The 1,153,433-nt window shown below is 41.8% G+C and overlaps 2 protein-coding genes and 2 pseudogenes across 2 annotated transcripts; 3 read left to right on the forward strand and 1 right to left on the reverse strand.

The window, feature by feature from the left end:
• Positions 1-47,480: 47,480 nt before the first annotated feature.
• Positions 47,481-332,651, forward strand: LOC126298259 (bromodomain adjacent to zinc finger domain protein 2B-like). Its single transcript, XM_049989561.1, has 36 exons — positions 47,481-47,484; positions 51,972-52,397; positions 60,131-60,280; positions 64,832-65,006; positions 69,622-69,642; positions 73,678-73,975; positions 76,872-77,505; positions 77,951-78,105; positions 92,909-93,095; positions 93,502-94,004; positions 105,354-105,561; positions 113,592-113,803; positions 119,322-119,518; positions 120,057-120,188; positions 125,489-125,570; positions 128,654-128,926; positions 163,256-163,321; positions 169,496-169,540; positions 177,895-177,948; positions 190,108-190,306; positions 211,946-212,065; positions 212,153-212,410; positions 220,928-221,237; positions 228,458-228,662; positions 233,758-234,902; positions 250,902-251,092; positions 255,528-255,673; positions 262,036-262,062; positions 262,776-262,982; positions 263,528-263,703; positions 279,096-279,315; positions 297,999-298,120; positions 307,639-307,780; positions 307,898-308,025; positions 314,380-314,682; positions 328,465-332,651. Exons 1-36 carry the CDS (start codon positions 47,481-47,483, stop codon positions 328,643-328,645), a joined length of 7,902 nt encoding a protein of 2,633 aa, XP_049845518.1. The 3' UTR covers positions 328,646-332,651.
• A 92,357-nt stretch (positions 332,652-425,008) lies between these two features.
• Positions 425,009-909,783, reverse strand: LOC126298793 (uncharacterized). The gene is made up of 13 exons (XM_049990259.1): positions 909,630-909,783; positions 832,182-832,317; positions 765,545-765,747; positions 558,626-558,764; positions 543,163-543,350; positions 542,156-542,291; positions 530,194-530,453; positions 512,049-512,187; positions 490,286-490,512; positions 481,690-481,837; positions 473,794-473,978; positions 451,608-451,803; positions 425,009-426,227 (listed from the first exon to the last, which is right to left on the reverse strand). Exons 1-13 carry the CDS (start codon positions 909,721-909,723, stop codon positions 425,546-425,548), a joined length of 2,733 nt encoding a protein of 910 aa, XP_049846216.1. The 5' UTR covers positions 909,724-909,783; the 3' UTR covers positions 425,009-425,545.
• On the forward strand, positions 626,661-626,778 carry LOC126299712 (5S ribosomal RNA; annotated as a pseudogene).
• A 95,034-nt stretch (positions 909,784-1,004,817) lies between the features above and the next one.
• Positions 1,004,818-1,004,935, forward strand: LOC126299690 (5S ribosomal RNA; annotated as a pseudogene).
• Positions 1,004,936-1,153,433: the final 148,498 nt, after the last annotated feature.

A 1,153,433-nucleotide genomic window follows, 5' to 3' on the forward strand; every position in this document is an offset into this window, starting at 1 on the left:
TGTATTTTGTTGCAGCCGGCCCACGACATCGCATTTGAACGACCTTTCAGAGTAATACGATGGGATACCCACAAAACCAGGAATTATATTTTAAAAGCTATATATTTTCAAATTGTTTACAAAACAACCGTATTCCGTTCAAAATACTCTCCATTACAGCTAATTTGTCCCACTGGTGCTTTCACTGTTCGAAACATTTTTTGCAGTCATCTTGAGAAATGACCGACAGTTCCTCTCTCCTTTTTTGTTGACTTCTTCAATGTTGTCAAATAGGTGTCCTTTCATACCTCTTTTCATGCGAGGAAATAAGAAAAAGTCGCATGGAGCCAGGCAAGGCGAGTAAGGTGCATGGGGCAGCGGAACCATGTCATTTTTAGCCAACAGCTGTCTAACAGAGATGGCTGTGTGTTGTCGTGGTGGAAGAGCCAGTCTCCTGTCTACCACAGATAGGATCTTTTTTGACGAACACAGTTGCGCAATCTTGCAATCTTCTTAAAATTTCCAAATAAAAGGTCTGATTGACGGTCTGATCTGTGGGAATAAACTCTGAGTGAACTACGCCCTTGGTATCAAAAAAGCAAAACAGCATTGTTTTGATCTTTGATTTGACTTGACGACATTTTTTTCGACAGAGTGACGATGCTGTCTTCCACTGGATTGACAGTTGCTGTGTTTTTGGGCCGTAACCATAGTACCATGACTCTTCACCAGTAATAACGGTTGACAGAAAATCTGGATCATTTGAAGCTGTTGTTTCAAAGCTCGACATGTTTTAACTGGACGTTCCTTTTGATTGTCAGTCAGAACCCGAGGAACAAACTTGGTAACAACCCTTTTCATTCCCAAATTTTCCGTTAAAATTCGCTGAACCGAACTGCAAGATAACCCACTAATCTCTGACAGTTGATCAATTGTCTGTCGACAGTCTGTGAGCACAAACTTCCGAATTTTGTCAAAATTTTCGTCGATTCGTGCAGCTGATGGACGCCCAGAAAGAGATTTGTCAGTCATCGACATGTAACCATTTTTAAATCGAGCAAACGACTCTTACTCGAGTTTTTCCATAGCGTCTTCTTGGTACACTGTTTCCAACATTAAAACAGTTTCAGCAGCATTTTTACCACGTAGAAAAGAAAATTTCACAGCTGCACGTTGTTTACTTAAACTTGCCATCATAAAAAACGAAACAAGAACCAAACAGCGCAAGCAAAAACAATCACTGCAGATAAGCAGGACAAAATGGTTCAAATGGCTCTGACCGCTATGGGGCTTAATATCTGAGGTCATCAGTCCCCTAGAACTTAGAACTACTTAAACCTAACTAACCTAAGGACATCACTCAGGTCCATACCCGAGGCAGGATTCGAACCTGCAACTGCAGCGGTCGCGCGGTTCCAGACTGTAGCGCCTAGAAACGCTCGGCCACATTGACTGACTGAACAGGACATGCCTGGTCGACAACACAGGTGGCACTGAACTGGCAAAGAGTTGAGATATACACGGCTAGCTGCAGAACTGCGTACAACACAAGCTCTGCCCACGGCAATGTTATTACCGTTATTCTTTGGGTACCCCCTCGTACTTTAGAACTGTGTTATTATTACCGAGATAGTGATAATAATAATAATAATAATAATAATAATAATAATAATAATAATAATAATAATGCCGGTCGGAGTGGCCGAGCGGTTCTAGGCGCTTCAGTCTGGAACCGCGCGATCGAGGTTCGGATCCTGCCTCGGGCATGGATGTGTGTGACGTCCTTAGGTTAGTTAGGTTTAAGTAGTTCTAAGTTCTAGGGGACTGATGACCTCAGATGTTAAGTCCCATAGTGCTCAGAGCCATTTTAACCAATGATAATAATAATCATCATCATCAAACAAAAATTGCACCCTGAGAAATAGAGAATGTAATAACATAAGGAATGAACTAGGGCGGAAAGGAACAGTTATGACACCATAAACAAACATTGATAGACGTGGCTACAGTACACACAAAGCATGATAGGTTGCAGTCTGCCACGGGTTGAATTGAGATTCTGGTCTAAGGAAAAGAGGCAAAATGGAGAACCATGAAGGAAACGGATTAAAGATGTAATTGACAGCGGGCATAATGCACAAAAGAATTAGATTATTAATTATATTTTCTATTGCATGAATTCAGAAATAAAGGCTTTCTTCCTATTTCATTTTCCAGTGGATGTGTGCTTTGCTGGAAGACGCACTTGCTTGCCTGGAAAGTGCCATGGCTCAGTGTTGAAAGACTGATATTGCTGTACATCCATACTACATGACCTACGTCTAAATAGTGCAGCAACAGGTTGTTTAGATTTTACAGTTATAGTTGTTGTGTTTTTATGATTTATTGCTCTGATGAATGATCACATTTCACCGCTTGTGTTTCTCCTGGGCCTTAGTGTTGCGAAAGTCTCGAAAATCTCTACACCTGAACGAACTTTGCTTCTGCGCACGGGAAATATATAAGGATCACACTAAGATAGGGATTCGAAATAAAATCTTTTGACTGGTTTGCTCTGAGAAGTAAATTTCATAGTTACCAAAAACGTGTGTAGAAAAGGGCACCGCATTTGTTCTCTACCGTAACATATATACACTTTATCGACGCGCTTTGTCTCAAAGAGGGTTACTTGCAGCAGTAGCAACAGGACTTTGCGGAAGCGGTACTAAGAAACGCAAGTTGTCTGCAACATCACATCGACATTTGGGTGTTACGAATATTTTAGTTTTTCTCCGTCATTTGTTTTTTACACCAGTAAGCACAGCTACGGAGTGCGACTGAGCTTATTTCCGTAATGTGCTTGCTTTCTTCTTCTCCCAAACTCGCATTGTGACTTTTCTGATGGTCTTTTGTCCATGTTTTTTAGACATAAAATGTGATTCAGCTTTAAAATGATACTTGTCAATTCAGGGTTTGTTTGCAGCCCTAACCTGTAGAATTTTCTTCACTTCCGGGCTGATAAGCCGTGGTCGAAGTAAAACTCTCCCCTGACGTTTCCTCTCCATCTGCCGGAGACATCCTCGGAGATACAGCGGCGAACTGTTCGCCGCTATACCTCCGAGGATGTCTCACGCAGTCGGAGAGGAAACGTCAGGGGAGAGTTTTATACTTCGATCACGGCCTATCAGCCCGGAAGTTTTAAGTGAAGACAATATCGGCCGTGAAAGCTTAAGTTGACTGTAGAATATTGTTTTGTAAGCCTATTTCCTTAAGATCTTTTCCAATTTCAAGCATCCATTTGTTTTAAGCTTTCACTGAGAGGGCAAGGCAGAGAATTCTTTTGGTCAGTCTTTATCGTTACTTCTAAGAATGTGGTCATAAAATTTTTCTTCCTTTCCCTGAAAGTGCCAGAGATTTTCTCCAAACTGTGAAAGAACTCGTTAGACTTCAGTTTCATCCAGATTTCCTCAACACAAACCTGGCCAAAATTTATCCTTACTTGTTAGTATTTTCCTTACTTCTCTTTCTGTGTCTTTAGTTAACGATCTGTCTAAAATGATTTTTTTCTGATGCGTATAACGCTCTAGGTTTGACTGCTGTGACGTAATGTTATTTTGCATTTCCAGATGTTGATTTTTTCATTGTATCTATCCCATACAATTTTGTAAGCATTTTGTAATTTAACGATCCTCTTTATACCCAAGTCGAATGCCATCCCCAACACATAAGTAATCTGAACATTATGAATTGATTCTCTTTTTGTTTGCATCGCGATTTAATTCAGAGGTTTGGATGACTTCTCCTTGCCGGCCGCGATGGCCGAGCGGTTCTAGGCGCTTTAGTCGGAAACCGCGCGACTGCTACGCTCACAGGTTCGAATCCTGCCTCGGGCATGGATGTGTGTGCTGTCCTTAGGTTAGTTAGGTTTAAGTAATTCTAAGTTCTAGGGGACTGATGACCTCAGATGTTAAGTCCCATAGTGCTCAGAGCCATTTGAACCATTTGCATCTCCTTGCTATTTAAATTTAGGTACTTGAGATATTTTGCCAAACTGTGTCCATCTAAGTTCGAGCAGAACCTTCCACATATTCGATTTATTCATAAGAAGTTTTCCGTTCACTTTTAGATGCTATTTCATTGAGTTTTTCAAGGGAATGAATCGCCTCTTTAACATTATTATTATTCTCATCATCAGGGGTATCTGCCATATGGGTTCGTTTAAGTGACAGTTAATTACGCCAATGGGCGAGATCTTTAGGGGCTGTTGTAGAAGTTGCAGCTGGTGTGCATGAATGTCTACACACGATATTGTTGCAATCTCTACAGTTTAATTACATTTCATGTTCGCTGCACTATGAAGGACTCCGCATGCTTGGTTCACACTGAAACTTCAGTAAGGGGTTACATAGTGACTCTCGGTGAATGCTCATAACGTTGCCGTCTGTGCAGTTGACGGGCGCTAATGAGATCTGAAGTCCGTGATTTGAGATGAACGCCGATTGGCAGTCAGTACGCTAACTGCAGCGCGATGGTGGCAGTTACCTGTTTGTGAGCTGCAACGGAAATTGGATGTTCGATCGCGAGGAAGGCGGAAGCAGCGTGGTCCCTTGGCGCGTCGGCTGTCTCGACGCCAGATCCTTCAAGCCATTACCTCCCGTACCTTCTCTAGCATTTGCTAGATATCGGAACGGGTTGTAAGTAGTGTACTATTAAATGAGATGAAACTTACAAGTGCTCGTAAAGAAAAGTCGTCATCAGCACTAATTCCCCAGTAAACCGTGGTAGAGAGCTTGCGGTGTCGGTTTATACTTACTTGTGTTCCCAGAATGTGCTGTGTCCAACATGTACGAAATGTATACCAAAATGTAACGTTTTCATTTAGCTACGTCAGAACTCTGGACGATACCTAATGCAAAAGTGCATATGGGAACCTCTCCTGATGCTTTAAGGAGAAAACTATTCGTTCAGAAATGGCTAAGGAAAACAGAGTAAAAATAGCCAGAGTTTAACGAACAAAAATTTTGCATCGAAGCATTTAGCTCTATGTCTGTATTCGGGATTTCGCGTGAGCGTACTAGTATCTATCTAAACACGGCCACTCTTCACTATATAACTTCGCTCTGTTTTAGAGAATAATTTGGGTCGTAAGGGTACATTTACCTGGACCAAAGAATTGCATATTACCAAAAATATATCCCGGCAGTGTTGGCCGGCAATATTGTGGCCACACAAATTGCAGCCTCATTTACTACAACATTATTGGCTAGTATTGCCCAGCGGTGTATGCGGGCCGAAAGTGTTTACAAAGGCCACATTATTGCCGCAAAATGTACGAACGCGAACTAGTGGAAATCAGTGTGGCTCTACTGATTTTCTATCGCAAAAGGAGTCAAATTAGCAAGAACAAGAGAAATTGGTCTTTTTGTTTGTGCGTTCTTTTTTTTAAATAAACAGAATGCTTCAGAAAATTTAACTAGTGAGCTGATGCTGGATATATGCTCATTCCAGAATTGTACCAATGTCAAAACAAACTTTCTGCTATCTAGCACAAGCAGTTTGTCAGAGAACTGCTGAAACCGATACAAATATGAGAGAGTCTATACCAGATACAACCCAACTGGCCATCACCCTTTGGTTTTTAGCTACTCGTGAATCGTACGGAAGTTCAATTTATCGACTTAAAGTTCGCTATTATCAGTATGCCGCTTGGTACCAAAAGGCCGCAGTGCTTTGGTAGAAGGACTGAAAGATTTCGTTAAGAGAACTTTGAAATAAGAATACAATTTTTCTTTTATTTTTTTCACTACCACGCAGCACTGTTTATACTGTCCACTGCTGCTTCAGATACATCTCGAGACAGAATGGAATTCATGACATTAAATGCAAATCATATGTACGGAAAACCGCCCACGCTCTTTCTCTTTCGATGCAACTTTTTTGCTTCGCGTTTGGTATAGGTTCAAAGATTGTGGTGGTTCGAAGATTGTGGGATTTTTTTCTGTGCTTCATCAAGCGTGATTCTGACCTAATCACAACAGCATCGAGACATGTTTTTCAGTTTGCGATCTTTATATAGGCTACATCAATTTTGACGTCACACGTCTCTCGTCGCAGATTAATCACATTTATAAAATCCAAATTTCTCGCGTTTCTCACTTCCGCATTACTGTACGAACTAAGAACTACAACACATGTGGCTATTATGCGAGCTCACAAGCATTCGAACAAAAAGGAAACGATACTTTTTTCACTCACAAAGAGAAAACACATCAATAGGATTTTTGTAATTTTTCGTAATTATGGCACCTGAAGTTCGTAACTCAAACACAAATTCGTAAAGCAGTTAGATGTAACTAAAAATTCTCGAGAAAATCGAGTCTGAAATTTTCCGAACGTCTTTAATTCAGTAAATTCACGGCTGATTTTGTCTGTAGTAGAAAGTTCGCCCACAATGTGATTAGCAAGTTTTTTTTCTGTGGTACATGTTCTACGAGCATTTCTGTGAAGCATAAAATACACAAAGATGGAAAAAAGGAAACTGGTATCGCTCGATACTGGTAAGCGCTGGTTGGAGTCTCGTTCCGGTCTTTGTTTTGTATTTTCCGTTCAGCTTTAAATATAAACATCATCAAAGATATGGTAACTAATACACATCTAATTGTCACTTTTTTACGTGAAAAATGCACGTCTCTTATTTCTAAATACATACCGCGCACAAAATACAAAATATGAATTACCAATATTTTATAAAATATTGGTAATAAAGATAGTTTCAATAAAAACATTACAAATTAGTTTTTGCCTGTATGTGTTTAATAACTTAGCGGAAATGCTGTAGAACATGCAACATTCTTTTAAACTTACACCAGGAGGGAATCGAACTCTGGCCGCCCACACTGCAAGCGAGAATTCTACCATAGAACCTTGCGGGCCTGTCCGCTCGGAAAAAATTCAACGCCGTTTTTTGAAGTTGCATTGAACTGCTTTGGCGGATTGATATTTTAGTTTCGAACTTCACGTACCATATACTTAAAAAATCCGATTGCTGTGCGACCCCTTGTTAGATGTATGATTGCAGCGCTTTCGGTGAGACGAGTAGGAAACAAAGGTGAGAACGAGAGGGAAGCATGTACAGACAAGGGTAGAGAAGGATGTTGCCCTGGAATAGAACATACCCTCCACCCTTCTTGGACAACACCGGCAACTCCTCGGCATATACCTTTAACAGCCTGCAATAACATCAGTATTGCCCAGCCATATCTCAGAACTGAGGTCAATTGGAGCCACGTTTCAGGAATATTGACGGCAACTCTGTTGGCGCCAAATATTGCCGTTACAACCCTTTTCTGTCTTACTATTTCTTCATTAGTACGAACTGCGATTAATTCTCTTGGATAAGTAAACTAGTGGAAGCTGAGACGCGGATCCTTCTTCGCATCTGCATGACTCACTTCCTAAGAACATTTCCCGCGAAAGGCAAATGTCTGGGCCTGATTCCTGATCTGGCATATAACTTCTATTTGTTAAGAGGTTTCAGAAAACTTGCAGTTATGAATGTATTGTTTAGTGAGTTGAATAACGAACCTTGAAACTAGTAACAGTGAGACAGAATATTGACTGCTGTTCATTACGTTGTACTTTTCGCCAGTGAGACAAGAAATGTGATGTGGAAGTGTCTCGACATCGCTAATGTGTAGATTTACTCTTTTTCCCTCGTAAAGCAGTTTCTCGCCTCGCCATCTCGATCTCGCTCCTTTGAACTGTTATTATCTGTTCGCCAGGTATTGTCAGGCGGTACATGCAATTTCCTGCTGGCAATGGTGCAAGGGGTTTTTCTGAATACGTTACGTATACAATTTTCTGTGACAAAACTTTAGGTATATGATGTGCGGTATGTCGTTTACCTGCGTCTATTAGATATGCATGGCAAATGTTTTGAAAATGATTTTAGCTGCTTTGTTTCTTCTGTCTTTTACTTTACAGGCACAATCTATGGGCCGATGAAGAAAAGCGCTGTATTATTATCTTATCTTGCGGCGCGTAGTGGAGAAAGTGCACAAAACGTGTACGGAAAGTAATACGCTCTCCTCAATGCTTACAGCTTGTTGCTGTGGTAATCTGCCGTTACTGAAAGGATCAACGTGAACACAAATATTATTTGTCTGGATTCAACGGTTCGTATTTGTTTTTCTTATGTCCCAGGACTGATAACCACTGTAAAAAAAATTGCGAATCAGAACCACTGCACCTGACAATGGAGAACTGTAGGTTCCTAAGTGAAAACAATACGCTGGTTAAATCTGTTGAAAGTGTTATCCGGCAAAAATGTTGTAATATTCATCCAGATTTTGACAAAAACCCATATTGGCGACTAGATCGTAATACAGAGAAATGCAACTTTGTGCACTTTACGAAACGTACAACTGCAGCATTCTCTAACTACGCAATTAATGAGGCATATCTAGAACCAGCCGTCATGCAATACCTGAGTGTAACAATTCGTGGGGACGTTAACAGTAACAACTACGCAGGATCAGTTACAGGTGAAACAAGTGGTAAATCTTCGGTTTATTAACAGGGTATTGGGGAAATGCTTACAAGTGGCATGTACGGACTATATTGGAATAGTGCTGAAGTGCCTGTAATCCATGTTATGCACAACAGGAGACATCAGATGTATAGCACAGTCAACGAAGAGCTTCTAGCGAAAATTTTACCCGGTAAAAACTTAAACTAAGTTAAATTTCCTCCAAAATTTGTCCTACTCATCTCTTTCTCTCGGACTAATTGTTTTGGGTTGCCGGTGATGAAAGAATGGTTCAAATGACTCTGAGACTATGGGACTTATCTTCTGAGGTCATCAGTCCCCTAGAACTTAGAACTAATTGAACCTAACTAACTTAGGGACATCAGACACATCCATGCCCGAGGCAGGATTCGAACCTGCGACCGTAGGAGTCGCGCGGTTCCAGACTGTAGCGCCTAGAACCGCTCCGCCACTCTGGCCGGTGATGAAAGAATCGCAGATTATTAAAAATAGTGTTTTAATGGTATAAAAGTAATGTTTATTGTTAAACAAGGTGGGATAAGAACAAATATTAAATTGGTGTGCCACAAACGTATTAGTGGATAAATTGTGTTCTGAGAGTGTAACAGAGCAGAAGCAGAGGCGGGCGCGGGGTAGAGGGAAAATATAGGTCCCCCAATTGCGGTCATGCACTTCCCTCCTTCATAGCTCTGCAGACTCAAAGAGCGAGCAAATGATTGCTCGCTCTGTCTACCCCACTACGTCACAGCTACAGGGTGTTTCACAAAGTTATACCAGCTCCGCACTGCTCGCCTTAGACTCACTGGCGACACAGAGCGCAGACGTACCCTGTTAGGAGAGGGAGGAGTCATTTTTCACGAAGTGTGTTACCACTAAATGAAATACAGATATGAGTTACTAAAAATATTAACGGCAATGAGCACATATGGACAGAACGTACGTACATCTCTGCATACAGTTCTACACTTCTAGAGGGGAAATTGATTCTTAGTCATCCCGTATGGCAGCTGTGGCGTTCTTGCGGGAAAGGCAACTTCTCCCACCAGGAGCGCTGTTCGCTTTTCACTTTACTGTCAGACCACAACTCCGCAGTATTTCCTGTCCGCTTCTCTTACGTGAGTAGGTAAAACAACTTGACTGAGCTCGTGCTTACATAGTGGAGTTTTTTCAGTTTATAAATGAGTACTTATTTGCAGTTGTTTAGTGGGCTGTTACGTACAAAAAGTCCCACAGCTGGAATTGCCAACTGACTACCACACTGAAGAGCCCATCCAAAGCGTAACATGCTGTCAATATGTATTCGACAGTTTTGATTTCATTGTCTACACTACCACTGGCTGGAATACTTTTCACAGCATAAGGGGTATCAAGTACATCACACCAACCTCAGCTCTCCCAACATTTGAAGAAGCCAAACAACAGACATTAGCAAGGTGAGACATTTACCAATCAAGTCCCTTTCCCAACAAAATTATAAAGTTGAAGGGTAACATCACACTTACAAATTAAGCAATTCTCAGCCATTGTTTATAGGAACGTGTTTTATATAAAAGTTCACTTAACAACTGCAAATAACTCCTCTTTACTAACAGTCAGTCAAGTTATTTTGTCTATTCACGTAGAGAACTAGACAGGAAATACTGGGGAGGTATAGTCTGCCTATAAACTGAAAAACAGGCAGCGCTCGTGGGGGGGTGGGGGGGGAGGAGTTTTCTTTCCCGTACGAAGACCACAGTTTCCCCTCTATCAGTGGAGAACAGCGTGCAGAGATTTATACAATTTTGTTAAAAAAAATGGGACTGAACATCTGAGGTCATCAGTCCCGCCGGCCAGTGTGGCCGAGCGGTTCTAGGCGCTACTGTCTGGAACCGCGCGATCGCTACGGTCGGAGGTTCGAATCCTGCCTCGGGCATGGGTGTGTGTGATGTCCTTAGGTTAGTTAGGTTTAAGTAGTTCTAAGTTCTAGGGGACTGATGACCTCAGAAGCTAAGTCCCATAGTGCTCAGAGCCATTTGAACCAGTACTTTTAGTAGCTCATATCCGCATTCCATGTAGTGTTGATGCACTTCGTGGGAAATAACCCCCTCCCCCTCGGTCATGTCGGCGCACTGCGTCGCCAGTGATTCATAAGCCGCACTGCGGAGAGTCACTATAACGTTGTGAAACACCCTGTTGTTGCTTCTTGTGATGTAATGGGATAGACAGAGTGGGGAAATACCTGCTCGCTCTTGAGTTTGCAGACCTAAGAAGAAGGGAAGCACATTGCCACTATCTGGCGACCTACCTTTCCTGTCGCTTCTACTCCCAACTCCCGCCCTCTCAATTTAACAACAAAAGACTGTTTTTAGTAACTATAGTTTTCCCCTCATCTGCATAGCAAAAACTATTAGCCCTAGAGAAAAAAAAAAAAATGAATGGGACCTTCTTTGTAGGAAATTTAACGTAGTCTAATTATTTAGTTGGTAACATTTTCTCACCCAAAATTGTAATCTTTAAACATCCCCCCTCCACTCCCCCGTCCCCGACCACCCACACACTCATAACCCACCAGTGTGGATTTTTAGTCTGTTGTCCATGACATTCCCACCTACCTCCAGTCAGTACTCAAGAAATGAATTAGGGGTAACGCGACGAATTACAGACCCATACCAGAGACGACGATTTACAGCAGGAATTTAGAACATATACTTTGTTCGAATGTTATGAGTTACCTCAAGGATAGCAGTCTCTTATTGTCACACAGTCAGCATGACTCAAGCTGGCCGTGGTGGCAGAGCGGTTCTAGGCGCTTCAGTCCGGAACCGCGCGACTGCTACGGTCGCAGGTTCGAATCCTGCCTCGGGCATGGATGTATGTGATGTCCTTAGGTTAGTTAGGTTTAAGTGGTTCTAAGTTCTAGGGGACTGATGACCTGAGATGTTAAGTCCCATATTTCTCAGAGCCATTTGATTTGAACCATCGGCATGGCTTAGAAAATAACGTTCTTTTGAAACACAACTAGCACTTTATTCTCACGAAGTGATGGAGTGCTATCGACATACGATCTCAAAGTGATTCCGTATTCCTACATTTGCAAAAGTCTTTTGATACCTTATGTCACAGGCACATTCTAATCAAACTGAGTGCCCGAGGCGTATCGTCTCAGTTGTGTGACTGGATTTGTGGTTTCCTGTCAGAAATGTCACACTTCATTGTAACTGACGGAAAGTCGTCGAGTAAAATAGAAGACACCTCTGGTGTTCTCGAAGGAAGTTTTAATAGGCCCTCTGCTGTTCCTAATCTATATTAACGACTTAAGAGACAATGTGAGAAGTGCTCTCAAAATCTTTGCAGATGATGTTAGTCATCGGAAGATCAGATGAAAAATGTTTTAGACAAGATATCGGTACGATTGCGAAAAGTGGCATTTGACCTTATATAATGAAAAGTGTGCTGTCATCCACATGATTACTGCTCATAAAAGGAATCCGTTAAATTTCGGATACATATATGTTAAATTACAAAAATCTAAAGGTTATCAATTCATCTAAATGCCTAGAAATTACAATTACGATCACTTTAAATTGGAACGATCTCATAGATCATGTTGTGAGAAAGACAAACCAAAGACTGCGTTTTATCTGCAGAACACTTAGAAAATGCAACAAGTCTACTAGAGAGACTGCCCTACACTACGCTTGTCCGTCCTCTGCTAGAGTACTGCTGTACAGTACCGGATCCTGACCAAAAACTACTGACGGAAAACATAAAAAAGGTCAAAGAAAGGCAGCTCGTTTTATATTTTCGAGAAATAGGGGAGAGAGTGTCACGGATATGAAACGCCAGTTGGAGTGGCAATCATTAAAACAAAAGACTTTTTCCACTGTGGCGACATCTTTTCACGATATTTAAATCTCCAACGTTCTCCTACGAATCCGGACGTAATTTGTTGACATCCTTCTTTATTGGGAAAACTGATCATTGCAATAAAATAAGAGAAAATTTGAGACCGCATGGAGAGATTTAAGAGTTGGTTGCTCCCGCGCGCTGGTAGAGAGTGTAGTGTGAAAGTGGTTCTATGAACCCTCTGCCATCCTCTTACGTGTGCAGAGTAGTCGTGTAGATGTGTCCCCTAACTGACTGGACTACTAAGTGTACAAAGACCAACAGTGCAACAGTCACAGGTTTGTTCGTCTCTCGGCAGAGGGTATCTGAAATCATGGAAAATTTCACGTGATAAACATTCGAAGGAAGCCTTTTAATGTATTTCAAAATCCCAAAAATCCGTTTTTAACGTGTAGAGGACTGAAGAACATTAGTAGATAAAGATACCGATTATACCAATAGCAGATCGCACGGCTGTTGCTCATAGGCACCGTTCACCTCTCGCATCATACATCCGTGCGACCTTAATATGGAGGATGAACCGGAACTCCACCGACAAAATTTCGGAGTTTGGTCAGGGATACTTTGTGAAGCATTTACGGACTCTGAAATGGATACCTTAAACGCTATGAGTACTTGTTCATCTTGTCTACTGTGAAACATGTCACTTCTACTGCAAGCTTTTTGCTGTAACGAACGGCCTGCAGAATGCAATAAACAAATGGGCACACATTCCTCTCTTATTGTCCGTGGATACAGCATGCTGTAAACATATGTTAGTGTTCATCCTTTTACCGGGCTATGCGAGATCATCATTTGTACCACTTCTCTAGTGGAACAATAGGCTTCCACTGTACTAGCAAGTGCAATGTGAAACATTTCGCAAACTTGTCAAAACACGAGCTGGTTCCATTGGAGCTAATTTATGCACTTCACTTATGCAGAGCTGTGAATAAGCAGTGATAACACTAACAGATGTTTACTGTATGCTGTGTCCATGGAGAGTAACAGAGGAATGTGTCCTCATTTGTTTACTGCATTTGTAGGCCGTCCGTGATAGAAAAGTGCTTTCAATAGAAGATATGTATTTCACAGTAGCGAAGATGAACCGGTGCTCATAGCTCTTACTGTATGCTTTTTAGTGCCGGCGTTTACTGGATATTTTCATCTTGTTTGATCCATGCTACCATCTTTCAAAATGTAGAGTATCTGTTTAACACCCTGTATAATATTATATTTTTCAGTATTTATATTTGTGGTTATATACTGAAGCGGCAAGGAAATAAGATATAGGCATGCGTATTCAAATACAGAGACATGTAAATAGGCAGAATACGGCGCTGTGGTCGGCAACGCCTACATAAGACAAGTGTCTGGAGCAGCCCTTAGACCGGTTACTGCTGCTACAATGACAGGTTATCAAGATTTAAGTAAGTTTGAACGTGATGAGGTAGTCGGCGCACGAGCGATGAGACACAGTATGTCCGAGGTAGCGATGAAGTGGGGATTTTCCCGTACGACTATTTTACGAGTGTGCCGTGAATATGAGGAATCCGGTAAAATATCAAATCTCCGACATCACTGCGGCCGGAAAAAGATCCAGCGAGAACGGGACCGACGACGACTGATGAGAATCCTTCAACGTGACAGAAGTGCAAACCTTGCGCAAATTGCGGCAGATTTCAGTGGTGGGACATCAACAAATGTCAGTGTGCGAACCATTCAACGAAACACCATCAATATGGGCTTTCGAAGCCGAAGGCCCACTCGTGTACCTATGATAACTGCACAATACAAAGCTTCACATCTCAAATGGCCCTAAGCACTATGTGACTTAAAATCTGAGATCATCAGTCCCCTGCACTTAGAACTACTAAATACTAACTAAGATAAGCACATCACACACATCCATGCCCGAGGAAGGATTCAAACCTGCGACCGTATCGGACCGTTCCGGACTGAAGCGCCTAGAACCGCTCGGTCATAGCGGCCGGCTCTTGCGACTCGCCTGGGGATGTCAGCACCGACATTGTACTGTTGATGACTGTAAACATGTTGCCTGGTCGGACGAGTCTCGTTTCAAGTTGTATCGAGCGGATGCAAGTTATGGATATAGAGACAACTTCAGGGGACTGTTCAAGGTGGTGGAGGTTCTGTAATAGTGTGGGGCGTGTGCAGTTGGAGTGATATGGGACACCTGATAGTCTAGATACGACCCTGAACAGGTGTCATGTCAAGCATCCTGTCAGATCACCTGCATCCATTCATGTCCATTGTGCATACCGACGGACTTGGGCAATTCCAGCTGAACAATGCGACACTCACACGTCCACAACTGCTACAGAGTAGCTCCAGGAACACTCTTCTGAGTTTAAACACTTCCGCTGGCCACCAAGCTCCCAAGACATGAACATTACTGAGCATATCCGGGATGCCTTGCAACGTGCTGTTCAGAAGAGATCTCCACCCCCTCGTTCTCTTATGGATTTATGGGCAGCCCTGCAGGATTCATGGTGTCAATTCCCTCCAGCACTACTTCAGAAATTAGTCGAGTCCACTCCACGTTCTGTTGTGGTATTTCTGCTTCGCGATATTAGGCAGGTGTACCAGTTTCTTTGACTCTTCAGTGTATATTAACAGGATATATTATATTTTGGTTTCCATATTTTTCCAACGTCCGTGCTGGAGTTGTAAAACCGCACTAATGACTGCAAGCTTGAGGACAGATTAGTGTAAGCATTATTGCTGCCAACAGCAAGTGTCGTGAGCGAATGGGACAGGTTTCTTTCCAAAAGAGCCTCACAGGGCATACCGACGACATTTGGAGTGCTGCGCGGGTATTTCCAGTGCAATAAAGGTACAGAGATAAATGGAGATAGGAATCGAACGAAATGCACGTGCTGTACAATAACGAGCCACTGGAGACCACGGATAGCTTACATCCAAATACTCAGAGAATATCCCGAACAACCTGCGAATTTCTGTTAGCAATGCGAATAAAAAGCACTTCTGTCACGGGTTTTAAACTAATTCGCACATTATACACGTTACGGTAGGAAGAAATTATATTAAATGGAACAAGCTGAAGGCAAAAACGAAACATGTTAGCGAACGCCTAATAAATTTTATGATTGCGAAGGGCCATGCGGAGAAAGTATGAGGGTGTTACAGGCAGAGGAGAAACCGCTGCGAAAGACATCACGGAAACCTGTTAAAATTTCGATAAGCAAATGAATAAAACACTCGTTTAGTAGAAATTTCTTGCTCTGGCGTAATTTTATCAGAGACGACAGCACGGTTAGGTGATTTACGAGAAATTGTGGGAAGAAAGAGACGATTCAGAGCGATTGAGCGTGTGGGAGGACAAGAGGCTTTGTGTACGGCGGTGGCGCGCCTAAGACGGGCACGCGGCCGCGATCAATACAGCGGCCTGGCTGTCGGCGCTTTCTTTGTCTGCCGCGGCGCTTAGCAATTAGCGCTGCCCGCGACCACCTCAGCCGCGCAGCCTAGCCCACATTCGCCCTTCTACTTCACCCGTTCCTCCGTTGCCTCGTGTCGTCACAATGACGATACGCAACCCAAAAACTCGTATGCGGACAAAGAGGAGAGAGGAGAGTAGGGCCGCTGCGTAACTACATCTGCGTCTGCACACGTATTCCGTAAGTCTCCGTTCCGTGCATGGCGGAGGGTGTCATGTATCACCGCATAGTCGCTGTTCAAATAACTAATTGAAATGCAGCCCGGCAAGTTGTCGACAATCACCGTTATTTCGACAGATGACAACCTTGTCATTTTCAAGGCAAAACTGCAGCAAGTAAGAGGTGTGTGTGTGTGTGTGTGTGTGTTTGTCATCTTTTCGGAGTTGCTCTGCAAACGCTTGCTCAACGCTGTTCTACATCTGCATCGATACTACGCAGTCCGACGTATTGCGCGTGGCGGAGGGTACCACCTTACCGCCACTAGCATTTCCCTTTCCTTTTCACTCGCAAGTAGAGTGAGGGAAAAATGACAATCTGTATGCCTCTGTACGAGCCCTAATCTCTCTAATCTTATCTTCGTGGTCCTTACGCGCAATGTATGTTGGATGCAGTAGAATCGTTCGGCAGTCAGCTCCAAATGCCAGTTGCCAAATTTTCTCAGTAGTGCTCCTCGAAAAGATTGTCGCCTTCCGTCCAGGGATTCCCGTTTGAATCTCGAAGCAGCAACTTTAAAACTCAAGTGTTAAGCATCACCTTAAAACTCGCATGTTGATCGAACCTGTTCAAAATGGTTCAAACGGCTCGGAGCACTATGGGACTCAACTGCTGTTGTCATCAGTCCCCTAGAACTTAGAACTACTTAAACCTAACTAACCTAAGGACATCACACACATCCATGCCCGAGGCAGGATTCGAACCTGCGACCGTAGCAGCCGCATGTTTCCGGACTGCGCGCCCAGAACCACGAGACCACCGCGGCCGGCTGATCGAACCTGTCAGTAGCAGCAGGCCTCTGAATAGCTTCGACGTCTTCCTTTAATCCGAAGTGGTGGGCATCCCAAGCATTTCAACAATACGCAAGAATGGGTCTCACAAGTGTTCTATACGTTACTCTAATCCGTTCTGCAGGGGATCCCAAACACTCGAGCAATTCTCAAGAAAGTATCACGCAAGTGTTCTGTACAAGTTGTCCTTCGTAGATGAGCTACACTTTCGTAAAATTCTCCCTATAAACCGCTGTCCGTACTATGTGTCTGTCCCATTTCGTATCACTTTGCAACGTTTGGCGTAAATGTATAATTGACGTAATTGTGTCAAGCAGCACCGTTACTACCGTATTTGAACATTACCAGCTTGTTCTTCCTACTCTTCTCTATTAACTTATATTTATCTGCATTTAGAGCAAGCTGCCATTCGTTACACCAAATGGAAATTCTGACCAAGCCATCCTATATCCGCTGACACTCATTTAACCACTACACTTTACAGTACCCTACAGCGTCATCAGCAAACAGTCGAAGGTTGCTGCTCAACCTATCTGACTCACCGTTTATTTAAACATGGTGAACATTAATAAAACCGACAAACTGCACGGATAGATCCCTGACTAGCAATGGAGGAACAAAAGTCCTATGAACATGTGTCCGGAAATGCGTCGTTATCACGGTAGGAGGCGCTGACGAATGAAAGTTCCTATGGCAATGTGTCGTGTGTTCCTTGTGTGTTGCTGGGTGCGTGATTGACGGAGTGCACTGTTAGAAGCAGAATGGTCCGGTATTCATGTTGGGAACAAGCAGAGATGGTGTTTGTTTACTCCCAAGCAGATGAAAACGTCCGAGAGGCAGCACGGCTGTATCAAAACAAGTACCCTCGACACCAAACATGATCACAATCATTTCAAGTAGTTTTTGGGCGTTTGTGTGATCATGAGCCGTTTTAGACAGACAAACCCGCAGGGAGGGGGCAGACTGTGTGAGTTCTACAAGATATCGAGACGAAACCTAGTACAAGCACCAGGCAAGTGACCCGCCAAGATGTTGTAAGCCAAAGTACGATTATGTGTTACCTGCATGACAACAGTTACTACCCCTATGGCCTGCAACGAGTGTAATGATTATTAGCAGCGGATTTCCCTCTACGGGAAGGATTTTGCCGATGGTTTTTGCACCAGGCCTTCACAATTATCAGTTTTCCTTACCGACGAAGCAACCTCTACCGGAAATGGCATCATCAGTTTCCATAATCGCCATCTGTGGGCTACAGACACGACACGTGGTGAGATGAACTTTGATTAGTCAGCGCCATCTACCGTGGCAACGATGCATGTAGCCGCACGGGGTAGCCGCGCTGTCTAGGGCGTTTTGTCGCGATTCGCGCGGCTCCCTCCGTCGGAGATTCGAGTCCTCCCTATGGCATGGGTGTGTGTGTGGTGTCCTTAACGTAAGTTAGTGTACGTTAGATTAAGTAGTGGGTAAGCTTAGGGATCGATGACCTCAGCAGTTTGGTCCCATACGACCTTACCACAAATTTCCAAATTTTCGGATGCATACACACACGACCTCTTTTCCTCCATTTCCAGTCAGGAATCCCTTCCTACAGTTTGTCGATTTTATTAATGTTCAGCCTGTTTAGAGAAGAGTGGTCCAATCATACTTCTCTGGGGCACTCCTGACGGTACCCTTGCATCGGATGAACATTCACCACCTGGTCTCTAGGATTGAATGTCACACAGTCACGCAATAATAACCCCCATTAGTGTGTGTTAGGAGTTACTGTTCTGCTCAAATTCGCACTCTGTCACGGTACTTACCAAGGACCGAGGAAGATTTAAATGGCAATGTTTGAACAAGAGTTCGGAACACTGCTTTTGAAGTACTGCACAAATTGCGAGAGGGAGTCACAAAGTTTTAATTATCACCTCGAAAAAATCAAACAGTGACTGTGAAACTTGATGATGGTGTTATTCTTTCTCTGCATATTCAGCCTGCAGTGCGCCACGGTCCTCTTAACGATGGACGATGTGGCAGAAACATTGGTTGTAGAATTTCCGTACACCTGATGGATAATGGGACAACAGCTGTTACTTTGGCGTAAAGCAACAGTAGCACCATCAGCTGTGTGCATTTAGTTTTATTTACATGCAGCTGGTTTTGGTGATCCAATCCACTACCTTCTGGCCCCTCTACGAGGGGTGATAGCATTTCGAACGGAAATCACCATTATATTTCCAGTGAAACGATCAGAAACAATCGGCGTCCGCAGAACTTACCGTGTGTGTTCCGTCTAGTCGCAATACATCATCTCATTGAGTGAGTAGTGTTTACTAGAAATATGGTGGTGATTCCGGTTAAATACGTGTCGCAGAGAGGCCTGAAGATGGTGCATTGTATCATCGAAACGGGATGCGATTATATAAATCTAAAACACACACATGATGGTGGTGTACAAGCGACCCTTCCGACGATCCAATGACCATCTGTCCGATGGAGCATGAAACATGATGCATTTGGAAAGGCCACCTGTCGCCGTTCAGTGGACTTCCAGTTGCCGCATTAGTGAGCAAATTCCAATCTTCGTCGCCGATGAACGGAAGTCAGCACGGGCACATGCACATAGCGCCTGCTGCGAAGACCCATATGTAGCGGTGTTTGCCGAGGAGACACTTTTGGTACCTCCCTGGTTCATCTGGGCTGAACAGTTGCACATCTATTCGCCCGTACACATCTCCGCAAGCGTCGTTCCCCACTGTCGCCTATGGCCCGTGGTGGACCACAGTTGGCTCGGCGCTAGTTTTGGATAGCACCATTTTGCCATGCACGGTATACTTTAACAACGGCGGCACGCGAACAGAAAAAAAAAGGTTCAAATGGCTCTGAGCACTATGGGACGTAACTTCTGAGGTCATCAGTCCCCTAGAACGTAGAACTACTTAAACCTAACTAACCTAAGGACATCACACACATCCAAGCTCGAGGCAGGATTCGAACCTGCGACCGTAGCGGTCGCTCGGTTCCAGACTGTAGCACCTAGAACCGCTCGGCCACTACGGCTGGCAGGTACTGTCAGAAGATGGTAATTCGCTGTCTTCTGGTCTTTAAACATAGACAAAGGAAGTAGTGCAAATCGTAGGGAAATGTCGTAAAAGTTGATTTACTATGTAAACATCTATTACTTCCTAAAAGTAAAGTTCTTACAGTCTCTTTATCATGTGGTCTTTTAAATGTGGTAGCCCATCGGAGACGTACAAAGTGGGTTGTGGGCTGTCAGTTACCGGTATGAAGGTTATTGATGAGGGCACTCTACTGATCGTGGTTTTAAAGCAGACATTTCTTGCGTCTTCGTCAGCGTATTCTGTCATTTGACACATAGAAAAAAAAATAATGTTAAGGAATGAGAGCTCGCATTTACGCACGCAGTTCAATGCCCATTGTCATAGACACTCGGATATCCAGCTAATATAATAAGTGTGCTCTGTAAGGAATACGAGCACTAATGCAGTTTCTCACCAGTCAGCAACTGTGGCCGGCTACAGCAGTTGTGCTGTCTGGAACCGCGCGACCGCTACGGTCGCAGGCTCGAATCCTGCCTCAGGCATGTACGTGTCTGATGTCCTCAGGTTAGTTAGGTTTAAGTAGTTCTAAGTTCTAGGGGACTGAATACTTCAGCAGTGGTTAGAGCCATTTGAACCATTTTTTTGCAGCAGTTGAGCTCTCGCACCACCAGCAGTACAGTAGTGGAGGACCAGTGGCGACAAGGGCGACTTCCTTTGTCCACCGTCAGCTTCGTTCTCCCTTTCTGGTGTGTGTTTTGGCGGAAGGCTTGTATAGCCTCCTTGGGGCTGTTGTTAAGTTCACATTCCTTTCTACACAGTATTTTCCCACTTGCAGGGTGTAACGGGCATAAATGCAGAAAGTTTGTTGGTTGTGTTTTCTCTACGTCAAACAGTCGTCCTAAAAACATGTCACACACTTTACGACCTGATGTTTTCTGCAAGGTCGTGACTGCACCATTAAGTGGACTACGCCTGTCAGTATACACTAACCGTTTTGCGTCCATGCGTCCACACTTCATCACTTGACCTGCTTCCCAGGAGACAATAAGCATTAATTGCCTGTTACTGCCACACATACTTAGAGTTGCTAAGCAACCTAAAAACATAAAACTTGTAATAGCTATAACTATTTGTCCGCAAATGACGTAAATACTGATGTAATGTTGTTCAATACAACGTCCTCGGTCACCAATAGAAATATCCACATTTATACCCGTTCCACACTGTGTGCATGTCAAAAACCTTCTCGCCGGCCGCGGTTCTACGCGCTTCAGTCCGGAACCGCGCTCCTCCTACGGTCGCAGGTTCGAATCCTGCCTCGGGCATGGATGTGTGTGATGTCCTTAGGTTAGTTAGGTTTAAGTAGTTCTAAGTCTAGGGGACTGATGACCTCAGCTGTTAAGTCCCATAGTGATTAGAGCCACTTTTGAACCAAAACCTTCTCCTAGTGGAATTGACCTTTTAAAGCACAAACTGATGTTCCAAAACGATCATGCGCCAGTAAAAAGTTATAGGTGTCACAATTTCTGTATACAGGTTAGACTGAACGTTAAATCTCACACAAGGTGCTTTCGTCCTTCCCTAGAGTCCTGCCAGGGAAACTATACTGTTCATATCCAGGTTGTATCTCCCCTCAGAAGAGAGGCTCCAAGTCGCCAAAGTCACTGTCCTGGCCCTTATTGTGACTTAGCCTGTCCTGCCATATTGGACAGTGGATATGGTTCATAAATAGATGTATGAGTGGTCTTCACATTGCCCCCTAAAATGGTTCTCTTTGCGAGGATAGCAATTAAAATTTGTATAAGAATTATTGTTTTAATAGAAGCTTTCGAAATGTGGTGCTACAGAAGAATGCTGAAGATTAGATGGGTAGATCACATAACTAATGAGGAGGTATTGAATAGGATTGGAGAGAAGAGAAGTTTGTGGTACAACTTGACTAGAAGAAGGGATCGGTTGGTAGGGCATACTCTGAGGCATCAAGGGATCACCAATTTAGTATTGGAGGACAGCGTGGAGGGTATAAATCGTAGAGGGAGACCAAGAGATGAATTCACCAACAAGATTCAGAAAGATGTAGGTTGCAGCAGGTACTGGGAGATGAAGAAGCCTGCACAGGATAGAGTAGCATGGAGGGCTGCATCAAACCAGTCTCTGGACTGAAGACCACAACAACAACAACAACAAAAGACTATTTGAAAGTTGAAGGTATTCACAGTTTGATTAAAACTGTGGATGCACGATTCGGGAAGAATGATGAAGATGCATGTGGAACATTAAAATTTATCCATCTTTTATGGACCTGGTTGAGGTCAGAGACTGCATTTTGAATTTGCGAACTAATGTTTAGTGCCTCAGTCACTTTGTGCTTATTTTAGCTCCACTCGTTTCGAAAGAAAGGAAAAGTAGGATTTAGCGTCCCGTCGACATGAGGTTGTTAGAGAGGGAGAAAACTCTCGGAATGTTGCAAGGATGAGGAAGGAAATTAGCTGTGTCCTTTCAAAGGAAGCATTCCGGAATTTGCCTGAAGCAAAATCACGAAAAAGGTAAATCTGGATGCCCGGACGTGGATTTAAACCGTCGTCTTCCCGAGCATTTCGGCAGCATGCATCCATCGTTTGGTGCATTACGGTTGCACGTATATCAATCTTTACATGATCCCTATCACTCTTCAGATTAATAACATGTAACTGTAATGAACCTCAAGATGGCAGCATGCTGCGGAAACGCGTCTTGCTGATAAATATTAGTAAATGTTACTGAAGCAGTAAAAATTATTTCACAAACATACTGGTAGGTTTTCCCCTGTGGAGAGAATTTCCATTGCAGTATCATTCAGTACAATCGAAGGATATGATACATAGTTTGTCACGATGTTCAGATGATTGACTTTAAGGTGAAATACTCCCATAAAGCACCTTGTGTCTGACAGAATAACACAGTGAAGTGGTCTACTGTCAAGAACCATATCACATCTAATGGTTCCATAGTGCTGCAGACAGCTCTTCATTCAAAAGTGGTTGAGATACGAACCCTTTTGCCAGAACTTTTCGAAAGTATCTCAAACTACACTAGTCAACTTGACTCGCAAATTAGACCACACAAACAGACGACATATCATAACCAAACATCTTATTTACCGTTATACATGAAGAAGCTCTTTTACATTAAGTTGTTGTAAAAGTACTGGAGGAAAGATTCGTTCATGCTCGCTGCAGCACATGACACGTCATGGAAAGGCCAGATGGTCTGAATCCATAGCTGCCTCATTTTGGTCTCTCTCTCTCTCTCTCTCTCTCTCTCTCTCTCTCTCTCTCTCTCTCTCTCTCTCTCTCTCTCTCTCTGCCTTTCTCTCGTCCTCTCTCCCTCCCTCCCCCGTCTGACTTCATCCCACACTTAGCGAAGTGTTTTAATCGCCTAACTTCAGGATATGCAACATGCCAGTTAAGGAGCGTCTGCTGTACAACGAAGAACACTGAACAGTGAGTAGGGAACAGACGAAAACAACGTAAAAGGCAACTGGCCAAGCCATCAGGCAGTAGTGCTGTACGGAAAGGAAAGACGAGAGTGCGTGGGTCAAATGCGGCTATGGGCAGTCACAGGTGAAACAGCACCATGTGCGCAGCACACGAGGGGCCGTAACTACGGCAACGCGCCGCCACTAATGTAATCAGTGACTTCATTACCGCCATCACTAGCTGGGCTGCACCAAATTATTACTGCTTGTACAAGACATCGTGCGTGACAAAGCAGTGCATTCTACAGACTGAAACAAGCTATCGATAGGACTGGGGAAGAGGATTCTTAAGGGAGGAGTTTTGTGGGTTTGATTACAGTTGCCCAAGCTGCCAAAACAAATAATGAGCAGTCGTAAAAATTAGTCGAGGGGAATTTCTCAACAGAAGAGAGCCTGCCGTAGACAAGACTTGTGACGAGACATGGAGCTGTACTATTTCTTTACTTATTGTTCAGTCAGTTCACCCTTTACAAAGAGTAGCGTTCAAAAATGGTTCAAATGGCTCTAACCGCTGCTGAAGTCATCAGTCCCCTAGAACTTAGAACTACTTAAACCTAACTAACCTAAGGACATCAGACACATACATGCCTGAGGCAGGATTCGAACCTGCGACCGTAGCGGTCACGCGGTTCCAGACTGTAGCGCCTAGAACCGCTCGGCCACTACGGCCGGCTTTTCATCTCACTTCATTTTTTCGTGCGATATGCCCTACCCATTTCCATTTTAGAGCTTTTAACCTTTCCACAACATCCTGAACTCCTGTTATTGCTCTATTATACTACCAGAATTATTCCCTTACGGAGGATGTAATTTTCAGGGTCTCACAGTGTTGCTACAGGTAGAGATGAAAATAAGTGAATGGCAGTCTACTGATGATTGTACACAGTTTGTGGATGGATTTATCGTGGCCTGAAATCATATATTCTCCCTGACCACTATACAAGGGAAAATGGCAGATTTCGAGAGAGCCGTCATTAATCTGATGCTCTGCACAGTCTGCCGTGAAACTGTAGGATCTTGCATAGGAAGACGTGGGCTGAACATAACTCTGGTACCTGCTGATTTTCATGAGAACATTTTAAGCTTAGGCGCTGCTGTGGATGACATAGACTCACTTTTTGTGTGTATCATGCATTGCGTGATATCAAATAAGTTAGCGTGGATGGATTATCTAAAAATGAAAACTTATATCTGTCACACATGTATTATGAACAATGCGTATACTCATCATTTAAATTTCTACTCGAAAATCACTATTGAATAAGTAATGGGCGGTGAATTTATCTGAATAGTAAGCATTCTTCCCTCTATGTTCTACTATAGTTTGTGCAAAAAGTGAGTCCCCGCTCGGCGTTGTTTGCACCCAGACTACTGCCGTTGAATTATTAAATAAGATTTGCCGCCGGGTGCGCTCTCTCTCTCTCTCTCTCTCTCTCTCTCTCTCTCTCTCTTTCTTGACTTATGTTAGAAATAGCTCCAGAATTGTGTGACAATGAGATTTTTATTTCATTGCAAACCATTTGACGGTGCGAAATTGGAATCGAAGCGCCTGCTTTTGAAATAAAATAAAAAATTTTGAAATAAAATAAAATTGTAGTTCTTCGCTATCTCAATGGAAGAAATTTCAGAAATTTTAAAATTTTAGAACAACGGCATTCTCGGTAAGCGTTACAAATGAACTAGTGATATCTTCACATCACAAAATGTTGCAGTTTCATGACAGGCGCTTTTCATTTTGCTGCAAATAACTGACAAGACAGTGTGCGAAGTTTGGACATATCGTCGAGAGTTGCTAGCCATACACAACAAAGGGGAGTGTTTTCTCCGTGATATTTGTGTGCTGACTGCTGACAGAAGAAGGCATACAAGTACTTGCCAAAATGAAGGTTGTGAAATGAAGCGTACTTGGTTACTGTTCTCAATATATCGAAATATTTTTTGCGCACCGTACACATTCCGACAGTGCAGTACTATGTAAAAGACGAATTTTATCGAAAAGACATTTAGTGTTGACCAAGCATTGACATTTACCTTTACTTTCCAGACCGAAGATTTTTTAACAGTTACAGTATTTTTTGAGGTGAAAATACGCGGCGTTTGTGTCAGCTGCTCCTTAGGAATTTCATCGGGCAGGTGTGGCTTTGTTAGCTTAGACGGATGTAGCTCCGATGTTACTATCTGCATTGTAGGTGCTACTGTTGTTAACTCTTTAAATCAAATTCGTATCTATGAATTACAGAAGTAACCTTATATTTTCTTCTATGTGCTGAAAAGGCATTAAACCTCCCTCATAATGTAAACATTACTGTGTAATGGGTCTTCCATCAGCTAAAACTTTGTGGAATGAAATCCAGCCAATGTTATTGCAGAATGAAGTATGTGAGAAGTCTTGGCGGCGTATTTCTTTATAAGTTGTTACGTGTGGTAGGTTAATGTGGCTGTGTCATTCGCTTTCCTTTTATCTTTATTCCTTGTTACTCGTTTTTGATGCTGCCGTCAAAACTTCGTGGTTAGGTGAATTAGCAGCAACTGGTTATAGTCTTTTAATATTGTACTTAGCGATGAAAATACACACACATCTGAGTCTACGTACCGTATCTCGTTATGTCTACGTGTTACGGTGACACAAAGCAGTTGTTACTAAGTTATGAGTTACGAGTCGGGAATAAAGGAGTTTATGAACATGTTAAGAGTGCAGTAACCTCCCGTTGCGTTTTACAGTCATAACACACGAAGTGACAATGAAACAATCTACAGACTCAGTTAGCATGTATTTTAGCATGTCGCTATCGTAAGAGTATTCAGTGTACCTACTCTTGTCGCTTGTAATGGCGAGGCTATTTTCCTGCGGACGGCCTTATCGTAGGACGTTAAAGAGGTCTCGGAGCTTGTTAATGAGTTTATGTTGGCGAAATGAGAGGAATATTTAGGAACTGTTCTTCTCCAATTTCGCTGCATTGTATTTTTGAGACCATTGCCATAATTCCAATGTTTTGTGGCTTTTGGTTGCTAAATGTTGAAATGAAGGTAGGGGACTTAAATCTAGAGATCTTTTTTACTCGTACGCATTGACGCGTTTTTTGCCAGGTATGATTATTGGGATTTAACAGTTTATTCGTACTCCTCATACTCATCTACACTTGAGTTGGATGTTTTTTATCCCTTCAAATTTTGCACCCGGAAGCCATACATTCATTCGAATTTGAACAACTTAAGTTCCAACCGAATATATTCTTAAAGTTACGTTCTAATGTATATAGAGAAAATACACAATAACGATCATTTGAAGCCCACATCTATGCCCGAGGTGTAATTCGAACAAACGATTTCCACGTTATGAGACATGATGATGATGATGATAATGATGGTGATGATAATAGTAGGAGTCAGTAGGAACCATAGTCGCCACTTTAGCCACTCCCTTTTGGAGTGAGACATGTGTACCAAAGTCTGGAAAGTTGCACAGGTCACATCAATATTCAAGAAAGGTTGTAGGATAGATTACAAGCCCATATCGTTAACATCGATATGTAGCAAGATTTTGGAACATATATTGTGTTCGAACATTATGAATTACCTCGAAGAAAACGGTTTATTGACCCAAAGTCAACATGGGTGTAGAAAACATCGTTCCTGTGACACCCAGCTAGCTCTTTATTCACATTAAGTGTTGAGTGTTATTGACAAGGGATTTCAAATCGATTCCGTGTTTCTGGATTTCCGCATGGCTTTTGACACTGTACCACAAAAGCGGCTCGTAGTGAAATTGCGTGCTTATGGCATATCGTCTCAGTATTGTGACTGGATTTGTGATTTCCTGTCAGAGAGGTCACAGTTCGTAGTAACTGAAGGAAAGTCATCGGGTAAAACAGTGATTTCTGGCGTTTCCCAAGGTAGGGTTATAGGCCCTTTGCTGTTCATTATCTATATAAACGATTTGGGAGACAATCTGAGCAGCCTTCTTCAGTTGTTTGCAGATGACGCCGTCGTTTATCGGCTAATGAAGTCATCAGAAGATCAAAACTAACTACAAAACGATTTACAAAAGATATCTGAATGGTGCGAAAAGCGAAAAGTGGCAGTTGACCCTAAAAACGAAAAGTGTGAGGTCATCCACATGAGTGCTAAAAGGAACGAGTTTAACTTCGGTTACACGATAAATCAGTCTAATCTAAAAGCCGTAAATTCAACTAAATGCCTAGGTATTACAATTACGGACAACTTAAATTGGAAGGAACACATAGAAAATGTGTGGACAAGGCTAACCAAAGACTGCGTTTTATTGACAGGACACTTAGAAAATTTAACAGACCTACTAAGGAGACTGCCTACACTACGCTTGTACGTCCTCTTTTAGAATACTGCTGCGCGGTGTGGGATTCTTACCAGAAAGGACTGACTGAGTACATCGGAAAAGTTCAAAAAAAGGCAGCACTTTTTGTATTATCGCGAAGTATGGGAGAGAGTGTCACAGAAATGACACAGGATTTGGGCTGGACATTATTAAAAGAAAGGCGTTTTTCGTTGCGACGGAATCATCTCACGAAATTCCAATCACCAACTTTCTCCTACGAATGCGAAAATATTTTGTTGGCACCGACCTACATAGGGAAGATCGATCATCACGATAAAATAAGGGGAATCTGAGCTCGTACGGGAAGATATGTGTGTTCATTCTAATAGAGAACTGTGAAGGTGGTTCGATGAACCCTCTGCTAGGCATTTAAATGTGATTTGCAAAGTATCCATGTAGATGGAGATGCCGCCAGGCTTGAAGTTCTCACCCTAAGGTCAAACAACATGGTATTGGCTTACATACGGATAATCATCAGCTGCAGCCGTCTCACCTCCCCTTGCTGGCCAATTTCTGGTTACGGGCTAGGCAGCAGTAGGCCTACAAATGGCAAGTAATGTAAGCTGCCTCGTCTCCTTGTGGCTGGTGAAGATAGGCACTCGTCGGCCTTCCTCGTTCTGCGTAGCGCCATTTCCCACAGAGGGTTTGCTGTGTCAGATGGTGGGCGCCCCTTGCGAACCGCAGTCGTTTGTTTCATTGTGACTCGCGTAATTTGTATTTTGCAAATTTTCACGTTTTACGTTTGTATGTAGCACAGTGAAGAGATGTAATGAAATGAGGGTATTCAAAGCAACGTTGCAACAAATGAAACAAAGAACGATAGGCTGCTTAAGCTTTTGCTGACAATCTGGCGATCTGTCAGGACATTTAAACAACATAAAAAGAAATGTATATTCTTAAAGAACCAATAAGGGTAGGCTCAAAACATCTTTAAAAATGCGTGTCTAGCAGCAACCTGGCACCCAAAATTGAAAAAAAAACTAAATACGGGAAAGTCGAGAGAATTTATCAGTCCTAATTTTTAATCAAAACCATTCCGGAAACTGGCACGAAAAAGGTTGGCTACGAAATTCCTTGTCATAAAATGAAAACAACTTTGAGGCCTACAAAAGACATCAACAACAACAACAAAAATGCATCTCAAAATACACAAAAATGAGATACTGCAGTACAGTCATCACACCAGAGAGAGAGAGAGAGAAAGAGAGAGAGAGAGAGAAAGAGAGAGAGAGAGAGAGAAAGAGAGAGAGAGAGAGAAAGAGAGAGAGAGAGAGAGAGAAGAGAGAGAGAGAGAGAAAGAGAGAGAGAAAGAGAAAGAGAAAGTGAGAGAGAGAGATTGAAGAAGCAGAGAAATATTAGGTCCAAATTGTACTGAAGAAGGAACATACTAAGAGCAAATAAAAATCTGAAAAGTATACCAACATTTATTCTGATATGGAAGAACACTCTGAAGTTCTGTGGTCACATTAAAAGATTGGAACCAACCAAATTAACCAGGCACGATGTGGAATTATACAGGAGCATCAGTAAAGCTAATATTAAAATGGTTCAAATGGCTCAGAGCACTATGGGACTTAACTTCTGAGGTCATCAGTCCCCTAGAACTTAGAACTACTTAAACCTAACTAACCTAAGGGCATCACACACATCCATGCCCGAGGCAGGATTTGAACCTGCGACCGTACCGGTCGCGCGGTTCCAGACTGTAGCGCCTAAAACTTCTCGGCCACCCCGGTCGGCCTAATATTAAACAATAAAATGGATCGGTGCAGTTAAAGAAGTCCTGGATGGCGCAAGGATAATGCAGCTTGATGTACGAAACAGAATAACCTTAGGCCGAAAAGTCAAGAGTGGGCTATTGGCCTGCCATAAAACCCCGCGAAAAGCGGAAAATTTGTTCTGACGAGCGGAAGGGAGCCCTTCTTGTACATAGCGTGCACCAGTAGGGCCGAAACGTGAATAATAGTAGCAACAAAGTAAATAAGTGATGAAACTGTAAGTTGGTGTAAAGGATATTAGGGAAAGAGACTGCGAAGACGGCATCTTTGTTTTCGTCTGGAGATGCCCCAAATTAGGAACACAATTGTATAGCACCGATTGTGCTTTATGGGGGCTCTGACGACTGCAGTTAATATGGAGGTCGTGCACCAAATGTATAAGTGTAATTTTCGTGTTGCGTATGGATATGGGTTTCATTTGATGGACGATAATGCTCTATGACTTGCTTGGCGCAAGGGTAGCAGTAACACGAGAACATCACGCGTCTAGAGTGAGCAGCTCGCACGCTAGTCCTGTATACAATTGGACAAGCATGGACACCCTAGGTTGAAAGATTTCCAATCTAACACCACCACCATGAATTATCGCTGATCTCTAGCGGGTACTTGCCCATGAGTTGCAATCATGCGTCGAGCCTGATAAGTATGGGGAGCCGTTGGGCATCCTGTATTTCTATGCGAAGGTATTACACTACTGGCCATTAAAATTGCTATACCAAGAAGGAACGCAGATGATAAACGGGTATTCATTGGACAAATATATTATACTAGAACTGACATGTGATTATATTTTCACGCAGTTTTTGTGCATAGATACTGAGAAATCAGTACCTAGAACAACCGCCTATGGCCGTAATAACAGCCTTGATACGCCTGGGCATTGAGTCAAACAGAGCTTGGATGGCGTGTACAGGTACAGCTGCCCATGCAGCTTCAACACGATATCACAGTTCAACACGAGTAGTGACTGGCGTATTGTGACGAGCCAGTTGCTCGGCCACCATTGACCAGACGTTTCCAATTGGTGAGAGATCTATAGAATGTGCTGGCCAGGACAGCAGTCGAACATTTTCTGTATCCAGAAAGGCCCGTACAGAACCTGCAACATGCGGTCGTGCATTATCCTGCTGAAATGTAGAGTTTCGCAGGGATCGAATGAAGGGTAGAGCCACGGGTTGTAACACATCTGAGATGTAACGTCCACTGATCAAAGTGCCGTCAGTGCGAACAAGAGGTGACCGAGACGTGTAACCAATGGCACCCCACACCATCATGCCGGGTGATACGCCAGTATGGCGATGACGAATACACGCTTCCGATGTGCATTCACCGCGATGTCGCCAAACACGGATGCGACCATCATGGTGTTGTAAACAGAACCTGGATTCATCCGAAAAAATGACGTTTTGCCATTCGTACACCCAGGTTCGTCGTTGAGTACACCATCGCAGGCGCTCCTGTCCGTGTTGCAGCGTCAAGAGAAACTGCAGCCATGGTCCCCGAGCTGATAGTCCATGCTGCTGCAAACGTCGTCGAACTGTTCGCGTAGATGGTTGTTGTCTTGCAAACGTCCCCATCTGTTGACTCAGGGATCGAGACGTGGCTGCACAATTCGTTACAGCCATGCGGATAAGATGCCTGTCATCTGTACTGCTATGAAACGAGGCCGTTGGGATCCAGCACGGCGTTCCGTATTACCCCCCTGAACCCAACGATTCCATATTCTGCTAACAGTCATTGGATCTCGACGAACGCGAGCAGCAATGTCGAGATACGATAAACCGCAATCGCGATAGGCTACAATTCGACCTTTATCAAAGTCGGAAACGTGATGATACGCTTTTCTCCTCCTTACACGAGGCATCACAACAACGTTCCACCAGGCTGCTGTTTGTGTATGAGAAATCGGTTGGAAACGTTCCTCATGTCAGCACGTTATAGGTGTCGCCACCGGCGCCAACCTTGTGTGAATGCTCTGAAAAGCTAATCATTTGCATATCACAACATCTTCTTTCTGTCGGCCAAATTTCGCGTCTGTAGCACGTCATCTTCGTGGTGTAGTAATTTTAATGGCCAGTAGTGTAACTTTCTGTATGTGACCGCCAGAGGGATAACACGCACGGTAAGTGCCACACACGGCTCATTGCTAGTTTCTGGTACTCTTTCTATGCGTATTACTGTTTCACATGTCACAACACTGTTAGGGCACATTTACTGCACACTTCGTCGCTATGCCTCATGCTGTTTCGCAGATCTCGAGTGTCTCTGAACTTATGGACTTGATGGTGGTGCTAGAAATTGGTCAAATGTTCACGCACGAGATCAAGTTCTAAGCGCGATTTTCTCACTTCCACCATGGTGGGCAGTGACGTAACGCACTCTGTGACAACAAAGATGTGTCGTTTGGTGACGGAGCGTTAATCTGTTTCAGCTTATTGGCCGCGGGGAGATACGGCGGCAGCCGCCACCACGGGCGGTAAGTGAACACACTTGTACTACGCTTGCATGGCTTCTGTTTGTAGCTACGTAGTGGGCGGCATGATCTGCGCGTTGCAGCCTCCCAACTTTCCCAGTTCCATCACGTCCCATAGAAAACCATGTATGTTCGCATGTTGCGCGGCACGAACATGGTAAAGCTTCTGAATTGGGATCAGCCCAAAAATGTACAGAGTGCAAAGCGCTGAATGAAGCAGCTCTGAAATAGTACTCCTTAATGAGAGAACTCTGTTTTATGCAGCAGTTATTTTGTATTTTGCGCTTATCACCTCCCAAAATTTATTATTCCATTGCTCTTTCTTATCATTCGGAATGGAGAAAAATTGGAATGGAAGTTCTGTGCGACGACGTTATTCAAGAAATCAGCCTGGCATTTGCCTGAAGTGATTTAGAGAAAGCATGAAAAACTTGAATCTGGTTGACTGGTTGTGGATATGAAACCTGTTCTTGCCGAATAAAGAGCCCAGTGTCTTAGACAGTGTGCCACTGGATCGGTAGTTTATTTTCAGTCGTTGCTACTGAATACTTGCGGCGAAGAAACAAAGGAAATTATTCTGAGTGGGTTAATACGTAGGTATGTACAAAGATCCGGGCGGGAAGGAGCGCCGGTCCCCGGCATGAATCCCCCCGGCGGATTTGTGTCGAGGTCCGGTGAGCCGGCCAGCCTGTGGATGGTTTTTAGGCGGTTTTCCACCTGCCTCGGCAAATGGGGGCTGGTTCCCCTTATTCCGCCTCAGCTACAATATGTCGGCGATTGCTGCGCAAACACTGTCTCCACGTTCGCGTACACCACCATTACTCTACCACGCAAACATGGGGGATACACTTGTCTGTTGTGAGACGTTCCCTGGGGGGTCCACCGGGGGCCGAACCGCACAATAACCCTGGGTTCGGTGTGGGGCGGCTGAGGGGTGAAGTGGACTGCGGTAGTCGTCGTGGGGTTGCGGGCCGCTGCGGCGGGGACGGAGCCTCTCCGTCGTTTCTAGGTCCCCGGTTAACATAACATAACATAACATGTACAAATAAGTCAGAGGGATGATGTTATTCTTCGTAGTGATCAAGGTGGCACAATGGTTAAGCCCTTGGGTCGTATTCGGGAAGAGCAGGGCTTAGATCACTTCAGGCGAAGATGAATCGTTAACGAGACCTAGGCTGCTACCTTCGTCAAAAGGTAAAAGTCTCGGATTCAAGTCTCGGTACGGCACACGTTTTTAATTTGCCATGAAGTTTCATTTCTAATGACGTACATGAAGCATTAAACCTTCTTTCTTTCGTTTTCCTGCTCTTCTAGTGAAGAAAATAATAATTAAGGAATTGCTAAATGTAAGCAGTTGGATAACCGTGTCACATAATTTACACTTTCTCCTTCCATGGAATACCTAGAGACGTTTGAGCGGCGGGATCCAGCGAACACATGGATGGTTTAGCATCTCCCACTACACAAAAAGAACACGATTGACCATCAATTACTGGCATCAGCCACGACCGCCATACGTATGAAAGTGTTTGTAGGGAGCAATCTCGGGCGGAGTCACCATAGAAATATAAGTGTTGAAAAGAGAAATTCCGTTTTTTGTTTTACTGCTACTGTTAGGAATGCCCGGCGTGAGCTACTCGATTGTGAAGTTCGCATCCTTAGAGATTGCAGACGGTACATTTCAGTGTCTAGGCTCTGCATCACTTTGAAATTCACGAAAGAAATGGAACTATCGTTTTATTATGTTGTATGAAAGCGGCTACTGAGAACCGTTAAGACTAACTGACAAGTTAGCTAATACCATTAATTGTATGGTTATTAGTTGTAAGCTAAAATATTTATCCCAGTTACACAAATGCAATGCCGCAAGATTACCAGTTTGCCACCAACAAGTAAAATATTAAGGTGCATATGTTTTCCTTGTTTGTCTATGTTTTTGTCGTAGGAAACGTAGCCGACAGCGACGCATCATTCCACTGTCTGGTGAGTATGGTGATATTTGATGTTATCGGAAGTTTCTCTCCACTTTTGTTGTCAGTTAATGTCGAAGGCGGTTGCTATATGTACCTCCAGAGTATCTTGTTAGTTTTCATAGTTTTACTCACTAATCTTCCGAAACTGTCGTAAGATTTTGTGGTGGTAAGTTCCTATGGGACCAAACTGTTGTGGTCATCGGTCCCTAGGCTTACAGACTACTTAGTCTAACTTAAAGTAACTTACGTATAGACAACACACACACCTGTGCCTTAGGGAGGACTCGAATCTCCGACGGGCGGAGCCGTGCGAACCGTGGCAAGGCGCCCTAGATCACGCGTCACTGACTTAAGGATGATAGCAGTAGCTTGCCTATTAAACCACTAACGCTGCCGTTCGCGATCTATCCTCCCAGCACCGTGGTGCTTGTACGTTAATAGTCTGTTGTCTAAAACTTTATCTACATCTTTATTTGCACTACCCTCCTCCTTTTTTTCAAAATCCAATTGTATGTGGTACGCAGTATTCAACCAGACGTCTCTAATTTGTCCTCGGTGATCATTATGTGAGACATAATTTCGAGAAAGTAATGTGTAAAACTTCCTGGCAGATTAAAACTGTGTACCGAAATGGGACTGGAACCTCGGACCTTTGCCTTTCGCGGGCAAGTGCTCTACTGACGCATATATCAGGCACGACTGATGATCCGCCCCCACACCTTCACATCTGGTAGTACCCAACCTCTTAACTATGAAATAAGCGCACACTCTGCTGCCGAGCGAAAAATCGTTCTGGAACGTGGACTTTCATAATTTCAGAGTTTTGTGAGGTACAATGATTTCCTTGTAACATCGTTTACTGGAATTTGTGGAGTATTGCTGTGATTCCCTCTTGCAGGCTAAACTATCTCATAACGGACCTCGCAGCTGTTATTGGAGTCTTACCAGTTTACTTACGATTCGTTCTAAGTCTGGCATTTGTCTTTTCAACACTTATATTTCTATGGTGACTCCGCCCGAGATTGCTCCCGACAAACACTTTCATACGTATGGCGGTCGTGGCTGATGACAGTAATTGATGGTCAATCGTGTTCTTTTTGTCTCTGTACCCGGATTACACTGAGGTGACAGAAGTCATGGGGTAGTGATATGCAGATGGCGGTAGTGTCGCGTACACTAGAACTAAAAGGGCAGTCCATAGGTGCAGCTGTGGTTTGTACTCAGGTGATTATGGCCGCACGACGGGAATTAACAGACTTTGAAGGTGGAATGGTAGTTGGAGCTAGATAAATGCGACGCTTCGCTTACGAAATCGTTAGCGAATTTAATATTCTGAGATCCACAGTGTCAAGAGTGTGCCGCGAATACCAAATTCAGGCATTACTCCTCACCGCGAACAACGCAGTGGCCGGCCGCCTTCACTTAACGACCGAGTACAGCGGCGTTTGTTTGGTATGTGCAACGAACGTATCCGTTAGGACAGTGCGGCGAAATTTGGCGTTAATGGCGACGGCAGCAGACGACCGACACGAGTGCCTTTGCGAAGAGCACGACGTCGCCGGACCCTAGAAAACTGGAAAACCATAGCCTGGTCAAATGAGTCCCAACTTCAGCCAGTAAGAGCTGACGGTAGGGTTAGAGTATGACGCAGACTTCACGAAGCCATGGACCCAAGTTTCAATAAGGCACTGTGCGAGCTGATGGTGGCTCTGTAATAACACGCGCTTTGTTTGCATAGAGTGGACTGGGCACTATGGTCTAACTGAACCGATTACAGGCTGGAAATGGTTATGTTCTGCAACTTGCAGACCTTTTAAAGCCATTCATGGTCTCCATGTTCCCAAAAAACGACGGAATTTTAATGGATGACGACACACCGCATCACTGAGTTACAGTTGTTCGCGATTGGTTTGAAGAACATTCTGGACAGTTCGGGCGAATGATTTGGCTTCCCAGATCGCCCGACGTGAATCCCATAGAACATTTATGTGACATAATCGAGAGGCCAGCTCGTGCATAAAATCCTACACCGGCAATACTTTCACAGTTATGGACGGCTATAGAGACAGCATGGCTCAATATTTCTGCAGGGGACTTCCAACGACTTGTTGAGTCCATGCCACGTCGAGTTGCTGTACTACGCCGTGCTAGAGGTATCTCCTGACTTTTGTCATCTCAGTGTTCATTAACTTCATTTATTCCAACGGTCAGCTGTCTGTCTTTAAACCAAACGCTGATTATCTGAAAGTCTTCGACTGCATTTTTGACGATATGATTCTTAATGATTTTATAACGATATGATCTTCCTTTATAAACTGCGTCGGCCACAAAAAACTTCAAAGAGCTAGAATCGTTGTCGACCAGGTCGTGTACGTGTATCCCGAAGATTTTAACGGTCTTGTGATTCTTCAGAGAGACACGCTGATGGCTGCTTTAGCTTTTGACGATGTCTTTGTGGTGTCACCGCCAGACACCACACTTGCTAGGTGGTAGCCTTTAAATCGGCCGCGGTCCGGTAGTATACGTCGGACCCGCGTGTCGCCACTATCAGTGATTGCAGACCGATCGCTGCCACACGGCAGGTCTAGAGAGACTTCCTAGTACTCGCCCCAGTTGTACAGCCGACTTTGCTGGCAATGGTTCACTGCCTACTCACGTTCTCATTTGCCGAGACGATAGTTTAGCATAGCCTTCAGCTACGTCATTTGCTACGACCTAGCAAGACGACATTATCAGTTACTATTGATGTTGTGAATCATGTACCGTCAAGACCGACGTTCACCATATATGGATTAATGTTAAGTTTTCCATCAGCTACGTCCGTTTTTCTAAATTCTAATTTCCTTGTCCTGTTTCAGACCTCACGCCAGCCTGCGTGAGCTAAATCGCGTGCCTTTCGGCCTCCTCTAGTAACACGGTGTTGGCTCTCCTCTCAACCACAACAGTCTTCCCACTGAGAACGGTGTACTGCGCTCTCTTTTCTTGAAAGTCTTGTGATGAGGCAATAGTGAAAGCACTGAAATCATGTTTGCGAAGAGTAGTGTCGAAATTTCCATCTGGCCCTGTTATTTACTGTAATTCTCCTAAATCAACGATGACGAATGTCTGGACGATCAAATGAGTAGACACACGGCCGACTTTTTCAAACTTGGCTAACTATACCAGTGCTCAGTCTTCAGTGAGCTCGATGTCGAGGTTATCTTAAGCCGTAATGTTCTTTCTAAGGCAGCATGTAAGCTACGTTTTTGGTCATTAATTCTGTCAATCGCAGTTCGGGGCTAAATGTCTCAGTCAAATGGTTCAAATGGCTCTGAGCACTATGGGACTTAACATCTGAGGTCATCAGTCCCCTAGAACTTAGTACTACGTAAACCCAACTAACCTAAGGACATCACACACCTCCTACCCGAGACAGGATTCGAACCTGCGACCTTAGTGGTTGCGCGGTTCCAGGCTGAAGCGCCTAGAACCTCTCGGCCACAAAGGCCGGCCCTCAGTCATCCACCGCATTTTTTAACCATAGTAACTCTATCAATAATGGTGCATGCTTATCTGCATCGAAATATTAGATGTTTTCTTTGAAATGCCGAAGAAACTCAATACAATTTTTTCTCAGCTGTGTGTGAATTATAGCAGTGGCGTATAAATGCAGCCAGGAGTGTATCAGAAGTGAAACTGCTGTCGGATGCGTATTGAAAGCAGGAGGCACGGAATGTACCACTAGATGTGAAAAGTCGAGGGAGGTGGCAGAGTGGTTGAGACACTACTCGGAGAAGCAGGGTACAACAAATACCTTTCCACCCATACAGATTTAGGTTTACCTTGGATTTTATAAATAATCAAGTCATCAAGTTCACACATGGTTTCTTAAATAACGAGAACCTTACTGCAATATGCACTCGATACCTCAACTAATGACACTAATTAACTGTAGTACTTGTAGATTCTGGTAGTAACATAAGGAGACCACACGTAGAGGGAGGACCACGAAATTGAAGAATGCATTGAAATGACTGCTGACGCAAATGATGAGAATTGCAGAAAGTCTTAACTGGGATTTTGGCAGTAGAAACCATTATAAAGTCGTGGAGGTTAACATGAATCTGAGAAAATTAGAGGAATCGAATATACACAAATGAAAAAATGTTTTGCATCACCCCAGTTCCCAGAACTCCTGAAGATAGACGTTGACTGTGGATATTATATCACAGACACAGTCCCTTTGATTATTCAGAGATGTCACTAAACCCACCCAAAGATGTAAACAACCATGCATGAGCAGCGCCTATTAGACGGAGGGGGTCAGACAGCCGAGCAGCTCTAGTCATTCCATCAGGAAGGAGTTACACGGCTCGTGTTGTCCGTAGTTCAGCCATGCCTAGACGGTCAGTACCGGGGTTCGATCGCGTCCGCATTGTTACTTTGTGCCAGGAAGGGCTCTCAACAAGAGAAATGTCCAGGCGTCTTGGAGTGAACCAAAGCCATGTTGTTCGGACATGGAGGAGATACAGAGAGACAAGAACTGTCGGTGATATGCCTCGCTCAGGTCGCCCAATGGCTACTACTGCATTGGATGACCGCTGCCTACAGATTATGGCTCGGAGGAATCCTGACAAGAACGCCACCATGTTGAATAATGCTTTTCGTGCAGCCACAGGACGTCGAGTTACGACTCAAACCGTGCGAAATAGTCTGAATGCTTCGCAACTTCACTCCCGACGTCCATGCCGAGGTCCATCTTTGCAACCACGACACCATGCAGTGAGGTACAGGTGGGCCCAGCAACATGCCGAATGGACCGCTCAGGATTGGTATCACGTTCTGTTCACCGATTAGTGTCGCATATGCCTTCAACCATACAATCGTCGGAGACGCGTTTGGAGGCAACCCGGTCAGGCTGAACGTCTTAGACACACTGTCCAGCGAGTGCAAGAAGGTGGTGGTTCCCTGCTGTTTTGGGGTGGCATTGTGTGGGGTCGACGTACGCCGCTGGTGGTCACGGAAGGCGACGTAACGGCTGTACGATACGTGAATGCCATCCTCCGACCGATAGTCATATCGGTAGCATATTGGTGAGGCGCTTGTCTTTGTGGACAATTCGCGCTTCCATCGTGCACATCTTGTGAATGACTTCCTTCAGGATATGGACATCGCTCGACTACAGTGGCCAGCATGTTCTCCAGACATGAACCTTATCGAACATGCCTGGGATGGATTGAAAAGGGCTCTTTATGGACGACGTGACCCACCAACCACTCTGAGGGATCTATGCCGAATCGCCGTTGAAGAGTGTGACAATCTGGACCGACAGTGCCTTTATAAACTTGTGGATAGTATGCCACGACGAATACAGGCATGCATCAATGCAAGAGGAAGAGCTACTGGGTATTAGAGGTACCGGTGTGTGCAGCAATCTGGACCAGCGCCTCTGAAGGTCTCGCTGTATGGTGGTACAACATGCAACGTGTGGTTTTCATGAGCAATAAAAAGGGCGGAAATGTTGTTTATGTTGATGACTATTCCAATTCTGTACAGGTTCGGGAACTCACGGAACCGAGGTAATGAAGACCTTTTCGCGGTACGTGTGTGTACTACTGCCAGCTATACAACTTCTAGTAATTCCTTCACATCCCAAAAGATGGTGTACCCCATTTCCGACACGGAGGGGGTGACGTTAAAGATGTGCGGACATTGTAAAAGAATATTACACTCATGATCAGTTTAATTAGAGACAGCCTTGTGTTAGACACACACACACACACACACACACACACACACACACACACACACACACACACGCGCGCAAAAGAGGGTGGGTGGTGTGAGGCGGGGGAGGGGGACGGTTGAGCGTGTAACACCAGAGTGCAGGGGTGGCAAGACGCGCGATTTCGTCGCATTTGATTGCGGATGCCCGACTAGTGGGATACTTCACCTCAGGGCTTGTGAAGGCATTGTGATCTTCACGTGTCACTGTGTCGAGAATCTATCATGTGAAACTCACGACCTGATGGATCCCACAACCGCCAGAGTCAGCCTCCGTGGGCTACATCGAATTGAAGGCAGGAGTCAGCCTCGACCAACATGGGCTGTAAATCTAGGTAATTTGGTGGCCAGGCGAGTACGGTCAACTCATCCTGGTGCTCTTCAAACCACGCACGTACACTACGAGCTGTGCCAAGGGTTGCACTGTCCTTCTGATGGATGTCACCGTGCCGAGGAAAAACAAACAGCATGTAGGGGTGGACATGGTCCCCAAGGATAGATGAATACCTGTGTTCATCCCTTACGCCTTCGAGAATGATAAGTTCACCCAGGGAATGCCCTCTGGCCTGGAGCCTTCTGGCGATTGTAGCTGAGTATTCGCTTTCAGACGTTTCATGCCATATGTTCCAACTGTCGCCTCTCAGTGGGCGTGTCCAGTTGCGGTATTGGCGTGCAAATTCCAGCCATCGTCGGCGGTGAACAGCAGTCAGCATGGGTGCATGAACCAGGCGCCTGCTGCGGAGGCCCATACGCAGCAGCTTTTGCTGAAAAGTCATTGAAGAGAAGTTTTTGGTAGCCCCCTGGTTCATCTGGGATCTTCGCACGTTTCGCTCACCCCTGTCATCTATGGCCTGTGGTGCCCCACAGTTGCCTCAGCGTTAGTTTTGGATAGCGCCATTTTGCCATGCACAGCGTAGTTTAACCACAGTGGTATGCAAACAGTTTACAAACTTAGCCATTTCGGAAATACTTCCACTCTTGTCCCCCTTTTGGGCGTCAGATAAATCGTTCTGTTTCCAAATTACTACAACTGTACTGTTTGCCGCGTCCCACCGGCACGGTTTATGTATCCTCCACTGCTAGTGCTACCAGCTGTCATCTGAGAGAGATTATTGCTCGTTGACTATGAACATAAGCGACCGTCACATTAATGTGACTGTACCATTTGTTAGAGTGCCAATAGTATCGTAAAATCTAGTACATGCTCTGTCAGAAGTGGCAGTCATTCTTTCGGAGAATTTTTATGTTGGCAGATGATACAGTTTTATCAAAATTATGTCGGCGGTGAAATAAGTCTCCGAATTATCTTCTTGATGGAACTTTTGTGTACAGCATTTCTATGCGGAACTACAATCGAAGCTAGATGAAAATGCTACCAGCTGCAAAGCTATAAGGCTACGGAATCCTTCCAGCAACAGTGTCTCTTTTATTCTGCATCATCAGTTATAAATCTTTCACTTTTTGCTCATTGCCTCGGTTCCCCAATTCTCACACAAATCGTCACCGTTGACGCTCGCTGTGACACTTCGATCAACAGTCCCACAATTATTGCGCCCCTCGCGTCAGTCGTGCACATACGCTTTTATGCTCTTCCTCTGGCTTTCTCAGCACTGGACACGCCACACAGTCAGAAACGCATAAGAAATTATGGTGTGAAATGACTCTCAGACTTGTGGACTCATTGCTTGTGTCGTATTCTTATGCTACACGTGGTTCTCTGGCATAAAGCTGAGTTTTCTTCTTTTATCTAATGGCGTAGTACTATCACCCCCATTACATTTTACGATGTCACACTAACTCTTAGGATGCAACGTATCCTAATAGGACCATCAACACAAAAGTAGAAATTAGCGCGCTTCCTATGACTACGCGGCTTGTTCTCATTGCTCCATAGTCCAAAGACGATATTTCCATTCTAACTTGAAAAACCATTTGCTGCAACATACGATGACTACTACGTTCCTAAATACGAGGGGCGTTCAGTAACATATTTTGTTCCTGAAAGCAGATTTGTTTTATTAAGGATTCCAGTGTACCACATTATTCCCCACTGGGAGGGACTATATTACCGCATGATACCGCTCTAGTGATCGATGTCGGAACCAGCTCTTGCTGCATCATCCACGTACTGCTTCTCGCGGTGTGCATCCTTCCTTGGGCCAAACAGATGGAAGACAGAAGACGCGAGATCCGGGTTGTAGGGTGGATGAGGAAGAACCGTCTAATGAAGCTCTGTGAGCTCCTCTCGGATGCGCAAACTTGTGTGAGGCCTTTTGTCGTCATGCAGAAGGAGAAGCTTGTTTGCATTTTTGTGGCGACGAACACGCTGAAGTCATTTCTTCAATTTCCTTAGGGCCAGCCGGCACGCGGGTTATCGCGACTTGTTGCGATGATGACAGATCCCTCGCCACGACTCACCGACCTTTTGTTCACTGCCAGGTCTCTTTAGATATTCTGCAAGCGCCTATGAATACCTGCGACTTGCCGGTTGTCCACCAAAAGAAACTCAGTGATAGCTCTGCTTGGAACGTACCTCCGTTACGGACGCCATTTTGAAGGTCATGTATAGCGCCTCCACCTATCGGGACTTAATGAAATTGTAGGGGCTGAAGCGGGAGTATTCCACGATGTCCCACAACATATTCAGCATTTTTCGACCGAAACTGATAGAGGGGGGAAAAAAATTACTGGCAACTGAACCGCAGGTTGTCGTTTTTTCTGCTTTACAAGCTTCCGACGACTAATTTCTTGGGTGATACATTTAGTAACAATTTTTTGGGTGCTGCTAGCGGTTTCACTGTCTTTCGCTTTCTTCCGTCAGATACTGATGCAGGAAGCACATGAGCATCCGATGATACTACCTATCCCTTTTTCGAATTCAGGCAAATCAGATGCCTTTGCCAGTCTGAGAATCCAGAGTTGCCGAACTAATTTGTCTGCATCCTTTGCAGATTTTCGTTACCTTTACTGCTTTGTCACATCCCGTAAGACACTGAATGCCTTCGCATTCGCACCGTAAATGGTTGGTTGCAAGGGATACATTTTACATAGTAACAGTTTCACAAAAAGAAATTAGTGAGTTAATATTGTTTCTCGGTAATTAATATTTACTAGGATTTTACACGCCTTCATATATTCCTCCCCATAGTCCCCGTTGTTCTTGAAAAATCTGTTACAGTAATTAACGAGATTTGTGATCCCGTTAACTTTGTATATTGCTCGCGGCTGCAAAAAAAAAAAGAAAAAAATACAGAACCATTGTTTTCAGCCCTTCAGCACAGTTAGAAAACTGCTGGCGAGTACTTTTGGACACTACTTTTCCTTTAACAAAAAGTTAATAATGGCGTAGAAAAATTGTGAGCTTTCTCTTTTGCATCACTGCGTCGATACATACATAAAATCTTGGAGATCACACATTCACTGTTTGTTTGTGTACATTCTTTTTTTCTCTCCATAGAAACATCTTCCCCTACTTATGAACTAAACCATCGCTTTGGGTTGTAACTTTACATTTTTCTGATTTGGCAGTGAATTTACTTCGCTGTCCCGTTTTTTGATTTTTAGAAACAGGTGACTTACACACATTCAGTCAGTTTGAGAGACTCAATTGTCTAGTACTTTGCCATCAGGGTTCCAAATTGCAAGTGTTTAAACGGAAATGATGGAAAATACAGATCCTTACACACAAATATGCGAGATCTGGGATGGCGCCGATCTGTTCCTATTTATAAGGTAAGGTATCATTCGTAAATCATCAGTGTTGGTGTAGCGGTTTAGCAGAGGTCTTAGAATTTTTTTAAATCTTCTTTCTAAGATTATAACTGTTCCACACAATAAATGTCCATGAAAAGTACATGTGTTTATTAGCATTTTGAGACGCAGGACAGTGTTCGGAATGCACATATTTCAATATTTCAGTCTTGAAAACTTGGCTCACTGTTTTAGTCTATTTTTCGGATATTTGAATGTCACGGATCAGGTTCCAGTTTTTATATGTGTAGGCATAATTCGACATGATTGTTGTGTTCTCTCATCGATTTTGGCTGTGGGATTTTGCTGAATCTGTCTGGTTTTCCACATTAATTATTAGCTGACGAAAATACCTTCAATTTTTTTTTTAAATTAATTTTTTTTCATAATTGTCTAGATCGCGTACATTATAAAACATTAAAGTGTGATAACTACTTTCAGTTGCTAAGCAACCATCTTCGGATCACTCATGGTGAAGAATATGCGAGCATATAGGGTATTAACAACTCTGCAACGTATACATAGCTGGGAGCAAGTCCGTATGAGTAACAATTTCAATAAAGAACTCAGTAAAGCATCAAGGTAAAACAAACTAGTTCAAAACCATGCTAATGGGACTGCTGTCGATTATCAAATGTATAGACAACATCGTTACATCGATACTTGACATCATGTACATTTTATAATTGACTGCAGTCTCATCACGCATGGTTTCGAACTAACTGGTTTTACCGTGCTTGTTTATTCAGTTTTTATTGTGAGCGTTACTAATACGGACATGTTCCCAACTATATAGGCCACGCAGGGTTTTCAATACCCTATATGCTGACATACATTTTACAATGAGTGATTTCCTGAGCTTGAATTCGAGGGTATATAGCAACTAAGCAGTAGTAAGATATCTGTCACTCCCGCCGCCAACATTTCTGCGCAGTGCAATACCAATTTCAGTACAGTACCATGGAGTAACTCCCATTCCTACAAATCGAAAGCAAGCACTACACAGCTGGTAGAGGCCATGGACCAGATGTTTACCAAAACAGCACGCTTCCACCGGCACTATATTCTACTATGGTACTCTGTTGTGAGATGATCCTATGGCGTTACTCTCTATGTGAACAGAGGTGATGCTTGCCACGTGGTAGTTTGATGTGCGGCTTATGGGAGGCTGCTCAGCCATGGAGTCAAGTTTGGACTGGCCGCTGCACTCGTGCTGGGAATAAATAGTCATATCGTGAGTGACTCTTTCAACGCCCGGAACATTCGTCCTGTTTGGTTTCTGTTGCTGAGCCTGAAAAACGGAAGACCTAATTAGTGTATTATTACTCATTATCGTGAAAGGGTGCATTTTGATGATAACAAACTTCGGTCACACAGAGTTTTTACATGGTTGCCATAGATTTGTAGGCATGCTGAATCGGGGCTGATAACGTTTCAAAACTGGAAGGAAGAGCTACAAAGCTAACGGTTATACTAAGGCACCACTGTCTACGAAGTCTTCCAGATCATTCTCTCGCAAAGGAAGGGTAATCAGAAGAGCAACTAGGTTCGTTAAGAGACGCGAAAACAGTCAGTGTGGGGCGGTAAAGAACAACGGTGAGGACTGTGATGACAGGAAATTCGATGTGTGTCACGGTGAAGATAGTGTTCTTGACCGGCCGAGGTTAAAACACATTCATGTGACACATTCATAATATTCTCACAGCTTGGAAGAAAGATGGAGTTCACCATACAGAAGTAGCTTTCGTATATTTTTGTCGAGTACCGATCTCCCCAATACTGTAGAGTGCCACTGGACACTCCGGGTAGTTCTGTTCCTTTTGTGAGAACTTACAGCATAATAAAAACTGATTTTTTTGTGTGTAACAGTAGTAAAGTTCCATCTACACCAGTGTATAGCTATGCGCACAAAACAACGACGTCAAATTGTAACTGAGGCGCCGGTAACGAGCGTTTGTTATCGTCTCAATACCAGTACAAGATTGTGTATCGTCCGACAGCTCAACACAGTAATGAGGATGCAATTTCATGTCTTCCAATTGGCCTTGATACAGACTTTGACGATTCTGCTGCATCTTGTTGTCACATCAATGCTTAGGATTCTGAAATCCTCCAATCCTATCGACTGAACTATAGGGAAACTGCACAGGCCACGGAAGCGGATTCAGATTTGAAAATTTTGCTAGCACACATTCGCACATCTTGGCCTTCGTGTCTTGCATAGCATAAAGAATTCTGTAGTGCGCCGATACTTCGCACGTAGACATAGCCTCTCTATACAGAAAGGTGTGATTCTTGTTCAAAATGAGTGTGGACAGTCATGTGTGTTGATCCCTAAAGCTTTGCAAAAAGAAATGTTGCAGTTACTTCATCAAGAGCACTGTGGAATTGTTTGTAAGAAAGAGTTAGCGCGTCGATGCTGTACTTGGAAGGGTGTGGGCGCTCAAATAGAACAGATGACGTCACATTGTCATGCATGTGCGGAAAATCACTCCGCTCCACCACAATTTACTTCTTGGCCCAAGTCACAATCTCCATGGAAACGTGTGCACATGGACTTTGCGAGACCTTTCTGGAAGACTCGTTGGTTGATTATGGTTGACTCGTGTAGCAAGTTTTCTTTTGATGTTTCAATGACCTCGACAATGTCACGTCGCACAGTTCATGAGTTGCCCTAAAGTTTTTGCCTCGAAGGTTTACCTGACGTCATAGTGTCAGACAACGGACCTCAGGTCAAGTCGAACGAATCTGAAACATTCTGTGAACGCTATGGCATACATAATGTAACTAGTGCTTCGTTCCATCCACAGTCAAACGGCGAAGCGGAACGTTTTGTCAAAACCTTCAAGCAGCAGATAGCCAAACTTCGCACCGCACACACCAGGGAACAAGCAGTGCAACTGTTTCTTTTCCTCCACACACTTTCCGCGACTTTTCTTGTTACCAGCTCTCCTGTGTTTTCTCGTAGCTCCTTGTTACTATCATAAGCCGTTGTCTTAATGCCTCTTCAGCATCAACATAAATAATATTGTCGCTTCTCCTCCTATGACTCTATCGGCAGTATCGCCAGAAATTTCATCGCCATCAGCGCTTCCATTAAATGGTGTTCAAATTTCACCTTCACTTTCCATGTTATTGCTAGCTATCAGGCATTTCAAATTTGCATTTTCGCACGTAGAAAAATATTTATCAAATCTTTTATCTTGAACGGCAGATATCGTTTTTTGTTCCATAGTTCGTTTCTTATTTTATCCACCACTTACATTTCACACCTGTCCGCGGCTCGTGGTCTTGCGTTCTCGCTTCCCGCGCACGGGGTCCCGGGTTCGATTCCCGGCGGGGTCAGGGATTTTCTCTGCTTCGACATGACTGGGTGTTGTGTGTCTTTCATCATCATTTCATCCTCATTCACTCGCAAGTCGCCGTAGTGGCATTAAAGAACTTGTGGAGCGGCCGAACCGCCCCGCGAGGGGTCTCCCGTCCACCAATGCCATACGCTCATTATTATTATTATTATTACTTCACACCTCCCATCGTGTTGGATAAAGCACTCCGTCTTCAGGCCACGAGTGGCCTACCGGGACCATCCGACCGCCGTGTCATCCTCAGAGAAGAATGCTCATAAAAGGGGCATGGGGTCAGCACACCGCTCTCCCTGTCGTTACGATGGTATTCTTGACTGAAGCCGCTACTATTCGGTCGAATAGCCCTCAATTGGCATCACGAGGCTGAGTGCACCCCGAAAAATGGCAACAGCGCATGGCGGCCTGGATGGTGACCCATCCAAGTGCCGACAACCCCCGACAGCGCTTAACTTCGGTGATCTCACGGGAACCGGTGTATCCACTGCGGCAAGGCCGTTGCCCATCGTGTTGGATAGACTCTCTTATTATTTTTTTGGAAAAAGAATAGCATCTAACTTATGCATTGATGACAACTGACAACCAAAACAATTAATTTGTACAGGGATTGATGCGTAACACAACAACAACACGCACAATATGTGCTTTTCTACGGATCGTAGGAATCGGTGGAACTCTGACGACTTGGGGCGAGTACGGATTCTTTCCGCCCGTTGCCAACTTTCACTAGGAAACAGTACACCACGCCGTAGCAATATGCACTACCGGATCAAACGTATCCGTGCACCCTATGTAGTGCGGGATTAACCACTCGGCGTCACGAGAGGCGCACCCGGGACGGGCGGTATTGTGCAGTCAGTAGAGAAGCAGGAACAGCAGACTGCGTCAGTCAGAGTAGTTCAATGATTTTGGACGTGGGATGGCCGTCAGATATCAGCTGAGAAACAAATCCGTCGCTGACATTTAAGTCTCCCTATTGCACGCAAGGAAACGCTAAATGCGGAAAGATACGAACGCATTTTACAGCAATGTGTGTTGCGTACATTAGAGGAACAGTCCGGACACGATGATTGTATCAGCATGACGATGGACTTTGTGGTAAAGCATCATACGCTTTATGGATAACAATATTCCTAGAATGGACTGGCCTGCTCAAGAGTCCCGACCTAGCATTTCGTCAGTAGCACTTCTTGTTTCGGGTCTTAAAGACGAATGAGCTGCCGTTCGACCAGACATTCAGGCACGTTACTGAAAGCACCCCAATAAAGTTTAAGCCATAATAAAGACGAAGGGTGGACATACCGCATATTAAAGTCCACTAATAGATTTATTCGTATGCCTCACATGCAGTGTAAAAATACACAAATATAACATTAGTATATCCTGAATGAGATTTTCGCTCTGCAGCGGAGTGTGCGCTGATATGAAACTTCCTGGCAGATTAAAACTGTGTGCTGGACCGAGACTCGAACTCGGGACCTTTGCCTTTCGCGGGCAAGTGCTCTACCATTTTTTTTTTTTACACACATTGTGTTCAATATAGTTCGTTGCGTTTGGTCTGGGCGGACGTCGCAAGACATCCGTTCAAATTGATCGTTGGTTCCTTGACTCAGTTTTCTTATTACAGAGAGCATGCAGCCCTCTTGCCGAACGCGCTGAGCTACCGTGCCGGCAATCTTAGCTACCGAAGCACGAGTCACGCCCCGTCCTCACAGCCTTACTTTCGCCAGTACCTCGTCTCCTACTTTCCAAACTTCACAGAAGCTCTCCTGCGAACCTTGCAGAACTAGCACTCCTGGAAAGAAAGAATATTGCGGAGACATGGCTTAGCCACAGCCTGCGGCTAAGCCAGGGGTTGTTTCCAGAATGAGATTTTCACTCTGCAGCGGAGTGTGCGCTGATATGAAACTTCCTGGCAGAGCACTTGCCCGCGAAAGGCAAGGGTCCCGAGTTCGAGTGTCGGTCCGGCACACAGTTTAATCTGCCAGGAAGTTTAACAGTGTGACATTATATATGTACACTCCTGGAAATTGAAATAAGATCACCGTGAATTCATTGTCCCAGGAAGGGGAAACTTTATTGACACATTCCTGGGGTCAGATACATCACATGATCACACTGACAGAACCACAGGCACGTAGACACAGGCAACAGAGCATGCACAATGTCGGCACTAGTACAGTGTATATCCACCTTTCGCAGCAATGCAGGCTGCTATTCTCCCATGGAAACGATCGTAGAGATGCTGGATGTAGTCCTGTGGAACGGCTTGCCATGCCATTTCCACCTGGCGCCTCAGTTGGACCAGCGTTCGTGCTGGATGTGCAGACCGCGTGAGACGACGCTTCATCCAGTCCCAAACAAGCTCAATGGGGGACAGATTCGGAGATCTTGCTGGCCAGGGTAGTTGGCTTACACCTTCTAGAGCACGTTGGGTGGCACGGGATACATGCGGACGTGCATTGTCCTGTTGGAACAGCAAGTTCCCTTGCCGGTCTAGGAATGGTAGAACGATGGGTTCGATGACGGTTTGGATGTACCGTGCACTATTCAGTGTCCCCTCGACGATCACCAGAGGTGTACGGCCAGTGTAGGAGAACGCTCCCCACACCATGATGCCGGGTGTTGGCCCTGTGTGCCTCGGTCGTATGCAGTCCTGATTGTGGCGCTCACCTGCACGGCGCCAAACACGCATACGACCATCATTGGCACCAAGGCAGAAGCGACTCTCATCGCTGAAGACGACACGTCTCCATTCGTCGCTCCATTCACGCCCTTCGCGACACCACTGGAGGCGGGCTGCACGATGTTGGAGCGTGAGCGGAAGACGGCCTAACGGTGTGCGGGACCGTAGCCCAGCTTCATGGAGACGGTTGCGAATGATCCTCGCCGATACCCCAGGAGCAACAGTGTCCCTAATATGCTGGGAAGTGGCGGTGCGGTCCCCTACGGCACTGTGTAGGATCCTACGGTCTTGGCGTGCATCCGTGCGTCGCTGCGGTCCGGTCCCAGGTCGACGGGCACGTGCACCTTCCGCTGACCACTGGCGACAACATCGATGTACTGTGGAGACCTCACGCCCCACGTGTTGAGCAATTCGGCGGTACGTCCACCCGGCCTCCCGCATGCCCACTATACGCCTTCGCTCAAAGTCCGTCAACTGCACATACGGTTCACGTCCACGCTGTCGCGGCATGCTACCAGTGTTAAAGACTGCGATGGAGCTCCGTATGCCACGGCAAACTGGCTGACACTGACGGCGGCGGTGCACAAATGCTGCGCAGCTAGCGCCATTCGACGGCCAACACCGCGGTTCCTGGTGTGTCCGCTGTGCCGTGCGTGTGATCATTGCTTGTACAGCCCTCTCGCAGTGTCCGGAGCAAGTATGGTGGGTCTGACACACCGGTGTCAATGTGTTCTTTTTTCCATTTCCAGGAGTGTATATAACAAGAATACAGAGAGACAAAACTACTGCTAATGGGTGTCCGGATAGCTCTGATTAGATAATGTAGCATTACAGTAAGCACTGTGAATACAGTGCTGTTTCCAGTGTGCTGCTGGCCCTACGACCTGGAGGGAGGGGCGTTTTCCTCTCATACCTCTCTTACCTAAGCAGCAGCCCATATGCTAGCCAGTGACTGAGTGCTTACGCTCCCAGGATATCCCGCTGTTGCGCAGTTATATTGTACAGTAGTCGCCCGCCATGTAAGCTCAATAGTGGACAGTCGTTACACCTGCGATAGTGTTGCTGGCTGCAATTTGTATGTGGGGTAGATGTCAAGTGTACCGAAAATCTTACTTGTTTATGACGTTAGTTTTGCTCTGTTTCCTTAAGATCCGCGTCACGGCATAACGTCCAGATATGCTGTCTTGTAGTTCAGTCCAGTGCCTCTTGCAGTGCAGTGCTTCTCTGTAGGAATCAACTTGGATTCCGGAAACAGCGATCGTGTGAGACCCAACTAGCTTTGTTTGTTCATGAGACCCAGAAAATATTAGATACAGGCTCCCAGGTAGATGCCATTTTCCTTGACTTCCGGAAGGCGTTCGATACAGTTCCGCACTGTCGCCTGATAAACATAATAAGAGCCTACGGAATATCAGACCAGCTGTGTGGCTGGATTGAAGAGTTTTTAGCAAACAGAGCGCAGCATGTTGCTATTAATGGAGAGACTCCTACAAACGTTAAAGTAACCTCTGGCGTGCCACAGGGGAGTGTTATGGGACCATTGCTTTTCACAATATATATAAATGACCTAGTAGATAGTGTCGGAAGTTCCATGCGGCTTTTGGCGGATGATGCTGTAGTATACAGAGAAGTTGCAGCATTACAAAATTGCAGCGAAATGCAGGAAGATCTGCAGCGGATAGGCAGTTGGTGTAGGGGGTGGCAACTGACCCCCAACATAAACAAATGTAATGTATTGCGAATACATAGAAAGTAGGATCCTTTATTGCATGACAGCGGAACAGACACTGGTAGCAGTTACTTCTGTAAAATATCTGGGACGATTTGAAGTGGAATGATCATATAAAATTAATTGTTGATAAGGTGGGTGCCAGGTTGAGATTCATTGGGAGAGTCCTTAGAAAATGTAGTCCATCAACAAAGGAGGTGGCTTACAAAACACTCGTTCGACCTATACTTGAGTATTGTTCATCAGTGTGGGATCCGTACTAAGCCGGGTTGACAGAGGAGATAGAGAAGATCCAAAGAAGAGCGGCGCGTTTCGTCACAGGGTTATTTGGTAAACGAGATAGCGTTACGGAGATGTTTAGCAAACTCAAGTGGCAGACTCTACAAGAGAGGGGCACTGCATCGCGGTGTAGCTTGCTCGCCAGGTTTCGAGAGGGTGCGTTTCTGGATGAGGTATCGAATATATTGCTTCTGCCTACTTATACCTCCCGAGGAGATCAGTAAAATTAGAGAGATTCGAGCGCGCACTTTCCGGCAGCCGATCTTCACGCGAACCATACGCGACTGGACAGGAAAGGGAGGTGAAGTGCCCTCCGCCACACACCGTTGGGTGGGATGCGGAGTATAAATGTAGATGTAGATCGTAAGTGGCCAGTTTTCTCCGGTTCTGCCCGTCGCTTGTGGTAGTCGCACGCACCCTCTGTGTCGCAGCGGCTGCAGCGGCGGCGGCGGCAGCCAGCGGCGGCCACTCGCTGTTCGGCGCGCTGCCGCCCGGCCTGGCGCCGCACCTGGCGCCGCACCTGCCGTTCACCGTGCTGGGCGGCGTGGGCGGCGTCGGCGGCGTGGGCGGCGTGCCGGGCCGCTACCACCCCGGGCCCGCTGCGGGCGCGCCCGCCGGCCCGCCTCCGCCACCTCCGCAGGTGTCCGCCTCCTCGGCGGGCGCCGCCCCCGGGCCGCCCGGCACCGCCCCCGGTTCCGCGCCGCCTCCCGCGCCCGCACCCGCGCCCGCGCCGGGACCGCCGCCACCGCCCCCTCCGCCGCCTTACGGCGGGCTGGGAACGCTCAGCGTCGCCGCGTCGCAAGCCGCCTCGCTCGGCATCAACCCTGCAGCTAGTAAGTATTTTGTGCACTCTACAGAGGACAGGTGTACACCTAAGCACAGTAATCGCAATTTGTTACAGTTTCTGCGCCCCCTTCCGCCCTGATTACCACTAGCAACACTTTTTAACGTCCCCAGATGCATACCATTATGACATCCTCCTCTTCCTCCCCACTTTGGATCTGTGCCTGACTGGAGAGCAATACTCACTGTGTTGATGCATCAGAACACAATTGTTAGTATTCACATTCTTTGGTACTAACGGAGCAGTTAACATAACTAACATGCTCACAAATCTCGATTTTCTTATTTATAGACTTTTGTTGTGGCAGAAAGAACTGTTGTCAAGACTGGATGTCCTTCATAAAAGTAATAACTGATTGAAGGATACGTACTTTTAACTATTATGTAAAGAGTTGCATTCCACCACTGAAGATGAGCGGTTTCCAAATACAGTTCCTTTGTTTAGATACAAAGTTCAGTCACATAACATGTTTCTTGTTGAGAGAACTGGACACAGCAGAGGAGCTACGATGAAGAGAAATGGCAGTCCTGGTTCTAAAAGCTGTTGTTAAAATTTGGATGTGCAATGAGCTGTTTGCAAGTCTCTAAGTGGCATAATACCACACAGGCAACTTATACACAAATTCAAGTTTTGACTATGAAATAGAAATAAATAGCATTATTTTGAAGTTATGTGATAATTCATTATCTACCAGTTCTGTAAAGCCAAACATGAACATGACATTGCCCTTCAGATGAGAGTTTAGTGGAAGGTGTTTGCCATTTTCTGTATCTGGGCTTTTTGTTTTCTGAAAGGGTTCTCTGTGCCCGTCTTTGATTACAGTAGTAACATATGATTATCAATTTCAGTCAGTGACAATCATCAACGGACCTGTATTGTATGCCAGTATGGAATCACGCTAAAATTTTCTGCTAAAATAGCAAGATGTAAAAGCAATGATCAGTGTTGTTGTACGTAATAGTATTTGCAATAGCTTATCATTTTAAAACATCATCACAAACAAATAACCACTTATTTCTCATTGTAATATTAGAAATTGTTACAGGAAATTACTCATGTACGTATCACAAAAGTATATGTAGTTCCCACCAGTATAATATCTTATACATTGGTGTCATATGTCTTTAGGAGGCTGCTGTGAGGCCTAGAGGTGCAAAAGGAGTTTATGTTGTGGATGCCTAAGAATAATTACTGGTATCTTTATTGGTGGATGGCAGTTTTTTCTAGGAATAGCTCATCAGCTGTTCTAAATTTTATCTCTCTGGTGTGTTGGGATTAGTTTGTCACTCAATTTATGCAGAGGTGGCTTGTGACGTTTTCTTCTATTCTTGTAGTGTGGAACAATACTAACACTGCCATATGTTTTTTTAGACGTATACTCACTTTGTGAATCACTAGCACAGATGATAAGTCCAATCCATTAACACAGTGGCTGTTGGGCTCCAGCATCACCAAATAATATTTTAAAAAAATAATGCCTGAATTTACTGGTAGCCCGGTAAACATTACAACATTGTCATTTCATTGTCAAACACTTTATTTCAGGTTTAGTTGAGGTTCTAGTGGCATTGTTTATGAATAATTATGAAACAGCGACAAGTTTGTTGTCATCAATGTTACTGTGCATAACACATACCAATTACAGAAGTATTGAGGAACATTTTCAGCAAGGTATCAAAATAGTCTTTTTTTGTATTCATTCTAACGAGTTTAGCACTGCACTGTAACAGTTCTTGCAACGATCGGACATATATAGCAAAGGTTGTCCATAAATTATATTTAATATTACTTTTGCCCTGGGAAGATTCTTACATTGTGTGACCACATGTACCCAGAAAATGAACAGGAACTATGCCCATCTTTTGCTTTTAGAATCATTATGTAATAGTGTAAAATATGGAACTGTCAGCTTCCACTTCTGCAGTCTAATTTCCCACCAGGGACTTAAAGATTTTGCACAGAGTAGTGCCTCATTCTTCACTAGGCTTTGTGCTGAGAATAGATAACTATGGGGAGCTTGTTGATAAATCACCATTTTGAAATCTGTGTAAGAACACAGTCAAATTAAGATCAGGATCCCAGGCAGTTTACTCTGTATCCAATCGTTTGGTCATGAAATGACTTAGTTTTTTAATCACACTGTATGAATGGGTGGTCTTTCAAATGATGTATGCAGTGACCATTGTTAAATAGCTATTTTCTGGTAGATAGCAAGTAAGTGTCCTCAAGATCCTTGTAATCCTCTTCTTGGACACTGACATGTTAAGTAACAGAAGTTCCTATACCTCTGTACAAATTCGACTTTAGGTATTACAAAGCACAGTAGAAATTCTGAAATTTCATGCCAACACCAGAATCCAGTATGATGTGCTGTAATTCATAATTGCACAACAAAATCTCTTTCCACTGTCTCTTACGCTAGCAGATCATCTCAACTCTTGTAGCTTATAGGTGTTTTAGCAGTTATGCAACAAAAAACCCACGTGTATACTACTTACATGATGTAAATAGAAGCTGATGCCATATGGAGTGTTAGTTCAATCAGATCTACAGTCATTACAAATTTTTCTGATTGATAATATTCTGTCCATCATAGACTGGATTAAAATAACACTTTATTTTAATCTACAAACAGAATAAATATATTTTTTAACCAACCAATGGCAGCTAGTGTGGTAGAACGTTATAATCCACGTGGACTTTTTTCGTAACATGGTATAAGAAGAGTACGTGTGAATAAACTCTTCAGTGTTTATTGGACCAAGGAGCATTCTGTTATCTTTTTATACTCATTTGAAATGAAAAGTTGTTGAGTTGTGTGCATTTAGAATGGTTTAAATTTCTGCACTGATTTGCACATGCATTTACTTGACGATACTGTAAGTCTGTCAGTTCCTCAGTGTCTCCTGTTCTGGTCTCAAGGAATGTCTTGTTTTGGATAAGGTCACTAAACACATTTTCTTTTAAATAGCGGTGTCTACAGTTCTTTTCTCAAGTAGTGTATGCAAATTTTTATCAAAAGAATGTACATTTGTGTTAGTAAATCCCTTCCCAATTTTATGAATCTGGACTTGAATTTACATACTGAACTACGTAGTTTTTTAAAATAATAAATGTCTATGCAGTTGAATTAAAATTTAGAAGTGGAAAATTTTGGTGCAGAACAACTAATTTTTCTGCATTTTTAGGCAGTAGTTGACTCCTTTTCCTGTCGCAGACATTCCCAGCTTCAGAGAAAGGACGCTCTGAATAAGCACTACTTCCTTGTGCCGACAAATATTTTGATGCAAGATTTTCTACACACGGAAATTTATCTATTCTTGGTTGGATTTTCATGACGTGATTTGTTCTTAATACATATACAATGGTCTATATCAGTTGCAACTGCATTTTTTTTCGTTCTATGCCCTTGTATGAGCTGTTTTCTTCAGCAATCACCTCTTCGAACCAATCCATAAAAGATGAGTGAGTAGACCCTACCCTTCGGTTCTCATCATCTTGGCTCGACGAATTTCTTGGTACTGTCGCTGCTTGTTTCATAGTTCATCTTTAGGCATTCGATCAAAATATACTGCATTACTTTTTCTCTTTGCGGTTTACTAGTGAAAACATTCATTCTGAGCCCCTGGCCTAAACCGTTAACGACCACAGATTTACTTCTTGTGATGTCGTCAAATTGTTGTTGCACCCCTTGTTGTATGAGAAGTCTCATCTGGCTTTATTTGGGTGTTGGATCTGGTGCACTCGTCTTATCGCAAGATCGCATTACTGTAACAACATACTGAATAGTTTCAGAAATGCCAGCATATCAGAAACGTGTAATTTATGTTATTTCCTCAAATTGTTGTAATACTGTCGGAAGTTGCTCTGAAAGCTCCAATTGTGCAGAAGTAGATCGGCAATATTACAGCCCATGTGATGACTGAAATGGCCCGTTTTTGTTCCATTAGCCTTGCAAGCTTATAATAGGTGGAATTCCACTGTGTACATCTTGCACCAATCCATGCTGAGAGAGATCCAAATCTTTGTGGACAGAATACAGTTTTTGCTGATCAGTGCCATCTTGCACCAATCCATGCCGAGAGAGATCCAAATCTTTTTGGACAGAATGCAGTTTCTCTTGAGCAGTGCCAGAATGATAAAAACGAGTTACAATCCTGGTACCTGTTGCTATCATTTGAATTGCATTTGATTGAGCCTTCAGACAACCGTTAACAATTAATTGAAGAGTGTGAATGAAACAACACACTGAGGCGAACTCAGCGCTACTAACAACTTTCCCTTAGTTTCCTCCATTATCACGAATAATGACATGAATTTTTTTCGTCTTGATGTCCCACAAGCTTGCGATTTCTTGTACACTAATCGCTATGTTTTCTGCCGTATGCTGTCCCCCAAAATGCTTGATGCTCAATACTACATGTTTGACACTGAATTTATGATCAATAAAATCCGCAGTAAAACTTAAAAAAACTTTCGATTATGCAAGCACGTCCACTTGTCCCATATCACGGAAATATAATCCCTGAAAGTAATGTTTTAATTTTCTCAACCACCTTACGATATATTTCTGGAATTATTTTATCTGAAAAGTAAGGGCGGCTTGTTATTTTATACAGCGGTAAACAGCTATTTATCAGTCTTCAAAAAACCAGTCTTCCTGCTATATTTATTGCCTCATTGTCAAGTGCTATAATTTCGGCATGAGCAGATGGTATTTTTTAGTCTTAGCATCATTAACATCTTATGGTTTATGGATTTCAGCACATTCTTCAAGACTCAGTTGCTTGTTGGATGTCGCAGGTTTATTCACACATGCATCTCGACCCATTATTTCTTGTCCCATAGGAAGCGTAGATTGCAAACAACTTACGATGTTCCTCGGTGTGTTTGTTTTTCAAATGATTTATCACTCCTATGTAGTCACCTTCTTTCTAACGCCAACACGAGAAATTTTTATGTAGGACAATTTACACATAACATTTTTTGGATTATTTTCATCGTCCTCGAAATATGTCCTTGTTTGCGATTTTTTTAGAATCCATAATCGATTATTATTAGTTAGACCTTACACAATTTCACTTTTAAACAAATCAAAACGCAGAGAGTGCGTTGAACTGTGCTTGTGTTGACGATGTGTATCAAAATAAAGTTGTCAACAAACCACGCAGCTCGGTAACAATGGCGCGACACCACTGTCGTCAACTTATTTTCGACCATGCCCGTGCACCACATGTGAAAAGTCCCTACGTTCACCTTGAAAGTCCCTCCAGACTCAAAAAATTCTGTACTGACAAAAACTAATCACATATTGGGTGGTAACATTTCCCCTTTTACTGTACAATGAATGATCGGCGGTCACTGGTTTCAAACAAAATATTCACAATGTTATTTGGGAAACTTGTTGCTGTTACTCTCTACGCCATGTGCTGCAGACATCTTTTTGTGCTTCCTACTAAAGGCGCTAAAGACGCAGCGAAATTGAGTCCTCCTTTCGGAAATTGCGCACAGTTTTAGTTCTTCTCCACTTGTGGTGTCTGAAAAGAAAAGATTCATTCTTACCTTAAGCTGGTAATTTTTACATTATTTTTTATGTTAAGGCTAAAGGAACCGAACTAATCTACGCGATCTGTTTATCCTTTGTTTTCAATGTGTGAACACACAACAAAGATTGAAATACAGTCGCGCCGCGGTAGTTAAGAATGTAACTGTGGAAGTAAGAATGGTGGAAAGACTACAGTAGAAGCTCAAAAAGTTACCTGATGGGCCCCTGGTTTCGGCCGTCGCATGTCGGCCCCATTTGGAGCAATTCGCGTTGATTATATTCTATTCACATTTGTTGCTAGAGTCAGGGTTTCCCCAGGCCATTTTTCGTCCAATCATTGCGTTGTAGTGCAACAGCTTTAATTTACGTTCTTTGCTGCAAATAAGTATCGCGTTTGAAAACGATTTTCTCGTAATGGGCATTCCTGAATCTATGTTACTTCCGTGCGAAATATGTACCTTAGGAGAGGGCAGCTCATCGGCACGAGGAGCGCTAAGCAGCAAATACATAAGTATTTCCCCCGTCCCGTGCCCTCTCCAGACAGTGAGGAAAATACTTTCCTTCTGCACTTCGTTTCGTACCTGGGATATACCCTTATAAGCCAACTTTTCGTAGGCGATGGTAACAGACGTGTACGTCGTTTAAAATTTACACAGTTTTGCAAATTTTTCTTTTTTAATTTCTTATTTTGTAATTTTTCTTTCTTGGACAAAAAAATCCCTACGATTTATAGAGGGATCAGAAATCCGTCCCTACGTTTTGGAGAAAACAGACAAATGTCCCTACTGTTGGTAACTACGTGCGACGCGAGCGGGAGATAGCACATTTGAAGAAAAGTGCGAGAAACAAACGCGACGATACAAGTTTTTCCGCCGCGCACCGGCGGAATACTTTTGTCTTATATTCGGCTATTCGGTCAGAAAGCTCGCAGTATATTCGGTAATCAGCGTGTGCCCGAATATACTATTCGTTGCAAATCTGCTTCAGATATGAGATTGTCAGCCCCTCTGTTGTAAGTCCCGGTTTGTCGCAAAATCTTCTGTGCTCCCACTGAAGTTTACAGAATGCCCCATCCAACAATACAATAGAACTACACTTCTCCATGATAGCGTACTCCAAAGACTGGGTTTGCTTATTTTCCTGTGTAAAAGTCTTATCTTCACAGGCAGTTGTCCTGTTTCATTTTTCTTGTTATACGTATTTCATGGAATGTCTGATGTCTCTGTCGATGATGCAAAAGGTGTCAATGATCTATTTACTTATTTATTTATTTATTCTGTAGCAACGCACTATAAGTCCAGGTAAACAGCATACCAATCACTTGATATGAGTCCATGAAATGTTTTTTTTTTTTTTTTCTGAGAAGGGAGAGACAGCTACCTCAGCCTGTAGAGCAGAGTTATATGCTCTGAGAAATGCTTTTAGCAAATTTTTATTTGAGAATCTGAAGATTAATGGATGACAGTTCTTTTTACTGCTAACACGCCTACCAGAATTTTTTTGACTCTTGTTGAGTCTGATTCACTGTTGTGTATCACTGCAGTGTGTAGGCACTTTGAGGTGACTGCAAACAGTATTGCTTTCAACAATCATTTGATTTGTTTGTAGCTCTGCTATGGTACATTTTACCTTGTGTTAATGTTTTCATCTCCACATTCCTACTAAGTGTAACACCCTCAATAATCTGTTTACATGTCCTCATCTGCCTGCTACAAACTCTTCCATATTCTTTCTTCTTTCAGTTACCATGTATGCCTTAACAAATACCTTAATCTTTGTGTACTTCTTGTTAGTGTTTTCCATAGATTTGTCAAATCACTGTTATTTCCTCTTCATTTCACACTGTCTATTTAACTTTCAGTATCCTTCTGCTGTTTCAAATTTCAAATTCTTCAGTTTTCCTCTTCTTTGGCTTTGTGATGGTCCATGATTCAGTTGTATCCAATGATGTACTCATTTGTAATTGACTACTAGTATTGAATACAGTATGTAAAACTGAACTAGCTAGCAAGCAGAAACAATGAGAGCTAAGGTCAGAAATGTACTTAGGTAAGTTAAGAATCCTTATGCATGTGTTAATTTATCGAGTTAATACCAAAGATTACAATACCAGTAAATGTCTTTTAGTTCTTTCATTTAAAAAGTTACCAAAATTAATAATGGACTTTCTTCAGCAGCATGGTGGACAATGGCATCCCACATTGCGGTACAGGACTACCTGGTACGGCTGCAGGCGGCAGGGGGCATGTCATTTGGAGGCTTGCCAGGAGCTGAGACACTTGTTCCTGGTTACCCCTTGCTGTCCGTCCCACATACACAGCCTCATGGTAATGTATTATTCTGAAATTGCCACTTGGGCAATCCAATATAACATTTAATAAGTCATTTGATGAATCCTATAAAAATGCAGCACTTTCTTAAACAACATCCTTGTATGTATGATTTTCAACCATTTTTGGCCTCCATTCAACAGCTTTCTTGGTGTGTAGGAGGGTATTATGAACTGATAAGGAATTTAAGCCACAGTGTGAAATTGATTTCCTCATATGAGCAGGTGTTTTCAGAAGTTAAGGTCACATGTAGGACATTTTGAAATCTCTGCCATTAAATTTCATTGCTCCTAGATGGGTAAAAGCACAGTGTAATTGTTCAAATCCATGAGATGTTGAAATAGGGCTACCAGCCAATATGAGTCTGGGGTGTAGGCAGTTTTCACTCGCATTGAAGCAAATTATCATGTTCCCATACATTCTGCATATCTCTCTATTCACAAATACCTCTTGTTTCACTATGTTGTTCAATGTGTTTCTTTCCATTCTCCAATTAAATAAAATAAAATTATTATATGTAACATGGTACTGATAATAGAAAACTGAAAGGATGACAAGTAACCCAGTAGAATAAGTGGTTATTGCCATTTAAAAGCAGTTGTTATTCCTATTTATAATGGCAAGAAGAATCTATATTCTGATCCATTAACTGTGAGCTGGCTTTTGTGGCTACTGTCATCTTTAGTTGCTAGGCCATTCATACTCCTTTACAAATTTATCCAGAACTCAACACTGTAAGCTCCCTGCTGGGATTTTCGTCATGTGTCTTCTGGTGTCCCTGGGTGACTGAACACTTTTGAAAATCAGTGCTGTGTTCACTTACAAAATCCTGTTTTCTCTTCACATTTTTGGAGTAGTAGAGTAACGGGTAAAAGTCTTCCGGCTACTATTGGTGGCTTGTTGTCACTGTATAAATACTAATAGCAGGTAGTGAAAGGAGGAGAATGTAAAAATATTGTTATTGTCGTGCTGCTGAGGTGGCTTCCAGATAGTTGTTTATGTTCATTGTCTGTTGTGGCTGGGTACACGGATAGTGGACAACCTTTAAGTCGGAAGCCTGTAGCTGTCATCTCTATTGAAAATGCACTTGACCTGGAAGTGAGTTTCTCCAAGCTTAATTGCATGATTACATTGTTGCTAGATGAAGCTATACAAAAACTGCAACTGTTATCCAAGGTGATCTGTTCATAAATATATGACCCTGAAATTTTTGTTATATACAGTTTGTGACATGCATAATATGTGAACAAAACTTTAATCAGATTGAACCATCATTCAGGGTGTTGAATTTGAATTTTTGCTCCTGCACATACTCTGTTTACAAGTAATATTTTGTAAACCATCACAGATCTGCACAAGTTATGGTGGATGTGACACAATCTTTCAAATTATCAGGATGAAACTTGAAAGATTTAGTATAGTTTACAATTAATTAGCATATATATATATATATATATATATATATATATATATATATATATATATATGCAGAGCTCTGATTTTTAACAATTTCACAACTATGTGTTAAAAAGACCACACCTGAGTATAGGCTGGCCCACAATTTTCTCAATGCATGAGCCATCTGTTGCTTGAAAACAGAACTTATTTCATTTGCGGACAATGTATGGATGTCTCATTACCTGCCTCTTGACTGGTGCTACCTTCTTCTGCCAATTTCTAGAATTAATTCCAAAGAAACATTTGCAAATGTTACAACTGCTGCCACAAATGGCTGAGCCAATGTGACTGCATTGATATAATGTTGTGCATTTACTCATTAGGTTTCACAGTTTGCCGTAATTCTGCTACAGTATGCCATTTGTGTTGAGTGAGCAAAAAATTTTGGAACCACAAGGGGAAGGAACTGCTCAGTAGCTCACCTCACACTATTTTCTTGACAAGATAATTATACTATCTGTTATCATTATTTTAAAATTTGTAATCATATTGAACAACTGAAGTAAATATGAAAAATAAATGTTGAAGCTTGCCCCTTATTTTGGTATGTATTACTCTTGAAGGTACATCAGTTACATATGTCCAGTAACACTTTAGATAATGGCATAAATAGCCAGTTTCCTGGGCCTGATGTTCTTCTAAGTGGCCAGTCTCCAAAGTGTTAATAATTACAGATATTAACCATTAAGAACTATTTATTTTATTTGATTAATGCAAAGTGAATGATGTTGACATTTGTCAACATTGAATGCTTTTTGTTTTGTATTTCATTAATTTTCCACACAAGTGTTTACAAATTACTACAAAAGTTAAATCACTAGCATTTTGAATTCCATAAACTATATACTTCTTGTTTCATACTTACGCAACATCACGATTTCTTTGTGTCAGACATGTTATAACGTTTATGTCAATTTTGTGGCAATGAAACTGTTGTTTACGGGTCTGTCACTTCATGGCTTGTTAATTATTGCAATAAAGTCTCATTAAGGTGTTCTTCAAGAGTACATTGAACATTAAAGAGAAAAATGTTGTTATGAAGTAACATTCATATGCATGTACGTAAATGGATTACAGATAGTATAAAAAGAAATAAATGGAGTATTATATCGTCATCATCATCATCATCATTTAACAGTTCCAGATTCCCAGGTACTGGTAATGAGCCTCTTCCACTTCAAATGGAGTATTATAATCAAAATTTAATTAATTCATGCAATAAAATAGAACTGGTTTTTGAGAGCACAGAAATACTTGTAAAGAATGGTGAATAAGTACCAGTTGCTTTGGTCTGTACGGAGTGTGTTAAGAACAGAATGTTCCCTGTGCCTACAATTAATGTCATCAGGTGATTCAACATTTTCCATGAAGACATATCTGCAAATTAGACTATTCCAGGACTTGATGTTCCAAATGGGCAGGCATTGATTTAAATTTCATCTCTCCTTTATCTTCAACACTTTTATGTTCTGCATTGTCTTCAGTCATCTCATCAATATCCAATATCTGAGATGTGAAATTATTGTGAACTGGAACAAAGTCCTGAAAATTGTCATCTCTAAGTTCTTCATGGATTGGCTGCCTCTCATCATTGTCAGCATGGTTAACATTAACATTTGCCCCTCCACATGTCTGCTATAATATATTTATACAGTCAGTCATCTCTAGTACAAAAGCATTTCCCAAAAAAAGTTCCAAGAGAATGATAAATATTTCTAAGAATTTCCGCCTTCTGTAATCAATTTTTTGTGATCATCTCATCCAGCTGCAATAAAAGTCAGTGCAGGAAGTTCAGGGGCTTTGCAGATTCTGGCACATTAATGTGTTGTACATGCAGTTGAGCATGGTGCTTCCAATAAAAATAATTTATCGTGTTTGTTATAGGAGAAGTTTCCTAATCATACTGGGAAAAAGAAAAGCAAGTTCACTGTTTTGCAGGGAACATCACAGTTGTGTACAAGGTGCACCATATTAATGCTCTTAGCCATGTGACAAAAGTGCTACTTCTGTCATCCAATTTCATCACTGTTTTATGTACCTGCATAGCATGCATAGCAGTTTATATACATTGTTTAAGCAACAGCAATTTGATGAACAACTTCAGTTGTTCTGTCCCATCAGAATTGGTGGAGGTGAGTACTGTCATTCTGCTGAACTTTCCACTGTGGCAAGTTTCATTTTGTACAGTGGCAGACTTGTTAGGCACAAGTTTGAATACTAGCCCAAATTTGTCTGCATTTTTCACACAGTATCATCAAACCTGCTGAATCACAATTTTAACAGCCAATAATATCTTCTGTGTTTGTAGATTCAGTCTTAACTTTGATTTTTTGGTAAACGTTTCAAGCATATCTCTTAAAATTATTGGGCAAATCGATACATACAATAAAATTTCCTGTTTTTATTTTGATTGCTGTTACTGGATCCTTGCCTTGAATTAACGTTCCTCATAGAGGAATTTGTACAGCTCTGAGTTGCTGTATTCAGTGAATTAAAATGTTTTCCAGCTCAGCATATCTTGCACCTTTCACTTTCTCGTTCTTTATTATGCCTTTACAAAAATAAAATTCAGTGTCCTTGTACTTGCTGACAGCTCCTTGCAACATCAAAGATAACAACTCAAGAGACTTCATAGATATGTTTTATGACATCTCCTTTTCTTCAATTTATTGGTCATTGAAAATGCTGTCTTCTTATTTTGCACAGCCATTGCATAAAACTCTATGTACAATTTATGATTTTCCAAGTCCAGTAATTAACAGCAAACCTTTTCACTTGTGCTACTGGATAAATCGTCTGTCAACTGCTGACGGAGTGTTTATGAGCCTCCTGGAGCTTCATGAGAATGTGCCACCAAGGAAAGGTGGTATATCTTCTGCAGGAAAGGAGGACTTTAACCTTTTTGGAAGCTTATGAGAGACTGATGCCAAAGAGCATTTCACATGGGGAAGACTTTTAGTTGGGAATGCCTTACTGCAGTTTTACTGTAATTATTTTATGTGTAATGTAGAAACTACATTTGGGATAATTTTCATACTCATTGGACATGAAATTAATTTGATGTCCTATGACAAATGTCTTTTTTTATAGCTCCAACTGGAAAATCAGGCAAGTCATCCAGCTCAAAAACTTCATCATCTTCATCTTCATCATCCGTCTCAGCATCGGGTACAGCGGGACACACTGGTAGCAGTCGTGAACGTGACAAGGATCGGTCATCGACAACACCAGTTGTTTCTGCCACTATCAGTCCTGGTGTAGTAAGGTGTGTAAAGAATTTAAAAACATTTACATGCTTAAAGCTTAGTTGTGATTGTTATTGTTAAACATGACTGATCAAGGGTGAGTTAAATCAAGATTCTTAAAGTTTAGTGTCAGGTGTATGAGTGTTTGCTTTTGTTATGAGGAGACAAGGACAATATATTGATGTGGCACTAATCTTTAACAGCAGTATATGATTAAATCCCACACTGTTTTGTCTTTTTCAAAAAAATGGTTCAAATGGCTCTGAGCACTATGGGACTCAACATCTGTGGTCATCAGTCCCCTAGAACTTAGAACTACTTAAACCTAACCAACCTAAGAACATCACACACATCAATGCCCGAGGCAGGATTCGAACCTGCGACCGTAGCAGTCGTGCGGTTCCGGACTGAGCGCCTAGAACCTCTAGACCACTGCGGCCGGCTGTCTTTATCATTGATGACATTTATGGACATCATATTCCACATCATCTGAGCCAAGAAATTAGTTTCTTGTCTCATTTAAATGTGAGTGGTTTTGTACGATGATGTCTCACAGACGTCTTTCAAGCCTTTTCATACTTTTGATAATTACTTTTGTTCATCAGTGGTCTCAATGCACTGCAGTGCTCTTTTACTCCATCAACTTTAATTGTTATTTTGTGTTTAATATCAGCAGTTGCCTTTCTCCAGAAGCCCTGCACTTATGCAGTGAAATAGGCAAACTTTACATTTTTTTCTACAGAATGTTCTCTTTCTGCCTAATGCACTGGTGCAGTCTATAAGTCAAGGAACTTATATTAGGTAGGAGGAAGCTTCAAATCCTCTCCGGCCCTCATTATTGATTCTCTCTCTCTGAAACACTTGTGGTTAGTTCTGGGATAGTCTCTTCAAGAAAATGGAATAGATCACAGCTGCTTAATTTCCATATCCTTATCCAAATGGAGCCAATATTCAAACTCTGATGATGTTACATCTATATGGACAGTCCACAAGCCACTGTATGGTGTGTGGCGGGGAGTATTTTGTATAACTACCAGTCATTTCCTTTCCTGTTCCACTCACAAATAGAACGAGGGAAAAACAACTTTTTATATGGCTCTGTATGAGCCCAAATTTCTCGTATCTTATCTGTATGGTGCTTACGTGCAATGTACATCGGTGGCAGTGAAATCATTTGACAGCCAGCTTCAAATGTCAGTTCTCTGAATTTTCTCAATAGTGTTCCTCAAAAAGAATGTTGTCTTCCCTATGGGGATTCCCATTTGAGTTCCTGAAGCATCTTTGTAACACTTACACGTTGTTCAAACCTACCAGTAATAAATCTAGCAACCAGCCTCTGAATTGCTTTGATGTCCTCCTTCAATCTGGCCTGTTATGGATCCCAGACACTCAAGCAGCATTCAAAGAGTAGGTCACACCAGCCTCCTACATGTGGTCTTCTTTACACATGAACAACACTTTGCTAAAATTCTCCATACAAATTGAAGTTCACCATTCATCTTTCATGCCACAGTTCACACAAGCTTGTTCCATTTCATATCGCTTTACAACGCTATACCCAAATACTTAAACAATGTGACTGTGTCAAGCAGTACTCTACTAATTATGTGTGTGAATATTACCGGTTTGTTTTTCCCACTCATCTGCATAACTTACATTTTCCCACATTTAAACACGCTGCCATTCATCCTGTATCTTCCTAAAATCACTCAATTTCGACACCTTACCATACACCACAGCATCATCAGCAAACAACCGCTGGCTGCTGCACACACTGTGCACCACACCATTTATGTACCTAGAGAACAGCAGTGGTCCTACCACACTTCCCTGGGGCACTTCTGATGATACCCTTGTCTGTGATGAACACTTGCCATCGAGGACATCATACTGGGTTGTATTATTTAAGAAGTATTTGAGCTGCGCACATACCTGTGAACTTATTCCATATGCACGTACCTTCGTTAACAGCCTGCAGTAGAGCATTATGTCAAATGATTTATGAAAATCTAGAAATAAGGAATCTGCCTGTTGCTCTTCACAGTATATTGTGTGAGAAAAGGGCAAGTTGAGTTTTGCATGAGCAATTCTTTCTAAAACCATGCTGGTCCATGGACATAAGCTTCTCAGTCTCAAGCAAATTTATTATATTGGGCTGCAGTTTTGCGGGTTGATTTTTTTACCCTTCTTATATGTATACGGAAGTCACCTGTGCTTTTTTCCAGTCACTTACAACTTTACACTGGGCAAGAGATTCATGATAAATGCAAGCTAGGTAAGGGGTCAATGCCGTAGAGTAATCTTTGTAAAACCAAGTAGGGATTCCATCTGGACCTGGTAACTTATTTTCTTTCAAGTCTTTCAGTTGTTTCTCTACGCCAGGGATGCATATTATTATGTTGTCCATATGAAAGTATGTCTGATTGTCTAATGATGTTTGTACAGTTCTCCTGCGTGAACAATTTCTTGAACAGGGAATTTAAAACTATGGCTTTTGTTTTGCTACCTTCAGCTGCCACACCAGACTGATCAACAAGGGACTGAATGGAAGTCAAGCTGCCATTTGTCACACTTCTCTTCTCCAATGTTCCCTTGTGTTGATTTGATCTGTTTCTTTTTAAATTTTATTATCTCAGAATTTCCAGAAAGATTCTGATGAAAAGAGGCCAGTGTTTAAAACACTGGTCTTGAATTTGGGAACAGTGGGTTTCAAATCATTGCATGACCATCATAGTTTGTGTGTCTTTTAATTTTCCTAAATTGCTTTATGCAAATGCCATGCTGATTTCTGAATAAATCCTTCCTTTCTCATTTCCAACTGAAATATTATGTCATCTCCAGTGATTTCAGCAGTGGCAAGATGTTATACTCAACCTATATTTCTTTTGCAATGTTGTTTCCTATGAGATACGGTAATTTTACTACAATACATATTTTGGGTGTAAATTTAAACTTATAGGTATCACACAGGAAGTTATCTTTCACATATTTGCAATCAAACAGATTTATGAAGTAACTTTGCAATTAAAGTTCACAGTGTATTGTTGAGCACCTGTAAACATTTGTATCCCCACAAACCAGCAGTTACGTTATTACATCCTCTGTTTGATATCATTTTGTTGACAGAGGACTTAAAAAAAAAATTCATTCATTCCTAGAAACAACAATGTATGGACCGAACTCCAGGGAACAGATGATGTGATTCGATGTTTTGCTTTATTTTTGAGCAGAACTTCCTGTGAGTTTGTGTTATGATGACTGATGATGAAGTGTTCTAAAATTGTCCTTCAGGATGTAGACATACTTGCCTTTAGAGCTCTCGGTAATGGTGGGCTGGTAGGTGCAGCATGTGAAGGCATCTTACGGTAACAGTTGCTGTCAGTGTGTGTGTGTATATGTGTTTTTTTTTGTGTACGCACACATGCAAGTGCACACACATGTATTTTCCATTGTTTGAGCTCTCGGTAATTTTTTTATGTGTAACGTCCGCAGCTCGTGGTCTTACAGTAGCATTCTCGCTTCTCACGCATGTGGTCTCGGGTTCGATTCCCTGCGGGGTCGGGGATTTTCTCTGCCTCGTCACGACTGGGTGTTGTGTGTCTTTCATTATCATTGACTCGCAAGTCACTGAAGTGGCGTCAACTGAAAAGGACTTGCAATTCTGCGGCCGAACTTCCCCGCATGGGGCCACCCGGCCAACAATGCCATACAATCATTTCATTTCATTTTCATTATGTGTAACTTTCCTGTTGCAATGTGTTGGCCTCCTATTAGAACAGTTGCTTCACTGGTTGTCTCTGTGAAGGCCAGTGCTGTTGGAGTACTTAGGTTATGTGATATAGTTTCATTAAATACATCCATGCAATTCCCTTCTCTCAACCTCTGAACCATATGATGGTAAATGGCTCATTCATTTCTTTATTCAGACCAAAGATATTTTTCTTTGCTTTCGCACTCAATGACTATTACCTAATCAGATGTGAACCATAATAATTTTCTCAACTTTAACTGATTCAGTGATCCAGATTGTGTCCTCTCAGGTAAATGTAAAATGTCATTATTCTTCATCTGTGTTGGGTATAACTATTTTCATTTGCCAAATTACCCTTTCGGATTGATATGTGTCATCTTCACATGGTCCACAGATAAGGTTTCATTTGCTACACTACAGTCATTTGGAGTCCCTTTACACTTTTAACAGAATAGGCTCTCCCGTAGAGAGCTGAATCACTTTGTTGTCAAGGTACCAAAAAATTGCATGCTGCATTCCTCAGTAATGTAATTTAGTCTTGGAATTGATTCTGTAGTGGAGACTACAGTTGTGTGTTGTGGCAAATTCATGCAAACTAGTAAAGAGTGTTTTTCAAAGTATTACCCAGAATGCTAGTGCTTTTAAAGTAAAACATTTATTTTTGTTTATTACTCCCGAGACTGTGTCATATTACTCATATTGTAGAAATTTAATATCTACAATATGAGTAATATGACACAGTCTCGTTCCTTATGTTTAAATTTTTTTTTTAAACATAAGGAACTAATTGTTATTTAAGCATGATTTTGTAAACAAATGTATTTATTTTCCATGATCTATGCATTTGCAATTGGCTAATACATACAATTTTATATTTTGTTCAGTGCTGCTGGCCGAGAACAAAGGTAAGAAATTTGAATTTTTTGTCACTTTATCTATCACACATTACACAGTGGCTGTCACCATGTTAATGCAAGGTTACCTGACAGTGCTACATTTCTGTTGCTGTAACTTTTTAACTACGGTAGTAGTTTTTATTCAAGCAAAACATTTTTTGGCACTTGATTTTCATTTACAATTGCCGCAGACCATACGTTTTTACTTCAGGACAGCAATATTGCCTTTTTATAAATAAACTGGTGCACTGTATCTTAATTTTACAATAAAGAGGAAAAAAACAATCCAAGTTGACCCATTAAAAATTGTTTATCTCTGCAATTACAAGTACAATCAAGTTCACATAGTGCGCACGTATCATCATAAAAAACTTGTTCCTGCTCATCATTGTTGCAGAAATACACAGAGCTGATACGGTTGTGAATAATCAAAGCTGATTTAAAAGAATATTTAAAAAGAAGTGACAAAATGTGATTTTTTTCCCATTTGAATAGTGTCATAAAATTATTGAAAAATGTATTGATTCAGTGTCAGATTTCACTGAGTTTTTTCTGAATGAAACCTAAAACATTTATTTGTTGGATTGTGTTTTGTCTTTTAATTTTTGAGTGTGTATTTGTTAATGTAACGATGTGCTTTATCAGAAGTAGGTTTCCATAGCACTAATGGCTTCATTGTCAGTGAAAACATACTTTTTGAGAATATGTGGAAGGTACATTGGGTTAAAACTAGTAAGTGTAGTTGACAATAATAAAGTTATTTGCAGTCATGACAATTGACAGCTGAAATTCGGTCTCTTGTTAGCACAACACTGCCCTACTCAACAAATAGATTTTTTTCCAGGATTTATTTGATCATGGCTCTTCTTCAAGCACCCAGTTCTTGTTATATGACTTAGTTGGAACACTACAATAAAAAAGCCAGGTTTTGTTCACTATAAGAGTGCAGTTCTTAGGAGGCCTGTTCAAAACCTAACCAAGCTTGTGTGAATGTAGACTTTCTCAGCTTATAATACTGATGAAAAGCTCTTTAAGTTCCAAGCCAGGGTACAGCATGATGTCCCATACTCATCATTTTCTGTTGATGTTTCAAGGTGTTGTGTTTGTCCCAGTATTTACATTAATGATGAACTTCCTCCACCTTGCTGGGTCATTTGCAAACAGTCATCAGGAAGGAAGATGAGGATGCAGTGGGCAGTGGTGAGAGAGGCAGGGGGGCCAGATGCTATGCTTAAATCCAAATCCGTGCATGGACGTTCCAGATGTGTGTTGCATGCTGGACAGTGCTGGGTACACACTCGTTGTATTGTCGCTGATATGGGATTCTGTGCTGAACTAAGTTAGTAACATTCGTTCCCTTGACAAGATTCTCATGGATCCATATTTATATGGATTCTTTTATAATGATGTCACAGTTGCCAGTAGCTTGGCAGAGCAACTTGGTGTTCTCAAAATCAGGCATTTGAGGTCTGTTTATGCTATGCTTTGCCACTACTGATTTCTCTCTGTGTCCCAATTTTGCACACCTGATGTGTTTGATGTGTTCCTCATGGTATTTTGAGATACTACACTGATATGTCTGATGTTGGCGGCTGCATTCACAACACAAGGGATGCTGTATATCCCAAGTATGTGAAGTTTCAGTAGGTCTTTTGCAGAGCCAGCGTGACTGAGAGTGGCCCCAAGTAATGAATGACATGAGTCTCTTGCCTCCTTCTCCTCTTTCCAGTTTGCTGCATCTTGTCTTTCGTTTTCTTGGATGCCCTTCCAACTTGTATTTATTGTACCCATTTTTATGGAATGCTCCCTTCAGGTGTTGTAGCTCAGCTGGGAAGCTTTCTTTGTCACACATGGTGCACACACTATGTACCAGAATGGTTAGCACTGCCCACTCCAGTGCTTGACGGTGGCAGATTGTTGCATGCAAGAACAGGCCTGTGTGGTTCTTCTTCATATACACTGCTTGGCCTAGTGTACCATCTGCTTCCTTCTGTATTAGTATATTTAAGAAAGGGAGACATCCATTCTCGTCTATTCCCATAGTAAAAGTAATGTTTTGAAGGATGCTGTTAGGGTGGTCCAGAAAGTCATCCAGTAACTGCCTGCCATGTTCCCACACTGCCAATGTGTTGTTGACACATTGGAAGAAGCACTGATGCAATTTGAAATGCCATCATCTTGAAATGTTCCATATGGTGATTTTCTATCTCCGGGACTAGTTAGGGTCTCATGACTGCTCCATCTATTTGTTCAAAAAACTCCCTGTTGCAAATGAAGTAGGTGGTAGTCAGCACATGCTCAGAAAATTGAACTGTTTGTCACTCGGAGTGTTGAGTGAGGAGTTTCAAGGAGTCTTGAAGTGGTTCTTCCGTAAAATGTGATATAACATCGAAACTCATTAGAAGATCATACCTCCGCAGTCACACACTGTTAAGTACATTCACAATATCAGTTGAGTTGTTTACGTGGTGACTGCAGTATCCCACAAGTGATTTTAGAAGCATTGCTAGATGTTTGACCAATCCATAACTGTGTGAGTTAATGATGCCAAGTATTCCCAAAATCTACAAGGAACGGGTGCCTATGTAACCAATTTTTCTGGCATTGTGGCATGGCTGGGCTGTATAATTGTCTTAGCAGGAGCAGGTGGGATGACTATGATGGTGGTAACATGTAGGAGCAGAGATGATGGCTTGGAAGTGAGAAGGTGAGGGAAGGAGGGGGAATTGTAGAGGATAAGAATACGGTGGTATAAAAACTCGTTCAGCTTAATATAGGTATAGCTGCAAGTACCTATGCACATATGGTGAGTACGTTGTTTTCAGTCACAGTTTTGTGTTATGTTCTGGAATGCACTCTTGCGCTCTTTTGGATAGTATTTCACAAAGATATGCACACTGTTAAAAGATTTTTCTCATCATGGAGTAAATACAGGGAAAACATGACTGAACTGCAAATTAGAGATCAGAGTCACTTTTCGTATTTGCTTGGTAGGTAATACAGTTTATCCTGTCCCTCTATGAAGAGTTCATACATTACATCATTCTTTTGATGGGCATATTGCTAGCTCCTTCCATACGGCTGTTATCATTTAGAAAAATAGCTACACAAATCAGTAAGTGTGCATATAATTACTAAAACTCTGTCTCCTGGCCCTGATGGACCAGTTGGCACCAACTGACCACTGTTTCACCCTCTGCAATGGCATCATTGGATGTAGTATAGAGGGGAGTGGGATTACTGTGCCACTCTCCCGGCCATTAGACTGTAGCTCCTAGAACTGCTTGGCCACACCGGCTGGCATTTCAATGATTAATTAAATAAATAAATTATAATTGAAAGATTAGCAACACTTTGCGATTCTGAACAGCAACCCATGCAGCAATACACATTATTGAGCAATTACACTCATGGCATGGAGGTGCAATCAAAATCTGTCTTGGCAGTAATACTTCAGTGTGCTGTCCCAATCCAAACTGCACAGCCAATGACTACTCACGAATGCTCAGAATTCCTCAGATGCTTCTGCATAACAATCCATAAATCCATATTTCTTCTGTTCAAAGTTTACCATGTTTTTTATGTACTTTAACAAGAACTCACTTTAAGTCAAGCTTCCTTTTCCAGCTTGTACTTTATTATTACATTGTTTTGTATTTTCTTATTAAGAAGATTTGCTGACTATACAAGATGTAGCATATAGAGCCCTGCACCCAAGACACCTAGTTGACAAACTTCCTTTCCTAAAGGCGTTTCTCAACATTCCATTGCCCCCACCCCCCCTTTTTTTTTAAAAAAAAAATACTGTGTGCTGCAGCCAGAAAGTTTTCAGTGTTGTGCAGTGACCATTAGATTTTGTTAAAAATGTATTCTGGTGTTATTTTAGTAAGATTTAGAAATTAGGTCATTATGTGTTTGTGGTAAGTTGTTCTATGTATCTATGATGGTAATTATATATAGGAAGCAGAGATAGTTAATCTTTTGGTGCTGTTGATTGTATAACAGTGTTGATTCCAACTACTATTGACAAAAATGCATTTACAGTGATCCAGCAAGCATTCTCGGTGGTGTAAGGCTACCCCCAGATACAGAAATTATAAAGTATACATCTTCAATTGTTGGACCGAAAATTCCTGGCACAACAAACCGTGGCCGTAAGAAGACTATTTCGTTGGATCCACCATCTCTGAGTGTGATGCCAACACATCTAGGACCAGGTCTTATGATTGAGCGAGGTGGTGCAGGAAGTGGTAGCGGTGGTGGCAGCAGTGGTGGTGGTAGCGGAGGAGGTGGTTCCAGTGGAGGAAGCAGAAGGCAGCGTAATAGGACGGCAGTGAATACAGTGAGTACAGTTGCTTTCATTGTACTGCTTGTTTTGTAGCCTGATTGTGTTGTTACTTTAATATATTTCTGGAGTAATTTAATTTGGTTGCACATTGTTCAATGTTAAGAGAGAGAAAAAGAAAAAGAGACTGATGGAGTAAAGTGATAATGTAATTAACTTGTGATGTTCTTTTCTTGGAGAACAGTTGAATTATTGCTGTCTTTAGTTTCACTAAAACACACCAGATCTTCATTGGGTCTGCAAAGTTCTGTTAAGAATCTATAGATCATTCCTCTTACTCTAGAAATGTGTGTTAAAATTAGTGGTTTTCAAGGTGTGTGTACATTGTCAGCCATAGTGCTTATATTAATGCTACCTTAAGCTTGAAAAATGTCACATTACAGGCATGGAATCCAGACGAACTTAGCTCCTTTCTTGTGCAGTTGGCTTTAATGGATAAGCTGTCAGCAATGTTGAAGATGAACTCTGCATATTAATTAATTTTTCCGAGCAACTGTTGCAATACTTTCAGTGAAGAAGGTTGGGGCATTTTTAAATGGCTTCAACATGATTCATCCTGGACTGCCCGAACTAAATCTAAAGCACAGAATATTGGGTTGATTAAACCTGTGTTTTTGAAAATTATATTCAAGCATCATTGTACAATAAAATGAAGAGTTACAAACATTATGTATGTTCTCTTGTCTATGATCCAGTTATACCATGTCTTCTGTTAAGTTGTACAAAATCAAATTTTCCAAGAAGTGCTGAAAAATGGATGCTTACTTACTATTGCAAATAGAAGGAGAGTGTAGGCTACCAACCTGAAGAGGTGTTTAACACTAATAGTCTCTGAGATTTCTCACTCAGCAAATGTGCGTGGTTGGTTAGCTCAAAGGGAAAGGGGGGGGGGGGGGGGGGCAGGGGGGAAGGGACCAAACTGCTCTGCTTGGTTGTCAGTCTCTAGCAAATGCACAAGCACAGGTTAGTTTCATGTGTGAAAAGCACTCTCTTCTGTATATCTTTGTGAACATAATATCACCTCCTCTGGACATTGTAAGGGATAGGAATCAATTACTGTCTTGGAATTGACTGTAGCATTTTTGAGCATGTAATGAAGCTGGGAGCAGACGTGCTATATGTGTTTGAAACATTGTGACTGTACTTAAATGTGGAAGCAAATAGTGCCTCAACTTCATGGCATGGTTCTTTCAGTGCTTAGAAGAGGGAAGCATCAGACACCCAGTTTGTATTGTCTTGTATCAAAAACCTGAAAGCTGAAAATGGATCAAGGCAAAAAATGTTCTGAGTTGTAAGTGAAACCACTACCACCACAACCGAATCCTGAATGACTTTTCTTTATGTTATGTCAGCTGCAAAACTCTTCATAGCAGATACTAGTTTACCACTGTAATTCAACAACTTGCTCTTCGACAGAGACAACGTTGGCAACCATAGCTGTATAGAAATATCTTGATTTACAAGGAAACAAACAGACTCGTATCTCTCTGAAAGTTTATCATTTTTATGTAATTTTTGTATCAATTTATAATTTATGTTGGGACTCAGTACCCTTATTTGCTGTTGCCACTGATTCTGCAATTGAGGTCATGAAAATTATCATGTTTGTGTAAAGTTCTTTCTAGATGTGGAGCAACTTTCTTGCTCTGCAAATGTTATCTGTTGCTGAATTGCCTGTGGGCTGTGAGGCCAGACCATGGCTTGAGACTGATTGGTCAAGTTGATAGATATGTCAAACACTGTTACCTATTGTGCAAATTCTGCTGTAACAGCTGATATCTGTCTGTGCCAAGGACATGATTTGGTATGGCAAATTCAGTGGAGCCAATCTGACTTCTCTATCCAATGCCAATTGGATTACCACTTATAGAGTCAAAGACTTGGCATAAGATTGCTGGCAAATAGGATTGGGAAATTCATAATGCCAGTAGTTACTCAACCCTGTCATACCTGCTGCCAGTCGTGACAGGACATTGCAGGAATTTTAACCTAGTGACAGCTACATGCACATGTTTTTATTTTTAAATAATTTATGATAATGCTGGAAGCTGAAGAAATGAATTAAAATTTGTGCCATGGTATAAAAATACATTTTTTTAATTATTCGCAGATAATAAATCACCTGTTCCAAAGAATGTTGTTGCTTTAGCAATTTTAATGCAGACTCCAAAAAGTAATGCAACCGTTTACTCAGATAAAGTTCCCAATTATCTGGGTTTTCCTCAGGCATTGGAAGAAATGAAGGGACCATTGGATGCATTGACCAAGTAGTCTACTGTAGAATTTGCAATATTTTTTCTTCGTGAGCCTTCTGAATTTCCTTATCTGTTCTGGTGTTCTTTTTCCTTTGTTTTATTGTGTACTTTTAACTGTTGTTGAAGCAGCTTAGGCAATTCTTCCTCCATAAAATGTATAAGTGTCCAATGTTCCTCATTGCCAATCTTATATATGTTCTATTGCATTTTACTAACGGCACGTGAACACAATGAAAGTGGAAACCCCTTTAATGGGTTACATTTTCCTAGTATAATAATATAAATGCTCCCCTGGTAACGAACTGTGGGCAGAAACAGAAGTCCAATGTAGTCTAAAAGCTAAGTCTGCATACCATGTTCACATTGAAATTTCATTCTCATGTTCACATTTTTAATATCTGTATATAGCATATGGCAAACACAAGCCAATGGTGGCCTCCAGATGTCGACGATGACTGACTTTCTGAAGTTCCAGCAACTGACGCTAGTAGAGCACAGGGTCCTATTACCTTTCCCTCCAGGATAGGGTACCACATTAAGGGAATAAAAAATTATGTCCAATTAATGTCACTTAATCCAACATATTATATTTGCTTTGTTTCATTATTGTTATTAAAAACAAAATTCTTTATTTTCAGGAACCTCTGGACTATCGTGAGCAAGTAATTCCCTCTGCGTCTCTGGAGCGTGAACGTGAAAGGGAAAGAGACCGAGAACGTGAGCGGGAAAAGGAACGGGAGAGGGAGAGGGAACGGGAACGTGAACGTGAACGTGAACGTGAACGTGAAAGGGAACGAGAAAGAGAGAGGGAGAGAGACAGGGAGAGGGAGAGGGAGAGGGAGAGGGAGAGAGAGAGGGAAAGAGATCGTGAACGTGAACGAGACAGGGACAGAGTTGAAGTCATAAAATTGCCTGCACACAGTAGTAATGGAGCAGTACCCCTCAATATCCCGTCCTTTGGTGTAGGCTCGTTTGGCATCTCAGGAAATGAAAATGATTTACCTCTTAATCTTTCTATGAAACCTCAAGCTTCCACTAGTAGAAGCAACAGTGCCACAGTTAATAGTGCCGTTAGTGGTGTGACTACAAACAGTATACACAATAACAGCAATAGTGTGATCAATAACAACATAACCAGCCTGTGTAATAGCAGCGGCAGTCTCAATCTGAGTAACTGCACACCAGTTGCTGCCCATTCCTCATCTTTATCATCACTGTCATCATTATCTGCATCTTTGGCAGCTGCAACACCTGTTCATTCAGAGAGAACATGTAAGTATACTTCACAATAGGTGAGTAACATAATTTTTCTGAATAGAGAGTTAAAGGCTCTCTTCTTTAAGATAGCTGATCTATTGTTATGTCACCATGGATTACCTTAGCTTTACTGTCTCCATCAGTAGTTGATAGAGTAACTAGGCCTGCAGCTCCATTTGAGTGGAAAGAAACTCAGTGATATATGATGTATCAGTACAACTAATGCACAAAACTGGAAATGATTATGTGGTATGTTTCAATCAATGTTAAACAGGTTTTACACTGTTACAACTCAGTCAACACTGTACTAACAGTATATTAATTTGAAGTCAGCAGATTAGTCAGTAAGTTACATTATTAAGAGTCAGTTTTTTCATTATTTGTGTTCCATCATCAAACTGTTTTATAAGGAGCCTAAGTTTTAAGCAGCACCAGAAACATAAAGCCAGTAATGTTACAGCACGGAGAAAACCAGGCCCAAAACCAAGGAGGGTTGTGCAGAGTCCAGCACCTGCAGTTCCAACATCTCCAAGTCCTTCACTCAAACAGCTTTTTGCAGCAGCTGATTCACCAAGGCCAAGCAGTGGAGGTGAAGAGAATGATGTATGTATAAAGGTGAGAACCAAATTACTTATGCTTGTTCAGGTAAACATAATTTTACTATCTGCAGTTTGCAGCATGGATGGCACATCTGACAAGTTACAGACATTAAAATATACTTTTTCCAATGGAAATATGAAGTGGAGATTGAAAACTGTTTGTAATGTGGTAGATAAAGCTATCTGAAAGCACATATTCAGTAACACATGCCTTCACATTCTTCAAGCTAAACTAACTACTTTTACTTGAATCATATCAGCTGTGCTATGTTGTACTATCTTCTTGCTCTCCCTGTTAATGTGCAGTACTGAGTTCTCCTTACAGGAACCAAATATCTTTGTTGCTTGAGAAGTGCACTCCTGTGAATAATGATACCAGTTCCCTATTGTTTGTACATCTCAGCAAAACAAGAGGATGTGCACAATCCTTTACAATAATCAGGACAACTCACTTTTAAGTAGCATATCTGTTATGAAAGTGGTGTTGAAACAGATCAGAATCCTTCATGTTGCTTAAGTATTCACCAATACCTGTAGTGTTCAACTTTTTGTGTGGAATACAACATTACTTCATTTCTTTTGTACTGCTTGTGTCACTGTATCCTCTTACAATTTCTCAATTTCTCCCACAGTGAAACTGTTATTATTTGTTGTCACATAATCCTTGATCATTTCAGTGCTGTAGTAATGGCAGTTGTTTGCTGAAACCCTAAAAACTGTGTGACCATGTTCATTTGCCACCTCACACAATGACGTATTGTTGAATAATAAGCAATGGTGTGGGGCGTTATCCATTAGTGTGACAGATGGCTGGTTTAAGTTTTCCAGTAGTTGCCCCTTGAATCACTTCAGAAAACTCTTGTGATTGATCTTCTCATTGTGGTCACTTGTTTTCCTTTATTTGTAAACCAGGAGACAGTCTGGTACGAAACGAGCGGAAAGTCCAGTATGTAAGAGAATTACTCTTTCCCACAGGGATAGTGGTACTTCCACTTACACTGTCATCTGCTCAGTTTCTTCTGATGGAATGACTGGCATTTATCCATGGTTTACACAATCACAGTGTCTCCAAATTTTGCCTAACAATGTGTCTTAAAATTCAACAATACCACATAATGACATAATCTATTTCCATTATGATTTTGTCTACATTAATTGTTTGATACTTGAAACCAAGGGCTCTGGAAACTGATAAGAAAGAAGTGTTGCTGCTACTAAATAATTCAGGCTTATGAAGAGTTTTTATGATTGCCATATATATATATATATATATATATATATATATATATATATATATATATATATGGCAATGAACAGCATCTTGTTAAAATTTGTTACTTGTTTCTCTGTTTTTTTGGTGCACTCTGCTCAGTATTTTTACCTTCAAACTTTCACAACAGTGTTTTCGCGAATCTTCAAAGCATCTGCAGTTCTTTTGATGACTTTCATTAGCAGCAGTAGAGTCATACCACTGTCTCTCTCCTTCTTGAGCTATTCCCACTCTGCGCACAGGAGCAGATTGCTGAAATTCCTGTTTAGCAACCATACTCTTCTGTACACTTCGTCTGCGAGCTTCAGATATTATTTTGGACAAAATAAACATTCCACACAGAGAAATGATGCATACAATGGAAAAAAACACAATTGTTAGGTTACTAGTCACAGATGTCGTCTACAACTGTGTGCTGATCTGACATCACTGAACAGAACAGAAGGTGTGAATAAACACATTATATGATCAGTTGTTGCAATAGTAGCAGCCATTTCATACATATCAAAGATATTGTACTACAATTCAACCCTCTAACTATTGATGTAACTTAGAGCATATTATAACATAACTCGAGAAATAAAACACTCTACCCATCAAGTGCTGGTGGTGGGAGGAGAAGATGCATATAAAAGACAAGGAAGTTCATAAGCTTTTGGAGTAAAGGGTTGTAGGGGTAGGAAGAGGGATTGTTATGCTGAACTGTGCAGCTTTACTGTCTATTAATACAGTGTAAAATGCAAGGAGATGAAATGCTACCAAGATATTGCCTACAAGTGTGAGTTCAAAAAACAATCTGAACATTGTCAGGCAGTTTTAGATAATGTGGAAGACTATATTGCTGCTGATATATTTATCTCTTAAGTTTAAAGTTGTGTTCAGTAAAATCATGAAAAATTGCTATTTAGTATCCATTGTGCTAATGGAAATGAATTACAAATTATTTGATAACATTATGAAAAAAGTGGTTTTTAATAAAACAAAGTATCCCAAATCATAACAAATTAGCAGGAAAATATGTGATTTTGGCATTGAAATGGTCTGTGTCTATCTTCAGTCTGTAGTCAAACCGAAGTAGCATTACAGGACTACCACAAAAGCATGCAGCTCTAGCAGTAGGGATTGATACATAACAAAATCCAGTTAACAAAGAATTCAGTGCCACAATTAAGTCAATACAACTGACAGAAGCAGAAAAAGCAGGCACTAACAAGTATGCAATTCAGCAAGTTTTCCACCTTTAGATCTACAGGCGACATAATGAAGGTATGGGAGAGATGTCTTAGGATGTCTTTATTGACTGTCAATCTGCCTGTTAGTGGCTCTTGTCACCAGTGAGATTAGAAGCAAAAACTAACACACTCATCTGTTTGAGGGGTGAACATTATTGATAAGCTACTATACAGCTCTGTCAAGCAGTACTCCCTTGTTGTTCCAGTGATGGCCATGATGAGGAATTTACAACATAAATGGTAAAGTTAGCTGCATTTCTGTTGGAACAAGCTTCCTGGAATCTAAATCATAAATTTTTTACCCCAAAGTGAGAATAATTCAACATCTTCAATCTAAATGACAATAAAATATGAAGCAAATTTAACGGGATAATTCTGAATCAAACCAGGAAGTAAATCAATGGTCACATAGTTGCCAAATGTATTCTACGATGTTGTCAAGTCTCCATCAGAGTAGTGACAGGTAGACTATGTTTGCTCAACCTATGTGAATCTGGAGCTGGCTAGCACCAGGGAAGCTCACCCTACAAAGACACAGAGTCACTGGCTGCCAATGCATTGAATGGAAGCAGGAGCACTTACTACAACTCAAACATCACAAATAAAGAGTGGGGAATATTATTTTGGTGGTTTTCCTCTCCTGTAGCTATCATAGCTATTTTTTCTGCCTTAAGCAAACTGCAAAGTAAGAAACTGATTCACTGGAAGTGATTTGCTTTCTTAACCCCATCAGATGCTATTAACATTTTGAGTAAATAACTTTCATTTTAATATTATACACATGAAAACAGTTTTCCTTATGAATACTTGCATTGGCCTCACCTCAAATGCATAATAACACAAAATAAGACCAAATGGCACTCCTTGTGGATGTTCACATTTTGTTATCAGATTTAATCTGGTGTGAATAACATAGTTTCAAATCATATGCAAGGAATCTTTTGCAGTGACAGAAAAATAGAACTGGAGAGCTCCAAAAATAATTAAACAGGTGTATCATTGCAGTGCAAGTTTGATTTGAGATTCTGATTATGTGGAAGGAGAAACAGTTGTGATGAGAAGCGAAATGAGGAACAAAAGGTGTCATCAGTAATGTGTCAAATATATCATTCTTAAACAAAACTGCCATTAATTCTATAAAACTAAAGAGACAAAACATATCATCTACTCATAATAATAACAATATAACTACTGGTGATGCTTTGTCAATAAAGTGAAAAGTGCCTGATGAATGAGCTTCTCAATTTTCAGATAGGTTGAGACAGAGAGGAACTAAAGTAAGAGGAATAGGTGATCCTAGGTGAGTGTGGGACAGAATTGCTATACAATATTTTACAATTCGTGTATTTTGCTCATAGTTTATTTCTCGGTTGTTACACACTAATTATCCCTGTAGTCTATCACAACATTCTTAAGTGAATTATACTGGTGTATTTGTTAAAGCAGGCCGCTGTTTTAAATATTACGGTACTTGTGACTGGATCTGATGCAGTATACAATGCTAATAGTAATTTCATTTTATCTTGGAGTCTACTGGAAAAGCTTAATAATGTGTCAAGACAGTCACTGTGCACATCAGCATGTCTTATGAGACAACTGCTCATTTTCTCTTGTTTAACTAAAACGTTCTGAGTCACATAAAGAAAGTAAAACCAGTAGGACAAATTTGCATGGAGACTGGACATCTCACTCATCACATCATCGTGGAATAACTTAAAAAGTTAAGCATTGGTAGAACAATAAATATAGATGAAATGAAACATTTCAGGATGAAACCTAAAACATTTCTCCCATAAGTATTTCCATTTTGAAATTTCTCTTACACAGCTAATAAATCCCAAACGCCTGTTACCGAAGATCTGTTTGAGTTGTTTTAAACACTTTGGTAACTACACCTTGGGTTCACTGTCATTTAATATCATGCATACAGTCCTGAAATAGCTCCATCCAATTACATCTGTTTCCAAAACTTAAAAAATGAAGTGGTGTAAGCAGAGGTCAGGTTGTGGCTCCACCAACAAAGTCGAACATTCTGCAGTGTTGGTATCAAGAAACTGGTCTCTTGTTGGGAGAAATGTGTTCATTGCCAGGGTGACTATGGGCGAAGTGAATATGTAGACATGAAGAATAAAGTTGTAGAATATTAGTAAAGTTTCTTTTATATAAAAAAAACTTTGAGAATGTTCACATAAAAAGTCTGGAAGCATTGTCTTTCAGCACATCCTTGTGCCTCATAATAGTCCTCAGGGATTCAGGGTGTGGTGATTAATTTCAGTAGTATGTTATTTTTTCAAGATGGTTATTTGGCGTCCATAGGGGTTGACTGAACTGTTTTTCTGGTGTGGAATACTGCAAGAGCCCTATGTTCCAGACTTGAGTGTGGATTTATATCAGCAGTTTCCTGAAACTAGTACATTGGTACATATTGCAGAGTTTTCCCATTAGTTTAATAGATACAACAGGTACACATAACAGAGATTTTAGTCACCAACAATATATTCTTCTTCACTATTTACAACAGTCTGCCAACATTGGGGTAACTTTTCGATTCCATGACTGTAGAAATCAAATGGCTTTGACATGAAGAACTCATCAAGCCATGTTTGGAGCACATTTTCATCTGGAAAAGAAGTTCCTTGAAGGTTGTTCAATAGAGAGTGGAAAAGGTGAAAATCTGAGGGTGCAAGATCAGGTGAATAAGGTGGGTGCAGAATGACTTCCCAACCCAGCTCGTGTATAGTGTTCTTTGCCAGACTAGCAGAGTGCAGGTGGTCGTCATTGTGGCATAGCGTCACTACACACAGTTTTCCTATTCATTCTTCTTTAATTGCACATGAAAGACATCTGAATTGTTGATAATAAATGTTAGCAGTAATGGTTACACCTCGGGGAAGCAATTTGTAATATAATACCCTGTCACTGTTGCACGAGATGCATAGCATTAGGTTTTGTAGATGCGCACAGGTCTTTGTACGAGGAGCTGCTGCTTTGTTTGAGTTGAAACATTCCTTTGTTTTCCTTATGTTAGCATAAAGCCAACATTTCTCGTCACCAGTAATGATACAGGATAGGAATGGTCAGTGTTGTTCATGAGCCAATTGATAGCGAGCAACCAGAGGTACACATATGGCCTGCCACTGGTGCAGTATCCATACACCTGATTTTTGAACCTTCCCCATTGCATACAAATGTCGTACAGTGGTGGAATGATCGCAGTCATCACATTTGTCAGCTCTTGAGTACACTGGTATGGGTCATTGTGGATTAATACGTTTAAATGATCTTTATCAAACACCAAAGATCTTCCTGAACATGGAGAGTTGTTAATGTCAATACAGTCCTCCTTAAAACAAGAACATTTTCTTGCCATGCTTTGTGGGATGGCATAATCCCCATACATAGCACAAATGTTTCTGACTGTCTCTGCTACTGAATTAAAGCAGAAGAATATGTGGGAACAATCAGATTTCTCATCTATGCACTCCATTTTCTAGCATCTACAGCTCCACTCAGTATCTACAAATGAGAAAATGGCAATATGTAAACCCAAGTTGCGACAGTGAACTACAAATAAAAAAAATGACAGTTGATAACATAACCTATAGGAACTGGAACACCAAAATGCAAAACAAAAACGCTGTGGACTTATGCACCAAACTATTATATCATATAAGGTGGAGCTGCAATATATTGCTCTTTGACACAACCAACACTTCGCATGGTGAAACAAGTGTGAAAATAAATGGACACTTGTTTCATCAGATGAGCCAACACTCAAGGTTCCTTGGAAAATTTTCATGCTGTTATGTCAGTTTGTACACATGGTTTTGTACCAAGCGAGCTGGCAGTGTAATGGTTAACAGCAAGTTTTTGGATTTTTGTGCTCCATGTTCAAATTTAATCTAATGTTGTCATTTTTTGCCTTTTGTTGCCATGGATGTTTGTGACATTAGTGGAATTGGTATTTTGGGGACCTTCAGAAACACAATGAAATTATTTAAAATATAAACAAGCATTTCAAATATTATTAAAATTAGATTTTATCATCACATATCTTATATAATCTTGTGTAACTAACAGTAATTGGAAATGAAAAACATATAAATTCTAACTTTGAATTTTACTTTCATAATTCAAGGGAACCAGTGTGTTCCAGAGGGTGATATCTCTCATAAAAACATTCAAAGCATAGAACACTGAAGCACCACCAGTAAAATGCGAAGTCAATTTATGCCACAGTCACATTTTTTTAATGTGAATATCTTCAAGAAAAGTAACTGTGTTAGCATTCTAAATACGTCATGATCTGGCAATAATGTCGTGGCACACCAAGCATATCAAAGCATTTTCTTGAAAGCTGAAGCCTGTGATTGATTACATATACAGGCATATATTTTATTAATTTCATTACTTCTATTTGTGATTTCCATTTGCTGTGTGACGAGAATAGGGCAGTTAGAAATTGGTGAATGTAATTCCTCACCTGTCAGTCAAAGCATACATCATAGGATTGACAGAATGGCAAAAACTTTGGCAGATTACTGTTAATGAACATGTTGATATTCCAATTTCAGTGACAACCAGGCCATCATATAAGGATATAAGGAGGTGTAAGCTTTGCCCATGCAATGAGCTGTTCATGCAAGGAAGCACCCACATGATTTCACACTTACTATGCACTTCCTGCTCATCTTAATCAGCTTGATACTTACAAATAACTTCTTTTCATTTGAGGGACAGACTTCAAACAGATCAGGGATGTGGCCATGGGAACTGGGATGGTTCCTTCCTATGCCAACCTATTCATGAGTTTCTTGATGGGGTCTTTCCATGGGATCCATAAACCTTCAACCCCTGGTGTGGTTTAGATGGATTTATGACATCTTTGCCATATTCTGAATTCCATGCCACTTTCCTTGATGTTGATCTCATCCTGATTGTGGGTCAGTTACACACTTCAGTTCACATTCAATCTACTAACAAACAACAGCACTTACATTTTGGCAGTTACCATCCTTTCCAGGTCAAATGTTCCCTCCCACACAGTCTTGGCATTCAAGGCAAACATATTTCTTCACATTCAAACTCTTCACAGCAATACGCCGCTAGTTTGACCTGAGTGTTCACTGGGAGTAATTACCCCACGACCCTAGTTCAAAAGCAGATTTCTCGAGTCTTAATGTCCAGTTCTGATACTGCTAGTCCCTCCAAAAACACCTTGGTAGTAGATCTCTTGTCACTCAGTACTATCCTGGTCTTGAATGAATTAATCAGCTACTTTGACAAGGCTATTACTCCCTAAAATCATGCCCTGAAATGATGTCCATTCTGTCTGACAGTTTGCCCACCGCACATAGATTAACTTTTCATCTCTCACCCCCCCCCCCCCTTCCCCTCACCCCACACAGACAGAAACTCAACAATATCCTGGTCAGACCCTATCATGTCTAAAAGACTCTGACTGAAAAGCGGGGTGTCAACTGCCTCTTTCTACCTTCCTCAGCAACTTTAAAAATTTCCCCAAAATTTTTGGCATGCAAAAATATTCTCACTTTCTTATGCTGAGAGAGGAGGAGACAGTGACAATGTTAAAGAGAAAGAAAAGTAATAAATAGTGAAAGATGGTAGACAGTGGTTGTGGTATGGGAAGAGCGAAGGAGACAATGGCAGTGGGAGGGAAAGAGAGGGACACAGTGGCAATGGAACATAGTTGATAGTAATGGAATAGTATTAGAAGAAGAATAAAGGAGACAGTGCTTGTAGAAGAGGAATAAAGAGAAGGAGAAATTGGAAGTGGGTGATAGCCAGTGACAATGAGAAACAGAGTCTGTGACAATGACAATGAGGAAGAGAGATAGTGACAGCAAGAAGAGACAGCAGCAATGGGAATGAATGAATGAATGAGATAGTAGCACTAAAAGAGAGCAAGAGGTAGATGGTTAGAATGAGAGGAGACAGTAGTAGTAGTAGTAGTAGTAGTAGTAGTAGTAGTACAGAATGAAGAAGACTGTGGCTGAGAGACAGGAGACAGCAATAGTTAGAGAGACACAAAGAGATAATGACAATGAGTTGGGCTGAATGACTGAGTGAGAATGGGCAAGAGGGAGTGAATGAGTAAGAGTGACTTACCGTGGTGGAGTAGTGGATGTGAGTAAAGTGCAGTTATGGGTACTTGTGGGAGTGAGAGGTGAGTTGCAGATTAAAAAGAGTGTGAATATGTTTACATTCCAAATTTTTTGGGAACATTTTTAAAGCTGCTGAGGAAGGTAGAATCAGGCAGCCAGTACCCAACTTTTCAGTCGGAGTCTTTTAAACAGGAGCATAGTTGCTGCTTTTGTGCTCTGATAGGATCATTTTTCCCCTGGTATAAATCACTTATAAACTCCTGTGGGAATTATTCTATTTTTTTTTAAATACTATCAGCACATGTTTAAAATGTTAAAATTTTTACATCCATTCCTTCAAGATCAAATAAAGTCCATAACTTTTTAGGTGGAAGGCTGTGGATTGCAGTTTTATAAAGGCAAAATTTTGTTTTTTTTTCTATTGGTAGCATTGTGGAAAGCAATATAGCAGCTTTTGTGATATAAACTCGTATTGTATGTAGAAGTTCTAAGAATACTGTCTCTATAGGGATGATTGTGGATACTGGAAACGTAACTGACTTTCTGATTCTGTCAAAACATTGTTATAAATGTAAATGAGTGAACCACATCCAACTTCTCTATCACAGAGAAGTGAATTATGAACAAACAGGTGGTGGAATTGAGAGCTCTGCAGCTATTGTAGTTTTCAATCGATCTTTGAATGAAAAAATTTTGTTATCATAAATTTTCAGGTGATGGAATCTGAAAAGCATAAAACAGTGTAGTAGCAGCAGCTCGATGTTATAGTGATTAGAGTATTGCAAAACTGAAATGAATGGATCATGTCCAGAAGAGGATGGGCACCTGGCTGAGGAAGTTGAAACTAAGTTTGAGAAACAAGAAACTTTCTGATAGTAAATCCGTAAGGGATAGCCTGGCATATAAAATTATTGAGCAATTACAGTACCATAGGATAACCATGAGGAATAACACCAATCATCTGTTCAGAATGAGGCAGTGTATGCAATACCTTCTCCAACAAACTGTCAGCAGATGACAGATCAATAAATCAACTTCGCCCTTTCGCAGCAGATTCATTGTACAAGTTTTGCATGGAGTGTGAGGGAAAAAAAATTGTTTAAGTGTCTCTGTGTTTGTTGTAATTAATCTAATCTGATCCTCGTGATCCCTATGGGAATGCAGACTTTCTCAGGATGGTTTCCTTCTCTCTTTTAGAGTCTGCCAGTTCAGTTCTTTCTGTATCTCAGTGACTCTCTCCCATGGGCCAGACAAACTTGTGACCATTCATGCAGCTCTTCTCTTTATGGGTTCAGTATTCCCCACTAATCCTATTTCATACAGGTCCCACACACCTGAGCAATATTCTAGGATGGGTCACACAAGTGATGTTTAGCCAATCTCATTTGTAGACTGATTGCATTTCCTTTCTATTCCACCAATAAACTGAAGTGTGCTATTTGCTTTACTCATGACTGGACCTATAGATCATTCCAATTCTTGTTCCTACTAAGTGTTACATCCAAGTATTTGTACACATATTCCAACTGTTACTCACTAATATTATGTTTATAGGATTCTATGTTGTTTTTTGTTTTGTTTTGTGAAGTGCACAGTTTTATATTTCTGAACATTTAAAGCAAGGTGCCAATCATTGTATCACTTTGATATCTTATCAGGATCTGACAAAATATTTGTACAGCCTTGTTCAGGTCTATACTTCATTGTAGATAACTGCATCATATGCGAAAAGTCTGAGGTTACTATTAATATGGTCCACAAGATCATTAATATACAACATTAACAGCAAGGGACCCCTGACAATTCCATGAGGTACACCTGAAGTTACTTTTACATCTGTTGATGACTCTCCACCCAAGATAACATGCTACACCCTCCATAACAAGAAGTCGTCAATGCAGTCAAATATCTCATCTGCTACCCTATATGCGCGTGCTTTTGATAATAAGAGTAGGTGTGATACTGAGTCAGATGCTTTGTGGAAATTGAAAAATACTGAATCTACCTTTCTGACTTGATTCATGGCTTCCAGTGTGTCATGTGAGAAAAGTGTGAGTTGAGTTTTACATGATCTATGTTTTGAATATCAATGCTGGTTGACATGGAGGAGGTTGTTCTGTTCGAGATACCTCATCATGTTTGAGCTCAGAATGTGTTGTAAGATTCTACAAGAACTGGATGTCAAGGTAATGGATGGTAGTTTTTTGGTCACTTCTACCACCCTTCCTGTAGACAGCTGTGCTTTCTTCCAACTACAGAGCACAGTTTTTAGTCCAAGGGATCCTTGATAGTTATAGTTAACAGAGGGGCTAACTGATCCACAAACTAGGTATAGAATCTGGTTCTATCAGACCCTGGGGCTTCATTCAGTTTTAACAATTTCACCTGTTTCTCAATGCTGTTGACAAAAACCACTACTTCAGTCATTTTTTTTAGTGGTACAAGACTTAAGTTGAGCGGGACTGCTACGGTCGCAGGTTCGAATCCTGCCTCGGGCATGGATGTGTGTGATGGCCTTAGGTTAGTTAGGTTTAAGTAGGTCTAAGTTCTAGGGGACTGATGACCACAGATGTTAAGTCCCATAGTGCTCAGAGCCATTTTTTGAACTTAAGTTGAGGAAGTACTCATGGGTTTTCCTTTATAAAGAAATATTTGAAAATAGAGCCATTTCTGCTTGTACTTTGCTATTCTCAGTTTCAGTTCCAGTCTTGTTCATAAATTACTGGACACTAACTTCACAATATTCTGCTGTGGTAGTCATTGAAGGCTTCATGTATTGGTCTCTTGACTGCCAAATGCATTCCACTCAGCATCTCTGTACCTATAGTGCCATGCTTTGTTTTATACCTATTATGCAGTAGTCTCTGTTCTTTAGAGGTTTCTTTACAGTGACAATACTGAGTACATACCTATCAAGTGCATGGTCATCTGTTCTTTTAAACTTGAGCCATAATTCCTCTACATGTTACTGATCTGAGCTAAAAGTTCCAAGTTCCTCATTAAGTTATGGCACTATTGTTTCTCTGTCTATGGTGCAGGGTGCCTCTGAGTGAGTAAAATTTTCCGGAGAAAGTCCAAAAAGTATATAAAATTGTAACCATGTAGTTAAATAATTGGTGGCTGAAATGCAATGATTTTAGTTCAGTAAACTAAGAGCAGGATGTGGAATGTGTGATACTTTCGTGTCCATAGCTACAATAGTTTATGAAATACAGGGAAGCCAAGTAACCAAATTTAACACTGTCGATAAATGGTGTTCCCACTCCCCTTAATTTCAAAACCAACTACAATTACTTAGCCTATGATTGTTGCCTCCTTCATATTTCAGTATTTGTGTTTGTAAAACAAATGGTAGTTTATTTCTGTCTTAGAGTTAACTGATATGCCTAAAGGCAGTATTTTAAGGAATAATTTATTATAAAATGTGTTTGTTTATTGTTCTGTGCTGTCTTCTCATGCATTCAGTTTAAAATACATAAATCAATGCTGAGAATATTAAATCTAATACATCATTAAAGAATGTTTAAACTATTTTAATAACCAAATGTGTAAACAAAAACATTTACATACATACTCTGCAATTAAAGTTGTCTTGATGATGATGAAATGAATATACAGGCAATTTGCCAAAGTGACATGTAATTCAAGCACTTGCACCAGGTCACAGAACCACACAGGATTATTATACTTATTATTTATTCTTTAGTTAGTTCAGTGGTAAGCTCCTAATTTTATTTCCTGAAGTGCCTGTTTTGGTCACATGAGACAGTTTTGATTATTTAATTGCAGTACTAATATATTTCAACAGAATTATTAAAATGTTTGTATGATTTTTACTCCACACATGTCAGTTACTCACAATAGATGCGTAGGCTGCCAACAAGGGAATTACAGTGATGTACAGTAGGCAGTGAACCTGCCATCCAGTGTTCAAAATATTTTCATAAGAACAAAAAACAACAGACAGTTGTTTAAAAGGTGGAAGAGGTTGTAATCAGCAGATAAATTATTTTTGCTAAATGCTATTGGAAAGATTTGAAATTGAATTGATAACAATCCAGCAGCCACAAATGTCAATTTTGTGTAAGGACCATGAAGATAAGATAAAAGAAATTAGGGCTTGTAAGAAGGCATATTAGACAGTTGTTTTTCCTTTGCTTTATTTGTGACTGGAATATGAAAGGAAGTGAATATTACTGGTACAGGTACCTCCTGTCATACAACATATTGTTGGTTTCAGAGTATGCATGTAGATTTAGAAGTGAAGTGAAGCCAAATGTCCTAAGCTAAGGAACCCTGAAAATAAATCCTGCTGGTATAGCACAGTAAAGTAGCAGCCTTGTACTAATGATGATGATGATGATGATGATGATAATGATGATGATGATGAGGAGTAGTGGCATTCTAAAAACTTTCTCAGTAATATGTTGTACAATATTTTAATGTAAGATATATTATTAAGGCTTGTGCCATCTCACCATAAAGGTTTAGTTCAAATAATAATAATAATAATAATAATAATAATAATAATAATAATAATGATAATAATAACAATACTAGCAAATACAGAATGCACCAGAAGACATGACAATGTAGCAAAAATAATACATCAACAACTTGCCATACAACATAAGCTAATAAAACAACACATTCCCACATACAAGTATGCACCACAAAACGTATTGGAGTATGATGAATACAAATTGTACTGGAACAGAACCATTACAATACTCACGAATAAAAAGAAGAAATCATCACAACTTATCGAGATATCCATACCCAATACAACAAATATACAGAAGAAAACAGGAGAAAAAATTTAAAAATACATCCAACTGGCTGAGGAAGTCAAGGACATGTGGCATCAGGATAAAGTTAACATTATACCAATTGTACTATCAACTACAGGAGTTATACCACACAAAATCCACCAGTGCATCAATGCAATACAGCTACATCCAAACGTATATATTCAACTACAGAAATCTGTAATTATTGATACATGTTCAATTACCTGAAAGTTCCTAAATGCAATGTAACATATACCATACAGTTAAAAGGAAGTCACGCTTGATCAAGGTCCGCGTCACTTTCCATTTTTAACCAGACATAATGTCTGAGAAAGGAAAGCTAATAATAATAGTAGTAATAAGCCAGCAAATAAATCTATAATTGATCTGAACTGACTATAAATAATTATGTAAATAAAAGTGAATGTTTAATACACCAGATTTTTAATTGACTAAAAAATATAAAATAATTTTTCCTAGCTGCATACAGATTCTTATCCTCATTACAAATAGCCCTGAAAATTTGTGACTCTGAATTTTTATTAGCTATGAAAACACTTGTAAGATTTAAAAAGAAAAACTTGGGCCACATGCAATAGATAAGTAAGGAAGTTAACTATTAATGCACCAGCCAGGGGACCTGTGCGAAACTTTCACATTTTTATAGGTTTCAAAAATGATAGTATTTGGATCATGAATTTAAAGTGTATTCTTGTATATACATTTCTATGTGTCCAAAAATGTTGTCTACATTCGGAATGTTTGTTCCGGCTTGTACAAGGAGCAGAGATCAGGGACTGTCAGTAGTATGACATAACCTATTACTTCAACTTGACAAACATTTTCAGTTTCAGTAACCATGTTAGGCTGTAGCAGCAATAGGTAAATTACAATTCAGGGCAACAATGACAAAATGTGTTTGTCATTTCAGAAAGTACATTTGTTTAAAAAAAAGTCAACTTGTACAGGGGACTGCCAAGGTTGTGGGGCCAGCATGTAAAGATGCAGCCATGTGCATCTCTATTCAGATAGAATGATATATTCAGAAAAAGATATCTTATTCCATGTTTGCCCTTATATTGCTTGGAAAATTACTGAAGAGGACTACTATAAAGCTCATCGGTTACCTGCCACGTGACATAAAATATGCAAATAAACAAAGTACTTCCTGTAGATACTAGCACTGCTTCTTTGTAGGCCCTTATCAGTTTCCCAAATTGTGTACTGTCTGCTCTTATTTATTGTAGACCTTTGCACCACAAAGTATCTTAAAAACTTCAGTGTTTATATTGTTAGTAATTTTTCCAAATTTAGAGTTAAATTATGATGTAGATTGTTGGCAACTGAATCCATTTTGTTTCATCAGTGTCTTTCATCAGTGTCTTTTATCACATGCCTACAGGATGCACGACCACGAAATTTAGGTCGCGGAGTGTCTAAACCAAAAAAGAACACAGTGGCTTCTCTTTTAGCACAAAGCCGTGCTATGGGGATAAAACCAACAGCATGTCCTGATGTTTCACAGCTCAATCACCAGGTTTCACTGTTAAAATCCAATGTGCTGGGTGTCCCATCACCAGTTCCTAAAGGTAAAGTGTTCATTTCATTGCTCTAGAAACAAATAACTTTTTGGTTCCACAGGAAGTAATTGATGACTGTTTTTAAGACTAATGCTGACACCAAGTTATTATGGTTTGTAATATACAAAATGTTAATTTTCTTGTTCTTCTCTTCCACTATTTATTGATGTGCATTAGTGATTGTGAACCTGCTTTTTATTTATTGTATATCATCAGAACTATAGTGGTTTTCATATAAAAGTGAATTTCTCTTCTTGTGCTGGCAGCTTTAATATAGCCATTGAAGTATCTAACCTTTTATCAACTTGTTTCCATTTCTGCAATCCAAAAACATAATCAGTGTAAAATACAGTATTTTTATTAATGACACTTTTTTACATTAATGGCATGAGTTACTTTATTTACTGAATTACAGCTGAGCCAGAACCCATGGAGGAAGATGAGTGCAGTGTTCCTGTGACAGAGGAATGTGACCAGGTTGGGCAGCACACTCCACAAAAACTGCATCAAGAACAGTCACCTGCACCAGCACCGTCAGTGCCCTTAGCACAGTCTCCAGCACCAACATCTTCACAACTACCACAGCAGCATAAACAGCAGCAGCAACAGCAGCAACAAGAGCCTGTGCAACAGCTGGTCCAACCGCAGCAACAACCAGCACAGCTGAGCATGTCTCAGCATTCCCCCCAGTTGCCTGCACCATTACAATCCACAACTCAGCTGCCCTCAGTGCAATCACTGATAACCCCACTACCTGCCACACAACATCCTGTGGCTCACCAGCAGATTGCACCATTGCCACTGCAGCAGGACACTGCACAACAGCTTGCGAACTCACCTCAGCCGCCACCACCGCAACAACCTGTAAATGCTACTTCAGAGGATACCAAAGATCTCAGCAAACATAAGAGACATCTGGTGAGACTCTTGCTCCAAACTCTTCTTGTGTAAATGTGAATGAAAATACTTTATAAATATCATACTGAATTCAAATTTAGTTGTAAATTAGCTTGTGTGATTTGACAAATGAACAATCATTGCAGACAATTCACTTCCAAGCATCTGTTCCAGGTCCTTCTACTTGTTTTTTGTGAAGAACTTTTCATGTAGCCTCTGATGTCATATCATTGTAAGATTGGATTCAAGACCTCAAAAGGCATTACACTTCCTCAAAGAGCATAGGACTACCTCCAAAATGTAGTTATATACCAATCTGACTACAATCAGTAGCCTAACTTTCTTTTTTTGTAGGCTTGTAACTGACAGTCTCTCTCTCAGAACCCAAATGCATCAGTAAATGGTTTCTGTTAAAAGTATCTGATCACTAAAGGACAACATTCTAATCACCAAAATACCTGTGACTTCAGCATCTTGTTTGGAAATTTATACTGAACGCAAATTTTTTGCAGTTAGTCTAACAATAGTATTGTGTCCTGTATCCTTGTTTATTAGATGCCTGGACTAAATCGGTAACAGTTTTCCTCTTCTCCTTAATCTAATTTTATTTAAAATTATTGCAGTTGGTGTGTACACTAAATTCCACAGCACTTGAGCTATCTTAACATAATTCACAAATTCTTGGTGGTATGCAGGATTCCTAAGCTGTTTCATGTGCATAACTCTTAAATATATTGACAAATATGAAAATTAAAACTATACAATACATTGTGGACATATAGATTCTGTGTTTACTACTGTAGGCATGGCTACCAACTACCCATAGTCATGCATGATGCTATTGTATGAAGTCCTTGTATAAGCTGATTGGGTCCTGTACTAGGATCGAAGAGCTATGTGTTTTGGGACTTTGTTCCAAACATCTCTTGCAGTTGAGAGTTTTCTTCCTCACCTGTGACTACTGCCAAGTAGCAATGCCTTCTTCTCCATATTATTTGTTTGTCCCAGGTTTGTAAATTGTAATAAAGTTTACTGTCAGTTTCTGCTCATGTCTCAAGCTGAAACATTTGTCCAATCCTGTGCTGGCTGCAAGTGAAATCTGTTATTTACATGTACAGTGAAACTTCCAGACCATGTCACTTTTCTTACTTTCTTCCTGGCATCTGTGGGTTCATGATTGGTTGATTTTTCATTGACCCTGTTTTATCACACAGCACAAATTGTGCAAGTGAATGGGGAGCATCAAAAGAAAAGTACAGCAGCTGTATTTAATAACAGCCAAAAAAAGTGTAAGTACAGGTGAAACTAAGGATACAGAAATGTATAGTATTAATAAAATAAGAAGGAAAATTAAAATTAACACAGTTGTGACATAAACTCATGAACGCGGCAGATGACCATGTTGAAAATGGACAATAGTAGTGCATAAAGGCTGGACTGGTCACTAATCAAGAAGTCATGCTTCAAAAATAAAATGACTTTTTAGTGCTCATAATATTACGCATTTCAGGTTTAGCTATCTTCAGATATGTGGTAAAAAATAATAAATATACTAGGAAATTACAAAAGAGAATCAGAATAGCAAAATACAGGAGCAACTCTCACTTGTGCAAACAAGGTACTTCAGGCAAAAACGTATCTAGGAGCTACATGCTACACATAGATATAAAGGTTAAAAGAAGTGTATGAAACAATCATAAGCAGACTAGTGAAAAAATCTTAACAAGAAACTAAGAGGTAAACATTCCTGGGAGATGGTACTGTCATACTTCATCGTAATTGACAACATAGTCCAGAAAATGAAATCATAAAAATACAAAGTCAAGTATCTGTACTAAAATTATAGAAGTAAGGAAACTGCAAAATAATTTTTAGTTTAAAACAAGAACTGCAAAGAACAAAGTTGCATGGTGGCCATCAGGTTGCAGAATAGTAGCAAATGTGGCTCTGTACATCATCAATATTGACAGTAATTTTATTTATGAAGAAGAGTAGACATGCGTACATAATAACAACAACAAAATAATTAAAAATTTTAAAATGTGTGTAAAAACCAATAAATGAAGCTTAATTGGCTGCCATCAGGTGGCAGAGTAGTAGCAGCATTGGCACTGTACATCATCACACTTGACAATGGATATGATAAAGGCTAAACTACAAATAATGTAAAATTACAATGCAAACAAGAAAACAAATTAACAGAGCTCTATAGAGATAGGGTGAGTGTCTTTACAAAAATTATAAACACATAGGATTAGAATAAACCAAATAAATGTACCATGATACAAAGACGCAAACCCTTCCAAGAGAGATGCTGGTATAAAAAGTTAAGACATATACAAATGAGAATAAAATAGTCAATGCAAACTGGATTTTATGTTGAGATACAAGTTACTCATAGAACATTTGTATCAGTATTATAAACACAGATCTTGTCATTTTTCAATGCTTTGTTCTGCCTAATGTGATTCATTATTTGTACTGTAACACCTTCTTGGTCCACTACATTTCCCTTCCTGCTATGAACACTTCGCATACTGTTGTTACTGTTCTACAAACAGTTTGTATCTAAACATAAGAGTCCAGTTTGCATTGACATTGTATTTTATTCTCATTTGTATATGTCTTAACTTTTTTATACTGGCAGTAACAAACTGAACTTTTATGTATTTTGGAAAGATTTGCTTTTTTGTATCACGGGACATTTATTTTGTTTATTCTGTTTCCATGAATTTGCGATTTTTGTAAAGACACTCATTGTAGCTCTTGTGGTTTTTTCATCTGTTAGTTTTTATTACAAGCCGACATCAACTAATATGGCTTTGTTAATTTGTTTTCTTATTTGCATCATAATTTTATATTTTGTTGTTTAACCTTTATCATATTCATTGTCAATTGTGATGATGTGTGGCACCAATGTTGCTACTACTCTACCATGTGATAGCAGCCAATATTTCTCCATTCATTGGTTTTTATTTTACATTTTAAACTTTTTAATTATTTTGTTGGTTAGTTTGTTGATTTGGGGGAGGGGACCAAACAATAAGGCCGTCGGTCCCATTGCATTAGGGAGGGATGGGGAAGGAAATTGGCCATGCCCTTTCAGAGCAGCAATCCCAGCATTAGCCTGAAGTGATTTAGAGATATCATGGGAAACCTAAATTAGGATGGCTGGACAAGGGTTTAGATCATCGTCCTCCTGAATGCAAGTCCATGTGCTAACCACTGTGTCATCTCATTCTGTAATTATTTTGTTGTTAAATGTATATTATGTACTCATCTCTGTTATTCTTCATATATAAAATTCACTGTCAATCTGGAAAACATACAGTGCCACATTTGCTAATATTGTGCCACACAGCTTTGCTCTTTGCTGTTCTTGTTTTAAATAAAAAATAAATAAATAAAAAATTCACAGTCTTTCTTACTGTTATAATTTTATTGATTGATTGAGTGATTGTTTTATTGGTCTGTTTAATTATTTTTGCACATAGTTACAAATTGATATGGGGGGACAAGTCAATTTTTGTGGGATGATGAGATGAGACAACATGAATTTATGTGTGATGATTATGAATTGCATATCTACTATAATATAAATAAGTTTACGTGCAGAAAACTGTAAGCAGATGTCTCCATACCGATTACTGTCTTTTTTTGTTTTAAAAGAAACAAATCTACATTAAATCATGACACATTTCTCATGAATTAATAACAGTTACTTTTATTAATTAAAAATACAGAGTAATATTTACAGTTGTGGCATCTTCATGACTATAGTTTACAGCTTTTACATTTGGACAAATGACACACATTGAAAGACTAGAAAATATTTACAGTTAAATGACATACACTAACACTGATCATGTTACTGGCTGCAGTATTCTACTGGAACTCATCCAGATTTTAGAAAGCAGCTAGCTTCACTAGCTTATATATAGTTTAAGAGTGTATATATTCACCAACACTATAATACAGTTTATTAAAAAGATACATTTTTAGAGCTATTTTAGAATCCCTTAATTTTGTTTTGTTTTGGAGTGTGGTGTAGTACTTTGTGTAAGCTTTTTTTCCCTGCTAGTAGGGGTCCATCTGGTCTGAATTTTGTTTTTGTATATTCACTATGCAGTTCCATTTTCTGTTGTGTATTGTACTTATGAACTGTTCCATTTTTTTGCACTATTTGGTCTTCAGTGTCCGTTATTTTCTTAATGAAACATGTAACTCCCAAAATGTATAAGCAAGATAGTGGAAGAATTTGTAGGTTCTTAAATAGTAGCCTGCATGAGCTTATAGTATTTACATTTTCTATGGTCCTTATAATTCTTTTTTGGACAATGAAGCAACTTCTGCTGGCAACTGAGTTGCCCGAAAAATTGTGCTGTATGTCAACAGCGATTCCACCTGTGCACAGTATGTAGTTCTTGTTGTTTGTTGTGTCATGCAACCAGTAAGAACTTTCATGCAATAGCAAGTGGTGCTTAATTTATTGTTGATGAAATTTGTGTGTTCATCCCACATTAGGTTTTCTTGGATCCGTATTCCAAGAAATTTAGTGTTGTTTACAGTTTCAGTTTGTTTGCCAGAGAACATTATGCTAGGGTTTGAGGTGTGTATCCTTTATGTTGTATGTAAATGTATACTGTCTTTTTCACATTTATTATAAGAATGTTTCTGGAGAATCAATTGACTTATGTGTAACGTGCATACTTTGATTTCATTCTCCAGTTCCTCTACAGTCTTCCCTTGTATCAGAATGTTGGTGTCAACTGCAAATTTTATACATGTCTGGGAAGGGGTTGCTGACTCTGTCATTTATAAATAGCAGGAACAAGATTGGACCTTGAATGGAACCTTGTGGCACACTATATTTAATATTTTGTTTCCCTTACAAATATATGTGTATGTTGTTTCCTTCCTGACATTTAAGTTCCACTATTTGTTGCTTGTTGTTCAGGTATGATTGTATCCAATTGTGTCCCAGTCCCCTGACACCAACATGTTCCAATTTCGAGAGTATTAGTTTACGGTTAATGGCATCAAAAGCTTTGGTGCAGTTCAAAAATATAGCAGCTAAGTGTTGTTTATGGTCTACTGAGGTCAGGGCTTCATTTATAAAATCAAAGACGGCACTTTCTGTGGACCTACATTTACGGAAACTGTGCTATGGTTCTGAGAAGAGGTTATTTTCTTCTATAAAATGAACCAGTCTATTACAAAATATTTTTTCCAATATTTTAGAAAAGCCAGACAATAGAGATATTGGTCTGTAATTTTTACCTCTGTTCTTTGACCCTTTTTAAACAGATTCCTCACTTTAGCAGATTTAACTTTTCATGAAAAAGCAAAGGGTTTTGCTATTACTGAGCATTTCTTTAAAGCTTTCTTACTGAAAGCATCTAACTTTCCATTTGTGACTGCAATTCTATTTCCCCTTTTTTTCCTGATTCGGAAGTACAAAAAGAATTTATATTTTGTCCAGATGGCTCTGAGCACTATGGGACTTAACATCTGTGGTCATCAGTCCCCTAGAACTTAGAACTACTTAAACCTAACTAACCTAAGGACATCACACACATCCATGCCCGAGGCAGGATTCGAACCTGCGACCATAGGAGTCGCGCGGTTCCGGACTGAGCACCTAGAACCGCTAGACCATTGCGGTCGGCTTATATTTTGTTCCCTGTTGCCCCGAACAACAGCTGATACAGGCAGTTTTGAAAGTTGACAGTGATTTTTTTTTTTTTAGTTCTACAGAATTTATTTGTGCATTTTTACCCCCAAAGCTTGTATTGAAAGTTTGTATATAGTATGTACAACACATATTTGTAAATATTTGGGCAATTGTTGACACTGATGTTGTTGTTATCCATGTTGCTGCTTCTGTTTTAGGCTTTAAATTGAAAGGAGTGTCAAAAGATCAAGTTTTGTTTTGATTCTTTCAGGAAGTTAATATTAAAATTCCCATACACAATGAGATTTTTGCACCTTTTTTAAGATGTGGAGCTGTGATTCCATACTTTTTAACAGTGTAGGTATAATGCCTGTTGGGGCCCTATACATGCAAATAATAGCTACATTTTCAGCTACTAATCCAACTCCAGATATTTCTAGAAATCTTTCCTTAGGTATACCTTTTGGGAAATGAATAGATGCAAATTTTATACCACTACATAGCCACACACAGCTTCCTCCATGGGTCTATATAGTTTTACAGAAATAGCTACAAGATTTTGCAGTCTCAACATTTTTAGTTTTTCTTCTTCAAGCCAATGTTCTGTTATGTAAAGTACAGTAACAAATTTTAGTTCAGTTTGTAGAAGAAGTGACTGCACATTTTGATGAAACACCAAGACATTTGTGAATAACTTTGGGATTTGAGACTTACTTGTTACATAGTGTGGTGTTTTCTTAGCTAAAACTGTATACTTTGACCTAAAAAGGTATCTGAGCATTTTGAAATAACTGTTTCTTTTCTCTTGCTCATGTTACTTTTGTCAATGTTTTTGGCAGGACATACAGGAAGCTAATAGACAGTTTTATTTCTTGAAATTTGATGTTTAATTATTTCATTGATGCGATCACACGCAAACAGTTTCTCTTCATAGTTAAAGTTCCTTTCATGTTTCCAAGTTTTGATGCAGCTTACTTATGTCTAGTACTTCACATTTATCGTATTCTGAACTCAGTTTCTTTCTTTTAATGTTTATCTTCCGGACTTCTTTGTTTGCATATGAACTGTAAATCAAATCATGCCTTTGAGGTACTGTAACAACTATTGTATTTCTAGATTTATTCTTGTCTAGAAATTTATATAAGTTTTGCACACAAACCTCTGCTTCATTTTTAGCTGCATTGTTCAATCCTGTCATGCAAATGATAAAGTCATTAGCTTGTCTTATTTTCTTTTGAGAATCAGCATCTACAACATGTCTGGTACCCACTCCAGGTTTCACTACCACCAGTTACTGTTATGTCATGATTTTTCTTTTGTAAAATTTTAGATAGCTTTCTTCCATGGCTATCTGCTAGGAAAAGTACACTACTATTTCTTCTTGATGATCCATGTTTCTTGTTGACATTATTTCCAAAAGGTTCATTTATTTTCAAATCACAACCTTTAGTAGTACAGTCATTATTACAGTCACTTTGCAGAAAATAATATTTGGTATTATCAGAGATTGTAACTATTTTACAATGAGTTTGTTTTTAATGAACCACCCCCAAAATCCTTTGATAGAACTTTGTGCTGTTGACTGCAGGATCTCTGAGGTGGATCCAGTGAGCAATATGCTACTGTCCTCAGAAAATAGGATAGTTTTTTGGCAACTCATTTATTCAACAGGGTCATCTACATAAATCAAGAAGAGTAGTTGTCCTAGGATTGAGTCTGAAGGAGTGCAATATTTAATTGCGAATTGGAAAAGAAAGAATTATTTCTTGTTTCATTCAGAATATTGATCTCAAACTGAAATGATACTTTTTGCCTGCATCCATTTGGGTATGAATACAGTCAGCTATGTGGTGAACCTATTAAACTTTTTATTTGTTATTTTTCAAGCAAGATTTTAAGGTCAAGGAGACTGGAGGCTTTTGGCTGTTATAGAAAAATATTTACAGTTATTCTGTGTGAACAAGGGATTTGAAGTGCAGTCTAAGAATTCAAATATAGCTGTTTTTGTAGATTTATAATTTTTAAAATCATGTTGTTAGATGGTAAGAGGTGAATATTTATTTTTTATAAAAAAATTGTTATAGAAGTTTTGAAAAGGACTTGATTGTGACAAAGGTCACTTTTTTGCTATTGTATGAGAAGAACCTTCTTTAGCAGCACCTCTAGTGTTAATTCTTTCTTTTTGGTACTGAGCTACAGATTTCTTTCTTTATAACTCTCCACATGGATCTCATTTTGTTCGATACATTTTGGATCAAATTGTCATTCCACACCATTTTAGCACGTCTGACTATTCTACCACAGATTATTTTGTAGACTCCAGAATAATCTGCACGTTCTTGGACAACTCTATGTTTTTTACAGAAAAATTGGAGAAATCTGTTTTTCTTACTGGAAACATTTATTCCTTTAATTACCCACTGCTAGCTGTTCTTGGTTTTAATATTTTTACTTCTGTAGGAAATGCTACATTGAAATAGTACATTAGGAGATTTTGAAAACTCGTGTACATGCTATCAACATGGTTCTGAATGAAATACTTTCTAGTTTTCCTTAATTGGTAAGAAATTTAAAATTCTAATTTTGTCTTCAGAAAAAATACTTTTTTTAACTACTTTTTTGCAACTCCTGCTACTTGCTGTCATCTCTGTACATAGTAGCTCTCTCTTATGAACATTATAACCGATGCTCAGTACTCTACATTTGAATTTGTAACTTGTGCCAATGATTAATGTTTACTTATTGATGAAATTTGTATACTATTTTGTTCTTACTGGTCAGTATATTGTAGGAATTGCATTGAATGTGTTGGTTGTATTTATTAAAGCATATCTAGTGTAGTTGTCTTTTGGAGACTTAGTGTTTAAATCACTACAAAGTACTAGCTTCATATTCAATGCAGTGATCCTGTCCAGCAAAACATCTACCTTGGACATGAAGACTGGCAGATTTTCACTTGGTGCTAGATATATGTTAATAATTTTGAAATTAAGTTCTGACAAATTAGTAACAGAAAATCTTTTTCAATTGGGCCAACTTGCAGAAGTTAACCTGCTCTCTCAGAAAGATAACACTGTGTTTGGAGAACTCTGCTAAAATAAGTCTCTGGTGTACTCCCTCCTATTAAGATTAATTTTACTTGGTCATTTCATAGCCAACTTTCAGTAATGCAAATCATATCTACTTATAGTTTACATTGGAGTAGTGCTTCCAACATGTTCATTACCTTATTAAATGACTGATGCAATATAACAAACTTTGGGTTTTTGGACACTTTAGTTGAAATGATGTCTAGTTCTTTATCTGACGGCATTTCTAATATCTGCTTACCATAAAAAATCTTTTGTGCCTTTGTTGTATGTGGCTTCTACTTGTTGGTGACTGTCAATAGGCGAGTTGACTTCTGGTGGTAATTTGTGTCTGACTGATGACATTATTGTTTGCAACTTACATGATAAGTGACAAACAGATTCAAATTACAGTGTTTCATGCTAGCCACACTGTTCCTCATAGTACAAGTAAATACTTCATCGGCTAGTAACTCCTTTCCTGACCCTTAAAATTAAGTCCATGAACTGTATTGACATTTTCGAACTGAGTACAAATTTCAGTGGTACACTTGTGCCCAACAGTAATTTTTGCGGTTCACTCATACCAGATGGTAATTAATGGGAATGTGGAATAGTCACAACAAATACAACTATATGGATTAAATTATTTAAACATATCTGTGTTATTGTTTTATGCCACAGACATGATTTGATCTTCCCAACAGCATGACAAAATCATCCTTATTCAAGCTATTTATGTTAGTTAATTTTGTTAGGTTCATTATTTTGTTTAATGAAGTCCCTAACTAAAGACTAAACTCCTCCCGAACAGGTCATAAAGGCCCAATGGTATGACTGGCCCCCCACGTCATTCTCATCACATAGGCATCACTAGATGTGAATATGGATGGGCATGTGGTCAGCACACCACACCCTGGCTGTATGTCAGTTTCTGAGACTGGAGCTGCTACATCTCAATCGAGTAGCTCCTCAAATTACTGCACGAGGGCTGAGTGCACGCCCCCCCCCCCCCCCCCCCCCCCCCCCCGCCCCCCTCCCTCGCCCCCTTTTGCCAACAGCGCTCGGCAGACCGGATGGTCACCCATCCAAGTGCTAGCCCAGCGTGGCAGTGCGTGACTTCGGTGATCTGATGGGAACCGGTGTTACCACTGCGGCAAGCCCGTTGGCATACTGGAGCCCCGGGGTTTGTGAAACCAGATGCCCTGAAATTATACTTTTCCGTCAACACTGCTGAAATGTTATAGCTGTCGCTGTCACACAACACATATTTTTTGTGTATGTCGTGTTTTCTGCACTTTGAGGCTTTAGAGTCCTGCATGTCTTCTAACTATAATTGTTTTTTCATTGCAGATGTTTTAAATTTTGGTCAGTTTCCAAGTTCACTGAAAATGCAGTTTGCTTGGTTGTATAGGAGTCAGAAGCATTTATTTACAGGATTTTAAACACGTTTTATGGTGAAGTGTTTTCCAATTTTGACCTATTTCCAATGAAAAACAGTTTGTTTACTTCCTGGTATTCATTCTCCAACTCTTGACTTTTCCCAGCATGTTCTCTGAATACATGGCAGAAGGCACACGAGAAGAGATTTTATGCAATAAAGTTTCTTTCTTTCTTCCCCCTCACCTCCTCCCCCCTATTTTTTTTTAAGAAGAAACCTTCTGAAACAGTTTCCTTTCATCACTATTTTCCACTTCTTTGAGGAGGCTGAGTCATCTTGCTTAGTCATTGTCTCATATTTACAGATTGGAGTTTATTTATATCAACCTTTTGTGCACCAATTATAAACTGTAAACTTCATTTTGCTCTGATTTTCACCCTTACAATTCACACATACTTTATTTTTACCATCTCCAGACATTCACAATGGTGAGGGAGATGGGGATATTGCTGAGAATAGCTTCAAGAAGAAAGGAGAATATGTGGCTGGAAACAACACTAAGAAATACAAATTTCCCACAGAAATTAATTTAGTGGTTTCTTTTTTATTTTTCCTGTGAGAAGACTTTTTTTACCTTTCTACTGAGAAGAATTTTTTTTATCTTTCTACATAAGGCATACAAATATCAGATTAAAGTAGCCTGAAGTTCGTATTTACATCCATATTCACACTCTGCAAACCACTGTGAAGTCCATGGCAGTCCATTGTATCAGTTGTGAGGGCTTTTATCCCATTCCATTCATGTATGAAACATTATGATTAACAGCGGTGTACGTTTCAGTGTAACTAGCAAGATGACAATGGCTTCTGGAATAAACTTTACAACTGAAATTTACTGCTGTATAAAACTGAAATTTACTGCTGTATAAGAACAACCAAAAATTGTGTTATATATGGATAATTATTGTATTTGTGCATCTTGTATACTCTGGGAAAGGTGCCTTTGCTATAGCTGTGCATAGACTTATTATTTCTGTTATATACATTGGTTCTCACACAATAGTTTAAAATCTGGACAGTAACTGGAGTTTGTGTAAAGTTAGTCTTAAAGTGTGATCTTTCAGCATAACTAAATATAAATCTGGTGAACATGTCTGAATACTTCCAGAAATAGAATTGATCAAAATTTACACATGAGAGCCAATTTAAATTTGACTACATATGCATGCAAAAAACGTATGTTATAGGTAAGTTCTCGGTCAGAAGACAACAAGTTGAAAATTAGAGCTGTAGAGGGGCTCAGTGAAGACAGCAGCCCTCCTGATGTGAGCAGTGATTCTGGCTCAGCATCTGATGGGTTTCCTAGTGACAGTGAAGAAGAAGCAGCTGAGGGAGATGGGGATGTTGCTGAGAACAGCTTCAAGAAGGAAGGAGAATCTGCTGCTGCAAACAACAGTACGAAATGCAAAATAATTTGACAATCACGGAAGATTTTTATGTTCATACTTTAGGGTATAATATATTGTATACATGTCATGGAAGATGTACTTGTTTTCCAGTGTAACTCATCCATTATTATTACAAAGGAAAATTTTCTCTTTTCATTATAAGTTCCTGATATAAATGAAGTCTGAAGTTTTAGTTTCCTTTAATTTTAATTTGCAATGCAGACTGAGAGGGCATTTAAGTGGAAACCAGCATTGTGTTTATGAAATAGTGTATTTTTATTGATGATGGTAATGAGTGTCCATTGGGGATTTTAATTTGTTTCTCATTTGGTATTCAGGTACATGAGAGATACACAGATACCTGTGTGTCTTACGTTGTGCTAGTGACCTGCTACCCTTTAGGAACAATTGGTTTAATGCTTTCATCTTCATATGATTTGGAAAAATGACCTGTTTATCTGCAAACAATTGTGTTTTACTGCAAGTCTGCTCTTTATCAACACTACGAATTTCTTTCCACATCCAGTTGATTTATTTTCTGGACATTCTCAGTTTAATTGCAATTTAACACTCCCTTTGTCTCAGTGGACAGTGAACTCACAGCCCCTAACATCATTTAATAATCACATACACCTAGTTGCTTTTATTTTTTAAGTACAATAATGACAATTTTCAACTATGTGATCAGAAGTATCTGGACAGACGTTGTCACACTGTCTGTGTGGCTACTTTTCTTGCTGCAAACAAACTCCCTTCCTGACTCGAGGTATGTAATATGGCTGTACAATCCTGCATGGCTGAGTGAACAGTACGGCTGTCCTCACAGGCACTGATCATATGGAACTGCTAAGATCCTGTCTGGAAGTGTGTGTGGCTGACATGCTGATGTACGTTTCTTCTTCTTACACAAGGTGTAACAGAATTGTCTCACTAAAAAACAACATTCATGGCATGAAGTTGGCATTCCAAAACATCCCAAAGGTGTTCCATATGATTCAGGTAAGGACTCTGTGCAGACCAGTCCATTACAGGGATGCTATTGTCGTGTAACCATTCTGACAGAGGCCGTACACTACGAACAGGTGCTCAATCATGTTGGAAGGTGCAGTCACCATTCCCGAATTGCTCTTCAACAGTTGGAAGCTGGAAGGTGCTTAAAACAACAATGTAGGCCTGTGCTGTGATAGTGCCATGCAAAACAACAACAGGTGCAAGCCCCCTCCTTGAAAAACATGACCACACCATAACACCACTGCCTCCGAATTTTACTGTTGTCACTATACATGCTGGCAGATGGAATTCACTGGGTATTCACCATACCCACACCCTGCCATCGGATCGCCATATTGTGTACTGTGATTCGTCACTCCACAGAATGTTTTCCCACTATTCGATCATCGAGTGTTTACACTCCTTCCACCAAGCAAGACATTGTTTGGCATTTACCGGCATGATGTGTGGCTTATGAGCAGCTGCTTGACCATGAAAGCCAAGTTTTCTCACCTCCTGCCTAGCTGTTGTAGTACTTTCAGAAGATCCTAATGCAGTTTGGAATTACTGTGTGTTTGTTTGGATATACATCTGTCTATTACACATTACAATTCTCTTCAACTGTCAGCGGTCTCTGTCAGTCAACAGACGAGGTCGGCCTGTACGCTTTTGTGCTTTACGTGTTCCTTCACTTTTCCACTTCACTATCGTATTGGAAACAGTGGACCTAGGCATGCTTAGGAGTGTGGAAATATCGTATACAGATGTAACCATGTTCAAAGTCCGTGAGTTCCACAGAGCACCCCATTCTGCTCTCTCATGATGTCTAATGACTGCTGATGCTGAGGTTGCTGACATGGAGTACCTGGCAGTAGGGAGGCAGCACAATGCACTAATATGAAGAATGTATGTTTTTGGGAGTGTCCGGATACTTTTGATCATATAGTGTAGCTTTCATTCCGTGCACTTAACAATCTTGTCACTGTTTCTCTGTCATGGGATACAGTGTCCCATTTTCATCAAAGTACAATAACAGCACTCCATAAAAGTGTGTGTACTTAATTCTGGCAGTTATTCCATGCAGTACAGCCATTCTGCTTTCCAGAATTGACCAACTTCCAATTTCCATATTTTTGCGTAAGCCATGGATATGTAATGTCTTGTTGTTTGTTAGTCATTCTAGTGTTGTGTGTTGTTTCAGTGTCATTTGTCAGTTTTTTAAGGTGCTGATTAACTCATCACATTTAACTTTACTTATCATGATACTTGTTCCAAACCTGTCAGCTGTCAGAATCTGCTGTCTGTCAGTGGCCCTCTTTTTCAGTAGCTTTTCCAACTTTCTGAATGTTAAGTCAACTTAATGATATATATGTATCTCTTCCAGGTGGTATATACTTTTTGTACCTGATCACCACCTCTCCAGGTGACCTGAATGTATCTGTTCATATTATGCAGGGGTGGCCTTATGCATCTTGCTAGTCAGTGCCTCATTAATATCTGTAATTAATGTAACTGATCTCTTCTTTAACCTTATTTCTTCATTATCTTCATATGACTATCTTACTAGGGTAGGCTGAAAAGTAATGCACACACATTTGTTGAATGTGACCTAAATGACCTTGAGAAATACATCAGGTGTCATACAGAAGGTAACTTCATACACAATTTGAATGTCTTGGGATCATCCAGTGTCTTTTGAGTAGCAGGAGTATGGAGATGTCAGTGCTAGTTAACAGTGTGCTGTTACCAAATTGTTGACAGCTGAAAAAATGACTCTAGTGAAATTCATCCTTGTTTAAAGGCTGTTTACGGTGACAATGCTGTTGATAGGTGTGCTGTAAACTGATGGATAATCAACTGTAATTGTTGATGGAACTTGAAGCAGATGATCAATCATTGTCACAGACAATAAACATCACAAACTCGTTGACTATTCGATTCAAAATGACTAGTGCATCACTCAAAAGTGTATTGCAACCCATGTAGGAATATCTAAGGAATGTGTCAGCTTCATTATTGAACAGTTAGGATATAATAAATTTTGTGCATGATTAGTAACACACCTTCTGACATACGAGAATGGACAGTGTCGATTGGAATCCTACGGGCAACTTTTGCAGGGCTACCATGATGAAAGAGATGACTTCCTTTTGAATGTTGTGACAGGGGATGAGTCATGGGTCCATCATGAGAAAAGGCAAAGTGCTGAATATTGACATCAGTCTTCTCCTCAGATGAAAAAGTTCAAAACACAGCTATCTGCCTAAAAAATTCTTTTGACTGTGTTTTGTGATACTCACTGAGTTTATGCGACTGATTATCTGGTATGAGGGGCAACAGTATTCTTCTCAGTACATAGTCTAAAACACCTCTGATGTTGAGTTTGTTGTGTTAGAGGCAGCCTGGCACCAATAATCTTGCAACATGACAACACTCATCCACACAACTTTCGAGCAACTGGACAGGCTCTGAAATGTGAGCCAATTCCATGCCATCCTTACTCCCCAGATCTTGTGCTTTGCAATTTTTATTTTTTCCCTCTACTCTAGACAGACCTTGAGGGCAATTAGAACACCTAGGACAATGAGGTGAAGTCAGCTGTAAAGTCCTGGATTCGAGAATAGTCGGAAGAATTTTTCAGTGACAGAATGAAAAAAACTTGTTACGCATTGGCAGAAATGTGTCAGTATTAATGGTGATTATGTTGAAAAATAAATATATAATTTTGAAGCCTAAGAATTGTAATATAATGCACTTTTAGCTTGATCTTCCTAATTGTTTTTATTTTTGCTCTACAAGCATGTGTGCATTAGCTTTCATCCTAACCTCATATTTTCCGTGGGTGCTTCTATATCCTGTAGGGTCCTGTTGACCATTTAAAACTTTTGATTGTTGAAACAGTTTTCTGTTATGTATCCTGGCCACATTTATTATAGAAATGAAGCACACACTGAATGGAGTGATTTGATGCTTGTTCATTGCAATGTATTTGTTGTGCTCATTTAAACTCCAGTTGGTTTTTGTTGCATTCATGAATTTCCAGTGGAAATTGCCATATTTTCCCTTGGTGCTAAGCATAAATTGAGTTCTGTCACTTTCTGATAAACATGATTTAAAAAAAGTTTTGTGAAGTTGTTTCTTAATATAGTGTAAATAAAGTTTTGCGAAGTTGTTTCATTCCTGATAAGCAAAATATGTGGGTAGGAAACAATTGGAATGAAGAAGCTGCATGCAACTTTATTACAACAATAATTGTTTTCAATGAGGTAATTATCTATTGCTTAGTTTTTGTGATATCGATGGATGAATATCCATCATTTCTGCACATTTCTATAGCTGATTTTGAATGCTGTGTGTATAAGGGGCAATCAAATATCTTATGTTCAAAGGCCATACAGTTCAGAATCAATATGCCAATCAGGCAAAATTTCATAAGCATTGAGGTAATCATCCCACCGATGCACCATGTTGAAGATACCCATTTGGTAAAGCATCGTGTCCTGCTGAGTGAAAAAAGGCTGTAACTGCCTACTGAACATTCTTGTCCAGCAGGAACTGTCAACCCTTCAAGGCCTTTTTGAAGGGACTGAAGATGTGATAATTGCATGGGAAGAGATCAGGACTATAGGGCACGTGCTCAAGTGTCTTCCACTTCAGTTGCTGTAATGGATGAGGCTGGCCTCCCAGATCAACTGACATCTTGTCAAATCGTAACCAGCAAGAAAATTGGTGCACCATTCCACAGCAGTGGCTTTTGACTGACACACAGCCCCATACACACTCTTCATTCTCTGATGGATGTCTACTGGTGTTTGTCCGTAGGCAGCCAAGAAAAGGATAACATCTTATTGGTCCTGTTTGGATGCATTTGATGATAACACCACCATTCACATTTCTGCATTTACCACACGCATGCCACACTGATTCCTTGCCTGTATGTTGTCCTTACATGCAGCATGGCATGAATCTGATGCAGGTAAACATGTTGCAGCAATGCCCTCAAATGGAAACTTTTTGATTGCTGTTTATAGTTTTAGGTGAAATGATAATATGTCTCAGCTGTAGTAGATTGGATTGAGATCAGACAGATTTCCCATTCATTTTATGTCACTTTCAGTGACTCTTTATGTCACTTGATAATCTTGTCCTAAAAAGCTTAATACAGTGATCATGAAAGAAGATTATCACCATAAGAGTTTTGAGGTTGATTGGGCACCACTTCATTGGTGCTTTTGAAAAACTTACACGAGATACCATCATGTAACCTCATGTAAGCTAGTTTAGTGTGAAAGTGTAAAACAACACAAAAAAAGTGCAATTGTTTGAAGCTGAGGGATGGCCAATGCTGTTGTGCTCTGCACTGTCTTCAGTCGCTATCAGAAACTGAACTGAAATGGGAGTTTTTATCATGTCAGAAGGGGATTTGAATGTAAATCAATATGGTAGATGTTTCAGAGATCTGTAACCATGGTGGTTTCTCTCCCTGCACCTTTCTCCCTCTCTCCCTCTCTTTTTATCTTTGAATCCCACCCCCTCCTCACAATGTGAAATATTCATTACATGTTCAGAAAAGTGGTTGAATATTGTCTCAGATTTTGCTTGAGTGTCTTCAGGCCGATAAGTTTTGAAATTGGTTGAAACCATGCCATCTAATGTAGAACACTCATATTTTGGAGTAGTGTTAACAGATGCTTAAAAGGTTTCAATGCAGCAGGTCACATTTTTATTTGTTCTGAATGTTAAATCACTTCATCTCTCACTCCACCAGACAAGTCATATTTTGATGTATATTCTACAGAATGAATATGAGGTTTCATGAGAAAAAGTTGCATAAAATTATTCAGACTGCCATAAATGGTAAGTTTAATGACAAGTAAGTGACAACAAAAAAGTTGATAGAAATGAAGCAAATTATGACTTGTTTCTGTTACCAAAGCAAGTGCAGCACATATGTGCAGCAACTGCTGAGGAAGAAAACAAAGAGTGTTACGTACTGTAACATGATCATAAACATGTGCACAGAACAAGAATCATTTTCTAGAAAGTGTGGACTTGTGTATAGGATTCTTCTTAAAACACTAAGTACAATAATATATACCCAGATGAGATATAAAATACATCATACATCAAAAAATATAGTCCTGACAAAAATGTAAACCATACAGAAGCCACAGACAGATGTCAATGTAACTTCATACACGTACATGCTGTTGGTGGCTATGTAAAACATTAGAACTGCAATTCTCTGTGAAAGGCAAAATAGTCACCGTATTGTATTAGTATTGTTCATGTTTAATGTTATTATCAGGCCTGGTAGGGGTATATAAGAGCTGGTGAACAGCATCAGATGTTGAATGATCACTGTGAAGGACACATAGATATCGCATAGTGATTTAAGACAGCGTTGTCAGCACCTGACAGAATTTGAAAGGGGCTATTGTGTCAATCTCCGTTTGGATACTTGCTCCATGCATGAAGATAAACAACTGTCTGAGAGATGTAGTTGAGAATAAGTGGTTGTAAATAAAACTCAAAGCAGTCATCAAACATTAGCACATGTACACACATTCCTATTAAATGGTATTTCAGCCAACACCCATATAGATATTGTTAGGATGGAGGCTGAAGGTCAAATGTATCTCTTTACCATGTGAAGATTAGTGTATTTAATCCACAAAAACTTCACTAGATTTAAGTCATGTTAGGTACAAGGAAAAAACCAGAATATTTAGTAATTAACACTGTATATAAAATGTGCATAAACAGTTGATTGTACTTATACAATAATTTTACCGTGTGGAAGTGTGAGATGTCGCAGTTACTGAATAAAGATAGAAAATAAAAGCATACAATTCAGGATTAAAGGTAACAGCCCACTGAACAGAAGAGGCATGCAATTGTCTATAGGCATGTAACAAACAAACAAACACACACACACACACACACACACACACACACACACACACACACACACACACACACACACAAACCTGTGCTGCTTCATTGCACCAACTAAACAAACTGTGCCGGGACTGGAGTTTTGCAGCTTTACTAAGGTGAACTAAGGGCATAGGGCTGTGTTGAGTGGGGTTAGTGAATGGGGAAAAAGGGTACAGAGTATTAGGGAGGGTTGGGGAAGAACAGCTCATGCCTTGACATCTAGGATGGAGGCAGTGAGTGCACAGGATATGGATGCGGGAGGGGGTTCCAACAGGTGCACAAGATAGGAATGTGACACCAGTACTGGCAGTGTTCAGTGACAATGATGTGGAGGAGTGGGTTAGGGGAGAGTGACTGGACAGAGGGAGGGAAGACTGTGAGGAGGAGGGTATGGCTGCATGATGAATAAAGTTAGGCTTCTGGAGACATACAATGCTCCAATAACCCTCGTGGCCTCAACTGCCAGTAGCACACTGCCCCACAATGATTTTCACCCTAACTTCACTCAACCTGCATCCACACCCTCTTCTTCAAAGGCTCCCTGTCTTCTATTCTGTCACCGCCTCCTAATCCACTCATCCACATTATCGCCATCATGGGTTGCACAAATCTGTCAGCACCGATGCTCGTGTTACACTCCTATTCTGTGCACCCGTTGCTTCCCTGCCATCTGACAGCTACACTTCCCGAACTTTCCTTCTTGCTCCCTGCCTCTCTCCTCTCCCCTCACCTACTCCACCCAACACAACCCTGCAGAACTGCAGCCTCAGCAAAGTGTATTTGGCCCATACAGTGTAACCATACAAGTGTGTGTCTGTGTGTGTGTGTGTGTGTGTGTGTGTGTGTGTGTGTGTGTGTGTGTGTGTGTGTGTGTGTGTGTGTGTGTGTACACAACTCAGTGCCTCTACTGTTTGGTGAGTTGTTACCGTTACTCCTAAATTATGTATATTTGATGAGAACTCTTCATTATTGTACTTAAAAAATAAAAGCAAAAGTGCTATAATACTAAAATATTCAATTATGTAATGCAAGATTGATGTTGCAACAAATAACATAATGTGAAATTGAGAATAGCCTTTTCATAAATTTGAGATGTATGCATTTCAGCTGTCGTCAATGTACCAGAAGCTGAGCCTCCCCCAAAGCGCCGGAAAGTTGAACGGGAACAAGAGGTCCATGCACTGCGAGTGCCGTTGGAGCTTGGTTGGAAGCGAGAGACGATTCTGGGCACACTCAGTCGAGCTGGGCTTCTGCGTGGTGAGGTGTGCTACATTTCACCTTGTGGACGCCGCTTTAGGCAGTGTCAAGATGTTGTTCGGGTAAGTTTCTTTTAGTTCTTATGTTTTAACGTATTGAACATTTTATTAATATATTCCGTATGTATTTTTGATGTGCTGAACAATGTCTGTGAAGTATGAAGGTATCAGGAAATTCTTAAAGTTAAACTGTAGGCTCTGCACCTTCATTGTAGATGTCTGATGCTGAATAACTAGTTTTAACATTGAAACATAGTATAATGATCATTTTTTTTAAAGTCACACTGAAAAGACAAGGCAAAAAACCTCAAAAATTTTGGGCATTTGAAATTATCTTCTTTTTGTGCAGCAGTTGACTAGTTGAAAGTAGCTTTGACATAATTACTGTGTCTGACAATTTCTAATACTACTTTTTGTTACCTTTCAGTATTAGTTCAGTTATTACATAACTGTGACACTTCATACTCGGTACCTAATTATAATAATTAACATATCTAAATGGTTGTTTCAAATCTGTAAGTTACTTCAGCCAACTGCCATGTTAATTATTTCCAAATGCCTCTGTACTTTTAAAGCCGACACAATGTGAAACAGCCCTTGTGCACCATTTCTATTGACCATGACATCAATAGGATATTAGGCACTAACAGTCCTTCATGCTATTTATTTCCATTTATAATACTTTAGCAGTATGGTGGTAACAACATATTGCCTTTTCAGAGAATCTTTTGAAGTACGTAATTAAACATAATATTTAATGCAGTTTAGATTTATTGGCTGGGTTATGACAGCACAATAACAACTCATATGTGGGGGAGTCAGTCATATTCTTACTGTAAACATAATTATTTTACAATATTAAAGGTATTAATCCCAATTCATATTTGTTGACACTTTTAAAAAATATGAGTCATAGGGATTGTTGTAAAAAAGCTCTGTGTGAACTTTGGTTCTCAACTACAATTTAAGGTAAAGAGAGTCATAACAGAGAGGTAAGTGGTCATGGGTGAGAGAAGTAAAAACGAACAAATACTAAATAAAAATATGAAAAATTAGGGAAGATTACATAACCTTGAAAATGTTAACATAGGTGACATACCAAAAAGATCATTGAAGTGAAAGAAGAAACAATGAGTTATGAGGAGAGCATAAGTTGAGGTGATGTGAATGAATTGTGAATGAGTATCTTATGGCAGTTTTCACATCTGAAGTTGTTCGGGTTGAAAGACCAAGAAAGCTTACATGATGCAGCAAACACTAATGTCTCTGTAATTTTGCTCAGTTAAATGCTTTTGCAACTGGCGGTTGTATGTTATTTCTGTTCACAATGTACTTGTGTTTGGTCTTTCTCATGGATAACTTTGTCGTTTTTTTACACAGTCAAAGAAAACTGATCATTAACTGCATGTAAGCTTAGGTACGAAATAGGTATGGAAAGTTGTTCAATTTTACCCATCATTCAAAACATAGACCTTAACAAATAAGGTGCTGTGCAACAGACAATAAAAATTGCTGGAAATACAAATATTTGCTAGAGTGGCGGTATGATTGGATAATGTTTTTGTGACAATTCTTTGGAACTGCTCAACTGAAAGGCACCGATTTGGTTAAGAATCCATTGTTGCAGATCATGTAAATCAAAATATACAACTGTTTCCCATATGATAGATGTGACCTACCAGCTAAATATTGTATATGTCATTACTTAGAATTGAGCCTAAGTCCACTTGCTATGGAACATTTGAATGGAAATAGTGCAGATTGCAGTGCAGGCAGCATACCAACAGAAACCTATGACACCCAACCACAACCTTATATAGTTTATCCCTGCCTGTCCGTACATATTTAGATGTTAAATGTTTACCTAAATTGCTTAAGGCAAATGTGGGACGATTTCTTTGAAATAGTCATAGCCAATTTCTTTTTCAATCCTGCAACATTTGAGCTTCTGCTCTAATTTGAATGGCACATTCAGGAATGGGATGTGAAGGCCTAATCCTCTTCTTCCTTGTGGATTTTCTTCTGTCTGGTGTAACTGTTATCCATGCCATACATAATAGGTACTTCTGCAGTCAGTGTGGTCATGGTAGTGTGACTCTGCTCGGTAACCAGTGAGCGAATTTAACACATGTATTTATGAGTGAAACAGTTATTTGTTATTCAAAAACAAAATATGTAAATGATAGTGAAGACCATGTTCGCTTCTAGCATTGTGCTAGTAAATGCATGTGTTACTTTCAAACTGGAATATATTGTATCCTTCTTTAAAAAAAAAAAAAAAAATTAAATTAAATAAAAATAAAAAAAAAATGGTGTAAATCTGTTAAAACCCAGAGCTATTTCTTATTTTCTGTGTGCTGTGATTACATTTTGCTTAAATTAAGAGCTGTATCATAATATTATCCCAAGTAAACCAGTAGTTAAAGAAATGTAAAATATCTTGACTTACTAATTTTTCTTACCCCCCAAAATTTGCAACTTTTTTGGTTATCAAAGTTTCTGTACCTAGTCATCTTATGAGGGCATACTAAAGTGTAAAGCCCCCAAATTTCTTATGTGAAAACTCTAAAAGCTCTTTAAATAAAACAAACTTTATTAACTTTATACATGTTTATTCTTCATGCCTACATACTTATTTCTCAACATAGTCACCCTTGTGATGAACACATTCCGCCCAATGAGTGACCATTTTGTTGATACCATCACTGTAGAGTGTTTGGCTTTGTTGGGAAAGGCACAATTTCACTTCTGCTTGCACTGCTTCGTCACTATTGCAGTGAAATCATCAAAATTGTTCTTTAAATTTTGGAAACAGATGAAGCACTGTCACATACATAGTGTTTAGCTTCAATGTTTCCTTTGTTATGAGCCCTAGCAACCCACCATTCCATGTTACTGATTTCGATACAATCATCTTTGCACACAGCTTTCATCCTTCTATGGATTTCAATTGGAGGCATGTTTCTTGCATTTAGGATGTTTCTACAAAACCAGTTGACAAATTTGCAAAGCATACTCATACCTAATTCTTTTAATGCTTCTATGTTTGGTTTAATAATGATACTAATATTGCCACAAAAAGAATTGTCTCCACTACCTGTTCAATATAAAATGAAATGTCAAAACTATTGAAGACAGAAGAGCCCCTTTTGCTTATTAACAGTCATGCAATTCATGTGTCTGACACTTGCATGCCACTTGTTGCTGTTTCAGTATTTGGTAAGTTGATGAATGTTGTTGTCTCATAAAATGTTATTATTCCTTTTTTTACTTTTTTTTTTGACTTGATAAGGAAGATCATTCACATGTTTCAAGAATTATTGAGAGGACATGATTGAATACTGTGGAACTCCCTTTGTAATTTCTCTCCACAGTAAATTACATAAATTCTTTATCATTATCTTGGGCATCATTTATCTTAAATAGGAGTAAACTGGAACAAAAGGAAAAAGCTGTATCTTCTTTAACTGAAATTTATGTTCTTCTATTTCTCACTGTCATACGGAACATGTCAGATTATTAAAAGTTCTTTCTTGTATAGCTTTACCAGTTTTTTCATTTATCACCCACTCAAACAAATTTTGTAATCCATATATAAAAAGCAAGTGTGAAAATTTTCTGCTGTACATGTAGTATAAATTTTCATGATAAAATTACATTCTCTCAAAGCAGTTTCCCACACTGTTTACTTTGTCTGAACAGTCAGTTTCACGTATGATTTATCTACACCTATATTTTTTTATCTGTTTCCGTAGTACATATGTGTAATATGTGTACAACATGGTTTTCTAATATGCCATTACATCAACAGTTTTTCCTTTTAAATATACTATGATTGCTTTCACATTCAGGTTTCAGTGACCTTTTTTGATTGGATTTAAGTATTTTATTGGGAGGGCTAATGTGATGGGTGCTTCCATAACCGTAAATGTGACAGAACTTTGAAAAATGAGTCAGTTGTAATTACAAAATGATCATTATCTATCTTTACAGAACTTTAGTACATGAGATGAACTTTGGCCAAACACCATTGATTGATTTACAGTAACAAAGAACAACCATTTTTATTTTATTTTACAAGCCAAGAGAAACATTCACTTAGCTATTTTTAACACACAAGTGCAACCTGGCCTTTATTATCCTCACAAGGGAAACTGCCTTCCACAATCCCCCCCCCCCCCCTCACCCCCCCCCCCCTCACACCCCCTTCACTCCCCCCCCCCCCCCCCCCCCCCCTCCTTCCTCATATTTAGTGGTCAGATGGCCCAGTGGATAGCCTGTCAAATCACAGACCAAGCTGAAAATAGGAAGAAGGTGTACTGAACTGTGAAAGCAGCAAAATAGAAACAGTGAATGGTCCAAGAACAAGAAATGCAATAAAGAGCAGCTAGGTCATCATGGGTAAGTGGTTGTGGTGTTGGACTGCGAGGCAGGCGAGTAGTATTCAAAACTCCCCCATGCCATTTATTTTCTTTTTTCACAACATTATGAACTGACTGTCCGGTCATTGAGATGTTTTTTATATTTCTGCAGTCTTGGCAGTTGTCATACTGTACATTGGTTATAGAATATGAGTCATGTGGTAAGAATATGTTACAACCGCAAGTAAATATGATGAATAGTGAGAGCAGGTGAGATACCACATAGACATCTCACAGAAATGAAAACAAGTAAATGGGTGTGAACTATGTTACAACAAAGGAATTCAAGAGTCAAGACTTCCAAAATAGAACGCAGCTTCAAAAACATTAAAAAGATAGTTTTTACAGAACAGAGAGAAACTGTGTGATTGTGAAACTGTTGCATTCATTTATTGCAGCTTATGTGATAAACTATTACATTTTCATCATTTCCTTGGGAGCGATCACATTCACATTCATATGAACTCCTATATTGGGCAAGGAGGCATATCTCACTCACTTACCAGTCATACAAATTGGTACGTCAATAAGAGATTCCTATCATATGACACATCTACTGTCATTACTGCCATGTATGACACACCAGACGTGTTTTTCAGTGGAGGAATTGGTTGACTTGTTGCTTTGTCATCAGACTTTTGCAGTTCTCATTTGAAAGCTTCTTCCTTTCGGCTGCCAATAGAGTATTTGTGCAGAATTAACCATCATTATAGATCCCTACCTTACATCTCGCTGTTGCAAACGGATGTTACACCACGACACAGACACAAATTGTAATAAAGTGAACAGTGGAGGGCTGGAATTTGGCATGAGGGAGGTTTGAACACAGCTCACTATCTTGACAGAACAACTCCATAACCACTTAAACATTACGCCATCTCTTTCCCCAGCTGCTCTATATTGCACTTCTTGTTCTTGGAGCATTCACTGTTTTTATTTTACTTTTCTTTCACTGTCCAGTACACCTTCTTCCTCTTTTCATGCTTTATCAGTGTTCAGTTTTTGATGGGCTGTCTAATGGGACCTCTTATCACTACACCTGACGGGGATGCATCTATAACTATTAATGTCTGTTAGACTGTTCAGTCAGGTGGTATCCATTTATATAACTGCCCATCAGTTACTGGCAATTTTATTGAAAGCTAAATTTTATGTTGCAGTTTCTGGAGAAGAAAAATATAACAGAATTGTCAAGAGATAACTTCAGCTTCAGCTGCAGAGTTTTAGTTGGGGAATTTCTGCAACCTGTTCCTGGCACTGATGAGATGGTTCAACTAACTGAAGATCAGGTTGCCCAAAAACTGCAAGAGTTGCGACAGGCTCGTAGCCATAAATCCCGAGCAGTTAATGCTCAACGGTAAGAAGTATAATATGCTACATTTTTGCATTTGTGGTATTTCTCTGCCATAAAACTCAACATTGTAAAATAAGCATTTGATATTTGAATGAAAATAGGTTAATATACTTTTGGGGATGAAATAAACATTGGTACAACATGGTCAAGGTGGCTCTATAACGAAGTTAGTAAACTCCAGACTACAAATGCAAAATTCTTTGGTATCACTTTTTTGTCCCTTGTAATGATTTGTTACCGTGAAAAATTCCAAGCTGCACTTTGGTTTGGAGTCCACATTAAACAGTGGACTATAACTGGTTGACCCAAGTCAGTTCAAAGGTCAGATGAAGGCAAGGGTATGCCACCTCCAGAAGTAACATGCCTAGTAAAGCACAGTGCTGTTTAAAAGAAAAGAAAAGCATAAAATAGTGTAATTATTTAATTATTTCCCACACATGAAGTTCACATTATAATAAAACATGAGATTTACCTATGTCATTAATGGCTCATGTCTCCTAAAAATAAAGTGACTGTTGCGGTAAAGATCATTTGGTTTCAGCTTGGAAGCAGCACGTATAGCACAAGAACAGAAGTTAGTTCAACAACAGGAACGAGAGAAAGCTGCATTGGCTGCCAAAGAAGCTAAACGCTTAGCTAAGGAAGAGGCTGCACGGCACAAAGAACATGTTAGGTAAGATTCTTATTGTTGTTTTTACACTGACTTCCAGCCCAGTCTTTCACCATAACACTGACTTTTAGTGCTAGGTACAGCCTCCTGTAACACTGTGTGTTAATCAGTGGTGGCCAGTTATCATGTGTAAATATCTCTGTGACTGTGAGCTGGAAATGACACTAAAATTGTGCCATTTCTCTTCGAACGCTAGCCGAAATCACTCTTAAAATTATGTCGTCTCTCTTTGAATGCACGCTGCTATGAAAATAAAATGGAGGAAATCACGTTTTGTAGCACTCTCTCTGCTATAACTAGAAACCAGTGTCGAGTGCTGAAATGATGATAATCCATGCTACGAGAAACTCGGAGAAGGAATGCAGTTGTCTATTTTGGACTGTGCATGCTATGATGTGACATCACACCTTCCAGCACCATGAGTGCTTCATTGCTCACAGCACCAGGTCAACATTTTTCTTTGAAATGGTGTGTAACATAATGGGCAAGCATGGAGTAAGAATGGTTATATAAGGACCAGTTGAAATACTGGCACCATGGGCAAGTGGTTACAAGCCCTGACTTGGTGGCCTGACTTTGATTCCTGCTGTTACTAATGTGTTTTTAAAATTTTATTATACTCATTGCAGTAGTAAACAATCAATTATAAAATTTAAATTATTTAAACATTTCGGTTTATGTGCATAAAATTAATATGTTCAGTTTAGTTACGATTACTATCTTTGTAATTCCAAAGGCCATAGATGGTTGGAAAAATGTGAATATTTTATTTTATTTTCCCATTACCACAGCAAGGAATTTATTAAGAGAAGGTGACAGTTTCCACTTTTCAGTATTAATTCTATTTGTTGACAGCTAGTTTCAGCCCTCTAGGCCATTTTCAAGTAATTTTGTGGTCCTACAAGTGAAAACTATGCATTACATATTGAAGTGTTATCATCTTAAATTTGTGTTTTCTGTTCATATTGGTTCACAAATGCTGTCTTGCTGTTTTGACAAGCTCAACATTTACAAAGCTGTTATAACTCTGCAAATGTCAAGCTGTCAAACCAGCAAGACAGCATCTGTGAACAAAAACAAAAATAACACACAGATTTAAAGACACTGAATTTTTAATGTGTAAGGCACAATTTTCTACTGCAGAACCACAAAATCACTTGAGCATGGCCTACAAGGCTGAAACTTTGTGTGAACAAATATAATTAACACAGCAAAAGTCTAAACTGCTACCTTCTTTTAGTATGAAAGTGTTTTCTGTAGATGATTCTGAAGAGGCCCTTTTCTAGTACTGTAGATCTTAGTAGGAAAAGTGAGATTTAAAGAGCTAGGTAGATCTTCTTCAAATTTAAATCTAGCAACAAGTCCACATGACAGAAGGCTCACTAATTGGCACAAACTGTGTTAATAGAAGCAGGTAAATGCCCCTTTCAAGTTCCTAGAATATTTCACCTGATTAGACCATAGGAAAAAATGATTTACGTAGAAAATTTCAGTGACAGTTGTCAGATGGGTGTGGTAGTCAACTTGTTAAGAGTGTGGAGTCACAAACTAGTGACTCGACAGTGTGGCTTTGATTACTGCTGGTTCCATATATTTTTTCTCTTATTTTATTCCTCATAATGTTAACTGATCAATTATAAAATTTAAACATACTTAAACAGCTCAATTTATGTATGTAAAAATAATATAGTCAGTGTAGATACAGTTAATACACTTGTAAGTCAAAAGGCTGTAGGGCACCTCATGGTTGCACATTGGTGAAATTTTGCATGACTCACAACTGGTGTTAGCACTAAAAGAGATGATATGCATCATTTAACCAGCAGAGAAATGCTCCTATCAGAGAACAAAAAAGACAAATACGCTTCCCGTTAAAAGACTCTGTGGGGTACCAGCTGGCTCATTTTGCCTTTTTCAGCACTGTTAAAAATTTTCCCAAAAATTTTGGAATGCGAACATATTCACAGTTTTTAACGTGCAACTGGCCTCATTCCTACAAGCTACCCTAACGGAAACTTGCTGACACCTACTAGTCTATCACTGTATATTGCTTATACCCATCACTGTCACTTTCCCATTCTCACTCACTTATTCAGCCCAACTCCTTGTCATTATTTCTTTGTGTGTATCTAACTGTCACTGTCTTTTTGACTCTCAGCCACAATCTCCTTCAGTCCTCCTCCTCCTCCTCCTCCTCCTCCTCCTTCTCTTACTACTACTACTACTACTACTACTACTACTACTACTGTCTCCTCTCACTCTCACTGTCTCCCTCATGTTCTCTTTTACTGCTACTATCTCATTCATTCTTTCCCACTACTACTCTGTCATCTCACTGTCACTATTTCTCTCTTCCCCATTGTCATTGACATGGACTCTGTTTCTCAGTATCACTGGCTGTCATCCACTTCCACTTCCTCCTTCTCTTTATTCCACTCCCATTGTTACTGTCACTTTCACTCTTTTCCTAGTACTGTTCTGTCATGTCAACTGTGTTCCTATCTATCACTGCTATTCTCTCCTTCGCTCTTTCTATACTACAACCACTGTATACCATCTTTCAATATCTATTACTTTCCTGTCTCTTTCCCGCTGTCACTGTCTCCTCTTCCAGTATAAAACAGTGTGAATATGTTTACATCCCAAAATTTTTGGGAAAGTCTTGAAAGGTGCTGAGGAAGGTAGAATGAGGCTGCTGGTACCCAACTTGTCAGTCTTTTAAACAGGAGGATATTTGCCTTTTTTGTGCTCTGATAGGAGCATTTTTTTATTGATACCCTTCTTTTCCCTGCTATGGCAGGGCATGTCAGTCATATGAAAAGAACCTTACGCACGAGTAAAATTTTGATAATTTACATATATAAAATTGAGATAATGCAAACCTAGTTTTACACTTCTGACCTGATTTTACATGCACAAAAATTTTGCATGTGCTTCAGTACTACAACATGAGGTTCCCAGAATACTTGTTATGATCATGGAGACACTTTACAACATATTTCTCCATGCTACATCACTTTATAAACTACATTTTTGCCGCACACCAGATTTTATGTGAACAAGTAGGATAACTTTGAACTCCTGTATCTTGAAAGCAGGTAAAGATGTCTGTAAAATTTTTAAGGTTGTTCAAGATCTGGATCTTAGGAGTATAACATCCAAATTTCAGTCATTTGCTGAGCATAGCCATCTAGACTCAGTGGCTTGGTTTTGATCTGAAAAAATGGTAAAAAAAAGCTTTTTGTGGGATTCTCTTAGGAAACACCAATGAGCTAATAATTTTGAACTTCTGTATCTCAAAAGTAGATAAAGATTTCAAGTTTTTCTGAGATTGGGATACATTGTGAAAATTTTGGCCATTTGCTGTGATAGCTGTTTTGATATCCACAGCTTGCTTGTGTTACAAAAAATGGTAAAAAATTATTTTTTGTTTTTTATAAGGAACTGCCAATGGACTAATCATGTGCCCACAAGCCTCGTAAGGCCCACCAATGACCACATCAAATACAAAAATAAACAAATACTTTGCTGCATTTGCCTAAACAGGAGGAAGTGTGTAATATTTATACTTTGACTCTGACATGTAGTATAGTGACACTAAGATGATCCTCCTGTTAGGTGTACAAATGGTCCCTAGTGCAAGGGCTATCCATGATAGAACCCAAAGTATGAGCCTGGGAGAATCCCATTTTTATGTGCGGTATTTTGGAACATGTAAGGTAGGGCAAGCTATTGCATGCATGCTGATTACATATCTAATAATACATAGGTGGCTTGGCTACCAAGCAGTGTGTGTCCAATATTCTACATTGTCAGGGGAGCAAATTTAAAGTTTGCAGCTCATATAATGTTTCATCCAATTCTTTTAGTTCTTCAAAGAGAAGCTATATTAACAAAAAGAGAAATTTGTAGTAAATGACTGTTGTTGTAATTTTCCATTCATGTAGCGCCTTACTCCACAAGTCTATTACATTGGTGTGTGTAGCTTTCTTCATTCCAGTTAAGTAAAGTAAATGTAATAGTGCCATGATTCAGGTCAGAGATGTTTTCAGCTTGGACACACTTATGTACATCTGGGTGTCACACAAAAGCAGAAGGTTCACTTGTTACATAACTAGCTCGTCTATTTGATCCTAGAGAAATACTGGCAGAACTTTCTACATCTACATCTACAAACTACAAACCAATGTGTAGTGCATGGCAGAGAGTTATGTCCCATTGTACCAGTTATTAGGTATTTTTCCCCATTCCAGTCTATTCACGTATGGAGTGCTGAAAGAATGATTATTTAAATGCCTTAATGCTTGCTGTAATTAATCTAATCTTGTCCTCATGACCCCTACAGGAGAGATATGTAGGGGGTTGCAGTATATTCTTAGGGTCATCATTTAAAGCTGGTTCTTCAAACTTTGTTAGTAGATACAATATTACAGTGCCTGTATTTGTAAGAAATGTGATATAATATTCCTTTAGACATGCATGCATGACCACAGGAGCATTGCAGGATAGTTTACATATATCTTCAAAAGTCTTCCTGTTTAGTTTTTTCAGCATCTCTGCGACACTCTCCCATGGACCAAACAAAACTGTGACCATTTGTGCAGCCCTTCTCTTACAATGCAGTAATTTACACTGTCACTGTAAGTTGTAATTTGAGCAAAAATTAAAACAATTTGGAAATGCACAATTACTTTTGGAATGTGACACTCTGAGTGGTCCAGCAATCATTTTTATAGGGGTTAAGGACTATGAAGGCTACTGCTGTATCGGGGTATTGTGTTGTGGAAAAGACTGAGACAGAAAGAAGGAAAATGCTTAGATTTTTGAAGTATGACTGCTGGGAATAGGCCACAACCACTTTCAGTTTTTTGTCAGGTTAATGTACTGACATTAATAGTGGCATGACCAACAAAGTTACCTTTCCAGTGCACTGAATGCACATATTAAATTTTGGCATTACTGAAATCAGACCCATAATTTAAGTATTAAAATAACAAAACTGTAAATGTGACTTGAGTTGTTGGGCATTCATCAGATGGTGCAACTGAAACTTTATGATATTTCTAAAAATGTGGTACAGAAAAAACAAGACATGAAATTATTTCTTTCCTAGTGTTTGGTCATGTGTTATTATTGGTCAAGATAATGCAAAGTATGAATGAAGAACTACTATGGCTAATCAGTTTAAAACTTGACAATCTCTGTTCAGCCTCATTAAATAACTGTTTAGAACAAGAGCTGAGAGTCCATTCACAGTGCTGTACGTAATTTACATTAGATAAACTTGCAGCATCTTATTGCAGGTTTCTTAAAGAGCAAGAAAGGTGTGAGAAGCAGGAAGCTATGAGAAGAGAGCGTGAGCAACGTAATCTGCAAATGATGGAGGTAATGACAGCATTTTAAATAAACTAAATTTCTTCTTCCTTTACTTACCATCTTTGTCATTTCTGTCTGTGTAGTTTAGCTTGCTATAGTAGCATGCAAGTTTGTTATTAGTCAGCCATGGCACATAGATAGGTTTGTTGAATTAGAACCAGTTAACCATCCTTTTTAATAATATCATATCTGTACTAACACCTTTCTTATCACATACACAGTTACAGATTCTGTTCACAGTTCAGTGCACATTATGCATGTAAAATGGAAGTTTTATGATGAATGAATCAAAATGAACTTGGTAGGTCTGAGTTCTCCATGAAGAAATGAAGTTGATTGATCATTATCACTAAAACTGGACACCGAACCAAGACGACCAGTGTATGTTAAGACAGGAAAATTTTAAATCGTTTTGTACAGTAGTCCTGCAGTCAGCATTTGGATGTTTCATCTGCACACCCCCATCCCCCTTTCCTCTCCAGGCAGAAATCATTAATTTCTTCTGCAGTACAATTGTTTGCCCATCTGAAAGAGCAAAAAGAAGTTGAAATTTGTACAAGAAAGAGGAGACTATTATTATTGATGATCATAGTTGTTCTTATTGTGGATTTTGATACTTTCAGTATGACTATTCTAGTGAAGTGTTGGGATCTTGTTGAGTTCATTATTTGTATGATTCACCAAAACAAGATATAATGGTCCAAAAATTCAGATATCATTCAGCTGAGAGGACTTTGTGCTGCAAAAAGGCTGTAAAGCAACTGACAAGATCCTGATGCTTTACTTGAAGAGGATCCTAAATAGCAATATCTGACTGAACTGGTGAAGTAAGCCATTAAACTGATGAAGACAATAAATTTGGAGCTCACTATTGACATCTGATCCCAAGAAATGTAATTAGAGTATCTGTCATACCTCCTTCACATTACAAAAAGTAAATGGAAGGTTTGCTGAGACAAGCGATTTTGTGAGTTACAAGCTGTGGTATTAGGGTCCAACCTGTTTCCTCTAGAGACTGCACTATGTGTGCTAAGAATGAATAACAAATCAGTTGATCTTCACATTTATAGTTACTGACATATTAATCTATTTGGGTTGGTCTAATTCTGTCAGTTTCCAATGGTGGTGCAATGTGTATATTGTATTGTTATCATCATAACTAAATAATTTATACTCAACTCATGAAAATTGCAAATTTATCGAAGTTGGCAGCCTATTTAGGAGTTATATGGTAATAGTAACTGCTGTCAGATTTAGCTTATTTTGTTTCTGTCCCATCAGAAGACAGCGAAGAAGTGTAGCTGTTCAGCTGTGGTGTAGAATACTTGGCAACGATGTCACTAATAGTATGTACTGTTTGGTTTACATGTACTACTCAGGAAGAGGTGTAGTGTTTCCACTTCTGCTTGTGTGCAGCTTATGACCATTATTGGTATTATTAAGACAACTGTATACAGAGTAATTAAACATATCAAGAACCAAAATCACCCAATTATTTTATGTTTTCTTAAAAAAAGAAGTAAAAATATTGTGTCATGAAGTTTGGAATAGAACAAGTGCTCGCAAATGTGTTTGCAGCCCGAAGAACATACATTGTAGTTTCTAATTAGTTCAACACTATAAAATTTTCACTCGTTTTAAATATGAGGTGAGTTAAGGCTTGCTGTCTACAGATTTGAGACATTTATTTCTGTTGGCGCAAGCCACCATAGTAAAATCTCATCAGAGGACTTGCTCCAGGCTGTGGGACATACATCGTTTATTGCTTGTTTAAAATATAATTACAAAATAGAAATTTTGTCTTGTGACAATGCAATATGGTGATACACCAGAGTGTGAGGGGACAGCAGACTACAGGGTGGTGAGGTGGGGGCAGACACAGCATATCTCGGGAGTGGGGATAGACACACTGAAGTTTTCTTTGGCTCGGAAAAAGGAGGGTATTTCAAATTTTGAGAACATGTTAGGATGAGAGGTGGAAGATAATTCTGTCAGTCCTGCAATCTTACAAGAAGTTGTAGTTAGATTAAAATCCAAGAAAAAAGCATACCTATTCGGGTCTGTTCAAGTGCATTTCTTTATCACCCTTACAACAATTTAGATGTGTTCCCTTACATTCTAATTACTGTTCCTATGGGTTGATGATGTAGTTACTCAAACCATCCAAGTGTTCTTACAGGAAGTGAGTGGCTATGATAAACAAGAGATATAAATATCTGATATATTCTTTTTCTTTCTGCAAAGATTGCTGCCATGTTTTACTTCAGTTACAACTGTTTTACACAACCTGATAATTGATGGATGTAGAAAATGGAACTTTAAATGAATTTAGCACACCATTTTACTTCTTGTAAAAAATATCTAAGATGAAGGACAAGACATTCAGCCTTGGACAAATAAAGTAAATGTCTGGGGAGGTAAAGACAGTTGGTAAATGGAAAACTGTGAGTGTAACTCATAGAAAATGCTATGACATGAGGAATGTATGGACAGCAATCACATCCTAATTCAAAGACATGTAACTCCATGACAGTGTCGTGCCTGCATTTAGATTAGTGGCCAGAATAAAATGGAAATGAATGAGCTAGCACAATGTCTTATTTCTCTTCTCCCTCTAAATTCCAACACATCTGTTTGTTTCTGTTAATGTGTTCCTTGGATGAGAAGTGTAATTTTTATTTTACTAATCATAGCTTCTCACATACAGACTGCCACACTTATTTCACATACTGCACTGATAAAATTCTGTAGTGTCAAACATTCATTTTCCACATAGAAATTTGAGAAATTCGACCGTACGTAAACAATGTTAACATAGTACCAGCGTTTCCTGTAGAATTAGTTTCCACAATGGATTCCTGGGTTAACACAAGTTTCAGAGTTACTGGAAACTCCAAGCAAGGTGTTATTTGTAGAACAGGTGCATGCAACAGTGAAAGATGAACACAATGTCCTGAATTCAGTAACAGCCTCTCCCGACCCTGACAAAGTAGCCTAGTCACATGTGTAGAGTCTTGGATTGTGTGATAACCATTAACACTATAGTTCGCAATTTGTGTCAGGTACCATTTATGTTATGGCTGGCTCTGCAGGGTCGGAGGAGGCTTGCATTCACCATTGAACAAAAAATGAACATCATTCAAAAAATCCAGACGGGGAAAACGAAATCAGAAGTTAGCCGCGAGTTAGGTCTCGCGAGCTCGACCGTCGCAACCATTTGGAAAAATCGGGCCAACGTCCTCTCTACATATGAGAACAACATTCCCAAGGTGTTGGGCATTCCTGTTACTCCCAAGAAACTCGAGGAAAAGGGGGAAGCTCATTTATCTGAGAAGGATGAAAAGGAGCAAGAACAGGAGGAAACGGTAAGACTTGTTGTGGATTGTCCGTGCAGATGTCAGCTACCCAGAAGCATGGTGGGTAGAAGATTAGTGCCATGGCTTGTGCTCACATTTTGCAGGACGTCGTGTGTGATTTTCCACGTGTAACCCTTTGCTTCCATTTAAAGAATGCAGTATATAAAATTTTGGTGGAATAATGATTTGTAATGACAGTATACATTTTCGCTTAGCCAGTTTGAATGAAGAACAGTATTAAAATAGCTACTGCATGTACAGATAATCAGAAGTGGGCTAACAGTTGGTTCCAAAGTCCGATAGGTGTGTTATATGAAAAAGCGAATATCGCATGTTGGATTGTGCTGTGTGGTAGGCAGTCACTACTTTGCAGAAGAGAAGTAGTCTACAACTGGTACTGCAATTGATATGCTGCATATAGTTGGAAACATAGTTAAGTATTTTAAGGTAACTCATTCAAACTTGCACTAGATTGAGAGTAATGCCCGGGATTGTCCTACAGCTAGTGCTTCAAATTTCATGAGATAACTGTTACCCAACATGTTTTGTGTATTTATATCCCCCTCCTCTCTCTCTCTCTCTCTCTCTCTCTCTCTCTCTCTCTCTCTCTCTCTCTCTCTCTCTCTGTGTGTGTGTGTGTGTGTGTGTGTGTGTGTGTGTGTGTGTGTGTGTGCGTGTGTGTGTGTGTGTGTAAAAGTTCCATCTTGCCAAGTTTATGCTGCTCTCCACTTAAAATCACATAATTGAAATACTCTTGGTCAGTAGTGTTCAGTATATGATTGATTTGTGGTGCTATGTCACATTGAATCTATGCACTGAAAAACTACGATGAAATGCAGTAAATTTTAAAATAAGAAATACATAAACATTCAAAAATCTAAGGCTGATGCTTTTGCAGAATAACTTAGAAAAGATTCATAATAGAGGGAATTTTTTCTCTTAGTGTTGCCAGAAATCAGTAAATTTGGAAGATTAGCCTTTACAAGTATTTGTAGGAAGGTTAAGCGCATAATCATTCCTTTCTCTGAATGCAACTCTGAGACCTAACTCTTTCCTTTCCTTTGTTTAGATCTGTGACCTGGCAACGGTTTATGGTTATGTTACTGCTGGAGGTGCTAATCATACCAAGTTGTTGATGAAATCTGCTAAAAATTCGCAAAAGAATCATGATATATTTATTACTGCATTATAGTTATTGACATTTCTTAAAGTTATAACTCAGTAAGTGCAAGTTTGAGTGATTAACTTGAATAGCGCATTAAAGCTAACTGGAAAGAGCAAAATAAAGTCCTTCCATGATGATCTGTCTCCCATGAATCATTGCATGTAGATAATATTCCTTAGAAAATTGAATGTGAAATCTTCAAAAAGTGGCAACTGTTTTAGGGAATTTGTAAAAGCTTAAGGCATGAACAACTGCACAAGGTATTTAATAGTGACAGCCTGCCATTTTCTGAGGTGCTTATATACTCCGCTTGCACAGAATGAAATACAGTGGAAACTTAGCATCTTCTGATTAGTTTACTCTGTAACCATAAATGGATAATAGAATTCTTTCGTGTTTTGTGTTTAAAATGGAAACAAACATGCATATGTGTAAAATAATTTTAAAAACACACAAACGGGAAAAATATATACTAGCCCTATTTTCTTTATACTAAAACATCAGCAGGTCACATAGTTATTAAACATTCTTGCTATAATAAACTCGTAATGAAACAATCAAATTTGGTAAAGGAAAAGAATATTCTATCACAACAGGGAATTTAGCAGTGTTCCCTTCATTTCCCTTTCCTCACTTGTCTTTTAATAAATAAGTCATGAACTTTTGTCTTGAGAAAAAAATGGCTTTGTGCACATTAAAAGACTGTGTGCAAGTGACCTAGAAGACTGTTACAGAAAGTTTCCATCTCAGGTTCATCCTCTGCAATATATTTTGTTCATTAAATTGCATTGATATTACAGTGTTGTGGGGTACACAAGAGTTCCGAATGAAGGGTACAAAAAATATTTAGTTTGTAGTCTTCAGTCTTTCGAGGCAATTTTATGAGTACCTCTCAAATTTCAAGTGGGATGTATTGTTTAAAACATCGGCTTCATGTTTGTATATTTTGAATTTCCGTTATGGATACATTTACATTGACTTCTACATCTGTGTACACACACTCCAAGCAACCATATGAATGCTGATAAATCACATCAGAAATGTCTGTTCTCCTTCCTCCTCCATCAGCAAATACTTTGCAGAAGAGGACTGTACACCATTGTACATGCCGTAACCTCATTGTCTTTTATGAGTATGTTTTCTGCAGTAAATGTACTGAAATTATGGGGAGTTAGTAAGGGGAGTTAGTAAGCTCTGTTCACAGCTTTTTCAAACCTAAAGAACAGGTTTTCATGTGCTGTTTATAGTGTTTATTGTAGGTTGTCAGATGTGGGTTTTCTGGCTTCTGATACAATGATCCCAGGGTTAGCAAATAAACCTTTGACAACATGCGTGACCCTTCTCTGAACTCTCTTAATTTCATTGAGAAATCTGACCTGATATGCATCCCAGACAGATGAGCTTGATAGTTAATATTTCTTAATTGGAGCCATAACCGAGTCCTTGGCAATAGAATAAATTATAAACAGGTACACTGCACCTTTTATAGTCACAGTACATTCTTTATTTCTTAAAAAATGTTTGCATAAAAATAAATAATCAGCTCTATTGCCACCATTGTCAGATTTCACTAAATTTCCATTTTTGTCCTGAGATTAATCATAGATTTAATTCTGTATTTGTATAATGTTGGGCACATGACAAGGCCTTAAAATAGGAAATAAGAATCTACAGTTGTAGCAAGTGTCATAAAAGTTTTGCATTGTGAGAATCCAGTTCTAGCATCTGTGCATACTTGCATAGTTAAAAAAAAAAAAAAAAAAAAGAAAAAAAATGAAAGAAAGTTTGAGGTATCTGTTATTTTACCATGATTGTTAAGAAGTTATCATCAAGAAACACTTCAGACGAAGAAAGAATAGAACAATTTATTTTGAGAGATTGCATCAAAGCTTAGAAAACTGGGATCATCACTTTGCTATATTCAAACATCTCAGAATATCAAAGGGCTAATCTCAGCCAAAACAACTCTTCCCACTGAGGTCTTACTCCACCATTATTCATAAAAGAGACTGTTGATAAGATATAGGAAGTGTTGGAGTAAGACCAGTGTACGTTATATCACAATACATAAGACTCTTTGCATCTGCCTACACCAGCAATTCACTGCACTTTCCAAAAGAACATTGGAGTGAAGCAGCTCTTTTTGAATATCAACACGTTAATAGAAGAGCAGTTGTGGCATTGTATCTCATAGCACGAAGAAATGAGGTGGTGAGGATATATACTATGGGACATCTGGTTTTGTGACTGTTATTAGTACAGATAATGTGACCTGTTTTATTTCTGCTAGTATGTTTGCAAGAAAGTAGCAACACAAATACCTGTGTGCTGAAATGAGGATGCTCTTTGTACAGTCTGAAAATTTCTGTTTGTCAACAAGAGAATGGTGTCTCTTCCTTTCACTGTAGAAGAGCATGGCAACATGTAATACTTTATCTTAAAAACAGTAAGTGTGAAAAGAGACAGGTTCAATGCCTACTGCAAACTACAGAGGTGCTTAAACAATTCTTAAGTGTGAGATCTAAAAAGTCTGATAATGGAAAATTCGTGGTGGAATATATTAAATGGAAGGACTGTAGGTGATAACTCACAATGTAATTCAGATACTGAGTTGTCGTTAGACACATAGATCTCTGAAGAAAGTTTTCTCCCAAAAGTTAGTTCCAAAAAAGAGCTTGTTCGAAAGCTTAGCAATGTTCTCATTCTTTTTAATGTGCATGTCAGTGACTCAGTACCTCAGCTATGTGCTATGTCATTATCTTTACTGCTCCCATTATTTAGACTTAAAAATTTTTTTTCTTAATTTTATTATTAAGTCAGTGCTTCAGCATAACATTTTGTACTTGCTATGTAACTTGGCCAGGATGCATGACTCTTGACCACCCTTCCCATATGGGTACCAAGTTTTTCACTATGGAGTCCATGCATAAAAAGTTCTTGGTTTACTCACCACATCAAATTTGGTTAAAATTCAAAGCTTTTGATGATTGCCTCAATCATCTTTGTCAGGGGCTAAAACTGACTGTTGTGAGCTAGTGAGTTTTCTACTGTTATGTCCACAGGATTGCACCTGATTAGCTGTATTTGACAGCATGAAGATGGCATATATTAATATGGCACTCTGTACATCCATAAATTTTGTTTGCGCTGTCTATCAAACATTGCTTGCAGTGCCATCCCTTACTTCAGACAGTAAACTGCAAGAAATCTTTCTCTGTGCTTTCTCTTTCTGAAATGTGTGCTTCCATGCATTTCAAAATGAATAGCCAGTGTCGTAATTGAAGTTGTTTTCACAAAGTCATCTGATTCCCTGATGACAGGATCCCAATAGGGAGATGCATGAGCAAGTATTCTTGCTAGTTGAAACAAAATCTTGTGCGTATTTAACAGGATGAATTCTGCTGCTGCTGATTTACCTAATACCAGTATTTAAGGTATGCTGTTGCTCAACACAGCAATGCGCAACCGTCTGTGTAGACTGGACCACATAACTATGGCCACACTCACCAGGAATGTTGTAAATTCCTGGCACTCTCAGGCTGAGATTATCCTTGACTCAATATGTTTTAAATTTTTCTGCAGGCTGGAGTACTGGTCTGATTCCGTGTCTGTTTAGGTCTCTACCTATCTTGCTAGTTGGTACTCCACAGACCAGAAGCCGTGCTGTGTGTTGCTCCTCCTGGCTTGTTTGAATGGCTTCGCATCTTGGTTTCCTCAACATGTCATGGACAGAATACCTGTTTCTTCTGAACACCACCGTCAGATGATTAATTACAGAGCTGATGTGATCCTTGTCCAAAATAGTCCAGGTTCTGTGTGCTAAGATGTTCAGCATAGCTCTCTTCTGAGCTATATGAGGAAAGCTATGCCCATTGAGGCACAGATCTGTATGTGTCAGTTTCCTGTACACAGAATTGCTGTGTTGCCCATCTGGTTTTCATTTGACCGACATATGCCATTTCTGTGCTGTTATCATGACGTAATGTGACTAATCTGGTGCCATCCTGCAGTTACAAAAGTGGGAGCCGTGACAGTTGAAGAAAGTTAGTTTTAGTCCCTGTCGATGATGACTGAGATAATCATCAAAAGCTTTGAATGTTATCTGAATTTGACATTGCAAGTAAACCAAGAACTTTACATGCATCCTTCGCATAGTCATGATATTGGACCATACATTGCTTCCATCTTTTCACAAGGCAAAACTTGACTGTAAATATGATGATTCTCTGTGTATACAGAACTCCTTTAGTTTTTGGGTTGAGAAATGTGTCCATCTGCCAGAATACACTTGGAAGAAAATGGTTTGCTGTATTATTTCAAATTATGAAGAGAGAGACTGAATGTGGTGCATATTAATTGGAATGAATAAATTGAAAGTTATTGTCATGCAATAATTTCATAACCCTTTGTACGTTACAAAACTTCAGTGACCTGTGCTGCAGGAAAACTGCAGTTTAAATAATAGTTATGTTTCCTCTAGGACAATGATATGCAGTGATGTAAGCAAATAATGAAGTCATAGAAATATCTGGCATCAGCCAAAGTTACGCTTACATTCTGCACAAGTTATCTATATATTTGGATTTCGTCATCATCTACATCTATTCAGCATGTTGATTGTTCACTGAGTAGTATCTGTTACTGCTCTGCAGATAGCAATGTCAACTACTGACAACATACTATGCCGCATTGTACCTGCTGCTTTTGAGGCTTGAATTTGTTGCAGTGTAGCTGCAACACTCAGTCCTGGAGTCTCATATTACAGACTTTTAAAAACTCTCTCATTAAAAATATTGTTGAATTGAGCTTCATGTCATACTACTTGTTTATTTACATACACTCTGGTTGAACACACTGAAATGATGGCTTATTGGGAGTTTTCTTGTGATTAACATCACACATTCTTATACAAATGCTTTTGATAGCTATTGTATGTAGTCAATCATTACGAAATGTAATTGATGACAGAACTACTTTCATTGTTGTTACCTAGATTTTATTGCTTGGTTTTTTTCAGTGTCTACATTTTTCCTTTCAATTATGTCTTTTTCTTTTGTAAGTATGATGAAAAACTATATTTCTTCTTTTTTGTGAACATAATTGCAGTGGCAGACACTCTTCTCCCACAACTCTTTAATAAGACTTTGGTAAGTTTGGTGTTTGTGAATAGCTGAAATATGTGCTTCTGTTATTGATACCTGACCTTGAAATACTCTTAAAAACCCATCCTGGAATAAACTCATGAAAATAGTGAAATTTGGAGGCATCATCTCCCATGTCACTGTCTATCGCTATTAGCTGTTTTTAGTGAGTGCAGGCATTGCTTTTAGCTGTAGTGATGATCACAGATCATTGTATCATGCCTTGACAAGTTATCAGTAATGCTGACAGTGATTCTTTGTTATTTTTTACACTTGCTATATTTTGATATCTTTGGCTACAGTGTTGTTTTAGTTTTCCTCACATGTTGCAATTGATGGTTTTTGGGCATTCTTTAGATTCAGGAAATATTTCTCCATGGTACAGCAATGTCAACAAGCTTCTTAATAGATTTATATAATAGAAATGGTTTCTCAAAGTTTCTCCATGCTCTCTGTCAAGTATGCTGTGATTTTCTGGTGCATTATGACAGTTGCTTGCTTTTTGATTACAGGACATATTGCAGCAGATATTTCTGAATGTTGCTACCTGTCTCTTTTCACACCCAGACCATTTTTAACTATGATTAAGTTTTAGTTCATAAATATAACTGAGTCACACACAATATTATAAGTTCCTCTCAGTTCTAGTTGAATTTGAGGTAACTAACACTAATACTCTTTCGGTAGTCAAAGGTACAGCTTGCACTTCTTTCTCTGTAAGGAAGAAAGGAATTTTCATCAAGCCTAGCCAGTATATTGAGAGATGATGCACTTGTGTCTCATCTCACAAGGATCAAATAAATTCAGTGTACACATTATACCAATAAAGTGTTATATTAATCATTTTAAGGTATTTGTAGGTACTGGTGTTTAACTTATAACTTTCATTTTAGGTTTTGTCATTCTACAGTTTCATAATTTCACATATCTCTCTCATAACACTGACATGAACCTTTGCTATTGATGAAGACAGTTAACTGTTCTGTAGGAAAACCATGTGCAGCTTAGCTGTTGGTGAAACTGCAAAAAGATGTTTCTCTTGTTGTTCATGTACAGAAATTTCAGTGACAGAATAAATATGATTCAGAAAATTCAAATTTCCTTTTTATCTGAAATTATCTTAGAATATAGAGTAAAAATTAAATAGATTCCCATATCTTTATGGTTCAGTAATCCTTGGTTGTGGTTTTTGTGCAGGCAAATATGACTACAAAAGAAAGAGGGAGAATTTTCTTTAGTTGTAATGAGAGGTTTCAAATAACATCTTGTTTCGGTAGTAGTTTCACATCCAAAACTATTTGTTGTTTCTTGTGAGGCAGATCACCATAGATAAATTGATCCGGGAACCTCTTCCAAGTGTGAGACATGCCTCCACACTGGCATGTTCTTGGCATCTTCTGTTATATGGTACTCTGTTGTGTTCCAAATACTATATATGTAACATCAGCAAAATGAAAACAACCAGTTGAATGATCTTTGATGTCCTTTGAAATTGTTGATGGAAATCATACGTGCCATTACTTTCTTTCAGAGACCACATTAATTTGTGGGTCTCACTATAACTGGCAGCTTAAGTTAGTTCAGAGGTTAGAAGAAGAAAAAGGTTCACTGTTTCCAATAGTGCCATGTCTGGCAAAGTAATGTGGTTCTCTAACCAACCTTCAATCTGATAACAACTTACATTTTACCATCCCAGAAAAATTGATTCGGTGGTTCCTCCTGTAACAAACTTTTGCTGTTCTTTTTCCACCTTGGTTTCAGTAATTTGTCTTATTGTGCTTCTCAAAGGATTAATTTTCAGTATCACCCCAAGAGATATTAGATTGTGCATCTATCACTGATGCACACCACACATTTAATGATGACAGTCCATATTTCATCTTTTGATTCATATTCTTGTTATCCTTTCATAATTTTCTACAGAACCCTGAATAGTTATTGTTTGTTGCTTTCACACAGTGATAATGTATGCTGAGCTCATCAGAATTAAAGGATTTAATACTTCACTGAATTGTTACATTTTCCACTTGAGCTTGTTCACACTTTCTGCACTTAGGTATCCAGAAATTGAAAAACTGATATCTCATAGTTCATAACTATTTTATGATTTAGTAAAGAATGAGACTACTGTCCAGACCTCTATAAACATTTCATTTGTATTAGATGTCATCTTCTTCTATATATCAAAGTTCATATGTTCATTGGTTAGTAATTACATGTCTTTTCTTTAACAAATCAGTTTCATACTCTCTTACCTATAATTTCTGCTGCTGTAGTTGCTAGATTGTTGTTGATACATGTTTTGGAACTGTAATTATTTGTCTGGTGCGTAATCTTGTTGAAACAAGTTTCTCCAAACCCCTTCACATAACTTGCATCTTTTTTAGTAGTTCAACATCTTCTCAGGTTCTTCAGACCATTAAATTTGGCACAGATCACCATTTAATCATTGCAAACACTCAGTTTAAGAATTACTAAACAAGATTGTACACATAGATGAGACCTGGAGACACTGGAAGTATTCATATACATCATATAATAGTAGGACAGGGATTTTGAAATCAGATTTTAAACTTCAAAACATTTCCATGGGCAGATATGGACTGTTGGCTGTAAGTGATTGACTATGAACTGCAATTCAGACTGGAAAAAAATGCAGAAACATTTGGAAGTTAAGGAGATTGGACTTGGATAAATTGATAGAAGCAGTGGATGCTGAGAGTTTCAAAGGGAACAATGGGCAATGGTTGCTTGAAACAGGCGAAAGGAATACAATAGAAGATGAGTGGATTCAAGGTAGCGTTGACTGTTTCTCACAGAGTGCAGCATTAGCAATCTTTAGTATTTCATTCCACACCCCAAAACATTTAAAAATCAAATCAGAACTGCCAGCTCTAGAAGTTTGCACACTGCTTCTATTGTGATTAAAATTGACATTTGAGACAATTTTAGAAGTTAACACCATTTTGTGTGTGTGTATGTACAACACACAATAAGTGTAGATACCAATTAAGGTTGTTCACATGGGGTGTTGTATGTAGCACATCTGTTCAACTCAGCAACAAATTATATCTACTGCGGTATGAAATTCATTTACCTAGTTAGTTTTTATATGGTGATAAAAAAAAGGCAACTTTTAGTCATTTTAAGTAATGCTTTCATTCACATGCCTAAGATGAAAGCTCCCACTCCTTTCATTTCTACTGGGATATTATGTGTACATGACAGATGCTTTAGCAGAGTTGGATGCTGTTATGAGAACATCTTAAATTTTCAGTGGGCTTCAGGATTCTAGATAGTCTGCTTCTCAGTCAATCACCTTGTTGTAACATGAATTATCCCACTGAATGTATGGGATGATATAGACAGACAATAACTTCATGCATAAGTTACCACCAAGTAATATATTAAAAACAAAGATTCCAAGACTTACCAAGCGGGAAAGCGCCGGTAGATAGGCACAATGAATAAAACACACAAACACACACACACACAGAATTTCGAGCTTTCGCAACCAGCGGCTGCTTCGTCAGGAAAGAGGGAAGGAAAAGGAAAGATGAAAGGATGTGGGTTTTAAGGGAGAGGGTAAGGAGTCATTCCAATCCCGGGAGCAGAAAGACTTACCTTAGGGGGAAAAAAGGATAGGTACATACACACACACACATATCCATCCATACATACACAGACACAAGCTAGGTCTGCTTGTGTCTGTGTATGTATGTATGGATGGATATGTGTGTGTGTGTGTGTGTGTGTGTGTGTGTGTGTGCGCGCGCACGAGTATATACCTATCCTTTTTCCCCCCTAAGGTAAGTCTTTCCGCTCCCGGGATTGGAATGACTCCTTACCCTCTCCCTTAAAACCCACATCCTTTCATCTTTCCTTTTGCTTCCCTCTTTCCTGACGAAGCAGCCGCTGGTTGCGAAAGCTCGAAATTCTGTGTGTGTGTGTGTGTTTGTGTGTTTTATTCATTGTGCCTATCTACCGGCGCTTTCCCGCTTGGTAAGTCTCGGAATCTTTGTTTTTTATATATTTTTCCCATGTGGAAGTTTCTTTCTATTTTATTTACCACCAAGTAATTTAGATAGCACTTCTTCATCTGGCTTGTATTCAGATAGGCACTAATAATCAGGATGTAGCTTCTAAAAATACTTGTATGTTGCTTCAGTAGCTGCCGTATATGTAGTTGCATGTTTAGGAAAATGCTCTAGCTCACAAAAGACATTTCAGATGTGTTGTAACCTTAAGGTGTATAAGCTGTTGATTTTATGTGTGTTTGAAAGATAAACATTATTAGTAAACTTCACAGAGTGCTGTTCCAATTTCTCCACTGAATAATGGAAATGTTACGAACTGCAGGGTGTTTTTTTTTCCTTTTTCTTCTTCTTCTCTCTTTTTTTTTTTTTTCCCCCATTTGCGACATGCCTCTAGTCCCATTTCTATGCAACTGACGCCTTCTCTTTGAAAGTAATGTACTTGCCCTAGCTGTATGATTCATCATACAATGTGGAGAGTAAAAACTGAATAGATTTACTCTTGGTTCTTGACTCATGAAAGACTCTAACACAAGGTTACTCATATACTGAGATGAAAATTTTATTTCTGATTAAAACCTTTTTTGTACATTAATACTGTACAATTTATTTTATAAAGTAACAAATTAACTTAAGTACTTTGGATTTGACAAACCGTTGTGACTTGCAAAGTTTATACACACTTTAAGTCAGATCCAGTAATTTACATCAAAGCATGTCCAACTTTTTAAATTCAGTCCATTCCCTAAAAGCATCAATATATTCGTATCACTTTGTGTTTGTTATTGCCACTGGTGTCATGGCTCTAAACCTGTATAAAGTAGGTTTGTTTATAGTTTACTAAGTTGGTTGATTTGGCATTTTTTCCCATCAGTTTCTGAGAAAGAAGGGTTCATTTATACTACCAGATGCTCCAAGGGATACTAAAAGAGTTTGTTCTCAGATGCAAAACCATAACAACAAAGTAACAAATAATTCTTCTAAAGATTTAGTGTACTTATGATTTGGTTGGAGTAGCTAACACTGATACATTGAAGAATGGAGTGAAATCATTATGCTTTGTGTTAACTACTGCTCAAGTAAGTTTGCTGAATTATGTCATGGCTATTTATTTGTGCAAAAGGCACATTCCTGTAGTAATTTTCTCTTCAAATTATAATTGCTATTTTGCTGCTTACATTGATAATACAACTTGAATTTGTTACATGAAACAGTAACTAACATTTTGCTGTTGGGAAGTAGCCAGTCTGCAGATATCACAAGACCTGTAACTAAAGTAAGCAATACGTTACATTACATTGAACTTCATTACATGAATCATATTCCATGGATTTGACAGAGAGGAGTCTCTGGAATGTGGTAAAGAAGTCAAGGATGTACAAAACAAGGATGAACTCAGCTTTATGCAGTGCTAATATTATCTATATTATAATGTAATACCTTAATTACAGAAGTTGGTGTGAAACTGTTAATCAATGGAGTAGATGGAGTAGCCCAACAAGAAGTTACTTAATACATACATATCCTTGTGTATGGCTCCTTTCTCTCCTAGTATTAAACAATTCATGTTTTTGTAGAGGTTGCTTCTAGTTCTGTGATTATTATCAAGCTTTGTACCTTTTTCTTTGACAAATTATGAAGAAGAATAATGAATATATGTGTTATGAAACAAATATCAACATAACAAGTTTTTTGTAGAGACCTCTGCAGGATGTTCTAGAACCGGCACCAAGAATAATCAAAGAACGCACTTTTGTATTCTGAAAACAAAATCTGAGTAACTGAGTCAACTTCGTTTCCTAGTAATCGTTTCATAGTGGATGGACATATACAGAATAAACTAATGTCTTCTTTTTTAAAACAAGTAGGGCTATAACTGTGATCATGTGGATTGAAAATGTAGTTGAATAAGGTACTTTATTAGTTGTAGGGGAGAGGTTATACTCAATAACTGAACATTTTCTGCTGCTTGTATTTCATACTTTGAGTTGACTACTTTTATTGATTCTAGATTTCTGAATTGTATGTATGGAGCCTTATCAAAAGTTAATCATGACCCCTTAACCTCGAACCATCTGTAGATGTTTTCAGATATTTTATAAGTTGCTGTTTAGGAAGAGGACTGGTACTATTTGTTGTATTCATAATCTCGTATCCCATCCAAAGAGGACAAAATTAACATACTTTGACAATGCAAATTGAACATCTGATGTTCAGTGATCACTGTGAAGGACACAGAGGTGCTGCATACTCATGTGAGACAGCATTATCAGCACCTGAAAGAGTTTGAAAGGGGGCTCATTGTGCATCTCCATTTAGGTGACTGTTCAAATTGTGCAATATCCAGATTTGTGGGGCATTTGGATGTGACAAAGGCCTGATATTGGACTACATGATAATGTGAGGGCAGGTGTACTTCTCATCAGGGTTATGCTCAACCATGGCTGACCACCATAAGGGAGGATCACCATATTGTGCACCAAGCTCATTGTAACACCTGCCCTCTGAGAACAAGTAACGGCCTCCCTGCAACATTTTGTGTCATCCTGCATAGGCTCTGTCTCTGCTGCAGCCACAGTGGTCCACAACCCCACGAAGCCTACCGCAGTCCCCTTCACCCCTCCGGTGCCCCACACCAAAACACTCTTTCAGGGTTATTGTGCAGTTCAGTCCCCAGGGCCCCCCCCCCCCCCTCTCCCCCTCCAGGAAACGCCTCTCACAAGACGAGTCTGACCTCTATGTTGTGTGGTAGAGTAATGGTGGTGTATGCGAACATGGATAACTTGTTTGCGCAGCAATCACTGACATAGTATAGCTGAGGCAGAATGAGGGGAACCAGCCCGCATTCACTGAGGCAGATGGAAATCTGCCTAAAAACTATCCACAAACTGGTCGGCTCACCAGACCTCAACACAAGTCAGCCCGGTGAATTCGTGCTGGGGACCAGGCGCTCCTTCCCAATCTGGAAAGCCTTGCATTAGACCACACAGATCCTGCAGTATTGGTCAGAGACTAACAGCAGCAAGTGTAGGAAATTACCGTCCCATGCATAGGCCTGCCATCACCAGCACAACACAAATGGCTGCATTTGTAGTGGTGCTATGACTAGGAAGCTAATGTTATTGATGAATGGCATTGTATTGTCGACAGCAATGAATCACAGTCCTGCATTACCATGCATAACCATCGTTGGCAAGTACGGTGGCAACCTGGGGAGAGGTTATATTATTCCAATGTTTTGGCGAGAGAGAGAGTGGTCTTATCCTGGTGTCCTGGTGTGCGGAGGCATTGGGTATGGTGATCATGGCTGGTAGTGATTGAGGGAACTCTAACAGCACCACAGTGTGTCAAGGACATCGTATCTCCTCAAGTGTTAGCTCTCGTGCCACAGTGTTGTGGTACCACTTTTCCACAGAATGATGATTGGGTGCAAATGGCATGTGTCTCTATGAACTGTTTGTGTGATGGTGAGGGACTCTAGTGACCAACCAGATCCGCAGATTGGTTCACGAAGGAACATGTGGAGGACTAGTTCTGGCATCATCTCCATCCCAGTGCCAGTGTCCAAGATATGAGTGACCAGTTGCAATATTTGTGGTTCAGTTTGCCTCAGGAGAGGGTACAATGGCTTTAGGACACCCTTCCCAACAGAATCATCGCATGCATTTAGGCTAGAGGAGATGCAACATCATGTAGAACACTGTGATATGCCATGTCTTGCTGCTTTAGCTTCAGAGTGGCAATTTCTGTGTGACTGATATTATTACACTGAGTCACACTATTTTCTATCATACCAACAAGATAAAAAAATAACCCATTGTTTGAGATGTGGCCAATGTTATGGTATCTGAACACTGCTCTTATCATTAATTAACATCATTGCAGTGTTATAAAATTATAAAAGGGAAAGAATCTCATCTTAAAGTAGTAAAACAAGAATATTTGCAGTGGAGGAAGAATCAACAATCTTCACATGTGGGAGATAACCACAGTAATGAAATTAAGATGTAGTGTAAAAAATAGAAAAATATGGATTTAATGTCATTTATAGTGTGAAAAAATTCTGGACAAAATTGCTCTCTGCCGATCCAAATTTCCTATAGATGGTGACTGTTGATTTTGGGAAAAGAAGTCAGCACTCTGAGGTATAGCTGAGAAACTGAATGTGACTTGTCTGAGGTACAAATTCTGCAGTCTGTGAATCAATTTTTAATATCCAAAATCAAGTGACGGAAACTTCAGATCAGAAGATTAACAATATTAAGAAATTGCTATTCATTGTAAAGATGACTCGTTGAGTTGCAGACAGACACACTGAAAAGACATTTTCATATTACAGTTTTTGACCAAGCCTTCTTCAGTAGAGAAAACACACACACACACACACACACACACACACACACACACACACACACACACACACAAAAGCAAGCAAGCAAGCACATCTCATGCACACAACTGTTACCACTGGCGGCCCTGACCAGAGTGCGACTGTCATGTGAATAGGTATCAGGAGTTGACTGGGGAAGGGGAGGGGGTAGGGGAGAGAAGAGTGCTATGTGGTGGGGTGTGCTGGGGCTAGATGGTGGCCTGACAAAACTGCCAGGTGCAGCGTTGGGAGGTGGGATGTGGGGGGAGAAGGACGGGGAGCAGAAAAGGAGAGGAGCAGGGAAAGAATGGGTGGCTACAATGGCAAAGGGCAGCACACAATGAGGATGAGGAGTAGATCCCACAATAATACTGGTATGAAAATTAATAACAATAATAATAATAATAATAATAATAATAAAGCACATTATTCTTTTTTTTATTCTGTGAAATACTCTGTCGAGCAGAACCCAGACACGAATTGGTAATAATACAGTGTCAGAAATATGAAGCTGTGAAATCATGATATAAGTAACACATCAAATAATGATCTGGAAGCCACAGCTGACTAATTTCCTATGCTGAACTGAAGAACATTTACGTATCAAATGGAAGGGAATTACAGCTGTTGAATACTTGTTACTTTTGTCGCAAATAAGGGCCATGTAATTATAAACATTTTGTGCAGATTAACTGAGTGGGAGCAAAAAATAAATAACTGGCAAGTTACCCACTCAAAATATTTTAAAATTATATTTCATTCGAGAACCTTGAATAAAGAAGCCTGATTATCAGATAGCTTGTATCAGATCTATCTCATGGGATGCAAGACCCATGGGTAATTATCAGTTTAATGAATGACATTTCTGCAAATACTGCAACTCATTGCTCGCATAAAAATATGCAACAAAATATTTATGTGCGTCATCTCGGACATTTTAGCTATGTGAAAAAAGTCTGTTGATATTTGTGAATGAAATGAAAGTTCTTATTTATATATTGTGATTCTTACGGAGTGCTACAAGAGTAGCAATCTCTCCCCCTCCCCCTCCCCCTTTCTCATTAGCATGTGCACCAAAGTAAATGTGGTTGTGCCAGTGTACATTTTGCTTACTGCTGTTATAAGTAAAGAAAATGATGTGTCCATTTTATCTGTTTTCTAGTCAAGGTGGTTGATAGTTGTGAAACAGCAATCTATTTGAGCTGTTTTTGTGCCTCTGTGACAAAAGGGTATTGTGAGTGGATGATTGTTACTATTGCAAATAATTGTAATGGAAACTTTGGAACTCCATGAGCCATGCTTGTCAGATGTGAATATTGACAAGCAGAGTGCATTATGACCAACAAGTGTGCAGCAATGGAACAACTCTGTCCAGAAGAACCAGGGATAACCACAACATTTTAGTGAAACCTGGTGCATATCGGGCTTCAAATAAGATGAATAGGCTCGGCACTGATGCTAACTATATGGCGTATCAGCGGAAAACACTGAAATTTATTTGACATCATCAGGGAGGGGCTGTTGTTGATCATGATCATAAGTTAGTCTCTCTTTGAGTCACGTTTTCTGCTTTGTAGAGTGTGTGGTTGTTGGCTTCACCACAAATAAAGGTCTCTGCAACCACTAATGGAATAACAAAAGTGGAGTGAGAAACTTTGTGGTATGTGGGCATAGCATTTGTTAGTATGAGAGCTCTCTTTATATATTTAATTATGAATCGTGCCTCTGATTTGACAGGTATCAGACTATCAGTGAGGTTGATCCTTGCATTTGTGTACCAGATCAGAAGAGTACACTGTTAGTTTGTGAAATATTTTTATGAGCTTCAAACAGGAGTGACTTATTTTCAGTTATCTAAGTGGTTACTATCTGAATTTTTAAATTTATTCTGTGTTTGTGTGGGTACTAGGCACAGTCTTTCATTTTAATAGCAGTATAGTGTAAAGTATGATTATTACTATTGGCCCCCATATTATACAGGCTTTTGTTTGTTTGTTATGGTTAGAACAGGTCAGTGTTGGTTAGACTGTTTGTGGGACAACTCCTTGCATTCCTGCAGTGGTTTGTTTGTGAATTATTTTATAAGCTTCAAACAGGAGTGACTTATTTTCAGTTATATGAGTGGTTATTAGCTTAATTTTAAAATTTCTTATGCACTTGAGTGCTTACTAGGCACAGTCTAGTATTTTAATAACTGCATTGCACAGAGTTTTGCAGTATTTGGTAGGGATGGAGAGTGTAATGCTAGTGTTCAGATGCTCACAGCTCCAGGCAGTGCTGGCTTTGGTCACACAGCTTGAGGCTGTTGGTAGTGGGCTTCACTGGGGTGAGGAGGGGGGGGGGGCAGGACATGGGGATCTAAGGGATGTCCAGCACATCCCACGTGCCCTCTGGTTGGTCCACTACTGTTGATGTCCCAGTTACTGTCTGTACTGACATTAACCCCTCACCAATGGTTGAGTGGAAGGTCATCCCAAGGTGTGGCAGGCAGCAGAAGACTTTCCATAGGCCTGATCAAAAGGCATTTCTGTCTTGGCTGAAAAACAGGTTTATGGTGCTATCTGTGGCTGATACAGATCCTGAACCAGATACAGTCACTTGTGCTGTTTTGGTGGAAGTCTCTCAACCTGCAAGATCTGGGCAGCCACAGAGGGTGGGATTATTGGTATTTGGGAGCTCCAGTATTAGGTAAGTAATGGGGCCCCTACGGGACATGGTTGTCAAGGAGAGGAAGAAATCCGGCATGCACTCTCTATGCATACCGGAGGAAGTCATCTAAGATGTGGAACAGGTATTTTCAGATGCCATGTTGGTATCAATGATGTGTGTTGCTTTGGGTCAGAAGAGATTCTCTCTAGTTTCAAATGAGTAGCAGAAGTGGTAAATACTGCCAGTCTTGCTAGTGAGGTCAATAGGACCATCATCAACAGGACCAGTTGTGGTCCTTTGGTACCGAGCTGAGTCAAAGGTCTGAATCAGAAGCACAGATGGTTCTGTGACCATGCATACTAGATTTCTTGACTTGCACACTAGTGTGGCTAGGTATCAGTTCCCGCTTAATAGGTTAGAGATCCATTGCACACACAGGAATCAGGTACATGGGTTGGAGGGACTGTGTGGAATGGACTGTGCGATTGTTTTCAGTTAGAGGGTCTTAGGAAAGAACAAAAAGGGTTTCAGTCTCAAAGGGTGCTGCTCAAATATGTGACAAGAGTTGACAAAGAGACCAAGGTATTATAGTAGTAAATTGTTGGTGGTTATAGAAAGCACTGAAACACAAATTGTTGTAGGTACTGAAAGCTGATTAAAACTGGAAATAGTGTATTTGAGACTTTTACAAAGTATGTAGTGATATTCAGAAAGGATAGATTAAATACAGCTGTCAGTGGAATTAGTATGGGACTGAGGTTATACTAGAAAACCAGAATAAATTAATTCTCGGTTCCTTTTGGTGAACTCCAGGCTCAAATGATGCAGTTGCTGAGCATTTAAAAGAGGACTTAAGTCTCATTTCAAATAGATACCCCACCCATACAATTATTCTTGGTGCTGACTGCAGTTTTTCATTGATATATTGGTGAAATTACATGTTTAAGGTTGGTATTAAGCGTAAAACATCATCTGAAATCATACTAAATGCTTTCACCGACCCTCATAGCAACAAATAACCCTGAGCAGATAGGGTGCATTATGATGGATACAGGGATTAGTGACCATGAGGTCATTGTAGTGAGACTGAATACCACCACACGCAGACCCACCAAAAATAAATGTGAAATATATCTATTGAAAAAAGCATATGAAAATTCCCTTGATTCCTTCTAAGAGGCAGCCTCCATTCCTTCCAAAATAATTATGAAAGTGTAGAGCAGATGTGGTTTAAATTAAAAAAATGGCATTGACAGCAGTGGAGAGATTTATGCCAAATAAATTAATAATAGACAGAAGTGAGCCTCCATGGTACACAAAATAGGTCGGAACAATGTGGCAGAAGCAATGAAGAAACTATGCCAAATTTAAAAGAACACAAAATCCTTAAGATTAATGTTTTACAGAAGCATGAACTTCAGTGCAAGATGCCTTCAATAGTTTCCACTCTGTCTTGAAATCAGGCAGAAAATCCAAAGAGATTCTGGTCATGTGTGAAGTACACTTGTGGCGAGACACAACCAGTACCAATTAGATTCCTTTCAGAGTAGGCTGATACAATAGCTTCATTACCTAGCAGTTGTATGCAACCACGCATTCTACGAAAGATCTGTACCTAAAGACTGGAATGTTGCACAGGTCACACCAATACTCAAGGAAGGAAGTAGGAGAAGTGTGATGAGTTATAGACCCATATCACTGACATCAATTTGCAGTAGGATTTTGGATCATGTACTGTGTACAAATATTATGAATATCTATATAAATGGTTTAGGAGACAATCTGTGCAGCCATCTTAAATTGTTTGCAGATGATGCTGTCATTTACCATCTGTTAAATCGTCAGAAGACCAAAACCAATTGCAAAATGATTTAGATTAGATATCTGTATGGTGTGGAAAGTTGCAATTGACCCTAAATAATATAAAGTATGAGGTCATCAAATTGAGTACCAAAAGGATTTTTTTAAAATTTTGGTTACATGACAAAGCACACAAACCTAAAAGCTGTCAATTCAACTAAGTACTTAGGAATTACAGCTATAAACAACTTAAACTGGAACACTCACATAGATCATGTTGAGGGGAATGCAAACTAAAGACTGTATTTTAATTGCAGAACACATAGAAAGAGGTCTACTAGAGAGACTCCTTACATTATCTTTGTCCATCCTCTGCTAGAGTATTGCTGTGTAGTGTGGTATACTTACAAGATGAGATTGATGGAGGACATCAAAAAATTCAAAGAAGGGTAGCTTGTTTTGTACTATTGCAGAATAGGGGAGAGAGTGTCACAGATATGATACCCAAGCTGGGGTGGCGATCATTAAAAGAAAGGCTTTTCATTGCTGTGAGATGGTTTCACAAAATTTCAGTCTCCAGTGTTCTCCTCCAAGTGCAAAAATATTTTGTTGACATCAATCTACATAGGGAGGAAAGATCATTGTAATAAAATAGAAGAAATCTGAGCTCATACAGAAAGATTTAATTGTTAATTTTTCCCATGCAATGCTAGAGAGCAGAATGGTCAAGAAATAGTGTGATATTCATTTGACGAACCATCTGCCAGGCACTTAAGTGTGAATTGCAGAGTATTCATGTAGATGTAGATGTAGGTGTCACAGTAACCTGTACATTAAGACTGTCTCTCCTCATCAAGATTACTTGCTCTGTTGCACAGCATGGTGTGTGTACAAAAGGATGAAAAGATCATAATCAAGATACTATCTTCCTGACATCAGATTCCCCAGATTTTAACTCATCTGAACAACTACAGGAGCTTAGCGATTGACATATTCAGCACTTTATTGAATAAAGGCCTGATCTAGCTGCTGAGTATGTGTGCTCAAAACAGTAGTTTCTTTGCATGCTAGCAGATTGTCTCAATAATTTGTCCCAACAGTGCACATAAAGCAGTAATGAAATGTAAAGAATTCTAGGAAAACAAGGAAAATGAAGAATAATGATCTATTGAAGCTATATATGGAATCTTACTGAAAGTAAAAATTGCAACCAGCCACTAATAATTATTCCGCTTATTAAAACTAACCCTGTGGAATCAGGCCAGGAGAGTGATTAGTGGGAGAATTATTTTGGTCCTATTTCATCTGTTAAATCTCTGATTCAGTTTATTATTTGTTGTTACTTATGTCCTTCCAGTCAGAGTAATGTGCACTAACCACTTTGCTCACTTTGTTTATTCATTTCATTCTTTCAGATGAACCTACATCTTTTGGTAAATTAGCGACTTGTGTAATCTCTTTTCTGCACATTGTATGTTCAGGACTGTACAACCAACAGATTATTGTTATATGCCATTTTCTTTGTAATGTTATTTCTTTCTGACATTGTGTGTGTGTGTGTGTGTGTGTGTGTGTGTGTGTGTGTGTGTGTGTGCACTCTAGATGCCATTTTGTCACAATGATTGACAATTTATCATCCTCTCTGTAAACCTGCCTGTTGCTCAGCACCTCTTCTATTTGGTTGGTAGTGATCTATCCTAGTATCCATGATTGCGAACTGTGTCCATTATACAAGCTGAATCATCATGAATTTGAAGGTCTTTTCTCGTGTTTGCAAATATGCTGCATTTAGTATAGATATGTGGCTGAAATGGATACGTCATTCTCAGGAAATATAACAATGTCCAAGACGGTAAAATTAACATGGACAAATAAACATTATTATTATTATTATTATTATTATTATTATTAAATATAATTTAAAATAAGTATACATAAGTGAAACAACAAGATAGATTTACTGCCCACAGATTCCAAATTCACATTTTCTTTTTTTTTTCTTTTGCATTATTACTTTAATAAAGAATAGAGAAATGTCCACATATGATGCCACAATTGTGGCTAAATGCATTTTCATAAAGATAAACAAAAAATTGTAATCCTCCAAAGTTGTCCATGTTAATCCATTATTGTAGATGAAGTTTTGTAGGCTCAGGTCATTATTATTTCCCAGGGTTTCACATTTTTCTCCCATGCACCACTTGACATTTTGATAGAAAATGTTGAAGGATGCCAAGATCCAAAATATTGGGATCAGAGAAATCACTATACTCTGAAAGACTGAGAAACATTTGCTTTGATTGTGGTTCAATATTTTATCAGTCCAACAAGATTAATAATAATTTAATAATGAGTTTTGTGAAGTGAAGAAGCAAACTGAATCCATATGAAAACATCTGCCTGTAATATTTCAAAACTCAGAAACATATTTATTATTATTATCATTATTATTATCATGAATCACAGTATTATTTCCAAGGAAGGCAGTGGAAGACTGCTTCCAGTATCAAGGCAACAAAGAAATGTAAGTATTACCTTACATTGTAGTATACTTTCTCAGAAACACCTGAAAAATCTCCTTTTGAGAATTCCTGAGGTTTTCTAGGTTACTGTGCAAAACTTAATGTGAAAGACGTAGATGTGGTAGCTCATCATCAAGAGATGATATTATAATCAAGAAATTATCTTTTGTTACCTTTGGAGTGTCAAGTAGAGAAGGAAAAAGATAAGGTAATCATACAGTATGTGAATATAAATAAGAGCGGTTGCAGTTAGTTTGAAACGTGAAGTCAGTATGCTTGCAGTCAGAAATTTTTAGTTGTTTGAATGTGCAGTTATTACAACTTCAAAAAATGTATGAAATAATACTTACGTATGCAAGATTATGATATTGCTTGAGGAGTCTAGAGACAAGTTCCCTCACAAATGCATTGAAAATCTGTACATGAATGAATTTATGCCATTAATTTTCAACTTGCATGAAAATCTGTAAGTTATTGGTAAAATATACGACCATATTTTGGAATACTGGTACACTTAGAAGGAGCACGTGCGATAGACAGCAACAATGTAGACAGTGTGGTGACTGAGAGTCATCCATGGCAGAATGACTGGGCAGAGTGTCTACACTATTCTAATGCTGTCATTATCAACTGTAATAAGAACCCTTGAGTCTGTAATCTTTGAGAATGAGAAATATTGTACATACCATCATTATCTCGAAACTTATTATTTGTGTTTTACAATGTTTTACCCATTCACATGTCTTAGGCTGTAATATTTGTCTCATTATGCATGAACATACCCTCACCTGTGAAATTTACTTTTGTGCCAGTCTTCAGTAGTTATTTGAACTGACAGACTCTGTTCTGATCATGGTTATCTTCTTCTTCTATTAGTGAAGTGCTTAATGCACACAACTATTTTTGTGTGTAGTAGTCCACCTTTCATAACAATAAGTATTATTGTTTTGTGTAAGTAAGTAATGAGTATTAAGCTGCACAAGAGCAGAATTAACCTTAGGTCAACGTATTTAGGAGCGTTTTCTTTGTTTTTGTCACCTCAGGTGAAACTTCAGAAAAAAGTTTAACACTAATTCATGAAATATTTTCATATAGTTTTGTTTCTGTTAGCAGCATTCAGATTGCAGAGAAAATGTTTGCACTTGTAGCAGGTTACGAATTATACACACCAGAGATCCTGGAAAGAACAAAATGTATCTACACCAATAAGAATCATTAATTATTCTCTAGTGCCCTTGTTCTTGGTGGCACATTAAAACATTCACCAGCAAACAGTAAGACAAACTTTTGGTGATAGTTCTTAGAATATATCATTCAGCGTATTTCAAAGTCAAGAAAAGTAGTAGATACTTTCATCTTGGTAAACTCTGTTGAAGTAATTTGAGATTGAAAGCTCAACGACTTAATCCTTTTTTTATTCATCTGTACTATTATTGTTGTTACTGTCTTCAGTGCAAAATTCCAAAGATACAGTGCGTCATGCTGGTCCATCGTGTGCAAACATATTCGTCTCCACATAATTACTAAAATCTACATCCATTTGAACGTGCTTAATATAGTCAAGCCATCTCCAGCTACGATTTACCACCTCTCATGCTGCACTGCTCTCTCTCCCAAGTATCACCCGTTACTAAATTAACAATTCCTTAATGCTCTGTAGGAGCCCTATCAATTGATCCTTTCTTTTAATCAAATTGTATGATAAACCTTTTTTTTCCACAATTCAGTTCAGTAGCTCCTCCTTAGTAATCCTATCTACTCATCTAATCTTCAGCATTCTTCTGTAGTACCACATTTCAAAAACTTTCAAAGTTTTCCTAACACTTAAATATTTATTCAGTATTAATAAATTTATCTTTTTCATTAGCACTTTTCTTGCTATTGTCAGTCTGCATTTTATACCCTGTTCAGTTCTGCCACTAAACAATGGAAAGGTCAGGTTGGAATGTAAACAATATTATGGAAAGAATAAACTGCTACTCACTGTAAAGATGACATGTTGATTTGCAGACAAACGTGACAAACTGACTCTTACATATAAAATTTTGGTCAAACACTTCTTCAGGAAATGCACACACATTTACACAAGCAAGCACACCTCACACACAGATGGCAGTTATCTCCAGCTGCTCTGGCAAGAGTAGCCAAAGATAGTGGTCATGCATGTGTCAGGTGTGCTTGCTTGTGTGAATGTTTAAGTGTTTTTCTTCTCTGAAGAAGGATTTGACTGAAAGCTTATATGTAACAGTCTTTTCATCGTGCCTTTCTGCAACTCAGCATGTTAGCTTTATGGTGAGTAGCAACCTATCCTTCTCATAACATTGTTTATTCAGACATTGTCAGTTATTTTGCTGCTCATGTAGCAAATCCTATCTACTACTTTTAGTGTCTGATTCCTTAATCTAATTCCCTCAGTGTTGCTTAATTTGATTTGACTGAATTCTGTTATCATTGTTTCACTTCTGTTGATGTTTAACTTATAATCTCTTTTCAAGATACTATTAATTTTTTTCTAACTGATTTTCCAAGTCCTTTGCTATCTCTGACAGGATTACATTATTTTCAGCAAGCATTAAAGTTTTAGTTTCTTCTCACTGGACTTTAATTAAGTTTTCAAATTTCTCCTTGGTTTTCTTGGCTGCTTGTTCAGTGTACAGATTGAATAACACTGGAGATAGATTACAACCCTGTCTCATTTCCTTCTTAACTATTGCTTCCCTTCAAGTCCTTCTACTTGTAACTGAAGTCTAGTTTCTGTAAAAACTATAAATAACTTTTTGCCCCCTGTATTTTCTCCCAGCTGTCTTAAGAATTTCAAAGAGAGTGTTCCAGTCAACATTGTCAGAAGACCATAAATGATACGAACATAGGTTTGCCTTTTTTCCAGTCTATCTTTTAAGATAAGCTTTAGGGTCAGTATTGCCTCTCGTGTTCCTACATTTCTCTGGAACTAAAACAAATATTTTAGTGTTAAAATTACAGGTAACTGGTGGGTGGTACAATAGTCTTCTTTTTTTATTTGTTTGCTTTACTTGATTATGTGGACAATTTCATTCTTACCATTTAAATACACAGAAAATGTGTTGTATAAGGTAAGACCCAGACCCAGACCCATGAACATCCTTTTATGAGACAGAAATTGTAGCAAATGAGTAATTTCATGAAACATCACCTCTACAACCCTCTCTACCAATTTATTGTCCTGAAACCATTCTAAGGTTGCTCTACACGAAAAATTTGACTTTTGAAAGAACAGTTACCGCTCTGACTTCCACTAGACATGTTGTCTATTGTAGTTTCAATAACTCAGTGAAGATTTTTCCATATACCTCATTTTGTGCTTAATGAGGTGTGTGAAGATAGAGAATTTCTCAAAAGAATGTGCACTGAGCAGCAGACAGACTTACAGAAAAAGAGAAAAAAATGTTAAGCCTTCAGATGAGCTCTTCTTTATAGCTGAAACACACACACACACACACACACACACACACACACACACACACACAGACACGCCTATTGTTGCCTTATTGTACTGCTGCTCAACTAGGATGGTTAGGGGTGGGGACATGGGAGAAGTGTGTGGTGAGGAGCTGATGGAACATCAGAGGTAGGGCATAGGAAAGAACATGCTGGTGTGGAATTTGTAGTGCATCCACGGGGATGGAGGAAGAGGTGCTGAATGATACTCCAGTGGAAACTTCAGATAAAATGATCCTGGTGAGAGTGGAGGACCTAGATAAAGAGATAAGGATAGCAAGAGACAGTTTAGGTAGGATGGATCAGAAATGTAACAGGGAAAGTGTGAGTCTGTCACAGAGACATTAGCATAGGATGATCATGGAACATGACTGAGTGTGGTGGTCAGTAGAAGAGAACATGTAGCAGAGGTAAGGAAATGGAGGGCTCAATTAATAAATTATGGTGTTTGGGTGAAAGGATATTGATGGCATGATTTGTGAAGCAGTTATTGAAGTCAACCACATTATGTTGAACATATAGTGGATAGGATTTGATGGTAGCTTGCTATTCTTGTGGGTAGATGGTTTTGTCATGATCATATCTGCATAAAATGTAGTGAAACTGTTGTAGAGGGACATCTATGATAGTAGCCATATCATCTAACATACAACCATTGTACAGTGTTCGTTATGAGTATGACTGTGAACAAACTAAACACTTGGATAAATGGCAATTGATACACTATGTTCTAGCTCCATTTGTGGAGCATCCTGCTTAACATAAGTAATGTGGCCAACTTCAGTGACTTAATTCACAGCCTGTGCTATCTTGATCCCTTCCTCCTCCTGCTCCTCCTCCTCCCTTTTAGTCTTCAACACCATCTTTTCTGAAGTGACCATATAGGAATTCTCCATGCAACATTTCCTTCATTCTAACAACCTTCCTGTCCCTTTCCTCTTGATCATAATATATGCTAATCCCTGCCCTCCCCATGTTTCTTTCTCCATCCCTGTTTACATCTGTTTCACTCTCATGTCCCTTGATACTTCTGTTTTTTTTTCTACTCCACCTTAGCTTGCATGTGTCAACCTTCCTCCTTACCTTTATTTTGCTCCACATTTTCCCCTTTCCTTCTGAACCAGTTCTTAGCATTTGTCCTAATGACACTCTATCCAGCTCCCTTTGGTGCATATTGGACACTCCTGCACACACCTGCGTGTCCTACTCTAGCATATTCTTCTATTAATCTCCTTCCCTGTATTTGTCCCTCTTCCCACTCATGCCCTTTTGTTGTCCCTGCTTCCACCCAACCAAGATCACTAGTTGCCCCATTCAGGCTGCAGTGTTAGCAGATACAAGTGGTGTGTGTGTGTGTGCGCGCACGCGTGCTTATGTGTTTGTATGTGTGGGTGGGTGATTACACACAGTTTTGTGTGTGCGCACACAGGCACATATGCACGACTCTCTCTCTCTCTCTCTCTCTCTCTCTCTCTCTCTCTCTCTCTCTCTCTCTCTCTCACACACACACACACACACACACACACACACACACACACACACAAAACACCACTTGTGTTTGCTGGCACTGCAGCCTGAATAGGACAACTTGTGATCTCAGTTGGGGTGGAAGCAGGGCAACAAAAAGGCATGGGTGCGAAGAGGGACAAATGACAGGGAAGGGGATTAATAAAAGAATATGCCAGAGTAGGACATGCAGGTGTGTGCAGGAGTGTCTGATACGTACCACTAGGAGCTTGATAGTGTCGTTATGACAAATGCTGATAACTGGTTCAGAAAGAAAGGGGAAAATGTGGAGCAAAATAAAGCTACAGAGGAAGGATAATACATGTGAGCTAAGGTGGAGTAGAAAAAAAACAGAAGTATCAAGGGGCATGAGAGTGAAATAGATGAAAACAGGGATGGAGGAAGAAACATGGGAAGGGCAGGTGTGTGTGTGTGTGTGTGTGTGTGTGTGTGTGTGTGTGTGAGAGAGAGAGAGAGAGAGAGAGAGAGAGAGAGAGAGAGAGATTCTCAGAACCTCTTCTGTTTGCTGTTTAGTTACCTTTTCTCACATCATAATTATATTTCATTGTGATTTTTCAATGATTAATTTTTTTATTAACATCTCCAATGGATTTTGGTAAGTCCTACCCAGAAATGAGAAGATTAGCTTGAAATTTGTGATGGTGATTCAGACATAACTAACAAAATTGTATATTTGTGAATTGTATATTTGTGAAATTTACCTAAAATCATTTTATTTGGGTCATTATGCAGTAGCCATTCTGTGTTTTGTGACATACATTGGGCTTTCTTGGTACATCATATCTGATGCCTTCTGTGGTCTCCCTGCAGCAGAGAAGCAACGTAAGAATTCTCATCATTGCACAGTTAGTTTTATCTCATAAACCTTATTAATATATCCAGACATGTGAAGAAAAGAATGATTTACCTCTCTCTGTAAAGGTTATGAAGCCAGAACACGAGCTCTATATAAGGGACAGTCAAGTGAAAATGAGACAGATGAAAAAAAAATTAAGGCATAATGAATGTCATCCTTACTTCTGGTATTGTAATTATGTGCATCTTTGTTCCTTATGAACTGTAGTGAATTATTTACAACAAACGCCATGAGGGAATAAATATGCTGTGAAGTAGCAGTCAAAATGACAAACTCCTTAATGATGTGTTTACAAGACAATTGTGGGGAAGCACAACATATTATTCTTACAGCACATTTTTGAGCAATGGAGACTTTCTTTCTTAAAGATAAATTACCACAGAACATTCCATATGACATTATTGAATGAAAATATCCAAAAATGTCAACATACTGACTTGTCTCTCTGCAAGATTTACAATGATTCTAAGTGCAAATGTGGGTGAACCAAGTTGTTTTAGGAGTTCCTAAATGTGCTTTTTCCAGTTTAAGTTCTCATTTATATGGATATATAAGAATTATGAAATTTCTGCCCTATTTATTGTATTCTCACCATGTATTATACTTCTCATTTATGTAGTACATCTAGGTGTGCAGAACTGAATATGTTCTGTCTTTAAAAATAGAGTGTGAGACCATTCACAGAAAACTTGTCAATGATACTTTTAAGAACATTGGTTACCATTTCTTCTGGTGCTGTATGTATGCTTGGATTGATTACAGTATTAGTGTCATCCACAAAAAGAACTAATCCTGTTTGTTGTGTACTAGATGGAAATTGTTTACATGTATGAGAACCAATAGCAAATTTAAGATTGAGCCTTGCAGAATCCAATAGATGATTTCTCCCCTGGCAGAATAATGTCCCTGGACTACATGGGTTGAATTACTAAGTTCAACTTTCCACTTTCTTTTATTTATATATGGCATTATCCTTTGATTGTCTGTACAATCAATCCCATAAAACCTCAGTTGATCTAGGAGAATATTGTGATTTACACAGCCAAATGCTTTTGACATGTCACAGAAAATACCAATTGGTGCTATTCTGTTATTTAAAGTTTTAATATGTGGTGAATGAACATGTAAATGGCATTCTCTGTACAGTGACTCTTCCGAGGTTGCTCAAGTGAGATACTATTCTAGAATATATCACCTTCTCATAAATTTTGGAAAAAATTGCCAGTAATGAAACAGATCTGTAGTTAGTGACGTAAATCCTGTCACCTTTACCTTGAATTAGTGATGTAGTACATATTTGAGATAAGACAGGGCGCATTATTTGGAAATAGAGCTTTAGTACTTTGTTGAAACCACTATCAAATCCAAATGGGCTTTTATTTCTGACAAAATATATTATTTTCTTAATTTTAGAAGGCACATTGGTGATACATTCATATGACTGAGTTTTATGAGAGTTTCTTTTTCAACATACTGCTGTGATTTTCTCTTGAACTATCTGTTCCTATATTTTGTGCTATAATTAAGAAATGATTATTGAATATGTTTTCCATCTATTACTCATCATTTATAGCCTTCCATTCAATTCAGCAGTGGTGTTATCCTGTTTTGTGGCTGGTTTTCCTGTCTCTCATTTCACTATACTCCATATGGCCTTAAGTCTGTTGTCAGAATTACTTATTTCTGACATAATGTACATGTTCCCTGATTTTTTAGAAGTAAGTTTTCATAGTAATTTTGAATAGTTTTTGTAGTGTGCAAACATTTCAGGATCTCTACATAATCTTGCCAAAATATGCAGTTTCCTTTTCCTTTCATGAGATACTTTAATCCCTCTAGTTACACATGGTTTTGTTACATGGCTGTTTAATGTCCTATGAAAGCAATTTTCAAATAATATTATGAATTTATCATTGAATAGATTTTTTATGTCAGCATCTGGTTCATTATAAATTTCATCTCAGATCACCTCTTGTAAAGTGTTCTTAAAAACATTTGATCTTCAGTCATTAATTATACTAACTGATTTCCACTGAGGAGTACCAATACTTTGAAGCTCTATCTTATTTATCCTAACTAACAGTCCATGATGATCAGAGAAAGCATTTGTTACTGGGTATACAGTAATTTTCTTGCTTTAAGATCCATCAACGAAATCATTATCAGTTGGGGTCCTACTGCTTTTATCCACCCCTGATGGAAACTTAATTACCGAAATAAAATTGTAGGATCCAAATAAGGTTTCCAGATAATTTTTGCTATCAGAATCCTTTTAGAAAATCCACATTGAAATCACCACAGGCTACTAACTGCTTGCTGCTGTCTGACAGATAGCATAGTATCGCTACAAAATCTACTTGTCTCAATGTTTCTGAAATTATATTTTGTCATAATATATGTAACAGCTCCTCTTTTTCCCATATTAATTCTGCTTGAGTAAGTTGGATGCTAGAGCGTAATCTTTTATATTTAACTTCTCTAATCCTTTGGTTAAATGGTGCTCAGGTAGGCTCAGGATGTTCATCTTTTCAGAGCTTTCTAAATTTTCCAAATAGAAAAGTTCTTATGTTTTGTTACTCAATCCTCTAATATTCTGATGAAATAGGTTAAACTTTTCTGTGCATTCTTAAGCATTTTGTGGGGTTGTTATGTTATTTTAAGTTCTTTCATTATAGTGTGTGCCTGAATCCTGATCTAACCCATATAGTTCAAGTTTAGTGCGTGCTAATTCAATTGATCATTGCAAAATTTTGGTTTGTTGCCAAAGAACCCTATTATTTTTTTTTTTTAAAAAAAAAGAAAGTCTAAACTGAAAACAGCTTTGTAAATATGTTTGGAATTTTCCACATGTTGTAACAAAATACTAAGCAACATCTTTATGAGATGTGTAGAAGATTTCATTGCTATAACTTTAGTGATGTTTTGCTGGTATGGTTGAAACAATAGAAAAACGGTAATGGAAACTGAACTGATAACAATTTTCAGTATAATTCCCTTGTGCACTATTATGTTTACCGACATTGTTGTTTAATGGTTTGAACATGAACTGTAACATCTGCAACTGTTTTGCTTTGCTGAGTTGTGAACATTTCATTGCTATGATGCTGTCCTATAAAATTTCTGTAGTTAACTGGTGATGTGCATGTCAATTTGACCAGTGTGTTTCTGAGGTGATATTGCATGCAAGTATAGCAATTCATATCTATGATGACATGTGTTAAGTTTTTATACTTATCATTGTTCGTATCTGTTTGTCTGTTTCAGTCCAGTCCTCATGTCATTTGCTTGACACTGTGTGAGGCTTTGTATCTTCTACTTGCATACATTTGTAATGCCTGTGTTTTATCACTCTTTATCTGCAATACATATTGATTAATTTAGCACATTTTCTGCCTTCTGTTTAGATATTTGAATTCTGTCAGGGTTGACAGATTCCATTATTCATTTTTTTACTTTTCTTGGATGTTATTGGAAAAGCAGTATTTGATTAAGTAATATTTCATTCAGTGTGTGGTATACTACAACACTTATGATATGAAAGTGTAAATGAAAATATTTTAATGGTCTAAAATATCTGTTTGTCAACTTAGAAATTACTCTTCATTTTCTTAATTTCTTACTGACTGTTATTTTAATCTCTGGAAAATGTACTACCACAACTAATATTTTCTACTTTTGCATGTTTTGGAGTTGTTGTTTAACAGGACTTGTGTTATGAAATATAAAATAACTTCATAACAATATTTTCATTGGTTATGGAAGAGTGTAATTATTATGAGGAGTACTGATATTTCCTCCATTTCAACTGATATTTAATTGTATGTGTTTATAATGAATTATTCCAATTGGTGTTTTTTTAATTTTCACATGGTGTAGATACCACAGCAATAGTGTTTTCGGAGCTTTACGTAGTAAGGTAGATGTCACTGATCATGTTCATATATTACTAAATAGTTTACTGTATTTTGGTAATGTAGCTCTTCGTAGATCATGATTTTAAGGAACAATTGTACTAAAGTTGTTCAAGTGGCAACTTTCCTCCTTTACACTCAATGTCTCTTCCTCATCTATTGTTTTCTGGCACCATAATATACAAAAATCTCTGTTGCTTTGTGCCGTCTTGAAGTGAAGATAGAAATACTCTGCACTAATTGCACTGATGATGAGTCATCACAACGGTTTCCTTTAACAAAATGTAAGTTTGAGGAACAGATGCTCCAATGGGTGTGTTAAATAAGCATTTGATTGTGTTGTTGATGGGCTTCTATTTCCATGTATGGAAGAATTTTCAGTAATTCAGTTATTTATTTGCCATTGAGGGGAAGCCTCTGTACTACTGTCAGGCTTTCTGTTCTAATGAACAACAGTTATCCCTGACAGTGCTTTTGGTTTAGTCAAGTGACTAACATTACTTTAGATCACTGTTAATGTGGTCACAGGCACACATACAAAAAAATGGATTTGCTTAAATCTCTATCACACTGCCTCCAAAGATTTGAAGACGTCAGCTTAAGATTAGATGAGACCTATGTGCAGAGTCATATACATGTTTATAATTAGTGTAAATAAAAAAACTGTGATGATTTTTGAGCACTTATTTTAGAAGGGTGAAAGGAAAAATGTCCTGACTAAGATAGCAAACTGTAAAATTTAACACTGACTGGAATATACATTTTGTTATAAAAGTCAGCATTGTACCAGAAAAATGTGTGATATCTTGTGCAGATGTTATTTTATGAATTTCTCCTTTCACAATCCAACAACCTCAGATTTTGTACCATACACGTGTTACCCATAATAAAAATTCTTGAATGTAGTGTATGAATATGAGGTAATGTACAAATATGAAGTTGACGTAAAAGCATCCTTCCTGCTCACAGTGAAAGACAAAGCAAACAAAAAACTAAATGGATAAATAAAATAATAATAACAATATCAATCATACTCCCAAAGGGTTTTGTAATTGCTAAAAACTTAATGCATCACACAATACTTGGTCAGTTGAAAGTGGCCAGCAGTGTGTAATGAAGTACTCATTCAGACTAACAGCCTAGTAAAAATGATGCTGTTTTTTGATTTTATGAAGAAAATTAACACACATGGAGAGAACTTTTTGTACCATGTTGGGGTATCTCCCCATTTTAGACAGAAGGTAAGTAGGGAGGCATAGCGACTGAAGGTGATAAACTGCTATGCATCAGTCTATATTTGCTGGAATTGGACATTTAATTCCTATTCATCAGAAGATAATTGCCCATGGCATTCCAGATGATCCTGCATGTGGTCTGCTGTTGAGATTTCAGGTAATCTGATGGGCCATGGAAGTGTAAGATTAGCTGTACCCTTCACATGATGCAGCTATGTATTTCTTCAGGGAATTTCCTCCTAGAAAGTATACTACAAGTGACAAAATGTTGCCACAAGATGTCCTGCATATAGATTGACAGTATCATGATTCTCTTCACACTACTAGTATTGACTAATGTAATGTGCAGTGGTGATTTAGACCTACACATCACTAGTAAGAGGGGTAGAACATCATCGCAAAGGTTTGAGGAACTTACTGCAAGTAACATGATCATTTTTACTGCATAAGTAGAATCTGGACTAACAATTCAGTTCCACTGTGTTGTAGTTCAGTGTGCCGTTCCATGACATATGTTTAATGAGGGTGACTTAGGATAGGTCCAAGTGGCATCACACTTAACACATACTAGGCTACTATATGTCACACTTAAAAATGCCTGACATGATTCAGATAGGTGCTTTGTCTTATAACAGTGTTATTGGGGCTGGTAGATGATGTGCTATGTTATACTGTAATAACTTATGTATCACTGGTGGATGAAGATACATTCAGAAATGATTCTGTCAATGAGTGATTGTGCTGGTGCATCCATAGCTTATCAAACTCAGTCAACTAGATAAATACTTGTCAGTTGTAAAAGCATATTATTGCACTGGCCATTGGATGACGCTTGATTAAAAGTTTAAAAGTGCTCCACTATACACGAGCACTGAATGCCTTCTTATTGGTCATTATAGTACCACATTCACAGGCTGTGGATGTGAATCTAAGCTCTAACCAGAAGCTATATTCAGAGACTGTTAACTATTGATCTTTTATTTTTCTAAATATAATGTAATGCAGATATGTCTTTCACATACATTAGTACATAATTAGCTCTTCCATCAGTTAACTTCCAATGATAAATTGTCCACAGATGTTTTTACTGTTAGTTAGGAGGATTCTAACACTCAGAGATAAATGTGGTCTGTAATAACTCGCTAGTTGCTGACAATAAGAAATACATTTGCTACCCAGATAATGCTCTACTCAGAAAATTCCTTAAATTTATGGGGCAGAATGAGGTGAAGCAAGAGAGATTATTCTCTGGGGGGGGATCATTCTGCAGCAAATTAGTTGGGCATTTTACATAGCCTTAAATGAAATCCATGGCTGATAGGTTGATAGAACATGAGATGACATTATCATTTGACACAAAGCACATTACTTGATATATGTTAAGAATATGTGTTTACTTATAAGAGGGACTTTCCCTTTAAATGAACTTATAAATTTAATTCATGTTATTTTAGATATAACAGTATTAGTCTTGTTATTTGTTTTGGAGAAAATCTATCCCATAAATGCTGTACATTTCTGAAACATTCTTTCAGTGCTTTTTAATGTTGAATTAATGGTACAGAAAATGTAAGAAAGGCAGTATGATCTTGAGATAGTATTTAGTTGCACAACTAGTTGCTTGATTTTTCTCATGTCTGTTTCATGTTGAGGTCCGACGCCGACGCCAAGAAATGCTGGAGAAACAAAGACAGGAGGAGCAGCTTCGCAAACAACAGGTATGTTCCTGACTTGAAGTATATATAACACTTTCTTAATATGACTGATAAACATGGTACGTGTTTGATAAATCATTATTGATGGCAATGATGGAAATTAAATGGCAATGATGATGACAGGCTGGGAGGTGCTATGTTTCAGTAACAGTTGGAGCTAGTTAAGTTTACTGCAGGACAGTATAGCACATGAAATTCACTATTAACTTCAAAATTTTGGTCTTTGATTAGTTTTCAGTTATGAAGGTAATCGGTAGTGAAACATGCACACTAGCAATATACAATATGTGCACTAATGTACAAGAATCCAAGCTTTCTTGGTGAATTTCACTGATTAAATGTTTTTGGATTAACAGTTGAAGCAATTTTTTGACATACCTCCAATTTGTTTTCTGCAATGCTAGTTGAAACATTCTGTTAAGATAACTGTGTTAATTGACTGTTAATTTGAGGATATTTCATCAGTGTAGTCTGATAATTCACTCATTGTCTGTAATGTTTTGAAACAGAGTACACCTGCAGTTTCTCTTTCTCAGTGCTTCCCATATTTCTACATTTAGAGGGGTACCTAATTTGTTGCTAGTCCATATCATGTACCACAGTTTCATCTTTTATTGGGAATCATTGATTTTTAATAACATACAGTAAACTTTTTAAATACAGTACTGCAGCAGAATAAGGAGACCCATTCACTGCAATTTCTTTTTTACATTTTTGCCCCAGTGCTGACCAAGCTTGAAAACATAGGGGAGGTACGCAAAGACACTGCCTCAAATTTTGGTATTTGTGCTGGGTTCTGGCAACTTTTCTTGAATAACTTGATAATTGTTTAAAATCTCTCCAGTGAATAATCATCACCTTTTCTAAAACTCTAAGGTGCATACAGATATTTAAACACATTTTCCATGTTGTGTTAAAATTAAATTATATGGCAATGATGGCATTAACAGTATTTTGTACTAATTCGTCTAACTGCTCATTCTAATTGATAATTTCCATGACTCCTCTGTCTCACCCCATCTCCAATGAGTTAAATGCAAACAAGTGCAAAATCATTGGTAATTTAGAGACAGGGGTCCTATTAACTCTGGTTGACAGAAATTTGGATGTTGAACTTTAGCACTGGAAAATTAAATTAAAGTATCATTCAGCATGACTGTTTTACTCAGATAATCTTAATAGTTTACTCTGTCACAGAAACTCTATGGTCAGAAAGTTTGCTAATTGAGTTTCAAAGATTGAATGACATACTATGGAGGAAAATGGCTCAGTTGCTGTAGGTCAAACTTAAAATTCAAAGCTCCAGGGTTCAGTCCTCAGTAAATATTAAAATTTTTATGTGGCATTGTTACTTTCACCTCCGTCAATGAATTATTGATGTGAAAAATGCCAAGTTGTGTTGTGGTTTAGGGTCATCATTGAACTGTAGGTTTCCATGTAACTTCCTGGGTAAATCCGATCAAAAGATTGAATTAAGACAAGGGCACACAACCTTCAAGAGGATCATGCAAAGTTTAGCACTGCAGTGTTCAAACTAGCTTTCAGGTTGAGGGCAGCTCTTCAGAAATTGTTTGGGGATATTAGTTTGTTTCTTCATTAGGTAACTCCCCAGTATACTGTCCATACATTCATTGTTGTTACCTGTCAGTTACATCGTTACATATTTGCAGGGTAGTTTACATTACTTAATTACTTCATCTTAAACCAGTTTTGACCAATTATACCTGTATTAGTTGCTAAAAATCTACAGTGTGAAAGTCACAATTGATAGAGAGGCATTATTGTCTTTAAATGTGACATTTACTCTGTAGATATCGTGATCTTTCTTCACTAGATAAAGGCCATAGTCAAAACTGATTATATGTAAATTAAGTCTATACAACTTGTGCATTTTCATGTTTATTTCATAACTTTTTATTGCAAGTTATAGTACATTCCATTTGGAATAACCAAATACTGATAAACTGAAAAATACATTTTGCAACCTAAATTCTGATAACTTGAAAAATACGTACAATAACTGCCAGCTTCTTACTAAGCTCTGTGAATTTCACACTGAGTGGCAATTTTAAGTTACTCACTCTTACTGTAAAATCAAAACTTTATTAAAAATTTTTGTATCATTCAGATATTTTGTGTTTTTGTTTCTGTAATATAAGTACTGTATTTTTTGTCCTTGACCTGCTTGCATAACTGATCTGCATAGAGTAACATTTAATATCACCTCTGTGTTTTGCATTAAAAGTTATTGCAAAATTGATTACTGGCCAATTTTGTTTCATTGATACGAACAGGAAAACTTCATGTAAACAATAACACGTAAAATAAAGCAAAATTGATTATTTTCTCATGACGTAATGTAAAATAAGTGGGTTTTATGAACTTTGCAAAATGTGGCATTTTTGCAGTTTTTGAGTAGAAAAATTACACATCTGAGAGCAGCAGTTTCTTATATAGGTAACAGATTACTGAATGCTGAAATTTGATTATAACACACTTCTCATCACTAATTTTCATATGACAACTCCTTTCCCATGCAAAGATTCATGGCTCTAGATGTGATGTCAAACACACATTCCTTACTTCCCAGAACTACAGTCCACTAACAACTTTACTCATCATTATGACATTTCCAGATAGTTTTGCACAACCTAATATTTGCATAGTATGCAAGTGTTAATATTTAAAACACCAAATATGACACTAGATTTGAAAACACAAAATCAATTTTCAACCTAACCTAGAACCTGGGCTACACAGCAAATCATGTGGTCATCTCAAACTTCATTCAAAATATGGTAAAAAAATATTGAATAAATATTGAAATAAGTACTCTCTCAGTGAGGTATTACTGAACTTAACTGTCATAATTGCTATGAATTGTGGGTGTCCTTAACAGCACTGCTAACTTTGGAGAGACATGAGTCAGAAGTCACTCTGTTTCTTGGAACTGGTAGCAGTTACTTCTGTAAAATATCTGGGAGTATGCATATGGAATTATTTGAAGTGGAATAATCATATAAAATTAATTGTTGGTAAGGCGGGTGCCAGGTTGAGATTCATTGGGAGAGTCCTTAGAAAATGTAGTCCATCAACACAGGAGGTGACTTACAAAACACTTGTTCAAACTATACTTGAGTGTTGCTCATCAGTGTGGGATCCGTACCAGGTAGGGTTTACAGATTAGTTAGAAAAGATCCAAAGAAGAGCAGTGCATTTCATCACAGGGTTATTTGGTAAGCATGATAGCGTTACGGAGATGTTTAGCAAACTCAAGTGGCAGACTCTGCAAGAGAGGTGCTCTGCATCACAGTGTCGCTTGCTGTCCAGGTTTGGAGAGGGTGCGTTTCTGGATGAAGTATCGAATATATTGCTTCCCCCTACTTTACCTCCCGAGAAGATCACGAATGTATAATTTGAGAGATTTGAGTGCACATGGAGGCTTTCTGGCAGTCGTTCTTCCCACGAACCATATGCAACTGGAACAGGAAAGGGAGGTAATGACAGTGGCACATAAAGTGCCCTCCGCCACAGACCATTGAGGAGTATATGTAGATGTAGATGTAGTGTTCTGTTTTACCAAGAGAAACATATTTGCATTATGTAATAATCCTGTGCTGTAACAATCTGATTAAAGCAAACTGAATGGCTAAAATGTTATATATTAGTGAAGCCTATGTGAAGTATTTGGTGATTTTCATGTATGAAAATATCCAGTTTAATTGATGTACCACATTAAAGATCCCTCCAAACGATGTCATTTTTGGTATATGTATTTTGCACAAAAATATCAGGAAATCTGACATCACTATATAAAACTATTACTGGTATTCCAAGTGTTTGAAGATAGATTCATAATTATCAGAAAATGAACTTTTGGGGATTAAACAAGCAAGATTTTGAGAAATATGAAGGGTTGGATATCCATGTAAGTCTGTTTGCAGCTCTAGATTCTTGTTTCAGCCATAGGGATAATAATGAACTCTTAATGCTGGTATGACAAAACATCTGTTATTTATACCTGAAATGGCAGGTCTCAGTCATGTAAAATATTTCAAAGGGATGTAAATACTTTCATAATTTCATGCAAAAGCAACTTTCCGTGGCTGCATGACATGCGGACATTGTCATAAGATTGTTGTTGTGATGAAGGCAGTTTGTCTTCTGTTTTCAACACTACTCTCATTATTCAGTTAGCCATCAAATCGCAAACCTTCTTCTGTAGCACTACATCACAAAAGCATCTATACTATTTTTATTTATGCTGCAAGTACGTAAGAAAGAAAGAAATATCAACTGGTTCATTTAACTTCTCTACAGTAATATATGTGCATACCACAACCAATGTGTGCCTTCATTCTACACTTTCCTCTGTGAAGAAACCTGAATAAATCACCACTGAAGTGTGAAATTTATCTTACACATGAACAATAATGAGTAAAGTAAACTCTTGATGTTCCAGAGCCGTAAAACTGCACAGTGAAAAAAATATCCATATTTCATAAACAGATCATTATCTAGGGCTGGAGTATCTCTAAATCATAGAACTAGATGGGATTGATGTGCAATGTGTTCATGGAATGTTTACAGGCTAGTATGAATCACCAGTTTTTCTGTAGTAACTGCTGATATTTTTGTTGATGAGTACCATTTTTCATACAGAAGTGTTTGTTCGTATGTCTAATGAATGAAAAGGCTTGTGAAGGTTAAGTATCTGCACTGCTAAGAAGAAGCTAAAAAGACAGTGCCAGGAAGCTTGTGGTCATGGGGATTGTCTTATTGAAGTTTAAAACTAGGTGGGTACAATTTAGCCACTCTGACTCCCTTGAACTAATGAATGTTGTTGATAGTGGTTACAGTTTGAAGTGTCCTAGTCTGCAGTGCCTCACACTGGTGTTTCCACATCAATCCCATCTAGTTCTATGATTTACAGAAACTCCAGCTCTAGATAATGATCTGTTTATGAAATATGGATATATTTTTTCACTGTGCAGTTGTACGGCTCTGGAACATCAAGAGTTTACTTTACTCATTATTGTTCGTGTGTAAGATAAATTTCACACTTCAGTGGTGATTTATTCAGGTTTCTTCACAGAGGAAAGTGAAGAATGAAGGAACACATTGGTTGTGGTATGCACATATATTAATGTAGAGAAGTTAAATAAACCAGTTGGTATTTCCTTAAATAACCATGATTGTAATCTGCTTTAAAATGGAAATTGTCACTAAACATAATCTGGTACCAATGTGCTCACCCTTTTGCTGGTTTTGTAACCCATTGCACCCATACATGGTGGTAGACTGAGCTAATCACGATGTTCCACTTTTCATTTAAAAGTGTTTTACTAGAGCTGTGGCAGGCACGTGAGTTATTACTGAACTTAACTGACTGTCGTAATTGCTATGAATTGTGGGTGTCCTTAACAGCACTGCTAACTTTGTGGAGACAAGAGTCAGAAGTCACTCTGTTTCTTGGAACTTATCTGTTGCTACATTGCAACAAGAGGGCACTCAACCACATTTTACCTTTCTTCATAGCAAAATGGTTCAAATGGCTCTGAGCACTATGGGACTTAACATCTGTGGTCATCAGTCCCCTAGAACTTAGAACTACTTAAACCTAACTAACCTAAGGACATCACACACATCCATGCCAGAGGCAGGATTCGAACCTGCGACCGTAGCATTCCCGCGCTTCCGGACTGAGCGCCTAGAACCGCTAGACCACTCTTCATAGCAAAGCAAGTAAAATTAATTCTTTGGCTTGCCAATTTGTAGATGCAATATCAGTTTCTCTGGGATGAGAAAGGCTAGTAGGGAACTACTTTATAAGTGTACTTGGGTAGTCACTACTAGTGAACAGTAGCCATGAACGGAAGGTGCCAGACAGGTAACATCCAGCAATGCTCCATTTGTATTCTATTTTAAACCATATGTTTTACTATGAAATGGCTGTTCAAGTACTACAGGCCATGCAAATGAAACTGTGTACATTGAAAATATCAGTTATGCATCCACAGCTTTAGTGATAATATTGTTGTTTTACATTGTTATAATGGTATTTCATTTATCATCATTTTTTGAAGTGTTTAACAAGAGTAAGTCAGTGCTGTAATTTTGAAATGTTCTGCAGAGCTGTGTGGTTTCTATTTATCTCCCTCTCAATTTATTTTACAGGAACGAGAACTCAAGCGACAACAGGCTGTGATGATTAAGGAGCAAGTAAGTACCATCTCCGTCCAGGCTTATGTGACATTTAGTTGTATGTGTTAAAGGATGTCATGTATGTCAACCTTTACAGGCAAAGTTTCTAGTAGCATTGTTGCAGTTAATATTAAATTTAACTGTTCTATTTGTTATTTCAGTTTTTCTCTTTGTGTGACAGTTAAAATATTGAGAATTATGATGCTAATATATTAATATGAAAATAAAATGAAGTAAAGGTATAATCATTTGCAATATACACAAAAATTAGTTTGAAATAAATGTTATAGAATTTGTATGTTCTTTAGTGAAACAGAGAGGGATGTGCACTGTGTAACAACTCAAAATATTGGAATCATTTGACTACTATTGTGCTCATTATGTAGTATGAATAACAGAAAACATATGCTGAAATAGAATGTTTATATGATGAGTTTATAAAAGTCGGATGAAACATATCAGAAAGAATCAACAAGACAGTCAGTTCTGTAATAGAAAAATCAAGTGAGTTAGTGCAGCATTTGTTGTAGCATTGAATATATATTGATCTTCTTCACTGTCTTTGTCCCATATGTAATTATTTCTGAAGGCATAATTTCAATCATTCAGTTACCTCATTCAACATAACTGTCAGTTTTCAGTCCAGGTAGCACTTGTGTTGCCTGTTCAGTGTAAAACTGTGTAGTTTTCCTTGTACAGCTGGCTTAATTTCTGTCTCAACTGATACTGTATTGAGCTATTAGTAGTGAGTATCCGTATTACAAAGAAAATACTCACACTGCATTTTTGTCTTCATTAATTACTAAGTTTTATACTCATGCCATTCCATTATGTACATGAGTTACAGTATTGGTTTTAGTTATGATTTGTTCTTGATTACTGGATGCCACTTTTTACAAACATTTTAATACACACTAAACATTTCAGCCAAACAATGTACAGCTTTTGGTTCACATACTTAATTGGCAATTTATAACCTATTCTGAAAAAAGATACAGTTTCTGCAGAATGAATTTTGTCATTTTTACTTCTTTTATTAATTGAGAAATTCTTATCTGTCTGTTCCTTCTTAATTCCATTATTGCCAATCAGCCACATCTCTTATAACAAACTGAATGGGTAGCAGTGTTGTTATTCATGTTTACTGTGTTTACATTTATCCCACTGCAGCCTGTAAATGTACAGTGCACTAAATGTTCGTTGGTCGTATAACTCATTTGACTTTCTGACACAGACAGGTATGATGAAAGGTGCTTTTAAGGGAAAAGTGGAAGGTGGAAAAATGTGTTGCGCACAATGCTCAGTGACTGCATCCAAAAAATTACAAAATGGCAACAACATACATAAATTTGACAGTGATAATGTGTTTTAAACTATGTTGGTACCAGAAATTAAGTGATTGCTATTATAAGCTGCAACCCCGAAGGATTGTAGTACCAATGTACCAAATATGATGAGAATTAGGTTTTAATTTGATTCGGGGCTTGTATATTACTATACTATACTTTCACTTCTAGTCAGTTAAACTTTACTCATTTCATAAATGGGTTAGTAGAAAATATTAAAATGATTAGAGCTGCAGCCTCTGAGATAAGAGTGAACAGAAATTTTTCTCTGGATTCAGGAAAACCTAAACTGAAAAGTGTATATAAATAAGAAACCACCGTGCTGCCATAGGTGATGAATTATAATGAAAGCTATGTATGAGAACAGGGGCTATATAATGGCAATATTAGGAAAGGAAGACTTGTGCTCTCTATCAACATTTATGTTCTGCTGATCATTGTAAAGTGCATGGCTGTGGCACATGTAGTGATATCTCAATCTGCAATATCAAATGTGATAATTAGTTGAAGTGTGTCAAAAATGCAAATGACTGTTAGAAAATATCAGCATTTCTGATCTGCCTGCTTAGCAGAAGAAATTTGTAATAGGAAAAGGGAAGTATTTGCTGAATGTCAAGTTACTTGTCATTTACTATTCACTGCTTTATGTTATTTGAGTCATTTGCTTTCCCATCAATATGATTTTTCCACACTTTTAAATAAATTCTTTGCAATTAATTTTTGGTTTCAAGAAGCAGACAATGACTATTATTATTCTGTTGTACAGTGTGATGAAAATCTTGTGGATTCGTTTTTAAAAGGCTGATAACCTGTTGAAATGCTGTCTCTGTTAATGTTCTATAGTTTCTCTAAGCATTATCCCACCATTTCATTAAACATCTGAAAATGTTTACTCATCAACAGAATTCCAGTTTTTGTCACTGGTCACATCCCCTCAGTTATTATTATCAGTTCTTTAGACTGAGCACCAAAGCAACCACTGTTAATGTAAGCATTTAATGAGAATTAATGGTATTTATATACAGAAAAGATTTTGGTTTACGTACGCTTTCATGTTACAATAGCAGTCATTTGTTTGTTTGCCATATATTTTTCTACTTAATAGCTCCTCTCAAGGGTAAATCATGTTGTAGGAAACCAGAACCAGAGAAGACATCATTGCCACTGTTGTGTGTTCTTAAGCTTGCTGCTGTTAAAATGGCAGAAAAACTGTGGCTGCTTCATTTAGGGAAAGGTGAAAAATATCTTAGTGCAGAGTCTGGATAATACCAAGTAATCAGATACTAAAGAGGAAATGATCACGTGAAATCTCTTCACAGATGTGTGATTGGTTTGATGAATATTTGAATAATACAACACAGTACTTTATACTGGATGTCAAATGTCCAACAGAATGAAAGTAACATCATGTGTGTCCCAAGGAGGTTTAATAGCATCTATAATGTTCTCATTATGTGTAAATGATTTATTGGATAGGGTCAGCAACACTTTAAGATTTATCACTGACTATGCTGCTGTCTACAGGAAAGTATTGTTTCTGGATGATTGTAAGGAAATGCTGAAAGAGTTGCACAAAGTTTCTAATCAGTGCAGTGAGTGGCACGTCTCTTCAAATGTAAATAAATGGAAGATAATGCATATAACAAAGGTATTCCAGCACAAGATTACTGGTGAACATCTTGAGCTCATCACATTGTAGAATTATTTATGGGCAATACTAAGAAGCAATATTAGAAGTGAATATCTCTTAAGATTTGTATTGTGGAAAGCAAATGGAAGCCTTGGGTTTATTAGAAGGGTTCTGGGAAAGTCACTGCATCTGTAAAGGAAATTACGTATGAGACACCAGTGCGACAAATTCTGGAGTATTTTTCCAGAGTTTTGAGTTCTTATCAGGTAGGTATGACAACAGACATCCAACAAATTCAGAGATATGCCCATGAGAAAGTGTAACAGAAGTGCTCTGGGAATGTAAATTGGATTGCAGAACACTGTTGGATAAATTTAGAGAACCTGTATTCAAGGGAGACTGAGAGATTATTTTGCTGCTCCCATCATGAAAATAAGATAAGAGATAAGAACATATACAGAGGCACATAAATAGTCATTTTTTCATTGTTCAACATGAAAATGGTATATTTATGGAGCACCCTCCATCATGCACTATTTAATGGCTTCTGGTGTATAGTTGTAGAGAGGGACATAATTATTTTGGTGTGCAATTACATTGGATACAAAACAAATGACACTATCAGTATTTTCCCATGTATCTTTTGGAACAATTCCCCTCATTTCACATCAAGTTTCTAATGCAGCTAATCTTGGAGACTATAATAAAAATGAACAGTGATAATTTGACACCTAGGCACCTGCTTCATCATCATGCCTCTACCATGTCACAAAAAACTTGCAACAAGTTTGCAATAACCTTGTGCACTGCTGTGCTCTATGAGGATAAGGAAAAGGGGGTGGGGCTATGAGTTATCACCTTTTACTCTTTCATTATACACTCTAAGGGAAGAAAAGACTCACCATGAAGGACTACCCAAATGTACAGAAATCAGTTGATGTGATGTACATGTACAGGCAAACAAATGATTATAATTTCAGAAAAAATGGATGACTTATTCTAGAGAAAGAGCTTCACGAACTGAGCAAGTCACTAACATTTTGGTTGACATCTGGTCCATATGCAAGCAGTTATTTGACCTTGCATTGATTGATAGTGTTAGGATGTCCTCTTGAGGGATATCGTGCCAAATTCTGTTCTGATAGCACATCAGATCATCAAAATCATGCACAGATTGGAAGGCCCTGCCCATAATGCTCCAAACTGGCTAAGGTATGGTGTGGCAAGCACAAAGAAAAGCAATAAAAACTCGCGCAATGTGTGGACGGACATCATCTTGGTGAAATGTAAGCCCAGGATGGCTTGCCATGATGGGCAACAAAATAGGGTGTAGAATATGGTCAACATATTGCTGTGCTGTAAGAGTGCAGCAGATGACTACCAAATGGATGCTGCTGTGAAAAGAAATGGCACCCAAGATCATCACTATGGGCTACATGGTGGGCACAGTCAGGTTGGTATCCCACTGCTGTCCGGGTGTTTCCAGACACATCTTTACTTGTCATCAGGACTCAGTGGAAAGTGGGACTTATCTCTGGGGACATTTCTACTCCAGTCAATGAGATAACAGGTGAAAGACATGCCTGGAGACACCCCAGACAGTTGTGGGATACTAATGTGACTGTTGCCTGCCATATGCCCCGACAACCAGGAGTGATAGTCTGAGTGCGATTTCTTTTCGTAGCAGGACCACTTTGGCTGTCATCCACTGCACCCTTACAGTACAGTGGCACATTAATGATATTTCACCCCCTCTTTTGTTGCCCTTCATGGCAAGCTCATACATGGAGCAAGATAATGACTGCCCACACACAGGGAGAGTTTCTACTGCTTGTCTTTGTGCTTACCAAACCCTACTTTGGCCAGCAAAGTCACCGGATATCTTCCAAACTGAGAATATTTAAAGCATTATGGGCAGGGCCTTCCTGACAGCTCATGATTTTGATGGTCTAACATGCTATTTGGACAGAATTTGGCACAATATCCCTCAGAAGGACATCCAACACATGTGTCAATCAATGCCAAGCTGAATAATTGCTTGCATAAGGGTCAGAGGTTGACCAACATGTCATATTATTCCAAGTAAGCATTCACATCTGAGTGTCACTCACAGCCTCCCACAAAAACCACTTGTAGTATACAAACACGATTTGATATTATTTCTCAATGATGTCACCCTCAACTTGTTTACTGGACACAGGATAGTGTGATAACAGAGTGAGAGAACACTAGTACCTACAATCCATTAATTTTTTACGTAAAATTATTTTTATCTTGCAATTGAAGTTTGGAAATAGGTTATGAAGATATCAGAAAGAGATTGTATAGACATTCATCATATTTAACAATGTTCTGCTTAGTCCTCAACAGTATAGCTAAACATGAAATGGGCTCTGCTAGTTTGTGCACTTATGTTGTTTAATGCAGTTGATTTCTTGTGAGAACACACACACACACACACACACACACACACACACACACACACACAAGTTTCCTGAGCAGCAATTTTTGAGAAATGTTCAAAGTTTCCTGAGCAGCAATTTTTGAGAAATGTTTAAAAGTAATAATATGGTAATCATTTGTGTGGTGTGCCTGTTTGTAAATAATGTGTCTATTGTTCTGAATGGACAGTCTTTCATGTTATTTGTCTTGTTTGCTTGCTTTCTTAATTAGCTAAAATCTTTTCTGTTTTGACTTTACAATGTACATTTATGTATTTGCTTGTACTTTTAGTTATTGTGTCAGTACATTAAAGTAATTTCATTTTTTTTTGTGGTGGGTCAAATGAGTTGCACTCAGGTTTATCAATATTTCTTCTCTCAAAAAGTTCTTAGCATTTGTGCATGGATTATTGGAGATGACAAAATGTATTTCCCTGTGAGAGACATGTTAACATTGGGTATATTATATTTTCTACAAAACTGTAATGCTTTTCTAAAGCATGAAAAACTTCTGTAAACTATACAGTGAATGTGTCATTTCAAGTATGACATATGAAAGGGAAATTTTCAATTAGTCACATATGTCAGAGTGACTTGCTTTCATATGTTCACTGTATATTGTACTGTCATGTATTCCACATTTTAAATGATCATTTACCCTAATATGCAGAAATATAAAAATGAAAATTAATTAAATTACTCTACTATAAAACAACAAAACCTGTCATTGTTCAACATTGTAAGACATTATCATATTTGTTTATCATTATAGAGGGACTGCAAGAAAATTCTTTGCATGAACTCTACAAAGAACATATTTTCCCTTTCTTGAAAGCAGTGAAACTCATAGAAGCTTTTTGTCTGCCCTTACAAAATGTTTTGAGTGCAACAGTTTGACCCATCGCCATTAGTTTGAATGTGACATCACATTACTGGTTTCAAAATTTAGAGATAGCAGCACTAGATTGTCTGATGAAAAACTGACAGAAATGTCATTATGCACAGCCATAGACACGACTTAATCTTAACCATGGTTATCACATATGCAAGGGAGTGTTTATAATGCTGTTATCAAGTAAACCAGTTCTGGGAGTAATTATTTATTTTATTGCACTCCTGTTTGTAATAAATGAAACCATTGTCTACAGGGAAAATATCAGGTTTTGGACATCCAAACCTCTGTTTCCTCTTAGCAGTTTTATTTTGCAGTATGTTCCCAAAGAAAAATGAAATTTTGGTAATTTAGATTCAGTTAGGAGCATCATTGAAATATTGCAAGAAGTAGCAGATATACGCAATACTCAATAACCTGAGTTTCATGTGCTTGCTGTCCATTAAAAGTAAAGGCTGTATCATATCTGTGCCACCGCAATTTTCTGCACACAGAACTCACAGAAAAACAATTTGAATTTTGCTGCATAGTGTCAGTCTGTGTGGTGTAGAAACTCTCTCTACATGTAATTATATGAATTCCTTGACATGGGAGTTCTCACACTCTGTTCTCCAGTACAGTTTTGTGATGTCATGACATTGCTTTCATTTTGAATGTGTTTGCAGTATGTTACTTTTGCACATTTTTAATTCATGCATTTATTTAATTTCATTTTTTGTTCCTAGCATTGACGATTTTAAATTGCTTATATAGCCTATCCTGTATGTAGCTGTGTGATTGGTGTGAATGTATGTGCACAAAATTTTGTAGACTTCTTGTCTGTCCCAAAAAGTGAGACACTTCTGACGAAATTAAAATTATGATTTTGGGGTATATTAATATCTCTCTTGCATATTTAAATATGTTACTTACTCTCAGTAAACATTTACTCATCTAGAAATGTTAGGGTTGAGAAACTGGAATGCATATGAAATAATGCAATAGTGTGTTGCAGGTGGTTTGCCCAAAACTTTCTTGTGTTGGTTTCATCTGAATCTTTTGTACAGTTAATGCTTGCTAGCATTCTGCAACAGAATTAGTTTAATATTTAATGGAATTATCACTTCTGATTGAGTAACTATTGAGTTACCAATATTTAACTGCATTTATTGATGTTTTCATTTTTATGTCAGCATCAAAAAGCAAACTACTGCACATTCCATTACATGATGATGTATTGAAAGTTTTAATGTTACTATATCTGTTTAGGGCACAATATGAACACCACTTAAATCAGTGTACCAATAACTACATATATAATCTGATTTAATTATTTCAGACAAATGTAGCCTTTTAATCCTCAAAAAGTCTCTCAGACAAATGTAGCCTTTTAATCCTCAAAAAGTCTCTTTAAGTCTTCTGTTTACTTTTGGATAAGTGAAGTCACTGATGTGTAAAGCCATCAGATACTTTCAAGAAATTTAATTTTCTCTCTGCTGATATATTTAGTGACATTCTGTCTGAACTGCACTTTGTTTCTTCTTATTCTGTTATTCACAAAGGATCATTTTTTGTGACAAGTGTTTGCTCATTATGTAGTCTGACATTAGTCTCAAATGCCTAATGGCTCTTCCTGTCAATGCAGCATCAACCTCATATAACGAGAATTGTCATGTCCACTATCTATCTATGAATTAATATATATCTGTGGTGGAAATAGGGGACTATGTAAGCTTTCAACTGAATGCAATTGGAAAACAACCTACAAGCACACACTTTTTACCCTGCAATCCAGTTTGACAGTCATCACTATACCACACAGACTCAAGCTGGGTCTTTCCATACTCTTATCATATGATTTGTGTATTTGACCCCATAAAAGAGATTTGTTACTGTTGGAAAATGATTTATTTATATTTTATTATGTATTTAAAATGTATATGTGAAGAGCTATTGTTATTTGCAAATAATCAGTTAGCTTATATTTGTCAGAAGGGTCTTACCTGTTGGGATAGATTGTATTTGACTGGCAGGCTGATGTGTGAACACTCTTTGTTTTGTCTGTTTCCCCTCATGCGGTGCAGCTTTACATGCAAGAGCTGAGTAAGCAGAGGGAGATGCTGTACACGGTGGAATTGGTATGTTTCTTATTTCACACTAAATGTGCATTCAAATCTGCTGCATGGGTCACTCCAAGAAATGTCTTGTCAGTTGAGGAATTTGAAATAATAAGCTATGGTGCCTACAGAGATTAAAGCAAGGGGAATTCCTTTTATATAAACTATTAACTTGTATCTTATGCAAGGAAAAACGTTAGGGCATACTTTCTTACTGTTCCTGCATCACTACCTTTTGAGAACCCATTTTTTTAACAAAATAAATAAAATGCTTATTACTATTGTTTAACATGTTCTTTTATCTGAAACTTGTTTCCCAGATTGAATGCTAATCCTATATTTCTTTTATTAATGTCAGAGATTTACAGGAACTGGAAACAGTTTGCTCATAACAGAACAAAGGAGTGTCAACATCGGCATGTCCCTTTGTGCAACACACATAGCCAGTTGCCATAAGGGCATGGCGGCGGTGTCTGTAATATTGAGAAGTGCATGTAGATACTACTTCATTTGGCACTTATTTCCATTCTACTCTTCTTATAGCATGAAACTCTTATTAGCAGTTACATTGTGTTAAGCGTTTGAAGTAATTGACGGAATCCTACATTATGTAGTATTTTATTATTTTGGCAGTAGGTTCACAGTTTAAATACATACAGGTACATATCAATTAGGATCCCTGATTTACTTACTTGTTGTGTGTCTAAATTGTGCACCAATACGTTGTGCTGTGGGGCAAAGCTTTTCTGGACTAAATATTTGATCTGCTTACATTTATAGATTACAGATCACCTACTGCACTCTTCTGTTTCTCCCCTTGATAGGACTGTGTAGTCAAAAATACATTTTCAATGATAGGTCATATACTGGATATTCTGTTTCTCCTACCATATTTAAATGAAAACTTTATAAATATTTAAATTTTCATTTGGAAAGAAAATCAAGTTATTAAAGAAAATAATTTTGCATTTGTGTCTATATTAGGTCTTAAAGTTGTGGTGTTTCGAGTGACTCGAAGTTGGTAAAGTGAAGTGAATGAAATAAGTGGGAATGAAATCATCGAAATCCCATGACATAAAATGAAATCAGTGAAATTCATTCAGATATACTCAATTAAAAAATTTATGAATATGTTGTCACAAATGAAAATTTGTGCCTGAACAGAATTTGAACCCAGATGTTATTGTAATCCTGTAACTAATCAGGCACAGCAGTGTAGTCACGTGGCCTAATTAATTATTGTAACCACTGGAGATAAGCAGGATGTCCTGTTTTGAGTACCTATCTGATTCATTTGTCATGACATGTTCATTATGGTGTCATTCCAGGTATATCCCCACTTTGAAGTCTAGTTTCATATTACACTCTATTTTTAATTAATATGTATGATCATGATTGGTAATTGTATTCACTCATATTTGTTTACTCAGTTCTTGAAATTAAATGTTATCTTCAACAGATTACACATTTTTTCCGAACAATGCAAATGTATGGATTACAATACAAATTTCATAAGGAAACTGTTAATACTTCTCAGTCATTCTTAATCCATTTGTGTCAGGTTTAAATGCACCACAAGTACCTTAGGACTCAGATTTAAATCAGCACCCAGTCACCAAGAGGACAAGCATATCATAAAAGATGAAGAATACTATGTGATCAAAAGTATCTGGACACACCAAAAAACGTACATTTTTCATATTAGGTGCATTGTGCTGTCACCTACTGCCAGGCACTCCATATCAGTGACCTCAGTAGTCATTAGACATCGTGAGTCAGCACGATGGGGCACTCTGCAGAACTCACGAACTTCGAACGTGGTCATGTGATTGGGCGTCACTTGTGTCATACGTCTGTACGCGAGATTTCCACACTCCTGAATATCGCTAGGTCCACTGTTTCCAATGTGATAGTGAAGTGGAAACGTAAAGGGACATGTAAACACAAAAGTGTACAGGCCGACCTCATCTGTTGACTGACAGAGACTGCCGACACCTGAAAAGGATCGTAATGTGTAATAGGCAGACATCTATCTAGATCATCACATGGGAATTCCAAACTGCATCAGGATCCACTGCAAGTACTATAACAGTTAGGCAGGAGGTGAGGAAACTTGGATTTCATGGTCGAGTGACTGCTCAAAAGCCACACATCACGCCAGTAAATGCCAAACGACACCTTGTTTGGTGTAAGGAGTGTAAACATTGGACTATTGAACAGTGGAAAAAGCTTGTGTGAAGTGACAAATCACAGTACACAGTGTGATGACCCAATGGCAGAGTGTGGGTATGGTGAATTCCGGGTGAAAGTCATATGTCAGCGTGTGTAGTGCCAACAGTGAAATTCGGAGGTGGTGGTGTTATGGTGTGGTTGTGTTTTTCATGGACAGGGCATGCACCCATTGTTGTTTTGCATGACACTATCACAGCACAGCACAGGCTTGCATTGTTGCTTTAAGCATAGTTCTTGCTTCCGACTGTTGAAGAGCAATTCAGGGATGGCGATTCCATCTTTCAACATGATCAAGCACCTATTCATAATGGTGGCCTGTGGTGGAGTGGTGACACGACAATAACTTCCCCGTAATGGTATGGCCTACACAGAGTCCTGACCTGAATCTTACAGAAGACCTTTGGTATGTTTTGGAATGCCGACTTCATGCCAGGCTCCACTGACTGACATCGATACCTCTCCTCAGTGCAGCACTCATGAAGAATGGGGCAGCCATTCCCCAAAAACCCTTCTAGCACCTGATTGAACATATGCCTGTCAGAGTGGAAGCTGTCGTCAAGGCTAAGGGTCGGCCAACACCATATTGAATTCCAGCATTACCAATGGAGGGTGCCACGAACTTTTCAGCTAGGTGTCTGGATACTTTTGATCGCATAGTGTGTCAAGTATTTTGTATTGAAGTTTTTTAAGTGTGTTTTAGAACCTCGAGACGTATTGTATAAGTAGGTTTTTTTGGTGTGGTAGATTTCAAAGCATTCTGCTAAATATACAACACAAAATTTGTTGCATTGCCAGGCACTTTCACTTCATTTTCCTTTGTTGTAGGTCACTGCATAACATACTGTTAGTGTATTCTTTTTTTGGATTGGTGGCTGGTTTGTTGAAAACCAGCCCACTTCTTTCATTATGTGTGCAAAGGAGTAAACGCTAACGCATTTCATCCTCTTGTTACAGGAGTTACACTGGTTGCATCAATAAATCTGCAATGTTTACGTGTAAGCCTGAGAGTATTTTCTCTTTCTGATGTGTGAGTTCATGGTGGACAGTATAGGCATTCAGTATACATACGTTCAGAATACATAAAGAGATTTTGTTTCACATGTCTCATTACTAGACCGATGGTCCTTCTCTGAAAAGTTAGAAGAGAAATCATTGTCATTATCTAAATTATAACTAAATTTGGAACTACTGTCTGTGTGCCAGAAAACCACGTGCTTGCAATATGTGTTGAAGGACATGTAAGAGTCAACAGTAGCCCCACAAATGCAATACATTGACTTATCCAGAGCACATGTAACTATATTGTCATCAAAGATTGTGAAGGTCTCGTGGTAGTGTAATGATATCAACTGAGGTGAATGTGTTAATACTGTTGCCTATTTCACTCAACAGTTAACAAAATGTTATGTTGGTATCAATTGCAGCAATTAAAAGAGATATGTTTCTATGATTCGGTAATTTATGCAGGGACATATTTAGAATCCCATTTTCACAAGAAACTACTGTGATACTAAATATATACAGACATGAAACCTGATAAAAGTAAATACTTCAATATTGTCTCACTGGAAACAATATATTATGCTGTGTATAGAACAAAACCCGATGATCCTAACACTTATCAGCTTAAATAGGAATAACCATTTTACCAACAATACTGTATATCATGAGATGTCATGTCGGTAAAGGCCAAGTGTCATATTTCTTAAAGATTTTTTCCCTCATTTTGTATGTGATTATGCACACTATTATGATGCTTTACTTGTACATGGCTTCATACCTTGAGTCTGAATGTTTAAGGCTCTAATAGTCATGTGGACTGTAGGAACAGTGTTTTTTAGGGAAAGGCTCAGATTTGTATTGACCAACTGGTTACATGAAAATCCTTGTCCAATGATGCAAATTTAGTTTATCCACTTTTTATGTAAATCAAATCCAGAAGTGACATGGGTGATTCTTTTCTGCATGTAATCAGAATGTACCATACTAGTTGTGATGCACCATTAGCTGCATAAAGGGCATTTAAGCATAAATATTTTGTAAACTGAGGATCAGTTCACATTTTTATATGTGTTTCCTGATTTTTTTCCCAAGGAAGACCCAGAAGTTTTACATTCACTGATTCATTCCAATTTTTAATTATCTTTTTTAAAAATTGCCACTCTTGTGCAGAAAAAAGAAACAATGTAAATTTTAATGAAAATATCCAAGGCTTGCTGAAAATAATTACAAAGAGGATGAAAATAACAGAAAGGGAAACAGTTACATTTTAGTGAAGAAAGTGTGTAATGTCATTATTGACATATTGCACGGTCTTGTAGACAACATTTATTATTATTTCTGTAAGTTGGTATTCCATTTATTTCTGTTTCTCATTACTGTTGATGTTTTACACAGGACATTATTTGTATATGGGTGTTCTTGGGTGGGTTTTGTGTATCTTTTTGGTGTCATATGAAAGAAATTGTAAACTGAAGTGATGTCAACACATGTAACATAGTTCAAAGTAGTATCCTTTAATTCTTTCTTGCTTGTATTTATGTGTTTGTTGAAATCCTTCATAATTCTCTTTAGGGGCTGCTGTTGTTTATCAGCTATTTCTTTGTGTTTTCTGTTATTTTCTTCAAACTCATCGAAAGCTGCTGTTGGTGTTATATTTGTGACTGGTGGCTATTTTTTGTATGCATATTAAAATGTAAAATATTTTGATATTTGTCAATGTATATGGAATATGTTCTCTTATTTCTAAGTATTTCATTTGTTTTAAAGTAATGGGACATACGTAAAATTTTCATCTGGTAGTATATTTAGGAGAGAGGATACCAATTGAAGAAATCTTGTTGTAAAAACTGATGCCTATTGCTTCTCTCTCTAAAAATAAAAAAAAGCAATGTTTCTCCAAAAAGTATTTCTTCCAAGCTTGATTCTCTGAAGTCACATATATTTGAAACAGTCAAGTAAAGGCTGAATGACTGAGGATTGGTGTGCATATGTATAACAATTTAGGCTTTAGTATGAGATCTCATGTAGCTTCATCAGACAATCCAGCAGATAACAAAACTGTAAGTACTTCTGAGACTTTTAAAACTTATGATTTTATTGTTGGTTTCTAAACAAACACCACTGTGCGAAAACCATCCAGGGCCTCACTACATGTCTGTAGTCTGTAGTTACTAAACTTCATCATTCTGCCCACTACTCCCTTTTTGCTTTTGAGCATTCTGCCCAGTCTACCATTAATTTTGATTCATCTACTTGGTGTCTGTCATATTTTAACTGTCCTTTGTTGGAATATGTACTTCATTGGTTTCAAACAATGATTGTTCTCTCTCTTCTCTCTATCTATTTTTATTTTTGTGATTTGCTTACAAAGTAAGCAAACTGATGTAGTTCTAGAAGATTCATTGTAAATATGGAGAAAAAATGTGTTGTTGGAATTATTTTCCTTTAGACTTGGCTTCATGCAGTTGTCATTACAAGGACATGCCTGGCTCTGACATCATAATTCTCAACATTTGCAAAGCTTCTTGTTTTAGCCGAGAGGTAGGAGCTGATTTGATTTGTGGATACCATAAAATCATAACATTGTCAACATGTAAACAAGAATTTCTGCCAATGTTTATTCCCATGCAAATGACATCTGTTGTGATCATTGTCCTTTTAATTTGGTAATAAGTGCTAAAAATAAATGAGACATTAAAAAAGTAGGTACAATCTCTAATAAAGAAAAAAGTAGAGCAGAACAGTTTGATTAAGTGGAGAACCCAAATCTGTGGTGTCTACTTTAGATAGTAGGCTAACATAACCGCAAAGTTTTTTTCTTGAAATATAAATAATAAACCAAGAGTTTACTAGTTCTGTTGGAACTTTGGAATCCATTATACTATCTGTTCTCCAAGTTACTGTGATGTAATTACATTTATCTTTCCTTAATAAGTGGGCAATACACTTGAAAAGCATGCAGTACAGTCGACATCTATTTAAGATGAATCACATTGCAGTTGTTTTGGCATAACCCTTACTGAAAGTAATTTATTCTGTTCTGTAATCCCCATTTTCTTCAACATTGTCTATTCCTCTGACATAATTCTAGTGAGTAGTTAATCACTACATTTTGATTAAAATTACTTGATAGTTGATGTCCATCACTTGCTGCTACAATGTTGCCACATCCGCTGCCAGCTACACTCAGTTATAGGTGACACACAAACATGGCGGGTCACTGCAGGAATGCTGTTAATGTGTAACATGGAGGAATTTTGAAAGTGGTCACTGTGAGGTATGACATAAATGGGAGATGCTCTGTCTACAGCTGATTTTAAGTGAGCAAAGACTGAACTGCGACAGACAATGGATTTTGTGGCATTGAATTAAAATTTTAACTTGTGTACTAAACTAAGCAAAACCTTGTGATGTGCAACGTGTCTGAAAAAACAGCAATCAACAATCTGCAGCAGAACTAAAATCCTAGTTGGTTTGTTCATGGTGTTTAAGCCTAACCTCTACAAGCACACTCAAGGCACAAAAATTTCATAATATGTTTGTTTGCATAGCCATCTCCCATAGCAAAGTGTTACCAACTGATTAACAGTCATGGGTGACGCTTTGTTGTAGATTGTAGATGACACAAGCAGTTTCCAGATGAAAAAAGAATGATAGGAAGAAAAATAAGAGCAAATAAAAAAGTCAATACAATGATGAAAATAATGTGGCAAAGTATTAGAAATAAAAAATTACATTTAAACCAAGTAACTGAATAAAAATTGTAATCAATGTCTTTTGATTAGGTTTAGAAAAATGAAAACAATCTGTTATATTTGACGAGATTTTAACATTGTGTATGTGCTAACACGGCTTGTTTATATGCTTTGCCACTACACACCGAAAGGTTGTTACATTTATGACTCTAGTGTCCCATTTGCAATGATTGACAGCCTTCAAAAATTTGGCTTCATGAAATGTCATGTGAAGCTTATCAAATGTGAGCTGATGTCTGTGATTATAATAACTATATATGTGACAATGAATCGCATATTGTGTGAAAGGATACAGCACTATTTGGTTAGCACTGAGTATGAAACGTGTTGTTTTTGGTGTGGTTATCATGTGTGATGAAATATGAAATAAAAGCACCTGACCCAGGATTCAGCATCCAAACACATCAGGAAAGAAAGTTGGAAAGGGTGTTGGAAGTAAACTAATTGTTGTGGCAGTTTGGCATTGGAGAACACTTTGGGCATGACAGTGAGCACTCTGAATGGAGGATACCAGCCACAACACGTGAAGCGTCAACTATCGAGTAATTTTAATTGGCCTATAGATGACTGTTTGTACTTGATGTGGCTCTACTCAGAACTTTTGACAGATGATTTAGTATCTGATAATTTTTTTTGGCCCATAGATGACTGTTCTTACTTGATGTGTCTCTACTGAGAACATTTGACAAATGATTTGTTTCTGATAATTTCTTTCCTTTTGTGTTTCCTTAAAAAAAATTATAAATTGCTGCTGCATTTCTTAATTTTGATGTTGTACTCTTTCTTAGAAAGAGAAGTAATTTTTAGTGTTACAAAATTATTTGTAGCCTCGACATATGTATAGCATTGTGTGTAGTGTGCATGTGGGCTTAAATTTGAAAGAAAATGAATGTGTGATACTGGTTTTGATTTGAGTAGCTAATTTCTGTGGAATGCGAGAACCAGTTTAGGAGTTGTGGTGGGAGTTAATCACGTGTACTTTGAAAGATAGCATAAGGTAAAACTAGGGGTAAGAATTACAGATGTTGATCTCTGAAATTTAACTGCATTTACCTTATTGCTTTAGGGTTTAGTGTAACAATTTTAAAGTGTTTAGATATTTCATTTCACTTTCACTTTGTTTACATTTCTGGTGTTTTGTTACTTCTACCACAAATATTCAAAATTTCTTTGTGATTCATTTTGCTTTTGCACTGCAGTTCCCATCCTTGTAATTAGGTGTGTATAACAAAGATTTTAAATTTATTTTATTTGGTGTGAATTCGCTTTTCGTAAGTATGACCATCTTCATTGTCTGTTATGAATGTAAGCAGTTTTCAGATTTGGTGTTAGATCATCATGATTTAGTATCTCCAGCGTTTGCTTTTATTATAACATTTCAGTTTTTGACCTGCTACCTAAGAGAATGTTGGTGCGCTTACTGTTTTTATTACATACTAAATTTTGATACTACATTTTAATTACTCTCTGAACTGACAATGAAATCTGACCTGTGCTCCCATAACATTTGACTCACTTTTTTCACCAGTGATTGTGCTATTAACTGATAACAATTAGTACATTTAATAATGTACTTTATATTTGCACCTCTTAATAGTGTGTGTCTTGCTGTTAATTTCTTTTCCTTGCACAAGATATACGTGAATCTGCAGTCTTAAATCTGCCATAGACATTTATAAAGATATTTTTTGAACCATTTTAGTTCTGTGGAGTGACCCTATTGTTAACAGTATGGTATATGCATGTAAAAAACTATGCAAGTGGTCATAAATATATTTACCTATAACCAGTAGGCTTCAGTATGTAGGGGCTTAATTACTGTATGATTAAACACTCATTGTGTCTGTGTTCTTACTGTGTAATATTAATTCTGAATCGTTTTTCTTAAGGAATACATCACATTCTGTTGGTCTTATCACAGTGTATAATGTGTCATCCCTTGTTTCCAAGGATATAGAGAATAAGATTAATGCAGAATATGTGAACCTGAAATCTTTGATTAAGAATTTCATGAGAAGATGAGGCTAGTTGGAGTGCTGCAGAGTGCAGTGATCATACAGGTGTAGATATCTACAAAATCTTGTGTACCCATCCTGATTCTACTCTTTCACAGTTCTGAATTGAATGTGTGTCAATTACAGTGAGCAGGAGGGGAGGGGAAACAACAACCAAAAGCAAAAGTCTGCCTTTCTGGCTTCAGATAGGCTGATCAGGACTACCACAAAACTGCTGTCATCCTTAGCCAAGAGCATAATTTGATGTAACGTGAAGGGGCTTGGGGTCAGCACACCTGTCTCCCAGTTGTTGTTAACTTTGCAGATCTTAGAGCCACTGCTTCTTATCCAAGTAGCTTGTCAGTCAGCATCATGAGGCTGAGTGGACACCATTACAGTCCTCCCATCAAGGAAAAATTGAATCCATGTCCTCTGCATGGCAGTCAACCATTCTGAGCCTTTAGCTATAGAGACGAACTGTGGGGGTCTATAATTTCATTAAATTCTATTTTTAGGATATTTCGCTGACTGTATTCACACAGAAGGAGATGTTAATTTGGAAGATTATGCAATGCAGTTGACAGTCACAAATAAAAATAACAAATGGCAGGCTTTGTGGTCAGTATAGCACTCCAACTGTGCAACTGTTAATAACGTTGTTTATGATGAATTTATGTAATTTAATTGCAGTCAAAACTTCTCCTAACACTTAACCTTTATCTGATTACTGCTTTTTTTAACTTTTATTGCTGTGATATTTTGATTTATTTTGAATGAAGTATAAATAGCTTCAGTTACTGGACCAGTGTATTATTGTTCACAATGCCACAAATAAAGAAGCTACAACAATTAAAAAAAAAAACATCATTGAAAAAACAGGAGAATGTCTCCTAATTTTGCTTTTTGTGGCAACATTTTTCTCATATCTACTTCTCTTTTCCTTGACTTCTTCAGATCAGCATCACCCTCTGAATCTTCTAAGCTTCGACTATTTCAAATAATATCTGTTTCTAGCATTTCATTATTGAGTTCTCTGTTGTCTTTCTCTATTGTCTCTCCCTTGACTCTCAACACTGGCTGACTTTCATTTTTAATACATGATTATTTAGGTATTTTCACACTTCTTGTTTGCTCTTGCTGTGTGATGTAAATTTAGGTTATGTATGTGACTCACTCTTTTTGCTGATCTGCTGCTGTTGGAAAGGAGAAATTTTCATCAAAATTTGATTGTAGTTTTATTTTGGTATATTTCTTTTAACATATTTTTCCTTCTTACATTGATCCCTTTTTGCATATGTTATACCAGTAATTGTTTGCTTCTTTGTAACTTCGTTCATTTTCTACTTTGTTTATTGTTTGTTTCTTTCTTCGATATTTTGTTTTAAGCCTCCTCTTCATTTTTGCTTTTGTACTGTTATATACAGTGAAGACTTTATTGATTTATCATACTTTTGTTTTCATTGTCTCATCTCTTCAATTTTCAGACATTTGACTATTACCTTCTTTTACTTTTTCAAAAATATTTCTATATTATCTTGATTTTTGCTACCTTCATCGCATATTCCTATTTTTTAGGGTTTTTATACAGTATTTTCTGTGCTATGTAATCTTTCTCCATTCATGTGTAATTAAGATCCTCTTACTTCCCTGTTCACTATGTGTCTCTCAGCACAGTTTTCCTTCAACAGGTATATTTTACTGTGATTTCCACTGCTATTTTTCATTTGTTCTGGCTTACTTTTCCTCTTCTTTCTCATCTTTTGCCTCCTGTTGTTGAGAAGTACCCTAGACCTTACTCTTCTTTCTGTGGTGAGTCCCATAACACATTAAGTTTGCCCATTTCACTTGCTTGATTTTAGGATAGTACTGTCTCATGTAGTGTACATTCACAAGTGCTTTTCATTTGTCAGTTTTGGCAATGGTGGACTTTGGAAAATAAATGTTTCTCAATTCATTCCAACTGTTCAGCATTTGCAGACATAACATTCCTGCCCTCACTTTAGTTTCTCTAAATTACTTTTTTCTCATAAGAATTTTCATAATGATAAACTCGTATCACCAAATAAAGGTTGTTGATTGTATCTTTCATGCTCTGTTACATATCTTCCTCAGTGGAGATCATTACAGATAGCAACTACATTCTGAACTTTGTGTTAAAAAGTTGTTTTTAGTTACCTTAACAGCTATATTCTTACCTCCATCTCTCACTAGTCTCCTACAAACTTATCCAAATAATTTCCATTCCCCTTCCAGAAATCCAGCTTCCACAAACTCTGTGTTAGACAATTTGATACAACATTATTTTCCCATGTAAATGTTTGTCTTTTAGATTTTCTACCTTATATTTCCTATTACTTTCTTCACTGCCTCTTCTGTGCACTTTTCTCTCTCCCTTATAACCGACATCATAAAATTTTACAGATTTTGAAATATAGTTTATTGGTAACATTTCATTGTAGATTTTCCTCTTGTCCAGTCCTAAGCTGACACTCACAGCTAATAGCTATACTTAGCCGTCTTTTGCATAAGCCCTTCCTTTCTTTCAACAGATGAAGAAAATCTATGGTTCTGAAAGGTAGCATGTATATGCATATTATTATTTATGACTTCATGCTGCCAATGTGTAAGTAGAAATTTTTTCATCCTAAATTTGATTATGGTAAAAACAATTAATTACATTTGTGTCTCAAAGTGATTTTTTCCCAAACTGGAATTCACTTATATATGCAGATTGTAATAAGCAGTGAGTTTTGTTCTTGGGAAACAATTTATTGTATTTGAGGTAGTTCATAACAGTTTTACAAAGCAATAAGAATCAGTAAATAAGACCTCTAAGCATAATCACAAATATAAAAATTCTCTTTTCCATTACTGTAGTGGTCTTTTCATTGTTAGTTATTACATATTGGTTGATACTTCATGTGAAATATCTTTATTTGCAATGCTTACTTCAGCCAACTGTGGCAAATATGAAGAGTTAATTTTTTTTTCTTTTTAAAATTAGAACACTTCTTATAAGAAATATTACTTACAATTACTCATATTTCTCAGAGAAAATTTGTTTCCCATCATGAAGATAACATAAGCTTAAGAAATAAATGTTTAATTTTACATTAATATTTATACATTTAGGAACTATCATGATTCTGCACTGTTTGTTTTGGAATGCCATTTGCATTTTATAATTATCTGTCTAGGAACGTGAGCGTAGGAGGCAACATATGCTTTTAGTTAAAGCACTTGAAGCACGTAAACGTCAGGAGGAAAGAGAAAGAAAACGCCAAGAAGTAAGAGCCGAGAAAATTGCCAGTAAGGAACGTAAACTGGAGCAACGTCGCATAGAGTTGGAACTTGTGAGAGAATTACGGAAACCTGTTGAAGATATGGAACTGACAGGTTTGCAGAAATTTTTGTTTCTTCAAAAAGTGCTAACTCTTTGTCAGCAGCACTTAATATTCTCAACTGTCTATTAACAAATTTTCTCATCAGTAGGGACCTGTAAATGAAGCACATGATTTTGGCAAAATTAGCATTTTTGAAATTTGCATCTAACATAAATGACTAGATGTACAAATGTAAAAGATTGTCATACTATGTTCCTAATGACTAAGGCATGTTACTTTGAAACTGACAAAAACACTTGGGTTGATTGTGGAACTTTCTGACTGGTTTGCTTTTGAAAAAACTTTTTTCAAAATGGTCTTTGCTTGTTCTCTTCTTTTGGCTCTATTTAAGCTTTCAACAAATGATTGTTTCTGCTGAGAAGCAGCAGCATTTCTCTCTGGGTGAACAGAGTACTTCTCTGATGTAAGGTATTTCTTGACATTTGTTTTTCTATACTCACTCAATCTGATAATTATAAAATCTGCAAAATATTGATTTCAGCCTTACATGAATGTTCATAGCCATATGATCCATACAGTGCTACAGACAAGGTGCTTAGCATAGAAGTAGAACGAAAAATAAATCTAGTTGCACCTGACACACATTATCTATTCAAACTAGGTTTCACCAGCTGATATGTAATCTATTCAAAATAGGCTTCATCAGATGATATGCAATATAATTAACTGAAAGTTGGTTGTATTTTAAGTAGTACTTATATGTAGAAAATAAAGCTTTTTGTGTGGATACAATAGCATTTGTTAAATAAATTCATGTTTTTGCATTTTGAATCAGAGTTCACAACTATATTCTCATTTATTGTGAAAGCTGATTTTTGGGTGTCTAATTATCAGTATTAATTGACTGCTATATTAAATATAACTAAGTGATTTTATAAAATATATTGTTAGCAGTTATAAAAATAAGTGTGTTACATTCTGCCTCTAGTGGTAACACCCTGTGGTAACAGGCTATTAGGGAAAATGTTTCAGTCAACCTGATTGTTATTTTTGAACAATTATCCATGTTGCTTTGTGTTACGTAGTTTATGTTTCGTGTCCCACAAGTACTTTGGATAAGAAAAATATGGTGTGAAAGTTGCAGGTTTTACAATTACTCAAGGCTTTTTCACTAACGTTGACAGTTAGCAGAAGTTGCAATTGTTGTTGTTGTTGTTGTTGTTGTTGTTGTCTTCAGTTCAGAGACTGATTTGATACAGCTTTCCATGCTACTCTATCCTATGGATCCATCTAAATCTGCTTAATGTATTCATCTCTTGGTCTCCCTCTATGATTTTTACTCTCCCTGCTGCCCTCCAATACTGAATTGGTGACCCCTTTATGTCTAAGAACATGTTCTACCAATCTCTTCTTCTAGACAAATTGTGCCACAAATTCCTCTTCTCCCCAATTCTATTCAGTACCTCCTCATTAGTTACATGATCAACCCATCTAATCTTCAACATTCTTCTGTAGCACCACATTTCGAAAGCTTCTATTCTCTTCTTGTCTAAACTATTTATCAGCCATGTTTCACATCCTCACATGGCTACACTCCATACAAATACTTTCAGAAAAGACTTTCTGACACTTAAATCTATATGCGATGTTAACAAATTTCTCTTCTTCAGAAACGCTTTTCTTGCCATTGCCAGTCTGCATTTTATATCCTCCTTACTTTGACGATCCTCAGTTATTTTGCTCCCCAAATACTCTACCTCATCTACTACTTTAAGTGTCTCATTTCCTAATCTAATTCTGTCAGCATCACCTGATTTAGTTAGGCCACATTCCATTATCCTCATTTTGCTTTTGTTGATGTTCATTGTATATCCTCCTTTCAAGACACTGTCCATTCTGTTCAGTTGCTCTTCCAGGTCCTCTGCTGTCTCTGACAGAATTACAATGTCATCGGCAAACCTCAAAGTTTTTATTTCTTCTCTATAGATTTTAATCCCTACTTCAAATTTTCTGTTGTTTCCTTTACTGCTTGCTCGATGTATAGGTTGAATAACTTTGGGAGTAGGCTACAACCCTGTTTCACTCCCTTCCCAACCACTGCTTCCCTTTCAAGTCCCTCAACTCTTGCATGCACTTAACAGCACAAAAATAGACTTTTGGTAATTGTAACCAGAATAAAAATTCTATGCTACTTGATCGACAGAAATTAAATGCAACATGTCAATTTCTCCTCGTACATTGTGCATACACATAAGAAAAAATAATACCATATTTTATGAAACTGATATTTTAGACCTAATCCAGGAAGACACTAATACTTTTCTGAAAATGAAATACACTGTTATTATTTATTGGGTGCCACACCTGTAAACAAGTGGAAAGTCACAGGTTTGTCAAACATTTCCTCTGATATTACCCACAAGGGTCCATGCTAGCAATTGTAAGAACACATTTCCACAACTTTATATTGAGCCAGTCTTGGGTGGGTCTGTCTTGTATCACTAACAACATGCTGTGCTCGTTGGCCATCATATGGTCAGGCATCAGGCACATCGTGTTGGCCACTATACAGATGGCACCCTGTTGAAGAGAACTCCTGTACAGAATAGAAGTGTCCTATAATGGAACCTTTCAACATGGATTTAAATACTTAACATTTATCATTTATTTCTTTTCAATTTTGTTGGAAGCCTATTGAAAATGAAACCTAGTGAAAAGGGCACACCTTTCTGAAGAGTGCTTATAATATTATCCAAGAGCATAACATTTTTCTGTGTGGTGTTTATTGGTTGAATATTGCAGTTTCTTCGGAATGAATAAGTGTGATCAACAGTAAATCACAAGCCTGGAATTTGGTGTCCATCCAGCACAATGTATGGGCACAAGTGTATGTGTGTATGCGTGTGTGTGTGTGTGTGTGTGTGTGTGTGTGTGTGTGTGTGTGTGTTTGCAGTTCAGCTCGACAAAGAATTTGTTCTGAAAGTCTTCTTTCTCTTTTGTGTGTGCCTGTTGATGACTGAATGTTTATTTTATTTAGTGAGTGCTCTCCTTTACTGCTGGCGTACGTGTTGTTGTCCAGCCACTCCCAGGTGTCTGCTGGGAGAGTGGAAGCCAGGTACAGGTGATGAGTGAGCAAAGTCTTGGCATTCTTGTCGAGTTCCATTCTGGTAACACATACGTGTTCCAATTCCAAGGCTGAACCAGCCCGTTGTAGTATGCATTTTGTCCTCGCCGTGTTGACAGGATGCCGCAAGTTCACAAACTGCGTCATCACTTCCTTATCCTGACATCTTAGCAAGAAGCCTAGTCTGCTGACACTGGACTCGCATTCGGGAGGATGACGGTTCAATCCCGTCTCCGGCCATCCTGATTTAGGTTTTCCATGATTTTCCTAAATCGTTTCAGGCAAATGCTGGGATGGTTCCTTTGAAAGGGCATGACCGATTTCCTTCCCAATCCTTCCCTAACCCAAGCTTGCGCTCCGTCTCTAATGACCTCGATGTCGACGGGACGTGAAACACTCACCACCGCCACCACCTAGTCTGCTGAGCAGCTTTCCTGTCTTGATTCGTAGGTTCTGCAGCATCGTGTAGCTGTGCTGGACATGCTGTAGAGGTGTGACATATGTAATTGCAGTCTTTCTTGGTGTATTCCCCTGATGAATTCTGCTCGGGTTATGAGCCGAGTGGTGGTGTCTTCTTGTCGCAACGTTCAATGTGTTTCGTATCCATCATCTTCTGGTGAAGTGTTGGGATGTTGTGTTCTGTATATCTATGTAGCTGCTTGTCCATCATCAGCTACTGTAGGCTGGCCAATCACGTTCCTCCGGAAGGGGTTACGGCGTCTGTGGTGGTGGGGGATGCCGTTGCGTGGCCCGGCGTCTAGACCCGGTGGCTATCCAATCTGTCTGCAGATGCCGCTGTCTTCAAATTGGAGTGTTCCTGATGTTGTTGGATTCCACACTGCACCAAGCTGAAAACTGCTATCCCTCTTTACTAAATTGTTGTGCAGACATATCTCCACTGCCTCTTTGAAGATCAAGTCCCAGAAACCGTTGGCACTGCACAGCTTCTTTGTTTTCTTGAATTCGAAAATGTGTCCATTGATAGTGCTATGTTCTGCTACCTTGGACTTGTTTGTCTGTCCTAGTCATACGTTCCTGATGTGTTCAGTACACGCAGATGCAGGATGGAATATATCGGGCAGACACAACAATGCATCTCACAGTATTTCCTTGGTCCTGGCCATTTTCCAGAGGTACTTGGAGCTGCTCACACATTCCATCATGGCTCGTGTAAATTGTTTCGATGACATTTTGGTCACCAGCTGTACATGCCATGAGCCTTTGTAACACATTGGTACCTTATTTCATGCTCTACAGGCTGCAGTGTAAGCTGTTGGCCTGAAAAGTGTAGTTTCTTTCAACCAGAAGTTGAATACCTGGGGCATTGGCTCAGCAAAGAAGGCATTTGTCTGTTGGATCGCTATGTTGCAGCCTTCAATGCCCTTCCCCGCCCCAAGGAGTTATCTGACCTCCAGGTTTTTTTGGGCATGGTTAACTACTACTTACAATATTATGAGAAGGTAAGTTGCTACTCACCATATAGTGGAGATGCTGAGTCGCAGATAGGCACAGCAAAAAGACTTTAATCATTAAAGCTTTTGGCCATTGGCCTTTGTCAACAATAGGTGCACACACACACACACACACACACACACACACACACACACACACACACACACACACACACACATGGCTGCAGTCTCAGACAACTGAAATCACACTGCAAGCCGCAGCACCAGTACATGATGGGAGTGGCAACTGGATGGGGGTATGGAGGAGGCTGGGACGGGCAGGGGGAGGGATAGTATGGTGGGGGTGGTGGACAGTGAAGTGCTGCAGGTTAGATAGAGGGCTGGGGAGAGGTGCGGAAGGGAGGAGAAGACTGGAAGTGGTGGTGGAATGACAGCTGTGTAGTGCTGTAATGGGAGCAGGGGAGGAGCTGGATGGGTGAGGACAGTGACTAACGAAGGTTCAGGACAGGAGGGTTACGGGAACGAGGGATGTATTGCAGGGAAAGTTCCCACCTGTGCAATTCAGAAAATCTGGTGTTGGTGGGAAGGATCCACATGGTACAGGCTATGAAGCAGTCATTGAAATGAAGGATATTATGTTCAGCAGCATTTTCAGCAACAAGGTGGTCCACTTGTTTCTTGGCCACAGTTTGTCTGTGGCCATTATGCGGCCAGACAGCTTGTTGGTTGTCATGTCTACATAGAATGCAGCACAGTGCTTGCAGCTTAGCTTGTAGACCACATGACTGGTTTCACAGGTATCCCTGCCCTTGATGGATAGGTGATGTTAGTGACCGGACTACAGGAGGTGGTGGTGGGTGGATGTATGGGACAGGTCTTGCATCTAGGTCTATTACAGGGGTATGAGCCATGAGGTAAGGGATTGGGAGCAGGGATTGTGTAAGGATGGATGAGTATATTGTGTAGGTTTGGTGGACAGCTGAATATCATTGTGGCAGGGGTGGGAAGGATAGTGGGCAGGACATTTTTCATTTCAGTGCACAATGAGAGTCAATCAAACCCTGGCAGAGAATGTAATTCACTTGGTCCAGTCATGGGTAGTAATGAGTTATGAGGGTAATGCTCCTCTGTGGCTGGACAGGGGTACTTCGGGAGATGGTGGAAGACTGGAAAGATAAGGTACGGGACATTTGTTTTTGTACAAGGTTGGAAGGATAATTACAGTCTGTGAAGGCTTCAGTGAGACCCTCGGTATATTTCAAAAAGGACTGCTTGTCACTGCAGAAGTGATGACCACTGTTGGTGAGGCTGTACGGAAGGGACTTCTTTGTATGGAATGGGAGGCAGCTGTTGAAGTGGAGGTATTGCTGGAGGTAGGTTTGATACGGACGGAGATACTGATGTAGCCATCCTTGAGGTGGAGGTCAACATCTAGGAAGGTGGCTTGTTGGGTTGAGTAGGACCAGGTGAAGCAAATGGGTGAAAAGTTGTTGAGGTTCTGCAGGAATGTGGATAGGTGTCCTTACCTTTGATCCAGATAGCAAAGTGTCATTAGTGAATCTGAACCAGGTGAGAGATGTATGGTCCTGGGTTTTTAGGAAGTATTCCACTAGATGGCGCATGAATAGGTTGGCATAGCAGAGAGCCATGTGGGTGTCCATAGCCATACCCTGGATTTGTTTGTAGGCAATGCCTTTAAAGGAGAAGTAATTATGGGTGAGGATATAGTTGGTCATGGCAACTAGGCAGGAGGTTGTTGGTTTGGAATCCATTGGGTGTGGGGAAAGGTCGCGTTCAGTAGTGGTAAGGCCATGGGCATTAGGCATGTAAGTGTACAGGAAGGTGACATCAATAGTGATGTGCAGAGCGCCGTGTGGTAAAGGGACTGGAACTATGGAGATTCGGTGGAGGAAATGGTTGGTATCTTTTATATAGGAGGGTAGGTTCCGGGTAATAGTTTGAAGGTGTTGTTCTACGAGAACAGAGATTCTGTCAGTGGGGCACAGTAACCGGCCACATTGGGGTGTCCTGGGTGGTTAGGTTTATGGACTTTAGGAAGCATATAGAAGGTAGGAGTGCGGGGAGTGGTAGGGGTGAGTAGAGAGATGTGTGTCTATTGTTGACGAAGGCCAATGGCTGAAAGGTTTATTTGTGAAAGTCTTTTTGTTGTGCCTATGTGCAACACAGTATCTCCGCTATATGGTGAGTAGCAACTATCCTTCTCACCATATTGTTTCATTCCATCCTGTATTATCACTGTTTGGCTTAACTACTTCTTAAAGTTTTTACCTCAGGCTGCTGACGTTACACAGCCCCTCAATCACTTGCATTGCAAAGGGGTGTAGTTGAACACTACACTCTTTCCTGTGATCAAGCTTTTCTCCACTTTAAAACTATGTTCAAGTTCATCCCTCCTTACCCCCTTCTGTCAGGACTGCCCCTTGGTTGTGATGGCCGATGCTTTGGCCTATGGTATTGAGGCAGTCCAGGGTCACAGGATGCGGATGGCTCAGAACAGCCCACTCCATATGCATCCAAGACACTATCCTCAGCACAGAGGAACTATTCTGAGATTGAGAAAGAGGCTCTGGCAATTGTGTTTGTGATTCAAAAGTTTCACATCTACCTGTCTGGAATGAAGTTGTTTCACATCTACCTGTTTGGAATGAAGTTCACTCTCCTCACTGATCACAAGTCTTTGGTTACCTTCTTCGACCCACTCACAATCCTCCCTGAGCGAACTGTTCAACGTCTGCAGCACTGGGCACTGTTCTTACACAATTACACTGAGTTATCCAATATAAGCCCACCTCACAACAATCCAGTGCTGATGCTTTGTCACGTCTCCCATCAGTCCCTGATCTGAGTTCGAGCAGCAGGAAGTTCTCTGCTCTCACATTGATATGGCTTGCCAAGATACACTGGATGGATTTCCCATCACGGCTGTACAGGTCACCTCTGCCACGTGCTGGGACCCCATTTTGCAGCAGATTCTCCACTATGTGACCAATGGTTGGCTCATCTATCTGATTCGCTGGTTGAAAACTGAAATCAGTCCCTGACGGTACCTCTCCTACAGGCTCTACGTTGTGTCAGGTGTCCTTCTGTTGGCCGCGAATAATTATGCCCATCGGGTGATCACCCCACCCAATTTGTGCCACCGCGTATTATGCTTGCTCCACTGTGGATTCTGGGGGATGTGCCGTATGAAGGTGTTTTCCGCCGGGATGCATATTAGCCAGGCACTGATGGCAACATAGAACTCTTGGCCCGTGGGTGCATGGTGTGTGCGCATCACCAGGCCAGCCTACAACAATCATTTGACCCCCAGCCTATACCTTGCTGGCCCTCTTCATTCCATCTGTCCTCCAGTGGCACAGCAGAACAACTTGTCTAGACGTTTAAACAACAGCTTACAAATCTGGTCGAATCCTCTGCCACCATGTCGGCCCTCATCTTATTACTGAGCACTTATTGCACCAAAGCAGGTGATTGTCATAGTCCAGCTGAACTTTTCCATGGGTAGCAACCACGGACCCTGCTCTGTCTGCTGACGCTGTCGCCTTCTGAGACCTGCTCCTGACACTCTCAGCGCTACACCCTGGGCACAAGCCATGTGGTCCTGCTCATATGGGGGACAAGGCTGCTTGGACTCTCACGACAGTAGTCACAACCCATGGGCAGTGCGTGACATTGGTACAGACACAGAAGGGGCTCAAGCACTGCCACCATAACCAACTCTGGCCTTATACACCTTTGTGGCACCTCACGACCTCCAACCCCAGACTTCCTTCTTATGTGCATAGGGCCTGTGAGTCAGCCCCACTGCTGATGGCCACCAGCTCCCCACAGGCATGCCGGCATTCCTTCCTTCTTCCACAAGGATCGAAGGTGCTATACAATGCCCTGTGTTCCGGTGACGTTTTGATGGATTCCACAGATGGCCCTCCCAACCCACCACTAACGGTCGATGTCATAGGGTCTCCATTCCTTCCTTCTACCCAACATGGCACCGTCCGGGGCGTTTCCACCCCTATGCACTGGTTTCATGTGGGAGGGATCTGGTGTCGGAATATGTGAAACTTAAATGGGCACCAGAGGGTATGGACCTGTATACCCAGTTGGGGTCTCTGCGCCGCCAGCCTCTTTGTGTGAGTGCACCCTCTCCATGCCATGTGAAGTCCACAGCCAATCGCATTTCCTGCGGTCAGGTATTTAGGCAGCCACGTGGTGTTACCCCAGCAGTCTGGTACTTGCCGTAGTTTGCGTGTGCATCTCGGCCGTACTGCATTCCAGTGTTGAGATACCTACTGTCATTGTTTGGAGTGTTCCTGCATTGTTATCATCTCACCGTGTTTATCACCTCAGTTCTTGCTCGCTTGCCTGTGTTATGTCCTGGTCAATCGGAGTGTTTGTCATCCCCTACTTGTTCGTCTGTCCTGTCTGTTCATACTTAGCTATACCTCCAGCGGCTCCCCCACCTGGCAGCTTTGCTTCTCCATTCTCTGCCGTGCACTGCTTGCCAGTTACTCGCGGCTATAACAGCAATCAGTTACCCAAAGGCATTTTCCATTGTGGTGAGATTCACTCATGAAATTTCAATCAACAGCTGTCTCCTCTGAATAAAAAAATATGTTGTTGGTGCTCACCTACAGTCAAAGAAATGTTCATCGTAATAAAATAAGAGAACCGAAAGCCTGCACGGAAAGATTTAAGTGTCCGTTTTTACCATGCACTGTTCAAGAGTGGAACAGTAGAAAATAGCGTGGTTGGATGAACCCTCTGACAGGCTCTTCATTGTGAATTGGAGAATTGTTGTCTAGATGTAGATGTAGGTATATAGTAGGCGCTGTCCAGAGATCTTAATGAGGTACTATTTTATCCCTGGAATATTTTACCACAGAAGATGCCATCATCATTTAACAATACTGTACAGCGGTGTGCCCTAGGAAAAAAAGAAAATGTTGTGGCTGCAGTTTTACTCATGCTTTCAGACATTTGCAGTAGCAGTATAGCTAGGCCATTTTGGCTAATGTTATGAGGCCAGATCAGTCAGTCATGTAGACAGTTGCTCCTGCAACTACTGAAAAGGCTGTTGCCTCTCTTCAGAAAATACTGTTTAGTCTGGCCTCTTCACAGATACTCCTCTATTGTAGTTGCAACTTTGGTCCAGTTATCTGTATATTTTTCTCTGTTAGGCCCATTCGGAAAGAAAGAGAGCTGAAGGCTGTAAAATGAAAACTGTTGGAGACATTGTAATGCCATTGCCTGCCGAAGAAGATGTAATCACTATAAGACCTCTTGAGACCCTAAACTTGCCACAGGTACATAAACACACACCCATACAGCAACAGCACAACTTTGTACACACCTAGACCATCCAGTGCACCCAGTGATGCTGGAAAAATAGAAATGGATGCTTCAGCGTAAGAGCAAAGGGGTGTAGTGCATTTCCTGACATCAGAAGGTGTGCAGGGAACAGAAATGAATCAACGAACGGTGAAAGTGGGCAGAGAGTGCTGAATGTTTTTTACAATTCTGACACTCAGTCTGATTTCAGGGGCAATGGTTGCCACTCTAACTCACTGTTCCTCAGCAGTGAGGGTACCTACCCACTGTACAGTGATTTGGCAATGCAGTGTGGCACTCCAAGTGATGCATCATTTGCCAATAACATTGTCTTTCCTTGAATTGCTTATGTCACACCTTGCCTTGACCCTTGCAATGGACATGCAGTGCACTTTGTACACATGTGCCATTCTTTGATGAATTTCCATTCCCTACCTCTTTGCTCTTCTTTTGAAGCTTCCATTTCACCATTTTCAGCACTAATGAGCCCTGTGGATGGTTGAAGTGTGCTTATGCCTGCTCTGTCGTGTGGGTGTGCGCCCATATCTCTCCAGTAGCAAGCTTAGGGTCTCAGAGCTCTTATAGGGAACTACAGCTTTTTCCACAGGCAACAGCATTGCTATTTTATGATCGCTTGAGTGGTTTTCATTTTACAACCTCTGGCACATTACTTTTATGATGAAGTTGTTAACACCACACAAGAAAATCGTCTGTTAAAACTGAAGGAGTTGAAATGTATTACTGAATTCCCTGGTTTTATGGGTATTGTTATGTGCTGGCTTTGTGAGGCAGGCCACAAAGCAAATGTGGAACCACCAAGGAGAGGCTTTTGGTGAATGCAAACTGTGACAATTACCATTTTCTGAACACAATATCAATCGTGATTAGCGGAATGTAATATTTTCCTACAAATCAGCTTTTTCCACTAGCAAATGATGGAGAAGTGTAAGTATAAAGGCCTCAAGGTGCCCAGTTGAATCCCAGATATATTCTTGAGTCATCTAACAGATATCATGAGTTTTTTGCAGTTTTTAGACTGAATGTGTTGCCGTGAAACTGAAATTCTTCATAGGGTAGGTGGTTGACATGATGCTGCTCACTATACTTTCAGTATAATATAATCATCTACCTCCCCCTCCACAACTATATGCTGAAGAATTAATCTGTTTCCTTTGGGGTCCATTTCCAGTACAAATGTGAGCAGTGGTGCAGGAGACATTTGTCAAATGGAGTGATTTCTGTTCTTGAGTAGCCTGTACCCACAATAAGTGGAGCAGAACTGTAGCTGCTTGAGAAGAAGAGAGATTTTCACTTACCTCATAGTGTATCCAGATAATTGAAGTCAGAGTCCTTTGGATGAGATATTGAATGAACTGAAGTCAGAGGCCTTTCAATAAGTTATTAAATGATGAAGAAAGGAAATAGTGTGCCATTTTGAGGATAAAAATACCATATTAAAATTTTTTGTGGCTAAAACTCGTTTTACACATATTTGTAAAATAAATGGTCGAAAACACTATTAATTCTTGACTAGTATTACTCTTTCAGCAACAGTTTATTTATTTATTTATTTTTGAGCTAACAGATTTTGAAAATCTGTGAGTTGGAACATGTGTCCCATGGACCTAACTAGATCCAAGACTTTATTGGAACCTAGGATTTTTGAAGTAGAGTTTGTATTTTTAGAGTGTCTTTGTCAGGAGCTAAAGATGAAAAACATATAAGAAGTGCTACAAAAACACACATATATTTATGACAGTGAAAAACACGACATCTCACAACAGATTTTCAACACATATTTGGGCGATTGCATAGACATATCACATAGCAATGTTATTTTTTGATTCTATGGAATTTGCTGAGACATACATGCCCCACTAACTACAAATGATGTACTGACCAACATAATTACTGAAAAGTGTAATAATGTTTCAAAACAAGCCTTCAGTGTATAAAAGAATGCAATTATTCATTACAGATCATCTTGTAACAGAGAAGATTTTGACTGATTTGATTTTCATAAAATAGATTCACTGTGCCAGTTATATATGGACATGGCACCTCATTTGATTGCTTTCAGCCTTCTGTGTATCCAGTTGATAGTCCATAGTTTTTTCACCAGGTTCCAAACTCTTCTTGCTTATCACAGCACCAGACAGAGCTGTGATAGAGATGTCTCAATGCTCAAAACTGGATATTACATTAGTGAGACACATGTGTTCCATCGACCATGAAAGGTTTAACCTGTTAACTTTCGTTGCTGTGTAATTTGTGCACAATCTATACATCTCCACTGTTGATGGCATATAAGTATGAGGTGAACTAATAGAGCTGGAAGTACTGACATTTGGTTTATATATTTGTAAATTTTCTTCAGAAATGCTTGCAGCACGCTTGCACAATGTGTCTCATGGTGATCCAAGCAGTTTATAGGACTTCTAGAGATACATTTATTTTACCCTTAGATGGCAGAAACTGTATTTCAAAGCAACACTTTGTTAAAATTTTTGGTTTGTGTTGGACAATGTTCATTGTGTTGCTTAGCTATTTGAAGATGTGGAAGCACATGCTGTCAAATGATGAAATTAGAAGCGTTCTTATTGATCGTGCAAATGAGAGTGAGTCCTATTTTTCTTTGTCTGCAACTGTGAACACTTTGCCTTTTGATAATTCTTACTCTTTAACATCTCAAAGGGAGAAAGTAATTTTCCTTGTTTCCTGCAATCAATGAGGATAGAATTCATACCAGTGAAGATAAGAAAGTCTTTGGACAAATTTCAGTGGAACAGGAAGGAACTGAATCGAAGGCTTCATGATTTTCATGTAGCAAATTCAGTCATATATCTTACACATTGTGAGAAAAGCCTTGTAAAGGCCTGGAAAGATACGTGTGTAGTTGAAATGGGCTGTTTCTCAACAGTAACACTTCTCATGATAAAAACTAAAAAACTGTGTTTTATGATTATTGGGCAAGGGGTCTTCTCCTTAAAATTCCAATTTTTGGTGAAATAATTCTTTGTGATAAATGTTTGTTATTACTCTGGATGCTACACTGAGCAAAAACAGAGTCACTAGTCAATATTTCAGACTGTACAAAGAAAGAATACTGTTTTGTACATGAAAGAAAAGATCAGATGAGCTCTCATTCCATTCTCACAAGGGTGCATTATCAAAAGTCTATTGTTGTTCAAGGGACATGTGGCAAACATGCAGTATATTCTAACAAAAATAAAAATAAAGCATAAAAAATTGTCTGTGTGATTGTAAATGGGTTTTATACTGGCTTTTCTAAGTTTGTACATGCAGCATTCTAAAATACTACTGATGCTTTGTTTGAAAACATGGCATGCATGACCTGTATATTAACAATTGATACACAGCTCTATATCTCAGACCATACTTGCATGAAAGAGTAATAAATGCAGTATATACAATTCACATGAACAAGAAAACTGTGTCAAACCAATAAGGCAAACTACACCACGGCCATCAAAATTGCTACTCCAAGAAGAAATGCAGATGATAAATGGGTATTCATTGGACAAATATATTATACTGGAACTGACATGTGATTACATTTTCACATAATTTGGGTGCATAGATCCTGAGAAATCAGTACCCAGAACAACCACCTCTGGCCGTAATAATGGCCTTGATATGCCTGGGCATTGAGTCAAACAGAGCTTGGATGGCGTGTACAGGTACAGCTGCCTATGCAGCTTCAACACAATACCACAGTTCATCAAGAGTAGTGACTGGCATATTGTGACGAGCCAATTGCTTGGCCACCGTTGACCAGTCGTTTTCGATTGATGAGAGATCTGGAGAATGTGCTGGCCAGGGCAGCAGTCGAACATTTTCTGTATCCAGAAAGGCCCGTACAGGACCTGCTACATGTGGTTATGCATTATCCTGCTGAAATTTAGGGTTTCACAGCGATCGAATGAAGGGTAGAGCCACGAGTCATAACACATCTGAAATGCAACATCCACTGTTCAAAGTGCTGTCAATGCAAACAAGAGGTGACTGAGACGTGTAACCAATGGCACCCCATACCATCACTCCTGGTGATACACCAGTATGGCGATCACGAATACACACTTCCAATGTGCGTTCACCGCGATGTCACCAAACACGGATGCGACCAACATGATGCTGTAAACAAAACCTGGATTCATCCGAAAAAATGACGTTTTGCCATTTGTTCACCCAAGTTCATCGTTGAGTACACTATTGCAGGCGCTCCTGTTTGTGATGCAGTGTCAAGGGTAACCGCAGCCATGGTCTCCGAGCTGATAGTCCACGCTGCGGCAAACGTCATCGAACTGTTCGTGCAGATGGTTGTTGTCTTGCAAATGTCCCCATCTGTTGACTCAGGGATCGAGACGTGGCTGCACAATCCGTTACAGCCATGCAGATAAGATGCCGGTCATCTCGACTGCTAGTGATAAGAGGCTGTTGGGATCCAGCACGGCGTTCCGTATTACCCTCCTGAGCCCACCTATTCCATATTCTCATTGGATCTCGACCAACGTGGGGTCCAATGTCACGATACGATAGACCGCAATCGCGATAGGCTACAATCCGACCTTTATCAAAGTCATAAACGTGGTGGTATGCATTTCTCCTCCTTACACCAGGCATCACAACATCGTTTCACCAGGCAACACCAATCAACTGCTGTTTGTGTATGAGAAATCTGTTGGAAACTTTCCTCATGTCAGCTCGTTGTAGGTGTCGCCACCGGCGTCAACCTTGTGTGGATGGTCTGAAAAGCTAATCATTTGCATATCACAGCATCTTCTTCCTGTCGGTTAAATTTTGCATCTGTAGCACGTCATCTTCGTGGTGTAGCAATTGTAATGGCCAGTAATGTACATAGAGGAGAAAGGGATTTTAGCTCAACAAGCACTGTGATGTGTTTGAAGTGACTTGACCAGAGAGAAGTGTACAATACTGCCAAAATGACATCAACTTTGAAAATAATCACCAAACTATTATCTCCTCATCTTGCCCAGTGAGATACACTGTTATAAAGTTCTCTTGTTTCCAGTGGGGTTAGTTCATTGAAACAATACATTTTGATAAAGTCACACACATGGAAACACGAGAAAAAAAATTAATTCTGAGAAATGTGTACCCAGTTGTATGTTATATTACATTCAGTTGTGGTGTGGAGTTTACAATTGTAACACATTACTTACAAGCAGACTGCACCTATTTATCATCATTGATTTCGTCCAGATTAATGGTATATGCAGGGCTTGGCCATAAATTAGAATGACAGAAGTGGGAGCTGCAGATTGCAAGCATACAGAAAAAATAGCATTTCTTTTTTTGCATCAGGCAAGGCATGAGCATATTAGTGGCAGAAAGAGTACAAAATGGTAATGTGAGGGTCCTGTTGTCAAGTTCATATGTGGAAACTATTTATTTATTTTCAGTTTTTTTCGCAAATAAACCAAAATAATGATCAATATGGCGTTTTTACGAATATTTTCAAAAGAGGCAAGAAAATAAAAAGCAAAGAAAAATTTGGAATCACAAATAAATTTCCAAGAAAGGATTGTACTTACAGCATCCATGAGGACTCTGCAAATAATATTTCAAGACTGGATTGTATATAAAATGTGCAGGACTTTGTATTGTGTTAGTTTCATTTTGACCTCACAGAAGACTGCATTAAAATACATTCCATTGTATATTACCAGCTATCGTCATCAGTATTTTCCGAAATTTTGCACTGTGCATAGTTTACTGCCAGACTCTGCCATGAGACAGAACCTCTTATGAATGTAAACCATGCCTGTTTGTTTATAGAAACTATAAAACAACCATGTAAAAGTAAAAATGCAGCATTTATAAGATGTGGAAGAAGCAAGAATTACTGCTTCCTCTGTTCTTATGATAAATATTTCCCCAACACATGTATATCATCAACTGCAAGATAATAAAGGTATTTAATTTTATATATGACGTTCTTGTGTATACCTTACAAACACTTCTTGGAAATTTATTTGCAATCTCAAATTTTTCTTTGTCTTTCTTTTTGATGCCTTTCATGAAAATATTTTAATATTAATAAGTACAATATATTTAGCTTTGTTTCAGTTTATTTCCTGTGTAAGTAACACTAAAGCTGAAAGTAAAAAAAAAAATAAAATAAAATAAAATAAAATAAAATAAAAAAAAAAGTCTCAGCATCACGACTCGATCTGATGACCATCAGGTTACTCTTCTGTAATCTTTCCACTGCGCAAACTACTGCCTGGAAACTACACTGACGGAAATGGCCCATGTCTGGCCATCTGGAGCTTCTACTCCTGTCCCTTTCATTGCTGGCTGAGCTCTGCATATACCATAAATGTGAACGAGTTTGGTGATGACGAATAGGTCTGGTTCCATTGTTAGTTAAATATTCATTTACATAACTGTAAAATGAAACTCTTTTTTTCCACACTGAAAGGTATATTACACAGGCCATAGAAGTTGCATATTGACAAGGAAAAAAATTCAAGAGAGAAAGACAAACTGAGCTTCATTGAGGTTTTCTTTCATAAGTAAACAAACTGCTTCCAAACTTTAACTCATGAACTGATACTGGATACATACTTTTTCCACAAGACTGAAACATGATTTTCAATATAGCATTTAAAATTAATTAATTGGAGAATGGATTAGACAAATACCAATATGAATGACTATATACAAGTTAGAACCAGCCTGGTGATCACCCCTCAGTTTTTGGTTAGTGGTGATTCATACAGAAGTCTTATGTACCTTTTTAGAGTACACTTCTCATTGATATGCCTCTTGGTACAAGGTATTTGCAGCACATTGTTTGAATGACTCAAGGTATTCTTTAAAATAGTTTGAACTAACAATCAAATGTTTATGTTAATATTGCTTTGAGGTTCGCCAGCACAGTGAGAGACCTATTAATTTCATAAATAACCATACTTTTATGACCAGAGTTATGGGGTGTGATCTATGCAAGCACTGATGGGATCTGGGAGGGGGTGGGGTGTAGAGGGAGGGGATGGCAAATTGCTCACATGAATCACACATGATGAAGCTCAAGAACCCATGTGGAATAAAATTATCATTCACTACTGCATATCTTTCACAAAAACAGGAGCAGTGAGGATGTATTCTTTTCAGATTTCAGTCCTTGTGTATGTTATTTTCTGTTTTGCATATATTTGGTTGTAGTTATATGCATCACATTTATGGATTTCGTGGTTGTCCCATTTGGTCACTCTGTTCCACCAGAGCTAAATTATGACATTCACTATCAGTTGCAGTAGCAGTAGTATAATGCTAAGTTCATAAGGTCTCATTGCACTGCCTTCCATGTGATGAGCGTAATCTGAGAGTAGTCCGAGGATAAACTGAGGTGGAGCTGTATGTAGTGTGACCTGAAAGGACACACTGTGGAATCATAATTTGAGGGACTGAGGTGATACAAATTCAGTTTCCTCTGGTGGTACATGTAGCACCACCTGGCAGCATGTGGTGAGCCAGTTTAAATGTCTCTTCTAAGGAGATGTAAGTTGTGTATGATGAGCCATATGCAGTTGACAAAGATGCTATCAATATTGTCGGAAGAAGGGCTGAGAGTGAGAGGGATATTGCCACGTATTGCAGTCAGACTGCAACTATGTTGGCAGCAACACTATTGCAGCCAAACATTGTAATACAACATGTGAAAATACACCTGTAGACACACAATACAGAAGTCTGTGTTAGTGCACCATTTAGAGTTCCACTAGAGAGGTTATCTGTCAATGCTGACTCATGTTGTTTATTATTTAAACCACTTTCAACCTAGAAGTCATTTTCTGTAGTCCGGTGACACAAGAAACAATATGAAGAAACGCACTTGCCAGCATTACAGTAACAAATTAAATAAACACCTTAGCATGTTGCATGCTGTGAAGGCAGAATTGAATAGGCTGTAGGAGCTGGGAGATCATTGTAGCAGTGCCGTAAAGCCACTGATTGACACCGATGGTTGCTCTTAAAAAAATCAAATGGTTCAGCAATATCTGTGGGAATTCTAAGTCCACCATAACTGTACAGTGTAAAATAGACTTATATACAAATCCTTGCTGAGACAACATAGTAACCAGGTTTGCCAAAGATCACTATTTTTCTAAAATAGAGCTGAAAGTTGCATTCTTACAACTGCCTCTGGATATGGAACCACTGTTGTTAGTTTTTAATTGCCTTTTTGGTTTGTGCCAATTAAAAAAGGCCACTAACTGAGTTGGCCAGCAATCTTTGAAAAGTATATGGAACAATTAATTCAGGGAATACTACAAAATGCAAAATTATCTGGCTGATGCAGTAACATGGGAAACATGTGAGTAGATACTCAAAACAGCCGCAGGCTCATTTTGAAAGACTCTAGTAAAGTAGCTTTGTTAGCACAATCAGTGCAGTTTGTTTGTTCTCATTGTAAGATATATATAGATAATTACTGTCATTATTAAGAAAACTAAATGTTTATGCTATGTTTATGCCCTAGGTGACCCAAGTTACATACCCACTAAACAAGCTTAAAAAAGGGGATAAGTTCAAGTTGTTAAATACATGCCAGAAGGCATTAAGGAGCCCAGGAATTGTCTCAAGGCAGCTTCCCGTTTGACAACTTGGAAGCCAGGCATATGTGTACCTCTTGTGATAGATACATCATAATGTGGCATTGGTGTTGTCTTGTTGTATCGAATGCTATGTGGCACAGAACAACTGATTTGCCTAAAAAAAAAAAAAAAAAAAAAAAGTGACTCAAGAGAATTACTCATGAATTGAAAAAGAGACACTTGCAATTGTCTATGGAATAATGAAGTTCCATGTCTATCTGTATGGTAAAAATTTCAGCTCTTAATGGGTCACAAGACCCTTTTCTCATTGTTCAACCAATTATCTAAATCACCAGAGGAACTGGTGAGTTGTCTGGAGCAGCAGCCTCTTTTCCTTAGTAATCATAATCACAAAATACATTTTCTTCCTATCCCATAACACACAATAAACATCCACTCATGGCTTCCAATCACTGGCATACACTACCTTATTGTTACAGAAATACTGTTGTGTTAATGATGAAGGGTATCTAACGGAGTAATGGGCACTTCACAATAACAGGCTAGGAGGTGAAAACTGTCCAGCAATGAGATGAAAAAATTAAATTCATGTCTTGGATGTCTGTTGTGTTAATGATGAAGGGTATCTAACGGAGTAATGGGCACTTCAGAATAACAGGCTAGGAGGTGAAAACTGTCCAGCAATGAGATGAAAAAATTAAATTCATGTCTTGGATGTCTAAATTTCAGAATGATTTTATGTGATGTATTTCAAAACATCTGCCCTATCTAGTTAAAGAAAAAACAAGGCTACATCTTGTAGTGGCTAGATCATGAGTATCCACACATTTATTTATAAAGCAAGCAGAAGTGCAGAGTTGATTTGTTCGTCAGGAGAAGAAAATCTCTGACTGAGTTTGCAGATATGACCAGTACTTTCTGTTTGGTGACATATGATATTCAGCTTATAGTAGTACTTACTCTTTATTCCATTTTGTTCCTGTGATATGTTTGATAAACAATAATGTATATATTTATTTTTAATTCCTGTTGCATCACCTTCAAACTACTGTAATTCTTTTCCTCAAAGCGTACCAGCGTGGAGATTATTGATCAAATGCTCAAGGTACTGAAAACTCCAATGCAATGAGTATACTTATTGCAGCCACACTACAGCCAGAAGCCCTGGAGAAAAATTCCTTAAAAATTGTGAAAACTGTGATACTGAAAGGGAAACATGAAAGGGAACTTAACCACAGATAACAATACACATATGATTTGGATTACAGAACTGTACGGAATGTATGATTTGAGTATTCAGTGTGAATTATTATTTTCAAAAAAGGAAGTTTTCTCTCTTCTCTGTTGTGCTCTTTAGTGGGAATTGAAAAATAAATTGTGGTAAAAAGAATTTAACTGGAGTGCAATTGATTAAAAGAAGTAGCCAAGTAAAGAAAATGATTATTTTAAATTATCGCACAACACAGATAAATTTACCACTAAGAGAGAGAAAATTAATAATTCAAGATTTTGTCTAACCTGCTTTGATACCATGGAGTGGACTGACCACGCACATTGTTTATTGGCCGTATGCCGATCATTGATATTACGCATTATGTGCAGAAGTGCCGTCTGGAAACTCCGTTTACAGATCGGCTTAACAGATCTCAGGGACACACGAGTAGCTGCTACAAATTCGAACATCAATGATGTCCTGCAATGGCCAGTAAATGATATGTTGGCAGTCTTGCAGTTCTGCTAGCTGGAACATAGAAAAGTTGTCAGGCAAGGTTAAAGCTGTTGAAATGAAACATTGGTAAACAATAACAATTATGCATATATTGATGATACTTTTACACAAATAAGTACTTTACACACCTTGAAAATGTCTTTCAAGTAGAAAATCATTCTAGATATCTTTCCCTCTTAATTATCACTCTCTTGAGAGTGCAACGAGATGCTGCTCATGTTTATATATATGTAGACAACTGAAGGAAAATTTAATGTCATTTTTCCTCTGTCTCTTCCTGTTCTGGAAGCCTCTTCAGTGGAAAAATGTTCAAGAGACTTTGCTGCACTCCTTTCTGGCATGGCTGATCGCATAAAATTTAATTGGTGATGCCACTTGTGCTGTGTCTGATGCATTATTTGCCATTTGAAAAATACAGTTGCTGTCACATTTAAGAATTAATTAAAATTTATAGACAATACATGGAATTAATACAAAAATACAGCATTTCTTACATAGGTTTACATAAATTATTTTAGTATTGGGCCTTAAATTTATAGACACATAAAAAGAAATGTTTTAAGTGCATTGCAAAACACTCACGATGTGATGAGACTCTTTAAATGTTATGCAATGGATTCGAAGAGAGCATACATATGTTATTGAAATTCACCACCCATGTATTTTGTATGTGAATCCACAAAACAAAAACAATTTATAAATCAGTGTTTTTTTTTTTTTTTTTTTTTTTTTTTTTTTTTGAAAAGTGTTGCAGTTCTTCCTTTGGAGACTGGACTTTCAGGAATTTATGATTTTCTTCATTAATTTAAAGTTTCATTTTGGGATCATTGGGCTCTTATTTTGGTCCATTAGACCTCCATACTAACATTTAATTTTTGATGGTGGATAGTGGAAGAGTATTTACCTAACTGGACTTCACCTTCTTTCCACAGATTCCTATGTAAATTCCCAGAGTATCTTTATTACACATTCATTTGGATATTACTGACTGTTATGATTCTCACTATGTCACTGACTTCATTTTAGGCCTACTTGATAAGGACTCCAAATAATCAAGCAGTACTAGAGCTGGTCTGATAAATAATTGTGTATGTTGATAACATTACCAGTCTTATTATGCTTACTTTAAACACACCTAGTACTTCTGATGAAATTTTGCCATCCATTATACCATACTGAGAGACATTAGGGGTTGGGTTGTTTTGGGGGAAGAGACCAAACTGCGAGGTCATCGGTCTCATAGAGACATTAGCTCTTGAAGGAAACCACATATCTGTAAAGATACTCAGTATGTAGTACATTAGGGACTGCTTGTTGTAGATATCAGATGATGAGAATTTACAACTTACTTTGTATCTGTTATTACATTACAACAGGGACACATTTAGCACATTTGGTGCAAAACATTGGTACCAATAAACCCTATAATTAAGATATTTTGCAACATAATTTTATGGGATTTTATTTTCAGATCATAAGCCATTGCCTACACTAAATCGAATTCCTGGATTGAAGCTGTCTGGTCAGGCATTTGCTGATACCCTCATGGTGTTTGAGTTCCTGCATAACTTTGGGGAGACTCTTGGATTTGGTAAGATACTTGCTTTTACAAAAATGTGTTGGTTTATATTTGCAATTCTTGTGTTACTACATTTTCCTTTTGTTAATATAATTGCAGATATGGACAGCTTGCCTAGTCTAAACAGTTTGCAGATGGCTCTCTTGAATGATGAAGAGGCAGAAGAAGAATTACTTTCAGTGATGACACATTTATTGGTCTGTGCAATTGAAGACCCTGGCATTCCAAATCCTGCTCGCCATACCACTATACTGGGACAATCATTAAAGCAAGCTGATATTACACATGCAAACTTATCTGAAATTCTGAGAATATATCTCTATGCAAATGCTACTGGTGAGGTTAAGGCACTCACAGGTGTGTGTTAGAGAAGAAAAATATACTTTTATTGTGATTGTATCTGTAAGTAAGTTGTGTAACTAATTTTGCAGAATTTACTAATTCTAGTTAATGGTGTGTAAAAAACATAGATATCCACAGAGAATCACAAAAACCTAATTTTCCCAATTTTTCAGTAAAATACCCTCTTTCATTTGACCCACATGGTGGACTTGGAATATTAAAAATTATTTGTTACGGAGCCTTGACTTACAATAATTCACTTTACAGATTTTTCATTGCAGGATCAAATGGTATAAATGAAGATAATTTGGACTCTTAACTTGATGTACTGAACTTCATCTTTAATTAAAAAAGATATCTACCTTAATTAATGAGACATTGTTGTGAATTATACAGAAATGTATTGTACATTATTTGATGCTGTACTGTTATTTGGAAAAAAGTAGTTAAGTCTGATACAAGGCTATATTCCCTCCATTAGCAAAATTGTAGAATATTTCTCTAATACAAGCCTCAAGATAGCAGATTGCTTTAAAGTGCTTGCTTCTGGGACACGGGGAGGCACAGTGGCCCCATATTGAACCTGTGTCATGAGTTAATGATGGGAACTGGTGTGCCGGCCGGCCTGGATATGGTTTTTAGACAGTTTTCCACACCCACTTAGGTAAATACTGGACTAGTCCCCAAGTCCCGCCTTAGATATGTGATGTGTAAACACTTTGGAAAAGAATGTCACATTTGACCACGTGATGGACACTAGACACAGACACTAGACAGGTTTCTCATCGAGGAGGTGGGTTGATGAGGGGAAGGGGATTCCAACAGTAACATTACAAGCCTTTGAGAGGGGCAAGTGGTGACCCCATCATAATAAAAGCCTGTATAGGGTATAATTGGTGCTCAGTGGACATAGGAGACAGACTGTACCAATCCCTACCTGGCACAGGCTGGATATAGGGCACCGTAAAGAAAGGAAGAACTTCCGTAATACATGCCACTTTTTTTTTAAATTTTAATAATTTCAGTTGGATAAATATAATGTAATATTTGGATACTGAGAATTCTGTATAGTATGCTTCTGTGTTTAGATTTATCATTTGAAGCCAATGCACCCCTAAAATTCATTACATTTGCGTTCCTGAACTGAAAGAGTTATTTGGTTATGTGTGTCCTCTGTTTAGGAATCCTTGCCTCTTTATTATGCAGCAACATCATGTCTGCTGTCTTAAATACTACCAGTTGCTGAGTGTGTAGGTAAATACTCTTTCAGCCAACTTTGAACGAGTGCCACACACTAATGAGCAGTTGAGTTGCAGACATGTATCTTTAAAACACAAGATGTATATGGTTGGGCAGTATAGTCATATATTGTTTGCCAGTTACAGCCAATTACAGAGTATTAGGGTCTCCCATTTTATCCCAAGTAAATACCTGTGCGTGAAAATACCTCTACAATCTTCCAGAAACCTGACATGTTCATAGGGATTCTGACAAATACACTTGTAAGGGGTTTGATAATTAGGCAAACATATTTTCACAAGTGAAAAGCACAGTTTGCAATGCCTCCACTCTGGTACTATAATTCATTTTCACGTCTGAGGTGGCAACCCCACTTACCAACTGACTAAATTCCGAGATTTATAATTGTAATCTACTATTGTCACCAACAGCCAAGCCTACCAAGTCTTCCCAACATTCCCATACAAAGATCTAAGCATCTTGGAACCTCCTAACCTGACTATTAGTGAGGCTAAAATGAAGAAATAGCTCCCTACTCTTATGCATTTCATTAGAGGTAATGTGAACTGTAGTGACATCCAAATTTACCTTTTGTCTCTGTGTAACTTAGTAGCAATAGGTTCACCTATATTCTGATGTAATTGTTGTAGCAATTCATCAGTATTTCCTTGTTGTTCAATACCCCTCCTGCAAAGTTTGTATATCACTTTTTTTTTTTTTTTTTTTTTTTACATTGGCTAGTAGTGCGAGAGATATGTGGGTAAATGAAGCAAAGAATCACTAATCAACATTGATTAACTAAGTATTACAAATTATTAGAATAAAAATTAAATAGCTTCAAGCCATAATGACTACTTATATTCCAAATATGTAGGCTGACTTGATAGTTTACACTGAAAACAATGAATAGCTGCCTTCAGTACTAGGATAGCCAATTGCATATGGTACTTGCTGATCATCCATTTAGCTGCTATACACAAGGGACACTCTGCACATTCAAAGATAGGTCACATCACATTAAAATTTAATCAAGATATAAGGTTACACTCCCCCTCCCTGAATCCCTACCATGCTCTCATGCATGGGGCAGCTAAATTCCTTCTACCCACACATGTAAGGTACAAAATATTTTAATTACGCACTCCCATATTGGAGGTAAAACTTGAACAGCCATGCTAGTGAATGAGCTTAAAATAACACTTCGTAAAATGACTAACCTGTGCAGAATCACGCAAACTTCCAAAATCCTGAGACAACCACATATAACATGCAACTAATTAACAACAACAAAATTCTTGCTTAAAATAAATGCTTATAGGAGGTAATTATTCCTGCCCACCCCTATGATCCAGAATTTTAGGTAAGTTTAACACTGAAGACAAAAGGGTTAACTCTAGCCCAAAATTCAATTCCTTACAAACAGACAATGTGCCATTCTCACACTACAGTTACAGTGACAAGAAGTTCCATCATACCACTGACCCCAGTGCATAACCATAACGACTGTGCTCAATCTGGAGTGGCACAGCATGCAAGCACTGTTCTAGGCCACTTTTGAAGCCAACACCATCAGTCTGAAAACAATCCCCAGGGTCATCCTGACAGATTGAAGTCTGAGACCTATGAAAAATACCTTGCTCAAAGTGCAGTCTACAGTTAGGAAGTTATAGGTAGAGAACAGCCAGAATGTACCTCTTGCATTCCATATATGGCCGAGTGGTACAGTTAGGAAGCCATAGGTAGAGAACAGCCAGAATGTACCACTTGCGTTCCATATGTGGCCAAGTGGAGTGCATCAATTCTCAACATATTCCCTCCTGGGGATCAAAATACTCACAAACAGGTGTGCCAAAGTTTTGTTAAGAAGCTTTGTTTTGTAAATTCACAGCACAGTGCACTACACTGTATTCCAGGGCAGATGGAGAAAAACTGTTTGCTGCAGGTACCATCACAATCAGTAATCCATTGTGCCACCTCTTTCCAAATAGGTCAATTGCCCTTGGAGCCATCACTCACTAACCACTTGCAGCAGTCAATTTACTATTCCACCAGGCAACCTTCCTGTTCAGACACTCATTAGTAACTATCTCCCTGGCCACTATGGCCTTCCTGTGCAGCTTCGTCACACACAGGGCATTATGCCTAGGAGACAAAGACTGCAAACAGCTCTTAACAATGAAAATGTGTCACACAGTGGTACAGTCTACTGCTGGACAACTTGTCTGGTGTAGATGGAATAAATTATACACATAAACCTTCCTTGTGAATCAGTCTGTCTGTTAATGAAAACTATATCAAAATCCATGCAGTTTTTAGTATAACTAATTTATAATATCTATAGTTTCTGATCAGGTTTTGCCACTCCCTAATGTAGTGGCAGCTGTTTACTTTACTGCTTTTCCCACCAGATACTGCCTCCTCTGTAGCTAAGCATATCATAGCTCTCATTATTGCCGTGAGATGTCACTCCAAATGCTAATTAAATATGGAACAGACAACAGTACTTATATTACACATGCATCATTACTATAATTACAGATTAAATACTACTAAAACTTCCTCACAAATCAGTCTGTGTGTGTGTGTGTGTGTGTGTGTGTGTGTGTGTGTGTATCCAAGACAGACATAAATATACCACTGTCAAGCCACTTCACAAAATAACAATAGTTAAGAATTACCAACCCATCTTATCATTGTCTGTATTTTATTTATTTATTTTTCCTTGATCATGCACAATGCAATTAGCTAACATTTAGTGCAAAAGAATATCCTCAGTAGTGACGTATTTGAATGTACTTGATAGATACACACAAATTATAACCATTAAGGAATATTTTACGAATCTAACATTTTAGATTGTGTTGACCATGATATGATACTGCAGACATTGATATCTTATGGAATATTATACACAGCAGGTTCATAGCTTTTACCTTATCTGCATGATGGAAAAATTATGTTTATCAGTTCCATATACATCTCATAACAATAGCTTCCTGAATTTGATACAGAAGAATTGATATACCACAGTGTTCCATTTTGGGTCCTGTTTTCTGATGCACATATATGATCTTATGCTTACATTGTAAAATGATGCAACAATTTCATTTTTGTAGTTGTTTCAAGAATAAGAATTAAAGATCTTCCAGTTCTCGTACTGAAAGGGTATCTAGCAAAATGTTTGTAAAAATAAGGAAAAAAAATATAATTAAAATTTGGAAAACTCAGCAACAGTTCAGTCCTCCTTGTAGAATTCCAGAAACTGTAGACCAGACCATCGTCTATGCAAACAGTATAAAACACAAGAAGTAGACAGTGCTCAGTTTTTGGCAGTACATACAGCTCAGACTCTGAATTATGGAAATGGAAATGAGCATTTGGCATCATTGGCGAGGAGGCTCGGGGCAGGTCTGGCCGCCTTGGTGCAGGTTTTATCACATTCGACACCACAGTGGGCGACCTTCATGCCGGATGGGGATGGAATAATGATGAAGGCAACACAACACCCAGTCCCTGAATGGAGAAAATCCCCTTCCCAGCTGGGAATCGAACCCAGATCCCTTAGGACGGCAGTCCGTCACGCTGACCATTCAACTATTGAGATAGACACTCTGAATTGTGAAACCCACATATTAGAATTAAATAAGCTGATAAGATCAACTATTTTTGCAATACTAATGATTAAAGCTATATATGATTTGAATACACAGAAACTGGTTCATTTTGCATATATTTGTTCACTGAAGAGCTATGAAGTATATATATATATATATATATATATATATTTTTTTTTTTTTTTTTTTTTTTTTTTTTTTTTTTTTTTTTTTTTAGGTGGTAGGAGAAATTTTGCTTTCGATGATGATACTATCATAACACAGATTCCTGTTCTAAGAATTATATCTGATGTTAATTGTAGATCATCTTCAGGAAATGTATTAATTCACATTTGTTTCACAATACTCATTAATGTTCTTTGTAGTAAACAATTTTTCCTCTTTCCTCAAAAATAGTGGAAGGCATGATTATGATACTGGAACAAAAAAAGCAAACTTTATAAAGACTTCTAGAGTTTAACATTATCAGAGGAAGAAATTAGATAAAAGGGTACATATTTTGAGCAATCTGCCATAACATTTCTATGTCTATGTATGCATCCATACTCTGCAAGCCACCTGATGGTGTGTGGCGGAGGGTACTTTGAGTACCTCTATTGGTTGTCCCTTCTATTCCAGTCTCGTGTTTTCCATGGAAAGAAAGATTGTCGGTATGCCTCTGTGTGGGCTCTAATCTCTCTGATTTTATTCTCATGGTCTCTTCGCGAGATATACGCAGGAGGGAGCAATATACTGCTTGACTCCTCGGTGGAGGTATGTTCTCTAAACTTCAGCAAAAGCCTGTACCGAGCTACTGAGCGTCTCTCCGGTAGAATCTTCCACTGGAGCTTATCTGTTGCCTCTGTAACGCTTTTGCGATTACTAAATTATACTGTAACGGAGCGCACTGCTCTCCATTGGATCTTCTCTATCTCTTCTATCAACCCTATCTGGTACGGATCCCATACTGGAGAGCAATATTCAAGCAGTGGGTGAACAAGTGTCCTGTAACCTACTTCCTTTGTTTTTGGATTGCGTTTCCTTACGATTCTTCCAATGAATCTATCTGGCATCTGCCTTACCGATGATCAGCTTCATATGATCAGTCCATTTTACATCACTCCTAATGCGCACTTCCTGTTGCTGGCCTGCTATATTGTAGCTAAATGATAAAGGATCTTTCTTTATGTGTATTCGCAGCACATTACACTTGTCTACATTGAGATTCAATTGCCATTCCCTGCACAATGCGTCAATTCATTGCAGATCCTCCTGCATTTCAGTACCATTTTCCATTGTTACAACCTCTCAATATACTACAGCATCATCTACAAAAAGCCTCAGTGAACTTCTGATGTTATCCACAAGGTCATTTATGTATATTTTGAATAGCAACAGTACTACATCACTCCCCTGCTGCACATCTGAAATTACTCTTACTTCAGAAGACTTCTCTCCATTGAGAATGACATGCTGCATTCTGTTATCTAGGAACTCTTCAATCCAATCACACAATTGGGCTGATAGTCCACATGCTCTTACTTTGTTTATTAAACGACTGTGGGGAACTGTATCGAACGCCTTCCGGAAGTCAAGAAACACGTCATCTACCTGGGAACCCGTGTCTGTGGCCCTCTGAGTCTCATGGACGAATAGCACGAGCTGGGTTTCACACGATTGTCTTTTTTGAGATCCATGCTGATTCCTACAGAGTTGATTTCTAGTCTCCAGAAAAGTCATTATACTTGAACATAATACGTGTTTCAAAATTCTACAACTGATCGACGTTAGAGATATAGGTCTATAGTTCTGCACATCTGTTCGACGTCCCTTCTTGAAAATGGGGATGACCTGTGCCCTTTTCCAATTCTTTGGAATGCTACGCTCTTCTAGGGACTTACGGTACATCGCTACAAGAAGGGGGGCAAGTTCCTTCGTGTACTCTGTGTGAAATCGAACTGGTATTTCATCAGTTCCAGCGGCCTTTCCTCTTTTGAGTGATTTTAATTGTTTTTCCATCCCTCTGTAATCTATTTTGATATCTACCATTTTGTCATCTGTGTGACAATCTAGAGGAGGAACTACAGTGCAGTCTTCCTCTGTGAAACAGCTTTGGAAAAATACATTTAGTATTTGAGCCTTTAGTCTGTCATCCTCTGTTTCAGTACCATTTTTTTCACAGAGTGTCTGGACATTTTGTTTTGATTCAACTACTGCTTTGACATAAGACCAAAATTTCTTAGGATTTTCTGCCAAGTCAGTACATAGAACTTTACTTTCGAATTCATTGAATGCCTTTCGTATAGCCCTCCTCACACTACATTTTGCTTCGCGTAATTTTTGTTTGTCTGCAAGGCTTTGGCTATGTTTATGTTTGCTGTGAAATTCCCTTCACTTCTGCAGCAGTTTTCTAACTCAGTACATTGGGAGACTGACAGTGGAAGACCCTGCACAGTCCACACACCTGACATGGAGGAGTGTGTGCTACATGTGGTGGAAGAAACCCCTGGGACCAACATGCGACACTTAGCAGCAGCAGAAAGTGTATCTCACATTCTTATCTGGGGGATACTTTGTGAACAATTGCTATACCCATATCATCTACAGAACATTAAGGCCCTACAGCCACAGGATCATGGCAGACGGTGTCTCTGTCAATGGCTATTACAGAAGTGTGCTACAGATCCACTGTTCACATTTTATTTACCAATGAGGCAGGGTTCCCAAGAGATGGAGTTGTGAATTTCCATAATCAGCATGTATGGGCAGATGTAAATCCCCAAGCAGTTCAGTAAAGAAGGCATCAACACCATTTGTCAATCAATGTATGGACAGGTGTATTTGGCAATAGGTTAATAGGGCCACATGTTCTACCACAAAGGTTAACGGGGGCACATTATCTCAACTTTTTCATTAAAATATTGCCTACTTTTCTGGAGACTTTGCCATTGCAGCAACAGATACAAATGTGGTTCATGCATGTTGGCACACCAGCACAAGTTCGGCACAATGTGCATGAACAACTACGCTGACGTTTCAGGACTGCTGTATTGGTTTGGGGGGGGGGGGGGGGGACACCTTGGTCAGACCTCAGTCCTCTAGACTTTTGGTTATGGAGACACTTGAAGGAATTGGTCCACGCTGCACCAATCAATGATGTGTGGACACTGCGTATTCACATCTTCAGTGTGTGCCAGCAGTTGCAACAACAACCAGGTATACTTCAAAGGGTCTATCACTTCTTGTGCTGGAGGGCAGAGGGGTGCAATGTCATGAATGGATGTCATGTTGAACACCTGTAAGCAAATGTTTATTGCAGGAAGTATGCATTTCCGGGCTAATGTTTATTGGACATTTTTTTCTTGTTCCATGAGTGCTATCACCTCTCAAAGTATTCAACACTTTAGTTTTGAGTGCCCTTTATATGTGGAATTTCTGTGAGATTAATTGACTTTCTGTCTGGTTCATTTCATTCCCACTTCATGTATATAATTATATTTTAAAACTACATTATTGTAAGGTATTTACTTCCCTTGTGTGCTAGTGACTGATTATATCAAGAAGGCCCTCTATTCTCAAAGTTACCTCATAACTGAGTTATCCTCATAGAATATGAGCTTGTGTTTTATTTTATGATTATTTATTAGTCTTACTATATGAGATAGACAGAAAATATCATATTGATTTTTGCTGTTTACAGGGTTACATTTTGAGAGAGATCGAGAAAAGAAGTCTGATCACCACAATATGTATGGTGAACCCATCCCCCAGTGTGGCAAAAATGCTGCCTTCTTCGAACATTTGCATGAAAACAATACATGGCGCATGTCTGAATGGCTGCATGAAAAGCCTTTCCTTGCTTTGAACCCAACACAAAAAGCAAGCATATTGTCTTTTTTATGCAATGAACTGTTGCAGAACAAAGCTGTTCTCCGACAGATTGACAACTCTATTGAAACAGTTGGACAGCTAAGGAAGGATCGATGGCTAATGGATACTAAGCTCAGAAAGTGAGTGAGTCTCTGTATTCCTTTTTGTCTTTCTGCTGCATCTGTCCAACAATAATTATTTATCTTGATTGTTTTGATATGAATGAACAGTTTATACAAGGATAATTACTGGATTTGCTTTCAGCAGTATTTTTAAAATCATATCTTTACTTTTTTATTTATCTGATAACTTCATTTGACTCTCAGTTGCTTTGTATGCAACTAATATTCATACGGTTTGTTTTTCTGTCCTTTTGTGTGCAATCTGTTTCTTTAACAAATGTTAATGAGTTCCGTAACAGACTTCCCTGTTCTTTTCTTAGCAGTTACCAGTGGCACATTTTATTTCTTTCATAAGATACTGAGTATACTGAGCTAACATGTTGCTTAGATGTGGAACTTGAACATATGAAAATTCATCTACGAACAGGCCAGCAATAAATTTTATCTTTTATTGCTGTCTATCATGCTTTTGTCACTCTGTAACTCCTTAAATCAGCTGTATTTGTTTGTTTATGGAAAACCATTAAAGACCTTTTTTATCTTCCAGTTACATAGCTACAGATTATGAACTGATAATCTCTTTATGGGCATCACCCTTTTCTTGCTTATAGGTACTCGTCATCATCATCATCATCATCATCATCATCATCATCATCATCATCATCATCATCATCATCTGTTCTGCCCTAAGGCAGATCTTCACAAGTCACTTCTTCTTTTCCTCATAACTGTTTCCTGTCCTTTTATTATCCACTTTCTGATATCTTCAGTGTCTTCTTCTACCATTCCTCATTCCCTCCATAACATCCATCAGTAAACAATCACTTCTCATCAATTATCAAAGCCAATTATGTTTCCTCTTTCTGACTGCCTTTAAAATTACTCTCTCTTCCCCCACTCTTCTCGGCAGCTCCTCATTTCTCAGTTTATCTGTCAATTGTATCCCCTACATCCTCCTCCAGATCCACATCTCAGATGCTTCTATTCTTATTTTTTCCTGTTTCATCAATCCACACCTCAGTTCTGTATAATCCCATGCTCAATATAAAGCATTTTGCTAGTCTCTCCCTCAGGTGCCTGTCCATGAACCCACGTAGAAGCCTCCTCTTCTTATTACTTATTATAGGTACTTATAGTATGGAAAACCTATGGTAGAAAAAATACTTTTATTTATGTACTGGCTCTTCTGCAGCAAAATAAAGCTCATAATGCATAAGTAATTTTAATTTTATTAATCATAATTGAAGTTTTTCGAAAGCCTGCAACTGTATCATTCATGATTTCACTAATGAAAGACTGCACCAGTTACATATCTTTTCCATGCTTAGGACAATGCTTTTCAAGAATTTATTCTCATTGTCAAGTGCAAATGTTTACAAAAGTATTTTGTGTGATGTTTGTTGTTTTGCCTCTCTTGCACTGTAGTAATATTTTTGAAGTTATAAGGTATAGCTTTGGACCTATTTTGCTTTCACAATCAAACAGTGTGAGTGATGATTTGTGTGTGTGTGGTTTTCTGTGTAATGGAGGAGGCATTGTACCTTATAAGAGAGGCAGAACAACACACATGTAAACATCATACAAAATAGTTATGTAAATATTTGCACTTGACAATGAGAATAAATTCTTGAAATGCTGCATGCTAAGCATGAAAAAATGCATAACTGGTGCATTCCTTGATTACTTAAATCATGTACTAGTTATTTCTAACAAATAAAAATGTTAATAACACGGAATGCTTAACTTAATAGCGTCTTCTGCCTCCTACAGATGATGTAGAACAAAATGGAATAGGAATGTGTATATGTGATTTTCAGAATGGGAGGGAAATTTAACTTTGTGCTTGATCCAAAATATCTTTTGTTGATTGTGTTGCACAGCTTTTGTAAACTGTAGAAGTGATGTTATGTAACACCTTAACCGGCTGTTCAATTTATTCTTATTGTGTCCATAGAGGCGACATAACCACAATGTCTGTCTTGTTCACCATGAGTAACATCCAGCACAAAACTAATGTGACAAAGTGGCAAAAACAAGTGATTTCATTCTGCTGTAGTGAAGAGGATGATGTGAAGGAAGTGGCATATTTCAGAGGAGTAATTTCATGTAATTGTGTACAAATTTAGTGCCAGCAACAAACAACTTAATCATAAGGGAATTCACCTCAGAAATGTAACTGGGACTTGATTATAATGAACTGGCTCATGACAAAAAAATCAATTTGATATGACACAAGTAGTCCTGCCAAACAACAACACTGATTTGCCAGGCCTGTTTCAGAATGACACTTTGGGTGCATGGGCATTTGGAACAGAATTATGTTCAAAGCTCTCTGCTCACTCCTAAGAACAAATTTTCCCCATTGGAGTGAGCTAATGATTGTCAACAGTGGAGCTTGGAGGTTCAGTACATGTTGCCTCATCAGGTGAATCACATTTTATCAATTGTACTGAACATGATGTTCCTCATATGCACCGGGAAGCATATTTGGAAGACTGTATGAAATGAATTGGAAAAGTTGGAGCTGGCTTTGTGATGGTCTAGTGGAGATTTAATTACACAGAAATGTTTTATCTGATTCAGATAATGGTACTTCAATTGGAACTTCTTCATTGACTTGCTGGACAACCAGATTCTCTTCTTCATGTTAATGATACCTACAACATTACAAGCCTAAGCTGATAGATTTCATATCTGATCACCTAAAACTGTGACAGATAGAAAGATAAAAATTCAAGAGTAATCACATGTCTTAGTGAACCAATAAAGCTTCCCTGTTTTGACCCATTGACCCAATTAAAATTTGGCAGGATGACCAGAAAAAACTCACCAAACATTGAGAAAGTTATCTATATAATCTGATGAATCTACATCATTTGTTACAGACAGTGATGTCTACTTCATCCACAGTTGTGTCCATATCATGCTACAATGTGCCAAAGCTGTAACTGAAGCTTGTTGAGATATTTCACATTATTAGAATACACCTGAATAAAATCTCACGTTTTTTGTGTATTGTGAAAGGGTGTGTAGTATTCATCTGTGAAGCAAGTAAGTAGTTATATTGAGCCAATCAAGGGCATAAATCTTGTTTGAGGAATTCTTAGTACCATAGTTTTAAGGTGCACATTTCTTCAATTACTGGGGCCAGAGCATGATGAGGGAAGAAGGTTGCAAAAATTTATTACGCAACAACAACACATTTTTTTGATTTGCTCACTCCCCAACACCCATGCCACTTACACTGTAGTGTCAGTCTCAAGGCTTATCATCTTTGAGCAATGTTTCCTAAATCTTTTGTTTCTCATAATGACATACAGACTAAATTTCCTTTCCTTCAGCATGCATAATTCTTATTTTTTCTTTTTCCTATACCTGTTTGTTTGTCATCATGATTTTATAAATACACGAAAGCTAGAGCTTAAACTACATTTATAAATTCGTATTTCTTTTTGACCTCTTTCTAATTTGATGACTGGGAAGTAAGACACATGTATTCTGATGTATATGAGATTGATTTAATTTGTTTAGATTGATGCAGGGAGACAAAAATGACAGAGGTCTTAGGCCACCATTGCCCACACTAAAACTGAGTTTATTGTGCAGTTTATCGCCTTTCATTCTGGTAAAGCAGGTCAGTCTACACTCAGGGACTTATTCCTCTGTACCCATCATGTGTAGGCATTTCTTAAAGTTCCATTGCCAGTCATGAGTTCTGCCATGAGTTTAATATGTTTCCGCTGGCAGGGGTGGCCGAGCGGTTCTAGGCGCTACAGTCTGGAACCACACGACTGCTACAGTCGCAGGTTCGAATCCTGCATTGGCATGGATGTGTGTGATGTCCTTAGGTTAGTTAGGTTTAAGTAGTTCTAAGTTCTAGGGGACTGATGACCTCAGAAGTTAAGTCCCATAGTGCTCAGAGCCATTTGAGCCATAATGTTTCCTGTTCAAGTTCAGGCTTACAGACCCTTTCCTGAAATAAGACTTAGACATCGCTACTTTGCCATGTTTTTTATTTTAAAAAAATCTTTTTTTTTATGTGGACTCTAGTCCAGCACTCTACATGGTGCATTCTGATTTAGATAATTAGTTGTGATTCTAATATTGCCTAAGTGATGTTTTAGACAGGTTCCAGTCCAATAAATGAAATCATCATGCCTATCCTGACCTTGTTCAGTGGCACTAATTTCTGAGTGACCAGGGACTCACAGCAAATTTAACCTGTCACTTTCTCCTAGGTGTTCTGCAACTATCTTTGATCTCATTTTTGGGGCTGATGGGGATTTTAGAGCTGCTCGATTGTGTGAGTAAATGTAGATTCTACAATCCTTGTAGCATGTGGACAAATTCTCCTCCATGCACACTCTGTTAGTGGATATTTCTGCCTGGAATACTGTGACCAGCATCCCTAGAGAGACAGCTGTCTCTAGTTTAGGTTTTATCCTATTTACTCTGGCCCCAGCACCTTCATGTGTTTTTGAGCCATCAGTAAACTGGACTGCATCTCCTGTAAGGTGTCATGGTTCATTCATACACTGCACCCTTCTTCCAATTGTTACATTCAAACATGTACTGAAGTAGCTGGAACTTAGTGTATGGTCAGCTGGCCTTTCCCTGACCATTCCTTCTCTCACATTTACCACATTTACTATATTGGTGTGAAATTCTGGATATTCTAAATGAATCCAGTTATTTCTTGCTTTTAACCTGTATACCCTTGCTGCAGCCACCTCCATTCTAACCAAAAGTTGTAATGAGGGCATTTCCAGCATGGATATGAAGTTAATATTCATTTTTGTATTCTTTTTTAATAACAGTTATTTAATTTTTTGTTCTCTACCATTACTTTCTTGTTATTATTGGGTTTATTATCTTTTATTTATTTATTTATTTATTTGCTTCAGTTGGAGACAGGGATTAGCAGTAGAGCACATTGTTATGAAATGCTTCGGTCAGCTTATGACTGTCCCAGACTTTTCTGACAATGATATGCTCTCGGGTTGCATCATAGGTACCAGTACTGGAAAGTGGTTCAACAGGGAAGAAAAGGTTGTTAGAGATGGAAGAATGGTAGCTCATTACCAGCTGGACTATGGGATTGCCTCTTCTTTTTAACTCATTTGCTCTTTTAGAATTTATTCTGTATTGTGGCTGATAGGTTTGTTGTAGGAGTATTGTGGAAATGCGTGCATAGCAGAATTCAGAATGGTTGCTGATAAAAAAAAAAATTGATAAGTATCAGAAAAGTGCTGCTTCAGAGTTCTCTCTCTCTCTCTCTCTCTCTCTCTCTCTCTCTCTCTCTCTCACACACACACACACACACACACACACACACACACATATGCGAACACACAACAATATATATATATATATATATATATATATATATATATATATATATATATATATATATACCATAAACTATGGCATACATAATATATATGCCATAGTTTATGGTTTGATTCATTGCAGTAGGCAAGCTTTGTGCTTAGGAGTTTAATGAAGACATAAGTTACGACAGCTCTCTGTCTGCCAACTGTAACAGAAATTAATGACCTAATATCTCCGTCAGACTTTTTGCAGACGTTGGATGCATTACCACACTCACGTAAATGCCATGTTATATTTATATCTTGAATTCTTGCTACAACACAAAACATGTAGAATGTATTTACATGATCCAAATGTACAATATCACTCTTTCTTATAGGTAAGCTACTTGTAAACTTTGATACCACCTTATTGAAGTGTTTCTACATCAGTTTTGTAAATTGTGGTGGATGCATTGTTTTTGTCAGTAATATGATTGATAATCCTATATATTTCATGTGTACAAAATGTTAACAGCTATTTATGGAAGTTGGATAAACAGAAATGCACTTTATTTCCACTATAAATCATTTGTACATAGTGTCAAAAATGTGATGTAATGAAATAAAGAGCAGAAATTTTGAATTATTAATTGTTAAAATAGTTTCAGTGAATGTTAACAAATTTGTATTTCAGATATCTGTGTGCAGAATTTCTGTTGTTATCTGTGTGCACAATTTATGTTCTAGCAGATAGTTTTATTAAGAAAATGATGATTGGTTTTATACTATGTCACTGCTTGTACTAAATTTGTTTAGTTAACACTTACTGATCACCTTCAGGTATTTTTAAGTCTGTAATTCCACAGTGTTTGTTCAGAAAAAAGGAACCTAGAGTGTCTGGAAAAATAGTGTGGAAAACCAGAAGTGTGTCTGAAAAATGTAAAATTTGTTTGCCATTTTGATTATTTAAAACAATGTTATTTGAGGGCAAATTATGCCAAGTAATGCATGCAAACAATAAAAAGATATTTCTGAAGCAATTTTTCTTTGGTGTAGACACTAATGATGATTGTAAACTTCATTTAATCTGTGAAACACAGATTTTTTCAAAATTATCATCAGTCTATAAATATTTGCTGTCAACAAAAATGCCATATACAGACATGAAAAGTCCATCACACTTTCTTCATTAAAGAAGAAAAGAAAACTCTTCTCATATTTGCTTTCCTATTCCAAAGGAGATCAATGTAGCACATCTGCACATCTGGAAAATCTCAATCTGGTATCTCCTCTGCAGTCTGGCTGCCTCTCTCATGCATTTGATTGAGTTATGGATTTTGTATATACCCATATTAATAGCATTGAAATTATCAATTTAAGCTTTGGCTCAGATCATCACATGAATCCTGTGGAAATGAATATGTGAAATATGTCCTTCACTTGCCATTTGATCAGTTGTAGCTGTAGTTGAGGTCAAAGTAGTCATAGCACATACTTGACCGTATTGAACGGCAATCCTAATAGCTGCACATTGGGATTACTCTTAGAGAAATCTGTTTTAAATACTTGTAAAAAATAAGTAAATGATATCTAGACATGTAATAGATACAGATTGTAAGTAGGATGGCAAAATTTGTCAGCACTCTTGGGTGTATGATTAAGTCCCTTTATTGTTGTTACTGTATGACTAGTATTTTTGCTCTAGTGTGTGAATATGTTTCATTTAAATAAGTGCAGCTGTGTTTTGATAGGAAAAGGTTTATACAATTAAAATTTTCATTTTATGTTTAAAAAATCTTAGCGTGACCAAGGCACAGTCTTGTCATATGGACAAAGCAATGTTATAGTTTTGTTGTGTTTGCTTTATGAAGCTGTCCACTTTGTATCACAAACCTACTGCAGTACTAAAGAAATTGTGCCATACAGGTTGCGCATGCTGCATAGTCGCAAAGTGAGGCAGACAGCCATGCAGCTAACACCAAAACAAGACCAGAGTGGCTGTGATGAATCAAATGATACGGGTGCTGGAGAATCCAAAGTTAAAGAAGGGGATGAAGGAGATGATGACAATGAAGATGAGGCAGATGATGGAGAGAGCGGCAATGAAAGTGATGGGACGCAACCAGAAGAGGTCTGTATGTTTTTAAAGACTTGGCACTAATGTGAACTCAGTTCACGAATTTGCTATACAATTAATTATTAATTCTGTTTAATTTAATAAAACTTTTCACATGGACTAGTGTGGTTTGATCTGATATTGTGACTTGGCAATAGGTCTTAAAAGACAGCAGCAGGAATTACTCTGGCAATACATAGTAAAATCATAAGTAAATGGAATTAAATGTGTGTGGGTTTGCAGGAATTAATGAGGGTTTTGGGAGGGGAAGAAGCTTAGCTATGTTGAAACAGGACTGTGTTGACATAGGCCTCTTAAAAATTTTTACCTGTAACTGAGAATATAAAATAAAAACTTTAGTACCCCAGTTTGCTTTTTTACAGTTGTTGTATCCCGTAGTGATGCTTGGGTTCCAAATACAGAAAACAGACAGGAGAGACACAACAACAGCTATATGAAAAGTGTCTACTTAACTCAATGAGTCAGATCTGAAGTGCAGTTCACGGAGCCGAGTCAGTTATACAGCAGTCACTGATAGAGAGGGGTGGTGTGCTAGCATGCTTTATTCACAACAGATACGGATGATGATAGGTTGTGATGGGGTCTTATCCACTGCCATAGTAGTGCTGCCTGTGCTGGCTGACAGGAGAGTTCATAGGACAGTCATTGGTTGGTGGCCGCATTTGCTGTGTGGCTGCTTCCTGTGTTCACCATTGTAGTGTACTGGCTTTGCTGATAACAGTGGAGATGCGGTTGGAGGGGGGGGGGGGGGGGGAGGGGAGGATCTAGAAACAGGTGTTTCTGACAATGCAAGAGTTGATAATGTGGCTAATGGCAAATCCAAACCTGCACCCTGATGTTCATCTCGCGAATGGCCTGGAACAACGGTCAAGAAAGTGGTCATGGGGTGCACACTCTCGCCCTGGCTCTGTCAATGACACAATGGTAACTTGTGGGTCCTCGGAGGCATGCAGAGAAGCAGTAGGGCAGAGAGGACCAGATCTCTGTGGCAGGGGCTGCTTATTGTGCAGCGACGTTGGTGGTGCTACATTGACATCTGTTGGCACCCTCTCTGGTGGTGGCAGCAAGTGTGTCTGGGACTGCAAGATCTTGTAGAGCTCCATCTGTGAAACTGAAATATCTGCAGCAGGATCAAGCAGCCAACAGGTGCAGAGCTGATTCTGATGCCTCCCTTGCAGCCCAGACAAACCCTGTGCTAGATAAAAGAGAGTGGCCCAAGATTTGAATGATGATGCCCCATTCCCAGTGCCTGTTTTGGCTAAAGAAACTGAAAAAGATATGATCATTGGTATTAAATAAGTACATTGCAGAGGAAGAACCAACTGCGGCTGTGGGTGTAGCAGATGGAGCAGTGTTGTTTGTCAGTGTCCACGTAGCAGTTCCACAGGCGATGTACCGTTGCATGGCTGGGAATGCTTGAGGGCAGGAAACTCACCAGAGCTTGCTCACATGTGTTGGATGCACATAACTCGTCCATTTGCTGCTTAAATCATGGTGTGCACATGGACAAGGAAAAAAATTACCATATATAAGTAAATTTGCAAAACTCAGTGAATACCAATTACATAAATTATTCTAACTGTATGAACCTACTGACCAGTAATATTTGGTCTTGTTTGGTAAACATTACTCATCATCTTAACATTAAAACTATGTTTCATTGTGCCTCCATCTGTGGCAATGCTATCTTAAGCAAATAATACACTCGCAACCTCATCTGTTGATTCCAGTAATAAAAAAGGTTTCTCTTGCACAATGTTCCCTTAAATTATTATCTAGTTACAGTAGCTTTTATGTGCATCTTCTTGATTATATAAATATCAACAAGTGAGAAGCCAAGATTTCACCTTTTTATGTGTTGGAAATATTGCTGAATTTCATATAATTATTTTTGAAAGTAATCTTTTGTCATTTTGAGGCATTGCCTGTAACTAAGAGCTAATCAGTACATCATATTATTTTGTTATAACAACTTTGATATGTCAGTATCTCAGTAAGTTCTGAGGTCTCGTAATAGTGCTTCGTCTTCTTCTTCTTCTTCTTCTTCTTCTTCTTGTAGAGCCTATCTATTCAAGATATTGGTGATCATCATAGTTATATCACTTTTACTTGTTTGCAAAAGTTCCTTGCTTATGTGTGAAGCTCATGTCCTTAAGTTTAGAAGCCAAGAAGTTCTTCTTTTCCCTCAACCTCTTTTAAAGGTATCTTTCTTTGAAGAATGTTCTGTAACTGTTTCTACCAGTACCCATTCCTCATTATGTTGCAGATATTAGAACGTTGCTGACTTCTCATAATTTCTAATGTCATTAGCCACACTATTATTTCCCTCTGCAAGATCAGTGATTGGTATTAACCCTTTGGCTGCTGCAGCTGTGCATCCATCTTCTCAGGTCGAGCTCACTGTTGAGACCGCCTAATCCTGGTACCTGCACTAATGGCTTTCCCCATGGACCGCTGCCTGCAGCTGAGCTCGCTGCTTGGCCAAGCATGCCCTGTGCTGAATGTTTCTCGAGCTAGGGCATTCGTGGCTCTCTTGCCTTCTGAGTGTGATCACTGACACACACTGTAACTCGATACTTTTTCCGTGGCTTTGAATCTGCAGATTAATTACTGGACACACATGATGTCCATTGAAACTGCTTCTGTTGCTAAGAATCACTATAATTAACTATATGTAGAATTAATTATTGTTTGCTTTGCCATCTTAAGCCTCCTGCAATTAATGAAAAAGAATTTTACACCAGACGTGTTTTGCTTTTATTTACAAAGCATCTTCTGTGTTCATTGGTTTTCCTGGTTCATGTTTACAACCTCTGCACACCACTGCTTTCCCTCTCTTCATTAGTGGAGGTTGACATCTAAAGACGATGTCTTTGTACACATATAGCTGGCAGTCTTTTTTGCCATTTTCAGCTTATTCTTCTGCTGCATTGGTACTGTAGCTCACCTCATGTATGGCACTCAAGTGGTACACATAGTGGTACATTGCATGCTCTACATTCGTACCTTGTTTCTCGGTGCACTTTCTGCTTGGAGCATACTGTGCATCGACACATTAGTGTACATTTCTTTGAGTTCTCCATCTCAATGACCTTTGGAAAATGCCTCCCAGTAAATCTTAGAGGATTCTCGTCTCCAGAGTGCCTTCCTCTGCCAGTTTTCCTCCAATCTTTTGCATAAGCTTCAACAGTCTCTCTTTCCAGACACAAATGAAGTTCTACTAGTAACATTTTTCGTCCTATTACTACTCTGTGGAGAGCATGGGCATTTAAAATGCACAGATCCAGTATGTGGAAAAAGAACTTTTTGTACCACTTGACAGTCTTTTGTACTGATTGCACACAACTCGGCAGCATGTCACAGCGGTCAACAGCACCCATACTCTTGTTGTAATCTGCAACACATTGTGGTTTGCTTAATCTTTCACCTGTCTCTCTGTTTGTCTTTTCCATCTCAACCATTTCTGCAGTATTATAGGTGGTCAGCATCCACACTTTTGTCACACCATTTCGTGGCAAGGATTGTGTCAGTGAACATAAACTGTATTTCTCCTCATTTTAGTTTGTTCTGTAATTTTGGCACTTTGCACCTGTTTTTGCGAACAGTACCACATGCCTTTGTTCCTTGGCTATGAAGCCAGAGGAACAGGTCTGGGCTTGAATACCAATTATCAACATAAACCGTATGTCCCCAAATTGTGGAAGTCAATTTCAGTATTTGTGCCTGTGTAAACAATGAAATCCAGGCTATAACCCAACTAGCAGTCACATAGTACAAATGTTTTTATTCCAAACCTACTTCTTATGGAGGGAATGTACTATTTGAATGATAATCACCCTTTGAGCAAGAGGCTTTCATCAATGCAAAGCTTTTGGTATGGATGAAATGTACTGTGAAATGTTCCATGAATTTTATCAACAATATACCTAATTTTAAATAACCTGTCCCCTTCATTGCTGACAGAGTTACCACTGAAGTGAAGCATTCTTAAAATTAGCATGGTACCTGGACATAGTTTCGCCAAAAACAGGAATGTTCAAGAGTATGTCTGTGGACCAGTAGTCACTGATTTTCAGCTTTTTCACACTAGCCATCAGTATACAAAAAGCGATGAAGGAATACATTCCCTCGAAACCCGTTTAAAAACACTTGAATCTGGCCCTAAGCCACACTTGTGTCCAGAAGCTGAAGCATCAAACTCTTGCATAAATGGACAAAAATCACTTTTCTTCCAGTCAAATGTGTCGCTAAAGTGAGCTCTTTTTGCTGGTGCTTCACTGTCACTCTCAGACCCATCAGATTGTGAATAATATCTCTCCCTTGTTGACAGATGCATTGTTCCAGCTGAAGTACATTGCACAGGACTGTTATTTCGAGATTCAATCGAAGAATAATCACTACCACCGCTGTCAAAAATTTCATTCTCACTGTCGCTTCTAGTGAGAATTTTGACGATTTCTTCATCTGTACAACCACAACGGCATGCCATTTTCTTCTCAAAATGTTAACGGTGTCAACAGTCAATAGAAGCACAGATGAAAACTACAGCACAAGAACACAGCAGCAAATGCTCACAGGGCTTCAACCATGTGAGCGGAGTGCTGAACAGCTACTAGGCACTCAGCAAGAATATACAGATCGCTACCATAAGCCACAGGGGAAGAAGCAGCAGCATGTCTCAACACGTCAGGAGGACAGAGGTGCTACAAAGGTGGCACACGTAGACACGTTCAGAGTACCAGGTAGAAGGAGTGGGCACACGTAAACACATTCAGAGCACACAGGGACAGGTACAAAGACGCGCGTTAACACATCCAGAGCAGTTAAAGTGACTATTGTGCATTCAAATTGAATTTATTCTGTATTTCCCATTGAAAAAAGATACTTTAAATAAAAAGTACATAGTGATCATTCTTCATTGAAAAACTAATGTACTGGAATTTCTACTCAAAAATAATTTCTTGTGCTTATCTATAGAAAGCAACATTTGTATAATAAGTCATTTGAGTTAACATAAAAGATTTTGGAAGCCTGTAAGATACAAGTCTTGTGCTTCTCATCCCTGTAATCATTAATTAATGTTTTGCAGGAAGAAGACAAGAATCTGACTGCTGAAGAACTGCATCGCAAGATGGAACGTCTGTCTCGTCAGAGTGATCATTCCTTGCAGGCACTGAGTACATCAGCTCAGCAACTAAGAGCCACTTGCTTTGGCCAGGATCGATATTTTCGACGATTTTGGTCATTGCCATGTGCTGGTGGCATCTTTGTGGAAGCTATGGAGTCTGCTGAGCCTGATCTTTACAATAAATATGTTGAAGAAGCTCGCAGTAAACAAGAAAGCTGTGAATCAGTGCCGGGGAACAATTATACAGATGCTCAGACCAGTGAAAATGCGATGGATAGAATAAAGGATGAAGAGGTGGACAAGACTGAAACAGAGCATAGAAAAACACAGATAAGTAATGTAGATGAAAATAAAGAAAAACCCAATGAACTTAAAATGACATTTACTGAGCAGATGGATAACAACTCAGTTACACATGTGACAGACAATTGTCATGTGAAATTGGAAGAAAATTGTAGACCTGAAGACAGTGAAACTAAAAGGTTGTCTTCTTCAGAAGGGTGTATTGAGTCTCCAGTGAAAGTGAATGAAGGTAGTGAATCTTTGTGTGTGAGTGTCGATTCAGATAGCTCATTGAAAAATCGATATACTGTTCCTGTTGCTGAAAAACTTTCAGATGGATGTCAAGTCAAAACAGAAACTCCTGAAGATAGTTTGAGTGCTGTGAAAATGGAAATTAAAAGTGATATGTTTAATAGTGAGCTAAAAGACATGAAGAAAGAGAATAATACTGATACTGTTAGGCATGGCAAAAAGGAACAATATCTCTTTACAGTGAAACATCAGACTGAAGATGATGATGAAAAGCCACAAAGCAGTTATCTGGACCATGGACATATTCAGTTTGAGCATCTAGGTGAATGCATGGAAAAGGCAAACAGTGAAATACCTCAAGTCATTGTTCCAAATGGGGATAAATTCAATGCCATAAACCATTTGTATAATCTAAATTCATCAAACATGTTCAACAATGGAAAGGATCTCAATGGTAGTTTCCTACTTAGTGGAGGTGCTGGGAATGTAACATCTGAGAGAACGTGGTTCAGTATTCTACCAAGAGATGCATGTGATTCAAATTCAGTCACAAGTGGAACGATCATGCCTCGGTAAGTAGATTACATTAATTTGATGTAAATATGAAATCTGTATGTGTAGATAGGTCACTATAGCAGCAACAATAATAACAAAGCCATTTGGCATTCTGGGGCATTTGAAACAATCTTCTCTATAACATGGATACCACCACAGATTGTGCTGTCCATGTTTTTATGCAATAACAAAGAAGCAGCATTGCTCCAATATAGGCAATCGCCCAATGGAAGATAGCAAATTTCATGAAGCAATCATTCATGTGCGTAAGGACCAGTAAAGGAAACTAGATCAATGAAAGGTGACTAATTTTGATATGCCGTAGCTCATATGCTTATGTACCATGAAACAAATAGTGGCTTTGGAAATAACAGCAGACTAGAAGTTGTTAAGTATGGGTAGTGAGAGAACTCTAAGGATGAGAAATAAATGATGGGTACTTTGCACGTTGAGAGGGCAGAAACTTACAGAAATTGTAATTTTGGAGACATGTTTACACTGTTTACATGCTTAGTTATTAACCATTTTATGAGTTACTGTAATAATTTAGCTACTTATTTATACATTTCTCTTACCTAGAGAGATAAGGGCTTGTAGTCCCTCTCTGGCATCTAACATGGTGCCCTTAGAGATTATCGTCACAGTTATCATTGCAATTTGTATGGGAGATGAGATATCTATAATAAATTACTAAAGTAATGAACAAAGTCATTACATTAATGTCAGTCTCAATAACACTGTGATAAGTATGTCCCCCTAGCTTAATGTTCCTATCAGATGGTGGTATCGATATCAGAAAGGTATATCAGAGCACCCAAATTTATAAACTCTTGGAAAGTTATTCAATCTTGTGAACATCAAGAGCTAATTTGGAAATGTTATCAGAAGAAAACACAGTGGATATGAAGAAGAAAGAAGAAAGAGAATGGTGCAAGCTAACCACCCTACTTGGGAAATATATAATGATATGTTGCATCAGTGTTCTCAATTTGGTAGTAAGATCTATTGGGATCCGGGCAAGTGAACAACCCTGACAATAAGGTATGGCTGTACAGTCATAGGTGTTCGTTGTCCACCATTGTGCATATGCCCTAATAATGGCCCCCACATTTTACAATAGGTTTTCTCTGGCACACACCATTTACACATATGAAGTTTAGCATATATTTTAGTAATTAATAAATTATAAAATGAATCAAAATTAAGTGGTAATGCAATGATAAAGACTGTAGTCACACAGTGGTTAAGTTAAGTTGATTAACATTTATTGTTCAGATCAAGAAGTGTATAGGTTTCCACCCCAAGATTATTGTAGCTAAGCACCAATTAAGATTGCATGAATAGCAAATAGATCTGGCAGATTCCCCAGTTAAATCAGTTTCCTTGAGAGCAAAACCAAAGCTCATGCCATGACTTTGCTTTGCTGTTAAAATTTATCAGTGATGCTGCTTCACTACCCACTAAATTTCATCCCAAAATAAACTAACATTCATGCCAAGTTAAAGCCCATAAGTCCCAAAACCATAAATCACTTTAAAGCACTGCAAAAATGTTAAAGTCCTTGTGCTGCTCAAAATTATATACTCTGTAAAATTTCAAAGAATTTAAACAGCACGGCTGCACTGCCACCCAGAAACTCAGTTCAACTCCTGCTGTAAGTCACTCAGACTCACCATCCACTGTCCAGACAAAATGACTGACTATCTGCAAAATACTATGAGGTGCAACAACACCATCTCTTTAACACCTTGGGAAACCAGGCCACATGAGGCGTGTTCATAACTTGTTACAATTTTATGTTAAAATGACCATAATTGAATATAAATTGCCTTTCTTAAAGCTAAACATATTGAAATGAGAACCTTCTCCTCCTGGTCATTTTTCAACAGTCCAAAAACATTCTATCATGTACATTACACTAAATATTCATGAATATGTGATAGGGTGTCATTATGCATAACTGTTAAAACAAGAAAATACAAGGAAATATTTATATATGCACAAGTGCTTCATATCAAAACAGAGTACAATGTAGCTACACTGGTTGGTGTATAGCCAATTTAATTGGTGGCCTGGCTCAATCAAAGTGCCTGATACTTCATTTAACACAGAAACATCTGATATATCTAAACAAAAAACCATCTAGGACATGGGTAGAGATATAGGAACACACATGTAATGCCATGATACATATGATTATGGAGCACATTTAATTATGGTTAGTTTAATTGAGTAGTATTCATAAAAATCATCATTGAGCTCCAGTTTGACATACTGTTTACATATATGGCAGTATAATTTAAAGAGTTTTGCAAATCAAATCATTGATTATAAAAATCTATGTCAATTAAAAACAGTGTTGTGTAATGCTGCAGTGAACTCATTTGATCGTAACACACAATTTGGCATCTTCATTTATTACATATGTTCATTGGGTTCAATTTATATTATTTTTCTATGTAATATTGCTAAGTGATGTTCTGTGGCTTCAAAGTGACACTCTTGGCAGTCAGCTACGTATCTGGAGCTGCCATGAGTGCCAGGACCTGTTCAGGGTCTGCCACCCATTACCTGTGGTGTCTCACCTTTTAACTCAGTGCACAGTGCTGGCTGAGTTTATGAAGGTCATCCTGACCACTGTGTTGCACTCCCATACTAAGCCAAGAGTCAATCAGATTTATAAACACAGTGGGATGAGGAAATCTGGGAGTTTGCTAACAATTGTACTGGTTTGCCATAGAACAGAAAGATGATGGATGAGCTCTATCAAAGGAAAAACGATACCAATGATAACTGGAAAAGTGTTAGTCTCCTGTTGAAAGTGGAATGGTGTGTAGGCTACTGGGTAATTTGTGCTGCAGAAAATGAAGCAGAAGATAGACAAATATTTAGAGTTGTGCGCTGGTACACTCAAGATTTTAGATTTATATTGCAGTTAAGAAATCATAACAGGTATTTTCTATGTGAGGAGAAATGTTGAAGAGTCTAGTGAATGAATAACACAGAATATGTGAAATGTTGCTTGTCAGGTTGCATCGATGCTTACCGAGCACAGACAAGATGAACATGATTGTGCAGTTGAATATCACACACACACACACACACACACACACACACACACACACACACTTCTTATTCAAAGATTAATGGCTAGCTCAAGTCGCTTGAAGTTTTTGCTGTTTATGCTGTACTGAGCTACTTCACAGTAGTGCAGAATCAGCAAAGCTAATGACTCGACTAGTTTTTGTTTTGTTTTAGCTGTAAACATTTTTCTACATTTCTTAATGGTATTTAAGTGCAAGGGAGATTTCCATTTGCTGAGGCACTCTTTCTCAACCCAGTGTACATGCTCATCCACAGTTACTCTGTGTACTTTTCCTGGCTTTCAGTAGGATTATGAGGTACCATCAAGGATTGTTGTAGGAATTCCTCAGTTAAAATGTTCACAAGTCAACTTTTGGAGCAAAATAACAATTATTGGGAATGTATTAGAGTTCTTTTGGAAATTCCTGTTTTGTGCCCATTTTTAAACTGAATAGAGATAGATGTTAATGCCTGATATTAAAGGATTGCTGTTGTTGGAGCTAGTGTGTAAGATACAGATACTTATAGAGTGTCAAATCAAACACCTTTCAGCCATCTAAAATTCCAGATAGTTATTTTATTGGGCTACCAATTTCGGCAATATATCTTCAGGCCCCCTGACCTACGTGTAGGAAGATTCCGACCTCATTTCCAGTCAAAATAGGGGCCAGCATTCAAAGACTAGTATCTGTAGATAGAACTGTAGATCACTTCAAACATCAGCTGCCAATGGTGATGTTTGAAGTGATCACTGTCTCAAAAATCTACAGACACCAGTTTTTGAATGCTGGCCCCTATTTTGACCAGAACCATGGTTGGAATCTTCCTACATGTCTGTCAGGGGGCCTAAAGATTGTGTAATATATCACCAAAACTGGTAGCCCAATAAAATAACAATTTGGAAATTTAGATGGCTGAAAAGGTGTTTGATTTGTCATTCTGTACTGAACAGCTGAGGTCCAGAACCATCTCTGAAAAGATGGACATACAAAGACAGGTGCTTATGGTTGTTACTTGCAGGAGCCATACTGTAATTAGTAGCTTGAAGTTTGCTAAAAGATAGCAGCCACTTCCTTGTGTGTACCTGGAGTGATCATAACTGAAATTTTTAAATCTACATCTACACACATACTCTTCAAACCACAGTGAAGTGCACGGCAGAAGGGACTTAGCATTGTAACACATGTGAGGGTTTCATCCTGTTCCAGTCAAAAACTGAGTGTGGTAATAATTACTGCTCACGTGACTCTGTGAGCACTGTAATTAGCCTAATCTTGCATTTGTGGTGTTTGTGGGAGCAATACATTGGGGGATGAACTATATCCCAGTTCAGATTTTCAAACATTTCTGTGGTGCTCTGAGTCAGACAAACCTGTGATGATGTCAGATGTCTGTCCAGCAGTAGAAGATGGGACAGCATCTGTGGCTACCAGCCATGCAAAAATTTAGCTCTGCTCTTGTTCCTGATTGGAGTTATTCTCTAAGAACTGAGAAAGAAAAGGGCCTCCTCCACCAGAAATTCCATGACTTATTTGCAGATTTTCATTTTGAGACTTTGTGTGAGACGTTGTGCCTCACCATTGGATTGCAGAAGGAAGGGAGGCACCATGATGTGTGTGGTAAATGCCATTGCATGAGCAGAAATGTGTACAAGAGTGGTCCAAAAATTGAGGACCATTAGCCAAAACTACTGTACAAGGTAAGCCTTCAACAGAAAAAATGTTGAAAACACTTTGATAGTCATGTGTGCTGTGGTAGATGAACAGTGAACAATATCAGGAACTAGGAAAAAGGTATCAGCAACCAATAACCAAAAATGTGTTAATAAGATCCAGCAAAGACAATATGGATTCTTTGTGCTGTGGTAGACAGACAGTGTACAATATAAGGAAACTAAGAAAATGCATCAACAACCAATAACCAAAAAGTTTCTAAATTAGGTCTAGCAAAGTTGATATGGATTCTTTCTCAAGGTAGTGTGGGCAGTGGCCAAGGAGAAGCTGCGACCTCGCACTCCATCTCATGATCAGTATCAGAGTTGAACATGTATCAAAGTGCTAATAGTTTAGGATGGGAGGCTCCCCAATGACCTCGATGTAACAGGTTGAGGTCCTCCCTACACAACATTGCTGGAATGACAGCATGTGAAGTACCCACTTCTGTCGACAAGAGAATGACACAATCTAATAGAGAAAGACAATGATGGAAAGCATAGAAGTCCCACAATCGGTCGGATGCCCAACCCAGCTGGTGGTAAGGCCACCTGTGTTGGATCATGCCACAATTTGTTTAAGCACTGGGTTTGCAGCTACTGTGGATGCAGTCCTGGAGCTGCTAATGGGGAAACCATCAATAGATTGCCTTGCTTCTGTTCAAATGCAACATTTCTTCCTGATCAAACAATGGATCAGGCCCCAAGGACATCTGACGCAATGTGTTCACATTTTCGTGCTGTGACGTAGGCCGGAAATAGGTTTCGTGATTGTATCTTGATAAAAATAAGTCCCAACATTCTAGGCAATTAGTGGCTTTGTTAGGTAAAGCAGCAGAAAGATGAAACAACGGGAAAGTAAAGGTTTAAGATCTGTGAGTAAGTGGAATTTGGTACCGTATAAGAAAACATGTAATCCTTTTAAGGCATAAATGATCACAAAGGTTTCTTTTTTTTTGACTTCCAAACAGTGCAGCTGATCTGCATTGGGTGTTTGACAGGAGTCAATGGTGGGAAGTCTAGCCATCTGTACATATTAAAGTTGGGATGCGAAATAGTGATGATTTTTCAACACAGACACTTCAATAAAGAGCTTATTCCAACCTGCAGACAATGAGGAACTAGAATGACTGGTGTTGTCCATTTGTTCTGAGGAAGGCTTAGTAGGACAAACTGATGCAGTGTGGCCTTTCTTGTGACACTTGTGGCACAATGCCTACTGCCTGGGACAAGCAGCTCTCTCACATTGCACAAAGTGAGAGGGGCATGTGGAAGTGCCACACAGTGTCGTTGTTGTTGTTGCCAACGCATTTGTGAGTTGTGGCTAGGTTTTCTGGTTTGAACAGCATTGACTTCCCCTTCACTCGATGAACGTGTGCTGTGTACTTTTGTGACACACTATCATTGACTGTAACATTGTCCCATGCCTCGATTTGGTGGACCACTGTGCAGGAGATTTGAAAGGACTAAGCAATATTTAAAACTTCTTCCAAGACTGAATCTTCACATTGAAGTGTTCACCAATGAACTTCCTTATTGGGTGCTAGGTGGATGATTAAATCTCTGACTCTGGAGCCTATAAAGGATTCTTTGGGAGTTTTAGTAAGAAAGCAGCACTTATGGCTCAAACCCTACAGCTCCACCACTGCCCAAGTCCAATAAGACTGAGCTTTGTGGAACTGGTAAAATTATACATGTGTAGCAATGATGTGGGTGTGCTTGCAATTGTAAGATGACAAAAAACTACATATTTCATTAAAAAAGAGTGAGGGCTATTTTTGCAAAGGGACTAATTTACATAACAACTGGTACACACGAGGAGAAATCCATGATAAAGACAATGCCTTACAAGTCCCTCTGTCCATCACCGTAAATGCAATGAAGTCCTGGCAGACTCATTTTTCATAAGCTTACCAATCTTCAGTGGAACCATCATATCGTGGAACTGGCAGTGGGTGCACCTGAGATGGTGGAGCTTGTACTGTCAACATCATCACAGGTTTTTCCAATGTGGCTGTAGTCAGTTGCTGCTGCTAGAGAAGTGATTGAAGTTCCAATCTTTGGATTAGTTACATGAAAAAACATTCTCTGAAGTTGAGCACATGAGGATTCTACTCATCACCACTTGTGTTCTAAATCTGAACACAATAAAAAACATGGTCATAAGAAACCACCTATTTATTAAGTCAGAGCATGACAGTATAAGTACAATACAGCTTAGAGAAGAGACACAACTGCCACTCAGAACCAGTGCATGGCTATATAAGAAGCATTTGCCCAATAGGGGCCACTTCCTATCTCTGGAAGTGATAAAGACACAAGACCATGGTCGGTGGCCTCTGGCTGGATTTCCAGAGTAGCCAAATGGCACACTACACAAATGAGTGCACGTGTATTGACACGTGCCATGGTAGTGGTTGTGGATGTGCAGTAACGTGCAGGTGGCTACACATGCAACTGCACTATGTCATCATTGCATTTCATATCCATACAAATTTTTATGGGGTGACTAATCCCAGTTGTGAGTGATTTAGTTGTTGTAGTTATTGGTATTAATTCTCTGCATTTTGTGAACTGCGCAGTTTTACACTTGAAACAATTAAAGCTAGCTGCCTATATTTGCACCACTTATCGACATCTGACTGCATCTTTGTGCAGTTTTTTTCAGATAGTGCTTAATTGCAGATAACTACATCACCTGCTAAAAGTCTGAAGTTACATTAATATTTTATACAAAACTATGGAAAGCAAAGACCTTTCAGTAGCAGATGTCTGCTCATAGTACTGAAGATGAATGAGTGCTCTCATTTGACAGCCTGTGTTTACTAGACATTTTTTACTTATTTCTAAATAAGGGACTTGTTCCTAAAGATTGTCGGTGTTTTTATGGGACAGTGTGTGTGTGTGTGTGTGTGTGTGTGTGTGTGTGTGTGTGTGTGTGTGTGTCATAAAGGTGTGGAGTGCGTCATTTTATATTCACATCACTTATTATTTTGTAAGTATGCCTATAGTTAAGTGTTTCATATTTTTTATTTAATTTTATTTTATTTTAAAGAAGCAGACGTACAGATGTGTGTTAGTAAGTTCTGGCCACCATCGTTTACACATCACAGTAATAGATACTCTTCTACAGAATAGAACAAGTTGCCAACGAATAACTTTTTCAGTTTTTTTTCCCCAAGTTTTGCTTTGCCGTCTGACAAACATTTTATATCACTATGTAAGTGACCAAAACTTTTTGTTGCAGTTTGTGCACCCATTTTTGTGCTAAAGACTATCTTAATGTGTCATAGTGAATGTCATTGTTTTCATCTGGTTTTGTAATTATGTATATCATTTTTCCTTTTGGACTGCAGTGGATTATTTTCACAAACTGCATAAGGGAATAAAAATACTGTGAAGCAGAGTCAAGATTCATAACTCCTTAGACAGATGCCTACAAGCAGATAGTGGGTGGGCACCACATATTATTTTTGCAGACGTTTTTTGAGCAATGAAGACTTTCTTTCGTAAAGATTAGTTACCCCAGAACATTATTCCATAGTAAATTATTGGATGAAAAATATTCAAAACTGTCATCTTGCTGATTTCTCTCTCCTCCCAAGATTTACAATGATTGTAAATACAACTGTGGCTGAACTAAGTTGTTTAGGGGCTCCAAATGTGCTTTTTTGAGTTGAAAATCTCATCAATATGTATACATAAGAATTTTGAAGTTTCCACTCCATTTATTATTTCCTCCCGGTGTTTGAAGTCATCATTGGTGTATTACCTCTATCTGTGCAGAACTAAATATGTTGTGTCTTCTTAAAATTGAGAGTGAGACCATTCACAAAAAACCATTCAATGGTACTTTTAAGAACATTGTTTCTCATTTCTTCTGTTGGTATATGTATGCTTGGATTGATTACAATACTAGTCTCATCTGCAAAAGAATTAATTCTGCTTGTTGTATATTAGACAGGAGACCATTTATGTCTATGAACTGTAGTGGGCCTAAGATCAAGCCTTAGGGAACCCCCTACATGATTTCTCTCTGTTAGAATAATGTCCCTGGATTACATTGGTTGAATTACTATGTACAGCTTTCTGCATTCTTTTGGTTAGAAAAGACATCCATTGCTTGACTATTCAGTTAATCTCATAACACTTCAATTTATGTACGAGAATGTTCAGAGTCACACAGTCGAGTGCTTTAGAAAGGTCACAGAAAATACCAATCATTGCTATTTTGTTGTTTCGTGCTTGTCAGATATGGCGAGTGAACATTTAAATGGCATTCTCAGTAGAGCAACTCTTCTGAGAACCAAACTGTGGTTTACTGAGGAAACTATTGTTCCTCAGAGGAAATACTGTTCTGGAATACGTTCCCAGAAATTTTGGAAAATGATGTCAGTAGTGTAACAGGCCAGTTGTTATTGAAATCTCTCCTATCACCTTTCTTATAGAGAGAACAGCATATTTTAGTCTGGAAAAATGCCTTGAGTTAGCAATGCATTACAAATTTCAGATAAGACAGGGTTGATTATATGGGAACACCACCAAATCCAGTGAGCTTTTATTTTTGAAGGATATATATTTTTCTTAATTTTATAAGGAGGAGATGGTGATACATCCACACAGCTGACTTTTATGTTAGTTGTTTTTTCAAAATCCTGCTGTGATGTTCTTATTGAACTACCTGTCATTATATTTTCAACCATATTGAAGAAGTGATTATTAAATATATTTGTTTCCTGTGACTCACCATTTATAGCCCCATTCATTTGATTCAGTAGCTTTTCTATGACTGGTTGTCCTATCTCCAGTTTCACTACATTCCACATGGCCTTAAACCTGTTGTAAGAATGACTGGTTTCTTATATAATGTGCAGGATCCTTGATTTTTAATAACTTATCTTAGTAATTTTCAGTAGTTTATTAAGCATATGACCTACTTGTTCTTGCCAACAGATACATTTCCCTTTTCCTTTCACAGTATACTTTAATCCCTCTAGTGATCCATGGCCTTTTTCATGCATATTTAATGTCCTTTCTGAATAGCTTATGCAGAAAGCTATTTTAAAATAATGATGTGAATTTATCATGAAATAGATTAAATTTTTATTCAGCATTTGGTTCATTATAAATTTCATCCCAGGTCACCCCTTCTCAACTATTCTTAAAAGCATTGCTTCTGGAGTCATTAATTACTCTAATGGATTTCCACTGTGGAGTATCACTACTGTAAGGCAGTATCTTATTTATAAACAGCTGTGTATCATAATTAGAAAGAGCATTTGTTACTGGGTATACAGTTATTTTCTTGCTTTTAGCTTCCTCCAAGAAAGCATGATCATATAGGGTACTACTGCCTTTATTCATCTGTGTTGGAAACTTAAATTACAAAGATCAAATTGTGGGATCCAAATAAGATTTCCAGATCATTTTTCCTATCAGAATCCTTTCAGAAAATCTACTTTGAAATTGCCACAAATTGCTGCTGTCCAACAGATAACATAGTAAGGAGCTAACTGTGCTATGAATTCTGTATAGAATCTGACAAGGATTTCATCAGGATATAATTAAATTTTAGTGATTTCAGCTGTTTCTCATCACCACTGACAATAATATCTGTACAGTTCACTTTTGTGGTGGTTTAATAATTAGCAGTGTTAGTAATTCTGTATTCTTCTTTGTAATGGAACACTTGAAAAAAATATTTCAACATTTGTGCTTTTACTTTGCTATCCTCAGTTTCAGTTTCTCTATAATGTATGAGTGCCTAAACACTAACTGTGGTGCCACTTGTAGCCTTTACATCTGTCCAGAATTAAGAATATATTTGAGTTTTCTGAGAGAGCTTTCAGTGAGGTTCTTCTCAGTTAGTCACTGAATGCATCATACATTGCTGTAATGACAGCCAAACTCATTTTATTCAGGATCTCTCTGCCTCTAGCCATATGCTTCATGTTGCATAGGTTGTGTGGTAGTCACTTTTTCTGTAGAAGTTTCTCTACAGAGACTATATATCATGGAGATTGCCTCCAGTATGAACGGTTATTTTTTTGTAGGTACATACCTGTCCAGTGCTTGGCTAACTATTCTTCTAAGCTTGAGCCACAGTTCTTCTAAATGCTTCTGCCCAAAGATAAAAGTTTTGAGTTCCTCTTTGAGAAAGGAAATGACTGCCCCTTTATCTAGTGTAGTGAACATGTAAATCTTCCAACTTTGTTTTTATATGGAGGTCCTCAAAGATGTCAGATATATTTGTTGTCATTAGATATAGTATGTTTCCATCATGCACTGGCTCCCAAACTATTTGTTCCAAGTAGCTTTCAAAGAAAACATTTTATATTATTTCACAGGATGTATTGTTGCGTCCACAATGCTCATTAATTAAAAATGGCTTTTGAGATGGAAATTTATTATGTAACTTTTCATTTATCTCACTGCGACAGATGCAGGAAACCATTATGGTTACATTTAAAAATCACTTATTATTAAAGATTTATTGTTTAACAGTGTCTCCATTTCCTTGGCCTTTAGACCACACCATACAATTGCTGTATTTTGGTTTAGGAGATGACACTAATTGTAGTGGCCTATTGCCACATGGAACATAATTATCAAAAGGAGGAATAGTTGTGATAGCCTGATGAATGTTTACCTCCAAATGTTCCAAATTTTGTGGCTTGTCAACATAGACCTGGGCTTTGATGTAGCCACAGAGAAAAAATCCATGGGTGTTAAATCACATGACTGTGTCAGCCAATTCACAGATCCTCATTTTGAGATGATCCGGTCACCAAACGTCCCCCTCAGCGAATTGAGTGTAGCACCAGCTGTGTAGCACGTAGCTTCATCCCTTAAGGTTCTGACCACAGAAACTCACATAACATGGATCTGTAGTGATTGTCATTGATGGTAACACTTCTTCTCTCATTACCTCGAAGTTAATTATGTCAAGTGACACCACCATGACATAAACTGCACCACATGGTGATTTGTTTTAATGCAGTTGCACCTCGTGGACCACTTGTGAGTTCTTCACAAAAATGGGCCTTGTCTGAGAAGATAATTGTTCCACTGAAATCAGGATCAGCTTACATCTGCTGTGCAACCAAATCAGCTGATTCACAATGCAGTCGGTGATTGAGTGGCTTCAGCTCTTGAGTCAAAACAACTCTTTATGGATGCAGGCTCAAATCTTTCCCAAGGTTTGCCAAGCTGATGACTCAGATAGGTGCTATCAAAAAATTTGAAACTAATACATTCAGCTCTTCCTCAATATTAGTAGCTACTGCTGCAATATGGACCTCACTGCACACTTCACGTTGTCTTCTTCATGGCTGCTGGTTGTGTTTAGTGCAATCCCACCCAAACGTGACCACACTGCAGAAAAATAGTGGTGGTAGCCCAGTTCTCTGGTGAATAAATGGTAAGCAGCCACAACTGAGCTACCTCTTTGGTAAATTTTTTTAATGATTTCTAAACGTTTAAGAAGTGTGAGTTGCTGCATGATGAAACTGAAAATTATATTGGATATTTTTACACCTTGAGACACACAAAAATTGTGTTTGAAACTGGAAATTACAATTTTAAAAAGTAACAAACTCAATAACTGAAATGCTATTACTTTAATCATTACTTATTACTACTTTAATCTCAGGATATTACAATGTTTGTGAACATGGCAACCAAGTTTTTGGGGATATGATTCATAAAGAAGTTGAACAAAAGCAACACATGTCAATTTTTTTGAAGTGAGTAATTAAAAATTACATTCCACAAGGAGATTAAACATTTAATCAGGCTACTAAAATGTGTTGATTCTGCTATCTTTGATGATGTTTGTTCCAGAGTATTAAAACTTGTGCTGATCTGAGAAAACTGCCTATATGTTATCTTTGTAAACCATCATTGACTCTGAACAACTCAAGTAATACCCATCCACAAAAATGGAGATAAGAAAACCATTTTGATTGTACACCCAATTCACTCCCTCCAGTATTTTGAAATTTTTTTGAGAAAGTGGCTTATGTTAGAGTACTTTATCATTTGTCTGAATAGAACTGCCTTCTAAGTTTGACTTTCATAATGGATTATATGCAGAGAGAGCCATACAGGATTCCCCAAATTAAGTTTTGGTAGAACTAAACAAGACTACTAGTATATTATGTGAAGTTGAAAAAGCCTTACGTTGCATAGACCACAAAATTCTAGTTGGCAAACTGAAATGTTACGCATTTAATGGCATCCCTCTTCATTGAGTAAGTCTTACATTCATAGCAGAAATTGAAGGATCAGACTGTGTCACAGGGATAAAACTATTTTCACAATGGCATAATATAACGTGTGGGTCTAACAAGAACCAGTACTGGACCTGTTCTTGTTCCTAAACTGCAAAAGTGATCTTGTGAGGACTTCAAAGGATGGTTTGTAATCTGTAATGTTTGCTTATGACACAAGCATACTAATCATGTAGCACCTAGAACCATTCCGCCACCCCGGCTGGCTGATGCAGATACAGCTGGGCCTGCTGGAGGGATGGAAGATGGCACAGGCTGGGATAATGGGTGGTGTACTGGCATCGCTAAGGACTTCTCTACTGGAAAATGGGGAAGGAGGATGCTGGTGCAAATTCTGTGGACTCTGCATAGGTAGTCGTGGGAGATACCCTGCCGGCACTTTGCTCCATGGTTGAAGTTAGGACAGTGTAGGGTGGAGTGGGGGTGAGAGCAGGTGAGTGTGCTGCTGCATTTGGGACCCACCCACTGGAACAACACTGCAACTGATCCCCCTTGCCTGCCTGGCTTGGAGATGGTGGTATCGAGGAACCAGCAACTCATAGTTGCAACTGATGGGAATGATGGGTCAGCTGGTCCTGACCAACATCCACCACCAACAAATGCCAATGTTTGTGGCCCACTACTACACCTGGCAGCCACCCCTGCTACTAACTGAAAGACTGGGCTCAAATCGCAGCCCCATGGTGGAAACACAGCAGGCTGTTGCAATGCAGGGTATGCAACTCAGGGTTGAACAAAACCGAAAAACTCCACGGCATGTGTCCATTCAAAAGGTCCATTGGTTTGCACACATTAATCAGTATTGCCTGGTATGTGGCAAGAAAACTAGACAGAGCATCATCATGCGATGAGGCATATGTGTACTTCTTCTACATCTACATCTACATTTGTGTTTTGAGTTTCAGCATGAATCTCTCTACCTCTGAGTTAGAAGCTTGGTGAAATAGGACAGTAATCAGATGCTGGATACTATTGCAGTTGCAGAAATCTGCAAACTCCTGTGACATGAATTGCTGACTGTTGTCAGACCCGAGGGTGTGGGGAGAGCTCTCAATACCAAAAGTCACAACAACATATGAATAGTTGCTGTCAACATTATGGAGGACAGTTTGCAATGTACAAGAAATCTGACTATACATTAACCACCAACAACCACATGCTTCTCCCCCCCCCCCCCCCCAAAAAAAGGGTCAAAATGCAGTGTGTCTCAAGGGTGGCCTGCAACTGGCCAACCGGAAAATAGACATGGTGGCACATGGCACAGTGTGGGTCTGTGCACAGGCTGCACAACACTGTACGAAATTTTCAGTATTGTGATTGATTGCCAGCTGGACGTGATGCCATGCCAAAGCCTTTATACAAGAACTATGTGAGAGTGACACGCGCAATAGCTGGCGTATGCAAGGATGCAACACTGGAGGGACAACAACTTGACAGTTTCGCTTTTTGCTCCTCTGTTGCGAGCATGAGGATCCCCTGGACAATGTTGAGCCAATCTTGTTGGAGAAAAATCATACACCACACAAAATCTGCTGCTGAGGGAGTGTGCTAGGGCCGTCTCATCTGGATTTCTGAAAAAATTTCTGGGAAAGCAGGTTGGTAGTCATAGTGGAAGTGACCTCCTGTGCTGCGAAAGGAAAATCCAGCAATGTCAGTTGCAAGGTATCATCCAGTGCAAAAAGGAGGGCCTCTTGTTAATCTGATATGGATTTGGTGCTTCTAGCAACCACAATAGTGCATCTTCATTAGCATTCTCGATGCTCAACTGGTAATGAACACCACAGCAATAATTGCTGAGAAAGAAGGTCCACCTCAGCATCTGTTGGGCAGTCTGATCCCATTGCTTAGAGTGAGGCTGAATACGGAAACCAGGTGCTCTGGATAGAAACTTTACACCATACAAGGAAATATGAAACTTTGTAATGCTGAAAATGATAGCCTGTGCCTCCTTTTCCATCTGTGAGTAGTTATATTGCACCCTGAAAAGCATCTTAGATGCATAAGCAATGGGCTGCTCAGTGTCATCTGGGTTGCTTTCTGACAGAATGATGCCAGTGCCATACTGAGACACAAAAGTGGCCAGGATTACGGTTTATACAGTGTAAAGGAAGCCAAACATTGAAGTGGAGCACAAACACTGTCTGAGGGAGTGAAAAGCTGATTGACAGTCCACAGACCACATTAATTTGATGCCCTTTTAATGAAACTGGTTAAGATGTTGGAAGATTTGTACAGCCTTGAGAATGACCTTAGCATAATAAGAAATCTTGCCCAGAAAAGACTGGAGCCTCGTCAGGGTCTTGGGTGCTGACAGGTTGATGATGACTTTGATGCATTTGTCCATAGAGATGAGGTCATCTTTGCTAAGCATGTCCCAAAAATGTACCTTTGGGGAAAATAACTATATTACTCACTTTTCAATGAACACTCTTCTCCAGAAGGCATTGGAAAATCTCCTACAGATATTGTAAATGCTTCTTTCACTTGGAGCCTGTAACCCAAATGTCATTGAGGACAACTCATTAAGCTGGTAAAGCCCAAATTTCACAATGAAACTAATATCAGTGTATTTCAACCAGTTGGGGGGCTTACAGTGCCAGAACTTTCATCCATTCTTTTTTTCCACTTGCTGCTACTCTTGTTTGACCTGCCATCTTTATGTATTTTCCACTGAGGCTGATTTCTCAGATGCCATACATGGTAGTCCTGCTGTGTGTGCTGTAACTTGTGTCCCAAAATGTGCCTGAATCACAGGAAGGCCATATCTAAGTGACTCATGAAAAGAATAGAATTAGAGCCAATCAGCTTAGTCTACAAAGTATCTTTGGCTATCAGCTATGTACGTATGGAATTTTTGTAGGTAACAGGTGTCCACCTAAATCCCTTCTTAACAGATAAGCATATATTGTACTTTTGTCTTCCTTTCACAGATGTGATACAGCTACAGAGTTACGCATACCTGTCTTTCCACCACCTTCAAGACTTTCTTCTCCTTCACCCGGGGGTAGTCAATGTGAGTCTCCAGCACCTTTAATATTAACAGCAGAGGAGATGGTACAGCTGGAACAAATGAAGAAAATGATGCCTATGGAACCTGCACAGGCCAAACCTGTACCTGATGGTAAGTTGATAAAATGTATATATGAAAATACTTGAATGTCAATCACATAAATTGAATAAAGATATATATTGTACTTTGTTCAAGAAATTGTAGGCACAAATGAAACAAAATCATGTCATTAAGTTTTAATATAGGAAATAAATTTTTAAAATTATGTAATATCATGTGCTCTGTAACAGATAATTTTTATTTGCGATAGGAAGAAAGATAATAAGGTAAACTGTAAAAAAACACTTGAGATGATAGAATATATTTTGTTAAAACCTACATACCAAACTATCCTTTCCAGTTTAATTTTTGTAACATCCAGAAGACTGGTAAAGAGTGCTGCTAAATCCCGAACATTTATGCACTTTACAGGGTAAAAATCAGAATTGATATACATCAAAAATCATGTTGACTGATGGAACTTCTTGAAACACTGACCATAAGTACTTTTAAATAATAATAATAATAATAATAATAATAATAATAATGACACACTTTTAAAAATTTTGTTATCTGCCAAAGAAATTATACTTGGTATGTTATGCTACCCATACAAAAGATGGCGTAAGTGGTTAGTAAGTGAAGATACTATGCTATGTGGACTACAATTCATTTTTTTTGGGATAGCCATGTAATAAAGCTTACTGTTGCTCTAAACAAAGTTAATGTTGTGGCTTGTGTTGTCTCTGATGATATCAAATCAGTGGTCACAATGAGTTTCAGTCTCTAATAAAATAAAGCAAACTAAGCAAGAGGAGAGAGGATGAATGAATATATGAATCAAATACGGTATTATCCTAGACTAAAAGAAAAACAAACCAGAACAAAATATTTAATAAAGTAGGAACACGTGCACTAATGAACTATCAGCTAGGGACAGAGCAAAAATAGCAGTTGGAGAACTTAAGTGTGATTTAGGAATGAGTCCATCACTCTTTTAGACTTCACTGTATTGAAAATTTGTGGCAGGAGAAAGCTATAAGTTGTAAACCCTAGTCTCTTTCATTTAAAGGCAGTGTTCTTGATATTTACTATTTAAGAACGCTTCACAGACTGGCTTGAAAGCTTCAGTCTGCTGTTATTTCTCTCCTTCCTTTCTGAACTTCATGGATGTAACTTAACCCCTGTCAGATCAACACGTTCTGGAGATTGATACATTCAATGGAATAGCTTTTGGTATAACAAAAGTTTGTTGTAGTGTGCGTGTGCTGAACAATTTTAAACTGTTTAACATTGTCAATATTTATTGAGAAGTGACAGGTTGATTGTTGTAACTGCCATGAAGTTGACATTACGTGTTATGTATACTGCATCATATTATCAGATGTGCTAACAGTAAGTATTGCATCATTGGACATCAGAGCTTTGAGGAAGTATTGGTGCTTTATGGTGGTTGATTGGGTGAGAGACTTACATACCTGGATGGCTCACGTGGTAGGTCATTGTGAAGTATTGCTAAAATCTGATACTATCATGTTTTCATAGTTCTTGGCAGCTTTTTCTCTGACTATCAAATTTGCCAGTGGCATATTTAATGGCATTGTAGTTATAAACACTTCTTAAATATACATAAAATATAATCCAATAAAATTTTATTTTATGTTTAATGAGTCTTTATTAGTAATGCTTCGTAGCCGTGTGGCACAAAATTAAAATATAACTTTCGGTACTTTAGCCAAACTGAAGGAAGGAATCCATAGACCGACAACACTATCATAAAATAGTGTTAACTAGCAGTGATATAACCAAACTCTGACGAATAATTGCAATTGTTGTGCTTCACCTTTTCAAGCAATGTTAAATTTTTGACTATAATTGTTTTTAAAGGGCTATTAACATGTAAGTGCAAAACCATAGAAGTTTTGCATTGCATATATTATTTGCTCATTGCCAGAAGCAGAGTTTCAAAAGTCATTTATACTGCATGTAATGTGCTCTTTGAGAATGATTGTATCAGCTTTCTGTGAGATTGTAAACAACCTGGTTTTGAATGATAAGGCTCTTCATGTTTTTTTTTTTTTTTTTTTTTTTTTTTTTTTTTTTTTTTTTATGCACATAACTAGATCACAGTAACCAGTCTCTTACTTTTAACTAACAAGCTTCATAGTTAGGTGCTTCGTACTTAAGGTATCCTGAAAATTTTGTAGCTACATAATTTGAACTTCCTTTGTGAGACTCCTTCTCTATGCCATTTTTCCATCATATTATTTGTTTCCCTTTGTAACCACCAGAACTTTTCCGCACTTCACAGAAGTCTACGATTTCTGAGTCTCTCATTGTTTCACTTATATATTCATACAGGCAGATACTTATGTGCATGCTGACTGCTGCATTTACCTTTCAGTTCTATCCAAACCTCATTACCCCATTTCATTGATTAGCTTCCATATTTTGCTAATCTTCAGCTCGTGGTTAGTGGCTAGCATTGCTGCCCCTGGATCTTAGGGTCCCGGGTTCGAATCCTAGCTTGCTTGGGGATTTTCTCCACCCAGGGATTGGGTGCCAGACTGTGAAAAGTTTGGTAGTTTGTACAGGCACTGATAAGCCTGCCGTTGAGTGCCCCAGAAGCCAAATCATCATCATAGTTATATTTGTTTTGTTTCTACTGTAGACCACTTCTTTGCACTCTTTGAAGGTACAGTGTATCAGGGATCAATAAATCATAATTTTGTGTTCCTAGAAATCTTATTAACTTTTTGGCATTTCTGAAAGACCATTATATTATTTGCTTTTGTTTTTCCACTTGATAAGCATGAACGAAATTACACTAGTGAAAAATTATAAAGGAACACTCTGAAACAATGGTTTCACATGAATGAACTTTGTTCAGATGTTATACACGGTGTATGTTACACTTTTAGTGTATTGGTTAGCTTCATCTGTCTGCCACACAATCCTGAAATTGTACATAGGGGCTATTATTGAGGTCCCAAGGGACGTCTTGAAAGACAGTGTTTTTTGATGCTTACACTTCCTGTTGGAATCGGTCGGGAAATATTGATGATGATGCAGACTGGACCAAATAACTGGTACATCAGGTCCTGCAAATGCTTGGTAGGTGACTGCTCTGTGGATAATGCCAGCTGATATAACTGAAAAAAATCTATGAAGAGTCCAATGCATCAAACAAGATGTACATACATGAGGATTTTCCTGTTAGAAGAACATGTAGCTTCCTGATACAATGTATTTGTTGCCCTTCTATTCACAAACAATTACCACTGACATTAAGGTGGAATCTACACTCATCAGTAAAACATCTCTCATCATTTGTCCTTCTTGTTGCATGCTTTAATATACTGTAGAAGGCATGCAGAGTGGTGATGGATCATGAGAGGTAGCATGAAACATAATACCCTAGCTTGTAGCAGACACAGCAAATGTTTCCTGATGGCATTATCCAAGATTCCATACATCATTTGTGTGCTGCAGTTGCCATATGGTCAGTAATGATTCCTCATGAGTTGTACCAATCTGAGCATGCTGCTGCCACCATGAATCTGGACAACAAGCATATATGACTTTCTGAAATGTGGAATCAACAGTAATACCACACTGCTGATGCCCTACATTCATTGTTTCTCTGCAAGGACTATACACCCTCCTGCATTGCTCTCAGGGAAGGAAGGAAGGGCGAAGGGAAGGAAGATTAGAATTTAATGCCCCATCAACATTGAAGTAATTAGAGATGTAGCACAAGTTCAGAATGTTTCATGGATGGGGAAGGCAATTGGCCATGCTCTGTCAAAGGCCTGTACGCCTGGAGCAATTCAGGGAAATCACGGAAAACTAAAACACGATGGCCAGATACTGATTTGGACCAGCATCCTCCCAGATGCAAGTCCAATCTGCTGACCACTGTGCCACCACGCACGGCCATTGCTCTCAATACAATTTCACTGAAATTCAGTTAATTTGAGCAATTGCTCTTACTGACACCATCCTCTCACGTATACTATGTTTATTAACTCAGTATGTTGCTTGAATCAACGTACCACTCCTTTAGAAAGTAAAATAAAATTATTATGGGTCACATTTTCACGCTTAATATGTGGTTCTCACTCAGCACACAGCATGGATCTTTGAAGCATTGCCTGTCAGTGGTCCATGCAAACATTAGTATGGTATTTCCATGCCATTTTGCTGGAAGTTTTAATTTTTTATTTAATGCTAGTGTATAAATAGCAATAGATAAAAACATGGGTCTTACGTTTTCTCAGTGAATGATCAATTTCAGGATGATTAAGCATGGATTTACTGCTTTCTGTAAATTTTCTTGACCATTGTTTATTATGGTATTCTACTCTGAACCTAGAATTGGATGGGTGAGATTGAAGAAATAAACATGCATAATTGTAATCCTTTTTATACATATTTAGTGCCATTATGTTGCACCACTATGAAGTATAACATATCACTCACGCATTTGATTACTTTAAATCCACAGAACTACAAAGAGGATGGTGGCGTATCACAGACAAGGATCAGTTACAGACAATCTTAGATAACTTGCATACTAGAGGTGTCCGTGAACGTGAACTCAAGAGGGTAGTTGGGAAATATATGGAACATGCACTGGAATCTTGTGGGAAGGTAAGAACTATTTGTACCAGCTTTTAATGTTTTCATTTAGTATCTTATTTGTGCTCATTTTATTGTGTGTTACTTATTTACAAGGATCATTCAGAAAGTAAATAATGTTTTTTCTACAGATATTTTTATTTGAAATAACTAAACAAAAATGTATTTTACATATGATTTGGTACCAAGGCCACTTTTCTGTATAGTCACCATTCAAATTTGCCAGTTGTCATACCATTTTGCCAGCTTTTTATGCCTTTTGCATGCTCAGTTGCCACCATGTTGCTGAACCACTGAGTAATGGCTTATTTAGGTTTATCATCACTTCCGTAGCATTGTCCACACAAAAAATATTTTAATTTGGGAAGTAAGTGGTAATAACATGGTGCTAAGTGTGGACTGTATGGAAAATATTGAAACATTTCCCACTGAAACCACTGAAGCAAGTCATGTGTCACTCCTGTTGCATGTGGATGTGTGTTACCATGAAAGAGAATGACCCCATTGGTTAGCATTCTGTGCCAGTTGTTTTGAATGGCATGGCGAAGTCATTGAAGCATCAGACAGTAGGCTGCTGCATTTAAGGTCTCACCTCTAAGCATTTAGTCAATGAGCAGGATACCCTTACTCTCCTAAACCACCATGGCCATAATCCTTCTGGTGATCAAAATTTATTTTGCTTGTTTTGGTGTCATTGGGGCGTACGAATGATGCCATTCCACTGATTGGCTCTTTGTTTCTGGTGTGAAATGTGATATCCAAGTCTCATCACCAGTGACAATGCAATTCAAAAATTCATCACCATCCTTTTCATAGCGACTGAGAAATGTCATTGCAGCTGTCTTTTGTTTGATTTTGTATTCATCTGTCAAAATTCAAGGAACCAACCTAGCACACACTTTTTAAAAGGCCAGATCTGCACTAACAACCTCATACAACAACACAGTTCTTGAAATGTCTGGAAAGAATGAGCGCAGTGCAGTAATTGTGAAACGCATATCTTCTAGGATTTTTATCTCAATCCTTGCTTTGAGTCCATTAGTCACCACTGAGGGCTGGCCCGAGTGACCTCTGTTGTAAGCATTCTTCCGCGCACCATTAAACATGATCAAAACTTCCAAACTTATGCTTTGTTCATCACATTTCCATACACCACAGTTATCTGTCTATAAATTTTGGTGGGTCAGATGTTTTGCGCATTTAAAAATGGATGACACTGCACACCTCACACTGGCGAGATTGTCAATTTTGTCACACATTTTAAAATTGCATAGCTAAGCAGTAAGCAACCAAATTGGATCGTAGCTGCCGCCAAACTGAAGCAGATGAGTTCCAATGTCAGTGATTGGTCCGGTGGTGTCAGTGGTTGTGGTGGTGGTGGTGATGGGGAGGAGAAGACGAAGTCACGTGTGAAAACAAAATGTTCTTTACTTTCTGAATGACCCTTGTATCTAAAGTTGTCTTTTTTAGTCCCTTTCATTTACAGAAATTAACTGGATAAAATCATGGATGCTACATATGGTGATCACTTAGTGATTGTACTCTGGGCTTCTCGTGTTGCTTTATAGTTACTAAAAACCACAGTTATTCATAGGATCATATATTCCTTAAAACAGTCATACCTTATGCACAAGAGCCACTCTGTTTTAGTAATCATCCATAGGCTGTTGTTTTGATTCCTTTTGAGTCTTGAAAACAAATGAATAAAGCTCAAAATATGAAGGCAAAACTTCCAGAGATTCCCAAAGTTATAGAATCTCACAAATGGAGCTTTTGATTAAGTGCAACAGCTATATCAGAGCTATGGTAACAGTTACATAGAAGAGCTTGTTAGGCAGTTTGATATAATGTTCCAAAGTTAAGTGTAGTTTTCTTAATTCATTTCTGTAATGACAGTGAATCATACAATTGTTGTACTTCTTCTGTATATGGTTAGAGGTTACATTTATGTTTCTTGCGTTTGAACACTTTGTAGATAGGGAACAGCAACTTTAGCTTAAATTCCTTAAAGTGTTCATTAATGGTTCCGTCAGCAGTTGCAATATTATTGGGTGACTAGTTGCGAACCTTACAGGTTCATTTTCAAGCCTGGCCTACTGAGGCTGCACTGATAGTGCCTGATCTTAATAATAAAGATTGTGTGGCAACACGTGCTCTAAAAATGTTTGCAGGATGAATGCCACAATCCACACATGCCTGTTACCAAGTTTGAGTTTGACTACACACACACACACACACACTCTTTGGCTGTTTTGGTGTCTTGAGATGTGTCCAACTTCCTCTGAAGGCTGCCTCTGGCAAAAGTTCAACTGAAGAAACAAAACTTTATCTGGAGAGACTCAAACTTACAATTCCAAAGACCAATTAACATTTCTCTTCACTTAATTTTGTAGCATTCACAACAAGCAGTTAATTTCATTACCTGATCAGAAGTAACTAGACACTTATTAATGGGATTTAGTATGAGGTATGTCCACCCTTTGGCTTTATGATTGCTTGAACTATGCCAGGGAGACTTTCAGTGAGGATTCTGAATGTCTATACAAGAATGGCAGTCAATTCTCCCTCAAGAGCCGAAACCAGACAAAGTAGTGGTGCTGGATGCTGGGCTCTGGAGAGAAGTTGACTTTCTAACTCACCCGAAATGTGTTCCGTTGAGTACAGGTTGGGACTGTCCAGGCCCGTCCATTTCAGGAATGGTATTGTCCACAGGTCTTTGCCCCACAAATGCAGCTTTAGACAGAGTGCATTGTCATGCAGATACAAGCAAACTTTATCTTTGAATAGTTCCCCTATGCAGTACACAATGCTGCAAAATGTGTTCATATCCTTCCACATTTAGTGTTTTCTTAAACACCATAAGTGGGCCACATCCTAACTCTGAAAAACAATCCTGTATCATAACACCACCTCCTACATACTTCACTGTTGGCACTATACATGACAGCAGAGAACATTCTCCAGGCATTCACCAAACAAAAGCCCTTGGATTTCTTACTCAGGTGACATTCAGTGGCTAGTATATGTTTGAAGGCACTGATCTCTCCTGACTGACCCATTTCGGTGTCACCACTTCTGTACTGGCAACTGTCACATTTTATGCTGATGGGTCCACCTTTCATACCATTTAGCACTCAGTTCTGCATTACGTAGGGGTGTTCCTGTACTTTGGATCAGGAAGGGTATTTCCTATTACATAAATGCCTGTAAATTGCTCCAAGAGAAAAAATCTAGACAATTTAGGTGTGAGTAAATATGACAGGCTGTCTATTGCTGCTCACAGTAGAGCTACTGCATTGAACAGTGTGCTGCATAGGTTAAATACAAGACTGATATCCAGGATAAGCTAATCTCAGTCCACAATTTTTTAATACAAAGTTCCATAAAATTTCAGTTTCAGTTTGTACTTGAAGACACACAAATTGATGATGACAGTAGCCAAAACTATAATGTATTGAATTAAAACTGTGATCTCAATGGTGCATTATAACAAAAAGATGCAAAATATTATTTCAGATTCTTACTCAGATTTTGTTTTCAGTTGATCTGTGTACACTCTGATAATTCTCAATCAAAATTTCTGCAATTTTCCGAAATTGCTCTAAACAAATAATAAGATAGTTTCTTGAATAATTACATGACCAACCACCTTATGATAGAGTGGTACCTGCCTCCATTTGCAATACAAGCATTAACAGTGGAAGATTAAAGAAATTTTTTTGCCCACTATTAATACATTTACTGCCCTTGTTTAGGTTGCTGCCACTTTTCCCAAGAAGGTTGGAGAGGACTATTTTATTTTAAAATGAAATAAAAAAATCATTGTAATTATCATTGTAATTACTGTGTTATGTGATAGTGTTTCTCTTACTAACTTTTAATCCATGATCTTTATGTTCAAAACGTCTGCCATCACTTTGAACAGCACAGTTTCACTAATGAGCATTAAATTAGACACCTTCCTAGTAGCATGTAGGTATCTTTGACCATATTGATTGCAGTGAGTGGGAAGGGGGGGAGGAGGGCAGTGGAGGGAAGAGATTTGGCCATTGTTTGTTCAGCTGGTCAGAACAGCATCCAAGGCAGTTACAGCACTCTTGACAGAATCCCAGAAGTACTCAACAATAGTGAGGTCTGGTGACTTCAGTGACCAGCTAAGTGCTCTTGTGTTGGTGCAGTGTTCATTGAAAGAGTTTGACATAATTTGTATTCTTGGAATTGTGTGTTGATGCCATACTATGTTGTTTATATAGGTCACAAGTACTGTTCTCTACATGAATAGGCAGATGCATTTTATTGACTAGTATCTCCCTGTGGAAAGTTCCCTTAAGGAATAATGACAAACATACCAGGTATCCAATCTCATCTTATATAAACACTTCCCATATGATTAAATAAATGAATTATTCTGCTTTTGTCCACATAGATTTTACATTGCAAAAATATGTTAAACTTCTGAATTTCTTGTTTGTAATGGTAATCACACTATTCACATTTAGCCATATCAGCTTCCACGGTAAATCTTACATTCATTTTTATCTTAATTAAATACCTTAAAATATTGATATACGAATTATTTTATGAACCTCATCATAATATGAAGATGGCATCTATTCTTTCGGACATGTCCAAAAGAACAGATGCCATTTTCATATTGTTTAAGGCTAATTGGCTGATGACCTTCTTCAGTGCAGATGCACATGATTTGCCTGAACTCTTACAGGACTCGATGGATTGTCTGCCACAAGTAATGGGTATAATGGCAGGGGCACTACGAATGTAGTGTATAGACTACAAAGTTGAGAATGTGGGTCTCACGGGGAGCGTGCCGGAGATAAATTCCTGCAGTCGCACTATCCTCTGTGCCCTTTGTGGCTCAGATGGATAGAGCATCTGCCATGTAAGCAGGACATCCCGGGTTCAAGGCTTGGTAGCGGCACACATTTTCAACTGTCCCCGTTGATTTATATCAATGCCCAACAGCAGCTAATGGTATTGGTTTCATTGTAATCTTATCGTAATATTTCTTTGTTAATATCTCTGCCCTTCACAAATAATCAGTCTATTGATAGTAATGTACATATCCTTTCAATTGTTTGCCTATCGCACTGCGGACTGCCCAAAAAGATGTTCTTGATATATTACTCAATTTCATTTTTAAACTGCAAAGCTACAGATTTCATTGTTTACTTAAGGCAGTGCTGTAGAACCTTGTAAATATTCCAGAATGACTATTTCAATCTGCGGTAGTGCGTGTGCTATTTTGAAATATCGTGGCAGATTAAAACTGTGTGCTCGACTAGGACTTGAACCCAGACCCTTGGTTTTAGGGGCAGTCTCTTATACACTGAGCTATCCAGACATGACTCAAGACCTACCATCATAGCTTCACTTCTTGTAGTACTTCTCGTATCTTCCAAACTTACAGAAGCTTCTATGCTTTTAAATACTCCTATGGGGTTCATGCACTATTCCAGACAAATGTACTGAGCTGAACACAGATGCAGAAATTTACCTCTTGCGCAGGGAAATCTAAAGTTCAAAATATTATATGAATTGTCCTACATGGAAAGAGATGCTTCCAACAGCTATTACACCCACATTAAACAACAAATTTACGATTTTTGCAGTAAGCATGCATGGTCTGCCCTGGTAGTATAAACCAAAAGCAAATCTCAGTGAACAACACAGTCAGGAGATGATGTGAACAAGTTTTATCTGGTAACAATTTATGCAAAACTTAGGCTGTACTCTGCTGATACAGTTTTATGCCCAGTGCACTGCGACTGGGTCTCATCGTACAACTAGGCATTGTAAGGTTCACTGCTGTCATGGTGCTGGCCATATTCCCAGGTGAACAATATGTGACTCAGTTGATGTTTTTTCTCCAGGATTTGATGGGATGTCATATCCATCAAGATTATTTTTCTACTGCTCTGTAGAGTGTTATTTGTTGTTTGGTCCAACTGTATGCATTATATAACTACATTTATTTCTTAAGATATGTGTATAGCCTGGCACAAAAGGAGCACATGATGTATTAAACATGCAGTTTTAAATTCCACACTGTAATATATTAAGAGAAGAATACTTTATCAGTAGTGTACTTAAGCATATTTACACCTTCAACCATTCATAAGCCTAAAGTGTTGCGGCATTAATTTTGGTGCACATAGAGGTACTTGTCAGCCTAAGTTACCTGTAGTGCAGTATTACCATATAGAGGGGGAGAATATTAAACATTTTATAAGTTTTTTGTGTCACTCAATTTGTCCCACAAGTGGTCAGTAATAGCCAATTCTCTTTAGGACTAAAAGATTTCTTGCTCATTATCCACATACTTACAAATTTTTGTATTCTGTTTGGCATCATAGCAAATGGATCGGATGTTCATTTCTAGTGTGAGTATGGAAAAAGAGGATGATGTATTTGAATGCATGTTTACTCTTTGGTGGTGTGTTTGCATTTTTGATTTTGCTGCTTTGGTTGTTGTCAGTAGAGTGCAGTAAACTATGTTAACTATAACTACTATGAAGCTATAAAAACGAAATATCATTTTAGAGGCTTATGTGTTTCACATCATACCATATTTGATTTGAAAATTTGCTCTCTTGCAACTATCATTACATTTATTATTATTTTTTTGTGTTAGAAACTATTGTTTTTTTTCTCTGTTATTGCTATCATTAGCACCAGTATTTTTCTGACTGAAGAAAAGAAATACCAGACAAAACAGGGCATTTTGTGTGCTATATTTGCTTAATAATTACAAAACTCCTAGGAAAGGTTTACTGTTTTATTTTACTGAGATTAGTACCATGTGTGTTCACAAGAATTAGAAAAAAGTATGTGCATTGTTTTAACTGTAAATTTTATGTAAAATTTTTTCTCTGTAATAATTGTTGGTGGTAGATACTGCCTTTAGTGGTGTTTTTATTAATCACACTTGTGGTTTTATGCAATGCTCTCAAACTTATTTTTCTTAGTTTGTAAGGCTGCTTTTCTTCCATTTGATGTAAATTGGAACTGGACCATTGTAATCAAAATTTATATGATAAACTGACAATAAACAGTTAAATGGAAACAAGTAAGAAGCAGTATTGGTCCATTATAGGTGTGTGTCGCTGGAGGTGAAAAAGCTGTGACAGATCTGGCAATCACTGACATGGATCACAAAATCGCAGCATTACCTGGTGGAGCACCTCTGCGAGACGAGCCAGATCAATGGTACCCTCGAGTAGCACTTCGTGTTGACTTGCAGATGCTGGAACAGCTTGAAGTACTTGAAGACAAGGTAGCTAATGCCAGCATGCAGATAAAGGTAAGTTATGGCAAATAATGTATATTTCTACTAAGCTACACTTCACTTGATGCCGTATTATGGTTTTTGGAATATCATTTTGCTGTGTGTTCTAAATATAAGGAGCATTATTTAATTTTTCACCACTTTGGTAATCCATACTTATTTCTACTTTCTTCATATCAGTCTCTCACACCCCACACTTTCTGTTAATCATTCATAAATTTTATCTGTTTCTTCTTAGATTAGGTTGTCTCTTAGAATTCATTGCATTTTGCAGTGTCTGTTCTTCCTATATAAATGGCACTTTCTTCACTTTCTGAAACCAGTATTCTTAAATAGAAGAACTTTTGCCTGTGGCTGGGTGAATTTTTCTGTTTATACCGCTGTTTTGCTCCCACCTCTCAGCCACATACTGTATATTACGTATTTTCTATTCACAGCAAACAGTTCCTCATTTTTATTAGCACAAGGACTTATTTAGTTATGAGGTTGTGAGGCTGTTTGTGGTAACTAGTTGTGTTCAGCGATACATGTTATTTTTCTTTTCTGTGCTACAAATTTAGGGATGGAAGGTCCCACCGCGGATTACTTCAGATGAGACAGCTGTGTTCAGACCATCATGTTTACCATCAGATGTTGATGAAGCAAAGACAAATCCAGTTGAGATTGCAAAAGAACGTCTCATTTCCTTAGAAGCTGCAATTGAAAGAAGATACTTAAAGCCTCCACTCGGTGTGAGGTGAGTTTATTATAATATTTTGTATAGTAATGCTGTTAATCATCAGACTGAAAGGTTAATTAACATCTTTTGCTTTAATCTTAGATTTTGCTGTAATACATCCTTTTTATGTTTTACGCCTTGTGCTGAATGCATCTTGTATGTGACACAGTAAAAAAAGTGAATACAAAAAGAAGGCTGATCATACAGTGTTTTATGATTATTGTTATAGAAGAATGGTAAATGTTGCCCCACACTACAATTTGTATGGGTTTCAGTTTATTACAATACCTACAAGCATTCAATGTTACCAGTTAATTATACATAATGTGTTGTGCTATCTAAGACGAGAAGTAAAGATGAGAGGAGTGCATCCAAATCCCCATCCAGGTATCTTAGTTTACATTTTCAATTTTACTTTGAGTAAATAGTGTATGGTGCTTTCAAGAAGACTGCAGTCGATTCCCACTACCATCATTATTCAAATGGGCTTATGCTCTATCTGTAATGACCAAAGTTTCAAGGGCACATTAAACTCTAACCTTGCTTCCTTTTCTTCCTCAGGGGAAAAAAATAAACATGTTCCCTTACACTGTGAAATCTGATTGTGAAGTTAGTGGTGTAAAAATAATGCAATAGTTAATACACACATCATACATCCAGAATTTGTTCTTTTTCTCCAAGACAATTTCTGCTCAAGCTAGACATGTTTGATACCTATTTCTTAAAGTGTATTTTGAGTGTAATGCTTGTGGCAACAGTTTTAGTCTGAATATGCAAGAGTTGTAACCAGAATTTTGTGAGATGATCTTTAGTCTTCTGTCTAAAAGTGGCTGTTTGTATTGGAGAGAATATGATTGAACTTCACATATTAACTTCATAACTGTACTGTGTAATTCCTCACGCATAACTTGCATCAGTTTCTTGTAATGTTTTGTACAGTAATGCTATTGACCATATAACTGAAAGATTAATTAAAATACTAAATACACTGATAAGCCAGAACATTATGACCACCAACCTACTATCGATATAAACCCATTCAGGTGACAGCAGCATCTCTTAGTGTGGAATGACTGCTAGTGCTAGTCAGACACACAGAAGGTGCACGTAGTATCAATGAGCGAGCTGTCTGTGTGTAGAATGGAGAAGCCATCTGAGTTGGACTGATGGCAGTTTGTGATAGCCTGTAGACTTGGCATGAATATTTCGGGAACTGTGTGACTTGTCAGGTGTTTGAGAAGTGCTGTGGTGAGTGCCTTTTAGTACTTGGTAAAACCAAGGTGAAACCACTCCCAAACATCATGGGGTTGGGCAGCCACCTTTCATTACAGATGTCAGACATTGTAGGCTGGGCAGGCTGGTAAAAGAGGACAGGTGGTGAATCGTTGCAGAACTAACATCAGACTTTAATGCTGGGCAGAGTACAAGCGTGTCTGAACACACAGTGCATTGAACACCCCTAACAATGGAGCTTCGCAGTCGATGACCCATGCATGTGCCAATGTTAACACCACGACATCGGGGGCAGTGTGTTACATGGTCTGATGAATTCTGATACCTTCTTTATCACACCGATGGGAAGGCGCAAGTCTGTCGTCTTCCAGGGGAACAGCTCCTTGACACCTGTACTTCCAGACAGAGGAAAGTTGGTGGCAGCTCTACATTGTGCGGTACATTCATGTGGGCATCCATGGATCTAGTGGAGCCTGTGAGGGGCATTGTGACTGCCAAGGAGTATCATACACTGGTTGCAGACCATGTACAACCCTTCATGACGATTGCGTTTCCCGACAGCAGTGGCGTTTTTCAACAAGATAGTGCACCATGTCACAAGGCCAGGAGTGTGATGGAGTTGTTCATGGAACACAGTGACGAGTTCCAATTGATGTGTTGGCCCTCCAACTCACCAGATCTGAACCCAATAGAACACATATGGGGTATGATTGAACGTGGTGTCAGAGCTCATCACCCCCTCCCCAGAATTTACGTGAATTAGGTGACTTTATGTGCAGATGTGGTGCCAACTCCCTCCAGTGACCTACCAAGGCCTCATTGATTCCACGCCACAACACATTGCTACTGTTATCTGTGCCAAAGGTGGACACACTGGATATTATGTATAATGTTCTAACTCATCAGTGTACATTAACATACTAATATTTTGTTGGTAAAATTAGTCATGTAAGCTGCATATTAGTTCTGCTCACAGGCTGAACACTAGTTTTACCATCCAGTTTGACACCTTAACTTTTCTTGTACAGGAATTATATGTGGTCTACTTTTTGCCTGGGCCATTGTAAAGCATACTCATTTTTTATTTATAATTATGTGATGGAGAAGAAATTCAATTGCTTACTGTAGAGAAACATTTACATTGCAGCTAAATTAATCTTGATAACTTGTATTGATGTCATGTGAAGACTTAGAACTGTGATAACATCATATAGATCTAAAGGAAATATTTTACAAGGTATCTCTACTAAGAGTTATCATATGCCATTTCTCTAGTGTTTTGAAGGTATTTTCAGTTTAATCTTTGTAACATGTATGGTTGTTAAGCCTTAACAAAAACTGCTCAAAATCTTCATACAACCTTCACTGTCAAAGGAAAGCATAGTTCTGTGTCCCATTTTAACAAAATTTTAGAATTGTGTTTTTATGTTCCCAATTAATACAGCAATGTCAGATCACTCTGTTGTGATATTCCACTCCGTCTACAGGCCGCAAGCGGCCCATCGGGACCATCCGACTGCCGTGTCATCCTCAGAGGAGGATGCGGATAGGAGGGGCATGGGGTCAGCACAGCGCTCTCCCGGTTGTAATGATGGTATTCTTGACCGAAGCCGCTACTATTCGGTTGGGTAGCTCCTCAATTGGCATCACGAGGCTGAGTGGATGCTGAAAAATGACAACAGTGCATGGCGGCCTGGATGGTCACCATCCAAGTGCCGACCAGCCTGACAGCACTTAACTTCCACTGTGGCAAGGCCGTTGCCACTGTGATATTCAGTTCAAAATTATTTATTTACAGTCACAGCAAAACATTGAGTTTGGTTGCTGTTACATGGCACACTTTTCTAAAGTCCCATCGTACTGTAATATACAGTGACTATCACATAGTGAACAAAGAACAAGCTTATGGAGTTTCAGACAGTTTTGTGATGGGTCTGAAGACTGCCTGCCAAATAGAAGTAAGCAAATGAAGAGAAATCATGAACATAAACTGGGCATGTCCTAAAGAAGTTTTATTGTACTGGCACTCTTCATGATGCATTTTAATGATCTGGTAGTTAATGTTGGAAGCTCTGTGATGCTATATGCAGATGATGTCTGAAGTACTGAAAAGTCTGAAAATGTTAAAATACTTGTAAAGGATTGACATTTGTTGCAGTAACTGGCAAATGTAACAGCTGTAACATGTTACACATAAGTAGACCGTAAGCCCCATTATAGTTTGATTATCTGAGTGGGTAAAAGTCATTCAAAACAGACATAGCTGTTAAATATCTAAGGGCATGTGTCTGGAGGGATTTAAAATAGAGCTACACTTACAAAACTAATTATAGGAAAGGCAGATGCCAGACTGAAACCCACTGAACAACATATAATGAAATGTGATTTACACATAAAAGATATGACATAAAAAATCCTTGCCTGACCAGTTCCTGAGTATTTTCTATGAGTCTGGGACTATTACCAGGTCAGATTAATAGAAGCAGTAGAGATGAAGCAAAACACAGTTACAAGAGAGGCATTACACAGTACACAGGATTTTACTGTTAATATTTCAAAAGTGTAAATTCAAATAACACTTGGGTAGTATGTAACTGTGCTCCATATATATCTCATGAAATGACTGTGATGGTTAAATAAGAAGAGTTGAAGCTCATGTGGAAGCTTACCCACCACCATTCTTTTTGTACACCATTCATAAATGGAATGGGAAAAATGGTAAATAAAGTTGTACATAAAACACCCTTGGCCACATTCTTTCAGGTGGCTGGGAGAGAATAGTTTTAGACGTATATTGAGATGCATCCAGTAGCTGCCGGAAACATGATTATTCTGCATTTTTTGCTGTTGCTCTCAGTAAATCACCTTGACCTTAATACCGCACAACACTTGTTTGAGGCAGGACTATTGACAGTTTTAAAAATATTGGGAATGTGATATATCGAGAAAAGGTATTGATATATTGATGGAAAAAATATTGATATAGAGGCCCATAAAAATATTGGCTTCACATTGTAAGCATACTGCCAGTTTTATGGCAGTATATTTAAGTACTGGTTTATTGTTAGATACTCTGTACATCAAAAAACTAGTAGCCTGGCTATCCCCCTTTGATCAAGAACTGAATGGAAAACTATGCATGTTTATCCTTGGCAATAACTACTTTGCTAACAATGGTAACTGCATGTAAGTGGCACAATAAAAAGTGTCCGATGGGTCTGTGGCTTGGTTTTGTCACTTCATGTTGACTTCCTCGTTTTTTTTTTTTTTTTTTTTTTTTTTCCCCTGCCAATGTCAGTGACCTAGCAGTTGTAGTGTCAAAATTGCATGGTGAAGCTAAATGTTGCAGTTTCTGTTGGTACCACCAAGTGCTGATTACATCAGCATTTCCCCTCGCACATTTCTGCCCACAGCGAAGACCAGTCGTGTCATTTAGATTTTTGTTCATCATTTTCAGCAACTGTTTTTGAAGAATGCCGATGTGAAAAAATAGCACACAGCCAGTCAGACTTCCTCTTGTTATCACACACACACACACACACACACACACACACATATATATATATATATATATATATATATATATATATATATATATATATATATATATATATATATATATATATTTGCTTCACACAGTCAAAGAGAAAGATTGGACATGATGAAAGCTCAAAAAGTAGTAAGACTCCTTCACACAGTGAAAGTGAAATTATGTTCTACTACAATTTCAAAAGAACAGCTTCAAATTTGTACCAAAAATTGTCAAAAAAATATAATATATAAGAAAATTATTGGCACTCAGTACTGCCATTTTGATATTGATGCATCAGGAAAAATATATTGCTGATATATATTGACACTTTTTGGAAAAATATAGATACATCAATACATCAATGTTTTATAAACAGCCTTAGTTTGAGGTTATTGCCTCTATTAGCCACATAAAATTAAAATTTAGATGTAATCAAACAGTGGAAAGTCCAAGTTGGAGTATCAGCAATATTATGAAAAGGATAGAGTGCTACTCATTGTAAAGATGACACATTGAGTTGCAGACAGGCACAGCAAAAAGACTTTTACGTGTGTGACAGTCTTTTAATCGTGCCTGTCTGCAACTCAGCACATCATCTATATGGTGTGTTGTAGCACTCTATCTTTTTCACAATTTTCTTAAAATGTAGGTATGATTTTTTTTAATAATATAAATCAAAATAATATTTTCCATTGACAATGGAGATAGTATGAAACAGCTCATGACCAAACTCACAAGAGGAAAATCCCCTGGCAACCATTAGGAGAGACACATGATACACAGTTTCTGTAGCTTTCAGTGAATCTGTTTATGTTATAAAACCAGAGGGCTTGTAAGAAGTAGTTACTTTCTGATACTGCCAATTTCTCTTGGCTTCTTTTCCTTACATTAGTGTTGGCTATACTACTTTTTTTCTCAGCAGTTGTGTAAGACTGTCTGCATGGTGTACTGCAATGCTCAGTACTGGGCCAATAATGAAGTGAAATTATAAGTCCAGAATTCAGGCAACTTTTTACAAATGTATGTCACAAAAAAATTAAAGTGTAAAGAGCAATATTCACATTTAACCTGGCAACAAAAATACTCATCTGATTATTTGATAATGTCTTGCGTGATGATTTTGGTTGTCTATCTGCAGTTCGCTGCCTGGAAAAATCCAATCTGCAAATCAGTTCTCCAAATAATGTAGATGACACCAGGTGTGTAATTAAATTGTTTATATTTATTGCACATTACTTTTTACACAAAACAGAATGAAATTAAGATTGACAAAACTTTGAGAACATGGTAAAATTACATTTCTTAGTGAAATGGATGCCAACCAAATTTTGATGCTCGTGCAACAACTATGGTGACCTCAGCAGCTCCATTATTTATATATCTGAACAACTGGAAAAATAGAGATCTATGGTTAGATTTCTTAAACAACTTAATTCACAGTTACAAACTTTTGAGTTTTCATTACTTTATGCATATCTTTTGTTTTAGAGATACAATTACATATCAATACACTGTTTTCTTTGTCATTAAACTTGATTTTTCCATTTGATTAACAATGTAAAAATATTGCTCATTAATTAATTAATTAATTACAGAGTGCTTTTTGTTGTTAACATGTTTGCACTGAAGTGCCAAAGAAACTGGGTTGGGCATGTATATTCAGATATATGTAAACAGGCAGAATAAGGCACTGTGGTTGGCAATGCCTATATAAGACAACAAGTGTCTGGCGCATGTGTTAGATCAGTACTGCTGCCACAATGGCAGGTTATCAAGATTTAAGTGAGTTTGAATGTGGTGATATAGTTGGCACATGAGCGATGGTACACAGCATCTCTGAGGTAGCAATGAAGTGGGGATTTTCCCATATAACCATTTCACGCGTGTACTGTGAATATCAGGAATCCAGTAAAACATCAAATCTCTGATATTGCTGTGGCTGGAAAAAGATCCTACAAGAACAGGACCAGTGACGACTGAAGAGACTTGTTCAACGTAACAGAAGTGCAACTCTTCCGTAAATTGCTGCCTGTTTCGATGCTGGGCCATCAAATGTGTCAGTGTGCAAACAATTTGACACGATATCATCAATATGGACTTTCAGAGCCAAAGACCCACTCATGTACCCTTGATGACAATACAACTCAAAGTATTATGCCTTGCCCGGGCCTGTCAACACCAACATTGGGCTGTTGATGACTAGAAACATGTTGCCTGGTTGGTTGAGTCTTGTTTCAAATTATCTTGAGTGGATGGACGTGTATGGGATGGAGACCACTTCATGAATCTGTGGACCCTGCATGTCAGCAGGGGACTATTCAAGCTGGTGGAGGCTCTGTAATGGAGTAGGGCATGTGCAGTTGGAGTGATATGGACCCCTGATAGGTCTAGATATGGCTGCCAGGTGACACATATGTAGGCATCTTGTCTGATGACCTGCAGCCATTCATGTCCATTGTGCATTCTGACAGACCTGGGCAATTCCAGGAGGACAATGTGACACCCCACACATCCAGAATCACTACAGAGTGGCTCCAGGAACACACTTCTGATTTTAAACACTACCGCTGCCCACCAAACTCCCCAGACTTGAACATTATTGAGCATATCTGGGATGTCTTGCAGCATGCTGTTCAGAAGAGATCTCCATCCCCTCGTACAGCCCTGCAGGATCTGTGGTGTCAGTTCCCTCCAGCACTACTTCAGACATTAGTAGAGTCCATGCCATACTGTGTTCTGGCACTTCTGCATGCTCGCAGGGGCCCTACACAATATAAGGCAGGTGTACCAGTTTCTTTGGCTCTTCAATGTATAACATTCTGTTCTCATGTTCTGATAGAATAATTTGAGATCAAAGAAAATGTGAGCATATACCACTTGTTTACAATGTAGCTTTCAAAATTTGCTATACCAACTAAACATTGTACTGAGTTTTATAGTTATTGAGGAGTTTTGTATTGAACAGTACAGTTTGGAAGAGGTAACCATGTAATTTGCATTTCAAAAATATAGAAACTCTCATATGGTTACATTCTTAATAGCCAGTATCACACATTTCATAATGTCCCGCTTGGTCCATGATATTACTATGGTTACGTGGATGGCATGTGTAATTGCCTAACTGAGGAGTCAGGTTAAATCTTCATTACTGCTAAGCATTGTTTCTTGGTGAGGGGAGTGGAATAGGATCCTCATGAGGACAGTTGAACCTGTGGGAGAGTTCTGTTCTCATTGTAAGCTCATCCAGTAATGTGAGCAATTGACAGAAGAAGCAGCAGTTTGATTATCATTGAAATGTCCTACGAGATTGATAATCATGTGCACGTGCGCACACGCACACACGCGCGCGCATCACACACACACACACACACACACACACACACACACTTGTGATCTTTTGAAGGTGACTTTAAATGAATGAAAATACCAATAAACGTATCTGGGACTGTGGGCATAAAAAGTGAGAAACAAGATTGAGAGATGATTAGCATATGCATTTGGCAGAATGGAAAATCTGTTCTGATGAATTATTACAGTGAGGAAGAAGATTTATGTAAAGTATGCCAGTATCTCCAGACGAAGGATGAGTGTAGATAGAGAAATAATGGTGTATTTTGTAAGTCAAAGAAAAACTTCTCTCATTCATTTAGAAGTTATATGGAGACATAAAATGATATTTTCCTGGTCAAATATCAAGTAACCACCATTTAGAAATATTGAGAACATTGGAACCAAAGAAGTTCCAGTTATGAGTAATTATTCACTCAGTTCTCTGTTGTTTGTAATTTAGATATTTTTTTGAACCTGCTAAATTCTAACAAGATAACAGTATATTATAAAATCTGCTAGTGAAAACCCTTCAAGTTATCTTATGTGGATTACATCTAGCTCTATGCAAAAAGTAAGCAGCAACAACAAAACCTACTGAAACTATGTGAAGTGTTCTCCACATCTTTGTAATGGAATTTGGCTCAAAAAGTGCGAAATTCTTTTATTTTCGTTCAAGAAACTGTACAGTATACAATGTGAAATCCAACTTGCACTTTTCTCACATGACATACTGAAAGCTTTGGATCAAGGCAGTCAGGTAAATGCAGTAGTTCTTGATTTCTGAAAAGCATTTTACTCAGTAGCACACCTATGCTTATTGCCAAAGGTATGGTCATTTGAGGTATCAGGTGAAATTTGTGTCTGGATTGAGGACCTTTTGTGTAGGGAGGAAGCAGCATGTTATCTCGGATGGAGACTTATCATCAAATGTAGAAGTAATTTCGGGTGTGTAGTTATGGACTGCTCCATTAATAGACTATTCATCTTGTGCTATCACCTACACAAATGCTGATGGTGCTATTCTACAATGAAATTGACAGTTGTAACAGTATTACAAAATCCAACAAGGCTCTCTCAAAGTCATAATATCATGGAGGATGCTTCCAAAATACACGGGAGCAGGAGTCACGTTAATATCAACAACCATTATAAAAACAAATCCATTTCCACCGTCCTTACTGCCAAGGGGAAATTTAGCTGTAATTTTTTATTTAAAAATAATGGGATGGTGGGTAGAGGGTAACTCTCAGTGATATTTTCTTGTGGAAATTGAGTTTCTTGTCACTCCCCAACACAGTGTCTCAGAGCCAACAATTTGGTACTGTTGCGTGTTACAGTGCATGACTTTATGACACTGCCATCTCAGTAATCAAATATTACACTTGAAGCAGTAGATCAAAATAAATAAGTGTACTGATTGGCTACAATCAGTTTATTAACATTGCTGTATTCTATTTTTGCATATCCTTGTAGAAGAATACGTGGTCATGGTTACTTTCATGAATTTAAATATTACTAGATCCTGCCAACCCATGGTTATGGAACCTGTAGTTTAAAACTCCGGAAGTTTGCTATGTGATTTTAGATGAATATTGCATACATACAACATCTTTGCTCGGGGAAAAAATTAAATTCATGGCTCTAAAAATACTGATGCTCAAGTCAATATGAAGCAAACATCTTTCAATCTTTTGCTTGACACTGACACTAGTTTGCATCTGTCATAACCATTTTAAGTGAAGTAACACTTGATATATTAATAATTTACTATTCACAGTGACAGACATGAGTTTTCCAATCTGCTTACACTTTGTTGTGTGGTGGCAACGGAAAAGTGACTTTGCTGTTACAAGCAAGCTATGGATGCCTAGTCACATCAGATCTGTATAAACCCTATGAATTTAGTCATTTACATTTATACACTGACCAACCTAGCTGTACAGCATTATTATGCAGCAGTCTGTTACAACTGGTCATTAACTATGCATTTGGGTGTTGGGATAACAATGGTGGTGCTCAAATGAGCCACTGTCTCAACTGATTGACAAAAATTTTATTGTAGTGGATGACTCTCTGTTCCAGCCACATATTTATAAAATACTTACTGTGTTTATGGTAGGATTAGCATTAAAAGTTCTGAATGAAGGTTTATTTTTTTCTCAGTATGATATTACTTTGGGCTGGTACCAAGAGTTGTGACCATATTTTATGGACCATAAGATACTACGGACTATAAGACACAGATAAATTTTTAAGTAATTCTTAAAAAAAATTACAATTTTACCATTTTAAGTATTAGACTGCAAAGCAAGACTAAAAAAGGTTCAAAGTTTACAAAATCGAACTTACCTTTAAAATCACTGAAAATTGTTATCTGAACTTTCTTATTTATGCTGCATTTCTTCCAAGATTTAACAATAATGTCTCCTCTCACTCTAGACCACAACTGCTTTTATCCACTGAGACACTTGTTTGATTTTATGTTGTTTTAAAGCTCCCTTCGGCATGAATTCATGTAGGATTTCACCCATCATCCATTTGTTCCATTCCTCTCTCATACACTTTTAGCATTTTATTTATCGAGACACCAAAAGGTCACAATTGTGAATTAAGCCCACTCAGAATAACAGCATGCTCTGTATTTCCCTGTTTCAATTGATCTTTCACAGAGTTTTTCAAATGGCTACTAAACTGATCTTGCACAAGAAGAGAACTCTTCTTCAGTAAAGCACCTTTCCTTCTCTCCCACACGCTGTTAATCCATAATTCTATACTAGCCTCATACATCCAGCCCTTGTCACGTACATGAACGACAAAATTGGACAGTATTTCAGAAGGTTTTGTCATTGTTTCCGGTTAGAAAATGATCATTGGATTAAGTTTAGTACCATGGGCACAACAGAAAAGAACAACAATGTAATGCATTTTTTCATGTCCACTTGTTTTTATAGTTACAGTTTTAGCACCTTTCATGGCAACAGTTCTGTTACTTGGACATCAAATCTTGGAGGACTTTCGTCTATATTTGTTATTTGGCTTATTCCACACTGGTTTTCTTTAAATGTTGAATAATATAGCAATGGAAAAATAATATTTTCTCTTCATACTCTTGTGACATTTTCTGAGATATTTTGGTTTTGGTTCGCATGCTACCTTATTTACTCGAATCTAAGCTGCACTCAAATCTAAGCCGCACCTGAAAAATGAGACTCAAAATCAAGGGGAAAAAAAACCAAATCCAAGCCACTCCTGAAATTTGAGACTCGAAATTCAAGGTGAGAGAAAAGTTTTAAACCACCCTTCCAAATCAAAACAAAGTTGGTCCATTGTAACGTGAAACACAATTGAGGTCAAATGGATGAAGATAAAGCTGCAGTAGTTTGGTTCAAGTCGTAAGCTTAACAATTAAGCTTTACCAAGTAGCCATTGCTATGTGTCAGGTGCTCCGTCCATATTTATATGGCTACTCTTCCTTTTTCGCGCTTCTTCTGGTGTGAATCGATTGCTTATTTTGCTTTGATCTGGTAAGTGCCATGCTCTTTGTTATAGGGGTTTACATCACTCTAAGCTGATAGTGCATTATTGTACTGTGTCATGCATTGTTTGTTGCATTCTGATAATTAGTGTTTACAGCCTGTCGCCGCTCGCGGCATGGCTTGTTTTTGTGCGTGCTACCGCAGCTTACAATAAAAAAAAAAGACCGGAATTGTCTCATAAGCGAAACAATGGCAAGACACTGCTATTTGTTGTTACTTACACTACTGCTGTCTTTGATAATGATCAACAAGAACCAAATAATGGACTGCGTATGATAGAAGTTGTTCTGAACGAGAGTTTAGCGAAAAATTTTCTCCGTTTGAAAATCTTTGCAAATGCCTCTTTAGTACATTACGTTCTGCACAGAAATTAGTTGCCATGTTTCATTTCTGACTGTATCACTATTCAGCATAAGAATAATACGAATACAAACATGACATGATATGTATATTCTTCCGCGTTGGCTGTTGTCTCACTCTAGTTTCGTAGTTTATTAGGCAAACAGGATTTAAATGTGATAACAGCAAACACGAAAGAGTACATGGCATAATGTTTACATTCTTCTACCTTTTCTTTTAATTTATTTACTGATGCAGATGTTTTGGCGCCAGTATTTATCATTGTGCCTGCAAAGCATACCTGTTTTGCGCTACATATATTTGACGGCAGAAGTTAGTTGTGGCGACAACTACCAACATTTTTCAGAACTTCCGCTTACTTTGCACTTGATTCCAAGCCGCAGGTGGTTTTTTGGATTACAAAAACCGGAAAAAAAGTGCAGCTTAGATTCGAGTAAATACGGTAAGTCAATGGTGCTTCATAAACCTGTAGCACAAACCAACTCCACCTGTAAAGTATGTTAAGTTCCATTGTAGCACCAGCTTATGGGTGTGTAATTGAATCATTTTTGTATTAATTCTGGTGCCATTTTTATGGTGTCTTTGAATCCATTTCAATACATAATCTTGTAGTTTTGGCCATTTTGAGTTCAGCCCTCTATTTGCACATTTAGTCTTTGTCATCTATTTTAATTCTTCTTTACCAGCTCACCATTTGCGAATGGTTTCTTCTGTTGGTAGATGACCAAAATGCCACTCAGCTCCTCTGTTTCCATGCTCTCCTGCATATGCTATTACTTTCAATTTATAGCCCACATCACATACATACCAATATGAAACTAGCTAACAAAAATATTGTATTGTTACTGATAACACATATCACTTTCAGTTCAGGTTCCTGGCACCATATGCTGCAATGATGCTTCATAGGCTGTGCTGTGTTCTGGGTTTGTGATGGTGGTGCACAAAGGAGACAGTGTCTGCAAGTTTGTGAATCCCCGCAACTCATGTTCGTTGCATCGGTATACTGCTGCTGTCAGTTGAATCCAATGATAGCAAATGGAGATAGATTTCCCACAACATAGAATATCTGGCCATTTTAAAGACTGCCAGGAATTTTATGTCAAACACTGGATATTTTTATATTAATTCTGAGTATAGACACATCTAAATTTCGGGGACAATTTTTTGAAGAAAAAATTGTGTCGTATAGTCCGCAAAATATGGTATGTGATGTAAAATAAGAAGCTTATAACAATAGAAGCTCCCCAAACAGTTCATTATACCAGTTGTTAACTTGCTACAATAAATACCACATTTTCTGAGATAAATGCCACTGAATCTTAGATAAAATAAAGTAAGTATGAGTACAGATGTAATTATGTGGGACATTTTCTGAAAAAGTGAGATTTTTCTAGGGCATCCTCTTCACTAGTGATTATAATGTCCAAAACTCTCATATTTTGTATTTTATTTTAAAATGAGTACATTTTTCTTTTGATCCAAAAAATATTAGTCTTAACACTTGAAGGTACTTTATGTAGTGTGTTGCATTTAGCTGACATAATTAGTTGAGATGCTCATTATTAGCTTTCCCTGCATTCCTGAAGGTTTTCTTTCATACTGGGATGTGCAAACCAGACTATGTGAGTGTACTGCATGCAGGGTTATTGCTCGATTAGTGAAGCTGTATTGATACGTTTTAAATTTGTTATTGTATACTCCTGAACTTTTTCACTGCACATTTTCAACAATTTCAGTGATGCAGAACTATGAATGACTACTTTATATAATTGCCCTTTTTAGGAAGCATTGTAATGCTTACTGTATCAGATCATATATATATATATATATATATATATCAATTAACTATTTAAATATCACTCCTATACAAAAGTGAAAGAACAATGATACCCTAAAGTTGTATCTTTTGCAGACACATTTTTCTGATTCATCAGAAATCCAGTTAACTCAGACAAGTCAAAACAAATATTTTAATTATAAATCTACAGACATGTAATATATCATTTTCATAGTAGAAAATTCATGGGAGTCTAATAACAACTCAATATGGAGGTGAATTTTTGAGATAATGGAAATCACAGGATAGAAACAGCAAACAAGAATAAGGAAATGCTACCAGTCACCTGCAGACAACTAATGCAGTATGTACAGATACAAGCAACAGATCATAAAACACAATGCTTTTTGAACTTTTGCTTTTTTTCTAGTGTATGTTCATGTTATCCCCTCCTCCCCCTTTCTCTCTTTCTCTCTCTCTCTCTCTCTCTCTCTCTCTCTTTCTCTCTCTCTCTCTCTCTCTCTCTCTCTCTCTCTCTCTCTCTCTCTCTCTCTCTCTCTCTCTCTCTCACACACACACACACACACACACACAAAATGGATATTCATATTGCTGTAGTTATGGCAACAGTGTGTACATAATTGTTCCCACTAACAGATTTGAGATTTGTGGATCTACGTAAGGTGGGTGGGGGTTGGGGTGATCTGGGGGAGGGAGGGAGAGAGAGAGAGAGAGAGAGAGAGAGAGAGAGAGAGAGAGAGAGAGAGAGAGAGAGACATGTGGAATTAGGAGCAGATAAGGAAGTATTGGAAGCCAGCTAGGGGGTGTGGTTCTCGGTGTTAATTATATTAACAGTCACATATCTTCCAATTTTATAACGTGGTCTAATGTACTACTATGTGGTTCATTATATCTTATTTGGGTATTTGTTGTTGTAGTAGTAATTGTAAAGACACAGGAAAAGCCAGAGAGGTGCTGATTACTTTTTTTTAGTAAGTAGTCGAAATACACCCTTTGAGTGCAGAGACTGCCCCAACTAAATATAGTAATTTTTTCAACACGTGGCTGTTGCAAACAATGATTTTCCATGAAAGAAAATGTAATAAGAATGCCATTGTGAAAATTGCAAATATCTTGCATTTACACCAACCTGATATTTATGATTCAGCTGAAGACATGGACAAATGACAAATTTCTTTTATGTGCAGGTAGGCAGGTGTGACTGAGCTGAAATATCCCAGAGTGTATACCAAATGAAATCGAATAAAGTTAGTAAACTGTCAGAAGTATTGACTGTTTTAACAAAAATCTTTGAAAGATTAATTTGGTGAAATTATGCATGTCTGTTCCTGCGCAAGCTGTTGAGCATGTGATATCTAAAATACTTTTGTCTTTATCTTCTGTGCTATGACATTTCACTCTCAATTGGAATGTATTAAAGGAGATCTGCAGTTACCTGAGGAGCTGTATACACTACGTGCTACTGTTCTGATAATTTTATTTGAAACCTTTATCGAACTGTGTGAACTGTGTCTTTTCATATAGGTTGACTGTGTTTTGAGTGATTTATTTGTACAAGAAGTGCAAACAAGTAATCTACAAATATGGTGGTTTTCTATCACATGATTTTTGTTTACAGCTCAGGGGATGTAAACCTGTCTGGCATATCTGGAGATACTCTAACCTGTGATGACAGCATCCCCAAGGGGCTGGCCGTGTGGCGGGAGGCTGTGGGGCGTGCTCACACATCAGCACAACTTGCGATGGCTCTCTACATGCTCGAGGCCTCCATCGCTTGGGACAAGAGCATCATGAAAGCCGTGAGTTCGGTTACATCCGCATCCGGCAAAGGTTCTAGTGTGGGTATTCGCTTGATTTTGCTTTTTCAGTTCTGACTGTTTCCTTTAGCATCCTCCTATGGCTTTCTCCACAGTAAAACCTTGAAGTGTCATTGTATCTGAGAGTGAGATATAATTCCAACAAATTGAGTGGGAAAATGAAGAACAACTTTTTTCCATTTACATGGATTATTAGGGGGGTTAACTAATTAAAATCTGAACCCAAGAATGACATGTTAATGATTTAATGTGAATCAGTACAATTAATCAGCATATTAATATTTTTATTATTATTCATAATCCATATTCCTTTCAAATTTTTGGAGCTGTCACATTTGTAGAAGTTACTAGATTATAATGAGGTCCCATTGTATTATAGTGGTGTCAATTGATTTCTGTGCATACCACGTGTGTGTTTTAATTTACTGGCTAAGAATTTGCAGCTGATCACTGCTACTTTTGTCATTTGTTCCATGATGCTATGTATTTAAAACTGAAGCTCATCATTTAAGTTGAATTAAGTGCAAACATGTAAAATAATGTGCGCAAGTAGAGGCAGATCTCGTGTGAGAACACACAACTATTTTTCCAATTATTGCAAGCTTTCATTGAGGAAATTAAAAGTAATGTTTGCTGTTTCAGTATAATCTCACTTCTAATTTAGTTCTATGCATTGTCGAGGTTAAGTTTTGATTCGCCTTAATTAATTAAGTGTCTCTTTGTTTGGCATAACTCTTACAAGCTATTTAGTACACTACATATCATTTATAAGTAATAAGAATGGAAGTTCAGCATCATTTCTGCCAACACAAATTACTTTATTTTCAGCTTCAGAGAACTTACAGCACTGCCACACAAAGTTTCTTCACAGTTCATTATATATTGTCTTATATGTTACAGTTGATCACCCTAAAAAACGTATGACTTTTTAACAAACCTACAGTATCATGGAAGAAGTCAATCTAGAACTCATAATTCTTGTCTCCACCATCACTCACTTTGCAATTTTATTAATTATGAAACATTTAGAATATGTTTTAATTTCGACTCTTGTTGACCACAGGAAAATTTAAATACAACTGAAAATTCCACTTTGATTTAGTTTCTGGCATATAGTTATTACCATCATCAAGGATAAATTATGTATGCCTGGTGTGTGGATATTTTACAATGCAAATTATTTAATAGATGTAACCAAATATAAACAAGACATTACATAATTTCCTTCCATGTCCACAAGTTTATGTCCTGCTGCATCATGTAATGAAGCTGCACTTTAGAGCTGTTCAAAGACTAGTAGCACCTGTCTCTGTAATTTACATGTAACAGAGTACCAGTTTAATGCTACTGATCATTCATAAGGTTTCTGATTTAAGATCACACATAGTTGGAAATATTTCATGGGTACCATATACACAAGTTTGGCTTCAACTGTAATTATGACTTTGAGTATTAAATAAAATTACTGTATACCTACAATAGTGGTAGTTTTCATATGATTGAGTGCAGCATTTTTTTTATAAGCTTCATATGTACAACTTGGTATTTGCTTGACTAATTGGATGTAAATATCGGTCATTAATGGCAGATCATGTGAGTGTCACTTCAATTTTTGGAGCCCATGGTGATTAGGAGCAACTGCAGGAAACACACTCAAATAAAAAATAAAAAAGTTCATTTTCAAATTTTTGGATTAAAAAAGAATGGTGGAAACTGAGACACACAAAGAGAAAAAGAAGCAAATCCTGTAGCTAAGGAAAACTTACTCCAAACACTGGATCAGGAATCACAAAATAATAATAATAATAATAATAATAATAATAATAATAATAATAATATTGCTCTTACTCCCTCTCATTATTGTTTCCTAAGTTTTCCTTTGTCCATGTATTCAAATTCAGAAAATCATTTAAAAGATAGAGAGTAAAATGTGTTATTGAATTTGTGCTTCTGTGAGCCACTTTCTTCAACTGTTATTCAGTCACCTGAAAAATAAACTATCCTCCTCTGTATAAATACTGTTAATATTAATAAATTTATAATCATTTTGATTATTAACATAAGTTAACATATACCATAAGTGAACTGAAGCACCATCATTTATTGCAATTTAAGAATGACTAGGGCACACAAGCCATATCAGTAGATTTATATAGTAGCAAATCACTGCAATATACACCGAGCAAGGTGGCACAGTGATTAGCATATTGGACTCGCATTCAGGAGGACAATGGTTCAAACATGCGTCCAGCCATCCAGATGTAGGTTTTCCATGATTTCCCTGAATTGCTGCAGGCAAGTGCCAGGACAGTTCCTTTCAAAGGCCACAGCCAATTCCCTCCTCCATCTTTGACACACTCCAGGCTTGTGCTCCATCTCTAATGACCTTGATGGCAACAGGACATTAAACCCAATATTCCTTCCTTTCTGTCTACTGTCATCTGTGATATATGTCAGTGTAATTCTAAATACTGATGTCTCTTACAAGATAACCAGAGGATTTGTAATCTGTCCCACTCCTCTGAAAAATCTGTTACTGAAATAACAAACACACATTTTTACTGGGACACAGAATTTTGTTGTGAATCAGAATTGAAAAAAGAAGTTGTCGATCATAATTGACCTTTTTGTTTTTGGGTGATTTACATTTCACACATACTTTCTTTTACTAAAAATAAGTAACAAAGAACAACCACTATAAATGATGGAGGAAAATAAGAACTTTGGAAAATACAAGAGGAAGAAGTGTGTATGTTTCATGCATCAGCACTGGCATATTTTGCCATATTTAAATAGGTAACACTTTCAGAAAGCATGAAATTAAGTTGAAATGGATGAAAGTGGTCTCTGATGTCAACAACTTCTCTAAATGACCAGTTGAAAAGTTTCTAGAGAATAGTTGATATGGGCCTGTAGTATTGCTCCATTCCCTTCCTTTAACACAATATGTTAATATGTACTTTTTTATTATAAATAGCAAGCAATAGTTGTCAGGATTCTTGGGAGAATGATAAGCTTGTAAACTGCATCGTATACTTAACAGGCAAATTCATGGTTTATTGTGCAGCTGGATGTACAATTACATCTCACTGAAGGATGCTTCACAATGAATACTTTTGGTTCATGAGGCTTGGGGAGTGGTAATCCAACATTTGTAAAAGAGCAAGACAGTTCAACATCAGAGCTACTTGCACAATCATCTGCAAATGATGAGAGTAGTAGTTGTGTGCTCAGATAAAAATAAAAGGTAGCAGCCACCACCAAATTGCAGACATTCTAAAAACAAAATGATTCCTAAGCAATTTATCTGGATTAAATAATGTATCATAGATAAAGGTAGCATCATGCCACATATCACATTCTGGGAGATGGGGGTAATCAGTGCAGTCCCTGGGAATAGTTGCAAACATGACAGGAATAGTAGAAGAAAATCATGTTTCAAAAGGAGTGTATGGAGATTGGAGCTGAAATATTAAGGGTGTCTGAAGACAGCGAGGGTGAAGAAAAAAGGAGTTGAAAGTTAAAACTCCCATAATGTGTAATGGAAGATGATTTGATTCAACTCACAAAATTCTCATAAGTATGGCCTGGCTGCAAATGTAAAGCAATACTGGATGTTTTGGGATGTTTGAAGGAAAGACAATATTAGGAGGCACTAGTAAGACAAGACTGGTGACTTGCAACCCAGATCAAAAGAAATATTCTACTGGCAGGATAAGACGCAAGTGTCAACTGCATTTTTTTTTCTCCTGCTCTTGATAAGAATTTCTAGCTGTAAAATGTCAGTAAGCTATCTGCTCTTTCCTTTATCATGATTTTTATTAATATTCGTTTCAGATAATATGAATAAGATGCAAATGATCAAGAGAATGATACAAAATATACTTATCAAACTACTTTAGGGTGTATTACAGTTGTTACTTTGTACTGTTATCAATAACTCTATTTCCATCTGAATCTGCAAATGAAGTAACAGAAAAATGACTTACTTGTATACTTCATTATGTGTCCAAAACTCTCTTATCATATCTTCCTTAATCTTAAGCAGAATGTAATTGATGTTGTAGGCTTGCTGTATGGTTGACATCAGATAACTGTTTTATCATAGTATTTTGAAAGAACATAATCTTCCTAGATTTACATCTAATTAAATACTGTGGGCATTGTCCTACCACTTATAGTGACTACAACAACAGATTGCAATCGAAGAAGAATGCCTCTGATCTCAATGTTTTCCTTACAACATTGTGAGGAGTTTTTTTCCAAAACACTGTGAAAATTAGTCTTGCTTTCATATAATATTAGCAGAAGTAAAGAGATGAATGAAATCATGGAAGAGTTGAGTGGCGAGGAAAGTTGAAAGGTGATATTTGGAAAACTTTGTTTTGTTTATATAGGCTGTACATATGTTCAAATTAATATGCTACTGCTGATAATGATGATTTAAATCTATCTGCAAAATAACAATATATCAATGTGTGTTTGCACGTAATTCATACAAGATGATGAGCTTATGGTATGGAGGTACGATATAATTAGATACAAGGGCCATTTCATAAATAGTACACAAACTTTTTTTATTTATTTCAGTGTTTATTTATTTGCATTATTTCCTCACAATTCTTCATTGCAGTATCTTTGCTTCTCGATAACCTGTGTCACAGTGTAATAGAAATTTTATAGTTCTATCTAACAACCCATCTTTGTTCAACTGATGAATGACTCAGGTAGTGGCAACAGAAGATTCTACCAGTGATGAATAATGGCATCCTCACGTAGGTTGTTTCCACTTTGGAATTAAAAGTGTGGTTGATTCAAGGCAGGGCTCTAGGGTGCATGAGACAACATTTTCCAAATGTATTAACGCAGCTTTTCAGTTATGATACTGTCAGTGTGCAGGCAAGCAATGCTATGGAGATTGAGTGAGCCAGCCTCGAGCAACTAAGGTCAGTTATTGCGTATTTTTCTTTTAAATTGTTGAATGAATTTACAATAATTCAGCAGTACGCATTACCAAAGATCATCATTTGTTTGACATTTGAAGTTGTTTTGGCCCTGAGGATGACTGACCCCTCATCTGAATCAAAAGGAAGGAAGAATGGGTTTAACATCCCATTGATATTGAGATCATTAGGGATGGAGCACAAACTCAGATTGTGTCAAGGATGGGGAAGGAAATCATCTGTGTCCTTTCAAAGGAACCATCCCTGCATTTGCCTGGAGTGATTTAGGGAAATAATGGAAAACCTAAATCTGGATGGCTGGACACAGGCTTGAACCATCATTCTCCCAAATGCGAGTCCATTGTGCTAACCACTGTGCCATCTCACTCAGTTCATCTCATTTAATTGTAATTTCAACTAAGAGTTGGGATTTAAGCTCAAAGTAACCCATGTTTCATGAATAGTGATGATTAAAAGCAAATAAGATTGGCTTTCAATGTCAAATTGTGTTTCAGAAAGTTTTCAGGTCTAGGAATTTTTCTATACTGTTTTGCACTCAAGCACTGAAGGGCCCATTACACAGAATTTTTTCAAATTATGTGTGAGGATACTGACTCCCTGCAGCTTCAGAAATTTCCTCACATATTGCACAATGATATTTTCGTAAGTTTCATATTTTGTTTGTCTGTTGATGTTTTTGGCATTCCTCGTCATGGTTGTTGTTTTTGCTCAAATGGCATTCATGGAAACTGTTAGCCCAATGAGAAGCTTTTATGGTTGGATTTCATTTAGATTTTGCCATGTTAAGTTTTGATCTTAATATACAATATTCCATGCTGAACTTTATGCTGACTTAGCAAAACTACCCAAGCCTCTTCCACAAATCTTGGCCTACTAGTGACATAACCAACAACATAGATGCATCAATCATTCCACGGTGTTGTCGACCTGTGTGTTATTTATGAAATGACTCTTGTAAATTAAGTGACCTCAAGTTTGTAGTGGTAGTCACTTTCTAAATGAAATTATTACATTCACACCAAAGAAGACTAAAACTGGACACTGATATAGAAACATTTTCATTTAGGTATGAAGGGGCAAGAACTGAAATGTAGATGTTGTGGAGCAATGTGAATTTTATCAGAAAAAAGAAATGGTTTTACTGTATCCTACCTAAATTCCTAAAATCCACTCTTTTTTCTATTATTTTTGCAGTCTCTTTAATACAGCAGAAAGTATTGATTTCTAAAACTGTATTCTGCTATCCTCTGGATAATTTTATTTTGTAATTATATTTTAATGCAAGTGGCTAATACTAAAATGCTTAACAGTTCAGACCTATTAACTGTTATTAATTTTAACAGTGTTTCTTCTTATGCACCATTTTCTTGCTGGCATGTGCTTGTAGAAATTAGTAAACGTGCCTTTTGTGTAGCACAAGCTTTTGGAATTGCAGGTTTCTGCACATGTGTGCATGCACAAGCGTGGTTGCACGCATGCACATGCACACGCGCGCGCTCATGCACACACACACACACACACACACACACACACACACACACACACACACACAGAGAGAGAGAGAGAGAGAGAGAGAGAGAGAGAGAGAGAGAGAGAGAGAGAGAGAGAGAGAACTGTTGTATGTTTTACGAGACTTTTGGATAATTTATAAGGTTCAGTTCTCATTATTTTGATACTCAGTTATAAATATTGCACTGTGTGGTTCTCTTATACACTTACAGACGTACAGTATTTTGGTAAATATTGGTAATACTTGCTTTTTGGTATAATTTTACTTCAAATCCATTTATAATGTGGATACAATGATGATTACAGATATAATCTAGTGATACATTAAGTAGATATTAAATCTGATGGTGCCTGAGAAATTTAGCTTCATATTACTCATTGGATTTCACAATATAGACCTGATACCCTCAACAAAATCCCAAGAGATATTGCAGAGAAATTTGTTGATGAGTTTATTTGTTTGAAAAATTATACGTTTATTGCTGACAGTAGATTGAGGTCCCACATTTACATTCAGATCTGCTGTACAAGTCATTCTAAGGCCCATGGCAAATTACAAGCCTCAAATTGTTTTTCATTGTATGATATATTAAGAACTGTTTTCACTTCTTTCAAAAGTAGAGTGTAGGGAGAATGAGATTTGCAGTCACTATGTGTGTTCTAATTAATCTAATTATGTCATAAAGGACACAATGTAGTTGATGACATGTTGTTGCTATTTTTACCACTGAAAACCAGTTCTTCAAATATTGTTGGTAGTTGTTTAATTATGTAATTCTCATCTTTTGTACAGTGTCTACCAATCCAGATTTTTGTCGTTTCTATTATACTATCTGATTATTTAAAGAAGCCTATGACCATCTTCAGTACACTTTTTATGTTTACATTTTATTACTTCTATTAGTTCAATCAGGTTTTGAACCTAAAGATTGGAGCTAGATTTATACATGTGTAGTACAAACACACCCTTGTGTAGATTGAGATATGCAAGTAGTTAGCAAAAACTTATTTCCTGCAGTAAATTTGACTTCTTCTTATGTGATCATTACATTTCATATCTCTGTACATTATTGCTTCCAGGTATTTTTGTGTTGTGTCTGATTCCAAGTGTTAAATGTTAATGATTTAGGCAAAGGGTGCATAGTCATCTAGAATCAACTATTCATGACTTAAATTGCAGTTTATCAATTATTTTCAGGGCAAAGTTTTAAGTTGAAGCCATTGTTTGGGAGTGTGATATGTATCCAATAAGAAACACAAGGACGGTGCATTACAGACAGCACTACAGTTGTACCACAAGGTTTGATAGTTGGGCTGCTCATATTGTTGTTGTATATAAATGACTATCGAAGAAACTGAAGTAGTTCACTTTGCTGATGATGCAAGCATTGTAATCAAGCCTAATGGAGACACTTCAACAACTGAAAATGTAAATAGATTAGAAAAAACTAGTAACTGGTTGTGCGCATGTGACTGGCACTGAACTTGGAAAAATTGAATAAATGCAGGTCTGTGCCTCACAAGTCCTGACCACTCCACTAGAAATAATGTACCAGTTTTAATAATAAATGAATCAGACTCAAAATCCGTAGGTGTGTATGAGAACTAGGACTGGGAATCACAGTTACACATCTTCTTAAAATCTAATATCTGTAAGGTTTGTATTAATAGGGGACTGCAGAGATCAAAATGTCAGAAGTTGACTTACATTTCCTCTTTTCATTTGCAAATATCTTATGGCATTATTATACAGTGGTAACCGCTCATTGAGGAAGAAAGAAGGAAAGATGACATCCACTATCCTTCATTCAACTGCAGTGTGGCATAAAAAGGAGTGATGTATTCATCCATAAAAGTATTTGATCACCTACCCAGTGATGTAAAAAATTAAAAAGATAATTGAATTAACTTCAAACACAAATTGAAATCATATGTGAATGATCGACATGTTACCATATTTTTCACTGAGAACAGGCATGATAATTATTAAACTTTCACGTTGCACATCATAGCGAGAGTTTGCAGTTATTATCCATGGAACATGCAGATAAATAAACTAAACTGTCTGGTTACTTTTGTACAAGAACATCATTTTTTCTGATCACACTGCTATTGTGAACACCCACCAAAAAGTCAGCTATTGTCGCCAGATAATGTAATACATATGAATAGTGAGCTATATCTGAGTAATAAGCTGTATCTTAAATATAAGTTTTGTAGAGTGGTTTCTTCAGTTGTTTTGGAGGACATTTTGTCTTGTGTGTCACTAACAGATTTTCCTGGTTGTTGCTGTATAACTAAAATCCCCTCTGGTTGTTATACCATGGATGGGAAAGTGAAGATGAAAACTCACAATTGAAAGTTTCAGTGTTTTGGTGGACAAATTGTGTTATAAAATGGTGATCACTTCTGATAACCATATTGTAGACAGATGTGACGTCTGCTTTGTTCCAACTATTGTGCTCAGTTTTTGTGTTTTAGGGATCTGCTACAGATTATAGTTAACAGAGGGCCTACTCAGGTGCAAATTGTGTATAGAATCTGATAGGGATTCCATTAGGCTCTTGGGTTTGTTCAATTTTAATGGTTTCAGCTGTTTGTCAGTGCCACTGACACTAATATCAATTTCACTCATCTTTTCAGTGGTCCAAGAATTAAGTTGGGCAACACTTCTGGGTTTTACTTTGTAAAGGAATGTTTGAAAACAGAGTTAAGAATTTATGCTTTTGCTTTGCACCTCTCAACTATGTTTCCAGTCTTGTCTGTGAGTGGCTGGACACTGACTTGGGTGCCACTAACAGCATTTACATATGACCAGAATTTCTACAGATTTTGTGAAAGATGATTTGACAGTATTCTGCTACAATAGTTATTGAATGCCTCATAGATTGCTCTGTTGACTTATAAACATGTTTCATTCAGAATCTCTCTATCTATAGCCCTACACTTTGTTTCACACATATTCTGCAGTGGTCTCTGTTTCTTTCGAAGTGTCTTTATAGTGACTGTGTACTATGTAGGATCTCTTGCATTATGAACTGTCCTACTGGGTCTCTATTCATCCAGTGCATGGTCAACTATTCTTTTAAACTTTAGCCATAATTCCTCAACATGCTCATGTCCTGAGGTAAAAGTTTCAAGTTCCTCATTGAGATATGACACAATTTTTTCTCTGTTTACTGAACATATAAATCTTTCTGCTTCTGTTAGCTGCCGTTTATGTTTTGGTATTCTCGGTTGCTATAACTGCATCATGGTCTCTGATACCAATTTCAATTTGTTGCTATAAGATCCAACATATTTTCCATTATGGGTGGAGTTCTGAACTATTTGATCTAGATAGTTTTCGGAGAAGGCATTTAGTAACATATCAGGGGATGTCTTGTCATGCCCACGCCTAAAAAGACTGTACTTATCCAAATTGATTGTTGGATGATATCCCAATTGATTGTTGGATGATTAAAGTCTCGTCTAATGGTTGCTGTATCATTAGGGAACTTACATACAAGTGAACTGAGGTTTTCTCTAAAGTTTTGGGTTACATCGGGAGGAGAATCAGGTGGTCAGTTGTCAACAGAAGGACCCATTATAATTTTTTACCCATACTTGATACAGAGTCTTGCCCAAATGATCTCATTGGCAGCTTCAACTTCTATCTCAGTGCATTTGACTTTCTTGTCTACTGCAACAAATGCATCATCTCCAATTCCCATTTCCCTATCCTTTCATTGTACACTTAAATTTTCTCTAAAGTTCTCACAACTAATAACCTCTGGTTTATCATGAGAACTTCAGTGCCTTTTAGGAGTGCTTCAAACTTTGGCACTTTGTTGCGAATTCTTTGACAGCTAACCACTTCGATTTTGATGCTCACATCTGTGGGAGGCTTTTCTTTGGATCTTATGCTGATACTTCGGGATTTCCCACAGCTGTCATTATCTAGATTGAATGGAGAGTTGCCTAATCTAAAAAAAACCTTGTGAGCACACCACACAAAGTCAGCTATTTGGGTAGCTGCCTCTAATGTCTAGTGCACACTTGACCTGTTGAGCAATTTGGTGTTCAAACCAACATTAGGATCAATGATGATTACACTATTTACTTTGATATTAAGAAATATAATCACTCACCTAATAGCTAAGATGTTGAGCAAGAGACAGGCACAGCATTATATAAAGAATATTTAATACTATAATGAGCCCACTGTTGATAACACCAGGCCCTTCTGTCTCACTCAACCTTACCTGGAATGTGCAGGTCTAGAGCATATTGTGTAACACTCTTGAGTTTCATTGTTTTATACTGTGCATATTCATCCCCAGACTTATTTTGATTGCTCAAATAATCTGACATCTGATTCGTGTCACACTCTCTTAAGCAGAAATATTTCTCTACAATTCTTAACATTCCCTTAACCCCTGTAGTTACTACAATAGGATTATTGCCATTAATTGCCTCTCCTTTGTTCAGTGAATTGAAGAGTTTGTTTTTTGGCTACTACCTGGAAGCTGTGGTGACCCTTATAAGTAATTTCACTAAGCTGAATCTCAATGTAATTTACAGAAAAAAAAGTTTTGTACAATCTCACATAATCCTTGTCTCTGGCACCTGCATTCATCTCCAAGTTAATAGCTGATAAGGTAAAATCCCCCTCAGTTACCATAGTGTGATCAGGAAATTGTAACACATTATTCTCCAAAATTTTCTCTCAGGCATTATGACTCTGTAGTTCCCAAAGCTGATGGTCTATAAAAGCAACTGATTACCATGTTTGAGCCCCCTTTGGTACATTTACTCATATTATTTCACATTCAGAGTGTGTAATAACCTCACAAGATATTATTGAGTTCTTTACACCATAGGATATGTGCCACCATTGGCATTCAGTTTTCCTTTGTGGTACATATTCCAGTCAGAATTTACAATTTCACTGTTATTCAGCTCTAGCTTCAACCTTCTTTCTGTTCTTAATATTGTGTGGGCATTGTTATCTGTAATATGTTGAGACAAATTCTTGACTAATACCACAATAATGCTTGTTTTATGTTTCTAATTCTCAAGGACAAATACCCTCATCTGTGATTAATGTGGTTGATTTCCTCACTTCTAAGAGTAAAACTCCATGTCCATATCATAGAGAAATTCCTGAACAGAAATAAGTAGTCAGTTACCTACATGTAAATGATCAGCAACTCAGTGCCTCATGACATTCATGCTGAAATGAGCTACAAATCGCAGTGGGCTGCACCCAGTTCTTCCAATAGCTACTAGCAGAACCTTCCCCACATCTTTAATTAACCCCCCCCCCCCCCCCTCCCCTTGGAAACACACCCAGTGAAGACTGACATTCCTACCTGCTCTCTCAGCTGTTTCCATGAGACACCATTAATCATCTAACGCTGGAGCTCACAATGACCACTATAACCACCCTTTGTGCTTATCTGGACTTTGCATGGAAGTCAGCCAGAGCTCCAAAAGATGGGCCATCCTGTGCTTGCTCATATGTGCTTTAAACAATGGCCAGCACCTCTTTTCTGTTACTAAGGGGTAACAGGACAGCTGTGCTGTCATTTCTAATGGATCTCTCATCTTCACAATTAATAAAATTATATGCTTCATCAAATGAAGGTAATGACTGGCACTGAGGGTATCCTCAATATGAGGCATATTAACTGTACAAAATTATATCTGCCATCAAAGTGAAACAGCAATGTGACCATTTCAGTAGGAGACAGACATTTAATTTGCATTGAACTGAGATATCTGAACCATACATACCTGAAGTAGCTCATTGTGTGTTGTAGAAAAATCTGAGTCATTGCAAAAGATCCCATGTCTCCAGTGTTGGTCTTCTTGTGATATAACAAAGAACTTGCTGTAGTCTAGGAAAGAATGTAATTTAAATAGACTTTTTATGACAGCAGTTGAGCATTGTTCATTCAACACAAAGCAGTGTAATGTAATGTAGAGAGAGGTACCCAATGCTCTTTACTGTAAGGTTTTGAGTTAGCATAGTGTTGTTCTGCTTCTCTGTAACATGTCACAAAATTCTGCCTAAAATCATCTCCAGTCATTTAGTTTCCTACAACTGCTTACTCTTGTGACGCCCTTTACTAGAAGAACTTGGTTCATGTTTTCTGTGACTCCGTTAATGTAGTGTGAGATTTTGTTGGCCTCTGTCATGTTAGGATTCACAATGTGGCATAGGAACAAAACATTCTGTATGTACAACAGTGTTGTTTCCACATGATGTTGGACCCTGTTCTTTGATTGATCTTCTGCCAAGTGGACTTGCTGCTGATTGTCATCAAATGTTTTCTTTAGTTTGGCCTGGAAATGTCTCAGCTATTTAACTCCTCTTCATTGTTCTTGAACCATTGCTGGGCTATGCTGTCGAAGTAAAAGTACACAGATGTCAAACATATCATGTCACCTCACCTGTTGTATTTCGTGACTTGGTCAAATCCTTTCAGCAATTTCATCAGGTCCTGACCAGTGTCTGCAGAAAACACTGATTCATGTCTGATGTGCAACCGACTTACTGCTGTTTTGGAATTCATCTGTCTTCTGAATATAGGGATCTTTAGAACAAGGTACTGCTTGTCTTCTGGTTCCTGTTCGTGTAAGCGTCATCTCTTACGTTGTGCAATTGGAGCCACAGTGATGTAGATGTTCAGAAGTACCTGATGTCTCCACCAAAAAATGTCATGTCAAAACCACAATACAGTCCTAATCCAAAGGGAGGGTCATCAGTGACGCACAGCAGTTAGAACTAGAAGCACATTTATGACTAGCACCATTGTATAGCCAGAACGGAACTGATCTCTTGGACAGAGAGTGTGGTTATTTATACAAACTGTAGTTATTTATCCAAATATCAAATATTCTAGGATGCTAGTATTTATACAACCATTGAATATTGCAGATATATAAACATTACGAACATAAGATGTTTCAAGAACATTCCACAAATGATAAATATGAAATAACAAGTAATTTGTAAGTGTTGGGTTTGAACTGGCAACCTGCTGCACACCAGCCAGAGAGTGCTATAAGCACTGGCCAGTGAGATACAGTCTGGGAGAGATGGTATGGATTTTTACACCTGTGGGGAATGTGGAACTATCAGAAAAGTTACTAGAGCATGACTTTGGGCCATACCATATCCTTTGTCACTTGTCTGACATCACATGTGAAGTTGAGGAGTATGATCCTTCAACAAGAACACAAAAACACATAGATATTATCCACATCCTCTGTATGAAGTCTTACTACAGTCCAGAGGTGCAGATCGATGATAGGAAGTTCAAGGAGACTAAATATCCATGCGCTGATCATGAAGTATTGTGGTAGGGGCTGCCTTCCATGAGCATCATAGTGAAGAGGGTGTAATAACATGACCAGAATGTGAGGATCCGCCAGCTCGGACATACGGAGGACTCTTGTCAAAAACTTGAGCTAGGGTGCTGTAGTTGGCTCCAATGAGCACTTCTGAATATGTGGCTTATGTTCCTCCGGGGGAAGAAAGAATGCTACAAGCTCTGGTGCATGCAGAGTAGCATAGTGGTTAATGCCTGGCTGGTGTGGTGCGGGTCACCAGTTCTAACCTGCCTGCCTGCAATTATGTGTTTTTTTTTCATTCTTATCATTTCTGTTGTGTTCTTTAAAAACATAGTTTGAAACTTAAACAGTGGCAACACTGCTGTGGAGACACTATGCAATCGAATCTACTATTGTCACTGATAGCACATGTTGTTGACATACGAACCTTACCTCCGAGCAAATGGACCCACGTGTCCCATGTCACTGGCATGTGCACAGTTGAGGGAACCACAGTCACTTGTGAGTGAGGGGTCTAGCGTAATGGTGTCACTATGTTTTCGAAACAGGAACAATGGAGTTGGATCAAGTTTGAATGTGCCAGAGATCATACAGCACGACAGTGTCATCAAGATCTTCAAGAGGCATGCGGGGAATCAGCATTGCCGTACAGAACAGTGGCATGTAGGGTAAAAGCCTTCAACAAAGGTCAGCAAACTGTGACAGACATGCATCGAGCAGGGCATCCTAGCATCTCTGAAGAAGAAGTGCATGCTATTGCCATGTTAGTGGACAGTGATCGATGCCATACGATTCGTGAGCTCCCCCTCGAAACTGGATTAGCGCATACGACTGTGCTTCGCATCCTGAAGCATGTGAAAAATTGCATCACGATGGGTTTCGCATGACTTGATGGAAATGCAGAAATAGATGCATTATGATGCTACTCAGATGCACTTGGAGCACTATGAGGGTGAAGGAGATGCTTTCTTATGCTGAATGATAACACTGGATGAGACATGGGCCACATCGTTATGAGCCAAAACTGAAATGCCACTCCAACTAATGGCATCATTATGGGTCGCCGCGAAAGCCGAAAGTGTGTCAGAGCCCCAGCATGGTGAAAGTTATGGTGATTCTCATGTACAACTGTGATGGTGCTATCCTAATGTATTACATTCCTCCATGGCAGACTGTCAGTGCACAGTATGACTGTTCATTTTTGGAGCATCACCTGTGACTAGCTCTGCAAAATAAGCGGTGACACTTTCTGTGCAAACCCCCCATCATTTTGTGTGACAATGCACAGGCACATACTGCGCAAGCTGTGTGGCTGCTCTGTTCGGTCAATGGGACTGGGAAGTACTGTACCATCCACCCTATTCCCTGAACTTCAGTCCTTGTGACTTTGATTTGATTCTGAAGATGAAGGAACCACTTCATGGCATTCATTTCAGAACTGTTCCAGAGATTTGACAGGCAGTAGACCACTCCATTCACACCATCAACAGAACGAGCTCTGCTAATGGTATACTACGCCTTCCACATAATTGACAATGGGTTCTACACAATGCTAGTGACTACTTTGAAGGATAGTTACAGGTGCAAACTGTAATTATTTTGTATCGGTTGTGAATAAATAGTTGCCACTATTTACCTTCCAACCCTCGTATCTTATGTTTGTAACATTTGTATGTCTGGAATATGCCGTGGTTGTATAAATACTAACATTATGGAATATCCATTGCTTATATAAATAACTGCAGTCTCCACCTAGGAGATTAGTTCTCTTCTGGCTATATATTAGTGTCAGAAATAAACATGCTTTCCATTGTAAGTTTTATGCTTCATCGACCACTCTGCCTTTGGACTAGGACTTGATTGTGGCTTTGCTGACATGACTTCCTGAAAGCCATGGATTTAGGAGATGCTAGATGCAATATTTCTCAATTTCTAAATATCAGTTGACCCTGTACCACACCTACACTTAACATTGAAAGTACAAATGTATGGGGTATCAGGCAAAATTTGTGACTTGATTGAGGATTTATTCATAGAAAGTACACAGCATGGTATCTCACATGTCGAGTTATCGACAGATGTAGAAGTAACTTCAGATGTATCCCCAGGAAGTGTGTTGGATCTATTGCTGTTTATGTTGTATCAATGACTTTGCAGACAGTATTAATAGTAATCTCAGCTTTTTTGCCAAGATGCAGTTATCTACAATGAAGAACACTCTGCATAAATCTACACAAATATTCAGACAGCTCTTGATAAGGTTTCCAAATGGTGTAAATATTGGCATCTTGCTTTAAATGTTCAGAAATGTAAAATTGTGTGCTTCAGAAAACTAACAAATGTAGTATCATATCAGTATAATATCAATCACGGGGGGAATTGGTAAACTCATATAAATACTTGGCTGTAACACATAGTACAGGCTTGGAATGGAATGATCACATACGTTCAGTCCTGAGTAAAGCAAGTAGCAAACTTCTTTTTATTGGCAGAATATTAGGGAAATGCATTCATTCTACAGAGAATATTGCTTACCAGTTACTTGTGTGACTCATCCTAGAATATTGCTCAAGTGTGTGGGACCCACATCAGGTAGGGCCAGCAGGGGATATTGAACGTATACATAAGGCAGCACAAATAGTCACAGGTTTGTTTGACCTACAGGAGAGTGTCACTGAAATGTTGAAAGTACTGAACAGGCTGACTCTTGAAGATAGATGGAAACTATCCTGAGAAAGTCTGCTAAAAAATACAGTAAATGTATTCACAGCTGCGAATATGGGCACTCTTCAACTATAGAATGGATTGACACAATTTCTACACTAACTCATCACTTATAAATTACTGAGAATAATTACATGGTATTCACTCCAGTCATCTTGTAGACACATCTTTGAAGTGCTAAGCTTTCTAATTGCACCTTCACAATGTATACATTCAATAATAATGTCCTTCAATGTTCATTACTAAAACTATCAATGGTTTACAAAGGTATTCAATATGCAGCCCAAAAAAATCTTATCATTTGTCCAATAAGACATTATGTATGACAAGTAGCAAAGTAAATTTTTAATCTAATAACAAATGGGTTCTCCCAACAATTCCTCTTATTCCATAGATGGATTTTAAATCAGAAACAACTAGAATACATAATACAGTTCACTTCACTGTTAAATTTAAATGCATTTCATTCTATAAGAAACTTCGACCAATGCTTTGATTCTTGTTCTTACATTATTTTAAAACCTGCTGTGCTCTTTTAGCTATTGAACTTCATTTTCACAGTTTTCAAATATAAATGTGTTGTCTAATTGATGTGTGACTCAGAACTGTTAAAATAATGTCACTCACATCACATATACTTTACTAGCCCTTCTATTTCATGGAGGCTTCTTCTCTTATGTCCCATCAGTAATCAGATGTTATGAATTAGAAATGTATGCCAGGCCAGATCATGAATCCTGTCACGGCTTTCTTGAATTTCTTCTCAAGAAACAAAGCCACCATAGTATCTTCACAGCCTGTTATAAAAATTGTTCTGCTATTCATCTATTTTGAACACAGGTTAACTCCTTGGCTGTTCAAAATATTTTATCCTGGACCTTGAATTCAAATTTATATTGATAATATGGTTTTTTTTATATGCAACACTGAGTAAATATTTTGTTTCAGTCATCTGCCCATTATCTGCAAATGCTTAATTGTTTTAGTCTGTGTGTACAAGTTTAGAGAATGTTTCTTTCATGTTTAGGGTTCTTTGGGCTTGCCATATTATAGGTATAAAGAGAAGCTTTGTTATTTCATTTGTATTGTTTGACTGTGAAATAGTGAATTCACAGTGCTCACCAACTTGGTCATCTTTATCCTTCCTGCATCCTACTACATGCATCTTCTAACTTCCACCTCTTGAGGAATATTACTTCATATTTGTAATTAGTTGTGAGGCATTAAAGAAGGCATCATAAGTATGTGGTTTCCTTCCAGAGGGTGAACTCATTTTTACCAATATTAACAAGAGCTTTTAATACATGATTTTTATTAATGTAAGAAATGTGGCCTGAAAGCGAGCCTTTATGCAAAGGAAATGATGATTTAGAGATGTTGTAGAAACGCAGTAACTGATTGAGTAAGGAATGAAGACATTAAGGAAATTATGAAAATGTATTCAACTTCTGTATAGTGGATAAAAAATGAATAACTAGAACAATATGGTCATAGGAAATGGTAATGGAATAGCTCAGAAAGTGTGGATGGGGAGACATCAAGGAAGGAATAAAAAGTGGTAGACCTTGGAAAGGCTGGACTGGAGACCAAGCAGGAAAGACAGCTAATAGGGAAGCTTTGTACAGATGAAGAGGCATAAAGATAGGGTTGCAATAGGCAGCCAAAAATGCTGTAAAACAGCCATGCCATTATGTACAAAGTATTGTATGGGAAGATTTTCTTAAGACTTTGTGTGTTTGTCCTATTTAACAGTTCCATGAATTAACTCTCCCATATGTCACTCTACATTAATATATTCGTAGGACATGTTCTTCCTCTTTTCATGTTATTTATCTTTGTCAGAACCCTTCTTCTTCCATGGTCAGCTGACATGGAAATTCACACCGTTTCTTTATATGTATGTTGTAATTTGCAAACTTTTCTGATCCTCACACTATGTGTGTGTGTGTGTGTGTGTGTGTGTGTGTGTGTGTGTGTGAGAGAGAGAGAGAGAGAGAGAGAGAGTGTGAGTGAGTGAGTGAGACAGACAGACAGACACAGACAGAGAGAGACACTTAGAACATGTAGATGTATATGAGCATGCACGTATATATGTGCATGCATAAAAGGGAAGCGAGGGAAATAGTGGTTTCAATTCATTTCATATTAATTTATGTTTCTTTTCAGAACTGCCAGTTTTGTCATAGTGGAGACAATGAAGACAAGTTACTCCTGTGTGATGGATGTGACAAAGGCTATCACACGTACTGCTTCAAGCCAAAAATGGAGAACATTCCAGAAGGGGACTGGTAAGTAAATAATGTAGCTCTTGTAATGTTGGGCTGTAAACACAATTCTTGTTTGAATGTTGTTGATATAAATGGCAGGCGGGTTGAAGCTAATGAGAGGACAACCAAATGAAAACAATCGATTCAGTTGGTTGTTGGAAAACAGTTGCAGCTTTATGTATCTGTTGAATTATCTGTCATTCTTTTGAGTGAAATCTGTCTATGAGAGCAACTGAATGGAAACAGTCGAATTTGTCAGTTGTAGTTTTATGTACCGAAGGGATTTTTTTCATTCATTTCTTTCGCATGAAACTAGTCTCAAGTAGCAGCTACATGAAAACAGTCAACACCCGTCCAGTGGCATGCTTCTGACTGAGTTATTCATTCTTTCTTTTTCAAGTGAAAACAGTCTTCAGTTTTTCTGTTGATTGAAGCTTGTATTCATTCATTCATTCATTCAATTGAAAGCACTGCTTAGGGATTTAGCTGAGCAAGTTATCCAGTTATTCTTCTGAGTGAAACCAGTTTGCAGTATTTTCATTAGGTGAAGTACACTAGTGGTATACAATACAAACCGGGGTGCACATACCCTCAGGTGTACCCGAAGACAAGAAATAACCACATTAATTTCATTATGTGCTGAAAGACTAATTCTACTGTTCACCTTTTAAAACAGATAAATAGAATGCTGTGCATTAAACTGTTCTATGTGCAATTAACACATAACTAATAATGTTTCATTGGGAGTACAATACTGAGCAAGCATAGGAGTTATCTTAGGGGTGCATGAAGAAGAAAGGAACATTGACACATTTCTGCTACTGTCTGCATTATGTATTACTGAAAAGAGATGATATCTATAAGTAAAATTAAAGTATGAGACAATGCCTGTGTCATGCATGCGCCATGTCAACGTCCTGCAGCTGCCATGGCCCGGGCCACAGCCAGTGTGAGGAGGTGATGGAGTGGTCAGTTGCCGTAAGTGCAGGTACAGGCAGTGGTGCGCTTGTGCTAGCTATCGCACTAGCTCCTTGCACTGGCTACAACCCTGGCTCTGGTGGCCACAGGAGGAGGCTATGGTGGTGGTGCTATGTGCCCACCCCAACAGCCTCCCAGGGTAGCCGTACGGTCTGAGGCACCTTGCCAGTTCACGCGACTCCCTCTATCGGAGGTTTAAGTCCTTCCTCAAGAATGGGTGTGTGAGTTGTCCTTAGCATAAGTTTGTTTAAGTAGTGGGTAAGCCTAAGGACCCATGGCCTCAGCAGTTTGGTCCCATAGGAACTTCCCACAAATTTCCAAAAATTTTCCACTCCAATGACCTAGTGGGAAAAGGTGAAAAAATACGTTAATAAAAATAACTCATATCCAGGGACTGAATGAAAACATTCATATATTGGCTGCAACTGACAGAGATTGTTTCAGTTGGTTGTCTTGCATTGACTGAAACCACTAAAACCCAGTGAATGAGTGAAAACATTCGTGTAACTGACATGGCTACGGAGACTACTTGTCCCATCACTAGTTGAAACAGAATGCTTTTAAGGCAGCAGTGAAATTAATTATTGCTGATGTCTTACAGACTGCAAGAATTACAGACTGCAAGAATTACAGACTGCAAGAAGTGGTTGTGCTTGCTACAAATATTGAATAAATGATAGGAATACCAGAAGAATTTCTTCCAAGTTTATCATAACATATGTGACTAACAGTGCCTTATAACTATTTCTGGCTCCATTTTACACACACACACACACACACACACACACACACACACACACACACACACACACACACACACACACATACTCTACATGTGTTCATTTTCTGAATATATTCTTATGTATCTGTTACTGTATTTGTGTGTATTATGCCTCACGTTCTTAGCTTCATTGTTGGTAGTTGGTATGTTGTGACAGTACGTGGTGCATATGTTGTTAGTATTACATGTATGCTGGTTTCCTGTTGTAAACTAAAAATACTAAATTCGTGTGAGCTCAGACAGCCATGTGAAGCCAGTGGTCACTGTGTCATCCATAGTATCATTTGGATGCCAGAATGAGGCAAGAGCTAAGAACCCCAGTCTTGTGTCGTTTTAATATTGACTTGAACTATGGAACCACTAGCCTATTTCTTGTTCATGTAGCTCATCAGTTGTTGTCACAAGTATAAATGCACCCTTTCCCAATCTTCTCACCAAGGAAGGTTCTCTGGTAGTTTGGATATATGAACACATATCTCTGTGTTGTAATCAAACATACTGACTGCCCAACTATGAAGGCAGGTATATTCTCTTTAAAGCTGTTCAGTTTACCAATCACTCTACACTCTGTCTGTGTCTCATAGACACAGTAAACACTAACCGCATACTTATAATATCTCTGTACATTCTCCAACATCAATAATTGCAAATATTTTCATAAAACACATTGAAAGCATAATATTTGGGAGGACAGTTCCACTAAATGGGTTCAAAGGAACATACTAAATACAAGAACATGAATATTGTTCTTTGTCTTGTTAATAAACTTTGGGAACACAAAAAAGAGAGAGAAAAAAACTCAATAAAGCTGTGAAGTCAGTAATCTGCACATTGAGTGGTCAAGCTCTTAAGCATCATCATTAAGAAAAAAAAAAAAAAACAATATGGCAACAGATATAACGCAGGATGCAAAGTTAACCCACCCAAACAACTGGTAACATGCAATGGTGAGGCATATGCAGTAAAGACAAAACAAGATTACCATTCACCAAACGTGTTTATCAGAGAAGACAGTACAAATCATAGCAGACTCAAGAAGAGCTATGAAATAAAATGAACAGTATAAACATCAATATATAAAAAAAAGTTAAATGCTGCAGATTTGATTGTGATGTAAATAACTGAGGCATGTATTTTTATATGTTAATACTTTTGATTTCATTTCATGTTTCATCTTGAAGTTATTATTAACTTTTGGTATTGTTCTTTCCACATTAATAATGTTCACATGGATGAAATTAGCTAATCACTAAGTGAAATAAAGTGTTTCTTTCAAAATACAACAATAGCATTTGCAGGAAAACGATTTCCATCAGGTGAATAAAATTGTTTAACTGAAGTTATAAATGTTTACTATTGATATCTGATATGTTTTAAGTGCTAGTGGAAGTAGCCTTGAAACTGAACATGGGATATCACAAGAGGAGACTGCGTCAAAAGAGTAGAGTTTAATTGTTATAGCTGCAATTTATGGCATAGAAAAACTGAAAGAATGTGAGAATAGATCTCTAGAAATTGATTTAGGAGAGGATATGACTATTGGCAGTTTGTGAAGTTTTTTCTAGAAGGTTCACAAGGAAAGGGAATGAAAAATTCCAAATAACCAACTTAAAAAGGCTAAAAATGAATAAGAAAATAATTACAGTATGGAATTGTACTTACCTTATGATGAATGTTTGTAAGAGAAATCTATTTTTCTCTCCTGACTAGCAGAGAATCTCGAATTCAGAGATGTCTACGATGCTGGATATAAAGTCCTTCTCAGTGAAGAACATTGCTAGTGCTATTAGTTGCTCTTGACTCATAGTACTTCATAGAAGAGCTTTTATTCTCTTCGTGATTGAGAAACATTGCTCCACTCTAGATGTTGTTATCAGTATGGTAAAGGTCACTTTCAGGAGTTTCATTGTTTCACTAAAAGTTTCCTGCAAATAAGTTTTGAACAGGAATTGTAGAAATGGAACATCACCTGTGAGCATTCTAAGCTCATTCCCTATGTATTGTATCTGAAGCTCCATTATCACCTTCGGCATAATATGGTTGAACACAGACAACCAAATTGAAATTCTGGGTGCTTTAATTGCAATTGGAGCCCTCTTGTTTCAGTAATTGTAGTAGTTTGCTAAGATGTAAGCTCAGTTTGCTCCAGGCATTCTACAAGTAACTCTCAGTTTTTGTACACAAGTTGCACAGCTCTTGACTAAAATTCCATCTCATGTTGGAAACATGAGGGACTTTCCTGTTCACTGTGTCAGTTGGCATTGCTGTTCATTGTGAAGAATTATGAAAAACATTGGGGAATTCCATGAAGATCAGCAAAAAACATTCATATTCCAATCTGTTGCTTGGTCTAAAATCAGATGCAACTTATGGGCATAACAAGGGAACAAAGTAGGAATGTTTAAAATGCTCTTTGAGAAGAGTCTGTACACCTGAATGATGATCACTCATAACAGCTGCACCATCATATCTCTGACAAATAACTTTCTCTGAATTATCCAAATATCCAGTAAAGTTCCTTTAAGTGGTTCTGTTAATATTTTTGCATCTGTCCATGAGGAGTGAGGAAAGTCAAAAACCATTCTACAGGTTTACCCTCAGAGAAAACATATCTTATAACAACAACAAACTCTTGAAATATCAGTTGTCTCATCTGCAGTAACTGACAGAAAATCAGCAGCAGTGATTTCCTCTCTTACTCAGTCATGATAAACCTCCAGTAAATCATTTTGAATACCTTTAGAAGTGCCTTTGAAAACATTGCCTCCAAAATGTGATTGCTACACACAGCATCAAGTTCAACAGTGAAATTTATATGATGTGAAAAGTTTCTGGATTTGATGAATCACTCCTCATGTCCACAAAGTGAGAGCTCAAACCACTAAAAAATTTAATACAATCTATAACTTTAGATGGTAAGTAATTGTTTTTGCAACTCTCATCATTATGTCTTTCAGCTGACTGCCTATAAGCACTGTCCAGATGTTGTCTAATATCCTATATCCATAAGAGATTGTACGCTAGCTGTGCAGTCATATGTGATTCAGACCACTCATGTTTCTTTGTCTTCTGTTATAAATGTTTGAGATAGTCAGTGTCTGTTAGCATCCAAGTCTGCTCGCAACCAGTGATTTCTTTTGGAAACAACAAACATGGAAAACAGTACCATTTGTTTGTGATATAGTAACCACATGTCCAGTCTATGTATTTTCCTGTAAATGTCCAATCTGCAAAATTGTGCAATTTCATTACATTAATTTTTCTTTTTATTAACTAATTCGATACCCAGTGTCAGTCTCCATATATGCTTATCTTCAAGTGAGAGGAAAGAGAAATTAGTTTCCGTAAGCCTCTGCAGTGAACTATCACACATACTGACTTTACACTATAGACACTGCACACCTGAGAGCTCACATCTTCAAACTCATAACTGTATATCGCATTCTCCCACATTAGAAACAGTAAAAGTGGTCACAGTATTGGTAACTTTACTGCAACAAATAACAGGAAACTTCTGCCTATCATTGCTGACTAGACTCCTGTAGTTATTGCAGTTTGAGAAATATAATTGCTCACAGAGGTCAATGATAACAGATATAGTAAGTTACACAATAGTGTGGATATGAATTAGATTCAGAATCTACTATTTGCGTGTCTTATTAATTTGTGTACCCCATCTGTTTGCATCTAGTGTTATGGCATGTGAAACAGTGAAAATGTTTTTCAAGAATTTTTAAATCCTGTAACTGAGGTGGGACATGGGTACCAGCCAGTAATCACCTAGTTGGATGTGGGAAACCACCTGAAAACCTCACTCAGACTGTCCGGCATACATGCCCTTGTTGTTAATCCATCAGTCAGATTCAATCCAGGACTGGTATGCAGTCCCAAATCCTGAAAGTGGTGTGTTAACAAGTTTGGCTATCCAGATAACGCCATGGTTACCGTACATCACTTAATGCAAATACTGAAATTCCTTCTTTGAAAAGGAAACAGCTGATTTCCTTCTCTATGCTTACACAATTCCTGCTTATACCTCATTGCTAAAAACCTCGTAATTGTTAAATTAAACTATAATCTTCCTTCATTTCAATGGAATATCCAGCATACTATGTGTGAGAATATGTTGTTGGATGTGTTGTGGAATCAATGAGTGCAGAGGGACTGTGTGTGTCATCATCTGTGAGATCTGTGGAATGTTATTTTACAATGGTGATGAACTTTAGCTTCAGCATTGCTTTTGGAGAATAAAATTTCGGCCCTACTAAGTCAGATACTTTTTGCCTTTCATCCTGCATTTTCATTTGAAAAATCTTCTCATACCAGAAGCTAAGTAATCATTCCTCTTTTTTTTTATTATGAACATAGATTGATTTCTAAATTAGTTCCAAACTTGTACAATGATGATATACCAAAATGTCTTCCTACACTTTTTGACATTATCAGGGTAGGAGGGATTAACACAAGGAGTGTCAGGTATTCACAACTTATACGTAAACCAGACTGAAATTATGAGAGCTGAAGGACATGAAATGGAAGCAATAGTCGAGAAGGGAGTGAGACAGGGTTGTAGTTTATTCCTGCTGTTTTTCAGTCTGTACATAGAATAAGGTGTGAAGGAAACCAATGAGAAATTTATATAGGGAATTAAAGTTCAAGAAGAAAAAATAAAAACTATGAGGTTTTGCTGGTAATACTGTAATACTATTAGAGCTGGTAAAGATCTTACCTGAGCAGTTGTACAGAATGTACACTGTCTTGAAAAGAGGTTGTAAGATGAACATCAACAAAAATAGAACAAAGGGAATGGAATGTAGCCACATTAAATCAGGCAATGCAAGGGAATTAGATTACAAAAGGATGCTAAAAGTAGTAGACGAGTTCTGCTGCTTGGACAGCAAAATAACTGATGATGTCTATAGTAAAGAGGATATAAATTGCAGATTCCTGAGAGAAACAGGTCCGAACAGGCCTTGAAGGCTCAATGGTACTGACTGGCCACTGAGCCATGCTCTGCCCTTAGACATCACCGGATGCAAATACGAAAGGAAATGTGATCAACACACGACTCTCCCAGCTGTTGTTACTTTTTATGACTGGGAGAGCAAGATAAGCATTTTTGAAGAAGAGAAAATGGTTAAAATCAAATATAAATTTAAATGTTACAGAATCTTTCATCTCTACTGCCACCTATCAATCCTAAAAGGAGCTACTACTATCCTCTCATTATTATATGGATAATTTTAGTATAAAACCACTGGTAGAGAAAAGAAAAGAAAGTAACTTGGAGATGCACATAGCGTTTTTAGATCATGAAAAAGCTTTTGACAAAGTCAGTAGACAGCTACTGCAGCAGACTATAAAGAAGAGAGACTTCCTAGCATATCTAATTAACTCCATGAAAGCTGTTTACAGACTGACAAAAATTATTGTGAAAATAGTGATAACTTGTTTAAACAATTAACAACAACACAGTAGACAAGGATATGGCTGTCTCTGAATCTTTTCATCATCTATGTATATGACCTAGCCAGGGCTTGGAAACTCAATATCACCTATGGCTTAAAGATCAACAGCGAGAAATGTTTTAATACTCTACAATTTGTAGATGATAAAAAAATGAAGATAATCTTCAAAGAGCTGTATATCATCTTAATATAACATGAAAATACCCCTAATAAAGTAAAAGTAATGACATTTGAGGGAAAATCCTCTATAACATCTAAAATTGTAGTAAATAATTTCATACAGGAACGTTACCAACTTTCAGTATCTTGGTTGTAATGTAGGATGTAATTTTGACCATGAAACTCATATTAAGATTGTAAAATTCAGCGCAATCGGTAGAACTATTAGAAATATGCTCCAAAAGCAAACCACATGTTGCCAGGGTTGTTTCGACTGTGTTGCTGAAGTTTCACTGGAAATCCCAACACATTCTCCATACAGCCTCTATCTCTTCCCAAGCAATTTTCATATTTTTGAAGCCCTGAAGAAATACGTTTGTGACTGCAAATTTGCTTCGGATGAAATTGTGCATGTTTAGGTACAATAATGGTTCCAAAGACAACTGCAAACATTTTTTCATGCAGGCACTGACCATTTTGTCTCGCAGTGGGATAAATGTATTACCAACTTTGGCAATTACTTTTGAAATAATAAAGAGTTTACTTACTTTTCCTCCCATCTGTCTCATTTTCATTTGCCTGCTCCTTATAGTAACAAGGTGGGAACATGTAGATAGAATGTTTGAAGAAGATAAACTTCCAGAGAAAATTCTTAACTACAAACCTACAGGGACAAGACACTACGCTTGTTCATCGTCTGCTAGAGTATTGCTGTACCAGATAAGATTGATAGAGGACATCAAAAAAGTTCAAAGAAGGGCAACTCATTTTGCATTATCATGAAATAAGGCAGAGTGTTTCATGGATGACACAAGCAACTTGGGATGACATTCATTAAAACAAAAGTGTTTTTCATTGTGACAGGATGTTTTCATGAAATTTCAGTTACCAACTTTCTCCTCTGAAATTGAAAATATTTTGTTCTCGCCAACCTACATAGGGAGAAATGATCTTCATAATAAAATAAGAGAAATCAGGGCTCATACAGAAAGATTTAAGTGTTCAGTTTTTCCATGCACTGTTAGAGAATGGAATGGTAGAGAAATAGTCTGAAGGTAGTTCAAAGAACCCTCTGCTGGGCATGTAAGTCAGAATTGCAGAGTAGTCATCTAGATGTAGATGAGAGATGAGGGCAAGACCATGGAAGAGATGGGAGGGCAAGACCATGGAAGAGATGGCGGGATATTGTTGACTGGAACAGGTGTTATCACCTAATCCATGAAGGGAGACGTATTTACCTGGAGTGTAGCCTTGTACAGAAGTGAAACATAAATGATAACAAACAGTCCAGGCAAGAAGAGAATGGAAGCTTTTGAAATGTTTTGCTACAGAATAATGTTGAATATTAGATGGGTAGGTTGAATAACTAATGATGAGATATAAATCAAGTTGGGGAACAAAGAAATTTATGCCACAGCCTGACTAAAAGAAGAGATTAATTGATAGGACACACCCTGAGGTACCAAGAATCATCAGTTGGTAATGGATGAACTTGGGGATTAAATACAATAAGCAGGTTGGTCGGTTGGTTGTTTTGGGGAAGGAGACCAGACAGCGAGGTCATAGGTCTCATCGGAGTAGGGAAGGATGGGGAAGGAAGTCGACCCTGCCCTTTGAAAGGAACCATCCCGACATTTGCCTGGAGCGATTCAGGGAAATCACGGAAAACCTAAATCAGGATGGCCGGACGCGGGATTGAACCATCGTCCTCCTGAATGCGAGTCCAGTGTCTAACCACTGCGGCACTCCACTCTGTTACAATAAGCACGTTCAAATGGATGTAGGCTGCAGTGTTATGCAGAGATGAAGAGACTTGCATAGGATAGACGTGTATGAAGAGCTGCATCAGACCAGTCTTCGGGCTGAAGAAGACGACGACAACAACAACAACAACAACAACAACAACAACAACAGCACTCCATGATGCAACACTGATATTTAATTCCACGTGAATCTCAGTTCATAACTTGGTATGTTTTGATGAGTCAAATATGAGGAATGCTCCCAAACTGAATATGTTTAAATGTCATATACAGAAGGGTTTGTGTACTTAATTAATTGTAATTTACAAGTAACTGTGAGATAACATTTTGTATAAAAGTATATCCATGCAATTATTGTTTAGCTACAATTTTATTTTTATTTTATCATAGGTACTGCTTTGAATGCATGAATAAAGCAACAGGGGAACGAAACTGCATAGTATGTGGAAAAAAGACAGGCAAAAATCTTGTATTGTGTGATGTATGTCCTAGAGCATACCACACGGATTGTCTTCAGCCTGTATTAAGTAAGGTAAGATAGTCTACAAGTTTAAACTATATATACTGTACAACAAGCATCAACCTGTAATATGAAAGGTGTCATACACTTACTTAAATGACTGAAAATCTATTGTGAAAAATCATGTAGGTTCCACGAGGGAAGTGGTTCTGCCCAACTTGTCAGTCAAAACAACCAAAGAAGCGAAACAGCGGCCGTCGTTCAGGTGGCCATTCTAAACCACGCGAAAGTGAGAGTAGTGACCATGTTCCAGCAAGGTAAGTTATGTCACAATGATTTTATGTAATAGATTGACATAAAAGAGAATAATTTACTTAACCTTAAAATGTCTCTCATAATATGACTATGGTATAGTGGCTGCATAACTGTGAATCTTATTATGTTCTTATTTAAACTTAATTAAGTTGTGACTTCATCCTTTTGTCTGCGTGGCTTGATTATATAAAACAGTTAATTTAATTTATAGTGGCTCCAAGTTTCCCACCTTCTCTCCCTGTTGATTTTCAGTATCCCAATTGTCACCTGCAAGTTTTTGCTGTATCATTAAAGGTATAATTTTCAAAGGAACACTTGTTACAGACACTTTTCTTTGTATACCAGAGCACTTGCAAAGTAGGTATATCTTTATCTAAGGTAATTAAACAACTGAACTGACAGTTGATCATAGCATACACCACACATGGACAAATGTGTTAAATATGAATTTTTGCACTGTTTGAAAGTACTTTGGTTGGACATGCTTAATGTAGTTTGTTTCTGCCAGGACCAGAATAAACTTCTGTAATAAAAGCCATATTTAACTTTCCTAATATTTTTGGAAATATGGATGAAAAGAATGGCATGGATAGTGACTTTGAAGTTGAACACTTAACAAGGAAAACGTCCTTCCAATGGAACAGATAATATAATATTTCCTTTATATGAAACAAATTAAATTAGCATGGGTTAAATGACCATCGTTTTCTTTGTTCCATAATGTTTAGGCTGCTGTAAGTAATGGAAGTTGCATTTACCAATACAGATATGTTCTCCTTGAATAGCTACAGAGATTTTTAACAATTTGCACTTATTTTCTGAACAATATTCACTTTAAATACCAAGCAGAGTACAAATAAATTTAATAGTGACATAAAGGAAATCTTAGATACAAATATGACAAGCAGTACTTAACAACTGTAGTTCATCTTATCCTCATAGTCAACATCAGTTAAATGTGCAGATTTAAATGAAGGGCTAAATAAAAGTCCCATGCTCATCATTGAACTATGGTCATGGCCCAGTATTCTCACATCATTGTCCAGGGAGGTAGCTGAAAACTGACTCCATGTGGTGTCATGTAGTATCTTGTTGTATTAGGGATATTATGAAAGAGTATAGAATAAAAATAATGGCAACAGTGAAGCCGTGTACAAACATATTGTCTACCCTTCTTGACTAATGTCTGGGAGTCTTATGCAGACTATAAGATGCACTTTTATCTTCAAAAAATTGCCTCCAAAATTCTGGTGCATCTTATATTCTAAATTAATATAAAAATGTCCAGTGTTTGATTTCAAATTCCCACCAGTCTTAAAAATGGTCAAATATTTTATACCATGGGAAACCTGTCTCTATCTGGCAACACTGGATTCAACTGGCAGCAGCACGAGTTGCAGGGATTCACAAGCTTGCTAACACTGTTTCCCTCCCACACTGCATTCACAAACCCAGAACATTGTGTAGCCTATGATGTGTCATTGCAGTGTACGGTGCCAGTGAACTTGGATTGAAAGTGATTTGTGTTATTGGTAATGTACAATATTTTCGTATGTAGCTAGTTTTGAAAATTGAAAGAATAGCATATGCAGAAGAACTTGGAAACAGAGGAGCTGAGCAGCATTTTGGCCCTCCACCAATTTGGGGAAAAAAAAACATTCACAATTGGTGGACTAGTGAAGAAGAACTGAAAAAAATGAGGACGATTAACTGTGCAAATAGAGGATTGGGTGCAAAATGGGCAAAACTGCAATATGACATATTGAAATGGATTCAAGGACACCATCAAAATGGCATTGAACTTAATACAAAAATTATCCACACTCGTAAGCCAGTGCTTCAGTGGAACTTAAATGACTTTAAGAGTGGAGTTGGTTGATGCTACAGGTTTATGAAGCATCATTGACTTAGCCTGCAAATTAAAACCAAAATTGCTCAGAAAATGCCAAAAGGGTATGAAGAGAAAACATTATCTTTCCATTGCTTTATTATTCAGCATCGAAAGAAAACCAGTGTGGAATAAGCGAAATAACGAATGAGGACAAAACTCCTTTGACATTTGATATCCGAGAAACAGATCTGTTGTCATGAAAGGTGCTAAAACTGTAACTATAAAAACAAATGGACATGAAAAAATGCATTACACTGTTGTTATTTTGTGTTGTGCTGATGGTAATAAACCTAATCCACTGAACATTTTCAAGTGCAAAACAATGCCAAAACCTTCTGAAATACTGTCTGATGTTGTTCACGTATGTTACAAGGGTGCGATAAAAGAAGCTGGTATAGAATTATGGATTAACAGAGTGGGGGAGAGAAGAAACAGTGCTTTATTGAAGAAGAGTTCTCTTCTTGTGCAAGATCAGTTTAGTAGTCATTTGAAAAATTCCCTGAAAGAGAAACTGAGACAGGGAAATACAGAGCATGCTGTTATTCTGAGTGGACTTGATTCACAATTGTGACCTTTTGATGTCTTGATAAATAAAATGCTTAAAGTGTATGAGAGAGGAATGGAACAAATGGATGATGGATGGGACCCTACAGGAATTCATGCCAAAGGGAGCTTTAAAACAACATAAAATCAAACAAGTGTCTTAGTGGATAAAACAGTCATGGTCTGGAGTGAGAGAAGACATTATTCTTGTTAACTCATGTATAGGAATTTTATCTGGTCCACAATTTGGTAACTGTGAATTGTGTTCCACCATCTCTCTTTTTGCTGACTAAAACTTGGTGATGAACATGAAATTATTCTTATAATCATATGCATGTACACCATACAAATAATCTTTGAAATCTGTAGGAAGCTTTCATCTTATCAATAGCAACATATCAACACTGAAAATAATGTAATATATTTCTACTCAGTAATTGTTTGGCATGTTTATGCATTTATAATGTGTACATGGAATAATAATGTTAAAATACATAAGAAAATCATAGTAATGTGGAATTTAAAGGCTTTAATTTATTTGTGCATGAGTTTTATGCTAGAGTTTCTAGAACAAGTCAATAACTTTAACGATAAATAAATAAATAAAAAGGTCATGGCAACTGTATTGACTTGTAAATAACCTGTGTACGATTAGCATGACTAATGGAAATTACCGCTTACAAATATTAATGAAATACAGCAGTAAGATTCTCAGGATTCTGATTAAATTGTGCATCTTGAATAAACATAGAAATTTGTGACTATGTAGTTTTTCCCATGTTCTACACAAGTAACAGCCACTTATAACACCATCTCTAATGAGTAAATCTAAACAAATAGCAATCATTTGAAAGGATAGTATATTGTTAAGAAAATGAAAGGTGCTAGTATTAGATATTTTTGGACTAGTCTGCAAATCTTTATGAATGTTTCAGTGCTAATTCATAACAAATGGTTACCATACCATATTCTTAATGTGCTTTGATAAAATATTCACCCTACAATGCAAAAGAACCAGTAGGAATATTTAAATGATGTTAATTATGAGAGGATATGGGGAGCATGTTACCTTCAGTTAAATAGAGCATAGGTAATTTTAATAGGATGTTGCCATTTTGAGGGAAACATCCTATAGGATTTTGGCTGTGGTTCCTCATGAAATAAAGTTTTCTGCTTGCTACTCAAGTTGGCCTTTGCCTTCTCAAAGGATTCATTGAGTTTTAGAGTAATCAGCTGTGGTTGAGTATCAGTACCACTAAATGCTGAGCCATTTCCCCATTCCCGTTTGCCCTATCCTGCTACTAGTACACGCAAGTCTGAGTGTGCCGAGAGTAGTGTCCCTGTGCATGCATACTTAAAGTGACTGCCAACTGTATCAGTGCACGCCCCTGTAGGAAGTGTGGACATGACACAGTCCCCGCTGTGTTGTCTACTTGTGCCTATGTATGTGCGGAGTAGAGCTGGCTCACTCTCACTATGTCCTTTTAGTATGTACTGCTCACATCAGTTATTCTGATTAATGCATAGCAACTTTCTGTTTATTGCTTATGTTGCAACTTCTGACATTTGATGTGCCAAGTAACAGAAATGTTGCCATGAAAGGTGCTAAAACTGTAATTATAAAAACAAGTGGACATGCCTATGGCACTAACCAAATCCAGTGATCATTTTCAAGCACAAAACAATGCCAAAACTTTCTGAAATACCATCAGGTGTTTTTGTTCATTTACATTCATTTGTCTTGTTATGTGTGGAGTCATGAGAGATTATTTCCATTATTGTTCAGAGGTTTATGATTGAAGCCACATTTGTGTTACTTGGATCAATAGGTTGACTTAAGCACACACCTGCAGTGACACTACACTCAGCGCACTGACATTCCCATACACCAGTAGCAGGAATACAGCACCTTCTGAGACTAATTTTGTTACAAGCCATATAAATCCACTAAGATTATTGGGAAATAAATGATTAGGATTGATTAAGAAGAGTGTACAGTAGTATCTGTCTTGATAGATCATCTGAGTAGAGGGGATTAATATGTCCTTGACAAGGAGTAAGAGTTCACTAGTTGTAAAGATTTTTATTATAATGAACTCAACCTGGGCAAAAGTTTAATGAGGTAAGGTGTGATGTCTAATTAGTCAGGCCATAAAAGTAGAAAATTTCTGAATTTGAATAGGTGGTTGCTTGAAAGCTTAAATTTATTTTCACTCTAAAAGGTTTAAAAGTATAATACTAAATGAAAAATATGGAAAGAGTACTTAGATGTACCAGTATACGTGACATGATATAATTTTACTGCTGGTGACCAACTAAATAATTTTCAGCTAATCCCCAAATTAAAAAGAATCCACTAAATCTTGCTGCAGCGAAGTGCAGATTTTGTAACTACTGTTAACTATACAATGAGAATGATCTGTAATTGCTTGCTGATAAAAAATACACTTCTGTTAGTTGAGAACATCAAATACAAACACATAATCTGTACAGGAATTTTACGTATGGTATAGGAACAAGGTTACAAATTTTCAACTTGGAAATGAAAGACTGTTTCTCCTATATGTATCAAAAATGCATTTATTTTTTGGCATTGTCTCTTTCAGGTAAATAGACTTTTTCCAATGTTTTATTCACATAAAAACATAAGCCATAACTGATCTGTCAGATGAAATCAACTTAGCCCTCATTGTTCCAGTGGCATCAGTTTCCAACCATTCATTTTTGCATTTACTTTTGGTCAGCATGCAAGAAGGCCAGCATCAGTGTTATAGAAAACTTTTTCATAGTTAATTTTTCACATAAAATATGCTGCTCTGTTTCATCTGATATGATTATTGTTTTTTTCTTCTTTAATCACAAATCATCGAACCAAATTGTGAACTTAATCACTGTGTTTTTCTGTGGTTGTAGTTTTGGGTTATCCTTCACATGGATCATCTTTAAGAGAAGCATGACCCAAGTTTGAATTGAGCTGCTCATTTATGAAGTGCTGAAAATGAAGGAGACTTGTTATAAACCTTCAGCAATTCTGAAATAATTTATTTAAGTTATAAACAGAACAAATATATGCTATTCCTAGTTATCCATCCAAATAAAATATAGTCATTATGATTACTTTATAAAAAAACCATACAAACAAAATTATTTTGCTGATGAAGTTGATAGTTGACATGGGGTATAGTACAACATCTATCAACATAACAAGAAAAAAAATATTATTTACATCAGTGCCATCTTTGTGACAGACTGAGTACTTTTCACTTTACAATCATGATGCTGGAACTAAATAGTAAGCAGTAGTAATAAACTTTTTATAGCAAATCATGTAGTAATGTAATTGGATAGATGAAAAATCTACTGACCAAGTGGCGGCAAGAAAACACTCGTATAAAAGAAAAAAAAGGTTTTACTTATGCAAACTTTTGGAGCACATGGCTCCTTCTTCCAGCTGAAGGCTTTAGTGAAAAGAAGAGGGGTGAAGGGAAAAGAACTGGAGAACTTTAGGAAAAGGGATAGAGTCGGGGGGGAAACTTAACTGGACGAGAAGAAAAGACTTTCCTTCTCATCTCGTGTAGTTAAGTCTCCCCTTAGAGTTCTTGGTGACTTTTACAAACTTTACCCATTTTCCTAAAGCTCTCAGTTCCTTTCCCTTCACCCCTCTTCCTTCCCCTCCAGCTCTTCTGCCAGAAGAAGGAACCATGGGCTCCGAAAGCTCGCGGAAGTAAAATCTTTTTTATATGTGTGTTCTCCTACTGTTACTTGGTGGGTAGATTTTTATCTATCCAGTTTTTTTATATTATCAAAAATTGATTATTTTAAAATTCTATAGTAAGCTTTTCATGAACAATATGTTGAAGAAATGCTTTGTTGCTAATTGTATGTCTCATAACTCATAAAATTTTGTTGATGTTTTTCACAGTCCACCAGCAACTCCAGCTGCACCGATTGAAGATACTTCATCTGTAGCCCCAAATGCTTCTCCACCTCAAACAACGCAAAATACAACAAGTCAGAGCAAGAAGGACAAAAGTAGTGGTTCATCAAGTAAAAAGGTTGCCAAGGATCTCAATCCATGTCGAGTCCTGCTTGAGGATTTAGAGGCACATGATGAGGCATGGCCATTTTTGCTGCCAGTGAACACTAAACAGTTCCCAACGTATCGAAAAATTATAAAGAATCCAATGGACTTGAGCACAATCAAACGGAAGCTCCAGGATTCAACGTAAGTTGCAATTACTGCACTACTTTATAATGTTGGTATGTGTTTGGAATTAATGTTAAGTTAGTATTAATTCCTGGCTGAGTTAGTTCATACATAAAGTGTTTTTTGATTATTTGATTTGTTATCATTTAAAAATGGCCTATAAAAGACAGGAGAGAGAAATAGTTCTTTGAACATGCTTAACACATTTTGCAACACTAGCTCAACAAGTAGCTGTATACCCTGGAATTTTATTCTCTGCTGTAACAATGGAAAATTTGTAATAACAAAAATGTGATTACGATAGTTTGCTACTCACTGCATAGAGGGAGGCATATTTAAAAGTAGACTGTTGGATATTATTCAGTTTTCACACACTGGACCACAGACACCTCCATCCCAGTCTGACTGGAGGTGCAGCACTGTAGTTACTGAGGGCTGTAGCTTGTAGCTCCAACCAGAGTGGGACAGAGAAGACTGTGTGTGTGTGTGTGTGTGTGTGTGTGTGTGTGTGTGTGTGTGTGTGTGTCCGTCCGTCTGATGAAGGACTTTATCCAACAGCTGAGTCTACTTTTAAATGTGCCTGTTGGAAGCTCAGTGCCTCCTCTGTGTGGTGAGTGGCAAATTATCCCAATCATATTGTTGGTATTATTTGATGTAAGAGTGATATTATTAAGTGAAGGCCTTCTTTCAGAATTTTAGGTCTTTGTACATTGGTTTTTGGTGTGTAGTGGATTCAGCATTATGTATATCTTTTTTTCTCTCTGTTACATATGCATGTGGTTTTAGGTGATTGTTCTGTAACCTTCAAAACCATACCTATCCATATGTTTCTCATACTTTTATTTTGACCATTTTTGTCAATTTCAGCAACTTCTTCTTTATTTAAATGATTTAGTACTGCCTGCATCTGCCATTTTTCCTTTATGGGCTGTACGTTTCCACAATTTTGGTCTTAAACCATTATCAAGTATCTACAAAAAGGAAGCACCATACATCCAGTGTATTAGCAGTCATTTAAGCATTAAACATAAAAACAGGTCAAATCTTAGGATATGCTGGGGAAATGTAACCTATTTTAGAAAAAAAATAATTATTGAGAGTACATTACGCTCTATGGATCTCTGGTCCTGTGTGTATTTAAACATCATCCACCATTATTGTGCTAATGAGAGCAGGTGTCATAACCGTCACAAAATTAGAAATGCTAGTCCCATTGGTAAGCGGGCATATCTTGAAAACAAGTTACATGAACAATAACAGAATGGTGACTGAGACATATTCCACATAGATAGGAACCTTTTTCATAGTTAGGAATATATAAAATTAACTATGAGGATTACTCTCAGTTTCGTATTGGGCAAATGGAAATGAATGTTAGATTCTGGTCTAAAGAGCACACTACAATAAGTGATGGTAAACCTCCACCTTTGCTCTTCACTTAAAAGCTCCAACCACAAAGTACCGTCTACTAGTGAATCACTACAGATCTTGCATAAGGTACAGAAAGTTGAAGTCATGGACATAATAGAGGAGATTTATACACCTTTAAGGAACAAGTCATGTAGAGTTGTAAATAAACAAAAAGATCTGTGAAATGGGTAATTTCTAGACAATTTTGCACCCATTCTGTAACAGTGTTGCAGGGCCATTGGACACACAGTCATTGCCATAGTCATAGGCTCCTGTGGCCACGATAAGGGGGGACCATATAGCTTTATAATAACAAACTATGGGAGTTTTATTATTTTTTTAGCTTTCTTTCATCTTATAACTTAACAACACAGTTTTTAACATTTTAATTATTTGAATGGTAAACTACACACCTTGGCTTTATTTTAATTTTATCTATTTTTCCGCTTTTATGTCTACATGGTCGAATAACACTCATGTGCACCATCTATATATATTGAGTGTACCGACTTTGTATATTGGTGTATAAGACTTTTGCAACAGCTATGTGGTAGTCACACGTCCACATTGAACTTTTTGCGGCCATAATGTGTGTATTGAGTATGATGGTATGTGAAATGTGTGTAGTTATTAAAACAGTGACATGCTCCTATACTAATAGGGCCAGTGTTTCTAATTTTGTGACAATTATGGCAGCTGCACTCATAAGCCCAATAATGGTGGACACTAATTAAATGTATGCAGGAGCAGAGAGCTTTATGGCATAATGTGCCATCAATGAATTTTTTGTTCAGTAAGTTATATTTTCCTGGCGTATCGTAAAACTTAACTGTTGTTATGTGTAATTCTTAAGTGATGCCTAATACAATGAACGTACGGTGCTTCCAGTTTGGTCTAAGACCAAAACTGTACAATCCTACAACAAATTCAGGAAAAACGACAGCTGCAGGCAGCACTAAATCATTTAAACTAGCAATCACTGCTGTGGCCCTGTCTCAGCGAAGATCCTCACCTTCTTTTTTCTAGTTTATGTTGCCTTAGAATGAGCAATTGAATTAATAGTGTTTAGCAGATTGTTCATCATGCTAACAGAAGCATCATTGTGGCACGAACTCTGCAATATGCTAAATTATTGAGAGCCATTCTGATCCATTCTTGCTCAGCAACTGTCCATAATTCAGAGAGTGGCTGGAGGAAGCTCCACAACATGACCAGAAGTACTCATTAGAACTGAAATCAGATGATTTTTGTGGACCAGATGTTGCACTTGTGCCCCCCCACCCCCTTTCCATACTCGCATCCAGTGATGCCTGTGGGCTGAGGATAATATGATTGCCGGTCAATACTGTTGGGCCTTCATGGCCTATTCAGGTGGGGTTTCGTTTTTAGATGTTGTACTATACTCTTATTACAAATAACCATGTACTCAGCAATCATAATAGCAGTGACACAATCCCAGTCCTAATCAGCAAGTGGATCCCTCACAGAGCATGAACATTCTGTTTCGACCGATGTATGGTGCTTGAAGACATAGTGGCTTCCAATAGACAAAGAACAAATTTCATTGATGACAACATAGTAAACACTCCACAGTCCCTTAGTCAGTTAAGAGAAGAGATAACACTCAGCACATAACCACTGCTCTTTAGTGAGTTACATGAATAGACAACACTTCGAAAGTAACTCTGTTGAAATCCACAAGCCATAGTACACTGTGGGGTGGGCAAAGCTGGTGTAAAGCTTGGAGAGTATGCTGAGGGAAGGTGGGAAGGAAAAGCATGTGTTCTGACTGATGCTGCTGGGCATGGCTGGCATAGATCCCTGAGTAGATGCTGAGCAAATGTGGAACTAGTCATTGAGTGATGTTTTAAATAGGCCGGCAGAAGGACTTCTGTGTGTAGCATGTAACTTTATTGCAGCATTATGGTCATAGCAGCTTTCTCTCCTGGTGGTGAGACTGGTGCGTTGTGTGGTGGCTGCAGAAGAGAATGTGGACAATAAGCCAGCATGTTCTAGCCATTGTCCAGGAAGTTCCCATATGTGTGGTGCATGTACCAGTCGGTACTGGCTTGCCGGCATGTAGGTTAGGCTACTGGAGCCTGTCGATACACCAGTAACAGACAGACGTCTGGTTTGAGAAGTAGTCAGCGAACAGCCATAGATGTGCCCTCCCTTCCACCTTTGGAATGTGATGGCAGAGCCATCTCAATAACAGCTGAAGATTGTTCATCCCCTTCCCTCTTCGGGAAGGAGGTGGAGGAGTCATTTTAGTGTCAGTGCATTGTGTTGGGGCTGGTGTGTCAAGGTGCTTGTCGTGGTGCTAGTACATGGTGGCTGGTTCACTAGGCACTTGGCAGCAGAACTTGCCTGCCCCCCTCCCCCCACCCTCCGACTCCCCATCTTGGGGAAAAATGGTGATGTCACGCAATGCTTGAAAGCTTGAAAGGAATCCATGTGGTGGTTTGACATAGAGGATGTCCCAGGGTGTGGGGAGCTTATGGTGGCTACAACCCTGACTCCAGCATTTGGGCTGTGAGGTTGTGAGATGGTGTCAAATGAGGCATTCTGGTGCCTGGTAGAGGGTTCATTGGACCACCTTCAAGCTATTTCTCTACCGTTACACTCTCAAATAGCCCCAGAAAAATGAACTCTTCAATATTTTCGTGTAAACTCTGATTTATTTTATTTTATAAAATGAGCGTTTCTCCCTATGCAAGTGGGCACTAAAAGACTATTTTTGCAATCAGAGGAGAAAGCTGGTGATTAAAATTTTGTAAAAAGATCCTGGCACAATGAAAAACACATTTGTTTTAATGATCCACCTGCCTGTGCATATCTGTGACACACTCACTCCTATTTCACAATAATGCAAAACAAGCTGCTAGTCTTTGGACTTTTTGACGCCCTCTGTCAATCTTATCTGATGTATATCCCATACCGAACAGTAGTACTTCAGAAGACAACAGATCAGTGTAGTGTAGGCAGTCTCTTTAGGAGACCTGTGGTGTCTTGTAAGTGTTCTACCAATAAACTGCAGTCTTTGCTTACCTTTCCCCACAGCCTTATCTGTGTGATATAGTCTGTCTGTAAACTCAAGAGTGAGCAGCGCTTTTGGTAGGGGAAGTGGCCTTTTCTGGAAGAACCCTGCCACTGGCCTACAGGGCCACCCAAAATCAGTTGCCCGTTACCTGTCTAGCGGTGTAGTTTGGCATGTAGTGATATACGTCATTTCTGTTCGTGGGATATTAGTTGCCAGTGTCAGTCAGTTGACTTTGTGTACTCACTGATATACTTCAGTATCCGGAAGTGATGGATAATCCCCCTGCATTGCAAGAAAATATGCAGAATACGAAGAAGAAGAAGAAGAGGTGTTTGCAGAGTAACGAGCATTTGATCGTCTCTAACATTAATACAGCGTGTGTTAAGTAGGTGACACCAAAAGAACTGTTGCCTAATGTTACCAGTCCAAATCAAAGGGCTGCAGCATATGCAAACGTCAGCCTCGCCTCAATAGGACGCATAAGGAAGGAGCGCGAAAACAAGCTGTGTGGTTTACTGAAGTCGGCACGAAGGAAAACATATAATTTAGGGAGGAGACCCAATGTTATAGACAGTTTCACATGCCATTGCTTTTTCCAATTCACAAAACACTTTAGTGACTGTTTCCCCTGTATAGTTCATAGGTATCTTAACTTTGCATTTTTAATCTCATCCATTCTTGTAAAACTGCTGCCCTTTATGGCCTGCTTTGAAATGTTTATACCACTTGTATGCTCTTGGTATACTCATAAGAGACTCACCGAAAGCAATATTTAACATTCCTAAAAATTTGATACGTTTTATTCCATTCTTATAAGAAAATTTAGTACAGGTTCTCTAATTTATTTTTATACAAAACAAGTAATAGCTGATGCTACCAAAACCCATATAACCATTTTCACAGTTGACAAGAGGGCAAATACCGAATATACAAAGCATTGCACAGATACTTTTCAGACGGTGACAAAAAAGCAGTGCGAATCGAATTAATACAACACACGAAATTATAAATTTCTGGTTACTTTTTAAACACTCTTCGTGTTCCAAGAACTGTTAAGTTTCAATGCAGCCCTTCAAAGAAAACTTATACCTTTTGGTAGAAACACAAAGTAAGAACAAGCCTTAAATTCTACAAACTGATTGCACTATATCTAGTTTGCCTCACGAATAGAGGAACATACATTCATATGAATGGGCATTCGGTTCTATGTTTATAGTAGAATCCTGATTTCCGTTCTTATGTTAATATTATTTACTCTATAATGTTTTGTTGCGATGAAGCTATCGTCATTTGTTTTCCTTACGCTCTTAATGCATTTGTCTAAAAATAAACGCAGCCAGGACGTATCCGTACACTGCGTTGCCAAAGATTTAAAGAATGCGCCACGGCAGGGACGGTACTAAGTTCTGAAACAGCCCGTAGAAGCACCCTGTGACGTAGCACAGTAGGCAGAGTGGGCACTCCCTTGCTCACTCTTCAGTTTACCGAGAGACTATAGACCCAGTTTAAGTAATTTGCAATTTTCATCCTTAAGTATTTAGTTCAATGTACAGCCTTTATATATGTGTGACTTATCGTGTAACCAAAATTTAGCAGAGTCCTTTCACTACTCATGTGAATGACTTCACACTTTTCATTATTTACAGTCGATTGTCACTTTTTGCATCATACAGATGTCTTATTTAAATCAAATCTAGTTGCAAAACTGAGATGATATTCCAAAAGCATGCATATATTGGGGTTGTGTTACATTTAGAGAACTTTGGCTGTTGAGGTCACATGCAGATTTATTTTGAAGAATTTGGAGGAGCAGGGCTCGGTTAATGATACTCATGTCCCAACAGGCTTGAGATTTCCCAGTATGCCAAAGCGCTTTATGCAGTATCAACACTGCTCAAACAATTACTGACATTGACTTGCATGGCATTAGTGCAAAAGATATGGGAGAAACTATGAACTAGCCACAACAAGTCTATCACTTTGATTAAAATTTGATAGAATTTAATGCTATTTCCCCCTGTGTTTCACAAAACTATCATCTTACAAACTTTGGTATTTAAACATGTTTGCAATAAAAATTCTCGTACATATGGATACCACATACAAACATTAATTCTGCTTCTTTAGTAAAGGTAACATTCAAAAACAGAAATGCTGTCCTACAAAAAACATTAGTTGATTCAGAAGCCAGACGCAATATTATTTAGTTGTGAGACTGCAATGATTTACTATGTGAATAGCAAATGAGAAGTTCAGTCACTGTTCACATATTAGAATACAGGATAAAAACGTTAACAGCTTTTAATCAGCTTTAGAACATGATGGTGAGAACAAATTGCAATGGCAAGACCCATTGTCGAGATATTACCAACAGATCTCACTAGATCACAGGATGAGTGAAAGTTTGAGGATGGGACTCAATTATAATTGTGAGCTTTTATTTATGGTGTTTTTAAACATGACTTGCACACTAGAAGATATTGCAGACTGCTTTTCACAGTTGCTCAGGCCCAGCACTACGGAAGGTTTGGAAGGGGAAGGTGACACTAGCTAGGCTTAGAGCTATGATGTTTGCAGGGAGAGGAGTGGTGAGCGAGCAGCAAATTTTGTTGTGTTGCCAACTATACGAATCTATACCACATTCTTTGGGTTTTTATGAACATCTACCACATGTGAACTGCAGTTTGCCTGAGTCTAATTGTAGTCAGAATCAAACTGACTTTAAAATTGGTCATATGCTCAACAATAGTATTCATTTCTGTGTGATGGTAAAACTTGAGATAGGAGCCAGTGGCATACTAATGTGTTTCTTGCTGCAGTGTTAATGCTCATTGTGGAATGATGTGAATGAAAGGGTATGTGTCAGCTAGTTCTACACAGCCAATGCAGGAGTGGTAGGCAGGTGACATGTTTGGAAGCATGAGATATTGTGGCATTTCCACATGAGTGTAGAAGCAAAATCTGATATGTATTCAGAAAAAAAAACAGTTGTGTTCTTAGGTCCCACCATAATGACAACCTTATAAGTAGCAACATATTCGGAAGAAGCAGACAAATATTTGTGACAGTGAAGATATAAATTTCCTAGCTGTGTTATTAGAATGTTGTTGTTGTTGTTGTTGTTGGTGGTGGTGGTGGTGATGATGATTATGATTAAAAATAGTGGTACCACAGACTACAGGATCAGTAAGCATAAAGGTAGCTAAGGAAATGGTCCAAAAATTAAGGTAAACAATTCCTTTTTGTTTGTTTTATTTTTCCTAATATTATTCAAATATAGACAGTCAATAAATGTCATAAGTTTAGAATAGGTAAAGCTAACTTTTTGGCAGATACTTTTTGTCAATAAAACAGTTTGTAATTTTAATTAGTCAGAATATGTTAAAAATAAATTTTTCCCAAGGTGCCTCTAAAAAAATGGGGGGAGGGGTCATCTTATATTCAGGGTCATCTTATACTCAGGCAAATATGGTTGCTAACCTACTGCAAATCAGTGTTAGTGATATGAGTCTTTAATTCAGTGCCTAATTTTTATGTCCTTTCTTGGGTATTAGTGTGACCTGTGCGACTTCCCAGTGTTTAGGTTCCCAGCTTTCAAAAAATGAGTGGTTGTATATGATTGCTAAGTATGGAGCCTTTATATCATCATATGCTGAAAGGAACCTAAATGATATACAATCTGGACTGGAGGACTTGCCTTTATTAAGTTATTTAAGCTACTTTACTACAGTTAGGATATACCCTTCTAAGTTACCCACGTTGGCAGCTGTTGTTCTTAATTTTAATTCTGGAACATGTACTTCAACTTCTTTGGCGAAGGAATTTTGGAAAACTGTTTAGTAACGCTGACTTAGTGGCACTGTCATCTGTAACATTACCATTTCTGTTGCACAGCAAAGGTGTTGATAGTGTTGTCACTGGTGTACTTTACATATGACCAATATCTTTTTGGATTTTCTGCCAGATTTTGAGATAGCGTTCTGTTGTGTACCCTGTTAAAAGTCTCTCGCATTGAAGCCTGTGCTAAATTTTGAGCTTCAGTAAAACATTGACAATCTTGGAGATTTTGTATTCTTTTAAACTAGACATGCTTTCTTCATTGCTTCCACAGCATTGTTCTGACCTGTTTTGTGTCCTGTGGGGGATGAGGACCATCTCTCATTAATTAATGTGATATATATCTGTCAACTGCTATTTATCTGTTTCTCTGAATTTGAGCCACATCTGGTCTATACATGTGCACTTTGGAATAAGTGGAGACTGTGTCTTAGGAAGGTTCCAGTGAAATTTTATTTGCTTTCAGTCTTGCTTCAGCTACCATGTGGACACAAATCCTTGCATCTGTAATGATGCCCCCTATTTGCTCAGGATTGTTTGTTGCTAAGAGGTGAGGTATGTTTTCACTACCATTTACACTTTGAGTGGGCTCATGAACTAATTGCTCAAAATAGTTTTTCAGAGAAAGCAATACAATTTTGGACTATATTTTATACCTGCCACCGGCTTTCAAGATGTATTTTCGCCAACACATCGGGGGTAGATTGAAGTCACCACCAGCTATGATACCATGAGAGGGGTACCTACTTGAATTGAGTGCAAGCTTCCGTTGAACTGCACAGCAACTGAATCATATGAATTTGGGGGGAGGGTTTCAGTAAAATTAGTTATTAATTTATTTCACTTGGCAAGTATAACCTTGACCAATACTGAATTGCAGGAAGTATCTATACCAATTTCACTACGTGGTAAACTATGTTTAACAGCAGTAACCTCTCCACCACCAATATTATTTAATCTATCTTTCTGAACACCATTAGTTCCTCTGCAAAAATTTTGACTTAATGTATCTCCAGTTTTAGCCAGCTTTCTGTACCTATAACAATTTGAGCTTCAGATATTTCTGTTAGCACTTGGAGCTCTGGTCCTTTGTAGACACGACAATTTACAACTACAATAGCGACTTCTGCTAGGTCTACCCCCATCCTGTGTTTGCTCTGCACCCTTTTAGACTAATGCCCTTTCTGTAATTTCCAAGACCCTCTAACTTAAAAAAACACCCAGTCCATTCTACAGATCTCAGCCACACACTGCATTGAAAGACCCCTGACTTCTTCAATGGGACCTGATACACTACTCTGTGATGCAAGTCAAGGACTCTGCAGCTTATGCAGTTTCAGAACCATCTGGACCTCTGATTCAGACCCTCCATTCAGCTTTGTGCCAGTGGTTTGCAATCAGTTGCATCGATGATGCTACAGATGGTGGTGAGCTCTGCCTTCATTTCACAAGCAAAACTGGCAGTCTTACCACTTAAGAGTCTTGCCCAAAAGCAGAGATAATCTCTCTGGTCTGTTGTGGTGCCATATGCAGGTATTTGACCCTGGAGGTTCACTGGAGACAGCTGCTAGGCACCCCTGGTGCTGCAGGGATGCTATCCAGTGCCTGACTGTGTGACTCCGCATGGAGCCACCAGCTTCAGGAGTCCCAGAGAAATGACCAAGCAGAGGCACCAGAAAGGCATTCTGTTGCATTGGTGCAAGAAAACCAGGTAGAAGTATGCCATGTTGGGGTGTATGATGACCATACTTTAATGAGAGTCATGTGTTAGTGCACCAAGGATATGGAAAGGGTGTTGAGAAAAAAGCATCGGAGAGCAGTACAAGGATTTGTCCAAACTGTCTGAAATCCTCGTTGCTAACAACAGAGAATGGAACATGGCAAACATGGAACATCGTCGCCAAAGACAGGAATGTAGTGTCACCAATAACGTAAATGTGATGTCGCAAAGATGGAATCTTTGTTGCCAATGACAGAAATGTATGTTGTGAATGTGAAACTTCATTGCCAATGATGAAAATGTAATGCTACAATCATGGGAACTGGTTGTCAGTGATAGAAATTGCCAGATCTGTTGAGAGGAGGATATTGCAGAGGAGTTCTGTTATCATTGCCAATTTGTTTTGGTATAAGAGGATTGCAGAAAAGTTTTGCCCTCATCACCAGTCCTGTAGTATTAATAGTCTTATTACAAATAACTGTGTACTCAGTAATCACAACCTCAGTCCTAATTGCCAACTAGAACCTTAGCCAAGCACAAACATTCTGTTGTGACTGGTGTATGGTACATGAAGAGAGACTGGCTTCCAAGTAATATAAGAACTGATTTTGTTGATGACTATTTCACTAAAGAACAGATAACACTTGGCAAGTAATTGTCCAGTTCTTTAGTGAGCTAGAATAAGAGATAACACTTGGCAAGTAACCGCAGTTTTTAGTGAGTCACAGAAAGAGATAACATTTGACAAATAACTCTGTTCAAGTCCACAAGTGCTGGCTGTTGTATGGTTCAACACAGAATGGCTAACAGGAGATGTTCCATGTGTGATGCATAGAATGAGCTTGGGTGCGAAGAGCATAAAGGCTGGAGCATGTACTCTGGCTGATGCCGTTGGGTGCTGCCAGCATAGAGCTCAGAATGGACACTGAGTAAATGCTGAGCTAGTCATTGAGTGGTATTTTAAATAGGCAAGTGAAAGGATTTCTGCATGGAGCACAACTTGATTGCCGTGCTACAGTCGTTGCAGTGCGGCTGGTGGTGGTGAGACTGGTGTCTGATGTTGCAGCTGCAGGAGGTAAAATGTACAAAAAGCGACCATATTTTGGTCATTGTCCAGAAAGTTTACATACACCTAGTGCACGCACCAGCAAGTACTGGTTTAAGCAGCTTGCACAGGATAGAGTAGCATGGAGAGCTGCATCAAACCAGTCTCAGGACTGAAGACAACAACAACAACAACAACATGCTGGATGACTGGAGCTGTCAAGTTGCCAGTCACGGATGTATGTCTGGTTGTGGAGGTAGTTGGCTATTGGCCATAGATGCAGCACTGGATGTTTACTTAAATGTCTGTGGACTGTTAATTAAATTACAGTGATATAAATAGATATGGGGTGGGTTGTTGTGTTGCATTGTGCCTATCATGGTGCTGCGAGTGAACAAAATGATGCTCTTGATCAGTGTTTATGACATATGTACCAGTGGCACTATATCATCCCATGTAATAGTCTCTGTATGAAGCTACAACCAGGGAACTAAACTGTAGACAGCTTGCAAATCAAATTTTGTCATCTGATGTGCTTCTGGTTTACTTGTGTCAACTTAAATTGTGATTTGTAAGTTGAAATGCCTTTCCTCTTGCTTCAAATATCCATTGGTTGTGTTCCTGTGCAGGAGTTGGTCTGTGTGCTCTGTGGCACACAGTTATCAGAGGTGTGTGATAGTGGCTTTGTACATACTGTGAGGACATAAAATTAGTATTAATGTTTTGTACTTTGCAATGGAACTGATCACTAACAGCTACCCCATGGCCTGCCAATTTGTTGTTGATGCTAGCTTATTGGAACTCTTGCTGTCAACACTTTGTTACCTTGACAGTTACTTCTTACTGACAGTTATTGAATCAAGGCAGTCTAGATAGATCCTCGACATGGTTGTCCATAAAAATTCAATGCCTACACAACTTTTGAAATGGACTTCTCATGAGCCTAAAACTGATAATATCATTGTGATCAAATCCACTGAGGTGTCATGTTGCCTCCACCCTGTATATAACTCTCACTCAGATAGCTAGTGTAATCAAACTGTTCCATGTGCTAAACTAATTGCCCTGTGTCTCTCCAGTTCTTCATATGGTTATTAATGATGAAAAACCCTAGGAGAAATGTAAGTAATTGTTGAAAAGATACGCCCTTTTACCTGTGTGACAAAGTGCTGAGAAATTTATATGCATATAAACTCAGTGCTGACCACTAGGTATCCATACTTTCATTTTTATTTGTAACATGAATTTTTACATTTAGTGTAAACACGGTAAATGTCGTGTATCCAGCAGAAATAGTACAAAACAAAGATTTGAAAATATGCATTGACATGAAATGTGGTTGACAACCAAGCGATGTTCCTTTTGCTAAGGTGGTATGATGGTTATTTATAATCAAGAGTTAAAGAAAACAACATGTAACTGCACTTGTAGTACCAAACCTTTACTCCACAGTCACACCTAAACAGACATGAACACTGATAATAAAAATATTGTTCAATAAATACACTATAGAACACAATAACGCCCTTTAAAGTATTCATTCAGTATTGCTTGCTCACATGATCTGAGTATACAGTATCTGTACCCCGTTATTCACAAAAGGCTGGACCTAACACTGCACTGTTTTGCCAGTTTTGGTGTCAAATGAAAGTTGCAGACCCTGGAGACTGGGAGTGGTACTCTAGAACTACTCATAATAAACACTGATAAAAAGTAAATGACACTCTATATCTTATGTGCTGTTGATTTGTCATGTAGAGTTTCTGTGTGGACAGTATTGCAGTACATTCAATGTGACTGTTGCTGCAGGAATGTGTCTGTAGAATCTGAGAGTAGTTATCTCCATCACAGTATGACCATGTGGAACTTAATAAAACAAATGCATCCCAGTCATTACATGCCCAAAAGACTATAGTAACTATAGCAGATGATTTTGATGATGAAACTTTCTAGCATGTTGGTAATCTTGTGTAATTCCATTCTGACAACTTGTTCAGCATTGGTTCATAAGTACATGTCATCAGTAGCAGTGATTCTATTTAGCATTGATCCCTTCTTCTCTTGATGTCATCCTGAATACGATTTACAGATTTTGTACTGGGCACATATTCAGTAATGCATTTAGATACAATTTTAAATATGCATAAATACTTGTGTAGAAATTTCAAAATGAATGCATAATAAGAACCTGTGTGTGCTTGTAACTTCACCCCCTACCCTAGCCTTCATACACACTGATGAAATAAAATGCCTGGATAGTTTATAGCCCTGAAATACAAGAAACATCACTTGAGGGAACAGTAAAATTATGAGAGAGAATTGCTGATCAGCACTTGCTTTCAGGAAGCAAAATTGTTTATATTGCTGATAAGCATACATAAAAATAGAGGACACTACCATTAGCTTTCTGAACTATTAGTTTGAGAGAGAGAGAGGAAGCAGCAAGTAGAAAATTTAGATCAAGCATACACATGCACATATGATACCACAGAAAGTGTAAGTAATCATGAGATATGGAAATAACAATTAGTGTTTCAGTTGATACTAGACTATTGTAATTCCAGTAGAGTGAGGTGAATTACAACTTGTGTTGTTACTGTGGTGGCTCATTTTTCTTTTCAGATATTTGTACTATAGTGAATTTCCATTGTGGTTGTGGGGGCATGATTTACAGTAACATCACTTTTACAATTTTCATTGTGTTAGGAATTGTATGAAAGTCAAACTCATGTATTATTAATTTTGCAGGTACAAATCTCGTGAAGAATTTTGTGCAGATGTGAGGCTCATTTTTAACAACTGTGAAACATTCAATGAAGATGATTCTCCTGTTGGAAAAGCTGGTCACAGTATGCGTTCATTTTTTGAGACCCGGTGGAGTGAACTGAATGGAAACCATCAAAAACCGAGCACTACTACTTCAACATAAATTTAAAGCCCTGTACTAATGTGAAAATGAAATGTGTGTGCGTGTGTGTTATACTGTTTTAATGTGCAGACCCGGTTCTCGTGTTACTGTGTCTTTAACTTGAAGGAATACAAGGTATTTTCTGTGATCTGGCGAAAAAATACACGAACAACCTTTTTATTAAGTCACACTTCTGCCAGCAGTGTTCTGCAAGATACAATTAGTCATTTTTTTTAAAAATTCTGATGTAATATTTAAATCTGTTGTAGTGAAATGCTACTGTAATATTAATTGAATTATTTATTCAGTTGATAGGTTTCTGAAATTAGAAATGCTTGGTGGACTTGTAATTCAGTGCACTAGTGTGTTTAAGTAAAACATTTTTAAATACTTTTTTAAATACAAAGTGTGAATCAAGAGTGAAAAAGACAATGTGAATGGCCATATCGATGTGCAGAGTATATTTTGACTCATTACATTAAGTATTTTTCTGGTGACTGATATGCGTCTCGTATACCTGCTTAATTTCCCAGTTTTAGGTTTAATAATTCTACATCTGCCATATGTGATAGGCAGACAAAAATGTTTGCCCATAAATGTTTAACTTGTTTTAAGGTGCGTATATATATGAATATATATTTTGTATTTACTCTTTTGTTAGAAGGATTCCAAAATTTAAATGCTAAATGTGAGATTCCTGTTAAAACTGCTTTGTTGTCTTCAGCATAACCATTCCAGTGAAGCATCATAATGAAGTAAAATATATTCTACATGTAAAAACAGTCATTGTAGATATGCAAGTCCCTGTGTTGTTTTTAATTTGTAAAATAATTGATAATTTATTACTTTTTGTGTAAATATTTCATTTTATGAAAACATTGAAGTAACTGCGTATGTCCATGACAGTTCTGATTTATTTCATAGTTGCAGAAACAAAAACTCATTCTTTTTAGTTCAGTATCATCCAAGAAACCTTTATTCATAGAATCTATATGTTCTGTTATCTTAGTTTGCTGAAAGATTATACACTTATGAACACAGAAAGTCTGGGTATAAATTGTTGTTCATTGATACCTCTCTGCATTCCCTTGAGATGTAACTAGTGATCCAACACACTTGCAGTAAAATGTGTATATAAAATATTATTTCAAAGTACAATTTCATAATTATTTGTAGAAGTCTTTAGCAACAGAATTTTGTGTGGCTGTTACAAATATATGTCACTTTATTTTGTGACTGCTTTTTGCTCATTACTGTTACATTTAATTCAGAAATGGAAGCTATGTATACAGAATTTCATTTATGACTGTCTTAAATGGAGAACCTCAGCAGTTATATGTTGTGAAGTGAGATGTGTCTGCTTGCAGAATCCTATTTTCCCATTGAAAAAAAAGCAATGTAAAGCCAGTACAATTTCAAAATATATTGAAGTTCACTACAGTATTAGTTTTATGTACTGCTCCATATTAATTCTGGCAATGAAGCAGTTATTGTAGAGCAAGGAAATGTCGGTAACATAAAACACTTCTACCTTGTGGATGTATGGAAAAGTAGCATGCTATTGTTAAATTGTAAATGTATATAGACATTGATGTTATGTAGCTGCTGTTATGTCACATCTGTTACAGTGTGTTACATTGTTATACATACATTTAATTTTTCATGTTGAAGGTTGAATTTACTGAGATTTTTGTACAGCTGGACGGAATCTGGATTGATGCAGGTGTGCTTATTTTTCTATCTCTGTGACTTTATGCCGTACTTGTGTAAAATATATTGAATATGGCTCATACCTAATACTCCTTTCTTAAAGTGTAAAAAAAAAAAAGAAAAATACTATGTAAGTAAGGTTCATAGCAAGAGTTCACATATGGGCGGCATTTGACAAAAAATTTTATTTTAAATCTGCTGCTTACACTGGGGAGGACTGATGCTCTCTTTCATTAATCTGCATAATTTGCAAGAAATTGTAGAGTGAAGCTTGGGCTTCCTTTACGTTTCATATCCTTAAAAATGCTTAGAAAAGAAATCTGGAGTTTTTTCCTTAGTGATGCATAGTGGAAGAATAAGTTGAAATTTTCTTTCAGTTAAACAAATACATATTGCCACAACAAAGGCACCGTGATGGGTAATAAATTTAAGAGCAGTATGTGTCACATTTTGTTACTACAAATTTGTTAGGTGACACTATTGTTTTAATTTCTTCTATGATTGGTTAATGTTGATGTATAACCCATTATGCAGTGGATGTTGTTATACATCGTATTCACATTCCCCTTTTCAAATTGAGAGAAAGGGGCATGTAGCTAGGTAATACAACATAAAAAATCCAGTATCAGATTCATGATTGGTTAGTTTTAACATTATGAACATCGTTTACATTATTTTGGTACTTGTTGTGCCTTTTCATGCTTATACTGTTACCTGATAATGCCACAGGTATCAACTAAGTCTCAGTGTTCAGTACTTAGCAGCAAAACACCCAAATGCTGTGAGCAGTCCCCTTTCATTACACTTGATGTAAGCCATGATAAATGACTGGGCTCGTATACATGATTTTGCCTTACCAGAGGGAACACTTTACCATCAGATAGTTATTTACTGTTGTTGGGGACTGTACATGTAAACTGAGATGAGATATTCTCTGCTTGTACTGTAATGAGTAGTGTTAGAAATTTGATTTTAAAGGACATTATTAATACTTTATGCAGGTTTAATGGCAGACATATAAGGAAGTAAGAAGTTTATGCATCACTTTCAACTGTACTGAAAGGAAAAAGTTCTTTGTTCTAACTGTGGTACTTACTTGAGGTTTAGTGAAGCAACAGTTATGGTAAATACCTATCATGTATTAGTTTCAATACCAAATCATTTCAGCAATGGAGATTTCACTGAAATAATTTGGCAATGGATAAATTGTTCCTTGTGGATATACACTGGAGTATTCATGAAAACAAATCACAGACAGATGGATTTTTCATTTTCAGTGACTGGAGACTATTATATCTTTTTAGTGCACATTATTTTGACAGTAATCATGTAAAAAAAAAAATCTTGGTTTTATAGGGACACATCAAAATTAACTACCACGTCCTTGCTCTCGAGGTTACACATGATAATCTCAAAGCACTTTGTCCATCCACAAGTACAACTGAAATTTAGGGAGTGGTGCTATAAGCTTTTAAGCATGTAGTATTTTATTTTCCAAATTTAAGGAAAACAATCACAGATTGTGAAATTGTGCTTTGAAATGTTGAGTTGATATGACGCCACAGCTGAGAGTTCATGAGAACTCGTGATTTTTGTGCTACTGTTTTGTTTTCATTGTAGATGGTTTATTTACATTAAATTTTCAGTTGAAGTTCTCAGGAAGAAGATGTTACTCACAATTTCATTTCTCTTATTTTGTAAGAACAAGTTAGATGAATGAGTTTTATAAACCAAAATGCAGTGTGCCTACAAACACCTTTTGCACAGAACTTCTACTGTGCTGCCTGGTATTCAGTGATAATGCGGATATTGTCACTGTTGTGACAGGAACTCAGAAAGTGTTGATTAAAAGAAAAAAGAATATATAATATATATATGTGAATATAAATTGCCAAATAGACTGTATGAAGTGAAATAATTTTTTTCTAATGAGATACTTATGGGCATTTAACTTGTGACAAAAAAGAAGTTGTAAATATTTATTTTTTGGTGTTTTATAATTTCTGCTAAGGTAGATCCCACTTTTTTTTAAAAGTAGAACACCTATAGCCGTTAATTGTTATATTTCCCTGTAACCTTGTACCAGACAACCTGCATCTGATTACCTGCCATTCTACATCAAGTCTGTAATGGAAGAGTCATTTAAGAATAATATTGTGTGTGAAATATTTAATATATTTACTTATGTGAGAATACATGAGGAAAATGGGATAAATATCTGCAGATGAAATGTTGACTCCTGAACTGAAAAGTGTAAATGTTAATATATGAAATGATTTTCAAAATGATTTATTAAAGATGATTAATTATGTGTAAACATTGCTGATTCGTCAAACAGCCACTTTGTGTTTCTGACCCTGAACAAAATTACTCTGAAGTAAGATAAAGCTATTGTTAGGAACCATATAGGTGATATTCTGGTTTACGCAGAAGAGGTAATATTTAATTCTACTGAATTAAGTGGAACATAAGATATAAACTCTTGTTTTGCTTTTCAGTCAGTTCTAGAACCATATCTGTTGGTTTTGAAACCTTGGGATTCCATTTTCATAATAATTAGAACACAAGGTAACAGTTCACTGAATAGTAGATGTGTGAGTCATTAAAGGCACATTAACGAGGCTAAGAACTTTGCCAGTTTCTGGACAACTCCATATTCACATAGACACATACTTAAAAGGATTCGTCCAAAAACTAATAATGTGCTCCATCTTGTTTATGTACTTTTCGATGAATTCTCCACTATTCAATGAGTTATTACCTTTACTCCTAAGTTATTCACATTCTACCAGGACTTTCCATTACCATATTTATCATTGTTTAGATGTAGGTAACCCTATGTTATAGCTTACTACACTAAAATGGTTGTGCCCAGAAAAATGTACCAAGAAGGAGTGGAAAGGGGAGAGGAAAGAGAGAGAAAGGGGGGAGGGGGGGAGAAAGAGAGAGGAACTTATCAGCTGGAACACAGATCAAATAATGAGATGTTTGTCACAGGAAGGAATAATTCTGATGATAGAACAAGTACTTTTTTGTGACTGTAGTTTTTTATGTTTCTGATTATCATGCAAATACGATGCACTCTAGTCAGTAGTCAGGCAAACGGTAAAGTGCATGTCGGAGATCCGAGAGGTTGCAGGATCGAGTCCCAACTGGATGATAGAAATTTTCAGTCTGCCTTTAATCTACCTTCACATCTCACTAATGTGAGGAGTTACCAGGAATACAACATGATTCAGATTCCATGTTAATCTGTAGGTCTTCTTTCCTTGGTTGGACAGCTGGAGTAGATTAGGGATACACAAGTTGCCTAAGTGGCATCCAGTCAAAAGGACTTGCAATCAGCCACTGAGACATGTGAAATTAAAGGTCTAGTCAGCCAAGAATGTCAATAATACAACAGTAATATGCAAGAAATTCATAATATCGAATTGATGTGAAATTTGCAAAATAATTGTCAAAATTTATGGACAGTAATGCAATAGTCATTGTCAGCTAGTGAATCAGTTTTTCTGAATTCTAAAATGTTTAACCAGGTACAGAGAAGCATAATATTAATAATAATGATAACAGAATGGTATATGCAATTCAAAAGAGAGTCTGCATCAACTAATTAGGTAACCATCATTAATATGTGACAGGCATCTTTCTTTGCTGTGTTTTCCAGCTATAAACATTTCTACAGAGTGACTAAATTTCCAATGTTGAAATATAAACTCAGTCATTTGTATTGGATTGCTTGGGTTATTGTAAGCAAATGAAGAAAAGCTACCTGTTCAACTCATTCGAAGTGTGAGTTAATAGAATAGGCATCAGGATTTAATCAGTGGAACTGAAGAATTTCATAGTATCACAATCAGAGATTGAAAGTAGCAGGATCATGGATTATATTCCAGTTTTAAACATTTTAATCAATATTTTACTTCACTAAACACTCAAAAAGAAACATTATACACTGTTATGTGTCCTTAAGTTGGAGAAAAAGTATACTTGAGAAATAGAGAATAGCATCTGTGTATTTTACTGAAGTTTTGTGCACAGTGACACAAATAACTATAGTCAGACCTCTCATATGTATGTGTAAATGCTTGTTACACTAAAAATAGTTACATCTTAGAAAGTGCTACACATATTTCAATTACTAGAAAATTGTTTTCTCATTTTAGTTATTTGATTTGTTAGAGATGCTAGAGGTTAAATGGGTAGGGAAGCATTTTTTTCCTCTGAAGTTCTTTGAAACCATCTAAGTTAAGGCTGAACAGTCCTCCATCAAGTTACTGCATACATAATTCATCAAATGCTGACTAAACTGAATTATTTAAAACATGAAAACAGGAGATCTGTTATAAAATCTACAAGTAACAATATCATGTGGCAAAAAGATTTAAGTTGTACAGAGTACAAAGAGTGTGACACAAGAAAGCCTTTTGACTTAAGATTGAAAATGTGATGTTCACTTTCTTCAGTCCTGCCGGAAGCCTGTTGGCAATGGAACCAGCAGAGTAGTGTATACCTTTTCCTAAAATGCTTAAGGAAATGATTCGAAGTGGAATTTTTTTTTTTCCCTATTTAGTATACACTCAGTGAATGCTGCAGTTCCATGAGAAAGTCTGTAGATACCACAAAATTTACAAAGTACTTGAACAACAGCCTGCATGAAGTTCATGAACTGATACTACAGATATTCTCATTGCCTTTATTTCAGCTAAAATATTGTTTGTGAATACGCTAAGTTGTCCCAAAATGTAATGCCATCAGACATAAAAGAAATCAGTGTACCCATAGCAGAACCTATTGACACTTCCCACTTTACACCACAAAGTCAGATTGAATGTTTTTCTATTTGTGAAGCCCAAACTGTCATGAAGAATATTTTGATGTGTGTTGTACATACCACAGTGATTTGTTTAGAATTTGCATGGTGTTTACGATGCAACAGCTTGTACATTGTTCTGGAAGGGCATAGGGACCACAACAAGATGAAGTGCCATCTACTGGAACATATTGCCTGATCTGATAACATGCTGCTGATGAAAACATTTGTGTAATGAAAAACTAGCCATCTAAAAGGAGGCATTCATAAATCTGGTTATGGCTCTGAAACAAAAAAAAAAAAAAAATTCTAAAAGTATTTGTGGCTGGTTGAGTTATTCACCAACCACCTCTTTCTGTCTATTAGATATAAAAGGAATTATTCATGAGCTTTTCCCTAAATTCCATAATGTTCCAACTTATGCAACACTATATATTAACTTACCATTTAGCCCTGCAAGTAAGTCATAAAGGAAAAAAATAAATTGTGTTTTTCATTGATGGTATTTTCCTGCAGTCAAACTATGGATTTAGTTTCTGTAATTTTACTGTTTTATTCACAGACATTCCATAAATTTAAAAAATGATCTCTTTTGCCCTTTTTATAAAGTAGTAACGCTGGCAAATGTTTCCATACATATGAAAGGTAATAATGCTGTTATGCACCCTTATCCCAAAGAGCAAAAGCTAATTGCATTTAAGTAGGGTGCTATACTCTTTATACTTAGTACGTATTCACATCCATCAGTGTGATGTAATAACTGATAGTCTCCTCATTCTTACTTGTTTCCAGTAGTTGTATGTGATATAACTGTCAGGAAATCCTGGCCTACTGGGCCAAAATAAAATTGATGTCATATGCCATCTATTGCCAGAAAGGGGTTATTAAATGTTGCCCACAATTCTTTTTGGTCACCAAAAGTTTTGTTTTCCTACAGAAGAACTCTAATATTTCAAATACCCATCTGCTGCTTTTATACATGTTTCACAAGTGACTGCATAGCTTTTGTATTGTTCTGGGGGCTTAAGTGGTTTTCTGTGAGTCTGGTTACATTTTTCAGTACTTACAAATATTGCCAGTACTGAAATTCTGTAAGTATCATTCATATGACAACACAGCTCCTGTTTGTTCCTACATGATGCTTCATTCAATTAGTTATTTTTATTGGATGCTTATCAGTACTATATTCCTCCCTACAGTATGTTAATGGAAACATGAATAAGAGCCTATAACTAAAGCACTAAAAGTTGGTAAAAATACTGTCTTTTGTCACTCATGTCACCTGTGTTTCAGACTTCTTGCTATGGATGCCTTTTAAGCTATCCTTTAAACATCAACATTGCAGCTGTATCTACATCTTTTAATATTTGCTATATTCCTTGAGAAATAACTCTACCTTGATCCTTATCAATTGTAACACTTCTTCATCAAAATCTGATACATTGTTAATCATTTTCCTTGCAAGTGCTCCTGAAATAAAGAATATTTCATGAAGATATTTTGTATGACTGTTCTACTTTTTCTGTGCATTCTACCTGTACAGCTCACTGCCTTTGAGTTTCAATAAATCTGATGCCAATATATTGGTGATTCATTATTGAAAATCAATTATGTTATTTTATTGCTACCACTACTCCATCTACAAGCCAACTCATGATATGTGGCAAAGGGTTCTCTGTCTATCACTATCTCTTTCCTCCTTTCCTATTCCAGTTGTGAATGGTATGCTGGAAGAACAGTTGTTGGAAAACATATATGTGAGCTAGAATTTGTCTTAATTTACCTCCCTGACCTTTTTGCAAGCTGTCTGTAGGAAGAAGCAATATGTTGATTGAGTCTTCTAGGAATATAAGCTCTCAGATTTTGACAATGAATCACACCATGATGCACAGTGCTTCTCTTATAGCAGCTGCCAGTAGATTTGGATAAGCATCTCCATGATGCTTTCAGACCTATGAAATGTGATGAAATGTACTGTTCTCCTTCAGGTCTTCTCTATTTCCTCTATCAGTCCCATTTGATATGGTTCCCAGACAAGCAATGTTCAAGTATATTATATGAGGGCTTTATAAGCTACTTTCTTCAGGGGTATACTAGATTTCCTGAAGTCTCTTTCAGTGACTATCTGTCTGGCATCAGCCTTAGTTGTAATAAGTTTTGAGTGGTGATTCCACTTTAAAGCACTCTATGTGTTTACTCTCAGTATTAAATTATTCCGATCACTTCCAGTGATTGTTCGGCAATCATGTAATCATACTATAATGGGTCTTTCTACCTATTTGTGCACAATATATTAAATATCTTTATGTTGATTGTCAACTACCAATCCTTACATCATGTGTCAGTCCTCCGCAGGTCTTCCTTCATTTTGCCACAATTTTCTAGTGCTGTGACTTCTCTGTAGTGCTGTGACTTGACAAAAAGTCTCATGGAGCTCCCAACATTGTACACTAGGTCATTTGTGTATACTGTGAACGGTAATAGTCCTATGAAGTTCCTTTTGGCATACATTTAATTTACTTTTACATCTGAAGATTAATCTCTGTTAAGAATTTCATGCTGTGTTCTAGTTACTAGAAACTGCAATCTAGTCACAAAGCTGGTCAAATACTTGGTATGCTTGCATCTTGTTCATTAAGTGACATTGCAGACTTGTATCAAACATTGTCTGGAAGGCAAAGAACGCAGTATCAACATAGGCGCCACTATCTACCGCCTTCTGCATCATGTGGACAAACATAGTGAATTGCATTGCATACAGTCATTGTTTGCAGATTCCACATTGATTCCTGTAGAGGAAATTTCTATTCTCTAGAAAAGCTGTAAATTGGGGGAGGAGATTAGTGTTTAACATCCCGTTAACAGTGAAGTCATTAGAGACGGAGCACAAGCTTGGATTAGGTGAGTACAGGGGAGGAAATCAGCCATGCCCTTTCAAAGGAACCATTCCGGCATTTACCTGAAACAATTTAGGGAACTCACTGAAAACCTAAATCAAGGATGACTGGACACAGGTTTGAACCATTATCCTCCCAAATGCAAGTCCAGTGTTGTAACCATTGCACCACCTTGCTCGGTAGTTGTAATATACAAGAATACACCATGTTCTAAAGTTCTACAGCTAACTGATGTCAGTGATACAGACCTATATCTAAAATGCTATAGTTGACTGATGTCAGTGATAAAGGTCTCTATGTTGTGTGTATCTGTTCAATGACTGTCCTTGAAAATGTAAACAACCTGAACATTTTTCCAGTCACTTTAAATGCTTTGTTCCTCCAGCTACCTATGGTAGACATCTGCTAGAAGAGAAGCAGAGAAGCAAGTTTGTTTGTATAGGCATCCTAACCTGTTCAATCTCCTTTCCTCTGTTAATTGATTTTATATGATTTTCTACATTGTCACTTATTTCACTATCCACTGTTGTGGCATCCACCAAGCATTTGAAAGGAAGAATGGCTGTATGATCTTCTTCAGGGAAACAATTTTGGAAATAGGAATTTTATATTTTGACCTCCTTCAGTGATATTCCATTTTGATGTCATTATACTCATTGAGTTCCTGGACAGAAGGCTTTGATTTATCATAAGACCAAAACTTCTTAGAGTGTTTGTCAGGTCCATAGATAGGCTTCCACTCTCAGATTCATTGAATGCTTCTTCCATGGGTCTCCTTATAATGATTTTCGCTTTGTTCAGTTTTTGTTTCTGTACTAGTCTTTGGTACATTTGAATCTGCAATGAAGTTGTCTTTGGTTTTGGAGCATCTTTCTAACATGGTTGTTTAACTATGGTGGGTCTTTTACATCCCTCTCAACTTTTCTTGGTACATACCTACCTAAGGTACACTGTACAATCTTCTTGAACTTTGTCCACTTTTATTCTCATTCTCAGAGGTGAATGTTTCATGTTAAATCCTTGGTTAATCCGAAATATGTTTCTTGTTGCACTTAACAAGTAGAAATATTTTGCTGGCTTTTTTTACTTCCCTGTTTACACCAGTTTTTGATGCTATTATAACCTTATGGCCACTGGTTACTTGCTGTACTGAGTCAAAAAGTTAATGCCTGTTCATAACCATTACATCTAAGACATCACCCTCATATCATGCCCCCCCCCCCACTACCACCACCACCCCACCCTATCATCAGGAACAGAGTGTCTTACTGGTCCCGAGGTGGTATTTTATGTGTAATACCAGGCCACGTTGCTTCATTATGACATCATATAAAGACCAACATCACATGCCACCAGAGATTATGTTGATATCTGTGATAGAAGGATGCTAATGGCACCACTGGAACATTTTTATTCATCAAACATAATCCTTTTCTTGGAAACTACTGTCTGATAATAGCAGCTAAAATGTGCACTGCCAAAACTTCCCTATGATCTATGCATTGATATTTAATATGGCATTGATGTTCCACACAGTATTCTGACACTGCACATAATAATAGCTCACTCACTACTAATGTTACAAATTCCAGGAACCTTAAGGCCTAGACTGTCATTTAATGGGTCTTTCATATTATTTATCAAGTAGATTTTCAACTATCACAGCATAATCTTCCTATTGTTCTTTGTATTTTTAACATTTCTTGTGACTGCTGCAGCTCTTATTTTGGTCAGTTCATGTGTACACCATAAGAACATTGTGCAGGGCACATACAAGATATTAACTGTTGAGATCCTGATCAAACAGCACTTGTCACACACATATTCTGAAACTGGTACTGAATTAAGTTTGATGAGATAATGGTATTGTGTCATCCGTCAACATACTAGGATTCCACCATCAACGAAATGCATGGAATAAGGCTGTGTAATAACAGCTTCTGTTGGCAGTCAATGCCCAATTCTGACCAACTACAGTGAACTGTACAGAGTTCTTTACTTTAAAATTAAATTGGTAATACTACTAGCATCCACCGTCCATCACACATATGGCATTAACTTACTTCTGATACCATGTTGGAATTCCTTGGGTATCACCACAATGTAGTTTATGTAGTTTGCCTGACTGTCACAAATAAAACACTATTCCAGCATCTGATACAGTGGTCAGGTTGTAACTATGACTAATAAGGAAGTCATCAAAGCTTATAATTTAAACTTACACAGCATGCAGCCCAAGTGAAATACTGGATGTAAGTGCAGAAATTTTCATTGGTGACTGAGCACAATATTAAAACGGTATTTACTTTATTTTCATACTAATAATTGTTGCTCTTAGGAGTAGTATGTTTTATGTTAGTTAGTATTCCCAAGTACATGTGGCAAGAGAAGCCATTAATGCTTATTTTAACCTGGGCAGCAGGTCAGCTGTTGAAGTGAGGACACATATGGATGCAGAATGGTTGGTCTATACTGCCAGGTGTGGCCCACTTAGCAGTACAGTTAAGACAGTGCAGAAAACATCTGGTAGTAAATTATGTGACATGTTCTCTGTTTGACACACAGAAAAAATAATTAATACACTGATCTGTGTACATATTAGAGCACCATGTGTAAAAATATCTGAACTTAAATCCATTATACCATGTGTATCTCAGAAATGGAATATTTGTAGAAGAGTTGAGAAGATGCAAAAACATTACAAAGTTAATATGTGAGGATGGGTCATTTGCTGATCACAAATAGCAGATGCTGGAAAGCAGAGTCATATAAAATAAAGGGCAGAAAATGATTAGGTTTGGGGCAAAGTCCTTCATTATAGCTAACAAAGACACACATTCAACTTATATCTATCATTGTCAGATTATTCCTGAATGAATGAATAAATAAAGATTCATTGTAGTCTTACAGCTTTGCTTCCATTTGGTAAAAATACATGTGTCTGATGCTCAGCTCACCTCCTCTATTTTAACATTGGGAGACAACAGTAACTGTATGCATGTGTTATTAGCTCTGGCATAGGGCTTCATCCAAAGCTAAGCATTTTTTTTTGCCCTCTTTTAGTGTCTGTCTGTTGCTCAACATTTCCTCTGTATGGAGACTAGGATCTATCCTCTTACACAAATATTTTCCATCCTTGATTTTCCAAAAGAGGGGAAGTGGTGTACTGGCTAAGGCACTGGACTCATGGGAAGAGTTAGGTGATTACACAGATTTAGATTTTCTGGGGTTTACCTGTATCACTTCAGCCTTGTTCAGTCTAGCTAGAGCTTGTCTCTAATGACCACATTATGGTTGTGACATTAGAAGCACTGAGAGCAAGAGTGGACTAACCCAAATTTGTTGCCGTGTTAAGTTACCTGCATGAAAGTTGTTAAAGTTACAATGGTGGATCAAAACACACAACCTAAAACGATTACAAGGTATGTTACTATTGTTTAAGTGTGCTATCATATTGTGCAGCTGTAATATGAAAATATTGATTCTTCTATGTTTGACACTGAACTTCACAGATATGTTTCAACTGGAGGAGGAAGGTGATGATCAAGAACGTGAAACAGAGTGGCTTGATGTTATGACAGATTGGAAATGTCCTCAATACAAGGACCATCTGCATCCTCATCATCACTTGATAATGTGAACAGCATGTAAGGCAAAAAGTGTTTGAGGAATGAGAAATATTGGAAATGGAATGTAAGAAAACAGGGATGACCCAAGGGGAAAGAACATGTAAATGGTAAGGGTAAGGTTACACCTCCAAACGAATGCCAAATGGGACCATGTCCTTGTATGAAGCAATGCCACCTAAAGGTAAATGCAGGCAAGCAGTTTAAAATGATTATTATGGATTGGTGAACTTTGATTTGCAATCGGCCTTTCTGTTTAACAGTATCCGTGTTTGTAAAACATCACGAACATATACCACGTACCTTTCTCGACGGGAAAATACCAGGCAATACTTTTTGCTTGATATTCATGATAATGATGTGCAAGTGTGCAAACCATTTTTTCAGAACACATTGGCAATATCTGCAGGATAATAGACAGAATGTTGAAGCAAAAAGGTGTTAGCACAACTGCTCCACTTGACCGACGAGGACGATGTGAATCTGCCAACAAAACACTGTTAGATAAAATAATTGAAGTTAAGGTTTTGTTGACAAATTTCCAGTGTAAGAAAGTCACTATGCCATACACAAATCGGGTAGAAAGTATTTGGCACCTGATTTAAATATCAGTGTTATGTATTCATTATACTGCAAAGAAACAGTGAACTCAGTATCTGATCATATATTTCGCAGAACCTTCAATGAGCAGTTTAATTTATCTTTCCATCCATCTATTTCGGATTCATGTAAGAAATGTGATTCTTTCCAGATCAAAATAATGGCCTTACCAAACGACAGTTCGTTCTTCTCGCAGAAAGACGAATATTTAAGGAAAGCTGAGTGTGCATGCAAGGGCTTGCAGAACAATACTTTGCTTGCTAAATCAAATCATAATGTTACTGTTATAACATTTGACCTGATGAAAATCTTGCCTGCACCTGTATTGTCAACAGGGGTATGCTATTACAAAAGGCAAATGTGAACCTACTGCCGCGGTATTTGTAATGTAGGGAATGATGACGTTCACAAGTCAAAAGCATCTAGAGGTCCTCAGGAGCTTGGCTCATGTTTGTTGTGCTATGTGAACCATTTTGTGAAATCTTAGCTGTTAATTATGTATTCGGATCAGTGCAGAGGTCAAAATACGTAGGAATATTAAACCCTCACTTACGTACCAATACATAGTTTCCAATCCTATTTACATCGTAAATGAAATTGAACACAAATTTTTAGTCTGTGGTTATTCTTATTTACTTTTAATCAAGATTTTGGCTTGACTGAAAAACAAAAGAAGTAGTTTAAAAATGTTTGCATTCCAGAACACTGGAGTGAGATTATTGAGGCTGCTAGGAATAAAAAGTACAGTGGTTCAGGATCCAGTAGCTATGGTTTGTGGAAAAACTACCTTTTGATATACGTTTTAAATATTTCAATGAAACAAGTGACGTATTTAATAAAGCTAATGTGTGAAAGAGGACATCAGCTCTTATAAAGGAGTGAGAACGGCTGTATCCAGAAGGTAATGCAATGGGTGAACTGAAGAAGAAAGATTTACTGAGTCTACTGGACTTCATTCCACCAGTTCACCATGATTTTTATAAGAACCTGAGGACAGCTGTTGCAAAGTCTGCAAATATGTTGCTGGTATCGTACCGTATATTCATAGTGAAGATTATGATGTGCAGTAACAGTTTGTGGAAACATTCGTGGTTGTTGTAATTGCATTATTTCATGACATTGTATCTTAAAAGCTGTTCAATGATGTAAACAAACTATAGTTCCTATACCTCTAGAATAGTACATGAAGAACAATAACTATTTGTATTCTCACTATTTTGTAGCTATTTCAATGAGTACGTTGTATTTCAATCCTCATTGTATTTGCTTATGCATTTGTTTAATGTATATTACTTTATTTTCTTTTCCAATGTCGATGTTTTCATACTCTGATTGCAAAGTACACAATCTGAAATACAAAATTGTTAAGGTTTACGTGGCCACTTGTTGACAAACTGCCTATTTGCTTCTGTCTCGGGTTCTTCGGCCGATGTTTCGCCAGCACAAGTGGCTGGCATTGTCAAAGCTTCACCCTCCATTGCCGGTGGTGAACTGGAACTGAGCTCGCGGCCGCAGACTATATGTACCTGGCACGCCAACGTCCAAAGGGCTTCTTCGAGCTCATTTCCGGTGCGGTTCTCCTCTTGCGACCTGCGACGGTCGTTCGTTGTAGTACGGGAAGCCAGGATCTGTTTGCCTTAAGGCTTTCCTCTTTCTTGTTGAAGCTGTTCCCATGTTTGTGTATTTCTACAGCTTCTCTAAACAAGCGAGTGTGATAGTGCTTCTGGCCGGCCGTAGTGGCCGAGCGGTTCTAGGCGCTACAGTCTGGAACCGCGCGACCGCTACGGTCGCATGTTCGAATCCTGCCTCGGGCATGGATCTGTGTGATGTCCTTAGGTTAGTTAGGTTTAGGTAGTTCTAAGTTCTAGGGGACTGATGACCACAGCAGTTAAGTCCCATAGTGCTTAGAGCCATTTGAACCATTTGATATTGCTTCTCTACAGCCAGAACTTCCGTGTCGGCGAATTTTATTACATGGTGATCTCACTCAGCGCGTGCTCTGCTACGGCCGATTTCTCCACCTGCCCCAACCTGCAATGTCGCTTATGTTCTTTGATCCTGGTGTTGATTGATCGTCCAGTCATTCCGACATAGCCGGCCGTTGTAACCGAGCGGTTCTAGGCGCTACAGACCGGAACCGCACGACCGCTACGGTCGCAGGTTCGAATCCTGCCTCGGGCATGGATGTGTGTGATGTCCTTAGGTTAGTTAGGTTTAAGTAGTTCTAAGTTCTAGAGTACTGATGACCTCAGAAGTTAAGTCCCATAGTGCTCAGAGCCATTTGAACCATTTCGACATAAACTTTCCCCCATGTGCATGGTAAGCGGTATATTCCCGACATTGCAAGTGGGCCCCTTTTATCCTTTGCCGATCTAAGACACTCTTTGATCTTCCTTGTCGGTTTGAAAATTGTCTTTTCACCGTGTTTGTGCAATATACGGCCGATTCTGTCCGTCACTCTGGGAACATATGGCAGAAAGGCCATACACGATATTTCTTTTCCTGAATCTTACTTCGTCGAGTGTTTGGTTCTGTTACACTTCTAATATAATTTGTGGAGTACCCATTGCTCCTCAGAACACATTCCAGATGTGGCATTTCGCGTTTGAGGTGCTGCGGCTCACATATTCGTCCTGATCGGGTTACTAGCTTATGAATCATGCCTCTTTTCTGGCTCGGGTGGTGGTTTGATAGTTTGTGCAAGTATCGGTCCGTGTGTGTCGGTTTCGGTACACGCTATGTCCCAGGTTTTCGCCGTCCCTTGTGACCAGCACATCTAGACATGGTCGTTTTTTGTCCTTTTCTACTTCCATGGTAAATTTTATGTTGGTGTGGAGGCTGTTCACACAACGAAATTATCATCGACGTATCTGTACCACACCTTAGATTTACAAGTCACCGAGTCCAGTATCTGTGCTTCGAAATGTTCCATGAAGAAGTTGGCCACCACTGGATTAAGGGGACTATCCACGGCAACGCCTTCCAGCTGTTCGTAGATATCGCCATTCCACCTGAAATAGCTTGTAGTGAGACATGCATGGAAGAACTTTGTGATGTCTTGCGGGAAAATGAAACTTATGTGCTCCATAGCGTCACTGAGTGGCACTTTCGTAAATAAAGGAAGAATATCAAAGCTGACCAGGATGTCGTTTGGTGCAAGTTTTAGTTTCTTCAGCTTCTCAGTGAAATGTCCTGAGCCCTTTATGTATGTGGCGGTCTTCCCCACGTGCGGCTGGAGCAGAGAGGCCAAGTGTTTTGCCAGTTTATACGCCTGTGAGCCAGGAGTGCTAACAATCGGTCTTAATGGAGCGTTGTTCTTATGGATCTTAGGTAATCCATACAGCCGAGGTGGTAGGGTTTCGTATTGCGCAGGTTTCTCTGTATGTCCGCTGGCAGAGAAGACTCCTTGATTAACCAATTCGTATTCCGTGTGATACGCTGCGTCGGATCTGCGCTTAGTTTTCGGTACGTCGCCGGATCCAATAGGTTTCGGATCTTTTTCTCATAATCTTCGGTCTTCATTACGACGATCGCATTCCCCTTATCAGCAGGCAGTACCAATATACTCTTGTCGGCGTTAAGACTCTCAATAGCTTGTACCTCTTCTTTTGTTCAGATTTCAAGCTGGTGGTTAGCTCGGCGCAGTATCCTAGCTGTTTCAGTGCGTATTTCCTCTGCCCTTTCACAAGGAAGGGTTAGAATGGCCGCTTCGGTGTTAGCAATGATTTCCAACATAGGTGTAGTTCTCAGGATGATAGCGAAATTCCCTTCTCTTTGAAAAACGGACACTTCCTCTTCGGTCAATAGTCTTTCAGTGAGGTTGACCACTGTGTGTGAGATGTCAGGAATTGCCTTGTCAGTTTGTTTCCGGTATCTTTAAAACTTTTTCTTCTGTCACTCAGTTCAGCGTTCGAGTTCGTTCAGCATGCTCCTGTGAGTGATGCTGTCGATCTTGTCCCGATCGTCTCGATGCATTCTGCTGCTTAGTCCATAGAATATGTCCGAAAGTTCCTGATCCGTTCTTGCCAAGTCTCTCCGTGTTGTATGAATTCACTTACGAAGAAAAGCTCGTTCCGTTCTGTCGTGGATAGGATGTGCTTGGGCGGTGGTGAATAGGCGCGTACATTTCAAGAACTTCGGTTTAGCATCTTCATCTCTGCACCACGAAAGGAAGGCGAGAGAGGACATCAATTGCGCTTTCTTCTTCCATCATTGGTCAAGGTGTCGGTACAATCTGCAAATCTCCTCCCCATAGAGGCGTAATAAAAAAATTGTTAAGGCTTTCGTGGCCACTTGTTGACAAACTGCCTATTTGCTTCTGTCGCGGGTTCTTCGGCCTACGTTCGCCTGATGATTTTACTGACGTTCCGCCAGCACGAGTGGCTGGCATTGTCAAAGCTTCACCCTCCATTGCCGGTGGTGAACTGGAGCCAAGCTCGCAGCTGCAGACTATATGTACCTGGCGCGCCAACGTCCGAGGGCTTCTCCGAGGTCATTTCCGGTGCGTTTCTCCTCTTGCTACCGAAAACCGACACAGACGGACCGATACTTGCACAAACTATCGAACCACCACCCGAGCCAGAAAAGAGGCATGATTCATGCGCTCGTAACGCGAGCAGGACGAATGTGTGTGCCGGCCGGAGTGGCCGAGCAGTTCTAGGCGCTACACTCTGGAACCATGTGACCGCCCAGGTCGCATATTCGAATCCTGCCTCGGGAATGGATGTGTGTGATGTCCTTAGGTTAGGTTAGGTTTAAGTAGTTCTAAGTTATAGGGGACTGATGACTTCAGAAGTTAAGTCCCATAGTGCTCAGAGCCATTTGAACCATTTGAACGAATATGTGAGCCGCAACAGCTGAAACGCGAAACCTGGAAAGTGTTCTGAGGGCAATGGGTACTCCACGAATTATGTTAGAAGTGTAACAGAGCCAAACACTCGACGAAGTAAGAAATCAGGAAAAGAAATGTCGGGTACGACCTTTCTGCCATACATTCCCAGAGTGACGGACATAATCGCCCGTATATTGCACAAACACGGCGTAAAGACAATTTTCAAACCGACAAGGAAGATCAAAGAATGTCGTAGATCGGCAAAGGATAAAAGGGACCCACTTGCAATGTCGGTCATATACCGCTTACCATGCACATGAGAGAAAGTTTATGTCGGAATGACTGGACGATCAATCAACACCAGGATCAAAGAACATAAGCGACATTGCAGGTTGGGGCAGGTGGAGAAATCGGCCGTGGCAGAGCACGCGCTGAGTGAGACCACCATGTAATAAATTTTGCCGACACGGAAGTTATGGCTGTAGAGAAGCTTGTTTAGAGAAGCTGTAGAAACACACAAACACGGGAACAACTTCAAGAAGAAATAGGAAAGCCTTAAGGCAAACCGATCGTCGCAGATAGCAAGAGGATAACCGCACCGGAAATGACCTCGGAGAAGCCCTCGGACGTTGGCGCGCCAGGTACATAATGTCTGCGGCCGCGAGCTTGGCTCCAGTTCACCACCGGCAATGGAGGGTGAAGCTTTGACAATGCCAGCCACTCGTGCTGGCGAAACGTCAGTAAAATCATCAGACGAACGTCGGCCGAAGAGCCCGAGACAAAAGCAAATAGGCAGTTTCTCAATCTGTAATACGTTTGAATCGAAAAGTAAATGGAAATGCTTTTGTGAAAGAGGCCGTACACCTAATGCAACAGTGACTAACTGCTGATAGTCACATTATGTGTAATGCAAAAATGGACTAACCCACATGAAAAGCGGGAATTTTAAAGGTCAAGATGTAACTTGGTTGTATAATCCACTTACGAGATCTGCAAAACTGCTAGAAGCTAAAAGTTGTAACATACAATGACCGGGTAAAGAAGAGAATATGTTTGCTAAATCCAGTATCTTTCTAGCTTGATTGTCTCTGTTGGAGAAAGGTTGGGGTTAGTCCACTATTGCTCTCAGTGCCCCCGAGCTGCTTTCCCTAATAATTTGGATCATGTGTGATTTTCATTCTTGTATAAGGTCTAGTCTCACCCTATATTACATGAATAACTTATTCTTACGCAACAGTGATCAGATTGTAGTCTTAAGTGAAGATAGTGGTCGTATTTATATTTTATATGTTAAAAAATAATGCAATATATCAAGTAATATTTACTGTAAGGTCATCTATCATGAAGAAATTAGTATTTGATGGTTTGAGGGTTCGCTTGTCATACCACAATCCTTTGTGGGGTTAAAGTTTCCTGAAGTATGTGGAATGCCTTCCCGTGATGTGGAACTCTGTATTAAAGAAGATGGTGTTGACTAAATTAGGATACAATTTGTTTAAAATGTAAAGATGCATTAATTGAGGAAGGAAATCTCAATTTCACTACGGAAGGGGGGGGGGGGGCACATATGACAGTTGACATCAGTTGTTCTAATGATTTCTCTTACCAACTATTGTCTGTTAGTGAGGTGAAATAGTGGATAAGACACTGTAATAGTCACTCTCCTTTAGCTTAGTTGCTTTTGTTGTGTTATATCCACTCGTCTAATATAGGGTGCCGAGGAAGCCTCGGATTGATAGACAACAATTCAAGCAAATAGTATGAACAGATTTTTATTACAGTAAGATAAATAACAATACTTAACTCTGCATACTCATAAAGGCGTGTCGTAAGCAGATGGTGACATGCAAATAATCAGTGTCCTTCGGTATATAAAATTCCAACGCAAGCAAAACAACACAGTTCATAAGTCACTGCTGTAGCGTTCAGAGGATAGCTCGTCTTCAACTCGGGCTTCAGCTACGCGGCGCGGCGCTTATATTCTCTTTGTGTAGAGGCTACTCCTGTCTTGGTGTCATCCTAGAGAGGGGTCCATCAGCGTACTGTTGGCTGACGTTGTCTCACAGCCCTCTCTGCTCGAATGTTCCTGGCTGACGTGCAGGAGCCTGCCGTTACTCCGGAACATTCCTCTCCCCCAAAGCGACGGACCATCGTTGTGTAGAGAGCGCGACAACGCCAGGAGAGGCAGGAGCGTGGATGCTGTGCTGGACCAGAAGCCGTGGCTGCAGGGGACGTCAGGCTTCCGGTCGTATCCCACCACCGGGCCTTCGCTCTGGTGGAAATGTCCCCCAGAAAATGTCCAGAAGGGTATGCATCCACCAACTGAGGCTCATAACCAGATGTCGAAGGCGTCGGCTGCTGCAGTGTGGACGGGTGCAGCTCCATTGGTAGGATGAGAGGAGGTAAAGGCTCCCTCTCCACGGGGTTGTCCTCTGGCAGCTGCTGAGGCCGTGCTGTCCTTGGGATCCATGAATCTGGGAGAAGTGACACACAAAGGTCACCCTGCAGTTGTAGAATTTTGGAACACGTATTGTGTTCGAGTATAATGTCTTTTCTGGAGACTAGAAATCTACTCTGTAGGAATCAGCATGGGTTTCGAAAAAGACGATCGTGTGAAACCCAGCTCGCGCTATACGTCCACGAGACTCAGAGGGCCTTAGACACGGGTTCACAGGTAGATGCCGTGTTTCTTGACTTCCGCAAGGCGTTTGACACAGTTCTCCACAGTCGTTTAATGAACAAAGTAAGAGCATACGGACTATCACATCAATTGTGTGATTGGATTGAGGAGTTCCTAGATAACAGAACGCAGCACGTCATTCTCAATGGAGAGAAGTCTTCCGAAGTAAGAGTGATTTCAGGTGTGCCGCAGGGGAGTGTCGTAGGACCGTTGCTATTCACAATGTACGTAAATGACCTTTTGAATGACATCGGAAGTTCACTGAGGCTTTTTGCGGATGATGCTGTGGTGTATCGGGAGGTTGCAACAATGGAAAATTGTACTGAAATGCAGGAGGATCTGCAGCGAATTGACGCATGGTGCACGGAATGGCAATTGAATCTCAATGTAGCGAAGTGTAATGTGATGCGAATACATAGAAAGATAGGTCCCTTATCAGTTAGCTACAAAATAGCAGGTCAGCAACTGGAAGCAGTTAATTCCATAAATTATCTGGGAGTACGCATTAGGAGTGATTTAAAATGGAATGATCATATAAAGTTGATCGTCGGTAAAGCAGATGCCAGACTGAGATTCATTGGAAGAATCCTAAGGAAATGCAATCCGACAACAAAGGAAGTAGGTTACAGTACGCTTGTTCGCCCAATGCTTGAATACTGCTCAGCAGTGTGGGATCCGCACCAGGTAGGGTTGATAGAAGAGATAGAGAAGATCCAACGGAGAGCAGCGCGCTTCGTTACAGGATCATTTAGTAATTGCGGAGATGATAGATAAACTCCAGTGGAAGACCCTGCATGAGAGACGCTCAGTAGCTCGGTACGGGCTTTTGTTAAAGTTTCGAGAACATACCTTCACCGAAGAGTCAAGCAGTATATTGCTCCCTCCTACGTATATCTCGCGAAGAGACCATGAGGATAAAATCAGAGAGATTAGAGCCCACACAGAAGCATACCGACAATCCTTCTTTCCACGTACAATACGAGACTGGAATAGAAGGGAGAACCGATAGAGGTACTCAGGGTACCCTCCGCCACACACCGTCAGGTGGCTTGCGGAGTACGGATGTAGATGTAGATGTCGACAGTGGAGAAGTCGACTGTGATGTCGGCTCTGCAATACGTCTGGACCTTGAAATGAGATATATGCAAGCGCCAAGTTGACGGACGGTCTCACCTCGTGCCCAGCGTCTGTTGTCACTAAAAACCCTGTAAAACACAATATCGTGTGGCGCGAAGCAATGCTTGCGGCCTTCCTTTGGTGCCGGAGGCTGAGGAGGTGGATGGAGCAGGTGAAGCAGCCTCCGATGGCGGCAGCTGTGAAGCAATTCCATCTCGTGGATGCGAATGATAGGAGGCGAGTAACAGTTGCAGAGCTTGATCCCTAGTGTATGCGGTGTAAAGTTTGGCCATCTACTGCTTGAATGCTCTGAAAAAATGTTCCACTTCACTGTTTGACTGTGGATGGAAAGGTGCACTGGTTAGATCCTATATGCCATTGCACTTACAGAATGTTTCAAATTCATCTGACGTGAACTGAGGGCCATTGTCCGACAGGTAAATCTTCATGGCAAAAAGTAGAGGACAACACCTGAATTGTGCTATATGACATTGTCGAGTTCATTGGCACAGCAAAAGGAAACTTGCTATATGAGTCAACCACAATCAACCAACGAATGTTCCAAAAAGACCATCTATGAGAACACGTTGCCATTGTGATTGCAACTTAGGCCAAGCAGAGAATTTTTGTGGTGGAGAGGACTAATTTTCCTCACATGCATTACACTGTGACGTCATCTATTCTATCTGCGTGTCGATACCCTGCCAAGTACAGTGTTGAAATGCTAATTGTTTTGTATGAACAATCATCCACTGTCCTTGATGAAGTAACTGCAACTTTTGTTAAGTTTTGGGGATGAACACATGTGACTATCCGCTGTGATTTTGAACAAGAATCACACTTTTCTGTACGCGAGGCTATGCCAACGTGCAAAGTATCGGTGCACTACAGAGTTCTTTATGTTATACAATGAATGAGGTCAAGATGTGCGAATGAATTTTAGCAAAATGTTCAAACCTGAATCAGCTTCTATGGCCCGTGCAATTTTCCTATGGTTTAGTGGAAAAAATTTAAGCAATTCAGAATTCTGAGCATTGATGTGACAACAAGATGCACCAGAAGTGTCAAAATCTGTATCAGTGTCAATGGGCAGATGTAAAATTGCGTCTGCAATAACCACGTTTAGCCGTCGGACGATACACAATCTTGTACTGGTATTGAGACAACAACAAAGACCATCTTTGCAATTTTTGGGCGCTTTGTACAGGAATCGGCTTTGACGGATGAAACAAGGATTGCAATGGCTTGTGATCCGTTGCTAAGTAGAATTTTCTGCCATACAAATAGTGGTGGAATTTGGTGACACTCTAAACAATAGCCAATGCCTCTTTCTCTATTTGTGAATAATTACAGGCAACAAAAATGATCGGTTTTGAAGCTACCCAGAATGGATGGAAGCTGGTAATGCTGGTGTCAGCAGACGCTGACAAGGTGTGCTTAACTGCTATTACAGAGGTTTAGCAGAGAGGAGCTAAATCAGTATCTTCATTTCATGACTAGCTGGCTGCAACACATGAATGTCCTGCTTTTCTGACACTGTGCTCAGTGTTTGACACATGGCCCTGTTGCATGAGTCACTCTGAAAACACCAGGCATTAACATCGAAGACAAATGAGAGTCTTGCTGCGCTAGTCAATTCTGTGATGAGCAAGCACATCCAGGCTGCTGCTGGTGTGTAGTGTGAAGATATGCCTATTGCGGAGGTGGAAGTTGGCTGCCATACATGGGATGTGACCTGCTGGCCACTGGGCATGCGTCTGGCTTTGGTTGGAGCAAGCCTGGAAAGCCTGCTGCACTGTGGCAGTAAGTCCAGAGAGTGGACTTAGTACAAGAAGCTGATACTGTGACGAAGACTTAAACTTGTGACTACTGATGCCTGCTCCATGTTGTCCCCTCACCTGGCATAGCTACCATGTCCTGGTAGAACTGCTGGGCTGTGAATGAAAGTGCTACAAAAATTACAACTACTTACACACAGTAGCAGTGCATCTGTTATGCCAATACACTGCTTCTAGTCTTGCACTCATCAACACCAATGGAACCTGCTGTTGGAGCAATCCTCTTCCAGAACTGTGCATTACCACTGTGCTAACAGGTTTCACTGAGAGAACCTGGCCCCCTCATCTCGCAATAATTCAACAGTTGTGTTGCTACAACCAAAGTGACGACACCCTGCACCTGCTATCTACCAGTGGTTGCTTCGATATTCCACAAACTGTCACTGATTTGCTTCTGAAATGTTAGTGGCAACGCATTACCCCCTCAACGAGAATACTTGCCCACTTGGGTCTCACTGATATAGAACAGTATATCACATGTACAGCGCAAGTTTTCATTATAAGACTGTCTCGTGGCCCAACCCACAAGGTTCAGAGAATGCATGGAACTTACTAACCTTTTTGTTGTGGTTTTCAGTCCAAAGACTGATTTGATGCAGCTGTTCAAGCTGTTTTATACTGTGCAAGCTGCTTCATCCCTGAATAACTAATGCCACTTACAGCCATTTGAATCTGCTTACTGTATTCATCTCTTGGTCTCTCTCTACAATTTTTATCCTCACACTTCCCTCAAATACTAACTTGGTCATCCCTTGATGTTTCAGAATGTGTCCTATCAACGAATTCCTTCTTTTAATCAAGTTGTGCCACAAATTTCTTGTCTCCCCAATTCTGTTCACTACCTCTTCATTAGTTATGTGATCTACCCATCTAATCTTCAACACTGGTCTGTATCACCATATTTCAAAAGCTTCTATTCTCTTCTTGTCTAAGCTGTTTATCATCGGTGTTTCACTTCCACGCATGGCTACATGCCAGACAAGTGCCTTCAGAAAAGACTTCCTATCAGGAAATGCTTTTCTTGCCATTGCCAGATTTCATTTTATATCCTCTCTGATTTTGCCATCATTCGTTATTTTCCTGCCCAAGTAGTGAAACCTATCTATTACTTTTAAGTCTCTCATTTACTCTGCTGTCTTCACTACTTCTTCCCTTGGCACCACCTGATTTATTTGACTTCATTCCATTATCTTTGTCTTACTTTTATTGGTGTTTATCTTATATCCCCCTTTAAAGCCACTGTCCATTCCATCCATCTGCTCTTCCAAGTCTCTGACAGAATTACAATGTCATCAGCAGACCTCATGGTTTTTATTTCTTCTCCCCAAACTTTCATTCCTACTCCAAATTTTTCTTTGGTTTCCATTACTGCTTGCTCAATGCACAGATTGGATAGCACTGGGGATAGGCTACAACTCAGTCTCACTCCTCTCTTAACCACTGCTTCCCTTTCATGCCCTTTGACTCTTATAACTGCCGTGTGGTTTCTGTACCAGTTGTAAATATTCTTCTGCCCTCTGTGTTTTATACCTGCTACCTTCAGAATTTCAAAGACAGCATTTCAGTCATAATTGTCCTAAGCTTCCTCTAACTCTACAAATGCCATAAACGTGGGTTTGCCTTTCCTTAACCTATTTTCTAAGATAAGTTATAGGATCAGTATTGCCTTACATGTTCCTAGATTTCTCCGAAATCCAAACTGATCTTCCCTGAGGTTGGCTTCCACCAGTTTCTCCATTCTTCTGTAAGGAATTCATGTTAGTATTTTGCAACAACGTTTAAATAAACTGATAGTTCGCTAATTTTCAAACCTGTCAGCAACTACTTTCTTTGTAATTGGAATTATTATTTTATTCTTGAAGTCTGAGAGTATTTCGCCTGTATCATACAGCCTGTGCACCAGACGGAATAATTTTGTCATGGCTGGCTCTCACCAGGCTGTCAGTAGTTCTGATGAAATCTTGTATACTCCAGAGTCCTTGTTTCAATGTAGATCTTTGAGTGCTCTGTCAAATTATTATCACAGTACCATATCTCCCATCTCATCTTCATCTACTTCCTCTTCCGTTTCTATAATATTGCCTTCAAATTCATCTCCCTTGTATAGACCCTCTACGTACTCTTCTCACCTTTCGGCTTTCTTTTCTTTGCTTAGTACAGGTTTTCCATCTGAGCTCTTGATATTCAGACTGCTTCTTCTCTTTCCTCCAAAAGTGTCTTTAATTGTCCTGTAGGCGTAGGTGGTATTTATTTTTCTCCTAGTGAAATAAGCTGCTGCATTTTTATGTTTTCTCCTTTCAGCTATTAAATTCAGTATTTCCTGTGTCATCCAAGGATTTCTGCCAGGCCTTGTCTTTTTACCTATTTCATCCTCTGCTTTCTTCACTACTTCATTTCTCAGAGGTACCCTTCGTCTTCTACTGTATTCCTTCCCCCTGTTCTAGTCAACCAGTGCCTAATGCTCCCGCTGAAACTGTCAACAAACTCGGATTTTTTTTCAACTTATCCAGATACTATTGTCCTAATTTCCCAACTTTTTCCAGTTTCTTCAGTTTTTCGTCTGCACTTCATAATTAATAAATTGTGGTCAGAGTCCACGTCTATGAAGGCTATGGAGAGCAGATTTAGAGCCACTGTGGTGCTAGTTATCAAAGCGTTCATGGTCACAGTCACTTGTCGTTGCCCTTTCCTAAATTGTTTAACGTGCTGTATCAACTGTTCTGCTGAAATCCACCCTTCTTGCCCAGCTATTATTTGGTTCTGTGAATAGATCAGATCTGTGTTATCCAGGACGGTTAGATTCTGTTTTGGGAGTACTTTTATCGATTAATCAGGCCAGTACAACTGTGGCTGTGCCCCTATCCATGGCTGATAAATGGAAGATTGGTCCCATTATTCACATTGTGCCTTGCTTCCATGAGCCTTCCATGCTCATAGCATCTCGGCTCTAATACCACATTATTGTACTTGGAATAAATAGTGTAACCCTGCCTGCTGGAGGTAAGGTTTAGGTTCCATGATGGCACTCAAAAAATCATGTACTCCTGTGGTGCCCACAAACAGCCACACCACACATGCACTCACACCAGTTGGAATCACCCAGGCTGGACACAATATAATCTTCTCCCTCCATCAACGCTGCAGTTCCTCTTCCGCCATCTTCACGCGTCTCCTCAGATATCAACAGCACACTACTTGTCCTCACTTTTACAAACTTCTCAATAGCTCACCACTTCAGTGGACAAGGGGAGGTGAATGGTGTAACAGTTGAATTGTGCATGCTTGCCAGCTATTTGTGCCTGGTTTGACCTCAACCCTACTGATCCCACATGGTAGTAAAACAGTAAACTCTGTCTACTGGGCTCTGCTATCAATCTCACCTCTGACAGTAGTACCCCCTGCATTTTCCACATCCTCAACAAGTATCTCATCTGGTGCTAATAGCACAGGGCTCTGCTGCCCATGCAATACGTGATGAAGCTAGCCATCCCTTGTGCATCCCATACACTGTCTGCTACCGACTGAAATATTTGCAACATATTGACTCTTGCATCCACCACATCCACCCATGCTTTCATGATTCCCAGATCCGAATTTACACTGCCCTCGATGCTTTCGCATATTTCATCACCTTGCTCTTCAGCTTTCATAGCTTATGTGCACTGTTCAATAGTCCGCTCTCCAAGCTTGATATTTGTGTGGTACGTCACACAACCATCGACGTGCTATTCACTGCCAACTTCTTCACTGCCTCCACTGTCCCCCGCGGTGGCCGTGCGGTTCTAGGCGCTGCAGTCTGGAACCGTGGGACTGCTATGGTCGCAGGTTCGAATCCTGCCTCGGGTATGGATGTGTGTGATGTCCTTAGGTTAGTCAGGTTTAAGTAGTTCTAAGTTCTAGGGGACTGATGACCTAAGATGTTAAGTCCCATAGTGCTCAGAGCCATTTGAACCAATCCACTGTCCCATTCAGTTCTCTGATGTCCCTGGCATCTGATGTCCCAAATACAGTCTTCAAAATTCTTCCCCCCAGCATCTACACTCCTGGAAATTGAAATAAGAACACCGTGAATTCATTGTCCCAGGAAGGGGAAACTTTATTGACACATTCCTGGGGTCAGATACATCACATGATCACACTGACAGAACCACAGGCACATAGACACAGGCAACAGAGCATGCACAATGTCGGCACTAGTACAGTGTATATCCACATTTCGCAGCAATGCAGGCTGCTATTCTCCCATGGAGACGATGCTGGATGTAGTCCTGTGGAACGGCTTGCCATGCCATTTCCACCTGGCGCCTCAGTTGGACCAGCGTTCGTGCTGGACGTGCAGACCGCGTGAGACGACGCTTCATCCAGTCCCAAACATGCTCAGTGGGGGACAGATCTGGAGATATTGCTGGCCAGGGTAGTTGACTTACACCTTCTAGAGCACGTTGGGTGGCACGGGATTCATGCGGACGTGCATTGTCCTGTTGGAACAGCAAGTTCCCTTGCCGGTCTAGGAATGGTAGAACGATGGGTTCGATGACGGATTGGATGTACCGTGCACTCTTCAGTGTCCCCTCGACGATCACCACAGGTGTACGGCCAGTGTAGGAGATCGCTCCCCACACCATGATGCCGGGTGTTGGCCCTGTGTGCCTCGGTCGTATGCAGTCCTGATTCTGGCGCTCACCTGCACGGCGCCAAACACGCATACGACCATCATTGGCACCAAGGCAGAAGCGACTCTCATCGCTGAAGACGACACGTCTCCATTCGTCCCTCGATTCACGCCTGTCGCGACACCACTGGAGGCGGGCTGCACGATATTGGGGCGTGAGCGGAAGACGGACTAACGGTGTGCGGGACCGTAGCCCAGCTTCATGGAGACGGTTGCGAATGGTCCTCGCCGATACCCCAGGAGCAACAGTGTCCCTAATTTGCTGGGAAGTGGCGGTGCGGTCCCCTACGGCACTGCGTAGGATCCTACGGTCTTGGCTTGCATCCGTGCGTCGCTGCGGTCCGGTCCCAGGTCGACGGGCACGTGCACCTTCCGCCGACCACTGGCGACAACATCGATGTACTGTGGAGACCTCACGCGCCACGTGTTGAGCAATTCGGCGGTACATCCACCCGTCAACTGCACATACGGTTCACGTCCACGCTGTCGCGGCATGCTACCAGTGTTAAAGACTGCGATGGAGCTCCGTATGCCACGGCAAACTGGCTGACACTGACGGCGGCGGTGCACAAATGCTGCGCAGCTAGCGCCATTCGACGGCCAACACCGCGGTTCCTGGTGTGTCCGCTGTGCCGTGCGTGTGATCATTGCTTGTACAGCCCTCTCGCAGTGTCCGGAGCAAGTATGGTGGGTCTGACACACCGGTGTCAATGTGTTCTTTTTTCCATTTCCAGGAGTGTATATAACGCCTCTTCTGTTGACACAGTGAATGCAACACCACCTCAACTGCTTACTGCATCTGTTCTCACAACTGCTCATACAATTTACTCAACTTCTCTCATTCACCAGGAACTTCCCCGAGCACACCCCTGCCTTTGGGTTCCCGTCAAAGCCCAGGAAACTCCTTCTCCAGCCTTATCACTTGAGTCTGGAATTTCCATGCATTAAAAAGTAAGCCCAGTGTCCTGTTGTCTGGCAAAAAGAACCCTTCCCTCCAGGTGCTGATCCTGCGGCGGCACTTGCACTCAGCTCCAGGTGATGAGGTTAAGCACTGACATGACGAGTATCCTTTCCAGCCTCGATCTCTGTGTAGAGCAAACTGAGGACAGGGACTATCATCATTATCATCCTCCCTCTCTCCTTCCCTCCCCCCTCCCTCCCTAGAAGGCTGCTACTCCTGATCAGCACTCACACGCAACGAAAATGAAAAAAACCTTACTCTAACACAAAAATGTATTCCTCTACTCTTAATACACCACAACCCAACACATCACACGTAATATCCTAAACAGTCGTCAATAAACACAATAGAAATACCTCTGTCACTTCCTTGACCTTAATGGATATGGCGACTCCTGAACAGGCTCATCCACACACTCATGCCCACTTCTCTGCTTCTTCCTCTTTGTGTCTTTCGCAGCCTCTGCTCCTACCCTCCCAGGAATTGACTCCGGAGGGCCTTGTAATGGTCACAGGTATCCATCATGCACTATGCTGTTGCCAACCTCATCGGCAACTGTAGCCTAAAGTTGACTGGTGGCAGTTTCAACCACTTGGTAAGGTTCTTGGTACCTCCTGACGAATTTCTTAAACTTGTCCTTCGACACGTAAGGGCTAGATAGCATTACTCGCTGCCCTACTGTATAATGTGACGAGCTCCCGGAGGATTTCTCAACTTCCTCCTGTCTGTGCAATGCCTCTGTTAGCTCTCATATTTCTCTCACCATTCTCTCGAAATTATGCACCAACTCTTTGTCCTTGCCCCTTGTTGTTTTAACCATATTAAACGGCGACAGTATTTTTCAAAAATGGCTCAAATGGCTCTAAGCGCGATGGGAATTAACATCTGAGGTCATCAGTCCCCTAGACTTAGAACAACTTAAACGTAAGTAACCTAAGGACATCACACACATCCATACCCGAGGCAGGATTTGAATCTGCGACCGTAGTAGCAGCGCAGTTCCGGACTGAAGCACCTAGAACTGCTCGGCCACAGCGTCCGGCCAGTACTTTTCCATTCACTGCCTCATACGGAGACAATCCCGTCTCAGTGTGGACTTCTGAATTGAACGTAGCTTCAACAAATGACATCTGTCTCCCAGTCGCGACGGCATGAGTTAACATAGTAGTTTAACATCCTTCGCATCGTACAATGCTCATGTTCCATTCTACCATTTGACTGCGGGTGGAGTGGGCTACTTCTCAGCTTATTCATATGTTAAACAAGCGACACAATTTCTTTATCACGGCGAGTATAAAATTTCTCTCTTGATTTGTAATCATCATCTCTGATTCGCCAAACTTCAGTACCCAGCTGTTGACTATTGCTTACGCAACTGTAACTAACTTATTGATTTGACACAGAAATCATCTCTATGTACTAAGAGAAGCTGTAATGAGTATTCTGAGGCCCTTATGCATCCTATTAAAATTAACAGCTGTTTAAAGATATTTTGCCCCACACTAGGGATGCCAAATGTAACGAATATTGGGGTCGATGGTAAAATATGAAAAACTCCTCCCGCAAAGGCCATGAGGGCCCAAAGGTACCGACCGGTCGCCGTGTCATCCTCAGCCCACAGGCGTCACTGGATGTGGATATGGAAGGGCATGTGGTCAGCGCACCGCTCTCCCGGCCGTATGCCAGTTTCCGAGACCGGAGTTGCTACTTCTCAATCAAGTAGCTGCTCAGTTTGTCCCACAAGGGCTGAGTGCACCCCGCTTCCCAACAGCGCTCGGCAGACCGGATAGCCACCCATCCAAGTGTACAGCCCAGCCCGACAGCGCTTAGCTTTGGTGATCTGACGGGAACCGGTGTTACCACTGCGGCAAGGCCGTTGGCTTTTTGGTAAAATATAGACTCACAGTAAATGTGGATTTGACCCCCACAAGCTACACAGTGGGTTACAATACATGAAACATCCCAACTTAAATATGTGCCGGGATTAACAAACACGGTGCATTTTAGCAAGCAATGTCTGCGATCACTTTTCCTAACACAAATGGAGGCAACTTCCTTACCTCACATCTTCTAAAGATGTCGCGTAGCCATTGTCCCACTTCGTTTCTTTCCTGCTGGTCGTCAGCTCTCGCTTGTCATAAACAGTGCATAATCGTGTGACAAGTGGGTAGATTTAAATGCTAAGCATAATCAGAATCGTAAAATCTTAGGATGACAACTAATTCTGTTTTATTTCATCAGTCGCAAAATTAGTAAAACCATTTCTGGAGCCAGTCTGTCATTAATATCCGTAACACGATTCCCGGTAATTAATCATTAGATCCTGAGCACTTCAAGAGTCACAAAAATGCTCAACAAGATTTTAGAATTAACATGAGATTGCACAAATATATTTTCCGAAGCAACTTTAATTAATTCCGTCTTTTTGAGGAGCTGCACTTCACACACTAATTCACGTGTTGCCACCTCGAAAACCGATCATAGACTGTCTTCGATTAACATGACATCTAACGAGTACGTCACCCGAGTCAGTTGTTCAACAAACTATTGTGTCTTTACATGAGATCAGATTTTAAACACAGATTCAGAATCCGAATGTAGACTGGCAGTGAGCTGTCTTAGCAGCTTAGCGACTGCCGTCTGAGGGCGCACTTGTGGTTGGTCCGACCCTTCCATTAATAGGCACTGACAATATTTAAAATTTGTAAGTAGCATTCCCTGACCAAGTGAGTGATATTATTAACAAATTCTCAGTGCAAATAACGCCATCAGCACGGGTGGAGTTGTATAGTAACATTTAAACAGTAAATATAAATAATAAAAGATTCACTTCTTGGCTCCTAATTTGGTAGGTGAAGTCTCAATGTCTCCCTCTGCTCCAATACGATATGGCTCTTTCTCTCCCTGTCGTTCTCACGCTACGTGACTATTTGGCGCGTCGTTCGATGAGTCGCCATTGTGGTATCAAGCGATTAGTGCATGTCGAGACATCAGCACAACATGTTGAATGTTTTAATTGTGTGTCATTTTATTTGTGACATGTTCACGTTCCCTCTCACTTTTTATTACAAAGTGACGCAACCTCACTATGTGACTTTCAGTGTTGTAACAAGTGTGTACATCTAACAACAGTACAAGATCGAATGATGGCAGCGTAGACCTGTTAAAACCGAGCACAGTAATAAAAAGAAATTCTAGCTATCTTCGCAAATTTTATACTTGAAGAATAATACACTCCTGGAAATTGAAATAAGAACTCCGTGAATTCATTGTCCCAGGAAGGGGAAACTTTATTGACACATTCCTGGGGTCAGATACATCACATGATCACACTGACAGAACCACAGGCACATAGACACAGGCAACAGAGCATGCACAATGTCGGCACTAGTACAGTGTATGTCCACCTTTCGCAGCAATGCAGGCTGCTATTCTCCCATGGAGACGATCGTAGAGATGCTGGATGTAGTCCTGTGGAACGGCTTGCCATGCCATTTCCACCTGGCGCCTCAGTTGGACCAGCGTTCGTGCTGGACGTGCAGACCGCGTGAGACGACGCTTCATCCAGTCCCAAACATGCTCAATGGGGGACAGATCCGGAGATCTTGCTGGCCAGGGTAGTTGACTTACACCTTCTAGAGCACGTTGGGTGGCAAGGGATACATGCGGACGTGCACTGTCCTGTTGGAACAGCAAGTTCCCTTGCCGGTCTAGGAATGGTAGAACGATGGGTTCGATGACGGTTTGGATGTACCGTGCACTATTCAGTGTCCCCTCGACGATCACCAGAGGTGTACGGCCAGTGTAGGAGATCGCTCCCCACACCATAATGCCGGGTGTTAGCCCTGTGTGCCTCGGTCGTATGCAGTCCTGATTGTGGCGCTCACCTGCACGGCGCCAAACACGCATACGACCATCATTGGCACCAAGGCAGAAGCGACTCTCATCGCTGAAGACGACACGTCTCCATTCGTCCCTCCATTCACGCCTGTCGCGACACCACTGGAGGCGGGCTGCACGATGTTGGGACGTGAGTGGAAGACGGCCTAACGGTGTGCGGGACCGTAGCCCAGCTTCATGGAGACGGTTGCGAATGGTCCTCGCCGATACCCCAGGAGCAACAGTGTCCCTAATTTGCTGGGAAGTGGCGGTGCGGTCCCCTACGGCACTGCGTAGGATCCTACGGTCTTGGCGTGCATCCGTGCGTCCTTCCGCCGACCACTGGCGACAACATCGATGTACTGTGGAGACCTCACGCCCCACGTGTTGAGCAATTCGGCGGTACGTCCACCCAGCCTCCCGCATGCCCACCAAACGCCCTCGCTCAAAGTCCGTCAACTGCACATACGGTTCACGTCCACGCTGTCGCGGCATGCTACTAGTGTTAAAGACTGCGATGGAGCTCCGTATGCCACGGCAAACTGGCTGACACTGACGGCGGCGGTGCTCAAATGCTGCGCAGCTAGCGCCATTCGACGGCCAACACTGCGGTTCCTGGTGTGTCCGCCGTGCCGTGCGTGTGATCATTGCTTGTACAGCCCTCTCGCAGTGTCCGGAGCAAGTATGGTGGGTCTGACACACCGGTGTCAATGTGTTCTTTTTTCCATTTCCAGGAGTGTATAATCTCAACATGGTTCACTAACTGGTTATCTTAAAAATCAGCCGGCCGCTGTGGCCGAGCTGTTTTAGGCGCTTCAGTCCGGAACCGCGCTGCTGCTACGGTCTCAGGTTCGAATCCTCGGAATGGATGTGTGTGATGTCCTTAGGTTAGTTAGGTTTAAGTAATTCTAAGTCTAGGGTACTGATGACCTCAGATGTTAAGTCCCGTAGTGCTTAGAGCCGTTTGAACCTTAAAAATCCACTTTTCGGAAAATTGTAAGAGGCACGCAATATTAACGTTAGAAATTGCTACTTTTGGAATTAGATGCAGTTTATTATGAAAACACTTGGCAGAAGCTTACAGTAAGGTACGTCTTTTACTTTTTGAATCATTCCACTTTTTTCGAAATATTAGAAGCACTTAATATTAATGTTACCGAGTTCTACTTCTGGAACTAGATTCAGTTTATCTTAAAAGACGCGTAGTAGAAGTTGCCATGAAGACACCTCATCTACTTTTTGAAGGGGAAAAAACATCTACTGCCAGTTCCATTTGGAAAATTCTGGAGTTGGTTTCGTCTGGAAAATTCTGGAGGCCAAAGTTTAAGACTTATGGGGCTAAAGATTTTATGTAATAAAGTGCAGAGATAGAAAAATTGAGACTGTTGTTAGTCTTCAACTACCAACGATATAAATAATTGTGTAGTGCTGGCTGGGCACAGCTGCCGACACTAGAAGCAGTTTTGTAGCAAGCCTTCCCTTCGTCGTCCGTACCGAGCGGACAAAGTAACGAGATGTCTGCACCAGAGAAGTTATTCTATCGTCTTATACGGGAATGAGCTGCGCTCCGCTGTGAATCTTTTCGCGTGCCCTTATGCCTCAGGTGGCGTTAATATTGGCTGACATTGTTGTGTTTCGGTCGAAGGATATATCCCTTGTAACTAGTGAAAGTGTGTAAAAGTGAGCCTACTAGGTTTATAAATTTATCTGGAAAACACGTGTTCCGTTCTCCATGTTCCGTTTTGTGTGCCGCCAGCTGTATTACAGAAAACCGCATGGCAAGGGTCCGAGATTATTCTCCACTTTAAAGGCGAGCAGCTAACTTTTTCGTAAATGGGAACATATACTAGAAATGGTCTCTGAACTGTTTCGAGTGCTGAGTATGAGAGGACAAGCTTTAATGACTTTTATACTCATTACTGTGTGTGTGAACACTGATCATAATACTCTGATTTAACCGACTATAGACTTTCATTTATCGTCATAGTTCCTGACTCCTTTGCATTTTTTTTAGAAAGTAATAACATTTTATTTCAGTTTAGGTGGGTTGAGAACTGGACCTTTGTAATGAAGACTGTGGACAGTATGTTCTCCATCACTTTTTGGCTGTCTGCACAAAATAGTTTTCAGGCACTTGTAAAAGGCTGTGGTATCTAAAACTCGCACAAGACTACCAAACATTTCAACCTACAAAATCAAAACAAGCAAGCACTATAATATTTTCGCTTGCCACCCCACACATTGATCTTTTGACTCAGCACTATATCGACAAACACACTAATTAATCTCTTATATTGGTTTGAGAGTCCCAAAAACGACTGTAGTTCTTTGATCGAGTTTGGAACTGGGAAACCTAGTACCACGCATCCCATTCTTGCTGACTGCATGTTCTAAGCAACCCACTTCCTCCAAATCAAAATCACATGAGCATAACCTCTTAAATACCTCTCTCGACCATTGATGATGTTTCTTTATGTACTTTGAGAATGCAGTTATTTCGTTCAGGGAGACTTGACACTGATGAAGACTCAAAGGCGTCAATACACTGTCCAGTAATCACTGAAACATAGCAGGAGTATTCTTCAACCCAAATGACATTCTCTGGTGCTGATATTAGCCCCAGGATACCAAAAATGAGAACCTCCTCTAGCTGATGGTACCCCATCTTAAATCCATGGTGGAGAAGTACCAGCACTGGCCCAAGCTATCGGCGTTCTCTCTTACCATTCAGGTGACAGTAATCACAGCAGAAATTGTACTTTTTGAAACCATCTGTAGACTATTGCTCTTCTCTATTATCCTATCAAACAACTGCTAGTTGAATAGCTCCTCCATAATCTGTTTTAAGTATTCATGTGTCCAATACGGTTTTCAGAACACCTGTGCTTCACTTACTTTTGAAATTCAGTGCTGTATAATGGGCGTGATTGGTAATGGCCCCTGAAGAAAAACAAATCCTCAAATTCCAATAATGACTCCACTATCCTCACTTTCTCTACTCTCCTTAGATATTCTACCTTTTTACATAATGTAGTCTTAGTGGTGGCCTGTGACTACCCATAGTTTACACTCTCTGTGCACCAGTCATTCTCTTCTGGAATGTCCAAACCTGTTACCATCATCCCCTTCAGCAGCTTCACCTCCTAGGCGCCAAAGTGTTTTAGATTTATAGGCACTATGCTCCTATCATCTCCATTCCTGAATGTTACAATACTCCTTTAAAGAATAAGAAACAAAAAGGAAAAAACCTCTTTCCCTGCCAGCAACTCAATTATACACAAAATACAAACAGGTAAGTCGAACTCCACGCTCATCCAAAGTAAGTTTCCGACGCCAACTGGCACACAGTCATGTTAATCAAGCCTTAGTGAATTTGTATGCAGTTTAATCAGATTGTCTAATATGACAGATACACTTCACGATGGCTCTACAACGGCTACAGCTTCCCCTAGCTGGAATATGCTCCCAGTAAGTTTCACCACACACCACCAAAGGTCAATTTTGGCATGACGTTGATGGAGAAAGTCTAACTCTAGGGTCATGCTATAACCATTGCTTACATGAGGTGCTACATCTACACAGGGCTGAAACCAAACTACCTCTACTTGCAAAGTTATCTCCACCCCACAGAATCTATAGCATGATGTGTTTATTGTCTCCAGCTCACTAGGTCTCAATGGGCTATTGATACATGCGCCCCTGCATCCAACAAAAAACTTCTACTTCTTACTCCCTACAACACCTTCTACTACACATTCTGCCTCTGTATACATACTTACTGCATTTAAGCTAACAAGAATATTTGGGTTTCCTCTCGCATTTAGCAGCTGCTTATTTCCTCCCTGTCCACCCCTATTACCATTACCAAAATCCTGTTGCTGATAAATTTTACCTCTATCCCAGCGATGCTGGCAGCACTGCCTCTGCATACATCATGTACCCCTGTTGACATATCGATCTCCTCACATTCCATTCATTCGGGAGGACGATGGTTCAATCCCGTCTCCGGCCATCCTGATTTAGGTTTTCCGTGATTTCCCTAAATCATTTCAGGCAAATGCCGGGATGGTTCCTTTGAAAGGGCACGGCCGATTTCCTTCCCAGACCTTCCATAACCCGAGCTTGCGCTCCGTCTCTAATGACCTCGTTGTCGACGGGACGTTAAACACTAACCACCACCACACCACCACATTCAATTGCCAAGCTAACAGCAAAAGCTAACAGTAAAAAGGAGATATTTGTGAGCATTTTTGCTCATCCTTCTTAACGTATCTGGTGGTAAGCCTCTTGGGAAAGTGTCGAGTGTTCTATGGTCGGCTTCCTGCATTCAAACTTTATTTTCTTCACCATTCTCCTCGAACTCATATGTATGAATTATGAATATTCCCGTTCCTCAGTCCATCAGAAAAACCCTCTCCCTGCTTCTTTGTAGCAGTACTCAATTATTTCTGAATGTACCTTGCACTTTTCTGCTTCTAGCACATCTGCTGAAGCTCGCACTTCAATATATCTGCATTCCTCAATGCCTCTGCACATCTCACAAAAGTCTCCCTTAATACGCATAATTTTGTCACTGCTGACTATCGGACCAATAACCCATTCCCGTCAACATCATCAGGTCCTCCACGAACAACACCACATCCTCAGGTGACCTTCCAGAAAAAAGAAATGATGAGGCTAGAGGCAGCTGGTTTGATCTTGCACCTGAGGCATTGCTATCTGCTCATCCTTAACTGCAGTTTGCTCCGTCAGTATGGGATGTGGAGGAGTATAGAGATGGGGTAGTAGACGAGTGAGTGGGCAGAGAGAAGCGGCTGTCAAAATTAATACTTTATTTCACACACATATATCAGTGCTGCATTGGTACAGGGTAGCGACAACGCCCCAGCCAGCAAGATGACAGCCAGCATCCTGACCAGCTAGCTGCAACACACGTCCTGCTTTTCTGATGCCTGCACCCAGTGCTTGGCACACAACCCCGTTGCGTGAGTCGTATTGCAAACACCACCGATCAGCACTGTGTGAAAATGGATGGAAATCTGTCTGCAGTAGCCAGCGTTTCATGAATGACCACATCCTAATGTCCCACGGTGTATAGTGCATAGGCACCCTAACTGCTGTGGCCGAAGGTGGGTGCGGTGCATGGAATGTAGCCCACTGCCCCAAGGGCAGGTGTGGAGATGTGGCTGGAATGAGTCTGGGAACCCGTTGCGCTGTGGCAGTGGGCCTGGAAGCCAGACTTAGTGCAGCAACCTGGTACTGCGATTGAGACTGTAGCCCCCAGGTTCTGGAAGAAGTGCTGGGCTGCGAATGAAATACGTGGCAACTGCACATCTTTTAAGCCAATGCGCGGCTTCTATTCACATACTCGGCAACATAACCGAAACCCACTGATGGAGAACTCCTTGCCTGCACTGCAAGAACTGTGCATTCTCACAATAATTTAACAGGTTGGTAGCTATAATTAAAATAACAACACACTGTGCCCATCAGACACCAGCGCCTGCTGCAGGACTCCTCCACATCTTCTCAGTGATCTGCTCCAGAAATAGTAGTGGCACTAAACTTACGGGAAGAATGGCATACCTGGAATGCAAAATTTAAATTTTATTTCTCAGTGTTTCATCTCACATGAGGATCATAGAAAAGAAAAGGGCAAGTAAATTTAGTGACATGATTCAGCGCCACAGGTAAGTGCACTATCATAGGGTTGTGAAATATTTGCAAAAAATGTCGCCAGTTCTTAGATGAGCTACATGCAGCTCTATATTGAAATGCTAGTCGTGTTCATCTTTTTGGGTTTTCAGAGGAGAAACACGCGCATCTTTGGTTTTTATGCAGGGTTATTTCCCGAGAGTTTCTAATGTCGCCTTTTAAGCTATCTACACTCCTGGAAATGGAAAAAAGAACACATTGACACCGGTGTGTCAGACCCACCATACTTGCTCCGGACACTGCGAGAGGGCTGTACAAGCAATGATCACACGCACGGCACAGCGGACACATCAGGAACCGCGGTGTTGGCCGTCGAATGGCGCTAGCTGGGCAGCATTTGCGCACCGCCGCCGTCAGTGTCAGCCAGTTTGCCGTGGCATACGGAGCTCCATCGCAGTCTTTAACACTGGTAGCATGCCGCGACAGCGTGGACGTGAACCGTATGTGCAGTTGACGGACTTTGAGCGAGGGCGTATAGTGGGCATGCGGGAGGCCGGGTAGACGTACCGCCGTATTGCTCTACACGTGGGGCGTGAGGTCTCCACAGTACATCGATGTTGTCGCCAGTGGTCGGCGGAAGGTGCACGTGCCCGTCGACTTGGGACCGGACCACAGCGACGCACGGATGCACGCCAAGACCGTAGGATCCTACGCAGTGCCGTAGGGGACCGCACCGCCACTTCCCAGCAAATTAGGGACACTGTTGATCCTGGGGTATCGGCGAGGACCATTCGCAACCGTCTCCATGAAGCTGGGCTACGGTCCCGCACACCGTTAGGCCGTCTTCCGCTCACGCCCCAACATCGTGCAGCCCGCCTCCAGTGGTGTCGCGACAGGCGTGAATGGAGGGACGAATGGAGACGTGTCGTCTTCAGCGATGAGAGTCGCTTCTGCCTTGGTGCCAATGATGGTCGTATGCGTGTTTGGCGCCGTGCAGGTGAGCGCCATAATCAGGACTGCATACGACCGAGGCACACAGGGCCAACACCCGGCATCATGGTGTGGGGAGCGATCTCCTACACTGGCCGTACACCTCTGGTGATCGTCGAGGGGACACTGAATGGTGCACGGTACATCCAAACCGTCATCGAACCCATCGTTCTACCATTCCTAGACCGGCAAGGGAACTTGCTGTTCCAACAGGACAATGCACGTCCGCATGTATCCCGTGCCACCCAACGTGCTCTAGAAGGTGTAAGTCAACTACCCTGGCCAGCAAGATCTCCGGATCTGTCCCCCATTGAGCATGTTTGGGACTGGATGAAGCGTCGTCTCACGCGGTCTGCACGTCCAGAACGAACGCTGGTCCAACTGAGGCGCCAGGTTGAAATGGCATGGCAAGCCGTTCCACAGGACTGTATCCAGCATCTCTACGATCGTCTCCATGGGAGAATAGCAGCCTGCATTGCTCGCGAAAGGTGGATATACACTGTACTAGTGCCGACATTGTGCATGCTCTGTTGCCTGTGTCTATGTGCCTGTGGTTCTGTCAGTGTGATCATGTGATGTATCTGACCCCAGGAATGTGTCAATAAAGTTTCCCCTTCCTGGGACAGTGAATTTGCGGTGTTCTTATTTCAATTTCCAGGAGTGTATATCGAAGGCATTCAGTTAGATTTAATCCATAATTCCCCATTCTTCAATTTTTATGGCATCTAAGGGGTCTATTAACGTTGATGTTATATAATTTCGGTGTCATATTAGTCTCGCTCATGCAGTATACATACAAAGTGCGTTCCAGAAGTAATGCGACCAATCTTTTTCTGACGCAGCGGTACACCGCAGCGTGTTGTAACCGGTTGGGCTAAGTGGAGGGGGATGTTAGCTTCAAAACGCTCTTTGTCTCATTCGGCTGCGAGCTGCCGGAGAGTCAGGACGTGCGTTTCCGTCAACCCCGTTTTGATATAATGTAACACGGCACAATGGACCATTCTGTAGTGAAACGGTACACTATCAAATTTTGCGTTAAACTTGGGAAGTCCGCCAACGAAACGTTTCCATTACTTCAGCATGCCTTTGGGAATGATTTCTTGTCCAAATCACAAGTTTTCCGATGGCACAAGTCGTTCATCACTGACGAACCTCGCAGTGGACGGCCATCAATCGCACGAGTCGACGAAAATGTGATGGCGTGTGCATGATTGTTTGAACTCTGACAGACGGCAGAGCCTTCAATTGATAGCACAAACTCTAAACTTGTCAAAAAGAACTGTTTTCCGCATTGTGACCGAAAATTTGTACATGAGCAAGATGTGTGCCAAACTTGTCCCGAAAGTGTTGACTGACGAACACAAGCACATGCGAGGGCTTCGGTGACGAGAAATGTTGGAAATGTGTGAAAATGATCCTCATTTTTTTAACTCAGTTATCACTGGTAATGTCATGGATTTTTAAGTACGACCCTGAGACAAAAAGGCAGAGTTCAGAGTGGCCCACTCCATCGTCGCCCCGTCCCAAGAAGGCACGCATTAGCAAGTCCAGGATCAAAACCGTGCTAATTGTCTTCTTTGACGTCAGAGGCATTGTCCACCACGAATTCGTACCTACTGGGACTATAGTGACTTCAGCTTTCTACTTGGAAGTGCCAAAAGACTGAAAAGGAGTGTTTCACACTGCCGAAGCGACATCAAGGACACGTGGAAAGTTCACCACGACAACGCGCCGAGTCATGGCAGGATGTTACTGATATCCGGCAGTTCTCCCGTGTTTTTATGGAACAATCAGTACGCCGCGAAAGCTTTAAACATCACATCAAGCAACTCTACGGGGAGAAAGTGATGGAATGTATCCGAAGATTCGACAAGTTACATGAAAGAAGAGCGAGGGAGCTGAGCTCACTGATATTCTTAAGCAGTTGCAGAGACAAAGGTTTATTCCAACGTTTGCCAAAATTGTGCATTTCATAAATACCGCTGCTGTAAACAACATCAAACGTAAAGCAAGCATGGCTTTGGTGAGAGAAAGGATTCGTTTTAGTCGGCGTGAATTGTATTCTGTGTCAAAGGACATGTTCCACATACATTTGGAATTGGCAGCAAGACTATCTTCTCTGTCGTGGGACTGGGTGGATGGTGTGACATGGGCTAAAGCAAACTGGAGCCATGATAAAGCTGTGACGAGGCAAACAGCCAAGATGCGTGGTTGGAGACGTAGAGATGTATGGGTGTTTTCATCGATTCATGTGCTGTACTTAGAATACAGATATTTTTTTCGTAGTCCCATTTTTTCTATGGAGGGAGAGAGTACATGTAAATTATTTCCTGTAGGTGATGCCAAGGATGACGCTTAAATGGAGCTTAGCGGGTATTATGATTTTGATCATCGTTGGAGCAGAAGGAATTGTCAACCAGCATTTACAGAATGGGATCTTGTTCGTGTAGCAACCATATGTATACCTCACGAATCACAGATTGTCGTTGAGGTTGACATTCGACATCTGGGAGGTAAGGAACGAAGTGACAAGGTTGCAAGATACATTCTTAGTAGTGCTAAAGGAAGCAAAATTGGACAATATGATAGGGGATATATGTAGAGAATATTATGAACTTACGTTTTCCTGTAATAGACTAAGAGAGCTGTTGCAGCAAATAACTTGTACAATCTCATATTCTATAGTACAGAGGAAGAGAGGATGGCTGAATTCGGATGGTAAATTACTAAAAACCATGTGTGGCACAGCAGATACTGATAATATTTCAAGTTCGAATAGTACAAGAGATCAAGTGCAAACAGTAGCGTGACATACAGAAACAACAGTGGATTAGAATGAGATTTTCACTATGTAGCGGAGTGTGCGCTGATATGAAACCTCCTGGCAGATTAAAACTGTGTGCCGGACCTAGACTCGAACTCGGGACCTTTGCCTTAAACGGGCAAGTGCTCTACCAACTGAGCTACCCAAGCACGAGTCACACCCTGCCCTCACAGCTTCACTTCTGCTAGAACCTCGTCTCCTACCTTACAAACTTTACAGAAGCTATCCTGCGAACCTTGGAGAACTAAGGTCCCGAGTTCGACTCTCGGTCCTGCACACAGTTTTAATCTTCCAGGAAGTTTCAACAGTGGATTAGTATATGACGCACATTACGGATATGGAGCAAGGACTGTTAAATATAACCAAAACGATACATAAAATAACAACTGAATTACACCAATATCGTAATGATACAATGCTTACCGTGAATAATGATTTAGGATAATACAGAACTATTTCAAAATAGTTGATGGGAAAGTAGATATAGCTAAGGTAATGAGAGAATTGACAAACAGTTTAAGTGGCGCTAGAACAGAATTGGAAAGAATTTAACAAGCTGTCTACCATGCTACACATAAACAATTAACCACTACACTGTTAACACTTAAAAGATTTTTGCTCGCAGAATAGGAATTTTCTGCAGATCTGCAGCATGTTATTTCCATAAAGAAGAGCAGCATAGTATTTTACTATCATGTTTCCATAGTTCAAGTTTGGTCAGATAAAGCACGTACATACACTCCCGGAAAAAAATTAGTACACCCTTTTAGAGGTTTCCAGTTGACTCAAAATTTATTGTTGCAGCAGTGCATGTGGAGTACATGAAATCATTACATTTCTGAGGTACCAGGTATCAAAAAAATAAATGGTTCAAATGGCTCTGAGTACTATGGGACTTAACATCTGTGGTCATCAGTCCCCTAGAACTTAGAACTACTTAAACCTAACCAACCTAAGGACATCACACACATCCATGCCCGAGGCAGCATTCGAACCTGCGACCGTAGCGGTCACGCGGTTCCAGACTGAAGCGCCTAGAACCGCACGGCCACACCGGCCGGCTTGGAACAACACATCACCTTGCTGTTGCAAGAAGGGCAAAAGAACGGATCTATCAACATTCTGCACGTACTGAGCGCAGAAACACCAAAGGTGTACGAGAGTTGTGGCTTATCGCACCCGAGACGGTAAGGCCTGGGATGGGGCCAGTGTGTCTTGCACGAATTCTTTGTATGAGACAGCGCTCACCAGGTCTACGGCGTACGTGCAAAAGCTCGTCACTTAATGGCAGGTAGAACCTGTTTTCATCGCTGAAGATCACAACGCTCCATTCCGTCTTCCAAGTGATCCTTTGACGTCATCAGTGGAACTGTGCACGTCGGCGCTGTGGCGTGAATGGAAAACGGACCAGAGGTGCTCGTGCCCAGAGTATATATCTACGGTTTCGTGATGACAGATCTGAATTCACAAGCCCTCTTATCCATGCCGTGGTGTCTGCACGATCTGCCACTGTAGCCCTTAACAATACGATGACACTGGCGGGCGTCTGTGCAGCCTGGACGTCCAGAACCTCGTCTACAGGTGTGAGAATGTTCATGTGGCCACTGATACCAGCATCGCTGCACAACAGATGCAATACGTCCAACCTGTGTGGTAACTGTCCGAAAGGACTATCCTGTCACTCGGAAGGCCACAATTTGAATATCTTTGAGACTCGTTCAGCTGGCTGTAGGAAGCATTAGTGCGTCTCCGTGACATGGCTGCCTTCTTGCTTTAGACGTTTGAACCACACTGACACTTCTAGCTGTGAGCATTCTCTATAAAAGGATAGACACAGATGGCGCTCTGGTAGCTATGTCACTCCACTATCTGTTGGCAGAAGACGTCGAAACCATTATCAGTACATCTACTACCCCAGGTGGCATTTTCCTCCGTCGGATCAAAATCGTCGTCGTCTTTCCTAGATAGTTATGAAGCCACGAAGACATTTTCAGCGAGTCAGAAATCATTGTATATATTCTGTGTACTAGCCACAAACGTTTATAGTGAACTGTTCCAAATACAAGACTTTTACAGAAATGACAAGAGTAGAATTGCAGCTCAGTGATATTTTAATCAAAGGAACAGAATGTGACACACCGGGAGTAGAGTAGACTTTCATCTACCACCAACCATAAGTGGTACGATGGTAATTACTAGTATACAACCAACATTGTATTAGCCAGAAAATCCCTTTAGCAATTTACCTATTCGGAATATTTTCTTCCTAAATTACACACTATATGCTACGTTACTACGGGGCTGATAAATTAATCGATGGAGAAAATCGGCAATTATCTATCGATCAAACATCAAGTTCAAGAATATCACCATGAACGGAAGCAGAACACGATTACCATTTTTGTAACGGCCACTAGTAATTATACTAGCAGTTAAACAGGATCACGTCACCTTCGTTATGTGATAAATGAAACGGTACTGCTAATGCAACAATGCGAACCACGAGCATTTACTAACCACTCGTATACTAAACGTAAGCGTTAAGCAAGCGCGACTAAGTGAGAATCGCTGGTATCTTGTGTAGTGCAGCAAGTTATTATCAGATGACATTCGTTGCAGTAAGGCACGCAGCCGTCTAGTACGGTATCTGAGGGATTTCGCTTTGCTCACAGTAGAGCTGACGCTGCCTGCCTTTGAACTACCGAGCGTAACATTCAGTCGATACGAAGATTCATACCCACTACGAATCTAAATAATCCGTAATAGTTATTAACAGATTTTGTTCAAATTTAGTATGCAGCCTTTTGTTATCAATGGAATGATGCTGTCAAAATTTCAGATTTTTATTTATTAAAGTTTTGAAGATAAAGAGAATTACCTAAAACTCCTAAAACCTACGCTTGGTTTTTAAAACCAAGTTAGGAACAAAAGATTATTATAATTTGAAACCATTCCAAAGTTATCAGTGCATAAAAATCAATTAATTAGAATGTTCTTCTTAAAACTTTAGTGACTGTGCATTACGTAATACAAAAATCGGTCACAAGTATTATTTGATTATATTTTGCCGTATAAGAGCATGAGAATGGGTGAGAGAGTGTATTTGGGACATACGTTAAAATTTAATATTTCTTTTTACGTAAAACCTTGTAGAAACGAACCGTGGGAAAGTTATGTTGCAACCACGATTCAGGTGACGTGCAGTATGTCCGCGTGTACTTGCTATTGTGTAAAGGTAGCCAGAATGGAAGTTAGAGGCGAAAAAAGTTTATTTATCAATTTGAAGAATATTTCGCACTTTGTTTATTTTGATTAAAGAAAATAAAAGAATTTGAAGTTTTGCTCACATTAATTACTATCCAAGTAATGATTGGATAAGGCAAGATTTGCCACGAGAATGATCTGGGAGGAACGTTCTGATTATTCTTTTAGATCAAAAGCCAATCAGAGTTAAGCTGTTCCCGTGCGAAAAGAGGAGTGGTAATATAGGATAGTACCTCGAGAGGAGTCGCTTCCTAGACAGTCTGCGAATAACACGATATCAGATCGCTCCTTAAAAATACTCTGTAAGATGAGGAAATAGTGAGCTAATTTCGGTTCGAACATATCGTGACTGAAGCGACAGGAGTTACGAACATTTTAATGAAAAAAAATGGCTCTGTACACTATGGGACTTTACATCTGAGGTCATCAGTCCCCTAGAACTTAGAACTACTTAAACCTAACTAACCTAAGGACATCACACACATCCATGCCGAATGCAGGATTCTAACCTGCGACCGTAGGGGACGCGCGGTTCCAGACTGAAGCGTCTAGAACCGCTCGGCCACAACGGACGGCTTTTAATGAAAGTTTGGTGTTTCTAAACTAAATAGTTTCAGAGATATGAGCGGTTTACCTGCGAATAGTTGTGGGTCTGCGACTGGTACAACGTGAAAATTTGTCTGGTCGCACTTATTAAAATTTATTATACAGACAGTGAACTTTAAATGATAACGTTTTACCATATTAAATACGGACTTGACAGCCATTTCATGTGTTTCAATACGAATAAAAAAGCAGAGTTAATCTAATTTTAAACCCTTTTCTGCAAGTAGAGTGAAGATCTCGAAAGCCCGATTTTTTAGTCATGAACTTTCAGGAACTGAATTTCAACTAGAGTTACGCAGCCTCTGTGTGGTATGAATTAGGTGCTGGTTTCATCAACGCGGCTTTACACTGCCTAGCACGTATCTGTTACCACAGAGTGAAGGGACATCGGCAAGAATCCTATCGAGGTAGGTGGACTGAACGAAAGCTTAAGCAAAGACGCAGATAATAGCCCCCAGCCCGCCATAGTTGGTGCATTTAGCGTCCAAGAAACGTGAAGTTCAAGTGAGTGCGAACTTGAAAAGCAGCAGTGTAACTAACTCTGTCAAAGAAAGACCCACATGTGCATAAACAAACTTTGATATAAAGACAGAGGAAACATGTAATCAAGGGAAAGATGATTCAGAAAGGACAGCAATAGCGAAGTGGAAGATTTAGTGGTTAGAAGAATCGGTGGAGAAGACGGCTGACGACGTCGGCAACAGCTAAACATCGCACGACAACGAGCAACAGCAGCCTGGAGTCTGTGGCAATTAGCAGCAGTGGTCGGAGTGTGGACCCAGAAACTACATCTGTGGGGGCAGAGCTTGGCGAACAGACTATCTGTAACATCTCGCCGTACTGACGACGATGGAGTAAACCTAAGTTGTCTTCTACTTCGTTTGGTGTGTGTGTGTGTGTGTGTGTGTGTGTGTGTGTGTGTGTGTGCAAAAAAACTTGTGGACAAGACGGAAAATAAAAACCCTGTTATAGTAGACGAGAATGTGGGGGTAGATTTTGAGAAAATAATATATGGAGATGATGTAGTTAGTGGCTGGTGAATTTAGTTTTGATGTATCACAAGCAAATGACAGTGACTTGCCAGATTCAATGCATGCTGATTATGGGACAGACAATGAGCAGAACACAGTGGAAACCGATGTCAAGTTTACACCGTTTCGTGTTCAAAGGCTAAAAAGGGAATCGAAGGTTGAAAACTCCACATCTATTCCTATTCGGAAGGAAAAAAGTGGAACAGACTCTGAGGATAAGGTTAAGTTTACACCTGTTACTGTTACAAGGATGAAGCAGAAACCATTGTCAATTGCTTGTGAGAACAGAGATAGTGTTTCAGAAATGTTAACAAATATTTTGAAACATATGGGGGATATGAATAGCAAAATGAATGGATTGGGTTCTGATACGAATATCAAAATGAAGGAAATCGGTTCTGATATCAAGAATTCTTTAAGTTTTGAGATAAATGGGTTGCATAATGAAGTTGATGGATTGATTTCTGAGGTTAATCAAGGGTTTACTAACATGTCAGTAGAAATGGAATCCAGAACGGAAAACAAAATTTCTAAATTAAGAGATTCATGGAAAAATGATATGACTTTGTTTAGTGATAGTGTAAAAAGTGAAATTAGAAAATTAAAACAAGAATGTAATACTGTTGTTATAACATTAAAAAATTAATTGAGCTCTCAGATTAAGCAAGTTGCTGATGACAGCAAACAGTTAGGGGTACAAGTAAATGTAGAGTTAAATAGAATGCAGGAACAAGTAAATAATGTGGAAAACAATGTGAGGATGGTCACGCAATAATGAGAAATCAAATTAAGGAAGGAAAGGATGTGTGTGAGGAATTTGGGGTGCAAGTGGCTGCTAAATTTACTAACATGGAAACTAACGTAACTGAAACTTCCTGGCAGATTAAAACTGTGCGCCCGACCGAGACTCGAACGCAGGACCTTTGCCTTTCGCGGTCAAGTGCTCTACCAACTGAGCCACCGAAGCACCACTCACGGCCGCTAATCACAGCCTTACTTCTACCAGTACCTCGTCTCCTACCTTCTAAACTTTACAGTACCGGGCGTGAGCCGTGCTTCGGTGGCTCAATTGGTAGAGCACTTGCCCGCGAAAGGCAAAGGTCCCGAGTTTGAGTCTTGGTCGGGCACACAGTTTTAATCTGCCACGAAGTTTCATATCAGCGCACACTCCGCTACAGTATGAAAATCTCATTCTGGAAACATCCCCCAGGCTGTGGCTAAGCCATGTCTCCGCAATATCCTTTCTTCCAGGAGTGCTAGTTCTGCAAGGTTCACAGGAGAGCTTCTATAAAGTTTGGAAGGTAGGAGACGAGGTACTGGTAGAAGTAAGGCTGTGAGTACCGGGCGTGAGTCGTGCTTCGGTTTCTCAGTTGGTAGAGCACTTGCCCGAGTATGGCAAAGGTCCCGAGTTCGAGTCTCTGTCTGGCACACAATTTTAATCTGCCACGAAGTTTCATATCAGCGCACACTCCGCTGCAGAGTGAAAATCTCATTCTGCTAACATAACTGAATTTAGTACAGCTTTAGGTGAACAACTCTGTAACCATGATGGTAGACTAAAAAGAGTAGAGCCAAGTGTTACTAACAGTAGTGGCTACGTAACATCTAATGGTGTGGTAGAATCCTCAGAAATTGTATACGTGACACATCGGCAGTTTTTGCGATTTGATCCACGTAAAAATATACATCGTAAAGAATTTTGGGGTGATTTTGAAGACGTTTTGCCAAAATCATGGAATGATCAGCAAAAAATTGGCTTCATAGCGTCAAATTTGATGGGTGAAACTAGAGTGTGGGGACAGTGGGCGGTAGATAAATATGAAAAGATAGAGGATTTTAAACAGTCATTTTTTGAGGAATATTGGACAAACGAAAGCAGATGGATGTTTTAAACAAATTCCGGTCAGGTGAAAAATATGATCCGAAGAAAAATACTATTAAGACGTTTGTGCAAAAATGGGTCACAACTTTGTCATATTTGAACTCTAAAGTGGAGACGGAACAGCTCATTATGGAGGTAGAGAGTAAGTTGCCTTTGTACTGACGTAATAAAATAATCTCGGCACCTAGGGATGATATTTATAAATTTATTCATTGTTTTGAGGGGGTAGAAAGTCTTCTAATGGAGAAGGAGCATGCTAGGAGGGATTATAGGCCTCCCGTTAAGCAAAATGGAAACAGAGCCGAGGCACATGTAAACAGAACAGGGGTGCAAAGATCCAATAATTACAGAGGCAGGTACCGAGAGCGAGGAGCTCCTGTTGGAAGTAGACATAATGACAGAGACCGAAACGTTGAATACAGACAGCAGCAGTAGAGTAGACAGCCAGTCGAAAGAAATGTCAGTGGCAATGACCACGTAGCAGAGGGGGCAAACTAATGGCAGTCTGTAATGGTGCAACGTTTGCAGGCTGCGGCAGTATAGACTAAATCCGCTAGCAAAACCTTTTGAAAGGCAGCCACCAGCTGAACATCTTGGGGTTGGTATAGTAGAAACAAATGTTGCAGAGGAGAGGAACACTGTTAAAATATGTGTTTTTCAGGGAAGTGTAGTACATTTTGGGGCAAGAAAAGATCATAACAGCGATTTCAGGAACCACGTTAATGAGGAACAGCTATTAGAAAATAACGATTCAGAACAGGATGTTAGTGTGAGTGAGCACTGCAATGCAGATGACGAGCTTACAGTGAACTGTGGAATTAGCACTATAATAGGGGAAACGGTATTAGAGGTACCTCAAAAATGGCTCTGAGCACTTTGCGACTTAACTTCTGAGGTCATCAGTCACCTAGAACTTAGAACTAATTAAACCTAACTAACCTACGGATATCACACACGTCCATGCCCGAGGCAGGATTCGAACAAGCGACCTTAGTGGTCGCTTGGTTCCCGACTGCAGCGCCTAGAACCGCACGGCCACTCCGGCCGGCTAGAGGTACCTGAGGAAGAATATAGAAGGGCAGAGGAAGTTTTACCAAGATTAGAAGGAGTAGTGTCTGATAGTGACGAAAAAGGAAAAGAAGTAAAGGAAGCAAGAGGTTATTTCGATAATTCTGACAACACGATAGGAAGTGTTGCAAAATCCAATATTATTATAAAAAAAGAGTGTTTGGAGAAGTGTTTTAATTTGCCGGTAGTGGACAGGCTAATTAAGGCTGCCACAGACTTTGCTAATATGTGCGTAATTTCCACAGAAGGTGTAGGATTAAATACATGTGATGTAGTGCAAGATTTGTTAGACTAACCTGATTCTGAAGCAGAGAAAAAACTGCAGGACAGCTTCTAATAGGAATTACTATTTTTAAGTCCCTTTTTTACTAGATAGTGGTTCTGATTCATGTGCAATGTCACAGGGCTTTGTGAATGCTCTCCCTGCTAGTCAGGATGTGGTCATAATGCCAGTGAATGCTATAAATATTGTTGTAGCCGCAGGGAAAATTAAGAAAGTATTTAAACATGAAGTTATGCTACCTGTCAGGATCAGTGATGTACAGTTGGACAAGAGTTTTTTAATAAATGGCTTAAGTGTGGAAATTCTAGCGGGAGCAGATTTCTTACAGAAGTACGAAGGAAAAGTGGATTTTGGAATTAATGAAGCAGTCATTGTGGTGCAGGAAAGAATAGTAGCTAATCCTTTTATTGGTAAAAGGCAATGTGAATCCGACGAGCAAAGTGACATGCCTATATGTTACTGCAGAAAGAAAGAGGATGTTGTGGGGTATATCAGTATGGCGAAAGGAAGGAAGTAGGTCCTTCTGAGGTAGAAAACATCCTAATAAGAATTAACGAAAAAGTACAGGGATTATCGGATGATTGGCCGGCCGCGGTGGTCTCGCGGTTCTAGGCGCGCAGTCCGGAACCATGCGACTGCTACAGTCGCAAAGTACCGTTATCCAAAATGGCGGCCATGATGTCACAGACACACCCCCAGTGACGTCAATCAAGATGGCGGATTTTGGCGGTAAGTTTGAATTTTGGCGGGAAGAAGGTCAATTGGTCTACCTCCACTAACCTAACCCCACTCCCACCGAAAAATGGTGCAAAGTTGAAATTCCAACATGATAATGCGTCACACCCTTTATTATTTAACCAATTTCAAGCATGTGTGTTTGCCACTGGGTCTGGACTCCAACTGACTTAGTTGATATCGTCACCACTAGAGAGCGCCACTGTGATGTCATCCAAGATGGTGGATTTTGGCGGGAAGATATGACACTTGAACTACCTCCACTAACCTGACCCCCCATCCCCAAGAACATGGCGGGAACTTCAAATTCCAGTACGATAATGGCGGAAAAAATGGACTTGCCTTTATTTTTTAACACATTTAAAGCAGGTGTGTTCACCACTGAGTCTGGACTGCAACTGGTTAGTTCATGTCGTCACTGGCAGCGAGCACCACTCTACGTCAGCTGATGACGCAAGTGCTATCATTCAAGATGGATGCACCCAGTGTGTTCTCCACTGTGTCTGGACTCCAACTGACTTAGTTCATATCGCGCCCACCACAGGACGTAAAGTCGCATGATGTCACAAGATTGTCTGCTCTCTCTCGCGCACGTTCTTTATAACCAGACACGTGCTGTGCCACCAGTTTGCAGGTATCCGACCGTGTGTGTCGCACACCCTTGGCCGCCACCTCCATACATGCGCTAGACATACTCTTCTGTAAATATGCTAAATAAAGTAACATCCACATCATGCGTCTAACCTATCAGTTACCTAAGTACTTAGTTCCATTTAAATTTTAATTATATTCAATAATTAAATTTACAATTTCAGTATTGAATAATCAAATGAGAAATTCTACATTTTCCCACTATGAATGTGGTGTTCATTCATGACCTAGCACTCCCCACCCCTAGAATGCTGCACTCCTATTGGCCAGGTGATTCAACTTTATATAATTAGGAAAAGGTGTTCACTATACTTTCAACTACCTAGTTTAAACTACTTTTCAAGGTCCAGAGTGCCACCTTTTCCTAGGAACCGCCACTGAGCTTAAATTCTGGCAGTAAAGAAAGCTCACTTGCACTTTTGCCACCAACCTAAGAAAATTTTGCAAACATAGCTCCCCACCACAAACCTAAGCCTTCAGGGCGCAACCTCTTCGTAGGGATTGCTGATAAAAGGACTCCTCCCGCACTAGGCTGATGGAGAGAGGAAATAATGTACTTTATTCATCTGGGAGGAATTTATTTAGGGATGGAGTATATGTATCACAGAACACACGCTCAGACATGGCCCACATCATACAGACCTGCAAACTACTCCTACATAACTCATCTACAACACTCTACACACATGCTTGATGATTGTAAACTGTCAAAAATACTACATTGCACAAACTACAGACATGTGAACCACTGCTAAATATTGCAAAACATTTATGTCCAGATAGCCAAACAACTCCTAAATTGTCAATATAATAATCCATCTCAAAGACTGCTTGCTATTCGTCAACTCTCGAAATCATACACCAGCCTTTATTTAAAGAATTAGAGTCACCACCACCATAAAGTGTATTCGCCACTGAGTCCATAGCCCAAATGACTTAGTTCATATCCATGCCACTAGAGGACACCTCTGTGACACTAGCTGATGACGTAAGTACAGTTATCCATGATGACGGCAAACTATGTGTTCTCCATGAGGTCTAATACTCAGTACCACCAGCAAAGGACGCTGTCGCCCTTTCATGACATAAACCAATATGGTGAGGGAGAATGGTGGGAAAACTACTCAGCCTGCTCTGGGCTGCTGGGGAGACAAAGGATGGAGTGCACTCTATTTATTTTCAAACACATTATTTAATGATAGAATATACTTAGCACACTGATACAAAACATCCACCCTGACGTGCCTGGGGTCATTTTGCACAGCCCACACACACGCAACCAACTCGTAATTTCAGTACACAATAGCAAACTGCTCCTAAATAATTCTTCACACTGATGTGTAGACACATTCAGTACTCATAAACTCTCTAAATAACACATAGCAGGACATACAGGGCCACTCACGAAATAATGCAATCAACAAGTGCAAGCATAGTCCACCACCCCATGTCCAGTAGGGTACACAGGAGTCAGCAATAAGTGACGCATCCATCAGATATCAAACCGCACACAGCCCCTGCTCCACTTCTGCAAGCATGAGGTGGTGGCACCCCGATTCATATGTAACACGAGAAATTCCTATCCGCTGAACACTGATGATGAGGCGATCACATGTACGGTCAATGTGCCTCTCAACTGTCAAACCATGCACAGACCCCAAGCCCACATCCGACAAGCGGCGGCACCCACATTCATACATAACACCTGAGAAATTCCTATCCAAATACGTGTTCACCTACACACACGTGCTGACGTGATTGGGCGGGAGCGCAACCGCGACCTGCAGCCAAAGGCAGGCGAAAGTTGTAGGCGCCTTAAATAACGGAGGACTTATTTACATAGCATGCACTCCAAGCAGAGCCGCACATGTGGAGCGTTCCTCGCTACCCTCACTCTAACTGTGGTCCGGCGAAGACGCTGCAGAATTCCGTTCCACAATAACATAACCCCCTACCATACCAAATCACCCCCTTTACATCAGCGAACCGAAGTCGGCTCGTTTCCTCCCGGCACAAACGCATTACTGTTTCCACTTTCTTGCTCACATTTCTACAGACATCTCCAGACTCGTCAATTATAAGAACAACCATATTTTCGCCATAATATTATACAATTTTCGCCATACTTCTCGATATCAAGCACTCAGCAGTAGCCACCCGATTGCTATCGCAACACGATGCACAAGATATAGACTGTAAATTATTTCTCCACGAACACCAAACTTTAGTGAGGTGCAGCATGCACTTTAAACTCATATGCCCAAGTGACAGAATAGATGATTTCTCCACATTCCATTTCCACTCATTCCTAATGTTGATCTCATGTACACGATCACTGTTTCACTGCTAGCAATCCCCAGAAGTTGCCGTCCATCCACAAAAACTTTTTCCTCAACTCTAAGAAGCCATGTCAGTCAATCATTATTTGTTAACCAATGCAGGGATGCGATGCAAAAGATACCATCTGTGTACTCTAATAAAAAGTATGAAACTTAATAGCGTGTACAAATTTAAGCAAACTTCAACACCAGCTAATCATGTGACAGCATGTTTCCTCAATTTCACTATCATAGCTATACCATCCATTCTCTACTTGGCGAGTATCATTGCAAACATGGATAGATGACTACTCAGCACAGCCGTTCACAGTTAATTCTTGAGCACTTAAATCATCAAACTATACAAGACAACACTCTACATATTTCTAAGACCTTGAGCATAGTACTTAATTTACGATCCATCTCTCTGCTTTTGGAGTCACAGAGCATTCTCAATTCTAAATTACTGTTCTAGAGTCTATGATCTGTACATGGAAGGTACTGGTAAGAGAGAGAAACATAAACTCACACACTCCTATGGCTACAACGTTCTGTACTTAAAAATGGGCTATAATGTTAGATCGATTACCTTTCCGGCCTATCATACATACATCCTTCTTCACAGTTTCTCTATGCTGAACTATCTTATCGAATTGTAAAACAAAAAACTACTTCTGAAAAAGACTTACTTTGCATCATACGAGCACAATATACCTTTGTGGAGACGTATAGTGTCTGCTGTACACACCCGATAACAGTTCAGAAATTATACCATGCCTGCATCAGGCCTATATAAAATGATAGTTAGTAGCAGTGGATACATCCTACAAGGAAAGAGATAAACGAATAGCAACAGTGTCCAGGATGTGAAAATTACGTCATCCCACCACTAACTCAGTAAACACAGCATATGTCAGGCAAATGTATACATGAGGATTGTAGTGTCACAAGTTCATACCGATAACTTAATTATGATGCTCAAGTCTCGATTTTACACACAAAAGGCGACAGGGGCTAGTGCATAAATCAAAGCTCGTTTAGAGGAATGTCTCAAGTTTCTTCACACTTGAGATGGAATCTATAATATAGATGAATTATGTAAGAGTAGTTTGCCGATCTGTGTGATGTGGGGCATGTCTGAGTGTGTGTTCTGTGATAAATATACTCCATCCCAAAATAAATTGCTCCCAAATAAATAGATTCCTTCCTTTCTTCATGAGACTAGTGTGGGCTGAGTCCTTTTACCAATAACCCCTATACGAGGTTGCGCACTGGAGGCTTAGGTTAGTGGTGGTGAGCTTCGTTTCCAACAATTTTCTTAGGTTGGTGGCGAAAGCGATTTTTAATTAAATTTAACAATTTATAATATCCTTGTAAACAAATTTCTTCCACATTTTTTCTTTAAGTGTTCTGTTAAATCGTTCTACAACAGATACTTTTAATTATGAAAGAGTTGAATAATGATTAATGTTATATTTCTTCATTAATTATATAAATTCTTTGTTATAGAATGCTTTACTATTATCTCTTTCTATATTATTTGGCGTTCTAACTATTAAAATTTTGTGAAAAGCATCAACTATATTTTTAACTTTGCTATCTTTAATAGAAACAGCAAATGCATATTTTGAAAAACAGCAATTATTGTTAATAAATTTTTATAACCTATGTTTAATTTTGAAATTCCTCTTTAATTACCAGAATCCATTTCAACTAGTTCAGCTTCCCATAATCATCTATACTAAAACAAAACAACATTTCCTCTTTTAAATTTCTTTCTAATCGGTTTATGTAACTCATTATTTATATAGTCACGAATATTATTTAATCCTTCACCATCTACAAAATTTTTAACAAATTTACTTTTTTTAGATTTACAAATTGTAGAAATACCTTCAATTCTTTGTCTTCCATTTTAGGTTGTTACTCTATGTGGATTAAATGTTTCAGTTAAGTGTTTAAATGCCAAACAATAAATATGATCATCTTTTAAGATTTAAATGTGAATTGTGATTTTCCATTTATATACATAAAAAGTTATATAGATTAAAAAATGTAATGAAATTAAAATAAATCTAACAAACTTATTTGTTCTATATCCTCAGCTTCTTTCTTATGTAAACCTTCATTAATTTGTGATTCTAATATTTTAAATTTACTTACTAGTGAATTAATTCTAGTTAATGTATTAAGGATATTTCTTTGCATTTCGATTATTTTCCTATTTTGATAATCCTAGATACTATTCATTATACCATTTCTTTGCTTTAAATCTAAAAGAATCTTGTTATAATCTTCTTTATTAATATAATTATTGAACACTGTTAAAATGCTTGAGTATTTTGGTTTTGTAACATATTCTTTTTTCTAAGTATTGTTTGTTAACTACATCTTTGCATCAATTGGATCATATACATTAGCAATTCTATTTTTAAAAAAATATAACCATTAGTTATTTTAAAAATAGCATTAATTCTTTTTGAAATTCTTTAATTGCATTAGTTATCTTTGGATTTATTGATGATTGAAGCTGTTTAATAATATTTTCAATTTTTTCTGAATTGAATATAGGTGTATTAAGTACATGTTCAGTTTGTGCAGTTAGATGTATCTTATTTCCAGAAATTTCCATTTATTAAATCTACAATGTCATTAAATTTTCCGTTCTCACAAAGCGATTTTAAAACAAATAAACATAAATGACCACATATTACTTCACTATTTCATTGTATTCTTCCTGTATTGTAATATAGTTAATTTTTTCCTAAAGAGTTAAATAATTCTTTTGGTATATTAGCACCAAATGGACCAAAAACAAATTTATTATTATTATTTTTGTACTAAGAGTACCAATGAGTACCAGGATTACAGATGTAGTTAAATTAACTATATCACATTCAATTTTTAATGATTTATTTACTAATTCATCATTTAACAAAAGTACATTATTTTAAAATTCGAATTGTGAATGTAAGTAAATAAATAAAATGTATTAGTTAACAAAGTATATTATATTAAAAATATTACATTGCAAAGCTAAGTAAATTAATTAACATGCACCCTATTAGCTAACTACAGTAAAAAATTTTGAAAATCTTCAGTGTTTATTTTTTCTTAGTGTTAAGTTAACACTTTTGTATTTTTTTTTACTTTTCAATCATTTGTATATAACCAAATTATCGTAATTAAAAATTTTCAGTAAGTAATCTATGTGGTGCATCTTATGTAAGATTCCTTTTATCGTACATATCTATATAAGCAAAATTATCATTTGGAATTTTATGATTAAAACTTGCACAGTTTCATACTTGTTTGTTTGTGTAGTTATGACATTTTTTCAATGTGTCGTATTGAATACGTAAATTGGATAATTAGTTATAAAATTAAATAGATGAATATCAATATCTGATTTTAGTAAATTAATTCCTTTAAAATCTAGAAATGTATCATATGTTTTTAGAAAATTATTTGGTGGATTTTTTTAAGGGAAAACTTCATTTTCATTATTTTTAAATATATATTCTGTAGTTTAATATGATCAAATAATTATGAATCAACAGATTGGTTATTTTTACGATTTGTCTGAAACAAAATATGGCATACAAAATTCTGTAGAGCTACTGTTTAATACTGGCGTTGAAGATGACATTTCATTTAACTGACAGGAAGAAAATGCTGTGATATACAAATGATTAGCTTTTCAGACCATGCACACAAGGTTGGCGCTGGTGGCGAGAACTACAACGTGCTGACATGAGGAAAGTTTCCTACCGATTTCTCATACACAAACAGCAGTTGACCGGCGTTGCCCAGTTATACATTGTTGTGATGCCTCGTGTAAGGAGGAAAAATGCGTACCGTTACGTTTCCGACTTTGATAAACGTCGGATTGTAGTATATCGCGATTGCGGTTTATCGTATCACGACATTGCTGCTTGCGTTGATCGAAACCCAATGACTGTTAGCAGAATATGGAATCGGTGGGTTCAGGAGGGTAATATGGAACTCCATGCTGGATCCATTGGCCTTATATCACTAGCAGTCGAGATTACAGGAATCTTATTAGGATGGCTGTGATAGATCGTGCAGCCGTATCTCGATCCCCAAGTGAACAGATGGGGATGTTTACAAGACAACAATGATCTACACAAACAGTTCGACGACATTTGCAGCAGCATGGACTATCAGAAATTACTCTTCTCGCTGGATCACAGACAGGAAGGCCTGTGATGGTGTACTCAACGACAAACCTGTTGTTTGTAATATAACTGATGTAGATTATGAAAATGTAAAATTTGTTTGGAAACAAATCAATATAAAAAATCTTGATGAAAATCCTGATTTGTATCTTAAAACTGATGTATTATTGTTAATGAAGAATTTGAAAATTTTAGTAAAACGTGTATAAATGCATATAATTTAGATCCTTCTTGGTATTTTACAGCACCAGGTTTATCTTGGTATGCAATGTTAAAAACTACGGAACAAAAACTTGAATTATTACATGATTATGATATGCTTTTAATGGTTGGAAAAGGAATAAGAGGTGGAATTTCACAATGTAGTAAATGATACATAAAAGCAAATAATAAATATATACAATATTATAGTAATAAAGAAATATCATTTTATACAATGTATCTAGATGCAAATAATTTATATGGTTATTAAATGAATCAATATTAATCATATGGTGCATTTAAATGGGAATAACCAGTTGATTTTAATTCTACAAAAATTAATGAAATTTCAAACAATTCTGAAAATGAAACTTCTTGGCAGATTAAAACTGTGTGCCTGACCGGGACTCGAACTCGGGACCTTTGCCTTTCTCGGGCAAGTGCTCTACCAACTGAGCTACTGAAGCATGACTCACGGCCGGTACCCACAGCTTTACTTCTGCCAGTACCTCACAGCTTTACAGAAGCTCTCCTGCGAACCATGCAGAACTAGCACTCCTGAAAGAAAGGATATTGCGGAGACATGGCTTAGCCACAGCCTGGGGGATGTTTCCAGAATGTCTCAGCAATATCCGCAATTTAAATTTAGCTGTATCATTATTTATAATAGTACTTATTTTTAAATTTTTATTAGTTACTTTATTGGTTTTACTTTAGTATATAATGTTTCGTATTATTATATTAATCAGTTAGATCCTTAATTAAATCTAATCATTTATAACTTCTTTGTAAAGCAAATGGTTTATGCATTTTTTCTTTAAGTCTTCTATGAAAACGTTCAACACCAGGTGCTTTTAATTCCGAAAAGTAGAGTATGATTAATAATTAATATCCTTATAAAATTTTAAATTTCTATATTATAGGTTTATTTACCATTGTCTTCATGTAGATTATTGTTTTTCTAATTACGAATATATTTTTAAGATGATGTTTCATTTTTTATAAGGAACATCAAATGCATATTATGAAAATATATCAATTATTGTTAATAATTTTATAAAAATATATTTATTTTTCATTTACATTTTATAATTCCAGAATTCATTTCAATAAATCAGCTTGCCATACGTCATATATATTGAAAGAATTAATTTTCGTCTTCAAAAGTCTTTTTAATTTATTTATGTAATTCATTAATTATATTTTCACGACTATTATTACCATTAATATTATTAATATCATTATTTAAACCTTCACTATTCAGAAAGTGTTTTTAACAAATTTACTTATTTTAGTTTTAAATATTGTACCTTAAATTCTTAGGCTTTAATTTTTAGTTAATACTATGTGTGGAATATGTGTGTCAGTAACCATTTTACATTTAATGAATAAATGCGATAGTCATTTTAAATTTGTTTTTCATTTATATGTATTAGAGTTTATGCGGATTAAAAAAGCTTCATAAAGTTAAAATTAACCTAACATTAATTCCCATACCTATTGTTCTTTTTCCATACATTATTCCTCTAATTGCTGTTGGTGGTACTTTTTCAGTAAATGAAGTACATACATTCTTTCTTTTGCAGTTAATTGTAGTTCTTTATCAGCTTCATTAATTTTCTGTAAACCTTTATTAACTGTAAAGCAATATCATTTCTTACATGTTTCATCTAAAAGATTTGTACCTTTATCACCATTATTTATTCTTTCTTCTAATTTTGTGCCTGGACGACAAAATCTATAACTTGGAAAATGCATTTCAAATGGTAATTTGTCTATTATAGTATTTATAATCCGTTTCTATATTTATCGCTTTTCCAAAATGATCCGTTTGGATTATCAATCCAAAATTAATAAATTTATTTTCAACATTTGTGCAATACTTACTTTTTCATTATGATAATTCGTATTTCCAACAAGTTTTTCACCATGAATAACTTCTAGTTTATTAACTAATTATCTAACATCATTCATCTAAATGTATTCAATTGATTTTTCGGTATATTATTAAATAAAACTTTACTGTTTCATTCTGGAGAACTATTGTCTGTAGAATTTCTTTTATAAGTAATTATATTTATTACCTTTACTTGTTCTTATTTTATTTGGATTATTATCAAAGTAAAATGCTCCTGATTTACTTAATAGATCTGGACAATATGATAAATCTACAGCCAAAAATTTTTATTTAAATCTTCCATAGTTATTTGTTTTTCATTTAAATGTTTTATTAATTCGTCTCCACCCTCAATTTTTAAATTATCGCCATTAAATTCTATATGTTGGTTAACATATGTAATAATACCACCAGGTTTTAAAGCCAAATATTTATCAAATATTAATATATTTGAACATTCTTGCACTCACATTTGTTTTTAGTTACATTTTTATTTTTAATTTTATTTTTATATGTATTTTTAATTTTCATTTAAATTTTTATTTTAATTTTCTTCAAATTTATTTAATATGTTATTTATTTCTGATTCACTAAATATATAATCATATAGTCCAGAAATATCTGCATAAGAACAATCTGTTATTGGCTTAATTTGTGATAAACCCAAAAATCATTTGTTTTTATCATTTCTTCGTTTTCTATCAAAACATTATCATCTAAACCTTCAATACCTTGTTTTACTTTTTAATTACAACAATAACAGGTTAATCTTCCTTTTTATATTTTTCATATTCAGTTCTTGGTTGTATTTACCAAAGATTAAATTTTTCTCTTAATTTTTCAGCTTTTTTCTATTTTCCTTAGCTTGTTTAACAACTTTATCACCTTACTTTGCAACCATTTATTAATGAAGAACATATGTTAATTATGTTTAATGTTTATGTTTTATGTTTACATTTTAAGTTTACTTTTTTATATTTATGTTTTTATGTTTATGTTTATAGCTTATTTTTTATATTTATATTTAATGTTTATGTTATTAAGAAATGTTGAATTTTATTTGTATATTTACCTCCATTTAATTTTCTATACATATCTATTGTTAGAAATCCAAAATCATTCGAACATTTTTTACATAAATCTTTAAAATTATTAAAATTTAAAATCATCTAAAGATTTATGATAAATATGCTTTAAATTTGTGTCATCTTTTTTAAATACATTTAAAAATAGTAATTATGTCTAACTTTTTCTTTGGTATTTTTGAATAAGATTGTGCTAAATAAAAGCAATATATATTTTTATGTCTACCTCTAGTAAAATAATCTCTGACAATATCTTGCTTTTCTAAAGTAAAATCATCAAATACAACAACTGCATTATTTTCACATTCTTCTAAAGATATAATATCTTCATTATTTCCAGTGAAACTAATAATACTTACTTCTGTTATTTTTTCAATTTTTTCCATTGTTCTTTAAATTGTTTTTACCATGGTACTCTAAGCTTTTTTAATAAAAATAAAAATGTTTAATTTTATTCAAATTTGACCAACCTCGAGCTAAAATATGATTATCCATCATTAATATTATCTTTCCAAAACCACTTTGTCCAATTATTGCACATCGTATAGAATTTGGCAATAGTTACCATGTTTGTTTTTTAAATTACTGGAATTTTTACTTTAGGTTCCCAATCTGTTTCGTTCATTTATTTAATAATTTTTTTATTTATATACATTGTTTTTTATATTTTTCTTTTTTTACTAGTATTTTATTTATTTAATTTTTTCAATAATAAATGAGCCACCTTTTCCAATTTAGTGATAAATCTACTAAAATTAGAAAAAGATTAACTGTTCTAATAAGTGATAATTATTTAATGTTTCATTAGTTGTTACTTATTCTACTTTTTTAATACCAAATATCACAACAAAGGATAACAAACTTTAATGCGATGGAGAAACAATAGAAATTTTAGTAGGACAATATAGTATTAAAAATTTAAATAAATGTATACATTCATAAAATCTAATATACATATTAAAGCAGATGAAGTTTAAAATAGATGTGTAATTGAAGGTGAAGTAGAATTATGTATGGATGTACGAGATAGCATTGGAAATTTAGTTGGTTTTAAACCTGAAGTTGTTTTACCTAGTAAATAGTTATAAAAATGAAACACTTTATCAATTATCATTACTTGATGTTTTCTTTAGGATTTTAAAGAAATGATGGTTGAAGAAAACTTAACTACTGTTTTTACACGTAGTTCAAGTTCTGGGGACACAATTTTACGTCAGTCAGATTATAATGATACTTTTGTTGAAATAAAAGATACATTACTTAAAGAAGGTATCATTATTTTAGAATATATGAAAATTCGTACACCAAACGTTAAATATGAACCAAATTATTAAACAGAACAACGTGAAAATATTTTTAAAAAGTCCTAAAATTCCTATTTCTTTTTATGATCTTCAAACAGAAGGGATAGCTGGTTTAACTAATGAAAATAGTTTTTAATCAGATATTACAAATTACTATAATTCTTTAGAATTTGAGATGCCAGGTTTTATCTTTGATGTATTTCAAACAAATCATAAAAATAATCAATTAGTTGATTCATCATTAGTTTATCATCTTAAATTACAGAATATATATTTAAAAAATAGTAAAAATGAAGTATTTCCTCAAGAAATGTGGTATATTAATCCACTAAATAATTTTCTTAAAGAATATGATGCATTTTTGTATTTTAAAATAATTACTTTATTAAAATCTGACATTGATATAGTACAGTTAGTTTTATAAATAATTATCAAATTAATGTAAGTAATATGACACATAGGAAATAATGTTATAACTTCACAAAAAACAATCATTGTGCAACTTTTAATGATCAAATTCCAAATGATTCACTTGTTTATGTAATTATGTATGGTAAGAAGTGTTTTAAAGAAAATGTTGCACATCATTAATTACTTTCTGAAAATTTTTAATTATTAGTTACTAATATTTGCTTTTATATAAATGAATACCAAATTTTAAAAAAATTATTAAATTGTTAAGTTGATGTTCATATACATTTCTAAATCATTTTAAGAAAGTAAGAAAAAATTAAAACTGATGTTTTTACGTTTGTTAACTTATACATTTTAGTATTTTTATTTACAAAGATAATTATAATTTTTAAAAATATCTTAATTTTGTTAATAATACATTTTATTTATTTGTTTTCTTAACATTTTCAATTTTTTTGTTGTCTATTTATTTTTAATATAATTTACCTTTGTTAACTAATACATTTTAATTAATTAACTTACGTTTACAATATAAATTTTTTAACATAATTTACCTTGTTAACTAATCTATTTTATTTATCTTTATATGTTCATCTGTGGGGAATGTACATAAAATAAGTAATTCTTTGTTATAATGATCATCATATAATATTATTATTTTTGTATGTTCTGGATAATTTGATCAATTTTATGGAAAAATTAAATTTTTAATGAAATTGAGCTAGTGAGCCAGAACATACAAAATCATTCTACTCATAGATAATGCATACTAACACGGTTGTTCATCGCTCTCGTGATTTTTCTCGTCTTATTTGATACTAAGATGATGAACAAAACAGAAGCTTGTGGCACTGACACTTGCCTCGAATCTTTTCAAAGACTTTCTGTTGCTTTGTTGGTGATGTAGCTTAATATTCGCAGAGCAGATGACTATGGCAACTCCTGCGAGTCTGACAGGGCAGATATGACACTGAGGGCTATGATCCGCCACTTACTTGTGACAGTTACCAGCTCAGTTAAAACAACTGGGAAAGGAATTGATAACATACAGCTTTTGCAGCTGAACTGGAAATGATCTCGAAACCGACTACCTTTTTATAAGGGGCCATCAAAAAGCTTTTGTTTAAAGATCGGTAGATCCAGAATCGGTATGCTAGCCTGTAAAATCGCTGTTGAGGCAATCAGCCCACCAACACACCAGGTTGAAGATACCCGTTTGGTAATCTGTGGTGTTCTGCTGTGTGAAGATGTCCATAACTGCTTGCTGCACATCCTAGTCCGACAAGAACTGTCGACCCTTCAGGGTCCTTTTTAAGGGACCAAAGGGGCGATAATAATATGGGGAGAGAGCAGGACTATAGCGCAGGTTTTCGACGGTCTTCCAGTGATATGGTGTCATGCATAATCAGGAAGCAGCAGTACTCCTTGTCGTTCATCAATCCATGACGGTGGTTTTCGACAGGCATGCTGCCCCCACACATTCTTCATTCTCTTATGGATGTCCAACAGTGTTTGTCCTTTGGCAGCCAAGAAAAGAATAACAGCATATTGGTGCTGTATGGTCGCATTTGGTAATAACATCAGCATGGTTCGCGTTTATGCAGTTACCACGTGCACATCAGAAAGATGGGAATGCCATATTAATTCCTTCACCACAAGTTTGTGCTTACATACCCGCATCAGTGTCGCACAACGTTGCATATACGTTGCAACGACACACTCAAACAGAAACATTTGGATCGCCTCTTAAAGGAAGTCAGTATTTACAACTATGCGGACAAAACATTGATGCACTAAACACTGTCTCACTGCCATAACCATAATGAGGTAAACAGTTCACAAAATGAAACAGGAGTGTAGGGGTGGTTTATGCATGAAAGGACCTTCTTGGACACAAAAAAGGTCATTTTTCTAACTTTGAGTCATGTCTTAAATGGGAATTATTTAGAATACTTCATCGGGATGACAAGAAACACTAAAGCGAATTTAGCAGGAAAAGTCAGTCCCACACTTGCACATTACTGCTATAACAACAATATGCCAAACAATGGATATGACGCTGCAAAAACTTGACTACGTTGATAACAAGAATAATGCATTTTCGTACTGGAATGATTCATAACCAGTGGGCATCTAATGTAGTGCAAGGGACTGTGTTCTCCACTGTGGCCAAGTGCCTAAAAACAGTATAAAACTGATTAATACCCCACTGAGTGTTATTCCTATTTTTGTGACTCGGATCATGGGTACAGCCTGGCTGAGGCTAATGTTTGTGTGTACTGACAACTTATACCATTAAATAACAGCAGGAAAGCTGATGAATACTTTCAGTAAAGATGGGTTGACCATCAAATTTATCTTCAAAGTTAGCACATTTATCTTTTCAAAGGAACTAATCTTGCTATGACAGTCTCCATTTTAGAAGCGTTTTACTTCTGTTGTCCGCAGCTCGTGGTCGTCCAGTAGCATTCTCGCTTCTCATGCACGGGGGCCTATGATCGTTTTCCGGTGGGGTCCGGGATAATTCCTGCTTCTAAATGACTGGGTGTTGTGTCGTCTTCATCATCATCAGTAACCCCATTACGGTCGGAGGAAGGCAATGGCAAACCAACTCCACTAGGAACTTGCCTAGTACAGTGGTGAGAGTCTCCCGCATCGTCCCCTACACTCCTCGGAGTATGGGACCTCATCATCATGATTACTTCTGCTGGCATCAGGTGGTTTTCTGCCCACATAGCAAAACTTGTCTACTACTTTCAGGGTCTCATTTTCTAACTTAATTCCCTCAGAGTCATCCAATGTAATTCAACTGCAGTTTATTGCCCATATAATTATGTTTATAAATCAAAGGAACTAAAAGTGTTATCTGCACAAAATATTTACTTTGTGATCACTCAGGAAGTCTGGCCAATAAAAGCGAACAGCTTTTGCTGAACAAGCTTCTCAATTTTCGGTACACTTCAGGCCGAAAGAAACCAAGTAACTAAATTTATAAGAACACCACGTTTCCAGATTCAGCATCATCGTCGTTGACGCAGTGTCATGAAGTACGACCAGTTTCCATTGAAATTACTTCCTGATAGCCCAAAAGGCGCTGTTAGTATAAGAACATCAGCATATTTATGTACTGTAGAGACGTAAATGTTAGAATATCTTGCTACGTAAGTAGTATTCTATTTATGGCTAATTTTAATTTCAACTCGTCTTTTGATGACTTACTGACTGGATTCCTAACTTGTCTCATTGTTTCCTGCATTACTGATTTCGTAAAGCGTTACGTCGTCTGGCAGTCAGACACGCAGACTTGCAGAAAGCTCTTCATTGATGGAGAGAATCAAATCGTTTCAGTTGCGAGTTGCTCTACACAGTGATGTGAGCGTGGGGGTGATCTGTTATTCTGCACAACGGATTAATCTGAGATGTACCCTTTAGGCTCCTGCAAGATGCAATTTCCACCTCCACACAACTACAGAAGTCAGGCAGACGCTCCTGACGTTCTAAAGAGAAACGCCTGAAAAACTTTCAGCAGTAAATATCTTCTGGAGTCGTCTGCTGTAAGGAAATGACACAAAAATTTACAAAATTTCTTACGTAACTAGTGGGATACTTGGGTACTGGAGTAGTGGTAGTTAGTGTGAGAAAAACATGAAACTAACAAAAATTAATATTTATTTTGCAAAAATTCTGAGAAATCACAATGGCACTTTTAGTTATGAATTAACAAGTTATATCCTGGTTCTTTTTGGAATGTGAAGTTACCTCTCAAGGATAGGATTCGCTAATGAAGTTTCTGCACAAAGTTTTTAGCACACCTACTCAGCTTGAATAACTATCCTTCAGAATGTTGCTAGGTACAGTCGAGGCTGTCGCATGTGAAATGCAGTGAAGTGTACTGTTGTGCAGGACATATGGGGCTCACAATAGCTGTAGCGCACAATACTGTAAGCTGCAATGACTGCTCTCTGCGCCGCTTGCTGCTGACAAATAAGATAACTCTCGTTCTATCTGGATTGACCTTCGCCAATCAAACTCTCCCTATGCCTTGATGAAGCCAAGGATTCCTATTCGCCCCTAGTCTAACTATTGGCGTGGTACACCAGTCAGATAAACAGTCCACCCTCATGCCACTAAAAAATTCGCTCGCAGGCATTTAACTATAACTCTGTCCTTTCACACCACACAATAAGTGTGTCAGCCGACACAGTCAACAACGCTTAATCGCAAGGACTCAATACAGAGTTGCACTTCGATTCACTCTCAACAGAGGCGCTCTCCCAGTGAAGTACTGAGGAGAGACTTGTTCCTCGCTCCAAGAGCGACAACGGAACGGCGCTTCTCCACGCCAGACGTGAAGGGGTATATCTTTCGGTCTCTTCCATTACTCCTTCAGCTCAAGGCGTCAGAAATATCGTCTGCCAATCAGCATTGCTCTTCTAAAACGGGAGAATGACGTTTCGTTTAAGGCGACCAATCCGGAAATCTGAGGTATCGGCGTTCAGCGTTTGCTGTCTCCCTGTGAAAATCTCTGAGACTGCGTGCTATGTGTAAAGAATGCGTAGGTTGGACGTTCCCACACAATGTAGCGAAATTTGCTTTTAAGCTGAACACAGGGTCGTACTCCCTTTCACTCGGGCACACACTTTCTGCTCCACAGGCGGCCGAGGTTGACTCATCCTCTGAAGGGACCGGCCTCCCAGTGTGTCGTATGCCTCTCTCGAATTAAAAGCGTCTGTAACCGTCGTGTCTGGAATGTATGTGTGTACGCCAGCCTCGAGTATTTCAAACCCGGTGCACACTTGTTATTTGCATATCGTTTACATGAATTCATACAACATTGACTTTATCTTATCGAGCTTGGGTTCGAATGAAGAGCCTTGATGTGTGGAATATGATTGTGAGGGCGGAATATGTAAGCAATGAAGGTCAGGAGACCACGACGTCTTACAGTGACACGAAAATGAAGTTCTGCCACTTCTGATGAAGGACCTGATGGAAACAAGACCTAGAATAAAACACTGGGGGTGTTAGCCATGCTAGCGTGAAACTGGACTATTTGGTGGAAGCGTACAACTCCCTGCTTGTTGTAATGTTTAAAATAGCTCCTCACATCAGGTGTCACAGGATGTTGCGGCACCCTAAACATGTATATTTACTCACTTCATAGTAATAGAAACTTTATGACATAAGAGCCAGAAATGATTTATATCCTAGTCGGAAAATTCGTTTGCCTATGAAGACTTTACAGTGCGGTCGCGTCAGGTTAAGTTTCTTTTTTCTTCAAGATATAAATTCGAGAAACGCAGATTTCAAATGTTCTGTTGGCAGCTGAATAAGACCGACTGCTATCTTTCACATCATAGTGGCTGTCCCTGCTCCTCTAGTCGCTAACGTAAACACACTCAACGCAAAATCACGAGATTTCTGGAGTAGCGGCTCATGACTTCAAGTCACCAGTTACCTAGTGCTGTTACTAGATGTCACACTCAGAGAGTCGTCTTTAGAGAGCCCATATACAGATATTTATACGAAATAGAGGCCAGATAAAGAAAGGGAACGGATTAGTAGGAATTCGTTACTTCTGTCAGACAGCACACTGTGGCAATGCAGTGGCGAAAGTTAAAAATTTGTGCCTGACTGGGACTCGTATTCAGATTTACAACGTTTGTTAATTGTTTTAAAATTTTTTTAGCGGGCAAGTACGCAACCGACCTCCCTCTTTTTCAAAAATGGTTCAAATGGCTCTAAGCACTATGGGACTTAACATCTGAGGTCATCAGTCCCCTAGGCTTAGAACTACTTAAACCTAACTAACGTAAGAACATCACATACATCCATGCCCGAGGCAGGATTAGAACCTGCGGCCGTTGCATCAGCGCGGTTCCGCACTGAAGCGGCTAGAACAGCTCGGCCACAGCGGCCGGCTTCCTCTTTTTTACACAGGATATCATTGTTCTTTTTTTAACATGATTACCCAATGGCTACAGTAACATAGAAGATGACAAGGAATAAATAAATAAATCTGCAGGTGCAGAACCATCCGTGAATAAACATGCGTAAGGAGGCCGGCCGGTGTGGCCGTGTGGTTCTAGGCGCTTCAGTCTGGAACCGCGTGACCGCTACAGTCGCAGGTTCGAATCCTGCCTCTGGCATGGATGTGTATGATGTCCTTAGGTTAGTTAGGTTTAAGTAGTTCTAAGTTCTAGGGGACGGATGACCACAGATGTTAAGTCCCATAGTGCTCAGAGCCATGCGTAAGGAAAAAAAAATTGAGAATGAAGAGAAAAAGGAAGTTAAAGAAATTAGGAATACTTGGTGCACCATGCTCCACATTGTCGTGCCGTTAGAACAACATCCGTTCTGTTGTTGGAAAGGGGACTTGGAATCGTCCTGTCTTGGTTGTCGAGTTTCGTCGAGATTCCAGCTACTCGGGGGGGGGGGGGGGGGGGGTAGTGAAAAGTGAAAATACTCTGTAAATAGTTCATAAACTGTTCCGATAGTGTTGATGTCGACGCAGGATGTAATGTTGTACATGGTGACTTGTCCAGAGGTCCGCTGGATGGACCATGTCGTCCTGGAAGAAGTAGTTGATAGCCATGCCACTGATCAATGTGATGGCGTCAGGGTATATCAGTATGGTAGAAGGGATGTGATGTGGGGGTACTCGGAGGTAGAAAGCCACGATCTTCTGAAGTTTGACACTGCACTTCAGGCACAGGGTTGAGTCGACCAGCGTGATGCGATGCGGTTTTTGTCTTGTAGTATATTTGCCGTTGACAAGAAGGTACCATGCCGTGACGTGTCAGTGGTGTGGTATGGTTGATTGATCGTTTCTCAAACTGTAGGGGTGGGTACAGTCGGAGAATGCGTTAGACGTTCCGGGTGCTCGTATTCCTGGTCTTGGGGAGCTCGGTGCACATGTAGCTATATTCCAAAAAGAACCGGCCTATCCGCTGTGTGACATCAGAGGTGGGATATGTGTCAATAACGTCGGCGGGCGTCTCGAAACAAGTGCAAACTAGATGGGCAACATTCCAGTGAAACTAATATCCTGACGTTTCCATAGCTGGAGCGTAGTATTGGTGTAAAATGCCGTGGTCCTAGCTCTCACGTTAACCAGACCGAGGCCACCATCGCACTTCGGTAAGGTGAGGGCATGATACTGGACTTCAAAGATATTTCCAGAACATGTAAAATACCCAGAAGCTGGCTGTAGTCTGATCGCCACTGTGGCAGTAATGGGCAGAATCTGAGCAATGTGGGTATCCAGGTTGCCAGATGGATATTGACGAAGGTGACTCTTTGGCACATATTCAGCTAGAGTGGTAGGTGATTCTGTATATTTACCCGGATACGTTGCAGCTGTGCCCGAAAACTAATCGCCGAGGTACGGCGAATGTCTACCGTGTACACCGCCCCGAGACAGTGGAGGCTGTCCTCCCAGTAGAAAGGGGGCTACGCTGTCTGTGGGAAGACCACGGTCGATCTTCATGCAGCATGATTTTACGACGTTCATAGCGCCCTCTGGCCCTGCACCGTAACAGGTTGAAATGAAACGAAATGATCGTATGGCATTGTTGGCCGGGAGGCCCCATTCGGGGAACTTCGGCCGCCGTGTGCAAGTCTTATTTCAGTCGACGCCACATTGGGCGACTTGCGTGCCAGTGATGAGGATGAAATGATGATGATAACACAGCACCCAGTCCACTAGCGGAGAACAGCTCCAATCCGGCAGGGAATCGAACCCGGGCCCGTTTGTATGGGAGGCAAGCACGTTACCACTCATCTAAGCAGGCGGATACAGTAGCAGGTAATCCATTGCATCATAGCTTGTACTTCGGCTGCTGAACGTACGAAGAAGGCCAAGTCGTCCTCGTAGGCTCGGCACCGGAACACGTGGTCCCGAATGGGAATACGTGTCAAGCTTCTCCGAAATCCGCAGATGAGTGGATCCATCGCATTGGCATATAGCATGGTCGACAGTGGGCAACCCTGCCGTACTGTGCGTCGAACTGTATAGATTCTGTAAGTCTTCCGTTGACGAGAAGCATGGACGTTGCCCCTCGCAGGAACCGCAAAATCACCTACGTGAACGTCGGGGTAATCGCCGTCCGGTCCATCACTGTGTTGAGGAATGCATGACTGACACGATCAAATGCTTAGTTGAAGTTGGTTGAGATTAAAACGCCTGGCAGTCGGGAATGTGTTGCCACAGCGATCACATCTCGATACGCACTGAGGGTTGTCTGTATTTTATTATCATCACGTAAGGACGTTTGTTCATGAGAAACAATTTGTCGTAATACATAGTTGAGCCGCATAGCTAGTAGGCGCGTGAAAATCTTGAAACCGGAATTTAGTGGCGTGATCGTCCAATAACTATCAAGCTGTGTTCCACCTGCAGGTTTCGAGGGCTGGTATGAGTAAGCCTTCCATGAATGTTGGCAGCAGGAGTGCCATGCTGGACTAAAGTTCCCAGTACATGTCTCTCTTCGTGGCAACATCAAATCTTGGAAGGTTTTGTAAAAACCGGCACGGTAACTCAGCGTGTTCGGTCAGAGGGTTAGCTGCCCTCTGTAATAAAAAAACTGAGTTAATCGATCAACAACGAACTTAAACGAATGTCTTACGACGTCCGCCCCGAGCAGATGCAACGAACAAAAGCGAACAAAATAAGATTTAAAAAAAATAAAAAATAAAAATAAAAAATATACAGTGGATCACATGGGGAACCTCGGCAATAGCCTCTTGATAGAGTCGTGTGTAGTGCGTTGTGTAGGCGATCTGAGCTTGCGATGTCAACCGTCGTCCATCAGGTAGGTCTAAAGTTGACATTAAGTCCTGCTGACGTCGGCGAACATTTTGAACGATCTGATAAATAGGAGGTTCTTCACCATTAATCCTGTCCTGGCTGCGTGTTCGTATAATGGCTCCTTCCAGACGGCACCTGGTCAAGGTTAAAATTTATGTCCTGAACTTCTTTATGATGTTCCAGGGATGGGGCTGGTCCATGAGGTCGCGTAGAGCGCTATGATAGAAATCTGTTGTGTGGTAGCTCCACCTGGCTTTGTCTCTACCATATTGTGTCAAGGTGATGCGGATGGCCGGTTTCGTGCACAGTATCCATCATTGCAGGGTGGTCTTGTAACGCATGAGGTGCTTAACATAAGCTTTCACGTGTCTGTGATCTGTTGTCGACATTCGTGGTCTCGCAGCAGCACGACGTTGAGTATCCAAGGTGGTGCAATGAGCCATATAGATTGTCTACGTAGGCTGATGGTACAGATGTAGATGTCATGATCAGAGAAGGCAGATGTTTTATCACTCGCAGTTTAGAGAAGTTCACTGTATTTTATTATTTCACAAATGCAGAAAACAACATTGTCTTGTAATGAATTTCTTTTTATTCACATTCAAGCATATGAGTTTACAGTTTTCTTTATTTTTGGGGGCATTCACATCAGATACAAGCGATTATGATTTATTAGATGACAGCACAGACCGGCAAAGTTCAATTGTCGTCCGTAACTGCACTTTTCCAAGCGAAGTCTCCCCATGGTTTCAGGTGTGTTTGTATTGTAGACCCATAATGTAAACAACGCTCTGCTTTGTCAGTTGTTAGCAACTTTAAATTTTTCATCAGAGTGATGCCAAACAGGATATTTTGAATTTTTGAGAATTATAGTTAACGGCGTGTTATGCCGTTAAGTAATTACCACAAAAATGGACATTTTGGTGTCCCGTTCTACCTTAAGAAAAAAGGCGGAACAGAGACTCAGAAAAAGGGGCTGTACCGGCTAATACGGGACGTCTGGTCACCTTAGCTTACACTAGGCACCAACAAACTCCTGAAATACTGCTATGTTGAAGTTATCTTCGTTTCCAGAATTGTTTACGGTACCTTGTAGCAGGGATCCCCACTTACGCACTAAAAAAGCTCTGCGCGGATTGTTTTTGAGAGCGACTCAGAAAGTAAGGAAATAAGTAAAATACTCAGAGTTAAATCCACTCTACCGATAAAGGCACTGGAAGATGTGAGAATTAATCTGAACTAAAGATATCACATCCAGAAGCGGATAGCCATATACAGGGAATGTGAAGCATAAACAAAACTGCTCCATACATGATGCAACATCTGCAAAACGACATATATAAGACTTACCAATGCCGAACCAACACTTTGGTCATAAAACTAAAACGCTGTACTACCGCTACTAGGGAATAAATCACTCAAGTATAACCACAATAAGCATTCTAATCAAGATTTCGTGGCCTCAGTCCCTAAATTTTGTTCATAACTCAGTAAGTGTCAACCGTCGCAATTTTGAACCTTCAGCATCCATACAAGATATCTTCTAAAGATTTATCACAAAAATGAGGCCAGATTAAAGAGCAGATTTTGAGAAAAAGGATATAATGTGCTATACTGACTCGGTCCCTAAATTCGGAGATCCATAACTCAAAAAATATCAGCCATCTCCATATGCCACTTGCTACGTCCATAAGAGATTCCTTCTTTAGTTTTGTGAGAAAATAAAGCCAGATTAGCCAACCGATTAGATGCCATTGCAACTGAATATAGTAAGGTAAACTGATTAATTACGAGATTCAATAACGGGAGGCAACTTCATGTATCAGTCTGTAAGAAATTCCATATGAAATGGGTGTAAATGACATAAGGTATGTTGAAATACATCAGATAGCCCACTTCCTGCTATTACTCCGACACTGGTGAACACGCTGTGGCGTCACTGGAAAGACAACAGTGCTGCGAACTTCATTTCTCCGTTCCAGTAAGGAGTAACTGTGATGTTTGTCTGTTATTTCTCATACCGATCATAAGCAAGTATAATTTTTCGTTGTCGTTCTGTTTAAGGCAAATACTGCCCTAACTAACCAAGCAGAAACTGCTACTTAGTAACATGAAAAAAAACTGAATGAGACTCTTCAAATTAGCAGAATGTTGCACAGAGAGAGGTACCATCAAATTTATTTGCGTATGTGGCCGCGCGTTTTTAGGCGCTACAGTCTGAAACCGAGCGGCCGCTACGGCCGCAGGTTCGAATCCTGCCTCGGGCATGGATGAGTGTGATGTCCTTAGGTTAGTTAGGTTTAAGTAGTTCTGAGTTCTAGGGAACTGATGACCATAGATGTTAAGTCCTATAGTGCTCAGAAACATTTGAACCAGCCATCTAGGGGACTGATGACCTCAGATGTTAAGTCCCATAGTGCTCAGAGCCATTTGAACCATTTAGTTGCGTATGTTTACCGACTAAAATAATTATCAGCTAAAAATAAATACCATTTACACCAAGCTAATGTTTCACGTCAGATATGCTATGCAAAGAAAAGTATTTGGTTTAAACAATACTAACAAAAAAGATCAGAGCAGTTCCGAGACCGTGGCGAGTACCCCGCCAAGGGCGCAGGCACAGGCGGAGCGCAAAAACTGACCGAAAAACACCCTAGCAAGACGATTTAAGAAGTACCTGAGTTCTCATACATCACATCTTCCTATTTTCTGCCTTTGAGAAAAGTCTTTCCCTCGGCTCAAGATTATAAACGCACGCTGTTGTCAGAGCCATTTCGGCCAAGTACCATTACAAAGAATTAACGAACAGATCTCACGTCGGTTACGTGTCGACTGTGCGCTTGGTTCATACAGCTGTCACTTACACAGTTATCTCACGTTAAAAAATGGAGTCTTTGCTTCTGTTTAGCTAAGATATTATGGGTCCTGAACGGTTGACGAGAGGATGCTGATGCAGATATTATGCTATTTGACCGAAGACTTCAGATTTTTGCCGATTTCTGTCAACTGAGGACTAGAGTGAAACTGTTTAAGCTTGAATGCTTGAACTTATTTAATAGTATAATCACTGAAATGGATAATAGATCTCACATATAGCACATTTCAACGCATTTCAATTTTCTGCCAGGAACGCCTTAAATGAGAGCTCTAAATCTTATTTTCATAGGTATACAACATATTTTTGTTTCAAATATAGCAGAAATATCGATTCAGCTGAGCTAGTTAGCAAAAAAGCGTATTTCACAGTCCAGCACGAAGACCTCGTGAGGGTCACTGAAATAAATTTTCATTTGGATAGTTTGAAGTTTTTTTCGTAGTATTGGAAAGAGCTGAAACATCGAAATAGTTTCGAGGATATTTGGGACAATTCCAGTGACGACAGCACTTGTCAACGCAGCTTCGGCATATGAAAGATGATAAAAAAAACTACTTAAAGTAGAATGTAGGTGAAGCAGGAGGAGGAAAAGACCTACAGTTACATCCAACAGGATTGAACGACTGCCCATACAGCCGGCAGATCCTTGGAGCACATTTACACAGTATTTACGCCTGACAGAATTATTAGCAGAAGTCAGTCTACTCGCGGCCCTAGCCGGTTACTCAGGTCACCTAAACTATCAGCGTGCGATTACTTTGTGTGGGGAGCCCTCAAGTATAAGGCGTATCTCAACAACCCTCATAGTCTTCAAGAACTGCAGCAGAACATTTCGGATGATACTGCAGCAATTCCATCAGTCCAGCTTCGATCTGACTTCAGAAACTTGCTGACCAGGGCGCAAAAGTGCTAAGAAATGAATGGTGGTCACTCTCAACATCTGCTATAATCAGGTTGCACTGTATTTCCTTTTCTCTGCGATGTTTCTTGTACCCTGGAACTCTGTTCTCTTGGCTTCTTTTATTTGCCCATTATGAAAAGAATACGACACAGCTGCTAAATTTGGCATCTATGACATAATCAATAAGCTTGTTTCGCTCAAAGCAAGGAAATGGAAAATAAAAGTGTAATGGAATGGAAAATAAAAGTGTAATGGAACTACAATTCTTGGAAAGTAATGTTTTCTCAAAACTTATTTATAGCTATTTTTGTTTTAATTCCAAATAACAATTTATGCACTATTAACAATTTATGAAAAGCAAACAAAACCTATTCTTTGTTGTACATCATACTAAAATTAATGTACAATAGGTGCCATAAACAATAAGACGTAGGTTTTGTTTATTTACAATTTCTTTAGAAAGTTTATTCAAGTTTTAATGTGTTTACTACAAGAGTGCACTTAACTTGTTGTGTGAAATATTTTTCATCTATTTATCTAGCTTTAGTAATATTATGGAATAACGCTTCATTGTTGTTGAACTTACCTTACAAACTACAAAATGTCCTAAATCTGTGTAGACAGGTTTTTTTCTCTGAGATGAGTGGGGGGGAGGGGGGGAACGGGAGGGAGGGTAGCTTTAGCAGTTCTGCCGGGGGCGCAGGATCATGTCGGTACAGCTGTGCACAAGATGTTTAATCTGTGATGCGAATGAAGAGACACAGTCCAGAACTGCTTTCTTGGTCTACTACTGCATTCTTCTTAAGAGCCAACCACTGTGCCTTTCTGTTCAAATGTGTGAACTGAATCAAAATCCTTGTCTATACTCACAAGAAATAGACATCAGTTGTTAATGTTTTCGAACTGAGAATGTATCGGTATTTCCATCATCATTTCGCAGTTCAAAATCTTTTCTCAGTTGAAAGTTGCAAAAATATGCTTGAACTCTACCAGTTTAGACAGCCATTCATGTGAAGGATATGTGAGACATTCCTTGGAAATCGTCGTAATCCTCTCGTGATCCAATACTTCTTTTGCAACAGACTGGAAATTTATTATTTGCCCTAGAAGACAACTATTAATGTTAGTGCATTTGAAGGCAAGGCGACAAACTGTATGCCACATCTTCACTGAAACATGGTGAACTGTTGAAGTCAATATTTAGAAGCTCGTTGTCTTTTCTTCTATTATTGCACTTACTAGCAATCAGATTGGCGCCTAGTTTGAAGTATAACTAATTGGCAAGAAAATGTTCGTAATCTGCTTTGGACTTTCTGCTAACGTACTTAGGTACTTACATTAACACCAGTTTCTACCAAAGAATACGATTATTTGAGGATGCGGAAGTATCTTTTACCCTGTTGTTCGACTCTTCAATAAAAGATGCACCAACTTGAGTGTAATAGGTATGAGAGGTAAAAATCTGAATTAGAACTGGAGCAGATCTACCCCAAACCTTTGAGGTACCTATTCTTACCTTCGATAAAATGAATGTTAGTAGTCGAGTAAGTTACATCTGATGATGTAATACTTCAGGTTGTGACGTCATAAGAGATGTGTCTCACACAAAATTTGGTCAGTAAATGGAAGGTTTTAGCTGAGGAACGTATGGCTGGCAAGCTGCAGCATAGTGGTAGTGGTGTCACCACCAGACACCACACTTGCTAGGTGGTAGCCTTTAAATCGGCCGCGGTCCGTGAGTATACGTCGGACCCGCTTGATTGCAGACCGAGCTATCAGTGATTGCAGACCGAGTGCCGCCACACGGCAGGTCTAGTCTAGAGAGACTCCACTATCACTCGCCCCATTTGTACAGCCGACTCTGCTAGCGATGGTTCACTGACTACATACGCTCTCATTTGCAGGGACGACAGTTCAGCATAGCCTTCAGCTACGTCATTTGCTACGACCTAGCAAGGTGCCATATTCTTCAAGAATGTATTCTGAACTGATAATATTGTGAATCATGTACCGTCAAGAGCGACGCTCATCACTAATGGATTAAAGTTAAGTATCTCATTCCTTGTCATGTTCCAGACCTCACGTCAGTGTAGTTCTTCCCTCTTCACGCCAGCCTGCGTGAGCTAAAACGCGTGCATTTTGGCCTCCTCTAGTAACCCGGTGTTGGCTCTTCTGCCAACACTACAGTGTTCAGGCCAGGCCGGTAGTCAAGAGCCGCCAGGGAGTTGAAGGGGCCGCAGCGAGCAATCGAAAAAGAGTAGGTAGCTATCTGATCAGCCGATGAGCGGATGTTGCTCGGATTTCCTCGCGGAGGGAAGCGGTGACAGAAAGTCACTGCGTGTCTATGGATGCTAAACAGCATGGCAAGATTCTATGTTGTATGAATGCGAGGTGTCTGTCCGAAAGAAGAGACACATCGCGCGTGCACATTTGAGGTAGGAGTAGGTTGCAAACTATGTGATACAGCAGGATGTATACGCCGATTCCATGACACTACATTTTCGTGCCACGATATTAGAGTTACAAGTTTCGTGTCACTGTGTGTTCATGACAGTCTTCGCAGAGCAGCCATGTTCGTGCTGCCGTCTGTCTACGCTGCAGCTGTTACAGAGCCGCCAAGTCCATGCTGCTGCTTCCTAGTGCCGCAATATCTTCGATGGGTCGCCTTGCTCCTGCTACCTACTGTCAGTAGCGCAGCATAGATTTCCGCCATCCTGTGCAAACCCTAAATTTCCCTATTCCCCTGTTTTCGCAACTAAGCAAAAAATAATACACCTTAGACAATGCGTACCAATATTTGGTTAAATCGGGAGAAGATAGGGGCATAATTTTTTGGTTTATTCTGTACTTTCAGTTATTCTCAACAAATCGTTTTCGCAGAATATTTGTATGACTTATTTATGAGATTTATTCATAACAGCAAAGAAAAAATCATATCTTTAAGACAGTTTCAACAAATTCATTCATGCATAAAGACCAAATAACTTGTAACATCTGAACCTGCATGGAATGGGCTTTGATAACAATAAATTATGCTTTTGTGGTTTAAGTATGGGGAGTTCTTGAATGTAAATTAAATGTATGATAATCTCTTGTCAGTATGACCTCAGAAGGCATTTTCACTGCCCGTTAAACGAGGTCCATATAGTCTGTGTATGGACAGGGACGCTCCACTTCGTCAGCTTACCACTATCTGACGGGCGAGTTAAGTCAAACGAGGATTTGTCGAGTTCAGGAGAATTCCACCACTCACAAGGGTTTACTTTGACTTATAAACTTTTCGCAATGTTAGGACGAGAATAACAGTAACAAGTAGTTATGCCAGGAAGCGACACCAAGTAGAAGAGTGCTAGTAACAGTGAGGAAAGCACTATAGTTAAATGGCATGAATGAACGGCTGCAGCTTAGCAATTAGAATTTAGTCGACGGCTTCAAGCCGTTGCTCGCAGTACTCAACGGCTGTTTAACTACTACATGTGCCGTGTCGAGGAAGTCATTTTCTCAAACATATTTCCTTACAAGTAACTTGAAGGGAGGGATCATTGCTGTGAGCTGGATCAGAGCATTACGCGGAATGAACGGCGACGAGTGAAAATGTGTACGCAACAGGGATTATAACGTGGGTCTTGTGCTTACTAGGCAGGTGCGTTAACCAATGCGCCCTCCTAAACAACGTTAGCGCAGCTGCCCAGACTACCTCGGCACGCCGCACGGCCGATCCACATTCCTATCGAGCGCCACATATCCACAGTCTCTGTCCATGTCTTTCATCTTCGCCACTCTGAGACTCCCACAGGAGGTCACGTACTTGTGCATCCACGCTGACGAAGGCGGTCCATTGCCCAGCTGGGCGAATCAATCAATTACATGAATGCGTGGTGTCCGTTCTTTTGGACATGTCTGAAAGAACAGACACCACTCTTTCATATAATTAACACTTCCTTATATCACTTATCCATAACTAGATGTTTACAGTGAGGTCCACTTGTCACGATGTAATGACAGTCATCCAATACTCATAACTATTTTAAGATATCATGTTTTATTTTAGATCGTCAGAGTTTTATTTTGTACAATCTAAATAAAATTTTTAGCTACTATATTTCATCCACTTGAAGCAACAGTGTTTATTCCTAAAGAAGGTAGATTTATCCATTTGGGCCTGTAATTACTCTGACGAAGCTATGTTTTTAATAGAATTTTCTGTTATAATGTAGTTTATGATAAAGATTTTTAAATAACTTTATTAGCGTCATTTAATACTTATAATACTGTATTTGTGTACTAGTTTGCACTGCTCAGGTAGGCTTACAACGTTTGTTAGTTACACACTACTTGGCACGATCATTTGCGCCTAATTATGCACAGTTTTTGTCAGTTCATGTTGTGTAAGCCACGCAGCATGCTAATTTGCTCACTGTTTGTGCGGTACACACACGTAGTAACCACTGAATTGAAGTTGCCCTTAACGTACGAGTCTAGTACGCTAGTTAGTTCACAAGAGTTATATGTGAAGATCACTTTGGTTTCATTTGATGGCCATGAGTTGTTATTTCATTTATTCTGACGTGAACTTTTACTTGACAAGAGCCAAACGGCTTTATTCTAAAGCACCTTTTTCAACACTGTGTAACAAGAGTATGTGTACTCTTGGATTCTAGTAGTTTATCCTAATTTTGAAATTTGTGTTTTCCTTGAACTTTTGTAATCAGTGAGTAATTTCTAGGTGTTTCAATTTCTTCTGAAGAAGATAATTTTGTAATTATAGAAACCTAGGACAAGGGTTGCCATAAATTGTGTTACGCAACTAGTTGGCTGATTCTTTCATCCTTTCCCAAAATGTCGCTTTACAACTGCTGTTGACAGCCATGTTCTAGATTTTAAAACGGAATGAAATTTATTAAGCTTGTTTTGGAACGCTTGTATAGGGAACTGTAGGCTATCATAGAGAATACATTACATTTTTCATTGTCATCAAGTCTCTTGTATGCACATTTCCAGTCTGCATTCCGCAAATCCATTTTACAGTGTGAAAGGACCTACTCCTTTGTTAATTAAACTGAGTACATAATTTATACAACCTCAGTGAAAACGCCCTGAAAATATTCTCCTGTTTATACAACATTTTGAGTATAGCATAAGCATCACCTGGCTTCTATTTAATTTGTATATTCAGAGTAGCAAAAAAATATAAGGATAACTTGAACATACGCTTGTCTGAAAGAAACGTTATAGTCACACCTCTATATTTCCTGGCAAATCTATAAGTGTCTTCGTGTTTTCCATTATAGAAAGGACAAGCGTCATGATGATGTAAGACCTCAGTTTGTAAACACTTGAAAGTATTCACAAATGAACCTGCAATACAGTAATCACTCAAAACATGTTCATGATCAGCAAAAATGTCTCGACTAGCTGTAAAATACAGGCAAAGAACTTAAAAGAAAAAAAAACAAAAAAGATTGTGGTACTCTGTCACTATTTCAAATGGATTCCAAATAAAACGTCGTTTATAAATTAAAATTTTATTGTGTATGTTTTTTGCAACACAAACACTTTAACATATTCGCTAATGTCTATTTGTACCTCGTGTTCCGTTGCCAAAATAGCTACGTTTGTCAATCCTCACGTGGACGTCGCAGATTTTAAATAATTTTTGATCGGTTTCAATTTAGAGAAACTGCTCTCACACCTGGTCTTACTTACGGCAACTGTGAGAAATATAACCCGGAATTAAAACTATATTAGGTAACCATGTTTCAAGTTTGGCCTCAAAAAAATCAACATTAATAAACGAAGCATGCCAGAACCAGTAACTTTCTTACAGTCTGTTACAGCTACAAAAGCTCGTAGACGCACGCATTCAAGCTTAACCTCTTCTCCGTCATTATCTCGAGAAGACTGGTCTTCGGCCAAATTATTGAGGTGATGTAACCTTTCTCGAATTTCAGCAGCTGATCTATTGAATGAAGAAAATTTTTTCGTTTTATATCGTCTTCGTGCTAAAAGCTGGCGTCTCTACTTCCGTTGCCAGTTACGTGGATTCTCCAAATTCGACTTGGAGGCTCAACAGATATGCAAAGTTCTTCACACAAACTTTCAACGTAATTTAAAGCCTCGTCTACGAACTCCTCTCGCTTCTCTTCCAACACCGTCTGTAAGGCGCTTATTTTCTGAGCGTATTGATCTACATGATGTCCCTCTGTTCGCAAATAATTTTGGGCGTCTTTCGCTCCACGTAACACCGGTTGACAGCAACCCAAGGAACACAGAACTGGAAGTGATTGCATCGCGACCACCAAACATCCTGCGTCCGTTCGCGAGTTTCAGCTTTCGTCTGTTTCTGTTCGCTTCTCTAGCGTTATCAATTTTTTTTGTGTAATGCGCTTCAACACGTGTCCTGTATCCTCTTCAAATTATTGTCTGTAGCTTCAACGCGAATCTCCCATCGGTGTGTGGACATAGAGCAGAAAGCCTAACAACTTTCCAATGTGCCGAAATAAGTCAATGAAATTACCTCCACCGAACCCGCATGCAAGCAAACTAGGTTCAATGGCTGGTTTGAGCAGGATACAGATTATGCCTTAGGACTGATATATTTTATTCCTTGTTGCACAGCTGTCTTCTGGCCATTGCGATAGCATTGTCGTAACCTTCCCCTCTGCAATTCGTAATGTCAAGTCCATCAGCGTCGAGATTCTTTAGTATCATCTCATCTGACTAATATCTACATTTACGAGATTACGCTGCTATTCACAGTAAAGTGCCTGGCAGAGGGTTCAATGAACCACCTTCAAGCTGTCTCTCTACCGTTCCACTCTCGAACGGCGCGCAGGAAAAACGAGAAATGTTTCTGTGGAAGCCCTGATTTCTCTTATTTTATCGTGATGATCATTTCTCCCTGTGTAGGTGGGTGCCAACAGAATGTTTTCGCAATCGGAGGAGAAAACTGGTGATTGAAATTTCATGAGAAGATCCCGTCGCAACGAAAAACGCCTTTGCTTTAATGATTGCCACTCCAATTCACGTATCATATCTGTGGCACTATCTTCCCTATTTCGCATTAATACTTTTTCGCTGTCAGTCCCATCTGATGCGGATCTCATACCGCACAGCAATACTCCAGAGTAGGGCGGACAAGCGTGGTGTAAGCAGTCTCTTTAGTAGACCTGTTGCACCTTCTAAGTGTTCTGCCAATGAATCGCAGTCTTTGGTTTGCTCTGCCCACGACATTATCTATGTGATCGTTCCAATTTAAGTTATTTGTAGTTGTAATCCCTAAGTATTTAGTTGAATTTGCAGCCTTCGGATTTCTGTGACTTATCGCGTAATCGACATTTAGTTGATTTCTTTTAGTATTCATGTGAATAACTTCACGCTTTTCTTTATTCAGGGTCAGTTGACACTTTTCACACCCTACAGATATCTCATCTAAATCATTTTGCAATTCGTTTTGGTCATATGATGACTTTACAAGACAGTAAATGACAGGTAGCATCATCTGCAAACAATCTAAGTCGGCTATTCAGATAGTCTCCTATGTTATTAATATAGACCAGGAACAATAGAGGGCCTATAATGACTTTCCGTCTATTACTACGAACTGTGACCTTTCTGACAGGAAATCACGAATCCAGTCTCACACTTGAGGTGATATTCCACAGGTACGCAGTTTGGTTAGAAGATACTTGTGAGGAACGGTGTCCAAAGCCTTCTGGAAATCTAAAACTATGGAATCAATTTGACATCCCCTATCGATGGCACTCATTACTTCATCAGTATAAAGAGCTAGTTGTGTACTGCAAGAACGATATTTTCTGAATCCGTGCTGACTATGAGTCAATAAATCGTTTTCTTCGAGGTGCTTCATAATGTTCGAATACAGTATATGTTCCAAAACCCTACTGCAAATGGACGTTATTGATATGGGTCTGTAACTCAGCGGATTACTCCTACTTCCATTCCTAGGAATTGGTGTTGGTTCAAATGGCTCTGAGCACTATGGGACTTAACATCTGAGGTCATCGGTCCCCTAGAACTTAGATCTACTTAAACCTAACTAACCTAAGGACATCACAGACATCCATGCCCACGGCAGGGTTCGAACCTGCGACCGTAGCTGTCGCGCGGTTCCAGGCTGGAGCGCCTAGAACCGCTCGGCCACTTCGGCCGGCGGTATTGGTGTGACCTGAGCAATTTTCCAGTCTTTATGTACGGATCTTTCTGTGAGCGAGCGGTTGTACATAACTGCTACATATAGAGCTATTGTACCAGCATATTCTGAGAGGAACCTGACTGGACCGGAGGCCTTGGCTTTATTAAGTGATTTAAGCTGCTTTGTTACACAGAGGATATGTACTTCTATGTTTCTCATCTGGGCAGTTATTCTTTATTAGAATTCAGGAATATTTACTTCGTCTTCTTTGGTGAAGGAATTTCCGAAAACCGTTTTTAATAACTCTGCTTTAGCGTCACTTTCATCAGTGGCTTCACCGTAGTTATCGCGCAGTGACGGTATTGATTGCGTCTTGCCACTGGTGTCTTTATGTATGACCAGAACCTGTTTGGGTTTTCTTCCGGATTTCGAGACAGAATTTCGTTGTGGAAATTATTAAATACCTTCGGCTGTTTTTGTTTTGTTTCACCAATTCCAAAAAGTTATCTCTATTTGCGCTGGTGTCATCTTCCCTGTGGCAGAGTTACGCCAAACATTGTTTTCCCAGGAATCTTACTATGTCAAACATTCTGGTTAGAATTCCATGCCATTTTTAATTTATTTTACCACTACATCTTGCTATTTTTTATCAATAGTCTGTCTAGGACTTGCTTCCAACTTCTTCTGTTTACTAAAAGGTTGGTTGTGTGCAGCACTTTATTTATGCTTGGTGACCTTGGGGTTCCACATTTTACAACCAGCTATCTAGTTTTTGCAAATGAATGTATTTTGTGGACGACTTGAGCCCACAGTAATATTGTATAAGAAGGTTAGAAATGTGGTGTGGTGTCCCTTGAACCCAAATCGCATGTCAAAAACTGTGAGTTCAAGTAGCACACTTCTGCATGTTGTATCGACAAGTTTGCATATCAGCGTGTGTATATGGTTTACTTTAAAAAAAATATTAAACTGACAATGGATAAAACTGTAAAAGGTGTGAAATGTGAAAGAAAACACTTACCAACAATCTATCCTTTGATGGTGAGTGAATAGACGAAAACTGAGGATTAACCGAAACAATTTTTAGCCTCTATCCGTACTAAGCACAGCTGCTACCTATCCGAAAATCATACTCCTAACAGTCTTATCCGTAACTGCTGTCTCTGATAACAGCCTGAACCTTTTTTCCCCATATTCGGCAGAAGATAAACCTTAGGGCTCAAGGAACCATAATGTACAGTATATTTGTTTAGGTCAAATCTTAACAACTCTACGTATTTAGAACCACTTCACCTATCCAGTTGCCTTGAAATTCTGCTTAAGTATCTGTATAGTCCAGTTGTCAGTAGAGTTATCTGATCTAATAACCACGCAGACAAGATTATCCAGCGTGGCCATTAGCCTTCGAGCTGGGAGGTTGCGTGACCAGTGTGAACCATTCAGGGGCGTGCTTCACGTGTTTTACACGGATCACTATGCCTTTATTTAGCACTATTTGCGTTCTAAGCAGTTCATCACAACTCAGACAAGAAAGGGACATCAAGGCACAAGAAGCAGCGATTATAAGAAGACTTCAAGAAAGTGTCTCAACACCGGATTCGGACTTATCTTCAGACGAAAACGAGCGCCAAACGAACAGCGCAGACACTGAACATTCACAATCCATGGAAGTCCGAGACGACTAACCAGGGACTGAACAGCCATTTGAGACTGTTCGTCAAACAAAAAGCGACAGAAAATGGAAGCAATTCTTGGAAATGCCATCGGCTAGCAAGAAAACCAAACGAATACCAACAGCAAATAAATTTGAACCGCTTCAAACCACAGATACGAACACAGCAGAAACTAAACCAGGGCCATCCACTTCATCCACTGACAGTCACTTTTGACAAAAGCCAAAGTTCCACAGATAACGCTCAATTACTCAGGAAAATACACTGAACTTAACGCTGCATTCAAACAGAAAACAGCTGGACCTGTGAAAGAAATACATAAAAGTAACGAAGGCAACAAATAGAGAACATGTTATCAAATGGGTACCTGAGGAAGTTAGGGAAGAGGAACTTCATGAAGAACTGAGGGGACTTAAATTCAGTGTCACATGTGTGCATCAATTCTAGAGACGAGACAGGCACACGAAAAAGCTCATTCCACAACCTACGTACTATGCCTCATTTCCCAAAGGACATCAGACTACGCAGTACATGATATTAAATGCATGTTTAATAAAGAGCAAAAGCACAAAATTACAAATCAAAGGATGAGCCTGCCCAATGTAAGCGCTGTCAGAAGTCTTTCAAACAGTATTTTAATGAGCAATGCCGACTAGATATGTCAGATGTGGAGACAATCACCATTCTAAGAACTGCAGACTTCCTCGCAACGAACCACTTAAATGTGCAAATTGCTATCAATCCGGACATCCAGCTTCCTCGAGTGGATGAGAGGAATATCAGAAAGCAGTCAAATCATACTAGCCAACACCTGAAACAACATAGAAGCGACAACCCCAGCCCACAGCAGTATTCCCACCACAAAGAACATCCACAGGAGATCGCAACAACAGTTTATTTATTTAATCGTGTCTGAGCTACATCAGTAATTAATTAATACGCTATATATACTAGATTACAAATACAAGTAAATGATAGTTATACATTCATATATACATTCATGATCTTCACATATTGTAAGTCGTCATTATTGTCTAAAGCAAGGCTCATATCTCTCTCCAGATTTCGGCACACTTCACTGCAGCGTCGTTGGCCAACCACAGGTCTTGGAAAGTGCATGGGGCCAGCAAAGATGGACAGGTCAGCAGGTGTGTCATGGTTTGTTTTCCAATCTGAATAATCCCTGGGACCATCAGAAATTATAAAAGCATTCTTCAACATGGGATCTGTTGTCTCCCTCTTTAACAGACGCAACTTCATAGCTACAATAACGGACCTAGCAAGACAGTTTAACAGTTCAACTGATCCTTTCTCAAAGAGTCTAGTTTTGATAGAAGGTATAATGACGATCTTCTCCACACAATAGTTTAAACCAGGACATAACCTAACAGCGAAGAAAAGTCAGCGATGTCATAAGAAAATGGATAAAGAAAGACAAAACCAACAATCTGAATAATCCCTGGGACCATCAGAAATTATAAAAGCATTCTTCAACATGGGATCTGTTGTTTTCCTCTTTAACAGACGCAACTTCATAGCTACAATAACGGACCTAACAAGACAGTTCAATAATTCAACTGACCGTTTCTCAAAGAATCTAGTTCTGATAGAAGGTATAATGACGATCTTCTCCGACGAGTAATGGATCATACGCATCAACTGAAAAAGAGGATCACATCTGGTTATACAATGGCGTCAAGAATAAGAAACTAGAAGTCACAGATTTGACTGAATACCATAAAGTCGATGTTATGTTCGCATCAGAAACTCACCTAAGGCCAGCCCAGGGATTCAGAATTGAAAACAAAATTGGCTACCACAGTGACAGTCCTAACAGAGGAGCAGTAGATATCACAATATTTTTTCGGTCTCCACTCACACAAAACTATGAAACTATTCCGCAGCTAACATCCCTAGAAGCAACAGCAATAACTATAGAAACATCTAATGAGGAAATTTCGTTGGTAGCCGCCTACTTGCGGCCAGATATCTACCTTGAAGACGATGATTTTATCACACTATTGTATCGTTTCGACAAAATCTTACTTTGCGGAGATGTAAACGTGAAGAACATAGCATGGAACTCACGAAAGAGAATGTAAGAGGAAGGCAACTTCACGACTTCGAAGAACGACTCCAAGCAATAACTACTGGATCAGAATAACCAACATGTACACCCATCACACAGAACCATGGAGCAAATGTGTTAGAAATACTAATCTTTAACAACATCAGCCCACACCTCAGCTTAAGAAACACCAATGATTTGACATCAGGTCACAAACCGATTCTCCGTGGTATTTCACGAGCAATAGATCCACTAATGAGACTAACAAAAACAGTGGATTGGGGTCAATTCCAACATTGCCTAAATAACAATATTACATTAACAGAAAACGTCACCACAGCGGAACCAGTTGAGAAAACAACTGAGACACTATCATAGAAAATCAAAAGAGCAACCAGGCAAGTTTCAATAATAAAACTTTTAGAATCCATACTATGAAGCATTTCCTCCCACATTCCAGGACCTTAAATGTTTAGATAAGCAGAATCAACGAACCTTCAACCTAGCATACAGAAGAGAAATGAGGCAGTTGTCATGAGAACTGATTAGAAGAGCCACGAAATGGTGCTCTGGACTGTGGGAATATCGCATGTCAACCCTACACAACGATCGCGAGATGAATGGCAACTTATCCGCACCATTGGAAAACCACGAAAATTAAAAAGAGCTCTACTGGACAACAATAGACTCACGTTTGATCCCTTGGAAAAGACCGAAATATAAACCACAAGTCTGCAGAAAAAACATTATTAATACAAAAGATTTCCAAAATGACCAAGTTGAAAACAATCGAACAGAAGAATCAGCCAACATAATACGCAACGCCAAAAGCAGAGACAAGCTACAATTGTCCACACCACATGAGCTGAAACGAATCATCAAGAATACCAAGTCAGTAACTAGACCTGACGGCATAATTAACGTCTCTGTCAAATATCTGCCACGGACGCCGCTGGTATTGCTAACAGTTGTTTAATTAATAAATATTACTCCTCCAAATAGAGAACGGCAAATGTAGCACTAATTCTAGGCAAAGACCTGAAAGAGCCAAACTTTCTGCAGGGCTGTAACTCCTCCGTATATCGTAATACCTAGCTTACAATATGAATATCCAACCTATACATGTGTCATATTCCGTGATACAGAAAAAGCGTTCCGTAATGTGCAGAGACCAATTACTCACAAAACTGAAAGACAATACAAACCTACCGGAGTGCTATATAAAAATCATTGACAGCTTTTTAATGAACAGAAGATTTTATGTACAAGTCGATGGAAAAAGATTGGACAACAAGACACAAATCGAAGGATTTCCGCAAGGCTCGGCTCTTTGGCCCGATGTGTTCACCATATAAGTGAATGATCTCCCAAAACTACAGAATATACTATTAGTAGAGGTTTCAGATGGCACAACGCTCATATCTAGCAACACTGCCATATATTTAATCATCAACTAGACGTTCTTCAACTATGGGCAGATTATAACAAGACCAATATTGACTTCCTGGAAACTAAAAGTTATCCTCTTGACTCGCCGACGCCTAGTACGAGACAGAAAACTGGTAATCAGTGAAGAAGAAGTAGATTGGACTCATCAAACTATGTGTCTTGGTGTCGTACTTGTCAAAAAGCTGACATACATGCAGCGTATAACAGTGAAACGAGAAAAGCAAACAAAATCAATTTATGGGCTTAGTACCACTTATGTGTCTATCAGACAACTACTGTGCCGATAATGTTGTATGGCTGTTCCTTCTGGGACACAGCCAGTAGATCCAACTCAAAGAACCTACAGCTAATCCAATAAAAAAAGTCCGCAAAACAGTCAAAGCCCAAAGATGAACAAGAATAAATAGCATGCACAACAAATGGAACATTCAAATGACAGACTAACTAATCAGAATGAAGACGCAAAACTGACTAGACAAAACTGAGGCAATGAGACCTGATACTAGACATATCAAAGACATCAGAACAATAGAAGCAGAAATCTGGCATAAAATAAAGGTCCCTCATGCAGTAATAGAGGTTCCACAACAAATAAGGGGAATGAAGGGCAAGCAGACCAAGAGCCCATTATCCTACAAAAGTTGGCAAATAAAAAGAAACTTGAACACTTAACCTTACATCCTTGCAGGTCCAGCCGCCAAAGTAAATAACACGACATAAATAAATAAAACCTGACCCTCCCCCCCCCCCCCCTGTGCCATCTGGTACCATGACCCCCTCCCCCTCCCAGCCCCTCTACGAGCCTCTGCCGCCTCTCCACACTACAGATGGTTTCTTCGCTGGGCTGCCATGATCGTGCTATTATGACTGCATTGCAGCCATCGCATTTGTCCATGCTGACACCTGCCCAAACCGCAGTGTACCACCGCAACCAATTCCGTCCCCCTGCCTCTAGACCATTGCGTCTTTTGCTTGCCAACGCCACCACCTCTGAGTCATGGTGTCTCCGTGCCGATCGATGTCTTCGTGCCGTACTGTCCACGTGCTGCTGCGTCTGAGCTACAGCATCTCCACATCACAAACATCGATCCTAAGCATAGACCTCCGCAGCGCATTGCTCTGCAGCATCAAGTGAGAGATTTAACTTAATATATGACAGCAGCAGTTGCATATTTTATTGTTTATTTCGAATTGCTAGCCATGTGTAATGAAATGGAGAGCTCGTTAAGTTGCTGTGGATCAGAGAGTACTGATAGTAATGCAAGTAGCACTGGTATGCAAAATGAAGAGATAGTTATAAGAGATCAGTATACATTTGAATATCATTTAATAGCAATCTTGAGCACATTGACTATGGTAAAAACTTAGGGGATATGGAAATGAAGTTTATCAAGAAATTTGAAAAGATGGGAACAGGAATGGGGAGTATGGAATCTGAATTAAAGGGTGTGTTAAAACAGTCTTTGGAAAAAAAAAATTGAGGAATTGAAAGCTTGTGGGCAAAATAAGTAAAGTAGGCGAAAAATTTGATCGATTGGAAGCCAGATACAGAGACACTGAAAGTAAATTTGAAAGTGCTGTTAAGTTGCTAGGTTAGTCGTGCAGAGGGTAAAAGGTGGAGAAAGGATTAGTCGCTAACATGGGGACACTGAAAACAGTTCTCAAGAGTATATTGAGGCATGAGAACCTACGTGGAAACTTTATGAAAGGCAAACAGATGCCAAGTTAAAATCCGTGAAAATAGAAATTTATGAATTTCAGAAAAGTGTTAATAGTAGAATTAAAATTGGAGGTAAACAATTTGTAAAACTTGTAATAACGCAGTAGCACAAGGTAACTCAATGGCAGGATATCCTCTAGGGCAGAGATTTCATTCAAGACCCTTTGCTGGAGATTTCTTGGCTGCATGTAAAGATAATTTATAAATGGTGTGAATGAGGTTGCTAAGATTAAATTTGTAAAAAGGCTGTTAGAAGGAGGGCTCACACCCAGGCAAATCAAAATACTGAACAATTTATTGACTATAAAATAATTGGAAAAATGCAGCCGAGATTGCAAAATAATTTTCTCTGTGGGTCAAGCTACAGAAGTGCAATGAAAAATATGAGGGAATTTTGTGTTAGAGAGCTGCGTAAATGAAAATTTCAACTTTGAAAAGAAGGCTACCTGAATCCCTAAAATGGGTACTTATTCATAGACCAACAGACACCGTGGAAGAATTTCACACCGTTATTGAAATTATGTATGAGGCTTTGTGTTAGACAGACGTACAGCGAGAAGAGAGAAAATGGTAGGAGTCAAGTAGAGAAAATTATAATAATTTTAGTGGAAACAGTGGTAATAGATGGAAGGATGAGGAGTTTGGCTAGAGTAATGAGGGCAGAAGCTGGAGGAACGGACAGCAGGAAGATAGTAGAAACTTTGGCGTAATGAGAGAGAATTTTTATCAGAGAAGAGGCGATGAGATGGAAAGGGGTAAAAAAGAAAGTCCACATGCTATCAATTTTCAAGGTAGGCAGTCGGGAAAGTAGGTGGGGCCTCAGTGATGGTATGGTCCACAGGGAGGCCAGTAAAAATGAAAGGAATAGCACCAGACAGGGATACAGTAGGACAAGAAATGAATGTGACAAGATGAGGATACAATATCGTAATAAGAAAAGGAGTAATCACTATAATAAGTAGAATAACAGCATGTGTAATGATGATAAATCCAGTTTTCATATTAAGGAAATATTTGATCAAAATAAGGTAGCTCAGAGAGCAGATATTGAAAAAAATGTTGGACTGAGTTCAATCCAAATTTTTGAAATATCTGAAAGACACATTAGTTTCATCAGAGGTAAAAGGATAAATGGAAATGGATTCAAGGGGTGAAAGTATAAATAACAGTAGCAGTAATTGTGAGGAAGTGATAGATGTAAGTGCATCATTAAATAATGAGGAAAATTGTGAAAGTGACTGATGTTGCTATCTAGTGATGCCCTGATAACACAACCAAAACATGTTTCCCTGAATAAGGACACATGAGTCTGTGGGAGTATGTTAGTTGTAATTGGTTGGAAAAAGGGGAACCTGACTGTAATGTAAATGACTGTGTCTTATGCTAGGTTTCATAAAGAGTTGCTACCAGGGGAATGGGATCAACTGAAATTCAAAGATGCCATGGGGGAGCAGGATATTGTGAATATACTTAATGAATTATTTGAAGGAGATACAGAAATAGAAGTGTGAGAGTAGGAGGAAGTCACACTCTTATTTACAGGGGGAAACTGAATTAAATAGGAAAAGGTACAGTCAATAATTGATGATAAGGAGGTAAGAATGGAAGATATAGCATTATTGGATTAAGATATATCTGCAATATCAGAACCATTCTGGCAAGTAATTAGATGTAAGGAGTTGGTGGAATTACCAGTAGCTGAAGTAAAAATTATAACACCAACTAGAGTATGTAGCAACCCAATTAAGAGACTAATTTTGTTGGATTTCAAAATCAGTAATCACAGCTTCAATGAATGTTGTTTTGTAATTCATAGTTTAATCATGAACATCAAATTAGGGACGGATTTTATCTGCAGATATAGATGTAACGTAACAGTGAAAGACAGGATTGTTGAACTTGGTGATAGAGATGGCCAAAGGAACATGAGGTTTAAAAGAGAATAAGCAGTAGAAAGGAGACTGCATGTTTGCAGGTGGAATGAAGACATGAGTGTAATTGTTATATAATGTATAAAGTGTAAACATTTTTTCGTATTTGTACAGTAATAAGCAATTTTGGAAGTCGGTAAGTATAAAAAAGCTTGTATGTATATTGTGTGATGCAAGGTAAACAATGGGTATGAAAGTGTCAGAAGTCTGTCTACATGGCAACAGAAAACTGAAAATGAAGTAGTCACAGCATATCACAGTATGTGCAAGAGGGTTAGCTGCAGATGGAGGGTTTCTTTATTTATATGACTGTTTCTGTGACTCCTGGAGTTAAGTTTGGTGCTTAGGAGAAGAATTACTACTGGGATTGGTCATATAAATTGGGTCATTTAAATAATAAACTGAAAATTTAGATAGATGTTCATAAATAAGGGTTAAATTGCAGACATGAATGTGTTTGCTTGAACTATTTGGATGATTAAAGCGTGGATATATAAAAGGAGTATGCAGATGTTTGGGTTTGTATACATTTATTTGTTTTGTCTCAGTCTCAACAGAGCAAAGTACACAGTGGGCATGTGGCAATTCAGGGAAAGGTTCATATTGCCTGATCACTGGAAGTCTTGAGTCTACTTATCAGAGCAATAATTTATTTATTTATTTATCTGAAATACTTTACTGTGTCCAGCCCAGAGCATATTTACATGATAAATCATGTAAAATTTTATAAATTACACAATGTTTAGAGCCAAACTTGTCACATGATTCCACTTCAACCTATTACTCTAAAGTAATTGTTAGTGTATTATAGAATGAAAGGAATTTGGAAGATTGGAGAAATACATTAAAACCTTATATTTCATTTTAGCAACTTATGCATCTACAGTTCCTGAAATATTTCTCTTGATTTGGTTCAGTCCAGTTCATGTTCTTTGACAGTGTCGGACAGACCTCTGTTCTATCTTTCAGATTCTGAAGAGGCAGTTCTTCAGTTATTACATAGTTATTGCCAATGTCTCTATTAAAAATAAATGAATATACAGTACCACAACTTGGTTATTTAATTATTTTTCATAAGTGGTTGCAGTTCTGGGAAATCCTTTAAACCAATCATCTTCAGTGCAAGTATGCACATCAATGTGCCCATTTTGTAAATGTTGAAAATAGTCTCAAGCTCCTTATAAATCTTCATCAACTGTAAATGAATTTCCATTGGCAGTAAATAATTTTATGATGGCATGGTATTCCAGATTATCCATTTGAACAGGAGTCTATCCATATGAGTACTTTCAGAAGCCAGCTAAACAGAACAGTTTCACAGGTAATGTTGATGTCATCATCACCATTGTCATCATTGTTATTTCATTATGAGAGGAATCCCCAATCATTATATACCATACCCAATTAGTTGTTAAAGTAGAGCTGTCAACAAAGATTGTTTCATCATCTAATACAACACTCAGTTGCATGACAGATTTAATCAGTATCATGGTACACTTCCCTTTTAGCAGTAGTAGAAATAAACAGATGAAGTTAATGTGATCAGAAGAAATAAATACAATTTCTTAAACAGAAACTTAATTGTACATTTGTGTCAACAGAACTGATAATTTCAACATAGCAACTGACATGAAATTCTGCATAGCTGAGCAATTACCTTCATGAGTTGGAGAAATTTGACTGGGTCTTAAACTGTGACTGATCAGCACACTGATATTCAGCAATGGCAGTACTGCATCCAATTAAACATAGTTTCAGTTCTCTGTGACTACTGTTCTAAGACAATGAATAATTTTTAAGATTTCAAACTGGATGCACTACAGTACATCTAATATTCTTATCATTGTCACCTATTGCTACATAACAAGAAAAGGAAGAAACTATTGGTTGATTTAACTGAATTATTCTAAATTGTTCACATTCTCTTAAAGCAGCTGAAAGTAAGAAAGGCTTGAGGCTATGATAAGTGTCTTAGTAGTTACAAATAAATGATAAGAACTGCTCTTTCATCATACTGTTTCTTTTCTGAATTGAACTGCTGTGGGAGATTAATTTATGGAAATTTTAATACAAAAATTGTTTGCATAGCGTACCTCAAAGAAATAGCTGATGAGCATTAAGGTGGTTCTAAGTAAAAATTAAAACAAAGCAAACGTATTCACAAATGAATTTTGAGATTTCTTCTATCAGAAAAATATTTATGTCACAGAACATGTAAATAAATAAATGTTTGTTATTATAATCTTACTTTAACTATAGCAGATATATGCAGAGGGGAAGAGGGAAATAGGTTTGACTTCCCCTGCTGGTGTCTCCAGATTGAGCTAAAATATTCCAGTCTTTCTTAATAAATGGTTAATAATTGGCAGTAGTCAAATCTGATGTATCTTACTTGTTTTTTACTGTGTCTATTGCTGCATGAGAGAAATTTTATGCCTCCCAGTGTCCATACCTTAATCCATCCTAATGTATTGTAATTTTCACCTTTTCAAGGTCTGTCTACTCACACATAGACTTTATTTCTCCCTGTCTCTCTCTCTCTCTCTCTCTCTCTCTCTCTCTCTCTCTCTCTCTCTCTCTTTCTCTTTCTTTCTCTCTCTCTGTCCCTCTAACCTCTGTCTCTCACTCACTCAGTCACTCACTCACTCACCCGTTCAAATAATAAATAATTATTGTATCACATTTCAAAACTCGATTTGTCTTCAAATTAATAAATTATTTTTTTATTAAAAATCTCTTATTTAGTACACATATTCATAAATACACAGTAAAATAAAAACAAAATTCTTTTATTTTGAAGACATTTCTTGTTTGTTGAAATGCATGAACATATACAAAAATGTCATATTATTCAACAACACACTGTTTAGCATTCTCAAATTAATAGTACAAGCTGATAATTCTGTGTAATCTAATGCTGCACTTTGAGTACTTCGAATAATCTTATATTGGAGGTAGAATGACTTGCTGGGACAAATTCACACTTTGTGTATCCACAATTTTCCATTTTATGTTTAACACAAAAAGTTCATACTACCAGTTTACACAGTACAAAAGACTGTACTTGTTTAACATTCACAATCAATGAAAAAATATTAATTAGTGAATCACACAGAAACAGTCCACTTTCCAGACACCTCAAGGTATTTCTTTAATACAGATAAATGTTGAACTTGATGTCAAATAAATTGTGCCTACAGCAACACAACGGATGTCGTTCAGGGATGCGCAAAAAATTACCATCAGTTATTAAATTTTGTTTGATTATGTTTTTTCTTGCCTGTAGGGAGTTGATAATTTTTAGACGCTACTATTTGGTGTCTCGGATATGTGTGAGAGTTGTATCATTCATAAGTGGTTCTCTGAGCTCTATCTTTGTCGGCTGTGGTGCAGTTTTAATGTCTGCTGTTCGCCACTGCCAGGTCCTGACAAGTCTTCCATTATTATTGTTATCAGTTTCATGAACATAGCGTGGTTGAAGCTTGATGATAGTTCCAGGTTCTCTCATTCTTTCTTTCTGATAAGAGTTTCTGCCGGTATCCTTAACTACTGTTCCGACATCAGACATTGCCTCTGTATCTTCAACTACATCGAAAGAGGGTATAATGTTTGTATCACCAAGAGAGGAGTTTGAAGAACTACCTTTGCTGTTAATTATGGACGCTACTGCAGCTGTGATGTCAGACTGTGTTTTAAGAGGTACATGTCCTTGATCCTTTGAGTTGTAAGGCCTTCTACTGTAATTATCATTCCTGAATTTATCTACATTTTTAGCATGCAACTGTCTGTCATCCACATAGTTATGAAAACCTGACTCAAACGGCAATGATGTGTAACTTGATGTGGCATTTGGTGGTGATTCTTTATGCAAGTATGCAACTGGCCAGTACTGTGGTGGTCCGTAGTCATGTCTGGAACCATGGCTGGGATATGGTAAATAGCGTTCACTGCATGGTCTCCACTGATTTGTACTGAAGGTTCCAACGTAGCACCTGCACACACAATGCAAAAAATAATTAAAGTAATTTTTCGTTAGTACGTATCAACTATAAACCAAATATTTTGGTTTTAAAATTAATATGAAGATAGTGATAAATTCATTTTAAGGCTTTTTAAAAATGCATTTGAATTGATGACGTACTAAAAATATTTCTCATCTGTACAAGCTGTATTCACAAGAAGCTAATTTCTTCTATTATTTACCTTTTAGAGCTGACTGAGGAAGGAGGCTGCTTCATATTGAAGTATTAAATACTGTCTGGTTTGGTTCAGTAGTGTTTTAAGTTTTACTATTGACTTTACCAGGGGATTCTGAAGTTCGTATTTGTTTTATTTAAATAAAAAACCAGAGGTTGCTGAGAGTTTCAGAGGAAGCATTAGGGAACGATTGACAAGAACAGGGGAAAAGAAGAACTGGTAGCTTTGACAGATGAAATAGTGAAGGCAGCAGAGGATCAAGTAGATAAAAAGACGAGGGCTAGTAGAAATCCTTCGGTAACAGAAGAGATACTGAATTTAATTGATGGAAGAAGAAAATATAAAACTGCAGTAAATGAAGGAGGCGAAAAGAAATACAAACGTCTCAAAAAGAAGTGCGAAATGGCTAAACAGGGATGGCTAAAGGACAAATGTGAGGATGTAGATGCATGTATCAGTAGGGTAAGATAGATATTGCCTACAGGAAAATTAAAGAAACCTTTGGAGAAAAGAGAACCATCTGTATGAATATCAAGAGCTCAGATGGTAAACCAGTCCTAAGCAAAGAAGAGAAAGCTGAAAGGTGGAAGGAGTATATAGAGGGTCTATACAAGGGTGATGTACTTGAGGACAATATTATGGAAATGGAAGAGGACGTAAATGAAGATGAGATGTGAGATATGGTACTGCGTGAAGAATTTGACAGAGCACTGAAAGACATAAGTAGAAACAAGGGCCTAGGACTAGACGACATTCCATTAGAATTACTGGTAGCCTTGGGAGAGCCAGCCATGACCAAACTTTTCCATTTCGTGCGGAGGATGTCTGAGACAGATGAAATACCCTCAGACTTCAAGAAGAATATAGTAGTTCCAATTCCAAAAAAACAGGTGCTGACAGGTGTGAAAATTAATGAACTGTCAGTTTAATAAGTCACGGCTACACAATACTGAAATGTCGTGTGGCTAGAGCCTCCCGTCGGGTAGACCGTTCGCCGGGTGCAAGTCTTTCGAGATGACGCCACTTCGGCGACCTGCGCGTCGATGGGGATGAAATGATGATGATTTAGACAACACAACACCCAGTCCCTGAGCGGAGAAAATCTCCGACCCAGCCGGGAATCGGACCCGGGACCTTAGTACTGACATTCTGTCACGCTGACCACTCAGCTACCGGGGCCGGACTACACAATACTAATACCAATTCTGTTCATATGAATGGAAAAAAAAACTGGTAGAAGCCGACCTCAGGGAAGATCAGTTTGGATTCCGCAGAAATGTAGGAACACGCGAGGCAATACTGATCCTACGACTTATCTTAGAAGCTAGGTTAAGGAAAGGCAAACCTAAGTTTATAGAATTTTTAGACTTCGAGAAAGCTTTTGACAATGTTGACTGGAATACTACCATTCAAATTATGAAGGTGGCAGGAGTAAAACACTGGGAACGAAAGGCTATTCATAATATGTACATAAACCAGAAGGCAATTTTAGTAGCCGAGGGGCACGAAAGGGAAGAAATGGTTGAGAGGGGTTAAGGCAGGGTTGTAGCCAATCCCCGGTGTTATTCAGTCCTTATATCGAACAAGCAGTAAAGGAAACTAAAGAAAAATTCGGAATAGGAATTAAAATCCATGGAGAAAAAAGATTTTGATGTTTGCTGATGACATTGTAATCCTGTCAGAGAAAGCAAAGGTCCTGGAAGAACAGTTGAACGGAATGGACAGTGTCTTGAAACGAGGCTCTAAGATGAATATCTACAAATGGAATACAAGAATAATGGATTGTAGTCGAATTAAATCAGGCTATGATGATGGAATTAGATTAGGAAATGAGACTCTTAAAGTAGTAGATGAGTTTTGCTATCTGGACAGGATATAAAGCGTAGACGGGCAATGGCAAGGAAATCATTTCTGAAGAAGAGAAATTTGTTAACATCAGGTATATATTTAAGTGTCAGGGAGTCTTTTCTGAAAGTATTTGTAACATAGACGATAAATAGTTTAGACAAGAAGAGAATAGAGCTCAGGGAGGAATGAAAGTGTTCGTCCATGACTCACTTTGCTCCTTCCCTGCAACCCTAATCACCACACTGCAGACAGTTGCTGTCACAGTGCATTTTGTGTCCTTTGAGATGACCTTCTACATCTACATCTACATGGATACTCAGCAAGCCACATTTAAGTGTTCCATCTATCTTCTGCCACAGGCGCCAATGGATGATGAGGCACTTTCCGAGCTGATCGACCAGCTTCCACCGCCGTTTGTGCTCTTAGGGGATTTTAATGCCCATAATATTCTATGTTGTTGTCTCTCCACCTGACTAAGGGGACGAGTTGTTGAAAGTTATTACGGTCTGACACCACGTGTCTCCTGAATACGGGCACATTTTTGCACAGCAAGAAGGACATTCTCTGCCACCGATTTGACCGTTTGCTCTCCTCCTTTTGCAGACTCTGTCGAATGGGAGGTTGCAGACGATTTTCACCCCAGTGACCACTTTCCTATTACTGACTGCCTTTTACAACGAATCGATCCTGGGGGATAACCACCCAAGTGGTTGCTATCCAAGGCGAATTGGACGTTTTATAGCCAGCTGCCTGTGCATTAGCACAGGGACAGCGTCACATCCACGCTGCCACTGATGCATCTATGCCTAAATCGTCAGGCCGTCACAGAAGGCTACCTGTTCCTTGGTGGAACGGTCAGTTTCGTTGCGCTATACGGGACAGGTGGATAGCGCTGCATAGGTTCACGCGCCGTCCAGAAGCAGACAACCTTTCGGCTAGCGAGAGCAAAAGCCCGACAGACAGTGAAGGAGAGCAATAAGAAATCATGGCATTAGTTTCTGAAATCCATTAATAGGTCAACTTCCGCCAGTGCAGTATCGGAATCCGTAAGGAAGATATCTGGGAAAAGGATGTCATGTCCATTTATTTGCCGTTAAGCATAATGGAGTCTCGTAAGTGACACCATGCCACGGTACTTTTACGATTAACATTGTCCATGAGTTCAGTTTCACGTTTCCACGCCTGTTGCGCAGTTCGGGAGAAGTGACGTCGTTCTTCGCCTCCAACAATGACGAGGCCTATAACCTCCCGTTCTCCATGTGGTAACTGGACACAGCATTAGCTGCAGCTCGCGAGACCTCTCCTGGGCCATACTTAATACATTATGGTATGTTAGGGCACCTTAATCCTGAATATAAAGAAATCTTACTTGCTCTATTTAATAAGATATGGAGAGATGGGGAATATCCTGTCCGTTAGAGGGAATCCATAATGGTCCCCATTCTTAAACCAGGCAAGGACTGGACATTCCCAGGGAGCTATCAGAGTCTCGCTCTTGCCAGCTGTGTAGGAAAGAAGCTAGAATGAATTATCAAATCGCGCCTAGACTGGACTCTGGAATCTCGAAATCTCCTCAGTCGTTTCCAGTGTGGATTTAGAAGACATCGTTCCACTCTTGATAACCTGACCCCACTGTAAACAGAATTTAATGTCCATCTTTTTTGACATTGAAAAATACTTCACTACATGGAGACACAAGAAATTTTGTGGGCTACGTGAATGGGGTTTTCGTGACCGCCATCCCATTTTCCTGCAGTCCTTTCTTGCTGAACGTTATTTTCGGTACAGAGTCAGGAATACTCTTTCCAATTGATTTTATGAAGTTCACGATATTCCACAGCGGACCATTTTAAGTGTGACTTCGTTCACAGTGCGATCAATGGCATATCGTCTGCAGTCAGGAGTACTGCGCAGTGCTCATGGTTGTGGAAGATTTTTCTAGTATTTTCTGTTCCACTTCTAATCTCATATCTTCCTCTCATCAGTTACAGTTGACATTTAAGCGACTGGAAGAGTGGTCTGCCCGGACTTGTTTCAATTTCTCCCCAGGGAAAAGAGTATGTATCGATTTTAATCGTGATCGTCCTCTTTTTACACTTCTGGAAATAAGATTGTAGGATACTGTTTCACATTGTAAGGAGGCGATATGGTTTTTAGGTCTCTTATTTGATAGCAGACTTGCTTGGCTGCCACACCTCAAGGAGCTGAAAACAAGAGCCCTTAAAGCGCTGAATATCATGAAATGCAAAAATGGGAAGAACTGGTGTGCGGATAGATCCTGCTTGCTGCACTTCTATAAGGGTTTCGTGCGATCACGTGACCAACATATTTAAAGATGCTGGACACCGTATACCACGAGGGCATCAGATTGGCAACAGGAGCCTACAGAACGAACCCTATACATAGCTTTGTAGCCGGCCGCGGTGGTCTCGCGGTTCTAGGCGCGCAGTCCGGAACCGTGCGACTGCTACGGTCACAGGTTCGAATCCTGCGTCGGGAATGGATGTGTGTGATGTCCTTAGGTTAGTTAGGTTTAAGTAGTTCTAAGTTCTAGGGGACTGATGACCACAGCAGTTAAGTCCCATAGTGCTCAGAGCCATTTGAACCATTTTGAACCGAGCTTTGCGCAGAGGCAGGGGAGGCGCCTTTAGCTGCTCGGCGGCGGTTCCTTGGCTGAACAGGCGCTCAAGCTCCGTGCGTCTCCGACTTTGCTGGCTTTCCCTGCAGATATTAATTTCTGAGATTCCTTAGAACGACTATATGGAACTCGTCCACTAGGGGCGAAACTCTTCGATGTACGGGCAAAGCAGCTTTTATTGGATCTGGGAGTGTCTCTGCCAAACATACAGAGAGAGGGTTGGTGAAAAGCTCCTCCCTGTTTGTTATTGAAACCTAGAATAAATTTTTATTTGACGGAGTGCAACAAATTTCTCACTCCAGTTTACGTTGTTGCTGTTTTGTGGGAGGAGACCAGACAGCGAGGTCATCGGTCTCATCGGATTAGGGAAGGATGGGGAAGGAAGTCGGCCGTGCCCTTTCAAAGGAACCATCCCGGCATTTGCCTGGAGCGATTTAGGGAAATCACGGAAAACCTAAATTAGGATGGCTGGACGCCGGATTGAACCGTCGTCCTCCGGAATGCGTGTCCAGTGTCCTACCACTGCGCCACCTCGCTCGGTTCCAGTTTACGTTTTTGAGAATAAATTTATTACCATTTTGAATGATACCAGGACTCTAACTTGGTATACACAGATGGGTCCAAAGAGGGGGATACTGTCGGCTGTATTGTCATTTTCCCTGCCTCTGTCTTTAGGTTCCATGTGCCTAGTCTGTTTAATATTTTTCGATGCGGTTTTTAAGGCTGTGTGCTGCAAACAATCCAGTTTATGTGCCCAGTAGATAGAACTGTCCAGAACATCCACGAAGCCATCCTGCACTTGCAAAGACAAGGAAAGGAGGTCTCATTCTGCTGCGTACCAGAATACGTGGGTATCCATGGAATGAGTTTACGGCCAAGGAGGTACGTACCCTTCCCAATGTAACTGACTGCCCTATCCCTCTGCACGTTGCACTGTCATTGCTGCGAAGGTCTGTTATGCATCTTTGGGTGTGACGGAAAATGTGTTACGATCACTAAAAGAGACTGTAAGGCCATGGTGCACCTCAGTTACAATTGATGAAGTCTGTTTAACGCGACTTCGAATAGGACACAGCCCCTGACCCATGGCTTCCTCCTCAGGCGTGAAGAACCGCCTGTTTGTGATGCATGCGGTGTGCTATTACGGTACGACACATTGTAAGTAGGCTGTTTAGGTTTTCTTGTTGGTAACGCCACGTAGCGCTCTGTATGAAAATCACTGGCTGTGCTGTGTGCAGTCTGTGGCTGATTTGCATTGTTGGAACATTGTTATTGTAGTGTTGGGCAGTTGGCTGTTAACAGCGCGTAGCGTTGAGCAGTTGGAGGTGAGCAGCCAGCAGTGGTGGATGTGGGGAGAGAAATGGCGGAGTTTTGAGAGCTGGACGTGTGTCCATCAGAGACAGTAAATTTGTAAGACTGGATGTCATGAACTGATATATATATATATATATATATATATATATATATATATATATATATATATATATATATATATATATATATATAATGACTTTTTGAACACTATTAAGGTAAATACATTGTTTGTTCTTTATCAAAATCTTTCATTTGCTAACTATGCCTATCAGTACTTAGTGACTTCAGTAGTTAGACTCTTTCATTTAGCTGGCAGTATTGGCGCTTGCTGTATTGCAGTAGTTTGAGTAACAAAGATTTTTGTGAGGTAAGTAATTCATGAAAGGTATAGGTTATCATCAGTCAGGGCCATTCTTTTGTAGGTATTATTGAAAGTCAGATTGCGTTGTGCTAAAAATATTGTGTGTCAGTTTAGTGTTGATCAGAATAAGTAAAGAGAGTAATGTCTGAGTAAATTCAGTTTTGCTCAGCTGATTGAAGAGCTAATAATGTAAGAGGTTTATCAGCACAGTCATTCATAAATTTTTCTGAGGGGACGTTTCAACATTTTAAGCGACTGTATTTTATATAATGACGAGAGGGCTCAAACTGGTTTATCGACAGACCTGCCCTCAATTTTGTGGGATAATGAGCTAAACGTGGCACTTGTTTTACGATTTTGTGCCGGCCGATGTGGCCGAGTGGTTCTAGGCGCTTCAGTCTGGGACCGCGCGACCGCTACGGTCACAGGTTCGAATCCTGCTTCGGGCACGGATATGTGTGATGTCCTTAGGTTAGTTCAAATGTGTGTGAAATCTTATGGGACGTAACTGTTAAGGTCATCAGTCCCTAAGCTTACACACTACTTAACCTAAATTATCCTAAGGTCAAACAAACATACCCATGCCCGAGGGAGGACTTGAAAGTCCGCTGGGACCATTCAGGAGATGGATTTCAGGTCTTAAAGTTGTGCCGAAAGTCCAATCTTTTATGATTTTTCGTTAAAATGATTGTAGAGAAAAGAACGCCAAAGTACTGCGGACACTCGTGATACGTTTCCGTGGCGTTAGGTAAAAATTTATTTAGAGAGCATGTGAACTTTCTCAATATTTTGTAATAAATAAACATAAATCATTACGTAACGCATACTTTATTGCTAATATGGACAAAAATCAAACAAATTATACCTGTTTTCTATTCTCTTTGTAATTATTCTCCACGCATGGTTCATTTTTTGACACGTTTTCCAATTGTATGTGTCAGTGAGGAAGTTCTGGATGATTTATTGTTTTGTTAGGAATGGTAGAATTCGCATTACGTAATGCATTTTCTTATCATTTATTGGAACATATCGAACAGTCTCTCCGTTTAAAACCGTGCTGGCAACAAAAAATGGGCCTGTAGGGTTTCTCAGTCTTCCCATTTAGTTGCAGACAGTCAACATAGGTCTGGACAAAGTGAGCCGGGCTTTATTCGCAAAGCTGTTTTATCAGATCAACAGCAATAATGCTGCTGTTCTTCGAGAGTATTGACGAGTTAAAAGAATATGGAGGGATACTGTTTCCGCACCACGGTTGAGAAGAACATGATTCGCCAATTGCGTCACAAATTATTTAAGGAGTTACTATTGCCACGCTGGGAATGCTGGACGCAATGTGCGATCTCCATGCAGTGCACAAACTGTATCATGACAGCTGGGAATTTCATGGACTATCGTTAGAGATGTGCTGCAAACAGTAATGAAATGGTATCTCTAGTGCGGTTGCAGGCTGTAGTGGATGTAGATGGTCGTCACAGTGGGCAATGTTTGTAACTTGGAACGTAATAACATTAATATATGTTTCCCTCTCATATGTGTATTAAAATGTGTTTCTTTCAATAGTTTATTCGCTGTGTTCGCGTGTCGTTACAAAGCACCCCATTGGGACCATCCGACCGCCGTGTCATCCTCAGATGAGGATGCAGATAGGAGGGTCGTGTGGGCAGCACACTGCTCTCCCGATCTTTACGATGGTTTTCTTTGACCGGAGCCGCTACTATTCGGTCGAGTAGCTCCTCAATTGGCAACACGAGGCTGAGAGCACCCCGAAAAGAAGCAACAGCTCATGGCATGCCAGCCACACCCGACAGCGCGTAACTTCGGTGATTTGACGAGAACCGGTGTATCCACTGTGGCAAGGCCGTTGCACGTGTCGTTACAAATGTTTCCACTAACTTTCTTCGTCCTAACATCACTGGTTTTTCATGTGGGCCCTCTGAAGTAGCAAGTTTAATTACAGCCACTCTGAACAACGGATATGAGGAAGGGGTCGGGGTTGGTGGCTCCCAGTGAAAGGTATGTGCATGTCACTCGTAAAAATTCTTGGCGCTGTGCGAGATGTCTGCTGCCATTGAGAAGTGTGGAAGGGGTGCGGACTCAAACACATCGTCAAACTGGAGATAACAACTGTTTGTAAATTTTCCTGATGAATATGCTGCTTGACAGTTTCTCGGATACGCAGCCAGATTGACTGATCGTTGCAGAAAGAATTATCGATGGCGTAACGTGCAGTCATCATCAGGTTATTCCTGATGACTGACATCCTGGATCAATGGGTGCGATATGTATCCCTGTTGTCTCCCCCCTCCATTTACCTCACCTATGGACAGCGCAATGTGCCGGCCTCGGTGGGGGGGGTAGTTGGCGCTCGGGATTCGAGTGGCAGTCCATAGTCTGTGCTCCTCCTTGCTGTGCTCGGTGTTCCGTTTCGAGGATTTTCAGAGCTGGAGCCCACACTTGACTAAGTTGAAATCCATTGTCCATGTTGATGAGGTTCTCATGTATTCAGACATCAGTAGCCTTCTAGTAAGCACAGTCCCAATTGTGTGAGATGTTTTTCAGAATTTTTGTGTCTTCGTATTTCATTTTGTGGTTGATTTCACAGCAATGTTCACAAATTGCTGACTTTGTGGGCTGCTGGAGGTCGGTGTGCCGTTTGTCTTCCATGCGAATGGTTTGTCTGGCATACGCTTACCCACACTCCCACGGGGTCTCCAGACTTCTGGAGACCCAGATCATCTTTTACTGTCTATAAAAGAGATTTGGTCTTTTCTGGCTGGCGGTACTCGCATTTGATATTTTGTCGGCGTAAAATTCTACCGATTTTTCCAGATACGTTGCCCACGCATGGAATGCAGGTTATCTTTTTCGGTTGGTCTTCATTCGGTGTCGGCTGTGATGTGGTCTTTTGCTTGAAGGCGCGTCGAATTTGGCAGTCGGTATACCCATTTTTATGGAACACGTCCCTGAGGTGATGCAGTTCAGGTTTTAGGATTTCGTAGTCGGAGATCACACGAGCTCTGTGGACCAGCGAGTTTAGCAGTCCTTCCCTTTGTGACGGATGATGACCGCTAGAGGCATGAAGGCACTGGTCCGTGTGAGTTTTCTACCGATAGACGCTGTATCCCAGTGTTCAAATGGCTCTGAGCACTATGGGACTCAACAGCTAAGGTCATAAGTCCCCTAGAACTTAGAACTACTTTATCCTAACTAACCTACCGACACCACACACATCCATGCCCAAGGCAGGATTCGAACCTGCGACCGTAGCAGTCGCGCGGTTCCGGACTGAAGCGCCTAGAACCGCTCGGCCACCGTGGCCGGCTGTCCCAGTGTTCCGCCCGGTTTTCTACGAGAACGGCCCCGGACCGTTTTGCTCCACCCCCAAGGTGAATTGAATTTGCTTGTGGATAAAGTTCAAGTCCTGCAAGAAAACTTGAAGCTTATCTTTCCCGTGAAGCAAAATAATGAGCATATCGTCAACATACCTATACAAGACGGTCGGTTGTAATGCTGCTGCATCTAGTGCCTTGTCCTCAAAGTCTTCCATGTACGTATTGCCCATCACAGGTAACAGAGGACTACCCATAGGCACGCAATCAGTCTGTTCATAGTAATGTGCCTCAAAAATAAAATATGTGAACGTGGGCACAGAATTGAAAAGTTTTGTGTACTAGGACTCAAATTTCTTTCCAATAAGTTCCAACGATTCCTTGACTGGAACTGATTAAAAGTGACACCTCGTCGAACCTGACCATGAGATCCGAGCTGGTCAATCTGGTTCCCGTAGGCGTTTACGATCTGAGTCGAGTTCTTGATGTAGTGCACACATTTGTTAGCCAACCAACGGACTCAAAACCAACGTCAACTGTTTCGCAAGCTGGTACGTCGTCGCTAGTATTGTACTCACTATTGGTCTGAGGGATATGCCCTCTTTGTGTACTTCTGGAAGCCCGTTGAGCCTAGGTGGTGCGGCAGCACATGGCCGAAGATTCTTCGTTCTCTTTTTTGCAAAAGTACTTCAGAGAAGTTCAGCCATCTTGCGCTGCATCCTGCTAGTTGAATCCATTGCTGTCATCTTTTAACCGGCGTCGTCTAGCAATTTGTACATTTTGTCTTGTATTGAACGCATCACGGCTTTTTCCCATCTGGAGATGTTATGCCTCGGCGTCGCGGACCTGGCGAGAGTACGGCACGTTTACCACCGTATCTCCTCCGCCGTATCTGGTGTAGAGTGGAGGCAACTTCTTCCACTTCGCTGATGTTTTCTGCGCCAGAAGGCGCTACTGGGCGAAGTTTAAGCGTTTCCCAAGGTCAGACAACGTAGCGTCATCGATGATTTTCCTGTAAGATCCATGATGGTTCGTCTAGTCTCTTGTTTTGGCTGTCTTGATGGTGGTCGGTTAAATTTTGAAGACTGTTTTAAAGATGCATTTCGTTTTGCCTGTTCTACTTGGAGTTCTAGATGTAGGGCAAAGAGTTTGCGTCCTATAGAGTAAAGCTGGCGACGTGTGTCCCTGATCCGTTCGCGCACTAAGGCCAGGGTGGTTCTTCTGGTATGGATGTGATGTACAGTGTTGGCAACAGCTGGCAGAATGGAGATGTCACGGCATCTTTTCAAAAAACCAAGTGCACTCATAAGGCGTTGCTTCTTGCTTCGAAGCTTATCGAGCTTCTTGACTTGCTGTAGCAGTTACTCCCCATAGAGGAAACTAATGTGTTTTCGTAGATTTTCCCGGCGAATATGCTGTCTCTCGGGGATGCAGCCGGCTTGAATGATTGTTATAGAACGAATTTCGACGACTTTACATGCAGTCATTATCAGGTTACTCCTGCTGACTAACATGCTGGACCAGTCGGTGCGATATATATGCCGGTCGTCACCCTCCTCCACTGACCCCGTGTAGGCACTGCGCGGTGCGCCGGCCGCAGTGGCGTTGGTAGCAGACACACATTGTCACGATGGACTGACGTTAGCAGGTGCGGGGGCGGAGGTGATTAACAAATGAGTCGACAGGACAGATGACATCCATTATTAACTGGCGATTTGCAGCTTGCCCAGTGAAGGAATTCTTGCTACGATAAATTCTGCATGTGGTCTTCCATTGTTGTATTTCGCAAGGTTGTTGAAGAATAACTTGATTGACCAGAGAAAGAACATAAGCCGGCCGTCAGGTTACTGGTCACGCCCAGGGAGAGAGCTCTGGGGAGAAAGAAAAGAGACTGCCCTGGAGGACACTTGTCGAGTTGGCGATGGGGGAACTTTCTGGTCAGAGTCGAGACCGGACTTGGTTTCTTAACATACGTGTCCACAAGGACAGGGGAGGGGGACAAGAGGGGGCACTTATCACTCGTGGAATTTGGGTGCAGACTTGTTGTTCATTACAGAATTTCTAGCAATCCTAACGAGAAATACTACAGCTTTAGAAATAACTATTTATCTTTGTTTTACTTAAGTGTTACTGAGTTCACGGGGTATTTCGCCGATTGCTTGGTGTGGCTACGGTTTTGGCGCTGATCTGCAGTCAAGATAGGTAAAAACCTTTACAGAACCGTGCCGAAATACTGCCTTCACACTGTCGCACTGATTCCGTCGCTGAATCTTAACACACACACATGTGACAATCATCCGTCCCCAGTTCTCATGCGAACGCTCGTCCCCTAGATGCATGATGGAATCGCAAGAGTAGTTTACCATTTGTTCGTCGGAAAATAAAATAATTTGTCAAACTGCAGAGACAAGAATTAATTTGGTGCAGTTCTAGACTGCTAAACGTTGATTCTACAGGAAGATTCGAGTATGGGCTTTGGAGGTTTCACACATTCGTCTAGTCCTATACTGATACTGGGCAACACTTTACCTCGCCAACCCAAAAAATATAGCTTTCAAAACATTTTGTTCAGCTTCAGTTATGCCAGTCGACACTAAGGAAACAGAAATCATGTGTCTTCCGCCGCCGCCACCAATGCCAGATATCGCACTCCGGTCGCTGTCAAAGAAATACGTTGTGACGTGCCGACTCCACTAGGAGATATAGCCAGTTGACAAGCTGCGCGTCTTCCACTGCGACACCAGCAGCCCGATCACCACCCGATAAAACGCACTACAGCTCTCTCATCCTAGTCTGCTGCCAGTTTCGTTTGTCTTTCAGCAAACACAATTTACAACTCTTGTAACAACCCTGAGAATCTTGTTACCGAGAATGAGAAAGACGTTCCCGCTAAAGAAAAAACACGAACTGTGCTAGTTGCGAGTGTGGTGCAAAACTTGTTGTGAGTAAAACAATTTCTGTTCGTTGTATTCCACAGCTCCGACAAAACTTCAGAAATGACACAATGTAACACCGAAAGCTACTGTTAAAAGTATTCTTTAATAATTATCGCGCATCTCATATTCGCACACGTAATATCATGGTTGGTAATTTTTGTTCATCGTTTCCGTCGATTTTTTTTGACATTGTTGTTCTTTTCTGGTGTCATTAAGTGACTGACTTTTATTTTGTCTCATTTGCCTACATTATGTATAATTATGTACATGTAATTCGGGACAGTCCTGCTTAATATGATGTCCTAAAATAGCGAGGGTACATGATAGTATTTGTGTATGTATTTACCTCTGTCTTTAAATTTAGTTATCTAATTTATTTAAGTACTTATACAGCATGGAAATGAAACGAAGTCCCATTCTTCTTGACAGAGCGTAGGGGAAAGATGCGGGAGACCCGCACCGCCGTACTAGGCAAGGTCCAAATAGAGGTGGTTTGCCGTTGCCGTCCTCCGACCGTAATGGGGATGAATGATGATGATGAAGACGACGCAACAACATCCCCAGTCATCTCGCGGCATGTGAAAATCCCTGACCCGGGGCCCCGTGCTCGGGAAGAGAGAACGCTACCGAGAGATCACGAGACTTGGGAAAACATATATCTACAGTTATTTAACTTTATCTGTGGTTTGACATGCAAAGATATATTTTATACACAATAAACTTTTTCACACATGTGGCAATACATAAAGGTATGAAAATATTCCTCATTATTTACATATACACTCCTTTGCACCACAGAATTCATTTTGCACTGAACAAACCATAACAAGTTTCTGGAATGTCTTCTCACTCATAGACAGAGCCTTAGATAGACATTTTACCAGTTTTACACCTGAGTATCGAGGGCATCCTTCAAAACCTCGCCGTCTGCATGATATACTTCTCAGCTGGTCTTCACTTCTTGTGTAATATGAATGCAGAACCGAATTTATTTCCAGTAATGTATTGCTTTATTTATAAAGCTATTGTTCTTTATATGTACGCACATGGAAGTGTCAATATTTTTAGAGGTTTGAAGGCAGTTCTGCGTGAATCACTCTGCATCTTATTCAGAATGGTCCTAATGGTTTTATCTGTAATATAAAAATTATTTTTGTTGTAACTCTTGGTCTTAATAAAATCTGTAAGTACTGCTTGTGTTTTTGCTACAATTTCGAAACGTACTTCTTCACCTGCATACTCTGTATTCATGACATTTGCATTATAGTTGCTGAAAAAAGGGTCTTGGATCGAAACTGTTCGCTTATAAAGAGCATTTCGAAAGAAAGATGCACCTTGTAAAATTAAGGTGTGCTACCGGTACGTCGACGGCACGTTCGTCGTGTGGGGCCATGGTAAAAAACAGTTCAATGATTTCCTGAGACAACTGAACAATCTGCATCCAACATTAAATTTACTATGGAAGTAGAGAAGGATCAACAGCTACCATTCCTAGGTATACTGGTGTATACCTGAGCCACGCCTTGTGTTAAGAACCAATACACATTGAGGGATATCTGCAAAAATCCGAGCCCGAAAAGAGATAATAATAATAATGTCGTGTGACGAGGGCCTCCCGTCGGGTAGACCGCTCGCCTGGTGCAAGTCGTTTGATCTGACGCCACTTCGGCGACTTGTGCGTCGATGGGGATGAAATGATGATGATTAGGACAGCACAACACCCAGTCCCTGAGCGGAGAATGTCTCCAACCCAGCCGGGAATCGAACCCGGGCCCTTAGATTTAACAGTCTGTCGCGCTGACCACTCAGCTACCGGGGACGGACCCCAAAAAGAGATGTGATTAATTGTGCTCGTAGCGCACGCAAGATGAATATGTGAGCCGCTGCACCCCGAACGCGAGGTACAACACTTGGAACGCGTTCTGAGGAGCACGGAATCTCCACCAGTTGCATAAGAAGTGTCACGAAACCTAACACACGCCGAAGAGATGCATAAGAAGAAAAAATGTCGGGACGGCCTTCCTGTCATACATCTACATCTACATCCATACTCCGCAAACCACCTGACGGAGTGTGGCGGAGGGTACCTTGAGTACCTCTATCGGTTCTCCCTTCTATTCCAGTCTCGTATTGTTCGTGGAAAGAAAGATTGTCGGTATGCCTCTGTGTGGGCTCTAATCTCTCTGATTTTATCCTCATGGTCTCTTCGCGAGATATACGTAGGAGGGAGCAATATACTGCTTGACTCCCCGGTGAAGGTATGTTCTCGAAATTTCAACAAAAGCCCGTACCGAGCTACTGAGCGTCTCTCTTGCAGTCTTCCACTGGAGTTTATCTATCATTTCCGTAACGCTTTCGCGATTACTAAATGATCCTGTAACGAGGCGTGCTGCTCTCCGTTGAATCTCCTCTATCTCTTCTATCAACCCTATCTTGTACGGATCCCACACCTGTGAGCAGTATTCAAGCAGTGGGCGAACAAGTGTACTGTAACCTACTTCCTTTGTTTTTGGACTGCATTTCCTGAGGATTCTTCCAATGAATCTCAGTCTGGCATCTGCTTTACCGATGATTAATTTTATATGGTCATTCCATTTTAAATCACTCCTAATGCCTACTACCAGATAATTGATGGAATTAACTGCTTCCAGTTCCTGACTTGTTATATTGTAGCTAAATGATAAAGGGTCTTTTCTTCTGTGTATTCGCAGCACCATGCGTCAACTCGTTGCAGATCCTCCTGCATTTCAGTACAGTTTTCCGTGGTTACAACCTCTAGATATACTATAGCATCATCCGCAAAAGGATTCGTCCGCAGCTCGTGGTCGTGCGGTAGCGTTCTCGCTTCCCACGCCCGGGTTCCCTGGTTCGATTCCCGGCGCGGTCAGCGATTTTCTCTGCCTCGTGATGATTGGGTGTTGTGTGATGTTCTTAGGTTAGTTAGGTATAAGTAGTTCTAAGTTCTAGGGGACTGATGACCGTAGATGTTAAATCCCATAGTGCTCAGAGCCACTTTCTTTTTCATCCGCAAAAAGCCTCATGCAACTTCCGACGTTATCCACAAGGTCATTTATATACATATTGTGAATAGCAACGGTCCTGCGGCACACCTGAAATCACTCTTACTTCGGAATAGATGTAAAAAATCGGCCACACGCTTCGAAAATACTGCGTAAAAACTGTTTAAAAACCGCAATGTCGAGAGTAGACGGCATAACATGTAGATGTAGAAAAGTCTACATTGGAACGACCGGTCGATCCATCGATACGACGACCATCGAACATAAACGATATTGTAGATATGACAGTTGCAGAAGCGACAGTGGCGATGCGCGCGTTTGAGTGAGACTGAATCCTTATTAAGATTCGCCGACACGCAGATTCTCATTGTGGAGATGACCTACCACGCCCGTTTGTTTAGGAGGCCATTGAAATTCTGTGTCACTCTCTTTTCATTTGCATCTATGTTCATTTGACGGGAAACTTAGTTTACTCAGGGTCAGCTCCAGTGACGCATGTACACTTCCCAGTTGCATTAATGTGACCACCTTTCAGAAGTGTGAATAATCACCTTGTGCAGCGAGGACAGCTGAGAGAGGTGCAGAAAGATATTCAATGAATTCGTGTAAGGTATTGACAGGGATGTGGAGCCGTACCGACTCCAGTACCGTGGCGCGAACAGCCCTATCGAAGTGGTCCCACAGATTTTCGTTTGGATTTAAATCCGGGTAGTTTAGTGGCTACTGTGAGCTATCAAAATCGTCACTAGGTCTTTCTGTTTTTCAACTGATAAACATGAGTGATGTTTCAGATAAAGCATAGCATACATCAGCCATGGCCTTTCCTCTTCTTAATATGTCTGCATTGCTCAGTTTCTGGGTAAGAATTTGTAATAGCTATTTGAGATGGAAGAGTATAGAACACTTTGGTCATACTGCATTTGTAGATCTTACAGGCCTGCACTGACATCAGTGTTTCAGCAGCATCTTTAAAATCAAAGAATGCATTGGAATTACATGGAATGGGTTCATAGCTTTAGCTGACTGAACTGTCTACTGAAAATCTTGCGGAACAAATACCTTGCTTACCTATCTTCGGTCCTCTAGATTATCCGCGTCCGACCATCCTGATTTAGGTTTTCAATGATTTCTCTAAATCGCTCCACGCAAATGCCGGGATGGTTCCTTTGAAAGGGCGCAGCCTATTTCCTTGCCCATCGTTGAATCATTACGAGCCTGTGCTCCAAAAAGCTGTGACCACACGCCAAAAGCTTGTGTACTGCAGTGCAGTGTCTGACACACTATGTTGAGGTCCAACAACCGCAATCATTTAAGAATGAACTCGCAAACAGCGATCGTAGTCCGTCACAAATTTTAATTTGTTCTGAAATATTCTACAGATGGTGGGGAACCATATTCACAGTTTGCGAGTTCATTGTTAAAAACGTGTTACCTCTTCAAACCATCTCAGGCTAAATAGAGGAGTTCTCGAACGTACGGTACAGGGGACCCCAGAGGGAAGTACTGATTAGTACAAAGACAATGTGTCATCTAGTAATGAATGTTTGAAACATTTTATCCTTGATCTGACACTTGGAACGAATCTAGAGACATGAAACGGACTAAGAGAACACAATATTGCAGAAAACGCATTTTGTGAGAACGTGGCACTTAGATCAAGATAAGATGGATAGTTTTTATGATCAAGATAACATGGATAGTTTTTATGACGCACTCAGTGATGTAGTTGTTAGAGTAAAGGAAAAGGACAGTGTTATGCTCATGGGTGATTTTAATGCCAGGATTGAAAATCGAACAGAAGGGTATGAAAGGTTATGGGTAAATTTGGAGAGGATGTGGAGGCCAACAGAACGGGAAACAACTCTTGGATTTCTGTGCCAGTATGGGCTTAGTAATCACAAACTCCTTTTTTAAACATAAGAACATTCACCGGTATACTTGGGAAGGCAGGGGCACCAGACCTGTCACTGACTATATGATAACAGATCAGGAATTCAGGAAGGCTGTGACGGACCCACGTGTTTTCAGGGGATTCTTTGATGGCACTGATCACTGTTTTATCCGCAGTGAAATTGGCATTGTGAGACCGAAAGTGCAGGAGGTCAGTTCCATATGTAGGAGGATAAGAGTGGAGAAACTTCAGGATAACTAAATTGGGCACAAGTACATCACAGTTATCTCAGAAAGGTACCAGTTACTTGAATGTAGTCAATTACAGTCATTGGAAAAGGAATGGACAAGGTACAGGGACACAGTACTAGAAGTGGCTAAAGAATGTCTTGGAACAGCAGTGTGTAAAGGTACGATGAAGCAAACAACTTGGTGGAATGATACAGTCAAAGCAGCCTGTAAAAGGAGAAAGAAGGCGTATCAAAAATGGCTACATACTAGAACTCAGGTAGACAAAGTTAAGTTGAAGAAAGAAACAAAGCCAAACAGATAATTGCAGCATCTAAGAAGAAATCTTAAGAAGACTTTGAAAACAGGTTGGAGACTTTGGGTCAAGCTGCTGGAAAACCATTCTGGATTGTAATTAGCAGTCTTCGAAAGGGAGGTAAGAAGGAAATGACAAGTATTTTGGACAAGTCAAGAAAACTGCTGGTGAATCATGTTGATACCTTGGGCAGATGGAGGGAATATTTTGAAGAGTTGGTCGATGTAGGTGAAAATAAGATCAATAATGTTTCAGATTTCGATGTACAATGGAATAGGAATGATGATGGAAATAGGATCACATTTTAGGAAGTGGAGAAAATGATCAATAGATTGCAATGCAATAAAGCGGTTGAGGTGGATGAAATTAAGTCGGAACTCATCAAATACAGTGGAATGTCAGGTCTTAAATGGCTATACAGGATAACTGAAATGGCCTGGGAGTCGGGACAGGTTCCATCAGACTGGACAAAAGCAGTAATCACACCAATCTTTTAACATGGAAACAGAAAAGATTGTAACAACTACAGAGGTATCTCTTTAATCAGCGTTGTGGGTAAAATCTTCTCAGGTATTGTTGAAAGGAAAGTGCGAGTATTAGTTGAGGACAAACTGGATGAAAATCAGTGTGGGTTTAGGCCTCTTAGAGGTTATCAGGACCAGATCTTTAGCTTACGGCAAATAATGGAGAAGTGTTACAAGTGGAACAAGGAACTGAATCTATGCTTTATAGATCTAGAAAAGGCATATGACCGGGTTCCTAGGAGGAAGTTATTGTCTGTTCTACGAGATTATGGAATAGGAGGCAAAATTTTGCAAGCAATTAAAGGTCTTTACATGGATAGTAAGGCAGCAGTTAGAGTTGACGGTAAATTGAGTTCATGGTTCAGAGTAGTTTCAGGGGTAAGACAAGGCTGCAACCTGTCTCCACTGTTGTTCATATTATTTATGGATCATATGTTGAAAACAATAGACTGGCTGGGTGAGATTAAGATATGTGAACACAAAATTAGCAGTCTCGCATATGCCGATGACTTAGTTGTGATGGCAGATTCGATTGAAAGTTTGCAAAGTAATATATCAGAGCTAGATCAGAAATGTAAGGACTATGGTATAAAGATCAGCATCTCCAAAACGAAAGTAATGTCAGTGGGAAAGAGATATAAACAGATTGAGTGCCAAATAGGAGGAACAAAGCTAGAACAGGTGGACGGTTTAAAGTACTTAGGATACATATCTCACAGGATGGCAACATAATGAAAGAAATGGAATCGAGGCGTAGCAAAGCTAATGCAGTGAGCGCTCAGCTACGATCTACTCTCTTCTGCAAGAAGGAAATCAGTACCAAGACTAAGTTATCAGTGAACCGTTCAATCTTTCGACCAACTTTGTTGTATGGAAGCGAAAGTTGGGTGGATTCAGGTTAGCTGGAGGTTACGGATCTGAAAGCAGCTAGGATGATTGCAGGGACTAGTAGATGGGAATAATTGCAGGAGGGTGTCCACAATGAAGAAATCAAGGAAAAACTGAGAATGAACTCTGTAGATGTAGCAATCAGGGCGAGCAGGCTTAGATGGTGGGGTCATGTTACACGCATGGGAGAAGCAAGGTTACCCAAGAAACTCATGGGTTCAGCAGTAGATGGTAGAAGGAGTCGGGGTACACCAAGGAGAAGGTACCTGGGTTCGGTTAAGAATGATTTTGAAGTAATAGGCTTAACATCAGAGGAGGCACCAATGTTATCACAGAATAGGGAATCATAGAGGAATTTTATAAGGGGTCTCTGCTCCAGACTGAACGCTGAAAGGCATAATCAGTCTTAAATGATGATGATGATGATGATGATGATGATGGCAATTAGAACGCTTGACATTTCCACTCTTCAAATGCCAGCCGAAGATCCCGACATCAGAGCCAATAGGCAATACGCCAAAACTGGCGATTAAAGCTTCAATAATTTTACGTTAAACAATGCACTTATGACCCAGAACATTATGACCGCCTGCTGAATAGCTTGTTTGTCCGTCCTTGGAACGAAATAGATCACTGATTCTGTGTATTAGGGACCCGACAGTTTGTTGGTAGGTTTGTGGTGCCGTTAGATGTCTACGCACAGGTCATGTAACTCCTGTAAATAACGGCCGCAGATCGGCGTACTCGGTGATAGTGCTCGATCGCGACCCACATGGGTTTAATCAGGGGAATTTGGTCGCAGTGATATCAACGTGACTTCACTACAATCCCCCTCAAACCACTGTAGCACGGTTCTGGCACCGAGACGCCAGCCGGAGTGGCAGATCGGTTCTAGGCGCTACAGTCTGGAGCGGCGCGACCGCTACGGTCACAGGTTCGAATGCTGCCTCGGGCATGGATGTGTGTGTTGTCCTTAGGTTAGTTAGGTTTAAGTAGCTCTAAGTTCTCGGGGACTGATGCCCTCAGCAGTTGTGTCCCATAGTGCTCAGAGCCATTTGAATCATTTTTTTGAGCACCGAGACACAGACAACTATAATGCTGAAATCTGACATCGTCGTCGGGGAAGACATTAATCATGAAGGGATGCAAGTGATTTGCAGCTGTCAGAGTGTCTTAGATTATAACCACAGATCCCATTCAAGCTCAGAAGAATGTCTGCTATAGCACAGTACTGCTCCCACCAGCCCGCGTCCGTGGCGCGCTGCATATTTCGAGCCGCCGTTCAACTTGATGACGGCGTTTGTGGAGACGACCATCGGCCTAGTGTAGCAAAAATGTGATTCACTTGAAAAGCCGACGCGTTTCCATTGATTGACGGTCGAATCCCGTGCCCATTGCAGTCGTAATTGACGAAGTCTTTGGGTCAACATGTAACCACGTAGGGGTGGTCTGCTGCGGATCTCCATGTTAAACAATGTACGATGACCGGTGTGCTCCGAAACACTTGTGCGCGAACCAGCATTGTGCTCTTTCGGCAGAGATACCACAGATCGCCATCTATCCTACATTACAGAGCAGACAAGCCTCCAAACCCCAGGTTCTGTGAAGAGTCGAGGACATCCAACCATTTAGCGCCTAGTAGTAGTTTCACTGTCCTTCTACCTCTGTTCGTAGATGCTTCGCCGCTTTCGATGTACCTGTTCACAGGCTCTGCGAACAATGATTGTCAAAGTCGCTTATCTCAATGGATTTTCCCGTTTGCAGCCCATATCTTCGCTAGGATGATCCGCCGTCCGTGTTTGCTGCGCTTACGTATCTTTGTTACCGCGGCACGTGCCCGCAACGCCAACAGGCGGCGTACAACGTCGTGGTGGCCAGTGGTTATAATGTTTTGGTTTTGTGAGGTAATGGGTGAGTTGCGGCGCCCTGGAAATATTCTAAGTTCAGAGTTGGCGGCCAACGCTCGGGCCGCTGGCAAGCCGCGGTTCGTTAGCGACTGCGCGATGCCCCCAACGGGGCCGGACCACGTGGTCCATCGGCCGCGTGGCTGGTAATTCCATAGTGACGCTGTGTCGGTGAAGGAGACACGCCAGGAGTGCCAGGGACGGCGGACTTTGTGAAACCATCATGGCAGTCATTTCACAGTTCGATAGAAATTAATAGAAGCCAGATGGATCATGGTACCTCAAAAAGAAACATGTACATTACTATTACACTCCTGGAAATTGAAATAAGAACACCGTGAATTCATTGTCCCAGGAAGGGGAAACTTTATTGACACATTCCTGGGGTCAGATACATCACATGATCACGCTGACAGAACCACAGGCACATAGACACAGGCAACAGAGCATGCACAATTTTGGCACTAGTACAGTGTATATCCACCTTTCGCAGCAATGTAGGCTGCTATTCTCCCATGGAGACGATCGTAGAGATGCTGGATGTAGTCCTGTGGAACGGCTTGCCATGCCATTTCCACCTGGCGCCTCAGTTGGACCAGCGTTCGTGCTGGACGTGCAGACCGCGTGAGACAACGCTTCATCCAGTCCCAAACATGCTCAATGGGGGACAGATCCGGAGATCTTGTTGGCCAGGGTAGTTGACTTACACCTTCTAGAGCACGTTGGGCGGCACGGGATACATGCGGACGTGCATTGTCCTGTTGGAACAGCAAGTTCCCTTGCCGGTCTAGGAATGGTAGAACGATGGGTTCGATGACGGTTTGGATGTACCGTGCACTATTCAGTGTCCCCTCGACGATCACCAGAGGTGTACGGCCAGTGTAGGAGATCGCTCCCCACACCATGATGCCGGGTGTTGGTCCTGTGTCCCTCGGTCGTATGCAGTCCTGATTGTCGCGCTCACCTGCACGGCGCCAAACACACATACGACCATCATTGGCACCAAGGCAGAAGCGACTCTCATAGCTGAAGACGACACGTCTCCATTCGTCCTTCCATTCACGCCTGTCGCGACACCACTGGAGGCGGGCTGCACGATGTTGGGGCGTGAGCGGAAGACGGCCTAACGGTGTACGGGACCGTAGCCCAGCTTCATGGAGACGGTTGCGAATGGTCCTCGCCGATACCCCAGGAGCAACAGTGTCCCTAATTTGCTGGGAAGTGGCGGTGCGGTCCCCTACGGCACTGCGTAGGATCCTACGGTCTTGGCGTGCATCCGTGCGTCGCTGCGGTCCGGTCCCAGGTCGACGGGCACGTGCACCTTCCGCCGACCACTGGCGACAACATCGATGTACTGTGGAGACCTCACGCGCCACGTGTTGAGCAATTCGGCGGTACGTCCACCCGGCCTCCCGCATGCCCACAATACGCCCTCTCTCAAAGTCCGTCAACTGCACATACGGTTCACGTCCACGCTGTCGCGGCATGCTACCAGTGTTAAAGACTGCGATGGAGCTCCGTATGCCACGCAAACTGGCTGACACTGACGGCGGCGGTGCACAAATGCTGCGCAGCTAGCGCCATTCGACGGCCAACACCGCGGTTCCTGGTGTGTCCGCTGTGCCGTGCGTGTGATCATTGCTTGTACAGCCCTCTCGCAGTGTCCGGAGCAAGTATGGTGAGTCTGACACACCGGTGTCAATGTGTTCTTTTTTCCATTTCCAGGAGTGTATTTGCACGACGATTATGATGGTGTAATCAGATTTTCAATATCTTTATTAGTTTAAAGTTTAGAATCTGACAGTAAATTATACAAGTAACACCCAGCAACGAATTTCCAAAATATAAACGCTTCATCCGATTTTGTCGATCGCCGTGTCTTTAGAAAACTATTAGTGTAAACCTGAATTAGTATGAATTACAGACATGTAATTTCAATATTACATGAGTTATTGGAGGTCAAAGTAACCGATTACTATCGATCGCATCATGCCGTAAGTACTCCACAGTTACAAGAAAAAACGGTAGCAGACGTATTGTGCGTTTAGAAGTGAATATCTCGCGAGCTATGTTGTTGTTCGCAGCTAATTACGTGCAGTAGGAATCTATTATTTCCCTGTCATACACCTTATATTATATTTTATTCCTGGACCATCGACACCAATAAGTGTTTTGCAGAAATATACCGCATTCTCAAAAGTACACTACTGGCCATTAAAATTGTTACTCCACGAAGATGACGTGCTACAGACGCTAAATTTAACCGACAGGAAGAAGATGCTGTGATATGTAAATGATTAGCTTTTCAGAGCATTCACACAAGGTTGGCGCCGGTGGCGACACCTACAACGTTCTGACATGAGGGTGGTTTCCAACCGATTTCTCATACACAAACAGAAGTTGACCGGCGTTGCCTGGTGAAACGCTGTTGTGATGCCTCGCGTAAGGAGGAGAAATGCTTACCGTCACGTTTCCGACTTTGATAAAGTTCGGATTGTAGCGTATCGCGATTGCGGTTTATCGTATTGCGACATTGCTGCTCGCGTTGGTCGAGAACCAATGAGTGTTAGCATAATATAGAATCGGTGGGTTCAGGAGGGTAATACGGAATGCCGTGCTGGATTCCAACGTCCTCCTATCACTAGCAGTCGAGATGACAGGCATCTTATCCGCATGGCTGTAACGGATCGTGCAGCCACGTCTCGATCCCTGAGTCAACACATGGGGACGTTTGCAGGACAATAACCATCTGCACGAACAGTTCGACGACGTTTGCAGCAGCACGGACTATCTATCACCTCGGAGACCATACCTGCGCTTATCCTTGACGCTGCATCACAGACAGGAGCGCCTACAATGGTGTACTCAACGACGAACCTGGGTGCACGAATGCCAAAAGTCATTTTTTCGGATGAATCCAGGTTCTGTTTACAGCATCATGATGGTCGCATCCGTGTTTGGCGACATCGAGGTGAACGCACATGAAAGCGTGTATTCGCCATCGCCATACTGGTGTATCATCCGGCGTGATGGTATGGGGTGCTAGTGGTTACACGTCTCGGTCACCTTTTGTTCGCATTGACGGCACTTTGAACAGTGGACGTTATATGTAAGATATGTTACGACCCGTGGCTCTACCCTTCTTTCGATGCTTGTGAAACCCTACATTTCAGCAGGATAATGCACGACAGCATGTTGCAGGTCCTGTACAGGCCTTTCTGGATACACAAAATATTCGACTGCTGCCCTGGCCAGCACATTCTCCAGATTTCTCACCAATTGAAGACGTCTGGTCAATGGTGTCCGAGCAACTGGCTCGTCACAATACGCCAGCCACTACTCTTGATAAACTGTGGTATCGTGCTGAAGCTGCATGGGTAGTACCTGTACACGCCATCCAAGCTCTGTTTGACTCAATGTCCAGGCTATCAAGGCCGTTATTACGGCCAGAGTTGGTTGTTCTGGGTACTGATTTCTCAGTATCTATGCACCCAAATTGCGTGAAAATGTAATCACATCTCAGCTCTAGTATAATATATTTGTCCAATGAATACCCGTTTATCATCTGCGTTTCTTCTTGGTGTAGCAATTTTAATGGCTAGTAGTGTACTTCTACTATCGTACTCATCAGTTAAAATCGTTAAGATAGTAGCTGTAAATTTTATTTAATTGCAGTCTTTCATTTATAAATTTATATGTTACTTTCATAATTCGCAATTGCCGAGTGATGAAAACCTTCGACCATTTGATTCATGTGTGTATTATTATCGTATACTGCAGACGCATCAGTATATGGCTTGTAATGCGGTAACTACGTATCCCAGCCCCTAGACAACGAAACCAGCCAAAACTTTAAATATTGCAACGTTTTGTGTGAGGGTTGGTAGTTATTTGGAAGCTCGCAGCTTACCAGTGTACTTTTAACAGCCGCTTGCATTGTTACTCGACGTGGCTTTTATTTTTTGGGAATTTTACGTACCAAGGGTAGTGGTAGCCGTCTGAGTAGCCGCAGTGGTGTCCCTGGCGACAGCAATAGTCCCAGGCGCCCGCGTCTCCGCCCTCCAGCTCGCAGGACCAGAAGCCGCCAGCCACGTTCAGGCTGCAGAACGTCCCGCGCCGGCACGGCTGCCCCGACACCGTGAACCGACTCCACGTGTCCGAGCCGCCCGTGTGTGCTGAAGATATATCAGTGCGCACTTAGTCTTTGACCTCAGTTGCTGGACGAGGGCTTCTGTGAAGTAATGCCTCCGAATTTATGAGTAAACTTTTAAAGATTTGTAAATAAAAAAGACATTAACATTCAACATCGTTATTTTTTATGTTTACATACTTATTTCCCAACATAGTCACCCAGGCGACAAACAAACGTCTCCCAACGAGAGACCAGTTGGTTGATACTGTCCCTGTAGAATGTTTGTCTTTGTTGACGGAGCCCCAAACTCACCTCTGCTTGCACTGCTTCATCACTGCCAAAGCGGAGTCCTCGAAGCTGATCTTTCAGTTTTAGAAACAGATGAAAAAGGGATGGTGCCAAGTCGGGGCTGTATGGATGATGGTCGGTGTCAGTGAACCCAGTGCGTCGGATTGATGTCGATCTCGCAGCAGTGTAAGGCGCCTTGCTACGATTGTCGCGGCTGCCCCTCTCCTAGGTTCGAATCCTCCTTCGGTCATGGGTGTGTGTATTGTCGTTAGTGTAAGTTAGATTAAGTAGTGTGTAAGCCTAGGGACCGATGACCTTCGCAGTTTGCTCCCATAGGAACTTACCACAAATTTCCAGAAAAGATATCGCTGTGCTCGTGCGTGGTCTAGGACTGCGACGCTGAAGAAGAGAGTGCTCCATGTGCGGACGCTCTTCTGCGGTTCGAAACTAGATTACAGCACGATGTTCCTCATGCACCGACAAACACTATGCGGTCAAAAGTATCCGTACACCTGGCTGAAAATGACTTACAAGTACGTGCCGCCCTCCATTGGTAATGCTGAATTGAATATGGTGTTGGCCCAGCCCTAGCGCTGATGCCCGCTTTCAATCTCACAGGCATATGTTCAAATAGGTGCTGGAAGATTTCTTGCGGAATGGCAGCCCGTTCTTCACGAAGTGCTGAACTGAGGAGAGGTATCGATGTCGGTCGGTGGGGCCTGGAAGGAAGTCGGCATTCCAAAACATCCCGAAGATGTTTTTAGGATTGATGTCAGGATCCTGTGCAGGCCAGTCCATTACAGGGATGTTATTGTCGTGTAACCACTCTGCTACAGGCCGTACATTACGGTGCTCGATCGTATTGAAAGATGTAATCGCCATCCCTGAATTACCCTTCAACAGTGGGAAGCAAGAAGGTGCTTAAAACATCAATATAGGCCTGTGCTGTGATAGTGCCACGCAAAACAACAAGGGGTGCAAGCCCTCTCCATGAAAGACAGGACCACGTCATAATACCACCGGATCCGAATTTTACTGTAGGCACTACACACGCTGGCAGATGACGTTCACCGTGCATTCGCCGCACCGACACCCTGCCATCGGATCGCCACCTTGTGTACCGTGATTCGTCACTCCACACAACGTTTTCCCACTGTTAAATCGTCCAATGTTTACGCTCCTTACACCAAGAGAGGTGTCGTTTAGCATTTACCGGCGTGATGTGTGTCATATGAGCAGTCGCTCGACCATGAAATCCAAGTTTTCTTTCCTCCCGCCTAACTGTCATAGTACGTGCAGAGGATCCTGATGCAGTTTGGAATTCCTGTGTGATGGTCTGGACAGATGTCTACCGTTTACACATTACGACCCTCTTCAATTGTCGGCGGTCTCTGTCAGTCAACAGACGAGATCGGCCTTGACGCTTTTGTGCTGTACAGGTATGAATTCTTTTCTGTGGCACAAATGCGCAAAATATGAACACGGTTTTCACATTACAGAAAAAGGTCATACGAATATCAACATAAAATAGTAATAGATCTCACTGTAAGGTTTTGTTCAAAACGTTGAGGATTTAACTACACCATGAGAATATATTTATCAATCAATTATTGACATAAAAAATAATATTCATAACTACTGCACAAACAACTCTGTTCATGACAGCCGGCCGCAGTGGTCTCGCGGTTCTGGGCGCACAGTCCGGAACCGTGCGACTGCTACGGTCGCAGGTTCGAATCCTGCTTCGGGCATGGATGTGTGTGATGTCCTTAGGTTAGTTAGGTTTAAGTAGTTCTAAGTTCTAGGGGACTGATGACCACAGCAGTTGAGTCCCATATTGCTCAGAGCCATTTGAACCATTTTTTGTTCATGACTGGGGAAAACGATACAAACAGCATTTACATTTACCGAGAAAGAATGAAAATAAAACTCAAACCAACGTTTCTTACCAAGGAGAAAATTACACAATAAATCGTTCCAGGAGATTAAAGAGATTATTGAAACAAACCTATTTAAGTTCCTCTTAAGCAATATATATTTGACACAGTGAAAGATTATTTAGATAACACAAAGTAGTAATTAGCTGTAATAATAATAATAATAATAATGTTAAATTAATAATATTTCAAATTATATCAGACGATGCTGAGGGAATCAGAGTAGCAAATGAGAAACTAACAGCAATAGATGAGTTTTGCTACTTAGGCTGTAAAATGTTTGATAATGACCTGAATGGAGAGGATATAAAATGTAGACTGGCAATGGCAACGAAAGCGTTTTCAAAAAAGAGAAATTTGTTGAAGGGAAACTCTACACTAAAACTTACAGTTTTTTCAAAAACTTTTAATGGCTGTTTCACATTTTTGGAGTGTTTACCCTTAGATACTAAAAACCATTTAGCTATAGTTGAATTACAAGTACGTCTAAGATACATGTGAAACATGGACTGCGCGAGGCTCATCGACAGCTGTTGAAGTGATCCATCAGAGACTTGCATCTGAGGCGCTACTGCAAGATGCACCGATGGCTGACTCAAAATGCAAATGGAAATTCTCGCAGTGTCGTTTGGTCCAAGAGTACCAAAGAAAAAAGGATAAAAGGAAAACAGAGATACTTCTGGGTCTTATAAAAGCTGTTTCTTATTTCAGGAAAGGGTGTTTGAAGACTGAAGAAAGCAGGAGTCCCACATTCCTGTATCGCCCTCCCACAAAAAGATCTACTTATCTAGGCATCAACGATGGATTAAGCAGACCACAAGATGCTGCCTGGAGAAGGAGAAATTCTATAAAAAGACTGTCTTGGTCTTGAAATTACAAGTAGAAAAGCCTTACGAGGACAAGAAAGGAAAACGTATGCTGCCGGTGAAATTTATCCTTAATATTGAGCAATCTCAAAGTTTTGCAGCAGGTAGTTTTGAGGTATTTGCATGTTTCTATGCATTAATATTATCGAAAAGTAGTCTTTCTATTTTATAACCACATTTATATACCGATACTTAACGAAAATATAAGTTTGAAACTTGAAACAAATACTGAGAATAAACTATTAACATTTCTCGTAAATTAATGCACAGAACTATTGAACATCCCTGTGAATGCGCCAAAAAATCTGGAATATGAAAACTGAGGTCTGCGTACTAAAAGCTGGTTTTCGAAAGTACTACTAAAATCATATTAAAAATTCAAAACTCGAAAACCGATGAACATCTGACGTCAACGTTTGGGTGTTGCTACATCTTTAAGTGGCAGACATTATTTTAAAATTGGGTTGGAATAGGAAAACAGAACAAAAATTAAATTTTTAGGTGGAGTCTCCCCTTAACATACAATACAGATTTAAGTATTGGGAATTCTTTTCAGAAGGTATTTGTCTGGAGTGTAGCCTTGTACGGAATTGAAACGTGGACTATAAACAGATCAGACAAGGAGCGGAACAGAAACCTATTTCTGAGCTCAATATTTCACTCTTTATAGAAGCACGCTAATTCACTTTTTCAGGCAAGCATATGGAATCTTGAGATACAAAAAATGAAAACTAAAACCATAGGTACGGTCCTGATGTCAGATGATGGTATGTATATTATTATATTCTGAAATAATTTGTGTATAATGTGTGTCGTTTGTACAGTGACTCAGATTATACTGTCCGTTTTTATTGCTTTAATTTTTTCTAACACGACCGGTTTCGATTCTTCATGAACCATCCTCAGGTCTGTAGATAAGAAGAACAACCTAACAAACACATTCTCTACGATATTTTAATGTTTTATTTCCCGATTATTTGTCTAACTTCTGTCAATGTCTGACATGACACAAATTTTGCAAACATTGGCATACTGTCTTCGGCGAAAAGGCATTCTTCTTCTCAAAAAATGGTTCAAATGGCTCTGAGCACTGTGGGACTTAACATCCATGGTCATCAGTCCCTTAGAACTTAGAACTACTTAAACCTAACTAACCTAAGGACATCACATACATCCATGCCCGAGGCAGGATTCGAACCTGCGACCGTAGCAGTCCCGCGGTTCCGGACTGCAGCGCCTAGAACCACACGGCCACCACGGCCGGCTGCACATAATTACAACTGCACATCGGCCAGTGTTAGTCCATTCCATATTGTATGTCTTTAATTGTGCTGTTTCTCGGCGCTCACCAGGAAGGAATACTATAGAAAAAAATTAATTTTGGTGTCGTGACAATGAAAGTAGTCACTTGGTGTCCGGAAACATTTGCCCACCATGAGCGAGAGGATTTGAACATCTAACCTTCCTGTGGCAACAGCGTGAACACGTTACATTCGGCTTTGAGTAACGTGGTACCCAAGTGGCTCAAAGCCAGGAAAATTAAGTGGAAGGCTTTCCTCCAGTATTGAGTATCTAACATCGATAACGAGGCTCCTGAAACATAATCAGCTGGAGCGACGACTTTGTCTACGTATCTCAGAAGTTGATAATCTGGCGTTCGAGAGAATAGACTGTGGGCAGAATCTACACTTCTGGATGTTATCTTGTAGACAAGTAGCCACTGCTTTACGATATACTGATGGTTCCACAGTACTCACATGTGTCTTGTCTTGTTTTCGATGATCCTTGTATTGTACACTTCCAAATGATGATGCACGCTGAAGAAAGTTGGTCGCTTACTGATTTCCTGTAGGTCACGTCGTCCTTCATATGTCCTCAGTCACTTTCTACACAGTTCAACGCTTCTGGTTTCGAAGGGAATCTAGTAAGACACTGACCGCACACGTAAACAAGGCTGTCGAAATGAGGTGAAGCCCGACAGATATGCAAAACACCTGATATATAGGTAATGCGGGTAGTACCTTAACTGATGAAGTCTAATAGGGAAGTACCGTGGTCTACGCTTACTTATGGTAGCCTACGGTAGTTTTACAGCTCTACAATTGATTGCTCGAACGCACATTTGTTGTTTACAGTTCTCAATTCAAGCTAACACTGCAGTTACGGCGCTGACGTCGTCTTTACACCAGGAATAAAAGAAGTCTCGGAACTCTTTGGACGGACGATGCAGATGCCAGCATGAAATGCATGCTGCACATGTTTATGTAAATACAACACTTTTCAGGTTTTTACCGCTATTGTTAGGTGCTTAGTGATCTATACTCCCATAAATTAGATGTCTCCATCTGCTTTGTTTTGCATTTTTACAGTAGTCTCTCATATACCTACATAATGTCAAGTTTTGTGTTGTAGTGGTGAAGTGCGAGGCTGGAGACTGTTCGGTTGCAGGATCGAGCCCCAGTCATACACCGGAATTTTTCAGTCTTCCTTTATATACGCCTTCATCTCCCAGTGATGTGAAAAAATGCCAGGAACGACACATGATTCGGATTCCACATTAAACTGTACGTCCCTTTTCCCGATAGGATTACTCGGGTAGGTTAAGGAGTTGCAACTCGCCGAAGTGGCGACCAATTCAAAGTTATTGCAAACATGAAGCTGCCATACGAGTTTACTTCTACTACACTCCTGGAAATGGAAAAAGAACACATTGACACCGGTGTGTCAGACCCACCATACTTGCTGCGGACACTGCGAGAGGGCTGTACAAGCAATGATCACACGCACGGCACAGCGGACACACCAGGAACCGCGGTGTTGGCCGTCGAATGGCGCTAGCTGCGCAGCATTTGTGCACCGCCGCCGTCAGTGTCAGCCAGTTTGCCGTGGCATACGGAGCTCCATCGCAGTCTTTAACACTGGTAGCATGCCGCGACAGCGTGGACGTGAACCGTATGTGCAGTTGACGGACTTTGAGCGAGGGCGTATAGTGGGCATGCGGGAGGCAGGGTGGACGTACCGCCGAATTGCTGAACACGTGGCGCGTGAGGTCTCCACAGTACATCGATGTTGTCGCCAGTGGTCGGCGGAAGGTGCACGTGCCCGTCGACCTGGGACCGGACCGCAGCGACGCACGGATACACGCCAAGACCGTAGGATCCTATGCAGTGCCGTAGGGGACCGCACCGCCACTTCCCAGCAAATTAGGGACACTGTTGCTCCTGGGGTATCGGCGAGGATCATTCGCAACTGTCTCCATGAAGCTGGGCTACGGTCCCGCACACCATTAGGCCGTCTTCCGCTCACGCCCCAGCATCGTGCAGCCCGCCTACAGTGGTGTCGCGACAGGCGTGAATGGAAGGACGAATGGAGACGTGTCGTCTTCAGCGATGAGAGTCGCTTCTGCCTTGGTGCCAATGATGGTCGTATGCGTGTTTGGCGCCGTGCAGGTGAGCGCCACAATCAGGACTGCATACGACCGAGGCACACAGGGCCAACACCCGGCATCATGGTGTGGGGAGCGATCTCCTACACTGGCCGTACACGTCTGGTGATCGTCGAGGGGACACTGAAGAGTGCACGGTACATCCAAACCGTCATCGAACCCATCGTTCTACCATTCCTAGACCGGCAAGGGAACTTGCTGTTCCAACAGGACAATGCACGTCCGCATGTATCCCGTGCCACCCAACGTGCTCTAGAAGGTGTAAGTCAACTACCCTGGCCAGCAAGATCTCCGGATCTGTCCCCCATTGAGCATGTTTGGGACTGGATGAAGCGTCGTCTCACGCGGTCTGCACGTCCAGCACGAACGCTGGTCCAACTGAGGCGCCAGGTGGAAATGGCATGGCAAGCCGTTCCACAGGACTACATCCAGCATCTCTACGATTGTCTCCATGGGAGAATAGCAGCCTGCATTGCTGCGAAAGGTGGATATACACTGTACTAGTGCCGATATTGTGCATGCTCTGTTGCCTGTGTCTATGTGCCTGTGGTTCTGTCAGTGTGATCATGTGATGTATCTGACCCCAGGAATGTGTCAATAAAGTTTCCCCTTCCTGGGACAATGAATTCACGGTGTTCTTATTTCAATTTCCAGGAGTGTATTTCCCTGCATACCACTTTTAGTGGTCTGCTAGTGCTATCAGTATGGAACTTCCAGAGGTATTAATATGATTGCTCGGACTACTCAACAAGGTGCGGCGCATTGCACTGTAACATGGGCATGTTCAGTAGAGATGCACTGCAAATGCAGCAGAGCACTGGATCTGTGTAGCGAACCCATGTGAGTCGGACTTCCTCCCGATCATTCCCTCGCGCCGCGGCTTCACGCGCCTGGCAGTTACCTCACTCGCCTTCATAAGGGCGAGCATACGCCAAGTGACTCAACAGGTGCGCTATCATACGGACATCTAAAGCTCGTTTTACACGAGCGACTTTCATGTCGAAATCGACTGCTCGAAGTGTGTGTGCCTTTCGTGCCTGCATGTAAATCAGCAGCCAACCACGATGTGTGTGTGTCTATGACGTCAGTGATCTACAGATTGTGTGGAGCGTGGAGTCCTAAATTCCCGAGTATGCTGCACACTTCGCAGGCACAGAAACAGAGGACTATGGCGGCGTCTGCTAACATCGGAAGTTAACCTATTATGTCCGAGCTCACTCCTATTAAAGATATGGATTTCATGCTTTCGTGTCTTCTTCATCTTTACTGTGTTGTTTTCTTTGCTTACGTGACATATTGAAAAGTGTTATAAGGTCCTTTTTTTTCTGCTTGTGTCCTCCTACAATAAAGACGAAATATGTGGAAGGAAAAAGGTATTTACGTTTTCGAGAGAAAATCATACACAATGCATAAATAAGAACATAAACGTCATAGGGAGATGGAGGTATTGGTGCAATTTTGATATCAAATTGATATAACAATTTAATTGCGTAGGCTTCAGCGGCAAGAGTCAGTCGATATAAAAGTTTTGTGGGTATGGTATAGCGCCATATTGTATAAAACTACTGCTGGAGATCAGTAGACCCAGAAGAAGGCCACTGCAACCGCGGCGAAACGTTGGTTTTCTCCAGCAGTATTTTTATACAATATGACGCGGTACCATACCCAGAAAACTTTTGTCGTGACTAATACGCAAATTAATCAAATGATAAATTAACTACCCTCCAAACACGCCCACGCCCACTCCCTGATGACGTTGTGTGTTTTCGTCAGCCTGCACGTGGGTCGCAACGCCCTACCCCCCCCCCCCCCCCCCGCGCCACTCCCCTTCCCACACCTATCCTATTGGTGGTAATTTCGTATTCTGTTGGGAATTTCTTTGTCCTAGGGCTGCGTTTACGTCCCACCCCACCCCCTATCCGGGAACTGCGGGAAATTAAAATTGGCGGTGCCATTTCCGGGACTCAAACCCTGGTCATTCTGGATGGAAAGCCTAAATGCAGCCTCCAACACACAGACACTTTCCAGATGCAGTTGAGGAAGGTTAGGTTAGTGTACTTTATTTATTCTGATTGGGAAACTGAAGAAAAGATTGGCCCTAACTACGTAATTAAACATATATATGCATAGCGCTACACAAGGACTACCTAAAATCGCAATACAGTTCAATAATTGACAATGCCATAGAACTGATGTTATACTGCTGGGAAAAAAATTTCACAGAAACTAGTGCCAGGTGCACTCAAACTGCACTCTTCACATACAAGTTGGCACGAAAAAGCCTGGGGTGTAACGTATTATCATTATTTTATTTTTTATTTTTTTGGTGATAGATATATTCAACTGACGAAATACTAGTGTTGGACAAAGAGGTGTTTAGTAAGTGTATTACCCATAAGCATACAGCTGAGAACTGTGTCTATTGCTGTTTGATGTCAGAGTTCGCTACAGACACCTGCTCGAAAATATCCTGCAGACCAGGTAATCGGAGCCAATACATGCTACCACAACTGATGGATAAACGCATCACTGTTTTAATTACACTTCGAAATTGTCGTGAAAACACCAGCACTCGTAATGAACGGGTTATAATGCAACACATGTACTGGAGAAAGTCATCATCCCAAAAGATTGCAGAGGGGACGGTAGCTGAACGTGCATTCTCCTCGATGTACAGTCACAAACTGCCGAAATTTAAGGCCCTCTTACCTCCCCTCATCCTTTCCCTCCCTTCCCTCACCCCCTCTATCCACCTACGGAGGGACGCAGGATTGTTCAAACTGCCAACTGCTATCGCTGAGCGATTCGTGGTTTTTCTGTGACCAACAGCCATCTCCTCACGCTTGCTGACCGCACCTGGCCTTTTCCCATACCCTGTCCCCCTTCCTGGAGGCTGGACATACCCAGTATGCCTTGAGACGAGAGTCCTTTGCCAACACAAAAGGGAAGTTTAGTTGCACCGCCCTGTCCCTTCATCTGTGTTGAGAGACCATACACACTGAACCATCCCCGTTCTGCGATGGAGAACAATTGTATTTAACGTCAGTTCAACTCTTATAATCGATGATCTAATAAAAAAGCGAACACAATCACGACCATAATAAATATCGTCTTTCCACGAAAATAGACACAGTCCATTTTCTTCTAGTTTATTGAGAAAAGTGGTTTGTACATTATGGCAAGTACCATTTCACCACTGTGAAGCTATATCACACTGGCTTTTACAAAACAAATCGTGCGAGTCTGTCTTGTAATAGAACCTCCTATAAAATGTTACCGGCTTTCTCTCTCTTCTGCTACATCGAAACCAATTACTGTATGCATGCTTACATTTGACATTTTTCCTTCATAGCTCTCCTCTACCGACATGTCTGTAAAGTTTCTTATCATACAGCAGATTCTTGTGTTCTAGTTTTGTAAGCAATTTGATCATCACAGCCTGTTTCACACGATCTAACCACATCTCGGGGAAAAAAACTATCATTTCTAGGTCTCACAACGAGCTATAATTCAAGTGGTGTCTACTTTATAATTATAGTTTAGAAAGTGTGAAATAAGACAGGACTTGCGTAACACCTGTTTTTAAACATGAAATCGTTACAATAGTAATAAAAACAGTCATGATGCCATGAGAATGGATTAGTTTTATGAGCAAAATGGGTGTAGTTTTGAAAGAACTATCTGCATCCAAACTTTAAGCAGTTATACCACTCCTTATAGCAAACCTCCTATAAGATTTTATCATCTCTCTCTCTCTCTTGTGATGTATCGAAAAAACAAATACCGTCTGCATGTTGACATCCAGCATATTACATACACATGTATTGCCCCATTGGAGCACATTGCCAGTGCTCGAAGTCGCTTGGACAGATCTGCGTAAATTTTTCTCAATTTTACTGGAGGAAGACTATATCCAACAGACTATCAATCACAATAGAGGGTTGCTGTATTGGTCCTTCATAAACAATTTAATACATTGTTTTTTCGGCTGTAACACATCGAAGCAGTGTACGTCTACAGTATTGTACACCACCATGTACTGGAACCGTGCGACTGCTACGGTCGCAGGTTCGAATCCTGCCTCGGGCATGGATGTGTGTGATGTCCTTAGGTTAGTTAGGTTTAAGTAGTTCTAAGTTCTAGGGGACTAATGACCACAGCAGTTGAGTCCCATAGTGCTCAGAGCCATTTGAACCAACGCCACCATGTACTTTGTCTTTCTACCATGACATCGAGGGCTGTGTCAGGCGCTAAAACGATATTAACAAGTTTCGATCCTTTGGCTCTCACAGAAAGCTATGCAGCTCCCACAACACACAGGTCGGTAGAAATAAAACACCAAGGCGCTGTTTCAAAACGACAAAAATGTGGAAGACATTGCAACACATGGAAACTGGAAGAGTAGTGGCATTGTAGAGCGATTACAACAGCTATCCGATGGTCATGACTTATACAGTTTATCTCATCTTCCACAGCGATGGGGTAGCGGATGTCTCGGTGTTGTGTTTTGCAATGACGTACATGATTACTGTTGAGGTGTTGACCATCCCCAAAAGGTGACGTTAACAACACATGTGAGGCTGTAGAACTAAAAGGAGATACTGTTATCTTACTGGTGAAAAAAAAAGAATAAAAACATGTGGAGGGAATCGCAGCAAATGGAAATAAGACGTGTCTGCAGCACTGAGGAATGCATCCAAACAACTGTGAATCAGATATCCAGTGTTCTGCGAAGGCTCCCTCCATGTCGACCAAGTGGTGTCAGTCAATAATTATGTGGTAATCAACAGCATACCAGTGACGGGCAGGATGGGAAAGACACTGTTGATGTAGGACGATGTACTGTAATACACACAGTTGACAGTGTGATCAATTTTAGCAATTGTACCACTTGTTCCATAATTTCAACACCAGCCAATGACACAGCAGAATGCTTCTCAATTTCTGTATCATCGCTAAATCACTTCTCCACTATTTTGCAAGTATATAATACTAGATTGCAAATGCTGATAGAGGACTGTGCAGTACATCCATTCGGTCATATGCATCAAAGTATACCAGTTGTTCCGTAATTTCAACGCCAGCCAATGACACACTAGAATACTTCCCAGTTTCTGTATCATCTCTAAATCGCTCCTCCACTACTTTGCAGCTGCAAATGCTGCTACATGACTGTGTGGTACATTCATTCGACAAAATACACCAAAGTATACCGGACAGCGTCCTATACCGGTGCAATTAGGTTATATACATATTTCCAATGCATCGATCGTAGTGCAGAATTTACGATTACAACTGGTCGTTTTTCTCTGTGTCGATGGGTGGCACAGAGTATTCTCGCATTCGTATGATACAGTCGGAGATTGACAGTTCCTTTCCACATTGTCCTTGACCAATCTTTCTGCAGCACCAATGTTACCCATGACACCCATTCAAAAGCACAAGATCCCTCCAGATGCGTGCGTGTCGAGGAGTGTAGCGCATCTTATCGGTGTATAGTAGACATGAGAGTGCTGGAGTGATATAACAGACAGTTAACAAGTGTATGGCTTATACATGATGGAGTTTAAAACATTTCACATAAATCAAATGTGCTTTCAATCAATGTATAGTATGCAAAAGCGTCCAACCAGTATCAAATAATAAATAGAAAACAGCACACACAAGCCACAAGATATCTTGGACTAACGCTCGGCAGGCAGTTAAAAAGGAAACCTCACCTACTAACCGTCCAACAGAAACCCCAAAGTGGACTCAAACTAATGTTCGGGGGGAACATGGGATGGCAGCCTTCTACTCTACAAACACCAAACGTTCCCCCTCCCGAAATCCATTTTTTCCTTGTGCAGTTCCTAGTAGTTTTTAGCGAAAGTTCAGTGCTACTTTTTATAGAACGTCACCGTTTCTGAAAAGTGATTTAAATATGTATTTTTGCTGCAATCTTTACCTCTTTGTTTTCTGATTTTAATTTAAAAAGCGAAGATAATGGCAGTTTTATATAAATACCATGAGCAATCCACAGTTTTATAGGTTTAAAAACTTTCTAAAATTTTTCATCTTTTAATCATTTTGTTTAGTCTTCATATACAGGATGGTCCGAAATAGTCTGAAAAGCTTGTAAGGATGCTGCAGGGAAGGTTGAGTTGAGAAATAACAGGCAAGAAAACAATTCGATAGGTTGCGCTGTTTCTGAGTAAATTAGCATTGAATTTAGCCAATCGGGCGGTTGCGTGCAAATTCAAGCGGCTCTCTCGATACAATAAGCGGCAGTTGTTCTAATAGTGTAGATGATAGCAACTAAATGCTCATCCTTTGATTCAGGTTCAATCCTTAACAACGGCTCATGTCCAATTTTTGTGTCGCTCTCTTGTTAGGTTTTAAGAAGCAAAACGAAAAACACGTTTGGCGACACCGGCTTTGGTTGGCCGTGAGATTTCGCGCGCGCAGTGGTCTGTTGGTTGACTTCAACGCTAATGAACTCGTAAACGGCGCAACGTATCGAATTTTTTCCTTAACAGTTATTTCCCAGGGCAACGTACCCTTCAATACCGTCACAAGATTTTCAAACTGCTTCTGACCACCCTGTATACAAGAGGAGAAAATTGAAACTGCTCAGCCGGCCGGTGTGGACGAGCGGTTCTAGGCGCTTCAGTCTGGAACCGCGCGACCGCTACGGTCGCAGGTTCGAATCCTGCCTCGGGCATGGATGTGTGTGATGTCCTTACGTTAGTTAGGTTTAAGTAGTTCAAAGTTCAAGGGGATTGATGACCTCAGATGTTAAGTCCCATGGCGTTTAGAGCCATTTGAACCATTTGAGACATTTGAAACTGCTCCAGAGGATATTTACAATAGGACTCACGCGGAAATGACTCTTGTTAATGATTGGCACATGTTCTGTGAACTCACATACCATCACAGGGATCCAAAACTCCTGATTCCACTTCACTTACAAACCACAAGCAAAATTCAACACGCCAAAAGTCGTCTGGACGTTGTAATTCATGCGCTGTAGTACATTTGTAGGGATGCAGATGCAGGTCCTTTTTCATAATAAAACTAAAGCTAATCTCCGTCCCAATAGGCCACGGAAGGCCGAACGGTACCGATCGATGGCCATCCTCAGACGATAGGCGTCACTGGATGTGGATATGGAAGGGCATGTTGTCCGCACGGAGCTTTCCCGGCTCTTTGTCAGTATTGGGACCGGAGTCGTTCTTCTCTATCAAGTAGCTCCTCAGTCTCACAAGAGCTGATTGCACCTTGCTTACGAACAGCGCGAGGCGGACCCGAACGGTTAATGATTCGGTACAACAATCTCTTTATTCCCACTTGTACAGATAAACAGTGTGCAAATTACGTCGGACCCTGTTGCAGCCTTTCCTTCTCTCAAAAAATGTTTGGTGCTCGAAATTTTGTCTAGTAGTCAAGGATTTTATTCGCTACAGAGCCGGTTCCGCGCCATTTTGTTACTAAGTTTTGCACTGCAGTTTTGTTGGGGGTTTTGCCATAACACTTCCAGTCTGAAACTCTTGCATAAACAATTCCATAAACGTTTTCCAAGAACTCTGCTTCTTATAGCACTCGACAATAAACACGTGCTGTTTCATCGGTGAGCATCGTTTGGTGTTGCATTTAACTGACCACCTAACACGTCTGTTCCTCAGATACACTCAGCGTAATGACACAGTGACATACTCGGAACAGAGCATGCGGGAGAAATGAAAATATGACAGCAACCGAGTGTGCATGGTTTTATTTTGCTCAGATCGTATGTCCACGCTTTTCGCTTAAGAGCGGAATGTTGTACCACTGACTGTCCACCCTCTGCCCATATGGGGCGAGGGAGCTGAAATAACAAAAAAGAAGCAAGTAGTCCCTCTGATGTAGGCTCCATGAATAGCAACCGAAACGTCGGTAGTTATATCACATACTAGCTTAGAAATCTAGCGTTGCCGGGGTATCTATTTATTTCAAACTTCTTCTAGTTCATCTTCATCTCCCTCCTCTCTCTGTCTATCTCATTCTTCCCACTCTCTCTGTCCATCTCCTCCGGCCCCCTCTCTCCTCCATCCCCCTATCTACGCACCTTGTACCCTCCCCTCTCTACTCATCCCTTCTCTCTTTATCCCCTTCTCCTCCCTCCTCTTTCTATGCATCCCCACTGTCCCTGTACACCACCTCCACTCCTCCTTCAATCTGTCTCTCTCGACCTCCTCCTCTCTCTGCCAACTTACTTCACTTCCTTCACCCCCATTCTCTGTCTATCTCCACCTGCACTTCTCTGTGCCCATATCCTTTTGCATTTCTCTCTGTCGATCTCCTCCTCCTCTTCCTCCCTCTCCCTCTTCCAATCTGCACCTCACCTTCTGACCATCGCCTTCCCCCTCTAATTACACCTCTGCCTCCCCTTTCTTTGTCACTCTCCTCCTTCCCTCTCTCTGTCCTTCTGCTCCTCCTTCCTCTCCCTGTTCTCAGCCTCTCCTCCTTCTCTATGTACATGTTTTCCCCTTTCCTTTCTGTGTAGATCTCCACCTCTCTCCTCTCCCTGTCCATTTACTCCTGTTCCCTTTCTCTGTCCATTTCCTTCTCCCCCATCTCTCTGTCTGTCTCTTCCTCCCTCTGTCTCTGTCCATCTCCTCTCCCCTCCTCCTGTACATTTTCCCCTCCCTTATCTCTGACCATCTCCTTCTCCTCTTATCTGTGTCTATCTTCTTCTTCCTCCTTGCTGTCTTTCCATTTTCTGGTCTTCCCTTCTCTTTCCATGGACGCTGGTGGTTATTACCCCTACAGTATTTCTTTCGATTGTAACTAGTATGCGTGACAAATTCCAATGAAATGGTTCCAGGGGTTTGGGATAGGCTTTTTGTCCGTGGCTTTGGTGACATAAGCAAATGTCAAATAGATTTCAGATATATTTAACATATATCACGCTTATTTGTACACATATTTCACCTGTATGTCTCTCGAAATTCTCACTGCAGTTTCATTTTCACGCAGCGTAATGTTTATTACGTCGAATATCCTGAGCTATGTGTCGTATAATGGTATAGTTTCACAAGTACATCTAGTGGTATCGTGCATACTGTTTGTGAAATGAGTTGTGAATACAGTTAGTAGCAAAGAAGTAATAAATTAAATGTCATGCATGATGCGACAATTTTTTCACGCATCTCAGTATTTGGTGTCATTTCTCCTGAAATACGTGTCGTACAATGATGTATTTCTGTAGGTACATTCAGTGGCAATTGTGGAAATACTGTCTGAGAAATGTGTTGCGAATAGTAAGAATTCTTGAAACGGATAACAGAGGCGATGCGTCGTGACATGGAAGCAATGCGACCTTCGTAGATCGCTGGAGGAATTTGGTACCACATCTGCACACAAAAGTCACCTAATTTCCGTAAATTCTGGGGAGGGGGGGCGATGAGCTCTAACATCACGTTCAATCACATCCCAGGTGTGTGAAATGTATTCAGATATGTCGAGTTGTACGGCTACTAGATCAATTGGAACTCGCCACTGTGCTCCTCGAACCACTCCATCACGCTCCTGGCATTGTGACACATGGCGTTACCTTGTTGGGAAATGGCACTGCAGTCGGGAAACATGACCGTCTTGAAGTGGTATATATGGTCTGCAACAGTGTGCGATATCCCTTGGCCGTTGTGGTACCTTGCACGAGCTCTACTGGGCCCATAGATAGTCACGTGAATGTTCCCCAGAGTATAATGGAGCCGCCCCCAGCTTCTCTCTGTCCCGCAGTGCAGTATCAACGTGTTGTTCCCCTGGAAAACAACGGATTCGCACCTCCCATCGGTATGATGAAAAAAGTATGTGATTCATCAGACCATGCAGCGCTCTGCCACTGCGCCAGCATCCAGTGATGATGGTCACGTGCCCATTTCAGTCATAGTTGCCGATGTCGTGGTGTTAACATTGGCACATGTATAAGTCTTCGGCTGCGGAGGCACATCGTTAAGAGTGTTCGGTGCACTGTGTGTTCAGACAAACTTGTACTCTGCCCAGCATTAAAGTCTGATGTTGGTTCCGCCACAGCTCGCCGCCTTCCACTTTTACCAGTCTGTCCAGGCTAGTATGCCCGAATTCTGTAATGAGGGGTGGCCGCCCAACCCTACGACCCCTGGACATGGTTTCACCTTGGTTTTGCGACGTGCTGAAGGGCACTCACCACGGCACTCCTCCAACACCCGACAAGACGTGCAGCTTCGAAATGCTCGTGCCGGTCCTCCGAGGTATCACAATCTGCCTTCGGTCAAACTTAGATAGATCGCGCACCTTCCCCATTCTGCCGACGGACAGCACGCTCACTGACACTGCATGCACCGTGCGTGTATCTGTCTGGCAGGCATTCCTCGCCAGGTGGCGCTGCTATCAGCTAGAGGCGTTTATATCGATAGTAGGTCGCTGGTCTCAGCGTTCTGGCTGATCATTGTACATCAATACACCCATTTTTATAATTTGTGTGGATGCCACCGTCACATACCTAGAAGCATTTTATTAGAATAACGTTTATCGGCTTTATTTGATCTTCACGAAGGTATCTATTGACAGGATTTTCTCGTTTGTCACGGCTATGGCGTAATGTGTCTCTGCAGAGCTCCCACTATATCGATTCGCCGTAACTGATTAGGTACACGTAGTTGAACGCACTGCGCTAGCTGATGGCCCCTCTGACCGCATAAAGCATTTGTCAGCTGTCGTGGAGCGCTGCCTCGAGCGTAATCACGAAGTGAAATACGACGAGACCGGTACCGTGGGGCAAGCGCCAAGTTTATGGAACAATGTAATTACAGAATCTATCGGAATAAAGATGTCGAAATACCTAAGAAACGGTTACGGATATCAGAGCTGGGAAACGCAGGGAGAATAAGAGAGAATGTGCACTTCACTGAATAATAGCACTGGCTCCGAAATACAAATGAGTAACAAATGGGCATCAAAGGACATGCCGGCTCCTGGAATACGAACTCGGCTATAAACAGCGACGTGATAGCAACAGTGCTTCAGTCTGGTCGGAATCCAAGTGGAGAGGAAGGATAAGGACACAGCAAGCTGAAACTCAAGAAGACGTCTCTGTCGGATGTCGATATATCGTGACAGAAAAATATAATCATCAATTCAGCTGAGCAACTGAAAGCACCCCATTAATCAATCACGCCGAGAAATCCCAAATAAATTAACAGAATTCCTCATATCTCAAGGCAAGGAACAATATAAAAATTCAGAAGTTTCATGTTGGGAAGCAACGAAGGGTACTAACGTAGGTGATATTCGTTTTCAAGAAAGGTTGTAGGGCAGATGCACATAATTATGGGCTTATATCGTTGACGCCAGTCTGTTGTAGACCTATGGAATATGTTTTTTGCTCATGTATTTTGTCTTTTTGGAGAATCAACATGGATTCCGCAAACAGAGCTCTTCCGAAACTCAACTCTCAGTGTTTCTCGTTGAGTTCTACTGCGCTGTAGACATCAGTGCTCAGGTTGATATCGTGTTCGTAGGCTTCAGGAAGGCATTTGACACCACCATGCACTGCCGTTTAGTGAAAAATGCCAGCTTACCGAGTATCGGACAATGTTTGTCACTGGATTCAAGACTAACTGGCAAAGAGAACTCAACGCGTCGGACTTAACGGACAAAAAATGGTTCTAATGGCTCTGAGCACTATGGGACTCAACTGCTGTGGTCATCAGTCCCCTAGAACTTAGAACTACTTAAACCTAACTAACCTAAGGACATCACACACATCCATGCCCGAGGCAGGATTCGAACCTGCGACCGTAGCAGTCGCACGGTTCCGGACTGCGCGCCTAGAACCGCGAGACCACCGCGGCCGGCTAACGGACAAAAACTGACAGATGTAAAGGTAATTCCTGGAGTAGCCCCAAGGAAGTGTGATACGATAGGACCGTTACTGTTTACCATATATGACTGTAGCGTTTTGCAAAAGGACCTGCAGAATATTGATGAATGGTACAGGGGCTATTAGTTGATCCTGAAAGTAAATAAATGTAGCAAATAGCGCATACACAGGAGAAGAAACCCGCCACAGTACAACTACATCATTGATGAAAAATTACTGGAAACAGTATCCATCGTAAAATATCTAGGAGTAACTATCTGGAGCGACCTTAAGCGGAATGACCGCATAAAACAAATACACTGCGCAACACAATTACAGGGTCACTTCTTCGAAACCAAATAATGTTGTCCCACTCCAGCGTATAACTTCGAAATTTGGTTGAAAGGTGGCTACAACCTTCCTCTATAATGGTATATAAGCGTGACGCCCTGCGCTCAAGGACGATTCAAATGGCAAAATGTCGATAGTTACGAAAAAAGACCAGAGCTCAGTAGTTAATGTGACGTGTCAAGTGGGTTAATGATGCACATTACCACCAAATTTCACCAAAATTTGCCAACACCACCGTAGATGTGCCACATGTTGGGAAAGTCGTCAGTGCTTCTCTTACCTACATTCAACCTTTTCTTTTGACGCCTCTGCGATGGAGGTCAGATGAGTGATGACCAGCGTTGAAATCACACGGTGTTCATTTGGTTGGCCGAGGATACACCACCACTCAGAATCGAAACGAAAAGGCTTGCGGGGGTGGCATAAAGGGCGTTAATGACACCATTCCCTTTCTTGGGAGTTTGATTTCTACACATTTTGCGGTCGAAAAGGCATCCACAGTGCGATGAGCAAAAGCACGACGTTCTTGCCAACAACAGGGGGGCTCGAAACTGGAGCTCTGAAAACGCTGTCACTGTTGATACATCCTGGGCTATTCGAACAGTCTTGACAAACATCACGGTCCTGTAACCCCACTGAACGAGATGTGATCCCTTCGGAGTGCAGTGTGGTACCACTGGAGACGTTTAAAACCATTCTAAGAAATTTTGAACGTGATACAAAGCAGAAGCAGCAAAGGTTCCTTATGCTTTTTCAGTGCTCCTATTTCACGCCCTCCTGTGGCGTGAGCACACAGGGGTGCGATGTTGACACATGCGAGAAGAAAAGGGCAAAGAGTTCCTCTAATACCCCGCAGATCGGCAAAACCCTCTGAGCACCTGTTCACACTAATTGAGAATTTTAAAAATGTACCTTTAGAGAGAAAACCTACGAAATAGCTCGAGGTGCGTGCAGGTAGGCAATCATTTGAAACACCACTGAGGCCAGTTGACTGCCTGCAGGAGCCTAGGAGTATTTCGCAGGTTTCCTCTGAAAAGGCTCATTTGCAGTATGCTAAATAAATGTAGGCGGGTGCCTCTGAGTATTTTGCTGAATTGGGGATCTTAGAGGGACACTTTTTTTTATTCGTGGATGTGTGAACGTCACACCTCTCCATGATCACGCCACAGGAGGGCTTGAAACTGGAGCACTGGAAAAGGAAAAAAAAAAAAGAAAAGAAATGTCTCTGAGCACTATGTGACTTAACATCAGAGATCATCAGTCCCCTAGAACTTAGAACTACTTAAACCTAACTAACGTAAGGACATCACACACATCCATGCCCGAGGCAGGATTCGAACCTGTGACCGTAGCGGTCGTGCGGCTCCAGACTGAAACGCCTAGAACCGCTCGGCCACATCGGACGGCCTGGAAAGGCATACGGAGCCTTTTCTGCTTCGGATTATGTTCAGATTTCGTCTAATGGTTTTGAACGATCCGTAGTGGATCCACCTCGTACACAAGGGCAAAAATTGCTGTCGCATTGCACTCCAAAGGGTTCAGACCACATTCAGTGTAGTTACAGCCCATTAATGTTTGTTGAGAAGGGCTGAATGACCAAGGAGGTGTCCACAGTGCCAAAGGTTGTAGACAACGCCATACTTTTGCTCATCGCACTACGAACTATTGTTTTGGATCGCGAAATGTGTTGAAACCAACGTCCTGAGGAAACGGGTGGTTTCATTGCTTCCCTTTATGTCAACAAGGTGAGCACTTTGCTTTCGATTCTGAGCGGCGGTGTGTCTGAAATGTTATCTTCGGCCAACATAGATATTCCTAGGAAGAATGTTAAGCAAATGTAACAGATCCACGAAAGAAGTGGTTTATGAAACACTTGTTCGAACGATTCGTGAGTATTCTCATCGCACTGGAGCGCTTACCATGTAGGCCTAGTACATCTACATCTACATCTACATCCATACTCCGCAAGCCACCTGACGGTGTGTGGCGGAGGGTACCTTGAGTACCTCTATCGGTTCTCCCTTCTATTCCAGTCTCGTATTGTTCGTGGAAAGGATTGTCGGTATGCCTGTGTGTGGGCTCTAATCTCTCAGATTTTATCCTCATGGTCTCTTCGCGAGATATACGTAGGAGGGAGCAATATACTGCTTGACTCCTTGCTGCCGCATTGCACTCCAAAGGGTTCAGATCACATTCAGTGTGGTTACAGCCCATTAATGTTTGTTGAGAAGGGCTGAATGGCCCAGGAGGTGTCCACAGTGCCAAAGATTGTAGACAACAGGATATAGTGAAGATACAACGTAGAGCAATGTGTTTCGTCAGAGAGTCGTTTAGTCGACGCAAGAGCGTTACAGAGATGCTCAACAGACTCCAGTGGCTGATGGTACAAAAAATGCTTTGTGCATTACAGTGTGGTTTATTACTGAAATTCCGAGAGATTATGTTCTGGAAAAAGTCGGACAACGTGTTATTTCCTCTGACTTAGGTCTCGGGAAATGACAACAATGAGATCACTAGAGAAGTTACAGGTAATACAGAGGTTTCCCGACAATCATTCTACCCATGCGCCATTCGCAAATGGAACAGGGTAGGGATGGGGGGACAGATAGTGGTGCCAGAAGTACCCCCACAAATAACAGCAGGTGGCTTGAGGAATACTGATGTACATGTAAACGTTTTATACAAAAATGGTTCAAATGGTTCTGAGCGCTATGGGACTTAACATCGGTGGTCATCATTCCCTTAAAACTTAGAACTACTTAAACCTAACTAACCTAAGGACATCACACACATCCATTTCCGAGGCAGGATTCGAACCTGCGACCGCAGCAGCAGCGCGATTCCGGACTGAAGCGCCTAGAACCACTCGGCCACAACGGCCGGCTAACGTCTTATACAAAATGGTATAGTTGTAAATAACGAAACATATTAGCGGTAAATAGCTGTCATAGACGTATCGTTTGATTTTGTTTTGGACTGGCACTGTATTGGGGGAATTATTATCATCTCTTAGTTTTCTGGTAACTTTGCATTCTGTGACATAGGCCTATAAAGTTTTCACGAAACACGAAAGAGTTATTGAATTTAAGCACTTCTTTATGAAAGATACCTTGTCACGGAACACACACCTAGTAACTGTGACGTTGTACTGTAATTTACAAATACGAACACAGATCAATGTATATAGTCGAGTTGTAGCGAGTTATAGCGACATGTCATACTAAAAAAGCATTCTGAAAACATCCTGACTAAAGAAAATTATTGTTTTTGTGAGTATACTTACGTATGTAGTTGTGTTCAATTGGGGGATCTTTGTTTATGGGGTACTGAGGCTGGCAAAGTGGATCTCTGGAGTTCCAGGCAAACAGCCAGTTATCTTCTTCGTGAACGAAGTCAATCCCGGGACGAAGGTCTCTTTGTTCAATGTCACTCAGAAGACAATTAGCAGGACGTCCACCACGCGTCATCCTAAATGAATACAAAATACGTGCTGTAGTATATAACACTTAGATTACACACCAATGTAATGAAAGGATTATATTCTAAAAAAATACTTAAAGTCAAAGCTGACACAGCAGAATTAAGGTAAATAAAACGAGTAAATTTCATTAATGCTATGTATTTGTTCTTGAGTTTGAAACTATTCTGTAATCACTCATTCCTTTTTTAGTCATATATGCCTTATTTTCGTTATGTTCCTTCTGCGTTCTGTTATGTTCTTTTTGTCGTGGCTGCAGAGTAAGAAACATATCTTATTTTGCACTACAGTTACATGTTACCATTCATCTATGAAGTCTGTCCTTGTGTCGGCCTCTGACCCAGTAGTCAGAAAAAAATGAGTATCGAAGTCGGAATGAAACACTGACCTATGTTTTTCGCGGTCATACTTTACCCACGGGATTATTAGAACCGGCCTCATGGCCTAATTCACCTCTGTGTATTTCTCCACTCATCGTCTGACACGTTTCTGTGAGAAGTAAAATTTCAGTTCAGTCGAAATCTTCGACAGAGCAAATTTATTTACGTGGTTGAACGAGCGATTAAATTTTGACCATATCATGAATTTTTGTAGAATAAAGATGTTCACCCGATCAAATATTTTATATCATGAATAGCCCAGAAACATAGTTTGTGGGAAATGCTCCATAATTTCATTGAAAACTTTGTCCTTTATCTAAGGTTTCCCAAGGTACTTCCCGTACTTGTGAGCATTGGCAGTCTACTTTTGCTGGTATTAGGACCGAATTTGTGCATCAGGGTAGTAAGAGTTCTTGATTTTATTGGGTGCAGACTTTTCTTTGGAGTGAAGAATACAATTACTGATGACAGCTGTGTGCACATCTCTTCTCCATCCCAGAATTCGCTGTTCGCGAAAAAAGATGTAAGTTTGAGTACCGTGACAGAGGTTTCATCCATCACGAATGTTCAAAACATTTTATTCCAGTGCGAAACATTGCAGGGCGAATGGATGATTTACATATACAATTAATACTTCGAAAACATTAAGTAAAATATATAGCCAGTAGAGAAACAACAAGCGCAATGATTTATTGTGACAGTTTGCGCTTTGAAAATTTTACAACACGTCAATAAAACATATCCAAGTAATCCGGTACTTAAACTACTTGGAAGAAGCGACTGCAAAATCCCCGTCCGGTTATTCTGATTTATCTTCTTACGCTTTCCCTAAATCACTCCAAGTAAATACTAGGACAGTTTCGTTACGTAGACCATGGGCAACTCCTCTCCCTTCTTTTTCTAACGGAGTTTGATATCAACAAGACGTTAAACTGTCTTCCTTCTCTTCACATCTGTAAATTGTTTCTTGGCGAATGCGCTGTTATTGATTCCTGTGATTGAACACCAGTTATGAGACTTTCCGCCTATTGCGCGCAATACATTACAATGCATATTGAAGGCTACCTGCCAGACCCAGCACCATGAAATTTTTTCTCTCCAGTGGAGAACACACAGAAATGAACTATGATATGGATACTATAGCACACTGGACTCGTATTCGGGAGGACGACGGTTCAGTCCCGCGTCCGGCCATCCTGATTTAGGTTTTCCGTGATTTCCCTAAATCACTCCAGGCAAATGCTGGAATGGTTCCTTTGAAAGGGCACAGCTGACTTCCTTCCCTATCCTTTCCTATTCCGATGAGACCGATGACCTCGCTGTTTGGTCTCTTCCCACAAAACAACCCAACAACCCCATGGATACTAACTGATAGCACACCTTTTACCTATCACAGAATTTTGTTATTCACGAGCAAGGATTTCGGTTCGCATCCCGGTGACCATAGTTGTTATCGATCGAGAAGGTTTCTGCAATTCACTACAAATTTCTCATTAACTTCGAAACGCACTGTAGCTTAATAGTCAGCGAAAATATTTGAATGATGCGCTGCAGAGATTTAAATTCGTGATTTTCGGGTCTATACCTTGAGCGTATAGTTTTAAGGATAACTGCAAGCTGAACCACTTGTTGTTCTTTGCACCAACAAAATGGCCACTATTCTTTTTCCCACAGACGAGGATATCTGGACTGTTATAGGTGCGAATTGGTTCGATTACCATAGTTACAGAACAATGTTTCGTTGTCAGTAATTGTTTTTCACGTAACGAGATGTGCCTGATACAGTTTTTTTTTTTTTTTTTTTTTTTAGGATTTCTTATCGTCGAAACTGATATTTCAGATGTTTTCTCCCAACTCTAAGTCTGTTGATGGTGTACATACTCCCGAGGTTTCATTGACACCATTTCCGTACTATTCCACCACTATAAAATTTTCTTCATTGGCCGACCGCGAAACATCCTCGAGACTGTGATGTCCTTCTGAAACTCTCCGAAAGATCTGAATGTGGCAGAGCGATGTGTCACTCATCTCCAAACATTGAAATCATTTCTTTAAGTATCGGTAGACAGACAACTTGTGTGAAAAGAAATATACTCTAAACCTGCTCGCATCTACGACAACACGGATAGTGTGGGATCCATCTGTTGGCTGCAGATCTAATTATTCACGGACGCAAGTCACACCTTTCCACTTTGAGACCCATTTTGAAAAACTTTACTGGCAATCTTTTCAGTCAAACTCATTTTCACAGATAGTTTCTGTGTAATTACTTTCCTCTCCCTTCCTCTCCTCCCCTCCCCCCTTTTTCGACCTCAGCAGTGCGTGTCAAACAAATCTGTATTCAAAATATAAGTAAGTATTATCACATATTTATCAGTTTCGTTGTAAAAGATATATTTTACCTTTTTTAAAAAAATGTAGGTGTAGTAATATAAGACGGCAACACTGATAAAATGATTATCAAGAAGCATCTCAAAGTTGTGAACTTTGCTTTTCTACCTATAAAAAAAGTCATACGTAAATGTTGTGTCACAGGCGGATAACTAAGTACAGCAAATATTTCAAGCAGGCCTTGGAAGAGGGGAATTAACATTTAACGCATAACCAATATCAGATAATGGTCTCATACAACGAGATGTAGGAAGGAATCATATGTGCCTTTATTGGAGAACCATTCCGGCATGCGCGTCAAGTGATGCAAGGAAATCACGGATAGTACGAGAAAGAAGATTTGCACCAGCCCCTCCTAGGTCTGTGAGAATACAGGTGCATGTTACCTTTTCATCTCCTGGCCGTCAAATCGTCTCTGCTTATGCAGGGTCGAAAAATGATTGTTGACATCGGTACAGATATCGGTAACTTTTCTACAATACGTGATCATTTCACGATCGCGCGAAGATAAGATTTCCTTCAGTAAACAAATTATCGACACGTGCGGAAAAGAAGACTAACGCTCAGACGTTAACGTGAGATGTAAGTTTTTTTTATTTATTTTATTTACACGTCAAGTTCCGTAGGAACAAGTTGAGGAGCAAATCTCCAAGGTCATGGAACGTGTCAGTACATGAAATTGCAACATAAAATGTAATAACAGATAAAAATAAATGTTTGTGAACCCGAAAAATGTCAGTCCATAAGTTTAAGTAAACGCAATCAACAGTACAATAAGAATCAGCTTAATTTTTCAAGGAACTCCTTAACAGAATAGAAGGAGTGACCCACGAGGAAACTCTTCAGTTTCGATTTGAAAGCGCGTGGATTACTGCTAAGATTTTTGAATTCGAGTGGTAGCCAGAGCTCAGAAGTTCATGTGAGGTGTAAGGTGGGTTAATGATGTCATGTCGGCACCAAACTTCACCAAAACGCAGAACAATGCCACCTGGATGTGTCAGAGGATGTGAAGGTCGTCTTACATTCATTTCTCCCCTTATTTTGTCGTCTCCGAAATCCAGGTTAAAACCGCGATGCCGAGCGTTAAAATTAAGCGTTTTTCTTACGTGTACACGCGAAAACATTTCAGACACACATCAGCGACATGAGACCTGGCATAAATGGAGACAGCGAAAACACCAGCAACACCAATGAATGTGATCGCACTGCGAGGGCAATTTTTGCTTTGGCGTACGGAGCAGAACGACACGAAACGGTTCAAAACCAGTCGACGAAATTTGAAAGTGATCTGAAGCATTAAGGTGCCTGTTTCGCGCCCTCCTGTGGCATGATCACGGAATGTTGCGACATTGGCACAAGTGTGAATAAAACGCAAAGGGTCCGTCGAAGACTCTACTCCCATACTTCGGCAGTTCTGTTAGTGTGACTCACTCACGTTTGTCTAGCACTTTAAAAACGTACCTGTACAGAAAAAACGCGAGATGCAACTAGGCAACCACTTGACACGTCTCCGCTCCGGAAAGCCTAATAAAAGGTGGCCAGAACTCTCATGGATTTTTTTTTTTTTTTTTTTTTTTTGTGCAGGTACACTCTTACAGTGATCAACAAACGAAGGCGGGTGTCACTGACAGCACTGCATAACTGGTGGGCCTTAGAGGAGCGCTTTGCCGTTTTATTCACTCATGTGTCAACGTCGCACGCCTCCGTGATCACGCCACAGGAGGGCTGAAAAAACATAACCACCCTTTGATACTTCGGATCGCGTTCAAATTTCGTCGAATGGTTTTGAACGGTTGTGGTTCCACACTGTACACCAGAGAAAAAATTGCGGTCGCACTGCAATGGAAAGGGGTGCTATCAGGTTCAGTGTAGTTTCTAGCCGACGATGTACTTAGAGAACGACTGAAGCGTCCGTGGAGCGTTAGCGATGTCAAAGACTATGAGGAACGTCGTACTACTTCTCGTCGCAATGTGAACTGTGTGTTTCCGATCGTAAAATATGTGGAATCTTTATGCCAACCCTGGAGGCCTTTTAGTGTAGATTCCTAGCGGCGGTGTGTCTGAAATGTTTTCCTCGGTCACTTGTAAGAGAAACGCGTTATTTCAACGCTGGGCGTCGCACGTCTGACCTCGATCGAGGAGGCGTCAAAACAAGGGGTGAAATGTGGGTAAGAGGAAGTGTGACGATCTTGCCACCCTCTGACACGTCCACGAAGGTGTTGCGTAGAACTGTGGTGAAATTTGGTGCACCAATCTTGCTCCTCTCATGGGCTTCTGAGCTCAAGCCTTTTTTTTTTCGTATGTGTCGACACCTCGCTGTCTGAAGCGTCACCGAGCACGAGAGGACGTCGCAGGGCGCCATGCTTTTGCACCATTACAGGCCGGATCCCTTAGGAGACCTCAGTGACTTTTTGGGACATCTCAACCCTTTTACAGCAGCCCCAATCGACTGTTGATGAAGTGCAAACGTGAAGGAACAACCACAGCTAAACCATGGCCAGGTAGATCACATGTTCCTGACAGACACAGACTGCCGAGCACTGAGGAGGGCGCTTGTAAAAATCGCACTAAATCAGCGGAAGGAATCACTCGTGAGTTCCAAATGCTGCTAGCAGTCCAGCTAGTACAATGACTGTACGTATGGAGCTAAAAAGAATGGGGTTCAGTGACCGCGCAGCACCTCATAAGCCACACACTTCAGTACTCAGTGCTAATCGACGCTTGAGATAGTGTAAACAGTGACGCCACTGGACAGTGGATGACTGAAAATGAAGGATTTTGAGAGATGAATCACGCTGTACCGTGTGGCATTCCGATGGAAGCGTTTGGGTTTGGTTAATGGGTTCAAATGGCTCTGAGACTATGGGACTTAACATCTGAGGTTACCAGTCCCCTAGAACTTAGAACCACTTAAACCTAACTGACCTAAGGACATCGCACACATCCATGCCTGAGGCAGGATTCGAACCTGCAACCGTAACGGTCGCGCGGTTCCAGACTGTAGCGCCTAGAACCGTTCGGCCACCCCGGTCGGCATTTGGTTAATTCCTGGAGAACATTACTTGCCATCAGGCGTAGTACCAGCAGTAAAGTACAGAGGAGGTTGTGTTACAGTATGGTTTTTTTTCGTGGATGGGGTGTAGTCCCCTTATTGCCCTTGAGAAAAAGCTAAATTCGGCAGGTTGTGAATATATTTTAAAACTTTGTGTGCTGCGTACAGTAGATCAACAGTTAGGGAAACGACTATTGGATCAGCACGACACTGCAACCTGTCATAAACCAGTATCTGTTAGGCAATTGTTTGTGGGCAATGACATTCCTATAAGGGACTGGCTTGCCCAGAGTTCCGAGCTGAACCCAATGAAATGCCTCTGGCATTAGTTAGAACGTCGATTTCGATATACAGGGCAGCGCCCAATATCACTGTCTCTCTGGTTTTCGGCCCTTGAGGAAGAATCTGCTGCCACTCCTCCACAGACATTCAAACATCTCACTGAGCCTCCCCAGCGGAGTTCAATCCGTTATAAAGGTGAGGGATGTACACATTCCTTATTGATGATGACTAATAGATGTCCGAATACTTTTGATCATATAGCGTATGTGTTTCGTAGGGCAATGTTGTCAGCGCTGGCCGTGGGGCATTATGGGAGCATAATGAGGTGTGTCAGGTGATTGTTCTACGTAGCAAGTGACAGAGCAGCGGTCACATTTTCATGCCAAGAGACGAAGGAATATTGTTATCTTCTCACGTCGATGTAACTCCGAAGCCGCTATGAACTCCGAAAAAGCCTCTTTTTACATATACATTCTTTGGCTAACCCATATCACATCGAAATTACCACCTTCTTACCTAGCCTAAACGTCGGGCCACGCTACAGATCAGTCCGTCTCCAAAACTTTCATTCCGAGACACTGTTTCTTTTAAGTGACGTGTTCGTTGGTTTCCCCAGCTTACAAGCAAATTTTCATCTTCCAACCTATCCTAGACCTCGGCCTATGCTACAGATCAATCTGTCACCAGAACCTTCATATCGAATGAGGTGGCGCTGTGGTTAACACAATGGACTCGCGTTAGAGAGAATGAAAGTCCAAATCCCTGTTCGGCCATCTTGATTTAGGTTTTCCATGATTTCCTTTAATCGCTTAAGGCAAATGCCGGGACGGTAGCTTTGACAAGGGCGCTGTCGATTTCCTTTCCTATCGTTTCCTATTAAGAGATTGTGTTCCATCGCATTCCATTGTAATTCTTGTTTGCTGCACCTTTATTGCGAGAGGAAGCTGTTTTTTTTTTTTTTCATGAAACATTCTTTGGGTTCGCCAACTCACATTCAGATTTATCACCTTCAACATAACCTAGACCTTAGGCTCTGGTACAGATCAATCCGTCACCACAATCTTTATTTGAAGCAAGTATTCACGAATCAACAGCGAAGAAGAGAACGGTTTCACTTTCGGCACTAGAATTACACTGCCTCTTTTCTCGTCTCTTTTTGGTTAAGTGAATATAACGTCCCACTGACGCATTGTCAATTTTTGAGCAGTAGACAAACACCGTCTCCGTAACCGCTGGTGCACTCTGTCATCTGTTCTGAGAGGACACTCGGAGAAATAATGCGATTCCATGCATTTCTAATAGATAGGTGCTGCCCTGGTTAAAAAGCGCCCTGTCATACGTTTCCTACGGTCTCTTTAATAGTGAAATCGCAAAAATGATTTAGCAGTAGCAAAAACTATTACTTTATCGTACTCTATTGTATTTCTTGTCGGTACACAATATTCAGCATTGTCAGACTTGGTGGGTTGCAAAAGGTGAATGCTACGATGAGGTTGTACGTGACGTTCTTCCACAATAATAACTCATCATTCACCGATCCAACTTAAAGATGTCATAATAATGGTCCATTTGTAAAATAATAAAGTATATACTTACCCGAAGCTCAGAGATGCGCAGTAGAACTCGAAATTTTCTCTAGCGCGTGTGCATTCCGACCTGCAGATCATTTCCGTGGGGACATTGAGGACTTTCTTGACGACCGGCGGAAGCAGCTGCGCCGGCGCTCCGTAGCTGACGTAGCACACTGGAACACGCATTTCTCATTGGAGACTTATTTTCAATTCATTTATTGCTTACTTAAAGACCTGTTGCTTCATATTTTAAAAATATGTCATCCATTTTCCAATTTTCATGTAATAACGTAAGCAGTTCTATAATGTGAGCAAATATTGTTTTCAGAAATAGAAAATCAAAGTAATACCAATGAGCTGCAAAGAAAATTGAAAGAGTTATGCTGGCATACAGCCACAATGTTCTAGAACATTCTGTAAGTTTCTGGAATAATCTTTTGAAACAACTTCGGAAGAGCCTGGGATGACATCTCGACTGCAGAAACTCGCACAAAAATCGCTTAAAAACCAGTATATAAACTGCCGATGCAGGGGGCAAGAGAATGATTACCAGGAAGCGGTACTACAAGCGAGCTTCAGATTCGCTACAGAGTGACACTTTGATGCTGCTGCAGTAAACTACGAGTAGACTGTCCACATTCGAGGGAGGACTACAGAATTTCCTATAAGTATCCAATAATAGTTGTTATCTTGAGTTTTTCTGCCTGTTAGAAAAGAACAGACTCTGTAAAGTTTGTGTTTAGTCGTAGCAATAAGTAATACTTTATATTTTCTGAGTGTCAGAATATGAAGAGAAACAAGCACTGCCTCACACTTGCCTCCTATTGGGAATGATTGTGTATTGTCGCAATTACGAGGGTAATCGCAAAAGTAAGGCCTCCTATTTTTTTATAAGTACAGAACTCTGTTTGTGTGGCAGTTGGTCACACTGTTATAAAGAGTGCTTCACGCACTGTGTGTAAACATGCGCACGCCGCGCCGAGGCGCTCAGTCTTGGCTTGGCAATCGTTGGGCATGGAGCTCCCGTTCGATGTTACCGCCAAGTGCGAATTGCGCACAGTTATTCGGTTTTTGAACGCAAAGGGTACTGCGCCGATTGAAATCCATCGCCAACTGACGGAAGTGTATGGTGAGCCGTCCACGGATGTCAAAAATGTTCGTAAGTGGTGTAGAGAGTTTGCAGCTGGTCGGACCGAAATTCAAGACGAACAAAGGAGCGGGAGACGGTCAGTTTATGAGGAGACAGTGTTGAAGGTTGAGAAAAGCATTTGTGAAGATTGGTGGATCACCCTGGATGATCTCTGCACGTTTGTTCCTGAGATTTCCCGAAGCACCGCTCACAGAATTTTAACGGAAACATTGAACTACCGGAAGGTGTGCGCAAGATGGGTGCCAGGCATGCTGACTGAGGACCACATGCGGCAAAGAGTTGATGGTTCCCGCGCATTTCTTCACCGCCTTGCAGCCGAAGAGGTCAACTTTTTGGACTCAGTTGTCACAGGTGACGAAACACATGAGACCAAGCAACAGTCACGCCAGTGGCGCATCCTTCATCGCCAAAGCCGAGGAAATTCAAACAAACGCTGTCTGCCGGTAAAGTCATGACAACCCTTTTCTGGGATCGAAAAGGGGTATTGTTGGTCGACTTTATGCCCACTGGGACCACAATTAACGCTGACAGGTACTGCGAGACTCTGAAAAAACTGAAACTGGCAATTCAGAATCGGAGAAGAGGAATGTTGAGCAAGGGCGTACACATGCTCCATGACAACACTCGCCCTCACATAGCTCGGCAAACCGTTGCTCTTGTGCAACAGTTTCAGTGGAACATAATCACCCATCCACCCTATAGTCATGACTTAGCGTTTAGTGACTATCACCTGTTCCATAGATGAAAAGAACATTTGACCGGAAAGCGATTCAGCTCCGATGACGAGGTGAAAGAAGAGGTTCATAGCTTTCCTAACAGCATGGCGGCGAGCTGGTATGACATGGGCATACAAAAACTGCCACAGCGTCTACAAAAATGCATAGACAGAAATGGTGATTATGTCGAAAAATAGCTAAATGTTGAAGCTGTAAACTGATGTGAACCACTGTATAAATAAACAGGTCTATGTACCTACAAAAAATAGGAGACCTTACTTTTGGGATTATCCTCGTATTAATATTCGATATTTTCTGTGTTTCAGAAAATAGGAAGGAATAAGTGCAGTCTCGAGCTTGTTTCCCACTGAGATCAAACCGTTTGTCTTGTGTACTGTTGGAATGAGTTGCATGCAGAGCGCTAACTCTCATACTGAAAGGTAGAAATCAAGCCCCAGAAGTTTCTGGCAAGGATTATCACACAGAGTGGTAGGGTGTAATTGGTGATGCGCTGGGACGTGACAGAAATATAAATTATATCTACTGGAAATTTGAAACTTATAAATTATTTATTGAGCTCGAAGGAAGTTTAAACTCTTCGAGAGAACGGTTTTCAATGCAAGGAATACGTGAAAGTCTTCTTTAAGCAGAACCCAACAACTTCTAATAAGCATCCTAGGAGCGTTTCTGCCTCTTACTCTGTTAAGCGTAACGTAATAGACCTCAGCTCACATTGTCGTCATCGTTCTGATTGAGGCACACGGGCCTCACCTTCGCCCAAAGAAAGTGACAGGAGCCGTGCTGGACGCGACAGAAATATAAATTAGATCTACTGGAAAATTGAAATCTTCAAATTATTTACAGAGTTTGAAGGAAGTTTAATGATAATGGGAAAGATTAAAGGTGAGTTGTAGATTCTCACCATCACATTCCAGCGAAGTGGGGGGAGGGTTAGGATATTTCGGAAAGAAATCGATCCTTCGAGGCATGCTCCCGCCGCTGGTTCATGTTGTTACTAAGCTATGGGCCTATTTGTATTTTACAGATCTTGTGTGTCTCCAGGTACAGAAACCTCTCACGGATTATGCACAAGGGATTTGGTCAAAGAAGCTGTCGTCATCATCATCTGTATTCTTTCTTTGGACAGTTCCACCATCTTCCTCTTAGGTGTCTGTCACGTTGACTGTAGTGTCTTGGGTCTCATGTCCAGTCTATTTTGTCGTTCATTCGGGTATGATTGTGCAGGGCCTTGGAAATTGAAGCTGCTGCACTATCGACTTCTTTCCACGCTGTTTAGTCTCTAATCTCCTTTTAAAAGTCCTTGTATATGAGTCGTTTGTCTAGTTGTCTGGCTTGAGTGAGAAGCGTGTAATGTATCACGACGTAGTGTGGAGTGACGTTTCAAAGATAAGTTTCGTCATTGTTTTTCACACCGAAACTTCGTTACCAAAAACAAATACACCGTGACGTAACGAACTACACACCTTGCACTATCTTTTAAAAAGAATTTTCAAATGTGTGTGAATTCGCTGGCCGGGTTGGCCGAGCAGTTCTAGGCGCTACAGTCTGGAACCGCGCCACCGCTATGGTCGCAGGTCCGAATCCTGCCTCGGGCATGGATGTGTGTGATGTCCTTAGATTAGTTAGGTTTAAATAGTTATAAGTTCAAGTGGACTGATCACCTCAGAAGTTAAGTCCAATAGTGCTCAGAGCCATTGGAACCATTTGTGTGAATTCCTAAGGGACCTAACTGCATAGGTCATCGGTCCCTAGACTTACACACTACTTAAACTAACTTATGCTAAGAACAACACAGACGCCCATGCCCGAGGGAGAACTCGAACCTCCGGCTTGAGGCTCCGCGCCGGCCGCTGTGACCTAGCGGTTCTAGGCACTTCAGCCCGGAACCGCGCTGCTGCTGCGGTCGCAGGTTCGAATCCTGCCTCGGGCATGAATGTGTGTGATGTCCTTAGGTTAGTTAGGTTTAAGTAGTTCTAAGTACAAAATTGTTCAAATCTGTGTGAAATGTTATGGGACTTAACTGATAACGTCATCAGTCCCTAAGCTTACACACTACTTAACCTAAATTATACTAAGGACAAACACACACACACACACACACACACCCATGCCCGAGGGATGACTCGAACCTCCGCCGGGACCAGCCGCACAGCCCATGACTGCTGGGTCCTAGACCGGTCAGCTAATCACGCGCGGCCAGTAGTTCTATGTCTAGGGGACTTATGACCTCAGATGTCCCATAGTGCTTAGAGGCATTTGAACCATTTTGGAGGGATCGCCCAGTCTGTGACAGGACGCCTCAAACCACGCGGCCACTACGCTCGGCTCACTATTTTTCCACATAGTCACGACCGATATAGAGAAATATACTGTAGCGTGTAGTCACTTCGATGAAACGACTCTGGTAAAACTCGGTGCCCTACGATGCAAGGGCTTGTCGCGCAATATGCTCCACCTCAGCAATGGTTCGGAAGTCACGCCCCGAGAGTGCCGCTTTCAATGCAGGGAACAGGTGAAAGTGCTCCTCTAGGATGCAACCCCAGCGACCAACCATTTGATGAGACGTGACTTCTTCACCATGCACGGTCTGTAGGCACTCATGGACGGCTGACACAATAGTCCCAAGTGCCCATTCATACTGGATAACAGCACGCACTTCCATTGGCGACCACGTTATCCATACAAGTCTGTCTGCCATCGTTATGTGTACTTGATAAACTTTGGCCACGACGGTCTGCTACTATTCTCTCTTCTTCTGTGCTCTGCGCATATATCGTTCCTCCTCCGCTGACGCCCCTTCCGTCATTGAACATGCAACGGGTGTCAGTCACATGCTGTTGTTTTGTATAACCTGATGTACCATCTTCTGTTTAAAAAACAATGACAAAACTTACTTTCGGAACGTCTCTCGTACATGACTCCCATTACATGAGGTGTAAATGCATAGGGTATGGGCCATGTCCGGTCAGGTCGTGGACCATGTCCCTTCTGGGGCCGATGTGTCTGATTGCTAAGGGTGTAAGCTGGCTATATTTTCGCACCTTACTGGCACTCATCCACATACTTTGCCGTGAACTACAACCACAATTAGATATCATTTGATAAGTTGTACATCGTGTATATGAATATTTAAAGCAGACTGATATTGTCACGTACGTCTTGTAAATAATTGTTAGCGCTTATTGCATGAAAGGTGACGGAATGTCTTTATTGTAAAAATGGCGTAATGAATGACTGCCTATACTAGTAGCGGTTGGAACGCCAGTGGAGTTGAACGGCAGGCAGAAATCAAGCTCTGGGTGGAAGGCCCACACAGGTGTTGATCCTGCTTAAACACAGGAAGTAGCTGACAGACGTCGTGGCACCTGAGCTCTGGAGCACAATAGGATGACGGTCGGCCGCTGCTGTTGTAGGGCCCGGACGGATAACCGTATAATACTTCCGAACACTGAAAATGATGGAGGCAGGTGAGAGGAGCGAAGAAGCGGCACCTCGGAAACCATTTCCAAGGATTTTTACTCACAATCGCACAATTGTACGAGTATAGGTTTTCCTCCGCAAACTTTCCGCACTGGATGACAAAAGACTAAAATATGGTTGGTCGGCGTTCGGAAGAATCTGTAGAGAGGGAGAATATTCCGTGGTTTCGGGAATACGATTCGTTTTCGGAATTACGATGGTGGGAGCCGAATCTTGCTGGGAAGCCAGCGGTGGAGAGGAGAGGTCTTCCGTTGTGAGCTCCCGTGTGCGACGGTCGCTCGATATCAGCTTTGTTGATACAGACGCACTTGGTGTCCTTGCTCTCAGGAGAGTTTATAGGTAGAACAGTTAGGCACTGTACTGTTGCGAACCTATACGATTCTGGACTTCAGCTCCTGGTGGGTAGTCGTCGTTGATCACGCAGCGTTCAGTAATTGAGAACAGTTCCTCTGCCTATATTTATGTTGGGACGTTATCTGAACTCCGTCCTTCTAGCTGTGAGTTCGCGTTTCTCGTCTGTAGAACAGAAAAAATGGTTCCAATGGCTCTGAGCACTATGGGACGTAACATCTGAGGCCATCAGTCCCTTAGAACTTAGAACTACATAAACCTATCAAATCTAAGGACATCACACACATCAATGCCCGAGGCAGGATTCGAACCTGCAACCGTAGCGGTCGCGCGGTTCCAGACTGAAGCGCCTAGAACCGCTCGGCCACCCCGGCCAGCTGTAGAACACAGAGAGGAGAAGACAGTATTAGAGTATATTAGTCAGAGGACAGCCTTCTGCCGTCCTACTATTTGAAAGAGTTTATTTGTGGCTGGAGTTTTTCCGTCGTCACAGTCGAGTACGAGAACCATCACTTCGACGTATCGGACCCATTACATATCACAAATTACTTCTGCTTATTAGGGCTATAAAAGCTAAACTGCTGTGATCACGTTAGTTTAGTTCCACTGAGGTTCCACACCAGCGTAAATCATCCTTCAAAGTAATGACTTCAAGTGCTTGGTACGTAGATGATGTCAGTCATTTAGCGCTATTGATATTAGATCGCGCAGTCATAATCAGAGGCAGAGTTGGGCAATTGATCAGTAATTTTACTGAGGAACTGTAAACTTTATATTGCAAAGTTTTTCTAAAAAATCTACAGTAAATATGTAAGCAGGAACAGCGTTTATCATTTAGTAGTATTAGTTGCCTTAATCATTCATTTATGTTTAGGTTGTAATTTATACAGGGTGTTACAAAAAGGTACGGCCAAACTTTCAGGAAACATTCCTCACACACAAATAAAGAAAAGATGTTATGTGGACATGTGTCCGGAAACGCTTAATTTCCATGTTAGAGTTCATTTTAGTTTCGTCAGTATGTACTGTACTTACTCGATTCACCGTCAGTTGGTCCAGTTGAAGATACGTAATGTTGACTTCGGTGCTTGCATTGACATGCGACTCATTGCTCTACAGTACTAGCATCAAGCACATCAGTACGTAGCAACAACAGGTTTGTGTTCATCACGAACGTGGTTTTGCAGTCAGTGCAATGTTTACAAATGCCGAGTTGGCAGATGCCCATTTGATGTATGGATTAGTACGGGGCAATAGCCGTGGCGCTGTACGTTTGTATCGAGACAGATTTCCAGAACGAAGGTGTCCCGACAGGAAGACATTCGAAGCAATTGGAGTCTTAGGGTTCATATGGTTCAAATGGATCTGAGCACTATGTGACTTAACATTTGTGGTCATCAGTCCCCTAGAACTTAGAACTACTTAAACCTAACTAACCTAAGGACATCACACACATCCATGCCCGAGGCAGGATTCGAACCTGCGACCGTAGCAGTCGCGCGGTTCCGGACTGAGCGCCTAGAACCGCGAGACCATCGCGGCTGGCGGAGTCTTAGGGAGCACGGAACATTCCAGCCTATCACTCGCGACTGGGGAAGACCTAGCACGACGAGGACACCTGCAATGGACGAGGCAATTCTTCGTGCAGTTGACGATAACCCTAATGTCAGCGCCAGAGAAGCTGCTGCTGTACAAAGTAACGTTCACCACGTCATTGTATGGAGAGTGCTACGGGAGAACCAGTTGTTTCCGTACCATGTACAGCGTGTACAGGCACTATGAGCAGCTGACTGGCCTCCACGGGTACACTTCTGCGAATGGTTCATCCAACAATGTGTCAATCCTCATTTCAGTGCAAAAATGTTCTCTTTACGGACGAGGTTTCATTCCAACGTGATCTAATTGTAAATTTTCACAATCAACATGTGTGGGCTGACGAGAATCCGCACGCAATTGTGCAATCACGTCATCAACACAGATTTTCTGTGAACGTTTGGGCAGGCATTGTTGGTAATGTCTCGATTGGGCCCCATGTTCTTGCACCTACGCTCAATGGAGCACGTTATCAGGATTTCATATGGGATACTCTACCTGTGCTGCTAGAGCATGTGCCTTTACAAGTAAGACAAAACATGTGGTTCATGCACGATGGAGCTCCTGCACATTTCAGTAGAAGTGTTCGTAGGCTTCTGAACAACAGATTCGGTGACCGATGGATTGGTAGAGGCGGACCAATTCCATGGCCTCCACGCTCTCCTGACCTCAACCCTCGTGACTTTCATTTATGGGGCATTTGAAAGCTCTTGTCTACGCATCCCCGGTACCAAATGTAGAGATTCTTCGTGCTCGTATTGTGGACGGCTGTGATACAATACGCCATTCTCCAGGTCTGCATCGGCGCATCAGGGATTCCATGCGACGGAGGGTGGATGCATGTATCCTCGCTAACGGAGGACATTTTGAACATTTCCTGTAACAAAGTGTTTGTAGTCACGCTGGTACGTTCTGTTGCTGTGTGTTTCCATTCCATGATTAATGTTATTTGAAGAGAAGTAATAAAAGGAGCTCTTACATGGAAAGTAAGCGTTTCCGGACACATGTCCACATAATATATTTTCTTTCTTTGTGTGTGAGGAATGTTTCCTGAAAGTTTGGCCGTGCCTTTTTGTAACACCCTGTATGTTAAAGTCCATTAAGAGATCCTAAGATCTGCTTCAGGGGGTAGTCAGACAGGTCAAAATCTTCATTTTAACCTTTATTATTTTCCGTTGCGCTCATTCATTTTACACCCGCCTAGAGTAACATCTTGGTAGCGTTCCCTGGTATTGGGGAATACCCTTACCCCATTTCATTGCCAGCTATGTGAGGGCCACCTCAGTGGCGACTGCAGCGAGTGTGCCTACCTTCGTCCCGGAGCAGCGGCGGCTCGCGACCCCCGACGCCCGGCTGGACCGGCGGCTGTGGTGGCGGAATGGGGAACGGCGGCTCGCAGCCGCGGCCGTAGCTGCCGCGCTCGTACAGCTCATACTCCAGGTCGTCCACCAGCTGGCGCAGAGGACGCAGCTCCGCCGCCGGCCAGTCCGACAACTGGCAGTTATCCAACGGCCCGCCGATCACCGGCGGGCCGTACCTGAAACATGATGGCGAGATTGGCGTTAACCCTCAAGTACATTCGTGGGGTCATTTATTACACCACACATCACTCTTTAGTTTGCAATTTCCACATCTACATCTACATCCATACTCCGCAAGCCACCTGACAGTGTATGGCGGAGGGTACCTTGAGTACCTCTATCGGTTCTCCCTTCTATTCCAGTCTCGTATTGTTCGTGGAAAGGATTGTCGGTATGCCTGTGTGTGGGCTCTAATCTCTCTCATTTTATCCTCATGGTCTCTTCGCGAGATATACGTAGGAGGGAGCAACATACTGCTTGACTCCTCGGTGAAGGTATGTTCTCGAAACTTCAACAAAAGCCCGTACCGAGCTACTGAGCGTCTCTCCTGCAGAGTCTTCCACTGGAGTTTATCTATCATCTCCGTAACGCTTTCGCGATTACTAAATGATCCTGTAACGAAGCGCGCTGCTCTCCGTTGGATCTTCTCTATCTCTTCTATTAATCCTATCTGGTACAGATGCCACACTCCTGAGTAGTATTCAAGCAGTATGCTAACAAGCGTACTGTAACCTACTTTCTTTGTTTTCGGATTGCATTTCCTTGGGATTCTTCCAATGAATCTCAGTCTGGCATCTGCTTTACCGACGATCAACTTTATATGATCATCCCATTTTAAATCACTCCTAATGCGTACTCCCAGACAATTTATGGAATTAACTGCTTCCAGCTGCTGACCTGCTATTTTGTAGCTAAATGATAAGGGATCTATCTTTCTGTGTATTCGCAGCACATTACACTTGTCTACATTGAGATTCAATTGCTATTCCCTGCGCCATGGATCAATTCGCTGCAGATCCTCCCGCATTTCAGTACAATTTTCCATTGTTACAACCTCTCGATATACCACAGCATCATCCGAAAAAAGCCTCAGTGAACTTCCGAAGTCATCCATAAGGTCATTTACGTACATTGTGAATAGCAACGGGCCTACGACACTCCCCTGCGGCACACCTGAAATCACTCTTACTTCGGAAGACTTCTCTCCATTGAGAATGACATGCTGCGTTCTGTTATCTAGGAACTCTTCAATCCAATCACACAATTGGTCTGATAGTCCATATGCTCTTACTTTGTTCATTGAACGACTGTGGGGAACTGTATCGAACGCCTTGCGGAAGTCAAGAAACACGGCATCTACCTGGGAACCCGTGTCTATGGCCCTCTGAGTCTCGTGGAAAAATAGCGCGAGCTGGGTTTCAGACGATCGTCTTTTTCGAAACCATTGCTGGATTCCTACAGAGTAGATTTCTAGTTTCCAGAAAAGTCATTATACTCGAATATAATACGTGTTCCGAAATTCTACAACTGATCGACGTTAGAGATATATCTATAGTTCTGCACATCTGTTCGACGTCCCTTCTTGAAAACGGGGATGACCTGTGCCATTTTCCAATCCTTTGGAACGCAACGCTCTTCTAGAGACCTACGGTACACCACTGCAAGAATGGGGGCAAGTTCCTATGACAACGTTGCCACTCCACTTCTATATAATCTTAGTACCGGTTGTACTTTTGCATTGTGAAGGCGCGTGCTCTTCGGCGACTTATTTCCGTAGGTACGTACTATTTCGGGTCAAATCTACCCCACAAAGTTATAAACTTTATTTTACTTATTTGTCATTTTTTAAAAAGCTGCTTTAGGTAGAAAGAAGCGATGTTTGAACCATGCCAAATTTTGGAGTTTTTGTTAGCTAGTGAAGGCAGCTGACTGTAGCCGTAAAACTACCATAGGCTACTATAGACTATCGTAAATACGCATAGTCTATGGTAATTTTCGGGAGCAACGGCTTTGCCGCAGTGGATACACCGGTTCACGTGAGATCACCGAAGTTAAGCGCTGTCGGGCGTGGCCGGCAATTGTATGGGTGACCATCCAGGCCGCCATGCGCTGTTGTCATTTTTCGGGGTTCACTCAGCCTCGTGATGCCAAATGAGGGGCTACTCGACCGAATATTAGCGGCTTAGGTCAACGAAAACCATCGTATCGACCGGGAGAGTGGTGTACTGAGCACACGCCCTTCCTATCCGCATCCTCAGTGAGGATGACACGGCGGTCGGATGGTCACGATGGGCCACTTATGGCCTGAAGACGGAGTGATTGTTACGGTAATTTTCCAAGTAGTGTTTATCACGTAAAGATCGTAACTGCATTACCGGAACGTTAGGTGCGTTGCATATCTATCACGCGTAACCTAACTTCGAATGCTTTGTTTACATATGCAGTCAGTGACTTACTAGATTCTCTTAGACTCCGGAAACAGTGAACTGGCTAGATACTGAATGAGGACATATATATGGCCGCACATCCTACGGACCATTTCTGCTCTACATAGCTATCCTCTGCCTGTTACTTCAAAGTAAACACTATCTACAGCAAAATCAAAATTGTGGATTCAAATGGCTCTGAGCACAATGGGACTCAACTGCTGTGGTCATTAGTCCCCTAGAACTTAGAACTACTTAAACCTAACTAACCTAAGGACATCACAAACATCCATGCCCGAGGCAGGATTCGAACCTGCGACCGTAGCAGTCGCACGGTTCCGGACTGCGCGCCTAGAACCGCGAGACCACCGCGGCCGGCTCAAAATTGTTGATTTGTACGTGCAACAGAGGGATGTAGTGGCAGAAATAGAAAAACCAGCAAAACAAATTTATCATATAGCGTTAAAAAAGGAAAAAAACCACAAAACGGAAAAATATCGAACATTGCTTCAATACTTCATCGAACATAAATAAAACATATTTCTATTATTTATAAACAACTTTCGCACTTATAACTAATAACAGGAAACTCCTGCCTTTGATCATGATAAAGAGCTTCCCACTGAGTAAAAAAATACAACAACAATTATACAGTTTTTAATGTTTGTGCATGTAAACTGTACTTGCATCAAAAGTAACTGCTTTCATTACATAAAAGTGCAGAAGTGCAACTAATTTTTCTTACGTATAAAATGAAAATTATACACCCCTGGAAATTGAAATAAGAACACCGTGAATTCATTGTCCCAGGAAGGGGAAACTTTATTGACACATTCCTGGGGTCAGATACATCACATGATCACACTGACAGAACCACAGGCACATAGACACAGGCAACAGAGCATGCACAATGTCGGCACTAGTACAGTGTATATCCACCTTTCGCAGCAATGCAGGCTGCTATTCTCCCATGGAGACGATCGTAGAGATGCTGGATGTAGTCCTGTGGAACGGCTTGCCATGCCATTTCCACCTGGCGCCTCAGTTGGACCAGCGTTCGTGCTGGACGAGCAGACTGCGTGAGACGACGCTTCATCCAGTCCCAAACATGCTCAATGGGGCACAGATCCGGAGATCTTGCTGGCCAGGGTAGTTGACTTACACCTTCTAGAGCACGTTGGGTGGCACGGGATACATGCGGACGGGCATTGTCCTGTTGGAACAGCAAGTTCCCTTGCCGGTCTAGGAATGGTAGAACGATGGGTTCGATGACGGTTTGGATGTACCGTGCACTATTCAGTGTCCCCTCGACGATCACCAGAGGTGTACGGCCAGTGTAGGAGATCGCTCCCCACACCATGATGCCGGGTGTTGGCCCTGTGTGCCTCGGTCGTATGCAGTCCTGATTGTGGCGCTCACCTACACGGCGCCAAACACGCATACGACCATCATTGGCACCAAGGCAGAAGCGACTCTCATCGCTGAAGACGACACGTCTCCATTCGTCCCTCCATTCACGCCTGTCGCGACACCACTGGAGGCGGGCTGCACGATGTTGGGGCGTGAGCGGAAGACGGCCTAACGGTGTGAGGGACCGTAGCCCAGCTTCATGGAGACGGTTGCGAATGGTCCTCGCCGATACCCCAGGAGCAACAGTGTCCCTAATTTGCTGGAAAGTGGCGGTGCGGTCCCCTACGGCACTGCGTAGGATCCTACGGTCTTGGCGTGCATCCGTGCGTCGCTGCGGTCCGGTCCCTTGTCGACGGGCACGTGCACCTTACGCCGACCACTGGCGACAACATCGATGTACTGTGGAGACCTCACGCCCCACGTGTTGAGCAATTCGGCGGTACGTCCACCCGGCCTCCCGCATGCCCACTATACGCCCTCGCTCAAAGTCCGTCAACTGCACATACAGTTCACGTCCACGCTGTCGCGGCATGCTACCAGTGTTAAAGACTGCGATGGAGCTCCGTATGCCACGGCAAACTGGCTGACGCTGACGGCGGCGGTGCACAAATGCTGCGTAGCTAGCGCCATTCGACGGCCAACACCGCGGTTCCTGCTGTGTCCGCTGTGCCGTGCGTGTGATCATTGCTTGTACAGCCCTCTCGCAGTGTCCGGAGCAAGTATGGTGGGTCTGACACACCGGTGTCAATGTGTTCTTTTGTCCATTTCCAGGAGTGTATCTTGTAAAGATATAAAATACACAAGGGACTAACAATGAATGATGTGCAGTTATAATTATGTGCAAGACAAACAAGCAAACAAAAAATAAAGAGAAGTCTTCGACTATCAGTTTCTCTCTCATACATTCGTATATGTTTCTTTCCCTATCAGTGCTACCAATACTACCAGTAATTCTACCATTTCCTACGTAATTTATGTACTGTACCAAAACTACCGAACCGTAGAGAGCAACACTACTGCTAACTTATTGGATACGACAGCCGAGTTTCGTGACAATGAAATAAATATATAACCAGAAGAAGAAAATTTTCGCGAAGAAAAGCAAGAAATAGTAAGACAATATGGCTGTTTTTATGGGAAAAATCGTTATAAATAAGAATTGCAGGACGGTGCATAGAGATTTTATTAAAAAACTCGACATGATTTCGATAAAAGCAAATATAAAGAGAAGAAAATGAAAGCCAGAATTTTTTCTAGAGACTTGCATACAGCAATGGACAAAGTTCTTTGCAAATGGTCTCAAAATGATAGCAGGGTCGATGAATTTGCAGTGAAAGTTCAATCGGTACCGAGGCAGCCAAAAAATTAAAACGTGTCACGATGCGATACATGTCCATCCCCGAAAGACACAGAAACTACCAAAATATGTTTAAAATGTCAAAAATACGTGTGCAAAATGCATTACATGACAAAAATGTGTGACTTCACTGTGATGAGCGAAATAAGTGTTTAATTGATTCATTCAAGTACCGGATGCCATTTTAATTGATAGTCGTTGTTTATTTTTTCTCTATAGTTTAGTTAATTTATCATTACTTGTCCTCAAATCACGTTTCTGAACGTTGTTGAAGCATATTTTCTTTGTTTTTTAATTCCAAAACCTCTGTTTAAGAGTCCATTGTTAGCGTAAGAGCCTTAATTGTTGGTAAGATTATGTCTTCTCTGTTAGTAAAGTGATTTTTCATAAATAGAAGCTTTTCTTTTATTAATTCGCTAACAACAATTTAGCGAAACATTGTAGTAAATAAGTTTTCGATGGTTTATGTTTTTGAGGTCTAAAACTATCAAACGAAGTTACTAACGTCAGTCTGAGCGACTGCCATGTAAGCAGGAGATCCCGGGCCCGAGTCCCACCGGTACGGTAGCTCAGCTTGTTCAGTCAGACGGTTTAGCTACCCTCTGTAATAAAAAAACATGAGTAAACGGATCAACGAACAACCTGAACGGACGTCCGCCACGAACAAAGTCAACGAACAATGTTGTTGTTGTCTTCAGTCCTGAGACTGGTTTGATGCAGCTCTCCATGCTACTCTATCCTGTGCAAGCTGCTTCATCTCCCAGTACCTACTGCAACCTACATCCTTCTGAATCTGCTTAGTGTATTCATCTCTTGGTCTCCCTCTACGATTTTTACCCTCCACGCTGCCCTCCAATGCTAAATTTGTGATCCCTTGATGCCTCAAAACATGTCTTACCAACCGATCCCTTCTTCTAGTCAAGTTGTGCCACAAGCTTCTCTTCTCCCCAATCCTATTCAATACCTCCTCATTAGTTACGTGATCTACCCATCTAATCTTCAGCATTCTTCTGTAGCACCACATTTCGAAAGCTTCTATTCTCTTCTTGTCCAAACTAGTTATCGTCCATGTTTCACTTCCATACATGGCTACACTCCAAACAAATACTTTCATAAACGACTTCCTGATACATAAATCTATATTCGATGTTAACAAATTTATCTTCTTGAGAAACGCTTTCCTTGCCATTGCCAGTCTACATTTTATATCCTCTCTACTTCGACCATCATCAGTTATTTTACTTCCTAGATAGCAAAACTCCTTTACTACTTTAAGTGTCTCATTTCCTAATCTAATTCCCTCAGCATCACCCGATTTAATTTGACTACATTCCATTATCCTCGTTTTGGTTTTGTTGATGTTCATCTTATATCCTCTTTTCAAGACCCTGTCCATTCCGTTCAACTGCTCTTCCAAGTCCTTTGCCGTCTCTGACAGAATTACAATGTCATCGGCAAACCTCAAAGTTTTTATTTCTTCTCCATGAATTTTAATACCTACTCCAAATTTTTCTTTTGTTTCCTTTACTGCTTGCTCAATATACAGATTGAATAACATCGGGGAGAGGCTACAACCCTGTCTCACTCCTTTCCCAACCACTGCTTCCCTTTCATGCCCCTCGACTCTTATGACTGCCATCTGGTTTCTGTACAAATTGTAAATAGCCTTTCGCTCCCTGTATTTTACCCCTGCCACCTTCAGAATTTGAAAGAGAGTATTCCAGTCAACATTGTCAAAAGCTTTCTCTAAGTCTACAAATGCAAGAAACGTAGGTTTGCCTTTTCTTAATCTTTCTTCTAAGATAAGTCGTAAGGTCAGTATTGCCTCACGTGTTCCAACATTCCTACGGAATCCAAACTGATCCTCCCCGAGGTCCGCATCTACCAGTTTTTCCATTCGTCTGTAAAGAATTCGCGTTAGTATTTTGCAGCTGTGACTTATTAAACTGATAGTTCGGTAATTTTCACATCTGTCAGCACCTGCTTTCTTTGAGATTGGAATTATTATATTCTTCTTGAAGTCTGAGGGTATTTCACCTGTCTCATACATCTTGCTCACCAGCTGGTAGAGTTTTGTCATGACTGGCTCTCCCAAGGCCGTCAGTAGTTCTAATGGAATGTTGTCTACTCCGGGGGCCTTGTTTCGACTCAGGTCTTTCAGTGCTCTGTCAAACTCTTCACGCAGTATCTTACCTCCCATTTCGTCTTCATCTACATCCTCTTCCATTTCCATAATATTGTCCTCAAGTACATCGCCCTTGTATAAACCTTCTATATACTCATTCCACCTTTCTGCCTTCCCTTCTTTGCTTAGACAACGAACAATATAGAAAAAAATAAGGTCAAAAAGAAGAAAGTTCCGATCGGGGCACACACTTTCAACTGTTCATGTTGACTCATATCAACGCCTGTATGCAGCTAAGGGTATTCATTTCATTGTAATTAAAATTATATGTCTGAGAGGAAATCGAAGTCAGAAATAATGTTTAAATGATTTAGAGTTGTCATGTTTTCCTTATTGCTTTTACAACTGAATAATTTCGGTATTAGACCATTATCAGTTACCTTTAAAACGGAACCATCACATGTTCATGTATTAGCAATCATATAAGTATTAAACATAAAAATTATTTAAATAAAAATAAAATTTTAATGTAACATGTTATAAATTGGACTACAAAATATATAATAATTTCTTCCAGCACCAGATTGATTCCTAACCCCATACAGATAGTCGTAAAAATTTGTGATGGTGAAATTTGAGTAGTTATGACAGTACTTCTAAGATTTATAACGTAAAAGGTGGGGCACCTGCAGCATGTAACTGATGCATACATGCATGTATAGACGTATGTATTTATGTACTGAACTACGGACCTAGAAACGACGGAGAGGCTTCGCCGCCGCCGTAGCCCACAGTGGTACACAACCTCACAACAGGCTACAGCAGTCCACTCACCCCACCGCCGCTCCACACCGAACCCAGGGTTATTGTGTAGTTCGGCCCCCAGTAGACGACTCTGCGACGGTATCGGATGCGAATTTCTCGATCTCTGCTATCGGGTACAGAACTGTAGGGTTTCTCTTGATAGGTCAAGAGTGCAGTACACGCAAGAAGCGGCTACTAGGGTAGCGGAGTACGTGTGGGGAGCACATACGTTTTTTTTAGGTTGGAGAAACCCTCCCTTGGGATCAAAGACGATTCGCCTGATAGATTAGCTATAATGTCCTCAGAGAACATTCGTCGTCGTCAGAGACAGAAAAGGTAAATTTTATTTTCGTAAACTGCAGGAGCATCTAAGGAAAGGTCCCAGAATTAGCATCGCTTACTGAAAGTTATAATGCACAGATAGCATTAGGAACAGAAAGCTGCTTGAAATCAGACATTAACGACAATGAAATCCACAATTCAGATTGGAATATTTATCGCAAGGATAGGTAAATATCGAAGGTAGGTCAAAAATAGTAATCGGATGTTTTCATAGACCACCTGGGTCAGGAGCCCTAGTGGTAGAGCGCTTCAGACAGAACTTGCAGAATACTGTTAGTATCTTATAGTAACCTGCCTGATCATGCTTTTGCAATAGGGGATAACATCAACTTTCCAGATATAGATTGGGAGTGTCATGCCGTCAAAACTGGTACCATAGACGGAGATTCGTGTTACATTATTCTGGATGTCTTCTCCGAAAACTACGAAAACTATTTTGAGCAGATAGTTAGAGAACCAACTCCCGAGGGTAACGTCTCAGACCTCTTGGCAACAAAGAGACCTGAAATTATCGAAGCAGTTAACGTAGAGGAAGGTATCAGCGATCATAAGGCTGTGATAGCATCTATGAGAACGGGTATGACATACAATGTTAACAAAGGTAGGAAGATATTTTTGTTTAGCAAGAGTGACAGGATACGAATTTTAGAGTATCTGGGCAATCAGCATCAAATAATAGGTGATGAGGACTAAGATATCGAAAACAAATGGAAAAAATTCAAAGGAATCGTGCAATATGCTCTAGACAAGTATGTTCCGAGTAAAGGCGTTAAGGAATGGGAAAGACCCAAAATGGTTTAGTAGCCGTGTTAGAAAACTTGCTACGTAAACAAAGAGAACTTCATCTCAGATTCAAGAGAAGTAAAAGCCTAGCTGATGAACAACAGTTGAACGAAGTGAAAGTGAGGGTAAGGAAAGCAATGAGAGAAGCGTTCAATGACTTTGAAAGTAAAACTTTGTCAACAGAACTGAGTAAAAACCCTAAGAGGTTTTGGTCGTACGTAAAATCAGTAAGTGGGTCAAAATCAACTATTCATTCACTATCAGTGACCATACTGGCACCTAAACGGCAGAGAACAGAGAGAAGTCCGAAATGCTGAATTCGGTCTTCCGACATTGTTTCACGGTGGATGAATATAACACAGTTCCTCCTTTCAATCGTCGTACAAACGTCGAAATGGCTGATGTTGAGATAACCGATCGCGGAATAGAAAAACAACTACAATCGCTTAGTATTGGAAAGGCGCCAGGACCAGATGAGATACCTATAAGATCCTACAAAGATTATGCGAAAGAACTTGCTGCTCTTCTAGCAGTAATTTATCGTAGGTCATTTGAGCAGCGAAGGGTACCACACTTAGGAAACCATTATCTGCCGCAGTCTTTCTTACGCCAGTCGTACGTAAAATCAGTAAGTGGGTCAAAATCAACTATTCATTCACTATCAGTGACCATACTGGCACCTAAACGGCAGAGAACAGAGAGAAGTCCGAAATGCTGAATTCGGTCTTCCGACATTGTTTCACGGTGGATGAATATAACACAGTTCCTCCTTTCAATCGTCGTACAAACGTCGAAATGGCTGATGTTGAGATAACCGATCGCGGAATAGAAAAACAACTACAATCGCTTAGTATTGGAAAGGCGCCAGGACCAGATGAGATACCTATAAGATCCTACAAAGATTATGCGAAAGAACTTGCTGCTCTTCTAGCAGTAATTTATCGTAGGTCATTTGAGCAGCGAAGGGTACCACACTTAGGAAACCATTATCTGCCGCAGTCTTTCTTACGCCAGTGTAGCATGGACTTGAGCTCCTCCCAAGTATTATCGTTACCTGAAAATCCTGGAACGATATACACTTCATCCCGCACTCCGCATCCTACTAATTTCTCCCACTCGTATGCTGTATGGGCTCACAGAATTCCCTCAGCGCTTCAGATGCCTGGAATACCTACGCCTCTCCTACATCGCAAACTTCAATCCGAACACCCTATGGTCTCCCCCTTCCCTCAGGATCCTGACTTGCTCCTGCGTCTCTGTCGAGAGGTTCCAATTCCTGTTCATCTCTAAATACAATGAAAGACGGATGGGTAGTTTTGAGAGATGAAATAGTGAAGTTAGCAGTGTATTAGTTTGTCAAAGAAAAACATGATCCAGTAGGCAACCTTGTATAACACACGAAACGTTGAATGTAATTGACGAAAGAAGAAACTACAGAAAAGTCGCAAATGAAGCAGGAAAAATAGAATACAAACGTCTAAAAATGAGATTGAGAGAAACTGCAAAATGGCAAAGCAAGGATGACTAGATGGAAAATGTAAATCTGTGGTAGAATGCATGAGTATGAGATACATACTATAGATAGCACCTATAGGAAAACTGAAGAGACGTCTGGAGAAAGAAGAACCTGTATGAATAGTAAGAGCTCAGATGGCAAGCCAGTACTAAAGAAAGATCAGTAGGCTGAAACACAGAAGAAATATCGTCATTTATATACACACTCCACAAGCCGCTGTACGGTGCGTGGCGGAGGGTACCATGTACCACTAATAGTCGTTTAGTTTCCTGTTCCGCTCGCAAACAGAGAGAGGGAAAAAAAATTATCTATAAACGTCGGTGAGACCCGTAATTTCTCTTATCTTACCTTCGTGGCCCTTATATGAAACGTGCATTGGTTGCAGTAGAATCGTTCTGCAGACGGCCTCAAATGCCAGTTCTTTAAATTTTCGCAACAGTGCCTCACGGAAAGTTCGTCGCCCTACCTCCTGGGATTCCCATTTGAGTTGACGTAGCATCTCAATAACACGAGCTCATCGAACCTACCGGTCACAAATCTAGCAGCACGCTTCTAAATTGTTTAGATTTCTTCCTTTGATCCTGCCTGGTGGGGATCCCAAACTCTCGAGCAGTGCTCAAGAATAAGTAGCACTAGCATTCTATACGCGGTCGGTTTTACAGATGAGCTACACTTTCCCAAAATTCTCTCAATAAAACGAGGTCGAGCATTCACCTTTCCTACTGCCAGTCTGACGTGCTCATTCCATTTGATTCGCGTAGATATTTAATTGATGTGACTGTGACAAGAAACACACTAATAATGCATTATTCGAACTGTAAAGGGTTATTTTTCCTACTCATCCGCATTAACTTACATTATTCCACATTTACAGCAACCTGCCATTCATCACACCGAATAGAAATTCTGTCCAATTCATCTTGTTACCTCTTACAGTCACTCAACAACGACACCTTCCCGTACACCACAGCGTTGTTAGCAAACACTCGTAAATTCCTGCTTCCCTTGTCCGTCAGATCATTTATGTATGCAGAGCGTAAGTTCGGTCCAATCACACATTCCTCGAGCATTCCTGACGATACCCTTGTCTCTGATGAATAATCGCTGTCGAGGACAACGTGCTGGGTTCTATTATTTAAAAAATCTTCGAGCCACTCACATATCTGGGAACCTACCCCGTACGTTCAGACCTTTGCCAACAGTTTGCAGTGAGGCACTGTATCAAACACATTCCGGAAATCTAGGAATATGTAATCTGCCTGTAGCCCTCCATTCATGTTTTGTATGATATCTTGTGAGAAAAGGGCAAGCTGAGATTCACAAGAGCGATCCTTTCTAAAACCGTGGTGATTTGTGGACAGAAGCTTGTCTGTCTGAAGGAAATTTATTATTTTCGAACTCAGAATGTGTTCAAGAATTATGCGGCAAACTGATGCTAAGGATATTGGCCAGTAATTATGCGTCCTTTTACCTTCGTTATATACAGGAGTCACCTGCGTTTTTTTCCAGCCACTTGGGTCTTTGCACTGGACGAGAGAGTGGCGATATATACACTCCTGGAAATAGAAATAAGAACACCGTGAATTCATTGTCCCAGGAAGGGGAAACTTTATTGACACATTCCTGGGGTCAGATACATCACATGATCACACTGACAGAACCACAGGCACATAGACACAGGCAACAGAGCATGCACAATGTCGGCACTAGTACAGTGTATATCCACCTTTCGCAGCAATGCAACTGCTATTCTCCCATGGAGACGATCGTAGAGATGCTGGATGTAGTCCTGTGGAACGACTTGCCATGCCATTTCCACCTGGCGCCTCAGTTGGACCAGCGTTCGTGCTGGACGTGCAGACCGCGTGAGACGACGATTCATCCAGTCCCAAACATGCTCAATGGGGGACAGATCCGGAGATCTTGCTGGCCAGGGTAGTTGACTTACACCTTCTAGAGCACGTTGGGTGGCACGGGATACATGCGGACTTGCATTGTCCTGTTGGAACAGCAGGTTCCCTTGCCGGTCTAGGAATGGTAGAACGATGGGTTCGATGACGGTTTGGATGTACCGTGCACTATTCAGTGTCCCCTCGACGATCACCAGAGGTGTACGGCCAGTGTAGGAGATCACTCCCCACACCATGATGCCAGGTGTTGGCCCTGTGTGCCTCGGTCGTATGGAGTCTTGATTGTGGCGCTCACCTGCACGCCGCCAAACACGCATACGACCATCATTGGCACCAAGGCAGAAGCGACTCTCATCGCTGAAGACGACACGTCTCCATTCGTCCCTCCATTCACGCCTGTCGCGACACCACTGGAGGCGGGCTGCACGATGTTGGGGCGTGAGCGGAAGACGGCCTAACGGTGTGCGGGACCGTAGCCCAGCTTCATGGAGACGGTTGCGAATAATCCTCGCCGATACCACAGGAACAACAGTGTCCCTAATTTGCTGGGAAGTGGCGGTGCGGTCCCCTACGGCACTGCGTAGGATCCTACAGTCTTGGCGTGCATCCGGGCGACGCTGCGGTCCGGTCCCAGGTCGACGGGCACGTGCACCTTCCGCCGAACACTGGCGACAACATCGATGTACTGTGGAGACCTCACGCCCCACGTGTTGAGCAATTCGGCGGTACGTCCACCCGGCCTCCCGCATGCCCACTATACGCCCTCGCTCAAAGTCCGTCAACTGCACATACGGTTCACGTCCACGCTGTCGCGGCATGCTACCAGTGTTAAAGACTGCGATGCAGCTCCGTATGCCACGGCAAACTGGCTGACACTGACAGCGGCGGTGCACAAATGCTGCGCAGCTAGCGCCATTCGACGGCCAACACCGCGGTTCCTGGTGTGTCATCTGTGCCGTGCGTGTGATCATTGCTTGTACAGCCCTCTCGCAGTGTCCGGAGCAAGTATGGTGGGTCTGACACACCGGTGTCAATGTGTTCTTTTTTCCATTTCCAGGAGTGCACAAGCTAATAAGGAGCCAATACCGCAGAGTACTCTGTGTAAAACCGAATTGAGATCATCTGCACCTGGGGACGTTTTTGTTTTCAGCTCTCTCAGTCGCTTCTCTAAAGCAGGGGTGCATACTTCTAAGTCCTCCATGCGAGTGTCTGTGCTACAGTTAAATGAAGTTAATTTCATACGATTTTCCTGTGCGAATGATTTCTCAAACGCTAAATTTAAAATTTCTGGTTTCCTTTTGCTATTGCCGCTCCAGACTGGTCGACGACTGACTGGATAGATGCCTTCGTATCGCTTAGTGATTTTACGTACGGCCAGAATTTTCTCTGGTTCATAGCAAGAGCTTTCGCTAGAGTATGACGCTGGAAGTTGTTGTACGCTTCGCGCATTGATCTTCTTACGGACGCAAAAGATTGTATTAAGTTTTGACTGTCGGCGTTTGTGCTCTCTTTTTTGAACCGAGAGTGCAACAACTGTTTCCTCAGCATTTTCCGAATTTGATTATTAAACCGTGGTGGGTGTTTTCCATTCTTAATCTACTTACTTGGGCCAAACGTCTCCAGGGCCCGATTACAATCATTTTCATCTTTGCCCACAATTTCCCTACGTCCGTCATATTGAAACTAAATGACGTCTTTTCATTGTCTAAGTAGGATGCTAACAATTGCTTATCCGCTTTTCTAGCATAAATACTTCCCTAGCCATCTTGATGGGTTTATTAGCCTTGGCAACCATCGTCGCTATGATGACATCATGCTCAATAATCCCTGTGTCTATAGTGACACTGTCGATGAATCAGGTTTGTTAGTAGCTGTTGTTGTTGTTGTCTTCAGTCCTGAGACTGGTTTGATGCAGCTCTCCATGCTACTCTATCCTGCGCAAGCTGCTTCATCTCCCAGTACCTACTGCAACCTACATCCTTCTGAATCTGCTTAGTGTACTCATCTCTCGGTCTCCCTCTACGATTTTTACCCTCCACGCTGCCCTCCAATGCTAAATTTGTGATCCCTTGATGCCTCAAAACATGTCCTACCAACCGATCTCTTCTTCTAGTCAAGTTGTGCCACAAACTTCTCTTCTCCCCAATCCTATTCAATACCTCCTCATTAGATACGTGATCTATCCACCTTATCTTCAGTATTCTTCTGTAGCACCACATTTCGAAAGCTTCTATTCTCTTCTTGTCCAAACTAGTTATCGTCCATGTTTCACTTCCATACATGGCTACACTCCAAACAAATACTTTCAGAAACGATTTCCTGATACATAAATCTATATTCGATGTTAACAAATTTCTCTTCTTCAGAAACGCTTTCCTTGCCATTGCCAGTCTACATTTTATATCCTCTCTACTTCGACCATCATCAGTTATTTTACTTCCTAAATAGCAAAACTCCTTTACTACTTTAAGTGTCTCATTTCCTAATCTAATTCCCTCAGCATCACCCGATTTAATTTGACTACATTCCATTATCCTCGTTTTGCTTTTGTTAATGTTCATCTTATATCCTCCTTTCAAGACACTGTCCATTCTGTTCAACTGCTCTTCCAAGTCCTTTGCCGTCTCTGACAGAATTACAATGTCATCGGCGAACCTCAAAGTTTTTACTTCGTCTCCATGAATTTTAATACCTACTCCAAATTTTTCTTTTGTTTCCTTTACTGCTTGCTCAATATACAGATTGAATAACATCGGGGAGAGGCTACAACCCTGTCTCACTCCTTTCCCAACCACTGCTTCCCTTTCATGCCCCTCGACTCTTATTACTGCCATCTGGTTTCTGTACAAATTATAAATAGTCTTTCGCTCCCTGTATTTTACCCCTGCCACCTTTAGAATTTGAAAAAGAGTATTCCAGTCAACATTGTCAAAAGCTTTCTCTAAGTCTACAAATGCTAGAAACGTAGGTTTGCCTTTTCTTAATCTTTCTTCTAAGATAAGTCGTAAGGTCAGTATTGCCTCACGTGTTCCAACATTTCGACGGAATCCAAACTGATCCTCCCCGAGGTCTGCATCTACCAGTTTTTCCATTCGTCTGTAAAGAATTCGCGTTAGTATTTTGCAGCCGTGGCTTATTAAACTGATAGTTCGGTAATTTTCACATCTGTCAGCACCTGCTTTCTTTGGGATTGGAATTATTATATTCTTCTTGAAGTCTGAGGGTATTTCGCCTGTCTCATACATCTTGCTCACCAGCTGGTAGAGTTTTGTCATGACTGGCTCTCCCAAGGCCGTCAGTAGTTCTAACGGAATGTTGTCTACTCCGGGGGCCTTGTTTCGACTCAGGTCTTTCAGTGCTCTGTCAAACTCTTCACGCAGTATCGTATCTCCCATTTCGTCTTCATCTACATCCTCTTCTATTTCCATAATATTGTCCTCAAGTACATCGCCCTTGTATAAACCTTCTATATACTCCTTCCACCTTTCTGCCTTCCCTTCTTTGCTTAGAACTGGGCTGCCATCTGAGCTCTTGATATTCATACACGTGGTTCTCTTCTCTCCAAAGGTCTCTTTAATTTTCCTGTAGGCAGTATCTATCTTACCCCTAGTGAGATAAGCTTCTACATCCTTACATTTGTCCTCTAGCCATCCCTGTTTAGCCATTTTGCACTTCCTGTCGATCTCATTTTTGAGACGTTTGTATTCCTTTTTGCCTCCTTCATTTACTGCATTTTTATATTTTCTCCTTTCATCAATTAAATTCAATATTTCTTCTGTTACCCAAGGATTTCTAGCAGCCCTCGTCTTTGTACCTACTTTATCCTCTGCTGTCTTCACTACTACATCCCTCAGAGCTACCCATTCTTCTTCTACTGTACTTCTTTCCCCTATTCCTGTCAATTGTTCCCTTATGCTCTCTCTGAAACTCTGTACAACCTCTGGTTCTTTCAGTTTATCCAGGTCCCATCTCCTTAATTTCCCACATTTTTGCAGTTTCTTCAGTTTTAATCTACAGGTCATAACCAATAGATTGTGGTCAGAGTCCACATCTGCCCCAGGAAATGTCTTACAACTTAAAACCTGGTTCCTAAATCTCTGTCTTACCATTATATAATCTATCTGATACCTTTTAGTATCTCCAGGGTTCTTCCACGTATACAACCTTCTTTCATGATTCTTAAACCAAGTGTTAGCTACGATTAAGTTGTGCTCCGTGCAAAATTCTACTAGGCGGCTTCCTCTTTCATTTCTTAGCCCCAATCCATATTCACCTACTATGTTTCCTTCTCTCCCTTTTCCTACACTCGAATTCCAGTCACCCGTTACTATTAAATTTTCGTCTCCCTTCACTATCTGAATAATTTCTTTTATTTCATCGTACATTTCTTCAATTTCTTCATCATCTGCAGAGCTAGTTGGCATATAAACTTGTACTACTGTAGTAGGTGTGGGCTTCGTATCTATCTTGGCCACAATAATGCGTTCACTATGCTGTTTGTAGTAGCTTACCCGCATTCCTATTTTCCTATTCATTATTAAACCTACTCCTGCATTACCCCTATTTGATTTTGTGTTTATAACCCTGTAGTCACCTGACCAGAAGTCTTGTTCCTCCTGCCACCGAACTTCACTAATTCCCACTATATCTAACTTTAACCTATCCATTTCCCTTTTTAAATTTTCTAACCTACCTGCCCGATTAAGGGATCTGACATTCCACGCTCCGATCCGTAGAACGCCAGTTTTCTTTCTCCTGATAACGACATCCTCCTGAGTAGTCCCCGCCCGGAGATCCGAATGGGGGACTATTTTACCTCCGGAATATTTTACCCAAGAGGATGCCATCATCATTTAATCATACAGTAAAGCTGCATGTCCTCGGGAAAAATTACGGCTGTAGTTTCCCCTTGCTTTCAGCCGTTCGCAGTACCAGCACAGCAAGGCCGTTTTGGTTAATATTGCAAGGCCAGATCAGTCAATCATCCAGACTGTTGCCCCTGCAACTACTGAAAAGGCTGCTGCCCCTCTTCAGGAACCACACGTTTGTCTGGCCTCTCAACAGATACCCCTCCGTTGTGGTTGCACCTACGGTACGGCCATCTGTATCGCTGAGGCACGCAAGCCTCCCCACCAACGGCAAGGTCCATGGTTCATGGGGGGAGGTGTTAGTAGCTACAAGGTCTAAAATATTTCCTTTACGTGTGGGTTGTCTAACTAGTTGTTCAAGACAGTTTTCGGAAAACGTGCTCAAAAACACTTCACAAGACTGTCTGTTCGCACCACCTGCAGTGAATCAGAGGAGGACGTATACTTGGGAGATCAAAGTCGCATGCAGCTAACTCTTCATGATCCGGGTAGTTCCACGCTATTGAGCTTAGTCTTTACTTGAATGATTCTACAACTGCTACGGCGAAATCAGGTGGCCGGTAAAAACATCCAACTTGAGTACTCCAAGGTCTCCTACTTGTGTCCAGATAATTCACATTGAGATTCAGTTTTGACCTCGACAGACCCAGTACTTTTGTCGTCAGCAAAGAACACGATATAGTACTTCCAATTCCTTGTTAAATACACTCCTGGAAATGGAAAAAAGAACACATTGACACCGGTGTGTCAGACCCACCATACTTGCTCCGGACACTGCGAGAGGGCTGTACAAGCAATGATCACACGCACGACACAGCGGACACACCAGGAACCGCGGTGTTGGCCGTCGAATGGCGCTAGCTGCGCAGCAATTGTGCACCGCCGCCGTCAGTGTCAGCCAGTTTGCCGTGGCATACGGAGCTCCATCGAGGTCTTTAACACTGGTAGCATGCCGCGACAGCGTGGACGTGAACCGTATGTGTAGTTGACGGACTTTGAGCGAGGGCGTATAGTGGACATGCGGGAGGCCGGGTGGACGTACCGCCGAATTGCTCAACACGTGGGGCGTGAGGTCTCCACAGTACATCGATGTTGTCGCCAGTGGTCGGCGGAAGGTGCACGTGCCCGTCGACCTGGGACCGGACCGCAGCGACGCACGGATGCACGCCAAGACCGTAGGATCCTACGCAGTGCCGTAGGGGACCGCACCGCCACTTCCCAGCAAATTAGGGACACTGTTGCTCCTGGGGTATTGGCGAGGACCATTCGCAACCGTCTCCATGAAGCTGGGCTACGGTCCCGCACACCGTTAGGCCGTCTTCCGCTCACGCCCCAACATCGTGCAGCCCGCCTCCAGTGGTGTCGCGACAGGCGTGAATGGAGGCACGAATGGAGACGTGTCGTCTTCAGCGATGAGAGTCGCTTCTGCCTTGGTGCCAATGATGGTCGTATGCGTGTTTGGCGCTGTGCAGGTGAGCGCCACAATCAGGACTGCATACGACCGAGGCACACAGGGCCAACACCTGGCATCATGGTGTGGGGAGCGATCTCCTACACTGGCCGTACACCTCTGGTGATCGTCGAGGGGACACTGAATAGTGCACGGTACATCCAAACCGTCATCGAACCCATCGTTCTACCATTCCTAGACCGGCAAGGGAACTTGCTGTTCCAACAGGACAATGCACGTCCGCATGTATCCCGTGCCACCCAACGTGCTCTAGAAGGTGTAAGTCAACTACCCTGGCCAGCAAGATCTCCGGATGTGTCCCCCATTGAGCATGTTTGGGACTGGATGAAGCGTCGTCTCACGCGGTCTGCACGTCCAGCACGAACTCTGGTCCAACTGAGGCGCCAGGTGGAAATGGCATGGCAAGCCGTTCCACAGGACTACATCCAGCATCTCTACGATCGTCTCCATGGGAGAATAGCAGTTGCATTGCTGCGAAAGGTGGATATACACTGTACTAGTGCCGACATTGTGCATACTCTGTTGCCTGTGTCTATGTGCCTGTGGTTCTGTCAGTGTGATCATGTGATGTATCTGATCCCAGGAATGTGTCAATAAAGTTTCCCCTTCCTGGGACAATGAATTCACGGTGTTCTTATTTCAATTTCCAGGAGTGTATTTTAGAGTGTTCTACTTCGGGTGTCAACGAGCTCACGGTTCCCAGAATAATTTGAGCACAACAATTTTCCTGGAGGGCAATAAGTTCAGGGTCGTTATTGTGAATATTTCGACAATTTACTGTTAAAATTTTGTCAGTGGTAGTGTCTCCACTTCGTACGTGATTTGCTCTTACTCTCTGCATATTGACTGGCGAGCGTTCATGAGAACATCACAAACTACCTTAAATATTCCAGAAGTACTCTGCTAGCCGAGTAACTGCTTCCTGTGTGTAGTGCTCCCCTGACCTACCATGTGAAATCCTACAACTCTCCTCCCCATAACGCAGGACGAGAAATTTGCAGCCATGACCGTCACAGCATCGACGGAGCCTCTGATTGAGGTCCTTCACTCAACTCCACACAAAGAGACCCCAGTCGACTCTGGGTATGGTGCTGCAAATTGTAAACTCTGCTTGCACCCCTCGAGCGAGACCAGCAGTCTTCACCATTTATGTTAGCTGCCTGTCAGAACTGATGATGGGCTCAGCACACAAGCGACAGGGTCGTTGGTGCCGACATGAGCAACAACTTGGTGACTACTGCACCCTAAACCCTCTATAGCCACAGGAAGGGCCTCGTCCACATCTCGGATGAGGCCCTCCGGCAGACACACGAGTGGACATTGGGATTCTTTCCAGCCTTGGACGCTGTTTCCCTAAGGGGCTCCATAACGCACATCGTATCAAAGCTCCTGATAACCGCACCCCCGTCCTCTCCCTTTTGTCATTTCGGACCCTGTTGAAGGGGCGGACAACTGATCATTCCGAGAGCAAATATCTACATGTATTATAAAGCCCTGGCAGCGTTTTTCCGTGTAGTTGTGAAAAGTATCAGGATCTATGGTAGATTCTTTGATACGGTTTTCAGTAATAGATAGACTGATTCATGAGGAAGGTATATATGTTACCGCTATGCCAGACAACTCGTCCCAAAACCATTCCACCTGGTATAAAAAATTATTGAGACTGGCGGAATACAGTCGGATTTAAAGAACAATGTAATGATTCCAGTTCCAGCGAAGTCAGATGTTGACAAGAGTGAATATTACCGATCCATTGGATTAATAAGTCATGGTTGCAAAATACTGACACGAATTATTAGCAGGAGAATGGAACAGCTGGTAAATGGAAATGCCGTGTGGCTAGGTCATTCCGTCGGGTAGACCGGTCGCCTGGTGCAAGTCTTCCGAGTTGGCGCCACGTCGGCGACTTCCTTGTCGATGGGGATGGAATGATGACGGTAAGGACAACACAACACCGAGTCCCTGGGCGGAGAAAATCTCCGACCTAGCCGGGAATCGAACCCGGGCCGTTAGGTATGACATTCCGTCGCGCACAGCACTCAGCTATCATCGGCGGACGAACAGCTGGTAGAACACGACCTCGTGGAAGATGAGATTGATTTCCGGAGAAAAGAAGGAACACGCGAAGCGATGCGGGTTCTACTATTTCTCTTGGAAGGTAGGTTTGCCTTTCTTTAGACTACGTTCATTGCATTTGCAGATTTAGAGTGCGCTTTTGATTTTATTGTCTGTAATACATCCTTTGAAATTATGAAGGTTGAATATAAAATACACGTGGCAAAGATTATCTACCATTTCTCCAGGCTGCGGTAGTAAGAGCCGATGGACATGAAAGTGGAGCAGTAGTTGAGTGAGTGAGTGAAGAGGCTTACACAGGACGCATTAGCGTGGAGAGCTGCATCAAACCAGTTTTCGGACTGAAGACCACCAGCACCACAACAGCATCAACAATTAACACAACATTTTAAGCTGATCAGGGTGGTGTAGTTAGATGGTTATCTGGTCTTAAGGGACAGAATTGCTCTCCGCAGTAACTCCTGTCTTTGGCTCCGCATACTCCGATGGGAGAACAAATACCTACAACCAACAAGCGAACCGCCTCTTTGGCGCAGATCCATTCCTTAGGGAGTCGAAATATAAAAAGTATGTTTAAACTAACAGACTCAAATGATAAGAGGAGAGGGCAGAGGGAGTACTCACCGGTAGCTGAAGGTGCGGCAGGTGAAGAAGCGCGCGTTGAGGCAGTCACGCTCGCACTGGCCCAGCGAGTGCGCGCTCAGCGAGTCCCGCACCACGGAGGGGTGCAGCCTCTGGCCGCTGCGCACCCTCCAGAAGCAGTCTGCAAACATTTTAGTACAACATGTCAGTGTCCAAACTCTCAAATATAAAACGCAACTTTCAGGATTATTGATAGCGTGGATTCAAAGTGAGGTTAAACGCATAAGATTCTCTCGGTGTACAGTCCGCATCAAATCTGAACTAAAAGTCGAGCTTTCGAAAGTATCCATACGTTTCTTCGTCAGGAGATGGCTGTCTGCCTGGACCAAAGTCTGCCTCCTTTATAGTGATGTCAAAACTTGTTACTGGTCGGGTGACGTCTTATCGACTGAGTGACGTCACCTGGAGGACGGGACTCATATGCGCAAATGTGAGAAATTTGGAAGGAAACAGTAAGCCCTCTCCCCGCCCCCCGCCCTATCATTAGCCCAGACTGAAGGGCGGCGAGGGAACGGAGATCGCCACCATGGTTTATGGTTTTATTTCTTTGAAGAAGCTCCGTCTTAAGTGCTCGTCTCAAGATCTCATTGGATATTTGTGAAGCTTCTTTCGTATAGATACTTCAATACACGGAACTGCCTAATCTTACAGAAATCTGAGGCTACTGTTAATATTGTGTACCATGTCATTAATATACAACATGAACAGCAACGCTTCCTATACACTTCCCTGAGAAACGCCTGAATTTGCAGGAGTCAGACAAAACTATGTAAACACTGCGAGAAATATACGTTTGAACAGATGCTAGCCAAGCCTGCAGGTTGCGCTATTGTACCTGACGACGAACGGCATCTGTACAGCATCTTCATTCGCTGCAAACGTCAATTGTGGTCAGAACGGTGTTCTGTGTGGCTGTGAGTGCATTACGTCGGAGCAAAGTGAATTCGAACGTACGAAAATTGATGGTGCTTGTATGGTAGCTGCTTCCGTAACGAAGGTAGCCGAAGTGTTTGGTGTTACAAGAAGCACCGTATCGAAGATTGATACCACATACAAGTAAATCGGAAAAACTTCGTCCGCTAAGTCACAGTGCAGACGACAGTGGGTGTTGAGTGTTCGTAACGGACAGTCATTGAAGAGGATTGTGACGAAAAATAAGGGGACGAAAACTGCAAATGTCACTGCAGAATGGAACGTCCTAAATGCGAACCCTATCAGCACCAGAACTACACAATGGGAGCTCCATAAGCTGGGAATTGCAGGGCGAGCTGAAATTCCGAAAAAATACATCAGAGACGCGAATACCCGTAACAGGAAAACGCGGTACCAAAGGCGTAAAACCTGGGCTATGGGGCAATGGAAGAATGTCATTTGGTCAGACGAGTTTTGCTTCACACTGTTTCCAGCTTCTGGCTGAGGTTACGTCCGCGGAGACAAACGTGACGGGACTTCGGTGATAGCATTTGCTATAGATTAACTAATTAAATACGTTCATTAGTGTGCTCTTCAAGCTTGCCATTAAAGGTTTTTCTTTTATTTGCGTATTCTTCCAGTAATCGCAAAAAGTTCGTTTTGGATACATTCGGCTGTTTAGGCCTAAATTTTGAACTTGCATATTTAGCGCTATACCACAAATTTAAGTGCATTTGCTAATAGTTGACTTACATACTAGTTTCCAAAACATATTTAGTGTCCTTTTACACCTGCATTTAATATATTATCGTTATCACTTAGTAAATCTCTTAACTAATTACCAAACTACCATGGATACTAAGTGTGTGTGCTGCAGTAGGAAAGTTAGTTCAGGGGTTTTGTGCAGCTGTTCTGACTGGTGGTTTTATTGAGGAAAATGTAGCGGCGTGGCTATTGGGGAAGCAAACGATACTCTTCCATTCTTTTGCAGGGTTAGGATTACAGCTGAACAGAAAATTAGAGCCATTCAGGCTGATTTGGACAGAGCGAAGAAGGAACTGAAGAGGTTAAGGGGGGAGGAGGGTAAACAGCGACGGGAAGTGGTAGCTGGGAACAGGGGTCACAGAGAGGGAACAGTGTCTGACAGTTTCCCAATTGGCACAACCAATAGATTTGCCTTGCTACCACAGTTGTTAAGTAAGGAAGAGGCTCCAGTAGAAGTAGATGTAGTTAAGATGCAACAGAATCTCACTAGGAAACCAACTTTTACAAAAAAAAGTAGAAAGTAAGAGGATAGTTCTGTTGCTAGGTAGCAGCCATGGAAGAGGTGTGGGCCAGATTTTGCAGGAAAAATTAGGTGACAGGTACCAGGTCACAAACGTTTCCAAGCCAAGTGCATGTCTTAGCCAGGTGTTAGAGGATATAGATTCCTGGTGCAAGGGTTTCTCAAAGGAGGATCATGTGATGATCGTGGGTGGAGTGGGAAACAGTACTGATAGGGATCACGGCTACAGTTGCGTAGGGCAGCCACTCTGTCAGACATTGGATAGGTTCCTGTCGAGGCTATTGGTAGGGGGGATTTCACAAGGCATGGCCTACACCTCAATAGGAAAGGGAAGGATAAACTGGCAGGGTTGTTAGCGAAATCTATAAGGGGGACACTAGTACTCATGGATGTACCTCTTTTTTAGACTAATATCAGTGTCCGATGGGAAGTTCAGGCAGGCAGGTGCTAAAGAGGTCCAAAACGCACAAGATTCGCACAACAGTAAAGTAAATAGTAATGTTACAATATTTAACCAAAATATTGGTGGATTACAGAAAAAATTAGATTCCTTCAACAGTAAAGTAAAAAATAATGTTCTCATTTTTCACCAAAATATTCCGGGATTGAAGAATAAAGTAGATGAGCTCCTGGTTTGTTTAGATGACATTGAATCTGATAATGTAATAGATATAGTATGAATGTCTGAGCATCACATTGTGTCTGACACGGAAAAGATAAATATCAGTGGTTATAAACTAGCTGCACATATTAGTAGAGAGAATAAGGTGAGAAGAGGAGTTGCCAAATATGTCAAAAGTTATCACTGTGTAAAAAGCTTGGATATAAAAAGTTTTGTCTAGAGCAACATATAGAAGCATGTGCCTGTCAACTTAAACTGAAGGAGGGCTCTTTTGTAATTGTAACAGTATATAGGTCCCCTTCAGGAAACTTCCATTTATTCCTGGAAAACTTGGATGCCTTGTTGTGCTATCTGTCAGATAAGGGAAAGCAAATTATTATTTGTGGGGACTTCAATGTTAATTCACTGAAAGAGTGTAATAGGAAGAGTGACATGGAAGTCTTGCTCGGGTCTTTCAATTTGACATCTGTCATTGATTTTCATACTCGGGCAGTAAAGAACAGCAGCACATTGATAGATAACACTTTTATAGGCCAAGATAAGTTTAAAAACACAAATTGTTGTCCTGTTGAGAATGGCCTTTCTGATCATGGTGCTCAGCTAGTTACAGTATATGACCTAGCTCCATTCAGTAATTCAAAACTACCCTCCAAAGTTGTGCGTTCAGTTAATGACACAACAATTAGAAATTTCAGAGGAAATCTTCTGCAGTTAGACTGGGATGAGGTGTACAAGGAACCCGCTGCTAATTTAAAATATAACTTCTTTCATGATACACTTGTATGAGAATTTGAAAACTGTTCCTCCAAGAAAGTAGTTAAATCTAATTATAAGAAACCATGCAAAAAACCTTGGCTTACTAAGGGAATAAAAATATCTTGTAACCACAAAAGGGAACTGCATCTAACAACAAGAAAGAGTAATGACCCAGAAACAGCCAAATATTATAAAAGCTACTGTGCTACATTAAGGAAGGTTATTAAAAAGCCCAGAAGTATGTGCATCATGTCTGAGATTAATACCTCTGATAACAAAATCGAAACAATTTGCAATATTATTACAAAGGAGACAGAGCAACCAAGAGTACAGGATGACGGCTTTACCATCAAAGCGAATGGAAACTTGACAAAGAACAAGCCGGAAGTCGAAAACATTTTGAGTAAGCATTTTTTAAATGCTGTAGAGAAAATAGGATCTAAATGTTCATTAGAAGAAGCACAGCAGTTAATGGAAGAGGCCTTACCCACACAATTTGATACAATTGAAATTCCACCCACGTCTCCTTCTGAAATTAGGAAGATAATAAACTCTCTCTAGAATAAAAGCTCACATGGAACTGATGGCGTTTCCAGCAGGATAGTAAGAGCTTGTTCCCAAGAGATAAGTGGGATTCTCAGCCACATATGTAATAGCTCTCTGAAGAAGAGTATTTTCCCAGATAGACTGAAGTATGCCATTGTTAAACCACTGCACAAAAAAGGGGATACGTCTGATGTCAATAACTACCGCCCAATCTCTCTTCTAACTGCCTTATCCAAAATTCTTGAAAAAGTAATGTATTATACAGTAGCTTCAAAACTTTGTAAAAATAAAGTTTTAACAAAATGTAAGTTTGGTTTACAGAAAGGTTTTTCAATGGAAAATGCTATATATACTTTCACTAAAGAAATATTAAATGCTCTGAGTAACCAGAAGTCACCAGTTGGGATTTTTTATGTTCTCTCAAAGGCTTTTGATTGTGTAATTCATAGAATACTCGTAGATAAGCTCAAGTACTATGGTATGAATAGGAGAGCGCTCAAACGGTTTAAATCATACCTAACTGAAAGAGTGCAGAAAGTTGAAATAAGCAGTTCACAAAATATGCAAAAAACTGGTAATTTCTCAAGCTGGGGAACAATCAAGAATGGGGTGCTGCAAGGTTCGGCCTTGGGTCCTCTGCTGTTCTTAATATATAGTAATGATTTGCCATTCTACATTCACGAAGACGCAAAGCTGGTACTTTTTGCCGATGATACAATTATAGCTATCACACCCAACAGACATGAATTCACTGATGTAATTGTAAACGATGTTTTTCAGAAAATCTTTAAGTGGTTCTCTGCAAATGGACTCTCATTGAACTTAGACAAAACACAGTATATACAGTTCCACACGGTAAATGGAATGACACCATTAATAAATATAGACTTCGATCAGAAACCGGTAGCTAAGGTAGAATATACAAAATTTATAGGTGTATGCATTGATGAGGAGTTGAGGAGTGTTCATTGCACAAAAGTGTGTAATCAGAATAATTTGCTGGAGCTCATCCAAGATCATCCTGCAGACACTTATTTAAAGAGCTATGGATCTTCACTGTAGCCTCACAATGTATATATTCACTTATGAAATTTGTTATTAACAATCCGAACGAATTCAAAAGTAATAGCAGTGTACATGGCTATAGCAGTGTACATGGTTACAACACTAGAAGAAAGGATTATCTTCACTACTCAAGGTTAAATCTAACTTTGACTCAGAAGGGGGTACATTATGCTGTCACAAAAGTCTTTGGTCACTTACCTAATAGCATCAAAATTCTGACAGATAGTCATATAGCATTTAAAAGGAAATTAAAAGAATTTCTGAATGGCAACTCCTTCTACTCATTACATGAATTTTTGGATACAGTAAGTGGGTAATTTCCCCCCCCCCCCCCCCCCACAAAAAATATTAAGTATCATGTAATATTTTGTGTAATGTAATATCTTGTATAGATACCTTTTATTAACCTGACACGTTCCACATCATTACGCAGTGTCGTATTCATGATCTATGGAACAAGTACTAATCTAATTTAATCTAATCTAATTTGGGTTTGCCGTATCGTGGTGTTCCATGGTCCCCATTCTTACTCTGCAAGGTCGCATTACTGCCCAGGGTTATGTGACCATTTTGGCTGATCAGACCCATCCTAAGGTACAATGTTTCTTTCCCAATGGTGATGCTGTATTCCAACGCCCTGTTCGCACGTCTCCCATGGTACAGAACTATTTTTGTGTGCAATGGAATGAATGGTCGCATTTCCACTGGCCACCATAGTTACCAGATCTCGGTATTATTTAACCTTTGTGGTCTACTTCGGAAAGAAAGGGTCGTGATTGCTGTTCACCACTAGGCGAACTTTCCACTATCGTGCAGGACGAATAGTATAAGTTTCCCTTGAAAACCATATAGGACCTGTATTTATTCATTCTGAGATGAGTGGAAGCTGTTTCGAATGCCATTCGTTTCCTACACCGTGGATGGGCCCACATGTTTCCACGGTTGTTTAGAGGAAGCCGCAGAAGTTTTTCTGGGAAGATGTTACAAATCCCTCATACAGTACTGATTTAACTTCATGTGATTTTCACATTTTTGAGCCCTGAAGAAAGATATTCGTGGCCGTTGATTTGCTTCGGACGAGGAGATGCAAGCTTGGGCTCAATTATGGTTCCATAAGCAATTAAAATATTTTTCCATGAGGTACTGACCATCTTGTCTCACAGTGGGATAACTGTATTAACAGTTACTTCGATTACTTTTGAAGTAATAAACAGTTTGCTTACTTTTTCCATTGTCTCATTTCAATTGACTGCCCCTTACACTTTAGAACACCAGATGATAGGCTACAATTTCGGTTATAATGCAGAACAATTAAATAAATAGATAATGAGTACATATTCTTTCGACTACTCCAGCTGTCTGTTCAAACGTGATAGTACAAGGTTCACAGAATCACTAACTAACTATGCCCGTTGTGTGATAACGATGCTTCCCTGGAAAGGAGGATCACTGGCCGCAGATTGTAGATATAAAAACGTGTCACATCATATTAAGGTGATACAGCACCGATTAAAAATGAGATGTGAAGTGTCAATAAAAGATATATTTGTTTCTTTTTACACAGTCTCTGCTCTGTGATACGGGTTTTAAAGTGAGATGGCGGAACGAGTAGCATTAGTCATTTTTTATTCTGCTGTTATGAAGCCGGCAGCTGTGGTCGAGCGGTTCGAAGCGCTTCTGTCCGACAACGTGCTGCTGCTACGGTCGCAGGTTCAAATCCTGCCTCGGGCATGGATGTGTGTGGTGTCCTTAGATTAGTTAGGTTTAAGTAGTTCTAAGTCTAGGAGACTGATGAAAAAAAAAATGTTCAGATGGCTCTGAGCACTATGGGACTTAACATCTGAGGTCATCAGTCCCCTAGAACTTAGAACTACTTAAACCTAACTAACCTAAGGGCATCACACCCATCCATGCCCGAGGCATGATCCAAACCTGCGACCGTAGCAGTCGCGCGGTTCCGGAATGAAGCTCCTAGAACCACTCGGCCACCGCGGCCGGCCAGACTGATGACCTCAGATGTTAAGTCCCATAGTGCTTACAGCCATTTGAACCATTTAGCTGTTATGAACGTTGCTGTTATTTGCAGATTGTGGTTGACTGTTGACAACAACCTTCACAAGGGAGTAGATGTACTGTGAGGCTGTTACCAGAATCCAGGACTGTTTAAGGTGCTTTCTACAAGAGGTTCTGAAGCGGATTATCTTTATTGACCGCTTCTGCACAACACATGCGCACTTTCTTCCTGAGTGACGAGGTACCCTACGATATGATGCCATAAGACAGTAGTGGTTGAAAAAGGGAAAAGTAAGTAAGCTTTTTGACCTTTTCATCTCCAAAATCTAATATTAAACATAAGACAAAATGTGCAGAGCTTGGACATTTAAGAGCATCTCTAACCTGTCACTTCCAGCACAGCTTCTTACGAATACACACACCTAAGAATTTAAAATGTTATGCTTCATTTTTTCATGATTTCTAATGGTGTCGTCCGGCATTGTGGAGTACAGAATTGCATTATTTGTCTTTTGTATAAGTCCAATGACGGGTCATTTGCAAGAAGCCAGCTATTAATTTTAAAGGAAATTTTATTGACATTTCCTGTTGTTGAATTTTCTTCAATATTCTTTCTTAAATACTTGCATTATCAGTAAAGCAACTATCCATACTTGCTAGACACATGATGGTATACATACTAATTCATAAATACCTGTAGGGTATCAGAAGACGACTGCACGAGCACTACAAGATGTAAAGAAAATAGACACATATCGTTGGATAGAGCATGTGTCCAAGTTTTTAACTCACATAGCACCCAGTATTTGTGATGCTCTAAACGTCAATACAGGTGGAAGAGCACGTACCTGCAGTGCATTAAAGTTGCTGCTGGCTGAGGAGGTGCAGTGCCAACACTCCGCTTGGGAAAGCTGTTCATTGAGCTGCCTATCTACAGGCGCTTGGAGAGATGCTCTATCTACCGATATGTGTCATTTTTCTGTACGTGTTATAGTGTTCGTGCAGCTGTCTTCTAAAGCACTGGAGGTACTTGCGAATAACCCTGTACAGGGAGAACGAGAGCGGATCCAATAACGATCCCCTTGATACATCTGTCGTGATTATTTCACATTTTCTGTGTGGCCAGAAAGGGATGACAAGTTGGCAACATACTGATTGTGGCCACCACATTATGTGAAAAAGTCCCCACGTCTCCACAAAGTATTGTGAGGAGGGACGTGACACACTGTTTATGTTGAAACGTCCATAAAGAAGAATTTAAATTTCCTTCAACAAAGAAAACAGCAAGTAGAAGAAATATCCACTTAATTCACACAGCAATTCGTTGATTTCTGACTGCATTACTACTAGAACGTTATGCAATATGGTGGTGGTGGTGGTTAGTGTTTAACGTCCCGTCGACAACGAGGTCATTAGAGACGGAGCGAAAGCTCAGGTTAGGGAAGGGTTAGGAAGGAAATCGGCCGTGCCCTTTCAAAGGAACCATCCCGGCATTTGCCTGAAACGATCTAGGGATATCACGGGAAACCTAAATCAGGATGGCTGGAGACAGGATTGAACCGTCGTCCTCCCGAATGCGAGTCCAGTGTGCTAACCACTGCGCCGCCTCGCTCGGTATGCAATATGATAAGGTCTCTCTTCCTTTTGATAAGTTTACACTTCATGATGTCATTACTACCTGCATGTCGATGATTTTTTCTCCATATTATGTAGCACAGTTCCAAAAATTAAGAATTTCTTCACTTTTCAGCTTTCCGCTATAATACCAGTGAAATAAATAGATTTCGTTACGAGAAAAAGCAGAGGTGGTAGCGAACAGTTTTTAGTTTGCATATGTTGTGCAGTTTTCACTAGTTTAACCTTAGCGAGTGCCACAGCATCTTTAGAAGGGAAAGTATAAAAGAAAATGAGTACTATTGTCTACAGTACGTCGACGATTAGGTTTAGGCGTTTTCTTGTAACGTTTGTATTTCTTCATGAGCACTGGTACTTTTCCTTTGAGGATGAAGTATACTGAACATAAAATTAGGCCATCCAGAAGAAACAACACTAGCGCTGAATAACACAGCCTTGACAATGGCCTCAAATGGGTGAGAAATAATGGTCACGAATATCTTCAGGTATGCTATATCCCGCGGAAGCTACTCACTGATGATTAGGTCCCGCACAGTTACAAATTATGGGGGCGTAGATTGCTACCTTTCACACACTGTTCCAACTACACTTGGCAACAAAATTAAAGGACCATTCTTTCGAAACCCCGTAATTACCTCCCATTCTTACGCATGAGTTGAAATTTACTCAAAGGCACCTACAAACTTCCTCTGTAATATTCCAGAAGCGTGGCGCCCAGCGACGTCACCCTCGAGTTCGGCGATGCTTCAAACAAAAAGGTCTCAACACATGCGAAAAAAGACCACAGCTCAAAAGTTCATGTGAGCTGTAGGGTGGGTTAATAATGTCTCACTGGCACCAAATTTCACCACAATTCTACCCAACGCCACCGAGGATGTGTCACACGATGGGAAGGTCACTCATCTACATCTACATAGATACTCCGCCAGCCACCGTAAGGTGCGTGGCGGAGGGTACCCTGTACCACTACTTTTCATTTCCCCTCCCGTTCCACTCGCAAATAGAGCGAGGGAAAATCGACTATCTGTACGCCTCTGTATGAGACCTCATTTCTCATAATTTATCTTCGTGGTCCTCACGAACGATGTACACGGGATGTTCGGAAAGTAAGTTCCGATCTGTCAAGAATTGGAAACCGCTGTGAAAATCTAATAAAGCTTTGCACATATGTGTTCGACAGTGTCTCTAGTATCGCTGCCGGTTGCATCAGGTCGCTCTTTTCAGTTCTGAGCGCATGGTGAGCACATAAAGGTCAGTAGAAAATAGTGTCTCCCGCCATGTATGAGGTCCTGGTGAGAGATTTCGCCTGATGTTATGCAGCCCACTTTACAGAACTGTCATATGGTTCCTACTACGTGACAATTCTTGGTCGCTATCTGCAGGGGCAATGAAAATGCTCCTGCAGAGTTTTCGATGGGAAGTGTTTGATCATCCGCACTACAGCAGGTAATTGGCTGCCTCTGTGTTTCATCTCTGCTAACATTAACTAGTGGCTATGAAGACAACATTTTCACACAGACAACGAGCTATAAATGAGAGTAGAGAATTGGTGGGAAGCATAGGCGGCTGCCTTCTACGACTAGAGTATTGGAAAGTTGGTATAACGGTGCGACAGTTGTCCTAGCTGGAGCGGCAGCTATATAGGGAAATGTCTAAACGCTACGAGAAGTGTCTAAATCGGAGAGGCAACTATGTAGAGAACTAGCTGGAAGGTGTAGCAAACTGTTGCAAATGAAACATTTCTGATTTTCACCGTAGTTTCCATTTCGCGACTGATCGGAACTTACTGTCTGGACAAGCTTTATATGTTGGCGGCAGAAGAACAGTTCGAAAATCAGCTTCAAATATCGGTTCTCTAAATTTATTCAATAGTGTTTCCCGAAAAAACAAAAACGCCGCCTTTCCTCCAGAGATTTTGATTTGAGTTTCCGAAGCATCTCCGTAACACTTAAATTTTGTTCGAACCTACCGAAAAAAAAGAAAAAGCCCTCCTCTGAATTGCTTCAATGTCTTCCTTCAATCCGAAATTTTAGGGATCCAAAACACTCAAACAGAACTGAAGAATAGGTAGCACCAGCGTCCTATATGTGGTCTCCTTTACAGGTGAATCACTCTTTCCTAAAATTATTCCAATACACCGAAGTCGACCATTTGCCTTCTCTGTCACAGTTTTCACATTCTCGTTCCACCTCATATCGCTTTGCAACGTTGCACCCAAATATTTAAACGACATGACTATGTCAAGCTGGACACTAGTAATACTGTATCCGAACATTACAGGTTTATTTTTCCTACTCATCCGCATTAACTTACAATATTCCACATTTAGGGTTAAGTGCCATTCATCATACCAACTGGAAATTTTGTCTAAGTCGTTTTGTATCTTCCTACAGTCACTCAAATTCGACGCCCTACCGTACATCAGGGCATAATCAGCAACCAGCCGCAGACAGTCGCGCACCCTGTCCGCCAAATCATTTATGTATGCAGAGAACAACAACGGTCCTGTCACACTTCCCTGGGACACTCCTGACTATCCCATTGTATCCGATGAACACTCGTCGTCGAGGACAACATACTGGTTACTATTACTTAAAAAGTCTTCGAGCCACTCATATATTTGTGACCTTATTCCATATACTCCACTCTTCGTTAACAGCCTGCAATGGGATACCGTGTCGAATGCTTTCCGGAAATCTAGAAATATGGAATCTGCCTGTTGCACATCACCCATAGTTCTCAGTATATCACGTGAGAAAAGGGCAAGCTGTGATTCGTACGAGCGATGCTTTCTGAAACCATACTTATTCGTGGACATAAGCTGCTTAGCCGCAAGAAAATTTATTGTATTCGAACTGAGAATGTGTTTAAGGATTCTGCAGCAAACAGAAGTTAGGGATAGTGGTCTGCAATTTTGCGGGTCCGTTCTTTTACTTTTCTTATTTACTGGAGTCACCTGCGTTTTTTGTAGTCTCTTGGAACTTTGTGCTGAGAGAGAGATTCACGATAAATGCAAGCTAGGTAAGGGGCCAATGCCGTAGAGCACACTTCGTAAAATCGAATTGGGATACTATCCGGACCTGGTGATTTATTTTGTTTCAAATCCTTCAATTGCTTCTCTACGCCAGGTATGCTTATTTCTATGTCGTCCATACGAGAATGTGGTCAAATGACGATATATTTGTACGGTTCTCCTGCGTGAACGATTCCTTGAAAGTGAAGTTTAAGACTTCGGGTTTCGTTTTGCTGTCTTCAATTGTCACACCAGACTGGTCAGCAAGGGACTGAATGGCAACCTTAGATCCACTTAGCGATTATACATAGGACCAGAATTTTCTCGGGTTCTCTGCCACATCTTTTGCTAAGGTGTGACAGTGGTAGTTGTTACATGCTTCACGCGTACATCTGTTTACAGACGCAAGAATCTCTACTAACGTTCGCTCGTCGTCATTTGTGAGTTCTCTTTCGAACCGAGAATGCAACAGCCTATGCTTCTTCGGCATCTTCCGAATTATTTTTATTAAACCATGGCGGATCTTGTCAATCCTTTTTCCACTCACTAAGCACATAGCTCTCCATGCCACGATTTACAATCTCCTTAAACTTTATCCACAATTCCTCCACATCCATCTTACTGGAACTAAGTGATGCCAGTTCACTCTCTAAGTGAGATACTAACAACTACTTATCTCCTCTATGTAGCAATAGAGATAATGTTTTTGTCAAGTGCAATGAAAACTGCCCCTCCTATGACCTTTAATCTGTCTTTCCGATATACGCCCCACGACGCGCAGAATACCTCAGAGCTTTCCACTTCGGGTATCAGCCAGTTCTCAGTCCTAAGAATAATTTGAGAGCAAGAACTTTCATGGAGGGCAGTAAATTTGGGAACCTTATTACGAATACTTCGGCAGTTTACTGAAAAAATTGTGACAGTCAAAGTGTCTTTATTCTGAGCGCCGTTTGGCTTTCCTTGCTGTGAATCGACTGGCGAGTGTCCCTGTTACTCACATATCGCTCCTTCTTTTAACATCTCTGCGGTGGAGCTCTGAACCGTGACACCCAGCGTTGAACTCACCCAACTTTCGTATGGGTGGCCAAGAAAAGCATTTAAGACACACCGTCGCTCAGAATCGACACGGAAAGGTCTCAGGGTGTGGCAAAAAGGGCGCGACAGCAATTTTTGCTCATGTGTAGGGGCTGGAACCACTATGGATCGTTCAAAACAATTCGATGAACGTTTAACATTATCAGAAGGAGCAAATCCACTTATAAATTTTTAGCCGTGCTGTTTGCCACCCTTCTGTGGCGTGATCACGCAGGAGTGAATAAACCGGCGGAGAATCCCTTATCCCTCTAACTCCCTCCCCCCCCCCCCCCCCCCCCTAGTTCTCCAACGCCCTCACTGGCACCCAGGCAACTTGGTGCCTGTCAGAAACTTTGATACTAACTCAGCCTTACGACTGCTCTAGCCCCTGAAGGTAAGCAAACCCTTCCAAGAGAGTGTCGAAGGGTTTGCCTAACCCACAGGAGCCAGAACAACCTCATTGTTGAATTGCTGTCGAAATTTCTGAAAGTTCGTTTACAAAGTGTGCAAGAAACGTGCGCTGATGACTCTAAGGATGTTGCAGAGCTGGGGGAGGGGGGGGGGGGTTAGAGGGACCCTTTTCTGTTATATTTGCCCACATGTGATTGTTGCGCTTACGCTACAGGAGAGCTGAAAACAGGGGGCTGGAATAGCATTAGTGCTGTTCGCTGCTTCTGATCACGTTCTAATTTCTTTAATGGTTTTTAACGGTCGCTAGTGGTTACAACATGTACACGAGAGCAAAAATTGCAGTCGCGCTGCATTCCAAAACGGTGTGATCACGTTCAATGGAAATGCTGCCCCCCCAATGTCTTTAGAGAAGGACTGAAACGTCTGATGGTGTCAAAAGTGTCAGAAGCTGCCTAGAACGTCGACCTGTTGCGCTCTAGGGAAAGGGGTGGTTTCATTGAAATCCTTAATACCATACCCTAGTACCTGTTCGTGCTGATTCTGAGCGGCGGTGGATCTGAAGTGCTTTCCTCAGCGAACCATAAGAAAACACCGTAATTTCAACGTTCGGTGTCGCGGTTCTGACCTCCATCGCAGACACATCAAAAGAACGGGTGATGTGTGTAAGAGAGATAATCATGACCTTCTCATTGTGTAGCACGTCCACGGTGGTGTTGGGAAGAAGTATATTGAAATTTGGTGCTAATGTGACATCATTAACCCACACTACAGTTCACATGAACTTGCGAGCTGTGGCCTTTTTTTTTGCATATGTTGATACCTTGCTCTTTGAAGTACAGCCAAGCCCGAGGGTAACGTCGTAGAGAACCATGCGTTTGCGCCATTGCAGAGCAGCACAGTAGGCACCTTTGAAACTAAATTCAAACTTATGCGCCGCAATGGGAGACAATTATCGGGTTTCGAAAAAGTGATCCTTATATTCTGTTGCGCAGTGTGGTTACGGACATCTATGGAATTAAGATCGGCTAATGTGGCGGCCCATTCCGGGTGCTATAGATTGCCTAACTGTTTGTCAAACCAATAGCGAATGAATGGAACCGTGTTGACGCCTTAGAAGACAACAATGTTCACAGGAAACTCAAGACGATGATGTAGAAGAGAAGGTGACATTTCGTTTCACAGAATGCTGAAATAAACCTCTTGGTTCATACTGATGGTAACCTGAATGAATGGGTTCAAGTTGTGGTACGAGAAAAGCCTCCAAAAGATTGGAGAACCACCTCTCACCTGAACAACACCTCAACACACTGCGCAATAAACGCCTCAGTGGCTTTTAGTGTACTCGACGCCTTCTGTCATTTCAAAAGTAGCAAAACTGCTACTCGTTAGACCACACTACACGTGTACCTTCAGTTACTCTCCGGTTTTTGTGTTTTTGGACCACTGAAGACGTGCAACTTTATGTACCGTTGGATCAAGACGTTCTGCGAGGTACCCGACTCGAAATGTCCATTGAATTCAATTCCGTTCTTAATATTCCCTCGCAGACATGTTGAGATGGTCCTGCGTTTAGTGACACAAGCAACTACAGTCGGGTTTAAAATCATTCGTAACTGTCAAGAAGTAACACTCATCTCCGATTCACAGGTTACACGGCTGCGAGTAGCACACCATTCCCTGCAGACACATTTGGCAGTCCGCGTTGAGGCAGGGTACTTCAGTCACGATATCGTCATGGGCAGGTCCAAACGCGACAGCTCATTTCTGTCATTGTATCACGCCACCACGTCGTCCCATCTTACTGCGCTGATTCCACGTAACAGTCGGGAACAAACACGTTGCGTCACTGCCATGACTTATGTCAGCAATGGAGGATCTCAGGACCGGCTGGTACCAGTTCTACACCATTCACAGTGACTCATAGGAACCAGTGCCCTCTTTAAGGGTGCTTAATGTTTTGTCCGACGAGCTTACCAGTGCTGCGTGCTACCTAAAACTGATTATTCACAGGTTATCATTGCGTGCTAAGAACATGATATTCTTTTTGACTATTTATCACTGTGCGATGAAAGAGAGAAAGCGCCAGAAGTACCAGCGTACCAATGAGGTCACCCGAAGTGAATGCCACCTTCTGGCACACTGTTTCATTGCTTACTTTTATCTGACACCACGGAGAGATTTAGGACCTAACCCATGACAGTGGAACGCAGTTTGGTTATAAGTAATTGCACCTCACTACTTGACCTCTTCTTATTGTCCTTTAAATTAAATCTCTTCCACTATATGTACTGTAACAGTCTAACAACAAACAAGCGGGTCTTAACGATCGCGGCTACAGGTGCGTGTTGGAGTAGCATGTGCTGTACTAGCTAGAGCTATCGCCCCAAGCAGACGACGGCTGTTGATGGACGTACAATAGGAAGGTAGCTGAGCAGAATGCCTACGACGCATGAGGTAGGCAGGCAGGAAACGCTCCTTCCCTTCGCTCCCTTTCCCTGCGCATGGTCTGTGTTATCGCCATCCAAAGACATTGCCGTATCAGTAGACTTCGTAATCATCCTTATTGTGTCTCATTTGTTCGTGACTTATGGGTCCCCAGTTTCCTTTAATTTTTATTCACAACACCAGTGAGAAAGGGGAAAATTCTTGTGAAACGTACATTCAGAGATGACATTCACATTATAAGCAAGAAACGGACATAAAAACCTTATAAATGACCAGGTTTTAACTGAATATTAGGAAACGCATATCGAGACGAAAAAAACTGAATTCGGTAGTTGCACTCATAGTGCCAATATTATTAGTAAATTATTTATACATCAGCTACTGATACCATGTGCACACAAAGAGAATTTGATCGATTTTTTTGGAAAGTATCAGTGCACTCAAGAGGTGAGACGATTTAATATACACTGTCTGACAAAAATGTGATTCACCTAAAAGGCATAGTTGAATGCCAATGCAGCTTCGTACACGTACACATCGTCGGCGGATATGTAAATGATTGAGTTGCAGTTCTCTGTGATTGGTAGAACGGCCATCAGTGTGCAGTGTTGTGTGTTTGGTGTTGTTAACAATCCTAGTTAGGCATAAAAAGGGCTTTAACTGTGTCTGATGTTGGGGGGTTATTGTGGAGGACAAGGAGAAGCCGCGTAACCGTGTGAGACGGCGTTATGAGCACCTGACAGAGTTTGAAAGGGGCCTCATTGTTGGTCGCCATTTGTCGAGCTTGTCGAATTGTGGAATCTGCAAATGTGTGGGGCACGATAAGCGTCTGGTTGGGAAAGTGGGGGCAGGAATACTCGTCTCGTCAAGGCTTCGGTCGACCAGTCTGACCACAACACAGGACGGTCACCATATTCTGAAACAAGCACATTGTAACTCCTTTGTATCAGCCTGCCATCCGGAAACAGGTAATGGACTGCCTGCAATATTTTGAATCACTCTGCAGCATTGGCCAGAGGCTAGCACCAGCCGGAATACGGAGCTAATGTCTCTTTAGCTGCGAACGGTTGCGTATGGAGAGGTGCCGTGACCGAGAAGTGACCGGGAATATGGACTTCTGATGAATGGCGTCGCATTGGGTTCAGCGACGGATTGCGGCTCAACACTACCACGGATGACTATCGTCGGCGAATATGGCGGCGGCGACTTGGGACAGGCCCCATTCTTCCAATGTTTTGGACAGGCACAGCAGTGTTACGGTTGGCATCATGGTGCGGAGAGCAATCGGGCATGACTTCAGGTCGTGGCTGGCAGTGATTGAGGGAACACTGATGACACAACGGCACGTCACAGACACACTATGTACTTATGTGTCACCCCTCATGTGAAAGAGTCGTGGTGCCATTTTTCAACAGAACAATGCTGATCCACACACGGCACGTGTGTCATCGAACTGTCTACACGCAGATGAGGCACTCCCGTAGCCAGATCTACCATCGATAGATCGTGTGTGGGACCAGGTCGGGCGTCAACTCCGACCCAATGCCAGTCCAGGACATAAAGGACCAGTTACAACAGTTCTGGCCCAGACTACGTCGCAACAGGACATAACGGTTTTTGGACACCTTTCGCAACCGAATTAGTGCGTCATCCAGATCAGAGCGGGTGCACCACACTGATAAGTGGTTTCATACTGCCAAGTTCTTTGAGAAATTGCCTCGCTGCTGTAATCACTGAAGTAACACCACTTATCCTCTCTCTCAACCCGTGAAGTTTCATTTCATTTCCTCCTCCACTTTTGGGTGCTTCGCTTTTTTTCCCAGGCAGTATATTTATCTGCCAATGGTCTTGCCGCAGTGGTAAGACCGGTTCCCTTCAGATCACCGAAGTTAAGCGCTGTCGGGCTGGGTTAGCACTTGGATGGGTGAGCATCCGGTCTGTCCAGCGCTGTTGGCAAGCGGGGTGCACTCAACCCTTGTGAGGCAAACTACGGAGCTACCTGATTGAGAAGAAGCGGCTCCGGTCACTGGAACTGACAACGGCCGGGAGAGCGGTATGCCGACCACGTGCCCCTCCATATCCGCATCCTGTGGTGCCTGTGGGCTAAGGATAACACAGCGGCCGGTAGGTACCATTGCGCCTTCATGGCCTGTTCGGATGGAGATGAGTTTAGTATATTTATCTCTTTCGAATCCCTTCAAGTCAGTCACAATTACAATGCTGAGGTACTTGTTTTCGAGAAAAAGTTTTGAGATCGGAGTGTGCTATTCCATTTAGAGTACGACGCAATGCACATTACAGACTGTACCGCATTCCTGTCGCGCACATTCTCCTCAGCTGCGGACGGTACCTGCATCGGGTTGCGATGGCGGCAGTGGAGGCAGTGGCGGTGGCGGCGGGGGCGGCGGCGCTGGGGCAGGCACTGGAGGCCGGCCGTAGTCGTGGTCGTGGCGGTCGTGGCCGTAGCCGCCGCCGACGTCCACTGGGCATTCGCGCGAGTAAATGTCGTAGTCGCGGTCCGGCACCAGCGCCGTGTACGGGTCGATGCGGCGCAGCTCCACGTCGCTCAGCATGCAGCGGCTCTGCGGCACCCGCGCCTCCACGCTGTACCTGTGCGCACACCCAAATCAAATGGCTCTGAGCACTATGGGACGTAACATCTGAGGTCATCAGTCCCCTAGAACTTAGAACTACTTAAACCTAACTAACCTACGGAAATCACACACATCAATGCCCGAGGCAGGATTCGAACCTGCGACCGTAGCGGCCTCGCAGTTCCAGACTGAATCGCCTAGAACCGCTCGGTCATAACGGCCGGCCGCACACCCAGGTCACACGCACTGGAACATACTGACACGGGAGATCGTGGCTGACGGGCTACTTTCTTTTATTTTCTTACACTACTGGCCATTAAAATTGCTACACCACGAAGATGACGTGCTACAGACGCGAAATTTAACCGACAGGAAGAAAATGCTGTGATACGCAAATGATTAGCTTCTCAGAGCATTCACGCAAGGTTGCGCCGGTGGCGACACCTACAACGTGCTGATACGAGGAAAGTTTAAAAACCGATTTCTCATACAAAAAAAGCAGTTGACCGGCTTCGCCTGGTGAAACATTTTTGTGATGCCTCGTGTAAGGAGGAGATGCGTACCATCTTGTTTCCGACTTTGATAAAAGTCGGATTGTTGCCTATCGCGATTGCGGTTTATCGTAATCTCGACATTGCTGCTCCCGTTGGTCGAGATCCAATGACTGTTAGCAGAATATGGAATCGGTGGGTTCAGGAGGGTAATACAGAACGCCGTTCTGGATCCCAACGGCCTCGTATCACTACCAGTCGACATGACAGGCATCTTATCCGCATGGATGTAACGGATCGTGCAGCCACGTCTCGATGCCCTGTACGGGCATTTCTGTATACAGAAAATGTTCGACTGCCGCTCTGGCCAGCACATTCTCCAGATCTCTCACCAATTGAAAACGTCTGGTCAATGGTGGCCGAGCAACTGGCTCGTCACAATACGCCAGTCACTACTCTTGATCAACTGTGGTGTCGTGTTGAAGCTGAATGGGCAGCTGTACCTGTACGCGCCATCCAAGCTCTGTTTGACTCAATGCCCAGGCGTATCAAGGCCATTATTACGACCAGAGGTGGTTGTTCTGGGTACTGATTTCTCAGGATCTATGCACCTAAATTGCATGAAAATGTAATCACATGTCAGTTCTAGTATAATATATTTGCCCAATGAATATCCGTTTATCATCTGTATTTCTTCTTGGTGTAGCAATTTTAATGCTCAGTACGTCACAACGCTGTAACGCTTTCTGACAACCAGTGGTCATCATCAAACTAAAAGTACATTATGGAAGCGGTGACGTGACGTTCCCATCGCGATATCAGCATATGTATGTAACTGAAGTGTATAACGTACTAACGACCCGCTCCGGCTGAGCACGGATAGCGCTAAGTATACAGGGTGGTCCATTGATAGTGACCGGGCCATGTATCTCACGAAATAAGGATCAAACTAAACTCGTCTAGTTTGAAGGAGGAAACCAGATGGCGCTATGGTTGGCCCGCTAGATGGCGCTGCCATAGGTCAAACGGATATCAACGGTGTTTTTTTTTTTTTTAGATAGGAACCCCCATTCTTTATTACATATTCATGTAGTACGTAAAGAAATATGAATGTTTTAGTTGGACCACTATTTTCTCTTTGTGATAGATGGCGCTGTAATAGTCACAAACGTATAAGTACGTGGTATCACGTAACATTCCGCCAGTATTTGATTCGTGATACATTACCAGTGTTAAAATGGACCATTTACCAATTGCGGAAAAGGTCGATATCGTGTTGATGTATGCTTATTGTGATCAAAGTGCTCAACGGGCGTGTGCTATGTGTGCTGCTCGGTATCCTGGACGACATCATCCAAGTGTCCGGACCGTTCGCCGGGTAGTTATGTTATTACAGGAAACAGATAGTGTTCAGCCACATGTGGAACGTCAACCACGAACCGCAACAAATGATGATGCCCAAGTAGGTGTTTTAGCTGCAGTCGCAGCTAATCCGCAGATCAGTAGCAGACAAATTACGCGAGGATCGGAAATCTCAAAAACGTCGGTGTTGAGAATGCTACATCAACATAGATTGTACCCGTACCATGTTTCTATGCACCAGGAGTTGCATGGCGACGACTTTGAACGTCATGTACAGTTCAGCCACTGGGCACAAGAGAATTTACGGGACGATGACAGATTTTTTGCACGCGTTCTATTTAGCGACGAAGCGTCATTCACTAACAGTGGTAACGTAAAACGGCATAATATGTACTATTCGGTAACGGAAAATCCACGATGGCTGCGACAAGTGGAACATCAGCAACCTTGGCGGGTTAATGTATGGTGTGACATTATGGGAGGAAGGATAATTGGCCCCCATTTTATCGATGGAAATCTAAATGGTGCAATGTATGCTGATTTCCTACGAAATGTTCTACCGATATTACTACAAGATGTTTCACTGCATGACAGATTGGCGATGTACTTCCAACAGGATGGATGTCCGGCACATAGCTCGCGTGCAGTTGAAGCGGTATTGAATAGCATATTTCATGACAGGTGGATTGCTCGTCGAAGCACGTTCACCGGATCTGACGTCCCCGGATTTCTTTCTGTGGGGAAGTTGAAGGATATTTGCTATCGTGATCCACCGGCAACGCCTGACAACATGCGTCAGCGCATTGTCAATGCATGTGCGAACATTACGGAAGGCGACTACTCGCTGTCGAAAGGAATGTCGTTGCACGTATTGCCAAATGCCTTGAGGTTGACGGACATCATTTTGAGCATTTATTGCATTAATTTGGTATTTACAGGTAATCACGCTGTAACAGCATGCGTTCTCAGAAATGATAAGTTCACAAAGGTACATGTATCACATTGTAACAACCGAAATAAAATGTTCAATCGTACCTACGCTCTATATTTTAATTTTAAAAACCTACCTGTTACCAACTGTTCGTCTAAAATTGTGAGCCATATGTTTGTGACTATTACAGCGCCATCTATCACAAAGCGAAAAATGTGGTCCAACTGAAACATTCATATTTCTTTACGTACTACACGAATATGTAATTTATAAGGGGGGTACCTATATAAAAAAAGCAGTTGACATCCTTTTGTCCAATGGCAGCTCCATCTAGCGGGCCAACCATAGCACCATCTGGTTTTCCCTTCAAGCTAGACAAGTTTCGTTCTTTGTAGTTTTTTCGTTTGACGCTTATTTCGTGAGATATTTGGCCCGATCACGATCAATGGATCACTGTGTATACGGCCGCGTGACTTGTTAATATACTGAGGTGACAAAAGTCATGGGATAGCGACATGCAAATATACAAATGGCGGTAGTACAGCGTACGCAAGTTTTAAAAAGGCGTAGTATTCGGGAAGCTGTCATTTACACGCAGGTAATTCATGTGAACAGGTTTCCGACGTGATTATGACGGCACGAAGGAAATATACAGACTTTGAACGAGGAATGCTAGTTGGAGCTACATGCATGAACATTCCATTACGGATATCGTTAGGGAATTAAATACTCCGAGGTTCACAATGTCAAGAGTGTGCCGAGAACACCGAATGTCAGGCATTATCTCTCACGACGGACGACGCAGTGTCCGACGGCCTTCACTTAACGACCGAGAGCAGCGCCGTTGCAGTGCTAACAGACAAGCAAAACTGCGTGAAATAACCACAGAAATCAATGTGGGACGTACGACGAACGTATCCGTTAGGACAATGCTGCGAGATTTGGCGTTAATGGGCTATTGCAGCAGAAGATCAACGTGAGGGCCTTTGCTAACAGTACGACATCACCTGCAGCGTCCCTCCAAGGCTCGTGACCATACCGATTGGACCTTAGACCACAGAAAAACTACGGCCTGGTCAGATGAGTCCCGATGTCAGTTGGTAAGAGCTTATGGTAGGGTTCGAGTGTGATCCAGACCCCACGAAGGCATGGACCCAAGTTATCAATAAGGCACCGTGCAAGCTACTGGTGGCTCCATAATGGTATGGACTGTTTTAACATGGAATGAACCGATCATTGACTGGAAATGGTTATGTTCGGCTACTTGGAGGCCATCTGCTGCCATCATGGATGACAACGCACCACTGAGTAGGTCACAGTTGTTCGCTAACGGTTTGTAGAACATTCTGTATAGTTCGAGCGTTTGGTATGGTCAACCACATCGCCCGACATGAATCCCATCAAACATTTATGGGACGTTATCTACAGGTCGGTTGGTGCACAAAACCCTGTACCAGCAACACTTTCGCACCTATGGACAGGTATAGATGCAGCATGGCTCAGTATTTCTGCAGGGGCCTTCCAACGACTTGATGGGTCCATGCCACTGAGCTACGCCGGTAAAACGAGATCCGACACGATATTTGGAGGTATTCCATGAGTTTTGTCGCCTCAGTGTAATATACAATGATTTACAAAAACTTTCGTTGTGAATCTATTAGTGAAAGCCGTTTTAAAATCCCTACATTAGGTCCTGAGATTAGTTTTCAAATACAGATATAAACACATGGCGAAGGCTTTAATTTGTAGCATGCATAGATGTTGACAACGCAACGCCAACGTCATGTTACCAATTCTGCCATGTGACTTTAGTCTGATGATGACCACTGGGTAGTAGAAATTGTTTACTGTATTGTGGTCAGAAAAAGTAAAATAAATAAATAAATAATAAGAGAGCCACGCGCTTTTTCGCACAGTGGGCTAGCCGGGACAGTTTACATCAGTCACGCCAAAAATGGTGGGTTACATCGAACACCACACAATGCGCCATCTCACTAACAGGAAAAGATATCAGCGGTGTGCATACGTACCTAATATGTTCCAAAACTCTGCACATAAAAATGGGATTTCACGGTGCTCATACCTCGGTTCTATTGGTGGCAAAATGGTAGCGTCAAGTGTTTTGGATAGCCCTTCGACTAGGGACCATTTGTATACCCAACAGAAGATCGCCTTAATCTCACTATCCTACAATACAGGGACAAAGTACGAATATTACTCACTCCTTCCTGGCTGCGTAAATGAAGCAAATGGGTTGGTTCTTCTTGAATTTGATGTGGTCTGTTGTGGGCTTAATGGGACTTATGTAGGCACCATTTGTTCATGGGTGGTTCCTCGGAAAACAGCAAAAAATGGATTTATTACTACATTGTTACCGTCATCAGCGGAGGATTTCAAGACGGCTGCTCACACCAAATGGCTGAAATTTTTGAGAAATATTCTTAGATCCCAATCTCGAACAACCGTGAAAACATTTTTCATATCTTTGCCCGTTTCCAAGATACAAAGGTTCAAAGTTACCCTACTTCTACACGTAAAATCCGGTATGAAGCGAAATCTAAATAATAAATAACCGCAGCAAACTGGTTAAATTTTATCGCTATATTCTCAAGGCGTTAATCAAGAAGAGCCATTTCCTCGTTTTCAAAATCTGTATTCATTATCAAGAAATACCTCAAAACTTATTATTTCGGTACCGAATCCCAGTCGCCGATTCCGAGACAGCTACGCAAACCAAATGGCTGCAATTTTGATGCTCTCGATCTGGAACACTATCGAAAATTTTCTATGTATCTTTATCTGGTTCTGAGATACAAAGGTTCGGAGTTACTGAACTTGTACACGTAAAAAATGGTTCAAATGGCTCCGAGCACTATCGGACTTAACATCTGACGTCATCAGTCCCTTAGACTTAGAACTACTTAAACCTAACTAACCGATGGACATCATACACATCCATGTCCAAGGCAGCATTCCAACCTGCGACCGTAGCAGCAGCGCGGTTGCGAATTGAAGCGCCTAGAACCGCTTGCCCACAACGACCGGCAGTACACGTAAAATACGCACGTAAAGTGCGGTGTGAGGCAAAGAAGTAGTTTCTAAAGAGACGCAGCGCATAGAAATATGCTGTAATGTATCTCCGTTGTCATCTGGAACCACGTGTTGAAGTACTGAATCACATGCAAATTTTGTTTGTCCGTAACATCTAGTCTGAAGTGCAAAACTACTTTTGCTTTGCTTCAATTTCACATATTAGACTACCTAAATTTTACTGACTGATGCATTTCTGTTCATGAGTTACATGCTCGGCTGCAAAAGAAGGGTACCAGCGGAGAAATGCTCCTATTGGAGCACAATAAATGAGAATATTTTTCTGTTTATTTAAGAGACTGGCTAAAAAATTCTATTTTCCGCAGCATCGTTCAAACCGTTCTCAAAAATTTTGACATGCGAATATATTCGCGTTTTTTATGCAAAGAGAGAGGAAGAAAACCTCAATGACAAAGAAACGGAAAAGTAATAAATATTGGAAGACATTAGACAGTGGTTGTGTTATAAGTCACAGTTAGGGGAGCTTGTGGGAGTTTGAGGAGAGCTGCATGTTAAAAAAAGCACTAATATGTTCTCATGCCAAAATTTTTGCGAAAACTTTTAAATGTGCTGAGGAAGGTACAGTCAGGCAGCAGGCACTCCACTTTTCAGTCATAGCCTTTTAAATGAACAGGAACATACTCGAATTTTTTGTGCTCCGATATGACGATTTTTCCGCTCGTATATTGATGTATGCTTGTGAATGTTAAGATCTCTCTCACATGTTTACTTTGACTCAATGGGAGCTGACAGAAAGACAATGTGGACGTAACTGCGAACGAATGGGAACAATAACTTTTCCGCTCATGCATTGTTCTGAAACGTACATTTTTCTTTTTCTGATACCATTTACGCAGCTTATGTCCAGTGAGTGTGATGTGTAGTACAACACATTCGAGACCCATCGATCAAACAAATCAGTCACAACTTGGGCCATACGCGGCCGAGCATTGTCCTGCAGGCTGTGTTCCAAAAACGAACAGCTTAGCGAGAGAAGCTGGGACACTTCCTAGAGAACTCGTCCATTATTTTGCAGAACAATGTTCGGGTGCATTCGGTGCGAGTTGTGACTGATTTGTTTGATCGATGTGTCTGGAAAGAGCTGTCCTACCCACCACACTCCCCTGACTGAAGCCCCTGTGACTTCAACTTGATTCCTAAGATTAACGAAGCACTTCGTGGGATTCGCTTCAGAACTGTTACAGAGTGTCGTCGGGCAATAACCGCTCTATTCGAATTGTCACACAACTGGCGCTGCTAAGGATATCCTACGACTTCACATCATTGACAGCATGTTGTGCACAATGCTGGTGACTACTCTGAAGGACAGTAAAACTTTGAAACATGTTTCTATTTCGTATAACTTCTAAATAAATAGTTGCCACTATCAAAGTTCCAACCCTCGTACACAAATTCAGTGAAAATTTAATATTGAAGCTGCACTGTTTAGCAAAAAGATGGTACAGTTAGACACTAGTGGGTCATCGGACGGCTAACGGAACTATGTAAACAAGTCGCACAGTGATGAACATGAAACCGGAGGGGTTTATAAATATTAGAGAAATACGCAAAAAGACAGCCGCCACAGAATTTTTGTTCATGTCATGTCATGTCATGTGAGACGGCGATTCACCTACGCTCTTGAATTTACAGCATTGGAACATCGTGGACTGGAAAGTGTAGCTTCGTTAGATCAGTCGCGTACAGATTTTTCAACGTTTCGAACTGAGGGTCGGACTTGACTGCGGCGTCGAAACGTTGGTGGTTGCGTATAAATAACTTACCTGATTAAACACTGGACAAAAAAAATTATTGTGGTAAGGTCTTATGGGACAAAACTGCTGAGGTCATCGGTCCCTAAGCTTACACACTACTTAATCTAACTTAAACTAACTTAGGCTAAGGATGACACACACACACACACACACATGGCCGAGGGAGGACTCGAAACTCCGACCGGGGGAGCCGCGCGGACCATGACAAGACGCCTAAGACCGCGCGGCTACTGGACAGGACCAGGAATTTTGCACTAAATTGTAATTGTGTAGTAGGTAGTAATTCCAGTGTTACTTATAGAACACTGCAGTACACACAAACTGTAGCTATCCCCCTCGGTACATATACTCTCTCCCTCCCTCCTCTCCACACTTAACGCAGTAGGATTGCATCCAGCAATTAAAAGAAATATTTCTTGTCCTGAGAAATATTGCCTCTTCAGCTTCATTGTAAGTCTTCCTGTAACATTATATACCTTTTTCTTTTAGAAAAACAAACACGATTATCAATAAAAGGTAAAAGGCTTAAACTTACAAGAACATCCTTTTATAAGGAGTTTATTTCCGGGATTTATGTGAAATGGAATTACGTACTGTGTTGTCTCCTGTAGCAAAACATCTCTGGAAGTTATTCGAGTTTCCACTATATGTATTATCGTTATCACGTTGTTTTGATCAAGTGTCATACCTGTCCTCGCAGACTTTCGATGTAGGCAAGCTGGTGGTTTCCAGTTAATCAGTGAATCCCTGACAGCAAGAGGAAATCTAGGTGAGGTACTGAAAACTGCTATATGCGTTGTCATCACAGTACACACATTCATATTGAACTGTGTCTGATAAACGAATAGTAGGTGAAGAACAAAACTTAATGATACAAACGGGAGCCAGTATGGAACACTGTTGTTTCTAGTTACAAGATCAATGTGACGAAAGTTTTTCCGAGCTCGATATGCGTCTAGAGAGCAAAGTATCAACGAAAACAGTGCTACGGAGGCTATAAAAATAAAAGTTGCGCAGTTGGGGCGCTAGAGCCAAACTTCTTGCAAGAAACCTGAATTCCAGGATACTGCGTCTTTAAAGACAATTTTATTGCTACTCAGATGTCCAATATTGGTCTTATAAACACAAGGATGTAACAGCACGTCTTTTCCGATCTCCCCAGTTGCCAGAGTCGAATATTTATCGAGGCATTGTGGTCTGTATTGAAAAATATGCTCACATAGCTGCAACAAAAATTTAAAGATATTTTTCTACAATTTTCTGGGAATCTTTCTCAGTATTGTCGACTGAGGTACTCACACAGAAAATTTTATTGTGTTTCGAGAAGAGTCTATTGCTTTTTCAAGAAAATATCTACTGTTTTCATGAAGAATGTGTCTTTGTTCAAGATATTTCAAATGCTTTTTTAAGAATGAATTTAATTATATTTTACTTCAAGAAAAGTAATTACATTGTCCTCCACAAGAAGGGGTTATTTCATTCGTTTACACGAGGAAGTTATTTATTTGTTTTTCAGGAAGAAGCACATCTGCTTTTAAGAAGAAGTTTTGGTTTTCAGAAGATTTACTTCAGCAGTGTGAAAGACGCTTCAGGACAAATTTTATGACGAATATATCATTGCAAGCTACAAGCCTGAGGCGATTGAGGTATTATTTATTATATGCGTAAGGTGGGCCTGAATGGGTGGAAGGAGATCCTATCGGAAAAATAAAAAAAAGGCATGTATATGCCTGAGTGTGGTTTTTAGGTGGTTTTCAAGACTCGTTTGCGCAAATGCTGGGACAGCTTCCAGTCTCTGCTTGAGAATATAACACACGGAAACAATGAAATTACGATAACACACAAAACGAAGTTTACACAGTTTTAATTTGCTACTAAGTTACAAGACAGCACACACTCCGCTGAAGAGAGAAAGTTTCATTCCGACAAGTTTACATGATTCACAGACAGACGGCGCATATGACTTCCCTCCTTTTGGTTAACTGACGATTGTGGCGTAAGGAATGGGATCTGGATTCAGAGTTACATTAATTTGCCAGATCGCGAAAACATGACCACGCACAACGAGGAAACGATAGGGAAGAAAGAAATTTCGGAAAACCACAGGAAATCTGAGTCTGGTTTGCGTGACAAGGACTTTAATCCCATTTTTCAAGACACAAGTTGATTGCCACATTCGCTGCTTCATCCCCATTGGAAATGTCCGCAGCTCGTGGTCTAGGGGCTAGCGCTGCCTGTGGATCACGGTGTCCCGAGTTCGATTCCCGGCCGAATTGAGGATTTTCTCTGTCGGGGGACTGGGTATTTGTGTCGTCCTCATCATTTCATTATCATTCGTGAGTGTGGCTAGATTGGATTGTGTAAAAATTAGACTTTGTAAATATCGGGACTTTGTACGGGCGCTGACTACCACGCATTTGAGTGCCCAACAAACCAAACATCATCATCACCCCTTGGTAATCGAGGCAGAGTGCTGAGTTCATCAGTAAACAGCCATACATAGAGAGGGCGCCACTCGGCAAGACCAGCCTCCAGAGAGGGCAACATAGTTCTGGTTACGCGCCATACAGGGCGCACACAACTCGGACTACGATATGCTTTCGCCTTACACCACCCAGTTCCGGGGCACACGGCCCCCTAAACGAACCTGTGACGTCACACTAATCAGCTTCCTCGCCAAACTTCGTAAACGTGCGGCTTCATGTAGGGTCCACGGGAAAACAGTACGTCAATGGAACGGTACCCACTATAGGTTTTAACCTTGTAGTCGGCTATCGAGACCTTGCATGCATTTAAAAGTGCAGTTAATAATTATTAAACTCTTCTGCAATAGTTACTCACTCTCCGCCGGAGTCGGCTGCTGGCAATCGTTAGACTTGTAGTGTCACGCGCTGTGAACGTCCATTGGTCAAACACAGATATAAGCAGACGGACTGTTCCACTACGCTGGTATCACCATAGCAGTTAGTTCGGCAGTATCAACACCGTGCATCAAGACAGAATTAGGATCTGTAGAGCCGGCCGCGGTGGTCTCGCGGTTCTAGGCGCGCAGTCTGGAACCGCGCGATCGCTACGGTCGCAGGTTCGAATCCTGCCTCGGGCATGGATGTGTGTGATGTCCTTAGGTTAGTTAGGTTTAATTAGTTCTAAGTTCTAGGGGACTAATGACCACAGCAGTTGAGTCCCATAGTACTCAGAGCCATTTTTTGAGGATCTGTAGACACTCGCCACCCACAGAAGAGTCCAACTGGAAATCCTACAAGTTATATTAATCATCGTTCGTTGGATTCAGGATTAGATCAGTGTTCAAAGACTGATCACTACAAAGAACTCTGAACTATACTGCCATGCAATCTCTTCACGTTCAATTAACATGAGGTATAATTTACTTTAAAAAATTATTATTGGTAATATGTGTTTCCATAATTTCTGCTATAGTTTGCCTAAACATGTTTGGACCTGTCATGAGGCTTTATAGTAGCTGCGTGCAAGCAAGCACCTCATAACAGTAATTGCTTTCCGCGATAGGGTGTTCTCTTCCTGCGGCATTTTTGTTGGACGCTAAGAGTATTTAATGAATACAACACAGAGTATATGCTCACTTCAACAAGCGTGCGGAAGGACTTTACCATTGGATTGGTTGCAGGAACACTCCAGGAACAGGGCTGACTAAAGAATATAAATCCAGGTATTCGCCTCAGTTAACCGAAGAAAATTGGCGGTTTGAGTATCCTCAATATGAAGTAAGAATATACTTTCTTAAAGACTGTGCCAATCCATTTGGTAACTGGAAAATGAAGGAAGGTAATTAGGATTTAATGTTCAGTCGGCAACGAGATCTCTGGAGGTAGTACACGCGCTCTGGTTGGTGAAGGATGGAGGATAAAATTGGCCGTGTCTTTTTCAAAGGATAAATCTAAATGTGGATGGCTGGACGGCAATCAGAACTGCCGTCACTCGAATGTAACTCCAGTGTCTTACCACTGCACCATATCACTCTGTTCGGTAAAATGAAGCAGAGAATCCAAAGCGTCATTAGTACCGGCCGTTAGCGTGCAGCGGTGCTGACCTGTAGCTGAAGGAGAGGCAGGGAAAACGTTGCTCGACGAGGCAGGCGTGCTCGCAGGCGATCAGCGAACCCTCCAGCTGAGTCAGCACCACCGACCGGTCCAGCCGGAAGCCGACGCGCGCTCGGACGAAGCAGTCTGCACGGACAATCAAAAGTCTCACGTATGGTTAGGTAGTGCATCAAAAGCAATGACACCGAATGTTCATAACATTTCAGCAACAAACTCCTGGCTTCTCAATACGTCACAGAATCATTAGAAGAAACATGTCCTGCCAAAAATTTATTTTGTACTTCGCCAATTTTGTTTTAATCAGAACTTTTTAGAAAAAAATCGAAATGACTCTGGTATAAATAAAACTTTTATTACAGTCGCGAAAGACGGAATATTTCTCAATATTACATACGACACCTATCTGGCACTTAAATATTGTTATACAGTAAATTTTATATGAAATTTAGGTATCTTGTCCACATTTTATTCTCAACATTGTGGCAACTAAAATCGACCATACGGAAAGTATATGCTATGGACTTTTACCTCTGCAAACTCTTCAAAATTTCGTGTAATGGTCTACTATATTTAATGCTGCACAATGACTGCGTTGAACATCGAAACAAAATTAAATCATTTATGGGGGGAAGGTATCAGTCAAGAAAATGTGTAAAAATCAAATTTTTGGGCCAAATAGGTTTCGTGAAATCGAATGGTAAGCGTGTCAAAGCAGTCGGAACACCACGTGTCAGCACAGGCGAGCAGTGCAGTAACGACAAAATGGCGCACAGAGCGGAATGCGGGGAGCACGTCTCTGTAGCAGCGAAAGGGTTAATGCGGCCGTGGTGGCTTTACTGCGCGCTCCCCCCTAAACGTAAGTTTGCGTACTATACTATGGCGCTGCTTCTCTCGGCGCGTGCGTCGTTTGCAACTGGCAACGCAGCTATCTCCCCCGTCTGAGCGGGCACGCGCGAGCCGCCAAGATAACAGAATTGAACTATAGTAGTGTACTGACCTCGAGGCGGCAGGTCCTGTGGCGGGTACTGAGGCGGGTATGGGTAGACATCGACGGGCGCCGTGGGCGGCGGGTCGGTGCAGGCTGCCCCGGTCTCGCGCAGGTAGGCGCTGAAGCGCACGTCTCGCAGTAGACGCAGCTCCGGCGGCCTCGCAGACGACAGCTCGCACACGCCGCCATCAACCCGCCTGGCACACACAGCACGTGTCACAGAGGCAAGGGCTCGCTCACCGCTCCACATCAGTCTCTGTCACTCAACATAAGCTGCATCCAATAGATACAAGACAAACAAAGGATACTTAACCTTCACGCGCTCGCACGGGCGGTGAAGTGACCGCCTTTTTGCAATTTCGCGCCATACTTACTCCACAAAGGCAACGAGGCGGCTGGAGGGACATGTATTCTCTAGTTGCACCTTTTCCCGAAAGATGCTGCTCAAAGTTCGTCCGAGTCGCACCTCTCTGCCTCTCAGGACAAGTTCAAATAGGTCCGAACACGTTCGGGGGTCAGTTTACCGCCTTGCTAGCGATTACGAGACTTTGTTCTACTGGTCTACTCCGGAATGTAAATATTTCTTTTTGTAATTCCCATATAATTCCTCAATTTTATAGACTCTTCCAATTCTCTAGTGAATGACCGAGCGAGGTGGCGCAGTGGTTAGCACACTGGACTCGCATTCGGGAGGACGACGGTCGAATCCCGTCTCCAGTCATCCTGATTTAGGTTTTCAGTGATTTCCCTAAATTGTTTCAGGCAAATGCCGGAATGGTTCCTTTGAAAGGGCACGGCCGATATCCTTCCCAATCTTTCCCTAACCCGAGCTTGCGCTCCGTCTCTAATGACCTCGTTGTCGACGGGACGTTAAACACTAACCACCACCATCTCTAGTGAATGTGCATGTGCTCCAGAATTTCAACATCAAGAATAACACAAAGGTGGCCTGCATGTATATTTTTCAGCTTACTTGACTTGGCAGGAATAAATTCGTTACGCATTTTTCTATTCAACACAGGTAATATGAAAGAAAAAACGAGAAGACAATTCTTACATGCGTTATCGCTGGAACTGATAAGCGAAAACCTGAAAGAAAGAGCTAAATTGAAGCATTTACCAAAAGATTTGTTAGTATTTTTGGAAAATTACAGAGAGAGTGACGTAGTTGAAACAGCTGTATCAACCCCTACAAGGAGAGGAATATGCTATTTGTGTGGCTCAAAAAAGAATATAAAAACAAAGCGAGACTGCGGCGAATGTGGAAGAAACGTCTGTCTACGATATTCAACCACGACAGTTACCTGCAATAATTATTGTCAGCCTCAAAACGAAAATGAAATGGATACAGACTGACCAACATTTTCATCTGACAGAAATGTTGGTGATGTTTTCAATCAAAAATTCTTTTTGGAAAGCAAATTTAGCTTTTCTTGTGACGAGTTAAGACAGTGAATAATTCTAGTCTTAAGTATTACATTATATAGGCCCAAAACTTTACAATAAAAAAAATGTTCTTATATTTCATTTGGGTATTTGGCTTCCTTTTTGTATTCCATTGTATATTTCATTGTTCAATAAAAAATTTGGATTACAAATGTGTTCGCAATATTGTGTGAGATATCCTAAGTCGATATGTTATGGAAATATGACCTTTAAAAACGGAAAACCTCAAAAGATTGATGAAAACTCTCGGGCGATCGTCCGACCGCCCGCGTGAGCGCTCACGTGACTATTTCTAGCGCGAGCGCATGAAGGTTAAGCTTCAAATATTCCGTCTGCTCTTTAGCGACATGTGTAACCGTACTGCTGTGCTGTTTGTTTATTTATTCGTGAGAAAAGAATAGAAGTTTAGTATACAAGGTACATAGCTTTCCATACGCAACAGCGCTTATAAACTTGCTGGTAATTTAAAATTTGAAGACATTTGCACATCTTGCAGCACATAATCCACATGGTTCAAATGGCTCTGAGGACTATGGGACTCAATGCTCGAGGCAGGATTCGAACCTACGACCGTAGCGGTCGCGCGGTTCCAGACTGTAGCGCCTAGAACCGCTTGGCCATCCCGGCCGGAGACATAATCTACATTGACGTAATTTGTTAAATACCACAGTCAGAGTCACTTAAAAACTAATGCTAATTTGGAATTTGAAGAATACGTTCAAAGAATGTTGAAATAAAAAAATAAGGACAAAAATGACAATCCAAGCAACTTTAGCCCAATATTTGGCAATAAGTACGGCTTCAGAACTTGCGGACATCGGATCAGTAAAGATACGTCTTCCAAGACCTAGTCTACATTGACATACATGCCTCGTAGTTCTTTGAGCATGCTCAAAGTTTTCCCACACGGGTCACTCTTCAGTGATATCAGCAACTAGGTATTCTGATGGTGTCATAAAGAGGTGTTCAGATATCTTCCGCATAGATAATGAGGAATACGTCTGTTGAGAAACTTTGTCTACTATTCTTACGAAACTTTTCCTGGATGTCAGTCTTGAAGGGAGAGGATGATGATCATATAACTGATGTTTATCGGAGGTAGATAGATACTTTACGCCTTACTCTGCATGCAACAACCTCACGTCTGATGTCCTGAGGGGCAATTACAGCTAAGTGGTGGAGTTTATTCCACGTTGTAGGTTTCAGACATCCGGTAATGGGTCTTCAGGACTCATTAGGGCGATATTCACATGTTTGGCACCGGCAGAATTGTAAAAGATTTGAGGGCATATCTGCTTATATATAATGTTTGTCAGAACAGCACGTCATCTTTTATATGATTCTACTGTAATTTTACGCTGATGTTGAAGTACGCACAGTGTACGAAATTCTGTGTTCACTCCTCTGCAGTCTATTGAAATTTACAGGTATGATGATATCTGTGAGTCACGCTCAGATGCCAAAAAAATGCATCTGGCAATTGCCAGCACAAACTTCTTTTAGGTTCGTTTGATACAACGACGTCATAGATCTTTTGAGGTCTATCGAACTGTGATTCTCACGGCTGTGCTCTAGTATCCCCACAGTTGACATGTGCCCGCTCGGCTAGCCGCTCGGTCTAACGCGCTGCTTCCCGAGCGGAAAGGCGTGCCGGTCCCCGGCACGAATCCGGCCGCCGGATTAGTGTCGAGGTCCGTTGTGCCGGCCTGCCTGTGGATGGTTTTTAAGGCGGTTTTCCATCTGCCTCGGCGAATGCGGGCTGGTTCCCCTTATTCCGCCTCAGTTACACTATGTCGGCGATTACTGCGCAAACACTGTCTCCACGTACGCGTACACCATAATTACTCTACCACACAAACACTGAAGTTACACTCATCTGGTATGAGACGTTCCCGGCGGGGGTAGGGGGGGGGGGTGAACCACTGAGGGCTACGGCGGGGCGAAGCCTCGCCGTCGTTTCTAGGTCCCCGGTTTAATACACAGTACATAAATACATCTACATCTACATGACTACTCTGCAATTCACATTTAAGTGCTTGGCAGAGGGTTCATAGAACCACAATCATACTATCTCTCTACTATTCCACTCCCGAACAGCGAGCGGGAAAAACGAACACCTAAACCTTTCTGTTCGAGCTCAGATTTCTCTTATTTTATTTTGATGGTCATTCCTACCTATGTAGGTTATGCTCAACAAAATATTTTCGCATTCGGAAGAGAAAGTTGGTGACTGAAATTTCGTAAAAAGGTCTCGCCGCGACGAAAAACGTCTATGCTGTAATGACTTCCATCCCAACTCGTGTATCATATCTGCCACACTCTCTCCCCTATAACGCGATAATACAAAACGAGCTGCCCTTCTTTGCACCCTCTCGATGTCCTCCGTCAATCCTACCTGGTAAGGATCCCACACCGCGCAGCAATATTCTAACAGAGGACGAACGAGTGTAGTGTAAGCTGTCTCTTTAGTGGACTTGTTGCATCTTCAAAGTGTCCTGCCAATGAAACGCAACCTTTGGCTCGCCTTCCCGACAATATTATCTATGTGGTCCTTCCAACTGAAGTTGTTCGTAATTTTAACACCCAGGTACTTAGTTGAATTGACAGCCTTGAGAATTGTACTATTTATCGAGTAATCGAATTCCAACGGATTTCTTTTGGAACTCATGTGGATCATCTCACACTTTTCGTTATTTAGCGTCAACTGCCACCTGACACACCATACAGCAATCTTTTCTAAATCGCTTTGCAGCTGACAAGGTTGACATTCTCTACTATATAACACTGGACTCGCATTTGGGAGGACGGCACTTCGAACACTTGTCCGATCATTCAGATTTACTTTTTTTGTGATTTCCCTACGTCGCTCCTTGATTTCTTGGAAGGGCGCGGCCGATTTCCTTCTGCATCCTTGAAGCAATCTGAGCTTGTGATCCGATTCTAATAACCTCGATGTCGACAGGACTAATCTTCCTTCCTCTATCCTCCCTACTACAAACTGAACTCCAAGTAACAGCCATCACCACGCCTTGTGAATGTGATTTTGTGCAGGATGGCGCTCCACCCCTTATCGACACACGTGTGAAAGATCTCTTGCGCACATTGGTGAAGATAGCGTGCTAAACCGTCACTTCCCACACGCTTTAGCCTCCCATGACCCCACACCTCAATCCGTGTGATATTGGTTCTGAAGTTACCTGAAGTCGCAGGTCTGTCGTGATCGTTCGACTTCATGAGCGATGATAAAAGACAAAATGCGACGGCAGTATCTGACCATACCTACTGACACGCTATACAGTAAATTTCACAACATTGTCCCTCGACTGCAGGTATTACTGTCGAATGGTGACCGATATGTGAACATTTGGTATAAACGTCGTCTCTGCTAAACATCATTATCGCGCTGTGGGATGGTAAGTTCCAAAGGGGACCAAACTACTGAGTTCATTCCAGAATGGGATTTTCACTCTGCAGCGGAGTGTTCGCTGATATGAAACTTCCTGGAAGATTAAAACTGTGTGCCAGACCGAGACTCGAACTTGGGACCATTGCCTTTCGCAGGCAAGTGCTCTATCATCTGAGTTACCCAAGCACGACTCACGACCCGTCCACACAGCTTTAATTCCACCAGTACCTCGTCTCCTACCTTCCAAGCTTCACAGAAGCTCTCCTGCAGACGTTGCAGAACTAGCATCCCAGCAAGGTCTGCAGGAGAGCTTCTGTGAAGCTTGGAAGGTAGGGGCATGGGTGTGAGTGTGTTGTCCTTAGCGTAAGTGAGTTTTAGTTAGATTAAGTAGTGTGTAAACCTTGCGACCAATGACCTTAGCAGTTTGGTCCCATAGAGACTTACCACAAATTTCCATTTCCATAGATGATATCTGCTGGGCTGCGCCCCTATTACCTGTGAGCACTGCTGTCGCCGCCACAGCTCTGTGTGTGGGCCACTCCTGCTGTGCCAGCCTATCAGCACTCACGTGGGCCCCATAAAGCTGGCAAGGCAGGGGCTCAGAGGGGCCTTCCGCAACCGCCTTCTCTCCGCCACGCACATCCTTTACAACCTCATCCCCTTCCCACACCTTCTCCCTTTCCTTGAACACATCCGCACCCGGTATATTGCCTGCTGACTCGATCCCCCCACCCCCTGGTGTCCCCCTTCCTTTCCACCCCCAGTCCGTTACTGCACCTTTATCGTCGAGTCTCGCTCTCTCTCCGTCTCCACACCCTCCAACTCCTTTCCCAACGCAACTTCCAGCACCTACCCCTCCCGGATGATGAACTTCGCCCTGACGTCTACCCCAATACCAACTCTAACCCTATCTTCCTCCTGCCTCCTCCTCAGGGCTCTCTCTCCTCCCCCTCCCTTCTCCTGAGTGGCTTTTCGCCTCCTACATCCCGTCCCTCTCCCATGCTCCCCTTCAGTGTCTTTGCACTCCCTCATTCCTTGTTTTCCCTCTTCATCTCCCGCCCTGCCGGTCTCCTGCCCCATGGTGCGCCTCCTGCCCCCATTTTCCATCTTCCTCCCACTCCCCCAGCCCCCCACACCTTCCTCCCCTCTTTTTCCCTCTTCTCCAGCCTCCAGTCTCTCGGCAGGTCCCTACCAGCGGTTTTTTATTCTTCATGAGTGCTCCGTCGTTTCCAGTGGTTTTTTAAGTGTCATGCGCTGTGTGATTTTTATCCTGTGGCCGACTTCTAACTTGTGTTTGCCTCCAGTGTTCTTTAAGTGCACTTTGATTTGTCACCTGTGTTCTTTTAACTTTATGTCGACTTTTTAACTGTCCCCCAGTGCATGTCCTCATCTTAGTGTATATTTTACCTTGCATCATCTCCATTTACTGTGTTTCTTATGTCTCCCTTTTATCCCCCCTTTTTATGTAATCACCCTTCTGTATTTCAGTAAAGCCAATTGGCTGAAGAGCAGTGGACTGTGCCGCAGCCAGCCCTCCCCTGCCCATATGGCTCAGGGGAATGAAATTACAATAACAAAAAATAAAAAAAGGCTCAGAGAGCAGTCATGTTCCGTCTGTGCTCTTGTGTTGTTCAATCTTGTGTTTCAATGTACGACTCGTTGTCCATTCCTGATCCTGCTACATCTAGGTTCTCGATCAGGTTTGTTCTTTGGACTTGTATACTGCCATATGCGTTCTTGGCTGTTGTTTTTGTCGTCTTCGTTGTTGTCCCTAGCTGTTTTTTTGTGGGTTTGGGCGACTAACCGTCGACGACCTTGGCCGGTCAGCCTGCGTCTTATGATCGTGTCTGATTCTGATTACTAGACTAGCTTGTAGAACTTATATCCATATCAGGTACCTGTACCGATTTCTCCACAGTAATTTGAGATTTATCTAAAACATATTTGTAATTAGCCGGTCCCACATGCAGTAATTTGTGCTTCCCACTTATACAGATCTCATCTCTTTCTGTATCTATGCTTTACATCTTCAAATTTGTTTTTAGCAGAGTGCCAAATTAACGGCTTTTTGCTTATATTCAAGGTCTACGTCACGTTTTGCTTTTTATTATCTTTGATCTTTCTTCATAAGCTTCCTCATAATACTCTTCTGTTAGAATAGGATCTGACATTGCAGTTCCTTCTTCGAAGCTTAAGATAGTGTGCCGTTCCGTACACATGTCATTGTCAATAGCATCTTCTAACTGTGACGTAAAAGTAATTTCTTCGCTAGTGGTCGTAGTTGCCACATTGCATAGTTCTGCAACGTTCGCAGAAGAGCTTCTGTGAAGTTTGGAAGGTATGAGACGAGGTACTGGCAGAATTGAAACTTTGAGGAGGGGTCTTGAGTCGTGCTTCGGTAACTCAGATGGTACAGCACTTGCCCGCAAAAGGCAAAGGTCCCGAATTCGAGTCTCGGCCCGGCACACAGTTTTAATCTGCCAGGAAGTTTCATATCAGCGCACGCTCCACTGCAGAGTGAAAATCTCATTCTGGAAAAATCGAAGTTTATTTCTTATGTAGGTTTACTTGTAAGAACGTGAAGGTTTTGTCACGGTCACTAATGTCACGCCTGACGTTACGTCTGCTCTTGCTTACCATCGACTTCCCAATACAAAACGCATTGCTGTATCAATGAAAAATAATTCAAGATAGTAAAATGCTAATGGAGATACTTTGTGAGATCGCAACTTTATTGCCAGACGACAGTGTAGTGTGGTGCCGAATGTATTTCGAAAATCTGGAAAATACTGGAGCTACCTATTCATGTGCATTTACTGTTTGTAAGGTGTTATTTGGTTTTATATTAATTGTGTTCTTTGAATCCATGCTGATCCTTGAGAGAAGTATATTTTCCGCAGGAACTGAAATTACGTTCGAACTCGGAATTAGCTTTAGCGTCTTACAACAGACGTTAGGAGTATTCGTCTGTAATTTTCCTCCTCAATTATTTCATATTTTCGAAAATTTGTGGAGACTGCATACTTTTTAAGTAATGTGACACCTCTTCGCTAAACCATAAGCTGTCGATAAATGACAGTTAGGACAGGTGCTAATTTGGCAGCGTAATCAGTGCAATAAGTAACAGGTACTCTGTCGCAAAATGGAACCTCATTTCTCTAAAAAGTCATTACATTTTTGAATTTTCATATTCTGGTTTTCTGCTCATCGTCTTCGGCGTTAACATGATTTTTTCACCGTTTAGGTTGTTTTGAAGTGGTTTCACTTCTAACCAGAATCGCACTCCCTCTCCTTTGGGCTGACCGGCAATAAATTTCATATGGACATCAGTACTTTATTTGGCCATACTCTTTTCACAGACAGCGTGTTTTACGATTAACAAAGAATTTTCGAAAAGACTGATGGGGTTGCTACAAGAAGATTTCCCCACTCCTTCCTTTGATTTTTGTGATGGTCTTTCAGGAGAGAGCCCGGAAATGGGTAACCCTTAAACCAGCTGTTTTTTGATTATATATTGTCACTATTTCATTGGTGCGGTTGGATGGGAAAGACAAATTAAGGTAGTTTTTAAGCATCTTAACTCCATTCATAAGAATATCCAATTCATTTTGGAAATACAAACACATGTTTACCTGTTATTTCTGGACGCTCTGCTTGCACGGATGAATGGTTGTTCTCCAGAGCATTTAGTCTATCGTAAGTCCACTCACACTGATTTGTATCTACAGGCTTAGGGTTGTCATTGCCCGTTACAAATAATGGGTGTGATTAAAACACTTGTGTGTAGGACATACACGTTTTCCGTTTGGGCATATTCACTCCAAAACTGTTGTGAGAGGGAGTTCCACTCCCTAGTTAAAATAGCCATCCTAAAGTAAACCCGAAAATCACTCATTAGGTGACGAGGAAAGTACGCAGTCAAAAGAAGAAAGTACGCAATCAAAACATACGTCTCTGCCTATGTATGTTAGTCGCGTTTCGCCCAAAATAGCAAGTCCCCAAAATAGCAAGTCATGTGGAGATTTCCAGTTACAGTAGTTTCCACGCACAATCAAAGATTTCAGCCCTTCATGGATCAGTGAAGGACGATTTATTACGTATTATGGAAAGTTGAAGTTGTAAACTATCTTGTTATGTTGATATGGCTTATATCGATCAGGCCACACCCACTGTGGAAGAGAGTAACTCTGGTAACACCGTGTCTTGCATTTACACTAGACATTCAGAGGAATATGAGAAAACAATTATTTTGCCTTCAGCAACATCGTTTTGTGACTCCATTATTAAAGTGTCCAAGGAATTCGCATGGTGGAACACTTCATTTGTCGTGATAGCTGCTATCAAATTGAATTCCGTCGTTTATACAAAGTGCTGTAACGAAGACGGCAGAATACGCCTTAGTTAACGCCGTGCGGCAACCCACCAGGCAGCTGAGTTCTGCACTTCCAACGTCGTTGGCGTAGTGCTAACAATCTTGTTACTACACTCCTGGAAATGGAAAAAAGAACACATTGACACCGGTGTTTCAGACCCACCATACTTGCTCCGGACACTGCGAGAGGACTGTACAAGCAATGATCACACGCACGGCACAGCGGACACACCAGGAACCGCGGTGTTGGCTGTCGAATGGCGCTAGCTGCGCAGCATTTGTGCACCGCCGCCGTCAGTGTCAGCCAGTTTGCCGCGGCATACGGAGCTCCATCGCAGTCTTTGACACTGGTAGCATGCCGCGACAGCGTGGACGTGAACCGTATGTGCAGTTGACGGACTTTGAGCGAGGGCGTATTGTGGGCATGCGGGAGGCCCGGTGGACGTACCGCCGAATTGCTCAACACGTGGGGCGTGAGGTCTCCACAGTACATCGATGTTGTCCCCCATTGAGCATGTTTGGGACTGGATGAAGCGTCGTCTCACGCGGTCTGCACGTCCAGCACGAACGCTGGTCCAACTGAGGCGCCAGGTGGAAATGGCATGGCAAGCCGTTCCACAGGACTACATCCAGCATCTCTACGATCGTCTCCATGGGAGAATAGCAGCCTGCATTGCTGCGAAAGGTGGATATACACTGTACTAGTGCCGACATTGTGCATGCTCTGTTGCCTGCGTCTATGTGCCTGTGGTTCTGTCAGTGTGATCATGTGATGTATCTGACCCCAGGAATGTGTCAATAGAATTTCCCCCTCCTGGGACAATGAATTCACGGTGTTCTTATTTCAATTTCCAGGAGTGTATAATCTTGACACACGTGTGAAATGCATACAGCTTGTCATCACATACTGCGACGAGAGAAGCTAATGTCGGTCTTTGACGGATCATCTCACGACCTCAGATTACTGACATATGACGACTTCAGATATCGTGCTGGTAAGTGGTCGATGGCCTTCGGCAACGCCGAAACATTGTCGAGGATTACCATTAACAACTGTTGCTTTATTGTCTTCAGAAGTCGATAAGACTGACAGTTTATCTGAAAGTTGAGGTAGATCACTTCAGAAGTGGTTTTATAACACAGTAATAAAATTTGAAATAGTAGATGAGTGCCACAAACAGAATGTTGCTCTGGTGAGAAGGGATATTGCTATAATGTCATTCAGGGAGAACAGATAATTTCGAAGACAAATGAAAAGGAAGAGTCATTAGCGTTCAACGTCCCATAGTCCACGAGGTAATAATGGAGAAGTATACGCTCTGATTTAACGGGAATGGGAAAAGAAATCGACAGTGTTATTTTCAGAGGAACCAGCAACAGAGGACGATTCGAGTTTAATGTCCCGTCGACGTCCATGTCATTAGGGCGGAACATAAGCTAAAATTGGACAAAGATGGGGAACAACGAATAAGCAGGTGCGGCAATTGGTTGTAGGTGATGAAGGTGGGCGCTAGATGATTATCTGACGTGATAAATTCGTGACAAGATACTGGGGATATATTTTTTCTCTTTATTCTAAATATTTTAGTAACTTTTTAAATTTAATGGTACATCAGGAATTCCAAGAGCACCAGAAATTCGCCGAATTCGAGTCATTAACCGAATGGGTTGGGGGAATATCAAAGAAGAATCTGCTGCGTGGTTTCATCTGCGGTACGTGACATGGAAGGCATTAAATCGACTGAGGACAAGTGTGTCACGACGCAAGGCGAGCCTCAGGAAGTAAGGCTTCACGACTGAAGATGAGACCTGTGAGTGTGGCGGCCAGCAGGACCCACATCTGCTGATCTGCAAAAATCTGCCTGATCCTTGTATTACAGAAGATCTATGTGCAGGAAGTGATTAGGCCATCCAGACAGCGCAGTTCCGGAGCTTACGGTCCATCTAACAGAAAATCTACAGTGGCTGGGAGCATTTTGTTATTATTTTTATCATTTTGAATTACGTATGTTCTGGACACGTAAAATAAATACACTCCTGGAAATGGAAAAAAGAACACATTGACACCGGTGTGTCAGACCCACCATACTTGCTCCGGACACTGCGAGAGGGCTGTACAAGCAATGATCACACGCACGGCACAGCGGACACACCAGGAACCGCGGTGTTGGCCGTCGAATGGCGCTAGCTGCGCAGCATTTGTGCGCCGCCGCCGTCAGTGTCAGCCAGTTTGCCGTGACATACGGAGCTCCATCGCAGTCTTTAACACTGGTAGCATGCCGCGAGAGCGTGGACGTGAACCGTATGTGCAGTTGACGGACTTTGAGCGAGGGCGTATAGTGGGCATGCGGGAGGCCGGGTAGACGTACCGCCGAATTGCTCAACACGTGGGGCGTGAGGTCTCTACAGTACATCGATGTTGTCGCCAATGGTCGGCGGAAGGTGCACGTGCCCGTCGACCAGGGACCGGACCGCAGCGACGCACGGATGCACGCCAAGACCGTAGGATCCTACGCAGTGCCGTAGGGGACCGCACCGCCACTTCCCAGCAAATTAGGGACACTGTTGCTCCTGGGGTATCGGCGAGGACCATTCGCAACCGTCTCCATGAAGCTGGGCTACGGTCCCGCACACCGTTAGGCCGTTTTCCGCTCACGCCCCAACATCGTGCAGCCCGCCTCCAGTGGTGTCGCGACAGGCGTGAATGGAGGGACGAATGGAGACGTGTCGTCTTCAGCGATGAGAGTCGCTTCTGCCTTGGTGCCAATGATGGTCGTATGCGTGTTTGGCGCCGTGCAGGTGAGCGCCACAATCAGGACTCCATACGACCGAGGCACACAGGGCCAACACCCGGCATCATGGTGTGGGGAGCGATCTCCTACACTGGCCGTACACCTCTGGTGATCGTCGAGGGGACACTGAATAGTGCACGGTACATCCAAACCGTCATCGAACCCATCGTTCTACCATTCCTAGACCGGCAAGGGAACTTGCTGTTCCAACAGGACAATGCACGTCCGCATGTATCCCGTGCCACCCAACGTGCTCTAGAAGGTGTAAGTCAACTACCCTGGCCAGCAAGATCTCCGGATCTGTCCCCCATTGAGCATGTTTGGGACTGGATGAAGCGTCGTCTCACGCGGTCTGCACGTCCACCACTAACGCTGGTCCAACTGAGGCGCCAGGTGGAAATGGCATGGCAAGCTGTTTCACAGGACTACATCCAGCATCTCTACGATCGTCAACATGGGAGAATAGCAGCCTGCATTGCTGCGAAAGGTGGATATACACTGTACTAGTGCCGACATTGTGCATGTTCTGTTGCCTGTGTCTATGTGCGTGTGGTTCTGTCAGTGTGATCATGTGATGTATCTGACCCCAGGAATGTGTCAATAAAGTTTCCCCTTCCTGGGACAATGAATTCACGGTGTTCTTATTTCAATTTCCAGGAGTGTACTTAATAGTAATTATGCACTTTCTCTTTTGGGAAATTTTAGTTCTGATTATAATCTGCAAGAGTCGAAACCGGTAAAGTTGCATAAATCCAGCAAATACGTTCAAGATAAATGCGAATGAAAAAGTATTTCAATGTTCAACACTTACAGAGAAAATAAATGCTTTTACGATTGGTAAGTACAACGTCAAAGTCGACAGATTTTAAACCTTTTCTGAAGCTTCAAAATCAATTATTTCTTGTCCACAAATGGGTAGTTTCAGGTAGTCTGTCACTGAAATCAAGTCAACGATTGACTTGCTATATTTTCGAAAGTCTGATACTCATCTGCATCTTAAACGTGGTTAAGTAATTAGTAGGCTCTATATAGTCGTGTAATATTTGTTCTGTAATCTTAGAGAGTGCTGGAAGAATAAGGAGATGTCCTTAATTCGACAGTGTTTCGAAAGATCTCTCTTTAGGTAATTGTTTTCAAGACTTCGTTTCAGCCACGATTGATTGACGAGCGTGAGATTATAAACATATAAAGAAACTAATTACAGTTCTTCAGTGTAATTTCATCACGGTCGCAGACCTCTATTGAGACTGCCTGTAACGGAAATATAGATTATGCGTATCTTGGGTCAAGTGACTGTGATAAACACATTCCAAATAAGTGCAATCATCTACACAAGTTGTCAAGGGGTTCAAACAGTCAGACTTTCGAAAATAGTTATATTTGTTTTCCTATTTGCCTGTTGTATATTTCAAATTCCTTTTATTTTATAAAGCACAGTCAAATGAAAACGAGACAGACGCAAAAATTTAACTAATGAATTTATTATTTCAAAAGTAATCCCGACAACTCTTAATACATTTATTCCAATGTGAGACAAGGCGGTCAATTCCTTTATGGATAAATGTTTGCGGTTAGCTACGCGCCCATCATTTCACCCAGGCGCGCATCTCTTCGTCCGAAGCGAATCAACGGCCACGAATGTCTTTCTTCAGGTCTCCAAAAATATGGAAATCGCATGAGTAGAGCTACCACCTACCTTACTCCTGGCTGAGGAAGAGTTTCAAAAACTCTACCTTCTGGTTGTGATGAGAAATGGACGACTTAGAAGTCCCTGAAGCGACTGAGATGTGGAGTTGGCAGATCAAAGGTTAATCTGGCAAGATGGAGATACACAGATCAAAACGATATTCAGTTTGAATATAAAGAAGACGAGACTGGTCATCATGTGCTTCAATGGCGACTGCATCCAGTTCCTGCACTCAAGATGAACTTCATTAAGGTACAGTAAATGAACTGGAAGTGGCCAACTTTTCTTCACAGCTGCGAGGTAATTATTGTATAGACTTCTGATCAGTGTTGTCAAGTGGGGTGGGACTCCAAGCTCTGCAAGCACTTGTCACAACTTTTTCCAGATAAGTAATGGCCGCTATCTATAGGGGATCTCAAGTTGATTCCGTATTTCTAGATTTCCGGAAACCTTTTGACACCGTTCCTCACAAGCGACTTCTAATCAAGCTGCGGGCCTATGGGGTATCGTCTCAGTTGTGCAACTGGATTCGTGATTTCCTGTCAGGAAGGTCGCAGTTCGTAGTAATGGACGGCAAATCATCGAGTAAAATTGAAGTGATATCAGGTGTTCCCCAGGGAAGTGTCCTGGGACCTCTGCTGTTAATGATCTATATAAATGACCTGGGTGACAATCTGGTCATCCGAAGACCAGTATCAGTTGCAAAGCGATTTAGAAAAGATTGCTGTATGGTGTGGCAAGTGGCAGTTGACGCTAAATAACGAAAAGTGTGAGGTGATCCACATGAGTTCCAAAAGAAATCCGTTAGAATTCGATTACTCGATAAATAGTACAATTCTCAAGGCTGTCAATTCAACTAAGTACTTGGGTGTTATAATTACGAACAACTTCAGTTTGAAAGACCACATAGATAATATTGTGGGGAAGGCGAGCCAAAGGTTGCGTTTTTTTGGCAGGACACTTAGGAGATGCAACAAGTCTACTAAAGAGACAGCTTACACTACACTCGTTCGTTCTCTGTTAGAATATTGCTGCGTGGTGTGCGATCCTTACCAGGTAGGATTGGCGGACGACATCGAAAGGGTGCAAAAAAGGGCAGCTCGTTTTGTATTATCACGTAATAGGGGAGAGAGTGTGGCAGATATGATACGCGAGTTGGGATGGAAGTCATTAAAGCAAAGAAGTTTTTCGTCGCGGCGAGATCTATTTACGAAATTTCAGTCACCAACTTTCTCTTTCCGAATGCGAAAATATTTTGTTGAGCCCAACCTACATAGGCAGGAATGATCATCAAAATAAAATAAGAGAAATCAGAGCTCGAACAGAAAGGTTTAGGTGTTCGTTTTTCCCGCGCGCTGTTCGGGAGTGGAATGGTAGAGAGATAGTATGATTGTGGTTTGATGAACCCTCTGCCAAGCACTTAAATGTGAATTGCAGAGTAATCATGTAGACGTAGATGTAGACAACACAGTCAAAGGCTTTCCTGTAGTCAAAGAAGCAGATGAAGACAGGAACACAGCTCTCGCAATTTCTCGATTATCGTCGTATGTTGTGAATCTGTTCACGAGCTCCTTTTCATTCAACATGTTTTTGATACGAGAATAAATAAAATCTCGACGTTTATCGCGCGCTGCAAAAGCTGGCATTGGATGAGATCTGTCTAGAGTACCAGAAGAACGCCACAGAAAACTGGTAGAGACGTGTGAAGATGGCTGATGATTTAGGCGCCGTGCTCTGTGGAGTAGGCAGCGCAGGCCGACAGTACGTACCGGAAAGCGAGGGCGTGGCAGGAGAAGCGGCGCTGGGTGGAGCAGGCGTGCTGGCAGGCGGCGAGCGACTGCAGCGGCAGCGAGCTGCGCACCTGGTCCGGCGCCACGCGCTCGCCGACGCCCAGCAGCTGGTAGCAGTCTGCCGGCAGAACAAGGCAACGCTATAGTCTCACTTCTAACTCATTACCATCACAATATACTGAGTGGGGTATACGTAGTTTCAGGTCCCGACGATTTGATTGGAGTTTTGGTAACTGCAATCATAATTTATCGGTATAACTGTTCCGGGCCACACATTTCTGTAGTTGAGTTCGGTTAAATGGAAAAGGATGAAAAGAGAAAGCACACGTTTATAATATGTGTGGGAACTGGACATAAGTCGTAATCTCCTTCTCCTCCTGTCTCTGTCCATCTCCGCCTCCCCCTCTCTTTGTCCATCTCCTCCTCCTTCCTCATCTTTCTGTCCATCATCTGCTTCCTATCTCTCTGCCCATCTTTTCCTTTCCCTCTCTTTCCATCATCTCCTGTCCTCTCTCCCCCTTTCTCTGTCCATCATCTCCTCCTTCTCTCTCTGTCCATCTTCTCGTGTCCTCTCTCCGCCTTTCTCCGCCCATCACCTCTTCCCCCTCTCTCTGTCCATCTTTCCTTCCCTTTCTTTCCATCTTCTCCTGTCCTCTCTCCCCCTTTCTCCGTCCATCACCTCTTCCCCCTCTCTCTGTCCATCTTTCCTTCCCTTTCTTTCCATCTTCTCCTGTCCTCTCTCCCCCTTTCTCTGTCCATCACCTCCTCTCCCTCTCTGTGTCCATCTTTCCTTTCCCTTTCTTTCCATCTTCACCTGTCCTCTCTCCACCTTTCCCTGAATATCACCTCCTCCATCCTTTCCTTGTCCATCTTCTCCTCCCCACTCTTTCCATTTCCTCTTGCCCCCTCTCTCTGTCCACCCACTCCATTTCACATTATATGCCGATTTCCTCCCATCTCTCTGGCCATCTGCTTCCCCCCCCCCCCCCTCCCTCACCTTGAATCTTGTTTGTTGTTCTTGCAAATTCAGATTCTTTGATAGTAAAGTAGAGCCTCAGTAATTCGAGCTAGTTGGGGCTCGGGCTACCACGAATTAAAAAAAAAAAAAAAGAAAAACCCTCGGATAATATGGAAATGACACTAAATAAATGGGTAAATCCTGAATAAATAAAAAACAATATAGAACATATCTGCGTTGTATGTACATATATGGGCTCACATTTCCAAGTTACATTTTAAAGTAATTCTCCAAAGTCGTTTATTTTAAAATAGAATATCGATTTTTAGGAGTAATGTCGCGCCATCTTATAAGAAGAATGGAGTTGGAGTGGCCTCCGCTTGCTGCTCGATAAAAACCAATGCTGCATCTACACTCCTGGAAATTGAAATAAGAACGCCATGAATTCATTGCCCCAGGAAGGGGAAACTTTATTGACACTTTCCGGGGGTCAGATACATCACCTGATCACACTGACAGAACCACAGGCACATAGACACAGGCAACAGAGCATGCACAATGTCGGCACTAGTACAGTGTATATCCACCTTTCGCAGCAATGCAGGCTGCTATTCTCCCATGTTGACGATCGTAGAGATGCTGGATGTAGTCCTGTGGAACGGCTTGCCATGCCATTTCCACCTGGCGCCTCAGATGGACCAGCGTTCGTGCTGGACGTGCAGACCGCGTGAGACGACGCTTCATCCAGTCCCAAACATGCTCAATGGGGGACAGATCCGGAGATCTTGCTGGCCAGGGTAGTTGACTTACACCTTCTAGAGCACGTTGGGTGGCACGGGATACATGCGGACGAGCATTGTCCTGTTGGAACAGCAAGTTCCCTTGCCGGTCTAGGAATGGTAGAACGATGGGTTCGATGACGGTTTGGATGTACCGTGCACTATTCAGTGTCCCCTCGACGATCACCAGAGGTGTACGGCCAGTGTAGGAGATCGCTCCCCACACCATGATGCCGGGTGTTGGCCCTGTGTGCCTCGGTCGTATGGAGTCCTGATTGTGGCGCTCACCTGCACGGCGCCAAACACGCATACGACCATCATTGGCACCAAGGCAGAAGCGACTCTCATCGCTGAAGACGACACGTCTCCATTCGTCCCTCCATTCACGCCTGTCGCGACACCACTGGAGGCGGGCTGCACGATGTTGGGGCGTGAGCGGAAGACGGCCTAACGGTGTGCGGGACCGTAGCCCAGCTTCATGGAGACGGTTGCGAATGGTCCTCGCCGATACCCCAGGAGCAACAATGTCCCTAATTTGCTGGGAAGTGGCGGTGCGGTCCCCTACGGCACTGCGTAGGATCCTACGGTCTTGGCGTGCATCCGTGCGTCGCTGCGGTCCGGTCCCAGGTCGACGGGCACGTGCACCTTCCGCCGACCATTGGCGACAACATCGATGTACTGTGGAGACCTCACGCCCCACGTGTTGAGCAATTCGGCGGTACGTCCACCGGGCCTCCCGCATGCCCACTATACGCCCTCGCTCAAAGTCTGTCAACTGCACATACGGTTCACGTCCACGCTGTCGCGGCATGCTACCAGTGTCAAAGACTGCGATGGAGCTCCGTATGCCACGGCAAACTGGCTGACACTGACGGCGGCGGCGCACAAATGCTGCGCAGCTAGCGCCATTCGACGGCCAACACCGCGGTTCCTGGTGTGTCCGCTGTGCCGTGCGTGTGATCATTGCTTGTGCAGCCCTCTCGCAGTGTCCGGAGCAAGTATGGTGGGTCTGACACACCGGTGTCAATGTGTTCTTTTTTCCATTTCCAGGAGTGTAGCTCAGCCAAACCATCGGTGTGAGTGATCACTGGTACAATTTCTTCAGGCAATTCCTCGCCCTCACTGTCTTTAGCGGGTTCGCTAACCATTTCAACAATTGCAAGATCGGTCACTTCAAACTCTTCATCCATTCTGAAACATGACTCGCACTCGCATTTTCACATCAAGCAAACATTTTCGTCAGTTCTGCCAACGGTAGTTCATCTTCATATGTACTGAAGGTATCCGTTTCATTGCGTAAAATCTTGTTCCAAGACAAATAGCTTTTGTCTGTTGTTGCCATTGTCTTACTTTTTCTTTTCTTTTTGTTGGGATATGTAGGACACTCTGTGCATTACTGTACACTGGTAGCTTTTCAGGTGGAATTAAATGATGTTACTGTAAATTTAGTTGGCGAGTTAGAAATCACTTTTCCTATATGTGTAATTTTGCTGTGCGAAATTATCTGAAAGTTGATTTTGCGATTACTTATAATTAGTTTCGAAATATCTGTTTACAGCTGCATTCTCTTCTGTTGGTGAAATGGACTCAAAAACCAAATGCATGGTTTTACAAAACTTAGGACGCAAGTAACACTTTTTCGCTATACAGAACTAAGTGTTTTTGTTGTTTCTGAGTGTGACCAGTTCCTGTCGATGTTCGCTTGTTCTCATGTCGGTTTGGCGCCAAATATGAACTTTGTTCTCTACCTCTCTCTCTCTCTCTCTCTCTCTCTCTCTCTCTCTCTCTCTCTCTCTCTCTCTGTTTGTGTGCGCGCGCGTGTGTTTGTTCGTTTATCTGTTCGTGTTGTCTTATCTTTACATCTCCATTAATGAGTTAAAGCATGTGCCACTGCAAAGTGTAGTGTATACTGACGGAAAAGAAATCGGAACCTTTAAATTAACTAATGTAGAGTAATGAAATTTCGGGAATACAATTACTTAGACAACATATTCAAGTGATTAACACTGCAAGGCTACAGCCTAATGTAAGCCCGAGATAAGCCACTGCAAATGTGAAATGCTGATACATTAATAACCAGTGTAACCGCCAGAACGAAGAATCCAAGCATGCAGTTGTGCATGCATTGGGTTGTACAGCTGCCAGACGTTAGTTTGTGGTATGGACTTTCATACCCCTTGTACTGACCGAGTAAGTGTAACTTACTCGGTCAGTACAAGAACGGCTAATGCTGTTTGTGGATGACGCTGGTGTTGTCCCACATGTGCTCGTTTGGAGACAGATTTGATGAACGATCAGGGCAAGGCAACATGTCGACACTCTCTAGAGCGTGTTGGGTTACAACAACGGTGTATGGGCGGCCGTTATCGTGTTGGAAATCACCCCCTGGAATGCTCTTCATGAATGGCAGCGCAAAAGGTCGGCCGTGTCGGATTAGTCGAGAGGTCTAGGCGCTGCAGTCATGGACTGTGCGGCTGGTCCCGGGGAAGGTTCGAGTCCTCCCTCGGGCATGAGTGTGTGTGTTTGTCCTTAGGATAATTTAGGTTAAGTAGTGTGTAAGATTAGGGACTGATGACCTTAGCAGTTAAGTACCATAAGATTTCACACACACTTTTGAACAAACGGTCGAATCACCAGACTGACGTACAAATTTGAAGTCAGGGTGCGTGGGATAACCAGAGAATGCTCCTCCAGTCGTATGAAATCACACCCCAGTGTTTCTAGTATCTACATCTACATGACTACTCTGCAATTCACATTTAAGTGCTTGGCACAGGGTTCATCGAACCACAATAATACTATCTCTCTACTATTCCACTCCCGAACAGCGAGCGGGAAAAACGAACACCTAAACCTTTCTGTTCGAGCTCTGATTTCTCTTATTTTATTTTGATGATCATTCCTACCTATGTAGGTTGGGCTCAACAAAATATTTTCGCATTCGGAAGAGAAAGTTGGTGACTGAAATTTCGTAAAAAGGTCTCGCCGCGACGAAAAACGTCTATGCTGTAATGACTTCCATCCCAACTCGTGTATCATATCTGCCACACTCTCTCCCCTATAACGCGATAATACAAAACGAGCTGCCCTTTTTTGCACCCTTTCGATGTCCTCCGTCAATCCCACCTGGTAAGGATCCCACCCCTCGCAGCAATATTCTAACAGAGGACGAACGAGTGTAGTGTCAGCCGTCTCTTTAGTGGACTTGTTGCATCTTCTAAGTGTCCTGCCAATGAAACGCAAACTTTCGTTTATGTCATACGACAACATTTTGCTGTTGCAATTATTTTTCTCGTTAGTGTAGTTGTCTATAAACTGTTTTCCTTCTACAGACGATTTAACAACTGAATGAACTGTATTGAAAAGATGACACAAAAAATGAATGAAGTAACGCACTCAGACTGACTGCAGGCCCTCACCTTCCTTCCTTGTAACCAACACACGGCTTTGTGTCATTGTGGCGCCAACTGCTGTTCAGATTGCTGCTGCAGTTGCAGTACGATACGCCACAGCCATACGCCGATCACGATGGTCTTCTCTCCCTTTAGCGACACGTGGCCGTTCGGGGTCCAGACTTATTGCGACCATACATTCTCGTGATCACCGCTACCAGCAATCTGTACAGTGGCTGCATTCCTGACTTGTCTTTCTGCAGTATCACAGACCGAACAGCCAGCTTCTCGTAGCCGTGTTATACGACCTCGTTCCAATTTAGTGAGGTTTTGATAATGTCGTCTTTGTTGTGTTAAAACATTCTTGACTAACATCAACTTAGCATGTCCAATCTCAAAGGTAACTAACGCTCACGACCCTTACGGCGTGTGTTTAAAGCAAAGCTGATTTGCATCCTCATAGTGGCACTACTAGAGCACTCTTAAGCGATTGATAAGAAATCTGAATAGACATCATCTTTAAGATGTAGAAACACTCCTACGAACTTTCGTTTATGTCGTACGACAACATTTTGCTGTTGCAATTATTTTTCTCGTTAGTGTAGTTGTCTATAAACTGGTTTCCTTCTACAGACGATTTAACAACTGAATGAACTGTATTGAAAAGATGACACAAAAAATGAATGAAGTAACGCACTCAGACGCACGGTACCGAACTGTTTTCCACCTCATTAGGTGAGCCGTCAGTGCCTCTGACTGCCATGCAGCGGGCACGGTTCGATTCCCGGCCGTGTCAGAGATTTTCACCACTCGGAGACCAGGTGTTGTGTTATCCTCATCACCATTTCATCATCGTCGATACGCGAGTCGTCCAGTGTGGCGTCAACTGAAAAGACTTCTAACTCGGCGGACGAGCTTTCCTACGTGAGGGTCCCCGGCCATCAATGCCATACGATCGTTTCATTTTTCACTGTGTCAGTCCCGCACAAACTCACAAATGAACTGTACTGCAGTAAACACTGGTCTCTTTAAATGAAGGTAAATGCAGGGCAATGCCCACCACGACAAGAAAGAACCTTAAAATATCCGACTGCAAGATTGTAGTTGAATTTCAGGAGCCTCTCACATTGTTTAGATATTCCGGGGTATTATTCTGATAGGTTATGAAACAGAAGTTTAGATGTGGTAGAGAAAGCGGACTCAAGGTTTAAATTTGCTGGAAGAATTCTGGCATGTGTGGTGAATCTACGAAAGAAATGGCGTACAAGACGTTGGTTCGACCAGTTCTGAAGTACTGCTCCAGCGTCAAGTAAGCACGACTGTAGCAATTGAAAGAATTCTCAGCCACGTTGCTAGGATACTAACGCACTCCGTACGGCAATGCAACAGAGATGGTGAGGGAAATAAGATGGGATCTCTGGAAGAAGTCGACATCGTTTTCTTGAAACGCTGTTGAGTAAATTTAAAAAACCTGTATTCAAGGAGAAGTGTGCAGGAACTCTACTGCTTCCGCTGTATATCACTAGCAGGAATCGTGAGAGATTAAAGTGTGCAGCGAGCCAGATAGTAATTTTCCCCCCGCTCTATGTATTAATGGAACACTAAAAAGAGTGGTTAATCTTGATTTGAAGCACGCTCTCTATTCAGCGTGCAGTAGATTATGGAGTAACTTATATTCACAGTTGCAAGCGTAGAGCACCATTGGTATGCAAAGTAGTCGCCTTCTGAATGAATACATGAGATGAACTGTGTACATGAACACAACATGGAGTTTTCTTCTCACTGACTGCTATGAATTTCTCGACAATGTCCACGTAACAAATTTCAGATCATCGGGGGAACGTATACCTACTATCAATAACGGGTTACAATTCCTTTAGACCACATGCGATAACTTTCTGGGTGTGGGGATTAAGATAAACTCTCGTGCCCTTCAAGGATTTAATTTAAAATGTTACAATTAGAGAAAGTAATAAATGCCTGTTCGTAATTACTAATTAAATTATAAGAAATAAGAGAGTTATATCAGAAACAAGATTTTCTTCATTTAATATACTATTTACTGGGAGAGTCAGAAAAAGAATAATTGCTGTAAATAACATCGACATACACTCCTGGAAATGGAAAAAAAGAACACATTGACACCGGTGTGTCAGACCCACCATACTTGCTCCGGACACTGCGAGAGGGCTGCACAAGCAATGATCACACGCACGGCACAGCGGACACACCAGGAACCGCGGTGTTGGCCGTCGAATGGCGCTAGCTGCGCAGCATTTGTGCGCCGCCGCCGTCAGTGTCAGCCAGTTTGCCGTGGCATACGGAGCTCCATCGCAGTCTTTAACACTGGTAGCATGCCGCGACAGCGTGGACGTGAACCGTATGTGCAGTTGACAGACTTTGAGCGAGGGCGTATAGTGGGCATGCGGGAGGCCCCGTGGACGTACCGCCGAATTGCTCAACACGTGGGGCGTGAGGTCTCCACAGTACATCGATGTTGTCGCCAGTGGTCGGCGGAAGGTGCACGTGCCCGTCGACCTGGGACCGGACCGCAGCGACGCACGGATGCACGCCAAGACCGTAGGATCCTACGCAGTGCCGTAGGGGACCGCACCGCCACTTCCCAGCAAATTAGGGACACTGTTGCTCCTGGGGTATCGGCGAGGACCATTCGCAACCGTCTCCATGAAGCTGGGCTACGGTCCCGCACACCGTTAGGCCGTCTTCCGCTCACGCCCCAACATCGTGCAGCCCGCCTCCAGTGGTGTCGCGACAGGCGTGAATGGAGGGACGAATGGAGACGTGTCGTCTTCAGCGATGAGAGTCGCTTCTGCCTTGGTGCCAATGATGGTCGTATGCGTGTTTGGCGCCGTGCAGGTGAGCGCCACAATCAGGACTCCATACGACCGAGGCACACAGGGCCAACACCCGGCATCATGGTGTGGGGAGCGATCTCCTACACTGGCCGTACACCTCTGGTGATCGTCGAGGGGACACTGAATAGTGCACGGTACATCCAAACCGTCATCGAACCCATCGTTCTACCATTCCTAGACCGGCAAGGGAACTTGCTGTTCCAACAGGACAATGCACGTCCGCATGTATCCCGTGCCACCCAACGTGCTCTAGAAGGTGTAAGTCAACTACCCTGGCCAGCAAGATTTCCGGATCTGTCCCCCATTGAGCATGTTTGGGACTGGATGAAGCGTCGTCTCACGCGGTCTGCACGTCCAGCACGAACGCTGGTCCATCTGAGGCGCCAGGTGGAAATGGCATGGCAAGCCGTTCCACAGGACTACATCCAGCATCTCTACGATCGTCAACATGGGAGAATAGCAGCCTGCATTGCTGCGAAAGGTGGATATACACTGTACTAGTGCCGACATTGTGCATGCTCTGTTGCCTGTGTCTATGTGCGTGTGGTTCTGTCAGTGTGATCATGTGATGTATCTGACCCCAGGAATGTGTCAATAAAATTTCCCCTTCCTGGGACAATGAATTCACGGTGTTCTTATTTCAATTTCCAGGAGTGTATTTTGTAATTGTCTTTTGGGGTAGAGATCTACAAAACTGAGCGAATCGTTTTGAACTTTGTGAGACGTGTATGTAGAATTTGCATGTGAAACCAAGCTTGCTCTGTTCGTCGATGACACCTGGTAAGCAGCAGATACTGTTGCCCAGGTTGATGTTGTTCCTTGACTTCCAGAAGGCATTCAATACAGATCATCACTGCCGCCTAATGAACAAAATATGATAGTACGGAATATCAGACTCATTGTGTAGTTGGAATGAAGAGTTTCTAGCAAACAGAACACAGCCCGTCATTCTCAATGAAGAGGAATGTTCAGACGTAAAAGTAACTTCATGTGTACCCCAAAGGAGAGTTAAAGGACGATTAATTTTTACATTATTGTGGCCAGGATAGACACGAAGCCCACGCCTACCACTGCAGTACAAGTTTAAATGCCAACTAGCTCTGCAGATGACGAAGAGATTGATGAAATGTGTGATGAGATATAAGAAATTATTCAGATAGTGAAGGGAGACGAAAATTTAATAGTCATGGGTGATTGGAATTCGATAGTAGGAAAAGGAAGAGAAGGAAAAGTAGTATGCGAAATGGAATGGGGGTAAGAAATGAAAGAGGAAGCCGCTTGGTAGAATTTTGCACAGAGCATAACTTAATCATAGCTAACACTTGGTTTGAGAAAGATGAAAGAAGGCTGTATACGTGGAAGAGGCATGGAGACACTGGAAGGTTTCAGACAGATTATATAGTGGTAAGACAGAGAATTAGGAACCAGGTTTTAAATTGTAAGACCTTTCCAGGGGTAGGTATGGACTCTGACCACAATCTATTGGTCATGAACTGTAGATTAAAACTAAAGAAACTACAGAAAGGGGGGAATTTAAGGATATGGGACCTGGATAAACATAAAGAGCCAGAGTATACCATCTGATGAGCAAGATGTATGAGACAGGTGAAATACACTCAGACCTCAAGAAGAATATAATAATTCCAATCCCAAAGATATCAGGTGTCGACAGATGTGAAAATTACCGAACTATCAGTTTAATAAGTAATGGTTGCAAAATATTAACGCGAATTCTTTACATAAGAATGGAAAAACTGGTAGAAGCCGACCTCGGGAAAGATCAGTTTGGATTCCGTAGAAATGGTGGAACACGTGAGGCAATACTGACTCTACGACTTATCTTAGAAGCTAGATTAAGGAAAGGCATTTGTAGACTTAGAGAAAGCTTTTGACAATTTTGACTGGAATACTCTCTTTCAAATTCTGAAGGTGGCAGGGGTAAAATACAGGGAGCGAAAGGCTATATACATTTTGTACAGAAATCAGATGGCAGTTATAAGAGTCGAGGGCATGAAAGGGAAGCAGTGGTTGGGTAGGGAGTGAGACAGGGTTGTAGCCTATCCCAGATGTTATTCAATCTGTACATTGAGCAAGCAGTGAAGAAAACAAAAGAAAAATTCGGAGTAGGAATTAAAATCCATGGAGAAGAAATCAAAACTTTGAGGTTCGCCGATGACAATGTAATTCTGTCAGAGACAGCATAGGACCTTGATGAGAAGCTGAACGGAATGTACTGTGTCTGGAAAGGAGGATATAAGATGAACATCAACAAAAGGTAATTGAATGTAGTCGTATTAAGTCTAGTGATGCTGAGGGAATTAGATTTGATAATGAGACACTTAAGGTAGTAAATGAGTTTTGCTATTTGGGGAGCAAAATAACTGCTGATGGTCGAAGTGGAGGGGATATAAAATGTAGACTGGCAATGGCAAGGAAAGAGTTTCTGAAGAAGAGAAATTTGTTGAAATCAAGTATAGATTTAAGTGTCACGAAGTCTTTTCTGAAAGTATTTGTTTGGATTGTAGTCATTTATGGAAGTGAAACATGGACAATATATAGTTTGGACAAGAAGAGAATAGAAGCTTTCGAAATGTGGCGCTACAGAAGAATACTGAAGATTAGACGGATAGATCACATAACTAATGAGGAGGTATTGAACAGAATTGGGGAGAAGAGAAATTTGTGGCACAACTTGACTAGAAGAAGGGATCGGTTGGTAGGACATGTTCTGAGGCATCAAGGGATCACAAATTTAGTATTGGAGGGCAGCGTGGAGGGTAAAAATGGAAGAGACAGACCAAGAGATGAATACACTAAGCAGATTCAGAAGGATGTAAGTAGGTACTGGGAGATGAAGAAGCTTGCACAGGATAGAGTAGCATGGAGAGCTGCATCAAGCCAGTCTCTGAACTGAAGACCACAACAAATGTTCAAATGTGTGTGAAATCTTATGGGACTTAACTGCTAAGGTCATCAGTCCCTAAGCTTACACACTACGTAAAGTAAATTATCCTAAGGACACACACACCCACCCATGCCGGAGGGAGGAGTCGGGAACAGCCGCACCGTCCATGACTGCAGCGCCTTAGACAGCTCGGCTAATCCCCCGCAGAGAAGACCACAACAACAACAACAACAACAACGGAATATAACAGGTGGAAGTGAAAATGTTTCTTCTGAGGACTGAGGTCGGTGTACTGAAAAACATTACATCAGTATTTACGTCATTTGCAGATTGATAACTGCAGCTATTACAGGTCGTATGTTTTTAGGGTGGGTTGTACTTCCAAGTACATATGTTTAGAGCAAGCTACACTATCAAAAAGAGTTTTGCATCACCACGGTTCCCAGAACTCCTGAACATAGACGTTGACTGTGTATATTGTATCACAGACACAGTCCCTTTGACTGTTCAGTGATGTCACTAAACCTGCCCAGCGTTGTAAACAACCATGCGTGAGCAGCGCCTATTATACGGCGGGGGTCCGACAGCCGATCAGTTCCAGTCATTCCACCAGGAAGAAGGTGCACCGCTCGTGTTGTCTGTAGTTCAACCATGCCTAGACGGTCAACACCGCGGTTCGAGCGCGCCCGCATTGTTACTTTGTGTCACGAGGGAAGTGTCCAGGAGTGTCGGAGTGAACCAAAGCGATGTAGTTCGGAGATGGAGGAGATAGAGAGAGACAGGGACCGTCGATGGCATGCCTCGTTCAGGCTACTACTGCAGTAGATGACCGCTACCTACAGATTATGGCTCCGAGGAACCCTGACAGTAACGCCACCATGTTGAATAATGCTTTTCCTGCAGCCACAGGACGTCGTGTTACGACTCAAACTGTGCGCAAAAGGCTGCATGATGCGTAACTTCACTCCCGACGTCCATGTTGAGGTCTGTTTTTGCAACCACGACATGCCGAATGAACCGCTCAGGATTGCCATCACGTTCTCTTCACCGATGGGTGTCGCACATGGCTTCAACCAGACAATCGTCGAAGACCTGTTCGGAGGCAACCCGTTCAGGCTGAATGCCTTAGACACACTGTCGAGCGAGTGCAGCAAGGTGGAGGTTCCCTGCTGTTTTGAGGTGGCATTATATGGGACCGAAGTACGCCGCTGGTGGTCATGGAAGGCACCGTAACAGCTGTACGATACGTGAATACCATCTTCCAACCGATAGTGCAACCATATCGGTAGCATATTGGCGAGATATTCATCTTCATGGACGACAATTCGCGCCTTCATCGTGCACATCTCGTGAATGACTTCCTTGAGGATAACGGCATCGCTCGACTAGAGTAGCCAGCATGTTCTCCAGACATGAACCCTATCGAACATTCCTGGGATAGGCTGAAAAGGGCTGTTTATAGACGACATAACCCATCAAACATTCTGAGGGATCTACGCCGAATCGCCGTTGAGGAGTGAGACAATCTGGACTAACAGTGCCTTGATGAACTTGTGGGTAGTGTGCCACGACGAATACAGGCGTGCATCAATGCAAGATGACGTGTTACTGGGTATTAGAGGTACCGGATGGCTCTGAGATCTCGCCAGAGAACACTTACCACGTGCTTAGTACCCGCGACTGAAGAATCTTCAAATGATACACCACTTCAGGATATTAACTATCGCAAGGAGCGCCTGGAAGAAGAACTATCACTTCCCACGCAGGTTCACGACACTTTACACAATCGCCTCCCAGACGGTTTTAGTTCTAGGCGATAACTTGACATGCGAATTACACGAGTTTCAGGGCCCAAGAGAGTATGAGGAAAAATATTCTGCTTCTAATGCGACATTGTGTTCGAATTATGCAGTCTCGTCTTTGGTTCACATTCCTACGACAATTAAGCTGCCGTCTATTAAGCTAAAATCCTTCTCTGAAGACAGTGAGAGCTGACACTGGTTTTGGGAACAGTTTGAAACCTGTATCGATAGTAATCCTCCAATGTCTATTATTAATGAACATGTGTCCTGAAGAGGATGTCTAGAAGACGAGCCCAAATGGCTGGTGGATGGCACTGCTGTAGTTGCTTCGACTTATGAGTATTAGTGATGGTAAGAATCGAATGAAAACAATGGATTTATTCGATTGCTGGAAAACAATAGACTCGTCTGGTTATAGTTTTACATATCGGTTTAATTTTTCATTAATTATTTTGAGCAAAAGAGTTTTATATATCGGTTGGATTATTCATTCCTTTCTTTCGAGTGATACCAGTTTATGCGGGTAAATTAATGAAAAGAGTCGACAAGTCTTATGTATTAACTGATGTATTCCTCGTTCCTTTTAGTGTTTCTGTCGGTTGAACTATGTATTTTTTTAACCACCCTTTACTATTTCAGTCAGCCGAGCTATCCATTCATTACTCTTCTGAATGAGTAGCCCTAACCCCGAGACTGCTTGAAGACATCGCAGGGGTTCACGGAAGGTAAAATATACATTTCACTTAATTATGTATTAAATAGAGAAATTCTTTTTTTGATCATTTAAAACTGATTCAGGAAATGAAAAGGATGCATTCGGATTCTGGGAGCCTGCAACATCGTACAAAGACTGAGTCGGGGCTTTCTGAAACGTGCCTTAAAAAACAAACCTGTAAAATCAGGCACAGAAACACGAATTACGTAGACACTTTTAATGTAAATTCACTCTAAAAATTGGAAAATCTAAACTTAAATAAACTTTCCAAAGGAAAAGTCTGTCGAAACCAGTTGTTATAAATAAAGGAATATTTACACAATCTTAACTTTACAAACTTCTTATAAAGGAGAAGAAATGATAACAGCACTGCATGAAACGAGATTTACTGATTAACATCGTTCCAACACAGAAGGATTCAGGATATTTAAGGGCAAACGGGGAAAACAGTTATGAAGAGAGTAGCTCTATTTGGAACAGGATTCATGAAATTTGGAACAAGATTCATTGTAAACAAAACATATTAAACTCAATAACAGAATTGAAATTAGTTAATGGAAGACTTTCCACATTAGCATTTAAATCATCGAACAAAGTTTACACTGTTTTAAATAAAAAAGCACCAACAAACGAGCAAAACATAACATAGAAGGAGCAAAGAGAAAATTTTTTACAAAATGTGTCAAGCATGCTAGATCCCATTCCACAGAAAAACACAATATTACTGCTTGAAGACTTTAATGCATAAACTGGCAAGGAAGGTCAACACAGATTAATAGAAAGAAAATTCTGCACACATAAAAGCACCTATGCAAACGGAGAAAGAGTCTTAAGCCTGTGCATGTATAACAACATACTACTAAAATCTACATTCTTCGAGAAACTTCCAAGGAAACTAATTACATCGGTATCACGAAATCCGAATTGTGGTGGAAAACAACTCGATCACGTTGCACTAAGTAGACACTCTGCTGTGGAGGTACTCAATGTAAAAGTTGCCTAGAGCGCCGGCTTAGATTCAGACCACGTCATTAAATTCAAGGTTAGACCAATAATTAGAATAAAGAACCAATATTAATGGTTGAAGTCTGACATAGAGAAGTTGTCTAGTGAAAACGATTACAAAACGCAACTGGAGAAAAAAATACATAAATATTGGGAATAACTTCAAAAAGACGTCATTGAGACTGCAGAAGAAACTATCCCCCTTAAAAAGAAATGGGAACATCCTTGATGGAATGATGATAGTAATGAGTTAATTATAAAGAGGCAAAGAACTTGGAACATACTGAACGCAAATAAAAACGATAAGAACAGGAAATTTTTTATAGAAGCAAGGAAGCATCCATCAAAGTGTCTCGAAAATATCAAAGTACAACATATAAAATACTAACTAAGGTCAGTTGAGTCACAGTACAAGCAGAACTACACAAGAACTTAAAACATTCAAAAATAGTTTACAGTTTATATATCCAAATACAAAGAAGACTGCAAATAATAACGCTGAGAACTTGAGAATACTTGCGAACTACTTCAAAGAACTAGACAACTGCGGTCCACCAAAAGAAAATTTTATTTTGAAAATGTAATTCAAATATAATCAGATCAGAGCCACCAAAAACAGACTAGATCAGAAAACAACTTAAAAATGACAAAGCATCAGGAGAAGACAACATAGTTGCTGAGTTGTGGAAACACTGTAGTGAAAACATTATTTTTTGTATAACAAAAATCAGTAACGAAATTTCCACCGCAAACAGCCTACCATCAGTATGGACATCGGCATTAATACATCCAACACATCAAAAAGTAATTAAAACTGATCCTAACAATTATAGAAGGATTTCCCTCTTGCCAGTGACATATAAGATTTTGTCTGTGGCACTTTTAAAGAGAGGTCAAGAAATACCCGACCCACAAGTAGGATATTATCATGCAGGATTTAGGAAGGGAAGATTTTGTGCAAAGCAAATACTAACTCTAAAGAGCATAACAGAAATGAGGAAAATCAGAAACTTGAAATATGTGGTAACTTTTGCAGATTTCAAAAAGCTGTATGACGCAGTTGATAAAAATGCGCTAATCAACATTATAAAGGAACTCGGACTCGACAATAAAACAATAGAAATAATTAAAAACTTTAAGAAAGACAATATAAAAACTAAAATTTGCGGAAAATTTTCAGAACCTTTTGAAATAAAATTAGGGGTACAACAGAGAGATGATTTATGACTCCTACTTTTCAACTGCCTATTAGAGAAGGCATTGAAGGAATGGAGAAAATACGTCAATGCTACGGGTTTTCAAGTAGGAAGAAACACAAACAAAATAACCATACATTCTCTAGCTTTTTGAGGCTACACGGCATCAATTACTGACTCGCTGGACAGTGCCAAAGAACGAATCCCAGAACTAAAGAATCAAGCTGACAAAATAGGACTAAAAATATCATTTGATAAATATCAATGATGCACCTTCAAATCTTAAAATCCATAACAACACAAAATTTAAACAAACTGTTTTAAACACCTCAGAGAATGAGTACGAGCAACACAAAAGAAAAGATATCCATAGAATATAAAGTGCATAAAATGGAAAGGGCATTCCGAATGACAGAAACAGATATAACAAAAAAATTGTCCTGGAGTACAAAACAAAGACACTATCAAACAGTGATAAGGCCTGAAACACTGTATGCTGCAGAAACACTTAAGATAAAAGGTGTGGGTTCTTGATAAAGTAGAAAAAGTTGAAAGCAGAATTCTAAGGACAATACTGGGCCCAAGAAGTAACAGTAATGTTTAGTACAAATTAAGATAAAAAAGAGAGTTCTATTTGAAACTGGAAAAGCTAACTTATGTTATGAGGCAAAGAAGACTACAGTTTCATGGACACATATACCGAATGAATAATAACACACTAACCAAGCAGAACTACAACTTACTAAACAGCTACGTATCCAGACCCACATAGTTCACCGAAACTGACGAAGATATGAAAAACATAGGAGTCAGAACGGACAAATTATACAATAGAATACTTTTTAGACAGACAACACAAAAGGTTTCAGAGAAGAAAGAGGTCTACAAAAGTAAGAAAGTGAACCCATGAGAAATGGAACGGCACTTTCGAATGATGAGGGATGCCTGGGAGTTCCGAAAATTAAACGCAAAGAGGCAAAACCAAAGCTGATTTATCGTACCCTCCAAAAGGGTTAGCCAGATAAATAAATAAATATTGTTGTGGATTAAAGTGTTACAGGTGCAATTAATGCATAATTAATGAAGCTGTATCTTTGGCGGTAAAAAGTTGTCAAATATTAGCAACTGTTTCCATTCCGTTTTACTGAAAAGGTGTATGATAGGGTCCACAATTTGAATGAGCAGGCTGCGTGCGGCCTCCCGCTGCCCCCAGGTGTACACCCGGGGCGTGGAAGTGGCCAGCTGGCACGGCCGGCCACGTCACCCCTGGCGGCGGATGTTTTCCTGGCTGTCGAAGTCTGCCGGCGGCAGTACCACCCCTCCCGGTAACAGCGACGTCGCTCCGCCCCCGGACGGAAAAACAGTGAAAGGATTCATAGGGCAGACGTAACTGGCGGAGACTTGTCCCACAATAAGTGAAAACACTCAAATCCGGAAAATAAGCGAAAAAGATTCATGTAGTTGACGTGACCGCGGAGCTATCCACGAGGGTGATCCCAAAAGTAAGGTCTCCTATTTTCTTATAAGTACATAGACCTGTTTATTTCTACAATGGTTTACATCAGTTTACAGCTTGAACATTTAGCTATTTTTCGACATAATCACCATTTCTGTCGCTGCATTTTTGTAGACGCTGTGGCAGTTTTTGTATGCCCATATCATACCAGCTCGCTGCCATGCTGTTCAGAAACTTATGAACCTCTTACTTCACTTCGTCGTTGGAGCTGAATCGCTGGGACCACAATTAACGCTGACAGGTACTGTGAGACTCTGAAAAAACTCAAATGGGCAATTCAGAACCGGAGAAGGGGAATGTTGAGCAAGGGCGTACACATTCACCACAGAAAGCTCGCCCACACATCACCCGGCAAACCGTTGCTCTCCTGCAACAGTTTCAGTGGAACATAACCACCCACCCACCCTATAGTCCTGACTTGGCACCCAGTGACTGTCACCTGTTCTCTAGGTTAAAAGAATATTTGGCGGGAGAGCGATGCAGTTCCGACGACGAGGTGGAAGAAGAGGTTCAGAACTTTCTGAACAGCATGGCGGCGACCTGTTATGACAAGAGCATACAAAAACTGACACATCATCTAAAAAATGCATCGACATAAATGATGATTATGTCGAAAAATAGCTAAATGTTCAAGCTGTTAACTGATGTGAACCATTTTAGAAATAAACAGGTCTAATTACTTATAAAAAAAAGGAGACCTTACTTTTGGGATTACCCTCGTAGTTTCATTAGTTTGTTTCATTCGACTGAAAGAAACTGACTGAACGAAAAAACAAATAACTGACCAATCGGTTGGTAAAACCAGTCGGTTCTCCCATCACTAACTAAGACACTAAGCGAATTCTTCAGGAAAGGTATGGAGACCGCAACCGCCTTATGTAGGCTCGCTTAGATTGCTTACATGACAACCTACTTCGATTTTGATCGGCTTTGAATATGCTGTAGTGTAGAACAAAGTAAGAGACATATGTTTTTTTCATACTTGGCCATACGGTCTGAAACACCTCTTTCAAAAAATCGAGTTTGATATTTCTTAATGAACACTGCTGAAACGGTAATAGATATAAAAAGAAAAAAAACTTCACATAAAAGTCCTATGGTTTTTGATGTACGTTACAGTGGTGCACTCACATCTGTAGAAAAAGTAATTTTTTCAAAGTCCCCTCCCCTTCTATTTTGTTCTTCATTTTGTCATTTGACTAATAGCAAAGCGTATAGCATCGTTAATATACAATTCACTCATACACGATGAAGTGTTATTCCAAAAACGCATTCGCAAATTCAATGATATATGACGAAGTGTTATTTCAAAGACGCATTTGTCAGAAACACCTCTATATCACTGTAGCGCGCCCGTTACGTGTCCGCTTCAGTGACAGTTGTCATCTTAGGTTTCTTAATAAGTCTTTCCCAGTTAATATTTTCTAAATGTCTATTCTAAATAATTTATTGTTACATATTTCTTTTAATTACATGGCACCAAGCACATCGGAAAATTGCAATTTCATGGCAGAAGCCACAAACAGGATTGCAATTTTAAGGCAAAAATCAAATTAGGAGGTTACTGTTCAATGTAGCTACTCTTGTACCATACATACTTAAATGGTTGACTAATCTGGGAGAAGAAATCTGATTGTGAATGAGGTATTTAATTATTATACTATTATTTCTTAAATGCAAGTTAACATCAAAATTATATAACATAATTACGTAGGAGAAAAGTCGAAGTGAGTCAAGAGAAACCAGACGGCGTGTACAACACTCGGCGTGTCGGTGTCACATCAGTGATGCGAACCAGGCGTCCCAGCATGCAACGTTTCCCTTACACCGCTTATCTGCCTGTGCGCTTTGGTAACTTTGGTCAAGGGAAATAAGTAGGAATCGTCCCTTTCTTCCCGCTCCTATCACGAAATTTTAACTTTCCCATGTGCTTGGTGCGCAAGATAAAAGTATATTCAGCATTTCATCCTCATCCTCATCATCATCATCATCATCATCATCATCATCATCATCATCATCTCCGTTTCAAGAATTGCGCCCTTTTTTTCGCCTGTTAATGGACCCGCTGACTCCTCGGTGTTCCATGACTTCTTTCCCTTTTGACCTGAAAGATTCTGCACTTTCTCATTACTGTACGGATCTACAACAATGTTACAATGAAAACGTACAAACAATTTCGAATATAACATAATTAAATTTGAAGACGTTACAACTTGAAAACAAGAAAATACACCAAGTGTAAAGAGGAGACACATACACAACACAAGATATTTTATGTTTCATAAAATTGAAAGAAAATATATGTACAGAACAATATATGCTGAATATACATTTGGAATATATCTATCTAGAAAAGACTTATTAAACAACCAAACGTGACAATATGCATTGAAGCGGACACACATCGGGTGCTCGTACAGCGATATATACACTACTGACCATTAAAATTGCTGCACCACGAAGATGACGTTCTTCAGACGCGAAATTTAACCGACAGGAAGTGGATGCTGTGATATGCAAATGATTAGCTTTTCAGAGCATTCACACAAGGTTGGCACCGGTGGCGACACCTACAACATGCTGACATGAGGAATGTTCCCAACCGATTTCTCATACACAAACAACAGTTGACCGGCGTTGCATGGTGAAACGTTGTTGTGATGCCTCGTGTAAGGAGGAGAAATGCGTACCATCATGTTTCCGCCTTTGATGAAGGTCGGATTGTAGCCCATCGCGATTGCGGTTTATCGAATCGCGACATTGCTGCTCGCGTTGGTCGAGATCCAATGACTGTTAGCAGAATATGGAATCCATGGGTTCTGGAGGGTAATACGGAATGCCGTGCTGAATCCCAACGGCCTCGTATCACTAGCAGTCGAGATGACAGGCATCTTATCCGCATGTCTGTAACGGATCGTGCAGCCACGTCTCGATCACTGAGTCAACACATGGGGACGTTTGCAGGACAATAACCATCTGCACGAACAGTTCGACGACGTTTGTAGCAGCATGGACTATCAGCTCGGAGACCATGGCTGCTGTTACCTTTGACAGACAGGAGCGCCTGCGATGGTGTGCTCAACGACGAAACTGGGTGCACGAATGGCAAAAAGTCATTATTTCGGATTAATTCAGGTTCTGTTTACAGCATCATGATGGTCGCATCCGTGTTTGGCGACATCGCTGTGAACGCACATTGGAAGCGTGTATTCGACATCGCCATAGTGGCGTATCACCCGGCGTGATGGTATGGGGTGCCATTGGTTACACGTCTCGGTCACCTCTTGTTCGCACTGACGGCACTTTGAACAATGGACGTTACATTTCAGATGTGTTACGACCCGTGGTTCTACCCCTCATTCGATCCCTGTGAAACCCTACATTTCAGCAGGACAATGCACGACCGCATGTTGCAGGTCCTGTACGGGCCTTTCTGGATACAGAAATTGTTCGACTGCTGCGCTGGCCAGCACATCCTCCAGATCTCTCACCAATTGAAAACGTCTGTTCAATGGTGGCCGAGCAACTGGCTCGTCACAATACACCAGTCACTACTCTTGATGAACTGTGGTATCCTGTTGAAGCCGCATGGACAGCTGTACCTGTACACGACATCCAAGCTCTGTTTGACTCAATGCCCAGGCGTATCAAGGCCGTTATTGCGCCCAGAGGTGGTTGTTCTCGGTACTGATTTCTCAGCATCAATGCACCCAAATTGCGTGAAAATGTAATCACTTGTCAGTTCTAGTATAATATATTTGTTCAATGAATACCCGTTCATAATCTGCATTTCTTCTTGGTGTAGCAATTTTAATGGCCAGTAGTGTAGATACACTGATCAGCCAAAACATTATGACCATCTGTTTAATAGTGTGTTATTCCACTTTCCGAACACAGCAGAACAGATATTCCGCTTTGCATGAATTTCACAAGTACTTGGCAGAATTCCAGAAGCATGTGGCACCGCGTGTATACTCACGTGTCCAGCAATTCCCGCAAATTAAGGGCTGGTGGTTTACGGGAATGTAGCTGGCGCGCAATATGTGTTCCAGTGCGTACAGATCAGGCTCAATTCCTGCCCAATACCTCAATGTGAGTTCACTATAATGCCCCTTACACCACTGTAACACGATTCTGACATTATCCTGCTATAAGATGTCATCGCTGTAGGGGAGACTTCAAGCATGAAGCGATGTAGGTGATTCGCAATAATATTCACGTAGGCATCATGATGCCTTCGATTACCACCGCAGAGCCCATGGAGCCCAACTCAATGTAAAAATGGTTCAAATGGCTCTGAGCACTATGGGACTCAACTGCTGTGGTCATCAGTCCCCTAGAACCTAACTAACCTAAGGACATCACACACATCCATGCCCGAGGCAGGATTCGAACCTGCGACCGTAGCAGTCGCTCGGTTCCGGACTGCGCGCCTAGAACCGCGAGACCACCGTGGCCGGCCAACTCAATGTACCCCACAGCATAACTCTGCTCTCACCGGCATGCATCTGTGGCGCAGTGCATGTTCCGTGCAGCCGTTTTTCTAAATGACAGCGTGTTTGGACCCAACCATCAACCTGGTGTGACAAGAAATTAGATTAATTCGAAAGGCGACACGTTCCTATCGATCCACCGTGAAAACTCAGTGATTCGGTGGTACTGTGCCCCCTGCAGCCATACCTGACGATGTCGTTGGCTCAGCACAGTAACGCGCAGGGATCTTGTGATGTGGAGCTCCATGTTTAACAACGACCTTTGAACGGTGGGCTCCTAAATCCTTGTGCCTGCATCAGCATTGTACTCCGTCGCCAAATCTGACACAGATCGCTGCATATCCTTGATTGTACAGTGGGGATCCTCCGACCTCTACGTTTTATGATGAAACGTGGTCGCCCTGTACCATATGGCCTATTCGTTACTTCACCATTCTTCAATCACTTTCCACAGGTTCCCACGATGTAGTACTCCAACAGGCAACCAGGTTCGCTGCTTCAGAGATTCTCGTTTCCAGTCGCAGCACCACAACAATGCGCCCTTTGTCAAAACCACTTATATCAGTGGACATACCCATTTGCGGGAAGTATCTTCGCTATAATGACTGCACATTGGTCTCTCTTCCGCTTACCATCTTTCCTTACTGCGTCACGTGCCCCCAACACCACCAGGAGACTTTCAACCTCGCTTTGGGCAGTGGTCATAACGTTTTGTCTCATCTCTGTATTTCTAACTTAGTACTGACAAACTCTTCTAAGGAATACCACTTCATCATATGCGATTGAATTTGGTGTTAACGGTGTCGTATGTTTTGCTGTTAGTCAAATGTCATAATGAAAAACAAAGTAGTGTGAGGAGGGGATTTCAAAAAATGTTTGTTTTCGACAAATCTGTGTATCGTACATTAAAAATTGTATAACTTTATTTTGAAGTTTTTTCTTTTTATATCTGTTACCTTCTCAACAGTGTTCACTTATAAGTATTAAACGCGATTTTTTCAAGGTGTTACACCCCATCAACGGCCATATGAGCACGTATAAAAAATAGGTATTTCTTATTTTCTTCTACACTACAGTATATTCAAAGCCGATCAATATCTAAGATTTTTTCCTTGGGTAGGTTTACTTTTTGGAAGAACTGCGACCCTTTCGAATTCAATGTCCTAAAATTACTGAGAGAACTCTTATAGAATGAAATAGACGTGTCTACACTCTGAAATCCTTGGGTGAGGATGTAAATGCCTATGACAAGGTCCCCTCGCCCGGTCTCCGCATACATTTGTCGACGCTGGATAACCTACGTCCAGAGAGAGGAACTTTTCGAAGGTGACGTACTATGTGTAATGGAATTTTTAGGCGAATATGTCGATGGTGGGCTCACTGCGCAAAAGATACCCAATGACATGTCATTCACGAGAATATTACGTTCTGTCGCAACCACTCTTAACGTTAATTCGAAGCAAGGTCGTTCGAAGCACAAGATCACACATACCGTGAAGCTTTACTGTGTTTTTTGTGAACATAGCGACCACTGAGAACAAGACTCCAAAATACTAAAGGATATTCCGAGGGAGCTCAAGATCCTAAGATCGATAAATTGGTGTTTTCTTTCTCTTAATCAAGGCCACACTCTCAGAGACGGTTCGAAGAAAGGAAGAGACGCCTGCTCTTACTGCAAAGTGAGTCATCACCGAGCAGTCTGTAATAATTCGAATGAATATAAGCCGTCCTGAAAGCCTTCTGATTCTCTCAGCGTCCCCATTAATATTTCAGTGGGAAATTTTGACAGGGGACGCACAAGTTTCAGGCAACTTCAGGCAGCACGCATGTTTGTGATAGGGTCCACAGACGACAGCCGACTCACACGCTGTATTTTGGATGCAGGTATCCAATTCACATTCATTTGCCGAAACATGGTCGATAATCCAAACGTAAAGGTTATGAATACTCAGTATTTGTCAGTAGATGCATTAGAATCCTCTTTGTCGTTCATGGCTCGCAGATTTGTGCGTTTCAAGCGAAACAGAGCATGGAAGAACATTCATGTTACGATCAATGACTTCCATAGTTTACGTAGCTCCACGAAACATCCGACTGTGTCCAAGAATGTCAAGATAAATCAAAATATCAAAGACTTACAGCTGGCGGACACCAATGGAGTGGAACGTGATATTCCTGTAGAACTACTTATTGGACCAGATCACTACTGGAAAATAGTGGTCGACGCACCGTCAATTCACATTTATCCGTCTCCAGCACTGTTGCCCTCTAAACTCTGGTGGAGTCTCAGGTGGATGTTGCCCAGATGCTTTAGCTACACATTCAACTGTTAATATCATAAATCTAACTGTTGAAGAACTGAATAATGACACAATGCATAGCTTATGGGAATTAGAGCCAATCGGAATCAACAACGATCAATAACTAGTAATCAGAAAGAAAGTGTAAGTGGCATTGGAAGTGTTTCACGCAACGTACATGCTTGCAGACCATCGACGAGTAGTTCGCCTCTCTCGAAAATCCGCTGTCGCTCTACTCAACCTTTCACAGTGCAGAGAGGTGTTGTACTACCTTACAGAAAAGACTAAGCAGAAATGATGACCTAATACGCGTTTACGACAACTTAATGTTGGAACATATTAAAAACGACTGCGTAGAGTTAACTATTACAGAAGAATCCGCAAATTCATTTTATTTGGATCATCAACCAGTCAAGCGAGACAGTCAGATGAGAACAAAATGGCGAACAATCTTTGATGGATCTTCGCACGAACAAGGTGTACCCTCTCTTAATGACACTTCGGAAATCCAATAAAAGCAAATACATTTGCCACTGTCGAAGTGAGCGACTAATTCGCAACAGTTATCCGTAATTTAGAATGGGAAGGAAGAGATATTCAAACGAAAGGCGCGGATCTGTGAATTAAATGGACCGGGTGGCTATAATTAAAGTGCAGTTACTCCCGGAGGTCCACTGCGGGCTGTAAGTATCGTATGGCAGCGAAACTTGGTAGATGTGCTAATTCGTTAATGCCGAAACGATTTAAGTTGGAAAGAAAATTAATTCCAGTTGTGGCCACCGGCTGCAGATCTGGCGCTGTACACTACTTGTATGACGTTATGACATCCAAGCTGTCGTTTGACAAGCCATAACGTGAGTGAATAGTATGTCTATCGACAAGACAAACCGTGCGCTGTTAATGAAACTGTTTTATGTGAACGGGAGCAACTACAGTGATGAACTAAGAGAGTATCGCCGACTAAAAGGTCCGAGGAGAGGCCGGATGTCATTAAATTGTTTAAAGAAGAAGATAATGACATCCGAAAACACGGGTGAGCTTGGTATGGCACCTGGAAGAGGAAGACCTATCCCGGTGGACGTTATTGACGAGTTTCTGATGCTGTAACTGACCGTGCAGCATGAGCTCCCGGGTAGTGCTGGTGCTAATGCAGCGTCACGTGAGTTGTCTATTCAAAATGTCAACAATACTGAAAGTTTAACGGCCTATTTCACACTGGTACCCTCACAAGATCCAGACGATGCAGCGACTGGAACCTCATGATCAGCATCAACGTTCTGAATTTGCTCTTCGTTCCATGGCAGGGACTGAAGTTGATGACATGTGGCCGGGCAACGTTCTGTGGCGTGATGAGGCACATTTTTCACTGAATACACAGAAATAAAGATTTTGGGGTACTGTTAAACCGAATGTTGTGTACGAATTCAAAAAAATGGTTCAAATGGCTCTGAGCACTATGGGACTTAATATCTATTGTCATCAGTCCCCTAGAACTTAGAACTACTTAAACATAACTAACCTAAGGACGTCACACAACACCCAGCCATCACGAAGCAGAGAAAATCCCTGACCCCGCCGGGAATCGAACCCGGGAACCCGGGCGTGGGTAGCGAGAACGCTACCGCATGACCACGAGATGCGGGCTGTGTACGAATTCAAATGGCTCTGAGCACTATGGGATTTTACGTCCGAGGTCATCAGTCCCCTTGAATTTAGAACTACTTAAACCTATCTAACCTAAGGACATCACACACATCCATGCCCGAGACAGGATTCCAACCTGAGACCGTCGCGGTCTCGCGGTTCCGGGCTGAAGAGCCTAAAACCGCTCGGCCACAGCGGACGGCATGTTTTGTACGAAGCGTCATTGCATTCGTCGTATATGACTGTATGTGGTGTGGATTTACAAGCAACTTTGTTGTCAGTCCGTTCTTATCTGAAAAGAGAACGCCTGTCAGGTGTATAACGACGTCTGCACGTTATCGAGATCTCCTTGTGCAGTATGTGATTATTGCTTTGGAAGAGCGCAACTGTGTGGAAACCAAGATGGGGCAACACCTCATGTAGTTCACCCAGTGCCAGAACTGCTTAATGCAACCTTCCTCGATCGTATTATCTCCTTCGGTTGTCTATACGCTTGGTTTACAAGATCACCTGATCTAAATCCCTGTAAGTTTTGGATATATAGAAGAAAACGCTTGCCAGGGACATGTTCGATCTGTACCTGATCTGAAGATTAGTGTAATGAAACACGTTGCCCAGCTTCCACCGGAACAGCTGCGGGCAATTGCTGATCACCTTGTTTTGCGGATGCATCCAATACACATTGAAATATTTCTATATTTCTTTCTTACATTTGCAGCGCCAGGTTTAGACCTCATTGTCAAAATTGGAACTAACTTTTCCGCATTGCCGCATTAGCGTATATACCAAGCTTCACTGCCATACGATTATTACAGTTCATACTGGACCTCTGTGAGTAACTGTACTTGAATTATAATCACACGCTACATTCTTATTGAGCCAGTGACAAGTGACCGAAAGGTTTCCAAAGATATACGTAAAATAAAAAAGAAAAGAAAAAATTCTACGAGCAGCAATAGGTCTTTATAACCATCTAGGATTAGTAACACCGGCATCCATCCTAAGAAAAATTCTGTTTCAGGACACTTGGTTGCCCGGACTGGTTTGAGACAAACCCCTGATTCACAAGCTATCTTGTGGACTGTGTTTCTAGTTATCAAACCTTCCTGAGCTATCTAATATTACTGTTCCAAGTCATATCCAACTATCACGTATTTTGTGATACATGCGAGAGAGCATATGGCGTTGGCTTATGTATCACTTCTACCTACGACATTCCCAAACAAATATGTAGTAAGAATAGATGAGCGCCCGTGAAGAAAATAACACTTCCTCGGTTTGAAGTGTTAGCAGCATTGACAAGAGCCTGACTACCACACTACTACCGCAAGATCACAATCCCTAATCTCTGAAGAGCGACACTCTAGATTCGCAGCCATTGGATTGGATAAAGGGTAGTTCCATCACTTGAAAGACGTTTGTTTACAACAGGGTTAAAGGAGGAATACAGAAGTTCACCACACTCTTTCAGTGGAGACCTGGCCAGGCAAAGATAACCCAGAGGATATAGTTTCAAGAGGATCCACACATCAAACGTTCCGAATACTGGACATCTTATGGAATGGACCACCACAGCTATCACAATATCCGAATTTATGGCCGAGCAATCAATATCCATCTATTGCCCTTAAACTTTATTGGAAGCTACATAGATCTCCTCAGCCGCGCGGGATTAGCCGAGCGGTCTCAGGCGCTACAGTCGTGGACTGTGCGGCTGGTCCCGGAGGAGGTTCGAGTTCTCCCCCGGGCATGGGTGTGTGTGTTTGTCCGTAGGATAATTTAAGTTAAGTAGTGTGTAAGCTTAGGGACTGATGACCTTAGCAGTTAAGTCCCATAAGATTTCACACACACGTAGATCTCCTCAGACTTTCCTAATTCAGATTCTACATCAATCACTCATAGACGCAAATACACTCCTGGAAATGGAAAAAAGAACACATTGACACCGGTGTGTCAGACCCACCATACTTGCTCCGGACACTGCGAGAGGGCTGTACAAGCAATGATCACACTCACGGCACAGCGGACACACCAGGAACCGCGGTGTTGGCAGTCGAATGGCGCTAGCTGCGCAGCATTTGTGCACCGCCGCCGTCAGTGTCAGCCAGTTTGCCGTGGCATACGGAGCTCCATCGCAGTCTTTAACACTGGTAGCATGCCGCGACAGCGTGGACGTGAACCGTATGTGCAGCTGACCGACTTTGAGCGAGGGAGTATAGTGGGCATGCGGGAGGCCGGGTGGACGTACCGCCAAATTGCTCAACACGTGGGGCGTGAGGTCTCCACAGTACATCGATGTTGTCGCCAGTGGTCGGCGGAAGGTGCACGTGCCCGTCGACCTGGGACCGGGCCGCAGCGACGCACGGATGCACGCCAAGACCGTAGGATCCTACGCAGTGCCGTAGGGGACCGCACCGCCACTTCCCAGCAAATTAGGGACACTGTTGCTCCTGGTGTATCGGCGAGGACCATTCGCAACCGTCTCCATGAAGCTGGGCTACGGTCCCGCACACCGTTAGGCCGTCTTCCGCTCACGCCCCAACATCGTGCAGCCCGCCTCCAGTGGTGTCGCGACAGGCGTGAATGGAGGGACGAATGGAGACGTGTCGTCTTCAGCGATGAGAGTCGCTTCTGCCTTGGTGCCAATGATGGTCGTATGCGTGTTTGGCGCCGTGCAGGTGAGCGCCACAATCAGGACTGCATACGACCGAGGCACACAGGGCCAACACCCGGCATCATGGTGTGGGGAGCGATCTCCTACACTGGCCGTACACCTCTGGTGATCGTCGAGGGGACACTGAATAATGCATGGTACATCCAAACCGTCATCGAACCCATCGTTCTACCATACCTAGACCGGCAAGGGAACTTGCTGTTCCAACAGGACAATGCACGTCCGCATGTATCCCGTGCCACCCAACGTGCTCTAGAAGGTGTAAGTCAACTACCCTGGCCAGCAAGATCTCCGGATATGTCCCCCATTGAGCATGTATGGGACTGGATGAAGCGTCGTCTCACGCGGTCTGCACGTCCAGCACGAACGCTGGTCTAACTGAGGCGCCAGGTGGAAATGGCATGGCAAGCCGTTCCACAGGACTACATCCAGCGTCTCTACGATCGTCTCCATAGAAGAATAGCAGCCTGCATTGCTGCGAAAGGTGGATATACACTGTACTAGTGCCGACATTGTGCATGCTCTATTGCCTGTGTCTATGTGCCTGTTGTTCTGTCAGTGTGATCATGTGATGTATCTGACCCCAGGAATGTGTCAATAAAGTTTCCCCTTCCTGGGACAATGAATTCACGGTGTTCTTATTTCAATTTCCAGTAGTGTAGATTAGGCTCTTACTGGAAAATATTAGAAACCACTGTTTACATTCTCCACTTCAAAAGCAAATTCCTTCAGAAAACAGAAACGTTCGAAGAATTCACGGCAGAAGAGATAGCAGAGGATCGTTTCTGTTCGATTAAGACCGAACAGCAAAAATGCTTACCTCGGAAAGGTCTACCACTTTCTAGTGCAACAAAGATAAAATGCTTCAGGTCACATTTAAATAGTGGTCTATTACGTTTAAGAGGTCGTCTGCAACAGGCCCAGGCGTCTAACGAAATACGGCAACTCCTTATTCCAGAAGGAAACCATCATTTCACCAAACTTCTGGTCACGAATACGCATATCAATCTACACTATCTTGGATTGCGAGTTGTTTGTTCTTCTACAACCAAGAGAGGGGAGGGGGGGGGCTCTGCATCGAGGAGTGGTTTACTGCTAAAATTCCAAGAGTGTATATTCCTAGAAGAATGAACAATATATTTCCTACTACGTATATCTTGCTAAAAGACTATGAAGGTAAAGTCAGAGGGATTCGGCTTCACACGGGAGTTTACCAGCACTAGTTCTTCCTGAGAGTTATTCAGGAACAAGAAGTAGGGGGAAGTGATAGTGGGACACAAAGTCCCGTCTGCGACATACTGCAAGACGGTTTGCAGAGTATGTATGTAGCTGTGAAGTGAGGTCCTTAGGTGGCATGAAAGGATATTGTAAAGAAGCAAGAATTTTTCTTGTGGAAGGAATACCTTTACTCCTGCACTGTAGACAGGGAAAGATATTAACTATTTGAATTAACTCATTTTTCCAAAAGGTCATTTTCCCTTAAATGGTGGTTTTAATCAAAAGATCCGGTTTAGACGAAGGGGAAGTTCTCCATTCTGTGTGAGCATTGACTTATACTGACTGGCCATAAATCTGTTCCAACCAATGAGAACAGAGACTTACCCCACGTGCTGCAGCTACTACATGGTCACAGCGAGAATCGTGTGTTGTAGGGGGGAGTGAAAGCGATTTTGGATCGTGAACCTGTAAATTATCAGTGTCGCAATCTTATACCATTACTAACTTTTGGGACTGTTTTCAATAATGAATGTTAATTCCACACTGCAAGTTACATACATTTTATGGCAAAGGAAAACTCTCTCTGATCAAATAAGCTCTGCTTTATACAGAGGTGAATAATCTAAATGACTGGACGTAGTATCGACATTTACTTTCCCCTATAAACATTATATTTCATGTGCTGACCAATATTGCATACTGTCATTTCGTGAATGAACTTACCGACGTTTTTTGTATGAGGGAACAGTTAGTTGTGAACTGTATTGAGTCTGACAAGGAAAAACTCTATTTTACTGTGAAACACAATTAAAGCGTCACTTCTCTGAAATCCCGTAATTGACTTCCATTAGTAACACATGCGAAAAAAAGCTAGAGCTCAGAAGTTCAAGTTAGGTGTAAGGCAGTTTAATGATAGCATACCGGCACCAAATTTCACCAAAATTCTGTCCAACGTCACCGTGGACGTTGCATCGGATAAGAGAGCCGTCACAGCATTTCTTACGCACGTTTCAACCCTTCTTTTGACGCCTCTGCGGTTGCTGTCAGAACCGCAAGCCCAGCGTTGAAATCATGCGATTTTCTTACGAGTGTTCAAAGAAAATATTTCAGGTACACCGCCGCTCAGAATCGACATGGAAAGGCCTCAGGAGGTGGCATAAATTGTGTCAACGGAAGCACCCCTTCCTTAGGGGCTTCGATTCCCACACATTTCGACATTTCACAGTGCTACAGGACGACGTTCTTGAGAACGTTCAACACCCCCCCCCCCCTCCCCCTTCTCCCGGGCGATTCAGTCCTTCTCTGATACATAGCGTGAAACCACTATAGACCGTTCAAAACCGTGCGGTGAAATTTGACCAGTATTCCAAGCAGCAAGCAACAAACGGTGTCTGTGCTTTATTAGTCCTGCTGTTTTGCGCCTTCGTGTGGCATAATCACAGTCATGTGCGTGAATAAAATCCCGCTAAAACCCCCAGTTTGACAATACTCTCGGTGTCATCCCCGTACCTTTGTTGAACACCTGTGCAGGGACTTCGACACCCATTCAGCCTAGTGCCACTCCGCTACTGCTCTACCGCCTGCTTGCGGGCATACGGAATGCAAGTGGTGTCAAAGGGTTTGCCTCCCCTCAGGCGCTATAGCAGCAGCAGAGTGCCACTTAGTTAACACTATGCCGTCCGGCGACACCACAGAGGTGTCGAGCACGATACAGCGGTCAACGGCCGGCGACACCATAGTGGTGTCGTCTGCATAGTATCGCTCAGTGGCCGGCGCCACCACAGTGGTGTCATGAGCATAGTATCGCGCAGTGGCCGACGACAGCACTTTACTATCTTTTGCATTCTGTCGGTGTTTTGTTTAGGTACCAATAAGTTAAACACGTCAACAAGTTTTTTTGTTTTTATAAGTACTTGTGCCCTTTCATCATGGCGGACGAAAGAGACAATAGTATTATTTACGATGAATGCACGGAAGTCTCGTCTGACTTGTCAGATCGGGAAGAAGACATTGGACATCAAAAAAATGAAAGTGAAGCAGAATCGTAGGAAGACAGTGAAAAATGTCCAAGAAGAATTCGGCGAACGCTACGGTTGCCAACTGATTCGGCTGAAGCAGACGAAGAAGGCAGTGCACAGTGGTCAGACTTTGATTTACCGAGGACCAATAATAAATTTGAAGGATCCCTGCGTCCAAACGTATTTCCCAAAGATAGACAGAGCGTCCAGGATATCGTAGAATTACATATTGGGAATAATCTATTTGAATATATTAGCAACGAAACCAACAAATCCCACAGTCAAATCGGCAATAGAAGGAAAATAGATTTAAAAAATAACAAATTTGTAAACGTTACGGGACCCGAACTTAGAAAATGGTTTGGGCTTGCAATCCTTATGGGAAAAAAGCAAGGATCGATAATTATTGATCAACGATCCGTTGATAGACACACAGATATTTCGCAAAACGATGTCCCGCAACCGATTCAGACAAATATTATCATTTTCACATTTTTTTGACAGCAACAATAAACCAGATAATGCCGACCGGCTTGTCAAAGTGCAATTCGTAATTGGTTATTTTTCCAAAATGTTTAAAGAAATCTAAGTCAAAACATTCAACTGATAAAGGAATGATATCGTGAGATGGACGATTAAATTTTAAAGTTTACAATCCGTCGAAAATTACGAAATATGGCACACTCATTCGGATGCTGTGTGATTCGATTACGGGATACATTTCCTCATTCAAGATATATTTCGGCGCTGGACAGCCTTAGCAAAAACAGTAATGGAACTATTGACACCTTCTGATGGAAAGTGGCACCACCTCTGCATGGATACTTATTATAACAGTGTAGAACTTGCAGAGAAGTTACTTGAAAAGACAATTCGAATTTGTGGAACGATACGGCAAAATAGAGGATTTTCGGAAAATTGAAGCGCTTAAAAATCAATGTGTTTGAAGCTTGTCATCAACGGAAAGGTGACAAGCGGCCGGCGACAAGCCAAGTAATCTGAATTATCGCTGCCGGTGCCAAGCGAATAAATTTGTACGAGACCTGCGGACGGCAAAGGATTAAGTGGGCGTCGAAGCCTCTCCTCAGGTACATTTTTAAAGTGCTCAACAAAGGCATGCCAGTGGTACTTAGGGTGTTTCCGAACTTTGGGAGGGGGGGGGGGGGGGGGTGGAGGCGCCTTAGAGGGACTCTTTGCCGTTTGATTCGCGCATTCATCTACATCTACATGTACGTCTATACTCCGATAGGCACCAAGCGGTGTATGGCGGAGGGCACTATTCACGCCAAAGTCATATTTCCCCTCTCTGTTCCACTCACGTATCGCGTGAGGGAAAAGCGGTTGTCTGAAGGCCTCAGTACGAGCTCTAATTTTCCTTATCTGTGAATGGTGATCATTGCGCGATTTGTAAGTTGGTGGACTAATATATGCTCTACATCATGGGTGAATATCGGATTTTGGAAGCCCCTTCCGTTTAGCGTGTCGTCTATCTACAAGTGTGTTCCGCTTCAATCTTTCTATGAGATTTGTAACGCTCTCACGATGGCTAAAAGTACCAGTCACGAATCTTGTCGCTCGTCTTTGGTCCTTCTCAATTCCTTGAATCAGACCCAAGTTGTAAGGGTCCCGTGTAGACGAACAATACTCTAAGACTGGACGAACTAAATTATTGCAAGCAATTTCCTTTGCTGTAGGACTGCATCGCTTCGGGATTTTACCAATAAATCGTAATCTAGAGTTCGCGCACATGTCAGTGGTGCACCCACCTCTCCCCCCTCCCCTCTCATGATCACGCCACAGTAGGGCGCCAAACAGGAGGATCATGAACTCCCTTTTCTGCTTCAGATCACGCTCAAATTTCGTCGAATGGTTTTGAACTGACTTTAGTGGTTCCACCACTATATGGCAAACAAAAAGCTGCGGTCGCGCTACGTTCCAAAGGGATCAGATTATGTTTAGTGTTCTTGCAGCCCCATGGTCTTCTTATTTCCTTAGAGACGTGTTGAATCGTCTGGAGAAAGGGGGGGGGGGGGAGCAGTGTCGAACGTTGGCAAGAACATCGTTATGTAGCTCACTGCACTGAGAAATGTCGTTTTTCACCGCGAAATGTGTGGGAATCAACGACCCAAGGGAAGTGGTGGTTTCATGGACATCCTTATACCACCTACTGAGGCCATTTCGTGTCGATTCTGAGCGACGATGCATCTTCGGCCACCAATAAGCAAAGAGTGTGATTTCAATTCTGGGCATTGCGGGTCCGTCATTCATTCCACGGGCGTCAAAGGAAGCGTGTGACGATCTTCCCGTCATGTGACGCGTCCGTGGTGACATTGGGTAGAATTATAGTGAAATCTGTTGCCAATGTGACATCATTAACCCAACCTTACACCTCATATGAATTTCTGAGCTGTGGCCCTCGTTCGCATGCGTCATTGTACGCTGTCTGAAGCGATGCCGAGAGCCAGGGTGACGCTGCAGAGTGCCAAGCTTTCGCACCATTGCGGAGGAAGGCTGTAGGCACCGAATTTCAAACTTTTGCGTAACAACGGGAGATAATTACGGGAATTCCAAACAGTGACCCTTAATTGTACTGGGCGGTGTATACAGGGTGTCCCAGAAATCTTGCGACAGTGTTCGAGGGGTTGTAGAAGGCATCTTGAGGAACAAACCGAGGATAGAAATCTGTGTCCGGAAACGTCATGTAGAGGCGCTAGAGAGCGTTGAAGTTACAGGCGCCGGTGCTTGGCACTAGGCCAGCCCTACGCAACAATCGTGACATTGTACGCTGATGGACTGTAGGCGTAACGTCTCCCAATGCTATTTGTTATTCGGTGATCGCGAGTGATTGCCACGATTGACAGTGGAGAAGATGGAGCTAGCTGTTGCTGTTGCGTGGGCAGGCCTTGCCTCCTATCAATGCGACAGTTTGTTGCCTTGGTTTCGGACACGGGTTTCCATCTGCAGTCTATTTCTCTCCTGTATACCGAAAAAATGGAGATTTTAGACGGTTTCAGGATAAAAATAAAATGCAGATGGAAACCTGGGTCGGAAACTGTCATCCACGGAGGCAACAGAGCATTGCATCCATAGGAGACAAGAGTTTTCTACGCAGCGGCTAACTCCAGCTTCTCCACTGGCGATCGTGGCAGTTAGTCGTAATCACTGAATAACAAACACCATTTCGTCAAGTTCCGCCTACAATATACAAGTCACTTTTGCTGCCGAAGGGGCGGCGTAGTGGTAGGCGTCGGCAGCTACAACTTCAACGCTCTGTAGCAGCGTTAGATGACGTTTTCGAACACGGGTTTTTATCCTAAATTTATTTCCCTAAACGCCTTTCTACAACCCCTTGAGATTTCTCGCAATATTTCTGAGACACCCTATTATCTGACGGAGTTAAACATGTTTTACATTTCTACTTATTGAACAACAGAACATAGCTACATTTACCTAAATAATTAATTGAGCTTATCTAGCAAAATGGAGAGTCTTTGATACCTATGAGAAGAATTAATTAGACCTGCTCAGGAACGAGTGATGTACGGTAAGGAGAAAACTGTGGAACAGCTTCTGGTCCGAGCCCATGGTACAACAGTAGCACAACACCACTGCAGCTTCTGTTGAATATGCTTCACATCTTCAGGGACATGTTTAAGTTCTGTTGAAGGATAACGATGAAAACATTAATTAACCCATTTTATAAAAACGCAATAAACATCACGCAGTGTTTACAAGTTCTCAATACAGTTGGAAATTGGAAATTTTGTGGTACGGTCTTATGGGACCAAACTGCTGAGGTCATCGGTCCCTAAGCTTACGCACTACTTTAATCTAAGGACAACACACACACACCCATTCCCGAGGGAGGACTCGAACCTCCGACGGGGGGAGCCGCGCGGGCCGCGACAAGGCGCCTCAGACCGCGCGGCTACCCCGCGCGGCTCAATACAGTCAAAAAATGAAATGTCCGGGTGGCACCGATGGCCGGGAGGCCCCATCCGGGCAGATACAGTTAAAAAGAAATTACCACTCAAGTCTTTTGAAACTAGGGTTTATATTTAACAAAACAAGATGAATTTTTAAAAAGTTTTCCGATTAGGAGCTTTAGCCAGGGTTTTTCTTTTAGTTGACGTCGAGGAACGAGTAACAAACTCTTTGTCTCAATTTTTTTGCAGGTACCGGAAATGTCTTGCATTAATCCTCATATAAGACTTTCCATTAGAACTATGACAGAGTTTATGCTTTGTGCGAGTTGCTGTTGTCCAGAAACACCTAAAGCTGAGAGCTAGTACATGGAAGTATTTATTTACAACATTACTTTTCGTCAAGCTTAGCCTTTCTACAGTTTTTTTATTAGTAGGTTCAAAACTCTTCCCGTGATCGATCTTGCTGACTTTCTGACCACATGTGTATTTGTTATTTGATATTAGCCGACCAACACGACAAATTCAGAAATACTCCAGTATCGCTGGAAATCAGTCGTATACTTCATAGAACAACACTAACACAGTCATTACCAAAATTCAATAAACTTCTTGAACATAAATGACCGCGGGTGCTTCGTCCAATAAAGAAGTGATCAGACGTCACATTGCTAAAACTTTTGTCGATATTTTCTGAGTCACTGGTTCAAAATAGTAATGGTTGCAACTATAAATTAAAATTCATTGAGATTACCTTGAAATTAAATGCAATCGTGAATATTTAAAAAACAAAGGTTTCATCTGCTGTTACAGTGATATAGGTAGATGATATACTTGGCTACTCTGAAGGCTGACGGCTGCTTCGGGGCGAAGTACTCGGACCTCCAATCTGTCCCACTTATCTGTAGACCCCAGGATCCTTGCACATTCCAAAAATGTGTTCACTCACGATTAATCTCATCGTGGTCGGGATGTTAAATCCTTATCATCCTTCTGTATTGTGACGTGAATTGACTAATTTGTTTCAGGGACATAAACAACTGCTATGATCTTTAAATGCTTCTACCTGTCGCAAGTAAATACGATACTGAGCTTCCGATAGAATTATGTTTAGCTTACACTATGCAGACTGCGTACTTTGTTCTCTGACTACTGTTGAGCGAGAAGAAGGTGCTGTAAGCGAAGACGTTATACTGTGTGTTCTAAGCAGAGTAGCCGAGCTATCGACAGCCACTACAGTCACATTTCCTCTCAGGAAGCATCTACACTGCGCACTGCAAAGGGATTGGACAAAATAATACGAACATCTTAGTATTAACACCTCACTTACGGAGCTTCTTTTCTCTGTAATGCACTGCCATTGCTTTTTGTTGTATTCCTGTACAACATAATTTCTGAAAGAGCTATGACTAGAGTTCGCTCTACCAAAACTACACTTTGGTAGTTTCAGAAGGGTACACAAATGACTTACTAAATGGTAGTATTACCCGTAGCATTGGTAGAGAAAGAAAAATGAGTTCGTAAGAGTGCAAAGAACCGCACATAATTAGTCCAGTGTGTATTTTATATTCTTACAGAATAAATGCAAAAGTTGTTACGAATAACAGAAACATGTTTTATGTAAGTTCGACGAAGTATTGAAGCGGTGTCTGATATATTTTGGTTTTGTATTTATTGCCTTCTTTTAAGGCAATAGCTTTTTATAGCGCTGTATGATGTATCTGTATTGTTTTCTTTATTTTTTACCACAACATACCTCTGTTTGTGTTTTTATTTGCTAATCAAAAATTTGCGAATAATACCTGAATTAAATATCGACAATTACAATTTGGAAACTTCATGGCAGATTAAAACTATGTGCCGGACCGAAACTCGAACTCGGAACCTTTGCCTTTCGCTTGCAAGTGCTCTACCGACTGAGCTACCCAAGCACGACTCACGATCCGTCCTCACAGCTTCAATTCTGCCAGTACCTCGTCTCCTACCTTTCAAACTTCTCAGAAGCTCTTCTGCGAACCTGCAAAACTAGCACTCCTGGAAGAAGAGCTTCTGTGAAGTTTGGAAGATGGGAGACGAGGTACTGGCAGAATTGAAGCTGTGAGGGCGGATTGTGAGTCGTACTTGGGTAGCTCAGGCAAAAGTACCTAGTTCGAGTCTCGGTCCGGCACACAGTTTTAATCTGCCAGGAAGTTTCATATCAGCGCACACTCCGCTCCAGAGTGAAAATCTCATTATGGAAATACAATTTTGCTACAAACAATGTTTACTTTTGAGTAATAGACAGGAGGATTACTATGTAGAACCATCACGTTGCGTTGGTCGCATGGTTCTTTACATATCCTCATTCATTTTCTAGATGGTTCAGCACTTCTGGTTTCTAGGGGAATCTAGTGAGGCACTGATCGCATATGTAAAAACGAAAGGTTCGTTATGAGGTAATGCCCGATATGCATGCAACACACAGGATGTACAGGTAATAGGTGTACGACCTCAACTAACCAAAGCCATTCGGAAAATTACCGTAGTCTACGCTTATCATAACATACGATAACCGCAATTTGACAATTCTAGCTACGACTCGCTAGTGCTTGTGTGATCGTTGTGGTGTTGTGCTGATTGTGCTTATTTACTGTGATTTCAGACCTTACAGATGCGGGAAATTTGTCAAAAGTATCCATCACAATTGTCTCTCATCTAAGGAGACATTCAACGATCAAAACAACACCTGGAGAACTTAGGAAAATTTCATGCGTGAAACACAGAAGGCCGGCCGAAGTGGCCGATCGCTTCTAGGCACTTCAGTCTGGAACCGGGGGACCGCTACGGTCGCAGGTTCGAACCCTGCTTCGGGCATGGATGTGTGTGATGATCTTAGGTTAGTTAGGTTTAAGTAGTTCTAAGTTCTAGGGGACTGATGACCTCAGATGTTAAGTCCCATAGTGCTCAGTGCCATTTGAACCATTTGAAACACAGAAGAGAAACAAAATCCGAAATTACTTACGTACAGGAAGGTATTAAGCATTATTTATACCGATAAGAGGAAGACCACTGTCACGACAGCGAAAACTGACTTTATGAAGGTTCAAGAGAATCACATCACCGAGGGGGTTGCTACGGGACTGCATAAACAACATGTTTATTCTATGACAGCATCATGGTTTTTAAAAGGGAACTGATGCTTATCAGATGGTATGTACCCATTAACACGCTAGAAAAGTCTAAAATTATAGAACCATTGTGGTCTACAAAGGAAACTATTGCGGTTGCAGCTAATTTTCCCAACAATTCACAAGAAATTTGAATAGTTTCTATCCGTGACTCCTATAAAATCACATTGATCACCATTTAAATGTCAATGTAGAATGGTATTTTGGCTAGAATTTCCTCTATCGATTGTCCCATATAAATACAAAGACATTTTGTTTATCAATTTCCGCTGGGCATTTTCCATCGCGAAGTGTCAGTCATCTGTCATAAGAGTACCTGCTTTGCATACAATAAATGACACATATGAATACTTGTGGTGTTTTTTATTGATTACAGTCACAGTGAAACGTGGTCCTAGCTTCTAGATTAATTCACAGAATAGTACCGAAATAGCATCCGAGCTCAACTTCCCCATCTAATAGGACGAATGATGGTCAGTAGTTTCACATACTATTATTCTATGAGACACTCCACAGAGGTGTGAGACTGAATACAGGAGAAACTAGTTCAACCAGCGTGATTATAAACGGCTGCCTCTAGGTTCAGCGACACCTCACTAATGCGCATTAACATCAGCTACGGAGGTGGATTATTGATAGTCATTCATGATTTATATACAGTTCTTAGGTTGGTTTGGTACGGAAAGAGCCGTAAACCTTAGTAGACAGCTGTGCACATTATTTTGTCCAACCTCACTGTCCAAAAACTATAAGAACATCAGTATTAAATGAGGATGTGAACTTGGCGAAAAAATTGGGAAGTGTCCAAATGGAACGATTTAAAACAGAGAGGAAACACGTAACATGTGAACTGCATTCCAGCCAGCCACTTTCATCGCGTGCACAGCGTGAAGTATAAAAAGCGGAAGCATTGCTTGGGGAAAACCGCCGCGAAACAACTTAACAAGTGTCGTCTAAGATGGAGATGAGTTACGGACCTACCGTGACGACTTGCCATGCAGGAAAGGCTCGTTTTTGCGTGATAGTTTTCAGAGTCCCTCATTAAAATTCTCAAACAATAGTTGGTGGGTGTACCGAGTAGAGGGTTCGAGCAATTTACTAACCATTAGCACGGTGAACGAGACGAACATACCATTTGCAACAAAAGAAGAAAAACCGAATAAAAAAAGTGTTTTTTTTTATGACATCGGGCGCGCGACGGCGTAATTATGTAATAGAACTATCAATGTTTTGGCTACTTATCACACTATGACACGACGATACACCAAGAAAACAGATTGCAAAATGTTATTCTTAAAGGAGAGAAATCTTCAGCTGTAAAAGTAACTAGGGGCGTACGCTAAAGGAGTTTTACAAGGCTATACTTTCCACTACATATTTGAACGACTTTATGGATAACGTCGGAGGAACCATCAGGCTTTTCGAGGATTATGCTAATATATACAGAGAAGTCGGAACACTAGAAAATTGTAGCCAAATGCAAGAAGACCTACAAATGATCCACTCTTGGTGCAGGGATTAGTAGCTGGCCCTTAGGGTAAACAAACGTAACATACTGAGCATAAAAGGCAGAAAAAAAACATTCTTGTATGATTACACAACTGCAGAACAATTATTAGAAGCAGTCACATCTATTAAATATCCTGGACTATGCATACAGAACGATTTAAAGCTTAACGATCGCCTTACACTAATGGTAGAAGAGATATACTGAAATTCACTTGAAGAATCTTCAAAAGTGTTGTCAATCTACGAACGTAGTAATTTACAAATTCCCGTGCGATAAGTACTTGAATATTACTCGTCAGTTTGAGGTCCATACCAGACAGTATTGCTGAGAAAATACAGAAAATCCAAAGAAGAGCAGCGCATTTCCCCACAGTTTCATTTAGTAAGCGTGAAAGCGTCACGGAGACGATCACCTGACTTAAAAGGAGACGCTACGAGAGAGGGGTGGTTTAATGTTCAAATTCCAAGAGCGTATGCTCCTAAAAGGCTCAACTGATACAATGCTGCAATCTACACTCCTGGAAATGGAAAAAAGAACACATTGACACCTGTGTGTCAGACCCACCATACTTGCTCCGGACACTGCGAGAGGGCTGTACAAGCAATGATCACACGCACGGCACAGCGGACACACCAGGAACCGCGGTGTTGGCCGTCGAATGGCGCTAGCTGCGCAGCATTTGTGCACCGCCGCCGTCAGTGTTAGCCAGTTTGCCGTGGCATACGGAGCTCCATCGCAGTCTTTAACACTGGTAGCATGCCGCGACAGCGTGGACCTGAACCGTATGTGCAGTTGACGGACTTTGAGCGAGGGCGTATAGTGGGAATGCGGGAGGCCGGGTGGACGTACCACCGAATTGCTCAACACGTGGGGCGTGAGGTCTCCACAGTACATCGATGTTGTCGCCAGTGGTCGGAGGAAGGTGCACGTGCCCGTCGACCTGGGACCGGACTGCAGCGACGCACCGATGCACGCCAAGACCGTAGGATCCTACGCAGTGCCGTAGGGGACCGCACCGCCACTTCCCAGCAAATTAGGGACACTGTTGCTCCTGGGGTATCGGCGAGGACCATTCGCTACCGTCTCCATGAAGCTGGGCTACGGTCCCGCACACCGTTAGGCCGTCTTCCGCTCACACCCCAACATCGTGCAGCCCGCCTCCAGTGGTGTCACGACAGGCGTGAATGGAGGGACGAATGGAGACGTGTCGTCTTCAGCGATGAGAGTCGCTTCTGCCTTGGTGCCAATGATGGTCGTATGCGTGTTTGGCGCCGTGCAGGTGTGCGCCACAATCAGGACTGCATACGACCGAAGCACACAGGGCCAATACCCGGCATCATGGTGTGGGGAGCGATCTCCTACACTGGCCGTACACCTCTGGTGATCGGCGAGGGGACACTGAATAGTGCACGGTACATCCAAACCGTCATCGAACCCATCGTTCTACCATTCCCAGACCGGCAAGGGAACTTGCTGTTCCAACAGGACAATGCACGTCCGCATGTATCCCGTGCCACCCAACGTGCTCTAGAATGTGTAAGTCAACTACCCTGGCCAGCAAGATCTCCGGATCTGTCCCCCATTGAGCATGTTTGGGACTGGATGAAGCGTCGTCTCACGCGGTCTGCACGTCCAGCACGAACGCTGGTCCAACTGAGGCGCCAGGTGGAAATGTCATGGCAAGCCGTTCCACAGGACTACATCCAGCATCTCTACGATCGTCTCCATGGGAGAATAGCAGCCTGCATTGCTGCGAAAGGTGGATATACACTGTACTAGTGCCGACATTGTGCATGCTCTATTGCCTGTGTCTATGTGCCTGTGGTTCTGTCAGTGTGATCATGTGATGTATCTGACCCCAGGAATGTGTCAATAAAGTTTCCCCTTCCTGGGACAATGAATTCACGGTGTTCTTATTTCAATTTTCAGGAGTGTACTTATATCTCGCGAAAATATCAAGAAGGTAAAATTAGAGAGATTAGAGCTCACACAGAGGTTTACCGACAATTGTTCTTCACGCGGACGATTCGCGGCTTGAACATGGAAAGGACGAAGTGACGGTGGTGCAGAAAGTACACTCCGCCGTACACCAAAAGGTGGCTCGCGGAGTATAGATGTAGATATAGATATGGAAGAATTTTGTTGAAATAGTCTCCAGCTTCGATAGCCAAAGTTCATATACAAAAAACCTTGCTACATACAACAATATACGTTCTAACACAGCAGTAGTAATATAGAGGAGTACAACTACTTGGACTTCTCTTACGTCTTTCATATTGCAGTGACTTAGACACTGTTGTTGTTGTCTTCAGTCCTGAGACTGGTTTGATGCAGCTCTCCATGCTACTCTATCCTGTGCAAGCTGCTTCATCTCCCAGTACCTACTGCAACCTACATCCTTCTGAATCTGCTTAGTGTACTCATCTCTCGGTCTCCCTCTACGATTTTTACCCTCCACGCTGCCCTCCAATGCTAAATTTGTGATCCCTTGATGCCTCAAAACATGTCCTACCAACCGATCCCTTCTTCTAGTCAAGTTGTGCCACAAACTTCTCTTCTCCCCAATCCTATTCAATACCTCCTCATTAGTTACGTGATCTATCCACCTTATCTTCAGTATTCTTCTGTAGCACCACATTTCGAAAGCTTCTATTCTCTTCTTGTCCAAACTAGTTATCGTCCATGTTTCACTTCCATACATGGCTACACTCCAAACAAATACTTTCAGAAACGACTTCCTGATACATAAATCTATATTCGATGTTAACAAATTTCTCTTCTTCAGAAACGCTTTCCTTGCCATTGCCAGTCTACATTTTATATCCTCTCTACTTCGACCATCATCAGTTGTTTTACTTCCTAAATAGCAAAACTCCTTTACTACTTTAAGTGTCTCATTTCCTAATCTAATTCCCTTAGCATCACCCGATTTAATTTGACTACATTCCATTATCCTCGTTTTGCTTTTGTTAATGTTCATCTTATATCCTCCTTTCAAGACACTGTCCATTCCGTTCAACTGCTCTTCCAAGTCCTTTGCCGTCTCTGACAGAATTACAATGTCATCGGCGAACCTCAAAGTTTTTACTTCGTCTCCATGAATTTTAATACCTACTCCGAATTTTTCTTTTGTTTCCTTTACTGCTTGCTCAATATACAGATTGAATAACATCGGGGAGAGGCTACAACCCTGTCTCACTCCTTTCCCAACCACTGCTTCCCTTTCATGCCCCTCGACTCTTATTACTGCCATCTGGTTTCTGTAGAAATTATAAATAGCCTTTCGCTCCCTGTATTTTACCCCTGCCACCTTTAGAATTTGAAAAAGAGTATTCCAGTCAACATTGTCAAAAGCTTTCTCTAAGTCTACAAATGCTAGAAACGTAGGTTTGCCTTTTCTTAATCTTTCTTCTAAGATAAGTGGTAAGGTCAGTATTGCCTCACGTGTTCCAACATTCGACGGAATCCAAACTGATCCTCCCCGAGGTCTGCATCTACCAGTTTTTCCATTCGTCTGTAAAGAATTCGCGTTAGTATTTTGCAGCCGTGGCTTATTAAACTGATAGTTCGGTAATTTTCACATCTGTCAGCACCTGCTTTCTTTGGGATTGGAATTATTATATTCTTCTTGAAGTCTGAGGGTATTTCGCCTGTCTCATACATCTTGCTCACCAGCTGGTAGAGTTTTGTCATGACTGGCTCTCCCAAGGCCGTCAGTAGTTCTAATGGAATGTTGTCTACTCCGGGGGCCTTGTTTCGACTCAGGTCTTTCAGTGCTCTGTCAAACTCTTCACGCAGTATCGTATCTCCCATTTCGTCTTCATCTACATCCTCTTCTATTTCCATAATATTGTCCTCAAGTACATCGCCCTTGTATAAGCCTTCTATATACTCCTTCCACCTTTCTGCCTTCCCTTCTTTGCTTAGAACTGGGCTGCCATCTGAGCTCTTGATATTCATACACGTGGTTCTCTTCTCTCCAAAGGTCTCTTTAATTTTCCTGTAGGCAGTATCTATCTTACCCCTAGTGAGATAAGCTTCTACATCCTTACATTTGTCCTCTAGCCATCCCTGTTTAGCCATTTTGCACTTCCTGTCAATCTCATTTTTGAGACGTCTGTATTCCTTTTTGCCTGCTTCATTTACTGCATTTTTATATTTTCTCCTTTCATCAATTAAATTCAATATTTCTTCTGTTACCCAAGGATTTCTAGCAGCCCTCGTCTTTGTACCTACTTTATCCTCTGCTGCCTTCACTACTACATCCCTCAGAGCTACCCATTCTTCTTCTACTGTATTTCTTTCCCCTATTCCTGTCAATTGTTCCCTTATGCTCTCCCTGAAACTCTGTACAACCTCTGGTTCTTTCAGTTTATCCAGGTCCCATCTCCTTAATTTCTCACATTTCTGCAGTTTCTTCAGTTTTAATCTACAGGTCATAACCAATAGATTGTGGTCAGAGTCCACATCTGCCCCTGGAAATGTCTTACAACTTAAAACCTGGTTCCTAAATCTCTGTCTTACCATTATATAATCTATCTGATACCTTTTAGTATCTCCAGGGTTCTTCCACGTATACAACCTTCTTTCATGATTCTTAAACCAAGTGTTAGCTATGATTAAGTTGTGCTCTGTGCAAAATTCTACTAGGCGGCTTCCTCTTTCATTTCTTAGCCCCAATCCATATTCACCTACTATGTTTCCTTCTCTCCCTTTTCCTACACTCGAATTCCAGTCACCCATTACTATTAAATTTTCGTCTCCCTTCACTATCTGAATAATTTCTTTTATTTCATCGTACATTTCTTCAATTTCTTCATCATCTGCAGAGCTAGTTGGCATATAAACTTGTACTACTGTAGTAGGTGTGGGCTTCGTATCTATCTTGGCCACAATAATGCGTTCACTATGCTGTTTGTAGTAGCTTACCCGCATTCCTATTTTCCTATTCATTATTAAACCTACTCCTGCATTACCCCTATTTGATTTTGTGTTTATAACCCTGTAGTCACCTGACCAGAAGTCTTGTTCCTCCTGCCACCGAACCTCACTAATTCCCACTATATCTAACTTTAACGTATCCATTTCCCTTTTTAAATTTTCTAACCTACCTGCCCGATTAAGGGATCTGACATTCCACGCTCCGATCCGTAGAATGCCAGTTTTCTTTCTCCTGATAACGACATCCTCCTGAGTAGTCCCCGCCCGGAGATCCGAATGGGGGACTATTTTACCTCCGGAATATTTTACCCAAGAGGATGCCATCATCATTTAATCATACAGTAAAACTGCATGTCCTCGGGAAAAATTACGGCTGTAGTTTCCCCTTGCTTTCAGCCGTTCGCAGTACCAGCACAGCAAGGCCGTTTTGGTTAATGTTGCAAGGCCAGATCAGTCAATCATCCAGACTGTTGCCCCTGCAACTACTGAAAAGGCTGCTGCCCCTCTTCAGGAACCACACGTTTGTCTGGCCTCTCAACAGATACCCCTCCGTTGTGGTTGCACCTACGGTACGGCCATCTGTATCGCTGAGGCACGCAAGCCTCCCCACCAACGGCAAGGTCCATGGTTCATGGACTTAGACACTAGCAGCTTATATATTTTGGGTTCGCAAAAAGAGAAACTACACCATCGTCATAGATGACAGAGATTATCTGACTGTACAGATCTGTTCTCAACGAAAAACCGAAAACATTCGTTTCCGCAGGCCAACGGACACACGCTGACCAAAAGAAAACTGTGCTCTTGCAAACCAACTGACTAGAAGAGTACAATTTTCACTTTATCTCAGTGAGTACTCTTTCAAGTTTAAAATCTTTTTTTTTTTCTCGCTCTTCCTTCATATTTAACTTGGAAGAGATCTTGGAGAATCCTGCCGTTCTATGCACACAACTCACGAAAATTAAACTACTAATGCTTCAGTGCTCCTTAGATCCATGTACGCATGAAATGAAAAGGACATAGGTCGCTATGATGCTAACGAAAACTGTCCTCTGCCTTGAAATACAATGTCATTTTCAGAATGTATAGAATGTAGATGCAGAGACTGTCTGACCATACAGTTCTCATCTGAACGTCTTTTGTGTTCTTAGCACGGGAGTGTGCGAAGGACTTTGGCTGCGCTGTCCATACTTGAAGTGTGTGTGTGTGTGCGTGTGTGTGTGTGTGTGTGTGTGTGTGTGTGTGTGGAGGTCATATTGATTAGGGTAGCTGCTCCCTGCTCCGGTGCCTCAGTATCCTGCGACTGACCCCGTGTTACCTCACAGTCATCAGAAAATACAGCGTAAAAGGTCAACCCATAGTCTGATGGACTCGAATATCCGGAAAGTGGTTAGTCTTCTGGCCACATGCACTAATAAGAACGTGAAGTAAATAATAATAACATTAGTGTCAAAGCCTTATATTTACGCTATTGCTGAACAAATTCGCAGGTTTGATAAGTATCCAACAGAAATCAGTGAGACATCTTCTGTTACATTGCCACTCACTGGCCCGGTCTGAACGGAATTTTGGGTTTCCCCTGCAGTCCAATCACTTATTGCCGATACGACGTCATGAAAACTCCTTGTTACTTTGAAGTAAAAGGAATAAATTCAGTAGTTCTATATAGATGGAACAATTTGTCTGAGGATATGTCTCCCGCGATGTGAGAACCGTAGAATGGACTACAAGGGAACTCTGTTGCCTATAGTTTTTCACGGAGCAATACAACCTTCGTCGCTTTCTCTTGACATCTATAATACCAGTATCCTGTCTGAATAATAATAATAATAATAATAATAAAAACAAGAACATGAACATCATATACACCATTATTTCCAATTATATTGCGGTTGTTATCTCTGCTTATTCATCTCTTTGAAATCCTGAAGACTTCCAGGTCTATAGAAATCAATTCTATGATGCGCTTTACATCTGTACGTTAACATATATGAATCATCCTTCAATACTTATTACTTTACGACCACAGTATTTACTCCCCGTTTGAAAAGTATGTTGTTACGTGGAGTAGTGTTAATGCTCTTTCGTAATTTGCAGTTTAGGAACTCGTCATTTGCAAATCAGCTATCGTTTGATATCACCACATTAATTTCACTCGGAAACGATTGGCTCTCTATACTTTGTCTAAGATTACCTGGACGAAGGTAACTTTAGGTACTTAATAGCTTCTCGAGGAAGAAGCATGTGACGGAAAAAGTTGTCAAACAACGATATTTGTGATTCCTTTCTCGCACGGTATACCCTACCATAGCTGTTACGGCGTGACACTTTTCACGACTAATATTTTCACCACTCCAAAATGTAGAAACGTTACAAATATTTAATTTAAGCAAAATTTACATGCCATTAAGAATTCAATTGGTTTGCTGTGAACATCAAATTTTTTGTAAATAATTACTTAGTTTTTGTAACGTAGCTGTCTTCTTACCTCCACTTCTATGGCTTTTTGAACTTGTTAGCCAGTGTTCTCAGACTTCTAAAGGCAACGTGAAACAGGATATTACAAAGAACTCAACAGTGAAAAGAAAAAGATGGCATTTACGTAGTCAACAAATTTTGTGACTGACAGTAGTATTTGTAACACGTTTTCATATTTTCTAAACACCACGGTCGATTAACAGTCAGTATAGCTCTTTAAACTATAGGAGTGATTTCCGAGTCACCTTCACAACTAATTCTTGAAGCTCACCAGTTTCCTTTGTGTTATCACCTTCCAAACATTTACAATTGTTCCTTGTCTCGCTTTATTACGCAAGTTACAACGCCTGAGCGCAAGATGTAGAACATTAACAGCTGATTTTCTCGACATCACACATTGTACCACAATCATTATCAGCTTTTTCGACTCCGTTCTGTGCAGTTAACAAACTGAAGTTGTAACGAAATTTAAAATGACAACTGTTCTCGTGTTCAATCTATCGATGAATTACGTAATTTGTATAGGTGCAAACAGAGAACCAGTTACATTCGCAACTGTCCATCTTCCTGTGCCTAAAACAACGATTTGACCTCTTAACAAGCCCGGAAGAGTTACGTTCGCATTTCTACGAAAAAGCGAGAATCTTGAACGGAATATGTGAAAAGCGTGCATCTGATACTGAAGTCGGTTTGATACGTAAACACAAGACGAGAAACAGACGAAGCTGAACCACCTCCTGAACAGAGAGCGGCACTATTTACACAAAACATAGAATTTTCTTGATTTTTCAAAGCATTTTGTTAACGTAAAGTTATTTAAATCTTTCAGAACTCTAAATATTAGACACAACCTACCTATTGGTTGGAATCGAAGCTAGGACCTGCACCATGAACGATGCACAAACATCGTCAGTGTAAGTCAATGAAACAAAAGAGCTTTCTGGCGTTCTTCTTCAAAACATATTTAACAGTGCCAAAAAGAGAGAAACACAGACGAATCTTAACAGAAATTATTGTTCCAGATATTCAGGGGCATCCAGCGACGCCTATGGGCTGAGGATGACTCAGCGGACGGTCAGTACCGTGGGCCTTCATGGCCTGTTCGGGAGGAGTTTTAGTTTTATTAGTGAAAGCTTAAGTTACTCCACGATGTTCCTCGCAGATCTTGTGTTTTTATCGCAAGGCGTTTTTACTGCAGTTGGGAGGTTCTACCACAAAACAATTTAACACTTTTACTTTCATTAACACCTACTGACTTGACACTAGTACTTTGTGCGTTTCTGAACTAAGGGATTGAACGACAATTAAAATAAATGTGTATAGATTCTGCGTAAGGCTTTCTCTAAGTTTGTGAGACTAGGTACTTCCTAGTTAAGGTCGTAGCTTACCACATACATCTGGTACCTTCAACATTGTATCAACATATACAATGAATTTTTTACAGTTGTTTGTAATTGTCTTTCAAGTCAGTAAACGGAGGTCTGTTTCTTCGTCTAACCGTCTTTGGTAGCGATCAACAATCGAAACGCTCATGACCGAAGGCAAAGTCCACAATTACTTAAAAACAGACTAAATCACTCTCTAAATTCTCTTCGGGTTTGCTGCCGGATTCTAAAATCAATTCGATTCAGTATTTCGGCGATCCAACTGTTGATCATCTTCAGAAGAACACTGATTGTGCTGCTGACTCAGCAGCGTTCTCCTGAAGATGCCGAACAGTTGTATCACTGAAATATTGAATCGAGTTGATTTTAGGATCCGTCAGCAAACCCGAAGAGACTTTCAAGACTTATTGCGCCGGGAAAGCCTATGAAGTAAATCGCTCTCACTCCTGTTATCAGGGTAGGAGGTAGAGATAATTCTCGTAATTTGTTATTAACGCAGCTTTCTGAGAGATATAAGTAGTTTATCCTTCACAGAACGAGCTTGAAAATGACAACTGTCCTCGTGTTCAATCTATCCAGCAGAATCTATCTGAGCAGAATGAAATTCGCTACACTGTGGCCAGTGAATATGTCAAGCCAGCCGTTTGACACAATAATGATTTGTTGTATATTGCGAGTAGCGCTAGTGCAAATTATAGTGCCACAGCATTAGACACTCCTATAAATGTTCTTTTAGGTATATCCTTCTGATAATAAGAAAAGATATTCAGTCCTTACCACATAGGACGTTGTTAATACCGTATCATACATTAAAGTAAATGCAACAGAAGGAGCACTGGGGCCATTAGTTGTTTTCTATTTGGCAGGAAGGTTACATACCAGTAGTTATTCTACTTCACACGACTACATAGTGTACTCTTCATTGGGCATGGTTTTCTCTAACTTTTCCTGCTGTCAATGTGTGTTGCTACATGAAGACAGAGGAGGGAAAAATTACGTTCGTAAGGTCCTGCCAAGATAGATACGAAGCCCACACCTACTACAGTAGTACAAGTTTATATGCCAACTAGCTCTGCAGATGACGAAGAAACTGAAGAAATGTACGATGAAATAAAAGAAGTTATTCAGATAGTGAAGGGAGACGAAAATTTAATAGTAATGGGTGACTGGAATTCGAGTGTAGGAAAAGGGAGGGAAGGAAACATAGTAGGTGAATATGGATTGGGGCTAAGAAATGAAAGAGGAAGCCGCCTAGTAGAATTTTGTACAGAGCACAACTTAGTCATAGGTAACACTTGGTTTAAGAATCATGAAAGAAGGTTGTATACGTGGAAGAACCCTGGAGATACTAAAAGGTATCAGATAGATTATATAATGGTAAGACAGAGATTTAGGAACCAGGTTTTAAGTTGTAAGACATTTCCAGGGGCAGATGTGGACTCTGACCACAATCTATTGGTTATGACCTGTAGATTAAAACTGAAGAAACTGCAAAAATGTGGGAAATTAAGGAGATGGGGCCTGGATAAACTGAAAGAACCAGAGGTTGTACAGAGTTTCAGGAAGAGCATAAGGGAACAATTGACAGGAATAGGGGAAAGAAATACAGTAGAAGAAGAATGGGTAGCTCTGAGGGATGAAGTAGTGAAGGCAGCAGAGGATAAAGTAGGTAAAAAGACGAGGGCTCCTAGAAATCCTTGGGTAACAGAAGAAATATTGAATTTAATTGATGAAAGGAGAAAATATAAAAATGCAGTAAATGAAGCAGGCAAAAAGGAATACAAACGTCTCAAAAATGAGATCGACAGGAAGTGCAAAATGGCTAAACAGGGATGGCTAGAGGACAAATGTAAGGATGTAGAAGCTTATCTCACTAGGAGTAAGATAGATACTGCCTACAGGAAAATTAAAGGGACCTTTGGAGAGAAGAGAACCACGTGTATGAATATCAAGAGCTCAGATGGCAACCCAGTTCTAAGCAAAGAAGGGAAGGCAGAAAGGTGGAAGGAGTATATAGAAGGTTTATACAAGGGTGATGCACTTGAGGACAATATAATGGAAATGGAAGAGGATGTAGATGAAGACGAAATGGGTGATACGATACTGCGTGAAGAGTTTGACAGAGCACTGAAAGACCTGAGTCGAAACAAGGCCCCCGGAGTAGACAACATTCCATTAGAACTACTGACGGCCTTGGGAGAGCTTTTGACAATGTTGACTGGAATACTCTTTTTCAAATTCTAAAGGTGGCAGGGGTAAAATACAGGGAGCGAAAGGCTATTTACAATTTCTACAGAAACCAGATGGCAGTCATAAGAGTCGAGGGGCATGAAAGGGAAGCAGTGGTTGGGAAAGGAGTGAGACAGGGTTGTAGCCTCTCCCCGATGTTATTCAATCTGTATATTGAGCAAGCAGTAAAGGAAACAAAAGAAAAATTTGGAGTAGGTATTAAAATTCATGGAGACGAAGTAAAAACTTTGAGGTTCGCCGATGACATTGTAATTCTGTCAGAGACGGCAAAGGACTTGGAAGAGCAGTTGAACGGAATGGACAGTGTCTTGAAAGGAGGATATAAGATGAACATCAACAAAAGCAAAACGAGGATAATGGAATGTAGTCCAATTAAATCGGGTGATGCTGAGGGAATTAGATTAGGAAATGAGACACTTAAAGTAGTAAAGGAGTTTTGCTATTTAGGAAGTAAAATAACTGATGATGGTCGAAGTAGAGAGGATATAAAATGTAGACTGGCAATGGCAAGGAAAGCGTTTCTGAAGAAGAGAAATTTGTTAACATCGATTATAGATATAAGTGTCAGAAAGTCGTTTCTGAAAATATTTGTATGGAGTGTAGCCATGTATGGAAGTTAAACATGGACGATAACTAGTTTGGACAAGAAGAGAATAGAAGCTTTCGAAATGTGGTGCTACAGAAGAATACTGAAGATAAGGTGGATAGATCACGTAACTAATGAGGAGGTATTGAATAGGATTGGGGAGAAGAGAAGTTTGTGGCACAACTTGACTAGAAGAAGGGATCGGTTGGTAGGACATGTTTTGAGGCATCAAGGGATCACAAATTTAGCATTGGAGGGCAGTGTGGAGGGTAAAAATCGTAGAGGGAGACCGAGAGATGAGTACACTAAGCAGATTCAGAAGGATGTAGGTTGCAGTAGGTACTGGGAGATGAAGAAGCTTGCACAGGATAGAGTAGCATGGAGAGCTGCATCAAACCAGTCTCAGGACTGAAGACCACAACAAGGTCCTGCTACTACTAAGGACCATCTAAAGCTGGAAGAATTCGGGGCATTGCTGTCCGCTATCTGTAAAACTATTGTCGATCTACATCTACATCTACATCTACATTTATACTCCGCAAGCCAGCCAGCGGTGTGTGGCGGAGGCCAGTTTACGTTTCACTGTCATTACCTCCCTTTCCTGTTCCAGTCGCGTATGGTTCACAGGAAGAACGACTGCCGGAAAGCCTCCGTGCCCGCTCGAATCTCTCTAATTTTACATTCGTGATCTCCTCGGTAGGTATAAGTAGAGGGGAAGCAATATATTCGATACCTCATCCAGAAACGCACCCTCTCGAAACCTGGACAGTAAACTACACCGAGATGCAGAGTGCCTCTCTTGCAGAGTCTGCCACTTGAGTTTGCTAAGCATCTCCGTAACGCTATCACGCTTACCAAATAAATCTGTGACGAAACGCACCGCTCTTCTTTGGATCTTCTCTATCTCCTCTCTCAAACCGACCTGGTACGGATCCCACGCCAGCCGCGGTGGCCGTGCGGTTCTAGGCGCTTCAGTCCGGAACCGCGTGACTGCTACGGTCGGAGGTTCGAATCCTGCCTCGGGCATGGATGTGTGTGATGTGCTTAGGTTAGTTAGGTTTAAGTAGTTCTAAGTTCTAGGGGACTGATGACCTAAGATGTTAAGTCCCATAGTGCTCAGAGCCATTTGAACCATTTGAACGGATCCCACACTGATGAGCAATACTCAAGTATAGGTGGAACGAGTGTTTTGTAAGCCACCTCCTTTGTTGATGGACTACATTTTCTAAGGACTCTCCCAATGAATCTCAACCTGGCACCCGCCTTACCAACAGTTAATTTTATATGATAATTCCACTTCAAATCGTTCCGCACGCATACTCCCAGATATTTTACAGAAGTAACTGCTATCAGTGTTTGTTCTGCTATCATATAATCATACAATAAAGGATCCTTCTTTCTATGTATTTGCAATACATTACATTTGTCTATGTTAAGGGTCAGTTGACACTCCCTGCACCAAGTGCCGATCCGCTGCAGATCTTCTTGCATTTCACTGCAATTTTCTAATGCTGCAACTTCTCTGTATACTACAGCATCATCCAAGAAAAGCCGCATGTAACTTCCGACACTATCTACTAGGTCATTTATATATATTGTGAAAAGCAATGGTCCCATAACACTCCCCTGTGGCACGCCAGAAGTTACTTTAACGTCTGTAGATGGTGATTTAAATGCCAAGCGCGCAGACTGAATCCCCAGAGTTATTAATAACTGTGTCCTTGGCCTCCTACAAATTGTGAGATATCGTGATACGTCATCGTGGTGTCGGCTGATCCCATCACATATCTGAAAAGGACATGCTTACGAACGCCGTGGATGAAGATGACATCACCCAGTAGATGTGCACTGTCATCGTGTCACGTTCTTGCGATCTTTGTCAGCTGTGTGTTCGCCACTAGACCAAACATGCGCATTGCACTCAAGCTAAGCAACAGAGTAACACATTTAACATTGATGATCCCACACTGCGACAGTTGACTGTGAGATGCTTCCATTGGACGGAGGTGACAACACTGCGGTGTGAACAATACACGCAGCAAAAGCATTTTCCGTGAATTTTACGCGAAACGAAGTGAAGTGTTACTCAGAATGATGGGGACGCGTCAAAATTATGGCCATACACCAAGCTGGCAAGGACCAGCATCTGGCAAAGAATTCTCCTTAAGTAAACTCTCAGGTATGCAGAACATGTTAGAGGGTCTGATGAGAACTTGCCACATCAAGTTAGCCACAATGAATGAAACTACTAGAAAATCTACAGTGCACAGAGAAAATGTGGTCAGTATTTTGCGATAGCAATCATTGACCTGGCGTCCGATTTATTACTGCACAACACCCTACTACACAAAGTTTTCAGTACGATTCCACACTTTCGCTCCCTCTCCACTCCTGCACCAAAAGAACGCAGACGATATTGACTTGTATTTGCGACGCGCGAACGCTGAACGAATCAAATCTTCATACGGACATCCAGTCTTGGGTTTTCCTGCTTTATGTCAATCATTCCTTTCGTAAGGCCAGGTCCGACTTACCTCCCCATCCCAGTACAGTCCGCGTGTGTTCTCCATCTCTAATGTCCTTGTCATCGTTGATATTTTAAATCCTCTGAACTAATTCTATTATCTTTGGTATCTGAAATACTAAAATACTACTCCCTGTACAAGTCAGTATAATGTTTATATAGAACGTGCTCCTGGCAGTCAACAGATAATCTGAAGTTCTTGTACTTAGAGGGACTGTCATTTTAACTTTTATGTTTTTGTGATTAATATATCTGGGGATAATGCTCTTGTAGAGAGGAACTGATGATCAGTCTTAAGGTTGTCTGTAGGGCGTTCCTGGGTAGATCATTCGGTAGGAGAATATCCTCAGAACGCTGTGGACTGAACTCGAGCCCCGATTCAGCACTAAATTTGTGTTTGTCAGTTAGGTTATATCGACCTCTGGTTATCAGGAAAGTATATGCTTTTCGGTTGTGTTTAACCACTCTGATGCAGAGTTTGAGACTAATCATGAAGAGACGAATTTTTGATCTTAGCCGGTTTTTACACTCGTTCGCTGGAGTATTGTGCTGATTCACTAGTTACACTTGCCTGGGGTAGTAACAGAATGGAAAATACACATTATATTGAACTTTAATTTCTCCATCTTATACGGAAAGTTTTGGGATTGTGACTGTATTAAAAAAATTGTAAAATAATTTTTCTGCTTCCGTCACATTTTTGTCCAATATGTATTGACTCTAACTCCGGCAGCATGTTATCATCATCGGGTAGCTTACAATTATATCTACATCACTTTTTAACTATAGAGTCTTTTAAAGTGTAATGAGGACTGTTTTACTTGGTGTGCCAGTGAGGCAATGCACCAAAATTTGTCCCTGTCCAGAAAGATTTATTTATCTTAGTGTGCAACGTTGCATTTGTTGTATATTTAAATAACGTCAGTGACGTCGTTACCTACATTTTTGCTGATATGCCCCTATCTGGCACACAGAGTACAAGAACAAACACAAAACCGTCTCATTACAGCCGTGCGGTCTAAGGCGCTGCAGTCATAGACTGTGCGGCTGGTCCCGGCGGAGGTTCGAGTCCTCCCTCGGGCATGGGTGTGTGTGTTTGTCCTTAGGATAATTTAGGTTAAGTAGTGTGTAAGCTTAGGTACTGATGACCTCAGCAGTTAAGTCCCATAAGATTTCACACACTTTTTTTTTCGTCTCATTAGACTTTCAAATGGAGTTATTTACATTCTTAAATGAAAGGATGAAGCTTATTTCAGTTGCTAAGACAGCTCATAGAATAAGAATGCAAAATTCTACCTGTAACCATGTTTATGTTATGACACATGTTATACGGTATGATTACATTCAGTAATGTTAAACCAAATTGAACTTTAAAGTAACTGATGGTGGCAGTATGTTGCCGATATGTGTTGTGTCAATAAATATTGTCTAAGAAAAGTGTTTGAGTCTGATAAGTTATTTCAGAATTTCTTTTCTCTGAGTTTAACAGCAGTCATTCCATTATTGATACAGTTAATTGTTTTAACGATTCCTTTATACTCTGCGTATTAAAACCCTTGGATAACACCAAATATTGATAATAATGACGTTGTGAGAGATACTACCAGCATATAAGTTTCATTTTTATTTGCTAGTACTTAGGTGGCGCAACGCAATACATTTACTCACACAGTACAGTAACACGTGGTCGTCTGTTAAATTTTGACCCATTTCATTGATTTAAGGAATATTGTGTTGTATTTGTAGTGAAGCGAATACAGTGCTTAGAGTTGTAATGCAGTTATAGTTTATAAAATATCCCTCATTATGGCGGATGAGAGTCTTTCCCTATGACAGTTTTCAGCCTACGAGACGGAATACTCATAGTGCTAGTGACATCAAACAAAGAAGTCCTGTATCTGTAACTTGTCTCAAATCTGCTCACTTGTCCTTTTGTTCTTTTCAAGTGATGCTTTGACTTTATGTGACTGTATTAAGCACACGTTCCAATATTCTACATATTCCCTGCGGACTATCTAATCATATGTACATATGTATATTTTTATCCTATGACTTTAGACATAAATATAATATTTAAAATCTAAACACTTCAGAGCTCATGAAGGATGTGAAATCTCTCTTAATTTTAATGCGCTTACTGTTAGCTAGAATCTCTCTGCACTGTGTTCATACTCTAGTGAGTAGAATGTAGCAGAGCACTTGTCATTACAAATGACAGCCTCACGGTGCAGCCTACAGCCGTTGACAGCAGACGAAAACAAAACAAATGGTTCAAATGGCTTGGAGCACTGTGGGACTTAACATCGGATGTCATCAGTCCCCTAGAACCTAGAAGTACTTAAACCTAGCTAACCTAAGGACATCACACACATCCATGCCCGAGGCAGGATTCGAACCTGCGACAGTAGCAGTCGCACGGTTCCGGACTGAAGCGCCTAGAACCGCTTGACCACAGCGAATGGCGAAATCAAAACATTCTACAACATTTATCCACATGTACTCTTATACATAAAAATAATTGCAAGCCGGAGGTGTCCATAGTCATGCAGGTGCGTTCCATATCAGAAAACGATTGAATTGTATTAACACGCCAGGCCGCGCGGTGTACACGTAAATAGTGTGCTCATCACGCTGCGCGGCTGGTCATAAAAGGATGTTCTGTCGACAAGCACGTACGGTCGACGGTAAGTATGTGGAACATAAAGATAAACGGCAGAGAGGATCACTGGGTCGGTCGATATGCTCTGAACGAGCTGTCGTATTCGCTTTTGACAGATCAGATGTCTTCATTATTGGGAATTATATCTCCATACGCCCCGGTAGAGATTTGAGACGGCTAGCGCTAAACGCTCACCAGCGCCCACATAGATAGAATGTTGTCACCTGAGGTAGGAATGGATAGACACGTACCAGCTGTGTGAGGTACTGAGGAACAAATACCTCTTCTGTCCAGGCAGGGATGATCAGGTAAGCTGTAAGTGACCAATGTCTGGTACTGTTAATTTAACGCAACAAATGAAAAGTCATTGTGACTCTGGACTGTTTACTGTGATTTTTCTCAACCACATTATGAGAACAACAGCACTGTTCTCATGAGAGAACATGACTGGCACATAAAGAGACATTGCCAATATCAGAATACACAGACGGAATAAAATCACAACTCCAAAAAGTAATGAATGTAGAGTAATGAAATTTAGGGAATACATTTGTCTAGGTAACATAATAGGTTATTAAAATTGCGAGATCAAAGGTTAATGTAGTTACATGTAGATAAGCCATTGTTAATTTGAAATGCTGCTATATTAACAAACGGTGTAACCGCCAGAATGTTGAATGCAAGCATGCAAACGTGGATGCATTGTGTCGTACAGGTGTTGGATGTCAGTTGGTGGGATGGATTTCCATGTCTGTTTACACGTGGTCGGTCAATACGTGGACGGAAATGCACTTTGTGGATGAGGCTGGAGTTATCGTCTGATGGTGTCCCACATGTGCTCCACTGGAGGCAGATCTGTTGGTCGAGCAGACCAAGGCAACACGTTAACACTCTGAACAGCGCGTTGGGTTCAACAGCCGCATGTGGGCGAGCGTTATCTTGAAGGAAAACAGCCCTTGGAGTGGTGTTCATGAATTGCAGCACAACAGATCGAATCACCAGACTGACGTACAAACTACCAGTGAGGTTGCATGGGACAAACCACCACAGTGCTCCTGCTGTCATACGAAGTTGCACCCCAGACCTTAACTCCACGTGTAAGTCCAGTGTGTTTAGCACGCAGACAGGTTGGCTGCAGGCCCTCAACTGGCCTCCTTCTGACAAATAAACGGCCATCACTGGCACGGAGGCGCAACCAGCTTTTATCAGAAAACGCAACAGACCTCCATCCTGCCGACGATAAGCTCTCCTTTGACACCAATGAAATTGCAAACGGCGCTGGTTTTGGGGTCAATGGAATGCTTGTTATAGGGCGTCTGGCTTGGAGCTGTTCTTGAAGTAACCAATATCTAACAGTTCGTTGTGTCACTGAGGTGCCCAATGACGTTCAAACTACTGTTGCAGACGCAGTACGGTGTGCCAGAGCCATAGGCCGAACACAGTGGTCTTCTCTCTTGGTAGTGCCACATGGCTGTTTGGAGGCGGGACATAATGCGACCGTACAACTCGTGACCACCGCTGCCAGTAATAATGTACAGCGGCTACATTCCTGCAAAGTTTTTCTGCAGCATCGTAGACGGAACATCTAGCTTCTCGTAGCCCTATTACACCATCTAGTTCAAACACACTGTCAGAGCGGTGTTGATAATGGTGTCTTTGTCGCCTTAAAGGCATTCTTGACCAACATCAACTAACAACGTCGAATCTCAAAGGCAACGAACGCTCACGACCGTTACAGCGCGTATTTAAAACAAACCTGATTTGTATCCTCATAGTGGCGCTACTAGCGCCACTTTTATGCGACCGGCGCAAAATCTGAATAGACATCATCTTTCAGTTGTAGAAACACGCCTACCAACTTTCCTTTATGTACCACAACTGTTGTGATTTTTCCCCGTCAGTGCATAATGGGAAAATAGTTCGTCATTACGGACTCGTAAGTGGATTATACTGATTTATAAAGTTTAATTTTAATGGCGATAAAACATAACAAAAATTAAACTGAGATACTTCGTTACAAACTTCTTACACACTACCATTCGACAAATCTCAGCATCGGATGCTTGCTTATCATGTAACAGAGGGAGTCAGGTGAGGCGTCATACCTTAAGGGAAGCTGGAAACTCTACCCAAATATGAACACTGTTAAGCAAGCCTGTTTAAAATGATTTTCCAGTCACTAAATTCTTTGGTTGGTTCACATAAGAAGGAGCTGCTACAGCCATTTTATATATTAACAGCCTTGCACTATAGTACCTCAAGTCAAGCATGCGGCGATTGGTGGTGGTGGTACACTTAGTGTTCCTTACCTTAGACTGGCCTGTAGCAGAATGCAGCACTGCTACCATTATTCGGTATAGTGTGGCTGTGGAGTTGCCTACTAAAGCGACGTCAGTGGCGTAACCACATACACTGATGAGCGAAAACATCACGACCATCCGATTAATAGGGTGTTGGACCATCTTTGAAAAACAATACAGCAGCAGTTCTCCGTGGCATGGATTTGACATGACCTACGTAGGTTTATGGATGTATGTGGCGCTAGATATCTACTCAGAGGTCTCGCAGTTCCTTTAAATAACGGGTCGGTTCGTGGACGCGTAGCTGGTGCCCGATAGCGTCCCAGTTGTTTTCCATTTGGTTCAGATCAGGCGAATTTGTTGGCGAAGACATCAACGTGAGTTGACAATCATGCTCCTCAAACCAATGTAGTACGACCATGGTCTTGTGACAAAAACAGTTATACTGCTGGACCACGCCATCGCCGTCGGGAAGACATTAAGCATGACGGGTTGCCGGTTGTCCACAATAAAGTTCACGTACGATAGTCCACAACTGTCATGGTCCCTTTTGATTACTACCGAGAGAGGTGGCGCAGTGGTTAGCACACTGGACTCGCATCAGGGAGGACGACGGTTCAATCTCCCGTCAGGCTATCCTGATTTAGGTTTTCCGTGATTTCTCTAAATCGCTTGAGGCAAATGCCGGGATGGCACCTTTGAAAGGGTATGGCCGACTTCCTTCCCCATCCTTCCCTAATCCAATGAGACAGATGACCTCGCTGTTTGGTCTCTTCCCCAAACAACCCAACCCTTTTGATTACTACCACAGACCCCGTGTAAGTCCAGGTGAATGATACCCATACCGTAGTACTGACGCCACCGGCCTGGGTTCACGGCGCTGTTCATGTTGTGGGCAGCCACTCGCATGGATGCCGGCGTATCCGAACACGACCAACAACACAGCTATTAAATCAAGGTGTGTCTTTCCCATCCTTTAACACCTTGCTTGGAACAAACTTGATCAAGTCATACTGAACGGTGCTTTTGAATTTTTCCCATGTGTGCTCCACATCTTCGCGCTTAGCACTGAATATTGTTGTTGACTACTCAGATACTCTGCAATTTATATTTTCCAACATTTCTTAACATTCTTTGTAAAACCCGTTGTCATAGTTGCTATGACAGCTTTATGATCAGTGTCACTTTACCCTTCGTCAACTGATTCGGTAAGTTCGGGTCTGTTTGTTGCTAGGACGTCTATGACGCTACCGTCACGAGTTTGTTCTATAATTATCTGTTCGTAGTTATTTTTGCACAACACAAAATAATGTCACACAAATTCCTGTTTCTGGCACCAATTTTGATAGCACGACTCTCCCAGCCTATACAAGGCAAGTTGAAGTCGCCTCTCATTACAACGACATGATCAGGGAAATCACTAACGATATTCTGCTTGTTCTCCCTAAAGCGCTCTACCACTACCGTCTGTGGCCGAGCTGTTCTAGGCGCTTCAGTTCGGAACCGCAGTGCTGCTGCGGTCGCAGGTTCGAATCCTACCTCGGGCATGGATGAGTGTGATGTCCTTAGGTTAGTTAGGTTTAAGTAGTTCTAAGTTAAGGGACTGATGACCTCTGATGTTAAGTCCCGTAGTGCTTACAGCCATTTGAGCCACCACCACAGGTCTATAAGCGCACCCTCTTACAATGTTTGACCGAGCTTTATTGCTTAACTTCACCCAGGTTAATTCACATTCGGAGTCTGTGATAACATCACTAGATATTATTGAATCCTTTGGTGCAATAAATACGCTTCCACTAATCGCGACTAACCTGCCCTTACGATAAATATTCAAATATGAACTTAGCATTTAGTTGCTATTCACTTCTTGTTTCAACCAACTTTCTACTCCTAATACTACCTGAGCACTATAACCTTCAATTAGCGATACTAATTATGTGACCTTCCCTTGGATCCTCCTGCAACTTACTAATACTGAAATTACAAAATGAATACCCTAGTTGCATACTTTTTCCATATCCGATCTGCAGGGACGAGCACTCTCTGAGATCATGGTGGCTGCTGTAACTTCGATTCGTCTCTGATCCAAAACGAAGGTGGGTTCCATAACCTGAAAACCCTCCATGTGCTCTCCATATGCACTCCGTTACCCTAATAACGTCTTCCTGCACGTAGTGCAGGCCCGACCTGTTAAGAGGAACCCTACAATTCGCCACCACATAGTGGAGATGGCCTGTGTACGATGCTATAATTAGTCAGCTTTGCCTGCACCCCACGTGGGATGCTAGTTGACCTCACCAAATCAGTCATCCGCTGGAAGAAACCGATGATGGCATCAGAACCTATGCGGCAGACGTCATTAGTGACAACATGTGCCACTAATTGCAGCAAGTTGTTCCCAGTGAGTTAGATAGCTGCTGGCAGAGCCTCTCGCACATTACGGACGATACCCTATGGCAAACATACAGAGAGCATACTAGCATTATTTTCCACCCTGCACGCATTTCAAATGTTCAAATGTGTGTGAAGTCTCAGGTCATCAGGTCTCAGGTCATCAGTCCCTAAGCTTACACCCTACTTAACCTAAATTATCCTAAGGACAAACACACGCGAAAGAACTTGCCCCCCTTCTAACAGCCGTGTACCGCAAGTCTCAAGTCTCTAGAGGAATGGAAGGTTCCAAATGATTGGAAAAGAGCACAGGTAGTCCTAGTCTTCAAGAAGGGTCGTCGAGCAGATGCGCAAAACTATAGACCTATATCTCTGACGTCGATCTGTTGTAGAATTTTAGAACATGTTTTTTCCTCGAGTATCATGTCGTTTTTGGAAAACCAGAATCTACTCTGTAGGAATCAACATGGATTCCGGAAACAGCGATCGTTTGAGACTCAACTCGCTTTATTTGTTCATGAGACCCAGAAAATATTAGATACAGGCTCCCAGGTGGATGCTATTTTCCTTGACTTCCGGAAGGCTTTCGAATCAGTTCCGCACTGTCGTCTGATAAACAAAGTAAGAGCCATGGAATATCAGACCAGCTGTGTGGCTGGATTGAGGAGTTTTTAGCAAACAGAACACAGCATGTTGTTATCAATGGAGAGACGTCTACAGACGTTAAAGTAACCTCTGGCGTGCCACAGGGGAGTGTTATGGGACCATTGCTTTTCACAATATATATAAATGACCTAGTAGATAGTGTCGGAATTTCCATGCGGCTTTTCGCTGATGATGCTGTAGTATACACAGAAGTTGCAGTATTCGAAAATTGTAGCGAAATGCAGGAAGATCTGCAGGGAGTGGCAACTGACCCTTAACACAGACAAATGTAATGATATTGCGAATACATAGCAAGAAGGATCCTGTATTGTATGATTATATGGTAGCGGAACAAACACTGGTAGCAGTTACTTCTGTAAAATATCTGGGAGTATGCGTGCGGAACAATTTGAAGTGGAATGATCGTATAAAATTAATTGTTGGTAAGACGGGTACCACGTTGAGATTCATTGGGAGAGTCCTTAGGTAATGTAGTCCATCAACAAAGGAGGTGGCTTACAAAACACTCGTTCGACCTATACTTGAGTATTGCTCGTCAGTGTGGGATCCGTACCAGGTCGGGTTGACAGAGGAGATAGAGAAGATCCAAAGAAGAGCGGGGCGTTTCGTCACAGGGTTATTTGGTAACCGTGATAGCGTTACGGAGATGTTTAGCAAACTCAAGTGGCAGACTTTGCAAGAGAGGCGCTGTGCATCGCGGTGTAGCTTGCTCGCCAGGTTTCGAGAGGGTGCGTTTCTGGACGAGGTATCGAATATATTGCTTCCTCCTACTTATACCTCCCGAGGAGATCACGAATGTAAAATTAGAGAGATTCGAGCGCGCACAGAGGCCTTCAGAAAGTCGTTCTTCTCGCGACCCATATGCGACTGGAACAGAAAAGGGAGGTACTGACAGTGGCACGTAAACTGCCCTCCGCCACACACCGTTGGGTGGCTTGCGGAGTATAAATGTAGAAATGTAGATGTAGACACTCGCCCAGACCGCTCGGCTAATCCCGCGCGGCACGCATTTCCCTAAGGGGCTTCATTACCCGCATAGCGTTGAAGCTTCCAATGAGTAGGATATCTTCCCTCTGTACGTGTCCAGACTGGGCCAGATCAGCCCCTGTCCCACTAGGAGGGGCATCCTGAGTTGGCTCAGAAGTATTCTCCACACTGGATAGCACCTCGTACCGGTTGCTAAAGCGCAAGGAGCTAGTCGTGCGGACGGTTCCCTCTTTCACCTTCCGCCTACTGACACACAAACTCAAGACTGCCAGCCAGTCACATATCGTGCATCAGAAGACGCGGCGATAACCATGTCACCAGGGGATTTCAACGGCAATGGCTCTGAGCACTGTGGGACTTAACTTCTGAGGCCATCAGTCCCCTAGAACTAAGAACTACTTAAACCTAACTAACCTAAGGACATCACACACATCCATGTTCGAGGCACGATTCGAACCTGCGGCCGTAGCACGGGTGTTGCAGCTCTTGTCATGGGCGCCATGCTGTCGCCGTAGCTTTGAGCAATAGCCAGAAGCCTGTTGACCCCGGCCAATGCAACCTCCAGCTATTTACGGACAGCAATCAGTTTTAATTGTGTTCGCTCACAAAAACCATAGTCCCTATACATATCGTAGTTTGTAAAAAACCGAATGTCTCAAAAATAGAAACAAAGCAGTGAGAAATAACTGAAAAAGCACAACAGACACCCGCAAAAGAGAAAATTACTCGACTGTGATGCTTCTGCGGTGAGGAGTGCAAGCTATTGTATAAACATTAACTCACTGAACGCAGTTGCACAGGATACAGGCAGACATCGAACTGAGACTACCAACTGGCTGCTGCTCTAAACATTTAAACTACTCGACTGTCACGCTACAGGCGGCGTAAATCTACACTACTAAAACTATGATACATACAAAAATATATTCAAGAAAACAAAAACTAGTTCTAATCTCTTTTAGACGACACTGAAGGAGATGCTAATAATCAAAGTCAGAAAATGAGAAGCGCAAACAGCTATATAAACACTGACTCACTGACTGCAACTGCACAGCACACAGGCAAACAACGAACTGAGACTACCAACTGACTGCTCTAAACTTTGAAATTACTCAACTGTCATATGGGACATAGAGTAGAAAGAATTATCCTGATTTCCTTATAACCAAGGTACATCATGAACGTTTGAACATACAGGATGTTTCAAAATGGCTCTGAGCACTATGGGACTTAACATCTGTGGTCATCAGTCCCCTAGAACTTAGAACTACTTAAACCTAACTAACCTAAGGACATCACACACATCCATGCCCGAGGCAGGATTCGAAACTGCGACCGTAGCAGTCGCGCGGTTCTGGACTGAGCGCCTTAACCGCGAGACCACCGCGGCCGGCAGCTTCAAAAAAGTGTCATATACGCACAGGAGGCAGTACTGATCAAAAGTAGAAGAAAATCTCGTGTAACGGTATGTCCTGAAACCAATACGTACTGAGATATGAGCCAATCTTCCCTATCATTCCCATCTGTCGCTTATATAAAAGTAAAGACTACTGGCAGCGCTGCATGCGGTTACCATGTATTCTGATACATCCCCCATCTTTTCCTCGCAGTTAATGACGCACTGTTTCAAATACACCTGGCTCCATCCGGATTGCATCGAATGCATTGTTCACATGTCCCTGTAACGTCTGCACATAGTCGGTGGATTGGGCATACACTAATGTCTTTAAATGGCCCCACAGCCAGAAATACGACTGATTCGGGTCTGGTGATCTGCTACTGGATCTCTTCTACCAATCCATAACTCACGAAACGCTGCAGTGAGATACGGTCGCACGATCCGTGAAAATCGTTTGGTGCCCCATCGTGCGTAAACGACTGTCATTGTCTTTCTGCAAGGGTAACAGTCTCCAGTAGCGCTTATAATTCATCGCGCAGAAATCGGTGATACGCAGTATCCGTTTATCTGTCTGGTAAAGTGTATGGTCCCATGGGTCTGTGAGTCCTCACACCTCACCTCCGTGATTGCTCGGGAATTTGCATCTGCCCACAAGTGCGTATTGTGGTAATTTATTATGCTGTCTCTTGTGAATCCTGCCTACACCGCCGAATACTAAACATTACTCGTCATGAGTAAAACGACCCATTTCTAAGTACTTGTTTCCGTACATATCACTATAGTCTGCAGCTCGTGGTCTTGTGGTAGCGTTCTCGCTTCCCAAGCGCGGGGCTCCGGGTTCGATTCCCGGCGGGTCAGAGAATTTTCCTGCCTCGTGATGTCTGGGTGTACTTGTGTTGTCTTCATCATCATCATTCATCCCCCATTACGGTAGGAAGAAGGCAATGGCAAACCACATCCACTATGACCTTGCCTAGTACGGCGGTGCGGGTGTTTCCCCTATGTTCCTCGGAGTATGGGACATCATCATCATCACATACAATTCTAGTTTCGACAAGTACCACGTCATGTAGGAATATGTAACACCTTTATTTTAAATACTCTGTACATGACAAGACTGTAATATTTTATCTACGTTAGATACAATAATTGCTTAGTAGAATATACTACAGCCCAAAATATTCTGATAGTTGCGCTTCTACACACAACCTGATACTGTTGTTTCAGTTGCCACTATCCAATCTAATTCATTCCAGCTTTCAAGAAGGATGCTTGACAGCGCCAAATCTAATTCATTCCATCTTTCATCAGGGATGTGGTTCTAAGTTTTGTTAAGTATTTGAGAAAAATACTGAACTCTAAAGATGTCAGATAATGATAAATTGCATGGGAATGTGTGTCTGAGGCACATTTAGTTAACCAAATCGACTGACTCTTAGTCTGACGCATAACAGTAACTACAATGTGACGACAACACTGAACGTTTTCGATAAACAGATTTGAGAGCGTCCTGAAGCCGCACGACATTAAGGGCATGTAACGGCTCCAGTATCCGTCTGCTCGGTGTTAATGTACGATCACCGTAAAGGGCGTGACCGAAAAACTTACTACTGTTATTAAAGGCTTCCTTCCCCGTTCCATTTATGACTAGCGTCGCAGAAAAATGAACCACTTAGTTGCGTGTCTCATAGATGATTTTCACGATGATATAGAAGACGTGTGTGGCTGTCCTTACTTAAAATATATGACGTATGCTGCAAAAACGTTTACACCATGTATCAAATACTGACTTTTTAAATTTATTCATCGCGATAAGGGAGCCGTCTTTCTTCCTCGATTCTCATTTTAAATTTCCTGAGCATCTGCACAACAGTGACTAATCTTTCGGCTACCATGCCATCAACAACTCTCAAGCCTTGCATCGAGTCCTACAGGCGAAGTTGAAGGGGGTCCTAAATACTCGAGTAATCCTGCGCAAGACACTTCTTGGAGGTTATCTTTTGTGCAGAATTTCCATAATAAATGGAATGCTTCTTCCCCTTTTCTCCCGCCTCTCCCCCCTCTCTCTCTAGGCCTACGTTAATTACATGGTATACACCCGCATACGTAGCTGAGAATCATCAACGACCAGGGTACGTGCATAAAACACCACATTTAGTTATTAGGTATAATATAGTGGACCATTTTCAAAACCTTTACAGTACCACAGATTGTGGTGGAGAGAGTGTAGGCAATCGGATCAAGCGAGTAGGAGTACAGGCTACCTTATCAGCACATCAAAACTGATAACTAAAAGAACACTTGACTAGAGTAGCCGCGCGGTCTAAGGCGTCTATCACGGTCCGCGCGGCTCCCTCCGTCGGAGGTTCAAGCCCTCCCTCGGACATGGGTGTGTGTGTTGTCCTTAGCGTAAGTTAGTTTAAGTTAGATTAAGTAGTGTGTAAGCTTAGAGACCGATGACCTCAGCAGTTTGGCCCCATAAGACCTCACCACAAATTTCCAAATTTTCCTCGACTAGAGAGACTGTGAGAAGTGTCATACAGGTGGTCCAAGGTATAAAACACTGGGTTCTTACTTCACACCTGTGATGCTAGATGACAAGTATTATGGCAAAAGTGAAGGCATGCCGAAGACTTTAATGAATTATTCGCGGTGACAAACCTCCTGGGCAATAGCATGGAGGCCGTAAGCGTTTGGTTGCGAAAGAAATCTAAACTAGTTATCAAACGCAGATTTTAGACCCTCTCGTATAAAATATTTAAATAAATCACGCTGGTCATTTTCGTACAGTATCAGACAACCATAATTCCTGAGAGGTCAATGACAAACATCATGGCAGCATACATGTACTTTGAATTTATATATGACGGAATAAGAGGTTGTGGCCGTACTCAACTTTAAAAATAAAATGTTGCTTGAGCCTACATTTTAGTTTTCAAGCAGACAGATATCTTGTCTTTTAACACTGGGACTCAGATTTGGCGGAGAAAAAAAATGGTTCAAATGGCTCTGAGCACTATGGGACTTAACATCTGTGGTCATCAGTCCCCTAGAACTTAGAATTACTTAAACATAACTAACCTAAGGACATCACACATCCATGGCCGAGGCAGGATTCGAACCTGCGACCGTAGCAGTCGCGCGGTTCCGGACTGCGCCCCTAGAACAGCGTGACCACCGCGGCCGGCATTTGGCGGAGAGTTTAGCTTTAGTAGAATACAAAAATGCCTACGTCTGGGCTGAAGACAAGTGATGGGGACAGAGATTACAATGGGTTTCGATAATGACTTCGCACATATACCTGGAAATTCCGTAAGTTGTACCCTATCCAGAATTAAGTTTAAGCTAACTTTAAAACTCAACGGCCTTGCCGCAGGGGAAACACCGGTTCCCGTCAGACCACCGAAGTTAAGCGCTGTCGGGCGTGGTCAGCACTGGGATGGGTGACTGTCCGGGTCACCATGCGCTGTTGCCAGTTTTCGGGGTGCACTTAGCCTCGAGATGCCAATTGACGAGCTACTCGACCGAATAGTAGCGGCTTCTTCAAAGAAAACAATCTCAATGACTGGGAGAGCGGTGTGCTGACCACACGCCCCTTTTATCCGCAACCTCATCTGAGGATGACACGGCGGTCGGATACTCCCGATGGGCCACTTGTGGCCTGAAGACGGAGTGCTTAACTTTAATAATGAATATAAAATTATGAAGAGCTTTTAGACATGGTATCCCGTTGTTTGCGTCACGAAATGCCATTGCCACAGAGCGGCTTTTTGCCAAGAGAGAGGCGAGCTTATCGAGGCTAAACTCTGGAACGCGAAACAGGAGAGATCCAGCATGGCACGGATGTGACACGTTATTGGTAGGTTTCCTGAGGTATGTGTCAACCTATGTCACTAACCAGCCACGCAAATCTCGTTTATTACACGCCGGTGGTTTGAGGACTCGGAGCTGGCACCTGACAGCATACCAGAAGTGTTCCATCGGATTCAGATCAGGCGAATTTGGTGGACAAGATATTAACATGAGTGCACTATAAAGCTTTTCAAAGCACTGTATAACGAGTTAGGCCAGCTGGACGATGCCATCGCTGCCTGGAAAGCACGAAATCATGAGAGGATGTATATGGGTGGCAATAATGTTCATGCATTCCACAGCTGTATTGGCGTCCGCAGCTCGTGGTCAAGTGGCTAAAGTTGCTGCCTCTGGATAAAGGGGTTCTGGGTTCTATTCCCCGCCGGGGCGTGGGTTTTCTACACCCGGGGGACGGGATATTTGTGTTGTCCTCATCATTTCATCATCATTCGTAAAAATGGTGAGACTAGAGAGTGAAAAGATTGAGAACGTGTACGGACGCTGATAACCATGCAGTTGAGCGCCCGATAAGCCAAATAGCGTTATCATCATTAGCTGTCTTGGTGCCTTTGACTACTATCACAGATCTTAGAAGCCCAAGTGAATGTTACCCATAGCATAGTAGTGCTCCCATCGGCCTAGGTCCGTGGCGTTTTGCATGTTTCGAGCATCCGCTGGGTGTCGTAGTATCTGGACGCAACCATTGACCTGGTGTAACACGAAACGTGATTCATCCGGTTAGGCGACGTGTTTGCTCTGATAATTTGTCCAATTTCGATGATCCCGTTCTCACTACAGTCGAAATTGACGAAATCGTCGGGTCTGCATCGAAATATGTAGATGAAGTCTACAATGGAGTCTCATGTTCAACAGTGTTGGCGGAATGGTGTGCTCCAGAATACTTGTTCCATCATTGTACTCTGCCGTCAGATTGTCACAATCGCCGTCTATGGTGCTTTACAGAGCCGGCAAGCCTCTGACCTACACGGTCTGTGATGAAGCGTGGACGTCCAACACCTTGTCGCCTACTCGCGGTTTCACCATCATTCTACCACCTTCCACGATACTCACAACATTAGCACACGAACAGCAGATCAACTTCGCTGATCCGAGGTGCTCATTCCCAAGCGCCGGGACACAAGAATCTACCCTTTTTCAGCGTCTCTTAAGTCAATAGATTTCCCTATTTGCAGCCCGTACCGACTTCGTATGTCCTCTGCTTATGAATTTTCCTTACAGCGTTACGTGCCCTCAAAACCACCATATGGGAGGTAACCTAGGGCTTGACAGTGATCATTATGTTTTCACTTTTGAGTGTTAGTAAACGATCAACAAGAAATTAAAATTTTACGGAAGTCACGAGAGCTTCTGAACTGGATAGCGGGAGAAGACTGAATTTAAATTGGCCATCATATACACTGAGCTGTCAAAAGTCATGGGCTGGAGATATGCTCATATACAGATGGCGGTAGTATCGCGTACACAAGGTATAAGAGGGCAGTGCATAGGCGGAGCTATCATTTTTACTCAGGTGATTCATTTAAAGAGGTTTTCGAATGTTATTACAGCCGCTCGACGGGAATTAACAGACTTTGAACGCGGAATGCTAGTTGGAGCTAGAGGCATTCAGTTTTGGAAATCGTTAAGGGATTCAATATTCCGAGACCCAATGCATCATGAGTGTGCCGAGAACACAAAATTTCAGGTATTGCCTCTCACCACGGACAGCGCAATGGCCGACGGCCTTCAATTAGCACCCGAGAGCAGCGGCGTTTGCATACAGTTGTCAGAGCTAATAGACGAGCAACACAACATGAAATAGCCACAGAAATCGATATCGGACAAACTACGAACGCACCCGTTAGTACAGAGAGGCCGGCCGCTGTGGCCGAGAGGTTCTAGGCGCTTCAGTCTCGAACCGCTCGCTGCTACGGTCGCAGGTTCGAATCTTGCCTCGGTCATGGATGTGTGTGATGTCCTTAGGTTAGTAAGGATTAAGTAGTTCTAAGTCTAGCGGACTGATGATCTCTGATGTTAAGTCCAATAGTGCTTAGAGCCATTTGAACTATTTTTGAGTACAGTGAGGCGAAACCTGGCGTTAATAGGCTTTGGCAGCAGACGAGCGACAGCAGTGCCATTGTTGACAGGAGTGCCATTGCAAACAGCGCGACATGGCCTGCAGCGCCTCTGCTGGGCTTGTGACCGCATCGGTTGGACCGTAGACGATAGGAAAGGAAAACCAAGGCTTGCTCAGATGAGTCCCGATTTCAGTTGGTAAGAGCTGATGGTACGGTTTGAGTGTGGCGCAGACACCACGAAGTCATGAACCGAAGTTGTCAACAAGGCGTGCAAGCTCATGGTAGCTCCAGACTAGGTGTGGCCTGTGTTCACATGGAATGGACGGGATCATCTGGTCCAACTGAATTGTTATGGATGACAATGCACCATGTCAGCGGGTCACAATTGCTCTCGATTGCTTTGATTAACATTCTGAACAATTCGAGCGAAAAATCTGACCATCCAGATCACCGAACATGAAACTCATGCAATATTTATGCGACGTAATCGAAAGTTCAATTCGTCCGCAATGTCCTGCACCGGCAATACTTTCGCAATTATGGTAGATTATAGAGGCAGCATGACTCAATATTTCTGCAGGGGGCTTCCAACAACTTTTTGTCAATGCTTCTTCGAGTTGCTGCGCTACGACGGGTAAAAGAAGGTCCCACACGATGTTAGGAGGTATCCTACGACTTTTGTCAACTTAGTGTATTCGTTGAGAAACCAATGCGAGACCAAACCGGATTAGATAACTCGGAATGCTGAAGGAATTCAACTAGGACTCACCATCAACATATATCCAAGTACAACTGGAAAAGGGGAGCAGGTTTATTCGAGGCGTTATTGAGATAACAGAATAAGCACTCCGTATTCAGGCAACAAGTGCCTATCGCGACCATCTGACCGCCGTGTCATCCTCAGCTGAGAATGTGGATAGGAGGGGCATGTGGTCAGCACATCGCTCTCCCGGTAATTGTGATGGTTTTCTGTGACCGGAGCCGCTACTATTAGGTCGAGTAGCTCCTCAACTGGCATCACGAGGCTGAGTGCAACCCGGAAAATGGCAGCAGCGCATGACGGCTCAGATGGTCACCCATTCAAGTGCCCAACCACGCCCGACAGCGCTTAACTTCGGTGCTCTGACGGGAAGAGATGTATCCACTGCGGTAAAGCCGTTGCCTAACAGAATAAGAGCCCTGGATAAAATTACGATGCCAGATTTCATTAACACCTGTGGCTTGTCTAAGCTACAATATGTAGTTGCGATTTATCCTCCACGGAATATGAAACTTCGAACTGTTTTAGCGAAGGCGGCATGACAAATATGGAAAGGAAATATTGTCAAGCTGCCTTACGAAATTACAGCGAAACTTACATGTGTGTGGGAGTCTAGGCTTACGCAGTCCGGTTGCTCAGCGTAAAGCAATGCACAACCAAAACTCTGGCGGCCAAACCAACGAATATAACATTGTTAGTGTTGCAGGTTGCCTATCTAACGGCTTCCAGGGACAACAAAAGTTCAATTTTCAATATTTCATACAGTTAGTGACGTAATTTAAAAATTTGAAATGCTGTCATAATCTACTTATCAAAAGGTATAATTTTATGTTTCGCGTTTAAAACAATAAGTTAAGTATTAAAGTCAGGAACCGTGTATATGTCTTGAGACACGCGACCGCTACGGTCACAGGTTCGAATCCTGCCTCGGGCAAGGATGTGAGTGATGTCCTTAGGTTAGTTAGGTTTAAGTAGTTCTAAGCCTAAGTGCTCAGAGCCATTTGAACCATTCTTGTCTTGAGACAGCATAACTCACAGCACGGAAATTACCCACACTATATTCACCTTGTATTTAATGATAAGAACACTTAGCGACTTCCAACAAACTTCATATATAATTTGAAAGCTTTAAGAAACTTTTTTCTCGGTGACACGCCCCACAAAATGGTGATATGAAAGAAGTTTATCGCTTACTTCATTTTCGCTGTTCACGCAGCAAAACTGCAGCATCAGGCATGATGTTTCAATTTATCATCTCGTTACTACTAATTCTATTTGCAACACATTTTACAGACAGTATTAACATATCTCACTGAACGTACCTACAGAATTAGATCATTGCCCGACACATAGTTTGGGAGATACGACGTTTTATGCATGAGAATTCGAGTCTCTGTAGAGGTGGGGAGGGGGGGGGGGGTTTACGCTTCTGTCAAGAATTCTTCAAGGGATTCACACACGGAGGGCGATAATCTGTACGATCGTATCCTTATTATTGCTCCAGAGTGCGGTTCGACGTCGAATACATTTTAATGCCTAGGAGGTCTAAATGTAGCTGTGAGGACTAAATGCAGGTTTCGGTGCAATGTGGCGGGCTTTACCCTGGACGTCCTCGACGATGATGATGGAGGGTCGGTGCGCCTCGGTGAGACACGAGGCCGCTGCCAGCAGGCTGGCACACAGCAGCGGCGCCACCATCGCAGCCGACAGCACCTTCTAGCGCGCGTAGTTTTCCCCCGCCATCTGGCGATGCTTCAGCACGAGGCTGCTGGTGAGAGCTTCCATCCACACTGGCACGCGCGCCGCGCCACGACACCGCTTATATACAGTCGCGGTGGGGGGGAGGGGGGGAGGAGGGGGAAGGGGGGCAGGAAGCTGCGGTACAGATGCAGATATGATGCGCCACTGCTTCCGTCAACGCTACCACTTTCCATTAGAGTTGCGCATTCCAAACTTGTGGAGGTCAAATCACGTAGACCTTAGACCACAGAGCCATAGAGACCGCGCACATTCCTATGTCTGCCGTGCTGAGCTTTGAGAATAACATCTAAGTCAGGTGACGGGGAGCAAAAAGCCAAGTTTTTGTCATGCGAACTACGCGAAATGGAACCGCAACATTTACAGTTTCTCTCATTTCCAGCTTAAATCCAGTGAATTACAGACCGTTATCGTTGAAAATAAATTTGCAGTAGGGTTTAGGAACATATCCTGTATACGAAAACTATACATTATCTCGCAGAAAACGGTACATTGGAACAAAGTCAGCATGGATTCGCCTCGCGGGATTAGCCGAGCGGTATAAGGCTCTGCAGTCATGGACTGTGCGGCTGATCCCGGCGGAGCCGACCTGGGTGGCCAAGCGGTTCTAGGCGCTACAGTCTGGAACTGCGCGACCGCCATGGTCGCAGGTTCCAATCCTGCCTCGGGCATGGATGTGTGTGATGTCCTTAGGTTAGTTAGGTTTAAGTAGTTCTAAGCTCTAGGGGACTGATGACCTCAGAAGTTAAGTCCCATACTGCTCAGAGCCATTTGAACCATTTGATCCCGGCGGAGGTTGGAGTCCTCCCTCGGGCATGGGTGTGTGTGTTTGTCCTTAGGATAATTTAGATTAATTAGTGTGTAAGCTTAGGGACTGATGACCTTAGCAGTTAAGTTCCATAAGATTTCACACACATTTGAACATTTTTGAGCATGGATTCGGAAAACATCGTTATAGAGAAACACCACTAACTCTTCATTCACACGAAGTACTGAGTGCTATCGACAGGGGATCTCCAGTTGACTCCATATTTCTAAACTTCCAGAAGGCTTTTGACTCCGTCCCCGACAAGTGGCTTCTAATCATATTGCGTGCTTACGGTATATCGTCTCAGTTGAGCGACTGTAATTGTGATTTCCTGTTCGAAATGTCACATTTCGTAGTAATTGATGGGAAGTCATCGAATGAAACAGAAGTATTGTGTGGCGTTCCCCAGAGAAATGATACAGGCCTACTCCTGGTTCTAATCTAGATAAATGATTTGGGAGACAATCTGAACAGCCATCTTACATTGTTTGCAGTTGATGCTGCCGTCTAGTAAAATCATCATAAGATCAGTAACAATCGCAAAATGATTTAGACAAGAAATCTGTATGGTACGGAATTGTCAACTGAAACCAAACAATTAAAAGTGTGAGCTCTTCACATGAGTAATAAAAATATCCGATAAGATTCGTTTACACGACAAATCAGACAAATTTTAAAATTTGGCAGGTCAGTACCTAGGGATTGCAATTACGTACAATTTGAACTGGAACCACCACGTACAAAATGTAGTGTGGAAGGCGAACAAATAACTCTGTTTTATGGGAAAAACACTATGAAGATCACAATATGTACTAAAGAGACTGCCTACGCTACGCTCTTCCTACCTTTTCTGGAGTACTGCTGTGCTGTATGGGATCCTTACTAGAGAGGATTGATGGAGGACAGCAAAAAAGTTCAAAGAAGGGCACCTCGTTTTGTTTTACCGTAGATAAAGGAAAAAAATGTCACGGATATGCTACGTGAGCTGGGGTGGCATTCATTAAAACAAACGCGTTTTTCGTCACAGCGAGGTCTTTTAACGAAATTTCAATCACCAACTTATTCTCTGAATGCGGAAATATTTCGTTACTTTCACCTACATAGAGAGGAATGATAATCCTAATAAAATAAGAGAAGTCAGAGTACGCGCAGAACGATACATGTGTTCGTTTGACCCATATGCTATTCGAGAGTGGAATTGTAAAGAAGTAGTCTGGAAGTATTTAGATTAACTCTCTCCCAAACACTTAAATGTGAATTGTTGAAGGGTCATGTACATGTAGATATGGGTGTAAAAATAGAACACTGACTTTGACAAGTGAACTACATCTGTATTGACAGTTTTTCCTAAATTCCTAATATTAAAGCGATGATTTTTTTAATCTTAAGTCAGATGAAAATGTAACAAAAAGTTTGAAACACTGTGCTGACAGTTTTTTTTATTTTCGCAAGCGAGGGAAATGCAGTTATTCAGCGAATTCCTGCATATGTGGCACAGCGAATCATTTAGTTCACCTTTTTCGGAAGAGAAGAAGACAAAATCGCAGTTTGGCAGGAAGCATTTAGTTTTCTGACAATTCTTCAACAATACGCGTTAAATGGTTTATAAAGCTTTTATTAGAAGTGACATCCATTTGTTACAGTAACGTCCGTGTTTACACAAAATAAACGGATTTGTTTTATGACTTCTTATTCCAGTGTAGATACCGAAGTATAATCAGGAAGCACAATCTATTAGAAAACGTTGATTACATAGAAAACTCTTGCAGTGAATCAGATAGTAACATCATGTCGTTTTAAAATCTCAGTCAGTCGTTAATTTTGAGACCTGAGGATCAACACACTTTTTTGGGATTGATTTGTAATGTGCCTTATTATTCAGTTTTTTTTAGACGCAAATAAATACTCTCAAATAGAAGGCCATTCGCATCTTCTTGGTAACGATATCTCTTCTTAGAGACAGTCTGTAAACTGACTGACCTCAATCGAAACATTACTTCCTTCCACATATCTTTCGGTGCAAACAAATACTGCACAAAATTTCATCACTGCAATAAAGAAACCTGTGCTGAACAAGTACAATTAAGATAAAAGTATTCCATGAAGTTTCAGGATGGAAACTGGATGCTGTCGGCTTCTTGCCACGGAATTTCAATTGAAGATTGCTGTTTTCTTTTCTCTTTTTTTCTTTGTTGTTATTTCATCCCCCACGGCCCATATGGGGGGAGGGTGCGCTGTCAGCGGTACAGTACTGCACTCTTCAACCAAGAGCATTCATAAAGATATAAGAAAGGTGATAGAAAAAAATATGAGGACTAGTTACGTTTTAAATTAAAAATATTAATGAGGAATAGCTAAAAGGACGAAAAATATGTTAAATTAAAAAAATAAAAAACCACAATTGCTGTGATGTGATATTCTTCTATGACAAAAGCACTGGAGCCCTGCACTTACAGTTAACATTTAAAGGACCTGCACTGGGTGAGAAGTAACGTGGGAGGAGAGATTAGGTTCCATAGAGGTTGGGGGGTTTGGGTAAAGAGATAGGGGTCTGCTAAATGGGGAGAACTATGCAGATGATAGGTAGGAGGGGAAGAGGATCATAGGAATATAAATGATGGGAAAGACAGAGGCAAGGAGGCGTAATTGACTGCTAGTTCACGTCGCTAACTTTATTGAGCAAAAATTGGCGCGGAGACGCATGCGCAGATGCAGCCGTTACTTGAGAGACGCTGTCGTGTTTAGCGCGCTCTTCGAATATTGTTCCGTGTATAGTGCGCAGGCGCATGCGTAACGGTGATACTACATGCACGCCTTCTGTGACAATGCGGGCTCTTAGAGTAACAATTCAGGTATCCAATTAACTGTCGCTAGGCTTGTCATCAGGCACAAAATGTTTTCTTTCAGGAGATCTCAAAGAAATCACCAATTCGTCATAACTAAAGAGTCTTCCGTTAAAAGTATTTCCACAGATTCCTTAATAACTGAACCCGAGAAGCATCTCGTCTGGGCAAGAATAATCCGTACAATGTGGCATAATAATCCAAAGAGTGTCCTGTGGAGGGTCAATGCTCGCCCATGGCTCACTTACCGGGCTGCAAAAGACGTGTGTGGTGATAATGATCAACGTACCTTCCACGTGCAGTGTGTGTGGTGTGCCCAATGTAGGCGTTTTGACGCCGGCAAGGTATGCTGTAGATTTCAGCTGGACGCTATCCTACATCATTCTTTACCGAACCTAGAAGTGTATAAATTCTTGTAGGTGGCCGGACATATTTTTAACATAATATTTCCTTAGGGGTCTGCATAATTTCGGGGAAATATTGCCGACATATGGGAGGAATGCCCTCAACATGAACAGTTCATTCTCCTCATGAGGTTGTTGGTAATCACGTTTCTTCCTTCTTAAAGTTGTGCTGAACTGGTGTGGAGAATATCCATTATCTCTGAACACAGACTGTAGCAAACACAACTGTCCGGTGCGCCAAGGTTCGAAGGACGTCCATAGTTTGTGAAGGGTGGTGGCAGCTAGATGGCTGCAGATACAGATCTGTGTGTGTGGGCTTACGGTAACAGGAGTGCCCCAATGATAGATCCACTTTCCGACTGGCTAAGACATCCAGAAACGGCAGACTGCCGCCCTTCTAGATTTCCACCGTAAATTGGATATTCTCATGAACTGAATTCGGATGCTGCAAAAATTGTGGCAGTTCTTCTTCATCGTAGGGCTACACTATGAAAGTGTCATCTCCACATCACCAGAAGAGTGTCTGCCCCTGGTAGCTGAGTGGTCAGCACGACGGAATGTCCTACCTAACGGCCCGGGCTCGATTCCCGGCTAGGTCGGAGATTTTCTACGCTCAGGGACTGGGTGTTGTGTTGTTCTTAACATCATCATTTCATCCCCATCGACACAAAAGTCGCCGAATTGGCGTCAACTCGAAAGACTTGCAACAGGCGAACGGTCTATCCGACGGGAGGCCCTAGGCACACGGGATTTCCATTACCACAAGAGTTGTGGTTTCAATTCTGCCCCTTCCTTAAAGTCTTCGACAAAAATATTTGCCACCTGGGGGAGAGGACTACCCATGGCGTCACCGTTAAATTGTTCAAAATATCAATTTACTTTATATTCAACAGTGAATATTGTGAGCAAATTAACTGTGTTGCCATGGGGAGTCCTCTCTGTTCTGTGTTAGCAAGACTTTGAGGAGAGGGCACTTGATTCGGCAGAACTTAAAGCAAAACTCTTCTGGCGATATGTAGATGGTATTTTTGTAGCGTGGCCACATGGCGAAGAAGAAGTTTCATAGTATTTGCAGCATCTGAATTCATTTCACGAGAATATCCAATTTACGATGGAAGTGGAGAAGGGGTTCGGGCATCTGCCGTTTTTTGACGGCTTGGTCAGTCGGATTGTGAGTGGATCATTGTGGCACTCCGTTTACTGTAATCCCACACATAGAGACCTGTATTTACGAGCGTCTAGCAACCGCCACGCTTCACAAGCTATCGGCGTCCTTCAGACTTAGGACTTTGGTGCACTGGGCGCTTGTGGTGTCTGCTAGAGACAGCCTTTCAAAGGAGCTGGAACACTGCAACTCTATTCAAATATAATGGGTATTATCTGCATCAGATCAGCACATGTTTAAGAAGGAAGAAACGAGATTACCCACAAGATCAAGAGGAAAAAAGGTGTTCAAGCCCAGGGCGTTCCTCCAATATGTCGGCCGTATTTTGTCGAAATCAGGCAGAATACTAAGAAAACATTCTGTTGAAGGTATGGCCGACCACCTATAAACAACTACACACTTCGTGGTTCGGTAAAGGACGATCCAGGGTTGCACCAGAATGGAATCTACAGAATACCTTGCCAGTGTGGCAATACGTGAATCGGTCAGACCACACACACAGTACATGAAAAGTGCGTTGAACATGATCGCTGCACTCGCCTTTCTCAGACCAGTAAGCCAACTATAGTCGAGCATTGCATCTCCGCAGACCTTCCATCGATTATTCTGTCACGGAAGTCTTGGTCATGACGAGATCCTTCTGGAATCAGTTATGACGAACTCTGTGGAAATACATGTGGCAAAATATCTTGTTAATCGTGATGGCTGCTTTTAACTGGAAAAGGCGTGGGACTCAGTGATTACTTTAATTTCTTTAGAAAGAAAAATAGCAGTCTCCATTGCAGATCACTAACCTGAAGATGGCTGAATGTTTCTCAGATGAAATATCGGGGCAAGATGTTGATGTTATCCGGCTGGAACCTGACACTTCATGAAATACTCTTTACGCTGGGAAAACTTCTAAAACCACAAGATGAACGTAAGTTGAACAGAATTCCAGAAGTCGCCTACAAGTGGATGCTGCCGCTAGTCAGCTGATCCAAATGTTATTTTCCATAACAACGTCACGTGTTGGCTGTGCATCTGTGGACTAAAGTGCAAGCAGTACCGAACGTCTGTCAGATGAACACTGTATCATTGAGATGGTGGAACTTCATGTTTGAGACAGGTGCGTCGTAGACCTCGTAACTGTCAACGGACAGAGCCAATTGTGAGGTTCTTGTATCCTCATACGTTGAGATTTTACTGAGAATTTTGTCATTATTTACACAGCTAGTGTGTAGTAACGAACGATTCTGAGCAAATGCCACCTCTGGTGGCTGAAACTACGAATGAAAGCAATCTTTGAATTACAATAATGAATTGTGGATCTACATTGTTAAACAGAGATAATGAAGTAATGATACATCTGTGTGAATCGAGCCAGTTTAATGGAGTCTGTTAGCGGAAGTCTTAATCTACAGTTAATTCCCGTATCAGTGTGGAATGCAGTAATTTTGATTAGTGGCAAATAGTATGAATGATTATAGGAACTGTGTTAATACGCTGTGCTCTGTTATGCTGATAACTATGAATGAATAACAGAGTATTATCAGCGACTCTGAATTAGAAATCTTGTTCGCGTCCAATCATAGCCACAGGAAAAATTATTATTCAAATAAAAATAAATTTTTAATAGACCACATTTTTACATATGACTCAAATGTGTAAAATAATTCTTCTTGACCCACACAGATTCCTAACTCCACAGATCAATTATGTATTGAATGTGCCTTACTTTTTCGTTTTAAATCTTACAGGTGTTGTCATATTTATTAAAATTTGACAATCATAAACTTTCAGGACCGTCTGTATGGGATTAGCAATCTGTACTGGGCTGGAAGAAATTACTTTATGCTTTCAAGTCCGATATAGAAATGTGGTACATTAAAAATTCATATTTATTTCAATAATTATTATCTTCTTTTTAGTATTGTGTGTGTGAAATTTTTGAATCGATTTCAAACATTTTGATGGGAGTGCAACAGAGACACGTGGTAAATTTTAGGTTAATTTCAGTCTCTCTTCATCTGACTCTACCTATATATTACTGCCTTATACGTATACATCTCGCGAAAACACCTTCAAAGTAAGCATCAGAGAGATTCGAGCTCATACGGAAGCTTAACCAGCAATCGTTCTTCCCGCGAACCATTCAATGCTGGAACGGGGAAAGGGGGTAATGATCCTGGTACACAATGTACCCTCCACCAAACACCGGACAAGAAAGTGAGTTAATATTGCGTTGTCATCCAGTTATGAGCTATGCTTAAAATTTCAAATCTCATTGGGAAGTCAGTTGTAAAATTTGTACCCATCAGAGCGACCTAATAAAAACATTGCAAAATATGGGGAAGCTGGTCCACATTATCAACAGTGAGAAGAAGTATTATGATGCGACTTAGCTTGTGTTGCTATACCAAGACGGAGAAGTTGGGTAGCTTCATACAGTCATACGAGACGGCACCTGTCTGAGCTGTATTTCCTGCCATATGCCTTCATTGTTTAGGGAGGCGTATGTTAAATTTATGGTAGATAGACCACTGTTCCTACATTTAGATGAAGCAATGTGACTGTCCTTGTCCATAGGTAAGCATGTGTTGGTTAAGCGGAGAGCACTTCTACATAGCTTAACAGATTCATGTAATTGAACACTGAGATGACTCTCGAGTTTCGTTTACCTTTCGCTTTACGCTACAAACAGGACCTAACAACTAATATGGACAACGTAATATTTGATAAAGGATTTGAAGTATCGAAGAATGTTTTTCTTCTTTTTGTTTCTTCTTCTTCCTCCTCCTGACCATCGTCAGCTATAATTTTGCGGTAATGCATGATCCATTTACAATCCTGGATTTTTCGCATTTCATACTTCATAGGGCATTCTTTTATCACATAATCATTTACTGCAGTATCAGAGAGATAGAGAGAGAGAGAGAGAGAGAGAGAGAGAGAGAGAGAGAGAGAGAGATGGAAACGTAAGCAAATACTCGGCTGAGAGGATAAACTAGTTTCTAACTGTGTTTCCGGAGCGAGGTTCCTCATCTTCTTGCCCTATTTTTTACTGCCTTTTAGTCATCGTTTTAAGTCTGAACCGTCATCTCAAGAGCACCATGTATGTTTTCAGGAACTCCTCATTACTAGACCTTGAGTACATGATGCTCTTTTTCTTGCGCCTTTGTCCCATAGCGGTGCAGAGTAGACACGGTTATTAATGGATGTGGCAAGGTTAGGTTACCGGGTCGCCGGATGGCCGGATACTCTTCCCCCGTCATCCTGGAAGCGAGAGTATCCACAGCATAATCATGAAAAAAAACATAGAAGAAAGGGTAGCACTAGGTTATCGATAATGTTGCAACAAATATCCTGGCTCAAGGTCCATCTGAATAAATGGATCCAAGTCATGGTCTGAGAAACATTCCAGAACGTTACCGAACGATCTCAACAACCTCCAGCCTGGTCTACATAGGAGGGAAAAAATATGAAAACGACATAAACACAACACGTTGTCATAGCTAATATGTTGTAGGAAAACCGTTGGCATTCAAAACAGTTTCCAAACGTCATGGAATGGGCGAATACAGGTCGTGTATTGGTTTTCAAGGGAATCTGATACCATTCTTCCTGCAAAGTAGTGGCAAATTCAGGTAACAATGATGGAGGTGGACAGCGATCACGGATTCTTCTTGCCAGTATAGATCACAAAGGCTCAATAATATTGAGATCTGGTGACTGTGGTGTTCAGGAGAGATGCGACAATTCACCCTCGTGCTCAAAAGCCCGGTCCTGGACAACGTGAGTTGTGTGCCGTGTTGGAACTTAGCATCACTACTGGAAAACAAATATTGTACAGTGTGATGTAGCTGATCATTCAAAATGGTCATATAAACCTTAGCAGTAATTCGACCTTGCACAATAAACATGTGGCCAGTGCAATACTACGAAATGGCTGCCCAGATAATCATAAGTCCCCGCCATGTTTCACTCTTGGGACGAAAGCTCGGCCAGAAGTTGGAAACAGGGTGAAACAAGTCATACTACCAAATGACATTATACTATTGCTCAATGAGCCAGGTTTTATGGCTTCAGCATTATGTTTTACTGTTACGGGCATTTTATCATTGATGGATGATTTAGTAATTCCAACTTGCCCTGCAATTCCCTGCTTGTGGAGTTCCCTTCGTGTCGCTTTGCTGCTGACGGTTTTCGTCACATCCCTCTTCACTAACCGTCTGTCTCGATCACTCAGTACACACTTTCATCGTGACGGCTTAGCGGATGATGTTTTCCCTCTTTCCCTGTATGCGCTATAAATCATCGATGCGCTGTCTCTTGAAACACCAAACACTTCGGCTCCCTTGGTTACGGAAGCACCCACAATACGAGCACCTACAATTTGCCCACGATCAAATTCACTTAGCTCCGACGTAATTGTGTCACAACTACACAGAACACTGTTCTAACACATGCACCGTATTGAGGATATTCCACAGGTGCCGCTGGCTGTCGAATACAGCAACGCAACATGCAGGCTTGGCTAGCATCTGTATTTATCTTAAAGCGTGTGTTTCCAGCGGTGTTTCTATATTTTTGTCCACTTCCTGTACGCCATCCACACAATGCAGGTTAAACGCCTCATTGCGCCGTCGGCGAATCATCCCACACTACTCGCCTTCAGTCAGCTACTGTCCAGTTTCTGTGTCTTCTACCTGGGAACCCGTGTCTATGGCCCCCTGAGTCTCGTGAACGAATAGCGCGAGCTGGGTTTCACACGATCGTCTTTTTCGAAACCCATGCTGATTCCTACAGAGTAGATTTCTAGTCTCCAGAAAAGTCATTATACTCAAACATAATACAGCGAGCCAAAGAGGCCAGAGTGCTGTTCGAAGGATGTAACTATTTTTTTTCAGTGAGCACAGTGGAGTAACATACAGAACTATAGACATGGCATGTACCAAGTTCCTCCCCTGCGTCGGTAGGCTGTTGGGCCAGGCAGAGACTGTGATAAGTGTGACTAATGAGACGGCATGCCGTTGCTGAAGAAGAGGCAGGTCTCATACCGACTGTGAATTCTTCCCAGTCGACATGGAAGCACTGATACACGAGAAGAAGGCGTGTACAGAACTTAAGAGAAGGCACAGCTTCGCTTACCAAGAAGCACTTACTCCTCGTAAAGGCTAATTGGGGGGCAGTATCGGGTACAGATCTCCCGGGCCAAAACAAAAGACGACCGTGTGGCGCCCTTGACCGAGTCTTCGCCTCACACACGGCGACCGGGGAAACCTGCTGCGAGGGCCACCAGAGATCGGTAAGTGCCTACTTTAAACCGGCAGGCTACAATGCATAATGGCATCCGCGCCTTACAATACAAACGAAGGCGGCTACGTCTGTGTATCATCTCAGACTGCATTAGCTGCGAGATAAAATCAAAGATCGCGCAGAAAAAGCTTTCGGGTGGACTCATCTCATAAGGGACGCTACACCACAGTTACAAGATGCAGAAACAATTGATTCCAGGCCGTGGCATCTTTTCAAGGTACCGAAATCAGCCCGGGGTCCCGGGTTCGATTCCCGGCGGGGTCAGGGATTTTCTCTGCCTCGTGATGGCTGGGTGTTGTGGGATGTCCTTAGGTTAGTTAGGTTAAAGTAGCTCTAAGTTCTAGGGGACTGATGACCTAAGATGTTAAGTCCCATAGTGCTCAGAGCCATTTGAACCATAGGAACCGAAATCAGAAATAGCACAAGAGGATCTACAAAACTAGACAACAACCCTGAAGATCACGATAACCACGCCAGGACCCCAAAATTGGAAAAAAAGACAAGGAAATAAGTTCAGAAAGGAAAGAAAAATATCTCAGAAGCACAAAGGACCAATTTGAGAGCCGAAGTGTCTTCGGAAAGTGATAGAAGTAAAACTTATGAGAACTTTACCCTATCCCGCCACAGTTCAAACAAGCAGAAAAAAGCCGCCAAAGGCAGTCACACTTGGAAACAACTAATGAAAAAAAAGCTGTGATTTTTCGATTTCTAAGCCTTACTTTCGAGATTTATGGGTCAAGTAGTGTTAGGGGATAGGATTATCTAGAGGATACAAAACGATCCCATAAGAAGGCACAGATACGCTATGATCTATGAGATACTGGAGACCGACAAAACAATAAATCGCTTTCTGTTCAGCTCCATTGTTTTATTCGTGAAGAGTGACCTGAAATAATATTTAGGAAAATTTCCCCCATTTTTTAATACAAATCTATAAGAACATTTAATAGACATAATTATTGTTGAATAAATAGTTAACAAATGCACTAATAACTGCAAAAAGATGGAAGTTTAAGGAGATGGGACCTGGATAAACTGAAAGAACCAGAAATTGTACACAGTTTCAGGGAAAGCATAAGGGAACAACTGACAGGAATGGGGGAAAGAAATACAGTAGAAGAAGAATGGGTAGCTTTGAGGGATGAAATAGTGAAGGCAGCACAGGATAAAATAAGTAAAAAGACGAGGGCTAGTAGAAACCCTTGGGTAACAGAATAAATATTGAATTTAATTGATGAAAGGAGAAAATCTAAAAAATACTGTAAATGAAGTAGGCAAAAAGGAATACAAACGTCTCAAAAATGAGATCGACAGGAAGTGCAAAATGGCTAAGCAGGCATGGCTAGAGGACAAATGTAAGGATGTAGAGGCTTATCTCACTAGGGGTAAGATAGATACTGCCTACAGGAAAATTAAAGAGACCCTTGGAGAAAGGAGAACCACTTGCATCAATATCAAAAGCTTTGATGGAAACCGAGTTCTAAGCAAAGAAGGGAAAGCAGAAAGATGGAAGGAGTATATAGAGGGCCTATACAAGGATACAAGGGCAATGTACTTGAGAACAATATTATGGAAATGGAAGAGGATGTAGATGAAGATGAAATGGGAGATATGATATTGCGGGAAGAGTTTGACAGAGCACTGAAAGACCTGAGTCGAAACAAGGCCCCCGGTGTAGACAATATTCCATTAGAACTACTGACAACCTTGGGAGAGCCAGTCCTGACAAAACTCTACCATCTGGTGAGCAAGATGTATGAGACAGGCGAAATACCCTCGGACTTCAAGAAGAATACAATAATTCCAACCCCAAAGAAAGCAGGTGTTGACAGATGTGAAAATTACCGAACTATCAGTTTAATAAGTCAGGGCTGCAAAATACTAACGCGAATTCTTTACAGACGAATGGAAAAAACTGATAGAAGCCAACCTCGGGGAAGATCAATTTGAATTCCGTAGAAATGTTGGAACATGTGAGGCAACACTAACTTGACGACTTATCTTAGAAGCTAGATTAAGGAAAGACAAACCTACGTTTCTAGCATTTGTAGACTTACAGAAAGGTTTTGACAATGTAGATTGGAATACTCTCTTTCAAATTCTGAAGGTGGCAGGGGTAAAATACAGAGAGCGAAAGGCTATTTACAATTTATTCAAAAATGGTTCAAATGGCTCTGAGCACTATGGGACTTAACATCCTAGGTGATCAGTCCCCTAGAACTTAGAACTACTTAAACCTAACTAACCTAAGGGCATCACACACATCCATGCCCGAGGCAGGATTCGAAGCTGCGACCGTAGCAGTCCCGCGGTTCCGGATTGAAGCGCCTAGAACCGCACGGCCATCGCTGCCGGCTTACAATTTGTACAGAAATCAGATGGCAGTTATAAGAGTCGAGGGGTATGATAGGGCAGCAGTGGTTGGGAAGAGAGTAAAACAGGGTTGTAGCCTATCCCCGATGTTATCTGTATATTGACCAAGCAATAAAGGAAAGTTCGGAGTAGGTATTAAAATCCATGGAGAAGAAATAAAAACCTTGAAGTTCACCGATGACATTGTAATTCTGTCAGAGACAGAACAGTTGAATGGAATGGACAGTGTCTTGAAAGGAGAATATAAGTTGAACACCAACAAAAGCAAAACGAGGATAACGGAATGTAGTCGAATTAAGTCGGGTGATGCTGAGGGAATTAGATTAGGAAATGAGACACTTAAAGTAGTAAAGGAGTTTTGCTATCTGGGGAGCAAAATAACTGATGATGGTTGAAGTAGAGAGGATATAAAATGTAGACTGGAAATGGCAAGGGAAGCGTTTTTGAAGAAGAGTAATTTGTTAACATCGATTATAGATATAAGTGTCAGAAAGTCGTTTCTGAAAGTATTTGTATGGAGTGTAGCCATGTATGGAAGTGAAATGTGAACGATAAATAGTTTGGACCAGAAGAGAATATATGCTTTCGAAATGTGGTGCTACAGAAGAATGCTGAAGATTAGATGGGTTGATCACATAACTAATGAGGAGGTATGGAATAGAATTGGGGAGAAGAAGAGCTTGTGGCACAACTTGACTAGAAGAAGGGATCGGTTGGTAGGACATGTTCTGAGACATCGAGGGATCACCATTTTAGTATTGGAGGGCAGCGTGGAGGGTAAAAATCGTAGAGGGAGACCAAGAGATGAATACACTAAGCAGATTCAGATGGATTTAGGTTGTAGTAATTACTGGGAGATGAAGAAGCTTGCACAGGGCAGAGTAGTATGGGGAGCTGCATCAAACCAGTCTCAGGACTGAAGACCTCAACAACAACAACACTAATAACTGCGCGTACCAGGCCACTTGTATAATATTTTGGAGTCTGACGTAACAATACAACACACTTGGCACGAGGCAGTCATATTAGCCACTAAACGAAAACCACAGTAACGTGGAGTTCGACATCCGGAGAGGAAGGAAAGCTTGAATATGTAACTTTTGCAAGAAACGTTGTGTGAGCAGTTAATATTCCACCACGATTTACAATCAGTCTAGATGCCAAACTTACGGATGATCGTCCTGCTTACGTTAACTTCCACCAGTAATTAAATAATGGCTTCATGGAACTACCAAAATCAGTTGTAATGTAATTTATTCACAGAAAATTAGTTACAGAGATGCAGCTATTTAAAATCACCTAAATTTGTATAATAATGTAGAAGCAAGTTTATATGGCAAAGTAGGTACGATGAACCACTTTATATAACAGATATCAGCGGATTAACACTACATCAAGTTTACGGAAGATTACCTGGTGTCAAAAACATAATTACTTTTTGTTGCGGCATCTCAGGGAGATAGTTCAAAATAAAATATGCGTAAACATCTTCATATACAAGGTATACATACACTGATGGGCCAAAACGTTATGACTACATACTTAACAGCCGGTTGTTCCACCTTTGTAACGCAACACAGCAACTATTCTGAGTCATTCGTATTTGTCAGGTCCTTAGTAAGTGGCACCAGATACCTATGCACAGACCACATAAGGTCAGAAGTGCAAACCCGCCATAAATGAATTTTGAATCTAAGGCATCTTATCTTACTAGTTCGGACTGTTCATTCCCTCATCGACATCGATGATTTCACTGTTATTGACACTCAGTGCCACAAGTTTTGTGACAATGGTATGTAATAACGAGGCGATGTTGGAACTTCGTGAAAATTTTGCAACGGGGCAGATCATTATTAGTTATTCCACTTAAAAATTTGCGTAATTAGGTTACCGACAAACTTTACAGGAGTGCAACACGCAGTGACAGTTTAAAAGAGACTTACGAGCATTCTATATCTGAAATTGTTCTGAAATTCAGCATTCCTCGGTTCACTATTTGATAATGGCCAACAACGTATGAGCAATTGGTCTGTACTAGTAGACAAGCAACACTGCATCAGATAACATCTACGTTCGACGCAAAAAGATCGATAAAAATATCGATATCTGTACAATGACAACTGGCAGTGATAGAATATGTTAGCAGACAATCGACGAGGGCATTGTTACGAATAATACGTGATCTCGGGGTAGCATCTGGCGGTGACGCCTTGGATAAGTCACAAGCCGTTAATACACTGTGTGATCAAATGTATCCGGACACCCCGAGAAACAAGCGTTTTTCATATTAGCTGCGTTGTGCTGCAGTCATTAGACATCGTGATAGAGCAGAATGGCGAGCTCCGCGGAACTCACAGACTTCAAATGTGGTCAGGTGATTGGGTGTCACTTGTGTCATACTTTTGTACGCGAGATTTCCACATTCCTAAACATCCCTAGGTCCACTTTTTCCAGTGCGATAGTGAAGTGGAAACGTGAAGGGACACATTCAGCACAAAAGCGTACGGGCCGACATCGTCTCTTGACTGACACAAGCGCCGACAACTGAAGAGGGTCGTAGTGTGTAAAAGGTAGACACCTATACAGACCATCAGACAGGAATTCCAAACTGCATCAGGGTCCACTGCAAGCACAATGACAGACGGGAGGTGAGAAAACTTGGATTTCATGGTCGAGCGGCTGCTCATAAGCCACACTTCATGCTGGTAAATGCCAAATTACTCCTCGCTTGGTGTAAGGAGCGTAAACATTGGACGACTGAACAGTGGAAAAACGTTGTGTGGAATGACGAATCACGGCGCACAATGTGCCGATCCGACGGCAGAGTGTGGGTATGGTGAATGCCCGGTGAACGTCATCTGCCAGCGTGTGTAGTGCCAATAGAAAAATTCGGAGGCAGTGGTGTTAGGGTGTGGTCATGTTTTACATGGAGGTGGCTTGCACCCCTTGTTATTTTGCGTGTCACTATCACAGCACAGGCATACATTGACGTTTTAAGCAACTTCTTGCTTCCCACTGTTGAATAGCAATTCAGGGATGGCGACTCCATCTTTCAACACGTTCGAGCACCTGTTCATAATGCACGGCCTGTGGCGGAGTGTATTCATGACAATGACATCCATGTAATGGACTGGCCTGCACAGAGTCCTGACCTGAATCCTATAGAACACCTTAGGGATGTTTTGGAACGCCGACTTCGTACCAGGCCTCACCGGCAGACATCGATACCTGTCCTCAGTGCAACACTCCGTGAAGAATGGGTTTGATTGTATGCCTGCGAGAGTGGATGGTGTCTCCAAAGCTAAGGGTGGGCCAACACCGTACTGAATTCCAGAATTACCGATGGAGGGCTCCACGAAGTTGCAAGTCATTTTCAGCCAGGTGTCCCGTTACTTTTGATAACATACTGTATTAAATTAACCACAGTACTCTTTCTTTTTTGAAATTCAGTATAACTTCGGAATTTATTGCCACGAATACGTAATTTAGAGCCGTAATTGAAGTGAACGCAATGTCTTCAGCCCGGTAGCAGTAGCGCTACCTCTATTATTATCAGGTTACTCGAACATTGCAGAAAGCGTCGACCATCGCAATCTCTAGGCGGCATTGTTACCTGTTCCACCATCCCCGCTGCGCACTATTATTTAAACAAGCTCCGCTCTTTCATATTTTAAAGTGCTGATAAACTAAAATTTGTTAATATTAGAACTGTTGTTAATATTAGAACTATTCTAACCTGACTACTGAACAACCTAGGCAACACATTGAGAATAAGCTGGTCCGGCGTGGCAGTATTTTTTAGCTAGCTGTATACAGGATTTCTGTGCGATGCTGGTTCCATAAAGCTGTGGACATCAGTTATCAACACTGAGATGGATCTATACCGAAGTATGCCTTACTTCTAAGGCTTGATACGACTCTTCTGTCGAAAGTGAACCATCCACGGACTGTATGACGAAAAGTTGAGCTGACATGTGACCATGTACAAAGAAACTACAAGTACTCATATAATGTCGGAATTTTCCAAGGTGCGTCATATCATTCGGCCAATATAACTTGAACAGTTTCTGTGAATGATTCGGCCACCTAAATCGCTACGTATGAAACTGATGAAATGTATTCGGGAAATGACGGATCGATCTATTTGTGCACAAAAGGCCCCATCTAAAGCAATTACACAACGGGTGGCTGTAGAGAAATCATGGATATAACTGCAGACAAGTTTCACTGTCTGTTTCAGTCAATGCTAATTCATATTTCTGCGCAGAGGGATACTGGTGGAAGTAAAGCTTGAGGGCGTGACGTAAGTTATGGCTGGATAGCTCAACCGATAAGAGTATTGCGCACTAAAGGCAAGGTTTCTGGATCCAGTCCCAGTCCGGCAGAAAGATTTAATCTGCTAAGAAGTTTCATTTTTATGCACATTGGCAGGATAAACAATACATATAGTTGGTAGATGTTTAACAACGTTTGACAGGTACTCCGGCGTACTTTTGCAACACTTATTTATGGGCGGCTTATCTTCCAGATGTCACAGCACATACCTACCTTAAACTGGGAGAAATTTGGATACATTATTTTCATATGTTTTGTGTTGCTGATAGGAATAATTTGTCTTTTAGTGCCTCGATACTGTTTGTATGAGATAAAATTGGAAAAAAACCTTGTTTGCGGACATACTGTTTTTGTTGTGGTGTTTAGTGCGCTGACTGTTTTGATGCAGCTCTTCTCGCTAGGTTATCCTCTGTAAGTGTCTTCACCTCTCCACAGATACTGCAACCTACCTCCGTTTTAACTAAGCACCATATGTTGCTACAAGCACACATTGTTTGAATGAAGCTGCGAATTCAATAATTTAACTTACGTTTAAGACTTTTGTACAAAATGGGATTACTTGACTGAACTACATTGCGTAAAAAGAAATGTACATTACGGTACGTACCTCCATAAGAAAGAAAATGGAAACATCCTTAATTCCGCAGAGCACTATTTTGGAATCGTGGCTCAACAAAATAGTTCGGGTAACCTTTTGTTTTTACTTTATAAGCTGCTAGCTCAGCTGGATAACACGAAACACTTTCATGTCTTACGTGGATAGGATCCGTGAGGAGGCATAATGACCATTGTACTTGCAGTCCTGACATTTTATTGTATTGTATGGAACTGGGGACCTAGAAACGACGGAGAGGCATCGTAGCCCTCAGGAGTACACAACCTCCAACAGGCTACAGCAGTCTACTCATCCCACCGCCCCCAGTGGACCCACCCGGGAACGTCTCACACCAGACGAGTGTAACCACAACGTTTGCGTGGTAGAATAATTATGGTGTACGCGTGTGTAGAGAAAGTGTTTGCACAGCCATCGCCGACATAGGGTAACTGAGGCGGAATAAATGGAACCAGCCAGCATTCGCCGAGGCAGATGGAAAACCGCCTTAAAAAGCCATCCACAGGCTGTCCGTCACACCGAGCCTCGACATTAATCCGCCGGGCGGATTCGTGCCGGGGAGCGGCACGCCTTCCCGTCCGGAAAGCAGTGCGTTAGACCGCACGGCTAACCAGACGGGCAGTCCTGACCTTAAGTTGTATAATCTAGCGAGGAGATCTGCGTGGGAAGAAAGGCCCTGGCAATATATCGATCACCGAATCAAGAACAGTAGTGGCAGTATTGGCTACTTTGTTATGCTGTAATGTCGGGTGGCGAGATGAAATTAAAAACATTTAATTGCCGCTATCTAACGTCGACAAATAAAATATGATTAAATGATGTCTATCCATGTGTGCCAAATTATATACTTATGGTTGACTTAACAAGAGTAATTTTGTGAAATGCTTTTAGGCAACAACCACAACGTTGCAGATGTGAAGTATTTGTCCAAACTAGAAAAGTCAAAGAATACTGTGTAGATATATTAAAGCAACAATAAGTGCTGAATGCACTGCGCAGAAACGACATTAGAGTAAAATTCGAGTCAAAGTAGAGGTAGAGTATAAAGAGACAGACAATATCAAAAATAGCCTTGGCACCCAGTTAATTTTCTCCATAAAGTTACAGCGCTGGTTAGAACGGTTCTGACGACAAGAAACAGTTCAAGAGGAGAAACTGTATCGATTTTATTACATGTAAATTGCACATCCATCGGCAACAACTTAGTTGGAAAACCAAAAAAGTTATTACTCAGAAAGATAAACTTTTCAACCATATTGGTACACTGATTATTGTTGGTGTTAATGGAATTAACAGCCATCATAATTTATGTGAACTAAATCATTTGGCGACATAAAATTTGAAAAACTACTTCGTGGTCGTTCCAGATTTCAGAAGTGCTCATCACGAAGAATAAAACTATGTCGAGTTGAACTTGTGGTATTATTTTTAGCTATATCTTAGGTGGCAGTAGTAATGAAAAATCACAGCTAACTATGCTGTATAAATGTCTCAACTACGAAAATGCAGTACAGGAACAGAAAAATACAGCGAACATTATAACTATAAATTATTCAGTGCTTAGAAAAATGGCTCTGAGCACTATGGGACTTAACATCTATGGTCATCAGTCCCCTAGAACTTAGAACTACTTAAACCTAACTAACCTAAGGACAACACACAACACCCAGCCATCACGAGGCAAAGAAAATCCCTGACCCCGACGGGAATAGAACCCAGGAACCCGGGCGCGGGAAGCGAGAACGCTACCGCACGACTACGAGATGCGGGCTATTCAGTGCTTAGTGCAGCGTTAGTTTTTGTATCCATTTCAGTTGTTACTTACCTCGGAATTGCATCAGTGGTGTATAAGTGTGAAGTTGTCAGTTTTCATGGTTCAGCTGCTTTGTGTAATTTTCGTAAAGTAGAGACAACATGCTGTTCATGTGAACAGGCTCAGCACTGTGAACTATCATAGACAAACACTTGTCAACGTACTGTCCCATTGAACAACTTAAGTACTCCCTACAGTGCATCTGGACAATCATATACTGGGTGCAATTAAACGATACCGACAAACTTCGAGGGCTTGTAGAAGGTGCTTGAGAAATAAATTGAGGACAGGAAGCTATGTCTGGAAATGTCACTAAATGACACCACAGCGTGTCGACGTTATACGTGTGCTGCTAGCCTACACCCTCAACAGCCAACGTGAGACAGTAACGTACTAACAGACGTGGACGCGTTCAACTCCATCTAACGTCCTTAATGCTTTCAGACCCTTGGCGAGAAGTTCCGCTTGCGGTTCGTTAGTGTCCACAGTGATGTTTGCCGCCGAATGCAAGCATTGGCCACTATAACTTGGACGCCATACGGCGTTCTAGATCTAAACCTACATACATTCTTTGTAAGCCACTGTACGGTGCTTGGCGGAGGGTACCTTGTACCACTACTAGTCATTTCCCCTAATTTTCCACTAGCAAATAGAGTCAGGGAGAAACGGCTATCTACATGACTCCGTAGGAGCCCTGATTTCTCTTATCTTCGTAGCACTTACGCGAAATGTACGTTGACGGCAGCAGACTCGTTCTGTTGTCAGCTTCAAATGTCGGGTCTCTAAACCCTCGAAGTTTGTTGGTATCGTTTTGCTACACTGTTGTAAGTTTAAGTTCATCGCCGCGTTTCTGTCTATATGTGAAGCCTGATCCTAGAAACCACTTTGAAACGATTCTCATCAGTAGATAGTCTAAAACTCGAGGGAGATTTATATACATCATCGCTACGTATTATAAACAAGTCGTCTCGCTCTAGAGACTCAGTGCTACAGACTGCGGTTGGTGGCCGTGCGGTCTTAGGCGCCTTGCCAAAGTTCGCGCGGCTCCACCCGTCTAAGGTTCGAGTCCTCCGTCGGGCATGGGTGTGTGTGTGTGTGTTGTCCTTAGGGAAGATAGTTTAAGTTAGATTAAGTAGTGTGTAAGCTTAGGGACCGATGACCTTAGCAGTTTGGTCCCATAGAACATACCACAAATTTCCAAATTTTCAGTGCTACACGTGCAAAGCCGCAGCGGATCGCTAGTCTTGTATAGAGAGGATGACAGGGGTATCGAATGAGATTTTAGGAGTTACTATTCCAGACAACTTCAACCTGTTTTGCAGTTGCTCAAGGGCTACCGCCAGTAAAACAGACGACATCAAACGTCTCCCCATCATGTCTCATATATACTCAGTTGCGATCATGCTAGCTAGGGGAGATGACAAAATTGATTGACAGGTCCTTTCATAACGCGAAAACTGTAATCATGGGTGCTATCCTGTTTGAAGAGTATATCTCACTGACTGAGTAGGAACGGAAACATAACGGGATTTCTGGATGAGGATCAGTGCAGGAGCAGTGAGGTCACGTGCTCCTCTCGGATGAGAGCTGATTCAGTCTCAGTAATGATTCTGACGGTACCCGCAAAGGGTGAGAGTTGGAAACACATAATGCACCCAGGAACCTGGTCGTAGACGATAGTTTGGATCGCCTAGGTTTAATGGTATCGGAAGGCATAATGTTGCATGAGCTTACTGGCCTCCAGATCTTTGAACACGATACACTCACCGATCAACGTTTTGTGACACTGTACTTCTTTCCCATGTGTGTCTCGGCCCTGTTTTCATTTTTATGGATGACACTGCGCGACCGCATCGAACAGTGCATGTAGAGGAGCCCTTGGAACGAGACGATATTTGGTGGATGGACTTGCCTGCCACTTTCCCCTACTGCATTCCCGTCGATAACGTATGGGATGCGTTGGGGAGACATCTGTCCACATGCGCCAACGACCACCAAGCAGTTGCCAACCACACTGGTGGACGAATGGAATGCCGCATCACAAGAACTCTTTTTCCAACTTTGTGGCCTGTATGGGACCGTGTTGGAGATTATTCATTGGCGTCCGCAATGATCACAGACTCTACTGAGAACTACAGGGTGGCGCACGAAATGTGTTACCAATTGTATCTTTCACAATTTATGACGCACATCAGATATCCCGCTGGGATCTCTACAGCAGTACCAGCAGAGCTTGGAAAAACAAATGAGTTACGAAATGACGTGTAATTCACGATACTGCCGCTAGGAGACTAGTAAGCAGCAATGGCTGACAATGGAAGACTGACGACACAGCAACGATCGGCAATTCTGTTACTTTTTTATGAAACGAAATGCCTTGTTGTTACTCAGAGGCGTTTTCGACAACAGTTTAACACACAATGGGACCCTTTCAAGAAGACCATCTACAGGTTGTACGATAAATTTGTACAGGAAGGAACAGTATTGGAAGCGAAACGACCTCGGCCTAAGCCTGTCTGTTCGCCGGAGAATATTGAAGCGGTACGATATGGTGTACAGAGAAGTCCCGGGAAATCGTGTAGAAAGGCAGCAGTGCAACAGGGAATATCCAGACGCTCCGTTCAACGCATTCTTAAAAGTGACCTCCATATGTACCCATACAAGATGACCTATGCACAGAAGCTCACTGAAGAACACAAGCAGCAGAGACTACTGTTTGCTTAGTGGGCGGAGGATAGGGAAGAAACTCTCAACAACGTTTGGTTTTCAGACAAGGCGCATTTTCATTTAGACGGTGTGGTTAACAAACAAAATGTACGCTTTTGGGCCATTGAAAACCCACAAGTGCTTCATGAACGACAACATTATGCTCGTAAGATTACAGCGTGGTAGCAATTTCCAGTCACGGACTTACTGGACGCTTTTTCGTTGAAGAAACTGTGAAAAGTGAGCGTTATTTGAGCATGCTTCGCAATAGCTTCACTCCACAGCTTCTTGCTACTGCCTTGCCCTTCAACACGCAGTGGTTCATGTAAGATGGAGCAAGGCCACATACTGCAAACACTGTGTTGGAGTTTTTACACGAGCATTTCGACATGTGGATCATTTCACTCAGGTTTCCAGGTCGCTTCGATGACGGACAAAATTGACCCCCCAATGGTCCAGACCACAATCCATGTGACTTTTTTTTGGGAGTACCTAAAGGAAAAAGTTTTCCCGAAACGTCCACGTGATTTAATGGAGCTCAGAAGACTTATTCTTCAAGCTCGCAGTGAAATTACGGAAGACATGTGCCGTAGGCTAATCATTAACTTCAGTGTTCGTTTGAAGGAAGTTAGGAAACGAAATGGTGGACATACTGAGCATGTGCTGAGTTAGAACAAATCTCCATGGACAGCTCTTTATTGTTGTATATGTTCATTTCAGATTGTATTGACAATAAAGTTTATATTCAAAAACAAAATGGTAACACATTTCGTGCGCCACCCTGTATGTTCCGCTTTTTTTAAATGTTTAGGAGACCATCATAAAATGCGGTGATTTGAGCTTAATTGTTATCTCTGAGTATCTCTGAGTAAAAGTGTCATTCGGTTCGTCTCACTGTGTACTTCTTTCAGTTACATCCTTTACTATACTGTAGCAGTTCTTTCTCTGTAAGGTCCAAGTTTCATTGAGCTATGTGACACGTCGTGCGAAAGTTAATTCCACCCTTAAGTTCTGCACAGGGGCCTTAACCTTTCGCAAACAAGTACTCTACCGGCTGAGCTTTCCAAGCACGAGTCATGACCCGCGCTCACAACCTTACTTCCGCCAGCACCTCCTCTACTGCCTTCCAAACTTCACAGAAGTTCTCCCGCATACCCTGCGGGGCTAGCACTCCTGGAAGAAAGCACATTAAGGAGATATAGCTCTTAGCTACAGCGTTTGGAGTGAGAAGTTTGCGCTGATTTGAAATTTTCTAGCAGATTAAACGAGTGTACCTGATTAGGACTCGGATCTGGAAGTTTGGAAGGCAAGAGATGAAGTAATGCGGAAGTGAAGCAGTGAGGGTCGCTTTTTAATCGTGCTTGGATAATTCAGTCGATAGAGCACTTGCCCGCGAAAAGCAAACGTTCCAGCTTCGAGTCCCGACAAACAGTTTTAATATGAAACTTCCTGGCAGGTTAAAACTGCGTGCCAGATCGAGACTCGAACTCGGCACCTTTGCCTTTCGCGGGTAAGTGCTCTACCATCTGAGCTACCCAAGCACGACTCACGCCCCATCCTCACAGTTTTACTTCTGCCAGTACCTCGTCTCCAACCTTCTAAACGTTACAGAAGCTCTCCTGCAAACCTTACCGAACTAGCACTCCTGAGAGAAAGGATATTTCGGAGACATGGCTTAGCCACAGCCTGGGGGATGGTTCCAGAATGAGATTTTCGCTCTGCAGCTGAGTGTGCACTGATATGAAACTTCATGGCAGATTAAAACTGTGTGCCGGACCGTGACTCGAACTTGAGACCTTTTAATATGCTAGAAAGTTTCTATCATAAGATGCGAACTGAACACCAGACAGGTAATTGGAACCACAAGCATTTCACAGATAGTGCTCTTCTGAGCTGTCCAGTTACGCGAGAGCAGTACATTCAAACCTTTGGTCTAGCATTTAAAAATGGCTCAAATGGCTCTGAGCACTATGGGACTTAACTGCTGTGGTCATCAGTCACCTAGAACTTAGAACTACTTCAACCTAACTAACTAAGGACATCACACACATTCATGCCCGAGTCAGGAATCGAACCTGCGACCGAGGCGGGTGCGTGGTCCTAGACTGTAGCGCCTATAACCGCTCGGCGACTCCGGCCGGCGGTCTAACTCACATCCATTAGCTTGTGCTCCACAACAACGCTCCTGCTACGCCTTGGGTCAAGAAAGCTTTAGAAAAGTATCTGGAGGAATACGGTTCGAGCACGTCCATGCTTGTAGTGCGATCAGCCTAATGTCAGCCATATCAAGTCCACCTGGCGTGTGAGACTGGTATGATACGGAATGAAGGGGTAGGATATTTCTGTAGTATTTGCTCGCGAACTACAAGAGGTCCTGCCTTCAGTATTCTCTGCTCACTACAAGGAATTCCGCAAATCATATATATAAGGATGCTAAATTCTGAGAATTTTAATTGTTGTACAGCGCTAGTTCAATCCCTGCGTGGGTATACAGATGCACGTTTGGCGTTGTTCTTTGAACTACTTCAAGCTGATGTCACGCGCCTGCTCATTCTCCTTTACACGAAACTTTGCGCGAGCGTGGCGCTTCACACGCTCTTAGTCATAAAATGAGATAACTAGAGAGGAGAAGAGACATGCTGTTGCCGCGACCTGAATAGAGCTGTAGCGAATCCTCGGTAGACGGACGTCGCCGGCGCCGTCGGTGAGGTCAATGCCGCCGCCCACTCAAGCGTAGAGCCGGAAAGCCATTTACCTCACTGCTGGCTACAAAAACACCTTTAACAAAAGACACGGTTCCTCTGCTCACTACAAGGAATTCCGCAAATTAACTGGAAAAAAGCTTCCTATTAAAGGGTAACTATTTTATCGCACTTCCAATCCTTCAGCACCGTCATGCACGCTGCTACAACAAGAAAGACCAAGAAACCCACGATAGCTATAAAGAGTGTGCAGATATCTCAATACGCTCGTGCAAGGTATTTTCGTACAGTAACGGGACGACAGAAGATTGTATGATGTAAGTTAGTGGACTCAGTGTATGCATATGTTCCCCCATGGAAATTGTTTTCAGATAACATGAATGCGTTCTCCATGATCTGCGAACTTCAGTCGGTAACTCCAGTATGGAAAAGCAACCCGATTTCCCATTCAGCTTTCTTAACTTCTTTGTAGTCGGACCAAAAAATTACACAGCAGAGAATTTAAATCAGTGTTAACGAAAGTATAAAATGGAACAGCCCGATCTCTAAGACGTTAACCGAAAAACGTCTTGAGGATCTCCATCACAGAAAATTAGTCTTCCAGGCTGCAGCGCTTGAACATGCTCGCTACACTTAAGCAAACATGAATATGCAAATCGTATTTATAAAAATGAATTGCGAAAATTTTTTGAACCAAAAGAGAAAGAAACGAAACTGTCTTTCTTTGTATTCTTTTTCGTGCTCCGTAGAAGTGTATTAATTTAAGTCCCATGATTACTAATGAACCATGGAGGCACACAGTATCTTTTGTTCCGTTGGCAAGGTCTTCGCAAAGATGTTAAAAAGTATCCTTCCTCCGACCTGTGAAAGATGTGACAGTGATGAATACTCGTGAAGAGTGATGTTTTTTATTGTCATGGATGACTGTTGAAGAAACAGATAGATATGATGGAATACGGAACTGTGTAGAGCTTACTCCTCTCGAATAGAATCAGGGGACTGCAGAGCTTAATTTCCTCATTCACCATACGAATTACCGTGGATTACCGTGCTCCTATTCTATGACACAGCGGAGACGGTAAGGATGGAACCCACAACACTGATACGCAGTCTGGCGATCAGGAACAGCCAAATTTTGCCAATGAAAGGTATGCCGTTACCATAATGAAACAAGTTATATTCCACTTACTTTTCATGGTTGGGATTCACAGTAATGTAATATTTCATACAGTCAACGGTGACTATGATGTATTTTAAGAAGGAAAAAAAAGTTACACTCGTTTGCTACCAGTTGGTGTTTTTATTCTAGAGCTTCGGCCTGCGGTGTTTTCATTATAGAAGTCTTCGTCAGGTATTCCTAACAGATCATCAATAGCTGGCAAATCAAGAAAGTGCCACAAAAGATACAGCCATTTCATGAAACTGCCTTCGGGCAAAATGTGACAATGTCATCGCTACTTAGCTGCTTATGCCATGGAAACAGTTCTTGTACTCAGTGAAGACATATTGTAAATTATAAATGATAATTTTATATACCGTAATACTGCTCTATTTATACGCTGGCACAATTTAGCTTCTTAGGCTCGCTCGACGACCAAATATTGCTAACTACGGCACTGTCAGGGATTCAGAATGATAGTTCAATGAACAACTCTGAGCGCTTGAGCTATGTTTATAACAAAATGACTTAAATCGCAGGACGCGTATTAAGGTCCTACCTGACTTAAATGATTCACTGTAACTTGGTACTGGAAGCTTCGAAAGGTTTTATTTCTTCCATTACCTACTCACATAAATCAGGGTTGCAGAAAAGCATCGAATGGATAAACACAAGTGGGCAGTATAATGAACGAAAAAAATTGTAAGATTACTGTTTTCCATTCTTCTTCTCTTCTGTCTTCCACACGATGACGCTGTTTCTCACGAGCACTCGCTTATCCATGCGTTTCGCAGTAATTTGTACGATTAGTCAACCTTCAAAAGCTAAGGTTTGACTTTAACGACAACGAGGTCATCAGCCAGACAGAACTAAGGGAAGTAACGTGGCCTTGTTGTAGCAACAATCCTGGCTTTCGCCTGAAGTGATCCTGGAAAATCTTGGAAATCTTCGCTTAACATAGTCGTACGGTTTTTAAATCCAGACTATTGCGCCGTCCTACTCATCAAAAACCTTTTAGAACGCCATGACCACAGTTTATTCTCTAGTAAGATGGGAAGTCGTGTGGATCGTCTGTGTAGAAATCTTACGAAACAAGAAGAAATAGAATTGAACCAAGTTGTTTAATAGTGTCAAAATATTCAAAGCGCCACCACGCGTATACGTTGAGTGAGACGCCACAGAGGACGGTAGCGACTTAAAGGTTCCGCCAGGGGCTACCAGCATACATTTGTATGGCTTTAATAGAATCTGCAAAAGATGGAGAGCGTCAGATTTTTAAATGTCCCCTATGATGGACAACTAGGCTCGCTGCTGGCAGTAACAGGGCGAGTGTAATGCCGCTAACGGTTACATGCAACATAAGCACGCTAGACATACACTGCATCACGTACCTGCAGTGAGAATCAGACAAGGGTCAAATGATGAATTTTTTCCAGCTGTAACTAAATACTATTAGCAGGTCACAGCTAAAGGCCTGCGTGAGATAGTCGTTATGCAACATGTACTGAGTGAACCATGTGGTGTTTACAGACCTCACTCAGGATTTATGAACGTAGCTTATGGTTCACAGACTGAAACAATAAATCTATTCTGTGCGGCATGTATGAAAATCTGATCTCAACAGCACATCAACGTGACAGTTGAACCATCATTAATGTCTGTTAGGAGACTGCTTAGTTCGAGAAAGGCAATCATCTCAAATCTTAGGCCACCACTAGTTCAGTTAAAGACTAATGTTTAAATAACGAATAATTCACGATGTTAACCTGAAAAAATTATTAAATAGCAAAAAATTCTATTATCTGGCACATTTCTAGTTTCTGTAAGTCGTTTAATTTAATTTAATTTAATCTAATGTGCTTTAAAATGTGTTTCAATTGTGGTTTATGGTTTCAGTTTCCCACATCAGTGGTGACAGCATGGGCACGATTATTGTCTAAGTTACAGTAATGCAAATCGCACAAAATTAATCTGCTATGAGGCGAAAATGTCTGACAATTAGTTTTTACGTGTATAAAATTAATTTAGGTCGTTTGTGTTGTTGCGGTTTTCAATCTGGGCATTATCTAACGCTGCTTTTCCTGCTAGTCAATCGTGTGCATGCGTCTTCATATATGCATTACTGCAACAACCTACATCGATATCAACTTGTCCTACACCAGTTTTGATCTCAAACGCCTTGGAAGTTTCACCTAAAAATTTAATTTTTCATTTTGTATTTGTTCGTGTGTTTTTTATAGTTGCCACTGATTTTTTTGCTAGTTTCCAACACTTTTATGTCGTTGAATGATGATTCTCCTGTCAATCGTATCACATGCGTGCTTGAAGCCTACAAATGTTTTGGCTCTCATTCTTCTATACCTGATTATAAATTTTAGAATTATAATTTGTTCCACACATGATCGTCCTTTTCTAAACCGTCCTTGGTACACTCCTAATTTCTGATCCAGTTGGCTTTCCAGCTTTTTCTGTAACGCTTTTGAAACAAATCTGGAAGTCACTGGAAGGGGAGAAATTCCTCTATAGTTGCTGGGATCAGTTTTATCTAATTTATTGTGGATTGGATGAGTTAATGCTGTTTTTTAATCTTCCGACATAGCTTCTGCTTCCCGGACTTTTGGAAGGAATCTATGTAGCTTCCTGACTGTTTCAGCAAACGCAATTTTTCACATTTCAACAGTTACTGAATGTTCCACGGGGGGCTTGTCATTCTGTAGTGATGTTTCGGATTTCAGCCATCATGGGAGGTTCTGAATTTGTGTAAGTGCATCTCGGATTTTGTTCTAGAAATTTTGCTCTTGGTTCCTCACAATTTGACAATATCTTGAAAATAGCCTTATAACATTTTGTAGTTTACTTGGTTGTTTAGGAATAATTTTCTATCCTGATTTCTAAGCAGTAACGCTTTTTCATACTGTTCATTCCACCATATGTGCTTTTTGTGTCTTTTGCGTGGTGCTGTTTCAGTCTGCATAAATGTTTTGTGCATTTTTAGTTATTTTTAATTTATTGTGTCTGTGCCAATCTAATATTTCTTAACAAATATGTATTTTGAAAGCAGGCGCGAATGCAACGATATAGTTTGATGATTCACGTGACAGGAATATCATCAAATCATTCACTGGTCGTCGGCATGACAGCTGAGGACAGCATGGGCAACATACAATATATCAGAGAATTTGAGCTCCGTATGATCATAATTGCTCAACTCTCTGGACATTCCGTTTCCAAGATATCGTTGGCACTGAGCTTTTCGTGACCATCGTCTTAAGTGTGGATCGCGCGTACATTGATTTAATGAAGACCTACCAGAGTCGACTATCATGGCTAAAAATGTGTCTATAACATAATTCCCGCAAATACCTCGAAATTTAACAATGGATAGACTGGTCTCAGCACAGCAAATCATCCGGCATTTCTGTGCTCAATAACAACTGATGAACATTCACAGACTGCAATTACATTCTTGCTTTGGGAAACAGAAACCGCTGCCCTACACGGGGATATACACCTCTGCTCACCTGATGTCACAGGACACAGACATTAAAATTGTTGCACGGCTACCAAGACAGGATGCTCGAAGCATGTAAAATGATAGCCTGTGCAGAGGAGTCGCAGTACAGATTGCTATACGCCGATGAGAGGGTAGCAGTACTGTGAAAATCACCTGAAGCGATGCATCTTGCTTGTCAACATAACACTGTTGTGGTGCTCCTCGTGTGTGCGACAGTTACATGGAATGAAATTTTGTCTCCCATAGTCTCATACTTCCACGCACGAACCTACAACAGTACTACACTGCCCAGTCACTTTAATGTGACCACCTGTCGAAAGTCTGAATAACCATCTTCTTCAGAGCGGACCGATGCGGGATGTGCAGGAAAAGGGTCAATGAGTTTCTAGAAGGTACCGACAGGAATGTGAAGCCATGCCGACTCCAGTGCCGTGGACAGCTGTGCTAAGTCTCGGTTGACGATCCTTGGCTCGAACAGCCCGATCGCGGTGGTCCCACACACAACTGATAGGGTTTAAATGTAGCGAGTTTGGTGGTCAGCGGTGTGGAGTAAACTCATTCTGGTGCTCTTCGAACCACACACGTACACTGCTGTGATAACTTGTTGTGTCCTGCTGGTAGATTCCATCGTGACGAGGAGAAACGAACTGCACTTAGGGTTGGACATGAGCCCCAAAGGATACATGCATACTTGCGTTGATGCACTGTGCATTACAGAATCACGAGATCACCCAGTTAATGCCACGTAAACCTTCCCCGGACCAAAACGTTCCCCTCTGCGGCCTGGACCCTTCAGACGATTGCAGCAGGGCCGTGCACGTCAACGGCTATCTGTCGAATGGAACATAAAACGTGATTCATCTGAAAAGGCCACCTGTCGCCACTCGGTACACGTCCAATTATGGTACAGACGTGCAACAGCCTTCGTCAGCGATGAACAGCGGTCACTATAGGTACATGAAACTGGCATCTGCTGCGGAGGCCCATACCCACCAATGTTTACGGTCGTTGACGAGACACAGTTAGTAGCCCCTTGGTTCAAGTGCCGGTCAGTTGCACGTCTATTCGCCCGTACACATATCCGCAGGCGTCGCTCACCTCTGTCATCTTTATGAAGATGGTGTCTGTTCTTTCGCACATGTCCGAAAGAACAGATACTATCTTCATATAGATAAGGCTTACCGACCATTGACCTTCTTCTTCTGTGATGTATACACACGCATTGCCCGAACTCTTACGGGACTCGGTAAGATTGTCTGCCGCGAGTAATGATGAGTGTAATGGGCAGGGGCACTACGAATATAGTGTGTGGACATTAAGTTGGGAATGTGGGTCTCACGGGGAGCGTGCAAGGGATAAATCCCTGCAGTCGCACTATCCTCTGTACCCTCAGTGGCTCAGGTGGATAGAGCGTCTGCCATGTAAGCAGGATAGCCCGGGTTCTAGTCCCGGTCGGGGCACACATGTTCAACTGTCCTCGTTGATGTATATCAACGCCTGTCGACAGCTTAGGGTCTTGATTTAACTATCCTGTCATGTATGGCCCTTGGTGCACCACCGTTGCCTCGGCACCAGTTTCGGATAACGCCATATTTCTACCCACTGTATACTTTAACCACAGCAGCACAAATACAGCTTACAAACATAGCCGTTTCGGAAATGCTTCCATCCTTGGCCTGAGAGCCAGTGCTTATGCCCTTTTAGAAGACAGGTAGTAAATCGCTCAGTTTCCGCTTTATGACAAGTATTGCACAATTTTCAGCGTCTCCCCGCCACGATTTACACTGAGGTTACCAAACACAGGAGACAGCGACATGCACATACAGAGATGAGGGTAGTATCGCGCACAGAAGTTATAAAAGGGCAGTGCATTGGCGGAGCTGTCATTTGAATTCAGGTGATTCACACGAAAAGATTCCCGGCGTTATTATAGTTCCACGGACTTTGAACGCGGAACAGTAGCTGGAGCTAGACGCATGAGACATTCCATTTAATAAATCGTTAGGGAATTCAATATTCCAAGACCCACAGTGAGAAGAATGTGCCGAGAGTACCAAATTTCAGGCATTACCTCTCACCACTGACAACGCAGTGGCCGACGGCCTTCACGTAACGACCAAGAGCAGTGACGCTTGCGTAGAGTTGTCAGTGCTAACAGGTAAGCAACACGCGTGAAATAACCGCAGAAATCAGTGAGGTACGTACAACGAACGTATCCGTTAGGACAGCGTGACAAACTTTGGCGTTAATAGGCTATGAAAGCAGACGACCGACGCAAGTATGTTTTGCTAACAGCCTGCAATGCCTCTCCTGGGCTCGTAGCCATGTCGGTTGGAGCCTGGACGACTAGAAAACCGTTGCCTGGTCAGCTGAGTCCCGATTTCAGTTGGTAAGAGTTGATGGTAAGTTTAGAGAACGGCGCAGACTCCACGAAGCCATGAGCCTACGTTGTCAACAAGGCATTGTGCAATATGGGGGTGGCTCGATAATGGTCTGGTCTGTGTTACATAGAATGGGCTGGGTCACCTGGTCCAGCTGAACCTATCATTGACTGGAAATGGTAATATTCGTCTACTTTGAGAACATTTGCATCCATTTATGGACTTCATGTTCCCATACAACGGCGGTACTTTTATGGATCACAATAAGTCATGTCACAGTTGCCTGCGGTTTGTCTGAAGAACATTCTGTACAACTCGGGCGCCCAACATAAATCCCATCGAACGTTTATGGCACACATAGAGTTGTCAGTTCGGGCACAAAATCCTGCATCGGCAACACTTTTGCAATTGTGGATGGATAGAGAGGCAGCATGGCTCACTACTTCTGCAGGAACTTCCAACGACTTTTTGAGTCCATACCAAGTTGAGTCCGTGCACTACACCTGGCAAAAGGAGGAGGAAGTATCTCATAACTCTTATCACCTCCCTGCTAGTGCTGCCACCTACCATGTAGTTGTAGCATGTTGACGTCGAACATAGGCGGTGACCGCATGAATGTTTCTGGACTGTTTATGCGTGTCAGTCTGCTCCTTTATAGCATTTCCCAGGCAACTTCCATGTTTAGGACGACGTTGCATCGGGTGAAGGCTGACACTTAGAGGTACGCTTAAATAGGTTACAAGCATTGCTGTCCTCAGGGAAAGTCAGGAAAAACTGAAGGACCTGTTAAACGGAGCGAACAGTCCAACGAACACAGAATATGGACTGAGAGTAAACTGAAGAAATATGAAAGAATGAAGTGTAGCAGAAATGATGTTAGTGATAAAGTTAACATAGAAACTGAGGATCATTAAGAAGATGAAGTTAAGGCATTATGCTTCATTGGAATCAAAAAGCATATGACTATCGAAGCAAGGAAGACATAAAAATGGAAAACGCAGACAAAGACGGCATTAACAGATTTGTATTAGTATTAAACATCGGCCTTAATTTGAGGGAAAAAATCCCTCAAATAATGCATTGTATAACAGTGAATCATGGATAGTGGGAAACCTGGAAAAGATGAGAATCTAAGCATGTAAGAAGTGATGCTATAGAAGAATATCGAAAATTAGGTGAACTGGTAGAATAGAAATGGGGGATTTCTCACAGACTCGGCGAGGAAAGGAACATTGACAAGATAAAGGGTAGGAGGATAGGCCATCTGTTAAGACATCAAGGAACAACCTCACCGATACTTTAGGGAGCTGTAGCGGATAGAAACTTTTGGGGAAGACAGAGACTGGAATAATCGTATATCCAAAAAAGAAATGGGGCCGTTGGATGCAGGTGCTAGTGTGAGATGAAGATGTTGGCGTAGGAGAAGAATTCGTGACGGGTCGCATCAGACAAATTAGAAGGCTGATGGAAGAAAAGAAACAAGATCGAATATTGTATTATTTTGCCATCTCGAAGGAAAGTCGTTACAGTCTTCTAGAATGGACACTTCACCATCTCTAGTGCCATCTATATCATTTTTCGAAGATTCCGGTAATCTTTATTGCCTGACTAATACATGTGCAGATATTGTGAAAGCTCTGTTACTGGAACATTATCTTGGTAGCGTTTACATTCAAAGTATTAAATCTGGCCAACAGCGTAGAACATAAAGTACATACGAAATTTTAATTACAGGATGTATTATAAATTCACAAGGATGTGCCGGACACGTCACAACCCCAAAAAATGTGTGAAGTGGATGGTGAAACTATAGAGGGAGGTCAAGTCTTGAATGCAAAAAACAGTCTGATATGAATGTACGGTGTAGTAGTCATACGGATGTGAAAATACTTGCGCAAGATAGACTAGCGTGTAGAGCTACATTAAACCAGTCTTCAGAGAGATGAACACAACAGCAACGAATCAACATTGTGTAATGTTCAATAAAGTTGGCTACAGATTAGTTTTCTCTGCAAGTAAAGCACGGCATGCGTTAATTGAGTGATTGCTTTGAATGCCATAAACTTTACCTGACGATGTCCTATTGTGAAGTGTGCCCTTTACCTCCACAACAGCAAGAACTAACTTGTGAGACCTATTACGGAAGGAACCACAGTTGAATGTGGAATTCAGAACCAGAGTGTTCTTGCGTGTTGCATTTCAGACTACTCAGAGTGCAACTGCTGATTTTTCGTAGTCCGTTTCATGTAAGCATCATTAGTGGCGGGCATGTAAATTCCATCATGGTCGCTCCAGAAAAATTTAACATTCGCACTCTTCTGTGTTAACACGGGTGGCAGCTTGCACGCAATGCTCACTCACAAAGTGCATCAGTACATCGTTCCTTTCTTTTTGTTTCTAGCCGGCCGCGGTGGTCTAGCGGTTCAGGCGCTCAGTCCGGAACCGCGCGACTGCTACGGTCGCAGGTTCGAATCCTGCCTCGGGCATGGATGTGTGTAATGTCCTTAGGTTAGTTAGGTTTATGTACTTCTAAGTTCTAGGGGACTGATGACCACAGATGTTAAGTCCCATAGTGCTCAGAGCCATTTGAACCATTTTTTTTGTTTCTGATGTGGGCTGTCTAGTTCTGCTGAGAAAAAATTCCGTACCTCTATCGATGACATTCATCATGTTTGTATTTTAGTTGCCTCTCTAATTTCGCTGTCCTAGAAACCCGACGGCGAATAGTTAGATGACTTATTTTTTTCATTCTTACGTAAACTGTACTCATCTAGTGTAAATTTGTCTCCTTGTCCGAATATCAGGTCGTTTCGAGGTACAATGCTGTGTCTGTGCTATGTTTGGTTTCGCACATTAAACAGGAAAGCAATATACTCCACGAATACGAAATACTACGTTATCTTACATATTACCCGAAGATTTTATATATATACATATAATTGGAAATAGAGCTTTATTGATTTCTGCATCAGAACTCGGTTGGTTGCTGCGAAGGTCGCATCAGCATGTAGTAGGGAGGCAACCTTCTTTTCGCTTTCGCTGCGTCACTTGTCAGGAATTGGGTAGGGGAGAGGGGCGGGTACAGAGAAGCTCAGTGTCTTCTTAATATTATCTTTCGACCCACCACATTAGTACATATCGGCTACAATAACGCTTTCATTATGGTGTTCATAGTACTTCTTCATTATTAAACCTACTCCAGCATTACCCCTATTTGATTTTGTATTTATAAGCCCGTATTCAATTGAGCAGAACTCGTGTTCCTCCTGGCACCGAATTTCGCTAATTCCCACTATATCTAACTTTAACATTTCCATTTCCCTTTTTAAATTTCATAACCCACCTGCCTAATTAAGGGATCTGACATTCCACGCTCCGATCCGTAGAACGCCAATTTTGTTTCTTCTCATATCGACATCCTCCTGAGTAGTCCCCGCACGGAGATCGGAATGGAGGCTGTTTTACCTCGGGAATATTTTAGCCAAGAGGATGCCATCATCATTAAGCTGTAGTTTCCCCTTGCTTTCAGCCGTTCGCAGTTAAAGCACAGCAGTGCTGTTAAGATTGATGTTACGAAGCCAGACCAGTCAATCATCCAGACTGTTGCCCTTGCAACTACTGAAAAGCCTGCTGCCCCTCTCCAAGAACCACACGTTTGTCTGGTCTCTCAACATATATCTCTTCATTGTGGTTGCACCTAGGTACGGCTATCTGTGTCACCACACAGGCGTCTCCACCAACGACAAGGTCCATGGTTCATGGCGGAACCTTAACATATGACGATCAAAATGTGCTTTCAGCATAGACAACGTTTCTTGGAAACTCCCAAAATGGAGTCCAGGATGCTGTTCATTTTCTTTGTGACGACTGTTGTTTAGTCCTTGGCCACTTTCTTGTAGGCTTTGAAGGCTGGATCACTTAAGACTATCGTCTTTTCCACGTGGGCAGCGCGAAGTGGCCGCGCGGTTTGAGGCGCCATGTCACGGACTGTGCGGCTCCTCCCGCCGGAGGTTCTTTCGAGTCCTCCCTCGGGCATGAGTGTGTGTGTGTGTGTTGTTCTTAGCATAAGTTAGTTTAAGTAGTGTGTAAGTCTAGGAACGGATGACCACAGCAGTTTGGTCCCTTAGGAATTAAACACACACACACACACACACACACATTTTTTTCCACGTAGTCAGTTTTTGCGGAGAAGCAGAGGCTGTTTTCCTTAGCAGGAGGAAGGATGACTATGCCGCTGTTCTGGTGGAGATTATTCAATGGTGTCACAACGTGGCATATCGCTGGGCAGATTTCTGCGGCTGCTTCTGATGAAACCTCTCTGATGGCCTGTTCAGCTTCGCTGAAGCTTGAACAGGGGAAGAATGGGGCAGGTAATGGGATGTGTAGATTTCAAAGGTACCATTACAGCATAAGATTTAATCGATTTAGGAAAAAAAATGATTTTAACCAGAATGTGACGCAGATAAAAGAGAACAGACTACGTCTGCCTGAATGTTCAGCAGATAATGATAGACCAACACTAGGGCCGAATGAAATACACTACTGGCCATTAAAATTCCTACACCACGAAGATGGCGTGCTACAGACGTGTAATTTAACCGACAGGAAGAAGATGCTGTGATATGCAAATGATTAGCTTTTCAGAACATTCACACACGGTTGGCGCCGGTGGCGACTCCTACAACGTGCTGACATGAGGAAAGGTTCCAACCGATTTCTCATACACAAACAGCAGTTGACCGGCGTTGCCTGGTGAAACGTTGTTTTGATGCCTCGTGTAAAGAGGAGAAATGGGTACCATCACGTTTCCGACTTTGATAAAGACCGGATTGTAGCCTATCGCGATTGCGGTTTATCGTATCACGGCATTGCTGCTCGCTTTGGTCGAGATCCAATGACTGTTAGCAGAATATGGAATCGGTGGGTTCAGGAGGGTAATATGGAACGCCGTGCTGAATCCCAACGGCCTCGTATCACTAGCAATCGACATCACAGGCACCTTATCCGCATGGCTGTAACGGATCTGCAACCACGTCTCGATCCCTGAGTCAACAGATGGGGACGTTTGCAAGACAACAACCATCTGCACGAACAGTTCGACGACGTTTGCAGCAGCATGGACTGTCAGCTCGGAGACCATAGCCGCGGTTACCCTTGACGCTGCACCACAGACAGGAGCGCCTGCTATGGTGTGCTCAACGACGAACCTGGGTGCACGATTGTCAAAACATCATTTTTTCGGATGAATCCAGGTTCTGTTTACAGCATCATGATGGTCGCATCCGTTTTTGGCGACATCGCTGTGAACGCACATTGGAAGCGTCTATTCGTCATCGCCATACTAGCATATCACCCGGTGTGATATCTCTTGTTCGCATTGACGGCCCAGATCTCTCATCAATTGCAGACGTCTGGTCAATGGTGGCCGAGCAACTGGCTCGTCACAATACGCCAGTCACTACTCTTGATGAACTGTGGTACCGTGTTGAAGCTGCATGGGCAGCTGTACCTGTTCACGCCATCCAAGCTTTGTTTGACTCAATGCCCAGGCGTATCAAGGCCGTTATTACGGCCAGAGGTGGTTGTTCTGGGTACTGATTTCTCTGTATCTATGCACCCAAATTGCGTGAGAATGTAATCACATGTCAGTTCTAGTATAATATATTTGTCCAATGAATACCCGTTTATTATCTGCATTTCTTCTTGGTGTAGCAATTGTAATGGCCAGTAGTGTAAACAGGATGATTTCGTTTCGAGACTGTAATACACAACTATAAGGAAAATTCGATATACGAGTCAAATCGACAGCGGTTATGACAGGCGTTTCTGTAACGGAAGACAGACTCAATGAAGAAAATGTAACAATATCAGCTGCTCCTATTAAAGAGTTACAGAGTCAAACAACCGTCCTTACACAGCACAGTACCACATTAGATCCAGTGTTATCAAGTAAAGAAAATAACGTTTGTATTTACAGTGCGTAGACAATCTTTAGTTACGACTGAGGCCATATGCCACAAACACTAGCTATCATGACTGAGGTTCCCTTTGTTCCGGCGCCCTCATCACACCGTCTGTGAGGAACAAAGCTTATGAATAACTGACACACTAGGACAGGCGACTGCACTGTATGTTTGTGTGCTCAACGCAGTAAGTGTGCCTCTCTAGTTTCAAAGGTGATATATGGATTAAAGCTGTGCAGATGTAAGTAGCTTGCCCGGTAGATCCAGATCTGTTTCCCAATATGAGCCACAAATAAGGGCAGTATATGGATATAAAACCAAAATAAAAGAAACTCCAACCACAGACCTGCATTTTTCTTCTTATACGACGCTTTTAGCAACTGACAGTGCTCCAGTGGCACTATGGAATGCAATGCGGAATGTTTGGAAAACTAAGCCTGGACCGAGAAAAGAGAAACTGGAGTCGAGAGGTGGAAATTCAGAGTGCGTTCATATAGAAACGTCAGAAATAACCGTCTCTGATGTCATTTTGTGATTAAGACGAGACCGCCAGAAAGTTTTTTCCTGTGCCAAGAGATTGACCAACCGCACGTAGGCATCGTGGCCAACCTGAAACGAGGATCGCGTCTGACGGCGCGCTGCTGCGGAGGTGGAACTAATTTAACATCCGGGAATTGTTGCCTCGTGTCTTTTGCGGGGACAGAATGGTGGCTCACAGAACTCCCACGTTTTCGGTGAAGAAACGGTTACCAAATCGTGCAGTAGGAGGACTGTTCAGGGGTGCCAAAGTTCTTCTTCGTCATTTTGTGTTAGCAAAGAATTTCTGCGTTCAGATTTCGCAGCGTATTTTTCTGTTAAACTTCTGCATGTCATGCATATTACTCGATCGACTTTCCCGCTTAGCTGTCGCAAGTTTCAACGCTCTGCCGCTGTGTATAATATAGCAGTGCGTAACGTAACTACGCCGGATCGTGAGAAACAGCGAGCTGTAATCGAATAACGAATTCGGAGAGTTCTTCCACTCATGGCGCATACTCTCCTTCAGCATGGCAATGCGAGACCACACACGAGCGCTACAAATTTTGCAACAATTCGACGTCTAGGGTTCAGTGTCATCGATCATCCTCCATATAGTCCTGACTTAGTCCCATTCGATTTTAATCTGTTTACAGAACTTAAATAACTCCTTCGAGGACTTATCTTTGATACTGATGAAATGATGCAAGCAGAGGTAAGGTTGTGGCTCCGTCAACAAATGAAAACATTCTGCAGTGACGTTATCAACAATTGTTCCCGCTAGGAGATGTGTATTCGTCGCTAGGGTGACTATGTTGAGAAATACGTATGTAGACATGAAGAATAAAGATACAAAATGTTAATGAAGTTTGCTTTGTTTAAACAGCTTTAAGAATTTTTACAGAAAAAAAATCGGAGGCACTAATTTTCAACATGCCCTCGTAATTCTCCGAACGACAGAATGGGAAAGCAGATTATATGAGAGAAGAGAAGACGAAAAAGGGAAAAAAAAGGATTCACTACGTTCACTACCCTATGTAAGTTATTGTGGTATCAACATCAATTAGCTTAATATTTTTGCTGTTTAGTAAACCTTGAAACATTCTAGAGCTATTGCTGCTGATTTTGTTTTCTTTTGTGGCTGACCCATCTTAAAATTTGCTCACTTGCTTGCAACATGATTTAATTTTATTCAAAGTATTCAGGACACGCCAATGTAGTCAGTCGGCTTTCGGCCGTGGTCGCGTGCGGACCGGCTCCGCGCGCCGGACAGCGCACCGTAGTTTGTTTACTTCCGCGTCGCGGTATTTCGTGTTGTGTAGCGTCCATTTCTATTGCACCTCATGGCGCACTGTTACCGCCGAGCGACAGTTAAAGTAACATTCCTAGCCGAACATGCTAGACCACGCGCTTTTGAAATTGAGCAATTCATTCGCGAAGAGCTACGTCTGGACCCTCAGGAAGTGATAGGTATTCATTTCTCTATCACTAGCAGTATCGTCTATATTAAGATGACGACGGAGGAAGCGTGTGCTAACGTAGTTCGACAACACGCACGCGGACTCAAGTTCAAACATTCTGACGGGCATATTGGAGAGGTGACGGTCGATCACGCTGGTTTCGGACTTCGAACAATCCGGGTTTTTGAGCTCCCTTTCGAAGTGCCGCAAGATGTGGTCGTCGAAGCTTTCCGACCCTATGGCAATGTTGTGGGGCACATCGCGGAGAAATGGCAGACATTCACGACATACAACGTGTTGAATGGTGTCCGCCAAATCAAAATCGAACTCTCCAAACATGTACCATCCTATCTGCTGATAGGTGGCGTGCGAGCCATCGTTATGTATGATGGCCAGCCGCGGACGTGTGCCGGTTGCGGACAGGAGGGCCATGTACGGTCAGAATGTCTCCGCCGACGTTTGCTCCAGGTCCCGACCAGTGACTCAGCTCCCAAAGTGACGGCCGCTTCTTTACCAGATAGCTACGCCACAGCCGTACGCAGCCCCGATGCGTCACTTCAGGAAGCACCTCTTCTCCACCCGGCACTCCCCACTGGAAATGACGGTGCTGCCATGGCCTCACCGGCACCATCTCCTCTGACGGCTACGACACCACCAACTCTCCAGAGCACGATGGACATCGACGCGAATGCGGTGCCTACCTCTGCCTTTCTTCAGACTGGCGCGACCTCGGACATCGAACATCCACATTCTGATTCAGAACAGCACCTCCGAAAGCAACGGTCGCCCAGAAAACGGAAGAAGAGGAGTCAAACGCCATCTGACGACACACTTCTTCATGTGGCATCACAGGCAGTGGAGCTGATACACGACAGTGATCTCCCTTCGAGCGTTCTGACGACAGGAGAGGCTGCTCCTGATGTCCCATCTGAAGAACGATCTCACACGAATATGACGGATTCCAAGGAGGGTGCCTCCCTGGACCCCACTACAGCAGCGTCGCTACAACTCGCCCTCGAGGAGTGTGACAGTCGCTCACTGTCTGTTCCAGTCTCCTGGGCTGATGATATCGACGAAGGAGCAGTTCGAGATGGTGGTCCTCCCATCAGGCAGTGCCCCATGGAGGTGCCTGACCCACCTTCCAGCCAGTGATTACGACAACGGTGACTACGTCAGATGTTACACGCCAGCCAGACATCTCTGCCGGAACATCTGTGCCAATGGTGGGAGCACGCCCCCAACATTACCGCATAGTGACGATGAATCTGGCCACCATTCGGGCCCCCCATAAACTGGCAATGTTCCGTGAGACCATTTATGCTGCTGATGTCGACATTGCCCTCCTCCAAGAAGTGTCTGTCGCCGATTTCCATGCCCCCACTGGCTACGTGGCACACATCTCCCATGCTTCTGACAACGGTAGTGGAGTTGCCATCCTCCTCCGTTCTGGACTCCCTGCTGAAGATGTAGTGTACCTTGCTAATGCTAGGGGTATGGCTCTCACGCTGTTCGGCGTCCGTATCCTCAATGTATATGCGCCGTCCGGCTCCAGTCGACGTCGTGATCGACACACTTTCTTTGCTGACGAGGTAACGCCGCTGTTTGAGGGTCCCCTAGATGATATGGTTCTCGGTGGCGATTTCAACTCCACGCAAAGGCCTGAAGATCAATTACCGCATCATTCCCCTTGTGCGGCCCTCTCCGTCATCATCGACAGACTCCAGCTTGTTGACACATGGACAAAGGTGCATGGCACCCGTGCAGGTTTCACATATTATACGGCGCATTCATCTAGTCGTCTCGATCGTATATACCTCACACGTTCCCTTGCTGCCGACACTCGACATGCCGAAGTATGGCCTCTGGCTTTCTCTGACCATGACGCCTACATCTGCGATGTCGTCCTCGCCCGCCAACAAGTGTGGCACAGCCGCGGCTTGTGGAAATTCAACGTTTCCCACCTGACTGTCCCTGACTGCCGACGAATCGTTGAGGATGCGTGGGCCCTCTGTCATCGTCGTCTCCCCGCCTACGCATCCACCTTATCGTGGTGGGTATCATGCGCGAAACCAGCTCTGCGCAGGGCGCTGATAGGATATGGCAAAGACTTCAAAGCCTGGCAAGCGAGCACCATGGACTTTTATTATGCAGTCCTTCGTGACTGCACTTCGATGGCCTTCTCTCCTGATCGTCAGATGATGGTGCATCGTGCTAAAGCGCAGATCACTTCCCTCACGCGACGGCGCTTAGAAGGGACTCTTGTCAGATCCTGCACCCGTGACCATATGCCTCATGAAACGCCATCGATGTACCACCTTCTCAGGGAACGCCGACGTCGTCGTCGAACCCTCATCCACGATCTCACAGATGCGGAAGGACGACGACACACTACGCAATGCGACATTGGTCACGCTTTCTATTCTCATTTCCGTCAACTGTTCGCTGCCGTCCCTCATCCCCCGACCTTAATTGAGGAGGTGGCAGCAATGACTGTCAACACCATGCCAGAGGATGTGGCTCAAGAACTTCAGGAACAAGTGACCTCTGATGAAGTCCTAGATGCTATCAAGGTGGGGGCTGCCAACAAGTCCCCTGGACCTGACGGCCTCCCCCTCGACTTTTACAAGTATTTTAGCTACCTTTTGTTACCTGCTTGGACGTCCATCTGTCGTGAATTGATGTCACCCACAACGATGATCCCAGCCACCTTCCTTGATGGGGTCATCATCCTGGTCCCTAAGCCACATGGGCGATCACGGATCTGTGATTACCGGCCCATCACTCTACTCAACAGTGACATGAAAATTTTCACCCGTTTGTTGGCCTCACGCCTCAAGAAGGCAGCAAGATCCGTCACCTCCCTTGATCAGACTTCGTTGGGCGGTGACAACAACATCCATACGGCCCTTTGCCGTTATAGGGACATGATTGCGCTCGCGCGCTCGCGACATTTACCTGGCGCATTGGCATCGCTTGACTTCCGTCAAGCTTTCGACCGTGTCGACCATACTTTTCTGAAATCGGTCCTCCAACACATGGGTTTTCCGGTTCGTACAATCACCGTGGTAATGCGGCTCCTGAGCGGCGCAACTTCAAGAATACTCTGTAATGGTCGCCTCACCGCGGCTCTAGCGATCGAGCGCTCTGTCCGACAGGGATGCCCACTTTCCACGATACTGTATGCTTTGGCATTAGAGCCCCTCCTACAGGGGCTTCGCCAACGCCTGGTGGGCCTGACATTGCATGGGCACCGCTTCTGTTGTACAGCCTATGCTGACGATCTAGTCCTCTACCTCCGCAATGAAGACGACGTTCGCGCTGCTCTGACTTGGGTGACGACTTATGGGGAGGCATCGGGCAGTTCTCTTAACATTTCCAAATCGAAGGTTCTGCTCATTGGTGAGGGTCTACCAGAAAGATCTGTCGCTCCTCTAAGTGTGGCCACCAGCGTCCGCTGTTTGGGCATTGATTTTATGAATGACCTCCGTCGCTCAGCGGCAACCAACGGTCGACGTCTCCTACAAACGATCAGGGCTGGCCTTGTGGACCACCGGCTTCGATCCCTCGACATTATACAGCGCGCGCAATACGTGAATGTTTATCACGCCTCACGCATCCCCCATGTGGCACAAGTGTTCCCGGTTCCGATTACCCTCGCACGTCGTATGTTGATGGCGATGGGATCCTTTGTCTGTGCCGGGATGTTATTTAAAGTTCAATATTCCTCCCTTGCCCTCCCGCGGGAGCGTGGTGGAGTGGGCTTATTCCATGTGCCAGACAGAGTTACCGCACTTTTTGTTAGCTCCCAACTGAAAGTCTGGCGTCGCTGCCCGACGAGCCTGACCGGACTGCTTTTGCGTGAATACGCACCAGTCTCCATGTCAGCCCCGGTCATGTTATCCGACATTCCACCCCCCTTTTATCACTTTCGGTACTTCTTCTTGGAAATCAGTTACATTCTGCACTCCTTACCCCTTCTCCGTATACTCCAGACAAAGACTGTATACGACACCTTACAAATGTGTCAAACCCCCAACCCCATTGAACACAAGTTTCCCCAGATCATATGGCGCCGTGTGTGGAAAGCAGTGCATGCTGGTTACCTCGACACCAGCGTTCAGTCCACCTGGTATATCACCGTCAATGGCAAACAGGTCAACCAGTCTCGTTTGCACCGCATCCGCCTTGCCGACACACCACTCTGTGTTCACTGTGGTGTAGAGGACACGGACGCTCATCGGTTCTCATGTGGTCCGTCTGCTGACGTCTGGAGGCTCGCGCAGCGTATCCTGGCTTTCCTCACCCGACAGTCGCCTGCTCAGATTATTTTCCTGACGCTTCTATTCCCGGATGTGATTCATTACCCCACAACAAAAACTAATGCCGTGAATTGGATACGCGGTCATACAGTCCGCTACCTTTTTGGGCCCGATGAGAAATCAGAACTAGGTTATTGGACGTACCTTAACGATCGACATTGTGCACTTGTTCGCAACCCCAGATACAAGCAGTTCTTTTCCAATTTTCTACGGAGCGCCTTTCATGACCCGCCTTCCAGCTGGAACGTCCAAGCCATGAGATGCTGATGCTTTTTTGCCGATATGATGTTCTGAACGTACTACACACGGAATCCCCACTAAAATTTCGAGAAGACAATTTTGGATGTTCCGCCAATCAGACGGCGCAAGCGACTCCTAGAATTCTGGTGCAACGACTGCCATAATAAAAAAAAATGAATAAATAAAAACATACATACAAAAAAAAACAAAGAAAAATAAAGAAAACAAAAATGCAATACAATAAACTAAAAACAAAAAAAAAGTTCCTGTTCACAACAAATTTCATTTTTTTATCGCTACTCTCTATGTCTCTTCCCCCCTACTTTCTTCCTTTCCTACACCTTTGCAGTAATAGGTTAGTTGTTTTGGAATAGGTGTAGATAGGTGCCAACGCCTGAAGAGGTGCATTTAATTTTATTTTTTTGTTAGAATACAAGTGGCGGTGGCAAATAGACATTTTTTTGTAGTTTTTCTTTTCCTGTCCAGATAAAAAAAAAAAAAAAAAAAAAAAAACGTGACCGCAATCGATGTATATACGGGCTGTGTCGAAAACTCTCTTTCAAATCACGTACAGAGTGATCCATGAAAATTAGAATAACCACTTGTGTCATTCATTACGGGACTTGTGATACTTCCGAGTACATTGGTTTTCTTTTCCTCGTATTTTCATTATTTACCTTACTTAAAAAAAAAAAAAAAGAAAAAAAAAGAAAAAAAAAGGAGCTTTTTCACGTCACTTCCGAACGCTAGCGGGATATAGAACGGCTCGTCATAAAAGAAGAGGAAGATAGAATGCTGCGCCTAGTTGGCTTCGTGGATTATGTTGTTGATAGGCTCGATATCAACGTAGCACGTGACACTTCCAGAACTGAAATGTATTTCTCGACTGCAGACAAGGAAGGAGCTAAGAGATAATAAGACGAATGACTGTTAGTAATACCTTCAGTGGCTTCAATATTTAACCATATGGTGAAATCCTACAATACTCTCTTACGTTACAAACAAATTATGCAGAAAAATTACCCTGTGATTTCAGAATATTTTCACTCTGCAGCGGAAAAAAAAAAAAAAAAAAAAAAAATGTAGCCGAAGTCGCTAACGAACTTCTGTGCAGTGATTATCGATTCTGAGGTAAGCTGGTTCGAATCCAGGTGGTGGAAAATTTTTACCACCAGTATTTCTCCGGCAAGGTGACGAGAGATGGTGGTGTATAATTTCTAATTACCAGCCTTTGTGCCAATATCTCGGATTAAATTCCAAACCTCGCTGCAATGTTTAATGGAGTGAGGGCATATGACACTGTTGATAGTGGTCGGTCAGATGGGCACGTTAAGCTCTGCGACCACCTTAGTGCCTCGGCTGTGTGACGATACTGGATTTCACCCTTTTTCTTCCCTTTATTCGTGACAACAGAAACCCAACAGTACACTGTGCAAGTACTCATCGCAGTCATCCACACGACACAGATATTTACTTCACAGCCGGAGAAAGGCAACGGCAAAACCATCTCATTTTTGGACCTCGCCCAGGGCGGCGATACAGGCTCCTCGCATCTGTTACTCTACAGTCACTCCCTGAGTATGGGACCCTAGGTTATGTACAGTGTCCAAGAGAAAATTCTTCGCAGATTTCAGATTATGAGTCACATCCCAATATTCCTTTCTACGGCGCATAATACTGCATGGGTTATAGATCGCTGACGCAACCACAACTCGTCCTCCCGATAGCCTTGTAATCTTCACATTTCCCACCATCTAAACACTCAATCTGCGTTTCCCTTACCTCTATCTTACTTTGCATTCTTTTTCTTTCCTTTCATAATATCTCGTTTTTTGCTATCGTCTTTGATTCGTTTTCAGCAACAATTAAGTTTGGAAAGTAGGAGGGAGGTCGTGGCAGAAGTAAGGCCGTGAGGGCGAGTTGCGAATCGTGTCTGGGTAGTACACTCAATAAGAGCATTACCCACCAAGGCAAGAATCTGCCTTCGAGTCCCGGCCCGGTACACAGTTTTTCTACCAGGAAGTCTCAAAACATCGCACATTCCACAGCAGAATGACAGTAAACAACCGTCTAGGCGGTGGCTACGCCATCTCTCCGCGGTATCCTTTCTTCCAGTTACGGTGATGTCGCCAGGCATTCAGGAGAGCTTCTACGAAGCACTGAACGTGTGAGGTAGGTATCAACAGTATTGAAGCTATAATGACGGGGCGTGAGTCATGCGTGGATAGCTCAGTCGGTAAGAGCATTGCCCTTGAATGGCACGGTTCTCGGTCCGAGTCCCGGTCCAGTACACAGCCGGCCGCTGTGGCCGTGCGGTTCTAGGCGCTCAGTCCGGAACCTCGAGACTGCTACGGTCGCAGGTTCGAATCCTGCCTCGGGCATGGATGTATGTGATGTCCTTAGGTTAGTTAGGTTTAAGTAGTTCTAAGCTCTAGGGGACTGATGAACTCAGATGTTAAGTCCCATAGTGCTCAGAGCCATTTGAACCAGTACACAGTTTTAATACACAATAAAGTTCTTTGCATGCCAATACAAAGTCAACCAAAAATAACCACTTAACAAAAGTAGTTTCCACATACTGATCAGTCTCAGAGCCTTACCAGATTATATCAATAGAAGAAATAGACAAAATCTTCATTGATTTAATAACTTCAGTAACCATCGTCGCTATGATGACTTCATGATCACTATTCCTTGTCTCTATACTGTCACCATCAATAAAGCCAGGCCTGTTTGTTTCAACAAGTTCTAAAATATTTCCAGTGCATGCCAGTTGTCTAACTGTTCACGACAGTTTTCGGTTAATATGTTCATAATTGCTTCACAAGACTACCTGTCCGTATCCCCTGTAATGTATCCACAGAGGCGTCAGGCTATACTCAGTAGGTTAAAGTCGTCTCCAACAAATATTGCATGATGTGGGTACTTTCGTGCTTCTGAGTGTAGGCTTTATTTGAGTGTGTCTAAAACTTTCTCTGGGGACTCGGGTAGTCTGGTAAAGCACCCAAAAATTGACTTGATTTCAGCTAGACCTGTTGTACACGTCCGCATTACTTCACAATCACACTCAAATTCGACCACAATAGAGAGGATTTGTCTTTGCGACTACGTTCCATGTATCGCTAAATATTTCCAAGGTTTCTGCCTTTGGTTTCAGCCAGCTCTCGGTTCCCAGAAATAACTTGAGCGTGACGAATTTCTTGAAGGGCAGTAACTTTGGGAACTCGTGTTACGAATACCCTACGTGCACCGATAAAACTTCATAGTCAAATGGTATTAACTCTGAACGCCGACTGATTACGCTATCTGTGTGTAGACAGGCGAGTGTTCATCCGAGTATCTCTAACTACCGGTTAGCCTAAAAACCCCACGTGCACTCCACAAGTACTCTGCTACACGAGTAGCTGCTTTCTTTGTGTAGTGCACCGCTGACCTATCAAGCGGTGACTACAATTCTCAACCCGATAACGCAGGTCCAGAAATCTGCAGCCAAGACGATAAGAGCGTTCAAGAATCCAATGGTTGAGACCCTCCACTCGGCTCCAAGTGAAAGAACCACGATCAACTCTGGGAACAATGCTGCATATTGCAGGCTCTGTTTGCAACCAGCGACCGAGGCCAGCAGCCTTCACCACTTCCGTCAACTGCTCGTATGAATCCGGGGGACACGCGCCCCTGGTGCCAACGTGAGCCACAATTTTCAAACGACTGCACACTGTATGCTCGTTAGCTGCAGGGAAGGCCTCCTCCACATATTGTATGCAACCCTCCGGCAGACATAACGAGGGTACATTGGCTTTCTTTCCGGCTATAAATGCTATTCGTTACGGTGCCCCATAACGCGCCTGACCTTGGAGCTCCCGATAACTAGCAGACTTCTCCTCCCTTGTGCCTGTAAGATCACTGCTGAAGAAGCGGCCAGCTGTGCACTGACAGAACGAATGGGCGAGATCAGACGGCCAGTCTCCATACTGACCTTCCAACTCGAGCTACACGAACGTGTTATGACCTGCCACTTACCCTGCGGTGAGGGGGGATTCACGGCTTCGGATACAATGGGAAGTGCCTCGGCAGCAGAGCACGTGGTCGAAAAGGATCTTCGCCAGCACTACGCCCGAGGTACCACCCTGAAGACGACTGACGATAGCCAAACCGCATTCAACTGTTCGCAATCTGCGGCCAGCTTCTCCTGCACCCCACACAGTATGCACATATCCTACCCATCCTAGCACTACTAATGAAGAAGTCAACTGCAAAGCACAGAGAGAAACCTAGACAGCAATTTGCTACCTTCCTGTCGTATCACCAGTGGATGCTGATTCCCACAGAGCTCAACAGCTGGCCCTCCAAAAGAAATGACAGCGGTGCTACAGACTGCCTAATCAACACTTTACAGTTACAAAAATGCGAAATTACATCACTTATGTGGAAAAATAGACAAAGACTTAATGAATTAAACTACGGAAGAACATAGAAAAAGCTAAATACGTAAGTTTCTGGTTTGCTAGTGTGTAACTGCCGAAAGTTGGTTCAAAATGGCTCTGAGCACTACGGGACTTAACATCTGAGGTCATCAGTCCCCTAGAACTTAGAACTACTTAAACCTAACAACATCACACACATCCATGCCCGAGGCAGGATTCGAACCTGTGACCGTAGCGGTCCCGAAAGTTGGAGCCTGACTTAGTCTACGAAAAGCTTTAAATTAAGTATATAACTGATATCCACAAAGCAAAAAAGAACGCATTCATGTGGTTCGAGAGCGTGCGGAAAAGTAATGCCTCTGAATTTTTTAATGTTAAAACTCTGAAATCTTTTTATATAAAACAAACGGAATTAACATTCTATGTCTTTATTCTTCATATCTAGATATTTATTTCTCAACAAAGTAACGCTTGCAAAGAACACATTTTCCCAACGAGAGACCAGTTTTTTGATAGCGTCACTGTAGAATGTTTGACTTTGTTGAGGGAGCCTCACATCACCTCTGCTTGTACCGTTTCATCACTATCAAAGTGAATTCCTCGAAGGTGCTCTATAAATTTTGGGAACGGATGAAGTGGATGGGACCAAGTCGGGACTGTATGGCGGATGATCGATAACAGTGAACCCAAGGCGTCGGATGTTGCAGATGTCGCAGCGCTCGTGTGACGTCTGGCATTGTCGTATGGAAGGAAAGGGTACTCCAAGTGTGGACAAACTCGAAACTAGATTTCAGTACCCTGTTTCTTACATACCGACACAGTTAGCATAGGCACACTTACGTTACACGCTGCAATACACAGTCCTCTAGCGACAGAGGGCTGCAAATATGTAGGCACGAAGAAAAAATATGTAGAATCTTAATGACGCTTGATTTATTTGAAAAGCTTTAAAAGTTTGCACATAACAAACTCGGAGCCATAATTTTTCAGCATGTTCTCGTATATCTAGTGGACTTGTCGACTAAATTGAGGACTTATTGATTGAAATGACGTAGAATTTCTCCCTAATCGAAGTCAACCACCGTCAAGGATGTAGTTGTGCCACGAATAAATGTGATAGGATCCCTATTGTTTATGTCATACACACATAAACAATTGAGTTAGAGGTAACTTCTGGGGTGGATAGAGAACATACATTCACACGGAATAATTCGGCATGTTACGTGGGTGATGTCGTCATACGCCAAATGATCAAAAGTCTCGGGAAACCCCTATATAAAGTGGAATTGATCACTAGTTGCCATGAGAGGCAGATCCGCTAGTATAAACGGAGGCGGGTGTGTTGTCAGCAGAGAAGCAGTAACAGCAGAATGGGTTGGTCAAGACAGCTCAGTCGCTTCGAAAGCGGGATAGTCATTGGATGTCACGTGAATAACAAATCCATATGAAACATTTCAACCCTTCCAAAGCTGTCCAAGTCGACTGTTGATGATGTGATTGTGAAAAATGGTTCAAATGGCTCTGAGCACTATGGGACGTAACATCTAAGGTCATCAGTCCCCTAGAACTTAGAACTACTTAAACCTAACTAACCTAAGGACATAACACACATCCATGCCCGAGGCAGGATTCGAACCTGCGACCGTAGCGTTCTCGCGGTTCCAGACTGAAGCGCCTAGAACCGCTCGGCCACACTGGCCGGCTGTGATTGTGAAGTGGAAACGCGAAGGAACAGCTACACCTAAACCAAGGCACTGGCAGATCTCATGTACTGATAGACAGGGACTGTCGAGCGGAGAGTGGCTGTAAAAAAATTTCATGAAATCGGTGGAAGAAATCACTCGTGAGTTCCAAAGTGCTACCACAGTCCAACTAGCAAAATGACTCCGCGTCAAAAGGGCCAGAGCTTACCTTAATATCCAGTTACATTTCGCCGACTTCTTATATAAAGTAAAAGCGAACGTGAAATCCCAGTGGTCAGTGAAACGGGAAACATCAGACGTAAATAAAAAAATGTTATGGTTGGGTTAAACCTCTGATACCTCCATTACCTTGGTTTCGTAACATGTCATTACACCGCAGGGCTATTTCTACAATCACCCGGATGAGGTTCATCCACGGAAGCTTCCCTTCTCATTTTTACCACCTATGACAGACACTTGTAATCGCAAAAATTAAAGCGTTTGAGATATTAATCAATGAATCTTCGCTTGTTCCAAGTTATAGCAACATAGGGAATACTTACTCGCAGAATGGAGAAAGCTGAGGGTACCATTCCTTACAAGCGTTACTGCTCTTTCACTGCAGATAAGACATTTCTATATGTCTGCTACGTTTTATTTTTGTTAGGAATTTGGACATATGATCACTGTCCTGCAGAGAAGGTACAATCACTATTTCAGTGATTAATTAACATAACTCTTTGTATCTCAAAGAGTGGCGACTGTACGAACCTGTTTGTAAACAGTTTTTGTAAAGAAAAAATTATCACTTCTGTACTTAGAAATTAAAAAGCTATTCCCATTTTGCTAATAGTGAAGAAATTATTTGGTTATCTTTAAATAATATATACAATAATATGCAAAAAATCAGTTTTTTATAATTGTTAATGAATGAATAGTGTAATTGTTGAAGGCTGAATAGTGTAATTACTGGTAAATAAATAGTGTAACCACGCTGATTGACTTAGAAGCATAAAGGGACTTACAGGAACAGCAGACCTTAGTATATGACATCAATTTCAACTTGATACCTCTACCTGTGCCTGAGAAAAAAAGAGTTTTTACAGATGGCCGTATCTTCTGATTGCATTGACTTGGACGCTTAAAATTTTTACTTCGCCAAGGGCCTGTAAACTTTATTATTTGACATAAATTTCAACTCGATATTTCTAACCTTCACTGAGAGAAGGGGGGCTTAACAGACGAACAGACAGACGGACAACAAGTTAAACTAAACTCCGTCCGAACAAGCATCAGAAGAAACAAAGGCACCGACCGACCGCCGTATCATCCTAACCGATAGGTGTCACTGGGTGCGGATACAGACCACGGAGGGGCGCGTGGTCAACAAATGGCGCCCCCGGCCGCTGTTGGTTTTCGTGACCGGAACCGCCACCTCGCAATCAAGTAGCTGCTCAAGTGGTCTCATAAGGGCTAAGTGCACCCCACTTACCAACAGCGCCCGACAGACTCGGTCGGTCACCCATCCAAGCCCGATAGCGCTTAACTTCGGTGATCTAACGGGAACCGGTGTTACCACGGCGACAAGGCCGTTCGTAGGCGGAACGGAGGTGGCGGATTATATAATTACAAATTATTTATTTTCGGATTTTTCCATTTACTTTTACTTTGAAATCTTGCTTCTTGTCAAGTTTTATGATTGTGGGTCAACGTGAAGTACCCTATATATTTGATGAGTGAACTTGCGAGTATCAAAATATGTGACACAAATGGCCGCATCTTTTGATTATATTGACTTAGAAGCTTAAATGTTTTACAAAGCCAAATGATCATGGACCTTAGTATGTGACACAAATTCGTATGTGATAGCCTTACCTGTTCCTGAGAAAAAGGGATCTTAACAATTGGACGGACTGATAGACAGACATACAAATAGACAGACGGACGGACAACAAAGTAATCATGTAAGGGTTCCGTTTTTACAGACTGAAGTACGGAACCCTGAAAAGGGAGTGGTGGTAGCCACATGTGAGAGATGTTTAGATGGGATGCAATGGCGCCCCCTTTTGATCTACCGTCATTTCTCAAAAATGGTTCAAATAGCTCTGAGCACTATGTGACTTAACTTCTGAGGTCATCAGTCGCCTAGAACTTAGAACTACTTAAACCTAACTAACCGAAGGACATCACACACATCCATGCCCCAGGCAGGATTCGAACTAGAACCGCACGGCCACTCCGGCCGGCGTCATTTCTCATTGACGGACGATACACGAACCTACCCACTGTTCATGTGCTTCTGCTTCTTCTCCGACAGACCCCATAGGACGTGCGTAACTTCATCAAAATAATGTACCACAACGTACCTCCCGCACTGTTCAGAAATGTTTTAGAGATACTAAATGTATAGTCTTTGAAATTCCGAAGGCAAAAGGGATAAAATACAGCTTGTACCGAATCCATATGCAGTTATAAGAGTCCAAGGACACGAAGGGGAGCTAGTAGTTGAGGCAGGGTTGTAGCCTTTCTCCCATGTTATTCAAACTGAACTTTGAGCTAGTAGTGAAAGAAACCAATGGGAAATATGGAAAGGAATTAAACTTCAGGGAGAAGAAATAAAAACTTCGAGACGGTAAAGGACTTGGAAGAGCAGTTGAACAGAATGGATAGCGTCTTTGAAAGAGGCTGTAAGATGAACATCAACAAAGGTGAGACAAGGATAATGGAATTTAGTCGAATTAAATGAAGCTACGCTGAGGAAATAAAATTAAGAAACTGAGACACTGAAAGTAGCAAATGAATTCTATTATTTGGGCAGCAAAATAACTGACATGGCTCAAGTAGAGAAGGTATAAAGTGTAGACTGACGGTAGGAAGAAAAGAGTTTCTGAAAGAGTAATTTATGAATATAGAATACAAATTTAAATATTAGGAAGTGTTTTCTGAAAGTATATATTTATGTGCGTGGTGTCTGTTCTTTCGTATATTGCCGGAAGAACAGACACCACACACATAAATATGTACGTATATACGCCTTGAAATGAAGTGTTGCCTTCTTTGCGGATGCACTCACTTGTCCGAACGCTTGAGGGACTCACCCTGTGAGAATTTGGGATGGGCGAGAGGCGTGTTTGGATGGGCAGGGCGATTAAGAAAATCGTTGTCGAGAAGCGGGGCATCCACGTTTGCGACCCGGTTCATCCCAGATATTCACATATCATCGTTGCATTTAATGCAATGCCGGTATTCAGCAGAGATCTGAAAATTTCTCTTTTTTTTCTCAAAGTGTTTATCTGAAGAGTAGCCTTATACAGAAGTGAAACGTGGACTATAAGCAATAAAGACAAACGAAAACAGAAGCTTTAGAAACGTGATGCTACATAAGAATGTTGACGTTAGATTGGTAGAAAACTAATGAACAGGCCCTGAAACGAAATTGGAGAAAATACATTTATGGCAGAATTTTACTAAAGAAGAGATCGGTGGATACTGAAGCGTCAAGGAATATTTAAGCTGGCAATGGGGGAAAAGTTGTTTGAGGAACTGAAGGCTTGACTGCAGTAAGCGGTTTCAAATGGATGTACGTCGCGGCAGTTTTGCAGGGATGAATAGGCTTGCAGAGGATACACTAGTCTGAAGAGCAGCATCATACCAGTCTTTGGACTACAGACTACAATAGTAACAACGACGACGACGATGACACGTACAGGATGTTCGTGTGGTACTCACGATCATCTGACGTCCATCTTATTGGACAATCTTCGTGAATGGCTGTCGGTGGTTTCGTGAGATGAATCAGGATGACTCCCCAACACTTTGGGCACCTCGTGGAATCTATGCTATGAAGCGTCGCCGTTATTACCGTGGCGGAAAGCTACTCCCTACTAGGTAGGGGACTACGTGTCAATTGCTCATAAGTGAATAATAATGACGTAGCGGATAGTATAAGATGCTGTATCAGAATTTTTGTAGATAGTGTGGTTCGATGCGAATATGTGTCGATGGCCTACAACTGTATTAAAATTACGTCGGAGGTAGCAAAAACATCATTTTTGTCAATGAAAATTAATTGTGGTGTTTACTAGATGAACATACAGTTTCGTAACTTCTTACTATACAATAAATGGGTCATAACTGGAATCAATCATGTTCTCAGAGCCTCGGAATAACGTAGTGGGAGATATAAATAGGAACGAAAAGGAGGCCTGATTTTTAACTAAAGCAAACTGCAGCCCAAGTTCACTGGTACGATATAGTGAAACTACTGTTTTCCAACAAAGGAGTTTAATTAAAAACATTTTTTTTTCATGTGTGGGCACATAGCCTCAGTGTGTCATCTAAATGGTGGAAAAAAATGGTTCATGTGGCTCTGAGCACTATGGGGCTTAACTGCTGAGGTCATCAGTCCCCTAGAACTTGGAACTACTTAAACCTAACTAACCTAAGGACATCACACGCATCCATGCACGAGGTAGGATTCGAACCTGCGACCGCAGCGGTCGCGCGTTTCCAGATTGTAGCGCCTAGAACCGCTCGGCCACATGGTGGAACAATTTAACACTGTAGCCTGTCACTTTTACTTCTTTAATGCACCATGCATATACGAGGGCTGATCAGTAAGTAAGGTCCGATAGGTCACGAAATGGAGACGACAGTGAAAATCCTATGAAACTTCGCACAAATGTGTTGGACAGGGTCTCTAGTATGCCTGTCGACCGCATCACGTCGCTCTTTTTAGTTCTGAGCACAGTGAGCACATTAAGATGCGTAGAACAGTAGAGTCTCCCACTAAGTACGGGTGCCCGCTGCGGAGTTTCGCCTGATTCCATGCTGCTCCATATAACGTACTTGTCACGTATTTCCTGCTTCATGGTAATTCTCGGTCGCACACTGCAGTGGCACTGAGGCCGACCCTGCAGCGTTTTTGATGGGATTTGTCTTCCTCTGAAGTTCATCTCTGATCACATGAACCGTTGTCTATGAAGACTACATTCTGTCACAGACGAGGTACTGCAGACCAGCGTACGGAAGTCGCGGAAAGCACAGGCTGTTTGATTCTATGATGAGGGTGTTGTAAAAGTGATACAACGCTACGAGAAGTGTCTAAGTCGGAGAGGCAATTATGTAGAGAACTAGCTGGAAGGTGTAGCAAACTGTTGCAAACAAAACATTTTTGATTTTCACTGTGGCTTCTATTTCGCGACTGACCGGACATTACTTGCCGAATAGCCCTTGTAAATTACATTACTGACCAGTTTCGTTTTTGGCCTTAGGCCATTATTAAATGTATGGACGTATTATGTGGGGACAGATACGTTCCCACGCATACACATGTCGAATGTCACAGATATAGTCTTCCACGTACCCATCAGCTTACAAGAACAACTTTCACAACACGTCATGTAGGTAAGTTTCTTACATCATATGCATTTTGTATAAAATCACTTGTCTTATATCAACTGTATATTGTATAAAATCACCATGCGATTAAATAAATAAATTTAGGTAAGTTCTTCTTGTAAGCTCACGGGTATGTGCAAGACAGTAACATTCGACATGTGTATGTGAGGGAACGTGTCTGTCCTCACATAATATGCAACAAACATTTTAACATGTGACACACATATCACCAGTATCACGCATTTGATAATGCGTCATTAATGTAATTTATATACATAGTGCATTAACGGAATAAAACTGGCGACCTACGATGGTTCAAATCCTACCAGTCTGCTGACTGCCCGCCACGAATTCCTTTCCTGTGGTAACCTCTTCATCTCAGAGTAGCACTTGCAACCTACGTCCTCAATTATTTGCTTGACGTATTCCAATCTCTGTCTTCCTCTACAGTTTTTGCCCTGTGCAGCTCCCTCTATACCATGGAAGTCATTCCCTCATGCCTTAGCAGATGTCCTATCATCCTGTCCCTTCTCCATTCAGTGTTTTCCACATATTCCTTTCCTCTCCGATTCTGCGTAGAACCTCCTCCTAATTTTCAACATTCGTCTATAGCACCACATCTCAAATGCTTCGATTCTCTTCTGTTCCGGTTTTCCCACAGTCCATGTTTCACAACCATACAATGCTGTACTCCAGACGTACATCCTCAGAAATTTCTTCCTCAAATTAAGGCCGGTATTTGATATTAGTAGACTTCTCTTGGCCAGAAATGCCTTTTTTGCCATAGCGAGTCTGCTTTTGATGTCCTCCTTGCTCCGTCCGTCATTGGTTATTTTACTGCCTAGGTAGCAGAATTCCTTAACTTCATTGACTTCGTGACCATCAATCCTGATGTTAAGTTTCTCGCTGTTCTCATTTCTACTACTTCTCATTACCTTCGTCTTTCTCCGATTTACTCTCAAACCATACTGTGTACTCATTAGACTTCATTCCGTTCAGCAGATCATTTAATTCTTTTTCACTTTCACTCAGGATAGCAATGTCATCAGCGAATCGTATCATTGATATCCTTTCACCTTGTATTTTAATTCCACTCCTGAACCTTTCTTTTATTTCCATCATTGCTTCCTCGATGTACAAAAAAAAAAAAAAATGGCTCTGAGCACTATGGGACTTAAAAGCTATGGTCATCAGTCCCCTAGAACTTAGAACTACTTAAACCTAACTAACCTAAGAACATCACACAACACCCAGCCATCACGAGGCAGAGAAAATCCCTGACCCCGCCGGGAATCGAACCCAGGAACCCGGGCGTGCGAAGCGAGAATGCTACCGCACGACCACGAGATGCGGGCACCTCGATGTACAGATTGAAGAGTAGGTGTGAAAGGCTACAGCCTTGTCTTACTCCCTTCTTAATACGAGCACTTCGTTCTTGATTGTCCACTCTTATTATTCCCTCTTGGTGGTTGTACATATTGTATATGACCCGTCTCTCCCTATAGCTTACCCCTACTTTTTTCAGAATCTTGAACAGCTTGCACCATTTTATATTGTCGAACTCTTTTTCCAGGTCGACAAATCGTATGAACGTGTCTTGATTTTTCTTTAGCCTTGATTCCATTATTAGCCGTAACGTCAGAATTGCCTCTCTCGTGCCTTTACTTTTCCTAAAGCCAAACTGATCGTCACCTAGCGCATTCTCAATTTCCTTTTCCATTCTTCTGTATATTATTCTTGTAAGCAGCTTCGATGCATGAGCTGTTAAGCTGATTGTGCGATAATTCTCGCACTTGTCAGCTCTTGCCGTCTTCGGAATTGTGTGGATGATGCTTTTCCGAAAGTCATATGGTATGTCGCCAGACTCATATATTCTACACACCAACGTGAATAGTCGTTTTGTTGCCACTTCCCCTAATGATTTTAGAAATTCTGATGGAATGTTATCTATCCCTTCTGCTTTATTTGACCGTAAGTCCTCCAAAGCTCTTTTAAATTCCGATTCTAATACTGGATCCACTATCTCTTCTAAATCGACTCCTGTTTCTTCTTCTATCACATCAGACAAATCTTCACCCTCATAGAGGCTTTCAATGTATTCTTTCCACCTATCTGCTCTCTCCTCTGCATTTAACAGTGGAATTCCCGTTGCACTCTTAATGTTACCAGTGTTGCTTTTAATGTCACCAAAGGTTGTTTTGACTTTCCTGTATGCTGAGTCTGTCCTTCCGACAATCATATCTTTTTCGATGTCTTCACATTTTTCCTGCAAATCCTACCGTCATTTACAAAAAATTGTACAATCTATACTGGAGTACATCTCAAGTATGTGGGATTCATACCAGCTTGGACAGATAGGTCACAATAATAATATACAATGAACGACGGTGCGAAAGAGCGCGAGAGCAGGCATAATTGTCTTGACGAGTGTATCGCAAAAATTATAGGAAACATATTCTTGAAAAGTGAGGTCTAACTCGCGAAATCCTATTTATAACGTTCAAGGAACCAGCTTTTTACTAACCAATCTGGCAAGTAGCAGTTTCTACAGTGGCAAATAAACTGTTATATTTTCCACGACACAAAAATGGAATAGGGAGAAATTTATACGCATAGCACAATATAAAGCAGCCTATCATATACTTGCCAGGGACTTACAATATATAGATGTTGATCTTGTGATATGGTAGTGGATCGTCTGTGGATATTTGAACGAACGAAGGGGAAACAGTGAGGTGAGCTCTAAAGGCACAATTGGAAGATCATAGTCAGGGAAAGACAGGTGCGCCGGGGCCAACAGTCTGTTTTAATTTCTTGTGGATGTTCATTGTAGAGTACAATTTGAAAAGAAAGACGTACCATCTCAGATATTTAGTAAATTTAAATGTACTGAGCGTAGTAATAGCTCCAAGTATGGCAAGTCTGGTTTATCAGAAAAAGTTAAACAATTCCACAATGATGAAAAGAATTCTCTCATGCACAAGGCCTCTAGAAAAAAATTCACCATGTGTAGACACGGTGGGCGTGAACGCTGCAGTTATTTACCGGAAGTAGCTTGAAGATGGAAGACATTTCTTGTAGTCTAAGTCAGCTAATAACGCGAAAGGAAAATAATTAGTCTCGTAAGCTATGTCTCATAAGACGCACTGCATTCTGCGCATGCAAAGGCATGCTTAGCGGCTAATTACTGTTATACAACAAAATTATTACAAGCGTACCGTGAAATTTGCTTCCGCAAACTCGGAGGACAAAGCCTTCAGGGACTCTTAGATGCTTCCTCAGGCAAAGGTCACTTCCAGCGCGTCATGCGCTCCTTCTACTGGACACTCATCGTTTCTCAACACGATGTCATCGTTTTTAAGCGTGAAGCTTACTTTTTATATCTCAAAGCGTGTATAATTACGCACACGTGAGAAAACCCTCTCATCAACGACAATTTGAAACCACTGTGTTTGAAAATAATTGCTACATTATTTGGTAATAATTTGCGTTTTATAAATCGTTACCTCATGTGGCTCCAAGACTTACGTTCTGGCCTGTTTGCTGGTTGCTGTTGATAAAAGGCATTGAAAAAAGTGAATAAAAGAGGGATTTTTTAAAAGTGTTTTAGCAAAAAGTGTTAAAGTAAAAGGCATTCGGAGACGAGCTTTTGAAAACAAAAAGAAACAGAATGTAGAGTTCAGCAACGCTTGATCTACATAGCGATCACAGATGGAACGCTTGCTCAGTTACGCAAGAAGTCCGCCGCCTACGCATTTCTGGTATTCATCTGAAGCGCTGTAGAGATACTAGCTGGAAGCTGGATGGTTCTTCCTGAGTAACACAGTAGTGTTTTAAGCACTGTGCCATATATTGCGGACACGTCGTGCTGTTCTTTCCTTATTCTAGTGTTTCCTTTAGTCATTCTCTACTTATAAAATAGATCGAGGTTTTTTTACATTTTTGAAGTTGTTATAAGCTTTAATTGAAGTTCTTTCCCAGCATGAGCCAAAGAAACTGTTACACCTGCCTTCTATTGCTTAGGGCCCCCGCGAGCACGCAGAAGTGCCGCAGCACGACGTGGCATGGACTCGACTAATGTCTGAAGTAGTGCTAAGGAAAATGACACCATAGATACTGCAAGGCTGTCCATCAAATGGTAAGAGTACAAGGGGGTGGAGATCTCTTCTGAATTGCACATTGCAAGACGTCCCAGATATACGAAATAATGTTCATGTCTGGAGATTTTGGTGGCCAGTGGAAGTTTTTAAACTCTGAAGAGTGTTCTGGACCCAATCTGTAGCAGTTCTGGACGTGTGCGGTGTCGCATTGTCCTGTTCGAATTGCCCAAGTCCGTCGGAATGCACAATGGACATGAATGGATGCAGGTGATCAGACAGGATGATTACGTACGTGTCACTTGTGACAGTCGTATCTAAACATATCAGGGGCCCCATATCACTCCAACTGCACACGCCTCACACTATTACAGAGCCTCCACCAGCTTGAACAGTCCCCTGCTGACATGCAGGGTCCATGGATTCATGAGGTTATCTCCATATCCGTACACGTCCATTCGCTCGATACAATTTGAAATGAGACTCGTGCGACCAGGCAACATGTTTCAACAGTCCAATGTCGGTGTTGACGGGCCCTGGCGAGGCGTAAAGCTTTGTGTTGTGCAGCCATCAAAGGTACACGAGTGGGCCTTTGGCTCAGAAACCCCATATTGGTGATGTTTCGTTGAATGGTTCGCACGCTGACTCTTGTTGATGGCCCAGCATTCCAATCTGCAGGAATTTGCGGAAGGATTGCTCTTCTGTCACGTTGAACGCTTCTCATCAGTCGTAGTTGGTCCTGTTCTTTCAGGATCTTTTTCCGGCCGCAGCCATGTCGGAGATTTGATGTTTTACCGGATCTCTGGTATTCACAGTACACTCGTGAAATAGTCGTACGGCAAAATCCTCACTTTATCGTTACCTCGGAGATGCTGTGTCTCATCGTTCATGCGTCGACTATAATGCCACGTTCAAACTCACTTAAATCTTGATAAACTGCCACTGTAGCAGCAGTAACCGATCTAACAACTGCGCCAGACGCTTATTGTTTTATATAAGCGTTGTCGACCGTAGCGCCGATTTATGGCTTTTTACATATCTCTGTATTTGAATACGCATGTTTATACGAGTTTCTTTGTCACTTCAGTGTATATAAAATCTGATCAAAAGTATGCGGACACCCCTATACAACGTGTAATTGAACACTGGATATCATGAGAGGCGGACTCGCCAGTATACAAGGAGGTGGGCAGTATTGTCTTGTTAGTAGAACAGCAGAATGGGTCGGTCAGGAGTGCCCAGTCACTGCGAACGTGGACGAATTATTGGATGTTACCTAAATAACAAATACGTATGAGACATTTCAATCCTTCTACAGCTGCCCAAGTTGACTTTTGGCGCAAAAGAACAAACACAGGTAAATCAAGACGAGGCAGACCTCACGTACTGACAGAACGGGCTGTTGAGCATTTGCGGAGGGTGGTTGTAAACAGCCGCATAAGTTCAGCGGATAGAATCACTCGCGAGTTCAAAAGTGCTACCAGAAGTCCAACTGGGTCAATAAATGTGCATAGTGAGTTAAAACGAGTAGGGCAGAATGGTCGAGCAGCTCCTTTAAGACACGTTTCTGTAGTCCGCGTAAGTGACGCTTGAGGTAGTGTGAAGAGCGACGCACTGGACAGAGGATGACTGCAAATGAGCTATCTGGAGAGCTGAATGGGCAACGGCCTTGTCACAGTGGATACACCGGTTCCCGTCAGTTCACCGAAGAACAGAAAAGGGAGGTAATGACAGTGGCACGTAAAGTGCCCTCCGCCACACACCGTTGGGTGGCTTGCGGAGTATGAATGTAAATGTAGATGTAGAAGTTAAGCGCTGTCGGGCGTGGCCGGCACTTGGATGGGTGACAATCCGGGCCGCCATACGCTGTTGCCATATTTCGGCGTGCACTCAGCCTTAGGATGCCAATTGAGGAGCTACTCGACCGAATAGTATCGGCTCCGCTCAAAGAAAACCATCATAACGACCGAGAGAGCGGTGTGCTGACCTCCTAGCCACATCCTCAGTTGAGGATGACACGGCGGTAGGATGGTCCTGATAGGCCACTTGTGGCCTGAAGACGGAGTGATTTTTTTGGAAAGATGACTGACGCTATAACCAACGGCAATCCATCATATGCAGCGCCAACAGTGAAGTACGGAGGAGGTGGTGCTATGGTATGGTTTTTCTTTTTGTAGTTGGAGTGTCGACCTTTTGTTACGTTTAAGAAAACGATAAATGCGGTTGAATATAAACCCATTTTCCCATTTTCCAGCATTTTGTACTGTGCACAGTAGAGGAACAGTTCACAGACGATGATTGATTGTATCAGGATGACATTGCACCCTGTCATAAAATAGCATATGTGAGGCAATGGTTTGTGTACGATAACATTCCTGAAATAGATTGACGTGCCTAGACTCTCGGTCTGAAGCTTACGGAACATCTAAGGGATGAGTCAGAATGTCGTCTTCTCTCCAGAGCTCCAACATCACAGTCTTCTCTGGTTTCGACTCTTGAGGAAGAATGGGTTACCATTGTTCCACAGACATTGAGACACCTCATTGGAATTGTTTCCGGCATAGTTAGAGACGTCATAAAGGCGAAGGGCGAACACACCCATTATTGATGTCCACTATTAAGTATCTGGATACTTTTGATCAGATACCTAGGTTCTCGACTACAGAGTGATACCTACTTGAATGAGGATGTGCGAGAGACATGATGATGAGAGAGACCTGGAGGCGATTCAGAAGGGTCACTGATATTATTTGTGATAAGAAGATGCTTATCCACCTAAAATCAAAGATATTCTGCACAATGATGAGGCCACTTGCATTATACGGCACCAAATGTTGCTCCAGTCCTAGAAGTGATTGGAACTCAATTCATGTGACTGAACTGAACACTCGTAGGTTCATTGAGCGTTTCCCTGCTCGGCCACATCAACAAGACAATGATCCGACAACTAATTGGAATGGCTCCAGTGAAAGAGAAGATGCAAAAATGGAGACTTCGATGATCTGGACACATCATACGGGCACAACCAACTTCAGTCATTAGTTCAGCCTATCATCTAGCTTCTGATGGTCAGAAAAAAACTTGACGACCTAAATTTCTGTGGGTAGACAGTATAATCGCAGATTTAAGATTAAGAAGCCTAAATCCAAAGGAAGCGTTATACCTTAAGAATAAGGAGAAGATGGAGAAGTGCATAATCACTGTGCTCATCGGTACATTGTCCGTTTCTTGAGTCTGCTCGTTAATTATAGTGCTTTTGCACTAATAATGTAAGTTGTTCCTCATTGTTCAAACTTCACATATTTAATATGTGGTGTCACCGCCAGACACCACACTTGCTAGGTGGTAGCCTTTAAATCGGCCGCGGTCCGTTAGTATACGTCGTACCCGCGTGTCGCCACTATCAGTGATTGCAGACCGAGCGCCGCCACACGGCAGGTCTAGAGAGACTCCCTAGCACCCGACCCAGTTGGACAGCCGACTTTGCTAGCGATGCTTCACTGTCTACATACACTCTCATTTGCCTAGACGACAGTTTAGCATAGCCTTCAGCTACGTCATTTGCTACGACCTAACAAGCCGCCATATTCAGTTACTATTGATACTGATATTGTGAATCATGTGCCTTCAAGAGCGACGTTCATCATTAATGGATAAAAGTTAGTATCAAACTAATTATGTCCGCTTTCTGAATTCTAATTCCTTGTCATGTTGCAAACCTCACGCCAGTATAGTCCTTCCCTCCTCACACCAGCCTGCGTGAGCTAAAAAGCGTGCATTTCGGCCTCCACTAGTAACACGGTGTTTGCTCTTCTGCCAACACAATGTAATATAAAGAGTGATTATAATTGAAGCTAAACTTTCAGAACGCTGTAGAAATCACACCACTGGTCACAATGACGTTAAATTGCAACGGAATATTATCGGAAAAGGGGAAAAACGTATGGCAGAAGATAAAATAGTGTGAAAATTGATCAATAGATGGCGTTGTACATGTCAGAATACGTAAATGAAAACACCTGTTACTCGCATCTCGTAGTCGTGCGGTAGCGTTCTCGCTTCCCACGCCAGGGTTCCCGGGTTCGATTCCCGGCGGGGTCAGGGATTTTCTCTGCCTCTTGATCGCTGGGTGTCGTGTGATGTACTTAGGTTAGTTAGGTTTAAGTAGTTCTAAGTTCTAGGGGCTGATGACCATAGCTGTTAAGTCCCATAGTTCTCAGAGCCATTTGAACCATTCTTTTTTGCGTAATTTTTACGCAAGATGGCGCATCTCTGCACAGTGAAAATGCATTTGAGCAGCTGCTGAAGTGCCATTTCGGAAATGCTGGAATTATCAGCCGCCATTTCCCTACAGCCTGGCCGTCCCGATCACCCGATCTTAATTCGAGTGACTTATGGCTATGGGGCTATCTGAAAGATGTTGTGTTCAGTGTTCCGATTGCAAACTTAGCTGCATTGAAGGCATGCATTGCGCAACACATTCTGAACGTGACTCAGGAAACACTTCGATCAGTTGTGGAACATGCTGTTTCTCGATTTCTACTTGTTGATGAGAATGGTCGACAGCATATTGAACATGTTTTGCGCCAGTCATACGGGAATTAATAATCCGATTTGATTTTGGTTGATGCTTTTATGCGATTTTTGGCCTCAGGACATTAAAAACCGACATGCGTGATGCTTTTTATGTGGTTTTTTGACTCTGGTTAATTAAAAACCAGTTTTCCCCATCCGATGAGATATAACCTTGCGTTAGTAGATGGGTTTACGTAACTAACAGTATTACACCTGTATACCCATGCTCACTGAGTAGTACAGTTCGTTTAACGTCAAACGTGCACCTTAGGCATTGTTGTATGATTCACTGTGATCAGTGGTGTTATTTCTACAGCGGTTTGAAAGTTTAACTTTAATTATAATCACCCTTTATTTCTCACTCATCTTACGGTAATAAATTTTTATTCTATAGGACATGATGTCTATGTTTCCTGTTTTATTTTTTGTCTCTGTTATTATGGCGAATTGTGCAAGGTGTGCTTTCGGATGTTTGTTCATATTACTTTGCTCCCTTGCATTTTGAATGGCCTTACCCCTACTGGAGTCTGTCTGATAGTCACTGTTCAGTATTTTAACATCTAGTTATTCAGCTCTAGTGAGCAGTTGGGTTTGCATCATTGCACTTTGAAATACTTCTGCCCTGATCTCTGTGGCCACCTCTATTGGCATATAACCTAGCATAACTGAGTTATCGATGTATTATGAGTGACTTACGAAATTTCCTTAGATTTTTAAGGAAAAGACAGTTTCAAGAAGAAGAGTATTTTACAGTAACTATTTCATTTTTCGATAATATTTCCACGACTGTCGTCATGCTATTGCTCTTTGATAACTCCTAGGTTCTCTAAATTGGAGGTTCTCCCTTCGCTTTCGTTGAGCGTGATGTGAAGTTTGATTCTGTTTTAGTTGAATATTTGCAGTATGTGTCATTTTGATATAACTGTATTTGCCCTCCACAATTAATCCTTATTGATATAATTGTATTTACCCTGCATAGTCAATCCTAACAAATTGCCGTTGCAGAAACAGTAAATATGTCGCATATTCTTTGCTATCTTTGTTGCACTGCCTCTTACGATAGCAACATGGTATGTATCCCACTGACTCGTTGTAGCACTCATTAGTCTGGTGACCAGTTCGAGCTTAGATGGCACATATCTGGTGCTGTGCGTCACAATATTTCGTTATGTGGTTAAGGTCATGGCATTTAAACCGTCATGGACTGAAGTATAATATTTAATATTAAGTGCTTCAGGTCCTGTACACATCTCTTCTCTTTCGTGTAGTACGTTCCTAAGGCGTGGAATGCTTCAATAGCTTAATGAAATCAGTTTCTCAGCTGACACCAATTTTGGAGCAGAGTTTTATGTTCTCTAAGAATTCAGATTTCTCTACTTGGTTTTTTGCATTCATTTGTAACGGTTTTCCGATATTTTTTAATCAGTTTTTTTTTTGTATTTCATTTATTTCCAGCAGAGGCGTTTTCTTTTCAGGTAGTTCGAGTGTGTTTGTTTTGGAGCAGAGAACCACTATCATTACCATGTATGTCATTGCACGATAGACACATACACCGCAGTAAATTTTCGCACATTTCGACAAAAGCATAAAAAAAGTTTAGTAAACACAAAATGGAACAGATCTTACGATGAAATCACAAACATACAACGCGCCACCGATTACGTGACGTCCACGCACCAGGTCGAGATCTAAAACCAGTACCAGCAACTAAAATCCGTCCCATAGGCTCTAAAGAACATCACGGGACCGACCGACCGCCATGTCATCTTCAATCATCGGATGAGGTATGGAGAGGCGTGATGTCAGCACATCGCTCTCCAAACCGTTGTCGGTTTCCGTGACCTGAGTCGCAACTACTCTGTTAAGTAGGTCCTCAATTGGCCTCACGAGGCTGAGTCCACCTCGTGTAAGTTCTTCCGGAAAGGAAAAATTCCTGGCAGTACCGGTACTCGAACCTGGATCTTCCGCAGGGGAGACAGACATGATGACCAGTTTCTTTGCTCTTGTTATTAGATTGACTTGGTTCTTTCATGAACATTCGGACGACCATTGTCAAAATCATGTAATATGAGCTGCAAATTGAGAAACGATTATTATAAACAAAACATGAGAAATCCAGGAAACTGACAAGCTGTTGTCTTTTTTTTTATTTTTACATGTGTGTAATGAAGAAAAGTGAACAAAACAAGGCTTAACTTTTTTCAGAACCAGAAAAATGGAGCAATCAAAGACCACAGAGGAACTTAACCAACATCCTTTCGATTAAAGACACGAATAAGCATATTTGCAAAAAGCGCTCGAGTAACCGCTGCCATTTCCAATGCGCGCCTCCAGATATTGCTGGAAGACACAGAGGTCAGGGTCGTTCTCTCATTCAGCAACACCGTGAACGTAGTGACCCAGGAACCAGACGATTATATTTGTTTCACTCTGAGGAAATAAGAATACAACCAGACGAATAAGACATTCATCGGAAAAATCGGGTTCACGCTCTCGGGAAAGAACAGCAAGTTGTTGACGAATCCAGAGCCAATGACCACGTCCACAAGAGACCAGCTTGTGAAATAATGTATCAGTGTGATGACATTCGTCACGAAGCGATATACATCGATAATACAGGAAGACTAAGATGAGAGAAGAGAGCTTTCCAGAATGTTGAAGGGAAAGCTATTTCAACAGTGGAGATGCAAGACGGTTCACCCCAACGGGATAATAACACTCACGTAGTGAGGTTCGTCTCTGGAAGGATATGAGCACTTAAGAAACTGACAGTTATAAAATATTCGGGGATACGTCGCAATTTAGAGTTAACCGTCACGCATCGACAGGAGGAGTCAGGTACCAATCTGGGTACAAATGAGTGCCGCAACTTGACGTGGCATGGAGTCCACTAATGTCTGAAGTAGTCTGCAGGGCTAATGTCTGAATGCTGCAGGGCTGACCGTAAAACCGTAAGAGTACAAAGGGGTGGAGATCTCTTTTGAACAGCACGTTGCAAGGAATCCCAGATATTTTCAATAATGTTCATGTCTGGGGAGTTTGGTGGCCAGTGGAAGGGTTTAAACTCAGAATGTCTCATCACAGTGTACGGTGAATTGCACTGTACTGTAGAGTGAGGTGACAAAAGTCATGGGATACATCCTAATATCTTGACGGACTTCCTTCCAGCGTAGTGTACCAACTCGACGTGGTATGGACTCAACAAATCGCTGGAAGACCCCTGCAGAAATATTGACCAATGCTGCCTCTATAGTCATCCACAATTAAGAAAATGTTGCCTGTGCAGGATTTTGTACTAGAACCGATCTCTCGATTATGTCCCATAAATGTTCGATTAGATTAATGTTGGACGACCTGGGTCGCCAAATCGTAGGATCGAATTGTCTAGAACGTCCTGCAAACCACCTGCGAACAATTGAGCCTGCTGACATGGCGCATTCTCATCCATAAAAATGCCATCGTTGTTTGGGGAGATGACGTCCATGAATGGCTGCAAATGGTCTCCAGATAGCTGAGCACCCAGAGGACCCAGTCCATTGCTTGTTAACACAGCCCACATCATTACGGAGCCACCACCAGCTTGGACAGTGCCTTGTTGACAACTTGGGTTCATGGGTTCGTGGGGACTGAGGCACACTCGAACCCTACCATCAGCTCTTACCAACTGAAATCGGGACTCATGTGACCAGGCCACGATTTTCCAGTCGTACAGGATCCAACTGACATCGTCACGAGGGCAGGAGAGAAGCTGCAGGCGATGTTATGCTGTTAGAAAAGGCATTCGCGTTGGTAGTCTTTTGCCATACCTCATTAACACCAAATTTCACCGCACCTGACGGATGCGTTAGTTGTATGTCCTACATTGACCTCTGCGGTTATTTCACGCAGTGTTGCTTGTCTGTTAACACTGACAACTCCACGCAAACCCTGCTGCTCTCGGTGGTTAAGGGAAGGCCGTCAGCCACTGTGTTGTCCGTCTCGAGAGGTAATGCCTGAAATTTGGTATTCTCGGCACACTCTTGACACTGTGGACCTCGAAACAGTGGATTTCTTAACGAGTTCCGAAATGGAATGTCCTATGCGTCTAGCTCCAACTATCATTCCGCTTCCAAAGCCTGTTACTTCCCGTCGTGTGGCCACAATCACGTCGGAAACCTTTTCGCAGAATCACCTGGGTACAAATGACAGCTCCGCTAATGCACTGCTCTTTTATACTTTGTGTACGCTATAGTACCGCCATATGCGAATGTGCATACTGCTAACGCATGACTTTTGTAACCTCAGTGTACAGACTGCTATTGCAGTCTTTTATTGGCATCTTCCACACCTGCATCCACACGAACATAATTGCTCTGCAATGCTGACTTAAGTGTTTGGCAGTGCTATCATAAAAGACTTTCAGACAAGAATATTTCTCGAATGTTCCACTCTCGAATAGCACTTGGGGGGCCGGCCGTGGTGGCCGAGAGGTTCTAGGCGTTTCAGTCTGGAACCGCGCGACCGCCACGGTCGCAGGTTCGAATCCTGCCTCGGGCATGGATGTGTGTGATGTCCTTAGGTTAGTTAGGTTTAAGTAGTTCTAAGTTCTAGGGTACTGATGATCTCAGATGTTAAGTCCTATAGTGGTCAGTGCCATTTGAATCATTTCTTGAACTAGCACTTGAGAAAAATTTGCTCCTAAATCTTTCCCTACGCGCTCTGACATCTCTTTCTTTATTGCGTTGTTTATTTCCCCAATGTAGATGGGCGTCAACAAAATATTGTTGGTGATCATATCCGTGGCACTCTCTTCCCTACCGTCTTTGAACTTTTTGGATGTCTTTAATCAACCTTATCTTATCTGGTAAGGATAATACTCCAGAAGGGCATGGACAAGCTAAGTGTTGTGCCAATAAAACACAGTCTTTGGTTCACCTTTCCCACAACATTTTCCATGTGATGGTTCTAATTTAATTTTGCTGTAATTGTAATCCTTAGGCATTCACTGGAATCTAAACTCATCAAATTTGTTTAACTTATCGTGTAACCGAAATTTATTGAAAATTTATAGTGATCTTATGGAGGAGATCTTGATTGTTGTTGCTCAGTGCCAACTTCCACTTTCCATACCAAGCGTGTATTTTGTCTAAATCACTCTTCAATTAGTTTTGTCTTATGATGACTTTACTAGAAGGTAAACAATTACATCATCTGTTAAAAATCCGAAATAGTTGGCCAGATTCTATGCTAAATTGTTTATATAGATTAAGAACAGCACAGAGCATGTAACACTTTCTTGGAGAATCCCAGATATCACTACGGTTTTACTAAACGGCTTCCTGACAATTACCACGCACTGTGACCTCTCTGACACGAGTCCGCAGCTCGTCGTCTAGTGGGTAGCGTTGCTGACTCTGGATCATGGCGTCGATTTCCGGTCGGGTTGGGGATTTTCCCTTCCCGGGAACTGGGTGTTTGCGTTGTTCTCATCAATTCACCATCATCATCATCATTCGTGACAGTGGCTAGAGTTGACTGTGAAAAAAATTAGACTGTGAAAAAAGTTTTGCACTTTGTATGGGCGCTGATGGCCGCGCAGTTGAGCGCCCCACAAACCAAACATCAACATCATCTCTGACACGAAATTACGAATCCAGTCGCAGAACTGAGATGATATTCCATAGGTGCGCAAAGTGATTGGGAGCCGCTTGTTAGGGACGGTGTCAAAATCCTTCTAAATATCTATGTCATGTGAATAAAGAGCCAGTTGTGTTTAAAAGGAACGATATTTCCTGAATCTGAGCGATGCGTCAATAAATCGTTTTGTTCGAAGTAATTCATAATGGTCGAACGCATTATATTTTCCGGAACCCTACCACAAATAGTTGCCACAAAATACGGTTTATAAGTCAGCGGATTACTTCAATTTTTTTCTTACGTATTTGTCTGATCTGTGAAAATTTCCAGACATTTGATACGGAACTCTAGTGTAGTATGGCTGCCAAAAGTGGAGCTATTTCATCAGCATACTGCGAAAGAAAACTAACTGGAATATAAACTGGACCGGAAGACTTAAGTTGCTTCGGCACACCGAGAGTACCCATGTTGGCAGCTCAAGTGTGCTTGGCTAAAATTCTGGAATGTTTTCTGTATCTTCTTTGGTTTAGAAATGTCTGAAAACTGCGTTGATTAACTCCGGTGTAGTGGCACTGTAGTCGGTAACGTTGGCATTGATACCATGCTGTGAAGGCATTGATTGTGTCTTACCGCTGAGGTACTTTACATATGACCAGAATATCCTTTCATTTTCTGCCAGATTTCGCGAAAGAGTATTGTTGTGGAATGTTTAAAAGCATCTCGCATTGAAGTCCGCGCGAAGGTTCCGACATCTGAAAACCTTCACCAGTTTTGAAGATATTGCGTTCTTTTAAGTCTGGCATTCATATTTCGTTGCTTGTGCAACATTTCCCTGAGTTGTTTAGTGTACTGTAGGGGATATGATATGTTTCTTATTAATTAACTCGGTGTAAAACTCTCAACTGCTGTTAACACCATTTTTTTGACTTTAAACCGCATCTAGTCTACAGTTACATAATTAGTTTTGAATGAACAGAGACTGTAGCTCAAGAAGGCGTGAAGCAAAGTTTTATTTACTGTTTTAAATAGATATACTTTCCGTTTATATTTTGTAGTATTAGATGTTGCATATTCACTTTCGCTAGTACGACCTAGTGATCACTAATTTTTATATTATTCATTATGCTCCCGATTTGCTCAGGATTGTTGGTCGCTAAGGGGTCTTGTATGTAATCGCAACCATTTACACTCCGTGGTGTATTAAGGCCCACTGATGCAGCCTCTTGTGACTGTATGCTCCATACGAAGAATGACTTCGGCGGCCGTGTTAGGTCGGTGGCCGTGATGGAGCGCGATGTGTCACCGCCAAGAGGTTCTTCGTATACTTGGAAACTGCTGTGATAAATAGGAAACTAGAAATGCAGCTAAAGATCGTTTCCTAACAGCTGTGGTGTAATACGTAGAGACCCTTCAGCATTGTTCCTTTCGTATGCTGAAGATCTTTTCGGAATAAATAACTCTGTGTTTGAAATTTTTAGGTGGCAGACCTACGTAATGGGATGGTGTTAATACCCACCTGCAGCAGGCTATCGTCAAAAGGACTGGACTTCGTGAGGTTAGGTTAACGCAAGGAAGCTGTGATTTTTTTCTGTGGTAGCCAAAGTGCCTTACATAATACAGGGTGATTCAAAAAGAATACCACAATTTTAAAAATGTGTATTTAATGAAAGAAACATAATATAACCTTCTGTTATACATCATTACAAAGAGTGTTTAAAAAGGTTTTTTTTCACTCAAAAATAAGTTCAGAGATCTTCAATATGGCCCCCTCCAGACACTCGAGCAATATCAATCCGATACTCCAACTCGTTCCACACTCTCTGTAGCATATCAGGCGTAACAGTTTGGATAACTGCTGTTATTTCTGGTTTCAAATCATCAATGGTGGCTGGGAGAGGTGGCCGAAACACCATATCGTTAACATACCCCCATAAGAAAAAATCGCAAGGGGTAAGATCAGGGCTTCTTGGAGGCCAGTGATGAAGTGCTCTGTCACGGGATGCCTGGCGGCCGATCCATCGTCTCGGGTAGTTGACGTTCAGGTAGTTACGGACAGATAAGTGCCAATGTGGTGGCGCTCCATCCTGCTGAAATATGAATTGTTGTGCTTCTTGTTCGAGCTGAGGGAACAGCCAATTCTCTAACATCTCCAGATACTGTAGTCCAGTTACAGTAGCACCTTCGAAGAAAAAGGGACCAAAAACTTTATTGGCTGAAATGGCACAGAAAACGTTCACCTTAGGAGAGACACGTTCATACTGAGTTGTTTCCCATGGATTCTCAGTGCCCCATATACAGACATTGTGACGGTTGACTTTCCCGTTAGTGTGGAAAGTTGCTTCATCACTAAACACAATCTTTGAAATGAAAGATTCATCTGTTTCCATTTGAGCAAGGATAAAATCACAGAAATCGATTCTTTTAATCTTATCAGCTGCAGACAGTGCTTGAACCAATTTCAGACGATAAGGTTTCATAACTAACCTTTTTCGTAGGACTCTCCATACAGTTGATTGTGGAATTTGCAGCTCTCTGCTAGCTCTGCGAGTCGATTTTCCTGGGCTGCGAACAAATGCTTGCTAGATGCGTGCTACATTTTCATCACTCGTTCCTTTTTCCCTTTGCACAAATACCCATTCTCTGTAAACTGTTTATACCAACGTTTAATACACCACCTATCAGGAGGTTTAACACCATACTTCGTTCGAAATGCACGCTGAACAACTGTCGTCGATTCACTTCTGCCATACTCAATAACACAAAAAGCTTTCTGTTGAGCGATCGCCATCTTAGCATCAACTGACGCTGACGCCTATTCAACAGCGCCTCAAGCGAACAAATGTACAACTAAATGAAACTTTATAGCTCCCTTAATTCGCCGACAGATAGCGCTTAGCTCTGCCTTTTCTCGTTGCAGGGTTTTAAATTTCTAAAGTTGTGGTATTCTTTTTGAATCACCCTGTATGATGGATTGAGTGGCATAGAGGTTAAGTACACTGACGGAAAAAATCGCAGCACAAAGAAGGAATTGTGCAACATAAACGAAAGTTGTTAGGCGTGTTTCTACATATGAAAGATGGTCTCTATTTGAATTTCTTGACAGTTGCATAGGAGTGGCGCTATTAGCGCCACTATGAGGATGCAGTTCACGTTTGTTTTAAATACACGCTGTAACGATCGTGAGGGTGAGTCACCTTTGAGTTTGGACGTGGTCAGTTGATGTTAGTCAAGGATGCCTTTACGGCCACAAAGACGCCATTAACAACACTTCACTGAGCTTGAACGAGATCGTGTAATAGGACTACGAGAAGCCGGATGTTCATTCTGCGATATTGCAAAAAGCTTTGGCAGGAGTGTAGCCACTGTACATGATGGCTGGCAGCGATGGTGAAGAGCACGTACGGTCACAAGAATACCGGGCTCCCGACAGCTGACCTCAAACCACCGCCATTTGCGACTTCAGTGTCATGAAGAGAGAGCTCATTGGAGGGAAAAGTGGATGTCTGTTGTGTTCTATGATGAAAGCTGACTCTGGCTCGTTGCCAGTGATGGGCGAATGTTGGGTAGAAGGAGGCCAGTTGAGGGCTTACAACCAACCTGTCTACGTGCTAGACACATTGGATCTATAACTGAAGTTATGATCTGGGTTGCGATCTCGTATGACAGCAGGAGCACTCTCGTGGTTATTCCATGCACCCTGGCTACAAAATTGTTCCTCAGTCTGGTGATTCGACTTGTTGTGCTGCTATTTGTGAACCACATTCCATGGCGTGTTTTCCAACAGGACAATGCTCTGTCACATACTGCTGTTTTAACGCAATATGTTCTACTGGGTATGAACACGTTGCCTAGGCCTGCTCAATTACCAGATCTGTCTCCAATGGAGGTCATATGGGCCATCATCGTACGACAACTTGTGTGTCATCCACGAACAGCATTAACAGTCCCAACATTGACCGTCCAAGTTCAACAGACATGAAACTCCATCGCGCAAACTAATATCCGGCACCTGTACAACACAATACATGCATATTTGCATGCTTACATTCAACATACTGGCGATTACCCCAGTTATTAACGTACCAGCAGATCACATATGAAATGGTTTATCTTCCACTTACATTAGCCTGTGGTCTTGCAATGTTAATCACTTAAATATGTTACCTATAGAAATGTATTTCAAAAATTTCAATACTCTACAGTAATTCGTTTTTGGTGTTGTGATTTTGTTCCGTTAGTGTATTATTCACAGATTTACTTCTCTCTACTGAAATGCCGTTTTGACGGATAGCATTAGGCAGTTAAATTGAGACGTCGTTTAATCTTGCTGTCCAAGGCCCAATATGATGGGTTTTCCGAGTAGGATTAAGTATGCTAAAGGAATCATATCAGATGAGTAGGGCTGTTAAATACTTGACACTTTCTCGTACGTGAGAGCGAATCTGTGACCTTTTAAAAACAATTTCCCTATTATATATGCGTAGAAAGTCGATTCGGATCTAGCAAATAAAATTTCCTTCATCGATGGTAACATAATTGTCATTTTACGATCTCGTGCACGCCACATCTCGTCCGGAGCACGTGTATCGCCATAGTGGATGCAACGCAGAGGAGTGGAATATTTCAGTAAATAACTGGATTCTAGGTGACACCGTAAACAACTCTGACAATAACCATAAAACAGTTAATTAAGGACTGAAAGAAGTAAATTGCCAGATCGGCTGATACGCTATTGGAAGACGTATCACAATTTAAATATGTATTTAAGTTAAATAGGTACTTATAGGGAACAATTATTGAACTACATGAAAAAAATACGTAAATTAGTTACAAACAACGGCATGCACACACTTTATTCAACATGTAAGCGTCACTGCACATATTCTGATTTAGGTTAGGACATGTTCGACATGCCTGCCATAATTGCCGATGACGTGGTGCAGACGAATAGCGAGATTCTGCATGACACTGTACCACACAAGCGGCTTGTAGTGAAATTGCATGCTTATGGAATATCGTCTCAGTTATGTGACTGGATTTGTGATTTACTGTCAGAGAGGTCACAGTTCGTAGTAACTGACGGAAAGTCATTGACTTTATTAGTCGATAAACGCCAGTGTTATCTCCAAACAACCTAAGACGGCTGCTCAGATTGTCTCCCAAATTGTTTATGTAGAAAAGAAACAGCAAATGCCTTGTAACCATACCTTGGGAAACATCGATGCTGTCGATGACCTCCTGAATGGCTGTTTTCAGCTCACCAATGGTTTTGGGGTGGTTGCTGTACCCCTTGTCTTTACTATAGCCCCACAAAAAGGAGAATATGACGGTCAATCGAGGTCCATGCCGAGTGGCCCCTGGATACCTCAGAGCCAGAATGCGGTCCCCAAAGTGCTCCTCCAGGACTTCAAAGACTCTCCTGCTTCGATGAGGTCGAGCTCCGTCTTGCATGAACCACATCTTGTCAAAATGAGGGTCATTTTTGGATAATGGAGATGAAATCATCTTCCAAAACTTCACGTACCGTTCGGTAGTCACCGTCAAATCAAGGAATATCGCACCGATTATTCCGTGACTGGCCATTGCACACCACTCATTGAGGGTGAAGAGACTCCTCGATCGCGAAATGCGGATTCTCAGTCTCCCAGTTTCGCTGATTGACGAACACATCCAGATGAAAGTGGGCTCCATCGCTAAACCAAACCATACTAATTCCCATAATTACTCGCGGCCAACCGTGCCGTTCGTATGTCCTAATGCAAAACGTTCAGAAGTTATGACGATTTTATTTCATATAGTTTAATAATTGTCACCCTGTACAGAACAAACAGTTTCAAGCTCGTATTACGGGATCAATTAAGACAATGACAAGTCATTTCTTACACTGACTCAAGAAATACAGAAGGAAACAATGATACCGTCGTACAATGCGTATTAAACAGTTATTCTAACTTATGGGCTAGAAACATTAACATTAAAAATTTGTATCGAACTTATGCATCACGGGAACAACATTTTTAAGAGTAGTATAACTTCTCATTTACAGAAACAAACAGGCAGAAAGCAAAGGTTGATTGGTGATGGTGATCGTAAATCGAAAACACAAGAGTGAACTCATAGTTCATGTAGATCACACATCTTTTATGCTTTATCTTATTCTGCCTCCGTGCGGTTAAGGGATCAGACTCATATTTAGAAGGAATGAGCTCAAAGAATTCACATCTCCGTCCTACCATTTGAAGTAAATGACTCTTCAGATTGCTTCTTCTATCGTTTTCCGAAACAGGGGGACCTAAGACGGTAATGGGCACTTTCTGAATGACTCATTGAAGTCTACGCCCCTTTCCCTGTCAACTCTTAACTATTATTACCAGTTATTCGTATACTTCAGCATTTTCCTCGTATTATAGATGATACAGTGGCTCTGAAACATTGGTTGATGGTTTTTCCTGCATTTTTTGCTTTTAACACTTCAGGCGAGTTTTTCTATTATTCGTCTCCGTTCCAGAGTTTGTATACTTTTTATTTTGCTGAGGGAATTATTAAGTCCCTATTTCGAGGACTTACCTCCATTAAATGCAGATGTGACTTTATGGTGTGCAGAATGTGTTATGGAACTTGTTATTAACATGACTTTCGAATTCACAACCATTTGAACATTTTGTTTTTACCTCCGTAGAATCCCAAACTTTATTTTCTCATCTCTTAGGTTTCTGTCCATATTCTTGACAATTCAGACGTGCATTTCATGTAAGTTGTTATACTATCGAGAGAACATTCTTTTATGGCTCATATCACGACACAGATGTGCTCATAGCTGTTTCTAAAACCGGCCGCCTAAGTTATTTTCATCATTCATAATTGGAGCACATGAGACGACATGTGTCCACGTACAGGCTCGGGCAGGACTGTTCGTTAATGATCAGCATTAATGTCAAATGTCTCTCTAATGAACTTTGGCGTGAAAACCTAAAACGGATTTCAGGATGAGCCATCATTCGCACAGGAACAGTGATCCTTGCGAGCTGTCATTGTTTTTAATAGGAGTAACTCATTCACTCACAAGCTGTTCTAATTTGTTTACGTCGGCATCCTCCATAGCAAGCACAGAAATATTTGTTTTGTAAATAAAAACGCATTCTCTTGCTGCAAGAGAAAGGAATGAGATCAAAGAAAGATCATCTTTGACAAGAAATTACGTCGTCATTCTGAATATTGGCGAAGGGGAGGGGGGGAGGGGGAGAGGAGGGGCGGGAGCAGGGAAGCCTCAACCTTCACGCTGTACAAATACCAAGTCAAATCAAAAAGTTTTTTGGTGGACGTAAAAGATGAGCAGAAACTTTGGAATCCATCCAGAATTATGCTCAATGAACATAAAGACTGCCAAAATCCGGAAAAAAGACATTCTCATAAATGTGTCTAGACCAGCGCTCCCACGTTCAGTGAGATGTCAGAGAATTATAGGCTGCGTCAGTATCCCTGATTTTTAGATGTTCTAGATATACACAATTGTGCTCCGCAGGGAACAGATTGTATGTGATTCCTCACATTATTGTCAAGTGGCCAAGAAGAAATATTGATAATTACAAATAACAAAAGGAAAGGCTGTCCGTTTAAAGGATAACAGCTTACATGAAATGCACGTCTGAATTGTCACGCACATGGACAGAAACATAAGATATCAAAAAATAACGCTTCGGATTCTACAGAGGTAAAAACAACGTGCGAGCCACAGCGATGTGAAACTGAGTGAAGTAATACACAGATCAGCTTCATTGGCACAATGACACCTCTACAACTACATATTCATGGCAGTTATACACGAAAGAGTTACGTTTTTCAAGAGTAACAGGTATTATTGTAATTGGATGAATAGTTATATGTTTGATGCTAACGCAGTTATATTTTGGAAACTTGAACCATAAAACAACCAAACTTTCTTCTTTTTCCTTGTCTTATTTCTCGTCGGCACAGGATCGAAAAGTTAACATGGATTTCGGGGTAGAGGGTAGCCGTATGCCATTCCTGTTACCAGCCCCCCCCCCCCTCCCCGTCCAACCACTCCCCCCTCAACTTCCCCGCTACGACCTAATTTGTGTACCCTATTTGCAAGCGTGTAGTGTTATTCCGTATGAAAGTATGTGAACGTTTTCGCAATGTTTGCGAATCATGCAACTGGAAGTGGCGTGCTAACGAGAGCGGCTATCCTGGCGGGTAAAAAAATGCCTAATAAAATAACTGGCAGATAGACCCCAGAGCTGACTGAAATATGACTACTTAGAGAAACGTGAGCAAATGATGATTGAAGCAAGTCATAAATGAAGAAATCTGCGTCAGTTCATTCTCCTCTGCCTCAGGGATCTGCCAGACATTGGAGCACGCGCCTGGAGAACTTACGCATGCCAGCGTACGATATGGGAGAGCAGGAGACGCTTTCGACGTTATGAGCGCGTGTCAGCTACGCAACTCGCAACAATGGAAACGGCGCTTATTTCAGAAGCCAGGCGTCACGTCACGGTTCTGCCGTGTGTCGCCGCAGACCAAGACAGCGCTTCTTGCCCAACGTCTTGCGTAATCTCCCCAGATTTCACTCTCTCTGCCTACCATTTGTCGGTCAGTGTCTCATACACGGTCCAGTGATATTAATTTGACCTTTGCCTATCTTCGACGTCACCGTGCTATAGCCACTCACAGACTGCAGGTTGCAGCTCTAGCAGTGGAAGGTATACAGGGTGTTACAAAAAGGTACGGCCAAATTTTCAGGAAACATTCCTCACAAACAAATAAAGAAAAGATGGTAGGTGGACATGTGTCCGGAAACGCTTAATTTCCATGTTAGAGCTCATTTTAGTTTCGTCAGTATGTACTGTACTTCCTCGATTCACCGCCACATGTGTGGGCTGACGAGAATCCGCACGCAATTGTGCAATAATGTCATCAACACAGATTTTCAGTGAACGTTTGAGCAGGCATTGTTGGTGATGTCATGATTGGGCCCCATGTTCTTCCACCTACGCTCAATGGAGCACGTTATCATGATTTCATACGGGATACTCTACCTGTGCTGCTAGAACATGTGCCTTTACAAGAACGACACAACATGTGGTTCATGCACGATGGAGCTCCTGCACATTTCAGTCGAAGTGTTCGTACGCTTCTCAACAACAGATTCGGTGACCGATGGACTGGTAGAGGCGGACCAATTCCATGGCCTCCACGCTCTCCTGACCTCAACTCTCTTGACTTTCATTTATGGGGGCATTTGAAAGCTCTTGTCTACGCAACCCCGGTACCAAACGTAGAGACTCTTCGTGCTCGTATTGTGGACGGCTGTGATACAATACGCTATTCTCCAGGTCTGCATCAGCGCATCAGGGATTCCATGCGACGGAAGGTGGATGCATGTATCGTCGCTAACAGAGGACATTTTGAACATTTCCAGTAACAAAGTGTTTGAAGTCACTCTGGTACGTCTGTTGCTGTGTGTTTCCATTCCATGATTAATGTGATTTGAAGAGAAGTTATGAAATGAGCTCTAACATGGAAAGTAAGCGTTTCCGGACACATGTCCACATAACATATTTTCTTTCTTTGTGTGTGAGGAATGTTTCCTGAAAGTTTGGCCGTACCTTTTTGTAACACCCTGTGCAACGCGTTTCGGAGGAATGCGGGAAACAGTGTAGTTATAGGAATAATGCGCAAACGAAGCGATTTATCTGACGTCTAAAAGGGAATGATGACTGGACTTCGGGCCAAGGGGGGAAGCATTTACAAAACGATTATGTTTGTAAATTTATTCGCGTGCCGCTTTGGTTAAAGTATACCGTGAATGACGCTTTCCAGAACTGGCACTAGGCAATTCTAATGCTGCATGGACCACAGATGACAGGGCTGAACGACAGCTGCGGAGATGTGTACGGGAGAATAGACGAGCAGTTGTTGAGCAACGGACCGCCCAGGTAATAATAATAATAATAATAATAATAATAATAATAATAATAATAATAATGGCATTGGTGGCCGGGAGACCCCTCGCGTGGCGGTTCGGCCGCCGCTCCACAAGTTCTTTAACGCCACTACGGCGACTTGCGAGTGAATGAGGATGAAATGATGACGAAAGACACACAACACCCAAACATCTCGAGGCAGACAAAATCCCTGACCCCGCCGGGAATCGAACCCGGGACCCCGTGCTCGGGAAGCGGGACCACGAGCCGCGGAAACTGCCCAGGTGATTCAAGGGGTTACCAAGAGTATCTCCTCAACGATCGCTCTGTGAACGTTGCTGCGTATGTGCCTACCAAGCGCCTTTGTCACGCACCCATTCTGACATGACGAATGCTGAAATTTGGACACCAGTACCACAGCTGGACGTCCACTGGCTGGCGACAGATGGCCTTTTCAGGTGAATCACGTTTTTGCTCCATCGGACAGATGGCCGTAGGCGTCTACGGCCCTTTAACAATTGTTGGTAGGGTCCATGCCGGAGAATGGAGCTTTATGATCTGGAGAATGTTTTCTTAGTACTCCCTGGGTGATTTCATCGTTGTGGAAGGCACAAAGGATCAACACAGGAATGCATCTGTCCTTGGAGAGCAAGTCCACTCCAGCATGCTGTTTGTTTTTTCTTCGGTACAATGGCATCTACCAGCAGGACAATGGAACGTGCGTGGTTTGAAGATCACCAGAATGCGTTTGCAGTACTCCCTGGCCACCAAACTCTCACGATTTATACCCAGCCGAGAATCTGTGGGACCAGCTCGATAGGGCTGTTGGCGTCATGAATCATCATCTAAGAAACCCAGCGCAACAGGCCACAGCAATGGAGTAGGCATGGCTCGACATCCGTGTCGCTATGTTCCAGAAGCTCACTGACTCTCTTCGTGCGTGTCCGTGCTACAAAAGGTGATTATTCAGGCTTTTGACAGGTGGTCACATTAATGTGACCGGACCACGTAAAACATAGATGATGTCTGTTATGATAGTTTGAAACTCATATTAATATTATATTTAAAACTATTCTGTTATAAGCGTTAGCACTCACTCTTGAAACATACGAAGACTGTATTAGGAACGAAAATATGTACGCATTATCCACACATTCTACTTATTTAATGTTGATTTTCAGTAGTATGTCATTCCACTCCTCTGTATTTTCTTTTCATTTTCATATACGTAGCACACTCTATATGAGATCCGACAATGCAGTAATGAGAATGATTTTCTTTGCAAGATGTGGCAACCTTGCAGGCTTGCATAGGCACAATATATTTTACCTTGGTCTATAAGCTGCTTCTAGTCCAAGCGGCATATCGATGCAACTGCTCAGTCGTGAGATGTGCTGTAATAAGTTAACACCTGTTTGTGTCTGTCGTCACCGAAATGGAATTGCATAATATTGCGCAACGGCGTGCCATTTCTTTTTGCGTTAAATTAAGTGAATACGAGCGAAAACTAACGGTAAGCTTCAGAAGGCTTTTGGAAAGGAGGTTACGTCAAGAGCTCAAGTTTCTCGTTGGCATAAAATGTTTAAAGAAGTCAGAACGAATATTGAAGATGAAGACCGCAGTGGACGACCATCAACCTCACGGACGGATGTCAATTTGTCCAGGGTGCCTGAACTCGTACGATCTGATCGAAGATTATCCGTGATTGCAGAAGAACTGAACATCAATCGAGAAACGGTTCGTCTAATAATAACTGAAAATCTTGGTATGAGATAGATTTGTGCAAAAATGGTCCCCAAAAATCTGACTCCACAACTGCGAGAAACACGTAAAAATGTGGCAGCCGATCTGTTAGAGCAAATGGCATTCAATCCAGAATTGTAGAGCAGTGTTATCGTTGGAGATGAGAGTTGTTGTTATCAGTATGATCCAGAGACAAAACGCCGAAGTTGTCAATGGTGTTGAAAAGGATCACCCAGAATAAAAATCTCGCATGTCAAAGTCAGAAGTGTATTGCATGCTTGCGTGCTTCTTTAATTCCAAGGGAATTGTTCATAAAGAGTGGGTGCCTCCCGGACAAACAGTTAATCAATATAACTACAAAGAAATTTCAGAAATACTTCGTAAAAGACTTCTTCGTGTCTGTGTCAACATTGCTGATAGTTGGCATCACGATAATGCGCCATCCCATACTGCTCTGCAGCACAGCAATTTTTAACCTCAAAGCAAATTTCAGTATTACCACAGCCACCTTATTCACCAGATATCGCGCCGTGCGACTTTTTTTCTATTTCCAAGAGTCAAAACGGCGGTCAAGGGACACCATTTTCAAAACACACAAGATGTCCAAAAAGCTGTGACGAGGGTCTTGGAGGATATTACATAAGATGAGTTTCAGAAATGCTACCATCAATGGCAGAAGCGCTGGAAAAAGGGTGTGCAATCAGAAGGAAACTACTTTGAAGGAGACAACACTAAACTTGACTAAAACGGCATGCAACTTTTTTTTCACATCAGTCTCATTACTTTATTGTCGTACCTCGTATGTCTCACAACCTGGTGAATATATGACATTCCTTGTCGACCCCGGCCCCTTCTGCTGTTGTTCCATTGACGTTATTGTGACTTTAAAATGTGTCTTACGAATTTGTTTCTTCTTGCCTGGATGTGGATCAACAGAGCTCTGGTTTCCTGTACTCTTCTCAGCACCTCTTTATAGGTAACTCTATCTCTCCTGCTGATCGTCAACACCCTTCTGCAGCTCTAAATCTCCAGGGCTTCTAGCCGTCTTCTCTCTTGTTTTCTTGCTGTCCAAGTTTCACACCCGTGTAGGGCTGTACTAAAAACAAATGCTTTCATGATCCGTTTCCTCGTTCCCAGACTGCACTGCTCACAATTTCTTTCCAGCGTCTTCAATCTCTTGTAATCTTGTTTCCCGAAAGATAAACTCCTCTATCACTTCTAACTCCTCTATTCCAATTCTCATTCTTAGAGGTTCATATTCTCTAGTACTGAATACCATTACTACAGTCTTTCCCTTTTTTATTCTCGTACCACACTGATTACAGAAACTTCTTTCCATCGTGTTAAGGACCTTCTCTAGATCTTTCGTCTCTGCTTCCACAGTAATATCATTTGCATATCGCAGCATGTCTATCTTCTTCCTATTAACTTTGATCCCTACATAATCTGTTTTACGAACTTGGTCTATAACTTCCTGGATGAAAGTACTGAATAGAAGAGGAGAGAGATGAGACTCTTGCATCATGCTTTTTCTAATATTTGCTCCTTATGCCTTATGAAAATTCTCAATCACAATCATTTCGTTCTTATAGAAGTTGAGTATTACACGCATGTCTTTGTATCTTGAACCGGCTTTATTTAGTACCCTGCACATCTCTTGGCAGGTAATATTATCAAATGGCCTTTCCAGGTTCGCTCATTCGTAAGTTCACAACACAGGATTTTATCGTACTGTTGACAAGACGTGCTGATGACAGATGAAGAGCAGGGAGAGAGAGAGAGAGAGAGAGAGAGAGAGAGCAGCAATCATTGCTACCATCTTTCACAAGAGACGAAGAAGCTTATCATCATCACCACCACCGTCATTTATTTAACAGTCGCCTCTGGATAAAGGCCTTCGCTAGACTTCTCCTCGCACTGCTCTTTTCAGTCATATTTATTTATTTGATTTAATTATTTAACGCTGGCCAGTGTGACCTAGCGGTTCTAGGCGCTTCAGTCTGGAACCGCGCGACCGCTACGGTCGCAGGTTGGAATCCTGCCTTTGGCAAATATGTGTATGACGTTCTTAGGTTAGTTAGGTTTAAGTAGTTATAAGTTCTAGGAAACTGATGACCTCAGATGTTAAGTCCCATAGTCCTCAGAGCCATTTGAACCATTTAATTATTTAACCTGATCAGATTAGGATCTGCAGGCTTTCTCTTAAATCGGATAAGGGTTTTTTACATCATAGTTCGTTAAAATATCACAATCACATTAACAAGACAAATAAAAATGAAGTGGTACCAACAGGATTAAAAATGGCCTGAATATCTATAAAGACAGTGTGAGTAAATGATACTGACTAAGAAATAATAATATTTATACTAGGTGTCCTATTACTACTACCTCCGAGCGGGATTAGCGCTGCAGTCATGGACTGTGTGGCTGGTCCCGGCGGAGGTTCGAGTCCTCCCTCAGGCATGGGTGTGTGTGTTTGTCCTTAGGATAATTTAGGTTCAGTGGTGAGTAAGCTTAGGGACTGATGACCTTAGCAGTTAAGTCCCATAAGATTTCAAACACATTTGAACATTTTGAACATTACTACTACTACTGCTGCTGTTGCTGCTGCAGCTGCTGTTACTCAGCACTTGACTTGCTTGGCCAACGCAGCCCATTAGTTTGGAGAAAATAGCTCGAGTTACATGTGTTGTCTGTCGCAGTCTACTGAGGTTGTAGTAATGTCCATTTTGCGTTTGAGCCGAAGAGTGCGCAGCAGTGAATGTTTCTTTCCAATATCCAGTCACCTCAGCAACACGTTGGTAACCCCGAGTGTAGGATGAAGTTTTGTTTTACGGGGAGCAGTAAACTTATTGCGACTCGAGTAATAACGCCAATGCCCTCGGCCTCCACAGCGCACAGTCAGTCCTGTGACGGTCACTGTAATGTACAATACATAAAGACTAACATTACAAAGTCAGAATCCTACATTCTATAGGAGCTTATTCAGTCATCGATCGCCTAGTTTCTCTGAATATTCACAAATGTGAGCATCACTTCTCTTGTTGTTGTGGTCTTCAGTCCGAAGACTGGTTTGATACAGCTCTCCTGCACTCTACATCTGTGCATACCTACTGCAACCTACATCCATTGGAATCTTATTATGATAGTCAAGCAATGCCATAAAACAGTATAGATTTGCAAAATGACCTACAGAAGACTGACGACTGGTACAGTCTCTGGCGGCTGACCCTGAACGCAAATAAATGTAACGTATTGCGCGTAAACAGGAAAAGAAATCCCCTACTGTACAACTACATTACTCATGAAAGATTGCTGGAAGCAGCATATACAGTAAAATATCTGGCAATAACTATCCAGAGAGATCTTAAGTGAAATGACCACATAAACAAATAGTAGGAAACAGCAGACACCAGACAGATTCATGGGAAGAATCATAAGGAAATGTAACTCATCCAAAACGGAAGTGGCTTACAAAACGCTTGTTCGACCGATTCTTGAATGTTGCTTATAAATCTGGGACCCTTACCAGCTGATAGTCGAGACAGAGAAGATTAAACGAAGAATGTCGCGTTTGATCACGGAATCTTGAGTACGCCCGAAAGCGTTACATAGATGCTCAACAAACTCCAGTGGCAGAAGTTACAAGAGAGGCAGAGTACTTTCCGGGAAGAGTCGGTCAACATATTACTTCCACCGACATACCTCTTGCGAAATGACCACGATGAAAAAATTCGATAAAGTAGAGCTAATAGAGAGGCTTACGGACAATCATTCTTCCCACCCGCCATTGACAAATAGAACAGGGAAGGGGCGATCAGTTAGTGGTACCAGAACTAACCCCTTCAGCACACCGTCAGGTGGCTTGCGGAGTGTTTCTGTAGATGTAGATGTTTTTTCGTCCCACGTTTCCTTTCATTACCAAACTGATGATTTCTAAATGCCGTAGGATGTGTCCTATATACCGATCTCTTCTTTTGGTCAAACTCGTTTCAGTACTTCCACATTAGTTATTCGATCTACCCATCTAATCTTCAGTATTCTCCTGCAGCAATAAATACTATAATGCTGTTCGTAGCTTACCCACATTCCCATTTTTGTATTCGTTATTAGACACACTCCTGCACTGCCTCTATATGATTTAGTGTTGATAACTTTTTACTCATCTGGGCAGAGGTCTTCATCATCCCGCCACCCCACTTAACTAAGTCCCATTGTACCGAGCTGAAACATATCTCCCTCAGTTTTTAAATTCTATAAGCTGCCTACTCCATTATGGGATCCAACCTTCCACGCTCTGACCGGTAGAACGCTATTATTTCTCCTGCTGACAAAATCCTCCTGAGTAGCCCACTCCCTCCTCCCCCCCCCCCCCCTCCCCGCCTTCGCTCCGGGGATCAGAAAGGGAACTATTTTACCTCCAGAATATTTTATCCATCATTAAGCTTCAAAGGTCAATAAAGTGCTTCAAATGGATCTCAGCACTATGGGACTTAACTGCTTTGGTCATCAGTCCCCTAGAACTTAGAACTACTTAAACCTAACTAACCTAAGGACATCACACACATCCACGCCCGAGGCAGGATTCGAACCTGCCACCGCAGCGGTCGCGCGGTTTTAGACTGTAGCGCCTAGAACCGCTCGGCCACTCCGGCCGGCTTCAAAGGTTATTCCATAATGAGAAGGGGTAGTTTTGTTTGTGATACGTGCTACAGTAAACACTTTTTCTGAGTACATGTATAAAGGAGACTCATTGCATTCTCTCAGTGAAACTATTAGATCCGATTATTAATTAGTAATCTGCTGGTGCTTAGCAGTCTTGTACTATAGATAGCAAGATTTATTTAAGTAATGGCAAAGAAGCATGATTTATTTCAGACGGAAGCAGTGGAATGCAATTGCTTAGCAACAGCCTGGTTATCCGTTTTCACACGGGTAAGCCTAATGATTATTATTAGGACCAGAATTAAACACTGCCTTGTGCGCTTCGGGAACAGTGATTGCCTATTCAGTTTGCATTGTGTGATAATTGGCTTGACATACACTCTGATATTTAGTTTCGTGAATGTGTAAGTGTTTGCATTGGAAGCATAAGTATTAGCATATAGCAATTTAACGATCACATGTGGTGGGCCGGATGCGTTGTTATCAAAAGGACTGACACAACGCATCTAATTATGGACGTAGGTACTTTAAACACAGAAGCCTTATATGCAGTTCAAGTAATAGTTACACAAAGCCACTAATCAGAATAAAGTTACATCATGTACATAGTCAGGCTAAAGTCTAAATGTTTCACTAAGAAGCAAAAGTAAAATCTCTATTTTGGAAAGTTACACTTGTAGTTTTATAAAGCTGAAAAGTCACACTGAGTACAGGAAATGAAAGTACAAAACTAACAAGCTATACAGCAGAGCTGCATGACTTCCGGAAATACAACGGTTGTAGTTTCCTTTTGCTTTAAACCGTTTGCAGTGCCGACATAGCAAGGCCATGGTGACTAACGTTACATAATACATTTCCTTTCCCAGTCGAAACACGTGCTCTAACAACTTGAAAAATCGGTTATGTGAAGCCCATCCTGCTCTTTTCTCACACGGCATGTTGGAATCCATTGGTCAAGGCAATCTGACGCAGTATTCATTCACTTCTGAAAAGCATTTGACTCTGTGCCATAGCAGTAATTATTAATGAAAGTACGATGGTATGTGCTAACAAACGAAATTTTATGACTGGACCTGGTGATAGGAGGATGCTATGTAAGCTCAATGAACACAATGTTAGTAACATCGTTAAATAGGGCAGTGGTCTCTTTGGAGTACTATAGATGGTGCAGAACTGGTTTCAGACCAAATGACTCTCAATCACTAACGAGAGTCACGACAGTGAAGTTGTGTGCATGTTTCAGTCAGTTGTATGGACTCAGCGCAGTAAAATGAGACGGAGCTGAGATCTTAGAGAATGTTATGGAGCTTTTTTTTATACCGTGACTTGAGCCCACACAGTTAAATAGCTTTGAACTTCAGCCAGGACGTTTATTTCAACATCCTTGGTGACCAAGTGATGCCCATACTTGTGCATATCCATGATGAATGTGTTGTGGACATTCCCGCCTTCGAACATGGAAGTGCATTCCGTCTTAGCAAGACTGTGAGCATAGTTTCCTTGTCTGACGGACACACAGGCAGTCTATCGCACTTAGACTGGTCCCCCAAATTGCCCGATCGGAACCTACAGAAAATGTCTGGCTCTGAGCACTATGGGACTTAACATCTGAGGTTATCATTCCCTAGACTTAGAACTACTTAAGCCAAACTAGCCTAAGGACAACACACATCCATGCTCGAGGCAGGATTCGAACCTGCGACCGTAGCAGCCGCGCGGTTCCGGACTGAAGCAACTAGAACCTCTCGGCCACAGCGGCCGGCTAAAATGTCACTATTCAAAACTGGCGCTAAGGTAACGGTGATAACACCACGGGCCACAGATGACATGGGCGAACGACGGCTGCAGAGATGTGTACAGGCGGATAGACGAGTAACTGTTGAGCAACTGACCGTCCAGATGAACCAAAGGGCTACCAACAGTGTCTCCTCAATGATGGTTTATCGAATTTTGCCGCGTATGGGCCCCTGCAGCAGGCGCCTGAGTCGTGCACCCATGCTGACTGCTGTTCGTCGGTGACGACGGCTGGAATTTGCGTGCCACTACCACAATTGGACGTCCACTGAGAGGTGAGAGTTGGCCTTTTCAGATGACAGATGGCAGTTGACGTGTACGGCGTGACACGTCTGAAAGCAGACACCTGACAATATTCGTCGGAAGGGTGAGGTCGGGATCTTTTCGTGACATTCCCTGGGTGACTACTCATTGTAGAAGGCACAAAGGATCAACAGAAACATGTATCTATCCTTACTGACCTTGTCTACCCCTACAAGCAGTTTGTTTTTCCTCAGTACGATGGCACCTACCAGCAGGACCATGGAGCGTGTCACACAGCTCGCATTGTACCTACATGGTTCGAAGAGCATCAGGATGATGTTGCTGTATTTTCGTTCCCACCAAACTCCCTGGATTTAAATCCAGTCGGGAATTTGTATCACCATCTCGATCAGGCCGTTCGCGTCGTATTTACTCAACCGATAAAGCTAGCGCAGATGGCCATGACACTGTAATTGCCATGGCTGCACGTCCCTGTCGGTATCTTCCAGAATCTCATGGACTCTCCCTGCATTTATCGCAGCGGTCCCCGATGCAAAAGGTAGTTATTCAGTCTTCTGACAGGTGGCCACATTAATGTAACTAGATGTAACTAGACTGTGTATGTGGCACACTTTGCATCATTGGCAGGGTACAGGGAAAGTGCTGTTTACCAAGGAGAGTGCTTTCTAAACATCGTGCGGCCTGCCCTGGAATAATATGAGGTGCGTGGGTCCCAACCCAACCAGGAAAAACAAGGAAACTGAAGGTATTCAAAGAAGGGCAACAAGAATGTCACAAGGTTGTTTCACTCAGTGGAGAGCGTGGCCGAAATATTGAAAACCCTGACAGACAGACATAAACTATCCCGTGGAAGCTACTTATCAAGCTTGAAGATCCAGTGTGAAGGGGTTAATCTAGGAATATAGTATTGACCCCAACGTGTCTATCTCGTACGAATGCGAAGTGAAAATTAGACTAATTACAGCGCGCACACAGGCATTTCAGTGATAGCTCTCTGTGGTTTCTGCGCAAAAGCAGCGGGAAGAATCCTTAATATGTTGTGTAATAGGATGCACCTTCTGCCATGAAATACACATGGTATGCGCAGTGTCACTGCAGAAGTATACCTCATCGTCGATGTGACGTTAAACAGAAATCTTCCTTCCTTCCAAATGAAGGACGTATGGTGGCAGGTCCACTATGGAGAAGACTTAGGAGGAGCCGAAATATTGTTCAGTTCCGCAGAGGAGCTTTCTTCTTCCTGCGACCTTGCGAATGTACTCGACATTGGCCTACTCTGCAGAAGCGGCTTCCGTATGTAGGGCAGTAAGGGTTGGCAGGAAACAGCGCCGAAGACTAAGCGTGACGATTGTCAATGAATTGCCGAGGGTGTAAAGGATGCTTGCGCAACATTTAGCAGTTACGTCAATGCAGCCCAAAGCCCTGCGAGCATAGTCACAACTGGGAAAACAGGCGAAGAAGAAACAGGTCATGTGGGGAATGCCAGTACACGTTCTGGTTTGACACTCGTTCTGCTCTATTATGCGAACGTTTTTACGAAATATAATTTCCAAATAAGCATTCCGTCTGGGCCAATCGCCTGACAGGTACCGACCGCAATAGTATATGAAGTACATTAATAATCGTTACAGAAATTGTAGACTATTACGCGATCACCACTGTTCTAGACATCGAACAGATCTGTTTACCAGATTTTGTTCTCACTGTTTAGACGTTAGTCCCATTGTCGATTATTCTTGAATTTAAATAAATTAAATTTGGCAACTTATCAGCATAGCCAGGCCATTAATTTCTATTCTTTTTTAACCTTATCACATAAAGGTAGAATCTAACGTTTCCTATGAATTCATCGACATGAGTGGAGCACATAGTGAAGGCACATTCTCTTGGCTGAAACAATACTAGAATTTGCAACCTCTGCTTTACAAAGCAGCGATATTACCTCAAGGTCACGATGGGAGGCTTAATGCCTCATTAATACATTTTTATTGCCAGAATGGCTAGCGGACAGTCCTGCTACAGGGGTGCATTACCGGTGTTTTATTAGCGGAAACTAGCTTTGAAAAAAATGGTTCAAATGGCTCTGAGCACTATGGGACTTAACATCTTAGGTCATCAGTCCCCTAGAACTTAGAACTACTTAAACCTAACTAACCTAAGGACATCACACACATCCATGCCCGAGGCAGGATTCGAACCTGCGACCGTAGCAGTCCCGCGGTTCCGGACTGTAGTTCCTAGAACCGCATGGCCACCACGGCCGGCGGAAACTAGCTCAAATGGACAAAGATTAAGAATAAGTCGAGACTTTGTTGAAGGAATCATCTCGAAAGTCATTTGAAATGATCACGAGCTTTGGCAGAATTACGAGGCACAGTAGGAAATTTTAGCCGTCCAGATCTTTGGACAAAATTAGAGTTGAAGGGAAGAAGATATACCTGAGAAAAGTGAATACAAATTCCATACTAACGCCATTTCTTAGCAGGCATGTAAGGGAAGTTCACTGGATAGTTAGCCTACTCGACAAGTTCCCAAAAGCAGTAGTACCGCTGTAGTGTAACATTTCTAAAATATGCCTTCAGAAGTAGCTTCATCTATAGGCAGAATTTATCTTACAGAGATTTGAGTTATGGTTTAACTAATGCTTTTTGTTCAGATCATTTAAAAAGTGAGTAATACTATTGCAGATTATTATCTGAACTAGAAACGGCAAGTCGAATGAAGCTAACCAAAATTAATTATACTGTACTGTTTCGAGATCTATTTTTATTTGAAGTTACTCTAAAGCTTCAAGAGGTATTGGCCGCGCATGACTTAGTAAGAGTTTTTTCACGACAACTTAAGTTGACGACAGCAACGTAATGCACATATACTTACAGTAATCGATTAGGTCACCAACGATTGGAGGAGTGGCCACATATGAGTAACCACTGAGACTAATCTGTGTTAGGAACTGGTTTGAAGTTTGTGAAAAGAAATGTGCACGCGCACCCTTTCGTCACAATTAACAGCTTTGAATATTATGTGAAATTCCACTCATAATTTGGCCAGTGCACACAACTGTGAAACAACACACCAGTGTAAATTTGTTGCCTCGCCTAATGATGCGAAAAGCTGTAGGAAGTAGGGTTCGTAACTGGAAGCTAATTTCACAGTTACCAAACTTTTATTAAAACATGAAAACCAACATGGAATCTTACTGCAATGTTACTCGTGAAAAACAAAAATCGCAGAAAACTCACGTGAACTACTGAAGTTAATTTTGTGGAACTCGGGCTGACATAGTTAAGGAGACTGAAGGAAGAACAATATCAGAGTTCCTCATCTGTGCAACTCGCATTTTCAATTAAACCAGAAGAAACCCAACAAACTCTGCATCAAAGATGCACAAAGAACCAGTTAAATGCGAGCTGCGCAGAGCACGAGCTCTGAAATGTGAAACTGACACCTCATGATGCTAGCAGAAATCCACACTTACATCTTCAAACAGAAGGTTCAGCAGAGTAATAAAATCTAATTTCTCTGTTCTCAGTCGAAACTCTGTCGGAGAGACGACAGGAAGCTCGTAGGCAATATGACGAACGTGAAAGTTCCTCTAAGCTTGAAACTGAGAGGAACGATGGAAAAGTTTCCCTGACATGGCATACAAACATGCATAAACAAAGGTCGTAGCGGTGTTTTACTATTGGTTGACTTAGTATACACAGTGTTTGTAGAGGAGACAGTACATTGCACTGGGTTCAGCTGAATGAAAAGACGGGATTCTTGTTGACATCCATGGTGAATGAATACTCGTCACATATCAAGTGGCCACTTGATAGCTCAGGCTCTCTTGCATGTAAGGAATTAACGCCTGGAAACCGCTACTTCAGAATTAGGCGAGAGGGAACTGGGAACCTCCTCAGAATGCCACCAAAGTCATGATAAAAGATTTCCTGTCACAACTAGACAGTAAACAAGGGGGTCTCGGAATCCGCTTCCTTACATGAGAACCTTTCAACCACCTCCCAGTAGCTTGCACTGCCCACTTTTATTTATGAAACTAGCTGAGAAACCTGGCGCTGCCCGGGACTTAATATGCCTGGAATTTATTTTTGACTTAAAAAAGCTGAAGTAGTATGTTTGGGGACATGAACGAAGAGATTGTTTGCTTCATTAACATTGGGAGAGAGCCACATAAGTTGGCCGTGCGAAAAGCAGCTGACACCAAGGTACATACTCACAAAACACAGCCTCTGGCATTGTGCTTTGTTTATGGGCATGGTATAGCAATAAGCTCACTGGGAATTATACGTGTTTAAAGCTAAATGGTACATTGTAAGAAATAAAAATTCGCTCACTTGCTTTATTTCACGCCAAAATTTCAGCTTCTATGATGTTGCATTGAAGAGTAGTAACTTTAAGCCTCTATGAGTGAAGGTATCTAGGAGCGCGATAATACATGACGCTCTCGTTCAGAGTCACATAATGCCTCACTTTCAGAATAAGTTTTCAAAGACTGCGTTAAAGCTTGATGTTCTCAAGCCGCAGCAAGTCTCGCCTTTCGATCGATATTGTATTGTTGAGGCCACATAGTCCTCAGCCTTTTAGCTAGTTTGATATAGGAATTTTTATGAATAAACAAAATGAAATCAAACTGTAATGAGTAGACACCCAAATCAAAAAAAAGGTTCAAATGGCTCTGAGCACTATGGGACTTAACATCTGTGGTCATCAGTCCCCTAGAACTTAGAACTACTTAAACCTAACTAACCCAAGGACATCACACACATCCATGCCCGAGGCAGGATTCGAACCTGCGACCGTAGCAGTCACGTGGTTCCGGACTGAGCGCCTTAACCGCGACACCACCGCGGCCGGCCACCCAAATCACAAAGCAAAGTTAATAAATTCGTTTTTGCTTGTAAAGAGTAATTAAAACGTATTGAAAGAATCAAAGCAATGTCATTAAGTTTTTAACACACAAAGTGAAATAAGTAAATCTATATATCCTATCCAAATAAACTCAATGTTAGTTTGCATACGTAAGGATAAGATTGTAGAACTTAATGCTGTCACTGAAGTAAACTTCTGAAAATACATCTGACACTGAGTTTCTTTAAAAAAATGACAACGCCATATATTAGTACAACGAAACTAATAGAGCCATCTATTGGTTCTTGAGTGATGATTAAACATCAGAAGTACTAATCTGTCCAGACGATTTTAGATAAACCTTTAAATTCCAGTATGTTTCTTTTCCGTGTTCTGATTCTGATGGAATCAAGTCTATATATTGCCACATGCTAAACTCTAGTTACCTACGAAAACCCCATAAAAATTCCTCTAGATGTTTTGGAGATTAGCTTGTTCAAACAAACAAACAGACAGACACGACGGTTTTTCAGATTTATTATTAGTGTACACAAATGTAAATGAACAGACGAGGAATCGTGAAGTGATGTGTACCAATCATGTTACATCAACTTAGGCTATGTTGCTGTTGTTGTCTTCGATACAGAGACTGGTTTGATGCAGCTGTACTTGCTACTCTATCCCGAGTAGCCTCTTCATCTGACAATAACTACAGCAACCTACATCCTTCTGAATCTGCTTAGACCATTCATCGCTTGTTCTCTCTCTACAATTTTTAACCTCTACGCTTCCCTCCAATAGTAAACTGGTGATCCGTTTTTGCCTCAGAGCGTGTCCTACCAACCGATCCCGTCTTCTAGTCAATTCGTGCCACAAATTCCTCTTTTCAGTACGTCCTCATTAGTTACGTACTCTACCCATCTAATCTTCAGCATTCTTCTGTAGCACCACATTTAGAAAGGTTGTATTCTCTTCTTGTCTACACCGTTTATCGTCTATGTTCACTTCCATTCATGGCAACACTCCATACAAATACCTTCACAAAAGACTTCCTAACACTTAAAGCTATACTCGTTGTTAACATGTTTCTCTTCTCCAGAAACGCTTTCTTTGCCACAGCCAGTCTACATTTTATATCCTCTCCACTTCAACAATCATCGGTTATTTTGCTTCCCAAATGGAAAAGCTCATTTAGTATTTTAAGCGTCTCATTTCTTAATCTAATTCCCTCAGATCGCCTGATTAATTAGAATATATTCCAGTATCCCTGTTTTGATTTTGTTTATGTTCATCTTATAGCCTCCTTTCAAGATACTGTCCATTTCGTTCAGCTTCTCTTGCAGTTCATTTTTGCTGTTCCTGAGAGAATCACGATGTCGTCGGCAAACCTCAAAGTTTTACTTCTTCTCCATGGATTTTAATTCCTGCTACAACTTTTTCTTTTGTTTACAGTACTGCTTGCTCAATATACAGATTGAATAACATCGGGAATAAGCTGCAACCCTGTACCACCCCCCCCCCTTCCCAACCGCTGCTTCCCTTTCATATCTGTTGACTCTTGTAACAGCCATCTCGTATCTGAAAAAATTGTAAATAGCCTTTTGCTCCCTGTGTTTTACACCTGTCATCTTCAGAATTTGAAAGAGAGTATTCCAGTCAACATTGTCAAAAGCTTTCTCTAAGTCTGCAAATGCTAGAAACATAGTTATGCCTTTCCTTAACCTGTCTTCTAAGATACGTAAGATGTAGGGTCAGTATTGCCTTGCGTGTTCGGAATCCAAATTGATTTTCCCCGAGGTCGGCTTCTACAAGTTTTTCTATTCATTTATAATGTTTGTAATGAATTGATATTATTATTTTGCAACCATGACTTATTAAACTGATATTTCGGTAATTTTCACACCTGTCAACACCTGCTTTCTTTGGGAGTGGAATTACTAAATTTTGGAAATTTGTGGTAACATCTTATGGGACCAGTCTGCTGATGCCATCGGTCCCTAAGCTTACACGTAACTTAATCTGACTTAAACTAACTTACGATAAGGACAAAACATACACCCATGCCCGAGGGAGGACTCAAACCTCCGACGTGGGTAGCCGCGTGGACAAGGACAAGTCGCCATAGACCGCTCGGCCACAACGCGCGGCAAGTAATTATTATATTATTCCTGAAGTCCGAAGGTATTTCGCCTGTCTCATACATCTTGCTCACCAGATGGAAGAGTTTTGTTATGGTTGGCTCTCCCAAGGCTATCAGTAGCTCTAATTGAGTGTTGTCTACTCCCGGGACCTTGTTTCGACTTAGGTCTTTCAGTGCTCTGTCAAATTCTTCACACAATATCATATCTCCCAATTCATCTTCATCTACATCCTCTTCCATTTTCATATTATTGCCCTCAAATCCATCGCCCTTATATAGACACACTTTATACAGTTTCCACCGTTCTGCTTCCCCTTCTTTGCTTAGCATTGGTTTTCATCTGAGTTCTTGATATTCATAAGGGTTGTTCTCTTTTTTCCAAAGGTCTCTTTAATTTTCCTGTAGGCAGTATCTATCATACCGCTAGTGATATATTTTTCTACGTCTGTCCTCTAGTCATCCCTGCGTAGTCATTTTGCACTTCCTGTCGAAAAGGTTTTTGAGACTTTTGTATTCCTTTCGCCTGCTTCATTTACCACGTTTTTGTATTGTCTCCTTCGATCAATAGAATTCAATTTTTCTTCTGTTACCCAAGGATTCCTACAAGCCCTCGTGTTTTTACCTACTTGATGCCCTGCTGCCTTCACTATTTCACTTCTCAAAGCTCCCCATTCTTCTTCCACTGTATGTCTTTCTCCTGTCACTGTCAACCGTTCCCTAATGCTCTCTCTGAATCTCTCTAAAACGTCTGGTTCTTTCAGTTTATCCGAGACCCATCTCCTTAATTACCAACTTTTTGCAGTTTCTTCAGTTTTAATCTACAAATCATTACCAATAAATCGTTGTCAGAGTCCACATATGCCCCTAAAAATGTCTTACAGTTTAAAACCTGATGCCTAAATCTCTGTCTTACCGATATATAATCTATCTGAAATCCTCCAGTGTCTCGAGGTCTCTTCCACGTATACAACCTTCTTTCATGATTCCTAAACAAAGTGTTAGATATGATTAAATTATGCTCTGTGAAAACTTTTACCAGGCGACTTCCTCTTTCATTCCTTATCCCCAGTCCATATTCACCTACTACTTTTCCGTCTCTTCCTTTCCTACTATCGAATTCCAGTCTCCCATGATTATTAAATTTTCGTCTCCCTTCACTATCTGAACAATCTCTTTTACCGCATAGCCCTGTACTCACGTGACTAGAGGCTTGTTCCTCCTGCCACCGAACTTCACTAATTCCCATTATATCTAACATTAATCTATCTATTTCCCTTTTTAAATTTTCTAACCTACCTGCCCGATTAAGGGATCTGACATTCCACGCTCCAGTCCGTAGAACGTCAGTTTTGTTTATCCTAATAACGACGTCCTCCTGAGTAGTCCTCACCCGGAGATCCGAATGGGGGACTATTTTACCTCCGGAATATTTTACCCAAGACAACGCCATCATCACTTAACCATACAGTAAATCTGCATGTCCTCGCGAAAAATTACGGCTGTAGTTTCCCTTTGCTTTCAGTCGCTCGCAGTACGAACACAGCAAGGCCGTTTTTGGTTGATGTTACAAGGCCAGATCACGCAATCATCCAGACTGTTGCCCCTGCAACTACTGAAAAGGCTGCTGCCCCTCTCCAGGAACCAACAGATACCCCTCTGTTGTGGTTGGACCTACGGTACGGCTATCTGTATTGCTGAGGCACGCAAGCCTCCCCACCAACGGCAAGGTCCATGGTTCATGGGGGGGGGAGGGGGGTAGCGATAATGAATAAACTTGAAAAACGTACAGTCTGGGAAGAATCACGGGGACGTGCTGAAAAGTAATCCCTACGGATTTTTTATTTGAAAACTTTTAAAGCAATTTCAATAAACAAACGTTATTAGCATTCTACATCGTTATTGATCATGTCTGCGTATTAGCAGTCCTCTGCCGCTAGAGAGCTCCGAATTGTAGCATGAAACATGGCGATGTGTAACGTAACTATGTCGGCGCGTTTGAAATAGCGTGCTGTAGTCGAGTTTCAGATTCGAAGTGTTCGTCCACACGTGGCGCACCATCTCCTTCAGCATGAGAATGCCAGACCACACACGAGCACTGCGACATCTGCAACAACACTACGTCTTGGTTTCAGTCATTGACCATCCTCCATATAGTCCCGATTTGGCCCATCCGATTTTCATCTGTTTCCTAACGTTAGAGAACACCTATGAGGACTTCATTCTGATGAAGTGGTGCAAGTAGAGGTGAGGTTGTTGCTCTGTCTACAAAGTCAAAAATTCTACAGCGACGGTATCGAAAAACTGGTCTCTCGTTGGGAGAAATGTGTTCGTCGTCAGTGTGACCGCGTTGAAAAATTAATATGTAGACATGAAGAAGAAAGCTGTAGAATGTTTGTATTATTTAAAAAGATTAAAGATTTTTCATATAAAATATTCGTAGTCCAGACTCAGTGCTTCATTGATGCCTTATTCGTTTTCTGAAATTAATATAATAACAATAGAAGTGGTAATCAAAATGAGTACGATAAAGAATCCATTCAATGTCAGCTACACAATAACTCACATAAATCTAATGGCTTTCAATTCACCTGAAGATCTAGAGATTACAAGTACGAACACCTGAAATAAAAACAGTCACATCTATATCTACATCTACATGGTTACTCTGCAATTCACACTTACGTGTCTGGCAGAAGGTTTATCGAACCATCTTCATGCCACTCTCGAATGGCGCGTGGGAAAAAGGAACATATAAATCTTTCCGTTCGGGCTCTGATTTCTCTTATTTTATTATGATGATCATTTCTCCCTAAGTAGGTGAATGTCAACAAAATATTTTCGCATTCGGGAAAAGTTGGTGATTGAAATTTCGTAAATACACTCCTGGAAATGGAAAAAAGAACACATTGACACCGGTGTGTCAGACCCACCATACTTGCTCCGGACACTGCGAGAGGGCTGTACAAGCAACGATCACACACACGGCACAGCGGACACACCAGGAACCGCGGTGTTGGCCGTCGAATGGCGCTAGCTGCGCAGCATTTGTGCACCGCCGCCGTCAGTGTCAGCCAGTTTGCCGTGGCATACGGAGCTCCATTGCAGTCTTTAACACTGGTAGCATGCCGCGACAGCGTGGACGTGAACCGTATGTGCAGTTGACGGACTTTCGGCGAGGGCGTATAGTGGGCATGCGGGAGGCCGGGTGGACGTACCGCCGAATTGCTCAACACATGGGGCGTGAGGTCTCCACAGTACATCGATGGTGTCGCCAGTGGTCGGCGGAAGGTGCACGTGCCCGTCGACCTGGGACCGGACCGCAGCGACGCACGGATGCACGCCAAGACCGTAGGATCCTAAGCAGTGCCGTAGGGGACCGCACCGCCACTTCCCAGCAAATTAGGGACACTGTTGCTCCTGGGGTATTGGCGAGGACCATTCGCAACCTTCTCCATGAAGCTGGGCTACAGTCCCGCACACCGTTAGGCCGTCTTCCGCTCACGCCCTAACATCGTGCAGCCCGCCTCCAGTGGTGTCGCGACAGGCGTGAATGGAGGGACGAATGGAGACGTGTCGTCTTCAGCGATGAGAGTCGCTTCTGCCTTGGTGCCAATGATGGTCGTATGCGTGTTTGGCGCCGTGCAGGTGAGCGCCACAATCAGGACTGCATACGACCGAGGCACACAGGGCCAACACCCGGCATCATGGTGTGGCGAGCGATCTCCTACACTGGCCGTACACCTCTGGTGATCGTCGAGGGGACACTGAATAGTGCACGGTGCATCCAAACCGTCATCGAACCCATCGTTCTACCATTCCTAGACCGGCAAGGGAACTTGCTGTTCCAACAGGACAATGCACGTCCGCATGTATCCCGTGCCACCCAACGTACTCTAGAAGGTGTAAGTCAACTACCCTGGCCAGCAGATCTGTCCCCCATTGAGCATGTTTGGGACTGGATGAAGCGTCGTCTCACGCGGTCTGCACGTCCAGCACGAACGCTGGTTCAACTGAGGCGCCTGGTGGAAATGGCATGGCAAGCCGTTCCACAGGACTACATCCAGCATCTCTACAATCGTCTCCATGAGAGAATAGCAGCCTGCATTGCTGCGAAAGGTGGATATACACTGTACTAGTGCCGACATTGTGCATGCTCTGTTGCCTGTGTCTATGTGCCTGTGATTCTGTCAGTGTGATCATGTGATGTATCTGACCCCAGGAATGTGTCAATAAAGTTTCCCCTTCCTGGGACAATGAATTCACGGTGTTCTTATTTCAATTTCCAGGAGTGTAGATCCCCCGCAAAGAAAACTGCCTTTGCTTAAGTGACTGCCACCCCAACTCGCGTATCATATCAGTGACACTCTCACCACTATAGCGTGATAACACGAAACAAGCTGCCCTTCTTTGCACCTTTTCGATGTCCTCCGTCAGTCCTACCTGGTAAGGATCCCATACCGCGCAGCAATATTCCAGCAGAGGACGGGCAAGTGTAGGCTGTCTCTTTAGTGGGTTTGTCGCATCTTCTAAGTGTTCTGCCAACTAAGCGCAGTTTTTGTTTCGCCTATTTTGTCTTTCCAATTTAAGTGGCTTGTAATTATAATTCCTAGGTATTTAGTCGAATCACCGCCCTTAGATTTGTGCGAGTTACCGTATACCCAAAATTTATCGGATTTCTTTTAGTACCCATGTGGATGACTTCGCACTTTTCTTTTAGTGCCAGTTGCCACTTTTGCACCATACAGAAATTCTCTCTAGATCATTTTGTAATAGGAATTTATCGTCTGATGATTTTACTAGACGGTAAATTACAGCGTCATATGCAAACAATCTAAGGGGGCTGTTCAGATTATTACCTAGATCATTTATGTAAATCAGGAACAGCAGAGGGTGTATGACACTGCCTTGCGGAACGCCAGATATCTCTTCTGTGCTACTCGATGATTTACCGTCTATAACTACGAACTGTGTGACCAGTCTGAGAGGAAATCACGAATCCAGTCACACAACTGAGACGATACTCCATATGCACGCAATTCGATTAATAGTCGCATGTGAGGAACAGTATCAAAAGCCTTCTGGAAATGTAGGAATATGGAATCGATCTGACATCCCTTGTCGACAGCACTCATTACTTCATGGGAATAAAGAGCTAGCTGTGTTGCATAAGAACGATATTTTCTGAATCCGTGTTGGTTATGTATCAATAAGTCATTTTCTTCAAGATGATTCATAATGTTCGAGTACAGTATATGCTCCAGAATCCTACTGCAAATTGAGGTCAGTGATATCGGTCTATAATTCAATGGGTTACTCCTATTTCCTTTCTTGAATATTGGTGTGATCTGTGCTACTGGGTAATGTTGTGGGAAAGGAATCAAAGACTGCGTTTTATTGACAGAACACTTAGAAGATGCAACATGTCTACTACAGAGACTGCATGCACTACACTCGTGCGTCCTCTCCTGAAGTAGTTCTGCGCGGTATGGGATCCATACTAGACAGGACTGAATGAGAATATCGAAAAAGTTGAAAGAATGGTAGCTCATTTTGCGATATCGTGAAATATGGGAGAGAGTGTCACCAACGTGATACGTGAGTTGGCGTGTTTCAATGCCGTGAGATCTTTTCACGAAATTTCAATCACCAACTTTCTCCTCCGAATTCGAAAATAATTCGTTTACGCCTGCCTACAGAGGGAGGAATGATCATTGTAACAAAATAAGAGAAGTCTGAGCTCTCAAGGAAATATTTAAGTGTTCTTTTTTCCTACGCATGCTCGGGAATTAAATGGTAGAGTACTGGATCCGCAAGAGCTCAGATATGGTCAGCGAAAGATTTAAAATTTCAAACTTTTATTGATTTTAAATTATTAATCCCTCGTCACGCCGACAGTGGAGTGCAGTGCACTCGGAGGGTACTGGTGAGTGCGGGTGGCCGCGACGAGGGCAAACGATCGATCTCACAGCATGGCACAAGCTGGTCAGTCAACCGTACTGTGTGTCCACGACAACTTGAAAATTCTAATAGTGCTGCCAGAAGTGGGGAAAATCGGCACTAGTTGGAAGATATTAGTTTTTATCACAGCGCTGTCATCATTTGGCTGTCGTTAGATGCGAATTATTATTGTACCGAAGTATTATTGTACACATTGTTGAAGGTAATCGTGCGAACACTGCGAAGCAGCCAACTCTGCCTTCCTCTCACCGTTCAACTCTCCTCGGCAATAAATGCTACAGGGACGTGGCATACCTCCTGTCGTTCCTGACAATCACTTTGTGAACGTCAAATTATCGTGGTCAAGCGATATGCTTTCTTTTGTCTTGATCAGTGTTTTAATTGTTTCTGTTTGGCTGTTTAGCTGTTTGGAAGAATTTGGCCATAAATCTTCAATAATTTTTGTAAATTTATAACTTGTGAAAAGTGGTAAGTACACATTTTGCTTTGCTAAACTCTTTTAATCAAAACAAGGAGTTACGAAAGGGAATATAGAAGTGAGTGTACCTATGTATGCGTGTATCACAAAATGTTCACAACAGCTAGGAACATTTCATCGACTGTCTAATTAGAATATCACATTACATAGTGACATGCAATAAAAAGTAAAGATATTTAGAAAATGACATCTAAGAGAAAATACGGCAGTAGTCACATTAAATTCGGTTTTACTTCGATTGAAAATAATGGAGAAACAAAACCACCGTTTTCGCGAGTTATTCATTGAAGCCAGTGAAATTAAAACACTAATTAGAAATGGTCGATCCTAATTTCCCTGACCAACCATCAGAATTCTTTGAAGGGAAATTAGAGAACCTGAAAAAATGGAACATGTGCCCAGTAGTACAAGACTTGCCGCTTCCCACGCCCGGGTTCCCGGGTTCGATTCCCGGCGGGGTCAGCGATTTTCTCTGCCTCGTGATGGCTGGGTGTTGTGTGATGTCCTTAGGTTAGTTAGGTTTAAGTAGTTCTAAGTTCTAGGGGACTGATGACCATAGATGTTAAGTCCCATAGTGCCCAGAGCCATTTTTGAACAAGACTTGCATCATCGAAGCGTCGTTTGAGATATTGAAACTGATAACGCAATCAAAAATCCTCGCACAACAGAAGAAACACTCGTGAAATCTTGGTTGATTAAAGCTCTCTAAGGAGAAGGAAAAAAATGCAAGAAATACCTCTATTGAACATCACGCAACGAGATGAATCGACTGACATTTCTAATTGTTGTCTATTACTCATGTATGTTCGCCTTTTAGATGACTACAACATAATCAAAGATGTTGATGTCGGGAGAACTGAAGACGACATCAAAAGGTATTATTTTCAGCAACGTAATATTATGTGGAAGAAGCTCGTCGGCTTCTGTAGGGATGGCGCTCCAGCTATGTTAGGATCACGCTCCATTTATAGCTATTGTCACAGTTGTGTTACTGACAATAATCGCAAAAAATATGTAACATGCAGCTCTAGTGAGTCATCATTGCCTTGCACAATAAATGTAGTCCACTGAGTGGTAGTTATATATAACGTTGATGTCTACCTATCTTTTCGATGGCTTTAGTAGTCCATGAACTAAAATTCATTTATCAAAACTGTTTAATATGAAGGTCCGGCTTTGTCGCTGTGAATGACGGAAAACCAGTTGTTTACAGTTGCTCATTTATTTTGATATTTTTCTTGAATGCAAACATATTTCAAGTCATACTTTTTATTACACAGGAAGTCTTTGATTTACATAGCTCTTCTAACTAGATTCATATCTTTATTGGTCACAACAGACAGTGTATATACACCATAACTTCACAGAACAGGTTCGAAACAAGACTTGACCAAGCGAAGGCACAACCTCAGCAACTTTTCAGCACAGACTGCTATACAGGGCGCCAACTTACGACCAAAAACCATAATTCACGATAGATAATTTTCAACGAAATTGTGTTGATCTATACTGTGACATTAATTTTGTACATTACAAAAGAAGAGTTTTGTGCATTATTGCAAAATATCATTTGAATTAAGATTAATAATTATTTTTATCCGACACTGCTTAAGTTGAATGTTAAAATACCTAGATGACTAGCTTGCTGAAGTCCATATATTTTTGTATATAAAGCATACCGAAAGTTTTCGTAACTATTCAGCAGGATGAAGAAATTGATATAATGGATAAATACAATAAAAAAATCCAGCTCTCCTTCAAAAACAAAGAATCGCTTGAGTATATACCAAAGGTGGTATTTGATGTTTCATTAACAGTAAGACTGGCAACGGTAGAATCAATATGGAAAAGAGATTATCACCCTTGGGTTGGTACACATTCTAGCGAAATAATAAAACAGAAGAATGCTTCGGCATTAACAACACATTGTATTACATTTCACCAGGTGTTAGCTTCCAAGACTCATCCTACATGCCTTAATAATACAGTGCAATTGCCCATAAATGTGGTAAATGTTTTCAAAAGCAGCGTATTAAATACACGCATTTTAAAAAAAATTATGCACTGAAATGAACTCCGACCATGAGACCCTTCTCTTTCACACAGAAGTTCATTGGTTGTCTAAAGGTAATGTGCTGGGAAAATTATACGAACTCAGAGGAGAGGCTGAGAAAATAACGGAAGGCCTACAAGAGCATTGTTCTGATCTATCTCAGTTGCATTTGGCTTACCTGTAAGGAAATCATCAAGCCAGTCGTAAAACTCGGATGGATATTCACAGGCAGCGTATTTTCTTTCGCAGACATCGATCTCGTTATTCGAAAGTGTTTTGAAGTTCTAGGAACACTGATTTGCACGGTTACCTCTACCCAAAGCATTTATGATATCTTGGGTTACGAAGTTTAGATGGGTTGGTTTTTGGGTGCCATCCTGGTTTCTATAAATGCGGTCGTGTCCAACGTAAGCTCCTATGTTTGAGCTCAGGATACATTCTAAAACAATACTACCAATGCATGTGGGTGATATGGGAAGGTAGTTCTGCGCATCAATTAACACTATGCCGTCCGGCGACACCACAGCGGTGACGTGCGCGAAATAGCGGTCAACAGCTGGCGACGCCACAGTGGTGTCGTCTGCGTAGTATCGCTCAGTGGCCGGCGACACCACAGTGGTGTCGTGAGCATAGTATCGAGCAGTAGCCGGCAACAGCACGTTAGTATCTTTTGCATTCTGTTGGTGTTTTGTTTAGGTAACAATAAGTTTCACACGTCAACAACTGGTTTGTTTTTATAAGTACTTGTGCCCTTTCATCATGGCGAATGAAAGAGACAATAGGATTATTTACGATGAATGCGCGGACATCTTGTCTGACATTCCGGACGACTTGGCCCATTGGGCAGAAGACACTGGATATCAAAAAAATGAATTTGAATCAGAATCGTAGGAAGATAGTGAAATACGTCCAAGAAGAATTCGGAGAACGCTACGGTTGCCAACTGATTCGGCTGAATCAGACGAAGAAGACAGAGCACAGTGGTCAGACTTTGATTTACCGAGGACCAATAATAAATTTGAAAGATCCCCAGGTCCAAACATATTTCCCAAAGATACACAGAGCATAGAGGATGTAGAATTATATATTGGGAACGATCTGTTTGAATATACACTCCTGGAAACGGAAAAAAGAACACATTGACACCGGTGTGTCAGACCCACCATACTTGCTCCGGTCACTGCGAGAGGGCTGTACAAGCAATGATCACACGCACGGCACAGCGGACACACCAGGAACCGCGGTGTTGGCCGTCGAATGGCGCTAGCTGCGCAGCATTTGTGCACCGCCGCCGTCAGTGTCAGCCAGTTTGCCGTGGCGGAGCTCCATCGCAGTCTTTAACACTGGTAGCATGCCGCGACAGCGTGGACGTGAACCGTATGTGCAGTTGACGGACTTTGAGCAAGGGCGTATAGTGGGCATGCGGGAGGCCGGGTGGACGTACCGCCGAATTCCTCAACACGTGGGGCGTGAGGTCTCCACAGTACATCGATGTTGTCGCCAGTGGTCGGCGGAAGGTGCACGTGCCCGTCGACCTGGGACCGGACCGCAGCGACGCACGGATGCACGCCAAGACCGTAGGATCCTACACAGTGCCGTAGGGGACCGCACCGCCACTTCCCAGCAAATTAGGGACACTGTTGCTCCTGGGGTATCGGTGAGGACCATTCGCAACCGTCTCCATGAAGCTGGGCTACGGTCCCGCACACCGTTAGGCTGTTTTCCTCTCACGCCCCAACATCGTGCAGCCCGCCTCCAGTGGTGTCGCGACAGGCGTGAATGGAGGGACGAATGGAGACGTGTCGTCTTCAGCGATGAGAGTCGCTTCTGCCTTGGTGCCAATGATGGTCGTATGCGTGTTTGGCGCCGTGCAGGTGAGCGCCACAATCAGGACTGCATACGACCGAGGCACACAGGGCCAACACCCGGCATCATGGTGTGGGGAGCGATCTCCTACACTGGCCGTACACCTCTGGTGATCGTCGAAGGGACACTGTATAGTGCACGGTACATCCAAACCGTCATCGAACCCATCGTTCTACCATTCCTAGACCGGCAAGAGAACTTGCTGTTCCAACAGGACAATGCACGTCCGCATGTATCCCGTGCCACCCAACGTACTCTAGAATGTGTAAGTCAACTACCCTGGCCAGCAAGATCTCCGGATCTCTCCGCCATTGAGCATGTTTGGGACTGGATGAAGCGTCGTCTCACGCGGTCTGCACGTCCAGCACGAACGCTGGTCCAACTGAGGCGCCAGGTGGAAATGGCATGGCAAGCCGTTCCACAGGACTACATCCAGCATCTCTACGATCGTCTCCATGGGAGAATAGCAGCCTGCATTGCTGCGAAAGGTGGATATACACTGTACTAGTGCCGACATTGTGCATGCTCTGTTGCCTGTGTCTATGTGCCTGTGGTTCTGTCAGTGTGATCATGTGATGTATCTGAGCCCAGGAATGTGTCAATAAAGTTTCCCCTTCCTGGGACAATGAATTCACGGTGTTCTTATTTCAATTTCCAAGAGTGTATTAGCAACGAAACCAACAAGTACTACAGGCAAAATTGCAAAACAAGGAAACTGAATTTAAGAAATGCCAAATTTGTCGACGTTACGGGACTCGAAAATAGTTTGAGCTTGCTATTCTTATGGAAATTGTAAAAAAAAAAGGTTAAGATTGCTATTGGTCAACGCATCCGTTGACAGACACACTAATATTTCGCAAAACGACGTCCCGCAACGGATTCAGAGAAATACTGTCGTTTTTACATTTTTTCCGACAACAACAATAAATCGGATAATGCCGATCGGCTTGTCAAAGTGCAATTCGTAATTAATTATTTTCCAAAAAGTTGAAAGAAACGTTTAATCTAAGTCAAAACATCTCAATTGATGAAGGAATGATACCGTGGCATCGACGGTTAAATTTTAAAGTTTACAATCCATCGAAAATTACGAAATACGGCATACTCATTCGGATGCTTTGTGATTTGAGTACAGATGGAAATGGTATCACCTCTGCATGGATAATTATCATAACAGTGTAGAACTTGCAGAGAAGTTACTTGAAAAGAAAATTCGGGTTTGTGGAACGATATGGCAAAATAGAGGATTTCCGGAAAATTAAAGCGCGCAAAAGTCAATGTGTTTGAAGTTTGTCATCAACGGAAAGGTGACAAGCGGCCGGCGACAAGCCAAGTAATTCGCTGCCGGCGCCAAGCGAATAAATTTGTACGAGACGTGCGGACGGCAGAGGAAGCCTTGCCGAGTTTTAAAGCTTTCCAACACTGATAGTATTTATTGCTACGCCATTCATGTTTGCAGCAGTACGATAATTTCACGATTTTCTTTTGTGAAGGAATATTTGAAGATAGATTACAATAAAATGAAGGCAGGATTTTATTTTTGTGACTGCGTCGTCATCAAGTATCAGGACAGGAATTTGCAAGCGATTTAGAGCCTTCACATATTACGGAAAATATCCTCCGATAAAACGCTATTAAAACAGTTACTGAAGGAATCCCACATTGTTCTTCTGGTAGCTGACTGCGTTTCAGATGTCTTCTCCCTATTGCAAATCAGGCGCTGTTTCTCAAGAGACATCCTGGTGTTGTTAGTATACCAAGAGAGGACACATATTTTTCTAGAACTTGAAGAACTGTTTGTTTGTTAGCGGACTATAATTCCTCTACATGCTCGCTGCCAGAATTCTGGTTATTTTATTTTCCTCCTTACCCATTTTGCTGGACATATAGACATAAGTAGCTGATTGCACCTTTGCGACCATTATTACTGCAATTGCATAATCACTTATCGCAGTCTTGACGTAAACATCTCTCAAGAGGTAAGATTTTTTTGTCACCATTCTAATGTTCTTCCATCGTAGGTAAGCACTGGTGAGATCTGTTCCTGGCAATTTTCAGAAGTCTTGGGCGCGACTTTCACAAGAAATTTTGCTCGTTGGCCACTACTGAATTTGTTTTCTTGCCAATCTGTTTTCCACTTAGTATAGTGGGAAAATACGTGGTACTGAATTATGGTTTTCTCTTAATTTCTTTCATACTTCTTTAGATACAGAGCTTTATCCTACTCTTGATGGAAATTTTTCTCCGCCTTTTTTGCATGGAATGTTCATTTCTACCTCAGATGATTTAAGATTCTAACACACCGCTATGGATACATCCCCACCCCACAATTTTTTCTATAAATCTACAATTTCTGGTTTTGGCCAATTCTCGATACTCAGTTACAAGGGTCCCCCACAAGTATTCAGCTATACTTCAAACTCCAATCCATGTTTCTATTGCTACCGCATTTGGTCTTTAGTATCTCAATTTCTTTGTCTGTTGGGAGCATATCTGTGCTTTTAATTGCTGCTGGAATGGTCTCTTTGAAATGCTGAATAACTCCCACGGGCATACATACTGAACTCACATGACTCTTCTTCAAATTCCATAAGGATATCGTTGCTTGTCGCATATTGGAATAATTACTAACGATTGGTAGATCCCTTCACTTCTGAATATGTTTTCATCTGTCACAGGATGCCGAAGACTGCAAAAGGAGAAGTGGGTTCTACTGATTTAGGTTAACTATCAGTTTCAGAGAACACTTCTTGAACCCTTTCCTGAATATTATTCGTATAAGACTGTTATTAAGTCTAACTGGATAAGGAAGGAATGCAGCAAGTATTTTAAAATTTTAATGGCTATTTGTTGGTATGATTAGTAGTGGTAGGTAAGCAATAGAGTCCGTCTCCGTAGCTGAGTGGTCAGCGTGTCTGACTGCTCTGGGAGGACGTAGGCTCAGTATCCTATACTGTCAGCAGATTTACTTTGTGGGAGAGGTTCTCTAAGACTCTTGGGGCCAATGGGGCTGCTGCTATAGTGAGAAGTAAGGTTACAAAGCCTCAGAAGCTGACCAGAGCCTGCAGAGCTTTCTGCTGACAAAAACCTCTCCATTTCGCATCCGAATGACGCCACTGGCAGAAGATGACACGGCGATCGGTCGGCAACGAATGGAAAGTTAGAATTAGAGCGAGGAGCTGGTCGTGGTAGCAGAACAATAGTGTTTTTGTATCGCCTTTGACTTTTATTGTCTTCGAGTTTTGACCTCAAGTATAAACTTTTTCAATTCCTCTACTCATAAGCATGATTTTCCCACATCTATGAGATACTTCGTTATATCCCCCACGCCTCAGCTATGAGCTACCATACCACCAAATCTGACCCTTCCAGGACAGAAATAAAAAAAATAGCTAATTGTGTAAAATTATGATGCTACAAATACCAAAGACACAGCTTCTCATTTGGAATTGATTTATTTCTACCAGACCACACTCATCCCACTCTACCCTGATGAGGGAATTAGAAATATAGCCAATTGCATAATAATTAAATGACGATGTGATGGGGCTTCAGTTGGGTTCATAACATATCTCGCCCTCTCTCACAACGCTATTTCGGAAGTTTGAGTTGATACAATCGTAATTTCTGCTAGGTTCCCATATAAAATATGTGCCAAAGGCAGCAATGAGCATTACTGGATCCTACAATGTCTGATGTTTTCAACGGCTTATACGGTCCACAAACAAAAATTCAGTTCTTGATGTAAGAATATTAGACAGTATTTTAGATTAGATCACGATTAAGCATCAAACACATTAAAATGCTGTAATAGGTGTAGCTGATGTGTTCTAATGACATTTTCTCTGGTATGAGTCATAGAGATACACACTGCAAATCATTTTATGTGTTTCTCAAGAGCACGCATTAACTGCGTTATTATGAAGGCACATAGGATGAAAAAATACGTATTTTCAAAAGATATCAACGTGTAGGACCTTTGAGAAGCGCACAAATTCGTTTATAAACAGTTCGTATTAGGAACTCACTATGTGCAACGTTTGATGACTCGTTCAGAAATCAGATAGCGTAGGTTAAATGCACAAGATGGTACACTCAAATCTGTAGTTGTTAGTACGAGTTCCGACATCAAATAGAAGCTGATGTCCAATACTGAAATGCAAGAAGTGTGTAAATATAGTCATACGAAAATTTATCGTCATTGGGATATAATTTGGTCACGTCGTATTAGAGCACTTTAGCTTAATGAACGAAACAGAATATTACTGCCAACGAGTGCATACTACTAAAATTGCTGGATAAATATAAGAAAAGAAATGAAGCTGAGTAATTACACTCCAATTGCAAATCACTTCTCAGTAAGCAATATAAACGAGCGTTGCATAATTTTCATTAACACAGATCTCATACCCTAGCCTAAATAGGTAAAATAATGCACAAAATGCCTACAAGAGCTTCAGTTCTTGTCTTCGAGGAACCTATTCATGAATATTGTTTTACTAACTACAGTCCCACGAACCCGACAAGGTATGTGCCGTTTTTACTGGTTATAGAGACTTATGGTATTGGGATCGGCAGGTCAGATTCGGCGACAGTGGAACCGTACTGACCCCAGTAGCATTCTCACCATTTCGAGAAAACTAGGAAAACGCGTTTGTGTTTGTTTTGAAGACGGGTCAGTTTTTATGGTTTTATCTTTAATGAAATGTTGACTTACGTGTTAGAACAAATTTACAAAAAGTTATAGAAATCTTTTTACTGGAAGGTACAAAAAGTTTGGTCTATGCATTAAACAATTCACTTGGATAACTTTAGTACAAACAAATAATGAAATTATAGTTGCACATCGAAACAATGAAAATCTAAGGAGGTGATCAAACTTTGTCATCTCGGAATCTGGAGGGTGGCATGTTTTCGTCATCCTGGGCTTCATCGCCCCTTCCTCTTCTGGGTACACGCAGAATTGATCGGTAGTACGGATGATGAAGTGGAGGAAGAAATTTAAGAATTTTTTTATGCCTTGCATCTTTTTGTCTGCCATTGGCTTTGCTGCCTTAGCCTGTGCAGGTATGTAATTTCGGAGGCTTATCAGAAATGCCTGCAAATCTGTTTCATTAGGTCTGAGGTCAATCACTTTATACTTTCCTGTACAGCCGAAACCAAAGAGAGTATGAGCACTGTCTAAATTTCGGGAGGACGACGGTTCAATCTCGGGTCCGGCCATCCTGATTTAGATTTTCCGTGATTTCCCTCAATCGCTCCATTCAAATGCCGGGATGGTTCCTTTGAAAGGGCACGGCCGACTTCCTTCCCCGTCCTTCCCTAATCCGACGAGACCGATGTCCTCGCTGTTTGGTCTCTTCCCCCAAACACTCCAACCCAACCAACACTGTCTAAACTGAAAAACTTACGAACATAAGACAACTGACTTTGACATAAGCAAAAACTTCTTTTGTTGCCAGTCGAAACATTACTGTATGGTCAATTCTATGAAATATGTATACGATCATTTTTAGAAAACATAAACACCAATTTTGACTTTAATATAACTACTTACACTAATTCTAAACCATAAGCAACAATCATAATAATATTTTACCCTTGGAACACTTCAACTTTTGCACTAAATTAGAACCATAACTTGGAACTATAACGATCCAAGTGTGGTTTTTCACTTGGATCAGTACGGCACGATGTATTTTTCAAAGTAAGATAAATTCCAAAGTGGGAGATTGAGACGTTCTTACAGACGGCGGTGGTTTTTGCACTTGCATGAGTGTGGCATGAAAATCTATGCTTGCTCCCATGCATCCATGTGAAAAGCTCTAATAAAGAAAAAAAAGCCACTTGGATCACTATGGTTCTACTGTTCCCATGTAGACTACGGATTCAAACGTTCGGTCTAATGAATTTCTCAGCCTGTTAACGCCTTTACAGTCCACCAATATTTTACGTTTATGAAAAAATGAAAATACGTTATGGCTGTTTTCATATTAAACTCTAGGTGGCCCTATAACTAGTCTGGGGGTGGGGGTGGGAATAGGGGATGATTGTATGTTTCAAAGGACAGAAAAAGGCAAAAAAAATACAATATCATTAGGTTCGTCGCTAGGAAAATAACTTTCAGACCGATAACAGCTTTACTCTGGTGTCAGAAATTAGTGATATGACACTCAATATACATAATTATATCAACACATAGTGTCTCATAATGCAACATAAGATGCCTATGTCGTAATTTTCACAAATAATTCTCTATAAATAAAAATAGTTGTCAGATATTCGAACCAGCTTTCACTATACTAAGCGTAAATCGGCAGCTGCCATGGCTTTTAGTCTAGGACCACTGTAAAATGTTCGTACTGCAGCATTTGATGCGCAGTGCACGAAACATTTTGTTCGTGTTTCACACCACAGATAATGCAATGCTCACAGGCGCATGGAATGTGTAGCAGAGGCTGCAGCACTGTCATTAATGAGGTCAAGTACGAATCCTAATGGCAGCTTCCCGTAAATACGTAACGTGCCCGACGACCCTGGCGGCCGCTACATGATCGCGTGACCGCTGCTTCCACTTTTATCTCTTCAGCAGTATAGTATGGCAAGGTAGTTTGCTCTGTAAAAATTGCAACAGAAATTAGGCTCAAGGCAAACTCCAGAGCTCTCGAATCCAGTGTGATTAGCTGATGATGGAGGGAGTCTAACGTGGCCTTGAGAAAACCTGTTGTGAAGCTACGAGATTAACTACATATAAAGAATAAGATTACCTCCATATATTGAATAAGTAAGAGATATTAAATGCACTAGTAGACGACACTGTGCTCAGTGGGGTACTACAGATTCCGACCACAGTCTATTTCTTACACCATGCCAGACGTCACAGTGGCTTAGGAACTGGACTCGCATTTGGGAGAGTCATTACTTAAATCTCTATTCATAATTCCTCTTTTCTTCTTCGTTACTGTTTTTGCTCGATGTTAATAATCTACTGTTTCGTAAATCAAGAGACAGACCTAGTCCTTCTTATGAGTAATACGGAACTTTTTGTCAAGGCATGTAGGCCTAAAGCAGCAGCAACAACAAAATAAATAAATAAAATAAAAAATAAATGATGTTACTGAGAAAGTTATTAAATCATTTTCCGCAAATGGGCTAAACCCAAACTTTGAGACAACACCATCTATAAAATGCTTTGCCAACAAGGAATAATAAACTCTTGAGCGGACATACTGATGAAAGCTTAAATTAGAAAAAAAAACCTTATAGCAAATACGCTAAAACGATTACTTTCAGATACTTCTGCTGTGTAATGATTGGCAACTTTGAAAATTAATGATTCTGTAATACACCGATGTGACAAAAGTCGTATACAGATGGTTGTAGCCTCACGTATGCAAGGTATAAAAGAATAGTGCATTGGTGCAGCTGTCATTGATACTCAACAGATTCATGTGAAAAGATTTCAGATGTGATTATGGCCACTCGGCAGGAATTTACAGATTTTGAATAGGGAAAGATGGTTGGAGCTAGACGCATGTGGTATTCCATTTCCGAAATCGTTACGTAATTCAATACTCCGAGATCCGCAGTGCGAAGAGAGTTCCCAGCCTACCAAATTTCAGGCATTACCTGTCACCGTGGACAACACTGTGGCCGACGGCCTTCACTTAACGACTGACATCAGTGGCGTTTGTGTAGAGTTGTCAGTGCTAACAGACAAGCAACACTGCGTAAAGTAACCGCCGAAACCAATGCGGGACATAAGACGAACGTATTCGTTGGGACGGTTCGGCGAAATGTGGCGTTAATGGGCTATGGCAGCAACTATGTGCGCGAGTGTCTTTGCCAACTGCACCACATGGCCTGCAGCGCCTCTGCTGGGCTCGTGACCGTATCAGTTGGACCCTAGACGACTGAAAAGCCGTGGCCTGGTCAGATGAGTGCCGATTTCAGGAGCTGATGGTAAGGTTAGGCTGTGGCATATACCTCACGAAGCTATGGATCCAAGTTGTCAACAAGTTACTGTGCCAGCTGTCGGTGGCCTCATAACGTTGAGGGCTGTGTTTACATGGAATGAACTAGACCCTCTGGTCCAACTGAACCGGTCAGTGACCTTTGGTTATGTTCGGCTACTTGGCGACCATCTGCAACCATTTATGGACTTCATGTTGCCAAACACCGATGTCATATAGCCGGGCCACAATTGTTCCGGATTGGTTTGAAGAATATTCTGAACATTTCGAGTGAATGAACTGGCCACCGAGATCACCCGATATGAATTCCATCAAGCATTTATGGGACAGAATCGAATGGTCAGTTTGTGCACAACATCCTGCACCGGCAACACTTCTAGAATTATGGAATAATTTTATATATATTCGGTGAAACGGGAATTATGTCACACACACTATCAACAAGTCGATGGGATAGAAGGTTTTCCACCGTTCTCATTTGTAGTAGAACTCTTTATGGAAAAATCCATTCATTTGAACCATCTGAACATTGTGCAGGCGATGTACTGCGTACACATACAGCCAAGCAACGAATTTGCTTTGAAGAGTTTAATAAGGAATGTACGATCAATCAGGTATCGAATAGGAGCTAGAACGATTCACTTCAAGGACATAATTATAAACATTCAGACATGAATCCACTAGTTCAAAATACGCGACTAAATGACTACTTCATACCATCATCTTCTTAGAGTTTTAACCAATACAAAGAGTCTGTTCTTCATATCATTATTCACCACTTGTTTTCTCTCCCAAATCTTATAAGTATTCCGAGCAACTAGAACATAATAACATTACATAAGTCTTAAGAATCAGTTACTGGTTGACATTCATTGGTGACAACCTATGAGGAAAAAGAGGTTAATAAAACTGTGAAACATTATTGTATCCATTATCTCTGACTTTTACCAGACGTATAACAGAAACCACAGACTTTTACTATGTGTTAGAAAACTACCCATTAAGATAGCAAACATCTGTAATGTTAGGAAGAATTGCATATCTTCCCAACAACACTGACACCTGATAAAAATCTGTTTTATTATAAAGATAATAAGATATCCACGAACATAAATGGCATGTAAAAGATGTTTGTAAGAAATGTAGTTGACATTATAGATAAAAACCAGGATATTACTCTGTGCTACACTACAGGTGAATCGAAGCAGTTAATCTGCTTACAACTGACTCCACATTCGCACACTATTACCTGGATGCCAGGCACCAATTTATCATACGTGGCAAAAATTTGGAAATCGAGATAGAGATATGCAAGGTTAAAAATTATAGAAGTTATCAAACAATAAAAGCCCTCCCATGGACTGACAGGAAACTACGTCGCCCACTTTTCTCGTAGCTGGACTCATTTAACGTGGACTACAGACAAAAATGTAATTTTGCGCTCAAAAATTACTAACAGCTTTGGTAGTCTGCTAAAAATATTTTCCCTGTATTGTAGTAACACTGTCAAGATGTGTAATGCAGATGTTAATGTTAAACATGCTGAATCGGCACACTCCAAACGCCAGAAACGCCGGATAGGTTAAGGAAACACCGGCCCTGCAGGCTACGCTTCTTAGGTGAAACAACACGTAAATATTTCCGGCGGACAAAATCAACACCTTACTGTTTTCGTGTAAAACTCAAGTGAAGATTGCAATGATGGTCAGCGCCCGTGTTGATACCAGTGGCTCAGTGAACTTGGCACCACATGCTTCTGCCTTATCATGCGTCAGCAAGTACATCGAATCATATACAAACACCGAAGCTGTATAAAGCCAACGGCCTTGCCGCAGTGGTAACACCGGTTTCCTTCAGGTCACCAAAGTTAAGCGCTGTCGGGCTGAGGTAGCACTTGGATGGATGACCATCCGGCCTGCCTAGCGCTGTAGGCAAGCGGGGTGCACTCAGCCCTTGTGGGACAAACTGAGCAGCTACTTGATTGAGAAGTAGCAACTCCGGTCTCGGAAACCGACATACGGCCGGGAGAGCGGTGTGCTGACCACGTGCCCCTCCGTATCCGCCGGTCGGTAAAGTTCGGCCTCCTAAGGCCTGTTCGTACGGAGTTTCGTTTAGTTTAGTTTATATCTGTATACAGGCAGCCATCAATCAATGAGCGAGGAGTTACAACCACCTTACAAACCTCGAAATTACGCCTTTGCAGCCCCCCTCTCCCTCACGACATTGGCCTCCGGTGAATTCTGGACACCAGGACTTGATGTCGACGGGTTGTTATTGACTTCTGTCAAAAATGGCTCTGAGCACTATGGGACTTAACATCTGAGGTCATCAGTCCCATAGAAATTAGAACTACTTAAACCTAACTAACCTAAGGACATCACACACATCCATGCCCGAGGCAGGATTCGAACCTACGACCGTAGCAGTCGCGCGGCTCCGGACTGAGCGCCTAGAACCGCGAGACCACCGCGGCCGGCTGACTTCTGTCACTGTCTTACAGGACTGCTATCTAAGATTGGGCCATTCTGTTTTTAGGCTGCGTAACGAACAGTGTTAATGTGTAATGTTGTCGAAATCTGATGTGGCTACTTGATACATTTTGTAAAGTTTTAATTACAATGATAAAAAGAGCACGCAATTACTTTATTGTGCTTCAAGTAATAAGATAAAACAAATCGCTTATGTTCTTTTTGAGTACATTCAGAACTTGTTATCAATCATTATTGCAAAAAGTATAAGAAGATGCACAAGAAAGAAGGAAGTCATTATGCTGAAGGAGGCCCAGCTTTTACCGTTGACCTTTCCGCTCGGTGAACGCCTTTTCTACAAGGGAAAAGGCAAAGTAGGCAGAACCGACAGGACAATGTTGAGATAGTGGAAAAGGTGGCCGTGTTGCATTCCGTTTTGATAACATCTTTCACGTGGAAAAAAGTTTACATCAGGCAGTCTGACAAGGGCAGATATTAGCCAGACAGCACTGAAAGTGAAAGTTCATGTTTCTTTACTCTTTGAGCTAACATCTGCACAAAATATTACTAGAAGACGTTTATTAATGATTCTGCATAAAACGTCGTCTCTCCTGATTATTAGCTATGAATACAAGACTTACATGGCTCAGTAATGGATTCCAATTCCAATTCCGAAGAGAGCTGGGCTGACAGTTGTGAAAATTACCGTACTCTCAGTTTAATAAGTCGCGGTTGCAAAATAATAACACGAACTCTTTACAGACGAATGGAAAAACTAGTAGAAGCCGACCTCGGGGAAGATCCGTTTGGATTCCGTAGAAATGTAGGAACAAGCGAGGAAATACCGACACTTCGAATTATCTTAGAAGATAGGTTAAGGAAGGACAAACCTACATTTATAGCATATGCAGACTTAGAGAAAGCTTTTGACTGGATTACTCTCTTTCAAATTATGAAGGTGGCAGGGGTGAAATACAGGGAGAGAAAGGGTATTTACAATTTGTACAGAAACTACAGGGCAGTTACAAGATTCGAGAGACATGGAAGCAGTGTTTGAGAAGGGAGTGAGATAGGATTGTAGCCTATCATCAATGTTAGTCAGTCTGTACACTGAACACGCAGTAAAGGAAACCAAAGAATTTGGAGTAGGAAATAAATTCAGGGGAAAGAAATAAAAACCTTGAGTTTTGCCAATGACATTGTAATTCTGTCACAGACAGCAAAGGACTTGGAAGAACAGTTGAACAGCATGGACAGTGTCTGAAAAGGAGGATACGAGATGAACGTCAACAAAAGCAAAACGAGGACAATGGAGTGTAGTCGAATTAAAACAGGTGATGCTGAGAGAATTAGATTAGGAAATCAGGTACTTAAATTAGTAGATGAGTTTTGCTGTTTGGGCAGCGAAATAACTGAAGATGGTCGAAGTAGAGAGGATATAAAATGTAGACTAGCTGTGGCAAGGAAAGCCTTTCTGAAGAATAAGAATTTGCTAACATCGAGTATAGATTCAAGTGTCAGGAAGTCTTTTCTGAAAGTATTTGTATGGAGCGTAGCCATGTATGGAAGTGAAACATGGACGATAAATATTTTGGACAAGAAGAGAATAGAAGCTTTCGAAATGTGGTGCTACAGAAGAATGCTGAAGATTAAATGGGTAGATCACATAACTAATGAGGAAGTATTGAATAGGATTGGGGAGAAGAGAAGTTTGTGGCAGAACTTGACCAGAAGAAGGGATCGATTGGTAGGACAGGTTCTGACACGTCAAGGAATCACCAATTTAGCACTGGAGGGAAGCGTGGAGGGTAAAAATCGTAGAGTGAAACCAACAGATGAATACACTAAGCAGATTCAGAAGGATATAGGTTGCAGTAGTTACTCGGAGATAAAGAAGCTTGCGCAGGAGAGAGTAACGTGGAGAGCTGTATCAAATCAGCCACAACAACAAATGAACTTACTGTGGTAACACAACGTTGCTTTAAGTACTCTGAATATGGGCAGCAGTGGCGACGTCATTATCTTATCGTTTGAGCGAGAGAAATGAAGAATTTGCAGACGTGTTTTGCAACATATCCTGAACTGCACTGCAAGTAACAAGGCAAGCATTTGTGAAAGAGAGCCAGTCTTAATTTAATTCATTCTGTAATCAAATGAGTTTTGTAAAATATTTTTCATTTATAACTATAGAGTGTTACTGTTTGATTTCAAAATTCATTCCTTTTCCTTAAATCTTACGTTCAAATGTAACGATGATGATCGTAACAATAGCTGCAGTAGTTGTAGTGTGTTACTATATTTAAATAATCAGTGCATTACGCTTTTTTGATGTGTCGCGTTGCTACATCGTTTGAGTAAAAGTAATTTTCTGAAACTCTTAAGAGTATTTTACCTTTCTTCAAATTACAAGTATTAATTTTAAGTAGTTTTTTGAAAAGGCTTAAATACTGATAAGAATTAAATAAATACACTCCTGGAAATGGAAAAAAGAACACATTGACACCGGTGTGTCAGACCCACCATACTTGCTCCGGACACTGCGAGAGGGCTGTACAAGCAATGATCACACGCACGGCACAGCGGACACACCAGGAACCGCGGTGTTGGCCGTCGAATGGCGCTAGCTGCGCAGCATTTGTGCACCGCCGCCGTCAGTGTCAGCCAGATTGCCGTGGCATACGGAGCTCCATCGCAGTCTTTAACACTGGTAGCATGCCGCGACAGCGTGGATGTGAACCGTATGTGCAGTTGACGGACTTTGAGCGAGGGCGTATAGTGGGCATGCGGGAGGCCGGGTGGACGTACCGCCGAATTGCTCAACACGTGGGGCGTGAGGTCTCCACAGTACATCGATGTTGTCGCCAGTGGTCGGCGGAAGGTGCGCGTGCCCGTCGACCTGGGACCGGACCGCAGCGACGCACGGATGCACGCCAAGACCGTAGGATCCTTCGCAGTGCCGTAGGGGACCGCACCGCCACTTCCCAGCAAATTAGGGACACTGTTGCTCCTGGGGTATCGGCGGGGACCATTCGCAACCGTCTCCATGAAGCTGGCCTACGGTCCCGCACGCCGTTAGGCCGTCCTCCGCTCACGCCCCAACATCGTGCAGCCCGCCTCCAGTGGTGTTGCGACAGGCGTGAATGGAGGGACGAATGGAGATGTGTCGTCTTCAGCGATGAGAGTCGCTTCTGCCTTGGTGCCAATGATGGTCGTATGCGTGTTTGGCGCCGTGCAGGTGAGCGCCACAATCAGGACTGCATACGACCGAGGCACACAGGGCCAACACCCGGCATCATGGTGTGGGGAGCGATCTCCTACACTGGCCGTACACCTCTGGTGATCGTCGAGGGGACACTGAATAGTGCACGGTACGTCCAAACCGTCATCGAACCCATCGTTCTACCATTCCTAGACCGGCAAGGGAACTTGCTGTTCCAACAGGACAATGCACGTCCGCATGTATCTCGTGCCATCCAACGTGCTCTAGAAGGTGTAAGTCAACTACCCTGGCCAGCAAGATCTCCGGATCTGTCCCCCATTGAGCATGTTTGGGACTGGACGAAGCGTCGTCTCACGCGGTCTGCACGTCCAGCACGAACGCTGGTCCAACTGAGGCGCCAGTTGGAAATGGCATGGCAATCCGTTCCACAGGACTACATCCAGCATCTCTACGATCGTCTCCATGGGAGAATAGCAGCCTGCATTGCTGCGAAAGGTGGATATACACTGTACTAGTGCCGACATTGTGCATGCTCTGTTGCCTGTGTCTATGTACCTGTGGTTCTGTCAGTGTGATCATGTGATGTATCTGAGCCCAGGAATGTGTCAATAAAGTTTCCCCTTCCTGGGACAATGAATTCACGGTGTTCTTATTTCAATTTCCAGGAGTGTATCTTGTAAGTTTCATTTTGCTTCTCAGAAGAAAGATTTAACATTATTAAAAGCTAGCCTGAGTAACTGTTCCAATTTGAATGAACAGATTTATCTTTCAAAATTCGTCCTTCAGAACCTGGCGAGTTTTAAAGCTTTAAATTTAAAGAAAAACTTCTCAATGTGAATTTAGTCACAGTTCCTGTTCAAGTGGTGGCTGCAATCACCATATTTAGTGGAAAACAAAAATGAAGGTGAGCAGGGAATTGCTTCGAATACTTGGTTACTAAGTACAACGACCCAGTAACTTGTCTACTAAACACTTCAGAAGTGCTTCGATAACAAAATTAAATTTTAATTAGGGAGACACGCCGTCAAGAATAATCAAAGATGTGTTACGGTTTAATAATGAGTTAAAAGAGCAAATATTGTAGTATGGGTTCGCAATTACAGTTTTAGGAGGTATGTAAGACAGATAAAGTCTTATCAAGGTCAGTCGGTTTCATAGACACTACCAGACACTCAGAAAAACTAACGTCAGGAGAACAATATACTTGAGATATTTGAGTATAGGCAACGGAGCGAGAAGTTCGTTGTAACGTATGCTATTAAACATCCTGCGGTGATTGAAATCTGTACTGGACATATTCACTTCAAGTGTTAGTGTATATGACACTACCTATATGAGACAATTATGCAACATCAAGACAATTTATTTGATCTTGATAGTTCTCTACAATTGCGGACGTTACCTTAAATCATTGGTTTTATGTTAATTAAAATAAAGAGTTTATGGTTTTATGTCTAACTGGAAATCTTATTTGGTCTTATGAACCTGCGTATTGTCATAACGGTCAACTGTAACGAGGGTTTAAATACAACAGACTGAATTTCTGACTGTTCCCATCGTAGTCAGTGCTACTCGGACAGTTTTCCAAACGTGTTCGTGCCAAAAATATGCAGCAAGCCCAATAATTGCTGCTGGAGAAGGTAGCATCATCATGCCACTGGAGGACACCGATCGTCTCTCACAGATCGACTTCATGTTCAAAGGGCTCCGGCTAGTGCCACCGCCTTTCCCTGCATTTGACAAGAAGGTGAAACCCAGGGCGAACTAAACTGCATACCTTGAATAACATTTCACTGCACACAGAATCACAGGGGATAACTATCAAAGGGCCTTTTTGTTAGCCTATTCGGGTTCCGAGATTTATAGACTGCTTCAACAGTTAAATCTCGAGGTGGAACCCCATGAATTATCGTATGAGCAACTAAGGTCTAAATTAACGGTCTACCCTGATTACCTGATCCATGTGACCTCTGTCCACCATAAGTTCTTCAGCTGTCACAGAAATAATGGCCAAACATATCACGAAGTGAAATATCAGTTACAAGACCTTTCTCAGGACTGTCGATTTCAATGTGCCAGATCGAAGTGTAAACTGTCTTATGTAGATTATTTAGTGCATAACTTGATCCTTGTGCATCCTCTGGAAGGGGGACTTAGGAACGATTTACTAAAACTGAAAGATTTGTCAGCATGTTATCTACGTATTTGGCATACAGCACACGTCACACGTGCTTTCCACCCATCAGCCACGCACAAACAAGGCCACCGACGACGCCCTGCAAACACGTTCCCTCAGAACACAACCAGTTACTCTCAACAGCTTTCGGGCGGCCATGTTTCAAGGAAGTTAGGTCATGTATTAATTTTTTCATTACTCATCAAAGGCAGCAATGTCATTTTCGGAATGTGAGATGTACATTTTGTACAAAGTCGAACCACAAGGCCGAAGTGTGCAACTATGCTTCCAAAATGATCGTAGACAGCATACGTCTTAGGGACACAAGATTTGATAGTGAGACCGAAGCCCTGGGATCAGGTATGGATGTGCTTCAAGTTCAGGATGTATAGCACAGTTAGACCGGTATATTGCATTTGGACATGTTCATTTATACAACTTCCATCAAGTGCCAAATAGATACAGGATCCTGCGCAACGATCATCAACTTGCCTATACATTGGAAGCTTAAGTTACCGACATTTTGTCAGTTTCTAGGCAACTAAAGAATAGCAGGAACGAAGACGTTGTAGAAATTAGACAATTTAGCTCTACAACAGCTCGTCATTCACAGCTAACCTACTAGTAGTAGCTATTAATATATTGATGTTGGACCTTTTCTACCAATTGGATTTGGAAGTGCACCATGGTCTTCCCTACCTATCACGCATCTACAAACCCTCCTTAATAAATATGCCTCCTTATTTAATGGCCAGACAATGAGTATTACCATTTCTGAGGCGCACATCATCTTGGGACCGTCAGTAGGTTTTCAATTTTGGAAAGCAAGAAAAGTGCCATTTGCTTTAAGAGACAAGCACTTACAGGACTTTGGTTAAGAAATTGACCTGGGCGTTATGGATTTGTGGGGATTTCAAGTCGACAATGAATGCCCAAGCAGTCGTCGACTCATAACCTATTCCGAAGTTGGAAGATATTATGTCTAACTAGCAGGGGGAACCATTATCGCGAAGGCTCTCCTGAGAGAGGGCCACCTTCAGTTAAATTTGCATACAGATTCCAGAAGCATTCTGGTGATCAAGACCCTGTTTGGACTACACTGACGGAAAAAATAGCAACACCAAAAAAAATTAATATAGGGTAACGACATTTCTGGAATACATTTGTCTAGGGGACAAATTTAAGTGATTAACATTGCAAGATCGCAGGTTAATGCAAGCACGGGTAAGCCATTGCAAATGTGAAATATTGGTATATTAATAACCGACGTAACCGCCAGAATGTTGAATGCAAGAATGCAAACGTGAATGTATTGTGTCGTACAGGCGCCAGATGTCAATTGGTGGCATGGAATTCCACGCGTGTTACACTTGGTCGGTTGGCCGGTCAATACAAAGACGGTTAATGCTGTTGTTTGTGGATGGCGCTGGAGTTGTTGTGTAGCACGGGTGGGACTTCCGCTGTGGCAGTCTCCCTATTCTGACTTCTGGCACTGTGCTGACTGGAGGGCTCCAGGTGCGGAACTTATTGTTGCTCTGACAGTGGATGGACAAACTCAGAATCTGCATGTGGCATCTCTGGAACAAGAAGACAGATGGAATCACTGGAGGAGGCACCCGTGTCCCTGCAAGGGCAAAGTTAATTACTGTACTTGCAGGTCTGCGACTGATCTTGTAGGAAGACTTCTACCATGGTCCTGCCCAGTAGAAGTATGGTTCATACCAGAACCCTCCAAGGCTTGCCCTGTTTAAAAACTGTCTCCACCACATCGTCATAAAGCCAATGAAGATGTGAATGTGACCCCGATAGAGGTTGGTTTCGACCAATGATTTTACTATGGAGAGCTTGGTTCTATGGAATTTTTGCGTCTGACTATGTCACCCAGGTGGTTTGTAGTTCCAGAGACCGTCTAAGTCAGTCGTTTCAGATAGCTTTCTGGCGCACTGAAAATTCCAAACAAGAGAAGATTGTACTGAAATACACTGACAGAAAAAAAATTGCAACACTAAGGAGTTGTGCGACATAAATGAAAGTTTGTAGGCGTGTTACTCCATTTGAAAGATGGTGTGTGTTCAATTTTCGCGCTAGTGGCGCCGCTATGAGGATGCAAATCAGGTTTCCTTCAAATACACACTGTGACGGTCGTAACCGTTAGTTCCCTTTGAGATAGGATGTATTGAGTTGATGTTAGTAAAGAATGCGTTTAAGGCGACAAAGACGCCATTATCAACACCTCACTGACTTTGAACAAGGTCGTGTTATAGGGCTACGAGAAGCTGGTGATCCTTCTGTGATACTGCAGAAAGACTTGGCAGAAATTTAACCGCTGTAGGGGAAGGGTGAGCATATTGGCCACTGCGGGCACAGTGGCTACTGGCTGTTACTGCACTGTACGGTGCTGCTACACTGCGACGGACGCGTCAACTATTCCATTGGCACGCAGTGTCAGATGTGTTGAAGGTGGAAACTGTTCTTATCACTTGTTTAAAAGTTTTTGAATATTTTCGTGTTAAGTAAGTGTATTTAACTAACTATTATAACCAAACATTCATTCATAATGTATGCAACTGACAGTAATATCTTAAAAGAGGTGTATTTAGGCTATAAAATGATGTGTCTGTGTAACGCGTTGCTCGATTCGTTTAGCCGGTAGTGTGGCATTTATGTAATGCCGGTGAAGAGGGCAAAGTGGCCACGTCTGTGGCCACTATGCCCGACTTAAATTAAAATATATTTTCATTGAAAAATAATAGTATAGTGTGTTGTTTACAAAACTATTGAGGGTTTCAAACAGCCAACCCAGCCCACTGCCTCATTGCAGTACTTCATGTGATTTAATCAGCATCTCCAAGACAAACAGACCCTATACTTTTGCTGTAAGCCCACAAGGTATTGTTCCGATCCCTAAAGCAAATATTTTCAAACGAGAAAATAGACGAAAGAAAGGAACAGTTGCAGTTTTGACCTCAAGCCATTTCAAGATGGAATTAGTAGCCGCAAAAGCACAACAAGAAGAAAAGGAAATACTTAAGAAAGTAAAGCTGGAACTGAAAAAAGAAAAACAGAGTACGGTAAGCAGAAAACGAAATCAAAATCAGCGAAGCGTGCTTTGTTTAATAACTCAGACAGTGACTTGAGTGATACTGATTGCTTTTTCTGCAGGGACTTATATTCCAAGTCAAGTGAAAATGAAGTATGGATAAGGTGTTTGGGCTGCTTATGATGGGCACATGAGGTTTGTGCTGGATGTAAAGAAGAAGACAATGCCTATATTTGTGACGTTTGTAAATAAACTCAGTGAGAAACTTTCTTTTTCTACGGTGGTGATAATGTTTTTATTTTGAAAATACATTTTCAGTTACTATACAAATTCAGTTTAAATTTTGTATTTTATATCGGACAAGGTGGCCACATCATGGTCACTTTGCCCCACCCTGAAGGGCAAAGTGGCCATTTGGTAGGGAGAGAGGAAAAAAAATTACATATACACATATATACAAAATTTAGCGAGATAATGTCAAAATAAGAATATATATATATATATATATATATATATATATATATATATATATATATATATATATATAGGGTGAGTCACTTAACATTACCGCTGGATGTATTTCGTAAACCACATCAAATACTGACGATTCGATTCGACAGACCGAACGTGAGGAGAGGGGCTAGTGTAACTGGTTAATACAAACCATAAAAAACATACACGGAAGTATGTTTTTTAACACAAACCTACGTTTTTTTTAAATGGAACCACGTTAGTTTTGTTAGCACATCTAAACATATAAACAAATACGTATTCATGGCCGTTTGTTGCATTGTAAAATGTTAATTACATCCGGAGATATTGTAACCTCAAGTTGACGCTTGAGTACCACTCCTCCGCTGTTCGATCGTGTGTATCGGAGAGCACCGAATTACGTAGGGATCCAAAGAGAACGGTGATGGACCTTAGGTACAGAAGAGACTGGAACAGCACATTTCGTCCACATGCTAACACCTTTTTATTGGTCTTTTTCACTGACGCACATGTACGTTACCATGAGGGGTGAGGTACACGTACACACGTGGTTTCTGTTTTCAATTGCGGAGTGGAATATAGTGTGTCCCGAAATGTCAGGTCAATAGATGTTTAATGTGGTGACCATACAATTGCACACAATTACAATCTCTGGCGTAATGAATGTCGTACATGCCGCAGTACATCCAGTGTAATGTCGCCGCAGACTGCCACAGTACGTTGTTTCATATCCTTTGGGGTTGTAGACACATCACGGTACACATTCTCCTTTAACGTACCCCACAGTAAGAAGTCCAGAGGTGTAAGATCAGGAGAACGGGCTGGCCAATTTATGCGTCCTCCACGTCCTATGAAACGCCCGTCGAACATCCTGTCAAGGGTCAGCCTAATGTTAATTGCGGAATGTGCAGGTACACCATCATGCTGATACCACATACGTAGACGCGTTTCCAGTGGGACATTTTCGGGCAACGTTGGCAAATCATTCTGTAGAAACGCGATGTACGTTGCAGCTGTTTGGGCCCCTGCAGTGAAGTGAGAACCAATGAGGTGGTCGCCAATGATTCCGCACCACACATTTACAGTCCACTGTCGCTGTCGCTCTACCTGTCTGAGCCAGCGAGGATTGTCCACGGACCAGTAATGCATGTTCCGTAGATTCACTGCCTCGTGGTTTGTGAAACCCGCTTCATCGGTAAACAGGTAGAACTGCAACGCATTCTCTGTTAATGCCCATTGACAGAATTGCACTCGATGATTAAAGTCATCACCGTGTAATTGCTGATGTAGCGACACATGAAACGGGTGAAAGCGGTGACGATGCAGTATGCGCATGACACTACTTTGACTCAGTCCACTAGCTTTCGCAATGTCTCGTGTACTCATGTGTGGGTTCATGGTAACAACAGCTAAAACACCAACTGCACCCGCTTCTCCTGTGACGGGCCTGTTACGGACCCGTTTGCGTGCTACGACCATACCTGTTGCATACAGTTGGCGGTAGATGTTTTGCAATGTGCGGCACGTTGGATGATCTCAGTTCGGGTACTGTTCTGCATACACCCTGCACGCTTCAGCTGCATTTCGTCGACACTCGGCATAGATGAGTATCATCTCCGCCTTTTCAGAGTTCGAATACACCATGGTCACAGTTCCTACAAGACTACACTATCACAGACGTCTGGTAACACGGTGCACTACAGTTGGTATGCGTGCGGAGACGAGTGCAAAATAACAAGAGCAGCAAGCGCTACATGCGGACACTGCGACAGCTAGACCAAACTACAACAGTGCACTACAGCCACACTCGTAAACACGGTCGTCATCGTAAACATGTCCCTGCAGATGCTGTTCGCCGAGCGTGGCCCGTGCTGGTTACAACACGCAACTGAACGTCGGTTTCAAGGGTCAGCTTTAGGTTACAATATCTCCGGATGTAATTAACATTTTACAATGCAACAAACGGCCCTGATTACGTATTTGTTTATATGTTCAGATGTGATAACAAAACTAACGTGGTTCCATTTAAGAAACGTAGGTTTGTGTTAAAAAACATACTTCCGTGCCTTTTTTATGGTTTGTATTAAACAATTACACTAGCCCCTCTCCTCACGTTCGGTCTGTGGAATCGGTTCGTCAGTATTTGATGTGGTTTACGAAATACACTCCTGGAAATGGAAAAAAGAACACATTGACACCGGTGTGTCAGACCCACCATACTTGCTCCGGACACTGCGAGAGGGCTGTACAAGCAATGATCACACGCACGGCACAGCGGACACACCAGGAACCGCGGTGTTGTCCGTCGAATGGCGCTAGCTGCGCAGCATTTGTGCACCGCCGCCGTCAGTGTCAGCCAGTTTGCCGTGGCAGACGGAGCTCCATCGCAGTCTTTAACACTGGTAGCATGCCGCGACAGCGTGGACGTGAACCGTATGTGCAGTTGACGGACTTTGAGCGAGGGCGTATAGTGGGCATGCGGGAGGTCGGGTGGACGTACCGCCGAATTGCTCAACACGTGCGGCGTGAGGTCTCCACAGTACATCGATGTTGTCGCCAGTGGTCGGCGGAAGGTGCACGTACCCGTCGACCTGGGACCGGACCGCAGCGACGCACGGATGCACGCCAAGACCGTAGGATCCTACGCAGTGCCGTAGGGGACCGCACCGCCACTTCCCAGCAAATTAGGGACACTGTTGCTCCTGGGGTATCGGCGAAGACCATTCGCAACCGTCTCCATAAAGCTGGGCTACGGTCCCGCACACCGTTAGGCCATCTTCCGCTCACGCCCCAACATCGTGCAGCCCGCCTCCAGTGGTGTCGCGACAGGCGTGAATGGAGGGACGAATGGAGATGTGTCGTCTTCAGCGATGAGAGTCGCTTCTGCCTTGGTGCCAATGATGGTCGTATGCGTGTTTGGCGCCGTGCAGGTGAGCGCCACAATCAGGACTGCATACGACCAAGGCACACAGGGCCAACACCCGGCATCATGGTGTGGGGAGCGATCTCCTACACTGGCCGTACACCTCTGGTGATCGTCGAGGGGACACTGAATAGTGCACGGTACATCCAAACAGTCATCGAACCCATCGTTCTACCATTCCTAGACCGGCAAGGGAACTTGCTGTTCCAACAGGACAATGCACGTCTGCATATATCCCGTGCCACCCAACGTGCTCTAGAAGGTGTAAGTCAACCACCCTGGCCAGCAAGATCTCCGGATCTGTCCCCCATTGAGCATGTTTGGGACTGGATGAAGCGTCGTCTCACGCGGTCTGCACGTCCAGCACGAACGCTGGTCCAACTGAGGCGCCAGGTGGAAATGGCATGGAAAGCCGTTCCACAGGACTACATCCAGCATCTCTACGATCGTCTCCATGGGAGAATAGCAGCCTGCATTGCTGCAAAAGGTGGATATACACTTTACTAGTGCCGACATTGTGCATGCTCTGTTGCCTGTGTCTATGTGCCTGTGGTTCTGTCAGTGTGATCATGTGATGTATCTGACCCCAGGAATGTGCCAATAAAGTTTCCCCTTCCTGGGACAATGAATTCATGGTGTTCTTATTTCAATTTCCAGGAGTGTATATCCACCGGTAACGTTATGTGACTCACCCTGTATATATGTGTAGGATATCGTATGTTAATATGTAGTTACTTCTTATTTATCTTCTTCAAGATAAAAAAAAATTCCTTAGTATGACCACTTTGTCCACCCTCCCCCTGCATGGTTGCTGGTAACGATGGTCACGAGAATGTACGGTCGCGTGGCACTACCGAGAAGGAAGACCATCGTGCTCGGCGTATGTCTCTGGCGCATCGCAGTGCATCTGCAGCAGCAATTTGAGCGGCAGTTGGCACCACAGAAATTTAGTAGCCAGGCGCCCTTTAGCGTGCATTCCACAGACCCCAATACAACGCCATTTGCGACTTCAGAGGTGACAAGCAAGAGCTCATTGGATGACAAAGTGGAGATCTGTTGTGTTTTCTGATGAAAGCTGGTTCTGCCTCGGTGCCAGTGATGGGCGTGTATTGAGTAGAAAGAGGCCAGTTGAGGGCTTGCAACCAACCTGTCTGTCAGACACACTGGACCTACACCTGAAGTTATGCCCTGGGATGCGTTTTCGTATGACAGCGGGAGCACTCTCATGGTTACCCATCGCACTCTGACTGCATATTTGTACGTCAGTCTGGTGATACGACCTGTTGTGCTGCCATTCACGAGCAGCATACCAGGGGTCCTTTCCAACAGGACAACGCTCGCCCACATACTGGTGTTATAATAAAATATGCTATACAGGATCCCAACATGTTGCCTTGCCCTGCTTGATTACACTAGCTAACAAATTTAAACTTTTTTCTGCATCTGGTTTGTAAATGGGTGGATTCACCTAATTTTGGAGTGCCGAACACTTTGGTAAAATCTGTTTTTCTCTATGGCGCCACATAGAATAAAAAATGGTAATAGCGAAAATTGACACAAGTCAAACAAAAATACACATTCACAACGTTTGTAATCAATAATATTTTGTATGTATATATCAGCATGATGCCAATAAAAGGTCTGAATTAGTTCAGAAGATATTTTCACCTATAATCGTCATTGGATTTTGAAAAATGCAACGACAGAGCTCTTTTTTTGTTTGCCGTTTCAACACTCTCCCTAACAAGACCCCAGCAGTAGTCACCCATCATCGAAGGTTTCAGTGGCCTTGGTAACGGTGTTCCATGGTAAGAATGTCTTGGTGAAAGAGTTTACCATGCTCACCGCTTACGGCTCCCAAATTTTCCGGGAAGAAATCAAGGTGAGACTGTAAAAAGGGAATTTTAAGAAACATTCTACACCCCATGGTCTTATAGTTGTCTAACAGATCATTCACAATGGTAACATAGTTTTTGTCTTTTCTGTTACCCAAAAAGCCCTTCAAAATTGCTTTAAAATAAGACCAAGCATCTAATTGAATATCTGTGAGTTTTATATCAAAGGTTGGATAAAACTTTTATGATAAGATTACATAAAGTTTCCCAAATGAAGTGAGGCAAAGCTGAAAGAGGATATATTTATTGAACCACAAATTAGAAAATTGCTGAAAGATCCAACCTTTGATACCAAACTCACAGATATTCTTATTTTAAAGCAATTTGAGGCGTAGCGCCACATAACGATCCTGCCTTAGAGGCGGTTAAGTGGGAGATGTGTCTCAGAGCTGGAGAGTGACAGATGGTGACACGAGACTGGATGCGCACGTAGTTTATGTATCAGCCGATAGAGGACAGTATTGGATAGGGGACTGATTTAGTTTCGATTGTGCCCAGTACAGCGACTAGAGTTATAGAATGTTTTTCATAAACTGTTCTAGTATTTTCATAAAGTGTTATTATGTGTTTTTGTGCATGTAAAATGTTATAAATGTGTTTTAGCAGTATGAATGATGCGTGAGTGTGGATTAATGTTAATATGAAGATAATTGTTTAACGAGTTATGTAGTACGATTTAGTGTGGGAACATTTCGAAGAAGTATGGATGTGGACAAAGGGGATTTTTGTAGAATATATTTGTAATGCAAGTTTATGGTAAAGAGAAAGTTAATTCAGGTATAAATAACAACAGTAAATAACTTTATGCATAAACAAAACTTCAGCCATGAAAGAGATCGGACGTGTGCAGTAGTAGTTCCGATGGAAATGATAAGTTGCAGTGTTTCATACATCAAAAGTGTTGGAAAGTGACGGCATAATTATTCGGACGTGTGTGTAGAAATTTAGGAATTTGTAAGTGAATTTTGTGACGAGATAAGACATATATTCCGCGCGGCGTATTGAGCAGGTCGGTGGCTAAAAAATGTGACTGCATTAGGTACCGACAGGCTTAAAATTTGGCGACCATTCTCAATCTAAAACAGTATTTTTGTAGCTATTACGTTTTCGGGTAATGCAACACCATAAACTTGCTAACGTGAGTGAAAGGGATTGTGAGTGACTGTGTTAAGACTAGCACGGGCTTGGCAGTGATACTTGTTCACCTAAGTTTCAGAATATATTAATTGAGGACAAAATTTCCAACTTTTCATTTCGTGTTTCTCCCGAAACGTAGATTAGTGATTTTAATTGCAGCCTGGTGCACGTCGAAGTACAGTAGGTTTCACTCGGCTTTCCTACTGATGATCTGCTGACACAATGTTCACAGGTGGGTGCAGGTTCTTCGTAAAGGGACGGAAAGAACAGCGCCGCCGCAAATTGTGAAAGGCTTTTTGGGTAACAGAAAAGTCAAAAACTATGTTACCATTGTGAATGATCGGTTAGACAACTATAAGACCATGGGGTGTAGAATGTTGCTTAAAATTCAGTCTTTACAGTCTCGCCTTCATTTCTACTCGGAAAATTTGGGACCTGTAAGCGAATACATATTTCGTGTTCATTAATGTTGATCATGTACACATATTCTGTAAACTGACTCGTTCGATACCATTTGGATAAAAAAAGACGTTAAATTGATTTATGGAACATGTGACAAAAAACAACTACACTCCTGGAAATGGAAAAAAGAACACATTGACACCGGTGTGTCAGACCCACCATACTTGCTCCGGACACTGCGAGAGGGCTGTACAAGCAATGATCACACGCACGGCACAGCGGACACACCAGCAACTGCGGCGTTGGCCGTCGAATGGCGCTAGCTGCGCAGCATTTGTGCACCGCCGCCGTCAGTGTCAGCCAGTTTGCCGTGGCATACGGAGCTCCATCGCAGTCTTTAACACTGGTAGCATGCCGCGACAGCGTGGACGTGAACCGTATGTGCAGTTGACGGACTTTGAGCGAGGGCGTATAGTGGGCATGCGGGAGGCCGGGTGGACGTACCGCCGAATTGCTCAACACGTGGGGCGTGAGGTCTCCACAGTACATCGATGTTGTCGCCAGTGGTCAGCGGAAGGTTCACGTGGCCGTCGACCTAGGACCGGACCGCAGCGACGCACGGATGCACGCCAAGACCGTAGGATCCTACGCAGTGCCGTAGGGGACCGCACCGCCACTTCCCAGCAAATTAGGGACACTGTTTCTCCGGGGGTATCGGCGAGGACCATTCGCAACCGTCTCCATGAACCTGGGCTACGGTCCCGCACACCGTTAGGCCGTCTTCCGCTCACGCCCCAACATCGTGCAGCCCGCCTCCAGTGGTGTCGCGACAGGCGTGAATGGAGGGACGAATGGAGACGTGTCGTCTTCAGCGATGAGAGTCGCTTCTGTCTTGGTGACAATGATGGTCGTATGCGTGTTTGGCGCCGTGCAGGTGAGCGCCACAATCAGGACTGCATACGACCGAGGCACACAGGGCCAACACCCGGCATCATGGTGTGGGGAGCGATCTCCTACACTGTCCGTACACCTCTGGTGATCGTCGAGGGGACACTGAATAGTGCACGGTACATCCAAACCGTCATCGAACCCATCGTTCTACCATTCCTAGACCGGCAAGGGAACTTGCTGTTCCAATAGGACAATGCACGTCCGCATGTATCTCGTGCCACCCAACGTGCTCTAGAAGGTGTAAGTCAACTACCCTGGCCAGCAAGATCTCCGGATCTGTCCCCCATTGAGCATGTTTGGGACTGGATGAAGCGTCGTCTCACGCGGTCTGCACGTCCAGCACGAACGCTGGTCCAACTGAGGCGCCAGGTGGAAATGGCATGGCAAGCCGTTCCACAGGACTACATCCAGCATCTCTACGATCGTCTCCATGGGAGAATAGCAGCCTGCATTGCTGCGAAAGGCGGATATACACTGTACTAGTGCCGACATTGTGCATGCTCTGTTGTCTGTGTCTATGTGCCTGTGGTTCTGTCAGTGTGATCATGTGATGTATCTGACCCCAGGAATGTGTCAATAAAGTTTCCCCTTCCTGGTACAATGAATTCACGGTGTTCTTATTTCAATTTCCAGGAGTGTATCTCCAGAATGAGATTTTCACTCTGCAGCGGAATGTTCGCTGATATGAAACTTCCTGGCGGATTAAAACTGTGTGCCGGGCCGAAGTAAAGCTGTGAGGACGGGGCGTGAGTCGCGCTTGTGTAGCTCAGTTGGTAGAGCACTTGGTCGCGGAAGGCAAAGGTCCCGAGCTCGATTCTCGGCCCGGCACACAGTTTTAATCTGCCAGGAAGTTTCAACTTAATTAGTGTTAGTTCTTCCATAGTGTTACAGGATCTGTTATCGAAAAAGAGCAGAACAAAGTGCTGAAATGAAGCACGTGTGGCTCACCGTTGTCGAAACGGTCGTGCGGCAGGTCGAGGCCGTGGTCGTGGTCGGGGTAGGCAGGCGGGGGCGGCGGCGACGGCGGCTGGGGCAGCACGCGGCACTCCTCCTTGCGGACGTACACGTCGTAGTCGGGGTGCTCCTCCAGCGCGCCGCGCGACGGCACTCTCTCCGACAGCTCGCAGCTGCCGTTGCCCGCACTGCTCACGCTGCCGGCACCACCACACGCCACATTCGAGCACACTCATAAGTAAACCGTTCAGTTAAGCACATCTCTACTTTTACTTTACTGAATTTTCATCCCATCGCACTAAAGGGCGACAGTGAGCTGCAAGGGGTCCAATTACCACTCTCCAGCCAAATATGAAAATAGTTTTTAAATTAGAAAATGCTTACATATTTATTTTATATGGGTAGACATAAGGGTAGCCGGTCGGAGTGGCCGTGCGGTTCTAGGCGCTACAGTCTGGAGCCGCGTGACCGCTACGGTCGCAGGTTCGAATCCTGCCTCGGGCATCGATGTGTGTGATGTCCTTAGGTTAGATAGGTTTAAGTAGTTCTAAGCGCTAGGAGACTGATGACCACAGCAGTTAAGTCCCATAGTGCTCAGAACCATTTGAACATAAGGGTAGAGTAAAGGGTCTCGGATGATGCAGTGCTCCTCGACTTCTGGCAAACATTTGATACAGTTCCGCACTGTCGTTTTAGGAGCAAAACACGAGCTCACATAGTATTGGATCGATTCGTGATTGATGGTGTTAGGACAGCAACCAGCCACAAATTTACTTTCAGTTTCTTTATTCAAAGGCTACCGTTACCGGTTTCGAATCGTTGTGATTCATCCTCAGACGGTTTACATGCTTTCTTTATGACATGTGGTCTGTTTTTTACATATTAAGTGTCCTAAAATATAGATAAAATATAGATAATACATAATTATAAACACGCCACACACAGATGGTTGCGCGTTACAGATTTTCGTTGCATGTGACTTACGTGAAACGTCGGTTTCGAGTGTTTTTCATAAAATTCGTCCACCAGATGTAAATGCATTCCAACTGCATTCTTATTGTTGCACACGTAAATTGTTCTCACTGAACACTTAAGATTTGTCACGCACCACATGTTTTGATACATACAAACAGCTTACAAACATATGAGTATCACAAAAATGGTTCAAATGGCTCTGAGCACTATGGGACTCAACTGCTGTGGTCATCAGTCCCCTAGAACTTAGAACTACTTAAACCTAACTAACCTAATGACATCACACACACCCATTCCGGAGGCAGGATTCGAACCTGCGACCGTAGCAGCAGCGCGGCTCCGGACTGGAGTGCCTAGAACCGCACGGCCACCGCGGCCGGCATGAGTATCACAGATGCTATGATATATCGTAACATTTGACGATGATGTCCTATGTTTGGAAGGGATCATACATTCATTTACACAACTGTAATGCCTTTTACACTAGTACAGAGACATTGAATGCTTTTGTTTGAGTTGATATTCCTAAAATAATTATAAAGTTTTACACACTCACAAAAAATATATATATATATATATATATATATATATATATATATATATATATATATATATATAAACTTTATAGGTAAAATAGTATTTTATTATATTTAGCATCATGAGGATTATAGTAACATATAAAATTGCTTCTTGATCTGCAGATAGATGTACTAATATTATTTGCTTTGGAGGCTGGAAAGTAATTTTTGGAAATTTTTCAGAAAAGGGGTGTTAGCTAACTCTGTTTGTTCGTTAAGGATATAGTCTGGGGATCTGTTTTTGTGTGTGTGTATTTCTAATTCTTCTAATATGTTCATAGTGGCTCCTTTTTCGGCTAGATGCAAAATTTTTAATTTGTCCTGAATGTTTCCCACTGAATGGTTTCTTTCAGCAATATGGGCAGCAAATGCTGATTTGTTCAAGTTACCAAGTCTGAGAGCATCAATATGTTCTTTGTATCTAATTTCTAAACTTCTCTCTGTCTGTCCAATGTAGAATTTTGGGCATGTATCACATTTGAGTTTGTATAAAAAAAACACATCACATGTCATAAAGAAAGCATGTAAACCGTCTGAGGATGAATCACAACGATTCGAAACCGGTAACGGTAGCCTTTGAATAAAGGAACTGAAAGTAAATTTGTGGCTGGTTGCTGTCCTAAAACCATCAACATTTGTCTTCAAACAACAGCCACGGTCTCCATCATGCCATCATATGACAAAATTGCGATTTGTGATTGTATTCCGGACTTTCTACGAATCAGAACTCAATATGTTATTCTTAATTTGGTTAAATAGACAGAGGTACAGATAGTCAATAAAACACCCTGATGAAGGTCACTTGCAATAGCGATTGAAACGTCCGTAGTTTTACATATTGACAATGATCACAAACATAGAAAAAATTTATTGACTGTGAAAATGGCCGCGGAAGGCTACGTTTCTAATTAGAGGAACAAGTAATTTATGGAGTACCAGAACCGAGTGTTGTGCTTCGACTCACAGCTAGTATTTATCAGTACATACACTGAAGCATCAAAGAAATTGGTATAGGCATGCTTATTCAAATACAGACATATGTAAACAGGTATAATACAGCGCTGCGGCCGGCAAAGATTATATATCCACAAGAAGCGGCTGGCGCAGATGTTAGATCGGCTACTGCTGCTACAATGGCAGGTTATCAAGATTTAAGTGAGTTTCAAGGTGGTGTTATAGATGGCGCACGAGCGATGGCACACAGCATCTCAGAGGTAGCGATGAAGTGAGAATTTTTCCATACGACCATTTCACGAGTGTACCGTGAATATCAGGAATCTGGTAAAATATCAAATCTCTGACATCGCTGCGGCCGGAAACAGAGCCTGCAAGAACGGGACCACCGACGACTGAAGAGAATAGTTCAACGGTACAGAAGTCCAACCCTTGCGTAAATTGCTGCAGATATCAACAATTGTCAGCAAACGAACCATTCAACGAAACATCATCGATAGGGGCTTTCGGAGCCGAAAGCCCACTCGTGTACCCTTTATGACAGCGCGACACAAAGCTTTGCGCCTCGCCTGGGCCCGTTAACACCGACATTGGACTGTTGATGACTGGAAACATGTTGCCTGGTCGGACGACTCTCCTTTCAAATTGCATCGAGCGGATGGACGTGTACAGGTATGGAGATAACCTCATGAATCCATGGACCCTGAATGTCAGCAGGGGACTTTTCAAGCTGGTGGAGGCTCTGTAATGAGTGGGGCGTGCCAAGTTGGCGTGATATGGGAACCCTGTTACGTCTAGATACGAGTCTGACAGGTGACACGTACGTAAGCACCCTGTCTGATAACGTGTATCCGTTCATGTCCATTGTGCATTCCGACGGACTTGGGCATCTCTTGCAGGACAATGTGACACCCCACACGTCTAGAATTGGCAGAGTGGCTCCAGGAACACTCTTCTGAGTCAAAACACTTCCGCTGTCCACCAAACTTCTGCGACATGGACATTATTGAGCATATCTGGGTTGTCTTGCAACGTGCTGTTCAGAAGAGATCTCCACCCCCTCGTACTCTTACGGATTTATGGACAGGCCTGCAGGTTTCATGGTGTCAGTTCCCTCAAGCACTACTTCAGACATTAGTCAAGTCCACACCACCTCGTGTTTCGGCACTTCTGCGTGCTCGCGGGGCCCCTATACTTTATTAGGCAGGTATACCAGTTTCTTTGACTGTTCTGTGTAGTTTTACTGTTTGTGTTCCCGTTCGTGCAGCACGGGGTAGCAGTTTTTATAGAATTTATATAACTTTTAGCATTTTGACATGAAACCTTTGGTTGCATGACTACATTGAAGCGAAGGAGGAGACAGGAAGGAAGATTGGGATTAACGTCCCGTCGACATAGAGGTCACTAGAGACGGAGCACAAGCTCAGATTGAATCAAGAATGTGGACGGAAATCGGCCTGCCATTTCAAAGGAACCATTCCGGCATCTGCCTTGAGCGATTTAGGGAAATCACGGAAGATCTAAATCTGGATGACCGGACGCCGGTTTGAACCGACGTCTTCTCGAATGCGAGTCTAGTACGCAAACCACTGCGCCACCTCGCTTGGTAAACATTGGGTGAGAATGACCCAAGATGGTTAAGTGATTTTCCTTTTTTACATAAAATGATGGAGCTTTAAGTGTTCCGAAACCGGTCTTGTACAAAATAGTGTGTTCTTGTATTCTCCAGTCCGAAGACTGGTTTCATGCAGCTCTCCCTACCAGTCTGTCCTGAACAGACCTCTTCATTTTTGCATGACTACCGCAACCTACATCAATCTGAATCTGCTTACCGTATTCAACCCTTGGTCTTCCTGTACAGTTTTTACCCACCCTCACTTCCCTCGCCGGCCGGAGTGGCCGTGCGGTTCTAGGCGCTAAAGTCTGGAACCGATCGACCGCTACGGTCGCAGGTTCGAATCGTGCCTCTGGCATGGATGTGTGTGATGTCCTTATGTTAGTTAGGTTTGATTAGTTCTATGTTCTAGGCGACTGATGACCTCAGAAGTTAAGTCGCATAGTGCTCAGAGCCTCACTTCCCTCCATTACCATATTAACATTTTCTTGGTTCCCCCGGATGTGTCCTACCTATCGGTCACTTCTTTTAGTCAAGCAGTACTATTAAATTATTTTTCCACAGTTCGATTCAGATCCTCTTCATATGTTATTCGATCGACCCCTCCGTCTATTCTTATAGAGCGCTACATTTCAAAAGCTTCTATCTTCTTCGTTTATGAATTGTCTGTGGTCCACATTTCACTTCTGTAAAAGGCTACATTCTGGACAAATGTCATCGGAAAAGACTTCCTAATACTTAAATTTATATTACATGTTCAAAATTTGCTCTTTTCAAGAAATTCTTTTCTTGGTGCTGCTAGTATGCATCTTTCATACTTCGGCTATCATCAGTAATTTTGCTGTCAAATAACAAAATTCTTTTACTACTATTAATGCCTCCATTTGCCCTCTCTGGCAGAATTACAATGTCTTCAGCAAACCTCAAAGTTCTGACCTTCAGTTCCCTTTTCAGTTTTCTCCTTGGTTTACTTTACAGCTTGTTCAATGTGCAGATTGAACCGGGGAGAGACGACAACCCTGTCTCTCTCCATTCTCAACTCCTTTCGTGTCACCGAGCGAGGCGGCGCAGTGATAAGCACACTGAACTCTCATTCGGAAGGACGACGGTTCAAACCCGCGTCCGGCGCTCCAGATTTTGGTTTCCCACGATTTCCCTACATTCCTCTAGGCAAATGCCGAGATGGTTCCTTTGATAGGGCACCGGCCGATTTTCTTCCCTGGTACAGTCCGGGCTTGTGCTCCGTCTCTAATGACCTCGATATCGAAGGGGCGTGAAACCCAGTCTCCCTTCCTTCTTCTTTTCGTGTCTTCGACTCTTGTAACTGCACCCTCTTTTCTGTACAAATTGTATATGAAATTTCTTTTCGCGTATTCTAACCTTAATGCCTTCTAAATTTCTAGAAGAGTAGTCCAGCCCACATTGTCAAAAGTTTTCTCCAACCTAATTTTTCAGATAAGTCGTAAGGTGAGTGTCGTCTCGCGTGTTCCTATGTTTCTCCGGAACACAAACTGATCTTCCCTGAGATTGTCTTCTACCAGTTTTTCCATTCTCCTGTAAACAATTCGTGTCAATATTTTGTGACCATAATGAATTAAACTGATGATTCGGTTGTATTCACATCTGTCAGCACCTGCCTTCTTTGGAACCGGAAATATTACATTATTCCTGAAGTACGAGGGTATTTCACAGCTCTTGCACACCATGTGAACTAATTTCTTTGTGGCTGGCTTTGTCAAGGATATGAACAATTCCGAGGACATGCGATCTACTCCAATGGCCTTGTTTCGACTTGGGTGAGTCAGTACTCTCTCAGATGGTTTTCACAGTGCCATATCTTCCATCTCACCTGCACATACCTCTTATTCTCTTTCTGTAATATTTTCCTCAAGTTTGTTATCCTTATATAGACCCTTTATACATTCCTTCCATCTTTCATGTCTCTGGGAATGTTGTAGGGCCATAACTGTTTACACTATATATAGTGTTAATCATAAATACCTCCAGGACTTCAGAAGATCACTGTGCGAAAAATAAAAGACGTACAGAATATAGACACATATCAGTGGATAGAGAATGTCTCCACAATTCTCACCCACATTACAGGTGCTTAGTATGGGCATTTTTTGTGACTCAGCATACGTCCATACACGCTGCTTCGGAAAGGTACAACGTAGCCCGCTTTGGCTAGCTCTTCAGTGGGTTATCTATCTGCAGGCGCTAAGTCTATGCTACTATACGGAGTGGTTGATTTGTCTACATGTTCTGACACGCCTGTCCTCTAGCAGCGCGCTCTGCAACTACTTTACGGATTTTATGACGAATCGAAATTTGGACAGATACTCTGTCCACTAGTATGTATCATTTTTCAATATGTGTCATAGTTTTTCTGGCAGTCGTCTTCTGAAACCCCAGAGGAGAATAACTCTGTATAAATGATCCAGAGGATAACATCTATGAGGCTTTTTGCAGACCATGCTCTTGTCTACGGAAAGGTTATAAACCTAGAAAACTATAACGAAATGCAGAAAGACATGAGGACGATTGACGATTGGTGCAAGGACTGGCAATTGACCCTAAACGTAAAGAAATGTAACATACTGTGCATAAATAGGCGAAGAGCTGAATTACTGTTCAATTACGCTACTGTCGAAAACTTATTGGAAACAGTAGCAAACTTGAAGAACTTCCCGGAGCGAACTTAAGCAGAATGTCCATAAAACGTTAATTGTAGTAAAAGCAGAAGCCATGTAGAGGTTCATTGAAAGAATCTTAAGGAAATTTAACTCATCCACGCAAGAAGTGACTCACATAACCCTTGTTTGGCCGATTCCTGAATACTGTTCATCAGTCTAAGACTTTACCACGAAGGATTAGCAGAAGAGATAGAGAAGATCCAAGGAAGAGCGGCAGATTTAGTTACAGGATCGTTTATTCGGCACATGAGCGTTGCAGAAATGCTCAACGAGCTCTAGTGCAGTTGGTACAGGAGAGATGTTGTCTGTCACGGAGGGGGCTACTGTTGAAATTACTAGAGAGTATGTTCGACGAAGAGCTGGCAGTATATTATTTTCTCCGACACTAGTCTCGCCAAATGACCACAATCAGAAAATAAGAGAAATTAGTGCTCACATGGACGTTTATAGACAGACCCCCCAGGGTAGTCGAGAGCGCTAACGCGCTGCTTCCTGGAGCTGGCCGCGGTGGTCTCGCGGTTCTAGGGGCGCAAGTCCCTTAGTGCTCAGAGCCATTTGAAACATTTTTTGCTTCCTGGAGTCGGGTAGGCGCGCCGGCCCCGGATCGAATCCGCCCGGCGGATTAACGACAAACGGCCGCTGTGCCGGTCAGCCTGGATGTGGTTTTTAGGCGGTTTTCCACATCCCCCTAGGTGAATACCGGGCTGGTCCCCACATTCCGCCTCAGTTACACGACTCGCAGACATTTGAAACACATTCGCACTATTCCATGGCTTCCATTAGACACAGACTTCTGGGGTGCACTAATTCCTTCCTTGGGGGTACGAGGTGGCGGCAGGAAGGGCAACCGGCCACCCCTTAAACTTACCATGCCACATCCGATTAACCATGGCCGACCCTGCGTAACTGCAGGACAAGGCTCAGACAAAGAAAGAAAGAAAGATGGACGTTTATAGACAGCCGTTCTTCTCACGCAGCCATTCGCAAATGTAACAGAGAAGGTGGAATATGATAGTGTTACCTCCACACACCGAAAGGTTGTTTGTTGAATATAGTGTACACAATGTTTATTAAGAGACACACGAACAATGTTGGGTCGTGAACCTCGCTAAACAACTGTCCCATTTGCGAGAAATGTTCTTTCCATCTGAGATACCAAGACACGGCTCACGACTCACTCGCATGGCCTTATTTCGGCCGGCACCTCGGTCCTACCTTACAATCTTCACAGGATTTGATCTGCAAACCGTCCTGGAATAGTACTCCTTGATGGATATGGCTAAGCAATTTTTGCGCATGGTAGTCGAGAATGCCGAGTGAAAGATTCGTCCTGAATCAAAGAACTTATTTTATTTTATACAACGAGATCCTCGCCAGGCCGTGAAGATTCGAGGGATGTCCGCAGGACGACATTTCATCCTCTGACTTGTGGCGTCGTGCGGATACGGTTTGGAGAGGAAAGTATTGAGCACACGCTGTCCCGGCCATTTTGCAGGTTTCCAGACAGTGGAGCCACTGCTACTCTATCAAGTAGCTCCTGAGTTGGCATCACGAGGCTCCCACCAAGAAAAATCCTTAGCAGTACTGTAAATGGAACCTGTGTCGCCGGCCGCTGTGGCCGAGTGGTTCTAGGAGCTTCAGTCTGGAACAGCGCGACCGCTACGGTCGCAGGTTCGAATCCTGCCTCGGGCATGGATGTGTGTGATGCCCTTATGTTAGTTAGGTTTAAGTAGTTCTAAGTTCTAGGGGAGACTGATGACCTCCTATGTTTAGTCCCATAGTGCTCAAAGCCATTTGAACCATTTTTGAACCCGTGTCCTTCGCTTGGCAGCCATCTACGTTGATCACTCACTCACGAAATAGGAAAGCAGTTTCAGTTTCGCACACAGAAAATGGGCGTAAAGGGCACAAATAAAAATACCGCATATTTCACACCCATTTTAGATTTTGCTGTCCGCTTGTTTTGTGTAGAAGTCGTATTTTGATATTCTTTCCGTCCCGTGGATGAAGATGTGCTGAGGTTTACGTACTCCTAAAAATTTACGCATGATTCCTTTCAAGTCTGAGGAAGATACGTCAGTTTTTAGCGTCTAATTGTTGACGGACGAGATCTGTCCCTAGACACATTAGTTATTGTCTCTGAGATTCCTAGGTACTGACCCCAGCAATGAATAACTACTGCAGTCTTGATCCAGACTGTAAACCCTAGCCTAAGATTGTCGTAATTATTTATCTTACCTATCACTCCACTTTCTGGGGTCGTTGCTTGATCTTTGTGTAGCATAGTGCTATTACTTACACCAATAAATAAACACTTTCACAGTCACAATATTTACTAGTCATCAAATACACTACGTGATGAACAATATCCGGACACCTATAAGAGGACATTTATATGTGGTGTTTTCACCATTCGCCTTTATGACGGCTTGGGCTCTGTTGGACACACTATCGATGAGGTGTCTGAATGTCTGTTGAGGAATGGAAGCCCAGTCTTCCTCAAACGGCGAAATCAAAGAAAGTAGTGATGTTGGACGATGACATCTGCAACGAATTCGACGATCTAACTCTTCCCAAAGATGTTACACTGGGTTCATGTCGCGACTCTTGGGAGGCCAGTCCATGTAATGAACGTTATTGTTCGTAAACCATTGCCTCAAAGATGCCACTTTACGACAGGCTGAATTGGCATGGTAATATAATCTCCGAACTGTTCCTTTACTGTATGCAGTACACAATTCTGTAAAATGCGTTCACATCCTTCCACGTTTAGCGGTTTCTTAGTTCCAATAGAGGAGCACACCCTAACGACGAGAAAAGGAAAGAACCATAAAGTAACACCACTGCCACCATACTTCATATTAGCAATAGACGCGATGACAGGTTACGTTCTGCAGGCATGTGCCAAATCGATAACCTTTCATCGGACTGACACGAGATATTGCATGATTTATCACTTCAGACCACTCGTTTCCAATCATCCGCTGTCCAGTGGCGTGAAGTAGCCCTGAATATAGAAATGTATGGCTTCTGAGAAGCTGCCCGACCATTGTACCCCGTTCCTATAAACTCCCGACGCACGGGGACTGATATAGCTGGACTGCTGGTAGCACTTCACAACTCACGAATGATTTCTTCCGCTGATATCGTGCGACTTTTTACAACCACACTCTCAATTCTCGTCTGTCCCTGTCCGTCATAACATGAGGTCTGCCGGGTCTTGGTTTAACTGTCGTTGTTCCTTCGCGTTTTCATTTTACAATCACATTACCGACAGTCGACTTCGGCAGCTTTAGAAGCGGTGAAATGTCGCTGATGGTTTTGTTATTCAGGTGACATCGAATGACTAGTACACCTTCGAAGTCAATGAGCTCTCCTAACCGACACGTTCTGCTGTTCTGTTACTGTCCCTGTACCTTCTAATATACTGGCGGGTCCACCTCTCGCAATATCTGGTGACCAATCCCGCATTACATGTGGATGTCTGGATACTTTTGAACAGTGTATTTATAAAACTTAAATTGGTAAATCCTTGTGTCCGGGAAACGCTGAAGTCCAGTAGAAACTAAAATACAAAGAATTGATCCTTGAAGTTTCAGAAGTTCAACAAGAATCACAAGATTCAATTAGTGAGACTTGACAACAACGTGAGCAAGTTCAGAGTGTTCCACGCAACATAGGCCACGACAGAGCACATATGAAGGGCATATTTCAATAGTGGTGCAAGTCCATTACCTCCACTTTTCTGCCTATAATGCTTCTGAAATTAATGATCGAAACAAACAGAGAGAAAGGTTCATCTCTAAAAAGAAGCCATATGCTTGAATATTTCTGGTATCTCAACTACAGATTTTTCATCACTCATTTAACTTTAGGACTTTGTATCTCAATATGAACAAAAATAGACTTGTACCACTATTGAAATAAGCCCTTCATATCCAGAGTAAGTGTTGCCTCGAAGTAGTAGACGTGTAGTCGAGCAGTGCTAACTGAGTCAGTCCTACGGTAGCATAGCAGGGCGAGACGACGCATTCGGTAGGATCCAACTGAGTGAGGCGATGTCGTTGTCAGAGTAGCTGCCGTGGCGCTGAGAAGATGATGGCTTATTCCTCGTTGGGAGTTAAGTCGGGGGATCAACCGGGTCAGTCCACTCGCCGAATATCCTCTCGTTCCAAGAGCTCCTCCAACTGCGCAGTTCGATGCAGTCACGCACTGTCGTCCTCAAACGTGAAGTCAGGGCCGAATGCACCCTTGACAAACGCACATGGGAACAGGTACAGCCTTACAATAGCGTTGACGGATGAGTGTACCGTATTCGGAAATTTGGAGGTCAGTACACCTATGCAATATTATCCCTCCCCACTAGAGGTGCACTCTACCAAAGGTACGGTTCGATAGTTTTGGTACAGTACATAAATGGTGTAGCAAATGGTAGTATTATCTGTAGTACTGGAGTGTTGGTAGGGAAAGAAACATAAATGAATGTGTGAGGGAGAAACTCCGAGTCGACGACTTCTCTTTTTTTGTTTGTTTGTTTTGTTCAGTGTTAGTCGATTGTGTATTTTATATCTTACAAAATATAAATTTCAATATATAAGTAATAAAATTAGTTTATTGTGTATCTTCTGTGGTGTTATTTGACCAAAGCAATTACTTTTGGTGCAAGTATAGTTTACTTGCACAAACATAACAAAAACTATATAATTATGGTTGTTATTTTGTACTCAACAGAACTTTCATTATCATGATCAAAGGCAAGAGTTTCCTTTTGTTAATGATAAATGCGAAAGTTGTTTATGAGTAAGAGAAACATGTTTTATAAAAGCACGACGACGTAGTAAATCGGTGTTTGACATGTTTTTGTTTTGCGTTTTTTTAGCAATTTTACCTTTTCTGAGGAAACTGGGTTTGCTTTCGCTACATGATAAATCCGTATTTTTTTATATTTTCACAACACATTCCTCTGTTTCACGTTACAAATCAACGATTTTCGAAGAAAACTTGTATTAAATATTGACAGTTTTAATTTTACTATAAATATTGTTTATTTTAAAGTAATAGACAAGAGGATAACTACACTGGTGTCCAAAATCAAAGCGACAAAAGAAAATTTTGCGTTTATTTTGCCACAAAACAGTACAAACAGGTGATAGTAGAGTAGAAACCATCTAATGAATACAGAACGCAAACAACTGAAACGTGCATAACGGTAGGAAAAAATGTTCTTCGTTTCTTTCAACTTAACGGATTTGCACACACATTCCGACAACTGGTTAATGTGCTCAGTATGGGTAATGACCACCGCTGACAGCAATACAGGCCTGAAACGATGGGGCATGCTGTGAACGATGTCATCAGCCTCATGTTGAGGCAGTAACGCCCATTCTTCCTGAGAGCTGCTCACAGTCTTGGAGAGTGGTTGATGGATGCTGAGATGATGCAAGCCGTCTGCCTGGTGCATCCCAGACATGCTCTATAGGATTCAAATCGGGAGAGAGAGCAGGCTACGCCATGTGTGCAATGTCATCAGTTTCCAAGAAAGCATCATTCACCTGTGCTCTATGAGGTCGAGCCTTATCGTCTATCAGTACAAAGTCTAGGCCCACAGCACCTCGAAACAACCGCAAATGAGGTCTCAAGATATCGTCACGAAACATGACAGCAGTTAAACCTTTCCGATTCACCTGTACAACTTCATGAAGAGGGGTTCGCGTGGTAAACATAATCCCTGTCAGCAACATCAGCGATCCTCCTCAATCTCGCTCTCTTTACACAATGTTTTGGTCCCGATATAATGCTCCACGTTCCCTCCAGATGTGAATCCATCTTGAATCACTCTCGAGATTAAATCGGGACTCATCTGTGTACACGACATTGGTCTGCTGTTTGACCTCCCAGGTGGCATGTTGATGACTCCACTCTAGACGGTCCCTTCTGTGAAGCCGCGTCAGAGGTAGACATACAGCCAATAAAGGCCATTCTGCCGAAGCCTTCTGCATACCGTTTGCCTCAAACACTCCAGTGGATGCTGCGAGCTCACATGCCAGTTGCCGTGCGGTACTAAGGCGGTACTGTCGTGCCCTTACAGCCAAATAACGGTCCTCTCTTCTGACGTCACACGTGGTCGGCCCTGTCATAGTCTTCAGGACACAGTTTCGGTCTCTAAAAATTGTCGCCGCATCCAAGAAACAACAGAACGATTCACATTAAGCCATCGGGCCAAATGCGTTTCCGACTGTCTTGCTTTCTTTCTTTCTATGTCCCTCCACCGCAGAGGGTCTGGTAGGCATTTTCTCTGTGCCACAGTGCACAGTCTGTGTCTGTGTATACACGATTGTCGATGTGGGGCTACCTGGCAAACACTATCTCGTTTCATAGGTGCCCTGACATCGTCTTTGGCATGGTTATCCGTTAACCGGAGTGCCATCTTCCGTGCAGAATAGGGCAGTACGGACATCTGATTGACACACAGTTTCTAGATGGTTCATAGCTTCCGGCTTCTGGGGGTTCTAGTAAGACACTGATACCATACGCAAACAAAGCGAACGAATTTAACTACCGCTCAATAGGTAATCAAAACACCTAACTTACAGGTAATGCGGTTACCATCTTAACTGATCAAGGCTAGCAGGAAAACTATCGTAGTCTACACTTACTTATGGTAATCTGCGGTAGCCTACGGTAGTTTACAACTCTAATCCCCACACCAGAACACCTTGAAAGCAAAACGATCACGATCCATAATGTCAGTGGGCGCATTACGTGTTCACGCCCCTCTCCACTTGAAGGTATGTCCAGCATTGTTCAACATGGTTGTTTCGGTGGTCCAGTCTTATGGCGTGGGGAGGCTTAATGCTGCATGAGCGTACTAACCACCAAAGATTTGAAGACAGTACACTCACCAGTCAAGGTGATTGTGACACTGTTTCCCTTTCCCTTGTGCATCTTCTCACGGGTGCATTCGGCCCGGACTTTATCATTATGGACGACAGCTCGCTACCGTATCGAACCGCGCAGGTGGTGGAGCTCACGTGCCCTGCCCCCCCTGTCCCCCCACCCCTTCCCCTCCCTCGCTTAATTCCCCCGAACACTGTCGGATGCGTTGGGGAGACGTCCTGCAGCATGTCCATATGCACCAACGACCATCCAGTAGTTATCTATGGGCAGAGAACTGGAACGCCCTGCCACAACAACTCCTTACCAACGTTTTGGCCAGCATGAGAGCACGTTGCAGAGCATACATTAACGTCCTTGTTGAGCACTCTCTCTAATAAGAACCATTCCCCGCCTTTTGTAATCTACAGGAGACCACCATAAATCGCCGCGACTTTAGTCTAAATATTGTCTTTGAATGAAAGTGCCATTTCTCTTTGTCTCATTGTGTATTTATTTCAGTTACCTAGTGTACTGTACAGTACAGTACTGTGCTGTCCTGTACTGTAGTAGTTCTTTTTACGTATGGTCCAAGTTTCATGGAGCTATTTTACTTAGCAGTGACACATCATAGGAGAGTTACTTCCGTCCATAAGTTTGCACACCAGTATACACCGTTCTTCCATTCATCGAGAGGTATCATGAGGTTTCCGCTGATAGTTTCATGACCTCTCTGTGAGTATTCTATTCAGACCTCTCAGTGAGTATTCTATTCAATCTAGAAACTTGAGTCAAGTAACATTTATTAGTAAATGGTTTTTTTATGATCGGCCAGCAGGTGTCGCGCGACTAGGACCATTACAGGCATTCAATTTTCACGTTTCTGAATAATTGCTAAACACTCTCAATGACACATGCTCCTTTCGAGTAGTCTGAAATTTTCTACAGTAACCATCTATAAGAGCAACTGTAGCAGTTTCTTTCCTCTGCTTTCTTTGTAAAGTAGCGACGCAAATGACACAAAACAATCCGATTTAAAACATTTACCATTCGTTCGTGGAAATGTACGCCTCTCTGATGGGTGAAGTTTTGTTTCAAACAAACCTAGATATGTTTTTGTGTGATAATGTGGTTTCTGCATGGCCCAAGTCTAAGTCACAATCTTTTTCTCCATCTCCTTTAGCTTAAATCGGTAAGGGTACAAACATGGAACATGAAGCATCTCGCACCAATTACACTGAAAGAAAAATATGTTCCTGTAAAAGCATAGGAAGGAAAACTCATTGAGTGTCACAGCAGACTCAGTTTACCGATAACAATGCTTATGCTTTCTCGTAAGCATCATCAGCTACTACGAGCAGCAGATCGAGGCTGGTCAGTGTTGAGGAGAACGCCAGCACAATCGATTGAAAGAATTTTGTAGCTTACTGCCACCAAAAAAATGACTTGTCCGATTTTTGTTACCTTGGTCTTCTTAGTGCGAGGCGGAAGAGAAGTTTTTCGTAGCAGAGTGCCGGTACAAGAGTACAGCTTTATAAAAGAGGATTGTTGACGGGTGTGCGTCATTGTCAAGCAGGTCGTACTTGGATATGCACAGTTGAGTGCAAGAGAATTGTGACACTGGATTGGAGGATAACCGATAACGGCCAAAACGGAAATAAAACACAACTAGTTGAAATTTTCTGTTAGCTTGACGCATCCACATTCGTCTACGTCAGTTATCAGATGTCAAATCTTGCACTTCTCAGTGAAGAGAGGCGGACGTCCTTGGTCCATATTCTATGCCAAGTGTTACATTGTTCACCTTTTCCACATGCCACGGTTCTCGGCTGATCGGTTGGGACACACGCGCGCACGCACATATACACACACGTATACAGGGTGGTCCATTGATAGTGACCGGGCCAAATATCTCACGAAATAACCTTCAGCGAAAAAACTACAAAGAACGAAACTTGTCTAGCTTGAAGGGGGAAACCAGGTGGCGCTATGGTTGGCCTGCTAGATGGCGCTGCCATAGGTCAAACGGATATCAACTGCGTATTCTAAAAATAGGAACCTCCAATTTTTATTACATATTCGTGTAGCACGTAAAGAAATATGAATTTTTTAGTTGGACCACTTTTTTCGCTTTGTGATAGATGGTGCTGTAATAGTCACAAACATATGGCTCACAATTTTAGACGAACAATTGGTAACAGGTAGGTTTTTTAAATTAAAGTACAGAACGTAGGTACGTTTGAACATTTTATTTCGGCTGTTCCAATGTGGTACATGTACCTTTGTGAACTTATTATTTCTGAGAACGCATGCTGTTACAGCGTGATTACCTGTAAATACCACATTAATGCAATAAATGCTCAAAATGATGTCCGTCAACTTCAATGAATTTGGCAATACGGGTAACGACATTCTTCTGAACAGCGGGTAGATCGCTTCCGTAATGTTCGCACATGCATCGACATAGTGCTGACGTATGTTGTCAGGCGTTTTCGGTGAATCACGATAGCAAATATCCTTCAACTTTTCCCACAGAAAGAAATCCAGGAACGTCACATCCGGTGAACGTGCGGACCGCTTCAATCGCACGCGAGCTATGTGCCGGACATCCATTATGTTGGAAGTACATCGCCATTCTGTCATGCAGTGAAACATCTTGTAGTAAAATCGGTAGTACATTACGTAGGAAATCAGAGTACATTGCACCACTTAGATTGCCATCGATAAAATGGGGGCCAATTATCCTTCCTCCCATAATGCCGCACCATACATTAACCCGTCAAGGTCGTTGATGTTGTACTTGTCGCAGCCATCATGGATTTTCCGTTGCCCAATAGTGCATATCATGGCGGTTAACGTTACCGCTGTTGGTGAATGACGCTTCGTCGCTAAATAGAACGCGTGAAAAAATCTGTTATCGCCCCGTAATTTCTCTTGTGCCCAGTGGAAGAACTGTACACGACGTTCAAAGTCGTCGCCATGCAATTACTGGTGCATAGAAATATGGTACGGGAGCAATCGATGTTGATGTAGTATTCTCGACACCGACGTTTTTGAGATTCCCTATCCTCGCCCAATTTATCTGCTACTAATGTGCGAATTAGCCGCGACAGCAGCTAGAACACCTACTTGGGCATCATCATTTGTTGCAGGTCGTGGCTGACGTTTCGCATGTGGCTAAATACTTCCTGTTTCCTTAAATAACGTAACTATCCGGCGAACGGTCCGGACACTTGGATGATGTTGTCCAGGATACCGAGCAGCATACATAGCACTCGCCCGTTGGGCATTTTGATCACAATAGCCATACATCAAAATGATATCGACCTTTTCCACAATTGGTAAAAGGCGAAAAGTTTCATGGATTCGCTGTTATATGTAATGTTTGGTTAGACTACCGACTGTCGCCTTACACCGCCGTATACACGACAGAGCGGACCGCACAAACAGTGTGCAGAGTGCCTCGGATAATGACGTCAAATACTCATGGCGAATGCCAATGAAGCAGTCGTGGCGTATGCCGTTAGATAATCTGGTCAAAGAGTACCAGAAGCCATTACGTCCTTACGTGTTGAACATCGACTTAGGTAAACAAGTACACACATTAAAAAACATCACCTCGGTTGCGAGAGTTCCGGAACATGTACCTAAAATTGGAATAGAAATCAACATAAACATCATTTCCGCTCTTTTTATTGCTCATGAAAACCACTCATTGCATGTTTTACCACCGTACAGCGAGACCTTCAAAGGTGGTGGTCCAGATTGCTGTACACACCGGTACCAATACCCAGTAGCACGTCCTCTTGCATTAATACATGCCTATATTCATCGTGGCGTACTATCCACAAGTTCATCAAGGCTCTGTTCGTCCAGATTGTGAGGAGGATGGCACTCACGTATCGTACAGCCATTACGCCGCATTCCATAACCACCAGCGGCGTACGTCGGCCCCACATAATGCCACCCCAAAACAGCACGGAACTTCCACCTTGCTGCACTCGCTGGGCACTGTGTCTAAGGTGTTCAGCCTGACAGGGTTACCTCGTAAAACGTCTCCGACGATTGTCTGGTTGAAGGCATATGCGACACTCATCGGTGAAGAAAACGTGATGCCAATCCTGAGCGGTCCATTCGGCATGTTGTTGGGCCCATCTGTACCTCGCTGCATGGTGTCGTAGTTGCAAAGATGGACCTCGCAATGGACGTCGGGAGTGGATTTGCGCATCATGCAGCCTATATTGTGCACAGTTTCAGTCGTAACATGACGTCCTGTGGCTGCAAGGAAAGCGTTATTCAACATGGTGGCGTTGCTGTCAGGGTTCCTCCGAGCCACAGTTCGTAGGTAGTGGTCATCCACTGCAGTAGTAGACCTTGGGCGGCCTGAGCGAGGCATGTCATCGACAGTTCCTGTCTCTCTGTATCTCCTAAATGTCCGAACAACATCGCTTTGGTTCACTCCGAGACGGCTGGATACTTCCCTTGTTGAGAGCCCTTCCTGGCACAAAGTAACAATGCAGACGCGATCGAACCGCGGTATTGACCGTCTAGGCATGGTGGAACTACAGACAATACGAGCTGTGTACCTTCTTCCTGGTGGAATGACTGGAAATGATCGGCTGTCGGAGCCCCTCCGTCTAATAGGCGCTGCTCATGTATGGTTGTTTACATGTTTGGGTGGGTTTAGTGACATCTCTGAACAGCAAAGGGACTGTGTCTGTGACACAATAACCACAATCAACGCCTATCTTCATGTGTTTTGCGACCCGGGGTGATGCAAAACTTTTTTTTATGTGTGTAGTTTGAGAAGGTGCGGCGGTAATAGACGAAGACCAGCAAGAAATGAGGGGATGGAGGTCTTTGTTTTACCTGCAATACATCACAATTCTCATGTCAGCTTAAGAGGCGTCCCTGCTGTCACTGATATCCGCCCTACTTCCCTGTGGCGTATAGTACAGGGTCGCTGGTTTCGCCTGTACCAGCTGTTACTGACACAGGATCTGCATCGGAACGATTTCAATTGGAGAGTTACTTTCTGCGAATGGACCGTGGATAATTTTACTCTATTTTCCTTACAAAGTATTGTGTTCTTCGATGAATCGAAGTTCACAAATTATGGTGCAGTGAACCGTCATAATATGCATTACTGGGCTAAGAAAATTGTAGGGGTGAACATCCTGTCAATCGTAAACGGAGGTGGTCCTTTAATGTGTGATGTGGAATCCTTGGGGAAGAAATCACTCGACACTACTTTGCAGATATACTGACAGGTGGGATGTATCGAGTTTTTATCACCAAAATTTAAGGACTCTCTTTGGAAATGTGCGTCTAGACTTTGGAGGTCGTATGTGGATGCAGCATGATGATCGCCCAGCCCATTCTGATCGTGATGTGCAAGAACTGCATACCAGAATTCCTGGAAGATGTTTGGGACACCGTGGTGCTCAGGAATAGCCTGCACGTTCGCTTGATTCAACACCAGTGATATCTTGTTGTGGAGATATCTAAAGCGTCGTCTTTATGTCAGTGCAACCACAACCCCAGATGACTTCAAATGTCGCATCGAGAAAGCCTGTCGCTCCGTCACACCGGCGACGTTACATATCCCCCGCAGGTCGTTAAGAAAGCGCACTGTGTTGTGCATCCAGGAACATAGCACATCCATCGGAATACAGCCAAGTATTATAAACAACACTTTGTATCCACCACTAACGTTTTGAAGTTTTTTGGCTCCCAAGCTAAACGTGATAGGAAAGTGATTTAAACTGATTTGTACACAACTGGTTTAAGTACATGAGTTACCTGACAGAGAAAAACGAATGTTATATTTAAAAAATGGTATCTTGTTGCTATAACTCTGTGCAAAATAACTCAACAAACCATAATTGCTAAGGCTTTCGAGGGCCATTTGTTGACAAACTGCCTATTGGCAGGACTTCCTGTGATAAGACAAAGCTTGTCTCCGCATAACACGATTTAAAGGGAGAGATAATAGTATTCACGGGGACATTTATCTGTAGATTAGACTTCTGATGTACCAGGTCACATACTGAGGCAACTGGGTGAGATCACCCCACTACCCTGTCTCTGGTGAATCACCAGAATTGATGAAGGTCATCCAGGGGAACCCCCACTCTATCCCCTCCCCCTCTCCTCCTTCCCCACCATTTCCCCCTTGAAAGACGGCGAAAGTGCTGGTTTTATTGACTTTTACATTATCGATATTTGATATGCAAATTATATAGAGTGATATGTAGATCGAATTAATTTGATTTGAAAATTGTATATTATTTTATTTTTATTAAAGTTTATCTAATAGTGATTGCCAATACATGAATACTTGCAGGCATTTTATTTCTTCAGGATTATGGTTCAAATAGCTCTGAGCACTATGGGACTTAACTTCTGAGGTCATCAGTCCGCTAGAACTTAGAACTACTTAAACCTAACTAACCTAAGGACATCACACACATCCATGCCCGAGGCAGGATCCGAATCTGCTACCGTATCGGTCGCGCGGTTACAGATTGAAGCGCCTAGAACCGCCCGGCCACTCAGGCCGGCTCAGGATTATGTTTTGGCGGGCTGGTAGTTTCATAGAAAGACAGCAAATCAAATTGGGCAGAAGGGCACCATTAAGTTAAGGCAGGATGTGAAAGGTGACGCCAACGTCATGTACGACAGCGTTTGCCAAAGGCTTTTAGGTGTACTGGACAGGATGATGGGACGCCCGTCGCGAGCCGACACAATGTGGACAGCAGATAAAGCTGTGGCCGCCCTGACTGCCGCAGAGGAGTCGTTGGAATTCTGCGTGAGATGACCACCGCTGTTTTCTGCGGTGAGGGGGTTGTAAAGTACAATAAAGGTCCCAGAATGCGGGAAATCAATGAGCCTTGGATATAGAATGCAGAGAAGACAGCGCCATCTGCCGATAGCAGAGCAATATTCCAGTGAACACTATGCAGGCTCTGTGAAAGCTGCAGGTATTCTGGCTCTATGATCTCGGAAGAACACAGCAGGCGGGCTATGAGGATTGCAATTTTCTCGCCACAAAAATACCTTTACATAACGCCGATATGAATCTTAGCAGGGTCGTAGGAAACAAAAAGTTGTAACAGTAACACGCTTCTTTGAGGCATCAACAGAGCCAAAACAAATTCCACTCTTTAGTTGTATATCGGGCATCACTCTGCTTGATGTTAGCCTGCAGAACACTGACTCTGTTCCATATCGCCAGTGCAGAAGTCGACAACTATAAGCGCTCGCCGTCCTGTGTTGCTGGAGCTGTGCGTGTCTGCCTCACATTGCTAATGATGTGCGGTTAAGGCGCTCAGTCCGGAACCGCGTGACTGCTACGCTCGCAGGTTCGAATCCTGCCTCGGGCATGGATGTGTGTGATGTCCTTAGGTTAGTTAGTAGTTCTAAGTTCTAGGGGACTGATGTCTACAGATGTTAAGTCCCATCGTGCTCAGAGCCGTTTGAACCATTTTTTTGCTAATGATGTGATGTTTGTCTGAAGGTAACCGAGTATTGTTTCTTGTTCCTCTGTGTATCTACTGGGCCGCACCAATAAACCTACCGAATGCTGCCACTATTCATCAGTGGCGTCAAATTGCAGGAGAGCTGATGTCACCACATTGTACAATGGAAGGTGTACCACCTCCTGCAGCACGTCGTCAGAACCGCAGCCCATGATGTCTTCTTTGTTGGGTGAGTGAAATGGTTGTTCCTTTGTGTGGTGAAAATCATGGGGGCTAGCTAGCATTATGGCCCGTGATAACTGTATAATGCTACCTTTATGAGACCAAAAGCTACATTTTTGAGGCCAAAGGAACCAGAGGATACCTCTCAGTTTAAAGGTAATTCTAAGGATGAATGGCTAGAGCCTGTCCAATGCACTCATTGTAGTTTACTTGGGTAGTGTCCCCTCGTGCTGAATGTGTTTCACTTGCCTAGTCACATGGCCTGACGTTAGCGGAATCCTTGGCAATATAGGGAGTCCAGATGACTCATGAAGAGACAGGAGAAACAAGTGTAGTAATGTGTGTAGCTAAGGGGTGTTCTGTCCACGTTATTGCTAAGTTGTTATGGCTCAGTCCTTAAAAATGCGTAAGAGAGATGCAATGGCGAAGTCAGAGACACAAGGTGTTACTAGTGAGGAAGCTATACCATCATTGGTTAATAAGGTGGCGCAGTTGAGAACGGATAAAACGTCCATGAGTAATGAACTAGTCGAGAAGGATAAAGAGTTGGGGTTGTCGAAATAATAAAGTCTAGGGGTGGATACGGCTGTGGTGAACCTTGTTACAGTCTTTTATGGTAGGTCTTCTGAGGGTGTGTTATTATTTGACGTCAGTCTGTCGCGAGGAGCATATGTTGTACAAGGCAATCCAGATAAACCTCGAACAATGACATTAAGAATTAATTCGCATGACTATGAGTGGAGCGGCACCAGGACGTCACTATGGTGAACGTGGAGCCTAACTTAGCAGTGGGTCTGTTGTGTGTGGTGGAACCACTGGGATATAGTGCTATATTAGATGCAGCAAGTTGTTTAGTGAAGTGAAGTATCGTACGTACACGGAAGAGAGATGGAGGTAAGGTAGTACCCGTTAATGTAGACAATGTTGGCTCCAAGAAGTTAATGTTCCTAAAGGGAACGTTATGGCGATGATACAAATTCCACAGAATGAGGACTGCTGCACGGGAGTTGTAGTGTATAAAAGGGACAGGATGGTTTTAAGACTGAAAAGGTGAAGCATTTGGAAGGAACAGCGAGAGCACAGATGGAAGAGCTGTTTTTATACCAAAAGTACAGTAAAATCCGGATATAATATGGTCATACAGGATATCTGTGTTTATACATAGGAAGCATTTAATTATTTTTGTGACGTAAACACTAGGTAAAAGTGTCTGGAGATCTGTTGGATACTTCCCTCGAAAGCTACAAGTTTCTACCAAGGAAAAGGCCTATTAGGATCACAGTACCATCTGCTCCCAAAATGACAGAGCTATGTGCTAAAGATTCAGAGAGTTCAAAGACCCCTAGGAAAAAATATGTGGGCAGAGGGAGGGGAGGGTCGGAGACGCACAGCGTCACACATGCACTTTAAAAAAAAAGTATTATACAGATGGAGTAATCGGTAGAGAGGGGCTGTAACAACTAGATGTAAGAGAGGGAATGATACCACATATGCTTTAATAGAGAAATGACCGTGCATTCCAGAAAGAGTCATGGTGACAAGACGAAACTGTCTTACTCCCACTAGTTTTGTGTGCATGAGGAAACGGTAACGTTATTTATTCTGAATGCTTTGGCACCCTCCCCCAATACATGCAAGTTGCGAGTCATATGTATTTGGATTCGAAAAATATTTGAATGGACTGTAAAGTGGTGCGATGCCAGAATGAAAAATCGGTACAAGAAACTTCCTGGCAGATTAAAACTGTGTGCTGGATCGAGACTCGAACTCGGGACCTTTGGCAAGGATCCCAATTTCGAGTCTCGGTCCGGCACACAGTTTTAATCTGCCAGGAAGTTTCATATCAGCGCACACTCCGCTGCAAAGTGAAAATCTCATTCTGAAAAATCGGTACAGATGGATCGCATATTGACGTTACTACAGATAAAATCAAGAGAAGTTTGCTGATCACAGCTAGCATACATTTTATCTACGTGACTTACATTGGCACCCAATACTACTGCTGGTCGTTTGTCTAATATTTAAAACTATTTATCATGCCTTTAACCATTTTTTCGATTTTTACCTCAGGCAGTACCAGCTGAGGGAAATTTCCTGCTTTTGACACATGTACAAGTCAGTGCTTTGGAGGAGAGAGAATGTTAGAGAGAGACAGTCGAAGATACAGCCAGCACAGACACGCACACACACACACACACACACACACACACACACACAAACGCACGCACGCAAGCACAAGCGCGCTCGCGAAATAGTGTATAACTACATCCATACTTAGGAGGTATGACCAAAAAGTGTTGCCATCTTAGGTTTTGACTCTTATGTTGTTTTGCTACCGATACAAATAATCGACAGCAAACTCTTGCTGTTGGTGTGCTAGTATAATATGATGTATTCTTAGACGTACAAACAAGACACATGCATGTTGCTTGGTATTGCCGGACCCACCCAATCCCATTGCCCTGGGATATCCACGTCGCAGCACGCAAAAAATAGTATAACTGGATTGCAAGTAGAATCACATTCAGAGTGTATGACCAGAAGACCACGCGACTGGAAGTGTTGTCGTCATGACCTTTACCTGAAGTCTCTTTTGCTAATGGCATTAATCGTCATCATCAGCAAAAAGCATTTGCCGTTGTTTATCATTCTGATCATGTGGCAATGCTAAATTGAGTTCCAGTATTTGTCCTACAGATTTACAAATACAGATCTAAAACACGGAGAATTAAAGTATTTATTGTTGACTTGTGGTGGAAGTACATATATTCCAGGCAAGCAGATGCAACAACTTTCAGAGAAAGTTTGAGTCTCGTAACAAATAAATACCCCACTCATACGGTTATAGTTGGTGGGGACTTCAACCTACCCTCGGTATGTTGGCAAAAATACTTGTTCAAATCCGGTGGTAGTCAGAAAACGTCTTCCGAGATTGTCCTAAATGCTTTCTCCGAAAATTATTTCGAGCAGTTAATCCACGAACCCACGCGAATTGTAAATGGTTGCGAAAACACACTTGACCTCTTAGCCACAAACAATCCAGAGCTGATAGAGAGCATCATGACTGATACAGGGATTAGTGATCACAAGGTCATTGTAGCTAGGCTCAATACCATTTCTTCCAAATTAATCAGAAACAAACGCAAAATAATTTTATTTAAAAAAGCGGATAAAGTGCCACTAGAAGCCTTCCTAAAAGACAATTTCCATTCCTTCCGAACTGACTATGCGAATGTAGACGAGATGTGGCTCAAATTCAAAGATATATTAGCAACAGCAATTGAGATATTCATACCTCATAAATTGGTAAGAGATGGAACGGATCCCCCGTGGTACACAAAAAAGGTCCGAACGCTGTTGCAGAGGCAACGGAAAAAGCATGCGAAGTTCAGAAGAACGCGAAATCCCGAAGATGGGCTAAAATTTACAGACGCGCGAAATTTGGCACGTACTTTGATGCGAGATGCCTTTAATAGGTTCCACAACGAAACATTGTCTCGAAATTTGGTACAAAATCCGAAGAAATTCTGGTCGTATGTAAAGTACACAAGCGGCAAGACGCAGTCAATACCTTCGCTGCGCAGTGCCGATGGTACTGTTATCGACGAATGTGCCGCTAAAGCGGGGTTATTGAAGGCAGTTTTCCGAAATTCCTTAACCAGGGAAGACGAATGGAATATTCCAGAATTTGATACACGAGCATCTGCTAGCATGAGTCTCTTAGAAGTAGATACCTTAGGGGTTGCGAAGCAACTCAAATCGCTTGATACGGACAAGTCTTCAGGTCCAGATTAGGTTCCTTTCAGATTACGCTGATACTATAGCTCCCTATTTAGCACTCATATACAACCGCTCGCTCACCGATAGATCTGTACCTACAGATTGGAAAATTGCGCAGGTCGCACCAGTGTTCAAGAAGGGTAGTAGGAGTAATCCATTTAACTACAGACCTATATCATTGACGTCGGTTTGCAGTAGGGTTTTGGAGCATATACTGTATTCAAACATTATGAATCACCTCGAAGGGAACGATCTATTGACACGTAATCAGCATGGCTTCAGAAAACATCGCTCTTGTGCAACGCAGCTAGCTCATTATTCGCACGAAGTAATGGTCGCTATCGACAGGGGATTTCAAGTTGATTCCGTATTTCTAGATTTCCGGAAAGCTTTTGACACCGTTCCTCACAAGCGACTTCTAATCAAGCTGCGGAGCTATGGGGTATCGTCTCAGTTGTGCGACTGGATTCGTGATTTCCTGTCAGGAAGGTCGCAGTTCGTAGTAATAGACGGCAAATCATCGAGTAAAACTGAAGCGATATCAGGTGTTCCCTGGGGAAGCGTCCTGGGACCTCTACTGTTCCTGATCTATATAAATGACCTGGGTGACAATCTGAGCAGTTCTCTTAGGTTGTTCGCAGATGATGCTGTAATTTACCGTCTAGTAAGGTCATCCGAAGACCAGTATCAGTTGCAAAGCGATTTAGAAAAGATTGCTGTATGGTGTGTCAGGTGGCAGTTGACGCTAAATAACGAAAAGTGTGAGATGATCCACATGAGTTCCAAAAGAAATCCGTTGGAATTCGATTACTCGATAAATAGTACAATTCTCAAGGCTGTCAATTCAGCTAAGTACCTGGGTGTTAAAATTACGAACAACTTCAGTTGGAAGGACCACATAGATGATATTGTCGGGAAGGCGAGCCAAAGGTTGCGTTTCATTGGCAGGACACTTAGAAGATGCAACAAGTCCACTCTGTTAGAATATTGCTGCGCGGTGTGGGATCCTTACCAGGTGGGATTGACGGAGGACATCGAAAGGGTGCAAAAAAGGGCAGCTCGTTTTGTATTATCACGTTATAGGGGAGAGAGTGTGGCAGATATGATACACGAGTTGGGATGGAAGTCATTACAGCATAGACGTTTTTCGTCGCGGCGAGACCTTTTTACGAAATTTCAGTCACCAACTTTCTCTTCCGAATGCGAAAATATTTTGTTGAGCCCAACCTACATAGGTAGGAATGATCATCAAAATAAAATAAGAGAAATCAGAGCTCGAACAGAAAGGTTTAGGTGTTCGTTTTTCCCGCTCGCTGTTCGGGAGTGGAATAGTAGAGAGTTAGTATGATTGTGGTTCGATGAACCCTCTGCCAAGCACATAAATGTGAATTGCAGAGTAGTCATGTAGATGTAGATGTAGATGTTACACAAGCTACGAAGCAGGGACATTGACATTAGTAATATGGAACTGAATGTTGCTGGATGATTCTCTGTTCATGTTTCTAAATCAATACGGGATGTATATTGATGTGACAAAAGTCATGGGATACCTCCAAATATCGTGTCGGACCACCTTTTGCCCGGAGCAGTGCATAAACACGATGTGGGCATGGACTCAACAAGTCATTGGAAGTCCGCTACAGAAATACTGAGCCATGCTGTCTCTATAGCCGTCCGTAATTTCGAAATTGTTGCCGGTGCAGGATGATGTGCACGAACTGACCCCACGATTATGTCCCATAAACGTTCGATGGGATTCATATCGGGTGATCTGCGTAGCCAAAACACTCGCTCAAAGTGTATAGAACGTTCTTCAAACCAATCGCGAACAATTGAGGCCCAGTGACATGGCACATTGTCATCCACAAAAATTACATTGTTGTTTGGGAATATGAGGCCCATGAATGGCTGCAAATGGTTTACAAGTAGCCAGACATAACCATTTCCGGTCAATGATCACTTTTATCAGAGGACACAGTCCATTCCATGTAAACACAGCCCATACCATTATGGAGCCACCAACGGATTGCGCAGTGCCTTGTTGACAAATTGGGTCCTTGGCTTCGTATGGTCTGCACCGCACTCGAACCATGTAAACAAACCTCACAAACCGCCGTGTATGTATTATACGTTTATCACGTGATCATGACATTACATACAGTGATGACCCCAAAAACAAAAAATTACAGTACGTATCGACACTACAGATATAAAAATCTCGTGATGTGGTTGGCTGGTCTGTGACGTTTTACATTTGTGTGCAGGTTAAGTCTTTTCTAACGATACAACAAATGATATTATATCCGCTAGCGTGTCACAGTTACACAACCTCGTGCTAATATCAATATTCTCTCATAAAATACCCATGACCATCCATTATAGTCAATCTAACTTACGATTATTCAGACATATGTACCAGGTATGGGGAAACCATTCTATGCTTTTTCGATGTGTGTTACATAAAAGAAAGTCATGTTACTTGATTTTCTCTTCAGCCTGTGATCCATTCTAGGTTACATTACCCAATATAGTATATAAGTATTTTAAACATATGTTCCCTAAAGAAATTACCCAGCAGACGAAATCATCACATACGAGGATTACGGAAATTTTTGAAACAAATTGTCGCATTTATTACCTTAGAAGAGAACGAGAAGAAAAGCTTCAGTAATATTCCATCTACAGGCTTCTCCTTTCGGCAGTATCAGGCTCTGAACGTGACTCCGATATTAGGCGATTTGTACTTCATCTTGAATGACAGTGTCGTAGTTGGGACGGTGCCGGAGATCTAACGTTATATGAGAACCAGTAGGGAGGAGGATTCATGGTAAAATATTAGCGCCCATCGCATTACACCTGCTGAATTTAATGTATCGAGTACATGTATGAATTTGTAGGATGTCCATAATCAAAGTTCAAGTTTCAAAATGCTGTAGTAAGAGATCCACTGCTCAGAATGACGTCAGGTTTGAATAGCATACTATTGACGCAGCGGGAAACGTCACTGAAAAGAAAAGAAACTTAAACGAAATTTAACTAGTAGATGGCGCTGTAGGTGTGCGGTACATTTCTGTTCCTCAGTTGGCGTCCGAGATGTCCAACATGACTGTAGTAAAGAGCTTTTTCTAAGAACGGTAAGATGCGCTAATAACCCTGCAGAAGTTCCGGACGCTCAAGAGTATGGGAAAATGCATTGGTCCGATATCTGATAAGGGCATGGAGAAAATGATTATGAAATTTGAAAAGACAGGTGCTTTAGGAGTGCAATGTGGCAGAGGGAGGAAAGCAGTTGATCCGATGTCTGTCGAAGATGTGGCCACAGCACTGCAGGAGGGGTCGAGCGATGGTGTGCAAACAGGCAGTGCACGGGGAATTGCTCGAACGTTGGACATGCCCGCGCACACAGTGTATAAAATCCTACGAAACATTCTGTATTGCTATCCATACAAAACTCTCCATGTCCAGGAGTTGCTTCCTACTAACCTACCACCAAGACAAACGCTCGCTCTGGAATTTCTTGTTCGTGTGGAAGTGGACAATGAATGGCCATGGAACATTCTGTGGACAGATGTAGCTCATTTCCATCTCCAAGGACATGTGACATGGCAATACGCAGAACTGCAGAATATGGGCAACAGGAAATCCGCATGCACATCAACCGGTACTGCTTCATTCTGCAAAGGTGACTGTGTGGTGCAGGTTGACGGCATGGTTCATAGTAGGGCCGTATTTTATCGAGGAAATGAGTCCTGCGGGTCCTGTTACCTGTACAGTTAAAGGTAAACGCTATGAGAGTCTTTTGCCCACCGTCATTTCGACCCTTCAACAGCGTGGGTGTGTGGTTAGGATCATTTCAATACAAGATGGCCCTCCTCCGCGCATTACACTGTCAGTGACGCGGTTGCTGTACCGGCATTTCGGAAATGCTATACTTCTCAGCCGCCATTTGCCTACAGCCTGGCCGTCCAGGTCACTTGATCTTAGTCCCTGTGACTTCTGGCTGTGAGATTATCCGAATAATGTTGCCTGCAATACTACAGCTACGAACGTAGCTGAATTGAAAGCACAAATTGCGCAACGCGTTGTGAACGTGATCCCCGAGATACTCCGATCTGTTGTGAAACATACTGTTTCTCGACTTGGGGCAGAAAACGTTGGAAACTATATTGAACATGTCTTGCGCCAGTCTCACAACACTTAGAAACCGATGTCATTTTGCTTTTTATGCGGTTTTTGGTCCAGAACATTTAAAAACTGATGTAATTTTGGTTTTTATGCGATTTTTGCCCCTGGGAAATTAAAAGCAGATATCATTTTGCATTTTATGCAGTTTTTGGCCTAAGGACAATTAAAAACCGGTTTTCCCATCCCATGTGGAACGATCTTGCCATGATGGATGGGCTTACCTAACTAACAGTGACACAGCTGTTGACTGTCGAATTTGTGTAGTCATGCACATTAAACAGTACGGATGGCATAATGTGCAACTCAAACCATGACCGTAGTATTGCGATTGATCTGTCTTTTGTAGCCCAACACATTTACATTATGACGCTTACAGCACCACCTTTTAGTTAAATTTTCGCTAATTTCTTTTTGTTTTGTTTGTTTCTTCCAAGACGTTTTCCCCTGTGTCAAAAAATGCTCTTCAAATTTGACCTCATTCTACAGCGTTCAGAAACTGGGACTTCTATTATGGACACCCCCTATATGTTACTAAATAATGCAGCTTCTTAATGCAACTTTCTGGGCAAATCCGCCAGCTCACAGACGTGTTGAACGACGTGCATCATCCATGTAATAAAATAATGTTAAAACTTTTTTAAGGTCATCTTCATACAGCATTCGGTGACTGATACGGAGAACACGCAAGAAGGCATGGCTATGGCGATCATCTTACGAGGCGGTGTGAGTTATCTGGCGAAGGCCGGTTCGTGATTCTCGTCGGCGAAAGGATTTCTGGACCGTCAATCAGAAGGACAGAGAAATTGGTGATTCCCTATTTATCAGTATGGTGTAGGACATTTTCCCGGCAGTTAGTGACAGCCAGTGCATATGTGTTTGAGGCCATGTTGGGTATTCTCACCCTAGCTAGACGGTTGACACATACGCAGTATAGAGAGAGACGCCAGACTTCTCGGACAGTTGCAGCTGTGACAGGGAGCATGATACAGCGGCTGCTGAGGCCAGCAACAACACTTCGTAAGTGGCAGCCTTTTTTTTATCTCTGTCGTGTGTGCTATTTATTACAACAAGTATTTATGTGCATCTTCTTGTGAAAGTGGAAGATCGTCAGTCAAAATAATGTAACACTGAATTCTTTTTAACGCTATGACATAGTGCAGTGATACTGTAGGCCAGGTACTTAGCAGGTGGGTACTTGTTGTTAGATAATGCATTATATAATTTATTAAGCGTTTAAATGTCTCGAATGTGGTTTAGGTCGTACCTCTAGTTATCCCTAAACTATAGTAATTCCTGTTTGTTTTTTAACTCACGTTAAGACGCCATGCGTTACTATCTAAATAGGAGTGAGGTAGTAGGAATTTATTTGTTTAAATATGGTGTTATGGCACTTTATTAAATGGGGTTGGGGTTGGGTTGTTTGGGGGAGAAGACCAGACATCAAGGTCATCGGTCTCATCGGATTAGGGGAGGACGGGGAAGGAAGTCGTCCGTGCCCTTTCAAAGGAACCATCCCGGCATTTGCCTGGAGCGATTTAGGGAAATCACGGAAAACCTAAATCAAGATGGCCGGACGCGGGATTGAACCGTCGTTCTCCCGAATGCGAGTCCAGTATGCTAGCCACTGCGCCATCTCGCTCGGTCTTTATTAAATGGAGGATGGTCAGCGAGAACTTGTTTGTATTAGAGCAATGTCAAAAAGGGGAGAGGAGAGGGGCATAATTGGTTTTTAAACTGATAGCAACGCTTATCTGAAGGCGGCCGTGTAGGCATTGCAGTTTTTTTTTTTTAATATTTTCCTCTGGCGGCATAGCTCCCCACAAAATGCTTGGTTTCGTAGCCTTACTTTTTGTGGCAACCACCAGGTCGGCTGCGTTCGAGACTGATTAAATAATACAAACTTTTTTACGATTCCTGGGAAATTGGTCGAGTGCTGAGTTGGAAATCTCTCGGTCGTGCGCAGGGATTCGGTGGCAGCCACTGCCGCTGGAGGAGTTGCATTCCCTGCAGACATCTCACCAGTTGCGTTCGATCAGTATTATGTGGTGAATGCAGGGGCGAGTTCGTCGTAATCTAGGCGTGTATTTGAAGCAGTGTGTTAATTATTATATATACGGTATTTACTCATATTTTGGTTGATTGGTTTAGAAATCCGTAAACCACATAATTTTGTTATGACGTCACCCCCTAATGCTATACATTTTGTTACTATTTACAAGAATATGTTGTGACATCCTTAATTCTACCAATACGAGAACTAACTCGTTTTATTGGATTTTAGTTATGTAGGGATGACTTAGCAGGAGTTTATATATTGGATTGTGGTATTTCTGCTAGGTGTTCCCACCAGGCTTACATCACTGAAGTGATAGACACACACAATTAGCTTAGATCAGTGGACAGACTAACATTTACAAAACATGTAATAATTCGCCAGAATCAAATTTCGAAAAAATTCCAGCCTTTCTAGATGTGTATTTTTTAGTGCCGTCCTAATTCTTATACGCGTATAACGTACCTTGAGTCGGAAACCGGTAAAACCTCTGAACTTTACACGACGACATAAATTAACGGCCACGTCATAATTTCTACCAATAGTGTAATGCGTTCGTTTTCAACATTTCTTACGACGGCACGCACACACTATTCACGTAGTGGTGATTTAGCAATCATGAATAATTCGGTCACTTTTCGACTTATCCTGCTGCACTGTGATTGGCCAAGAGCATCATGATGTCGACACGACATTAACGTGACGTGATGTGATCTGTCGTTCCCGTGATGCGATGTTGAAGTGATGGCGAGAGCAGTTGGGACAGAAATCACATAATTGGATACAATTGTGGAAAAACACCGAAAACGGTGCAAAAATACGTAAAATCGAGGAAAACACGGAAAAATACAAAAAATATGGAAAATACGTAAAATTGTGGAAAATACGATACGTTTTTAAAATATGTAAAACTGTGGAAAATATGGTAGAATGAGTGTACTTACATATCTAGCTGGATGCATTCTCTGCTAGTGTCTCAAATGACTATAATCACGTAATATTCAGTTTAATTTGTTATTAACAAGTAGACCTGGAGTGACATGATTTAACGTAATTACAGTAACATTAATTTGTTATTAACATATAGACATACCCTGATCTTCTCCCACCCTGTACAGCTACAGGCTGAAGCCACCCAAGTGCCGTACTTACGAACGACGAAGCTGAGGAGAGGGTGCTTGAATCTCACTGGACTAAGGAGGAGAGAGGGGAGAGGGCTCGGGATCCCCTCGCTGACCTTGTTCAATTGCCGGTGTTTAACTGGCAAAAGGGATGTGGGGGAGTGACGTTGCCTAGTTGCCTAAGTATGTAAACTGATACCCTGGTTCTTACCTTATCTACAGATAAGTTTACCTTAAATCCAGTCATCTATCCCTTTAAGCTTAGAATACTGCTGGTAGTCGATTCGATGAACACATTCCCCTTCAACAGCCCTATTTATCGTTGTGAATGGGAGGGGCGCCCTGTCCTCGCAGCAGTGCGAGGGTTTATAATTCTTCTGTTGCGTCGCCTTTAGTCTTTTTCTTGTGAAACCTAAGTGTGGTAGTCGAATCGACGAAAGTATAGGTATGGAAGGGTTCGAAATTGGTATAGATTTCTAGGGGTAAATCTCATTACCTTCCGATAAGCGTTATCTTATCAGTGGACGTCCTTATCGTACCCGTGTAACCTGATATCTTCTTATCTTATCAGCTACAGAATTACCCTCTTATCGCATCAGTTCCTAAAATTTACATCCTTATCTGTGCTCGTTCTCTCCTTGCTATCCTACTTATGCTCCATTGCGAAGTGCGACGCATGCGTGTCTCGATAATACAGATTGCCGTACCATAGGTGCAGCCACGATGGTGGGGTATCAGTGGGGAGGCCATATAAACATGTGGTTCCTGGACAGGGGTATCAGCTTTTTCAGTGGCTGAGGGAGAAACAGCCTGGATGACTGACTGATATGGTTCAAATGGCTCTGAGCACTATGCGACTTAACATCTGAGGTCATCAGTCCCCTACAACTACTAAAACCTAACTAACCTAAGGACATCACACACATCCATGCAGGATTCGAACCTGCAGCTGTAGCGGTAGCGCGGTTCCAGACTGAAGCGCCTAGAACCGCTCGGCCACTAACTGATATGGCTTCGGATCATCAACCACAATGGCCTTGCATTGCTGGTACCGAAAACGGCTGAAAGCAAGGGGAAACTACAGTTTTACTTTTCCTGAGGACATGACTATCTGTGCAACATCGTTTACTGATGACAGAACTCTCTTAGGTAAAATATTCTGGAGGCAAAATATCCCTCATTCGGGTCTCCATGCGGGGACTACTCCGGAGGATGTCGTCATTCTCAAAAAGCAAAACTGGCATTCTACAGATCAGAGAGTGGAACGCTAGATTTCTTAATCGGGTAGGAAGGGTATAACTTTCGAAAAGGCAAGTAGATAATTATAAGTTAAATATAGTGGGGATTAGTGAAGATGGGTGGAAGGGTGAACAGGACGTCTGGTCAGGTGAGTACAGGGTTACAAACACGTAACCAAATGGAGGTGATGTAGGGGAACGTCTATAATGGATAAGAAAATAGGAATATGGCTACGCTGCTGCGATCAGTATAGTGAATGCATTATCCTAGCCAAGACAGATACCAAGCCAACCCCCACCACAGCAGTACAAACTTAGATACCAACTAACTCTGCAGACAATGAGACTTAAAGAATGTGTGATGAGAGAAAGAAAATTTTAAAATAGTTGAGGGGGAAGAGAAGTCTCAATAATTATGATTGAATGGAATTTGCTAGTATGAAGAGAAGGAGATATAGTAGGAGAATATGGACTTGGGGAAAGAATGAAAGACGGAGCCACCTGGTAGAATTTTCCACATACCATAATTGAATCACTGCCAACACTTCATTTAAGAATTCTGAAAGAAGTTTGTATTTGCAGAAGGAAGCTGGAGACACTCGATGGTTTCAGACTGGTTACATAACGGCAAGACACAGATTTCGGTACCATATTTTAAACTGAAAGATTTCTTCAGAGATAAATGTAGACTCTGACAATTATGTACTGGTTATGAGCTGTAGATTAAAACGGCAGAATTTGCAAAAATGCAGGAAATTAAGGAGTTGGGACCTGTGTAAGCTGAAAGAACCAGAGATTGTTGAGAGTTTCAAAAGCAGCATGGGCAACGTTTGACTGAAACACGGGAATGGAATACAGACGAATGGGTACTTTTGAGAGAAGAGATAGTGAAGGCAGCAGAAGAGCAAATAAGTAGAAAGACAAGACCTAATAGAAATACTTGGATATCAAGGGGATACTGAATTTAACCGAGGAAACGAAAAATATAAAAATGCAGCAAATGGACTAGGAGAAAGGTAATACAAACGTGTAAAAATGAGACTGACACGAAGGGCAAAATGGCTGAATGGGAGTTGCTAGAGGACAACTGAAAGTCTATAGAAGGATGTTCAAATGATAAAATGTGTGTGAATTCCTCAGGGGCCAAACTGCTGAGGTCATTAGTCCCTAGACTTACCCACTACTTAAACTAACTTAAGCTAAGAACAACACACACACCCATGCCCGAGGAACGACTCTAACCTCTGGCGGGGGCGGGAGGGGCCACGCAATCCGTGACAAGGCGACTCAAACCGCGGGCCACTCCGCGTGGCATAGAAGGATGTGAAATTAGGGAAGAGTTAGATACCAGTAACAGGAAAATTATAGAGGCCTTTGTAGAAAAGAGAAGTACCTGTATGAATATCAAAAACTGGGGTGGAAAACCAATACGAAGAAAGAATGGAAGGAATATATGAGTACAGGGGTGCTACACCAGGGAAATGAACTTGAAGACAGGTTTGTAGAAAAGGAAGAGGCAGTAGATACCCGTCGGGTAGACCGTTCACCGGATGCAAGTCTTTCTATTTGACGCCACTTCGGCGACTTTCACTTCGAGGGGATAAAATGATGATGGTTTAGGAGAACACAACACCCAGTCCCTGAGCGGAGAAAATCACTGAACCAGCCGGGAACCGAACCCGAGCACTTAGGATTAACATTCTGTCGCGCTGACCACTATTTTTATTGTTCTCATTTTATGTTCGAATGTGTTCGTTGCATTTGTTCGGTGCGGATGTCCCAGGACACCCGTTCAAGTTCAGTGTTGAGCCGTTGACTCAGTTTTTTACTAAAGAGGGCAGCTAACCCTCTGACCGAACACGCTGGGCTACCGTGCCGGCACCACTCAGCTACCGGGGGAGACAGAGGCAGTAGATGAGGATGAGATGGTAGATATGATACTGTGAGAAGAATTTGACAGAGCACTGAAAGACCTAAGCCGAAACAATGCTGTGGAATAGACATTCCATCAAAGGGAGACCAAGTACAATTACGGTAAGCAGTTCAAATGGATGTGAGTTGCAGCAGTTATTCACAGATGAAGAGGCTTTCACAGAATAGAGTAGCACGGAGAGCTGCATCAAACCACTCTTCGGACTGAAGACCACTACGACACATAAATACAGGGTGGAGAAAAATTGTGACACGAAATTTTAACCCTGGATAGCTGATGCCAGTAGGAACCACAATTACTAATGTCGTGTAGGTAGACAACGTACCATTTTTAAACTAGGGAAACTTGGCGCCACGCGCTCCGATTGGCCGTGGGATTGCCCTGTTGATGTTTGTCGGTTGACGGGCAGCGCTTTGGTTGTCGGTTCACGCGAACTAACAGCTGTTGACGGGTTTGTTCCCGTTACGTCTTATCATGAAACTACAATGGCTGTGTCGGGACTACGGCGGATTCGACCGCAGGCCCCCAGAGTGGAAAGCTGGTGCGCTGCTACCGAGCCTTGGATACATCGCGATCTCCGTCAGGCAAAGCATTCGCGGTCATGCGTTGTCCAGAGCATCCGGCAGCAGGACAATCCCGCGGCCAATCGGAGCGTTTCCGTAGTTTAAAAATTATGCGTTGACGACCTACACAACATTAGTAATCCAAGGTTAAAATTTCGTGACCCAATTTTTCTCCACTCTGTATACAGGGTGTCCCAGGAGGAATGGTCAGTATTTAGTGATGTGACAGGAACATTTGAAGCAAAAATCTCCATACCGACGGATGCCCTATTCCGAATTGTTTCCGAGATAGAATGTATTTCATACGCCTTTATTTTTGGACAACTGGTGCTCACGCATGTGTCTGACCTCTTTGACGTTCTATTCTAACCCAACTTACCTCGTTGCTTTTAGCTTATTTGCTCGGAATTTCTTTCTGCTATTAAATTAGCCAGTAGAACGCGCAGTTGTCCATAGCGTGTTGTGAGTGGAGCAGTGCGAGGGACTGAGATTGTATCAGAGAGAAGCATCAGATAATTGTGTTTGTACACCAGCTGTCTAAATATATGAAAAGTATGCAGATATGGTGTATGTTTACGGCTTCTGCTATGATGGTGCCCCCTACTGCTATCGAAGAATACCGCCGGCGCTTCCCGACACGTCTAGTTCTTAATCATAGACGGTTTACCAGAGTTTCCAGCACCTTTTACGAAAGAGGTGTTCATCCAAGTTCCAATTTTTCTTCTGAACGCACAGTTTAATAATTTGTGCAGGAAGAGAAACACATTGTTGAAATGGTGCATCAGAGGGCGACTTTCTGCACGTATTCACATTTCAAGAACACGTGTAAGGCGAACACCACACACGGAAAACTTGCGTCCATTTCACACACAGCGTGTTCGCAGTCTTCACATTGGCGACAATGGAACGACACTTGAATTTTGTTGCTGGTTAAATGACAGTCGTCATTGGATTCCATTAATACTATTCACTGAAGGAGCCACGGTAATACTGAATGTAACCAACATCACACGTAATGATCATCGATGATCGCAGGAAAATCCACAATTTACAATGGAAACCCATTTCCAGGTTCATTTTTCGTAAGTGGCTGATGCGGTTTGATCGGCAACATGTCGACTGGTCTTCTCATTTCAGAAGAGCTAATGACGGTACAGAACTACTTGCATTTTTTGGAAAATTCGTTTGTTGAACATCTTGAGAACTTTCCTGTAGCCACGTGAACTACAATGTACTTGTAGCTTGAATGTGCCCCTCCACATTTTACCATACGTGTGAGGGAACATCTCAACCGCTCTTACTCTAAACACTGGATTGGTCGTGGTAGTACATTTAACTGTCCAACAAGATCGTTAGACCTTACACCATTAGATTTTTTTATTTATGGGGTTGGTGTATAAACGAAAGGTGAATAAGTGAAATGAAATGAAATGAAATGCTTGGTCGCATCATTGACGCTGCTTCCCTCGCTTTGGAACCTAGAGACGCACTCAGACAAGCAACACATGTTCTTCCAAGAGTGCAGAAATGCACTGACTTTGACGGTGGGATATTCGAACATTTATTGAGAGCTGTATAGCAGCTGCAATGCGACGAGTGCAGTAAAGCTTAGAGGTAAATGTGTTATAAACGCGTGTTTTCAACTGATACTTTGTAAAACGCATGACGTAATGTTTTCTAACTGTTGTACATGTGCAAACCTGATAATGTATTGAATAGTACAGAAAATTAATAAAATATACACTAAATGTTTTGCTTCTTGCAAACCATTCGGAGTAGGGAATACATCCACATGAAGTTTTCTGCTTCAAATGATCGTTTCTGTCATATCCCTGAGTACTGACCATACTTCTTGAGATACGCTGTATACACAGTGAATTGAAACTCCACTGTAAAAACCTCTGAGGTTATTCAGAGACATTTGCAGAGCATTTTCGTACAAAGGACGCGTGGTCTCCGATGGCTCTTTACAGAGTAATGGTGTAATTATGATTTATTCAGTTTGTCACAACAGTTACCTGTATTCACGAAAAATACCTTCAAAATAGTAAAAGTCTGTAGGTGCTGCGTATCACTGTTAAGGAACAATTAATTCAGCTAGAGAAAAACTAGACAGAACCGAGCAGTGCTGAATGCAATCTTGAGGTCGAAAAGTGAAGTGGGCCTTACTGTTGTCAGCAACAAGTACCACGAGCGAATGGAACCAGTGTTTCCTAACGAGACACACAGTTCATACTGTCGACATTTGCAATGTTATGCAGATATTTTCAGCTCACTGCAGATACAAAGATGAACGAGGACAAAAAATTAATGAATTGCAATTAGTCTGTAACGAGCCACCAGAGACCACGGGTCACTTGAACCAAATACTCAACAAACAACCCTGAACAACCTCCAAAATTTTGTTGGTGGAGCTGTAGTTCACCTGGCTGAAAAAAAACCTGAAGTGACCAGATCGGGAGGAAGAAAGTAAATGAAACTTCACAAGCTGAGAGGGTATGGCATGTTATTTCGGTGATTAAAAAATCGAGTCAAAGTTACTACAAACTTGGCAGTATGAGCCCACTTATCAGAATAAAATTGCACCCCCGTGGCCCTAACGCATGCACTGATTCTGTTGGGAAGCCGTTGAATCCTCTCCTGAGTCAAGGTGCTTTAAAACTGTTGCAAATGATCCTTGATATTTTGGATCCTAGCAATGGACCGGAGTAGCCATCCGACCTGGTCCCATACGTGTTCTATCGCAAGCAGATCTGAAGCTCTAGCTGGCCACAGTTGTATCTCAACACCACGCGGGCAGTTTATAGAGACACATGTCATATGTGGATGAACTGTCCTGTTGAAAAAGCCACCACAAAATTGTCGCATGAAGGGTAACATATGGGGATTCAGTATTTCTGTAACATACTGTTGTGACGTCAGACTTCCTTTTATGGCTACTGGCCATGACCCAAAGTCATATCTGATGGCTCCCCACAGTATGATGTCAAAAGTGCCACCGTTACGCCTCTCAAAACAGTGGAAGTATCCGGATTGGCGGAGAGCTGCGATTCAACAGTGACTACATTGCGACGCCATTCACGAGCAGTCCATGCTTTCTGGTCACGTCACCACACTAAATGCACCCATTAGTGTTGTTGTGTTAACCGACGCCTATGCGTGAAGTGTTTATCCAACGATCAGCTGCGGCTAGTCTCTGACCAATGGTACTGGGTGATAAAATATAGCACGGAGCCCATTACTTGTGCTCAGATGGCAGGCACAGATGAGAAGTGCCTATGATGTGCTTGGTGCAAGATACAGTGGTCTTCATTGTGGTAGTCAGACATCGTCAACCGGAACCTTGATGGTGAGTATGCCTGTTCTCATGTAGTTCAACATTGGGTCACTATCACATGCAGACACCCCACAAATCTGGATACTGTTCAATTCGACCAACTGGCTCGGAGGAAGATGGCTCAGTGATTGGCAGACGGGAAGACGACGGTTCAGATCCGCGTCTAGCCATCCAGATCTAGCTTTTCCGTGATTTTCCTAAATCGCACTAGGCAAATGCTGGGATGGTTCCTTTGAAAGGGTACAGCTGATTTCCTTCTACATCCTTCACACAGTCCGAGCTTTTACTCCGGCTCTAATGACTTCGATGTCGACGGGACGTTAAACCCAATCTTCCTTCCTCCCTCAAGCAACTGGTCAAACGGACAGGGCCCCTCAAATGTCTTTTCGGTGCTGATAACGCTACCCCACATGAGTGTGTGGCATCTTCGTATCCTTCAGTGATCAATCGACAAACAATGCTGTTCGCATCCCATCCAACAGTGGATGAAACTCAATTTCCCACCAAATCTTGAATTTCACACCTTTTTTGAATTTGTCACCATTGTTTTGAATTTCCCACCATTTTATGCATTGAGAAATTGGCATATAGCAGATGGGTGGGCAACGGGATGGGTGAAATGTGGCAACAGCATGTGATGTCACGAAGGGAGGGGGAAATCTGGCAACAGTGCACTCTGTGGTTGAACTCTCTTTGCCTACCTACTTACGGGAATTGAATATTTGTGATAAGAGAATTTTCATATTTAAATTTATAGGCCTCCTTTTATTGTTTTTATTTTTCTATTATTTTATTCTGCACAGGAGTTCATGTGTCTTGAAAGTTTTTAGCTTTCCTTTTAGATTTCTATATTTACTTAGCGTCTTTCCCTGAATTATGTAATGACTCTTTCCATATAGGAAAGATCACATCAATGAATTAAAATCAGTTAAATAGTCAACTACAATCATTCATCATTATTCAGAGGCAGGAAACACTTCAGGGTCACGTAGCCAGATGATTCTATTGATGGAGATAGGGGCTTTGTAAAGTACCCATAAGTACTTAGCGATTTGTACTTCATCTTGAATGACAGTGTCGTAGATGGGACGGTGTCGGAGATCTAACGATATATGAGAACCAGTAGGGAGGAGGATTCATGGTAAAATATTAGCGCCCATCGCATTACACCTGCTGAATTTAATGTATCGAGTACATGTATGAATTTGTAGGATGTCCATAATCAAAGTTCAAGTTTCAAAATGCTGTAGTAAGAGATCCACTGCTCAGAATGACGTCAGGTTTGAATAGCATACTATTGACGCAGCGGGAAACGTCACTGAAAAGAAAAGAAACTTAAACGAAATTTAACTAGTAGATGGCGCTGTAGGTGTGCGGTACATTTCTGTTCCTCAGTTGGCGTCCGAGATGTCCAACATGACTGTAGTAAAGAGCTTTTTCTAAGAACGGTAACGATGCGCTAATAGCCCTGCAGAAGTTCCGGACACTCAAGAGTATGGAAAAATGCATTGGTCCGATGTCTGATAAGGGCATGGAGAAAATGATTATGAAATTTGAAAAGACAGGTGCTTTAGGAGTGCAATGTGGCAGAGGGAGGAAAGCAGTTGATCCGATGTCTGTCGAAGATGTGGCCACAGCACTGCAGGAGGAGTCGAGCGATGGTGTGCAAACAGGCAGTGCACGTGGAATTGCTCGAACGTTGGACATGCCCGCGAACACAGTGTATAAAATCCTACGAAACATTCTGTATTGCTATCCATACAAAACTCTCCATGTCCAGGAGTTGCTTCCTACTAACCTACCACCAAGACAAACGCTCGCTCTGGAATTTCTTGTTCGTGTGGAAGTGGGCAATGAATGGCCATGGAACATTCTGTGGACAGATGTAGCTCATTTCCATCTCCAAGGACATGTGACATGGCAATACGCAGAACTGCAGAATATGGGCAACAGGAAATCCGCATGCACATCAACCGGTACTGCTTCATTCTGCAAAGGTGACTGTGTGGTGCAGGTTGACGGCATGGTTCATAGTAGGGCCGTATTTTATCGAGGAAATGAGTCCTGCGGGTCCTGTTACCTGTACAGTTAAAGGTAAACGCTATGAGAGTCTTTTGCCCACCGTCATTTCGACCCTTCAACAGCGTGGGTGTGTGGTTAGGATCATTTCAATACAAGATGGCCCTCCTCCGCGCATTACACTGTCAGTGACGCGGTTGCTGTACCGGCATTTCGGAAATGCTATACTTCTCAGCCGCCATTTGCCTACAGCCTGGCCGTCCAGGTCACTTGATCTTAGTCCCTGTGACTTCCGGCTGTGAGGTTATCCGAATAATGTTGCCTGCAATGCTACAGCTACGAACGTAGCTGAATTTAAAGCACACATTGCGCAATGCGTTGTGAACGTGACCCCTCAGATACTCCGATCTGTTGTGAAACATACTGTTTCTCGACTTGTGGCAGAAAACGTTGGAAACTATATTGAACATGTCTTGCGCCAGTCGCACAACACTTAGAAACCGATGTCATTTTGCTTTTTATGCGGTTTTTGGTCCAGAACATTTAAAAACTGACGTAATTTTGGTTTTTATGCGATTTTTGACCCTGGGAAATTAAAAGCAGATATCATTTTGCATTTTATGCAGTTTTTGGCCTAAGGACAATTAAAAAACCGATTTTTCCCATCCCATGTGGAACGACCTTGCCATGATGGATGGGCTTACCTAACTAACAGTGACACAACTATTGACTGTCGAATTTGTGTAGTCATGCACATTAAACAGTACGGATGGCATAATGTGCAACTCAAACCATGACCGTAGTATTGCGATTGATCTGTCTTTTGTAGCCCAACACATTTACATTATGACGCTTACAGCACCACCTTTTAGTTAAATTTTCGCTAATTTCTTTTTGTTTTGTTTGTTTCTTCCAAGACGTTTTCCCCTGTGTCAAAAAATGCTCTTCAAATTTGACCTCATTCTACAGCATTTAGAAACTGGGACTTCTATTATGGACACCCCCTATATGTTACTAAATAATGCAGTTTCTTAATACAACTTTCTGGGCAAATCCGCCAGCTCACAGACGTGTTGAACGACGTGCATCATCCATGTAATAAAATAATGTTAAAACGTTTTTAAGGTCATCTTCATACAGCATTCGGTGACTGATACGGAGAACACGCAAGAAGGCATGGCTATGGCGATCATCTTACGAGGCGGTGTGAGTTATCTGGCGAAGGCCGGTTCGTGATTCTCGTCGGCGAAAGGATTTCTGGACCGTCAACCAGAAGGACAGAGAAATTGGTGATTCCCTATTTATCAGTATGGTGTAGGACATTTTCCCGGCAGTTAGTGACAGCCAGTGCATATGTGTTTGAGGCCATGTTGGGTATTCTCACCCTAGCTAGACGGTTGACACATACGCAGTATAGAGAGAGACGCCAGACTTCTCGGACAGTTGCAGCTGTGACAGGGAGCATGATACAGCGGCTGCTGAGGCCAGCAACAACACATGGTAAGTGGCAGCTTTTTTTTATCTCTAGCGTGTGTGCTATTTATTACAGCAAGTATTTATGTGCATCTTCTTGTGAAAGATGAAGATCGTCAGTCAAAATAATGTAACACTGAATTCTTTTTAACGCTATGACATAGTGCAGTGATACTGTAGACCATGTACTTAGCAGGTGGGTACTTGTTGTTAGATAATGCATTATGTAATTTATTAAGCGTTTAAATGTCTCGAATGTGGTTTAGGTCGTACCTCTAGGTATCCTTAAACTATAGTAATTCCTGTTTCTTTTTTAACTCACGTTAAGACTTCATGCGTTACTATCTAAATAGGAGTGAGGTAGTAGGAATTCATTTGTTTAAATATAGTGTTGTGGCACTTTATTAAATGGGGTTGGGGTTGGGTTGTTTGGGGAAGAAGACCAGACAGCAAGGTCATCGGATTAGGGGAGGACGGGGAAGGAAGTCGTCCGTGCCCTTTCAAAAGAACCATCCCGGCATTTGCCTGGAGCGATTTAGGGAAATCACGGAAAACCTAAATCAAGATGGCCTGACGCGGGATTGAACCGTCGTTCTCCCGAATGCGAGTCCAGTGTGCTAGCCACTGCGCCATCTCGCTCGGTCTTTATTAAATGGAGAATGGTCAGCGAGAACTTGTTTGTATTAGAGCAATGCCAAAAAGGGGAGAGGAGAGGGGCATAAATGGTTTTTAAACTGATAGCAACGCTTATCTGTTGGCGGCCGTGTAGGCATTGCAGTTTTTTTTTAATATTTTCCTCTGGCGGCATAGCTCCCCACAAAATGCTTGGTTTCGTAGCCTTACTTTTTGTGGCAACCACCAGGTCGGCTGCGTTCGAGACTGATTAAATAATACAAACTTTTCTACGATTCCTGGGAAATTGGTCGATTGCTGAGTTGGAAATCTCTCGGTCGTGGGCAGGGATTCGGTGGCAGCCACTGCCGCTGGAGGAGTTGCATTCCCTGCAGACATCTCACCAGTTACGTTCGATCAGTATTATGTGGTGAATGCAGGGGCGAGTTCGTCGTAATCTAGGCGTGTATTTGAAGCAGTGTGTTAATTATTATATAAACGGTATTTACTCATATTTTGGTTGATTGGTTTAGAAATCGGTAAACCACATAATTTTGTTATGACGTCACCCCCTAATGCTATACATTTTGTTACTATTTACAAGAATATGTTGTGACATCCTTAATTCTACCAATACGAGAACTAACTCGTTTTATTGGATTTTAGTTATGTAGGGATGACTTAGCAGGAGTTTATATATTGGATTGTGGTATTTCTGCTAGGTGTTCCCACCAGGCTTACATCACTGAAGTGATAGACACACACAATTAGCTTAGATCAGTGGACAGACTAACATTTACAAAACATGTAATAATTCGCCAGAATCAAATTTCGAAAAAATTCCAGCCTTTTTAGATGTGTATTTTGTAGTGCCGTCCTAATTCTTATACGCGTATAACGTACCTTGAGTCGGAAACCGGTAAAACCTCTGAACTTTGCACGACGACATAAATTAACGGCCACGTCATAATTTCTACCAATAGTGTAACGCGTTCGTTTTCAACACATTTCTTACGACGGCACGCACACACTATTCACGTAGTGGTGATTTAGCAATCATAAATAATTCGGTCACTTTTCGACTTATCCTGCTGCACTGTGATTGGCCAAGAGCATCATGATGTCGACACGACATTAACGTGACGTGATGTGATCTGTCGTTCCCGTGATGCGATGTTGAAGTGATGGCGAGAGCAGTTGGGACAGAAATCACATAATTGGATACAATTGTGGAAAAACACCGAAAACGGTGCAAAAATACGTAAAATCGAGGAAAACACGGAAAAATACAAAAAATATGGAAAATACGTAAAATTGTGGAAAATACGATACGTTTTTAAAATATGTAAAACTGTGGAAAATATGGTAGAATGAGTGTACTTACATATCTAGCTGGATGCATTCTCTGCTAGTGTCTCAAATGACTATAATCACGTAATATTCAGTTTAATTTGTTATTAACAAGTAGACCTGGAGTGACATGATTTAACGTAATTACAGTAACATTAATTTGTTATTAACATATAGACATACCCTGATCTTCTCCCACCCTGTACAGCTACAGGCTGTAGCCACCCAAGTGCCGTACTTACAAACGACGAAGCTGAGGAGAGGGTGCTTGAATCTCACTGGACTAAGGAGGAGAGAGGGGAGAGGGCTCGGGATCCCCTCACTGACCTTGTTCAATTGCCGGTGTTTAACTGGCAAAAGGGATGTGGGGGAGTGACGTTGCCTAGTTGCCTAAGTATGTAAACTGATACCCTGGTTCTTACCTTATCTACAGATAAGCTTACCTTAAATCCAGTCATCTATCCCTTTAAGCTTCCCCTTCAACAGCCCTCTTTATCGTTGTGAATGGGAGGGGCGCCCTGTCCTCGCAGCAGTGCGAGGATTTATAATTCTTTTGTTGCGTCGCCTTTAGTCTTTTTCTTGTGAAACCTAAGTGTGGTAGTCGAATCGACGAAAGTGTAGGTGTGGAAGGGTTCGAAATTGGTATAGATGTCTAGGGCTAAATCTCATTACCTTCCGATAAGCGTTATCTTATCAGTGGACGTCCTTATCGTACCCGTGTAACCTGATATCTTCTTATCTTATCAGCTACAGAATTACCCTCTTATCGTATCAGTTCCTAAAATTTAGATCCTTATCTGTGATCGTTCTCTCCTTGCTATCCTACTTATGCTCCATGAACCAAAGACATTGCGAGGTGCGACGGCTTGCGTGTCTCGATAATACAGATTGCCGTACCATAGGTGCAGCCACGATGGTGGGGTATCAGTGGGGAGGCCATACAAACATGTGGTTCCTGGACAGGGGTATCAGCTTTTTCAGTGGCTGCAGGAGAAACAGCCTGGATGACTGACTGATATGGTTCAAATGGCTCTGAGCACTATGCGACTTAACATCTGAGGTCATCAGTCCCCTACAACTACTAAAACCTAACTAACCTAAGGACATCACACACATCCATGCAGGATTCGAACCTGCAGCCGTAGCGGTCGCGCGGTTCCAGACTGAAGCGCCTAGAACCGCTCGGCCACTAACTTATATGGCTTCGGATCATCAACCACAATGGCCTTGCATTGCTGGTACCGAAAACGGCTGAAAGCAAGGGGAAACTACAGTTTTACTTTTCCTGAGGACATGACTATCTGTGCAACATCGTTTACTGATGACAGAACTCTCTTAGGTAAAATATTCTGGAGGCAAAATATCCCTCATTCGGGTCTCCATGCGGGGACTACTCCGGAGGATGTCGTCATTCTCAAAAAGCAAAACTGGCATTCTACAGATCAGAGAGTGGAACGCTAGATTTCTTAATCGGGTAGGAAGGGTATAACTTTCGAAAAGGCAAGTAGATAATTATAAGTTAAATATAGTGGGGATCAGTAAAGTTGGGTGGAAGGGTGAACAGGACGTCTGGTCAGGTGAGTACAGGGTTACAAACACGTAACCAAATGGAGGTGATGTAGGGGAAGGTCTATAATGGATAAGAAAATAGGAATATGGCTACGCTGCTGCGATCAGTATAGTGAATGCATTATCGTAGCCAAGACAGATACCAAGCCAACCCCCACCACAGCAGTACAAACTTAGATACCAACTAACTCTGCAGACGATGAGACTTAAAGAATGTGTGATGAGAGAAAGAAAATTTTAAAATAGTTGAGGGGGAGGAAAAGTCTCAATAATTATGATTGAATGGAATTTGCTGGTATGAAGAGAAGGAGATATAGTAGGAGAATATGGACTTGGGGAAAGAATGAAAGAGGGAGCCACCTGGTAGAATTTTCCACATAGCATAATTGAATCATTGCTAACACTTCATTTAAGAATTCTGAAAGAAGTTTGTATTTGCAGAAGGAAGCTGGAGACACTCGATGGTTTCAGACTGGTTACATAACGGCAAGACACAGATTTCGGTACCATATTTTAAACTGAAAGATTTCTTCAGAGATAAATGTAGACTCTGACAATTATGTATTGGTTATGAGCTGTAGATTAAAACGGCAGAATTTGCAAAAATGCAGGAAATTAAGGAGTTGGGACCTGTGTAAGCTGAAAGAACCAGAGATTGTTGAGAGTTTCAAAAGCAGCATGGGCAACGTTTGACTGAAACACGGGAATGGAATACAGACGAATGGGTACTTTTGAGAGAAGAGATAGTGAAGGCAGCAGAAGAGCAAATAGGTAGAAAGACAAGACCTAGTAGAAATACTTGGATATCAAGGGGATACTGAATTTAACCGAGGAAACGAAAAATATAAATTTAATTTTATCCATTGTTTACCAGTGTTTCGTCCGCGACTGTTTTACTTTCGTAAAATAAAGAACAAACCGCCTTCAGTCACAAGTTGCATTTATTTATTGCACTATGCATTTCGAGCCCTGGAGGCTCATCTTCAGGTGCTTTTTAGTGACTTTATTTCATGAAATAAAGTCACTAAAAAGCACCTGAAGATGAGCCTCCAGGGCTCGAAATGCATAGTGCAATAAATAAATGCAACTTGTGACTGAAGGCGGTTTGTTCTTTATTTTACGAGAAAAATATAAAAATGCAGCAAATGGACTAGGAGAAAGGTAATACAAACGTGTAAAAATGAGACTGACACGAAGTGCAAAATGGCTGAATGGGAGTTGCTAGAGGACAACTGAAAGTCTATAGAAGGATGTTCAAATGATCAAATGTGTGTGAATTCCTCAGGGGCCAAGCTGCTGAGGTCATTAGTCCCTAGACTTACACACTACTTAAACTAACTTAAGCTAAGAACAACACGCACACCCATGCCCGAGGAACGACTCTAACCTCTGGCGGGGGCGGGAGGGGCCACGCAATCCGTGACATGGCGCCTCAAACCGCGGGCCACTCCGCGTGGCATAGAAGGATGTGAAATTAGGGAAGAGTTAGATACCAGTAACAGGAAAATTATAGAGGCCTTTGTAGAAAAGAGAAGTACCTGTATGAATATCAAAAACTGAGGTGGAAAACCAATACGAAGAAAGAATGGAAGGAATATATGAGTACAGGGGGGCTACACCAGGGAAATGAACTTGAAGACAGATTTGTAGAAAAGGAAGAGGCAGTAGATACCCGTCGGGTAGACCGTTCACCGGATGCAAGTCTTTCTATTTTACGCCACTTCGGCGACTTTCACTTCGATGGGGATAAAATGATGATGGTTAGGACAACACAACACCCAGTCCCTGAGCGGAGAAAATCACTGACCCAGCCGGGAACCGAACCCGAGCCCTTAGGATTAACATTCTGTCGCGCTGACCACTATTTTTATTGTTCTCATTTTATGTTCGAATGTGTTCGTTGCATTTGTTCGGTGCGGATGTCCCAGGACACCCGTTCAAGTTCAGTGTTGAGCCGTTGACTCAGTTTTTTACTAAAGAGGGCAGCTAACCCTCTGACCGAACACGCTGAGCTACCGTGCCGGCACCACTCAGCTACCGGGGGAGACAGAGGCAGTAGATGAGGATGAGATGGTAGATATGATACTGTGAGAAGAATTTGACAGAGCACTGAAAGACCTAAGCCGAAACAAGGCTGTGGAATAGACATTCCATCAAAGGGAGACCGAGTGACAATTACGGTAAGCAGTTCAAATGGATGTGAGTTGCAGCAGTTATTCACAGATGAAGAGGCTTGCACAGAATAGAGTAGCAAGGAGAGCTGTATCAAACCACTCTTCGGACTGAAGACCACTACGACACATAAATACAGGGTGGAGAAAAATTGTGACACGAAATTTTAACCCTGGATAGCTGATGCCAGTAGGAACCACAATTACTAATGTTGTGTAGGTAGACAACGTTCCATTTTTAAACTAGGGAAACTTGGCGCCACGCGCTCCGATTGGCCGTGGGATTGCCCTGTTGCTGTTTGTCGGTTGACAGGCAGCGCTTTGGTTGTCGGTTCACGCGAACTAACAGCTGTTGACGGGTTTGTTCCCGTTACGTCTTATCATGAAACTACAATGGCTGTGTCGGGACTCCGGCGGATTCGACCGCAGGCCCCCAGAGTGGAAAGCTGGTGCGCTGCTACCGAGCCTTGGATACATCGCGATCTCCGTCAGGCAAAGCATTCGCGGTCATGCGTTGTCCAGAGCATCCGGCAGCAGGACAATCCCGCGGCCAATCGGAGCGTTTCCGTAGTTTAAAAATTATGCGTTGCCGACCTACACAACATTAGTAATCCAAGGTTAAAATTTCGTGACCCAATTTTTCTCCACTCTGTATACAGGGTGTCCCAGGAGGAATGGTCAATATTTAGTGATGTGACAGGAACATTTGAAGCAAAAATCTCCATACGGACGGATGCCCTATTCCGAATTGTTTCCGAGATAGAATGTATTTCATATGCCTTTATTTTTGGACAACTGGTGCTCACGAATGTGTCTGACCTCTTTGACGTTCTATTCTAACCCAACTTACCTCGTTGCTTTTAGCTTATTTGCTCGGGATTTCTTTCTGCTATTAAATTAGCCAGTAGAACGCGCAGTTGTCCATAGCGTGTTGTGAGTGGAGCAGTGCGAGGGACTGAGATTGTATCAGAGAGAAGCATCAGATAATTGTGTTTGTACACCAGCTGTCTAAATATATGAAAAATATGCAGATATGGTGTATGTTTACGGCTTCTGCTATGATGGTGCCCCCTACTGCTATCGAAGAATACCGTCGGCGCTTCCCGACACGTCTAGTTCTTAATCATAGACGGTTTACCAGAGTTTCCAGCACCTTTTACGAAAGAGGTGTTCATCCAAGTTCCAATTTTTCTTCTGAACACATAGTTTAATAATTTGTGCAGGAAGAGGAACACATTGTTGAAATGGTGCATCAGAGGGCGACTTTCTGCACGTATTCACATTTCAAGAACACGTGTAAGGCGAACACCACACACGGAAAACTTGCGTCCATTTCACACACAGCGTGTTCGCAATCTTCACATTGGCGACAATGGAACGACACTTGAATTTTGTTGCTGGTTAAATGACAGTCGTCATTGGATTCAATTAATACTATTCACTGAAGGAGCCACGGTAATACTGAATGTAACCAACATCACACGTAATGATCATCGATGATCGCAGGAAAATCCACACTTTACAATGGAAACCCATTTCCAGGTTCATTTTTCGTAAGTGGCTGATGCGGTTTGATCGGAAACATGTCGACTGGTCTTCTCATTTCAGAAGAGCTAATGACGGTACAGAACTACTTGCATTTTTTGGAAAATTCGTTTGTTGAACATCTTGAGAACTTTCCTGTAGCCACGTGAACTACAATGTACTTGTAGCTTGAATGTGCCCCTCCACATTTTACCATACGTGTGAGGGAACATCTCAACCACTCTTACTCTAAACACTGGATTGGTCGTGGTAGTACATTTAACTGTCCAACAAGATCGTTAGACCTTACACCATTAGATTTTTTTATTTATGGGGTTGGTGTATAAACGAAAGGTGAATAAGTGAAATGAAATTAAATGAAATGCTTGGTCGCATCATTGACGCTGCTTCCCTCGCTTTGGAACCTAGAGACGCACTCAGACAAGCAACACATGTTCTCCCAAGAGTGCAGAAATGCACTGACTTTGACGGTGGGATATTCGAACATTTATTGAGAGCTGTATAGCAGCTGCAATGCGACGAGTGCAGTAATGCTTAGAGGTAAATGTGTTATAAACGCGTGTTTTCAACTGATACTTTGTAAAACGCATGACGTAATGTTTTCTAACTGTTGTACATGTGCAAACCTGATAATGTATTGAGTAGTACAGAAAATTAATAAAATATACACTAAATGTTTTGCTTCTTGCAAACCATTTGGAGTAGGGAATACATCCACATGAAGTTTTCTGCTTCAAATGATCGTTTCTGTCATATCCCTGAGTACTGACCATACTTCTTGAGATACGCTGTATACACAGTGAATTGAAACTCCACTGTAAAAACCTCTGAGGTTATTCAGAGACATTTGCAGAGCATTTTCGTACAAAGGACGCGTGGTCTCCGATGGCTCTTTACAGAGTAATGGTGTAATTATGATTTATTCAGTTTGTCACAACAGTTACCTGTATTCACGAAAAATACCTTCAAAATAGTAAAAGTCTGTAGGTGCTGCGTATCACTGTTAAGGAACAATTAATTCAGCTAGAGAAAAACTAGACAGAACCGAGCAGTGCTGAATGCAATCTTGAGGTCGAAAAGTGAAGTGGGCCTTACTGTTGTCAGCAACAAGTACCACGAGCGAATGGAACCAGTGTTTCCTAACGAGACACACAGTTCATACCGTCGACATTTGCAATGTTATGCAGATTTTTCAGCTCACTGCAGATACAAAGATGAACGAGGACAAAAAATTAATGAACTGCAATTACTCTGTAACGAGCCACCAGAGACCACGGGTCACTTGAACCAAATACTCAACAACCAACCCTGAACAACCTCCAAAATTTTGTTGGTGGAGCTGTAGTTCACCTGGCTGAAAAAAAAACCTGAAGTGACCAGATCGGGAGGAAGAAAGTAAATGAAACTTCACAAGCTGAGAGGGTATGGCATGTTATTTCGGTGATTAAAAAATCGAGTCAAAGTTACTACAAACTTGGTAGTATGAGCCCACTTATCAGAATAAAATTGCACCCCCGTGGCCCTAACGCATGCACTGATTCTGTTGGGAAGCCGTTGAATCCTCTCCTGAGTCAAGGTGCTTTAAAACTGTTGCAAATGATCCTTGATATTTTGGATCCTAGCAATGGACCGGAGTAGCCATCCGACCTGGTCCCATACGTGTTCTATCGCAGGCAGATCTGAAGCTCTAGCTGGCCACAGTTGTATCTCAACACCACGCAGGCAGTTTATAGAGACACATGTCATATGTGGATGAACTGTCCTGTTGAAAAAGCCACCACAAAACTGTAGCATGAAGGGTAACATATGGGGATTCAGTATTTCTGTAACATACTGTTGTGACGTCAGACTTCCTTTTATGGCTACTGGCCATGACCCAAAGTCATATCTGATGGCTCCCCACAGTATGATGTCAAAAGTGCCACCGTTACGCCTCTCAAAACAGTGGAAGTATCCGGATTGGCGGAGAGCTGCGATTCAACAGTGACTACATTGCGACGCCATTCACGAGCAGTCCATGCTTTCTGGTAACGTCACCACACTAAATGCACCCGTTAGTGTTGTTGTGTTAACGGAAGCCTATGCGTGAAGTGTTTATCCAACGATCAGCTGCGGCCAGTCTCTGACCAATGGTACTGGGTGATAAAATATAGCACGGAGCCCATTACTTGTGCTCAGATGGCAGGCACAGATGAGAAGTGCCTATGATGTGCTTGGTGCAAGATACAGTGGTCTTCATTGTGGTAGTCAGACATCGTCAACCGGAACCTTGATGGTGAGTATGCCTGTTCTCATGTAGTTCAACATTGGGCCACTATCACATGCAGACACCCCACAAATCTGGATACTGTTCAATTCGACCAACTGGCTCGGAGGAAGATGGCTCAGTGTTTGGCAGACGGGAAGACGACGGTTCAGATCCGCGTCTAGCCATCCAGATCTAGCTTTTCCGTGATTTTCCTAAATCGCACTAGGCAAATGCTGGGATGGTTCCTTTGAAAGGGTACAGCTGATTTCCTTCTACATCCTTCACACAGTCCGAGCTTTTACTCCGGCTCTAATGACTTCGATGTCGACGGGACGTTAAACCCAATCTTCCTTCCTCCCTCAAGCAACTGGTCAAACGGAGAGGGCCCCTCAAAAGTCTTTTCGGTGCTGATAACGCTACCCCACATGAGTGTGTGGCATCTTCGTATCCTTCAGTGATCAATCGACAAACAATGCTGTTCGCATCCCATCCAACAGTGGATGAAACTCAATTTCCCACCAAATCTTGAATTTCACACCTTTTTTGGAATTTGTCACCATTGTTTTGAATTTCCCACCATTTTATGCATTGAGAAATTGGCATATGGCAAATGGGTGGGCAACGGGGTGGGTGAAATGTGGCAACAGCATGTGATGTCACGAAGGGAGGGGGAAATCTGGCAACAGTGCACTCTGTGGTTGAACTCTCTTTGCCTACCTACTTACGGGAATTGAATATTTGTGATAAGAGAATTTTCATATTTAAATTTATATGCCTCCTTTTATTGTTTTTATTTTTCTATTATTTTATTCTGCACAGGAGTTCATGTGTCTTGAAATTTTTTAGCTTTCCTTTTAGATTTCTATATTTACTTAGCGTCTTTCTCTGAATTATGTAATGACTCTTTCAATATAGGAAAGATCACATCAATGAATTAAAATCAGTTAAATAGTCAACTACAATCATTCATCATTATTCAGAGGCAGGAAACACTTCAGGGTCACGTAGCCAGATGATTCTATTGATGGAGATAGGGGCTTTGTAAAGTACCCATAAGACACCTATTGGCACTTGAAAATATCTGAAATACTCACTACTGTTCACAGAGTTCAGCCTATGTACCTGCCTCCTAGGACGTGCTATACGATCATTTTTGCGCCTGGGTCAGCCAAGTACAACAAAATTCGTCAGCCTACTCTTTTCACAGATACTATGTCAACTAGTAGTAGCTGACTGGCTTATTATCCTTTAAGGAAATGTGCTAGTAATAAAGATCTTTGTACATTTCCATTTTGGATAAATCGAGCAAGAAGTATCACGCATAAATTGGGTAGAGAATACTTTACAAACATATATTTCAACTAGACGTCACTTCAACCACATGATTTTACATAATTCAACACACTGCTAGTAATGTTAACTCTACAAAGAACAAAAACTCGTAAATTTCCGTGAGTAATGTCTGCAACATTCACCTGTTCGACGACATGAGCAGTTGATTAGTTTCTTAAACAATTATCATCTGATCATAACTGTAACTAAAGGGCTGATCTTCAGAGCATCCTGATCGAGCCTATACGTAAACCAAACACTTTGTCACATTCCTCCATTATTCTTATCCATGTCAGCTGATGAGAATATAAGTCAGGGAGATTGGGTTACATGAAAAAATACAGCTACTAGTCTCTTTCTGATAACTGTATTAATGCCAAGGCGCGGTTCTGATTTTTATCATTCTTACATTATTATAAAAAAATTGTATAGTGTTTCAGCGCCGCATCATTTTAAAAGTGGATATGAAAATTCGTGTGGTACAAACACACACACACACACACACACACACACACACACACACACACACACACAAAACTGAAATAGTGCTTAGAAGATATAGATTCAAACACAACTGCAGCATGGAAATTACAGCCAAGATATATTTAATGGTGATGAATATATAAGTATATAACGTCAAATAAAATAAAAAATAAATAAAGTGAAAAAATAGTTGATGCTATATTTCTTCAAATAGCCTGATACACAGCCCCGGAGCTACGCAATCAGCATCACGTATAAATTAAGGAAATTACATGAAGAATCGTCTTGGACGGGAAGTTGTGCATTTTATTTTTGAAAGGGCCACATTTGCATTCAGCTGAAGCGATTTATAAAACCACTGAATGTATGAACTTGGATGGTCAGTTGGGTTCTCGTCTGAAGGAGCATTTTAATATAACATTTATAGCTATCGCAACATTCGGCGTCAATCTTTGTATCTTTTTTTATTCATTTGGCACATTTCTGTATAATAAATGAAATATTTGCTGTCCTAGAGTGTAAAGAAAAGCACACGTAGAAAAGGCAGGTTGTGCCAAACCTACATGAGTTTGCCACATTATTCTGTAATCTAATAGTAATATTTTCAATCAAACTGTGACTATGTTTAATTTCTAAATAAATTATTTAAACACGAGGCCTGTTGAAAAAATAAGAATACTTGTGAAGAGATCATATTAGAGGGGAAAATGGAAATTGTCATGTTTCTATTAATTAAACACGATTCATTATACAATATAGCAGAGCAGACCAGATGAGCCTTGGACAAAGATGACGATACGAAGGCAAGTTTAGTGTCTTGGAACCTTTCATGGATTCTCCAGGCGGAGGGATACAATGTGCAGAGATACACTGCATAGTTCCTCTGCCAGGACACCTGCTCGAGAGGACAATGCCATCCCATGTACAGAACTGGCACTACCTGTGTCTTTTCACAGGCACATAATCGTTTCGGAAAACAAAATATTACTTGGACTGTAAAACATCACCTCGACTAGGATCAGATATTTTACACAGTGTCGAAAATAGGAAAATATGATTTAGAAACATATTTAAACACAACAAAGGCCCAAGGAGAATATACAAGACACCACCTATGCTTTGGAGAAGAATTAACCTGATCGGTGACGAATCCATGAGCCAGTTCTTTTTATGGTAGCAGTTTGGCACCTCCTCACAGGCAACGACATCTGCCGAGGGTCAGCTTTGAACGTAAGCAGGTGGCGGTAACTGCGAGCCACTAACATTGGCCTCCCGTATCTAAGCTAATGCCTGTCCAAATGGTACTGCCTGCCGTAAAATTCTACTAGCATGAAGTTCACGTCCTAGCTTTCAACACAGATTTCGTCGGACTGGATTCTTTTGATCCACTGCTATACGTTTAGCTGATTTATTATGACACCTCCACATTATAAGACATGTTCCCGCCTGCTTTACATCCTAATCAAGATTGAAATAGCAAAAAAACCTGACGAATTGTATTTACTCCCTTTTGGGACTAAGATCGAAAGGAATGCGAGTTATTAATCGATTGCATGTTGTCGAATAGGAATATCCCGATATTATGCTGACTTAGAGACATCTTTAACTGAGATAGCTTTCGACTGGAAAACTCTCTTTGAAATTCTAAAGGTAGCAGGGGTAAAATACAAGGAGCTGAAGGTTGTTTACAGCTTGTACAGACACTAGAACGGCAGTTGTAAAGTGTCGAGCGGCATGAAAGGGAAGCACTGGATGAGAAGGGAGTGAGACAGGGTTGCAGCCTGTCCCCGAAGTTATTCAATCTGTACATTGAGCAAGCTGTAAAGCAATCTAAAGAAAATCTGAAGTATGAATTAAATTTCAGGAAGAAGAAATAAAAACTTAGAGGTTTGCCGATGACATTGTATACTATCAGAGACAGCAAAGGATTTGAAAGAGCAGTTGAACGGAATGGACAGCGTCTTGAGAAGAGGATGTAAGATGAACATTAACAAAAACAAAACAAGGATAATGGAATGTAGCTGAATTAAATAAAACGATGCCGAGGGAATTAGATTGGGAAACGAGACACAAAAATCAGCACATGAGTTTTGCTAATTGGGAGGCAAAATAACTGACGATGGCCAAGACAGAGAGCTTATCAAATGAGGACTGGCAATGGCAAGGAAAGTGTTTCTGAAGAAGAGAAACTTGTCACCATCGAATATAGATTTACGCGTTAGGAAGTCTTTTCTGGTGGTATTTGGCTGAAGTGTAGCCATCTACGGAAGGAAAACACAGACGATAAACAGTTTAGAGAAGAAAAGAATACCGTGTTTTGAAATGTTGTGCTACGGAAGACTTCTGAAGATTAGATGAGTAGATCCCGTAAATAATGAGGAGATACTGAATTTAATTGGAGAGACAAGAAGTTTGTGACACAGCTTGACTAAAAGAAGCAATCGGTTGATGGGACACATTCTGAGACATCAAGGGATCACCAGTTTAGCATCTGAGGGAGTGCTGGTGGTAAGGTTGGGATGTATAAATCATAGAGAGGGACCAAAAGATGAATACAGTAACCAGATTCAGAAGGATGTAGGTTGCAGTAGTTATTCGGAGATGAAGAGGCTTGCGCAGGACAGAGCTGCATGAAACTAGTCTTCCCCGCGGAAGACCACAATAACAACATCAACAACAACAAAACAACAAGAACAACAACGTTGCAATGAATTCGGCATTTAGCGATGTTTCACAATATTTCGCTGATATCATCCCAAAATCTGGAATATTTGAGCGGAGATGATTTTGTTTCACGCATCTGAATTATTGTCTGGAGCTCTAGCATGGGAGGCAAAAGTTAGGGTTCTACATTTAGGTTTATTGTGAGACTCTCCGTTTCTTTGTCTCAAGTGGAGTCTTACTTCACGAATGTTCTGAAATGAGCAGCTAAAATTTATCCTTTTCTGTCATTTTATGCTTCTGTCTGAAGGACGCGAAGCCCCTACAGCCGCTTTATGGCAGGTCACAAGAGCAGAAAAATACATATAGAATTACATCGGTGAACATTTATTTACTTACTCGATTACCTGCCGTCTCCGTCATTCACTTGCATATGGGTATGATGGGACGCCTACAATGTACGACACATTCTCGAAAGCGGAGTGCTGCCAATGTGGTTCTTAGTGTCGGAATTACGTAAATAGATCGTTATTTTTACAGAGTTTGTAGATTCTTCATGCGAGAAACTGCAACCCATTTAAACCCAAATTACTAACTTATCATCTATTGTGATGCCACTCTATTCTGTGACAGAATAGTACCACAAACCAAATGTTGATGGTATCAGTTTATGGGTACGAGTAATGTACACTTAGGGACCCCGTGATCCAGAGGCAGCAACGCTATCCTCTAGCCCATAAGGGGTAGCGACAGCAAGAGCATCTGACTACCCCTTAAATTACCATGCCAAAGCCGTTAATAACCATGCCGATACTATGTCGATGCAGAACAAAGGCACTAGAAAATGATGGACGATTTCAGCCAAAAATCGTACGTGGCGAGCGTGGGCTGCCGTTTAAGTGAGTTTTGTATGCCAATTTGAGGTTGTTCTCCTGCTTTATAGACAATTAATGTCCTGGCTCAATCTGTTCGTCTGGACGTCACCTACACCACTGTGATAACTTATTAACGGTTATCGTTTATACTCTACATGTCGACTCCTCAGAGCCATCATCACCTGGCCTTAACTTTACTTAATATCTGAGAGTTTAGTTAAAGTTCTGAACATTAACGATATTCTACATCTACACTTCGAAGACATCTTATAGACTGTGGCGGAGGCTATGTATACCACTGTCACTTCCACTGTTCTTGTTCCAGTGGTGAATGGTCTTCGGGAATAATGGTTGTTTGAAAGCACCGTGTGAGTTAGAATATTTCTAATTTTATCTTCAAGGTATTTTCGCAAGATTTACGTAGAAAGAAGAGACGTATTGATTGAATTAATGAAAAGTAATTGGTCTCCAATTCTGCTACTGCTAGATAGTTCTGTGAGGCACTACACGTGTACAGTAAGTCTAGGTGACAACTTTTTCCGATTTGACGTCTGTGGAGCCGCGTTGAACAAAGAAAGCCATTAGAAGAATATCAATGCAACTATCACCAAGAGAAACTACAGGAAGCCACTAATGTCACGTCTTGCTCATAGTCTATTCCAACATAACTGTACAGAGATTTGCAAAGACCAGCAGGAGCGGAAAGTCGCCCCAAACTGTACGTATTCGTCTTTCTGAAGCTGTCTTCTAAACAAGTCGTGAGCACTTCGTTGACAGAACGAGCCCGTCTGGGAAGAATGCGCTGGGTAGAAAAACACCGACAGTGGGCTCAAATGGCTCTGAGCACTATGGGACTTAACTTCTGAAGACATCAGTCCCCTAGAACTTAGAACTACTTAAACCTAACTAACCTAAGGACATCACACACATCCATACCCGAGGCAGGATTCGAACCTGCGACCGCAGCTGTCGCGCGGTTCCAGACTGTAGTGCCTAGAACCGCTCGGCCACCACGGCCGGCCCGACAGTGAGGATACACACCTAATGTAGTCGTGTTTTGCTCTCTGATGAGTCACGATTTAGAGTCTAACCATGCAACATGGGGAACAGTATGTGCGAATCTTCCCAGTGCTGAGGTGACGAATAATTGTGAGAACTAAAATCAGCACTGACCAAAATACGATCACTCTCGTTATCCGTAACGGTTATTTGACGACTCTACACATACTAAGAAAGTTATCCGAAACTAAGCACTGTTGTTATTTATTTTCTTTTTATGAACAGCGATGCTCGCCGAGACGTAGTTCAGTTGCAAGATAACGTCCCACAAGCTGAAGCTATTACTAAAATACTAAGGTCAGTGTGCTTCCTAGCTTCAGTCCTATTAAACTTGCCAAGAATTTTCTAGGAAGACACATTGTAACTATTTCCAAGTGTCCGAAGGCTTTCAAGCTGCAAATTGCTTTTCTCGAGAAGCAACATAATGTTTATGAGGAACTTTTCAATAATGTCGTTAATTTCATGCTATGCAAATACAGAACAATTCTGTCCGTTCACAGCGACTACTAAAAATTTTCCAGAAAGTTATTATGGTTTTATCTCTCGTTACTGACTTATTCTATAGGAGCAAAAATTGTCCTTCCATGTCTTGAGCCATATACAAGAATTACAGAACATCGCAGTCAATATGACATGACAGTCTGACATCGTCATTTTTTTTTATCTCTGTACAAAAATTCACAGTTCTAGCCCGGGCTTTTACGTGACGTGTTTTTCATATTTCCGACTGACAAATTTTCTCCATTTACTCGGCCGCATCGCAAGTCATCTACACTGTATCAGCGTTGTTCCGGCTGGGTTCAAAGCTATGATCGAAACACAAGAGGATTAGCATTTATATTGGGTCCTCTCAATTTTGAAATGCAAATTTCACAACGTAATTAAATGCAAATACATATTCCTTCGGTGTTATGAGCCATACCTTGAATGAAGAAGACAGAGGTGTCACTGCATTGAAAAGTGATATAGCGAAATCTCATTAGAAGAAGTAATACTTTTTCGATTCCTACCATATGCGTTTACGTCAGATAGGTGGTTTATTTTCAGCAAGAAGTGTGCCGTGTACTGGAAGTAGTTTAGCAGAGTTGTAGTCACCAGTATGCACTATCCCTTGAGAAGCAAACTTATGCACATTTGCCCATGATGTGTTCTGCGACAGGTGGACTACCAAACAGATGACTGTCATCGTCCTTTGGTTTTTAATGTTTAAAATTTTACCGTCTTTCACCATCGTTTAAAAAATAATAAGCTATTACACTCTTGCTATGAAGTGGATCTGGGATGTGCTAAAACTGATTTTCCTCCATTAGTATGCATTTTGGTATGGTGAGCAACACTATGTATACAAAACAAAACAAAACAAAATCACATTCACCCTACCGCTAAGCCTGGGGTATCCACGTCGCAGCACACACCCAAAATAGTGTAATTACATTCACGCTTAGAGTGTATGACTTAAAGTGCTGCCATCTTGGGTCTTTACTCAGAGACTTTTGCTACCGATACGAACAATCGATTAAATTGTGTTTGAAAGGTGGCAGTCAAACGCCAAATATTATCCGTCTCTCTATAATTATTTAACGTGGAAATAGTTTACACAAACTCATTATATTGGTGGACTCGTGTAAAATAAAGAGTTCTGTGACGTTTAATACTACTGAAGAGCCGGCTGTGTGGCCGAGAGGTTCTAGGCGCTACAGTCTGGAACCGCGCGGCCGCTAGGGTCGCCGGTTCGAATCCTGCCTCGGGAATGGATGTGTGTGATGTTCGTAGGTTAGTTAGGTTTATGTAGTTCTAAGTTCTAGGGGACTGATGACCTCAGAAGTTAAGTCCCATAGTGCTCAGAGTCATTTGAACCATTTTGAACTACTGAAGAGGGTGCATAGCTGCAGGGTTGGGTAAGAATTGAGTCAATTTACCATCATATTTTTGATCTTGTCCAAATTTTTGATTTTATTTCATTTTGGCAATTATGGTCTCCTGTGGTAGATTATATTAAAACATATATCATATTTCATACATCTGTGATAATTTTCCTGCCGTTGATGATGGTTCAGAACCGGAAACGGTAACAAAATAAAATAACGTTATTAAAGACAGCATAGTGTTATGCATTTTCTATAATTTGTGCATGCTGTTGACCATCGCCTAAGCAAAATATTAAGAATTGAGGGTCATAGTCTAGATTGTGCGTATTATTTTATGAAAATGCTTGTTTCTGTTCTACTTAAATCGATATCAAATCCATCCATGCATTACATGGACCCTCCACGCTATGATAACATTATCAGGTCCTTCCATACGGCTGTCGGTGTTGGGCTATGCTGCTCGCTTGGGAGTGTCATCTCTCGTTTTTATAGACACCAGGACTGATATTTTAGTAAAAAATGGCTCTGAGCACTATGGAACTTAACATCTATGGTCATTAATCCCCTAGAACTTAGAACTGCGTAAACCTAACTAACCTAAGGACATCACATAACACCCAGTCATCACGAGGAAGAGTTGCGGACGATACTTAAGCAAATATACGCCATTAAGTGTGCATTTTTGGTGTGCAGAGCAATGATGCTTATCGTTGCTGGACTCACACCCTACCCCTTGGCCCTGTGGTATCCACGCCGTAACAGACTAATGTCCGTCTTCACTACTGTGAAACACATCTCTTCTATTACGCAAACTGCAGGTGGAGGGGGTGGGGGGGGGGGGGGGAGAAGAGGAAAGGGAACGACTTGCCGATATCAGCTACATCGGACCTTCATGAGGAATCGGCGGCGACAAGTGAAAATATGTGCCGCACGGGATCTCCCTCTTACTGTTTTTTTCGCTCTGACCACTTTTTGATCGTACCACTAGCTACACCAAGTAAATGTTTAACAGTCCAGATATTTTCGCTCTTTTCTTTGGAAAGAAAAGATTATTTATAGGCAAATTCGTTAGAAGCGAATATAATTGTAACCATTTAATATTAGATATGCGAGAGAGAATTGTCAGATTAGCCGAGCGGTCTAAGACGCTGCAGTCCTGGACTGTGCAGCTGCTCCCGGCGGAAGCTCGAGTCCTCCCTCGGGCATGGGTGTGTGTGTCCTTAGGATAATTTAGGTTAAGTGGTGTGTAAGCTTAGGGACTGATGAGCTAAGCAGTTAAGTTCCATAACATTTCACACACATCTGACCATTTTTGACCAGAATTGTCAGAGCATGTGCTTCGATAAGTCCCGAAGTTATAAGGCTTCAAATGGCTCTAAGCACTATGGGACTCAACTGCAGTGGTCATTAGTCCCCTAGAACTTAGAACTACTTAAACCTACCTAACCTAAGGACATCACACACATCCATGCCCGAGGCAGGATTCGAACCTGCGCCGTAGCAGTCGCACGGTAAGTGATAAGGAATACCACTCAATCCATGATAAGAAGATTGCAGCATGGCACTGATACCAATGGTCATCACTTCGAACACCTTCTGTAAATGGACGTTCATGCCACCTATTTTACCTTCGTTGACCATCAAAGACCTTACGTTAAATATCACTTGATTCGTCTCGATTGCCGCTGTGCCGGCCGGAGTGGCCGTGCGGTTCTAGGCGCTGCAGTCTGGAGCCGGGCGACCGCTACGGTCGCAGGTTCGAATCCTGCCTCGGGCATGGATGTGTGTGGTGTCTTTAGGCTAGTTCGGTTTAATTAGTTCTAAGTTCTAGGCGACTGATGACCTCAGAAGTTAAGTCGCATAGTGCTCAGAGCCATTTGAAATTCGATAGCCGCTGTCAGAAAATAAGCATCAAACTATAGCATCTCATAAAAAAAAGTTGACCTTCATATATGTGACGCGACACCACCTAGCGAGAAAAAACAGTCATATTATCACCTCCGTTGTCCCAGGCAACTTTTGCCTCACAAACATTTCGGTTACTATCATACGTTCGGAGTTATTCTAGGTGGCAGTAGTTAGTGACTCACCCTTTATATAAATAACTAGGAGATCTTTAAAGTGTAGGTTGATTCTTGTTACATAAACGTGACTCTGTTTATTTTATTTACTTTCGCTGTCAGCCTTTCTCAGCGCCCAAGATACATGCAAATAAATATCTCCTACCTCTTGATGTATCAAGGCGGCGAGTGATGCTATTCTCTGTGTCTCGATGATTTTGCTAATGTTTCAATTTCGTGATTATAAATTATAAAATATTAGTAATTTAGAAAAGAAAAAAAGCAAATAGGAAAGAATAGATAAGATGACTGCCTGCCACCTTCAGTGATAGGAAATTTCCGAAAGAACAGACACCACGCATTCATAGAATTGATTCCCCTCGATGGGCAATGGTAAGCACAATATCGTTCGACTTCCCCCGGGAATTTAAAACTAGCGAGCGTAGAGGACATGGATGGGAACAGCGGATAGGTGCTGACTATTGGGAATGTGGGTCGGCGGAGACCGTGCCGAGATAGTCCGTTCATTTGCGACAAACACTGTGTCCGGGTGGCACATTGGTTAACGCAACTGCCTAACTCACAGCGTCTGACCCGCCGGTGTTCGTGTAGTCTGGACACTGGGGCGCCAAATGGTCGCCTCTTCCCTGCGCGCCCCTCCATCCTTGGTCGAACCGTACGCTTTCATCCGCCTGGATGGTCGTGTTTCGCTGCAGCCAAGACTCATGCGATAGTCAGGGTCAATGGACGGACAATCGCCAACCTTCCTTGAGTCGGGGAGAAATCGCGGCTTGGCCTTTGGATCCTCCTACAGAATGAACATGTGTTGATTGAACGACGTCCACGCTACAGGCCCTATTTCGCGAATCACCACCGTGGGGTTTTGCGCGATCCGCCGCTCAGCTTGGATGTGCCTGGCATGGTTGACTTCACTGCTGCTGCGATGCACTACTAACACTTTCCTCATGTTATTTGAAGCCCATGGCGGGAGCAGCGCCTGATACCACACTTTCCTTGTTTTCCATTAGCGTCTCTTCTATCTGCCACTTGTGTGACACACCATGAAATTTAATGGTTACAATTTAGTATCTCCTTCCCTGACAGTCACTTCTTGTCATCTTCCAGTTGATTGGTGGTGTTGGACCGTCTCATGTTTCAAAAAATAAATATATAAGTAAACAGAAAATAAACGATCAAAAAGTGGTCAGAGCGTATATATATATATATATTCGCTTCTAACGAATTTGCCTATAAATAATCTTTTCTTTCCAAAGAAAAGAGCGAAAATATCTGGACTGTTGGCTCATTTATTTGGTGTAGCTAGTGGTACGAACATGTAATAAACTCATTTACAACGTGCAGCATATCAATTCTACGGGCACAAACGATTCAAAATCATACTGGTTTGAAATATTGTGAACATGAACCACATTTAATATGGTGTGTTGCAAATGTAATTGTGCCACCCAAGTATTGGTAAGCAGCGAGAGAAAATTAATGAGGAAGTACACTAAAAAAAAGGGACTTCTACAGTTTTAAACCTACGAGAGCGCGTTGAAAAGTAATGCCTCCAAATCTTTTATGTGAAAACTCTTTAAGCTTTTTAAATGAAACGGGCGTTTTTAACATTCCGTGTCTTTATCATTAACGCCTCCATATTTAGTTCACAAGGTATTCATCCAGCGACGAATATACACTCCTGGAAATTGAAATAAGAACACCGTGAATTCATTGTCCCAGGAAGGGGAAACTTTATTGACACATTCCTGGGGTCAGATACATCACATGATCACACTGACAGAACCACAGGCACATAGACACAGGCAACAGAGCATGCACAATTTCGGCACTAGTACAGTGTATATCCACCTTTCGTAGCAATGCAGGCTGCTATTCTCCCATGGAGACGATCGTAGAGATGCTGGATGTAGTCCTGTGGAACGGCTTGCCATGCCATTTCCACCTGGCGCCTCAGTTGGACCAGCGTTCGTGCTGGACGTGCAGACCGCGTGAGACGACGCTTCATCCAGTCCCAAACATGCTCAATGCGGGACAGATCCGGAGATCTTGCTGGCCAGGGTAGTTGACTTACACCTTCTAGAGCACGTTGGGTGGCACGGGATACATGCTGACATGCATTGTCCTGTTGGAACAGCAAGTTCCCTTGCCGGTCTAGGAATGGTAGAACGATGGGTTCGATGACGGTTTGGATGTACTGTGCACTATTCAGTGTCCCCTCGACGATCACCAGAGGTGTACGGCCAGTGTAGGAGATCGCTCCCCACACCATGATGCCAGGTGTTGGCCCTGTGTGCCTCGGTCGTATGCAGTCCTGATTGTGGCGCTCACCTGCACGGCGCCAAACACGCATACGACCATCACTGGCACCAAGGCAGAAGCGACTCTCATCGCTGAAGACGACACGTCTCCATTCGTCCCTCCATTCACGCCTGTCGCAACACCACTGGAGGCGGGCTGCACGATGTTGGGGCGTGAGCGGAAGACGGCTTAACGGTGTGCGGGACCGTAGCCCAGCTTCATGGAGACGGTTGCGAATGGTCCTCGCCGATACCTCAGGAGCAACAGTGTCCCTAATTTGCTGGCAAGTGGCGGTGCGGTCCCCTACGGCACTGCGTAGGATCCTACGGTCTTGGCGTGCATCCATGCGTCGCTGCGGTCCGGTCCCAGGTCGACGGGCACGTGCACCTTCCGCCGACCACTGGCGACAACATCGATGTACTGTGGAGACCTCACGCCCCACATGTTGAGCAATTCGGCGGTACGTCCACCCGGCCTCCCGCATGCCCACTATACGCCCTCGCTCAAAGTCCGTCAACTGCACATACGGTTCACGTCCACGCTGTCGCGGCATGCTACCAGTGTTAAAGACTGCGATGGAGCTCCGTATACCACGGCAAACTGGCTGACACTGACGGCGGCGGTGCACAAATGCTGCGCAGCTAGCGCCATTCGACGGCCAACACCGCGGTTCCTGGTGTGTCCGCTGTGCCGTGCGTGTGATCATTGCTTGTACAGCCCTCTCGCAGTGTCCGGAGCAAGTATGGTGGGTCTGACACACCGGTGTCAATGTGTTCTTTTTTCCATTTCCAGGAGTGTATTTCTCCCTACGGAGTCAAAACCTCACCTCTGATTGCACTGCTTCATTACTATCCATGTGAAGTCCTCGAAGGCGTTCTTTAAATTTTGGAAACAGGTGAAAATTGGACGAGGCCAAGCCAGGACTGTATGGGGAATGAACGATGACAGTTAATCCAAGGCGTCGAACAGTTGTAGATGTCGCAGCTGTCGTGTGTGGTCTGGCATTGTCATGTTGAAGTAGAGGGTGATCGATGTGTGGACGGACTCTTCGTATTCGAAACTCGATTACAGGACGCTGTTTCTCACGCACCGACATAGTTACGTTACACACCTATATGCTACACGATGAAATTCGCATCTCTCTCGCGGCAGAGAGGTAGAAATGTGTAGAATAAAGATGTAAAATGTTAATGAAGTCTGCTTTATTTAAAAATCTCTAAGGATTTTCACATAAAAAGTTCGGAGGCATTACTTTTCAGCACGACGTCGTAGAAGATCCTATAGATGATTACAGTTTTATCTTCCAAAAACAAAGAATGCTCGCGACATACTGCAGCCACACTCTTAATGACTGGAAGTAGGACGTGATGCGGCAGGCCGTACCCAAAGCTGAAGGCGTTGCACTTGTCGAGGTCCCGGTCGCACTGCGCCTCGCAGTCTGACACCAGCTGTATGGGCGCCGTGCGGCGCACCAAGGAGGCCGGCAGCCGCTGTCCGATCGCCGTGCGCTCGTAGCAATCTGTAAAAGCACCGCCTAGCTCAGAAAAGGCAATTTAAATTCTAGTTATGTACTACATAAGACACAGGAAGGTAGCTAGGAGCTTTCCAGAATAAATTTTTAATCGGCAGATGAGTGTCTGGTTCAAAAAAATGTGTGTGAAATCTTATGGGACTTAACAGCTAAGGTCATCAGACCCCTAAGCTTACACACTATTTAACCTAGATTATCCTAAGGACAAACACACACACCCGTGGCAAAGGGAGGACTCTAACCTCCGCCGAGACCAGCCGCACAGTCCATGACTGCAGCGCCTAAGACCGCTCAGCTAATCCCGCGCGGATTAGTGTCTGGTGATTTGAAACTTCCTAAATGTTTGAAACCGTGTGCGGGCCCAGTACTCGAACCTGAGACCTGTGTCTTTCGTCGGCGAGTGATATAAGGACTGAGCTAACTAAGCACGACTCATGAACCATCCTCACAGCTTTACTTCCGCCAGTACCTCTTCTCCTACCTTTCAAGCTTCAGGAGAACTTCCATCACAACCGTAGGTGGAAACATAAGCGACCAAAGACACTACTAGGTAGGGCATAGCCACCTATGGCGAGCTAACAAACACAAGCGACAACATAGGCTAGCCCCTGCACGTCAGCAATACTGACTGGATGTGCCAGCTGCTATCACAGCCGACAAACAGGCAACAGCAGGGAAGCCGGTAAACTCGCACACTAACGCACAAACAAACCGCCAGCACTACCCTACGCTGTGAATCCGGCATATGACCTACCGGACACCGACCGATGATGAACCCCACGGGGTAGCCGTGCGGTCCGAGGCACCTTGTCACGGCCCGCGCGGCTCCAACCGTCGGAGCTTCGAGTTCTCCCTCGGGCATGGGTGTGTGTGTTGTCCTTAGCGTAAGTTAGTTAAAATTAGATTAAGTAGTGCGTAAGCTTAAGGACCGATGATCCCAGCAGTTTGGTCCCATAAGACCTTACTACAACTTTCCAAATTGAACCCAACTATTATAGGTATGCTGATGCTGGATGAGAAGTGAACGCCGGTACCCAGCTGTAGCCGCCACGTAACAACGTCAAAGGTATCCGTCTGCATGATACCCACCACTAACTTACCTATCCCTTGAATGATTTCTCGGAGATAGCAACCAATCCGCTACTGTCGCAGAAGTTTTCTTCCCTGGGCTCTTGCCTTGGCACTTTTTTCCCCCTCTACCCTTCAAACCACTACCCTTCGTTCAACTTTCGACCGAATGTTTCTCCAGACGAGCGTACCTTAACGGTTAATCATAACCAGACGTACGCAAACATCGCCGACCCCACATCCTGCAAAGACCTCACTTGGTGAAAACTAATCACTGCGCAGAGATGGCAGTAGACATATTGTGTTGGGCATCATGCCTGTGTGGGCGTGGAGGGGCTCCACCCTTTATTAAAACAAAAGGAGAACTTCTGCAACGTTTGGACGACAGAAGTAGAGGTACTGGCGGAGGTAAAGCTGCGAGGGCGGTTCTTGAGTCGTACTTGGCTAGCTCCGTCATTAGAGCACTTGTCCGCGAAAGGCAAGGGTTCGGGTTTTGAGTCCCGGTCTGGAACACAGTTTTAATTTGCAGTTAGAGTGGGAGGAAAAATTACTACACTGTTTCAGAGGAAGAAAAAATTATACATTCACACCCTGTTAATAGACAGGGCGCAAGCTCAAATCGGGCGATACTGTGGGAAAAAATCGGCGGTACCATTCCATCAAGCGCCGGAAATGAGTTAGTAGAACGTTAAATCTGAATCGTAATACCCGGACGAGGCTCTGAATCACGGTCGTTCCTACAAGATTTCATTGTCTTAATCATTTTACCGGCTCACTGGGTCTTTCATACAACATCACACCTCCTAAAGCAGAATGATTTTCAACCAAATTTTGGGTCAGTTTATTCTTCAAGAGAGCAATTAAGTGTGCTAGTACGGAGAAGGTATCACTGCACAGTGGGCCACTTCTTCCCTGTCGAGTTACGGAATAAGCGGAATAATAACTGTAATATTTTTGGGTAACTGGTCCTATGCTGAGACCTGCCAAATCTGAAACACGGTGTTGTGTTACTAATAGACAGTCAGCCCACCCTAATAATGCAGTATACAGAACCTATAATGTTGTGTAATTTGGGATAAGCTGAACTGGGCAGCACCTACTGCGTAGTGGAAGCGTTACCTTTTCTGGTTTATGATTGGCTAGTATTCGTGAATAGCCACTCCAGAAGGGTCTGACGCCAAGAGGTGTCTGGACAGTCTGAGAGTGGCCGTGCATGGAGAAAGCGTAAGTGGGTACACTATAAAGTACTGATTTTAACCATATTTCATTTCAGTAGAGTGTGATTATTATTCGAAGTCATTGTGAATATGAGTAGTACACATTCAACCAGAATAGTTCTCGTGTGGTGGCATCCCTAAAAAATGTCTGAATTCTCATTGCCCATTGCCACGGAGCCTACTAACCATTTGTGGTGATATCCCTTGCAGTCAAGGTGAGTTGTATCAATGGACCTGCGACCGTGCAGTGTCTTCTGGTTTAGGGGCATCTTTACGGACGACGTACAGTAAATGGAAAGAACAATCACGATATATACCTGAAGTGAAATATTCACTTGCAACGCCCATGTTGTAACAAAGCAAGTGGATACTTTCCAAATGTTGTGTTTTTCTTCCCCCCAAATACTATTATTATTATCACTTACCTTCTTTTGGTTACCTGTGATTCATCAGTATAGTCAGTTTGCCTAAAAACCATGCCAATTACAATATACCAGTAATTTCAGATGTCGTTTTCATTATTCATATGCAACATATACATAGTTACTAACGTCTTGATAAAGTAGACGAAAAAACTATATAAATAATTAATGTATCCATAAAACCAATGACGAAAATATTTTAGCAACATCTGCACTCATTTAATTTCAACGTAATTAAATGTCTAGCTAAAACATTGTTACTGAAACAGAAACCTACATTTAAGCAAACTTGCCGAGTAATTCAATAGAAAATATTTCTGTGTCTGAAGGTTCGCATTCAAACGAATCTTCTACTATTTAGTTACATGGAAGCGTAAATCTTTAATTGTAATTTATGAAAATCCAGCAAACAAAAATAGTTAACTTTAGTTCTAATTAGGTAAATTTATCAAAGAACCTTGTCGGAAGTCATTTAAGTCTGCCTGCGGTGAGTTGTGAAATGAGTAAGATTTGTGTTACAAAATATATGATAATGTGCCGCAGACGAACTAGTACTAAATACAAGTCGGTAAATGTACCTGAATATTAACTGAACTGTGAATCTGTAATTAGTATAATGCACTGTATCAAACTTCAATAACGATAATCATCTACTTTGACAATGTGGTCAGACTGTGAAGTGTGTTGTTTGTAATAATTACTTACTGTGTACATCGTTTACGTATTGATATGAGTGTTAGACTTCAAGGACAACTATTTAGGACCTTTAATCAGAGACTGTGTTAATTATCTGTTTGCCGCACATTAACTTCTGTGGACAGCTATTTCAGTGTTAGATTACTTCACTCGAACATTCATATTATCCGACATCAATCGAGTGTAGTATGTGGGCATCCAGTTATCTGTGCTGTAATTTTAATAGATAAGACTCGATCTGGCAATAAACAGTTGTTCATTCAGTATCTAAGTTCAAGTAAAGTGTTTGAACTGCAAATCTTTTGTAGTATGAATTACTGAAAATAGCCTACTTTCAACCACCAACTTCTAGTCAGATGCGAGGAGGCGCAGCTACTGAGGGCATATTTTAACAGACAATGGCTAGGCTACAACGTGACATATCTGGCTGTTACTACCATCCCCGGCAGTAATGGTGACTGAAGATGTTGCGTAATGTGAGGCAATCAAAGAGAAACAGCAAGAACTCTATATTCCAATAACAATTTTCAAGAGTGCCTGTAACTCTTCGAGGGCAAATACGAGGGTTGTCCAGAAAGTAAGTCGCGAAATGGAAACCATTGGGAAAATCCGGTATAGCTTTGAACAGATGTGTTGGGCAGTGTCTCTAGTATGCCCGTCGATCGTGTCGCGTCGCTCTTTTCAGCTTTAGGTAAACAGTGTGCACGTAAAGATGCGTAGGTAACAGCGTCTCCCGCCAAGTTCGAGGGCATGGTTAGAGATTTCACCTGTGTCAAGCAGCCCACATAACACAACTGCCGAGCAGTTCCTTCTCATGCCAATACTCGGCCGTTCACTGCAGGGGTAATGAAGACGCTCCTGCAGCATTTCCGATGAGAAGTGTTTGATCACCCACAATATAGTCCGTAATTGGCTCCCCCTGAATCTCATCTCTGCTCACAAAAACCGCTGGTCATGAAGACAAAATTTCTCCACAGACAACGAGCTGCAGATCAGTGCAGATAACTGGCCGAAAGGACAGGCGGCTGCTTTCTATGGGGAGGATACTGGGAAGTTGATACAACACTACGACAAAACTCGAAGAAGAGAAGTAGGTGGAAGGTGTTCCTAAATGTTGCAAATAAAACGTTTCTGGTTTTCACTGTGGTTTCCATATCGCGACAGATCGGAACGTACTTTCTGGACAACCCTCGTATTACCGATTCTCTCCAGCCGTGATAAAGGTATTTCTTCATGACAAATGTTCTCTTGACTGTGTTCTGTTACGTGCTTAGATTTTTTGTGTAAAGAATTAATGGAAATAAGAAAGTAAGATTTAGTTTGTCATAGAAGTGGTCACCGGATGTGACTGAGTGACGAGTAAGTCGCAGTTTGCTCCTAGTGCGCTCCTCCGATACTCTCGTGTGAGGCGAGCAACAAGTCGGTCACAGGTGGAGGGAACAGAGAACAGCATCATTAAACTGAAATAAAGTTAGCTCGCGAATGCAGAGATATCGACTAGTGCGTCCCAGTTGTGTATTTCTGGTACTGTTGTAAGAATCGATGAAGAAACGGAGGGCGAGTTCATTTTACATTAGAGAGCGGACCGATTTTCACCCACCTTGTGTGTTCCAGTATACCAAATGTGCATAATCTATTCTGAGAAGATTGTGCTTTTGTCGTGGGGAAATGAATTACTTTTGACTACACTACTGGCCGTTAAAATTCCTACACCAAGAAGAAATGCAGATGATAAACGGGCATTCATTGGATAAATATATTATACTAGAACTGACATGTGATTACATTTTCACGCAGTTTGGGTGCATAGATCCTGAGAAATCAGTACTCAGAACCACCACCTCCGGCCGTAATAACGGCCTTGATACGCCTGGGCATTGAGTCAAACAGAGCTTGGATGGCGTGTACAGGTACAGTTGCACATGCAGCTTCCACTGTTCAAAGTGCTGTCAATGCGAACAAGAGGTGACCGAGACGTGTAACCAATGGCACCAAATACAATAACGCGGGGTGATACGCTAGTATGGCGATGACGAATACACGCTTCCAATGAGCGTTCACCGCGATGTCGCCAAACCCGGATGCGCCCATCCTGATGCTGTAAACAGAACCTGGATTCATCCGAGAAAATTACGTTTTGCCATTCGTCCATCCAGGTTCGTAGTTGATTACACCATCGCAGGCGCTCCTGTCTGTGATGCAGCGTCAAGGATAACCGCAGCCATGGTCTCCGAGCTGATAGTCCATGCTGCTGCAAACGTCGTCGAACTGTTCGTGCAGATGGTTGTTGTCTTGCAAACGTCCCCATCTGTTGACTCAAGGATCGAGACGTGGCTGCACGATCCGCTATAGCCATGCGGATAAGATGCTTGTCATCTCGACTGCTGGTGGTACGAGGCCCTTGGGATCCAGCACGGCGTTCCGTATTACCCTCCTGAACCCAGCGATTCCATATTCTGCTAACAGTCATTGGATCTCGATCAACGCGAGCAGCAATGTCGCGATACGATAAACCGCAATCGCGATAGGCTACAATCCGACCTTTATCAAAGTCGGAAACGTGATTGTACGCATTTCTCCTCCTTACACGAAGCATCACAACAACGTTTCACCAGGCAACGCTGGTCAACTGCTGTTTGTGTATGAGAAATCGGTTGGAAACTTTCCTCGTGTCAGCACGTTGTAGGTGTCACCACCGGCGCCAACCTTGTGTGAATGCTCTGAAAAGCTAATCAGTTGCATATCACAAAATCTTCTTCCTGTCGGTTAAATTTCGCGTCTGTAGCAAGTGATCGTCGTGGTGCAGCAATTTTAATGGCCAGTAATGTATGTAGAAATGAATTTTAGATGATTGACAGTTTTTTCAAAAAGAATAAACAGACAACCATGTAAGCAGAAATGAAGATTATTTATACACTGCCTGACGAAAAGTGAAACAGCCAGGAGGGCAGGAGGAAACGACATGAAATGTCATGCGTTGAGAGTGTATATAATATTATTTCAGGGATTACAAATTCGAGTCAAATTTATAAGGATTCTGCTGGATGAGCCCACTTATCAGTATGAAGTTGCACACTCCCTGGCCTGAATCTGTGGACTGATTCAGCTGGGAAGGCTGTCATAAAGCCGTTATATCATCTCCTGAGGCAAGCTGATCCACAACTGTTGTAACTGGTCCTTGATATCGTTGGTACTGGCACTGGGGCAAAAGTTGATGGTCGAGCTCATCCCACACGTTCTATCGATTACGTATCTGTGGATCTCGCTGGTCACAGGAGTACCTCAACGCATGCAGTTCATGGAGATGCGTGTCATGTATGGACGAGCATTTTTCTGTTGGAAAGTGGCACCACGATACTGAGAGGTAACACACGAGAACGCAGGATGTCCGTGACGTAGGCTGGGACGATAATTCCCTATTCCGCCTGATGCTGGCAGGACGACACGGGTACACATTACTTGGTCTCGGATAGCAGGTGCAAATGTGAAGGGGTTACGATGTGCTTGGTGAAAAATACGGTGATCATCCATCGTGGTGGTTAGAAATAGTCGACTGGAACCTTGACAACGAGTATCCCTGCCCTCATGTTCCCATGTAGTTGAATATCGGGCCACTGTCATATCCAATGCCTTACATGTCGGGATTTGCACGATTTGACCAGCTGGTCAAATTGAGACCCCACAGTGAGGTCACTTTTAAGCTCTAGCAGGTGTGCAGCACCTCCGTATCCTCCACAGCGATGACTCAACATCAGCCGTTGTTCACGCCCCTTATATGACCTACAAGTCCTGGTAACAATACTAAACTGCACTCCGGTGGTCGTTCTACCAGTCACAGAAAATTGCTACTCTGATCATTTACATATCCGCCGATCGTGTGTAAGGTTACGAAGTTGCATTGACTTCCAACCATGCTTAACTTCTTGTCTGGCAGTGTATTTTACATCGGATTAATTGACAGTAAAACTTCAGAGACCAAATAATTACTCTTTGTTGCGGAAAAAAATATGTTCTTATTTTTCTTAATTTTTGACGAAAGCTTTTTCGACTGTATCACTACAGCCTATGAAAAATTATCATGGCTACGTGTCGATAAGCGCAGAGATTATCATAGCCTATGTTTCCTCTTATGTCTTGTCAACCACTGCACTTCCTCTTATTTATCTCCAATCCTTACACTACTATCTGAACAGCACAGCATAAATACTCCTTCTCAACAAGTAAAATCCTCTCTGCACCACTACACAACACTGTTATGTTCTCCAAAGAATTTACTGTATAAGGATCTCGATTTTGGAACAATATTCCTCAAAATACTAGACAAATTAAAATCCTTCAAACTTCATAACACAGCTAATGACCCACCTTCTATCACAATAGCTATCTCTTCCATATATTTGTCTACTGCTCACTCTCGCCAACCCTCCCTCTGACACGACTTCCCCCCCCCCCCCCCCTTGTCGGCAAAGTCCTCTGTTGAAATTCTATTCTTTCCTAACACTCAGTGTTGCTTTCGTTTCAGTCTTCTCCTCTTTCATTATACTTTCCACTTCTTATAATATCGAACAACGCTTCGCATGTGCTGCACTAGTCAATATCATTCTTAATGGCTTGGTTCAAATGGCTCTAAGCACTATGGGACTTAACATCTGAGATCATCAGTCCCCTGGACTCAGAACTGCTTAAACCTAACTAACCTAAAGACAACACACACATCCATGCCCGAGGCAGGATTCGAATCTGCGACAGTAGCAGCAGCGCGGTTTCGGACTGAAGAGCATACATCTACATAGATACTCTGCAAATCACATTTAAAAGCCTGGCAGAGGCTCGGACATAACGGCGGCGTCCATTCTTAATGCCTCTATTGCTTTATTACTTTTATTACTGTTACTCTTATTATTATTCTTTGTTTTCTCAGACGTTATGTCTGGTCAAAAATGGAAAGTGACGCGGACCTTGATCAAGAGTGACTTCCTGTTAACTGTACCGTATATGTTACATTGCATTTAGGAACTTTCGGGTAACTGAACATGTATCAATAATTACAGATTTCTGTAGTTGTATATATAAGTTTGGATGTAGCTGTATTGCGTTGATGTATTGGTGGATATTGTGTGGCATGAGTCCTGTAGTTGATAGTATAATTGATATAATGTCAACTATATCCTGATGCCACATGTCCTTGACTTCCTCAGCCAGTTGGTTGTATTTTTAAATTTTTTCTCCTGTTTTCTTCTGTATATTTGCTGTATTGGGTATGGATATTTCGATTAGTTGTGTTAATTTCTTCTTTTTATTGGTGAGTATGATGTCAGGTTTGTTATGTGGTGTTGTTTTATCTGTTATAATGGTTCTGTTTCAGTATAATTTGTATTCATCATTCTCCAGTACATTTTGTGGTGCATACTTGTATGTGGGAACGTGTTGTTTTATTAGTTTATGTTGTATGGCAAGTTGTTGATGTATTATTTTTGCTACATTGTCATGTCTTCTGGGGTATTCTGTATTTGCTAGTATTGTACATCCGCTTGTGATGTGATCTACTGTTTCTATTTGTTGCTTTCAAAGTTTGCATTTATCTGTTGTGGTATTGGGACCTTTAATAATATGCTTGCTGTAATATCTGGTGTTTATTGTTTGATCCTGTACTGCAATCATGAATCCTTCCGTCTCACTGTATATATTGCCTTTTCTTAGCCATGTGTTGGATGCGTCTTGATCGATGTGTGGCTGTGTTAGATGATACGGGTGCTTGCCATGTAGTGTTTTCTTTTTCCAATTTACTTTCTTTGTATCTGTTGATGTTATGTGATCTAAAGGGTTGTAGAAGTGGTTATGAAATTGCAGTAGTGTAGTCGATGTATTTATATGAGTGATTGCTTTGTGTATTTTGCTGGTTGCTGCTCGTTCTAGAAATAATTTTCTTAAATTGTCTATCTGTCTATAATGTAGGTCTTTTATGTCGATAAATCCTCTTCCTCCTTCCCTTCTGCTTAATGTGAATCTTTCTGTTGCTGAATGTATGTGATGTATTCTATATTTGTGGCATTGTGATCGTGTAAGTATATTGAGTGCTTTAGGTCTGTGTTACTCCATTTCACTACTCGAAATGGGTAGGTCAATATTGGTATAGCATAAGTATTTATAGCTTTTGTCTTGTTTCTTGCTGACAATTCTGTTTTCAGTGTTTTTGTTAGTCTTTGTCTACATTTTTCTTTTAGTTCTTCTTTAATGTTTGTATTATCTATTACTATTTTTTGTCTGTATCCTAGATATTTATAGGCATCTGTTTTCTCCATCTATTCTATGCAGTCGCTGTGGTTATCCAATATGTAATCTTCTTGTTTAGTGTGTTTTTCCCTTGACTGTGCTATTTTTCTTACATTTGTCTGTTCCAAAACCCATATTTATATCATTGCTGAATACTTCTGTTATCTTTAGTAATTGGTTGAGCTGTTGATTTGTTGCTGCCAGTAGTTTTATATCATCCATGTATAGCAAATGTGTGATTTTGTGTTGGTATGTTCCAGTAATATTGTATCCATAATTTGTATTATTTAGCATGTTGGATCGTTGGTTCAGAGCAAGGCGGAACCAGAAAGGACTTAATGAGTCTCCTTGGTATATTCCGCGCTTAATCTGTATTGGCTGTGATGTGATATTATTTGAATTTGTTTGGATATTAAGTGTGGTTTTCCAATTTTTCATTACTACGTTTAGGAACTGTATCAATTTAGGATCTACTTTGCATATTCCCAATTTTTGTAGTAACCATGAGTGGGGTACACTATCAAAAGCTTTTTGGTAATCAATGTATGCGTAGTGTAGCGACCTTTGTTTAGTTTTAGCTTGATATGTCACCTCTCCATCTGTTATCAGTTGCTCTTTACATCCTTGTGCTCCTTTGCAACATCCTTTTTGTTCTTCATTTATAATTCTTTTCTGTGTTGTATGAGTCATTAATTTCTGTGTAATGACTGAATTTAATATTTTTTACATTGTTTGTAGGCATGTTATGGGGCGATATTTAGCTGGGTTTGCTGTGTCTGCTTGATCTTTAGGTTTCAGATAAGTTATTCCATGTGTAAGTGCATCAGGGAATGTGTATGGGTCTGCAATGTAACTGTTAAATAATTTAGTTAAATGTGAATGTGTTGAGGTGAACTTCTTTAGCCAGAAATTTGCTATTTTATCTTTGCCAGGGGCCTTCCAGTTGTGAGTAGAATTAATTGCTTGGGTGACTTCATGCTGCAAAATTATCACTTCAGGCATTTGTGGTATCATCTTGTATGCGTCTGTTTCTGCTTGTATCCACCGTGCATGCCTGTTATGCTGTACCGGGTTTGACCATATGTTGCTCCAGAAGTGTTCCATGTCTGTTATGTTTGATGGATTGTCTATTTTAATGTGTGTGTTATCTATTGTCTGGTAAAATTTCTTTTGGTTTGTGTTGAATGTTTGGTTTTGTTTCCTTTTATTTTCACTTTTTTGTATCTTCTATTATTATTATTATTATTATTATTATTATTATTATTTCCTATTGTTATTTTTATTAATAATACAAACATTATTATTTGTAATTGTTTCGTAATATTTTTTGCATTTGCTGTACCTGGTCAGATGTAAGAGATGGTCTTATGGCCCTAATCTGTTTCGGCTAAATAACCTGTACCTAATATATAAATAATAAATTACTTACTCCGTTCACTCGAGCATTTCTTTCCTGCTCTCAACACCACTGTTACTTTAAATTCAGTTGCACTCAAATGACTTTTTCGTACGCCTCTAGCACTCACGTATATACTTAGAAATATAAGTAACAAAATGTACTCATTTTCCGCTAAAAATCAAGAGGTTTTACGCTAAATTGCTCACTATGGATTTGGATCAACTTGTAGAAAGATTGCTGCAGATGTTAGGTAATATTCTTTTTCCCAGTACTTTTAATCGCTATGTACCGCACATAAACCTGAAGACTATTGTGTGCGAGTGTATCAGTACCCTCTTATGGAAGCAGAAGGCAGTCAGTTCGATGCATCTATATTAACTTTTCGAGCCTTCTGGTCACACGGGGAAGATCGAACATTCCTTCAGCGGGACGAAACCTCCCGCCTTCAGAAAAACCCGCTCCACGGCCAGCACTAATTTGTCTTAAGTGCTTTAGAGAAACTAAATTTACGTGGCCTGACGGGGATTTTAACCCAATATTTATTGGAAGAGTTCTTAGAAAGTTCGGTATACTATTTAGATGGCCTGACAGGGATTTTAACCCTGTATTTATTGGAAGAGTTTTTGGAAAGTGCCATATGTCTGTAAACGAAATCGTGGGACAAGATTAGAGTAGTGATTTAGGGTCTTCTACAATATAAAACTTACGTTAACTATATATTTGTGAGGTATTTATCTTCTCGTGTTTACGTCTGCCCACAGTCCAGAAGTTAAATGAGCAGTTAGCTTTATATTACTGCAGTTTAAGTGTATGTTAGTGTTTTTCGGTTTAATGTGAATGTAGCGTCGCGTGATGAATTTGTACGTTGACGTCGACAAGTCAGCGTGGCAAAAAACATGTCAGGACTTGTGTGTTGGTGTTCAGTGGGCGATTTTTGCGGAGAAGCGAGTGAAATACCTCATGACGCTGTCTCAGTGAGTTACATACAATGCAGTCGAGATAAAAGGATGATAGAAGATGGAAGAAAGATTTCTGCCCTGCAGACAGAATTGGAAATGGTGTATTTTGAATTAGGTACGTTAAAGGAGGAAATAGACAGTGGAAACTGGGAAAGGGTAACAGCTAAATAGCAGAAGCAGAAAACCACAAAATCAAATTTCAAATTCCGTTTAGCAGATTATGTTTGTTACCTGAAATAGGACAAAATCATTTTTGAACGTAGCAGTTAGTGCCAGAATCGTAGGAACAACTTACAAGCTACGTTGATAAGAAAGTCAAGCAGAAAGAAAATATTTCTGCTGCTAGATAAGTCACTGGTGGAGCTTAGGCCAAATATTACAGGAAATGCTAGATGTCGAATACCAGGTCACAACTATCGTGAAACCTAATGCCAAACATAGCCAGCTGAAAGAGAATGTAGTGGCTTTGTGTGGAGAATTTCACGTTTCCAATTAATTTGACGGTTGAAACTCCGACAACACTGCCCTTTCCCGTCATACAACGCAGGCTTACATATACATCATCTTTCTGCGACCTTAATTAATTATTGCTGATAAACTGCACCTACCACCCACCCACTGTCTGAGTTTGGATTCATGTGAATGATTCCCCCTCATGTTGTGATTTTCACAAACTTCATTGTTTGTTTAGAACATAAGCTTCGAAGTTATTCGCATGAGTAATGTTTTCCTTTATAATAAGCCATTTACTGTTTTGAGATAAATAAAATCAACATAAAATGATACGCTGTGGCATTTATGCAGTATAAAATAGAAAAAAATTGCAGTTCTATAACAGACATGCTGTTACTTCGAAATCGCGTTGTTGAAGCAATTACTGCTCCTCTCAGATCCTCTGCAGAATATCTAGAGCTTATTAAGAAATAAAGTAGCCTACGTAGCTTTACGCGTACTTCAATTCAGCAGGTGTTAAAACGCGTTAAATTCTTCAGAAACAACATTTGCTTTTTACTGATGTTTTTCTACTGATACAGCTTACAAACATACGCTGCTATTCATCCTTCAGTCGATGTAAACACAAATATTCTTCTTCTCTTCAAAATTCTGCTTGAGTTGTGCCGATTTTTGAAAAGGCTTTCGAGGAAGCAACCCAGAAACGAACGCAGCTGGTCGTTCACAATAAAGAGCTCTCAGCGGCTCTGCTGCGTGGCGTGCGCTTCCAACGCACCCTCATCGCAGTATGAAAGAAACCTGCCCGGTCTGCCAGGATCAAGATGAAAACTCCAGAGAATACACGAAAGCGAGCCAGCCCTCACTTCCCTTTCATGGCTTGGATATGATGGCGTAATTAATGGCCATGTAGACCTTATTTTTATTCATATATTTGCAGTCCATCACCTTGGCAGCTAAAGTGGGCCTTTAGATAACGAGATTCATATTTCAGGAAGCGGTAAATTTTCGTATCGCAGTTGAGATTGAAGCGTGGACCACGTTCTTTTATGCTTGCGTATCTGGAACTGGTTGTTGCCATGAAAGAAGAACTAGCGCTTAGTGTCTGAAAGACGACCCGTATAAAGTTCAAAATGAGCATCAGTAATTATTAGCTGCATATCTGTATTACGAGTTAAGGCATACACTGTGTGACCAAACGTGGACGGAAACCTAATATTCTGTTCTTGCTTGCATGGTACAGTCAAGGAACAATTCAGAAAAGAGTATTATGCTTTATAACTAAAAACACCACTCCTTCATACTGTATCCCATGTAAGAGAGTATCTTGAACAAAAAACACGCGCCAATTCGGATTATTCTGCTCCTTCTTTAGGACTCGAATATGCTCGTACTAAACGATTTTTAGAAAAAAACATCGCAACTACGGCACCACTATGCAGCAGATAAACCCAATTAGTGTATCTGTATTCATTGCTATGAGATTACTGATATTTCCTTACCATATTTAGCCACATACAGAATGAATATTCTTTCAGCATTAATGACTTCACTGGAAATAACCTATAGAGTCTAGACTGTGAGAAAACTATTCATTGCAGAAACATGTTTCCCAGGACTGCTAGCTCATCGAGGTATTCAGATTGTTCCGGAGATTTCAGTTTATTAGTTTCCGTATTCACATACAAAACGCACACTATAAGCTACCAAACGCAGTGTTCCACTATTATTATTATTATTTACAAACACGGCTATTAATTAAATTGTTTTATTATTTTATAAACTGTCATCTGCACAGCCCCGAAACACAACACCACATTACACTACTTACGTAATTAAAAAACCCACATTGAAAAGAAAGCGGCCTAGAGAAGGCAAGAAACAGGGAGTGACAAGGAATTATAGGACTGAGAAAGACAAGGAACTCAAATTAAAATCATATGTTACCCTAGGTAACCTGGAAATGCTTCGTAATTGCTAAATATGTATGGGAATTGGATAAACATCGCAAACATCTTCACCTCTCTTCTTTCTGTTCATCTCTTTCGCCTCCTCTCTCTCTCTCTCTCTCTCTCTCTCTCTCTCTCTCTCTCTCTCTCTGTGTGTGTGTGTGTGTGTGTGTGTGTGTGTGTATCACCTCCTCCTCCTCCTCTCTGTGTCCACTTCCCGTACCTCAACCTCCTCTCTGTCCTCTTACCTCTATCTCTGACCTTGAGCCTGGTTTATTATTATTGAAAACGAAACCTTCGTTGGGAATTGAAGTCGCTTAAAATAAATGGGTAAATTGGTTGGGATCACTGCTCGATCTGTGAGGATAATAATGAGATTATTTCGAATAGTTTTAATTTGCGAATGAGTAGGATTAGAAAGTTTCTGACCATTCAGGTTTCGTATTAGTGTTCTGATCATAAGCAGACAAGACATTAGTACACTTTTCCTGATTTCTGTAAACCAATGGCAAAGAATAAAACAAAACAGCACGTTGTTTCGTATGTAATTTTTGTTTGAAATTGTGTATGTAGTGAGAAAGTATGTATGTGTGGGAAACAATGAGTCTAATGGCTGACAAAAAGAAACCGTGCATGTCCACAGTACAGCACAGCATTTTCTGTCTCGCAGACTAAATTAACAGAAAACCATACATTCACGATCAAAAAAACGTATAGCATATCCTTCCGAATGTTTATTAATGTATAGTGTAAAAACCTGAATTAAATCGGTCAATAACTCTTCAATATTTTTGCTATCAGCGTTTCCCCTTTCTATAGGAATATGTATTCATACATAGGTACATTAAAGAAAAGATAGCCTCTGTCCGTGAGAATGTTCATTAGAGTATCGTGTAGAAATTTGAAGTAAACCGGTCCAGAACATTTCCTGATTTAGCGATTCTTCACGTTTGTATATTACGTATATCTTGGTATATTACCTATATTAAAAATATACACACGTAAAAAAGTTTTGCATCACCTCGGTTCCTCGAATTCCCTAACGTGTACAGAAATTTGGAACAGGGATCAACATAAACATCATTTCCGCCCTTTTTATTGCTCATGAAAACCACACATTGCATTTTGTACCACTATAGAGCGACATCTTCAGAGGTAAAAGTCCAGATTGCTGTACACACTGGTACCAATACCCAGTAGCACGTCCTCTTGCATTGATGCATGCCTGTATTCGTCGTGGCATTCTATCCAGAAATTAATCGAGGCACTGTTGGTCCAAATTGTCCCACTCCTCAACGGCGATTCGGCGTAGATCCCTCAGAATGGTTGGTGGGTCTCGTCGACCATAAACAGCCATTTTCAATCTATCCCAGGTGTGTTCGATACTGTTCATGTCTGGAGAACATGCTGGCCACTCTAGTCGAGCTATGTCGTTATCCTGAAGGAAGTCATTCACAATATGTGCACGATGGTGGCGCGAATTGTCGTCCATGAAGACGAATGCCTCGTCAATATGCTGCCGATATGGGTGCACTATCGGTCGGAGAATGGTATTCAGGTATCGTTCAGCCGTTACGGTGCCTTCCATGACCACCAGTGGCGTACGTCGGCCTCATATAATGCCACCCTAAAACAGCAGGAAACCTCCACCTTGCTGCACTCGCTGGACAGTGTCTAAGGCGTTCAGCCAGACTGGGTTTCCTCCAAACCCGTCTCCGACGATTGTCTGGTTGAAGACATATGCGACATTCATCGGCGAAGAGAACGTGATGGCAATCCCGAGCGGTCCATTCGGCACGTTATTGGGTCCATATGTACCGCGCAGCATGGTGTCGTGATTGCAAAGATGGACCTCGCCACGGACGTCGGGAGTGAAGTTGCACATCATGCAGCCTATTGCGCACAGTTTGAGTGGTAACACGAAGTCCTGTGTCAGTCTGAAAAGCATTATTCAACACGGTGGCATTGCTGTCAGGGTTCCTCCGTATGTAACGGTCATCCACTGCACTAGTAGGTCGGGAGCGGCTTGAGTGAGACATATCATCGACAGTTCCTGTCTCTCTGTATCTCCTCCATGTCCGAACAACATCGCTTTGGTTCACTCTGAGACGCTTGGACACTTCCCTTGTTGAGAGACCTTCCTGGCACAAAGTAACAATGCGGACGTGATCGAACCACGGTATTGACCGTCTGGGCATGGTTGAATTACAGACAACATGAGCCGTGTACCTCCTTCCTGCTGGAATGTCTGGACTGGCCAGCTGTCGGACACCCTCCGTCTAATAGGCACTGCTCATTCATGGTTATTTACATCTTTGGGTTTAGTAACATCTTTGAACAGTCAAAGGGACTGTTTCTGTGATACAATATCCACAGACAACGTCTATCTTCAGGAGTTCTGGGAACCGGGGTGATGCAAAACGTTTTTGATGTGCGTATAACCTGTGACTGTCCGAATGTTCATTAGAGTATCGTGAAAATATTTGAAGTAAATTAGTCAACTTTTCGAGATATTTGGTAACAAAGCTAAAGAAAGACTTGTCCTCATACAGGTAGGTCAGAAAGAGGCTGGAAAGCTTGTAAGGGTGTTGCAGGGTAGGCTTTACACCATGCACTCGGAGGCAAATGCTGACGTAAACATCATTTCTTTATAATGTCTCCTCTGATACTGCGTCTACAGTGATGCAGTGTTGTTGGACATTGTCGAGCTACAATTATTTCTCTTCCTCTGTGAATATTGGCATAATTTTGAAGCTCTCTCCTGGAATATGGATTTGATATTCTGTTCAGAGCTTCACCGGCTTCTCTGTGCCGTATACTATACAAATTATGACCTCTTAAACTGTCTTTGGGTCAACGGTGAGCCTTTGAGCGAGGCATCCTCTCAGAACATGTTCGGATGCTCCAGTTTCTCCACAAATGCATCTGTCGTGTTTCTTATATTAAATGTGTAGTGGCAATTAAGATACTGTCCGTGTCTCGTCAGCTCATGGATCATCCCCTTTGAAGTCTTGTACAATGGTACTTTCAGTACTCGTAGTGTCCCAGATGCGTCTCCGTTCATCTGACATCCTTATTTTTTTCTGTCAGTTATTAGTTATTCAGTTATTTACCCGATTTCCTCAGATTCCCCTAATATTTGGCACGCCAACTCCTCATCTGTAGGTTGATAGCATGCATCCTAAATATCAGTAGAATAAATCTGCCGACGTTCTCAGATTCCATCGTAACAGCTCTAGAAACATTCAAAGTCTACTCTCAATAGCGAGCAAGTTCCCCGATCACGCAATATTAGTTGTAGGCGACTATAATTTACCGAATACAGATTGCGGACGACTAGGGATCCACTGTAGGTGGTATGGAGCGACAGACATGCGAAGAAGTTATGAACTCATTTGAAGGAAACAGTCTTGAGCAGCTAGTTCGGTAATCCAAACGCAACTGAAATATTTTAGACCTTGCATCTACAAAGAGGCATGACCTTCTCGACAGTGTCACCACAAATGGCAATGAGTACTATGGGACTAAACTGCTGAGGTCATCAGTCACTTAGAACTACTTAAACCTAACTAACCTAAGGACATCACACACATCCATGCCCGAGGCAGGATTCGAACCTGTGACCGTAGCGGTCGCGCGGTTCCAGACTGTACTTTTACAACGGTTCAAACAAGAACGCGGAAATCTCGACAAGCAAAAGCTAATAGAAATTTGTACGTCTATAAAAATATCGATGCATGAATCATACAACAACATCCATCGTCAAATGTTACAGAAAGATCTTGCCGCGATCCCGAGAAAATTCTATCTTTAAGTAAAATAATTAAACGTATCGACCAGTCTATTGCGGCAACAGCAGGCAGCAAAAGTAAAGTTGAAGTTTTAAAATTCGCTTTTAAACAATCATTTGTACCGCAGGATACTACAGTCATACCATCATTTGACCGTGCCACAAATTCCCATATGGAGGACACAGAAACAGACATCCCTGGTTTCGAGGGTGCGACCTAACATCACATAGATATTCGGGCTCACATGCAGTTCCTCTTCGTCGAAATGTCTTGTCCCAAACTAGTCTAGGGGTCGAACCTCTCGTGTCGCATTGCAAGCCCTAAATTTCGTTAAATTGTCTGGCTAATGGCAAGTTTGCGAAATTGTATGAAACAAAGTTAATGTAACATATAATAATAGTAAAAATAAAATTAACGACCCATAAAGAATATAGGCCACACAGTTGCGATTTGGTTGGAGCAATGTTTATTCGGAAAGAAAACTAATAGCGAAAGTGGTCGTATTTAGAATTACTATTGCACTCGAGCGCAAATCCATTTGACACAGTTCGATCATTCACAATCTCATCGCGAAAAGTAAGTCCGATATTCCACACAAATACAGTAGTTAAGAGTTAACACCAGGCGCGCGGCTGCTCACCGCTGAGAGAGTTACGTCCCGCGATACCACAGATCGCGAAATTTTCTAAGTCATTTCACTTCCTAGCTCCCTAAAGACCGACTGTCCGCTTTCGTGTCTCAATCCGAACTGTACCCTTTGCTGTCTCCAGCCGTACTGTCCGATTTCCGCTTTCGCGTCTGCACCAGCAATGTTCTCTGTCCGTCCCCGGCCGCGTTTCCCGCGCGCCGAATATCCTCGCTCAACTGAATAGGGCAGTTCTCTTTCGTGAAGCCGTCCATCTGATTGGCTACAGCTTATTCCACATTATTTTACATTTTAACATATTTCAATATCAAAGTTGACCAATTTCACGTTCAAAATAAAGTAACAATAACATACATTACATAATAACCGTTAAATTATTTTACATAGAACCAACACAGTTTCCTTCTTAGCTTTGAATGTCACGGCCAATAGCCTTGCACCAATGTGCTTTCTGATAAATAAATAAAGAACAATAGTAACTATTATGCACTAAACGCTACAACAAATTTTCTATTACCTAATGATTCAATAAGGTGTCATGCTGTCATTGTTCAATGTGTTTTGTGTAGAGGAAATGATGATCTGAGGCTTAACTGTAAGTACTGATAGTTTACATTTACTATATCTTTTGAACAAATGAAGTTACAGAGTTGATATTTACAACGTTTGTCATCTTAATGATGCGCTTCTACACTCCTGGAAATTGAAATAATAACACCGTGAATTCATTGTCCCAGGAAGGGGAAACTTTATTGACACATTCCTGGGGTCAGATACATCACATGATCACACTGACAGAACCACAAGCACATAGACACAGACAACAGAGCATGCACAATGCATGGAATGGCAGAACGATGGGTTCGATGACGGTTTGGATGCATGCAGTCCTGATTGTGGCGCTCACCTGCACGGCGCCAAACACGCATACGACATCATTGGCACCAAGGCAGAAGCGACTCTCATCGCTGAAAACGACACGTCTCCATTCGTCCCTCCATTCACGCCTGTCGCGACACCACTGGAGGCGGGCTGCACGATGTTGGGGCGTGAGCGGAAGACGGCCTAACGGTGTGCGGGACCGTAGCCCAGCTTCATGGAGACGGTTGCGAATGGTCCTCGCCGATACCCCAGGAGCAACAGTGTCCCTAATTTGCTGGGAAGTGGCGGTGCGGTCCCCTACGGCACTGCTTAGGATCCTACGGTTTTGGCGTGCATCCGTGCGTCGCTGCGGTCCGGTCCCAGGTCGACGGGCACGTGCACCTTCCGCCGACCACTGGCGACAACATCGATGTACTGTGGAGACCTCACGCCCCACGTGTTGAGCAATTCGGCGGTACGTCCACCCGGCCTCCCGCATGCCCACTATACGCCCTCGCTCAAAGTTCGTCAACTGCACATACGGTTCACGTCCACGCTGTCGCGGCATGCTACCAGTGTTAAAGACTGCGATGGAGCTCCGTATGCCACAGCAAACTGGCTGACACTGACGGCGGCGGTGCACAAATGCTGCGCAGTTAGCGCCATTCGACGGCCAACACCGCTGTTCTTGGTGTGTCCGCTGTGCCGTGCGTGTGATCATTGCTTGTACAGCCCTCTCGCAGTGTCCGGAGCAAGTATGGTGGGTCTGACACACCGGTGTCAATGTGTTCTTTTTTCCATTTTCAGGAGTGTATACGAAAGGTCGATCTCTAAGATCGAACAAAGCGTTCAGGTTTTAGCATTCAGATCTTTGTTACAAAACATGTTAATTTCACTTTAACAGTAAATCCTAAACTATTATGGATATGATCTACATCAAAGTTTTTTGGGATCACCATGAAAATTTATGAAGGATAGCTTTTAAAAATTGCTGTAGGTTCATTCCCTGCATTACTACACAATCAAATGGTTTCCATAAGTGTTTCCCACTATGGCCGATCTTAGGTCCGCCATATTGAACACTGCTACGTCTCCCTGGCCACAAACACCTTCTACTGGGTTTCCCTATGGCGTAGGTTCTCGTCTGTCTCACTCGCACACTACAGCGCTTAGGCCTCAACAGACGCCTGTGAGCTTCCCCATCTCGTGGTGAATCTGCTCCCTTTGTGGCACCCGATCCTGGACGACAGGGCTCGTTTCACAATTCCTGTAGGCTGACTCTTTCGGCCATATATTTAAATGAGAGCGGAATGCTCGTTAACTCACAAGAGGCCACTGAAAGAGAATAAATAAGTAGCCAGAGGCGGATGTGAAACGCCATTTCAATTTTACAGAGATTACTCTGCGGCATTGGCACGGTACTAGGCTTCTATTTATAGCAAATCTCTCGACCGCGCGAAGTCCCGAACGACCGAAAAAAAACCGCACGTGACTCCAGTATATAAGAAAGGTAAAAGAAGGGACCCGAAAAACTACAGACCAATATCCCTAAAACCTTTTTGCTGCAGCATTCTTGATCAAATTTAAGTTCGAGTATACCAAATTTCCTTGAGTCAGAAAAGCATCTGAGCACATATCAGCACGGATTAAGAAAGTATCTCTCTTGCGAAACTCAGCTTCCACCTTTATCACACGATATCCTGGATCGAGGGCAACACACAGATCCCATGTTTCTAAACTTCAAGAAGGCATTTGATACAGTGCCCCACTGCATAGTGTTAAAGAAAGTTCGAGCATGTGGAATTGATTCCCATATATGTGAGTGGTTCGCAAAATTATTAAGTAACAGAATCCAGTGCGGTGTCCTGGATGGCGACTTCCTCAGAGACAGGGGTATCGATAGTAGTACCCCAAGGATGTGTGACAGGATCGCTCTTTTTCTCTATATACGTAAATGATCTAATGAATGGAGTGAGCAGCAGTTTATGCGGTGTACGGGAAGATGTTGTTGAGCGACTGTAGGAGGATCAAGGTGATTTAGACAGAATTTCTATGAGTTGTCATGAATGGAAGAAACTTGCTCTAAATGTAGAAAAATGTAGGATAACGCAGATGAGTAGGAAAAATAAATTTGTGATGTTCAAATACAGTATTATTTGTGTGTTGCTTGACGCAGTCACGTCGATCAAATATGTACGTGTAGCGTTGCAAAGCGAGATTAAATTTAAAGAGCGTGTAAATTGTGTAAAAAAAATGGCTCTGAGCACTATAGGACTCAACTGCTATGGTCATTAGTCCCCTAGAACTTAGAACTACTTAAACCTAACTAACCTAGCGACATCACACACATCCATGCCCGAGGCAGGTTCGAACCTGCGACCGTAGCACTCGCACGGTTCCGGACTGCGCGCCTAGAACCGCGAGACCACCGCGGCCGGCTGTAAATTGTGTAGAAGGGACACTAGTGTGTCACATTATTGAGTACTGCTCTAGTGTTAGGGTTTCCCACCGTGTTGGATTTGAGGTAGACGTCGAAGTAATTCAGAGGCGGGCTGCTAGATTTGCTGCCTGTAGGTTTGATCGACATGCGAGAACTACGGAGATGAATCGTGAACTCAAATGGGAATCCGTAGGGGGAAGGTGGCGGTCTCTTCGCGATATATTATTGAGAAAAATTACAGAACCGGCATTTGAGATTGACTGCGAAGGGCTCTATTGACACCAAAGTACATTTCGCCCAAGGACCTTGAAAACAAGATTTCAAAAATTAGAGTTCGTTCGGCGGCATGTAGGCAGTCGCTTTTCCCACGCTTCATTTGCGAGTGGGAAATGGGCCTCTAGTGGTGGTACATCATATCCTCCGCCGTGATTGTGGAGTATGTATGTAGATGTAGAAGAATGCACCAGGCATCCTAATAAGGACATTGGGCTGCATTCTTCGGGGGTTTTGAACAAGTCTCACTTGCTGAAGTCTGAACGTGAGCACACTTGCACTGAAAGTGACTGTGAGAGATGTTGGCGGTCTGTAACTTAGAATCAGAACTTCGGGAGTCTTATATCGTTCATTTGGTAAGAGGGTTGTCTTCCATAATCAAATTTTCTGGTCACGTCACGGACTAACATTTTGCTTTACTCCGTCATCCACTTCTCAATAGTAATGTCAATATATGTAATCATATTGTATTGTGTAACTTTTAAAATTAAGATTATGTATATTTTTCTCGTGTTCACATAATAGAGTACGTTTGCTACAACATGGCAGCAGCTGACAATAACACATCATTGGCTGTTCTTAGCATTGTCATATGTGCGCCCGTACAGTGCGATGCTACCCCCAGGTCACTGTCTGGTTTCGACGTGTGCCCGCGATGTCCATGTATATTTCTGTTACGTCAAACTATATTAATACAGTTTCATGTCGTTAAGATTAACAGTCAGTCATTCGATGTCAGAGTCAAACTTCCACTTGCTTGATCCATTGTTTTCTGCCTGATAGATCGGGAACTGAGCAAAGTGATCGATGTACTTAAGTGCAAATTTTAACGTCATAACATTTTAAGGTTTATTTTTGTTTTGCTGGAACAGTTCAGTTAAAAATTTAGTTTTAAATGTATTGATTAATATAAAAATGGAACTTACTTGCCATCGTCCATCTTTAAAGCTGTTAATCTGCCAGTTGCATACGACACTGCAACGGGAAAGAAATGTGGGACTTTCAGACTTTTTAATAGCAAGCAAGAGTAAACAATGGAATTTGGAAATGGAGAAGCATGTAGCGTCATCTCCTCTTATCAACAGCACGTAATTTGTGCTGAACCGATAAAGCATGTAAGAGTAAACAACAATTTTTTCCAACGTAACATTAACGTCCAGTGTCGTAGATCTGATATAATAACGTTAATCTAATTTGGAAGATGGAGTGTGGTGTATACGTTAAATTTCTTTATGATGACTTTTTAACAACTCTGTTTCATTTGCTCTATCTTGGGGCCATTGAGCAGCGTGAGCCGTTGTTTGCACATTGCACCCCTTTTGAAGAGTGGAGAATTCAAATTCAAGTCCAATTGTCCAGATTTAGATTTTTCATGGTTTTCCTCAACCGGTTAATGCGAGTTCTGAGATGATTCCTTTGAAAATGAAACGACCGATTTGTCTCCATCTTTTCCAACCCGAACTTGTGTTCATACTTTAATTTTCTCATCGTCAACGTGCCTTTAATTCCTAACCTCCCTTTGATAACTACGGGATGCCTTTCCATGATAAAAGATTATATGAGATATGATTATTCCTCTCTCTGATATAAAATTATTATGGGGTAGTCAAGTGCGCCTATAATACGGAAGAGGGTAACTCACAGTTGTCAGTTTCGAATGACAGTTTAAAACAACACCTTAAAAGACTACTTTGAGATACCGCATTTCATGTATACTCTGCTTTAGCGGTTGGTTGCTTAGTGTTATTCTATTGTTTTTTTTCTGGTAAGTGCAGATAATAAGACAAAACATTAAGTATAAGATTCCTTACAGCATTTCAAAGTAACAATGTTCTAAATAACTCTCGTAAATGAAAAAAAGTAAATTACGCGAAAACAACAGTTATATACACCATCATTTCTCAGGAAAATAATCTACATTTACATCTACATACACACTCCGAAGCCACCGTGCGGTGCGTGGTGGAGGCTAACCTGTACCCCACCTTTTTTTTTTTTTTAATCTTATGGGACTTAACTGCTAAGGTCATCAGTTCCTAAACTTACACACTACTTAACCTAAATTATCCTAAGAACAAACACACACACCCATGCCCGAGGAAGGACTCGAACCTCCGCCGGGACCAGGTACCTTTACTAGCCATTTCCTTTCGTGCTCCACTAGCACAGATAGCAAGGGAAAAACGACCGTCTATGTGCTACCGTAGGAGCTCTAATTTCTCTTATGTTATCTTACGTGAAATGTACGCCGGTGGCAGTACAAGCACTCCGCACTCAGCTTCAAATGCTGGTTGTCTAAATTTTTCAATACAGTTCCTCGAAATGAACGTCGCCTTCTCCCCAGGGATTCTCATTTAAATTTCTAAAGCATCTCTACAATGTCCGCGTGTTGTTCGAAGCTACCAGTAACAAATCTAGTAGCCTGTCTCTCAAATGCTTTGATGTCTTCCTTTAATCCGACCTGGTCAAAAATATATTATGATATAAATAATATATTCAAGCAATTTTTGTCAGTATATTTGCTATAAAAATGTCGTAGTAGCGTAACATATAGAACTTCTAAAGGGGTAGATATAAATATAAAGGATGAGGTTTCAAACTTCAAAATATTTCGTGCTGAGCGCTAGCAATAAAATGGTTTGTTTACTCCAAGTAGTACTTTTGTATACTGTTATCGCCCATGGGTGCAATTAAAACTTTATAAAATAACTACTGCTAGTTCTTCATTGCTTATACTAGTGCAGTCTCCGTTGTTTTTTCATAATTATTACTTGCATCAACTGTTGCACTGGAGCGTTGAGAAACAAGTATATACAGGCAAAAACGATGATGTTATCAACAATACGAGCAACGGTAATAATTACGAGCCAGTCATTACGTAATGAATCTACAACAGTAAGCTTTAAACGTTTCTAGTGAAACATAGGTTAATCATAAATTTTCTCATTTGTTACAGCTAAGTAACGTCTCAGCGTCACATAACATAACTGGAAATACAGAACTTGCAGGTGTAGGCGGAGACCAAGCGCGTCGCGCTATTCCTCCAGTCTTAATTACAACGCATTTGGCGTAATGGATATGGTGTGAGTTAATTTTTAATCGTTGTCGTCGACATTTCATGCTGGCAGGTACATCACTCAACGTTCAGTCTTCTGAATGCGATTCCTCGGACCTGGAGAATGTGTTGGCGCAACGCCAGTCTCCTTTACAACGTGACGTGGAGATACTACTCCATTTTTATTCATGGTAAGTGGAACAGAGTGCTTCTCTCCGGCTTTCCTGAATAACCTCTCTGCGAAACTTATTTAGTTTTTTATCAGATATATGCATCACTGAGATTTACGGACTGTTCGATTATCGTAACATACTGCAAAGTAACACAGTTCGACCTTTGCGTCTGCTCTTGAAGTTCTGTTTTATATTTTCTAAGAATGTCTCAGAAATGGGCCACGTCATGACAAAAACTGATAACAGCTGTAGAAGGTAGGAGTGAAGGAAAGAATGTTCTGGCATCGCGCGTATCGAAATCAAGGCAATTCAATACGGAGATTCTCCAGAGGGATGGACTCCCGCCCGGGTTGGGGATTTTCTCTTCCCGGGGACTGTGTTTTTGTGTTGTCCTCATAGTTTCATCATCATCCTAATAATTCATGACAGTGACTAGATTGGAGAGTGAAAAAATTGGGACTCCGTACGGGCGCTGATGGCGGCGCAGTTGAACGCCTCACAAACCAAAACATCATCCAGAGGGATGGACATACTTCCAGGCCAGAATTTCACATATTTGGTAAACATTCATGGTCTGTTTACTTTTCTGCAGCACATCCCATTGGAAATGCCTAAACTGAAAACCGTCTGCTTTTACTTGTATACTTTTCCTCTTTTACCGGTTCCCGTGAGATCACCGAAGTTAAGCGGTGTCCGGCGTGGTCGGCACTTGGATGGGTGACCATCCAGGCCGCCATGCGCTGTTGACATTTTTCGGGGTGCACTCAGCCTCCTGATGCCACTTGAGGGGCTACTCGACCGAATGGTAGCGGCTTAGGTCAAGAATACCACCATAACGGCCGGGAGAGCGGTATGCTGACACCACGCCCCTCCTATCCGCATCCTCCACTGAGGATGACACGGCGGTTGGATGGTCCCGGTAGGCCAGTCGTGACCTGAAGATAAAGTGCTTTACTTTTCCTCTTTTGGCTTCCACACCCAGGATGCGGTCAATCTAGTATTACATACCATTTCCTTAAATGGCACAGAAACTCATTAATGTAGCTTGATTCTTACAAAGAAGAAGACAGCAACCAGTCACTATTAATACTGCTATTTATTTAAGTAAATAGCATCGTAGCCGGTTTCGAACTGGAAAGTTCATCATCAGACGGCTGTTCACATGATTTGCAAGATACACTTTACATAATAGTCAGTTTTCAATTTTTTTTCTTCTACTGTGACGAAATATTCTTTTGTGTGTTGGTGCCATCGAAAATTCCGATTGATTTTGGGATATTTGAAAAATAAAATCCTGCAACTTCGTAACAATATCGCGCGGAATTTTCGATGGCACCAACACACGAAGAATATTTCGCCTCAGTGGAAGAATAAAAACTGAAAACTTACCATTATGTAAAGTGTATCTTGCAAATTATATGAACAGCCGTCTGATGATGAACTTTCCAGTTCTAAACCGGTTACGGCGCTATTTACTTAGATAAATAGTATTAATAGTGGCTGGTTGCTGTCTTCTTCTTTTAAGAATCAACCTACATTAATTGTGCACAGCCACGGTCTCACTATGTCAGTTTTAGACAAAATAGCATAACACAGAAACTCTATGCAAGGCGCATGCACCATTGTGTGATCTTAGACGTCTACTTGATGTTCCCCTTAGATGAAGCGCTCAGGAACTGCACAGATTCGACTACTGCTGGGTAACCCCTGCTAATAACCAGGCAGTGCCAAAAACGCCGCGTGGCACGGCTCAACACTTCCTGTCCATAGGAGTAGACTACATACGCGCGCGTGTAGCCACATGAAGGCGAGCGACCGCGATCTCTTTGAAGAGAGGGGACAACAGTTTCGTTGTCTGGAAATCTGGCGACACTCATAAAAGTTGCCATGCGGGGTAGTCGCGCAGTCTTAGGGGCCTTGCCACGGTTCGCGCGGCTCCTCCCGTCTGAGGCTCGAGTCCTCCCTCGGTTATGTGTGTGTTTGTTGTATTTCGCGAAAGTTAGTGAAGTTAGATTAAGTAGTGTGTAAGCCTTAGGAACGCGGTTTGGTCCCATAGGAACTTACCACCATTCATAAAGATTACGGCGCTGACAAGCTCCAGAAATTGCTAATTTTCCCATAGCGAGCAGTCACTTTGAACTGAACAGTTGCTAGGTTATTAGAGAATACTGAGCTGAGAAATTAAATGGAACAGTTTCCGTTTGGTTGTGCAGTTTACTTCAGTTTGTTATCGATCAAATCCATGTACAGTTTTCTTTAAATAGTTATGAGAAAAAGAAACTATTTGTCCTCCATTCGTAACCATCAACAATAAAGTCGACAGTATTCCGTAAGTGAGGCTTTACTCGCTACTTTTTCTTTAATACCAGTTACAATCTTTTCCACCATTTTTTCCACCATGGAATTCCTACCTTCCATCTCGGACACACCCACCATATTTATGAGGGTAGAGAAGTTCTTATAAGAAAAGACAAAATAAACAGCAGTAAAACAAAGAACCTAGAGACACACGCTGAGACTTACGTACTAAGGACAAAAATCCACATAGGCGATTCCGGCCGATCCGTATGTGCGCAAAAGTGTCTCATTTTTGCAATGTTCGCGCAGCGGCTGGCAGCTGCTGCTACAGTTAATTGTCTCTTCCGTGAGATAGTTTTCGGGAATGCTTTGTCTTGTGACATTTTTTCAAACTTGTGGGTGAAATTTACGTTACACTTAGCTTTAAGATTTTTATTTTATTTTTTAGTTTCGTTTTATATTAACGGTAACAATTTAGTGGCGATTTGGGTCTTTTATACTTGCCTTGTGCAGTTTCATATTGCCCTAGGTTTTAATGAGCTCATTTTCTCCCTCCCTATCAGTTTCGTAGAATGCATGTGCCAGGTTACGGAATCTGGTGCTAAGCGTTACGACTTTGGGAGCGGTATGCAGGTCCGTGGTCGGAAATCTTTGGGGCAGTTGCAGAGCACTATAAAGTGCTCTGTTCTGCACCATTTGTAGTCTCTTCAGCGTTTATTTAGAGGTGTACGCCCATACTGGGCAGGTGTACTCCAAAATCGGGCATATTAACCTGTAATAAAGCCGCAGTCCTATCGATCCTCATAGTGAGCTGTCGGTACAGGTATTTGGGACGGAGCACACAACTTTCATCCAAGCAGTAGCTTTTTGCCTAAGTTTCTCTATGTGATTTTTCCATGTTACTCGTTTCTCGAGAGATACCCTGTAACGTTACTCGTATGTAGACGAACTATTTGGTCACCTTGAAATGGTATGAGTGGAGGTGAAATTGTATGGCTGAAAGCCATTGGGCTCAGGGCTCAGGTTGCACCACAGGAGATCCGGCTAGGTGTCCAGTACGGCTGAGTCCAGGTACATAGACAAGCAGTGTTGGCGGAAATGGGTAGATCCCAAAGCTGGGAAGGTGGACGGCTGTTGCTCGCATGGCCTTTGTGCAGGAGACAATGCTCCAAAAAATGGCAAAGTGTCAGACAAACTGAAAGATGGCTTCTTACAGCTCTTTGAGAATCTATAACAATCCACAGTCAAGTATTAATGCAACTCTGAATACATTTGCGATATCAGGAAAATTAGGCTCACCCAGAAACACAACAATATTTTAATATCTTTAGTACTACAGACGTTAGTATTTCGAAGTGAATAAATATTTTCACTATGAACTTCTGAATTAACAACTTTTAAACGCTTCATGCGAATCCAAGATGCGGTATCTCAGATACTGGCGGTGTCTCAGATACTGCAGCAGCAACAACAACGGCAGCTCGGTCCAACAGCGACTTCGAGTTCAACAGCGTCCGGACTTCGGGCCGCAGCAGCACAGCAGAAGCAGCCAACATGAGCGATAAGTGCTTGCGCCGATAGCATTAATATGTTTGAACCTGCAGGTTGATCGTCAGTGATGGAGCTACCAGTGGTTAGGCAAGCACCCAGCATACATGGTTCAGATAACGTAGGCTTTCCCGGTGTAATAAGTCTTGAAAGTCTCTTCGGGTTTGCTGCAGGATCCTAAAATCAATTTGACTCGATATTCGTCGGGCTATGGAGTTTGGACCATCTCCGGAGGTGTATGAAGAGGAACATAGATTGGCCTTTCTTCCTTATGCTGGAGGCTTATTGTTTAAGATTGGACGAATTTTAAGGAATTTTAACATTAAGAGTATGTCCCGTCCACCTTCTAAGATTAGGGCACTGCTCGGCTCTGTGAAAGATAATTTGGGGCTTAGGAAACCCGGGGTTTACAAAATTCCGTGTCAATGTGGGCCAGCTTACATTGGCCGTTCGATTCGCACGGTGCATGACAGGTGTGTGGAACATCGCCGTCATACGTGGTTACAACAGCCGGAAAAATTGGCAGTAGCAGAACACTGATTAAATGAGGGACACAGTATGAAATTTGATGAAACTGTGGTAGTTGCCAACATTTCCGGTTTCTGGAACAGTGTCTATAAAGAGGCGATTGAAATTAGGTTGGCGGATAATTTAATCAACAGAGACAATGGGTTTTCTCTTAGCAAGACGTGGAATTCTGTATTATCTCGCATCAAAATTGAACGTTCTTCGGTGCGGCCCTGAGTGCGATATATCGTTGCCGCCAGAGTTCCACTAAGGGCCGCGCCACCTCCCTGTCTTGGAGGGCAGCAGCCGTGATGGGCGGCGCATGCGCTGTGTACTGAACGGTGGCCTATATACGACGTCGATTTGCAGACTGGAGTCAGTTCTCAGCGGCACTCATCAGCAGAAGCAGCATTTTCCTAAAGATGGCGAACAGTTGAATCGCCGAAATATCGAGTCAAGTTGATTTTAGGATCCGGCAACAAACCCGAAGAGACTTTCATGGTTCAGATAACATTAGTGGCCAGTTAGTCCTAAATCTGAATGTGGTGATGTTCATTGGGACGGTATTAGTAGGTCACATAGTCTGAAATCAGAGAAAGGAGATGAAATTGTGAGTGATTCAATGGCGTGTTTACGAATTTCGGCTCTAAAATGGGGATTCTGTATACAGAGATATGTTTAATAAAAACAGAGAGAGGTTCAGTAGAGGCAAGTGCAGCAGAAAGTGTAAAATATGAGGTGAAGAAAATTAAATCGGATGTAGAAGGGGTGACTGATTCTAAACGAGAAGCTATAAGGACAGATGTAGGATGGTGATTGGGAGATTAAGTGTTCAGTGTCCTGTCGACAGTGAGGTCATTAGAAACGGAACGCAAACTCGGATTAAGGAAGGCTGCAGAAGGAAAGCGCCCGTGCCGTTTCAGAGGAGCCATTTAGGTATTTGTCTTAAGCGAGAAATCACGGAAAATCTAAATCAGGGTGGCCAGACGCGGGTTTAAACAATTGCCCTCACGAATGCGATAACAGTGGGATAACAGGGCAGATTTAAGCAAAATTTCCGAGGAGATTGGCCTGGTTAACACCAGAGTCAACACAGTGGAAGAAGATTTCGGGGACAAGCTGAAAGAGATACAGGACGCACTGGGTGGCAAGTTACAGAACTGTGTGCTGAGGGGAAATGCACTTGAGGAAGGGACCACTAAGTCTATTAACAATTTGCTTGGTTGAGTGAAAGAGTGTGAAAATGAGGGAATGAAAAACAACTTCAATTCGAAGCGGCAGCGAGAAGAGCATATTGAAAATGTAACTGCAGAATTAAATGCTTTAGAAGTGAATCAGGCGACTACTGTGACAGGTGTTCCGTGGGTTAGTTCACTAACAACAAAATGTTTCGCACTTCATGGAAAATACTATCCACTTGATTTCCTTGTTGTATGTATAGATGGCTTGTGCGAGGTATGTCGGAAGAGTCAAAAACTAAAATCGCAGAAAGGCGTATTGAGGGCAATGCACAATCATGGGAAAATTTAAAGTGGGCTTCATGTGCTATCTATGAAGTGTTTGAGAATTGTTTCCGGAGCAAATTCTTCAGTGAAGTGAAGTAAACGCGACTTCATAATGAGTTCCTAAACGGACCAAGTTTCGGACACAGAAGTATCTCGATGCGGGATTTCTGTGTGCGTGAACTGGCTAAGTTAAAGCATATACACTATGTGATCAGAAGTATCCGGACACCCCTGAAAACATACGTTTTTGCCGCGCTGGATTAGCCGAGTGGTCTAGCGCGCTGCAGTGATGGACTGTACGGCTGGTCCTGGCAGAGGTTCGAGTCCTCCCTCGGGCATGGGTGTGTGTGTTTGTCCTTAGGATAATTTAGGTTAAGTAGTGTGAAAGCTTAGGGACTGATGACCTTAGCAGTTAAGTCCCATAAGATTTCACACACATTTGAACATACGTTTTTCATATTAGGTGCATTGTGCTCCCACATGCTGCCAGGTACTCCATATCAGCGACCTTAGTAGTCATTAGACATCGGGAGGCACCAGAATGGGGCGCTCCGCGGAACTCACGGACTTCGAACGTGAAGAATGGGCTGCCGTCCCGAACAAACCTTCCAGCACCTGATTGAACGTATGCCTGCGAGAGAGGCATTACCGATGGAGGGCGCCACGAACTTGTAAGTCATTTTCAGCCAGGTGTCCGGTGACTTTTGATCACATAGTGTAAATTCCTATAGGACCAAACTGCTGATGTCATTGGACCCTAGGCTTACACACTACTTAATCCAACTTAAATTAACTTACATACCCAAGGGAGTACTCGAACCTCCGAGGGGGGGGGGGGAGGAGGGGAGTCGAGCGAACCATTCCAGGCGCCCTAGACCGCGCGGCTACCCAGCGTCGCCAGCACATATGCTGGTACTTGAACTAGTCTCGACGTCATCCAACACACTTTCTTCCATAACGACCGAACGCGCCGATCGTGGTCTGCCCTCGCTAGCTCTGCAATTTCTTTACGACTCGTGTTGGTACAATTTTCGATGCAGACAAACTGTGGCGCAATTGACGGCTGACTGAGAAGCATTGCACATAAATGCGTCCAGCTGCTTGACCACTGCACTCAGCTATTTCATACACTAATTACATGTCTGCAAGCTCATCGTTTGTATACCGACCCATGCTCCTAGTATGTTGGCTAGCGCACGAATGAGGAAATACGTTCCCCTTCAATAATCTCGTGTACAGCACTACGTAGTGGCGTTCGCCTCCAGTAGTCTCGTGTACAGCACAACCTAGCGGCTTACGACAACGTTTTCGACCATGGGTCGTTATGCAATTCTCAGTTCAAATGATCTTTCCACCTATCCTAGAAGTTTGTCGTAACATTTCTGGGACGTCCTGTATTTAGTTTTACTATGCTCATATTACTAATGTCTCCTCGTGTAAGCAAATGTATACCTGCCATTAGACTTCCACTGCATTTTTCAAGCTGCTAGACCTCACTTTAGTGACGCAACCAGTGTATTTACTTCCCTCTAGGCAAGGAAATGCCGAATAAACTTACAATTAAACACAGTTCCTTCAAAAGGGTTAGTTCCTGAACTCTTAATTATAGCATTGTTATTTCTAATTAAATATATTAATAATTTATGAGGAGCCAATAAATGCTGATACTTACTACATATCATACTTAAACTGTTCTACAGCAGCCGCCGTAAACATTAAGTCCTAGGTTTTATTTTAATTTAAACGTATTAGAACGTTTATACAATCTGTAATGTTCAAAATGGCTCTGAGCACTATGGGACTTAACATCTGAGGTCATCAGTCCCCTAGAACTTAGAACTAATTAAACCTAACTAACCTAAGGACATCACACACATCCATGCCCGAGACAGGATTCGAACATGCGACCGTAGCAGTCGATCGGTTCCGGACTGAAGCGCCTACAACAGCTCGGCCACCTCAGCCGGCAATCTCTAATATATTTACTACAGTAATACGTTCAGTATGTTATGTGCAGTATTTTTCATCAATATGGTACTTTTAAGTAATATGAAGAGGGGGGACGCAGCTTTGGCAATTATGCTAACGACGCAGGATCACATCGTTAACGCTCTGCTTACGTGCACCATCGTTTAAGTATCTAGGGGTAAAGCATCATGAAATCGGACGATCACGTAAATTCAGTATTAGGGAAGCAGAATGGAAACTTATTTTTCTTGAAATGATTCTATAAAACTACATTCTATCTGTAAAATCTTTATCAACAAGGTATGAGGTTAGACAGCCCACGAATTCCGAGACGCGCTGTTAGTATCATAATAGGGCGGTGTAACAGAAATACTCGGCGAATTTACGAAGCCGTAAAATTCCTCAAAATTTTTTGTTCTGTTCACAATGTCGACTAAGGTATTCTATGTCATGCACGTTACTCGTTCGACTTCCACGCTTCACTGACGCAAATTGCAACACTCTGCCGCTAGAGGGCTCCCAATTGTAGCATGTAACATGGCGGTGTGTAGCGTAACTACACTACTGGCCATTCAAATTGCTGCACCAAGAAGAAATGCAGATGGTAAACGGGTATTCATTGGACAAATATATTATACTAGAGCTGACATGTGAATACATTTTCACGCAATTTGGGTGCATAGATCCTGAGAAATCAGTACCCAGAACAACAACATCTGGCCGTAATAACGGCCTCGATACGCCTGGACATTGAGTCAAATAGAGCTTCGATGGCGGGTACAGGTACAGCTGCCCATGCAGCTTCAACACGATACCACAGTTCAGCAAGAGTAGTGACTGGCTTATTGTGACGAGCCAGTTGCTCGGCCACCATTGACCAGACGTTTTCAATTGGTGAGAGATCTGGAGAATGTGCTAGCCAGAGCAGAAGTCGAACATTTTATGTATCCAGAAAGGTCCGTACAGGACCTGCAACATGCTGTCGTGCATTATCCTGCTGAAATGTAGGGTTTCGCAGGGATCGAATGAAGGGTAGAGCCACGGGTCGTAACACTTCTGAAATGTAACCTCCACTGTTTAAAGTGCCGTCAATGCGAACAAGAGATGACAGAGACAATGAGATAATTAGAGCATGAACATAAGTTCGGGTTGGAAAAGATGGAGAAAAATCGGCCGTTTAATTTTCAAAGGAATCATAGCAGAATTCGCATTAATCGGTTGAGGAAAACCGTGGAAAATCTAAATCTGGACAATTGGACTTGACATCACGCCGGGTGATACACCAGTATAGCGATGACGAATACACGCTTCCAATGTGCGTTCACTGCGATGTCACCAAACACGGATGCGACCATCATGATGGTGTAAACAGAAGATGGTTTCATCCGAAAAAATGACGTTTTGCTATTCGTGTATCCAGGTTCGTCATTGAGTACACCATCGCAGGCGCTCCTGTCTCTGATGCAGCATCAAGTGTAACCGCATCCACGGTCTCCGAGCTGACAATCCATGCTGCTGGAAACGTCTTTGAACTGTTCGTGCAGATGGTTGTTGTCTTGCAAACGTCCCCATCTGTTGACTCAGGGATCGAGACGTGGCTACACGAGCCGTTAAATCCATGCGGATAAGATGCCTGTCATCTCGACTGCTAGTGATACGAGGCCGTTGGGATCCAGCACGGTGTTCCGTATTACCCTCCTGAACCCACCGATTCCATATTCTGCTAACAGTCCTTGGATCTCGACCAACGCGAGCAGTAATGTCGCGATACCATAAACCGCAATCGCGATAGGCTACAATCCGAACTTTATCAAAGTCGGAAACGTGATGGTGCGCATTTCTCCTCCTTACATGAGGTACCACAACAACGTTTCACCAGGCAACGCCGGTCAACTGCTGTTTGTGAAGGAGAAATCGGTTGGAAACTTTCCTCACGTCAGCACGTTGTTGGTGTCGCCACCGGCGCCAACCTTGTGTGAATGCTCTGAAAAGCTAATCATTTGCATATCACAGCATCTTCTTCCTGTCGGTTAAATTTAGCGTCTGTAGCACGTCATCTTCGTGGTTTAGCAATTTTAATGGCCAGTAGTGTATGTCGTGTGGGAGAAACAGCGAGCTGTAATCGAGTTCCTAACCGCAGAGAAGTTCATCCGCACATGGAGCACCTTCCACTTCAGCATGGCAATGCCAGACCACATAGAGCTCTACGACATCTGCAACAATTCTATGCCTTGGGTTCACTGTCATCGATCATCCTCCATCTCTGGCGCCATCCATTTTTCATCCGTTTCCAGAACTTCAAGAACACCCTCGAGGATTTCGCTTTGCTAATGGCGAATTGGTGCAAGCAGACGTGAAATTGTTGCTCTGTCAATAAAGTCGAACATTCGACATGCATGCTTATCAACAAACTGGGCTCTCTTTGGGAGAAATGCGTTCTTCGCAAGGGTGGCAATGTTGAGAAATAAATACGTAGACGAGAAGAATAAAGATCTAGAATGTTAATATTGTCTGTTTAGCTTTAAGAGTTTCCGCAAAAAATTCGGAGGTATTACTTTTCAGCATGCCGTCGTAAAGGGGAATCATTGGAAAAAATCCTATTGGGCAAATGTAGAGAACCTCTGTTCTAAGAAGACTGTGCAACAATGCTGCTACCTCCATCGCACATCTCGCGGAGGGCTCACAAGAACAAGATAACAGAGATCTTGGCACGTAAAGAGGCATATACAAACATTATTCCTTCCTCAAATACGCGAACAGAAAAGGATAAAGGTCGATAATATTGGTAAGAAATTACCTCCGCCATGCACTCCACAGTGGCTTGCAGATTATACATGTAGACGTCATCACTGATAGGAAAACTTACTACCCTCTAAATAGAATGCACAAACCAGCAAGGTTTGAATGGTCGCACGTGTGCGAAACATCTTACTAAATCTTGGCACCCTCCCCCCACCACCACCTTAGATCATCTTATTCGGCCATAACACTTCTGGTAAGATTGTTCTCGCTCTTGGGCACAGTAAAGAAGATAAAGTGTGGCGGTGGTACAACTTGCAGAGACACTGTACTTGCGACTATAGACGAGAATACTTTTAATACTTATCACTTTTCTATTATAACCACAAATCGGGATCATGGAAGGGGCCACCTCGAAGATCGCAACATGAGGAAGATACGACACAGAATGTCATCACCAGCGATCGGGCGTACCCTGGACAACGTTGGGAGCAAATCCAACGGTAGAGCCTTCCACCACCAGAACATTACACCCAATCTGGAAAAGGCTTTTTACAAAGCCAGTTGTTACAGTAATATCCATAAATATAGAAGGAATAACAGTAGAGAAAGAAGTATTACTATTCAATATGAGTAAGACAAAGAATTGCGATCTCCTGCGCATCCAGCAAATCCAAGAGCGCCAGAAGGCCGAAGGTAAGTGGAAAGACCTTAATCACTGAGAGACCTAGCTCACAGTACGGCAGTGAAATATTTGCTAAACCAGGCCTGAATATCTCGTCCGCAAATTTATTTGTAGATAACGACACAGAAATACTGACTGTAGCAACAGAGTCGTATACCGTGACATCCGTGTACAAACCTCCAAATAATGTGTTTAGTTTCTATTCACAACCAGTGAAATTGGTCATGGGAGATTTTAATTGCCATAGTGTATCATGGGGTTACAGAGAAACAGACCAAAGTGGAGAAGACCATGAAAACTGGGTGGAACGCACAGGTCTGAAACTAATACATGATTCAAAGCTACCATACTCCTTCAGGAGTGGAAAGTGGGGCTGTGGATATAACCCAGATAATATATTTACAAGCGAAAATGTTGCCCACCAAGTGAAGAAAGAAATGGAGACCCAATGCCAAGGAAACAACATCGAGCAATTATTTGTACTACAGAAGCAGTCATCAAACCCTACTATACCACCTTCAAGAGATGGTTGAACTTTAAACGAGCACAACTGGATTAGCTTGCTGAGGAACTTGACTCCAAAATCCTTGAACTAGATCCTTCTCCACAGAAATATGATAGCTTTATAAAGCTGGTCAAAGCGGTCTCACGTAGGTACATACCACTTGGATGTAGAACAACTTATATCCCGGGACTAGACAAAGATACAAAAACACTTACGAATAAATATGAACACTTCTTTGAAGATGATTTATTTTCTGAAGAGGCAATACACGCTGGTGAAGACCTGATACTAAGCATATCAGCTACAAGGAACAGGAAACTGTTAACAAAGATTTATGCCACCAAGAAAGACTTCCACCTAACACAGTTTATCAGATGTCTGCTATAAAACAGATGTTTCTTTGTTACTCTACAAAACAAGAGGAGCCGATGGAGGCCACAGACAAATGGTATCCCCCAAGGAGGTGTGCTACCCCCACTGTTGTGTAATATTGACACTTATGACCAGGCAGTTAGTCCTGTCACAAGATAGTTCATTTATGCAGATGACACAGCACTTACTGCGCAAGGTAGAGCTTTTGAGGAGGTAAAAGGAAAACTCACAGCAGGTCTTAAGGCACTATCTGATTATTATGATACCAACTACCTTCAAAAGCACAAGTGTGTGCTTTCCACGTACAGAGTAGAAAGTCTCGGAGGAAACTGAGAATGACTTTGAGCGATCAACAGCTAACCCACTGTGACACCCCAAAATACCTCGGAGTAAAATTGTACCGTTCCCTTACCTACAAAGACCACGGCACAGACAAAAAACTGAAAGTCTGTGCTAGGAATAATATTACGAAGAAACTGACGTGCAACAACTGGGGAGAACATACACATGTATGGCAGAACTCCAACTATGCCAGACAGGTAAATATTGCCCTAAATGAAACAGCGTGAATTGTAACCGGCTGCTTGCGGGCAGCACCTGTTAGCAAAATCTACAACCTCATGGACGTGGCACCTTCAGACATCCGAAGGAGAACGGCGGCTGAAACAGAAAGAAAGAAGCAGGAGACGGACCAAATACAACCCCTGTTAGGAAGAGAACATCAACCACCAACACTCACATCGAGAAAAAGTTCCCTCCAGACAACGCAACCAATTCAAGCAACACCTGCAAACCGTAGGATGCAACTCTGCGTAACTCACCATCAGAGAAATATTGGGACAACCCCAAAGAAGAACTTTCTGCAGGACATCACCTCCCATACAAGACATGGAAGATCCTCAATAGACTGAGAACTGGAGTATCTCGGTATAAGGTGAACATGAAGAAATGGGGACACATCTCAGGGGACGAACTGTGTGAGTGCGGTGAACCTCAAGACCACCAGCACCTACTCTAATGCAGGAAACCATCAGAACCATGGACAATCTGGTTGTCGCCAATGATAAGGCAGTCCGTGCAGCGGAGTTCTGGGCTATATATGCTCTCGTGGCGTGGTATATATATCAGAACACACACACACACACACACACACACACACACACACACACACATGTATATATATATATTATTTTCGATTATTCCCTTTTGAGAGAGCGATTGAACTTGAGTAGTCATGATTTCTTCTTCTTTCTTCGTTCTTCCCTCATTCTCTTCATACGTTCACTGTGTTCTCTTTTGCGTTCTTCCGATCATCTTTTTTCCCTTCTGTTCCCCGTATGTTCTGGTTATGATGTCTCTAAATTGTTCTCTATTGTTTATGTTGTCTTGTGATATCCCCAGTTCTTTAACGTCTTCTTCTGCTTCAGTGATCCACTTCGTCTTGATTTTGCTCTTGCTTACTATCTCAAAGATTTGTCTTGTGAGCTTGCTTTTATTCATCCTGCTGATATGTCCATAAAATTTCATCCTTCTTTTTCTAATTATGTCTGTTATTGTTTCTATGTCTTTGTAAATTTCTCTGGTCGGCCTCTTCATCCAAATTCCTTCCCGAAACACTGGCCCATATATTTCCCACTGAATTTTTATTTCCTGCTATTCAATCTCTCTGATCTTCGTATGACCATGAATCACTGTAGTTTCTGCGGCATAAAGTGCTTCTGGTAGGACTACTGCGTTGTAGTGCCTTAGTTTCGCATTGAAAGAAATAGATTTCTTATGACAGTGATTCCAAGTGAGCTTGTATGCCGCGTGGGATTAGCCGTGCGGTCTAAGGCGCTGCAGTCATGGACTGTGCGGCTGGTCCTGGCGGAGGTTCGAATCCTCCCTCAGGCATGGGTGTGTGTGTTTGTTCTTAGGATAATTTAGGTTAAGTAGTGTGTAAGCTTAGGGACTGATGACCTTAGCAGTTAAGTCCCACATTTTTTTGAGCTTATATGCTTTTTGCAATCTGGAGATTCTATCTTTATTGGCTATTGAGTTCAGTCCTGATGGTAGGACTATCTCTACCAGATATCTGAATTGGGCAGCATGTGCAACTTCCCGTATTGAGTAGTAATGGGGAGTTTATCTACAGGGTTGTTTTCCATATACTGTGTTTTCTCGTAGGAGATTTGTAGCCCAGTTTTCTGTGAGATTTCGGGTAGATGTTTTCAATGCAAGTTTGGCTTCCTCTCTATTGTTCGTTAGAATGGCAAGATAATTTGCGAAAGCCAGACACTTCACTCTAATTCTCTGCTCTTTTTTAATCCAAAGCGGAATTCCTTTTATTTCCTTTCCCCATGTCCTCACAATTTTTTACAGATCCATGTTAAACAGAAGGGGGGACATTCCATCTCCTTGGAGAACACCAGTATGGATATGAAATGCTTCTGATGTTTCTCCCATGAATTTAACTTTGGAGGTTTTATGTGATAATGCCTGTCGAGTAATTGATCTTGTTTTCCTGTCAATCATGAACTCCTCTAAAGTGTGAAATAATGTTTGTCTATCTATTAAATAGTAAGCCTTTTTAAAATCGACAAAAGTTACCACAGTATTTCTAAATATTCTCATTTGCAAATTTTTTTTAAAGTTCCATTTCTGTTCGATGCAAGATCGATCTTATATATATATATATATATATATATATATATATATATATATATATATAAAAGAGCAGAGAATTAGAGTGAAGTGTCTGGCTTTCGCAGATTATCTTGCCATTCTAATGAACAATAGAGAGGAAGCCAAACTTGCATTGAAAATATATATATATATATATATATATATATATATATATATATATATATATATATATATATATATATTCTGGTCTGGACAAGTATAAATGAATAAACAAAATCACCAACCCGGTTTTACATCTCTCTTGCACTGCGACCGACTGTAAGTTGTGTTGATAAGGTACATTCACTATTGTTGGAATTTTAATAACTATTTTTCATTTGTATTTACGTTCAGTTTTGTGTTTTTAAAGTATGTGTTAGTTTCTCAAATATTTTCAACTTCAAGCCGAACTGGGACTGCGTTTGTTAGTTAATTACATGGGACATTACTCTGGGGGGAAAAAAAGAAGCACCACGAGTGAGTTACGTTAACTGCTCACAAATTGTTATTCGTCGAGGTATTGACGGAAAATGCAAAACTGTAAACTTTGGCAGCCTGTGGATGAATGTGTGACGTTACAGCGCAATTTCACCGCGCAACTGACTAGGACTGTAAGAAGGGAAAAAAACGAAACTAGCGCATACAGTCTTTTCGAATTTCATTACGTCTACTCAGTAGGATGGTAACTACGCCTTCTAGATAGGGACGTGAACAGTGTACGCAGATGTCAGCATTTGAGAGAGGACGCGTAATTGGGCACGAAGAAGCAGGTTGGAGTAATTGACGAATCGCTCGACATTCGAATAGGAGCAATGCCACTATTCGACGATGTTGGCAGGAATGGGTAAACCATGGCCGAACACAGCGTCAAGAAGGAAACGGTCGACTTAGACGACAGAACGTGAGGACTGAGCAATCGTCAGAGAGGCACTCAGAGCCCTAGATTCATCATCATCATCGATCCGGCGTGCAACTGGTGCTTCAGTGACAAAGAGGACCATTACTAGGCGGGCTCACAGAAAGGGAGCTGAGCTCACGACATCCCTTGCGCCGAGTACCATTGACGTGTACAGTAGTTTAGCTAATCTGGAAGAGCGTGAAGTAAGCGAATAACAAAGCTGTTAAATACTACTTCGAGCATGACATGCCTCGTCCTCGAGAGCATAACGCAGAAGAATGTGTGAGTCGCCAGAAGGCCTTGGGGAGTACGTCGGCTTGGCTTGAGAGCGACAGCCGAATTCATCCCGGAAAGAAAAAGTGTGGCCGACGTAATGGCACGGAGGCCATGCCAAGGCTCCGCTTCCGTTTCGTAACGGTTCGCGGCCTGCAAGCCTGCTAGCCTACACAACGCTCCTTATAGCCTGCCAGGCCTCTGTTTGTTGCAAATGCCAACGTCTAATATGCAAAACTGAAGTAATACTTCTATACATACGAAAAGCTCTGAGAACATACAGCACATGAGAAAAGACAGACACGCATAAGTCTTTAGTAGCGCCTATTGTTTAGTACTTTTAGAGTTTTTGTGACTCTTGAGTTAAGCGAGGTGCTATAAGAAATTCAAATATATGATACTAGAGTTGATGACATGATTCAAATGGCTCTAAGCACTATGAGACGTAACATCTGAGGTCATCAGTCCCCTAGAACTTAGAACTACTTAAACCTAACTAATCTAAGGACATCACACACATCCATGCCCGAGGGAGGATTCGAACGTGCGACCGTAGCAGCAGCTCGGTTCCGGACTGAAGCGCCTAGAACCGCTCGGCCACTTCGGCCGGCAAAATATGTACAATCTCATGATGATTCGCTAGGCCGTTCGAAACCGGTAATTGTAAAGTAAAAATTGAATAACAAAACAAAAGGCGACTTGTTTCCGTAATTTCAAGAAACCTTTATTCATCAAACTCACAGTGGTCGTCATCCATAATGGATACAAGTTTCATACTGTAGGTCTGTCTTCATGGATGGCCTGAGATAAAAATTGTCGCTTAAGGAGTTTATAGCACCTGTTGGAGCAGTAGTCCGGCTAAAGCCTTAAATACACAATGGAAAAAAAATCGTTCCACCAAGAAGGAGTTGTGCAACATAAACGAAACTTGGTCGTCGTGTTTATACATCTGAAAGGTGATATGTATTCAGATTTCGCACCAATCGCGTAAGAGAGGCGCTAGTAGCGCTGCTATGCGGATGCAAATCAGGGTTGCTTTACAAACGCGCTCTAACGGCCGTGGGCGTTAGTTACCTCCGAGAACGGACGTGGTGAGTTGATATTTGTCATGAACGGCTTTAAAGTGACAAAAACGTCATTATCACCACGTCACAGAGTTTGAATGAGATCATGCAGTAGGGCTATGAGAAGCTATATGTTCCTTCCGCGATGTTGCAGGAAGACTTGGCAGGAATGTAGCCGCTGTACGTGATTACTGGCAGCGTGGTAACGGGAATCTGCGGTCGCAAGATGACCGGGCTCCGGACGGCCACCTAGAGAGAAGACCATCGTGTTCGGCTTATGGCTCTGGCGAACCGTACTGCATCTGCAGCAGGAATGCGAGCAGAAGTTGTGACATAACGAAACCTTACAAATCGGTTACTTCATGGACAGCTCAGAGCCTGACGCCCTGTAGTGTGCATTCCACAGATCCCAAACCACCGCCTCCAGTGGGGTGAAACGAGAACTCATGGAAGGACGTGATGGAGATCAGCTATGTTTTCTGATGAAAGACAGTTCTGCCTCGGTGCCAGTGAAGGCCGTATGTTGGTTAGAGCATGCAACCAAGCTGTCTGTGTGCTAGACACTCTGAACGTACACCTCATATTATGGTTTGGGGTGCGATTTAATATGACAGCAAGATGACTCTCGCGGCTATTCCACGTACCCTGATTGCAAAATTTGGGCGCCAGTCGGTGATTCAGCCTGTTGTGCTGCCATTCATGAACAGTATTGCACGGAGTCTTTTCCAACAGTATAACGCTCGCCTACATACCGCTGTTGTTACACAACATACCTTACACAGTGCCGACATGTTGCCTTACCCTGTTCGATTACCAGATATGTCTCCAGTCGAACACATATGGGACATCATCGGACGACAACACTAGTGTCATGTACGAGCAGCACTTAACCGTCCCTGTATTGACGCACCAAGTGCAACAGGCATGGAAGTCTATCCCACAAACTGACATTTGGTACATGTACAACACAATGCTTGCACGTTTGCATGCCTGCATTCAGCATACTGACAGTTACACCGGTGACTAAGTTACCAGAATTTCGCACTTGTAATGCCTCATCTGGCGCTTACATTAACCTGTGGCCTTACGATGTTAATCATTTACATATGTTACCTAGACAAATCTATTCACGAAATTTCACTCCTCTACATTATTTTTTGGTGTTGTGAAGTTTTTTTTCCGTCAGTGTATTTATACGTTTTGGTGAACTTCAACTCCCTTCTCCCCTCAGAGCTTCAAAAGCGCTGCTACGAAAAATATTGGTTGCATCGAAACGGTACCAACGTTTGGGATCGGGTATAGCAATTCCCGTTGAGGTCATGGATTCCGACACTGAAATTCGTGGTTTGAATCCTAGTGGTGGAGGATGTGTTAATGAATATAATTTGCTCTGAAAAGGGAGTTTCATATTGCTCGCTCGTGTGTTGGTATCCAGAATTTAATTCCAAGTCTCTCAGCAGTGCGGAGAGTGTGTATGACACGCCTGGTGGGGATTTAATTCTTATATGTAATAGTTGAGAGTGAGATGAACCTGTTGGATTAAATCAGTGACATTAGACAGGGACACTGCCGAAGAAAACAGAAAACCATTGTTCAGAAGAACTGTCGCAAAATTTTCTAACGCAAAAAATGGAATCAACTTGTTTTTATTCGCCTTGAGAGCAACATCCATTTGTAAAACTATTTCTCGTAATTTCCATAAAACTAATGTGAATTGTAAGCAATGTTTCATCTGGAAGCGACTGAAGCATGGATGTCACACATCTTTTAGTACCTGTGGAAATGTTATGCAGAGTGGTGCCACTTTAACCACAATGTTCTCTTATGGTATTCTGAATACTATTGTCAGCACCAGGTCTGACTTCATAGATCTGTCATACATGTCAATGAAAGTCTTCATCAACTTATTTGTAAATAGCCGACCTAAAACGTAGCGCATGATCAATAGTTAATTTCGTGTTGACAGTTGGTCATGAACAGATTTTATGATAATCGCTTCCATTATGGCCGGCCGCTGTGGCCGAACGGTTCTAGGCACTTCAGTCTGGAACCGCGCGCCTGCTACGGTCGCAGGTTCGAATCCTGCCTCGGGCATGGATGTATGTGATCTCCTTAGGTTAGTTAGGTTTAATTAGTTCTACATCTAGGGGACTGATGACCTCAGCTGTTAAGTCCCATAGTGCTTAGAGCCATGTGAACCATTTGAACCTTCCATTATTTACACTCGCATTAACATTATGTGTCTCCACGCAGTTTTCAACCATTTTTAATGAAACCGGAAATCTATGTTTTGCCTCTAGCACTATGTACTGAGACTTGACGCTCACTATGGTCTACTGCCTGCACCAGACAACTACCCATCGCGAGACTGAAAGTCGCAAGGTGACGTAGCAGACATGTTACGATCTAAAGAAAATATACAAGCAGAGCAGAGACAAATAAAAAGCTCATTCTAATGACGATACGGGTTGCAAATGGAGAAATCCACTAACATAAGCGACTTAGACAAAGCGAAAATCGTTATGGCCCGGCGATTGTGGACGAGAGTCTCGGTAACGGCGAACCTGGTTGGCTGTTCGCTTGCTATCGTCTTGAGTGTATGAAGGGATGTGAAACCACAAGAGGCGACAAAATGTAGGACTACTGCGCTTCACCACTGATTGTTGAGATCAGGGGCTTCCCCGCTCTATAAAGGAGGCTGGGTGGTGTTCTGTGGCTGATGTGACGACAGCATAGAAGATGGTGTAGGCAAGAGTTTCCGAACCCTCCGCTCAGTGGACAGTTTTTGAAATGGGGCTCCGCAGCAAACTACACCTACGTGTTTTCTTCTACCTAACGAAATCCTCAATTAGAACAGCAATTGGCACAGGATTTTCGAGACTGAACCGTTGATCGGTGAAGACGTGTCACCTGTTTGGAAAAATCACGTTTCTTGATACACCAGTCGATAGTCGTATACGAAAACGTCGTCGTCCAGGGAACAGCTACTCGAAACCTGAACCGCGTCACTTGCGCAGGCCAGTGGGGGCGGTATTATGCTACAGGGAACGTTCACCTGGGTTTCCATAGGACTGTGATAGTAACAGAATGCACTATGGCAGCCATGGACTACGTGAACATAATTGCACACCCTCTGTACCTCCTCATGCTTGATGTTTTTCCCACGGCTACGGCGTTTTAAAGCTGGTTAACTGCCCCCATCACAAGGTCAGACATGTGCTTCAGTGGTTTCAGGAGTACGATAGTGCAATCCCGTTGATGCCTTGGCCACTAAATTAGTCTGATCTGAATTTGATGAAGCAAACCTGGTACACTGTCGGGTGCTAGTTCCACGTCCCCAAATCACTGGCCCGTTATTTGGGGAACAGATGCATGTCTGCTTATGGACATCTGGTGCCACATACCTCCGGAAACCCACCAAAGAGTTATCTAATCCATGCCACACAGAATCGCTACTGTATTGCGCTCCAAATGTGGATCAATACACTATTAAGCTTGTGGACATAATTTTTTGTCTCGTCGACGTATGAGCAGCAGATTTGTGACTTCGAGTCTACGTGGTTCTTTTTGACAAGTGTCTTCCATGCAAGCATTTTTAACATACGTTGCCAGTTAGATACCAGTGCATTCACCAAATTTTTTAGATGCCTTAATATCAGCAACAGTATAAATTTATGTTTTCAGAGCTATTCGAAAAGATTGTACTTATTTCCTCTGCTCAACTGATATTTCTTACAAAGATTTTCACAAGACCTTTTATCCAAGGGCCCAAAAAACTAATCCACATAATACTGTAGGAACTGCCATTAAGCTGTAGAATTCATTCTAATCTCCATCCTCGTTTTTACTTTGGTAGTTCTTCCAGTCGTGTCACAAGTCCTCTAATCCGAATAGTAATTGCGCTCGTCATAATTTATAACACAACCGAAGATTCTTGATATGTGACATTCCCTTCTGTAACGTGGATCGATTATGAAAATATTATGACTCTAGTATTAGTGACTGAAATTTATTCCGAGCTTAACAGGAAAAGCTTTCACACTGTCATCTGCAGTTTTTCCGAGCTATCCTGGGCAATCAGCACAGATCAAGGAGCTCATACAACTCCGATTTACAGTTTTTATAGCTAAATGAAAATAATATTCTTCGAAATTTCGTACCAACTCATCAGGATTTATTAGTACACGCTAAATAATCTAAGGGACATTCTACAGTCCTTTCATGTATTAAAGATTTATCTATAGCTCGAGGAAGCTTCGGAGAATATTGGATACCCGTTAATAAATTGGTGTATTTAAATGAAATTTATTTATTTAGTTATTCGGAGATGAAGAAGCTTGCAAAGGATAGAGTAGCACCAAGAGCTGAATCAGACCAGAATTCGGACATAAGAGCACAAAACAACAAATGAATTTAATATAGTTTATTGTTTTTAGTATTAGTCACTTTCACCTTATATTACTCAATCATTACTCTGCCATGTTTACAATCGTTCTAGCACTACTAACCAAAAGGGGTTTCACAGTATTGCCCTTGTCCATATGTGCAAGATATATCTGGAAATAATGAGCATCCACTTGCTGTAGGAGTCGATTGTCTACAAATATTTCAGAGTCAGCAGTTTTGCTGTTTGGTAATCCTCGCTCGTTAGAATGATTCTGATTTACAAATCAGGTAAGGAGCATGACAAGTGTTCTCCTCCGTGTCCCAATGGTGCATCTGAACCAGCTGGTACAGTTACCCTTCCTTTTGGATGAGATAATATTTTACGACGAGCGGAAACGTCGGCAAGTTCTGCAGGACTGTTGGCCTGAGGCAGCGTGCGAGATCCGCCGGCCACTTGGCTCATATGAGGTTTTTGACCCGAACTTGCCCTTGACACTGGGCAAAGAAACGCGACTGCTCAAGGATTTCTTTTCGCTCTTTGCTTACTGTTACAAGCATCTATCAGATTACCTATGCAGAGACGTGCGGGGAACGTTTCCTTAATTTGAGAGGTTCAGTGTCACGAAAGGTGATTAAGTTGCATTATAAGTTCGTACGAAACTGTTACTTACTGGACGTTTTCCAAATAGTTCTGCACTGTCAGCTATTAAAAAGAATTACGTGGTGTATATGATTAAATTGTTAACATGCCAGCAGTTGGAACACACTATCATTCATGATGTGGAGATATTGTCTGAAAGAAACGTCTCGTTTGGCGTACCTCATGGAAATGTGATACGATCGTTACGTTTGCATCTTTTTGAGGTTATACAGCTGTACACGAGGAATTCACGTATTTAGCAAATGTTGCCGAAATGTAGAAGAGCTTGCAGATGATCATCTCCTAGCAGAGACACTGACAGCCGACCCTATGGGTAACAAATAAAATGTAATGAATATAAACGGAAGAAAAGATTTGATAATATTTGACGTCACGACCGGACGTCAGTCAGTGGGAATGGGCGTAAAGTATCTGTCTGAAGTTACTGCAGGTGGGACGGATACAAACATTTAGCCATACTGTGGGAGGCGGGCTGAGTTTTATTAGAAGAAATCAAATGAGGTGCTGTTTATGTGCATTGGAGGATAATTACAAAATATTCATTCGACCAATTCATTAATCTTGTTCGTAGGTCTGGGACTCTTACCAAATTGGATTAACGGACGATGGAGAAAAATACTCAAATCAGAACTGCTTGATTTGACATGAGTCTGTTTGGTAAGTGCAAGAACGTCATAGAAAATCTCACCGAACTCCAGTCGGAGACACGATACAAGATGTGAGATGTGCGTCAGGGATATTTTTAACCTAAAAATTTCGAGAGCTTACAGTCCAAAGCGAGTCAAGAAACTTATTACTGCTTCCTCTTACAAGAATAATATGTGTAACATTAGAGAAATTCGGTCGTATGTAGAGAGTTAATGTCTACCTTTCTCCCCGTGCACGAATGGCGAAAGGAACCAGAAGGGGGAAAATTCTTCTGATGCATTAAGCTCTACATATGATAAGTTGTGGAATACAAATTTTGATGCAAATGTAACAGTGAAATGTGATCTCATATAGATACTTTAAAGATATTTTATTCAATACAAACAGTCGCATGAAAATTCTGCTTTCGTTTTTATACTTGCGGCACTGTTGGGTTTACTGTCTAGTTTCACGTAGAGAAATTCTGCAACTCAAATCTTCTATGTTGTAGACGCGACGTAAAAATTTGGTAACGGAGTAATATTGCCGCTAGCTGTGCTGCATACAATGTGAAGTAGCGGATAGTGTCGCTAACTGGTTTGCTGAGGGTCGTCAGTTCAAACCTTATCACCAGCACATATTTGTTATCTAGTATTAATCATTTCTGGAAAGTTCTAAAAATTTCTTACGTTTATAATATTTGCAGATTTTGGAATATTCGATGTTTGTATAAACTGCAGCACTCTCCATCCAGGAGGCAGTTCTCTTCTTTCTGTACGTTGGTGTCCGTAATAGAGGTGCTTACATTGCTAAAAATTGTACCTAATTGACGACCATGTTTTCAGATTTGGACTTCATTGTGATTACGACGTGTCAATGTGATGTAAACTAAAATCACCGTAGCACAAATCTGAATAACCATAGTGGTTGCGTGGACGAAACAACAGTAAGTAAAACTCCTGAGAAACCTAGAGCGAGTAATTTGCGACTGCTGCTCTACAATAACCCATGTAAAACATCTCCATGAATCCCACACAGGCTGTATTGCCCATGTGTATAATTAACATGCGCTGTAGTACACAGAGTAATTCACAAATCCCATTACAGGCTTCTTGGGGTTGTACAGAGATTTGTAGATAAAGTTGTGATAATGAACCCGTGTTCAGATATGTACCGTATGGATATAAAGTAAGTTTGAACATCGGATCCGTTTCAAATCTAACGCTTCACAGCACTTACGCAAACTGAGAACAGGGTGCCGTCGTCAACAACATTTTGTAATTATGGCGTCACAAACTATTTTCGGCCGACTACAACAACGGCTGCAAGAAACTTATACTTCGCTACTGACAGGGTTGGCTGTGGTGGTCCACAGAGAGTGTCAAACTCCCGACATTGAAGAGGACGTCACGTAGAAGAGAATCCTAGGAGGAGTACTCGAAACACATTTTTCGTGCCATTATCTCCTGTAGAGCGCACTCGTAAGAGCTCACTCATTGTCTCTGCTGTGTCCGTACCGTGAAGCGGGTTACATTAAAATGATCCAATATTCAAACTTACTTCATATTCAACCGGTGCATTTCCTGACATTAATTCCTTATCAAATTCCTATCTATTAAATCTTTCTGCAATACCGTGTAGCTTATAGTAGGAGTTGTGAAAAACCCTAAATAGATTTCGCCGCCATATGCAATAATTCATCATTATCGTCGTTTTTTTTCTTTAGTCATCAGTCTTTGACTGGTTTGGTGCCGCCGGCCAAGAATTACTTTCCTGTGCCAACCTCTTCATCTCATAGTAGCACTTGTATCCTACATCCTCAATTATTTGCTGGACGTATTCCAGTGTCTGTCTTACTCTACCGTTTTTCATTCATATATGCATCAACTATACCATTGCTTTGCTTATGTGCATGAAGAGGAATAACCTAAAAACTTTCAACTGAAACTAACTGGGGACCATTGCTTTTATGGGAAAGTGCTCTACCGACTAAGGTACCCAAGCACGACCCACGACTTGTCCTCACAGCTTTACCTCCGCCAGTACCATGCCTCCTACCTCCCAAAATCACAGAAGCTCTCGAGCGAGAAGAGCTTCTGTGAGGTTTAGAAGGTAGGAAACGAGATAATGGCGGAGGTAAAGCTGTCAGGAGAGATTCTGCGAAGTCTGGAAGATAGGAGACGAGGTACTGGCGGAGATAAAGGTGTCAGGAGAGCTTCTGTGAAGTCTGGAAGACAGGAGACGAGGTACTGGCGGAGGTAAAGCTGTCAGAAGAGCTTCTGTGAAGTCTGGAAGATAGGTGACGAGGTAATGGTGGAGGTAAAGCTGTCAGGAGAGCTTCTTCGAAGTCTGGAAGATAGGAGACGAGGTATGGGTGGAGGTAAAGCTGTCAGGAGAGCTTCTGTGAAGTCTGGAAGATAGGAGACGAGGTACTGGCAGAGGTAAAGCTATTACGAGAGATTCTGCGAAGTCTGGAAGATAGGAGACGATGTACTGTCGGAGTTAAGGTTGTCAGGAGAGCTTCTGTGAAGTCTGGAAGATAGGAGACGAGGTAATGGTGGAGGTAAAGCTGTCAGGAGAGCTTCTGTGAAGTCTGGAAGATAGGAGACGAGGTACTGGCGGAGGTAAAGCTATTAGGAGAGATTCTGCGAAGTCTGGAAGATAGGAGACGATGTACTGTCGGAGTTAAAGCTGTCAGGAGAGCTTCTGTGAAGTCTGGAAGATAGGAGACGAGGTAATGGTGGAGGTAAAGCTGTCAGGAGACCTTCTGTGAAGTCTGGAAGATAGGAGACGAGGTACTGGCGGAGGTAAAGCTGTCAGGAGAGCTTCTGTGAAGTCTGGAAGATAGGAGACGACGTATGGGTGGAGGTAAAGCTGTCAGGAGAGCTTCTGTGATGTCTGGAAGATAAGAGACGACGTACTGGTGGAGGTAAAGCTGTCAGGAGAGATTCTGTGAAGTATGGAAGATAGGAGACGATGTACTGTCGGAGTTAAAGCTGTCAGGAGAGCTTCTGTGAAGTCTGGAAGATAGGAGACGAGGTAATGGTGGAGGTAAAGCTGTCAGGAGAGCTTCTGTGAAGTCTGGAAGATAGGAGACGAGGTACTGGCGGAGGTAAAGCTATTAGGAGAGATTCTGCGAAGTCTGGAAGATAGGAGACGATGTACTGTCGGAGTTAAAGCTGTCAGGAGAGCTTCTGTGAAGTCTGGAAGATAGGAGACGAGGTAATGGTGGAGGTAAAGCTATTAGGAGAGATTCTGCGAAGTCTGGATGATAGGAGACGATGTACTGTTGGAGTTAAAGCTGTCAGGAGAGCTTCTGTGAAGTCTGGAAGATAGGAGACGAGGTAATGGTGGAGGTAAAGCTGTCAGGAGAGCTTCTGTGAAGTCTGGAAGATAGGAGACGAGGTACTGGTGGAGGTAAAGTGTCAGAAGAGCTTCTGTGAAGTCTGGAAGATAGGTGACGAGGTAATTGTGGAGGTAAAGCTGTCAGGAGACCTTCTGTGAAGTCTGGAAGATAGGAGACGAGGTACTGGCGGAGGTAAAGCTGTCAGGAGAGCTTCTGTGAAGTCTGGAAGATAGGAGACGACGTATGGGTGGAGGTAAAGCTGTCAGGAGAGCTTCTGTGATGTCTGGAAGATAAGAGACGACGTACTGGTGGAGGTAAAGCTGTCAGGAGAGATTCTGTGAAGTATGGAAGATAGGAGACGATGTACTGTCGGAGTTAAAGCTGTCAGGAGAGCTTCTGTGAAGTCTGGAAGATAGGAGACGAGGTAATGGTGGAGGTAAAGCTGTCAGGAGAGCTTCTGTGAAGTCTGGAAGATAGGAGACGAGGTACTGGCGGAGGTAAAGCTATTAGGAGAGATTCTGCGAAGTCTGGAAGATACGAGACGATGTACTGTCGGAGTTAAAGCTGTCAGGAGAGCTTCTGTGAAGTCTGGAAGATAGGAGACGAGGTAATGGTGGAGGTAAAGCTGTCAGGAGAGCTTCTGTGAAGTCTGGAAGATAGGGAACGAGGTACTGGCGGAGGTAAAGCTATTAGGAGAGATTCTGCGAAGTCTGGATGATAGGAGACGAGGTACTGGCGGAGATAAAGCTGTCAGGAGAGCTTCTGTGAAGTCTGGAAGATAGGAGACGAGGTATGGGTGGAGGTAAAGCTGTCAGGAAAGTTTCTGTGATGTCTGGAAGATAGGAGACGAGGTATGGGTGGAGGTAAAGCTGTCAGGAGTGCTTCTGTGAAGTCTGGAAGATAGGAGACGAGGTATGGGTGGAGGTAAAGCTGTCAGGAGAGATTCTGCGAAGTCTGGAAGATAGGAGACCATGTACTGTCGGAGTTAAAGCTGTCAGGAGAGCTTCTGTGAAGTCTGGAAGATAGGAGACGAGGTAATGGTGGAGGTAAAGCTGTCAGGAGAGCTTCTGTGAAGTCTGGAAGATAGGAGACGAGGTACTGGCGGAGGTAAAGCTATTAGGAGAGATTCTGCGAAGTCTGGAAAATAGGAGCCGAGGTACTGGCGGAGATAAAGGTGACAAGAGAGCTTCTGTGAAGTCTGGAAGACAGGAGACGAGGTACTGGCGGAGGTAAAGCTGTCAGAAGAGATTCTGTGAAGTCTGGAAGATAGGTGACGAGGTAATGGTGGAGGTAAACCTGTCAGGAGAGCTTCTGCGAAGTCTGGAAGATAGGAGACGAGGTATGGGTGGAGGTAAAGCTGTCAGGAGAGCTTCTGTGAAGTCTGGAAGACAGGAGACGAGGTACTGGCGGAGGTAAAGCTGTCAGAAGAGCTTCTGTGAAGTCTGGAAGATAGGTGACGAGGTAATGGTGGAGGTAAACCTGTCAGGAGAGCTTCTGCGAAGTCTGGAAGATAGGAGACGAGGTACTGGTGCAGGTAAAGCTGTCAGGAGAGCTTCTGTGAAGTCTGGAAGATAGGAGACGAGGTACTGGTGGAGGTAAAGTGTCAGAAGAGCTTCTGTGAAGTCTGGAAGATAGGTGACGAGGTAATTGTGGGGGTAAAGCTGTCAGGAGACCTTCTGTGAAGTCTGGAAGATAGGAGACGAGGTACTGGCGGAGGTAAAGCTGTCAGGAGAGATTCTGCGAAGTCTGGAAGATAGGAGACGATGTACTGTCGGAGTTAAAGCTGTCAGGAGAGCTTCTGTGAAGTCTGGAAGATAGGTGACGAGGTAATGGTGGAGGTAAACCTGTCAGGAGAGCTTCTGCGAAGTCTGGAAGATAGGAGACGAGGTATGGGTGGAGGTAAAGCTGTCAGGAGAGCTTCTGTGAAGTCTGGAAGATAGGAGACGAGGTACTGGCGGAGGTAAAGCTGTCAGGAGACATTCTGCGAAGTCTGGAAGATAGGAGACGAGGTAATGGTGGAGGTAAAGCTGTCAGGAGAGCTTCTGTGAAGTCTGGAAGATAGGAGACGAGGTACTGGCGGAGGTAAAGCTATTAGGAGAAATTCTGCGAAGTCTGGAAAATAGGAGACGAGGTACTGGCGGAGATAAAGGTGACAAGAGAGCTTCTGTGAAGTCTGGAAGACAGGAGACGAGGTACTGGCGGAGGTATGGCTGTCAGAAGAGCTTCTGTGAAGTCTGGAAGATAGGTGACGAGGTAATGGTGGAGGTAAACCTGTCAGGAGAGCTTCTGCGAAGTCTGGAAGATAGGTGACGAGGTACTGGCGGAGGTAAAGCTGTCAGGAGAGCTTCTGCGAAGTCTGGAAGATAGGAGACGAGGTACTGGCGGAGGTAAAGCTGTCAGGAGAGATTCTGCGAAGTCTGGAAGATAGGAGACGATGTACTGTCGGAGTTAAAGCTGTCAGGAGAGCTTCTGTGAAGTCTGGAAGATAGGAGACGAGGTAATGGTGGAGGTAAAGCTGTCAGGAGAGCTTCTGTGAAGTCTGGAAGATAGGAGACGAGGTACTGGCGGAGGTAAAGCTATTAGGAGAGATTCTGCGAAGTCTGGAAGATAGGAGACGAGGTACTGGCGGAGATAAAGGTGACAGGAGAGCTTCTGTGAAGTCTGGAAGACAGGAGACGAGGTACTGGCGGAGGTAAAGCTGTCAGAAGAGCTTCTGTGAAGTCTGGAAGATAGGTGACGAGGTAATGGTGGAGGTAAACCTGTCAGGAGAGCTTCTGCGAAGTCTGGAAGATAGGAGACGAGGTATGGGTGGAGGTAAAGCTGTCAGGAGAGCTTCTGTGAAGTCTGGAAAATAGGAGACGAGGTACTGGCGGAGGTAAAGCTGTCAGGAGACATTCTGCGAAGTCTGGAAGATAGGAGACGAGGTACTGGCGGAGATAAAGCTGTCAGGAGAGCTTCTGTGAAGTCTGGACGGTAGGAGACGAGCTACTGGCGGAGGTAAAGGTGTCAGCAGAGCTTCTGTGAAGTCTGCAAGATAGGAGACGAGGTACTGGTGCAGGTAAAGCTGTCAGGAGAGCTTCTGTGAAGTCTGGAAGATAGGAGACGAGGTACTGGTGGAGGTAAAGTGTCAGAAGAGCTTCTGTGAATTCTGGAAGATAGGTGACGAGGTAATTGTGGAGGTAAAGCTGTCAGGAGACCTTCTGTGATGTCTGGAAGATAGGAGACGAGGTACTGGCGGAGGTAAAGCTGTCAGGAGAGCTTCTGTGAAGTCTGGAAGATAGGAGACGAGGTATGGGTGGAGGTAAAGCTGTCAGGAGAGCTTCTGTGATGTCTGGAAGATAAGAGACGACGTACTGGTGGAGGTAAAGCTGTCAGGAGAGATTCTGTGAAGTATGGAAGATAGGAGACAATGTACTGTCGGAGTTAAAGCTGTCAGGAGAGCTTCTGTGAAGTCTGGAAGATAGGAGACGAGGTATGGGTGGAGGTAAAGCTGTCAGGAAAGCTTCTGTGATGTCTGGAAGATAGGAGACGAGGTACTGGCGGAGGTAAAGCTGTCAGGAGAGATTCTGCGAAGTCTGGAAGATAGGAGACGATGTACTGTCGGAGTTAAAGCTGTCAGGAGAGCTTCTGTGAAGTCTGGAAGATAGGAGACGAGGTAATGGTGGAGGTAAAGCTGTCAGGAGAGCTTCTGTGAAGTCTGGAAGATAGGAGACGAGGTACTGGCGGAGGTAAAGCTATTAGGAAAGATTCTGCGAAGTCTGGAAAATAGGAGACGAGGTACTGGCGGAGATAAAGGTGACAAGAGAGCTTCTGTGAAGTCTGGAAGACAGGAGACGAGGTACTGGCGGAGGTAAGGCTGTCAGAAGAGCTTCTGTGAAGTCTGGAAGATAGGTGACGAGGTAATGGTGGAGGTAAACCTGTCAGGAGAGCTTCTGCGAAGTCTGGAAGATAGGTGACGAGGTACTGGCGGAGGTAAAGCTGTCAGGAGAGCTTCTGTGAAGTCTGGAAGATAGGAGACGAGGTACTGGCGGAGGTAAAGCTGTCAGGAGAGATTCTGCGAAGTCTGGAAGATAGGAGACGATGTACTGTCGGAGTTAAAGCTGTCAGGAGAGCTTCTGTGAAGTCTGGAAGATAGGAGACGAGGTAATGGTGGAGGTAAAGCTGTCAGGAGAGCTTCTGTGAAGTCTGGAAGATAGGAGACGAGGTACTGGTGGAGGTAAAGTGTCAGAAGAGCTTCTGTGAAGTCTGGAAGATAGGTGACGAGGTAATTGTGGAGGTAAAGCTGTCAGGAGACCTTCTGTGATGTCTGGAAGATAGGAGACGAGGTACTGGCGGAGGTAAAGCTGTCAGGAGAGCTTCTGTGAAGTCTGGAAGATAGGAGACGAGGTATGGGTGGAGGTAAAGCTGTCAGGAGAGCTTCTGTGATGTCTGGAAGATAAGAGACGACGTACTGGTGGAGGTAAAGCTGTCAGGAGAGATTCTGTGAAGTATGGAAGATAGGAGACAATGTACTGTCGGAGTTAAAGCTGTCAGGAGAGCTTCTGTGAAGTCTGGAAGATAGGAGACGAGGTATGGGTGGAGGTAAAGCTGTCAGGAAAGCTTCTGTGATGTCTGGAAGATAGGAGACGAGGTACTGGCGGAGGTAAAGCTGTCAGAAGAGATTCTGCGAAGTCTGGAAGATAGGAGACGATGTACTGTCGGAGTTAAAGCTGTCAGGAGAGCTTCTGTGAAGTCTGGAAGATAGGAGACGAGGTAATGGTGGAGGTAAAGCTGTCAGGAGAGCTTCTGTGAAGTCTGGAAGATAGGAGACGAGGTACTGGCGGAGGTAAAGCTATTAGGAGAGATTCTGCGAAGTCTGGAAAATAGGAGCCGAGGTACTGGCTGAGATAAAGGTGACAAGAGAGCTTCTGTGAAGTCTGGAAGACAGGAGACGAGGTACTGGCGGAGGTAAAGCTGTCAGAAGAGCTTCTGTGAAGTCTGGAAGATAGGTGACGAGGTAATGGTGGAGGTAAACCTGTCAGGAGAGCTTCTGCGAAGTCTGGAAGATAGGAGACGAGGTATGGGTGGAGGTAAAGCTGTCAGGAGAGCTTCTGTGAAGTCTGGAAGACAGGAGACGAGGTACTGGCGGAGGTAAAGCTGTCAGAAGAGCTTCTGTGAAGTCTGGAAGATAGGTGACGAGGTAATGGTGGAGGCAAACCTGTCAGGAGAGCTTCTGCGAAGTCTGGAAGATAGGTGACGAGGTACTGGCGGAGGTAAAGCTGTCAGGAGAGCTTCTGTGAAGTTTGGAAGATAGGAGACGAGGTACTGGCGGAGGTAAAGCTGTCAGGAGAGATTCTGCGAAGTCTGTAAGATAGGAGACGATGTACTGTCGGAGTTAAAGCTGTCAGGAGAGCTTCTGTGAAGTCTGGAAGACAGGAGACGAAGTAATGGTGGAGGTAAAGCTGTCAGGAGAGCTTCTGTGAAGTCTGGAAGATAGGAGACGAGGTATGGGTGGAGGTAAAGCTGTCAGGAGACATTCTGCGAAGTCTGGAAGATAGGAGACGAGGTACTGGCGGAGATAAAGCTGTCAGGAGAGCTTCTGTGAAGTCTGGACGGTAGGAGACGAGGTAATGGTGGAGGTAAACCTGTCAGGAGAGCTTCTGCGAAGTCTGGAAGATAGGAGACGAGGTATGGGTGGAGGTAAAGCTGTCAGGAGAGCTTCTGTGATGTCTGGAAGATAAGAGACGACGTACTGGTGGAGGTAAAGCTGTCAGGAGAGATTCTGTGAAGTATGGAAGATAGGAGACAATGTACTGTCGGAGTTAAAGCTGTCAGGAGAGCTTCTGTGAAGTCTGGAAGATAGGAGACGAGGTATGGGTGGAGGTAAAGCTGTCAGGAGAGCTTCTGTGAAGTCTGGAAGATAGGAGACGAGGTACTGGTGCAGGTAAAGCTGTCAGGAGAGCTTCTGTGAAGTCTGGAAGATAGGAGACGAGGTACTGGTGGAGGTAAAGTGTCAGAAGAGCTTCTGTGAAGTCTGGAAGATAGGTGACGAGGTAATTGTGGAGGTAAAGCTGTCGGGAGACCTTCTGTGAAGTCTGGAAGATAGGAGACGAGGTACTGGCGGAGGTAAAGCTGTCAGGAGAGCTTCTGTGAAGTCTGGAAGATAGGAGACGAGGTATGGGTGGAGGTAAAGCTGTCAGGAGTGCTTCTGTGATGTCTGGAAGATAGGAGACGACGTACTGGTGGAGGTAAAGCTGTCAGGAGAGATTCTGTGAAGTATGGAAGATAGGAGACGATGTACTGTCGGAGTTAAAGCTGTCAGGAGAGCTTCTGTGAAGTCTGGAAGATAGGAGACGAGGTATGGGTGGAGGTAAAGCTGTCAGGAGAGCTTCTGTGATGTCTGGAAGATAGGAGACGAGGTAATGGTGGAGGTAAAGCTGTCAGGAGAGCTTCTGTGAAGTCTGGAAGATAGGAGACGAGGTACTGGCGGAGGTAAAGCTGTCAGGAGAGATTCTGTGAAGTCTGGACGGTAGGAGACGAGCTACTGGCGGAGGTAAAGGTGTCAGCAGAGCTTCTGTGAAGTCTGGAAGATAGGAGACGAGGCACTGGCGGAGGTAAAGCTGTCAGGAGAGCTTGTGTGAAGTCTGGACGGTAGGAGACGAGGTACTGGCGGAGGTTAAGCTGTCACGAGAGCTTCTGTGATGTCTGGAAGATAGGAGACGAGGTAATGGTGGAGGTAAAGCTGTCAGGAGAGCTTCTGTGAAGTCTGGAAGATAGGAGACGAGGTACTGGCGGAGGTAAACCTGTCAGGAGAGCTTCTGCGAAGTCTGGAAGATAGGTGACGAGGTACTGGCGGAGGTAAAGCTGTCAGGAGAGCTTCTGCGAAGTCTGGAAGATAGGAGACGAGGTACTGGCGGAGGTAAAGCTGTCAGGAGAGATTCTGCGAAGTCTGGAAGATAGGAGACGATGTACTGTCGGAGTTAAAGCTGTCAGGAGAGCTTCTGTGAAGTCTGGAAGATAGGAGACGAGGTAATGGTGGAGGTAAAGCTGTCAGGAGAGCTTCTGTGAAGTCTGGAAGATAGGAGACGAGGTACTGGCGGAGGTAAAGCTATTAGGAGAGATTCTGCGAAGTCTGGAAGATAGGAGACGAGGTACTGGCGGAGATAAAGGTGACAGGAGAGCTTCTGTGAAGTCTGGAAGACAGGAGACGAGGTACTGGCGGAGGTAAAGCTGTCAGAAGAGCTTCTGTGAAGTCTGGAAGATAGGTGACGAGGTAATGGTGGAGGTAAACCTGTCAGGAGAGCTTCTGCGAAGTCTGGAAGATAGGAGACGAGGTATGGGTGGAGGTAAAGCTGTCAGGAGAGCTTCTGTGAAGTCTGGAAAATAGGAGACGAGGTACTGGCGGAGGTAAAGCTGTCAGGAGACATTCTGCGAAGTCTGGAAGATAGGAGACGAGGTACTGGCGGAGATAAAGCTGTCAGGAGAGCTTCTGTGAAGTCTGGACGGTAGGAGACGAGCTACTGGCGGAGGTAAAGGTGTCAGCAGAGCTTCTGTGAAGTCTGCAAGATAGGAGACGAGGTACTGGTGCAGGTAAAGCTGTCAGGAGAGCTTCTGTGAAGTCTGGAAGATAGGAGACGAGGTACTGGTGGAGGTAAAGTGTCAGAAGAGCTTCTGTGAATTCTGGAAGATAGGTGACGAGGTAATTGTGGAGGTAAAGCTGTCAGGAGACCTTCTGTGATGTCTGGAAGATAGGAGACGAGGTACTGGCGGAGGTAAAGCTGTCAGGAGAGCTTCTGTGAAGTCTGGAAGATAGGAGACGAGGTATGGGTGGAGGTAAAGCTGTCAGGAGAGCTTCTGTGATGTCTGGAAGATAAGAGACGACGTACTGGTGGAGGTAAAGCTGTCAGGAGAGATTCTGTGAAGTATGGAAGATAGGAGACAATGTACTGTCGGAGTTAAAGCTGTCAGGAGAGCTTCTGTGAAGTCTGGAAGATAGGAGACGAGGTATGGGTGGAGGTAAAGCTGTCAGGAAAGCTTCTGTGATGTCTGGAAGATAGGAGACGAGGTACTGGCGGAGGTAAAGCTGTCAGGAGAGATTCTGCGAAGTCTGGAAGATAGGAGACGATGTACTGTCGGAGTTAAAGCTGTCAGGAGAGCTTCTGTGAAGTCTGGAAGATAGGAGACGAGGTAATGGTGGAGGTAAAGCTGTCAGGAGAGCTTCTGTGAAGTCTGGAAGATAGGAGACGAGGTACTGGCGGAGGTAAAGCTATTAGGAAAGATTCTGCGAAGTCTGGAAAATAGGAGACGAGGTACTGGCGGAGATAAAGGTGACAAGAGAGCTTCTGTGAAGTCTGGAAGACAGGAGACGAGGTACTGGCGGAGGTAAGGCTGTCAGAAGAGCTTCTGTGAAGTCTGGAAGATAGGTGACGAGGTAATGGTGGAGGTAAACCTGTCAGGAGAGCTTCTGCGAAGTCTGGAAGATAGGTGACGAGGTACTGGCGGAGGTAAAGCTGTCAGGAGAGCTTCTGTGAAGTCTGGAAGATAGGAGACGAGGTACTGGCGGAGGTAAAGCTGTCAGGAGAGATTCTGCGAAGTCTGGAAGATAGGAGACGATGTACTGTCGGAGTTAAAGCTGTCAGGAGAGCTTCTGTGAAGTCTGGAAGATAGGAGACGAGGTAATGGTGGAGGTAAAGCTGTCAGGAGAGCTTCTGTGAAGTCTGGAAGATAGGAGACGAGGTACTGGTGGAGGTAAAGTGTCAGAAGAGCTTCTGTGAAGTCTGGAAGATAGGTGACGAGGTAATTGTGGAGGTAAAGCTGTCAGGAGACCTTCTGTGATGTCTGGAAGATAGGAGACGAGGTACTGGCGGAGGTAAAGCTGTCAGGAGAGCTTCTGTGAAGTCTGGAAGATAGGAGACGAGGTATGGGTGGAGGTAAAGCTGTCAGGAGAGCTTCTGTGATGTCTGGAAGATAAGAGACGACGTACTGGTGGAGGTAAAGCTGTCAGGAGAGATTCTGTGAAGTATGGAAGATAGGAGACAATGTACTGTCGGAGTTAAAGCTGTCAGGAGAGCTTCTGTGAAGTCTGGAAGATAGGAGACGAGGTATGGGTGGAGGTAAAGCTGTCAGGAAAGCTTCTGTGATGTCTGGAAGATAGGAGACGAGGTACTGGCGGAGGTAAAGCTGTCAGAAGAGATTCTGCGAAGTCTGGAAGATAGGAGACGATGTACTGTCGGAGTTAAAGCTGTCAGGAGAGCTTCTGTGAAGTCTGGAAGATAGGAGACGAGGTAATGGTGGAGGTAAAGCTGTCAGGAGAGCTTCTGTGAAGTCTGGAAGATAGGAGACGAGGTACTGGCGGAGGTAAAGCTATTAGGAGAGATTCTGCGAAGTCTGGAAAATAGGAGCCGAGGTACTGGCTGAGATAAAGGTGACAAGAGAGCTTCTGTGAAGTCTGGAAGACAGGAGACGAGGTACTGGCGGAGGTAAAGCTGTCAGAAGAGCTTCTGTGAAGTCTGGAAGATAGGTGACGAGGTAATGGTGGAGGTAAACCTGTCAGGAGAGCTTCTGCGAAGTCTGGAAGATAGGAGACGAGGTATGGGTGGAGGTAAAGCTGTCAGGAGAGCTTCTGTGAAGTCTGGAAGACAGGAGACGAGGTACTGGCGGAGGTAAAGCTGTCAGAAGAGCTTCTGTGAAGTCTGGAAGATAGGTGACGAGGTAATGGTGGAGGCAAACCTGTCAGGAGAGCTTCTGCGAAGTCTGGAAGATAGGTGACGAGGTACTGGCGGAGGTAAAGCTGTCAGGAGAGCTTCTGTGAAGTTTGGAAGATAGGAGACGAGGTACTGGCGGAGGTAAAGCTGTCAGGAGAGATTCTGCGAAGTCTGTAAGATAGGAGACGATGTACTGTCGGAGTTAAAGCTGTCAGGAGAGCTTCTGTGAAGTCTGGAAGACAGGAGACGAAGTAATGGTGGAGGTAAAGCTGTCAGGAGAGCTTCTGTGAAGTCTGGAAGATAGGAGACGAGGTATGGGTGGAGGTAAAGCTGTCAGGAGACATTCTGCGAAGTCTGGAAGATAGGAGACGAGGTACTGGCGGAGATAAAGCTGTCAGGAGAGCTTCTGTGAAGTCTGGACGGTAGGAGACGAGCTACTGGCGGAGGTAAAGGTGTCAGCAGAGCTTCTGTGAAGTCTGGAAGATAGGAGACGAGGTACTGGTGCAGGTAAAGCTGTCAGGAGAGCTTCTGTGAAGTCTGGAAGATAGGAGACGAGGTACTGGTGGAGGTAAAGCTGTCAGAAGAGCTTCTGTGAAGTCTGGAAGATAGGTGACGAGGTAATGGTGGAGGTAAACCTGTCAGGAGAGCTTCTGCGAAGTCTGGAAGATAGGAGACGAGGTATGGGTGGAGGTAAAGCTGTCAGGAGAGCTTCTGTGATGTCTGGAAGATAAGAGACGACGTACTGGTGGAGGTAAAGCTGTCAGGAGAGATTCTGTGAAGTATGGAAGATAGGAGACAATGTACTGTCGGAGTTAAAGCTGTCAGGAGAGCTTCTGTGAAGTCTGGAAGATAGGAGACGAGGTATGGGTGGAGGTAAAGCTGTCAGGAGAGCTTCTGTGAAGTCTGGAAGATAGGAGACGAGGTACTGGTGCAAGTAAAGCTGTCAGGAGAGCTTCTGTGAAGTCTGGAAGATAGGAGACGAGGTACTGGTGGAGGTAAAGTGTCAGAAGAGCTTCTGTGAAGTCTGGAAGATAGGTGACGAGGTAATTGTGGAGGTAAAGCTGTCGGGAGACCTTCTGTGAAGTCTGGAAGATAGGAGACGAGGTACTGGCGGAGGTAAAGCTGTCAGGAGAGCTTCTGTGAAGTCTGGAAGATAGGAGACGAGGTATGGGTGGAGGTAAAGCTGTCAGGAGTGCTTCTGTGATGTCTGGAAGATAGGAGACGACGTACTGGTGGAGGTAAAGCTGTCAGGAGAGATTCTGTGAAGTATGGAAGATAGGAGACGATGTACTGTCGGAGTTAAAGCTGTCAGGAGAGCTTCTGTGAAGTCTGGAAGATAGGAGACGAGGTATGGGTGGAGGTAAAGCTGTCAGGAGAGCTTCTGTGATGTCTGGAAGATAGGAGACGAGGTAATGGTGGAGGTAAAGCTGTCAGGAGAGCTTCTGTGAAGTCTGGAAGATAGGAGACGAGGTACTGGCGGAGGTAAAGCTGTCAGGAGAGATTCTGTGAAGTCTGGACGGTAGGAGACGAGCTACTGGCGGAGGTAAAGGTGTCAGCAGAGCTTCTGTGAAGTCTGGAAGATAGGAGACGAGGCACTGGCGGAGGTAAAGCTGTCAGGAGAGCTTGTGTGAAGTCTGGACGGTAGGAGACGAGGTACTGGCGGAGGTAAAGCTGTCACGAGAGCTTCTGTGATGTCTGGAAGATAGGAGACGAGGTAATGGTGGAGGTAAAGCTGTCAGGAGAGCTTCTGTGAAGTCTGGAAGATAGGAGACGAGGTACTGGCGGAGGTAAAGCTGTCAGGGGAGCTTCTGTGAAGTCTGGAAGATAGGAGACGAGGTATGGGTGGAGGTAAAGCTGTCAGGAGAGCTTCTGTGATGTCTGGAAGATAGGAGACGACGTACTGGTGGAGGTAAAGCTGTCTGGAGAGATTCTGTGAAGTCTGGAAGATAGGAGACGATGTACTGTCGGCGTTAAAGCTGTCAGGAGAGCTTCTGTGATGTCTGGAAGATAGGAGACGAGGTAATGGTGGAGGTAAAGCTGTCAAGAGAGCTTCTGTGATATCTGGAAGATAGGAGACGGGGTAATGGTGGAGGTAAAGCTGTCAGGAGAGCTTCTGTGAAGTCTGAAAGATAGGAGACTAGGTATGGGTGGAGGTAAAACTGTCAGGAGAGCGTCTGTGATGTCTGGAAGACGGGAGACGAGGTAATGATGAAGGTAAAGCTGTCAGGAGAGATTCTGCGAAGTCTGGAAAATAGGAGCCGAGGTACTGGCGGAGATAAAGGTGACAAGAGAGCTTCTGTGAAGTCTGGAAGACAGGAGACGAGGTACTGGCGGAGGTAAAGCTGTCAGAAGAGCTTCTGTGAAGTCTGGAAGATAGGTGACGAGGTACTGGCGGAGGTAAAGCTGTCAGGAGACATTCTGCGAAGTCTGGAAGATAGGAGACGAGGTACTGTCGGAGATAAAGCTGTCACTAGAGCTTCTGTGAAGTCTGGACGGTAGGAGACGAGCTACTGGCGGAGGTAAAGGTGTCAGCAGAGCTTCTGTGAAGTCTGGAAGATAGGAGACGAGGTACTGGTGCAGGTAAAGCTGTCAGGAGAGCTTCTGTGAAGTCTGGAAGATAGGAGACGAGGTACTGGTGGAGGTAAAGTGTCAGAAGAGCTTCTGTGAAGTCTGGAAGATAGGTGACGAGGTAATTGTGGAGGTAAAGCTGTCGGGAGACCTTCTGTGAAGTCTGGAAGATAGGAGACGAGGTACTGGTGGAGGTAAAGTGTCAGAAGAGCTTCTGTGAAGTCTGGAAGATAGGTGACGAGGTAATGGTGGAGGTAAACCTGTCAGGAGAGCTTCTGCGAAGTCTGGAAGATAGGAGACGAGGTATGGGTGGAGGTAAAGCTGTCAGGAGAGCTTCTGTGAAGTCTGGAAGATAGGAGACGAGGTACTGGCGGAGGTAAAGCTGTCAGGAGACATTCTGCGAAGTCTGGAAGATAGGAGACGAGGTACTGTCGGAGATAAAGCTGTCACTAGAGCTTCTGTGAAGTCTGGACGGTAGGAGACGAGCTACTGGCGGAGGTAAAGGTGTCAGCAGAGCTTCTGTGAAGTCTGGAAGATAGGAGACGAGGTACTGGTGCAGGTAAAGCTGTCAGGAGAGCTTCTGTGAAGTCTGGAAGATAGGAGACGAGGTACTGGTGGAGGTAAAGTGTCAGAAGAGCTTCTGTGAAGTCTGGAAGATAGGTGACGAGGTAATTGTGGAGGTAAAGCTGTCGGGAGACCTTCTGTGAAGTCTGGAAGATAGGAGACGAGGTACTGGCGGAGGTAAAGCTGTCAGGAGAGCTTCTGTGAAGTCTGGAAGATAGGAGACGAGGTATGGGTGGAGGTAAAGCTGTCAGGAGTGCTTCTGTGATGTCTGGAAGATAGGAGACGACGTACTGGTGGAGGTAAAGCTGTCAGGAGAGATTCTGTGAAGTATGGAAGATAGGAGACGATGTACTGTCGGAGTTAAAGCTGTCAGGAGAGCTTCTGTGAAGTCTGGAAGATAGGAGACGAGGTACGGGTGGAGGTAAAGCTGTCAGGAGAGCTTCTGTGATGTCTGGAAGATAGGAGACGAGGTAATGGTGGAGGTAAAGCTGTCAGGAGAGCTTCTGTGAAGTCTGGAAGATAGGAGACGAGGTACTGGCGGAGGTAAAGCTGTCAGGAGAGATTCTGTGAAGTCTGGACGGTAGGAGAGGAGCTACTGGCGGAGGTAAAGGTGTCAGCAGAGCTTCTGTGAAGTCTGGAAGATAGGAGACGAGGCACTGGCGGAGGTAAAGCTGTCAGGAGAGCTTGTGTGAAGTCTGGACGGTAGGAGACGAGGTACTGGCGGAGGTAAAGCTGTCACGAGAGCTTCTGTGATGTCTGGAAGATAGGAGACGAGGTAATGGTGGAGGTAAAGCTGTCAGGAGAGCTTCTGTGAAGTCTGGAAGATAGGAGACGAGGTACTGGCGGAGGTAAAGCTGTCAGGGGAGCTTCTGTGAAGTCTGGAAGATAGGAGACGAGGTATGGGTGGAGGTAAAGCTGTCAGGAGAGCTTCTGTGATGTCTGGAAGATAGGAGACGACGTACTGGTGGAGGTAAAGCTGTCTGGAGAGATTCTGTGAAGTCTGGAAGATAGGAGACGATGTACTGTCGGAGTTAAAGCTGTCAGGAGAGCTTCTGTGATGTCTGGAAGATAGGAGACGAGGTAATGGTGGAGGTAAAGCTGTCAAGAGAGCTTCTGTGATATCTGGAAGATAGGAGACGGGGTAATGGTGGAGGTAAAGCTGTCAGGAGAGCTTCTGTGAAGTCTGGAAGATAGGAGACTAGGTATGGGTGGAGGTAAAGCTGTCAGGAGAGCGTCTGTGATGTCTGGAAGACGGGAGACGAGGTAATGATGAAGGTAAAGCTGTCAGGAGAGATTCTGCGAAGTCTGGAAGATAGGAGACGAGGTACTGGCGGAGGTAAAGCTGTCAGGAGAGATTCTGTGAAGTCTGGACGGTAGGAGAGGAGCTACTGGCGGAGGTAAAGGTGTCAGCAGAGCTTCTGTGAAGTCTGGAAGATAGGAGACGAGGCACCGGCGGAGGTAAAGCTGTCAGGAGAGCTTCTGTGAAGTCTGGACGGTAGGAGACGAGGTACTGGCGGAGGTAAAGCTGTCACGAGAGCCTCTGTGATGTCTGGAAGATAGGAGACGAGGTAATGGTGGAGGTAAAGCTGTCAAGAGAGCTTCTGTGATATCTGGAAGATAGGAGACGAGGTACTGGCGGAGGTAGAGCTGTCAGGAGAGCTTCTGTGAAGTCTGGAAGATAGGAGACGAGGTACTGGCGGAAGTAGAGCTGTCAGGAGAGCTTCTGTGAAGTCTGGAAGTTAGGAGACGAGGTACTGGCGGAGGTAAAGCTGTCAGGAGAGCTTCTGTGAAGTCTGGAAGATAGGAGACGAGGTACTGGCGGAGGTACAGCTGTCAGGAGAGCTTCTGTGAAGTCTGGAAGATAGGAGACGAGGTATGGGTGGAGGTAAAGCTGTCAGGAGAGCGTCTGTGATGTCTGGAAGATGGGAGACGAGGTACTGGCGGAGGTAAAGCTGTCAGGAGAGCTTCTGTGAAGTCTGGAAGATAGGAGACGAGGTACTGGCGGAGGTAAAGCTGTCAGGAGAGCTTCTGTGAAGTCTGGAAGATAGGAGACGAGGTATGGGTGGAGGTAAAGCTGTCAGGAGAGCGTCTGTGATGTCTGGAAGATGGGAAACGAGGTAATGGTGAAGGTAAAGCTGTCAGGAGAGATTCTGCGAAGTCTGGAAGATAGGTGACGAGGTACTGGCGGAGGTAAAGCTGTCAGGAGAGATTCTGTGAAGTCTGGACGGTAGGAGACGAGCTACTGGCGGAGGTAAAGGTGTCAGCAGAGCTTCTGTGAAGTCTGGAAGATAGGAGACGAGGCACTGGCGGAGGTAAAGCTGTCAGGAGAGCTTGTGTGAAGTCTGGACGGTAGGAGACGAGGTACTGGCGGAGGTAAAGCTGTCACGAGAGCTTCTGTGATGTCTGGAAGATAGGAGACGAGGTAATGGTGGAGGTAAAGCTGTCAGGAGAGCTTCTGTGAAGTCTGGAAGATAGGAGACGAGGTACTGGCGGAGGTAAAGCTGTCAGGGGAGCTTCTGTGAAGTCTGGAAGATAGGAGACGAGGTATGGGTGGAGGTAAAGCTGTCAGGAGAGCTTCTGTGATGTCTGGAAGATAGGAGACGACGTACTGGTGGAGGTAAAGCTGTCTGGAGAGATTCTGTGAAGTCTGGAAGATAGGAGACGATGTACTGTCGGCGTTAAAGCTGTCAGGAGAGCTTCTGTGATGTCTGGAAGATAGGAGACGAGGTAATGGTGGAGGTAAAGCTGTCAAAAGAGCTTCTGTGATATCTGGAAGATAGGAGACGGGGTAATGGTGGAGGTAAAGCTGTCAGGAGAGCTTCTGTGAAGTCTGAAAGATAGGAGACTAGGTATGGGTGGAGGTAAAACTGTCAGGAGAGCGTCTGTGATGTCTGGAAGACGGGAGACGAGGTAATGATGAAGGTAAAGCTGTCAGGAGAGATTCTGCGAAGTCTGGAAAATAGGAGCCGAGGTACTGGCGGAGATAAAGGTGACAAGAGAGCTTCTGTGAAGTCTGGAAGACAGGAGACGAGGTACTGGCGGAGGTAAAGCTGTCAGAAGAGCTTCTGTGAAGTCTGGAAGATAGGTGACGAGGTAATGGTGGAGGTAAACCTGTCAGGAGAGCTTCTGCGAAGTCTGGAAGATAGGAGACGAGGTATGGGTGGAGGTAAAGCTGTCAGGAGAGCTTCTGTGAAGTCTGGAAGATAGGAGACGAGGTACTGGCGGAGGTAAAGCTGTCACTAGAGCTTCTGTGAAGTCTGGACGGTAGGAGACGAGCTACTGGCGGAGGTAAAGGTGTCAGCAGAGCTTCTGTGAAGTCTGGAAGATAGGAGACGAGGTACTGGTGCAGGTAAAGCTGTCAGGAGAGCTTCTGTGAAGTCTGGAAGATAGGAGACGAGGTACTGGTGGAGGTAAAGTGTCAGAAGAGCTTCTGTGAAGTCTGGAAGATAGGTGACGAGGTAATTGTGGGGGTAAAGCTGTCAGGAGACCTTCTGTGAAGTCTGGAAGATAGGAGACGAGGTACTGGTGGAGGTAAAGTGTCAGAAGAGCTTCTGTGAAGTCTGGAAGATAGGTGACGAGGTAATTGTGGAGGTAAAGCTGTCGGGAGACCTTCTGTGAAGTCTGGAAGATAGGAGACGAGGTACTGGCGGAGGTAAAGCTGTCAGGAGAGCTTCTGTGAAGTCTGGAAGATAGGAGACGAGGTATGGGTGGAGGTAAAGCTGTCAGGAGTGCTTCTGTGATGTCTGGAAGATAGGAGACGACGTACTGGTGGAGGTAAAGCTGTCAGGAGAGATTCTGTGAAGTATGGAAGATAGGAGACGATGTACTGTCGGAGTTAAAGCTGTCAGGAGAGCTTCTGTGAAGTCTGGAAGATAGGAGACGAGGTATGGGTGGAGGTAAAGCTGTCAGGAGAGCTTCTGTGATGTCTGGAAGATAGGAGACGAGGTAATGGTGGAGGTAAAGCTGTCAGGAGAGCTTCTGTGAAGTCTGGAAGATAGGAGACGAGGTACTGGCGGAGGTAAAGCTGTCAGGAGAGATTCTGTGAAGTCTGGACGGTAGGAGACGAGCTACTGGCGGAGGTAAAGGTGTCAGCAGAGCTTCTGTGAAGTCTGGAAGATAGGAGACGAGGCACTGGCGGAGGTAAAGCTGTCAGGAGAGCTTGTGTGAAGTCTGGACGGTAGGAGACGAGGTACTGGCGGAGGTAAAGCTGTCACGAGAGCTTCTGTGATGTCTGGAAGATAGGAGACGAGGTAATGGTGGAGGTAAAGCTGTCAGGAGAGCTTCTGTGAAGTCTGGAAGATAGGAGACGAGGTACTGGCGGAGGTAAAGCTGTCAGGGGAGCTTCTGTGAAGTCTGGAAGATAGGAGACGAGGTATGGGTGGAGGTAAAGCTGTCAGGAGAGCTTCTGTGATGTCTGGAAGATAGGAGACGACGTACTGGTGGAGGTAAAGCTGTCTGGAGAGATTCTGTGAAGTCTGGAAGATAGGAGACGATGTACTGTCGGCGTTAAAGCTGTCAGGAGAGCTTCTGTGATGTCTGGAAGATAGGAGACGAGGTAATGGTGGAGGTAAAGCTGTCAAGAGAGCTTCTGTGATATCTGGAAGATAGGAGACGGGGTAATGGTGGAGGTAAAGCTGTCAGGAGAGCTTCTGTGAAGTCTGAAAGATAGGAGACTAGGTATGGGTGGAGGTAAAACTGTCAGGAGAGCGTCTGTGATGTCTGGAAGACGGGAGACGAGGTAATGATGAAGGTAAAGCTGTCAGGAGAGATTCTGCGAAGTCTGGAAAATAGGAGCCGAGGTACTGGCGGAGATAAAGGTGACAAGAGAGCTTCTGTGAAGTCTGGAAGACAGGAGACGAGGTACTGGCGGAGGTAAAGCTGTCAGAAGAGCTTCTGTGAAGTCTGGAAGATAGGTGACGAGGTAATGGTGGAGGTAAACCTGTCAGGAGAGCTTCTGCGAAGTCTGGAAGATAGGAGACGAGGTATGGGTGGAGGTAAAGCTGTCAGGAGAGCTTCTGTGAAGTCTGGAAGATAGGAGACGAGGTACTGGCGGAGGTAAAGCTGTCAGGAGACATTCTGCGAAGTCTGGAAGATAGGAGACGAGGTACTGTCGGAGATAAAGCTGTCACTAGAGCTTCTGTGAAGTCTGGACGGTAGGAGACGAGCTACTGGCGGAGGTAAAGGTGTCAGCAGAGCTTCTGTGAAGTCTGGAAGATAGGAGACGAGGTACTGGTGCAGGTAAAGCTGTCAGGAGAGCTTCTGTGAAGTCTGGAAGATAGGAGACGAGGTACTGGTGGAGGTAAAGTGTCAGAAGAGCTTCTGTGAAGTCTGGAAGATAGGTGACGAGGTAATTGTGGAGGTAAAGCTGTCGGGAGACCTTCTGTGAAGTCTGGAAGATAGGAGACGAGGTACTGGCGGAGGTAAAGCTGTCAGGAGAGCTTCTGTGAAGTCTGGAAGATAGGAGACGAGGTATGGGTGGAGGTAAAGCTGTCAGGAGTGCTTCTGTGATGTCTGGAAGATAGGAGACGACGTACTGGTGGAGGTAAAGCTGTCAGGAGAGATTCTGTGAAGTATGGAAGATAGGAGACGATGTACTGTCGGAGTTAAAGCTGTCAGGAGAGCTTCTGTGAAGTCTGGAAGATAGGAGACGAGGTACGGGTGGAGGTAAAGCTGTCAGGAGAGCTTCTGTGATGTCTGGAAGATAGGAGACGAGGTAATGGTGGAGGTAAAGCTGTCAGGAGAGCTTCTGTGAAGTCTGGAAGATAGGAGACGAGGTACTGGCGGAGGTAAAGCTGTCAGGAGAGATTCTGTGAAGTCTGGACGGTAGGAGAGGAGCTACTGGCGGAGGTAAAGGTGTCAGCAGAGCTTCTGTGAAGTCTGGAAGATAGGAGACGAGGCACTGGCGGAGGTAAAGCTGTCAGGAGAGCTTGTGTGAAGTCTGGACGGTAGGAGACGAGGTACTGGCGGAGGTAAAGCTGTCACGAGAGCTTCTGTGATGTCTGGAAGATAGGAGACGAGGTAATGGTGGAGGTAAAGCTGTCAGGAGAGCTTCTGTGAAGTCTGGAAGATAGGAGACGAGGTACTGGCGGAGGTAAAGCTGTCAGGGGAGCTTCTGTGAAGTCTGGAAGATAGGAGACGAGGTATGGGTGGAGGTAAAGCTGTCAGGAGAGCTTCTGTGATGTCTGGAAGATAGGAGACGACGTACTGGTGGAGGTAAAGCTGTCTGGAGAGATTCTGTGAAGTCTGGAAGATAGGAGACGATGTACTGTCGGAGTTAAAGCTGTCAGGAGAGCTTCTGTGATGTCTGGAAGATAGGAGACGAGGTAATGGTGGAGGTAAAGCTGTCAAGAGAGCTTCTGTGATATCTGGAAGATAGGAGACGGGGTAATGGTGGAGGTAAAGCTGTCAGGAGAGCTTCTGTGAAGTCTGGAAGATAGGAGACTAGGTATGGGTGGAGGTAAAGCTGTCAGGAGAGCGTCTGTGATGTCTGGAAGACGGGAGACGAGGTAATGATGAAGGTAAAGCTGTCAGGAGAGATTCTGCGAAGTCTGGAAGATAGGAGACGAGGTACTGGCGGAGGTAAAGCTGTCAGGAGAGATTCTGTGAAGTCTGGACGGTAGGAGAGGAGCTACTGGCGGAGGTAAAGGTGTCAGCAGAGCTTCTGTGAAGTCTGGAAGATAGGAGACGAGGCACCGGCGGAGGTAAAGCTGTCAGGAGAGCTTCTGTGAAGTCTGGACGGTAGGAGACGAGGTACTGGCGGAGGTAAAGCTGTCACGAGAGCCTCTGTGATGTCTGGAAGATAGGAGACGAGGTAATGGTGGAGGTAAAGCTGTCAAGAGAGCTTCTGTGATATCTGGAAGATAGGAGACGAGGTACTGGCGGAGGTAGAGCTGTCAGGAGAGCTTCTGTGAAGTCTGGAAGATAGGAGACGAGGTACTGGCGGAAGTAGAGCTGTCAGGAGAGCTTCTGTGAAGTCTGGAAGTTAGGAGACGAGGTACTGGCGGAGGTAAAGCTGTCAGGAGAGCTTCTGTGAAGTCTGGAAGATAGGAGACGAGGTACTGGCGGAGGTACAGCTGTCAGGAGAGCTTCTGTGAAGTCTGGAAGATAGGAGACGAGGTATGGGTGGAGGTAAAGCTGTCAGGAGAGCGTCTGTGATGTCTGGAAGATGGGAGACGAGGTACTGGCGGAGGTAAAGCTGTCAGGAGAGCTTCTGTGAAGTCTGGAAGATAGGAGACGAGGTACTGGCGGAGGTAAAGCTGTCAGGAGAGCTTCTGTGAAGTCTGGAAGATAGGAGACGAGGTATGGGTGGAGGTAAAGCTGTCAGGAGAGCGTCTGTGATGTCTGGAAGATGGGAAACGAGGTAATGGTGAAGGTAAAGCTGTCAGGAGAGATTCTGCGAAGTCTGGAAGATAGGTGACGAGGTACTGGCGGAGGTAAAGCTGTCAGGAGAGCTTCTGTGAAGTCTGGAAGTTAGGAGACGAGGTACTGGTGGAGGTAAAGCTGTCATTAGAGCTTCTGTGAAGTCTGGAAGATAGGAGACGAGGTACTGGCGGAGGTAGAGCTGTCAGGAGAGCTTCTGTGAAGTGTGGAAGATAGGAGGCGAGGTACTGGCGGAAGTAAAGACGTCAGGGGAGGTTCTGTGAAGTCTGGAAGATAGGAGACGAGGTACTGGCGGAGATAAAGCTGCCTGCAGAGCGTCTATGTAGTTTGGATGTTAGGAGATGTGGTATTAGCGGAGGTAAAGCTGCAGGGGCGGGTCGTGGGTCGTGTCTAAGTAGCTCAGTCGGTGTCGGCACCACTGCCCATTATGTTCGGTCAGAGGGCTGGTAGCCCTCTGTAATAATAATAATAAAAATAATAATAATAACAATAATAATAAAAACTAGGGGAAGTGTTCGGTGATGAACTTGAAGGGGAGTTATTTGACGACCGCTCAAACCAAATGCCGAAAACAATGATGGTGGGGGAAAATGGTCGGTGGTGTGCTCCGTGTCTCGGTCCGGCACACTATTCTAGTCTGCCAAGAAGTTTCATATCAGCGGACACTCCGCTGCAGAGTGAAATTTCATTCTGTAAACTTTCAACTGTTTCCATCAGCGCCACGATACCACCGAATGTTACAAAGTTTAAAGTGCCTCTACCTGAGTATGGGCCTGTAGTGGCTCAAAAATTAAGTAATAAAAGCACAAAACATTTGTTGTTGTTCAAAAAAATGGCTCTAAGCACTATGGGACTCAACTGCTGTGGTTATAAGTCCCCTAGAACTTAGAACTACTTAAACCTAACGACATCACACACATCCATGCCCGAGGCAGGATTCGAACCTGCGACCGTAGCAGTCGCGCAGTTCCGGACTGAGCGCCTGAACCGCTAGACCACCGCGGCCGGCTTGTTGTTGTTGTTGTGGTCTTCAGTCCTGAGACTGGTTTGATGCAGCTCTCCATGCTACTCTATCCTGTGCAAGCTTCTTCATCTCGCAGTACCTACTGCAGCTTACATCCTTCTTAATCTGCTTAGTGTATTCATCTCTTGGTCTCCCTCTACGACTTTTACCCTCCACGCTGCCCTCCAGTAATAAATTTGTGATCCCTCGATGTCTCAGAACATGTCCTACCAACCAATCCCTTCTTCTCGTCAAGTTGTGCCACAAGCTCCTCTTCTCCCCAATTCTATTCAATACCTACCCATCTAATCTTCAGCATTCTTCTGTAGCTTTCGAAAGCTTCTATTCTCTTCTTGTCTAAACTATTTATCGTCCACGTTTCACTTCCATAAATGGCTACACTCCATGGAAATACTTACAGAAACGACTTACTGACACTTAAATCTACACTCGATGTTAACAAATTTCTCTTCTTCAGAAACGCTTTCTTTGCCATTGCCAGTCTACAATTTATATCTTGTCTACTTCGAGCATCATCAGTTATTTTGCTCCCCAAATAGCAAAACTCCTTTACTACTTTAAGTGTCTCATTTCCTAATCTAATTCCCTCAGCATCACCCGACTTAATTCGACTACATTCCATTATCCTCGTTTTGCTTTTTTTGATGTTCACCTTATACCTTCCTTTCATTTAGAAATAACATTATTTACGTAAGCAGTTCTCCATAGTATTCAACACAAAGCATCCGCTATTTTAACCTAGATGCATGTTCAACGACCGCGAACGGTTGGCTTATTCTTGATATAAAATAGCTAACGTTTTGCCATACGCCGAGGATCGCAGGATATTAGACAGAGGCTCCTTATTATGGAGGAGACAGATTATAAGTCTCAGCGTGGCCATGCATTCCGGCCGCTGTGGCCGAGCGGTTCTAGGCGCTTCCGTCCGGAACCGCGCTGCTGCTACGGTCGCAGGTTCGAATCCCGCCTCGGGCATGGATGTGTGTGATGCCCTTAGGTTAGTTATGTTTAAGTAGTTCTAAGTCTATGGGACTGATGACCTCAGATGTTAAGTCCCTTAGTGCTTAGAGCCATTTGAACCATTTTTTGGCCATGCATATTTACCTCTTCCATGGTTTCTGTAAAGCACTTAATGTGAATGTAGGGATGGTTTACTAATTCTTGGCCAACAGAGCTTCGGTTCCGTCACTACTGGCCAGATGTCAAAAGGATTTTAAACGTTAATCGGGCTTCTTTTACGTTCTCATATTTGCTTGAGAAGAACTACCTGTCTGTAAGTATTGTTAATCTGGAAGAGCTTGGACATATTTCTAAAGCAGTTAAATGTCTTGGGCACGTGATGCTATTGGTTTGTAGTATGACTAAGTCCATTACTTCGATTATATCTCAGTTCTGTCAGTGCTGAGAAGCGAAAAGATGCAACAGGTTCAATATTTCATCTCTTTTCTAATTACGTTTTGTTGAATAACGTATCATTATTATCCGCTGCATTCGTACAACTATTTCGACTAAATTTTGGTATTTTGATTTTCATCTTCACGGATAACTAAATCACTCGCAATTCGCAGTTAATGAATGTCAGCATTCATGTTCTAAAATTGTGGACAATTTTAGCTATTTTTTACATGATTGCATAATGGAAGTATCAGCTGCAGAAGTCACATTAATGTAAATTTCTCACCTGGGGGCAGATGTACGAACGCAGGGATAGTTCGGAGTTGTGCAGTTTTAAGCTAGAAGTGTGAAAAGTGCCTTGTGCAGCAGTTACGTAAATAAAAGCTAACTGCGAATTTTTTACTCCAAAGAACTAGATGGTTAGTCCACGAGCAGCATTTTTCAAGGTCTCATCTGAAGCAGTGGAAAATTGTATGAAGGAGAAAGGATGTGTGGAGGGCTGATGTCACGGAAAGATAACCACGCAAAGCGACGTCCTTCCTTAGGAAAAAATAAAGACCTCTGGTGAAGTAAAAGAACAGATTAACAAATACATCCTTAACGTCTCAGGAAAAGCGTAAGCACTGCTACAAATGACAAAATGAGTAAGGATTAATGAAAGGCCCATGTATGTTTACTAGCTTTGCTGATTAATTGGAAATAAATTTTCTATCTTTTTCGGTACATCTGGTAAAGCATCTAATGGAGTGCAGAGGTGACGCTGTAGAACATTCCGTTGCTTAACGTGAGAAAACCAAAAAATAAGGATGCCGAATACGCTCCGTTATCCTCGTTTCCACAACCAAAATACCCTTTTCATTGAATTCGAACATTTGTACAAGCAAAGTGTAAGTTTGTCATTTTTTTTTACATTTTGAATTGGTTATTAATAGGAAATTCTTTCCATTGTCATGTACAATAATGATAAATATTACAAAAATATTTGATACATCAGTGCAAATGGGCTTCTAAGCACGTACGTACATTCATAAAATCTGAAACACCATCGTAAAAGTTTTGGGTTATTCAGGAGGTACAGACATAAACGTGGATTGCAGCTGGTCTGCGGCGTTTTAAAAATGAGCGTCCTTGAAGTTTCTGTGAGAAAACAATAAGTTTCCCTGTTCTTCAATCTTACACACTGTCTAAAGGAGGTCCATGGCGTTGATTTGGTTAGATGCATACTTTTCGTTTCAAAAGATCCATAGTGAGGACATCTTCCAGGACTTTGAAAATACCAGAAAAGAAGTGTACCTAATAAATATTTACAACGAAAAATAAACATGCTATTGTTCCTCCCATTGACCCCAAGTGGAATGTTCCTCACTGATGTGGAATAAGCCAGAAAATCTTAAAACACATTTTCATTTACAATGTAATAGAAAATTTGTCAAAAATCATTCAGATGTTCAACACACTATGGAGCATTTGATAATTTTAGGCTATTGTAGCTATGCATCACTAAACAGAAAAATCATTTTACTACACTTATTTACAATGATCGCATTACTGCACTGAATTTGTACAGAAGTCAGATTGTACGTAATACTCGCATTATTTGCTGTTATTAGTAACATATACACATCAGTTGCTTCTACTAAGAAATTCGTTAATGGAAAGGAAGGAGCTGGCCGTATACAAATCCTTTAGATTTCTCTTAAAATGAATTTCATTAGTAATTAAGCTTTTTATGGCTGGTGGTAAGTTATTAAAAATGTGTTTTGTGAATAATAGACATCTTTTCGGAATAAAGTAAGTGACTGCAAAGATTATTGTTATTTCTAGTATTGATCGCACGAACTAAGCTGCTGGTTTGAGAAAAGAGATATACTTCTAACGAAAATTTTTATTAAGGAATACGTATGCACAACATACACACCGAGCGAGGTGGCGCAGTGGCTGGCACAATGGACTCGCATTTGGGAGGACGACGGTTCAATCCCGCGTCCGGCCATCCTGATTTAGGTTTTCCGTGATGTCCCTAAATCGCTCCAGGCAAATACCGGGAAGGTTCCTTTGAAAGGGCGCGGCCGACTTCCTTCCCTAATCCGATGAGACCGATGACCTCGTAGTTTGGTGTCTTCCCTCAAAACAACCCAACCCAACAACATACACAGAAAAATTGTTAAAACATCGCACAAGAGAAGTAACATATAAACAGAACAGAATTACAAATAAATTGTATTACTGGGAATGTTTATGGAATGCATGTATGAGTGCTTAGTTTCTGAACCAATCCTTTAGACGAAAATGTGCAGACGAAGTGATTTTCCCTCTCATCGTCCCTTTACAGAAACGTCAATAACATTTCGTTATTGCCAGTATTATACGGTAATTATTTACTGTCTTTACATGACAATTTATGTTCCTCGCTCACCACGGTCGCAGGTTCGAATCCTGCCTCGGACATGGATGTGTGTGCTGTCCTTAGGTTAGTTAGGTTTAAGTAGCTCTAAGTTCTAGGGGACTGATGACCTGAGAAGTTAAGTCCCATAGTGCTCAGAGCCATTTGAACCATATGCCAGTATTCCTTTAAATATTGTGCTGTAGTATGTACGAATATTTAGCAGCTGATCAGCTATATAACAATCAAGATTACGTTATTGCACCACGATCCGGTAACTGATAGATTTGCATTGCTTACTTTAAGTACACAGAAGATATTACGAAACACAGCCATTAAATCGACTCGACTGAAACGATATGCGTGACCTACGTTTATTACGAGCGTGCTAGTTGTTTAGTAACCTGTTTTAATCATAGGTGTGCAAGTAACAACAAACCACGAAAAATGAAAATATAAAACCCACAAGTTTTGGGACGCTATGAAGTGCATATTGTGATTGTGATTAAGCGGCTGTTGCAGGAGCGGTGAGCGGGCACGTGTGTGGTGTGCACGTGTCCCTGATGCGAGGGGTGGGGGACTCACCGCTGTCGACAGCGGCGAGGCTGCCGTCGACGGTGAAGGTGGCGGCGCGCGCCAGCTGCAGCTGCAGCGGCAGCAGTAGCAGTAGCAGCGGCATGGCGGGCTGTGGCGTGCGGCGGCTGCGGCTGCGGTGTGCGCGCTGCGGCGGCGGCTGGCTCACTGAGGCACGCCGCGCTGCGCCGCACACCTGCACCGTTCTCACGCCACTGCGCCGCCCCTGCCCAAACAATCTCCCTCCCTAGTTTAATTGCAGATTAGTCCGACGCCATCTGATCTGCTCGCACACCGTAACGTGCAGAGCTAGCTAGCATGCGAAATGGTGAGCTGAGCCAGCCCCGGATGCCTCTCTGCGTGGGATTACAGTTCGATGGTGTAATATAGCTGCTTCGTTGGAAATGATGTTTACCTGGTTTCCTCATTCCTGTTTGACTGAATGTCGGGCTCTTTTCCTATTTGAGGCTCAGAAACAGAATACCAAAATAGTTAACAAGAAATGGTTCAAATGGCTCTGAGCACTATGGGAGTTAACATCTGAGGTCATCAGTCCCCTAGAACTTAGAACTACTTAGACCTAACTAACCTAAGGATATCACACACATCCATGCCCGAGGCAGGATTCGAACCTGCGACCGTAGCAGTCGCGCGGTTCCGGACTGCAGTGCCTATAAATGCGTGAATAAGTTAACAGCCAAAACAGAAAAAATGCTATATACGGGGTGACCACGAATAAAACCGAAAAAATACACAGACGGATTCCCGAATGGAAATGGAGGAAAAAAGGTCCTGTGAACATTTTTCCGGAAATGCATCGTTGCCACGATAGATGGCGCTGACGAATGAAAGTTCCTCTAAACACGTGTCTACGTCTACGTGATTCTTGTGCTATTCTCAATAAAGTGCCTGGCAGAAGGTTCGATGAACCACCTTCAAGCTGTCTCTCTACCGTTCCACTCTCGAGCGGCACGTGGGAAAAATGAGCAACTAAATTTTTCTGTGCGAGCCCTCATTTCCCTTATTTTATTGTGATGATCATTTCTCCCTATGTAGGAGGGTGCTGACAGAATATTTTTGCAATCGGAGGAGAAAACTGGTGATTGAAATTTCATGAGAAGATCTCGTCGCAACGAAAAACGCCTTTGTTTTAATGATTGCCACTCCAACTCGCGTATCATGTCTGTGACACTATCTGCCGCCCGGGGTGGCCGAGCGGTTCTAGACGCTACAGTCTGGAACCGCGCGACTGCTACGGTCGCAGGTTCGAATCCTGCCTCGGACATAGATGTGTGTGATATCCTTAGGTTAGTTAGGTTTAAGTAGTTCGAAGTTCTAGGGGACTGATGACCTAAGAAGTTAACTCCCATAGTGCTCAGAGCCATTTCAGCCATTTTTTGTGACACTATCTCCCCTATTTCGCGATAATACAAAACGAGCTGCCTTTCTTTGTACTTTTTCGTGTCATCCGTCAGTCCCACCTGATGCGGATCGCACACCGCACAGCAGTACTCCAGAATGGGGCGGACAAGTGTGGTGTAAGCAGTCTCTTTAGTAGACCTGTTACACCTTCTAAGTGTTCTGCGAATGAATCGCAGTCTTTGGTTTGCTCTACCCACAATATTATCTATGTGATCGTTCCAATTTAGGTCATTTCTAATCGTAACCCCTAAGTATTTAGATGAATTTACAGCCTTCAGATTTGTGTCACTTATCGCGTAATCGAAATTTAGCTGATTTCTTTTAGTACTCATGTGAACAGCTTCAGACTTTTCTTTATTCAAGGTTAATTGCCACTTTTCGCACCATACAGATATCTTATCTAAATCATTTTGCAAGTCGCTTTTATCATCTGATGACTTTACACGACGGTAAATGACAGCATCGTCTGCAAACAATCTAAGACGGCTACTCAGATTGTCTCCTATGTCGTTAATATAGATCAGGAACAGTAGAGGGCCTATAACACTTCCTTGGGGAACGCCGGATATGACTTCCGTTTTACTCGATGCCTTTCCGTCTATTACTACGAACTGTGACCTTTCTGACAGGAAATCACGAATTTAGTCGCACAACTGAGGCGATACTCCGTTGGCACGCAGTTTGGTTAGAAGGCGCTTGTGATGAACGGTGTCGAAAGCCTTCTGGAAATCTAAAAATATGGAATCAATTTGACATCCCCTGTAGATAGCACTTATTACTTCATGGGTATAACGTGCTACATGTGTTTCACAAGAACGAATTTTTCTGAAACCGTGCTAGGTGTCAATAAATCCTTTTCTTCGAGGTGCCGTGTGTTACTTGCGTGTTGCGAGCTGTGAGATTGACGCAGCGTATTCTAAGCAGCAGAATGGTTTGGTATTCATGTAAGCAACAAGCCGAGATGGTGTTTGTGTACGGCCAAAGAGATGGTCGAGAGGAACCAAGGCTATAGCAAAACAAGTATCCACACAGACACCAACTACGTCATACAACATTTCAGGTCCTGTTTGGACGTTTGTGTCATCGTGGGTCCTTTCAGACAGACGAAAGTGCAGGGAGGCGGCAGACTGGGCCCACAGCAGATTTGGAGGACCAGCTCCTGCAGTATACAGTAGAACGCTCTCCATACTCCCTTAATCGGCACGTACTCTTAACATGGCCTGGGATCTTATGTGACTGATTTTACTGATGTGAAAATCCCTTCATTTTAGGGGCCTTAACTTTTGCAAATTGTTGTAGAGATCGTTGCCGAAACATTTCATGTGGAGATGTTAGATCTCTTTACTAACTGACTGACTGCTAATGTGAAGTTTGTTTCTTGCCTATCTGAAAAAGACAGGTTTAAATACGTTGAAACCATGGTTAAGGTTAATTGAATAGCACCATTTATTGCACCTGGTGGCTGTCTTATTCTGTTGCTATTCTGTAACCGTTGCTGAAGTGCAGCCATGTTCAAGATACTGTGTACTATGTTATAGGACATATTTGAGATCATATCCTATTAAGAGACGTACATGTCATTGCTATAGAAGTACATAAGGTAAGTAGACTTACATTAATGCTTCCGTGTGTACAGTTATTTTCTAGAAATATGTGTACATACAGCTGTTGTTCCTTTGTTCAAATGTGTGTGAAATCTTATGGGACTTAACTCTTAAGGTCATCAGTCCCTAAGCTTACACACTACTTAACTTAAATTATCCTAAGGACGAACACACACACCCATGCCCGAGGGAGGACTCCAACCTCCGCCGGGACCAGCCGCACAGTCCATGACTGAAGCGTCTCAGACCGCTCGGCTAATCCCGCGCGGCTTGTTCCTTTGTATCAGATGCCATTGACGATGAGTAATAAAGCGGAAAACCGGTTTTGGCAAATAAAACATTTTTAGTGCAACTTATGATGTATAGAAAATGTCCTTCAACAAATACCTGAAAGATGCAGAGCACCGAGCGTTCAAGATTTTCGCATACCTTAAGAGCTACGAGCACTTTCTCAGCAGAAGAGATGTGTTTCACAATAGCGAAAATAAACAAGTGCTAATAGCTCTTAAGGTATACACCTTCTGCTACAAATATCTGTTCCTGTCCTGTCATATCCATGGATATTGGCTATTCCTCACGGGACACCCTCCATATGGTATGTACAAGAATGAAGAAGGGTAAATAAAAATGGAAGACCAAGAACGAAATGCTCGGGAAAGAAAGGTTATAGGACAGGAATGTTATCGTTCCCCAATATTGTTCAATCTATACATCCAAGACGCAGTGACGGAAATAAAAAAAGTTTAGAGGTGGCATAAAAATTCAGGGTGAAAGGACGTCATTGATAAGATTCGCTGATGATACTGCCAACATCAGAGAACGTGAGGAAGAAATTACAAGTTCTGTCAAATGAAATGAAATACAATTAACACAATGATTAGAAGCAGAAATGAGTTGAACAATAAACTTAACATCAACATTGGGGACCACAATGGAGACGAACTGAATGAGTTCTGCTACCTTGGAAGCAATATATGACGGGCAAAGTAAGAATATAAAATTCGAACTAGCGCAGCCATGGAGGGTGTTCTTAGTCAATATAAGCCTACCAGTATCAAACATTAGCTTTAATTTTAGCAATAAATTTATCAGAATGGAAGTGAATGGAGGACTATGTACAAACTGGAAGAGATGAGAATCGAAGCGTTTGAGTTATGGTGCTATGGAAGAATGTTGAAAATTGGATAGACTTAAGATACTGTATGAAGAGGCTGGCGGCAGAATCGCCGAGGAATGGAAGATGTGGGAAACACTGACAAGAAAAAGGGGCAAGATCATAAGACGTGTCAAGGCGTCAGGAAATAACTTTCATAAAAGAGAGGAAACTGCAGAGGGTAAAAGCTGTAGGGGATGACAGAGACTGGAATATATCCATCAAATATCAAATAATCGAGGATATTGGGGGCAAGTGCTTTTCTGAGATGAAGAGGTTGGCACAGGAGAACAATATTGGTTGCACGAAACCAGTCACAAGTTCGACTACACAAAAAAAACTATTCCGGGTAACTAACGTGTGACTAAAGAACTACAATGTGAGTTTCTACAATTTCTGTCATAATGATACAGAGAAGGTCAGTTTATGGACTACGTGAAGTGTCCAAATATAGCATTGCGCCACCTTCTTATTTGAGAGCGTATGTGGGCTTAGATTCAAGGAGAATAGGGAATTAAATAATAATACTTATGAAAAAAATAGTTTTATTGCGAAATAAAAAATTTACAGTAACCAAAATAAAGGCAAGCTTTGCACAATAGTGAAATATTGATCTGCTGCAAATTCAGTATCGCCATAATCAGCAGGGCAATAGCGGCTCCATGCAACTTTGACCTTAAATGTCGACTGCAAGTCATACAACTCCAGGGCAAACGCATGTTGTCCCACATGCAGGTCGCCTAGATGCAGGACTGACCTACTGTGTCTCCAGTAACTTGATATGCAGTTTTGCCAACAAGCCTCTTAAGCAATCATACTATGTTGTGTATAGGGAATAACAAAGGCTAAAAACACTTGACGGCATTAAAAAAAAGAATAAGCCAAGCAGCAGAGCTGTTGCTTAAGATAGGACAGGGCTGTGTACTCAGCGGCGGATACATCCAGAAATGTGGCAAATATTAGCCTTATGACACATCAATGACGCTTAGTGGACACCAATATCCACAAAGCAATATACACTCAGAGACGAAAAATAGCGGAAATGACGAGGTCCAAGTACAACTTACAGTGAAAGAACAGCTTACACGTAATCAGATTGTGCAGTGGAACATTTCTCAGGAGAAACAGGATTGGACTCTGGGATGCAACTTAGGAAGTGCACGTCACTAGCGGGTACCTATATTGTGCGTGGCAGCGACGCAGGGAGTCTTTGATAGCTGAGAGTATTGGTGAGCCGTCTCTGTGTCGCTCCAGACGATGGGATAGGAGTAGGTGACCGTTGAAATTCGGTAGAGTGCTTAGATGCTCTTTCTGTAACACTTCACCTCCTCCACAGATTTTACTTCCATCCCTCGCATGTAACCTGTCGAGTTCCTTAACTTACAAACCCCTCGGGAGTTTGCTTAATGTCTTCCTTCAAAAATTGATGAATTCCATCTCAATGGGACTTCAGGAAAAAAAGACGTTTATTTATTTAGACAATATTGTAGTTTTTGGATAGTCCTTGGAAGAGCACAGTAGGAGGCTAGAGGTAGTACTCAAAAGAGTGATAAAACAAATTAAAACTGCAGGTCACAAATTCGAATTTATGCAGAAGTAGACGACTTTTCTAGGTCACATACCAGATTGGAGCTCAACCCCAGTAAATTCACTGAAGTAAAGAACTACCCATAAGACAATACCATGAACAATTGAAACTGTATCTCGGACTAGTCGGGTATCACAAACGTGTTATCAGTAATATTAGCAAATGGTAAAACCATTGTATGATCTACTGAAGAACGGTATGGTATACATCTTGGGTGCCACACAAGAAGAAGAATTTGTGCAGCTAAAGAAAAAGTTAATAAGGCAACAAACGAACTTTAATGAAGAATTTATCATAATGGCTGATGCTAGTCAAAATGCCACAGGGTCGCTGCCTAGACAAGGTAAAGTAGGCAAAGATTTACCAGCAGTCTATATTTCGACGAATTTCCGTGACTGCGAGAAAGGGAACAGCGTAATAGAACGAGAAATGCTAGCCATATGCTGCGCAGTGAAATATTTTAGAACCTATGTATTTGGCAGAAAATATAAAAATGAGCAGGCCATTGGTCATTGATGTGTACCAATAATGAAGTTCTGGTTGAAATTAGATGAGTATGACTAGGGAGTATTGCATAAAGAGGGAAAAAGAAACCGAGTAGCAGATGCTTTGTCTAGCATACGAGAGGTACAGCAGCTAAATGAAAGAGAAACGTTAGTTAAACAAACTTCCGAGACATGAACACAGACTCTACATGAGGTAGAATCAGTGCAGGAGCTGACCAAGACTAAAATAGAAAGTATTCTGAAGGAATTTCACGACTCACTGATAGGAGGCCAGCAAGGGATAGGCCATACTTACTTGATAATTCGAAAGTAATACTTGGGAAGGTATGAGCACCAATATTGAAGATTATATAGGACATTGCGAGATCTAATAGAAAAAGAAAACCACCCAAGCAAAGACACAGACACCTTTAGAGCTAATAATGACACCCGAATACATATTCCTAAATCTATATAAATACTTCGCAAGCCACCGTACGTTGAAGGCGGAGGGTACCCATTACAACTACTTGTCATTAGCTTTCCTGTATCACTCGCAAATAGAGCTAGGGAAAAGCGACTGTCTACATGCCTCCGTATGAGCCCTAATTTCTCGTATGTTATCTTCGTTGTCTTTACGCGCAATGTATGTTGGCGGCAGTAGAATCGTTCGGGAATCAGCTTCAAATGTCGGTTCTCTAAATTTTCTCAGTAGTGTTTCTCGAAAAGAATGTCGCCTTCCTTCCAGGAATTTCCATTTAAGTTCCCGAATCATCTCTGTAACACTTACGTGTTGTACGAACCTACTGGTAACAAATCTAGCCACCCGTCTCTAAATTGCTTCAATGTCGTCCTTAAATCCGACGTGATACGGATCCCAAACACTCGAGCAGTATTCAAGACTAGGTCCCACCAGCGTCCTATATGCGGTCTCCTTTACATGTGAACCACTCTTTCCTAAAATTCTCCCAAGAAACGAAGTCTACCTTTCGCCTTCCCTACCACAGTTCTCAAATGCTCGTTCCATCTCATATCGCTCTGCAACGTTACGCCCAGATATTTAAACGACTTCATTCTGTCAAACAGGAGACTAGTAATACTGCATCCGAACATTAAAGGTTTGATATTCCTACTCATCTGCATTAACTTATATTTCTCCACATTTAGGACTAGCTGCCATCCATCAGACCAACACTGAATTTTATCTAAGTCGTCTTGTATCTTCCTACATTCACTCAACTTCGACACCTTACCCTACACCACTCCATCGTCAGCAAACAACCGCAGACTGCTGCTACCCTGTCAGCCAAATCATTTGTGTATATAGAGATCGACAGCATTCCTATTACACTTCCCTGGGGCACTCCTGACAATACCCTTGTCTCTGGTGGACTCGCGCTGTCAAGGACAACGTACGGGGTTCTATTATATAAGAAGTCTTCTAGTCACTCACATGTCTATGAACTTATTCCACATGCTCGTATCATCGTGAACAGCCTGAAATAGGGTACCGTGTCAAATGGTTTCCGGAAATCCAGAAATGTGGAATCTGCCTGTTTCCATTCATCCATATTTCTCTACATATCATGTGAGAAAACGGCAAGCTGAGTTTCGCACGAGGGATACTTTCTATAATCATTCTGGTTCGTGGACATAAGCTTCTAACTCTCAAAAAAGTTTATTAGATTCGAACTGAGAATATGTTTAAGAATTCTGCAGCTAACAGAAGTTAGGGGTACTGGTCTGAAATTTTGTGGGGCCGTTCTGTTACCCTTCTCATATACTAGAGTCACCTGCGTTTTTTTTCCAGCCGCTTGGTACTTTGTGATGGGCTACAGATTCACGATAAATGCAAGTTATGTAATGGGGCAATGCCGTAGAGTAGTCCTTGTAAAATCGAACATTGTGACAAAGACATTGTTAGACCAGTAAATTTCACTAATGATGGAAACAGGTACAGTATTTGTTAACATTTCACGACCCACTGACGAAATTTTTAGTAGTGGCACTGATAGAACGACAGGGTGCTGATACGGTAGTGCGTGTACTAGTATGGAAAATAATATTAAAGTTTGTATTCCCTCAGTACTGTTGGGTGATATGGGTAGCAATTTCATTGGAGAGAAAATAAAATGTGTTTGTATTTTCTCCGTTCGTAACAGGTAGCAGAGTACAGCCTATCACTCACAAACAAATGGAAATTTGGAGCGAACTCACAGTACACTGAGAGGGATCTGCGGCATTATGCGAAGAGGACAAAAATGGTTCAAATGGTTGTGGGACTTGACATCGGAGGTCATGAGTCCCCTAGACTTAGAACTACTCAAACCTAACTAACCTAAGGACATCACACAGATGCAGGATTCGAACCTGCGGCCGTAGCAGCAGCGCGGTTCCGGACTGAAGCGCCTAGAACCGCTCGGCCACAGCGGCTGGCGAAGAGAATACAAACTGACTTTGATACCTGGGTTCCATACACCATGTTTGTCTACAACACCATGCCACACACAGGACACACACCATTCAACTATTTTTCAGACAAACATATAATATATCACAGATACTGCAAAACGATCCAGGAGATGTAATGTAAAACTATGATATGTGTGTCTTAGAACCGAAAAAGAGAAAACAGCACACGCGCCAAAGTGCGAGAGAGAAAAATATGAAACGCAAAGAAAAATATAGAAATCAGTGAGATAGAAACCAGCTACCAGTAGATTTCAGACCCCAAGGGTGAGTGTTGTTATACGATGAAAGTGACACAGTTGAAGGAAATTAGATAGCTAATGGAGTGGTCCATAGCTAAAGAAGAAGAGAGTCTTAATGCAATGCCAAGTACAAGAGAAAGGCATTACATGAAGGTACATGCAAATCGCTTTAAGATGTTTTTCTTTAAATACAGGAAAAGGTGTCAAAAATGATGTGCCTCATAATGGTGATGATGATCGTATGACTGTGACTAGTAAGTGCACTGGAGAGGTAACACGAGAGACAACGCGAGCAATTTGAGTCATTTCCTTGTCTTTATTATGATCATACGGGACAAGCTAATATACGATAGTTGGAACTTTAATAGTGGAAACTATTTATTTACAGTTCGTCACTATTAAAGTTCCAACCCTCGTATATAGTGCCACTTGACGTATAGTTAGTTATATTAACGTTAAGGAATTGAAAGATCAGTTTAAAAAAACCGAGAGGATAGCCAAGCAAGCCATTAACTTATGTGAATAAATGTTAACCGCCACTAACATGGGTAAAGTGGAGTGTAGCGGAGTGAGACAGTTACAGCAATGGCACATAGGCTGGTCAGCTAGCCAAACATAAAGGTAGAATCGAGTGTAGTATATTCAATCTTAGGGGAGGTCAGTAAAGTGCAGCTCGAGACACAAGATGAGGAGGATGCCTCATATTTCAAAGCCAAAATAAATGTGTTGGAATAACAACATATATGTATTGTTAAAATTAACCAACGAACAAGTAACAGTTGTTTACCAGTATAAATCAGATGGAGAGTTCGATTGAAGGAAATGAGAAAGTGATCACGAAGAGAATGAAGAACTTAGGGAAGCATATAATGGAATTAGAAAATATTACAGGTAGGAGAATTACAAGAGCTACATGAAATGCATTCGCAGTTACAAATATGGACAACCATCAGCTGTATAATGTAATGACAAAAATGAAAATTTGTGGCGGACCGGGACTCGAATCCGAATTTCCTGCTTATCACACGTGGGCGCCTTACCATTAGGCTACCCGCTCACTACATTTGGCTAGACAAGCATACATGTCTGAAGGAACGCTGCAGCGTTGTTCTTAACAAGACAGGCACACCAATATCGTATTTATCTGCCATCCACGCAGCGACTGTCAATTAAAATGCGCTCCTCAAAACGGTAATTGCATAATGTGTGTACGAGTACGGGCTGTGACACCAGAACGACAGCATATTTAAGTTTGGATGTGGCCATGAATAGTGCACGGATAGCCAAATCAGTTAAGGCGATTGCTCACATAAAGCAGGAAATCCGGCGTAGATTCCCTGTCCGGAACAAATTTTTGCTATCGTATTACCTTATGCAGTTGATGGTAGTTCGTATTCACAACTGCGAATACATTTCATGTGCTTCACAACGGCTGTAGTAGCCTTCGGACATGCATGCGTGTCCGAAGGAACTTTGCATTGTACTTCTGAACAACACAGGCATTGCAATATCGTATGCATTCGCCGACACCGGGAAAGCGGCTTGCAGTTAAAATGTCCACCTTGTACGGGAATACACATAATCAATGTACGAGTGCATGTTGTAGACTCATGGTTGACTACATATGGAAGTTTGGGTGTGGCCGTCGATCGTGCTTGGATAGTCTAATAATAAGGCGGCCACTTGCGATAAGCAGGAAATTCTGGTTCGAGTCCTGATCAGCCACAAATTTTCATTGTTGTCACTCCATTATACAGTTGGTGCTTGTCCACCTACATCTACACCTACATGGGTATTCTGCAAATCACACTTAAGTCCCTCTCAGAGGATTAATCGAATCACCACACTAAGGTGTGCGGAAAAACAAACACGTATATCTCTCTGTGCAAGCTCTGATTTCGCTTATTTTATTATTATGATTGTTTCTCCTTTTGTAGGTCGACGTCAACAAAAATATTTTCTCATTCGGAAGAGAAAGTTGGTGACTGAAATTTCGTGGGAAGATTCCGCCGCAACGAGAAACGCCTTTATTTTAATGATTTGCACCCGAAATGCTGTATCATATTCGTGACACTCCCTCCCCTATTTCTCCCTTATGTATAATACAAAACGTGTTGTCCTTCTTTGACCTTTCTCGATGTACTCCATTAATCCTATCAGATAAGGATTCCACATCGCACAGCATTACTCCAAAACAGAACGGACAAGAGTAGTGTAGGCATTCTCTTTAGTAGATCTGTTGTATCTTCTAAGCGTTCTGCCAATAAAATGCAGTACTTGGTTCGCCTTTCCCACAGCAATTTGAGTGTGTTCTTTCAAACTAAATCTGCAGCTCGTGGTCTCGCGGTAGCGTTCTCGTTTCTCGGGCACAGGGTCCCGGGTTTGAGTCTCAGCGATGTTAGGGATTTTTCACCTGCCCCGAGATGACTGGGTGTTGTTTTGTCGTCTTCGTCATCATCATTCATCCCCATTACGGTTGGAGGGAGCCAATGCCAAACCACCTCCACTAGGATCTTGCCTAGTACGGCGGTGCGGGCCTCCCGCATCGTCCCTTTACGCTCTGTCAAGGAGTATGGGACTTCATCATTTAAAATTAAAGTTGTTCATAATTGTAATTCCTAGGTGTTTAGTTGAATTTACGGTCTTTGGATTTGATTGATTTATCATGTAACCGAAGTTTAACATATTCCTTTTAACACTCAGCTGTTTTCTCGGTTGAACTCCTTCTTTGTCTGGACTTTTCCGTTTTCCCTCGGACGAAGACTAATTCGATCTTGTGGCTCCTCGGGCACTACGCTCACAATGTAGTCGGGTGCCACGACGATCCTGACTCCCGTTTTTATCGCCAATATATGGTGAACGCTCATTGGAAGTGGCAGAGGCTTACAAATTATCGTGATTTATTTGAAAATATATTGAACCTTGTCTTCAATCGCCAAGGAATTGGATAGTTTTGCTTTTGTTTTCCTGTTCCTTCTTCTGGAGCCTTCTCTCATTGTGTTCTACCTAGAGAAAAAAATGTTTTCTTTTGAGTCCTGAAATGCTGTTGAAGTTTTGTCTGGCAAGTTTTATATTCGTAAAAAACAAAAAAAAATAAAAACCATCATAGTACCATGTGCATCAGAGGGGGAAGGGGGGCCGGGGGGAATCAATCATCGTGGCCAGGCCTTGGATTTCCGCTGCTCATCTTGACCCAGCCCAGCCTGAAGCTGATTGCGTCAGTTCTCCCCGTACCCCACCCCAACCCCCCCCCCCCCCCCCACAAAAAAAGGAAGTTAAGAGTAATTCGAGGAGTCATGTAGCTCATAATCGGAAGGAAGTAGGTTCGAATTCGACCAGGCGCTACTTTTATTTCACCTTTGCGTTTGTAAAAGATTTTTGGACTTCGGTATTAATTTAATAAAAGTTTGTCCTGCAAGGTAAAAACAAAGAGATAAGGCGACCGCTCGCGATAAACGGGAAATCCGTCTTCGAGTCATGGTCCGGTGCAAATTTTCATTGTTGTCGTGCTATTATATAGCTGATGGTCCACACTCGCAAATGCGAATAAAGAATTTCGTTCCGGAAAAATCTAATGTCTTTTGCGATATTTTGAACACGACACTAGTCGCCGCGTTCTGGGACCAACAGTGCTTATACTTATTCAAAAATCCTGCCGAACCAAAGCAGCAACAGAAATGTTGCAGTTATGTCATACCAAACCAGATGCCATATTTAGCTGTATATGATACATTGTGCATAATTAGAAATTGGAAAATACCTACCAAACAAAGATCATGATGCAGAAGACATTATCTACCAATTTTGACCCATGGGTCGTAATGTTGGACTTTGTCAAAGATAGGTCTGAGCAGGGTATAACCAACAGAGATACGCTTTCTGCAAGGGATTTTGGGTAAGACCACAAGGGACTAGACCAGGAATGAAACAATACGAAACAGCCGTCGGATCAATCTTGCAAAACAAACTACGGAGAGAATTAGGTTTTAACGGTTTGGCCACGTTAAAAGAATAGGGCAAGGAAGACTTCCAAGAAGAGGCCTAGAAGGAACAGGATATGGACAAAGACCAATTAGAAGACCACGAACAAGATGAAGAGACAAGGTGAAGTATGAAGTGAACTACAGACGACGCAATGGGAGGAAATACTGAATGATAAACTGTAGGAGAAAAGGAAAGCTTGGAAGAGGCTCTTTGAACTATCTGCGTAAGTAGAAACGTTTGAGGAAGACGAAGAAGAAGAAGCCACCATAGGGGAGTGTGGGGATATCGCTGTGCTCCCAAGACAAAGGAGCAACACAAGCACTGGAAGCATATGGATTCACCAGACCAGAAGCAGGTGAAGACACACTCATAACTGGGAGTGATGATGCTCAGCTTCTAGGTTCAAAAATGGTTCAAACGGGTCTGAGCACTATGGGACTTAACTGCTGAGGTCATCAGTCCCCTAGAACATAGAACTACTTAAACCTAACTAACCTAAGGACATCACAAACATTCATGCCCGAGGCTGGATTAGAACCTGCGACCGCAGCGATCGCGCTGTTCCAGACTGTAGCGCCTAGAACAGCTCGGCCACCTCGGCCGGCTGAGCTTCTAGGAACTGCCACTGTGTGGTGCTAACAGATTGTGCTAGTAAAGGGGAAACCATCGCAAAAACATGCTACCGAAATCTCCTGACGAGGTTGCGGGAGGCCGGCAAGAAGCAACGTCGACTGAATGTGTCTAAAGTTGAATTTTTGCAACCCCCCTCCCCCACACACACACCCCTTCTTACCCCATATTGTCCTGGCATGACACTCAGCGACTAGTTCTTCTTTCCTCACATGAAGAAATCATTGGATAGCGGGCGTTTCCAGAATGATGACGAGGTTATTTACGAGGTGAAACATTTTCGTAACAGCCAAAATGCAGATCTCAGATAAGTCATCCATCGTTAGGAAAAATGCGTCGCACTAGAAGGAGAATATTTGGAGAAGGATTTTACTATACTACGTTCAAAATTACAATGAAATGAATACCCTTAGCTGTATACAGGCATTGATGTAAGTCAACGGGGACAGTTAAAGTGTGTGTCCCGACCGGGACTCAAACCCGGAATCTCCTGCTTACATGGTAGACGCTCTACCCATCTGAGCCACCGAGGACACACAGGATAGTGCGACTGCAGGGACTTATCCCTGGCACGCCTCCCGTGAGACCCACTTTCTCAACGTATTGTCCTGCACTATGTTCATAGTGCCCCTGCCCATTATACTCAATACTCGCGGCTTTTTGCCGATTCCCGTAAGAGTTCGGGCACGGTTTGTACATCCGCACAGAAGATGGTCAAATGGCCGGTGAGCCTTAACTATATACGTTTCATGATCAAAGCTGGATTTTTTCGGGTTGACAACTAAAAATATTTGACTAACCGTAGTAAAAGGAATCCAAGTTAGTATAATTCTTCGGCCGTCCACATTACAGACATTGGAGCAACGCTCTATCTATGATCTTATACCATTAACTTGCTTTTACATTGTCCCTAATCAATGGTAGGTGGAGTTAGTTGCTCTTCCATATCTCTGTTTGCCCTCTTCCTCATCTGCATTCCTCTTCTCTCGTTCGTAATGCCAACTTATCTCGTGTAGGTCGTCTTTTAAATTCTTGGCCCCGCAAATATGCAAACACATGCACTCCAGAGAATTTCTATAGATTCCAACGGGCGGGTCAGCTCTGGTGAAGGTCTTTCCGTGCTTGTAAACTCCAAATTCTCTCGTGACCAAGGGGTCTGCAAAGTTAAGACGCGTTGCGGCGAAACTAGCGCTGTTATCATTTGAGAGATACAGAGGCGAGCGAGTGTGCAGGAAATTACCCCAGTTCGCAGCTACTAGCACCACGTAATCATAGCGCGCCTGTGCGTCGCATGTAAGTATTGCACTGTAATCTAAGGAAGAAATTAAAAATTAATGTAGCTTTTCCAAACTTTGTCGCCTTGTGATTCAGCATATTAATGTTTAAATTGTTAAATCTCAGAGTGATCAGAAACTTCCTGGCACATTAAAACTGCGTGCCGGACCGAGACTCGAACTCGGGACCTTTGCCTTCGTAGGAGAGCTTCTGTAAAGTTTGGAAGGTAGGAAATTAGGTACTAGCGGAAGTAAAGATGTGAGGACAGGGCGTGAGTCGTGCTTGGGTAGCTCAGATGGTGCCGGCACGGTAACTCAGCGTGCTCGGTCAGAGGGATAGCTACCTTCTGTAATAAAAAAAACTGAGTGAACGGATCAACAAAGAACCTGAACGGCTGTCATCGGACGTCCGCCACAAACAAATTCATCGACCAATATAAAGGTAAATGACATTTAAAAAAGAGAGAGAGAGAGAGAGAGAGAGAGAGAGAGAGAGAGATGGTAGAGCACTTGCCCGCGAAAGGTAAAGGTCCCGAGGGGTCTCACAGAATGTGAAAATATCATTCTCAGAGTGGTCAGATGAATACGTTTCCCTAACAAAATCGTTTAAAGAAAAAAAATAAGTTGCGCTAAATAATAAATCTAGAATGCCACAAATTGTTCAGAATGTGCAAATGTATGTCAAATTTAACTGTTACAAGTCCCACCTTGATCTGAGCAATATTTTGGTCAAAAAAATCGGCGATTTTACGAAAAATTGAAGGTGCTAAATATTAGACTTTGAAAGATGAAAACTGATATGAAGCGTCAGTTTTCTATAAAAACCTTAGCTATATGACCCCATTAAGATACCTATAGTAGTTTTCGAATACCTTACTGAAAACTAAACTTGGAACAAAAATGTCCTTATTTGTAATACATCTACATCTACATCTACATCCATACTCCGCAAGCCACCTAACGGTGTGTGGCGAAGGGTACCTCTATCGATTCTCCCTTCTGTTCCAGTCTCGTATTGTTCGTGGAAAGAAGGATTGTCGGTATGCTTCTGTGTGGGCTCTAATCTCTCTGATTTTATCCTCATGGTCTCTCCGCGAGATATACGTAGGAGGGAGCAATATACTGCTTGACTCTTCGGTGAAGGTATGTTCTCGAAACTTCAACAAAAGCCCGTACCGAGCTACTGAGCGTCTCTCCTGCAGAGTCTTTCACTGGAGTTTATCTATCATCTCCGTAACGCTTTCGCGATTACTAAATGATCCTGTAACGAAGCGCGCTGCTCTCCGTTGGATCTACTCTATCTCTACTATCAACCCTATCTGGTACGGATCCCACACTGCGGAGCAGTAATCAAGCAGTGGGCGAACAAGCGTACTGTAACCTACTTCCTTTGTTTTCGGATTGCATTCCTTAGGATTCTTCCAATGAATCTCAGTCTGGCATCAGCTTTACCGACGATCAACTTTATATGATCATTCCATTTTCAATCACTCCTAATGCCTACTCCCAGATAATTTATTGAATTAACTGCTTCCAGTTGCTGACCTGCTATTTTGTAGCTAAATGATAAGGGATCTATCTTTCTATGTATTCGCAGCACATTCCACTTGACTACATTGAGATTCAATTGCCATTCCCTGCACCATGCGTCAATTCGCTGCAGATCTTCCTGCATTTCAGTACAATTTTCCACTGTTGCAACCTCTCGATACGCCACAACATCATCTGCAAAAAGCCTCAGTGAACTTCCGATGTCATCCACCAGGTCATTTATGTACACTCCTGGAAATGGAAAAGAGAACACATTGACACCGGTGTGTCAGACCCACCATACTTGCTCCGGACACTGCGAGAGGGCTGTACAAGCAATGATCACACGCACGGCACAGCGGACACACCAGGAACCGCGGTGTTGGCCGTCGAATGGCGCTAGCTGCGCAGCATTTGTGCACCGCCGCCGTCAGTGTCAGCCAGTTTGCCGTGGCATACGGAGCTCCATCGCAGTCTTTAACACTGGTAGCATGCCGCGACAGCGTGGACGTGAACCGTATGTGCAGTTGACGGACTTTGAGCGAGGGCGTATAGTGGGCATGCGGGAGGCCGGGTGGACGTACCGCCGAATTGCTCAACACGTGGGGCGTGAGGTCTCCACAGTACATCAATGTTGTCGCCAGTGGTCGGCGGAAGGTGCACGTGCCCGTCGACCTGGGACCGGACCGATGCGACCCATGGATGCACGCCAAGACCGTAGGATCCTACGCAGTGCCGTAGGGGACCGCACCGCCACTTCCCAGCAAATTAGGGACACTGTTGCTCCTGGGGTATCGGCGAGGACCATTCGCAACCGTCTCCATGAAGCTGGGCTACGGTCCCGCACACCGTTAGGCCGTCTTCCGCTCACGCCCCAACATCGTGCAGCCCGCCTCCAGTGGTGTCGCGACAGGCGTGAATGGAGGGACGAATGGAGACGTGTCGTCTTCAGCGATGAGAGTCGCTTCTGCCTTGGTGCCAATGATGGTCATATGCGTGTTTGGCGCCGTGCAGGTGAGCGCCACAATCAGGACTGCATACGACCGAGGCACACAGGGCCAACACCCGGCATCATGGTGTGGAGAGCGATCTCCTACACTGGCCGTACACCTCTGGTGATCGTCGAGGGGACACTGAATAGTGCACGGTACATCCAAACCGTCATCGAATCCATCGTTCTACCATTCCTAGACCGGCAAGGGAACTTGCTGTTCCAACAGGACAATGCACGTCCGCATGTATCCCGTGCCACCCAACGTGCTCTAGAAGGTGTACGTCAACTACCCTGGCCAGCAAGATCTCCGGATATGTCCCCCATTGAGCATGTTTGGGACTGGATGAAGCGTCGTCTCACGCGGTCTGCACGTCCAGCACGAACGCTGGTCCAACTGAGGCGCCAGGTGGAAATGGCATGGCAAGCCGTTCCAGAGGACTACGTCCAGCATCTCTACGATCGTCTCCATGGGAGAATAGCAGCCTGCATTGCTGCGAAAGGTTGATATACACTGTACTAGTGCCGACATTGTGCATGCTCTGTTGCCTGTGTCTATGTGCCTGTGGTTCTGTCAGTGTGATCATGTGATGTATCTGACCCCAGGAATGTGTCAATAAAGTTTCCCCTTCCTGGGACAATGAATTCACGGTGTTCTTATTTCAATTTCAGGAGTGTATATTATGAATAGCAACGGTCCTATGACACTCCCCTGCGGCACACCTGAAATCACTCTTACCTCGGAAGACTTCTCTCCATTGAGAATGACAAGCTGCGCTCTGTTATCTAGGAACTCTTCAATCCAATCACACAATTGGTCTGATAGTCCATATGCTCTAACTTTGTTCATTAAACGACTGTGGGGAACTGTGTCAAACGCCTTCCGGAAGTCAAGAAACACGGCATCTACCTGTGAACCCTTGTCTATGGCCCTCTGAGTCTCGTGGACGAATAGCGCGGGCTGGGTTTCACATGACCGTCTTTTCGAAACCCATGCTAATTCCTACAGACTAGATTTCTAGTCTCCAGAAAAGTCATTATACTCGAACATAATACTTGTTCCAATATTCTACAACTGATCGACGTTAGAGATATAGGTCTATAGTTCTGCGCATCTGTTCGACGTCCCTTCTTGTAAACGGGGATGACCTGTGCCCTTTTCCAATCCTCTGGAACGCTTCGCTCTTCTAGATACCTACGGTACACCTCTGCAAGAAGGGGGGCAAGTTCCTTCGCGTACTCTGTGTAAAATCGAACTGGTATCCCATCAGGTCCAGCGGCCTTTCCTCTTTTGAGTGAGTTTAATTGTTTCTCTATCCCTCTATCGTCTATTTCGATATCTACCATTTTGTCATCTGTGCGACAACCTAGAGAAGGAACTACAGTGCAGTCGTCCTCTGTGAAACAGCTTTGGAAGAAGACATTTAGTATTTCGGCCTTTAGTCTGTCATCCTCTGTTTCAGTACCATTTTGGTCACATAGTGTATGGACATTTTGTTTTGATCCACCTACCGCTTTGATAGATTAACTGTAGTTTGTATTAATGATAGAAACTTCTTCTTGCAGCAGCTGATGAAACCCATTAAATAATAAAGTTAACTTTCAAGAATTTTATGTAAATGACGATCAATACAAGGTCTCTCAAAGTTGTAGTTCAGAGGTCATGTTCTGCTGTCATTTGTGTTCTAAAAATTCTAGCCGGCAAAGTTTAAATGCAGTCGAGGTGTAACTTTTTCTCTAATTAGAGCCACCGTTACTCCATTCTTACAAAAATTACGAAGAGTGTAAATTGATTCATGACGGAGTTATTAAATAACATGAGTCGAAGAAAGCGGCCATTTAGATGATGCTACCTAGGCATACAGCACATGATGGCAGATGTTCATTTCGGCCGTCCGCTACGCCCGTATATACGGCCTGAGAGGCAGTGACACTTCACTTCGCACCGAGCTGTCACTCCGTCCGCGTCAGTCAAGAGCCTTCTTACGCGCTGCCTCGGATAACGTCACAGCCATGCTGCACCTAAACGCGTGTATTCGGTACAAATAAGAAGAGAACTCCCGAGGGCTGTACACAGTCCTGGATCGTTTACATTTCACGGAAGTAACTTTCTTTGTGCCGCCCGTAATGTTAACTAAACAGCGTGGCAAGTGGTGAGATTATTTTCTACATTTTTGGCGAGCAAAATAACTTTCATTATTAAAAATGAAGGCGAAAGACCATTTAATAGTAACTTAGAGTAGAGGTCGCCTCCGAGCTGCTCATCGTGCTGTTTATGATAGAGACATCATTATTTTTGTTATTGTCAGGAACATTATTATGTTTTGCGTGTGAACTTTTTCTGAATATAATTGAATCAGTTAGAACTCAAAATCCTTATCTATAATAATAGACCCTGATCCCTATGAGTAAATAGAGAGTAGAAACATTTCCTTCAGTGAGCACAAGAAGAATGTGGACTTGCAGACTGGAAACTTTGGCCAGTATGTTCTCCATCGCTTTCTGGCTGACTGCAAAAATAGTTTCCAGGTTCCCGTATAAGAAGGCGAACAAATACAATATTTATTTTCTCAAAATATTCCGGCAGCCAGACCACAGCTTGAGAACTCTTGGTTAGTGTTGCCACTGGTGGTGTCTGAGGCAGCTCCTTAAAGTTCTACAAGCAAACTGTTGTCGAACTTCTGCGTGTTTCCCGAAAGTTGTCTTAGAAAAAGTCCACCATGTTAATGAGGTTTTGGCTTATCTGAAGAGTAATGTAGAGTACTGACTAACACGGATAGAGGCGTAGGCAAATGAGGAGGCGTACTGTTGAGAGTAAGGTATAGGCAAATGAACAGTAGTGGGTTTATTGTGGTCTGCCGTTGACGGTTACTACAGGTTTTGTTCAGTGCTGTACACGTTCGTTATTAAATCGTTTGTTAGCGTGCTGTCAGTACCTGCATCGACGGTACCACCTTGTTAAATGTCACTGATATTTGGGATTAACGGATCATAAGAGAAGAAAATAAGATGTTTTGCAGAAGTCTTGGAAACTTGATACTCTTGCGGTTAACAAATCAGTTAAATAAGTGCGCAATCAATCGATTTGTTATGAATGCTTCACACTGATATAACTGATACAATTGAGGCCATCTCACACTATACGTAATCATGCTATGAAGGAACTTCACCTGGTTCTCTGTTGGTGCTCTAATGTTGGGTGCTTCCGAAACCAATGAAGCCAAGGTGTTAGGTTTTCAAGAATCACTGGATCGAAGGTTTATATTGCATATAGGGAAACGGAGAAACACCATCTGCTAATCATACAATGAAGGCTTTCACGACCGGATGTTTCAGCTGCAAGAATTCTTCCGGGTTGTATGGCCGTGGTCCACGGAACTCTTCTATCCCTGACGTTTCGTCCAAAGCTACGACATCTTCGGAGGTGCTCGTGGTTGTGCTGAGTCTTGCCGACTGACGAGAACGGCCTAAATACCGTGGAAAGCGGGCGTGGTCGGGATTTCACGTGATAGCAAAGATAAACCTTGTCAAGGATAAAATATAACTATCGATCATAGTACGTCAAAGTTAAAAACTTATCGGTTCTGTAGCACCATTGTCCATAAATCGCTGAGTTTCATGGCATCGTCTTTTCTGTTAAAATTATCCCCATGTTTATATATTTCGACGGCTTCTCTATATAGCCTTGGATAATAGTTTGTCACGCTTCATACAACTTCAGTTTTCGAAAATTTCACTACGTGATCACCCGACTGAAGAGCATGTTCCGCCACAGCTTGTCTGTTTTCCCTAGTCGGCAAAGACTTTTATGTTCCTTCAACCGTGTATTCAAACTTTTCTTTGTAGTTCCAATGTAGACCCTACTACACTTACACGGAAGAGGTGTAATTAAAAGTCTAGTGGACATAGCTAAAAGGATTTGTGCGCCGGAGTACCTGGACGCCGAGTTAAAACATCTAAAGCAGGCTTTTGAGAAGAATGGGTATTCTAGTAAGGAAATAAATAGAGTTTAGCGACCGAATAACAGGAGGCATAAGGACAACGATAGGACACAGTGATGGAAGAACACGGTTCCTCTACCCTACATCAAAAACGTAACGAATCAAATCGGCAAGATTTTAAGGAAACTTAACGGTCGACCGATTTTCAGACCAACTAAGAAAATAAGCCAAACACTTCCTTCCGTTAAGGATAAACGTCCCTCTTTGTCTGCAAGTGGTGTGTACAGATTTCGTGTACATGTGATAGGGTCTTCATTGGAACTACAAAAGTGTGAATACATGGTTGAAGGAACATAAAAGTCTCTGCCGTCTAGGGAAAACAGACAAGTCAGCCGTGGCGGAACATGCTCTTCAGTCGGGTGACCAAATAGTGAAATTTTCGAAAAGTGAAGTTCTAAGTACTATGACGAACTGTTATTCACGGCTATATAGAGAAGCCATCGAAATATATAAACATGGGGATAATTTTAACAGAAAAGAAGAAGCCACGAAACTCTGCGATATATGGGCAATGGCGCTACAGAATCGATGAGAAGTTTTTATCTTTGACGGACTATGATCGATAGTTATATTTTATCCTTGACAAGGTTTATCTCTGCTTTGACGTGAAATCCCGACCACGCCCACTTTACACGGTATTTAGGCCGTTCTTCTACGTCCGACTCGTCAGTCGGCAAGACTCAGCACAACCAGGAGCACCTCTGAAGATGTCCAACGTAGCTTTGGACGAAACGTCAAGGATAGAAGAGTTCCATGGACCACGGCCATACAACCCGGAAGAATTCTCGGCAACCATCTGCTAAGTCACAAAGCGGACGAAAGTGTGTGTTGACTGATCGTGAAGGACGGCCGTAGAACGGGATCGTCACGAAAAATACGACGACGACAGCTGTAATCTCAATTCCCGAACATATTGTCGCGCTCTTGACGCCTCTTAGCACCAAATCAACACGAAGGAAGCTCCACAAGCAGGGAATTGTAGGCCGAGCTGGAGTTTCATAGCTCCTCGACAGTTATGCAAATCCCCGCGACAGCAAAATGTGGTGCCGAAGCCATAAAACCTGGACTGTGGAGGAATGGAAGAAAGTTATTTGGTCGGATGAGTCTTGTTTCACACGGTTTCGAACTTCTCGCAGAGAATCGTACCAAAAATGAAAAATAACGGGGTTACGTGTTGATATGGGGATCCATATACTGGAATTCTATGGGTCGTATGGTTACTCCTCAAGCTTGCTGTACAGCCAGGGATTATGTCGTCAGGTGGGCTGGTCAGGCCCATCCCAAGGTACAGTGTTTGTTCTCCAGTTGTTATGCTGTGTTCACCCAGCTCGCATCGTCCAGGACTGGTTTTGTGAACACGAAGGAGAATTGCCGCATCTCGCCTGACCACCACAGTCACCAGACCTCACTATTATTCAGTGTTTGTAGTCTGCTTTAAAGAGAACGATGCGTGATCGCTATCGACCTCCATCATCGTTACGGAACTTGACACTATTTTGCAGGAAGAATAGTACGTGAGTCCCCGAAAACCCGTAAAGGAACTGTATTTATCCATTCCGAGACGCCTGGAAGCTATTTTGAATGCCAATGGTTTTCTTACATCGAACTGGTCATGGTAATGTGTTTCCATAATTTTGTCCACACTATGTAAAGCATGCAGTATGGTAATTTACACTCTAAGTTACTCGTTGGAAAACAAAAAGATGATGCATTTGTGCTGATGTGGGCTATGGAACTACATTGCTGAATAATAAAAAAAACACACCTCTGAATCCGGATCAAATCAACATCCCCGGGTCATTGATGGGGGTAGTGAAGTTGTAAGTAGGCTGTTTAGGTTTTTTTATTGGTAACGCCGCCGCCACGTAGCCCTCTGTATAAAAATTACTGGCTGTGCCGTGTGCAGTCTGTGGCTGGTTTGCATTGTTGTCTGCCATTATAGTGTTGGGCAACGGCAGCTGGATGCTAACAGCGCGTAGCGTTGCGCAGTTGGAGGTGAGCCACCAGCGGTGGTGGACATGGGGAGAGAGATGTCGGAGTTTTGAAATTTGTAAGAATTGGTGTCACGAACTGATATATATATTATGACTATTAAGGTAAATACATTGGTTGTTCTGTATTAAAATCTTTCATTTGCTAACTATGCCTATCAGTAGTTAGTGCCTTCAGTATTTTGAATCTTTTATTTAGCTGGCAGTAGTGGTGCTCGCTGTATTGCAGTAGCTTGAGTAACGAAGATTTTTGTGAGGTAATTGATTTGTGAAACGTATATGTTAATGTTAGTCAGGGCCATTCTTTCGTAGGGATTTTTGAAAGTCAGATTGCGTTGCGCTAAAAACTATTGTGTGTCAGTTTGAGCACAGTCTTGTACAATTTTTCTAAGGGGACGATTCATATGGCAACCCTGCCAGGATACCTCACTGGAATCTTCTGATTTTTCCCTTGTAGTTTGTGTAATTAGTGTAGCTTTTGTTTATTGCTAGCGCGTAATCATAGAGAGAATTTCTTTTGTAGTTGCAGTCTTTCATTGTTGTACATTAAAACAGTTGTGGCATGCATGTAGATTTGCACCAAGTATTTCGCAGCTGCGCTTGCAATTAACTGGATATTATTTTCAGTGCTATGTTAATGTGTTCTCTTATTTTTGTTCTTCAAATTGTGTTTTTCTGTGTTGTCGTGTGAAAAATTGTGACAATAATGGCGTGTGAAAAACGTAACACTAGGCTCCAAAGTAAACTGAGAAATAACAGTGAAGACGAAAGCAGTGTGTTAGCGTCACCATGTAATGAATTCACTAAGGTTCAAAGTAGTAATTTGGTAATAGCGCATAAGGAAATGGAGCGGGTTGCAAATAATGGTGTAGTCAGTGAAACAATTAGTGAACAGGGAAGCGTTATCGATCGATCGGTCGGCAACAGCTCGCCTCAGGATTCCGAAATGACAGGACACAATCTTGCAAATACTGTAGATTCAGATTTTGCGTCCTCACCGTCTCAAATAAATCAAGACACATTTTCTGCTTTTCAAAATGCGAATATTGCCGGTTCAAATGCACTGCCGAAAAGCACTGAGGAACACGTTTCAGACACCAGTGCACTGTTATTACAGTTAATGCAACAAATGGGACAAAGGCTACAAAAGTTAGACATAACGCTTGAACAAAATCAGAGACAAACAGAGCAAAAGTTAGACACAATGGAACTAAATCTTCAAAAGTTAGACACAATGGAACAAAATCTTCAAAAGTTAGACACAATGGAACAAAATCTTCAAAAGTTAGACACAATGGAACAAAATCAGAGACAAACAGAGCAAAAGTTAGACGCAATGGAGCAAAAGCTTCAAAAGTTAGACTCAGTGGAACATACGCTTGAACAAACACGTGAAGATTTAACTACTGAATTACATAAAATCGAATCGAAATGTCAAAAAGACTGTAATGACGTAAAAACACAAATTTGTGAGCATTTCCAACCTATTTTTTCGCTGCATGAAAATGCATTACAGAATCACGAAGCAGCCATAAAAGAACTGCAAACAATTGTTCATGAAAATCATGAGACCTTGCAAGCTAAAATTGAGTCAGTTGCATCTACCGATTCGGTTACGCAACTTGCAAAAACTCAAGAAAACTTAAAGGACACAGTAGATACTCTGAAAATTGGTTCAGAAAGACACATGGAGGACATTAGTTCATTATCAGAGAAAGTAGTTGAACTTTCGGATCAGCTAAACAATTTATCTACAAAAGTAGATGATAATTTGAATGACACAAAACCGGTAGTCTTTAATGACACAGAAGAGTGCGAACAAATTAGGAAATTCAAACAAAGTCTGAATCAAATTAGTACGCAACACCAAAGAGAAATCCGGGAAGTACAAGATCAGCTGACACAGGTAATACAACAATTACGTATTTCAGAGGACACTCGCACTCCAATACGGGAAGAGGGACATAGAAATACGGAACAGCCACAAAATAATAACACAGGGCACTTCGGAAATTATGAAAGAAATTGGCAAGGTACACCGAATTTTGAGATGGAACCGCCGATACGGCGTAACAATGACCGATATGCTACCCGCCGACACGATGATTTTGACTATAAGCTGTTCATTACTGCACGTAAATTCAAAACATTTAAGAATTCTGGCAACGACATTCATCCACAAGCGTGGCTCCATCAATTCTCTCATTGTTTTCCTCCCAACTGGTCACTAGAGCACAGATTAGAATTTATGTGTGGCTACTTAGAGAATGAACCAGCTGTAAGAATGCGATCGGTCATTTACGATTGCCACAGTGAAGGAGAATTTTACCATGCCTTCCTGTCAGCATATTGGTCCCAAGCCACACAAGACCGAGTAAAACATGGCGTCATGATGATGAAACATTTCGAACAATCTGAATTTTCCAGTCTTGTTACACAAGAATCAATATCTTTCAAACCCATACAGCCCCACAGAACTCATCCACATTTGCCTAATGAAATTGCCTGAACATTTACGACATATTATTTTGGCAGGACGTTGCAAATACGACATTGAAGCTTTTCAGGAACTCTTACAAGAATTAGAAATTGACACAGACAGTCGCGGGATGCGAAAACAGGAAAACAATCACTACAGTTCAAATCCGTCACAATTCCGTGACGACAGAAACAATAACTGGACACGACAAGGCCATTCTCACAACACAAATCGTGACCAAAACAGATACCACCCATATGACAACCACTGGCAGAGTAATAGTTACAGAGAAAGATCGCATTTCCGTAGTAATGAATATCACAGAGACAATCAGAGAAACAGACAATATGGGAACGAAAATAATTATTATCAAGGGAGACGGAGAAAAACACTGCAATTTTACTTTGATGAATGATCAGGACTGTCTTTATGGACTGTGAGAAAATTTTAGCTTTTGACCAACATTGTATCGATAAGTGTGTGCATTTCATTTCTTTGTCATTGTAATTATGAAAAAATGTTTCAAATCTGTACTGGCCACTGCCCAAAACAATTTGTAAATTTTTTTGTGGGGAGCATGGGGGCTATGTAAGTAAGCTGTTTAGGTTTTTTTATTGGTAACGCCGGCGCCACGTAGCGCTCTGTATAAAAATCACTGGCTGTGCCGTGCGCAGTCTGTGTTTAGTTTGCATTGTTGACTGCCATTGTAGTGTTGGGCAGCGGCAGCTGGATGCTAACAGCGAGTAGCGTTGCGCAGTTGGAGGTGAGCCGCCAGCAGTGGTGGACGTGGGTAGAGAGATGGCGGAGTTTTGAAATTTGTAAGAATTGGTGTCACGAACTGATTTATATATTATGAATATTAAGGTAAATACATTGTCAGTTCTGTATTAAAATCTTTCATTTGCTAACTATGCCTGTCAGTAGTTAGTGCCTTCAGTAGTTTGAATATTTTATTTAGCTGGCAGTAGTGGTGCTCGCTGTATTGCAGTAGCTTGAGTAACGAAGATAGGTTAATGTTAGTCAGGGCCATTCTTTCGTAGGGATTTTTGAAAGTCAGATTGCATTGCGCTAAAAAATATTGTGTTTCAGTTTAAGCACAGTCTTGTAATAATTTTTCTAAGGGGACGTTTCATTCGACAAGATGATTTTGACTATAAGCTGTTCATTACTGCACGTAAATTCAAAACATTTAAGAATTCTGGCAACGACATTCATCCACAAGCGTGGCTCCATCAATTCTCTCATTGTTTTCCTCCCAACTGGTCACTAGAGCACAGATTAGAATTTATGTGTGGCTACTTAGAGAATGAACCAGCTGTAAGAATGCGATCGGTCATTCACGATTGCCACAGTGAAGGAGAATTTTACCATGCCTTCCTGTCAGCATATTTGTCCCAAGCCACACAAGACCGAGTAAAACATGGCATCATGCTTGAGCTTTGTCATGTTTAGTTATAAGCTGTTGCATTTGCTTCTACAGTGTGCAAGGCATAGTGTTACTGAATTTCACTTTGTATTACTCTGTTAAGCCAATTTTATTACTGATTTATTTTTCTTGTTTGCTGCGCATTGCCTTATATTAGTTGTAATGTTGCTGCCTTTTTTTGCCAATTTCCATTTTTTTTATCATTGCTGTTTGTGTTAATTGTTTTGTGCTGCTGCATTGCCTCGTCCCTTAGTTTAGCATCTGAGCTCAGTAGATTTAAGTTAGCTTAAGAGGGGGTAGCCTATATAAGAGAATGAGTTGCGATGGATTTGAAGAAATGCACTGAGAGGTTATATGAGAAAAGTACAGAAAGCAGGTATAGATAGGACTTTTTGGAAATAATGAAGAACGAAGGGAGATCTCCGAGAAGTAAAGAAAGTTTTTTTTTGCAAAATACTGAAGTAAAACAAACCCTGTCCTTTCCTTGTGTTATCCCACTATGTGTTTGTGTACCCTTGTGTATTTATGTTCTTCCTGTCTTTATATGTTTATCTGATAAGACTTACGTTGCAGAATTTTTCTAATACTAAGCTACATTCACTATGATGAGGAATACTGTTATCCTCAAATATAATTTGCATTAATAACATGTTATTTACTTTGTGAAGATGTTTACACATTATTTATTCTGTTTTGTTCTAATGCTCATTCGTGAAGTTGATGTTTCGAAATTTATTCTGATTTTTTATGTATGTGCTCCTGTCATAATTCCTGTAACACTGATGTATAAGTTATTTCGATTCTTTTGTAAAGCCTGTATTACTGCAAATGTTATCTGTACTATTATGTTCTTTAATGATATTTTTTGTACCTTTGTTATTGTATTCTTATGTTATAAAATTGTAATTGACACCAGTTCATCAAATTAAGTAACTTGTAAATTACATTTCACTGCACACATTTCTGTTGGTCATAGTATATGGACAATATGTGAGAAGTAGGGATTGATAGTGTTTGCAAGTGTATTGATAATTCAGCAAGGGACTGGTTAACAGCATTGCTGGTTCTAAGGACAATTCCAAAAACTTTGTGAGTGGACAAGTGGTGGGTTATGGACTTGCTATGTTATCCGCAAGACTCTTCAATGGTGATTGTGCGCCTGCACAGTCAAACAGATGGCTGCTGGCCATCTCTACAAGGACTACAGTGGGTCTACACCTTTGATGACCCACCAATACCATAATCTCTACAAGGACTACAGTGGGTCTACAGCTTTGATGACTCACCAATACCATAATCTCTACCAGGACGACAGTGGGTCTGCTCTGTGATGACCTAAGTACCAATATTCTTGAAAACTTCGACTGACTCTGCTGTGGGTTTGCTCTGTTGTGGCCTGTTACCTGTCTGCATGTCAAGAGTCAGCACTGTCTTTCTGTTGGAAGGACAACACTACTTCTTCAAGACTGCATGGAAATCCACTACTTCAGTGTGCATTTTCTTTTACTGCATAGACATTGATCAAAAACACTGCTATTTTACTATGATGAACGATCAGGACTGTCTTTATGGACTGTGAGAGAATTTTAGCTTCTGACCAACATTGTATCAATAAGTGTGTGCATTTGATATCTTTGTTATAGTAACTATGAAAAATTTTATCAAATCATTATTGGCCACTGCCCAAAACAATTTGTAAAAATTTTTTGTGGGGAGCATGGGGGCTATGTGAGTAGGCTGTTTAGGTTTTTCTATTGGTAACGCCGCCGCCACGTAGCCCTCTGTATAAAAATTACTGGCTGTGCCGTGTGCAGTCTGTGGCTGGTTTGCATTGTTGTCTGCCATTATAGTGTTGGGCAACGGCAGCTGGATGCTAACAGCGCGTAGCGTTGCGCAGTTGGAGGTGAGCCACCAGCGGTGGTGGACATGGGGAGAGAGATGTCGGAGTTTTGAAATTTGTAAGAATTGGTGTCACGAACTGATATATATATTATGACTATTAAGGTAAATACATTGTTTGTTCTGTATTAAAATCTTTCATTTGCTAACTATGCCTATCAGTAGTTAGTGCCTTCAGTATTTTGAATCTTTTATTTAGCTGGCAGTAGTGGTGCTCGCTGTATTGCAGTAGCTTGAGTAACGAAGATTTTTGTGAGGTAAGTGATTTGTGAAACGTATAGGTTAATGTTAGTCAGGGCCATTCTTTAGTAGGGATTTTTGAAAGTCAGATTGCGTTGCGCTAAAAACTATTGTGTGTCAGTTTGAGCACAGTCTTGTACAATTTTTCTAAGGGGCGTTTCAAAGTCAGTGATTCAGACAGCTGGGATACGAAAGGAATAGGACCAAGTAGTGAGCATCAAAATGTTGAGCCCATAACTACTGCACTTAGTTTTGTTGGAGGAGTGGTCAGTTGTTTCCAGATTCACATACAGGAACAAAACGACGAGAACATTTCCTTCAATTTTTTGAATTTCATCAGCGTGAAACGTGTGTCTGGAAGTTCGTTTCGATCGACTGCTAAACACATCTGGCCCAGACGGTATCCCCGTAAGGTTATATGTTGACTATGCTACAAATATAGCACCATTCTTATCCATCATCTGTCAGAGATCATTGGAACAGGTCATAGCAATCTATAAAGTAGACAATCGGATGCACATAATTACCGGCCATTTTCACTGACATCTATTTGTTGTAGAATCATGGAACATATTTTGTGTTCAGACATAATGACCTTTCTAGACTTTGAGAAGCACATCTGCAGAAATCAGCACAGTTTTAGGAAGCAGCGGTCATGCGAGACACAGCCTTTGTGCATGATTTACAACAGGCTCCAGATACAGGCTCCCAGGTTGATGCAATATTTCTCGACTTTCGAAAGACGTTCGACTCAGTTCCGCACTGTCGCTTGCTCCAAAATGTGCGCGCTTTTAGTCTATCGGATGACATATGCGGTTGGATAGGAAGCTTTGTAACAGACAGAGAGCAGTAAGTCGTCCTGAATGGGGTGACTTCAACAGAAACACGCGTTACTTCAGGTGTGCCCCAGGGCAGCGTAATAGGTGCGCTTCTTTTTCCGATTATAATAACGATCTGGTTGATGGTATTGACAGCGATATTAGACTGTTTGGCGATGATGCTGTAGTCTACAGGAAAGTAGTAGGACACGAAAGTTGTGAACAAATCAATGAGGATTTGCAGAAAATAAATGCGTGGTGTAATGACTGGCAGTTATCTCTCAATATTAGTAAGTGTAGCCTACTGCTTATAAAAAGGCGAAAACCTCCATTAATGTACGAGTACAAAATAAATGCCCAGTCTTCGGAAGCGGTAACATCCGTCAAGTAGCTGGATGTGACTACTGGAAAAGATTTCAAATGGAATGAACAGATTACACAAGTAACGGGCAAGGCGAATCTAAATTGTGGTTTGTTTTTAGAATCCTGAAGCGATGCAGTCCTTCAAAAACGGAAATTGCTTACAATACGTTAGTTCGTCCAGTCTTAGAGTGTTGTTCGTCTGTATGGGACCCTTACCTGTTGGGTCTGAATCAAGAGATTGAGAAGGTCCAAAGAATAGCGGCAAGATTCGTGACTGGTACGTTTAGCCATCGCGAGAGCGTTACAAATTTCATAGTTTGAAGTAGATACACTTGCAGATAGACGACGCGCTAAACGGAAGGGGCTGCTCACTAAAGGGTGTAGAGCATATTACCACCAACTTTAAAATAGCGTAATGATCACCATTCAAAGACAAGGGTAATTGGAGCTCGTACTGAGGCGTTCAGACAGTCGTTTTTCCCTCGTGCGATCCACGAGTGGAGCAGAGGGGGTAAATATGACTTTGGAGCGAATTTTGCCCTCCGCCACACACCGCTTGGTGGCTAGCGGATGATATATGTAGATAAGTAGATGCAGACATTGTCGCGAAGTGGCAGATGCGAGTCCAAGGCGGTCACAGCGACCTGCATAGCAACATGTAGGTTCATACAAGGACCAGTGCTTTAAACGAACAGTCATTTCTGATTGCATATTCATTTTGCACTCACTCCGTCATCTAGGATCATCGAAAACCTATCGCTAGAAGCTGGGCTAACGACTGATGGCACCATCCGCCGGCCTTCTGCCCACACGTAAGGCCGGCCGATGTGGCCGAGCGGTTCTAGACGCTACAGTCTGGAGCCGCGCGACCGCTACGGTCGCAGGTTCGAATCCTGCCTCAGGCATTGATATGTGTGATGTCCTAAGGTTAGTTAGGTTTAAGTAGTTCTAAGTTCTAGGGGAGTGATGACCTCAGCGGTTAAGTCCCATAGTGCTCAGAGCCATTTGACCCCACACCTAATCTCCGCGTATTCGGTTTGTGGCAGAAATGCTCTCCGACCAGGGAAAATCAACTAATGAATGGTATCAGGTTCCAAATTAAACAACTGGTGTAAGTAATGCTACTTTAATGATGACGTTCTAGAACTCTATGTACGACAGCAGGACTGAACTGCAAGAAGGAAACTGTTGTCAACAACATTTTGTTCATAGATATTTGATCCTGTAATTACGACCGTGCACGAACAAAGCGTACAATTTATGTCTTACATTTCGTTCGGGTGGGATCGTTACTTCACAATGTCCGTTCTTCACTTCTAGGGAAGATTGTTGTACATGGAGGATAGTCTACCTAGGAATACATAATATTTCCTGGATTAATGTTTGAATCTAGTGACCGATTGTGGAATCAAATTAAGAAAAGCGCAATAGAGTCCGTCATAAGCACCTTCCGGCATTTTATATCGTTTTTATTGTTGTGAGACATGAGGCTGTGTTTTGTGTAGCATTTATAAATAATAAGAGCTCTTCGTATAGAAGTGCGTTATAATATACTAAAACCACTTGGAGGATATTGTTAATTCTTCAGTTACAGAGCTATATAGTGAGTAAAACCCTGTATATTTTTAAAATTAGTTACTTAAGGTATGGATGGTTGAACCATCCTTCGCCAGTGGTGCAGTATCTTGTGTATCTAGTAACGGATGGCCTTCTGCCATGGTATACGTTATATTTACAAACCATCTAAGTGTCTTCCATGTCTAAGCAACTTTCCCTATCCTGAAAATGGAAATTTGTGTTATTGCCAGTAGCTTATATCTAAAAATATTTTACCTTTAACTGGGTTTTGTTGATGCTTCTTCATTTGATTTCGCCTACAGATTATTAGTGTGTAGTAGGGTAACAATGTAATGCAGAGACTGTTAAACACAGTATTGATAAGATTTTCTGAATTTGCACACTTTTAAATTCCAACAGAAAACTTATTCCCGAGTACTTGTCCACTTTGTACCTTGTAACAGTTTTTCACATTTGGAAAAACCTTGGTTTTACGGAATAATGTTTGTCATTTCAGAAAAATACTGCAACACATATAAAGCGAATGCTAGGATTTCAATATGTAATAAGAAAATATACTAACTTCTATTACAGGGCGTGCTAGGAGTGGACGTCTGAGAAGTGTTGCAAAGTACGACACTCTCTCCTGCCGCAGGAAATCATTCTAAATGGAACAATCCTGGCTTTCCAGCCAGAGTATTATGGTAACGCCCTTTTCTGTGCTGATGTAGAGTACTTGTAATGCGATACGAAATGCTTGTAACAGATACAGTGGACAGTGATGACATGTCGCCGGCCGATGTGACCGAGCGGTTCTAGGCGCTACTGTCTGGAACCGCGCGACCGCTACGATCGCAGGTTCGAATCCTGCCTCGGGCATGGATGTGTGTGATGTCCTTAGGTTAGTTAGGTTTAAGTAGTTCTGAGTTCTAGGGGACTGATGACCTCAGAAGTTAAGTCCCATAGTGCTGAGGGCCAATTGAACAATTTTTTGGTGACATGTCGATTGATAGCGAGTGTCTTGAAAACATCGTGGCTCCTCAGCCGTTCACATTTATCGAAAGTGGGCGGATTGCTACGAATCCACCAGTAGAAAACACATTCATGACTCAAGTAGGGTGGCTTACATCGAATGCATGTCCATTTGGGATAGAACAGGCGCATTCTATAGCGCAGTTGACAGTGGAGCACAATGCTAGGGAGGGCACCAATGTTTCGAACGCCACTGTTCTTTATACATAGTTGCAGACGGGTTTCTGCAGTAGATATGCCATCCATTGCCTTATACACTGTCAGTTACACTGAAGCGCCCAGAGATATGTAAACAGGCAGAATACTGCGCTGCGGTCGGCAACGCCTATATAAGACAAGTGCCTGACCCGGTTGTTAGAAAGGTTACTGCTGCTACAATGGTAGGTTATCAAGATTTAAGTGAATTTAAACGTGATGTTATAGTCGGCGCACGAGCGATGGAATACAGCATCTTCGAGGTAACGATGAAGTGAGAATTTTTCCGTTCCACCATTTCACGACTGTACCGTGAATATCAAGAATCCGGTAAACCATCAAATCACCAACATCGCTGTGGCCGGAAAAAGGTTCTGCGAAAACGGACTAACGACGACTGAAGAGAATCGTTCAACGTTACAGATGTGCAACCCTTCCGCAAACTGCTGCAGATATCAATGATGGGCCATCAACAATTGTCAGCATACGAAACATTCAACGAAACATCATCGATACGAACGTTGGGAGCCGAAGGCCCGTTCGTATACCCTTGATGACTGCACGACAAAAAACTTTACGCCTCGCCTGGGCCCGTCAACACCGACATTGGGCTGTTGATGACTGGAAACGTGTTGCCTGGTCGAACGAGTCTCGTTTCTAATTGTATCGAGCGGATGGACGTGTACGGGTATGGAGACAACCTCATGAATCCATGGAACCTGCATGTTCAAGCTGGTGGAGGCTCTGTAATGGTGTGGGGCGTGAGCGGTAGGCGTGACATAGGACCCGTAATACGTCTAGATACGACTCTGACAGGTTATACGTACGTAAGCATCCTGTCTGATCACAAGCATCCATTCATGTCCATTGTGCATTCCGACGGACTTGGGCAATTCCAGCAGGACAATACGACATCCCACACGTCCAGAATTGCTACAAAGTGGTTCCAGGAACACTCTTCTTAGTTTAAATACATCTGCTGGCCACCAAACTCCCCTGACATCAACAATGTTGAGCATATCTGGGATGCCTTGCAACGTTCTATTCAGAATAGATCTCCACCTCCTGGTACTCTTACGGATGGACAGCCGTGCAGGATTCATGGTGTCTGTTCCCTCCAACACTATTTAGAGCCACGTCGTGCTGCGGCACTTCTGGGTGCTCGCGGAGGCCCTACACGATATTGGGCAGGTGTACCAGTTTCTTTGGCTCTTCAGTGTATAATAGTAGCGGATATGTCGTATTATACGCGAGAGTTTATTTAAAGCCTACATATGCCTCTGCTCACACTTCAATAATTTATACAAATCAAGGCGAACTGCAACCGCATATATGCCAAAAGTTGGCCAACACTTTATTCATTGGACTGTTATAAAACTTTGCTTGGTTACTGGATACTCAAATGCAACGAACACCAGCAGCCATTTGTTTTGTAAGGCATCATCAAAACGAACAGCACAGACTATGCACGGTAATGCACGGGCTACCGTTATTGTTGGCTATCGTAACGAACCGTGACACAGGCTCCACTGAAAGCATTTGGAGGACAATCTGAGTTACTAACCCACAACCGCTCTCCAGAACTCTCCAGAGGTGGATCAGAGGTCAGGCAAGGGAGCGTCATGAAATCGCCCATAGGTCCATCGAGAGGTCCACAAACTTTTCTGACTCAGTTGGAAAGCGATGGGGTGGCACATCGTCTTGATAAAGATGTGAGATGACTGCATGATGCTTCAGACGAACAAACAGATCCACGTCATCGTACGATACGGTCCTGCATCATTCGTCAGTGACAGGTGATCCTAGACGAATCAGAGGCTCCATTTCATCTCATGTAAGAATCCATGACTCGACGATATATAAAACTCCTGCCTGAAGGAGACATTGCTAGATGACGGGATGTATCACCTCATACGCTTTTCAACGGCTGTACTTCATATCCTCTCAATCCTAAAGATTCAGAAGAATTCAAAACCTAGCTGAACGAAGGCAAAATGCGTATATGGAGAGCAATTAGGCAAGCGTTCAATGACTTTAACAGTGTTATGCTAGGAAATCCCTCTCCTTTTTTATCAGTTAAGTCATAAAGATGATCAAGTTGCTATGCTTAACTCAGTCTTAGATATGTAAAAAATGTAAGTCAAATGACTACTTATTTTAGTAATCTGGTTTGGAGTAATTAGTTTTGAACACAATAACACACTTGGAATATGTAGCTACTTAGGTGACCTAATGTGTTACTTTATGATGAAGTAAATAGATTTAGGTTATTTCGTTTTTCCACGATGCCAGTTAAGATATATGAAATACTTAACTGAGATTTTGTTGTTGTTATCTCAACGTTTTAATGTGATACCATTTCATTCTCAGAGAAAGAAAGTAAAAATTAGAGTAATTACTGTAAACCTATAAGTGCTCTCTTTCAACTACACAATTAAAAGCTCACCGAATAGGATATGGTGCAACTTTTAAGCAATAGGATGGTAATATAGTAATTGCCAAGTTACTATGCTCACATGAGTCTTGTGAATTTCGCTCACCTTCACTTATCCGCCAGAAGCTGTCTGGCGGTTACTCTGTCCTGGCTAAAACCTCCTTCGAATCGCCGAGCCACAGGGACTGCTCATCAGAAGGCCAGTTACATAAATGCTGTTGTAATTTTTGTCTTTAATGGCCTTCTCAAACTCTATATTGCACTCAAATGTAACACACTCGAGTTTGTTCCACTTTTATCCTTCCTCCATTAGTTATAAACTCCGAGTCAGTGCAAAACCACGACGTCATGTGAACCTTTTTGAAGGACGAGGAATGTACATGTATAACTATTAATGACTATTGTAACAATCTCGATACCTTCCAATCCATCCTCCCAGGCCAGGGTAGGGAAGCAGGGGCCCGCATGCCGTACCGCTAGTGCTGACGCTGCGTTGTCTGAGCTGATGGTGCTGCGCTACCCAGGTGATCAATCCACTCCCCCACCTCCCACCCATCAATCAGATTGCGGTAGGTTTACCGGTAGCGGGTCTGTGGACTGAACCTAACCTCTGACAACCAAGATACTGAAGTTTCCCGTTGTGCCTCCGCATATGAAGTGCCCATGTATCCCTTTCTGGATAAACCACTTGTGTGTTAACTATAACTTCTTACCTCTAATGCTCGTCCTATACCGACACCCACCCTAGTTTCGCCATTCTCTACTCTCGTACAATACCAACGGCGTGTACAATAGTGTAACACGACTCATCAGTCTAAGCGAGAGTCCAATGGTAGTGTTACCACACCAATGCTACTCCATATGGTATGTAACGAGCAGCGAGCAGAGGAAAAGAAGTGTGGCAGTAGCCTCTGTACCCCTTACCGAGAAGCTGATTCAGGACGGTATGACCGCTCGTCGGTTGCTGTTCGCCAGCACTGAATCTCCTAGTGGTTAGCTGCACATTGACCCGTTTACTCACCGTTATAATACGTGTTGTCGACGGTGATCCCTGTCATCAACACTTTGTCAACGATTGTTGTCTACGCCGGCAAGGTATTCCCAGAAAAGAAGCACTCACATTACGGCCTTGACACGATGGCACGTGAAATCCTTGTGCCTGTACGACCTCAGTAAAGGAGAGCCTCTTCCATCGATCACAAATCACAATCGATCTGGCCGTGATCGACTGCAGTGATATCGTGGATCATGTCCATCCTGCGAAGGACTATCACACAGACAGCCGGGAGAAGATCTGACGACGCCCTGGTCACGTGACACGCAGCATTATTCCAGTAGGTGTCGTGACTGGAGGACTCTCCAATACAGACGCTGTCTCTAGTTAAAATATTAATGGAATGTAAGACACACTTACACAGTAGCTGCGTCATACACAGATCAGAATACAGCGACAATATTCCACTACGGCCCTAGAAGGTAAAACCAGATGTCAATAGCAAAGAAATTCTAAATTCCGATTGTAATATATATTACAAATGTAGAGGGAACGTTGGTGATGGAACATTGTTTGTATCCATAAAAGTACGATAATATCTAGTTAGATTAGTACAGATTCGGTATGCGAAATAATTAGGATGAAGACGTGTATTAAAGATGGATAAAACATGGTCATCGGCTGCTTTTATAAACATAGGGAGCAGTAGTGGATGAATATTTGAGAGGAAATTTGGAGAATATTTCACATAAATTTCCTGGTCATATTGTAGTATTACACTGAGAGTTCAACTATAGACTGGAGCCTCAAGTAATCAGGGTGGACGTTAGAGACGGGGAATTGTGTGAAACTGGCAAATGACGCTCTTGTATAAAGAGAAGTCCCAACGCTAGAAAATTGTAGCGAAAAGCAGGAATATTTACAGGATCGGTGCTTCGTACAGGAAGTGTTAGTTTATACTCATCATAAACAATTCTAACGTAATGCATATACATAGACAGAAAACCCATTATTCTACGATTGCACGATTCAAGAACATTCACTGAAAACACTTACATCCATAAAATATCTAAGATTATGAGTACGAAGCGATTTAAAATGTAACGACCACATAAAAATAATCTCAGGAAAGGCAGATGCCAGATTGAGATTCACTGGACGAATGCTCAGGAAATGTAGTCCATCAACAAAGAAGGTAGATTACAAAACCTTAATTCGAACAATACTCGAATATTGCTGGCAGCATGCGATATGTACCAGGGATGATTGATGAAGGAAATACAGAAGGTTCGTTTAGTAAGCACAAAAGCGTCACAAATCAACCAACTCCTGTGGCAGACGCTGCAAGAGAGACATTCTGCATCACGGTCTGGGTTACTGTTAAAGTTCCGACAGGGTATATTCCTAGAAGTGTCAACAAATATAATGGATCCTCTTACGAATATCTCGCGAAAAGACCATGAAGATAAAATTAGAGAGATTCGACTCCATACGGAAGCTTGCAGGCAATTGTTTCTCTTGCGAACTATTCGCGGCTTGAACAGGAAAAATGGAAGCGACAGTGGTAAACAAAGTGCGCTACGCCAAAAACCGCAAGGTGACTTGCGTACTATACATGTAAGCAGATGTAGAAGGAGTTCACAGTTACTGTGTTGCCCTTCGCAGTGCCTTCAGGTCAGGCTCAAAGTGCGACAGATCTCCATCGTTACCTCATACTATGATTGGAGTTTGGACTTCCACAAAATCTGAAGCCTCCACTCGCAGCAACTATCTGATACTACTAGGGTAGTTGTCTAGATGTTGTGTGAAGAACGGAAACGAAAGCTCAGTGGAACACGCGGGTATTTGTTTCTCCTTAACAGTTAAATGATATCACGGAAAACAATTCGAACAGTTAATTATCAGATAACAGAAAGTTATCATGGCAGAATTACAGGAAGCTGACTGGAGGGATGTGTAACGTCTCAGACGTCTATTCTGAATTTAATGTACTCGCGGACGAGTTTCTACCAACTTTTAACAGCTTCTTTCCCACGAAGATAAAGTATGGTATTGATAAGACTTCAAGAAAGCCTTGTATTTCATTTGTGATGAAAATACCACGTCTAAGGAAAAAGGATTTTGTCTCAAAATGTTAGGACAAACAGATAAGTATTACAAAAATCATTGTTTTGTCTCAAAGAAAGTGATTAATAATTTTAAAAAATTCTATATAGTGTGTGAAATTAATGATCCAGATATAAATTAAAAGTCTATATGGACAGTAGATAAAAGAGAATATGGGAAATCAGTTAAGGGACGCGAGGACTTTTTATTACAGAAAACAAAAAATAATAGTTGTAGCAGCCAGGTAGCGAATGTACTTAATAAGATTTATCTTAAAGTATATCAGAAGATTGATCGCAACTGTTGAAAGGCTAAGGCAATAGAATACAAGGAAAAAGCCATGTCACATACCTAGATGCAAATCACCATGTCTCCATTCTCTGCCGAAGACATTAATAATGTAGCTAGCTCGCTCAATACCAAAAACTCACGTGTAGTTGATAATATCGCAAGTGAAGTACTTAAATCCTTTCGTCATACACACATAAAAAATAAGAAATTGCCTTACCCCGTTCCCAGAACTGAAGATAGACGTTGACTATGGATATTACATCACAGACACATTCCCTTTGACTCTTCAGAGATGTCACTAAACCCGCCCAAGGATGTAAACAACCATGTATGAGCAGCACCTATTAAACGGAGGGGGTTCGACGGCCGATCAGTTCCACTCATTCCACCAGGAAGGAGGTACACGGACGTGTTGTCTGTAGTTCAACCATGCCTAGATGGTCAATACCGCGGTTCGATCGCTTCCGCAATGTTACTTTGCCCCAGTAAGGGCTATCAACAAGGAAAGTGCCCAGGTGTCTCGGAGTGAACCAAAGAGATGACGTGCATCACTCAGGCCGCCCAAGGGCTACTACTACAGTGAATGACCGCTACCTACGGGTTATGGCTCGGAGGAACCCGGACAGAAACGCCACCATGTCGAATAATGCTTTCCGTGTAGCCACAGAACGTCGTATTACGACTCAAACTGTGTGCAATAGGCTACATGATGCGCAACTTCACTCCCGACATCCACAGCGTTCTCCATCTTTGCAACCATGACACCATGCAGCGTGGTACAGATTGGCCCAACAACATGTCGAATGGACCGCTTAGGATTGGCATCACGTTATCTCCACCGATGAGAGTCCCATATGCCTTCTACCAGATAATCGTCGGAGACGTGTTTGGAGGCAATCCGGTAAGGCTGAACCCCTTACACACACTGTCCAGCGAGAGCAGCAATGTGGAGGTTCTCTGATGTTTTGGGGTGGCATTATGTGGGGCCGACGTACGCCACTGGTGGTCATGGAAGGCGCCGTAACGGCTGTACGATACGTGAATGCCATCCTCCGACCGATAGTGCTACCATATCAGCAGCATATTAATGAGGCATTCGTCTTCATGGACGACAGTTAGTGAGGCATTCGTCTTCATGGACGACAGTTCGCTCCCCCATCGTGCACATCTTGTGAATGACGTCCTTCAGGATAACGACATGGATCGACTAGAGTGGCCAGCATGTTCTACAGACATGAACTCTATCGAACATGACTGAGATAGATTCAAAATGGCTGTTTATGGACGACGTGACCTACCAGTCACTCTGACGGATCTACTCCGAATCGCCGTTGAGGAGTGGGACAATCTGGACCAACAATGCCTTGATGAACTTGTGGATTGTATGCCACGACGAATACAGGCATGCATCAATGCAAGAGGACGTACTATTGGCTATTAGAGCTACCGATGTGTACAGCATTCTAGACCACTACCTGTGAAGGTCTCGCTGTATGGTGGTACAACATGCAATGTGTGGTTTTCATGAGCAACAAAAAGGGCGTAAATGATGTTTTTGGTTAATTCTATTCCAGTTTTCTGTATATGTTTCGGAACTTTCGGAACCGAGGTGATGCAAAACTTTTTTGATGTGTGTGTGTGTGTGTGTGTGTGTGTGTGTGTGTGTGTGTGTGTATTGTGTATTCAGGCACATATGTGATAAATTGCTATAACAGGGTATATTTCCAGATGGAATGACGTATAATGTTCTCACACCCGTTTACAAGAAAGGTCATGAGAGAGACATTAATGACCAGCCCCATTGCTTACCTCCTTCTCGAAGGAACTGGAAAATATTATGTGTGCAAGGACCTCTCAAAAGAAGACACTCATTCAGTCTCATTATGGATTTCAAAAGGGTTTCTCCATAGCGTATGCTATTTTCCAATCCAACACTCTGCCTATAAAAAATTTAAATGATATAGTATTGCTAAGGGGTATTTTATATGACTTGTCAAAATAGTCTCATGCTATTCACACAGACAAGTTCAACTATGATGATATCAGAGATCTTGTTGATAATTGGTTTTCCTCCTATCTAACTAACAGGAGGCAGAGTGATTCGCTAAAAAACTCAGGAGGTGTACACAACGAAAAGTATCTTCAGAATGGATAAAAATCAACTACAGATGTTTCAAAGGGCTCGATACTGAGTCTCCCCCTTGTTCTTGTCATATACAGGGCGATTCGAAGTCTTTATGACAAACGTCTATGGGTGATGTGTCACGTCTAGGGAACAACTTTTGTTAGAGGTAAAATGTTCACCGATGCTTCCTGGCGACGCCAGGCATCCTTTAGGATTGGATAGCCTGCTGACAGGCGGCAGGGCGTAGCCACGTTACGGCGTTCATGTGCAGTGTGTGTTGCCTACCGACCAGTGATCTGATCTGCATGAAAGGCAGTAGTGCCTGCAAACTAAGCGTTCCTGAATCGCTTCTGAAAAATATTTCTCTGGTTAGAGGTACTCATGGTTTTCTTGTTCAAAATCAGTCTATCAGTTTAATGTGGCCGGTAGTATGCTGCACACCTGGTTAGTAGACCCTACTAGTTCGGTGAAATCTTGTCATCCAGGCCTAGAGAATACTAAAGGACGCCTGGCTACGCCGGGAAGCATAAAGATGTTCCCCTCAACGTGATCTATCATTGTCGCAGAGACTTTGAATCTTCCATCATATACACTACCAAAGAAAAAAAATGCAACTCCCAAAAGGAAAAGATCATTTTAATGACAACTAATATCATATGTAGTTTACCACTGTAGGAGTATATGGTAACAAATTAATACCCATGTCACAGTAAAAAGTACGCAAATAGTCGCATTAACACACGATGTATCCTCCTACGGTGGCAAGGCAGGTGTGTTATGTCGCATGCAAACGCTGATAAAGATGACGAGTGGCATCCTGTGATAGACTGCCCCATCCATCTTGAGCCTTATGGTGCAATTACAGGCTCTGGAGAACGAGTACGTTCCTGGTTCACCATGTCCTCCATGTGTTCAATTGGTGAGAGATCTGGTGCTCTTGGCTGCCATGGCAGTTGTTGTACACCACTAAGGATACGTTGCGTATCAGCAGCTGTATGTGGACGTGCACAATCCTTCTGAAAAAGCACATCGCCAACATGCTGAAGAAATTCCCGTGGCATGTGGATAATATTCTATCCAGTGTAGTGGGTACTGGATACTTTACCCCACAGAAACACAGAGTGTGACCGCGAGATGTAAGTAATGGCTCTTCATACCATGAAGCCTGGAGTTACAGCTGAGTGGTGGGCGAATGCACTCCAGAATAGGCCGCTCACCAGGTCTACGCTATACACGTGTACGTCCATAAGTAGCATATAGACACAACCTACCCTCATCACCGACGACGAAAGAGCACCAATCCTTTCTCCAGTGGACGCTTTCACGACAGCCGAGTAGCCGTGCTTGGCTGTTTCGGTGTCGATGGCTGCCTGGCCAGAGCCACGCATGATCTTACTACTGCCACGAGCAGACGCCTACCAAGAGTTCTCGGTGACGCAGTGGGCACAAGATGTGCCCGAATCTCCTCCCTGGATGGTGTCTGGTCGGCTACCGCTACTCGAACAATGGATCCATTTTGACGTCACCTTGTAAGTAGGCTGTTTAGGTTTTTATATTGGTAACGCCACGTAGCGCTCTGTATGAAAATCACTAGCTGTGCTGTCTGCAGTCTGTGGCTGGTTTGCATTGTTGTTGGCTATTGTAGTGTTGGGCAGTTGGCTGTTAACAGCGCGTAGCGTTGCACAGCTGGAGGTGAGCCGCCAGCAGTGGTGGATGTGGAAGTGAGATGGCGGATGTTTGAGAGCGGATGATCTGGACGTGTGTCCATCAGAAACAGTACATTTGTAAGAATGGATGTCATGAACTGCTATATTTATTATGACCTTTGAACACTATTAAGGTAAATACATTGTTTGTTCTCTATCAAAATCTTTCATTTGCTAACTATGCCTATCAGTAGTTAGTGCCTTCAGTAGTTAGAATCTTTTATTTAGCTGGCAGTAGTGGCGCTCGCTGTATTGCAGTAGTTCGAGTAACGAAGATTTTTGTGAGGTAAGTGAATTGTGAAACGTATAGGTTAATGTTAGTCAGGGCCATTCTTTTGTAGGGATTTTGAAAGTCAGATTGCGTTGCGCTAAAAGTATTGTGTGTCAGTTTAACCACAGTAATTTTTCTAAGGGGACGTTTCAACCTGTACGATGTGGAATCTGATCTACATGTGTGGGAATGTTTCACAGAACAGTGCTGAAAGAAGCGACTCACCACCGATTCTCATACGTTGTGCCCAACATCTGCAGCAATCTGTCAAGGTGACAACCCCATCCCCGTCCAACAGCTGCGGTTTTTCATCCGGGCTACGCAGTCGTCGTGGAGCATGGCTGTACTATGGAATGAAAGTTGCAGTCACTATTCATCTCTAAACTTAGCACAGTTATTGTCTGCAGACAAGAAACAGAGGGTGCATAGACAAGCCTCCTGAGCGACATCTAATCGCCGGTAACTATGTCAAATGAATCATTAACACAACTACACCTCACTATACACACATTATACACTGGTACCCAGAATGCAGTCCTTGAGGGTGTTGCCATTTTTTCCCGCCACATTGTATCCAAGCAGTAGAAATCGTTCTCTATGGCGACGATACAGTTGATATAATCAAGCCAATAACTGATAATGTAAATAATATTTCCTTGCAAGTTAATAACTAGGTCTCTGTAAAGTACAATACACGCAGTTTATTACTGCACAAGAACTGGCCCACATCATTAGAATTCAAATTTTGTGCTAAGTTCCTATGGGACCAGACTGCTGAGGCCATCGGTCTCTTGGCTTACACACTATTTAATCTAACATAAACTAGTTTACGGTAAGGACAACACACACAAAAAGGGGACGTTTCATATGTCGACTCTTAGCCGAAGATACCTCACTGGAATCTTCTGATTTTTTCTTGTAGTTTGTGTAATTTGTGTAGCTTTTGTTTATTGCTAGCGCGTAATTGTAGAGAGAATCTCCTTTGTAGTGGTAGTCTTTCATTGTTGTACAGTAAAACAGTTGTGGCATGCATGTGGATTTGCACCAAGTATTTCGCAGCTGCACTTGCAATTAACTAAATATTATTTTCAGTGCTATGCTAATGTATTTTCTTTTTTTGCTCTGCAAATTGTGCTTTTCTGTGTTGTGTGAAATATTGTGACAATAATGGCGTGTGAAAAACGTAATACTAGGCTCCAAACTAAACTGAGAAATGACAGTGAAGACGAAAGCAGTGTGTTAGCGCCACCGTGTAGTGAATTAACCAATGTTCAAAGTAGGAATTTGGTAATTGTGCATATGGAAATGGAGCGGGCTGCAAATAATGGTATAGGCAGTGAAACAATTAGTGAACAGGGAAGTATTATCGATCGATCGGTCGGCAACAGCTTGCCTCAGGATCCGAAATGACACGACACAATCTTGCAAATAGTGTAGATTCAGGTTTTGCGTCCTCGCCGTTTTCTCAAATAAGTCAAGACACATTTTCTGCTTTTCAAAATGCGAATATTGCCGGTTCAAATGTATTGCCGAATAGCATTGAGGAACATGTTTCAGACATCAGTGCATTGTTATTACAATTAATGCAACAAATGGGACAAATGCTTCAAAAGTTAGACACAATGGAACAAAATCTTCAAACGCTAGACACAATGGAACAACACCAGAGACAAACACAGCAACAGTTATACACAATGGAACAAAATCAGAGACAAACACAGCAAAAGCTTCAAAAGTTAGGCACCACACTTGAACAAACAAATGAAGATTTAACTACTGAGTTACATAACATTGAATCGAAATGTCAAAAAGTCTGTAATGATGTAAAAACACAAATTTGTGAGCATTTTCAACCTATTTTTTCGCGGCATGAAAATGCATTACAGAATCTCGAAGCAGCCATAAAAGAACTGCAAACCATTGTTCATGAAAATCATGAGACCTTGTGCGTTAAATTGACTCCGTTGCATCTACTGATTCGGTTACGCCACTTGCAAAATCTCAGGAAAACTTAAAGGACACAGTATATACGATTTCAACACAAATGGTCACTCTGAAACTTGGTTCAGAAAAACACACTGAGGAAATAAGTACACTAGCGGAGAAAGTAACCGAACTTTCGGATCAGTCCACTAACTTATCTGCAAAGGTAGATGATGATCTGAATGACACAAGACCTGTAGCCATCACTGACACAGAAGACTATGAACAAGTTAAGAAATTCAAACAAAATCAGAATCAAATTAATACGCAATACAAAAGAGAAATCCGGGAAGTACAAGATCAGTTGGCACAAGTAATACAAAAATTACATATTTCAGAGACACTCGCGCTCCAACACGGGAAGAGGAACTTAGAAATACGGAAAAGCCCCAAAATAATAACAGAGGGCATTTCGGAAATTATGAAAGAAATTGGCAAGGTGCACCGAATTTTGAGATGGAACCGCCGACACGACGTAACAATGACCGATATGCTACTCGCCGACACGATGATTTTGACTATAAGCTGTTCATTACTACACGTAAATTCAAAACATTTAAGAATTCTGGCAACGAAATTCATCCACAAGCGTGGCTCCATCAATTCTCTCATTGTTTTCCTCCCAACTGGTCATTAGAGCACAGATTAGAATTTGTGTGTGGCCACTTAGAGAAAGAACCAGCTGAAAGAACGCGATAGGTCATTCACGATTGTCACAGTGAAGGAGAATTTTATCATGCCTTCCTCTCAGTATATTGGTCTCAAGCTACACAAGACCGAGTAAAACATAGCATCATAATGATGAAACATTTCGAACAATCTGAATTTTCCAGTCTTGTGAAATATTTTGAAGACATGTTGCACAAGAATCAGTACCTGCCAAACCCACACAGCCCCTCAGAACTCATCCGCATTTGCTTAATCAAACTACGTGAACATTTACGACATACTATTTTGGCAGGACGTTGCAAAGATGACATTGAAGCTTTTCAGGCACTGTTACAAGAATTGGAAATTGACACTGACAATCCCGGAACGCGAGAACGAGCACAACAATTACAGGTCACATCCGTCACAATTCTGCGATGACAGAAATAATAACTGGACACGACAAGGCCATTCTTACAACGCAAATCGTGATCAAAACAGACACCACCCATATGACAACCACTGGCAGAGTAATAGTTACAGAGAAAGATCGCATTTCTGTAGTAATGAATATGACAGAGACAATCATAGAAACAGACAATATGGCAACCAGAACTATTATTATCACGGGAGGCAGAATAGCTTCAGACGCAACGGTTCACCGTGCAGTGATAATTCAGGGAGAATTTCCCCACCACTTAACCGACAAGAAAGAAACTACAGGAACTACCGACATGACGACAGACGATATGATCGTAACGACAGACCTGAATTGCATCAGAATTGGCAGGATTCAAACAGGGCGGGGCCGTTTCGACAAGGTGGATTTGTAGAAGTTAGGTCTCCTAATCCCAATAACGACGCGCGCCAACTAAGAGACAGACAATGACTCGCACCGCAGCCAGCCACGTGCACCGGCTGGCTCAGCGAAAAATAACATACACGCTACCCTTGAGAAAAATTCCAGTATTTTTTACCGACGTATAATGCATGATAATTGCGTTCAAGTTAACTCTGAGCACTAGGAAGAGTAAAAGATTACACCACATTTCACATGTAAAACCGTTTCTTGAGAGATAATCTGCTTTTTAACTTAGTCTTTGCCATAAAAATTTTCACTTCACTCTACTAGTACAATTTGTCACACTGAGAAACTGTTAACATGCAACAATGTTTTGAAGTTAACTATCCAGTCTAGAACCTAGGGAACATATAGACAGTATTTACGAATGCATGGTTATTGTAAACAGACGACACAGTGTTATTGTGTGTGTACATTCTTGCTTGTTAGTTGCACGATTACGTAACGACTATAAGGCTCACATACTTAGAACATTTACCAGTACTGATAATGAGATTTTAATGCAACATTTTGCTTTACTTGAAAATACATTCTGGATTTAAAGTACTTTCTGTGAGATACCAGATGACACAGTGGTTAGTTTATGTGACAGCTACACGACTTTATCACGACGCTACTAATGAGTGACAATTTACAATGTTGCTTTTGCGGTGTTTCTGTTTTATATCTGCACAATTTTCCCTGAATTATTCTGGAAAGTAAAACATGTTTTAGCAGTAACTTTTGTGTTATAGCTACAATGAGACAGCCTTTTCCGTAGCACAACAATACGTTACAGCACAGTACTGTATTCATCACGGCAATGAGCGTAATAACTAAGATATCTATACGCAAAGCATTTCACTTTTGTTTATCATGAGGTAAGTACATTGACTTTTGCAGAACTGAGTTTTTGGAGGACAATAACTACGACACTTCCACAGAGATTATCTTACAACAAGACGCACAGTTTAGCGCAACAGTACACATATTTGAGTCATTAATTTTGTACTTAAAACATTTATTTTTAAAGATATTTGAAGTACAATGTTACAAAGAAAGTTTGCCGTGATACATTTCATTCCATTGCTGTAATCTCTAACACCTGAGGGTATAATTACATTAATCCTCAGGGGGGTACACGCTTACTTAGTGTACCACGTGTTTGGCAAGCACAAGGAGCCCTAGCTAATATGGTATTTGCTTATTCCTCTAACACAGAATTATACAGCTATCTGATTATTTAACAGAGAAACAAGCTTTTTTTTTTACAACGTCAGTGACAGATGTTTACGCAATTACACAGTTGGATAACTTCACACTTATGAAATTGTATTTCGTCTGTACTTTGTGAACTGTTCATATTTTTTCGGAACCATTGTGATACTATGAGAGCTCTGAATGATGTATTTGGTATGGGATCATGATTTTAAAGTACGTTTGAGGTAGATGACGCTATTGAAATGAGCAGAGAATTTTTTTTTTAGGTTTTGAAATTATTGGAGGAAGCTACGACGATTTTAAGAATTGACTGAGATGTTATGATATTATTACGACGACGATATGTATTATGCTGTTGAGGTATGTTTATGAGTAATAAGATGATGCTACCGTATATGAGGAATTTTATTATGCTACTTATTTCTTATGATGAAATATTCAAGAAGTGTCGACGAATATGTATATGTATACTAAGGTAAGGAATAATGAGTAGTGGTTAGGGACTCTGATTTGTGGAAAAGGATGCTGGAAACCAAGAATCGTACATTAAGAGTTGTGAAATGTATGTAAATGCGTGAGTGTATTACAACGCCGACGAAAATTTTTTGGACACTGTTATATCAATAGGATTTTGTTTCTACACATTTGTAACGCAAATTCTCAACCTGAGGAATTTTTTTTATATGAGACTGCCACTGCAGCGGAAACTGCTGTCCTAAATATTTCAGTAAGAAAGGTAAGTGACCTTGACGTAATGCGTTTTGGGCGCCCAACTGAGAGGTAGTCATCTGACAAAAGAAAGCCATTAGGTGAAAAAAAAGAGGCCATTATCCTCGCTATTGACGTTCCTTTGTAGAAAGCATCGCAAATACGACACGCTAATTTCTGGAAAGATACTTACATCTGCACACCTGATTATGACAAGCGTCTTTCTACGAGAGTTGAGAGAATTTCTACTAACTTATGAAATGTCACATGACTATTGAATGATATTTTTATGCTTTGCTTTTCATAGTTGCTCGTTTCATTTGATATCTTGTTTCCAGCTGTGTTGCAACATTGGTATTATAAAATAAAATAAAATGCATTTGCTAATGTGAACACTTTCTGTCAACAGATCTATTAAATAATAATTTTGTGATCCACATTCTTCAAAATAGTAGCACTTAGAAAGGAAAGAACAATAAGAAAGGACTAGTAACAGTAACTGCATACATAATTTTCTTTTCAAGTATATGGTAATATTTTTTTTTTTTTTTACAATAAGTTGTTGTGGTGCACCACTTTAATTACATAGACACTAAGATGTGACATAGATATTAGACATGGCCATCTTTAGTGTACTATTTTTTCTGCTTGAGCTATGTCATGTTTAGATATAAGTTATTACATTTACTGCTGCTTGCTTTGCCAATTTCCATTTTTTGTCATTGCTGTTTGTATTAATTGTTTTGTGCTGCTACATTGCCTCGTCCCTTAGTTTATGCGTCTGAGCTCAGTAGATTTAAGTTAGCTTAAGAGGTGGTAGACTATATAAGAGAATGAGTTGCGATGAATTGGAAGAAATGCATTGAGAAGTTATACGAAAAAAGTACAAAAAGCACGTATAGATAGGACTTTTTGGAAATAATGAAGAACGAAGGGAGATCTCCGAGAAGTAAAGAAAGTTTTGTTTGCAAAATACTGCAGTAAAACAAACCCTGTCCTTTCCTTGTATTATCCCACTATGTGTTTGTGTACCCTTGGGTATTTGTGTTCTTTCTGTCTTTATGTGGTTATCTGATGAGAGTCACGTTGTAGAATTTTTCTGATAATATGTTATTTACCGTGTAAAGATGCTTAGACATTATTTATTCTGTTTTGTTTTAATGCTCATGGGTAAAGATGATGTTTCGAAAGTAATTCTGATCTTTTATGTATTTACTTATGTCATAATTCCTATAACACTGATGTATATTTTTATTTCTATTCTTTTGTAAAGCCCCTATTACTACAAATCTTATCTGTATTGTTATATTCTTTAATGTTCTAATTGACACCAGTTCATCAAATTAAGTGACTTGTAAGTTACATTTCTTTGCACACGTTTCTGTTGGTCATAGTATATGGACAATATGTGAGAATTAGGGACTGATAGTGTTTGCATGTGTGTTAATAAATCAGCAAGGGACTGATTAACAGCATTGCTGGTCCTAAGGACATTTAAAAAAAAATTCTTTGTGAGTGCACAAGTGTCGGTTCATGGACTTGCTATATTGTCCGCAAGACTCTTCGATGGTGATTGTGCACCTGCACAGTCGCAACAGATGGCTGCTAGCCATTTCTACAAGGGCTGAAGTGGGTCTGCATCTTTGATGGCCCACCAATACCATTATCTCTACAAGGACTGTAGTGAGTCTGCACCTCTGGTGGCCCACCAATACCATACTCTCTACCAAGACTATAGTGGTTCTGCTCTGTGATGACCTACCTACTAATATTCTTCAAAACTTTGAATGACTCTGCTGTGAGTTTGCTCTGTTGTGGCCCATTACCTGTCTGCATGTCAAGTGTCAGCACTGTCTTTCCGTTGGAAGGACAACACTACTTCTTCAAGACTGCATGGAAATCCACTACTACTGTGTGCATTTTCTTTTACTGCTTAGATATTGAGAAAAAAACTGGAATTTTACTGTGATGAACGATCAGGACTGTCTTTATGGACTGTGCGAAAATTTTACCTTTTGACCAACAGTGTATCAATTTGATATCTTTGTTATTGTAATTATGAATTTTTTTTCATATCTGTATTGGCCACTGCCCAAAACAATTTGTAAAAAATTTTATGGGGAGCATGGGGTCTATGTCAGTAGGCTGTTTAGGTTTTTATATTGGTAACGCCACGTAGCGCTCTGTATGAAAATCACTGGCTGCGCTGTGTGCAGTCTGTGGCTGGTTTGCATTGTTGTTGGCTATTGTAGTGTTGGGCAGTTGGCTGTTAACAGTGCGTAGCGTTGCGCAGTTGGAGGTGAGCCGCCAGCAGTGGTGGATGTGGGAAGTGAGATGGCGGATGTTCGAGAGCGGATGATCTGGACGTGTGTCCATCAGAAACAGTACATTTGTAAGAATGGATGTCATGAACTGCTATATTTATTATGACCTTTGAACACTATTAAGGTAAATACATTGTTTGTTCTCTATCAAAATCTTTCATTTGCTAACTATGCCTATCAGTAGTTAGTGCCTTCAGCAGTTAGAATCTTTTATTTAGCTGGCAGTAGTGGCGCTCGCTGTATTGCAGTAGTTCGAGTAACGAAGATTTTTGTGAGGTAAGTGAATTGTGAAACGTATAGGTTAATGTTAGTCAGGGCCATTCTTTTGTAGGGATTTTTGAAAGTCAGATTGCGTTGCGCTAAAGGTATTGTGTGTCAGTTTAACCACAGTAATTTTTCTAAGGGGACGTCTCAACCTGTACGATGTGGAATCTGATCTACATGTGTGGGAATGTTTCACAGAACAGTGCTGAAAGGAGCGACTCACCGCCGATTCTCATACGTTGTGCCCAACATCTGCAGCAATCTGTCTAGGTGACAACCCCATCCCCGTCCAACAGCTGCGGTTTTTCAGCCGTGCTACGCAGTCGTCGTGGAGCATGGCTGTACTATGGAATGAAAGTTGCAGTCTCTATTCATCTCTAAACTTAGCACAGTTATTGTCTGCAGACAAGAAACAGAGGGTGCATAGACGAGCCTCCTGAGCGACATCTAATCGCCGGTAACTATGTCAAATGAATCATTAACACAACTACACCTCACTATACACACATTATACACTGGTACCCAGAATGCAGTCCTTGAGGGTGTTGCCATTTTTTCCCGCCACATTGTATCCAAGCAGTAGAAATCGTTCTCTATGGCGACGATACAGTTGATATAATCAAGCCAATAACTGATAATGTAAATAATATTTCCTTGCAAGTTAATAACTAGGTCTCTGTAAAGTACAATACACGCAGTTTATTACTGCACAAGAACTGGCCCACATCATTAGAATTCAAATTTTGTGCTAAGTTCCTATGGGACCAGACTGCTGAGGTCATCGGTCTCTTGGCTTACACACTATTTAATCTAACTTGAACTAGTTTACGGTAAGGACAACACACACACATGCACCAATGCGCGAAGAAGGAATCAGACCTCCGATAGGGGGAGCCACGTGAACTGTATCAAGGCACTGTGGACCGCGGAGCTACGCCGCGCAACACACATAATTAGAAGTAATGCCTGAGGATAAACCAATAAATAAACAGAATATTCTAAGTTTTTACGTGTCTGTATTGATAAGAAACGGAGAATGAAGTCAAATTTTCAGAGTTTTTTAAGGGTCTAAGATCGTCAACTTCTGCATTGAGGATATGATCAGATTTCGGTGATGGCTCAAAATGGCTCTGAGCACTATGGGACTTAACTTCTGAGGACATTAGTCACTTATAACTTAGAACTATTTAAACCTGACTAACCTAAAGACATCACACACATCCATGCTCGAGGCAGGATTCGAACCTGCGGCCGAAGCGGTTGCGCGGTTCCAGGCTGTAGCGCCTAGAACCGCTCGGCCACTCCGAGCGGCTTTCGGTGATGAAAATGTAGAAAAAAGTTGGTTACGTTTCCTATTTTCATACACTAATGTGTCATGGCATCCCATTCTGGTGTAACTCCTCATCGAAGAAAAAACTGTTTGTTATACAGAGGAAAAATGGTTCAAATGGCTCAGCACTATGGGACTTTACATCTATGGTCATCAGTCCCCTAGAACTTAGAACTACTTAAACCTAACTAACCTAAGGACATCACACACATCCATACCCGAGGCAGGATTCGAACCTGCGACCGAAGCGGTTGCGCGGTTCCAGGCTGTAGCGCCTAGAACCGCTCGGCCACTCCGAGCGGCTTTCGGTGATGAAAATGTTGAAAAAAGTTGGTTACGTTTCCTATTTTCATACACTAATGTGTCATGGCATCCCATTCTGGTGTAACTCTTCATCGAAGAAAAAACTATTTGTTATACAGAAAAAAAATGGTTCAAATGGCTCAGCACTATGGGACTTAACATCTATGGTCATCAGTCCCCTAGAACTTAGAACTACTTAAACCTAACTAACCTAAGGACATCACACAACACCCAGCCATCACGAGGCAGAGAAAATCCCTGACCCCGCCGGGAATCGAACCTGGGCGTGGGAAGCGAGAACACTACCGCACGACCACGAGATGCGGGCTGTTATATAGAAGCACATAATAATTGTAATATGTGGCGTATACTCCAGAACATTTTGTAGATAGTTCTTTAAATAGTTGGGCCTCCTGACAACAGCCTCACAGTACGTCTGTTCCCTTCTAAAGCTTGTTGTCAACGATCAATCACAGTTTGAAAATAACGGTATCATTAATACATATGATATCAGAAGAGAAATGATTTAAACTATCAACTACTCAACATTAGTGTTGTACAGAAAGGAGTGAGCTATTCAGCCAAAGAAATCTTTGACCACCCACCAAATGATACAAAGAATTTAATAAATATCAAAATTAACTTCAAACACAATATGTAATCGTATCTGCTCGACAAATCCTTCTACTCCATTCACGAATTTCTGAATGTGTTGTACTATGGTGTGTGTGTGTGTGTGTGTGTGTGTATGTGTGTGTGGGTTTGAGTCGCGCTTAAGGAAAGTAGAGAGAGAGAGAGAGAGAGAGAGAGAGAGAGAGAGAGAGAGACGTACTGATATGAGAGTAGCATAAAACCCTGAACAGAAGAAAAAATACCTTAAGAAATCATGTAAATGATCAGCATGCTGTCGCCTTTCCCGCTGAGAACATGTACTACAATTGTAAAAAATGACTCATTCCAAAACATAACGATAGGTCACAACAATGACCCACGGGACATGCGAATAACAAAACGTAGCGAGGTCTTCCCAATAACAATAACGGTAAGGACGACGCCATGGGCCACCCACCATTACCATTACCATACTGGTGTCTTCCAACGATGTTCCTGTATTTGTAACTGAATCACTTCCTGTCTAAACTCTAGACGACTTTCAGACTAATGTCATTCCTTGACATGAAACGTAATAACTTTACATTTATCTGTCACTTCATTGTGCAAAGTAACGTTATTGAGTTAATAATAGAACAGCCTTCCTAGACTGTTTTCGGGTATTTCCAACTTATTTCGCGCCCTTACGCTTGTCAGCCACTTATTCTCTTGGCTGCATTGTTTGATTTTGTCATGCCCTGTGATGCAATATTTGCATTTGAATGCGTTTGTACGAGAGCGTATTGAAAAGTAATGCCTCCGATTTTCTTATGTAAAAACTCTTAAAGCAATTTATCATAAATAAAACAAACGTTATTAACGTTCTACATCTTTATTCTTCGTGTCTACACATTTGCAGCCCTCCGCCGCTACAGGGCTCCGAATTCTAGAATGTAACATGGCGGTATGTAACGAAATCTCGTAGATACGTGAAAAACAGCTTGCTGTAGTCTAATTTCGAAGAGTTTGTCCACTCATGGAGCACCCCCTCTTTCAGCATGACAATACCAGACCACACACGAGCGCTGCGACGTCTGCAGCAATCCGACGCTTGGGGTTCATTGTCAACGTTCATCCTCTATACATTTCCGGCGTGGCCCCTTCCAATTTTCATCTGTTTCCAGTACTTAAATAACACCTTCGACGACTTCACTTTGCTAGTGGTGAAGTGGTGTAAGCAGAGGTGAGATTGTGTCAAAGTCAAACGATTTACAATGACGGTATCGAGAAAGTGGTCTCTAGTTCGTCGCCAGCGTGACTATGTTGAGAAATAAAAACTCAGACTTGAAGAATAAAGATGTAGAATGTTAATAACGTTGGTTATAACTGAAAATCTTTAAGAGTTTTCACAACAAATCGTAAGTATTACTTTTTAGCACGCCGTCTTGTTGGGCTACGTGTAAGATTGTCTGTGCATAGGAACAGTCAGCGAATCCTTGAAATTACTGTTTGTGATACATTCAGCGATACTGAGACTGCGGACCGAGTTTGACGTGTTTCAAAGCGACCGACAATTCACCCCATAAACAGTGGCCAAAGCTGGTTTTTTTCTGCTCATTAACACAGTTTAAACGCAACTGAGACAACATGGGTCACATGGACTGCTTTTCAATATCTTTTCCTGACGCAGGGAATAGTTCTTTCTCATACACATAGCACGAGTGTTGCTCTTTTTTATTTGTGACTTTTTCAATAATTTTGTATGGAGTATTGTTTCCAGTATTTATGTGGTCATTAAGTAACTGTTTAAAAACATCAGTAAAACTGTTCTTTTCCCATCCCTCACTGTCTCTCACTCCTTCTCTCTTCGCCCCCCCCCCCCCTCCCAAACTCCCCACCATTTCGCATCACCTTCTTCCCCATTTTTCTCCATTTCGTTATCAACTCGCTCTCCCTTCCCTTCCTTTGTACGCATTGTTCGCTCAATTTTGTCCCCCCCCCCCTTTCCCTCGCTCCTAATCGGCATCCAGATCTTCACTTCCATCACTATTCCTTCATTTCATTTACACATTAAATAAATATGTAGTAACAAAATTAAATGGTATAATACACATATGACGAACAACAGAGGATGGGAACAGTTTTAGATAAAAGAAATACCAAAACTAGCGTTTAAGTTGGCAACACTACTCACATAATAGCACACAGACACATGTTTAGCCAGAAGTATGCAAACACTAATGGTGACACATTATGTCATGTTTCGTATCGAGAAATGTTTAGTGGAATGAGGCATAACACAGCAGTGTCAAACGAGGGAATGCCTCAGAATGCCCAGGGAGGCAACACTTCATCATATGCGCCAGAATTCGAATTAAAATTCGGAAGTAAACTCAACATACTTTGTAGCGAACTGTTTTTAGATCTAGAAAACAAACAAAACTGTAAACGTGCTTCATTACTGACCACATATAATTTTTATACCACTAAATCTTAATGTACTACGTGACAAAAATAAACATTCTCTTGTAGCTGCACTCACTAATTTAAAATATCCCCAGTAATTTGTGATTTTGCTTTTGTGCCACAACGTTTACACCTAACTGTATAAATTGCAGCTTTGGGTAGTTGTAAAGCTCAACTACGTAAGGAAAGTAATAGAGTTCCCCTGGTATCGTAATATTCAAGAAATAGTTACGAAGAAGATAGTAAAACATGAATATGTGATGTTGGTGTTCGAAACAAGTCCATATCCTCCTGTAGTAGGGTCGTTGAACAAGTAATCCACTGCGTCTAATCGGATACATTTAATACTCAGTTGGTGTGTAGTCTTTATATCAAAGTCTCAATGAGCAAAGTACACATATTCGTCGTACCATTATTTGTAGAAACATTTTCCGCGGGCACAAAGTCGAATGTGTCTTGAGGAACCTTATCCGTCCTCATGACATGTCTTTCGTACCAGCGTTTCTTATGTCTCGTTTCTTGCCGACATTTCGTCCACTAAGATCCACTTAAGAGTGGGGTATTTCCGCTATACTTGCAATACACCTCCCGTGACTAATGTCGTCGCGCTGGTCGTGGCGGGGCTCACAAGCAGCTGCCTGCTCAAGGTCAACAGGCTCTCGCATTGTGTGAGGGAGCGTTGCGCCCGCAACAATGGCTGCCAAGGACCTCGGTCTCCCACACAAAATGGCTTTGCCGCATCGTGCAATCTGCAGCTTATCTCATGCCTCAACAGTCTAGTTCCTGCACTGTTCCGGCAATTGCTGGCAAACAAAGCTGCGCCCAGGGTAGCGGCTTGTTTAATGGCACTGGCGGAGCGCTGCACAGTCCATTAGTCTACAAGCCAGCAGCATTAACTAGCTTCATTCCCAGCAACTGCTACCTATAGCTTGATACGCTACATTCACGCATCCTATCAATGCTTATTAGAATGTACTTAGAGAATCCAACACGCATTACCCCCTGATCAGGTGGCAGCCAAGAAAAGTTCTGTGACAATTGATATTTTTCCTATACATAAACATCGTACCTTCCGCGTCCAATCTTTGTAATTACGGAATATACTGGACAACAATAAACAGTTCCCGATCGCGGGGACTGGAACATGTAGACTAATGGTGCTTATAAACTCTACTGTGCCGGCCAGACTGAAGCGCCTAGAAACGCGCGACCGCTAAGGTCGCAGGTTCGAATCCTGCATCGGGCATGGATGTGTGTGATGTCCGTAGGTTAGTTAGGTTTAAGTAGTTTTAAGTTCTAGGGGACTAATGACCTCAGATGTTGAGTCCCACAGTGCTCAGAGCCATTTGAGCAATTTGAACCAAACTCTGCTGTTGAATGTGTCCAAACTGTTTATGATTGTAGTAATAAAACAGGAATCAAGCTGAAACAGAAAAAATCGTAGCATTCGCACACTTATTATTTCACATTTCAACGAAATCTTCCACACATCTTTCTGTAGAGGAAACCCTTTCAGTTCCTCGATAATTTCTGTATGTCAGGTGGTACATGCGTCACTTTGTACCTTACAAAATTATAGAAAGCATTTCCCCCGATATGTGAAAGTGAAAGTAGTTCGGAGCCCATTGTTGGCTATATATGACTGTAGATTAAAAGAATATGCACCAATCATGATAGAAGTGCAGACTCTTTCTATAGATGGGGTAACACTCCATTTCCAAAATGCGATTGCGAAACACCCGGGCAAACTGTTCCCCACTTCGTTACAGAATGTCCCATTAGGGAATAGCGTGGGACTTTCGGCGATTTCCTGAGCACAGCTATCGACGCAACTGATTATACTAAAAATCAAAATGTCTGTTTCCAAATTACACGTGTTCTTGTTTGAATTTTATTTAATACTGTGCTTAAGAAACCGTATGATAGATAAGTAAATACAAGGCCATAGCGACGACCTATTAGAGTGTTTAACCTGCAATAAATGCAGAAATTCCGGGTATGTCACCTGAAATCGGCAGCAGAGTTTTCTGAGAAGAACAGTATGTTTGTCCTTTCCACACTATATTCCCCCAGGAGAAAAAAAAATTGACTTGGGAAGGAGCAACAAGAACTGAAAATAAAAATCCTTTAATTTATCAAAAAATTTAATTACACTGCACACGAATGCATTTAAGCGACCATTCTTACCACGCTCCATACACGAATGGAACGCAAAAAAGACTTAATGCATGCTACACTGTGAAGTACCTTTGCTATGTCACAGTGTTTTTTTGCGGAGTAGATGTAGAATAAAGAAACTCTGCAAGATCTGATCGTTCCAAATCACTCTCAAATTGCATGTGGTCACACCACTGAAAGTAAAAGTAGATACATGGTAGAAAAGAATTGAGACATCTGTCTGTAGGTCAGATATGTGGTTATATTAATTTACTTAAAAACTGGGATGGTATACGCTATTAAGTTGTTAAAGAATTTCAACAAATAACGACTTTACAGGTAGAGACAAAAAAGTAAAAAAGTTTGACGACGCTACTTTTAGAAACAGAAAAAAATACTGTAGGTACTGAAGAAAGAAAAGAAAAGAAATTCCTAAGCAGAATAATGTAGGTGCCAAAGAGGAACTGAGAGCATCATGCGAACAATAGCAGAAACATTATGGAATCTAATAAATTAAATAAATTATTAATAAATGTGTTCAAGAGTTTGTAGAAAGCTATATTGAAACTTCGGTAAGAGGAAAAACTGAATATAGTAAAATTGTAAGTAAAACAAAGCAGGAACTTATTTTGATTTGGCATAATATTTCACCGATTAAGACGACAAATGACACTGTAATTAACAGCAGAGAAAATTGTACAGGCATTCGAAGATTTCGTTAAATGTTTATTACAGTTGAGGAGACGATCAGAAACATAGATAATTAATAAAGAAAATTATAACATTACGGAAGTAATGCCAGGTGAGGTTGTAACATATGTCCTGACCACTCGTGTGAGTGCTAGCACTGTTTTGCTTTGTACTTTACTCTGACGGTTTCCGTTTGTGAGGGGAAAGGAGTGATTGTTGACACAAGATCATTGGAAAGACCAGTGGTTTCAAGTCCACTGCAGAAAAAGTTCTTACAGTTCTGAGAGGCGGCAGAACTTTACACCAGCACTGTAAGCTGGAGCAGGAAATAGCCAGTGAGAATACCTACATTCAGCTCCTGATTGTGGATGGCTGAAAGGCCTATGTGTTTTATAATTCGTACAGTTTTGTGGGGAAGTCCGATGGCAGCCCTCGTGGTGTTGAAACAGCCAGTCGTGGGTACTGCAGGGTGGAGATGTATTTTAACGTAGTTTTTGCTTAGGCGTTCTAGAGTTAGTGATTTGCTGCGATCAACTAGATTACTTTTCAGGTTCGGAAAGTCTACAAAGCATTCGAAAGTGAATTCTCGTGAGTGGGCGTTGAGTCTTGCTTTGGAACCATCCCGCTTTTCTCAGTGAGTGTTGTGAATTGCATCTTCTTCAATGTGTGCTGAACAGTGTACTCCAGAACACTTGTTCAAATGGTTCAAATGGGTCTGAGCACTATGGGACTTAACATCTGAGGTCATCAGCTCCCCAGAACACTCGTCCCTGCACCAATATTATACTCTGTAGTCAGATATGCCATATATCACCGCCTATTGTGCATTGCAGAGAGGGCAAACCTCCAACGCCCATATTCTGAGAAGCCACGGACGTTCAACATTTTGTCACCAGCTCCTGTTTTCACCATCCTGCAATGACTTTCCATAGATTCTCACGACAGTACCACGTGACCGGATGAACAGCTTCGCCGTCTGCGAGATCCTCGTTCCCAGGCGCCATACCGTACGCTATAATAATCTGCCACTTGTCTAAATAACTTGGATTTCAGAAGCTTACTACAAAAATCTGTGAACCGCAAACAGAGCGGTGATTCACACTCATTGGCTGTAATGGGTGTAATTCGTTCATATCTTCTAAAGAGTTCAGCCGAGCGGGCTAAGGCGCTGCAGTAGTGGACTGTGCGGCTGGTCCCGGCAGAGGTTCGAGTCCTCCCTCGGGCATGGGTGTGTGTGTTTATCCTTAGGATAATTTAGGTTAAGTAATGTGTAAGCTTAGGGACTGATGACCTTAGCAGTTAAGTCCTATAAGATGTCACACACATTTGAACATTTTTTTTCTAATGAGTTCATGCGCACCCATTTGATGCGTACAATGTCAGGTGGACTAAACTGAGTTGGGTTCGACGTTAGTGAAGCCAGCACGTTTTAGATTTGATTTTGTGTATGATTTAGAACAATCGATACGTGTTCAATGAGTTCTTCACTAAGTCATTAACCATAGAAAGGAAGACAGGTTCCAATGTATAGGGATAAACTCCCTCATTTCGTTGTCCAAAGTATTTACTCTTAACCAGATATCATCCATTACACATTTGTAACAGCTACTCCCAGAATCTTTCTTTCTTCTGAGATTTTAGTCAAATTTTTGTTAAAGATAAGCACATCTTCAGATGACCAGTTATTTCTTAAAATCAGCTGGTTGAGGGGAGATCAACGACTCCTTATACATCCTGGTAACAAACAGACCTGAATATGATCGCATCTGTGGTCCATTTGTTTTGGTTTGATGTGGCATAATGATTCATAGGAGCACTGACCTCTAAATCTTTGAACATGGTATACTCACTGGTCACCATTGTGACACTGTCCTCCTTCCAACGTATGTATTTTCAGGGATGTATTTGGCCATAACTTCATTTTTATGGATGGCAATACTCGAATGCATCTAGTAGCGTAGGTGGAGGACCTCTTGGAACGAGAGGATATTCGGCGAATGGACTGGCCTGTCCATTCCCCTGACTTAAATCCCTTAGACCACGTGCGGGATGAGTTGGGGAAACGTATTGCAGCAAGTCGGTGACCAACGACTAACCATCAGTTGTCAACCGTGTTGATGGAGGAATGGAAAGCCCTACCGCAAGAACTCCTTACCAACGTTGTGACCAGCGCGATGCAGAACATGCATCGCCGTCTGTGGTGATCACACACACTGTTAAGACCTATATCCGGTCTTTTGTAATGTCCAGAAGACTATCACTAATCACAGTGACTTCTGTGTACCAACTGTCTCTGAATTTTTAAGTAATATTTCTGTTCGGCTCATTGCGTGTTTCTTTCAGTTACCTTCTGTACTACACTGTAGCGGTTCTTTCTATGAGAGTTTCCCAGAAAGAAACGCACCGCGTTTTTTTCTGACCCCAAAATAATGCTAGGAATGCGAAACGTTACGTAAGTATTATTCGAAGTCTCCTGAGTTAGTGTGCCAAGTTTCCACCACTTCCGACAGATAGCGTGGCTGCATGACAGTTTCAAAATGTACGTTATAAGCAACGTGCCGGCATTGACCTTCTCACTGCAGAGAAAGAAACTGTGAGGACTATTCACAAACGCTTGCGCAAAGTCTGTGGAGCGTCTGCTGTCAACAGAAGTATGGTTAGTCGCTGCGCACTGAGGGTAAGGACAACAGAAGGCGGTTCACTGACAGCCCTGACCTAACCCCCTCCGACTTTGACTTGTTTGGGCTATTAAAGGCCCGCATCTCGTGGTCGTGCGGTAGCGTTCTCGCTTCCCGCGCCCGGGTTCCCGAGTTCGATTCCCGGCGGGGTCAGGGATTTTCTCTGCCTCGTGATGGCTGGGTGTTGTGTGATGTCCTTAGGTTAGTTATGTTTAAGTAGTTCTAAGTTCTAGGGGACTGATGACCATAGATGTTAAGTCCCATAGTGCTCAGAGCCATTTGAACCATTTTTTGCTATTAGAGGATGCCATTCGTGGAAGGCATTTTGAGGACGATGAGGAGGTGATCTGCACAGCGAAGCATTGACTTCGTCACGAGTACAAGGATTGGTAACGACAGGGCGTACACGGCCTTGATTCGCTCTGGAGTAACGTCACAAAATGGGATGGAGATTACGTGAAAAAATAGGGTGTGTTGATAAAACACCGTTCTTTCGTGTGTGTGATTCTCATTATGTTCAATAAAGAATTTTTTAAAAGCGCTGTGCATTACTTTCTGGGCACCCCTCATATATATATGCGCCAAGTTTCAACGATCTATGTTACTTTGCAGTTTTACGTCATGCGAAAGTTACTTTCATCCATAAGTTCTGCGCACCAGGGTATATTAAAGGTATTTGGAATATACTGTTAATTCTCCAGGTCCAGAAAATTATGATGAGTACAATGCTATATATTTCTAGATCTATTCATATAACATACGGACACTGAAACTGTGCTTCGTCGGTCGTGCAACAACTTGCACCTTGAAACAGAAGGAGGTCTTTTACCATGGGACATGTGATACTTGCAAATAAACTGAGTTTGCTTAATGTCTTAATAACTTTATCTGTCTGGAAATTGGAATATGGTTCTATGTTACAACAGTTTCTGTTTAAAATATATTTAACTTGTAACAGATTTTTTATAATACTTCTATTTCATTTAATTTCACTTACTCACTATTGGTGTGTAGTAGAGTAATAATGAACCAGATATACGATTGAATACAATAATAATCAGAGTTTCTCTATTGCAACGCTTTTAAATTTCACTCGTATTTTTATTCTTCGATAGGTGGCCATGTTGTACCTTGCAACGTCTTTTCACATTTTCAAAACCTTAATGTTCCGAGATAATACACTTTTTTAAATGGAGCAATGTCTATTGGCATTAAGAGATTAAAAGCAGGGTAAATAAGAATTTCAGTGGTGTGTGTTGGAGGATTCTAGTGCGAGTCGGTTGGGAGATATCGTATTTTGAAAAATGTTCACGCCAAAACTAGCTTTTGCCATTCAACCTACATAGTTGCTAGGTATGATGTTATGTTTGCTTACAATATGCTTCTGTGTTTCTCGAGTGCTTTGCGACTTGCTTGTCAGTTGGAGTGTGACAGTCAAAGCACTAGGTCATGAGTGGACAGTGGGATTTACCAATGTAGAAAAAACCGACATGGTGTATGGAGAGTATATGAAGAAAGCACTTCGTTCTTGTGCAGTATATGCAGCAAGATATCCCAATACACGTAACCATCTCTGCAATTATTTATCAATTACGTGAAAGGGTAATGTAGCAACAAGTGACGACAGAAGAGGGGAAAATTAACGTTCTTGTTGCAACTGTTGTAGTTGATGCGCACGTTAGCTCCCGTGCAATCACACGAGGAAGTGGCATGAGTCAGGCAAGTACCTTACACATTCTCCATCGACATAGATTCTATCTCAATCGCGTCTCTTTCCATCAAGAACTGCGTGGAAACGATTATGAGGATCCGTACATAGGTAGTGGTAGTGATAAGTTCCTATGGGACCAAACCGCTGAGGTCATCGGTCCCTAGGCTTACACACTACTTAATCTAACTTAAACTAACTTACGCTAAGGACAAAACATACACACACACATGCCCCAGGGAGGACTCGAACCTCGGGGGGGGGGGGGGGGGGGGGGGGGTTGGGGGGAGGAAGCAGCGCGAACCGTGGCAAATGAAGCTACATTTACTAATCATGGACAGGTAAACCATCGAAACATGCACTATTGGTCTGTTGACAATCCTCACTGGCTTCTTCAGGTGGAATGTAGCGTCCGTGGAGTGTAAACGTGTAGTATGGGATACCGAACCATCAGCTCATAGGCCCGTTTTTCATAGATGGAACACTGAAGGTGCACATGTACCACAGCCTCCTAACAGACAATCTCCCACGGGTGCTAGAAGACGTTCCTCTGTCGACTAGGAGGAAGCTGTGATACCAATATGATGGCTGTCCAGTCCATAGCGCACTAAATACTACAGCATGTCTTCACGAACTGTTTCCAGATCGTTGGACTCGACGTAGAGGACCTGTACTCTGGCTGACCCGTTCCCCGGATTTGACGCCTGTAGACTTTTTTCTGCGGGGAAAGCTGAAAGACGCTGCCTACAAGGACATACCAACTACACCTGATAATATGCAACGACGTCTTACCGCAGCCCGTTTGGACACCTAAGCTGAAATGCTAGCATGTGTACAGCAGTCGTTCCATGCCAAACTGGAAACGTGTACTGTCGCTGCCGGTGGTCATTTTGAACACGTCCTGTGATGGTTAATCGTCACGTTTCCAGTCACAATCCACATAACTAGAGTACGCACATGTGTTGTTCTTTAGTGTGTGCTACTACAAGTATTGTACAAGTTCCAGTGTGGGAACTTTTTAAAATATGATGTCTCGTGAATGACTCATGCTAAAACCCTCTTCTAAATTAAACTACTTTCAGTTTGTTTGTGTCAATACGCATTGTTCCATTTAAAAATGTGAATGTTTGCACAAAAAATACAGTGATGAATTCTTCTCAGGTTATCAGCCGAGTGGTGGTGTCGTCTTGTCGCAACATTTCAATGAGTTTCGTGCCCATCATCTTCGCCCGAGAAGAATTCATCAGTGGAATACGCCGAGGAAGACTGCAATCGCATATAAAAAATACACTTAGTAAGCATTATTACAATCTGTTGATTGGCTAACAATAAGAGCCCCTGCCTACCAATCCATTCTGTGAAAACCGCAGATCAACAGTGCTTTCTATTTCCACAGTACAAACTGATTGACCAGTTTATACAGTAAGTCAGGTTTACATATACAGATGTTAAGACTATTAATATAAAACTGAATGAAAAGTCAAATTGTCCGCAGTGGCATTATTGAAGTCGATTAGAGATTCACACAGCCGGTTTCTCAACTTTAAAGTTGCATCTTCTGGTGTATATAATGCTATATCATATGGTATAGGAAACTCTTACAGAACGTCGGAGAGAATAATAGTTGGCGTAGCTATCAAATTTTTCGGCCTTCAACGGGTAAAACCATCATCAAAGACGAATGTCCAGTCTGTGTTAAAATCACGAACTGTCATCACGTTATCGATTAAAATTTTCCTGTGGGCCTGTAAGACCATGTAAAGCAACGGATGATGTCGCTCGTAAATGTTATCCAGGAAAATAATGGGTTCAGAAGCCGACACGCTTATGTTTGTTTGTCACCAATATAAGAGTGATCGTAGCGGCTGGCAACACAAGCTACGAGGTGTCCAAGGTGTGTCTGCTGTATAAAACAGCAGAAGTACCAACTGCAACAATCCTAACGATGACGGAAAATCGTAAAGTGTAACTTCAAATAAAGCTAGTGGCAGCAACATTTTTACTGACCAAGAAAAGAAGCCAAAATTTACCGACAATATCTGAATGCGTAAACCTGAAAGCAATACTAAAAATTTACAGATTTTTCGCAAAGTAAAAGATTTAACTTTACTTGCATAGCGAGTAAAATCTACGCAATAGCTCACGTATCTGCTACGCAATCACGAAACGACAGATTACGTCATGTTTTATTGTACTTTTATCGAAAATTCTGACAAAAAACTAGAAGCAACGATAGTAAAGTATATCACATCAAGTAACATTTTCTGTTAATTCCAGGCTTTCTGCACTTTTTAAACTCAGAATTACAAGCTGCCAGTAAGTAAAAATTGTGATTATGCCTAGATTCTCTCTCTCTCTCTCTCTCTCTCTCTCTCTCTCTCTCTCTCTCTCTCTCTCTCTCTCAGACTATTTGGGGGGGGGGGGGCATGCCCACCCTCCTGAATCTGCCCTTGCACCCACCCGTACACACACACACACACACACACACACACACACACACACACACACACACACTATGTGTTTCTAAAATATTTTCAAAATAAGTAAAGAGTGTTCGCATTTCAATCGGAGATTATATTATTGGTGGTTCATAGAATGAAATGACATTTCCTAACGTTTTAGAAGTTTTTCAGTTGTACACCACCTCATCACGCATCATTTTAAGAGGAGAGAAGATAATGAATCACTTTAAAAACTAGATAAATATAATCAGTGTTTCTGATGGGCTAATATTCCTTTTTATTACAATTGAACTAGACATACTTCAGGTCATGTACAAAAACAAACTTTGAAGGAGGCTGCAATACTTACCGATTTGGACTATGGTGCTAAGGTTCTGAAAACGGTTACCTACTGCATTTCCATAGTTAACTACTACATAATACGAAAATCTAATCATAAGGTTCCATAATATGGATGTGAAAACATACTACATACCCACAGAAAAAGAAACTGACGAAGCACCATTATAAGATGGGAAGAAGGTATTCTGACGAAACCTTTATTCGAAGGTATTATTTTAACTGCATATTTTCGTAATACTGGAGAAGACCATGGATTACAAAATGTTTGCATACGATATTACCAAGGATAATGGTGAAACAAGGTGGAGTTGCAACACGGCCAAAGACGGTGGTGAAACAACACAGAGGTTAAGAACCGATATCTCTAAAATGCAATCGTCCCTCCAAATTGAAATTGTTTATCAAAGTAAGCAAATATTTCCTGCATGTTACTGATGGGCTAACATTGCTTTTTATTATGTTTGAATTACACGTAATTTAGATAATGTACAAAAACAAACTTCCAAGGAAGGCTGCAACATCCAAAAGTGGAACTATGATGCTAAGACTTTAATAATCTCTTACACACTGTATCTCTATAATCAGTTCCAAATTATATTAATATCAGTTCATAATGCTGCAAAACATTCAATGTAAAAACACACAACATAGCCACTGACAAATAAGGTGACAAAGCACCATCATAGGATGGGGAGAACATATTTTGATGAGATCTTTTCTCTGATGTATCACTTAAACTGTATCTGTATCGTTGTGTGTGGAATTCGAAACGTTTACTTACAACATGGTCAAGGATAACATTGAAACAAGAGAGAGATGAAACATGGCCGAAGAAAAAGGTGGAACAAGACAGAGGTGATGGGCCAATACTGGAAACACACACACACACACACACACACACACACACACACGCACACGCTCGCGCGTGCGTAGGCTGCTTATCGTAACACGTAAGTGAAATTACAGATCTCTGATCATGAACGAAACATCTAACTTTACATCAAAATAAAGGTATTTTTCGTACTGTGTAAAGTTTCGAGCACAAAACACACGTATCACTAATGTCACAATTGTTTCTACAAAATTAAAGAAAGTGCAAATGGCTTGCATATTGACACTGCTGATAAAACATACCAGTTAAGCATCACTTGTAAACGATCACAGTTTGATACACATACTACACTTTGAGAATGGAGTGGACACTCAGACTAAATTTTCAACATGTGTATTATCTGTAATACTTGTCAAAATGAATGTGGTTTACTTACTGGAACTACTGAAATAAATTATGGTTAGTCAGAGAGCTTATTTGTCCATTTGGGGCAATGATGGTCGATTTACAGGTGGCCATAACTCAAGGAAATTGATGATGGACAATTTACAAGGTGACTCCCATTGCCTAAAGAAACATTAATCAACAGTTTATTGGTTGCACTATTACCTGCGGGGGCAATTTGAAACTGACAATCAGGAGGGGCAGAGGATTTCTTACTTTTTTCCATTAACATGTAGGACAATATGATACAGTTTTTCTGAAAAATAAGTCAGCTTGTAACATATTTGCTGTAACATGGTAATGCATGCGGTGAAGTGTCATGCAGTCTCCACTGTGCAATAGAAGGTAACAAACATTTTGTATTGCGAGATAAGGTCAATACCCAGCACAGGGTTATTGCAATGTCTGGGTGGCTTTCGTAAGTAGCTAGAAGTATAGTAATCCTTGCTTCTTACATATATGAGTGTGTGTTACTACAAACTCAGTTTGCTGTTTAATGGGAATAACAAAGTTTCTTTATAAGGCAATTCATCCTAAACCTATTGACACTGTAATTGAAATCTTACTTAGAGAAATGAAATAGTTAAATGAAAAACGATGAACGTACTCCATGGAACTGGATCCTCACTAAATTTTCGGATGTTTCTTCCCATTTTTTTTAATTTTTTTATAAATTCAAATTTTTCTGTGCTGTAGTACCAACCACAGCTGTCAGCAGCTCGACTTTCACAGAAATTTTTGTTATTGGTATTGATAACAGCCATCTGACACATCTATAGAAGCATCTGATGTTTTATGCATTGTCATCGCATTGATATCCTAAATGCATTCCACTCATGAAGCGATGAATGGTGAAGTAGCTGCAACTGCTTTTTGTGAGCAAAATATTTTAGCTATGCCATTGTTGTGGGAATAGCATCGTTTACTTTGGTAATTCTGCTCAACACATGCACTTTAACCTGTAACTTAGAATAGCAGTATTAAAAACGTATGTTTTATAATGTCGTAGAAAAAAATTATGTACTTTTATAAATTTATTGAGTTGTACAAAGAGTGAATTAAGCACATCAAATAATCTATACTATCTCTCAGAAGCGCCACGTGTAATTTGATAAGTAAAACAGATAGCTTAGATGTGGAAATACACTGATGTCCAACATTAAAGCAACATATGGAAATCTTGCAATGTTGTCTTTATTTTTATACAAAACAATACAAACAGGTGATAATATAGTAGAAACTATGTAAAGAATACAGAACGTAAACAACTGCAACATGTATAACGGTACACAAAAATGTTCTTTGTTTCTTCCAACTTAACGGATTCGCACACACATTCCGACAACTAGTTAATGTGCTCGGTATGGGGTATCGCCAGCTCTGGAAGCAATACAGGCCTGAAAACGTCGAGGCATGCTGTGAATGATGTCGCCAGTCTCTCGTTGAGGCCATAACGCCCATTCTGCCTGCAGAGCTGCTCGCAAGTCATGGAGAGTGGTTGGTGGATGCTGACGTGATGCAAGCTATCACCCTAGTGCATTCCACACATGCTCTATGGGAGTCAAATAAGGAGAGCGAGCAGGCCACACCGTGAGTGCAATACCTCCCGTTTGCATGAAAACATAAACAACCCGAGCTCTGTCAGGTCGAGCATTATCGTCTATCAGTGCGAAGTCTGGACCTACGGCGTCACGCAACAACAGCACGTAAGGTCCCAAGACTTTGTCACGATACCTGACAAAAGTTAAACGTTACCTATTCAACCCCACAGTTTCACGAATAGATGTTCGAGGGGTTAACGTGATCCCTGTCCACATCATTAGAGATCCTCCTCGATATCGATATTTCTCCACTTTGATTGGGTCCCGAAATCGTGTTCCACGTTCCCTCCAGATGCGAATCCGTCGTGAATCACTCTCCAGACTAAATCGGGACTCATCTGTGAAAAGATCATTGGCCCACTGTTCGACCGTCCAGTTGGCATGTTGACGACTCCACTCTAGACGTTCCCTTCTGTGAAGACGCATCAGAGGTAGGCATATAGCAGGTCTCCGACAATAAAGGCCACTCTGCGGAAGGCTTCTTTACACAGCTTGCAACACGTTCAGTGGATGTTGCGATGTCAGGTGCCAGTTGTCGCGCAGTAAGACAGTACCATCGTGGCCTTACAGCCAAATGACGGTTCTCTCTCTCTCTCTCTCTGATGTCACACATGGTCGGCCCTGCGCTGGCCTTAGAGATACAATTTCGTTCTTTATAAACGTCCACACCCGAGAAACGACAGAAAGATTCACATTAAGCCATCAGGCCACACCAGCTTGCGACTGCCCTGCTTCCATTCTTCCTGTGGTCCTCCACCCCAGGGAGTCTGGTAGGAATAATTTCTGTGCCGTACTGCACCATCTGTGACTGTGTACGCAGCGATTGTGGATGTGGGGCTACCCGGCAAACACAACCTCGTTTGGTAGGTGCCCTGACGTCATCGTTGGCGTGGTTGTCCATCGACCTGAATGCCATCTTCCGTGCAGAACACGATAATAAGGATGTCTGTTGATAGCTGGTATGATTACATCGTAAGTTAGACACAGGACGGGAAAATAGCGGCTTGTTGCTTTAATTTTAGACAACAGTGCACTTAATTTGAGGGTCCATTTTACTTATAAAGTGTAGCACAGTACCGAACTTTGGTCATCTACAAGTGCTGCCTAACTTGTAATAGCCCAGTCATCGAAGACGAAAAAAAGGTCGAATAGGGAGAAAAACTGTGTAGTCGCAAACTTTCGTTCAGTGGTAGGAGGGAGTGTAATGAAGTATATATTAAAAATGCCCACTGGTGGGATATGAGTGTGAGGGTGGGGGCGATTTTAAAGGTCACTTTTCACGTTTCTCTTGAATAACTCGGAAACAACAGCTTGTAATGAAAATGATTCACAGTACAAAATAAAACTACATTTAATTTACTACATAAAAGGATCTGCTCATTTTTTTCTCTTGGAGTAATGGTTTCTGGATTGCAGTGGATAGAAAAATCACAGATTGTGAGAAGTAATCTTCTACTGGTACAAAAATAATGTTTTTTACTAAATACAATGGGTCAAAAGAAATATTAAACGTGTACAGCATGTCAACCTGAGGGAGAGCTATGCCAAGAGATAAATTGTTGACTGGAGGTGCAGGTCGCTGGATTGTAGTCAGGCAATTGACTCCTTAACAGGTCTGCGAACTGAAGAGCGAGCAGGCGATTTCCCCCTCTGACTGCCCCACTACATCACAAGAAACAATCACAGAGTGTTTGACAATGTAATACCGAATCTTTACAGCACGCATTATGGATCACTGGCGATGCAGTGCGCATACGTGACTGGGTATGTTTATTTTCCACAAACTATTCGATTTACTACGTCATTAATGTTCTGTACCACGCTCCGGTAGAGCGCAGTTATAGTCCTGGCAACTGCCGTAAGCAAGTTAGAGAAATTAAGAAAAATCTAAATCTGGATACTGGGCGGAGCTTTGAACCGTCATCCGAACCCTGTGTCTTGCACTGTCCAACCTAGCTTGATCCATTAGTAAACGGTTAAGTGTGTAGTTGTAAAACTACCATAGTCTACCGTAGACTATCCTAAGTCAACTTGTATTCCTAATAGCGTTGGTCAGTTAAGGCCGTATCCGCGTAACCTTTATGTTAGGGGTGTTGCATACTTTTCGAGCGTTACATAGTAATGGTTTCTTTCTTTACATATGCGATCAGTGTCTTACCAGATTCCCCTAAAAACTTGCGTGAGGATATATAAAGTGCTGCGTAACCTATGGAACATTTTAGTTCTATGTTACTTAAAAATAAACAATAGTTATAGCAAAATTGAAGTTGCCAATGTTTATTTCGAAAACTGTTGATTTAACACTTGAAACAGAGGGATTTGTAGTAAAAATAAATAAAACAATACATATTTATCATATAGCCCAATAAAACGCAATTTCCAACACAAATAGGTGAAAAGAAAGGAAAGACGCAAAACAAAAATATATCAGACATCGTCTCCTTACTTCGTCGAACTTATATAAAACATGTTTATGTTATTCATAAACAGCTTTCGAATTCATCATTAATAACAGTCTCTTTGATCATGATGAAAAATGTTCTTCTGAGTACAAGATAACAACAATAATTATGTAGATTTTTTTATGTTTGTGTATGTATACTGTACCTGCATCAAAATTAATTGCCTTGGTTACAAAATAGTGCAGAAGTTATGGGATGAACTAATATTTGTTACCTATGCAATTTATATTCTGTAAGGATATAAGATACGCAATGGACTAAGACTGAATGACATGCGATTCTAACTAAGTGAAGAAATAAAATATCGTCGGCTCCCAGTCGTTATCTTACACATTCACTTGTATTTCTTCCCCTACCAACGCTACTAATATTACCATTTATCCTACAATTTACTATTTCATTAGGTACTGTATCAAAACTACCTACTCGACTGAGAATGCTATCTACACATTTACCCATCAAGTAGTACAAACCCTAAATAACAAATTATCGCCAGTTGGTATTTTTGTGATCTTTCCAAGGCATTTGACTGTGGGAATCAGGTCACACTCTAAGAAAAACTCAGGTTTTATGGAATTGAAGGCTATACACACAGCTGGTTTGAATCATACTTAATGAACAAATGCAAAACGTTGTGCTGAATAACACAAATAATGTTGGGACGGTGGCAAATTCTAGTGAATGGGGAGTTATCACAAAGGGGATGCCCCAGGGTTCAATTTTAAGTTCTCTGCTGTTCCTTATTCATGTGAATGACTTCCCACTTAACGTTCAGCAAGCGGAGCTAGTACCTTTTGCAGATGACACGAGTGTCATAATAAATCCAGAAAAGCAGCTGAAGATATTATTAAGGGTGTCTTTCAAAGAATTATGGAGTGTCCCTCGATTTTGAAAAAACTGACTATATCCAGTTCTGCACACCGAATAGAGTAATACCGACAATTGATATAGCATATGAGAAGAGCTGAGTGAACAGGGTAGATTTCTCCAACTTTTTCGGTGTCCACATTGATGACGACTTGAGCCGGCCTCGGTGGCCATGCAGTTCTAGGCGCTTCAGTTCGGAAACGCGGGACTGCTACGGTCGCAGGTTCGAGTCCTGCCTCGGGCATGGTTGTGTGTGATGTCCTTAGGTTAGTTAGGTTTAAGTAGTTTTAAGCTCTAGGGTACTGATGACCTAAGATGTTAAGTCCCATAGTGCTCAGAGCCATTTGAACCATTTTTTCATGATGACTTGAACTGGAAGAAGCATATTACTGAGCTTCTCAAACAATATGTTCAGTTTCTTTCGCTCTTCGTATAAGTTTTAAATCTAACTTAAAATCAGTTCTTTTGGACAACTCCTTCTACTCCATTGACGAGTTTCTGTCCCAAAAATGGTAAAAAAATATGTACCTCTAATCTTAGTTGCATGCGTAGAACTAGAAATTTCATTAATATTAATATTAGCACTATTCATGTGTGTATATATATCTTGTAATCTAGCTTGTTCCACATCATATCGATAAAATAATCGTGAAAATGATCTACAGAACATGACATAACGAAAGCTAACATAAAAACTAAAACTACCGAACCGTAGATTTGGTAGAGCGCAATCAAGTAAACAGACACGATATTTCTTTAACTTTTGTTGTATGTATTTATTGTCTAGCTGCCTAGTTATTCCACCAAAGACATTGTTATGTAATATGTTTACAAATTACCTTATCATCTGATGTCTTTCCAGGGAAGTTTCAGTACGTCTCATTCTTAATTACATATTCCCATTCCAAATAGCGCAAACATATAAATTTCCTTCTAACGTGTTGTCTTATTTACGAATTTAATAACAGTCCTGTGTTGAGGACGTTAATAAGTGACAGTTATACAGGCAAGTCAGCAGGTGGCGGTGTTATATTTGACCACGAACGGCAGCTGTCCAGTGTCCTCAATACGTTGCAAGTGCCAGTAGCAGTCAGAACTATGTTCTGTGTACTTGTATGTGCATTATGTCAGAGAAAATTGAATTCGAGAGCCAAAGAGTTTGGTGTTTCAGGGGGAAGTGTATCGAAAATTTATACCATATACAGGGAAAAGGGAAAACCATCATCCACTAAGTTACAACGCGGACGAAAGTGTGTGTGGAGTGATCGTCACGGGCAGTCATTGAAGAGGACGACTACTGCAAAAGACACTGCAGAAGAGAGGCGAATAGTCGCGAACCCTGTCAGCACCAAAACAACATGAGGGGAGCTGCATAAGAAGGGAATAGCTGGGCGAGTTGGCATTTCGAAACCACAGAACAGTGATCCACACGGCTGTAACAGGAAAAAGTCGTGCTGGAGCCATAAAACCTGGACTATGGAGCAATGAAAGGTTTAATTTGGTCGGATGAGTCTTTTTTCGCACTGTTTCTAACTTGTGTCCGAGTTAACATCAGTAGTGGGAAACTATCGTTTCTGACCGAAATGGCTGACATCATAATCAGCACTTCTTTATCTAAGGTGTCATATCACACCTGAGACACTGCTTGTTATAATTTGCTGCACTTACCTATTTCTTACTTACAGTGAAAATGTACTTAATTCATTAGACAAAAAATTGCAGGCAATTAGTACATTTTGTGATCTGTCAAAGGCATTTGACTGTGTAAATCACAATATCCTGTTAAGTAAATTGGAATATTATGGTGTAACAGGAAATGCTGCAAAATGGTTCAAATCTTATCTCTCTAGCAGGAAATAAAGGGTTTTATTAGGAAAGAGACAAGTATTAAGCTATCAAACATCATCCAGCTGGGAAATAATTAGATGTGGGGTCCCACAAGGTTCCATCTTTGGCCCTTACTTTTTCTTGTGTATATCAATGACCTTTCATCAGTAACATTACCAGATGCCAAGTTTGTTTTGTTTGCCGATGTTTAAAATATTGCAATAAATAGCAACTCAAGTGTACTCTTAGAAAGATGGGCTAGTAAAATATTTGTGGACATTAATCAATGGTGCCTAGCTAATCCTTTGCAACTAAACTTTGAAAAAACACACTACATGCAGTTCATAACTTGTAAGGGGTGTTCCGCGAGTATATGCCAATCATACAATGACAAGCAGATAGAAGAAGTGGACAGTGTTAAATTCTTGGGATTACAGCTTGATAATGAATTCAACTGAGAGGAGCACACTACAGAAGTGCTGAAGCGTCTAAACAAATCTCTATTTGCAATGCCAATGTTGTCAGATGTAGGGGATATAAAAACGAAAATGCTGACATAATATGCTTACTTTCACTCCACAATGTCATATGGGATTACTATTTGGGGTAATTCATCAAGCTAAGCTACAGTTTTCCAGGCACAAAAACTGCAATAAGAGTTGTATGTGGTGTGAACTCAAGAACATCCTGCAGAGGCTTGTTTAGGGAGTTTGGGGTACTAACTACTGCTTCCCAATACATTTATTCCTTAATGAAATTTGTCATTAAAATGTATCACTTTTTCAAACCAACAACTCAGTTCATGGAATCAGTACTGGAAATAAGAATAATCTTCATGAGGATTTAAAGTCACTTACTCTTGTACAAAAAGGTGTGAATTATTCCGAAGCACACTTTTTAAATAACTTGCCAGCATCCATAAAAAGTTGAAAAACCAGTGACATTCAGTTTAAAAGAAGCCTAAAGGTTTTATTGGTGGCTGAATCCTTCTACTCCAACGATAAACTTTTCAGTAGAACCAACTGATTTTGTGTATATATATAAAGTACAATCTGACTTCTGCACCATTTCAGTGCAGTAATGTGTTCATTGTAAACAAGTATTATAGCAGTTCTATTATATGTTTATTACCTTATAAATAAATAAAAATAATTTTAAATTCAGTGCATTACTGCGATCTTAGTAAATGAGTTTTGTAAAATGATCATTTCATATAGTGTTCATTAAAAAAGAAATTACAGTCACTCCACTTGGGACCTGTGAAAGGTACATTAGCTTATTTCTTTTAGTTGTGAATATCTGTAATGTATTATTGTTTTTCTGACATGTTCTACATCCTGGGAAACCTCATCACTACAGATCAATTGGAATGAAAGTAAATCTAATCTAATCTCCATGGACAAAATGGGAGGCATGACTTGAGCATCATCGCATCCAGGCGTACGCCAAGACCATGGAAAGGAGGGAAGGGGAGGGACCCCTCGACTCCCGCGACCACGGCGACAGTCAGTCGCATGCATTGCACTGGAGAAGCTGTGATCTGGTGAAATCACGACAGTAATTTATTATATATGTTACTACACTGCAATGTTCACATTGTATACCTCATAATATTTACAGCCATTTTGTTTAAACTTCATGTATTGGAATTCCTAACATGAACGATGCGGTTGAAGGACTTGATGTTGTGCGTAATTCAGCTGTAACAGCATCAAGGTTTGGTAGGACCTCTGATGTTATTTCTAGTTGTGACTCCCTAAATTTTAGACCACAACTACTTCCGCATCTTCATCGAAATATTTGTATGTGATAAAGAATCACAACACTGTAATTACTTGTTTAGGTATTTGTTTAGCATTTAAAGGAATGAAGGGTAGTCTTACAATGGTGTGCTTACTGAGAATGCCTTGCATTTGGCGTTAGGTGCATTTGATGCCTCATTGTATTTGCGAGGTGTGCCTAATTTTACATGTAGTGCAACTTGATTTCTGCTCGAATTTTCGTAGAGATCTTGCTTACGGTAAGCATGAATTTTGTTGTGTTGTACAGAAATTTAGATGTGGCGATATTTAATTTATGGTGCATCATTGGTTTTGCAAAGTGTTAGGTGCCTCAGAATAAATAATAAGTAATATTATTTGTTTCTGACATACTGACTTTGACATTATCTCTAAAAATGTTACATCTCTCACTGCTACTGTCTTTATTCGGCTCTCTCATGAGTGAACGTTTACAAACATTTCCTTTTGTCCTGTATTTTGAGCGACAATCATAATAAGTCTCCTTATTCCTTTCTACCTTAATAAGACAATTGCGTTGAACATGTATGTTTTATTATTTTTGCGAGCCATGATTTCCCAAAATGCAGCTTCACAGATTAATACAAACTTTATGTATTTAGATACTGATGCAATGTAAACATTACATTTTCCGATGCATTTTTAGTGTACTGTGACATCAAAGAAGTGGTAATGCAAGTGATTTGAACCTTACAACGTTTTTCCTTGTTCTTAAGATGAAGTAGGTGGTAGGTAAGCAATGTAAGCATGGCACTTTTCATGTGGGCGTTGTATTTTCCAGACGTTTTAGAATATTGTGACATCATAATTGTAGAAAATAATACTATCTATTAAGCTTTTAGAGAACATTGGCACCATAGTTCTCGTCACAAATTTCGCCCAAAGTAGACCTGTGTCATTTGTAATAACGCCACAAAATGGCGATTATACTTTTTCTAGTGAATAACACGATGCATTATCTATGTCTCCCCTAAAAAGGTGCTTGAAAACAGTATAAGCGTGGAAACATTTATTTTGAAGATGTATTGTGGCTTGCATCAAAAGTAGGCACAATTAATTACATTCAGACTGTCAACTTGCTTGCTGTCTACCTGCTTAGCGTAATATTTTAGCTTATATGTATTTTTTCTGCAGTCATAAACCTGGTGAGGACATTTTTACATCAGTTCCATAGGTCTACTTTCTAAAACGCCAGGTGTTATTATGGAAATTAACTTGCACCTTCTATGCATTGCAAACTTATTTTTGCAGACATTTAAGAATACTGTGACAGTTGACAAGCATCACTGATGTAGAAAGTGGTTGGAAACAATATTCTTACATTTGAGAAGCATCGTAGTTGTGGAAAATATTTACTTTACGACTCTGTTACATCTTAAACCAAACGTTGTACGTAAAACGAACACATTTTTTAAAAAGTGAAATCACGTTTTCTACAGTGCAGCCTTCTATGGATCATAGTGAGAACATCTCGTGGAACAAAGAACGAACTAGGCTCGTTTCTACAGTAGAGCCATCTGCTGGCGACAGTAAGCAACCGAGATGTAAAACAGGAGTTGATTTTATTTCGCATTTTCAGTGTTTGCAGGATAGATTTAAGGGAAAACTCAGTCAGTAGCTACGTATTCCTAACTTTTTGTACATATTTTAGAAGCAAATGTTGGTTTTTGATTATTAACAGAGAAATATGCTATCTACTCTTTGCAATATTCTATGGCAAATGATATATAGCTTCAAATGAATTTTACCATTGTGACTGATGAGCCACTCCTTAACCAAATTTTTGGGAGTCAGTAACGTACACTTGACAAAATTTGTGGGATTTTTAGGCAATTCAGGTTCTTCATCGTGTTTGGCTTTATGTATTAAATTATTCTCGTGTTGACATAGAATTGCATGCAATTTATTATCAAGTGTGGGTGCAGGGGTCTTGGCTCATAGCTGGATGCTATGATGCTGATACCATGATCCCCGATAAGTCACTGGAGATAGGGAAGTGCTGATGATAAACTCAGCGAAATTTAACAAGCATAGTTTTGTCAGCTGTAGCATAATACCACAGATAATATAGCACCGATGCATATGTCAGCGTTTTTGGCCAGAAACGTCAGTGCCACACTACTTACATCGCAAGAGTGAAGTATGGTGGGGATTTGTTGATGATTTGAGCAGCCATATCATGATATTCCATGAGCCCCATGGTTATTCTGCAAGATCGCTCTACTGTGAAGGATTGTGTAACCATTTTGGCTGACCAGCTCCATCCCATGGTAAAGTGTTTGTTCCCAATGGTGATGTTCCAAGACGTCAGAGGCCCCGTTCACACAGCTCCCATCGTCCAGGACTGCTTCTGTGAGCATGAGGATGAATTGTTACATCTTTCCTGTGCACCACAATCACCAGATCTCACTATTATTGATCTTTTGTTGTCTACTTTGTAGAGAATGGTGCATGATCATCATCCACCTCCATTATTGTTACCTGAACTTGCTAATGTTTTGCCTGAAGAGTGGTATAAGAGTGCCTTGAAAACCACGTAGGACATCTATTTATCTATTCTGTGTGGACTGGAAGCTGTTGTGAATGCCAACGGTTTTCCTACACCGCATTAGGCATGGTAATGTGTTGTGTTTATGGTATTTCCATATTTTTGTCCACGCCCTCCGTCCCACTGGTAGTTGGTTGTATGGGATTCATGATTAGAGATAATTAACTAATACATCTAGCGATTAACGTTTGTGAACAAATAACCACTTAATGAAATTAGTGCAGACGATTTCTTCTACTGGAAACAGTTGACTGGTGTGCATCTATGGAGTGAATCAAGTAATGCGGTTTTCGTGGCTCAGTGTCTTCATATCTTGCAATTTGCAGATGAATATCCGTCTCTTTAAAATATCTTGCGATGCGGGCATAGAATTTTGCCTATGGGGCAAGTTTCGTGGCACTTTTGTGTAGAAGAATTCCAAGTCTGACTGTTGCCTCACAGAGTTTGGCCAAATCACTGGGGTACTGGGAACAGGCGAGAAATATGTAATTTAGTTCTGCTAGTTTTGAAGGATGATCTTTGCAATATCCATTGATTCTGTGGAGAGACGCAGGGCAGCACCTGTATCCATTTCGCATTCTTTGTATGGATGTTACATGACGTCATGAAAGTTTTTAATTTCATGTTCCTTTAAAAACGAATGATTGAATCGATGCAAATTATCTTCCTCTCGTCATCTGAGAGACATGAAATTAATTCTGACGAAGTGAGGAGAGTTAAAAATAAGTATATAACTGGGGTACTGGGAACAGGCGAGAAATTTGTAATTTAGTTCTGCTAGTTTTGAAGGATGATCTTTGCAATATCCATTGATTCTGTGGAGAGACGCAGGGCAGCACCTGTATCCATTTCGCATTCTTTGCATGGATGTTACATGACGTCATGAAAGTTTTTAATTTCATGTTCCTTTAAGAACGAATGATTGAATCGATGCAAATTATCTTCCTCTCGTCATCTGAGAGACATGAAATTAATTCTGACGAAGTGAGGAGAGTTAAAAATAAGTATATAACTGGGGTACTGGGAACAGGCGAGAAATTTGTAATTTAGTTCTGCTAGTTTTGAAGGATGATCTTTGCAATATCCATTGATTCTGTGGAGAGACGCAGGGCAGCACCTGTATCCATTTCGCATTCTTTGTATGGATGTTACATGACGTCATGAAAGTTTTTAATTTCATGTTCCTTTAAAAACGAATGATTGAATCGATGCAAATTATCTTCCTCTCGTCATCTGAGAGACATGAAATTAATCCTGACGAAGTGAGGAGAATTAAAAATAAGTATAAGTTAAATGTAAATAGATTGGTATGATTGGGCTTAAATGAAAAGTGATGAAGTACGTAGCATCACAAGCATGAAAAATGGGTTTGTGCGCCAGGTGGAGGGCACGTAGAGGCGGTGAGCCGGTTGTCCGGCACTTTACATTGTGGCGGGGTGGTCGGCGGGCGGAACTCCGCCGGAAGAACGACGACCTCGCCGGCGCAGGAACCGCGCAAGGAGCTCCATCTGCATTACTCATGCCTGCCGCGCCACAGACTCTGCGCGAACTGCGTACAAGGACCCCGACCTCGGCCAGTTTTCTTGGCCACGGTAGCCGTGAAACGGAAGGGCCACTTGATCCCCGGAATTCATGGTGCGGATCTACAGACGTTATTGTTGAGGCCTTCCGTCTGAAAACTTGTTTCATGCAGCTCTGCAGGCTAGTCTGTCCTTTGATTGTCGTCTCTGCACAACTATTGCACTCGACATCCATTTGAACCTGCTTGCTGGAGGTAAGCCTTCCGCGTCCACAGCTGCATATGCACTCAGTGAGCCACCGCGCAACGCGTAGCGGAGGCTGTCAACACTACCGATTATCTGACCTATTCCGATCATGTATCGAGAGAGGGAAAATGATTTTGTACGCTACCCGATCAAAAGTATCCGGACACCTATTAGTGGCTAGTAGTATTGGATGCTTTAACCATTCGCCTTTATGACGGCTTGATATCTGCTGCGGCACTTTCCTGAATGTTTGCGTCAAGAGACGCAGCCAGGGAAGGTATTGGTGTTGGACGTTCGGGTCTATGGCAAAGACGGCGTTCTAGTTCGTCCCAAAAGTGTTTCATCGGGTTCAGGTCTGGACTCCGAGTAGGCCAGTCGATTTCATGAATGTTACAACTGCGCCACAGATGCTTATTTATGGCAGGGTGCCCTGTCATGCTGTACACTTAGTCATGGTCTACAAAATGTTCTTCTACTACAAACAGTAAACAACGCTGTAAAAGTATTCATATCCTTACGCATTTAGAGTTTTCTTAGGCGCAGTAAGGAATCACACTTAAGCTTCGACAAACACTCCTGAAGATACCTTTGTCTCTGGTGATTCCTTTCCCGGGGATGCCGTGGCCTTAACACGTCTCCAGGCATAGTAACCAGTCCAATTTTACTATCGCTAAATGGTTGCGGCTGTGAAATTTGTACTGGTTGCAGTTTTAAGGTCTTCAGCGATCTCCAAGGAGAGAGATGTCTGTCCCTTTCCGCCGCTATGGTTTCGGATCGATCCTCTTGCCGTGTGTTGATCTGTCTACGACCAACGGCGTGTTTTCGTGTAGTATTTCCACATTCAGCAATATTTTTTGATAGCACATTACTATGGCCACCGTAGAGACACTTTGATTGACTTCGAGACGTCCAACAGATCGTCCGCGATCGTAAGCACTCAAATGATGTCTTGCAGACATGTTGCCGCGTCGCAAGGAGTGTAATACTAATCGGTTCCACAACAACCTTCGTCAGACACTGTGCTGCGTCGACTGTCGAATGCATACAGAATATTCGTGTAGAGCTTTCACTGCAGTTAGCACGCCCCGTCCTCTACATTTCCTTTTACTATCGTTAGTCGGGTACGCTATAGCAATGGTCGGTTGTTCCGCACCAATTAGCAGCAGTTCTTAAGCAAGTGCCAGTTGTTTCTTAGCAATTGTCAAGCAGTGTACTTTCGTTTCTGTAGAACATTCACCATTGTATGTAACGTACTGAGTTCTATTAGCCAAATATTAATCTAACCAATCACACAATTACGAGGATACTCAGTTGGAGTATACTTGGATACTTGGTTGGTAATCGGCTTTGTGGTACAGTGTCGAATGCCTTTCGGAGTACTAGCGAGAAGGAATATATCTGTCCAACTATATTTATTGGTTTGAAAATGTTGCGTATGGATAACTCCAGCTGTTTTTCACACGGATGCTTATTATTTAAGAGTAACTTGTATTCCTGTTTGGATGTCATAACGTTTGAGCTTATAATATGCTCTGAATATAACCGATTGCACGGGAACTATAAAGTCAAGAAAGCAGATCGAGTCCGGGATCCTTCTATGCTGTCTCTGTAGTGGTTGTGTCGAGGATATGAGAGGAAGACGTAAAGAGGCTGGAATAATTCACGCACTCAGACTCCTTAGACAGGTCCGCAAAGGTCTCGCAAAAGTTATTGCCTCTCGAAGGATCTCAGATCATCTTCAGCTGAACTTCTTAATGCCTTTATTGTTGACTTCTCTTCTTTAGACCCATGTTGTGACTAGTGTGGAATGCAATTACTATTCATTCTCACTTCGTAGATTTTTGCAAATGTGAGCACCAATGATACTGATCTGTAATTTCCTAATCAACTCTATTTCCTTTAAAAATTGTCAAGGGTTTCGTGGCCACTTGTTGACTGACTGCCTGTTGGCTGCTGTCTCGGGTTCTTCGGCCGACGTTTGTTTGATAATTTTTCTGACGTTACACCAGGACGAGAGGCTGGAATTGTCAAAGCTTCACCCTCCGTTGCTGGTGGAGGACTGCAGCCGAGTTCGCTGCCGCAGACTATATGTACCTGGCGCGCCAACATCCAACGGTTGATCTGTGGCCATTTCTGATACGCTTCTCCTCTTGTTACCTGCAACGATCGTTCGCTGCAGGACGGGAATCCAGGGTCCGTTCACTTTGAGGATTTCTTCTTTCCTGTTGAAGCTATTCTCGTGTTTGTGTACTTCTATAGCTCCTCTGAAGAAGCGGCTGTGATAGCTCTTCTCTGTAGCCAGAACTTCCTTGTTGGCGAATTTTACTATATGGTTGGCCTCACACGGCGCGTGCTCGGTCACGGCCGATTTCTCCACCTGCCCCAACCTGCGTTTCGTATTAATGCGTGGTGTCTGTCCTTGGGGACATGTCCGAAAGAACAGACACCACGCATTCGTATAAGCCTAGTTGGGCAATAGATCCACCTTCTTCATTGCTGATGCACAAATACGTCCGACTTCCTGTGGGAAGCTCTGATTAGCGAAGGGGAGTATAGTGCATAGGGAGTGCGGATAGGTGACGCTCGGTGGGAATGCGAACGGCCGTGAGGCGTACCCAGATGGTCCGTGCAGGTGCGACAACGCTGTGTCCTATGAAGGACATCATTGTTAATACCGAAGCAGCCATTCGGTCCCTTCCTTGTAAATGAGCTGAGGAAATACGCATTGATACAGCCAGGATACTGCGCCGGGAAAAACCACGAGCTTTCAACCTGAAGAAAGAAGAGATACAAGTTATCAGGGGCCTTAACTCCAATAAGAGTATATTGGTACTGCGTGTCGACCGTCGTAATGAAGACCGAAGATTATGAGCACATGATCCGGGACCTATTAGATCTGAAGACCTACCGAAAACTAAGCGCACATCCGACACAGGGTATCAGACGAAATACGAATCGGTTAATCAAGTCGTCTTCTCTTCCGGCGAAAATACAGAGAAACCTGCGCAACATAGAAGCCCTACTACCTCGGTTGTATGGATTACAAAAGATCCACAACAATAACGTTCCACTAAGACCGATTGTTGGCACTCCTGGCTCATCGACGTACAAACTGGCAAAAGACTTGGCGTCTCTGCTCCAGCAGCACGTGGGGAAGACTGACACATGCTTGAAGGACTGTGAGGCTGAAGAAACTAAAACTTGCACCAACTGACATTTTGGCCAGCTTCGAAGTTGTTCTTTTGTTTAAGAAAGCGCCACTCAGTGACACTCTGGAGCACATCGGTTCCATTTTCCCGCAAGATATCACCAAGCTCTTTTATGCATGTCCCACCACGATCCACTTCACGGGACTGGCTAGTTCTACGAACAGCTGGAAGGCGTCGCCATGGGTAGTCCTCTTACACTACTGGTGGCCAACTTATTCATGGAACATTTCGAAGCCCAGGCACTGGACTTGGCGCCTTGTAAATCTAAGGTACAGTACAGATACGTCGATGATACCTTAGTTGTGTGGAGCCATGGTGAGGAGCAGCTCGGTGGCTTCCTAAGACACTTGAACAGCCTCCATCTCAACATAAAATTTTCCATGGAAGTAGAAAAGAACAAACATCTACCTTTCTAGGTGTGCTGGTCACAAGGAATGGTGAAAAGCTGGGTCACAAGTGTATCGAAAACCGACACACACGGACCGATACCTGCACAAACTGTCAAATCACCATCCGAGCCAGAAAAAGGGGCATTATTAATACGCTCATAACGCGAGCAAGACGAATATGTGAGTCGCAGCACCTCGGACGCGAAATGCAACAACTGTAAAAGGGTTTTGAGGAGCAACGGGTACTCCACCAATTGCATTAAAAGTGCAACATAGTCAGACACTCGGCAAAATGATACACAGGGAAAAGAAATATCGGGTACGGCCTTTCTGCCATACATTCCCAGAGCGACGGTCAAAATCGGCCGTGTACTGCGCAAACGAGGCATAAAGACTATTTATAAACAAACAAAGAAGATCAAAGAGTGCCTCAGATCGGTAAAGGAGGAAGGGAACTCACTTTTAATGTCAAGAATATACTGCATACAATGCACATGCGGAAAAGTTTATGGTGGAATAAGTAATCGAGCAATCATAACCAGGATCACAGAACATAAACGGCATTGCAGGTTGGGGCAGGTGGAGAAATCGGCCGTGGCAGAGCACGCGCTGTGTGAGTCCGACCACATAGAAAAATTTGCCGACACGGATGTTCTGGCTGTAGAGAAGAGTAATCACACGCACTTTTTCAGAGAAGCTACAGAAATACACAAACACGAGGGGAAAAGAAAGCCTAAGAGTGAACGGATCCTGGATTCCCGTACTGCAGCGACCGATCACCGTTGCAGGTGGCAAGAGGAGAACCGCAACATAAATGACCACAGAAAAGCCCTTGGGCGTTGAATATGGAAAAGCACTTTCCTCTATTGCAGCATTCATCACATGTGTTGAGCGCTTTAGTAGACTATCCCGGCAGCTCTTTATGAGATATGATGTAACATGATGTAATCCGAATAAATGTTTGACTTGACTAAGTTTCAAACCTTTGTCTCATTTCCTGAAATTAATGCAATATTATGATTTATACATTCATTGTCATAAAGAGAGCTGCATCCAGAAGGACCAAAGCCATCCGCTGCAAACTGGGTTGGTATGTGGCACTTATCAGTTATGCCAATGATTACTTCGCACGGTCTGCCTCGCCTCGGGGAGCGCGGATGGGGCCATTTTATCGTGTGCATCGATTAAAATAAGAGGGCCCCAAACGGCCGTGCAGGTCAGTACGAAAGCTTGTAGCGTCGCTAGAGCATCACCTGATCGTGCACTCTGCCCAGGCGACACGTTTGACGGTGGGTTGCCCAACCGGACGAGTTCGAAAGGGGCCACATCATGGGGCTGCGGGAGGCCGGATTGACCTATCACCGTACTGCGCGTCACACCGATCGTATGGACATCACAAAAAAGTGTGTGAAATCTTATGGGACTTAACTGCTAAGGTCATCAGTCCCTAAGCTTACACACTACTTAACCTAAATTATCCTAAGGACAAACACACACATCCATGCCCGAGGGCGGACTCGAACCTCCGCCGGGATGAGCCGCACAGTCCATGACTGCAGCGCCCCACACCGCTCGGTTCAAATGGTTCAAATGGCTCTGAGCACTATGGGACTCAACTGCTGTGGTCATTAGTCCCCTAGAACTTAGAACTACTTAAACCTAACTAACCTAAGGACGTCACACACATCCATGCCCGAGGCAGGATTCGAACCTGCGACCGTGACCGTAGCAGTCGCGCGGTTCCGAACTGAGCGCCTAGAACCGCGAGACCACCGCGGCCGGCACACCGCTCGGCTAATCCCGCGTGGCACGAGCATCACAATTAGCTGTTGTTGACGACAAATATTCAGGATAGCACCTGTGCACGGCATGTAGGATCTGGACATCTGACACGCACCACAAAGAGGGAGTGCCAGTTTTGTCCGCCACGCGCGAGCAGATCTGACGGCAAAGATAGGGGGCATTCAGCTGGCTGTCCAGCTTTCTATGATACATTCTATAAGTGCTAGTACCACTGGCAGGTGGTTTCATGACGCAGGGCTCGCCGCACGCCAACCGTTACGACAGCTCGCACTCACTCCCCTACAGCGTCGCGCCCCACTGGCCTGGTGTCGGCACCGACGGAGATGGAGCCCTGCAGACTTGCAGTTGGTCATATTTAGTGACGATTCCCACTTCTCTCTTGGAGGGGGTAAGAAACTCCGGATCTGTGTCCGGAGGCGCAGTGGAGGGCGCCATGAAGAGCTGTTTGTGGTCCCCCATCACACGGCTCGCCTGGTGAGCGTTATCCTATGGTGCCCATTCATTGTTAGTGTTAATAACTGCCTCAACGACATCCGCACGGTACATAGTGAGGTCCTGCAAACCGTCGCTCTGCTATTTGTAAACGGCCACGCCTTTGCTCTATTCCAACAGAACAAGTCTCGTCCTTACACCGTTCTTCGGGCATGGATGTGTGTGATGTCCTTAGGTTAGTTAGGTTTAAGTAGTTCTAAGTTCTAGGGGACTGATGACCTTAGAAGTTAAGTCCCATAGTGCTCAGAGCCATTTGAACCATTTTGAACGTTACACCGTTGCCATCTCGTTAGCGTACTTAGCAGCAATGGATACTCTGGCCAGCCGCATCGCTCAGTCTCTCCCGATCGAGAATGTGTGGGATGTCATGGATTGTGTCGTCAGGACTTCCCCTCCACCCACCAATCTCTAGGATCCCCGCACTCGGGTGCAAGTGGCAGGGGATGGAGTAATATCCAAGACCTGAACGGCTCTGTGCCACACGTCTTGACGCATATATTCAAACCGTGGGGCTCCACAGCATACAAACACGTACGTTTAGTTGCCATTTAACACAATACTTGTTGGTCCTTTCATGTTGAAAATGTAATCATTTCGTATCTGTGGTATACCATCTGACTGCCAACAACTGCCACACTCCGCCTTGACCTTCTTGATGCATCTCTTTTTATAACGCAGAGTGTATGTAGGATTTTTCACATTGCATCTCTTTTAATTTGGCTTATCAGTTTATCTACTATAATTTCAAAATATCTCTTAAAAGTGTTTGCTATTTCTAGAGTATCTACACCACTTTTACCATATTTCACTGACCAGATGTCCTCTGTCCATTTTGTCACCCTTCCTCTATTGTCATTTATGGAGGAGCTTGGGTCTTGTGAGTAGTCCTCTGCTTTATTCATAACCATCGTCCTCAAAAAGGCATTTGTTTCTCAGAGGTATCTGTAGCACTCATTCCTTTTTATTTTGTACAGAGTTCTATTTTCTTCCTTAGAGGGGTCATAAATCTTTGCCAGTTTATATCCTGCACAGTTTCTTTCTCCAGTCACATAGATTTTACTTTCGTGGTACTTATTTACTTGTTATCTGTTGATAGGATACCTAACATTATAATAATAATTAAATACGTTAAAACACTCTGAGTGTTTGTAGACAAGATGTTCACTAAGTGCAACTAAGAGAAGCGTTTTCCACGCAGGTGTCTAATGGATCTTTTAAAGTACATACAACTTCAGGAATTACATAACCTCACCACGATCCCAGCTGCTAGTTGCAGATCGTATGAGACGTAAACGGCCTGTAAATACCAACCATCTGAAAATTAGCCATCAGTGGCTAGAAAGCGAGCTAATGAAAACATATTTTTTAAAACATTGTAAAGTTACTGGTCTCAGTATCAAACTAAAAACGATCTAACTAATTTATTTATTTCAAAGTATATTGTTTTCAACTGATGAAAAACTTCATAAGAAAATTATAATAGTACTAGAGCCCGAATGTATAATTTAAATATGGAGTGCTCCAAGCTGTGTTGAACACGAGAGGCCACAAGTGAAGACAGTTGGATAACGAATCTCGGCAACACTGAAGTGAAGATGTTACTGTGCGCTTATACTACCAGAATAGTGACTTTGACTATACACAGGTTCCATTTACATTTAGTTGCGAGATCCATATGAGTGATAGCAAGTGATGAGGCGAATAGAAAACGAAGTGACCGTTGCTTATGAAATTCAAGCAGTGGTTAAGTTTTTGAATCAGTGATACGTAACAGAGGAAGACATTCTCTCTTTAATCTGTGAGATTAATTGGGACTAGACAACGGGTAAATCAAAGCCTCGGAAGTGGATACGAATGTTCAGTTTAGAAAAAGCGAAGAGGACGACCATCCAGACCGACAGAGTAATTGGCAGGAACATTCGAGACGACGATTAAATGCTTACATCACAATATTTCACAGAGGAAGGTAAAAAAATAAACGCACCCAGCCATCTTAATTTGGATTTTCCATGGCTGCCCTAAATCGCTTAAAGCATATACCGGGAAGGTTCCTCTGGAAAAGACGCGGCCGACTTCTTACCTTATTCCTTCCGTCTTTGTTGAAGAAATAAATGTACATACAAACTTACTTTTCTCACTACTCTCTTAGTCCATACATTGTTATTGAACCACAACTGCAGATAAAAATCTGAAAGACTAACTGTTCGTGGTACATTCTACAACAGGATTGGCTTGTAAAGTGATGCAGGACTACCATTCAGGAAAAGTGTTTAACAAGAATGACAGCTTTGACGGCATGAAATTAATACCTTACGCTTTTATAACCCTGTTGTTGCAGAGTCAGCAAGTTCTACATCTACATCTACATCCATACTCCGCAAGCCACCTGACGGTGTGTGGCGGAGGGTACCCTGAGTACCTCTATCGGTTCTCCCTTCTATTCCAGTCTCGTATTGTACGTGGAAAGAAGGATTGTCGGTAGGCTTCTGTGTGGGCTCTAATCTCTCTGATTTTATCCTCATGGTCTCTTCGCGAGATATACGTAGGAGGGAGCAATATACTGCTTGACTCTTCGGTGAAGGTATGTTCTCGAAACTTTAACAAAAGCCCGTACCGAGCTACTGAGCGTCTCTCCTGCAGAGTCTTCCACTGGAGTTTATCTATCATCTCCGTAACGCTTTCGCAATTACTAAATGATCCTGTAACGAAGCGCGCTGCTCTCCGTTGGATCTTCTCTATCTCTTCTATCAACCCTACCTGGTGCGGATCCCACACTGCTGAGCAGTATTCAAGCATTGGTCGAACAAGCGTACTGTAACCTACTTCCTTTGTTGTCGGATTGCATTTCCTTAAGATTCTTCCAATGAATCTCAGTCTGGCATCTGCTTTACCGACGATCAACTTTAGATGATCATTCCATTTTAAATCACTCCTAATGAGTACTCCCAGATAATTTATGGAATTAACTACTTCCAGTTGCTGACCTGCTATTTTGTAGCTAAATGATAAGGGACCTATCTTTCTATGTATTCGCATCACATTACACTTGTCTACATTGCGATTCAATTGCCATTCCGTGCACCATGCGTCAATTCGCTGCAGATCCTCCTGCATTTCAGTACAATTTTCCATTGTTGCAACCTCTCGATACACCACAGCATCATCTGCAAAAAGTCTCAGTGAACTTCCGATGTCATCCACCAGGTCATTTATGTATATTGTGAATAGCAACGGTCCTATGACACTCCCCTGCGGCACACCTGAAATCACTCTTACTTCGGAAGACTTCTCTCCATTGAGAATGACATGCTGCGTTCTGTTATCTAGGAACTCCTCAATCCAATCACACAATTGATCTGCTCTTACTTTGTTCATTAAACGACTGTGGGGAACTGTGTCAAACGCCTTGCGGAAGTCAAGAAACACGGCATCTACCTGTGAACCCGTGTCTAAGGCCCTCTGAGTCTCGTGGACGAATAGCGAGAGCTGAGTTTCACACGACCGTCTTTTTCGAAACCCATGCTGATTCCTACAGAGTAGATTTCTAGTCTCCAGAAAAGACATTATACTCGAACATAATACGTGTTCCAAAATTCTACAACTGATCGACGTTAGAGATATAGGTCTATAGTTCTGCACATCTGTTTGACGTCCCTTCTTGAAAACGGGGATGACCTGTGCCCTTTTCCAATCCTTTGGAACGCTTCGCTCTTCTAGAGACCTACGGTACACCGCTGCAAGAAGGGGGGCAAGTTCCTTCGCGTACTCTGTGTAAAATCGAACTGGTATTCCATCAGGACCAGCGGCCTTTCCTCTTTTGAGCGATTTTAATTGTTTCTCTATCCCTCTGTCGTCTATTTCGATATCTACCATTTTGTCAACTGTGCGACAATCTAGAGAAGGAACTACAGTGCAGTCTTCCTCTGTGAAACAGCTTTGGAAGAAGACATTTAGTAATTCGGCCTTTAGTCTGTCATCCTCTGTTTCAGTACCATTTTGGTCACAGAGTGTCTGGACATTTTGTTTTGATCCACCTACCGCTTTGACATAGGACCAAAATTTCTTAGGATTTTCTGCCAAGTCAGTACATAGAACTTTACTTTCGAATTCATTGAAAGCCTCTCGCATAGCCCTCCTCACACTGCATTTCGCTTCGCGTAATTTTTGTTTGTCTGCAAGGCTTTGGCTATGTTTATGTTTGCTGTGAAGTTCCCTTTGCTTCCGCAGCAGTTTTCTAACTCGGTTGTTGTACCACGGTGGCTCTTTCCCATCTCTTACGATCCTGCTTGGCACATACTCATCTAACGCATATTGTACCATGGTTTTGAACTTTGTCCACTGATCCTCAACACTGTCTGTACTTGAGACAAAACTTTTGTGTTGAGCCACCAAGTACTCTGAAATCTGCTTTTTGTCACTTTTGCTAAACAGAAAAATCTTCCTACCTTTTTTAATATTTCTATTTACGGCTGAAATCATCGATGCAGTAACCGCTTTATGATCACTGATTCCCTGTTCTGCATTAACTGATTCAAATAGTTCGGGTTTGTTTGTCACCAGAAGGTCTAATATGTTATCGCCACGAGTCGGTTTTCTGTTTAACTGCTCAAGGTAGTTTTCAGATAAAGCACTTAAAAATAGTTCACTAGATTCTTTGTCCCTGCCACCCGTTATGAACGTTTGAGTCTCCCAGTCTATATCCGGCAAATTAAAATCTCCACCCAGAACTATAACATGGTGGGGAAATCTACTCGAAATATTTTCCAAATTATTCTGCAAAGTTCTGCAAAGTTCTGCAAAGTTCAGCGTAATTCCGACTAGTTCCAACCTGTGGACACCTGTTCCAGTAGGTAAAAGTCTTTAGTCATCAAGTTGTGACAAGTCTAGTCTTGTTGACATATGCATCACATTTTACTTCCACTTTTCAAGGAACAGGTAACATCATTTCGAAGGCAGGTGCATCACTTAAGATATACACATTCAAGGAAAATGTAACCCAGTCTCCACCTACACGGATGCATGTATACTTACAGATTTCGAGGAAGAGGGAAAAAAATTTTGAAGGCGCGTTTGCATCAAGATATGCATATACAAGGCAAACGTAGATAATCTCAAAAATTCGCCTCTATCCTCATACCAAACGAAAATATTTACATTGACTGGTCTTATAGTAATAACCACAATTTTGTGGTAAAAATTAACTGCGTCTGTCTTACGCGCAAGCGCGCAGTGATAAGAGAGGTTTTCGTTCTGATAACAGAGTCGTACGCATAACAACTTTTGATGTCCCAGCCACCAGCTCAACGACTGCTACCTGCAGAAACGCTGCTTGCTGTTAGAGGAGGCGTGGCACTGAGTGCAGAAAACGTTATGTTACAGAAATGGTGGCAACTTCAAATCATAGCGTTATAGCCATTTGCAGTGTCTTTAAAACTAATGCACACAAAAGTGTATAACTTCTTAAAGGTAGGTGTTTTGAAAAAGAATAAAAGCTTTGTTTTTGTAATAGAAGTGGCAGCTCGAGATGAAGAGAGTGTCACAACAGAGGAAGTCAGTACGAGCTGGATCAAATGGCTCTGAGCACTATGGGACTTAACATCTGTGGTCATCAGTCCCCTAGAACTTAGAACTACTTAAACCTAACTAACCTAAGGACATCACACACATCCATGCCCAAGGCAGGATTCGAACCTGCGACCGTAGCGGTCACGTGGTTACAGACTGAAGCGCATAGAACCCCACGGCCACACCGGCCGCCCGAGCTGGATCAAAACATTTAGAAGACCTGAAGTTGGTAAACACTGGATGTCATAGACAAATGTTCACTTTTGCAGGATGACCATGATGACCTGTTGATTGGGTGGGGCAGGGGCAATGACAGTCGATGCTATTGCGTATAGAAAAAATGAAACCACAGAGGATCGCTGAGTGGTTACCAGTGATTGGCTGTGCTTCGGGCGACTTAAAGTGGGAAGACCATACACACAGTGGAAAAAAAATATCGCATCTCCAAAAAATAATTGATGTAAAGTATTGAAATGTTGGGAATAAATTTGTCTAGGTAACATATTTCAGTGATTAACATTTCAGGATCTCAGGCTGATGTGAGCGTGAGACAAGCTGGGACATTAATTAACCAGTGTAACTGCCAGAACGTTGAATGCAAGCATGCAAATGCTCATGAATTGTGTTTACAAGTGCCGGATGCGAGTTTGTGAGATGGGGTTCCATGCCTGTGGCTCTTTGTCTGTCAATACACGGACGGATGATGCTGTTTATGAACGAAGTTGGAATTGTCGTCCAACGATCTCCCATATGTGCCCGACTGGAGACAGATCTGGTGATCGTGCAGGTCAAAACAACCAGGTCGACACTGTAGAGCATGTTGGGTTTCGAAAGCGATATATGGGAGGGCATTATCCTATTGGGAAACGTCCCCCGGAATGCTATTCATGAATGGCAGCACAACAGGTCAAATCACTAGATTGACGTACAAATTTGCAATCAGGGGGCTGCTCCTGCTGTCATACGAAATCGCACCCCAGACCATAACTTCAGGAGGAAGTCCAGTGTGTCCAGCACGCAGACAGGTTGGTTGCAGGCCCTCCTTCTAATCAAAACACAGCCATAACTGGCACCGAGGCAGAACCAGCTTCCATACGAAAACAACGGATTACCACCCTGCTCTCCATTGAGCTCTCTCTTAACGCCACTGACGTCGCAAATGGTAATGGAAATTGGAAATTGTGGTAATGTCTTATGGGACCAAATTGCTGAGGTCATCGGTCCCTAAGCTTACCCACTACTTAATCTAACTTAAACTAACTTACGCTAAAGACAACCCACACACACCCACGCCTGAGGGAGGACTCGAACATCCGACGGGGGGAGCCGCGAGGACCGTGACAAGGCGCCTCTTCCCGCTTGGCTACCCCGCGCGGCTGGTAATGGTTTGGGGTCACCTTAAAGGCATTCTTGATTCACATAAGTCACCATGTCCAATTCAAAGATACTAACTTTCACAACCATTACAGCGCATATTTAAAGAAAACATGATTTACATCCTCACTGTAGCTCTACTATTGCCACTCTTACGCGACGGGCGCGAAGTTTGAATAGACACCACGTTTCAGATGTAGAAATGCATCCAAAACTTTCGTTTTGTCGCAAAACTCCTTCCTGTTGCTGCAGGTTTTCTGTCAGTATGGTAGGAGTAGTAGTAGTAGGAGGAGGAGGAGGAGGAGGAGAAAGGGGGGGGGGGGAAGCAAACGCCAGTCTTGAATTTATTGGATGAATCCAGAGCTAATGTTATTCAATCACGAAACAAGTGGCTTAAAAGACAATCCTTCGACAGGCTCATCAGTATTTCTGCTCGTTCTAGAACCCTTAGCTGCTGGGTTAAAAGAGGAAATGAGTTCTTTTAGTACGCATGAGAGGGTCACGCACGCATATCACAATCAGATTCCAGAGACTGACGCTACGAGAAACGGGCGCGTCAAAGGGATATTTACTTTAAAAGTTCCGAAAGTGTATGTTCCATACAATTCTCACAGTTAGTCGAAGCTATCAGAGGAACTGGTTAAGTAAATTGCAGTAGTTTACAAGGAAACATCATTCTTCGTGCTGCACACGAATATTTTATGCATCCACAAGCATTTCATATTTCAACAAGGCATCTTCAGAGGGTGTAACACGATTTTTCGTTTTTAGATTCAAAATGAAGTGGTATTACAATAAAGCGTCTAATTAATTACGTGAAAACCATCTTGTTTCCCCTCATGTGGAAAACTGTCTATGTTTTCGTGTGGAGCCTTTGGCTTCCGGTAGCTCGTGTTTGTGTGTGTGTTTTTGCTGAGTTTGCCTTCAGAAGTGCTTGGTTTTTTTTCCGACAGTGTTAGTTGTACATTAACAGTGATGGATAAATTTACTAATGAAGAGCTGATCGATATGCATCTCGTGTATTGGCTGTTCCCGCAGCAACGGCATGAGCCGTCACTAGTGTTTTGAAATAAATATAATCTGAGGCAAGTGTTCACGAACAGTTTAATCCTAATGTGGCTTTCAATGTGTTCCTTGAAATGTGCTCGACTCGATATAACTCAAAGTGGGTGGTTTATTAGCAGAAAAAACTCAAAAACTACACAACATTACGCTGAGCCCATGAATACCATGTACAATTAAACGCTCGTAACCTTAATCATATATCGGACCTCAGTTTCATATTAAACACTGACGAACTGCTAATAGTTCCAGAACTATTGCTTGCAAGAGCATAACATTTTGATTACAAGAGTAATTTTTCACCGTTAACGCGAATCCTTAATGAGAATGGTGGTTCACCATAAAATGCTATTATTTGAATAATATGAGGCTGTTCTCTCTCTCTCTCTCTCTCTCTCTCTCTCTCTCTCTCTCTCTCTCTCTCTCCAGGGTAGGCAACAGAGGCACCATCAGTGGCTGGCGAGTGAGTCATTCGTCAAGTTGTAGTTATGAAAACAATTCTACATTGTTTACTACATCGCCAAATTTTTTAATACTTAAGTGGCCCCATGGCCTATGCTTTCTCTCCAGCCTCTCAGCTCCGTCCAACTCGAGGAACGTTAACATATCTTTTTCCGAACAGATTATTTTCAGTCAACTAAGCAGCTCACCTACATTACACAGTTCCCTTTGCAGTACACAGGTGCTCTCTGGGTGGATTGTTTGATTGGTTGATTTGAGGGAGGGGACCACACAGCGAGCTCATCGGATCCTTCGGATCAGGGAAGGAAGAAGGAAACCAGCCGTATCCTTTCAAAGGGACCATCCCGGTATTTGCCTGAAGAGATTTGGGGAAATCACGGAAAACCTAAATCAGGATGCGAGTGCAGTGTGCTAATCTCCGGGTGGATCTTCTGACTCTTAGCGTGTATGCACTAACATTGATCGCAAGTCCTTCTTTACTGCAATTTATAAAAACTTCTTGTTGTTGTTTTTGTTGCCTTCAGTGCGAATGATTCGATGCAGCTCTCCACGCTACTCTATTCTGTCCATGTCTCTTCACCTCTGAATAATTACTGCAAAACATTCATTTGAACATGCTTACCATATTCATGTATTTGCTCCCCTCTACAATACTAAACTGATGTATCCTTAATGTTAGGCGGCCAACGGCCTTGCCGCAATGGTAACACCTGTTCCCGTCAGATCACAGAAGTTAAGCGCTGTCGGGCTGGGATAGCACTTTGATGGGTGACCACCCGGTCTGCCGAGCGCTGTTGACAAGCGGGCTGCACTCAGCTCTTGTGAGGCAAGCTGAGGAGCTACCTGATTGAGAAGTAGCGGCTCCTGTCTCGTAAACTGACATACGGCCGGGAGAGCGGTGTGCTGACCGCACGCACCTCCATAGCCGCATCCAGCGACGCCTGTGTCTGAGGATGACACGGCGGCCGGTCGGTACCGTTGGGCCATCCAAGGCCTGTTCGACGGAGTTTAGTTAATGTTAGGCAATTTGTGGCACAAAGTTCTTTTCTCATTAGTTACGCGAGCTACCCATCTGATCTTTAGCATTCTCGTTCTGCCTTGAATTGCTTTTTATCCACTTTTCACTTCCGTACGAGACCAAACTCCAGATGACATTCGAGTTGAGTTCATGTTTCTTATACTATCTGATGATTTGTTTTGTTCTTTTGCCATTACAGATCTCACTATGAATGACGAAGTTGATAGTAGCTCCTATTATCGGAATAAGAAGGAGAAGAAGATCTCAAAAGTTCTAGGGAAGTTCATTTTTATTGAAATTTATAAAGGTGCACAGTTCGTTATAATTAAGATCGTGTTGGGAAAATGAATTATCTCATGAGTTGCTCTCCCTTTACAGTTTTTGATATTATGATGGAATTATTATATGGGAATATATTGCTGATCACAGAGAGAGAGAGAGAGAGAGAGAGAGAGAGAGAGATATGAAATTTGACATAAGCAGGTGGAGAAAGAGGAGTGGGAAAATGATAATCCAGAGGAATATCCGATGATATGTATTGCTTTTGTGAGAATAAAAAAGAGGTCCCGTATATTTAACGTAAATTCATCTATATTAAAATTTATAAGGGTTCACAATTTGTTATAGTTATGATCGTGATTGGAAAACTCATTATCTCATGGTTTTTTCTTTCCTTTACAGTTACTGATCTTACAGAAGGAGATGACGGTGAAGATGTTCTTGAGGAAGATTATGTTTTCAAAGAACGAAATTGTGAGAAAGGCGATTGAACACCGGAAGGAGCATTTCACAGACACTGCCTGTGTAAAAATTAACATTCTGTACTTGAAGACCACAACGAACAAAACACTTCATAGATAGAAATGTAATCTAGAGTATTTTTGTTTGGTATTTTTTCTCCATCACAGAGAGAGAGAGAGAGAGAGAGAGAGAGAGAGAGAGAGAGAGAGAGAGAGAGAGAGAGAGATATGAAATTTGACATAAGCAGTTTTTTAGTGTCGTATAATGTAGACAAATGAAATTTACTGAGCGGCAGATGACAGAGAGAAATTTCACACTATGACACTAAGCCCACGAATATAATGCATAATTAAACCTTCACAGCAAATTTGATGTTCACATCTTTAATCCTATATCAGATCTCAATTTCATGTTAAGTACGAATAGCTTTCAAACTATTGCTCGCAAGAAGGTAAAATGTTAGCTAAGGTGGTATTTTTACATTGCAGACACGGATTCATAATAAAAATGGTGTGTTGTCATAGAATGCAGACAGGAACCTATAAGGAAAATATGGGTCATCATAGGAAGTTCCTTTTCAATAAACTGGGACTGAACAGGCCTCAGAAGGCCCAACTGTACCGATTGACCCTGTAAGCCTATAGGCGCCACTGGATGCGGATATGGAGAGGCCCGTGGTCAACACACCGTTCTCCCGGCCGTCAGTTTTCGTGACCGGAACCGCAGCCTCTCAGTCAAGTAACTCTTCAACTGGCTTCCAACGGCCGAGTGCACTTCGCTTGCCAACAGCGCTCAGCAGACCGAGGGATCGAAAGAGAAGCTGAAGTTATCCATGCAGTTGTGACAGTACTGTGGAACACTGGAAGGCTAAACCGAAGATGGTATTGAATCCCTAAACTTTCCTTCATCCTAAGGTGCCAGTGCTGCAAGTTACTCGCACCATATTCACCGGTGTAATGTGGGCATACCGCATCTGGTCTGGCTGGCCACCTTCAAATACTCATCTTGAAGTGCCCTGCTGTCAGTTCGGAGCATTGGACCTCATCGGACTCCGATGCACATGAGAGCTGCCCTGGAAGTCTGCCGCCTCTTGTTGTTTCGCGTCCGAAGCCCAAGTCCTCTCTTGTGCCACGTTAGAAACACAAGTGTGAATTGTCTTTTTTATATATTAAAACGAAGGCTATCCATGTTTTACGGCAAGAAAATTTCGTTTACAAAACTTTAAAAGGTTACATATTCTCCGCAAATGGTATAACTATTCTGTTGTTAAAACACTCCAACCATTGTTTTGTTGTTAAAACACTCCAACCAGAAACGGGCAAAACGTCAAATCCAATTATCTCGTTTTCCGCCCCTCTGTTCTATAAAGATCATGGTTGCAAAAAACTAAAACAATTTCTTTACAGAGGAATGGGAAAACTGATAGAAACCGACCTCGGAAAAGATAAGTTTGGATTCCAGGGAAACGTAGGAACATGCGGGGCAATATTGATAGGTTAATGAAGGGAAACTTACGTTTATAGCATTTATAGACTTAAAGGAAGCTTTTATCGCTGTTGATAATACCCTCTTGGAGCCGCGTGGGATTAGCCGAGCGGTCTGAGGCACTGCAATTGTAGCAGCAGTGCGGTTCCGGACTGAAGCACCTAGAATCGCTCGGTCACAGTGGCCGGCTCATAACCAACAAATAGTAGTCATAGTCCATATCTGCCACTGCAAAAGTCTTACTATTTAAAATCTGGTTGCAAAATCTCTGTCGCACCAGGTCTCTTCCACTTACAGAGCCTTCATTCATGATTCTTAAACCAAGTGTGAGCGATGATTAAATTACGTTCTCTGCGGAATCCTAACAGAATCCTACCAGCCAGCTTCCTCGTTCATTCCCTCCACAGTCCATAATCAGCTACCGTTTTTCCTTCTCTTTCTTTTCCTAAAATCGAATTCCAGTTCCCCACCACAATTGAATTTTCGTCTCCGTTATCTAAATAATTTCTTTCAACCCATTATACATTTCTTCAATCTAATCTCTCAATAATTTGCACAGCTAGTTGGCATATAAACCTGTCCCCCGGTAGTGGGTTTGGGCTTAGTGTCTATCTTGGCTACAATAATGCGTTCACTATGTTGTTCATAGTAGTTTACGCATATTCCCATTTTGTATTTATTATTACACCTACTCCTGCATTACCCCTATTTGATTTTGTATATGCGACCCTGTATCGGCAGCACATGTGGCCTGTAACTGAAAAAGTGTTATTATGATTCCTTCATTTACGAAAGATTCCGGCTAGTCCCTCATTCGGACCTCCGGTAGAGGCCTGCCAAGGGGGAGGTGACCATGAAAAAAAGGATAACGTTCTATGAATCGGGCACGGAATGACAGAAGTTTGAACGCTGCAGGGAAGCTAGAAACTCTGAAAACGTAAATGCAGATCTACATCTACATCTACATCCATACTCCGCAAGCCACCTGACGGTGTGTGGCGGAGGGTACCCTGAGTACCTCTATCGGTTCTCCCTTCTATTCCAGTCTCGTATTGTTCGTGGAAAGAAGGATTGTCAGTATGATTCTGTGTGGGCTCTAATCTCTCTGATTTTATCCTCATGGTCTCTTCGCGAGATATACGTAGGAGGGAGGAATATACTGCTTGACTCTTCGGTGAAGGTATGTTCTCGAAACTTTAACAAAAGCCCGTACCGAGCTACTGAGCGTCTCTCCTGCAGAGTCTTCCACTGGAGTTTATCTATCATCTCCGTAACGCTTTCGGAATTACTAAATGATCCTGTAACGAAGCGCGCTGCTTTCCGTTGGATCTTCTCTATCTCTTCTATCAACCCTACCTGGTGCGGATCCCACACTGCTGAGCAGTATTCAAGCATTGGGCGAACAAGCGTACTGCAGCCTACTTCCTTTGTTGTCGGATTGCATTTCCTTAGGATTCTTCCAATGAATCTCAGTCTGGCATCTGCTTTACCGACGATCAACTTTATATGATCATTCCATTTTAAATCACTCCTAATGCGTACTCCCAGATAATTTATGGAATTAAGTGCTTCCAGTTGCTGACCAGCTATTTTGTAGCTAAATGATAAGGGACCTATCTTTCTATGTATTCGCATCACATTACACTTCTCTACATTGAGATTCAATTGCCATTCCGTGCACCATGCGTCAATTCGCTGCAGATCCTCCTGCATTTCAGTACAATTTTCCATTGTTGCAACCTCTCGATACACCACAGCATCATCTGCAAAAAGCCTCAGTGAACTTCCGATGTCATCCACCAGGTCATTTATGTATATTGTGAATAGCAACGGTCCTATGACACTCCCCTGTGGCACACCTGAAATCACTCTTACTTCGGAAGACTTCTCTCCATTGAGAATGAAATGCTGCATTCTGTTATCTAGGAACTCCTCAATCCAATCACACAATTGATCTGATAGTCCGTATGCTCTTACTTTGTTCATTAAACGACTGTGGGGAACTGTGTCAAACGCCTTGCGGAAGTCAAGAAACACGGCATCTACCTGTGAACCCGTATCTAGATACAATCGGAGTCAGTGAAGTGAAATGGAAAGAAGACAAGGATTTCACAAAATCGTATAACGGGACAGGATGTGCTATGAATAGGAAGATAGGGCAGAGAGGGAGTTACTGTGAACAGATCACTGAGAAGGTTGTTCTCATCAGAATCGGCAAAGCAAACATAGACAACGATAATTCAGGTATACATGCCGACGTCGCAAGCAGAAAATGAAGAAATAGAGAAGTATATGAGGATAGCGAATGGGTAATTCAGTACGTAAAGCGAGCTGAAAATCTAATAGTCGTAGGGGATTGGAATAAGGTTGTAGGGGAAGGAGTAGAAGAGAGGGTTACAGGAGAATATGGGCTTGGTCGCAGGGAAGAGACAGGAGAAAGACCAATTGAGTTCTTCAATAAATTTCACTAGTAACAGCGATTAATTTGTCCAAGAATCACAAGAGGAGGAGGTATACTTGAAGAAGGCAGGGAGATACGGGAAGATTTTAATCAGATTCGTCATCGTCAGGCAGACCTTGCAAATCAGATATTGGATAGTAACTAAGTACCCAGGAGCGGATATAGACTCAGATCACAATTTAGTGATGATGAAGAGTGGGCTGAAGTTTAACTGGCTAGTCATGTGGAATAAACGTACAAAGAAGTGGGATACGAAAATACTAAGGGATGAAGAGATAAGCATGAAGTTCAAATGGCTCTGAGCACTATGGGACTTAACAAATGAGGTCCTCAGTCCCCTAGAACTTAGAACTACTTAAACTTAACTAACCTAAGGACATCACACACATCCATGCCCGAGGCATGATTCGAAACTGCGACCGTAGCAGTCGCGTGGTTCCGGATTGAAGAGCCTAGAACTGCTCGGCCTCCGCAGCCGGCTGAACATGATGTTCCATGAGGCTCTAAATACGTTGATAATGAATAGTTCAGTAGAAGAAGAATGTACGTCTCTAAAAAGAGCCATCACAGAAGTCCGACAGAAAAAGGAAGAAGGAAGGAAGATTTGGTTTAACGTCCTGTGGATATCGAGGTCTTTACAGAGGGAGCACGAGCTCAGGTTGTGTCAAGAATGGAGAAGGAAATCGGCCGTGCCATTTCGAAGGAACCGTCCCGGCATTTGTCTGGAGCGATTTAGGGAAATCACGGAAAATCTAGATCTGGATGGCCGGACGCATTTGTACCGTCCTCCTCCAAACTTCGAGTCCAGTGTGCTAACCACTGCGTAATCTCGCTCGGTGGAAAAAAAAAAAAAAAAAACCGTAGGTGCGAGGAAGGAAACCAAGAAGAAGCAGTGAATAACAGAAGAAGTGCTTCAACTGATCTACGAAAAAGGAAGTACAAAAATGTTCAGGTAAATTCAGGAATACAGAGATATAAGTCACTTAGGGTTGAAACAAACAGAAAGTTCAGGGAAATTAAGGCGAAATGGGTGCACAAAAAATGTGAAGCAATTGAGAAAGAAATTATTGTCGGAAGGACTGACTCAGGATATAGAAAAGTCAAAACAACTTTCGGTGAAAGTTGAAAGCAAGAGCGATAACATTTAAGAGTGCAATGGGAATTCCACTGTTAAATACAGAGGAGAGAGCGGACAGGTGCAAAGAATACACTACCCTCTACGACGGGGAGGACTTGTCTGAAGTCGTGATAGAAGAAAAAACAGGAGTCGATAGGGAAGAGACAGTGGTTCCAGAATTAGTCAGAAGTCTTAAGATCAAATAAGGCATAAGGGATAGATAACATCCCATCTGAATTTCTGACATTATTTGGTGAAGTGGCCGCAAAACGACTATTCACGTTGGCGTGTAGAATGTATGAGACTAGCGGTACACCATCAGACTTTCGGAAAAACATCATCCACACAGTTCTGAAGATTGAAGAGCCCACAAGTGCTAGAATTATCGCATAGTCAGCTTAACAGCTCATGCTTCCAAGAGTAATATACAGAAGAATGGAAAAGAAAATTGAGGATTTGTTAGATGACGATCAGCTTGGCCTTAAGAAAGGTAAAGGCTGCAGAGACACAGCTCTGACGTTGAGGCTGATAAAGGAAGCAAGAATGAATACAAATCAAAACATGTTCACATGATTAGTAGACGGGGAAAAAGTGTTAGACAATGTCAAATGGTACAAGATGTTCGAAATTCTTAGATAAATGGGGGAAAGTTATAGGGATGATAGATAACATATAACCAGCGGAAAAATGCTTCTATCGGAGCACAAAAAAATGCGAATATATTCCTCTGAAAAGTGGAATACCAGCTGCATCATTCTACCTTCCTCAGCACCTTTAAAAATTTTCCCAAAAATTTGGCATGCAAACATATTCGCGATTTTTTTAACATGCAACTCATCTCAGACTCCCAGAAGCTCTGATAACTGTAGCTCACTCGCGCCCACTAGTTTACCATAGTAAGTCGCTCGTACCCATCCACTCCCAGTTGCCCTTTCTCACTTACACATTCAACCCAATTCATTGTCAGTATCTCTTTGTGTCTCTGTGTGATTGTCTCCTGTGTGACTACCACAGTCCCCTTCGTTCTGTCCTACTACTACACTAATATCTAATTCCTTCCTTCCTGTTGCTGCTATCTCTTCTCACTTTCACTATCTCTCTCTTCCTCGTTGTCAATGTCAAATACTCTGTCTTTTATTTAATTTATTTATTTATAATTCCGTGGCACCAAATTAAGGAGAAATCACCATGGTCATGGAACGAGTCAATACATGAAATTATAACATTATAGTAGAAACAGATAAAATGAAATACAAGAAACGTATTCAGGCGACAATTCGTAAGTTTAAATAAAGAAATTCAACTATGTAACACTGGAATTTCCTTAATTTTTCAGCTCTTCCAGGAGCTCCTCGACACACACACAAAACATCCTATCTATGTGAAAAACAGTTTGCTTGGAAAGTAATGGTGAAAAGACAGGGAAGGATAAATCACCTTATATTTAATAGTAGTAGGGAAAATAATAGTCAGTAATGTCATGAACCAAATAAAGATATTGAAATTAAAATTATAATTGTACCTGTTGCAATGTGAGAGGTTGAAGTAAATGAACTAAGATGAGGAGAAATTGAGGAAAATGGAAGTAGGGAGAGAAGGGGACAGGGACTGAGAAAGAGAGGGAAAATGGTGTGTGTGTGTGTGTGTGTGTGTGTGTGTGTGTGTGTGTGTGAGAGAGAGAGAGAGAGAGAGAGAGAGAGAGAGAGAGAGAGAGAGAGAGACAGACTTTTCCTTTCCTTTTTTGAGGAAAAGGTGCCATAATGTAATTTCAGAGTAACATGTGTGGCCAACAATGAAGGCCACCTTGTTTACATCAAGCACTGAATCTGCAGTTTTTCTGTAAAACCAATTAGAAGGTGTCACGTGAAGTGGCTCACACTCTTCTGTGAAGCCAACTCAGCCAATCTTGATAACAATGTCCACTTTTTGCAACCTTTTACTCCATTTTCACTCTATAATGGTGGACTTTATTTTCAATATGCCTATGGTGTACCATTAACATAACTAAATTTCAGGTGTCACTCACATTTCCTCAGCTAATTTTTATCATCTCCTCTCTTTCTAATGTGACTAGCTACTGGGGTGAGCCCCTTCATTCTGGCCTGAGATTCCCTTCTTGATCCTGCACCCTTAGGCCAGTGGATGAAAGTCTATTTTCTAAATTTCTGTTAGTTATTTACCCAAATTAACCGTCCACCCCTCGTCCACCGCCCATTCACTCACCTGTCCTCAGAACACAGCTCCTATGGTGCACAAACAGAGCTGCATTCTTAGTGTCGAGTAAAGATTTTTTTTCAAGTAGTATTCAATTTACAAAATTGTGTAAGATACTGTATGAATCAATTTAATTTCTAAGTTACTTAAATTCTTTTAATCATCTTTAATCATTGCTCTTGGACAGTAACAAGTAATATTTCTGCCACCCATGGTGTCTTGTATCTTTCACAAACTAACTGTAGTGCAGTGAGGTGCTATATGCCTCTAATTGAGACTCTATGGAGCTTGAAATGATGGCCATCATTAAAAAATTATGGTGAGGTCTCAGATTCATATTTATTTAGCAGAAAATTATGTAACTAATTATTCAGATGTGCCTCGGTGATATGTATACTTTCCTGTGTAGTTGAACAATGATTCATCCCCACTTGAAATAAAATGGTCAGCAGTAGATAGGCACACAAATAGTGTCTTGATTACTACAGTTCCACTCTAGAATGTCCATTGACTAAAAGTGTCCTTGTCTCTTACAGAATAATGATGAATCCAACCATATGATGTACAAACTCTGCTGCAGCAGCTGTACTTTTTCATTTTCTGTAGTTGGATGACTCTAAAATAATTTCGTGAACACCAAACTGTGGCCAAAGAAAAACCAGGCAACCTGGCAGTGTGTGCAACTCAGAGCAATACAATCAATTTCAACAGCTTCATAGCATTTTGTGTCGTCTAAATCTCCCCACCCCAAACAACAGAGTATGAGAGTTGGATGAATGACTGCTTACATGCTACACTTCACTGCAAGGAATATGGGAGAAGAGTATAGTTTTTACTCATGCTAGTTACACAGTATGAAGATGTTATGTTGATAATTTCCACATTAGGTCAATCTATGTGCAACTGAATAAAACCAATTTTATTGCACCATACGCATTTCACCTTCATTTTTCGAAAAGCATCATCAATGGCAAAGTTTGTAGCTGCTACTCTATATGTGTGTTTGCATTGTTAGTTTTGAAGCTGTTCTTTTGCTTCCAGTTTTTCAGATTATTACTAGCACAAAACTGAGAATATGTACCCACATTTTCTTCACATTTTGTTCTGAATGTTAATAACATAATATTACAAGCAACTGACGATATCTGTATAATGAAAGTTTAATTATGAGAATGTCTTTGTGTAAGCAGTTTCCAATTTAATTTTATCTTCATCATTCCTTGGGAATGGTATTACAGGGCTGCATTGTGTATTTAGATCTTCACTGAAAATAATTACAGCCTCCTGTAGTGTTGGTATTAGAATATCTAACTGCTATAGTAGAGATCTGAGGTTTCATTTTGAACACCTACTTCCAACGTTTTTCTGATAACATGTCTCGGAATGAGGTCAACTCTGCTTCATTCGACAAACTGAGAATATAGTTGAATAAATAAGCTGTGACACTGATGTGCAAGTCATGAAAGAGGCATCATACTAATAGGCTTGTGCATTGTTATGAGACTCACAAATTAACTTTTAATTTTCTTACTGAAATATGGTTTGTATATATCATACAATTATATATATCTCTGTCTATTTAACCATTTACATTAGATCTTAGGTTACAGGCATTGTTATCAGGAAAGCTTTTAATAAACAACATGAATAGTTCTTATCTCAAATATCTGAAAACGTGTTGACACTGCAATAAGAAATACAATAAATGAAGGAAAAAAGAAATATTGGTAAGGACTTAGTATTATGATATGGAAATCAGAAGCTTTCAGTTTATGATTTAATATTTCAAACTCATAGCAAAACATAGGACATTACAGAATATGATACAGAATGGCTTAAATTGTATTATTATCAACATAAGTGAAAATGATGTGCAAGGGGAAGACACATGAACCAATTTGCAGGATTAGATATATCACACAGTTGACTGGATTAGAAATGTTAAAGTCATTAAGAGTGAAGCAACAGTAGATAATTTCCCATGGAGCCAAGAACTATTCCCTTGTAGTGAACAGCAAACTAGAAACATCTAATTTCACATAGATTAAACATTTTAAAAATAAAACAGTGGTATAAAAGGGACAATATATACAAATTGGGGAACTGAAGACCAATAGCTTTGTTACATGTGTTTTCAAAAGTAATAGAGACAGTGATTAAATGCATAATTAAAATTATCTAGAGAAATTCAATCTCTTGAGTGTACACCAACATAGTTTTTGGAGAGCCATAAGTATTGAATTAGCTATTAACCAATTCATGAAAATATCATAACGGGTTTAGACACAAAGATCACTACAATAAGAGTAAGGTTCACCTTATCAAAAGCATTTGATTCTGTATAACATGATATACTGTTAGACAAATTAGAAGCTATTGGTGTATGAGGTGAGGTGAAAAAAATGGCTTCAGTCATATCTCCATAAGAGGAGACAAGTAGTAGAAATTACCTCAGCAAATATTAAAAACTAAAGTGTGCTTTACAGATCTGATATTCAGAATGTACCAACTTGGATTCCATTGGACAGTGTTCCAGGACCTCTCTTATTTCTTATTTATTTAAATGATATCAAGATTCCAATCAGTGGTATAGTACTCACATAACACTATTTTCTGATAGCACAAATGTTGTTGTAACTGATATACACCTGGTGTTGCCAACATTTGAAATTAGTTTTGGAATATTCACAAAATTGGTTTGAAATGAACAAGTTAACTTTAAATATTTCAAAAACATGTTATACCCACTACAGGAAAACGATGTCACATCCTAACCTGGCCTTCAGCATACAAAAATAAAGACATTGAGAGGATAGCTATCACAAAACTTTTAGGTGTCTATCGAGACAAGAATGTTCGGTTTGCATTACGTGTAATTAGTACTGAGTGTAGTAGACAGAGTGCAGAATTATCCATTCTGCTACTATGTATGGCCTCACCTTCTGGGGTCATAATAAGACAAACCTGAAAACCATCTTCACTCTACAAAAACAAGCTGTTAGAATAATAACCAGCAGTTCAAGGCTACTAGCACCAAGCAGTTATTTCAACAGCTAAATATTCTACTCTTACCATGCCTCTATATTCAAAACAGTGCAATTAATACAGAAATGTGCACTGACAATTTCAGAATTGACTCAGATCTTCCTCCTTACAATACAAGAATGTGCAATGACATCCTAATAAAAAGAGAATACAAGGCCTCAGCAAAAAACAAACATACAATGTAGTAGATTGTATAATAAACTGCCCGTACAGATAAAATAAACATTGTCTTCATTGAAGGAAGCAGTATTCAAATTTTTAATGACCTACTGCTATTACAATGTATCAACGCATTACATTCAAGTACTATGTTTTAATAGCACTTTTAATCAAGTGCTTGCTATGATGTGAATGAATATTTTGAACAAAAGTGGTACAACAAATATGTGTTTGCATGTGTGTCAAAAGGAAAATATCATTTTCACACATCTATGTAATCAATCAAAGTTACACTCCTGGAAATGGAAAAAAGAACACATTGACACCGGTGTGTCAGGCTCACCATACTTGCTCCGGACACTGCGAGAGGGCTGTACAAGCAATGATCACACGCACGGCACAGCGGACACACCAGGAACCGCGGTGTTGGCCGTCGAATGGCGCTAGCTGCGCAGCATTTGTGCACCGCCGCCGTCAGTGTCAGCCAGTTTGCCGTGGCATACGGAGCTCCATCGCAGTCTTTAACACTGGTAGCATGCCGCGACAGCGTGGACGTGAACCGTATGTGCAGTTGACGGACTTTGAGCGAGGGCGTATAGTGGGCATGCGGGAGGCCGGGTGGACGTACCGCCGAATTGCTCAACACGTGGGGCGTGAGGTCTCCACAGTACATCGATGTTGTCGCCAGTGGTCGGCGGAAGGTGCACGTGCCCGTCGACCTGGGACCGGACCGCAGCGACGCACGGATGCACGCCAAGACCGTAGGATCCTACGCAGGGCCGTAGGGGACCGCACCGCCACTTCCCAGCAAATTAGGGACACTGTTGCTCCTGGGGTATCGGCGAGGACCATTCGCAACCGTCTCCATGAAGCTGGGCTACGGTCCCGCACACCGTTAGGCCGTCTTCCGCTCACGCCCCAACATCGTGCAGCCCGCGTCCAGTGGTGTCGCGACAGGCATGAATGGAGGGACGAATGGAGACGTGTCGTCTTCAGCGATGAGAGTCGCTTCTGCCTTGGTGCCAATGATGGTCGTATGCGTGTTTGGCGCCATGCAGGTGAGCGCCACAATCAGGACTGCACACGACCGAGGCACACAGGGCCAACACCCGGCATCATGGTGTGGGGAGCGATCTCCTACACTGGCCGTACACCTCTGGTGATCGTCGAGGGGACACTGAATAGTGCACGGTACATCCAAATCGTCATCGAACCCATCGTTCTACGATTCCTAGACCGGCAAGGGAACTTGCTGTTCCAACAGGACAATGCACGTCCGCATGTATCCCGTGCCACCCAACGTGCTCTAGAAGGTGTAAGTCAACTACCCTGGCCAGCAAGATCTCCGGATCTGTCCCCCATTGAGCATGTTTGGGACTGGATGAAGCGTCGTCTCACGCGGTCTGCACGTCCAGCACGAACGCTGGTCCAACTGAGGCGCCAGGTGGAAATGGCATGGCAAGCCGTTCCACAGGACTACATCCAGCATCTCTAGGATCGTCTCCATGGGAGAATAGCAGCCTGCATTGCTGCGAAAGGTGGATATACACTGTACTAGTGCCGACATTGTGCATGGTCTGTTGCCTGTGTCTATGTGCCTGTGGTTCTGTCAGTGTGATCATGTGATGTATCTGACCCCAGGAATGTGTCAATAAAGTTTCCGCTTCCTGGGACAATGAATTCACGGTGTTCTTATTTCAATTTCCAGGAGTGTATATGAGTAATTTTGAATGTGATATTGTGTAGGGTACTGTGCACCCTTGTATTGTGTAGGGCACTGTATATCCTTCAATGTATATAATGCTATGTATTTTTTGATGAACTCCATGCAAAGTACATTGTATCTGGGTGAATAAATTACCACTACTGACACTACTATATAGTACCCAGAATGAGATTTCCAACATACTTCTCCATAGTGACACTGAATGAGATGAAGCATGGGTGCAGACCCAGGGTTTGGTTCTAGTGGGGGATTTCACAATTTGTTACTGTCTGCCAACCCCCTTTCCCAGCCCTCACACCTCTTCAGATATTACTTGCAGTCACCTGAAATTTAAAATTCCACAGATCTCTCTCTTGTAACAATGACAACAATAAATTTTTTAATATAATAATAATAATAATTTGTTTAGATCAATGTTTAGCACATCGTTTTAGCATAATATCCAAGAAATGGTAATTTAGAGAAATATAGCATTTGAAATGCATTTGTCTGAAAATTTATGCAATTAATTTAAAAGCTGTTACAGTAACAAAATCTCACAACTATGATAACATGATTATTTACCTAATATAAAACAAAATGTGCACTCACCTTTATCACTATTTCTCTTAGCACTTTGACTGCGAAAAAGGTGTAAGGGCTATGACTGTGTCAAATAATGGAAGGACTGCTGTTTCTTTCTGTCATTTCTTTCTACGTTCAGGAAGTCAGTATTTCCATTATTCCTTTTCACTTAGTGTTGGATCTTTCCCTTTGTCTTCCATCACTCAGCTGCCTTTGGTTTGTTGCTCAATCTGATTTGTTGTTGATGAAAGGTATGGACATCCTGGAAATGTGCACTGTTACCTGGATAGAAATTTAACACTCACGTTGTATTCCCATCCATGTAGACAGGTTGACATATAAACAATTCTCCAAAAGTTATCTGTGAGAGTTGGAAGTAGAGATAAACTATCTGATCCAAAGTGTCTGGACACTCCTGCTTAATGTGGAACTGACTACTAGGTGTTGTGAGAGATGGGCCCAACAGTACAGAAGCTGAGGGTTATTGTGTTGTCAGCAGAGAATCAGTAACAGCAAAATGAGTTAGTCAAAAGATCTCAGTGACTTTGAATGTGGATTGGTCATTAGTAACAAATCCATCAAGGACATTTCAACCCTTCTGAAGCTTCTCAAGTTCACTGTTAGTAATGTGAGTGTGAAGTGGAAACATGAAGGAACAATCCCAGTTAAACTAAGACGAGGCAGACCTCATGTACTGATGACAGAGGTAATCAAGCACTGTATAGGGTGGTCATAATCCTGATCAAAATAAATAATGCAGGTAACAAAAGTAAAATTATGCTGGATATTGTCAAACAGGAGACAGGACAGTCAGTCAGTGTACAAGATACCATAACATTTACATTAAATCACAATGTTTTGAGTGACATTTCACAAGTTGTGGGTATTTTTAAATGTAACAGCAAAATTAGGGTTAAACAATTGAGCTGAAATTGCAAGAAAACTTATTAAAAATGTCATTCCACAAAACATTAAGCAACTAGAAGTAGCATCAGTACCCTTCACTGTGTTGATGGAATTTTAAACAGAATTCTGAAAAGTTGTTCTACCTTAATAAGCAATGTTCTTAGTGTTACATGCAATGCATCACTGGCACAGGGTATTTCTCCAAACATATTAAAATATACAATTGTTCAGGCTCTTTATAAGAAAGATGACAAGAAAGAATTAAGCAATTATCATCCAGTTACCTTACAGACATCTTTTTCCAAAATATAGAAAAAAGTAACGTACTCAAAGGTAGGCAATCATTTAAGTAGAAAAAATTTACTTAGCACATCACAGTTTGGATTCCATGAGGGTTATTTGACTGAAAAAGCTATTTCTATATTTTTTTACCAAATATTTCAAGCTGTAAGAAATAAAATATCACCGGTTGGTATTTTTTGTGATCTTTCCAAGAGATTTGATTATGTAGATCATGCTACACTCATGGAGAAACTCACATTTTGTGGAACTGATGGCTTTCCAAGCAACTGGTCTGAATCATGCTTAACAAACAGAATGCAAATGTTATGCTAAATAATTCAGACAATGTTGGAAGGGTTGATAATTTTAGTGACTGAGGAGAAATCACAAACGGAATCTCACAGGGTTAAATTTTGGGTCCACTCTTATTCCTTGTACACAGGGTGCAGGAAAACAATTTGACTGGAAGTGTAGGGCAGAAAGACAGCATCAAATGAAGGAATTTCAGTATGGTATAGGAAATAGAGGTCAGAGTTACGTACTTTCAGTACTACATGAACTTAATTGAAATCTGACATATGAACATCTTTACTTCAAATGAAAAGTAATTCACGGATAACATGCATGTAAAAAAATGTTTGGACTAACTAATCATCATGATGAGAACAAGAGAAACATAAAGCATCACATACATGTGTATCATGCTTAGCTGACATATCATACAATACCTCCGTAGAAATGGAAAGAATCACATGTCCATGTTTCATGTGCAACATGTAGATGAAGTAAATGATTAATGACTATGCTCTCTTACACATACTTACGATTGCTTGAGTATGTTATAGCAAATGTTCAAACTGACCACCATTTTTATGCTGGCATAGAGCATAGTGGTGATGCAGGGATTGCTGTATTCTCTGAAATACACCAGGAATCTGTTTTGCTGTTGCCGTAATGTGAGGCACCAAGTCCTGTACATCATCAATGGATGTCGCATACATGTTGTCTCTCATGATACCCCAGAGGGAAAAATCCTGTAGTGACAAGTGTGGTGAACATGGAGGCCACCACATAAGCTACCTATGTCTGATCCATGTGTCAGCACGTGTCTTGTCTAGGTGATCTCTGACAGCACATGCAAAATGTGGAGTTGCACTAACATGTTGGAAGCAAAGGTTCTGCCTAACTCCAAGAATTGCATCCTCAAAGAGTGCAGACAATACTTGTCGCAAAAACACAAGGTACACGTGAGCATTGAACTTTTGAGGTAACATGTTGGGGCACATGAGTGAGTCATTCACAGTTTACAATGAATCACTCTTGATGACCATGGATGTAACAGAATGTCATACCTAACGGTCTGGGTTCGATTCCTGACTGGGCTGAAGATTTTCTCTGCTCAGGAACTGAGTGCTGTGTTGCCCTTATCATCATCATTTCGCCCCCATCAACATGCAAGTCACCGAAGTGGTGTCAGCTGGAGAGACTTGTACCAGGCACATGGTCTACCCGATGGGAGGCCCTAGCCACACGACATTTCCATTTCCATACCATGGATGTATATTGCATGAGGGTTCTGTAGTGCATAATGTGGCTGTTGAGTGAAGTGAAAACACATTCACAAGTAAAGCAAGCCTCATCTTTAAGCAACACAGATAAATGCAGCTGTTGTGCTACTCATTGCAGGAACCAGTAAACAAGTTCCAGGTACCTAGGGAATTTATTCATGTCCACAGCTTGTTCCTTTTTCCACTAGAAAGGATGTCAACCAGTAACATGAACAACATTCCAGATGTGATGCTGGTCCATGCCAAGTTTCTCACTGATTCATCTGGTACTTGTCATTGGATCTTGCTCTGTGTGATATAACGCATCTTCATCAAACTCAGCAGTATGAACAATGTGTGTCCTGCCTGTATCATGCTTATTAGTCTACAAAGATCCTGTGTCTCTTGTGTGTCTCTCAACTGACTACAAAACTATTTTTCTGTGGCAGTCTGCAGTGTGGATAAAGTTCCTGGTAAATCCTACAAGCTGCCTTGGCATTGCCATGAGCAGTGCCATAGGTCAAATTCATGTCACTAATCTCCATGTGAAACCATATGCTATGTTTCTCTTTCATAACACTCACTCACTCATTGACACATATCCTAGTTGGACCACTGTACCTATTGAATATGAAGAAAGGGTACTGAAAACCTTCATTCTGCATTGCACGGCACTCTCACCTAATGACAGTGAGTGGAGTGCATTTTGTTTCCACCTGTAAAATACAAACAAGTTTCCGAGTTAACTGACTTACTGTCATTTCTTGTTAACAATATTAGCTTATTCCCAAGAATAAGCAGCTTTCACTCAGTTAATACTCAGCAGAAATCAGACCTGCATTTGGATCAGACTTCCTTAACTCTTGTGCAGAAAGGTGTGCAGTATACTGCTGCATCCATTTTCAATAAGCTACCACCCAAATTCAAAAATCTTAGCAATTATCCATACACTTTCAAATTGAAACTGAAGAGTTTCCTCATGGGTCACTCCTTCTATTCTGTCAAGGAGTGCCTTGAAAAATTAAGCTGATTGTTGTTGTATTGTTGATTACATTTACTTAAACTTGTGGATTGACTTTTTTGGGTTAATAAACATTTTATTTTTATCTGTTATTACCTTTATGTTGTAATTTCATGTACTGACATGCTCCATGACCTTGGAGATATGCTCCTGATTTTGGTGCTATCGAACTTGAAGTGTAAATAATAATAATAATAATAATAATAATAATAATAATAATAATAATAATACATTGCTAGAGTTGATGTTGATGCATGTAATACCATAAATATATAGCTCCAGCTCCTAGTTCCTACACTGAAATTCCTACATTTGTTACTGACTTTCTGTCCTACACTTTTGGTCAAATAATTTTTCCGCAACTTGTATGTGAGTGACGTCCCAAATTAACATTCAACAAGTGGAATAAGTACTTCATGTTGATGATACCATTATTATAAAAAATCCCATTAGAGAGGACGTAACAGAAAGGATTGTTAACTAAGCTTTTCAGAGAACTACAATTTTTTAAAATGGACTCTCTCTAAATTTTCAGAAAACACTCTATATTCAGTTCTATTCAGTAAATAGTCATAACAAACAACTGATGTAACACATGAACAAGTCAGTAAATAGGGTAAAATGTTCCAAATTTTGAGTCTACATACTAATGAAAACTTGAACTGGAAGAAATACAGTCCTGGAAATGGAAAAAAGAACACATTGACACCGGTGTGTCAGACCCACCATACTTGCTCCGGACACTGCGAGAGGGCTGTACAAGCAATGATCACACGCACGGCACAGCGGACACAGCAAGAACCGCGGTGTTGGCCGTCGAATGGCGCTAGCTGCGCAGCATTTGTGCATCGCCGCCGTCAGTGTCAGCCAGTGGCATACGGAGCTCCATCGCAGTCTTTAACACTGGTAGCGTGCCGCGACAGCCTGGACGTGAACCGTATGTGCAGTTGACGAGCGAGGGCGTATAGTGGGCATGCGGGAGGCCGGGTGGACGTACCGCCGAATTGCTCAACACGTGGGGCGTGAGGTCTCCACAGTACATCGATGTTGTCGCCAGTGGTCGGCGGAAGGTGCACGTGCCCGTCGACCTGGGACCGGACCGCAGCGACGCACGGATGCACGCCAAGACCGTAGGATCCTACGCAGTGCCGTAGGGGACTGCACCGCCACTTCCCAGCAAATTAGGGACACTGTTGCTCCTGGGGTATCGGCAAGGACCATACGCAACCGTCTCCATGAAGCTGGGCTACGGTCCCGCACACCGTTAGGCCGTCTTCCGCTCACGCCCCAACATCGTGCAGCCCGCCTCCAGTGGTGTCGCGACAGGCGTGAATGGAGGGACAAATGGAGACGTGTCGTCTTCAGCGATGAGAGTCGCTTCTGCCTTGGTGCCAATGATGGCCGTATGCGTGTTTGGCGCCGTGCAGGTGAGCGCCACAATCAGGACTGCATACGACCGAGGCACACAGGGCCAACACCCGGCATCATGGCGTGGGGAGCGATCTCCTACACTGGCCGTACACCTCTGGTGATCGTCGAGGGGACACTGAATAGTGCACGGTACATCCAAACCATCATCGAACCCATCGTTCTACCATTCCTAGACCGGTAAGGGAACTTGCTTTTCCAACAGGACAATGCACGTCCGCATGTATCCCGTGCCACCCAACGTGCTCTAGAAGGTGTAAGTCAACTACCCTGGCCAGCAAGATCTCTGGATCTGTCCCCCGTTGAGCATGTTTGGGACTGGATGAAGCGTCGTCTCACGCGGTCTGCACGTCCAGCACGAACGCTGGTCCATCTGAGGCGCCAGGTGGAAATGGCATGGCAAGCCGTTCCACAGGACTACATCCAGCATCTCTACGATCGTCTCCATGGGAGAATAGCAGCCTGCATTGCTGCGAAAGGTGGATATATACTGTACTAGAGCCGACATTGTGCATGCTCTGTTGCCTGTGTCTATGTGCCTGTGGTTCTGTCAGTGTGATCATGTGATGTATCTGACCCCAGGAATGTGTCAATAAAGTTTCCCCTTCCTGGGACAATGAATTCACGGTGTTCTTATTTCAATTTCCAGGAGTGTATATTTCTAATGTCTTCAAGTTCTGCTGCTTTTGCTCTTTGTAAAATTGCTAGTCTTGTAAACAAACACAGTAACCTCCTGATATATTTTGCATATTTCCCACTCAATGATGTCTTATGCAATCGTTTTCGTGATAGTTCACAAGTTAGAAGGAAAATACTGACTGCACAAAAGTGAGCAGTAAGATTAATATGTTATGCTCCCCCATCATCTCCATGTAGGTACCTCTTCAAGGAGTTTACCATTTTAATTGTACTATCACAGTACATTTATTTGCTAGTGAAACTCACCATATATAATCTAACAGAATTTGAGAAGAACATTGTTACCTATAACTATAGCACTTGAATAAATAATGACTTTCATTACCCAATGTTAACACACTGACTGCTGTGTGGCCACAGCTGGCCACAACAGAGTTTCACATCTACCACCATGTGATTAGCATGTCCTGGCAGTGAACCATCTATCACAAAGCTTGTGGCAGTCAATGCGCAGAAGCTGTCAGTGGCTCAGATGGAAAGTCAATATGCATCAACAAAAAGTTTTGATCATTTTACCAATAACATAGAATGACTCACAGGTAGCAAATAAAGTTTTAAATATCACCTAAAATCATTTACCCTAGACAACTCCTCCTATTCCATGAATGAACTGCTTTTTAAAAATTGGTAGCCTGTAAAAAAGTGTGTTTGCATGAGTAGGACTAAAGAATAATGTGTTTATTAATATAATCACTAATCATGTGTACATAACCTGTAAACTGACTCATTACATGTCTTTTCAGTAAAAGAATCATTCAGACAATCTATAGAATAAGTAACCACTTAATTAACTAAAAATAATGGTTTACAATGGTCAAGCAGCTCCTCGTAAGTAACAGATTTCCGTAGTGAGTGCTATGCTATGTCTGGTGTAGTGTAAAGAGCAATGCCACTGGACAGTAGATAACTGGAAATAAGTGATTTGGAGTTGTGATCATGCTGCACCCTGTGGTAATCCTAAGAAAGAGTTTGGGTTTGGCGAATGCCTGGAGAATACTACCTGCCATCATATGTAGCAACAACACTGAAGTATTGACAAGATGGTGTTATGACATGGGAGAGTTTCTCATGGTTAAGATGGGGTCCTCTTACTGCACTTAAGAAAATGATAAATGTTTAAGTATGTGAACACATTTTACAGTATTGTGTACTGTGTACAGTAGAGGAAAAGTTAGGAGATGATGGTTATTTGTATTAGAATGACAATGGGCCCTGTCACAAAGCAATGTCTGTGAGGGCAATAACATTCTTGGAATTGGGTGGTGTACCCAGACTCCCATCTTAAATACAATGGGACATTTTGGCATGAGTTAACATGTTAATTTTGCTCCAGACCCAAGTGGTATCCAACATCACTACTTTTTCTGTTTTCAGCTGTTGAGGAAGAATGAGTCGTCTCTACTCTACAGACAGTCACAGACCTCAGTAAAAGTGTCCTCAGCAAAGTTCAAGCTGTCATAAAAAGGAAAGGTGGACACATCCTACATTAGTGTCCACTAATAGGTGTCCAGGTACTTTAGATCAAATAGTGTAAGTAAAAATATAAACAAACTTGCTGAAATGTGTTTTTGGATGGGGTGGTAAGAAGTCTTGACCCCACTGATCCCCTCCCCCACTCCAGGTCCCACTTTAATCCATGCCTGTTGGAAACAATTTATTTCAATTTGAAAATAACAGCTGCAATTTAAATACTAAAATAAAAGAGAAAAACTTATAACATTTATATTACAATAGACATGTTCAAATGAAGTATCCATGAAAAAATGGAAATGACTAGGAAATAGTTTATCATTACTTACCCTCGCTAATTCATTTTGAATCACAGATAAATTCTTAATGTAAGTAGTTGATATTAAAGATTTTTTTTTTCAGGTGACTGTCAACAACATTGATATACTTGGAGAAATGCATGGTACACACTATGCTGTCTTATAATGTACTGTAAACAAATATATTGTAAGGCAGCACATTGTGTACCATAGCTGATATTACAATATGTAAGAAGCCAACCAGTTGTCACAGTATTTAAATTGAATATGTAGGACTCTGATAGCCATTTATATTACAATAGACATGTTCAAATGAAGTGTCCATGAAAAAAAGGAAATGACTAGGAAATAGTTTATCATTACTTACCCTCGCTAATTCATTTTGAATCACAGATAAATTCTTAATGTAAGTAGTTGATATTAAAGATTTTTTTTTTTTCAGGTGACTGTCAACAGCAGTGATATACTTGGAGAAATGCATGGTACACACTATGCTGTCTTATAATGTACTGTAAACAAATATATTGTAAGGCAGCACATTGTGTACCATGGCTGATATTACAATATGTATGAAGCCAACCAGTTGTCCCAGTATTTAAATTGAATATGTAGGACTCTGATAGCCAAGTTTAGAAGATGTTGAAGCAGGTATACAATTTTTCTTGGGCGTACTGTTTTCTACTGTGTCAAGATTACAAATTCTGCTGACAGGTAACACTTTTATTTTGTTTTCACATCTGCTATTATTGTTCCATTATGAAAGTTATCATACCCATGAGCTTGTGAATGTTGTGATTCCACATTTGACACAATAACAGTTCCTAAACTTTTTTGCAGTTTCAGTGGTTGAGCCACAGAGCAATGTGCTACTTACTACAGGCAGGTCATGAATTCGCATTCTAACCTTGAAAAAAAAATTGCCTAAATTAATATTTTAAATATCTCATTAATATTAGGAATATTAAAAAAAATTGCTATATAGATTAAAACTGTATGCACCACAAGGAGTTGACCTCAGACCCTCTTCCACAGCAAGAGTTTGTAAGGAAGGAGAGAGATTCTGGCAAATTGAAACTATGACAACAGCAGTGAGGTGTGTGTGGTATAACTGAAAAATGCTGTGGTATAACACAGAATGTTACTGAAAGTACTCAATGAGTGTGCCTAACCTCATGTTCATGTACAGTCCAACATCAGACAACTGTCATAACCAAATGCTCCACAAATCTGGATGTCATGTGATTTGACCAGCCAGCCAGAGTGACCCACAATGAGATCGATTAAAAACTTTGTCAAGTGCTGATAACACTGTCCCAAACAAGTATGAGGCAGCTGCATGACCATTCAACAGCTGATGCTGTTCATGTCCCTTTTATACCTATTAGGCCTTATAACAGCACTAAATGCAAGCAATGCTACTGTACTCTGGTGACCATTCAAACTGTCACAGAGAATTGCAGCTAGTGTGAACATGTGAATAGCTACACTGACATCTGACAATGTCCTCTGGGTGCTTCACTTTTTCTTTGTCAGGTAGAGCAGGCAGCCAACTGGAGACCCAGAATGAGAATCCTTCCAGAATTTGTAAGGGGCTGATAGTAATGTCTCACATGAGTAAGTATCATATCTATGTCCTCCACAGTGACTGTTCAACATCTGATGCCGTTCATGGGGTAATAGGCACACTCTGTCCTATTCAGTTCACAAAAGAAATGAAGGGGAAATGACTACCAGTAGGCCCCTGCAAGTGACTTAATATCTTTAATGTTACACTCATGAGCCCTGTGGAAGATACAAAATGGAGACAGTAAGTTGTTATGCAATCTTCGTCAAGTAATGGTTCTCTAAATTAACACAACAGCATTTCTTGGGAAAAAAGTGACGTTTTTTTCCAAAGGTATTCCAGTAAATTTCCTGAAAATCTCAGTTACTTTTTCATATGGGCTGTACTAACCTCTAACAACTGTAGCAGCCTGTCTTTGAATTACTTCAATTTCTGTCCTCAAACCTGCTTGATAAGACCACCATATGTGAAAGTTTATTTAAAACTCTTTTTGGTATTTACACTGATTACTTTATATATAGGCTACATAATTTTATGCCAGTGATACATTTAATTGTGAAGAAAACTTTCAGTTTCAAAGTGCACACTTTTACATGCATGTTTTACTATATTCCACTTGGGAAGCTGACGTGTTCACTACAGCTGCGCGGCGTAGCCACGCCGGTCTTAGGCACCTTGTCAAGGTTGGCGCAGCTCCCTGCGTTGGAGGTTCGAGCCCTCCCTTGGGCATGAGTGTGTGTGTGTTGTACTTAGTGTAAGTTAGTTGAAGTTAAATTAAGTAGTGTGTAAGCTTAGGGACTGATGACCTCAGCACTTTGGTCTCATAGTACTTGCCACAAATTTCTAAATTACCAATTTCTGTGTTCACTACCTGATTAGACTGGCAGCTTGTCTCTATATTAAGTTAATAACACAGCTCAGTAATGAAAAACATAATATGATTTATTAAATGAACTGTTGTAGAATAAAGTGTTAGTAAACTTTCTTGCTCATCTTATTGAAATCTTCTCAGAATGAAAAACATATGGTAATACAATCTACTTTGAACTGAAGGTATTTTATAATCAAACTGCTGGTGAGAAATTCCTACAATCTGCAGACATGCAACATTAATAGTCACTTAAATACAATTTTCATACACTCTTCAATAGGTCCCCTTGTGATCCAAAATTCATGTCAACTTCTTCTAGTCAGTCTTGTTGCAAGAAACGGTACATATCCTTGGCTATTTTCATTTTGAGTCCATATTTTTCTCCTGTTCCTTGATATTCCAAATGGTTTTACCTTCACAGCTTGGTTTATTAATTTAAATAACTGTTGTAAACATTTGCCATTTATAATTGAGCAATTTAATATTTTACAGTAATATTTGTAGTTTAATTTTAGAATTTGTTTCTTACTAGCCCTATACTACAGACACAGCACTCACTTTTATGCAAACAGTAGTCACATTGCACATGGCATTCATTCTGTTCTCACATTTGTGTTTTATTTGATTTCGATGTTCTTTTTTTAACGTGAAGTTTCCTTTAATGTGTTGGAGAAACAAATTTATGAATGAATTTAATTTACTGAATTAAGCATTTTGATTGAGTATTTATTTGTTGCATAGGCAATCAACCTTGAACTTGACAAATTGTAAGTTCTAATATTGTGACTTTACCACAGTTATCTGACATGCAATTTATTATATTTTATGTTTGTTTGTAAAATAACTATTTCTGCTGCCAATCAAGATTTTCTTTTTATTTATATCTTGCACAACGTGTTTCAGGAAATGATTCCCATTTTCAGATGTGCTTTTTGTGTAATGTTCCATTTATTCATGGTCAAACAAAAAAATTAAATCTTATATTCCTGTTTTACTATAGCAATTAGGACCTACATACAAATGATACTGGTTAGGCAATATGAGGCTCCAGGCTGACAAATCACAACCTGTTTCTTTGCATTGAAGCACCTGACCTGTGCTTAAAAGCTTGCATTCTTCTTGTTTTTATGAACAAAAATTTACAATGAAAGGCAGTGGACTCATATTCAAGAATGGGGCTCAAATATGCAGCTGGTTAGCCTGGATTGTATTTTCTTCAGTTAATGTGAACCTATTCATGTGAAGGCTGGTATATTTCCTTCTAAAAAGCCAAAATTAATACTGTTCCCCACTTTTGTCAAACTGAATTTGTTATCTGTTGAACAACACTGTTACTGATATGCTACAACCTGCTGTATTAATATTATAGTACCTATAGGCCAGTTATCATCATAATTTTTCAGTAGGATTTTCTTCAGAACCCATCAATAATTCAGTGCAAGGAAAAAATTGTCCACACTGATCCACCATATTCGTAGAGTTCAGAGAATACTGGAGGGCAGCATAATGCCTAAGGTACCACTCATTCAACAAATATTCTTCTTAACTACTGAAAAGATAGTTACTGCAGTACAGAAACCAGTGGAGGAGGTTGTCATATCAACAGAGAAGAGAATACTAGGACTTTTATGAGTTTGCAAATAATGCCATTTGGGAAGAGGGTGAGGAAGCATTAGACTTTGTGAGTGGCCTACATTCTGGTAACATACATTGTACCTTGTTGTGCTGATAAATTATCAGCATTCATATTGTGAGAGTAGAGCTTTTTTTGCTTTTTGAAACCTATTTTTATCTGAAGACACAAGCCATCAGTAAAAATTTCCTGTTATTACTAATTTGTAAATTGATATACTATTATAAGAAACTGAGATATGTTCTGTCTGTAGATAGTGGATGAAGCTGTTACTCTTGCAAGTATCCTTGAATTTTTTAAATACAACTCCACAAGCTTAATGATTTTCCCTGTATTAGTTACTCATGGTTTATTAACCTGCCAGGGTAGCCGAGAGTGCTAATGCGCTCCTTCCTGGACTCGGGTATGTGCGCCGGCCCCAGATCGAATCCGGCCAGCGGGTTAACGATGAGAGCCGGTATGCTGACCAGCCTGGATGTGGTTTTTAGGCGGCTTTCCACATCCCGCTAGGTGAATACTGGGATGGTCCCCAAGTTCTGCCTGAGTTACATGACTCTCAGACATTTGAAAAAACGTTCACACTATTTCATTACTTACACTAGACACAGACAGCTGGGGTACACTACTTCCATCCCAGGGGTTCGGGATGGTGTCAGGAAGGGCATCTGCCCACCCTCTGCCATTGACACTGAAAAATCCATAATAACAAAGCCAACACTGGATTGGAGCGGGACAAAGGCCCCAAGAAAGTTATTCGTGGTTTGTTATATTGTGTATTACAGCTCTGATAATTGGTATTCTCATCAAAAGATGTTGGTTATATGTCATATATAGTCTGAAAAGTTTATATTCATTATTAATAACCTGTTACAACACACACTGTTTAATATTGTAATTCGTAATATGATAAACCAGTTTTAACTAGGCTTAATTTATACATTATGTTGTATTTAATTATTAAGCTATCTTTATGTTCATGTGTTTCAGTTAATGTTAAATTCAAATTTATGAAACACTGCTTCAGAGCCCCTGTGAAGGAGGTGTGTTAAATCCAACAAAACTTATTACTGCTTTCATAAACAGACGTGGAAGTAACGAAAATTGTATAGCACTCACAGATATCATGAAATTCACAAGGAGATATCCTGATAAAAAAAGGTGCTTATAAATACCCTGGGAAAGTCAGTATTTCTATTATTTTTTCTTAATGGAGCATGTTCCTCCATCTGCCTCGTCTTCCTTCAACTACCTGTAGCTTCTTGGTTCCACTGGTGGACTCATGAACTATGCAAGATTTGTTGTGGGCAACTAGTATGGTAAGCCTTTAATGGATGCCTTTTCCTGTCTGGAATGTTTTCTGCAATATCAGATTTGCAAAACAATTCACATGGGTTAACTGTTAAGACTGAAAATTAAAAATAACCTATGTTCAATGAAGCTTGTAATTTTTTAGAATTTTCCATTTTTGAGACACTGTTTTCACAATACTGTGTCCTAAAAAAATTAACTGAAAAATTTGGAAATTGATCTATATTATTTGTAAAAACAAACAGTTTTAGTAAAATGTTGTTGCTAGAGGAGGGGATAGGGGGTGGGGGTGGGGTGTCTCATGTCCCTTGTGAAGTCCCTTGCCGTTTTTCTGAATCTGTGCCTGTAGCATACTACACATGTATTTACGAAATCTCTACCTTCAACAGATCACAATACTTGTAATACGTCTCCTTGAGTCATATTTTTTTTTTTTTAAGTCTGTTGCTGATGAGTATGCTCTCCAATACTTACACATTTTAAAAATTATTTAAGGAATTTTGTACAACACACATTTTTTAAAAAAATGATAAATATTCTTACAACAGCCTAGATGTGTGGCACAATTGATCAGCTTCAAAAATAACTCTCAGAATATTGAAGAAGCAGACAAATATTTCATCAGCAGCAATATGTTTATAAATGAAAAGAAAACAGTGTACATGCAGGCAAATATTACCACCATGAGTCATACTGATACCTTTTGGTGTAGTCTTTGAAACTCAGATCTAGAAGAGGAAAACAATTACAAATTCCTGGGTGTGGTGCTGGATAGTTACATGACTTTAGGAAAATTGCATAGATAAGATTTTCTCAAAAAATAGTGCTAAAATATTTCTTATGAGGAAAATGTCTACAAATGTAAATGAAGACACTATCAAATATGCAGTGTTGTCTCATATATGCATAATTGGCTCACTGCATTCCAGTCTGAGGTGATGGAGCAAATATGTGTGTACAGAAGCTCTTAAAGCTTCAAAAGGAAACGTTAGAAATATCGCAAAAGCAGCTTCTAAATTTCTTGCAGGGACAAACTTAAAGATCAGTAGACAATAACTGTCACAGTGTTGAACATCTGTAAAGTCATTCATTTCTTAAAACTTCTCTGTTAAGCCAGTTGTAACTGATATAGACACAATATATTGGAAAGACAGATTAGACGCCATAGGAGGGAGAGTATTAATTGCTGTTCACAAAAGTATTGTCTCTAGTGAGGTTGAAGTTGAATGTGACAATGAAGTTATCGGCTCATGTGTAACATGTGTAGGTGAACCCAAGTTAATTGTCGGATGTTTTTACCTGCCACACAATTCTGCTGTGAAAGTTCTAGAGTCATTCAAAGAAAGTCTATGTGCAATTGCATGTAAATACTGAGATCTTGCACTACTGGTTGCAGGCGACTTTAGCCAGCCAGGATAGACAGGGATGCCTATGGATTCGTTGTGGGGAGTACAGACAGACAGTCATGTGAAATACTTTCGAACATGTTTTCTGAAACCTGTGTTGAGCAGCTAGCTCGGCAGCCCACATGCAATGGAAATATCTTAGACCTCATACCGACAAACAGGCCAGATCGTATTGACAATGTCAATATAGAAATGGGGATTAGTGATTGTGATGTCATTATAACAACTATGATTATGTAAGTTAGTAAATCAGTCAAGAAGGCTAGGAGAGTGTTTCTGCTATATAGAGCAGATAAGCAGTTACTAACATCTTACTTAGACAGTGAATTGGCATATCTTAGTACCAGTAAGATGGGTGCAGAGGAATTATAGGCAAAGTTTAAGGGAGATTGTAAATGATGGTCTGGAGAGTTATGTTCCTAGAAAGAGAGTACAGGATGGAAAAGATTCAGGGTGGCTGAATAACAAAATTCAGTGGCTGCTGAGGAAGCAGAGGCTGTGGCACTCTCGGTTCAAATAGGAACACATAAATGATGACAAGTGAAGTTTATTAGAGATTTGTGCATCTGCGAAAAGATCTATGTATGAAACATACAACTACCATTGTCACACCTTAGCAAAAGATCTGGCAGGGAACCTAAGAAAATTCTGGCCATATGTATAAGGGGCATCCAAATGAGACCCAGTCACTAGTGTAAAGTAACAGTAATGATTTTATTAACTCAAACATATAGTTATACACAGTACACATATCCAAAAATAGTCACTAAAACTGTTTGCACATTTATCCCATTGCAACACTAGCTGGACAATTCCATCCTTGAAGAAGCTAGTAGGCTGATGCTGGATCCAGGCCTGAACCCAGTTATACACTTCCTGTTGGCTGTGAATCGATGTCTGCGAATAGCTTGTTTTAGAGATCCAAACACATGAAAGTCACACAGTGAAAGGTCGGGACTGTATGGTGGATTTTCCAGGATTTCCCACCAAAACTGCTGCAATGTCATCTTCACTGTGTTGGCTGTGTGTGGGCAGGCATTATCATGCAGGAGGATAACACCATTGGACAACATGCCTCGGTGTTTCAACTTTATGGCTTGTCTAAGGTTCTGTAAAGTGCTTGATAATGCTGGGCATTGATGGTGGTTCCCCATTCCAGGAACTCAACAAGCAGTGGACTCTTTTGGTCAAAAAAGGAGGACATCATGACCTTTCCAGAATTGGTGTGCACAGCCTTTGATTTCTTTGGAGGTGTCGAACTCGCATGTTTCCACTGCATGCTCTGATGCTTGATATCTGGTTCAAAATGGTGACACCATGTTTTGTCACCTGTGACAATACACAACAGAAAGCTCTATCCCTCCTCATGATAATGTTGCAGATAACTCAAAGACACCACCATTCGAGTATTGTGCTGTTCAGCAGTCAGTTGGTGGGAAACCCACTATGCACATATTTTTTGAAATTTCAAGTGTTGATGCATTATGGTGTGGACGGTGCCCATGCTAATACCCAATAACCAACGGATCTCATCCATGGTCATTCTGTGGTTGTCCAAGACTAAAGCATTCAATTCCACAACCATTTTCAGTGTGATGATACAATGAACCTGTCCTGGACAAGCATCATCTTCCAGTGACTCGTGCCCCTCTAGGAATCATTTGTGCCATTTCACAACACTTGAACGACTCAGACCATACTCACCATACACAGCCTTCATCCGCTGATACATTTCACAGCCTCCAACTCTCTCCATTGCCAAAAATAGAATCACTCCTCATTGTTCATGCTTACCTGCCCTCATGTTCGGTAGTGGACAATAACTTGTGCGACCACCTCCTCTTTGGCATGAAACCCCACTGGCACCACAAATGGTGTGCACACATCAGTCTCTCTATCAATAGATGGAGCAACCATACCCGCAATTACATGGTGCCACCTTATGTGTTAGGCAAAGGTAGACACACTGACCAGGTTTCATTTGAATGAACCTCATAAAATCACCAAGTGCGTCTAAGGCTTCCATTTAGCCCATTGTTGACGATTCTGGTGTGGCAGTTGAAGATCACAAAATGAAAGCCAAAGTTTTAAATTTCACTTTCACGGAATCATTGATACAGGAGAATCGTACAAACATACCACCATTTGAACATTGGACAGACTCCTGTGTGGATGACATAGTAAAAAATCATACCTGGTATACAGAAACAACTGAAGAATTTGAAAGCAAATAAATCACCAGCTCTGGATGAAGTCTCAGTTCAATTTCACAAAGAGTACTCTCCAGCATTGGCTCCTTACCTAGCTTGCATTCATCATGAATCACTCGCCCAGTGACTGGAAAAAAGGACAGGTGACTCCAGTACATAAGAAGTTAAACAAATGGACCCCAAAACTTACAGACCAATATCCCTAAATACTCTTTGGTGCAGATTACTTGAACAAATTCTCAGTTTGAATATAATAAACCTTCTTAAGACTGAGAAGCTTATGTCCACAAATTAGAGTAGTTCAGAAAGTATTGTTTGTGTGAAACTCAGCTTGCCCTTTTCTCACATGATATACTGAAAACTATGGATGAAGAGCAACAGGCAGATTCCATATTTCTAGATTTCTGGAAAGATTTTGACAGAGTGCCCCACTGCAGGCTGATAATGAAGGTACAAGCATATGGAATAATTTCACAGATATGGGAGTGACTGGAAGACCTCTTAAATATTAGAGCCTTGTGTGTTGTCCTCAATGGCGACTGTTCATAAGAGATGAGGGCATCATCAGGAGTGTCCCAGGAAAGTGTGATAGACTGCTGTTGTGCTCCATGTACATAAATGACTTGGGGGACTGAGTGGGTAGCAGTCTGTGGTTGTTTGCTGATGATGCCATGGTTTATGGTAAGGTGTCGAAGTGGAATGACTGTAGGAAGATACAAGACAACTTGAACAGAATTTGTAACTTATATGATGAATGGTAGCTAACCCTAAGTGTGGTAAAATGTAAGTTAATATGGATGAATAGGAAGATCAAACCTGTAATGTTCAGATAAAGTATTAGTAGTGTCCTGCATGACACAGTCAAGTTGTTCATATGTCTGGGCATAAAGTTACAAAGAGATATACGTGGAATGAGCATGTGAGAACTGTAATAGGAAACATGAATGGTCGACTTCAGTTTACTGGGAGAATTTTAGGAAGGAGTTGTTCACCTGTAAAGGAGACCACATATAGGACACTGGTGCGACCTGTTCTTGAGGACCGCTTGAGTGTTTGGGATCTGTACCAGGTCAGATTGAAGGTAGACATCATAGCAATTAAGAGGTGGGCTGCTAGATTTGTTACCGGTAAGTTTGAAGAACACCTAAGTGTTATGGGGTTGTTTCAGGAACTCAAATGGGAATCCCTGGAGGGAAGGCTATTTTCTTTTTGAGAAACACTATTGTGAAAATTTAGAGAACTGGCATTTGAAGATGAGTGCCAAACCATTCTACTGCCACCAACATACATTGTGCATAAGGACTACAGAGATAAGATACGAGAAATTAGCACTCATGCAGAGTCATACAGATAGTTGTTTTTTCTTTGCTCTATTTGTGAGTGGAACAGGGAAGGAAATGACAAGTAGTGATACAGGGTACCCTCCACCACACACCATATGGTGGCTTGCAGAGTATCTATGTAGATCCAGATGTAGAAATATGACACTACATACAGAAAGTAAGCATTAAAGCTAATTGGTAAAGACCCTATAGGTGCAGGCAGTATTTTTTTACAATAAGCTTCCACACAACAAAGGAATATCGAAATGCTACCCACTTTCAAAAATAAATTACATAAGAATGGTCGCTGCTGCTGTTTTTTGTTTGCTTCTTCTCTCAGAGACTCTGGTATCTTTACCTGCCTCTGCCAATGGAAGAAGAAAGTTGTTCGAGTATGACAGAGCAGTGCTGTGATAAGTTCCAATTCCTGTTGTTATCAATGATAATACAACATCAAATACACTGGTAGCAGCTGCATGTTTTTGTGGAATTGTGCTGTCAATGAAACAGGGTTTCTATGAGTAGGTTTTACATCCTCATTTGTCCATCCTGGTTGAGTTTTTCTGTAGTTTTTCATAATCACTGAGGAAAATGCCAGGACTGTTTCTCTGAAGAGACTATATTTCCACATCCTTGTAGTGTGTGCTTAGTCACACATGAACATATATTTTTATTTATACAACTATAATTTTCTTTACAATCATATGCAATTATATTTTTATAATATGTTTCTTGGCATGTCTCAAGCTATTGTTAAAATGAGACATGGACAGGCAAACAAATAAAAATAATGTAACATTGAAGTGTAGCACTGCTTCTCACCATCAAAATATGGCCAAAGATGATTGAACCTGATTATTTACTTCATTTGCATTATGCAAATTCATCCAAGAAAAAAAAAATTTCAAAACCACACCTTCTGCTGGAAAAGTTATGGCTACAGTGTTTTTCAGTTCCTAAAGACTCTTGCTTATGGACATCATTCCAAATGGAACCACCATAAATTCTGATGCATATGTGATGAAACTGAAGAAACTTCAAGCTCAACTGAGTCATTTTTGACCACATCAACAAAAGCAGGATGTTTTGCTGTTGCATGACAATGCACGGACACATGTCAGTGAAAAAACCATGGAAGTGATCACAGAACTCGGATGGACAACACTGAAACACCTGCCTTACAGTCCTGACCTGGCTCCATGTGACTATCATCTCTTTGGGAAACTGAAAGACTCTCTTCATGGAACAAGGTTTCAAGATGATGACTTCCTTGTGCATGCTACCAAACAGTGGCTCCAACAGGTTGGTACAGAATTTTACCGTGCAGATATACAGGCGTTGGTTCAAAGATGATGTAAGGCAGTTGAGAGGGATGGAAATTATGTGGAGAAATGAAAATATTGTATCTAAAGGATGTATCTACACACTGTAAAACATTCAAACATGTAGAATAAAAGATGGATTAAAAAATAAATAGTGTGCATTTCTTTTGGAATGACTCTCATACACTCCTGGAAATTGAAATAAGAACACCGTGTATTCATTGTCCCAGGAAGGGGAAACTTTATTGACACATTCCTGGGGTCAGATACATCACATGGTCACACTCACAGAACCACAGGCATATAGAGACAGGCAACAGAGCATGCACAATGTCGGCACTAGTACAGTGTATATCCACCTTTCGCTGCAATGCAGGCTGCTATTCTCCCATGGAGACGATCGTAGAGATGCTGGATGTAGTCCTGTGGAACGGCTTGCCATGCCATTTCCACCTGGCGCCTCAGTTGGACCAGCGTTCGTGTTGCACCTGCAGACCGCGTGACATGATGCTTCATCCAGTCCCAAATATGCTCAATGGGGGACAGATCTGGAGATCTTGCTGGCCAGGGTAGTTGACTTACACCTTCTAGAGCACGTTGGGTGGCACAGGATACATGCGGACGTGCATTGTCCTGTTGGAACAGCAAGTTCCCTTGCCGGTCTAGGAATGGTAGAACGATGGGTTCGATGACGGTTTGGATGTACCGTGCACTATTCAGTGCCCCCTCGACGATCACCAGAGGTGTACGGCCAGTGTAGGAGATCGCTCCCCACACCATGATGCCGGGTGTTGGCCCTGTGTGCCTCGGTCATTTGCAGTCCTGATTTTGGCGCTCACCTGCACAACGCCAAACACGCATACGACCATCATTGGCACCGAGGCAGAAGCGACTCTCATCGCTGAAGACGACACGTCTCCATTCGTCCCTCCATTCACGCCTGTCGCGACACCACTGGAGGCGGGCTGCACGATGTTGGGGCGTGAGCGGAAGACGGCCTAATGGTGTGCGGGACCGTAGCCCAGCTTCATGGAGACGGTTGCGAATGGTCCTCGCCGATACCCCAGGAGCAACAGTGTCCCTAATTTGCTGGGAAGTGGCGGTGCGGTCCCCTACGGCACTGCGTAGGATCCTACGGTCTTGGCGTGCATCCGTGCGTCGCTGCGGTCCAGTCCCAGGTCGGCGGGCACGTGCACCTTCCGCCGACCACTGGCGACAACATCGATGTACTGTGGAGACCTCACGCCCCACGTGTTGGGCAATTCGGCGGTACGTCCACCCGGCCTCCCACATGCCCACTATACGCCCTCGCTCAAAGTCCGTCAACTGCACATACGGTTCACGTCCACGCTGTCGCGGCATGCTACCAGTGTTAAAGACTGCTATGGAGCTCCGTATGCCACGGCAAACTGGCTGACACTGAAGGCGGCGGTGCACAAATGCTGCGCAGCTAGCGCCATTCGACGGCCAACACCGCGGTTCCTGGTGTGTCCGCTGTGCCGTGCGTGTGATCATTGCCTGTACAGCCCTCTCGCAGTGTCCGGAGCAAGTATGGTGGGTCTGACACACCGGTGTCAATGTGTTCTTTTTTCCATTTCCAGGAGTGTATATATACGGTCAGCATATCAAATCTCAAAAGGTGCTATGGGGATTCCAGTAAAATGTGTAGTTGATGAATTCTCAAATATTAGCCGAGCCAGTGTATTTCCGCATTTCAGAATGATGTACATGTTTTTCTTCTTTTCCAGAATTTAGCTAGTTTAAGATCCACTCAAGTTTTGAAATTCTGAAAGATCATTACTGTAAGTATGCTTAGTTGTCTTCTATGTTGTGATAATTTTTGGTATCAAACTGTTTTACGTAAAATCATAGCAAAAATGAAAACACTTTACTAATATCAAAAAACTCAACTTCCATAACAATGACTAAGTAATACACATTATACTTCATTATTAATATAAAATGCTGACATTATGGATCACGGTCATGTCAGATGAGCTGTGATAGCTTTGATTCTCCCATGATGCCACATACAGTAGCTCTAGACAAGAGACAAGGACCACCCAGCCCACAGTTACTTATTTGTGTCTTATGTAGAACTCTTGCAACACACTAAAAAAACAGAACTTATAGGACTGGGCTGAATAAATTCTAGCTTACAGTCTGTATCAACACTAAAAAATAAAATTGTGGGGGTGGATTATATATATACATTATTGGTGTTAGCCTATTTAGTAAATGCAAAATAGTGTAGCAACAGTATCATCTCAGAGTACTACAAGAGACGATGACAAATTATAAATGAATAATATGAGTACCTAGTGTCATAGAGTAACATATCATAACAGAGCATAGTACAAACCAGTATTTTCATAAAAAGATAATCAGGACAAATCCATAACATCTTCACTACAAATACAGTCAAAAGGGCGGGTATCAACAATCTCTCTCTCTCTCTCTCTCTCTCTCTCATATATATGTAAAATCTGCAAGCCACTATGTGTTGTTTGACAGAGGGCACCTTGTACCACTACTTGTCATTTCCTTTTCTTTTCCACATGCAATTAGAGTGAGGGAAAAATTACTGTATATATGCCTCTGTGTGAGCCCTGATTTCTCTTATCTGCAAGGTACTAATGTGGAATGTGCTTTCGCAGCAGTAGAATTGATTTTGCAGTCACCTTCAAATTCTGGTTCTCTATTTAATCTCAATAGTGCTTCATGAGGAGAATGTCATCTTCCATCAAGGGATTCCCATTTCAGTTCACAAAGCATATACTCATATGTTGACTGAATGTACCAGAAACAAATTTAGCATGATGCCTTTGAATTTCTTCAATCTCTTCCTTTAACCTGACTTGGAGGGGAACCTTAACACTCAAGCAGTACTGAAAAATGGATTACACAAATGTTCTATACACAGTCTCCTTTACAGATGAACCACACTTTCCTGAAATTCTCTGAATAAACTGAAGTCGAACATCCACTCTCTCTACATGCTTGTTCCATTCCATATCACTTTACAGTGTTACACCTAGATATTAAATCTATGTGACTGTATCAAGCAGTGTATGACTATTGTTGTACCTGAACATTACAGGATTGTTTTTCCTACTGATCTGCACTGACTTACGTTTTTCTTCATTTAGAGCAAGCTGCCACTCATCATCCCAACTAGAAATTTTGTCTAAGTCATTTTCATCCTTCTACAATCACTCTATGATGACACCATGCAGCAAACTACAGCTTCATCAGCAAAAAGCTACAGATTACTGCCCATGCTGCCAGTAAATCATTTATGTGTATACAGATTTTGTGTACTACACTGCTGACTCAACTATGCAAAATACAATTCTGTTTGCAAATGTTGTGGCATGAAGAAAGAAGTATGCAACCCACATGAGACTAACACAGGGTTTCTCAAACTGTTCCATGGGAAGTGAATAAATACTCTGCAGAAAACTATTAATATTATGGTATCATCTTTTATTGACATTTTGATTACACTAATTATTTTTAAAAATATTATTGTGATTTATGTAGTGTTATTCAGAGGAGAGTATGCCAGGTGCATGATTGTAAATATGAAGAAATAACATGTGTGGGCTCAGTAGTGCACATACTCATGCCTGGTCATGGGAAGTGTATAAAATGTGCTGTTTACACTGTATACAACATCACAAATGTCTAACATGTCTACATGAAATCTGCACTGGTATTGGCCAAAAATTAAATATATGTTGTTGTTGTGGTCTTCAGTCCAGAGACTGGTTTGATGCAGCTCTCCATGCTACTCTATCCTGTGAAAGCCCCTTCATCTCTGAATAACCACTGCAACCTACATCCTTCTGAATCTGTTTATCATATTCATCTCTTGGTCTCCATCTATGATTTTTACCCTCCATACTTCCCTCAGTACTTCATTGGTGATCCCTTGCTGCCTCCGAACATGTCCTAACAACTCATCCCTTATTGTAGTCAAGTTGTGTCACAAATTTCTCTTCTCTCCAATTCTGTTCAGTACCTGCTCATTAGTTACGTGATCCACCCATCTGATCTTCAACATTCTTCTGTAGCATCACATTTCGAAAGCTTCTATTCTTTCCTCATCTAAACTGTTTATTGTCCATGTTTCACTTCCATACATAGCTACACTCCATACAAATACTTTCAGGAAAAACTTCCTGACACTTAGATATTCTTCAGAAACACTTTTCTTGCCATTTTCAGTCTACATTTTATATCCTCTGTACTCTGACCATCATCAGTTATTTTGCTCCCCAAATAGCAAAACTTATTTACTACTTTAAGTGACTCATTTCCTAATCTGATACTACCAGCATCATTTGATTTAATTTGCCTATATTCCATTATCCTCATTTTGCTTTTGTTCATAATCATCTTGTATCCTCCCTTCAAGACACTTCCGTTCTGTTCAGCATGCTCTTTTCTGTCCTTTGCTGTCTCCGCCAGAATTATAATGTCATCAGCAAACCTCAAAGTTTTTATTTCTTCTCCATGGGTTTTAACTCCTACTTCAAATTTTTCTTTTGTTTCCTATACTGCTTGCTCAATATACAGATTGAATAACATCGGGGATAGGCTACCCCATGTTTCACTCCCTTCTCAACTACTGCTTCCCTTTCATGCCGCTCAACTCTTATGAATGCCATCTGGTTTCTGTACAAATTGTAAATAGCCTTTCACTCCCTGTATTTTACCCCTGCTACCATCAGAATTTGAAACAGAGTATTCCAGTCAAAATTCTCAAAAGCTTTCTCTAAGTCTACGAATGCTAGAAACATAGATTTGACTTTCATTAACCTATCTTCTAAGATAGGTTGTAGGGTCAGTATTGCCTTGCCTAATATTTCTATAGAATCTAAACTAATCGACCCCAAGATCGGCTTCCATCAGTTTTTCCATTTGTCTGTAAATAATTTGAGTTAGTATTTTGCAACAGTGACTTATTAAACTTATATTTTGGTAATTTTCACACCTGTGAACACCTGCTTTCTATGGGACTGGAATTATTATATTCTTCTTCTGTCTCATACAGGTGGAAGAGTTTTGTCATGGCTGGCCCTCCCAAGGCCATTAGTAGTTCTAGTAGAACGTTGTCTACTCCCAGGATCTCGTTTCGACTTAGGTCTTTCAGTGCTCTGTCAAATTCCTCATGCAGTATCATATCTCCCATTTCATCTTCATCTATGTCCTCTTGCATTTCCATAATATTGCTCTCAAGTACATCACTCTTGTATCAGATCTCTATATAATCCTTACACTTTTCTGTTACCTTTCTTTGCTTAGGATTGGTTTTGTGTCTGAGCTCTTGATATTTATACAGGTAGTTCTCTTCACTTCAAAGGTAACTTTAACTTTCCTGTAGGCAGTATCTATCTTACCCCCTAGTGATATATACCTCTACATCCTTATATCCCTGCTTCGCTATTTTGCACTTCCTGTCAATCTCATTTTTGAGACATTTGTATTCCTTTTTGCGTGCTTCATTTACTATATTTTTATATTTTCTCCCTTCATCAATTACATTCAGTATCTCTTCTATTATCCAAGGATTCCTACTAGCCCTCATCTTTTTATCTACTTGATCCTCTGCTGCCTTCACTATTTCATCTCTCAAAGCTACCCATTCTTCTTGTACTGTATTTCTTTCCCATGTTCTTGTCAATCATTACCTACTATTCTCTGTGAAACTCTCTACAACCTCTGGTTCTTTCTGTTCATCCAGGTCTCATCTCCTTAAATTCCCTCCTTTTTGCAATTTCTTCAATTTTATTGTACAGTTCATAACCAATAAATTGTGGTCAGAGTCCACATCTGTCCCTGGAAATCTTACAATTCAAAATCTGGTTCCTAAATCCCTGTCTTACCATTACATAATCTATCTGAAATCTTTCTCCTCTTACATGTAGACAACCTTCTTTCATGATTTTTAAACCATGTGTTAGCTATGGTTAAGTTATGCTCTGTGCAAAATTCTACCAGGCAGCTTCCCCTTTCATTCCTTAGCACCAGCCCATATTCACCAACTAATTTTTCCTCTCTTCCCTTTCCTACAATCACATTCCAGTCTCCCATGACTACTAAATTTTCATCTCCCTTTACTGTATGAATAATTTCTTTTATTTCATCATACATTTCTTCAATAACTTCATCATCTGTGGAGCTAGTTGGCACATAAACTTGTAGTTATGTGGTAGGTGTGGGCTTCATGTCTATATTGGCTACAATAATGCATTCACTATGCTTATCCACATTCCTATTATTTTATTTATTATTAAACCCACTCCTGGATTACTGTTATTTGATTTGGTATTTATAACACTGTATTCACTTGACCAGAAGTCTTGTTCCTCCTGCAACCAAACTTCACTAATTCTCACTCTATCTAATTTTAACCTATTCATTTCCCTTTTCAAATTTTCTATCTGCCTGATTAAGATATCTGGCATTGCACAATGCGATCCATATAATGCCAGTTTTGTTTCTCCTGAAAATGACATCCTTCTGAGTAGTCCCCTCCCAGAGATCTGAATGGGGGCTATTTTACCTCCAGAATATTTTACCCAAGAGGATGCCATCATCATTTAATCATACAGTAAAGCTGCATGCCCTCAGGAGAAATTATGGCCATAGTTTCCCCTTGCTTTCAGCAGTTCTCAGTACCAGCACATCAAGGCCATTTTGGTTGATGTTACAAGGCCAGATCAGCCAATCATCCCAACTGTTGCCCCTGAAAGTACTGAAAAGGCTGCTGTCACTCTTCAGGAACCACACATTTGTCTGACCTCTCAACAGATACCCCTGGGCTGAGGTTGCTCCTACGGTACGGCTATCTGTATCGCTGCGGCACTAAAGCTGCCCCACCAATGGTGAGGTCCATGGTTCATTAAATGTATATAATACTGCAATTATAGTACATGCATAAAGACAAAATTTGGTTGAAGGAGCTTTATACTTATAAAAGACTTTACACTTCAGTCCATTAAAACATGTAAGTACTCAAACTGTCCCTGCGAAGTGACATTCCAAATAGTTTATAAGTAAATAACCAAAACTATGTCACAATTCAGGCAACTGCACCATATCATAGACCACATATGCTCTGAAATCTACTAATTGCTGAGTACCCCAGGGAGCTCAACAGGGTCTAGCTGTGTTCTGTTTTGGCAAAACTGTGGTTTACACGTAGTGGTTAGCCAGTGCCACATCTTCAAGTACCAGCATTTCAACACTCCCATCAGCCTGAAAGGTACACCACAGAATAGGAATCCCCAACCAACAAAGTCAATTTGACAGGCTTATATCCAATTGTGAAACCAACACAAAAGAATTTTGTTATTGATAGTGAAAGAACACATATTAGATACCTGAAAGAGTTCTTTGTAAAATGAAATGATGAAACCACTCAGAAGTTGAATTTTCTCATTTTTAGAGTACTGAAGGAGCGATCTTTCATACTTGCTGGAAAACATTCTACAGCCCAGATCACAGGAAATATTTCTTTATTTAAAACAACCAGTTTTGACAGACGTTGCTGTAATCTTCAGGTCTGAAAGATCTTTTTGTTGCTAAACATGTTCATTTTCCATCGAACCTCATGCCAAGATATGTTGTGACAAAACTTTTAACATGTCCTGACTTTTATCTACTTAACAACTTGACATTAGGTTCAACATAAAATGAGAAAGTTTCACAACATAAGAATGTAAGACCTGAAGATGACAGCAATTCCATCGAAACTGGTTGTCTTAAATAAAGAAATATTTTATATGATCTAGGCTGCTGAATATTTTTTTTTTTTTTTTACATCTCAGAACTGTTTACATGTTCACAAACAGGAGGGGTTTTATGGAACTGCTGGGACAGTTAACATTGAAAAATTTGGATGGGGGAAATCACAGACAGAACTAAAGCCTGTACAACCAGGAGTGTATTCAACATGGTAGGGGGTTATGGGGGGAGGAGCCCACCCAGTTAGCCATGCGGTATAACACACTGCTTTCCGGGAGGGAAGGCCTGCTGGTCCCCGGCACAAATCTGCCTGGCAGATTAGTTTCAAGGTCTGGTGTGCCAGCCAGTCTGTGGATGGTTTATAAGGCAGTTTTCCATCTGCCTCAGCAAATGTGTGCTGGTTCCCCTTATTCTGTCTCAGTTACATTATGTCGGCAACTGATACGTAAACACTTTCTCAAAATACGCGCGCACCATAATTACACTACCACACAAACACTGGAGTTACTCTCATCTGGTGTGAGGTGTTCCTGGAGGGGGAGGGGGGGGGGAGGTGTCTACTGGGGGCCAAACCGCGCAATAACCCTGGGTTCGGTGTGGGTCAGTGGTGGGGTGAGTGGAATGCTGTAGCCTGTTGAGGGGTTGTGTACCACTGAGGGCTACGGTGGGGATGAAGCCATTTCTAGGTCTCCATTTCCAGACAATACAATAAAATGGGTGGAGGAGAGGGGAGGATATGATATGCCCCTCCCCTCAAAGAACTTTTAATATTAGTTTTTTAGATAATTTTCAGAACATAAATTAGCACTAAAACAGTCTACAAATGACAAAAAATTGTAGAAAATTACAAACTTTATACGATACTTTACAGTTGCTCACTTAAGGATTATCCCACATGGATCTGTTTGCAGACTGCCGATCTGCAGAAGATAGGCTATTCTAGATACGTAAAGGTGCCAAAACCTGCTGTCAACAACAAATCAGACATGTTTATTGAGGCCGCAGGCAGCACAGACAGAATGTTGAGGAAGGCAAGACAAAAAGAAAAAGATATTCCACTAAGGAAAAAATAATGGGAAGATTGACTTCCCAGACCATAGGCAAAACTACTGAACTGAAAAGCATTCCCTTTATTTACGTACTTTAATTCCAAATTCCTGCAGACCTGTGTTCACAATTTGAATTCTAAGTGAAGTTTCTGCTAATGGTGATTTCACTGTTCAGTTTCATTTTGTGTAAAATATTTTCAATTGCATTAGTACAACTAAGCATTGTGGTGTTTAAGCGGACAGGGGATAATCTACATAGAATGTCAACATAAGAAGCAAAAATAATAAAACAAAGAAAAAATAAACTACACGTTCCATCTGGCTGTCTGGTAAACAGATACATGTTAATCTGGAATCAAGAAGGCACATGCTGCTGGTTTGCTACACTATTCTACATCCCTGGATCACAAATTTTGTAGTTTGTAATTCTATACTGCACTACTGTTCAACACTACACTACATAGCATTACACTACACTGCTGTACCGAGTATCAGTACCAAGCTAGATTTATCATTTGTCTGGATACTTAGACCTTGGCACATTGAGGTACAACTCAGGATTCATAGGGGCTGTGCTCCTATGCCACCCGCAGTGTAGAGATTAGGAAATGGCTGTCAGGGCCCAAGGAAATCTTTCCTTGTCCTTCCTCAGGCTCATTTCCTCACTTATTCCAGAAAATTGTTTCAAGTGGATGTTCTACCATGGTGCGCCTCATTGTCACGATCTATGGCCTCTTCTTGCTTGTCTCTGAGCTATGTAGGCTTGCAGTTCAGAAGCTAGTATCTCAGCTGTCAATGAGTTCGGTTTATGGCACAGTTCCTCATGCCTTATTATGTTATAGACCAGTGGGTCTAAAACTTTTTCCACTGGGCCTCCATTCACAAGGGAAAACAGCATCGTCCCCACTCCCAGGCAATTTTATTAATACATGTGGTTTTTTTAATATTTTCTTTGCCTCATTTTTTATGTTTTCTTTGTTTTATTCTCTTTTTTTTCAAATTCAGTGTAAAAGGATTTTACACAACAGAAACCAAAACATCATGAATTATTGTAGCCTAACTGAAATATCGAACAAATTGTTCATCACAGTTTACTTGATTCAAAACTACAAAATCAGCAGTATTTACAATTCAACAAACAGAGATTACAAGAGCATTAAAAATTTAAATTATAAAGTTCAGTGTGACGGATGAGCTTGCTTATGATAATAAAGTTTTTCAAGAGTTAGTTACTTAGTTAGTTGCATGTTCCATGGATCATTTTGCATGATTGACGATAATGCTGTGGAATAAGTCATTTTACATTCACATTACAAATTAATTTGTACCTTTTTTTTTTTTTACAAAAAAGGGAAATACATGCAGATGATGTAAAGAAATATAGAGATGTGAGTTAGTAATTCCTACCCACCACATTTTACACATTACAGTAACAGAAATTCTTCTACATAGTACAAAGAGCTGTCAAGGAGAAACTTTCTCACTTTGTTATCAATTTTTACTCAGGTGTCTGTGAGACATTTTATATCACTGGGTAAGAGATCAAAAATTTTACTTGCAGCAATGTGTGACCCTTTTTCTGTTAAAGACAACCTTAATATGGAGTAATGAATGTCATTTTTCTTTCTGTTATTGTAATTATGTACAACCTTGTTCTTTTGAACTGCAGTGGATTGCTTACAACCAACTTCATGAGCGAATAAATATATTGTGAAGCTATAGTCAGAATGCCCAACTCCTTGAACAAGTGTCTACAAGATGGTCATGAGTGAGTGCTATATATTATCCTTACAACATGTTTTTGCACAATGAAGACCTTCATTTTGAAAGATCAGTTACCCCACCACATTATTCCAAATGACATTATCAAGTGAAAATATGCAAAATATCTCAACTTACTGATTTGTCTCTCCCCAAGGTTTGCAATGAGTTTAAGCACAAATGTGGCTGAAAAGTTGTTTTAGGAGTTTCAAAATGCATTTTTTTCCAATCTGAATTCTCATCAGTGTCGAGCAATAATTTTGAAGTTTCCACCCTATTTATTACTTCCTTACCATAAGTTACACTTATTGGTATAGTACCCCTTGATGTGCAGAACTGCATATGTTGTGTCTTTTTGAAATTGAGGGTGAGACCATTCACAGAAAACTAGTCAATGATACTCTTAAGAACTTTGTTAACTATTTCTCCTGTTTCTGTATGTATGCTTGGATTGATTATGATAGTAGCATCATCTGCAAAATTAACTAGTACTGCATGTTGTATATGATTCACGTATGTGAGGAACAGTAGTGGACCTAAGACTGAATCTTCGGGAATGCCATATGTGATTCCTTATCAGTCAGAATAATGTTCCTGGACTAGATCACTTGAATTACTAAGTATAACTTTCTGCATTCTTTTCATTAAATATGACATTATCCATCGGTTGAATTTACCATCAATCCTATAAAAGGTCACTTTATCTAGGAGAATACTGTGAAATGCCTTACGGAGGTCATGGAAAATACCAACCGGCGCTATTATATTATTTAACGCTTGTGAAATCTCGTGAGTGAACATGTAAACGGCATTCTCAGTAGAGGAACCGTTCTGATACCAAAACTGTGATTTAGTAAGGATACTATTGATGCTAAGATTAGATACTGTTCTAGAGTACACCATCTTCTCCAATATTTTGGAGAATTTCAGCAATGAAACAGGTAAGCATAATGGCAGAAACAGCCGCTCGAAGGTTTTGCTTACATCTAGCTTTAAACTGTAGTTCGACTTCCTAGCTGCCAAAGCTGAAAAGCCAGTCTCTCATAAATATGTTGTTACAAAAGAAATCAAGATCTTCATTGCATTTCGACTTAGTGTTGGGAATCCTTGCTAATATGTATCCAAAACTCCCACAAAGACACTTCACTAAATTTGTTTTTCAGTGAAGTACCACAAGCGAAACCAATACGTTTTTCTTGCTCTTTTATAATTCAGTAAGATAGTCCATGAGCATTTTTCAATGGATTTTTAATTGAACTAAATTTATCAAAATCGTCACTAAAATACTTTTCGAAGTAAACTTTTAGTGTTGCAAGACAATGAAGAAGGCAGGCTTTTATCTCCATTGGAAGTATCGGATTACACTAGTCGACATGGCTGCAGGGGTTTGGACAGCAAGTAGCGTTCTTTACTAACTTGTCACCCCTGAATACGAAAATGATGTCAGTGTTTTTCCATCGCCCTCAGTTTCCTTTGCACAAATATCCGTCCTCCCAGCCTACTATTGGCTGTGAAGTCTATGTTATTCAGAGTAATTTAAATTATTATCACATAATTAAAAGATATATCAGCCTCACGGCCTTTAACAATAAGCCGCTACTGCTTCTTCAATATTTGCAGCAAGCTAAAGATCTGGCCCTGCACGAAGCCGCACTAATTTCCTTCCAGCTTATCCTTAATACTCGCACCCTGGGCCGGATCTACAGGGCGTGGGGGAGGGGGAAGGGAGGGGGGCAAACCGGCGTATCTGCTCCTTGCGGCAATTTCAGAGGGCGCCAAAATCATATTCTTGGAGAAAAAAAAACTTGTTTCACAAAGCGCCAGGGTAATTCCCGTCGCGTTTAGAAACAAAACATTTTCCTGCAGATAAAAGGGGACGGGGCAATACAAGCTGAGCCGAAGAAACCCGAAAGGGTGAATGTCAATCAGTGTTTGTTTATGTGCTTGACTGGGTGTGAACATAATAAGTGTTATTATAAAAAATTAGCGAAAGCCATAGATTTAGACTACCAGAGTGGAAATAAACGACTAACAGGTACGAAAGATTACATATTATCTCCTCGGGGTATCCAGGAAAATGGAATTCTGACAGAAAATTTTAAGTTATGTTCTCGGCGTAGCGCCGAAAGCGCGTTGTACGAACACGTAATAACGCCTAACCGGAAAATAAACGCGGGATAACTGAACGCGTGATTCTGTCAGGGTTGGTGAAGTTAACTGGAGAATAAGTTTTGACAGTGGCAGGAAAGCTACAGAATTAGTGATAACAAGATTTTTTTGTTAGAACGAGGGAGTAGAAGAAACGGGGACATAACACAAATTATATGGAAGAATATGATGATTCCAAATTTATATAAAAATTTCGTACTGCTACTACCACCACTTAGCGAATTTTATCTGACGATGTGAATGAGGTAGATAAAAATTACCATTTGTGCCAAAACAATCTCGCTAATCTGGCGTGTGTTACAACTGCTGCAATATTAGAAAGGTTAAGTTCGTTTTGTCTAGCGCACAGTGACAAAATAGTGACAATAAAATCGAGAAACCACACCAGTCTTGGGTACTATTCGTGTTAAAAGCTTTTTCGGTTTTAGCCAACAACATTTTGATTTTTCATGTAGCAAAACCTTCGACGAAGTTTTACGAGGTAATAGATTCTTTTGCAGAAAGCAAAGTATGCCATTTAAAGCTGTAGCAAGATATAGAGAAAGAAATGCTGGGACCTAAGGATTGAAGAAATGTGTACTGTCTTGCTTGTCTCTTGCCTTTACTGGTTTTATGTTTCCAATATTTAATTTTATGTCACACGAAAGAGAAAGTTATTAGCTAAAAGGCAATAAAGAGCGCAAATTTTCTGAAGAGTTCTTATTCTCCTGGTCACAAATAATCCTACTCAGTAATAATTGTGAGTTTTTTACGGGGTGGTTGGATGTCAAGCTGGCTGACTGGGAGCAGGAGAAGCACCACAGGACATTTTAATTTCCACTGTCCTGAATATAGATTTGATGGCTTCCATTACAAACTGCACACGTTTGAGTTCCACAGAGCAAAATACAGTGACATGTGATACAAGAATGCTGTGTGAAAAGGCGTGGCACTTCACTTTAGCACACTTATGACCAAATAACATGTCTTATGTTTTCTCGACCATATATGTTCTGTATATGAAGCTCTTCAGAAAGATGTGCGCTACAAAATGTACGAATTTTTGAAAAATAGATTTTTTTAAAATCTTGACGTCTATCTCAAATGTTCGAGGTGGGGGGGGGGGGGGCAGTAAAAGTTTTTGCCCCAGTTCAGAAATATCTTAGATCCGGGGTTGCTCGCACCCTCACTGAAATGTGGCAACATCGTATTGTTTGTAGGCTGATGAAGTAAAGGGGGATAATGAACAGGTTGAAGTGTCTTGAGTCTTTTGATTCTGCCTGCTGTTTACTGATACTTGAGTTGGGAGATGGAAACTACACAGCAGTTTCAAATGTTGGTATAATGTTACGTTCTTCATTAGGGGGAGGTCTATCTGTTATACGTGAACGAAGGAAGTCTGCCTCAGAAGTGATGTAACGGGATGAAGTTCCGTTATCGCCGCAGAAGTCAGTGAGTGAGTGCTACAGCTAGAAGCAGGTGCTTAAGTGCATTGTTGTGAGTGGTGTTATTTTACTGAAGCCGTGTTAAAAATTTCAGGAAGGCAGTGTGTGAATAGCCCAGATACATTTTGTTATATCTGTGGAACTTATGTGATAAGTAAAGATGTCAACAAATAACACAATCTGTGCAAAAATCATACTTTTCTTGTTTCTGCTTGAAGCTCGGAGATTAGAATAAGTTATCTGCACCACACATTGTGTGTTACACATGCATAGAACCATAAAGAAAGTGGTGTGAAGGTAAAGTCAAGTGCCTGAACTACAGTAGTCCCATGATATAGTGCAGACAGAAAAATCACAACGATGGTAGTTACTTCTGTATGGTGAAAGTAACGGCATACAACAGAAGAAAGACGAACAACATTTTGTATTCGAACTCAGATTCGGCGATAATACCCATCCCTAACGGTCCAGGGCTGCCGATCCCCACGCCACCAACAACAAAGTATACATTATCATTCTCTGAACCACAGATAAGTTAAGAAAGCAGTGAGTCTGACTATTCCGAGTGTGGTACCGATAGCGAACCAAAACCTCTTATTCAGACAGAACTTAACAATTTGGTGAAAGACTTAGGACGAAAAAAGATGTAGCTTAACTTCTAGGATCACGTCTCAATGAAAACAATTTACTTGCACACAGCAGGCGAGGATGGGGAGGGTTGGGACAGGGAGAGTTTTGGGACATTCGTTTTAAAACTTTGTGGTCGTTGTGTCTGACTCAGTTCACTTCTATAATCTTTGACTTTAACTGTTTATAGCTGCCACACTGAAATTTCGTCAACTGACTTGATTTTAGATGCTACAGGTAAGCTAACACGGATTTCACTATCCAATTTTTTTTAAAAAATTGCGCTGCTTTTGAAGGCAATACACAGTGAAGTAACTAAATTTACTGAAGTGCATCTATTATTACAAATTCCTCATTAGTTTATCTTTGGAATGTAATAAAAGTTCTTTTCATTATATTAACGAAACCCAGTGTTTAGTATCAACTAAACAAAATGATAACTAACGGAGAGTTCGTTATTAAAAGTTGATATTACTATATCGTTTACAGCTTGTTTTGGACGCTTATCATCAATATACCACTTATATATAAGAAAAGGACAGTTAGACAGACACTGTCCGAGGAAGCAATACAATCTGCTATAGAAGCAATGAAAAATGGCAGAAGGTTGGAAGCGACAGAAAAACACATGGAATACCTAAATCAGCCCAATCGAGGTAAGTAGTAAATAATGCTGGAAAACTTCACTCAATACACGAAGCTTGGACAGCTAATAAAATAGCAGAAGAGGATTGGATGAATGGTTTTATGAAACGAAACTAAAGACAGCCACTGCGAAAACCAGAAGCTACTAGTCTTTCTCGTGGGACAAGTTTCAATAAAAATAACATCAGATGATTTTTTGTTAACTTGAGATCCGTTTTAAAAAGACACAATTTTGAGCCAAGCTTCATATATAATTTAATGAGACAGCCTTAACTATTATGCAAACATCACAAATGTAATTGCTGAAAGACTTAAGCAAGCAAGTGAACCAGGCAACATCAGCATAAAGAGGTAAAAGGTAACTCTTTGTGCAACATTTTTAGCCTCTACCTGGATGTCAAGGTTCTGCAAACCCTTCAGGATGGATTAATGCCAGTAATTTTATAGATTTCTTGCATCATTTCTGGAAATGTGCTTCTCCAACAGCAGAAAACCCAACACTTCTTATATTTGACAAGCGCGCTAGCCACGTTTCAATTGAATTTAAAATTTTTCAAAGAGAACCACATTATGCTTCTCACATTGCCTCCTCACTGCAGTGATAAACTACAGCCTTTGGATGTATCTGTGTTTGGGCGCCTGAGGAAATATTAGAACATTGCCTGTGATTCTTGGATGCTATCCAACCCAGAAAAACACCATTTCTATATATGACATAACTACATTATCAACCAGTGCAATCATTCTAGCATTTTCACCAAAAAAACCACATTATCAGGTTTTAGGACTCCGAGATATTTTCTGAAGCAGACTTCCTTGGTTCAAGTGTAACAGATGGACCTTCCCTTAATGAAGAACTTAGCATCATACCAACATTTGAAACTGTTGTGGAGTCTCCATGTACCAGCACAAGTACCAGCGAACAGCAGGCAGAATGAAGAAACACAGACACTTCAGACTGAATTGAAATTGTATCACCTGAGCAGATAACGGCCATTTTAAAAAGCTCCAATGAGAGAAAATGTGAGAAGAAGTCGGAAAGTAGCGAAAAGACGCATACTGACAGACAACCCAGAAAAAAATCAGCGTAGAAGAAGAGCTTCTGAAGAGGAAAACGAACAACTGTGCAAAGAAAATGTTAAAAGAAGAAAGTTGACTTATTCAAGCAGCAGTGAAGACTGGGATGAATTATGTGACGACAGCAGTGACATTCCTCTTGAAATGTCCTCTGATTCAGAACAAGAAGACGAAATATCTAAGGGTAAGTACGTGCTTATTCTATTTGCCGCAAAATTAAATCACATTCGTTGTGTGAGGTGCATGAAGAAAATTCTCGGTGATGACAGTGAAATTAAATTTTTGAGAAGAAAACGTACTAGTTGTGAATTTATATGTCATGATGTAGGTGACATTTCGAATGTCAGCAAGGATGTATTACTTATGTCACTCAGAACCCACTGAAAACACAGGATTTGTAAGAAGAGAGCTGCAACTGCTTTTTCCAGTAAAATTTTGAGTAGATTTCTGAATGTACAGTAGAAACTCGCAAAGAAAATAATCACTGTACTTTGTATCAATGCAGTTCAATTTATAAGTTTGTATGTGATTTTGTAAAGAGTCTCCCTCTGTAGGGGAGCCTTGGGAGAGCATACAGAGTATCATAAATTTGTTTGCACTTACTACAAATATATTGTTTTGTAAAAAATAAAAAAAAGTGTTTAGTTTAGAAAAAGCTAAAAAACAATATTTCGAATAAAAAGATTTGGCAACAGTTAAAAGGCTTGCTTCAGATAGATTAATAAGAAAAGTGTCCCACTGTTCCCATCCTCCCCCACATTATATTCAGTGTACAGAAATCGCGGTAAAGTCTTAAGGAAATTTTTTGTTGAAGATAGTTTAATGGTCTTTTGCCAAAATATCGCCGGATTAGTAACGAAAGTGGGAGGTCAGAAGTATGAGAGTAGACAATGGAGATTATTTTTATATTCTTCAAAGCGAAATCTGAAAGCAGTATTGCTACATATTGGAAACTAGACAGGATCAATTCCAATTGCGTATTCAGTACACTTAAAATAGACATACACTGCCATGAAAGTACTCCTTCAAAATGTGAAGTATGGAATACTAGTGGCTTGTGTGTGGTGAATTTAAAGTGATTGGCATTCATTATGGCAAGCAAGCAGGGTACATCAAGGTACATTGCTATATGTGTGAATGGGGCAGTGGAGCATATCATGAGCATCGGAGCAGGAGAGAGTGGCCTATGAGGCAAAACCAGATAGCGGGATCAAAGAACATTGTGAATGAACACTAGGTAAATCCAGATCATATTTTACTGCTTCCACTGAACATCAAACTCCAAATTTTGAAGCAGTATGTGAAATCTCTGGATAAAACAGGAAACTCTTTACAATATCTCTGAAGCCAGTTCCCAAAACTGTCGGTTGCAAAGTTGAAAGAATGCATTATTTGTTGGACCAGATGTACGTAAGTTCATGTCTGATGAGCGCTTTGAAACTATAATGGAGGAATTAGTAAAGCAAATTGGAGAGCTTTAAAAAATGTTTTGTATCGTTTCGTTTGCCAGAATAAGCATCATGATAACAATGAAATAGTGGAAGATATGCTACAGTCATTTAAACAGTCAGGATGTAAGGTCTCTATAAAACTAAATTTTGTTATGTCACACTTGGACAATTTTAAAGAAAATTTGGCTGACATATCAGAGGAACATGGTGAACGGTTCCATCAGGAACTTAAAACTCTGGAACACCGTTATCAAGGTCTGTGGGAATAAACATGATGTCAACCATAATATTTTCTTCTTCTAATTTATACGCCTTTCACGACTCGTTTTTATTATTCCATTTGACCTGTGACGTCCTGTAATTGCTTTTCGATTTCGTTGGGCCCAGATTTAGACTACGACGACTGTGATGGTGGTGATGATGGTGTTGCTGATGTTGATGATAATGATTATAATGATGATGGTGATAATGGTGCAAAACCCAGACGTGCTGTAGGAAAACAGGCTTCAGATTCGTGATCAGCCGAATCTATTTTAATTTTTCATGCAAACCACAGATAAAAAGTCAAAATTTGTCGACCTGTGTTATCTGCTTTCTCTACCAGTGACACTAGAATAAGGAACGTTACTTTGCATTCGGTTTTGCCAAAACTGTGATTTCTTTATGAACACCTTCTCACCTTCATTCGAGAAAGCACAGTTGCCTGATTACCTTCAAGTGAAGTTTTCAGAATGTTTAGTTTCTCAAAAACGTCACTGAGGTAAGCCATTTGCAATAGAAAATATCCGTTGCTGAAACACTATACGAGAGAGTGACCTTTCTTCTTTAATAGAATTCCGCTAATCTCAGTTCAGTCATTCTTTTTAGTACTTTACCCCTTGAAATCCTTTGATAATAACTAAAAAACAGCAGTTGAGTGTGTTCAGCGCCCATCTCCTCATACAGCAGTTCAAAAAGCCTGGGATTTGTAGATTTTCCCTAAGTAATATTAACTGCTTCAATAACAATTTGCAGCAATTCATGAAGAGGTGGGCTAAGCTCATTAGCAGCCAGAGGCTCCAAATGTCTCATGGTCTGAGTCAATATTGCATCAGGACTACAATTTTAACTTTCGCCACAATCCACCACGAATTCCAGACAGTGAGCGAGCTCTATCGGTGCACCTATTCCATGATATCCTGTTTTGATTAAAAAAAAGTATTAAATCAAATAGGCTTTTATCTGTAGCTTTTTTCAATGTCGCCTTACAGGAAAGCAATTCCTCTCGGATGTTAAACTCATCAACGAAATGAGCATAAGCAATAAAATGAGCATCTTTATGAACATCACTTGCTTCATCCACTTGAAGCGCAAGGCAGCTATTCGGCAATTTGTCGATTAACTGCTCGAATGAATCGTTAGAAATGTCTAAATTTCCTTTACACACTGTTTCATTAAAGACAAGAATCTTTTTAACTGCCGAGCAAATGAGTTGTTGATACTATGTCAATCACTGCTGGTGAAACCAAAATTTTCTGCAAGCGTGTGTGATTTGTTGCATTTAGCAACACTATGCGAAATCTGGTGAGAGGCTAAAAGGGCCTTAGAAGTTACATTCGTCATTTCAGCAATTTTCTTCTGGGTTGATAATAAAACATTAAGTTTCCTGACAACAAATTCTTTTGGTTTTCTCATTAATTCAGCATTTTCGGTTTCAAAATGTGTCTATAGATTTAGGCTTCATGCTATCAGCAGCTAAAGTGGTTAAGTAAATTATATACTGAAGGCGTTCTTCACCGTGAACTGTAGTTTTCGTGAGGCCTAGTAATTAATTTAGCTCTCATCATACGTTCTCGTTTTCACCTTTGGAGTATCCTCCTCCCCTCCGCCAGTTGATGGACCAGTGGTGTCTCCATGTCCGTCACTAACCAGAACTTCAGTCTTGTCACCCTCGTGAAGTCTGCAAGACTGCAAGTAGGCGTCGAGATACACGAGTTTACGTCGCGCGCTATAGTTAAAGATAGAGGCCCAGCGCAGCCAACAATTGGCGATTCCGCCGACTGCTGACATCGCCAATCTCCCCCGATCGTTTCAAACAATACTAAAAATATGAACGCGGTTTCACTGTCGACTTCGTCTGACGTAACACCGACGTCGGGCGAAATTCAATCCAGAGCGACAGCATATTCTTTGTTCAAAGGAAAAGATAAACGTAATTGTTTGGTACTAAGAATTTCTTTTGTGCTCCCCTTGCACTTCATTCGCACACACTCCGGGGGTCACACCTCACAGTTTGAGAACCGATGTTATAGACCTTTGTGTTACTGAAGACGTTCCTGTCCCAGTCTATAATCTCTTGTCAAATGGCACATTCCCAGACGATGTGGTCCGGGGTGCCGATTACTCCACATTCACAAGTGTTTGTGGTGCGTTATCGTATATGCAGTAAGTAGCTGGAGTATGGAGCATGTCCCGACAAGTAGCGTATAGCTCCATTGGTCGTAAAAAATGACATTCTTGATTTTACTTTTATATTAGAAGTAACTGGTAAGTTCTCCTGCATGTTTCTTCCCTGTCCCATATTTCTTGCTATTCTCTATAAATGCAAGCTTTTGTTTATTTATTTGATGTGGCTCTTGTGCGCAATATCTCCTTTACGTTATAATATTCGCCGTATTTGAGCCAATATCGTGTACCTCTCTTTCTTACTGCTAGGCCTAGAGGTGGGAAATCTATTATCACCAGCAGCGCATCGGTCGGTGTTGCTCTATATGCGCTTGTCAGGCACAAGAGTACGTGTCTTGTGCTCGCTCTGGAATTCACGCTGCCCTTACTTTTCAGACTCCATGAGCCCAAAAGTTCGATCCACAACCAACAGTAAGAATTAAGAATTCGTTGTGGTATGCTCTTACACTTGGTGACAGCTGAAAACTTCTTTTTTTGAGGATTTTAATGCTTACGTGGCAGATGTCTTCTACATGTGCATGAAAGTTCGCTTTTCGTCAGTGTGTACATCAACGTACCTATATAATTCTATTCTTTTCACAATTTGGTCACTAATTCTGATTGTGGGATTTCCCGTTCTTGATAGCGTTCCTTTCAATAACATAAGAAACGGTTTTATGGGCCACTATAGTTAGTTTGTTTTCTACACTCCAGTTACATAATCTCTCAAGAACTACGTTACTATTTTCCTCAAATTTAGTCTGTGTTTTGGCAGTTACTGTAATTAGCTGATCGTCTGCATAAGTGATGCAGCTTCTAGTGTTTGTTATACTCTAAATCTGGTTTAGCAATGGCCCTATGCCAACATCCCAAAACCCTAGATCACAAACAGAGCCCTGTGGGCATTCTTGGGTGATGGTTTTCACAATATTTTTTCCGGGACATTCTAATTGCAGCTACCTGTCTGAGTAATAATCTCGTAGGCTGTTATAGAGACACCTGGGGCAGTTCATCTGTTTCAGTCTTTTGAACAGGAGAGGCCACTGTAAATTATCAAAACCCCCAGTTATATCAATCATTATGCCGATAAAATACTTGACTTCTGAGGTGTTCACGATGTACATTGTGGGACTTATCGCATTCTCTGTAGATTTCCTTTCCTGCAACAATACAGCTGGAGGCTTAAGCTTGCTACCTGTCAATGGTCCCTCAGGTGACGACGCAGAAGCATTTCCTGAACTTTGGCTAAAGCATTTACCAAACAAATCGCCCTGTGAGATTTCGGTTCTCTTGAGACTTTGTCTTCCCACTTTTCAGTATAATGAATTTAAAGATTCATGACACCCGTCCCTGCAAAAGACTTTTGTTTAATAACAGTTATATATGGTACAATTTGGTCCACTGGCTGAATCAACACTGGTGATTTCTTCTTCTTTAATATCGTTATTGCCAGCCTCGTTTCTTCCTGGGAAAATGGAATCACAAATTTATTTTTAATATGTTGCTCTAATAATTCAGAGCCAAGTTACCGATGTTACTTTGTGTCTTCTATCGTCGTATCGTCCAGCAACAGAGTTTTGAGTAGGTACTGGCCTCTCAGGGTTGATAATGCAGTAAGTGATCGAACGTTGTTTGTTGCAAGTTTGTATGGAAATTCCTAAGCATCTGGAGCCATTTGGTCCTTAACGCACGCTTCCCATTTTTATCCTCTTTTTGTGTAGTAATTCTTCATATTGTTGATTAACTGTTCGACAGAAACTCGGCCTTTTTTCACGTTCAATTTCCCATAAGAATATCTGGTACTGTCTTCTTGTCTGCCTCGCTCTGCATCTTAAAGACTGTAGTGCGAGACTCCAAGTGATCCCTAACAAAAGTTGGCATCCCCTTTTCTTGCACTGTCTGCAATACTCGCACCAATTCGTTGGCTTTGCCGTTAACATCAAATCCGCTTCCTTTCAGTAGTTGTAACTTGAACTCTGACTTTGAAAGTTCTAATTAGCTTCGGGTAGATTGTGTAGTCGCTCATACGGGACATTAACGTCTAAGTCATTGTCTGAGTGTGTAATTGTGAAGTAAATGAGATTATGGGGACTTCTTTTCGCAATCTGGTCACTAACTTCCGTATTTGCGAGGCTTAAGTCTATAGTTGTTGCCACACTTCACCGATTTTGTAAAGTAGGTGGGTTGAAAGATTTATCAATGAGATGAAGGCCAAGTTCTTGTACAGCGTCCTGAAGGCAGCATCCTCTCTCGTCAGTAACTGCTTTGCCACAAAGTTGATTTTGCGTTTGCGTCCATTACAAAATCGTATCTATCGTGTCGATCAGTATGTTATCGGCATAATGATTGATATAACTGGGCTGTTTGATAATTTATAGTCGCCTCTCCTGTTCAAAAGATTGAAACAGACGGACTGCCCCAGGTGTCTCTATAACAGCCTACGAGATTATTACACAGGTAGGTAGCTGCAATTAGTATGTTGTTTTTAAATTTTCTATATATGGTTGTATTTCCTATATTAAAAATATTGGTTAATTATGTAAAATTTTCCTAAGAGAGTCATTATGTTTATTGTAACTGCATGTTCGTGACACACTTGATGTATCTTTTTCATTTTTATATCTTTATTTGACACACAATGGTGGCCACTGGATGATGCAATGATGTTATAATCTGTGCTGTAATTGGTATTTGGGGTAATGTCCCATTTATGGACTATGGCTCCTGTATGTATAATATGTGCAGGTCCAGCTCTTCTACACTTTCCCGAATGCTTGCATCACTGACTCTGTGCATCTTGTTTATCTGGACGATTTTAAAAATGTTGGCTGTGTTCTTTGGCAATTGGGGTGGGAGCTGATTGGATCCAAATGCTATGGGAACCTAGTGAGCACTTAGCTAACTTGTAATTTTATACAGTACGGTCACGTGTCATTAATAACTGCTTGTACAGACGCTCAATATCAAGTATCTTCTGCCTCGTCTTAAAGACGACATCAAATATGGTCCACAGCTCCTCTGTATTTGTAGGCAAGTTGTTGACATTGAGCTAAGTATGATCAACTTCCTCCTTGACAGGTAAATTTGTGGTGCAGCCTTTTGGATGAATGTGTCTAACAGGGTGTCTTGCTTCCAGTTTAGCTAGTCTCATTGCATTTTCGCAAATTTCATAAACAGACCACGGGTCCGGCCATAAACACCTTCCATCTCTCATATCATGTCCGTCGCCGTTTGTGTCCTTTTCGTAATTCCTGTTGCCATCTGCGCATTTTCATAACCTTCCTCAACTATCTGTTTGCGTGCTATCACACTACGGTACAATAAAGTGTTGCGTGCTCTCACATCTTAAAGTCATTGCACTTTCAAGTTTTTCTGAATTTTCTGTAATCTTTCCTTGCTGTCTGTTCTTTGTGTTCGTTTCTCCTTAGCCATTTCCAGAAACTAAGCTCCTTCTTTGTGTTATTCTCATATTGGACTTCTTATTGTACATCTCATTGCCAACCTCATCTGTATGGTTAGCCACATTTTCGGTTTGCGTCAGTATGTCTCTTCTCGTCCTACCCTTCACATTGAACCAGAATATTTTGGCTCTTCCTACATGCATCTCGTTTTCTTTTCGAAGAAGGTTTCCATTTCCTATAAAGATGACAGGTAATTTTATGATCCGTTTGATCAATGGGCTTGAGTTTAACAGTTTTCTTGCTGACAATAGTTCATCTTCTTCGACTGTTGATCTGCTATTTCTTTCGTTTATATTTACTCTGCTGTTCCCTATTATGCTCGCCAGTAGATTACACAATGACAGACAATCCATACTCTGTTCTTTGAACTTCCCACTCCAAGAACACTTGGTATGTAACAGTCTATACCTCATTGGGCGCATGATTTCTTCCTTTTTGCATGCGGAATGTACGCTGGAGCTCGCTTGCTGTTTTTACAGTCCTTTTTTAGATGGTCATATTCTTCACAGTGGGAACATATCGGCTTGTTTTTTCTACAGTTCTTTGCAATGTGACAGTAGTTGTGGCAGCTATAGCATTTGGTGAGTGTATTGTAGCGGTTGATCGAAATCAAATGTATATTCTTTTCTGTGTAACCAATTGTGCTCTGTCTGTTGCATTTACCTCCAGTACACAGTTTACTCTCAGCTTCTTCCGTGGATCTGTTGTGCACCTGACATTTGTTTCCTCTATGAACTGCTTCCTATCTGTGGTTCCTCCCAAGTTCTGTTCTCATACTAACTCAATTAATTCACTTTCTGGCACCGTAACTGCGACGCCATACACTATCACGTTCAGCCTCCGTTTCCTCATTGGCTTGTGTATCACTTCCTTATTTAGCTCCAAATTTTGTTTCACTGCCGGCCAGTTTGGGCGTGCGGTTCTAGGCGCTTCAGTCTGGAACCGCGTGACCGCTAAGGTCTCAGGTTCGAATCCTGCCTCGGGCATGGATGTGTGTGATGTCCTTAGGTTAGTTGGGTTTAAGTAGTTCTACGTTCTAGGGGTGTGATGACCACAGACGTTAAGTCCCATCGTGCTCAGAGCCATTTGAACCATTTTTTTTTTTGTTTCAACGTCCTGATTTCCTCTTCTGTTTCTGGTTCAGTTACGACTATGTTGTTCGTTGTCTTCATTTTATTGATTCCTGTCTTTTCTTTCTTCGGATAAATTATCTCTGTGAGACGTGTTTATATTTCCTTTGCGTCTGTCTTACTCTTGGATTTGATGAATACTGTGCTACCTGGCTTGCTTGTGTGGTTTGAGTCTTTGACTTTGTGGTGGCCGTCTGAGCTAGTGGAGCGGTGGCTGCTATACTAGCGAACAAACGGACTGCCTTGTTTTTGTTTTCCTCCCTAAGCCTGGGTTTCCTTTTTCTGATTGTTCTGTAAGCCCAGTCAGTTTTGCTTGGGATATCGCCCAATGTGTGAGTTTGTATTTCAACTCTAGTGTTTTTGCGGTGGTAACCTTCAGGGTTTCACGAAATTCCTAATTGATGTCTCGTATTATGTCCTCCAGGCTCTGTGAAAGCTACAGTTATTTATGGCTCTACGCTCTCAGCAGAACATGACAGGCGAAGTGTGTGGATTCATCTTGTGAGGGACTAAAACTGTATTGTCCCAAAACTACTTGGAGCTGTTCCCTCACATACAGGGTGAGTCAAAAGCCCTTGGACACCTTCATAAGTTGGAAGATTAAAGGGAAATGGCTCTGAGCACTATGGGACTTAACATCTGAGGTCACCAGTCCCCTAGAACTTAGAACTACTTAAACCTAAGTAACCTAAGGACATCACACACATCCACGCCCAAGGCAGGCTCGAACCTGCGACCGTAGCGATCGCGCGGTACTGGACTGACGCGCCTAGAACCGCTCGACCACACCGGCCGGCTATGGATTAAAGGGAAAATTGAAATGTGATGATGGGAACATAGGTCTGACGTGAGGTCACAACTTTTGGAGTGAATGTCATTCATGGCCGCTATATTGAAAACCACCATTTTGGATTCGAGTCCTTTTTTTTTTTTTTTTAAATCGGAAGGGGGGTGTATGACGCATCAAATGACACTCGCTTGAGCTCTGGAATTCAGTGGTGTAATTTGTTTTTGTCTATCCTGTACGGTTTAGAAGTTATTAATGTGGTTGCGGTGACTACAGTAATGCATTGCACGGGATGGACAATATGTAGAACATGTGTTGTTGCAGTCGGTATGAAGGTAATTTCCCAACTTTGTACATTAATAACGTCTATACTGTACAAGATAGACAAAAACAAATTACACCACTAAATTCCATAGCTCAAACGAGTGTTATTTGATGTGTCATACACCCCCCTGCCCATTTAAAATATGACATGAATCCAAAATTGCGGCTTTCAAGATGGCGACCATGAATGACATCCACTCCAAGAGTTGCGGCCCCACACCATATCTATATTCCCATCATCACATTTCAATTTTCCCTTTAATCTTCCAACTTACGAAGATGTCCAAGGACTTTTGTCTCGCCCTGTATATAAAGAAGATAGGAATCTAAGGACGGTCATAGCAAACACTAAGCTGTAACAGAATAACGCGCTCCTTTGAGGTACCGACAGGACAGAGCACAAACAAATTCCATTCCTTAGCTGCAGGCCTCTGGGCGCGAAAATGTGGGAATTTCATTGGTCAGCCTTGTCTGTAGTAGTAGTATTGGAGAATTATTGAGAACTGGGAGGACGCCCCAGGAGAACTGACATTTGTCGTTGGATGACCCCTCGTGAGGGGCTCGGATTGTCTCTCAAAGAAGGGGAGACAGGGGGAACTAAGGAGAAACTTCATTCGCTGCTAGTGAGAGAAACACTTCCAATTCTGCTCGAAGGCTTCGGTATGGGAAGTAGTCATTTCACTTTGCAGCTCGAGCTGGGGTATGATGTAACGTTTGCGTTAGGCAGCTTTTTGGGATGCAAAGGCATCGTATCCAACAGAGTGGCCGTCGATAGCCACACTGGTGGACAACACAGCGACACAGTTAAAAACTGTTAAGATCTGCAATAGGCTTCGGCGTGTATACGTCGCAATGTACTCAGTAAAAGTTAGAGTGTTAAAGAGTAGGAGGAATACGCCCTATTGGCGTGCATAATTTTACGAACTCAAATTTTGGCAGTCACTGTATTCAGATCACGGAAATGGATCAGTATGCTAATAATGTAGTACACTACCTAGAAGTTCCTTAGGTTGAATCTGCGACAACCTTAATCACTTGTAACTGTTTTATGTTCTTGTGAAAATTTGTCAGTGAACAGGATGTAATTAAACATGTTTGTGTTGCACTTCAGTGGAACTACTGCACTCTTTTTGTGTGAGAATTTGTAATAAACAATAGAAGTTAACGATTTATTATTATTATAAAGTCAGAAACAAATAAATTTACAGTAGCCAAAAACATCAATAATTATATATGCAGGGTGTCCCATTTAGACCGTTGTACAAGACAATGCTGCAGCCAATGAATCACACCTGCCGGGCCAGCCTCCACCAGCTGCCAACAAGACTCATTTCTGTGAACAGGATATAGGACAGCACCACAGCAGTTGACCGAGTCCAGTTTGGTTCAGTTGGTCGTGGGCTGGAGATCATACCACATCACATTTTTCCTTGCACAATGTGTGTTTTTGTGTTAGTTATTTTACTGTGAACCTTGGACTCTGATTTTGGATGGCACTTCAGGACTCAAAAATGTTCAAATGTGTGTGAAATCTTTTGGAACTTAACTGCTAAGGTCATCAGTCCCTAACTTCAGGACTGACAAGTTATGTAAAGATACATTTACTGACTATTGTTCTTGTGCAGATCTCTGACGGGGACAGTTCGCTGCTCTGATACTACTAGCCACCTGTCTTCCTATGGGGGTGTCAGCTACTGGTTCGTAACCCTTGAGTGGCCACAACATTTTTTATAACAATGTGCAAGCGCGTGGCGTACTTTGTACACACGTCAAGGAGAGCTGTCTTTATGTTACCATGGTAAACACAGATGGGCAATATTACATTTTAATCTTAGTTTAATTAAACAATAATAAAACACAAACATTATACTAGCTAAATTTCTGTTTAATTAAGCAATAATAAAATAAACTTTCAAAAAAATGGTTCAAATGGCTCTGAGCACTATGGTACTCAATATCTTAGGTCATAATTCCGCTAGAACTTAAAACTACTTAAATCTAACTAACCTAAGGACATCACAAACATCCATGCCCGAGGCAGGATTCGAACCTGCGACTGTAGCAGTCACGCGGTTCCGGACTGCAGCGCCAGAACCGCACGGCCACCGCGGCCGGCAATAAACTTTCATAATATCACTTTGCTGCCGTGTGGAAGTTTTACCCCGCAACGATGATCCACTCGAAACATTAAAGAGCACAGTTGCATCAGGTCCCAGACAACTTTGAGTCTACGTTACTTGTTTCTGAGCGCGCCAAATTTTTGTGGAGAGCTTTGTTGTACTCTCGGTGTCGCTTTTTGTCTCTTCCATGCTTCATCCGAATGGAAGTAATGCCTAGGCGTAGCTGTGAGGGTACTTACGTACAGACGCCGTTGTTGCTGACGCCTCTTCTGTCTCCGCAGTCGCCGACGTCAATCCGAAGCCATGTCCCCGGTGCACGGCGATGTGACAGCTGGTGCCGGTGTTGTTGCCAATATAAGCTGCGCTCCGCTTGGGCAGTACGCTGGCGCTTGACACTCAGACGCGGCACGACGCGGCCCGAGTCACTGAATAAATAAACATTGGCTGGTGGCCTCTGCTGTAGGCTACAGTCTCGACCCAGTTGTGATAGTATGCTGAAGGGTTCGACATAGCTCGCCAAGGCAGCTGTTTACAACGCACAGTTACCAACTGAGTTCTCTGAGTACACACGTTGCTTTATTTACAGCAGATGATTAGGAAATGACGTTTGAACTTTGATTTCCCTCACTGAGTACAAAGGCGATCATAGACGAGTGCTTATACAATGAGATAACATCGAGGAGGCGGACGTGATGTGTTTGCAGTAGGTGTCATTTGCCAGAAAATCATGCGACCAATAGCCAGTGTCGTGGAAGAAATCCGATCAGGTGGCGAAATTATCAGTGTAAAGCGAAAACATGCTTGCCTGGGTTTGACGACAGTGCTGGTAGCTAATACTACATTCATCAAAAAATGCATAATTCTTTTAGCAATTCGGCCAGGTGCACTGTCATTCAGATGGATAAACTCTGATGGCCTTTGAAATCCATGGATTTTAGTTCCCCCCGGAGGAAAACCACTAGGTAGACCAAAGAAAAGGTGGAGAGATAGAATCCATGAAGAATTCATGCAGTTAGTCATAGAGGGTGATTGACAACAGAAGACAGTTGTGCTGGTGTGTTTACTCGCCACACCTACAGAAGTTGGCTGGGCTGGGCATTGAAATATTGTGCATGATATGGAAACTCGACTAAACTACTGAAAAACTCCGTCCGAACAAGCCTTGGAAGGTCCAATCGTACCTATCGACCACCGTGTCATCCTCAGCCGAAAGGAGCCACTGGATGTGAATATGAAGGGGCATGTGGTCAGCACACCGCTCTCCTCTCAGTTGTCAGTTTTTATGTCCGGAGCCGCTACTTCTCAGTCACGTAGTTCCTCTGCTGGCCTCGCAAGGGCTGAGTGCACCTCACCTACCAGCAGCACACAGCAGATGCGAGCGGTCACCTATCCAAGTGCTAGCCAAGCCCGACAGCGCTTACTTCCTGTGATATGACGGGAATCGGTGTTACCATTGCGGCAAGGCCATTGGATGAACTACGGAAAGGACTCCATTAATCAGTCACGCCAAGAAAACCTGGAGATTACAGAGACCTTAATATCCTGACTAATCTCACTGTGTATATTTACACTTGAAACAAATTGTACTGCTTAGTTAATTAGATTACAATACGACAAATAGGGATGGTTACTATCCACTTGGGAGTGGTTTAAGTGGAATGAAAATGATCCCATAGTCGTTCGGCGCATTTTATACAATAAACTGGCACACAGAATAAAATGCACAGAAAAGAAATCAGTATTCTAAACAAATTAAGAAGTTGCTTAGTATCCATTTTGTCTATATAGCTCAAAATAAATTATTTAGGGAGGACCGTCTTTAAACAAAAAATGTTTTATATGTCAAGCATCCAGAGAACAAGAATCACACGCATATCTTATATGTACTTTGATTTATCTAAGAATGATCCTGCTGCTACTGTTCTGTTTGTACCTTCAGAGTGGTTTAGAAACACATGGCGTTGAAGAAGTGACGAAGGCCGAGAATAGAATTGTGAAGATAAGTGAGTGAATTAGTACAAGTTGCAGAAGTGAAGCTATCAAAGTATAGAACTGCGAAAATGAGTGCGTGGATTGGTGTCGTGCCCATGAGCACATTGAATTAAACTATCCTGTCTCAACGCTGATTGACCAACGCGTCTACAAGGAAAGTTGTACCGCCCACAGCCGTGTAACGTGGCGTAAAACAGTGATCATACAGGCTGACAATTATTGAACTACGTGAAATAAAATCGTCATAACTTCGGAACGGTCTGCGTTAGGACGTTCAAACTGCATGACTGGCCGCGGGGCATGATAGGACCTAATACGCGCATTTAGCGACGAGTCCCACGTTCATTTGGATGGGTTCGTCAATAAGCAAAATTGGTGCGTTTGAGGACAGAAAATCCGCATTTCGCGATCGATAAGTCTCTCCATCTTCAGCGGGCGACTGTGTGATGTACTGGGTGTTTCAAAAATGACCGGTATATTTGAAACGGCAATACAAACTAAACGAGCAGCGATAGAAATACACCGTTTGTTGCAATATGCTTGAGACAACAGTACATTTTCAGGCAGACAAACATTCGAAATTGCAGTAGTTACAATTGTCAACAACAGATGGTGCTGCGGTCTGGGAAACTCTATAGTACGATATTTTCCACATATCCACCATGCGTAGCAATAATCTGGCGTAGTCTCTGAATGAAATTACCCGAAACCTTTGACAACGTGTCTGGCGGAATGGCTTCACATGCAGATGAGATGTACTGCTTCAGCTGTTCAATTGTTTCTGGATTCTGGCGGTACACCTGGTCTTTCCAGCGACCCCACAGAAAGAAGTCACAGGGGTTCATGTCTGGCGAATAGGGAGGCCAATCCACGCCGCCTCCTGTATGTTTCGGATAGCCCAAAGCAATCACACGATCATCGAAATATTCATTCAGGAAATTAAAGACGTCGGCCGTGCGATGTGGCCGGGCACGATCTTGCATAAACCACGAGGTGTTCGCAGTGTCGTGTAAGGCAGTTTGTACCGCCACAAATTCACGAAGAATGTCCAGATAGCGTGATGCAGTAATCGTTTCGGATCTGAAAAATGGGCCAATGATTCCTTTGGAAGAAATGGCGGCCCAGGATGCAGGGACGATGGGACGGCAACATGGGGCTTTTCGGTTCCCCATATGCGCCAGTTCTGTTTATTGACGAAGCCACTCAGGTAAAAATAAGCTTCGTCAGTAAACCAAATGCTGCCCACATGCATATCGCCGTCATCAATCCTGTGCACTATATCGTTAGCGAATGTCTCTCGTGCAGCAATGGTAGCGGCGCTGAGGGGTTGCCGCGTTTGAATTTTGTATGGGTAGAGGTGTAACCTCTGGCGCATGAGACGATACGTGGATGTACGCGTCATTTGGACTGCAGCTGCAACACTGCGAATGGAAACCCGAGGCCGCTGTTGGATCACCTGCTGCACTAGCTGCGCGTTGCCCTCTGTGGTTGCCTTACGCGGTCGCCCTACCTTTCCAGCACGTTCATCCGTCACGTTCCCAGTCCGTTGAAATTTTTCAAACAGATCCTTTATTGTATCGCTTTTCGGTCCTTTGGTTACATTAAACCTCCGTTGAAAACTTCGTCTTGTTGCAACAACACTGTGTTCCAGGCGGTGGAATTCCAACACCAGAAAAATCCTCTGTTCTAAGGAATAAACCATGTTGTCCACAGCACAGTTGCACGTTGTGAACAGCACACGCTTACAGCAGAAATACGACGTACAGAATGGCGCACCCACAGACTGCGTTATCTTCCATATCTTTCACATCACTTGCAGCGCCATCTGTTGTTGAAAATTGTAACTACTGTAATTTCGAAAGTTTGTCCGTCTGAAAATGTACTGTTGTCCCAAGCATATTGCAACAAACGGTGTATTTCTATCGGTGCTCGTTTAGTTTTTATTGCCGTTTCAAATATACCGGTCATTTTTGAAACACCCTGTACAGTGTCCAGTCACGGAATAATCGGCGCGATAGTCCTCGTTGGCACGCTGATTACCGAACGATACGTGAAGGTTTTGGAAGATGATTTCATCCCCATTACCCAAAATGACCCTGATTTCGACAAGATGTGATTCATGCAAGACGGAGCGCGACCCCATCGAAGCAAAAGAGTTTTTGATGTCGTGGTGGAGCACTTTGTGAATCCCTTTCGCTCTGGGGGTAGCAAGAGGCCACTGGCATAGCCCTCGATTGGCCGCCATATCCTCCGTATGCGAACACATGCGACTCCTTTTTGTGGGGCTATATTATAGACAAGGTATACAGCAATAACAACAAAACCATTGCTGAGCTGAAAACAGCCATTCAGGATGTCATCGACAGCACTGATGTGCCGACACTTCAGCGGGTCACGTAGAATTTCGTTATTCGTCTGCGCCACATCATCGCCAATGATGGCAGCATATCGAACATGTTATAACCTAAATCCGAATATCTGTGGTGGCGTTTGCATGTTGAATAAAGTGTGTGCACGCTGTAGATTGTAACTACCACCCTGTACAAAAATATTAACCGTCAGCATTGGAGACGAGTGTCATGCCTTTTTAATGACAATCGACTTCAAGAGCGATAGGATTTGCTGCTATCAGTGAACAAAGTTCCATCTTATCAATTTACAAGCGAAGATCGCAAAGTAACCTGCTTCCAGTGGACATTTAGAATCGGGTACCTTGCAAAAGGATATCGATCAGAATGGCAGACGATCGTGATTTTGCCTCCTTTCAAATTATAAAAGATCTCGAGTCCACCAGCGCCCCAGTGAGTGGGCTGTGGAGGAATTAATTCGGACCAGAAGGGGTTTTGTGTTGTTTTAGGTGTGAGCTTCGTAACATAAGTCATTTTTGTTACCGTGAACGTCAGTCAGGATGATCATTTATTGTACATCTTAACGATGAGTAAGCTGTGAACATTCTCGTCTTCAAGATGACTACAACCATCACCACATGGCTGCGGACATACACTCCTGGAAATGGAAAAAAGAACACACTGACACCGGTGTGTCAGACCCACCATACTTGCTCCGGACACTGCGAGAGGGCTGTACAAGCAATGATCACACGCACGGCACAGCGGACACACCAGGAACCGCGGTGTTGGCCGTCGAATGGCGCTAGCTGCGCAGCATTTGTGCACCGCCGCCGTCAATGTCAGCCAGTTTGCCGTGGCATACGGAGCTCCATCGCAGTCTTTAACACTGGTAGCATGCCGCGACAGCGTGGACGTGAACCGTATGTGCAGTTGACGGACTTTGAGCGAGGGCGTATAGTGGGCATGCGGGAGGCCGGGTGGACGTACCGCCGAATTGCTCAACACGTGGGGCGTGAGGTCTCCACAGAACATCGATGTTGTCGCCAGTGGTCGGCGGAAGGTACACGAGCCCGTCGACCTGGGACCGGACCGCAGCGACGCACGGATGCACGCCAAGACAGTAGGATCCTACGCAGTGCCGTAGGGGACCGCACCGCCACTTCCCAGCAAATTAGGGACACTGTTGCTCCAGGGGTATCGGCGAGGACCATTCGCAACCGTCTCCATGAAGCTGGGCTACGGTCCCGCACACCGTTAGGCCGTCTTCCGCTCACGCCCCAACATCGTGCAGCCCGACTCCAGTGGTGTCGCGACAGGCGTGAATGGAGGGACGAATGGAGACGTGTCGTCTTCAGCGATGAGAGTCGCTTCTGCCTTGGTGCCAATGATGGTCGTATGCGTGTTTGGCGTCGTGCAGGTGAGCGCCACAATCAGGACTGCATACGACCGAGGCACACAGGGCCAACACACGGCATCATGGTGTGGGGAGCGATCTCCTACACTGGCCGTACACCTCTGGTGATCGTCGAGGGGACACTGAATAGTGCACGGTACATCCAAACCGTCATCGAACCCATCGTTCTACCATTCCTAGACCGGCAAGGGAACTTGCTGTTCCAACAGGACAATGCACGTCCTCATGTATCCCGTGCCACCCAACGTGCTCTAGAAGGTGTAAGTCAACTACCTTGGCCAGCAAGATCTCCGGATCTGTCTCCCATTGAGCATGTTTGGGACTGGATGAAGCGTCGTCTCACGCTGTCTGCACGTCCAGCACGAACGCTGGTCCAGGTGAGGCGCCAGGTGGAAATGGCATGGCAAGCCGTTCCACAGGACTACATCCAGCATCTCTGCGATCGTCTCCATGGGAGAATAGCAGCCTGCATTGCTGCGAAAGGTGGATATACACTGTACTAGTGCCGACATTGTGCATGCTCTGTTGCCTATGGCTATGTGTCTGTGGTTCTGTCAGTGTGATCATGTGATGTATCTGACCCCAGGAATGTGTAAATAAAGTTTCCCCTTCCTGGGACAATGAATTCACGGTGTTCTTATTTCTATTTCCAGGAGTGTATGTTCATTATTTGAAAAAGCTTGGCTAGTCGCTGCACCACCTAACGTTCATATCGTACAAAATGTTTAGAACAATTTGGGACAGTATGTGAAGTATAGTAACCAACAAAACCGCAATTCTGTAGCTTCAGGGGATCTCGTCATCAATGAGTGGCTTTAGAAGGACATAGTGTACCTGAGGAATCTTGTGGACTCTCTTAGTCACAGAACTGAGGCCATTACGAAGATTAGAGAAAATGTTAAGTTAATGCAGATGAATAGTAAAAACAATCCTGCAATGTTCGAGTACAGTATTAGTAGTGTGCTGCATGATACAGTCACGTCTGTTAAATATATAGGCAAAGTAAAGTCGCAAAGCGTTATGAAATGGAACGAGCACATAAGGTCGATTTTAGGGAAGGTGAATGGTGAACATTGGTTTACTATGAGGATTTTAGAAAAGTGTAAGTCACTATAAAGGGGACCGTGTTTCTGACACTAGTGCGACTCATTCCTGAGCACTGTTCGAGTGTCTGGAATTCACCCCAGGTCGAATTAATGGAAGGCCTCGAAGCAGTATAGAGGTGTGCTGCTAGGTTTGTTACTTGTAGGTTCGATCAACACACGAGAATTTCAGATATGCTTCGTAAACTTAAATGGGAGTCCCTGGAGGGGAGGTGGCGTTGGTTTCGCAAAACACGTTGAGGAAATGTAGGAACGGGCAATTGCGACTGACTCAGAAAGATTCTACTACCGCTAACGTACATTTCGCATAAGGACCGCGAAGACAAAATAGGAGTAATTAGGGTTCGTAGGGAAGCATATAGATAGTCGTTTTTCCATCACTCCATATGCGAGGGGAACACGAAAGAGAATGAAAAGTAATGTATCCTGTGCCATACACAGTATGGTGGCTTGCGGAGTATGTATGTAGATGTTGATGTAGATCCGGTGTTACATGCTGTTAGCATGATGTCTCCTGGAGAATGCCAAATTTTTTGTCCCATGTGCTTATAATGGAAATGAAATTCTTCTACGTTTTTAATATATCCATACAGTTGAGTTTGTCTACGGATGAATAAATAAAGAAGCAATAACCTTCAACTAGAAGTATATAAACGTGATAGAGATAAAATGGTTCAAATGGCTCTAAGCACTATGGGGCTTAACTGCTGTGGTCATCAGTCCCCTAGAACTTAGAATTACTTAAACCTAACTAACCTAAGGACACCACACACATCCATGCCCGAGGCAGGATTCGAACCTGCGACCGTAGCGGTCGCGCGGTTCCGGACTGTAGTGCCTAGAACCGCTCGGTCACTCCGGCCGGCGTGATAGAGATAGGTGTGTTTTTATTACAAGATGTCGCTACTAACAAAGTTTAGCTTTTCCTTCGATAGTCACAACATTTCCAGCGAGTATCAATGTGCCACAGCAAATAAATAAAGGAGGTAATGTATTGATTATGGAACGCAGGCGATTCTGTGGTGCTAGAAAATGAAAGAGGTGTCGCAGTCATGATGTGTAACTTAACAGAAAACATTTATCTGAGAGTAACAACGAATTCCATGGAATCTAATTTTCATAGGAAATGATACTAAATCTGTTAGCAAATAAATGCCAACAAAAAATATCGGGTTAAGCTTTCAATTGCGTTTGAAGGAAAGAAGATCACTTTCCAAATTTCAGTTTTAGCAAGGAGCTAAAAAATTTAGTTGAGGGACTTCACATTCACGATACATGGATTAGGATGAGCTGAGATACAAACATTTTCGCAAACTCGGAAACTTCGATCAGACTAGATATACCTGTATGATGCAGATACTTTACTGTGATTTCAACTAATATCAGAAGTGAAATCGCTTTCAGACCACCAGCTGAAGTGTTAACACAACAGTATATATCCTATATAAGACAAGGGTGTGGCGTAGTTGTTAGATCGGTTACTGCTGCTGCAATAGCAGGTTGTCAAGATTTAAGAGAGTCTGAACGTGATGTTGTAGTTGGCACACGAGCGATGGGACACAGCATCTCTGAGGTGGCGATGAAGTGGGAATTTTCCCGTAAGACCATTTCACGAGTGTACCGTGAATATTAGGAATCCGGTAAAACATCAAATCTTCGGTATCGCTGCGGCCGGAAAAGGATCCTGCTTGAACGGGACCAACGACGACTGAAGAGAATCGTTCAACGTGACAGAAGTGCAACCCATTCCCGAATTACAGCCTTTTTCAATGCTGGGCCATCAACAAGTGTCAGCGTGCGAACCACTGATCGAAATATCTTCGGTATGGGCTTTCGGTGCCGAAGGCCCACTCGTGTACTCTTGATGACAGCACGACACAAAGCTGTACGACTCGTCTGGGCCCGTCAACACCGACAGTGGGCTGTTCATGACTGGAAACATGTTGCCTGGTCGTTTCAAATTATATTGTGGGGATGGACGTGTACTGGTATGGAGACAACTTTATGAATCCATGGATCCTGCATGTCAACAGGGGACTCTTCAAGCTGGTGGATGCTATACAATGGTGTGGGACGTGTGCAGTAGGTGTGATATGGGACCCCTGAGACGTCTAGATACGACTCTGACAGGTGACACGTACGTAAGCATCCTGTCAGGTCACCTCCATCCATTCATGTCCATTGTGCATTCCGACGGACTTGGGCAATTCCAGCAGGACAATGCGACAGCCCACACGTCCAGAATTGCTACAGAGTGACTTCAGGAACACTCTTTAAACACTTCCGCTGGCCACCAAACTCGCCAGACATGAACATTATTGAGCATATCTGGGATGCCTTGCAACGAGCTGTTCGGAAGAGACCTTCATCCCCTCGTGCTCTTACGAATTTATGGATAGCCCTGCAGGATTCATGGTATCAGTTCCCTCCAGCACTACTTCAGGCATTAGTCGGGTCCATGCCACATAGTGTTGCGACACTTCTGCGTGCCTGCGGGTGCCCTACACGATATTAGGCAGGAGTACCAATTTCTTTGGCTGTTGAGTGTATGTGTATGTATACATAAATTTAGAGAATAATAAGCAGAATCATCCAGAGAGACTGCTTAAGAAAAAAATTACATTATCTGTTATATGGAATCTGTCAGCAGCAGAGCTTGACATATAGCCGTAGACAGGCATGAAACGTGATATTGAAAAGCCGACGGCAGTTACGCTACGGGCAGAGTCTTTCTCAGCTAGAGAATGGAAGGACTCAGAGCCTAAAATTTAAAAATGGATAATGTCGAAAATGTCCATGTACAGGGCCACAGTCTTGGAGGGATAGCGACAGGTATGATAAAACTGACAGTAGCCAATATACACTCCTGGAAATTGAAATAAGAACACCGTGAATTCATTGTCCCAGGAAGGGGAAACTTTATTGACACATTCCTGGGGTCAGATACATCACATGATCACACTGACAGAACCACACGCACATAGACACAGGCAACACAGCATGCACAATGTCGGCACTAGTACAGTGTATATCCACCTTTCGCAGCAATGCAGGCTGCTATTCTCCCATGGAGACGATCGTAGAGATGCTGGATGTAGTCCTGTGGAACGGCTTGCCATGCCATTTCCACCTGGCGCCTCAGTTGGACCAGCGTTCGTGCTGGACGTGCAGACCGCGTGAGACGACGCTTCATCCACTCCCAAACATGCTCAATGGGGGACAGATCCGGACATCTTGCTGGCCAGGGTAGTTGACTTACACCTTCTAGAGCACGTTGGGTGACACGGGATACATGCGGACGTGCATTGTCCTGTTGGAACAGCAAGTTCCCTTGCCGGTCTATGAATGGTAGAACGATGGGTTCGATGACGGTTTGGATGTACCGTGCACTATTCATTGTCCCCTCGATGATCACCAGAGGTGTACGGCCAGTGTAGGAGATCGCTCCCCACACCATGATGCCGGGTGTTGGCCCTGTGTGCCTCGGTCGTATGCAGTCCTGATTGTGGCGCTCACCTGCACGGCGCCAAACACGCATACGACCATCATTGGCACCAAGGCAGAAGCGACTCTCATCGCTGAAGACGACACGTCTCCATTCGTCCCTCCATTCACGCCTGTCGCGACACCACTGAAGGCGGGCTGCACGATGTTGGGGCGTGACCGGAAGACGGCCTAACGGTGTGCGGAACCGTAGCCCAGCTTCATGGAGGCGGTTGCGAATGGTCCTCGCCGATACCCCAGGAGCAACAGTGTCCCTAATTTGCTGGGAAGTGACGGTGCGGTCCCCTACGGCACTGCGTAGGATCCTACGGTCTTGGCGTGCATCCGTGCGTCGCTGCGATCGGGTCCCAGGTCGACGGGCACGTGCACCTTCCGCCAACCACTGGCGACAACATCGATGTACTGTGGAGACCTCACGCCCCACGTGCTGAGCAATTCGGCGGTACGTCCACCCGGCCTCCCGCATGCCCACTATACCCCCTCGCTCAAAGTCCGTCAACTGCACATACGGTTCACGTCCACGCTGTCGCGGCATGCTACCAGTGTTAAAGACTGCGATGGAGCTCCGTATGCCACGGCAAACTGGCTGACACTGACGGCGGCGGTGCACAAATGCTGCGCAGCTAGCGCCATTCGACGGCCAACACCGTGGTTCCTGGTGTGTCCGCTGTGCCTTGCGTGTGATCATTGCTTGTACAGCCCTCTCGCAGTGTCCGGAGCAAGTATGGTGGGTCTGACACACCGGTGTCAATGTGTTCTTTTTTCCATTTCCAGGAGTGTATTTACTGGCAGCATCATCTAGTGTCAGCTCACTGGTGTGAGGTGACTGTGGCATCTGCAAGAAATAATAATGATAATGACATGCTAACAATGAATAAATTTCGCCACAGTCAAGCGACAGGCTGACGATTGTCAAAAATTGATTTCTGTCTACGTGTTAGCAATAATAGGAACACAAAAATTTTCCTGTGATTTTGTTACTGAAGTTTGTAGTGGCCAATTACAGGTTGATTAACAAAAAAAATTTAAAAAATCTGTCTTAAAACATTGATTATACAGCAAGATTTAAGAAGACGATTACCGCTGTCTTCACAATAGGAAACGAGCGCTGTACTACAAGGCAAACGAAACACTTTCAGTGAATACTCTTATTTGTTATATGATGGTTGGCGCAAACGGCTAATTACTTGAAAGATATCAGCAATGTCACATCTTACTGTGAATTATTCAGAATATTTCTTCGAGATGACAAGAGTGTATGGAGTTAATTTAGTGAAGTTTTTCAGCACTACGCAAGGAAAACAACTGTCGCTAGCACAGTTGCCAGACATTTCCTGTCGTTTTGCTAACAAAGGATCATTCTCAAATGTCAACAAACAATCTTCAGGAAACATGGCGGGTGCGTAGAGTGGAAAAATAACGCGATACGTATTTTTTGTTTGTGTCCAATTTGACTTTTAAAGGGTGAAACACACCTCAAAAGGTAATTTGGCATATTAGATTTGGAGGGAATAACTTCGAAATGATGATACATAAAAATGTTTCTCATGTAAAAGTTGGTATGAACTTAATTTTTTTGAAAACTATATCGAATTTTGTAATACTTTGAAATTTTGCAATATACCTTACCACCATTAATTAATTTTTAGAAATGAAAAATGTTAAAACATACATCCATGTGTAATAAAGCGGGGGTCCAAAATACCATAGTTGGAAAACAAGCTGTACACAACATGCTGCCACAGTATTTTCATGATACCTAATTAATTTAAAATACTAATCAGTCTTGATCGCTAGGCTGTATTAAAAATTAATAATCACACGTCAAATTTGATAACCAGTTCCGATTTTTAGCAAAAATCATCTTCAGACCCTGTCTCTGAAACAATAAACATTAACATTCTTCAAAGAGGATCAGGTGTCAAAGTTACACACTTCGTTTACATAACAAACATGGATAGACGAACTTAATCAAATAAAATATCCGTATGTCATCAGATGGTGAACAGAGGGGACGGCTGGAGAATTATTAGGTGTCGGAGGACACCACTGGTAAATGCTAAATAGCGTTTTCTTTCTTTATTATTGTTTCAATGGTGGGCTGGCTGGCAACGGACAAAAACAGCTCTTCAGATAAATGTTACATAAACTGTTTTTAAACATGGTTAAAATAACGATTGGGTGTCAATAACAGATGACCTTGTTAAAAATACAATGGACGATATTTACGATTTTATCATTTTTTCATGTGAGAATAAACGAAGATTTTGTAAAATACACATTGATGAAAAATATTGATGTCTTTTATAACTCATCTGACGATTTTGGATTGTAGTTAAAATATAGTCACTTAGGAACGCGAATGATGCTATTGTGTAATGGTGTTGCTAGGTGACACACGAAAAAATTGTCATGATGGGGATGAGATGATGAACACAACTGTGCGGCCGTGCAGAACGTCGTGTAGCGACGGGGGATGAAGCAATGTGGATGAAGGCGAAGGCGAAAATGGGAGGATGGTGTGAGATGGAGCCTTGTGATTAGGATTAGAAAGAGGGGTATATCTCGGGATGGTTTTCATTATTGGGGAGTGAGAGTTGGTTAAAATTACGGCGGGAGAGGATGGATACAGTATGGTGGCGCATGGAGGATAGAATATCGATGTAGTGAGTGGGAAATTTCGTGCTCGAATTGAGTTTTGAGAATAATACATTGGATCCTGAGGTGCTTTGAATGAGTTGATAGAGGACGTGAGTTGGGGAAGGCAGGCGAAGGTGGAAGGCGAGTTGGAGTGGATGTCTTGCCAGGATTTCAAGGGACGTACCGAATTTAGGCGAGACAGAGGTCCAGGCGACATTGGCATAGGTCAGGAGGTGATAGGTGAAGGATTTATAAGTGAGGATAATGGTAGAAGGATCTAAACCCCAGTTACGGCCTGGTAGTACTTTTTGTCGGTTTCAGGCATTGTGTTGGATGCGAAGGAGATGTACATTCCATGTTAGTTTTCTGTCGAAAATTGGTCCTAAATACTTTACTGTGTTAGTCAGAGGGATGGGTTGGCTGTAGACAGAGACCTGGAAATCTAGACGATTGAAACACCGAGTGGTGCGACCAAAGATGGTGGCCTGGCTTTTCCGTGGATTTACTTGAAGTTTCCATGTATTGCACCACTCGACTAGGAGATTTAGGTGGCTTTGGAGGGAGGCATGGGAGAGTTAAAGGGCGTGGTGAGTGGCTAGGTAAGCGGTGTCATCAACAGATTGCAGGATGTAAGTTGGGGGTGGCGGTTTGCGAATATCTGCAGTGTACAAGATGCAAAGGTGGAGTGAAAGGTCAGAGCTTTGAGACACACCTGCAGCAGGGTGTAAGATACGAGACCAGACATGGTTGATTGTGACATATGTAGGATGGAGTTGAAGGAAGGATGCTGTAAGGTGGACACAGTCGACTGGAAGTGCACAGGTTTGTAGCTTCAGGAGCAGTCCAGAATGCCATATCCAGTCGAAGGATTTTTGGATATCAAGGGAAACAAATATGGCGGACTTCCCTTTATTCAGCTGATGGGAGATCAAGTGGGAAGGTAAAGAAGTTGGTTGTCGTTGGAATAGTTGTGACGAAAGCCACATTAAGTATTGGATATGAGTAGGTGGTTTGCAAGGTGCTGATGCATTCGTTGGGTTAGAATGGTTTTGCTAAAAACTGACGTGAGGCTGATAGGTCGATATAATGGATTCTGCGAGGGTGGTTTATCAGCTTTCAGTAAGAGAAAGGCTTTGGACGTTTTCCACTGTCCTCGGTAATAAATTGCGTATGGAATGGTATTGTAAGAGATGGCAAGGGTTTAATGGTAGGCTCTGGAACATTGCTTTAGGTGGCGATAGGTAACTGTATCGTGACTGGGCGTAGCGTTTCGCTTTTTAACGAGTGCTTGTGTAATGTCATCAACTGCTCTGGGTGTGTTTATTCCTGTTCGTGGAGTGTTGTGTAAGTACTGTAAATTTGGTGCAAGAGGTGGAATAGTTGTTGTGGTACATTCATATACATAAGTGTGTATAGCGTAATCAATTTGGGATCATGTACGGTGGTGAATGTGTCTTTCAGGTAGACTGTGAACTAGTTGGCTTTGGTGAGGCTATCTAGAAGTTGTCTATTGTTATGTAGGATGGAACAGGTGGGAGAGGGGGTTGTTTCCAGAGAATCTATGGGATGCTTTCCAATTCTTTGTAGAGTTAATAGATGATCTTAGTTTAGTTCATGTCATGTGGCAGTTTTCACATCGTTTGACTTGTAATTAACTGTGAAAATGTCACTGGAGCTGTTGGTGATATGTGAGCATCTCTTGGGCATTAGTACGAAGGAATTCTCTGTGGGCACAGTGAGTTTCTTAGAGCAGGGCAAGATCTTGTGGTGGGACACTCGTAATAGGGAGTTTGGAGTGGGATATGGTCAGAAATGGCACCCGAGGCAGTGATTTGTAGGTAGTCTCACTTTAGATGTCAGGATTGTGAGAGTTGGAACCATGGCTTTCAGTTATGGCATTAATTTGGACATACTACGCATTCCAGTATGCATGGGAACGATCCTAGATATTTTGGAGTGGATGATTACGAGTGGTACAGATCAGAATTGGTACAAAGTATGAGATCTGGAGAAGGACAGGTACGTGATCACTTCCATTTGGAGCTAGGACTTCGGCGATAGTGAGTCTCAAGTGGTTGGGGGAGACAACAATGGCATTGGGGGTGTTATCTGCATCAGGACGGGTGCAAACAGGAATATTTATATCGTGGCCATAGAAGATTTTGATAAACTGACGCCATTGCAATTTTTCAGTGGGTATGCGGGAGTGAAGCACAAGGTCGGTTGCGATTATGCCTGTGGTAAAGATTTTTGTCTGCATGGATCAGGAACTTGTAAAGGATGAGATGATTGGGGCAGATCTAGATTTTTGCCGAGATCAGTATGAGTTTTGGGAGAAAGATGGTGAGAACGAGGAGCTGAACTCGATCATTGAAGAGAAGTTGCGGAGAAGAGGGTATATTTTGAAGATTGACAATGGCTACTCCACTGGGTAAGAGGACTGCGATTATCAGTGCGATGCAGGATGCATTGAGACGTGTACGGGATGGTGGGGCTGGATAGAGGTTTCATTGAGGAGGACGGCGTGGATTTCATGTTGTTTGAGGGTATGGATAAGAAGATATTTGTTGGAGTGTGTAATGGTCCTTTATTTACGTGACCATTACGGCACTCCAACCCCAATTCTCGATACCGGTGATGTACTAGTTTTCTGCGAAGTAACAGACATATTTTTGTGACAATATTCACATTTGGTTTTATTAATGTGTAGGTACACCGATGTATCGATATGTTACAGTGATATGGCTCTTGTGTGTATTCATTTCTGTGAGACTCAATGTTTGACTTACTTGTAACCGTTCTGGCGCGAATGCGCACAGAGCAGTCTGTTTCACTTTGCTGAAGTTAAGTTATTTCGCTTTGTAAAAGAACAGTCAAATCTTGTGTTTGGTTAAAGTGGAAATGAAATACATGAAGATTGATACAAAACTGTTTTCTTGATGATGTGACAGTTAAGAAGAAGTATATGTGAAATTACAAGAAGTTTAATAAAAATGTGGGTGTGAACAACGAGTCAAAAATTATTTCTACCATACCATTGTTCTGATCAGGGATTATTTAATCATTAAGAATTTCCTGAAAAACGCATTTGTTAGGTCTTCAAATATTGCTAAAATACAGATGTGGACCTTCTATCAGTCAAAGTGGAATCATCCTAGAATCAACAAGGTGAGCCATAACAACTTCGATGAAATCTATGTGGGAATCCACTGAAGATAAGTGCCAAAATTAATGACTCTTTTTACAGTGAGTTCATTATTTACATTCTGACAATACCATCCACAGTCAACTTTATTGTTTCCCGATAAAGTGAAGATATGCTGCGTGATCAACATTATGAATCTGATTTCTAACCTACTTTGCAAGTGGTAGTATTGTTAGAAGTGGAAGGAACGCATATTTTGGTGTATTATGTTATATGTCTGCTGCGCCATTTTCAGTAAAAGAAGGAATTAGAGGGGTTGGTTAAACTAATGTTTGGAGACTATCGAAAATGAATCGGGTTTGATTTTGGGAATATGAAATGTAGGTACTGAGGTGGAAGATGATGGCGATGGTTATTGGTTGTGGGATGTGGGGTCTTTCAAAAAGGATGTATGCTTTTCAGGATTAGTGTTATGAAACGGATTATATCTTCAGTGGTCGGTGAGGAACAGGAGGAAGTGTTTGCGTGGAGCGGTTGATCAACTGTGCATATCGGGGCAGTGACTTCAGGGTTTGACGAGAGGGTTTGGATATGAATTTGCGGGAGAGTAGGTGGGGTGGGGTTGGTCGCAGGTGTCGCAGGTTGGCGGGGAGTTTTGATTAGGGCATTCTTTGTGAAGGCAGTTTTGCTTGCAGTGAGGACAGGTGAGTGGGTTTCTGCAATGTTCTGTTAGGTGGTCGTTTTATTGGAGGCACCATTGACATCTATACGTTTGTGTAGTTGATCAATATGCTTGTACAGGATGCCTCCTGTGGTAAATCAAGGTCTCGTGTTTGGTAAGTGTGTCAGCGGTGTCCGTTGATTCTGAGAATATTCGTACTACGAAACGAGGTCCATTATCACTTGGAATCACATTGATTTCCCGTTGCAAGTTGAGTTAACTTTCGATCTCTTCGTCGGTGTAAACTAAGTTGACCATTTTGATCACTGCTGCGAATTTGGGGGGGGGGGGGGAGGGAGCAGAGGTGGCGTGGAGGTTGCGGTTGTGTAGGTGGAGGCCTGTAAGCAACATAACGGCACCATTTCTTCCAGAAGAAGGAATGAGAAGGAATAATTCTTCGGAGGGATGAATGGGAATGGACTTATTAGTTTTGATGATAATAGGTCTCTCCTAGGGACGAGTTACTGGATTTGAATTGCTGGTGTGTAGCGCTGAATGTGAGTTAGGAGTGTTTTTAATATAGAAATTGGAATGTAACTGACGACCACTGATACTCGGCCTTTTCTTAGTTTTAGCGATAATTTTTCGTTGGTTGTGGTAGGGAGTTTGTGGGATGATTGGAGATAGGGAATGTTTATCTTCTTGTATCGGTGTATGCATCGTAGCTGATTATGCAGCTGGCGGTGCTGGCCGGCTTGAGTGGCCGAGCGGTTCTAGGCGCTACACTCCGGAACCGCGCGACCGCTACGGTCGCAGGTTCGAATCCTGCCTCGGGCATGGATGTGTGTGATGTCCATAGGTTAATTAGATTTCAGTAGTTCTAAGTTATAGGAGACTGATGACCTCAGATGTTAAGTCCCATAGTGCTCAGAGCCATTTGAACCAATTTTGGCGGTTCTGTCGCTGCTCTGGTGATCGTGTGACTGCTGCTCTTGCTGACGATGCAATGGCTTATGATACTGGTGGCGATGATGTCCCAAGTGCTAGGAGAGCTGACCGTGATGGTGTTGCGTCCTGGGCGGTTGGTCGCTCCGTTGGTGGTGCTGGAGTGTTGTTAAAAGGTCCTGCAGATGTGCGACAGGTTGTTGTTGCCCATGTTGTTGTGCAGGTAGCAGACGGTTTTGTGTAGATTTCGGCTGTATTTGTTGGGGTTGCAGTTCTGGCCAATGTCCTCATTCTGAAGTCTTGGTTGTCATATAACAATACGAGGTGGTATTCGTCAACGTCACAAAATTCTGCCGCCATATACAGGCGTTGTGTAGAAGTTTAAACTCAAATATTGGAACAAATATAAGCGTGAAAACAAATGTTGCCGTGGAAACTGTTACTAGAGACCTCTCGATGCATAGTGTTTCATAGTGAGGAGTATTGTGCGCCAGAGGTATGAGGAGACAAGGAACGACTACTGCAATCGTTACAAAAAAATCTTGCAAAGCTGCAAGTTCAAAGAATTATCATCTCTACTACCAACAGTATGTCTCAGTTTATTTTGAAGTTGGTTGTTTGTGGTGGTCACTATGAAGGACACAAATCTTTGTATCCGTTTGAGACAGCGTTATCAGCATTTGACAGTGTGAAAGGAGTTTCATTGTGGGTTTCTATTTGGCCGACTGGTCGAATCATGCAATATCCAGATTTGTGAGGCTTTTGGATATGACAATGGGCCGATGATGGACTACATGGGAACTTGAGGGCAGGCATACTCATTGTCACGTTTCCAGTAAACCACATCCAATCACGACAAAGGAGGACCACTGCATTGTGTACCACGAACATCGTAACCCCTTCACATTTTCACCTGCCATCCGAGAACAAGTAATGGAGCCCTGCAACATTACATGTCATTTCATACCACTGGTAAGGGATTAGCAGCACCCAAAGAAGGGTATTACCGTCCCAGTGTTCAGTGATGAATTGCGGTTCTGCACTACCCCAGACAACCATCGTCGACGTGTGTGGCGGCGTATCATGTGTTATCCATCATGAGACAGTATTGTGGTGCCAGTTTTAAACAGGACAGTGTTCGGTAACACATGGTACATGTCTTTGACCTATCTGTGTGAGGTTGGGGTACGCTCGTGGCCAGAAAGATCCCTAGACCTGACCCCAACAGATCATGTATGGGACCACTTCAGATGTCAACTCTGTGTTAGTGGCAGAATGAAGAATATGAAGGACAATTTACTCGTCAAGTACTTATAGCTCACCTTGTCTCATGAGACAACTTTTCCAACAGAATCAGTGCATCTATCCAGGACAGGGGGGGATGCAAAGTCGTACTAATGAGTGGGCATATACTGCTAATTTCTTTCCAAATTTGACTCAATTTTGGAGTCACTCAAACAACATCACATATGGTCTCCGTCTGCGCAGTTTCATTACATTTCCCTCTCAACTTCTGGCTATTTCACCTTTTTTTGTCAGGCCATGTATATAGTGTTACACACAAAGATAACTCGTATTGAAGGTCAGTAGACAATGTTAACTGAACTGCTGTATACATACAGATACATACAGATACTTACGAAAACCGTCTTGCATTATGACTCGAGAAATCTCTTACCCAGTAACAGCATATACTTTTTTTGTATTTTCAAAGCCTGTTTCAGTATGCTACGGTCGCAGGTTAGAATCCTGCCTCGGGGATGGATGTGTGTGATGTCCTTTAGGTTAGTTAGGTTGAAGTAGTTCTAAGTTCTAGGGGAATGATGACCTCAGAAGTTAAGTCCCACAGTGCTCAGAGCCATTTGAACCATTTTTTTGAACATACACTCCTGGAAATTGAAATAAGAACACCGTGAATTCATTGTCCCAGGAAGGGGAAACTTTATTTACACATTCCTGGGGTCAGATACATCACATGATCACACTGACAGAACCACAGGCACATAGACATAGCCAACAGAGCATGCACAATGTCGGCACTAGTACAGTGTACATCCACCTTTCGCAGCAATGCACGCTGCTGTTCTCCCATGGAGACGATCGTAGAGATGCTGGATGTAGTCCTGTGGAACGGCTTGCCATGCCATTTCCACCTGGCGCCTCAGTTGGACCAGCGTTCGTGCTGGACGTGCAGACAGCGTGAGACGACGCTTCATCCAGTCCCAAACATGCTCAATGGGGGACAGATCTGGAGATCTTGCTGGCCAGGGTAGTTGACTTACACCTTCTAGAGCACGTTGGGTGGCACGGGATACATGCGGACGTGCATTGCCCTGTTGGAACAACAAGTTCCCTTGCCGGTCTAGGAATGGTAGAACGATGGGTTCGATGACGGTTTGGATGTACCGTGCACTATTCAGTGTCCCCTCGACGATCACCAGAGGTGTACAGCCAGTGTAGGAGATCGCTCCCCACACCATGATGCCGGGTGTTGGCCCTGTGTGCCTCGGTCGTATGCAGTCCTGATTGTGGCGCTCACCTGCACGGCGCCAAACACGCATACGACCATCATTGGCACCAAGGCAGAAGCGACTCTCATCGCTGAAGACGACACGTCTCCATTCGTCCCTCCATTCACGCCTGTCGCGACACCACTGGAGGCGGGCTGCACGATGTTGGGGCGTGACCGGAAGACGGCCTAACGGTGTGCGGGACAGTAGCCCAGCTTCATGGAGACGGTTGCGAATGGTCGTCGCTGATACCCCAGGAGCAACAGTGTCCCTAATTTGCTGGGAAGTGGCGGTGCGGTCCCCTACGGCACTGCGTAGGATCCTACTGTCTTGGCGTGCATCCGTGTGTCGCTGCGGTCCGGTCCCAGGTCGACGGGCACGTGCACCTTCCGCCGACCACTGGCGACAACATCTATGTACATTGAAGACCTCACGTCCCACGTGTTCAGCAATTTGGCGGTACGTCCACCCGGCCTCCCGCATGCCCACTATACGCCCTCGCTCAAAGTCCGTCAACTGCACATACGGTTCACGTCCACGCTGTCGCGGTATGCTACCTGTGTTAAAGACTGCGATGGAGCTCCGTATGCCACGGCAAACTGGCTGACACTGACGGCGGCGGTGCACAAATGCTGCGCAGCTAGCGCCATTCGACGGCCAACACCGCGGTTCCTGGTGTGTCCGTTGTGCCGTGCGTGTGATCATTGCTTGTACAGCCCTCTCGCAGTGTCCGGAGCAAGTATTGTGGGTCTGATACACCGGTGTCAATGTGTTCTTTTCTCCATTTCCAGGAGTGTACATGAATCAAATCAGTTAAAACAATGCGCTTTCCATCACAATGTTTATGACGACACAATACATATCTCAAACATAGAATAATGGAAGAGTGTTTCACATCGAATCACAAAATCAATGATTTGATGTAAAACTATTTTAAAAATTTAATCATAACATTAACACTTACTTAGTGATCTTGACATTTGTTGAAGGTAGATTACTGAAAACGTTACTAGTTAAAACAAGTTATCGAACTTAGCAAAGCACATAGCAAGAACAGAAAAAAATATGTACCCAAAAAGCTCTGGTTGCGAGTAAACCACTGAATCGTTAATAACGTGCCCCGACGCCGCGCAATCTTTCGGGACGTTTTACGAACATTCATCGACAGTACCCAGGCTCCTCCTCTGTGAAACATAATTCCAACAGATCGCCTATATGATCATTTACAGCCATTGTAGGACCCGTCCCGAGGTCCAGTTAGCTTTAAGTGACAAACAATCAAACCCCACAGGTCGGTAAATTTCCTTAACCTCTAGACCGGAACAAAACAATTATTTCCGACTAATTATATGTTGAAGATATTTAAAACGACAAGGTTTCGACTCTAAACATTGCTGGACCCCACAGTGACAGAAGTAACATAACACGAGGAGCAGCTCCTTTCGCTATTTTAACTTGTGAGAATTGAGTTACATTCCAGAAACCGTTATTAACTGTTGCCAAAGTTTACAGGCTTAAATGGCGACATAAACGCTCGCCATCCAACAAAGCAGGCATGGGATCCGGCTGCAAACCCGAAAATTACTCGAAGAAGAAATGGTCCGTGAAAATTTCAGAAGTCACATCTGTTAACTGTTGTTGTGATCTTCAGTCCAGAGACTGGTTTGATGCAGCTCTCCATCCTACTCTATCCTGTGCAAGCTGCTTCATCTTCCTGTACCTACTGCAACCTACATCCTGCTGAATCTCCTTAGTGTATTCATCTCTTGGTCTCCCTCTACGATTTTTACCCTCCACGCTGCCCTCCAATACTAAATTGGTGAGCCCTTCATGCCTCAGAACATGTCCCACCAACCGATCCCTTTTTCTAGTCAAGTTGTTCCACAAATTTCTCTTCTCCCCAATTCTATTCAGTACCTCCTCATTAGCTATGTGATCTACCCATTTAATCTTCAGCATTCTTCTGTAGTACCACATTTCGAAAGCTTCTATTCTCTTCTTGTCCAAACTATTTATCGTCCATGTGTCACTTTAATACATGGCTACACTCTATACAAATACTTTCAGAAACGACTTCCTGACACTTAAATCTATATCCGATGTTAACAAATTTCTCTTCTTCAGAAACGCTTTCCTTGCTATTGACAGTCTACATTTTATATCCTCTCTACTTCGACCATCATCAGTTATTTTTTTCCCCAAATAGCTAAACTCATTTACTATTTTAAGTGTCTCATTACCTAATCTAATTCCCTATGCACCACCCGACAACATTTAACTGCTTTCTACAAATCCGCGTAAGGTGGCATGCATTACAACCACACAGTTACAACACTTGGGCTCTGGCACGAGCAAACAGAACTCGACTGGCCACACACAACTCGCAATTAAGACCAGGCCATGCTTACGGAACCGTTACCAAAATATAGTGGCCAGCAGGATCTCGCAAAATTTAAAGTGCACAGGAAACACCTCCTGAGATCAAACAATTGCCCACAACACACAATCCACGTATCAACGGTTCCTTTTTAAGAAATGAATCTCTAAAACTAACACTCTGCAGATACGTACATCAACACTATTTCAGATTAGGAAGGCTGAGCAGTGATTACGTTTCGAGCATTAATGTTGTTACGTTTGAAATATCGGATCGGACTAAGTATCTTCAGGCTCCTTTTGGGTGTGAACTTGTCACAGAGATAGTAACATTGGGTAATTAGTGTTGCGATATAAAATACGGACTTCATAGCCATTTTCCTCTTTTTAAGATAGTAAAAACTGAAAAAAATTTTTTGACAATTTTCCAAATGACTCGTGCAAGAATCCCGAATGCTCGATAGTTTAACTTTCAGCTATCCCGAATGCTCGATAGTTTAACTTTCAGCTACTACCCATGGACTGCAGTTCTGTGGACTTTGTGTGGTAGGCGTTTAGTTGAATTCTAATCAACGCTGTTTTGTCGGCTAAACCAGTATCTACCATCGCAGAGTGAAGGGACAGACAGTCTGAAGCCTATCCAGGCAGGTGGACAGGTTGTTTGAAGGATAGTGAGAGATCGACCCTCCGTGCTGCACCAGCACCACTGCCTATCTTCCGTTGAATCTTGAAACTTAATTCCGGATCCACGGGCGCCCATACCATAGTTTGTAGGGGGAGGCTATATTTAGGGATATGGAGTATTTTTAATATTTTGGAAGATAAATAGCGACTTGTAAGTAGCCAAAAAACAGTTGCAGTTCCTACCCCGTTAAAAACCTGTGTAATACCTACTTTTAAATCATTTTCTCGAAAGAAAAGTACATGACTATATTGTATTTTTTCGTGTCCCTCAGAGCCACAGGTGGAGCGGGAAGGGGCGTGGTCCCCCTTGCCCCTGGGTATGGGCACTCTTGCTCTTCACTTTCCGTTCGGTGAGTGGAATGACATTCAGCTAAGACATTTTTCTTGAAAACCATAGCTTATCAGTTCGTGGAAAACAATGTAGTGATTTGCAGTATCAAAAGCTTTTGTTGGTTCACAAAAGATGTCTAACACACAAATTCTGTTGTCAAAGGATGTACTAACATTGATGACCTGTTCATGTAATACCGTAGTTCTGCTTCAGCGGTTCCTGTAATCATACTAATTGCATAAAAATGCTGTTAGATGAATTAGAAAACTTTCTATCTGATCACATGGAGCTATGTCAAATGTTTTTCAGAAAATTCGTAAGAATGGAATAGGGGTACGGGTCCCTATTTTATCTTGTTTATCAATTTTATGAACTGCCTGAATTCAAGAATTTTTTATCGATCTGGAACAGTGCTCGTCAAAAGATTGCTTGATAATGAGGGAGAATGATTGTCCAATCTCATTACACGTTATTTGCATTATTCGATTCGAAATCTCATTCCAGCGCACCGAGTGAAATTTTTAAGGGATTTTATGATTTTTGGAATATAATAGCTTGGCATAATAGCTCTGTGAGCAGTTACCCGTTTTGTTACGTTTTATGAAAAAATCGTTAACTTCTGCTTCAGTAAGGCGTTTCCTCTTTTTAATGCTAGACATCCTAATTCCTTTTGCTAAGCGTATTCTAGTTTTATGACATTTAGTTCATAATGTTACAAAAGGGAAGCATTCTTTGAATGTAGTCATGAATTCAGTTGAAAAGTTATTGTATTGTTATTTGTTGAAGTATATTTGTGGACCTACTAGATATCTGCTGCGAATTGAAATGAGAGAAGCAAGGAGTTATTCCTGACCACATTAAAATATCTCACCTGATAGACTAATAATCTGCTCGCTGGATCGTGGAGCCATCAGACAACTTCTCTTAGAGCACAGAATTCTTTTGCCGAGATAATTATCTTCATTAATGATGAGAACAGGGGAAACTACGGGCTAGTAACAGACAGAAACCCGCAATTAAAGCAATAATACTACTAATAAAAACACACAAATGCGAGATAGTCTTGTCACTAAAGGTAGGAATTTGCCAGCCCACAATTTTGTACTCTACAGAAATCCCCAAACTTGCTGTGGAGCGAGCCAAATATATATGATAAGAAATAGAATGACATGACAAACAACGATAAATTGCCTGGTACCTAGAGGGAGTATTGATCAGAAAAGCGGAGAAGAAACTGGGTAGTGTAGAGTCAAGAATTAAGTTATTTAACCATGAGTAATCACGTTGTGCGAGCGCAGAGACAGAGGGAGCATGACAAAGTGGAACGTAATGCCGATTGCTCGCAGTGCAAACTGCATACTTGCATCTCAATAATGGTCGAAACTGCTAGGAGCATTCTGCCATGAATATCTTGACTAAAGCCAAATGTGACCACACATGGTAGTTTCCACGATAGAAAAAGCTAACATATGTTCACAAAAATGGCGGCAACTACTAGACAACTGACAGTCACGAAGTGAAGCCTGTGAAGATCTGCAATGAACTGGAACTGAGAGCCTCTCTCTGTATTGTTGCTTTCTCGAATGCAGCACAGCAATGTGCTTACTCCGATAGATGAAGGTTCCTGTAGCAAACTTGAATGGAGGTTTTTGTATCCCGCCTGGAAGGCGGCGCATGGGTCTGCTCCTGAAAACTAAAAAGGTTGGCCGAATGACGAAAGCAAGCAGGAGCAGGAAAAGGTGAAAATCTCTCGGTACTGCAGTGTGAATGATAGATGTTTACTATAGGCAAAAACAAGTTAATAAATCGTTACATAACTCTGCACTGAGGTGCGAAGCCTTAGACCCGTTGTAAGTAGTACATAGTCTCAACCTGAAGAGAAGCTGAAGCGAACTGTTCCAGCCGTCTGCTCTTGATGAAAAGGGTAGAATGTGCAGCGGCGCTCGTAGAGCTGAAAGCGCCTGCTAGAGGGCGCTATCGTTAGTGTCGATGTTGTAGTGCCAACCTATGTACTTGCACCTACGCCGTGGTATCGTAGCTATTGATACCATAGATGTGGCAATACAGACGGTTGCTACGGCTTCTGGTAGAGGGGACAGTTCAACCCCTCAAAGCACCGGTTAGTGAACTTCTGGGAGCGCCAGTTCTCTGTCTACGTGTTGCCTTTGCCATGACTTAAATTTGAAATTAACGGCCCCTGGAACTTCTGCTGATTTTCACCATGTTGTGAATTTCATCAATTAAACATTGGTGATCATGAAAATTGCTCCGTCCTCACCATTTGATTGTCCTCTACTTAATAAGCTATCCATGGTTTCAGTTAGCGGGGTGAAAATTTATTTTAATGTGTAATTAAACAGATTAAATTCATTAACCTTTTGATTAAGCGATTTACATGCCTGTGCCGACTACCACTGAAGTCGTAAGTGTGTAGTCAATACGAATCTGTGATTGAAGACGTGGTTACACTTTCATTTAACTTCTTTGTAATGGGACTACACTGAATAGCTGTTGAGACTTCGCCACTTGCTCTGTCCGACTGTCAAAAGTCTCTGGGTTATAACGGCATGGTGCGGCACATTGTTTTAATAAATACCTCTCTGTGTCTTGATTGACATTCTTACATATGTTGGTTACGTAGGCTGAAATGAGTTTTGGTAATGATGGAAAAAGAACTGCGTGGTCTGTACTCCTTTATTTAGAACAAATGTTTCTGTTACACTACAACAGTAATTACAATATTATATATATATATATATATATATATATATCTTGAAGCCATTGCTTTAACTCGGGTATATAGCTCACATTTTGGATATACTCAATTTGTGGCTACCAGATTCTTTAAATGTGATGCAGTCTTTAATTAGCTGATAAATTTATTTTGAACAAACCACGTATAACTACCTTCTTACGCAGTTATTCTGTTTTTAAGTTGTGTAACAATCTTTCAGATTTACTCAAGAATACGGAGTTAACATGCTATCCTGGGATGAAATATACACTGATAATTAACATGTTAATTCTAAATTTTATGAAACAACATTCAAGAATAAAGATCACATTTCCATGACAGACACAGTGTCTGATTTCACAGTTTACTGAGAAATGAACTAGTGTGTAAGAGCTTCCCGAACCTTAAGCTCTACAACAGCTGGCAGCTAGTTTATACCCCATAAGTTTATTAAGGTGATCAATACTTCCAGGCCCCCGGAGTAGACAACATTCCATTGGAACTACTGATGGCCTTGGGAGAGCCAGTCCTGGCAAAACTCTACCATCTGGTGAGCAAGATGTACAGGGTGTTTCAAAAATGACCAGTATATTTGAAACGGCAATAAAAACTAAACGAGCAGCGATAGAAATACACCGTTTGTTGCAATATGCTTGGGACAACAGTACATTTTCAGACGGACAAACTTTCGAAATTACAGTAGTTACAATTTTCAACAACAGATGGCGCTGCAAGTGATGTGAAAGATATAGAAGACAACGCAGTCTGTGGGTGCGCCATTCTGTACGTCGTCTTTCTGCTGTAAGCGTCTGCTGTTCACAACGTGCAAGTGTGCTGCGGACAACATGGTTTATTCCTTAGGACAGAGGATTTTTCTGGTGTTGGAATTCCACCGCCTAGAACACACTGTTGTTGCAACAAGACGAAGTTTTCAACGGAGGTTTAATGTAACCAAAGGACCGAAAAGCGATACAATAAAGGATCTGTTTGAAAAATTTCAACGGACTGGGAACTTGACGGATGAACGTGCTGGAAAGGTAGGGCGACCGCGTAAGGCAACCACAGAGGGCAACACGCATCTAGTGCAGCAGGTGATCCAATAGCGGCCTCGGGTTTCCGTTCGCCGTGTTGCAGCTGCGGTCCAAATGACGCCAACGTCCATGTATCGTCTCATGCGCCAGAGTTTACACCTCTATCCATACAAATTCAAACGCGGCAACCCCTCAACGCCGCTACCATTGCTGCACGAGAGACATTCACTAACGATATAGTGCACAGGATTGATGACGGCGATATGCATGTGGGCAGCATTTGGTTTACTGACGAAGCTTATTTTTACCTGGACAGTTTCGTCAATAAACAGAACTGGCGCATATGGGGAACCGAAAAGCCCCATGTTGCAGTCCCATCGTGCCTGCATCCTCAAAAAGTACTGGTCTGGGCCGCCATTTCTTCCAAAGGAATCATTAGCCCATTTTTCAGATCCGAAACGATTACTGCATCACGCTATCTGGACATTCTTCGTGAATTTGTGGCTGTACAAACTGCCTTAGACGACACCTCGTGGTTTATGCAAGATCGTGCCCGGCCACATCGCACGGCCGACGTCTTTAATTTCCTGAATGAATATTTCGATGATCGTGTGATTGCTTTGGGCAATCCGAAACATACAGGAGGCGGCGTGGATTGGCCTCCCTATTCGCCAGACATGAACCCCTGTGACTTCTTTCTGTGGGGACACTTGAAAGACCAGGTGTACCGCCAGAATCCAGAAACAATTGAACAGCTGAAGCAGTACATATCATCTGCATGTGAAGCCATTCCGCCAGACACGTTGTCAAAGGTTTCGGGTAGTTTCATTCAGAGACTACGCCATATTATTGCTACGCATGGTGGATATGTGGAAAATATCGTACTATAGAGTTTCCCAGACCTCAGCGCCATCTGTTGTTGACAATTGTAACTACTGTAATTTCGAAAGTGTGTCTGCCTGAAAATGTACTGTTGTCCCAAGCATATTGCAACAAACGGTGTATTTCAATTGCTGCTCGTTTAGTTTGTATTGCCGTTTCAAATATACCGGGCACATTTGAAACACCCTGTATGAGACACGCGAAATACCCTCAGACTTCAAGAAGAATATAATAATTCCAGTCCCAAAGAAAGCAGGTGTTGACAGATGTGAAAATTACGGAACTATCAGTTTAATAAGTCACAGCTGCAAAATACTAACGCAAATTCGATACTGACCCTACGACTTATCTTAGAAGCTAGATTAAGGAAGGGCAAACCTACGTTTCTAGAATTTGTAGACTTAGACAAAGCTTTTGACAATGTTGACTGGAATACTCTCTTTCAAATTCTGAAGGTGGCAGGGGAAAATACAGGGAACGAAAGGCTATTTACAATTTGTACAGAAACCAGATGGCAGTTATAAGAGTCGAGGGACATGAAAGGGAAGCAGTGGTTGGGAAGGGAGTGAGACAGGGTTGTAGTCTCTCCCCGATGTTATTCAATCTGTATATTGAGCAAGCAGTAAAGGAAACAAAAGAAAAATTTGGAGTAGGTATTAAAATCCATGGAGAAGAAATAAAAACTTTGAGGTTCGCCGATGACATCGTAATTCTGTCAGAAACAGCAAAGGACTTGGAAGAGCAGTTAAATGGCATGGATAGTGTCTTGAAAAGAGGATATAAGATGAACATCAACAAAAGCAAAACGAGGATAATGGAATGTAGTAGCATTAAGTCGGGTGATGCTGAGGGAATTAGATTAGGAAATGAGACACTTAAAGTAGTAAAGGAGTTTTGCTATTTGGGGAGCAAAATAACTGATGATGGTCGAAGTAGAGAGGATATAAAATATAGACTGGCAATGGCAAGGAAAGCGTTTCTGAAGAAGAGAAATTTGTTAACATCGAGTATAGATTTAAGTGTCAGGAAGTCATTTCTGAAAGTAATTGTACGGAGTGTAGCCATGTATGGATGTGAAGCATGGACGATAAATATTTTGGACAAGAAGAGAATAGAAGCTTTCGAAATGTGGTGCTACAGAAGAATGCTGAAGATTAGATGGGTAGATCACATAACTAATGAGGAAGTATTGAATAGGATTGGGGGAGAAGAGAAGTTTGTGGCACAACTTGACCAGAAGAAGAGATTGGTTGGTAGGACATGTTCTGAGGCATGAAAGAATCACCAATTTAGTATTGAAGGGCAGCGTAGAAGGAAAAAATCGTAGAGGGAGACCCAGAGATGACTACACTAAGCAGATTCAGAAGGATGTGGTTTGCAGTGGGTACTGGGAGATGTAGAAGCTTGCACAGGATATAGTAGGATGGATAGCTGCATCACACCAGTCTCAGGACTGAAGACCACAACAACAACTTCCAGTTTTAAGCTAATTTTCTCTTATACATATTACGCTTACTGACTGTTTCACGTTCCCTAACAGAATTTGCGTATCTTAAAGCTTTTGGTCATTTCTTCAGATATATCAGCAATGATCAAATGCAAAATTAAACTGCTAATGAGTACATAAAGTGAAACATAATTAAAAGTAATTTGATTACAAGGTAAAGGAAGTTCCACCACTGTATTGAATATTTGTTTTGAATTGTTAGATCTGGGACAAACCCTGTTTGGAATTTGCCCCTTTCCTAGTTTCCCTGAGCGTGTTTGGATTTCGCTCGTAATCGTTTACACATTATTTCCTCGGCAACTTTCTTTATATGTTACGCAGGACTTCTTGCCACATAAATTCAGATGTAATTAAAAAAATGTTCAAATTTGTGTGAAGTCTTATGGGACTTAACTGCTAAGGTCATCAGTCCCTAAGTTTACACACTACTTAACCTAAATTATCCTAAAGACAAACACACACACACACACCCATGCCCGATGGAGAACTCGAACCTCCGCCGGAACCAGCCGCACAGTCCATGACTGCAGTACGTTAGACTGCTCGGATGCTCCCGCGCAGTAGTCCATGTGTTGCGAAACTAGATTTTTACTAAACGTTGACATTCAGAAGTCTTACGCGTCTTTAAACTTCGAACAAAAGTAATTTAATTTTTAATTAGTTCAGTCGAGTTTCAGTTTTCGCACAAGACCAGTCCGCTGGAGCAGATGTGAACAGCAGATTTTTATCACACAGTCGACAGCAACTTAATACACACTACTGGCCATTAAGATTGCTACACCACGAAGATGACGTGCTACATACGCGAAATTTTACCGACAGGAAGACGATGCTGTGATATGCAAATGATTAGCTTTAGAGAGCATTCACACAAAGTTAGAGCCGGTGGCGACACCTACAACGTGCTGCCATGAGGAAAGTTTCCAAACGATTTCTCATACACAAACAGCAGTTGACCGACGTTGCCTGGTGAAACGTTTTTGTGATGCCTAGTGTAAGGAGGAGTAAAGAGTACTATCATGTTTCCGGATTGTAGCCTATCACGATTACGGTTTATCGTATCGCGACATTTCTGCTCGCGTTGGTCGAGATCCAATGACTGTTGGACTCGCATTCGGGAGGACGACGGTTCAATCCCGCGTCCGGCCATCCTGATTTATGTTTTCCGTGATTTCCCTAAATCGCTTCAGGCAAATGCCAGGATGATTCCTTAGAAAGGGCACGGCCGATTTCCTTCCCCATCCTTCCCTAATCCGAGCTTGTGCCCCTTCTCTAATGACCTCGTTGTCGACGGGACGTTAAACAGTAATCTCCTCCTCCTCCAATGACTGTTAGCAGAATATAGAATCGGTGATTTCAGAAGTGTAATACGGAACGCCGTGCTGGATCCCAAAGGCCTCGTATCACTAGCAGTCGAGATGACAGGCATCTTATGCGCATGGCTGTAACGGATCGTGCAGCCACGTCTCAATCCCTGAGTCAAAAGATGGGGACGTTTGGAAGACAACAACCATCTGCACGAACAGTTCGATGACGTTTGCAGCTGCATGGACTATAAGCTCGGAGACCATGGCTGCGGTAAACCTTGACGCTGCATCACAGACAGGAGCGCCTGCGATGGTGTACTCAACGACGAACCTGGGTGCACGACTGGCAAATCGTCATTTTTCGGATGAATCCAGATTCTGTTTACAGCATCATGACAGTCGCTTCCGTGTTTGGTGACATTGCGGTGAACGCACATTGGAAGCGTGTATTCGTCATCGCCATACTGGCGTATCACCCAGCGTGATGGTATGGGGTGCCATTTGTTACACGTCTCTATCACCTCTTGTTCGCATTGACGGCACTTCGAGCAGTGGACGTAACATTTCAAATTTGTTACGAACCGGGGCTCTACCCTTCATTCGAGCCCTGCGAAACCTTACATTTCAGCAGGATAATGCACGAACGGAAGTTGCAGACCCTGTACGGGCGTTTCTGGATACAGAAAATGTTCGACTGCGGCCCTGTCCAGCACATTTTCCAGATCTCTCACCAACTGTATACATCTCGTTAATGGTGGCCGAGCAACTGGCTCGTCACAATACGCCAGTCACTACTCTTGATGAACTGTGGGATCGTGTTGAAGCTGCATGGGCAGCTGTACCTATACACGCCATCCAAGCTCTGTTTGACTCAATGCCCAGGCGTATCAAGGCCGTTATTACGGCCAGAGGTGATTGTTCTGGGTACTGATTTCTCAGGATCTATGGACCCAAATCGCGTGAAAATATAAACACATGTCAGTTCTAGTATAATATATTTGCCCAATGAATACCCGTTTATCATCTGCATTTTTTCTCGCTATAGCAATTTTAATGGCCAGTAGTGTAACTAATTATACTGATCAACCAGAATATTATTACCACCGAGAAATTATTGATATATATCCGTCTAGGCGATAGCTACGTCACCTGGAGACGAATGACTGCCAGGCACACATGCACGCTTCATGTAGTATCGGGGAGCGTGCTGTCCTTGAGTAGAATGGGGAAAGCGCACGGTCTATCAGATTTTGACCGAGGGCAAATTGCGATGGCCCGGAGGCTCGACACCAGTACTTCTGAGCACGACCTGTCAGGTGTTCGAGAAACGCTGTGGCGAGTGTCTTCGGCACGTGGCAAATCAAAGATGAAACCACGTCCAGACGTCGTGGGGTTGGGAGGCAACCCCTCGTTACAGATGTCGGACGACGTAGGCTGGGTAGACTGGTGAAACAGGACTGGCTGAGAACTGTGGCTTAACTAACATCATACTTTAATGCTGGGTAGTGTGGCGGAATACACAGTGCACCGAACACTGCTAACACCCATGTATGTGCCAATGTTAAAACCACGATATCGGCAGCTACGACTGAAATGGGCACGTGACAATCGGCACTGAACGTCGGCGCAGTGGCAGAGGGTTGCATGGTCTTATGAATCCCGATACCTTCTTCATCACGCCGAAGGGAGGGTGGGAATCCGTCGTCTTCCAGGGGAACAGCGCCTTCACATCTGTACTACGAGGTGGAGACGAGCTGGCGGCGGCTCCAGTGTGCTCTGGGGAACATTCACGAGGGCATCCATGAGTCCAAAGCAGCTCTTGAAAGGCACCATGACGGTCAAGGAGAATCGCACACTGGTTGCAGACCACGTACACCTCTTCATGATGATAATGTTTTCCGACGGCAGTGCCATTTTTCAGCAAGATGATAAGCCATGTCTCAATGTCAGGAGTGCCATGGAGTGGTTCGAGGAACACAGTGGCGAGTTCCACAGTATGAGCTGGCTCCCCAACGCTGCAGATCTGAACCCGATCGAACACATCTGGGATGTGATTGAAAGTGGCGTCAGAGCTCATTGCCCCTCACCGCAATTTACGGGAAGCAGGTGACTTGTGTGAGCAAATGTGGTACCAACTCCCTCCAGTGAGCTACCAAGGCCCGCACTGTTTCCATAGCACGACGGTTCGCCACTGTTATCTGTGCCAAAGGTGGAAGTATCGGCTATTAGGTAGGTGGTCATAGTGTTCTGGCTAGTCAGTGCATTTGAGAAATACACTAGTCTCATTGCAGTAAACACCATCCGATACCACTGTGAGAACAAAACAGTTATTGTTAGTACAATTGGCACATAGTTCCTCTATACTGCTGATCCTAATAACAGCTGATACACTCACATTTTGTTTGACAGAGTTTGACAAAAATCTCGTATGCATGACGTGACTGTCTCTGAATATTTTTACAATCGTTTCATGGTGTTTTTTTGTATGGCTGCAGAGCTCTTCTTTGTAAACTCCGAGTATGGTTTTAAGAATCCACTTTTACATGTGATTTGTGACACAGGATTCATGTTGCATACATTCTCAGTCGCAAAAGTTTTACCATATTCACCTACACTACGCGGATACCGCCATCTTCGAACAAACAAACTGCAATAATGGCACAGTACAGAAATGCTTAGAGATCTACTAAATAAAGAAGGTATGCAAGGAGTGAACGTAGACCTTTCCTAAGCGTCTGACACTTCGTCACAAAATTCTTTCAAATAGTGAGGAAACACTACGAATTTTAAGGATAAGAAGAAAATATGGTCAAATATTATCCATAAAAGAAATCATTCACAGCACGCCAGTCTAATAATTTAATTGGAAACAGATATAAACGAAGTCATAATAGAAGGTGACTGCCATTATTCCATATAAAATGCCCTCTGCTCGTCCTCTAAATGCACCTCTACATCTGTGCTCTAGAAACCGCTGTGAAGTATATGACTGATGTACTTCCCATTATACCTCGTATTAGGGTTTCTTCCTGTTCCAGTTATTGGAGGGTTCGGGAAGGATGTTTGCTTAAGTGGCTCTGAGCTCGTTGTGATTAGTCTAATGTGTGATCCATGCGGTAACAGTACGTCAGGGGCTGTAATATATTCCTAGATTCCATCCTTAATACTGGTTCTTGGGATTTGGAAAGTAGGTTTCCACGGGACTGTTAATGTGGATTTTCAAACATCCACCAGTTCAGTCATTCATTATCTCCCTGAGGCTCTACCATGTGTCAGACAAATCTCAGGCTGTTCATTCTGCCCTACTTTGTACGAAGGTCGTTCAAGAACTAACGCTCTACGATTTTTTCTCAGAACATATTTATTTTTAAGAGTCAGAATTTGGTGACAATATTCATCAACATGTATTGTCCATGTTCTATTTTTCTACGTAGTGTCCATCGCTTTCTATGGCCCTACGCTAACGTTGTGGAAGAGCATGTATACCCTGCTTGTAAAAGCTCTTGTCCTGTAGGCGTAGCCATGTTTTCACTGTATGACTGGCACTCTCGTCATCTTCAAAGTGTGTTTCCCGTAGAGAATCTTTCAGCGCCCTTAAGAGCTGCAAATACGAGGGTGCCAGGATTGGACTGTACGGTGGATGAGGGAATGATGTCGAACCCACTTTGGCGATGAGTTTTCGGTTTCTAAGACTTGTGTGTGGGCGTGCATTATCGTGTTGGAGGAAGATTCCTGCTAGATTCTTGTCCGATAGAACACCTCGGAAACGGTTCTTGAGTTTATTCAAAGTCTTCGTGTATGCCTCTGAATTGATGGTTGACCATCTTGGCATCACATCCACGAGCATGACGCCATCAATCTCAGAAGACTGTCACCATGACTTTTCCGGTAGAGTGGATTGTCTTAAATTTCTTCTTCATTGGTGACTGAGGCTGTTGCCACTCCATGGACTGCCTTTTTGTTTTCTGTGCAAAGTGGTTCATCCTGCTTTCGTCTACCGTAACGATCCGTGACGCAAAGGCCTCTCCGTCGAACTCAAAACGCTGCAACAATTCAGATAAAATGGTGTTTTTTTGAAGCATTCGTGGAATCCATCGTGAGCACCTTTTTGAACATCTGAGAGTCTCTATCATTGCAGGTACACTTGCAATGCTGATTGACAACTGCAGAGCCGGGTTTCGAGTTGTGATGTGCCGGTCGGCACGACTAATAGTTACTGCGCGATTCAGGATGTCTGGAGTAGAGGCTGTGACAGGACGTTTCGAGCCTGGCTGATCATGGAGCTCTGTTTCTGCATTTCCTGAGGCTGTAACTTCCTTTACCCATCGCCCAGCTGTACTCCTATCAACAGCAGCATTGCCATACACTGCACACAAACGTTTATGGATGTTCGACAAGGCTTCTTTTCCTGCACACAAGAATTCAATAACAGCACGGTGCTTGTAAGGTGGGTCGTGTGGAGACGCTATTTTGAAGCTGTACTACAGCTTTGCCATCTGCCAGAAGGGTTCGAAACTTCACCGGCGCACAGAACAAACATCAAATGTGAAGCACCAACAAGGATGTTTGTCTACATATATTAATTTTGGGCATTACTTATTGAACGACCTTCGTATACATTCACTGTCAACCATCAGTCATATTTGGGTATCACACACTTTAAGAAAAATTCTGGGATGGGTCACACGAGTTTTTTTGAAACCTATCTAGTTTTCAAACTGATTGTATTTTCCCAGTATCCCATAGTAGAGTCACTACTCAGTCTTTGAGCAAAAATTATGTCTTATCAATTATAGAGCGCAGCAATCAGTCTTCCTTTTCTTTTTTGCAGGTTTTATTAGGCAAATCCAGATCTGATACAGTAGTATTCAAAGAACTGTGACTGACACCCGAACAACAGGGAACTAACATGCATCGTGATTAGAAAATAGTGCACTGATAATGGCTAGGCACTAGCCGAAATCTGAATTTGTGTAATAAAACCTGAAAAAAGACGACTGATTGCTGAGCTCTATAATTTATAAATCACACAATAGTCGCTGAGTTCAACCACTTTCCTAATGGAATGTAACCTGATAAAAATTATGTCTATAGCAAAAATCAAGGGAAGTAGTATGGAAGCCGCTGTGAAGCATTGCGTTAACAGTCACAAGTCAGTAGTCGCCAGTGTGGCGACGTGAGGGTCACACATAACAGACACGAAAGGGGACTGCAAAGTCAGGATAGCTGAGTGCAGCAGTGAACTGCAACACACATCGGTAATCATGCAGCCAGCGGGGTGCTGTCACCACATCAACACAAGTCTCTTATTATGGGCTACGTTACTAGGCGGCAGGTTTAGTGAAACAAATGCGCACCAGAGGCATTAAGTAAGTCTGAATTTCGAGGCAGGCATCACTTCTCATCACCGGAAACCGGCAGCACCACCATGACACCCGAGCTACGCCAGACACGGGGACGAATGGGCACCACCAGCAGCAATCATGAGTTGGAAGATGGGATGTGCCAGCCGCTTGCACTAAATCCTTCACGGGACTTGGTGCCACATAAGGGCAATGCACGCTCAACAGTACTGAGGAAAGTAGCGCACTGCTGACGTCCATGGGTGAGGCTTCTAAACACTGCCAGCCAACACAGAGCGCCGGCTCAGCAGCCAGGACGGAAGCCACTACCCATACATCAGTGCCGGTTAGAGACAACAGAGACAGGAGTGCTTGCTTCACTACGTCAACAGTTTCCACTGGGGCCAACAGCCTCTACTCCCCACCGACCTGACACTACCAACAAACAAAAGTCTTGCACCTGCTACAGGCCTACCTTCTATTTAGCCTATGAGATCATTCCAGTTCATTCGCCCTCAAATTGTTGCACATGAATGTTTGTATAAGTTGACTGATTCCTCTGTGACTCACTGATGCTAAAGTCATAAGACATTATATTTCCTGTGCTTTGTGAAGTAGACACTTTTACGTTTCTGACGATTAAAAGCAAGCTACCAGTCTTTGAATCACTTTGAAATGTTATCGAGTTCTGACTGGAAATTTTTCAGCAATTTTCAGAAAGGACTTCATTAGATGTTTGAATAGCAATTTCCCAAACTGTAGTGTTGCAAAGTGAGCTAACTTGAATAACATAGTGAACGCATTATTGTAGCCACACACCGTCAGGTGGGTTGCGGAGTATGGATGTAGATGTAGAAGTAAAAGCAGAAAGCCTAGATCCACAACAGCAGTTTCTGCATAAATACCTACTACCATTGTAGATGGTTAAGAGACTGAAAAAAGTATGATAAGATAAATTAAATGATTTAGTTCATAAACAAAGAGAAAAAGGTAACTGTGCTGGGGGAATGAAATTCTGTAGATGCAAAAAGGACGAGAAGGAAAAATATTAGAACATAGACTGGGGAAAGGAATGAAAGGGGATGCCATCCGGTTGAATTCTGAACAGAGCACAATTTAAGCATTGCAGAAACTTGGTTTATGTATCAAGAAAGAAAGTTGTGTATATGGGGAGCTTACAGACACCAGAAAGTTTCAGGTAGATTATATAATGGTAAACAAAAACTTTTTCAGGAACAGATGAGGACTGACTGTTATTTACTAGTAACGAACTGCAAATTAAACTGAAGATATCCCAGAAAGCTAGAAAATTAAGAAGACGGTACCTGGATGACTTGTTAGAACCTGCGGTTGTTGAGAGTTTCAGTGGGAACGCTAGGTAACAATTGACTGATACTGAGAAAAAGAATGTAGTAGAGGAATGATTACCTCTGAGATAAGATAATACATGCAGCACAAGATGAAGTAAACTTTTGTTCGGTACAAATCCATGGATAATACACGAGGTACTGAAAATAGTGGAAGAAACAGGAAAATATAAAGATACAGCAAATTAAGCAGGCAAAATATAATAAAGACGTTTAAAAAACCAAATTTGGTGGGAAGTATAAATGGCAAAGCAGGATTGGATACAGAAGAAATGCAAAGTTGTGGAGACATGCTTTACTATGAGTGATATAAGTGCCCCTGTACGAAAATTAAAGAATTTATGATCGAAGAGAAGCTGCTGTATGAATGTCAGGAGCTCATAGACTTGTTTTTGGAGAAGGTCCGCCTTGAGTAAAACACAATTTTTCTTTTTCTTTCTATTCCCCATATATATATTTCGCTGAAGTTTCGGCATCATCGGTGGGTCTTTTGCTATCTTCTATAAAGCAGGAATAAGCTTCTTACTCCTTCTAGACATATAAATTTAAGTTTTTAAGGCAGAATTTATATAATTGAGAAACAGACAAAATTTTGTATGTGTACATTGTTACCACATGCCGTGGATATACAAGATTTATGTTATTTATTGTCGTTTTGTTTCACAGTTTTTCATCTGCAACCATATAGAACTTAATGTAGAAAATTTAAGTACTTCGAAAATTTACGACTGAGCATTTTCTGGTTATGCCTATGACTAACTACCGAAAAAAGCATGCGAAATTTAAAAGAACACAAAATCCCCAGTTCGAAACATAGCGAGTACTTCAATGGGAGATGCTTTTAATAATTTACACAACGAAACTCTGTCTAGGACTCTGGCAGAAAACCCAAAGAGATTCTGGTCATACATAAAGCACACCAGCGGCAAGACGCAATCAATACCTTCACTGCGCGATAACAACGGTGAAGTCACTGATGACAGTGCCACTAAAGTAGAGTTATTAAACACGGTTTTATATTCCGGAATTCCAATCAAGAAGCACTGCCAAGATGAGAAACTCAGAAGTAGATATCCACGGTGTAGCAAAGCAGCTTAAATTACTTAATAAAGGCAAAGCATCCGGTCCAGATTGTATGCCAGTCAGGTTACTTTCAGTGTATACTGATACATACAGTAGCTCCATATTTAGCAATTATATACAGCCGCTCGCTCACAGCTATATCCATACCTGAAGACTAGAAAATTGCTCAAGTCACTCCAATACTCAAAAAGTGAAGAGGGAGTAATCTGCTGAATTACAGGTCGACATCACTAACTTCGATTTCCAGTAGGGTTTTGGAACATATACTGTGTTCGAACATTATGAAGTACCTCGAAGAAAACGATTTCCTGACACATAGTCGGCACGGATTCAGAAAATATCGTTGTTGTGAAACAACTAGATCTTTATACTCATGAAGTAATGAGTGCTATCGACAGGGGATGTCAAATCGATTCCATATTTTTAGATTTCCAGAAGGCTTTTGACACCGTTCCTCACAAGCGTCTTCTAACCAAACGGTGTGCCTATGAAATATCGCCTCAGTTGTGAAACTGGATTCGTAATTTCCTGTCAGAAAGGTCATAGTTTCTAGCAAAAGACGTTAAGTCATTATAGGCCCTCTATATTGTTTATGATCTACGTATATGAACGACATATGAGACAATCTTAGTAGCTGTCTTAGATTGTTTGCAGATGATACTGTCATTTACCGTCTTGTAAGGTCATCAGATGACCAAAACGAACTGCAAAACGATTTAGATAAGATATCTGTATGGTGCGAAAAGTGGAAATTGACCCTGAATAAAAAAAAAGTGTGAAGTTAGTCACATGAGTACTAAAAGAAATTCGCTAAATTTCGATTTCGCAATAAGTCACACAAATCGGAAGGCTGTAAATAATTAGGGATTACAATTACATATGACCTAAACTGGAACGACCACATAGATAATGTTGTGGGAAGAGAAAACCAAAGACTGCGATTCATTGGCAGAATAATTAAAAAGCGCAACGGGTCTACTAAAGAGTCTGCTTATATCAGCTTGTCCGCCCTATTCTGGAGTACTGCTGTGCGATATGGGATCCGCATCAAGTGGGACTGACGGATGTAATCGAAAATGTTCAAAGAAGGGTAGCTCGTTTTGTATTATCACGAAACAGGGGAGATATTGTCACAGACGTTACGTGAATTGAAGTGGCAATCATTAAAACAAAGGCGTTTTTCGTTGCAAAGGGATCATCTCATGAAATTCCAATCACCAGTTTTCTCCTCTGATTGCGAAAGTATTCCGTTGGCACCCACCTACATAGGGAGAAATGACCATCACGATAAAATAAGAGAAATCAGTGCTCGCACAGAAAAATTTAAGTGCTCGTTATTCCCGCGTGCCGTTCGAGAGTGGAACGGTAGAGAGACAGCTTGAAGGTGGTTCATAGAGTCCTCTGCCAGGCACTTTATTTTGAACAGCAGGGTAATCACGTAGTTGTTGATGTAACTAATACCGTGTGTGTTTGTGTGTGTGTTTGTGTGTGTTTGTGTGTTTGCAAAATGTTTCATTTACTTTTGCTGGTTTCCCCATAATACAGCCCCGTAATTGAAGGAAAAAAACTAATAAATAAATACACAGCTCTCTGCAAACACACTCACACAATCTTCCACATAGCACTAGTTAGTGATAGACATAACCATAAAATGCTCAGTCGTAAATTTTCGAAGTAAATAACTGTTCTACATTAAGTTACAAGGCTGCAGATGACAAACTGTGAAACAAAACAACTGCATTAAATAACATAAAATCCAGGATATCCATGACACGTGGTAACGAGGTATACATACAAAATTTTGTGAACCCACCGATGAGGTTGAAACTTCTGCGAAACATGTCTGGGGAATAAAAATTGTGTTTTTTTTCAAAGAGGAGTCTTCCCAAAAACATATCTATTTGTAAGCAAACATGTAGAGAAGAGCTGTAACCTCAAGTTGATTATGAAGAGCTCAGATGCAGCGACAGTACTAAGCGAAGAAAGGAAGCCTGAAATAAGTGAGGACTAGATACAAATAAAAAAAAGTTTCGCATCACCTCATTTCCCAGAACTCCTGAAGATAGACGTTGAATGTGGAAATTGTATCATAGACACAGTCCCTTTGCCTGTTCACAGATGTCACTAACCACGCCCAAAGATGTAAACAAGCATGCATGAGCAGCACCTATTAGACGGCGGGGGGCCGACAGCCAACCACTTCCAGTCATTCCAGCAGGAAGGAAGTGCACGGTTCGTGTTTTCAGTAGTTCAACCATGCCTAGACTGACAGTACCGCGGTTCGATAGCGTGCGCATTGTTACTTTGTGCCAGGAAGGGCTGTCTACAAGGGAAGTGTCCAGGCATCTCGGAGTGAACCAAAGCGATGTTGTTCGGATATGGAGGAGATACAGAGAGACAGGAACAGTCGATGATATGTCTCGCTCAGGCCGCCCAATGGCTACTACTGCAGTGGATGATCGCTACCTACGGATTATGGTTAGGAGGAGCCCTGACAGCAAAGCTACCATGTTGAATAAAGCTTTTCGTGCAATCACAGGACGTCGTGTTAGAACTCGAAGTGTGCGCAGTAGGCTGCGTGATGAGCAACTTCACTCCCGATGTCCATGGCGAGGTCCGACACAAACATGACACCATGCAGCGCGATACAGATGGGTCCAACAACATCCCGAATGGACCGCTCAAGATTGTCATCACGTTCTCTTCAGCGATGAGTGTCGCATATGTCTTCAACCAGACAATCGTCAGAGACGTGTCTGGAGGCAACCCGGCCAGGCTGAACGCCTTAGACACACTGTCCAGCGAGTGCAGCAAGGTGGAAGTTTCGTGCTGTTTTGGGGTGGCATTATGTGGGGCCCCCGTACGCCACTGGTGGTCATGGAAGGCGCCGTAACGGCTGTACGATACGTATCATCCTCCGATGGATAGTGCAACCATATCGGCAGCATATTGGCGACGATTTCATCTTCATCATGGACGACAATTCGCGCCCCATCGTGCACATCTTGTGAATGACTTTCTTCAGGATAACGACATAGCTCGACTGGAGTGGCCAGCACGTTCTCCGGATATGAACCCTATCGAACATGCCTGAGATAGATTGGAAAGGGCTGTTTATGGACGACGTGTACTATCAACTACTCTAACGGATCTACGCCGAATCGCCGTTGAGGAGTGTGACAATCTTGACCAACAGTGCCTTGATGAACTTGTGAATTGTATGCCACGATGAATACAGGCATGCATCGATGCAAGAGGACGTGCTACTGGGTATTACAGATACCGGTGTGTACAGCAGTCTGGAACACCACCTCTGAAGGTCTCGCTGTATGGTGATACAACATGGAATGTGTGGTTTTCGTGCAAATATTTTGTTGAGCCCAACCTACATAGGTAGGAATGATCATCAAAATAAAATAAGAGAAATCAGAGCTCGAACAGAAAGGTTTAGGTGTTCATTTTTCCCGCTCGCTGTTCGGGAGTGGAATAGTAGAGAGATAGTATGATTGTGGTTCGATGAACCCTCTGCCAAGCACTTAAATGTGAATTGCAGAGTAGTCATGTAGATGTAGATGTTTTCATGAGCAATAAATATGGCGGAAATGATGTTTATTTTGATCTCTATTCCAATTTTCTGTACAGGTTCCGGAACTCAGCTGATGCAAAACTTTTTTTGATGTTTGTATATAGATACGCTGTAAAGTGAAAGTAAACTTGTACACGATACTATGGAAAGGTAATAGGATATAGTGGAAGAGGAGAGAAGAGATACGACACTGATAGAAGAATTAGATAGAGCACTGAAAAGTTTAAGTGGGAATAAGATTCCTGTAGTAGACGACATTTACTGTGATCTTCGGGAGAGCCAAAAATGTCTAAACTATTACACCTTGCATAGAGCATATTGTAGATGGTGGATATACGCCCAGACTTCAAGGAGAGTATAATAATTCCAGTTACAAAGAAAGTAGGTGCTGACAAGTGGATCATCAGTTTAATAAATCATGATTTCTACATACTAATATGAATTATTTGCAGAAGAATGAAAGGACTCGTGGAAGCCCACCTCAGGGAAAGTCAGTTGGGTTCTGGATAAATGTATGATGTATCTTAGAAGATTTTCTGAAAAGAGGTAAACCTACAGGTGTAACTTTTGTAGATTTATGTAAATTTAGAGAAATGGTTCGAAAATGTTAATTTTAAGACAGTATTTGAAATTTTTAAAGTAGTGTGCGTAAAATACAGGGAGAAAAAGGTTATATAAAACTCAAACGAAAGGCATTCAGTAGCTGAAACTGTAGTTGGACAGGTTTTGCAGCCTATCACCCATGTTATTTAATGTGTACGTTGAGCAAGCACTGAAGGACATAAAAGAAATTTATAAAGGGAAGCAAAGGTCAGGGAGAAGAAGTAAAAACTTGAAGATTTGCCTATGACACTGTAATTCTGACAGAAGTAGTAGGTAATCTGGAATGTGAGTGTGTTCAAAAGAAGTAAGTGGAATATAGTCGAATTAAATGAGGTGATTTTAGAGGATTTAAGTTTGGAAGTGGGACACTGAAAGTAGTAGACGAGGTTTGCTACTAGGGGACTAAAATAACTGACGAGGAAAAAGTATAGAGGATAAAGAAATACAGACTATTTGTTTGAAATTTAGCATTCCATGCAAGTGAAACATGGACGATAGACATTACAGAAAACAAGAGAACAGAAGCTTTTGAAATGCGGTGCTACAGAAAATTCGTTAGACGGGTAGATTGTAGAGGTACTCAATCGAACGGTGTGAAAAGAAATTTATGGCATGAGTAGACTTATAGGAGGGACGGTTTATGGGATATATCCTGAATCATGGAGAAAGACTTACTTTGGGATTGGAGGGAAATGTTTGAGGCGAAAGTTGTAGAGGGAGACTGAGACTTGACTATACTTAGCAGACTGAAGAGAATGTAAGTTGCAATAATTATGCAGACGGGAAGACACTTGCACACGGTAGATTCGTCTGGAGATCTGCATAAAACCAGTCCTCGGGCTGAAAACCACAACAACATCCAAATAATCACAAGTGTTTGTTATATGCAAGCAAAACACTAAACGAGGTGGCACTTAAGACACAGTATAACGTGCCAATCTCTGATAAAATATTGCACTTCCTGGCCCTTCAAAAATCTGACGACTTGCCACTAGATCGGTTGAACAATTTATGGTGCCCGTCATTAGCTATGGCTCACTATCAAGCGGTGATCATATACCGCTGTAAAATGTTGCCAAAATTGTTAACCACCTAATCTGTAATTAAAATGATAGAAACCGAAATCTTGGCAAATTATTGTTAATATGACTGTTAATTACATCAAAACAGGCTCAGAAGCTAATAGTTGCAAGTGGCAGGATGTGGGCACAGCTAATAATAATTACAAGTATGGCTGTATGTAAACGCCTCAGTAATGTTTCCAAACTCTACTGAATAATTCCGGAGTTCCAAGACGAAACGTGGCAATTAAGCTTCAACATGGCCGTTTATTCGATCAGGACATGTTCACAAACTACTGTTGATGAGTACGTAACTGCGTGGAAGCGCTTCAGTAATGTTTCTAAACTCTGTGTAATAATGCCCAAGTTTCAAGTTAACGTTCGGTATTAGCAGTGTTTCATCTAAGTTCAGCATTAATAAACGGGCAAGTGAATTACCGGAATATTTTAAGAGCCTCAATTCGATTCGTATTCTAAGTTCAGAAGACTATAGAAAACGATAGTTTCAGAGCGAGAATATTAAAAATGTCAATGTCTATATCCGATAGCTACACTGTTACAAACCTCTAAAATTAATTTAAAGTTCTCACTTGGTGTGTCATTTGTACAATAAAATGAACTTTTTTTTATAATTAACAGTTTATTTTCTTTGTAAGGATTGGAGATTGTTGGTCAATAAATACATTGGGGGCAGAGTGAGGTAGTAGTAGTTTGTTGTACGTGTGTGTGTGTGTGTGTGTGTGTGTGTGTGTGTGTGTATTTATATTTTTAATGAACGGTTTTAATTCATATATTTTTGCAATTATTTCAGGATTCATTGAAGATCTGTTCCTTTAATTTGTTCCTTGTTCTTGTTTTTCGTCTCTCTTTCCGAGTCTTATTCCTAGTTACAGAAAAATAACACTATCCGAGTAACCTCCCCTTAAAATAACCCGCTCTGCAGAAGACTTTTTTAGTTGTAGGAGATAATACCCGAAATATATCGCAATCTCCACTAGACCTGAATAGGTCCAGTAAACAATCCCATTTTGGAAGCCCTCAACTAAATGCATCACAGTCTTTTTTAATATACTAAATCACGAAATTCTCTCCACAAATAAATACCCTCACTAATACTACAGGACAGTTAAAAACTATGCACCAATATTTAATACGAAATTAATTCCACTCACGTTTAAAGCAGGTAGCACTTTCCTAAGCAACAGACGTTTGGTGGAGGCAGCGATAAGTTGAGAGATGGTAGTTTGGATCTTGTTTATTAATGTTTATAGATCTGGTGGAGATGGTGATACATTTGGGGGATGGTTGCTTATATCGTGTTGTTTACTAGACCTGTGTTTAGTAGACACAGCGACTCACATAAAAATATTTATCGATTGGAGCCAAATGCTATTTTAATTTTGTATTCAGTTATTTCATTTAAGTTTTTGAAATTGTTTAAGTTTTGAAATTTTTTTGTAGAATCTTCTGAATATAACTTTTGTGGTTTCACCAGCCAAAATCCAATATACCCGCGGAGGTTCCATTAGTTTTTGAGCTTGTGTTTTAGTAATGTTTTCGTGTTGCTAGTCACGTCATCCACTGGTCGATACTCGAAGCTCGTAAGTCGACTATATTGATGACATCATCTGTCTATTAGCGCGGTTTTGTGTGGTGTACTTTTCCGGCATAATTGAATTAGTTTATCGCTGATATGTATACACCATTGAATAGCAGTTAGGAAACACTGTCCCGCGATTCTTTTATGCCCATAATGTCTGTTTTCTCTTTGATATTTTAATTTTCTAATAAAGAAATTATTGGTTGAAATTTCCTTTCCAATGGTGTACTTGCTTTTGTCATAATTCATCTGGTACTGGTAGTGGACATTCACACAACTTCTGAATATTATTGTTTCCAACATTCTCAATATACACAAGAACTAAAAAATTGTTCTGCTTCCGTTACATTTATTTTAAACACCACTATCCATTTTAATGATCACAGTATTGTCGACAGGTAGATTAAGATACTTGTTATACAGATATGTCTAAATGCCATATATGTGGTGCTCGCCTCGCAGCGTTACTTACAGCACCGAAAGGCGTTTTACACATTCTTACATGTGTGTAGAAGCTGTACGTATTTCTTTCATGGAAGAATAAATTTTCTGCGCGATGTCATAGCGCACCACACGTGTTGGTCACCACACATTTCAAAATCACAATATCTTGCAGGTCTCACAGTGCAAAGATGTTAAGGCTCACAAAGTTTCCGGATATTGGCAAGAGATACTTCAAGGATGCTGAGATATACAGGGTGGTCCAAAAGTGCGGAAACACCCTCATAAAATTCAAATGGAATAGCAAACAAGGAAACAGAGTCCCTACACATGCGGAACTGGAAGGGGGAAACTTTATAGGCTATGCCACCAACATGGCGGCCATCTTGAAAGCCGCCATCTTGGATACAACCCCAAAATTTCAAATGGGAATGTGGTCATGTGACATATCAAACAGATAGAGAGTTTCACTAGAAAAACAATGCCGTTATTATTTTAAACATAGCTTTATTCATTCTCGGGTTATAGCCAGTTACATGTGGCAGCGGTGGGACGCTCCGCAGCATGTGTGTTATGTGCCGAAGAGACATTACACCGATGTTACACAGTCCCGAGAGACCACCAACACTCATAGGAAGGGCTAGATATGTTGTCCATTATATTGGATTGTTAATGCTGTCGTCCAAACCCAGTCCTGATGAACCTTGACCAACACATCTGGCTGAATTTGACCACACCCATCAGCAATGCGCTGCTTTAGATGATGCATATCCCATATTTTCACAGAATAAACCAGTGCTTTGACATGACCTCAAAGACAAAAATCCAAAGGAGTCAAATCTGGTGAACGTGGTGGCCACTCCACAGCACCCATATGACCAATCCACTTTTGAAGGAACTGCACATCCAGGTATGCTCGCACATTGTGCCCATAATGTAGTGGGGCTCCATCATGCTGGAAGAATTCCGTAAACGTTCCGTCCTCCGTTAACAACGAGGGAAACACTTCTTCATCCAATAACTTCAGATAACCGTTGACTGTTAAAGTACCATCAATAAAAAAAGGTCCAACGACTTTGGTACCCCACACACCACACCACACCAGGCCATCACTTTTTGTGTGTCGACCGTTTTGGAAGCATCAATCCAGCGCGGATATGTGTCGGACCAGTATCTGTGATTCTGCTTATTCACTTCACCATTGATAAAGAAATTGGCTTCATCACTGAACAGCACCTGATAGGGGAAACGTGGGTTTATCTGCAGCTGCCGTGTCACCCATTCTGCGAACTGTACTCGACGGTCTGGGTCACCCTCGTTCAGGTGTCGGAGTAGCTGAATTTTGTACGGGTGCCATTTGCACTTCGATAAAATTCGCAGTATGGAGGTACGGCTAACCCCACATTCTTGTGACAGGCGCCGAGTACTCGGACTCTTGCTAAATAATGCCAACACGCCCACTGTTGTTGTTTCATCGGTGGCGGATTTTGGTCTTCCAGCCTTAGGTTTATCTGCGACACAGCTTATTGCTCGGAATTTGGCCAAAAGCTTGGCAAATGCGCTGCGAGTGATGGGCTGTCTGGTTGGGTGACGACTGTGCTTCTTTCTCCTGATATCAAGATGATTTCAATGCGTTCTTCATGTGTTAAAGACATTTTGTAACATGTAAATAAGGTAACAATGATTAAAACGTTAGCATGAGTAAATGATACCTAACAGTTAAACACATGTAACATATCGGGCATGGGATAGTCACTTTGTACCGTTTCAGACTCCATTTTGTGACTTCTCAGTGCGTAATACTCACGCTGGCGAGCGTTCCACTGCTGCCCCAAGTAATTGGTTATAACCCTAGAATGAATAAAGCTATGTTTAAAATAACAACGGCATTGTTTTTCTGGTGAAATTTTCTATCTGTTTGATATGTCACATGACCACATTGCCATTTGAAATTTGGAGTTGAATCCAAGATGGCGGCTTTCAAAATGGCCGCCATGTTGGTGGTATATCCTGTAAAGTTTTCCCCTTCCGATTCCTCGTGTGTAGGGACTCTGTTTCCGTGCTTGCTACTCCATTTGGATTTTATCAGGGTGTTTCCGGACTTTTGGAGCACCCTGTATATTAATGTTGTGGAATTCTTAGTTCTGCATAATATTACAGTAGTATGGAACTCATTATTTAAATTTTAAATCTAAATGAAACTATAATAAAATCGTCAATATCGACCTGCAGATTATGGCAGATTTAAAATATTGCAGCACATATTTTAATCTAAGTATAAATATTATACCTGTCAAATTTGCAAGTATACATGCAATTTATAACTGTTGTTTACAGTATCACATTCGTGTAACGTTAAAAGAAATTTATTGTAGTGGTGTTAAAATGTGACTAACGCAGTAACTATGTTATTTTTTCGTATAATATCTAATTGTTCGCTGCTTTGATAAAGTGTCAATTACAAACGAGATATTTCAACATTGTCAGTGTTTAGCTTAAGACTCTGCCAGTACCTTCGCGGCTACCATTCTCCCTGGGTAATGCCATGCTCATCACGTGGTAACCTATTTACCTGTAAGTACTGAGTAATTTTCTGGTAGCTGACTGGTCCCTACTCAGCCTCTCAGTTCAATGTGAATGGTGTATGAGGAGTAGTCATAAACTTTTAATTATCGCTTGGAAAACGAACGTGTGATAATGAATCTTGGTGATGATGTTAGTCCTTCTCTACCTATTCACCCTTCAATCTGACAAACATCTTCTAACGATCCACGGTGATAATACAAAACCTTTTTTGCAACCTTTCGATGTCCTCCGTCAGTCCCACTTGGTAAGGATCCCACACCGCGCAGCAATACTCTAATAGAGGACGAACGAGTGTAGTGGAAGCTGTCTCTTTAGTGGACTTGTTGCATCTTCTAAGTGTTCTGCCAATGAAGCGCAACCTTTTTCTCGCCTTCCCCACAATATTATCTATGTGGTCTTTCCAACTGAAGTTGTTCGTAATTTTAACACCCAGGTGCTTAGTTGAATTGACAGCCTTGAGAATCGTACTATTTATCGAGTAATCGAATTCCTACGGATTTCTTTTGGAACTCATGTGGATCACCTCACACTTTTCGTTATTTAGCGCCAACTGCCACCTGCCACACCATACAGCAATCTTTTCTAAATCGCTTTGCAACTGTTACTGGTCTTGGGATGACCTTACTAGACGATAAATTGCAACATCATCTGCGAACATCCTAAGAGAACTGCTCAGATTGTCAGCCAAGTCATTTATATAGATGAGGAACAGCAGAGGTCCCAGGACGCTTCCCTGGGGAACAGCTGATATCACTTCAGTTTTACTCGATGATTTGCCGTCTATTACTACGAACTGCGACCTCCCTGACAGGAAATCACGATCCCAGTCGCACAACTGAGACGATACCCCATAGGCCCGCTACTTGATTAGAAGTCGCTTGTGAGGAACGGTGTCAAAAGCTTTCCGGAAATCTAGAAATATGGAATCAACTTGAGATCCCCTGTCGATAGCGGACATCACTTCGTGCGAATAAAGAGGTAGCTGCGTGGCACAAGAACGATGATTTCTGAAACCATGCTGATTACGTGTCAATAGATCGTTCCCTTCGAGGTGATTCATAATGTTTGAATACAGTAAATGCACCAAAATCCTACTGCAAACCGACGTCAGTGATATAGGTCTATAGTTCGATGGATTACTCCTACTACCCTTCTTAAACACTGGTGCGGACCTGCGCAGTTTTCCAATCTGTAGGTACAGACCTATCGGTGAGCGAGCGGTTGTATATGATTGCTAAGTAAGGAGCTATTGTATTAGCGTAATCTGAAAGGAACCTAATCTGGACCTGAAGACTTGCCCGTATCAAGCGATTTGAGTTGCTTCGCAACCTCTAAGGTATCTACTTCTAAGAAACTCATGCTAGCAGCTGTTCGTGTTTCAAATTCTGGAATATTCCATTCGTCTTCCCTGGTGAAGGAATTTCGGAAAACTGCATTCAATAACTCCGCTTTAGCGGTACAGTCGTCGGTGATAGTACCATCGGCACTGCGCAGCGAAGGTATTGACTGCGTCTTGCCGCTTGTGTACTTTACATACGACCAGAATTTCTTCGGATTTTCTACCAAATTTCGAGACAACGTTTCGTTGTGGAACCTATTAAAGGCATCTCGCATTGAAGTCCGTCCCAAATTTCGGGTGTCTGTAAATTTTAGCCAATCTTCGGGATTTCGCGTTCTTCTGATCTTCGCATGCTTTTTCCGTTGCCTCTGCAACAGCGTTCGGACCTGTTTTGTATACCATGGGGGATCAGTTCCATCTCTTACCAATGTATGAGGTATGAATCTCTCAACTGCTGTTGTTACTATATCTTTGAATTTGAGCCACATCTCGTCTACATTTGCATAGTCAGTTCGGAAGGAATGGAGATTGTCTCTTAGGAAGGCTTCTAGTGACACTTTATCCGCTTTTTTAAATAAAATTATTTTGCGTTTGTTTCTGGTGGATTTGGAAGAAATGGTATTGAGCCTAGCTACAACAACCTTGTGATCACTAATCCCTGTATCAGTCATGATGCTTTCTATTAGCTCTGGATTGTTTGTGGCTAAGAGGTCAAGTGTGTTTTCGCAACCATTTACAATTCGCGTGGGTTCGTGGACTAACTGCTCGAAATAATTTTCGGAGAGAGCATTTAGGACAACCTCGGAAGATGTTTTCTGCCTACCACCGGTTTTGAACAAGAATTTTTGCCAACATACCGAGGGAAGGTTGAAGTCCCCACCAACTATAACCGTATGAGTGGGGTATTTATTTGTTACGAGACACATTTTCTCTGAACTGTTCAGCAACTATATCATCGGAGTCTGGAGGTCGGTAGAAGGAGCCAATTATTAACTTAGTTTGGCTGTTAAGTATAACCTCCACCCATACCAATTCGCACAGAGTATCTACTTCGACTTCACTACAAGAAAAACCACTACTGACAGTCTCAAACACTCCTCCACCAATTCTGCCTAATCTGTCTTTCCTGAAGACCGTCTGAGACTTCGTAAAATTTCTGCAGAACTTATTTTAGGCTTTAGCCAGCTTTCTGTACCTATAACTATGTCAGCTTCTGTGCTTTCTATTAGAGCTTGAAGCTCAGGGACTTTCCCAGCACAACTATAACATTTTACAACTACAATTCCGACTGTTCCTTGATCCAAGCACGTCCTGTATTTGCCATGCATCATTTGAAATTGCAGCCCACCCCGTACTTCCCCGAGGCCTTCTAACTTAAAAAAACCGCCCAGTCCACGCCACACAGCCTCCGCTACCCGTGTAGCCGCCAGCTGAGTGTAGTGAACTCCTGACCTATTCAGCGGAACCTGAAACCCCACCACCCTATGGCGCAAGTCAAGGAACCTGCAGCCAACACGGTCGCAAAACCGTCTGAGCCTCTGATTCAGACCCTCCACACGGCTCTGCACCAAAGGTCCGCAGTCGGTTCTGTCAACGATGCTGCAGATGATGAGCTCTGCCTTCATCTCGTAAGCAAGACCGGCAGCCTTCACCAAGTCAGATAGCCGCAGGAATCCAGAGAGAATTTCCTCAGATCCAAAGCGACTCACATCATTAGTGCCGACGTGTGCCACCACCTGCAGCTGGCTGCACCCTGTGCTCTTCATGGCATCCGGAAGGACCCTTTCCACATCAGGAATGACTCCACCCGGAATGCACACGGAGTGCACACTGGATTTCTTCCCCTCCTTCGCCACCATATCCCTAAGGGGCCCAATTACGCGCCTAACATTGGAGCTCCCAGCTACCAATAAGCCCACCCTCTGCAATTCCCCGGACCTTGAAGGCTGAGAATCATCCTCTGAAAGGGGGCAGGCAGTTGCATCTGGCTCAGCCAGAGACAGTACCTGAAACCTGTTTGTCAGGCTGATCAGCCTCCGGGGACGTCTTTCGCTGTCTGGCAGGCCTTGGAACGGCCTCCCAATCAACCACTGGCAAGGGCTCAGCCCCACTGCGGGCAGCAACCGGGGCAACCACAGCGGCAGACCGATCTGGCGTCAGACGGGACGAGGTTAACATCCCCGTGACACCCAAGTCCGGCTCCCCACAGTGGTGCCCATTGGCAACAGCCTCAAGCTGCGCTACCGAAGTCTGCGCCGCCTGCAGCTGTGAGCGAAGGGATGCCAACTCAGCCCTCATCCGAACACAGCAATCACAGTCCATTCTAATCGATGTTGAACAACAGCTACTGAAACACGAGTCCGTGCCTAGATTAGACAAGGGAAACACGCAAAGAATGTATGAAGTAACCTGTACAGATGCCTAACGACTGCGCTACAATCTGCCTGAATTTACGATTACAGTAACTAAAACTCGAAATTACACCTCCTATACAAAACTCACACGCAGTTTAAGTAATAATCTACGAAGTAAACACAGAAAAGAAGCTATACCCGTATCTTTCTACGCTGTCGATGTGCACCAACTGGGAGCTCAGGCCACACTGGTCTATGAGAGCCTACTAGACTGACGTACCAAAACAAAACAAATGCCTAACGACTGTGCTACAACCTGCCTGAATTTACGATTACAGTAACTAAAACTCGAAATTACACCTCCAATACGAAACTCACACGCGGTTTAAGTAATAATCTACGTAGCAAACACAGAAAAGAAGCTATACACGTATCTTTCTATGCTGTTGATGTGCACCAACTGGGAGCTGAAGACAATTTTGTGTTATGTTTTTACTTGGTTTACATTTGTTTTCTGAGAACTCCAGCAAGTGGACGAGTTTGTGATCTTGGGCTCAAAATCAACGTTGTGTTTTGTACTTAATATCTTTGTATAGGTCTTTAGGAGAGGAAATGAATTACCAAATACCGCTGTTCATATCTTTGTAAAAAACAAAGCTACAACGAAGGAAATCAAGCTGATTGATGTCCCCCTAACGACTAAAGAACATGTGCTTGAAGCATTTTGTAATTTGCACCTGGAAAAACAGTTATTTAGGGTGGTCAAAATAAATTGTACACCCTGTATATTCGCTTGCTGTAGGGGGCGAGCCTGTTGCGGCGCGGTCCGATTCCGCACACCATTGGCCGCCCTTTCTTTCCAGCCTTTTCTGCTCTTGCGTGCCGCCTCTTCGTAACGGCGTTGTGGCTACGCCGGAACATTCCTCCTCCCCAAAACGACGGACCGTCGTCGTGTATGGAGTGCGACAACGGCGGGGGAAGCAGGAGGGTGGAGAAGGTGGAGCACTGTGCGATGGCGGCGGCCGTGAAGCAATTCCGCCGGCGATGGTCCATGTCATGGGTGCGAACTACACGAGGCGACAAACAGCTACAATGCTTGATACCTGGTGTGTGCGAAGCGAAGTTTGCCCATCTGCTGCTTGAATGTTCTGACAAAACGTTCCGCTTCGCCGTTTCACTGGATGGAACAGTGCACTAGTTAGATGCTGACATGTGTGAGAATTATCGCATAATCAGCTTAACAGCTCATGCATCGAAGCTGCTCACAAGAATAATATACAGGAGAATGGAAAAGAGAATTGAGAATGCGCTAGGTGACGATAAGTTTGGCTTTAGGAAAATTAAGGCACGAGAGAGGCAATTTGACGTTACGGCTAATAATGGAAACAAGGCTAAAGAAAAATCAAGACACGTTCATAGGATTTGTCGACCTGGAAAAAGCGTTCGACAATATAAAATGGTGCAAGCTGTTCGAGATTCTGAAAAAAGTAGGGGTAAGCTATAGGGAGAGACGGGTCATATACAATATGTACAACAACCAAGAGGGAATAACAAGAGTGGACGATCAAGAACGAAGTGCTCGTATTAAGAAGGATGTAAGACAAGGCTGTAGCCTTTCGCCCCTACTCTTCAATCTGTACATCGAGGAAGCAATGATGGAAATAAAAGAAAGGTCCAGGAGTGGAATTAAAATACAAGGTGAAAGGATATCAATGATACGATTCGCTGATGACATTGCTATCCTGAGTGAAAGTGAAGAAGAATTAAATGATCTGCTGAACGGAATGAACAGTCTAATGAGTACACAGTATGGTTTGAAAGTAAATCGGAGAAAGACGAAGGTAATGAGAAGTAGTAGAAATGAGAACAGCGAGAAACTTAACGTCAGGATTGATGGTCACGAAGTCAGTGAAGTTAAGCAATTCTGCTACCTAGGCAGTAAAATAATCAATGACGGACGGAGCAAGGAGGACATCAAAAGCAGACTCGCTATGGCAAAAAAGGCATTTCTGGCCGAGAGAAGTCTACTAATATCAAATTCCAGCCTTAATTTGAGGAAGAAATTTCTGAGGATGTACGTCTGGAGTACAGCATTGTGTGGTAGTGAAACATGGACTGTGGGAAAACCGGAACAGAAGAGAATCGAAGCATTTGAGATGTGGTGCTATAGAGGAATGTTGAAAATTAGGTGGACTGATAAGGTAAGGAATGAGGAGGTTGTACGCAGAATCGGAGAGGAAAGGGATATGTGGAAAACACTGATAAGGAGAAGGGACAGGATGATAGGACTTCTGCTAAGAGATGAGGGAATGACTTCCATGGTACTAGAGGGAGCTGTAGAGGGCAAAAACTGTAGAGGAAGACAGAGATTGGAATACGTCAAGCAAATAATTGAGGACGTAGGTTGCAAGTGCTTCTCTGAGATGAAGAGGTTAGCACAAGAAAGGAATTCGTGGGGGGCCGCATCAAACCAGTCAGTAGACTGATGACCAAAAAAGAAAAAAATGCCATTGCGTTCACAGAATGATTGAAGTTCACGTGACGTGAACTGGGGCCCGTCGTCTGACATTATTACTTCAGATCAACATTCTAGGCAAAAATTCTAAATTACGACAAGATGAAAGAAATGTTCTGCAACGTCCACATGGAAACAATAAGTAGCAAAATCGACAAGAAACTGTTAAAGCAAAGCGAGCGCCCCTGAAAAGTAAAGACAAGAGAGAATTAAGGCGCCTGAACATAAAAAAATCACAAGTCCGTGGTCGGCAGGCACGTAGTTCCGTGATAAGACTCGTCGCCAGTAGTGGTGTCTTGCCCACGCGTCGCTATAGGGTGCCTACGGGATGCAGCGTTCTCTGAATGCTATACAATAATTCGATCAAACAACATTACTACTAATACTACGTGATCAGGCCCAGTGGACCGCACGCTTCTACAAGTTTCCTCCTCCACTGTATTCTGTCCATTGCTGCTATCCGCCATTCGTTCACATATATTGACACGGTTTAAATCTTCATGGAGTCCATCCCTCCAATGCTTCTTGCGTCTCCCTGGCGGTCTCTTTCCTGTAGGTGTGAAATCCAGGAGCTTCCGAGGCCATCTGTGATCCTCCATACGAGCCACATGGCCGGCCCACTGCATTCGTTTGACTTTGACAGTTCCTGCTATGTTGGGCTGCTGGTATAGTTCCTCAAGCTCTTGGTTGTATCTGATCCTCCATTCCCCTGTATCTGGATCCAGAACTGGACCTAAATCTTCCGAAGCACTTTTCTGTTAAGAACAAGGAGCTTATGGAAGTCCTGTTTCCGGATACTCCATGTCTCACAGCCATATAGAACAACAGGCTGGATCAGGGTTTTGTACAGTCGAATCTTGAACTGTCTGGAGAGATATCTGGACCGAAGCAGTTGTGCTAGGTTGTGGTAAGATCGGTTTTCTGCTTTTATTCTGGTATTGATTTCTGCTTCACATGACGAGTTCTCAGTGAAAAGCGCCCCTAGGTATTTGAATTCTTGCACTCTCTTGTAGGACTGGTCCCCAACCTGCAGTGATTGTAGATGATCAGCAGTCTGACAACGACCACGCGTCATAAAGAGGTACTCTGTCTTGGCTTCGTTTATGTTTAGCCCAAATTTGCTGGCACCCTCCTTTAGTGCTTTGGTCATTTGCTCCAACTCCTCTTCCGACCTAGAGAGTAAACAGATGTCGTCTGCATAGGCTAAGTATGTCAGTCTCTTTCCTTCGATTTCAGTCCCTTCGTTCTCTTGGAAGGTCTCGCGTACGATCTTCTCGAGAGTAAAGTTGAACAGGATAGGGGACAACCCATCTCCTTGCCTGAGTCCTGTCACAATTTCAAACTCAGTTACGTGATTTCCCATCTTCACCTTTGGACGTGTTTCGTTCAGACAGATCTTTATGAGATTGATGAGTTTCTCTGCTATGCCAAACTCCCTTAAGCAGCTGAGCAGGCTCTTGCGATGTATACAATCATAGACCTTCTTAGAATAACATTAGTAGTTTTATTCCCAGAAAGCAAATCGACAATATTTAACTTGACTATAGCAAATATCACTAGCGAGAGTCGACATGAAAACAATACTGTCTGATAGCGAAGCACGAAACACGTTGCAGACTCGGCCGATCAAAGCGGCCGAGGCTATTGCTGTAGGGGACGCGCCTGGTGCAGCGCTGTCCGATTCCGCGCACCGTTGGCCGCCCCTTCATTAGAGCCATCTCTGCTCTTGCATGCAGCCTCTTCGTTCCGGCGTTTGTGGTTACGCCGGAACAGATTCTTCAGAAGAAAGAGATAGAAGCAATTGGGTGCTGTGTCTGGCGAATGAGGGGAGTGAGGCAAACTTTGATAGTCCAAAGAAGTAGCATGTTTGATTGTGTCCTGTGAAGAATTTTCTGGAGCGCTATGTGGAACAGAAACATTCCCTACCCACGAAATTTCGCCGAGGCACCCACCCGTATCCTCGTCAGGCGATTTCAGCTGTATGCTGCTATGAAGGAGGATCTATTTGCACCGCACAGTGGCAACCTGAAAAGACACTCGACATCCCTTTGCTCGATGATGGTTGGAGATTAGACTTCTATAGTGATGGTGAACCTGCATGTTTTGAATGCATGCTTTGCTCCTTTGCTCGGGGTTCATAGTGATACACCAGCACTCGCCCAGGGTACTTAGGTGGTAATATGCAATCTGAATTGATCTGACCCAGCTGCAACATTTCCGCAGATGCCCCAGTTTGGCTGGCTATTTGAATATGAGTAAACAGTCGCCAAACCCAGAGGGCTGTCTCCCTTGTCATCTTCAAAATGTCGTGCAAGATGATTTTAACATTTCGTAACGGATGGTTATAAATAAAGTGCAGCTATTCACAGAAGTGGATACGGCAGCGAAATTTGGTAGGTATTCTAATGTGTTTATGCGGAACTGATTTGCGCTGGAAAACAGCTGGGGCATCAGCGGAAATGTTGCAGCTGGATCAGATCAATTCAGATTACATATTACCACCTAATTACCATGGACGAGTGCTGGTGTATCACTATGAACCCCGAGCAAAGGAGCAAAGCATGCACTGGCAACATGGAGGTTCACCATCACTATAAAGGTCTAATCTCCAACCAACAAATCTGGCGCAGTACAGCATCTCTTCGATGTCTCCGCCGCTTATACTGAAGAAATTGTGTAGTCCTTGGTTAATAATAACACCAAGATTATGACTTTCTCACTAGTTTGACCTATTCTGTCTACGTTCCGATCCTTATCCATTACGCCCACGTTCAGATCCTAATCCATTACATATGTACAATTTCTCACTAGTTTGACCTATTCTGTCCACGTTCCGATCCTTATCCATTACGCCCACGTTCAGATCCTAATCCATTACATATGTAAAATTACTATACATCTTCCTTGGCCGGCCGTTGTGGACGAGCGGTTCTAGGCGCTACAGTCTGGAACCGCGCGACCGCTACGATATCAGGTTCTACTCCTGCCTCGGGCATGGATGTGTGTGATGTCCTTAGGTTAGTTAGGTTTAAGTAGTTCTGAGTTCTAGGGGACTGATGACCTCAGCAGTTAAGTCCCATAGTGCTCAGAGCCATTTGAACCATTTTTTGAACGTCTTTCTTGCATTCAAAGCACCGAGTATGCACCTGGTGGTCAAAATTGCAGCTAATTCCTTTCAGCTTGAATCGGCTTCGCATTAACGCATTAGAAAATTACCAAGTTTCGCTGCCACACAATAATTACAGCCCACGCTGTATCTTTGAGTATATTTGCAATTTAGTTATTAGGTTGGTGCGTACTTCGTAGCGGTTTACCATAAGTTTATTAAACACAACAGATACACATAACAGACCCTTAAGTCATTAATGATATATTCTGCTTCACTATTTACAACAGTCTGCTAATGTTGGGGCAAATTTTAAATTTCGCAACTGTAGCAATCCCGTGGTTTTGAGACTGTAGTGTCCTGCAGTTGGCAGAAAAGAACTAACGATCAAATTTGAACACGTTTTCTTTAAATAATTGGCGTGCACTAATTTCCAAACTCTAGAACAAAAAGAAACAGTAATTCCTGAGGTGGCAAAAGCCAGATATAAGTTACAAGACAACGAAAAGAAATAATAACAACCAAAACACTAAGCCACACAATTCCAAAGTGCGTTACGCCCAACAAGACACAAATTTTTACAGACGACTACGGCGAGTATCTACTGGGCTAGAGCCGGCGTAGGTATTGGCTGGACCTGTCCTGGCTGTAGGTACACACTGCCAGTCTGACTCTGTTGGCGTGCTTATAACACTGATTCTGCGGTATGCTACACTTACTCACATTAGTTCTAATTGGTGGATCTCTGTCACATGGCTTTTCACGAAGTAGTGCCGTGTTTATGTGGAAGATCTGTTGATGTTTACATACACTGTCGATGTTTTGATATGAGCTCTTGAAAGGACGCAGGCAGCCCACCTTGCTTGTCTGTTGTGCGGGCTCCAACGGGTAAATGGCTGCTACAACAGAGACGAAGAACTCGTCGAGCAATGTTCGGAGCCCATTTTCGCCAGGAAAAAAAAAGTTCCTTGAAGGTTGTTCGATAGAGAGCGGAAAAGGTGAAAATCTGGTGGGTGCGGATTGACTTCCCAATTCCACTCCTGTATAGTGTTTTTTTGTCAGTCTATTAGAATAGTGGAGTAGCACCACTTCACGCAGTCGTCCTGTTCGTCCTTCTTGTATTGCGTCTGCAAGGCGTCTCAATTATTGACCATAAAAGTCAGCAGTAATGGTTACATCTTGGGGAAGCAGTTCGTATTACACCCCCACACCTACCGGCGTCGCTGTTCCATCAGATGCGCAACGTTATCTTTTGTGGATGCATGTAGATCTTTTAACGGCAAGTTGCTGCAATGTTTGGGCTCCACCATGCCTTTGTTTTCCTGATGTTAGCATAAATACTCCATTCCTCGTCAGCAGTAACGATACAGAATAGGAATAGTCACCGATGTTCATGAGCCAATTGACGAGCAACCAGAGATGCACGCATGGCCACCTGCAGATTTTTGTGATTTTGGTTCAGAGCAGGCTGTAACCATGCACCTGATTTTTGAATCTCCGCAGTTTTGTGCAAATGTCGCACGATAGTGGAATGATCACACTTTACCACATTTACCATTTCTCGAGCACACTAATGTGGACCATTGTTGATCATCGTGGATTAATGTGTTTAAACGATCTTCATCAAATCCCGAAAGTATCCTCGAACGCGGAGAGCCACTAATGTCAAAACGATAATCCTTAAAATGAGAAATTCATTTTCTTGCTGTGCTCTGTGCAATGGCATTATCCCTATACACAGTGCAAAAATTTCTAGCTGCCCTCGCTACTGTCAGCCTTTTATTGAACTCAAACACAAGACTATGTCAGAAAAGTTACAATTTCTCCACTTGGCACTACGTTTTATAGCTTCTATAGCTACACTCAGTAAGTCCAAACTAAGAAATGATAATATGTAAACTCATATAGCTACAGCGAACGACAAATAAAAAAATGATAATTGACATATAAACCCATAGCAACCGGAATACCAACATGCAAAACAAAAGCTCTACGAACTTATGCACCAAACTAATGTAACCATCCGGTACTACCGTCTCGACTGTGATAGCCAGTGTTCAACCATCACAGCCCCCTATTCTCTTGAAGGTCTCAGTTCTTGAAAGAGAGATGGTCCGCTACGTCGTTCTTCAAGTGGTTCAAATGGCTGTAAGCACTATGGGCCTTAACATCTAAGGTCATCAGTCCCCTAGGCTTAGAACTACTTAAACCCGATTATCCTAAGGACATCACACACATCGATGGCCGAGGCAGGATTCGAACCTGCGACCGTAGCAACACCGTGGCTCCGGACTGAATCGCCTAGAACCGCTCGTTGAGACTTGTTAGACCACTTTGGAAGCGTCTGTGCCATCCAGACGATGTCATGTGGTAGTGGATTGTTGCCGTACGCTTCCACAAACACAGCATCGATTGTTGCTGCGTTGTTTCCCTTCAAATGCAGAAAACGAATTACTGCACGATACTTTACTTTATCGACTAGCTATGCCATTTTGCCTTCGATCTTCTAGCGGCGTTCTTCGATACTATGGTGTACGGATCTCGACGTGTGCCAGTTACAAGTCCATATACCTGTAAACAGAAACTTGTTTCCTCGAGATTATGAGTAAAACTTTGTGAGTACCCCTCATATAGCACTGAGAGCCAACATATGGCTCAATACATTCGATGTGCCGCGCTTATAACGCCACAGTGGACTTGCATTCAGCAGGTTCAGGATTAAAATCCCCGTCTAGCTATCCATTTTTAGTTTTACTGTCGATTCCCTAAGCCGCCGAAGGCTGATACCAAGGTCGTTACACTGAGAGGGCCACGGCTAAGTTCTTGTCCTATGCATGTACAATGTGAACAGATCTTGGTTCCATTTCATTTATTCATATATAAATATCACTTTAACGTAATGTTGTAACACCGCTGCCGTCTCTTGCTGTTATTGACTAGAGTTCCCGTGTGTCCGATTACTTCCTTGAATTCATTACTGCCATGTGTGCCTGTCACTTATCCTAATATATTTTCTGGAAGTGACGTGGATTGTGGCAGGTTTCACTCTGAAATAAAGGCAGGGATTTCGCTAAAGGCGTTTGTTGCGGCAACAGGGCCGTCAAAATACACGAGAGTTGCCTATATCGTATCGTCTCCTAATTTGTAAAATTGCTATAAAATTCGCACCTCTTGTACTGACCGGCATTTAGTGGGGTCAGCGTGAGCTATGTGCGTTGCATCGGCTATGAATTTTGTGAGTTGAGGAACGGAACGTCTGAGCACAGCGTTGTTTTTGTTGTAGTTTTCATGTGACATCGCGAGGAGAATTACTGTTATTGTGTACGTGGCGAAGAGAATTACTGTTATATGGCAACTGAAAACACAATGGTTCATTTTTTGGGGCACTATACATGAAACAATCTTAACTTTCAGGCAGTCATGAATGTGTACTCGTAGTGGTTCGTTTGTAGGCTATTAAAAAAGAGAAAACGGCGAGGACGCCTCCAATGTACCAACATGAGTTTCCGATTTTGCACCGGTACAATTTGAATATAGTGAGCTTAGAAAGATGCATTCAATATTATTAGTGCTACATAATGTTTAGAAGTGATGTGTGAACACACATGTGTGATCACAACAGCCATACATCAACACGATATCGACCTTTTCCACAATTGGTTCAAATGGTTCAGATGGCTTTGAACACTATGGGACTTAACTGCTGTGGTCATCAGTCCCCTAGAACTTAGAACTACTTAAACCTAACTAACCTAAGGACAAGACACACATCCATGCCCGAGGCAGGATTCGAACCTGCGACCGTAGCGGTCGATCGGTTCCAGACTGTAGCGCCTAGAACCGCTCGGCCACCCCGGCCAGTACAATTGGTAAACGGTCCATTTCAACACGGGTAATGTATCACGAAGCAAATACCGTCCGCACTGTCGGAATGTTAAGTGATAACACGTACTTATACTTTTGTGACTATTACAGCGCCATATATCACAAAGCGAAAAAAGTGGTCCAACTGAAACATTCGTATTTCTTTACGTACTACACGAATATGTAATAAAAATGGGGGTTTCTATTTTAAAAAAAGGCAGCTGATATCCGTTTGACCCATGGCAGCGCCATCTAGCGGGCCAACCATTGCGCCATCTGATTTCTCCCTTCAAGCTAGACAAGTTTCGTTGTTTGTAGTTTTTTGGTTTGATGCTCATTTCGTGAAATATTTGGCCCGGTCACTATCAATGGACCACCCTGTATACACTGAAGGGCCAAAGAAACTGGTATAGGCATGCGTATTCAAATGCAGAGATATGTAAACAGGCAGAATGTGTTTCTGCGAACGGGAACCCCTACATAAGACAACAAGTATCTGGTGCGGTTTTAAGACCGGTTATTGCCGCTACAATTGCAGGTTAGCAGGATTTAAGTGAGTCTGAACATGGTGTTATAGCCGGCGCACGAGCGATGGAACACGGCATCTCTGAGGTGGCGATGAAGTGGGGATTTTCCCGTACGACTATTTCACGAGTGTACCGTGAATATCATGAATCCGGTAAAACATCACATCTCCGACATCGCCGCGGCCGGAAAAAGGTCCTGTAAGACCGGGACCAACTACTACTGAAGAAAATCGTTCAACGTGAGAGAACTGCAACCCTTCCGCAAATTACTGCAGTTTTCAGTGCTTCGCCATCAACAAGTGTCAGTGTGCGAACCATTAAACGAAACATCATGGATATGGGCTTTTGGAGCCGAAGGTCCACTCATTTACCTTTGATGACTGCACAACACAAAACTTTATCCCTTGTCTGGGCCCATAAACACCTACATTGGACTGTTGATAACCGAAAACATGCTGCCCGGTCGGACGAGTCTCGTTTCAGATTGTATCTAGCGAATGGACGTGTAGGGGTACGTAGACAACCTCATGGATCTATCGACCCTGCATATCAGCAAGGGACTGTTCAAGCTAGTGGAGGCTATGTAATGGTGCGGCGCGTGAGCAGTTGGAGTGATATGAGGCCCCTGCTACGTACAGATACGACTCTGACAGGTGACACGTACGTAAGTATCCTGTCTGATCACCTGCATCCATTCACGTCCATTGTGCATTCCGACGGACGTGGGCAGTTCCATCAGGACACTGTGACACCCCACGCGTTCAGAATTGCTACAGAGTGGCTCCAGGAACACTCTTCTGAGTTTAAACACTTCCACTGACATCAAACTCCCCAGACATGAACATTGTGACATTGTATCTGGGATGCCTTGCAATGTGCTCTTCACAAGAGATCTCCACCCCCTCGTACTCTTACCGATTTATGGACAGCCGTGCAGGAATCGTGGTGTCAATTCACTCCAACACTACGTCAGGCATTAGACAACTCCATGCCACGTCGTGTTGCGGCACTTCTGCGTGCTCGCAGGGGACCTACACGAATTTAGGCAGGTTTATCAGTTTCTTTGGCTCTTCAGTGTAAAATGTACCTAAGCCAACAATTAAGTAGGTAGGTATACTGAAAATAACAACAAAAATACCTTAACTGCCTAATATTATGTAGGGCCCAAGCAAACACGCAGAAGTGCCACAACACGACGTGGCATGGACTCGAATAATGTCTGAAGTAGTGCTGCACTGGTGGGAACTGACACCATGAATCCTGCAGGTGTGTCCGTAAATCCGTAAGAGTACGAGGGGTGGAGGTCTCTTCTGAACAGCACGTTGCAAGACGGGTAAGCAGTTTCTCCTAAACTCTTGGATTAACTTCAGTCAAATTTGGTACACATATTACTTACTGTCTTGGAGGAAATAATGCGAAAGTAAAAATCAGCAACCTCCTATTTGGGTGGGGCTGATAACGTGGAGGGAGAAGGAGGACATGGACAGACAGAGAGGGGAAGGAGGAATTGGACAATGAAAGGGAAGAGGAGGAGATGGACAGAGATAGGAGGGAGGAGGAGATGAACAGAGAGAGGGGGAGGAGAAGATGGACAGGGAGAGGGGGAGGAGGAGGAGATGGACAGGAAGAGGGGAGGGCGGTAGAGATGGACTGATAGAAGGATGGAATAAATACATGCCCGGGCAACGCCGGGTACTCAGCTAGAATATTAAATAAAATGTCATGATTATAGAGACTTTCCCTGTTCTCAAGTAGTATTGCACCATGTAAGTTATTTAAATTATTATTAACAGCCGTGTTAGCTACCCATACCTCGACAGGAAGAAAATGTGGGCGCGAGATCTCGCTTGTAGAACAGCTCTTGTATCTGACTGAATTGTAAATGGGATCACGGTGCAAGTGGAGACGCTAAGACTTGTAGCTCAAAGACATCAGTTGTATTTACATCAACAAGATACATTTTAAAATGTGGTGACGCCTCTGCGCTAAGAAGCTGTAACCTCCACAGAAAAGGCAAAGTTAACAGTGGAGTGGTCATCGTTGTAAATATTACATATGACTCGTTTTCTCCACCACCTATCACAAATGTACATGCTGTTTCTGTGTCAGTGCATATGTATCAAATATTCTCTTTACCTGCCGTTCGTGAAGCCTTAAACCAACAAGTCTTCATCGACAGCATCACGCTGGTACCCATCAACTGCTCCTTAGTGGAGACTTCAACACACACAGATTATCATATTGGTGCTCAAGCTGTAGAAATAATCTTGTTGGGAGAAAATATATTTCGCCGAATACTGGGCATAGCTCGAACTTCGATACTGCTACTGTTACGTTCTCATACTCTCATGAACAGTGCGCAGTGGTAAGAGGGCGATAATTTACTTTCAGTGACCACTTCAGCGTCGGCCTCTACAGGGTGAACTTCAATAAAACCAACAAACTTCTGGTACGAATTCATCACTGTAAATAGAAGAAAAAAGGTCACATGAACCTATGTTCCGAAATGCATCGTTGCCATGGTAGATCGGTCTATATCTACATCTACAAGAATACTCTGAAAATCACATTTAAGTCCCTGGCAGAGGGTTCATCGAACCATCTTCACAATTATTCCAATCGCGTATAGCTCGCGAAAGCACGAACACCTGCATTTTTCCGTACGAACTCTTTTCCCTTATTTTATCATGGTGATTGTTTCTCCCCATGTAGGTCGGCGTCAAAAAAATATTTTCGCATTCAGAAGAGAAAGTTGGTGGCTGAAATTTCGTGAGTAGATTCCTCCGCAACGAGAAACGGCTTTGTCTTAATGATGTCCCTATCAGATTCTGAATCATTTCAGTTACACTCTCTGCCCTGTTTCGGGAACCTACAAAACGTGCTCCCCTTCTCTGAACTTTTTGGATGTACTCCGTAAATTCTATCTGGTAAGAATCCCACACTGCGCAGCAATATTCTAAAAAAGGACGGACAAGCGTACTGTAGGCAGTCTCCTTAGTAGATCTGTTACATCTTCTAAGGGTCCTGCAATCAAAGGCAGTCTTTGGTGAGCCGTTCCCACAAGAATTGCTATGTGTTCCTTCCAATTTAAGTTGTTCGTAATTGTAATTCCTAGGTATTTAGTTGATTGATTTATCGTGTAACCGAAGTCTAACGGATCCTTTTTAGCACTCATGTGGATGACCTCACACTTTTCGTTATTTAGGGTCAACTACCAATTTTAGCACAAGCCAGATATCTTTTTTAGATCATTCCGCAATTGTTTTGATCTTCTGATGACTTTCCTGGTCGATAAACGACAGCGTCATGTGCAAACAACCTAAGACGGCTACTCAGATTGTCTCCCAAATAGTTTATATAGATAAGGAACAGCAAAGGGCCTATAACACTACCTTGGGGAACGCCAGAAATCACTTGTGTTTTACTCGATGACTTTCCGTCAATTACTACGAACTCTGACCTCTCTAAAGGAAATCACGCATCCTGTCACATAAGTGAGAAGATATTCCATAAGCACGTCATTTCACTACGAGCCGCTTGTGTGGTTCAGTGTCAAAAGCCTTCCGGAAATCCAGAAATACGAAATCAATTTGAAATCCCTTGTCAATAGCACTCAACATTTCGTACGAATAAGGAGCTAGTTGCGTTTCACTAGAACGATGTTTTCTAAATGCGTTTTGACTATTTGTCAATAGACCGCCGACGAATGACCGTTCCTCTGACCACGTGCCGTGTGTTCATTGTGTACTGCCGGCTGTGTTATTGACGCAGCGTACTGTAAGCAGCAGAATGCCCCGGTACTCAGGTCGGGAACAGGCCGAGGTGGTGTTTGTGTACGGCCAAGCAGATGTAAACGGTTGGGAGGCAGCAATGCTATATCAAAACAAGCACCCTCACAGACACCAATCACATCACACAACATTTAGAACCACTTTCTTACGTTTGTTTGTGTGATCATGGGTCCTTTCAGACAGGCAAACAAGACGGGAGGCGGTGGACTGTGCGTACACCAGATCTGGAAGATCAGGTTCTACAGGATATGAGATGAGCGCTAGTAAAAGCTACAGGGATGTGGCGCGCCAACGCCGTATAAGCCAAAGTACAATTATCTTTATCCTGCATGACAACCGCTACTCTCCATATCACGTGCAATTCCGTATGTTGTGATGTGGATGCGACGCAGTTCTGTACCGTGTTCTGGGACTACTTGCATGTTGATGCACGCACTCCGTCCGTTTTCGGAGTTTTTCCCTTAGTTCCAGTCAGAAATGCGTCCCTGCAATTTGTCGGTTTTATTAATATTCATCCTGTGTGTGACACACAGAGCTCCAAACGGAACCGTTCAGTTGGGCTTGTAATAAGCTGAACAGCCGAGTTTCTTTCTCGCAAATAAATAGAATAAACCACAGTATAATATAAAAGGAATTTGCATTAATTTTTTCTGACCGGGTGCGGCATTTCGCTATCTAAAATAACCAGCATACCCATAAAAACATCACATTTAAAAGGAGTGAGTACTACACAAAACTATGTCATAACATACGGGAACCTCAAAATGGCAGTAGAGCGTGGGAATACATTGTATGAACCTTCTACTGGAAATAAAATGGCACTGACGGAGAAAGAGAGTAAAATTTTACAAATGTTGAGGTAATGTATGTGCTGTTCATGAAACTGACTTTGCAACAATTCAGATATTTTTTCCGTACAGCTAAATATCCATGCACACCTTCACATAAACTGTGAATAAAAAATAGGTATTCATTACAGTGAATCTTTTACTCGAACGCATTCGCCACTGAGTGTGTTGCTGATAGTGGATACGGAATCAAATAAAACTCTCACAAAGTTGTTCAGATTTCGTAGATATTTATAACGAAACAAGATTTGTATGTTATATCTGTGGCAGTATGCTACAACCTGAAACGTCAAATGCCGCCGCGGTGGTAGTAGACTAAGCTTGATGACATGACGGGGTACAGCTGCGTTGAAGTTCGAAGTGGTGCTCAAAGCGCGTGGTTAATTCGTAGTATACACTGCACTGAGGTGACAAAACAAAAGCTATGAGATACCTCATTATGTTGTACCGGACCTACTTCTGCCCTTCCTAGGGGAGCAACTCGTAGTGACGCCGGCCGGAGTGGCCGAGCGGTTCTAGGCGCTTCAGTCTGGAATCGCGCGACCGCTACGGTCGCAGGTTCGAATCCTGCCATGGGCATGGATGTGTGTGATGTCCTTAGGTTAGTTAGGTTTAAGTAGTTCTAAGTTCTAGGGGACTGATGCCCTCAGATGTTAAGTCCCATAGTGCTCAGAGCCATTTGAACTCGTCGTGGCATAGACTCAACAAGTCGTTGGAAGTCAGAAATATTAAACCATGCTGCCACTACAACTGTTCTTAATTCCGAAAGTGTTGCCAGTGTACTACTTTGCGCACGAACTAACTTCTCGCTTACGTCCCATAAATGTTGGATGGAAGTCATGTAGGGCGATCTGGGTGGCCAAATGATACTCTCGGATTGTCCTCAATGTCACTCAAACAAATCGCGAACAGTTGTGCCCGGTTACACGGCTCATTGTCATCCATAAAAATGATCAGACGGATTGTCATGGGAACATGAAGTCTATGAATGGCTACAAATTGTATCCAAGTAGCCGAACACTGATGTTTTCAGTCAGTGATCGTTTAAGTTGTACAAGAGGATCCAGTCCATTCCATGTAAACACAGCCCACACCATTATGGAGCCACTACCAGCTTACAAGTTGCCTTGTTGACAACTTGTGTCCTCGGCTTCGTGGGGTCTGCGCCACACTCTAACTCGACCATCAGCTCTTACCAACTGAAATAGGGTCTGATCTGACCAGGCTACGGTTTTACAGTCCTCTATCGTCCAACCGATATGGTCACGAGCCCAGGAGAGGCGCTGCAGGCAATGTCGTGCTGTTAGCAAGACACTCGCGTCGGGCGTCTGTTGCCGCAACCCGTTAATGCCAAACTCGGCCACACTGTCCTAACGGACAAGTTTGTCGTACGTCATTACAGATGTCGGATGTCGTAGGCTGGGCAGATTTGTAAAACAGGACAGGCGGCGAACTGTGGCGGTACTAACATTAGACGTTAATGCTGGGTAGAGTACAAGTGTGAAGTTATCTGGACACGTTTAACAGGGCTAGGGGAAATAAAGTTAATTGTGGGGTGTTATTACCGGTCACCAGGTTCCACCGTGGCAGTTCAAGAATCATTCAAAGGGAGTCTACATTCTGTATCGCAGAAGTACCCGGATCATGCTATATTAGTCGGAGGCGACTTCAACCTACCTAGTATAGACTGGGATGTCTATGGATTCGTTACAGGTGGTACAGACAAGCCGTCGTGTGAATTACTTTTGAACACATTATCCAAAAACTGTCTTGAGCAGCTAAATCGGCAACGCGTAATGGAAATATTTTACATCTGGTAGCCACGAACAGACCAGACCTAATCGACGGTGTCAGTGTTGAGACAAGGATTAGTGATCATGATGTTGTCATTACGACTATGGTTACGAAAGTTAAAAAGTTGGTCAAGAAGGCTAGGAGAGTATTCTTAGTAGAAAGAGCAGATAAGCGGTTGTTAGCATCCCACTCAGTAAATGAATCGACTTCATTTACTTCCGGTACGATGGACGTGGAAGAATTATGGACACATTTTAAACACATTGTAAATCACGCATTGGACAACTATGTGCCGAAGAAAATTGGTTACGGACGGGAGACCCACTGTGGTTTAACAGTGCAATTCGGAGAATGCTCAGGAAGCAAAGGCAGTTGCACTCGCAGCACAAGAAAGATCGGGAGAATGAGGACAGGCAAAAGTTAGTAGAGATTCGTGCTGCTGTAAAAAGAGCGACGCGCGAAGCATTCAACCACTACCACCGTCATACCTTAGCAAAAGATCTTGCTGAAAACCCAAGGAAATTCTGGTCTTACGTAAAATCGGTAAGCGGGTCGAAGGCACTCACTGACCAGTCTGGCCTGGTAACGGAAGAGAGCAAAATGAAAGCTGAAATTTTAAAATTAGCATTTGAGAAACCTTTCACGCAGGAGGATCGTACAAACATACCGCCGTTTGAGTCCCGTATGGAGGACATAGTGATAGACATGCCTGGGGTTGTGGAGTAGCTGAATGGGTTGAAAATAAATAAGTCACCAGGTCCTATTGGGATTCCAATTCGTTTTTACAGAGAGTACTCTACTGCAATGACTCCTTACTTAGCTTGCATTTATCGTGAATCTCTTGCTCAACGAAAAGTCCCGAGCGACTGGAAAAAAGCGCAGGTGACGCCTGTATATAAGAAGGGTAGAAGGACGGATCCTCAAAATTACAGACCAATATCCGTAACATCGGTTTGTTGCAGGATTCTTGAAAATATTCTCAGTTCGAATATAATGAATTTACTTGAGACAGAGAAGTTGCTGTCCATGTATCAGCACGGCTTTATAAAGCATCGCTCCTGCGAAACGCAACTCGCCCTTTTTTCATATGATATCTTGCGAACAATAGTTCTTGACTTTCGGAAACCGTTTGACTCGGTGCCCCACTGCAGACACCTAACTAAGGTACGAGCATATGGGATTGGTTCCCAAGTATGTGAGTGGCTCGAAGACTTCTTAAGTAATAGAACCCAGTACGTTATCTCGATGGTGAGTGTTCATCGGAGGTGAGGGTACCATCTCGAGTGCCCCAGGGAAGTGTGGTAGGTCCGCTGTTGTTTTCTATCTACATAAATGATCTTTTGTATGGGGTGGATAGCAATGTGCGGCTGTTTGCTGATGATGCTGTGGTGTACGGGAAGGTGTCGTCGTTGAGTAAGTGTAGGAGGATACAAGATGACTTTGACAGGATTTGTGATTCGTGTAAAGAATGGCAGCTAACTCTAAATATAGATAAATGTAAATTAATGCAGATGAATAGCACAAAGAATACTGTAATGTTTGAATATTCCATTAGAAGTGTAGCGCTTGACACAGTGACGTCGATTAAATACACTCCTGGAAATTGAAATAAGAACACCTGAATTCATTGTCCCAGGAAGGGGAAACTTTATTGTCACATTCCTGGGGTCAGATACATCACATGATCACACTGACAGAACCACAGGCACATAGACACAGGCAACAGAGCATGCACAATGTCGGCACTAGTACAGTGCATATCCACCTTTCGCAGCAATGCAGGCTGCTATTCTCCCATAGAGACGATCGTGGAGATGCTGGATGTAGTCCTGTGGAACGGCTTGCCATGCCATTTCCACCAGCGTTCGTGCTGGACGTGCAGACCGCGTGAGACGACGCTTCATCCAGTCCCAAACATGCTCAATGGGGGACAGATCCGGAGATCTTGCTGGCCAGGGTAGTTGACTTACACCTTCTAGAGCACGTTGGGTGGCACGGGATACATGCGGACGTGCATTGTCCTGTTGGAACAGCAAGTTCCCTTGCCGGTCTAGGAATGGTAGAACGATGTGTTCGATGACGGTTTGGATGTACCGTGCACTATTCAGTGTCCCCTCGACGATCACCAGAGGTGTACGGCCAGTGTAGGAGATCGCTCCCCACACCATGATGCCGGGTGTTGGCCATGTGTGCCTCGGTCGTATGCAGTCCTGATTGTGGCGCTCACCTGCACGGCGCCAAACACGCATACGACCACCATTGGCACCGAGGCAGAAGCGACTCTCATCGCTGAAGACGACACGTCTCCATTCGTCCCTCCATTCACGCCTGTCGCGACACCACTGGAGGCGGGCTGCACGATGTTGGGGCGTGAGCGGAAGACGGCCTAACGGTGTGCGGGACCGTAGCCCAGCTTCATGGAGACGGTTGCGAATGGTCCTCGCCGATACCCCAGGAGCAACAGTGTCCCTAATTTGCTGGGAAGTGGCGATGCGGTCCCCTACGGCACTGCGTAGGATCCTACGGTCTTGGCGTGCATCCGTGAGTCGCTGCGGTCCGGTCCCAGATCGACGGGCACGTGCACCTTCCGCCGACCACTGGCGACAACATCGATGTACTGTGGAGACCTCACGCCCCACGTGTTGAGCAATTCGGCGGTACGTCCAGCCGGCCTCCCGCTTGCCCACTATACGCCCTCGCTCAAAGTCCGTCAGCTGCGCATACGGTTCACGTCTACGCTGTCGCGGCATGCTACCAGTGTTAAAGACTGCGATGGAGCTCCGTATGCCACGCAAACTGGCTGACACTGACGGCGGCGGTGCACAAACGCTGCGCAGCTAGCGCCATTCGACGGCCAACACCGCGGTTCCTGGTGTGTCCGCTGTGCCGTGCGTGTGATCATTGCTTGTACAGCCCTCTCGCAGTGTCCGGAGCAAGTATGATGGGTCTGACACACCGGTGTCAATGTGTTCTTTTTTCCATTTCCAGGAGTGTATTTGGGCGTAACACTGCAGAGCGATATGAAGTGGGACGAGCATGTAATGGCAGCTGTGGGGAAGGCATATAGTCGTCTTCGGTTCATTGGTAGAATTTTGGGAAGATGTGGTTCATCTGTAACGGAGACCGCTTATGACACTAATACGACCTATTCTTGAGTACTGCTCGAGCGTTTGGGATCCCTATCATGTCGGATTGAGGGAGGACATAGAAGCAATTCAGAGGCGAGCTGCTAGATTTGTTACTGGTAGGTTTGATCATCACGCGAGTTTACGGAAATGCTTCAGGAACTCGGATGGGAGTCTCTAGAGGAAAGGAGGCGTTCTTTTCGTGAATCGCTACTGTGGAAATTTAGAGAACCAGCATTTGAGGCTGACTGCAGTACAATTTTACTGTCGCCAACTTACATTTCGCGGAAAGACCACAAAGATAAGAGAGATTAGGGCTCGTACAGAGGCATATAGGCAGTCCTTTTTCCCTCGTTCTGTTTGGGAGTGGAACAGGGAGAGAAGATGCTAGTTGTGGTACGAGGTACCCTCCGCCACGCACTATTTGGTGGATTGCGGATATGTATGTAGATGTAGATGTAGATGTAGAAGTGTGTCTGAACACACACTGCACCGAACACTCCTAAAGATGGGCCTCCAATGTATGTTGACAACCAATGTATGTGCCCACATCAACACCACGACTTCTGCAACTACATCTGAAATGTGTACGAGACCATTGGCAGTGGACGTTGGCTCTGCGGTAGAGCGCTGCATGGACTGAAGAATCTCGATACCATCTTCATCACGTTGATGGGAGGGCATTAATCCGTCGTTTTGCAAGGGAAAAGCTCTTTGACATCTGTACGGCGTGACGGGCACAAGGTGGCGGCGGCTCCATTTTGCTGTGGGAAACAGTTACTTGGACGTCCATGAGTCCAGTGGAGCTCGTGCAAGGCACCATGACTGTCAAAGGATATCGTACACTGGTTGCAGAGCACGTACACCCCGCCATGACGATCATGTTTTCCGACGACAGTGACATTTTTCGACAAGACAATGCGCTGTGGCACAGGGCGAGGATTGTGATGGAATGGATCGAGGAACACAATGGCGAGTTCCAATTGATGTGCTGGCCCCTCAATTCATCAGATTCGAACCCGATCGACCACATCTGCGATGTGATTGAGCGTAGCGTCAGAGGTCATGGTCCTCTCCCCGGAATTTACAGTGATTAGGTGACATGCGTGTGCACATGTTGTTCTAATTCTCCCCAGTGATCTACCAAGGTCTCATTGCCTCGATACCACGACGCGTCGCCTCTGTTATCCGTGCCAGAGGTGGACGTGCAAGCTATTAGGTAGGTGCACACAATGTTCCGATCAGTGAAGAATGTGTGCAGTGGTACGACGTTATACAGTTGCTGTATCAACCGGCATAACTAGCTAACAGTGAGTACACGCACTCTATTAATTTCCCAATCGAACAAGCACGAAGTTGCTTGAGAACCTTAGATACGCAAAGTCCGAAGGTAATGGGTTCATACAGGTTTTATCCGCTTATTGTTGCGGTCGGATGACTGCAGAGGTACCTTTTATCTTGACGCTAAAGATTTAATCTATTACTGTTAGATTTTCTCCACCTTTTTGTGGTCTTGTTTATCCTCGTTGCTACGCCGACTACAAATAAACTTTGCCTCTGCATAACTCTCAATGCGTAATTAAATAATTCGTTCAGAATTTGTATCCAAAAAAAACTTCTCTAATATTTTACATGCACTTCGAAGAAGGAGTAATGCCAAACACTAAATTTTACATTCTCTGTACAAAAGTTTTGTTTCCACGTTAAACTGTCCAACTCTAGAATATAAAAGAAAAGCAACTCTAAACAAAATTATACTTGACAGATTAGACTCACCCTGTACTTTGAACTAGGTGCGTTGCGTATGGATTCCCTGGCGGTAATTTGTATTGGTTCCTCTGCTTCACGCGTAGTTTGAGACAACAAGATATTGCTTTTAGTTAAAGCAATGATTCTTAAAATTATCTCGAAACTGATGATTCTTTATCCCCCACTCACACTCTGTTTAGTTAATGGCCACAGCTGGAAAAATGTTTCACTCTTGTGACTATTACGGCTTAGCATCAGTAGCGAGTAACAAGTGAAATGCAACTCATTTCTACAGTTTCATTATTCATAGATAACATACCTCTTCATACGAAACTTTCGTCGACACAATCTGGGAAAATACAATATATCGATCTTTACGTAACCATATCTCAAAATGAACTGAACTTTCTTTTTTGCAAAGCACAATACAATACATCATATTTCATTCTCACGTTTACTCTTTGTTTTTAAAAAAATCACTTACTCAGCAAGTAAAGTACAACTTTCGGTGACTTCTTGTTTCATCGACCTTCGGCTGGTAGGCGAATGTTGTCAAGAAGCCAGGTACTTGCGGTACTGCAGCGACGGGCGAGGACTGCCGTCCACTGTGCGTTACTTGCCGCGTCATACATGAAACAGAGAAAACCACACAAACAAACATTTGTATATACCTTATTATAATACCATTTATGAAATTTTGATTTATTGGCGTTCATTACCTTGACACTTCTCCCCACGAATCGCTGTTGTGTGAAGTAAGGCTCTCAAATGGCTCTGAGCACTATGGGACTTAACATCTGAGGTCATCAGTCCCCTAGAACTTAGAACTACTTAAACGTAACTAACCTAAGGACATCACACACATCCATACCCGAGGCAGGATTCGAACTTGCGACCGTAGCGGTCGCGCGGTTCCGGACTGTGTGAAGTAAGTCTTGTACGGTTTCCATACCGTCACACTACAACTATTCCTGATCTCTTTTATCCTATTCTGATTGTTTTGTTTTCGTTTCAGGGCGCAAAACAGCTACGGTGATACGTGCCCATGTCAGAACTGTAGAACACGAAGACAAAGATAGGAGTTAGAAACGATTACACGTTAATCCCAAACGGCGGAAGAGAAGACAGCTAGAAACATTGGCGTGGAGAAAGGTCGATCAAATACGCCATAGAGAAACGGAGGTCCCGAACTGAAAATTAAATGGTCTTCGCCATATTACTACGACGGATAAAAAGTAAAATGCCGTCGTCAACCCGCGCGTTGTTCGCTAAAAGGTCCGGTAACTCGGACGGCAAACACAAGCGAGAATGTAAGGGCTTTAAAAAAAGTGCATTCCGTCAGAAAATAGCGGACCGTCAAAGTTTGAGGGCAGTGAGTACAAAGTGGTGGGGAGCACCACTTAACAAAAAGGAGATGGCTAAAAAGAGAGTGCCCGATGCGCAACCTAGCTGAAATGATCTCCTCACGGTGAGAGGAGAGGCTTAATAACCCGGAGCTCGTTCCCGTGAAGGGAGGACCAGTGGTGATGCCAAAGGGGCACCGCCTGCTAACAGTCGGAAACACAGAGATCTCGGGGTGAACGTAAGAACTAGTGGGCTGAAGTACGATATCTGCAGCCTTGGAAGCAGCTTCAACAGCCTCGTTTCCTGTCAGACCGACGTAGCCGGGAACCCACATAAACATCACAGTGGCACCACCAAGAGTGAGCAACTGAAGGCTTTCCTGGACCCGTTGCACGATGTACAGCACTCAGAGGCTTTGAGGAGCACTGAGAGTGTCGGAGCAAATGCTACAATTGAAAAGCCTGTGTCGCCGGATGTACTGCGTGGGCTGATACAGGGTGAAAAGCTCTGCTGCAAACACTGAGCAGTATTGCGGAAGCCGATATCGAAAAACATCGGTGCCAATGGCGAACGCTCACCCGACACCACTGTCAGTCTAAGAGTCATCTATGTACACAAAGGATAGTGAAGTTTCGTGCGAAGGTCGCGAAACTGAAGGCGATAGAGCGAGGCTGGTGCAGTGTCCTTAGGAAGCGAATGAAGACCAAGGTAAATGTGGGCCAGCGCACGAAGTTGGTGAAGGGCTCACACCCACCGGAAAAGTGGCAGGTAGCGTGTAGTTAAGCTGCCGGAGCAAGAGCCGAAAGTGAACTCCAGTAGACAACAGAGAAGAGGGACGAGCCCCAGACTGGCGATCAAAGGAGTCATCGAAGAAAGAGGCATAGAATGGGTGGCCATGCATACCAGCTGGGGTTAGGACAGTGGTAATGTAGCAGCTTTTGCTTACATTATCTCAACCAGGCTGGTGTAAAAGGCGCCAGTGGCCAAACGGATGCTACCATGGTGGCTAATATTAAGACGGCGTAAGATGGACGAACGTGCAGATGCGGAAACGAAACACCCATAGATCAATTTCGAAAGGACAAGGGACTGGTACAAACGGACGAGGGTGGTACAATACGCTCCCCAGGAAGTACCACTGAGGACACGTAGGACATTGAGGAACCGCATACAGTGGGCTACCAGGTAGGACACGTGGGAGGACCAAGAAAGTCTCCTATCGAGCATGAGACCCAGGGATCTCGTAGTGTCAACGAACGGAAGAGCAACAGACTGTGGTGTATCGAGAGGTTGCAACAATGGAAAATTGTACTGAAATGCAGGAGGATCTGCAGCGAATTGACGCATGGTGCACGGAACGGCAATTGAATCTCAATGTAGACAAGTGTAATGTGATGCGAATACATAGAAAGATAGGTCCCTTATCATTTAGCTACAAAATAGCAGGTCAGCAACTGGAAGCAGTTAATTCCATAAATTATCTGGGAGTACGCATTAGGAGTGATTTAAAATGGAATGATCATATAAAGTTGATCGTCGGTAAAGCAGATGCCAGACTGAGATTCGTTGGAAGAATCCTAAGGAAATGCAATCCGACAACAAAGGAAGTAGGTTACAGTACGCTTGTTCGCCCAATGCTTGAATACTGCTCAGCAGTGTGGGATCCGCACCAGATAGGGTTGATAGAAGAGATAGAGAAGATCCAACGGAGAGCAGCGCGCTTCGTTACAGGATCATTTAGTAATTGCGAAAGCGTTACGGAGATGATAGATAAACTCCAGTGGAAGACTCTGCAGGAGAGACGCTCAGTAGCTCGGTACGGGCTTTTGTTAAAGTTTCGAGAACATACCTTCACCGAAGAGTCAAGCAGTATATTGTTCCCTCCTACGTATATCTCGCGAAGAGACCATGAGGATAAAATCAGAGAGATTAGAGCCCACACAGAAGCATACCGACAATCCTTCTTTCCACGTACAATACGAGACTGGAATAGAAGGGAGAACCGATAGAGGTACTCAGGGTACCCTCCGCCACACACCGTCAGGTCGCTTGCGGAGTATGGATGTAGATGTAGATGTAGACGGTGGAAGAAACCAATTGCGCCGCCAGAAATTCGTACAAACGGTTTTTTCAGTGGAAAAACGAAAGCTATCGTCGATTATTCATGAGTGAAGGCGATCGAGGCATCGCTGAAGGCGCCGCTCAATCACATAAGTCCATAGATGGCAAAATCTCAATGAAAAGGGAGCTCGAGATGCCTGGCGGGAAACAGGGCATTATAGGGTTAATGGCGATAGCAAAGACGACGACGCTCAGGACGGACCTCTGAGGCACACCGTTTTCCTGGATAAAGGTGTTCATCAAAGCTGAACCCACACATACTTTGGAAACTCGGTCTTTTAAAAATTCCTGAAGGAAACGTGGCAGGCGGCCACGGAAGCCCATGTGTAGAGCGTATGGAGGATACCAGTCCTCCAGCAGGTGTCGTAGACTTTCTTCAGATCGAAAAACACGACCACAGTCTAAGATTTCCGCAGAAAACCATTCATGATATGGGTGGATAAAGTGACGAGATGGTGAACTGCAAAACTGCGCACTCGAAATCCACACTATGCAGTGGTTAGTAAACTGCGAGACTCGAGCCACCATACCAGCCGGTTATGAATCATGCATTCCATCACCTTGCTAACACAGCTGGAGAGAGAAATGGGGCGGTAGCTAGATGGAAGATGTTTGTCCTTACCGGGCTTAGGAATGGGTATGACAGTGGCTTCACGCCAGCCTCTGGGAAACGTGCCATCTGCCCAGATGCGGTTCTACATAAGAAGCAGAAACTGCTTACCTTCAAGAGAAAGGTGCTGCAACATCGGCTGTCCCTGGGTATGAGGATCGGTATGATGTGAGAGCATGATCTACCTCCCTCATTGTAAAGGTGGCATTGGAGCACTCACAATTCCAGGAAGAGAATGGTATCGCCCGGGCCCCCTCCGGTCGTTTCCGATAAAGGAAGGCAGGGTGAGGGTGTGAGGAGCTCGAAATGTCCGCAGAACGGCGGCCCAAGGTGTTGGAGATAGCAATAGGGTCCACTATCACATTGTCTGATACTGTCAGGCCTGAAATTGCGGAATAGACCTTAGTCCCAGAGAGCCGCTGGAGGTTGGCCCACACAATGGAAGAGGCAGTGGAACTATTAAAAGATCTAGGGAATAAATTCCAGCTAGCTTTTTTGCTATATCAAAGAACGTGACGACACTGTGCACGCAAACGTTAATAATGATTGCAGTCTGCCAGCGTAGCATGTTGGTTAAAAACGCGGAGAGCACATCTCTGCGCAGTCCACCAACGGAATGTGACATTGCGTGGTAAAGAGGTAGTGCGAGGAATGGAATGTTCTGCGGCGGTAAGGCTCTGAGCACTATGTGACTTAACGTTTGAGGTCATCAATCCCCTAGAAACCACTTAAACCTAACTAATCTAAGGACATCACACACATCCATGCCCGTGGCAGGATTCGAACCTACAACCGAAGCGATCGCGTGGTTCCAGGCTGTAGCGCCTAGAACCGCTCGCGGCGGTAAGAGTAACGTTTATAAGATATTCCACCTGGTCAGCACAACTGGGTAAATCCTGTTCTTCGAAGATCACCAGGGAGGAGTAAAGCCCCCAATCGGCCTTAGTAAGCTGCCATTTGGGTGTTCGCGTAGGTGGGATAGGAGTAAGCAAAGGGAGAGCCCACAGGAAATGGTCGCTAGAGTATGTGTTAGGCAGAACGGACCCCTCGAGACAATGAGCAAGATGGGCAGTGCATAAGGATAGGTCCAAATGGGTATAGGTGTGCAAGGAGTCGGAAAGGAATGCGGGTGCTCCAGTGTTAAGGCAGAAGAGGTTGAGTTGATTATGAAGATCAGCCAAGACGGCAGCCCTCTGACAGATTCTGGAAGAACCCCAAAGGGATGATGCACATTAAAGTCACTGAGTCGCAGAAACGGGGGAGGTAGCTGCCCAATAAGCTGAAGGAAGTCTGCCCTGGTCACGTCGAATGATGGTGGGATATAAATGGTACAGAGGGAAAAAGTCAGGTGGGGAAGGAAAATGCGAACTGCAACAGCTTGAAGATGGATAGCCAGGGAGATGGTTTGACTATGAGCGTCATCCCGTGCGCAACATCCTGGGGGAGAAGGTCAAAACGGACTGTGAAGAAATGCGAGAGCTCAAAGCGGTCGTGAGGACGGAATTTTGTTTCCTGGAGGCAGAGAACAAGCGGGCACTGGGATTCTAAGAGCAGCCTTAAATCCTCTTTGTTTGATCGAAGGTCACAAACGTACCATTGAAGGAGAGCCATAACGTGGAAATTAGAGGCGGGGAAAATGAAAGGGTGTCACCTCGGCGGATGCCGAGTGCCAGCCTCCGAAGACTCACTGCTATAGGGCACAGATGCACGAGGATCCTGCTCCATGAAGTCTATACTGGCGTCGGCATTCTCCTTCGGTCGGTCTGCGGAGTCCAGGACATAAAAACGGTTGGTGGTGCGCACTGGCGACACGGCGGTCGGCCGGGTGAGGGTATTATGGGGCAACACTGTCGACTGATGACCTCAGCACTTAAGTCCCATAGTGCTCAGAGCCATTTGAACCATTTGAGCCATTTGATCTCTGAGTAGGCGAAGAAGAAGGTTTGCCTTTGACTTCTTGGAGTCTTTCCGATTGGCAGAGTAAGAATCAGATGTTTGTTGGCTGGAGGGACGTAGGAAGTCTTCGCGGAAGTATTCAGTCTGCTCTTTCTGACTTGCCGGTTGTGCAGCAGGTGACTTCGCCCCAGGAGACGAAAGTTTGGTGGCTTGTCGCACAGCTGGACGGGGAGACGGCGATGCTACCATGACACTGGGCGATTTCACAATCTCAGTGCTGAATTTGAGGTCACATGGGGCGATGTCCTTCATGGAGCGAGATGTTGCAAGAACAGTACTGTAAGTGCCAGACGATAGAACGCAGGGTTTACGACTAGCCAATAACTTGGGAGCCACCGGGTAAGGCACTTTTTCCTTGACCTGGATCTCCTGGAAAGCCCGCTCATCGAGATACATGGGACAATCTCCAGAGGAGGCAGGATGGTGGCCGCTGCAGTTGATACAATGGGGAGAAAGAGGCGGACAATCGCCCTCGTGCGCATCCCTGCCACAGGTGACACATTTGGCTGGGAGTCGACAAGACATTCGAGTGTGGTTGAAGCTATGACACTGGTAGCAGCGCATCGAGTTCGGAATGTAAGGTAGAACTGTAATAACTTCATAGCCTACTTTGGTCTTGGACGGAAGCACCATTCTATCAAAGGTGAGAAAAAGGGTGCGTGTGGGCACTAAGAATGCACCTGATTTTTTCATCACCCGATGAACGGCAATGACCCCCTGATCAGAGGGGTACGTTTGGATTTCTGCCTTGGTCAGACCATCGAACAGCCTAATGTAAATAACACCACGGGAAGAATTCAGAGTCCTATGGGCCTCGACACGTACAGGACGGCAGTGGAAAAGCGAAGCGGGAAGCAGTTGTTGTGCTTGAGAATCAGAAGTAGTCTGCAAAAGCAAAGTGTCATTGCGTAAACGAGAGCAGGATTTCATAGCGCCGGCCACTGAATCAACACCTTCCTGAATCAGAAACCGATTTACCGTTGCAAAGGACTGCCCGTCTTTAGTACGTGAAACCACGAAGAACCTGGTGCTGCTGGGAATCGGGAGATTCATTCCGTTTACGTTTGGTACACGTGGACTGCAAAGATGATCTTTGGCTCTTTGCGAGAAAATCCCCAATGAATGCCAGCGGCCCTGATGGCGTGCTGCTTCCAACTGCCCCCCCCCCCCCTCCCCCCTACCACCCTAAGAGCGTGGCTCACCTGCCTTGGGTGATTGTTCACACCTCCCAAACACGTAACAGAGGGTCCAGTTGGCAATTTGGGAATGTAGCAGCTCTGGCTGCGAGCCCCTAGAGGCATCCTATTCTGATCGTAACTAGGACAGACGTACGACGGTGGTAGCGGGGTTTCGAAAGAACAACGTCACCTTACTTTCACAGATTCCCGTTTACATTCCTCGAAAATATCTGCTACGATCCGTTACGAGCCCAGCAGCGTGTCTATGAATTAGTTCGATGTCTCCTGACAAGCCCTACCTGGTAAGGACTCCAAAAGCTGAAGTAACGCTCTAGCATTTTTCGCACCAGAATCTTGTATGCACTACGCATTCCCAGAAAGCTTCCAATAAATCTAATTCTCCTATTCGTCTTACCCATTGCGGATTTTACGTGTTCATCGCATTTCATATTGCTTGTTTGCATTACTCTTAAGAGCTTAAAAGATATGATACATTCGTGACTACTCTTGGAATAAGATATTTCCTGTTCTTACTCTTTTTATGGGCATTATCTTGCGTTCATTCACATTTAAAGAGAGCTTTCATTCGTTAGATCATGTAGAAATCTTATCCGACGCTTTCTGTACTTGGTTACGTTCACCCGATGACGATACGTTCTTTTACACATCACCACCAACGGTAGACAATATGATAACCTTGCTCCCTCTATCTGATACACTCCTGGAAATTGAAATAAGAACACCGTGAATTCATTGCCCCAGGAAGGGGAAACTTTATTGACACATTCCTGGGGTCAGATACATCACATGATCACACTGACAGAACCACAGGCACATAGACACAGGCAACAGAGCATGCACAATGTCGGCACTAGTACAGTGTATATCCACCTTTCGCAGCAATGCATGCTGCTATTCTCCCATGGAGACGATCGTAGAGATGCTGGATGTAGTCCTGTGGAACGGCTTGCCATGCCATTTCCACCTGGCGCCTCACTTGGACCAGCGTTCGTGCTGGACGTGCAGACCGCGCGAGACGACGCTTCATCCAGTCCCAAACATGCTCAATGGGGGACAGATCCGGAGATCTTGCTGGCCTGGGTAGTTGACTTACACCTTCTAGAGCACGTTGGGTGGCACGGGATACATGCGGACGTGCATTGTCCTGTTGAAACAGCAAGTTCCCTTGCCGGTCTAGGAATGGTAGAACGATGGCTTCGATGACGGTTTGGATGTGACGTGCACTATTCAGTGTCCCCTCGACGATCACCAGAGGTGTTCAGCCAGTGTAGGAGATCGCTCCCCACACCATGATGCCGGGTGTTGGCCCTGTGTGCCTCGGTCGTATGCAGTCCTGATTGTGGCGCTCACCTGCACGGCGCCAAACACGCATACGACCATCATTGGCACCAAGGCAGAAGCGACTCTCATCGCTGAAGACGACACGTCTCCATTCGTCCCTCCATTCACGCCTGTCGCGACACCACTGGAGGCGGGCTGCACGATGTTGGGGCGTGAGCGGAAGACGGAATAACGGTGTGCGGGACCGTAGCCCAGCTTCATGGAGACGGTTGCGAATGGTCCTCGCCGATACCCCAGGAGCAACAGTGTCCCTAATTTTGCTGGGTAGTGGCGGTGCGGTCCCCTACGGCACTGCGTAGGATCCTACGGTCTTGACGTGCATCCGTGCGTCGCTGCGGTCCTGTGCCAGGTCGACGGGCACGTGCACCTTCCGCCGACCACTGGCGACAACATCGATGTACTGTGGAGACCTCACGCCCCACGTGTTGAGCAATTCGGCGGTACGTCCACCCGGCCTCCCGCATGCCCACTATACGCCCTCGCTCAAAGTCCGTCAACTGCACATACGGTTCACGTCCACGCTGTCGCGGCATGCTACCAGTGTTAAAGACTGCGATGGAGCTCCGTGTGCCACGGCAAACTGGCTGACACTGACGGCGGCGGTGCACAAATGCTGCGCAGCTAGCGCCATTCGACGGCCAACACCGCGGTTCCTGGTGTGTCCGCTGTGCCGTGCGTGTGATCATTGCTTGTATAGCCCTCTCGCAGTGTCCGGAGTAAGTATGGTGGGTCTGACACACCGGTGTCAATGTGTTCTTTTTTCCATTTCCAGGAGTGTATATCGTTTGTGTGTATCGAGTTCATCAGAGGCCGTATTATGCTTCCTAAGAACACGCTTAATGTTATTTGCATAATTATAATCGCGATGGGACTATAGCTGAAAGTAATATTTGTGGACTTTTTTCCACAGCTGTAACCGCCTTCTTTATTTACTTTGGTAGTTTTGAGACTAAAACTTCATTTTCATCTTTTATGGTCTTTTTACAGTTGTTATGGTTGAATGATGATGATCATTTTTTGTTAAAAAGCCTTTAGCATCGAAATTAGTAGTAAACGAATAAAGAAGTAAATGTATGTATGAAAGAGATACATTTCCCGAAGAAAAGTGAAGCACTCCCAAAACATTGTCAAATGACAGTGTATCTTCGTGCATGTACATACTATCGGCGGTATGTAAATGACTGGAGTTGCAATTCTCTGTGACATGTAGAATGGCAGCAGAGTGCATTACAGTTGTTCGTGTTTAGTACTGTAACCAGTCCTGGAAGGTAATATAAGGGGCGTGAATAGCGTCAGGTAGTGAGTGATCACTGAGAATGGCTCTGAGGCGACGTGCAGTCAGTGAGGCAGCATTATAAGCACCTAACATAGTTGGCAAAAGGGACTCACTTTTTGTCTCCATTTGTCCGGCTGGCAATATCGGGTGATAACCAGATTTGTGGGGCACCCGGATGTGATAATGGCTCGATGTTGCACTGTATGGGCGCTTGAGAGCAGGCACACGCTTCCTCAAGGTTGGTTGGTTGGTTGTTTCGGGGAAGAGACCAAACAGCGAGGCCATCGGTCTCATCGGATTAGGGAACGATGCGGAAGGAGGTCAGCCGTGCCCTTTCAAAGGAACCATCCCGGCATTTGCCTGGAGAGATTTAGGGAAATCACGTAAAACCTAAATCAAGATGGCCGGACGCGGGATTGAACCGTCATCCTCCCGAATGCGAGTCCAGTCTGCTAACCCGTCCTCAAGGTTTCGGTTGACTACACCTGAACATCACAAGGGAGGAGGATCGACGTAATGAGCACCACACCTGGATCAGCCATCATTGATCGGAGACCAGCAGCAGCTGGACTGGGGAATTCCAGTTCCATACGCAGACCGCTGTTGACACCACAACACAAACAACTGACTCTGGAGTGGTTCCGTGACGGGGAAGCATAGACTGCTGATGAATGGCGTCGCATCGTGTTCAGCGATGAACCGAGGTTCTGCACTACCGTGGATGACCATCGTCGACGAATATGGCAGTGACCTGGGAAGAGGTTACATTCTTCCAGTGTTTTGGAGAGGCACAGTACTGTTACTCTTGGCGTCATGGCGTGAGGAGATACCGCATATGACTTCAGATCGTGGCTGGTAGTGATTGAGGGATGTTTAACGGCACACTGATACGTAACGGATGTCTTTTCCCGTCATATGTTACCTCTCATGCGACAGTAACGTAGTGCCAATTTTCAACAGGATAGTGCTCGTCCACACAGGGCACGTGTCTCTCAAACTACTGCCGTGGCCGGTAACATCCCCAGTTACGTGCTCAATAGAATGTGTGTGGGACCAACTCTGACTTCATCTTCGTCCCAGTGTCAGTATCAGGGATATCAAGGACCAACTGCCAAATTTGTGGGCCAGCTTGCCTCAGGAGAGGATACAATGGCCTTCCCAACCGAATCAGTGGATGCATCCAGGCCAGAGAGGTGCGGTGTGACTGATAAATAGTTCCATGCTGTCAACTTGTTTGTAAATTTGAGTATTTTGTAATCACTGAAGTAACATTACATAAGTTCTCAGTCCGTGAAATTTTATATCGTTTTCTACCCCCGCCCTCCCCCTATACCCCTTCTGGGCGATTCATTTTTTTGCTAGGCCGTTTTTTCTCAGAAATATAATTTTCATCTCTGGTTCGCTAAAAGTTCTGTCTATGGAAACGGAGAAGGTCATGAAGTATGTGCTGCGCGAGATGTAATTTCACCCTTAATTTCTATACTTTTCTCTTTTTACAATGGCTAAGACGTTGTGCTACCCCATGAACCATGGACCTTGCCGTTGGTGGGGAGGCTTGCGTGCCTCAGCGATACAGATGGCCGTACCGTAGGTGCAACCACAACGGAGGGGTATCTGTTGAGATGCCAGACAAAGGTGTGGTTCCTGAAGAGGGGCAGTAGCCTTTTCAGTAGTTGCAGGGGCAACAGTCTGGATGATTGACTGATCTGGACTTGCAACACTAACCAAAACGGCCTTGCTGTGCTGGTACTGAAAGCAAGGGGAAACTACAGGCGTAATTTTTCCCGAGGGCATGCAGCTTTACTGTATGGTTAAATGATGATGGCGTCCTCTTGCGTAAAATATTCCAGAGGTAAAATAGTCCCCCATTCGGATCTCCGGGCGGGAACTACTCAAAAGGACGTCGTTATCAGGAGAAAGAAAACTGGCGTACTACGGATCGGAGCGTGGAATGTCAGATCCCTTAAACGGGCAGGTAGGTTAGAAGATTTAAAAAGGTAAATGGATAGGTTGAAGTTAGATATAGTGGGAATTAGTGAAGTTCGGTGGCAGGAGGAACAAGACTTTTGGTCAGGTGAATACAGGGTTATAAATACAAAATCAAATAGGGGTAATGCAGGAGTACGTTTAATAATGAATAAAAAATAGGAGTGCGTGTAAGCTACTACAAACAGCATAGTGAAAGCGTTATTGTGACCAAGATAGACACGAAGCCCACACCTACTACAGTAGTACAAGTTTATATGCCAACTAGCTCTGCAGATGATGAAGAAATTGATGACATGAGTGATGAGATAAAAGGAATTATTCAGGCAGTGAAGGGAGACGAAAATTTAATGGCCATGAGTGACTGGAATTCGAGAGTAGGAAAATGGAGAGAAGGAAACATAGTGGGTGAATATGGATTGGGGGAGAGAAATGAAAGAGGAAGCCGTCTGGTAGAATTTTGCACAGAGCATAATTTAATCATAGCTAACACTTGGTTCAAGAATCATAAAAGAAGGTTGTATACGTGGAAGAATCCTGGAGATAGTAGAAGATATCAGATAGATTATATAATGGTAAGACGGAGATTGAGGAACCAGGTTTCAAATTGTAAGACATTTCCAGGGGCAGATGTGGACTCTGACCACAATCTATTGGTTATGACCTGTAGATTAAAACTGAAAAAACTGCAAAAAGGTGGGAATGTAAGGAGATGGGACCTGGATAAACTGACTAAACCAGAGGTTGTACAGGGTTTCAGGGAGAGCATAAGGGAACAATTGATAGGAATGGGGCAAAGAAATACAGTAGAAGAAGAATGGGTAGCTCTGAGGGATGAAGTAGTGAAGGCAGCAGAGGATCAAGTACGTAAAAAGACGAGGGCTAGTAGAAATCCTTGGGTAACAGAAGAAATATTGAATTTAATTGATGAAAGGAGAAAATATAAAAACGCAGTAAATGAAGCAGGCAAAAGGGAATACAAATATCTCAAAAAAGAACTCGACAGGAAGTGCAAAATGGCTAACCATGGATGGCTAGAGGACAAATATAAGGATTTAGAGGCTTATCTCACTAGGGGTAAGATAGATACTGCCTACAGGAATATTAAAGAGACATTTGGAGAACAGAGAGCCACTTGTATGGATATCAAGAGCTCAGGTGTAAACCCATTTCTAAGCAAAGAAGGGAAAGCAGAAAAGTGTAAGGAGTGTATAGAGGGTCTATACAAGGACGATGTACTTGACGATGTAGATGAAGATGAAATGGGAGATACGATACGGCGTGAAGAGTTTGACAGAGCACTTGAAAGACCTGAGTCGAAACAAGGCCCCGGGAGCAGACAACATTCCATTGTAACTACTGACGGCCTTGGGAGAGCCAGTCCTGACAAAACTCTACCATCTGGTGAGCAAGATGTATGAGACAGGCGAAATACCCTCAGACTTCAAGAAGAATATAATAATTCCAATCCTAAAGAAAGCAGGTGTTGACAAATGTGAAAATTACGGAACTATCAGTTTAACAAGTCACAGCTGCAAAATACTAACGCGAATTCTTTACAGACGAATGGAAAAACTGGTAGAAGCCGGTCTCGGCGAAGATCAGTTTGGATTCTGCAGAAATGTTGGAACACGTGAGGCAATAC

This window comes from Schistocerca gregaria, chromosome X (genome assembly GCF_023897955.1).
Source record: "Schistocerca gregaria isolate iqSchGreg1 chromosome X, iqSchGreg1.2, whole genome shotgun sequence".
In the NCBI taxonomy this organism is placed as follows: Eukaryota; Metazoa; Arthropoda; class Insecta; order Orthoptera; family Acrididae; genus Schistocerca; species Schistocerca gregaria.

Coding starts and splice junctions, on each gene's coding strand:
- LOC126298793 (XM_049990259.1), bottom strand. CDS start 909,723: ATGCCGCTGCTACTGCTACTGCTGCCGCTGCAGCTGCAGCTGGCGCGC. Junction 542,292..543,162: donor ACAGGACCTGCCGCCTCGAG/GTCAGTACACTA, acceptor TTGTCCGTGCAG/ACTGCTTCGTCCGAGCGCGC. Junction 426,228..451,607: donor GACGGCTACCACTACCCTTG/GTACGTAAAATT, acceptor TTGTGTGTGCAG/GTGCTACGTTGGAACCTTCA.
- LOC126298259 (XM_049989561.1), top strand. Junction 78,106..92,908: donor AGAATGATGTATGTATAAAG/GTGAGAACCAAA, acceptor ACATGCCTACAG/GATGCACGACCACGAAATTT. Junction 120,189..125,488: donor CGGCACAAAGAACATGTTAG/GTAAGATTCTTA, acceptor ATCTTATTGCAG/GTTTCTTAAAGAGCAAGAAA.